This window comes from Crocodylus siamensis, chromosome 4, assembly GCF_052110815.1.
Source record: "Crocodylus siamensis isolate JL-2025a chromosome 4, ASM5211081v1, whole genome shotgun sequence".
NCBI classification, from domain to species: Eukaryota; Metazoa; Chordata; order Crocodylia; family Crocodylidae; genus Crocodylus; species Crocodylus siamensis.
In genome coordinates, this window is record NC_143398.1 from 237,055,648 (window position 1) to 238,104,560 (window position 1,048,913).

The following is a 1,048,913-nucleotide window of genomic DNA, read 5'->3' on the forward strand; positions in this document are numbered from 1 at the left end:
GCTGGCTGTCCCTTAGTATGTTAGCCTGGGCCAGTCCCTCAAGGATGGCCTCCTTAATAAACTTTTCTAAGATCTTCCCCAGGATAGAAGTCAGGCTAATGGGCCTGTAGTTAGCCGGATCCACTCTCCTCCCTTTCTTGAAGATCGGCACCACATTGGCCTTCTTCCAGTCTTCGGGCACTACACCAGAGCGCCAGGAGTTTTCAAATATCCGTGCCAGGGGCTGGGCTATGACGCTGGCCAGCTCCTTGAGTACCCTGGGGTGCAGATTATCAGGGCCGGCTGACTTGAAGGTATCCAGCTTCTCAAGGTGTTCCTTCACGAGGTCAGCATTGATGGAGGGTAGGGGATCCCCCTCACCCAGATTTCCCTGTCCCATAGCAGGCATGGGCATCCCGTGTAACTGATGAAAGACTGACGCAAAGTACCTATTTAATAGGTTGGCTTTTTCCTGGGCGTCAGTTGTCAGTTGCCCCATCTGGTTTAGCAGGGGTCCAACATTGCCCTTGCTTTTCCTCTGGCTCCCCACATATCTGAAAAAGGACTTTTTGTTGTCCTTGATGCCTGAAGTTAGTTGGAGTTCAGTTGCAGCCTTGGCTTTCCTGGTTTGGTCCCTGCAGGACCGGACCAGCGCGGAGTAATCCTCCTTGGAGGTGAATCCCGTCCTCCATCCTTTGTAGGCTTTCCTTTTTAGCCACAGTAGGTCCGCTAGGTCTCTGGAGAGCCAGGGGGGCTGCTGTGCCCTCTTGCTGCCTTTCCTCCGTGTTGGAATAGATTTAGCTTGTGCACTGAGGATCGCTTCCTTGAGAAGCAACCACTCTTCTTGAACTCCCATCTCCCTGGGGTCATGGTCCCTGAGGGCCTGACTGACTAGCCTCTTGAGCTTATCAAAGTCGACTTTTCTGAAGTCAAGGACTTCTGTGTTGCTGACTGACTTGCCAGCTTTACGGCGGATGGTGAAGGTGATCAGCTCGTGGTCGCTGTCACCCAACTTCCCATCAATCACTAGGTCGCCGATTAGGTCGTCCCCCGTAGCCAGTACCAGGTCGAGCAGTGCTTTGCCTCTCGTTGGCCCATAGACTTCTTGAGTCAGGTAGAGGTCATCCACGCACGAGAGAAAGCTTTGCGCCCGCTCAGATTTAGCTGAGTGATCTTCCCACGTGATGTCCGGGTAATTGAAGTCACCCATGACAACCAAGGTCCTGGAGCAAGCGGCCTGAGTCAGTTCCCGGGCGAACTCCTGGTCAAGCTCGGGACTTTGAGTGGGAGGTCTGTAGTAGACTCCCACCGTTGTGTCCCCTGTGCCGAATTCCCCATGAATTTTTACCCAGAGGGTCTCTAGCTGTCCATGCCGGTCGCCAACATCAGCTTGCAGGGACATGTAGCTTTCCTTCACATAGAGAGCTACACCCCCGCCCCTTTTGTCAACACAATCCCTCCTGTATAGGCTATAGCCCTCTCTACCCATGGTCCAGTCATGGGTGGAGTCCCACCAGGTCTCCATTATTCCAATGACATCATATTTCTTTGCACTGAGCAGGAGGACGAGCTCATCCTGCTTGTTGCCCAGGCTCCTGGCATTAGTGTACAGGCAGGCAAGTGTGCCCTTAGGGGCTCTTGCCTTGCCCACAGATTGTGACAGGGCTGGGGCAGGGGTGGGCTCCCTTAAGTGCCCCCTTAAGTGCCTTGGTCCGCTGGCTTTGCAAGGGTTGCTCAGCGGGCCAGCAGTGGCAGTCATCCCCCCATCCCCCAGCGGGCTTAGTTTAAAGCCCAGTGGAGCAGGTCAGCCAGCCTGGCTGAGGAGAGCCTCCTCCCCGGGGGCGGAGGTGGAGGCCATCTCTTCCCAGCAGCTCGCTGCCTCTCTTGCTGAGGAGAGGGCTGTGGTCATGGAAGCCAAAGCCTTCCCGATGACACCAGCTCTGCAGTCTTTGGTTCACTGCATGGATCCTCCTCTCCCTCCTCAGCCCACAGCCCGAGACTGGGAGGATCGACGAAAACACCACCTGAGCTCCCAGACCCCTAAGCCCCGCTCCCAACTCCCTGTAGCGCCTCATGACCTGGCTGGGGGTGCTCCGAGCCGTGTCATTGGTGCCCACATGAATCAGGAGCATGGGGTAGTGGTCTGTGGGCCGGAGGAGCTGCGGGATCCTCTCCGCAATGTCTCGGATGCGGGCCCCTGGGAAGCAGCAGACTTCCTGGGCTAAGGGGTCGGGGCGGCAGATTGCCCCCTCGGTCCCCCACAGGATGGAGTCTCCCACAACAAACACCTTTCGCTTTGTCTTGGGGAGAGCGGGGCCAGTAGCTGCGGTCGAGCCTGGGTTGCCTGCGGGAGCTGGCAACTGCGTGGGCTCTGCTGGGGCTGCAAGAGGTGCGAACCTGTTGCTAAGCTCCGGCGGGGCAGGGGCCTTGGTGCGGCGGGCCTTGGGGCCCTTGACCACCTTGGTCCATGCCCCTGACTGGGCAGAGCGGGAGGTCCCAGAGTCCTCCTTAGTCCTGGAGGGAGACGGAGCTCTCCCCTGTGGCTCCCGGGGGAGAAGGGCCTGGCAGTAGGAGTCTATCTCCTGCTCGCGGTCCCTGATGGCACACAGTCTCTGGACTGTGGCCTGGAGCTCCTCCAGCTGGTGCGCCAGAGACCCCAGTAGGAAGCTGACCCCGCAAGGGGAGGTGGCCATGCTCCCGGGCCCCAGAGCCTGAAAAAGGGACAGGCAGCCCCCGCAGCCAAGAGCCAGGGGCTCCGTCTGCGTGGAGCCCAGAACCATGGGCTCCGTCTGGGTGGCCGTCTCTGAGGTGCCCAATGGGGGGGCCGCAGAGCCCGAGGGGACCCTCGGGGTGCGGCGCGTGCCCATCTGTGTCATGCCTCTGGTAGGCTGGCTATGGCTGGGGCTGGCTATGGGTGGGGGGGGGTCTCAGGCAGGGTCTCGTGCCCTCCCACGCCCTCCCCTGCGCGAACTCTGCGCTAACTCGAGCGCCTGTTTACGCAGCCTGTTCGCGCGGCTCCAGTCGCGGGGCTCCCTGGGGGCTGGGCCAAGTAGGGGCCTGGGCGGGGGCTTCGGCCTGGCACCAGGCAGCGGCCTCCTCCCAGCAAGCGAGGAGTTAACCCCTTACCACCACGAGCCGGCTCACCTCCGGCTGTGCTGTAAACATTTTTAAAGTGCTGTAAAGCTGTGCACTTCTGTTAAGTCATGGCAATAAAGCACTTCACATGGCATGGAAAGCAACTTCTGTACACACTGTTTAAGAGAAAATGAATAGCTATTGAGATATGCTGATGATCAGGGGAACAAGCTTCCCAGCTGCTTTTTCGGGTGCACTAAAGGTCTATTGAAGCAGCCATGTCATACATGTAGAGTCATAATAGTTGCTGGGAGAACCAGTTGTTCTTGCCAGTTTTGTATCTTTCTGCATATTTTTGCTTTGGTTTCATGTGCTGCTTTGTTTCAGTGCAGCCTCCAAGGCTGCCAGTCCTTACTGACAAGAGGTTTGCCCAGAGGAAGATCAGTGTCAATGGAATAGCTGATGGTGAGAAACCTAATTTTAAACTTTTGTGAAAAATGGGATTGTGAACCTCTTTGCTATCTTCTTCTTGTCCATCTTACTGGTTACCTTGCAACCATGAGGGTGTAGCTATAGGGCTGAGCAAAGGCGCCATCATCAGTGTTCGTTGCAATGTTCAGAGTAGCATAAGCTTCATAAAACATCCCCATGTGTACCTCCAGAACTCAAGATAAGTGGCAACTCCAGATGGATGGCACCTGGCACCTGGCACCTGGTGGTGTGCTAAGGCAAACATTTGAACGTCAATGATGTGACTGATTCAGAGGCTGTACTTTAACTCCCATGCTCAAGAGCTACTGCTGCACCTTTCCTCCAAGAATTTGTCTGATCCCTTTTTGAATCTGGTTAAACCGTCAGTTTCCACATCTGGTGGCAACGCGTTCCACACTGCACGAAAAAACTTCCTTTTGTTAGTTTTAAACTTATTAGTTGCTTGTTTCATTTTATGACCCCTAGTTCTTGTAAAAAAAATAAAACGATAAAATCCTATCAACTTTCTCTTTAGTATTTTGTAAACCCTCTCTCATTCTCTTTCTCATTTAGTATTTTGTAAACCCTTATCATGCCCCCCCCTTAAGTGTCTCTTTTCTAAACTGACTAGGCACAGCCCTATGCCCTAGTGGCATAGCACACTGCTTTCTTGCTTTTGGGGCAGGCAATGGGGATCCCCAGCGAGCAGGGGAATGGGTGCTCCTACTGTGTCTGGGGACGGACTCTCCTTCAGGAAACAGAAACTGGTTTTCTCCTTTATCACAGTTTCCAGGTACAGGAGGAGCAGACACCAACACCAGAGAGAAAAGCCCAGTGAGATCCAGCTGCTGATTCCCACAGTTTTATTGTGGGGGTCAGTCACTTTGGGCCTTACTTAAAGCTGCAGCTCCTGCAGATAAGAAATGCTGCAAGGATCTCAGCTTTCATTCAGCGCCAAAGCTGTGGCAAATGGAAGCAGAGAGCTGTGTGCGTCCTCAAGGTTCAAAAGCCAAAGAGATAGAATCCAAACTGATCCCTTTGAAAAACACCCATGATGTTTCAGCCGATCTCGTGACTTTCAGGGCCTGACTTCTTTTGAGCATGCGGGGCTGACATTGCTGAAGACTCACCTTCCTTCCTTTGCACTCAGCTGGCACACAGCTAACGAGGGCAAGCCTTTCCTCCCCTTAATCCAAAGGCTGTCCCTGCCCAGGAAAAGTGTCCAGGCCCGACCCCTCTGCTGTCATGGTGTAGACAGGGAGCTGCTAACCTGTGGCACAGAGAGAAAGCAAGCAGAGCAGCAGAGCAGGCAGGGGGCACAGGGCTGGGAGCAGAAAGCAGAACAGCAGATAGGACAGGGGATGGGGATCAGAGTAGCACTCGGGGAGAGTGTCGGGCCAATTTGTGGTGTGCCTGCCAAAAAAAGTTGCCCCCACTGGTGTAGATGTAAAACTAACCACGGCCCTGATCTAAAGCTAAGTGAGGGCAGTGAAAAGTCACTAACCTCAGTGGGCTTGGGATCAGATTCTCCACAAGAGAAACACCCATCAGTGCCTCCTGGAGATTGAGACATTTATTCCAATCGTCCCAATTTTCTTATCATTTTGCCACCTCTGAGCAACCCTGCATTAAGGAAGGAGGCTTCCAGTCAATTTTTCACTGTGACAGCCGCCCTTTCCTGGAATAATTTTTGTTACATTTGAGCAGAAGAGAACACCCTCAATTAACCTGTGTTTAAAGGTCTAGCCTAGCACCTGCTTCCCACAGGATGAGTGTTTTACTGCTCACTTTATGGGCTGTCATTTCATTCTCCTGCAACGTGAGCCTCACTAAAAGATGATTTCTGCAGTTACTGCACAAATAAACCTGAGTGGGAGCCAGGAAGAGGAAGTGAGTTGCACAGATGAGACCTTGGAACAAATGTGACCCTCCCTTGGGAGTTATTTTAGTTGAGTGGCTAATCTTACAAGGTAAGCAGTTCAAAACACTGAGCCCCCACAACAAAGCACCAAGAAGGAAATTCTTGCCTTCTGGACACCGAGTAGTTTTCTTTTGTTAACCCTTCCATATTGGTAAGATGTCAGAGCTACAAAGTGCTGGGAGGGGGCGATATCAAAAGTCCCAGGCCTCCGTCTCCTCCTGAGATCATGGGATGTTGAAATCAACGGATTAGGTGCCTAAATGCTGGTGTGTGTTATTTATAAATCAAGCAGCGCTTGTGCTCCACATCCCACCAGAGCAGGTCAAATTGTTTTCCTTAGGACAAGATCTTTCTTTTTTAGGATATCCATTCACTCCAGTCGGAAGAGGTTTTTCCCTTTCGCATGCTGTATAAGCCGCCCCATATGTACAATCTCAGAAGGGAGATTAGGATAGTGCATGGAGCGTAAAAGAGTTCTGTGCTTTTGGGGTTGTGATAGGTGAGGAAGGAGGCACAGCGATTTTCTTGGAATAGTGCTCCCAAGTCCTGGAAGTCTCAGCCAAGGTTTTAGAAAGGCCTGGCACACATTAGGCATAGTGAGAATTTGTTTCGACAGCTTTGGAGTCTCAGCTTTCATGCAGTTATAACTATTCTCTCAGTTGCAGTCTTGGCCCTCCTTGAAGCCAGTAGGAATTTTGCCACCAGCGTTAATGGAGCCAGTCTTCCACCGACTCTTCCTTTTGACCTCTGGAAGCACAATTAACTATGACCCAACAGTGCTTTCCAAGAAGGAAACCTCTGCATGATTTCTATTCCAGTTGTATTTTTTGATGAATTCTCCATTAAATCCCGGTAAGAAATGGTCATGATTGTTTTACCTGTCACTTGCACTTGTATGGCTCCAAAGCTTTTTTTTCTACAGGGTAAAATCTCTGTTTGGCCGCAAGGTGGTGCTGCCACTTCTCGGTAGCAGGGTTGTCCTGTAGACACTGGAGAAATTTTAATGAGGTTGCTTCATTCTGGGTCAAGCAGACCATAAACAATGTCACTTTGGTTTTGTGGTTCATCTTTAACCCCGTCCTGTGTCGTAATCTCCTGTGCCCCGGGTCTGTCCCTCCGACTGCATTTTTATTGATTTCATAGGACGTGGCACATTTCCCCAGATCATGGGATTACCCTTTGCTAGAGGCATGTCTTTAAGCCCTGGAAAAGATTGCTGCTGAAAATGAGCAAAGTAATTAAAGCACTGAAATTCAGCGCAGCCAACCAAGTGCAGCTTTCCAGACTATTTTAATATGGCTTCCGTTCTTAAAACTAAGTCTAGAGTCCCTCAACAACCAAACACGATTGCTCGGGGGTTTATATGAAGTCATAGATTCACAGATTGTCACGGGCTGGAAGGGACCTTGCAGATCATTGGTCCAGCCCCCCCCCCCCCCCCCGCTCTAGGCAGGAAGACAACTGGGGTTAGGTGGCCTCAGTGAGGGGACTGTCTAGTCTCTTCTTGAAAACCTCCAGAGTATGTTGTGTTCCCACCTGCCACATGCATTCGGGGTCTGGGGTAAGGAGTCCCTGTGCTGTCTGCTCTTAGGGGCAGTCACGGTATCTTCCATTGTGGCCTGTAAAGCACCCACCCGCTGTACATCATTGTCGCAGGGCACTAAGGTGCTTGTTCCTTTAGGGGCAGAAACTGCCTAGGGAGAGGGCCCTAGCAGTCACTTAGGAACCCCACAGCTGCAAGTTACTGTGGCAGCAGAAATGAAGGAATTAGCCTGCACCTGCAGGTGGTCAGTGACTGGAAAAGGCAGGGTCTGGGGCACATATAAATCCCAGGGCTGAGACTAGAGGGCACTTCTCTGTCAGCAGCCAAGGGGGAAGGAGCTCTCTTAGAGGAAGTTAAGTGGAGATGTATGACTGCCTGTTCTACTCTGGTAGGATTAAGAGGCTCCGGAAGCTCACCAGGGACCCTGGCCTGCAAGGCATTTATTGCTAGGGGGGAGATTTAATCCTTTTAAAGGGACAGAGAACACCCTGGACTGCTTGCATTATGTTATAGCCAGGGGGCTCATATGTTGGTTTCTGTTTGTAAACCAGAGGATCGGGCTGAGGCTATTGGGGAAGGAGGAGGCCTCATTGGGGCCCACTATAGTGTGGGGACCCTAGCGCCAGTGGTGGCGCAGTATTCGGGGATGAGCAGACCCCAGCGCCGGTGGTGGTGCAGTATTCGGGGGTAAGTGGACCCCAGTGCCAGTGGCAGTGCAGTATGGAGGGGTGAGCGGACCCCAGCACCAGTGGTGGTGCAGTATTCAGGGGTGAGCGGACCCCAGCGCCAAGGGGTGCTGAGAGAGAGACAGGGCTGCAGAGAGCCCAGTGGTGACCAATTAAGACCTCGGAGAGACAATGTATGAATGCCATCTGTGAGGCTTGGGGCATGGTAAAGGGGAAGTTTGGAGCCACGCATCTAGCCCATAAGACTGAGCATGTGCCGTGAGGCATCTATTTTGAGCAGGACCCAAAAAAGTGTCCAAGAACCCATAGGGTCAGCAGGGTCCAGCAAAACCATGTCTAAATATAAACTTGAGTGCAGCCTCTCTATATTATAATTACCAGCAAGACGTGGCAGGAGAGGAAAAGGGTGCCCTTTGAGCAAGTTTGGGACAGTCATGGAACCCTAGGGGTGTCACGGCCATCACGTGACAATCATACTGACCACGGAGGAATGGGTACTATCACAGTGGCCTGTTGGCAGGATTTGGAGAGTGCCTGCAAGAGATCTCCTATCCCAGTCTGCTAAGGACACCTCAGGGTTTCCCTCCATCTTAGCTAACAGGAGGTTATTTGAAGAAGGGAAGATGGGAGCAGTAGAGATGAAGCTCCAGAGATCTGCACAGCTGCAATGGAGGCTACTGCAGCAGTGAAGCTTTAGTAGCAACGAGACTGGCCCCCTAGCCATTTAGTAGGCTGGAAGGGATTAATTACCTGGGGGGGTTCTTGGACTATATGCTGAGATAACTATTGAACCCTTGGATTGAGCCCAAAGAGAAGAAAAGGGGGTTGTCACTGTTATCCCAGTTCAGTTCCGGCCCAACAAAGGCTATAATCTGTCTGCAGTCAGGAATTGCTTCCTAATAGCGCAAAACAAAACACTGTGCAATAGTGTCCACTGTGCAATACCTATCCAGTACAGGTAAAAGGGGCAGAGAAGGGGTGAATCTTTTCCTATGATTGGTTGATGCCCTGAGGCATAAGGCTGAAATAATGATCCTGCTTTGATGTAAACATGGGAGGATGAAAATCTTGGTGCAGGTTTTTAAAGGCCATTCCTTGCTTCCTACCTTTCTTCACTGCTCTCTCCTAGTTATTCCAATGCTTCCAGCTGCTTCCTCTCCTGCTTAATAGCACGGCTCAGAAAGAAGCTGGATGTGCAGTGGAAGCACTAGGCACTGAAGGTGACTTGTAGAAGAACTGGTAAGAACTGCCTGTCATGCTGGGACCAGAAGCTGGGTTGCATTTGGCCTGGATGAAACATTAGTCCTGCCACAAGTCTGCTAAATGTTCTGCAATAGGCAAAAGGTGAGTATTACTTAGGATACTGCATAGCATCCCGGGTAAGAAAACTCCTGTGCATGATGCAGTGGTCTTCATTCTTCATTAAGAGGCTGAAGCAGTTACAGATGTGAGCCATGACTTTCATATCTGAATCCTAATCTGAGTTTCCTTAGAGTTTGAGTAGCAAGATGGGCCCAGACACCAAACTTAAAGGCCAAACTGCTCTAGGCTTAAGGGAGGTATGATCTGATGCTCTGGTTTCGGTGGCTCTGTAGGGGCTCCTCACAGTAGAGAGGAGACTGGTGATGGGCTTGGGCTTGTGTGGCTGGGAGCAGAGGTCTGAGATGGTACGAGTGATACCTGGGCAAGAATAAGCAGCAGGAGATGTGCCTTTATATTGGCAACCTGCCCATATAGTCAACAGTGCTAAGGAAATCAGTCAGTAGTATTTGTTGAAGCCCAGTTACCACATTTAACTGCCAGTTCACTTGGCTTTTCTCTGCCTGGTCATCTTTTACAACTTCCATGGGAAAAAATTAGCAGTGAAACTTTTTCCATCTCTGAATTCCTTGCGAGAAATCAGCTGTGTTGTGGTCACTCTCTGGCAAGGCAAAGCCACCTGTTGCTGGAGTCTGGTTTCTTATTTCCTTGTTTCCTGTCACAGTGAAATTGGGTGAGGCTGGGCAGTAGCTCAGCTGGAAAGCCTGGGAGCCTGTTTGCATACTATTCAAATACAAGAGCTGCATGTAGCAGGGTTGGGGCCATTTATGCTCTAATGAGCTTGGTTTTTCTCTAGTTTCATTTAATTGGGCTCCACTCCAAGTTGGACTTTTTTAGGTTCAAACAGTACCTAGAATAACTCCAAACAAAACTCAAAACTCACTTCTCTAGGGAGTTGTATGTGTGTTTTAACTAAACCTTAACTCGGTCCAAGTGGGTCCAGGTTTGGACCCAAGTTTGTTTTGTCTTTCACTGTAGTGCAAAGACGCCCAAATCCTCACTTGATTCAAAATTGTGACTCATACAATTGAGATACAGGTGACAGCTCTGAGCTTTTAAAGATCATATCTGCATCGCATCGGTATAACTTTAATGCAGGCTAAATTCTCCATTTCTGTTTGAGCAGCCCTTAACTTCAGAGTGAAATCTGGGAATAGATTATCCTGGTTACTCCAAAGAGCTTTCTACAGCATGTCTCCAGGATGCTGTTAAGTCACTAGTTCAAAATTGTTATTGCTTCTCCAGCCATTGTAGATATAGGGGATTGATTAAACATTTAAACCCTCATTAGCTGGCTGCTTCTCCTACTGGATCTCGCAGTACATTATCCTGTGTTAACTTTACAGTCTGGAGTGGACTGCAAGGACTAAAATGTCACAACTTTGCCGCTAGGATTTCACTGCAACATCCATCAGGGACAAGGCAGTCGATTCTGGAAGATATTTTTGGATTCAATTAGAGCTGAACTCTGCAACAGAGTCCTCCCCCAGGGGTGACTATTATCACATCACCCTTGGAGCCCCGTCAGCCCTTGCCCCATCTACTTTCTTAAGGCAATCCCCACTTCAGCTCTTCTGCCATGCCATAATGTCATGATGTCTTTGTAAGCAGGGAGGCTGTCCCAGGGTTCCCCAAGCAAGGTCTGACACTGATGAACCCTGAGCACTGATGGTCACTGCTTATTGCCTCAAGGGCTGATTATGTGGCCTCCTCATCTCCCCTTTTATCCATGCCCTGCAGATGTTACTAATCACTCCCTAGTTCAGGCCAGCATCTTCTGCCCTCAGGCCTCCATCTCTTTCCATCCACACCATGGCACTTTGCCTATCTTGGCTATTCCTAGGCACGGCCCTGGGTCCCTGACCTGTTTCCATCTCTTGCAGGTGCTGGGCCCCTGGCTCTGACTCATCCCTTCTCTGGGCTGCAGGTATCTGACCTTGGCAGTCTCTAGCTATGGCCCTCTTCAGCCTTTGACCCCAATCTCTAGGCCCTGCTCTTACCCCTAGACCAGTTGAGTTCTCTAGGCTTCCTGGCCCCAGCAGTCTCCAGATGTGGCCCCTCCTCAACCTTTGGCCCTTATTCCTGGGCCCTGGGCCCACTTCTTGGCCAGTTGAGACCTCTGGGCTCCCTGGCCCTGTTTGTTCTCCTGGAGTTAGCCCAGCTCTCTGTCTGTGCCCCACTGAGCTATGGGCTCCCTGGCCCTAGCTCTTACCCCTCCTAAGCTACAGATCCCTGACCCTGGTTCTCACCTTTATCCGTCAGGTCCTGACCCCACTCCTGGGCCAGCTGAGACCTCCACCACCCCTACAGTCTCCATCCCTAAACCTCCCGTCTTGCATACGCCAGCTTGGGTGTTAACCAGGAGCCTTGCTGCAGCCCTTCTGCTTAGGGACTCCCCTCTCCATGGCTTCCAGGTCAGACTGCCCATCCAGCTCAGGCCCTGGGCTTATCCTGCCTCTTATCTAGCCCCTTTTGGGTTATGTGTCTGCCTTGATTGTCTCCTGCCTCAACTAGAGCCTTCTTCTCCTGCAGCCTGCCTTCCCTTAAAGCAAGCTCCCTGCTATAGAATTAAGATCTGGGCAAGGTTTGAGAGTTTTCTCAGAACATTTTAAGGTTAGGAACCAAAATACTAAATAGCGAATGTATTATTTACTATCTCTCACAATGCAAGAATGAGGGGTCATAAAATGAAATGAGTAGGTAGCAAGTTGACAGAAGGAAGTTCTTTTCACACAGCGTGCAACTAAAGTGTGAAACTCATTGCCACCATACACTGTGGAAGCTGACCCTTTAGCTGATTCAAGAAGGAATTGGACAAATTCTTGGAGGAAAGGTGCATCAGTAGCTCTTGAACATGGGAGTTAGGGGGACAGCCTCTGAATCAGAACTTCCTAGACCTTAAATGCTGGAGGCTACAAGTGGGAGAGGAACAGTGAACAAACCCTGGTCAGACCCTGTTTGCATCCTCTCTCTGCCACTGTGTGACACGGGACCATGGGCAAGATGGCCCTATGGACTGACCCAGTAAATGGCATTTCTCATGTTCTAACCATATCAAACATTGGCTCTCAGACCTGGTAAGGTCATCCAGAGATGAGCCAAAAGTGTTTATCTCTGGTCCTTGCTTACGAACAACTTAGTTTAGATAAACCTACATCAAAATCCCCCAAAACCAATGCACATTTAAAAAAAAATGAAATCTTCATATTTGCCCAAGCAGAAAGCAACTGTGACCACCTGAAACCTGAGATCCTGCCTTTGTTTCAAGGTAATTTCCATCATCACAGATCCTCACAGGAGGTGGGAGGCTTCATACCAGCTATGAACTGACTGCCCGGAGGAGTTTTCCATCTACTGACCCCTCTGTGAAAACCTATGAAACATGAACTTCCATTTCTACCCAGAAGAACTTTTACAGTCTTTTCTCCAATGTCTGATGAAGGGTGTTTGTGCCCAAAAGCTTGCAATTAAAGGATTTTTTTTGCAAAAATCTTGTTGGTCTAATAAAAGATATCATCTCTACTACGAGTCCTGATTGCCTTTTGCACATGATAAGGCATTGCAAAACTCTACTCAGCCCTGGAAGATTTTGCTTATCTCTACTGATTTGTAGAAAACAAGAGAACTGAGGTAAAGACCACATCCCATGTAAACAGATCGTTAGGGCAGAGACACTAGGTGTAAGTCTTGCTTTAACTATAGCTCTTAAATGCACATGATTAGGGAACAAATTAAATTAAATCCAGGCACTTTTGCCATCTGCTTCCTGAAGGAAATGCAAAGAATACTTGATATCTGGGATTGTGTGTGTGTGTGTGTGTGTGTGTGTGTGTGTGTGTGACACGTGTGCACTTTGATAAGTCCAAGGGTCTGATCCTGGAAGATCCTTAATTCCTTCAATGGAAAATTAGTACTTTCAGTTGAGCACCTCACAGGATTGGGCCTGAGACATTAGGATTTCATAAATGTAAGATCCTTATCACGTCAGATCTGAGGATCCCAATGTATTTTGCTAAGATTAATTAGCTGAGCCTCAGACCACTCCTGGGAAATGAGCATTATATTTTCATTTTTTAGGTGAGGAAATCAAGGAGCCGCCCCTGTACCCCAGACACTGATGGCAAAACTCTCATTGACTGCAAGGAGCCCAGGGATAGAGCCAGGGAGGGAGCATGGCCCTGCAGCCTGTCCTGCGAAGAGCTCTGCAGGAGAGGACTATGAATGAATGGGCTGTCTGGGATCTACCTGCCCTGGAGGCTGAAAGCAAGGAACTGGAGGCTGGTGAAGGGTTTGGCCATGGTATGCAGCCAGAGTGCTTAGTAGTTTCCATTATAGCTGGGAGGGGGCTTACTTTACATTATGGTTCGTATCAGAAGACTGGGAAGGGACTAGCAGGGGAAGCTGGAAGTCCAAGGGGGTCTGAAGGGCACACGATTGCCTGGAAGCCCTCGAGGGGCAAATTGTGAGCCCGTGACGGGGTGAGACCTGAGCCCCAGAGAAGCAAAGCCTGAGCTTGTGAAAGGCAAGGTCAGAGCCTTTGAGGAGCAAATCCTGAGCCCACAAGGGATGAGAGCAGGACCCTTGATGGGTGAATCCCAAGCCCATGAGCAGACAAGACCTGAGCCCTTCCAAAGCCCAAGCCTGTGAAGGCTGGTAAATCCTGAGCCCATGCAAGGGGGAGAAACCAAAGACTGTGGGGGCAAGTCTGGAGTTGTTAAGGGCTGAGAACTGAGACCTGGCAAGTCGGCACCAGGTTTGGGGCCCGTGGTGGATGGGAGCGACGAGGGCCAGAACCCAATGTTCATCTACAACCTTGGGCCCCAGAAAATCAGGCACCCTGGTAAAGGCCTTGAGGCCCGAAGAGGCACAATATCTGATGGGCCCAACCTCTGCGGAAATGAGTAAGACCTACGAGGCATGGCTGTAGGGGAGGTCGGAGTCACGAAATGAGCCCATAAGGCAATTGGTGCCCTAGCGCAGGAGTTATGCAGTCATCAGCGGGCATTGTGGCTGCTTCTGGGGCCCCAGGCTTGCCACACTTCCCCTCTGCTTCTGCGTGTGGAGGGGAAGATATAATTGCCAGAGGCTGGAGCAGTGACTCTGAGGCCAGGAGCCCACAGAGCTTCCTCTAGTAAAGCTCTGCTCTGCTGTTCCTCTATAGCAGTGGTCTCCAAACTTTTTTGATCGCGCACCCCTATCAGTAAAAAATTTTTGAGCACGCACCCCCAATATATGTATATTTATATAAATAGAAATAGAAGTTCTAATATTTTCTTCCCGCACCCCAATGGATCATCTTGCACCCCACTTTGGAGCCCACTGCTCTATAGCACGGGTGTCGAACCCATCTGGCTTCATCTGTGGCCTTTGGGCTCTGCTACACTGAGCTACATATAATCCGTGACCTGCTGATGAAATGCTCCAGTTCCTGTAGCCAAGTTCCTGCCCCAATACCTAAGTGAATAACTTCTTTTTAAAAAATAGTCCCTTTGTGTGATTCATTTCCCCCCCTGGATTCCAGGTCTCTTTACTCAGAAGAGATTTCTTCTCCTGGTGACTTACTTACCAGATGACTGCGCTGTCCTTTGTGCATCTGTTCCTCATCCTCTGATTGTTCCTGTCTTGCTGGAGGAGGGAGTTTGCACACGACAGGTAAGAAGCCTGGAAGTCGGGCCAGCATGGGAGCACTACGTATTTTCTTAGGCTGACAACCGCTCACCCACAGACATATTCATAGATAGTCAAGGGACTGGATGGAGGCTACAAGCCTAGGAACCGTCAGATAAATCAGCATCCTTTGCTTGTTCTCATGTTCTTACACATCACAGGCAGCCTGCTGGCATACTCCGGACAATTCTGTTTTCCTGTACCCTGCCATTCATAGGTACGACAAAGGGAGAGGAGGATGCAGTTTCTGGATGAATTTGGGCTTTTGCAGTCTCTGCATTTAATTTCCTTTCTTTAAAAAAAATGCTATTCATGTGCAGCTCCTTTTGAGGCTCCTGCACACAAGCCCACTGCTACGAAGCCAGGACTGGGTTAAATAAGCTACTGTAATGTGTGGGCCTCAATTAAAAGCTGCAGGTTGTCCTGTCCCACACAAAGCCAGCTGTGTGAGGGAGACTACCAAACAATATCCCCCAACCCAGGTTATGGGGCTCCAGTATCATCTCTCTGCAGCCACCTCTTCTAACCCACATAGCAGCAATTCAGCGCTTCTGAGTCCCTGCCAAAGGGCTCCTAGTTGTGAGATTTGCCTAAGGGTGAATCCAGCATTCCTGACGCTCCACTCTAGATTTCACCTCTGTCCTGCACAATAGATGGAAAGGCCCCCTGTACTGTCACACCCTCCCAGCATATCAGCCCTCCCAGCAGGGCTGCTGCAGGGAACCTTGTTACCGGCTCTCCACTATGGAATGATTTTTATTCTGCACGCCTGTCATTAACACACTGGGCAGCAAACATTCATGGTGCATTGGCTTAGTTTGTAAAGAGGATGGACAGACGCACAGAACAGCCACAATTTTCCTCTCGGCTACCAACCCTTAGGGCAAACTTTGACACATGAATTCACTGTTGGAATCGGCATGTTTCAGATACTCTTTGCATGTTGCTTGTAAGTATTCAAAGTGCGTTCTCCCTTGTCAGGGGTATGGGTTGTAGCTAAGGACATAGGCAGACAAGATTATTTGGGTAAATCCAGTATCTTTTATTAGACCAACTCAAATAGTTGGAAAAATTCTTCTTTGCAAGCTTTCGGGTATCAATACCCTTCGTCGGGCTGAGGAAGCATTTGCAGTTGGTGTGTGCTAAGGGTATTGATACCCAAAAGCTTGTACAGAATAATTTTTCCAACTTCTTGAACTGGTCTAATAAAAGATATCAGATTTAACCAAAGAACCTTCTCCCTTTTCAGATTTAAATGCAGGTTTTGTACCAGAGTAATGAGCTTGCTTAGGAGCACAAATTCTTCTTTTATCGCTTTAATTGTGCGGGCAGTGGGCATGACTACACTTAAAATGGGACGAAGCCATATGTTCCTACCAGCACAACAGCATCTCCACCAGGGGTTTGTACTGCTTTAATTAGACTAGAGCTTAGTTAATACCACTTCTGTATGTTAGCAATTCCTAAGAGACAGTGGGAGCACAAATAACAACAGTTAGCTAATTTAAAATAAAGCTAACCTTAGTGCCTTTCACAGCTAGGACATACTGGACTGGAAGGGGGTTTCTGAGCTATCAGTTTTAATCCCTTGAACTGTCAGGCAATAGTTATGCAACAAATCCCCCGGATCAACACTTGCAGCGCTGTCAATGTACCGTAGGAGAAAAATTGCTTCCTGACCTCAAATCTGGCATTTGGTATGACCTAGAGAAGAAAAGCAATTTTGCTGGAATTTATTTTGAGCCTGTAATTAAAAAGTGTTCAGGGAGGAAAATGGTGGTAGAAGAGTGATATTGTAGCCATGACGGGTGAGAAATTATATGAGATGAAGGGATTTTTTAGGATGATTATTATCTTTGTTTTGGACCAACTATATAGTTGGGAAAGAGCTAGAGACAAGCTTTCAAGTGCAAGGCATTCATCCTCAGGGAGGAAAATGGAATTATCCACTTAGTTTAGCTACCCTTATATTTAGGATTCAAACCCTTATACCATATTTGGATGCAAAGGGGCACGGGCAGTTCAAGTCACTGAAATGGTCTTTTATACTTGGGTAATACCCAAATCCTACATTTCTGAGCAAGACAATTGAGGGCAGCAACCTGCTGGGCTACAAAATTTGCTGCCCTAATGCACTCTAGGAACAGACAGCTGCATTTGTCCCTGGACAAGTTGTGCCTGTGGTTGTCCCAGAACAGAAATGTCCTGGGATTGTACACACATCACCCTTCTAATCATGGGTTAGCAAGTGGCTGAATGCACTGCTGCTTTTCTGCCATTGATTCAATGATGCAATCCTGGACCAAGTGTTCAGAGGCACTGGGTGATGTTCTTAGCACTTCTTACCCCATAGACCTTTTTTTAGGATTTATCCTGGGACGATGGACACGGATGTCTGAACAATTGCACTTTGTCCCAAGATAAAATAGTTTATCCCTGCAGTGGGACCATGGGGAAGGACTATTGCAAGTCTGTTTATTGCAGCTGGCTGTGTTTCCACTTGCGGCCCTGCCATAGATTCAAATTAAAGCTGGATAGAAACCAGCCATAGTGTTATTACACATTGCAGATTGCTACATTTGTTGTGTGATTCACAGTGGATTATGTAATATAGGTAATGTGTAGCAGGGGCCCACTGTAGCCTGCAGGCTGCTCTGGGGTGGGGCACGGAGCGTGTAGGAGGGCAGATGCATGTGTGTGCACGTGAGGGAGCGAGTTCAATGCTTTGCAGCTGTGCTCCTGGTACACATTATTACTCAGTTCACTGGAGAATCACGCAGTAAATTTCCACCGGCCACATGTACAAAGTAAGGATCATACAACTCACTGGTGAATCACACAATACATTTTGACTGGCCACATGTGGAAAGTAATGATCACAGGATAAAAAGGACTCTCCAGCTGGAAAAAGTCCCAACTAGCTATCAAGTTAGTGCTTGGCAATGTGTAACAACTCTATGGCTAGTTTCTATCCAGCTTTCACCTGAACATGTAGCATGGCCCTTGTGTCAGCCTGTGTGCATGTCAATGTGTGTGTGTGCCCATGAATGTGTGTATGTCTGTGTGTCTATATATGTTGTGCATGTTTGTGTTTGTGCGTGTGCCTGTGTGTGCATGCCTGTGTCCATGTGTCTCTATATGCATCTATGCGAGTGTGTGTGTCTGCATGCGTGTGTCCCCTGCCCGTGTGTCTGAGCTGCTGTGTGTGCATCTGTGTGCTTGTGCCTATGTGCATGTCTGTGTGTAGATGTGTGTGTGCCTGTGTCTCTGTGTGTATCTATGTGAGTGTCTCTGTGTGTGTGCTTGTGTATGTGTGCATTGGTGGCCTTAGGGTTGTGCGGGCCCTGGGCAAGAAAGTCGTTTGGGGCTGCTTAGAGGCTTAATTTTGATGACCTAGAAGCAGCAGGACATTTTCTATTTCCCTGTGCCCTATCCATGAAACTGCACTGCAAGTATCTTAATACAATAATGATCAAGAATACAAATATTCAGTGTAATTCATTTGTATTTTTATACAGTGCGGGGCCCTGGGCAGTTGCCTGGTTTGCCCTCCCCTAGGGGCGCTACTGCTGTGTGTCTGCATGCATGTGTGCGTGTGTCTCCGTGGCTGTGCATGTGTGTGCGCGTGCATGCCTGTGTGTGTCTGTATGTGTGCATACATCTGTGTGCGCCTGTCTGCATGCGTGTTGGTCCGTGCGTGCATGTGTCTGCATGTCTGTGCGTGTGCAGGTGTCTGCATGCGTGTGCATGCATGTGCCTGTCCATGTGTGCGCGCGCATGTGTCTGCATGAGTGTGCCAGTGTGTGCGCGTGCACGCGCGTGCCCGTGTCTGCACGCGCGTGCCGGCCCGCGTGTGTGCGTGTGCAAGCCCGTGTGCCCGCCCTCCAGCCCCGTCCCCTCCCCGCCCCGGCCCGGGCCGGGCCGGCCCCTCCCCTCCCCCGCGCGGGGTGAAGGCGGGGCCGGGCCGGGCTGCCCCTGCACCCGCCGGGGAAGTTTCGGCGCGGCTCGGCGCGGGTCGGGCCGCGGGGGATGCGCGGGGCGCGGGGCAGCGCGGAGCAGCGGCCGGTCCCGCCCGGCTCCATGTCCCCCCCGCGGCGGCCGCTGCGTGCCCCCGGCGCCGCCTGCCTCCTCCTGCTCTCCTCGCTGCTGCGCGGCGCGCCCGGTGAGTGCCCGCTCCCCTCCGCGCCGCCCCGGGGCGCCATGGGCCAGGGGCAGGTCCCGCCACGGGCGCCCGTAGGGATGCCGCCGCCGCCGCCGCCGAGTAGCCCAACAGGTCTCGGAGGCGGGCTGTGGGGCTCACGCCCCCTTCCTTCATCAGGCACGGGAGAAAAGACTGTAAAAGTTGGTGTTTCCTAGGGACGCGGCGGCGGCCTCCAGGCCCGGGCACCCAGAAGTCGCGCCAGCGGTGGGCTGGTCAGCCCTGAGCTGCGCGAGCGGCGGGGTGGAGAGCGCCCGCCTCGTCAGCGTGGCCGTTGGCACCAACGGTCGGCTGGCGATGAGGCAGAACATGCCCCGACGTCGAGGCGAGAAAGGAGATCCTATTCGTCCCAATTACATAGGATGCTTAGTGGTCCCAAAGCAATCTCCACTCTTCCCCCGTGTTTTCTGTGTTAAAAACCCCCAGTCTGCTTATGGGCAGTTTGGCCACATGGCAAAACTGTGTGATCAAGAGCAGCCACCTGTGCTTTGATACCCCAGGCCTCCAAAATGGGGTATGGCTTGAACGGGGCTGTTCCAGCTAAGCCCGGAGTCCCCTGCGTCTGCCTACCCTCTTTGCTCTTTCTTAAACGGACAGGGTCTCTTGCCAGATGCAACAAGAAATGGGAACCGTAGGACAAGGAGTAGTTTGTTATCTGAACAGACTCGTCTGGTTTTCCGCTAGCGCCCTGGGACGCCAGCGGAGCAGACCAGGACTCGCCGTGCCTTGTTCCAGTGGCTCAGCTTAGTCCGCCGAGCTGACTGATCTGAGGTGGCCCTTTCCAGTCCCGAGGAAGGATCTTGCTCATATTTTCGATGGAGATTTCTCATTCCAGCACGTTGTTGCCAGTTCTGAGTTGGTAGGGACCAGAGTGTTACAGCAGCCATCGAGTACGGGCCCGAACCGCATCCTGGGAATACTTCCAAGCTCTCTGGATCTGGATATTCCTTGGCATGTACCCTGGGTATTTCCTGGCACATCCTTCCCTGGCATGAAAAGAATTGAGGTGGAAGGTTTTCTCTTTCCCGATGTAGCATAAGCTCCCTGCACGTTTGCGCTGCAGGTATCCAGCGCTGCAGATGAAGAACAGCAACATGAATAGCCGTAAAACCTCCGGCACTTGTCTGAGCATTGCCTGATTCCCAGGGCTCCCTTGTCTCCTGTTGCTCCTGGGTTCAGGTTTTCAGTCTTAATGTGCATTTAATCTGGAGGACTGTCATTGTTTTTCTCAGCGGGGAGGCTCTCGCCGCTGGGACACGTTTTAAAACAGCAGCGCTTGGTGAGTGTGTCCGATTGACGCTGGAAGAGAGAATCCTCTTTTGTGAGCTGATCTTTTTTTATATAAAGGCAGCCTAATCAAATGTGTGGAGTCCTGTGTTAGTTTATTTACCCTTTGTGTTGACATTTAATGAGCTGCATTAACAAGCTGCGGAGAGCGCTGCGGCACACGCCTGTAAAACTCTAGCGCAGCATGCACATACCATCGGGGGTACGCAGGCAACCCGTCAGTGGTACACCTTAACAGATTAATTATAATGACTTGATATGACAAAAACGTGCTGGTGGTACTTAAGGTTGTATCGTTTTAATTGGTGGTGTGCAGTGTCTCAGCGTTTGGGAACCACTGCTCGCGTGGGTTTCTCTTCTGTTCTTGTGTTGCTGGTCCTAAGAGTCGAGCACTCCTGACTCCACATGTTGTCTGTTCCCATCAAGCAAATGTCGGTGGAGTGATCTGCTGCACCTTCATACAGTGCGAATAATATGTGTTTCGGGCAAGTTGGTGTACTTCTGTTTTAAGAGGACGGTTATTTTAAGATTTCGGTGTTCGAAGTGGTTTGAAATAGGGCCCTGTTTGGCTCTTTGAGTAGCATCCCCTTGCGCCCTTCAGGATGCATCCCTTTCTTGCCTAGCTCACTTCTCACCCACAGGAGGATGTGATCGAGCTGCACTTATCCGCAGGGGTATGGTGCCTTCCTTTATTCCCTTGCGCGTGGAGGTCCCTTTTGCAGTGCCACCAGAGCAGTTCTGCGTGCCAGAGAAAGAGCTTGATTCGGGGAGGCCACTTGATGCCTGTGGGATGGTGCTGTGCAAAGTAAAGTGAAGGGTAGGTCACAGCACAGCACTTGGGGAGGGGGCGAGGACTTTCCAGTCACCCCTGGGAGGTGGAAGGAAGCTGGAGAGTGGAGCAGTTCTGGGAGTGGGGAGGAGGGGGGACTCCTTTCCTTCGCAGAGATAGAACATCTTCAGCTGAACGTTTGGTTGAAGCAGGCTGTTTCACTGAGGTACCTTGGCACTAATGAATGTCTCTACATGGAGACTTTCCTGCCCTTTGGCTTAGCAGTCAGGGTTGTGGTCCGGGATGTAGGAGACCTAGGTCCACCTCCCCTTTCTCTCTGATTCGGTGTGCCATGAGATTAGACTCTGCTCCAAATCATGCAAAGCAGAGACTTTTTGGCCTGGGAGGTCCTGGTTTGTCCCACCCAACTTCTCTAACTGAGAAGCTTGGTTTTCTATCTGGATGAAATGGGTAGCTTGATACAGAGTTGCCATCCTTTGGCCTGCTGTAGTCGGTGCACTTGGCTGATCTGATAATCTGTACCTAATCTGTTCGGTACAGATTAGGAATGGCCTGTTGAGGCAGAGGTCCGAGTTTTCTAATATGTTAGAAATGTCTAATTTCTAATATTTCTAATTTTAGTACTATTAGCAAGTGAATCCTCAGGAGCCCGCCCAGCAGGAGAGGCAGGTCAGTAGCATTTCCATTTTCCCGATGGATGGTCAGGTCCGAAACACTCTGGGTCAGGTCCAGCACACAGGAGAGGCCTTGAGACAGGTGCTTAGGTCTCTTGATAGCGGCTGCTTAGTAGGTTGTATGAGATTTCACTGGTCGTGGTTTTGGCTTTGTAAACCATGTGTATTGGAGCCCAAGTTCTGGCGATGTTTGGATCAGTGGTTCTGGATAGACCAGTAGCAGGTTGATTTGTATAGCTTCTGTTTTAGTCCCCAGCTGCTTCCCTCCTGAGCCTCCAGGATTTCTTTGGACAGAAAATAAAATGCAAGCATTGCTTTATTACAAGGCCTGTAGTTACAAGCTACAGAGAAAAGGGTTTCCACTGTGCTAGAAGCCATATCCATTGCTTGGTTTGGGAAATGAGTCCCACATCTTAAGCTCAGGCCCGTGCAACTGGTTGTTCTATTGAATAGCTTCTATTTTGTTTCATTTCTGAATTCTTGAAAAGTTCAGAGGTTGGATTGTAGATGTTCAGATTGTTATCAAGCAGCAAAGTGTACACTATTATAATGACCAGTGGAAGACCATAATAAACCTGCTGTTTAAATGAGCATGCCAACTAGCAGCTTCCTCTCATGGAAACCATGCAAAATACAGAGCTTTTGATTTAGGGAAAGCAAGTTGCAGTGAATCACCTTGTGGGTTACAGAAAATTGTCAGTGCGCGACCTGGACATACGCTGTCTTGCCACAATTGAGACTTAGGAATGGTGACGGAATAACTCGTCCTTCCCTAGTTTTTAGCCTGGAGTGTGACATGCTGTCACGCAACAGACTGGGTTGATTCACTGCCACCTTCCTGTTCTGCATATCCCAGCCCCAAACACTTGGCCAGCCAAATGCAACACTTGATGCTTTTCAATATAAAAGTATTTTTTTGGAGGAACGCAGCCATTAGGACTTGACAAAAGGCAACGGAAAGCTCATGCTACAGAGCAACACTTTAATTGGTCACTGAGTCCATGCACTTTGCAGACCCTGTCTGGTTGGATGCACAGCGCAGCCTTCCCTGTCTGTAGATATGATTGTCTGCAAAGAGATGAACTGCAGCATGAGACCTGACAATGCTTTTATTGACATCCAGGGTGGAAAAAAATAGAAGGCTCAGGATTCAAGCCTAAGGCATTTCCTTCCAGACTGTGCAGCCTCAAAGCTGAACCCTCAGCTGGAAAGTTGTTTAATTACCTATAGACAGTGGATGTTAAATAGCCTCCTGCTGGAGAATAGAGACATCAGTGTACTGACCGTCATATTCATCGCAGCAGCCACAATCGAACTTACACTGTTGCGTTTAAACCAAAATACTTTTGATGTTTCCTGCTATTTAAGCACAGCGATGGCAGGGTTTTTTTTATGGCATCTGTACTTCTGTACGAGACTCTGCAAAGCAAGCCCTTTCACAGCTTTCTGCTCTCAAGGATGCTAAAAGTTTAAGGGTGGACAACATCCAAAGTTGAGTGTCTATGCCCAGGTGCAGGTTGCATTGGCACCACAAGGCAAAATCCCTGCAACACAGCAGCATGTTCCAGGCTGACCTGCCTTGGGCATCACCCAATATAAACAGGTTGTCCAGCTTAACCTGGATGTCCGGTGGAAACGACTCTCTTAATAAATTAAGGAAATTTACCACAATGCAAGTCAATTATGGGAATCGCATAGGTTGAAAGAGGGAAGTGGACAGCATTAAAAGCCCATTTTTAAGATGACAGTGATTTATTAGTGTTCTGCCCAACTTAATGCATTTGGTTGGAAAGGAATAATTTGGAAGATAAGCTAGCATTGATTTAAAGTCAGCTGGGTTTGCTGATAATATTTCAAAGTAATGTAATGACTGTTATGTGCTAGGAAGAGCCTTGGGATTACTTTATTAGAATAATCAGCTACTTGCTCTACCAAAATTCACTGATCTTTTTTGAGCAGTCCCATCTAATTTTTCCTTTGATATTCAGAGGTTCGCAGCACTTTCTGAAATCAGCAAGGGCCATGTGAGCTAATTGTTTCCATAATTAAAGCGCCAGCTTATTATTGGCTTTTAGAAGGTATATTTTCTTTCATGGCCTTCCCCAGTTTGAACTTTGGGAAGATTCTTTCCACTTGAAAACATTTGGGTTTATGCTAAGTCAAGCATGCCGTGTGTTGCAAGAAGCTCCCTGTGATGCATTTCAATCCGTTTGATGACCCTGTTTTTTCCTTCTTTGTTGTTAAAGGTCTCAATATTTGCACGAATGGAAGTGCTACCTCTTGTGAAGATTGTCTGCTCATTCATCCCAAATGTGCGTGGTGCTCCAAAGAGGTAGGTACTCTGCCTTGTTCTGCTTTTCTTGTGACTCAGTATAAATTACTTAATGCAAGAAAAAGGCAGGTTCTTAGTTCCTCTCCTCTCTCTTGTCCTTTCCCAACACCATCCCTCCGCAGTGAAAGGCTGATATAGGGAGGGGGAGCTCTTCCATCCCTGGCAGACTTTATAGTGACACACGTGTGATCTATAAATTTCTTGGCGAACTAAGAAGTAGGTCTGCTTATTCCTTTCTCTGCATCCTAAATACACTTGCCGACTGGAGCTGGCTCAGTGTAATGGCCAACCTGAATCAGCAGGTTTCTTTTTCTTTTTTTAAAATGAATCCCATACGTGGGGCTTCATATTTGCAAATGTCTGCTTGCTGCTGAAAGTTTCATGATGGTGGAAAAGTAAATGCTTGTTGCTGTGAACTTCTACCATGCTCATATCGTTAATGGGGCTTTCTGGACTTCTAATGACGCCACGCCCTGGCCTTTGTAACGTTTGGTGGGCTGGCTACCGTCCCAATACTGGCTGGAAAAAAGGTGTCATCTTTTTGTCATTAGACATTTTGGACATTTTTGGTCTTTTTTTTTTTCCTTTTATAATGTTTGCAGAATGACACTGCCTAAAAGGTCAGGTGTAGGAGGAGGCATCCTGCAGACCTCTTGTGTGGATGAAAAGGATTGGATTATTTCTTTAGTGTCTGGATGCAGGAGAATTGCAGACTGCTTAAGGATGAGGGTCTTTGTTTGGGCAATCTAGTGTCAGACTCAAATCTTTGTCTGACAAACCCCCGTTACTTTGAACTGTGTGCTCTGCGGCTGGATGGCTGGGGGCGTAGGGAGAAGAGAAGGCTTGTCCGGGTTGCTACCTACCTTCCCAACTCTGGGTGGAAGGTGTAGGAAAGGACAGCTGAGCCAGTATGGAGGAGGAGGTAATCTGTGGCAGGTGTTGGCTGGGAGTAGCCTGTTTTCTCCCCTGAAATATAGGTAGGGTTGGGGAGAGAACCATGACTCTGAGTCACGATTCCCTCCCTTACGTGTCCCTTGTACAGGCACATTTTCCTGGGAGGGTGGCGCTGCACGGTGGGGGCGTTTACAGCATGTCTTCTATCTAATCAGTTGATATCCTTTAATTATTAGGTACCCAGTATTCTCCATTGTGCATGGTGCTTACAGGGAAACAAAACAGCCCAAGACAGCCCAAGAGCTTGCGGTGTATGCACAGAGCGCTTGCTTCGTGGCAAGCCTGGGCCCTGTGTTTAGATGTAGTTGGTGAGTTATGAGTCTGAGCCCTGGGCTGCAGAGGAAATATGCTGTGATAGGAAAAAAAAATCCTATGGTAACTTTGCCTAGAAAGATGTATGTCATGCAGGGTCTGAGGCACTGCTGCTGTTTAGTTTTTTGCTGCGTAAGGATTTATGGGCAAGTTCCCTTTCCCCAGCACAGCCGTGTTGCTTAGCCCAGTAATGTTAAGTGTGTTTTACTCTCTCATAAATTAGGCATTGGTCTGTATGATCCCACCTCTAGATGCTGACCTGGCAATCTATTTGGAATCAGTATAGGTCCAGCGGGCTTTCTGGGCGCACTGGCCAGCGAGGGAGTCCTTAGCCATGCTTGGGACAGGGGAGGTCACAGGTCTCTGACGCAGTGTGGACGAGACTGAAGAAACCAGGTGTCCTGGAGTTTGTTCTCTTCTCCTCATTCTGGTAGGAGTCAGGGAAGCAAATCTGTCACTTCAAGGAACGAGAGACATGCAACTTTGAGAGAGACCATGGGAGCCTACTTACCCTTTCCCTGCCCCTTGTGTGGTCACTCAGATTGGTGCAGAGCTGGTTAAAATGCTAGCATCAGCAAGGCAGCTGTTATATCTGCTTCCAGCTCGCTTTGAATCGGCATACAGGGTGTCCTTGTTGCCATGTACCGTGTGTGCTGGCCGGGCTCTGAGCATTGTTGTTTTTTGTGTGTCCCTCCCTTTCTTTTAACAAGCGAGCTGATCCTGTAATGAAAAAAATGCTGAAGGAGTTCTATTAATAACCCTTTTATGAGCCTGCCTAAGGACCTGAGCATGAGCCATTGTGCAAAGAACAAAAAGCTGCGGGGATTTAACATGGCCATCGTATTGCCAGCCCCTCGATCTGCACCCGAAGAGGCTCCCCTGCTTGTGTGGCCACTGACTTGGCTGGCCGGGAATGAAACTCTCCGGTTGTCTCAGCCTCCCGTTAACAGCCCACTTCTCCACAGCCACTTTTCTTTCTAGGCTAGGACATTTTATGCAGTTCTTTCTTCCGCGTGGGCTCTGCTTTTCAGCCTGCCAGAGCTGCTTTAGTGCTGAGGCACTTTGTTAGCTTTCATGTATTCATCGACGCAGCTGCAGCTTTTCCAAGGAAACCTGTTAACACTGTTAATGCTGTGTTACCTAGAGTTGTACTAGTTTGCATGGCTTTTCAAGGGGTTGAATAATGTGTGGAAGGAGCAGGAGAGCAGCAATAGCCTCTGCTTTTGAGACATCTTGTATACAGCTGTAAGAAACTCTTCTTTAAGCCAAGTCATCTGTGGTGGTGATATGAGAATACAGGAATGCTGTCTATTAAGTGGGGGTAACCAAGTGGGGGGGGGTGTTCGCCCCCACCCCCCTTTGTTGGCAGCAAAAGGCAATTTTGATACAACTCTGCCAATGCAAATGTTTGTCTGGTGGTTGCTGTAGGCTGTTAATTGTAGATTGGCTTTTAGTATGAGCTGCGTGACTGTTACATAGCAAGCAAACCTTTTTTAAAAGCTCTTAAATAGAATTGGAGGAGGGGGCACACAGAAAAGTACTTGTCTGCTACCAGGCTGGAGTACCTATTTAACTAGTTGTTTCAAACTCTGTCTGCAGAAATGATATGTTAAAAACTGTTACAATAGCAATCAATGTCTTTTGGTTCAGCTTTAGTATCCAGCGCACCATACATGTTTAGCATGGGATTAAAAAAAAGAAACCTGTCTGTAAAGTTATCTTATTCTGTTGGGATATAGCAAACTGATGGCATTGTAAATTGGCAAGCTGGATGTCCGTGTAATTTTTTTTCAAAGACAAATTTCCTTCTCTGCATTATAAATATCACCCTAGATTTTCAGAATCAATACCCCAAACACTTCTATGTACATTGGCCTTCTACTTCATTTCTTACTGTTTTGTCTTTTTTTCCCCCCCTCCATTCCTATTAAACTCAAACAGTGACAATCCAGTAGCCTTGTCAGCTACACCTACCAAATCTGGATTTTATAGTCAGTTTTACTTTTGTCTTCTCACTAATTGGAGTCTGCAACCCGAGCGTTCAGAATTTGGTTAGAACATGCATTTTCTGGCAGCATAAAATATGGAGGCCCTGGGTTGTAAACAGTTCAGGGAGTCGTTCCTAGCCCTAGAATATTGTAGATAGGAATGGCTTTTGCAAAACTCAAGTTGCTTGGGAGTAAAACCCAGTTAGTATGCTAGCCTGTGTTTTATGTTTACCTTGCACTGTCCTGAAGGATTCTGGGATAGATTTCACCAGTCATCTTTGCAGGTCATTGGCGACTTAAACCTTTGACAGGCCCTGCAATATTTGTTCATGTACTACTATCCTGATGGATCCCCCAGTACTGAAAAATATAGGTTTGCTTGTAAATGGAGCACAGTCAAAATGAGGAATTATCGTGGAATCCATGGATACTGTTTGATAGTCTCTCTTTAAAGTAGAAATGCCTTAAAGGATGCCACCTAAGATCTGTTGTGCAGCCGGCAGCTGCCGAACTTTCCCTGCAGGTACAGAGCTGTCAGCTTGGATTTTCATGATTGAATGTGCCATAACCACTTCTGCAACAAGCTGGAACAAGCGACCCTTTTTAAGTTTCATTAGTTGTTTTTGGATCGCTCCTCCTTTTGATCATGAGGGAGGGAAAAGATGTTTAAAGAACTTGTTGGCCTCTGAACAGCAGTTTCCCATAGATATAGGACTCTCAGTGGAGAACAATTTTAAGGTTTTATACTGCTGCCTCTCACTGTAGTATCTAAGCACCTGGCTCCAGAGGAGCTGGGCAACCTGGGTTCTGGTTTCTGTTCAAGTCTGTTTTATGGATTTTACATTATGCAGTCACTGCATTATAGATCAGAAATAATTCTGGGGGCAGGGTTGCTGTTCCCTGTCATCTGTCCCTAAGTTGTCCCTGCCCAGGATCGCTCTTTTAAGGGGCCGACTTTCCCTGTGCACTGTATAGGGAGCCTGGGATACGCAGTGCTGGGTTCTGGAGTCCACCCTGGAGGTCTGAGGTGTCTGGAAGTTGAGCATTGCAGCATCTTCTGTACAGACACTAAAGTGATCCAGGGGCAAGATGACAGATGCCTGGATTGGCATGGCCAGGCCCTTATGTGGGAAGAAGGGGCTGAAGCTTCCTTGAAAGCAGGAGGTGAAAGGTGTTGGCTTAATGCACTAATGCTACCTGGATGGAGAGTCAAGAGGACCCCGAGGTTTTGTACTGCAGTGATCAATGGGAACCATGCACTTGCAGTGGGACGAGGGACCTGGGTCATTCTTTAAAGGCATTTTCCCTTTCCATCCAGGGTCCATTAGGGTCTGATGATGTCTCTGACAGCTGCTGTATCTTTTGGGCACTTTGGTAGGTGTACATCTCTGAAGGCAGGCAAGGTTCATTGGGTAAATCTGATATCTTTTATTAGACCAACTCAAATAGTTGGAAACAATTCTTCTTTGCAGGCTTTCAGGCATGAACACTCTTCATCAGGCTGAGGAAGCATCTCAGCACTGATCATTTCCCTTACAAGTGAATGTTGCTGCTTTTCCCTGACCTTCCCCAGAGAGGAAGGGACTGGATCCATTTAGCAGGTGTTGTCACCTTCAGGGCTGCTTGACCTTTGGCAGCAAGCTGGGGCTGAAGTCTACTGGGTGTAGCTGGTAATTCACAGCTGTCTGTGCTTGGATTTAAAGCCTGGGTTATTATGCAACACGAGCTGATCGACCCATTTGAGCAGAACAGCTCTGCTGGCTGCAGTTCTGTTGCCTTGATTACAGAGAAGCAAGCGTCTCCTTTTAATTCCTTTGGAGTAGTTGCCGAGTCCTGTCAATGCCAGTCAGGCTCTTGGTGGGGCATCCAGACCATTTGTCACTAACTTTCTGTATCCGGGCTTCACTAGTTTTTCCCACTGGTGGAGGGGGAGTGGGGAGCAAGGAGCTAGGGGGTAAGATGTCAGTGATCACGGACTTCGAATATTGCACTAAATCATTGCCACCGTGGCCTTTTATTTGAGTGGCAGATTTAAGACTTCGAAGGTCTGGGAGTTTAGAGGTAAAAACAGCTTTCGTTTAGTGCTTGTCTGACAGTCCTCTAGCAATAAATTGTGTTCAATGAATGTTTCTATTTGGGACATATATATTTTTTTCTCATATCGAAAATTGCTAATGTTGTTAGAGGAGGCATGCTCCAAAGGAGGTGTTTTCAGTGGAGACACCTGGAACACATCTGAGTAGGGTACGCTACCACCTTTTCTATCTGCTGTCTATAATCTTTGTGCCTAAAAAAATTGTGTATTGGTTTTCCCTATTCATTTTCTGAGATCACCACCAAACTCTACCATCTTTCTTCCCATCAGACTGTAATGACGGGAGAGGGCTTGTTTATAGTAACTGTTTGGTACCAATTGGTCCCCTGGGTTCCTGCAAACTGGGTGGCTGTCCTGGTTAAAAGCAGAGAAGCAAATGCTGATTCTCCTGGCTCGTCGAAGTACATGTTGGAAGACGGGGGCTATGATGAAACAGTGAATTCAGTTATTCATAAGGAGAAGATGCAAGGTGTCCAAACGGACGTGAATGGTGTTAAGGGCTTCTTAGCGAGTGTGTTTTGTTCAGTAGCATGGAACGAAGGAAAATGTTTCGTGGATGTATCCTTTGCCTTCAGTCCCTTGAAACTGCTCTTGCCCTTCCACCCTTGTTGGAATTTGAGGAAAAATGAGAACCCTTTCTACCCATTACCTAAAACCTTTTGTATTCTGTTCAAACTTGTTTGCATTTAGCATGGACTCTGAGAGAAGATTGCAGTGCTTTGAATCTGTCCGAACTTTGCATCAGTGCCACTTTTTCTGTGGGGCTGATGAGCACTGTTTTCCACTGTGGCTGGGCTCGGTGAGCTGCCTGGTGAGGTCGATCACTCTAAAAGTAGCTTTTATTCTGTCCTTGGAGCTGCCATTGCAATTTCAGTCTCTGTTGGACTTAGTGTGGATGGGATGAGTGCAAAAAATGCAATCTAATATGTATTCCAACGGGTTTTGATGAGACCATACATCTTTTGATTTCTGAAGGCTAACTTGGGAGGAGTAAGATGTTACTAGAGAAATGTTAAACAATGAAACTTTGGAAGGGAACATTTTAGGGTGAATTGGTCTGAAATTGGACCTAATAAAGACGTGTTGGCGAATGCACAAGTCAGCGAGGCATGCTCTCTTCGATGGTTTTCTTCTCAGGCTTCTTGGGGCGCTTATACGTGAGGAGCTAGGCTGCTCCAATGCATTGTAATTACAGCGTGTCGGAGGAGATTTGATAAATCAAGTCTGCTGGAGCATGATAATTACAGTGCTCCAGCAGACTCCAGCATCACATGTAGCAGTGTCTGTGTGCTGAGAAATGGTGGCGGGGGGGTTTTAGCTAAAGCGTCAGTGAAAGTGGCCCCGCTGCCGGTTTTCAGTGCAGGGACACTGATACACACAGTGCTCCAGGCGCTGTAATTAAAGTAGCTCTGGGAGCCACTCTGATTAAAGTGCCACCCCCCACTCCCAGAGCACATGTAGAAACACCACTTGTGATCTGGTTATTGTATAAACTAAACAGTTTGTGCTGCTTACAATGAATCGAGCTGGCTCCTGTCTAATTTTCCTACTGTTGATCCTTTCTTTCTTCCCTCTCCTCCCCCCTCCCTTAACTAATCTCTGTTTACTGTCTGTCCTTGGTATAGGGGATTATTTGAAAGGCATAAAGCATACTGTAGACACTGCCCTGGATAAGAATTAATATACCATGTGCACACCTTCTGGACTGATCGGTTTTTCTCTAGAACACAATAGCACACTGTTTTTTTGTTGATCTCAGGGCTATTTCTTTGGCTTTTTTATACGTTAGGCAGGCAGGTGACCTAGTTAGGAGGTTACATGCATGTTCTTGCATGCCTGCTGCTGCTTTGAATGTTTTGATGTTTCTGGTAGAAATCCAGGCTCAGACCTTGATGCTTGGTCCCGTCTCAGTTTTCAGGGCTTGGCATGAGTCAGTTCTTTTAGATTGGTGTGAGTGTGTGTATGTTTTCTGCTGCTCTTAAATGATCATACCTGTGTAATAGGCTTTTTTTTCCCCACTTTCTTTCCACTTCATGTGTGTTTGGGAGCCTGTCTCTGCCCTTGAAGATCCTTAGGGTATTGTCTACATGACCTCCCCTTGGGCCCCTACTCTACACTTGCAAACTAAATCTCACACACTGTCTTCTTCTGGGTGCCCCAGAGACCGGCATGTGCGCCATGGCCAGCTGTGATGAGTCCTAGAAAAGCCTAGCAATGGCACTGGGGGAGGTACTTGGATTATTTGAATCCAAGCCACCCGCTCTGCTTACCTGCTGGTGCCTTCCAAAGACAGCAAGTGGATGGGGCATGTGGTGTAGGGGTAGACCCTGGGTCCAGGGAAAGCAACCTAGGCCTACCCTTCGTGTGTGTGTGTGGTGCCCAGGGTGTGCTACCAATGTCGGATGGAGAGAATTGAATGACTTCACTCTCTATTTATTTATTTATTTATTTATTTATTTTATTTCACATAAATGGTGTGATAGGCTGCTTGAAGCATTACACAGAGCTATTGAGATGCTGCGAAACAGGGGTGCACAACTCGGGAGCTATTGGGGACCACTCACAAGTCATGTTTGTCAGCGGAGGACTGGGTAGGCACCTTTTCCCAAGCACTAGGACACTGCTATTACCCTGGCAATGTGCATGTGGCCTGCAGGCTACATGTTGTGCGCCCATGCTGGAGGCTTCATGGTGTAATAAATAAATGAAACAGCTGCATGCCAGCTTGGGTTTTTAAGTCTCTGTCAAGCATCGGACTTCCCCATTTGTTGTGGTTTCTTTGGCGAAGGAGACATACCGAAAGGACAGGAAGGTGCGAGAAAAATACCATTCAGTGTTGTGCAGGGTCCAGAGACCAGAGTGCAGCAAACACCCTTGGGTGGGGATGCCAAAATCTGTTGATTTTTGTATTCCAGCTGCTAAGCAGCAGTCTGCTTCGTTGAACATGTCTACTAGTAATGTTGGGGCAGGGATCTTGGAGCCTCTGGATGCCTCCCTCAGTTATTCAGAGCCTGATCTTGGAGAACTAAAGCCCGTGCACACCTTTCCTTTCATCTGTGGCTCCTGCATGGTCCGGGGAACTCTCTGACAGGTTTAACTTGTGTCAGATGTGACTGTGAATGGATGTTTGCCGATGGTTACTCATTGCTGCTATAACATGAACTTGCATTGTGTCAACTGGGGTGTGTTTAGCAGACTTGTTTGATCTGCTGCTTTGGCTTTCCTGAGCCCTCCCACAATTCTGCACCCTGCTCTGCATCAGTGGGGGGCCAAATGCCAAAGTGGGGTGCAAATTCTGTATCAACAGCTGGCTCTAATTGGTGTAACTTATGACTCGAGGGGCCCGGAGATAGAGTATGAAAGTATAGAGGATTCCCTTAATAGCCATCTTCCGGCACCCTCCTTTGAGTTGTTTCTCTTTGCTACACTCCTCCAGTCCTGCAGTGTGTCAGTTATGTCATGTCACATACCACCTCTGCATTTCAGCTTCTGGGTGGTGTCTTCCTCTTCCACCCAATATCAGACCCTGAAGAGCTTGAGCTAGAGTTAGACCAGGATCTGGTCCAGTCAGGAAATTTGGATGGTCCTGTCTTAGGAAAAAATAAAACAATTAGATAATGCATATATTTAACAAAAGGGTGGATGAATGTCAATGAGCCACAGGTGGTAAATGAAGTGACAGCTCTTAATGCTAGGTGTGCATGTATGGGGGGTGGGGAGCATACAGGGACTAAGCTAAGTCTTGCCAGTTGATTTGGAAGTAGCCTGTTGCTTATGAAAGCTCACACATTTCTGGATGAGTAGCTCTATATAAGGTGTCACCAGCCCTGCTTTCTTCCTGACTTCAGACCAACTACCCCTCTCTAATAAGTAGCATTGCCTTTTGTGTTTGCAGGATTCATTATGGCCTGTCTTAATTTTAGGACTGTGCATGGGGATGCAGCAGCTCCTGGGAGAGTTCATTTCTCAGAATAAGGAAAGACAAACAGGCTTTCAGGGATGGCCTCTCTGTGGTCACTTCTAGGCAGAAGAGCATCAAGAAATGCATCCCAGTCGAAGCTGATGAATTGGCATTGCCTTGCTGTACTGCTTGCCCAGATCGGCCCACCTTTTGGTTTATGCTGGTCCCTATGCTTTTTCTCATTCAATCACATCAGGGGGTGGTCACTGTAGTGGCAACATTCAGGTCTCCCTGTTGGTGACCCTGTTCTTGGTCTCCATTCCTGGGCCCGTCGGGGTGCATGGCCTGTGCTGCTAGGAGAGGTGAAATCAGGCCATCCAAGCACACGATCAGTGAGTGGTCTTCCGCTGTTCACAAGTACAAATGCATTCACTCTTGTAACACTGCGTCTTCCTTCCTGTGTCCAGTGTCTCATTTAAATAATCCCTGGTGAGAAGTTCACCAGTAGGTTAAGCAATGTCATGTGTAGCAACATTTTTCACATTGTAACCGTATGCTGCCTATAAAAAGATTGTTTTCTCCTCTTCCCTGTACCTCCTGCCTGTGTAGGACTAAAGTTACTTCCCTTTTCCAAAATAATCAATTCTGAAACCAGCGCTCACTGCAGTTGATGGCAGCCTTTCTATTAACACCGGCAGGCTTTGGAGCCAGCCTGGACGTTCTTGGAGATGCTGGGTAGAAGTTCCAGTTTAGTGATTGACCCAAAGTATCTACCCAGTTTGGGGATTTTCTACAGAACATTTACTGAGTATTAGACCATGGCATATAAGGGTACACAAGCCCATGCAAGTGGCTGGGCTTGCAGGATTCACTATGGCCCTGTCTTAATCATAGGACTATGCGTGGGGATGCAGCAACTACTTCTTCATAGCTCTTGTGTGATTAGTTTAGTCTGCTGTTCTTGCTCTTTTCTAATGTGGTAGTATGCAACTAATGGAAGGAAAGCTACTGAGTTAATTCAGCTGAACCTGTGTGAGGACGTAAGAATGCTTTACCCTTCGGGAGTGCCTTCTTGTGAGGGGGTTTCAGATTATTGTTGTGGTAGGGCCTAGCAGTGCGACACACAGACCCCATTATGCTACATCTTGTATAAGCGCAGGACAGTAAGACCGTCCCTGTCTGAAAGAGCAAACAGGCCAACATGAATTTTTAACTTTATAGATTATGCTAGGGAGCCCTTATTCCCTCACATGAATTGGCCACCTCCATGGCCACCTCCACACAGCCCTGCTGGTTTCTATAAGGTTACTTACCTGGGTAAGAGATCTCCAGGCAGATTAAGGTCTGTGCTACATGACTGCTGATGTTGTAGGCTCTTAGAGGCAGGGCTTCTGCTACTCCGTGTTAGTGCAGTTCCTAATGCAGTGTGCCTCCAGTTTTGGTTAGTCTCGGCTCTGCTGTAATAAGAATATTTCCATTATTCCAGAAGGCACAGGGAGGTTGTGATCACAAACTGGCAAACCAGGGAGAGGAAAAGAGCACTTATACCTGGCTGATCTCTGCTCAGCAAGTGTACGACAGGAGCCGCACTACTGCAGCTCCTGGTGTTACACACTAGTGAAAAGCCAGTGTTAGTGGGGTCCAAAATTGGGCCCCTGGTCTCCTGACTTCCAGGTGGGGGCTCCAGTCGACAGAGCTTTTCTCTCTTTGCATGCCTACTGCCTTTCCTTGTGGGTTCTGTATGATATGTTTCTCGTCCTGTTTGGAGGGACGAGGTGCGCTCTAACTGCTACTGAAACCGGTGGGAATCTTTCCACTGACTTCTGTGGAGTCAGACCTGACCCTTACAACAAATAAACAGATCCCAGCTGAACTTTTTTGAAGCTGTTCCTTTACCCGCTGTTTGTAGGCAAACAGTATTTTTTTTTTTTTGTTTTACAGTAGAAGGAACTGACTTAGTTTTAGGCCTTCTGTTTGGATCTGTTTACTGATCCATTCCAGGAAGGCCATGGTCATTGGTGTGACACGCCATCTCTTGGCAAGACGTTGTTTTTGGGGTAGGGAATGTAAATGGAGCATTTTTCAAATAACATTAGCCCTGCATTAGGAAAGGAGAGTGGAGTGTCTCCGTGCGCATCTTGGGGGTCCAGTCTTGCCCTCATGTTTTACCAGGTTGTGAGTAGGTCCTGATTTCAGTACTAATGAAGAAGCAGTTTGGTGGCTGAGGGGAAGAGTTGGGTGTCAAGAGACTTTATGTTTGGCTTTGCCACTGCCATTATCATGGGCAAGCCCCTGACCCCTCTGTGCCTCTGGTTTTCTGTCCGTAAAACAGAGCGATGCCAGGCTATGGTGGGGATGACTTCCTTGTCAAATGGCTCGAGATCTGGTGAAAGATGCTGTGTAGAAAGAAGCTCATTGGCTTGACCTGGGTAATGGTTTCTCTCTTCCCACTCCCATCTGTTGAGTGAATGAGTGGAGGGTCAGCCTGGTTGTATATAGGGACAGTTTCTCTTTGTATTGTTGTGGGGTTGTTGCACGGGATTATCATTAGATGGGCATCTTTGTGCTATATGCTGAAGACGGAGGAATTAAATACATGAAAATTCAGTAAGATTTGGGTGACTTCAGATCCTTTGAAAATCCCACACTTTTCCCAGCTCTCTGGAAAAATGCTTTCCTTCTTTCTGTGGCTGGCTGGAACAAAGCCATTGCTTTCTACAGTGCTGTGTTGTGTATCTTGGATTAAGCTTATCTGGCATTGGGGGTGAGGGTTATCTCCATGCCGTAGAAAGGAGACTCCCTGTGGTTGTAGATCTTCCTCTGGCACAACACATGACAATCCTGAGCTGTAGCCAACACCCCTGAATGCATTCTCATACCTACAATGGGAAATGATATTAATCATTAGCCCGGCAGGAGGGTGTGATGAATATTGAATTGATTTATCTAGATTAACAACTGTATCTTCTTCATTCCCTTTTCTTTTAAAACATGCCATTCCCAGAACACATACATCTCCTTTCCGTCGTTCCCACGTATGCAAAACATGCATCCGCTTTCCATCGTTCCCTCTCCCTCCTAGCCCTAAGAACTTGAGAATTGCCATTAACTGGGTCAGACCATAGGTCCACCTTGCCCAGCATGCTGTAGTTTCACTGGGTAGTGTCCACTGCCTCCTTGAACTCGTTTGAGGGCTAGCGGGCACTGTCCGGTGTGCTCTGCTTGTCGCCCCCCTCGGTGCACCGGTTCTGAACCTTTGACCCGGTCCCCACAATTTCTGTCCCAGTTTTGTTATCATTTGTCTCCAGAAACCAGCTGCCGCTTTCCCAGGGGCCTCCCTTATTGAGGGAGGCTTTTATTTTTACTTGGTGGGTACTGGGCCACGATCCCTTGATGTGGCAAATAGGCCTTTATCACAGTGGCAGAGAGTGGATACTGGAAGGGAGAGTAAACTGGATATGACCAGGGCTGTTTTGTTCCCTTCTGACTATTCATGTTATACTTCATCCTTTGGTCCTTTTTTTTTTTTTTTTTTAAAACCTAATGACCCCTTTGTTTTCTTCTTTTACAAAATGTTATTGAATTGCCACCCTTGAAGCTTTCCATCCAGCCTTCCATGGTCAGCTGGTCTATACTGGGGGTGTCAAAGACATGGCCTGTAGGTAAGCCTGTGGGGCTTTGGGAGGGGCCAGGAATTCAGGAGTTGTTGGCAGTCCCTGGAAGTCGAGGATGACATCCATCGGGGTTGATGGGTACTCAGGTGACTGAGGAGTCCAATTCTGCATGCACACACTCTTTGGCAATGGGGGCATGTTGTTGTGCATGGGGTGGGATTCGCAGCCCCGGGTTGGTCTCCTTCTCCTTCCTCCGCCACCGCCGTTTCACCTCAGTAGCAAGTCATTGGGCCTCGCAGTGGTGCACGCCTTGGTGGACCAGATGGCACCACACCGAACGGTCAGCAGCTTGCTCCTCCCAGCCATTGGTATCGACACCTCTGTGCTTGAGGGTGACCTTGAGTGTGTCTTTGTACTGTTTCCTTTGGCCACTCTTTGAGCGTTGGCCAACGGAGAGTTGGGAAAGGAGAATATGGCAAGGGAGGTGGTTCTCGGACATCCGGACACAGTGGCCTGTCCATCGGAGTTGGTTTCTCAAGAGCAAGGCTTTGAGGCTGGTGGATGCAGCTTCATGGAGGACGCTTGCACTGATCTGGCAGCCCTCCCATTTGATCCCCAGGATTCAGCGCAAGCACCGCTGGTGAAAGCTCTCGAGGGTCTTAATGTGGTGTTGGTAGACAGTCCAGGTTTCACTGCAGTAGAGGAGGGTGTCAGCACGACAGCCTTGTAAAGCAGGCCCAGGTTTACCAGTAGGGGAAAAGGGGTTTGGACCCACCATCAAAATCCAGGGTATAGAGCCCTGCTGGGGACATGTTTCAGCTGCAGGGGGTGAGTCATGGCTGCATGAAACTCTTTGCCACTGCCACTTGCTCCACCACCAAAAGTGGGTCCATATTCAACCTCTGAGGAGCCATGTGGCCAAGATCCAGCCTGGGAGACCAGGTAGGAATGACACCCTTGATCTATGCTACATTTGTCTGTGCTATGATGTTGCACCTACGTGCATTGTATGATTGAGGGAGTTGGGAATGTTGTATTTGTTCTGGGACAGTCAGCTTTCTGTACGGACCTGTGGATGCTCGTTCTCTGAGCAGCCTTTCCTTTTCTGCTATTCTGTCTCATTCCTCTATTCACGTAAGGGTTGTTCTTTCCTCCCATCCTTCCCATCAGTGACTGTACCAGACTCGGTCTACAATCTATATCACTCTCTTCATTCCTCCAAACCCACATTTCATATAAGAAAGATCACACGTTCTCCAGGACTGTCTGGCCGTGGTCCTCCCCATGCCTTTCTGCCTTGGTGCATGCACCGTTACAATATTTTTGATATTGTCTTCTTCCATGATCTGAAAGGTTTGATCCAGCTCAGCCCTGGGCACCTTTGAGGTGAAGCTGTCCCCTTTCCCTGTCCACCTTCCTTTTTCCACTTACGTTGTGGACACCTGCATGTCAAAAAAATAGTTTGTGACACCAGTTCAAATATGTTGTGACACCTGTTCGTTCTCTAACTTCTAGGACTTTGGCAGCACAAAATCCATCACCTCAAGGTGCGACTACATAGAAAACCTGATTGCGAATGGCTGCGCGGGAGCGATTGAGAGTCCCCAGAGCAGTATTAACATAGTGAAGAACAATTCGCTCAGCAGTAAGGGCTCCAGTTTGACCCACTCGGACGTTACTCAGATGACGCCTCAGAAGGTCTCCTTGAACCTACGCCCTGGTGAGTGTAGCGACTTGGGCTTTTCTTCTGGCAACTTATGCGTGGGAAAAGCTGACAGAGTTGAGATATCTCATGATCCTGTTATTAAAGACGTGCAAGGCAGCTGCAGAGCCATACTGTACCCTACTGATTTCAGTCTGTCTGTGTTGTGAATCTCAGAATGGGAGCGTTAGTACTTCTTTTCATTTGAGAGGGTGCTGTAGTTACGTTCAACTTATCTCAGTCCTTTTATAATTTTGTAAATGCTAATCTTAGCCCTTTGTAAATATTGAAAGGGAGCCCCTCAGCTCTAAAAAAAATCAGTCATTTAACAAATGACTTTGGATTCTACACCAGGTTTGACAATAGTTTTATGAGGAGTTTAGATTATGCATTTGTATGTGGTTTGGATAGGGATAATCCTACCTCAGGCATGGGGTTGGACTATGTGACCTCTGAAGGTCCCTTTCAGCCCTACTTCTATGACCAACCTTCACAATTTTTGGTGGCATTATAATCACAATATCTTAAACCCAACTTAAACTACCCCCGCCAACACAACACATCTTATTCCTCTATTGCCAGGTAAATATTTAGAACAACGGATACTTCAGGACCAGACATCAAATACTGACATGGGGGAATGGGCTCTGTCACTTAGAGCCAGGAGCATGTTCATAACCCATTATCATTCCTCTAAGTCATCAATTCCTCTGAACTATCTAATTAAAAAGGGAGACTTTCATAAGTAAAGGAGACAGGATTGATCTATGGAAGCATGGTTGTTATAAAAAGCTTTCTGGAGAAGTGGGGCAAAAATAAGATTTAGTGTGGGTTCAGAATTCTTGCAAAAATATTTGGCAGGATTCTTGCAAAAATATTAAGAAGAAAAAGGCTCTTTATGGCAAAGAGAAGCAAAGAGAAAAGCCTGATTCATAGAAGGAAAGCGTGTGTGTGTGTGTCTGGGTTTTGTGTGTTTTCCCTTTTTTTCTTTTTTCACTACAGGTCTTGCATGCACACTGAATAATGAAAAATGTCCCTTTATATCCCTAACAGGGGGCAGGCTGTGCTGCTCTTGGTGGTGTGCTATACCGATGCTTATTGAAGGGGTCCATCAATTTTTGCAGAATGCAGTCCTTAATTTTATGAAGGAGAAGGTAGGGCAGCGTGGCACCTTTTATAGACCAGTCTGTAAATTGCCACACTTCTGCCTAACTTTAGATGAATATAGTGTACCCCTCTCTATTTACGAAATAGTTAGGAATCTAAATAACGTCTATGAAGCAGTATTTCCAAACTCAATATTGAAAATTGTGCATCAGACCTCAAAATATCATTAGTCTGGCTTCTAAATCATAAGCGTGCTGTGTGTGTGCGTTCTGTCTTTTGTTTTTCTTTAACTCCCCTTTCCTCTGTTCCTGCATATGTGTGTGCATGAAGCCGCAGCCTATAATACACATGCAGCATGCTCCTCCCTGGCTTTTCAGAGGAAGGCTGCCTTTGCCCTCCCCTTGTTGTATGTTGGATAGTTTTTCTTCAGCAAAAGAGCAGCTCTGATTTCGACATATGTCAGTGGTTCTCAACCAGGGTGTTGCAGGATTCTTTCAAGGGTGCCAGGGGTGCCACCCAATATTTGCACTGTTAGGTATGCAATCGTGATTTGCAAAATAATGCCCAGAGATTTTAAATAGTAATCCATGGTGTCCAAAGCAGTCTGGGTTTTTTGGTGGGGGGATGATTCTGAGTACTTTGCAAGAGAAGAAATGCTCTATTTCTTTTCTAAGGTAAAAGAATGAGTGAAAGCTAAGAGCTGGCATTTTCTAAGAGGTGCCTTGAGTCTAAAAAGGTTGAGAGCCACTAAGAAGTTTGTTAAAGCAGTTCAGAAAATACTGAATCAGCATGCTGAGTGTTGTTCTTAAACCCTGACTCCTTAGGACTCTCCCTATCATGAAACTTGTAACCAGCAAATTCCATAGCTGCTTTGTAAATCAGTTTTACATGGATTGAAACATATTCAAGTTTAACTATTTTATCTCTTCAAGGTAAAGAGATGTTAGAGGATTCCCACAGGAAGACCTGTTTTAAGCTGCTGGCCAGTCACCTTTGTGGGGAAAAAAGAACAGCTCTCTGGCTTACCAGATGTTTTCTATACTCACAATGGAGGACAATCGTCAGCAACTAAACGGCAGCACTGCGATAAACCCTGGCTATGTTCAGGTCAAAATGCAAGATCCACAGTCTAGAGAGGACATTTGATTCTGGGAGAGAGGAGAAGAGGGAAACTGGGTTGGGTTGTGGGGAAATGAGCAGTTAAAAACACACCCCTTGGAAAGAAGAGGCAGTGGCAATGCTATTGCCCTTTAGAGCAGGGGTGGGCAAAATGCAGCCTGCGGGCCAGATGTGGCCCTCCAGGCCATTCTATCTGGCTCGTGGGGCCCCTAAGAAATTTAGAAAATTAATATTTATCTGCCCCCGGCTGCCTGTCATACGGCCCTTGATGGCTTGCCAAAACTCAGTAAGTGGCCCTCTGCCTGAAATAATTGCCCACCCCTGCTTTAGAATCTGGTCAGTACTTCCTTGAAATGACTTGGCTCTTAAGGGTAGCAGGTAGATGTGCTACACACATAGTGCACTGTGCTTTGCTTTGTCCAGGTTGTTTGGGCTTGTGATTTACTCATGAGAACAATAGAAACCACTCTTCTAGGTAGAGAGTAAGAGTGAGATTGTGTGCTTGGAGGCCAAGCGAGTGGGAGGGGTGACAACAAATTACTTTAAGCCACCTTTTGCACCTTTTCAGTTCTGTGTCGGTCAGCGCTGGGACAAGAGGTTACACTAGCTCTGCCTGGGCTGCTTGTGCCACCTCTGTAGTGCAGAACTGCTTAGATTCCCAGTATTTCTCAGCACTGCAGGAACCCCCTTCTGCCTGTGATCTACCTGCTATTTAGGCTGGCGTAGTGCTGTCTACACAGTGTCTGGGCCAGGAGAATTTTCCTCCATCCTGCCTGTACGCTGACCTACTGGTATTCTGAATCCATTGCTGGGAGGAAACCTGGCTATTTGTCCTGGGATCTTTCCATGTTGTTGTTTCTTACATGTTGGACAGGAGCTCACCACTGTATCTAGGTCTAACAATTTCCTAAATGCTTGGAAACACTCCCGTGCGCCCCCGCCCTCCGCCCATTTACATTGTGTGTTCATCCTTAAGCTCAGAATTGGCTTTGTGGAGGCTTTTGTTTTATGGTGGCACAATAAATATGGAACAGGTAGGAGACTGGGTTGTTTTTAATGGAATTTTGCACATAACCTCAATTTTTATATTCCATCAGGGAATATTACACAAGGGTTTCAATAGTTTGAAGATGGATCAGTATTTTGGCTGGTGATGCCTTTCCTGTATTTCAGACCAGCAACTTGGAGTGGAACAATCATTATCCATTGGCCTTGCCCAACACTGTTTCACCTAGATCTTTCTGATTGTCTAGCTATAATGGTCTAGTTTCTAATGGTCTAGCTATAACCCAGACCTTCAAACCTCTATACTTAAAGGTAGGCTTCTGTGTCCTTAGAAAGATTCCTAACTCACTTGGTATAGCTCCATTGACTTCAATGGAGAGACAGGATTTATGGCCCTGTAATAGATCAAAATCAGACCTGCTGTTTTAAATACACCATGGTTAAAATTGTCTCTACCTACAAAGAACCTTGGCTGGATAAGAGGAGTATAAGCTGTGGAGATGGAATTAATGACAAAAAAAATCATGTTATATTGGCCACTTAACCCTAAGCATCAAGAAAAAAAAGAAATAAGCACTTGTGTAGGAAGCCTGAAAGGCTCCTCTCCCAAAAAAGTCACCTTGTGCTAAGCAAGCACGGCACATACTGATTGCCTTCTCCAGCTTCATGTGTAAATCTTTCTTCCCACTCTTACAGCCGTGACTCAGAATTAATTCCTGAGTTTGCATCATAATATCGGGTAACAGGTTCTCTGCACTGTGGCCCACCCCTACCCCACCCCGGCTGCAGCGAAATGGAGCAGTGCGGGACACAGCCCTCCCTTCCGAGGCTCCTGGCGGAGGCCAGCGAACCAGATAGGATCAATTAGCAGGCCGGGTATGGCCCACAGGCCATATTTCACCCACTCCTGGGTTAGTCCCATCTAGGCAGATGAAATAAGTAGCATGTGTAGATGTTGCTGCAAAAAAAGAGGCTTTCTCAGCATTGCTGCAGTACACACGTTCTTACAACACAGATCCTGCAAACACTTGCGTACTAAATTTGCACCTTGTAGCTTGGTTTTGGTGAAACTGCTCACAGGGTGTGAATTTTAGGCACTTGTATAAGTTTGCAGGAGCCTGGCATTGGAAGGAGCCTTTTCCTTGTGCTAAAAACTTATAATGCTTTTTGGGTATAATTCTGACTTTACAGAAATCCCTGTTAAGAACAACCCTGATTTCAACAGAATGAACATTTCATCATTTAGCCAGAGTTCATTTGCTTTGCTAGGAAGAGAGAAGAGTTGTATGTGAGAACAGCTCTTTGTGCTCCTTTTAGTAACTTGAAAAAAGAAACCTGCTTGTTAGGAATTTGAAGGCAAGGTTGGGGGAGGGAGGGAGGATGAGTTGCATGCCACATCAATCGCATACACTGAGTGCATATTTAGTGCTGCAGGTGAAATTAGTACTCGGAAGAATCTCATGCGGTCTGGAGACCAATGAAAGGATTGTAGCTTAAAAACCCTCATTGGCGTTAGTGATTAAGCATCTGTTGCTCTCTAGGGAAGAGATGGGAGTCATTAGTGCTTTGAAAGATTTAACAGGCTTGGAACAATGCTGCGCTTCCTGTTTAATGTGCAGCAGCAGTGACAGATCTTATTATTATGAATGGCGATGTAAAATTTAAATGCAGCTAAATAAAATGCTTGTGCCTTCTCCATTTGAGAAGATAGGAGTCCCCTGGCGGCCGGTTGATGAGCTGTGGGGGGGAGGCAGCGAGCGGAGGGGTCCCCAGCAGCCGATTGGCGAGTGTGCTGGTGGCAGAAGTGCCGGTGGAGGAAATGGTGGCAGTGCCCACTGCCAAATACCCCCCAAGGCCTTCCCAAGTACCGCCAGGGGTACGCATACCCCCAGTGGAAAACCCCTGATTTAAGGCATCTGGTTGAAATACAATATATCAGTTGATGACATATTGCCCCTCATTTGCTTTCTATGCATGGGGTGTCTCTCTTCCTTGCAGAGGTTGGATGTGTCAGAACAGAGCAATAATCTGTGTTTTAAGTTTCCTTTAAAACTGTCTAGGTCCCAAACTTTTGTTTCTGAATAAAGTGCAGACTCTAATGGAAAATAGCAATTTGATTTACTTACTTGTCCCCCTCCCACTCCCCCCCCACCATGTACTATGCATTCCTGTAACACTAGATTCAACAGATTGCAATTAATCCGCCTGTTCTCCCACCCACTCAATCAATGTGAATAGATGTACATAATCATTTATGAACTTCCCAGATATGCCTCTTGGGCAACATGTTGTGATTGTCTGATAACTTTGTTCTCTTGTAGACCCTCTTTTAATTCATGTCCTGTTGCATAATGGCTTTCCTGGATTGCAGTGAGAAAGTGGGCAAGATAAGGAAGCTGGGAGAGGGCGGGGAGGGGTATTTATTACTCTGGCATGCTGCTTCTAAGATACTGGGTTTTAGAAGCCATTGTACGGTGACTGCCTGCCCATGGCGTGGCTGTTAATATAGAAACTGCCCCTCTTTGATAGCTTCATTTTTATCATCAATTTTACTGTGCAAGCCGTAGGGGAAACAATGAAATGTCATAAAAGGGGCCCTGGTTTGGAGACATCCCTTGATCTAAACCTGCAGGGAAGTTATTTTAAGTAGCTGTGTCTCCTGAACTAAGATACTATGTCTGCCTCTCTTCCTTGTACCCCTTTGTAACTCTGTCAAACCATATGGAGAGTGAAGATGTACGTTTGTGAGAGAGAAGAGAACTGGGGAAACTTATCTAGGACAAGGTTCTTTGGGTAAATGTGATATCTTTTATTAGACCAACAAAATAGTTGGAAAAACATGTTCTTTGCAAGCTTTGTTTCTTTGAAAGTTAGCAAAGAACAGTTTTTTTCAACTATTTATTTAGTTTAATAAAAGATACCACATTTTCCCAAAGGACCTTGTTTGCCTGTATCCTTAGACTAACATGGATGCAACCAACATCCCCAAGAAGTTACCTGGGGTATTGGATGGCAGGCAGATTATAATGTGCCATAAATCCAATGTCTATATTTAGTCCCTGATTTTTTTTATATCCAGTGGAGTTATGAAGTGAAGTTTGTAGGCTCTTCTGCGAAAGGTGTTTTGTAAATTCCCGTGCGGATTAGAACTGAGAGACTGGGGAGAGGGTGGTTGTCTTGTGAGAGATGTGCACCCGCAGGTAATTGGGCACTTTTGTCGTTAATACATTTTTTTTGGTGTGCGTTCGCTCTGGTACGCAGTTCTTGTTTGGTTTCTCCTATGTAGCTTCCATCAGGGCGTTCAGTGCACTGGATGAGATATAACATTTCTGGAGGTGCAGATGTAAGATCCAGGAATGGAGATGGGTTTCTTGTGGGGCATAGTTATTGTGGTGTTGGGTCGTTTCATTTTTGTTTAGAAGCTTTCCCTTTCTGCCTTCAGAATGAAGTTTAGCTCTGAATTACAAAAAACAGTTTTTGGGGAGTGGAGGGATGGGAGTTGTCCCCAAATCGGTGCCTAATTGAGGCTCAGGGTATGTCTAAGCCACTGGTTCTCAACATTTTTATACTCAAGGCACCCCTCGGAAAATGTCTGCCCTTAGTTTTTGCTTGGTTTTTTGACTTCAGAAAACTAACAGAGCAATTCTTCTGCTGCAAAGAGCTCAGAAAGACCACAGCAGACCAGAACACTTTAACACTATGGATTCCCATTTGAAATCTCTGGTGGTGTTTTAGGAATCAAGTATGTTTACCTAGCAGCGCTAATGTTGCATGGCACCCACAGCACTCTTGACAGGATCTCAAGACACCTGCTTGAGCTGGAGAAAGCTCCACACATGCCCAGACCAGGAAAATAGGCAGTGGAAAGAGCCTGGAAGCAACTCTAAGGTATTGCCCCTGCTAATTTGTGGGGCTGGGCATGTGTGGAGCGAGCCTGTTGGGCACCCGTCCCAGGCTCACAGAGGACCTATTTGGACCTTAGTCCAAGATGTCAAAAAACTTTTATCCCTCCTCCTCTTTCCCCTTCCTGCATGCTTGCAGCGCTGTTGTGTTGGATTTGGTGAAGGAATAGCATATGTGTATGTGCTACTGAAAGGAAGGCATGCTGGGTCTGGGTTTTGCATTGCAGCAGGAAACTGTTCTGCAGAACCATTCATACTTTCAACATGAATCCCTGTGCTTGCTGCTGGTAATGGTTAGACTGATTATATAAGAAACAGAAGGTACAAATGAAGCCAGTCAAGTGGGGGCTGGGGTGAAAGGGGGAAGTAGTTCTTAGGAAACACATTCTTGACATTGCCTCCAACTTTTCTGTTCCTGCAGGGGACCAGACCTCTTTCCGAGTGCAGGTTCGACAGGTGGAGGACTATCCTGTGGATTTATACTACCTGATGGATCTCTCCCTGTCCATGAAGGATGACTTGGATAATATTCGGAATCTGGGAACTAAGCTGGCGGAAGAGATGAGACAGCTCACCAGCAATTTCCGGCTGGGTTTTGGCTCTTTTGTGGACAAAAACATTTCTCCTTTCTCCTACACTGCTCCAAAATATCAAAACAATCCCTGCACTGGGTAAGTGGGGTATGCCCTCTGGGGCAGAGCACCAAATGGACCAAGGCTGATGCAGGGAGCAGTGACTTTGCAGAGGAGATGGTCTGGTAGATACACAACTGGACTGGTACTCACGAGATTGGGGATCCATTCTTGGCCTTGCCACTTTGGACCCCTATGCCTTATTTTTCCCCCCCATCTGTAAAATGGGGATAACAAAATGTACCTTCTTCATAAAAAGAGTGAGATCTATGGATAAGGGAAAAAACTAGGTGGGATTGGGATAGCATATGTTGGGAGATGCCAGCTGTTGTTAAATTGTCAGCATCGATGTTTCTAATAGTAACTGTGGCTGTATGCTACCAGTCATTCAATAGCACTCTGTTCAGTTGTGTGCATTGTGCTAATGGTTGAGTGTTACGCAGCCATGTGTGGTATGTCGCAGCATAGGTCATTGGAGGTAGCTGATCGGCCTGGCTGCATTCACACAGAGCTGACCCTAGGGGTGTGTAGGGGTCAGGGGGTGGCAAGCAGTTGGAGTGTGGAGCCGGCAGTGCGTGGCGGGGCCTGTATGGCACTGTCCCCAAAGCGCGGGGCCCGGGGCGGTTGACTTTCCTGGGCTTTGGTTTAAACCCTCAGTAGTTCCACAGAATCTATCCACATGGGTAGACAGACAGTGGTCTGGAGGCTCTGGTGCTTTTTGGATCAAACACATTACAGATTCCTATGCCTAGGCTTTCAGAGGCGCTGAATATCTGCAGCTATACTATTATACTCCAATACTGTTCGAAACAGGACTGAGTTCTGGAGTAGTCAAACTTCAAAGCCAACATCAAGATCTTCTAAACCACCAAAACAGGATCTAGGGATTTTTTGGTGATGGTAGGTGCAGTTTGATATGCTGATGAATGTGCAGACATAGGTGTGGTTAGTTCAAAGGACCCGGGACTCTAGAATCCTAGTCTGATTCATGCTGTGACCTTGGACACACAATTTAAGCTTTTTTCCTCCCTTTTCTTATCTGTAAATTGGAAAGGGTATTGTTGTCTGTCTTGCAGGGTAGTTAAAAGGATGAACTACCTGAAAGTTAGGATGATTAATGAAGGATTGTGAAGTGCTTTGATGGCATGTGCTAGAAAGTGTTGCAATTTTTTTGTTCTTTTAATGAGAGAATATACTGGGTGAAGAGATCTTGCACAGATTACAAAAGCTTCCCAGAAAGCACTGACATTTTTTGCTCTTTTAATGAGTGTGCTGGGTGGGGAGAGCTTACAAAAGCTATTGCTCATCTTTGCAACCCAGTTTGCTTTACAGTTCTAGAGTTTTCCTGGCTGTGGTTTATTTGCTTAGGCAGAACATTTTTGGGTAGTTGCTCTTGCCTGTACCAGTATAGATCCATTGAAATCAGTATTATACTAGACCACATGTGGCTTAAGTGGAGGAAATCAGGCCTGCTGGTGTCAGGTCTCCAAAGCTTCTGCTGGGGACATGTGGGGTGAGAGTTGGACTCGTGTTAAAGCTCAACGTTTTTCAGTGAGAAAAGGATTTAATGCTGAGCACGGGTGGAAAATCTTACTCATGGTAACATTTGACCTTCCCAGCGATAAACTGCCCAAGAAAGCTGTGTTCCACGAACTACAGCTGTCCGGGAAAACTCGTGGTTTAGCAGTATTTTTCATTAACAGGCATTTTTTCCATGTGTCACTTCCAAATAGAGCCTAGCAGCCTGTGGATGTTCTGTTCATGTCCAGACGATCTTGGTCCTTGTACTGAAAGCATGGGAACTAGTTTCATGAGGTTCTGGCATCTTGGGCCAAAGACTTGACTTGTCCTTTGAGGTTTCAGCAGCATCCTGCTCTTTACTGGAAAACAGACTTCTTCTGTTTTGGATATGACTTGGAACCAAGATTTTAAGGCTGGCTTTAGATCTGCGCTTTCAAACAGCATCCCTGAATTCAAAAGGGTTCAGACTAGGTGTTTGGTCTGGTCTCTAATATCTGGACTTGATTTCAGACTGCTTTTGGGAAACTTGACTAGACGTTCATTGACAACCAGCTGAATGGGCCTGATTCTTGTGCACCGTGTTAAATAACTCCACTGATTTCAGTGCCCTTGCACCCTGTTTTTAATGGCACAAGGGAGAGAAGGATTGGGCTCATTCTGCTGAGGTGGATTTAACTTCTGAGCATGCAAGTCAGAGCTTCATCATATGCAGAGTTTCTAGGAGAGGACCCAGCTGGCTGTGACCCACCAAGAAATACCTGAAACAGGCCCTTCCACCTGCTCTACTATCTCTCAAAACCAATACGACGTTACTTGGAGTTGTCTGTGTTACAACCACTGTGTTCCTAGCCCTGGGATAGTGCTGATGTGAAAAATCCAGCCTAGCTGAGCAAAGCTGGCAGGGAATGAAGAACTGGCTCTGAGGATAAATGTTTGCACCTCGAAGGCTGTCCTATGTCAGATCCCATTCTTTTGAACATTGGGCTCGCCTGGTACTGTTGACAAGGCACCATTATACATGGATGGCTATCTGCCATAGTAATACTGGATACCCAGCCCTTTATCCCCCCGCTATATGAACAGTGCCTCAAGTATCTACGCTCAGTCATCTTCACTGCTGGTGTCTTCCGATTTCAGGTGGGCTGGGGAAAGGCTTCCAATCAAGTTTGCAAAAATCTTTCAGAAATGTGGCTAAGATGATAATTAGCTTTGAATAACTGGGTTTGTAGCTTGTTAAACGGGAGTGAAGGAGGCTTTGTTGGGGGCGGTAGGAGGTGGAGGAAGGGACCACTTACACACTGTTTTAAGCAAGCCTGGATTTGGTGAGAAGTATTGCAAAAGCCCAGTGGTTTGGCTGGCACACCCCGTTTATTGATAAGGGGTTTTTTTTATTCTCTCTTACCCACTTATTATCTTCTGGATCCCCACTGTATTGTCATGGACGGGGGATTGTGTTGCTTTTGAAGACAGCAGATCTCTCATGTATTAGGCAGATTTTCCCCACCAAAATTTGCTTGTTTTAGGCCAGGGGTTCTTAACCTTTTTTGTGTCATGGACCCCTTTGGCAGTCTGGTGAAGCCTATGAACCCCTTCTCAGAATAATGAGCGTCTGTAGACAGGAAGACTGCGATCACATGCGATCTAGTGGCGGGTCTAATAACTACCGTAATTTCGTAGTAGTGATGAGCGTAAATGATACTTCGAGATATCTGCAACAACTGTAATGTGATATGAAAATATCTGTGATTTCTATTGGTGACAAAGTCACAGGTACTGCTAATACTACTGTGGTTTGTTGCCTACATTCATAATTAAAGGAAAAGCTAAATTTCAGTTAGAGGTTAATGAAAATAAAGATGTAATTTTTTTTCCCATCCAAGTTCACGGACCCGCTGAAATCTATCCATAGACCCCTTGGGGGTCCATAGACCCCAGGTTAAGAATCCGTGTTTTAGGCCAATATAAAAACATCTTGTTCAGCCTGCACCCAAAAAAGCCGCAGCCAGGGCCAAAACCACTCTCAGGAGCCTTTTGCTGAGCCCCAGATAAGTCAGGGATCACCAACTCAAGGAAAAGTTGAATCTTGGAGAATCTGACCCTTCTGCTTACAAGTGTCCCTTGGGGTTGCTCATGTCCTTTCTCTTTCCAGACTCCATCTCCTGTTTTTGGTCCAGTCCAGCTAGAACAGGGGTGGGCAAACTGCAGCCCACAGACTGGGTCTGGCCCCCCAAGGGTTTTTATCCCTCCTGTGGCAGGTCCCTTGGCCCCACCTGGCCCAGGCACAGGGGACAGCACAGGTCGTGGCGTGTGCAGCCAGTCCCACTGCCCTTGGGCATACAGCAGGGCTGGGGTGGCATGGTGGCTGGACTTGCTTCCTGGCAGTGCCAGTGGCAGTAGCTTCTTCCAGCTGCCACTGCCAGACCTGGCCCCGCTGCCTGGGGGTACCCTAGCCTGTCCACCCCCCACCCACTGCTGGGGGTGCCAGACTGGGTGGGAAAGGACTTCAGGGAGACTGGCTCAGGCCCCATACAGGCAGGGTGCACTCAGCCAGCTGGCTGGGATTGGACCATGGGTGGGCAGGGAGCGGCATCTGGGAGTGGGACAGATGGGCAGGGTTAGGGCTGAGGCTGGGATTGGGATATTGGGATCATCACGACAGGGTGGGGTTGAGGTCTGCAACAGAGCCACAATCTGCTGCCTGTACACCGCTGTGATGGGCACTGGTTCCATGGGCAAGGGCGTGTGGGGGGGCGGGTCATGGCTGTGCCTCTGTTCCCTGCCCTGCCCTGTCACCACCCCACGATCCTGGTCCCAGTGCCACCCGCTCTTCGCACTCCCAAACCGCTCTCCGCCTGCCAGCAGCCCCATTACGCTTGTCCAGCTGAGCACACCCTACCCGCATTGGTCCCAGACCTGTCTTCATGAAGACCCTAGGATTGCCAGGCAGTGACAGCATGAGGCCAGGCCCTGGGCCAGAGCTATATAGGGAGTTTCAGTGGGCTGTTGTGGGGCGGGGGAGTGGGAATGCTGACCTGGCCTGTGACTGCTCACCAAAACTCCCTAAGTGGCCTTCCAGCCCAAATAACTTAACCGCCCACCCCAAGCTAGAAGCTGGCTGACCTGCAGTGTACAGGTTGCTACTGTACCCGGTTACAAACACTGCTGTGTCCCATAATTAAATGCATGTACAGTAACGTAGAACAAATGCCCAGAGATTGGCCATTGTACAACATACACTGGCACCTGGGCACATGGCTGGAAATATTTTTGGCTTGTAAGGAATCTGAATTCTCAATGGCTGTATTAAACCAAATACTCCCTTGTTAAAAGCCTCTTACAAGCTATCGTGTTAGACCAAATAGTTCCCTGAGCATAAAACTGTCACTGGGGGCCTTTTAATTGTTCGCCATGTTTATCTTGCATGTTAAATGAATCAGTAAAAGTCTAATGCTCTGTTTTCAATTCCTTTTCCTCTACACTCCCCCCCCGCCCGCATATATACATGCTCTTACTGTGTTTCCACTGAATTAATTCAGCACTAAAGTAAGGCCTCTGGGTAGCTTCAATAGCAGAATGTCAGCAAATTGGGCTTGAAGTTCTTAGGCTGCAAACATGCTCCTGCTCCAGCAAAACACGCCTGGAAGCTGAAGCTGCCTTCATATGGGTAGTATGTTTGTAGGAAAAAGAAATGCTGACGTTTGTGCTCTCTCTACCGAGATCTTAGTGCAGGGTAGGCCGAAATGGGTACAGGGACGTGCTGACTTCGCCCCGGACTGACTGTCTAGGCTGAGACAAGTCACTTAGCTTTATGTCACTCAGTTTTGCTGGATTGAAAGCCGGAGATGTTTGTTCACTTCACTTGAGTACTGTGCAAATGCATGAGCCAATGTTTGTGTACAGTGTTTAGTGTGTAAAGTGGGTATAAGTGCTAAAGATGGTCAGTGATTGGGATGGTGATGGAGTGCCTCATCTGTAAAAGCGCTGGACACCAGATGGGAGTGCTTATCCAGGAGTCCACAGTGGTCTGGAGAAACCATGGTAGTTTGTGACACTGGGTGTATCCATCAGCCTAGGTCTTCTGGCTTATTGAGTTCAGAGATTTAGTTCAGTGCTCACAGTGCAGCCACTTAGGAAATAATTAAATTTTGAGATGACAAAGTTTTCTTTTATCTTTCTGGTCTGTAGACTCAAAGAGCAACTGCTAGCCCTATTTTGCAAGTGCCAAAGCTTAACTGAAGGTCTGCATTTTCCAAACAAGCCTTTTTTTTTTCCCTCCTTTCCGTCTTCTTTGTTTTCTGTGCACACTTTTTTTTTGGCATTGAGAAATTGTGAATCCTGCTGTAACTTTCTGGAAATCACAGGGGACCAGAATATCTGGGATATATTTCTAGTTTAAGCTTCTCACATTTTTGAGGCACCTAAAATGAGTAGCTGTATTGAACACTTTTGTGTTGAGCAGTTTGCCCGGAGGGACTGAGCTTGGTCAGACTGACACTTCTGTATTATGCAGGCAGTTAACCCAATTGTCTTCATCTTATTTCTCATTTCTTCTTCCAGCTACAAGATATTTCCAAACTGCGTCCCGTCCTTTGGCTTCCGCCATATCTTGTCTCTGACAGATAAAGTGGACAGTTTCAATGAAGAGGTTCAGAAACAGAAGGTTTCCCGAAACAGAGATGCTCCAGAAGGTGGTTTTGATGCAATCCTGCAGGCGATTGTGTGCAAGGTGAGTCACCTTGGCTTCATATACTTCCTGGATTTAAAGCAAAAAAACAAAAGAGCTTTCAACAAATGCCTTCTTGCAATGCCAAAGAGAGAGACATCCTGGTACGTGGAGCCATTAACTTTTGCAGGGGGCACATAAAAAAGGTAGTCCAATAAAAGATATCGCTCCCAACTCCCACTGGTTCTGGAAGTAGGAGGCTGTTTTGATGCACCTCTTTATGCCTAGAAGAGCCAGAGTAGTAGCTCACCTAGCTCAGAGGAAGAAAGAAGAGTCCTTTCAAATGTGAATTTAGGCCAAGAGACTGGTTTCCATTGGTAGATCCGTGGGTGCCCTTACTGAGTGCCTTGGCTACCATTTGCATGTGCTTGAGCAGAGAGGTGTAATATTTTTTTTTTAAAGTGCTCATGGTATCTACTTAACATGCTGAGTGTGATTTATTCTATTTTTTGTCAAGGCTGGCTCACATGGAGGGTAAAAGTCCTTAGCTAGTAGTACTAATTGGCATTCCCCTTTCAGCTCAGTTGGTAAAGCCCTGGACTCTTAGCACTGACAACTTCAATTCTGTCCCCTACCATTTGAGCTGTTCGAGTGAGTTACTACAGCATGGGTACAAATGTGGCATGGCAGCTGGAGTTAGAGTAGTCAGACTGCCAGGCCTCCTTGTCACTGCAGCATACGTACATTGTACAGCGGTATGCTGCAAGCAAAGGAATTGCCTTCTGGCTCTCTCTTCTGCCAAAGAAATCCTTGCCATCCTACTTATATATGATGGAAAAGCATCACAACCCCAGTCATATACTCCCTTGTGTGATTTCGCTGCATCCTTTGGGCTGGGCTGGAAAATTTCTCCAGGCAAGGAGCAGCTGAACTGGCTTTCTCTGTCTGCCAGCTCAAATGCTGCGGTGGAGGGGGAGAGGAAAGGCTGTGTATCTCTAACTATGAAACTGGGAGATCTTTAAAGGAAGCTGTCAGTGCTGTTGCTGTCTCTCTCAGCTGTTCGACCCCTGACATCTGGTTCAGCTAGTGACCATGTGTCTAGGGCTTGTCTTTTATCTCTGGCATGCAGTAAGGTTTTTGTTTGCTGCAGTCTGTTGCACGGTCCTGGCAGAGCGTTTTCTTCTGCGCCTGCACTGGCAAGTCAGGGATTGTACATGTCTGGAAACAGCCCTCATCTTTAGAAAGGGCCCTTCCGATAAGGGTTTAAAGCAGCTTGGCTTGATCCTGATGTACTCAGTGTATGGGTGGGAAAAACTCAGAGTTGCAGTTTCTAGCATCTGGTTCACTGTACAATTTAAACTCTTTTTATGATTAAATGTTCCCTTCTGGAATTTGAATAAACTGTGTTGCCTTTCCTTTGCCATCCTGGCACAAGTACTATTAATGGCAAGATTACAAACTGTTTTAGTATTAATCTAAGCAAAAAGTGTTTATAATTGAGGTATTTAAATTGCATCTAGCGCTTATTTTGTTAGACTTTCCTTTCTTCTTTTAAAGAAAAAAAAAAAGGACATAAGAAAGATTCCATTTAATTTCCAGGCTTCTGTTGGTTTGTAGGATTGAGTGAAGTTATAAAGTCTTCCTCTCTGCCAAAAGTTGCACCTTTTAAGCAGCTGTGACTCCAAGGTTCAATATTGAACATCCTACCAACATGTAACATGAATAAAATTTGCCACCAGCAATATGCATCTATACAAATCTTCTTGGAGTTTCTCACTGAATTGGTGGAGTTCAAAAGGTGGGGAGGAAGTATTTTGGCTGGGGGTTAGGTTGAGCTTTCCTGATATTGTGCTATCTTGCAGATATTTATAGTGCTGCCAACATGTTGTATAACTATAGTAGGAAACTTGGACTTAGCCTTTACAACCGTAGGTAGTTCAACTTCAGCCCAGAAGATCAGCCTCCTAATTCCTAGCAGCTGAACTAAAAGCTTTGTGACTAGCTCTCACCCCTAGGCAGAACAGTGCCCCCAAACTAGGTCTCACACTTGCGCATGAAGGGGTGAAGCATGGCTCGGTGGTACAGGTGACCCTGGTTCAGTCATCTGCCTGCCACTGGCGTCCTGGATGGCCTTGACCAAGTCACTTCATTTCCTGCAGGAACCATAGAAGAAGTATCATAGTATCATAGTACTTAGGGTCAGAAGGGACCTAAACAGATCGTGAGGTCTGACGCCGTGCCCTGGGCAGGAACGTGTGCCAGGATCATAACACCTCAGCCAAATATCTATCTAGCCTCCTCTTTAATCTCTCCTCTTGAAAGTTTGCAAGTTGTGGATTTGTCCAGGTTACTTGTAATCTGCAGTCCCTCAAGCACTATTGATACCAGCATTAGTTTGTATGAGGGACACAAAACGAATGAATTTGTGACTAGGACCAAAAAAGCAAGCGGGTTACAACACACGCTCCGTGCCCAGAGGCAGTTGGGAGGTAGAGGGCTTCGGGGGTGAGTACTCGCAAAATAATTGAGCTACTGTCCTGAATTTGCTTTTGTTTGAAGTGGCTGGGGCAGTACATTGGGCATTTGTGCACTTGCATGGCAGCACTGGGTGACCAGGAAGCTGTTTTCCTGTACTCCTGTATGTGCTTGACAGAAATGAACCCATTACAGATCTCTAGATGAACTCTAAGCAGCCTGTACTCCTCCTGACTGTTGTGTCTCTGTTTTACAGCCCCAAGTTGCATCCTGCCTGCATACTCCAGTCCTTCCAGTTTCCACTTGCTTCCATATGAATCCTGTATTCACATTACATAATTAAATGAATTCCTTGTTAACATGTCCAGGCGGCTGGGTGCTGTGTCTCAACAGTATTTTTAACACTGAGCGAAGGAGAAGGTGCCATCAGTGTCCCAAGGACCTTGCATGTCTTAGACAGCGCAGGCCATGGTCTTTGTTTCGGGCAACAAGTCTGAAACCCGGTGTTGACACAAGGCCATTTCCTCCAAGTGTTTTAATATTGCCACCACATTCCCCTCTTTAATCAGCACCTATGGGTGCCTGTACGCAAGTCCGTAGGCTGCTCCGATGCACTGTAATTGCAGTGCGTTGGAGCAGGCTCTATTAATCGAGTCTGCTGGGGCGTGGTCATTACTACACCATAACCAGCATCTGCCTTGTGTATCAGCATCCCCACGCTTCAAAATGATGGTGGGGGCACTTCTTCTAAAGCTCATTCGACAAGCTTTAGATCGGGGCAGGCAAAATGTGGCCCATGGGCTGAATGCGGCCTGCCAAGCCATTCTATCGCGGAGCCCCTAAAAAATTTAGAAAATTAATATTTAGCTGCCCCTGGCTGCCTGTTATGCGGCCCTTGATGGCTTGACAAAACTCAGTAAGCGACCCTCCACCCAAAATAATTGCCCACCCTGCTTTTCCCCCACTGCCACTTTGAAGCACGGGGATGCTAATACACAAGACGGTCCAGGTGTTTTAATTAGAGTAGCTTTTGGAGCCATTCTTATTAAAGTGCCTCCCCTCCCCCCACACACACCCCGACATGCTCCCGAAGCATGTGTAAAAATGCCTTGTGCAACAGCTCTGTGTGGTAGACTTCAAAGGCTTGGAAAAGCTTTTGATGGAGAGAAGCAGAAAGTATGCTAGCTAATTGCATTATATCCTTCAAAGTAGCATTGCATCTTGAATGATAAGGTGAATACTACTGCTAGTCACTGAGGGCTATTTTTCCCTTCTGTCTCAAGACTGAAGACCGAGACTTGTGCTTTTGGTAGTCGGGATCCCAGGTCCGCTCCCTGCTTGCGACCTCTAACCCAAGTGCAGTTTATTGGACCTGCGTGCAGTTAATGTGGTAGACTCGCTAGAAAGGAAATGGTTTTCACGTTGCTTTCTGCACATGGGCTGAAGGGAAGGAAGCCACTGGTGGGGGAAGATCTGGCTGTTCTCTTGATCCTCTTTTCCAGCCCACCAGCAGGTTGGTTATGGAGCTCAGGGCACATGCACCATAATTGCAAAGGAAGTTGCTGGCTAAGCTCTCCATAGATGTCGGAGACCTCGAGGACCCTTCCCTGGTGCAGCACTGTCACTGCCTGTAGTCCAAGGGGACCAGAACCGAAAATCAGCACAGGCTTTCCAAACAGGTACAGGGCAAGCCTTTCTTGTAAGCATTTTTCTTTGATATTTAGTTCTTCGACTCCCAGCACTTCCTTTTCCCTGGGTATTTACTCTGCCCAAAACTTTCAAGAGTGATCAGAGATGTCAAGTGCCTCAACTTTTGGGTACCCATTTTGAGGCCCCGTTACAGGGTCTGACTTTTCCAGAGGGCTTTTGAGAATTTGACTGCTTTTTCAGGCATTCATGCTGGGGTTGTGGGCGGTGGTGGGGGAGTCTATGACTATCTGTTCTTGTCTACGACTATTAGTCTGTGACTGTCCGTTCTCTAAATATTTATATACCATGTTCAGTCCTTCTGAGATGAATGAAAAGTGCTGTATGCTTGAGTCATTCTTTTGGCCTGTGTTTTAAATCCTTGAGTAGGAAAAGCTTGTATGACTAAAAGCCATTTCCAGCGTTTGGCACCTTTTTTGAAAGATGATGATACGGTAAATGTTAGCCTGTAGGCACAATAAGCCTTTTATACCAAGGCTAGAGATGACTAGCCAGGAATATTACCCGGTCTTCTGTCATTACATTTTCCACTTCCAGCTTCTTTGGCTCTCAGTTGTGTTTTGAATTTTTAAGCACAAAAATTACTAACGCCTATAAACTTGGAAGTCTTGTGTAGTAGCTGCAGGGGGGGAAAAATGCAATTAGGCCACATCTCCTTGGTTAAAAAAGTCTCCTTCTGAAATGGACCTAGATAGTTCAAAATGCAAAGGACTTAAAAATCCAGCTCATCCTTTCCACCTCCTCTGGTTGAGGCCTATGAATTTAGGTGGCCCTTCTGTCTGAAAATGTTGGTCCTAAATGAGGCATGGGATCTTTCACAAGTGTGAGATGATGGATCTGATGTGATATGGGATCTGGCCCTAAATGACTTGAGCTTCCACAGGAGCTCAGGGTTGGCCTTGCAAAGCCGAACTCAGGAACATTCATGCGCGTGGAGCTGATTTTGGCTAGGCCGACGGAGGAATGCCTCATTTGGGAATCCTGCCAGCATTTCCCGCCTAGCCCTCTCGCTTCTCTTATGCTGGGGGCGACTGCATGCATGCCCAGCAGGAGCAGGACTTTTAGCAGAGCATCTTCCTTTCCATCTTCCTCTCTGTCTTTGAGTAAAATTCGGGGATGCTGGGCTCTCCTGGAATAGCAAGGCAGGCTTTCTTTTGCCAGCTGCTATTGAAAATTGTGGCTTTAGCACAGAAGGTTTGCAGCTGTTGCTGCTTCCTAGCTAAGACAAGCCATGTTGTTTTCTCAGCACTGTGGGCCTGATTCAAAGCCTTCTGAAACCTGGGCTTGGTTTTGGATTGGGCCCTAGATCCTTTCCTTTTGTAAGTGCATCTGTAATCCATGGATTATTTGGAAAAAAAAAAAATCTATTTATGTCCTCACACCCTGGGTTTTCTTTAGAGGCTCAGCCCAGAAGAAATAAACTGAAGACTCCTTGGCTGTTTTTATTCTAAGTGGTGCAGAGCACTCTGTGTTTCAGGATGGAAACTAACTGCTGAAGAGGTATTTTCCAGCACTTTTTTGATCTAGTCACTTAAAGATGTGTGAAATGCTGGTCCTTTCCGAATTGGTTACACTCGGTTTGCACTCTCACGTCCACCCTGGCTCCTGCTAAGCACACCCCATGTATTGGCAGCTTGACTGCAACTTGTTTTTGCTGCTCTGGCTTCCTGCTCCTCATTCCCTCCCCTGCTCCACTCCACTATTTCTACCTTTAATTTAGTCAAAAGGCCAGTGCCAAAACCTAGCCTATTAAATCTATAGGCACTGTTTACTTTTCCCCTTTTTCATTTCCCCAATTTGGGGAACATTTGATGGCTTCCTTCCTCAAAACCATATGTCAGACCGTGCCTGCACATACAGTCGGCCAGAGGTTAGAGAGGGGGAGCAAGCTTCATTCCTAGAATAACTGGAATTACAGGCGACCGTAACCAGAGCTGTTCTGAGCTGCACCTTTGCCAGTCTCCTTCTCTGTCACAGGAACAAAGAGCAAAATGGTTAGCACCGCTGTGGAGAAGTGCAATAGGGAGTCACCCTAGGACTTGTCCCATTCCCGCCCTCCAGCCACCCCAACCTCACTTGTCTTCTAAAACTACCTGTGAGCTTATTCCTAAACCAGAGTGCTTAAAAGATCATGCCTCTTGTTGGGGTCAGTTAATAAAGCTTTGCAAAATGCAAAACCTATTGTCCTCCTTGGCTTTCCTCAGCTAACGTATCTTGGTCCTGCAGCCTTTCTCATCCTGCCCCAGAAGGTCTGATGGCATCCTTGTGGCCTTTCTCTCGGTTGACTCAGATCATTTTTTCCATGGGGAGATGAGTGAAGGGGTTGTCGTGGGTGGGACTTGACCCACTAGCCCTAAAAGGGCCAGTCACTTGATGCCAGTGTTTTCATAAAGCTTTATAACCCATAGGGCTCTCATTTCGCTTTTCAGTCCCCATCTGCTTTCTCTTGCACTTCATCCACCTGCCTTTCCAGGTTGCTGCAGGTAGCATGCCGTCCATATCCCTTTCCTTGAAGAGCCCTCTCTGAACAATAGTGACAAAAAAGAGACATTCGGGTCTGAATTCTCAAAAGGGCTCATTAACTTTTTGACTCTTGGATCCTAATCCTGAGAAGCGCTGAGTACCACCAATGTGCATTGGAGCTGTGGGTGTTTATAGCCTCTGAGTCTCAGGGTTACCTAGGATCAGAGTGGGCCATTTAAAGCTAGTGATAGTCTTGAAAGGCTACATCCAGGTTTGGGATGGTGCCGAGCACTCTCCGCTTCTGCTGACACTGATAGAAGCCAAAAGGTGCTTTAACATCCTTCAGGATTTGGCCCTAGAGTGCCGAGCAGAAAATGGTGGTGTCCTTTCGAGGGAAGAAATGGCAGGAGAGGTTTGGCTGAGTTAAGGGAAGTGATAAAAGCAAAAGGAGGAAATGCAATGTCCAATTTTGCCTTTTGTGAGAGCACCAGTTCAGACCAAGGCCTGTTTGTTGCGGAGGCAGAAATAAGAAATTCTGGAAAATTAAGGTGGCGACATTTTTTCCCCTCTCCCTTAGCTAAGCATGAAAGCAGCAAGCACAGAGTTAATGATCAGTGCTTGGCATTTTCTTTCACAAAGTCTTGGGCCAGTCATCTTTTCCCTGGGAACCTGCTTTACTATAAATCTCCAAATGTATGTCTGGCTGAGCACAAACTTGGTTTTGCTTTATAAAGAAAGGTCTGAAAGGTTTGCATGTTTTTGTCAGTTTTTTGTGTATTTGGCTTGCTCCCAAGAATATGGTGGGGTGGGAGGAAGACATTTAAGAAGATAGCCTACTTTTGGTTTTAAAGAAAATAATTCCCCCATCTGATTAAACGGCGATACTTAAGCCACCAGGAAGGTCATTGCACTTGGCATGGAGTTTTCAAAATTGCTGAAATCCTTTAAGAAACTCCACAGATCCCCAAAGGTTAGTGCAATTTGTGATTGTAAGCAATTTGGATGCTTTAGAAAATGCCCCTTTGCATTGCTTTGGGCCACATGGAGCAGCTAATTGCACAGAATCTGCTTGGAAAGCCCATCTGCAAGGTTTATACCTAGGGTCTGCTCGCTCAGGGTCCCCAGCTTCAAAGGCACCTGGACTTAGAGCCACACCCTCAGCCAGAAGGATGACAGGAAGGGGCAGAAGGACTTATTGCATTGACTTTATCAATACTGCACTGTTTTCATATGGAACGGTCGGAGCAGGGCCTGGAGTTAGCATTTTCTTCCAGCTTATGGCTGGATTTATCTTGGGAGATCAGTGTCCAGCTTAACCTAGTTTGGATGTGAGCAGTCGTAGTGCAAACCCCAACCTGATGCAGTGGCATCTTCACTGTGCCAGTAGGATTTCTGAGGACATATCCCACAGCTTTTCGTATGACGCTAAGCAGAGCATCTCTGTGCTTCCTTCCTAACGAGCTGTGAGAGAAGTTGTGTGTCCTTCTGGGAGTGTGGGAGGGTAGGAGTGGGAGCGTGGAAAAGTATTGAAGGACTGTTGGACATTGGCCAAACTCAACAGTGACATATAGTTTCTAACCTATGTCCTTAGACCAACATAGCTACAACCTACACCCTTGAAGGACTGTTGGCATTCATTGATTTAGCTTGTGTCCTCACTGCAAAATGGATAGCAGGATAGTAGCTTGCATGAAAGCTTCGCTGAGATTTAGCTCTGCCTGGGTAGCCTGAGTGGAAAGGGCCATTAAGCTCAGGTGAGAGGGTTTCCTGTGTAGAGGAGGGATGAGGTTAGAGAGAATACCTAGGAAGGCCCTGGATACCTCTTCAACAAAAGTGTGTGTGTGTGTGTGTGTGTGTGTGTGTTCATGCATGCATGAACACCTGTATCTTAAACCAAACCTAACTATCTTTGGTCACCTGGCTGGGGTTACTTGACTCCAGTTGTCTTTCCCGCTTGGTGCAGGGGGCTGGACCCGATGGTCTTCCCTGGTCCCTTCCAGCCCCTTACAATCTATGGATCTTAGGCTCAGACTTCCCCCTGCAACTCAGAACAGGTTTTTTGTACCCAGGTATAATGAAAATGCTGACTACAGTGATTATAGGATGCAGCGGCAGGGAGAGCTATGTGCAGCAGTGTGGCATTTCTATGAAACTGAGTGTGTATGGAGGAATTTGGCAGGTCTCTGGGCTATAAAATTCTTGTTCCTGGAGTGGAGGATGGAGAGTCTGGGGGCAGTGCATGCACCTCCTCGTGCCTTTTAAAAGACCTTTGTCAGGAGGTGTTGGGAAATGCACTGTTGCCCACAGGGGCTCCAGAGCTTTACTTTTGGCAGGAACAAATGAGCAAGCACATGAGATTGCTTTACTTACTAATAAGAGACTCTCGTGCGCTGGGGGAGTGGGACAGGAACTGTACATAGCCCAATGAGAGGAGCACTTGGGTAATCAAAGGAGACCAATGACTGTATCATGGTTTGCTTTCCCCTTAGGAAAAGATTGGCTGGAGGAAAGAGGCTTCTCACTTGCTTGTCCTCACGACAGATGATGTGCCGCACATTGCGCTGGATGGGAAGCTGGGGGGGCTGGTCCAGCCCCATGATGGCCATTGCCACCTGAACGAGGAGAACGAATACAGCGCATCCAATCGGCTGGTGAGAAGAAACCGCCACATGTTCCATGCTCTGTGTCCTGCTGCTTTTGGTGCTCTGACATCCTGGCATGCATCCCTTCCATTCCTTCTGCTGTTTCTCCTTTTCGTCTATTAAAAGAGCAGCTGTCCCAGACGTCAGGGGTGCCTGTACACAAGCTCAGAGACTGCTCTGATCCACTGTAGTTACAGCACATCGAAGCAAACTTGCTTAATCAAGTCTGCTGGAGCATGGTGATTACCACACTCCAGCCAGCCTCTGCGTCTCATGCATCTGCATCCCTGCACTTCAAAATGTCAGCAGGGCACTATATCTAAAGCTTGTTTGATGAGCTTTCGATAAAGTGCCCCCACTGACATTTTGAAGTGTGGGGAGTCTGATACACGAGACGCTCCAGGCACTTTAATCTGCTCCAAAAGTGGCCCCCCCTAGCCCCTGGAGAATGTGTATAGACACCCCAGAAGCGCACAGGAGATGCCAAAGGTTTCAATCCTAGGTTTCATTTGATTCAGAAATCTATAGATGTAGGACTCGTCCTGCCAATCCCCCTGTCAGTCATGTGCAAATACCTTGTACAGGTTCCCTAGCTCTATGCGTGTTCTGTATATGCGCATTCGCTCTTATGCAATGACCCTTTTTACACCCAAAGTTTGTTATATGTAAGGTCAATTCATTATATGTGAGGTAAGTCTGTAAGGGAAGAGGTGGGGACGAGTGCGGTGCAGCCCAGCGGCTGCAGGCCGGTGGCATCGGCTGCTCCTGGGGTAGCTGCAATAGGGACCAAAGCAGAGGGAACTGTTAGTGGGCGCGGGGTGCGGGACGGGTGTACGCTCTTGCTGCTACGCTCACCCTGGGAGAGCAGTAGGCTGTGCTGGGTTCTTCACGGGGGGCTTGCGCCCCCACATCTGCACAAGGGACGAGAGCAGGCTGCCGCTGCGGGAGCACCAGTGGTGGCACTGGGCTCTTCCCTGCAGGAGGCTGGGCACTGCACCGGGGCCTGGTGAAGGTGGCAATGGGAGGAGGGTTGCAGCCACCCTAAAATTTGCTGTAGCGCCCCCCCCCACAACCTTCCCTCCCAGCACTGCCACCCAGCCTGAACGCAGTGCCGAGCCCCTTGCCGGCATGCTGCTGCTGCCCGCTGTCCCCCGCCCCCCGCCCCCCAACACTGGCAGCCTACCCTCATCCCGTGCACAGATCCGGGGGCTTGCACCCCCTGGAAAGAGTCCAGTGCAACCCCCCAGCCTGCAGCCCTCCCAGGGTGCGCATAGCAACAAGAGCCATACCCCACCCTATCCCGCACCCCCACCCACTTACCGTTCCCACCACTTTGCTCCCTGCTGCAGCTGCCCTGGGAGTGGTCGACACCACCTGTCTGCAGCCACTGGGCTGCACCGTGCCCTTCCCTAGCCCCAACCCCAACCCCACTCCCTCCCTCACCACCGTGGGCACATATCCCTATATGTTACCTTTATAAACTGGGTTCCCTTTGTGCAAATTCGAGTTATGCGCAGTTTTCCAGGAATGCATCTACTGCATAAAGTGAGGGAAACCTGTAATGTTCAAGAACTGATAGACAGACTTTCAAGTCTGCAGTCCCCCTAAGTCATTTAAAAGTGGAGTTTTATTCCCCCCCTCCCCAGATTGCAGCAGGATTCACCTACACAGTTTAAAGAAAACCATACAACCTACCACTCATGTTCCAGTACACGTGCAGCAGATCGCTGATGAAGAATGCCCACCCTGGTAAATGCTCTATATCTAGAATAACGGGACTGGGATCTTTGAGTCTGACTGTAATGTCCATCTCTTAAATGGAGATTAACTTCTCTTTCTTTGAAACCATGCAACTGATTCTGCAGGGGACACTGAAAATGACTTCCTAAGTTCTTGGGTGAATGCAGACTTGCCTAATTAGAGAATCGTTCTGCAGATCTAGGCTTTATGCGGGAAGTTACAAGCTCTAATTGTTACGGATTTGTTCCTGAACGTTCATAAAAGTTTCTAATTCCCTCTGGTATGAGGCTTTCTTGGATGGCTGATTTGTGACAATGGGCTGGGGTCCTCAAGGGAGGCTCACTTCTAGTTTGATTTTGAACAAGCAAAATGACATTCTTGCTGGAATATTTTCTGGGTGTCAGTGTGGCAGTATTCTGAGAACCTAGTAAAGGCAGCACGTGTCCTAGTCTCACTGGTGCCTAATCAAACTTTCCTTTTGTAAATAGATAGTGTTTGGAGTTTTTTAAGGCAAAGTCAAGCTGGTCTCTTGCTATCTTGTTCATTTATCACATCCATAAAAATGTTGCAAACAATACAAATTAACAATTCTGATAATAGTGCGTGTGTCAGAATACAATCCATCTCTCTCCCCTGTCCCTGAGAGGGTTTTTACATGGCCGAAGCAGTAAGGCTTATGTTGATTTTCTTCTTTTGTTGTCCTGATTTGTAGTATGCACCAATGAGCAAACAATGGATCTTGCTGTTTCCAGAGAGAAAACATCACCAGATTCCCACTTTTTAAATAGATTTTCCAGGACAGCCACCCTAAACAATAACCTCCTCTCATTCCCCTGTAGATAATTAATATGCATCCATGCACTTGCTGATGGCAAAGTTGAGTGAGTTGGGAATTCACTGGTGGTAGCTTATAGTTAAATTTTTTTGGCACTTGAATACCCAGTGATGAGCATATACTTAGAAATACCCAAATGGAGAGGTGTCATTTTTACCTAGTCACTCTTCTGGCTATAACTGCACATTTAAGGACTTTGTGTGACAACATATACTGTACTTCTGTAAGGAATTTCACTGCTGTGGTTAAAATAGAAATTAAATCACTCTTAGCTTTTGTGTTACAAATCTGTTTTGTTTTCACCCTAGGATTATCCTTCCCTTGCGCTTCTTGGGGAAAAGCTAGCGGAAAACAATATCCACCTCATTTTTGCTGTGACAAAAAATCATTATGTGCTTTACAAGGTAAGCACTGCTGAAATGCTTGGCAGGGAGATGGTTTTGATGTGACTATGAATCTGCAGGGAGAAAGAGATTTAAAACCCTTTATCAGGCATCGGAGAAAAGAGTGTAAAAGTTCTCTTGGGTAGAAATAATGAAATATTCTTTCCCTAACATTAGCAGAAGGGAAGCAGGCTGGCAGGGAAGGAAAGGCCTACAAATATGTGCAAGGAAAAACGTATATACGTATGGTAAATCTACAGAAGCTGAGTTATGAAGCCAAGAATTTTTTACCCATGCTAAACTGAGCCAGATCCCCCTCCTTGCAGGTCTCCAGTTAATTTACAGGGTGCTGTCAACTCGGTGAAAAGTGCTAATGCTACTTAAAGGAAATAGGTAAAGGTTACTGGCTATGCTAGCACCTAAAATAGACACTGGTCTAATCTTGATTTTAGGAAAGTTGCCAACAGTCCAGCATAGGAGAGAACAGAAACCTCTTCAGCTCAGCTATTACTTAATCCCATTACCTAATAGTAGGCAACATATCTGCCTGGCTGTGTTTTTCCTATCGTCGAGTCCACAGCCCTGGAGCACTAAATAGTATTTCTATCACCCCTTCCCTTTTCCTTTTATAGGAGCATAAGAGGCCAAGATTACTGAGGCTAGCACTTTACCTGGGATAAAAATGTTATCTGAGAGGTATGCAAACCCAGGCTGAGGTGTCTGGTTCCACAGCTTTTTTAAGAATGAGACAATGATGCTGTTCCATGTAAAAACAGAGGGAAAAAGGGAAAGGGTGGGCTAAAGGTCTGAGTCCAGGGTTTTTAAAAAAAAGAAGTGAAACTGGAATCCATCCCCTGCACTAAAACAAAATGAGCAGACATGTTGCAAGTCTAAAACATGATCCTAATCCACTGAGAGCTAGATGACTGACTTCATCCTCCACACCCATTCTACGGAAAACCAGTATATCAGTCAGCGTGCTAATTGATGGGAGCCAAGGCTTCGTTTCCATAAGGGCTTTCCCTGTGCCAAGTTCTGCTCTCACAGACATCAGTGCATAGCATTGGGTCTTACCCTGTCTGATTAAGGGGTGAAGTAGTGGTGAACGTGGTACTACTGATCATTGACCAGTTCCCTTGACCATGGATTTTAATGAGCGGTCTTACAGACCCATAGGTGGTTAGCTGTGGTAGCCTGAAGTCAGACAGAACTAGGGCAGGCTAGCACCGCAGAGACTAACTCATTCAGAGAGGCATGAGCTTTTCCAGGCAACAGCCACTTTGTCAGCTATGATGATACATCTGATCAATTAAATCCAAGGTGCCACCCTGCCCTACCCCCTACAGGCCCATAATGATCCTTTTCTTGAAGGATTCAAATTGCAATTGATGACACTGCATCATGTACACTAATATATTGTCTACCGCGTCTTGGGCAAGCAACTGATGGCTGCCTGGGAAGAGCAGGCAATACAGTTAATTTTTGTCCCGTGTTCGATATATATTTTCTTAATTTTTCTCTGTTTTTAAAGAATTTTACAGCCCTAATTCCTGGAACAACAGTAGAGATTCTACGTCAGGACTCCAAAAACATAATCCAGCTGATTGTCAAGGCATACAACGTAAGTTAATGTTTTTTTTTTTCCTTTTCTCCTTTACTGTTTCACTTGGCTGGTTATAAAATGACTGCAGTGTTACAAAATGAGTGCAGTTCAGTATGCTCATTTCTCCCTTGGGTGCTCCACCCGTACTTGGCTTCCTTCTGGTTCTGGTCCTCTGAACATCAGCAGGTCATCGCTCAAACTGCTGTGTCCCACCCTGTGAGGGTTGTGGTGCCTCTGTCATGCTCAGGATGACGTTGCTGTTTGTGCAGATTTCAAACCATCTGTCTAAAGTAGGTACTTGTATGGGCTCCCATTACTGTAGTGTCTGAGCATCACAGCTGGTAATACTCCAGTTCTGACCTTACAGTCCTTTTCCTCAATGGAAACCTAGACAATATCTTCAGAAGATGGGCCTGGGAAGAGAATTTCATAACTAAAACTGTTGGATTTAACACTGACCGTCATTTTAAAGCTCCCACAGCTCATCTTTCTGTATCCCACAGATAACTGCCCTCTTCTTTTTTTGATTGGTCTTATTCTTTTACAGAAGGAGGTCTATCTGGTTCAGCTGCTCTTGTTCTATTGCTACTTCGGACTAATTCTTCTCTACCCCCTAGATTTACAGCCTGCTCCTCTAACTGAACACTTTCATTTACAAAATGGGTTTGAACAGTGGTCATTGTTTCATCTGCTATTTAGCTTAGGCTGTATATGTTGTTTTCTCGTACCTGTGGACTGGTCCAGGGGGCTTTTGTGTATCTGCAAGCCTGCCTTGACATCTCTGCCAACTAGAGAGTTGGTCTAAATTAAAAAGATTATTACTAGACAAATTGTGCTTCTCACTTTCTGGGCCCTCACAGTTGTAACAAGACTCCTATCCTTGCAGTAATCCTTTGAGGTAGGCAATAATTCTTATCCTCTTCTGCAGATGGGGAATGGAAGCACAGAGAGGCTAAGAAGCAGGTCCCATTTGTTCTCAGGGGTACCTACATAGGACATAGGCAGAATATAGGTGTCCGACTTGCAAAAATGTCATATCAGTGATTTTTTTAATATGGCTTTCATACCCATATTCTTGGGAAACTATTGACCTTTGATTGCAGGATATGTGAGAACTGCATCTTGCAGCATTCCTGCAATGAAAGTTTATGTATACATATAAAATTATCATACTGTCACTGACCTCTAAAAATCTCTTTAAAGAATTTCCCAGAAGACAGGGATGTTTATAAATGCAACTTCGATCCATGCATCTTTTTAAGCAGCTACAAATTCTGGCAGAGTGGGTATCAGTGGAGGGAGGGGGAGAACAGTGACTTTGGTCAGTCTATGCTATAAAGAAATCTAAATATTCCAAAATCTAAAAAACTCATCACCCGTCCTCTCTCCACAATTAAAATGACAAAGAGACAGCGTGCATAATGCCCCGCTGCCTCAAAGGAGAGGTCAGCGGCACTAAAGAGGCCTTAGAGAATACCTGGCACTCCAGTCCATTTGTCCCAGCCTGGCCTCTGAGGAGAGGAGGGATAGCCTGAAGGCTAGGAGGACCATGACCTGGGATACAAGAGAGAAATTCAGTTCCTGGCTTTGGCACAGACCTCCTGTGTGACATTGTGCAAGTTGCAGGAAGTCGTTATTCAGCTCCTATCTACAGCTCTCAAGTGAAGAAAGCACGATTGTCTTTCTTCCATCCTTTGGGCCAGATCTGAAAAGGACTTCACTGATGCTTCTAGCTTCAAACAACTGGAAATCTGTCTCATCGCCTTGTTGGCTCCCCTCCTTGTGGGCTCTGTGAGCACCAGATCACTGAGACCCAATGGAAGCATCTCTGCTGTGATGTGCTCTTGCCAGCTCTGCCCTACCCTGATGCACTCTTGCCAGCTCACCTGATGAACTGCTAAGAAACCCAGGTTTCTAGCACCCCACAACACAAGGGCAGGCCCGACCGACAACCAGGCTCAAGGCTGGGGACCTGTGGGTTTCGAGGCTTCCAGCTCCTGGAAGTCTTGGGAGCGCTGGCCATAGTTGGGGCTGTGTGGCTCCCTGAGCTTAAGCTGGGGTTGCCAGGGTTGCTCCCGTCCCTGCTGCCCAATCACTGGGGCTCTCAGGATCTCTGTGCTCCTGCTCTACTGTGAAAAAAATCCCCCAGAAACTGGGCCCTATGCTGGGCTTTCCCAGAAGTTAGGGAACTAGCTTTAATTTCAGAAAAATCACACGTGGAGATTGTTTCAGTTTGGTGGCTTGTTTTTTTTTTCCCCCTCAAATGAAAACCTCAAGGTATTTCCCTTCTATGGAAAACTGAAATCCTAGTTGGCCAAATGTAAACCGTTTCTTTTCTAAGCTCAGAGTTTCTTGCTGGAAATCTGCATTCAGCTGCCTCCTGCCGAGAGAGGTAGGGAACCCAGCACACTTTGGCCCCAATCCATGCTGGGTTTCCTTTCTCAATTTGACCGTTTTCTCCTTGTTCCATATCAACCTTGTTCCGAGGATCAATTTGATTTGGATTTTCCTCTTTTCTTCAGCCAGGAGTTCAGCAGTCCAGCTGCGTCCTTTCTGCCTCCCATGTTATCATTAGCCATCACGTCGGTCCATTATCTTGATGAGGCTTGAGGCAGAGCTGGCTCTTCGACAGCAAGACCAGTGCTGTTGATCTGATTGTTTTATGTCTGGGAAAACTCCACAGTGCCGCCTTTCAGTCTCATCCTGCCTCCTCTGTCCCCTGCATGCGATGCTGAGGGCCATCGGCAGGAGTCTTGCATGTGGCGGCGACCCTGAGAGCACCAGGGATTTCTATTTTCGGAGTCACTTCCCTAAACATGATGCAACTGTGTTTTGAGCATGCTTCTGTTGTTTGCTCTGATGGCTTCCACTTGGCAGTCTCCTGGTGACCTTTGAATGCAGTAGCTGTCTCTGAATCCTGTTTGTTCAGGATTTCCTCATTTTGAGGTAAAAACATTTTGTTCTTTGACTATTTTTTTAATTCCCCCACCTCTCCAAGGATAAGCTCTTCATTTTGATATAACCAATCACTCCATCAGCGTTTTAAATGCAACCATAGATTTCATAGACATTAGGGCTGGAAGGGACCTTGGAAGATCATTGAGTCCAGCCCTGTGCCTGAGGGGCAGGAAGTCAGCTGGGGTCAGAGGATCCCAGCAAGATAAGCATCCAATTTACTCTTGAAGGTGTTCAATGTAGGTGCTTGAACCACCTCCGATGGCAGGCTGTTCCAGACCTTGGGGGCTCGGACAGTAAAGAAATTCTTCCTTATGTCCAGCCTGAAACGGTCTCGCAGTAGTTTATGACCGTTCGACCTCGTCATCCCTTGGGGTGCTCTGGTGAACAATCGTTCCCCCAGATCCTGGTGGTCACCCCTGATAAACTTAGAGGTGGCCATCAGATCACCCCTGAGCCTGCGCTTTTCCAGGTTGAAGAGCCCCATGGCTCTCAGCCTGTCGTTGTAAGTTCTGTTTTCCTGACCTCTGATCATGCACGTGGCTCTCCTCTGGACTCTCTCAAGCTTCTCCACATCCTTTTTGAATTGTGGAGCCCAAAACTGGACGCAGTACTCCAGCTGCGGCCTCACCAAGGCCAAGTATAAGGGGATAATGACGTCCCGGGATTCGCTTGAGAAGCAGCTATGGATGCAAGCCAGCGTTTTGGTCACTTTACTAGCCGCAGCATCGCATTGCAGGCTCATGTTCATCTTGTGGTCAATGATGACCCCCAAGTCTCTTTCTTCTGTAGTGCTAGCCAGTGTAGCACTGCTGAGCCTATAAGGATGCTGTAGGTTTTTCTTCCCAAGGTGGAGAACCTTGCATTTTTTGGTGTTAAACACCATCATCCGCCCATTTGCTGAGCCTGTCCAGGTCGGCCTGGATCACTCACCTGTCTTCTGGCGTGGATGCTTTGCCCCAAAGTTTGGTGTCATCGGCGAACTTGGCCAGTCCACTTCTGACTCCAGTGTCCACATCATAAATGAAGATGTTGAACAATACGGGTCCAAGGACAGAGCCTTGAGGGACCCCACTGGTCACCAAGCACCGTGAGTATTGACTTCCATCAACCACAACCCTCTGGGTCCGACCACGGAGCCAATTCCCCAGCCAGTGGTTTGTGGTGGACCCAAGGCCAGAGTTGTCCAGGTTCACCAAGAGGTGATCATGGGATACCAGATCGAAGGCTTTTTTGAAGTCAAGATATACGACATCAGTCTCTTTTCCTGTGTCCAGGTGATTGGTCACCTGGTCATAGAAGGAAATGAGATTGGTCAAGCAAGACGTCCCCGCAACAGACCTGTGCTGGCTATCCCTCAGGATGTTGGCGTCAGCCAGTCCATTAAGGATGGCCTCTTTAATAAACTTTTCTAAGACCTTCCCTGGGATAGAGGTCAGGCTGATGGCCCTGTAGTTTGCTGGATCCACTTTCCTTCCTTTCTTGAAGATAGGCATCACATTGGCCTTTTTCCAGTCTTCGGGCACTACACCAGAGCGCCAAGAGTCCTCAGAGATCCGTGCCGGGGCTGGGCTATGATGCTCGCCAGCTCCTTGAGTACCCTGGGGTGTAGACTGTCAGGGCTGGCTGATTTAAAAGTATCCAGCCTCTTACGGTGTTCCTTCGCAAGGTCAGCTTTGATGGAGGGCAGGGGATCTCCCTCACCTGGACCTTCAAGTGATTTCGGCTTTCTCTCTTTTTTTTTTCCCTGCCAGAATGGACTCAACTTTAGCTTTGCCCATATAACAGCATGCCAGGTATGGTGTGCCCCTGACTGGAGACCCTGCTGCATTGGCACAACTCACCCCAAGAAGATGCCCTTTTGAGAGAGGAGAACAGCAGATAGTTTAAACCTTGGAGCTGCCTAGAGAGCCCACTTAGGAATAGCTGCTAACAAATGCAGCAAGAATGGGTCTTCCAGTGACTGCTGGCAGGGCAGGGAGAAGCCAACTGGGGCTGGCTGACAAGATAAAACAGTTCCAGGTAACTGTTGTGGGTGATGGTAGGACAGGAAAGGAAGATCTTCACCCTGAAACTCAAGAGGCTAAATGGTTCCAGAGAACCACAAACTTTTGCAAGCGACTGTTTACTTGGCCAGGTACTACACTTCTGAAGTGCTTAGTCTCTAAGGTGCCACCCTGCCCTGCTGTTGCCAGTGTCCAAATGGGATGAGCATCATTAGAAATGTTTATTGATAGCTAATGATCTCCCCTCTTCCAATAGGAGGGGAGACTGAGGCATTGAGAAGTAAAGTCAACCGTCCAGGAGCTCTTAGTGACTTTGAGGCAGAGTTGGTACTAGAGCCAAGTCTTGTGCCTTAATCCTCTGGACCACATCACCATCCATGCTCCTGATTGCACCTTCTTTTGTGTGACAATGAACTTTCTTTGGAAAGATTCTCAAAGTTGCACGCAGTGAGACTTCCAGTACCTTGTTGTCCAGTCTTCAATTAAAATGTCAGAGGACCCTATACATGAGAGAACACCTACACAGCCTTATTAGTCTTGCAGACAGTGCAGGATTGTTCTCTATGGTTTCTTTTTTGATGTTCTGCTCCTTCTGGTTTGAAACAAGGATGGCATTAAAGCAGGGGCGGGCAATTATTTTGGGCAGAGAGCCGCTTACTGAGTTTTGGCACGCCATCAGGGGTTGCATGACAGGCAGCCCAGGGCAGATGAATATTAATTTTCTACATTTTTTTTAGGGGCCCCACAGGCCAGATACAATGGCCTGGCAGGCTGCATCCAGCCTGCGGGCCACATTTTGTCCACCCCTGCATTACAGTCCTCACTGCTTCTCTGAGGCTACATCAGAGTCTCTTAGGAGTCCTGCTTATTGGCTATGTAAAGCAATACCAAATAGTGTAATTAAAGTTAGTAAGGGATGCTGGCCAGAATCTTCTACTACTAGAAAAAAATCCTAGACAAAATGTTATGAGAGCATTTATTCAGCTCTTTAAATAGACTTGGGTTTGATTAAAGTGATAGGTCAGTATATTTATATTTCTGATAGTTAATCTCCCTTCTAGGACACGAATGGCTGATGATATTTGTCCATATCAGGAAGAAGAGATGATGCATCCATGTGGCAGTCCCATGCTAAGTTTGAGGAGGAGCGGCTTGGCAGATGTGTGAAATATATTGAACCTTATAGGCATGTGCCTTATTCAGTAATAAAACCTGTAATGTGAACCCTTGAACCTGCCGCCAGAGCCCAGACTCCAGACAGGAAATGGTTTTCTGTATTACAGCATAGATATGGAAAGTTAAAATGTTTTTTTTTCTCTGGGGTTATTTAGATTTATGTAGCCTGTACCCACTTGTTTCCTCCTTGCTGCTGTTGACTTTCACTGTGAATAGCAGCTTCATTAGCAGACTGACTAATCATTGTCCCATTTCTCACTTGACTTTGGTGCAGAGGTGTTGAGGGGAGTGGAGAAAGGGGCAAAAGACCCACCACATTATTCAATTTTGACCAGTTCTACTGATTATTTACAGAAGAAAAAAGTCCCCCACTGGAAAAATGTTGAGATTTTTTGGCAACATTTTCTTTGTTTTTCCAGTTGTAGAAATCTGAACAAGAAATTTCATTTTGAATTAGTATTTCAAAACAAAGGTTTGCTTCTTTCTTTCTTCCTTTCTTTCTCACTTTTTCTCTCTGTCTCTTTCTTTCATGGTTGTGATATAAAACATCTCCGTTGCAAGAAGGGAGGAGCTGGAAGGCAGGGAAGAGGGTTGAGATCTCCCAAGAATTCCAGATCTGGAATTGGAAAGCAAAGGATGCTTTTTTCCTCCAGTTTGAAATTAAACCAAATGAACAGGTTCCACTCATTTCTCAGTGAGATTTTCATGGAAAACTGGGATATCTCAGTAGAAGAAAGATTGAGCAGTATCATTTTTATTTTTGCTCCCCAGGCAAAATTATCAGCAAAAAAGAAAATCTGACCAGCACAGTTGATTAGCAAGAGAAGACAGTAGAATTGGTGGCATACTCGTTCTGCTAGATGATAAAGTTTTAAATCTCTTTTCATGTTATTAAAATTTGGGGCCAGATTTGCATCCTGTGATGATATGAATATGATCACAGGATGCAAATCTGGCCCCAGATTTTAATAATAGCACTTTTATGCAGGAATTCCAGATGTTTTGGTGGGACACTGACCTTCACCTCCAAGCGAGACAAAAGGCTCCATTCATACTGTAGCACAGTTGCTCTTCTTGGCGCAGGAGCATCCACGGCCAGATCCGGTTGTACTGCCTGGCATTCCCGTCACACCATGCACAAATACTCTGCAGCTCCGTAGTTTAATACGTAGCATTATGTACACCTGCACAGTACTTTCCTTGATCCATCATAAAAGCTCGAATCAAGCTTCAGTCCAGTCATGATTTGAGCAGTCCTTTTTCTAGGCCTTTATTTTCCAGTGTAAGAAACATTGTATGATGATCTGAAGATGATTAGCATTTTGGAGATAAAAGTGCACATACAGGTACTGCAATTTTAGCTGTACTGGCTGAAAAGTACACTGAGCTGGTATAGTGGGGCGGGAGGTGGCATGTGTGTGTGTAAATAAATGTAATAATACAGTGCGTGGGCCAAGAAATTCAGTAGCTATAAGAATAACACAACAACATCCAAAGGAAAGGTGCCTCTTACTTTTTTCTTCTTCTTCAGTAATCCAATGGGTCACTTTTTTCTGTTTGTTTTCTAGAGTATTCGGTCTAAAGTAGAACTAACTGTTTGGGACAATCCTGAAGATATTGGCCTGGCCTTCACAGCCACGTGCCAAGATGGTTTGTCATATCCTGGACTCAGAAAGTGTGCGGATCTGCAAATAGGAGATACAGTAAGTTTGGACAACCTTAGCACTAGTCGATGGGTTCTTTTAATATTGTATCTATGATTTTGGGGTCGCAGCTTCACCCATTTGCCATACATTCCCCACCTGTATGATGGGTGCTAATACTTCATTCCTTTTTTGGCCTCAGAGCAGTTAAGATAGCACCCAAGAAAACACCGGCATTCACAGCAGTAAGTGATGGTCATGTAGCTTAATTCACACACCTTTGAAGGTGGGAATGCTAGTGCCATGTTTTCCAGCTCTGTGTCACATTTTCTTGAACAAGTTTAATAGATTTCATAGACATTAGGGGCTGGAAGGGACCTCATTGTAGAACGTTTGGGGCAAGAATTGGCCCAACCATATGCATCATCATTTTACCTGTCTCCTTCTATTTCCGCTAACTTCTCCTTTCCTAGGAAAATTATGCATTTTCCTTCAGTTGGTATTTGAGTTCCTTTATCCACCTTGCCCAGACTAGACTCGCCTACCAGTATTCCATTGCATTAGTCTGCATCAAAAAGTCAGAAACACGCAGAAAACAATTTTCAGGTGGACTAGGTATTGTTACATTATGCAATGATGCAGAATCAATAGGGACTACAGTGCAAAACCCTCCTCCTCCGCTACCCAGCTTTCCCCTAAATGTTAACATTATCCCACATCAGTTTTCCTGTTTATGAATTAGCACAAAATGGATTCTGATCTTTGCTCGGCTGGAATTTTTATGTTTATTACAGATGACTGAGTTGACCAGCTACAGAACGGCTGCCTCTTTTGGAGGTATTTAGGGAAATGCTGTAGCAACAAGATATGTTACTAGCAAAGACAAACAATGGGCCAAAAATGTGATAAGATCAGGAGATATTTTTGGTTTTAGATGTCATTCTCCGCAGAGGATTCAGTGTTTGGGTCTTTGATCTCTTTCTTTCCTATTGTAAATCCTCAGGTAGGTGTTAAGTCCTGCAGCATGGCATCTCCTGAGTAAATGACTATCCTGTTGTAATAAGAGAGATTCTTCTTGCAATCTTTCCAGCATGCCTTAGTCACGATACATTAGTGCTGCATAAATCTGAAGGGATAAGTGTCTATACAAATATGTTGTCTTGGATTAGGTACTATCCTCTTTCTAACGTGCCTGCAAAGCAGGAGGACGTATTTCAAGAGGGAGAGATTGTCATCTGGTATAAATCAGCATTGTTCCATTGAAGTCAGTGAAGCCAGGCCAGTTTTATATAGGCTGAGCATCTGACCTTGTAAAACGTTAGTTTTTTGTTGTACTCAGGCATTCAGTTGCTGAAGCCATTTCTACATTTCCTTATTGTAGAAAAACTCAGGAATTTTCCTAGGGTTATAGTGTGCACTAAGTTTTAAAGCTGTGCTTAGGAAGTAAAACATTAAAAAGCTTTGGTGGTGGTAATACAGTATTAATAGTAATAATGGTATGGTGGTAGTAATACAGTATTAAAAAAATAAGAATCCTACCTATTTAACAAATAGGACTGTTTCAGCATTTGCAGCGGACTGTCTGACTTTGAATCGGTTGGCCAAATTGATCTCTAGAACAAGTCCATTGAGGTTACAGAGGTATGGATTTTGCCCTTGTGACTGCAGCCAACTATGAATAGTCCGACTATGAATGGCATTTTTCTTGTAAGAACTGTGATCAGTAGGGATGGGATGGTTAGGAATAGGGGGACTGGGGGGAGAATCCCTATTTAAATTGCAGTGTTGGGTCTGTGTATGGGACCCAGCATTGTAAGAATATGGCAAAGAGCAAAAATGACCCTCTTATACTGCCAGTTGTTGTTTTGTCTCTAATTACATGGGATCTTTGCTCCAATCAAAGCCCCTCACTGTTATCCACTAACAAAGTTGGCACACTCAACCGCAATAGGTAGAGAAGGTAATAACAATCAATTCTGAGGCTGAGGCCAAGGGGAGAATTGCTGCCCTTTGTCATGCATGGGGTTTGCCTCGTCTCAGTTTGCCAGATCTAGGAGGCAGGGAAGCTTTTGTAGCATACCTGCGTGTTTGTTTGCTTTGTGCCAGTTTCTACTGATGGTGCCACCACTAAGATGGCTTTGCCATGACACAGGCACTGGCAGTCCTAATGCAATGCTGTATATTAAGTGGTATATAAATACTTAATGTCTGTCCCTTTCCAGCTGAATGTGCCAGACTCCTAGGGCACAGGGTAGGTGTTGCTCCATGCGTTGGCTTTGGGTTGTGGATAATGGTCTGTCTTCTCCTAGAGAAGCAGCCTCCACATGGATCAGTGAATGAGACATTCATTGTCCAACAAGGACACACGTGGAAGTCTAGACCATATTCTTAATTTCCTGCATTAACTCAGGGGCTAGCTACTACTGCAAAGATCAAATCTCAGCTGCAAACCAGAAAGGGAAAAGATCTTTGCAACAGGCGGATTCATTCATTCATATCTAGGGCTTCATCCTCCCATTGTTGAAATCAACGGGTGATTATTCTCGCCAATCCATGGAGAGCAGAATCTGGCTCTGAAATCTTTTAAAACTGTTTCCTTAAAGAAGATACCACTGATAGCGGGGTCTGATCTGCTACAGTGTCGTTCTAAAGGCGCTGGCTTTACTGATCCCCTCAAGCTCAGACTTTCCAGTCTGGTTTCCTCTGTCATTTACCATGTTTTGCCTCATTTTTTTTAGCCTGTATAGGTCTTATAAGACCAATCACCGTATTCAGGAAGGAATTTTGCCTCGTGGCCAGGTCGTTATGGACTGGGTGGCGGGGTGGGGGGGCTGTCTTGCTTTGGAGGGGGGCAGTGCTCTGCCCTCCTCCTCTGATCTCTTGAGTATATTTTTAACAAACTTTGCAGCATTAGGATGTTGGCCATCTTGGTCCCCTTCTTTACCTATGGCAGATTAGGGTATTAGGTCTTGTCTTGTGTCAGGGTTAAATGTGTAGTTTTGCTAAGAAATTAGACAATGGATTTGTATGGGATGGTTTTGAATATGGATGATCCTGCCTCAGATAGGGGATTGGACTAGATGACATCTAAAGGTCACTTCCAACCCTACTTCTCTGTAATTCTAAGTCAGATTAGTTTTTTCCCTTCTGTGAAGCAGGCATATCACTGCTGTTGGTGGAAGTGGCTGCTGAATTACCATCTGCCTATAACCATTTGGCAGAGAGGTGCAGAGCAGATTGCTTTCTGATAACAGAGAGAACTGAAGGTGACTCTTCCAAGGAGCGGAAGGATCCATTTCCCTTTTATTTTTGTTTGATGTCTTTAAAACAGACTCAGATGACTTGTGGTGTAGTAGGTAAGAGAAAGCCTCTGAATAAGCTGTGGCATGAAGATAAAATACTCTTCACCAGAGTAACATCTTCCATTCAGAACATCTCTTGCATGTGGCTGGGTCACAAGATGTGGAGCTAGAGCCTGTATATGGTAGTGATGACACTGCGTTCTGCAAAGCAGCTCCATTCAGCCTATACATTTGCGTACGGTGGCAAGACGCCTTCATAGTCTAGGTGCCGGGCTGTGATGTTTCCTTGGTTTTCAAGGAGAAGCCCAGTCCTGGAGTGCAGCGTTCCAGAATGGATTGGGATTGTGTTTGTGATTAGTAGTTCTGTTAGTAAAGTATTAATAATTACTGGTGGAACTTCTGACAAAAAATACAGGACCAGTTTCTCATTATCAAGTAATAGGGGTGGGAAGAATGCACCTGCAGTTTGCATGTACAATTACTACGATTTAGGAGTGTGCATTCACAAAAGACCTGCTATGCATCCAGTCTCCACAGCTTGAGGACATTGCATCTACAAATTAGACATGTGGATGTGCTCCATTTTGACCTTGACCCTTGGACTGTTGATGTCGGGAAAATCTGGCCGATTATTAGTTAAGTTAGTTCTCTATTTGACTAGAATTACTGCTGCACCAACAAGCATTCCTTCCCGCTTCACGGAAACCAGAATCACCAATAATGAAGAACATTACCACCAGTGGCTGGTGACTCCAATATGCCATGAAGCCTCTTCCTTATACTTGTGGTTTCTCTTAGCAAGACCTGGCCACAGAAAACTAAACATTTGGGTTAGTGGCTGAAATATGTCTCAGGACAAACAGCTGAAGTGAGTCACCTCCAGGTCAGTTTTTAAATGACTTTGCTATAAGCAGTAATGCAAATGAGTGCAAGAAGTGCTAACATTTTGCTAGTGAATGAAAGAAAATGGGGCAGAGGGAGGCTGTCAAGAGCCTTGAATGCGAAGACAAGCAGTCTGTCTGTTATGATGGGGGAGGCCAACAGTGCAATGGGGGCTTCAAAGTGATTAGGTGAAAGCTCTTTACACCAGAATCCTGCCTGGGTATCACTGGCAAGATTGCATTTGGAAAACAATGATGGGAGCCTGTATAAGAGCTTTGTGCATAGATACAGAAAGGAGCTGAGGATAGATCTTTGTGGGATCCTTGTAGGGACCTGGAAGGGAGAACGGTGAAGAACCACTGAAGGCTGTTGTCAGAGAAAGAGATTTAGAGAAGGGAAGAGATATGGAAGCAAAGGGAATATAACATTTCAAGAAGAATATCACAGTTGGCTGGAATTATGCTGGCAAGTCAAGGAATGTGAAGATTGAGCTCTGGCTCTGAGATCTGGCCAAGAAGTGGCCATTAGAGACTTTGACAAGAACAGCTTCAGTGTAAAGAAGAGAAACCAGGCTGTAGAAGGTGGATGAACTGGAGGAGAGGACCATCTAGCCCAGGGGTAGGCAAAATGAGGCCCACGGGCCAGATGCAGCCCTCCAGGCCATTCTGTCTGGCCCACAGGGCCCCTATAAATTTTAGAAAATCAATATTTGTCTGCCCTTGGCTGCCTGTCATGCGGCCCTTGATGGCTTGCCAAAACTCAGTAAGCGGCCCTCTGCCCAAAATAGTTGTCCGCCCCTGATCTAGCCAGTGATGGGAAGCAGCATGTCCAAAGAGCTTGGAAGTGAAAGGGAGATGGGATGGTGGTTGGAGAGGCAGAAGTAGGGTTTTCTAAGGCAGTAGAGACTGAAATGCTTGTATCATGATGGGAAAAGAACCAGAAAAGGATGAAACATTAAGGGAAGTAAGGGAGGGTGCAAGAACAAGCACAAGAGAAATCAGGAGATGGGATGGGATACATTATACCACTGGGGTCAAGTGAAGAGACTGGAGGAAGAGAGCAAGTGAGGGAACATCTTTGTCTTTGGCAGGAAAGAAGGAAGAGAGGGTGGTAGGAGGGAAACGGAAGGCAAGCCACAGGGAGGAGAAAGGTCAGCTCAGCTTTATTTGGAAGACACTAGGAAGATCCTGTGCAGAGAGAGCAGGAGGAGGGAGGGCCTGAGTAGCAAGTCAGAGGTGATGAACAGGTTCTGGGATTCAAAGGAATCACTGCAGTTTGAGCTAGGATAGCAGGAAAACTTGAGGGCCTTGGTAGGAAACTGCTGCCTATATCAGAATGGGGGATTTTGTAATTGCATAATTTTGTAACTGGTGTTTCACCCTCAGCCTCTCACATAACGATCCTGCTGGAATAGGTGGAGAGGCATCTACATCCCAAGCCACTCTTACCTGGGGTAACAGGAACATTTTGGCAGCTACAAAAGCATCATGCCGTTATTGTTGCTTATTATTAGCAAGAGCCTGGGAACTTTAGTTGTATGCCAGGAGCTCAGTGTGTGGTGCTGCGCAAACAGAATAAAAGGACTGTCCTTGCCCCAGTGGACTTGGATCCTCTGTCTCCCCCTTACACTGCTCCAGCTCCAGCTTCTTCCTACATCCTTTTTGTGGTTTGCAAAGATGAAACTTATTTCTGGACTGCTTCTGCTTATACTGTATCCCGTGAGATCTCCAAGTCCCTCACCAAGCTAGAATGGCATTGATCTTTAAGGAGTCAAGAACCCAGCATAGTTTCGCACATTCACGATACGGTCTGGGTTCCAGATGTCCCTACTAAACTGTTTGGAATTGAAACTTGAAATGGCTTTAGACACCTATGAACAAATTAGTTTTCCACCCCCAGTGAACAAAACCCGGCATGCTGGCAAAGCAGCTATATACAAAATAGCAGTTGTGTCCTAATCAGCTTGGAACCGCTTATATCAGAGAAAATAGGTTAGGGCAGGGTGGCACCTTGGAGACAAATTGGTTTAGAGGCATGCTTTCATAGGCAACAACTTGCGTTGTCGATGATAAAATATAGATGTGTTCAATAGTTTGCTGTGGCGCATGATGATGCGGTGAAAGAAACGCATTCAGCTCTTGCTTTAACTTGTGTGCTGCCGTCAAAATTGTGAATGAGGTTTCAACTGCAGAGCCAGATTGTGCCTTCTGTTATACATGCATAACTCCAGTGAAGGCAGCGAGGCTTATCACCTGAGGAAATGTCGGACCCTTTCTTCCCGGGGGTGACAAACAAGGCAGAATGACCCAATTTGGCTTTAATTTATGTTTACAGAGCTGGTAATTAGTAAAACAAAGCCTATCTACTTGTGGCTGAGCAGTTGGCTACAGGACCGCTGTCATGCAGTAAACCTAGGGTTGTGCAAAGCCAATTTTTACCCTTCTCTGTCCTTGAAACAGACTCTTGTGTGCTCGGAAACCATCCTGAATCGTAAAGACTCTTACTGATTGTTTGTGACAGCTTCTCTCGGTGCTAAACATAGCTAGGGGGCCTTCAAAAGCATATAGTCAAATAGACCAGATGAGCAGAGGTAGGAAGAGAGGAGAGTGACCCTGTCTAGGGTTGCACAGCAGGTCTATGGCAGAGGTAGGAGTACAACTTAAGCTCTTTCCACCTCTGGCAGATCTCTGTCCTCTAAACCATGGCATAAAATTGACTGGTTATGCTCCCTTCATTCATTCTTATGTCGTAACCTCCCTCTTTAGGTTTCCTTTGATGTGTCTGTCAAAGCTCAAAGCTGCCCAGCGGAGAACATCTCGCATACATTCACCATCAAACCAGCTGGGTTTCGGGACACGCTGGAGGTGCTGATCACCTACAACTGCCTTTGTGGATGTACCAAACAGAACGAACAGAACAGCAGCGAGTGCAGTGGGAACGGGACCTACACCTGTGGATTGTGCGAATGTGACCCAGGCTATCTAGGAGCCAAGTGTGAATGCGAAGAGCGAGAGAGTGGGACTATGTATAACATGTGCCGGGAGGCTGAAGGCAAAACCTTGTGCAACGGCAGAGGGGAATGCAGCTGCAACCAGTGTGTCTGCTATGAAAGCGAGTTTGGCAAGATCTACGGGCCGTTCTGTGAATGTGACAACTTCTCCTGTGCCAGATACAAGGGTGTTCTGTGTTCAGGTGAGTCTGGTCTTCTCCCCCTTTCTGCTCTCCCTTGCCCTTGCTCAAAGGTCAAGTTTTTCTCTCTTCTGAAATCCTCCCAGATTTCTTGGCTGTGATACAATTTTAGACTGTTACGGCATGCTTCAGAGACCAGCAGTTACAAATTGCCATATGTTCTTGCTGAGATTTGTCCTCTTCGTTTCTAGATTTGAGGAAAATGAGATCTAGGAAGAAAACTGTCTGACTGATAATGAGCAAGGTGTGTGTTGTCCATTAGAACTGGGCTTCCAGTGACTCTGGAAAAGAAATATTACAAAAACCAGTGCTTACCAAAATACTTCTTCACCCAAGCTCAGTGCAGATCAGAAATTTTGAAAGGTCTAATCTGTGAGAGTTATGCACTCTTAGGGGTACTAATGCAAACTTCTTCTTCATTTGAAACCCCATCCATGAGAGAGATTTTCTCTAGCACAGACTTCATAACCTTTGAGAAGCTTTACGGTGACTTCTTGATTTTAATTTGTGTTTGGTGTATTGTACAGGTAGGTATATCATACAGCATTGAAACACTTTTAATTGCACATGAATTATTTGAAGTAGCCCATTAATAAGATACAGATAAGTGACCTTCATGGTAGTTTTATCTGTCATGGAGAGAATGTGTGCTGAAGATGTAGTTATGCAGTGATTCAATATATATTATCATTTCTATCCAATTCACTGGCAGAAAGGTTGCTAATAGGCCCTTATTTTAAGGCAGGGTAGCTAATTTTTGAAAAAAAGACTAGATTTGCTAAAATATTTTTAATTCCTCATTTTGAGGTCACGTAGGTAATGTGTTTGCAGTCAGTTGCTCTCTAATCTTGACACAGCGTGTTGAAAAGAAGTTGTTTTTTTTCTGTTTTGATGATGGCTGTTGACTTGGATGCAGCTTTACAATGATCCTCCTGTTTGCAGATAGAGCAGAATAAAATGTTTTTATGTGATCTCTTCCAATGTTGGGATGACTTGTAAAAATTTTCGTACATTTTCCTGTTGCTATGTCATACTTTGAACAGACAGGGTTGACTTGAATTGACTGCCTGTTGATCCAGTATCTTTAGTTGAGTTTCACCCTGTTAGTGGAAGCCATTTTCTTTGTTTCATTTTCACAGTCTCGCTTCCCAGGAATTGTTTTAACAGCATTTTCATAATATTTGCAAAGTGGCCAGGAAAAACGACAGGCTTTGTTATAGGAAGATGGAACAGGGCAGTGTTGCTTCCTGCTTCAGGATATTGCTCGGGTCATGAATCAGCTCCCACCTAGACCATCCAGGATCAGAAGGGAAATGGAAATAAAATGCATTCGGCCAAGATGCTGCAGGTTGGGAAAGGTTGCTATGAAAGAAAAAATATAGTTGGAGATATCAGCTGTTGGGAATCTCCATAGTTTTAGACAATTTCCTCTGACCCATCAGAGCATCCCTGTGAAGTGACACAGAAGAAGGTGTTGAAATCTGCTGCTGGTCGGGTAATTGGTGCCATGACACAGAGGCTCAGCTCTGATGAATGCCTCGGTATAACACTTCAGCTGAATTTCCACACCAGCTGAACAGTGTGAGGCCTCTTAATCCAAAGAAGAATGCATTGCTTACCTTCTGTTTGTGCTGCCCAAGCACTTTCCTGTGCTGAGCTTCCTGGGGCAGGCATCACTGAATAGCTGGATTTGGCTTTGCAGTAGTCTTAAGGTCATTCAATATATGCAGAGTCTTTTTCTCAAAACTTTAAATGTGAACAAAAGCTGCCTTGCTTTTCTGGGTGACGTGGCCTGGAATGTGATGTTTTCTGACCTTTGAGGGCAAGGAATGTGAGTGTGTGTGAGTACACGATATTGCAGATGCTACAAATTTGAATTATGTTGTCCTCTTTTGAGGATCTTGCTGGCTCATCCGATCCATTAGCAAATGTCCTTTTTTGAGGATCTTGCTGGGGTCATCTGATCCATTAGAAAATGGATCAGCTGCCCCCCCTCCAAGTGCAGGGGGGCTGTACTCGATGATCTGTAAAGTCCCTACCAGCCCCTAACAACTATGAAACTATCTGAGGATTCAAGTGGAGTCAACCCCACCTTTGCCAATGACTTGAAGACAAGTTCCAGTGAGAAAATGGGGGTTTGCTTCTGAGCAAAAATTGGTGTTTTCCTCCCTTACCTGGGTATACGAGAGAAGAACCTCTACTCGGGTCACTATACACTATAGTCATCTATTCTGAAGTAAAGCAATCCATTGTTTTAGTGAACGTGGTAGGTCTAAATTGCCCCTGGGTTATTTTCTTTGTGGGGTTTTACTTGTTTTCTCCTCATGTAAAGATTGAGACTTAAGAAGTAAGTGCTTCCTTGTTTGTTCTGCCTCTATATCTTGTGCATTCACCTGTAAAGCTCAATGAAGCTTATGCCAAGCCTTCCCTTATCCACGTCAGGCTTTGAATTGAATCTCACACTGTGAAATGCCTGCATGAATTACTCTGGCTGTATAAGGCCTGATCCTGTACAGTGCAGCATCTGGTCCGCCCGATAGGTCTCACCAGCAGAAGCAGGAATCCCTGAGAAAAGGGATGGAGTCGGAGAACCAAGGGCTATCTAGTCTACCGCCCTGCACAGATGCCAGATGCACTGTTTCCAAACCATCCCAGACTGTGCTTAGCCTTTTCTTGAAACCCTTCAGTGAATCCCACAACTACCATAGGCAACTTGTTCCGTGGTCCTGCTGCTTTTATTGTTAGGATTTTTTTGTTCCTGAGATTTGATTTCAATTTGTTTTGCTGCGGTTTAAACCCATGGCCTCATGTCCTGCCCTTTGTGGTAAGGAACAGCAATTTTCCTCCGTCTTTATGGCAGCCTCTCAAATATTTGACAACTGCTATTGTGCCTCCCTCCCCTTCATTTCCTTTTCTGTAGACTAAACATACCTAGTTCCTCCAGTCTTTTCTTTGTATCCAACTCATCTGCCATGCTCTCAGTCTTTCAAATAGGAGGAGGTCAGGGTCTGACTCACCCCCCTACCAGTACACCTCAACATCTCTTGGGGTGATTTTGGGACCCTCTCACCAGCCAGTGTCCTGTTGTACATTTTGTGCACACATGAGAAAAGATGCTTCCTTCTCCTGCCTCTCTTGCCCAACCTTCTGTGTCTGAGATGCTCTGTTCCCATTAAATCGCATGCACGCAAGCTCAGCTCTTGCAAACTGAATCACGCCTGTTGAGGTTCAGCTGGTGTCCGTGAAATGCAGAAGTGAAAATGTCTGTGTGGATGCACTTTGCAGCCTTCTGACCTCTCCTTTGGGAATTTTTGGGTAGGGCCCTTCACAGAGAGAGGCTCATTAGTCCTCTCTGGGAATTATTCTTATCTTTAGAAAGATGTTAAAAAGAAAAAAAAAAAACCCTACAAGATGCTCTGTACCACTGAGGACTAGTGATTATGACATTTGGAATAGCTTCTTTCACCTAAAAGGATCCAGCAGCTGTGGAGTAAGAGACTGTATTAGATATAGAAATGTATCTCCTTCTCTACAGCAGCTGTTGAAAAGGACCAAACAGAACAATTTGTGACTGTAGTCGGGCCCATTGATCTTTCCAGGTGGGCCAACGACGACGGTCTCAGAAGTTTCCAAGCTTAAGAGATTTTTTGGGCAGCGACTTGTGTCCTGCGGGGTGTGTAAACAGGGTTGCACGGTGCTACAAAAACTGATGGAGTGTTTGCAAGCAGAGCAAAAGTATCTATGTACGCCGGGAGGAAAACCACATTTCTCAGTAATTGGCAGAACAATTTCAGTAAAAAAAAGTCAGTTTGATTCTGTGTAGATGGTGAAAGCGTAGGTAGGGAGGACACGATCATCCAAACTGAGAAGCTGGTTAGGACACTTGTGCTAATGTTCTTTCACCCTTCGGAAAGTCACAAAGGACTTTTGATCATGAGCTCATGTATACCGTTGCCCATTAACACTGTCCTGCCAGGAATTGTTCTGGGACTTGTTGCAGTACAAATCCAGAAAGCGCGTCTCCTTCTGACTTCCTAGCATAGGGCTGTAAGGACATGACTTCCATGCATTGTTTGCTTCCAGGCTTTGCCAGTGCTAATCCAGTTCCTTTCCAGTGGATACGGCTTCCTTGGCCTTTCACAACTGCAGATCCAAGACTCCTTTGCAAAACCGAGCAAATCATGAGTTTGCTGTACCGTTTTTCTAAAGTTTCTCTTTAAAAGTGTCAGTTCCTTGAGCAATTTTCTTGAATTGGATTGTGCAAGTTGCTTTTGAGTTACTTCATCTGGTGTCCTACTTATTTCCGTGGCAGGAGACAGTACTGTTGGCAGACCAAGAAAATGCAAGGCAAGCTGCCTTACGTTACGACTTCCAACTATGTCTGGTGCCTCCATGTAGACTCTGTCCTGCATGTTTCTCACAGTCACTTCTTGGGACCGTTGTTTTGTTTTCTTCCCATGTTGGTGCCTTCCTCGGTTAATGATCAAATTGTTGCAATGGCTTCACACTTGACTTGGTTCAGGTTGCCACCATTAGTTTTTTGATCTGTTGGCAGTTTTTATTAGATTCAAGGGCACCTTCTTGTAGAAAAAATCTACTGTAAAGTAAGAGGAAAAAAAAATAAAGTGAAGGGAAAGAAGATGTCCTTTCAGTCACTGGGGTTTTAAGCCTTCCTCATCTTGGGACCCCTATGATTTAGTCCTCATGGGAAACCAGTCATGGTCCTTGGCACCCAGGTGTATTCTAGGATGTACGATGGGAATCCAGGTGATGGGATATGGTCTCTGGCATTGCAGGAGGAACAGTAGCCAGATGGCTTAGGATTGTGGATTTTTGATGGTTTTAAAAAACAGGCTTTAAACAACCTTTTTATTATATTTGTAATATGGGTAATGCTTAAGGTCCTAAAGATGCAGACATGGCATAGAGGGATAGCACATGGTGCTTAAAGAAGAGACTCAGGAAAGGCTGAACGGGGAAATGGGCAGAACAGGGTGAAGTGACCTGACCAAGGTCATACAGCAGTTTAGTGAGTCCCTGCCCAGCGTCCTATCCTGGATAACCTGTCCCCAAATTCAGTATCCTGCCAGGCAGATGTAGAAGGTGAAATGTCTGTGATCATCTTCTCTACAGATGGATCTGGCCCCAGACGTGGACGGGCACCTCTTGAACTGTGGGGAAGTTGCATCACTGGAATCATTGGAAGTCCAACATTTAATATAGATTTTGTGGTTGGGGCCATCTCTGCTGCTTATTATTACTTTGTTAGGGAGACAATCAACAGTGAATAAAACAGCAAAGACTGTAATGGGCTCTATTGGTAGGATATGACCTTTTAGCCTCTCATCGTGAAATTCTTGGCAGCTGCGCTGCTGGTCCTGCAGTATTTTGGGTAGTGAGAGAGCTCTTTCTTTCCCGTGTTCATCTGTAAACAGAGGAACGCATTCTCTTCTCTGTTCCCAGAAAATACACTGCTCTGGTTTGTATGCATGGATACCCTCTTTCCAGACACCCAAATGTCATAATGGATTAAACAGAGGTTAGTCCTAATCTAAAAGGAATCGAACACAGCAGAGCGCTTAGCGCATCTTGCTGCGATGCAAAATGAAGACAAGCCTTGTTCTGGATATGCATCAGAAGCCACCCTGCACTGATCCCAGTCATTTTGCCTGAAGTAACTGAATACGATTATTGGCAATCTCCTTCCTTTGTATGCTGTTGGCTACAGAAACTGGTATGTCTTCATTTTCCTGGCCCGCCGGACTCGGGTAGGTCTGTTGGCTATACCTTCTGTTGTATGGAGTTGGATTGGGAGTTGTTAAATTCATCGTGGTCATGAATATGTGCTGTGCAGCCACTAACCTGACACACACATATCTACCCAAACGAGATGGTGCATACTCTGGATCCCTGCACAGCGGCTGGGAAGATAGTTCACATACGCTTCAGTGTCAGCGGTGATGGGATTTGCAGTTTGCTATTTATGAACCTATGGCATTTGTTCCACTGTTTCTTAGTAGCCTCCAGAACTGTTCCTTCAAACCACTGGCAAATGCTTCTTGGAAAGGAAGCAGGGATTATTGTGTATGGCTGCCCCTGCCCAAAAAACCCCAAGAGATAAATATTTTCACTGAATGTCTGCCTGGGGTGCTATTTTTAAATGCATCAGTCATTTATGGGAATAATGAATGAGCAATGCCTTGGCTAAACAGGAAGCTGCCATTCCCCAAATTCATTGATGTTTTTCTTGTCCTCTTCTCTGGAAAGACTACCATGTCGCCCTGCCTCATTCAAACTGTTGTCTGCCACTGGTAGGGGAAGCAGAAGTTTTCTAAGTAGAGTATGTGCTGGAGTCCATAGTTGGGTCTTTCTGATTTGAAACATGTTGATGGCTCCAAGAAAGGAAAAAGGAATACTTTTATTTATCTATATATTGTTTAAAGACTTGCATGGAGTGATGGCAATCTGTTCTTTGCAGCATCTAGTCTAGTTTGCTATCCACATACAATTAATGTACAACTCGGGCATGTTTTCCTTATGTCACAATTTTCCTGTGTACCTTGTGTGCACATGTATTAACTACCCAGTGTCTATATCCTGATGTAGACTGGAATCTCTTTAGATGCAGGACTTGGTTATGTTTGTAGAGGATTGAGATACCTTAGCACTAAGGCAGTACCAATAAAGCATGGTAATGTTGGAGCAAATTCTGAACTCCATATGTGGGCAGCCAGAAGGCCTGCTGGAGCCTGTGGAATTGCACCTTTATTGCCTTTTTATCCATTTTTTAAAGACTTAGCAAGCATGCTTTTTTTTTTTTCTAAAGCTGTCTGCTTAGTGAAGCCATGCAATTCCCTTGTGAATGTCTTTGGGTGGAATACATACAAAAAAACTAGAACTCTTGGTTCCAAAATGATACCGTTTATTAGACCAACTGGAAAATGGCAAGAGAATTGTCCTTTTCTGAAAGCTTTCAGGATCAAAGTCCCTTCATCAGGCTCTGGGAAAAGTGTAGATGGTACAAGATGGTAAAAAGTCCCCATAGGTAGGAAATAAACTAAGGGATCAAGGGGACTTTGATGCATCTCTTTTTGTCTCAGACCAACACGGCTACCAGGTACACCCCTGAAACTGGGGTGGAATATGCATTTTGTAGTTAAGGCGATTAACAACTATGCAGGGACAGAGAGTGGAAGTTGAGTATCTGAGGAGAAACCCTTGTTGCCTTGAAGTCAGCAGCCCCTGGGGAAAATTGGGATGGGAAGTAAAGCAATCTGGACAGTGTTTGCAAATGCTTCAGTGTGCAAAATCCCACCTGAAAATGAGTTGCCCAGCCATTAATCTTCACCCATGTCTCATTGATCATCCATTAGTAACTTCACATGTTGCAAGCTAGCTCTTGGGTGCAGTGCAGCATGGTCACCTGTGCAAAACCTTGAACCCGAGAGAAGTTGTGTGCAAGCAAAGCCTTTGCAGTCTTAGCGGTCACCTTGGGGCTTTTTCCCTTTAATTTTAGTTTTTTGTTTTTGTTTCTTCCTTTTTTAATAAGGGAAAATGAGAAGACATGTTATGCATGCACACGCAGGAATAGAAACCAGGCAGCCTGAACATTTTACGATAAACCCCAAATTAGAAATCGGAATCCCACTTCTGCAAACCAGTTTCTGCTGCCTTATTCCCTAGTGCCGTGGCAATATTTAGTAACCCTGTCCTGTGCGTGGATTCAGCCAGGAGAGGCACATTTATGCTGGCACTGCACTTTCTGGGGTTTTGTAGCAGGGCAGAAACCTCAAGGTAACAAACATGCAGGAACTATCCTTGGGTGGTAAGTGGTAGATGAAACTAGCCCACGTGCTGGTCTTGCCCATCTTCTTCAGGAGTGGAGACTGGATCTGAAAGATGCCCAGCTCTGCTGTTCCTGATCGCTGCCTCCACTAACTGAGACAGGCCTGCCATTCATCTGCATGCCTTTTCCCTGGGCAGAACCAACCTTCAGATGCTGAAGGTAGACACCAGGCTGTAATGTTAAGCACTTATATTGAAAAGGAGTCATTTAAATAAGAGGTGCCTTGTTCATGACACCTCCTGATTTTTTAGTCTTTCTGAAAACAAAGCTGCTTGTATTGATGAGCCAACTATTAGGCACCAAACTCCAGCATTTCAGACTCTTTCATATAGATTTCTGGGTTTTTTTTAATCCTAATCACTGTAAGAACTCAGTCTACAAATTCGCTGCAGAGGATTTCTTTGCGCCGGCTGACTTGAGCGGTTGGAAGCTGTCCAGAGAGTGAGTCAGTATAAAGCAAATATAGCACAGATCTGAATGGCACGTTGTGGTTTGCGGGAGACAGACCCATTCATGCAGGGAACGGAGCCTAAACCACATCTGCAGTGTTTTTGTCACATCAACTTTTTTTGAGCTCACATAAAAGAACAGAAGATAAATACAGTGCATTGAATGAAGCACTTGGAAATAATTGGGAAAGACATAGGCCATGAAAGACAGTGGGTGCAGAAGTCAAAAATAGCCTGTTTGATTTGGATAAAATGCTGTGGAAAGTATCGCTAAATGTTTGTCCACAATGAATCACGCGGCGCTGCATGGGAGGAGAAGTGCCTGTCTTTGCTGCTGCAGAGTTACTTCCATGCAGTGTACTTTCACAGGGCATCATTTGGCAGCAATTACAAGGGTAGGAGGGAGCATCAACGTTATAAAATCTTAGGAGGGGGTTTTTGGTGTGTAGAGCTGAGAGTCGCAACCCAGAATGACAGAAGACTATTGTATAATCCCTTGGCACCAGCTGTTTGTTCAGAAATCGGAATCCAGATCATGAGCAGCAGGTCTGAAGCTTCTGATGTGGCTTGCACTGTTTTCTTGTGGCCGTCAGAGCCTCTTGGGGGACAAAAAGGGCAGCTGGGACAAGCTGAACTGGGACAGTCCCTTTGTGTCAGGCTACTGTTGAATTTTTAGCAAGGACTGTAGCGCTGCATGCATCTCCTGCCTGCCCCAAGTTGTAGAGCCTCATGGGGTAGTGGGAAATGAGGGTTGCAAATTGGAGGGTCCAGACTCTGTTCACCTCTGCCTTGGTGCAATAATCCGCTGGAAGATGTGTTCCTTACTGATTCTTCTGCCTCCTCCATTGCCTGTACCAGGTGGCTAATTATTAAAACATTGCTCAAAGGCTGTAAAATGGGAACTGCCTTGAGGGTTCAAACTAATAATCCATAGAGCTCAGTATCCTAATTCTAGTAGTGGCCGGTCCCCTGTGCTACAAGAAAACCTGCTGTAGCAATTCTGGAATGGTTTCAGGGACAGTTGCTTCCTAAACCCTCAGAGTGAGTTTGGCTTATGGGGTGGGCAAAATGCGGCCCGGGGGCCAGATATGGCCTGCCGGGCCAGATATGGCCTGCCAGGCCATTCTGTCTGGCCCGTGGAGCTCCTAAAAAATGTAGAAAATTAATATTTATCTGCTCCTGGCTGTCTGTCATGCGGCCCTCAATGGCTTGCCAAAACTCAGTAAGCAGCCCTCTGCCCAAAATAATTGCCCGCCCCTGGCTTATACCCTTCAGGACATAGGAGTTTATATTCCTTTCAAAACCCTCAGGCTTTTTCAGGATTGTCTGATTTGTACTCTAGCTCTAAATATTCTTGCTTTTCTTTTATAAATTGAAGCCTCAGTAATGCAGCATAGTAATGATAGTGCTGCTCTCGAGCACGCTGCGCTACTCCAGACTGCCTCCTATGCTGGAAGCAGGGGAGCCACGTCCAGGTTGAATAACTGGCATTTCCATTCGGCTGCGCTAATTAGCCTGCCCCAACCAGCACTGGGAAGTGGCTATGCTGCTTCCAATGTAAGTGGCGGCTGGTCTGGAGCAATGAGAGTATCATGGGCAGTGGTGATGGGTTTGAATAGATACAGTAGTCGGGCATGAAGATGACAGCTTCTTTCTGCATAGGGAATCATGGAGTCAGTGTTTGGAAACAGACAGCTCTACCTCATCCTCACGTACTTTTATGAGAAAGTAAAAATCCCTGTAAGCTTTGGAGAGGGAGTATTTCTTAGGACAGAGGTTAATTCACTCCATGTGGGACACTAAACACAAGCACTGTAATTACTTCTCGTCCCCTTTCTCAATATTGCATTTATTTTTGTTGGATGCATAGTTAAGCATGAAGGCAAACCCTTCACCAAAACACTTCTGGTTTCTCCTGGATATACGTGAAGGTTGTGTGGTCTGGTGGTTAAGTGGCTTGTTAATGGGTAAAGGGTGCAGAGTTCAAATTCTGTTAAAGCAAGGATGCTCATCCTGTGGTCCATGGCAGTAGCAAGGGAGCTGGTTTTCTCTTTGGTGAACCAGGAGAAATTAAATACTTTCCTGTTGTTTTTCTATGTGAGCAATGGCTGTGTTGGCCAGAGGAGCATTGCATGACGGGGACATGGCAATGAGATGATGTCTCTGTGAAGATGCGACTCCGCTCTAGGGAAGAAAAACAAGAATCCTTCTATTCAACCAACTATTTTCCTAAAGTTTAATGGAAACCTTTTTACATCTCTACCTTGCCAGTCTATGTGAAACTTTTGCTGCTGAAAACTCCCCCCAAAATAACAAAATCCACAAAAATCACAACAGGAAACCCCCCAGCAAAACCAATTAAAGCATTTTCCCCGTTGCTGACTTGTGCTCTGCTCCGGCAGGCTTCAGCTTCACTCCAGCCGGGGGCATGGGTATGGCCCCAGCTGTGCTCAGTAGAAGTGGCACTGGCACACGTGGCGAAGGAAGGAGGTGAGGGGGCAGGTGGCAGGGGGCAAGGTGTGCAGGGGCACGTGGCTTGACCTTCCCCCACTCAGTGCCTGCCTCTCTGCTCCTACTTACCTCTATGTAGCAGTGGGGAAGGGACAAATGTAAGACAACCCTCCAATAATTTGATTCTTTATGTGTAAAAGAATAATATCTATAATTTTTCCATGTATAGAATCTCATTATCCGGAGCTTACATTAAATTTAGGGTTGTCTTGGATTTGGGTAAAGACAGTAGATTAGGGGAGGAGAGAAATAACTCCAATATGCCTTTGGTCCTCTCCTGAACTTGCATGGATAATTTCCAACATAGGAATGCCGAATTAAGAAACAAGGGACACGGTGCTGTGTCCGTGTGTCAAGTTAAGTGATTGACACAGCATCTCTGTACACCTTTGTGTGTGTGATCAGCATTTTATCCCTCAGCCTTGTTTTGGCTCCAAAGAGGATACGTGTCCACCCTGCAAACATTTCAGAAGAGTAGGCCAGTTAGGGGCCTACTACTGTCATCTTGCACCCCCTCTTCTATTATGCTAGGCATGTCCCATTTACTGGTGTGAAATGGATTAATGCTTGCTAGTGTAACGAGAATTTGTTTGAATCTCGGGTGTTAACTTCACTTACAGCAAGGTTGTACTTGCTATCTAACGCAGGTTTCATGATAAATTCTGTGAGTCGAGGCTGATCTGGCTGCAGAATAACAAATCAGGAAATGTCATCATTTGTATTGTAGTCATTTTTAGTCCATGGTGGATATTGATCTTCAGATAGTATTGCCACTCTGTCTTCTTCAAGAGGGCCGCATGGTTTGTAATTAGAGCAGGGGCGGGCAATTATTTTGACTGGAGGACCACTTAACGAGTTTTCGTGAGTTGTCATGGGCTGCACAGGAGCCTTGCCCCTTGACCAGTTCCCCACCCCCAATCACCGTCTTGCCGTCTTGTGGCTGAAAGTCCTGCCCCTAAGCCCTGACCTTTGCCACTGGAAGTCCCTTCCTTTGCCCCTGGATGTACCCCTTGCGGGGGGGGATGGTTACCATCTTGGAATTGGAAGAAAAACAAATCGTATACAAAAAGGCAAACATCTACTATAAAGCATTTTAATTTTATTTCAAAAACTACTTTTGTCCTGATTTTATGTGTCTTTGCATAATGTATATAGAGATGATTGCATAATAGCTCCAAAATAGTCTTTCTCTCATATATTGCGTGTGGGGGAGTGCGTGAGGTGTGGCTGGGGTGGGTGTGTGTGTGTAGGGTGGGGGGTTGTGACGGGTGTGGCTGTGCAGGGTGTATTTCAGGGTGTGTGTATGTGTGGGGGGGTTGTGGAAGGAGGGTGTGGGGTGTGAGGGAGAGTTGCAGGGGGGGGTGATAACACTTCTCCACACATTTCCGCCCCCAGCACAGAGCCCCCACCACCAGCAGCAGGGAGCAGCAAGCCTTCGGGATGCTTGTGGTCCATACAGGCGCGGCTGTCTGGCATTGCACGGCTCCAGGAGTTGCACATCGCGGCAAGGAGTGGAGCCTGGGCAACCCTGCTCCCTGCTTTCAGGAGGAGTCCAGGGTGTGGGGAAGGCCACAGGCTCCGTTGTGCAGGGTGTCTCCCAGTGGCAGGCAAATGTGGGGAGCTGCACGTGCACTGTGGAGAGCCCCATGCAATAGAGGCAGGCCGGCCTGGCTGCACTCCTTGCTGCCATGTGCAGCTCCTAGGGCTAGCTGGAGCTGTGTGCCACCGGATGGCAGCACCTACGCGGGCCATGAGCATGCCAAGGGTTCACTGCTGCTGCCAGCAGCAGGGGCTGTGCACCATGGGGGGAGTGGTGTGTGAGGGGGTCTGCACACCCCTCCACCCCGCCTTACATCCCACACGTGCTCACACCCACACCCTGCACACCCAAGCTCCACACTCCTGCTGCCCCTAAGCTCCCCCAAGCCCCAGCCCCATGCTCCTGCCCAGCTGTAGTTTTCCCCCCCCCCCCACCTGCCACCACCGCTTCCTTACCTGCTGCCTACAGCAAGTGCTGCAGCAGGGACAGAAGGAAGAGCCGCTGGAGGCTGGGGAAGCTGAGCAGGTCCTGCTGCGGCTGCAGCAGCAGCCCTGCCCAGCGCTGTGTGTGCTGCCTGGGTGGGGGCCCTCCTGTGTGCGAGGGTAGGAGCAAGGCACATGGGCTGGGTGGGGTATGATTAATTGGTGGGCACAGTAATTAACCCAGGGGCCATATTTTGCTTACCTCTGAACTAGCGGGGTACAGTCTTTCCATCACTGTTATGCAGCTATCCCAGGGTCGGGGTGGGAACAGGGGACTGGCAGTTGTCTGTCGGCACAGAGAAGCAGTGTACCAGTTAGTGAAGCCAACGTCCGGTTGAAGCTGCAAAGGAAATGTTCAGGATGGAAGATGGGGGAGAGTGAGATTTGGAAAATATTTCTTAGCTCATGGAAAGTAACACAGAATTTGTAATAACTCTTCATGTCCTGGGACTCGATCTGTGCGTCTCGCTCCAGCGGCACAGCGGCCGGGAGCAGTTATGTAGTTATGCACACGAGTTCTGTATGGGGTTGGAAGAGCATCTCTTACTGGCTCATGCTTAACTCATAAGGGCGTGAATAGCATTAAGCTTAAGATGACTTAAATAAGAGAGCATTGAGCTTTCAAGTGGAAATATCATTGAAAAACCCTGGGTTTTGCTCTATGTACAGTCTTAAGGATGCAAGGAAATGGCACGGATACAGCTGGATTCTAGATAAGTGTTCCCCCTGTATGTAGGGACACAAAGGGCCTTGCTACCTACACTTGTTGCTGCTTTGTTAGGTCCGGCCAGGTTTTACAATAGAAAATAGGGAGGCTACTGAGCTACCAAACTGTTTTCGAGGATACTGTATCCTGCAGAACCCATCTCTTCTCTCTCCGTGAACACGTCGTCTTCATTGTTTGTTCTGGTTTGAGGCCACTGACCGAGTCTGATTTCCTGTCTTCTGGTCAGAATTTCACCCCAATTTCTGGTGTTTCTGAGCAGAAGAACAGAAGTGGAGCAGAGTTTAGCATGATAGCATTATAGTACTGCATTATAGCAGTCAATCTGCTGGAGAACCAATCCAGCCCAAAGACAGCAAGAGCATCTCCCCAAGAGCTGTGCTGAAAGTGAACTGGGAATGGCCCCCCTTGCAGTTTTCCCCAGCAGAAAAATGACCCCATAGCTTCAAGCAAAGGTTTTTAGGTGGGTTAGTTCCCTAGTTTGGTAACATTACCGTGTAAACCTGTTTCCTCTTGCCATGCAGTGATCACTGCCTTTTAATTGAATGGCGTAATGAAAAGCATTCTGTCCAACGGCAAGAACAACAGAGGGATATTTCTACTGAGACAAAATAGCTCCTCCAATTCTTCTTCACATGGCTGCTTTTTCTCACGTGCAGGATCAAGTATTATATCCTGGTCGTATGCATCCATGTATATTTACCATAAGTAATTTATGTTTGCTGTGTCATGGCCTGTTGCTTATTTTTACTTAAATATGAAGAAGTGGTGGTCAATCTTTGACTGCTCAGAGGTTTGTGACGTATGCAAAATGTGGAGACCTACGCTTATGGGACAGTTTTTTATTATGGAAACTTTAAGAATAAAAACTGACTTTTAAATAATAAAGTGAAGCCTTGGCAGCCTATCTGCAACACATTTACGCTGCAGTCTAATTTATTACTTGAATAGTTCTCCCTTTCAAGAACTCATTTTTACCATTTGGGAAATCCCTCCAAGACTTTTTTCTTATTCCAGCATATTCTAGAGTGTTTCATACATGGATTATTCTCTAATACCTTTCAGGCCCATAGGGCTGTGCACTTGCGAGGTGAGCATTGGGAAATATCTATGATTGCTTTTCCTCCTTTACTTCCAGTATTTTCCTTGCATGTAGATGCTCAGTCATTCTTACGCAGCTCTCTGTGTCCATAAGATGCTTTAGCCATTCTGTATAAGATTTCCAAGGACACTGCAATAGCTCTCCTGTTATGTAGAGATGTCTAAAGCAGGTATTAGAGGCAGTCTGCAAATCTATTTTGCTTCCATTTCTTTCTCAAATCCATGAAGTTGAGTTTTGTGTACTTACATCAACGGTCTATTTTCTTCCCTTAGTTTCCTCCCCTCTTCCCCAATTTGTACTCTGTTTTGGTTTTTCCTTAAAAAAAAAAAAAACACTTTTAGTTTGTTTCCATTCCTGGTGTATTTGCTGTTCTCTTCCCTGAAAAGATGTGAACACCAGGCTCCTCATAACTGTTTAACAGAGAAAAATGACGCATGTGTGTAGAAGACCCTGAATGCCTAGTCTTCCACAGTTGCACGCAAAACATATACCCGTAAAATGGCACAAAGTGATCTTCACAGGATGTATCGAGATGAAGGCCAAAATAAATTGTGGGCTTCCGACCTGTGTGTCTTGGGGATGAAGTCTATAAATATAGCCCTGATTCCAAACTTAGCAATCATCTGAGCAGGAGTGGGTGGAATGAAGCATCCGATCCAGTTTTTACCCACAGATGCCATTGGTTTTGAAGTAACTGGCCACTTTGTTCTTGTAACTTCAGCTTAGATTCTGCCAACTGTCCTGGGTGGGATGGCGAATACCAAATATTAAGTGTTTCACTTCCCCACATTTAGCTCTTGTAATATTGGATTTAGAATCCCTCCTTGCTCTTGACGCTAAGTCGTGTTTCACCTCATTGTGGCAGTGGTTTTGGAATAGGCATAAAAGACAGGGCTGAAGGGTACACAGTGGGGTGTATATTTGAAACCACCCTGAGACGCTGTGCAGCTAGAACAGCTGGGCCCTGTGGGCTGGTGTCTGAGTGCTGCCATGGGCTCCCATTATACTCCATCACTTCGGTTTCCCTTTTACAAGCAGCTCCAGCTTGCGAGGTTGGTGTTTTCGATTGTACTGCAGTTGTACAGTCACATGCCGGCTGGTTGAGAGCTTCCCAGGGTACACCAGCCCCCACTGACTTCCCTTGAGAGAGGTCCTGATGTGCAGAGGGGTCTGTTCCCGGCAGTCCCTGTGCTTGAGGAGGGCCACGGGCAATTTGCTTCTGCTCTCTCTGCAAGAGAGGGGGGCTTGGGAGGTGGCCAGCATGGCCCATGCACCCGCTTGTCATTTAAACCCCCTCCACGCAGCCCCGCCATCTGAACTCGTACCCACCACCTTGCAATTACAGACAGCAATGCCTGGTGCTGAAATGTGCTGTGCCAGAAACTGAAGAGCTGCAGTACAGCATGAAGAAAAAGAATATTTCCAGCAGGTAGTGGAAACCCTGGGAAACTAATGAGCCCATTCTCCGGAGATAAATTAGGGGAATGAGGAGGCACGAAATATTAATTTATTAGCACTGCTTTTAGCTGATAATGGTCATCTCCTGACTCTGCAGAACTTGGCTTTCGATAAATAGCCAAACTGACGGGTGACAGGCCCTGCTGCTGTCCGCATACCTCGGGTCCCTTGGGCAGAACCGCTCTACCCCTATCCCCGTAGGTTGAAACAAAAGCGTCTCCTCTCTGATGCCCTTGCCAGCCTTTTGGTCGGATGTCCCCATCTAGAAAATTTCCATCGCTTCAGCCCAACACCTTTTTTACCTGTCTGTAAAAGCAGCAAGTAGCCCACACACCATCCCCCAGAGAGCGGTAGTAGCTTGGCAGCCCATCCAGCAGCAGAGTGGGTCAAGGTCAGTGTTATCAGGCTCCTGGCAATTGCTGCCGACAGCCCAGCCAGCAGCTTGGCTGAAAGCTCGCTCTGAAAAGAGTCACTGTGTTTACTCAAAGGCTTCTTCATGCACAAATTGTTTTATTTTTCTTTGCTTTCTGCTGGGAGTTTGAAAGGAGTAGCTAACCCCCGCACCCCCAGCTCCCCTCTGATGTTATTCACTTGGGATGGATTACTTTGAAAGCAGCCCTACGCATATAAACTTTGAAGTTGTGGATCACAATAGTGGATGCTTTGCTAAATCTTTTGATGCACTGGATTGATTTAATATTGGTTGCACTGTCATTGAATTAAGGACTGAAATCCCTGTGGCTATATTACAAATGCTTTTCAGTCCCTGGCTGTGTTAGGGGTGCCTTCACTTTGAGACATCAACCTTTGAAGTTCTGGCCGTGATGGATCCCAGGTTACTTTTGAAGGACGCCCATCTTGCTGGGGTCCTCTGATCCCAGCAGTTTTTCCTGCCCAAGTGCAGGGGGGCTGGACCCGATGATCTGGAAGGTCCCTTCCAGCCCGTAACAATGATGCAACTGTGAATTGAAGTTTTAGCCTCACCTTTAACATCACCCATTTAACACAAAGCTCTTGTCCAGATTCCAGCTTTTGAGAGTTACATTTTTGCCAAGTAAATGACTCCTGCAAGTTCACATGGATCCAGAAGCTTTCACTTCCCGACCAAAGATAACATGCTGAGCCGTGGAGGACTTTTATTAAATGCACGTTCCAACACATCCCAGAACTGGCTGCATTTTGGTGATGAGTGAAGCGGTTTGGAGAGCTTTCACTTGTAAGCCCCTTCAGGTTCCTTTCAGGTTAAGAAACAGTATACAATAATGATGGTAATGACCACTGAACTGTGCATGGTTGGGTGGGCAGAAGGGGGAGGCAGCTATTAGTATTTTTGGCTTTGCGTGAGCTCATGATCTTGATTTGTCTTCAGCTGTTCCTGTGTGCCATGAGAAAAGTAACATATTTCCCCCATCAGCGTTGGTCTTTGAAGTCAAGATCTGGCAGCCCAAACCAAACACTAATCAATTGCTCTTTCTTTAAAAAAGGACCAAATCCTTTTTTTCCCCCGCCTTTCTTTTTGCCAGAGTTTCTGCTCCTTGCCTGAAAGAGAAATATGCCCCTTTTCCTCCTTCCTTTCACCTCATGCAGACCCTTATCTCTATAGGTGCCACTTGTAACCCTGTTGAAATCTGGCACTCTTCCCCTGAAACCCAACGGCCGAGAATGCCACCGTCGCTGCCTCTTTTCATGCGTTTCCTCCAGCAGACCTTTTGCTACCATCAATGCATGCTAATGAGGCATTAAGCACCATGTCAGACTTAAGAGTAATGGAGTGATGTCCTTGGCTCCAGTAAAGATGGAGGAGCTCTTTGACAGAGGAAAATGCTCGGGTTTATGCCATTTCCTATGAGATCAGCTTCAGGCGTCATCCTTTCTTGTGTGGGTAACTTAGAGGAAGAAGAATCAGGAAACGGATGAGTCTGTGTTTCGGGGCTGATGAAACCAAATGAAAGTCTGGAATGAGTAAGGAGGTGAAAGTCCGAGCCTCTGTGTGCTTGGTTCAGGCAAATGTGCCTCCCCTGAATTTTGCAGTGCTTGATTTTAAATCATCTTGAAAAGTGCAGCGTGGCCGAGACTGCGTTTTGTTCTGACTTTGAACGCAATCCTAAATCCTTCCAAGCCCCTTTGCAAAGGCAAAGGTTTTTGTCAAAGCCTGGTGAACACTTTGTGAACCTGCACCAGAGTCTGCGTTTGTGTTAAAACACGGAAGCGAGAAAGTTCGCGGATTTTGCAGAGAAACAAAAAATTTTCTTCTTGGAAGGATCCCACCTAACGGGGGCCAGCTGAGGGGTGGTAAGGGCACGGGCAATGAGAGACTGAGGTTTTGCTTTTTTTGTTTTTGTTTTTTGGACAAAATATGGAGAAGTGGAGACATCCAGAGTTCAGGGAAACTGGGATCCTGGATCTTTGGTTTGGAGCCATGTCACTATTTTGAAGAATGGAGCAAAGAACTCCGCCCTTTCTATCCAGGTACAAGCTCATCCGTTTAGCAGCATCACCTCTGGCTCTGCCATCCTGTAGCGCTGCTGCACCTGTATCCTGAGCCTGGGTCATGACAGTCAGCTGTTGCACATCCACACAACCACTGGATGACAGTGGATTTCATACCCCAAGATTGAACGCAGTAGGTGTCAGTCGAAGGGTTAAAACTCTGTAGCCTTCTCCAAAGCCTCATGGTCTGTCTTTTATCTAAATGAGTGTTTGCCACATGTCCCAGGCTCCTTGCCTCCATCAATTTAGAATATTCTTGATCATGGCATAATTTACTGCCAGCCTAATAGGTTCTGGGTAGGAGTAGGGAAGAGAGGAACTACTCAGTCGAGTCCCACTGAAGTTTTACTGTAGTTTGACAGGCTGGTCCGAGCTAAGCGCAAGCCGCTCTTTGCCAGGTGGCTGCCTTTGTCATGTCGACTAGAGAGACAGGAGGAGGAGCGTGCTGCAACGACTGGATTTTATTGACCGTACAAGCAAGTTCCTTTTGGAGCATGTTCATTAGGTGTTTGCAGATGTTTCTTTAATGCTCCTGCCAGGTTGGAGGCTTGGCTTTTGCCAGCAATTGAAAATGAAGCATCCGAGTGGCTGGATTGCTGCAGGCTGACAGGCTGACTCGCCTCCTTTGCAGACAGGCTCTTTTACAACACACGCACACAAGCAGTGCAAGGCACGTGCAAGCCACTGTTCACATGCAAGGCAAGCGAACAGTGCCGTGCAAGGCACTTGAATAGCCGGAATGCTGTCACTTTACCCTTGGGGGCACCAAATCTCTTTGGGCTCAGGGGGCTAAATTCTTTGCTCTTTGAAACACTGCTGTTAAGATACGTCTGCGTACAACTAACAATGAAAAACAAAATAGTTGGAATGTGTTGCTCATTTAGCAAGCAACCATATCTAATGTAGCTACAGGCAGGTACCAGTGTAGATTGAGAATCAAGAGATGTGTCTTCTCTGTGATTTTTAAAGAATTTTTTTTTCCACCATAACTTACAAGGCTCTTCCTCAGTATCGACACACATTCAGAGCTAATGAAGAAGGAAGGATTATGGGGAGGGGATGGGAAATTGCCTGGTGAATGTGTGAGAAACTTTCCAGTAGTCATGGCAGAGCCCAAAGCTGTTGGAGTAACTTGTTCTGCTGTCTAGCAACCCATTTTGAGTGAAGCCTTTCAAGGAGGAGTAACTAAATTTAAAAAGGTCAAAGGTGCTCCTGAGCCTAGTTGTCCTATTGGGCTAGCATGGTTAGGACCTACCCATTTATTTAGCTAGTGATACTCAAGTAAATGATGCAGCCACTATCACCTCCAGCTGCCTTTGACTCTGTAACCTGAATGACCAAATCTGTTTACACCTGGGTCAGCTGGAAGGAGCCTACAGTATGCGTCTTGCGCTTGCATCTCTGGAGCCATAGCAAGAGTCTAACCATTCCTATGAGGAGGAAGGAAAATGAAGAGCCCCTCCATAGGCCTTGGGAAAGGACGGTGTTAATTAGCACTTCTAAGGCACCTTCTATTTAAGGGTCTCAAAGTGCTTTCAGTGATTAACAGCTAAGCCTCAAGCACATCTGGGTGCAGAGGCTGATTAAGATTTATTGGGGCCCTGGACAAACACAAAATTGGGGGGCACCCCCTCTAGAGGTGCACCGATATATTGGTCACATATGAGATCGGCACTGGTTAAAGGAAAGTTAACATTATTGGCTACTGGCTTCTTCTGGCTGGTGTAGCCGATTAAAGTCTCTGATAAATGCTACATGCACGCAGCCAGGAGTGCAGCTGAGTGGTCTGGAGAGCAGCATCCTGCCAGTAAATTTGTTCGAGGGAAGTGGGGCAGTGGCAGGGCCAGGGGCAGGTGCTACCCAGCCAGGGTGGCGAATGCAACCCCGGGGCTGGGCGCTGCATCTTGAGGTGCTTGGTTTTACCTTTGTCTCGTATAACTGTTTCTGGTGGCCCATCCTCGTGCTTCTGTTAGAATGAACATGCTACCGAGACCAGCGATTCAACTTGAGCTGCTTGTGATGTTATAGAGAAACAGCATGCTAGTGAGGCGTAGTCCTCACTATTAGAGGAAATTCTTGCTTTGCTGAGATTAAGTCCCAGCTGACTTTATGGAACAACCATTTCTAAAGCCTTCGTTTCAGGCAAAAACTTCACTTCCCCTGAAAATACCCACAGTAGTGAATGGGTGAGAGCCTCTGTCGAACTTTGGAGGCCTCTGAAGACTGAAAACCACGTGTGATGGATGGCTCAAATGCGGTCTAAAGAGACAGAAGGACACAAATTAGCCATGAAGGAAACTTAAAAGGTTGCAAGCTTCATCCCTTCATTTCCAGTTGCATGGTGCCACTTCTGCATTATGAATAGTTTCCATTGACTGAGGTGTGGCACATGGATTGCTTCCCAGTTGAGACGAAGCACTGCTCAGTTGCTCTGCAACAAATGATGTGCATCCCACTGCTAACCTATTGAGATGGGGCACGTGTGGAACACCTCTCGTGGATGTTATATACCTAGGGGGGGGTCCATAAATTTAATCCAGGGGGGTCAAACTCACCCAGGCCCCTGGGCTGGAGCCAGACTGCAGAAGTCCTCAGGGCAGCAGTGCAGGGATTAATGCGGCCATTAACTCCCACTGCCAATACTTGTACCCAGAAGGGTTGCACAGGACAGATCTGGCCCACCAGCCGTATCTTTGACAACCCTGATTGAGTCCAAGGGCAATTTACCTTTCATTGTCTTTTTTGTTTTCAAAGCGTTCTGGCAGGTAAGGAAAGATGGGTCTAATTCTCTGGTGGAAGTGGGGGAAAGTCCACTGGAGTCGCTCTACACCCACTTATACCAGCAGAGAATTTGGTCCTCATACCCCTTCCGATGCTCTAACATTGTAGCCTTCATTTCACATGTCCAACCTTATTCCCTTTAGTCTCAGCAGCTAGTCAAACTGTCCCTACCAGCCTTTGTGTGTGCTCATGAGCTCTCTCTGCCTCTCTTCTCACTGTTGAAACATCTGGCAGAGCGAGCGCCTTGTGAGCCCGAAACGCGCAGCATGCTAATGGACTTGCGTGGCATGATGCTCTTGTATTTGCACCACTGGAACGCAGACAGAGGCTGAAGCCTGTGGCTTGCTTGACTCATGGAAAGAGTTCAGTGGAAAATGGTTTGATATATTTGCTTAAGCAAACCCTGTTTCTAACCATAACCTTTTTCCAAATGTAGAAGTCTTAAGTTTTCCAAGTGTTCAGAGCCTTTACACATCTTTTAGTACCCGCCTTCCTTCTACTCCAAATTTTCAATTCCTGGAACCCCCACAAAGTATTTACTTACATCTTGTAGGCCTAAGGATATAGTTTCCAGCCCAGACATCAGTTGCATGTCACTGAAATCAGCTGGTGGAAAATTAGAGCAGTGAATTACAAAGACACCACTCAAATAACATCTTTAATGGTAGCTTTTGAGTGTTTGTTTCTCATTGAGTGGAGATTTTTGATGTATTCTACCCTGGGGGGGGAGAGAGACAACATAATGGGATTGTAAAGCTCTGTTGGGATTTTTTTTTTTTTTTTTGCTTCTCTTTTTGAAGTATCTGGATTTGTAATTTCTTCTGTCTGGATTAGACATTTCAAACTAGGAGTCACTGTTGTTTGGGTTAATGACCTGACATGGGGATTTTCAAAATGCCAGCTAACAATATAGCAATGAGAGGGCTAAGAGGACTATAATTTTGCTTTGCAATTATCTTCTTTTTCTTGCACTGTATGCCACTATTTTTTTCTTATGCTGTGCTCTAGCTGTTTTTAAACCAGCCAATCATTCAAATAACCTGAAACAACAAAAACAAACAGATTTTTTTTGTAGGTCCTAACATAAAGTCTGTCTCTGCTAGTGGATTGGGAATACACAACTTGATTTGTTAGGAATCACAGTTAGCATATACCTCTTTTCCGCTCTATTTCCTTTCCCCTCTATTTCTGTGTTGTTAACACCATATATTTAAAAAAAATCATGAGATTGGTTTAAAATTAAAAGATCTTAAAATATTGGGTCAATTTTATTTGTGTGCTGGTGTTGGAGCCTCTAGGGGCCACTTTTCTTCAAAACCAAGAGGGATAGAATTTTTTTTATGTCTTTTAAATAAAAGCTGAGATGTTCATGATCCAGGGCCTTTAGGAAGAACTCTTAATGTGGCAGGAATTAGGACACATTAATTTGTCCCGGCTGCCTGAAGGGTAATTCTTAGAAGGAAAACAAGGGTGTAAAATGAGTTGATTTCACAAAAGGACAAAATTCCTGTTAATAGTAGACTCAGAGTGGCTTTTCTGGCCACTCTTTAGTGAGGCAGTTGCAGCACTGGGCTTCTTGCTTCCTGCCATAACTGTGGAAGTGCTGGTGGAGCTTCTCAAGACGAGCTGTGTAGTTCAAGTGAATCCTTAAGGCAACCCCTCAAGGGAACATTAGGGAGGAGATTCCTTCTAACAGTTTAGTTGAAGTTGTTGGGCGTTCTGAGGAACAGCGAGTGAGTCAGCTTCTGGATAATTATCTGAGCTCTGATCCTTGCAAGCCCTGAGAATCAATACACCATTCATGAGAACTGGATGTTCCCCCAGAAAGCCTGTACCAGATTATGTACAGCAAAACTCCCAGCCTTTTGGAGAATTGCAAATGGTAGCAACATTCCCACTTATGCTCTTGTCTAGGAATCATGGGATCAGGGCTGCCAACCCAATAATTTTTTTTTTTTTACTGACAACCTGCAAACTTTTTACTAACAACTGAACTGACACATACTGTTACTCATGCATGTTTTACATAACGAAAATGTAACTATTCTGCCAGGCCCTGCCCTGCTACCAGGCCCCAGTTAGAAGGGTGGGGTTCAAATTTAGGGGGTTTAACATAGATCGTAATAAAAAAGTTTAAAAGTTTGGTTGTTAATAAAGAGGTTGCAGTAAAAACAATTTTCTTGGGTTGGCAACCCTGCATGAATACAGCAATGGTTTAATATTTTGCTGCCCCCTCCCCCTCCCCCCCCCCCACTAATCCTCACACCCTGATACCCTTGACTGCACCATGCTGCCCGCCCCCAAGTCTTACCTGTCACCAGTCCTGTTCCCTTCCATCCTGACACAGACCCCTTAAAGAAGCCTACCTGCAACCAGCAGTATTACAGGTAGATTGGGACACAACAGCAGCACATGGCTGATACATACTCCCTTCAGAATGCTGCACTCCCACTCAGACACTAGGGCTAAGTACAGACAGTCAAAAAGCCCGAGGCTGAATTGATACAGTCTTTGCATGTTAGTTTAAGCTGCAAAGAATGAACCAATAAGGAAATGAACAGACATTCACTTAGAAAATGCAGCCATGTGATTTAGAAAATGCAGCCATGTGCATGTAGTGGCTCAAGCCAGAAGCTGGGGGACGCTAGAGCACAGCTCTCTGGCACGTAGGCAGCATGGGCTGTGTGCTTGCTTCCTCTTCCAGGTGCCCCTGAGGTCTCTGAAATTTGCAGTCCAGAATTACAACAGCAGGGCTCTGCAGGGTTGCTCATCACTTCCTGCTTCCAGGTACCTCTGAGATTTGTAGTCCACAGTCACAGCCAGCACTAAGTAAGCCATCAGGGTAGGGCAACTCTGTACTCAGGGAAAGGTTTGCCGGGGTTTGCCTGGGAGGGGAGGGGGGCAGTGAGGCCAGTAAGTCAGCCCTCACTGCTCCATCTAGGGAGCAGAGGGGTGGGGCTAGCCCTGCTCTCTGGAGCAGGCAGCACAACCCAACTGAAAAGCATGCTGGATTGCTGGGGGACTCTGACTTAACTTGAACCAGGAGAGGTCTGGGACAGAAATTTCATAAACCCATTTGACCTAAGTCTGATATCACATTCAACCAGGTTTATCTTAAACCAGTTTCAACCATTTTGAAACTGGTTTATGTGCACTGAACCTCTGTTCTGTTACACGTTTAAACCAGTTTCTAATCACTTAAACTGGTTTATGTGTAGCTTCTGTCCCTAGCCCAGGTGGTGCTGTGCTCTGTCAAAGCTTCAGTCAAGCTGTGGCTGCTTAGTGTTTTTACTATCAGCTAATTTTTTTTTTTTTACAGACTTACAACCATTTTTAGCTTGATTTATTTATTTTTTTTACTGACAGTAAATTTACTGACAGTTGGCAACCCAGCATGGGATGAAATTAATTAAAAGAAATGGTAGGAAGGAATTCAAGGCAAAAGTTCCCGCTGAGAGTTACTCGACCAGTGTAAGGTTTAGAAGGGATGCATCCTCAAACAGTAGACTGGCTGGAGACTGGGAAATCCAGTGTAAGGAACTAGTTAGCATTGCCCAGAGAGAGAGAGAGAAAGCATGCGCATCTACTAGATGACCCAGAAATCCTTTTGATCTGTGCTTTCTGTTAATCTGTTTTAACACCACCCAGGGATCTCTTGTAAAATCCAGGTGTGTTTGGAGAGAGACCAGCATGTGTTCCTGCAAAAAAGTTTCTTTGCAGGCCGAAGGGGCAGCGGAGGGAGCTGAACCTCACAGCTGCCAGTCATGCTGCACTGATGCTGACCGTGTGAAGAGAAAGAGACAGGAAGGAGGCTTGATCCCTGGCTGCCTCTCGATTGCTTATCAGGCAACCCAGCCTAGAAGGGAAGGGGTTGAAAAGAGGACAAGTTGAGATGTCCTGCCAAAAGTCTGAGTGACAGCAGGACATGACGATGCAGGCCAGATCTGGGCATGGCTGATAGATTAGTGCAAGCTATTTGCCTTTTTTGTTTGCAGTGCAATGGGGTTTATCTAGCACAAAGATCATTTAGGGAGAAGCTTTTTTCCCAGGGGCATCTCATGGAGATTTTTCCAGTTAATTGTGATCTTTAAGGGCTTTTGAGAATAAAGCATGTTATCAAACCACCTCATTTCCCAGTTTGAGCTGAAGTTTTTTAAAGGTCTAAAATAATTTAATTTCAGGGGTGGAACAGAAGAAAATGTATGTTGGTATGGCTAGAAAAAGCAATTAATCTTTTTGGTTCTACGTAGCCCAGTACATGCAAAACTAAAGCAATCACGGTTCACAATTCTTCACTGTGATACTTTAGCGGCCTGGGGTTGTATTAAAAATGACTTTCTCTCTTGATCTGAGATTTACCCTTTCAGTTTGGAAGTGAGACCTTTTTCTGATGAGAAGAACCATTCTTTGGTTTATTTTTAGAGTGGAATTCCTGGCTTGCTTCCCTTTAGACATGATTTTACATGCTGTAATGCCTACACTTGGCTGTAATGTATGTCAGTGGTATGGATGGAACTGAAGATTGAGCAAACTTTTCTGCTGAAAATGCAAATACCATGCAGTCCTCTCCAGGGTTTGGAGGGTTTTGCTGCAGACTTGAAATCTGGATCGGGTCAAAAAGCTGGCAACCAGACTGCTTCTGTGCCTCCTTTCAAGTGAATCATTTCCCCTGTGCCTTTTTTCAGGAAAGATGGACTGGTTGTTTCACGGGAAATGCAGCCTGTCCGCCAAGGGCTATGTTACCAGTTGAATTTAGGGGAGGATGGGAGCTTGCACTTGTGCAAATGAAAACAATGACAAAAATGCTATCAAAATCCCAGGGGGCTGCAACTGCTAAATCACATGGATCTGTTCCAGAAACACAAGCCTTGAGTCTCAGATACATTGGGCTTGCTTATATCATCAAAGAGCCATGATATGGAGCACCTCAGCAAAGCCCAGTACACTCTATATATTATAAATGGATGGAAGATACCTACAGTAAGTGGCTGTTTGGCTTGGCGGTATAGGTCCAGTGCTGCACTAGGGTCAGCTATGTTATATTCTTTCAGGGTGTAGCCCATGCCCAGTGGGTGTGCATTGTTTCCCTGTGGTCCTCTCTGGTATAGTCCTTTGCTAGGTTAGGCATGCCCATTAAGGCTTACATCGTCTTGGCAGATTATCTGCCAGAGGGCAACATGCAAAACCACGCTCAGGCTGATCTCATGTCCTGTCCTTTCACCGGATGTTCAAGTGTGTTTATCTTGTTTGATCAGGACAGGCTATCCACTTAAAAACGTTTTAAAATAGAAACTTGCATCTAGTTGCATAGCCTCATTTGAAATGTGAGGTTTTTCTGCATTTTATAGACTGGGACATCCTGGATTTATTCATGTTCTGGATGTTCTGGGCTTTTTTAGGCATTTCTGATTGAGGCTGGAGAGGCTATGTCATTTCTTATCTTTTCTCCCTGGCTCAGTCTTCCTACTCACGGTTCCAAGCACTATCTATAGATATTCCCCTAGTCCCAGTATCAGTAACGAGGAAGGTGATTAGTTAATATTAATCACAAGAAAGTAGTAGTTGCTATACTGGAAAAGACCTGCTGCCCACCCTGTTCTGTCTGCTTGGATGGTCAGCAGTAAGTGCTTCAGAAGAAACCCTCTAGTAGGCTAACCTGCTCCAGAGGAGGGTCCCAGTCTGATCCCTAAATAGTTTAAACCTGGAGAATGAGATTTGTACTCTTACAGCACGTTTGTAAATAGTAAAAATGTTCGAACTCTGGATTTTCCTGTTACCCTTCTAAAATGCCTGGCTCTTCCTTGGATCTTCCTAAAAGTTTTTTGGGAAAAAACCCTTTTATTTTCCTATTTCTTGTCTGTTTAATCCAGGTGTTGTGTCTTATCTTTATCCAAAATTGTAAACTCTCTGGGGCTAGTTATATATTTTAAGACTGTAATGAACAGCACCCAGTATGACAGAGCCTTGAGTCCTCCCTGGAGCCTCAGGCATCCCTGAAATACAAAAAAAGTACAGCTCCATTGCACTCACTTCAGTTTACAGTGTACAAGAAAATGATCGTCTGTGTATTTGAGTTATGACAATATAGATAATCGCCATTATGTGCACAGCCAGTTATGTACTGAGTTGGACAAGCTGATTTGCTTATGTACATCCTGTGTAAATTAGGTTTGAAGTGATATAACCATGATAATCCAGGATATATGCAAGAGGCGAAGATTTTTGTGGGTGGTGTCTTTTATTGGACCAACTGCATAGTTCAGGTAGACTGAGACAAGCTTTTGAATGCAATGCATTCTTCCTCAGGTTTCTTTGTAACACCTAAGTCTTTATGTGAGGGTATCTTGCAAGGCTTTGACACAAAGGAGATAGCTGATTTGCCAGAAGGAATGGGAACATCAAGTCTGAGATGATCTGTGGCATCTCTGCTAATCTTGGACTCACAGCAACCAAAGAAATTGGGGGTTTTGCGGTGGATGGAAGGAACAAGCATGTAGATTTTCTTCATGTAAGTCTGAAAAATAAGAGACTATGGGAAAACTGGAGCAGTAATTAGTTTGCCTGAGGAGTTTACATGCAAACTGCTTGGCTTCACAGCGTGCCTGCTGGAAACCCTGGTCCTCCAAGGACTAACCAGTGCAAAATCCTTGCATTCCTTCCAGGGCACTGAAACCAGATACTCGGCTGCTTGCCACTCTACTTTCAGTCACTGAATGGTTTGAAACTAGACTTTTTAGACAGACTCTGTGCCACATGGCTGCCCTGGGAGGCTTTGTTAGAGGCACGCTCCCCAGATCAGATTCTCCATTCATCCCTCCCTAGGAAAGCATTCATCCGCGGACCTGAGATACGGCAGCCAGACCTGCTGCATTGTTTGAATGAGGCAGTTGCTGTCTGGGCCATGCTGAATTATTCTCAGGGGCAGGTACAGCAGCTTTCCCTTCCAGCTCACAAAAGGCCAGGAATGGCACTGCCTGAAGAGCAGAAATCTCATTTCTTGCCAGGTGGACACTTTTTTTGGCAAAGAAATCTGAGGTACCAGCTTTTTCACTAGGCTTTATTTTGGTGTATTTTCTCCTCCCACATATTAGGAAAAACCTCTCCCAAGTGTGCCCTAAGAGCTGTAGAGTTACACTGCGAGATCTCTATTTGTCTTGGCCTCCTTGTCCTTGGATTAAGGTCCTGTTCCACCAAGAGCCGTGTGGAAGCTGATGTGCAGCAGCTTCTCCACAATAAAAAAATCATGCACAGGCATCTTCCATGAAAGTGGCTTTCCTAGCATATTTTCCCAGCGTTTTGGTGACCAGCTAGTGACAAAGGGAGCAGAATCTGATGTCTGGAAGCTCCTAGCCATGAACTGGCATGAAAACAGCAGTTATAAAAAGGTTGTCTAGCACTTGGACAAGGCAAGAGTGAGATTTGACAATTGTAACTGCAACTGAGCAGCCCTCTTTGGGATCCGCCGCGCTCACCCACTTGGGGAGGGGGCTGGGAAAGATGCCCTAAACCTAGCCTGCCTACCTTCTTCCTGACTGGATAACCACATTGGGTGGGATCACCTATACTGTCGTCCAAATCAACAAAGACACACAATCAGTTTCAGGACCTGGAACATCAGGACCCTCGTGGACAATCCTAATAGTGAATGCCCAGAGCGCCACGCTGCAGTTGTGGCTCAAGAACTCATGTGACACAACATTGATGTTGCTGCATGGCACGAGACCCGGCAAGTTGGGGATGGGCAACTCAAAGAACATGGAGGCAGCTATCCCTTCTTCTGGAAGAGTAAACAGGAAGGAGCATGCCGGCTTCACGGAGCTGGTTTTGCCATCAACAATGAACTCATAAACCAAGTAAATGGGTTCCCTACGGGAAGTAATGAGCACCTCATGCCTCTCCACCTTAAACTGGCAAGAAGCTGGTGTGCCATTGTCATCAGCACACATGCCCTGACTCCTGATACTTTCGACGAAACCAAGGAGGAATTCTACGCCAAATTTTCCCTAGTCTTTTCTGATGTTCCAGAGGGAGATAGAGTTATTCTTCTTGGTTATATCAAAGCCAGAGTTCAAAGAGACTTGAACCTCTGGATTGGAAATATCGGCAAGGAAGGAGTAGGAAAGGCCAACTCCAATAGCATCCTCCTGACCAAACATGTGGAACATGAACTCACCGTCACCAACACCATGGTCCACCAGAAAAACAGGCACAAGACATCATGGAAACATCTGTGGTCTAAGCATTGACCCCTGATTGACTACATCATGGTTCGTGCCTGAGATTGCAAAGATGTCCACATCACCCAAGCTATGCTAGGAACTGACAATTGGAATGATGAAAATGATGGAAATCCCAGATTCCCCATGATTGTGACTGTCTTCAAGAAAGGAGACAAGTTCAACTGTGGAAGTTACAGGGGGATCGCCTTGCTGTCCACCACAAGAAAGATCATTGTGATTTTGAACTGTCTCCTTCCACTTCCCGAAGAGCTCCTCCTGGAATCTCAGTGTGGGTTTTGGGCATCAAGAGGCACAGCTGACATGATCTTTACAGCTCATCAGCAGCAAGAAAATTGCCGGGAACGTAAACCTCTCTACATAGCCTTCTTTGACCTCACAAAACCCGTTGACTCTGTCAACCAAGAAGCTTTGTGGAGGATCTTCCTGAAGTATGGTTGCCTGCTGAAAGTCCTCACCAGTCTTTGCTTGCTCTGTGCCAGCGTGCGAGTAGTGTTTCTCAGTAATGGATCTATTACAGATCACTTTGAGGATAAGATGGGAGTTAAGCAAGGCTGCATCATCACTCCAACACTCTTATCAGTATTCCTTACCATGATGCTACATCTGACCACCAACAAGTTTCCAGGGAAAGCTGAGCTAAAGTGTCAAATAGATAGTAAGCTGTTTAATCTCAGCCAGCTCCAGGCCAAAACTGAGACCATCCCAACCTCAGTTATCAAGCTCCCCTACACTGATGCTGCTGTAGTGTGTGCTCCCTCAGAAGCAGGTCTTCACGTACAAGACTTTGTCAAAGTCTTTACTAAGGCACACAAGAAAAAGGGACTGACACTTAACATTCAGAAGGCTACGGTCCTCCATCCATAGGCTCGTAATGAGCAGTCCCCAGCTCTGGTAATTCAGATACATGGTGAGACTCTGGAGAATGTTTTGTATTTCCTGTACCTCAAAAGCCATCTCTTGCATGTCGACGAAGAAATCCAACATCGCGTCAATATGTAAGTGCAGCCACTGGCAATGCGTAGGGCAGGGGTAGGCAAAATGCAGCCTGCCAAGCCATTCTATCCGGCCTGCAGGGCCCCTAAAAAATTTAGAAAATTAATATTTATCTGCCCCTGGCTGCCTGTCATGCGGCCTTCGATGGCTTGCCAAAACTCAGTAAGTGGCCCTCCACCCAAAATAATTGTCCATCCCTGGCATAGGGGGTGCATGTAAGTGCATGTGCACCCCCTGAGCATGGCGGTGCACCCCCTATGAAAAGCCACCTGCAGGCGGTCGCTGCTTGCCACCCCCGCTGCCAGCATCTACAGATGCTCAGCGAACCCCACTGGCTGCTGCCGGCTGCGTCTGTGGGTAGTCGCCGACCCCTGGTCCGTGTTCGCCACCCTCCCCGGGTGCTGACATCTGGGGCATCTGTGGGAGCCCCATGCTTACTGCCGCCATGCTCCCCCCAGCTACCAGGGGCACGTGTCGTTCATGAGTGCAGCCTTTGGATGCCTGAGGAAACAGGTGTTCAAAGATCATGACGCCAGATCCAAAACCAAACTCATCGTTTATCAAGCACCTTACTCTACAGAGCTGAGACATGGACAATGAACAGGAGACACCTCAAGTCATTGGAGATGTACCATCAATGCTGTCTGTGGAAGATCCTTCAAACCCAATGAAAAGATACACGCACCCACGTTAACATCCTCTCGCAAGCAAACATCAAAGGTATCGAGGTGATGACCATCCAACCTCTGGGTCCCAACTTTGGTGGGCTGACCATGTCATCTGGATATCCAACTCCAGACCCCTGAAGCAAGTTTTATTCTTCCAGCTCAATCCAGTTTACACATCAGAGGAGGGCAGAGAAAGTGCTTCAAGGATGTCCTCAAGGCCAACTTGGAAAAAAATGCAATATCAACATCAACTCGTGGGAGACTATTATGCAGGAACATCCCAATTGGAGGAAGTGTGTGCTGCAAGGATCTCAGCACTTTGAAACTTTACAATGACAACAAGAAATGGAAAAACAGGAGCAGCAGAAACAGGATGCCGCGGACCAAATCAGGAATCTGGACCCACCCACCATGCGTGGAAACAAGTGCCCAAGTTGCAACAGAGGAGACCCACAGATAAGACCATCCTGGAAGATAGTCATCCTCAACTGCAAGGGATTGCTGAGGAAGAAGATATTTACTCCTGCAATAGAAAAATAAGAGCAAGAGGAACTAGCTAGAGAAATGGTTATGCATCTTTCGCTGCTAAGATGTAGTTTCAAAAGCCACATGAAAACCTAATGAACAGCGAAGGCATCTCCCTGCAGATCCAGAGGTATGAATTTGAGCCTTGCCTTTGACCTGTGCCAAACGCCGCCCCGAACTGACCCATATGTCAATGGGTACGTGGTCATTTGGGCTGGGGAGGCAGGGTAGCTTAGAATATGCAGCATTTCCTTGGATCCTGGGATTATCATGGCCTGGACCTTGTAGAAGAAATGGGAGAGCACTGTCTTTAACAGCCTTTGATCTCCTGACAACAGTGCCAGGGTCCTTTAACTGAGGGTGCAGAAAAGTGTTGGGAAAGGAGCATTCTTGGTGCGAAAGTGCATCTAGGGCTGTTCCAGTCATTGCCACAGTGGATATGCTAGGAAAATCTGACACTGTAATAAGACCTGCCAGAAAACTGACCACAGTCTGGATTTGCTGTCTCCCCTCTCGCTCAAACCCGCCACCTTCCAGTGCCCTGGCACTATTTGCCCATCAAGGATCAGCTGTTGAGCAGCTGGGATATGGAGACATCTGTTTTAACAAAGCCAGTTTTCAAGTGCTGTTGTTTGGGACACTTTGCCAGCATTGGACGAGCAGCGCGGGTGTGGAGAATCAAAGCTCTGCTGCTGGTTTGTCCCTTTCTGGCCCTTCTGTTTCAAATCATCATCAGAGAGGGTTTTCTTTACTCCCCTTTGCAGGAAACAGGGGGATCTGGATTTGCCTTGAAAGTCTGAGGCCGTTTAGAAAGCCTCTGCAGATATATAAATAAATTCAGCCTTTATTAGCATGTTGTTTGGCCAGCCTGGAACAAAGGATGACTTTCTACATGCTAAAAAAACAATATGACTTCATGCCTCACTGTCTGTAGCTTGAAATTATCAGCATATTTTTTCCTCAGTAAAAAATCACGATGCAAAAGCAGGATATCACTTCCTCCTCATTTAGCTTAGCTGGAGCTTCATGTTGACACAGCAGTAAAATTTTGGCTACTGCACAAATTTTGCATACTCCAGCTTTTGGTATAGAAAAGTATTGAGCAACAGAGAGGAAACATTTGCTCATCGCAGGATGTCTATTTATGTGCATTCTGCAGGGTGTCTAAAACCTTGATTCCTGAATGAGTGAAACGGGCACCACAAAGCATTTCTTAACCCTATCGCACCAAAGTTTGGAGTTATTCTTACACTGAAATTGGCTGAAATGGGTCTAAGGCCTTGAATCCTGAATGAGTGAAACGGGCACCACAAAGCATTTCTTAACCCTATCGCACCAAAGTTTGGAGTTATTCTTACACTGAAATTGGCTGAAATGGGTCTAAGGCCTTGAATCCTGAATGAGTGAAACGGGCACTGCGAAGCATTTCTTAACCCCTTCGCACCGAAGTTTGGAGTTGTTCTTATTCTAGTGAAATTGGTTGAAATGGGCTTTCAGGTTTCCAAGGTAAACGTTTGCTTTTTAATGTCGATAATCTAATTGGGTCACAGAACAAAGGAGAGGAAATAGCGCTTCAAAAAGACCAGACACCAAGAAGCCAAAAATATTCAGACCGTAGGACAGAGGAAATTCAGAGGGCAGCGGGGTTTAGCCAGACTGCTGTGGCTGCAGCATGTGATCTGCCATTGCCCGTAATGGAACTAGAGCGTTGTAAGGGAACGGACAGACGTGACCATTTTATTGATATAATAATAATGGACAGATGATACCAGCATAAGCTGTTACCGTGTAATTGCAGGCTCTGCACGATTCTGCAGTAAAACCATACCACTGGTTCACTCGAGGTCAAAGTTAGAGTGATCGAGCCTGCTTATAGGCCACTTTGTATGCTGAAGGAGGTGACAGCAAGACTATCTCACGCCTAAAAACTTCTATATGTCAGACCCCCTACTGATTTGCTACTTAGCTGGGTTTTTGGTCTGTCTTCCAAACAACCTTCTTCCCTCAACTTTTGACTCAGCGAGAAGGATGCGAGAGATTTTGCTGCTGCTGCCTTTTCACTTCCTGCCTAGTATCAGTCCCATCACAGCCCCAGGCCTTCCCCTGGTGTCGTGTCCATTCACTTCCTTGGAGTCAAACGTCTGATCTTCACAAGAATGATTAAGGGCCTGGAGGACAAACCTTATGAGGAAAGACTAAGGGGTCTGGGACTGGTCCCCATGGGGAAGAGAAGACTGAGGGGGGACTTGGTCTACAAGTATGTAAGGGGTAAACACTGGGGCTGGGAGGAAAACTGGTCACTAGGGCGCCCCAGGGGAGGACAAGGAGCAATGGCCGTAAACTGGTAGAGGATGGTTTCAGGTTGGATGTAAGGAAGAATGTCATTAAGGTAAGGGTGTCCAGAATCAGGAATAGACTTCCCATGGAGGTGGTGCAGTCCCCAACCTTGGAAGTCTTCAAAAGGAGGCTGGATGGACACTTTGCTGGGATCGTTTGATCTCAGCAGTATTCCTGCCCAGAGCTAAGACTCGATGATCTTTCGAGGTCCCTTTCTAACCCTTAATTTCTATGATTTTTATGATTTCTATGTTTGTTCTTTTTGTCAACTATAGGTCATGGAAAGTGTGACTGCGGGGAGTGTAAGTGCCATGCTGGTTACATCGGGGACAACTGTAACTGCACGACAGAGACTGACAGGTGTGTCTCAACCGACAGTCAGCTATGCAGCGGCCGAGGCAACTGCGTCTGTGGGAAGTGTCAATGCACCGAACCTGGAGCGTTTGGAGAGATGTGTGAGAAGTGTCCCACCTGCCCAGGTGTCTGCAGCACTAAAAGGTACCATACCCACAGCTCACTAAAGACTGGTTCAGTGAACTGTTTGCTTTTTGAACCCTCTACATAAGGCATGGGTCCACCACTCTGCGCTACAGTTCTCCGCCTAAGTCCAGCTGCCCAAGTGCTTTGTCTTCATTACAGAATTAGCTCAGGAAATTAGGTTAGCTCAGGTTAGACTGGCCGAAGTGCAAGCCGCGACACAGCAGATACCTGCCAGAGTTAATGCCGTCACTAGTGCTGCGCGCCTCTGTAGTTATTTCTGGAACTTCTGAGGCATCTCCTGTGGTTTTGTGTCCAGCAGTGAACTGAACTACTCTTTATGAGCATTTATATATGTGCTCGGGGGGGCTTTAATTAGAGCAACTCTAATTAAATGAACATGCTTTAGTTAAAGTGCCTCTGCCACTATTTTTCAGTGTGGGGTTACTGATACCCGTGACACTGGAGTCTGCTGGAGCACACTAATTGCCACGTTCCAGCAGACCCAATTAATTGAGTTTGCTTCGACGCACTGTAATTACATTGTGTCGGAGCAGCATCTCTGCATGTGTATAGGTACCCTATAATGTCTTTTCTAGCGAATTGTGGTACTGTGGATGTGGTGCCGGGGGCAGGATGGGGTGCATGCTTCATGTGGCCCCCTGCCAGACCGGCCCTGCATGATAGCTCTGCTGCAGCCTGTGCCAGTGCCCAGGGCCACTTGTAGCACACATGGCTGGTCCAGCCCCGTGGACCATGGGCAGCATGAACAGGCCCCAGGACTTGCTGTGCATGTGGTACAGGGAGTTTGGGGCGTAGACCCTGGACCAGCCCCCTCAGCTTCCAGCAACACTGGGTCCAGTTTGTGTCTGCATGTAACCCATGAGGCTGAGGCCAGCACTTTGGGTCACTTTAGTGACCCATGGGCCAGATCATAGGGCCCGATGGGCCATTATGTTCGACGCTGATTTAAGTGAATGTAGCCCAGCCCTACAGTGACTATTTCTGGACTCTACCTTGTATGGCATCTGCGGGCCCAATGCTGCTTTTAGCCCTCTAAGACATGGTCATTAGAAACCGAAGTCCAGATGCCACCAAAATGAAACGCTGCTCAAGCCTCAGACCAGTTCAGCAGCCAGTTTCCTCAGTCAAGCTAATACCCAAAATGGAAACACCCCAGGTCTGCAGGGTTGATATACAGATCTACCTCCTTGGGTTAATTGTGCAGTGATTTGGAGGTGCCTGGCTATAAGGTGTCCATATCTTTTGTGGAGGAGATGGGTCATTTCTTGGATAATGTGTTTTGGGATGGGGAGGGGCACATGCAAGTGTTCATGCAGTTTTGAAAGATGTTTAACTCTTCCTCTCTGAAGGGACTGCATCGAGTGCATGCTGTTCAACTCAGGAAAACTGGCTGATAACCAGACCTGCCAAAAACACTGCAAGGATGAAATCATTACCCGTGTGGACGTCCTCAGTGAGTATGGCGCTGCAGAGTGCTATGGGACCTTTTGTAACCAACTGGGAGACTAAATCAGTCTTTGCAGAGAACCAAGTTTGCTCTAAACAGCATCAAAACTTCTCCCTTAAGAAAGCCTCAGAAACATGCTTGGATTTAGAAAAGATAATTCATTATCCTGCCTTCAGCTTGTCATCTCTTAGCTTTTGAAATATACCCGCTAGATGCAACTGTTTACCGTGCTTTGTTCTGTTACCTGTATCAGCTGTGCTGAAAAATTTTGTGACAAAGGAAACGGAATTGGATTCTCAATTAGATTTGGAGTTCAGAATCCACACCCTTTAGGTTTACCTGCTTCATTACATTACACCCAGATCACTGAGTTGCTTTTAAAAGTCAAACACAGCAGCTTTCTACTCCATCTCTCTCAGCAAATAACCATTTGTCTTAATTGACTAGGTATTTCTGCTTGGTTTGAATAAGGTTCTATTCCAAACCTTTGCCCAAGTCGTATCGCACAATTGCTCACAGTATTCAGTTTTAGAGTAGCCGTGTTGCTAACTGCATCTTCATTTATACTTAGATTTCATATCACCAAGGTATGCTACCAACGTGGTGTAGACAAACCCTTTGCGTCAGTACTGCAGGGCAGAGATCCAGTACCCAGCCATGGGGAAGTAACCCCACTTTATGGACCTCCTCCAGCAGAAGTGGTATGCTTTGCCCTTCCTTGTTGCCCAGATACAGACTCTGGTCAGGGCTGGCGATTTCCAGATGCCACGTCAACCTGTCGCCACACTGGCTAGGCAGATCTGGTATATGATGACCTAGGACTGAAGGTTACAGAGAGCACCTCTGATGAGCTATGTGCTTCTTGGCAACAGTTAGCTTTGCTAGATATTTTTAAACAGCTTTTTTCTCTTCTAGTCGGTTCTTCTCTCTAACTTTGAGATGACTTTTCTAGATCTCTTGGAAGAATAAAGCGTTAAGGAAGGGGCAGGGAGTGGAAGGGTGGGAGTACTGTACTAGGGTAGATAGGGGTGTCCTTTTTCCACCCAGGATCTTGGTAAATTTTGCTTCCTTTAGTTTTCTTTTCTTTCTTTTCTTTTCACTGATCTATTATCAGTCACTTCACTGTTCTTCTCCCAGTCTGCCAATGGGCAGCTTTTTCCTGCCAGGTCTTCTCACATGCTTCATCTGGTTTTAAGCAACTTGAGTATTTAGGTGTTTATACCTGTCCCTTTGGCAGACTCTTCCAACAATATTTCCATCCTCATTAGTAATTACACATACCCAGAGAGTTGAACGCTGGGTTAGTGACACAGTAACAGCTCATTTGCAAGGTGAGAGGGTCATTTCAAATCCCTCCATCCTGTAACTGCTAAAAGTTCCCTTTCCAACAACTGGCCTGGCATGTGTTTTCTCAAAGCCAGAAAATATATGGGTTTCAGTTGAAACAGTACTCTCAGACCATGTTCTCCTGCCTAGGTGTTACAACATGGACCAGCAGATTTTGTGCTTGCTTTCACTCTGTAAGGTTACCTTGTATAGAATTGCAGTCGAGCTTATGGTTTGCAAGCTACCCTCGTGTTTTGAGGGCCCAAGAATTAGCAGTCAGATTTCAGTTTAAAATTATATTGCTGTGCTTGGGAGTTGCATCCACCCTTTCTTTGAGGTCATTGTTTTAAAAAGAAATTAGTAGAACATCTGATTCTGGTTCTGAGGTATTGGGAATTAAAGACACTCAGGTTCAACGTAAGATTGGTTAAAGAAGTAAAAAAAAAGATTTCTAGACATATGCTCTGGAATTTTTGGCTTCTTCAGTTCTTATGTCTTGAGGAGCCTGTTTTGATCTTAAATTGTATCTTCCAGGTTAAAAGTGCTTGTTGAAGCTTAAAACCTTCATATTTTCTTCTGCCAGACACATTCATACATTGGACATGCGTCCGTCATGTCCAAACACCAAATTCTGGCACCTCCATAAATATTATGGCTCCTCTACAAAGAATATACCATGAAAATTCATAGCCCGCTTTTTTTTTTTGCTTTAGTTGTGCCAAAGTCTTAAACCTGTCATTACAGGTATGAACAACCCAGCAAAGCACTCCTGTATTCAAACCCCAAATGCCATTGATCTGGATAAATTGCTTTCTTTCTGGGTAGAGAAACCCTTTCAAATATGAAAGTAGTGCAACAGGGGTAATGCTGGCTTCCTGAGCATGCAAAAAGCCTGAAATAATGAAGCTGAGAAGCAGGAATTTTCCTCCAGCCATTCATATCATTTGGCTATAAACTCTAAAACCTACTGACAACACCTGAAGTAGCGAATGTTTCCATTTTAGCAGATGGGCAATGAAGTTGGAGCCCGGAGGAGTTAGAAGTTGCTCCAGGGAAGTAAGTGCATAGGGAAGGAAGGAAGGAGATCCCCGAGTTGTGGTTTCACTAGACAGATCAGTACCTCCAGTACAGCAACAGGTAGAAATAGTGCAGCCATTACACCTCAAAGTCACCCATGTAGACAGAATAGGTTTTCAAGGCATGAAGAGAAAGCAGCTGAGCTCTGTCTACACACTCTGCTTCATGGTTACAGCAGTGCCATTGATAGTATTGTAGAAATGGTTGGCATTCATTATACTGATCACAGGAGGTCAAAGACAAGAAAAGAGAGACCGAAAGCAGGATGCAGAAAGGAAAGGGCGAACACAATGAAAACCCACACAGCAGTAGGACAAATGCACTTGTGTTTTAGAGTGATACTGAATGTTGGGAGAAGAGACACTGAAGATGATGATGATGATGATGATGACAGCCATGGTTGGGATTGCCCAAGTAAGCTTGTTGCCCCACTTTCATTACAAATCAATGTCATTTGGGTGTCTGACTTCTTTAGAGAACTGTGACACAAATCTCCAATTGATTTTAGTTGGGATGGCAGAGGAAACGGTGTGAAATACATTATAGTTTCATAGTTTGTACAGTCAGAAGAGACCTGAGCTGATCATCAAGTCCGACCCTCCGCCATGGGCAGGAAAGGATGCTGGGGTCAAATGACTCCCGCTAGGTGGCTGTCTAGCCTCCTTTTGAAGACCACCAGGGTAGGGGTGAGCACCACTTCTCTTGGAAGGTGGTTCCAGATCTTAGCTGCCCTGACAGTGAAGTAGCGCCTCCTGATCCACCACCTTTAATTAAAAATGGAATTTGACCTTCCTAATTTGACACCTCTCCTTTGAATACTGCAAGGAAATTTGGGAGTGAAGTCAGTCCAGCTCAGCATATTTGAAATTGGGCCAGTTGTTTTTAGACCCAGGTTGTAACTTCCCTGAAACAATGTGGTTTCTAAAGAAAATATATATGGACCCTTGAAATATCAAAGACGCTGCTTGCTCTTCACTAGCACATTCAAAAAAAATAACCCTACATAGACACAGCCCTTCTAAAAACAAGCCTTCTCATTTCCTACTGTTCCCTCACTTTCACCTTTTCCCCTCCCACTAACTCTCATTGTCCCCCCTCCTCCCTTCTTCCTCTTGAAAAATAAACCTCCCAACTATTTCCGGAGATAAAGCAATTCAGCCCGGTTGGAACGCAAGCAGAGATGGATTGCGGCTTTGATAACATCTCCCTTTTAATGTCAACAGTTCCCCACTATCCTTGTAAAATGGGGCTATATCTGTCACTTTATCTACAGCTTTCAAAGCTGGGGAAGCAAAGAAAACGGGAAGAGAATTGATGGCTTTTCCCAGCTAGCTTTGCAAACTGTAGGATGGCAGCAGTGAAGGGAAAGAGGACATTAGTTTTATATTAGCCTTACATCTCTTAGTGTTTCAGCAGTGATTCTCAACCAGTTGGCCACGGCATCCTGGGGTGCCTTGAGATCTTTTTAGGGTGCCACTGGGTGCCATACGATGTTAAATTTACAAAAACGATTCACAAGATAAACCCAGAAATTTCAAATTGAAGTCCATAGTTGTGGACTTTGAGTTCTTTGCACTGGAAAAACTACCCCATTATTTTTCTGTAGGCAAAAAAAGAGGTACCAAGGAATGCCTCAAAAAAAAAAAGGTTGAGAACCACTGTGTTACAGGCACCACTGAGTGTGAGTTCCCAGTCTTAAAAAAGATTTCATGCAGGATCATTAATTACAGTTAATATTATGCCTGGGCCTAGAAATCCCAGCACTGCAGAAACACAGCATGACACAACCTTTGCTCAAAGATCCTAGGCTGTATAGACACTTGGACAAGAAAGTTGGGAGAGAAGATAGAAGTGCAGGCAGGTGGAGCAACTTGATAGGCATTTCTGCAGTTCTCAGTCATCGCTGAAGGATAACCACGCTAAATAGTCACATCCTTCCATCACTTTATTTTTCTGTCTGTTTTCGCTGTTCCAATAAACCATCCCTCTTTCCCACGAATACCTACCAAATTGCATTCCTTTCCAAGCTTCCTTTTTGTTTCGGGTTTGGTTTTATTTTTCCCTCCAGCATCTGCAGGGAAGCACTGCCGTACTGCAAAGCGCTTTTTCAGAGGTTCTGAGTTACACAACCTTCTTCTGGAAACCTGTGCTCATTCCTGGTTTCATATGAATAAGCTAAACCCAGACAGGCGTCTTCTTTATATCGATGGATTTGTATCTATAAGAGACAGGAAAGTAGACACAAAGCTAAGGCACCATAGTTTGTGTTGTGGGTTTTTCCCCTCTTCCCTAACTTTCCCCAGTGTTAATGGTTTCTTCTGAAATTGTTCTGTAATGTGGACCATGCGTACCAACAGGAAGCCCTTAGTACTTACGAGAATTCAAAGTCCCCAGAGTGATATACTTCCAGAAAACACATCCAGCTCTGGATGATTGAGGCTTTTCTTTCCGCAGAACGAAACCAGCTGAACTGAAATGTCCAAGAGTTGTGTCACTCTGCAAGAGATGTCTTCTCGCAAAAGACTCCGTCTAACGTGTTTTCGATGCATTGGGCTCCTCTGCCAGGAACCGCCAACCTGTGCACTTCTGAAGGACCCTCAAGTATGTTCTTTGTTCCGTTTCAGAAACAGATGACCAGAGCTCGGTCTTGTGTGCTTACCCGGTGAATGACTGTGTGATGAAGTTCACCTACTTGGAACTTCCCAGTGGAAAGTCGAACCTCACAGTCCTCAAAGAGCCAGGTTGTACTACGTTCTTATTTCTTATTTTAATATATAATGCCTTACTTCCAAGAGAAGGTAGGCTACCTATGAACTTCACTGACTGGTAGGAAGCTAAGGATTTTCCACTAGCAGGTGTAGGGCAAGGCAAAGACCTTGAGTTTGCTTCCAAAACAGACTTTCGAGGCAATGATGGGAGTTTGTATTTTGGGAGGGTTGGTGGGGGGAGTTTTGCGGGGGGGGGGCAGGCAGGTCAATCAAAGCTGACCTTACAGATGAAACTCATCTCTCATAAATTAATCAGGATGTTAATGTAGCCACTTTAGACTTATTGCCCGCACACCTCTGCTGCCACACGAGGCCATTTCACAGGTCTTCCTGCCCTGATAAGGAGACTGCCAAAATGGGGTAGAAAGGCTCTGTCAGGTGCCTTCTGCCTTGTTTCTGCCTTTTCTTAGACATATTATCTGCTTCCCTGTAAAATGGCAGCACTTGTTTCTGTACTGGAGTAGCAGGAGCACTCTGGAGATGGGCACCAAAAAGGAGAGCAAGGGTGGGTCAGGAAATAAAGAGGTCAGAGGAAACAGAGGCACGGGGACTCCAGGAGCTTGTCACGTCATTGCAGCGGCAGGTCCTGGGGAGGATGGCTCCTGCTTTAGATACAGAGGCTGCTCCAGGCTCATCTCCTGTGCCTTGGCCTGCCAAGGACTGAAGGCTCAGTACCAGACACAAAGGGACAAGCCAAGAAGCAGCCTCAGTGGCAGACTTCCAAGTCTGGAGCATGACTGTGCACTCAGGTGGGGAGGACATGGGCTAGACATATCCAGTCCCATGTATGTGCACTAGGACCACTACCACAAGGGTGTACACAAGCCCTGACTGTAATTGTGACACATTCGTCCAGACACCCCCAAAGTGTGGGACACAGCTCTTGAGGTAGCTCAAGGGAAAGGGAAAGACATGGAAGTGGATAGAGAGTGTGACAAACCTATGGAGGGAGCCTCAAGAGGGCATCTAGTCCAATCCCCCTACTCGAGCCAGGATCATCCTTATTAAGACCATCCATACAAGGCCATGTATAACCATCTAACCTGTTCTTAAAACCATACAGACAGCCCTGTCATACAGCTACAAGGCACATTGCCCCCAGACACCAAGAACACCCTAACCTGCCACAGGCACAGCTAGGGGATGAGGGCACTGTCAGTGTCTTGCCGCAGCAAGCATTAAAATACATTTGAGAGATCCCGGGAGATGGCTGTGCCTTCTGCTACAGAAGAAGTTAAATCCCTCCAGGGTCCATGCTGGTCTGATCGTGGGGCAAAATTCCTTCCTGATCTCAAATATAGTGATTGGTTTGACCCTGAACACAGGGGTGAGACCCTCTAACCAGGCACCTCCAGGTTTTAGTCCCAGCAGGAATATCAGCATACCCATGCACTGGTGAAAATCCCCAACCTAAATACTCAGTGCTTCTGAGGAAGGCTAAAAGCCCCCTGGCACCTGAAACAGGAAGGAAAAAAATGTCTTCCCATCCCCCTGTGATAACCAGCAAAATCCAGACACATGGGAGAAACCAGACACCCTCACAATGGTCCCTAGGATGGCACCATTACCAGAGAAGAAAGGTGAAGTGATGTGTTGTATCAGTCTCTCACTCCACTGTAGAATTGGTCCAACCTGTCAGCAGAGTTAACACAGAGTCCCTAAATGCCTGGATCTCCAGACAGTTACTTGCACTGGTTGGACTTAAAGCCAGGCCTGAACAGAGCAAAAGCATCTGGGTGATTTTTAAAATGCATTGGCTTGAGAGCTAAAGCCCTTCTGTAAGTACCCCAAATTGGGGAGAAATGTTTTAATCAAGTTGTGAATGTCATCTCTGAAGTATTAAGTGACTGACACGCTGCAGCGCACACCAGGAATGAACAAATCAGAAACGTCTTTTTATGTCTGCGGGGTTTTGCTTTTGCAAATATAGCCCTATGCCTTCACCAAGCCAGCCAGATTCAGAGGAGGGGCACCAGCTGAGAACATTAAGAAAGCCCCAGAGCACCTGTTGGTTTCTTCCTGTTACAACATGCACTGATGCTGGCCCGGTGTAATAAGTCTGCTCACCCATTGAGTGTCCCTACTGTTCTCTCCAGAGAGGGATAAAGGCATCTGTGGTTCTAGATGCATACAGTGTGTATCACTGTGTTTATTAAAGAGAAAGGGCGCAGTGTATTTTACCAAAGAAACCCCCTTACTGTAGCTGCTAGTGGGATGCATGTATCTTGACATGCAAGCCATTATGGGACTGGCCTCAAGAGACTTCAGACATTGGTCTGGCAGCAGCTTATGCCTTATGAAATAGCAGCGCTGATTGTGACATGTCAGATCGATGAGGTCTTAGTTAACATACTTGTTTCAAGTTCCTCCTCGCCTCCTGTATGCATGCTCAGTGCTGTTTGGGAGCTGAAATGTCCATTGCCCCAGGCAGCTTGTGTTAGCTGTGCTAAATTTTTAACCCCCTGGGCTTGCCCAGGATCCTCCAGCATTATAAAATCACACCCGTTATTGTAAGTGGATTTGCAATAAGTGGGCAAAAACCAGCACAATGGGAGTCTTGCCCTGGCTTTCAATGGGACCAGAATGTCATGTATCTTTGATTTTGAAAAGCTTTTTAACTTCTCAGTTTACATGAAGGACTCCGAGATCAAGTTCTTGTTCTGTCAGTGCAGATTGGGAGTAATTCCTTTAGTCAGTGGAGCAAACAGAGGTGTCAAACGAGGCTGTGATCTGTGTGTCTGCTTCCCCATTGGAATGCTTCAGTCACCCTAGCTGGGGCTGTGCTTTGTGTATGTCCCACATTACAACTCATTTTCTCTTTCTCCCTGTCCTTACCAGAATGCAGCTCTGCCCCAGATGCCCTGACAATCTTGCTGGGAGTAGTAGGCAGCATCCTGCTGATCGGCATTGTCCTCCTGGCTATTTGGAAGCTGCTCGTCACCATCCACGACAGACGGGAGTTTGCCAAATTCCAGAGCGAACGCTCCCGGGCGAGATACGAAATGGTGTGTGGGAATTCATGGGGGATGGGGAAGACACCTGGCAAAAGGCCTGTGGAGATTCACGGACAAGGGTGGAGGGGGTCAAACTTACAGGAGCATTTGTGATACAAGGGTTTGGGTAAAATCCTGCCCTGGCAGAAAGGGTGCATAGCCCCAGTCTGGGTCCTAGTCTGGCTGCCCCGTTAGGCGTAGGTGTGCCTTGTGCTGCCTGGCCATTTGCTCCAGCACCACCCCTTTTCTCCCCTGTCCTGTCCCCTTAGCTCCTTTCCTTCCATGTCCCTTCACCTGTCACTTTTCATCTCTTTAATGAATCCCCTTCCAGTTAAACATAATGCCTCCTGCCCACGTGCTGGCCATGGGTGATGACCTGGTGAGGGGGCTGCAGGTGCTCGACCACCTGGGCGACAGCGATCACCGCCTGCTGGAATTCACCATCCAGCACAAAGTGGCAAAGGCATGCAGTAAGGCAGCGGCCCTAGATTTCAGGAGGGTGGACTTCAACGAGCTAAGGAGGATAGTTGGAGAAGCGCTGAGGTCCCGGAGGGGAGGGGAGCCAGGTGTCCCAGGACAGTGGTCGCTCCTTAAGGAGAGGATCCTCCAAGCCCAAAGGAAGGTAATCCCAACAAGGATCAAAGGGAGCAGGAGAGCACACAAGCCTCCGTGGCTCACCAAAAGCATCCGGGAATGTCTCCTTGCTAAAAAGGAGGCTTACACCCAATGGAAAGAAGGGGTCATCACCCGGGGGGACTATTCAGTAGTTGCTTGGGGATGTAGGGGGGTGGTTAGGAAGGCCAAGGCGGAGATGGAACTGGGACTAGCTTCCCAGATTAAGGACAATAAGAAGTCCTTTTTTAAATACGTAGGGGGTAAAAAGAAGGTCCCGGGTACTGTGGGGGCCCTTGCAGGACGCGATGGGAAACTTGGTTGTCACACCAGACGACAAAGCTAACATGTTTAACGATTTCTTTGCCTCCGTCTTCCTAAGTACGGACCAGAACAGCCACCTCCCTGCTGGGCCCCCCTCGGGCTCCCGGGGAGGCACACCTGGGCCACGGGTTAGCGAGGATTTAGTTAGGGAGCTTCTGGAGGGGTTGGATGTATTCAAGTCAGCCGGTCCGGATGATCTCCACCCTAGAGTCCTAAAGGAACTGGCCGAGGTCATTGCAAGTCCCCTGGCACAACTTTATGAGCACTCGTGGTGCTCGGGAGAGGTACCAGAGGACTGGAAGAGGGCCACCGTGGTTCCCATCTTCAAAAAAGGCAGGAAGGAGGACCCGGGAAACTATAGCCCGGTTAGTCTCACCTCGATCCTAGGCAAGCTGTTTGAGAAAATTATGCTGGCACACATCCAGGAGGGGCCAGCAGGAGACCGCATGCTTAGGGGCAACCAACATGGGTTCATCAGTGGCAGGCCCTGTCAGACCAACCTGGTGGTCTTTTACGATCAGATCACCAGATCATTAGATGCAGGGGTAGCAGTGGATATAGTCTTCCTGGACTTCTGGAAGGCTTTTGACACTGTCTCTCACCCCGTTTTCATTAAGAAACTGGGGGGCTGTGGCGTAGACACCCTCACAGTCAAATGGGTCGCCAACTGGCTGGAGGGCTGCACCCAGAGGGTGGTAGTGGATGCGTCCTTCTCAACCTGGAAGGACGTGGGCAGTGGGGTCCCCCAGGGCTCGGTCCTCGGGCCTGCACTGTTCAACATCTTCATCAGTGATTTGGATGAGGGGGTAAAAAGCACCCTGTTCAAATTTGCTGGTGACACTAAGATATGGGGGGAGGTGGGCACACTGGAAGGATGCAACAGGCTACAGTCAGATCTAGACAGGTTACAGGGGTGGGCGGATGAGAACAGGATGGGTTTCAACACAGACAAGTGCAAGGTGATGCACCTCGGGAGGAACAACTGGCACCATACCTACAGGTTGGGGTACTCCCCTCTTGTCAGCATGGAGGCGGAAAGGGATCTGGGGGTCATCATTGACTCCAAGATGAACATGGGCCGGCAGTGTGGGGACGCGGTCAGGAAGGCCAACCGCACCTTGTCATGCATCCACAGATGCATCTCGAGCAGGGCCAAGGAGGTGATCCTCCCGCTCTATGCGGCACTGGTCAGGCCGCAGCTGGAGTACTGCGTCCAGTTCTGGGCGCCACACTTCAAGAGAGATGTCGAGGGCATGGAGAGGGTCCAGAGGAGGCCACTCGTATGATCAGGGGGCAGCAGGGCAGGCCCTATGAGGACAGGCTGCGGGACCTGAACCTGTTCAGCCTCCAAAAGAGAAGGCTGAGGGGGATCTGGTGGCCTGTTATAAACTAGTCAGAGGGGACCAGCAGGCATTGGGGGAGTTCCTGTTGCCCCGAGCACTGCCAGGAGTGACCAGGAATAACGGTCACAAGCTGGCAGAGGGTAGGTTTACATTAGACATCAGGAGGCGCTACTTCATGGTCAGGGCAGCTAGGATCTGGAACCAGCTTCCAAGAGAAGCGGTGCAGGCTCCTACCCTGGGGGTGTCTAAGAGGAGGTTAGATGAACACCTTGCTGGGGTCGTTTGACCCCAGTATTGTTTCCTGCCATGGCAGGGGGTCGGACTAGATGATCTGCTCAGGTCCCTTCCGACCCTAGAAACTATGAAACTATGAAACAAATTTGTGAACTAGCAGACCCTTTATTGCATCAGCTTGTTCTCTCTGCTTGTGTTTCACCTCTTCCCCTGCCCAGTGACTGGTTTGTACCGTCGGATGGAACAGCTCCAGGTCAGGGACTGTAGTCTACTCTGGGTTTCTGTGGTGCCCAACATAATACAAGCTCAGGCATTATTGTAATAAATGTGTTTGAGGATAATGTTCTGATAAATTATGTATCTTCCAGTATAATTCATTTCAGCTCTATACCAGAATGAGGCCTGTATGCCTCTGGTACAGCTTGCATAAGGGCAGAACCACAGCACTCCTCAGTCATCTGTCCAATCTTGAGGTCTAGTATAGTGCTGTAATGCTTGGAGGTGGAAGCTCAAATTGAGTTCTTGATGCCAGGTGGCACACACACGCACCCCCAGCCGTCCACGCACACATACCTCCCCCCCTCCAAATGTCCCTCTGCCCAAAGGCCTACACTGGCTTTTGTATCACAGAATCTGTTATTCCGATTTTTTTCTATTTGTGTTGTTTTCTGATTTTTTAAAATTTATTTGCTCGTAGGCATCCAATCCCCTTTATCGAGAGCCTATTTCTACGCATAGCTTAGATTTCACGTTCAACAAGCTCAACAAGTCGTGCAACGGTACAATTGATTGATCGCATCGTACGAAACGGGACTGCTCTCAACAATTGCTTGACTTTATTGCGGCTTCCTGAATGGAAGATGGAATCCTCTTCAGTGGGGAGAAGCCCTTAAAACAAGAGTGGTCATTGACAAAAGGCTGGGATTTGCACAGGAAGGACAAATGGCTCTGCCATGCTTGCGCTGTCTGACCCCTGGACTTACCTGTGTGCTGATGGCCTTGTTGCCTGTGCTTATGGACTCTGTTGTGGAGCTCTTTGCACCCAAGCTTTTCAGATACATTAAACATGCCAACTAAGTGCCATATTGCAGCTTCACACACATCCTGGTGGAAGGAGTGACTAAGCCAAATTCAGGGTTGAGACTCTGCCATTGCAAGTGTTTAGGGGGATGTTAGCTTCTGGGATGATATAGATGGGGATGGTCCTGCTTTGAGCAGGAGGTTGGACTAGATGTGACCTCTTGAGGTCCCTTCCAAGCCTCATTTTGTATGATTCTGTGAAAATGGGTGTTGGAAGCATATGTGTAAGAAAACTAGGATACAGGTGTTCTGCCATCTTTAGGATCTTTTTATATAAAGAAAATTAAAACTATTGTGCATATATAATACTTCGAGTATTGTCCACTGTTCTTTGACATTCCCTGTACCAATTGTGTTGTGAAGGCCTGCTGCTTACAACTTTCCTAAAACCATGTAGATCATATTAGACCCATATAAGGTAGGACTATGAAGGCACAATTAGTAACTGCACCCATAGTGACAGCCTCAAATGTATCATGTTAATTTAGTGCGGGGATTGTCAAGCAAGCAGGAGGGGGAAAGGGGAATGCAAGCCATTGACAAGTAGTCTGCCATTCCCATGTTGGACAGCTGTTTGGATGCCAGTCAGGTTGAAGGACTAGGGAGCTGGAGGGATGAGCTGAAGACAGCTGAGATGAAGCCAGGTAGGTGAGCTGCCATTGAATTTGGGACTGACGGGCCATAAGGTCATTAGGGCTGAAACTAAGAGCCTGAGACTTGGGTGGGAGGTAGAGCCTTCTCCCCATCCAGTTTGCAGAATTAGGTGCTGTGCATGACTTGAGGGAAGAGCAGAGGTGGGGGTGGGAAGATTCAGGGCTGTGGTCCTAGTATGAACGATGGTAAGAGTATGTGATAATCACACCCTCCTTTAGTGACTGATACATGACTTCTGTAATTGTGGAAGGTCAGGCAAGTCCCTTCCGACTGGACGAATCTAGGAGTGCAGCGGCTGTAACAGCCTAGTACATACAAGGGAAGACTTTTCCCAAAAGCAGTCTGGTGACATGGGGCTCACGTTTAACCCAGTGCTGTGTGTATTGGTTCTGATCCATAACTGAAGGTTTTTAAGGTACATCTGTACTGTCTCACTGCTGTCCGCTGAGAAGGAGGATCTTGAGGACAGCCCGGCTACCTGTTCCCAGTCACACGTGCCAACCCCAGAAACATGGCTGTGGCGCTACACCTCCAGCCACTGTGAAGTAGGTTTGGCAGGTGTGAGTGGGAGCAAGCATCCCTCTCTGAGTGCCCAAGAAGTGGTAGAGGCCACTGCTTAGAGCCTGAATCCATGTCTGTACCTCCCTGCGGCTGGGTTTGAAGCAGTGCTAGATGACTCGGATGGCCCTTGCGCTAGGCCGCTGGCAGAAGGCAAGGCATTACAGTTGTGACTGCTCCCTAACGCCTTGCTGGTTTTGTCCCTTTGCCCTGAGCAGATTGTGCTATATAGCCAATTGCAGAAAGCTTGCCAGGAAAAAGCAACGTCTAATCATGTTCGTTGTTTTGACTCGCTTTTCCCTCTGGAAATGGGTCGTGACCTCATCCATCCTGATTTTTATTTACCCCTGGCAAGAGATCATTACTATTGTGTTCACACTTAAAGGTTGCTGGAAAAGATCTGCAAGAATGATTCGCAGTCTGGAAAACCTTTTCATGCAAGAGATGAAAGAAGCACAATCTCTCTCATGTAAGCAAGAGACATATCAAGGGTGACTTGCTCAGGATGAGGAAGTGCCCACAAGGGGTGAAGACCCCCTCTAGATGAGGGCTCTTGAATTCAGCAGATAAAGGCAATGAATCATAAAAAATAAGGGACCTTGAGTGGTCCTCTGGTGCTTTCCCTTCACCCTGTGGTAGGATCGACTATATCTGAAGTTATTCCTAATGTCTGTTAGGAATAACTTGTTCTTGTTAGGAATAACTTGTTCTTAAAAATCTTCAAAGATGAAAAGTCCACAACCCTTGTCCCCCACCCTATGTCTTCCAGAGCTGAACTATCATTACTGTTAGGAAGGTTTTCCTTATGTCTAACATAAATCTCCCGTATTGCAATATAAGCTCATTCCTGCTTGTCTTATCTCCAGCAGAACTAGACAACAGTTCATGATCTTCCTCCCTGTGGCAACCTTTTACATGCTTGAAGACCATTATTGTGTCTCCTCTTGGTCTTCTCTAGACTAAGCAAATGCGGTTGAGCTCTTAAGTCACAGGTTTTAGATCTGATTGTTTTTGATGTCCTCTGATCTTTCTTTCCACTTACTGTCCATCTTGCTTGAAGTGCAGGACTGGACTAAGGTTCACCAGTGCTGAGCAGAGTGGGAGGCTTAACTTTGCCTGCATACAACACTTCTCTTTGTAAGGCCCAGTATGGTATTTCTTTCCTTTTTTTTTTTGTAACAGTAGGAGGGTGTTAACTCTGGGGTTTTTTTATGTCATGGTCCACTGCACCTCCCACACCCTGTGTGCTGCAGAAAAGCTAACGGGCCCATCATTCCCCACGTTGTAGTTGTGTATCTGATTACCCCTACTGAAGCATGGACCTTGTCACTGAGTTGCATCCTATTTATTTCAGATAATTTCTCCAATGTCTCAAGATGTTTTGAATTCTAATCCTGCCCTTCAAAGTGCTTGTAGTTCCTCACAGTTTGCTCCTGACTGCAGTTTTAATAAGAGTACCTTCTACTCCAGCACACAAGTCATTAGAGAAAACATTGACTAGTACTGGACCCAAAACAGACCCCCACAGAGCCCCACTGGCTGTATCCTTCCAGTGGGAGAATGAGTCTTGGTTAAGGACTTTGAGTATGCACCCACGTGACAGCAGTTTCACCTGGACCATACTTCCTGAACTTCGTTATGAGACATAAGCACGAGAAGACCCAGTGTCTAGAAGCTGAGGATCTAAACCACCAGCAGTTTGTATTCACATTTTTTTAACTGAACCTCAGATCTTTGCTGGCAGTGAATTGCTAAAGCGTTGAATGGCCAGAGCGCTACAAACAGAGTTTTCCCTTTGAAATGCTTGCAGCGATATTGGATAAATTTCTGGAGATTAGCCCCAATTACAGACACCAGTGCAACCCTAATGAAGATGAGATGAATTACATCTCTCTCTGCAGACTGCGGCGTACCTTGGAACCGCAGCTTCCTTGGGTCCACACCAGAGCTTCACACCAATGGTGCTATATACGGCCAGGGATGATTTGAATGAAGGCTTCCAAAGGTAAATTAAGACAGAAGAAGGCAAAATAGACCGGGTTAAAACCCCTTTCCACCCGTCAGATTTTTACTTGTCTTGACATTTTCTTAGCTACTGCCTTGCTGGCAAGCCCTGTCACCCAGGAAAACACAAGCAGGTAAAAATAGAGTTTCAAATGCACAGGGAGCCTGGGTGCACAACCCTCCTTGGCTGCTTCATTCATCTCAGAAAGAAAGCAAGAAAAGGGTCAAGCCCAACTGTCTGTTGCCCGTTACCTTTAAGTTGGGTTGTCTCCCAGCTCCTCCATTTCACGTGATAAAGGTTTCAGGTGCAACCCAAAGCTTTCAATACAACATTATCAGGAAGCTGGGTTTTCATAGACCTGCTGCTGCACCACGGGAAGTATCCCAGGGTTCATTAAATGGGCCATGTCTTGGACAGCACCTTTTTCTTTTTTAAACGCTCTTACAAAGATGAGCCCAGGCCTAGGGCAGTGTGACAAGCAGCACCCTCTCTGTTCATGGGTGCGGGGTGATGGTGAGGACGCTCTTCCAGGGGGGAGAGGAGTGTGGCTGGGACAGGTGTTGGTCCTGCGAACAGGACCAGAAATATGGTAAAGCAAGCGTAAATCAGGATGACCGCTGTGCAAACATGCACCCACACTCACAAATATATACCGTGTGTGTGTGTGTGTGTGTGTGTGTGTGTGTGTGTGTGTATACACATATATACAGGCATACATATACACACATGCATACACACACACACACGCGCACGCATATATACACGTACATACGTGTGTGTGTAAACCAAGTACTTCTCTGCCATGCCTAGTGCCTTTACTCCCCAGCTGCCCAGAGCCGGGCGTGGGGGAGCTCAGGGCAAGCTGACCTCCTTCGGGGCCCCCCCCGGCGGTTGGCAGGCCAGGCACACGGAGCCCGGTGGCGTCCGGGAGAGGGACGAAGCTCCGCAGTTGAGCGGCGGGGGAGGGCGCAGAGGAACGGGCTCGGCAGGCTGTGGAGGGTGGCCCCCCCCCCAGTAACACCCCCGCGTGGCGCGCCGCCTGTGCGCAGCATGCATTCGGCAGCGCCCTCTCACCACCCGCCAAACAAGACTCTCACCTCCTGCAGCAGAGCCCGTTCGCGTCCCTGGAAACTGGGCAGCCTGAGCCCCATGCGCAGCCTGTGCAGGCCTCGGTGAGGAACGGGAGCCAGGGCCGCAGAGCGCAGCGTTGCTGCCCCGCTGCGTCTGCTCCTAGCCGACAGCCAGCACGCCCTGCCGCTGGCTTTTGTCTGGCGCGTCTCAGGTCAGGCAGCATCTTCCTTCGGAGCCCCCCAGCCCCACACCCTCCGCCGGTGCTCGCCTCCGAATTAAAGTGAAGACGCACTGAACATGGGGCCTGACCTGCTAGGGAAAAAAAACCCAAACAAACCCATCTCTGCCCTCCCTTGTGATTCCCTGGGACGCACACGGGCTGCTGCGTCCCCGCGGCCTTGTGAGCCTGATGCAGCCTGACAGCCGCTCGCCTTCCCGCATGAGCGAGCAAGTGGAAAACAGCTCAGGGTCATGTGTGGCCGCCTTGGGCTGGCCAAATTGGCGGCCAAATGCTGTTGCGACATCCCTGCTTCGTGTTTCCAGCAGTAGAAGCACAACCACAGCTGGAAGCTACTGTGAGCCTTTTTTGGTTGCAAAGCGGGGCTGAGACCCGGGCCACGTTTGCAAGCTGCCGAGGGGCTGGATGCGGTGCCACGGAGCCGAGGCCACCTGTCACCTAATATTTTTAAATGCGGTGGGGGGGGGGGTGTCATGCTGGTATCAGCACGTCTCCTGCATGGGTGCGACAAAGGCTTTGTCACGCCTGAGCCACAGATCGTCTAGGCTAAGATGAGCATTAGTTTGGTGACCACAGTAACCTTAGCAAGGTGATTTAAAAAAAGACGCCCTCCACAAAGCGGGCACACAGGCCACCAACAGTAACACCTGCAGAAAGGTTTTGGGTTTTTTTGGTTTTTTTTTTTGTTCTGGCCTGTTATGATGGGCTCTGAATACAGCACAAGGGCCACGGCTGGCATATGTACCACATGCTTCGCCACCCACATGAGCTAAGCCAGCCCCGCAGTGCGCGGCCTGGGGATACCTGTGAAAAAACAGGATCCACAACAGGTAATGCTGCCTTCCACCAGAACAAGTGGCGTAATCTTTTTTGGCGGGGGGGGGGGGCCTGAGCATGTATTACCCCAGCAGGGATTCTGCTTTTGCACCCCTGGGGTGTTTGTTCCCCCCTGGGGAGCTTTGTGAGCGGGGGCAGCGTGGACCGTTGTGTCTGTAATGGTAGCAAGCGGGGGGGGGGCAGCTGCTGGTGTGTGTCTGTGTGTTGTTGCAGCGGGCAATAGAAATCATAGAAAAATGAGGGTTGAAGGGACCTTGGGTGGTCACATCTAGTGCAGCCCCCTGCCCGAAGCAGCCCCAGCCCCAACTCAAGCTTTGTCCAGCCAGGTCTTGAAAGAGCCCCCGCTAACGAGCTTCCCATGTGCTGCACGGCCATGCTTAGGTCCCACCCTTGGGTCCTTTCCTGGGGTTAGCGTTGGGGCAAGCTCAAGCAGCAGCACAAACCCAGCAAGCAGGGACTGAGACATCGGACTGGAGCACAGCCAGCCCTGGTTTTAATTAGTAGTACATCACTAGGTAACATCATGTCTTTATTAAGCGGTTTGGCTCACGGTCAAGCCGACCATGCCGTTGTCGGAGAGCCCTCAACTCGACACGCCGGTGCCAGCATCAGCTAGGAGCGCTCAGCTCCTCACAGGATGAGGGCTTAAGTCAAGAGACCGCTTAAAAGGCTACAGCCAAAAGGGATATGAGATGTCAAGGCACTGGCTTGACAGGTCCCACAAGGACCAGCCAGCCTGTTGTTCAGGTTGCCACAAGGTTTTGCTCATAGTTATCTAGTTAAAAAAAAAAAAAAAAAAAAAAAAAAAAATCCCTAATTTATTTCATATACTTTCACATCCCCCCTTTGATACTACTATTCAATCTAATTCAGGCTAATGCTCTTCCTAACTGGCAGAAGTCATTATCCGTGATTTTATCACGCCAAACAGATTGCGGAAGAGCGCTACCAATTAACCAAATGCCATTTAAGTGGCAGACAACATGAACTGATTTCTCAAGCTTACTTTTTAGAGCAGTGGTGCTCAACCGATGGCCCCCAAGTGACTACATCTGGCTCGTGGCAAGCGGCAGAGCCCAGCCCTCCCTCTGTCCTGCCTTCCCCTCGTGCTGCCAACCCCCTTCCCAGCGCCCTCCTGCTCCTCTCCCCTGCGCCAGATGCTGCTCACGGAGGACAGCTCTTTTCTCTCCCCCCAGTTTCGACAGCTGGTCCCTGCTCTTAAAAGTTGAACACCAGTTTTAGAGCAGCTTGTAAGGTGACAAGCACTTTAAAACTAACAGCAGTGACTAGAAACGATTAAGTTCTCTGCTTTTCCCCAGGACGAGGACGAGGATTACTTCTTGTCTCGCCCCGAATCAGTTCATCTTCTATTGTTCCTGCTGCAACAGGGAAATATGGCACGTAAGACCTCGCACTCAATTCCTGACCGCCCCAAATGCCGCGCAGCTGGAGTTGCCGCACCAGTGCTATAACACCAGCGGGAAGGGACTTCCCATGCTGCCCTCGGCTTTGTCTATTAAACTGTGCAGCTTTCCCCCCACCACCGTACAGCTAGTTCTTCAGCTTTCCCAGAGTTGCTGTGAATGAACCCATTTTCATAGATTTCATAGACATCAGGGCTGGAAGGGACCTTGGGCGATCAGAGTCCAGCCGCCTGCCCAAAGGAAGGAAGTCAGCTGGGGTCATAGGATCCCAGCAAGATAAGCATCCAATTTACTCTTGAAGGTGTTCAATGTAGGTGCTTGAACCACCTCCACTGGCAGGCTGTTCCAGACCTCGGGGGCTCGGACAGTAAAGAAATTCTTCCTTATGTCCAGCCTGAAACGGTCTTGCAGGAGTTTGTGACCGTTCGACCTCGTCATCCCTTGGGGCGCTCTGGTGAACAAACGTTCCCCCAGATCCTGGTGGTCACCCCTGCTAAACTTAGAGGTGGCCATCAGATCACCCCTGAGCCTGCGCTTTTCCAGGCTAAAAAGTCCCATGTCTCTCAGCCTGTCATCGTAAGGTCTGTTTTCCTGACCTCTGATCATGCGCGTGGCTCTCCTCTGGACTCTCTCAAGCTTCTCCACATCCTTCATTACTTTAGTGTACGACTGCTGCATTACTTGCTCTGGCACACAGCTATCAAAGATGCACATTGCTGCTCGGTTGACCCTTTAATCTTTTACCGCACTTGGATGTGCTTGGGGAGCAACTGCGATCGCTCACGGCATGTCGAATGCAGCTCAACTCTGCCAGAGGTAAACCACACTCTGCACGTGTCCCTTCCCACCCTCTCACGAAATGCGCTTCGGCTCATGAAAGCTTATGCATCCCCAATTTAGTTAATCTATAAGGTGCCTCTTTACCCCACCTTAGCTGTCAGAGCAACTAGAAAAAAAATGAGCTTCTGCTCAGACACCAGTTGGTGGAGATCCTGCCAAGCGCCACCGATCTAAGTAATAAAAGCCATGCTACTTTTGGTTGCGTCTGCCTGCGCACGTGCCCTGCCTCGACAGATAGCCACGCAGGCCAGGCGAGGCAGGGGTGGTGGTGCACAGCCGGCGTGGGGGGCGGCTCAGGGAGGGGGGTCACGGCCGTCCACTGCCAGAAGGGCCGGGGGGGGGGATGGTATCAGGGCTGCGCTCAAGCTGGGCTGGGCTGCAGCGTTATGGGGGCCTGGTGGCTTCTGCAGGGGCCCGGGTGGGCAGCTCCTGCCCCTGCGCACGCCGCGGGGGAGCCAGCCCATGCCGCCCTCTGCACGAGCCGCCGGGCGGGTGCTGATGGGCTGGCGAACGCGGGCCCGGCCCGGCTGTGGGTCACTTGGAGCCTAGCGGCTCCTCCAGAGACAGTGCTGGGGAGCCCAGGGGGGCACGTCTGTGCCTGGGTAGCTGCAGCCTCCGCTCCGCCTAGGCTCACTGCTTTGCTGCCCCGGCTCTGGGTGGGTATACGGCTGGGTAGGTGTGCATATGGTAGGGGGCTGGGTGGGCGCACAGGGCCAGACACAGAGCAAGGGCAGGGGCTGCGCCTGGCTTGATGCGGAGTGAGGGCAGTGGGGGGGGGGCGGGGGGGGGGCACTCTGTCCCTGCTGTCTGCTTGTCGCTCTTGCTGGGTACTTTGCTGGTCCCTCGTACGTGTTGGAGTGCCGTACCTTTCTGTGAGAAGCAAGGGTTGGTTGGTAGGATCTTTTATCGGGCTAGCTCTATAGTTGGGGGAGCTGTTAGACAAGGTTTCAGGCACAAAGGGCATTTTTCCACATGCTCCAGGACTGGGTGGAAGAGGGGAGACAGGGCAATTTAATTAGAGTGGCTCTGAGAGCGTCCTGCTTCAAAATGGTGGTGGTGGCACTTTACTGAAAGCTTGTTCGACAAGCATTAGATAAAGCACCCCCCACCCCCATTTTGAAGTATGGGGATGCTGGTACACAAGACTCAGCAGATTCAATTAATCACGTCTGCTCCAACGCGCTGTAATTACAGCACGCCGGAGCAGACTCCAGCCTCGTGTACAGGCACCCAAAGTGCCCTTCCTCAGGCTTGGGAGAGAAGTCGATACTAGGTTAAATACTAGGTTAAAAAAAATACTCATATTTAACTCCACTTGCCAGACAAAAGGAAAGTCACTTTGTCTGAAAGTTTGTCTAACATTTCTAGAAACTACATAGTTGGTTAAAAAATATATATTACCAAACAAACCTCACTGCCTGGACCATCCAAGCTATAGCAACACTCTGTAACATCTTGTAGCATAAATCAAGCTTAAAATTTAGAGAAAACCGGCTCAGAGGCAATATAAAGAACCTGGAGTAGGTAACTTCAAAGTGCTCATCCTATGTCTGATAGAGGCACTGGGAATTATTTGTATCAATCCACTTATTTGCATCAATTTTCAGTTGTAAACTACCACTTATTCATCTCTCAGAAATCTTAGGCTACTGGGTATTTTCATTAATGTTCCTTCCTACAAGCAGCGTAATGTGATGAAGGACCAAGAGTGATCGATTAGAGTCACCATCATGCTTCATTTATTTCTCTATAAATGGAGTTTAAGTGTAAACTGAGGATGTGGGTTTTCATGCAGATTGATTTTAAGAGTCCAGGATGGAAGTAAAAGTCCTTATAATTCATTCTCTGTCCTGATCAAATTCATATATTATGATGCAAATGAGTTTTGTAAATTGTGACCTAGTTCCCATGTTAGAAACCCAGAGCTGACCAAAAGCAGCAAGTGCGCTCCAGGGAACATAAACAGCAGGATCAAGCCCAGGAAATTAACTCTGGGCCTAATTTGAAATGGATTTAACCATTTTCAGGTGACTGAAAGTTTTTGTTCTCTTAGCCTGGAACAGCACAGCTTGTTATCACTTATCAGTGGGACTAATGCAGTTCTCTTTCCTAAATGAAACGCTTTCGATGGCATCAGTGTGGAACGAAGCGGCCAGAGTAAAATTCTTACCTGACAATTCAATGCTGTTCACTAATGAAGTTAACTCACTTGTGTCAACGAGAAATAGTGCCCTGGTCTGGACTGCATGAAGCTGCTAAAAAAAATAACCCTGGGTGACAGGTCCTATTCACCTCTCCTAGGAAAGTCACCACTATTCCTCTTCCAGAGATGCTTCACTTCCTGATAAAGACCTGATTAGCTGACGGGTCTGTTCGCTGCTAGTTCGAGGTTTCTAGCGCCCACCCAGTGAAACACAACGTGGGAAGGCACTCGTCACCATTTTGCCTGCACTGACAAGGGAGAGAATATGCTAGCACGTTACCAGTTGAGACAAGTACTGTGCTCGGCATGATGCGTGTAAAATCCTGTAGCTCTTGTGGGACCAGCGTCTGTGCAGAGCATATAAAACTTGGGTTGAAAACAAGGTTGCTTCCGAGGAGAACGCCAACAGAATATACTTACAACGAAGTCTACTGGCTCCGATAGAGCTCTGGCTCCCAAACGCGGAGGAAGGAGAGGGTCTCAGCACCCTCTGGTGGAAGAAGGGAGCTACGGAAGTACTTTCCTGCAGCGCAGATGAATTGCTAGAGCAGAAATCTTAATAGGCCATTTTTTTTCTGCTCCACCTACCAAGCATAACAGTGGAATAGACAACGCAGAATTAATCCCAAATCCCCTGGCTTTTTTTTAGAGAGAAAAAAAAACATGAACCGTTGAGATCTCTAACAAAAAACTGGAGATCACTTTGAGAGTTTGGCCCGGCAATATATGTGAAATGCTGCACAGCTAATCACCATTACCTTCTGTAGCACCAGAGATTAATCGCATCCAAGTAGGGAGACAGGTCAGGGGATCTCTTTAAGTTCTGCCATAAAAACCCGTTTCAAGTCAACTGAGGTTTAAACACAGGAATTTTACTTAGCAACCTTTACTTGAACCTGCCAGAAAGCAATCAACTGATGCTCAACCACTTCAGTACGTCCAGAAAGCCCGATATTCTTACCCACGCCAGCCACGAGCATCTCAGTCCTACAGTTCACCTTCACTAAAGGCAGATGAAGTAGAATAATAAGACACCTTCCAGAGGGACGCAAGAAATGAAAGAGGCTGCACCACGTGGTCTGCCACAGCGGGGGATCAGACTCAACAGGTTCCTTCTAGTCCCAACGGTCCCGCAATGCAGGGAACACCTGAAAAGCACATTGACACGAACACTAGAAGCACTGCAGGATGCACAAGAAGAGTAAGGCCAGGAAGTTCTCTGGCTTGCAAGCTTCTTTGAGCAGATCTAATCCCTTTCATTACACCAAGTAGTAGGAAAAAAGTTCTTTGCTAGCTTTCGGACACGAGCACCCTTCTTCAGGCATAGGGAGTCTCTGCTGTTCAGAGACCTCCAAGGAACGAAAGAAGCTAAAAGGTGACAGGATGTCAGTGAGCGACACTTTTAGCTTCTTTCATTCCTTGGAGATCTCAGAACAGCAGAGACTGCCTCTATCTGACGAAAAGCGCTTGTGCCCAAAACCTTGCAAAGACCTTTTCCCCAGCTATTCAGTTGGTCTAATAAAAGAGGTCACATCTACCCAAAGAAACCTGCATGCCTATGCCCTTCAACCAACACAGCTCAAACCAAAACCCCTGCAGCATGAAGTTCTCTGCAGGTTCTAATCCAGCAAAGCCCTACACAATCCACTACAATTCAACATGCTCCTCTCAAAAAAGGGTAGTTTCTGGTATAAAAAAGAGGGGGGCAGGGGGAATTATTTCTCACTTATATCTTGGAATTAGATTTGTTCCAACTCCACAATGAACCAGTACGTTTAAAGGGATTACATTTCAGGCTTCGTATTCCATACATGTACTCCCTGCCCTAGTTCAACAGAAACAACTCTGACTAGACAACAGAAGGAGGTGGTGGGTGCAGTGCCCAACCTTGGAAGTCTTTAAGTGGAGATATGACAGACACCTTGCTGGGATCACTTGATCTCAGCACTATCCCTGCCCAGAGCAGGGGTTGGATTCAATGATCTTTTGAGGCCCCTTCCAGACCTTAATTTCTACGATGCTACAAAATCCATGGTCATTTATGTATCTGCTTTCTCTAAGTTTTCCATATCATATCATATTACCTGAACATGAAATGCTGTGACAAATACAAGATGACTTTATACTTTTAACTCAAAAAGAACAAAACAAGTGGTGATATGTTTATATCTTTTCATTACAAATCCTAAATGGAGAAAAACAGTCACAGAGAAGTATTTCAATTCTAATTTATTTCTACGGAAAAAAGCATAAACAGTGAAGTAGTGCCAGGATCTTAAGCTTGTGCTTCTCATTGGTGAACCCACCCCCCCATTCCTACTTAATACCACTTTGTGATAATGGGTGCGTCTACACGAGATGCTAAAACACACCCAGTAGACTAATTCTACTGTGCCTAAGCACAGCAGGCAAAAACCGTGCTAATGCAAAGCAGAATTAGTCTACAGCACATTAGCGTCACAGAAAAAGCATGCTAGTGCTACTGCACAGTAGTGCCAATTACAGCGCACTAAGTTAGTACCTGTTATTACAGGTACTAACTTAATGTGCCTTAATTATGGCACATTAATGAACATGTAGACGTGCCCAGTGAGTAGCTATAGCTTAATTCTGTCAGAGCGATTTTGAGATGAGCCATCATACCACACAATTTTGACTAGTCATAACCTTAGGTTCATGGCTCCTAATACCCTTCATCTTTAAAAAGAAACCCAAAAAGCAACAGTTGAGGCACAAGACAAGGAACGTTAAAGTACAGTAATAAATTCAGTAGTAACGTAACAAATTCACTTTAGGAAGAATCGCTGACTATTATTATTAAACTGCACATTGCTGCACTTTGCATGGTGAGAATTAGAACATGGTACGCTGTGTCTGAGCACTGAAAGGTCCACGTAGTGGCTCAGTACTGAAGAAACTGCCCCTGCACTGTTCCCATAAGAAAAACAACAGGACTACGATAACTATGGAAGTTCATCTTGGAGTGTTCTCATTTACTCTTTTCTAAACTAAGCAGCAAGTAGTCTAGTTTCAGACTGGCTGGAAATCCAAGCCAAGCAGTGACTTTTGATTTTACATTTTTAAATAAATCCTTCAGTGTGAGCCGGACTGTATATATGGATCATTAAATATTTAGTCAATAGCAGATTCTTTCCTTAAAAGAAAATATTCCATTGATTTAATAGCAACTGCCCATCTAAAAAACCATGGAGAACCTTCTTCAAATAATACAAGCGTCTTCTTGAATGCACTTCTTGAATGAAATTTGTTCACTGGAATGACTCAGGCTCAGATCAGTCTTGTGTGTGAACCCCAAGTCTGCTCAAGTAGCTCTCCCATCCTGCCTTCCTGTACTTCTCTGCTTCTTCAGGACGATTCGATGCAGATAAGATACCACGTCCCACAATAATGATGTCAGACCCTCTGTTGCTAATAACTTCCTGAGGGCTTAAGTACTGCTGTCCAAGGGCATCACCTGAAAAATTATACATAACCAAATTGGTCTTTCTTATTTGTAATAAATGGCACCAACAAGATGTTCTAAACCAGACGGTGGAACCTGAGAAAAGACCATATGCATTCACTGCATCTACCTAAACTCTGAGTTCATACTACCTCAAGGAAGGCACTTCTTGTAACATGGCTAAACAAAGATATGCCAATACTGATTCACACTGAATTCAATACACGGTGTCTTCCTTTTCATGCCTTACACATTATAAGACAGGGAGCAGCATGCCGAAGAAGTCTCTAACAGAATCACTAAAACTTAGAACGAGCACAGGACTTGATTACTGCTGCCAAGCTACATTTGTGTTTAATGTTATAGGGCAGGGGTGTCAAACAGAGTCTGTGGGCAGGATCCAGCTTGCAGGGCTCATTGCTGCGACTGCCAAAAGCTGCTGTTTCAATGCAGTTCCAAGTGAAGGCTGCCCACCTCCCCTTTCCCCACTGCTGAAAACAGAGTTTTTAATCCCCCCTGGCAACTTAGATCAGCAGGAGAAGGGGGGAGGGGAGAGGGCAAATGGCAGTAAGCAGAGACCTTTCTTTGGAGAGAACAGCATTTATTCAGCTCACTGCTGCTAACAGGTTGCCAACACCTGACCTACACAATAGAACGTGCCATCTAATGATAATACAGCCCACACATCCTGTGGGCGCTAAGGAGCTGTACACTTGAATGCACATAAAGCTCAAAGAGCCTGCTGGTCCCCTTCCTGGAAACTGGCCATTTTCCAGAGGAGAAGGTACTGAGTCTTCAAGGGCTGCACACCTCTCATATGCTCTCATACTTGCATTCAAGTATACACGTTCATTAGAGAATATTGTCCATGTGCAATCAATCGTTTTCTAACCAGAAAGCTACTGACCAATTTCCAGAGAAATCAAATCACGTTTCAGCAACAATAAAGACTGAAGAATCAGTGACACTACATATCTGAAGAAAGTACATTTATAGAACTATAAACATAATATTTAAATAAATCACTTCTGAGGTGATCAACATGCGAAACATCATTGCTAATTCACCCCTCCATTTCCCCAGGTTACCTCCAGCTTGCAGTTGAACGCCTGGGGTCAAATGAAGAAACTCTGGTTTGTTACTAACTTGAGAGCCAGCAATGAATCCAAAAACAAAGTCTGAGCTTTCCTCCGCCATTTGTACCTAAGAAAACCCAAAAACAACAGATAAGAGACCTAGAACGAAGGCTGATCAATGTGGTTGTAGGTCAAACCATTTATGGACTTGTGAAATAGGATCATGCATCAGGGCAGAAGCATGCAGAAGAAATGTTTCAGTCCTTGTTTCTGAGCACAAAAAAGAATCAGGAGACAACTGACAACTCCTAACTAAAACCTGGAAGTAATAAGTAGCTGTAGGACAAAAGAGCAAAACATAAAAGCATGAGCTAATAGAAAACAATTACACTAATTGAGAGTGAGGTTGTTAAAAAGAAGAAAGCAATTAACTTCTACAGTGGTCAACACGATAATGCACAACAAATTAGCAATAATGCAGCCTGCTGATATGAACAGGTGCAGGCTACCCCCTAAGACATGGAAGTCTGGTTTAAATCTTTGAAAAAAAATCCTGGTGTAGCGGTAGGTGCACCCAAGCAGCTCTGTGTAAACAGGAACTCTGATAAGAAAAGCCCCCAGTCTTCTTTATCAGAGCACTGGCAGGTCTTCCAGGTGAAACAATCGCTTACTTACTGCAGCTTTGGTGTAGTCACCAGTAGCAAGTGATCCTTGGGAGCTCATCTCAGCAATCAAGAGGCAGCCTCGTTGCAAAGGAAGCCCAATTTCTTTCAGTCCTTTCACAACTCCAGCGCCTGGGACCACATGAGCATTGACAAAATCTGCCCAGGAAGCTATCTTGAATATGCCACCTGTGAACAGAGAGAGGCAGTCAGTATCAGCAAAGCACCACTTGGAATCCATCAAGGAGGAAACATGACCTTTAATGAAACGGTTATTAAGCAGTATTACTTGCAGCAGGTACTAGCTGTTAAAAGTGTCCTCTGTGATCAGACAGCCTATTAAATGCCTGAACTTAGCAGGCTTTATGTTTATCTTCACAAAATTGTGAAGTCTATCATGATCTAGAGCAAAGCTGTCCAGTGGGGGCCCCACAGGTCACATGCAGCCTGCAAGGGGTTAACCTACAGCCACCAGGCTTCCTCTGCTGTTGTTCTCTTCATCACTGCAGCTGCTGCTGCAGCTTAGATCTCCAGGCTCCCCCTCCCTTCTCTGGCTTCCACTTCTTGCTCCTGCCCACATGGCGCAGTGGTTAGGAGGATGAGGGGGAGCAGAGACTAACTGCCTGGTGTTTGCAGCCAGGGAGGTGACATGGCCCTTGGTGGTGCAGCCCCTGGCTGCTACGATGGCCAGCCCTGGCCTACAGCTTACTGCTATCAGGGGTCTCTTTCAAGAGAAACTACAACCAAGTGACAAAAGAGATTTGGCTAACAATTGCAACTCTCCCATCTAGAATAAGCTGTTACAAACAGTACACCATGTGCTACATAGCCTTTGTCGCCATAAGAAACTGCACCATATTTAACAGTAGCATAACAGTGATGTTGTTGCGATGGTCCAGATATTAAGTCAGGCAAGGAGTTCTTAGGGTGGTATCTTTTATTGGACCAACTGAGTAGTTGGGATAGATTTCGACAAGCTTTCAAATGACGAATGCCTTCCGTTTGAAAGCTTGTCAAAATCTATCCCTATTACGCAGTTGGTACAATAAAAGAGACCACCTTAAGAAATTCATGCCTCTGCCATATTTAATAGGAACACATACTAAGTCCCAGAGAACCAAAGCTGAGAATTCTCACCTTCATACTGATGTTTCACAGTGTTTCCAATGTCTGCAAACTTTCGGTCTTCAAAAATCAAGAACTGGTATTTGTCTGCAAGAGCTCTCAATTCCTTTGCTACCTCTGGAGTGAAATCTTTCAGGATATCTACATGGGTCTTTAGGATGCAAATGCTGGGACCTAGGGTAGCAGCCAATTCTAGAAGCTCCTTGGAGTCTGTGACATCAGCAGAAAGGCACAGGTTGGTTTGTTTTTTCTCCATAAGATTGAGGAGTCTTGTGGCAATAGGATGACTCCCAGGAAGTTGAGCACGAGTGCTGAAGCTCATTTCTTTGCACAGTCTTTTCCCAGGAGCAATCCCATTTTGCTGTGCTGGTTTGAAGACTGCACCCTCAATGAATTTCTGCACCTCCTTAACCATTTCAGAATCAACTTTCTTTTGCTTCTGGAGAATCTCCAGCACAGTGGACAAGGTACAGACAGAGTGTAGGTGAATTCCTTTGTCTGCTAACATGGCTTTTCCCCCCTGTTCCCTGTCCAACAGCACTATGGCATCAGTGACTTTTAACCCTTCTTTCTGAAGAACATCTACAGTCTCCAAGATGCTAGATCCGCTTGTGACAATGTCCTCAATGATCAAACAGGTTTGTTCTGGCACAATGGTACCTTCCACCAGACGCTTTGTTCCTTTAAAACAGAGTGAAAGCCCATTAAGTCATTAATATATGAAAAAAAATAAAGAATATGAAACTGCTGCTTTAATATTATCGTTGTAAAGATATGGTGCTTTCTGGGAAATAGTTTTGCTAAATAATGGAGCTAGGTATGAAAGAAACAGGTAGGTTTGCTTTCCTTGTTAGGAGGTAAACTTGGTACTCCTGAGTTTGGATTATCAAAGTTTTAGCCATGGCTCTATCACAGAATTATCTCTAGGCAAGTCACTTAAACTCCAGGGAATGACTAAGCTCATGGAGTCCTTTGTTTGAGGAAGAGGTGAGATGAATTAATATTTGCAAAACTTGAGATCTGTGTTTTCTCACAGCATTGCCAAGGTCCATATTCGACTACTCCTTGGATAAGCAACTATAGAAACAGGCAATTTTTCACCATTATAAAAACACTAATACTGGAACCACAGAATTCATCTCTTTTGTAGCTACTCTTGAGAGTTTGAAAGTTGAGTAAGTCACCTGCATTACTGAACCTTTAATATATTTATCACTATCCTCTACCTAAGAGGATAACTTCCCTGTTAAGATGGTTATGGAAGCTACGGAACTTCTACCTTCATCAACGGGACACGAGCAACAAAAGAAACTTAATCTCCCCAAAAAGTCAAGAGCAGCAGCGGGGCAGAACACAATGAATATAGTGGCTAACAATACTGTACTAGGACGATCTGGGGACTCCATCTAACCATGGCTTATGTTTCCATTTGGTATTGGGAACTCTACCAGGCTAACTGCATTTTAACTGAGGGGCTTATCCATTTCCTCTTCTGTTTTTCTCTTTGCACAAAAAGCGAGAGAGTTTTCTATGCCTGGCAAAGGCTAACCACGGATGGTCACTTAATTTTGATGGATAAAATCTTGGATAAAATGACAGTCACCCTTTAAAGGAAACCAGTTTTCCAAGTCTGATTTCTGGGACTGAGACAGTAACTAAGTAGAGGTCCATTTGTTCATTGACAAGAAAGCTTGAGGCTATAAAAAGGGGGGACGGGGGGGTGTTCATGGGCCATTTCAAAGAGAGGGAGAAGAGACTGGACACTACAAGTTCTAGAGAAGCTGTATGCAGGAGGGTAAAAGAGAAACAAAGAGGCCTACTTCAAACACAAGCCACCTGAGAAAGAAGGACTCTTTCTGCATGGAAAAGGGAAGGTGAGGCTCCTTCATGATTTGGAGAAGGTACATAAAGGAATCCTGGACTCCCTAGCATTCCTGTGCAGCATTCAAAGGCAGTGAGGAAATGCATACAGGGGTTGCTTAGCCCCTGATGCTACCTAAGATACAGCAATTTTGGCTTTGGTATGTTTTCCAAAGCTTGGGTGTACATTTCCTTTTATTGTTACATGATCCTGTAAGAGGTACCCTTAAAGCAGGGGTGGGCAAAATGCAGCTCCGCCAGACCATTGTACCTGACCTGCAGGGCCCTGAAAAAATGTAGAAAATGAATATGTATCTGCCCCTGGCTGCCTGTCATGCAGCCCTCGATGACTTGCCAAAACTCAGTGACCCTCCGCCCACAATAATTGCCTGCTCCTGCCTTAAAAGTCAGTGGGATTCTAGCAAAGACTGGGGTCAGCGCCAAGGGGAACTTGGAGTAGAATTTACTAGTGAAAAAATGTTTCTTTACTACAACACAGCTTGACAGCTGTAAATGGCATATCAGTCATTTAAAATACTTTAAAAAACAAATATTACAAATAAAAAAAGTGTTTCAGAACCCGAATTAAGTTAAATAATTTTACCATAGTCCTTAGCTTCTTTCCTCCGTATAAGCATTGGGATCTGCTTGGTGGAGCAGATAATCGTAGCCAAAGGCAACGCCGTATATGGGACTCCACATACCGAGTCATACTTGATCCCAGTATCTTTGGCAGTTTGGAACAGAAGATCTGCAACCTGAAAAATACACCATGTTTTTAAGCAGTAGCAATCTTATCCTAAACTACATACAATTCCCAGGGGACAATTTCAAATTTTCATTGCCAGGTTCTGACAAAGTAATTCTTCTGTTACAAAAAACTATAGAAAACCGCAACAGGGTAAAACATTTTGGACACTATAATCTCTGGGTTTATCTTGTACATCATGTTTGCATACCTAACAATGTTGACATCCTGTGACACCACACAACAGCCCTGAAAGAAGCTCAAGCCACCCTAGGGTGTTGCATCCATTGGCTGAGAGTCACTGGCCTACAGACAGAACTTGCAGAGCAGCCAAAAGTAGCAAAGCAAACATATCACAGATCCCTACTTGCACAATCAGTTATACTGTTTAGAGGCTGGCCTGCTTCCCCCAATCTTAGCCCTCCAGGCAATCATTTTCTGTAATACAGTAGCACTTGTTATCTCAACTTGGTATCTGGCTTCAATTCCTAGTGACAGTAAGGCAGTGTGGGAGCGATAGCCAGGGATTTGGGTTTTCTGTTTCAACAGGAAAAATGGAGAAAACTAGATTTCCTCTTTGCCGGAGGAAACTGTGGATTTCTAATTTTGCCAGAGGAAACCTGAAGATTTTGCTGTTTTGCAAAGATCTCTCTGCAGGCGGGCAGAGTTCCAGCCTGCAATGGGCTGGGAGGGAACAGGAGGAGGGCAGTCAGGCAGCGGTGCCATGTGCATGTGCATGCTCACAAGCAGCTCCTGCAGGCAAGTGCGGTGGGGGAGGGGGATAGCAGCAGGGAGGTGTGCGGGGTCTCAATGTGTGGCTGCAGGGCCATGTCTGGAGTAGTGTTCAGACCTCCCCCCCCATGCTACAGAAAGGATGTGGACAAATTGGAGAGTCTAGTGGAGGGTAACATAAATGGTTTGGGGGCTGGGGGATACAACATGTGAGAGGCTGAGATACCGGGGCTCATTTAGTCTGAAGAAGAGAAGACGGAGAGGGGATTTAATAGCAGCCTTCAAGTCCCTGACGATGGGTTCAAAAGAGGATGGAGCTGGACTGTTCTCAGCGGTGGCAGATGACAGAACAAGGAGCAGCGGGCTCAAGCTGCAGCAGGGGCAGTTTAGGCTAGATATTAGGAAGAAACGTCTCACTAGGAGGGTAGTAACGCACTGGAACAGGTTACCCAGGGAGGGTGAGGACTCTCCACCCCCGGAGGTTTTCAAGACCCAGCTGGACAAAGCTTTAGCTGGGATGATCTAGTTGGGGCTGGGGCTGCTTTGAGCAGGGGGCTGCACAAGATGTGACCTCCTGAGGTCCCTTCATCCCTCATTTTCTATGATTCAATGAAAGTCAACAGAAATGTATCGACTCTCGCCTCACAAGACGAGAACAAGAGGCCACAGAATGGAAGCAGTAGGTGGTCAGGTGAAAATTAACAAAAGGCAGGTTTCACACGGGGCTCCCGCAGAAGCTGCCCGAAGAAACTCCCCAATAAACTAAAGCAAGGGGGGGAGGGGCACCTGTTTGCCAGGCATGCCACAAGCTACCCCACCCTGCCTGCTGCTCTGCTTTCTGCTCCCTGGAGGTGCCACCCGTGACCTCCCCGGGTTGAAGCCGCGCGGCCCGGCCTGGTCCACCCCCCCCGCGGCCGTGCCTGGTTGAGCAGCGGCGGGTGCGAGACGATGACACGCAGGTCGATGTAGACCGGGGAGTGGAGCCCACTCTTGAGCACGAAGTCGCCGAAGCGGACGGCCTGCGCCTGGTACAGCCCCGACACCAGCTCCTCCATGCTGCCACTTGCCCCGCTTCCGGCCCGCGGTGATGACGCCATCATAGTAACCAGGAAAAGGAGGGGACGCGGAAGTACCCTCCCCCCCCCCCGGGGCCTTCTCTTTGCGCATGCGCCCTGCAAGGCAACTCGGAGGGCGGTCCCGAATGTGCGCATGCGCAGAGCGAGAGGGAGGTGGTTGGGGGATGGCAGGCGGGGTTCTGAGTGTGCGCATGCGTGGAGCGACGGGGAAGCCGTTGAGAGGAACGGCGGGCCAGGTTCTGAGAGTGCGCATGCGCCACTACGTCACGTGCCACCGGTTGGTGTCGGGGAACTGCCTTCACCGGCAGCAGAGGGCGCCACTGCTCCACTCGCACCCAGGCGGGATTCCCGCGACTCCAGGAGCTCGGATGGCAGCGGCCCCACAAGCAAGCCCATGGGTCTCTGTGGGGACACCCCAGTCCCCTCCACACAGCACCTTGTGATGCCCCAGCCTGCCCCAAGATGTTGATATGTACTGGAGATCCCAGCGGGAGGGAGGCAGACACCCCCCAACCCATACCAGTGTGACTGGGGGGTCCCATTCTGTCCGGACCCCAAATCTGGCCATTGCTTTGACCCCGCAAGACCCTCCCGCCAGGAACCTCCGGGATTGGTTGCAGCAGGAGCATGGGTGCAGCCCAGCCAAAGTCCCGGCTTTGGCAGCAGCCACCACCCAGTGCCTCTGAGGGAGACTTAAACGCACCCTGAGGTTTGCAGCAGGAAGCAGGGAAGGAGGCAAGCCGGTGAGATCCCCCTAGCAGAGCACGGGCAGATCTGCAACCTCCTCTTGGACACCCGCCCACGATGGATAATAGTCCACCCGGGCTCACTATCCTAACAGGGAAGAAGGGTCCATGTGGGGGCCACGCCATGACCACACCGACATAATGACAACTGAGGCAGAGGCTGTCACGAGGCACGTACCGAAGCCCTGGTGCAACATGCTTCTTCCTTTAATACCCCCGGCACCTCCGGGGTGCAGAGGATACAGCGAGTGATGCGGTTTCAAACTCCTCCCGGCTTCTGCCGACGCTTGTGAAATAAAACAGATGCATCCTTTGTCTGAACAATTGTTTTTAATAAAAAGAAATCCAGAAACCATATCATGAGTGTACTCTATAGGAATGCAGTGACAGACAAGATGTATGGCTCGAAGCGTCATCTCTCGACGATCGCACGTATACGCAGGAGAGGAGTAATAAGATGTGACAGCAAGTTATCACTTTACAACGTTACACGGGGAGGGATCGGACTTGACAAATAAAATATTTACAAACTTACCTTTACAAAACAACCGTGTGTGCGTACAAAATGAAATTGGCCGTAAAACAGAAGATACACTTAAGGCAGACCAGCAATACACTGAAACAATTAAGGCTGTGGAATTAGTTTGCACCTTGAAAATGCTGAGCTATTAGCAATACTGTTTCTTTTTTCCTCCTTCAAGTGACTGTTGCTGAGATTGAATAGCATCAGTGTGTGCCAACTGTTTACTCTTTGGCCACTGCTGTTCATCTGGGGTTAGGTCTCACTGAGATTGCATTTGTGATTGTCCCCTGCATTTGCCTTCCTTTTGGTATTCGCAGAAAGCATGTGTGGTTTTACTGACCTCAGTGGCAGAGTTATTTTGAACAGTTTGGTTAGAAAGAGAAGTAAAAGCACCAGCATCAAAAGTTGGACATGGAGGTGAAATATGGCTTAAGTGAGTAGAGAAGATGTTCATTTTCACTAGCTTCATATTCAAAGACTACGATTACAGCAAATATTCAGAATCCTGACATTATGGTAACACTCACCGCTACACAGAGTCCAGAATAGGAATTCATCACTTGATGGCAGTGTGCAATTGGCCTTGTGAAATGGGATTTTAGTTTGTTCCCTCAGGAAAGCACCATTTTCTGATGGAACGCAAAAGTGCGAACGGGACAATAAATCTGCATCTTTGAGAGGACTCTGCCTCAAGGGGGAACGGACAGGGAATAAAACCAAAAGGCTAGTCTGCGTGCGTGTGTATAATGGTTAGTCAGATCGTTCTGGTCGAGACGTTACTAACCAAAGCGGTCTCTGAAAATTGTGTTATCTGAGATCATTTGATTATCATCCTCTAAATGAGAAAGCATTAAGGTACTGTTATATATAACTAAAGACCCTCCTTTCAAATAACACTGTACAGCTCCATCTTTATCCTCTGCTGATGGTTTGCATAGCAAAGGTAACTCATGCCGTCAGCTATACTAATGAAATCCACCAAAGCCCCAGAAGTCATACAGGTGACATCCAGGGCAGAACTTGCCCAGATCTTAACTTAGTTTTAAAGGGAAATATTTTTTTTTTCTAGCAGCCAAGTATCTAGGTTGTAGCTGTATTGGTTTAGCGGCAAAAGGAATCAGAACTTGTGGCAGAGGGGATATCTTTTATTAGAACAAATAGATGTTTGCAAAAAAAAAATCTTTATTTGCAAGCTTTCGTGCACAGGCACCGAAGATTTCTAGCAGCCAGCACCTCAAGTTAGTATTGCTGCAGAAAATATCAGTTATTTAGAGGAGGAAGGAAGAAGGGTGAGAAAGATGCTGGAAGATAAGAAGATAGGGCATGCAAAACTTGGATTGTTTTAAGTTCAGGGTTTAAAATCCTTGAGCCGCCTTCTTTTCTGCTTATTGGCCCTTTTCAGGAACCGAGAGGCAGCTAGCCTGTGAGCTCTGTCTTAAGGCAGCACTTTGGGTCTGTAACTATGTAGCTTGGCTGAGACATCAGGATTTATTTCTGTGGCAATCCTTGGTTTAGAGAGCGGATAAAAACTTTCAATGCTGCACGGACAAGTATAAAAGAGTATGTGTAACGTACACACATTTGGCCTGGCCACTCTGAGGGTGCAGAGAGATTATCCTTTACCCCAGTGTCATTGACATCAGGCTTGTATACTAATGTAAATGATGTTGGCACTGGGAACAGACAGATGTGAAGCTGTTCCAGTATGATAGGTGCTATCACAACACCTTGGCAGGGTGGCAGATTATTGCTTGTTTGTCTCTAGCACACAGCTACCATAGAGTGGAAGCAGATATACATCTAAACCAGTTTTATTTCCACTCGTAGAGTTTTACCTCTGATTTTTTTTTGGGGGGGGTGGTAATTCTCCATCAGATTGGGTGAAGTTCCTTTGGTTTAGGGATTTTTTTGTTGTCTGGTTGCTTGCTCCATTTTTAACCTGATATAATGCTAATTACACTGGTATAAATGTTTAATATGTCCACACCCTCAGCAGAGCTAGAAGATTTATGGGCAATGAGAAACTCAGTTTTCTCCACTCAGTTTATTTTTGCCATGTGCATTTCCTTAAAAGTTGTCCATCATAGTTCAGTCCATCAGCACAGGACTATAAAACAGATTTCTTTTATAGGTGGATACTTTAGTAACTGCATTGCCACCTTCCAGGATGTCTTCCAGCAGGGGTGTCTAAACAACCAAGCGGCCCAAACTTTAGCATGGTAGCACATGCCCATCAGAGATTTGGGTTGTGTACTCCAGTTGTTAACCCATGCTCAAGCTTGTATCAGATTTTTGGTACTATTGTTATCTGCTAGCTCAGTTATAACTCCTGAACAATGTCTTTCCATGCTACAGTCACACCATCATTTGGCTATAAGTGTGCCTTGAATGTTAAAGATTCCTGGCATAGCTTCATCCCTACTTAGCAACTGTCTTAGGGCTTTGACTTTCTTAGTTAGTAGCCTAACTGAACATCATGAGCTTTTTCTTGTTTATTGTGGGAAGGACTTAACACGATGGAAATGCAGAGAGACAAGGCTGTTGTAGTTCTGCATCCAATAGTGCACTTTGCAGCTTCTTTTGCCCAAGTGGTCGGGCTTCATGGACATCATGGGGGCAGAGTTATACCCTCAAAGAAGTGCAAGTCCAGACCTAATTAGCTGAGTGGGAGCAAGATCAGATCCACTCCCCTAGTGTTTAATGGACTATGACACCTAGGAGCCAAATCGGCACTTATTCAGACAAAACAATTCCCAATCAATGGGAATTTTACCTAGGTGACCAGCGCAAGACCTGGCATGAAACAATTCTAGATACACTATTATTAAAGAAGCCAGAATTTTCGGAGTGTACAGAAAAAAAGACATGCTCAGGAAATGGTTCTTTCCAAAGCAAAGTTACTAAACCAATAAAGAAAAAGAAATGCAAAAGATCTATGGGTTCTATGTTCCATATCTCCCAATTTCTCCTCTAAAAGTCACCTCACTGTCTTAAAGCAGTTTTAAAGCCACAGGACTGAACTCAGCATCCTCTTTCAGCTGCCTTAATTTTATGCCAGTAAGACACTTAAAAAATCTCTTTAATCAACCCAATATTTTTCCTACATGTCCCAAAGTGGTATGCACTTGGTGTGGCAGTTGGAGACCGGAATATAGTTGTAAGGAAATAAAATCATAAACAACTCACGATTTCACAAGATCCATGATTTTTTTAAATCATGCAAAAAGTTTGTGGTTTAACAGCTACATAGGTCTTAGAAAAGCTGTGGGTTCTGTTAAGCACTCTCCCATAAACTTTTTTAAGGGCAGCGCCGTCACAGCAGATAGACAAGATATCCCCACAGGCCAACTTCTACAAATAGGAAGAAGGGGAAAATAAACAGTCCCATAGTGAGAAAGTACCTGAGAGCTGAGCTAATGAAACAAGCTCGTTGGTGGCTGTCATCTGGAGGAACATTTGCAGCCTTGCTCAGACTGCTATTCCATTCTCTATCTTGTGGGAAGGAGCCACTGCACTGCATTGCTTGGAAAATTAGCTGCCACATTAAAGGGAGGAAATGAAATAGGTTTCAGTTCAGGCATTCTTTTCAGCCCCTGGCCAAGCCTCTCCCTTCCTAGCCCTTCGAGCAGACTCTTGCTGCCTGTTACTGAGTACCTGACCTTCTCCCATCACGGATGCAGTATTAGGATGCCCCTGACACTAGCCAGTTACTTAGTCTCCCCCTCTAATGGTGGGTCCCCTTTCCCAGGGCTCCATGTTTACGTCTACACTTGTATAGTGGTGAAAGTCTTGGTCTGTTTCTTTCTGTTTCTTTGTCCACTAGCAAAACCCACCCGACAGCCCAATATCCCACCAAACAGCCACAGAGGGCCCTAACTTCATTGCGACGGTGCAGTTTCACGTAGTAGGACAAATGCACTGCTCTAAAATCCAAGAAGGAGCTGAGTTTTTGAAGAGGATCAAGGGCTGGTAGAGCCCCAAGGCATTAGCAGTGCTGGCACAGAGGGATTTTGTCACTTTGGGGCTGGAGAGACTTTTCTGCCTACCTACCGACTCCTGTGGACATTACCAGCAGAGAGACCACTTACCACTACTGGATTTCACTATTGCTCCTAGGCAGTTCCTCAAGACAGGCTATGATGTGCACAGATTAGCAGATCAAACCTTTTGCCTTGGGAAATCCAACCCTGCAAATCAAGAGTTTACTATCAACTGCTGTGGTAAGAGCTTGAATATTACCTACCCCAGGCACACTGGCAGAGCTTACCACTGATAGAGCTACCCATGTGCCTGGAAAGATATACCCCTTTCCTGATTATCTGATCAGTCAGATCCCCCACCATGCGCTGGGTTGGGACCTATTAACTGTCCCAAGATGCTGGAACAGGATGAGGGAGTATTGCCTACTCCTCCAGTCGTACTGCTTAAAAGGGAAAATTTGGCCAGCCTGTGAACTGTGAGATTTCCCATGTTGCCTGTATTTAAAGTCAGCCCTGCTACCATAACATCAATATGAAAATGTTGCAACTTGGCTTGGAATGGTGATTCTGTTATTTCTAACTAGGCTTTGGACATAAAAGATAGCCTCACAAATGCTTTGGTGATGGAGCCTTAAAGCAGCTGAAGAAATATTTATGGATCTGGAAACATCAGCAACCAATTTTATACATAGAAAACCATTTTGAAGCTGTAAGCACAAGGATAAACTCCCTACTCTTACTGCACTTTGACTGGCTTTGGACCAAGCAGTTTTTGAAGCTAGAAATGAAACAGGGTCCTTTTTATATATTTATATATGTACACACAATATAAGTATATTGAACAACCTGTGATACAAAAAATTATCGTTAACATCATCATCTAGTTTACAGATACTGCAAAAATTTGACACCCTTTTCTCAACGCACAGTTTCTGTAAAAGATTTCTGTACAAGGCTTAGAAAACATTTTTTAAAAAACCATCGTCGTCTCATTGTGCTTAGTCAAAACAGCTTTATTCTCCAGTGAATTCACTGCCTTAATCGTCATTTTGAAAGTTACTGCATGTTGACTCGATATAGCAAAAGATTCTATAATCCCGTGTGGGATTTCTGCCTGCTTGAGCAAGACTGTGTAAAGAAAGTATTGAAATCACACCATCAGAAAAGCTCTAAATAGAGCGTGACCTTGTGTGCCCTCTTCAGTGAAGTCAGTGGGAGTCCTGGGTAGAGAGGGCTCGCAAAATTCAGCCTTTATTAAGGACTTAGTTATCAGTGATTTCTGCAAACTCCAAATTCAATTTGGATTTGTTGTAAATATTGACTGCCTGGATTCAGCCCAGTGTTACCCACTACTCTGCTCCAACTCCATCATTTATTTTGAAATCAGTTCAGCAAGACCAATGGGGGTCTCTTATAAGGCTGCCTTTAACAAAAATAAGGCAACAGTATTTTGGTTCCCTTTTCCAGCTGGTGTTCATCTTAAACACCCCTCTTTGTTGTGTGGACTTTACTATAACAGGCAGATTTCTTGCTTCCCAAGAATAGCCTTGTCAAGAGGCTGGATGTGCCCACCTGAAACCGTCTATATTCACTTTGGTTCTGAGTAATTGGACAGATACTGCAACTACTGGTACAATTTATAACCCTCAGTCTGGGGAACCACATGAAATAAATACTTAATACAGAATTATATACAGACAGATTCTGCAGCATGTCTGCTCATACTGTATTCTGGGTCTTAGGACTAGTCATGTAATAGCTCAGGAATATATTGCATTACGTTCCAGGATTCATCCTGTTCATTATGAAGCTCTTAACATTGGGAACTGGATGCACGTCATATTGGTGCTTGCGGCGCTCTATGAAGGAAGCCAAGCGGGAGGTATCCAGTGGGATTTTGGAATAGCTGCCAGTATGCGGCTGCAGCCAAGGATGCTGTAAACAGGTGGCTGCTGTTGGTCTTCTCCTGAAGTCTTCCTGAAGAATAACATTGATGAAGTCTCTGGCAGCCAGGCTTACGTCCGAGAAATACTCTGATGGGAAACTGAAATCCACTCTGCACACATTGATGCACGTCTCTTCTTTGCTTTCATCCAGGAATGGAGAGACACCACTTAACATGACATAGGTGAGGACCCCAATGCTCCAGATATCTGTGCTCAGTGAGACAGGGACACCTTGGATAACTTCAGGAGCTGCAAACTCAGGGTTTCCAAGCAGTTGGTGAATGTGGTAATGTCCTGTGATTTGAACTGCATCTTCTAAGTCTATCAGCTTGACCCGAGGCACAGGGATCCTTAAGTCAATGAGTAGATTTTCTGGCTGTTGAAATAATAAGAAAAAAAGTATATAAGGTATTTTTTGCACATGGAATTTATTTCCTTCATTTAAGGATACACCTGCTCCAATAGTTAGCTTTGCTTTTCACAGCCCATCAAGACTTACGTATCATCATACAGAAAATACTAATCAGGACACCTATTGCCTGGGACTGAATTCTAGCTCTCCTTTACATGGCTGTAAATTCAGATCAAACTGGTTTAATTCCCAAATTCATCTTCCTAGACTGAGAACACAGATCTTAATTTTAAATTAAGACTGTATCATTAATTTATTTAAATAGCTTTTGCTCATGTGGCAAGCTAGTTTCTCAAGGGTGTTTACCTTAAGAAGTGACATTTTGAACTCACAGCAATGGAAATTTGAAAAGACTTCACCGCAATCAGTAGAACTGCTGTGGATTTATACAGCTGAAAAAACATTCCCTTCCTTCCTGTGATTCCATTCATAAATGCTCTGCTAATTATTTATATCAGACTGCAGGCATACTTGGTCTCAACATCTTTTAGGTCTCCTCCTATTCTACTGACTTCTCCGTCAGCATTTCCCACAGTCCTCTCCTACTTCACTGGAGACCTTCAGGGCCCAGTCCTTGCCCTTCACTTTGGACTTTCCCCCAGATCATTTATGAACAGTGGATTCAGCTCTTTATATTGTAATCCCTGTTTTCTTCACTGCCATCCATTCAAAATCCTCTGCTTGCCTCTGTTTTAATTTCTCATTTTCATGCCTTTTTATTGTGACTTCAGAGTCAACATGCCTAAAATGTATTGCTTTCCAAAGTCTTCTCTCTCTCTTCTCTAAATTGCTGTTGATATGCTCTTCATCTCCCAGTCTCCTGACTGGCCTATGACTTGCTCTGTTGTCTACTGTAACCTCTGCCTCTCTTTCTGGCACATGATCGGTCCCTAGAGTTTCATTTATTTAGAGCATCTTTCAGTGCTCAATTGAAGTGGGCTCCTGCCTTTGCTTTGGAAAAAAATCCCAAGTTCTAAGGGGGTCCCTGATGCAGGATTCACTGTAATTTCTAAGTACCTTACAGAGACACCTATCTACTTACTGTCCAGTCTAACCTCTTGACAGGTCCAGCAGAGAATACAGAGTCACAGTGTAAAGGAATCCTGCTATCACAAACAGTTGGGGCTAAAGTGTTATACAGAATATGTTAGAAAAAAGATTCTGTCACAGGAAATGGAAGAACCAAAGTAGCTTTTCAACTTGCTCATTTTCGAGCTGAAGATTCGAAATGACTTCTCTGTGGAGTACTGAATGCATTATTGGCTACTAATTGGAAAGGAAATTCATGCAAGAGGGCAGGCTGGTCCCTTAGATTAATTAATTCTGCCATAAGATCTTACAGTGGAGTAATTAACTCTACAGAAATACTTGTGTAGATGGTGACCTGGGCCTACATTGTACGTGGGAGCAGCTGATTTTGGCCCAAACCATGCTGGGGTTGATTTTTGCAGCCTCATTGCTCATTTAGGTGCACCCAATGTAACCTCTTGAAGGTTAGGTCACACATTGCTGAACCCCCACGGGCCTCACTCTGAACACTAATCCCTGTATGCAGTGCTGGCTATTATCTGTCAGACTGAAGAGCTGGGATGCTAATAGGTGGAACATTGCAGCAACCAAGTTAGGACGATGTCTGTATCATTCAGCGTAACTCTGACCTCGGAGCCGCCTCCTGCTATGGGCAGTAACAAAGCAAGCTTGACTCTGGGTAATCTAGCTGAGGCTTGACACCAACTACTTCCTGGGTCTCCTATGTTCCCAAAAATGCACTTGGGAGATTTCTCTTTTCCATTCTAACCAAATTGGTTTACTTTTCCAGTCTCTTGCACTGGGTTCCTCTCCCATCTCATTCAATGTTTAAGCAACTTGTCTCACTTCCAAGGTTCTGTATGTTGTCTGCTCTCTTTTTTTCCCCTCTTGTACTCTGCTCTACTCCTGTCTCCCACGTTACTTCTCCCTTTCTATCTTTTCTTTTTTTGAGGGGCCTCTTTCCTTCCCCTCTTTTCCACGAGCTCTTTCCCTCTTCACACAGGCTAAGGCATCTGCTCTATTTTTTCATCAAATTCCTCCTTAAAACATGCCTCTTCCTCTGACCATAAATCCATAAAATAGAGAAACTGTGTTTTCTATTAGAAGAAAGAAAGAAACCCTTAACTCCAGCAATAAACCTTCTTCTGTCTACCTCCTACCTTATATGTCTTGAACCTCCTATCTTATATGTCCTGAACTGGAATGCTTGTCAAATAGCCTATAATTTCTTGAGGACACAGGCTGTTTCCACTCTGAGCTTTCTCCTCCTGGAGCTGTCTGTGCTTAACTAGCAAATAACAGTTTCATTCTGTTTTCTTCCTACCTTTATGTCTAAATGAGCCACTCTGCAATTGTGAAGATATTGTAGTGCCTCCATTGTATCTCTGATGTAGAAAGCTACTTTCTCCTCCATCAGCTCATCGTGATTCATGAGATAATCCAAGAGACGGCCATCGTCCATCCTACAAAACAAATCAAAGCTCTGACATGAAAGATCTATATGAAGCACCCGGGGATGGTTAATATTTGAAAGCACAGTGGCAAAGGAAACTCAGTGACCTAAAAATGGAGGCAGGTAAAATGAAAAGGTTGGTGTGTATATCTAAAGATATGGCAGCGACACAAAAACCACACAGTGCTTAATCTTCAGTTATCACCTGTCCTTGAAAAGTCCAAAATACCGAATACAGCTGCAAGATACTGAAATTTGCTCAAGAACTGGTTCAGCACACAGAGGCACTTCCTCTGAAAACAAATGTATTCACCTGCTAAGACTTGCTAGCTGATTGTGTAACAGGAAAAAAATGCTGACATTTTCAATTGGAAGTATGCTCCGTAGGAAATTTGCTTATTGATGGATCTTGACCCAGCTCCATTTATTTGTATAAACAAACACACGAAGAGCGCAGGTGAATTTAATGAGATGTTCCCCAACTCCAAAGCATTTTTCATTGCAGCAGCTATAGTGTTGTTGCAGGCCAATGGCACTCACTGCACTATATTTACCCCTTGTGGCCCCAACCACGCAATCCTGCATTGGCATTTATTTGGATGAAAACTGGTTTATGCATATACATGTATTTTTTTTTTAAATCTCGTTTCAAGGGCTAAATCGGTTCTGAATCCCATTGGGCAAAGCCCAGTATTCAAATTCCAGATGTCAGCTGAGCAGAGCTTGATCATTTGAGTCTGTGTGGTGCTATCCACCCTCCCAGACCTATCAGTCTGGGGCTTCAGGTACACCCCAAATCCATGGCAGGAATTCATCATGCAAGCCCCAAGCCCAGGGCCTTGGAGTTCAGATGCCAAAAGCCTGAGGAGCAAGACACAGGCAAAGCAAGAACGCAATCCTCCATTACCACAACACTGTGCAGCTGAGTTTCCTGCATTGGGGAAGCTCACAGGGGTCAGCCTGTCTAGAGTGCAAGGGGCAGGCCTCACCCTATAATTACACTTGCTTGGCTCAGAGGATCATGGGATCTCCCCTGCCAGGTAAGTTACCCTTTCCCAACTGATGCATATTTAAACTGAAGTATCAAAGAGGTTAAACTACTCTCTGATGTAGTTCAGCAAGCCACATTGCTTGCTGATTTAATTCCATTGGCTTCCACTGAGTTACACCAGAGTGGGTTTGTCCCAAAGACTCTCATTTCCCTTTAATCCACAAATGAGAGCCAGGGTGAAGTGGCTGTTCTACGCAACACCCTAATCAGTGAAAATCCTGACCCTTTTGAAAACCATGGGTGTCTTGCCAATGACTTCAGCAGAGATAGGATTTTAACTAGAGCCTCTATTGAGGCCCAATACTTACAGTTCCAAAACTAAGATATAGGAAGTGGGTGACTCATAGGTATCATGGATGGTGATGTACTGCGGGTGCTGTAAGTGCTGTAGCAAAGCCGCTTCATGTGCCGCCTGCTCTTTCTTTTTCATTTTTTTGCTAATGAATTTCACGGCAACATCTTTCCGGGTGGCTTTGTGAACACATTTCTTTACTACGGCGAATCGACCCCTGGGAAAACAGGATAATGAAGAGGACCCATGAATAAATCATATTTATTTTTCAGGGCAATAACAGTGGTTTTCAAAGTGTTGTTTGAGTGAGTGTATTAATATTTTACAAGGAATCAGATGGGTCTAGTTGCTCAGAACCTTTTGCTACAAAGAACTTGTGCTCTTTATCCCGGGAGTAGAGATTCTTTGGGGATCAGCAAACAGACATAACAAATGGTGTCATTTTGTGCTGTGCAGCCTGTGTGCTATTGGCTAATGATCTCCCATGAGTTCATATTGGTGCAGCTTTAATTTTTTTGAGAGCAAGTTCCCCCCAGAAATGACTTTGATAAGGACAATGTCATTTTTCAGAGCACTAAAAGCACCCTCCTCTTAATTAACAAATCATTCATAATTTTATCTTACTGTTTCATGAATTAGAACAAGTGATCAAGAGCAAGAAGCAGAAGGGAATCACTTGTGCAATGCAAGTGAGCTCACTGTCCAAAGCTGTCCCTAACAGTATCACAGCAGAGAAAGAAGGGTGAAGTTCTCTTATCTGTAGCTAGAAAACCTACCGATGAACCCATGCACTGCATACAGACATAGCTTTGACAGACAATACACTTACATTTACTGTTTTGGTACAGGGCAGCAAATTATACCAGGATCCAGAGTGGAAGACAAGCAGCTGAGCTGGGGTAGCCACCTGCAGTGGGCTTTACTATAATGCCTTGCAACTGGATGCTGAGGGAGGAGGTAATTTGTCTTCAGCACATGGGTATGTGGGGATGGATGGTATAATTTTTAAACACTGGTATAATTTTAAGGGGTCAGATGACAAACACTGGTATATTTTTTTACTGCTGTAGCTTTACCTTTGATTTTTCCTGGCATAATTCTACACTGGATTTTAATAAATTATACTGGTGTAAAGAATTACATCATCTGCACACTCCTTGTTCACATTAGCAGAAAGGCTGATTACACAGGTGCAAATGTGTCATCTTTCCAAGCTCTATATTACTTACCCCCTGTAGAGCCAGGGTAGAGCCCCAGCCCTGTAACTCCAGAATCACTGCTCTCTACCACATGAGACAGAGAAGATAGTCATACTATTAGGTTCCTGTTCATATGTATGAAACCACCATGGGGCGCTAACAGCCAGAGCTGGCCTTAGGGAAAATGGCTCCCTGGGTGAACTTGCATTTTGGTGCCCCCTGTGTAGTTTGGCTTCTGGCTCTGCACCTCTGAAAGGGGTGGGTCCAGCTCAGCTCTGTACCCCCACACCTAGAAGCACACCACATCCTGAAAGCCAAGCTCCTCAGCTGATCTCAGGACTCCCAGACCTGGAGCTTGAAGAGCGACACCATATTGCACCAGATTCCTAACATGGCAGGGAGAGTTGGCAGCCACTGCTGGGCCCACCGGGCAGCCTGCTGCCTGGGGACAGCCAAGCCGGTGCTGCAGGGAGCTCCTCTGCCCCTGGATGAGGAGCAGCAGGCTCCCCTTCTCCTCCTCCATCACTCTTGCTGGCCCACCTCTTCTGTGACAGCATGGGTTGCAAGGCCTGGGCACCATCCTGCCTGCACTCCACTTCCTGGGGCAGCCACATCCACCCACAGGAGGGTATCTGCAGGAAGGGAGGGATTGAGGCCACTGCCTGCTGGCCAGGACGGAGGGAGATCTATGTGGAAGCTGGGGGAGATGTGCACTTGGAGGCTGTGGGAGCTTAGGCACGGGGCTGAGCTACCAGACCCACATGGCTTGGCCCTTCTCTCGTTCCCTACAGTTCTCCAGTTCAATCAGTTTTTTTTTTCATCCAGCTTAATTTCAATCATATGTTTAAGTGCTTTGTTGAACTGGGCTCTGAGGATCAAGTATTCCAAGGACTGCCAGATTTCCCTGACATCAGAAGCACAGGTCAGCCTGCAGATAAGCGAGGAGTTTGAAAAGAAGATAGCTAACACTCCCAGTGACAGTCACAGTCCAGAAACCCACATTCAGATCTTCCTTTCCAAGTCACAGTCCTCACACCATATTCTAAAACCGATCATGAAAATAAGGTGTTTAGCGCTGATGTGTGCACTCTGCAATTATGAAAGGAACAGCATTCCAAAAAAAAAACCAAGCTGCAACACTGCAATTTGTTAAGCAGTTATAAAAAAGGAACCTAAAGATTCTCTGGATGAAAAGCTTTCAGCAGTATTATCCTTCATTACTAACACGAGCAGTGTCACTGTTACCTCCCAATCTCATGCAGTTCTGTGTACGCAAAGTCAAAGTTTTCTTTCCACGAAATAGTGGCACCATCAGCAGCAGAGTCTATGGGAGGAGTGGAGAAAAAGAAAAGACTCAGGAAAGATCAATCGTGAAGAAGACATCCTATGGAATACAAAGTACATTCTGATAGTCGTATAACATTTAAGAACTGAATCTCCTGATGGCAAAATAACAGCTCGGAGTTTCATTTCATACTGCTTCCTCAGACAAAACACCCATAATGAGTCTGAGGGTAAGTCTGCAAGGCTCGATGCTGTGCTGTGCTGTGCGGAGGCTCCTGAGCGAGCCTGGGTACTGGAAGCAGAGTAGCCCAGTTAGCCTGGTGCTCTGCACTGACCACTTTGTTCTGTTGGGAAGCCTGGCATAGAGCCCAGGTCTCCCAAATTCTCTTTAGTGCCTTCATCACAAGGGCATCTTATCTCCTTATTAAAAAGCATTTTCATTGGTTTTTTTTTAAGGAAAATTGTGTGTCCCCAAAATCAAATCAGCCAAATCAATTCCCAATCCGTGAGTCATTCAAGAACTATATGTGGCCCTGCTGCCAGCAAGCATCCTCACCCCCGCCTGGGGCTTCAGATATTTCCAAATCCTTTGGCGGGCATCCCACGTGCAGACCCAAGCCCAAAGGGTTGGGGTTCAGATGGCCCCAAGTTTCACTTGTCCTCTGCCATATGGCTGCAGGAGGCAGCTGAGGAGGAGCCTCTCATTTCCAGAAAGGTGGCGTGGCAGCCGACCAGCGAGAAGGCCCTCGTTGGGAGTCCTGTCCATAAGCAGGCAAGGATGAAACCTTCCACTGCACCGTGCCATTTTAATTGTATTATCTCTGTCAGACTATTTCCCCTGCCACCATTGTGGGCATGGTATTTCCGCTGCCAAAACCATCTTAATGCCTTAGTTAAGTGCACTAAGATGTATAAGTCTGATGGTATCTCATTTTCCTTATCTGTCAAACAGCCTCCCTGGCCCTGGTCTCAGGGGTGTGGTGAGCAGTTCTCCCTGTAAATTGGTTTAATTGCTCAGCTGAAACGCCCTACAGAAGTGCAGAATGTAACAGGCCCCACCTCCAGCCTGGTGGCTTTCCCTGTCCTTAATGTAACTGCTGAACCGGAGCAATTCCAAAATCCCTGGGAATGTCCTGGCAGCATGTACATGGCACCGTCCATTTGTTTAGCACAACCACAGCTCCAGCCATCTCAGTGGTTATCTGTCTACTCCTTCCCAATGGAACTGAACAAGTGGTATTCAGAATGACTTTTGTCTGAGAAAGGAAGGCTGCAACAGAGCTGCTGGCAGAGGAATGGTAAAGAGAGTCCTAAAATGGGTAGGAAAGGGATTACACAGAGCCCCTTGCATGGGAAAAGTGAAGATGGAAAGCTGAGAGCTCTCATAATGGGGAGGGAATGTGGACCCGGTATGGAGTAGAAAGTGGAAAAGGAACTTCACAGACCCTGTGGTACTGAAGAGAACAGAGGACCCGTTTATGAGAAGGAAAACATGAGGGGAACAAAGCTCCTGATATGAAAGGAGAGGGAAACGGAGTTTTCTAGGACATCCGAGATTCTCGCTTTTCCAAATGCTTTACTTTTAGATGGGAATAGGGGGTCACCAAAGGATATCTTGCACTTTCTTACACGAATCTCAGCTCCAGAATCAAAATGTTGTTTTGATCAATCAACGAACAGCGATGGTTGCTCATATAAGTTACGCGCATCACGTTATCCTTCTCACCCAGGCACTAGCCGCCACCACCCAGTCACTAGCCACCTCCTATCATGAACTTACCATATTCTGGGAGCCTCACAAACTCCGATGGCTCACTAGGCAAACTAATTCCCCAGGGGTTGCTGGCACTGACTCTGAACTGATACTGGCATCCTGGGGTTAGATCTTCAATGACAAGATAGGTATCCAACGTTGAGGCTACCGACTGCTGCCAGACATGGGATCCTAGAATTTATGGAGAGATAGAGAAAGACGTGCAGTGTCAATGAGTTAACACAGAGCTAAAACCCCAGGTCTTAAAACTGTCTAGTGCTATTAGCTGCTGCCATTTTGAGGTAGTGCAACAGGATCATAAGCCCCATTCATGAAAAGTTATCACTGGGTGAGTGAAGCATGCTCAAAGAATTATCCATGAACATGTCACAGGAAGAAGTGTCATTTAGCAGGTAAAAATCCATGTGTTTTTTTTTAAAAGGAAAAGACGAAGAAACTGTATTCTTATTGTTATTCCAGGAGTTGGGAAGCTGAAGCTACAGGGTGCCATAGACATCTTCTTTGAAGATAAATGAGAGGACAATTAAATGCTCTTTTGTTTAGTGATAACTGACACAATAGAAAAAATGCATGCAAACCTGGGCCACTAGTGGATTACTATGGCCATGGATTACAAAGTGTTTTCTTGGGGGACAGACCTGATTACAGTTGGGTATTTGTGAGTTGGGAGAGAGCAGCAAAAACCCCATAAAGAGGCACACTGAGAAGGAAGGGAGGAAGCAAACTCCAGATGTAGTTAAGCTAAGAGCTCCTGGGCAAAGTACTTGCTAGAAAGAGGTTTGTAACAAACTGTAAGTAAAGAGACTATCCCCTGCTCTTTGAGGCCTATTGTGTTGAAGGACCCAGGACTTCAGGTCCATTGTTTGTAAGGAATATTCACTCCATCACTCAATTCCTCCTCCTAATGAAAATAAAGTGAAATAGCTCCATTTTGGCTCATTTTCTCATTACAATTCTATTATTCTCTGTCAGTGACTCCTTGAGCCATCCTGAAACCATTGTTCCCCCCTAACATATCATCTTTGCCAATCTCCACCTATATAATACTTTTACTTTTGTCCTTGTCAATCCGTTCCTATCGCCCCTACTACTTGTACGGTTGTCCACTGACCTCCACTCTGTTTGACAGCATCTTTCTGGGAATGAGCGTGGCCCAGATATGCAAGCAGCACTTGAAGCTGTTTCTCCCCATGAGCTGGCATGCAGACAAAGTTTCACGCCAGCTGTGAAATCTTGTAAAGCAATGTGGTTTTGACATGGTGATTTTCTCTCTTTGTAGGCAAAGCATTATAGAAAAGTTGGTGGGAGAATGCCTTGTGCACTGTGTCATGGGAAAGCTGGGCCTTGGATAAGATGCTTTGAAGGTTCTGGTCGAGCATCCCAAGAACAAATTCTCCAGTCGTGGCCGTTGCGTAAGTAATGAGAGCTATAAATTATCTGGTAACACGTGGGATGTTTCGGAATCAAATCTATGCAGACTGATACCAAAATAAATAGATCCTGCAAACTATCCTCACCCATTTAAGTGACCATGGAATAGTGGGGTGAAGTACCAAAGGACACAGCAGAGCAGGAGGTGATGCAGTTCAGAGTTTTCTCTTTTTTTTTAAAGAGTGGTCCATGGGTTGTCACAGCAGTTTGGCATGCCTGTCCTGAGACAGACTGGCTCCGCTGCTTGCAGCTGGGCCTATGTTGGCTCCTGCAAATGCCCAGAAACCCAGATTAATGTTATCAGTAGCCTACAAGGTACTATGGATATTAGAGTCTTGTTTGACAGATCACAAGAAGCAACACACAGGATTCTGGGCTGCACCTCAGGAGGACCACCGAGCAAACGGCTGTATGTGGAGAAAGGAAATGAAAAGAACCAGTAGAATCAAGAATTATTATGATTCTAATAGTATCTGGGAGGAAGGCATCCCAGCTTCACAGAGGATGATATGACACTATAATAAATCTCGAACCTCTGGGGTGAGTGAGCAGCACGTGGTACATGCTAAGCTGGACACACATTAGCTGCTTGATCCCTATTAACACTAAGTAGCAGTGACCTGTGGAAAACTGCATTTGTGAAGTTATAACCTCTCTAGACTGTAGCTATTATGGGGCAACAGCTTTCAGGATGCACTTGAGGATGACACATTCCAGATCCAAGGGAGCTCCCACTGCGAAAGACACCAAGGCACACAAAAGAAGGGATTTTCATATGAATGAGTGTCAGGAGGCTGAAACTCTATGTAAGCCGATCTAGCTTTAAGTTCTTACTGTAAAGTTATTGCTTTATCCACTGTGCAAGTAAACGACTATTCCAAAAGTTCACTTACAAGGCAGAAAAAGGTTGGGATATGCAGGGGGGAAAAAAGACTTTCTGGAGCTGACTTGTAGTGGAGGACTATTCAGAGAAGCAAGGCTTTTTATTACTGCTGTTAATAGAAGAGCTATTTTTTTCCAGTGTGCCAGTCACATGGGTATCATGAGGGTTAAGGCAGACCATTTGCTATGTGAAGGGATTAATACAATTGCATGATTACATTCAAATTTCTACTTACATGTTTGGTTTAGAATGATGAAGGGAAAAAAGAAGAGGCCACATGCCTAAGGCAAGGTTTGCCACTCAGGGAGCAATGTACCTTTGTGGGAAGAAGGCAAACAGGAGCATGAATGGTTTCAAATGACCTTAGCAGAGAGCATGCCTAGGCTGCTAGGGATGGGAGTCCCATTTATTTAATTGTGTCCTTTGGCAGGAGGGAGGGAGTGTTTGAGGGAAGGGAATTCAGTGCTGAGTGGAAGGAATCTGTCAAATGTGCAGGAAATGGTGACATTGCTTGGATCCAAAAGAGAGAGCTTAATGTTGCATTCATGGAAAGTCATATCAAACAGGCCTGTCTGATACAGCAGTGAGAGGACAACCAGACTTCAGATCAAGACTTGGTGCCTTTTTGGAAATTCTGTTTTAGCTAAACTCTCGTTACTGGGCTCAACACAAGGGTTTCAGAGTGTGATTTAATGGCCTGTGATAGACAAAAGGACAGTCTAGAGCAGTGGTTCTCAACCTTGTTAGATCTGAGGCACCTCTGGATAGACTCAAGGTCCCCCTTGGAAAATGCCAGCTCTTAGTTTTCACTCTTTTTGACTGCAAAAAATAATAGAGCTGGTTTTCTGTTGCAAAGAACTCAGAAAGACCACAGCTATCAGATGTCTCTGGGTTTATCTTGTGAATCATGCTTGCAAACCTAACAGTGCTAACATGCTGTGGCACGCTGCAACACCCTTGAAAGGATCTCAAAGCACCCCATGGTGTGGTGGCATCTTGGTTGAGAATTACTGGTCTAGAGAATCTAATGGTTCAGTCTGGCCTTAAACTCCAGGAACAACAAACTACATGTAGCAGGTTGATGGTGTGAAAACTTTTTGAACGTGGTCATGTAGCTGAAGGTGTAGATGAGGAAACCCATGCTCTCACCTAATAAACACAGCTGACGTTTCCTTACCTTCTTCTCTGTATTCTACGGTGTAGCCAGAAATGGTACAATTTCCTGTACTGGATGGGGGCATCCAGCGCAGAATCACTGATGTGCAGCTTCTTTCCTGAGCAATGGGGCGGTTCGGGGCTGCTGGAACACCTGGAGAAACAAACCAGTGTCCACCTCAGGCACTGCTTGCTCTTCATTAACTCTTATAAAGGAAAGTCTTGCTAAGAGGCAAATACACATTGTAGACCTGAGAGTAGTTTGGGTAATAGCTGGCCTAATAGTAGTAACTGTTGCATCAAAATGCTGTTGCTTCAACTCCTGGTTCATCCTATCGGTTTCCAATGCTACTCTACTGCAGCGGTTGGAGAGGAAGACCAGTTTCCAGCTCTGTTCAACTGTAAACTATCACAATATGGGGTAGTAATGTCTTCTTATTCTCAGCTGGAGATCAGGTTTGCCCTGAAGCTGGAATACCCGATGTCGGTAAGATGGCACAGTGATGTACCATGAAATGCTGACCTCTTATCTTAGAGCCAAGGGACGCTTGGGGATTTTTAATTTTTAACCTGTAATTTTTAATTGTAAATGCCCTTAGTCTTACCCTTAGTTTCTGCTACAACCTCAGGGCTTGTTCCAAAGCCCATTCAAATCAGTGGAACAATTTCCATGGATCTCAATGAGCCTTTGAATGGCATTTTGGGATAACGAGTAAGTGCTGACAGTCCAAAAAAGTGACATTGCAGAAGCATGGGGAAGAACCAGAAGGGATCACTGCATTGATTATGCCTGACAATATTTATGCAGTTAATCAGGAGTTGTCAGCTCTCTAGCTGAACACTCCTAAATACAACAGCCATTAATCTGCCCATTGCACTTTTCCAGTGATTCTGGCAAATTCAAACCATCAGAGCCCATCTCAAGCACAAACAATTGACTTCTAAATGTTCACAATGCTCACAGTTCTACAAGTCAGCCATTATAAATTCGTTACACCAATTATAAATTCATTACAGTGGCATCATCTCTGCTGCTCCAAGTATATCGTATTTTTAATGTTAAAATCCCCTTTGCTGGAGCTGGAGGTCATTGGCAATCAGCTCACCATTAGTACTCATTACAATTACATGGATCCTTAATTACAGCTCTGAGAGAGTTCAGGTTTTGGAGGCATTCCTAAAGTTGAGCTCCTGCAAAGACATTTCATAAGAGTCAGATCCTTCTCTTTTCTTCCAGCGGGTAAAAGCTCTAAGCTCGCTGTCACCAATTATCATACTCCCTTGCTTCAATGTAGGCTCCGAGAGGCAAAGCTTTCTGCATGGAGGGTAGAGAGCAAAATCTATAGACCCTCTTTACTGATAATTTATAACCTGAAGCAGATAAAACTACCCAGGATCCCTCCCCATGGCAGCCCCCATGCTCAAGCTTTGCCTAAGGGACACAGTTTGAGCCTTCATGGTACTGACATTAAGGGAAATTTAAGGGTGGTGGATGTGCGTGAGGCCAACATTTTCATACAAACATTGGCATCGAGTGCTATGAACCTGCTGCTCCCTGCACCTTTAATGGGAATTCTAGCTGAACAAGGGCTGACTTCATTTAGATTTTCATTCACCTGGAAAAGCTTGTCCCATTGCTGGATGCACGGATTAAAATTGTGCAAAATTATGGTAAGACATACTACCTTGGACTTTGATTGTGGCAGAGGTGGAAGCCGTTCCATGCTCATTGGCTGCCACACAGGTATAAATGCCGCTGTCCTGAGGCATCAGGTTGCAGATCTTCAGGGTGAGCTCCCCAGACTCACTAGAGGTGTGAGGAAGGTCACAGTTTACAAGATGCTTGATTAGTTAATGTTTTGTTACACTGGTTTCTCTTCCAGTGGATTAGCAGAGTAAGGATGTCTCAGAGCAGGGTGGCCAACCCACAGCATATGTGCCACAAGTCCTGGACAGCCCCTACGTGGGGTGCACGGCTGATTGAGGAGGAAGCAGGGAACACGTAAGCAGATTGGGCAGGGAGAAGAAAGCAGAGCAACAGACTGGGTAGCACAAGGGAATTACAGTGGCACTCAGGGAGGGCATGGGGCTTAGCTCGTGGCATGCCTGCCAAAAAGGTTGGCCACCACTGTCTTAGAGGGTACAGTGGGCATGAACAAAGCAGTACCTGAGGGCTATGTATTTAGGATTTTTTTAGAAGTACTGGGTTAAACTAGGGCCTGTGATAAGTGTGGTCAGGTCTAGTAGCTTTGCATCCCTTTATACTAGGTATATAAATCTGACCCGCTGCCTGTAAGCCGAGGCCTTGTACACACTTAAAAGGCCTTACAGCTGTATCAGCAAGCCCTTCTGCTGGATATGCAGTTTATTCCGGAAAAAAAATGCTGGTACAGTTGAAATCAACCCTCCGAATGGATGAGGCTGTACTGGCAAAGGATGTTTTTTTGCTGGTAGAACTGTTTCGCTTTTGCCGTCATAGCCAAAATGGGTAGGGTGGTGACAAAAAAATCACAACCCTGATCATCAGACCTGTGCTGAGAAATCTTTTCGAGTGTAGGCCTGGCTTAAGGCATCTGTCAGACTTGTTTGGCACCAGGGACACTCATGGAAAAAGAACCAATGAAGGCAATGAAGATACATCATGAGGTGAAAGCTAATATATAGGGGAAAATGTCACATGAGGAGTGATCACCCGCCTAACTACCAACAGGAAATCTGCTGATCTACTTGCAGTGATTTACTTGGTAAGTGCAAACAGGGCAACATAAAGCATCATAGGGACAGCTTTTCAGATGGATGTCTTCCTGGGTTCTTGTGATTAGGCAGAGCTTTCTGAGGAATGGGTTCAGTACCATCTCTCTTATTTCTTATTTTTGATTTGCAACTCTTTCTCCAGGTTTCATCTGGACTTTGCCCAAAAGGGTTGATAAATCTCTTGGGAAAAGCTATTTCCCTAGAAATTTCCTGTTTCGTTTTGAAGACCCAAGTGGGCCAGATAAACTGTAGATGAGCATTTAGATTCAGGCCACTCATCTCAGCTGAGCTCAAATTCCAGATCCTGAGAGTTGCGTAGTGCTGATTGTAAAGCTCTCTGCAAAAATCAAAATGTTTGGTTCCTCATCCCTGGTAAACATCTGGCATCATGATGACCTATCTTTCTGTCCAAGAATGGCCAGATGTAGTTTTAATTGGAGACATTCAGTGGTTTGCTCGGAACTGCTGGGTGTAATTCTTAGAGCAGCACAAATTGCTGCCAGCTCTCAGAAACTGGACAGACTCCCAGTACATCTCAGTCTGGGGAACCACAGACTCACCTCAAGTTGCAAACTTTGGTTCCCCTACCTCAAGCACAAGTATCACACGGCTACAACCACAGAGTAGGCAGGCCTGGAAAGTCATGCCTTTAATGTTTCTTGTAATCTGGTTGGAACCGTCACCAAGTTTGATGGGAATGCAACTGTCGACAGTCCCAAATACTTTGGGGTCTAACACGTGCACTTACCAGGACGACACTGTGTAAGTGGCTGTGCTGTTGTCATTGTCAAGGATATTTTGATCTGGTCCTTTCCAGGTGATGGTCGGCTTTGGGCGTCCACAGACTTTGCACTGCAACATCACTGTGTCGCCCAGCAAACAGGTAACATCCACTAGTGGCACAAGGAATTCAGGAGCCACTAGAGAAAAGCACACACACACAAGTCCTTTTAACTCAATAGAACAAGTGTTCTTCCATCCAGGCTGGGTACTAGAGTAATATACCTTATAAAGAGACCTGTCCCTTAATTATCCTTTAAAAATCTTTGAACCAGATAAAGGACCTGCCAAGCTTACTGCCCCCATTCCCCTCACCCCACATTATGCTACTGAGAGCAGGGGATGGGATGTTCCCTTGAGTACATTACTATAATTCAACCGTATGAAGAAGTCCACTTCCATGACTAGAGCACAGTTGCTAACGAACTCACCTTCTTGGATGAAATTTGGGTTAATGATCTGAAAAATACAAAGAAATAGCCACATTTATTTTTCTCAATGACAAAAGACAGGCATCTTCTTTCATAAGTTCAAGTGGAGAAGCTGACATGAAATTCAGAGGCACTGTCTAGACAGCGCTCAGGATGTTTCTAACGACCAACTCACGGAGGAAGCTTCTGTAGGCGAGTTCTACAGAGATCGGGCATATTCAAAAGACTAATGAAAGTAGTGGCTCTTCATCAGTGTTAATTGCATCACAGGCAACAACCGAACTCCCTGAAAACTCCGGCCTATGTTTTCTGTTATCATCATGTACGTGGCCGTGATCTTCCTAGTCTTAATTCCTTTATTTCCACAATCCTGTGATAAATTGTGTCCCCATGTAGTCTACTACACTTATCCTGCCTCCTTGGCCGTCTCCCCCGCGCTCTCTCTCTCCACTAACCCTTCTTGGATATGTCTTTTAACTGCCAAGCATATTCAGTCAAAAGAAAAAAATGCCACAAAGCTGCTCACTTCCTTTCTCCAGCTATGCCACATTCCTTCCCTTTGCCCTATATGAAAGAGTGCAAACCCCAGTGCAGGCAAATTCCAGTCTAATATCATGATCCATCATAACTAAAAAACATTTATTTCCCTGGATTGCTAGAGTTACACCCAGTCTTCATCTCTTGAGGGTTATCCTTTGCAGTTATGCAATGTAGCATAGAAATAATTTGAAAAACAACTGCCATTTAGTGATAACTAAAGCAACTTGACCTTTTACCTTAAAGCTGTAAAACTCCCAAAATAGTCTATTTCAGATAAGTTTCTCTGAAGATTACCTCTGAAGTTCCAGCTCTATTTTTCTTGATGGTAAAGAGTGGGATGATTATTTTACTGGCCCTGGGTTGTGGCTTCATCACGCAAATTCACGTCCTTGCATTGTGACCAAACACCACACAGCCCGCCATGCTTTCCCCTGTTTCTCTCTCTCTGTGGCTGGGGCTGGCAATGTTTTTGGCCCCAGTGCCAAAAACAACCCAACCCAGACCCATGCCTCAATTGGGCGTGCCTGAGGCAGAGGGTGGGGGAGCCCCGATGGGCCTGATTCTTGCAGCTGGCAGTGGGTGCACGCACACCCCTGGGCGGGTGGTGGTGGAGGGGTCGGGCTTGTGCTGGCCCAGCCCCTTCCCAGCCATGGGCCCCGAGGAACACATGCACCCACCGCTGCTAAGGAGCTGGTGCCAGGACCTTGGACCCCAGTGCAGCTGTCTACAACCTGCCCACCATCTGCTGCAGCTGCTCAGCACCTGGGCCAGCTGTGGCAGGCTGGTGGGAGGCTGCAAACAGCTGCACTGGGCTCCAGAGCGCTGACCGGGCTCCATGGCGGTGGTAGCTTCATGTGTGCCCCAGGGTGCACAGCGGGAAAGGGGCCTAGGGCAGCACAACTCTGGTCCCTCCCTTGCCGTCTGTCTAGAGGTGCTCAAGCAGCTGCCACCGCCACAGAGCCTGGCGCAGTTGTTTGCAGCCTCCCAGCTGCCTGCCACAACTGGCCTGGCTCCTGGGTAGAGCCCCAGCTGCTTGTGGCAGGGCATGCAGCCCCTCGGCTGCCTGCAGTGAACAGCTCGGGCTCCGTGACTGGTGGTAGCTGCCCAGAGTTAGAGCTGGCTGTGATGTACTGAGCAAAATAGGCTTGCGTGCCATGCTCTGCCCTGCTCAATGGGCATTTACTTCAGTGGATTGTGGATCAGGCCCCCAAGAGCACGTGTAGTGGTACTTAGGAATAAACTTTTGAAATGAAATGAAAATAACTTTCCATAGCACAGATGAGCCATGCACTGGAAGACATGTCCAGTGCAAGAAAAGGATGACCTCTGAGCTATATTCTGCCCGATAACACTCATACCCACAACCCCAGAAGCAGCGGAGATATGAGAATGTGCTGGCTGCTGGACCTGGCCCATGCTAGAAGGTGATGAAGAGGATGCTTTGATGGTTCCCTTCAATATACAGTGTGGCAAGGTGCAACTGCAGGTGGTAAAGGGAAAAGAAACGGACATGACCTCTAGGTAGAGATATGCTGTTACGTCACCCAGGGCACTCATAAATAAATGGGAAAGAGCACTGCCACACTGCACAGCATATATTGTAAATGATGTACAACTATACATTCACTGGCACGAGCAGACTGAACAGACAGTAACTTTGGATTCACACATGCTTATTCACCACATTCACGTACCTCACACGTATGCCTGCTCCTGCAGCTCTCCAGGTGATAAGTCCAGATCTCGGAGGCTGTGGAGCATTAGCTGCCTGCCTTCGCAACCACAGAAAGTGGGAGGGGAGCCTACCCAGGCGGGTCTTAGGCAGACAAATTTGAGATCTGAGATATTTTACTGCCTGATAAGAGCCAGAACATAGCCCATTAGGATAGGTCTCAAAAGAAATCAGGATTTACCACCCTGGATGAGATGATCGATCTTTCCAAGCCAGCACTCTCAAAGCAGTCAACATGTGTACATCTACACCCTTGTGCATCTGCACTCACTGCATGCCACACCCAGGAGCACCACTATATCTGCTCATTCCTGCCAAACCCAGGGCAGGAAGCAGCCCTAACCAGGTGCCAATAAACACGCCCAAGGCAAAAAGCCTTGGAGCAGGGCTCTCAGTGTGGCCCCATGGAAATACATTGCCTCTTTGGAGGGAGTTGGCTTGCACAGATTGAGAGTGAGTGGGTGGGCAAGGCAGCCCATGGCTGGGTTCTTGGCACAACAGAGAGTTAGAGGCAAGTCCCAAGTGATGCTCTGGGGCAAAGTCCACAATACATTCCCTCATGGTGCAGCTGACTGGCTGTGCCCTTATGTCCGGGGGTGGATGCACACTTCCATGACATGTTCCAAGTACAAAGGAGATCACTAACCTTTCATTCCTGGGATCTGTATAAAAAACAAAAACACCTTCCTCATCCAAGGAGTCTTTAAGGATTTTTTTTTCCAAGCCCAGTTTAGATGTTACTGTGAAAAAGAGTCTCAAATCAAATACTCGTTAAATAAAGATCACTCATCTCCCCAAAATGCATGGCCATCCCTTCTGCTGGTAATCACCATCAGCTGGAGTATGAGTGCGCCAACGTGATTTGTTGCCATCCATGCCATTGCAATCAGATATGGACAGCTGCTGGTTTGAACGCAAGTGCTTTGTCTTCATGCACTTAAAAAGGCAGAAAAGCAGATGGAGCATCCTGGACATTTCTGTAGGAAACATCTGAAGAGCAGGTCAATCAGAAAAAATAATCATAGCACCTTTCACCCTTGACGGATCTGCCTGTCAGAGAAGCAGAGCTGCTGACTGCAGTGGTGAAACCGCTATGATTTTTTCCCCCTTCCCTTTAGGCTTGGGTGCAGGAACTGGGTTGTGTTCCTTCTTGGGTATCATTAACTAACTTTTTAACTACAACAGCCGGAGCCTTGCACAGATGTCACTGAGGGTATCACTTGGCAGGAAAATCATCAGTAGCAGCAGCAATACATGAGAAAGTGAAGGCACCTTCTTGGTGTTCAGATGCTAGGTGAGGTCTGCAGCTCTTACAGTTAGAGAGAGGTAGGGGGACCTGGAAGATCTTTTTACTTGTGCAGTGAGAAGATCTGATCTGGACCCACAGAGACAAGGGTGCCCTTCAAGTAACTTTCAAAGCCGAATCACAGCTTATAACAGTTATTCACAGACGTTCCTGGAAAGAAAAGACGACCCTCTGTACATACTTGGCAATCTCAGACCAGGCTGCGGGGAGGAAGCACGGAGGAGCAGCTGGTTTAACCATGTCAGGACCAGCCAGTCCTCTGTGTGAAGAGCCTAATTCAAAGCCCGCTGACGTCAGGGGAATCGAGAGAAGTCGCAGTGCAAGTCCGAACCGGAGAACGATATGCTCCCTTGCTGATCCCGGTGTGGGTTAATATTGGACTTGGGCTGTATGCTTGACTGTCCTTCTGGAACGGGGTCATGGGCACAGCTGTGAGCGATTAGTAGTAGGCAGGAGGGTCCAGCAGAGAGAGCCATGCTACCTCTGAAGAACTGATGGGGGTGGACTTGGACTGACTTAGCAGTACTTGAGAGCAAGCCCGAGGAGCCAATGTCTGAGTCATTCCTTCCAGGCGCCGCACGTTCCCAGCAGCTTGTGATGTCTCGCCCCACCTCTAGGAAAGGGGATTGCAGCAGGCCTCCAGGGTAGAAAAATCCTTGATCTTCCTGGAGTGCTGTCTTGTTCAACTGATTTTTAGGTAGGACAAGGAGCACTCAAGCCTTCCAACTCCCAGGTCTTGATTTTTGCTGCCCTTGTAGGGGTTCCCAGCTGGATGTCTCCGTCTTGCACTCTCACTAGCCTCTCCACGGAGCGGTGGGCATGGGGGGAAGACTGCTTCGGGCTGCACCTCCATAGAGGCAGTACCACCCTCACCCCATGGCCTCCTTCACCCTACTAAAGCTGCAATGGGGTCACTTGGCCCCTATCTCTATGCTGGGTGGGTGTGAGGGCTGTGGGCAGGACTTTTTTAACGATGAGGAGAAAAGGAAGAGAAGATGGATGGGATGGATCTTGGAACATCAACATCTAGACCAAGCCCCTGTGGCTGGTGTGAGGGCCCAAGCAATGCGAGGTCTCAGGAGAGAGGCAGAACTGCCCAGAGAAAAGCATAGGAGATGAGGGGAGGGCAGGTCAGTAGTGTAATTTGACGGGGGGAAGGGGATCGCACCAGTTCAGGGCACCTATTCAGAAGAGGAGCTGGAATGGCCATCCTCAGGGACCCTGCGCCACTGCTGTCACAGCAGCCTGGGACTGGGGAGTTATGCTAAGGCAGCACCAGCTTACACTTACACACCTCTACCGGCCCCACATGATGTCTTTACTTCGTCCAATCTGGGGTGCAAACATTTTAAATTACTCCTCTGGGGTGGCCAAGGGAAAGGACCCTCTTCCCTTCTCAAGTACATCCCAGGCGATGGAAGGTGGGATGAGGACACATGCCCTTGTGATCAACTCCTTGTCTCTTTAATAAAAAACAGTAAAAGGAATCAGTACATTTCCTGTTGCAACATTTGGAGCTGGGCAATCAGGGCACTTGGTGCTATTTATGCAAATCAAATTGCATATTCATTAACCTTGCAAATCAGGACATTAACTCACTTGCAGTAAGACGCCAGATTTCTGTATATTTTGACTCAACTGGGATGCACGCGGGAAGAGACCTGATGCTAGAATCCTTGAGTACATGAACTCCATGAAGCCCCACATCCCACGTGCCTCCTCCAAGCACACGATAAAATCCTTTTATATTAAACTGATTTATTTTCTTATTGGGTACAAGAGAATGAAATGCTGCTAACAATTTACATTGATTTCCCATCCATAAATGCCTCAATCAATCTGCACAGTTAGGATGGTGTAGATACTACAGTGGTGAATGCAACTGCTTTCTCTATAAATACCTGACTCTACCTTCCTTAATAACTCTTCAGGCATGACACATTTGCAATAATCACCTGACACACAATTTTATAGTGGAGTAGTCAAAGGCAATCACTACCACTGGATATTATTAAAAGCCTATGGGTAAAATTTCCATTGACTTTCAGCAAGACTTTCTTCACCACTTTTGACACTTTTACATGACACCCATATATTTTTGCAGGTCTTAAATTTAAAATTTCTCAACAGAAAACAACCAGCTTTGCAACCAGATTGTTAAAGCCAAGTGTTGCGGAAATGAAATATTGCCCAAGTGATTGTCATGGATTTGTAACAAAATCAGTAAATGGTAATTAGAAGATGCAGTAGCATAACTGTGGAAGATGAGGGGCACTAGCCTTGGGGCTGACTAAGCAGGGGCACTAAATTGCCCCTCTCCCACCCAGTCACGAACCAGTTGTAGCAGCCTTGTGCCACTCAGCCATGTGAGCTGGGTGCGAAGACGCAGCAGCTGCCGTGGAGGCGTTTGGTCCCTGGAGCAGGTAAAACTCACAACCCTCCTTCTTCCTGCTTAATGTGCAACAGAGATTGGCCCATGCTGCATAGCTTGTTACTTATGCCTCTGATTTAGGCAATAAAGTCTTGCAGATGGGAAGTGAGTATCACTCACGGTTAACCAAAGCAGGGAACGAACGGGAGGTACAGAAAGTTCAAATTACACAGAAGCCGAGAATGATCCAGCACCAAGACCTGACAGAGAGCTTGTAGTTACTGCCCCCCGGGCCAGGACCCTCTCCTCGTGTCCCCAGATTGCTAGTGGGCAGCAGGAGGTGGTGAAAATCTTACCAGCTCCTCTTTGTGATGGCCAGCTTGAACTAACTTCTCTTCTACCAAGTCAGGTTTTTCTACAATTGCTGACCTGGCTTGTAACTGTTCAAGTGGAGAGAAGAGGGCATTGAGACATCCAGCTGATGAGGACTAATCAGACTTAACTGACCCGAATCAAGTTTAATTGATGTCCGATGGACATCTGCTGAGGGTCTGGCTTGTTAACTTTGGCCAAACTCATGGAAAACTTTTCAAGCTACTTTTTACCTACACCCTTGGACAAACCTAACGAGGCTTGTCAGGAATGGGGTTTCTCTCAGAGCCTCTTTAAGATGGTGACTTTTGCAAAGTCCAAGAGGGCTGTAAAAATACACTCACAAGAAATGTTTAAATTCCCTTCTAGCTCCTTCTTGGAAGATATCTAAAGAAGCTTAAACACAGCCTGTGCTATTTTGAAGATCTAAAATCTACCACCTGTCTTGGGACTACACACACTTCCTCCATCCACACCCACATACACTACTTTAACATTAGCTAGCTATATACTGCTCAAGGGTCTCTCTTTTTTCAACTTAACATAGGGCCAGAGTTTGCTTTGGTTTAAGAAGATGCTTCAACTTTGAAGTCACATCATACTTAGAGGAGCCATTATGGTTCAGGATCCAGTCCATCCCTCCTGGCTTCTTTCAGTCATAGTATCAGAGGCCTATTTATTTTTCAACGTGTGTTCAAGGAGTTGAGAAACTAGGGCATCCGCCATGCTGAAGTGGGCCCCATCAATAGCCAACACGCACAGGATACCAAACCTTTAAAAGGTTTGTTGGTCCAAATTACTTTGGTTATGAATCCCTCATTCAGAGAAGACTCAGATGCCCATTAGTGTGCTTGAGGCACGGCTAATTAAAATGTCACCCTCCCCCTGCCTGTCTCAGCAGGGAATTTCATCAACTAAGCAAGTCATAATGCGAAGTTTTGGGGCAACCACATGAGACAAATCAATCAGTGTTAACAGGAAGCTGTCTGAATACCATGTTCTTCACACCCAGGTCTGGCTGCTGCACCGTGAACTGCAACAGAAGATCATTTCCACCATGGGATAATCCACAGAAGGGAGTTAGGAGAAGGCAACCTCTCTAAGGATTCCCTAATACAGGCAGTAGCTACCTATCAGCAGAGCTGCATTTTTATAACACCTACCCTCACAACTTTGATATTCAAAATTGGGGAAAGGCACAAGACCATTCACACTAAAGCCTGTGCCTCTGTACCTACAGTAAGAGTCCAGCTTTTGGCATCAAGAAGGCACAGCAGCCCCCCTGGCTCTCCAGGGATCTAGCAGACCTCCTGAGGCTAAAAAGAAAGGCCTACAAAGGATGGAGGATGGGATTCACCTCCAAGGAGGATTATTCTGCACTGGGCTGGTCCTGCAGGGAGCAAACGAGGAAAGCCAAGGCTGCAACTGAACTCCAATAGCTTTGATCATCAAGGACAATAAAAGTCCTTTTTCAGATATGTGGGGAGCCGGAGGAAAAGCAAGGACAACATTGGAGCCCTGCTGAACCAGATGTGACAACTGACGCCCAGGAAAAAGTCAACCTATTAAATGGGTACTTTGCTTCGGTCTTTCATCAGTCCCATGCGATGCCCATGCCCGCTACGGGACAGGCAGGTCTGGGTGAGGGAGATCCCCTACCTTCCATTAATGCTGACCTCGTGAAGGAACACCTTGAGAAGCTGGATACCTTCAAGTCAGCCGGCCCTGACAATCTACACCCCAGGGTACTCGAGGAGCTGGCGAGCATCATAGCCCAGCCTCTGGCACGGATCTTGGAGGACTCTTGGTGCTCTGGTGTAGTGCCCGAAGACTGGAAGAAGGCCAATGTGGTGCCGATCTTCGAGAAAGGGAGGAAAGTGGATCCGGCTAACTATAGGCCCATCAGCCTGACTTCTATCCCAGGGAAGATCTTAGAAAAGTTTATTAAAGAGGCCATCCTTAATGGACTGGCGGACGCCAACATCCTGAGGGATAGCCAGCACGGGTTTGTTGCAGGTAGGTCTTGCTTAACCAATCTCATTTCCTTTTATGACCAGGTGACCTATCACCCGGACAAGGGAAAAGAGATTGATGTTATATATCTTGACTTCAAAAAAGCCTTTGATCTGGTATCCCACGATCACCTCTTGGCGAAACTGGTCAGTTGTGGCCTTGGGTCCACCATGGTCCGCTGGCTGGGAAATTGGCTCCGTGGCCGGACCCAGAGGGTGGTGGTTGACGGCAGGGACTCATCACGGTGCCCTGTGACCAGTGGGGTCTCCCAAGGCTCTGTCCTTGGACCCATATTGTTCAACATCTTCATTAATGATGTGGATATTGGAGTCAGAAGCGGACTGGCCAAGTTTGCCGATGACACCGAACTTTGGGGCGAAGCATCCATATCAGAAGACAGGCGGGTGATCCAGGCTGACCTGGACAGGCTCAGCAAATGGGTGGATGAGAACCTCATGGTGTTTAACACCAAAAAATGCAAAGTTCTCCATCTTGGGAAGAAAAACCTGCAGCATCCTTATAGGCTTGGCAGTGCTACGCTGGCTAGCACTACAGAAGAAAAGAGACTTGGGGGTCATTATTGACCACGAGATGAACATGAGCCTGCGATGCAATGCTGCGGCTAGTAAAGCGACCAAAATGCTGGCGTGCATCCATAGATGCTTCTCGAGCGAATCCCGGGACGTCATTCTCCCCTTGTACTCGGCCTTGGTGAGGCCGCAGCTGGAGTACTGCATCCAGTTTTGGGCTCCACAATTCAAAAAGGATGTGGAGAAGCTTGAGAGAGTCCAGAGGAGAGCCACGCGCATGATCAGAGGTCAGGAAAACAGATCTTACGATGACAGGCTGAGAGCCATGGGACTCTTTAGCCTGGAAAAGCGCAGGCTCAGGGGTGATCTGATGGCCACCTATAAGTTTATCAGGGGTGACCACCAGGATCTGGGGGAACGATTGCTCACCAGAGCACCCCAAGGGACGATGAGGTCGAATGTTTATAAACTATTTCAAGGCTGTTTCAGGCTGGACATAAGGAAGAATTTCTTTACTGTCCGAGCCCCCAAGGTCTGGAACAGTCTGCCAGCGGAGGTGGTTCAAGCACCTACATTGAACACCTTCAAGAGCAAATTGGATGCTTATCTTGCTGGGATCCTATGACCCCAGTTGACTTCCTGCCCTTTGGGCAGGGGGCTGGACTTGATTTTCCAAGGTCCCTTCCAGGCCTAATGTCTATGAAATCATGTCTTCAGGACTTTCTTTGGTCATGATGGCCCGTAGAGTCCAGAGGTGCTTTATGGGATTGCCTCTGTGAAAGCAAACAGAGCAGTCTCCAACTAGCCTACCTTTATCGATGATGTCTGGTGAAGCGTCTGAACGCTCAGCAGCACAGGCACTGACCAGCCCAGAAGCTGCAGTGGATGTGTTGGTATTGGCAGTGACTGCTATTCTTGTACTCCTTCAAAACTGGTACCTAGGCCTGGTGCCCCTGTTGCTCACCCCAAGTTACACCCCTGCTCTAACCACGTGCTGCCCCAGCCTGCTTCTGACCTACTTGTTTTGGGCCTTGTTTCCAAAACACATTGCCCAAGAACTGTAAGTCTCTTTCCCAAGAGGAGGAACACACCATCGTAGAGACAACTGACCTTGTGGACAACACCAACAAGACCAGCGCAGACAGTGACGTCAGCGTGTGGCTCGAGGGATAGGAGCCGTCCAGGACAATAAGGGCAGCTCCAATAAATGCATCACTTTAGCCTTGCCTTGAGAGTCCAGGCTGTAAATACCAGACATAAGCCATTTACAGTCGCAGGACACCTGGTCTACCAGCCACGCAGCCTCAAAACTGGAGACACTTCCTGAACCCGGGATAACTCCACCTTACAAACCCACAAACTCTAGCAGAAGAAGGGAAGCTAATGTACACACCTTGGTCCCCGAACTCACAGAAGCTGCTGTTGGGTGGATGAAAGTGCCATGGCTTTGAAGCTCTGAAAGATTATTGAGGGGCTTCTGGCCACATCTCCCTTTAAATGGCACCGTCTCAGCAAACCTTTGGGAACATGTCTGCAGGGATTACATTTACTGCGACGATTGCTGTCTACTCTGCACTTCAAACTTGGAATCATCTTAGCTATGGGGCCAGTAGCGTGGGCCCCAAATCAAGTTGCACTGTCAGCAAGGATGGAGTCCGCACGTGGTTTAAGAAAAAAGCTAAACAAAGACTTGACAAACAGGAAAGACACACTCAGACAGGTCAGTGCCCGACCACGACAGCTCCTTCCACTGTAAATCATGAGCTGAGTCCTAGAGGCAACTGTAACAGAAACTCCTGAAAGTAATGACCACGGGACCTTCATTCATAGTTCTCAGTCCATTTTGCTGAGTGCCACGTTGAGCCTGCTCCAGTTTGATGTGGCACGTATTCAAAATGGACCTACAATATCGAGCCAGGCTGAGGACAGTTTGACACTTCAACTAATTAGGCAGCAAATACTCCAGAAGAAGAGTTTCAGAGGGTGGGGGCAGAGGAACGTTGCGCAATGACGGCTTGTAGCTGATAAGGTGCAATCCAGTTGCATTTCAATTCAGCTCCATAAAGTGGTCAGACATCTACTCCCAGATGGCCCATAAAACAAATCGGCAGACTAGGAACTGCAGCACATACCAATGCAAGAGAAAAATGTAAAAAAAAAAAAAAAAAAAGGAGTACAGATAACATGTCCTTATCATCAAAGCAGGCACAAATCTGTAAATAATAAAGGGAAGAGAATAATAAAGAGAAGGGAGCCCGAGGGGCACAACAAGCAAAGGAAATGGGGCCTCACAAGTATGCATTAGCCTCCTGAGTTGGTCAGAGAATAGTGAGCTAATTGCTGTTAAAAAAAAATGAAAAAATAATCAACCTTCCTTAATGGGAATGAGTTAGATGAATACCGTGAAGGATATGGCCAAGAGGTCTAATGATACTATCAAGGGACAGGAGCTGCAGCCCTTAATGAATGGTTAGATCTCCTCACTCATGGAGGCTACAAGCCATGCATGCTTCAAGCTCTTCTACCAAGAACCAAATAAATAAGACTGCTAATGGACACCAGCTGCATACTTTGCTCCTAAAGCTGTGTCATCAACCTGGGGCAGCCCTTACACAAGTGAGGACACTTGCATTTAAGTAGGGAATGGGTTGTAGTCATGGGTCCAGCCGTGAGGCACACCAGGTTGGGACTCAGGAGACCTAAGTCCTACCCCTGATGTTAATAGCCAGAAGCCTTAGGTGGAAACCCTCTATGCAAAAAGCCATGGGCACTGTGCAGAACCAATAAAGGGAAATCCCTGCCCTCAAAACATGAGGCATAGATGACAAGGGGAATGAAGGGTGACAAAGGACAATAAGGGGAAGTGATTGACCCAAAGGCAGCAGCGGAGCTAGGAAAATAGGCCCAATCTCCTGACACCTACTTCTATTCTGTTCCTGGCCTGGAGACAGTTAAGAATCTAAGCAACTTGGGGGTTTTGATACCTGATATTTTCTTAAAGGGCTGGATCCTCGCCTTTCTGGCAGCTTGGTATCTCTTTTATATAAATATTATCTATTGTGCTGTTGTTGCTTGTGCTCTCTCTCGGTCTTCCCCCCTGCCCTCTGGTTTGCAAAATCTACCTGGCCTTCTACTTGACTTCAGACTAACACAGCTAACTACTGCTCTGAAGCCATATATTTAAATGTTCTTAATTAGAAAAGCAGCCTGGGAGCATGATGCATCTTCTCTTAAGATATTAGACAACAGTCCTTCACCCTTTTTGCTGCTAAAAATCAGGGTTTTGAAAGTTCAAGCGGGTGGCAATGGGAGGACCTAGCACAGCAGAGAAGAAAGCATTTGCTACTGATCTTCAAGCATTTGCCGATCTTCAGTTTGCATGTGCTCTGTATTGCGCAGATTGCTGCTGTGTCCTACAAACGGTTGAAATGCCCATTCCTATCCTGGCAAGTGCCAGAGCACTTGGAGGGGCTCATCCATCTAGGAAAAATCCGATTCCCTGTTATAAAGAGACCCCCCGCCTCACCATCACGTGTATTAAGCCCCTGCACATTTCAAAATGTCTGTGGTGGTGCTTTAGCTAAACCTTGTCGGATAAGCTTTGGAAAAAAGCATCCCATGGCCATTTTGAAATGTGTGGGGAACCACTCTAATTAAAATACCCCTCTCCACGCCCCAGTACCTGTATATAGGCAGCCCAAACGCCTTCATAATAGGAATTATACTTCATGTGAACACCAGGGGAAAGGTTTACTCCAAGACAGCTGGACCTACCGTTTTGCAGACAGTTCACTGTTCTGTTTGTCCACCATGTTACCATAGACTATTATATTTGCAAATAAAGGCTGCAGAACCAGGCAACCTGTTTCTTTTCCTTTGTTAACTTAGAAAAATGTCTTAATGATCCCTGGTAAAACAAAATGATTACAAAAAAGCAATGACAATGGTTTTTTGGAAAAAAAAATTAAATTCAACTGTATGAATAGCAAAGCTTCACTTATCAAACAAGCGGTCCTATTTTCTTTTGAGAGTTTACAGTGATCTTGTGTTACCCACAAAAAAGGGAAAAGTTTGTTAAGGAAAAAAGAGCACTGGAAATTTGGGAAATGCCAGAAGATCTGAATGGACAGTGTCAAGGTGAAACATTTTCAGACAAAACAGTGCTGACCTCTGGCACATCTGAGCAAGCTAGGAGAGCTCTCAAGGTGTTTCCCTTTGGTATGAAGCCAGTGATTGTGACTCTACAGAAGAGGCTGGAGGCTTTGGCAACTACTTAAGAAATCATGACACATCTTTATCTTTTTGCAGGCATCAATGGGATGTGAAGGCTGCCACTGCGCACTACCTCTACACACCTTCCAGTTGGGATGATCTTGTTGCTGTGGCTGAAGCACTTTGTACTTGACTGAGGTTTCTCCTGAGCAGCAGGCACTGGCAAATCCAGGATGTGCGAGCGTGAGAGCATCAGTAAGTAAAATCTACCATTTACACATAGAAACGTGTTAGCGAGCAGTTCTCTTTGCTCTTCTCCACCAGGTTACAACCAATGCTTTCCAAAGCCCTCAGAGTCACGCTTAGTACGTGATAAAATGCCATTTAAGGAAGGATAATATACTTTTAGCCATCTGTTCTATTTCTATATTAGGCATCATTCTCCATGCAAGGCCTGGGGAAGAATAAGGCCCATAGGTGTCAGAGGGAAAGACTGGAGGTCATCAGGATCTTAATTATTTGCATCATAGTCATGCCAGAGAGACCAGAACTTCCAATTATGCCCAGTGTCTAATAATGAAAGACAATCTTTGAAAAGCTAATCGTGTAAATAAATCAGACAGTACAGAAAATACTGTATCCATTTTACAACTGACGAAGTGAGGCAGAGGAATTAGGGGATGTGCCTAGGGTCTTACAGGAAGTCTGACAGAGCTGAGAATTGAACCCTGCTGTTGAGCCTAGCTCACACATCTTAAACCCAAGCTTATTCTTCCTCAGCCCTCTTGCTGATCCTGGGTAGGTTAATGCAGTACTTACTGCTCCTCTGCTGAGTGCCTTTTCTAATGCTCCTCAAGCTGTTGTAGATGTCCTCTGATGTAGATGTCTAAGGGATCACATTAGTTATAGGTGGTGGTGTCTAAACCACACATATACACAACCTCCTTCCCTCCCCATAAAACACCATCTTTTTTTTTCTTATTAAGCGTAAGAAATACCAGCCTAAAATGGTCTGGGGTAAAATCTTGACTCTGTCCATCTTCAGTGCAGCCAGGATTTCACTTTCAATACACAAAGCTTAGAAATATGAATAGAAACTAAGCAATCAGGCATCTTTATTGTAATGCTTGTGGTTACTTTTAATTGGCAAGCCTGAGATTGCTGATCGGAAGCAAACCCCACCTGCTCACGTGAGCCAATGCTGGGAAAATCAGGCAGCAGGGTCCATTTAATGCAGTCTAGCATGGGCTTGGGCACATGCTTATTAAGCTGTTTCTGGGCACTGGACCATCCTGAGTAATAGCAGAACATGTTTCTACATTAACCCGGTAGATGTGCCCCAAGAAATGCAAACGCTGGGGGCCTGACAGATCCATGCCAGTCTGCCCACTGAGTACAAAGAGCTTTAGTGAAGAGCAGACCCTCCAAGTTGGAGAAGGATGTTTGCTTGACAATGGGGATAGACCAAGAGGGGCTTTCTTTGTGAACTGACTCTTCCGGGAGCTCCGTCCCTTAGAAATACGAAAACAATGAGCCAGTCTTGCCATTAATTGTTTGAGACCCACACATGGATGGTACTCTCAGGTTTATGCCATAGAAGACATCAGCTTGTCAGGGGAGTGCGTTTGTCTGTTGGTATGTCATTAACGTGACACACACCTTTCATAAAGGAAGGCTGCATCTTTCCCCTCACATGGGTAGGTGGTGAATGTACAGCTCTTATTTGATGAAACAACACTACCAACTGCCTGCTGGCTTTCCACAGCCAAAAGAAAAAGGCACCACATCCAATTTATCCCTGAGCTCTTTCAATCCACTTTGAATAAAGAGAAGCCAAGAGCCTACAGCTGATCATCACCAACAGAGGCAAGTACAAGTCACAAGTGCCAACACCACCGTATTAGTGGAAGAGGCATAACAAGCTGGTTTTGCGCCCGGGGCAGTAATGGTGGCTGGGCTGCTGTGGCCGGACTGGCAGAAGCAGTAATCTTGCCCCCTCCCATCCCCAAGTCAGTGCCTGGGATGGTGCTCATAGCGAGTTATGCTAGGGATTAACATATAGGAATGAAGTGCTCTGCAGTATTACCACACCATTGTCATGCCTGATTTAATGGGTCACTCTTGGACTTCCTGCACCCTATCTTTGTTCTCATCATTATGGCACCTTTGGAGTGCCAGCTGGGCCAGATCGCTGGGCAGTGAGAGCCACACAGCTTGTCTAGGGGTGCAGCCCGTGGCCCCCTGGTCTGTGCACGGGGCAAGGGCAGGCTGGAGCTACGCTCAGCCTCTGTTCCCATTCTTGCTGCTGCTGCATCGACAGCAGCGCGGTGCCACGTGCTTTGCTGCCTGGCCCACCCAGTGGTGGGACTCACGTGGAGCTGCACTGTGCTGCTGTCAAAGCAGCAGCAGCGAGACATGGAGCAGAGGCTGAGCACAGCCCACAGCTGCAGCCTGCCCTTGCCAACCCCAGACTGAGGGGCCATAGCCCCCCGCTTGCCTCCCCCTCGTTGTACCCTTGGAGGAGCTGCCAGGCTCTGAATGCCCCATGACCCAGCCCGGCCAGGGCCCCAGTCACCGTGAACGGGGCCCCAGTTGGGCCAGGCCGGGGTGCAATCAGAGCCCAGCAGCTCATTCAGGGGCTCAGCATAGGGGAGCCAAATGAGGAGGGGTCCTATGCCCCCCCCCGGCTCATCCAACGTCTGGCCCCCTGGGCACACGTGGGGTGAGGTACGCCGGGGGGAGGGTTGTGTGGCCGCAGTGCGTGGTGTGGGGAGAGGCCACAGCGGGGGGAGCATCTGGTGGCTGCGGCCATGTGGTGTGGGGTTTGGCCCTGGGATGTAGCAAAGGACGTGCAGGGGGGCATGGTGCATGGTTCTGCGAGGGCTGGTGCATGGAGTGGCCATGGCATGGGGAGCGCCTGCTGGCTGCGGCCACTTGGCATGGGGTACAGCCCTGGTATGTGAAGGAGGGCACGCGGGGAGCATGGTGTGCTGCTACAGAGAGCTGCGTGTGGAATGGGCATGGGGAGTGGGCGTGGGGGCCTTGCCCCACTCCGCAGCCACGTTACAGCTAGTGGGCACTGCCTGTACCCCCTATGCCCTCTCCCCTCCTGGCACCCTGTGGCAGTGTGCCACACCCCCGCTGCACCCTGCGTGCCCCTTGACTGTACTGCACAGGAGCTCCCCGTGTGGGGTGCCATGTCTTGCAGCTGCTTCCAGCGTGGTGGGAGGGCAACGTGCAGCGGGGGGGCATGGTGCATGGCTGCAGAGTGCTGCATGGGGAGAAGGCAGAGGGGCGCACACAGCCCCATGGCCGTGTGTTGCAGTCAGCAAGCGCTGCCCATGCTCCCCGTGCCTGCTGTCCTTGCGACACTGTGCAGCTGCGCACCACGCTGCCGCCTCTGCACGGTGCATGCCCCTCGTGCTGGCTTTCCGCGTGGGATGTTCCCCTCCCCAGCCCTCCAGTCTGCAGCCAGCAGGCACTCCCTGCACAGGGGGCATGGCACGTGGCCTCAGGGTGCCGTGTGGGGAGAGGGCGTGAGAGTGCACCCCATGGCTGTGTGCTGCAGCCGGCAGGCGTTGCCCATGGCCCTTTGCCCACTCTCCGTGCAGCACCCCGCGGCCACGCGTCATGGCCACACACCATGCCCCCCCGCCACAGTCACAAGCCATGCTCCCCACATAGCCTGTCCCCCCCACGGGGAGCACAGCCTAGCCCTGACCACCTCTACCTGCCTGTCTCTCCATCTGTAAGGCTCCAGGCCACACATGAGCAGATGGCCTGGAGTGTTATAGGCAGACAGACACACAGATGGAAGTGGTAAGTCTTTTATTATATTAGAATAGAGAGAAGCAGAGTGACACTTCAAAAATTAAAAACCAGATGCAAGTCTGGCTATATGGGTGCTGTGACTGACTTCTCGTAGGCTGGCAACAGAGCTAGAAAGTGAAAGGCACTAATGGGCACCTATACACGTGATGAACCTCTGCTTTACTGCATGCTAATTAGCACACATTAAAACAGACTCGATTGAGTCTGCTGGAGTATGCCAATTCGTGCGCCCCAGCAGCCTCCGTGTCATAGAATCGTAGAAAATGAGGTTTAAAAGGGACCTCAAGAAGTCACATCTAGTCCAACCCCCTGCTCAAAGCAGGATCATCTCCGACTACATCAACCCAGCCAGGGCTTTGTCAAGCCAGGTTTTGAAAACCTGGATGGAGAGTCCACCACCTCTCTGGGTAACCTGTTCCAGTGCTTTACCACCCTCTTAGTGAGAAAATTCTTCCTAATGTCTAACCTAAACTTCCCTTGCTCCAACTTGAGACCATTGCTCCTTGTTTCATCTGCCACCACTGAGAACAGCCCAGCTCCATCCTCCATTGAACCCCACTTCAGGTAGTTGAAAGCTGTCACATGTATTCAGCATCCGCGCATTTCAAAATCGTGGTGCACATGTATAGACACCCAATATTTCCAAACACCAAACAGTACTACTTTGCTTTTACATCTAGCTTTGCTTGTTTAAAACTCTGACGTGTACTCCACACAGAAAGCAGGGGATGAGGGCAGGGGAGAGCAGTATCAGTATTTTGCAGACAGGAGTCCTACAGCTGATGGGTGAAGTGACTTACACAAAAGTTGTAATAATAGCCACTGACACAGGTCTGATCTTGTGTGACCATAACCACTGTTGAGTGAATAGGGCCAGGCTACAAAGATTAGTCTTGTACTAGCACTCCCACATGCTAGATGTCTGTTAAAAAGGCCACACAGAGTCACTAGCTGAGCCAAATGCAGGATTCACAACTTAACCCCGTGTTCAGACCTCAGGACACTGTGGCCAGCTAGCCTGGAGGGTTTTTTGACAGATTCCTTAAGACATACCATCCTAAAAGGCAAGGCAAAATATTGATAATAGATTGTAAAAGAACTGAAGGAAGGGCGACGGGTGCCTCCCGAATCTGGGTGGGCACCCGCAGAAGCCAGCATCGGTGATAGGACTGGCAAGCACCTGCAGAAGCCACTGCTGGCATTGGAAGCAGGGATGGCCCTGTCAGGGGGGGCACACGCCCCACCCCATGCCTCCCCTGCCAGTTGCCTATGAACTGAAGGACTTAGTCCATTTCTAAGGCCTAAGATCTTCCTCAATCACTAGAAAGAGCATGCATGCATGCACTTACTGCCTGTCTTGCATGCATACCAGCCCAGCCTCTGGCTTCTTTACTATTCATTCCATCCAGGAGGGGCACACACCAACTGCAGAGACTTCCTCAGCCTGACAAAGGGTTTTGAAACCCGAAAGCTTGCTGAAAATGTTTTTCCAAATGTTTAAGTTGGTCTAATAAAAGATATCAGATTCACCCGAAGAACCTCGTCTGCATGCACGTGCACGCACACACAGTTTCTACAACCTAACCTGAACCAAATCAGCTACTGCTCATTCCTACTGCCAAGCGTCTTGCACAGATTTTGAGGTTGTATGAGCTAATTATGTCCTACTCAGATACTTTGCAAGCACAGTTCTTCCAAGCAATAGAAGAGTTAGAGTTTGTGCGCATTTTCAGAATGATTTTAATAGAATTGTCAATAGGGCTTTTGCAATAATAGAAATATGCATATCAGGCAGCCAGGCAGTTAATTCTTCTAAATCAGGGATGGGCATCTGGTTGGCTGTCGGCTCCATTTCCCAGCCGCCCCTGCCCATATGACTTGGGCTGGTCTCCATGGCAACCCCAGCTGCACCTACAGGGGAAAGCTCAGGCTGGGGTCACCATGGAGACCAGTCTGAGCCGCGCGGCACTGCAGGGGGCTGTTCTGGAGCCACCGGGAACTTGGGATGGGGGCAGGTTGCTCTGGAGACAGGGCAGAGCTGCGATCTGTAGCCTGCATGCTCCGCAGAGGTGCACAGGCAGGGGATCGTGGTTCTGCCCTGGCTCCAGACCAGGCTGTCACCGCTGCACCAGGGCTGCTGGGAAATGGAATCTGGCTGCTGGCTGGATCGGCTGTTTTGCCCACCCCTGTTCTTTCGTAGTTGGTTGGGTCGGAAGGGACCTGAGCAGATGATCAAATCCAACCCCCTGCAATGGGCAGGAAAGAGTACCGGGGTCAAAGGATCCCAGCAAGGTGATTGTCTAGCCTCCTCTTAAAGACCCCCAGGGTAGGAGCCAGCCATTTCTAAATGTTTCCTCTTCCCGGACCTGACTTAGGAGAAGATGAAATAGCCGGGGGGGGGGAGCCAAGAGCAACACAACACCGCTCCCACACAGACGGCACGACTAGAGTGGGCCCGAAATGCAAACTGCCCTGGCAGCGGGGCCATCCCCTTTTCAGATATGTGAGTTTTATTTCCTGCCTTGAAGAAAAGCCACAATTTCACATCACTGAAATCTTTTCCAAATGAATTACTTTCCTCATGCAGCTCCATGCACATCACGTGCACTTCTATTCGTCTTCTCCTCTGCACAACCAGCTTCATTATCTACAGCTTTTACAAAATTTACATGCACTGTAGAGCAGACATGTGAACTATCTACCAACCGTTGAAAGAGATTTCCCCCTAACTCTCCTTCCCAACATCTCTCCAAAATGTCTTCACAGCCCTTTGAAATGCAAGTCACACATCATTGGAATGTAATTTCCTTAAAGATAGTATTATTCAGTCTTAGGATACCTGCAGAGTCAAGGTTTTCTTCTTTGGGCCATGTCTTTCCATCAAACGCACTAATAGAAACAAGCACGATACAAATACAAGAGCGTTCATGGTGAGGTAACAGGCATCTGTGCGGCTCTCAACACCCGAATAAACTTAGTCCAGTCAGAATCTGAGAGGTTTCAGCTTTCCTTCATAGCCTGAACAAAACCGTCTGGCAGACGGCATGCTGGATTGAGACACTACAAATGTAAATCCTAGTGCTCTTCCCATGATCTTGGACTATTCCAACCTCCCCACCATTCATTTCTATCATACATTTATACATACATATAGTGCCAGCTATATTGCAGCCTACCAGGTGTTGCCGTCATGCCAGGTGCCTATGCACACGCACGGAGGCTGCTCCGACATGCTGGAATTCCAGTGATTGGTGTAGACTTGATTAATCGAGTCTGTTGGCGCGCGGCAATTACCATGCTCCAGCAGCTGCCTGCAACTCGTGTATCAACACCCCCACACTTAAAAACGGTGATGGGGGATCTTGTTGAGCAAGCTTTAGTTCAAGTGCCCCCACCACCATTTTTAAGCACAGGGATGCTGATACAGGAGACACGGTGCGGTGGCATGTCAATTAGAGCAGCTCTTGGAGCCGCTCTAATTAAAGCGCCACCCCTGGAGCATATGTAAAAGTGCCCAGTGACAGTGAAAATCATTTGCTCTTACCATATTTATTTGAATACAAGACAAAGCTTCCACTGCCCCCAGTAACCATTGGGAAAAAGAGCTTTGTCCCTTTGAAGTCATCTTGGATTCGGGTAAATATGGTAAATTTGAAGCTCCAGCGGTAGAGATCTGAAGTCGCTTGTAGAACTTTGGATCGACTCCAGCACGGGTGTGAATCAGGGTAACTCCACTGATGTGAATTTGGGGGGGGGTTTCACATGTGAATGAAATGTAACACACCCATTTATCCACAAAAGCCTTCCATGGGGCCAAGGCCAGTTTAGTGCAGCTAGTTTTACTTGTCTAATCATCTTCTAGTGCATAATTCAAACTTCCACATTGTTGCAGCTTCTTGCTGCTTAAAATATATGAATTTTGGGGAGAAATGAAGTGTCAAATTAAAAAGTAGCAGAGATCTCGCACTAAAGTCTAGTTCCTAACTTGAAACAACCAACCTCCCCCCTAGCAAAAAAAAATAAAAAAAATATCAGTCTCCATGGGACAACATTGGCCTGAATGGTTTATAAGACCAGCCTGACTACAGTAATTCCAAACAAGAATTATTATGCTGGTAATACAACACAGAAATATCTCTATACTAACCAAGCACTAATATCTCTGTGAGATTTTATTGGGTGAGGTTTTTTGTGATGAAACCTAACAATTGCATGCACCCTGGAGGTGAATTAAGCTGCCAGCTCAGCACTGGTTTCTCTCCCATTATCCACTGGTTCGTCCATCCCTCCCACTAACCTGACCTCAGCCCAGACCCCAAGTAGCTTCTCAACCAACAGCGTTGGCAGCACGTTCTATACTGAATCTAAAGGATACATCCATCGTACTATGAGGACACACACAAGGGCCTCTGTTTTTAAAAAAAGCTGTATTGAAATGGGTACATATTTCTCTGGGGAAAAAAAATGACATTAATATGGTTGTCTCTACCTCCATGCTAGTATTGGGGTCAAGGTCATCACACTCTGATTCCTCTGAGCTGTTCGTCTCCTTGTTTGGCAGCATAGAGAGGAAGAAAGAAAATAAGAGATTAGAAGAGAGATTAGAGATGCTGGGCAGAGCAGCGCAGGACTTGTGAGCAGCATGGATGTATGTACTGATAAAGGAAATGCTTAAAAATAAAGTCGCTGAAGGCAGCCACATGCTTTTTTGCCAAGGGAGAAAAGGCAGCAACAGTTGTTCAGCTAAAACAAAATGGCAAAGGAAGCAACAGAATGACAAGTCATGTCTGCCAGGCCGGATCAGCTCCCAGATTCTTCACTGCTATGCATCTAGTGCGGTGGTTTTCCACTCTTCAAAATAGGTGCAAAATGCAATCAGCTTGCAAAGTAGAAGGGTTCCCCCCTTCACACCCGTACTACCCCTTTTGTACCTCACTTGCGTGGTGTAATGTTCCAAATTGGAAAACCAACTCCATTTGCATGCTTTCATGAGCAGGAATGCAACTGAGAAAATTATGTGATACTGTCCCAAATCAAGGCACGGGGGGTTGGTTTATAATCAAAATTGCTTGACGGCTTGCTTGTTCCCCAATGGGGCTACAAATACATGCTGAGCAGGCTTCATTATCTGCTCCCATTTGCTCCAAGTTTGAGAATATTAGTCATGCAAGCACAGCAGAAAATGGGCCTGGAGCCCCTGATTCCCTTTCCGTACTGGGATGTCAACACTAACCAAGCAGCCCTCCCCATTAACCAATATAAAAAGACAAGGTTCTCAATCACCCCTCAAGTTTTCCAGCCCAGCAGCTACTCACTGTCTTAAGATGCGAATAAAATCTTGACCCATATGAAGCCAGTGACAAAACTTCTTGGAGTACTGCATGGCCAAGATTTCACCCAATGGCTTTCACCCAGGCCCTTAGCCCCCCTGGGGCTGGGGTGATGGAGCTTCAAGTTTACTCATCACCAAGGATCAAGAACTATTGGATTTCTGCCCATGTTTTGCATTTCTTCCACTGAATGCAGACTTTTAATTGTATAAATAGCTATAAGTAAATGAATATTACTTACTTGATTTTGGATGCCAGGAAAAAGAATTGCATTTTATCTTGCATGCAAAAGTCCTGCTAAAATGGGTTCTACCAAAAAAAAAAAAAAAATCAAACAAAACCAAAAAATCATTGCCCCTCCCCCTCTCTGCAGAGAGGGTGCTACAGCAGGTGACAAGGATGGGAAGCAGGAGAGCAGCACGCAGCTTTGGATGACCTTACTCACTTTAACAGAGACTTTGGTGCCCAGAATATCCTTGGATTTACGTGGCCCATTGGCTTCATTTTTGCCACTGCTCTCCATTTCCGCCCTCTTTCTCATGCGCAGGGTATGCCATGAACATGACTTCCTGTTGTACCAAAAAATGCACCAATCAAACGGCAGATCATAGCAGGAAGGAAGGATGTGGAAAGGGGACCAGCGTCCACATTTGGGATTACTGAAGTTCCCTAAACGTCGAAGCAATTGGCAATGCATCTATTACAGTTTGAGCATAGATTAAAAAACACGTTTTCAGAACGGTTCTACAAGCAGATGTTGTTCCCAGCTTGCTATTTTAATGCACTTAGCAAGAAAAATAAATTCCCAGGATGCAAGCAGACAACTGGGCTGTCTAAAGTTCAGAACTTGTCATCGAGTTTCAGAGAATTCAGCAAGATATATTTGTGACAAATGCCAAAAGGTCAACCCAATCTTATATCTTGTTGATTCAAGCAGTGAAACCGATGAAAGTATGATGGGAAGGGTCTACATGGATTATTTGGCAAAGCAAATATGAGATTTCAAAACGTTCAAGGTAAAGCCCTAAATGTTGCTAAGAGCATAAAAAAAGTAGAATCTAGGTTATTTGATTTCCAAGAGATAAGTCATTTTCTGGAAATCACAAGCTTTGCTATACTTATTTGGCCTAAGAATTTCCTGTTAGTTTAACACCGTTGCATTGTCAATCTAGTTGTCTAGGGTGTTAATCATGGGGGTCTTTTTTTTGACTAAACAAGACTGGAACAGGCAGTTGTCATTATGTAGCCACTGCCATTACTGAGGACTTTATCCTTGGAAAAGTCATGTCACCTTTTATTAGAGCAATGCTGTGGAGGCAGTAGAAATCACATCTTGGAGCAGACATCAAATTAAGAAAAACAAAACTGCATTACATATGGTTTTAATTTAGCTTAAACAGTGCTCCCCCCCAAAAAATTTTTTGTCTAAAGCAGAAAGCTCTCAGAGAGCAGCAGGATGATGAGCTGGGATCCAGGTGAAAAGCATTACGCTACATCTGCACCACGTTTAAAACATGCAAATTTGATTTGCATGGTGAAAGCCCAATGTTTGGCATATGTTGCATCTACAGTACCTTGACACATTTTACAAAGAAAGGTGCATGTAATCCCAACGATAACCTGCAGTGCCAATAAAATGTGATATGTTAGCAAGGTAGGACTTTTCAACTCCAGAAAGAGCAGACATCCCTCCGTGAACACTCAGTTCCCATTCTAAAAGGTTCTCGCTATGTTATATTTTGACATCCAATTACACCCGATACACGAGGCTACCGGCAACTCCAGCCTAAGACTAAACTGGTTTTATGGACGAAGTGCAACTGTTCTCATACTCAGCAATAGAGTTTCCCATGCTAGAGCAACACTAATGAAGTCGCATGCACTAATGTTTGCAAAGAGGCATTGAGGCTCTGTTCAGATGAGCACCAGAAAGCTAGAATATTATGCCAACCTCTTACGCCTGCCAGGTACAATAAGCTCTGGTATAACATTCGGGCACTTTGGGGGAAGATCCAGATTGCATATGCAGGGCAGGAGCAAGTTATTCAACATATCAGAACCGTCACGAGAGTTCAGCTTAGGTTTCCTTTCCAGATATAGATAAGGCAGTCAAGGGGCAGGGTTGATGAGTTCTAGACTCTCTCCAATTTTGGCTGAGAACCAGCAAGATCGCATACATAGAAGGGTGTGAACATCACACTGCAACCACTGCAGGACAGTACACATACAGATGAGTCCTCTCTTTTAAGACACATAGTATGGCAGCATGAAAGGGGCCACAGCCAACACCCACAGTAGTCATTTTTTTCTCTTTTTAAACCAGATGCATATTAAAAGAGCAAGTCCATTCAAGCAGCTGTATTTTTTGTAGTCTGAAGAGAATGTCTGAACATTTAAATCTCATACAGGGGAGAAGAAGAAAAAAAAAAGTGAAACGTATTATCCAGTTTTATCCAATTTTCCTTGCAGAGATCACTGCGGAATAGGGCTGTACAGGGAATTCAGTCTGACAGTAGTTACTGGAGATCTGGTACTGGGATAAAGATACTGGCACACCACACCAGTGCTGGAGAAGAGTGCCCGCAAGACCCTAGGTGCGAGACATGCTAAATTAACACTGTACATCAAATACATCTAGACTGAACTCTCAGTTTTGAACCAATTATAATCTCCAAGTAAACCCAATGTTATCTGGCACAATTGAAACTTTAGAAGAGATCATATGATTTCTTTAATTGGCAATTAAGGCTTTTCCATGTAAATCTACACCTTGAGGCACTCATGTGAGATAACAATTCATAGCATCCATCATGCATTACGATCTAGTCATTTTAGATGTTAAAGAAATGAACAGGTATTACTAAAAAGGGGGTTGTACCTTCTGTATTTAATACCAAAAAACCACTTTCTTGCATTAGTCATTTCAGACTGACAAATTTCTAAAAATCAGAAAAGAAAAAAAAAATAATCCACACATTTGTTAAATAAGCAACAAAATGTTATAACAAAAAAAACCAAAAGAGGGTCAAACTAGTCCTTTTTACCTCATTAAAACATGCTCATGGTGAAAATTTATTTTACATATTTAAAATAGTACATTTAAAATTATTAGTTACATTACAGGTACAATGATGAACATTGCGACTATCCATTATATTGCACAACCTGACTTCATCAATATGAGCTTCTTTAAATAGTGCAAAATACTTTATACAGGAATGTATTTGGAAGGGGGGGAAGGGTCTTGCAAACAAAAGAAAAATATTTTACAAAAGTTACCGTGAACAGAAAAAAAAAAATCAAAATAAAAGAAAAGAAAAAAATACAAGCTGTACAAAGAAATTGCCATAGACAACAAAATTTCTCCTTGAGAAGCAGACCTCAGTCCAACAAGGCCTATATTTTTTTGCTAGATGCTGTTATAACCAATATATAGATTAGTAACTTAATACAACATAAATAAGTCCAGTCCAAAACAGGTCCATGTTGGTTTAAGATGGATCAACGGAAAACATGCCTTTAAACTGTCTATGGTTTTAATTCTGTACAAAGTATAAACAAAAACCAATGAACAAAAATAACCAAAACCCAGACTATCCAACATGGATGCCCCATGCTGTGGATTGAGCATTTCAGCTTGTTCCAATGGCACTGTAGATAAAAACCAGCAGGAACTCCCTACCATTGGGGGTGTTTTGTTTTGGGGTTTTTTTGTGTGTGTTTTTTTTTTTTGTTTTGTGTTTTTTTTCCTCAAAAAATCCACATACTGCTCCCAGGGAAGCCAACTGGCACTTACTTGATGCTTCCGTCGGTATTATCTGTAGTGGATTTAGTGAGGGGAGCCAAGATATTTCCTGGAATCCATCCCTCAGCGGCTGGGGAGTGATCATTTGCAGGCTGGTACACCAGGAACATATTCTGCTGGTTGATGGCGAGGATCTGAACCACCTCACCCTGATTCACGCAGATCTCGTCCTCCTTCAGTGCATAGTAATCTTTGATTACCACCATGGAAGAGGTCCCATTGCACCCTCCCAGGTCATTCTGTGAAGTGGACACAATGGAAATATTTGAAGGCAGGTTTAGCAGGAGTAGGCTGGAATTCTTCTCTTTCAGTCGCAGCCATTTCCATTTTTTTAATACTTAATCTGTATGTTTATAATAGCAAAAATAAAGTATTTAAGAATTTGAAGGCATATAGAAATCCAAATACAAAGACAATTCAAGACAGAGTCCTGCTTCGTGTTATAAACCATACTGGTTTCTCTGCATTAAGATGCAAACAAGAACACCCCTGGGATAAAACCACTGTTGCAATGGATTGGAGCAGGCGAAAAGAGCAGTGAAGGCTGATGTTTGCCAGTGAAGTGAACACTCAGCCTCTTCACAATAGCCGGTACAGATTGTACAGCGGTCTGACTTGTTCAAATGCTGCTTTGGCAAGGCCCACAAGCTTTCACCATCTGATAATGTATTTTCATGATCAGTGGTGGCCTGTGCGAACAGTCTCGGGTCAGTTTGCACTTACGAGTTCCTTGGGGTGTTGATGTCTTTCTCCACAACCGACACAACTTGATACCAGCCTCAGAAAGGGCAAACACTAAACTACTTCAAACCCTTCTTAGGGATGACCTCTTCAGGACAGTATGCCAAGACCCTGCCTAAGGAGGGACGTGGAAGTTCGCACACCAGCTGTACTGAAGGGGGATTTGATAATAGTCTTCAACTATCTGAAGGGCTGTGATACACAGGATGGTGACAGACTACTTTCTGTCTGCCGGGAGCCAGACAAAGAGTTAACCACCTTGTATGGCAGCAAGGCAAATTTAGGTTGGGTACAAGATGCACCTCTCTCACTCCGAGGGTGGTCAGGCATTGGAACAGGCTTGTGGCATCTCCATCCATGGAAGCTTTTAAGAGCAGGCTAGACACTTGTCTAGGATGATCCTGCCTTCGAGCAGACACTTGGACTAGATGACCTCCCGAGATGCCATCTAGGCCTGCTTTTCTATGATGCCATATAGAGCAAACTTATATAAATCAGTGAATGTGGCTTCTTTCATGAGTGCTAAAGTTCATTTACAACTTTGTTTTCTAAACATTTAAGTTGTATTGTCAAGCTCCGTCTGGGTGCTACTATTGACACTAGGTACTGCTAAGCAGAAGGCCAGACTCAAGGAACTAATAAGTAGGCTTATCTTTGAACTGGACCAATTTACTGTGTGTCACCTGCACTTGTTCAGTAGGCTGATTTAGATGGAGCTGGTTAGCTGCTAATTATTGTTAAGCTTCTTGGATTGTCACGGGTACAAACAGTTGGGCTGTAACAATTGTCATCGGGTAAGTTCAGTACCTTGCTTTGTTCATATTTGTCCCCGGGCTGCTGGTGTTCATACCCTGCACTGCCATTGGAGGTAGATATCTTCAAGGGTGGGAGAGATGGGTTACGGCTTGCAGCCTTCAAAGGCTTCTCAGAGCTGACTGCAACAGAAGAATAGGGTCTGCTGTTGGGCTGAGGCACCCTACTAGTTTGGGGCCTCATTACTGCTGAGCTATTTTCTTTGCGTTGATACTCAATAGGAGACTGCAGTGCTGCAAGAGAGGAAGAGAATTAGATGTACCACTTCTTAGAATGCCGTGTACCCTAACATACAGTGCAAAGGATATTAACCACTTCAAACATGCTCCTCCACTTGCTCCGATAAGGCATCTTGAGATCACTTTACAGAGCACTGCACATGGATTTAGTGCAAGACTCCCACTACTCTTGCACTGAATAAGGAAGAATTTCTTTACTGTCCGAGCCCCCAAGGTCTGGAGCAGCCTGCCAGCGGAGGTGGTTCAAGCACCTACATTGAACACCTTCAAGAGCAAATTGGATGCTTATCTTGCTGGGATCCTCTGACCCCAGCTGACTTCCTGCCCTTTGGGCGGGGGGCTGGACTCGATCTCCCGAGGTCCCTTCCAGCCCCGATGTCTATGAAATCTATGAAACTGATCATCTGATCCAAGAACATGGTAAAAAATTCTGCCTTCACAAAAGAAACAAGTAAATTCTTATTTGAAATTGCATATATAAAGCAATCCTCAGGTGATGGATGTTGTGTGCGTGACATGTAACTTTAACGGCTCCAGATAGGTCCTTTCCAGAGAATTCATATTCTGTCATGTAGGCCAGCTAAAATGGAAAGCTGAGAGACTTGCCATGTACTTTCCCATTGCTGGGCAAAGTGTCATGGTATCAGATTAATCTGGTCAAAAAACCACAACAGAAGCAGCATTTCTCCCAAAAATGAGAAAAGAGACCCACAGTTCACAGAGACGCATCAGCAAGTGGACCAAAGCACAAAACTAAGAAGAATATTTTGGTCCAGGTCAAAACAAAAGCCTGGAAAAATTTTGACCTGAAACAAAATGAAATATTTTGTTCAAAACAACGCCCGCTTTGATGTTTTGATGTGCTCTGTCATGCTTTTAAAAAGGAGTTAAGAAACATCTGCTTTCTTGATTTAGGCCAACTTTAAACAAAATGTTCTTCTGAAGTCACTCCCTTGACTTCCAGGCAGTTTTTTGCAGAACGTAATATTAGCACAGTGGCATGTTAATGTTATTACTGAAGCTTGGTAAGCTGCCCTCACTTTCAATTCCTTACTTACTTTACCGGGAAGTTCTTCAGTGCAGGGACTGTCTGTACCAAAATAAACGGGGGTGTGATTTCTTACATGGCCCTCAAGTTTCTATATTTAAAATTTCTCAGTCTAAGTGGAAGGCAAGCATTGGAAAACACGACATTGAAGAGCTGAGGAAATTTGTGAGAACTGCCACAGATACCACCGAGACGGGTCAGAGTGAGGGCTCTGGATCTCCGACAACACCCAAGACCAATCCATAGCCCTGGCTGATCTACTGGACCACCTAGGTCCAGCTATCCACTTTAATAGGGGATCTGAGGGCTGCCAGGACCCAAACCTGAGACTCCACTAGTCACAATTACTCTGGAGCCAGGCAAAAATTTCATGGAAACTTCAATAAAACACAGAGTCATCTCAACATTTGGGGGTAGTCTCCATGGTCCTATAAAAGGTGGTAGAGGTGGGATGATGTGCAAACTCCCACTCCTGTGCATCCACTTCAGCCCAAAAGACAACCCAAGTTTCCTCTGCCTGCTGCACTATGCAACTCTGAATCAGGAGGAGAGATCTCTGCTTGACATGATGTTGTAGGTAAGCTTCCATGTATGTGAAGACTAGGAAGTCTACACATCAGGACCTTGACAGGTGATACTAAGGGATACAGCCTGGAGCCATGTCAAGACCTACTTATTGATGGACAGGCTAAACTCTAGCATTCTCCTGAAGATCAGTTCTGATCAGAGGAAGCTGATGAATAGTTTTCAATAGAGGACAGCAACATTTGAACATCCTAGATCCATGTTAACTCAGATAAAGAAGAGTTCACGTACCATTTAGAAAGTCTCTTTGCGTTTCCAGGACCTGATTGATGTCCTGTACCCAAGCTTGCTGGATTTCAGGATTGGCAGCCTGTAGAATCACTCGCTCGGATGTTTCCCGGTTCATGAGAGCAAACTTGCAGGGATCATTTTCCACGTTTTCTTCAAGGACTAGGTAGTTCATCTGCAACAAAGCAAGTGAATTCTGTTACAATGCGTAAGACTCACCAGTACATACAAATAAGGAATAATTTCTGTACAAATTTCCTCCAAACCTGTAAGCTTAATATAAGTTCATTACAAATCACAATTAGGACAACACAATGTCATCTGCTTTCAATACCATTCAATGACTTAGTGAAATTTAGCATCCTATAGGCAAAAGGCATATTGGATTTAAGTCTAATGCTCCAACAGCTGTGCCACATCTCTCAGCATTTACCTAAACTACCTGGGTTTCCAGCTTCCTATAAAGCATAATGTAGCCACGAAGTATAAAAAAAAACTGTGGGACACTGCTCCTAAAGCTGAAGAAATTTATTGCTTGCCCAGATTGAGTAATTACAGCAGCAGTTCGATCAGCATCCCTTAACCTGTCACCAAGGTGGGCAAGACAGCTTGATCAGAGTCACTTAAAAGTGACTGGGCAACACACAAGGATATAGAGAGGGAAAAAATCACCAGGGAGGATCAATCAAATCTTTTCTATCTCTGAGGGCTCTACTACTCAAGTCTTTATTAGGTTATGATCCCACAAATAATTGTGCTCGGCTTTGACTTTGTGGGACTTGTGTAGGTTTGCAAAACATATCCTTTGCCTGAGCTGCTTCCAGAGAGGTTCACAATTCCCTGGATGCATGAAATTTGGAGGGACTTTACATGCATGTTCATTATCTGTCAGCTTGAAAGAATGGTGTTTTACCTTGCAAACTCTCAAAAATGAAATCAGATGGAAAGGACAGATGGGTCAGCATGTAGCCAAGATATTCCAAATATGTCTGTCCATGAATACTAAACACGCAACACCATGAATAAATTCAAAGCAAGATCATGGCATTTTCAGTCCCTGACTATAAGAATCAACTGAGGGGAAACAGAGATAAAAAAACAGAGATAACCCAGCTTTTTTTTTTTCCTTCAAAAAGCAAAACAAAAAGATAGAGGGGAAGGACACCACCATCTACGTCACTCTAAAATGTTGTTAAACTGGAAAAGCATCTCATGTCCCTGGGCCAAAAAGTAGTTGTATTGACCCTGGAAAAGATTTATTCCCCTGAACCTCTCTACAGTACACAAAGCAGGAGTTGTTTCCTGCAACTAAAACCTCTGTTGCCACACCTATACTAGCTTGGGTGGATCGATTTAAATCACGATTAACATTGGTTATTTAAAAATCACTGGTTCAAATCAATCCATTTGATCTCCTGAAACCCTGATTTACATCATTTATTTTGATTTTATTCACAACATGTGCGATTTAGTTTTATTTCAGTTAATCTAGTTAGGGTGGAGATAAGCATGGAGACAACTCCTGGTCCAGAAGCAATCAGATTGCAGGGATTTCTCTCGCTCCTTACCTTTATGCTTTTCTTGAACATGTAGCCTGGTGTCAGAGAGCCCTTCCTGAGAAGCTCGCTGAAGATGACTATTTGCTCAAAGAGGAAGACCCTCCGCTCTTTTGGGCGACACTGCATTCCAGAGTCCTGCTCGGTGACGTAGAAGGTATCCTGCTGCAGCAGCTTTCCTTGAGCCGTCAGCTTGCCCTGAGAAACAAAGAAAGTGTTAACCTCAGCAGGCAAGGACAACAACGCCTCGTGAGCCCAGGGACGGATCTAATGGGATTTATGTATTTTGGGCTTCCAAGCAACACTGACTTCTGGGACGCCTCCCCAACTTAAGGAGACGTCAGGAACTCAGGACTGCTTAAAGCATTCTGCATTCCCACGGCCTCCAACTCTTCCTACACCTCTACTGGACTGACTACAAGTCTACCTAACCTCCACCAAGAAAAACCCATAAATAATGCACTAGCTTTCTACATGCAGCTGAACTCTAATGAGACCCTTCCCATCCAGACTTTTGGTCTTGCAGTATTTTATACATATAATAAAAATTCTACGCTAGAAATTTCAGTGCATTTTTATCTCCTGTGGGATTTGGGGAAGGCAAAAGCACTTCAAAAGATCAAAATGAAAGCACTTGCATTCAGGGAAAAAAAGCTCTTCTTCCTAAAATTGAGCCTCAGTAAGTGGGGTCAATTTATAAAATCAGAACAATACAGTAGTTGCAGATTTGTATTACCATGGCACTTAGGAGTCCTAACCACCCATCTGCATCAGATGCAAAACCCTGGAAAAACAAGCCCCCACCTCCTGATCCAAGAGGTCCTCAGCCTAAAGATTGACCAATGCAGGGAGTACCACAAAACAGCGACAGGATGATTATAGTTTCATAGCTGGTCGGGTCGGAAGGGAAGTGAGCAGATCACCAAGTCCGACCCCCTGCCATGGGCAGGAAAGAAGGGGCATGATATCATCATGTTAACCAGCGGGTACAGCTCATCAGCCATCTCATCGGATTTTTGTTGGAATTATGGTTTGTGTTCCATTGTTTAAGACCTGCAGGTTCTCGTTTTGTAGATTAGGCATCTTACTAGGGCAGCCAATTCATGCCCATTCGACCACTGTAGTGCAAATCACCCGGGAGTTCCCTTTGTACTTGCAGAACTCTGAATACAGGTGTTCACAGGCTCTCTTCCCAGGGTACCTTACTCAGGTGTCATACGTTACCACACTACCCACCACAGGAATCTGGCAGTAGAAACAAACCTGCCATTTAAGCATGGGGAGCACTAACAGGCCACAGGTGGTGAAGCAACACACCACCTGTCATGCTGTTTTGGGACTAGAGGGATACAACCCCTTTTCAACCTTGGGATCCCACAAAGGAACAACATATGCCATGTGGGGTGGGGTACTGGCTAACAAAACTAGAGAAAGTTTGGGGATTTTCCCTTGTTGTTTTTGATGACTCCTTGATCACTAAAACACCGAACAAGCATAACGGAGATACATACCTCGAAGCCCTGAAGACGGCCCAGGTTCATCATATCATTGCAACGTTTTGGTACAAGGCACATTAATTCAACTGCTTTCTGTTAAAGAAGAACTTTGAACAGTCAGGAGAAAGCCAGAGGGAACCTTAACGGCAAACATTCGAGTCAATGCTGCTCTGAAACAAGGGCTCAATGAAGCATACGTTTGGACCTAGGACTTTCACCCATGCCAGTTAAATTCTGGGGTGCCCCATTGCTGAAAATCCTCTAAAGCCCAGCAGCCCATAAGGCATACTTTGCCCACACTAGCCAGTGTTGTAGCCAATGGTACACAAGGACCATAATAACATCCAGTCATCTTTGACACCCCAGCCTGAGTGACCAGGGACCCAGGTACAATTGGAGGCAGCCTATTGCACAAGCCTGATGTGAAGGTGAAAACTTACATCTCTGAAGCCATAGCATGATTTTAACCACTCTACCATGACATCCCATGCTACATCCAGCGGAGTTAGTTTTGCTTCTGGTTTAACTTAGATGTCCCATTTCTTTTTCCCCCCGCCCACTTCTTTGATCACTGCCAAACATCAGTGGGCATTTCCTCTAATCAAAATCATACTGCATTATGCTGCAATATACAGATGAATTAATATATCAATATTGCCTATGTACCTCTGTCTCAGAACATTCCAGTCCAGCTTTTTCACTGTATCTCAGGAAGTCCTAAAGACAATGAAGGCAGTTCGCATTAGAAAGTTTTAGGAAAGCAATTACTCCACAAAAAGTGAACATCAGAATGTAACTCCATAGAAAGTGAAAAAAAATACTTTGATAGCACTTCATTTCTGAGGATACCAGAGAAACTTATTTATCCCATCACACAAGCAAACTTTGATTAACTCATTTAACATTACTGTTATACCCTTTCTACAGATGGGGAAAATAGTACCTAAGGTCAACTGACCGGTTGAAATTTGCATACTGAAACGGACCGAATTGGTACTAGTACATGGGAATCTGCCTTAGTCTCTTATTTTAAGCCACAAGATGACACATGTGTAGATACCATTTGGAGACTGTGTAGACCAGGGGTGGGCAATTATTTCGGGTGGAGGGCCGCTTACTGAGTTTTGGTAAGCCATCGAGGGCCGCATGCCAGGCAGCCAGGGGCAGATAAATATTAATTTTCTAAATTTTTTATAGGCTCCGTATGCCGGATAGAATGGCCTAGCAGGCCACATTCGGCCCGCAGGCCACATTTTGCCCACCTCTGGTGTCGACTAACACAATCATCTTTGGAACTACTAATTTTTCACGGCAATCATGTAAAAATGCAGGCAGATGACAGTCTGGGACTTTAGTTCAAATGAGGAAAAAAACCAAGAATCCCAGTAGTGTTAGTGATTACAGCCCAAATTCTAAAAGTGTCTAATTTGGGGCATTCAACGTGACACCTTGCCAAGACTACATTTTCAGGAGTGCTTTGAAGTTGAAGTTGTGGCCAAGTCACCTATGGGGGCCCTAATCTTGGAGCGGGCAGGGGGAAGGAAAAATAAGACAGGTTTCCAAGATGACATCCGAAACTACATACGCTGGAAAATTTAGACTTTAGTTTCTCGTTGTGGGACACATCAATATTTCAAAGTTCAGTACACAACACCTGGAGACTACTTCCACCTCCTACCCCACCATTGCTACTTTGTTTTAGCAACAGCTGTAGGTCTGTTTCAGTTAGAGCCGACTCGAGCACTGGGAAGTTTCCCTCTGGGTTGTTCATGGAAAAAGCACTCTCATTTGAAACTTATTCAATAGGAAGTTTGAAAAAATTAAACTAGGGAGGGGAAAAATCCTATTCTCTACCATACAACTGTTTTCCTCAGTTTTTGCTAGGGTTTTCTCCTCCAAGAAAAATCAGTAATGAGCTGGGCACCTTCCCAAAATGCTTAATTAAAAAAAGTTACAGAAATAGTAGATGATTTCAGTTTTCCTTTTGAGAAAGATGAACTCAAAATGAGATTTTTCTGTAGAAGTTGTCTAATTCCCCCAATATTTTTCAATTCAAAAAAGAAAAAAAGACTTATTGAAATTGTGATTATTCCCATTCCAATGCAATCATACAGACCAGGAATACACTTGCTTACAAGACTTATTTTTCCTGTCACGATATATCAAAGCATCTGAAACCTCTAGAGACCAGTCTCCGATTACTCCAAATTTATCTCGAGTATTGATTTCTATTACCTTGAGTAGAAGCTGGTATTTTGTTATTCTCTGGATGGGTTTGATCAAAAAGTCACTGAGGGTTAACCGCTGGTTTATTTCTTGCTGAAGCTCCTGAAAAAACATTGATAATTGCGGCCATTAAAAAACTGTAATTGCAACAAAACACAGAATAAGACATGCGAAGAACTATTCCATGAAGAAAGGCAGGATGCAATCGAGTGTGTCAGGTGACATTTGTTTCAGTATAGGATCGCTCTCTTTAGTCTTCTCTTCATCTTTCAAGAAAATATTTTAGAAGTCTATGATTTAAGACTCTGACAGTGTCACATTTTGGCAAGCATCTTCTCCTGGTTGGAAGCTGGCATAAAGCCTGAGACTCTTGCCTCCAGCTGGAGTTACAGCTAAGCAGTCCGCCCTTCAGCCTTCAGTGGGGTCAAGGTCTAACAGAAAGCCTTAAATGTCTGATACGATATAATGACCTGTACCCTTTATTAAAATGAAGCACTTGCCCTTTGTTGAAACCAGCTTCCTGCATCTGTGCACACACACTATTTATATACACACACGTGTACACGCACCCCAGATATACAGATACATAGCATAAATAGGCGAGTCAGCTCCCAAAGACTTCCACAAAAGTAGTTTCTCAGTACCAATATTTAAGACTCAACAATTGCCAGTAGTTGCCGGCTGGAATAATACTTTCCGAACAACAGTCAATCATGCCCTGTCAAAACCCTCAACTTTCCTCCCCACAGACGAAAGCCTGGAAAGACTACTTCAGACCAAAGAGGTTTGGCAAAAGGAAATATCATTGTTGAAAGTCAGTAGCTGAACTAATAGCTAGAAATTAATGGAATAAGAATTTGAGACAGATTTAAGAACCATTCCTGGACACAACAGAGAAGATATAAAGTCAAAATAAATGAATGCTTGGTTTAGCCTAAATCATAGTTTGTCAGCTAACCCTCCAATTAAATTAGACACCACCCATTTAAAAAGCACAGCATCTAGCACACGTGGTCAGGCTTACCTCAAAATATGCATCATATTCAGCTACTACGTATTCTGATCGTGGTTTGTTTTGGCAATACACCACGTACATGTGCAATCGTCTTTCCTGTGAAGGCAAAAAGCATGCCAGTCTGATCATGTATTTAATGATAAAAAGCCTGCAGTAGCCAGTGAGTAGGCTAGGAGGAAGCGCTAAAACTGCTCTGCTTGGTTTTGTCAATGCACTGATTTTCTAAAAGCATTTTGGACTTGATTCTCTAATCCCTTGAACTTCACATGCACATTTACACCTAAGAACAAGAGTATCTTATAAAAAGCATACATCTATCTTTAAGCCCTGCTTTTACAGGCATAAGCTACCAGAACAATGCCAGATGCACAGCAATGGGGAATTGGGATTGGTCCATCTGACCCAATCTGTCAATTTCCTTCGCTAAAAGGAAACGAGACAAAATTTGTTGCCCCTCCCCTATGAAAACATCGACACAAATAGACTTATGCTTCAAGCATCCATCCCCTCAAACAGCTTTCCTTTGAACAGCCCCACTGAGTTCAGTAGCACTATTGCCAGACGGAAGATTGAAAACAATGGACTGAACCTTCAAGCAGGAGAAATTCAACACAGCTGGTATATATTTTCAGTGCAACCAAGGCTCTGGCATAGTCTCTTGATATATCTTCATGAGACACCTGGAGTAAAAGTGTCTAGGCAACAGTACCAAACCAGCACTACATCCGTGTTACACAGATGATCTTGTCAGAATCCTGAACTGAACACCTGGACTCACTGACATCTATCACAGGTCTAACATTATCACCCTTCGAATCCAGCTCTCTATGGAATACTCCTAAACTGACGTCAAATTTCTAGATACCACAATGTAGATCCAAGATGGCACACAACAAATCACCATGTACAAAACCCTCCCCTCCAAAAAACAACTCACAGACCACCAAGCGTAAGCCCAAAAGATCAGCAGTCATGCCAAGCACATCAAAAAAGGGCTGTAATCTACAGTCAGGCCCTTAGATGCCACTGCATCTGCTCAGAGGATAACACTTGTAAGCCTAAAATCTTCCCTTATATAACAAGGACATTCTAGTACAATCTATTTCTTTACATGTGAAAGAGCTATCCAAATACCCCACATTAACCTGCTATAATATAAAAAGAAATCCTCCTGTGACCACACACCGCTGGTGGTCACCTACCACCCCATACTGGAACTAATCAGAAGAATCAAACAACTACAGTCAACACTCAGAGATCAGACCTGGAGAAAAATACATCCAGATCCTTTGCTCCTGGCTTTCAACCTATCCTCTAACCTTGCCAAGCTCAGAAGCAAACTCCCCAGTAGACACCAAGTGAGACACAGCCTTGCCTTAGCAAGAAACAGTTAACCTCAAAACATCTCCACTGCTACTACAACCCACACCTCCTCATAATGAAAACATCAGAATCGGTGGTTCCTACCCATGACTTTCCCAAAGCGTGATATACCCGATCCAACGCACCAGATGCTGCAAGGGCAACTCTGTGGATGAAATTAAACAAATTATATCTATGTGAAATTAAACACACACATACAGATATATATCTATATCTAAGACAAAGCCATCTATATCTATCTATATATAGTGTGTGTGTGTATTTAATTTCACCCACATAGTTGCCCGTGCAGCATTTGATGCATTGGATCAATGTATCGCACCAGAATGAACTCTTGCAGGAAAAATGAAAGACAGGCACAAAAACACCATTAGGAGCACATTTGTCACAGAACAACCACTCCCTGTGACCTCGCTATCCTCGTGCTCAAGGGAAGTCTACCTACCAACTTTCAAAGACAACCCTGGGAAAATTCATAAGCTGGCTGGACACTACAAACCATGGACCTAACACTAATATTGGTTTAATGGCACATTATAAAACCTACCCGATTCCTGACTTCTTCTCACATATAAAAGCCCTCCTCCTTTTTGATAGGTCTTTATCTCCCAGTAATCAGCTTCTTTTCTTCCACTAATCGTGTGCCTGCTACTTCTGGGAATTTCTCTCCTCCCTCTTCCGAACGTCTTTTACTACTACGCTGCTCTGGCTTTAATGCCTCAGACCCAAAGAAGAGTGTCTTGCATTTGAGAGACTGCCTAACTAGCCTAACTACACAGTTGGTCCAATAAAAAATATATTGCCCTATGAAATCCTTGCCAGATACTATTCTAAAAAGTAGTTCTAAATTAAGACATGATAACTTTCTGGAAAGGCTAGATGGATATGAGATTTTGGCCGTTGCTGAAGAAGTCCTTGCCATTAGTCCATCTGCCCTGACCAGCCCTGGTCCCTGCATAAGTTCTCCAATACTCCCAGCCTCTCTGCTGCCAGGAGGGAACCTAGAGTAGAAAAACTCTTCGCCCTTTCTTTCAGGCTCAGGTAGCAACTTCTGAGGTTTTAACCAAAGCAGCAGAAGAGATTTTTCACCCTTCCCTCCCTCCAACAACAAGGACAAGAGAAGCCTCCTCCTATTTCCAACCTTTGGACCCAGTGATCGGGCGAGGTCCCTTCCAGTCCTAATGTCTATGAACCCATCCCCCCCGTGTGAGAATGGGACGTGGTTACTGAAAGGAGGAGGAGAGGCTCTACCTGCTCTGTTTTGCTGTTCTCCCTCAGAAAGTGGACAAATGAGGCAAAAAAATAAATCAGAAGAGGGTTCCCCTGCTCCGCCAGGGCTGAAATTTGCTAGGAGGCTGGAGTTTCCCATTGGGAGTCTAGCTCCAACCCCAACTCACAGCCTCTTGACAATGACTCTGATAGTGTAAAGATGATTTAGTATCTATCCACAGGCAACGGAGTGTCATCTTTTGTTCAATGCCCCCCCTGTCCCCAGCAACCCCCCCCAAAAAAACAACAACCCCAAAACCCAGAATTTTAAAACAGCTTTTTACATTGTAGGGCATTTCAATAGCTATAGCAAAATAACTCTAGGACTTTTGAATATCTAGATTAACATTTAACACACATGAGAATAGCAAGTCAGCACAAATCAGACAACATGGGCTTTGCCTAGGACGATGACTGTGGGACACAGGAGACAACTCACATGTTTTATAAAGAGCTGCGCTAAGCGGTCAGGTTCCTGAAGACACTTTTCCAGTTCAGCCAGGAAAAAGCTAAAATTAAAGAAGAGGAATAACTCAGAAAGTCTCCCCATGCCACACTTGTGTTTCCTACCCTGAATTATCCAGCCTACCTAAAAGAAGTCGATAATAAAATTAATTGAGGGGGGAGCTGGGGAAAGGACCTGCTTTTTCCTTTAATGACAGCATGCTTTATGCATTTAAGATGGTGTAGTGCAAGAGGTCTGTTCTTGGATATGAAGTGTTTAATTGTGCGTGTGCTGGTTTTCATTTCAGCTGGTTAACCTCCCCTGCAAAAAACCCAAATGGAAAACAATGCAAAGCAGGGTGTTTTCAGCTGAAGACTCCTCATCCAATAGCCAAAGAGGAATGTGAAAACATCAGGTTTCACCAACTTTTCCGTTGGTCAACAGAGACAGAGAAAAAGTCTTGGCCAAATTAAAATTACTTTGCTGCCACACTTGTCAGTTTAGTTTCAAGAAAACAAGCTTTTAATTGAAAGTCTTTCAGAAAGTGATAATGAGGGCAGGTTGATCAATGAGGCTGTTCACGAATTTACAAAACACCGTCTAGCCTAGACCAGACGCTTTGAAGATCTATGGTTTAAAAACTTCTAAGAATTGGTTTACATGTGGAAAAGTGAGGCAGAAACACTTCAACAAAGCTTTCAGAAACCTTTTGACCATCACCCTAAAGAGACACAGGACCCTTTTTTTCATCGTCTTCCTCTCTGAAATTGAGGGATTTCTAGGTGGACTGCCTCCATCGACAGCCTGGGCTTTTGCTAGCAGAGCTGCAGAGGTTGAAGATGTGATTTCTTTTCCACCAAGGGCCCAGAAAGGTTCTCAGAGCTGGGAAGAAATTTAAGGTGCCCTCTTATGGGGGTGCTCCCTGTGCACTACTGTTACAGCCCCTGGGAAATGGTTCTTCCTTGCCCCTTATGCCGACACATCTGGTTTTCATTCCCTCAGACGTAACTCTGCTGGGAAAACTTAAGCCTAGGCTAGTGATTCTCACCCAGGATGCTAGGGCATTGTGGGGTGCTATCAGATCCTTTGAAGGGTGCTACAAGGTATGAGGAGATAAGCAAGTTGCACTGGTGATGAGTAGGGGGTGCACGTGGGTGCAAGTGCACCCCCTGATATCAGCTGTGCACCTCTTGGAAGCGCCAGACGCAGAACTGGAAGTGCAGTTCCGGTTTCGCTGCTGGGTCGGCAACCGGCCGCTGGGGGACCCCCTGTCGGTGATCTGGTGTCCCCCCAGACTCGGGAGGCACCAGTCGCCCATGGCAAGTTGCGAAGGAGATGAGCTGATAAGCTAAGTAGATAAACACAGGCTCAGGCTTATCCCTGCCAATGATCCTCCCCACCCGTTGCCCAGCCCTGTCACGAGGAGGTAAGCACTGTAATACATAACGTAGTTTCTCAAGTTGGGGGTACAGACAGAAGTGACAATTCTTGCCTGATCTGGGCACAGGAAGCAGGCAGAGAAAGTGGTCTACAGCCATGTCTGAACAAGTGCATGGCCACTGACCACTTAAAAAAAAGATGACCGCTCGGGTATAAATCTGACCCCTCACTGCAGGAGGATTTAGATGAAGACGTTTCAAAACATAGCATCTTCTATAACTTGTGTCTGCCAGCCTGTCACTGTTTTAGAATGGGAGAGGGGGAGGGAGTGGAGGAAGGTGAATCTGGGGGCGGGTTTCAGCCCGCTGGAGGGTGGGGCAGGTGCATTGGAGCCGCTGTGGGGTGGGGACCCACCGCACCCTCCAGCCCCAGCTGAGAAACCCCTTGAACAAGTTCCCTCTGCTCCCTTTCCCCCCCTCCCATTCTGAAAACAGCGGGGGCTGGTGGGGAGGAGCCGCCATTGGTAGGAGAAACCAGGTGCGGGGCAGCCAGCAGCTAAATTCCCCCTGGAACCAACAGTGAACTTCTGTTTGCTCCACGGGATCGCTGTCACACAGACCGCTTCCTGCAAAGCGTTCTCACTTACAGCGGGGAGCTGCACTTCTGTCTGCACCCAGACCGCCACAATTCACAAAAGTTATTTTCAGTCCAATGAGGGGGGGGTTTGAGTCCAGAAAGGTTGAGAACCACTGGCCTATGCACTAAGCACCATTAGGACCACATGGTAACAAGGATGCCGCAAGTACGCAGCAGAGAAGCAGACAGAAGCCTTATCTTGGCATGAATTACTCAAGTTTACACTTTTTCTCTAATTTAACACATGACTATGGAAGTTTACAAATGCAAATGGACTACTGCCAAGACAGAAAGCCACCCTCCAGATTTGAGCTCAGTGACCAGATATGGACATTTGGAGAATACTATTATAACAAAACATTCATAGGATTACAAATAAAATCAGGAAAGTATCAGCAGCCATCCTAATCTAGTTGCTTATGTGCATATTTCTCACCAGGGCCTCTATCATGTTGTTAAAAAGCACTCTGTGCAGAATCAGACAAAAGTCTGTCTGAAGACACTATTCTATTCTAATTAAATCTTCTGTTCAAGGTATCTGATACCGCAAATTGATCATTTAGATCAAGAGAAAGGGGAGGGTCGGCCTGCCAGCCCAGGGCTGGTCCCCCCGGTTCAACATGCTGTAGAAGGGTTGCGTGGGGCGAAAAGGTACTTTAGCACAGGGCTAGCTGGCAGACAGCCCCCTGCACTGAAGCACCCTTGTGACCCAGCCAGCCGGGGTAGTGTCTACATGTGCACTGCTGCTGAGTAAAAAATCTCGGCAGCAGGGTAGTACTTGTATTTACAAACACTACCCTGCTGTGGAGTTAATTATTTTACTCCAGCCTAATACGGGTGCACTTGTAGATGCACAAGGTTTACTGTGGAGCTAATTAGTCAACTCTGCAATAAACGGCTTGTGTAGATGTGCCCACTGAGACCAATGGAAGCAGAGGTTAAACAACAGCACCTCTGAATAATCGGACTATTGTTATTTAGTTACCACACCTACGAAATTTTGGCCTGAAAGTTTTCCAAGATAAATTTGAAGTAACCCAAGTGTAGAAGCATGGATAGAAGCCAAGCACCACAATTCTCATTTTATTTCTTTCCTTTAATAAAGTACAATTATCAAAGATGCTTTAAAAAGACTTACTCTTTGTGCCAGTCATAAATCTGGTGGATATTGCCAAACACAATTTTGTCTTTCCCTTTCATATCTTCAGGAACCCCTTTTTCTTCTATTCTCTTCATGAAACCCTTTAGTGCAAGAGAGATCAGCAATTAGCAAATGGACCAATTGAAGAGGAAGAACTATTAGGCTCATTTGTTTCTGAGCAAGTACAAGTTACGTGTCACAATACATAGGATTTCTTGCCTTAGAAGAAAAGCAGGAGTTTATAAATGCCTTTTAACACAAATTCAAAGCAAGATACTAGTCCTCGCTATTTTAAAAATTATACGACTTGCTTAAAAGCAAGCTATATGAGGATTTATTCTGCAGATGTACAATGGTTAACTAAGCCTTTGTTAAATGTCACTAAAGAGACAAGTGCAATTAGAAGAAAGTTAAATAAAAAGGTAATTTTTGTTGAGTTTTTGGATTCCCAGAGAAGTACAAGAGATCAAACTCTGAACAGATAATTTTTTCTTCCATTTATGAAAGAATGTATTTTGGGAGCACAAATCCACATAAGTAGGATTTCTCATGCCTCCTAAGCATTACGTTAGGAGTCTTTGGAGCTTTGCAGCTCCATCAGTTTACATTTGTATCATATTTCACTAGTATGACAATACACAAGTTGAAAGCTTTTGAAAGCAACTACTGTGTGGAAGGGAGAACAGGCACTGAGTTGATAAACTGACAAACAGTAAAAAACCCTGTTCACATAGGCAGCTAGTTTTGGTACCCCCTCATTTTTGGATCCCCCATTTTGCAACAACTGGAATTTAGTATGCCGACTGCCTCCAAGTCAAGAGCTAAGGGTCCAGTTGGGGACCCAAACTTTAAGCCTCCAAGAATTAGTGGATAATTCTGCAAATATCAGACAACTTGTACCCTATTTCTTTTATCCCAAATCATTAAAAAAAAACTAAGGCAAAAAAAACTCTTCATAGGCCATGAAGCTTGGGTGTAGGTACCAGATTTTGGAGGTATTAAAAATGCCAGATTCTGGTTTGTGCCATGCTGAATTATGTTGATGTTATTAGTAGTCAGTTCTTTTTTCAAGGAGGATGGGAACAAACTCACTAAGCAGCAGGTCTACAGAAAAGGACCTGGGGGTTGCAGTGGACAATAAACTGAATATGAGCCAACAGTGTGTCCTTGTTGCCAGGAAGGTCAATGGCATACTGGGCTGTGTTAGTAGGAGTGTTGGTAGAAGATCGAGGGAAGCGATTCTTCCCCTCTATTCAGCACTAGTGAGGCCACATCTGGAGTAGTGTCCAGTTTTGGGCCCCCCACTACAGAAAGGACGTAGACAAGTTGGAGAGAGGACAATGGAGGGCAACAATAATGGTTCATGGGACTGGGGCACATAACTTATCAGAAGAGGCTAAGGGAACTGGGCTTATTGTCTCTGGAGAAGACAGAGAGGATTTAACAGCAGCTTTCACCTACCTAAAGGGTTGTTACAAAGAAGATGGAGCTAGACTGTTCTCAGTGATGACAGAACAAGCAGCAATGGGCTCAAGTTGCAGCAAAGGAAGTTTAGGTTAGATATTAGGGGGAAAAAATCTCTTACTAGGAGGGCAGTGAAGCACTGGAACAGGTTACCCAGAGAATCTCCATCCTTGGAGGTTTTGAAGACCTGGCTAGACAAAGCCTTGGCTGAGGATGATCTAGCTGGAGATGGTCCTGCTTTGAGCAGGGGGTTGAACTAGACATGACCTCCTGAGGTCCCTTCCAGCCCTAATTTCATACAAGTTCCATGATCTCTGTATAGTAGTAAAAAGGTGACCTATTCTCCATCACAGTCTTGAAGCCTGGAAAGGTCTTGATCACAGTTGGAAAGGTCTCGATCACAACCCAGTTGAAGGAACACATTTGAGTTAAAACCTAACATTTGCTTTTATTAGACCAACTTACAAAATAGAAGATATCCGATTCACCCAAAAAACCTCATCTGCTTATGTCCTTAGACCCACACAGCTACAACCTACACCGCTGTAACCTAACATTTAGTAATATTTGCACGTGGCATCAGCAGTTTCCAAAGTTATTAGCAGCAACCCCACAGCTTGGACTTAGGAAGCTGCATACCAGGCAAGACAGAAAAATGGTTTTAAACACACATTTTTAAATGGGTGCTCTCCAGCCCACTGTTGATTCTGATGGAAAATCACCATTTCATTCTAATGAGCTTGTAAGACCATTTCAACTCACCTCTACCACAGTTCCCAAATCTTTGACATAGTCTTTCTCAGTCTGTACCAGCTCATTTAAGACAAACCTAAATAAAATAAATAAGGTTTATAGTCAGGATTCTCAAAATATGTTTCCTCTTCTCCACCATACACCATATTTTTACTAGAAATTAACAAAAAAAAAATCCTCCATCCAGTTCGCATGAAATGTTTCTCCCAGCTTTATGGTTCAATTGTTGCTGTTAGATGAAACAATCCAGTTCAGCATATTTCTTAGCTATGGCAGAGATGACATCTTGAATCTTCTTTACCGATTTTTTTTCTACACTGGATTACATGGAATTATATTCCCACCACAAAAAAACCCATATCCCTTGTACATCTACTCTTCATTTGCTACGTCCTGTATTTGCCATAGCAATCACCATAGAACATGTGCACAATCTGTGGCCTTGCCTCAAGTATGAAAAATTTTGCTGCCCAGAGTTTACAAACCCCTTCCTCTACTCGAATTTGCTCCAGACGACAGCAATTCAGTTTTATTTCTTGAGGTTCAACGTCAGGGCAGTGAATCCTATTTCTTTACTAAAGCAGTCAATTTGTTATGGTAAATAATGCAGATAAGAGTCCAAGGTATCCTTATTTCAAAGCTAGCTCTGGGTAGAACAGTTATCTAATGAACCTCCAATGTACACAAACAAGGCCAGGCTAAAAAACAATGTTAACTAAACTGATAAATCATATGATATTCTTTAGATGGACAATTTCAAGATTTACGCTTTGTCACAAACTCCCCCTGCTCAGTTACAGCAATACCAGTATTTGGCACTTTGTGAACTAAATTCCACCTGGGCCTCAACTCAATAATGCACTGATGGGGCTAACAAAACAGGGGGACGGCTTTCTTGCATGGGTTCACTTTCCATACATCCATCGAGTGTCCCACTTCAAGAGAAAGGGACAAAAGTTGACTATTACCAGAGCTCGAGTAAAGGTCCCTACAGGGAGGACCTACTGTACAAAGACGAAGCTTGAGCAATGTGGACTAAGGGGAAGTCTGATGTTAGGCCACGGTGGTCAACTTGCAAACACATACACATGGCCCACTGAAACTGGGCCATGAACCAAAGGGGTGGGAGACAAATCTCAAGCAGACCAACAGGCAGCATCCTGTGCAGCGGCAAGATACAGAGATACCTTGCTTAGTCGAGACAAAAATACAAGCAGCCATATGCTCTTTTACACAGAAAAGCACCCTTTCCTCCCAGGGAACTTCACAGACTACCAATGCAACATTAGCGCATCTTGCTAAATTACAGGGGTGTAAGTCGTAGCGCACTGGTCATAGGCAGACAAGGTTCCTTGGGTGAATCTGATATTTTTTATTAGACCAACTTAAATAGTTGGAAATGTTTTTCTTGGCAAGCTTTTGGGCTTAAAAATCCTTCGTCATGCTAAATTAGGCATTCTGATCCCGTAGCAATAGCTGAGGGTCTGCACGCTCAGTCCAGACAGGTCGGATAACTTCACAATTCTCCTTAGTCCACATTGTTCAAGTTTTCTCTTCATACCGGGGGTCCCTCTTTGTAGGTATCTTTATTTAAGCTCTCATAACAGTCAACTTTTGTCCCTTTCTCTTGAAGTGGCACACTCGATGGATGTATGGAAAGTGAAGCCATACAAGAAAGCCGTCCCCCTGTTTTGTTAGCCCCATCGCGGCATTATTGAGTGGAGGCCTAGGTGGGATTTAGGACGAGTGTGCCATACACACTGTTTTCACACTACTGCCACAGTGTGACAATAGTGTATATAAACACTCTCGTCCTTTGTTTGGCAGAACACACAGTACCCAAAGGTCCCCGGCGCGGAGATGTCATACTTCCTGTTCATCTAAGAGCTAAACTTGCCCCCTTGGGCAGGAGCTATTGAGTGCCAGTGGAAATGCCAGCTGCTCTAAGGAAACATCCTGCCAAGTTGCACGCGTGGGTGGTAGGCATGTGAGGCAAATCGCTGATCATGAGCCTCTGGGCAAGCATATGCTGCAGACTGTCTCCTGGCCCTACCCACCATGCTTTGCCAAAAGATGCGCTGACTCTTTCATGTACCAATGTGCCAGCAACAGAACCAGGCAGGACTCCTGAAAACTGGCTCTCGAAGAGAAAGGACCTTTCTGCTCTGTCCCCTCACCATGCAAGGCAGGGATTTTGTCTCCTGCATCCACAAGATCAAACAAGTCTGCGAATCACAAGAGCACTGAAAAGATGCTCTCTCCAGAAGTGCGGCGGCTACTCCGTAACAAGGGCCAGGGCTCATTTCAGCAAGGCTTCACAACAAAAGTAAAAAGCATGACCTTTTACTTCTGCTTCAGGAAGTTAGTTTGGCACCTACACTGACTACTTTACTTTCAGGCACCTCATTTCGAGACCATCAAGGCTTTGCGCTCCATATATAGGAACAGAAAGTATGAGCATCTCTTGATATTTTTACATTCATTTCTTAACCATGTATGAAGACAAGTCCTTCTGCAATTCCTTTTAAAAAAACCACTATTTGAAAGGGGATGCTGCCAGAGAACAAGTTCCCTTGCCCATTTTTCTGATACTGTAGATTAGGAAAAAAGGAAGAAGTCATTTACAAAAAAAGTACCCGTATTCCCAACAACGGCCTGTTACTGTATGTGCATTATTTTAACATAGACGTGCTTTCTTCTACTTGGGTGCAGGAGTGAATAAGGAAGAGGGAAGAAGGACAGCCTTCTCACTTCTAAACAGACCTGACTACTCAATATTGGTGCATCATAATAACTCCTTACGTTTACTCATCGAACGGTATTCCCAAGGACTACTGCTTTATTCTGGCAGAAATACTGTAGCCAAGCCTGTTCCTAGAGCTGTTTCTCCCCTCAAAGACATTTGCACAAATTGAAAGGCACACAGGCAATTATCACCTATGAATGCGTCTTTGCAAGGATTCACTTGCAATTTACTGGGAAATGAGGGTCATAGCTTGAGTTTGGATCTCAGTTCCCTAATATGGACATGGAATTAAACAAAGCTAGGAGCACCAGGCATGAAACACAGAAATAAAATAACTAAAGATGACAGGCTGCCTTGCTCTGAAAGCTACTAGCAGGTGTTACCAAACAGCCTAGAATTGAAGACATTATTTATACAAACAGTCATGAAATACATGTAGCTCACTGCTGCCAGAGCTCTTGAACTGCTGAAAGTTATGGTGTATTTATTAGCACTATGGCAAGCTTCGCGGTAGCAAAAGGCTAGAATTACAACCGGTAGCGGTCGACTGGTAACGTGTCAGTCAAACAGACACCGAAAGAGGTGTTTGCAGTTGCAGTGCAGAGATCCGAAGTGACAGAGATCCCAGTAAAGGACTTTTTCAGATGCGCAGGGCACTGCTCTTGTCTAACAGAACAATCTGCAAAAAAAATCACCCGTCTTGTTTAAGCACAACATCCTGTCCTTTACCCAGTTGCTTCTCTGGCTTCCCAAGACAAAAACTCAAAGAGGCCTGTACCGACTTTCAGAGCCCCAGGCCATTTTACTCCTGCTTGCTTTCCTGTTCTCAGCTACTTCCTCTCCTTGGTTTCCTTCCCTTGCTTTCAGTCGTTCCCTAACTGGCTGATATTCCTCCAGCTCTCTACTTGGAGGTCTGTTTCCCATTCGGGTAATGCTGTTTTAAAAGATTCAGTAGAGTTGCAGTGCTCACATGCCCGGGGTGTTCATAAATCAGAGCAGCCACATGAGCTTTTGTTATAACCCTTGACATGCCTTCCAACCCTGGACGGTTATTGTGAGACAGAGGGGAAGCACACAAGCTGCAAGACATGCCTTAAAAATCAAGAGCACTTCGAGACAGGGGTAGCCTCCTTGTCATACTCTTTATATTGTAATATAAAACAGGCTTGTGTAAACCAACCCTCCTGCTACTCCTCTTTCATTAGCAAGTATAAGCGGCATTCCTAACTAAAGCTGAGTCTTTGCGGCCAAAATGTGACTTGTCACTCTTGCCCCAAAACCCAAGTGAAGACAAACTCCCCCATAGCTTTCATCTAAGGCAGACTGACCTTCCCTATCTTATATCCCCAGTCCATTGTTCATCTCATGCAAAACCAACAGTCTCTACTAGATTTTTATAGCAAGGAAGCCCTCATGACTTTGTACTAAGGTAACAATCATGCTTTGAAAATAGTGAAGGCAAAATTAAGATCAAGAATCTCAAAGTGTTTTAAAACATCCTCATGTAAGAGTTTAAAAAAACCCAAAGTTGATACCAGCCCCTCTGCTATTGGTCCCATCTGTCATGCACTGGGCTGTATCTTCTTTCTGGTAGTAATGTGAATCTGAGAAATAACAAAGACAACTTACATCCTGCCTCTCATTGCTTTGGCTTTTTGCTCCTCTTCAAGGTTTCTTGGGGGAGTGGAAAGCGTCATCCCTTCATTTAAGCAGCCAGTGGCATCTTTTAAGCTTCCGCGATAAGATCCTCCTTCTAGGGTCTAAAGGAAACCAAACAACCAGAAGCATTATGGAACAAGCATCGTCCTTGAACCCCAGTGCCAGAGTTATCCTCCGTTTCAAGTCAACTTGGCAATAGTGAAGAACAAAAAAACCTCAAATGAACTGGAATATTCAGTTATGCTTTCCTTTAGGTTTAACAAAAAAACCCCAAACCCTGAATGTTGTTATATTTTAAGATGAGCGGGGGGAGCAATAAAACCCTCAGCATGATCATTGTAAGTGGACAAATTATTCACCCTTATGCAGAGACTGAAAAAGTTATTTTAACTATATTGAAAGAATTCAGAACAAAGCGAAAACTTTTGTTGCCCTTGAAAGTGTGAAAAAACTAAACTATACGTGCTTTATTGCAGATTATAATTGAGACTCCCTTCCGTAAAGCATCCAAGATTTCCCAAAAGTGGGTACATGGTTAGTTATATTTCCAGAGTAGGTATTTAAAAGTTGCTCTGAACCCCATGAAAAATAACTGAGGTTGCACTATGCAAGCATGTGTGGAATGGTTTGGGAATAAGGATTTTCTCAGAGCGGCTTTTAGTAGTGCTAGAAGGCAGAGTAGATTTGCACCTGATACACTAGCTCAGATATGTATAGCATGAGCTTTCATGAACCTGAGCTCCCTTCATCAGATGCTGTAGCAGTCTTTAAGGTGAAAATCTACCCTGCCTTCTGTTTGGCTTCAGACTAACACAGCTAATTACCTCTTTCTAGTAGTGCCAGTCACTTTTAAATTTGTCACCTCACTAAAATTGAGTCACAACAGGTCCACTTTGTTATCCACATGGTACAACCCTGTAGATATTTCCCTCAACTAGACAGCATCCTAGATCAGACTGAGCTTTAAGCCCAGTGGGATCACCTTACCAGGGAAAGATGCTTTCACTAATTCACAAGCATCCCAGCAGTCCTTTATTCTCCATATCCTTAAAACAAAGGCAAGGAAATGAACCTTCTCATGCTTGCCATGGAACTGCTTCGATTCCCCAACTTTTTCAATGAGCTTAAACCAAACAGTTGCCTGAATTTAGACATCCTGGAATGTCTATGTAAGGTTTATCAAGTAGACTAGCATTTTTAATCGTTTCAGGGAACAATTAAAAGGAAGCTAATTAAGAATTACAACCTTCTAGACCATAGGCAGCAGCCCCCCGCAAAAAGAAGATCAGGAATGACACCACAATCTAACACGTACGGTGAATCCTGCACCTGTTCACGGGGTTGATGTAGATGACCCTTGAGGTCCCTTCTGATCTTATATTTTCTATATCTAGGAGGTTAAGCTGTTTTCCTATTTAGGAGTGCTGTTTAAAGACCTGAGTCACAAGTGACAGATGCCTTGTGTTAGCTAAGTTAAACTGTCGGCATGGGGGATTCTGATAAATATAGGTGGTTTTTTCTTAATACAATGCAAATGTGGAAGCTCATTCTGAAGAACGACTCCAATTCCAAAGTATATTTGAAACTCCATCATGCCAGGTAGCTCAAAAAAACACAATGCTTTGAAAATTTAAAAAAACTTGGAGACTTCTGGAGGTGGAGTCTGCATGACACCATCAACTGTATTTCACTCTTTGCTGACAGCTACTCAGTTGAGCTACAGTGGTTAAGAGTTAATAAGTATGTAGAAGGTAGAGGATGGAGAGCAAGGAAACAGAAGTCAAGGCAGACAGTGCTGTGTTCATGCTACAGAAGCAAGTTATGCCTATTCCACACACCGTTTCCAAGGCACTACACTTACCAGCTTACTTTTGACCAACTTTTCTATTGCACTGACAAGATCCGCAGCAGTTGGCACATCGGAGGAGCTCTGACGAGCAGCTAGCAAAGAGGAGGACTGCAAGACACCAGTTTGCAAAGGAAAAAGCAGGTTAGCAGGATGTGAAGGGACTAGGAAAAAGTGACCAAACCGGCCATCAGTGAGGTTACGTTTGGGAAAGAAGCAGGGAGAACGTGGCACACAGGTGAAAGCGTTAAATGATCACATGCAAGTCAGTCATCGCCAGACCAGAACTGGAACTGGCACGGCGGCTGGGGTCGAGCGCAGGGGTTCGAGTTAGTGGTTAGCGTGACACTGTTAAGTACAAGAGTGAGAGTTTGACAAAACAAGCATCTCTGCCCATCCTACATACAAGCCACATACTCCTCGTTCTTGTTTCCCCCCCTCTCCCAGGGACCTTTCTAGCCGAGAGGCAGGCAAGCACCCAAAAGCACCCAAGACTGAAAACCAACCCTTTCAAAAGTGAAGGGCAGTCACGAACCCTTCTCCCAGGCAAAGGGAATAGGCTTCTTGTCCGAAATGCTCCCACCCCTTGTTGAGATGGGGCATTTTCATTTGCAAGGTTTGCTCAGCTCCATGCTGAACAGTCGGTTTGCAACACTGTGACACGTTTTTATTTTAAGGTGAGGGGCACAGGGGACATCAGAGTCATGGCAGCATTTCCCTTCATGGTAGGGTTTGCAAATTTAGGTGCCAGGATTTCAGTAGCCCAGTCTACATTTAGTTAGCAAAAATATAAGGGACATGCTCCAATTGTCGGGGTGAACATCAACAATTGAGCAAAAACAGTAGCTGTTCTAAGCTTTCGGCATCTTTGAACGCAGGGTCACATGATTGCCCAAACACGGCTCATAGGATTGCAAAGAGGCAACGACCATCGGAAAAAATGCAGCCTCACTTTGTAAAAGTCCACATGCCAGCTTTGTTACTCTTTCTTTAAAGCTGCATTGGTCTTTGGTCTCAGAAAGTCTCCTTTGAAAACAAATAAGAGGGACTAGGGTTTATATTTCTGGAAAATAGATACATATTAGCTCATCTGAAAAAAATATTATATATAATATAATATATTATATACATATACACATATAAATATACACATACATACACACACATATATAAATAATATATAATAATATTATATTATATATACGGTTCTTGTCAGCTGAAGATGAGACGTGCAAACTGAATCTTTGAGCCTCTTGGCAATTGGCTCCCTGCATGCTTTAATAGCAACGAGACTGCAAACAATTGCTTTAAAAAAAAATAGCTATTCCACTAGAATTATGAAAGGCTTTTTCATCTCTCAATCACTTAATAAAGGCTTACAGCTTTTGGACAAAGAAGGGCGTCTTCCTCAGGGAAGTCTCTACACAAGCACCAATGAATGAACACCGGAGATTAAGAAGTGTGGGTGAAGGAGTCCTGGAAGAAGTGACAGTGGAAATTGGGCAATTGGCCATCTCATTAAACAACCTACCATGCCAGTAAGAGCTGGCAGGTGAGGGCTGGCTGAGGCTGAATGCCACAGCATCAGGACGAAGGTCAGGAGACTAATCCTCTCCAGTTTAGGGCAGTTCAGACTACGCGAACACATTGCCACTGCTTTTGCCCAAATGATGCATCTAATCAACAGCTTTAATTAAAAGCAGTTACACTTCATCAGACGGGCAATTTACCATTCAACACAGAAACCGATTTCAGAATGCAGCAATTTTTGATAAGAATTTAAAGGCCGGGATTGTGAAGCCGCCAGATGAGCGAGGGGCATCATCTGTAGCAAAAGTTAACCAACAAGTGTGGTCTTGAAGAGTGAAACTAGATGAATGCTTAGCCTGCAAATTTCAAAGTCAAGCACGTAAATAAAATGTAGGCCGGTTGTCAGGCGGTGCTAACCCCTTCTAACTCCGACTCCCTTTAACCAGAGTCAGTCAACCCCAGTGAAGAGACAGCAGGACAGCAGTTCAAAGAACTAAACAGATTTTAGGCAGCTAAGTTGGAAAGCATTTCTTGCATTTCTATTGCTTGGCATCTTCCAAGCCCTGTATAGACATTTATAGAGTGCAGATGAAGTGAGAGCTGGAAGGGGGGAAAGCATTTGTGCCAGTACTGGAACTTTTCAAGTGGTTTTGCAAGCATCTCTCCCCCTTGAAGTCTTGATATAAAATCCAAGTTATTGTGCAAGCCTTCAAACTCCAAGTTAAAAAGTCCAATTAATCCTAGTGTATGTTTATAGGGACATAATAAATGCTGACAGAGTTCTCTGCCCCCCCATGTTGGGTAGATTATACAGCCCCATTACTTTAGTAAAAGTTTACCAGAGTCAGGCTGTTTCTTTCTACGACACCCCTGTGAGGCTGAGAAGTATTATTCCAACTTTACAGATGGAGACTGTAGGCAAAGAAACATTAAGGGACAGATCCTGTTCCATCTCTTAAAAGTCCACGTCGAACTTCAACATCTAAGTCTGATCTACTCCACCCTGCTCCAGTTTCTGGGTTTGTCTTAAAAGGTCAAGAGTAAGGTGCGTTACAGAAGTAATGGTTTTCAGGGACTCAAGCAAGGTGGAACAACACCATTCCTAGACACCCGGATACCCTAGGACCCAGCCCTAGGTTCCTGGAAGTGTACGGAAGAGCAGGAGACTGGAACCAAGTTCTCCCAGTTTTCACATTTGTGTTTTAACCATTGGACATTAACCACTTCTTCACAAGAGGCTGGCTCTCAAGGTAGAGGAAATCTTTCCTGGCCGGCAAACTGCATAATGCTCGATGGAGTCAGAAATCCAAGGTCTCTAGGCCCCTTAAATCAAGCTAATTTTTTTGCAATTTCTCAGTGGGTCTAATAAAACGGTATAATTTCTGAACCAAGAGTTCTAGATTTTTGCATTTCTTTAAATCAAGATAAGCAGTGGAGAGAGGGAATGCTTGTTGCCAATGCAAATGGGGAATGAGCAAGGGGACTCATGCTCCAACCAGCCTGTTTCGAGCATTTGTTTCTGAGTTCAATGGCTGCAAGTTTGAATTCAAGCCCAGTGGAATATTTGCGAGGAGCCCAGGTAGGTCTCCCCCTGTCCAACCCTCCTCTCTGGGCTCAGAGAAGGGAATGGGATGTCAGAAGGCTTTGTAAAACTTAGCTACCTTCAGAAGGAAAAAAACCTGAACACCCAAAAACCCAAATGCAAAATATTTATCTTGGCAAAATACCCAAATTGCCTGCATGTCAGGCATCACAAGTGGAGACCAGGGACAGATTAAAGAAAAAACAATTTCTGAATGCTGCAGTGAACCAGACAGGGGCAAGGTACTATTACGCTTGGCAAGGAACTGCCGGTTCTTGGTTTCTCCAACCCCTCCTCTCTTCATCCAGCCAGATGATCTTAGAGATCAAGTGTGCAAGACTCCAGCAGCTGCCTTCAGCCCTTCCTGCCACCACGCTGCAACGATCCCCCCTGACAGGCTAGAAGAGCTTTCCCTGAAGCTACCTTTCGCATCCTGGATCTCTGCACTGGCTGGCAGGCAGGAAGATCCTTGCTGCTGCCCTGTAACCCGAGGCTCCCACCTTAACTCAACCCTTGGAGCAAGCAGCATTTTTGTGAGCGGGTTTCTTGCTGTCCCCTGTTCTTGCCTCTCTCCATACAGCAATTACAGTGAGAGCCCACGGGGACAGAAGTGCAAAGCAATATCAGAGCTGGCAAGGGAGATAAAGGAAACAGCTAATGCAATGGTGGATTTGCACAAGTGTGTTAAACTCAGGAAAAAGAAAGACAGATCTGTAGATCAGATAGGCAATTAACAGCCAACACAACAAGCACCCGCAGGCTGCCTTCAGAAGCTGAAGTCTGTCCTTTCACTTCAACTCAAAAGCAATAAACTCTGAGCATCAGCCCTAAACACCATTACATGCAGGGAAAGAAAGGCCTGCAGATAAGTAACCATAAATTTAGAGCCCAGTTTCCAGATACAGGCACCTTAGGATTCTGGATTTGGGCGATTCATAGTTTCTAGGGTCAGAAGGGACCTGAGCAGATCATCTAGTCCGACCCCTTGCCGTGGCAGGAGAGAGTACTGGGGTCAAACGACCCCAGCAAGGTGTTCATCTAACCTCCTCTTACAGACCCCCAGGGTAGGAGCCAGCACCACTTCTCTTGGAAGTTGGTTCCAGACCCTAGCCGCCCTGACCGTGAAGTAGCACCTCCTGATATCTAACCTAAACCTACCCTCTGCCAGCTTGTGACCATGATTCCTGGTCACTCCTGGTGGTGCTTGGGGGAGCAGGGACTCCCCCAGTGCCTGCTGGTCCCCCCTGACTAGTTTGTAACAGGCCACTAGATCCCCCTCGGCCTTCTGTTTTGGAGGCTGAACAGGTTCAGGTCCCGTAGCCTCTCCTCATAGGGCCTGCCCTGCTGTCCCCTGATCATGTGAGTGGCCTCCTCTGGACCCTCTCCATGCTGTCCACATCCCTCCTGAAGTGCGGCACCCAGAACTGGACGCAGTCCTCCAGCTGCGGCCTGACCAGTGCCGCATGGAGGGGGAGGATCACCTCCTTGGACCTGCTCGAGATGCATCTGTGGATGCAGGACAAGGTGCGGTTGGCCTTCCTGACTGCCTCTCCACACTGCCGGCCCATGTTCATCTTGGAGTCAATGATGACTCCAAGATCCTTTTCTGCCTCTGCACTGACAAGGAGGGAGTTCCCCAGCCTGTAGGTATGGTGCTGGCTCTTCCTCCCCAGGTGCATCACCTTGCACTTGTCAGTGTTGAATCCCATCCTGTTCTCATCCGCCCACCCCTGTAACCTGTCTAGGTCCGATTGCAGCCTATTCCTCCCTTCCAGCGTGCCCACATCCCCCCACATCTTAGTGTCATCAGCAAATTTGAACAGGGAGCTTTTTACCCCCTCGTCCAAGTCGCTGATGAAGATGTTGAACAGCACGGGCCCGAGGACCGAGACCTGGGGGACCCCCCTGCCCACATCCCTCCAGGTTGAAAAATGACCCATCCACCACCACTCTCTGGGTGTGGCCCTCCAGCCAGTCGGCGACCCAACTGACTGTGTGGGTGTCGACACCACAGTCCTCTAGTTTCTTAATGAGAACAGGGTGAGAGACAGTGTTGAAGGCCTTCCAAAAGTCCAGAAAGACGATGTCCACTGCTACCCCTGCGTCTAAGGATTTGGTGATCCAGTCGTAGAAGGCACCAGGTTGGTCTGACAGGACCTGCCTCGAATGAACCCGTGTTGGTTGCCCCTAAGCATGAAATCCCCTGCTGGCCCCTCATGGATATGTGCCAGCATAATTTTCTCAAACAGCTTGCCTAGGATCGAAGTAAGACTAACTGGCCTATAGTTTCCCGGGTCCTCCTTCCTCCCCTTTTTGAAGATGGGAACCACACTGGCCCTCTTCCAGTCCTCTGGCACCACACCAGAGCACCACGAGTGCTCGAAAACCATGCCAGGGGTCCCGCAATGACCTCAGCCAATTCCTTTAGTACTCTAGGTGGAGATTGTCCAGACCAGCTGACTTGAATATGTCCAATCCCTCCAGAAGCTCCCTAACTAGTTCCTCACTAACCCTCGGCCTAGGTGCGCCTCCCCCGGGGCCTGAGGGGGGCACAGCAGGGAGGTGGCTGTTCTGGTCTCTGCTTAGGAAGACTGAGGCAAAGAAATTGTTAAATATGTTGGCTTTATCGTCTGGTGCGATGACTAAATTTCCTAGCGTGTCCTGCAGGGGCTCCATGTTACCCAGAACCTTCTTTTTACCCCCTATGTATTTAAAGATGGACTTCTTGTCCTTAATCCGGGAAGCTAGTCCCAGTCCCATCTCTGTCTTGGCCTTCCTGACTGCCCCCCTGCATCCACGAGCAACTGCAGTATAGTCATCCCTGGTGATGTCCCCTCTTTTCCACTGGGTATACGCCTCCCTTTTAGCTAGGAGACATTCCTGGATGCTTTTGGTGAGCCATGGGGGCTTGTGTGCCCTCCTGCTCAATTAAAAGTTGATATTTAGTCACCCGCAAGCTCTGTTGGATACTCAGTGGTCCATGTGGCTACTTTAAGATAGCTGAGCCTGAAAGCTGGATGTGGAAGTTCTGGGGTGCAAAGATAGGAAGGGACTTGCTAAGGGAACCCTGGAAGGCAACTGAGACTCACGAATAGTGCCCAGGCCTCCTGACGCTCATCTTTTTTAATTTCATACATTTGTATTACATGATGTTTTTCTGAGTCACTCAACTCAAGAAGTCCCCAAGGAGCATGTGTATTCCTACTGCCAGATATCAAGGGCACTTGTGAAACATAGCAACGTGGATGTAATAGGAAGGTCAACTAGAATTGCCTCATTTTAGTCGAGTTTATTATAAAGGAGTGAAACCTAGATATGTAAAAACACGAGAAGTGCCCATATGCTCCACAGCATTGAATCTAAAGTGGAAGACCATTACTTAATGCCATTCAGCGAGGAGGTCTGGACACCAAGCTTATAAACATCTATTATAATCACGTGTTCAGCCCAAGGTTATGGGAAAACTCATTCACTGTAAATGCCTTATTCAAACAAATGTAGCCCAGTCATTTGGGAAGTAAAAATCAGTCAGCAAACTGGTATAGTAGATGATGTCTTACCATCTCATCCTGTGCAGGGTCATTATCAAAAATCTTCATCGGAGGGGGGAGCGGCGTGTGCGATTCTTCATCCGGTTCATCTTCTCCCCAACCTTTCTTGCTCTTCTGAAGGCAAGGCCAACATCATTAGACAAAAGGGAGGGAACAACTTTTTTTCCATACAAGCAGAGCCTAGTTATTTAGATTTCTGTTTAATTATAATACCATGGATGTTTTAACTTAGGGCTGGAGGGTGGTGGGGGGAGCGGTATGAATAAGACTGCTTGTCCTGGTGGAGAAGATATGGGAAGTTGCACTGAACAATTTTTTGCTATTAGAAGATATTAGTTGTGGTGTATAAGAGCAAAAAAATTTACAAATGTCAAGATAATTTGTTAAATTATATAATAACATTTAATCCACCAAAAGGGATTTAAGATCTCCATGTCTGTCTTAGTCCCTAACAACAAGCTCTTTTTCCAACTCTGAAAGCTATCGGTTACATTGAATTATTTTAAGTCTCCTGTTTTCCCACACACTCAAGTTATGCAACCTCTATTTTCCATTCAGCTTATCTGACAAGGACCATCATTAAAAAAAGAAAGAAAGGGGGTAGGTCTTGTAAGGAATGTGCCCAGAGGGTAATTATGGTCATTACTAGTATATATGGTTAGCATATTTAATAGCTATATAAATCTTTACAGCTTAAAAATAAGCATTTTCCTTTTATTTTAAAATGCATAAGTCATAAGTTTCAGCATGAATTGATAACTGCTGCTCGGGAACGACTACTGTACATTCGAATTTGGACTCTGTCATTGAATATGTAAAACTGCAGCGGTTACCACCCAACATCTGCTGGCACAACATTTCCTAGGGCTGTGTTCTTTTTAGCCCAGCTGGTATCAGACCCAAAGTCCTAGGATGCTATCTGCGTGATCCATATGATTAGGTTTTGGTTTGGCACTTGATTGGGTATCTCCAAAGGAAGTGGTATCTGAATCTCTCCCGTTATATTGTAGTTTCCCTTGAAGATAAAATGGCTATCCACCACCGGCCCCAGGCTACTTGGTCTCAAGCTGGAATTACGCAAAGAACGTGCCAGAGATCAGTCCCACCCAGGATAAAAAGTTACGACCTACCTCATCTGCACTGTCCCCTTGAGGCGTGGTCTCATCTCCCGTCTTCGGGGAGCCCAGGTCAAAGCTCTTCCTGCCATCTCGGACCTTCTTCTGTTTTTTGATGTTACTCTCCGCCTTCCCGCTGTTCAGCCGACGCACGGGGCTTGTCAGCCATTTCTTGAGTGTATTGGTTGACCGCTTTGGGCCTGGAGAGCTTTGGATTGAGTTGAGGGATGGCTGAGGCTGCAAATTGGCCACCGAGTCAGACTTGCCTCCATTTTCATTAGACGAGACCGAATATCCATCTGAAGGAAACGGAAGAAAGCAGATGACCCTATCGCCTGCTGGCTTTCTAGGACCCGCCCCAGTGATTAGGGCATGCTGTGTTACTGCGTGTACAGAAAGGCATTAACAAAACAAAGGATGATAAATTGTTGATGAGAACAACTGCTGAAAGAACAGGACTGACACGTTCAACAATGCACGGCATACCAGAAGTCACTGGACTGCATACCAGAGGAAGACGGCCGTATTTAAAATGGCTTGTTTTTTTAAGAGATGCTAAATACTTCTCATTCCCTTCCCTATTACTTACCAACTCAAGTTGGGTTTCAGCTCAAAGTTTCTCAGGCTTTGCGGTGGGGCACAGAAATCAGGACAGCAACTGAATTACCGCATAGCTCTGACACCCATCAGCACCCCATCAGATGCTAATGCCTACGTATTTCTCACCAGCATCCAGACTCCTAAGTTACTGTTTGTCAGAACACTTATTCCACTTCTGTAGGGTACTTCATATAACCTCGCTCGCAATCATCTCCCAAGCCCCTGAAAGCAACTTGTCAAGCAATTTCACACCTTGTCTAGTGCTGATGCACCATAAAAAGGAATAAATAATTTAAAAACATGTTTTAAAATATTCAAACCAAAAAGCACCGCCCCAGAAAACAGAAAGACTTCTTAACTTCAGAAGCTGAAGTTTTGCTTGGCATTCACAAAGCCCATGAAGTTTAGGAAGGGGGGCTACACAGTTATAGTGGTGTGTGCATATTAAAAAGAGCTCCAGCTCTACCGCTTTGTCCAAGCAGTGGACAAAACAAAAACGCCGGGCTCAAGGAGCGTAGTGATAACTAACAAAAAAAAGGATTGGTCAAGTCCTCTTGAGGAACAGCTGGCCTGGACTGACCTTTGTGAGTCTCTACCAGAGATATGTCCCTTCCCTCGCCAACAAGAACAACTAGTGACTACAGGCGTTTTATTTCACGGACACCCAAACACCGGACCTGAAGTCACTAGGAACCTCCATGAATCTTGACCAGCATTTCAGAACCTCTTCCCTCGATGCAAAGTAAAAAGTCTGGTGCAGGTGTGTACTAACCATAAACTGGATACCATTAGAAATAACAAGTAACACATGTTGCAGAAGGGCTTTTCACCAAGAGAATGGGCAGCTATACTTTAAAGGATGCTTAGTTTTAGAAGTCAAATGAGGTTAATTGCCTTATTTGAAGGTTGAAGGATTGTGTCAAAAGTCCCTACTGACTATAGTGGGATATTTGTTCAAGTAAAGGGCTTAAGAAACTGGCCATTTTGATTTTTAAAATAACAGATTCAGACTAAATCTCTTTTGGCAGTAGTTTTTTTCCAACGGATCACCTCTGTCCCAAGTCACACCAAATAATTTATTGCATACACAGGGCAAGCATTAAGTTTAATTCCACATATTTGTCAACATTTAAGTAGTATTAAGTGGACAAAGTTAAACTGAAGCTCCTGAACACTAGGAGTCATCATGTACTTCCACTGGACACAGCAGGAACCGCAGGCAGTCCCTGACTTGCAACGTTTTGAGTTACAACATTTCGCACTTACAACGTTTCTAAATTGACACTCTGGCTCAACTTTCTGAGGTCTGTTTTGCCTTTACAACACTTGATCCAATACGATGCCATGCCAGCAAACAAGTTAGCTGCATCGCTCATCTCCCTGGAGAACGTCTGTCCAAACTTCCTTGGACACTTTCTTTAAAAAAGCAGACGAGACTCCAGAAGAACCTGCAGCCAAAACTCCTGAGAAGACTCCAGCCAAGAGCCCCTCAAAAATTTTCAGCAAAGTCACCTAAAAGAAATCCTTCCAAATCAATATGATTGCTATTTACAGTATAAATACATCAATGTAGCTATATTACTCATCTATAATTGATTGAGTACAACATTCTGGGGTATTTTTGGTGAAAACAGGGTATTGGGCCTGGGTTCAGGAACCAATCCTCCATTTATAACATTGTTTCTCATGAGAAAATTGGTTCCGAGTTACAAAGTTTCGACTTAAGACGTGGTTTTCAGGAACCGATTGTGTCGTAAGTCCGAGGACTGCCTGTACTTGAAAGCGGCCAACTGACTGATTGACCTTTGAAAATGTACTATTCCCTGGGTATTTTGACCACTACATTTTAACCAGCTCTCTAAGACCAAAGCATCTGCCATATTTGTGAAAATGGCTGGTTTCAGTCAGTTACTACGGATATCATTCACAGAAACAGTATTAAAGACAAACTGGTATGAGATAGCCTAGTCACTGAAAATGGCTCCATTTCTGTGCTGCCTGACAGCATTCAGACACTTGCATTCACAGCCCTCACCGGTTTCTTTGCAAGCCAAGTTTCATCAGCATACTCTGGGTCAGCAACGTTCAAGGTTTTGAGAACGGTAACCTTGCACTTTTGAGCGATATGTGGTGCAAGCTCCCTTCCACCCTAGCTTAGTTCGCACTTGCTGCACTTTACCAGTGAAATGCAAGCTTTCCACAGCTCTTGGCTCAAAGTATTCTTGCTGTTGAAGTGCTGCCCTTCGAAACAGAAGAGCTGTCTTTCCAGGCAAACTTTTCCCTTGTTCTTCTCACTTGCAACTCCCTTATCCCCATCTTTTGGTGGCAATTTACATCATTTTCCATGCACATGTAATCATTAGCCATACTGCTGCCACTGCCAAGGCAGGGTACCTATTAGTGCCCAATTTGGCACCTGTTTTTGTGATGTGCCAAACCAATTCCTGGGTAGAACCAGGCTACTAAGCAGCCAGTGCATGGTAACTTTGCTCTTACTGACTGGTGATATGGTGGGCAAAGATTTTTGAGTGATATCTTTTATTGGACCAACTGCATGGTTGGGATGAAGCTAGACAAGCATCAGATTTGTGATGCAGTTGACACAGAGCACCTAAAGCAGGGCTGGACAAAGTCTGGCCCGTGGGCTGGCACCGATGTTCCCTCTAAGATGTAGCGATCTGTGATTAAGTGTCCCGCGCCGGCCCCGCTGTCTCTGCCCCGCGCCACGCTCTGGAGGTGGCGCTCAAAGTTTCTGGGAAGCCGCAGCCCAGCTCCTCTCCAGGAAGGTCCTTGGTGCCGAGGGTTGCTGTCCCCCAGCCACAGCCAGCAGTGGAGCTCCCCCTCCCCAACCCGCATCCCCCCCAAGCCTAGTGATAAAGAAAGAAACTTATCTGCCTGTGGCTATGATCCTGGCTGGGAGTGCGCGGGTATGTGTGCCCGCCCCTCCTGCAGCAGCCTGTGGCCAGGTTGGGGTGGGTGCACGGCATTAAAATGTTACTGCTTGGCAAGATTTTTTATTGTGCATGGCTGCACATGTGCGCAGCTTAGAGGGAACCTTGGCCAGCAGTGGACTCCGTTTCCCAGCAGCCCCTGCCAATATGGCTGGGGCCAGTCTCCATGGAGACCCCAGCCGCACCTGTGCTGGGATAGCGCAAGGCTGGGGTTTGCCATGGAGACCAGCCCCAGCCACGCTGGCAGGGTGCGCAGGAGGGTGCTGCTCTGAAGTCGCTGGGATCTTGTGGTGGGGCCGCTTGGTCTGGGGCCAAGGCAAACCCATGATTTGCCCCGGCTCAGGATCAGGCTGTCACCTCTGCAAGGAGCTGGGGCAGAGCCGTGATCTGCTGCCTGTGTGCCCCTTCCTGGAGCATGCAGGCTGCAGATCACAGCTCTGCCCTGATCCTGGACCAAGCTGCGCCCACCACAAGATCCCAGTGGCTCCAGAATAGCTCCTTGCCCTGGTGCGCACCCTGCCAGTGTGGCTGGGGCCAGTCTCCATGGCAATTTCATCAGCCAAGGGTAAGGCATCCCTTCCAAACACTGAAGGACAGATAGGGTTTAGGGATAGTTCTGTTCGGTCTTCCTCACTTTAGGACAGCTTCCTAGGAACTTCCATGGCTTCCTTCTTGTGATAGGTTTAACAGCTACAGTGTTCAGCACCTTGGTATTGTCCTGCATCCATACAAGCAGGAAAACGTTCCTAACCCCATTTAGGAAAAAACACAGCTAAATTCAAAGCTCGTCAACATTTGCCTTCTGCCAAACCAGATGTCACTAGCACACAATTTATGTCAGTAGTGCTGAGCACACAATTTATATCTAGAGCAGACCACTACTGACCTGGATAGTAAGATGCAAGGGCTTGTCCTACGCCAGAAGCCTGGCTTACTAAATAGCAGGCAGAAACATGCTTTTCAATAGGCATGTGTTGGCTATCTTTGGCAACGCACTGAAATTCAGACCCTGAAAAGTATCAAACGAAAGAGAACGGATTTGCCTCTAATTTCTTCTATTCCCAGAAGTACCAGCATGATGAGTTATGGAAGCCTGATCCTACTGAAGCAGACTGGAAACAATTTGCTAAAGAAAAAGCAGGGAGCAGCGTGAGAAGGGCAGAGTCATGTTTCCTGTTAATTCAGGAATTTCCCATTATCCATAAAGACGGACAGACCAGGACTTCTGGCCATGCCCTGAGAGCAGACTGCAGGTTTGTCAAGATCTTTGGGAACAGCTGCAGCATAAGCTGGTCTCGTATTCCCCCGAGTATAATGTAACTACTGTGCCGGGATGCAAGCATTTAGAAATGTATCCGTGAACCAAATTGTGTGCATTGGGTTCTGCAGACTATTATAGCTGAACTTCATTCCCTGGCCAAGCCGTCACTCAGAGGAGAGGAGCGTCACTAAAACACCTCTACATAAACCTCCAAGAAACATTTGGCTTGGCAGCACAGCTGCAAGAGACATTCACAATCCAGTTTAAAAGCCTTAACATTTGTGCTACCAGTTTCACAAACTCTGGTCACTTTAAACAAAAAGCTAAATAAACACCTGCAAAATTTAAAGGCAAGTTTACTTGGAAACAGTCCACTTGAACGCAAGTTGGAGGGGAAAAATAATCATACAGTAGTTTATTAATGCCAAATACTATACATCCAGTCCCAGTAACTTCCAGAACAGAGCAAATGGTTACTGGAGCTCAGTACAAGTCATTTTAAAACTCTCCATCACCTCCGCCATGCACTGGAAGAATGCAAGATGATACTGTTACACAGTGGACGCATCTACATGTGCAATTAAAGTGGATCAATAAACTCTGGCACTTAGTGCTGAGTTTATTGCTCATGGGCACACTGTTAAAACGTGCACCCAGGACTGCAGCACATAGAGCCAGGTTGGAGCAACCCCAGCTGGCAGAGGGTCCAAGGGGTCAGCCTGCCAGCCTGGGGCTGCTCCTGCCAAGCTCAATGTGCTGTGGAGGGGCTGGCTGGGGCACAGGGGTGCTCCTGTGTGGGGCTAGCCAGAAGGCAGCCCCCACACTGAAGCATCCTCCTGCTCCAGCCACATGTGCTACACAGAGTTATTTACTCTGCAGCAGAATAGTATTTACAAATACTACCCTCCTGTGGAGTAAGTTAGTTTCCTGTGGCCTAAGAGGAGTGCATGCGTAGACACGAGGCATTTACTGTAGAGCCAATTAGTCGACTCCACAGTAAACATCTAGGATAGATGTGCCCAGTTAGTATCGTCTCATTCCTGCAGACAGAAGAAATCCCAATGAATCAGACTTTTAAGGACAACTCAAGAGAGAGTCCTGCAGTATTTTCTTTCTTTCTTTCTAATTTAGTGGCTTATGGATGGATGAAATGCTGTTTTAGACCAGGGGAACAGTATCTTAATGGGAAGTTTCATCAATGAACCCTGTCCGACAGTCTGAACCCAAGCAATTCTGGATTCATCTACACATGCCATTAGGGGGCAGCAATAAATGGCAAAGATTATTGCTCTGCAATTTGTTGTTCCTGGGAAGCTCCTGGGCACACATCTGCCCGTGCACCTGGACCGCAGCACATTGAGCTGGGTCGCTGCAGCCTGTTTTTACAAATTCTACCGTGCTGCGGAGTTTATTAGTTTCCCATGGCCCAATAGGGCCGCACGTGTAGACACTAAGGCATTTACTGTGGAGCTAATTGGGCAACTCCACAGTAAGAGTCTTGTGCAGACGTGCTCACCATTGAGTAATATTTTACAGTCCAAGCCATCCAGTGAAGTCAGTGGAATTATTCATGAGGATAATCTTCTTACTCAAATAGGTTGTCATTAAAATGCAATCTCATGGGATCTTTTGGGTGTGCTGGAAGCTGCATTCAGAAGCTTTTGTGGGTGCCTATATGTTTGGTGCCCAAATCAGATTCTTAAGCTTTGGGATTTAGGGAGAGTGAAATCCATATCCCGATTTTATGGCTGGACCTAAATAGGCTTTGCCGAAGCGTTCAGGAGAGAAGAACATGGCAACAGTCCAGCCCGATGCTGGGAAGGAAACTAACAATCAATTATTTACACTGCTGCTAATTAATGCAGCCACATGACAGAGAGCACATTTCCAATCACTGCTATCACAAAAGGCTCCAGGAACACAAGAGAGCTCAACAACATTTCAACCTCTCATGTAGGACAGGGATAAGGAACAATTAGAGCACAAATCCTTTATGCCTGCAGTAACACTAAACTTTCACAATACAACGTTAAACCATGAACCCTGGAACGTAGCATGTACGTTTCCTTGTATTGCTTCTGTTAGCATCAAAACGTTTCAGCACAATGAAGTACATTTCCCAAACAAACCCTGGCCACACTATTGCTCAAAAGGAAGTCAGGAGAAATTCCCCGGTACCTGACTTCAGAAGAATCAACAAAGACGAGCTCAAGCTACATAATTCATTTTCAAGTGCAGATTTTGCACATACTCTGTGAAGTCTGGGGACATGGATAGATCCAAAGGGGTTGGCTTGATTCCATCTCTGCTGAAAATGAGGTGATAGCTGACAAATGAATTTACATTTTGGAGTCTCACCGAAACCCCAACTTCTCCCCTCCAGCAATACTCAAGAGGTATGAACTAAAACTGCCAGGAAACGGTTGTTTTTACATGGGGGGAGATTAGGCACAAAGAAACATTAGTTTGCAGAGTTGGTCTGAAACCAGGCAGGAGGCCGGGTAGATTCGCATCTTAATGAACTAGTTTATAGAGTGATATATATAGCACAATTTTTCAAGAGCTGGAGCTGTGAAAGGGCAGGAGATTATTTATCCCAAGATTCAAAATGACAAAGTTATATAGAATCCATTCATCGAATACACGTTCGTGTATTTGATTCTAGCACAGTGCCCGAATGGATATCCAGTAACACACACTGCTTAAAAGCTCAGAGGCAGAAGTGTCTGGCAAAGAGGAATTTTTCAGGCTTCTGAATTACAGAGGATTCAAATTTGACTTTCCGGTTTAGTGATGAATGTGCAAACGAGTTGAGTTCCAAAATTAACAGAAAATAGGAAGAGACTAAAAATCGCACTAGATATTTAAAAATTTAATAGTTTCAAAATTGCACAAGATACTTAATAGCCTCTTTAGTGAATCACTTGGAATGAGCAAGAAACCAATAAAAGGGTTTTGGGGGTTAGTTTGGGGTTTTTTTAAAACAAAGTCGTATTTTGTAGAGATTTCTCGAAAGCAGAGGGCGCTCCTAAGAGCTTATTTAGAAGACTGCACATAAAAGGAAAGGGTCATTTGTCTCCCTGAGGTTCAGGAACACGCATCTTTCTGGTCATGCTTTTCAAACATAAAAATAGGCCCCAGGCAAAATGAAAAGTTCAGACGCTTCATACTGGCCCCACCTCCGAGACGGAAGTAATGTATTAAAGCTGAGTGCCTGGAAACTTATTCTAATGATCCATAACTCATGGCAACCTGAGGTTAGTTTCAGTTAAGCAAATTTATTTTTAGGTGATGATCGCTCAGAGAAGGATTTCCCCACAAGGATCTGGGAACGGTGACATCTCACACTGGGTCTCCGCTCTCCCCGTCAGAGTGCAAGCTCCTGTTTGCTGTCTGGAGGCCAGGTATAAGTTTGATGCAACTTCAGGAAAGTTTCGAAGGCATACAGACATTCAAAACAACCCGAGGCAGAATCGATCTAAGTTATGTGGGTTTCTGGGAGTGGCAGAGTTTAGATCGGGCAGGAGCGAACACAACACAGCCTCCCTTGGGGGGACTGCAAATCTTACACCGGGTTCTGCCCTTTTTAAACCAAGCTTTTGTTCTGCTATGGGTATAGACCAGTTTCTGATCGAGCACTTCTACCGGTAGAAGTGCGATATCTGTACCTGGCCAGAGTTGGAGATTTAAAAACCAAAATAAAATTGAAAACCTGGGGAGCCAGCTTTAAAGAAGCCTGCAGCTTTCTGGGAGCACAAATGAGGTATTGCAACCTGAGGGAATACGGCAAACGAGTGACGTGGTTGCAGAAGGAGAGGCAGCAGCATAAGGGAGCATAAGGGGGGTTGTGGAAGGAGAGGCGGCCGCTGAGCAACAGACCCCCCCATGAATTCACACAGTGCATTGCTGCTGTTCTGCAAGAAACAGTCAATTTACTTTGGCAAGTGAAGTGTTCGGGGCAGTTAGTTTCTCTTATGCTCGGCATACCACGCGGGCAAGCCACTTTTGTAGGCAACCTTTCTTTTTCCGAGGGGGACGGGGGGAAACCTTAATGCCCAAGCATCTGGAGGATGGGAAATAGCCTGCAGCATCTAAACCTACACTAAGTATTTCCATGCTCTTGCAGGAGAAAGCTAGAGCGGTTTGAGACCCGACCTAATGGAACAAAGGATCGGCGCAGCTGCCCGCGGTCAGGCAAGCTCGTCGCACTCCCGATCACCGCAGCCAGCAGCCCTCGCGCGCCCAACAGAACGGGCCGGCGAGAATGGCGGCTTTAGCGATGAGTAGTTGCTGCATTTGTCTCGCCTGCCTTCTTGACAAGCTAGCGCTGCTTTGACAGGCCGATCAGCCGCTCGGCTTCTGTTATAGAGGGGCTCGGCCCTTGACAAGCATCTCAGTAGCACAGCACAGGGAAAAAGGGTTTCATTGAGTGATTCACTGTGCGAGGTACGCCGCAGACTCAGGTCTAATGGATGAAGTGCAATGGGGTGGGTGCCCCACCAAGCAGGCTCTCCCCGAGACCACGAGGAAATCGCCCCTTCTTTCCCCAACACGTCCAACAGCACTTTCCTTAAGCAAAGGACAACAGGTGGCTTTTCTGCGCTATGAGACATGTTCCTTTCCCTTTAGAAGAAGTTCCCACTAAATAAGCACACGTGAAAGAGGTCATGTACTTGTTAGCAACTGGCCCACACGATGCACAAGCTGTGGCCTTCCTCGTGTTCATCGGCTCCCCCAGAAACCTGCCCTGCACCCCCCCCAAAAAGCAGACAAAACCGAAAACCCGTCGAAAACGCATACTGAGATGACAGTCTGAAGCAGCACAGATCAAAGCTGGCACAAGCACAACACAGCTGGCAAGAACTCGGATAGAAGTATTTCCCCCCAGAAAGCAACGCAGCTGGCTAGCAGTTTTCTGGAGAAAGAGAAACTTTAAATACTACTTTGTAAAGTCTATTTATTTTTTTTTCCTAAGTACGAACCAATATTTATGTCAAGGCAGCTGAGCAATTCTTTGAAATGATTTTAAGCACCAGCACTCTTTCAGGTTCACAAAGCGCTCCTTTTCCATGAAAAGGATGGAGCAATCCTGGTGGCTGCACAGGAAGGGGAATACTGCTATTCCCCGTGAAACTCCCCAGACCCCAATTTTAAATTTTTTTTTTCTTTAGCTCCATATTTGGCAAGAGATTTTTGAAGGCTTAATACAAAACCAGCTCTCATGAAGCCTCCGCAGAAACTTGATGTTGGAAAGTAACCCAGGGAATAAAAGAGAAATGTTAATTGTGTGTGTGAAGCAACGTCTACAAAGGGGAAGCACTAATAAAACCAGGGACTGGCAATTACAAGTAGGCTTTTGTGGCTTTAAGCATTTTATGGCACCTTATGTTAAGGCACCCAGTGCAGAACCAAACCCAGTGTGTTTTTTGCTTTGATCTAGCTATTTTGTCACTCTCTGCTATGCATGTCAGCGTATGAGAGCCCAAGGAATCCCCTCTTTCATCCCGGTGGTAGACACAAAACCAAAAATTTATTACACATGTTTTCCGACCAGCTGTTAACACAACACAAGCCTTATTCTTTTAGAGAACATCAAGGGTCAGCTTCATTCAGCAGCTCCCAAATTGAACTACTGTATGAACTTTTCCACATGTCATGAAATGATTCCTCCGCAGGCTGACATCACTGCTGAAGCCAACACCGCCTTACGCCTCCATTTCTGGTTCCCAGAACAACCTCAGAGAAGTCGTATAAATGTCCTGACTTATTTACAGCTTCTTACCTCAAAAGGAAACTGGGGACATGACTGCAACCAATTCCTAGTAGAAATAACTGAAGCTCTAATCAGATCTGTACTGGGGACCAAAAATAGAAGATTTGCAAATAAATTTTCTGCAAAAAAGGCTTTTGGGTGTGGGAAGAAAAATCATTTTGAGAGCACTTATGAAGCTTTCCAGGCAGATGCATGGCTTACAAGCACGCATTGAAACCAAATGAAGCAAGTGTCCAATATTTAGCAGCTGCCGTTCAGGCACGCGGAGCTCTCCTCTGATGTTCGGAAGCTATGCAGAACTCAGGGCAAAGACTAATTTTTTTAAATCTTTGGTCTGAGCAACGCTAAATACACTGCTCTTCACGTGATTGTATTAAGCAGTGGCAGGGGAACGTGGGCGTCTAGTGAAGCCCATTCCCGAGAAAAGGTCAGGAGAAGCCTCCTATTAGCAAAAACACCAGTTGCAGCCACGGTGGAAATGCATGCAACATTTGTTAGTTTTCCTCCTCCATTCGCTCTTAAATTATTCAAGGCCCAACAGCCCCCGAAGAAAGAAGGATAGAATAAAAATAAGTCACAAACAGTCCTGGGGCTACAGTGAGCACCACATAACCGACCATACGAATGAGTTTAGAAATGTCTGATGCCATTGTCGAAGTTGCACTGAATGCTCCCGCACCTATGCTTCCAGTGGCGGCTTCCTCCACCCCTGGCCTTCTAGAGCAACTTCAAAGGAAGATACAAGTTTATAGCAGAGGTGCCAATTAGATGGGCTAAGAGAAGGAATGAATGAAGTGTATACAGCAAGGACGGGCAATTATTTCGGGTGGAGGGCCGCTTACTGAGTTTTGGCAAGCCATCAAGGGCAGAAAAATATTAATTTTCTAAATTTTTTAGGGGCCCTGCGGGCTGGCATGCTGCATCCAGCCCGTGGGCCATATTTTGCCCTCACCGGTATACAGTGATCACAAAGATATGAAGTACCAGTGTTTACTATATTTGACTTCTGGAAAGTTAGAGGGAGAATGGTTAGTGAGCTTGCAGGGCTTTAAATATATCCCCAAAAGCTGCTAGTTACATTTGCTAAAGCTTTCACTCAATTCAGCAAGCCTTTTTAGGGAATTTGTATCATCACCCAATAGCCCCAAACAGTGACAAGAAGAACTCAGTACCCCCGACCCATCATTCTGTGTTCATTAGCGCTCCATAAAGGGAGTCTGGGGAACCAGCATCCGAAAAAACAAAACAAGAAGGACCTGCAAGATGCTCCAAAACTGCAATGCCAGATTTGCGAAAAGGCAGCAAGAAGAAAGATTTCTCATCTCTGCCCCTGTCTCAGAAGTTGGCTGGGTAGGAGAAAGTCTCTGGTGCATGCTGCCAAGCTCCTGCCCTTTGAGAGTCAATGTTAATGAACTGATTTAACAAGTGACCTTTCTAAAGTCAGACTTCAGGCCAATCCTGTTGATTCTGATTTCTACTGGGCTACTACAGTCCACTGGCAGCTTTCAAAACCCAAAGCACCTATGCACACGCTCCTTTTCAGCTGTGTCAGAAATGCTACCATTTCCTTTCCTTTAGTACTTCACGTTACTTGGCATCTTTGGTGCCTCGCGGATTAAATCAAATGACATGTTATACCCCAGGACATTGGCAAGAAGGAGCCACCAACCTTAAAATAACTTTAAAAAGTGAAGAAAAGGTGCTTTACCAAATAGTTACTCAACTTGAAAACCAAATTTAAAAATAAAATCTGGGCAGTCATTGTTGCTACTTCCAAGGTGGCCTGGTCTGACCACAGGCACTCTCAGATTTCTGACTGGGTTTCATTACAAACTCTTACTATTTTGCTGACATCATAGCTCAGTGCTGAAGTCTAGATAATTAACTTAGCTGATCTGCAGGAGTATATCTGGCAGTAATGCTACACCGAAGTTGCAGAACACAGCTAGTGGCTTGAACAGCAGATAGGAAGCCAGAGCTTAACTGCTAAAGTCCACTTTGCCATCGACTGTCGTCTTGGCCATCAGTCAACGAGTAGTGCACCCCCAGAGAAGCTGACCTCACTTGAAATAAGGTGACTTGAATTAACATCTGAGAATCCTTTCAGATGACTGAACCTCAAGGATGAAAACACAGAAGACAGGAAACGCGCCCAAGTTGATGCATTTCAATTATAAGCCTTTCTATCAGCTTTTATGCAAAAAGCATCTAGCCAATTGAATACATCAAGTTAAAATACATCTGGATTTCTCATTAACATACATTACAATCAGTAATGAAGGGACATCTTAAATCAGAGTCCTTAGGCCATAAAATGCTAATTGCATGATGCTAAAACTGGCTCACAGAAATACACATATTATACCCCCTACAGGAATAATTAGCATCATCTTTTCAAAATATTCCCAAAAGAGTATTTGTTCAGTGTGTGCGGTTAAGTTATGCCAAGTGGCCCCACATTTTCAGAGGGCCTTACAGCACTGTTTGGTGGCACTGCACTGCTGTGGCCACGTTGTCAAAGGTGGCCACGGCATAGATCTGCATTTAAGTTATGGGAACTGCCAATGCTTCGTGCCTCGAGAAAGGAGAAGGAATTCACAGTGCCATTTGAATGCACTGTTTCACCACCCTTACTCATGATGCTCTGTACTGCACAAGCCTGTAAACCTGAAAAAAGTGTCTAGCAAATAGACCAAAAGGCTGGGGTGCCAGAAAGCTTGGCTTCTCATGCGCACTTCACCACTGACTGGCTGCATGAACTCAGGGAAATCACTTTGTGCACATTTGGCTCAGTCTTTAATATGGACATTGGACATATTACTCCAGGTTGGGTGTACCTACAAGGCTTTAACCCTAAAAAACCCTTTTTTGTGACGTCTAGTGCTGAAAGCAGGGGAGCAGGACGCATAGTCACCATCACAGCAAAATATTGTAGCCAGCCTGGATAAAACGCAGTCCCACCAAAATACTGCCAAAGTCCTGGAGGCGTATCTCCAGATGTGCTACCGCTGCGCACTGCAGGCCCCAGTTCTGCTACATGCTAAACCAGCATGGAGAAGAGATGCTTAAGAAAACAGGCCTGGAAGGGAGCTGCCAATTCCCCAAGTCCAGTGCCCAGCTATCACAGGCAACCACATCCTAATCCATTTAACAAATAATTCAATGGACTCTTCTGTTGGCCAACCAGAAATATTTGCTCAAAACATGCAGTAAAAGGGTCTTAGGTTCTCACATCCTCTGAAACTGTTCATGAAAATTAAGCACCAGAAATCTACTGTTTTGAGAGCAGTGGGTTGAGTCCAAAACCGTTAGTGTTGGGTTTTGGAGATCTGAATATGCTTAGTGTTCATGGTAGGTTTCTTACAAATCTGCCTCAGTGTTGCAGTCAAACATTCAGCATGAAACGATTTGGTACACATCACCCCGAGATGCATGACAAGAGAAATGAAGGCAGGACTTACTGGCTTTCCCTTGGGCCCGGGGAGAGGGGAGCACACTGCAAATTTAAACACCGTTATTATTACCAGTTTCAGTTCCAGTGCTTGTTTCGTCAGGATTCAATAAGGACATTTTGATGCACCAAAACTAAATGCACATGGCGGTCCAGAACGTGCACAAACAAGCTTAGTGGCCCATCGCTCTGTAGGGCGAGGATGATGGCCAGGTTTTTCAACGGGAGAGCCGTAGACTTGATAGCGAGGCCAAAGCATTGATTAGACTCACAAGGGAGAGGCACGTACTTCACATCACTGAAACTTGTCACCCACAGCTGGGGTGAACCAACACGTTCCCAGAATAAGGCCGACATGACTAATTCCAGCCAAACAGAAACAAGTGAAAATCCAAAGAATAAATATGGTTGCTTGCTGTACAGAAAAAAATTAGTGTTCTTCAAATACAGGAGGAAGAGTTTTATCGGCATATCTTAGTAAAAGCTCTCTTTACCCCAGCCCCTTTACTTCTCTACCTCTTTTCACCCCTGATTAAAGACTCAAGATTTGCAAGCTGTCCTTAAAAAGAAATTGTAGTTTTTCCTCCCTATTTTATTTTACATCACACCAAACTATTTAGTTAAGAGGGAAGCGTAGCAATGCAAGTGTTAGGTGGCAACTGGTATTGTTTAGCTGCATGCAGTGAAGTGCTTTCCTAATAGCCTAACTTCCAGCATTTCTTGATGTGAAATCTACTTCCACAGATTCTTGCAGCATGCGAAGTCTTTAATTGACTAATGAGTCAAAGCTTTTTCCAATTCTTCACCTTTTGATGAAAAAAGTGCCTTTTTGGTCCAAAAAAACCTCATACCAAACTGTATTGAAGCTACAATTAAAATTAGAAGTGCAATGAAAAATTAAAGTATTTCAACCTGATCAAAATGCCAAAATGAATATTTGTTTTCACTGGAAGTAGATAGAGAATGTGTTCATTTAGATTTCACTTTAGTCCGAAATGGGGCACTTTTCAAAGTGGCCATTTTTCCCGTGACAGAAAACGCCGTTCTTGCCCAGCTCTAAAGCACAACCACAGTGGTTCAGAGAGTGGCTGGTTTTCCCTGTGTGCCACCTCTTCTGAATGAATACCATTTCCTAAAATCCCAGATCGTGCCCGGGCACGGCAGTCCCTTCCTGGTCCACCACTCTTCCAACCTGAGCAGGCTGTAAAACATCCCGGAGAGAGATGGCAGGGTTTGGGGGGCTGCCTCCTTTTCCATTACTTCTGTGGATTTAAGCCGTCTTCTATCTCATTAATATATTCTGCTGTATCGAAAAGCAAAAGTAGCTCTATCCTTCTGCCCTGCTCCTCCTAGATGCGCTCTGTATAATCTATACTACTTTTAATGTGCTCTGTATAATCTATACTATTTTTAGAGTTCTGTATAGTTTCAAGTGTCGCAGTGGAGACCGCTTACTAGGGAAAGAAGTCCACCAGCTAGTAGAGCATGGAGCCCAATGCAATGTCAGGAAATTTTCCCTAGGTCTTTCAAAGCTTTTCTTCTTATTTAAGCATTCTTCATACAATACCCAGAGCTATTCCACTCCAATCTTTGAATGATGGTAGAAAAGCAACACAATCCACTTACCGCACACGCTTTACAGCTGTCCAGCGGAGGTATACTTATTGCAATTGTTTTGTGTCTCCCCCTTAAATCAAATTTTTCATCTCACTACAAGTCTCAAGATAAATACAATTTTATAGTTTGCATAGCCTCCTGCAGCAAGTGGAAAGGTTTTAGAGTTGCCAGCATGAAAGCAAAATTCATGTTGTTTCTTATATTGTCATATGAACTCATGGAAGTTAAAAACAGTGCTGTTATCTGAATAAATAATATCAACATCACTCATTCAGCTACAGACAGAAAGGTGTAAAGCTAATCTTTATGAAAGCTCTTGTTCTCTTGCTTATGTGTACAATCTGAAAACTGGAAAAAAAATCTTTTCTGTATGCCCCCTTTCCCATGTCCTGAATGGTAAATCAATCCCTGGAGGGACGTGGGCAGTGGGGTCCCCCAAGGCTCTGTCCTTGGACCAGTGCTGTTTAATTTCTTCATCAGGGATTTGGATGAAGGTGTTGAAAGCACCCTGTCCAAATTCGCAGGTGACACTAAACTATGGGGCATAGTAAACATACTGGAGGGCAGGGAGCGAATCCAGGCAGATCTGGACAGGCTGGGGAAGTGGGCAGATCAGAGTAGGATGCAATTCAACAAGGATAAATGCAAGGTGCTGCACCTGGGGAGAGAGACTCTCCAACACCCCTATAGCCTGGGGGGACCGTTCTGAGCACCACAACAGCGGGACGAGATCTCGGAGACCTGGCTGACGCAAAAACGACCATGAGCCGCCAGTGCGACGAGGCAATAAGCAAGGCTAACCGCACTCTCTCTTGCATCAGCAGGAGCATCACGAGCAGGTCCAGGGACGTGAGAATTCCCCTCTACAGGGCACAGGTGAGGCTGCAGCTGGAGTACTGCGTCCGGTTTTGGGTGCCGCACTTCAAGAGGGATGCGGATAACCTTGAGAGGGTTCAGACAAGGGCTACTCGTATGGTTGAGGGCCTGCGGGTAAGACCCTATGAAGACAGACTGAGGGATCTGAATCTCTTCAGCCTCCACAAGAGAAGGCTGGGAGGCGATCTTGCATGCCCCCTTTCCCAGCAGCCTACTAACTCATCATGGGGGGGTCAGCCGGGAATAGGGGACACTCTGTTTACCAGGGCGCTCCTTGGGGTTGCCAGAAATAATGGCCACAGACTGAAAGAGAACAGATTTAGATTGCACAGAAGGAAGAAATTCTTTATGGTGAGGGTTGCCAAAATATGGAACGGGCTTCCAAGGGAGGTGGTGCTGTCCCCATGCCTGGAGGTGTTCAAGAGGACCTTAGACAGGCATCTGGCTGGGGCTCCCTAACCCCAGCGCTCTTTCCTGCTTGGAGCAGGGGGTCAGAGCCGATGATCTACCACGTCCCTTCTGCCTCTAGAAATCTATAAATGCTACTGGGTTCAAAGGAGGAAGCCACAAGTTTAAGGAGGAGAGATAAGACGAGCTGAAGGACCAAAAAGATAGCTGGTGCGTAGAGTTATAATTAGATTTATCTTTTGGCATATGTAATGGTTCCAGGTAATGAAGAGATTAGGAAGCATGGGTCTACTATTCCCAGTACAAGCACACCCAGTAGGCCTCAAGAGATGCAAGAAAAGACATAAACTAAGCAGTAGGGCGTCCTTCCAAAGTACTTGGTCTGGGAGTGGCAACGGGTTTCTTTTGCAATCCTAGATACCAATGGAAGAAGAGGACACATCCTTGGCAAGGCAGTAAAAAGCAGCCTTGCATAGCGATCAAGATTAAGAAACATTTCACAGTGACACTGGTCCGCAATTGTAACTACAACATGACAACACATGCTCCCTGCTCCCAAAGTCTTGGCCTAACTTTTAATGTTCCAGTTAAAAAGAAATCTCTTGCACAAGTACAATTTAACAATGCTTAAACCCAAATAATCATGTAAAGAGCTTACTGCTAGCTGCTTAGAGGAACTTATGCTGGCAAAACTAAGTCTCAGAAGCTGTACCTGATTTAATTATTCATATTCTGAGACTGTCCAACTGAAAGAGACAGCGACACCTACAAAGTTTTCAAGTGAAAAAAAAAGGCACCCACACAGGTTTTAAAGCTCCAGGTTTTTGTAAAGCATAATGAAAGCTGAGTGGGGGGAAAAAAAAGGGTAAGGCATGGCATTGTTCATCTCGCTGGAAATGCTGTGTATGTGGCTTGGAGAACACACCATGCCCAGACGGCTTTATTTCACTTGCAATATATATTGTATTAAAGCATGTGCTGGAGAAAAAAAAAAAACCAGACCAGCCAGAAAAATTCTTGTTGCTGGGAATCCAGTGAAAACCGCACAGCAGAAAGGACTGGGCAGTACTCCAGCGTGTGCAAGAGCCTGTCCAGGTAGCAGGATGGTAGTGCCCAGACTACAAACTTTCTAAAAAGCCACAAGCAGTAACACAGAGACAGACTTTCCCCAGGAAGCCTACTTGGAGAATTCAGCAGCTTCCTCATATTTGTCTTTCATGAAGCACCAAGGAACTCAACAAACTTGTTCGACACCCTTCGTCTTCGCTATTGTTTTTCCCTGCCACATTGATTTCAACAGATCCTATTTGGACAGGCATTCCATTATGTTTGACAGCGTGTGGCCATGGCTCCGTTTTAAATAGAAAATAATATATTCCAGCCCATAACATTTCCTAATATGAACATACTTCATTGCAGATCATGTAGCAGAAAGGTACTAATTTCCTTAACAATACTCTGCCATTCTCGTTAATGCCTGCAACTTTCATCCAAGCCAGCACCTTCTAAAAAAGATCCTTTTCACAAGGACTTGCTTTTTACCTAATAAAGAGATAGCTGGTATTAATGCTCTGTTGACAGCACTTGCAGCCGAGCCAAATATCCCCAACTTCCAGCAAGGCTCAGCATTTCTGACCATTTAGTCAAGACCTTGGAGGAGACTGACCGCACAGACTTTACCATACAGAGTCACTACTTGCGAAGCCAAGAAAAGTTGACTTGATTAATCTTACGCTACATGTCTTCCACTAGTCTGAAAAATAATCAGAAATCCATAAAGGAGGAAAAAAAAAAAAGAGAGAAAAAGGAGGAAGGAGGTAGTACAGCCAGACAGAGATATAGAAGGGGAGAAGAAAAATTAGGCTAGTGCAAAGGAGAGACAAAGGAGAGAGATTTTCAATTACAGTTTGCTAAAGGCAGATGGGAAACACTGGGCCTCCTGTTTTCCTCATGTAATATACTGAAGTGGGAAGGCTTGACATTCAGTTAAGCTTCTTATCTTCTGCAATTAAAAAAAAAAAGTTCAGAGCTGGCATACATGAGCACACAGCTATTCATATTCAGGCGCTGACTGCTGAAGAAAAGGAAGGGGAGCATGCTCTTTATTTCAACCTTGCATAATACCAATTCAAATCAATCTGTCTTGTGCCCGGTCACCTTCCAATAAAGGGTAACTATACAAAAAACATTTTATTTCCATTAAGGGTGGTGTACTACCATTACTTCATTAAGCGCGGCTCTACTTAAATTTAAATATTGTACTACAACAGGTTGCTCATTTGTATTCTAGATTATTCAGTAGACTGTCTGGCACAGTTGTAGATGGATGTCTTAACCGTCCCTTCAGCAACAGATATTTTGCTATGTTTCCAGAGGCGCAAGTTCAAACTCATCCCTGGACTCGTGTCAGAAGCTGCCCCCAGTTGGCTTAACGAATGGGTACCTGGGTAAAGACATGATGCTGGCCATCCCTCTCCCTTGTGTGCTGTTGGCTTCAGAAACTGGCCTACTGGCACTAGGCATTTAGGCTTAGAAGTACCTTTGACTTGACGTATATAAATTCTCATCCACCACTGAAAATGGCTCTCTTTCCTACCACACCTCCCTGTCTGTATACAGCTTGCGGAGGACATCTTCTTTCAGATGCACATTGCACCAAAACATCCATATCTTTGTTGCCACTGAGCTTGGGGCAGCCTATCAGGGGCTGAAGTTGCACATTTTTAACAAATGCTGGGAGGCCGAGCGAGGCAGTGCTGTGAAGGTAGGTTGCATGCATGCTCTGCATTACCAATACATTTATCAACTACCTGTTTAATTCAGGTGCCTTGCATCTCTCTATAAACATCAAGTGGCTTAGGGCCTGGAACTGGGCCCCTCTCCTGCCCACCATAGCGCAAAACACCTTTCGTAGACGAGTCTACGAACTTCACTTCATTAATCTTCTTGGAGTCTCAGAACAGCAGAGACTCCCTATGCCTGAAGATGGGCGATTGCACCCAAAAGCTTGCAAAGAACTTTTTTTCTTTTCTTACTCGGTCGAATAAAAGCGATCACATCTACCCAAAGAACCTTGCCCACCACAAGCACACACCTCCATCGACCATTTGTTGAGCTCTGCTTCAGACTGGAGCTTGAGAGAACCTCAGACAGGACATGCTCAGTAGTGGGACTCTGGTTGTAAAATCTGGTCCTGACTGAAAGGCAAATAAAGCCCGGGCCTGGCCCTATTTAGAATATATTGCAAGAATCTTCTCTTTAGCGCAGATGTCTCACTGAGTAACAACACTTGCCCTTGGGTTGCTCACTCCTTCAAGAGTTCAGGTGCTGCAGGGTGATGTTGTGCATTTACTCTTTAGAATTAGGAAATAATTGCTTCTTATCCACAGATAAACCAGGTGCCAGCCTGTGTACACTGGCGCTGTTTCAGAGAACACCGAATTATTCCAAGTGAGACGCAATCACTTTCTTTCTGCTTTTCAGAACAGATTTAGGATGTGAGCTTATTTTTTTTTTTTTTAATATCAGATTGCTTCCAGTCAGTTTTGTACCGTCAGGGTGCCTCTTTACATTAGCACACAAGATGACCTAAAGAGACACTGCAAAGGTTCTTGTGTTTCTTGGGCTTTGGCTGATTACGTTAATCAGCCAGAGGAACAGCAGGAGGCCATTGCCCTTCCTGCTCTTTTTATGGATGAAAGCAAATGAGATGCTCGAAATGTGTTCCTATATTAGGATTCGCGGCTCTCTGCACTCGAGGGCAGAGCAGGAGTCCTTATCTAGTTCCTACAGAGGGCTGCATGGGGCAGGGAGAAACCACACACAATACCCGGCGTGTGTTGGATAACTTTTCCTGGCTGTTCATTTCTGTTCCTCTCTGCGGCCAGTTAGACCACGCACTTGTCATAGAGAAACTAAGCATAGAAAACATGGTGTGCAGGTGCACACACACATTCAGGTGAAGGACAGGAGGTGGCAGAAATCCAAGAGCAAGATATCGGAGATATCTGTGAAGACAACAAATTCCACTGCACAAATGCCCCGTCACATGACGCCCGTGTTATTCAAACCAAAGTCAAGGCCACACGGATTTCACACCGTTTAGCTATCTCCTTTGGGAGTAAGCCTTGGACTCTGCATCTCCCACACTGTCATTGCCTACCATCCCACACACTGACGATCAACCAATTCCTTGCAATCCTGCCATGTTAGGCAGCATACAAATCATTGGTGCCACTCGGGGTGGCAGGAGACTTCTACTTGAGAACGCACCAAAAAACTTGCGTCGATTTTTCCAAATCAGAAGTCACTTTGTGGCACGATAAACTTAACCCAGTGCTGCCAAAGCACAAGACATGCCAGGCAGCTGTCACCAGCAGGAGGAAGATCCACATCTTCCCAGTCAGAGGGAGAGGGCCTTTTACAGGTTAGCAGCAACAAGACCAAATCGAAATCAGGCTGCCCCGAAACCCGCTGGCTCTGTGAACAAGTTATTCCTTTTCACTGCACATTTTCCACAGCAAGTCCACTGAAAAGCAGGGCTAGGGCACAAGTGAAAAAAGGAAGATCTCTAAAAATACAAAGGCTGCCACTGGCAATGAAGAGCCCATGCTTGGGCCTCTAGCGATCAAGCAGCATCATTAAGGTACTCTCTCTCTCCGAGCTTAAAAAGACATGCAGTACCAATGATGCCATAGCCTGAATGGCCCCAAACCGTCAACGTATGTGTTTTCAGCGTTTCACCATCTCAGCAGCTTTCCTTTTTAAAGATGACAGCTTGACAGTGACATGCCTCTCCCCCAGCTGACACTGCACCCGTTGCAACCAGGAACAAGACAAGATGAAAACAGACAGGTATCACCAGTAACACAAGCATACCTTGTGTTGGCGTATGGGCAGCCAAGAGCCGAAAACCCAGAAGGTTAAAATGGAAGGGAAGTAGCGACTCTCTCTTCCCCCCACCATACCCCCTACCCTCTAGAAAGACGTCCTTCCTAGAGATGTTCCCAAGAACAGGCACTAGGGAGACACTAAATCTGTGAGACTCAACAAAGAGTCCAGAAGTGTGTTGGAGGGCATCAACCAGACTCTGCTGGGTACGAGCCACCTGTCCTTGACAGCTGACATTTGTTTTGTACAGTGGCTTGTTCATTAAATTCTTTCCAGTCACATTCCTGCCGCTGTCTCTGTTCAGCAGATAGCGGGTTTTTAGAAGAGCGCAACAGATAAGGACTCTGTGTACCAAGCTCAGAGGTCATTCCCTTGTTTGGCACCCAAAAGGTATTCCCCCCTGCCTGGCACACGCTGTGCAGATTGGACACCCTGTAAAAGTCACACCAGAAATCAGGACAGGCCGAACACACAGCTGGGCTTGTGTCGTTGTCTTTGCAGGATCGTTTTGGGCCTAATGCAGTATCAGCTGAGCAGATCGCCTGCATTGCAAAGCCATGCATCGTGGGGTTAGAAAGGCAGTCTGTCCTAGAGCCCTTTTCAGCTACATTTTCCATTGATCAAATTAAAGCTCATAAAATGGACTGACGGGTCTGAATGACTCTGACCAGACCAGAATTAATCTTTACAAAGGTGCTGCGGGTCAGCCACGTTTTTCTTTGTTTTGTTAAGGTTCGGGTATGCATTTTCCTACCTGCTGATGGCATGGGAAGCACTGGAATATACTGCAGGTTCATTTCTGCGGCAGCCTGCTCTGCCAAACAAGGCCAAGAGCGACTTCTTGGAAGACCAGAGACAGCAGGCCAGCACACTCCACAGGCAGGAAAAGCTTTAGCTCGTGCAACTCAGTCCCAAAAGCCAAACCAAGTTTTTTTGGCGCCCTCAATCTTTGCGGCTTTGCCTACCTGGCTACCAGGGCTGAATCAAGGGCCTTGGCTCAGGAAGACCTGGCATCTAGACAGCCCATCCAGCCCTAGCCTTTACCAGCCAAAGGCTTGGTTGTACTTCGCTGTGAGGAGCAGCTGTTCTCAATGCATGTCAATCCTGTCCAAACCCAGAAAAAAGACTTTAAAAAAAGCTCCCAAATACTTCTCCTGTCCTATTGACTTTGTGATCCCATAGGATAAAATGTATCCTTTCAACTTTAGCCCAGTCCTCCTCTGGTTTGCATTGGCCCTTACTTCCCTTCTTGGCACAAATACTAACACTTATTTCTCCGAGGGAAGAGGGTCCAGGCACCATCCTCTTCTAAACCTTTGGGACAGAGAGGGCAGAAGTGAAGGGATAGATGCACCAATAAGCTAGCAAAGGGGACACTTAGTTTCCCATCTAATAAAGCCATCAGGCATTATTGCTTTTATTGAAGGGCTGGCTGCCACACTGACCTCTGGCTCCAGCTCCTTCGGGTGCATCCATCAAGACCGCTGACATCTCTGCTTTTTTCCCCGCCTGTCTCTCTCAACAATGAGTGCTCGCAGCGGGCTCCAGATTACCAAAGCAAGGGGCTTCCTAGGGCATTGCCTCTCTTTGTGTTCCTGGACAAGCATGCCAGAGAGGGAGCAAAGCAAACAGGGAGCAAAGCAAAATGCTATTAAAAAAAAAAAAAAAAAAAAAGAGGGAGCATTTTTGGAAATGCAACATTGCCCTTCAACACAAGCAAGGTAAGCAAAGCTTTCCATCAGGGCGTGGAAATGGGTATTTGAGTAAAAGGCCACATATTAGGCTGCTGACTCCTTAAATACAAGAATGCCAAGTCCCTGAAACATTTCTAGGAAAACTGCAGCATTGGCCTGTGCCCGTAATAGCTCTGAGCACACAACACACGGGGCTTACAAACCTGCTCAGCTGGCAGCGTAAGCGGAGCAGTCTCTCCTGCAGAAAAAGAGCCCAAACTAACTGCTTTCCTAAGAACAATGTTCAAGTCTGCTTGCAGACTCAGATGTGAAGGAGATGCTTCTTACGGCTTGAGGATGGTGGATTGCTGCCAAAAGCCGCTCTGATGCAGAGTCGAGAGTATCAGACAGCAGGGGGGTGTAGTGGTTATGGTGGGTGGTAGGGATGGGGAGGAGGGGAGTGCAAGGACACAAGTGAATTAGGTGTTGTTTCTGTCAAAACAGCCTGGGGTGAGGAACTGCTCCTCACGCTGGCTCCTACAGAGTCCTAAGTGTCCTGTGTTAAAGTAAGTGTCATTCTGTGAAAACGCAGATTGACAGCGAGTGAAATTGGGAACCACTCTTCTATAAGCCCTAAACTTGCATACCCCCTTCCCGATTTACCAGCTGCCCTCATCCCCCTACCCGCATAGCTTAACTCCTTAAATCCCACTTATAATGAAAATTAAATCCACCATTACACAATTTCTCCCACGAACCCCCCAGAGCTGAATTGCGTACCCCCAGGGCTATGTGTACCACAGTTTGGGGACCTCTGCTAGAGAGCATGGGACTGTTTCTACACTCCAAGATTTTGGGGTGTGGTTTTTTTTTTACCCAGAAAAAAAACCCAACACCCTTCTACCCTCCCCACAAGAAAAAAGCCCCTCCACACCTCTCCTTTTACAAAAACCTCACAGGAGAGACTAGTCAATGCACTGCTATGGAATTTCAGTAGGTTGCTGCCAACCTTACTTTCCAAGCCTGTGTAACTAGGGCTAACATGCTGAGAAGGCGAACAACGGGGTTTCTGTTGGTGCTGTTACCCCACCACAGCTGGAAAGAACATCTGTTCTGTAAGCAGCTATGTCAGCCTAGGGAAATAAATACAGCTCTCCTTTAAATGGTTAAAAAAAAGTTGTTATTTCCCATGAGATGGCAGAGCCTCCATGTACAAGTTCAGAACAGAAAATAAGATACTAAACAAACCCAGAAAGAATGATAATAAGGACAAATTTAGACACTGTCCTGCTAAACAAACATTTCTGAGGCAGGTTTACCTGCCATTATTCAATGCACCGACTTCTGGATTTGTGACTACCCCACAGAAGGGTAATTAATCCCCGTTCTGTGCTCACCCTACTGATTCCCCCCCTCCAGTGGGTAGTGAAAACCCACGTCCTACAAACATTACCAGGCACGAAGGTGTTTTTATTTTGTGGCACCAAGTTTCACGTTCACTTACTCGGCGCTGATTAAGAGCAGCTGCGCTCTTGACAGCGCAAAGCATGAACATGACTTTAAAGGCATTTGTCACACTGTACGCTTGCTTGTTGCGCGGGATGATTTGTACGATCTCGTGACAGCCGAGAAGTTTAGATCCACAGCCAAGCTGAGCCCCAAGCCACTGCCTTTGATCGGGGTTTCAAGGTCTACCACACAAGGCCCCTTGCCCCTCTGCTCCCCCAAACCCCTGGGTCCTGCAACACGGGAGTCATGCTCCCAGTGCCACCCCGCTTAAACCCAAGTGTCTAACTTGGCCAGTTTCAAACGCCTAGTTCTGTATAGGGTTACAGACATCAAATCCTTCCCAAAAAGCTCTCCACCTCCACCCCCTCTTCCTAACTCAGCTTTTCCCCACACAGCTACTTTGGGAGAGAGCAGAGTGAAACAGCTACTGACCTTTGCATGCGCCGCAGCAGCAGCACTTTGCAAGGAACCATCCCAAACAGGAGCTGCTGGAAGAGCTGCACCTCCCACCTTTCATCCTGCTCTGGTGCTGCTCATGGCAAACAGCCCCCTCAAACCCCACCCAGCTCCGGGCACCAGCTCGACTCCTCGCCAAGCACTGTCTCTGCTCTTAGCTTGGAAGCAAACCACCTTTGGAAGCAGGAGGAGCCACGGGAGTGGGGAGGAGGAGCCAGCTGCTGGCTGCATTCCCGTCCCGAGGGAGGACAAGCTCACATGTTATGCAATAAAAAAAAAAACTCGCTGTGGAGGTGAACAGCTTTCTGGGACGCACCTCCTATTAGGCACACTACTCCTGTAGCCAAAATATTGTACAAGGAGCGTTTACCAAGAAAGCAAGTTACGCCCACAACGAAATAAAAGGAGGACAGCGCAGTGCACTTCTGCAGGAGGCCTGCCTGGGCGCCGTAAGAAAACCAAGCGCACCTCCTGCTGCTGCCCCAGAGTTTTCACTAGGTTGGCTTTGGCCGAGGTGGACAAAGCAGTGGTCAAGGATTAGGGTCTGTCTCAACCCTGCTGGCTGTACCAGGGGGATGGGCAGGGGGAGGCTCCGGGTTAATGACACAATCAGCGTGCGAGACACTACTATCTGTTGTAGTTTGAAATTTTGTAATACAAGGGTCTCTGTCAGTACTCACATATACGTTGAAGCCTGCCTGTCTTGAATTCATTAGCGGTGACAAATCTTGGATCTCAAATTCCTTTCTTTCCCTTTCTATTTTTAACAGCTGCCAAAAGACTTGTTTTGTTCTTTTTTTTAATGTCATAACCAAGTTAGGACATGGAAATTGGGATCAGAAAGCATAGTGGGAGTGCCGCATAAAAGGCAGCATCTGATAGCATTTTGATGGGACTTTTTCATTCCACTTTTGCAAGAAGGAAGGGATTTGTTTGCATCTGGATGGGGCAGGGTTAAAAACCTGTTGGGGACGGCTGGGCTTGCTGTGGAATGAGAGCACCTGGCAGTCTGGCTGCCTGTGATCAGTTAACAAAGGTTGGTGGATTAGGAGGTCTTCGGGGAAGAATGTGAAGTCCTATGTCTCAAAAACAAATCGCCTGTCAGAAAAACTTTAGCTTCAGCAGGACAGGCTACTCTGAGTGAAGCAGGACTACAGTAAAAAAGAAACTGGTGGGCAGACAGCAAATGAGGATCAGTAAGGGTTTGGCAGACTTATGCTTTTAAGGAGCGTTGTTTCTTCCAGTTTTCCTGGACAAAATTTCTTTCCTGATTAATTTGCAGGTGAGGACGTCTCTTGAAATGCACCAATACTTTGCATTGCTAGAGAACTTAGTGTTTTCAAGCTTCTGTGCAATGGTTAGCTTGCTGATGCCACGCCATCACCTTTGGCCACGGTTTCCTAAAGTGGGTGTCCAGTTTCAGCAAAAGCGGCCAAGTCCTTGAACCCCAGGTCCCTTCAAGCTGCGCTAGTGACTGTGGTATGCGGCACGTGTTAGCTTTTGAAAAATTAGGCCTATGGTGCTACAATTCCCATTTTATGCATAGTACCACTGAGGGCACTAGGAAGAGCCACGACCGTATTCAAGGCCACAGGTGAAGCAAGTGGCTGAGAAGAGGAGGGGACTCTGCCTACCAGTCCCACGGTCCATGCAATCGCTAAGTTTTTTGTGGTTCTTGCTGCTGCTATCTCATGGTGCTCTTGTCCTAAGAAACGTCGGCCTGCCCAGCCTTTTCCGAGAAGGAGTATCTTGCAGAAAGCAAACACATGACTGATGCTTCCCACTTCCTTCGTGCTATCAGGCTGGTCTGTGGCTGAGGAAGGCTAGTATACTGGTGACTGGAATAAAAGAACAGATGTTTTTGTTTCACCATAGACCACTTATGAATAAATCATGTCTCTCACGGTTAACTCTGGATGCTGGTGAAGGCCACCACTTCAGCAAAGAGCCCATATAGCCTGCTGCAGTGGAGGCCTTGGCACTGTGCAGGACAACACCCGGCCGGGGCTGAGGATGGATGGCAAGGGAGGGTGCATGCATGGGCTGATTTAGGACATTTGATGATTGAGTTTTTTTGTGGGTTTAGAGCTTCCATCTCCTCTGGGAGCCTCCAGGTAGCAATTATGCCCATGCTGGTGCACAATAGATTGCACTGACTCTGTGCCACGTGCAGTGAATTTAGCAAGCAGAGCTCCTCAGGGCCCTCGGTGAGAATCTGATTGTGCTCCCGTTGCAAATAATACCAACCCTTCCCCATCGCACCTTGAACAGGAGCAAGGGCAGGACCAGGCCCCCAGCATCGTCACAGCCAAGTTGTAATGCTGGCAATGCAGTAACCAGTTCAAAGTATGAAAGAGATCCTTGCAAGCGGGGATCCCTGGCATCAGTTTCTCGTCAACATGCAAAACTGAAGTGAACCATCTTTCTTTGCTTTCACTTCCCTGGGTATTGTGTTTGTATCTGAAAAAATGCTGTGTCTACTTAGCTAAAAATGTGGGGGAATAGCTCTCAAAATAAATGTTGGGCTCCTGCACACATGAAAAAGGAGAATCAGGGTTAGACAGACTCTGGACACTAGCAGCAGAAGCTGCCAAAACGAGAGATGCGGTATTTGTATGCAACTGAGTGCAATGGGGCTCCATTCCTGCACGGCCCCTTGCTATTAGCACAACAGACATAATTAATAAGTGTTAAGTACTCTGGGTTTAGGAAGAAGCTATATACTTGCTGGAACCAACTCTTTAAATTGTGGAAAATCATTCGGATGATTGGAGGTTTTTAAGACCCAGCTAGACAAAGCCTTAGCTGGGATTAGGGCAGGCAAGGTTCTTCAGGTAGATGTGATCTCTTTTATCAGACCAACTGAGTAGTTGGAAAAAAGCTCTTAACAAGCTTTTGGGTGTAGTCACCCTTTTTCAGGCACAGGGCATCTCTGCTCTTCTGAGACTCCAAGGAATGGGGGAAGCTAAAAGTGTAGCAGGATGTCAGTGAAAATGTAAATAGGTAGAAATTAGAAAGGCAAAAGGTAAAACAGGTAAGGGAGGGGGAAGCAAAATTGAAAAATTAGGCCTATGTTGCTACAATTCCCATTTTATGCATCGTACCACTGAGGGCACTAGGAGGGAAAAAGAGACAGCAGTGATAAAATACAAGGTGGAAAGTTGTCAGTGAAAAAGGAGATCAACAAAACAGGAATAAGGGATGCAGAAAGTGTGGCAGGATGCCAGTGAAAATGTAAATAGGTGGAAATTAGAAAAACCGAAAGATAAAACAGGGAAAGTGGGGGGAGGAAGAAAACAGGGATAAACAGGCCAAAGGGATTATACAGTTGGCTGGGATGATGTAGTTGGGCATGGTCCTGCTTTGAGCAGGGGGTTGGACTACATCAGTGGTTCTCAACCTTATTTTGTACCAGGACTCATTCGTAAACGTTGATGGCCAGTCCCCAGCCAGTGCCCCTCACTCTGCCATGCTTAACTCCCCTCACTCTGCCATGCTTAACTCCGTGACGAGAGCAACGCTAAAGTGTCACTAAAGCCTTGTGCATTTGTATTTTTTTCTATCAAAGGATCTGGCAAAACAGAGCAGCCTCTTTTCTGCAGCATTCGCAGAGACACCTAGCGGGCAGTTCTGAGACCAGAGAGAAATAAGCTCATTTGCTGTCAGCAGCGATTCAGCCATTTCATCTGGGTCAGGCTTGATCCATTCACCTGCAACCAGCACCTTAGAAATGGGTTGTATGTTATACTGGAGACAGACTGGGATGCGTTACTAAAATAGTGCTGCCAGCTCACGTGTCTTTGTTGAGAGTCTGGCGCTGTTTCACGTTTTCCTTTTGTGGCTCTGGAGTTGCGATTTTGGATACTAGAGAATCTCAGCTCTTTATTTTTGAGAACATTCTCCTAGTTTTTCAGAGGAAAGACTGAAAATAGGATTAAAGTGCAAGATAAATGGTCAAAAACCAGAGGGAAATAAAAAGCCCCCAAATTTTATATGCATATTTATGTACAAGTAAATAGTATGATTTGGGTGGGAGTAGCGGATGATTTTTGAACGTGTGGCGTCGGCAATATTGCGAAGACAATGCATACACTGGAAATTAGCCCTGTAGGGAAAATCACCAGTGCTAAATTACACTATAATATCTTAGTAAAACATTTACAAAATAAGAAATAGCTGATCAAACTCAAAATCCTTGGCATTCATAATATCAATTTTCACTTCAAGGTGAAAGACAAGAAAGATATTATCAGCACAAGTCGGCTCCTGTCCATCCCTAATGCTGCCATCAGCTTCAGTGGCAAATTACCTTTGTGGCTGAATTTGGTCCTAGGGCTCCAAAGAGAAATTTCTTTATCTCAATGGCAGCATTTCCCAAACTGGCACACAGGGTGATCTGCTAGAGGGTGTGCGATAGAAGGGAATAGGAAGGCAGAAATATGAATGGAGAAATGGAAGAAAAAAATGAAAATCAACTCTAAAAGCTTGTGAGCCACTGCTGTCGTGTATGAAAATACTTGTTAGGATGTAGAAACAGTCCGTATTGGCCACGGATTATGATAGGTTTGTTTTAAGCTGAGCCTCAGCTTCACGGTTTCTGTGAAGCAAAATATGTGACAATCAGAACAAAATTCTGCAAATATGGCACTTGGCTACAATTTTAGGGCCTGACCTTGCTCCATCTGAATCTCATGGGATGGCCTTATCCCACAGGGTTGACGCACGGGGTGGCGCATCCCAGGCAGTAATTGTTGATGCTCCCGTAAAAAGCAGCCATTACAGGGGTGTTAAATTCGTCTGGCCCATGGGGCTAGAGGAGTGTTGCAGGACCACGCCACAGGCATGGAGCTGGCCCCACAAGCCAGACTGGGCCAACGAAGCTGCCCCCTGTGCTGGATCCAGCACCTGCTCTGGCTGCTCCGGGACCCATGCTGCATGTGGCATCCGCCCTGGAGTAGTGGGGAAGGGAGGGGAGAACTGCATGCAGTGCGGGTCCCGGGGCGGCGGGCAGGAGCCAGAATGTGTCCCAGGCCTTGCACATAGGGATGGGGCTGGTCCTGCATGCCCTGCCTGCTGGTCCACCTTGGACCCAGGGCAGCAGTGGAGGCTGGATAATAGGACTCTCCAGGCCGTACCTGGCCCACGAGCCAGGTCGTTGTCATTCTTAAGCTAGTAAGGAGAGTAAAAAGCCTTCACATGTTTAGCCTTGCAATGCGCAGCTACTAGGATGGAGGGCTGAGATGTTTTAATGTTGACGGGGAACTCCTTTGCCTTTTAAGGGCAGGATTGTGCTGCGGGGGAATGGGGTGATGTTCTGCACTTCAAAGCGATGGACATAGAACAGCGCCTTTCATGCTCTTGGAAAGAAGAGATGGAGGACACGTTCGGAGAGGAGGTGCGCTGCTCAGTGAAACACAGGGATGCTTAAAAAAATCAAGTCAGTCTGTTCATGCAACCGGGCTGAGGGCCACCAAGTACTCGTGAAGCCCTGAGCTCTACTATGGCAGCAGATTTAGCAAAGTATCTTGCTAACCACAGAGATGTTTTTCTCTAGCAACAGAGTGATTTGCTTGTCGATTTTTGCCAGTTCTCTCGCTGAAATCTTCGAGTAAAGGGAGCCGCATACTGGTGCAACAAAGACATATTTCCTCCATGCCACTGACGCATCCTCATGTCTGAAGCTGCTGTTTAGTCATCTGGAAGGCATGAGTTAGGCTGAAAACTGAGGCACGTCTCACGGAGACAAAGGGCCAAATGCTCAGCTGGGGCAGCTCAGCCTAAGTCCACTCAGGTCAACGGAACAAGCCCAACTTGGCTGAGAGGTGCATAAGCCAAAGCTGCAAGAGCAGGTAAAATTCATCACACCGTAACAGATATTACCGCCCTTCATCTACGTAGCAATAATAGTCATTAGCGTCCTCTATTCTCTACTTATACATGTCGGTCGCGACGTGAATTGATCACCATTGGTTATCCATCCTCTTCAGTGCCATGACCAAAGAACTAGGTGCCTTGTGGGAGATCCGTTTAAAACAAGCAATGCATGTTGGATGTGCCTGACCCTGACACCTGATGTTTGGACCTGGTATGGAAAATCCTTTTTAATAGAAACAGCACGTAGCTGAAGACACTAAGTGCTGTGCACTTTGCACGCTGTGCACATGGAGATTACTGAGAAATCCAGAAAGAGATGTGTCCACCAACTGGCAGGCCTGAGGATGCTGGAGTCTGCACTGCCCATGGGAAGGACCCTGGGGGACGAGTGATTCGCGTCTGGTTCTCCCACTGACTTACCGGTGGCCTCGCAGATAATTCCTTCACTTCCTGGAGTCTAAGTCGTCCCATGTGTAAATTAGGGATAAAGCTCCTTTCTGTAAGCTGCAAACAGATGATACGCCAGTATGACTCACACTGGTGGAGTTGGACCCCTGATTCTTTCAGGGGTAATTCCATACCAGATTGGCTAAAGTGACCCTGATGTAGGAGTTGGTTGTCTGCTTGCTTTTTTTTTTTTTAACACCGGTGGAGGGGCTAACTATATCACTGTAAACATATAATCTCTCTGGACTCCTTGAAATCCCCACACACAAACTGAGGATTGTTACTGTTTGCAGACCATCACAGAAAAGCAGGGCGGGATGGGATCTCAGGAGGTCTTGTAGTCCAACCTCCTGCTCTACACAGGACCATCCCTATTTAAATCATCCCATACAAGCGCTTGGCTAACCCAGTCCTAAAACTACACAACCAGCCCCGGTGCACGGCTACAAGGCATATTATTTTGTTGTGTCTCAGGACAGGTAACAAACTATGAATCTCGTTTGTCCCGCCTGTTTTCTGATAAAACTTTGGAATAAACATTGTGTCAGGTATCCAGGTTGTAGCCGTATTGGTCTAGAGGCAAAAGGAATCAAAACTCATGGTAGAGATGACATCTTTTATTAGACCAACTAGACTTTTGCAAAAAAAAACCCCTCCCACGCCTGAAGCAGGATGCTTGTGCCGAAAAGCTTGCAATTAAAGAATTTTTTTTTGCAAAAATCTAGTTGATCTAATAAAAGATATCACCTCTGCCACGAGTTCTGCTTCCTTCAGAATAAATATTCTCACTCCATGTATCCCCACTGACAAACACAGCTCAAAACAGTCCCAGGAAGGTGAATTAGCAGAGCTGCATGTTGCATGCTGACACAGCACATTGTGGAACATTATTCTTGGCTCTGGCTGCAGCTATTTTGAACAGCACTGAACGCTCATTAAATGAAGTCAAATGAACCACACTCTTAAAAATAGCTGGTGTCCTGTCATACCAGCTGTGTGTGTGTGGGGGGGGGGGGGGAGGGGGGAAGGAAACCGCCACGCTTTATGGAGTAGTAAAACAGATCAAATATGCTTAAAAAAAAAAATAGATTGGGTCAGATTCTCAGGAGTGGGTACAACTCCCAGGAGAGATTTTGGCCCAACAGTAGGGAGGGAAAAAAAAGCATGCTCAATTAGTGGTAAAAAACAAAAGTGAAAGGAATACAATGCAATGCACACTCCTTCCTGAACAGCCATGTGTTCATATGGTCAACACATGCTGGGCGGATCAGAGAGGACTCAAGCTTAGGGCTGGGTAGCCACGCCACGCCACAGCTCCATCCTATCACGAAGTGGAGCAGAGGGAAAAGTCCTCTTCATCTCCCAGAGGAGTGGTGGGAAAGTCACGGGACTCCAGGACTCTTTTCCCCAACTCTCCCCTCCCCACTGCCCGATTGCACAGGAGGAACAGCAGTGGCCCTGTCCCCTTTGGAAACAGTGAGGACAGTAGCACAGTCTTGTCTTCTACCTGGAGGCGTGGTGGTGCCGGGGCCACAAGGGGGTCTCCTAGGTTTTGCACGTGTGAGTGGGGTGGACCTGTTGCATCTCTGTTCTGGAGTGCACACTGGCTTCTGCGGAGCTGGTGATGGCAGGACCCAGAGCATCCCTGGGGTCCTGGCATCCCACTGGGCACATAGTGTACACCTCAGGGTTATTGTTGCAGGCTCTGTGCAAACTCAGGCAGAAAACACTCCATCAATTACTCTGGACTCAGATTGGCTGTTTTTCCTTTGTAAACTTTTTTTTTTAATTTAAAATGAAAATGTGGAAGTTGATATAATGACAGGATTCCAGAACACCAGCCCTAGGCCTTGGCCTGTGGTGCAAATGCCTTAAATCGCCGTGTCTACCCCTGTCTTGAACTGTGCATTCCTTGGGTGCCCTGGAGTACAAGCCCTCTGAGCTTCAACTAAATCCTATGCAGGCAGGCCCCGGAGTCATACCAGTTTTTCCACTGAGCCCAGCAGGCTTTCCATGCTATATACTTACCTTGTTCTTTTATAATACATGTTGCCTCTGTAATGAAATTTTTAAAATATAAAAACTGCTATCCTGTACCGTTTCTGCTCATTTCCTAGTCTCACTGCTCGTATTGCATGTCATACTATGACATAATCAAAGTGGCCAGTTTCTTTCAGGAGCTTGCTTAGGCTGAGCAGAAAAAAGCCACAGACAGTCCAGGGTGGTGGGTGTTGCATGGATGGTCCGCAATACATAACTGCCAGACCGGGGTATAGCCAGAAAGCGAAGCTCACTTCTTTTGCAACTGTTTCAGTGCAAACCCTCCTGCTAACATTTCATCCAGACAGTTCGTGTTTCCATATGACAGCAGGATCAACCAACAGATGTTTAAACTGCGCCAAACCATCTTCACGGTACCTGAAAGGATTTTTCTGATGAATCAGAGAGAACGTCTGATAAATTATGATGGACTGTAGCTGCAACAATGATCCCTCTCTGGTATCCTCATATAACTATTCCAACTCATAATGACCAGCGTGATGGGGCTGAAGATGAGGTTGTCTCATGGACTGCATGAATTGCCATCAAGACAGCTATATCAGTGATGGATATAAGCTGAAAAATGGTATTTGTCAGTGCAAAAGATTACTGCATCTCTAGTCTAGCAATAAAAAAACAGGTCTTGCTTTGGTTTTCCAAAATGCTTATCTCCATTAGATCAAAATCAGATGTGTGGGAATGACAGCCTACTCACAGTATCAAAGGAAAGAGGTCACAAAAAGCATATGCTAGTGCTGCCCTTTGAACTAGTTTTGCCTCCAATAGTTCAGTGTCTATCACATGGAGAAATGATGAGCTTATCCCTCACATGTCTCTTCCATGCTCGTTTTCAAAGAAAACCTGGGCGCCTCCCTCCCCTGTGTGACAAACATGAAATTATTGTCTTTAGCTGTTGCAATCACAACCTCACGGTGTAATTTGTGGGAGCTGGCTCTTGCAATGATGAGAAATCAGTACATACAAAATAGGAGGACATGAAAAGTGCCAGAAGTTCTTAACGGTTCTTCCTTGTTCTCAACCTCACCTGACTTATCAGTCCGAGTTTGCTCTTTGACAGCAAAACTGAAGCTGATTTTCTCTTCTGATGCCACCGCTCTCTCCTAAGGTAATCTGCTCCCGGCTGCCTTCTTAGAAAATGATCACTCTGGCTCCCTAAGGTGGTTTAGAGACAGCAGCACATGCTGTTCCAGGGCCTTTTGCTTTTCCTACAAAAGTATCCAACAGGGCTGTACTTTAAGACAAAAACAAAATCTGGCACAAACTGCTTGCCAGATAAAGATGAAAACTGCTTGTTGTGGCCAGTTCGCCTTCTGCTAGAGAGGATCTAGGCTGAAATTAAAATGCATGCTTGCCAAGTCATTGTTGTCAAACATTTCACTTGGTTGGCCTTGCTGCTGTATTAACATCACTGGATGTGACCCTTTGCCCACTTAGCCTTGTGCTAGGGTAACTGTAGATGGCAGAGGAATTCTTACCAGGAGGCAGTGACTAGGGTAAATGCGCCATGGTTGCAAAAGTTTCTCATGTGCTGCATCTGATTTAAGACCAGCATAAAAGAAAATGTAAAGCTGTGATTGCAACTTATGGTGGAAACAAATAACAAAGCCAGAAGCAACAGGAAAACTTATGTGGGGGGAAAATAAAGCAAGATGACTTTTAATCGTTTGTAGAATGACTTCTGGCAGGAATAAAAGCCCTCTGTATTGGATTACCATCATGCGTTATCTCTGCCCAATTTAATTTTGTAGTTTCCAAAGCATGGGGACAGTGGCTTTTCTAAGGGGTTTCATGCATCTCAGGTGGGATTTCCATAGGTGTTCAGCACTAAAATTTTACTTCTGTTGAAGCTGTTGTCAATCTAGTAGGCTATAACCATGTACCTTTGAAAATGCCACGTACAGCGTCTTACCACCACGAGGCAGTAACTGGAGCTGAAAATCTACGTACCTAGACTATCTGGGTAGATATTGCCTTCTTGTACGACAGTATGGCACAGGATGACTAGGAACATTTTTATTTTTTTATGATATTCAACCAGTTTCTTGGTTAACAATGAAAACCAAGTATTTTCATATCTGTTTCATATGATAGTATTGCATAATCATGGTATGTGACTTACTATTTGTATTGCTGCTGCACTTACGAGACCTCAATAAATGATCAAGGCTTCATGGCAGTAGGCATTGTGCACGTACATCTGTCCCAAAGTATATGATAAGGGATCACCCATCTATTCCTAAAACTGGAAAATACCTCTCTACCAGAGGAGATGTAGCTTTTCCAAACTGTGTTTGAGAAGAAGGTGTGATGAGATGAGTTGATGCTGTGACTGTAAGAGGAAAGGATATTGCCATGGGCATATCTAAGATTTTGAAAAGTGGGGTGCAGATGGTTTGGCATATCATCACCTATAACACAACACATATTTTTTCTCCAGTTAAAGAAAACTAGAAGCTTTACTCATATGCTAGGGGGCTGTATTATTCAGTTTAAGATCACAGCAAAACCAGACATAACTATTGGGTTGTGCGCTGATTTGCTAAATAATGTATTCATTTTAAACCCCCCCCCCATCAAACTAGGCCAAAATAGTCAAAAAGATATGGTGTCATTATTCCCATAGTCACTATAGTTAAGCCTATGGATCCATCCCTTTATATTTCTGTATCTTAAATTCAGAAGCCCACATCTTCTACCCCACGTAGAGCCTGTAGAAGGGTTTGAATGCGGTCGAATACATACAGCTCCGTGCAGTTTCGGCGGCCCACGCTTGTCCACATAAGTGAATATGGTGTTCGCAGTGGTAACCCAGAGGCTCTGCTGGTAACAGCAATAGAGCAACCTCATAGAGAGGATTTACCATCAAGCCAGATTACTGATGGACCCACTTCTGGCACAATTCCCAGACCCAAGATCTCAACAGAAATTTCATGTACACATTCAAAGGCAGGATTTGGCCATTATTTTAAAACCTGAAAGAATGCACATATGGTGCCCAATAGACAGGACCAGGCAGTGTCTGAAATAAAACTGACATTTACAGACATGTGAGGTCTCCAAGACTGAAAAAGACACTGACCTCAAGGAAGAATGATTGTGTGGAATAAGCGTTCGCTGTTTCTTCCTAATCTACAAAAGAGAAAGATGCTCTTGACCCATACATGCTACAATCCTCTGTTTAACTTTTAGTCCCTCTTGCTTAGAAAAGTGTTTTAATAAAAATATTAAGATGGGCAATCAGTTTAATGTTACCAGGAGTGTTATACATCAGGTCTACATTCCCCCCCTTCACCCACCATCATTCACCCATTCATTGCCTCAATTTGCATTTTCACTGACTGGCTGTCTCGCATGCACACTGGCCTCTGGCTTCTGTCCTATCCCATCCAGGAAGAGCGCAGACCGACCGACCGCACGTGTTTCCTCAGCCCGATGAAGGATGTTTGTACCCGAAAGTTTGCAAAGAAGAATTTTTTCCAACTATTTTAGTTGGTCTAATGAAAGATAGTGGATTTACCCAAAAATCTTGTCTGCCTATGGTCTTAGGCCAACACAGCTACAACCTATACCCCAGGAGTGTTATATACCTTTGTGAAAACCCAGAGATCCTGCAGATGTGACTTCCATCTCTCATTATTAAATGAAAAGTTATAGTGCTGCCTTATTACATGCTTTTAGGGCAATGAACTCCTGTTATGCCTATGAAATGACATATTTCCTGGGAGACTGGAAACCACATCAACTTTCACTGTGGTCTATAAGCACCATTTCCTTGATTTCTGCAAACTTTATAATATTTAAGTGCTACTTTAAAAACTTATAAGTATTGCAGAAGTAAAGGGCATAATTTTACTAGGTAAAAGGTCTGTAGAATCAACACATTCTTTTATGCTCAGCATTTACAAAGAATACCACAATTATACTCCTTAGTTGATAAGGAAATATATGCAGATAGATCCTTTGAATATCCTCTGGAGAAGAATAGCCAAGAGTGCTTTACCCTCTCATAACATGGAAAGGAACTGTTCTTCAACTGAGACAATTGGGAGGACCCTTTTATTTAAGCAGAGCCACTGAGAAGCTATAATGAATAGGCTATATGTTGTTGAAGACGACATATATTATACATAGACAAATGTGTGTTGGGTATTTAGGATTAATCTGCACTTAATGAAAAGTGAGGTAGGATCAGACTCTCCTTTCACTTGGAAAGGTATAAAAGTGGAACAACTACGCTGAAATCCATACACTGATGTAAACAAGGGGAGAAGCAGGCTCATTGCGTGTACAGCAAATCTGTGAAACATCTGTATGTGCAGCTTTGCAGAAACATCATTTCAATTATTTGCCATAAATTATTTAGTACCTGTGTGCTATGCCTTTCTGTCAGCCGGTCCCTGCTCTGCCTGATCAGGGAAATTAAGAGTTTCAGTCTAGCGAGTGCACTTGAAAACAGGTTCATAAAATATTTGTTTAGGATGAATGCAGGAGGAGCCAGCCCAGCAGTCTACTGGCAGCTGGGGATGTAAATACTGGTCCTGGAACCATTCCCTTTGCTTTCTTGGAGCTGGTAGGACTCAGAAGGGAACATATTTTGGGGATTTTTTAAAATTAGGATATGTTGCTTAAATTATTATTTATACGACCATAACTCCTAGGGGCATTAGTCATGTACTGACACCCCATTGTGCTGGGTGCTGTATAAATACATCCATGCACACACATTACATCAGTAACAACATTGGATATAAACCCAGAATCTAGTATCTCTGCCTCTCAGTGCTCCTTCACTCTTAAGACTCATGCATTTCAGAGAGAAAGCCAGGGAAACAAACTACAGCATGTTCAACGGACCAGGAAACCACTGAGGTCAGAATAATGAATGGTGCCCCGCTGAAACTGGTTACATAGCAGAAAACCTAGGCAAAAGGCCCAGAGCCTGCTCTTCCTATCACAGTCCCAGCCGGATTATGGCGAGACGTATATCAGTGAATTTGCTATATTTAGTTCAGCCACAGCCACAAAGGACAAGTGAGACCTAAGCCATTCACATGTTCCAGTCACCGTCTTTTGGCAACACTTGTTGGTGACCTTCCTGTTAGTTTAGTGGGGCAAACGCTACTATGCAATCCTCCGCCCTGATGTGTATATGTCAAGACACCGGAGTAAATACCGGTACAAACGACACAGTGTATATATTATAACTACACCCATACAAAGTATTTTTAAACCCTTCCTTGGGGATGAATGTTTTCATTTTGGGAGGAGGAGGGAGGGATGTTACGGGTGTTGACTTCAGGTCCACACTAATAAGAAGCCCTCTTCTATTCACTGAAACCTGTAATCAGACTACATGGAAACACCCTTTGGACACATGCACCTATACAATTGAGGCGACGTCCTATTTGGTTGTCCTTTTGTTTCCATATGCATATCCCAAATTTACTAAAGGCAGGTGAAGCATACCACCCCTGAGACCATGATGACATGGGAGTTAAGCATGGCTGACCTGGGCCTGGGGGATCCCCAGAACCACTCTTGACCTGCTCAAGTTGCAAGAAGCAGCTGCATGGGGGGCTGGCCTCAGCTGGGGACAGCAGCAGAACTGCGCAGGTTCCTCCTTCCAGCCCTGATGGCCAGGAGCAGGCGTTGGAAGGAGAAACCTGTATTTGGTGAACTCAGCAGCCCATGCAGCTACTCCCTGCAACCTACGGCTGGAGTGGGGCAAGAGAAGCTGTGGCATCCAGGTCAACTGACAACACTGGTGCTGGTGGTTGGATCCTCCTTCCTGAGTCCCCTGCCAGCCTGGGGGCTCCAGTTTCAGAGAGCAGCCAGGGACAGTGGTGGTAGCTGTAGGAGTGGGGGCAAATACACCGCTGCACCTCCCTAGGATCTGTCCCTGTCTGTTTCCAGCTGGCCATCTAAGTTGCCATTAACCAAATATCTTTGTTCAATATCTTCAGCTTCCTGGAAGATATGATGGAGTGCACCCTTGGTCAGTTTGCAGAGGACACTAAGCTGGGTGGAATAGTAGATATGCTGGAGGGTAGAGCTAGGATTTAGAGAGACCTAGATGAATTGGAGGATTGCACCAAAAGAAATCTCATGAGGTTCAATACGGACAAGTGCAAAGTCCTGCACTTAGGGTGGAATAATCCCATGCACCAGTACAGGCTGGGGATTGACTCTCTAATCAGGAGCTCTGAAGAAAAGGACCTGGGTGTTACAGTGAACAATAAGCTTAATATGAGCCACCAGTGTGTCCTTCTTGCCAAGAAAACTAATGGCATATTTGGCTCCATTAGTAGAAGTGTTGGCAGAAGATCGAGGGAAGCAATTCTTCCCTTCTTTTAAGCACTGGTGAGGCCACATCTGGAGTATTGTGTCCAGTTTTGGGTCCCCCACTACAGAAAGGATGTGGACAAATAGGAGAGAGTCCAGAGGAGGGCAACAAAAATGGTGAGGGGGCTGGAGCACATGACTTACGAGAAGAGGCTGAGGGAACAGGGCTTATTTAGTCTGAAGAAGACAAGACTGAGAGGGGATTTAACAGCAGGCTTCAGCTACTTGAAGAGTGTTTCCAAAGAGGACGGAGCTGGACTGCTCTCAGTGGTGGCAGATGCAGAACAAGAAATAATTGTTTTAAGTTGCAGCAAGGGAAGTCTAGGTTAGATATTAGGAATTACACTAAAACAGTTTTCCCAGAGAGGTGGTAGACTCTCCATCCTTGGAGGTTTTTAAGACCCAGCTAGACAAAGCCTTGGCTGCATTGATCTACTTGGGGCTGGTCTTGGTTTGAGCAGGGGGTTGGACTAGATGTGACCCCCTGACGTCCCTTCAGCCCTCATTTTCTATTATTCAATGAATGGCAACCAAAGTGACCAGTTGGAAGTAGAATATCAAACTGGACAACCAAATGTGAACAGAATGACACCCTTGGGGGTGAAACTTGGCTACTGTTAAGAGACTTTGATCAGTTTGTGATAGTGATTATTTGACGTGACTGCCTATGATAGCAGGGGACTGGACGTGGCACTGGTTTAAGTGTGCAGTGTTTATCTAATGGAGCATTCTTTGGCATGTGGCTTGTGGGTAGGTGTGAGGATCACTCCAGCTGGGGGATAAGTCATCTCTCCAGCAGCCAGTCATTGACAGGAAGCTGATTTTGCTCCCAACATGGTATATCTTGTGCAGACTACAGTTTACCAGTAAGTCTCCTGGTAGCTTGTTGACTGCCCTGATCCCAGCACCTTTTGTATCCTCTGGTCCTTGCTATCCTGGTATCTGTCCATCTTCTTTTGCTTGGTCTTGATGGCTGGACTAATCCTGTCTAATAGCTCCTGACTCTGGCACCTGGCCCTAGCTAGTGTCTCAGCTCCTGCCTCTTCTCCCTGGTCATGGCTCTAATCACTAGGGTGGATAACCCACCTTCTGGTCACTGATATGACTTTCAAACCCCTAATACTTGCACATGAAAATCTCAATTTTCACTCAGAAAGAAAAGTTAATTTGTCACACTCAGCTATAAGGTAAAGCTTGAAAACGTGTCCCAAATGTGGCAGTCTCTGCTTAAATGAATGGCTAAAATAATGTCTTTGGGGAGGAAGAACAGCCCCCCCAACTCAGTAAAGCCAGAACTCCAAGACCCATTGCCCTGGGGGGTCCAACCAGGAGTCCCTCTCATGAGAGGACTCCCTGGGGATGTCCATACTGCACAATGAAGTTCTGTGGAGATATTTAGCTCTAAAATAGCATATCTCAGATAGATACTCATACTAACATGACTATGCCTTTTTAGTACTGAGTTAGCTCAGCTAGACATTGCATTGTGCAGTATAGACATACACTGCGTGCGGTAAGAGAAGACAGTAGCAGTGGCACCAGCTTATTAACAAAACCAAGCAAATACCCAAACAGAAGCTGGGGCAGGTGCTGGTCTATTTTTGCCCCACTTTGTGTTTCAGTGATACAGGTAACTCCTGTTACCGTCTTTGTGCCACCACTCAAGGATGCAGAAGCACCGTGGCACAGACTATGAGGGGATAAGAGCCATTGCCAGCACCAATGGTTATATTTCTCTGGGTACTTACTGTTCACTCCTGTCTTAATTAAACCCTGACGAATGAGGTAGTCTTGGAAGAAAGAGGGATGAAGAAGGTCAAGAGAGGCATGCATGGGGGTCTGCAATTACATGAATTCACGGGTCACCGTCCTTCACAGAAGGGGGATGTACTAGCATGAAGGGCACTGCAGCTCTGACGTGATGGGTAGCTCTGATCACAGGCTCTCTTATATATTTTTTTCCTTTGTAGGGTCCCAAAATGTCCCTGACTCCAAGAATGTACAGCAAAGTCAAGAGACAGCAGAAGAGCAATGACAGTAACTCTGGAAGGCATCTCTTGATGGTTTTGTTCCCTATTTGCTTCTCTCCCTCCGATCCCTTTCCTAAGACCTGATAAAAAAATTCTCTGCCTCCGTGTATACCATAAAAGAAAACCTTACTTAAAGAGATACGTGAAGTGTCTTAGGGAGCAGGTTTGGGGAGATTATGAGAGAGACTCTCAGAAGATCTTTTTTGCTCCCCCATAACTGGGTTGTACGCTGGGTTTCACGGTTTGATCCTATGTTGCGGAAAGGACCATCTTTTTAGAAAATGAAAGAGTTGCAATGTGAGCATCTAAACTCAGTTCCCAAAAAAGAAAAAAAAGCCTCATCAGCAAAGCCACAAGTATATCAGAAGAAAAGAAAAACCACTTGTCCCGAAAGGGAATATTTTACAATTGAAATGGCTATTTCAGCAGTACCACTAAGAGTAATGTTGACAGCCTCCAAACCCTCTCTTTGCTCTAGTTTCCACAAGGACTAGTCTTTAACCCTTTTGAAGTGTTATATCCCTGTTCTCAGAGACACCAGTAGAAGCAGGTTTGATATCATCATTTGACAACCTTTCCCCTGACACTTGCCTGATGTCTTACTCCTTCCCATTTTGTCACTATGGGGTCACTGCAATTTATGCTCTATTTTCTATACCATCAAAGTTAATCAGGCTAGCCTAAGGGATGACTTGCTGATCTCCATAGGTAGCAGTATTATTCCATGTTCAGGCACAAAGTGAGAAAACAGTGCCAATATTTTAACAAAGACCTTCAGGTGACCAAACTCACACTTGCCAGGAGATGCAAAACTTCAGGCCAAAGTAAGCGGTGATTGAACCAATGCTGTAAGCATACATTAAAAAATGAGTGCAAGTGGTAGGACGGTACAATTTTTAAGTTGGGAAGGGACATTAGATGATCTAATGCAACTTCCTGTATAACATGGAGCATATATTTTCATCCAGTTTCAGTTCTATCCACTTTAACTATGTGCTCCCCACATCTGTTACCTCCACTCTTTTGGGCTACTCATGGATGACAAGCTTCTTGGGTAGGGACCATTTTTTTGTTACATAGGTACGTGGCTGGCAGAGAGGTATTCTACTCCTCAGCCCATAGGCATTAACACAGTGTAGGTAATAGCGTGGACCTCAGACGTAAGTTAGAGTCCTTTCGCATGACATGCTGAAGGGGTAGAAGGGTATGGAGTGATAAAAGCCAACCATGACAGGATTCGTCTCATCTTACTGCTGTTAATTGCTTTTTCAGTTACATGTTCCCTTCTGGTGTCTTCATGTGCAAGTTATATTCCCAGGGGCCGTATCTTCTCATTTCCACTGGAATAACTGCATTGACTACACTGGAGTTATTCCTTTTTCACTCTGATGTAAATGAGGAGAATGTCAGAGTGAAGTTACAGCACCTCTTCTACTCCTCTTTATCAACACAGATGTATTACAACATCACCACCAGGTTTGATTCCCTTCTCTACAAGGGCAAGATCCAAAATGCCCTTAACTTTCTTGATGATGTGGCTCCTCCACAGTATGCCCATGTGATGCTCTTGTTTATCATATTGAAACCACTAAATGACCTACGCTATTGCTGAGTTCTAGGTTATTCTGACAGGGGATGTTTGGGTGAAATTTCACTCCACATTACGGCTAAGTACAGGCAGTCAAAATGCCCAAGGCTGAATTCACTCAATCTTCACAGGGTAGTCTAAGCTGCATTGACTGAACTGATCAGCAAGTGAACAGACATTTACTTTTGATTCTGGAAATGCAGCCACTTGCCTGCAGTGGGCCAGGCCAGAAGCCAAGGGGTGCTAGAGTATGCCACCCTGCTTGGCTGGAGCAGACAGCTTGGGCCAAGGCTAGCCCGCTCACCCTATGAGGCAGGGCTGTGTGTGTGTGTGTGTAGGTGCAAAGCATCCTGGGATGCTGGAGGACTGCAAGCTAACTTGAATCTAGAGGGGATCTGGGACAGAAGTTTAATAAACCAATTAAACCTAAATCAGTTAAGTCTGATACTATATCCACCCAAGTTTATCTTAAACTGGTCTTGACTACTTTGGAAGTGGCTTATGTGCATTGAACTTCTGCTGTGTTACAGATCTGAACTGGTTTCCAATCACTTATACCAGTTTATGTGCAACTTCTGTCCCTAGCCTAAAAGAAGTGAAGGCAAAGGGACTGAAGAAATTAATTGGCCTCCTCTCTTAGAACAAAGGTAACTTTTTTTAAATGAAGAAAATCAGCAGATCAATAGCAATTTGCTTTTCCTTCTTTACCACATCGTGCATCAAGTTTACTTCTCATTAAAAACATGGAATCATGTAGAGGACTAGAGCTGGGAGTGGGGGAAGGCTCCTGCTTTGGATTTGCAGTAATGACATCTGTTGCTTCCCAAATTTTTATATGTGGCTTAGCACTACCTCACATACTGGGTGACACGGTACTGACATACAGACCAGGTGGCATAAAAGGCATTCATAGCTTCAAGTGGACAGCACTGTCAAAATAGTAGGTTATAGTGCAATAAAGTCCCAAGTAGCTATATAAAATTTCTCTCCATATTAATATGCTTTTAATATGTAAGAACAAAGTGAAGCCATAAGCACAGAATTTGCCAGACTTGTCTGGCTTATCTGTTTAGACATTAAGGGCACCTATAACATGCCAGATGTCTATTCAATGTCCCCATGCTTCAAAATGGCGGCAGGGGCACTTGAACTAAAGCTCGTCAAATGAGCTTTTGTTCAAGTGCTCCCACAACCATTTTTTGAAGTGTGGGATGCTGAATGCACATTACACTGCAGGTGCTTTGATTAGAGCAGTTCTCAGAGCCCCCCCCCACCCTGGAGCATGTGTATAGATGGCCAAAGTTTTCAGGACTGAGATTGTTTTTAGGGTAGATCAGGGCACAGTGGGCGTGGGGAGGGGTGTGGTGTGTGGTTGCACGGTGCCACACGGGGAGATGGCATGGAAGCACCTGCCAGCTTCAGCACCAGGCGTGTGAGGTGGAGGTGGCACAGGGAGCTGGTGTGGCAGGCGTGGGGAGTGTCCACTGGCAGCAGCTCGTGGCTACAGGGTGCAGCGTGTCTCCTGAGCAGCACCCTGTGGCTGCAAGCCACGTCCCCTGTGCATGGAGTGCCCGCTGGCTGTGGCCGTGGGGTGTGCAGAGTGTGTCGGGGGGGAGGCGCATGGGCTTGTGAGGAGCCGGCCTGGGGGGTGCATGGGCAGTGCTTGCCAGCTACAGCACATGGGCACGGGGCATATTGGGGGGTGTGGGGTGTGGCTGCAGGGCGCACCATGGGAAACTGGCACAGAAGCACGATTGTGGGGTGGCACACCCCGCCCCCCCCCGCCTGCTCCCTGTGCGGCACCCTGCGGCTGCACACCATGCCCCCAGTGCACACCCTATGCCACACTCCAGGGCCGTGTCCCATGCCACGCAGCCAGCAAGTGCTCCCCCCACTATGGTTGCTCCTCATGCCATGCCCCTTGGCTGTGTGCCACCCACCCTGGGGCTGCTCCCTGTGCCACATGGCCGCAGGTGGCACGTGCTCTGTGATTACCCTGTGCACTCCTATGGCACCAGTGTCTCCTTGTCTTGGGATGATTGTGTGACATTACATTATGTAGGAGATCAGACTAAATGAAACAGAGTTCCTTCTTGCCTTAAAACCCAGGCATCTCAAACTTTTAAAAGCTGAACTTGGTGGTGGTGGTAGCAGCAGTAGTGATAATAATAAAGGCATGTGTGAAGTAAGACATGGTTGGTTTCATCTTCCTCAACCATCACCATGCCTTTTGGCCTACCATCTGATTGCACCTGACAAGTTGTAGTATTTATGAAACTACCCCTCAAGGCATACTCTGTATTATGAACTTTAAAGTTTGAGACTCCTGGCTGGAGAGCCATTAGTAGCATAAGTTGTTTTGTTTTATTAAATGTTATTTAAATCCTGAATATTTATATTGACAACATGAGCCTGCTTATTGCTTGTTCAATAGAAACTCCGTGACCCCTGTTTATATGCCAGTTATATTGATTGTGTTACCTAATAAAAGGCTTCTCAAGACCACAGCCTTATAAACTGTTTAAATGACTGCCCTTAATTAAAACTTCTAGAAACCATAACAATTTCTCAGCCTTTGTATGAGGCCAGCTGAAGGTTTCCTGTAATACACTGCAACTTCTGAATTGTCCTCTAAGGGCTCCCTTGGGAATCAGGGATCATTACCATTAGATAGGTTTTGCAGTAAAGATTATTTAAGCCAAAGCAGTGAAACCACACAAGCTGACGTCAACTGTAATTTAATACCCAGTCCAGTCGGAGTTGAAGATGGGCCGAAGGAAGCAGCGTACACTCAGAATCGTCAGAAAATGCAAAATGAAACTAATGAACCATCAAGTGGGAAGAAATCATCATGACTGTCAGGATAGGGGCATTTATTTAAATTGCTTTTCTGGGGGTGTGGGAGGAAGAGCACAGAAGCCGAGGTGCCCGATTAGGAGCCACTCTTGCCCTTGCAGCTTTGCGCAATAAGAAGCTAAAAGAACTTTCACCTCCACGAGGGAGTGACCACGGCATTCAGAAACTCTTATCTCCTATCAGCGCCTTTGTTCATTGATAACACTCTTCTTGCCTCAGCCTTAATTCCTTCCTTCTCCTTCAAATCTCCTTACTCAGAGAAAGCGGCCAGTGTGCTGGCATGTGACCGCCTATCAGCTGTGCATTCCTTGTGGTTGCATGTTCTGCCCCGGGTTTCTTGCTCCTAGACTCTGCAGGCTTGAAGAGGCAGAAATCCATGCCAGACAGACAGTCACAGGGCCATGGCCTTTAAGGGCTCATCGTGGTCTGTTACTGGGATTCCTGACAGCACCAGTGTAAAAGACACTTTTGGTAAGCATCAGAGTCAGCTTTAGAGTCAGAAAATGCAAAAGATTTCAGCATCAAATTAATTTAGCCATGTGAAACACATGGAGCACTTGGATTACTGGCGTGCACAGACAGATCTGGGATTTACTAAAGGGGGTGCAGCACACCACCCCTCAGAGGGCATGGGGGAAAGGCATGGCTGGAAACCCTGGGGCAGTGGAAGATGCCAGGAAGCTTGGCTGGGAGCAGATGCATTTGCCTGCCATAGCCACTGTCCCCAGCTGACCCAGAAGGCAGGGGGAGCTTCAGAGCCTCTTCTGCCTCGCTCTAGCTGGGGACTGCGGGGAGCAGCTGTGCAGGGTGCCAGGTTCAGCTGGGGACAATGACGGCAGTGCTCAGGTTACTCCCACTTGCTCCCTACCCACCCTTCCCCCCTGGCTGGAAGGAGGAACATGTACACTGCTGCCACTGTCCCCGGTGGAGCCTGGCTCCTTGCACAATTGCCCATGGATGCAGATGGGCAGGAGTGGGTCTGGGGGCCCTGTGCTTGTGGTAGTAGCAGGTGTGTTCCTTCTTCCAGCGCCTGTCCTTGGCTAGCAGGAGACACCTGAGGCAGAGGAGGCAGGAAGCAGGTGCAGGAAAAGGAAAACCACCCTCTGCTACTGCAGTCCCCTACTGAGCTTGGCACCCTGAAAAGTCGCAGCCCATGGCTGGAACAGGCCAGGAGTGGCTCTGGCATTCCCCCTGCACCTGGGTCAGCCAGGGACAGTGGGAGTGGTGGCAGAAGGGGAGTTGCAACCACACTGCTGTGTCCCCTGGACCCACCATAGCTGGTATGCAACTAAATATAAAATTTGGAAGACACCGAGTTAAACCTTTTGCACTTGAAAGTACAACTTCCACTGAGTTTAACAGAAGTTGCATGGATATCTAATCGGTCAGTGCAGAACGCTACGTCATAGATCCAAAACAATTCTTTAGGTTTTGTGGTGGACTCCTTTCTTCCCAGAGTGAGTTGCTTAAAGTTACTGAGAAAATCCTAAATTGTTATTCCAGAATTGTAAATTATTTGCAATTTTTGGTGTTACATTAAAAACACAAAGCAACTTGACAAGACCCCAGTTCACTCCATAGTGAATTGTATTTCATCTAAATGCAGCCTTAGCTAAACTAATCCTTGGAGTCACTCCGTCGCAAGTGAGCAAGTGCCACCATGGATAAGTGTCGCAGGGCTCTTAGGTGTCCTGCGACTGAGAGGAGAAAAGGCTCAGGAGAGGCCCCTAGCGGTGGAAAAGGGGAAGCACAACTGCCAGTCTCTAAGACTGTGCCAGTGTGGGTTGCTAGGGTGACCGGGGAAGCCTGGAGCCAGGAAGGGGCGGAGCTTAGCCCTTCTTAAGCCCAGGCAGAAGGCCAGGAGTTCAGTTCCCCTCCGGCAGCCACACGAGCAGGAGCTCTGTGGGCGAACTGAGCAGCCCGGGGCAATGGCTGGAGCCTGACTACTCAGATGGGCTGCAATGATGCAGGGGCAAGGGAACTCTGACGGAGGTAAGGTAGAGCTCACGTGGAGCGGAGCGGGGTTTATGAGCTTGGGTTATAAGCCAGTAGGCTTTTGGGTTATGTTGTAGCCGGCGGGCTGATTCCTTTGTTTGCTTATGGTTAGACCGGAGGACTGGGTGAGGCTGTAGGGGTGTGAGGAGGCCTCATGGGAGCTCCCCAGTAATCTGGGGGGGTCCTGGTGCCCAGAGGGCACAGCCAATGGTGCCAGAGAGGGCCCAGCCCCTGAGTTAGGGGGCAGCGAAGAGCCCCGGCGCTGAGGGCAGTGAGGAGCAGAGTGAGGGGGCAGTGAGGGACCCTGGGAGTGAGAAGGGGTGTCAAAGAGCCCTGAGGGCAAGCAAAGGGCCAGGACCTAGTACCATGGCCCTAGTGAGAGCATTCCAGTACCGTCTGCGAGGCTTGGGCTACGGTGCAGGGGAGGAAAAGGAGCCGCAGACAGCGCCCCCTGCCATCGGGGCGCGTACAAATGGGCAGCCTCCCGCTAAGTTTCATCATTCTTCACTTATAAACAAGATCAAGACGTGGCAGGCGAGAATAGGCGGGCGGTGGGCCCATTGCAGGAGTCCGGAGTTGCACGTGCGGAGAGACTCCAAAAACGGGACTCCTGTCACAATGAGTTTGCCCTATTGTGTTCAGTGTGTTTTTGCTGGGGTACTAAGTTACTTTTCCAGCCACACAGCTTTTTCCTCCAATTCAACAATTACAGTTTAATACCTTAGAGCTCCAATGTAGAGCAAAACAGACAGCAATAAAAACAACTGGTTTCCTGTGACGTGTCATGTGGGAGAGTACAAATAGAATTTCAGTCTTAGTGGGTAATATTTGTCTTTCTTCCTGGGGATGCTATTTGGAGTGGGAAAGCCCAGGAATTTTTAAGTATAGTACCAAAAGCTGTGGGGACAGTTCCTTTAACACAAGGTCACCACACATTTCTGGTAGAGAGTTAACCTTGGAAACTATGCACCTCTTTACAAAGGGATCATTTCAAAATTTCAAGCACCGCTGGAATGTTAGAAATAAAGAACATCCAGCCTGCATGGGGAGTCTATGCTGTCTAGTCAGAGTGCATGGTGCACCTGCAAAAAGTAAGCAAGCGGGAGTGAGAGGGCAAGTAAAGGCTGACGGTGTATTAGTGGGGCTGGGAATTTGGGGGTAGGGCATGCAGGAGAGGGGCTCATGTGCTGCTGGGTCCTGATCCTAGCCATGGTGAGCCACATGATCTGGATGTGGTCCACAAGGATGGGCTAACTTGACAGCCCTGATCTAGATCTACTGACCAACAGCAACAGAAGTCTGTAGAGAAACTGGGCAAAACTCTTGGGGATTTTTTAGTTATCTGCTCCATGCTATGTGGCCTCTCCCATTTCCTTTCTGCTAGCTTTTTGGTATTACCTTTATTATCATCTTCAAAGAAATAACGCAACCATAATACAGATTCCAGACACAGCACAACCGGAATCCAAGTCACTCCTTGGCAGCCGGTATGGGTCAGAGGCTGCCTGAGTGCATCCTCATTTATCAGCTTGTTTTTACATTTGCAACGGCCTTCAGTGAAGCTGGAGGGTTATTAAAAATAATGCTTATTATTATGTGATCACTTGTACTGACACTAGACAAAACATCCTAGGAAATTCACCAAATCCAGAAACTACTTTCTTTCTCCCAGTTGATGGATGATGAAAATAATATTTTGAAGCTTTCCATTTTTAAAGGACATTAGCCAGCAACTTGACTCCACACACAATGTGATTTATATAAAAACGGTACAAAATATGAGGAGCATAATAAAATTATCTGCCATTTCCCACCAAGAGGATGCAATTACTTTTTAATACTTGACAGAAGACTGCTAATTTATGTCACAGATGGTCAATTTACTGCTAAAAGACACTAGGTTTTAAGTGCAGGGACTTTCTGTCCTTGAAATTATATGGTCTGTAAAGGCAATGAATCATACATCCTGTTAACTCCAAGACTTCAACAGCTATCCTACTGCTCCAGTGGACTATGTAGGCTATGTATTCAGAACAGGTGGCTAAGGTGTGGGTGATGTTGGTGTCTGATAGGCCAACATATATGTCTGTGTTGCAATTGTTAGATAGGCCAGAAATTGAATAATTTGTCCAAACTCTGCCCCAAACTTTGGAGACTTGGAAAAAATGGATCCTGAACCCAAGCACCCAAGCTAACTGGGAAGCATAAGTGGTCTCAATCTGAAAGCCTCCACCTGTCCATCTACGGGGCACCATCATGGCAGGTTTTGTACACATAGTAAGAGACCAAAGGGTAAGGGGAACCAGAAAAATTAAAAGTTTAAGCCAAGTAGCAAGCCTGGGTTGATTCCCCAGGTTTCTCAAGCCCCAGTCTAAGTCCCTTTTCATTTGCTTATAATATTTTAGAATTTTTCTGCTCCTCTTTAATGTAAATCCAAGAACGCAGTGATTCCCAATCTGTAGTCCACACGGCTAACTGGTCTGTGGCTGGCCCATAGACTGCACCAGGCCCCTGTTCAAAATGGCACGACTATGTGGCACACCTCCTGCCTTTATGCTGCTTTCAGATAAAAGTCTGAGGACTGGAGTGCCAGTGCCAGTGCCAGGAGAAATTGTGAGAGCTGTCAGTAGTCTGTTGGCTTAAAAAGCCCAGAAATTACTTCAGTAATAATATGCAGTTGCATTTTCATACCAATGATGCTTGACTGGATTTTCCTTTAGGTACAGTAAAATTGTCTATCTGTTCTCTAATCAGTTTGTCCAGTTGTGGTGCATTGTCCATTGAAGGCCCATAAAGAGTTGGCTCCATTTCTGGTACTGAATTTCCTCTTTGTTTCCAGATGCTTAAACCTATTACAGATAGCAACAAATAGACTGGCTATCATTTTTTTTCCTGTACAACTGGTTGCTATAGTAGCTGTGAAGGAAGTAAAAGGGGCTGGAGGTTGCTCACCCTCTCCTGCAGGGATGGTAGCGGCAGCAGCATTGAGGGGAAGATGAGAGCCCCATTTTGCGAGTTCCTGCTCCTTCCAGATTGGAGCTTGCCAAAGGGCCAGTGAGATATGCAGTGGTCCAGGGCGACCAGAAGGGGGAGAAGAGGTGCAAAGAAACAGTGCAGAGCTGTGTCATGTAGCAAAACTGCGGAGAATAATGCTGGGACTGGGGAAGTGAGAAAGCTCAAGTCTGGGAGCTCAGAGGAGCACCTGGCATCCCACACCGTTGTCTGGGAGAAGCGGTGGCAACAGGTGGCCCTGGGGGACATTCTCCAGACCAGGTAGACAGAGGGGAAGGAGCAGAGTGAAAGGACCTGACCGTGATCGAGCAGGGATGTTTTGTTTGACTTGATGGACGTCTATTCAACAGACTGTTAGGAAGGAGGTTAATCCAAAGTGATGCCAGAGAAGCCGACTGTCTTAGTTGATTCTTGTAAGGAACTGCCCAGGAGCTAACTTTGAGGCTCAGATTTCACCAGAGGAATGGGATGGGAGCTAAAGGACTATATCAGTTTTTGGGGGGTTTAATTGCTTGATTTGAAGAGTTGCTGGCCAAGCTGTCCAACTCAATTGATTCATACAAGAAAACCACCAGGGATGCATTGTAGCACTGATCCATTTTTCTTAGGAAATACCTAAAAATGAATTTGGACTGCACTGTTAAATCATGGGGGGCTGTCTGAGTATAACTTCGTGGTTTTGATTTTGTCTAAATTAGTGGGTCTCACCATTTTTTGTACTAGGACACATTTGTAAACATCGATGGCCAGTCCCAACTCAGTGCCCCTCACTCCCAAACTGCTCCCCACCACCCGGCTCCAACCCCCCAGTGTATGGGGCAGGGTGGGGTGTGTATGGGGCAAAAAGGTCTCCAAGTTTGTTCACAACCCTTTCATATATTCTTGCCACAGGTTGAGAAATGCTGGTCTAAAGGACCATAGAAGAATTAATTGGACCCAGTGATTTTGATTAGGGGCTGTTGGAGGGGCAAAATAACTGGACTCTTTTTTGTATTTATTCAGTGAAGTGCAGGAAGGTTGGCCAAGTTGACTGACGTTTCCTGCTGAAAGACCACAGGAGCCACTGAACTGACCCAGAACCAGCTGACCTGGTTTGAGTAAGACCAACATATGTTGAAGGCTGATTCTGGAAACTATATGCCCTACTGACCCAGGTGTGATGGAAGTAACACAGGGTGACTGCCATTGCATCTGCTCTGCTGAGAACAGGTTGAGGTGAGGGTGGGGTGCGAAGGGAGGAAGGACCTCCACAGAAAGAATTGGCCCAGGTGGGTCCGGAGGACGATCGCTCAACCTTCAATCCACCTTGCAACTAAACTGTATTAACATCAGGCGTGGCAGGTGAGAAGCAGGTAATCTAGGCTGGGTGATTTTTAAAATATCATCAGCCTCCTCATGGTTCACCCCAACAAGGCGTCAGGCTGCTGAGAACTGTGGCTGTATAGTATCCCCGCTCGACAGTAGCCACATGGATATTTTGTAATTGTGAACTAGGGACCATAACTTTAAAATGCTGGAGATCCACTGAGGTATTGAAACAACACTGACAATTCAGAATTAAGCTAACAAGTACCCATCTAGTTTGGTATAAAATTTAGGCATTTTGGATAGACTCTTATAGACTGCAAGTACCACACAGAAACCTAGGCTGCTCAACAGAAATTAAACCAGAAAAAAGGGAACATTTTTTCTCATTAATAATTGGTCCACTTTTTCAAGTATACACTTCAAAATACAAGTATTATTACAGAGGCCAGACTGATTTCTCTCCTCTCCGTTCCCCAGTATAAATTGCCTCAGCTCTACATAGGAGTAAGCAAATTTATTACAGTGATAATCAGCAGCACCCTCTAACGAATGTACGGAAAAGGATGTTCTATAGCAAAGCTGATGCAGAACAGCTGATGAACTATATTAGAGAAGCAGCGGTCAGAGTGAAGAAAATACAAGTGAAACTTAGTCCGGGCTTCTTGGGCAACTTAGAGAGTCCCTGAAGGACTCCTGGGGGCCTTGAACGCTAAAAAATCTTTACAACCAGTAGAACTGACAACAAAATAGATTTCTGACCCTCTTGGCCCCAATTAAAAAATGGAGTATGAGGAAAGGTCTAAAATTGAGAAAGACCAGTGGAAAGGATGGGATCCAAAAGGACCTCCTTGCCATTCCCTTGCTTTCAATTTTGAGGGTGATCTGACATGGGTCTTTTTTAGTTCAAACTCATCTTTAATAAAAAACATTGCTCAAAATCTTTAGTCCAGAACAGGAGTTTACTCTGATTGCTTTTTTATTTCCTTCTGCCTTTATTCAAAGTTCCCGTTGATGGCAGCGGGATGTCATGGAAGAAGGGCAAAAAAGATCCCCAGATCCCCAAGGGTAACAAAGAGCCCCAGGTCCCCGAGTTTTCTATGAGAAAAACTCAGGGACCTGGTGGGCAAGATCCCTTGGGAGGCAAGTCTGAGGGGTAAAGGAGTCCAGGAGAGCTGTCTCAACTTCAAAGAGTCTTTCTTAAGTGTGCAGGAGCAAGTTATTCTCATGAGACAGAAAAATGGTAAGTGCAATATGAGACCAGTCTGACTGGGCTGCAATCTCTTCAAGGAGCTGAAACTCAATAAGGAACCCTATAAAAAGTGGAAACTTGGTCATAGTACAGGGAAGAGTATAGGAGTATTGCATGGGCATGAAGGGAGAAAATTAGGAAGTCCAAGGCACAATTTGAGATGCAGCTGGTAAGGGACAAAGAAGGCAATAGAAAGGGATTCTACAGTTATGTAAAAAGTAAGAAGAGCAGAGAATCCACAGGTCCATTATGGAAGGCCAAAGCCAATCTGGTCACGCATGATGCAGAGAAGACTGAAATATTTAACACCTTTTTTCTTCCATTTTCACACATGGCACGGGAGCAGCGGGGATCACCCCCTGCTGGCAGCAACCGGTTAGTCCAGGGAGTTTTCTTGTTTGTTTGTTTTTTTTCTCTTAAAATCAGATTTGGATGAATTGATTTGGAACAGTGATTCAAATCATTGAATCAAATTGCTGTTCCCCAAATTGGCTGAATGCCACAAAGTGAATACTAGCCACTTTGCTCTGCCCCCCCCCCGCCCCCCTCCCCCAAATTGGGCCTGTGCAATGGACATGACATGCCTTGACTTTAGCCAGACAAGGCTCTTTGGGTAAATGTGATATCTTTCATTAGACCAACTAAATAGTAAAAATTGTTCTCTGCAAAGTTTTGGGCACAAACACTTTTCTTTAAGCATAGGGAGACTCCTTATCTATGCCTGAAGAAAGGTATTTTGCCCCAAAGCTTGCAAAGAACAAATTTTCCAACTATTTAGTTGGTCTAATAAAAGATAATCACATTTACCCAAAGAGCCTTGTCTGCCTATGTCCTTAGACCAACACGGCTACAACCAACACCCCCAAAATACAAGATACTGACTTTAGCAAGGCTTTTGACATTGTGTCCCATGACATCTTCATTAACAAGCTAAAGAGATAGACTAGATGAACATACTGTAAGGTGGATACATAACTAGTTGGATCATCCTTCTCGGCAACTGCTCCTCAATGGCTCAATGTCTAGTTGGGAGGTGGCATCAAGTAAGGTTCTCCAAGTGTCTGCCGGTGGTCTGGTAATCATCTTCATTAATGATTTGGATGAAGGGATCAAGTGCACACTTAGCAAGTTTGCAGATGACACCAAGTTGGGTGGAATTATGGACACTTTGGAGGTCAGGGCTAGGATCCAGAATGACATGAACAGACTGGATAAATGGCTCGTAGCCCATCAGATTAGATTCAACAAGGATGTGGGCAAAGTCCTGCACATGGGAAGGAATAACTGCATGCACAACTACAGACTGGGGAATCTGGCATAGTTGCAGCACTGCAGAGAAGGACCTGGGGGTTATGATAGACTGGCAGCTGAATAGGAGCCAAGAGTGTACTTTTGTTCCAGAAAAAGCCAACAGCATCTTGCATTGTAGTACAAAGAGTGTCTCTTGCAAATCAAGGGATGCGATTCTTCTGCTTCATTCAGCACTGGTGAGGCCTCACCTGGAGTATCATGTTCAGTTTTGGGCCACACACTTCCAAAAAAGGTATGGACAGATTGGAAAGAGTCCAGTGTGGGGCAACAAAAGTGATTAGGGGCCTCAGAGGCTGAAACAGCTAGGGTTATTTAGCCTGGAGAAGAGAAGTCTGAGGCGAGATTTGATAAGTTGTCAAGGACCTAGTTGTCAAAGGCTGATTACAGGGAAGGTGGAGATGGGCTTTCCTCTGTGGCTGTAGGGGACAGGGCTAGGAGCAACAGCCTTCAGCTGCAGCAGGGCAGGAACTTTCTGATTATGAGGTTGGTCAGGCATTGGAACAAGATACCTAGAGAAGCTGCGGCACACCCATACAGGTAGCCCCCAACTTAAGACGTTTTGAGTTACAATGAACAGTGCTTATGACGTTTATAAATTGACACCCTGTTTCGACTGTCTGGCATCGGTTTCGACTCGACAACGCTTGATCCGACGCCACGCCATGCCAGCAAACAAGTTCACTGCATCATCCATCTCCCTGGAGAACGTCTGTCCAAACTTCCTTGGACACTTTCTTTAAGAAAGCAGACAAGACTCCAGAAAAACCTGCAGCCAGGACCCCTGAAAAGACTCCAGCCAAGAGCCCTTCAAAAAGTCCAAAGTCACCTCAAAGAAATCCTTCCAAATCAATATGATTGCTATTTACAATATGAATGCATTAGTGTAGTTATATTACTCATCTATAATTGATCGAGTACAAAATTCTGGGTTATTTTTGGTGAAAATACAGTATCGGGCCTGGGTTCAGGAACGAATCCCACATTTATAACATTGTTTCCTATGGGAAAAATCAGTTCTGAGTTATGATGTTTTGACCTGAGACAAGGTTTTCAGGAACCAACTGTGTCATAAATCTGAGGCCTGCCTGTACTTGAAAACTTTCAAGAGTAGGTTAGACACTTGGCTGGAAAGATTTAGTCAGGGATGATCCTGCTTTGAGCAGGGGGCTGCACTAGACGAACTTGTAATGTCCCTTCCAACCCTATTGTCCTATGACCCTACAACAAACAGAATAACTCCAAGGTTGTGCTGCTAAAACATGAAAAAAAATCGAATTTTGTTTCTTAAGGAAAATATTTAAATCAGAACAGCCAGGGCAGGCTGGTGTGTTAGGAGCCAGGCATAGCATGAAAGAAGCCTCTTCTTCCTCAGTTCCTTAGGTGACCTTGTATGATGGAAGTCTCTCCTCCCACTCAGTGGTCTGCTGAAAAGGGGCCCGACTACTATATTGACCAGGGAACCACAGGCCCAAATAATCTGCCACTTTGCAGGCATGCTTGATTTTTTCCAGCATATAAGCTATGTTGTGCAGTGCCTGCTAGTGAGAGTACCATGCTAAACTAGACAGAGTTTGGACATGATCTAAAATAACACTATCACCTTTAAATAGTGGGCATTTATATCAAAAGGAATATCACTCTGTATTAAAATTAACTGTGCAAAAGTTATGAGGACAGCCTCTGTCCCTTGGTTTCACAGGGTAAATGGTTACGAAGGAACCTCTCCCACCTAAGTGCACCCCTGAATGAACTGTCATTTCAACTTCCTCTTAAGGCATAGGTATAAGCCATTTCTAGAGGCAAGATCAAGTTGAACTTCAAATGTCTACTTTCACATGACAATTCCTGTACTCTGATCATCCTTTTCCAAGAAACTGTATGCGACTCACCATTTTTCCCTGGGGGACTGTTAAATTGTCACCTTGCGGGAAATCTGCGGGGCTGACGGAGCTTCAGCTTGAGACAAGTAATAATCCGATATTTCTAGAGCCAAACTTGGCATCGCCACGACTCGCCTAGAAATTTCTGAGCAGCGCACCCATGAAACATGGGTTCATGCGCAGCTATCCACAGAGAGATCAACAGGCAGGAATATAAAAGAAAGAAAATTTGCTTGCTGGATGCTGCAGTGCACTGTAATGCAATACCTAATAGTGTACCATAATGCAATACCTAATGTAATACTCCTAATCTTGACTTTCACTCCCCGTAGACTATTAGGTATTATAAAGTAGTCCCATGAGTTATTCAGAAGACAGATTTTCCTAGCTGTATAGAAAGGGCTAATATATTCTTTTTTCTACCAGTTTCTCACACTAAAAGCCATCTCTGCACAGGCAAGAGATAAATGCACAGAAAAACAGCGACTTAAGGAAGTTTGGTGAAGCTACAGTGATTTACAAGGAACTTGTGTCAGAACGCCTTAAGGACCGAAATGTGATATATATACACCCGTTCCTTAGCACAGGTATATTACAATTGATATTGGCTGCCAAGATGAAGACTGAGTGACCTCTGCTTAATGTCATCCGGGGGCGCAATCCTCCCAATTTCAGCCTACCTTTTCCTGAAGGGAAGAAGCAGTCCATCTCCACGCTGCTCCGGGAGTGGGAGATGCAGAGAGTGCTGCTGGGGACGAGACCTTCCTGCGGCGGGCTCCGCTCCGTCGTCCGTACCAAACACCAGCCCGGCCTTTCACTCGGTCTCTCTAGTAACTCCACGGTCTGTCCCACTTGGATGCTCAGCTCGCTGCTATGGCTGGCAGTGAAGTCTTGTAGCACCACGGTGAGTTCACAGCCTCCAGATAGCTGCCAGGTGAAGCAGGGGAGGAAAAGAAATATTGAAAAAGTTAAAGGCGGCAGAAGGCAACAGCACTGTCTTCTACGGTGCAAATGCACTGGCAATCCTATATCTCTGCTAGACAGGAATTCACTCCCAGTTAATAGTTTTCTACGTCAAAGTTTAACTAGCCGTGCCTCCACTTTCCTTTCTTTCCTATGGACTTTACCAACTTGCAGCATGAAATTCAAAGCCGCCCACTGGTTAACTCTTAGATTGCTGACACCTTCCCAGGCATAGGTTCTGGCTGGCATCCATTACAACACTTAATTTTCTTGCTTCCCCCCCTTTAGTGACTTGAAGCAAAGAAAGTATTGGAGTTCAAAATTCCCCTGTTTTCTGAGCCATCTTAGAGTAAGCTCCAACTCTCCCCACCTGCAGTCAGGATTGCAGTTGGGTTCCCGTGCACCATCAGCAGGGATTTCAATAAGGGAACATATGCAGAATATTGCACACGTGAAGCTGGGGCTGATTTTTGACAAGAGGACGTGCTCCAGGGACCTCTGCAATGACGGGGGTGTCCTGACTCGGGAGATAAAACTTTCTCCCATGGAAGTTCTGTTTTGAAGAACAGGGACACCCTTTGGCAAATAACGAACACCAGAGTAATTGCAAGTGCTCTGCCAGGACCCTGGCCTAAGAATAAATGCATCATCCTGTTTCTACTAGTCTTGTTGGAAAAATTGAGTGTGTTTCTTCATTTACCCACATTTCTGTTGCTCACAACAAATTACAAAGGTCTTGACAAACAAGTGCCAATATGGGCTTTTTACCACACCTGCCTGGTTGCTTATGGATAGGCCAGAAACACAAGGGGGGTGAGGGGATGGGGGAAGGAAGTTAAAAAAAAAAAAAAAAAATCACTGTAAACCCAAGTGATTTGGGCCTCATTCTATAAGGTACTCCAATGAAGCTAATGATGTTGACAGTAATGATCCACTCAAGGAGTTGCTAGTACCTTGCAGGACCGGGTTCGCTCTCACTATGCATCCAAAATTAGAGCACTCTGGACATGTCTACAGTGCACTGGAGACTGCAAGAGAGCCATGAAAACATGCCTCATCCATTCACTGCTGCTCTGGGTGCCCCCTGCTGAATAAAGTTATGTGGCTGCTCTCTTGAGATGCCCCCCAAAAAAGAACTGGTGGTTTAGCTACCTTCTTGAGACCGAGATCTAACGATGGCACCCTTTTAAAGACTATTATCCAAGGCTCCTCTACTCTACAGGCTTCATTCCATGAAACTGAACCCAATGGAATAATTTCTCTTGAACCAATAATCCTTGTGTCTCTTAACTTTGCCAAGTTGTAGGGTACCTGACCCACAACTGTGACATTTTCATCTATAGCTGACACCTTCATCTCAGCTGTCCTGGGCCTCGAGGTCAGAGGAAACATTTTATCTGGAAGCTGGGTGTGTTTTTTGAAATAAACTGATACTCATTTGAAGTCACTCAGGTGTTTAAATCCTGGTAGAGAGGACTCAGAGTGCAGCTGGAGCAGTTGCAAGGAAGTAATATTTTAATTTTAGCATATATGAGCTCATACCTGTGTTGTTTATCATGTGAGTTCACCATTTATCATAGTGAGCATACACAAATACATGTGGTATAGTAATGATAACTATTCTACAGCAACTCAATCCTGCTGCTATATATCCGATTGTGAAGGGGTCGAGGCCCCAGGGGGCCAAGTCCGGACGGGGAATGCCGGAGTTCCGCCCGGCTTCCGGGTGCCGACCCGGAAGTGTGGCCGAGGGCGGGTGTTTACCCGGAACTCGGACCGGGCCGGACCGGGACCGGGCCGGGAGAATAAAAGGAGCCCACCTACCCCAAGCAGAGGAGGACGGAGGCTCCAGCCGGAGCCTGCACCGGGAGCGGCGGAGCCGGGAGCCATGTGGCCGGAGCCGGTGGCAGTGAAGCCGGGAGCCGCGGAGCTGGGAGCCACGCGGCAGGAGCCGGCGGCGTCGGAGCCGGCAGCGAAGCCGGGAGCCGCGGAGCCGGGAGCCACACGGCAGGAGCCGGCGGCGGTGCAGCGGGGAGCGCGGAGCCCAGAACCGCACCGCAGGAACCAGTGGAGCTGGGAGCAGTGGAGCCAGAGGCGGCGACTCAAGATAACGAACCGGTAACAAGGGGGCCGGCAGCAGCCACGCCGGAGGAGACCGGAACGGGAGGTTCTGCTGGAGGGACCCTTCTCCGGCGGCTGCGGGCAGTTTGGCCGCGGAAGAAGACCCGCGGGCAGGGAGGTAAGCCTCGCACCCCCCCCCCGGGTCTCGAAAGACTATCAATAGGGGTACGGATACCCCAGACCCGTCGGAGCTAGCAGCACCTGGCCGGGCCAGGTACCGTAAGGACTCTTAAAGAGGTCCTACAGTGTGAGGGCGGTACCCCACTGCAGGACTGGTACACGAACAAGGGAGCCCTCCTGACGGAGGCTAAAACCCGGAGGCCCGGGCGAGGGTGTAGGGGAGGAGGAGCCCTCAGGACCCCTGGACCTTGGAGGTGCGAGTCCATATCTGGACCTTCAGCTTCCCCGCACGGGTGAACCCCCCTTTTTTCACATCAAAGTCATGGCAGGCGAGACCGGGGAAGCGGGGACAGACGACGGAGTAACCCTCCTCTCCAGGGGCTGTCTAGGGGAGTCGGGGATCCACCTCCGGTGTCGCGCCCCATCCCCTGACACCGATTTAAAAAAACAACAAGACTTCCTGGTCCAGAGTCCTGAGAGGTTTAATACACAAGAAATCAAGCATGTAAATACTTTTAGTACCCTTTTCAAGAGGGGGTATTTGACTTCTTCTTTGTGGTGATAATCTCCACCTACAACCAGATCCATGGGTGTAAAACTGAGTCGCTGAACCCATCACTTACTGCTTTGTGCCCCAATCTGCACATGAAAAAAAAGAAGGTTCCTCATTTCTCATGGGTGTTGGTTATAGCTGTGTTGGTCTAAGGACACAGGCAGACAAAATTCTTTGGGTAAATGTGATGTCTTTTATTAGATCAACTAAATAGTTGGAAAAAAATTGTTCTTTACAAGCTTTTGCGCACAAATACCCTTCTTCAGGCAGAGGGAGAGTCTCATAGAGAGAGGGCAAACACCACCAGTACTATACAACTTTGTAACCTCATACTTGATGAAACCGAGAAAACTAGTCAACCCTCCAATATTATCATTCTCTCAACACTTGTACTTACCAAAGCTGAAACACTGGTCTTCTCTAAAGCCCTTAATTTCTGTCCAGACAGATACCCTAATAATATGCTACAATGCGGAGAACCAGAAGAATTTTTCCGACACAAACACCAGTAGACTCTCCCCATACCTGAAGGGTGCTTGTGCCAGAAAGGCTGCAGAGAACTTTTTTCTAATTATTTAGTTCGTCTAATAAAAGATTCACCCAAAGAGCCTCAACTGTCTCAGTTCTCATGTTATTTCTCCCTGCCAAAGAAGGCCCCTTTCCCCTGACCCCCATTCTTCTCTCTCTACCACTTCCCTTGGAGAGACAAATCAAACCTTTTCTTCTTTTAGTGCAAATCACTGGCAGAAGCAGCCTGGATGTCTCCGTTTCTCTTTTGGAAAAATAATCACATAATCTATGTGCTCTGCACTGACACGCCACTAGGTGTCCATGTTTGCCATCATACAGCAAGCCAGCTGGCTGTAAGGAATTCACTTGCCCTTAGCTTCAGTAGTTTTTTCTCAACTGGGAGGTATGCACGACTCACTGAGTATCACGCTAATGACTGTCATCTCAGACAAATGGGGGACACATCAAAGAAGTGAGTGGATGCATGCTCCCCCGATGACAGCCAAGCACCAGCCATGTCCAGTAATAAAAGGTGGCAGGTACTACAAGCCAGGGACAGGCTTTGTTCAGGCAGGTGATTTGATTGTTTGAGAAACATGTCCTTTTTTATTGTTAAACCACAAGAAGAGAAACCATGCTGGCAGCTCTTCGGGGAAAGTGCTGTGGGAGATGCTGTTTCAGAAAGTCCAAAAAGAGGCCTGGGAACTTTAATCTACAAAGTGCTGCTCTGAATATCTGAGATGTTCCCAACAATTACTTCTGAGGTGGGACCTCATACAACAGGCGGATGAACAGCTGGCATAAAAATCAATGGATAAGATGGCTTTGTCAATACCTTGTTCAACTGCTCGGGTTCTGTGATAACCAAGGGTGCTTCAGCCACGGAGGCTCTTCTAAACACTGCCACACAAGAGGGATCTGCAGGGACCCTGTCATAACCTAGGGACTTATTGTGTCTCTTAGTTGTTAAAAATAGTCATTCAAAGCAATAGGCTAAATTGAGAGCAAAGGATTTCCTTGCAAATCCAGTGAATGCATTGGTAGACAGAGCCTGAGAACTACCCTCTGAAAGGCATCTGGGCCTGGGGAAGAGGGGAGATGATCTCTGGTTCTCTCACGCTAGTTGTGGTGGCAGCTCATTTCAATCACTGCTCAGCAAGAGGGGTCAGCAGGAGTAAAAACAGATGTTGCCAGATGAGGTGGATCAGGTGTGCTGGGACGCATCCTGGCACAGCTGATCTGCTCCACTGAATTAAATGCATGTTGCCCATTGATCCTGTGGGACAACAGGCGACATGGTCCCCCTTTCACAAATGTGACCTCTGCAATATTTTAGGCATGTCTCTATACAGGACTGGTGTGGTCTCGCTCTGGGGTGATCCTGAGGGTGGGAGGAAGTTTGACACCGGTGCGGTCCCAGGGCTGGGACTAACAAATTGGCCGACTGGCGTTCTCAGCCCTGGGGCTGCACTGGAGTATTGACAGGTGCCCGGGGAATCCCGAATGGGAGGACCAGTTTAGCCTTGGCCGAGATGGCTCTAGATGGGGACGGTCTTGCTTTGGACTAGATGACCTCCTGAGGTCCCTTCCAACCCTAATTATTCTTTGATTTGATGACCCAGGAGAGTGCTCCTGCGCGGTCGGGGGCCATATCCTGCCTGCCTTGGGAATGGGTGCTCAGGCTGACCATGCTCTCCTGCATAAACCCAACAGACGACTGCTGTAATAAGGCATCACAAATTGATGCCACCTATGTATTGCCCATCAATTTTGGGCATTTGTGGTGTGACGAGGGGTATGGATGTCTGTTTGCTTGGCCTGGTTGACACCAATAACTTAGAACTGGTTTATCTTTTTAAAGATGCCCAGGTTGTTCCTCAGGTTTTCCATTTTTCCCTTAAAAGGAGGAGAGCTTCTCCCAAAAGAAAGGTGCAGGCCTCATCACTTTCAAAAAGAGAATATTCTGTAAGAGAAAGAACTTATCCTTGGCAAGGAAGGTAGACTCCCTTTTGCAGATGCAGACTGCGCATGTAATTAGGTAGAAAGAAGTGCAAACTCTCAGATCGGCATCTGCAAAAACAGTCTGTAGGTGCCAATTATAGCCACAAGAGCAAAAGCAACAGTTAATCCCTTTGTACAGGTGACTTGAAGCATTTCCCCATCTTTGATTTTCTTCTGTCTTAGAAATCCTGCATTTCAGGCAGAACTTCTACTTATCACATTGGTCCACAGCAAAGAAACCACACCAGAAAGATTGATGGTATGTTAATACTATAATATACCCACCCCTGCAGGCAGAAATGAAAGTTGATTGGATTCATTATGATAAATGTCCTCTCACTTCTGTACTGTTCCTGTAAGCTATTATGTAATACTTTCTTAAGAAGTGCCTTTTTCAGCCATAACCACGTGACATTACTCTTCTCTCTCGGTGTGACTTCAGAAAAATCACATACATAACATACTACATTACAGTTCATATGAGGAAAGAAAGAAAACATATCATCCTAGAGTCACAGAATAACAGAACTGGAAAGGACCCAAGGAGGACGTCTAGTCTAACCTCCTGTCCAAGGCAGGAACATCCCCGTCTAAACCATTCCCAACAAGTAGATAATGTCTCAAGTCTCACGGGACATATTTCAGGGTAAATGGTTTAATATTTTTCCTCTATGCCATGCTCATTATTTTTGTCATAAAACCCATCGTTGCATTTTGTTAATTTCACGTATTAACGACCCGCCTGTCATGTCTGCATGTAGACGCTTTTCCATAGGATCAGCCAGAAATATACATGTAAAACCCAGCGGGCCAAAGTAGATCCCAAAGTGGAAGAGAAAGAACCGACACAGGGGCAAACCCAACTGTCCACCAGGCAATGAAAGGAATTTCTAATTAATGCCAAAATCAGGAAGAAGTAGGGGAGCAGGAGAGAGAGAGAATAAAATTACCAGGACAAAACAAAGGGACTCCAACAGACAACAGGATAGGACTGTATCAAGCCCTGCTTGTTGCCTCCGGGAAACTGGCCCCACGTGGAGACTCCAAAACCAGGAGTGAAAAAGCCCTGCCACTGCCCTGGTTGGGCCTTCATTGCTTGTATAGCCAAAGCAGGAGACACAGCAGTGGCTGTTCATGGTGGCCAGGAAACCATCTTTACCATTTTGTTTTATTTTTTTGCACTGGGGCCAGTGACCATAATTGATGAGTTTAGTGCCTTAATGCTACAGGCTGAGATGCATCTACAAGGTGGCACTTAGTCCTCCACGAGCTACAAGGTGGCTCTCAGAAATAGCTCCCTAGGCCATCAACCCCATTTGAGGAGACAGTAAGCAGGAACAAGTGATAAGCACTGGCATTTCCTAGCCAAGGATCAGGTGCAGGAAAGAAGGAAGAGGCTGCACAGAGCCAGGCCCAGTCCACTAAGGCAGTATAGACAGCCACCACCAGCTCGTGGATCACGTGGACTAGTTCTAGCAGCAGAATGACAAGCAGGCATCGAGCAACAGACCCACCCTATCTGTGTGAAAAGCTGCAGCAATTCTGACCAAGTCCCTCCATGCTACATCATGGGCTCCAATTTAAACACCACAACCTGCCCTAGGGAGTCAGAGCCATTTGGTGATGTAACTATTAAAACAGAGACGGCAAGAGCTGCAAGTTTCAAGTCCAGAGCTCACCGTCTGGAAAGGGTTGGTCCCATAGTCCTCTCTACTACTAAGTGCATTTATTCATTACTGATTATTCAGCTCAGCTGTCTCTGTTACTAACTAGCTATTTTAAAATCTTCATCTGTGCCTGGTATACCAGTAGCATTGGAGAAAAGGCACATCTTTTCCATTCACACCAGTTATGGGAGGTTACCAGACCTCACATAAACGTTGGAGCTAAGACTTCTTAGCTTTGTGTCACTCCTGATCTTGAGGAGCAGAGCCGGACCGGGGAACCCACAGTGCAGCAGCTTAAAAAAAAAATATATATATATATATTTATTTATTTTAAGCTGCTGCACTGTGGGTTCCCCGGTCCGGCTCTGTTCATGGTGGCCAGGAAACCATCTTCACCATTTTGTTTTATTTTTTTGCACTGGGACCAGCGACCATATATTATATATATCACAGCTATATATCACAGCTAAAACCCTCCCCCAACATAGATACAACTTGATCTGAGCAGGGGAAACTGCTTGCAAAACACTGATGAAAATGATTTACATGAGGTCTTGACCCAACCAAAGAGCTTTGCAACGCTTCATGGCCTGCCCAGGAGCTTTCACTTGGAAACACCCTGCTAACCGTCTGTCAGCTTTAGAAATGATCCCAAACATGGAAACAGCCTGCTGTGTGGAAACCCAGGCTGCTCCAAACAAAGGAGCCAAAGCTGCTTCCCAAACATAAGGTAATGGTTAGGGTTGCATGAACACGTGATGATTTCTTCTGAATCATACTTCAGTATGCGCACATGGGAATCAGTAATTTGGGTAGAAGAAGATTAGAAGTGCACAGGAAGAGTGACACAGATGAAGTCTCCGAAGTTCATTTATCATGAAAACTGCAGTTAGAAAAGCCCACTGCCTTGCCAGAGTACAACTGCTCACTGCAGAACATTTTCTGCTGTTTTAGCCACTTAGATTTTAAGACAAGTGGGAATAATTCTCCAGATGGAGAGGAAGAAGCCTAAGTACTTTTAAATTGAGGACAAGTTTGGCTCAGGTAAAATAAGCCTGGGGTGGTCAGGCAATAGGAGGAGACTTAGCTGGGGTTTGTATTATCTCTAAGTGCCTTTTATTACTAAACTACTTGGCAGGCGTGATGTTAAAAACAGTCTCCGACAGCTATCCTGGTCACGAGGCAGGCACGCCACCCTCCTACAAGTATAGGGATAAAGCCAGCCCTCACTGCCGAAACTGTTCAACCCACATGGCATGGCAAGAGCTCCAGTAACATGACTGCTGGCAGACCACCCCAAGCCCCGTCAGAAAAGCAGAAAGTCGATGAAAATACTTCCTCGGTTGTTGCTTGCATCAGTGTTAAGGAAATGAATAAACACTCTCTTGGCACATCAGAGCTGTCATAAAGATGGTATGAACTGGACAACTCCTACTGTGTTGGCAGGATCTAAGTGCTGTGGACTAATTACAGCTCAAACACTCTAGCTCCTCATTGCAGAGTAAGGTACATAATCCAGCGCCGCACTGGACTGACTCCAGACCATCTCTCTGAATTCCCCTGGACTTCAGGATCGGTCAGATTTGCACCCAGGCTCTGCAGCTCAGGTCTGCCTCCAAACTGAAGAGGGCTGGGGGCAGCGGGTGAGAAAGTACTCTCTGCTCTACCACCGCTTTAGATAACTTCTTGGGGGTGTCACGCTGGACTACAACCTCTGTAACCCCAGATTTCTTGCCAGAGGTATTTCTGCTAAAACAGAACTGCTGTGCCCGTGGCCCATTAAAACTGTCCTTCATCAAGGCATGTGAATGACTGGCCAAAAACTCAGCCGCTGCTCCTGAAGACAGCATGTGCCATGTAATGTTGATCTCTTTCAGAATAAACATGGGTAAAATGTTCCAGTCCTGCCCCACCTGTAATTAGGCTAGATGAATACGTGTACAGATGACAAACTCCCGGGCCCATCTCATATGCTTTTTATATTGAATCCATTCCTCGCCCACCGAATCAGTTCACCGCATGGGCGATTGCAGTTTGAATACATTTGTTAGCTCCAAAAGCAAAGCTGTCTGGAAGCAGAATCAGTACTATGCAGCACATATGGATCTAGGTGGTGCGCAGAATGCATTTCAAAGGGGGGCAATAACTCTTCACCTCAACCTCAAACAAACATCTAATTTACTCCCAAGCAACAGGCAAAGGAAGATGAATTTGCTAGCCGTGGGAAGAACTGCTCGGTCTGTTTAAGCAGTCTCGAATACGCAAGCATTGTTATAAAAACCCACAGCAGATCCCTGTTACATATTATATATATATATATATATATATATATTCAGTAGGACAAAGCTCCGTGCTGGGTTAAACAAAGTGTTTCTGTGTGCTGCTGTACTGCGTATTAATATACATAGCTAGTTTTCTGTCGCCACTAGGATTCCTGCCCATCTGTTTTTGGATGACAGCCAGTTTTGGGCAGAAGCATTTAGTCGCCATAATCAAACTACTGGGAAAGGGCGAAAGGAGAAGAGACAGTGAAGATGGGATTTGCATCCATATTGTAACAGGGGGCCTACAAGGGCTGATCTCTGTATGGCCCGCCCACCTCTTCTTGGGCTAACCGCCCACCTTCTCGCCCACCACGCCTTAGTCTTAATTGATTAATTAATAGATGTAATTAGGTGGGAGGCAGCCCATTTTCTGCCCCGCTACTAGGGGGCGCTATCTGCAGCTCCACTCCTCCCCTACACCGCAGCCCAAGGCTTGCTGATGACATCATGTTCTCATACGTGCCAGTCCCTCACGATGGGGCCCAGAATCCTGCTGTAGGATCCTACCTGGGTTCCTCCCTTCAGGCGGGCTCTGCCGCCATCATACTGGGCCATCATACTCTGCCACCGGTTCCCCTTTGGGTGTGGTCCCCTCACTGGGACCTTCGGCTCACACTAGCCCCGGCCCACCTCCAGGCCAGTCAGGACCCCAGGCCTCTGGCTTCTGGGCGTCCCTCTCATCGGGCCTCCTTGCCCTTCTGACCCTCCTGGTCCTGGCCCCTGCCTAGGCTGGTCAGGGGAAGCTCTGGCAGGCCTCGAGGTATGACCTGTACTCTTTTCCTAGGGTCCCCCTCTCTGGGTCCTCCTTTACAGACATGGGGAGCTGGGGTTACCTCACACCATAACTGGTGCCTCAGGGTCTCACAGGGGACTCTCACCCGCCCTGGGCAGCAGGTCGTGGTACTATTACCAGTGTTATATTCAATCCAAACTCTGCCTCCCCACATTGGAGGACTTACTGGGGTCAAGACTCAGCTCTCTCTCTGGCTGAGCCCCCTCTCCTTTCACAGGGCTCCACATGCTGCCCCCCTCACACTGGGGGCTCCACATACTCATAACGCCCCTTTACTTGGGGTCTCAGGGCTTCCCTCTACAGATGGGCTCAGGTGGCCATAGCCATGCCTGGCCCCAACTCTCTTCTTCAGGGTCTTGAACCTCTGCAAGGCTTAGGCAGCCTTGGCCACACCTGGCCTCCAACTCTCCTCCTTGGGGCTTGCACCCCCACAGCTACCTCCAGTGTACACACCCCAGCCAAAGGTGAGGGGTAGGGGGTTAAGACACCCCAACCCACCTTTCACCACAGTGATCACTGGCCTGGCATTTCCTGGGGGCTCCCGTGTAGTTTCCGGTCATACCTAGAGCCTCCTACCATCCCCTACAGCTCCTCCCTTACCTCCAGATAAAACTCAGCAGCCCTCAAGCCAGGCAATATTATTGCCTGCTCTTCCAACAGCCAAACTGCCTTTTTTTATATAGGCAGCCCTGAGCCTAAAATGGCTGCCCTCATTAGGCACCTGGAGGCTGCCAGCTCCAGGGCCTTAAAGTGGCAGGCACACCTAGTGCCCTCCCACACATATCAAGAGATAAGGAAGAAAACAAATTAGATACTTAGATGCTGACTCTGTCTAACTGAAAAATGATCTGAAAGCTGTCCATACAGCCTGGCTGAGTCCTGCACCATTCAAATGAGTGGGAGAGGAATGCTTTGTGTGCAACTATTTGAAATTTCATAGGAAACTGTTTTTAAAGAGGGCCGGTCAAGAAGGATTACACCCACAGGAAATCTTTGAGGATGTTGGGGGCCAGAGAATTCCTTTTGTGTGACCCGTGCTGCCGAAGAGAGCACGTGGGGTGGCACTCAGCTGCCTTCAGCTGGAGCTTGTACAGCTTTGAAGTGGGAGCTCTGGGAATCTAGATACGAGGGCGCCTATACACGGGCAGCACATCGGAGCAGACTCAATTAATCATGGCTGCTGCCGCGTGGTAATTACCGCGCTCCAGCTGATTCCAGCACCTCATGTATCAGTGTCCCCATGCTGAAAAATGGTGGTGGGGGAGCCTTGTTTAATGAGCTTTAGTTAAAGCGCCCCCACTGCCAACACCCCTAGTTAACTCTTCGTTGCACCTGGGAACAGGGGAAGAGGGTTCAGCACAGGCTGGGGTGGGATCCCATCCATAACGGACTAACTTGAGGGAGACTTCACTGAGGCAAATGGCTTGACTTCCAGATTTACATCAGAAGTGGACCAACCCTCTGTCTAGAAAACCTTTGACTAATTGGTCAAAGCAAGATAAAATGCTAATGGGCTGCGGTATTCAGATGTCTTGCTCTGAATCCAACTGTTTTTTTAGGTGGGGATGTAATTTCTTATTTTTGTGTGTCCAGTGTCAGCTACATAAGTGACCTTTTGGGCCACTTCCACAGGTATTAGAGCCACTTCCCTCCTTGTGCATTTTGCCATGCTCTGGACACCTACACTTCATTCAATTCTATCCAACCCAGGAAGAAATAGGGGACAGAGCCCAGGTCTTCTCCCTTTTAAGCTACCATGCCTCTCACTGAGCCACAGACTCATCCTCTTTCTGCCCTACATATCTTTCCCTCTACATCAGGCCAACTCTATCAGGAGGGTACTTTTGGTCCTAACTAGCGCCTGGCCTGGTGATTAGGGCAATTTTCTGGAAAGTGGGAGATGTGGATTCAAACCCTTACCAGCTGAAGGGACAGGGCTAGAACTTGGTTGGTGTCAATAGTCAGTATATGAACGCCAGTTCTATGGGAAGATCCCTTTATATGTGATCTGTGAGTGCCATGTCTGGTTCAGATTTTGGCAATTGCTCTGCAATGCAAATCTACTACTTTTGCTGCCAGGAGTAAGGAGGCTCATGCCAGAGGCATATAGACACAGTGTCCTATAAATCAAGATGTGCTTCATTTCATGGCAGGTAGAAAAGACCACAATAGAAAGTGTGATATATAAACTGAAAACAATTTTTATGGGCTCAGACATCATATACCTTCCATGTTAAACATCTTGTTGCCAGACTGGGGCCATGCTAGAGTCCCTTTAGGACAAACACATCCTAGGTGTGCTGGGCACATGCTAACACATCTGCAGTACAGCTTGAGCTGAGTTGTCTGAAGCATTTGAGAGGCATTTTCTCAGGAAAATAAGTCTATACTTTACCCAAATAAGCAGTGAGTCCAAATTGGGCTGGAATGTGTTCAAAGGTAGGGATGACCAGACATCCAGATTATTCTATTTTCTCAACAAACTGCTGTAGGTAGCATCAGTATGGGTTTGATCCTGCAGAATTCGGAATAGCCTCAAGGGCACCTCACATCTCCCAGAAGTGGCTCTGACAGCTAGACCTTGGCTCCTGAATTGTTTACTACAGCAGCACAAAAGGGAGCCAACAACAACCAGCCGCATCTCCCTAGCAGACACAGAGTTATCCTAGCTGGTCCCATGCCACCTACCATTCTTATAGCCAGTTTCTGAGAGGGTGAAGTTTCTGAGAGGGTGAAGAAGAGGCATGATAAGATGCACACTGCGATCACCCCCTGTTATACTTGGCAATGGCCTGGTGATTCTCCATTCCTTTGGAGTTGCAATTGGTATACGGTTTGAGGATCAGTGAGCAATATCCAGTCTCCTTGGCTAAGGACAAGACATTAAAAAAGCCTGAGCCTGAACTGATTCAACCTTTGCAGGTTAGTCTAACCTACCTAGGTTGAACCAGTTTGTAACTGCACAGATATTCCTGCTAGACTGAAGAAATCCAGGCATATGCCCGCAGTGGCTCAGGTTAAAAGCTGGGGGGGGGGGGGAGAGGGGGAGTGCTAGAGCAGCCCTCCCTTCCCTTCTACAGTGCTGAGCTGAGGAGGGATGTGGCTAGGCCCTAGCAGGACCTCTGACTAGGGCGGTATGTTAACCTCAACCCTGGCTGCACTGTCCAAGGCTTTTCCCCGCTTGCTGCTCAAGGGATGGGAGTGTTGCCAGACCCTAGGCCCCAGCTAGCACTCTGAGGTAAAGGGGTGGGGTATGCAGTACATGCATCTGTTAATTATACTGTGCTTTTCAGTCTTCCTTTCCTTGCTTCTTCATACTGTCTGCAAACCTGACAGGCGAGGGAGCCAGCAGGGACCTGATCATGGTATCATAGTGCTTAGGGTCAGAAGGGACCTAAACAGATCACCAGGTCCGACCCCCTGCCCCAGGCAGGAATGGGTGCCAGGTTCACATCATCCCAGCCAAATATCTGTCCAGCCTCCTCTTGAAGACCCCCAAGGTAGGAGAGAGCACCATTTCACTTGGGAGCCCATTCCAGAGCCTGGCAGCCCTAACTGTAAAGTAATGTCTCTTGATGTCCAGCCTGAACCTTCTCTCTAACAATTTGTGGCCATTATTCCTAGTAACCTCAGGTGGTGCCCGGGGAACAGAGACTCCCCCAATTCCCACTGGACCCCCCTCACGAGTTTGTAGATGGCCACCAGATCCCCTCTCAGCCTTCTCTTGTGGAGGCTGAATAGGTTCAGGCCCTTTAGCCTCTCTTTATAGGCCCTGCCCTGCAGCCCCTTGACCATGGGAGTGGCCCTCCTCTGGACCCTCTCCATGCTGGCCACATCCCTCTTGAAGTGTGGCACCCAGAACTGGACACATACTCCAACTGTGGCCTGACCAATGCTGCATAGAGGGGAAGGATTACCTCCCTGGGCCTGCTCATGAGTCACCTGTAGATGTGAGACAAGGTGCGGTTAGCCCTACTGATCACTTCCTTGGAGTAAACAGTGACTCAAGATCCCTTTCTACCACTGTGTTGACAAGAAGGGTGTTCCCCAGCTTACAGGTGTGTTGCTAGTTCCTTCTCTAGTGTTGCTTAAATTAGCCTCACTGGGGGAGGGGGCCACAGGAAGACGAGGAGACACCACCTGAGCAAGACAGGTGATAAATGCAAGGAGTGCCCAGGTAAGAAACAGGGGTCCAGACAGTCTCCCAAATTGGGGGGGTGGCACACACAGCTAGGCAAAGCCTTAAATGCCTATATACTAATGCTTGTAGTATGGGGGACAAACGGAGGAACACGCCCTCAAAATAGCCAGTTCAGACCCAGACATAACAAGGCTTACAGAAATGTGGTGGGAGCTGGACTGGGAATTTTCAGGCCAGCTTGCAGAGGCACTTAAGGCAAGGGATGTAGTTGTCATGGGTGATTTAAATTACCCGGACATCTGCTGGGAGGAACAGTCAGCCAGGTCGCACTCTTCCAGGAGGTTCCTGGCCGAGATACAGGACCTCCACTTAATTCAGGAGGTGCACGGTCCCACCAGAGGAAACGCCCTGTTGAACCTGGTCCTGGCCACAGGCGATGACCTGGTAAGGGGCCTCTAGGTTCTTGACCACCTGGGCGATAGCGATCATCACTTGCTGGAATTCACCATCCACCACAGGGTATCAAGGGCCTGCAGCAAGGCAGTAGCCCTAGACTTCAAGAGGCCAACTTCAATGAGTTGAGGAGATTAGTGGGAGAGGCACTGGGGTTCTCGAGAGCAGGGGAGCTCAGTGCCCAAGATGAGTGGTCGTTCCTTAAGGAGACGATACTCAGGGCCCAAAGGGTGACCATCCCAACAAGAAGCAAGCGGGACAGGAGTGCCTGAAAGCCCCCCTGGCTCACCAAGGGTGTCTGGGAATGCCTGATTGCCAAAAAGGTGGCATACAGTCTGTGGAAGGGGGTGCTATCTCCAAAGAGGAGTATACCTCCTCTGCTCAGGCCTGTAGGGGGGCTGTCAGGAAAGCTAAGGCGGACATAGAGCTAGGACTAGCATCCAAGATCAAAGATAATAAAAAGTCCTTTTTCAAATATATAGGGAGGATGAAGAAAGCACCGGGTAATGTGGGGCCCCTGCAAGATTCTCTGGGCAATCTGGTGGTTGCGCCAGAGGAGAAAGCAGACCACTTTAACTAATTCCTCACCTCCGTTTTCTTGTGCAGGGACCGGGACTTCCCAACCGTGATGCAAGATGGACTCAAGAGGAATGCCTTCAGACCTCAGGTTGGGAAGGACCAGGTTAGAGAGCTTCTGGAGGGGCTGGATGTGTTCAGATCAGCAGGTTCAGATGCTCTCTACCCCAGGGTGTTGAGGGAGCTAGCAGGGGTTATTGCAGGGCCCTTGGCATGGCTTTACAAGCACTCGTGGTGCTTGGGCCAGGTGCCAGATGATTGGAAGAGAGCCAATGTGGTCCCCATCTTTAAAAAAGGGAGGAGGGAGGACCCGGGCAAATATAGGCCTGTCAGTCTTACCTCAATACTAGGGAAACTCTTTGAGAGATCATCATGGAGCACATCTGCAATGGGCTGGCTTCAGGGATGATGCTCAAGGGCAACCAGCATGGTTTCATTAGGGGCAGGTCATGTCAGACCAACCTGATTGCCTTTTATGATCAGGTCACAAAAGCATTGGATGAAGGTGTTGCCGTGGATGTAGTCTTTCTGGACTTCAGCAAGGCCTTTGACACCGTCTCCCACCCCATCCTCATTAAAAAACTAGGCGACTGTGGCATTGATGCCTACACAGTCAGATGGATTGCAGATTGGCTGAAGGTTTGTATGCAGGTGGTGGTGGATGGGTCATATTCGACCTGGGCAGAAGCAGACAGTGGAGTCCCCCAGGGCTCTGTCCTTGGGCCCGTGCTGTTCATTTTCTTTATCAGCAATTTGGACGATGGGGTGAAAAGCAACCTGTTTAAATTGGCTGATAATACCAACATTTGGGGTGAGGTGAGCATGCTAGTAGGGAGGGAAAGACTGCAGCAAGACCTGGATAGGTTAAAGGGGTGGGCTAACAAAAACAGGATGCGTTTCACTACTGACAAGTGCAGGGTGCTGCATGTGGACAGTAGTAACCAGCAGCACACTTATAAGATGGGAAACTCCCTTCTTGAGAGCACGGAAGCAGAAAGGGGTCCTGGAGTCATTACTGACTCCAAGATGAACATGGGCTGACGATGCGAGGTCACGGTTGGAAGGGCTAACTGCACTTGTTCTGTCTGCCTGCTCCAGTGAAATTGGAGACACAGACCCACATACACAGCCACCTCTCAGCATAAGATAGCATACCACATGCCTAGGGTCCATGCTGTTGGAGATGGGAGGAAGGGGTGGGGGGAATCCCTACTTGAGTAGTGAGTGGTGAGGGGCAGCTGGGACAGGGGGAAGCCAGGCAGACCCTGCTGTGCTTGCAGTCTCCACTGGAGCTCTGGCTAGAAAGCAGAATGGTGGGGCCAGTCCTGATGTCTGGAGCAAACTGAGCCCAGGGCTGCAAAGCCTGCCGGGATACCGGGGGACTCTTGTGTAACTTAAATCAGGAAGGGGTCTGGGACCTCTTTGCATATGTATAGGCGCCCAGTGTGTTGCAGGTTAAAATGCTAATGAAACTAACCATGGGACACTGATGCGTGTAATATATACTCCGGATATAGTTTCCACACACAGTGGCAATACAATTTGGCTGGGAGAGCATTGTATTTTGACAAAAAATTGATTGTCTTTATTTAGATAACTGTTAATGAATGCCATACCCATTAGGGCTGTGAAAAACGGCTATGTTTCCATTTGGTTTCAGATTTGGCAGTTTTGGAAGACAGCGATTTGTTTCAGTGTTTCAGATGACTGCCTTGTTTTGCTTCAGCTGAATCTGTTTTGGAGATCTGGCTCTGCCAAATCTTCTCTGAATCTGTTTTGAACAGGTGGCAAGGGAAACTTAGCACAGTCCTATCCAGCTGGGCATGACTTGGGGCCGGGGCCTGTAGGGTCCTAGAAGGGAGCAGGATCTGGCTGTGGGTGGCTTGGTTGGAGGAAGGGGTATGGGAAGGGGAAGGGGGACAGCCGCTGCCCTCCATAAAGGCAAGGAGACCCCTGCACAGATCTCTGATCCCCATCGCACCAGGTCACGGGGCAGGGAAGCAGTGAGCAAGCCTGCTGGTCACTGCCATGCGACTCGGCTCCGCAGGGAGCAGAGATCCACATTGGAGGTCTCCTTGCTGCCACTACCTGCCCTGCGCTGCCCCAGCAACATGGGGCTGTATGGGGTGGGCCGTGGCAGTGAGGAGACCCTGACACAGATCTTTGCTCCTTGCGGAGCCAGGTCGCACAGCAGGGACCAGCACTGCCCTGCTGTCCAACCTGGTTCTGGAGGGAGCAGAGATCTGAGGCAACAGCAGCAAAGAGACCCCAGTACAGATCTCTGCTCCCTATGGAGCCAGGTCATGGGGCAGGGATTACCCAGCCCCTGGTTTGAGTCCCCAGCTCTTCCCCAATCTGCGTGCCATGTTTTAGCAGGCTGCCACTGCAGGCTGGGGCCAGCAGCAGCACCAGAGTCTTCCCGGTGCTCAGCAAGGGCTGCGCTGAGCGGCTGCCTCTGGCTCCAGCCTTTAATGGCAACCTGCTGAAACCCTGCGTGCAGATTGGGAGCCAGCGCTCCCCAGGAAGAGCTGGGGAAATGATCAGAGAGCTGGGGAATTGAACCGGGAGCTAAATGTCAAGATCAGAGCAGTCATTGCCCTGCTCTTTCCCCTTCCTCTTCTTAGTTTTTGTTTCCCTGCAAGCCCAGCTCTGAAACTCTGAAATTCTCCAAAACATTTCTGAAATTTTTCAGAGCCTTCCAATTTGTTTTGGATTTGGTGTTTCAGGTCCTGAAACGGCCCAAAACACCTCTGAAATGAAACGGCTGCTGAAATTCCGCACAGCCCTAATACCCATGGTTTCAGTGGTTTATTAGGGTCTTTCTAATGCTTATGTAAACAGCTTTTTTCTGAGGCTCTCCACTATCAAAGCATTTGTCAAATATTGATAAACCAAACTTCACAAAATCTTTGTAAAATCAAAAAGTATTAATGAACCTACATTGTGGAGGGGTTATCTGAAATCCTCTAATGTTTCCTTGCAATTCAGCAGCAGTTAGTAAAATACCCATGGCCCCCACCTGCCAGTCTCCAATGCAATCTCAAAATGTACTTAACTGTTAAACAGGTATTGGATGGACCCTACTTTCTGTGACAATCATGTGCAAAGTCTCTTCCTCGAGGTATCCGGCGTACTGGGGTCCTTCACAACTTGTAAGACAGACTTGTGGCTTGCACAACCATGTCACGTGGTCCACAGAAGAGGTTTCCTCAGCACAATATCTGCATCCTTCTGGCCTCTGCTCCAAGAGCAGGTAGAATAGGACGTGCATCATGAGTTCCCTTTACAAGAACAGAGTTGCACATCCTATTCTTTACTTGACCTTGCTGGAGTGGTAAGGTGGCAGTACCATAACTAAGTGGGGGGGGGAGGACAAGCGTGGCAACAGCCCTGGGGGCTGATTTTGAAGGGCTGCAGGAATGGCCGCAGCCACCATTGCTTGCCTGGTTGCTGTCACTGCTACCCAGGGCACCGAACCAGCTCATTACGCCTCCGAAAGGAGGAATCAAACCTTTTTCTTGTTCCCTGCTAAAAGTCCAGACCTCAGCAGGATATGCCCCAAAGTATTAATTGCCAGTTGACAGCTACAGTTGTATCCACAGTATATTAACAGTCTCTGCTTTTAAAGTATACTGAACTAAAAGTATTCGCCTGAAGCCTGGGAGAGGTGAGACTGCAGATGAAACTTCTCCCTAGGAGGCAGCAAATTATGTGCAAGGATTTTGTGGTCCACAGAATATCTTTTTAGGACTGAACAAATCCTGGCTTGTGGAAGGAGCTGAAGTTTGGTAGCACAGCTCTTAAGTATGGGTTTACCTGACACTATCAAACATAGATGATGCCCAAAGGGATTAATATCCCCAGGATCAAGTTTTCTTTACTATAATCCAATGCCTACTCTAAACAACAATGTTGCTGAATAGTAGGAAGAGTGATGATAACTGCTACAAGCACCTGCCATAAATCTGTACTCAGTCAAACCCAGAAGAGCCTCCCAAGACAAAAAGCCACAGCTCAAGGCTGTGTTCTTCCTGTAACGTGCTGTGGTTAGACACAAAACATGTGGTCTTTCAGAAGCAATTTGAGAGGCAGCATGCACAAAAGTGATGCTGTTACGCTCTTATCTCTGCTTGTGCTGCCACCCTGGGGTTGGGATTAATGCCCAGATACCACAGGGCCTTATAAATATATAAAGCAGATTAGTTGAGAGAGCTCTTCTCCCACTGATACATGTACATACTTCCCTCAGTGTTAATCAGAACAGCGTGTGACCACCGATGGACAGATTAGCCTTCCTTGGGCCTCATCGGTAGAGACGCTACATTACTGCTTCACTGCAAGACTCTCCCTCCTTATTCACCTGAATTAGGTCAAATATTCCTAACACTCAAAAGATTCATCAAATAAATCCATCCAGCTGAAATGAAGGTTGGCTGCCACATGTGCTTGATGCAAAAAAGAACGTCTTGTCAACAAAAACATAAGAGTCTGCAATGCCACTTGACAGCATCACTTCTGGCAAGCAAAAAAGCCTTTGGTACAAACCTTGGATTCTCAAAATAGGCAAATGAAAATGAAAATGTGGTGATGGATTTATGCTTATCCCCTGCCATTTTTCTTGCCCCAAATGCTGAAATCAGAGAACAGATGTTTTATATAAAATTGGTTTTATTTTTAATTGGAAGAAATTATTCAAACGATGTCTAAGCCATATGGTCCAGTAAGTCAAACTCCCTTTTGCGTTTTCTGGCAAAGCTAGCTTGGCATGCTTTGTCCTCTTCCACGTTGTTTCCCTTTTCTACATTTTAATAGCTGCAATCTTTCATTTTTATTGAGGGTCCCTAAGCGTGATTCCAGTAAATAAGGGCCTTAGGCCCAGCATTAACTCAAGGGTGGATTTAGATAAATTGCTCTTAATGATTTTCAGTAGGCTTGTCTAATAGGACAAAGTCATACTCATCCTTGAGATTAGAGAGAAATGTATCCTGAGGAATTAGCAAAATAAGTAGCATTCTTCACATAACTAGGGATAGTGCAATACTCTGGCATTAGAAACAGAAGGCTATTAGGAGCTGGCATAGTTTCATCCCTTTTGACCATCACAGGTGCTGGGTTACAAAAGGGGAATTTCCAGTGGGACTTTATTACACGGTTGAAAATTGCACAGAGCATGTTATATGCAGTGATACTTCAGATTCAGGCCTCAACCTCTTCCCCCCTACACAAACTCGCATACGGGACAGGGGAAGGAAGAGGACTTTTGAAACCTCACCAAGCACCTGTGGACTTCATACTTCACCGAGCCCCCATAGTCAGAGGAGGTGTTTTGGGTTGCAGCTGGATTGGGCATGGGCTGGATTATTACATCCCTACTCCTGCTAGCATATCTTGTGTGTATTGCTCCAGGAGTCATCTTTGTGGCTAGTTTTGTGTGCACAGGATTCCTAATCCCAGGCGAGCCGTAACGGAAGGCCACGCTTTGTGTCATACTGCTGAGTGCTCCTGCTCCTTGTCTGCAATTGGCATTTATAGTGAGCAGAAGACTTCAAAGGTGAGATCTCCCCTATGCCCTGATCTTACCACTTCTGCGGTTTGCCCCATGCGCTTGTGTTAGTCTCCTTCAGACTTTTCAGCTCTTTTCGTTGCTGCTTCCCTGCTTCTCAATGTACGTTCCATCAACAGGGAGACGCAGCCAAATCCCTGGGGTTTAACCCTCCTCCTACTGAACTGAACTACTTCAAACCAGATGTTTTCCCACTAGACTAAAGCACATGGAATCAGCTGCTTCTCACGAGTCTCAGATACAGGAGCAGACCAGGATCATGCCTCTGTGGAAGGATCTGCAGCCTCAGCTCAAGGAGAAGGTATGGATGGGGAAGGTGCTGGCCCGGGGGAGGAGGCTGCCATTCTAGATTCGCAGAAAAATCAGGTTAGAAGCGACATAAGACTATAAGAGCTGCAACTTCCTGGACAAGACCATAGGTTCATCTTGCCCAGCATCTCGTGTCACTCAGTGGCAGAGCGGATGCTGAAAGGAAGCGTGAACTGGGTATGATCAGGGTGTGATTCCAGGTGCCAATTTGTGTAACAGGATGAACAACGAGGCCTGGAGTGTCTAAGGCCACATGTGGCATTTAAGGGACAGAAGCAACACATTATGGAAATAAAGGGCTGCTTAAAACCCTCACCAAGGGTGAGACTGTAATAGCCTTTATGCAGATCAGCTTACCTAAAAACATGATGAAAGGACTTTGGCTGCGGTAATACGCTTCCCGCTTCAGAATGAAAGATTGCTGTTCCTGCTACTGTAATATGACTCTCAAAGGAGCCAACAGCTGCAGGTTTTGAATTTTATAATTCTTCACTTTTTCTTTTGACAGAAATGATCTGAGAATGCCCAGAGGACCCAGCTGCCATAACATTTATTCTTCCTTTACAACAATTGCAGAAAAATAATTGCAGGGGGTTTTTTTGTTCTTAGATAGGCAGTAAATCCTATTGAAATGAAGAATCCCAGTCCAAAGGCTCATATAATACATCTGGTCTCCTTTAAGAGACAGACTTATCTGAAAGCAAATGCTCATTGACTTTTCCAGTTACCTTTGCCATCATGTCCCATTATAAGAGAGCTAAAAATGGATCAATGGCATCTAGCACAAACAAGAAAAGAGTGAAAGGATCCAAAAAGAACTTGCTGTGCTCATTTGATCAGAGAATGAATGGGAAAATAATGGCTAGTGATAAGCAAATTCAAAAGCTTCTGCTTCAATTCTCTCCCTGAAGAAGTTTCAAATCACACCCCCTACCCTGTGCAATCACTGTCACATGCAAATAGCTCCCTGACAAAGCTCCTTCCTTCTCTGACTCAATTTGGGTTGTATGGAGGGCCTCATTTACAAAGACAGGCAGCCATTTTGCACTAACAAAACTTGTGCATGGATTAGCCTTGCTCGCCATTTCTGTCTTTTTTACTTTCTGTCTGATGCACAGGAGTCCAATCCACTCTGAGTTTAAAATGCCACTTGGATTCCTGGCAACATTAACTGCGACAATGCGCAGGCTGAAGACAAAAATGTTCTGGCAGCTAAGGATAAAGTTTTCAGGGTGACATTCATGCCCATGCAATGCTTTGGATTACCATATCCAATATACCTTTCAAGCTACATGGAGGACACATACAAGGCAGTTCACATTAGGAGATAAAGATGGGATTTTGAGGCACTGAAGAAACTTTCATCTCTTGGAATTCCTTGAAAATCCTGCACTAAATCTATGTGGTGCAGTTGTTAATCCAGAATAAAACCCAGCTGAGTAAAAAGTGTCTGCTTCATGGAACTGCTTTGAGCGTGATGAATGCACAGTAACTATGAAAGAAAATAGCTCCTCAGAAGCAACTGGAGGCACTGTGAGGGATGTTGTAGGTATGACTGAACTGGGATTTGCACTGCAAGCAAAACTAAAATCTTTCTCCACTGGGCTAAGTACAGACAGTCAAAAAACCTGAGGCTGCATCGATTCAGTCTTTGCAGGTTAGTCTAAGCTGCACAGATTGAACTGATCAGCAAGTGAACAGACATTCACTTTTGATTCAAGAAATGCAGCTACCTGCCTGCAGTCGCCAAGGTCAGAAGCTGGGGGGTGCTAGAGCACACCTCCCTGTTGGGTTGGAGTAGACAGCTCGGGCCAAGCCTGGCCCACCCACCCTGCAAGGGGTGGGGTTTGCAGTGGAGGTACAAAGCATCCTGGGATGCTGGAGGACTGTGAGTTGATTTGAATCTGGAGGGGATCTGGGACAGAAGTTCAATAAATCAATTTAACCTAAATCAGTGAGGTCTGATACTACATCCATCCAGGTTTATCTTAAACTGGTTTCAGCCATTTTAAAAGTGGTTTATGAGCACTGAACTTCTGTTGTATTACAGATTTGAACCGGTTTCCAATCACCTATACCTGTTTGTGTGCAATTTCCGTCCATAGTCTTATAGTTGAATGAATGATCTGAGGCTGCATTTGACTTATTAATTTTGCACAGGATATTTGAGTTTTCCATTCTGAGTAAAAGCAGATGCATTCAGAATCAAAATTTAAGGAAACTCCCTTTACAGCATCTCTCCTTGTTTCCTCACATTTCCTTCAGCTTTCCTAGTTAAACGATGATGATTCTGACAAACTACCTCCAAGCACATAAAAAGAGAGAAAGTGACTGAGAATATTACAGTCTCAGGTCGCAATGGAAATTTAAAACTAAACACCTGAAGGGATACTGCTGAAGCAGCCCCAGCTCCATCAACTGCTTCTCTGTTATTTTCATTGGTCATCTATGCAGCTTCTCCTCCCTGACGCACACCGAGTACACCATAGGATGAGGTCTCCCCTTGCAGAACTCCAGCCCCAACTCAAGTCTTACTTCTCCCAGTCCATGTTTCCTCGTATTCTCACTACTGACTTACTGTCCCATGATGTTCTCCTTAAGCCCTATACTCCCGCATGCTCTCAGAACTCTGCTTTCTGTAGGTGCCTCCTACGAGGCCCTCTCATTGCTACACATTTCACGTCCCCGCCAGTCCACTATTTCAAAAGGTTCCTGCCAACCATTATTCTCCCCATTATTTTCCGTACCCTCCCACTACCAAGTTCCACAGTTGAGTTGTGTGGGTATATATACATATGTATGTATAAACACACACTATTTTCTCAAAACTGCTCCCTCTCATACAGCTAAGATATACATCTGGCTTTTGGCAGACAGAATGCAGGAATTTTTTTTTCTAGAGTCATGCCTGACTATGTGCCATAGAGAAAGTCCTCCTGGAAACAGAGTGTGTAAGCTGTATAGTATCCCATGAGACCATCTGGGTGAGACAGCTGGATCTTCCTGGTGTGGCAGGAAGGCTAGGCTTCAGACCCTTGCTAGGGCAGTAGCAAGACTGCTAATTCTTTACAGTGTGTGTGTGTGTGTGTACCTCCCCACACACACATATATATTTATACTTATATGTGTGTGCATACACACATATATACAGGCATACCTCGGAGATATTGCGGGTTCGGTTCCAGACCACCGCAATGAAGCGAATATCGCAATAAAGCGAGTCACATGAATTTTCTGGTTTCCCAGTGCATATAAAAGTTATGTTTACACTATACTGTAGTCTATTAAGTGTGCAATAGCATTATGTCTAAAAAACCAATGTATACACCTTAATTAAAAAATACTTTATTGCTAAAAAATGCTAACTGATGGAAAAATGGCGCCAATAGACTTGCTTGATGCAGGGTTGCCACAAACCTTCAATTTGTAAAAAACGCAATATCTGCAAAGCGCAATAAAGCGAAGCGCAATAAAACGAGGTATGCCTGTATATGTATATATATGGGTGTGTGTGTGTAACTAGTCACAGTAAACTGTACATATATACATTCATAGTTTATACACACATACACAGAACAGCGAGGGTCTACTTTATATATATCAAATTATAAAGTGTTGTTTCCAAATCACGAGCCTTATCAAGACACTACAGACTGCATGCAACGGCTCGCTTGCCTCGATCCAGCTCAGCCGCTCTGTCAGGAACGAGTGTCCACGCTCAATGATGGGTGTAAAAGGGTTAATACGAGGCTCTGCCCCTTCTGCTTACTGAGGCCAGGGACAAGTGGCCGTCATCTTGGCAGCAATCAGACCCTGTGCTCTAGCAGTGTTCCCTGCTTCTATTCCAGTGATGAAAATCAGCCTCCCTGTTTAAGACATGCCCCCCAGTTTTGGAGGGCTGATTTGGGGGGAAAGGTGCGTGTGGTATGTGGGTGAATATGGTATACAGTGATATTCAAAACCCGCTGCCTTTGCTTGTTGACCTGACAATACAACACTGACACACCGGCGTTCACAGCCCTGAGAGGGTAGAGAAGCAGGAAGCTGACGGAGGAGGACATGAAAGGCTGTTTATCGCAAAGTTCCTGGGAAAAAATGAGGCTGCCAGGGAGGACAAAACAGGACAACCTGGCTTGTGGACAAAGGAACTGCAACAGGAAAAGAACGGGTTTCTGCAGCAGAGCACGTGGTAAGAGTGCATGGAAAGGAAATGGAGTCGTCAAAAGGAAGGTATTGGCTCTGCAGAAGGACCCAAAAGGACAATATAGATCATTGCTAAGAGCCATCCATTTGGCTATTAATGGGGACAAGTATTATTAAATGCCCTGATAAATTCCTATATCAAAAAAACCCTTTCTTTGCTGTGAGTGAAGCTTCACGGATTGCATCTCCCAGTAACACAAAACCCTTAAAACCAGGGAAACAAACAATGAAGTCATTTTGTACCCTACCTCAATTCTCCTGAATAGGGGCTCTTGCCCATCTTCTACAGATTAAAGCTATGTCATTGTATTTCTGGCAGGCGATCTCCTGGATAAACTGGCTGAAGCCCTTATTTTCTGTTGATATCACAATGTATCTGTGCCTGGTCCCTTAACATGTTAGCTTTGGGGGAATGTGGCATGTTAGTCTGTGCTTGCATTAAAAAAAATAACTTACTCTTCGTAGCCTAAAAAACCATTTTATTGTGGCATCACCACTCCTGATCCTGCAACTGCAGGCCTATAGCACTTCCCATGATAAATTCCTATCTTACGGAAATGATCAAAACTTGTTGAAAACACCTTTCCTCCAGCCTAAAGGTGGGCATACATGGTTGTGGCTAAAGAACGATCCTATTAAGTATGTATACATAATTTATAGCAGCATGTGCCACTTGCTTTTCTTCTTTCTATTTTCCCTTCTCCACCTGTCTGATATGATCTTGTCACAGTCCTCTGTACTGTACCATATAATATATCTCTGTACTGTACTATACTACACACATGGACTGATTCCAAAGGGCCAGGGAAAGGCACTTACCTATTTCCCAAAAGAAATAATCCTTTTCACCCTAAAAAGTCTCCTAGGAGAAGACTAAACAAGGGAGAAAGAGTGGTGCCCTCCACATCTGAAAACCTCCAAGATCTCTGTGCACCTATTCTACTGCACAACAGTAGTATACCTGCCAATCCCCTTCTAAGAAAAATGGTCCTGAACTTGAATTAGTGAGGACATGGCTGGGAGAAAACCCAAACCAAATAATTTTTGTCCCAAAATTTCTTAGAACGTTTTCTGTTGAAAGACTCACACAGGCAGAATTGGCAGAGCTTGCTTTTTTCATGGAAAACCTTAACAAACTATCAGTAAAAGGAAACATTTCCTAGCAGAAATTTCCATTTAGACAAAACTTCTTTTGAGAGAAAGCTTTCGCCCAGATCTAATTTAGACTCCTGCAATGGCAGGTATCTAAATGATAACCTTAATTCAGGACAGAACTCAAAGATGAGCTTAAGTACTGTTAAGGGAAAAAGGATTGAAGCATGGGTGTAAATTCTTCTCTGAATCAGGCCTGGCCTATGTGATGCCTTAAAACCAAGACAACAATACAAGTAAAGTAATACAGGGATCAGGTTTTCTCTTTCAAGGCTAGATAGCTCCTTGTGCATTCTTCTGTCGTAATTTGAACTGTATATTGCTCACCAGTGCTTAAAAATGACTCTTTTTTGTACGCCCTTAACTGCGTTATTGGATGCAACACACATTGCTCCTTGTCCCACCCCTGATGGTATGGGACAAGGGGCAACATGATCTCCCCGGGTTCCCCGTTTCATCAGACCTGCCCCCTGTGATTGCGCCTTTCTCACTCATAGCAGTTTTCCCTTTTACGCATGAGAGGAAGCTTTGCACTCGCATTTTGCTGAGTGATCCTCCCACGAGACGTCCGGGTAGCTGAAGTCCCCCACGACAACCAAGGTCCTGGAGCAAGCGGCCTCAGCCAGTTCCCGGGCAAACTCCTGGTCAAGCTCAGGACTTTGGGTGGGAGGTCTGTAGTAAGAGAGCTTAAATCTACTTCCAGCTCTGTCCTGATTCTTTTCCTGTTACTTTGCATATATTATTACCTTATTACAGGAGGTCCCGAGTATTCTCAACTTTCACTGATGCAGAAAACAAAGCCAGTAGAAATCCCGTTGAAAATCAGACTCTAAATCTGTTTTTCCCCCAAGTGTGTCCATGAAGCCCTTTTAGCATGTTCAGGTGGAAACAGATGTCGCCTGATGTCTCATCTGTGCCACCATAAAAATGGTGAGCTAATGGATGTCGCTACCCTTTGTCACGCCACATCAGTGGAAAAAATCAGTGGTGCGACAAAAGGCAGGAACAGACTCTCCTGCTTTATTGTGGCAGGTGTCTAGTAGCTTTGTAGTGGAAGAGTAGAGCAGTCTGAGCTGCTCATATTCTCTAGCCACCCTGGACAGGTGCTCTGTGGGCTTGACAGCTCCTCAAGCCCCTGCCCACTTTTACAGAGAGGCAAACCAGAGCATGTGGGGTGCCTTTCCATAAGCTGGGATTGCTCCAGGACCACGGTTGTCATGGGTGGCTTTCCATAAGTTAGGGTTCCCTGCTCAGCCAGACCCATCCCCTGCAATCACAGGGGGCAGGTCTGATGAAACGGGGAACCCAGAGAGATCATGATGCCCCTTGTCCCATACCATCAGGGGTGGGACAAGGAGCAATGCGTGTTGCATCCAATAACGCAGTTAAGGGCGTACAAAAAAGAGTCATTTATAAGTACTGGTGAGCAACATACAGTTCAAATAACGATAGAAGAATGCACAAAGAGCTATCTAGCACTGAAAGAGAAAACCTGATCCCTGCATTACTTTACTTGGTATGTCCATAATAACAACTACCGACCGCAAGGGCAGTAATGTCATCGAGCAGAATTCATATCTATTACTTTCTCACTCGTAGCAGTTGTCCCTTTTACGTAGACAACAAAGCTCCTATGTATCACTGTGCCTTTCTCTTAACTTCTTGAACCTCGCCAATCCCATGACATTATCCATCTGCACTGCGGTCCTGCTGTCTCACCAGCGGTTGCTTGTTAAAAGACACGTTACTTCATCAGGTTTGGGGGAAATCATAATTTGATGTCCTTTGTTTTCAGATTCTGATTAAGTTCTGCCGTCATCTTCAGTCACTTCTTTCTGTCGGTCAATGCCACTGGAGAGCGGACCGTCATCCATTTTCTTTGGGTCCATTTGCTCAGTGTAATTTAATCTCTCTCAACCTTATACCTACTTGGCAACCCCACACAATCTTTATTGTCATCATTCATATGACTAGACTATATGTCTTTCTCCCTCACTTATAAACCACAATTAGGACCTTGGCCATTTCATGCATATCATTTAGCAATAATGACTAGGCAGTTCAATCTATTAAGTTCACGGTGTGCTGCCACGGCTAGGACGCAAATGATTGTTTTAGCTCTGGTAAGAGCCATGGCATCCAGAACCTGCACGGTGCAGCTCCTTTACTGATTGAAGTGATAATAAAAACACATCATATCAGCTCAGACATGCACACAGTTTTGCTGACTCACAGGAACAGAAACAGTCCATTTTCTTCACCAATGCATTTTTCGTATAGAAAGCTCAATTTTAATGCACTCTAAAAGCTGGTCTTTCAGGACTTTTTAATATATAGAAGCCGCAGAGCAGTCATATATATCTGGTGCACCACTATGACAAAATAAAATGAAGACCTGGTCCCATGTCCCTAAAGAAAATGTAACCGATCAGCAACACTAAACATGAACATCAGCTTCCCAGCAAAAAACACGCAGGGAAAAGTCATTTTGAATGAATCGCAGCTTTTGTAGGGGAGCACAATAAATGCAGGTAGACGACTCACGTTACAAATGGCTTTGTACCTTGCTTGTTTGATCAGCGCCATCAAAACATTATTACTCCCATGCAACGAGCGTCTACACAGCGGCAGGAGTTAATGATTAACTCACAAAGGCGCAAACTGATATCACCTCTTCCCAAAATTTTACCCAGACCACGAAGATTTATTAACTAATTAATAACCAACTAAATGAAGAGCTAATACATAAACAAACATGCCAGGTCAAACTCCTATTAACTAGATTTAGACTTGCTTGATGACAGTTCAGTGTTTTCCCAAGCCTCAGGAAAGGTGCCCTGCCCCTGGGACAACGCGTTCGACATGCACACGAGTTGTCTAGTACCCAGGCTGGGAAACGTAAAAGCCGACGTACCTTGCACTCCTGCAGCTGAACAGGTGTGTGCCAAAGAAACTAACACCGTCTCTGTGCCACTGTCCCCTTGACGTCATTGTTACTGGGTTGACAAGAGGTTTCCATGACAAATTTGAAAGCTGAGCCACTACCCTCCATTTGGAGGGAAGTGAACTGCCTCTCTCCCGGAGACACCCATCTTTTTTTTGGCAGGAGGCACAGAGGGTGCATTAGTGCAATTTGATTTCAGACTATATCCACGGTGGACAAGTGAAACCAAGTGCTTTGTTGTTTCCCCCCCAGTTTGCAATACAGCGCATTAGCCTCATCCTGCTGCGACCGCACCTGTGTGACCCGTGACACCGTGCTCCCTCGAGATCTGTTGACTACTTTCCATGCTAATGAAAACAACAGATAATACAGGAAGTGAGCAAACGTTTGAAAACAATGAACAAAAATACGACTAAGTCATTTGACTCTCCCCTTGCCTCTAATTTATTACCTCTAGCAGGGAGAGCCCATAATAGCTAGCAGATGTCTGAGGCATCTCATTTTGAACTCTGCCGAAGATTAAAAAGAGGTTTCATACTGTTTACATAGCAGCTGTAGAGTGAAATAAGGTTGCCTTCCTGATGCGATAGAAACATCCAGCCTAACATTTTTTAAGGCAGATTGTTTTTTATGTTCTGCAAACATGGATGAAACTGAACTGCTATATGAGCGCGTGTGTACAGGGATGTATATCATTCTTGTTTCCCTTTTATTCCAGGAATTGTCTGTTAGACGATTAGAGAGAGGGGAACAAGGTGGTGGGGGGAAGACTGGATCACGGGCTGCATGTTTCGTGAGTTCTCTTTTGTTCCTCTTAAGGACTGCAAATTATGGCATATGAAATGTTAATCATCTGTTGACGGACAGCACATTAACAAAAGTGTAGTTTTTGTATGCAGGCCCAAGTGGTGATGTTCTTAGTTCCCAACAGGGCTGGGTAGGAGACAGAGGGTGTGTCTACGCATGCAATTAATAATGCGAAGCTATTTGAACATGCACCCAGGACCGCAGCACGCTGAGCTGAGTTGGAGCAGCCCCAGCTGGCAGGGGGCTCCAGGGCCTGCCGGCCTGGGGTTGCTCTCCCCCAGCTCAATGTGCTGTGGAGGGGCTGGCTGGGGCACAAGGGTGCTTCAGTGTGGGGCTAGCCGGCAGGCAGCCCCCACATTGAAGCACCCTCATACCTCAGCCAGCTGGGGTTGCGTCTACACATGTGCTGCGGCAGAGTAAAAAACAAGTACAATACTGCTGTGGAGTATATTGGTTTAGTCCAGCCTAATAGGGGCACACGTGTAGACATGCAACATTTACTGCGGACCTAATTAGTCCACTCTGCAGTAAAGGTGCCCGGAAACAAGATTCCTACCTTGAAGATTTTATATTTTCAGTTGTTTATTTCTACCAGTGCAAACACATTGGCTCTACTGTTAATACTCAGAGCAGAATTTGATGCACCGAAATAATGTTACTACAGAGTCATACAGATACTCCCTTGTATTTAAATCCTGAGACCTGGTGCTAAGTTAGTCTGAACTGGCAAAGTTCCTGGGAACCTGGTAAAGAATTCAGCTGAAAAGTTTATTACTTAACGGAAACAGAAATAGGTGGGGTTTTGGTGGGAAAGTTATCACCGGGCTAACACAACTAAACTAAAGCAGTTTATATTTCAAAGCAAATTATCCTCTCCTTTCAAAGTGCACTTACGTCCACATTAGTAGATGGCGTGACAACATTTTGAGCTTTTTAATGGATTCCTTGTAGTTGTGCATCACACACCGAATTTGTTCCTTATGTGGCCAGTCAGACCAATTAAAAACATGTTCCCAATGTTATTTTTGTGCCTGAAGTGTCCTGACCTTTATGCATCTGGTTTAGATTTATATTTTTATCCCCTTTAGAATATACAGCACTTTTTCTTGTAAGCCAGGTCTTTCCTAATACGCATTTTCTCCTCTTTGAGGATGAGGCTGTAGTACACTGTTTTGGAACAAATGTGAGTTTGGTCCCCCTCATGAAGTACTGAGCACCTTCAGAGGAAGGCAAAGTCTTATCCATTCATGCAGTATTGTTTTTGGGGAGGGTAAAAGCCCTTCTTGGCCCTATTAAGATCAGCTGAAATCCTAAAACAGGAGTGCTGATTACATCAATTTAGCATGCATAATGAGAAGTTTTATCCCTGAAAATTTACATAGTCCTTGCTTTGAAAATACAGGTACAGTAGTTTATTCACCATCTTAAAGAGGACCGCCCTTTGAGGCAGCAATTCAGCACAGACCTTACACATGCTTTATTTGAAGCAAGTGCAAAACCCATTCCTAGTGAACACAGCACACTACATGCTTGGTGTTATACATGTCTGGCCCATGTTGGGCAGGTCGCTGGAGTAGGCACATGTGTGCAGCAGCACACGTGAGCCCTTGGCTTCCCACCAACCCCACCGAGCGGAGCGGCAAGACCAGCGAGAGAGTAGCCATGGTGGAAAGGTAAGTGGGCAAGGGGGAAAGGGCAAGGAGCAGCCAGGCCAGCTGTAGGGAATTGGAAAGGGTTTTTTCCCCCCTCCCGTCCCTACTTAGTGGTGTCGCCTGGGAGTCGCGCTGTTGAGCTGGGCTAACAGGCGTGCTCTTCAGGAGCATGCTGGAATTTGCAAGGGACTTTGTGCAGGGGGGAGATCAAGGGGGCCTGAAACTCTACACGTCAGGAGCCCCTGCCGCAGTTCGTCCTGCTGGGAGGCGCAGTCGGCCAGGTCTGCCCGTTCACGTAGGTTCTTAAACTGCATCTAACACAGGAGGTATGCAGTCCCACTAGGGGAGATGCCTTACTTGACTTGGTGCTGGCCTCAGGGAAGGACTTGGTGAGGGAGCTACAGGTACAAGGTAACCTAGGGGACAGTGACCACCAGGATTCACTATCCAGGGTAAGGTGGGAAAGACAAATAGTAGGGCATTAGTGCTAGACTTCCAGAAGGCCAACTTCAACAAGCTCAGGAGATTGGTTAGGGTGGGTCTGAGGGGTAACTACATCTGTGAGATGGGGGTCCAAGAAGGTGGGAGTTCCTCAAGAGACTGATCCTACAGGCACAGAGGGACACCATCCCGGTACACACAAAGGGTGGCAAAAGAGCCAAACAACCTTCTTAGCAGAGCAGGGAAATCCAGGGGAGGAACAAAGAGGGCAGGAGGCAGCCACCAAGGAGGAGTATACCTACTTGGCTCGTGCTTGCAGGGAAGCAGTGAGAAAGGCCAGAGCAGACACAGAACTCAAGTTGGCAACAAAGATTAAGGATACCAAGAAGTCCTTCTTTAAGTCCATGGGGAGCAGGAAGAAGGCACAGAGTAATATAGGGCTGCTACAGAATGGATCAGGGCAACTCATAACTGATAGGACGGAAAAAGCGGAGCTCTTAAACAACGTCTTTGCTTCTGTTTTCCTGGACACAGACACACATGCACCTCCCAATGAGTCTTTAGAATGGAGTGAATGTAGTACCAATCCACCAATGGTTAGCATGGACCTAATGAAGGGCACTTGGAAGGGTTGGACGTATTTAAGTCGGCGGGCCCCGACGATCTTCACCCAAGGGTACTAAAGTGTTACCTGTCAGCTCCATGTTTTTGGGGAACCCTGACACAGGACACAGCCTGTCTGACTCACAAAGAATCGCCATCCCCCCCCACCTAAACAGAAACTGATTAAGATGCAGTGAGAGACGCACCTAAAACCCTCCAGATAAGGGTGACAAAAGTGCAACAACTGCCCTATGTCTCATTTGCATCTGAGATGGGAACCGATGACCATTCATTTACATGAGAGATGGAGAACAGAAAACCTGAAGCAGAGACTGCAGTGAATTCTGGGATCAGCAAAGCAGGGGAGCAGTGCATGATGGGGAAGCTGTGCTCCAAATGCTAATCAACCCCCACACCCAGCTCAGCATTTATCAGACCAGTTCTAATCTGGATTTACAAAGGACTTTTCTTCCCCCCCTCCACCCCCCTCTAAGCAAAAGTAAGTTTATTGGGCATCTCGGGCCGTACATTCCCCGGTCCCACTATGGGAGGCCGACGTAAACTTAATTGGCTACAACTCGGTTGCCGGGTTAGGGAATGCTGAGGCAATAGACCGAGTCAGAGGGGGTATGGGCAACATTTGAACAATGGTACAGGGTTCATCACAGCGTCCAGCCCACTGGAGCCCTGGCCACAAGTGTTGTCATACTTTTCCCGAGATGACTGGTGGAAGTCCTCTCCACAACAGGTTATGCACACTCCAATAATTGCCTTAAGTCTGTTAAAAGACTATAATAAGATCTGGAAAAGTCATGCTAAGCTGAGGCTTGTTCACAGCAAGTAAAAATCCAAAAACCCTGATGCTGCAATCTATTGTTTCTGAAGACACCAGGAGATATCCCATCAAGTATATCTGCTATCCATAGGAATGTCAAGCTGGCTCCAAGTAGGTGTTAGGAGTATCAATCAAGTTCCTGAGATGTTCCACCCAGATAACCCCTTGTCAAGAGAAAAGACAATTCGATTTACACTATTGAGAATGCTTGAAAGAAACTGAACCGGGGGTATAAAAATCTGTAAAAGAAGCAGCAGTGGGGGCGCTGACACCACTCGCTTTCTTCTGGAGAGGCTGCAGGAGGAAGATCATCTCCCTTCAAGGATCATGCTGAGAACTTTGACCTGTCGGCTTTGCAACCTGAGTGCCTTGGACTGGTGAGATCCCAGCTCTCTCTCTCTTTTCTCTTCTCTCTCTCTAAGCAGAGATTTCTGAACTTGAACTGTATTAGTTAAGCTTGAGCTAAGTTTCCCCAAATACTTAATGAAACCAGGGTATACTGTGACTGTTTGTGTTTGTTTTTCCTTTGCACGTCTATCACTACTAGTGTCAAAATATATTTCATCTACTTACCAATAAATAACTTTTATAGTCAAACTGGTGGTAACTGGGTATATTTTGCCTTCTTTACTTCTCTTTCCCCACTTGCTCTGTAGCAACGGCCCTCTTACCTAAGCTAAAGATCCCTGTGAAGCCTAGAAATACTGTGGGGTCTGCTCATCAAGAGACTAAAAGATTGGGACATGCTGAGTTCGAAACACATAAGGGGATCAGCTTGTACAGGCTGATTGACCCAGTTTGGCTCAGACGTGCCCTAATGAACTGAGTGCTGGCCCATGAGGGTGTCATCTGGACACCCAGCCGGATTCAGAGGTATTCTGTTTAATTGTGTGCTTGTGCCTGACTGTAGTTTATTGTTGCTCTGATGAACTGATGCTTGGCATATGAGGGTGTCAGCCTGTCCACAGTGGTCAACCCGGCCAGGTCAGGCGTGTCACATTAATCTGTGTGTGTTTGTGTGTATGACTGATTTGGGGACTGGAGGAACCCAGCCCCACTGAACTGAGTCCTGCAAGATAGCTCCATTGGGGGTGAGGGCTTGCAGAAGGGAGAGGTACAGCTCCACAATAGAAACACAAGTAACACAAGCAGCACATTGATAGAATTACCAAGACCCTAGCCCTAATAAATGAGCACATCCCAAAGTAGCGGGCAAATCTGGTAACAAAAGGAATTGGCTGATGACATAGCAGAACCACTGGCACAACTGTTTGAGCACTCGTGGCACTTGGGACAGGTCCCAGAGGACTGAAAAAGGGCCAATGTGGTCCCTGTCTTCAAGAAGGGGAGGAAGGAGGACCCAGGTAATTATAGGCCAGTTAGCCTCACCTCTATTCTCAGCAAGACCTTAGAAAAAATAATTAAGGATCACATTTGCAGGGGCCCAGTGAGTAGCACAATGGTGAGGGGCAACCAGCATGGGTTTACAGCAGGCAGATCCTGCCTGACTAACCTGGTCTCTTTTTATGACCAGGTCATAAAGTGCTTAGATGCAGGGGAGGACGTAGATATCATTTACCTGGATTTTAAAAAGGCTTCTGACATAGTGTCACATCCAATTCTTAAGAGTAAACTGTGTAGCCATGATGTGGATATTTTCACAGTAAGGTGGGTGAAAAACTGACTTATGGGATGCACCCAGAGAGTGGGGGTGGATGGGGCAGTTTCTCCCTGGAGGGACGTGGGCAGTGGGGTCCCCCAAGGCTCTGTCCTTGGACCAGTGCTGTTTAATTTCTTCATCAGGGATTTGGATGAAGGTGTTGAAAGCACCCTGTCCAAATTCGCAGGTGACACTAAACTATGGGGCATAGTAAACATACTGGAGGGCAGGGAGCGAATCCAGGCAGATCTGGACAGGCTGGGGAAGTGGGCAGATCAGAGTAGGATGCAATTCAACAAGGATAAATGCAAGGTGCTGCACCTGGGGAGAGAGACTCTCCAACACCCCTATAGCCTGGGGGGACCGTTCTGAGCACCACAACAGCGGGACGAGATCTCGGAGACCTGGCTGACGCAAAAACGACCATGAGCCGCCAGTGCGACGAGGCAATAAGCAAGGCTAATCGCACTCTCTCTTGCATCAGCAGGAGCATCACGAGCAGGTCCAGGGACGTGATAATTCCCCTCTACAGGGCACAGGTGAGGCCGCAGCTGGAGTACTGCGTCCGGTTTTGGGTGCCACACTTCAAGAGGGATGCGGATAACCTTGAGAGGGTTCAGAGAAGGGCTACTCGTATGGTTGAGGGCCTGCGGGTAAGACCCTATGAAGACAGACTGAGAGATCTGAATCTCTTCAGCCTCTACAAGAGAAGGCTGGGAGGCGATCTTGCATGCCCCCTTTTCCAGCAGCCTACTAACTCATCATGGGGGGGTCAGCCGGGAATAGGGGACACTCTGTTTAACATTAGGATTTAGGCTACACCCACCAGATCTAAATTAATTATGTTTGGTCAGTGCACAGAAGAAAAGCAACACCCCCCAAGACCCCCCCAAAGACGAGACTAAAGCAAAACAGCCCCTTCTCCACCCATCCCAGAAGGTCCCAGACAACATGTCCACAAGAACAATTTCTCTCCAACTGCATGTGTCTCTTTAAAACAGAATAGGTGAGCAAAAAAAATTAGCATGGCTAATTAAGCACGGTATCCATATAGCATAAATGCAGCATATATGAAATTAACTTCCACAGATGCTTGTACGATGTACCTGCACAGCAATTTTCCGAATCCCAGCAGGTGTCAACAATCCCCACACTGCAAACAGCAACTGTATGTGCTTTTATTTAATTGCCATAATTTTCAGAAATTTGCTTCACAGTGCTCTCGCCGTGGTGTTATTAATCTTCAGTAATCTCCTTGAACAACAATGCATAATTCAGTGCTTCAATAATTTCAACTCTTACAAGCCAGAAACCTTTTTTTAAAGAGTGCCCGTATTGTCTGAAAGCTGTATTTTAAGCAAGGCAGTCGTCATGGGAACACGAAGGGGGAATTAGAAACACGCCCCCCCCCAAACAATAAATATGCAAAACAAAATAATAACATGCAAACTTCAGGAAGAGATTTCATACCAGAATGACTGGCCCTCCGAACTGCAGGGTTTAAAGCTTAGAAGGGCTGAATATTATTACGTGCCCCCTCAATATGGCTATATTCTAGTAACATATTGTTGGTGATGTGTTGTCATTTTAATCTGTCCGCTCCAGTGAAAGGACAGTGCTAATCAGAGAGTGCAAAGCAACCTGGAGAGGACCAGTTGTGCAGCTAAGCTCTTACAAGAAAAAGAAAAAGAAAGAAAAAAAGAGAAAGGCGCAGGAAAAGGATATAATCAAAACTAGACTTCGATAGTGTGCTTGTCCGTTGTAAAAATAACAACGGTCTTGGCTAGGTGTTTGTTGTGAAATAATGAACTTTTCTGGACCTTTATAATATTATTACAGGCTTGGTATGGAACACCCTAATCAGAAGAGATGGCGAAGTAAATGAGAAAAACCTGCTGTGTTGTTTTCTAAGGCAATAATCCAGTTTTAGAGAGGCTAAACCGGAAGCCAAAGACTTTATTCTGGATGGTTGCTTCAAAGACCACAGTGCATCTTACTATTATCAATACCTTACTTTTGCCTTTACAGATGTGATTTCAAAATAATTAAACCCCTAGCAATTCTAGGCAGATTACAGCAGGAGGTGTTCGGTTTGACCCTGAGAAGTACCGAGCACCCCTAAGTATTATCAATTCTGATACAAGGATATATACATACAAGGATTATAGTTTCATAGTTTCTAGGGTCAGAAGGGACCTGAGCAGATCATCTAGTCCGACCCCCTGCCATGGGCAGGAAAGAGTACTGGGGTCAAACGACCCCAGCAAGGTGACTGTCTAGCCTTGATCGATCTCTGCCTGTCTGCATAAGTTTGCTTTAGGAGGTGGAGAATATTACCAATAAGGCAAGATGGGCCAGTGAGCTTGGCACTGAACTGGCATTTGGGAAGACCCAGTCTTTAGTCCTAAAACCTGGTATTAGTCCTTTGTGTGATTTTGATATCCTCAGCATCCATGCTTCTGCTTCCCCAAGTTAAAAACTGAAGTACTGAGAAATATCTTCTCCTTAAGGAACTGGGCAAGTGATACGTAGAGAAGTCTCTTACATGAGTGAAGTACCACTACACATAGACTGAATACTCAGAATAGACGCCTGGGATTATCTAATCCACTTCTCTCATAACACAGGTTATTGGACTTCCCTGAACTGATTCCTGTTTGAACTAGAGCAGATTTGTTAAGAAAAAAACCCATTCAATCTTGTTTTGAAAATTCGGGGGTGGGGGGTGGGGATGTGCCACAGCCTCTGGAAAATTCAGTGATTAATTAGCATCAGTGTTAACATTTTGCACGTTCAGTCTCAAGCTGCTGGCATTTGTTACACCTTTGCTTCATAGACTGAACAGCCCCTGCCCCGCCAGATTTTGATGTCTATGTAGGCCCTTCTACATGTGACCAGGACATCTCTTAGCTTCCCTTTGCTAAGTCAAACTGATTGAGCTCCTTCAGTCTTGCACTATAAGTCATATTTTTCAATCTTTTCATCGTACTTGTGGCTCTTCTTTGAACCTTTTCCAATTCACCACCATATTCTTTGCATGATGGACCCAGTCTACAGCATCCAGTAACATTCACAAGAGTGCCTACTTTAGTGGCAATATAACCTTTCTATTTAATATTCCTGTTTACACACCCAAGGATTGGTGCTCCCTGCACTGGGGGGTATTGTTCAGATGACCGTCCACCATGATCCTCCAGTCCTTTTTTGAATCATGGGTTCTCAGGATAAAGTCCCCCTCCCCGCCAGATGTTTGACTTCATATTTAGAGGTACTAAAACACATGTTGTTTATTTGAGCCCAACTTACCAAATGATTTGGGTTGCTCTGTATGAGTGATGTCCTCTTTATTATTTATGATAAAAGTGTTAAAGAGTCTAGGGCCAAGAACCAAGTCCCGAGGGAACCTGCTAGAGACAAGTCTGCCTGAAGCGGATTCCCTATTTATGACTGCATTTTTCAGACCTGCCAGTTAGCATGTTTTTAATCCATTTCATGTGTGCCATGTTCATTTTCTATTGTTCCATTTTCTTAATCACAACACTATGATGTACTAAGTCAGATGCCTTACAGGAATCTAAATATATTGACACTACTTCTTTTATCACCTAACCTGTAATCTCCTCAAAAAAAAAGATTTCAAGTTAATTTGACAAGATCTGTCTCTCTCCTTCAATTCCTTATTATATTGAATTCTGTATCAGTTATTCCATTATTTCGCCTGGGATCAATATCCCGGCTGACAGAGCTATATCATCTTGAGAACTAAAAATGAAAAGTAACAAGATGTTGAGATCAGCAAGCCCTGGAAGTAGCAAAAATCTCAGGAGCTTACAGCACTTATTGCCTTTTTATTTTAGCAAATTCAATCAATGCCTACAACTTTTTCAGGATCTTTTATAGTTGTTATGTCTCCTGGGCTCATACAGATACTATTACTCTGTTCTGAGTTACTGTATACTGCATACAAGAAGTCAGATTCAAGTATTTTGACTAGTGGAAGTCAGTCAATTTTCCTAATGCATTAGAGGTTAAGACTTAGCTTTAAAAGCTTGCATTAAGATCTGGGATATGACAATAAGCTTCCCTAAAGAACAAGGGCAGGTAAATGTCCTTAGAGACCATCATGATGACTACAACCAAAACCCCTAAAGGACAAGATAATGTATGTATTTGTGAAAGGAGAAGACAGGCCATTTCCTACTGGGCAGATGTCTACATTATACATAGATATATACACACACACAGACACACACACACACACACACACATATAGATATATATATACACACACACATACATGCACGCATACACACACACATATATACACACATATAATGGCTTTTCCTTGCTTTCCAGTAGTGTTATTCCATCATCTCTCACTAATACTAGCTCCATAAATATGATATCTTAAGGACATCAGTTGCACTGCTTGATGGGTTGGGTAGTACTAGCAGTGCAGTCGGCTTCAATCATCCTTCAGTAAAGAAAACTGAAAGTTAAAAAAAAAGTCTGTTTTACTGAAGTTTTTTGTTGTTGTTGCATATTTTGATAGGAAATAATTGTCCAAGAATATTCTCAGCTTTATATCCATTCATCCTAGTGTTTCACTAGGCTCTGCATGGCAGTTCACTGTCCCAAGGCACAGTTATAGTGTACTGACAGTTTCCCTGCATCACAGCCTATCACTTCAATAGTCTATTTTATTAGACTACTGCATGGAGTCTTATTGCCCAGGATATTAGTGTTAAATAATTTCTTTTGCAGCACATTTAATAGTCTTGCTTTGATTTCATCTTGCTCCAGTGTTCACTTGAGCGCCTATATAAAGTATCAACATGCTCACTCATGATGCACTTTCTGAAACGTCCAGTTGATCTGGGGACATATTAGCCTATGGTGTAGTAGAACCAACTGTCGACAGGATGCCTGGGTCACGGCGCTCAGGTTGTTAAAAGTGAGATGTCAGAGGCAGGCAATGTTACAAATGGTGCTTCAGCTCCAGACTATTTCCAGAACAATTCATATTAGAACAGAGGTCTGGTTTCACCCAGACCACGTGAGATTACTTGGGAATGCTGAAAAAACGCTCTATGTTTCATTGTCTTCATCATGTATGTATTTTAATACAACAAGTTGCCAAATTCTTGGACTCAAAGATTGACTGTCATCTAAGAAGTGCCCTGTGTAAGATGCAGCACTGTGCAGAAGGGGTTGCAGAAGTGGGGAGAGGTTTTTTAAGGGTTCCTCTGTGCTGTAAGTCCAACAAGCTCCAAATGGAAACTGGCTTCTGTACGTCTCCAGTACTTTGCGAGCAGGAACCCCTATGTATTGACACACGCCTCTTGTTTCCCCATTAAATCCCCAAAGGATTTAAACAACTGGCATATGTTTACAAGGAGAATCAGTGCAAAAGCAGTTATCACTTGAGTCTATTGGTTCTAGTACCCGGGGTTCAAGCTATCATGCTCTCTCCGGTTACGTGAGAGTCCAAGACTACAGTTGCACCTCCCTTGGTTACTTACCTCTCACTGCCATTCTTGCTCCCACTTTGAGAGGTAGTATTTATTTATACACTCCATGACCTGAGAGGCTCATTGAACATCAAAGCTCAAATTAACAAGATTTCTGCACAATATGAAACCCACAAAATAAAGCACAACAAAACAAAGCAAAGCAAAGCACCAGCGCACTGGGACGATACCATGCAATACAATCTAACTGGAGTACACATGAGAAGCCCCCTACACAACAGCTCACCCATCCCAAGGTAATGGATGGCGGCAACCATTTAAGGAAGTTTGTACATGCAAATGGAGCCGTGTCTGGGTCTGAAACATAAAGCACACTAGGAAATAAAGGGAAACCATATAGAGAAGTTATTTACGATCAAGATGGAGTAATGCATGCTGGGGTACCCCTCATTCTCTCCACCAGCTGGACAGCCCTGGTACAACTGGAGGGATAGGGCAATTCTAGGTTTCAGTGGCTTATACCTGCTGGTACCAGAACTGTGTCTGGCCCCCAGGACCAGATTCTGCTCTCTGCCACACTGCTGCACATCAAGAGCAACTCCAGCGATGCCAGTGGAATTGGAGCATTAAAAAACTGGCTGAAGGTAAAGCAGACTCAGGTCTTCTACAGGTATGAGACTATCATTGGGCAAAACTACCTACAAATCAGGAGGCGAAAAGCCAAAGCGGCAGCTTCTTTCTGAACAACCCCATTTTCCAGCGCTCATGCTGGTGGTCATTCTTCACCTAGGCCCAGATGAGCCAGCCTGTCTACAGAGCCTTCGAAAGACTGCTGCACATTCAGATCGTGGAGAAACATCAAGTTAAATGACCAAATGCCCAGCTCACAGCAGATCAGAGATGTGAAGACATCCAAGAAAGTGAGACAAATGCTCTGTCAAGGACAAAGAACGCATTTCTACTGGAAGCCAGGTACCAATCATTTCTCAAGGTAGAAATAACCGACAGTGGCAATTCTTCCTGTAATATGCCCCTCCTGGATGGGCTGTCAGCCTGCATGGCCACTGCTTGAGCTCCGTGACTCAGCTGTGCTAGCTGACAGCCAGCAGCAAAGCCATCAACATTTCCATGGTCCAGCCACAGTGGAAGAAACTCAAGGGTACCATACCGTGTGCATGGTAGTGTTGAAGGGATGCCGTCGTCATGATGGTCTAGGAAATACGTGAAAGGCAAGGATTTTTGTGGATGATACTGTGTGAGTTATGGTGACCAGAGGCCAAATCCTGGTCCACTGAGGCAGTTGTACAACTCCCGGCAGCTTGAGCAAGGCCAGGATTTGACCCACTCACGTGACTGAACTTGCAGTCAGATGTGGGAGCGACAAGGACTAGAACTGCAGTGCTGGCTGGCAGGTACCTTGGGCAGCACTGCTTGCCTCCCTCTGAAACACTGCTGGCATCAGGCAACACCTCGCAGGGAATCAAGTTTCCTCCAATTATGCCAATGGACACTAATTGCACCTGCTTCTTTCCAGCTTCTACGTCTATTCACCAAATAAAGACATTAAACAAACGGTCAAGTCAATGATTCCTTTGTGATCGTTTGCCCGTTGGAAGTGATTATGAGAGAAAGCATCCACTACCCATTCCAAGAAACAGCCACAACCAATTTCATAATGAGAACGTACTGCTTTGCAACAGTTTCTGGAGAAGCCACTTTGCGCTGTGCGTCCACTCATCCTGCCCTCCTCTTGTCCCAGAAAGAGCTCTGTATACAGGCCAGGATTTAGCAAAGCCATCCTGAATTCAGCACAGCACAGAAGCATGTATTTAGGTCCCACTGGCTTGAAAGGCACTTGAGCCCATGCATAACTGATGAATGGGGGCCACGATTACCCTTCCTACCTGCCACTGCTGAACTGCGTATGGTGCTCCACTACCCAAGCTCTGTGCAGGACACGGGGCAGGGCAGTTTCCGACTGTACCTAGGAAAAAGACGTCCTAATGCACATTCATTGTTGTCCCGTCCTTCCTGCTCATTCAGAATAGTTCCTGCCGCCATGAAGAAAGCTGTGCCATGGGAATGGTTGCAGCTGGACAGTCTAACCGCCCTAAACTGCTCAAGTCCAATGACTGGAAATCTCATGTGCAATCTCTTATATGTGCTCACCAAACTCATCCTCCCGTAGGAGTAAATACTCAGAACAAATGACACTTTTTAAGTCAAACAGATTGCAGCAAATGCTCGGTTCCCATGATAAAAGACTTTTTCTTTTAAAAAGAAATGTCCACTGCCATATACCCAGCCATATGAAATGCTCATAGGAAAGCCGTAGGTTTTTTTCGACCCAGGCATTTTTGAAAAGCAAAACAGAGGGCATTCTGCAGGCTCTTGACTGAATTACTCCACCCCCCCGCCTTAATTTTCTGAATTTGAAAGTACATTTGATTTGCAACCTCTCAGTCATCCCTTGGAGGGTGGGTTTTTTTTAAACACAGATGGCATCTTTCCCACCAAAGCAAAAGCATTGCTGCACAAAACAGCCATCTCTTATCGACCTGTGCTACTCAAACAGCTCGTAAAAAGTATACGAAGCCAAGGGACGCTCTCATGACATACTAGGGTTTCATAGATTTCATAGACATCAGGGCTGGAAGGGACCTCGGGAGATCATCGAGTCCAGCCCCCTGCTCCAGGGACAGGAAGTCAGCTGGGGTCACAGGATCCCAGCAAGATAAGCATCCAATTTACTCTTGAAGGTGTTCAATGTAGGTGCTTGAACCACCTCCGATGGCAGACTGTTCCAGACCTTGGGGGCTCGGACAGTAAAGAAATTCTTCCTTATGTCCAGCCTGAAACGGTCTTGCAGGAGTTTGTGACCGTTCGACCTCGTCATCCCTTGGGGCGCTCTGGTGAACAGACGTTCCCCCAGATCCTGGTGGTCACCCCTGATAAACTTATAGGTGCCCATCAGATCACCCCGATGCGATAGCCAAGATTCCTCCACAATCCAAATGAAAGCCAAGAGATTTTCTATATATTCTGGGCAGGGCAAAGCAGGCAAAAAACTTCTGAGTGAAAGTAGTTATAAGCAACAATGCATAGTCCTTTAATTAAAATTAAAATTTCTTATGAACAACCTGCCACTGTTTTTTAAGAGTCTAGAGGCAGAGAGATACTTTTTGTATCTATTATTATGCCTGACACTATCCTCTAATAAATAGGGACCACTCCTACCATATCAGAAATCTGTTTCTAAGTGTTTCTCTATATGTCACATACCAAGCTACTGTTTTTGAAGCAGAGTTTTCCAGTAGCTTCTCTAGAGAGGTGTGGATCAATATGCAGAGCCGTGAACCATCACTGGCATGCACACAGCTTGTGCAATAGAAACGGGGAGCCATCAAGGAGCCCCCAAGACAATCCAACCATTGAGACGCAGAAGAAAACACTTTATCCATATCAGTTGATTTGAGATTGTCCTCACACTGGTTTTACGTGGTGACTTCATTTCTCGATTGCAAATACCTAGATGAGAGGAGCTTCAGACCCATTACTATTCAGAGATTCAGATGAAAACGACTTAAATTCCTTTTCTTAAACACCAACATTCATCTTACCCATATGAATGGGAGGGAGGCAAAGGTGTCTTCTGTGCCCCTTACAGACTAGATGCCTAATCCTGGGTCCTACTGGAAGTGTTTCATGGCTGATTTTCCCTCATCCAGCTTTGCAGTGAGCTGTCAATATACTACTTGCCTTGGACTCTCAAGCAGCCAAGAGCAAAACCCTGCAGCATAAAAACCTTTGTGGGTCAGACTGCCCATGCACCAGACAAGTCGGTGCCTGCGTCTGGCCTGACGTGCCAGCTCCTGATCCATTCCACATTTAGGTTAAACTCTTATAATTATATGTGTGCAGAAGTTTCATTTGTCTCCTCCCTTCTGTTTTATTCTCTAGGCTCAGCCAGCAAACCTTGAATCACTCTAATAAATTCAGGGTTTAAATTAAATGTACAGCATGTTTGGGAATTTAGATGCCTGATACAGCTCCCCAGCCAAAAAAAATCCCACCGTAGGGATCTGGGCATTTGAAGAAATTTGTAGGTGGATACCCAGATTTGATTTCATAGCTAACCATCAGCTTCATAACAGGCTGATGCAAAACACTGGAACCAAACAACCCTTTCTCCAGATGTGATCTTTGCATCTGACCCCTTCTGGGATGAACCAAATACACCCTTAGAGGAAATCTGGATCCAAAGCAGCTTGGATTGAACTTTAGTATCATGTAAGGTTAGAGTTGGATGCTTAGATCATGACAACTAGAACCTGGAGAAGAAAAATACATAAAGATGGTACATTGGACAGCATTTTTGGTACCAGCCTGAATAAACAGTGTGACACGATTTCCTAGACAGGCGGTTTGCTTGAGGCCTAGAGCCAGAAGCGGATCCAGAATTTTACAATGGGCATGCAAAACAGTGACTGGCCCTACAGAGGTGGTTGCACCCCTTGCTCCGAGCTTCCCCTCCACTTCCCCTCTCACACTGGGTAGGCAGACTGCACCATGGGAGCAGCAGCCGTGAACTTTAAGTCCCCCAAACAGGCACGAACTTTCCCCTGCAAAGGAAGCTCTAGAGCCACTCAAGCTGGGCTGCATGGTAGCTGAGCTCATCCCTGGACATCAGCTGCTCCTGGGCTGGTGGGGAATGCTGGGGAGAGCCAGCAGGGAGGGGGAACCCACCTGCCTGCTACCACTGCTGCTGCCTCTGTCCCAGGCTGAGCCCAACCCCTCGTGCAGCCCAGCAAAAGCAGCTTAGTAGGAATAGCGGCAGTGGCACAAGAGGGACAGGAGCCAGCAGGGGAGATCATGCTTAGAGGCAACTAACACGGGTTCATTAGAGGCAGGTCCTGTCAGACCAACCTGGTGGCCTTCAACGACCAGGTCACAAAATCCTTGGACGCAGGTGTAGAGGTGGTCATAGTCTTTCTGGATTTTAGGAAGGCCTTTGACACTGTCTCTCACCCCATTCTCATTAAAAAATTAAGTGACTGTGGCGTCGATGCCTACACAGTCACTTGGATTGCAAGTTTGCTGGAAGCCGCACCCAGAGAGTGTGATGGGTGGGTCTTTTTCAACCTGGAGGGATGTGGGCAATGGGGTCTCCCAGGGCTTGGTCCTCGGGCCCGCACTGTTCAACACCTTCATCAGGGACTTGGACGAGGGGGTAAAAAGCACCCTGTTCAAATTCACAGATAACACTAAGGTGTGGGGAGAAGTGGGCACGCTGGATGAGAGGGACAGGCTACAACTAGATCTAGTCAGGTTACAGGGGTGGGCGGATGAGAACAGGATGGGATTCAACACTGACAAGTGCAAAGTTATGCACCTGGGGAGGAAGAACCAGCAGCAGACCTACAGGCTGGGGAACTCCCTTCTTGTCAGTGAAGAGGCAGAAAAGGATCTTGGAGTCATCACTGATGCCAAGATGAACATGGGCCGGCAGTGTGGGGACGCGGTCAGGAAGGCCAACTGCACCTTGTCATGCATCCACAGATGCTTCTCGAGCAGGTCCAAGGATGTGATCCTCTCCCTCCATGTGACGCTGGACAGGCCGCAGCTGGAGTACTGCATCCTGTTCTGGGTGCCACACTTCAGGAGGGATGTGGACAACATGGAGCAGGTCCAGAGGAGGCCACTCGCATGATCAGGAGTCAGCAGGGCAGGCCCTACGAGGAGAGGCTATGGGACCTGAACCTGTTCAGCCTCCACAAGAGAAGGCTGAGAGGGGATCTGGTGGCCATCTATAAACTGGCCAAGGGGGACCAGCAGGCAATGGGGGAGTCCCTGTTCCCCTGAGCACTACCAGGAGTGACCAGGAATAACGGTCACAAGCTGGCACAGGGTAGATTCAGACTAGACATCAGGAGGCGCGACTTCACGGTCAGGGTGGCTAGGAGCTGGAACCAACTTCCAAGAGAAGTGGTGCTGGCTCCTACCCTGGGGGCCTTCAATAGGAAGCTAGATAGACACCTAGCCGGGGTCACTTGACCCCAGCATTCATTCCTGCCCATGGCAGGGGGTTGGACTTGATGATCTGCTCAGGTCCCTTCAACCCTACCAACTATGAAACTATGAAGGGAATGGGAGGAGAGGTGATGAGAAGGGGAGGGGAGTTGATGTACATCTGAGCATGGAAGAGAAGGAAGGGGGGGAATTCTTACTTTCTTAAAAAAGTCCCCAGTTATTGCCCCTGCTACACTGTCAGAAAGGGGGAGCTATAGCAGGGATTGGGGCTAAGAAGACCTGACTGCTAATCAAATGTGTAGTGTGACCTTAAGCAAAGCATTTCATTATTCTATGCCCCGATTTCCCCATCTGTAAAATGGGGATAATATACCAACCTCCACTGAAAAGCGCTTTGGGAATCCACTTAGAAAAGAACCTTAGAGGACAGCTCAGAATTATTATTAAAATCATTAACATTAGGCCCTATGCTTAGTGGATGCAACGGAACATAGCTTCAATGACTTGATAAAAACAATACAACAAAGCTGATTTAAATCAACCTGGCTCTGGCTTTCCCTCATTCATCTATCCTAATGGGCTGGCTTTTATTTATTAGCATTGATTTGTGGAGCCTGTAAGAGTTATGAGTTACTGTAACTCTGGAAGAATGAAAAAAGGAGGGTTTCATTCTAGGAGACTTCTGCAACAACCAAAACAGGAAATTCCTAAAGGCGGAGGCACCGCTGCCAAACCAGGAGGCCAGGGGTGTCAAAGACACGGCCCTGGTGCTGCACCTGGGTCTGGAGTTGACCCACGTGCTGTATATGGTACACACTGGACTGGCCTTGCAGGCAAAGCTCAAGATGTAGACCTCAAGAGTCACCCACATCAGCTCACGTGGGACCTGCACTACACACGGTGCCTACTCCAGCCAATTTGGGACATGGACCACCTGGTGCCTGCCCCTGCCAGTATGGGACACGTGCTGCATGTGGCTTCTTCCCCCAGCTGGTCCAGGACCTGACTCCATGTGGCACTTCACTAGCCGCTCCGGATGGGTGCTATATGTAGCCTGTGTCCCGGACTGGCCAGAAGAAGCACCACACGTAGCACGCATCTCGGATCACCCTGCGTGGGCACCACATACAGTGCAGTCCTACACTGGCTGGCGTGAGTACCACAGGTGCCAGGTCCCAGCATGCAGAGGGGCCAGATGAGTTTGACACCCCTGCAATGGACAATAGAAAACATACAGTCTTGTGTCTCTCACGCTAACCCCATTCGATGCCTCTCAGCTGACACTTTTCCTAACTCTTCCATGGCGCACAACGTTTCAGCCAAAACATTACTAACCTTTGTAAGTATTCTGAGATGGAGCTAAGCATCTCACACACACGCAGCTGTTGCCCTGAAGGGTGATGCCCAAACATAACACCAAAGGGCGTCATAAACCAAAAAGGCGCTGAAGGAAGAGGATAACAACAGTATCGCACGATAACTGTGCCGAGTGCACACACATCTCAATGCTCATATTAAGCAACCAGGTTTTTAAACTCCCTTCTCGTGGCCAAAGTTCCTTTTTCAGAAGGATCTGGGGCGTCTTGATGCACAGGCTTTGTGAGGGTGGTCAGCACCCTAAGGCAGTATGCCAGAGTGGGAGGTATGAAAGAAAGAAATGAAAGTGGTATCCAGGTCCGTGCATCTGGGAGAATGCTGGAAGGCAGAGGGAAGGTTAAAAAAAAGAAAAGCTCAAAGACGGTCCCATGATGAATGCTGGCAGGTCTTGAAAGCAGGGAGCAGGAGCCTGAAAACTTTTTATCTGATCAAACGCTCCGTAGTAATTTCTTACTAGACACAGGTCTGCAGAGGAGTCGTTAAATGGCAGCACAAACGATAACTCTGGTTGAAGTCCCCGGACGGTGGAATATCCGTTATCTGGAGGATACACGTTGCAAGGGAAAAAAACAACCGCTCGCACGTGCGTATTTATTTCATTTCACTTTTCTTCTCCCTATAACACTCTTACTGTTCCAACTGCTGGCATTTGGGACTGTTGGTTAACAAGTAAAATTCCAACAGCAAGGGTTTTACAAATAAACATCATTCATTTCGGATGGAGAAAGTGTTGCTCCCTTCGGGATCCCCGGCAGCCATGTGCTCTTGAATTCCAGAGGAATGACGGTAAGAAGCAACTAGAAGCAATGAGGCAAACTGAAGTCCTAGCCTGATATGGTGCCAAGATCTCCCAGCCAGAAGCCACTGGATGCTGGGAATGCTAAGAAAGCCTCTGCCCTGAAGACACAACAACAAACCCAGTGGCCTCTTGTAAAAATAAATAGCAACCACCAGCCCCAGAGCTTTTCCACATGAGGATGGAAAATACATGTGTGTGGTCCAGACACATTCTTTCAATAATTGCTTTATTTGCAAGTATGGCCAAGAAATGATGCTTTGCAGCCAGTGAGACTGAGCTGCTTGTGCAAAGCAGCACACCCAAGGGGCTGTGGAGGTGTGTTACCACTCATCCAGCCCCTCCCTTTCTAGCCCACACACAAATAGGGCAAGTTTGGGTTTTTTTCAAAAACAAAAAATTGTATGTGGAATCTGAACAGAAAAATGAGATTGGTCCAGTGGGTGAGTGAGATCCTGGACATCCAAGCTTGGGATGAGCTCTGGGTCTCCATCCAAGCTGCCAGCGGTCAGCTGTGTTTGGGATACTAGATGGTGAGGGTGATGATGGGCTGGCGAGGGAGTGCCTCCTACTGGCTAATTTGCAAACTTGGAGGGCTGCAGTAAAAAATCTGACTGGTTTCAGGATGAACACTGCCTCAGATCATTGAAAAGCAAGAATGTATGGATAGGACCAGGGAAAATAAGGTCCCCAGAGCCCCTGGCCCTTGGCCTGTTGCATACCTTCTAAGTCATGTAGAGAATGAGAAGAACCTGAGCTGGAATGCTTAAAGGATGGAAGCGAGGTCAGGACATCTCTAAACCTCTTGTCCGGTTCTCTCATATCTAATATCTCTACATGTCAGCCCCTCATGTAATCCTTTTATTGTGCCCTTTTCCTGCACCAAAATTAACCTAAATGGCAGCACTTTTGAAGGCTCCACACCTGTCTGCAATACCCCTCTGTTTGCAATACCCTTCTATGCACTGCCTCTGGCTCTATCCTGCATCCAATTCCATATTATCACCATCCAGAATTTCTATTATATAGTGACACAGGCATGTCTACACCATGTCCCTGGGGCTTCTGCAGGCAATTGCTCCCACTTGTATGTGACAAAGCATGAAATGTCCTGGTGAAACCACTCTCAAGGGTTAGGGACAGAAATTCAAAAAGCCTGAGCCTGAATTGATTCAATCGTTGCAGGTTAGTTTAACCAGTTTGTAGCTACACAGACATCTGCTCTGGATTGAAAAAATGCAGGCACATGCCTGCAGTGGCTCAAGCTAGAAGCTGGGGGTGCTAGAGCAGCCCCCGCTTTGCTTCTACAATGCTGAGATGCATTCGGAGGGGTGTCCCCCTCACCTACTCCTGACAAATCCAACAGGGAATTGATAACACAGTGTTTATCACCCCTAACTCCATGTTTATTAGCCCATCAGGAAAACAAAATCCTCTCTCCACTAGTTCAAGCTCTTCTTAACCAGCTTTTTCTAAGGAAGGAACTGAGAGACACTACCAGCTACCTGTTGATTAGCTCCAAAAGGCTGGAGGACTCTGATATAACTTAAATCAGGAAGGGGCCTGGGATGGACATTGCATAAACTGGTTGGACACAAATCAGTTAAATCTGATACTACATTCAACCAGGTTTAACTCAAACTGGTTTCAGTCATTTCAAACTGGTTTATGTGCCCCAAACATCTGTTTGGTTATAGGTTTAAACCAATTTCTGATCACTTAAACTGGTTTATATGTAAAGTCTGTCCCTAGTCAAGGTGTCCCTCTACAGCTGCCCTTAGGGCCTCTGTCTCTGGCCTGCTTGAGCCATAAAGGATGCCTCAGGAGACGCCTCAACCAACACCACATTTCTGAGTATGGAGGACATGAGTGGAAGCAGGCACTTCCTACACGTCATAGTCATATGATCTGAGACCCGAGAATAATGAGTTCCCCAAGCACTGGATAGAGAGAGAATATGAGACAGACGTTGTCCCCACCCACCCTCTGGGATATGCCTCTCAGCAAGAAAGCCCGCAGCGTGGCCCTTTCCTTCTCCTTTACACCCACTTGTGGGCCACTTTTGAAAATTGATCTTCTCATTGATCTTTGAGCTCGTAGGTCTCTTCTCCTCCTACATACTGTTGCTCCAAGATCTGCTGACCACCAATGTTTGATGTTTTCTAATCATGCCTGATCTGGATATTTCTTCCTTCGTAACAGAATTTGATTGTGTTACATTATAAGCTCCTCGTGGCTGGGACCGTGTCTTTTGAGTTTGTAGAGCAGCTCATACAATTCTGACATTTTATAAATGATAAGTTGTGACCATACAAAAAAGATGAATACCGATAGGGAACCCCTCCCTTCCCACTCCTGACCCACAAATGCCATATTGTTTCAGGCACCGTTCAAGACAAGAATAATTTGAGAAGCCAAAGCAAACAAATATTCCCTAATCCACAGAAAAAAACTTGAAAGAAACAACTTGCACTGACTACTACTGGGATAAATAAATCTAAACTCCTTGGTTCTTGGAAGAACAGCAACAGTGCTATCATCAGATCAGGAAGTAAAATGGCTTCTTGCTCGGTAATGACACATAATATGAAACAGAAGGGGACGGAAACCAACAAATATCACTCTATTTTAACTCTGATTAAGCCTGCTTAATTCTTTAAATAGTTTGGCATTATATACAAGCTGTAGGGGGTAGCTCTCAATTATTCCTTGCCAACACAATCCTAAAACTGGAAATGGAAAAAAATACGAAATGCCTCTTCCATACAAGTCCTCATCTCTAGAGATGCACACGATCTATCCTGTCCTGTCCCTTTCTCAGAATGTATCTTTGGGGAGAGTTGTCCCCTGTGAACAATATACTGAGGGTGCTTATCTGTACTGTTTGCTAGTTGGAGTCCTGTAGTATCCAGAGCCCCTGCCTATGGACCAAGACACCACTCTGCCAGGTACAAACTCAGAACAACATGGCCCTCCCTGCATCAAAGAACTTGCAATGTAAGGAGCAGGCAAGAGACAGCTGCTTTCACATGTGAGCTAGTTAGGTTTGCATCAGCATTAACACAATACTGTCATTACACTCAACATCTCCCTGGCCTTGTGCATACATCAAGGAATCACATGAGCCTCACAGGGCTTTGCGAATCAGCCTCATGTTCTTCCATTTTTAGGTGCCTCTTTTTGTCCCTTCTATGAACTGGTGACACCAAAGACTACCGCGAAAAAAGTGAGGCTACAGACGTGAGATCATCTGTTTCATTCCAAGGTGCACCTCTCCCAAAGGAGAACCTGGTCACTAAAATGACGAATGTGCTGCAAAATGCCTTACCTCCTTTTATATGTAGTGAGACAGTTAAGCTGTGGGCAGCCTGAGAGATCATCTTACTGATCCTCTTCAAACTCCTGATGCTCTCGCTGCCCCGAGTGGAGGGATCACAATGACACGCAATCAAGGGAAAGGAAAAGGTTAGCGTGATGGTTTCACAGGTCCATCCCACGATCCTAATGCTGGCTCTAATGGGCAAACAGTCTTCAACACACTGCAATTAAACTTGCATTCCTGCTAGCAGATATTGAAAGGAAAAAAACATCTAACCCAAAGAAAATGTGACTTCTTCAATCTCTGAACAGCACAGCACACCCGACAGCTGAACAGCAGCTGATGTACCCTTATCTAAAAAACAGAATGTACTTTTGTGCCTTCCTGTGGATCAATGACTGATTTTAATCAGGGTCTTCTATAACAGATTACTATCCTCTTGTATCCACCATGCCTCTAAGAGATATGAATTTAATTGTACTCACTCTCTGCTTCCTCTCTTTTGAGTGCTTCAAACTGATCCACTGTAACACCCCAACAGTTCACTTGCTGAAGCCTCTCTTTCCAGCAGTAATTAAACCAAAAACGGTTTTCCTTGTTGGATTTTGTAAGGAAGCTATACCCTTTTGCAGCATGATTTATTTCTTGCCATTGACCACTGTAACGTAATCCAGGTCTGCATCTTTGAATTATCTTTGCAACTCATTGTCAACATAGGTTAAATTCAATCCTAGGAACTAAATGTGCTGGATTGCTTTACAAGCTACAGCCATTCTGCCTGGAGCAAGATCACATGTACGTCAGAAGCATCTTGTGATTTACAGATACGGTGTTTGCCATTCAGCTGGGAAATGTATTATTTAAGCCAACATGACCTTAAACTGTGTGGCCACGTACTTTCCTGACGGATATGTTTATCGACATATTTGTTTTTCTAATTTGATTTTCACACTGCCTGCACTAATGGACAGGATGTATCAAATGAGCTGGTATGGAAACAGCAGCATATGTAGTGCTGATCCCACCGGTCTAGTCTTAATGTGTGTGGATCCTTTCCATTTCTAACTCTTCCCCGGTTGAAGGATTCACCAGCCATATTGTCCTCCGTGTTTCTGCTGCCCACAGGAGACTTGCATTTGTGTTTCTTCTCACCAAGACTTTACCTTGCTTGTTACCATTTTTCTTGTTTGACATCAGAAGTCACGTGAGGCTGAAATTATTTAGATATAAGGCCAAAGATTTACGTGCAAAAGTCTCATTTTTCTAAGCTAGAAAAATCAGACTTACATATACCAATTGTAGAATCAAGAGAAAAATTCCTTCATTATGGATAGAAGATATGGCACATAGCTCAAGTATATGTAAGAATTGCTGCAGGGAGGGTTGAAAAATACCTTTGAAGGATGCGAGTCAGTAGGAACATATTTTTAAAGGGGTCTCCTAGAGACCTCAAGCTGGCATCTAGTTACCCGATTGGGCCAGCATTTGTGTCTGCATTTACTGATGAATAAATAGCAGTGGGAATGGTAACTTAGTCCAGAAAGGCTCGGCTGATTCTAGCATTATGCACATCAGGGCGAATAAGCCTGTCCGAGTGGATGATCCCCCTTTTTCAGGCAACCTAGAAATACCTTGTTATAAGGTGTGGGGTTTTCAGAACTGTCTGTTTTAGGAGCGCACGTCCCACAGAAACTTCATGGCACTTTTGAAGCCACCACCAAAGCTTTTTTCAGAAAGAAAAATGGTCATTCTACCTAAAATATTCTCTCATGGGAATATTACCCAGTGCTGAGTACAGTTTCTATTAGCATCAACACAGAAAACCTGCCAAATCTTCAAATGTTTTTGTTCCTTTTTTTTTTTCTTTGGGGGGTGGGATGGGGTGGGGTGGGAAGGGAATGAAATTGCAGCTTGCTCCATATTAAAATAAGACTAGATCAAGTAAAAGAGCAAAACCTATACAGCTAGAAATCTGAGCGAAAAAGATTCTGGACTGACTATATTAGGCCACCATTAGAAATAATTGTACCAGGCAACAGAGCACGGAAGATTTCTTTATATGCTCCATATTTAAAAGCTATTCATCTCTCATCCTGGTAGACAAAGTAAAGAAGGAACAAGTAGCAACACTTGCTTTTGCACTTCCCCATGTATTAGCTTTGATTTTTTTTTTACAACATCGTTACTACTGTACAGATCACTGATGAAGCCAGGGATGTGGGGGTGAAACAAGGAACAGCCACTGGCTACAATTCAACCACTAGATAAGAAAGCAGAGTAAAAAGCTTTCTCTGCCTTTGATGAGACTCGCCCAAGCTCATCGTTCCTGAAAGGCAGGAATTATCTTACAACTCGGAAAAAAAATCAAGTGGATCAGACTCCACAAGGAGGCTGGGATTTTTTAAAAACTCCCCCAGCAACCTACAGGTTACACTCACCCACAGTGACCACCGTGTTTTATTATCAATGTGCTCTTTTGAGAGGTGAATAAATTAGAGGTGGGGGAAGGAGAAATATAAGTATTTCCAGCAAAAGCCATCTGATCCGTGAGTGCGATTAGCAAAGCTTCCATCCATGGTGTGACGAAGCACCTATCTGTGTATGAGAGTACAAAGAAGTACATTTCCTGCTCCATCTCCCTAGCACAAGGGTCAGCAACCTATAGCCCATGAGCTGGATCCAGCTTGCAAAGAGATTGAATTTAGCCTACGGAGGTCTGATCCACTCCAAGTTTTACTACCAGCATGCTGACCCCTGCTGCCACTCTTCCTACTGACCCAGCCCGCATTCTGCACTCTGCATTTTGCTCGTGGTGGGCTAATTCCCTGCTGCCGATCCAGCCATCGCCGCTCTGCTTTCTTGACCCCCACCCTCCCCATGCAGCCTCTGCTTTTGGCCATTGCCAAAGGAACCGATCCAAATTCTTGATTGCCCATGCTTTTTGGCACATTTATTGATGGAGGCAAGAGAGCAGCCCAGGACAGCTGGGGTGGCAGCAGAGGACTGGGTGGCCCGTGGCAGTGGCTGGGGCATTAGTAAAAAGTTGCCGACCCCCTCTCTAGCACATGCACTGCTGGAACGGGACCCGTCCCATGACAGCCCTCTTTGCAATCGTCTCCGTGCTGTAGGCACAGAAAGGGGAAGGACACAGTTGGTGGCCCAGAATCCAAAGGGGCAAGAGGAGGATTAGAGCAGAAAAGTAAAGTTCTCCAGTTCACCGGATTATTAGTTTTTTTTGGTTTTGTTCCGAGTCAAATATTTCTCAAAATTGGCAGGGAACCAGAAACTCCTCAGATCCTAAAGCTGCTCCGTGGACTTGGCGTTTTTGACAAGTTTCACTGCTAAGGCCAGCTGTCAACATCAGCATCATTCGGCTCATCAAGGAGGCTCCAAGGTCACCTGCTAGCTGCTCCCGGGGCTAGAAACCAGGTGCATCTGCCCTTCAGGATGGGGACTCTCTACCTTCCTGGCCTACCATTTCCCTGCCAGATTTACCAGGGATCCAGGTAAGGTTTCCACAGGAGCCTTGCATCTCCTGAATGAAACAGTTCCTGCTTCAAGCAGGGGATGAGCCCTGGAGATCCCTTCCAGCCCTACTTTTCTACAATTTTAGGTTCAATAAGCTGGCATTAAACTTTCTGGCCAGTTCTACTGAGGATAATCAAGCTGATGAGAAACTCATTCGTATCTCCACTCTGTATCAAATACGGATTAATAGCCAAGGTTTTTTAGACTGTCCCTTTTGTTTCCAACCCAACATGAACACTTCCCAACAGACCAAAAAAGAAAAAGACAAAGTCGTCATTGAACTAGGGAAATCCACAATGTCCTGGACTGTCCACATCCCCTTCCTATTCTTGCTCCTCACATATGCCCACAGATATTTTCCACCACAAGTGCGTAAAGCTCTTTTACAATTATGAATCCAGAGTGTTTCCAGGCTTTGCTTACAGCAACCACAGATGTCTGAAGACAGAAACAGGCTCAGTCCTCTGACATCTCGCAGTAGCCAGCTGTTCGAAAATGTTGGCAAGATATCAGAAGAGTCAAAATGACTATAAAGCCATCAGCCAGAAGAACATTGTGCGCAGAGGGAAAATATAAAACTAAATCTCCTTTCAATTTTGGACTTGTTTGCATTTTCTCTGGCAATGCAACAGCCTCAGTGGAATCAGCATAAATAGCTGCAACGGGGAAGACCAGCTGACTGCTTCAAACAATGTGTCTGGGCCCTGTGGGAATGTGCAGCTTTTTACAGTGGTACCCCAGGGACCAAGGGGAATAGTTTGCAACTCATTAGAAAATTTGTAAGGAAGAACATGGCTTGCCTGAGAGAGAAGGGAGAGAACGGGGCACCGGTAGGATCCTTCACTTCACTGTACAAGACAGAGGCCTTCACGATACAACAGGGAATAGTTCAACTGATTGCACGTGTAGGTGGCAGGTTAAAAGACAGAACCCCTGTAAGTATTTGCACAAATAAAGGAAAGTCATAATGAAGTGACAATTAGATGCAAGAAATGTCTTTGTTCCGTAGGTCAAGAAAATATCCTTTAGTCTCTCTCTAACATGGCCATGTTCAGCCTTGGAGAGAAGGTTGGGAGAAAGCTTACGTATCATTGAAGCCCCCCAAAATAGTCAGGTTGGACCTGATCAAAGTACAGGCTCTGTGCGGAGGAGTCTTGTACCTGCTCTGACCAGCTATAGGGTGAGGATACCATGATGGCACCATTCACCTCTGTGAATAAAGTCTACAAGACACACATCCCAGAAACTCCTGTATTAGGCTTAGACAAAATCTAAAAGATGCCCTGATTTTGTCTATCTGAACAGATTACATTTCCCTCTGAGACCTTAAAGCCTGTCTCCAGAAGCACTGAGAACCTTTAACGATGGAGGCTGAGGCTGCCCACAAACATACAGTCCACCAGACAGATCCAGAAGCGCTGGCAGGGCCGGGTGCCTAACAGGGTAAAGTGGGAAGTCTTAACTTCTGTCCTGGAAAAGGCAGAAGGAACTAACTGCAGGGTTATTACCTGACATCAGGAACGAGACAAAAATTGTAAAGACAAGCTGGCTCAAGTGTGAGCAAATGCACAAGGTATTACTAACAACGGTAAAAATAATTCTCCCCAAACACCAGCTATATGGGTCCCCCCCACGGTCTTTTTTGCTCAAAGAAGAGAAGAATTTGCAGGATTCGTAGCTAGGATTCAAATTACTTACAGCAGAAGAGCAAGCATTCAGTGGTGGCCTCCTAAGAGCAGGAGAGATGTGAAGAGAACGACACCACGCCGGGCCGAGATGTGGATGCCTGGCTGAACAATTTATTATCTGATAAGCGTTTTGCTACAGTGTTAGAACAGCCTAAACAAAGCGTGCTGGGTGCATTAATGCATGTGTAGACATGCCCCAGAAGCATTATATAGAAGCAAATAGGTAAATGCTAAAATGCTTCATGGAAGGGTATCCCTTTGGTGGCTATTGTGGCTGTTGGAGTCTCCTCTCTCCACAGAAGGGATGGATAGAAGGCAGCGCGGTAGCTGAAATCAGACTCAGCAAGGCCAAAGACAGGAGGACATAGCCCCAGAGGTCAGACTTCACTCTCCTCTTCTCTATCCTATTTTAAGGTGCTCAGCTCACTTCAACAGGAAGCAATCACTTTACCTGATGTACTATACCCCCGACTACAGCTTATTATTAGTCACCTGCGAGATTGTGCCACTGCCACGATGTCCCCTGCCCACCGATGTTCAGCAGCGGCTTCATCAGGAGGAAACAGAACCACTAGTTGTTTATATAAGATCACGTCCCTTCTCTGTCGCATCAAGAAATAAAGCACAAAGGCTACAGAAAGACGTTTTCTTGAGTCTCTACAGCAGGACAGGCAGTTATTTTGGGTGGAGGGCCGCATACCGAGTTTTGGCAAGCCATCAAGGGCCACATAACAGGCAGCCCAGGGAAGATAAATATTAATTTTCTAAATTTTTTAGGGGCCCCGCAGGCCGGATAGAGTGGCCTGGCGGGCCACATGTGGCCCCCAGCCGCATTTTGCCCAGCCCTGCTCTACAGCTTCACCAGGTATATATACTCCTCCTCACAGGACTCCTGAATACTAGAAATGGCTTCAATGAACACCTAATATTCTGTATTAAAGTGAATATTTGTTTTGAGTTTAAATCTACAGAGCAAAACTTCCAACAATATCACTGGCCTCACGTAAAGCCCAGAGTGGATTCCTGCACAGCAATCTACTCGTCGGGTGATTCGCATTCCTGAAATGGTATATCCATAATATCCTCCTTGGTTAGGCTGCCTGGAAGTTACATAGCTTTTCCCAACTCCCCACACATCTGTTAGCTCCCATAATGGCCATTATCCACTACTTTCCATGGTAAAGGATATGTGTGCTTTCCAGCAGTACAGACTCATGGTTCAAATACCGTAAGAGTCCTTCTGGGAGACTCAGATGAAATGCTATATACATTACAAATGCACAAACACTGTAGAGCATCTACATGTCTCACCTTCCCAACCTGCAGGAGAGGGGTGTCTCCTGTGCAGGACCTCACACTGATTCAGTGAAAATCATCTTGCAGGCATGGAGAAATTTAAAAGACCTAACGGTAGCACAGGGAACCTCAGAGATGGTGCCAGGATTATACCAGCAGGACAGGAGATTAGGTTAATACCTAAATTACTCTTCTCTGAGTAGGTACTGCACATCTGGGGGCAATGACAGACAGGACAAGATGACCCAGTGGAACTAGTTCCTTCCTTCAATAAAGCCTGCCCATCGCTTGATGGACACATTTTATTGACAGCCCAGCCATAGGAGATTGGCAGGAGAATCTGGACTCCTACTTTGTAGAGCTGGAGACCGTACTAGAAATTAAACTGTCAGCTAAGCAGTAGTGAGAGCAGTATGAGCAGATATCTGGGAGATAGGCATTTCTGCGCTCTAATCTGAGCCATGTCAATGCTTCGCCACGTCAGTGAAGTTGCTTCTGTTCCCTTAGTTTCCTTCGCTGTAATGGAGGCTCATACCTCCTGTTTTTGCTGTTTCTGGATTTCTTGCATGTAGCCATGTACTGCTGAGTGCTGATATTAGACAACGTTTTTCTAGTTGACTTTTTCCTGGTTGTTGTTCCTCATCTTATTTGCACTGGGAATTTTAACTGACCAAGGTCTAGTTCATGATTTTTGCCTGTTTTTGCCGCCTTGTTTTTTGGTCTAAAGTCTTTCTACATATGCTGAGATTCACTCTTGACACCAGGCCCCGTTTCACTGTTCTGTTGGCACAAAAGGAAATGGAATATTCCCAGGCAGAGAATCGCCCGGTGGGACCGAGCCCCCTTGCCGATGCATTGCTGTCAGAGCTTCCTCCCCCCTGGGGCCACTGACTGAGAGGGATCAGTGATGGCAGGGGACATGGCCCAAGTCCTGCATGCTTTGTGGGCGTTATGCTGTCAAGTGGCCAGACACAGCTGGCCTTGAGGCTATGCTACACCACACTTAGGCTGGCTGGGTTCACCAGAGATGCAGACAAAGAATTGTGAAGCCACTACTGACTTCTCTCCAGTGCCCCTTCCTAGAGACACCCCCTGCATCCTCAGCACGGCTCAGAATTTACCTGAAAGCAATCTGGATGGAGAAAAACACCTCCCTGGGTGTCTGTGTGATAATGCTTACCCGCGTAAATGTTGGACAGCAGTTGGAAGATCCAAAGGCAATGGAAAGTACTAATTATTATCCGATGGTAGAGCTTGACAAGTGCTAAGAACAGTCACGAGCTATTACAAAAACAGCATACAATGACCCAGAGGAAAAGCATTCAAAATGCTGTGTGTAGGGAATGTGCACAGGTCCTGGCACTCTCTGCTCTTTCGCATAGCTACATTTCCACTCAGGCTCTGCTTTGAAGCTTTATCTCTCTAGACAGGCAAATCCTCTTGAACATACCAGAGGAAGGAGAACATCACTCTTCACTTCCCAGCATAGGAAGAGCAGGCCAAAGTTGGCTCTGACGCAGGAGGAGATGCACCAGATGGACGCTACTTCAAGAGACCAGACTTTGGCTCAGTGACTTTTAGGAAACAGTCATCAACCATCAGCAATATAGAGCTCCCTGCTTCTCACAACCAGGTTTCTAAAAAGCAGCAGCGAAAGTGGGTCATTGACTTCCAGCTGGCGAAGCCAATAGTTCAAGATGCTACGTTGCTTTATAAACCTTCTGCTCTACTGGCAGGTGTTGTGTTGCTCCTTCCAGTCATGCGCCCAGGCTGCACATTCTTGTCACACTGCCGGGCTTTAGTATCCTCTGGCTTCATCCTGAGCTGCCTATTGAGAAATGCTTTTGGCATTTTAACTTTGATCTCAGGCATTTTAATTGAGTTGAACACAATTTATAACCTAACAACAATTTATGGATTAACTTTCATGCTAGACAGCAGCTCTCACTCATGCAATTCTGTATATCTTAGCTTAGTGATGCCAGAATCTAGTAAATGCAATGATTTCCCTTTATGCAGCCCTGTGAAGTAGGCAATAGAGCAGAGGTGGGTAAATATTTGGGCTGGAGGGCTATTTAAGGCATTCTGGTGAACTGTTGAGGGCCAGGAGGGTGCTGACCCATCACGGTTGTTTATACTACCTAGCACAGCAGTAAGGCGAGGCTGGGGAGATGCCAGTTGATTTTATCCAGCCCTGGGCCCATCTGCCCTGCACCCACTGCCAAGGCATGAGATGGAGCGGGTGGGCTCTGCATGGAGCCTGGCCAGGGACCCCTGCGGGCAGGGCACACTCAGCTGGGCAGATACCACTTCCCGTCTACCCACGGCCCCATCTCACAGCTGAGCGCCCTGCCCATAGGGCGTTCCCACCTGCCTGCCCACTCCATCCAACACCCAAGCTGGTGGGTGACGGGTGGATGGGCTGGGATGCCTGGGCAGCGGGGCTGGCGGTGGTAGCGGAGACACTAGCAGTGGCAGCCGGCAGTGTGAGGACAGAGTGAGCTGCCACCACGAGGGATGCTGTGAAGTCGAATCCGGCTGTCACACCATCCCTTCCCTGATGCCACACTGTCCAGTCCTGTGGACCATCGCTCCTGGCGAGCCTGAGAACTGTGTGCAGGGATGGGGCGGGCTGTGCTCCAAGCTAGGCAGCACCTCTGTGTCTGGGGGCAGTGGGACCAGCTGCACAGGCCATGGCCTGGGCTGCACCCCCATGCCTGGGCTGGGCAAGGCCAAGGGACCTGCCACGAGCTGCAAGGAATCACTTAGCAGGCCAGATCCAGCATGCAGGCTGCATTCTGCCCACCCCTGAGATACAGCAAGAATGCTGCTGGCTACTGAAATGCAGCAGCTATGTGTGTTTGAAAATTAGTTAGCTGTTTTTTGAGCGCACTGGGCACTTACACACATACATCTGTCTGCTCCCTCCAGCACATCAGAGCAAACTCGATTAATCAAGTTTGCTCCGCACACAAGCTGACACGCCTGGCACTGGGTCACATGCATTTGTATAAATGGTGAAACACGCATCAGCACTGAGAAAATGGTGGTGGTGTGCTTTTGAACTAACATACCTTTGATGTGTTTTAGTTCAAAAGCACGCCACTGCCATTTTCTCAGCACTAATGCACATTTTGCTGTTTATATAAATGCACATGTTGTACACCCTGTGTACAAATGCATGGTGGAACCATGTTTCCACTATGATATTGGACAAAAGTTAAGACCCCCTTTGAGGGACACATGCATATGTAAGAAAGCACTTAAGCACGCACTCAACTTCAATGCCAACTCTGCACAAGACAATGGGATTTAAGCATCTGATTAGGGTTGAGGTCTAAGGCAGAAAGTGAGAGGCAATTATATATCCCTTTGTACCTTGTGCAAGAAGCTAGGCAAGTAGAACATTTTTGCCTGAAGGGTTTTTCAGGGAAACCAAGGTTAACACCTCCAGGCCTATAAGAAGCATCACAATCACTGAAATTATAGGTTTTGCAGCCCAAAGGCATCATTATTATAATTCAGTCTGACCTACATAACATGCATCGTATGACTTCATCCAGTAATGCCTGCCTTGAAGCCATAATCTGTTTGAGCAACAGTGTCTTGATTGAAAGACTTCAACTACAACGAGCCCCTAGGTAAGCTGTGCCAAAGACCAAACTACCTTCCCTATGTAATATATACTATTATATATAATAGTATATATATTATTATATGTTACTATATAATAATAAATGGCAAATAAAAATTATTCTTCTTTTTACTGTTATTTATACAGTACCTCAGGTGGGGATGACAGAAGAGGCTGGAAGAGAAGTGGCTAACCTGTGGTATGGATGCCACAATTGGCACAGGCAGCCTGTGTGTGTGGCATGCGGCAGATTGCAGGGGGATAAGCAGCAAGGCAGCAGGTAGAGCAGGGAGCAGAAAGCGGAGACGCACATCAGGCAGGGAGCACAGCGCAGAGAACGAAAAGCAGAGCAGCAGAGGAGCACAGGGCACAGAGCAGAAAGCGGAGCCATGGACTGAGCAGGGGAAGGGGGATCGACTGGCACTTGGAGAGGTTGTGGGGCTGAATCTGTGAAACATGCCAAAAAGGTTGGCCCCGCTGTGCAAATGCTTCAGTCTTAATGGGTCCTCCAAAAGATGGGCAGCTGGATTGAGGCCATTTTCTATATGAAGATCTAAAGCATCCATTGTATATTTATCTGTAGAGAGTCTCAACTTTCTAGTTCACGGTGAAGGAGTTTTATCCACATCCAAAAACAACATGAGGGGGTGAGGACATTCCTCTCCCACCTACCCCCAAGGGGGGAAAGGAGATTAGTTCATTAGGAACCGGACCAGAAAAAGCCAATTCTTCAAGCCAGTAAATCAGTCCCTTAAGCAAAAAAGAACATGTTAGCATTTTTCTTGGTGACTGTCATGCTACGAAGCTAATTCTGGAAGGTAAAATATATATACTTCAGATTATAGGCTTACCTGAAAAAAAGGTGGTTTATCTATTTAAATTCCAGGGTTTTTTCTCTTCTAAATAGCATATAATAAAAAGACAAAGCATTTGTAGCTTAGGGATACTTATTTTAAACATTTATATGCTATTTCTTCTAAGATCAAATCCAATTTAAAAAAAAAGCTTGTTAAAAAATATTAAGGACAAGGCCTTGTATTCAGGAAGTTATGTAAACCAGGGGAAGCTATTTAAACCATTTGTGCATGTGCAGCCATGGGACCTGGCAGATACAGAAGGAGCCAGGCAACGCGGTGGCAGATAGGTCAGGGTGCAGAAAGCAGAGCAGCAGGCTGGGCAGTGGAAGGAAATTACAACAGCACTTGGGGATGGTGTGGGGCTAATTAGTGGCCATTTGGCTCCCACTGATTTAAACACATGCCTAGTTTATCTAGCCATGATCAATAACAGCACCCAAAAATCAGGAAACTGGCTTGAAAATAATCTCAAGAATGTATAAATAAGAAAGATGGTGTCCTTTTATTCAGCCATTTTGTTTTTGAACCTCTGTGGTTCGTGTTTTCCAGTTTTCCTCCACATAACGGGTGCGTGACAGGACCCGGAACAGAATCCAGTTCTTCTGATCCATAGACCAATGCCAAATTCAGGCACTACAATAGCCCTGCTGCTTCTTGTTAGTTTTTAATATATAGAGAAATCAAAAATGATTTCTCAGGCAGTTGGAGTTGCCATTGTATCAGCATTCCCAACCAGAAAGCAACAAAACACCAGTATACAGGAGCTCTAAAAACTTGGCTTCCAAGCTGGAACTAAGACGACGACGGAAATGATCTTTTTCAACAAAAAGGAAAAAAATGAATGTAACTGTAAGCTTAAGGAAAGCAATGAAACCAATGCTTTAGATAAGTGGCATTTAACCTGCAGCCCACGGGCCAGATTCAGGCCACAAAGCAGTGTCATGCGGCCCATTTGCCTCCCTACAGGTCCAGAGAGAAAGAAATCAGCTGAAAATGGCTGTTCATAAAATCTGTAAAAATAATTGAGCCATTCTTAAAAACTCTAAGCAGCTGGAGCCGATTGAAGTTTCATGGTGGGAAAGCAGCCGGAGGCATCACTGAAGCACAGACTGAGCACAGCAGTACCATTTGGTGTCTGAATGGGAGGGAGGCTTCTTTCTCCCAGTGATCTGTAGACCCTTCCCACCAGCCCAATGCTGCTTCTGCTGCTGGATCCTGCTGGCTACCTACACTACTGCTGGGTTGCATGTAGATTTCTTCAGGGGTCTGTGCTGGGATAAGGAGAGCAGGGCCAGTGAGAGTAAAACTGCAGGGGGGAGGGTGAGCTGTGGGGGGAGGGGGGGGGCGTATGCTGTAGGGTGCACATCAAGGTATGGGGGCTAGTAGGGGACCTCTGGGAGTAGCACGGACTAAAACGGCAGTTAAACAGGGTTGCCAACCCAAAACTTTTTTATGGCAAACTTGTTACTGACAACCAATTTTTTTAAAAACTTTTTTACTAGAGTTGCTTTTAAACCCTTACATTAGAAACCAGCCCGTCTAATTGGGGCCTGGCAGAGCATGGCAAAACAGTTCTGCTTACATTATGTAATGCAGATTAGTAGAACCGTGTCAGTAAAAGGTTCTTGGGTAGATGCGATATCTTTTATTAGGCCAACTAAATAGTTGGAAAAAATGTTCTTTGCAAGCTTTCGGGCACAAACACCCTACTTCAGGCATAGGGAGAGTCAGTCAGAAATTTGCAGATTGTCAGCAAAAACATTTTCTTGGATTGGCAACCATGGCTGGCATGCAAGGTTACTCTGCATTCAGATCTAGTACGTGGGGCTGAGCTTGTGTGCGGGACCTGATCTGGTACACAGGGCTGGACACAGCACACAGGGTCACACCACCAGAAGAGATGCCACGCAAAGCCAGGCTGGCATGCAGGGTCACACTCAAAAACCAACCTTGCACGCCAGCTAGATCCAGCTAGACTGACTCTGCCCATGCACCACTCATCTGGCCCGCAGAGTAGTAAGGCTGAACACCATTTTAAAAAATGGTATTACGTACTGGGGCCTGAGTAGGGCTGTTATCTGCAGCTTGTGAATTCATTATAGTGCATGTGTTACAAAGTGTGCTCAAGTGCCACAAGCTATACCAGTGTGCTGGGATCACACTTGAAGGCAGTTCCAGCTTCTTTAAGATCTTGTTAGACAGCTCAAAGTGATGCCACTCCAAGGCGGGATTATCTTTGATCCGTCCTATCCAGCTTGCGTTACACAACGATGGGTAAACTAGCCTCAGTCTCTCCAACCACTACCCCTTTCATTAGAGATTCACACAAGAATAGAAACCAAGACTTTCCAGGTCTATGGCAAGAGAAGGCTGAGAGGTGATCTTGTGGCTGCCTACATATTCATTGGGTGAGGTGGGGTGGGGGGAAGCAAGGAACAGGAGAATAAGAGATGCTCTGTTTACCAGGGCACCCCTTGGAGTAACTAGGAACAATGGCCACGAACTGATGGACAGCAGATTTAGGGTGGACATCAGGAAGAGCTTCTTTATGGTAAGGGTTGCCAGAATCTGCAATGGGCTTCCAGGGGAGGCTAGACATGCACCTGCCCGGGGTCATCTGACCCCAGCGCTCTTTCCTGCCCTGGGCAGGGGGTCGCACTCGATGACCTACTGAGGTCCCTTCCGACCCAAACATCTATGAGTTATGGCCTCACAGCAGATCTCCTATGAGACAAACACCCACATGTGAGGTGCGGAGGGCTATTTAGAGCCCCAGGCTAAATCCCACAAGCACTGGGAAAGTTTCCTACCTCAGACTGGTCGGTACTGGAGGGGCTAAGCCCTGGTATTGCCTCTCCTTACCCAGAAGCTCCTGACAGCAGGTCCAGATTCAGGCTCAAAGGGTTGGTTTTTAATGTATCAGGATGTGGAAAAAATGAAAACAGGGCGAAATGGAGAGTTCTATCCAATTTCCTTAGAACACAGTGACTTAATGGAGCAAGACGGAGGCTAAATCCTCTTCCTCTTGCTTCCACAATTTATCATCCTGAACATCAAGGATCGAAACCCTTTAGTGGGGCTTGGCTTTGTGTCTACAGCTCTGATTCAATACAGCACTGAGGCAAGGTGTACACTGTAAACTGACTTTTTGCTTGGCAGCAACCTTAAGCATGCTGCACGTTGAAGCTATGAACACAGCAGCCAAGTGTGCATAGGACTGCGGGTGGGTTAATTTAGGGGTGAGCCAATTCATCCCATCCCTCAGTAGTACTAGAGCAGTGGTTTTCAACCTTTTTTTCATTTGTGGACCCCTAAAAATTTTGGAATGGGGGTGTGGACCTCTTTGGAAATTTCAGACGGAGGTGTGGACCCTTTGAAGTGTAAGTGTGGGTATTCAGCTGTTTCAGATTGATCACAGTCCTCTTTCATGGAGCCCTGAGACATAGTCTGCAGAGCCTCACGGGTCTGCAGACCACAGGTTGAAAACTGCTGTGCTGACCACTGCACTGTTTATCCTGCTTCTAGTTTGAGAGGCAGTCTTCATGCCGAAACACAGCATGTCTGGAGGTACCAGCAGGCACAATAGGTTGTGCAGGCATGGCCTTAAACGCATATTTAAATTTAGACCTCTTCCTACTGAGCAGTGCTTTTGAACATGTACTTAACTGTATGCACATCCCTAAGTCACATTAGGACTTAGACATGCGCTCCAGCGCTTTGCTAAATCAGACCCTTTCTCAAGAATAACACAGATGAATTGCATTTGGAAGCAACGGCCTTCTTGTGCAGAATTGCAAAATTAAATGTGTATAAAGCAAAGAAGTAAAACCATATTCTCCACCACCCAACAAAGTACTTGTGCGGGTTTACAAGGGCCTTTGGAACACGGGCAGGCTACATTATCATCTGATTTGCATTACTGGTGGAAAAAGCACATAACTACATTGGATTGTGCCTTTAAGGTAAACATAACTTATTACCTTGGGACTTATGTATAAAGGTTATTGATTTACAATTCGTTCATGTTTCCAGGCCCAGCTCAGGTGTACCGGAGCTCAGTTGTGAGCTTGACAGTCACAAATATAAGGTCTACAGCTGCAAAAGCACTCTCTGCTCAACATCACTGGCAGCTTATCTGAACCACTGACAAAAGGATCCAACTCCGGGTGATCCTAGAGAAAGCATTGTTTTGCCCATTTGCATTCGTAAGAACAGGGATAAATCTCTTGATGGATACAAGAACTGCAATGAAGGTGAGCTTGAATACCTGATTATTAATGTTACATTTCTGTTGAATTAGTGCTTCTACACTGAGACTTCTGAGTGACTGGAAGTGTAGCTGGAGATCACAGAGGGAAGAACTGGGGTGACATACCAGTCCTCATAGTGGGATGTAAATGCTCAGATCATTCAATAAACAGGACAACAGATCATACGCACAAGCCAACAATATACAGGATTATAATGGAATATAATGAGCCACAAAAGTGCTATCAATGTGCTGTACCATATGTTCAAGAGGAATGGATTCCAGCATCGTTCTCTTTGGATATGAGTCTCAAAACCGGAGTGTTAGTTGCCCCAGCGTGTCATCTCATTACATTTACTGCTGCCTGTGCACCCGTGGTCCTTCCAACAGAATTTTACTGGAGCTCAGGTGGGCTTTACGGAAGATAGCACACTTCCTGGTGACTGACAATCTGCCTCACTTTGGCACAGTGCTAATAAGAAAAAAATAAAAAGCTGTAGGCTGTATTTTTTTTAGAGCCAATTCAAACTCAAAGTTTTGGCAGAAGCTGTGCTTCAAAGACACCAACACTTGGAAGCAAACAATGTACTGCAACAGAGATGAGGAATGCCTTCGTAGGCTAGCCTATACAATTTCAGCAAGTGGATTCACAGCTGTAATTGCAACTAAAAGCCCCACATGAATGGTGATTGATTTTTGTCTTCTATTTGACTCATATCCTAAATTGCCCTGGGGGAACTGACTTCTGTGTATGTTCAGAGGTAAAGCCTACCTTATCACTGTCCACTGTGTTTTGTGAGGTCCTGGATGCAATGGAAATGGTGTCCGGCTGACTGCTACCATCCCCTTGGCTGTCCGCATCTTCTATTCCATCTCTGCAGGGAGGCAATGGGAAAACAACCTGGTTTAAACTAGCCCCGAGGAGCACAAACGTTGTAGCTGGACCTGAGAAGTGCCGACTCAGCACATTAGAGCAAGATTGGTGCAAAGATTACCCCACTGATAGAGTTTGTGTTACTACCCGCCGTGTAATTTAAAATGACGTCGCTTCTGCCATAGGGTTAGGATTAGCACATAATGACTAGGTTGCTGGAAGCACAGTGGCCATTGCTTGAATATTTACAGCAGCCAAGGCCCATGTTCCTAGGAATAGCTCCATAATGAAGGTGCAAGGCAGATATTTCACTCAACTTAGATTTCTCACTTAACCAAAACAAGTCATCCAAATTATAGCATTGCTGTTTGTTACCCTGCATGGAAATGGCCTTTCTGCAGCCTCACGGTAACCCACATTTTCAGGGATTTAAAAACAAGCCATGAAGATGATAGGATTGTCTTTCAGATGATAAATAAAGAAACTATAGATCAGTCTCGCTGGCAGGGAGCATCTCTTTCTTGCCTGAAATTCCTTTTCTTTTGCATTTCTGGTTTCTCTGCCGCTCTCAGTTTTGAAGAAAGTCTTTGTTGAAACAAGTAGTCAAGAAACAATCCTTCTTCTGATAGTTCTGCTACATTTGGCTCGACTTTGGGGCCGCAAAAGAGAACTCCTAAGTCCTTGCATAATCTCACAGAAGTCTGTGATGAGAAAAATGACTTAGGCCCCTAGGAGCTGATCTGGGGTTCACTTTCCAGCTCTGCCACTGAGTTCCTGGAGGACCTTGAGCAAATCACTTTGCCTTTGGGTGCACAGTTCTACATCTCTAACAGGGGGATAATATCACTAGCCAAGGTCATGGGAAGTTATGATGGTAAGTACACTAAATATTTATGAGATGCTCGAATCCCACTGTGATAGGGGCCATGAAAAGTACAAAAACATACTGCTTCTGTATGTACTCATAGAGTCTAGGTTTGAGGATCTTAACTGTGGGAGGGAGCCTCCATTAGCACAACACTGGAAATGGTTTAATTCATGTAATATATCTAATCAAGTATTCAAAATAGTCTGCAAAGTCTTATTATTTCTCAGGGTCTAAACCAGCTCATCCTTGATAGTGAAATGAATATTCTCAAGTTCATCCACATACTTATGCTTTTCACTGGCTAGCAGCACAAGAAACTGTATTCCTTTCCTTTGTTCAAATACTTGATTGTGACAATCTGCTTGGGCAACATCAGCATGAGAAATATCCTTTGATTTAATTGAGAATTCATATTCTGTTCTAGCAGTTAATTCATTACTTGATTGCGAATAGTTCAGGACCGGGAAGATGGTACATATTTTTGCATAAATGTTGCCTGACTAGCTCCCACACAAAAAGGTTTCATGAAGTTTGCCCAGAATTTCACGGACAGAAAAATAGCCAAATTTGTGGAAAGAGGGTTTAACTGCAGTATAAATTCTAAGTGAATCCAGTGCAGGGATGGGCAAAATGCAGCCCACGGGTCGGATGCCGTCCTCCAGGCCATTCTGTTCGCCCCACGGGGCCCCCCCAAAAATGTAGAAAATTAATATTTATCTGCCTCTGGCTGCCTGTCATGCGGCCCTCAATGGCTTGCCAAAACTCAGCAAGTGGCCCTCCGCCCAAAATAACTGCCCGCTCCATATCCAGTGAAAAACGAAGGGTGATTACACACATATGGGGAGGCTGCTCCAGTGCACTGTAATTACAGCACTTCAGAGCAAACTTGATTCATTAGCTAATTAGCATGCTAATTAGCGTGCTCCAGCCAGCCTTCGTGTCTCATGTATCAGTGCCCCCACGCTTCAAAATGGAGGCGGGGACGCTTGAATTAAAGCTCGTTCAATAAGCTCTAGTTTAAGCGCCCCCAGTGTGTTTTGGAAAGAGCTCTACTAATACTCTTTATTTTTTTCGTTTGTACAGATCAAGCTGTTTACAGATCCTCTAGTCGAAGGACTAATGGGAGCAAACCTGCTCTGGTGAAGTAAGTAATCCCACCAGAAATTGGACACACAACGCATCAGAGAAGGCTGGCTGGCAAGATGGAGGTTACCTTTTACTGTTGTTTCTCTGCTTTGCTGGTGTCTTCGGGAGCTGGATTGGTTCCTTCAAAGCTCCTTTCAAATGGATAATCCTTTCCTGAATGACTTCCCGGATATTTTTGATCCATTCCTGTTTTGTTTCAATACTGGATGCCTAAAGTCCCAAAAGCAAAAGAAGACACACTTTATTATATATTTGGCATGTTTTCCCCCATATGGAGAAAAGCCTTGATTTGGTACTGCAAATGTAAGATTAATTGTTCTATCGTCTTGAGATACTTAGTAAACTCCACAGAACTGGAGGTGTATTTTTATCAGACCTACTGCTTGGCAAGTAAGAGCAGAAGCAGTTAAGCTTTGGATATGTATATTTAATACTAAAAATACAACATGTTGCATGGAGGGAAAATGAGTTATCAGTGTAGAGTTAGGGTTTCTCAAAGGTAAGTGTTTGTTTAAACATCGGTTAACATACGTGACTATCCTGTGTGTAGGCTTGGTGAAAAGCACAACTGCTAACAAATCCAGTGGTAATGAACTGAGCACAATCACAGTCCTCATGGCGATACAACGTGAAGTCAGAAGACTTGCAGCCTCTCAATGCAATGATTGCAATGGGCAGAGGACTGCAGTGACACTGGGTAGCCACAGAAGTTGACCCCCTTGATCCATGTTATAGTACAAGTTTCCCTCGATTTACACAGTACATGTGTTCCCGGAGAACAGCGCAAAAATCAAATTCACATACAGCAAACCCACTTTACAGTGTAATAAATAGGGATAGGTTCCCATGCCAGTGAGAGAGGGAGGGAGGGAGGGAGTGAGGCTGGGACTAGGGAAGGGGTGCCGCTCCTGGGCTGCACAAGGCAGCAAGACAGAGGGAACAGAGGCACTCACCCCAGCCCCAGCTGCAGCGGCCCTGGTGTCAGCTGCTCCCGGGGCCGCTCCAGCATGGGCTGGGGTGAGTGCGGACCGGCAGAGCCCCTGGTTCCCTCTAAGGTGCACACGTAGGTGGCTGCACACAAGTAAAATTGTGGCTGCGCACCAGGAGAGGCTGGGGCAGGGGGCTGGCATGGGCTTTGCCTGCCCTGGGGAAGTGCTTCGCTCCCCCGCATCAGGGCTGGGGAGTGCAGCACTTCCCCAGAGCCAGCGGAGCCCATGCCAGCCCCCCCCCAGCCTCCATCCTTGCCTTGCCTCACCTCGGGGAGGAGCTGCTGCCTGCCCCGAGCGAGGCTCTGCTGGCTCCAGGACACTGTTCCCTCCCCCGCATCGCCTCGGGAAGCAAGGAGGCACGTGGCGTCAGGGCTGGGGAGGAAGCAGTGTCCTGGAGCCGGTGAAGCCTCACCGGGGCAGGCAGTGGCTCCTTCCTGAGGTGAGGCAAGGCAGGGATGGAGGCTGGGGCAGGGACTGGCATGGACTCCGCCAGCTCCGGGGAAGTGCTGCATTCACCGTCCCTGATGCAGGGGAGCGGAGCACTTCCCTGTGCCAGGCCCTGGCCCCAGCCTCCAGCCCCCGGCTCCAGCCCCCGGCTCCCAGCATCCAGCCCCAGCCCCCTTCAGTAAGTGTCCCACACCAGACTGAGGCGGTGTGCTCACATACCAAGGCAGCGCGCTCACGGACCGCTGCTCCTTAGAGGGAACACTGGAAGAGCCCCAGGGGTTTGGGGGCATGGTGCAGGCAGCTGGTGTTGGCTACTCCTGGGACCAGGACGAGTGCCGTGTCCCGTGCCCGCCAGGGCTCTGCTTGTCTGCACTCACCCCGGCCTGTGCTGGAGCGGCCCCAGGAGCAGCCGACACCAGCTGCCTGCACCAGGGCAGGGTGCAGCCTAGGAGCAGAGGGGAGTGTGGACAAGCCAAGCTCTGGGCAGTGCAGGACACCGCACCCACCCCAGAGGCCAGGTGTGGGGGGGTCAGGGGGAGCACAGTGCAGCCAGCCGCCCCTGGGACGAGCAGGGCCATGGCCCTTTCCCCTCCCCCACAGGCTTACCTGCTTGGGCAGGGGGGGACTTCAATGCTGATTGCATAGGAGTGAATTTACCTCACATACAACAAATTATGAGTCTAAATATGTTCATTGCATAAGAGCAAATTTGCATATGAAGAACCTGCAGGTTGAGGGAAACCTGTATTAGAGAGAAATCTGCCCCAGCTTGTAGACAAAAGTCTTTTGATAGCACTGAGAACCATCAGGATGTGTCAAAGGGAAGAACCTGACCTCCCATCAGCATTCGAAAGTCCCTGAAGTTAATGCTTTGCAGGCAAATAAACCAAGCCCAAAAGACTTACCTTCAACACTGTTTTATTGTCTGAAGATGGTGTCCGCCCAGACCACAAGGCAAACTTACAGGGATCTCCTTCAACATGCTCTGTCACTCCCAGTTCTGAGGTCTAGGAGAGAAGAAGTGATTGGAGAAACGACTTTGTGACTGAAGCATTTTGGTTTCAAAAACTTTTACACCGAGAACTTGTCTCTTTTGGTATGCTGCGCCCTGATGAAATCAGTGCAAGCCCAGCAATGGCTGCCAGGCAGAGGTGTCCGATTGGCTCAGATGACCCCCACCCACACACTCGTTTTTAACCTTTCCAGAAACACTCCAAGTCCAATCGGGCTTTGCGAGTCCCGATGAGATTCAAGCTGCTGATCCAGGTGCGTATGCGATCCAAACCTGATGCAGAAAGCAGCAAGCCACCCACTACCACCCCTACAGACAAACAGTGTGAGTCCAGAATATTTTCATGCCGGGCAGACCTACCAGTAATTTGTTCTTGTAAACATATTTCGTGTGTCCTGAAGAATCTTTGATCTCCTTGCTAAAAACCAAAGAGATTTCGAACAGGAACAAGTGCCTCTCCCGGCCTTTCCGAATGAGAGACTTGGGGTCCCACACCTGGAAGGAATCCTGCAGAATCAGCTCTCCCTGAACGTCCAGGTTCTCATCAAATCCTAAAGGAAACACACAAAATGTTTTAGCCAGGATTTGTTCCTGGATCCATGTTTTCACTGCTCAACAAAGCAAACCTAGAGTGTTAGGGAAATCTTGAACTACTGGGTCACTCCTTGCAATACAACTCATTCTTGAAGGGACATCATGAAGAGGAAGTATCATGGGCAATACGTCCCCTGCTTTATTCTTTACCACCAGGGATTTAATTATTTCAGTGGTGCTTTGTATATCACATGTACCAGGCAAAAATGTACCACTGTGACTGTGGATGGGGTAATATAAATGAGACGAAGATAAACGTGTGCAAAATGTCAATGGTTCTCCAACTGCGTGTTGGGGAGCAATGCAGGGCAGGGATAGCCAACCTGTGGCAAGCATGCCACACGCGGCACTGGCAACCTCTGCGTGGGGCAAATGGCAAACCGGGGAGGAGACATGCAGCGCAGTGGCAGACAGGGCAGGGAGCAAGAAGCAGAGCAGCAGATCAAGCAGGGAGCACAGGGCAGGAAGCACAAAACAGAGCGGACGGGGGAAGAGAATAAGAGTGGCACTTCAGGAGGGTGCCGGGCTAACCTGGTGAAAAGTCTGGCCCCCACTGACACAGGGAATCCTGTGTGTGCCATCCCTGTCTTGCAATTCACACTGGAAAGACTTCGGTGGTGAACGCTGCCCTATGTGGCAGTACAGGGCATTATATTTACTTTCAAGAGCAAATTGGATGCTTATCTTGCTGGGATCCTATGACCCCAGCTGACTTCCTGCCCTTCGGGCGGGGGGCTGGACTCGATGATCTCCCGAGGTCCCTTCCAGCCCTGATGTCTATGAAATCTATGAAATCTATATCTTGCCATTGCCTCTTAAACCAACAATGGACAAATATGGTCTTTTCTGATATGACAGCAGTGTAAATCAGGTGCAACTGCACTGAATAAATGGGGCTAAATTATTATAAATTGGGTGGGATATCAGAATCAAGCAGAGGTTTAGTTTAGAAAAAAAAAATCACCTTTTCATATACTTGTCACAACCTTAGACCAACTATCCATAGTTCTCAACTCACTCCCAGTTGACTAGAGCTCTCCTAGGAACCAATTCTCTTACTGTATTTTCTTGCATGCCACGTGTCCCCAGATAAGACGTGCACCTTGTTCTTTGGAAAGTCAAACGTAGAAAAAAAAGATTTTTCTAGAGTCAGGGTATAGGGCTGGCTTTTTCATAGAGAGGCTGTGCTGCAAACCAGCTGCCAGCTTGTCTCGCAGCCAGCAAGATGAGCCAAGCTATGCAAGGCTTGACACTGGCCTGCACTCTCCTTGCTGGCTTGTTGAGAGAGGAGCTGGAAGCCATCTTGCAACACAGCATCTTCATGCTTCCGTTCCAGTGACAGAAATCACCTTCTCTGCTTAAGATATGCACCCCAATTTTGGCCAGCTGACTTTTGGGGAAAAGGTACCTATGGTTTTGCAAGGAAACACAATATTTGGGCAATTTTGTTTTTGCTAGGCACCAGAATGAGAGTATGGACGGAAGCAATATTAACACGGGTGTAGTGGGAATTGCGCTAGTATAAAAGAGTAGTTTAACAATTTGCCTGGTCTGTCTGCTAAGATAACTTTACCATACCTGGTAAGGTATTATCCTTGAAAGAACCAGGACAAAACACTATTGGTATAAGCTATACTGGTTTAGTTTCTGTCTGGCTAGGTATGCAAACAGGCTCCAATTTGCCCCCCTCTGCTTGGTGGCAAGGTACCGTCACAGCCACGTACTACGTAATAGCTACTGGGATAATTTCATGTCTGTTTGTTCCTACTCCTGGTGTAATCTACTTCAGTCCACAAATGGATAGAAATTACACCAGAGCATGGGTTCATTAGTCCAGGCCCTGATAAACATTCAAGCCTTAAAGCTCCTCAGAGAAGTTTGGCTTAGATTTTACTGTCAAAACAGGGAGCTTTCAAGGTGTTCTCACTCCTTCAGACCAGTGTGCCAACTGGTTATTTTCAACCACCCAGGCACGGCACACTTTATAGCTCGAAGTGGCACAGTCCTTGTATCTTTTGTTTCAGTACTCTTCTTCTTTGTCAGTTCTGCCCAGATCCAGAAGGGAAATGATTTTGCCATTCTGGGACAATTCTGAAACTATCAAAAAATAGTCCTGTCCAGAATCAGAGAGAAAATTCAAAATCTTGCAAATTTTCATGAACCAAAAAAAAAAAAAAAAATCATTTGGGGCCATTTAAAATGTTTCATTTTTGTAATTTTGAAACACTGTTTTCATGTTGACTTTTCTTTTGCAATGTATTCTTTAATATAAATACCCTTTTTGTAAAAAAGAAAAGAAAATTGTTTCGACTCAAACCCCCTTCCCCAAACTTTTAATTTGGAAAGTGTTAAAACATTGTAAAACTCATCCACAATATCTTTTAGGAGAACACTTTTGCTTTCAGTGAGTGGGAATTTGTGGCAAGGAAAAAGCTTCACTGAAATATCTGGATCAGCTCTTGCCCTGACAAGCCTTTCAGAGAAATCTCCCAAGGAGCTGGGATGCAGCAGAGACCCGGAGGACCAGTCAGCCGTCAAAAGCCTGGCACTGCAAACTCTGAACCAGGACCTCTGCCCGAGACATTCAGGACTCATTCATGCGCAGCTTCCCCCCCTCAGAACTGCCGGAGTCAGCTACCTTCCAGCATGCTGACATGCATGGCATCATTGGCTTTCTTAGGGACGCTAAGCATTACTTCTAGGCCATCTTTGAGTTCCCCTTTGCCTTCTTCACAGCATGTTAACAGCTCCTGAGGAAAAAAAAAACCAGAATATATACAAATAAGCTCCATGCAGGAGGTTGCACATTCTCACTTCTTAGATTCAGGTTGCATTTCCACATCTAAAGCCTGGTCTCCTTGCAGGGGTTTAACAGCTTCCACTAAAGAAGGGATTTCAAATTAATGTCCTTAGAGCTACTACAAATGGTTATGTGGGCATTCAGAAATTGATATTAACCTGGTGGAAACTCACCAGAAACTCTAGAAGTACAAGACAATTAACCTCTCTGAAATCAAATAAGAGTGTGCACACAGGTTTAGCTAAGCTGATTTAACTAAACTGGTTTAATTAATGCTGTGTCCACACTACAAGCTTTAGCCAGCAGAACAGGCCAAGCAGGAGAACGAAGAGGTGTGTTCAGTGTGCCTACATCAACACAAGAGCTCAATGGACAGTCATACCAGCAACACTGCTATAATTGGTATAGTTTCTCTGTTACTCATATAATTTCTTTTGCTTGTGGGCTGTGGTTTTATCATACAGGTGCAAAGCCCAGGCTTCCCAGCACACCTGTGTCCACTATGCCACAGCTTTGCAGGGATAACCTACCAGTATTTCCACACCTGCACATACTCCACGGTTGTGTATGCTACCTGAGGATCAGCTGAGGGAGCATGGGAGTGAAGCTCACCATGGCTGCTCCATGCATACTACACCCAGGAAAGGCCGTCTCAGTGCAGCACGGGTTGCAAACAAAGAACCCTGCTCTGTTAGAAGTGGCTCAGGGTTGGATACAGAGGGAGTGGGGGGCATATACACCCACTTTTGATCTGGACTATGCTGCAGGAGCCTCTGGGGACTTTTATAAAATCCCCAAACCACACAAAAATCCCCTCTCTTCCCCTTTCCCTTCTCCCCTGCCTGCTGCTGATGCTTTCTTCACTGTCCTGGGGGCAGGGGAAGCTTCAAAGCTGCTCCTGCCAGCTCCATCCAGGCTGCACGGGGGCTAGGCTCAGCGCCAGCAGTGTGCCTTTGAGCGGAGGGGATCCTTACTTGCTTTGGGGACTCTGAAAATGTCCGCAGGGGGTCCTCTGGCATGCTCTGCTGCAACTAGTGGGGAAGGAACTGGGAGCAGATATGCAGCCACAGGTGGCTACTCCCACAGACTCTTTGCCAAATCCTGGATCTGTCCCTGGAGTGGCTACATTGCATCATCAATTTGAAGGATAACGCAAGTGGAGTGTGCATGGCAAATTATGCTGCAACACTTCCAAATGTAGTTCTCAGGCAGTGCCAGAACGGCTTAAATTCATTCATGGCCATAAGGCTGCAGTTGTTTGCTTACTACCAGAGAGGTTCTTCCAGCTGTTTTTTGCCTGAAGGTAGGGTGTCCCAATTAGAGTTATACATAGCACAATCTCTTGTGAGTTGGAGCTCACTTCAGATAACAGCTAGACAAGTTAGGCACACAAGTCAGTGTTTTTGCAAAAGATTTGCCCAACCTAAGTTCATTTCACAAGTAATGGAAACTTTCCATTGTGTTTCCACATTCAAATCCCAAAAGCTTTTTATTGGTATGTGAGCATATTCTCCTGAGACAGCTGCCAGCTTTTTCCAAAAAAATTGAGGCTGGTGCACAGCTTCCAAAAGGAGGCAGATGCTAGAAGGGGTCTCTGCCCAGAGCCAGGATAAGAGACAGATGTTTGGTATTCCTTAAAACATCTGAACTTTCCATTTTCCACCAAAACGTTGCAAAAAGCAAAGCAAGTATGAAAGAAAACAATTTTCTCTCCCTTGGCTCTCCCCTCTTCATTCCCTCTCCTCTTCAAAGCGCTCACTTCCCAGGTGCTCGACATTCATTCATAGTAGAGACTCAATCTCTCTCTCTTTTCCAGCTCAACACATCTTTTCTCCAGTGCTTTGCAGATTACAATTTGACTTCTTCACAGGGTTTTCCCACCCTTGCATTTTATTTTCCACTTTGTATCTTTACTCTTTCTGCAAGATATCTGTCTCTTCCGAAGTCAGCTTTTCTCCCTCAATTTATTTTTATATTAATGTTTTCTCTGTCATTTCTCCATCCCGGTTACTCTCTACCATCAAATCCCTCCTGATTTCTGCACCCAGCCTCAGCTTGATCCAATGGCTAAAGTCAACTGGAGTTTTCTCATCACCTTCACTGAGGGTTCAAAATCAGGCGAATAGTCCCCTTCTCCTGCCACTTCTCCCTTGTGTCCCTTGGCCATCTGAACATGGAGACGGCCTTCAGCTGCAAGGGCCGTGGCTGCTCGGACCTGCTTCCTACACAAATTGCTGCATTTCTCTGTGACCCCATTTGGACTATTTGGCTTCTCAGAATAGGTCATTGCCTCACCTTCAGTAAAAGCTGGTATTTGGTGATCCTCTGGACAGGCTTGATTAAATAGGAGGAGATGGAGTTGGCTAGACCATGTCTTTGCTGAATTTCCTACAGGAGACAACGAGATACGATTAAACACGTACACACAGAAAAAAAGTAACCTGATCCCTGATTTCACCCAATCCTTGACAGAACTAACTAGAACCAATTTTAACGCAGGGTCCTTAATTTAGCTTCTTTCTTAGGTTCATGCACAAATAACATGGTTTGGCAAAGGGCAGTAATCTCCTCTCATCGTTTAGGTAGGCAGAACTGGGCGACCCCTCCAGCAAGGACCCTGTCGTGTAAATGATACAGTTTTGCCTCCAATGTACATTAACTGTCACATGAACTGTTTTTCCTTAGCTGGGAGGACTGAAATCAGATCCATAACTTTAAAGCTTGGGTTAATTTAATGTCCAGGGGTGGATTATAGCTGCACTTCTTTGCATTACTGTAGGCTTTTAGTTACTTCAGTTTTTTCTAGAAGTTTTTGGATTTCAAAAGAGGCAGACGGGTGCCCCGTGGGATTTTCACTGATTTTCCCCGTGGGTTGCCAGGGTGCCTACCACAGTGAGAGCTAGAGACTGCTGTTTTTTTAAAATATCGCTCGTGCCCATCTGCATTTTGGGAACCTAGAAACCTTTAAATATTTGGCAGGATGCAGGGAGGAGCTATTTTAACTTGTCCCAGCCAGTCAGTCCCAAGGAACATTTAACCAAAGGAGGAAAGTGATAGCAAGTGAATCCTGACCTCTCCTCTCCCCATCCCCCGACCCAGCCTTCCCAGAGCACATGTCCTCTGCTGGGGCACTATACGGAGATAGGTGTAGGGACTGGCTATACTGGCTCTCTGCCTCTGGGGGCTCCCCACTTCCAGGAGACTCTCTGGCCAGCTTCCAGTTATAGAAAATTGGGAGGGATTGGTAAGGACCGCGAGAGGTCATCTAGTCTGCTATTGCCCCAAGGTAGGATCAACCAGATTTAAACCCTTCCTCACAGGTGTGTTAGTGACTTCCAGTGATGGAGATTACACAAGCTCACTAAGTGATCTGTTCCACTGCTTGATTATCCTTGCTGCTAGCTTTTTCCTCATATTCAGTCTAAATAGCTCATTTCTGCAATTTAAGTCCATTACTGTAAGGTGGATACATAACTGTCTGGAGCATCACGCTCAGCAAGTTGTCATCGATGGCTTAATTCTAGTTACAGGGGCAGTATCAAGTGGCCTTCCCCAAGGACTGTCCTGGGTTTGGTATTGTTTAAGATCTTCATTAATGATCTGGATGATGCGACTGAATGCACACTTAGCACATTTGTGGACGACAGCAAGTCGGGTAGAGCTGAAGATACTCTAAAGAATAAGGCCAGGGTCTAAAATAACTGGATAGACTAGAGGAATGGTTTGCAATCAACCAGATGCAATTCAGCAAAGGCAAGGGCAAGGTCCCTCACTTTGGATGGAATAAATGCAGGCACAGATACAGACTGAGGAATGACTGGCCAGGCTTCAGTACTGCAGAGAACCTGGGGGGTTACCGTTAACCATGAGTTGAATGGGTGAGATCCTGCACCCTTGTCTAGGCCCCTGATGCAAATTAAATAGATTAGAGAGTCCCTAAAAAACCTCAGTCCCCACTAAGAGAAGACAGACACAGTGGTAGACAGTAAGAAAGGTGTCTCCAGAGCCCCCTTCACAAGACGTGCATAAAATGCGTGCTGGAGATGGAGCTGGGAGCCGCAGGGGTGCATCAGGAAGGCAGGCACAAAAGAGCGCCGTTGAGATTCTGGCCGTGCTGTATCCCACATGGCAAGCTCAGGGGGTTGCACCAACTTGGAGAGACCTTCAGCTCTCTAACAGTACATCTAAGCTGTAGGCTACAGTACAGCGTAGACGTACCTGATCTAGACTTAAGTGACCGAGCCACGGAAGTCTAGAGCTGGCTAATTAACCCTGCTTCCGGGTTTAAAGCTAGCTCAGCTCTCTCTCCACTGTGCTGTAGTGCATTCCTGGGGCATTCCTGCAGTGCCCGGCAGGGTCCTGATGTAACACAGACCTTCCTAAGGTCAGGATAAAAGTCTTGTCTTAGGGATTCTTCGAGGGATGTCAGGACACTGCCCTGAAATTTGGGATTCTCCTGGAAAATTTGGGATGGTTGGTTGCTTTAGTTGGACTCATGAACGGCGCACGCCCCTGGAGGCTGGGAGGGCATGGTGACCGCAGCGGCGGTGGCATGGCAGTGGCGAGCGGGGAGCTCCTGCAGATGGCCCTGGTGGTGTCAGCGGTGGACGGCAGGGATCGGCGACCGCCTGCAAATGCTGCTGATGGTGTCAGCGGTGAGAAGGGGCTGGCAAGCAGTGACTTCCCACGGGCACCACCAGCGGTATCGGCAGCGTCCAATTGCAGGGGGTGCACTGCCTATCTCAGGGAGCGCACGTGCACTTGCATGCATCCCCTATGCATCGCCAATGGTTGGACTCACCTTATGTTAAAGCAGGGGCCAGAGAGCAGCCCAGGGACAGGAGGAAGCATGGTGACAGAAAACCATTTTTATCTCCACTTCCCCTGGGCTGGACAGTCTACTATACCTCTAAAAGGTCCAAAACACAATGTCACCCAATGTCACGGATGCACTGAAACAAATGCAGATAGATGGCACGGCAGATGTGGACAGGCAAACATTTTTGTGATGTCAGAAAAGGTGCACAAATGGTGAAGTGAGGAATCCAAGCCTTTAGCCAGTGTGCAACGGCCGTCAGGAGTGAGGACAGGGCCTTAGCAGCTACTAAGCCACCATCGACAGCAGGACAGGAGCATAGACTTGCATCTTGAACTGGACTCCTGCTGCGCAGTGCTGTGTGTGGGGCACCATGGAGTCCACTTCCAGCTGCAGAGGGAGATTTTCCAATCGCCAAATATTTGTGAGGCATCTGTATTCTTCAAAGCATTCTCTAAAATGCCCAGCACTGCTGTTTCATGAAGAATTAAGAAGGGGGAGACACGGACCCTGCTTGCTCACCTCCCTCCTGAGGAACAACATCTCACATCGACTTCACCGGAGGCTGATCTTTTTCTATGATTTTGAGAAGAAAAATTGCAAGAGGGAAGAATGTAGGCAGCTACGCGAGTTAGATCCTCCCTGATTCATATGCTTTCTGTCTCCTGTGGATCACTCAGCCTGACCATGTGCCAGCCAATGTTATACCTGCCATACTTCAATACTCCCAGATGGGAAACGTGCTGACAGTAGCTTAAACATGAAAGCATCACTCCGATTTACCACTTAAATTACTTCAGAGTCAAGGATACAAGCTATGAAGTGGATGCAAGAGCAAATCAGGGCTGTTGGCAATGAACCAGTCTCAGCTGGTGGAAACTGGTGTAATGCCACTGACTTCTATGCTGTGCAGATCTCTACCAGTTGAATATACGAGACAATTCGTATTAATAGCCAGAAACAGCTATGCTATGAATTGCATTAGATTTGGAGTTGCATCATACAAATCTGTCAAGTCAAATCCGTGCTTTTTAAAGCCACTGGATGAAGACACCACAGGCAGCTTTAGTACTGTGGAATGGATTACTGTAATAAATATAAGAGAAAGGAGTTTAAGACACAAAGTATAAGGGAGGGAATCAAATAAGCTGTGAGTGCTGTGGATTCCCTTCTAATTTTAAAAGAATAGGGTGCTGGTTTCAGTGTCCACGTCATATTCCAGGTGGGGTAACTATATTCTCTCCCTCTAGTCTTTGTGCCATTTCAGAATCAAGATGCCATTCTCTCCTGCTTTGTGATCTAAATAGCCAAGTCAATATGGGGCATTTATATACGTGCTCTGGGAGGCTAGCAGGTTGGGTGGATCAGGATCTGACGAAGTTCAATGTCAAGAAATGTGAAGTGCTGCACCTCGGGACGAGCAACCCCCAACACACCTACAGGCTTGGCAGCGCCAAACTGACCAGCGCCACGAAAGAAAGGGACTGGGGGTAATAATAAACCACGGTATGAATATCAGCCAGCAGTGTGATGCTGTAGCCAGTAGGGCAAATAATACTCTGGCATGCATCAATCGATGCATCTCCAGCAAAGGCAAGGAGGTGATTCTTCCCCTCTACTCAGCGCTGGTGAGACCGCAGCTGGAGGACTGCGTCTGGTTCTGGGCACTGCACTTAAACAAGGACGTGGACAAGCTTGAGCGAGTCCAGAGAAGGGCCACACATATAATCAGAGTCTTAAAAGGCAAGCCGTACGAGGAAAGGCTGAGGGGCCTGCGACTCTTCAGCCTGAGGAAAGGGGTCTGAGAGGGGACCTGGTAGCAACTCACTGCTACACTAGAGGAGTACATCAAGGGTTCGGTGAGCAACTGTTCACCAGGGCACCCGTGGGGAAAACCAGGAGTAACAGCCAAAAACTCCTGGAAGATCGATTCAGGCCCAACATTAGGAAAAACTTCTCCACAGTCAGGGTGTCCAGACTGTGGAATAAGCTCCCTCCAGAGTGGTGCAATCCCTCACCCTGGAAATCTTCAAGAGGAGACTAGAAAGTCAGCTTGCTGGGGTCCCGTGACCCCCAGTTATCTTTCCTGCTTGGTGCAGGGGGCTGGACCTGATGATCTGCTGAGGTCCCTTCCAGCCTGTTGCAATCTATGAATCTATGGGGGGGAAGGAGCACTTTAAATAGAGTGGCTCCAAGAGCTGGTCTAATTAAACTGCCTAGAGTGTCACATGCATCAATGTCCCCACACTGAAAAATCGTGGCAGGGGTGCTTTAACTAAAGCTCATTCAGTGAGCTTTAGTTGAAGTGCCCCCACCACCATTTTTCTGCGTGGCGGTGCTGATACACATGACACTGGAGTCTGCTGGAGTGCAGTAATTACCACACTCCAGCAGACTTCATTAATCGAGTGTGCTCCAACGCACTGTGACTGCAGCACATCGAAGCAGCCTCACTGCACGTGTCAAGGTGATCTGTTTGCTCAGACCCATACAAGGATCCAATTCTGGGAAGGATCCCTAGAATGATAAGGCTTCCAGTGACTTCAATGGTTATTCAGTTATACTCTTTTAACAAGTGCAGTTTTTGTACAAGGGGTGATCTGAAGTAGAAGGAGAAATTCCTACGGCAGTCAACTTTATGCAGCAGTTTAAGGGGCCTCTCAAGTGCGATGCAAGCGGAAGGCTGTTATGACAATGTTATTTTTTCAGCAAGATATTCTGAACTTGACCAAACTTTGTTAGGTGGACCAAGAGTGCCAAAATAGCTTCATGTTACCGTATACCAATAGCTTTGTTCTCTACCCTCCCACATGCACAAGGCAATACTACTGAAATAAAAATGCTTTAAACTGCTTTTCACTGGTATAAATGTCTGCACAAAGTGCAGGGGGAGGGAGACCTTTCTCCTCCAACTTCTCTTTTGGAAAGTCACGTTCCCCCTTTTGCACTCTGCGTTGTTTTTCAGAGCAGCAAAATCTTTATCTCATTAGAATAAATAACATCTCCCCTTGCAAAACATGAATATGCTGAAACTTTAACATTCGCTATTAAGAAATAGCTAAAGTTTTCCAGCCAACATACACAGCTGGGATGGAAAAGCTTAGCAGAGCAAATACTTTTTAATCTGTGTGAACTCAGTGATAAACACATAAATCTTTTGAAATAGCCCATGTCCCAAAGAAGCCACTTCTAAACGATTAAATAGACTCAAGTGCCACCTGCTGGCAAAACTATTTAACAGGCAAAAGGTTTTTGGTTGTAGCCGTGTTGGTCTAAGGCAAGGTCCTTTGGGTAGATGTGATATCTTTTCCCAGATCAACTAAATAGCTGGAAGAAATTCTTTGCAAGCTTTCAGGTACTTGCGCCCAAAAGATTGCAAAGATCTTTCTTCCTACCACTTAGTTGGTCTAATAAAAGATATCACATCTACCCAAAGAACCTTGCCTGCCTTTAATCAGCAAACGTAATTTTAGAAAGAGGATTTGTCTAGTCCACAAAGAGGACTAGACAACGTGGTCCAGAACAAACTATAGTAAAAATACAAACATGTTTTGATTTTTTTCTGGTTAAAGGCTTTAAATATTGAGTTTAACTGAAACAATTTAATCAGTGGCCTATAGCAAGTACACATAGACACATTCATGTAAAAATAATCGTGCTATCAGCTGTATCTCCTGGGTGAGTTTATCTGTAACTGGAGGTGTTCAGTGTTTGGGAAAGGAGAAGTACTTACAGTGTTAAGAAGGAAAACCACCTTGCTTTCTAAAGGACTAAAGTCATAGTGTTGATGTGGATATGAAAATGACCAGGCTCAAAAGGTTCAATGCGTCTTGGATACAGCATACAACAATCCTGGAAGTTCTGAGTTTCCTTCATCTGCAATACTGGGTCCTACAAGCATTTATCACTAGGTTTAGGAGTTGCTACTGTGAGTAGATGCCAGTGGCATCAGGAGAAGAGGACAGTGTTGCAGGATGGGATAGCTGCCTTCAGTAGTCAATAAGAACAGGCCCTGTTACTGGAGTTTGGCACATCAACAGGAGGCATCAATATGAGACCAGCCTCTTGTGTTCTATTTTGTTGCTGGAAACAGAAGCAAAGAAGATACAAGAAGCACAAAGACCTTAATTGTTGGTTTGACAGCACAGGACCTTTGGTTTGAAGGTTCTCATAAGGATCATTAGTCCCAGCAATCACTCAGTGATTTTCCCTGGGTGACGAAGACCATAACACACTATGTACATACCCGTTTTCCTTCCTTCAGTAGGACACATCAGCAGTGGAATGAAATACATTGAAAGGACTACGATTTACAAACTCTCTTTTCCAGAAGCAGCAGTGTGGATGCTGAAAACGCAAGGGCTACTTACATCAAAGAAAGTCCCGGCATGTTCCAGGATGAGCTGGCTAGAATCAGGTTTGTTTTTGCAGTAGGTGACATACATCTGAAATTTATCTGCCTGTGGAAACAAACATCAGGGAAAAGCAAGATAAGCTACTGCTCTGCTTCTACAGTCTCCCATTAAAGCTTATAAGAATAAATATAAGCAATAAACCTGTCCCTCTAACAGCAACAAGAGAATTGAGATTATAAAGAACAATTAAAGTCAATATACGGCTCCTACCGTAACAGCTTGAGTGTGTCAAATCTTGCAAGGGGATAGTTTTCTTTTACTACCTACAAGTGGCATGAGGTGGGAGGCCAACACTTAAACTAGCTGTAAATTCATTTCTATGAGATGCATTAAAGTTTCACAGTGAACATCCAAAAATTCAGAATTGTAAAGCAAATCCGGGAGTCGATAGCGAAGAACAGTTTACTGGAGTCAGGATGCCTCGAAATGTTCTTCTAGTGAAATTACCTAGGCAGAGCCTGAGTTCAAGTCGCTGTGAAAATACTCAGCTGGTTCAAATCGCTGCAGCTTCGCTGCCTTCAAGCTGGCTGACATTTCGGAGGCGTGCTCAAACATTTGCCTTCCCTCATTTGCTCCAAAAATCGAATGGTGGTTGCACTGAGTCTTTTGCATTTTGTTTCCCAATTGGTTTTTTTAAAGGGTTAAATTAAAGGCATTTTTGCAATGCTATTCCATCTTACTGAACTTCATCTATGGGGCTTCAGAACTGGAAGAGCCAGGGGGCTCCCTTGTAGAGAGTGGAAGGCTAAGTCTTGCAATCCAGTTCTTCATCTGGGTGCTCAGCTTGTGCGTAAGTATATAAAGGTCTATTCTTGGCTCCTAAGTGCTAAATATAGTTACTTTTGCAAGTGTTGAAACAACGGCAAAGACTTAGAACAAAGCTTATGTATGTTTTTCACTTTATCCAGGCCGCTTCTATAAACACACTCTCTCTCTCACATACGCTAAGAAAAAGAATGATCAGCAATGGATAAAAATGGGTAAAACTTCCAGAAATAAGTTCACGTTTATATCACTCATTTTTAAATACATGTTTTACAATTTTTTCCATGGGATTTTTTTTTCTTAATTACAATCCTGCTTAAAATCATTAGTAAATCATTTGGGTTTTTGGTAAATGGCAATGCTCCCCGGCCTCAATTAAAATTTCTACTAATACTTTTAAGAAAAATCAAATCTCACAGAAATATTAACAAAATGTCAGATATGCTGACTTACTGGAAATTTTTTTGGGGGGGGGGAGGGGGGGGAGATCATTTTCAAAATTCAGAATTTATCAAAAGTCAACCGAGTGTAATTATAACCACAGGATCTCTTGTGTTTGCATACACCCCTGCAAACCACATGGACGCTGGATATATAGCATCCAGACTGGACCACTCCTACACGTCAAAGTACAAGCCTTAGAAGAGCTGGTACTTGACAAAGGAATTAGAAAGAGAATTCAGCCAATTAGCAACGTGACAGTTAGTGTTGAAGGAAAAGGTTTATATCAAGTGAAATTAAGCCCCTTTCAGACAGCTTGCATCAAATGCACACCAGTTAAATTCTTTGAATGTGACTGAAGTGGAGCCAAAGAGAGAGATGGACAGGTCATTTCCACCCCTCCGTTCCAGAGGCCGAGCCGAGGTGGCAGCATTGAGGTGTAAGGGGCCACCTACTCACTTACTTGTCCAGGCCACACTAGAGCCCCATGTGTCCTATAGCCAGCCCTCAAAAAGCTCATTTCCTGTTCAGGTCAGGCAAGATCATTTTAATAAATGATGAAATGGGAGGCCTCATTACCCAGGTGACGAAGCAGTGGCCCACGTCTTCAGGCAGTTGTTCATATTTCTCTAGTTCTTTCAGGAAAATGCTGAAAAAGTGAGAGAGAGACAGCTCTAGTTAGTAACTCTGCATGGCTGAACACCCCTGGCAAGTGGAGTGACCCAGGTGAAGATTACTGTTAACAGCAGCTTAATTATAAAGCTAATTAAACATGCCTCATGTCTTGGAATTGAAAATGTGTGTTACTGTAAGGGACGCATCGCTATTTGAGTCCAACAGCTCCTTCTGAAATGCCTGCTGTGTGGCTCAGCAAGAGGTAAGAAGATTCAGAGATTGGAACGGGCTGGAAGGGACCTCGCAAGATCGTCGGGTCCAGCCGCCTGCACCAGGCAGGGAAGACAGCTGGGGTCAGGAGACCCCAGCGAGGTGCCCGTCCAGTCTCCTCTTGAAGATTTCCAGGGTAGGCGATTGCACCACCTCCGGAGGGAGCTCATTCCACGGTCTGGACACCCTGACTGTGGAGAAGTTTTTCCTAATTTTGGGGCAGAAACAGTCATCCAGGAATTTGTGGCCATTACTCCTGGTTTTCCCCAAGGTTGCCCTGCTGAACGCTTGCTCACCCTGGATATACTCCCCGGATGTAGCGGTCAGCTGCTACCAAGCCCCCTCTCACCCTTCTCTTTTTGATGATATTGCTTAGCATAAGAACAGTGCTCATAAAGCCCCCAAATGTTGTGCAAGAATTAACTAAATTTCTATAACAACCTTGTGTGTTGGGGGGGAAGTATTATCCCCATTTTACAAAGGGGAAAAACAGAAGCAGAGAAATGATGCCATTCAAGGCTCCACTCTGTGTTCGAGCAAGGATAGAGAGAGCAAGCATACACATGCAGAAATTCAGAGCGTCTTGCCATAAGCTACGTCCACCATACCACAGTGCCTAAGTAAATCTAGACCAGTACTGCCCAGAGTTCAGGCTGTAGGCTGCATCTGGCCTATGGAGCCGAGTTATCCAGTCCGTGGGGCTCCCTACCGGTCCCGAAATGTGATGGTGGAGGAGTGTAACAGGGAACTGGAAGCCTCCTGTTACTTAGAGAAACAGCCCAGGCAGAGGAGCACGGGCTGGCTGCAAGAGCGAAGGCAGCAAGCAAACGCTGCTGTCTCGGCAGTGAGCTGCCCATTTAGGTAAAAGGGCCTGGGGCCGGGGCCGGGGCCGGGGCCTCAGCCAAGCAGGCAGCCTGGCCATGAAGTCTGCAGACTTCCAAACTTCCAGGCATTGCTAGGTTTAAAAGCAACACTTATTTATATGGTTCGCTTTACTGACTTAATCTCAACACAAAAGACTGACTGAATCTACAAATGAATTTACAACTTAAATCTCTTTCCTATCTACTATGTTGGGATTAATTGACATCAACAGCAAACCTCCCAGTGACTGCAGTGGCACAGGAAAGGCCTCTGCTAACCTACTTTAACTACGAAACAAGGATATATAACATGTCTTTCCCAACCTATATAAATTTAGATCAAATCCAGAAGCCTTTCACTACATTACAGGTGGCCTAAGAGTACATTGGCATTACATAATAAATTATTCTCAATCAAACGTTAATCATGATTATTTTGCTTCCAGAGATAACCTTAATTTTTATTGTTTCATAGTTTCATAGTTTCTAGGGTTGGAAGGGACCTGAGCAGATCATCTAGTCCGACCCCCTGCCCTGGGCAGGAACGAGTACTGGGGTCAAATGTGTTTTTTCCAGTCAGAGATGTTCTCTTGATTTGCATCCATTTTGCATGGCTAGGATAGAATCAAAAGTCTGGTCTAACAGTGCGTAAACAGGGTGAAGCTTATTATTTTACATATAGGTATTGCAATATACAGTTGATGAGAAGGCAATCTATAAAATGGGAGGAATTTCATTTAATCATTTTGTGTCAAACTTTCCCAAATGGTTAGATTGATATGGGCATAACAGATATGTGAAGCTCAGTTCATTAATGTTTCTACACTGCTCTGAGATCCTTGAATGAAAAGAGCTTACTGCACTTCAAAGCAACACGATCATGTTTTTTTATTATTAGTCCGGCTTTAGGTTTCTAATCAGCAATAGGCAAAGTTCAAATAAAGATGTGATTAGAAAAAAAGCAGCAAACAAGGAAGCGGTCAATATGTCCCAAGTTTATATCGTGCACTTCTGTAAATACTTATGTACCTGTTCTTAGCAGACCCTGTATAGACATCCAGTGCACCTATACACATGCCCGACACTGCTCCGACGCGTGCTACTTAGTATGTGTTGGAATAAACTTAATTAATCCAGCCTGCTGGAGCGTGTTTATTAGCATGCTCCAGCAGCCTTGGCATCACGGACATTCAGCATTCCTGTGCTTCAAAATGGTAGTAGGTGCACTTTAACCAAAGCTCGTTGAACGAGCATTAAAGTGCCCCCCGCCACGATTTTGAAGCACAGGACATTGAATGTATGAGACACTGCGCATGCTTCAATTAGAGCGGCTCCCAAGATCCACTCTAATTAAAGTGCTGCCCGCCTCCCCCCCCTCGCCCTGGAGCCCCCAGAATAGTCTTTTTTTTTTTTTTTAAACCAGGAAATATTTGTGAAAATGTTAGGAAAACTTACTTGTTATGAAAGTCATAGATCTCCTGAATGTTGCCAAAGATGATATGTTCTTTATTAAGTATCCCAGGGGGGATCTCCTCTACTCCACTGGTCATCTCCCAAAGGTAGGTCTAGAAGGCAACAAATTACATCACGAAGAAGCAGAAACCAACAAACTGAAAGGCAATAGATTGGAAACACTCCATGACAAATCTCTTGAGGACTTCAAGGGGCTGACACTCGGAAGATGTCGGGAAGAGGAGCAAAATCGTGCCAACAGAACCAGATCTTCCCGTCTCACCAAGAGCTCCCTGATGAAGCCCACACAACACTACCGGCAGAAATAATCGAAAGGCAAGACGAGCATGACGCTTCAGTAGCGATGGCTTTCTCCACACATGCATCCAATCCCTTTTCTAGGTACAGGGCCTTGAAAGCTAGCATCTCTCTTCTCTCCTTGAGGTTTCATATCCTCAGTATCAAAGACAGACTCAGATAAAACCCTGAAAAGCTGGACGTACGAGTTACAGCAACGAATCGACAAGAGCAATCCAGCCTTTCTTCTGCTCACAAATTACCCAGGAACAGATTCTAATTTTTTTATCAGAATCCAGCATACAGATGATTCAAGCCAAGTTTAAACAAACACATTTTAGCATATGGATTAACTCATTCATTCTTTTCTAGTTAACGTTACCAAGTAATTAATGACGTATTTAGCATTCACAGGATGTGGCTACACATCGCCATGCTGGAGTACTTCCTTTTGGAAGTAGTAAAGCATGGCACAGCACGAGCAGTTACTACGCCGTGCACGCGGCGCACGGTGAAATTGTGCCGCTACGTTGTTGTTGCCGCATGGTCCACCTGGGGAGTGCACTGCTACGGCGATGTAGCTGGCGATCACGTGGAGATGCACGTGAGCGCTACTTCACTATAGCACACCGTATGGCGACGCAGCATGTTGCTACGTCGCCATCAGGCAATGTGTAGAAATTATTTAGTGACAGTTATGGAAGTGGGCACCTAATTTACGTGGAATTGTTTCTGCTCTTTGAAAGGATGAAGGAAGCATTTTTTAAACAGAAAAGATTTCATAAGACCTTGTGGACATTTACACAAAGATCGTTTCATAGAAGTATTTGCTTTTTTATCTTTTTCCCCAATGAAAAAATAGCCTATTCTGTTGCTTCCCCAACTCCCACCAGAGAAATCTGATCGGCCTGGTTCCTCTAGCTCTGCCTCCTTATCTGCCTGTGCAGACACATGAAAGGAGGAAGAAAAACTAAATTTAAGTTAACTCCTACTAACTGTAGCATCCTTCCAGGGATCTGCCAGTGCTCCGATACCAGGGTTTTGTAGTGCAACCTTGACAGTACAAATATAAGACAGGATGCCACATCTTTACTGAACCTACTATTGTCTTACCGAGCAAACAACTTACCTCTAAGCATTCATGTAAGTCCCTGACATAAGCTTTTTCTGTCTGAAGCAGTTCAGCCATAATGAATCTGGTAGATGGAAAGTATTTCAGTCAGTTTGTACATTATGCACCTCTGTGGTTTTTATAATAAGAAAAGTATTCTTCTGTTGTTGTCATAAATCAAGGCACTTCCAGTCTAACCTTTCAACCAACCCAGATTACACCTTCTATTCTATGAATAAAATATCACTTCTTTTTCTAGCCGTCTGTGGGCAATGTTACCGGTATTTCAGTTCTCCACATTTGAATAAAATCCCACTATCATATATTTCCCTAATACCAGGGTGTTTTAATTCCTATGCATTTGTTCTTTGCCAGGTGACTCTCAGCAATTTCATGAGCATATTCCATAGGTAAAGGCTTCAAGACTGGCCCGCAACACCTATATTTTCAAAAGTGTCCATAACGTTGGACATCCTTGAATGACTCATACTAAATCTGAGTAGCACTTTGATTTCAGTGTGACTGCTGATGGACCGAGGGATTGCTCAATATAAGAGAGAGACAATTCTGCAAGAGCCCAAGGGCAGACAGGGACACATCTAGAACAGCCGCCCTCTTGATGCTACCAGTTTGGAGCATCCCTGCTCAAACCCCTTTTGGTGCAGACATATAGACAAATCTATAGGTGTCTTAACCATTAGGTATCCAAGCCATTCAGTATCCAGGAAGCACAGCTCCAGATAAAGACAAGAAGGGTTTTCAACACCTGGTTCCTCTAAAAGAAGCAGACCGCCTTGGTGTCTCAGGGAAAAGGTTAAACACCCCAAATTTTCAAACTTTGGGCCGACATTTAATAAAGCACCAACACACATAATGTGCCAGTGTTCCCTAACTTATAAACAGTTTCTCATAAAGACCATCCAGTGTAGTTACCATTTCACAGGCATGACGAGTATTCCCCTGTGCAAATGATTCAACCCACAATATATTAACATTTACAAGTTACAATAAATGTGCACTGTCAAATGAAAGCTTTCCCATATTTTAGGTATAACAGAGTGTCTCCCAACTTGTAATATCTCTTAGTTCTGATAGTCTTAAATCTATCTAAACCTGCACCTAAATGAAGCGTGAAAAACTGGCCTCTTGAAATCAATGGTCAAACTCTTTACCTCTGTAGGATCAAGTTTTCTTCCCACCTGATTATAAAGAATTACACTGGAATCACTGTATAACTGCACATATTCATATTATTTTGAAGTTTTCTTACCCCTCCTCGCCCATGCGTGCACCTTCTGAATATAGACAGATGATAACCGATCTCTCAGCTATTATAACCACTCTGGTCTAGTTCAGCTGTCTGACCCATTCCTTCACTGTCCCAGAACTGATTCAGTATAAAGAAATTCAAATGAAATCTTTTAAAAACTCTCAGGTGACACCAGGCCACAATTTCTAAACACATGCACCCATATCCTAATGGCCACACAACTGGATGGACACAGACTTGATAGCACCGTTCATGCCCACATGTAATCGTTGCAGTGTGTGTCTGTTTTTGGCACATACTCTTTCTTTCGGGCTGACTTCCTTTTTTCTTCATTAACCTCATGATTAGCATCTCGCAGCTTCACCTCCCGGTCTGAAAGACTAGCTGGAATGATGTCCAGTTCCAGGTCCTTGTTATCCTATAAACAGCAACAACCCATATTTTGAATTCAGTCTAATCCTAGTGCTGTGTAAAAGACAGCACACTCACTAGAGTAAATTGATAAGAAGGAATAAAAAGAAGACAAAACAAAAAGATATCAATTAATTCAGACAGAATTAGAAAAATTAAAGTAAGAAAGAGAGAATTCAACAGCATTCTTTATTTATGTTTCTCCTGGTGGAAATGTATAAGTATTTCATGTCTATGAATTAAAAAAGGCCTCTACTATTACTTCTACCTAGGAACAAATGGGTAGACAAAGATCTAAACCTTTCTTACCATTGCTCCGCTTAGTTGTATAGTTTCTTACTGCACAATTAGTCCCAATCATTGCGAGTGAGGGACTGTAAAGAAGGAAGATGGGAACCCCAGTCTTGGCCCAAGATTAAAGCAGTTGGTTTCAAAGCATTTAAACCTTTGAGTTAAAGGACCAGAATTTGGTCCCAAATCAGTCAGTGGGTATCTATCCCAAAGGACATGTAGGTAAAAGGTATGTCCTTACTCTGCCAGATTCAACAATCTCCTGCTACTGGTACTCTGTTCTAGAAAGTAATTAGCAGTGTTGCATAAAGCCAGGTTCCTGCTAAGGGCCATTAAAGCGTCTCGAGCATCTGACTGTGGAGGATCTGTGTGCATCCTTCTCTGCTGCTTCGTGATGCAGAACGAATATCCAAAAGTGTTTTGAAAGGTTCCCCTCTCCACACACACACCTTTCCACTTGTGTTTTGGTTAAGAAATACCAGGAGGAGCAAACGCCTGTCTGGCCAGACATCATGGCTTTTGGAGACCAGAGATGTGGATGGAGAGCAATTCGTCTTGTGGGACTTTACAGTTAAATGTTGGTCTCAGTTCAAGACAGAAGCAGCAGTTGTGATTTATGCTCTGGTTAACATGAAACTGCTTCACTTGATGGAGCTCCTTCCCAGCATCCACATGATCTCTTTATAACTCCTGCAAACATTTATTTGAAAACTCTGTCCTGTTAATCCACTGACCTCTCGCGAGATATTTTTCACTACAGACGGGGCTATTTCTGGATTACTTAAATTCTAATCTCTTCTGATAAATGTATGACATCTGTCAGCACTAACTGTACATCATTCTTTAGCCCTCAGGGCTTGAGCTTTGGGTACAGTATCATAACAGGGCATTGACTTACAGTACCTCTGTATTAATTCCAAGGGCTTTCTCCAATGAGTAGCGGTATTTTCCCATCCTCAGAGAGAAGTCTCGATAGTGTTTATCAACCGTGGTGACCCATTTCCTGATTTCAGTGGCGTGTATATGTCCTTTTTCTACAAAACTGTCAGCCAGCTGGATGAGAAGCTTCACTTTCTCCTTGGTTTGCTGCCCAAAACAGGGTCCTTGGTTACGACGGGTTTATTGTTATTATTTTTTTGCTCTGAATCCACATAACAGCTCAAAGCAGGTTACAATCCTACACACGCCAGTAAAATAAAGACTTTATTCCACCCTACGTATAGCCAAAAGCTTTAAATTCCCACCCATCCTGCAGGAAGGGAATGCCCTTTTTACAAGTGCTCAATGACAGTCAGTGGAATTCAGCTGGCAGGGTGGAAAATCGCCTGGCGATGCAAGCTCATAAACACATAAGAAAAGTATGCTACAGGTTGGATAGACCTCTCCCCTGCCTGCCTCTTAAATGATAAGGTTTTTTGAACCTATAAAGTATAAACCCTGTTATTTGTCATGCGTAGGATCTCAGCCAGTGAATGAGATTTAAAATTACCCACTGCAAAGTAAGCAGATTTGTTCTGAATCCATTTTTAGGCAAGAGTTTGGAACATTTTGTCATGGACACACTGATGTATCAGCAAGAGAGATTGGCTTGAAATGCCGCATTCTGCTCTAGAAGGAAAATGGGATCCAAATCCAAATTTCTAGTCCTTTGCAGAGCTGCCAGTCAAAGGCTTTGATCCCAGCCCTGGAGATGCAAATCAATGATCTAGTTCTAATAATACCATTTAAAAGTGCAAGGGAACTGAACTGTCAAATTCACAGCTAGATTTCAAACCTCCCAGAGTTTGATTCTACTCATTTATCCTGCCCGAGTCAGCAGTATCTGTTGTCCAGGAACATTTTATAGTTGGGGCTTTGATTCAATCCATTATATACATGGGGACAAGTCATTACATTTAGAGCTTGATTTAAATCTAGAATCTAACTCAGAAACTCTTGCCAGGAGTTGGAGATATCTAGATACAGGGCTTGAGTCAAGGCCCGTCTCTGATGGACACTGCTTATAAAAATAACTCTCATATTTACTTGTATATAAGATGGCCCTGAATACAGATAACGCCCCCAGCAGAAAAAGATTTTTTTGTGTGTGCAGTTTCTCAGTTGACCTAATATAAGGTCTCATTTTGGAACCAAGAGTTTGAGATTTTTGCCCCACAGAAATTAAGAGATTCTTGCTAACAGAGTCCTGTATACAGTGGCGCTCACCCCAGCATTTACAAAGTCATTCAGCAGAAGTACTTCAGTGGGATTAATGGGCCACTCCTACCAAGCAGGATGGTCATCAGGGGTCAGTGTGATTGCAATCAAAGAAACAATTGTACTTGTTATCATAGAAGGAACAGCTATGGAGTCCAAGATGACCTCAGAGATGATCCAGCGTTCGTACTTCATTTGTTATCCAACATTATTTTCTTTTACTCAATTGTTTGGGGATTGAGTTGGGGCAAGCTTCCTGCAAATTTTTCCCGATACAGATTTTTTGTCCTCCTTTTAATCAGAGCAACAACCCCTGGCAAACAAAATTGACTGACAAGATAAAGATCCCTTTTTTGTGCTCAGGTCTGGTTAAAAAAAGTGGCATGCCACGGTGCTCAAAAGAAAATTCCCTCCTGTCAGAAGCAGATTCTGTCAACAGCAGATTCTCAAATCAAAAGAATATATCTATTGCACAGATCTGAGCCCTGAAAAGGGGAAGGCTTAAAAGGAACCAGAAACACCGGCTCACTAAAGCAGACCCCATCATTAGATGCTGTCACTGTTTACCTTGGCGGGTACTCTGAATTCCCCATATTCTTTTAGGAGTTCCTGAGTTTCCTCTGCTGAGTCCCCTGTGGAGCTGTGGGTGGAGAGGTAATACTCGCCTGTTTCTTGGATCCAGTCTAAGGCCTGCACATGTAAAAAACCAACCAAAAGGGAAATAAATAAATAAAGTTGTATTTCACGATCTAATCTTTTTATGAAAACCCTTCCAAACAACGTAGATCAGTTCCAACAGGACCCTGCATGCTGTGTATGCAAGCACATTTTGAGGGTGCAAGAAGAGAAGCAATCAGCAAAAGTAGATGGCCCAATTCAGAGGGGATGTGTGTTGGGTGGGGTAAGTGACTGGTAAGATTACTACAGAGGAAGAGATCTTGTGGTTCAACATGACCCGGGAGCTCCCTACATTGGAAAACCCTTGCAGGGGTGGGGGTATGATAGGGCAGGCCCTAAAGGCTGCTGAGATGCCCTCCGTGGGCACCCTAGTCCTGCCCCTACTCCAAGTCTCAGAATAACGCCCCCCTTTATCTCACCTGCTACTTCTTGATGTTCATTTTATGCTGACTGGGAGGCTGCCCCTGAGTCCTGGAGTGATCTCCTTGGTGCCTAGTGGACTCATGCCATCTCTGACCTCTGTGCCCTCTGTTTGCTAGCAGGACCTTCCCTGTTTTCTGCAGGCAGCTGGTGCCCCAGCTGGAATTATTCATGCCCAGTGGGCATCATTCGAACTCGGCAGCCACAACTTGTGACTCTAGTATCTCTAATCAAGGCCTCTGTCCTCCCCTATAGCCACACCCATACCTTGCAGGTGTCACTCAATTGCCCTGCGCTTCCCTGTACAGACTTCAGCCCTCTTGACCTCAGCCTGCAGGTTATTCTGGCTATATGCCCCTAGCCTGGGCTCATTTGCTCCAATTCAGCTTCTTGGCTCCCTCCTTTTTCTTTCTCGGGCTCAGGTTCTAACCCCCGCAGTTGCGGCCAGTCCCATCTCCCTCTTTTCCACTCTCTCTCTGTCTGTAGCGCCCTGCCCCTGGAAGGGCAAACCTGGAGTGCCTCTCCAGTGCCCCTGTGTAGCCTCCTAACCAGCCCTACAGCCATCATCTGGTCCTTTGGTAGATCCTATCTTTACCGTTGCGAAACAAAGGGCACTGCCCATCCAGATACTCATGTGATAAAGAATAAGCCGAACTCAAAGTCATCCCCATCCTGGGCAAACATAAAACAACAAGGAGGCTTCTCTGCCTCCATGCCAAGGCTTCCCTTATTGCCACTCCAGGCTCCACAACTGGTAGGTCCAGGTTCTTCCCCAGCCAAAGCTAGAGAGAGCCTGCTGGCCTAAGGGGAGGGACTTATACTGGTAAGTCCCTCCCCTTCTGGCCAGTCTGACCTATCATGCATAAGCTCAGTGACCTCTCATTGGTCTGTTCCATCCCTCCGGGTTTCAGGGCACTTGTACCAGGGCTGCTGGGGACTACTAAAACCCCGTTTCCCCTTCCCGTGCCGTTCTTGTCTGTATTCCCTTCCCCTTGAGTCACACAGACTCTACTCCTAAAGGGCCCTCGCAGGCTCTGCTTGTCCCCCAGCCTTTTCCCAGTAACAGGGTAAGGGTTCCTTGGGTTTCCAGCTGGGGGTTTCACTAGGTTTCCAGCTGATCTGCACTGGTAGGATGGATCAGTGCAAACAGATTAGAGCCAGCATGAGGGTTTGCATTAATAAAACTAAGTGACAGAAGAGTGGGTGTTATACCAACACTCTCACTCTTTAGGATCTGTTCCTTTTCCTGACATGCAGGCTTTACCAAGCTAAGGTTTGATTTCCCCTTGCCTTGGTCCTTCTCTAGTCATCTCCTCCTGTGCAGAGGTGGTGGGGAGGAGGAGAGAGACCCATGGTCGGCACTCTAGCCATGGACTTGCAGGCCCGGATTCACTTCTCTGTTACTCAAAAAAATTCCTGCCTCACCTTAGCTAATTCACATAGTTTGTCTGTGCCTCAGTTCCCCACCTGTGAAATGGGAATAAATGCACTTCCCAACCTCATGTAGGGGGGAGATGAGGAGAAAGACATTAAAAAAAAAACCCCCCACAATGTACACGTTGTGGAGCTTAGTGTCACAGACAGACAGTAGAGGGGTGTGTAGATGAAATGGGGGCCTTAAATTGAAGCGGTGGGTTTTAAAAAATATAGCTTCAATTTAGGGCTGATTAAACCCCTGTGTTGTGCACACATCCCGCTGGCTTACCTGCCTCTCTGGTGGGAAGGGGAGGGCGAGCTGCTGGCAGGCGGAGCGGTCCCTGGGCTGCGGGAGGTGGGGAGGGGGGCTGGTGCTTCCCTCCGTGGCAGCAGCAGCGCCCCCCAGGCGTCACCTGCCTGCAGGCACCCAGAGCCATGGGGGGAAGCACCGGGTCCCTGCACAGCTCAGGCAGACAGGTTCCAGGGGGGAAAAAAATAAGATCAGGCTCGCCGCTTTTCTTGGGTGAAGCCTGCCTTCCCGGGCTGCTGCCAGGCTGCCTGCAGAGCCGCGGAGCTGCACAGAGCCCGGCACTTCGCTCCGCGCCTGTAGGGGCAGCAAGCTAAAACTCCTGGAAGGAGTTTGTATGAATAAAACTCCTGGAAGGAGTTTTAGCTTGCTGTGCTCCAACTTATATAAGGTGCATAACGCCCCTGAATTTCCTACAGCAGCTGGAATTAATGAGCAATACGATGCCGAGCCATGAAAACACCGACACCATTAAAGTGGTGCAAAAGCATTTAGCCTGCTTTAAAGTGTCATGCACACACACCTCTCGTTTCATCTACACACAGCCTACCTATAACACTTCTGAACTGGAACGGTCCCGTTCCCAACCCAGGCATCAGCACTTTTCACTGCCAAGATTGATCATACCAGGGCCAGACTGTGGATAACCTTGACTTTTCTGTACCCTTACTACACTCTCTAATACCTATTTGTATCCGTTTACCAACACATGACTCACATCACTTTATAAATCACTGCTAAATTTGGCCCAAACCTGAAAGAAGGTGCAGAAGTTGCAGTAGGGACATATGTCTTTCTGTTAGTTACTTTTCCCATAATACTGTACTCTTCCACACCCAGGCAGCCACGTTCTGCTGTCTTTAATTAAGCAAAACTTCCAGCTTTGAGCTTCCAACTTTGAACTAATCAAACTTTGAGCTACATTCACATAAGACTCCCCTGGACTCTGCCAGTTTCTCTGAAGACCACTTGATGATGTGCAACACCTATCACTTCATAGATCACTTCCGTGTGTACCAAGAGCCCTTCCTCCAAACGCTGCGTTGTGTTGTACGAGGCAGAGCTATAGCTGAGATTTTAATCTGTCATTCGGCTTGTTTTTGAGCACCCGAGCAAAACAGACAGAAGATCTGCATTCATAAAAACTACGTCCAAAATGTGTTTTTTCCCTCCCCATTTCCATTTGCCAATTGCCAGTAACAGACTGCACACAGGGCTCGAGGGATGCGAAAGGTACTCAGCATAAATGAGTGATGTGGAAACAATCGTGATATTTTTTTAAAAACCAAGGAGACAGATGGGATGGGATTATTACACTACCTGCTTGGCACTGCGCTCAAAGACCACATATTGTTGGCACTGATCTAATCTCCGTTTCTTCAAGGTCCAGAAATGAAGAACCCGGTTCTCTCTCTGCAACAGCTCGCTGAGAATAGCTATAGGGCAAAACAAAAAGGCTGTGATGATGATGGACTCTGTAAGCAGAGGTGGCCATCGGCCACTAGAAACTGAGCTCACTTCTCTGCGGCTGAAGTCCGAGGCGCAGCATCCCTCAGCCAATGCTTCTTAACAAGGAAACCTGGGGTTAAAAAAGGGTGGTTGAAAAAATGAAATAGAGACAAAATGCTGGTGATTTTTTTCTCAAGTGAAAAGTCTTTGAAAATTAGGCCGTTTCAGTGTTACCTGAAAGTGTGCATGTGTTAGGGGAAGAGAGGGCGGCCAGAACAGATTTTGAACAGAACGGATGCTTAGACTAGTGCCAGAATAAATCAGTGCACATTCCTAGTTGTATCTTCAATCCATCGCCTACCCGGCTGCTTAATTCAGGAGTCTGAACATGAAGGAGGGGAAATGTTTTCCTCTAAGTCTACACCATCTGATGGAATGGCCGGAGATGACCACGCATTTAGGGCCAAGCAGAGGACACTGCATCTTTGTAGACATGCTGGTGTTTATGCAGCATTTAAGTCTGATCCAAAGAGGAATTGCTGCTGCTTCCTCTGCAGACACAACAGACTGGTGAGGTTCAGCTGTGCAGTGTGGGGAGTCTTTGAGAGGGATGTGAATCCCCGAGCACCGTGTGAAGCCCTGTGCAGTGAGTTTTTGTTCATGAGATAGGGATGGGACCTGCGATCAGCCTGTCTCCCCGATCCACTTAACTCTGCCCCACATCGAGAGAAGAAAGCCACTGATAGAAGCTTGTGCAACCTCAAGGCCACGAAGCAGCTGCATTAGTTCAGCTGCTGGCCGGTGCCCTAAGGAGACACCTCCCAGAAAATTCAGCCTGAGCCAAACCGTGCTCTGCAGTCTTTGTAGAAGAGGCTGATTAAACCCAGACGATCGACGTGGTGTTTCACTTGAAAATTATACACACAGAAGATTTATACGTTCTCAGTGACAAATATTTGCCCAACCTTCCCACTTTAACCTTACTAAGCCATGTGTAACCACCAGCATTAAGGGTTGTTAGTGGGTATGAAACCCAAGCGCTTCGTGCCACAGCTCAGGAGTTAACTGTGGCCATGGAGAGACGTTACTTTTGTAATGCCTACAAACTTGGGGAGAGACAGTGGGTGGAAGCCCCAGGGGACTGGCACTGGGAGGTAACAGGATGCCAGTGAGCAGTAAGTGGGCCCACCAGTGGGCTCCTCTCCTGTGGCGGGTGGATGGGAGCAGAGCTGCAGGGACAACCAACCCCATCACACGCTCCCTGGCTGGAAAACACACCTCTACATGCCTTCGCGGTGATCCAGCTGGGGACTTCTGCATGCCTGTAGGACTACATTTTTGTAGCACTGAAAAATACATTTGTAGCACTACAAGTGCCACAGCAAGGCATGTTTACACGTGTTCCCAGCACGGTGCCGGGAACTTTAATTAGCGAGCCACGCTAATTCAAAGTGCCCACGCGTCATCTATATCCACGTCACCATGCATCCCCACACTGAAAATATGGTGGTGGAGCACTTTGAATGAAAGCTCATTGGACACGTTTTATTTCAAAGCGTGCCACCACCATTTCCTCAGTGCGGAGACGTGTACCGATGCTGATACACGTGACGTGCGAGGCTGCCAAAGCACTTTGATTTCCGTGCTCTGGCAGACACGATTAATCAAGTCTGCTCCAACGCGCTGGATTTCCAGTGCAGCAGAGCAGGCTCCCGCACGTGTGTAGGAGCCTGTAATGTCTGTCCATAGCCGGAATTAGTTCACAACAGTTCTAATCTTTTAACTTCTGTGTGGACCATCTGCTAGAAGGGATATTATATGTAGCAAATATACCATCCACGCTAATTGAAAAGAAGAGATTTGGGGCCAGATTCCAAACTGGCTGCAGTGGAGCTATACTGGTTTTCAGCAGCTGAGGAACTGAAGCTTTACTTTTTTATGCACTGGGAGTTATCGTATAGGTTGCGATTTTATCAGATACCATGATTTCCAGCCCTATTCAGGAGTCTGTCGTTTTCTACTATAGAATAATTCTATTATTCTTAACATTTTATTAGCAAAAATCTCCTCTCCTTGCATAGGTAAAATTCCTACTGCAGGCAATGGAAATTTTGTCTGAGGGCTCATCTATAGGCAAAATTGAGCAGATTTCCACAAGGGACATCTAGGTTAGCTCCCTGTGTAGATGCTCTATTCCAGAATAAAACTGATTCACTGCAAAATCATTTCTCTGCTTTGGAAGTGCAATAATTATTCCAAAAGAAAGTGGCTTTTCTTCACAAATATAGAGTATTCAAACAGATAGATACGCTAGAATAGATTATTCTTCAACCAATTTCGCTGCACAGATAAGACTGGATTGAGAACTAAAGCCACGATTCAGTAAGGGAAAGTCTGAGCTGAACCTTAAATGTGCCTCTCTGAAGTCAGTAAGCACCACTTGCAAGTTAATATAGTAACGCATGTGTTTAAATACCAAGCTGAAGCCAGCTTAAAAGGCTTTGCCCATCCTTTTTAACACAGGCAGAAAAGAAAAGTGACAATGAAACTGATCTGACACGTTAGCGAACAATATTAAATAATACTGACTAAGATAAGATTGAAACTGAGAAAACTGATAGGAGCAGAAAGGGGAACAAAAGACCCTTTTGTTCGTTCTGAAGCATTTTCATCCTTTTACTGAATGCAACTAACCCATGCTCCTGTGTCCGTGGTACCAACACTATATAATGATGGCATCGCCATTAATCTGTCCTCTCTACAGCTTTACAAGTAAGCCAATAACAATAATAAAGACTTAGTTCTGCAGACTCACGTTGGCATGTTTTTATCAGAACCTTGCAGGATTGCTGGGCACAGATTAGCCACCATTCGATTAAGCAGCAGGGAGGAGTGGAAACGGAGCCAAAACCCTCAAATGTATCATCTTGCTGCAAACAAAATGCTTTCAACCAAATGAAAAAGCCTAGTGAAGGACGGTTGTGTTGGATGCTGCCTGACATAGCAGTATGACTTAGAGAACAAAGCACAAATTGATCTGAGTTGCATTCCAGTGACAAGCACATCCTGGTTTTGATTTCCTGCTCTTCTTGGCTGGACAGGTGCTGGATGGGATCTTGCATTTGATTTGTACCTGTTTGTACATATTCATGTGGATGTTTTAAAGGCAGGAAGACATCCCTTACCATCACCCTGTCTGACTTCTTGCAGAACGGAGACCATGGGACTGTTCTGTAATATTTTAACAGACAAGAGACACTACAGCGTGCCGGTGTTTGAAGGCCCCTTCCCTTCCTTCCTTTTGCACAAGCAACAAGGCCTCCTTTTCAAATGTCCTACAGCGTTCCAATTAAAGATATTGATAACGGCTGCTGTTTCAGCTCTGGAGGGGGGTCAGTATACCTGGAAGTTTTACAAAGATGGTTGTTTCTTTCCCTGACATTCAGGAAGCCAAGAGGAAAACAAAAATCCTTGCTGTTATCCTTGCATCAGTGCACTGACCTTTCACTTGCTGCTCAGGCCCCCTGGTATGGCTTGCTACTCCAGGCATGCTGACATTGTTCCTGTGAATGTACTTGAGGAATACTTCAGCATTTCTTCGTGCTAATGTGCAGGCCTAAGAAAAGCAATACCCTGTTACCAGTGAACATACAAAGCAAACCAAATGGAGCCTGTGACGGGCAAGCTCTTCACTTGTTCTGCACAAGGAAGTCCTTATGGATACAAGTACTCAGGAGAGCTTCAGCTGATGTCACGTCTCAAATCCAGCAGCTAATGAATTATTAGCCTTGGGGATGGGACTTCCTAAACCAGGGGTTTTTAACCTTTTTTAACAGGTGTACCCCTGGCGGCTGGGGGGAAAGGGGGTGGCACGCAGCTGGACATGGAGCGGCGGCAGTGGGGTGGTGGGTGGCAGCATTGGCCGCCGTGAGCTGCATCCGACCAGCTGGGTGGCACTTGCGTGGCCCGCAGAGGGGTGCCATTGCTGTCACCCCTGCCAGGCCCTGCTGCTTGGAGGCGGCAGCACAGGGCGGTGCATGGCGATGCTCCATCCCTGCCCACCCGCACATACCCCCTGGGACCTTCCCAAGTACCCCCAGTTGACAACCCCTGTCCTAATGTACTAAAGCACTTAGCTACTATGCTGATTTTATATCTTGAAGCAATTTAATGATGAGGATGTGCAAGGGCTGGTTCAAAAAAAATACACTGTAAGCTAAAACCAATTAACTTCCCATGAAATTTGCTTGTTGTTGTTGGCAATGTGAGATCCATACATTTCTCTTTTTAAGACTGTCCTGTGTGAGTAGTTTTGCATCCACGTAATGGGTGGCAGGATGCTAGCTCACTGACATCCAGACCTGTTTGCCCAGCAGCTCAAAAAAGCAACACCTGGATGGCAGGTGGAAAGCTCAGGAGCTATTCACACGCTACCTAGAGGAGGTAGAATTACTTCATCTATCTCTAGCTCATTAGCTACTAGGTCCAAGAGCGGAATTTAAATGGTACAGGTTTGAAACAAGGAAATGTAAAAATGCTTTGTGCTCTGTTTTTCCTTAATTTTCATAATTCTGTTTGAGGATAAACAGTTGGCACTCGTGAAGCAATCAACATGCTCCAAGTGTAACACAAACATTGCCTAATTAATCCTCACAACACATATCTAAAATAAGCACTACCATCTCTAGTACAGAGGTAGGAAACTTGTCCAAAGTTTACACTGTGAGTCAGGAGCAGAGCTCAGATTAAAAGCTCACAGAACTTACTCTAAATCTCTCTGCCTTCCAGGCCATAAATTGTCCAGAACATAAATAAACTGTTTTCCTCACCCAGAAGCTTCTGAACAATTAAAGAAGGAAGATCAGACCTTGAGAAAAGCTTCCTTCTGTTCCAGATGTTTGCTGATCAGCGGGATGACGTGGTCAATCTCAGCCGCCGGCCCCAGCTTGTCCCGGCCACCGCACCAGTCTTCGTCCCGTCTGTACTCCTGCTCCAGGCTCTCCAGGACGCTGCAGACCTGAACCACAACCCACAACGCAGCATCTCAGTTACTCCGATCCTGATCCATTTGTCAGGATGAAGAAGATCCATTAGACCCGAAGCAACCTACTGTAGGGCCGGCAGCCTCTGGCTGGAACAACCCCACTCCAGTCTGGTGTGGGCTGGGTAGCTTCAGTGCAATGATGCATGCACTGACTGGGCACCTGGGAACTGCACCCGGGCAGCTGCCACTGCTTTTCCCCTGCCTCTCATGCCCTGGCTGCAGTGTGGGCACCACTTCTAAGCCCCTGCGAAGCTGTGCCAGGGCCAAACAGCTGGAAACAGCATGCTGCTACCACTGCTTGTCCCTCCCCCGATCTCTGGCTGCAGCTTCCAGCTAGCGGGGAGCTGCGCTGGGGAGCTGGAAGCTGTGTCTGCATTGCGGCCTCTTCTCCTCCCCTGCTCCCCACACCCCAGCTGCAGCGTGAGCACAGCTGGAAGCTACCCAGCTCCGGCCCAGTTCCCCATGGGCTGGAAACCGTGCCCCCAGGGGGGCAGCTGAGTGATACAAGCACAGCTTCCAGCGGCCCTGCTCAAGTGCAGCTCCTTGCTGCCTGGCCCCACCAAGGGCATGGCCAAAAATGTTTCACACGCAGGCATTTGAGAACTTTGTCCACAGCAGCCAAGGCACTCAGCTGCAAAGCACTTTTGGGCAGAGGGCATTATCACCAGTTCTTTGGCTAAGGGCTCTCTATAGTTTGTGGCCAGGCCTTCTGATTCATCTTGTTGTAGGGCACAAACACTACTTCCCTCCCTAGCAATAATCCAGGCGAAGCCCTGCAGGTTATCCTGGAAGAGGAGTCTGCCTGGACTCAGAAGATAACCCTGGAAATGATCCCTATTTTGCTTAAGGTGCTTAAATCCTATTCAGGTCCAGGGGCTCAGCACATGCTTCTAGTTAAACACATGGATACATGCTGTCCTGAAACAGGGTCTTTTACACCAAAACTAACTGGCTTCAGATGCGCATTGAACTCTGTGAAGCAGTTTTTGCAATAGCTGGTTGAACCTGACACAGTTTAAGTTGGTGGAGGCATCTAGCATAGCTGCAGTTGTGCCAGGGCAAAGGTGCTAATGCAGGTGTGGTTTATTTCAGTACCTTTTCAGGGAAATGAGCTCACTAAACCAATACAGGATGTAAACCATGTGCAAAACAGCCTTTCATGAAGACAGTGTTTTTAAGTCTGTGAAAGGGCTTTTCCTGGTAGGTGTTGACAGTGAGTGACTGGAAGTCTAAGGGCATGTCACACCACTTCCCTGGGGTTGCTGAGAAGCACAGCTCTGCTCCATGCGTGCCAAACCCAAAAATGAGGCCGTGCAACCAGGCTGAGGGTTATTTCTGGGTTCTTGAGTGCTTTGAGATGTTTTGGAGGATTGATACTGAAACAACTAATCAAAAGCGTGGGGCAGCATTGCATTCATGCCTTTTACAATAGGACTGCTCCTTTATATGTAAATGACTTTCTTCTTTGTTAACATGAAGAGGCCCATTCATGTAAAGTCTGCTGTAAATACAGTCAAGAGGAGACTGCATTTACTGGAAATCCTGGGTGGCCCCACAATATAATGTTTCTGTGGAAGGAAGACAGACAAAAAGTTTGAACATTTCTTATAACCCTACAACGCCCCACCGCCTTGTCTGTCTTCCAAATCCAGCTCCCTGCAGGACTCGCCACTCGACTTCGGGGAGAATCAAAGCCCCAGGGCGTTATTCAAGCCATCCTCATCCAGCCAGGAAACAGAGAAAACATCATGCGACTTAACCGACCAGTCATACAACCCACATGTCGAAGAAAGATTTTTGTCAGCAAACAGTTCATGAGCATCATCCAAAATATCTTTACTCCAAACATTCACCACATCCATGGGACTACTGAATGAACTGGTGACCACTGCAGTATGCTCTCTGATCACTTAAATATACCAGAGGATACAAGATTTGATGAACTATGGGCTAAAATACTTTGGTAGCATGTCTTACTGCCTGCGGCATTAATGAGTCTCTCACTAGTTTCTTTTTCTCAACTTCCTTCAGGAGAATGGATTCTTTTCAACCCTGTGGACACAAGGGATGACCCTGGTTAAACTTCTTCCTAGTCGCTCAAGGCAAGGTTTGCATTTGCCTTGAACAGAGTTCAAAATGAGTTAAGCAAGTCCGACTGGAGGCCAGGCCCACAGCTGTCTGTGTCATCAATCAGCATGCAGAAAAAAAGTCTTCTGCGGCGTTTGGTAAACACTTCCACAATGTCAGGATGGTCCACAATGGTTGTGTGCATGTATACACACACACACACACACACACACACACACACACACATATATATACACACACACACATACACATGCACATATACAAACATATACATGTATACACACACACACACACACACACACACACACACATATGACTGTGTATGAATATCTCTGAAGCCTGTAATGTGAATCACTGTTTCCTTTTCTAACCTCAACCACAAAGATATTCGATATCCATGCTAGTGTATAACTGCGGTAAATTAAACCACATAATACCATTGAGCATCTACATGCTGGCCACGTCCAGTGCCAGGGTAAGCAGGTGCAATTCCTAATAGGACTTGCACCTGTTTGTGCATGAGGGAAAGTAATTTGGCCATTGGGGAAGGTGACACAATTGCGGACGCTGGCATACTGTGCTTTGTAATGGGTGGACTCCTGGAGCAAGGCAAGACAGCGGGGATGTACGATGCTTAAAGCTGCCTGCACTGACTTGCACTACTGGTTTGGGAGCAGTAACTTTAGAAGTCACTACATTTTTAGCCTCATGCTATCTGGTTAAAGCTAATTAAAATAAGGCAAGTATTAACTAGGAGCAAAAAACCTCCAAAAACAAAACGGGGGAAAAAACAGTTCATAACATTTTTTTTAGATTAAAAAAAATGAGATTTCAAGAATTTCCCTCTTTGAAGAAGGAAGAAAAGAAACTGATTGTGTTCCTATCATTTCAATTTGAAGTTGAACACACAATAGAGCATAGGTTATAACAATGCAGATTCCTGCAGAGAAGGCATCATTCACCTCACCTGCTCGGAGGTTTTATAAAAAGCAACTGATGCGTTGACTAGCTTGAGCCTGTCCTCCATCTTCAGCATCAGCTGTTGCCAATGTAGTGCCACTTTTTCAGCACACTCCCGGATAGCATCTGCATCGTAGTGTCCAGCCTGTAGCAGCACTTCAGCTTTCTGCTGGACCTGCAGGGCGCTCTGGTGCGTCTTCTGTAAGGAAGTGGCATGAAAGAGGGACTGTGTATGCGGGGAGGAAAGAGAGGTTTGTACAGATGTGCCATGCATATGGTAAAGAGGTGAGGTGAGGTGTGAGCATGGAGATGTGAGAAAGTGAAACATTTTCAGAGAGATTTTCTACGATGAACAATTATTTTTGTCAAGTACTTTGGTGCATCTTATTGACACAATTTGCAACTCAGTAGAAGTTGGAGAGCAGCAGGCACTGGCAGGTACCAGGCACTGCTACTTGGGCTGCAACCCTAAAAATCCTGAATCAATTAAGCCCTCTTTTATGCCCCAAATTTAACTTACAGCTGTCAGGAGCTCACATCCTGCTTCCATGCAGGGTCTGCTGCACCCAGCTTCAGTTGAAAAAACAGTATCTCAGCAAATATATTACAGTTAGCAAACAAAGGGCCTGACCCTGAAACATTTAAACTCCTAGTGTTACTCATGCGAGTATTCCCATTGGCAGCAGTAGGAGTATTTATGAGAGTAAAGGTACTCTGCTGCACAGCGTCTGCATAGTATTTCAACCCAGTGACCCCAGAAAACATAACGGTGACTTAAAGGAAACATTTTGCCAATGAAGGGTTATGTTCAGTTATTGTGTTGAATAAATGTAGAAGAACAGTTTCAACCATTGTTCATTATAATATAACGGAGTTATAACAGAGTTTGAGTTGCTTGTATGAAAAAAGGCCCATGAGGCTTTTGAAGATCTGAGTGATCTCAACTCCCCAAGCCCTGTACCAAACTGAAATGTGTCATATAACATACTCTGTGGCAGATGTGTAAATTTACTCTCATGGTAGCTGAACCGTGCTGTGTCAGGGGTGTTCCAGAACCGCGCCACGCGCGGCTGCAATGTGCATCATCAGCACAGTAAGAGGCTGTGATACTTCTGGGTATCCCCTGACTTTGCTCAGTGAATTTTAGCACAAGACAGTGAACAATCAAACAAGAAAGCCATTATAAAGGGGGCAGAGCTGACAAGACATATTGCTTGTGAGTGCACATCAGCTGATAGGTTGCAACTATTTTATTCATCAGCTCCAATCTCACAGGCCATGAAAATTAAATCATAGTAACTTAGCTTGTTTCATTAAGCTTGCTTTACTTACCACAGGATAGCAGAGTAGACACATGATATCATTACAAGAAAAAATTATAATCAGCTGAACTGGGGGAAACCCTACCTGTCTGCCCTTAAAATGGCATCATTCTTCCTCAGCCCATACTCTAATATAAAACTTTGGGAGTTACAGTGTATTTTCTCCGCCCACACAGCTGCTCAGCTATGAGTTTCGGGGGGACGGAGCCATGAATCCACTGACTTATCCACCTTCATTAAGCTATTCTGAGATGGAGCAACCAAGTAGCGGACTTTGCATTGTAACAAATGCAAGGGCAACCCTTAGGCTGCCCAAGGGGCATCTCTACACATGCATTAATGCGCTGTTCTTACTGCACATTACGCTCAGTACCTGCAAAGACAGGTACGGTCTTTTAGTGATGTTAATGAGCAGTAGACTAATTCTACTACGCATTACCATGGCTTTTGCCACGGCGTGCTCCTGGGCAGTAGAATTAGTCTACTGTGCATTACTGCACCCAAGGAGAAGGACAAGCAGTAGCTCTTCCTCATTCTTTCAGGTGGCTGCAGGACAGGGCACAGTTGAGCCAATATTTGATTTTAACGATCTGTATGGAAACCTGAAGACACTCGTGGTCTTTGTTTCATCTGTAGCTGTTAAAAGTATTGTGTGTGGCATTATGATCTAATCTCTAGACCTGGAAAGCAGCTAGAACGTGTCCAGTAAAATACTGTTGAATAATGCAAGACAGAGAAAGCTATTAGCAAAAAAGGATTAATACTCAACAGAAACATTTAGGAAGCCACTCAGGAACAACTGCTTGAATTTAATATCCAATGGCTTCACTGCTATTAGGGTGGTGGTGCTTATTTTAAATAGACTTTAAAGGATTTTAAATGAAAATTGAATTCAACATCTAGGATGCCTTTAGAGACCTGTTTCTCTTCTATGTGCTTTGCAGCTCTCTCCCCCATGTTGAGCTTTAAACACGATTAATATTTCATCTATTATTTTTTTCCTTTTACAACTTTTCTTCCTCACAGTGTTGTAACCCTCTTCCCCCTGTATGGCTTGCATTTCACAGTGGCAGCAAGCCATGATAACACGGGCAGCGCGTCTCCTGCCCCACAGTGCTGCATGTGGCTATGATCTGCTCAGTGTGATTCAGTGCCAGCTAGCTGATGCAAAAGGGGCAACTAAACTTTGGTTATTTTTCCTTAGGGAGCAATTGGATCCTAGTGGAACTGGATCAGAGCTGATTACTTGTCGAGATGCTCTTTCCACAACAATTAATAGCACTGATAAGAGGCACCAGGTTCCCTGAGGTTTACAGGACTGCATGAAGCAAGTATTATTAAACAATGAGTTCTTTCAAATGTCCCTCTAGAGAGAGAGTTTTTTTTGCAGGGGAACTGTGATTTTAAAGGTGGTGGCAAAGGGCTGCATGGTGTTTTGTGTTGTCTTTAAGATGTGCAGATTACAGGTAGAGGCCTGGAGAAAGCTGGAGTAATCCTTCACTCTCTCATGATAACATTAACTAATAGGATAAAGCCTAAGGAACCAGGCAGGTGCTCCATGGTCAGCACGAATGGGAGAATGCAATGCATCCCTTAGTATGGAACAAATATAATTCAAAACACAATATGCAGCTAGCAAGGGATGTGAAGGGTAACAGGAAGGGTTGCACAAGTATGTTGGTAGCAAGAGGAGGGTCAGGGAAAGTGCGAGTCCCTTACTGAATGGGGAGGCACCCTTGTGACGGAGGATGCAGAAAAGGCTGAAGTGCTCAATGCCTTTTTCATCTCAGTCTTCACAGGCAAGGGCAGATCCCAGACTATTTCACTGGGCAGCACAGATTGGGGAGGAGGTGAGCAGCCCTCAGTGGAGAAAAAACAGGTTAGGGACTCCCTAGAAAAGCTGGACATGTACAAAGCTGGATTGGATATACTCAGGGGTGCTGAGGGAGTTGGCTGATGTGCTTGCAGAACCATTGGCCATCATCTTTGAAAACTCATGACGATCAAGAGAGGTCCCGGATGACTGGAAAAGCGCAAACACAGTGCCCATATTTAAGAGAGGGAAAAAGGAGGATCCAGAGAACTCCAGACCAGTCAGCCTCACCTCAGCCCCTGGAAAAAATCATGGAGCAGATCCTCAAGGGATCCATTTGTAAGCACTTGGAGAAGAAGAAGGTGGTTAGGAACAGTCAGCATGGATTCACCAGGGGCAAGTCATGCCTGACCACCCTGGCTGCCTTGTAGGCTGGGATGATTGGCTCTGTGGATGCGGGGACACCGGTAGATGTGGTCTACCTTGATTTTAGCAAGGTTTTTTGATATGGCCTCCCACAACATTCTCGCAGTAAAGCTAAGGCTAGATGAATGGACCGTAAGATGGATAGAAAACTGGCTGGACCATCAGTCTTAGAGAGTAATAATCAATGGCTTGATATGTAGTTGGCAGTGGTATCAAGCGGAGTGCCCCAGGGGTTGGTCTTGGGGCTGGTTTTGTTCAATGTCTTCATCAGCAACCTGGAAGATGGGATGGCATGCACCCACAGCAAGTTTGCAGATGACACCAAGCTGGGGGAGTAGTAGATACGCTGGAGGGTAGGGCTAGGATTCAGAGTAACCTAGACAAATTGGACAATTGGGCCAAAAGGCATCTCATGAGGTTCAACAAGGACAAATGCAAAGTCCTGCACTTAGGGCAGAACAATCCCCTGCACCGGGACAGGCTGGGGGTGACTGGCTGGGCAGCAGCTCTGCAGAAAAGGACCTGGGGGTTGCAGTGAACAGTTGCTGAATAGGAACCAGCAGTGCGCCCTTGTTGCCAAGCAGGCTAATGGCATCCTGCATTGGTAGGTGTGTTGCCAGTAGGTCAAGGGAAGTGATATTCCCCTCTGTTAAGCACTGGTGAGGTTACATCTGGAGTCCTGTGTTCAGTTTTGGGCGCCTCACTACAAAAAGGAGGTGGACAAATTGGAGAGAGTCCAGCAGGGGGGAATAAAATGGTTCAGGGGCTGGGAGACATGACCTGTGAGGAGAGGCTGAGGGACGTGGGCTTATTTAGTCTAGAGAAGAGGAGACTAACGGGGGATTTAATAGCAGCCTTCACCTCCCCACAGGGGGGCTGCAAAGAGGATGGAGCTGGACTGTTTTCTCAGTGGCGGCAGATGACAGGACAAGGAGCAATGGGCTCAAGTTGCAGCAAGGGAAGTTGAGGTTAGATATTAGGAAGAAATTTCTCACTCGGAGGGTAGTGAAACACTGGAACAGGTTACCCAGAGAGGTGCCGGGCTCTCCATCCTTGCAGGTTTTCAAAATCTGGCTAGACAAAGTTTGGCTGGGATGATCGAGTTGGGGATGGTTCTGATTTGAGCAGTGGACTGGACTAGCTGACCTCCTGAGGTCCCTTCCAGCCCTAACTTTCTATTATTCTATACTGTACATATATTCCTGTTTCTATTTGTAAATACGTGGATGTCTGCATGCACACAAAGACGAGGGCAGAAAATGGCCCCTCTTGTACAGCCGTTCCGGAGAGTGAATGCCCTCACTCCAGCCCCTCATGCAGCTTCTGTTGCCTCCTACCCTCCCTATGCTCCTCTACCCATTGTGTACCTGGAAGGGAAGTGTTTGCAATCACAATTTGCTTTTGTGAGGCATAGTTATCTTATGCACAGAGGTTGTAGCTACACCCCAATTTAACCTATAGATAACACAGACTGTACCTCTCGTCTCTTGCCCCATTCTAACAAACCAATATTATGACAAAGCAGTTGTTTGCTGAACTTTCCCTGTTTGCTCAAAGGCAGCAGAATTAAGTCAAACAAAGATTTCCTCTGAGAGGGCTGTATAATCCTCCATGATGAATATATTCATAAGTGAGTGCCCTAGAAATGAGCTACAAATTTTGTTCTGAGAAAGAGCCAGGCTTTGTGGACGTTTCCCAGTTTGAGTTCACATCTATGAATTTTAATGTTGTTTCTTAGCAAAGGACTGATGAGGGTGCGTGCATGTGAGCGGCTCTCACCAGTGCCTGTGTTTACACCTGACAGCAAAAGGATTCGCTATCAATGATATGCTATTTATTTCACTGTTAACACCCTGCCATATTATGAAGACGGAGATAAATCTTCTTGTTCAAAGTTGTGATAGTGTTCAAGTGATGTTGTAGCCATGATGGCCCAGGAAATATTGGAGAGGCAAGGATTTTTGCGGGCGATATCTTTTACTGGACCAACTGCACGGTTGGAAGAAACAGAGAAGACTCGGGGGGGAATGCCTTCGTTCTAGAGGTTGTCTTGGTTTCTCTCACCATACAAGTGGTCCAACTGGAGCTATCACCCAGAAAAATCCTTGCTTCTTTTCAAAGGTTGTTTTTATTTCCCCCTTTCCCTTCTTTAAGCTCACAGTGCTTTGACTTATGGCTGAGAGACAGTCCCCATCTACATGGTTTTTCTAGGAAAGAGAAAAAAATGTTGCTCCATGGGTGTTACCTCTATGGCCAGCTGGAATTGCTCATGTTCTCGCTGGAGCTGCTCAGCTTCTGAGAGGGAGCTTGCATTGACGAGGCTGGCATTGAGCATCGACTCCCCGTTCCGAATCCAGCCCAGCACCTGCAAAGAGAAGGGATGTACTTCAATACAACTGGTTCTTGCAATTACACCCTCTGCTAATGCTTCTGGCCTCGAAAAAAATTGTGCAGATGAGCAGAAAGTAATTCCTTGGTTGAGGATTTCTTTACATACACATTGATCTTCAAAGGGACAAAAGATTTCACTGAAGAAGCTATTGCTCAAAAGATTATGTTGCAACAGGACTCGGAGGGCAAAGCACTGCCCACGTCTTCCAAGTTCTACTCCCAAATGTGAATGCTCCTCTGTGCAAATACCGTGGGACGGGGATGAAAAGGAGAACAACAGGACAGACGGTTCAAAGTAAACACAAGGATCTTCCACTTCCTGTTGAAAGCACTGGCCATATTTATGTCTGAAGGTTGCATGTTCACTTTTAAAAGCTGCTTTGTTTTAACTTGCATCTACTTAGCCAAGGGAGAGTTCTTAGGTAAAGCGGCATATAGACATTTCACCCAGGGCAGGCCTTATGAGGAGAGGCTACGGGACCTGAACCTGTTTAGCCTCCACAAGAGAAGGTTAAGGGGGGATCTAGTGGCCTGTTACAAACTAGTCAGGGGGGACCAGCAGGCATTGGGGGAGTCCCTGTTCCCCCGGGTGCTGCCAGGAGTGACCAGGAATAACAGTCACAAGCTGGCGGAGCGTAGGTTTAGATTAGATATTAGGAGGCGCTACTTCACAGTCAGGGCGGCTAGGGCCTGGAACCGGCTTCCAGGGGAAGTGGTGCAGGCTCCTAGCCTGGGGATTTTTAAAAGGAAGTTAGATGAGCACCTTGCCGGGGTCATCTGACCCCGGTGCTCTTTCCTGCCAAGGCAGGGGGTCGGACTTGATGATCTACCTAGGTCCCTTCCGACTCTAGCTACTATGAAACTACTATGAAACTAAGATCAGTCAGGCTCATTAGCTTTAGGGGCCCACAGTGGATAGCAATGCACATTTGTATCGCATCTTACTGTATTTTTGCAACCACCAGACCTGTGGCCACACTGTTACGTGTTTTGCTGGATCCAATGTACTCGTGGTTTCAGTGACCTTTGGGATGAAGTTACATTTTAGACTTAGATCACACTAAAGGCATTTAAAACATGAGCATCTGCATGCTTATGCTCAGCTGCAGCACTCGTTAACTCTGAGCATCTCAAAGTTGTACCACTTCAGGCACGGGTTAACTGTGGGCTGGGCTACCTAGCTTGTGTTTGGATAACTTCAGGCTGCTCCACTGAGATGAAATGAGCAATATGCAGTTCTCCAGCACACAGGATGCACTGTTCCCAGAAACCATCTGGACACACCCTATTAGTTTACTGCAGCCTAACAGGGCCACACATGTAGACCCAGAGACTTTACTGCAGAGCTCTGCTTATGTAGACGCACCCAGGAAGTATTAGCCTAGTCTGCAAATGGTACCACTAGTTTAAACAAAGGCTTGATCCAAAGCCAGATGAAGGTTAAAACCAACTTTCCATTAGACCTGTTTTCTCTTTATGTGGGTTTTGGTGCAGGCTCCAGCATTCAGTTTGCAAATGCGCTGGAAATCTTCACTGTACAACCCTTTGTGCAAGCGTAGCTCGTGATCTATAGAGCTCTGAAATTCAATAACACTGCTTCAACATTCTAGATAGCAATTTACCTTTTCTCCCCCAAGTTACTCATTAAAGGGCCTTAAAGAAACAATTTTTTCCCTTTACATCATATATCACTTTTCTCACTGCCCTGTGCCTCCCTCTGGGATAAGGAAATTAGCTGTCCGTAGAAGGAAAAAAAAGGAACTAGTCTACACATGTAGCTGACCCTAATTTGTAGAAAATAGCATTCGGCACAGATCAGCACTGCAGTAGTTTTCTTTTTTCAGCTCGCTCCATTTCATCAGCAGGCATTACTCTTGCTGTACAAAACGCAACACAGAGGCAGAGAAAACAAAATGGGATTATCATATAGTGATCTTTTTGTCCAGGAGTTTGTATAATACGCCAGATGAGTAACCTACAGACTACAGACTACGTTGTACCATGGTACAAAACTACTCTGTTCCTTGAAGGAAGTTAACCAAAGGATCCCTCTGCCTTGGCACAATTTGAACTGGCAATTTCGTAACCCATACAGTTTTACATCTTTGCTGTGATGCGACTTGGGCCTTTGAGAATTCAGAAGGCACGGAGCATTTCTTTTAGAAAAGGAACAGCTGAGCATAATCACTAGTTTTCAGGAAGCAATCAGACTATCACAGGACATTTTTAGGGAGCAGTTTTCATGTATCAGACATTAAGGCTGATGGTTTTTAGCTTTTTTTCTTCATTTTCTGGAGCCCATTGACTGCATTCAGAGCTCCATCATACAATGCTTTTACTTAACTTTTGGGAGTACATTTCATTCTCATGAATTGGAGGTACTTTTAGCATTGAATAAAGTCAGATATAGTACACCCAACTGAAGATGCAATTCTGAAATTAGTATTCTCCAATGATTTGCACCAGTGCAACTCAATCACTTGTGAAAGCCCAGTACAAAAGGGCTGTGAGTGTGAGTGAAGTGGATCTGTTGGACAATTAAAGCAAAATTCACCTTCATCATTGCAAACACGTTAAATGTAGTCTGTACTCAGCTCAGCAGTCACCTGCTGCTTCCTGAATCTTTGTGGCACAGGAGGCAAAGAATAAAGGTTAGATGTATACTGCTCATCCCGATCATCCTCAGATCTCTGAATCCTGAAGCTCCTTTTCATGTTACCAGGAGCCACCACCTCATGAAGCTGGAAAAAAGCTCTTTCCAGGCGCAGGGATACAAAGCTAGGCCCTGATTCTGCAAGCATTTACCAGTCACTCTCTCCAACTTAAGCACACGAGTAAATGTTTGCAGGAGCAAAGCTGAGTGCATTAAAGCAATGCCTCGCAGGTCCTCACATAGGCAAAATGCTTTTTAATATACTTTCTTTTTTGTCCATTTGTTTAAATACAGCAACAAGCATCACTGTCTTGGTCTTGGGTGTCCACATGTAGCACAACTGATCAATACCAAGTAAATTAACTGTCTAAACGCCAACTACTTTGAGAGCAATATATTTCTCATCTTTGTCAGCTTCTGTCAAAAACAACCATCTTCTGCATTACTGAATGAAGCAGGCAAGTGGAGTACATACATCAGTGATAATGATTACAAAAAATTATTCTAATAGCATATGTTGGGTTATAAATCAGAGCTCACTTGGTGAGTCAAGAAGCATAAACCCCGAAGTGTCCGCTAGAAAGAATAGCACGCAGTCCTGGAAGCCTACCAGCAATGTAAACCCATCTATCCTCCATCCTAACTCCTTCGTTTCTTAGTTCATATTTATTTATCTTCATCTGCCTAGTCAGGAAGCTTCATCAACAGTTTCTGTGCTTATAAATAATATAAGGAATAGCTTAATCGGCACTGCTTGTAGTGGTGAGACTGGATAACTTCCGGCACACTTTATCAGGTGTAGGAGTTATTAGAGCAAGTAAGGCAAACCACACCTGAGAATTCAGGGTGCAAGGTGCTTAGAGACACCAGGAAGAAACTGGTTTCTCCCAGTGTACCATGTTGCATGACCCACTGCCCTGCACTAGTTGGGGGAAAGGGCAGGGTTTAATCCAGAGGCTTAACAAAGTGGCTGGGACCAGGGGCAGCTGTCACACATGGGACTGCATCTACACTAGATGTTTACTAAGCAGTTGCCTAATTAACTGTGGAGTAAATGTCTCAGTGTCTACATGTACTCCCCTATTAGGGCACATGAAGTTAATAAAACCCACAACAGCATAGGACTTGTAAATGCTCTGGAGGCTTTTGCATGTAGCAGCGCATGTGTAGATGCTGACCCGGCTGGCTGGGGCACAAGGGTGCTTCAGTGCCTGGGCTGCCTGCTGGCTAGCCCTGTGCTGAAGCACCCTCGTGACCCAGCCAGCCCCTCTGCAGCACTGTCAGAGCAGCCCCAGGCTGGCAGGAGGACCCCCGGGAGCCCTGCCAGCTGGGGCTGCTGTGACATGGCTCAGTGAGCTGCGCTCCTAGGTGAACACGTAAATCAAGTGAACACGTAAATCAAGTGCCCGGGGAAGCAATACACTGGAAAGCAATAAGCTCCACAGTGTATTGCTGCCCTCTAATGGCACGTGTAGACGTGCCCAGGAGGACTTCCGATTGCCACCATGCTGCCAGTGTGATCGTGCAGCTGCAGCAGTAGCTGGTGTTTTTTTTCCTTCCCCCACCCAAGTCAGCAGCCCAGGGCCCTGTCCTAGTGACACCACTGGTTTAACCTTTCTCTGCAGCTCCAGGTGGAAGTAGCTGCAGGCAGGATCACAGAACGAACGGTTTGCAAACCCCTTTCTTCTGCAATAAGCCTCTGCAGTAAGGAGGTATGTTATTGGAGTTAATCTCCTTCACTCGCAGGAGAGCCTCATGCTTCTGCCTTGCTAAAGCTTGGACAGGTTCTCTTTTGTGAAGCTGCTTGTAAGCCAAGTACGCACAGAAGATCAAAGGATAGCAACTGGGCTAATCAGTATAAAAGGAAGGATATTTAAGCTACAATTAGACAGTGTTACAGTAATCTTCTAAAGGGTAATTGAAATTGTGAAGAAGTGGACAGTGACTTTGCTACTAGTCTGCTACCAAAGCCCTATTCATCACAGTCTTTTTGCATTGCTTTTGGGCATCTCTACGAATTCCTGTATAGCGTGCTTCGGCAGGGGAGTCGTAGAAGTGTAGGTACGGTGTCTCAGAGAGCCAGGACTATCAGCCCTGTTCTGGACTCATGCCAAAGGCTGCCCCAGGCTGACTCAGCAGTAGACGGGCACCTGGTCATTCAGGCTGCAGATCCGAAAGGTGGCTGGACTTGGTGCTGGCCACATTACTTCCTCGTGTGCTGCTGTCTCAGAGACTGGTGTCGTTTAACCACACTAGCCCAGTGGACTGTTAAGCTTGGAAAGACCTTTCAGGATCGAAGTATGGTGAGATCTATTGTGTGCACATCCCAACTACAGCTCCAGAAAGGGATGGTGAGACCCAGTCTAATACCCTAGATCAAGGGTCAGCAACCTTCTACTAACCCAGGCCATGCCTTGCAAGCCGGCTGGCGCTGTGGGCCACCACTCTCCTCCAGCCAGCCCAGCAGTGGTGAGCAGAGGCTGCAGTGAGGGAGAGCAGCCTGGAGTAGCTGGCTGGAGAGGCTGGAGGCAACCAGTGCACCGGATCAGATGGCTGGAGACTTGTGCATCCTTAGCAAAATGCAGATTGGATCGGACCTCATTTGGGACTGTCTCAGCAATTTACAGAACTTGTCTTCCCCCGTCAGGTTTTTATTTTACCTCTATTGAGCAGAGATTTCATTTGCATACCCAAAGCTTGCTTGCGCATGCCGTATCTATAGTGCAAGAATGAGTGCCGAGCCTTTTCACTTTGCCTCAGAGTCAGAATTAGGACTAGAAAATGATTGCAGGTGAGAATTTACATATTTTCACCTGGTATACAAGCCCTGCTCACAAATTGACTCACTCTTGGCGGGTGCTTAATACCCTTTTCATTTTAAAAAAAAAACTGTATAGAAGCTTCTGAAACAGCCCCGAGACACTTCTCTGATCATTTCCATATATTAATAGGCTCACTATTATCTGGGAATGTGCAGAGAGGCTAACACTAAAAGATGCCCTTTAAGCAGACATTTCTTACAAATGACAGATTTTATCAATTTTGTTGAAGCAGAGATTAAATACTTCTGGAGTTAAATAAACCCCCAAGACTCCCTGAAGAGGCCTAATCATTTCATTTATGACTAAAAAGCAATAATACAATGGACCTCTCTTAGTGCTAAGCCATCTTGCCCTGCAGAACAATTTCCATGTAAACAGTTTGCACTAGAACCGTAATTACAATGCACTGAAACAATTAGCAACTTTCCCTCTAATTTCCTCCAAACAGGGTTTTGCTTTCTCTGGGTTTCTCCGTAATTAAACACCAGGGTCAAATTCTGCTCAGCCTTACACCCTGAAGCTCCACTAACATCAAAAAGGCAAAGGATCAGGCTTTACATACAAAATGAAAATTGAGGAATAGCTGGCATCTCCTAGGGTAAAAAACAAAAGGGTTTCTCTGCTGTAGTGATGATTAGTTTGCTTTACTTCGAGCTGTTTTCTTGCTGTTTCCAAGGCAGAGTCAAGGCCATGTTAACGCTACAACTCTAAATACCTTGGCAGAGATTTTCAAAGAAAACGATGTGAAAATAATCTATATCTCCAGGTCCCGGTCAGGTGGTCCGAGGAGCTTTTCTTACCATAACAAGGGAGGAGCTGCCCGTCTTCAAGCAAGGCCAGTTCAAGACTTACTAGCTTCAGGTTTCCAAAGCGTTCTTTTTTCATATCAACTTGGCAAAAAAAAGTCAAGCACATCCTGCTGTCTCCTGAAGAGCTGGCTCACATGCTTTCAGTACATTGAGCTGTGATCAAATCTGAAGCAGTCCCCAGGGCTGGAGGGGCACCAAGCCCAGAAGAGGAATGAATTCAGTAGCAAACAAGCTGAGATGGGTACAGCAGGGTACTGCCAGGAGATACGGTATCAAGAACGGTCTTATATAGGAAACAAAAATATACTGCACCAAGATGAAGCCAGGCCAAATACCTACAAGTACTGCATTACAGAGTCTGTTTGAATCTGGTTTCCGTAATATGTTTCTGCTCTCGTTTTTGCATAAGCCTTTCAAGCTTCATACTGCAGAGAATGAGCAGCACCCAAGCGGGAGGGGTTGCGTCCTTGAGAGGGTCTCCTGCTTAATCTGAAAGAGCTTGAGAACCAGTGATCTATACTATTTCTACTCTGATCAGGGTCACAGAACATCGCGCTTTGAGTTGTTCCACTTCAGCGGTCCCGAACTTCGATTCATTGTGTTGACGTCCAAGCCCTTGAAGCATATGATTTACAGTAGAATTCTTTCCTAAATGAGACTTGAATAGATATAGACGGGAAAAAGGCTTTGGATTTCCATGAGCCATTATATTAAAATGCAAACACATGTACGCATTCCAGAACTCAGCTGATTTTCCAGCGTCAGCGGTATTTCACCAGAGTTACAGTAAGTTGTCTGTGGCAACCATATCTCAGGCAACCCTGCAGGCCAAATGCAATTTGGTAATGCGACTGCGAACATCCATCGTCTTAGATGCTCTAAAATTAAAGTGAAGGAAACCTGGACCAGATTGCAGATGAACAAGAAGCCAAAAAAAAATCAATATATTTTTTCAATTGTACTAAGTGGTTGTGAATATGACTCATCCCACAGGAAACCAAGTACAGCCACCTCATGATAGGTCGCAGATCTATTTTAATTTGGCTCTTTTCAAGGGAAGCTGTAGCTATAGTAATTTATAGGTTAATAAGCAATGGACTTTTCAGTATTTGGCTGAACAAATAAAATGAGTCTTAGCTCTTGGCTTGCTGAAAGGTCACGGAGTAATAAAAAAATGTGATGATCCCAAATACTGTTAAGGAAACATTCATTCAAAAGACCGGATTGGGCTTGACTCGCTGTCAACTTTAGATGGTTTGGTCCTGAATCCGTAAATGTTGTTAGATTCAAGCATCTGGTTTGCAGACCAGGTGCAACCCTGCCAACGGCATGAAGAGTGCAAAGCCACCGCTGGATTGTTCTGAAAGCAATGGCAATGAAAATGAGTCCGACCCAAAATGAAGGGCTTGGATCCCATAATAGCCATCTTCATAGGGTTCCTGCCAGAGATGGTACTCCTCTGTATCTCCTAGCCTAAGCTGGTGTGGCTGTGAACTATGACAGAGCTGCGTGGAAATGCTCCAGAGCTAGGTCTGCTGTAGGACAGAGTGCCATGCTTCTTACAGAAAGAGAAAATGGGGGACCTGCGGAAAGACAGACACTACGCCCACAGAGGATGATGCTGACAATGGCGGTATTAATAACAATGACTTCTATTCTGAAGAGTTTCAAGACACTTTGCCAATTCTATAGAGATAACACTTCACCAGAAACTGAAATGCAAGATGCCATTTAAAAAAAAAATGGAAACACCCCCCTCCCCCAAAGATGAAACTATGAGATGTCTATGCTGGTATCTTTTAGGGTTGCAAAACAAACAGGAGTATGCTTCTTTTTAAACATGCTCTGATATTGCCACTGCCAACTTTTGACTCTAGATCTCCCTGGAGTCATGTGCCATTAAAAATGTACTTTGAGCAAAGCCCCTCAGTGTTGACGATTTCTATCCTCTTTGTCATCAGGCGCTCACCACTCAGTACACCAGACTTGCCGCCGAGGAAACACAAACCAAGTTCTGCTTACTAAAGCAGCCGTTCGAACAAGCTTGCTGTGCTGCTTAGAAAAGCCATCATTGGAATGGAGGAAATTTAAACCTGGGACACTTCAGGTGTATAAAAAGGACCCATTAAAACCTGAGCAACAGAATCAGATTCTATTTCCCCTATTAGGTTGCACTTAGGCACCTAAGTGCGAGTCTCTAATAGTTTGTGCAAAAAATGGGTGGTGCCTCCTCACTGCTTTTTTTTGCGACTCATTCTTAAAGGTGAGATGAAAGTGCATCACAAAGGAGGATGCATTAATGGATTTGCAGGAATGGACCACGGACAGAACTACACTTAGATGCCTAAGTCCAATTAGATGCCTAATAGGCGGACTAGAATTTGGTCCAGTCACCTCGCTGAAATGCAGCCATCTCTGGAGTGCGAAGTGGCACTTCTCAGCAGTATGCTGCAAAGCATGCAACAGCATAAGGCAGAAAGTGAAGCTGTGTGGCGGATCCAAGGAAAACAGCAGGGGAAATGTAGACTAGCAGAACCCAGCCAACTAAGCTGGAATGGCGTCAGAAAAAAAGCAAAGAAGTGCTTGTAAGGTTGCTAGATAACTCAGTTAAAGTCAAAGGTGGTCAGGGGTTTTTATCTCAACCACAACATTGTCAATACAACTGAGGTCCTAACAGATTGGTAAAAGTGCAAAAACCAAATAAAGAGGCTTAACCTAGAGTAGTGTCAACTTTCGGCCAGCGTCCTCAGCTGTCCCTTACTCAGAACAATGCTTTCGGCAGATGCTCCGCAAAGCATGCAAGTCGGATCCATCATTACTCTACCCCCAGCGCGCGTGTTGCTCGGCTGCACGCTCCCATTTAAGAACTCAGGGGTTGGTTTTACACGGAACATGAGCATAAATCCTATGAATAGTCATGGACCTTACACACGTATGAAGGAGAGAAGAAACCCTACTATTTATTATTTGTCCATGCTTGCTTGGAGACCTGGGAACTGACCAATACTGCGAAGGAAAGGGATGAACGCTGCGTACCTTGAAAGGTAGACAAGTTGGCAGCAACAGGCTTATGGGCCTGCCTGCCTTGTCACTGCTTTCAAGACCCGTTTGAGCCATCACAGTTTAATGGCTGTGATAGAGTCTGACCTGCTTGACCTCCGCCTGGAGGTGTCGGAGCTGCAGGCACTGTTCCAGCCGCTTGTGAGTCTGATCGGCGTTAAGCTCTAGCTCATGCTGTTTCTCGTGGAGGAACTCCAGCAGCTCTTGCACTTGCGTTGCAAGATCAATGTCCTTTTCACAGATCAGCTCAATGCCTAAGACAAAGCAACACAGAGAGCAAAAGACAATTTCATTTATTTGCAATGCCTTCTGCAAGCATGTTTGCAGCCTGGAAGAATTTTGCCGCATTGTGGTGAGCCTCTCCTAGCGATTTATTCTTGCTAAACTCTCAGATAGCACATGGTTTTTTGTAGTGCGTGGGCTTGCCTATTAGTGCAGTTGAATTTCCTATAAAGGGATGTTTCTGTGCTGAAAGCTATTTGTCTTGGTCACCTGCAAATGGCCACTAGGACATGGTTTGACTCCAACATTTGTGGAGCTAGGCATTTAAAAAAAAAAGCCTGATGAAGTCGAAATAATCAAAGACTGCAGTTTACTTCATTTCATTACAGTACCTCACAATTCACGTTGCATAATCAAAGGAGGAGAGAAAGAAAGAAAATGTGTTAACTCCTGCCCCTACTTGGAGCTGGTAGGTGGGCGGCAGTGTGCCCATAACAGAGGGGTTATGGGTAGTGCCTTGCACTCTGGCAACCCCCAGCTGGCAGGATGGTCTGTAGGACATCGCTTATTTAACTTAAGCCATCCCTTAAATTGCTCAAAATTGCACCATGGGACAAAAGAGTCTCCAACCAGCTCTGAACTCAGGGAATGGACATACACCTTAAGCTTCCTGAGTTTTTGGTCCTACATCAGACGTACACAATTAGACCTAAGGATCTGTCCTAGCGTATTATAGTCTTGTGAACACAATGCAGAGCATCATGTTGTCCTCTTTGTTACAGGGGTCTAACAGAGGCAATGGCATATTACCAGTATAATGGAGAGCGTTTGGCTTAGCCTCTCTATGCAACATCATTGTAGTCCATGTAATAATACACTAGTACGGGCCTGACTCTTTTTCTACCAAAGTCATCTGGAATTTTACCGGTTGCAACTGGAATTGGAAAACACTATACTCTGCTTCTAAGTGATGTTATTATATACAATAAAAAAAAGATATTGTAAGATAAAGAGAAGATAAAGTGATCATATCTTGTAAGATAAGATTTGGGAAAAAAAAATGAAGAAAGTGCAAATTGGAAGCTTCTGTCCAGGAAACAAGGAAATTACATTTAGATGCATTCAACGTGCAACTAAATTCTCCTTCTGTGTCCCAGCCCCCTGCGCTTTCCACCTCTGTCACGGTGATATCTGCAAAGGACTGAACTAAAAGCGAAACAACGCAGTGCCAACCCTTCCTTGCTTCCTCTGGTTTCTGGTTTTATCATAAAAGGCACGTGGGAGGGAGAGTGATTAGCTAGGTCTCTTGTCCAGCCAACACGAGAAAAAGCTGCTTAATCACCCACGAAGGTGGACTGCCCCCGGCTTCATATTCGGGATCTGCACATTTAATTTACGCTTCTGTTCTCGTGAGCACCACTCTTTTCAATTGCCAGGCATCCTGCATTGTTGTTTCAATTAGCTTGCATATGGTCCCATGTCCTTAGGACATGGCTGGAGTTTTGCATGCTTGACTTCCCCGTACCTATTTGATATCAAGCTCACAGTTTTCCATCATGCACACACGGCTGGTGTGCACTTGATTGTACTAACTCATCAGCAGCAACCAGTAAACTGCCTAGGATGGTATCCTCCGACTGCTCCCCTAGTGATGAATGATTTGCCCTTTTTTGCTTGTCATATGTCACGCAGATTTATACTACAATGCCGGTGCAGGCAAAGAGAGCTCATTCTCCTCAAAGGTTGATTTGTAAAACATAAAGCATTTTGATGTTGCATTTCTGAAATAATTTCACACCACAGAACATTTTTTACATGGGGTTTTGATCACAGGAAAGCACAACTGACTGTTCAATCAAGTGAAGGCAGTTGCCATCTTTCTCAGCTCAAGGGACTACTGAATAGATTGGTTCAGCAAACCCCGAAGGGACTACGGACAGACTGGCAATTAGTGTTTTTAAGCTGATTTAAAAAAAAAAAAATGAGTGGCCATAAGCACAACAACATGAATACAATGCAGGTCTCCATGATACTAGCATAGATCCAGAGGGAAAAAAATACAGTAGAGTAACTGGATTTACTTTGATGGAATTACAAGCATAATGTTTTGCCCCCCGTACTCCTTTTCCTGGATCCTTTGCTCAACTGAAGAGTTTTAAAGTTAATATACTCATGTAAAGCCTGATCCAAAACCTTAGGAAATCAATGAAAAGACTACCATGGATTTCAAAAGGTCTTGAATCAGCTGTACATTATTTTTCGCATGATGCTTTAAGTTAGAGGAATGCTATAAAACGGCCCATTTGTTAAAATAAAATGAAATCTAAGAAGGAGTTGACACATCATTAAAAAGAAAAAAATAGGCTTGCGTGAATGCCAGAAATCAAATTTCTGACGTGAGTTCAACTTTTAAACAAACAATTTTGCTAGCTCAATTTGTGATACCGGTAGCAGAATAATTATGTCTTTGCTAATAAATAACCGTCTTGCACATAATAACATTTTGCTAAAATCTGTATATTAAACATCACAGATGGAGTGCATTTATTGTTATTTATTCAGCCTTATCTGCACAACCTAAGTTGTAAGCGGCTTCCATTAAACCCTGAAACGAAGTTACAAACAAATGTGTTTGCTGAATTATAATAGAAAAAAAAAATCCACATGCAGAGCTGAACTGATCAGAAGGAGAAATTCCCAAGATTCAAATTCCAGGCATTTTAAGATTAGATTTGGTCATTAAAAATCCTCAGTTCCAAGCAGGTTGGACACAAATTGCATTGGATAAGAATTACTCACGAACACTTAAAGACACGTAGCTTGTGCTGGTTTAGGCCCCAATTCAGGAAAAGGACTTCCGCGCATATTTAGCTACAATCACAAACCTAAATCATGTCGAAACAAATAGGACATGCATAAAGCACCTATCTAATCATTTTCTTCACTAATGGACTTAAGCACTGCAACTGCATCTTAACTGCCTTATAATCTGGGCAATCCCACTGGGAGACCTCTTAGCTGGTGCAGACTGTCATAGCTCTGTTATAATTAATGGGGTTACAACAACTGACACCAGCTGAAGATTGGCCCCACTGCCTTTAGTGGATTGGTTTGGGTGTACATTAGCATTGTTTATGGGCTGAATTCATCCTTGTTTTTAATTACACTGATTTCACTTGGAGTCAACTCAAGGATGGCATACGTAGCTTAAAAAACAAAGGGCCACTCAAGTCAAATTGTTGCCTCGTCACTCACAGTGACAAGTATCTTGCACCGTGAATATTCCCATTGACTTCAGCTGGGCTTTTTGCAATATAAGAAACTATTCAGCATAAGTGAAGATATCACAGTTTGACCCTTACAGATCTGTGGTCAAAATGGACACGGATTTGTTCCTGAACTGAACAGTTAGAAGATGGGCCACGACTGTACAAATTTTCCTCAATGTTGCCTTCACCCCTAACACAGACACATCATTTCTCCGGAAAAAAGAAGGCCGTTCAGTCTCCAGAGTGGCCCATTTGCGTCTTGACTCATCAGCATCAGTGTTGTTAATTAGTGTCAGTTGTGACAGTCGTTATGCAGTTTTAACATTCGTCTCCTAGGAGCTAGACTAGGACCATCAAACGAATTACGACACACCTGTAATCAGTTGTCAGATGGTAACACCTGCTGATCAGCAGAAGTGAAACAACTAATGTGTGCACCAAGGAAATACATGAATGCGTGATTACTGGTGGCAGTGGAGTTATATCAGGGAGGGATGCGAGACCTAGGCCAAGATCTTCAAAAACTAATGGCGATTTTGGGGGCTGACTTTTATGACAACTTTAACATTTTTCCTTTTCATCAATCTGAGGCCATACTTTCTGCAAAAAGGTCTCTTGAAGGTTGCTGAAGTTGGGTGCTCCCTCAAAAAAAAATCACCATTTATGTTTGAAAATCCTGACCCTCTCATTTTACATCCATTTCTTTTGGAGGCCTTATTTGACCTGAGTAGAAAGTTACATGAATGAAGACAGAATCATTCAGTTAATAACAGCTACTTGCTCACCAGCCTTGGCCTTTAGCAAGTCTCCTCAATGTATAAAATTGCTTCCTGAAGGACATGCATTTTCAGCAAAACCTCAAGACTTGCAATTTGGCTGAATTAAGGATCTCAGAGATCACAGTGTGGCTTTTAGAGAGTTTGTAGGAAATAATGAAATACAAAGCTTGTTGAGAACAAATATTTTTACAGTGAAATTTAAGGTTAATTCTGATCTCATTTATCCATGTGTGTCAGATTAAAGCATCTGAAGGATATTAGCCCTACTGAGAGTGCATTTGTCTGGCAGACTTATTAGAATAAACCTTTCCAAGTCCACCCCATGAAAGAAATCACAGTCAAAACGGACTGAATCCCATGGTTGTCAAGTTTTAAAGGGAGAAGGGGGGAGGGCGGTATGATTAGGAGTGGGAAAAGCTATTGAATGCTCCTGCAGAACCATGAATTTATAGCACCACCATCTGCATTTTCAACTAATTGTTGAGTGCAGCACTGGCGAGAATGCACAGGAGAAAACAATGACAACGGCTGATTTTCAGATCCCTTCAGGGATCTGCAGCTCTCTCCAGAAAAACAACCATCTCCTGACTTGCCCATGAGCATGTCTATGGAGAATCCAGTGACAGAACAACATTAAGCACAATCTGCATGGCGTATAGCTGTCTTTTATCAACATAAAGAACAGCGGTCTTTAAAGAGCAACAGGTCTCCCTTATTAAGCCATCCTCCCAATATTCAGTTTTCCATGCAAAACGGGCATGGACATAACCTTTGATGAAACCACAGCTACACTCATTTGGATTTTTACTTCTTTTTTTTTTTTTTTTTGCTTTGGGGGCAAATGATTTTTCTCAAATACACATGGACATTACCCTGGGAGGCCACGATTATCTTCTAAAAATATTTAAGATCTCACCCTGTTTCATGTCTGATCTTTTGTTTGGACTCCAAAGATGTTGTTTCTAATTTCCTGCAGCGTTAGAGGTCTGAACAAACACGGAGCGAGAGTTTTTCTAAAATCAATCAACCAGACTCCTGCCTGAGCTCTGCTCTGGATCACATCCTGTACCTCCCACGGCTCTACCCACACAGATACTTTCAGGATAAAAAAACGTAGCTTCTTAACAGATTGACTGAGGCAACTTTACCAAAGAACAAAAAGCAGGGACTATCGGGCAAAGCACAGAACCAGGTGCAGGGTTGGCAAATGCTGTGCAAGCTCGCACACTTGGTTCAGGCCAACACACTATTGTGCAAGGTTGCCTCTTAGCTTCTCCAAAGCCTCTGTTCAACATAGCCTGCCAAATCATGCTGAGTATTTCCAACAATTTTTCCAACGGGGGTGCCCAGAGTTGAAAACATCACAGGGCAACAGGAGGAGACCAACTAAATTACTTTTATTTGTATCCCGAACTCTGGCCTCTTATCTTAATTAAAAGCGGGGGGATTGCTCTGTGCTTCTTTCAAGGCACATGAGAAGGTTACAGCATGTGACAAATAACAACAGACTGGATGCGGAGATTAATGGGAGTGATCTTATCCCCCAGGTGAGAATGCAAAAATCTGGATTCACAGCGCATGCTGGAAATCAAATCCCCCTGCTGAGAGGCAAGATAAAAGGTACCCGGCAGGTTCTCTGTGTACATGATTCAAGACAGCCATTTACACCTATGTGCCTGGAAAGCCTTGATACGCAAGCAGCTCTCTTTCCTTGCAAGTGCACCTTGGAAGGTCAAATTATAAAATGATTTACTTTATTTCCTTTTTTACACTGAAAATAAAGCAATTAGGACGAGCTGGAAAACAAGGATAGAGAAACAGAAGGCAAGGTTCACAAAAAATTCCAGGTTTTGAATATGATTTCATTCCCAAGGGGCTTTTGGTTATTCTCCGATATGGGCCAGAAATGACACGTCGGACCTGTGAAACCTTCCCAATAATCATCCACGCTGATCCATTGCCATGACATATTTCAGTTTCAATTAACTCCAATTTTTTGACCAAAAACATTGATCCACACTTTCCCAACCAACCCCAGTGCCAAGGTGTCTCTGGACGGAAGAACCAACGCGGTTGCTGGACAGCAGCTGATGAAGCGACGATGCAAACCGCCCTGCTTACCTGAAGCCTGGACTTCCATGATGTACTGGTGCAAATCTTGCCCTTGCTGGATAACCTCGAAGGTCATGTTGTTCATGGCCAGCTTCCGCTCCGTGTGGCGCTGCAAGCGCTGCTCCGCCAGAGTGAGATCCTCAGTATTGAAATCGTTCATTTGCCTCAGCAAATCTTCATTCCAGGCATCTAACTCTGCCGTTACCTTCAAAGGAAAAAGGCAGACACGGTTTGTACTGAGGCCAACAAGAAGTCTACTTCAAAACAGAATCTGGATCCTGATAATACTTTAAACTCTGGACCTGATAAAAAGCACCCTGAAATCAATTAAAAGGCGATTACAGACTTCACTGGGTTTTAGATGAGAGCCACATTATGCATCATTTTTTCCTTTTTTTTTTTTTTTTTTTTTTTTTTAACTGAACACAAAGGGTAATTTGTCAAAAATAACATAAAAGCTGAAAGGAGGGTCGGGGGGGGAATACATCTTCCAGAGATAATTTTAAGAAAAGCCCCATTCTGGCATCCTTGCAAACAGACATCAAATTTCTGACTTGAGTTCAATTTTTAAATAATCGGTTATGCTATCACAATTACAATATAATTTGTGATACTGGTAGGAACATAATTAGGCCTGTACTGAATCACTGAAGCACCTTAAACATATTAAACACATTCTGGGACAAACTGTGTGTTAAATATCACAGATGGAACACATTGTTATTTATTCAGTCCTATCTACACATTTTAAATGATAAACAGCTTCCCTTAAACCCTGAAACCAAGTTAACAATAAACATACAATATACAATAAATATACAATAAATATATTTGCTGAATTATAATAGACAAAAATATAGCCTACCTAGTACTGAACTGTTGTTTGGAGAGAGCGGTATCAAGGGACTTGCATGTCAAGACATTTGAAGCTTGGATTAACCAATTTAAGTATTTCAACTGGATACATATCATGGTTTTACATCAAGAATCACACCCACATTTAGCATCTGATAATGCAGGCTGTTGCTTACAAAAGCTGATGCTCCTCTGAACCAGTTCATGGCTCTGGTGCTTCCCCATCCTACCTTCTACACTCATTTAAAATCAGCGAGGAGCCTGTTAACTTCAATGGGCTTTGGAGCAGGCCCTTATGCAGCACTCTTTTCAGTGGATCTCGAAGTGCTCACACAGGTGGGATTTTCTTAAGCCATGTCTACAGACACATCACAGTGAGTCGGTGCCGAAATGAAGAAGAGAACCTCCGCTCTCAGTTTTAACCTTTGCCTCACATCGTCTCCAGCTATCTATTTGCTGAGGTTGCCAAGCTCAGCTTCCTCCGTTCCACCTTGCCTTGTTCCCCATTACGGTACTCAGGCTGATGAGTCTAGGACGAGTCTATTATTACTTCTTTTGAGTTATTGCCCCAAAGTACACAATCAATGTCGGAGTCCTATTGCATTGACCTCTGGACAGTCACAAAGGAAGGCATGGTCCCTGCCCAAGTAGTGACCAATCTACTTTGAAGCTGCATGCAGTAAGCAAGAACACCAAAGCACTGGGCAGAGTGGGGACTGGGGGGCCAGGGGAACAGTAATCAAATCATGCAGTTGGGCAAGCAGGCCTGTGCAAAATCAGATGGGTTCAAACCATTCTGAAATAATAACGGATGTGTAATGTCAGTTTGTCCGGCCTCGGAGGCCAATGAGAGATGCCTACACTGGGGGGGAATGGCGGTTTTGTTCAATATCTTCATTAATGATCTGGAAGATGGGATGGATTGCACCTTCAGCAACTTTGCAGATAACACCAAGCTGTGGGGTGTAGCTGGAGGTCAGAGCTAGGATTCAGAGTGACCTAGACAATTTGGAGGATTGGGCCAAAAGGCATCTCATGAGGTTCAACAAGGACAAGTGCAAAGTCCTGCACTTAGGCTGGAACAATCCCCTGCACCGGGACAGGCTGGGGGCTGACTGGCTGGGCAGCAGCTCTGCAGAAAAGGACCTGGGGGTTACAGTGGACAATAAGACAGATATAGTCATCAGTGTGCCCTTGTTGTCAGAAGGCTAATGGCATCCTGGGCTGCATTGGTAGGAGTGTCTCCAGTAGGTCAAGGAAAGTGATTATTCCCCTCTATTCTGCACTGGTGAGGCCACATCTGGAGTAGTGTCCAGTTTTGGGCCCCCACTACAGAAAGGATGTGGACAAGTTGGAGGGAGTCCAGCGGAGGGCAACGAAAATGGTTCGGGGGCTGGGGGACATAACTCATGAGAACGGGCTAAGGGGGAGAAGGAAGATTTAATAGCAGCCTTCAACTCCCTGCAGGGTACTTCCAAAGAGGATGGAGCTGGACTGTTCTCAGTGGGGGCAGATGACAGAACAAGGAGCAATGGGCTCCAGTTGCAGCAAGGGAGGTGTAAGTTGGATATTAGGAAATCTCTTGCACTATAAGGGTAGTAAAGAACTGGAACAGGTGGCCTAGAGGGATGATAAAACCCTCCAAAGATGGAGATTGTAAGACCCAGGTAGACAAAGCCCTGGCTAGAATGATTTAGCTGGGACTGGTCCTGCTTTGAGTAGGGGATTGGACTAGATGTGACTTCCTGAGGTCCCTTTAACCCTCATTTTCTATGATTTTCTATTTTCTAAATAGAATCCATCTAAATCTGTAGATACGGACCTCTGTCAAAGCTGAGTGATTTTCTGAAGTGTTAAGCAGCTACAGTTTTCCAATAAATCAGTGGGATTTATGGCTGCCTAAATATGTACTTCACGTGACTAACTTCAGGCACTCATATTTAACCATTTTAGCTTCAACAATACTCCCAAGGATACTGAAATAAACCCTGGGCAGAGCCCAGAATAGAAATGAGGCCTGCCGGCTTCAAGTTCTTTGCATGTGGCTGTGGACAGGAAGTGAAAAGACAGCTATTTATTTTTTAAATAAAAATGCAAGCACTTTTTAGAGTTGTCTTTGGGGAAAAAAAGGCACACCATTTTTGGGGTGTTTTTTTCCCCCACCTCATTCAAATCAGTAACAGGTTCACAAACTCATGACCAATGTTGTGGGGCGAAAGGCAAAGCACAGACAATCCTGAGGGAATTCCATTTTTATTCCACTGTCTCCTTTGCCCATTGCACTCAATTCACTTCAAATAATAATGATCTCTGTTTACAGTCTCTCTGGCCCCCTTCCCAATTCCCATGGCCCCCGATTCACTCGCACTCCTGAGTTAATTGGAGTCTCTGCAACGTGGTGGCTTATTGGCAGATTTTTCCATTCCAGGAATTGCTTCTCTAGGGTTCAGTAGTCATGGTGAAAATTGGAAAGGAGTCTTGGTGGAAAACCAGAAAGGGTTTTACAGAAGAAAAAGTCTCTACTAATATTAAGGGAGACAGGGGCCTATTTTTGCATTTTAAACTGCAGACAACATAGCAAACATGTGCATCTTCAAGTGGGCAAAGAATACCACTAATAATGGCAGCAGTACTCAAGATGCCCTGTGAAGCCCATTTTGCTTGTGCAAGCCGATAGAAAAGGGTATCATTTTACTGGAGATGAAGGAGGTTTTATTTTTATTAGCTACCAAGAGCACTGCCTGCCATAGCTCATTGCATGGATTGCCAAGCTGCTGAAACACAGACATCTGAACATTGAGAGCCAAGGGAATCAACTGACTTCCCAGGTTCCTGTAGACATGCTCATTTGCACTGGGAAAGCTAGCTAAGTATTTATAAATAACAGTAATAGGAAGGAATCAGAAATCCTACATGTGTCACTTAATTTCTCTTACTGATTTCATACTCAAAGTAAAATCTCCATCCTACATCTGCCCATTTGCTCTGAACAGGAACTATCTTTGTGAGTCTCTCACCCAGATGATCTGCCAAGGTGGTTGTAGGTGGAGCAGAGAAAATGGGCAGCGACCCAAAGAGGTTCCTCATCTCAATAGATTTTTGCATCCCACAGAAGGCAGAGAGACTGGTACAAATGTGGCCCATGGAGCCATAGATATCCAACTTGTGGGGCTGCCAACAGATTGGCGGCAAGGGGAATGGTGGCAATAATATGGCTGCCCTCCCCCCTGCCAAATTCCTAAACCTTGACCATGTACCACGTTGGGGCCACATCACATCTGTTCCCCCGACCCTTGCAGCTGGATAAGGCTGGGCCATGTCCCTTCCCCCAGGCTGTATGGGGCTGGGCCATGCCCCCTTCCCCCTGTGGGGCCAGCTTAAGTCCCCTTCCCCTCCACTGGAGTCAACCTCCTTCTCCCTATGGAGCTGGATTGCAGCTGGGCCATGCCCCTTTCCCCCCATGGGGCTGGGCCCTGCCCTCTCCCTTCCTCTACAGAGGGGCCAGGTTGGAGTTGGGATGCCCCCTGCCCTCTTCCACATGGCTGGATGGGGCCCTGCTGCAACTGCCCTGTGCCAGATGTGGACCACCCGCCAGACTGAGCCCACAGACAGCCTGGGCACTGCCCATCTGACCCACCGGCCAAAAGGGTTGAGCACCACTGCACTAGTTAGCTAAACGAATTACAGCGTTTGTGGGCCGCTGTTCACATTATACAGCCTGCTTTTCAGAAGTTGATTACACAGCTGATTGCACTGAATCTTGGTACTCAAGATTTCAGTGTCAAGGGCTTCTAAAATATAAAGAAAAGCAAATATATGGCTCATGGAAGAAGCCAAAGGCACCACCATGGTGCTCATCCCCTCCACCATCTTCCCTGCTGTTCTCTCACACCTGTGCTTACCTCTCCTGCAAAATTTGCCCCTTTCCATTGCTGCGATGAGGGTTGGAGGGCAGAGCAAGCACAGGTGGCTTGGGAGCTCTGGGTCTGAGATGTGCAGCCCATGGTGGGGCTGGGTCACATGCACCAGCCTGAGGGGGCAAAGGATTGCTGGCCCCCAGTCTAAATAAATGAGATAGACTGATGGTGGGAAGGGAAACTGAGGAATATAAGTAAACTAATTAACTTTGCAGTAGGTTAGTACTTGTAAATACAAATACTATCCTACTGCAGAGTTTTTTTTACTTTGCAGCAGCACACCTATACATGCTGACCAGGCTGGCTGGGGCATGACGCCAGATGCCCCAGCCAGCCCCTCCCCATCAGAGCAGTCCTGGGCTGGCAGACTGACTCCCCTGGCTCCCTGCCAGCCCAGGGCTGCTCCGACTTGGCTCAATGTGCTGCAGTCCTGGGCACATGTTCAAATGTTGTGCCCCTGAGCAATAAACTTTGGCATAACACACACTGGAGTTTATTGCTCTGTGCTAATAGCATGTGTATATGCGCCCACTGGCTGTGATCCCAATCCCCCCAAATCCCAAGAGCCTTCATATTTCAGACAGAATGATTTGGGACTGGTCCCAGGGTTTGCATGGTGCAGCCTGCTTCCCTGCTTCCCGTACTTGTGTTAATGGGGAAGGACTTTTGCCTCAAGAAGCACTTATAATTGGGCAGGATGCAAGCTATATTGGGTACCAAGGATTACCATGATGCCTTGATAGCATTTCCTGTTTTATACTGGTCTGTCACACTAGAGTGTGCCTCTCCCCAGTGCAGGCAAGTTTCTGTTCACTAACACAGGCCTAAGGTACCTCCGTTTTAGGCTTCACCTGCTTAAGAGTTAGACTTTGACCAGTTTAAAAATTAGGCATCTGGCCCTAGCAGGCTGCCAAGGAAGTGAGCTTCAAACCATAAAAGCTTGTGTTATCCATCTATTTAGCTATCTAGCTACCTACCTACCTTCTTTGGTTAGCCTGTAAGTAGGCTTGGCAGGATTCGATTTTTATTGATAAACATGGATACATGTTGATTTAACTGGACACTCAGACTCGCAGAAAAATATTTCTGTCTGCATTCATTGAAATTTATAGAAAGGGGATGTAAAAAAAAAAAAAAATCTGGGATGTAGTTAAGGAAATCCAGAGCAGGAGACACCATGCTTGCACACGCACACACATACGCACTTGCCTGGCCCCTGCATGGTCTACCAAAGGAACAGAATGATTCAAAGCAAGTATGCCAGATTGATTTATGGACGTTTCCTTTTTCTATTTTAACATGTGATTTTATAAAGCTTTGAACAGTATACTAGGTTGTTACTAAATTGTCTGCCCCCCACACCCTGAATTTTGTGCAACCCTAAAATTAAAAAAAAAGGACAATGAAGAAAATAAGAAAGAAAAAACGAAATAAATGCTTAAAAACAACCATTGAACTGAGCTGTCGAAATGATTTAAAAAATAAAAATTGAATTCTGCCAAGCCTCTCTGGAAGGTGCAAATCTAGCCTGCCTTCCCAGGAGGGCGATGCTGAGAAATGGAGCGATGCTGAGCAACTCCCGCCCAGGCAAGGGGGAGAGTTGGGTGCCGCAGAGACGGGCGATTCACAAAAATACACGTGTCAAGCAGACAGCTGCCTAAAGCTGCCAGTAGAAAATGCTGAGTGCAGGGGGTGTCTGGCCTCCTATGCAGTGTCGGTGCCTAACTGAGCAGGGCCCATGAGGCTGTAGTGGTGGTGCTGCAGACACCTGTGATGGACATAATAGGCCAATGGGTAGAGCACTCATCCAGAATGAGAGAGATCTGGGGTCTGCGGCCATCCTCAGCCTGACGGGATTCAACTGATCTCTCCCCAAAACCTCCCCCTTTCTCCCAGGAGAGAGCTTGCACCCCCCAGACGATGCAAGAGTTTGGATGAGAGCCCAGTCTCCTTCCTTTGCTGGGGCCGAGCCACCATGCAGAAGGGAACAGAACATTAAACAAGCCGTCTCGGGTACTGCCAGTACCATCGATGCAACAGCGTGGGGGCTCAGCAGGGGTTAGCTACTTAAACATTCGCCCGGCTTCTCAGGTCGGTATTGCAGCACCATGCTGCTGTGGCTACAATGGTACTTGCACCTGACTTACCTACTTGGGTATGGTCACGCACATATTCCCACACGGTGGACTGAAAAGAACCCACCTCATCCTAATATATTTGGCCTGGTCGCCATCTGAACGAGCGCATCTTGCTCCAAAAACAGAGCTACAGCATCGCAACGCACACAAACGCCTGCTGCTTGAGCTGCTATGGTGGCATCTGTTGTATTCTGGGTTTCTTTTATCCCATCAGCATCGCTGCTGCTCGAACAGCAGTTGGAAGCACCCCGAGGAAAGGAAGCTTTCTTCCTGGGGCTGTGCAGATGCAGTGCACAGCTCGGAAGCAGTAATGCCACCAGGAACAGCAGCAATAACAACAACGCTGTAATCCTTCACTCCCTTACACAGTGCCTTGCTCACAAACTGGGCCAAGAAGGTTAACCTGGCTGCAGCAGCTGTTGTGGGCAGGCAATTATACGTTTGCAAGCATTTCACATCTAAATCCTGCTTGCCCTTTTGATCCCGGTCTGGCTGGATTTTGCTGCAAAACGATGCTCTTGATCCCAGGCTCCTGCCTGCCTGGCCTAAATTCAATGGTAAACACCCACAGCCTTCTAGTTGAATGCCAGCTCGGCACTCAGTTTGCTGCGAAAAGAAGGTGGGAAGGGAGGAAGAGAGGCAGAAGGCAAGAACAAATAATGTAGGACATGTTTTATGGGGACTGATCCCATATGAGCTGATATTTGACATGCTGAGGTAGGGCAAGAGAGAAGGAGGTGGGGAAACTACTAGGAGAGAAGAGGTTATTGATAGAAAGCAGGTGGAGGATGGACCTGGAAAGGCAGAGCCAGGATGGGAAACATGTTGCTGTACCAAGCACATGAGACATCGTGCTGAAAGTGGGAAGAGAAGCAAAACGTCTACGAGTGGAGTTCAGACGACGAGGTGCAACAGGAGGGCATTATATAGATGCAGGGACGAAGCTGTCCAGAGCCTGGAGCCTGAGGGCAGGAAAGGTGGGAGCAAGGGAAGGAAAAATGGGAAATGTAACACAGTCAGTGTGGGAACCAAGATGGATTCTTGCTATATAACCCCGACTGCTGTATAACCCCGATTCTTCACTGCGTCCTGCAATTATTGCTGGATGCAGTCAAAAATCGGGGTTATCAAGGGAGATCAAAGCCTGGCATGAACCAGGGATCTGGCAGTGGGGGTGGGAAGGAAGTGGATCTCAGCTCTAGTACTCCAGTCCCCCATGGAGAGCAGGGCACGCGCTGGCATAGGGGAATATTGGGGCTGTCATCTTCTTAGCAGGTCTAGGAGCAGAACGAAGCCTGTGGACTGACAAGTAGTGGGAGGGGAGTGAGGAAGAGTGAATTAAGCTGTCACTTTTATACTTCCCAGGAGCAGAGAGCTCTCCGTCCCTTTCTCTCTCCAAGGCTTTAGGTTTTGGGTGACTCTGCATGATGTGACAATACCCTCGCCCACTTCTGGATGATACAAAGAGGCACTGCAGTGGCTGAGTGGGAAGCTGGGCTACTGAAGTATAAAAAGGATGTCATTGCAATGATTTCGCTCCAGTGCTTTCGGATACAGTGTCCCCAAAACCCTCGATATAAACAACTGACTCTGGCTTGGGGAGACCCTCTAGACACTACTCTGAGCTTCACTTTCTGGTGCAAACCCAATGAGCTGCAATTTGAAAGAGGAAATCACTACACATAAAAACAATAAAAAACAACAACTGACAAACAGGAGAGCCTAGGATCTTTCTCATGATGCCTGTTATTTAAAGCCTGTTTTATGAGCCAAGATCTGCGGACCTTACTTCTAACAAAGAAACTCCGCATTGGCGTGTAGGCAATAAGTCATTATAGAGCCATAAAAAACCCTGCACACCTCTGAACAGACAGCTAATTCACTTGAAAGATTTTGCTAATGTTATAAACTCGGGAAGTGAAACTCAAGTGAGTTGTAAATAACAGTGAAGTGAGTGACTACCCAACAGCTGCCTCCTGGCCCCTTCTAAATTCATGTTCAGGGACGGATGGGAACAGCCAGAGGAGCCAAGGAGTGAAATCAAAGGTACAAGATGTGATAAGATGAAAAACAGGGCCAACAAGATGGGAGTGGTGGAAAATGGGATTTGACAGGTGACAGATGTTAGTGACCCTGGGGTTTTCATGAGAAAAGGTAAAGTATAAAGGACCCCCGTGCATCTCCAGGGCTGAAATGGACTTTAAATGGACCTTGACTGCATGCTGCTGCAAATCCCTACCTAAAAGTTCCTTCCTGGCATTACTGGTTGTCCATGGGAGGGAGACCTTTGGGTCCCTCATCCTCACCAGCTGAAAGCAATTTCCCTGGAGTGCCGGAGTCTCTGCTTTCACATCATGTGATCCCTGGTTTGAAATACGGAAAAATGACAGCTCTGGCATCCTTGTGTTCAATGAGAAGAGTTCATGGCAGGACTCTGGCACCTAGTTTAAAAACTTTCCTCGAAAGCCTTGGGGAAGCTTCCCTCCAGGGCAAGCCCAGGGAGAGGGGCCAGAGCCAACGAGAGTCTCCATGCTCGGAGAAGTCTTGCTCTTCGTGGGAGAAGGTTGTTGGAAGGCCACAGGCCGGGGTTGTTGCCTATGTTTGAAAGCAGTAAAGAACAAGTCCATGGAATAATTCAGGACTGAACTTGCTTTATTTGTTGTATGCTACCAGCCATCTGAACCACCCATGATGAGTCCTTAGATGACTATGGTTGAAATATAGGACAAAACACATTTATAGGTTTTATCTGAGGATTTGAGGGTATGTTCAAATACAGGAGAATTGCAGATTGATAGCTAGTATCTCCATTAAGGTCTGCCAATGCAGGTCAAATGGTCCTTTGGGTCTCTTACTTTTACCTGCTGAGACCAATCTCTCTGGAGTTACTATGTTCATGTTATAGGAAAGAGACCTGGCTTGAAATTTGGAATAAAACGTGGCATATATATGATCCAGTTCCATCAACCTGGATGTAGGAAACAATGTGTGAAGTTCTCTGGTTCATCATATGCAGAAGATTAGCTTAGATGAGCATAACATCCCCTTTCCTTTACACATTTACATTGATTTGATAAGGTATGTGGGATATCTGGCCCTAAATAAAGGTACAGCCCTTAAATAAAGCACGGGTTGCTGCTACAGGGTTTAGAAAAGAATGTCTCAAGCTAGACTCTGCTGTTGCTTTGGGACCTGGAGACTTTCAGGCTCTGCAATGCCTATTTCCAGGGGTCAGCCACAATCTGGAATCCACATATTTAGTCAAAGCAAATCATTTGTGCTCACTGTATAAAGAATATCCAATATGTTAGGGCTGAAGGAAGAAAGAAGACATGACTTTGAGCTGAATGCCAAATAGTTGCCCAGACTCTGGTAAGAAGCAGAAAGCCCTACAGAAGCCAAGAGGGTCTAGCCTAGTATAGCTGGTTTGCCACCACCAAAAGAGAAAGCAGCACATTCCTCTGTAGAGAGAATACCTTTTCCGCAGACAAAATGCAACAATCCAGCTTGGAGAGAACATGCTCGCAGATGGCAACTTTCATTGCAAAATGGATACGGTCCAATGACGCCTAAATAAATGGATGTAGGTGGTGTTTGTGCAGTACAGTTACCTCTGCCAATATTCTGTCTACTCTCCAAACCCCAGAGCAAGTGGGGAAGTTTATATAAAAGCTCCGATCCCCACAGAAACCTAGAAGTGGACCTTAAAGGTACTTCTCAGACCATGTTTGTGAGAAGAACTGAAAAAGAAACAGATGAAGTGGCCTGCAGTTTAGATTTCATCAGCAAAGGAAGAACAAAGAAAAGGGTGGTGGTGAGGGGGGGAAGATTTTCAGATGCACAAATGGCAATTAAATGTCTACCTTCCATGGAAAGTCCAAGATAGCTTACAAAGTAAGGTTGAAGAGAAAAGGGACACATTGTGGGCACATCTACAATTGCATATTAATGTGATGCAATAAACGCTGGTGCTCATTGCACCAGCATTTATTGCTCCTGGGTGCCCAGGACCACAGCAGATTGAGCCAGGTCGGAGCAGCCCTGGCTAGCAGAGGGCCCATGGGACCACCCTGCCACCCAGTGCTGCTCCGACCTGGCTTGCCATGTTGCGGAGTGGATGGCACAAGGGTGATCCTGTGCGGGTTTAGCCGGTAGGCACCCCCTGCACTGAAGCACTGTCCTGCCCAATCAGTGTCTATGCATGCACTGCTGTGGAGTAAAAAAACTCTGAAGCAAGATAGTACTTGCATTTACAAGTTCTAATCTGCTGCAGAGTTTATTAGTTTCCTGCGGCCTAATAGGGCCATATGTGTAAACACTGAAACGCTTACTGCAGAGCTAATTAGGCAACTCCACAGTAAACATCTCATGCAGATGCACTTAGTAAGATAGAAAAAGAGTATCAGAAAAGGTGTGCATGGTACTAAATAGAAATGAGGTTTGAGCAAATACGACACAGGGTGGAATTATTTCCTCAGGCTAAAGGAAGGGGCTTAAATTTGCACCTTCTCTATAAAGACACCGGGGGCAGCCAAGGAAACAGAGGCATATGTCCCTTGAACAGACAAACAGACCTTCAACAGCTGCTCTTCCCAGGGGACAGCAGCTTTATCCACTGGCTTGGATATTCATAGGAGCCTTGCAGTGAAGACTTCCAGTAAACGTGAGAGCTGCGCCAGTGATAGGGAAAGGGATTTTCAGACAGCCCATTTTCTACCCTTTGTTTTTTATCTATTTCTATTAACCTCCATTTATCTCCGAGGGCTACCGAGTACTTTGGAGGAAGACATTTCCATTAAAGATTCAACTCCTGTTTCTTCTTATATCAAAATGCAGGGGTTACCACTATGTATTTTTGCAGACCTCCTGAGCCCTTGGGAAAGATGGGCTTTCCTGACAGCTGAACAGTAAACCAGGAAGAAAAACAAGCAGGTAGAACAAGGAACATTTAGGAATAACCTTCCAGAAGTGGGAAAGGCACAAGCCCTGTGAAACAGAAGATTCTTTAAAGGCCCAAATGCCATCCTTAACCCATTTTGCACATCTGAAGCTAGCATTACTTAGAGGGTGGTTTCTGTAAACTATCTATGAAGTGAGCCAGAAACACACATTTTATTTTTTCATTCTGATCATTTCCGCTTAGCTGCATTTGATCTTATTTTCTTTCCAGCCGGGGTGTCAAAATCATTTGGCTCCCAGGCCAGATGAATTATATGGGATTTGTCCGTGGGCTGAGTGAACAGTGCAGGGCTCCCCTGCTCACCCCACATGCTGGATCCTTTTCCTGCGGCACTCGCTCTGGCCAGTCTGGGACTGTGCCGTTGTCCACTCTGGCCACACGGGAACACAAGCAGCACACAGCGCCTGCTCGAGCCAGTCCAGGGTGGGCACAGTGTGCAGTGCAGATCCCACACAGGCTGAAGTGAGCACTGGATATGGTGGGGGGGAGCCCTGGAGCTTCCCCCTTGCACGCTGGATCCAGCACCCGCTTTAGCTAGTCCAGAGCTGTGCCACATACAGTGCCCAAACTAGGACAGATGCTGCATGTGGTGCTCATCCCAGACTGGCTGGAGAGGGCATCATGTGCAACTTGTAGCCTGGACTGGCCAGAGTGGATGCCACCTGCAGTGCAGTCTTGGGCCAGCCAGAGTAGGTGCTGCAGGCGCTGGATCCAGCATGCCGGAGGGAAGGATGGTGCTGGACTGGTCCCAGGTAGGGCCAGCACTAGGAGCTGGGTATGGTTCTGCAGTCAGAGCTGGTCCCTGGGCCATGTCTTTGACACAGACTTAATATAACCCTTCGTGGATACTGTACAAATAATCTGCCAACTACTCATCTCATCAGAGCTATTATATTAGCTTATTAGGGCTACAATAATAGAATGAATTGGTTGGATTATTTAAACATTGCATAATACTGAAGGGCAGTATACACCCAAATAGACATGGCTATGAAGCCCTTAGTGCTGTTTCTGTATATTCATACCAATTCCCTAAGTGCTAGATGCTTTCCAAATACTTAAGCAGAAAAGGTACCTTCTCCAAATGCAAGTTGTGTGTTGGTCAAATAAGTGCACAAAGGGAAAAGGAAAGTTAGGACTAACAATAGCAGGCAATCTGTGTACAGGTCATTTTTTCCCTCTGTAAGCTGCCTAACAGAAGTTGGCCTGTAAGGAGGAGATAGGGGCCTTGTGAATATGTGGTACTATTCAGAGAGGACTATGTGGAAAAGGGCATGGAGATGTGAGAAGCTAAGAAGTGTGGGGGTAAGGATACAGAACAAGGGGGGCCAAGGACAATTCCTTAAAAGATGGGTTAAGTAGATGGGAGAGGCCGAGAGCTACGAAGGTCAGGACAAGAAGATGACATCTGATGTGACAACAAATGGGGACCCAGATACAGCTATCAAAATGACAACGGTAAGGCAGTTTTTAGGCAATACACTGGAATTGCATGCATGAACAGCAAAAGCCTTGATCTTGAAAGTGTAACACAGCCCTCAGAACGTGCTCCCATCAATGTCTCTGTGCAAACTGTGGCAAAGAGTTAGTCATTTCAGCTTGCTTGCTGTCGCCAGTGGGGAAAAGCTTTGCTTACTAACTCACTCTGCAGCAAAATCATTAAACTTTTTCTCTTGCGCTCTACTTTGGGTCCACAGTTTGCAGATGGCAGGTCTGAGAGCAGCGAGGCAGGACAGGGCTGGCACAACATGAGACGGTCGAGGAGGTTTGGTCGGGCTGAAGGCTGGTATCACTGTCATCTTTGGAAAGAGAGAAAGGACCTTACAACAGCACAAGAGAGGAGGAATCAGAGAATCGCAGGGGTGGACTTCACATTCATATGCCTGATTTACACCGCATGGTCTCTGCTCCTAACCATGGTATATTTGTGCATCTGAGAATGTGGGCCATTAAAAACATACGTACCCCTAGCTATAGTTCAAGCAACACATACTCAAGAAAAAAACATTTTACTTAAGGCATAATTTTCTGTTCTTCATTTCTCTGCTCACTTAGCTGCCAAGTTTATAATAGTGGAACATTACAAGTATTTTAATTATGATGATGGAAAAATATTTTTGTTTCCTAAACTAACAGTGGGATAATATAGTGGTATTAATGTTGATAATGGTTCCATTATGGACCCATAAGAGCCTTTATAAAATCTGAAACAAATGCCTGCAATCTAGTATCTAAGGATTATCCCTGTGTCAATTTGAGCCAATTCAGCTGCTTTTTGAGATATATAATCTAAATATGACATTTAATATACATTTCAAATTGCAAATTTCTTTTTAGCATCACTCAAGTTATTTTCCTTGCTTGAAGGCTAACAGATGTACACATTGCTTAGGCTGATCTGGATATAAAGTTTTCCCATTCTCTGCGATCAGTTCTTAATTAAATATTGTAATTGTTCTAAAATGAAAACTACATTACAAAAAATATCTCTAACAACTAAAATTATGTGCCCAGCAGGCTCCCTTTGCCAAATCTGAAATGCAGTCACCGATCCCTTTGTAATAATAAGCTTGCATTGGGAGTTCAGATGTTCAGTTTTCAATGATCCCGACATCTGGTGGGAGGGCAAGACAGCAATGCGCAGGCAATCCAGGATGTTTTTGGAGAGTGCTGGGGACAACTTCCTGGTGCAAGTGCTGGAGAGGCCAACTAAGGACTGTGCTCTTTTTGACCTGTTACTCACAAATTGGGAAGAACTGGTGGGGAATGTAGAAGTGGATGGCGACTTGGGCAGTAGCAACCATGAGATGATTGAGTTCAGCATCCTGAGGAAAGGAAGGACCTTGGACTTCAGAAAGGCTGACTTGGACTCAGGGAACGTATGGGCAGGATCCCCTGGGAGGCCAATCTTAGGGGGAAAGGAGTCAAGGAGAGTTGGCTGTGTTTTAAAGAAACTTTACTGAAGTTGCAGGAATGAACTATCCCCCTGCATAGGAAGACTGCAAGTATGGCAGAAGACCAGCTTGGCTCAGCAGGGAAATCTTCTGTAGCTAAGACACAAGGACGAAGTTTACAAGAAGTGGAAACTTGGACAAACAACTAGGGAGGAGTATAAGAGCATTGCTTGGGCATGCAGGGATGAAGTCAGGAAGGCCAAAGCACACCTGGAATTGCAGCTAGCATGGGACGTGAAGGGTAACAAGAAGAGTTTCTACAAGTATGTCAGCAACAAGAGGAGGATCAGGGAAAGTGTGGGTCCCTTACTGAATGGGGGAGGCAATGTAGTGACAGAGGATGCAGAAATGCCTTTTTTTACTTCAAACTTCACAGGCAAGGTCAGCTCCCAGACCACTGCACCTAACAGCACAGCTTGGGGAGAAAGTGAACAGCCAACAGTGGTGAAAGGACAGCTTAGAGACTATTTAGAAAAGCTGCACATGTACAAGTCCACAAGATAAGGAAGTTTGGGTTGGCTGAAAGGACCGTAAAGTGGACAGAAAACTGGCTGGATCATCAGGCTCAAAGGGTAGTAGTCAATGGCTCAACATCTAGTTGGCACTCAGTATCAAGTGGAGTCCCCCAAGGGTCAGTTTTGTTCAATATCTTCATCAACGGCCTGGAAGATGGTATAGAGGGCACCCACAGCAAGTTTGCAGATGACATCAAGCTGGGGGAGTAGTAGATACACTGGAGGGTAGGGCTAGGATTCAGAGTGACCTAGACAGGTCAGAGTATTGGGCCAGAAGAAATCTCATGAGGTTCAACAAGGACAAGTGCAAAGTCCTGCACTTAGGATGGAAGAAGCCCGTGGGCAGGTACAGGCAGGAGACCTATTGGCTAAGCAGCAGCTCTGCAGAAAAGGACCTGGGGGTGGCAGTGGACAATAAGCTGAATAGGAGCCAGCAGTGTGCCCTTGTTGTCAAGAAGGCTGACAGCATCCTGGGCTGCATTAGCAGGGATGGTGCCAGCAGATGGAGGGAAGTGATTATTTCCCTCTATTCAGCATTAATGAGACCACATCTGAAGTGCTGTGACCAGTTTTGGGCCCCCCACTGCAGAAAGGATGTAGCCAAATTGGAGAGAGTCTGGCCCATGGCAACGAAAATGGTTCAGGGACTGAGGCACATCATTTCTGAGGACAGGCTGTGGGAACTGGGCTTCTTCAGTCTGGAGAAGAGAAGAGTGAGGGGGAGTTAATAGCAGCCTTTATCTCCCTGCAGGGGGTTGCAAAGAGGATGGAGCTGGGCTGTTCTCAGTGATGGCAGATAACACAACAAGGAGCAATGGGCTCAAGCTGCAGCAAGGGAAGTTTAGGTTAAATATTAGAAAAATCTCTCTCATGAAGCGAGTAGTAAAGCACTGGAACGGGTTACCCAGAAAGGTGGTGGCATCTCCATCCATGGAGGTTTTTAAGACCCAGCTAGACAAAGCCTTGGCTGGGATGGTGTATAGATGGGGCTGGTCCTGCACTGAGCAGGGGGTTGGACTAGATGTGACCTCCTGAGGTCCCTTTTCACCCCTCATTTTCTACGATGCTATGTTCTCATAATAATAATCAGCAAATCATCACTGATGGCTCATTCACCTTCAAGTTCCTACTTAGGCAAAATGCCAAACTTTAAAAACCCGATAAATAATAATAATAAGCTTGCACTGGGAATTGAGATGTTCACTTTTTATACCCTGACATTTGCTTGTCAGACATCTGTGTATCCATACTGGGATAAACCAGAGAAAAACCTGGACTCCATACTCAGTTGTAATACTGACTGACTGATGGTTCTTGAGCCAGAGCCATCACTGTTCTGAGTCTCAGCTTCTGAAGAATAAAAATGAGATAAAGATACCTACCCACCTTGGGGAAGTGCCTGGAGCACTGCATAAAGGCCAAGCCTGCTGCTTTTATACGGCTGAAGGCACTATGAAGCCATCTTGCCCTGCAGAGCATTATTTGAATCCCTACTGTGATCTTGGTCCCAATAGGTTTTGTAATGAAGTCTAGAATAATCCCCACGGTTTGGAGGTCTTAAAAGCGTCTGACCCCACTGTAACCATACAGTATATGTTGAGGGTGAACATATATGCCTGTTCCATGCCCACAGGTGCATTTTATTTCAATCTAATAAAGTGCATTGTTTGTGCATGCAAATAAATGCCCATGAAGAATGAGTTATTAAATATTCAGCATTTGTCATTTTGTGATACAAGATTCGAAAGTTATGGCAGGTATTTGAATGGTGAATGTTGATAAGGCAACCACATACACAAACATATCATATGCGCAATTTATTTGTGTATGCACATACACATGTGTATATGCATATATGTGTATGTACACATATACAGGTGTATATTTTATGTTTATATATGTACATACATATATAAAAAGCACATATATTTATACACATACACAATATAAATATGCATGCATAAACGTAAATATAAATACTGTATTTATACTCGTCTGCATACATGTATGCTGATACTCATACATACACACACAGTATATTGCAAGTCCCTGAGTGCTTGTGGGTAAACGGTATGCAAAGAACTATTTTAATCAGACTGTTCACATTTATTGTAATAGTAAACATCACAGAGTAGCTTTCACTAGGACGCCCAGCTGTGCAGAAATAACTGGAGAGCTTGGGTACCGTTTTGTATCTTTTGCATCAATGCATCCAGGAATTCACATTCACAGCTTTTCATTATAATTTTGCACGTAGGACTTTGCTTGTCATCACTTAAAATAAACTGTCACCTCTGAAGTGTGCTGTAGTACTCTAGAGCTCCCATTAGCTGTCAGTACAGACCTCCAGAACATTTTCTGAATTGTGACACCTTCAGGAATATATTATCATAAAACACCTCAAACAAAGTGCCACATTAACAGGTTGATTTACTCCCAGCAGTGGCTTGGGACACTCACAAGTAAAAAACAGAAGCAACTCCATACCTCATATGGGCCATGTATGTTAACACACTGTACATTCGATGAATTAACATCCATGTCCTTAGTATCACATGCAATCTGTGTTACTGTATATAGTTTAACAGATCGGTTCCAAATCTCTTTCTACGTTACTCAGTCCAAGAATGCCTTAGTCATTTAATACACTGAACAGTTTTTTCTACCCAGTTTTCCCTTTCAAAAAGCAGTCCAAGGGTAACACTGTAAGACTTTTATATCACTGTGAACAGAGAAACAAAATAAAAACCTCGATGAAAAACATCGTGTTTCCTTTTTTCACCCTTTATTGCAAAAAATCACTGTTACACGTGTATCCTGTTTTCTAAGAGATCTCTTGCTTTGGTACTTAATATTTTGTTTTACTCAGAGGCTCGGTGCTGGGAAGTATGTCCGAAGAGGCAATTCTCACCGGCAAGTCAGAAGGAAACGTTCAGAGGACATACCAGCAGCCTGCTACAAAACTGGGCACCAAAGCACAAGATATGCTGATGCAGTCAGCTGAGCAGACGTGATCCTATCTTATCGTATTCTCTTAACATGTCACCAAAGTACATTACTGCTGGTTTCTAGATTTCTACTGTGACACCTGACTTTTACTCGCCCTGTCGTTCCAGTCCACAAGCATCATCAAACTCTTCGGAGATTTCGAGGACCGCCGTGTATCCTGGCAGAGTCATGGTCCCCCCCCCGCTCCATCACACCAGGTCTACCTTCCTCCGGCCCCCGGGCCAGTTCTTACCTCGATGGTGTACTGCTCAAAGATCCGGAGCTGAAGGAAAATGTCTAGCTTAATTTTCCTCTCATGGAAAAGCTCTTCCATCTGTACCTGGGCCTCGTCGAGCTGCTGAAGGACAGATTCAATGTGGCTGATGGAGCTATTGTGTGGAGTCTTATTGTTGGAAACCGCTGAGTCCCTGGGGTAAAACAGGGAGAGGGGTTAAAGCAGAGCAGCAAAGCAAGCAAAGAGCAAGAACGAAACGCTCCCGATTCCGCGCGCGGCCGAGGAGCGAGCCCAAGCACAAAGGGCTGGAGGAAGGTGTGCGGCACGCTCATTTCTTCTGCTAGCTGAAACCCTGCATTTCCTGAGCTCGGCTCAGAGTCCGAACAATGAGCGCTTCCTTTCACACGTTGTGACACTTTGACCCTTACACACTGACGGAGACCGAAGGGCTGCGGGTGGAGGGGGATGACACAGAAAGCTGAGCTGATCTCTGGAGGGGCCTGGCTGGCAATCCCATTTAATTCTGTTGCGAGTGACCCACTTCTTTCTACTCTCGGGCTGACTCAGAAGCATCAGCAGCTGAGCGGCTATGAACAGACGAGTGGATCTTAGCAGGACACATTCAGGAAAACAGTTGCTCTTTGCTTGTGGATTAAGGGAATCCAAATGACCAGCATCTTAGACGGAGGAATCAATATCCCCTTGATAAGCGAGCATCGAAACTTAGCAGAATGTGACAAAACAGGGTAAACTTCCAACTTTATAACCGTCTGAAAACACTGCAGGGCAGAGCAGGACTTGCCTTTACGCAAGCGTCCACAGTGATGGGTCCGGGCACAGGGACTCTTCCCCTCTTTCTGAACCCACCACGGTGGGCAGCTCAGAAGCTGCTCCTTCCATCGACCTTCTGGACACACGTCGTGGTAAAGGAGGAGGCAGGAAGAGGGGCTGCGGCACTTCAAATGCCAGACTGGGTACGGGAAGAGCGGGTGCAGGCTGCACCAGCCTAAAGCAGCGCTCTGTTTAACGGACCAGAGGGAGGTTTTGCAGGGAGATGGGGCAGAAACTGCTTCCATAACAGTCAAGTTTCCCCTGCTTTGTTGTCCCGTATTTGATGCAACAGATATGAAGCCCGAGAGCCAGTTTACAGCCCTGGGTGGCATCATCCCAAGAAGAAACCAAAGCTTATTTGAAGTCATGGTTACTCTGGGGCAACTTGTTGGCTCAGCTGGGTGGGGGGCAACTTATAACTCAACGTAGCATGCCCTCTCCACCCTCCTGGCCAGCTCACTTGTACAAAAGATCCACAAACTCCCTGTGCTTCCCTCCGCCCAGAGCGAGGAATGTGAGGTAGGGAGTCCCTGTCCTTCCCTGCGTGCCAGGGTGAGCCCTGAGCAGTGGCAGGGTGAAGCAGAAGCATTTACCATCCCTTCAACTCCTGGGTAGCGGCAGAGCCTGGAGCCGCAGTCCAGCCCTGTACTGTGGAAGCTCTTGTGGCAGCATATTCCTAATTGCACACGGAGGAGGTTAGCCTGTTACCTGTACAGTTGCATGGAGAAGTAGAGCGGAGCATGACTCTGAATGCTAATGAACTCATTTACATACTTAATCAGCACTGATTAAATGCAAGGAAAAGCTATAATGTCTCCTCTATTTTTAGTGAGGATCACTTGGTTCCTTTTTGCACAGATGGTGAACAGTTCTCTATATACTTCAACCATCTCCACAACACAGAGCTTATTAAGCTAGGTTTAGCCCTCAGTAAAAACCAGTAAAACTCCCCTGAAGTTAAGCCGGTATAAAACCAGGATCAATGGCAGCAGAAAGAGACCTTCAGACTTCAATTTGTTTGGGAAATTTGTTCCTATATGGCATGAATATTAGTTAAATCATTTGTATTTACCAAGACAGCAGAAACATTTCAGACAATCAGTCAACTAATGCATTCTGTATCAGTTAAAATGAGTAGTTTTAATTCACAATGCAAACTGAAGCGATAATAGTAGGCACTGCTTGACAGGATGAATAAGCCCCCCCCAGACACAGCTAAATGGAAAGATACTGTACAGCATGAAAGAGTGTAGCCTGTTGTACAAATACGCATGTTTTATTTAGAAGCATGCAGCTTCCACATGGCAAGTGTAATCATATAAAATCACCAGGCCGCAGCTCACAACCATTTAACAATCTTCCATAAATACCCACTTAAAATATTCACCCGAAACACATTTAATCTGAGTCACGTTAGGCTGCCTATCGAGCTACCCATCCATCATCTGTAGTGGCCCATGCCGATTCGTAGACTTTCCTTGTCAGACTACACAAATCACTTCTCACAGTTTCAATAAAACATTGTGAGAGCCCGCATCATCATAAGTATAATAGGAAATGAATAAATCCTCCTGTTAAATTCTAACTTAAATTCCCCCATTAAATAGTGCCTAAGGCACAACATTTCATCAGGCTTCCTGCCATCGCTCCTCAAGGTGGAACATTTACCTGAGCTGCTGGATCAGATCTTCCCCTTCCTTAATAACGTTGAGAGTAGCATCCAGGGTAGCTGTCTGCTGCTGCTGGAACTGCTTGATAAGCTCCTGAACAGCATCCACTGAATCAGCACAGACATCCTCTAAGAGCTCCTTCTGCAGATCTTCCATCCATGTCCACAGCTGTGAAGGAGGGGAAGGAAATACAAATCAGAGAGAGAGAGAGAGAGAGAGAGAGAGAGAGAGAGAGGGGGGTTGAGACTTAACCCTTTGATTCTCTAATCCCAGCTCAGAAAGCATTAATCAGGACTCCACATGAACATTATTTCTGATCCTAAATGACAAGTAAGCTTGGGTTTTCAAACCCAAATGGGTGTGTTGGGTACTGAAGTCGGGTTGGTGGAATTGAATTTTAAGCAACAGAGTGAAACAATCACAGCAGAATATCAAACAGTCATTTTTCAATCAATTTGCATTTCAGTCTCCCATATATCACCATCGCCTAAAGTGAATGGTATGGTTTGAATTAACTCTTCATCCAACTAACGAATTATAACCCCTTCTTGACAGAAGATGAGCCCCTTAACTCCCATTGATTTTGCCTCTAATTGCATGTATTCAGCACTCTGCAGCATTAACCCTAAGAAGATGCATCAAGCCCGGGTCAGCTCTGTCGGGCCAAGCAGCATCCCATAGAGCATCTCTGAGGCATAATCATGTCTCTAAGAATTTGGCTTTTGGACCTAACAACACCCAACTGAAATAGGCTGCATGTTTTTACTAGAGGTGAGGACTTCGTGGGTGATATCTTTTAATGGACCAACTGCACTGGGATGAATTCAGACAAGCCTGTGTTTTTACTAGGCAGCGGCGAACCCCTTATCAAGTTTGTACCGATTCATTAATCCCAAACCATTTTGATCATGGGATTATTAAGTTTTAGACTAAAATTTGCAGCCAGCTATCCTGTGGATAACCGAACAATGACAGACATCCTAGTTCCTAGACGGGAACAAACCCCCTCTAAAATGTACGGCGGTTTCCCATCAAGCATGACTTGAGGAGTCGGTGTAAAAGTGTACCAGTCGAGCTGGCGATTTGCCAAAAAATCTTATTGGCTCTTATGTGCGAATGTTTTCCACTTAATGTGCATCCTATTAACCCATTTTCTGCTGGTCTTCCCGCAGCTCCAAGGCCTGTACCGGGAAACGCCTGGCTGAATTGTTGGGATTTCAGCGAGAACAGAGCCGATGCACAGGGCAACGATGAGACTGTATTTTGTCTGCTGCTTCTGGCAATTACAAACCAATTCATCTTGAAGGGAGGCAGAGAAACACATTAAGGACTAGAGAGATGCTTGCGTGGGAGAGTCTGTGGAGCTGGTAAAATCACGTTACTGATCAGGAGGCCAGCTGGACCATAAACCGGTATGATTTGTTGATAAGAGTATATGAAGCCTGCACATCTAAGCAGAATAGATGAGGAGCAGCCGTTCAGAGAAAGCTACATGTTTCACAACATAGAGCCCAGAGCCTCATATTAGGTTTGCAGTGGTATAACTCTACTTATTTCTCAGGAGTTCATCTTGATCTACACTGAGATGCACATATTCAGAAAATCTGACCCTGTGCTCTCAATGGAAAACTGAGTCACTGAGCTTCCTGTGCTGCTCCTCGAGGGGATGTTTCCTGACATTTTTATGGCTACTCACAACCCCCTTAGAAAAAACATTTTTAAAGATGTCCACTGGTTTGGGGCTAAATTTCCAGGTGTCCCTCTCCCAAAATGGAAGCATGCAGACTTATTCTTGAAATCTTGGTCGAACCTCCTCTCCTTGAGTTTGTCCAGGAATAGCATATTCTGTCTACTGCACAGCTACTGTGATGCACTCCTCAGTTCATGCATTTGTGCAAAATTCTTCGACAGTTTCTGCTAAAATGCATGTTACAAGCGTGGGTATTACATTAGTGTAAAAACAAACAGAATTGAAAGGCCTGAATTCATATATTAAGGAAGAGGGGGTAAGCACATTTCAATAACCAAGTCAGTGGCTTAGTGAAGGTTTTAGTTCCAGCTCTTACATTTTGGGAAACCAGCAGAAAGAGGAAAAATGCTTTAAAGTAGATGAGTTACCTAAGAGTTTCCTATACAAGTCAAAATTATACCACTGCCATTAAAACTCTTCCAGTTGTGCTAGCCATCTACAGTTGTCAAGGGATGCTATTTATTTGCAGATATTTTCAAACTATTCACCCATTTTTTTGTGTGCAAGAATCCATGCAAAAGTGTTGTATTTTGAATACTTATTAAAGATTCAATCCACATTTAGGGCTAAATCCTACTCTGATCTGAGCTGATACGGTGTTTTACAATTAACTTGTATAGGACTAGCCTCAGATACATTTCCTTCTCTGCCTAGTACCTGGATTTTCCTTATGTATGGCTAACTAAGTAAAAGATTTGATAACTACAGAGAGCAAGAAGGTATGTGGGGAAACCATCTTGAAACAAGGTGCTTGTTTTCATGAATGCTTTCTGCTTTCTTCATGCTTGGTTGTTTTTTCTATGTACAAAAGAAAAGAAAGCCCAAAAGCACAAAGAGTATTCTTAAAAATATATATATATGTGTACACACATGCATGTGTGCGCACGCACAAACACACACACACACACACACACACACACAGAGTTATATCTTTAAGGAGAGAAACTGTTCCCCAACCAGGAGTTTCTCACTTTCTGAACATACAGTCCTTACGAAAGAAGAGGTATATTTTCAAATGTACCCAACTGACTTCAACCTTGTTTTCAGAAGTGATTCAGAAATTTAGGAGTCAAAGTTTCATGGACAGCCTATGGGATTTAGACTCCTACCTGCCCACATCTCCTCTGATAATGAGTCTCATTCTCTTAAATCAATTAGGTATTTTAAAAATCTTCTACAGTACTTGCATTTAGCACTGAGCCATGCATATGATTCAGATAGCACCTGAATACGTGAACTCATATTAACCTCAGATCTTTCCAGAAGTTGACCTTTGATTTCAAGGATTTACATAATAAAAGCTATCAGAATTTAGGTCATCCTTGGCTCAGAGGGTTTTAATCTTTTCGAGTCTGCTACTCCCTGGGAAATTATAATACAAAGAACTAGTCAGTATTAATAAGATTAAGAAGATAGTTCAGAAACAATTTGCAAAGGGAATTGGAGTCCAGATGATTGTTATTTCACACCTCCTAGGTGTCGTGCTACTACCAATCTTGAGTGGAATAAATTACCACTCAGTCTTTTCTTTTTATGAGTCACGTCGTGAATGCTACAATACTGTGGGTGCATCTACACATGCACTTTACTGCAGACTTGACTAATTAGCTCAGCAGTAAAGCATCACCATCTACATACGCACAAGAATTAGGGTGCAGTAAACTAATTAACTCTGCCACAGGATAGTACTGTCAGGGACAGTACTGTCTTATGGTGGAGTACTTTACTGCACTGAAACACACATCTAGACATTGACCGGGGGTGCAAATTGCACCTGGTCAGCTCAGCCAGCCAGGGGAGCTGTCCACCCCAGCTCGAATTGTTGCTGTCCTGGGTGCACGTGTAGACATTGCACCCAGGAGCAGTTCACTCAGGCTCAAAGTGCTCTGGAGTTTATCACGTTGCATGCATTGCACGTGTAGCTGCACCCTGTTGTGTAAGCTCAAGCTGGTGGTTAAATGAAATCCAGAAACCACACCGAGTTTGTTCTGTGCTTTCAGGCTTGACATTTAATACTTATGCTGCTACTGTGTTGATTAAAAACCCAACCCCCCTTACTATTAAGATCCTAAGTCATCAGATGCTGATGAAATCCAAAGGCTTCCCCAGTCAGAATAAAGCATGCTGTAGCTTACTCCTAAGCAGCCGGTGTACTTAGGACAAGTACAGAGGCTCTGTTTTTCAGTGAAACCCTGCACATTTCACAACAAAGGTTCCGGTATACATTTGTGGAAGCCAAGGTTTCCAGCTGTGTTTTTAGCATCAGCAAGATTTGCACATGTAGCTGTTTGTAATTTTTGTAGTAAGTGCTGAAAATCTGCAGGACCTCAAAATCAAAATGGTCTCCTTTTCATCTCACTTAGCATCTAATACAACCAGAAAAGATCAATAATGCCCAACAACTGAAAGGAATGAACAGAGACAATTGTCTTTGCTTGCTGATTTGAAATCACTGATTTAGGGTTTGGCATAGAAAACTGTGGGTGCAAATACTTGTGCTTTAGCAGTTAACAACCTGACTTGCAGCTATAAAGTTATATCAATGTGAAAAAGTTGTCCTATACTGCAAAAGCAGCTGGGAGGAATCTTTGGCATTAAATGCCCATGAGAAAGCTGCATGTAGATTTTTTTAAAGGCAACCATGGTTTCTAAAAAGAAAATAAAAGGTCTCAACTCCCTGATTATGAGATGTTTGCTCTGTCAAAAAGAGATCTTTTTTTTTTGGACCATCTGCCCCTTTTCTTCTGTATTGTAGCAACTTCCTCTTTGTTCTTCTCTACTACAATATGTAGGCAGCTTCCCTCAACTGAAGAAACAATACAGCTCTTTATTTTCAGCTTTTTCATCTGATGTAGAACCCTTCAGTTTGCTCAAGTACTTAATGAGACCACTTACTGGAGATTTGAAGGACGTTTGTGCCTGTTACCTAGAAATTAATGCCTCTGACTTAGAGCAAGGGACCACTTTAAGCAAAAAACTAAGTCTATAAGAGATTGTTAAGAAAACCTTGACTGCGTGATTAGAATAACTATTCGATTCTGCACTATGCCAGCGTTGAACGTGGTTATTTTTAAACACCATTGTTGACTCGGAGTCCCCCAAAAAGCATTTTAACAGTATTTAGTGACAATGCTTGTAAAAAGCAGGATGAGAAGCTGGTAAATTGAATACCGCAATCCATGATAACTATTGTGACTCTTTACATTTGGATTAATCATTCAAAACAGGCGCATTAAAGGAAATAGGCAGCTGACTTAAGTACAGACAGTCAAAAAGCCTGAGGCAGAATTAATCTAATCTTTGCAGGTTTCTATAAGCTCAATTTTGACTTGGGAAAGGCAGGTGGAGGCCTGCACTGGTCCAGGCCGGAAGGTGGGGGGCGTTCAAGCGTGCTTCCCAGCCAAGCTGCTCATCCACGTGGGGCAGGAGGAGGAGGGAGAATCCCCTCCTTAGCCAGGGAGCTCTGAGTGCACAAACCAAAACTTAAAGGCTAAGTACAGAGAGTCAAAAAGCCCGAGGCTGAATCAATTCAATCAAGATGCGCTGGCCGGCCCAGGGAACTTGCACTGGGGCCTGATCCTGCCATCTATGGAGTGCTCCCATCCCTGCTGCCCAGTGCAAGTCTGCTTTGGGCTGTCTGGTGTGTCCTGCTGGAGCCTGGCACGAGCAACTCTGGGGACTTGTACCAGGCAGCAGGGCCCAGTCCTTCTTTCTACGGAGCTGGCTGGGCCAGGTGGGGAAATCCCTCACCCCAGCTGGGAAGACTCTTTTCCCCACTCCCGCTGCGTGTTAGTGACTCGTGCCAGTCTGTCTTGGGAGGAGCAGGGGCAACTTTTGCAAATGAGGTTTGGGGCCAAGGCTGGGCAGCTCTGTTGCCCTGCCCACCCAGCCCCCCGCTCCATACGACTGACAAGTAAAGGCTGGGGTACAGAGGCATTGCTGCCTTGGGTTTGTGACAGCCATGGGGCAGGGCTGGCCCTGGCTCAGCCAGAGCAGACAGTATAGCTGAGTCTAGCCTGCCTGCCCTGCAAGGGGGTAAGTGGGGTCCCCGATGCATCCTGGGATGCTGCGAGACTGGTACATAATTTGAGTCAGGAGGGAATCTGGGACAGCAATTCCATAGACCGGTTAATCTATATTAGTTAAATCTACTACATCCAACCAGGTTTATCTTAAACTGGGTTTGGCCATTTTGAAACCGCTTTATATGCACTGAACTTCTGTTGTGTTACAGCTTTGAGCTGGTTCCTGATTGCTTATACAGTTTTATGTGTTACTTCTGTCCCTAGCCAAGAAGGTCAGATAGGAGATAGATGAGCACCCCCAAAATGGATGTCTTTGGTAGCCCAGTTGGTTAACGGCTATTGGATCAAGGAGCTAAAACAGTATTCAGAAAGAAATAAAGCAAATATGTGGCTTCTGCGCTCAGATATGATTTGTACTGATGGAATTGCATTGACTTCAGTGATGTGTGTGGAAAAGGAAATAAGTCACGGTGAGAAAATATAACAGATCTCTCCAGAGAAAGACAGGTCAAGTTATCAATGTTTTTCTCTTCCTAACATGGGCAACTGGTGCCACCTTAGTCGAGGGGGGCATGTGCCCCCCTCCCCCCCAGCCACCAGGCAGCCACCAGGGGAGGATCTCCCTATGGCCAGTCTCACCAACAGGGGAGACTGCAAAGTGACCATGGTGCTCCTAATCCCCGGCCAGCGCTTGCAGGGGAGTAGCACTGGCACTCCCGCCTGCCCCCCTGCCCATCGCCTAAGTGTGAATGTGGTCGGTCAGGGGGTGCACCGGCACGCTCAGGGGGTGGACGTGCACCTCCATGTACCCCTTATGCATCGCCACTGCTTCCTATAAGCCAAGTCCACAGGAACCCACTTTGAATAGTAGCACCTCATTGTATCACAGTATGCAGGAGGGGGTCCCATGGTCTGAAATACTGAACATAGGGCTGAGCTGTATCCATTTCTTATTCCTGATATTGTCTCTCCTGATTTAGGTCCATTCAGGAGAGCACTTCAGCATGTGCTTCACTTTAGGCACCTGCTTAAGATCTGTGGTAAACTATGGTTTCACTGTGTGGATTTGGGGCATTGCTTTTTCTTTCGACTTCAGTTTCCACAATGTTAAAGTGGTGATTATACGTCACTGTAATTGTGAGTATTCATTAGCTTATGTTCACACAGTCCTCTGAATATGCTCTGTATTTTTAAATTCAAGGAACTGTTGCTATGTGTCTGCATGGTATTCACAAAGAGCCTGGATGTGCAATACAGCAGACAGAAATCATTAGCAATACACTATGGCAAAAATATAGCAATAGCAATAGCAAAAATATATCAAGTGCTAAAATGTTAGTGATTGGATGCCACTGGTCATGTCGCACGATGAAGGCCTCCACGATGAAGTGATATCCGTGGTACATTGTCTGACAGGAAGAGCTGTGACTAGACACCACTTCCAAAATGCCACGACGAGCAACTTCCACGAGGAGACGCGGCTGAGGAGTGACGTCCCTCAGCGAGGCGGACACCACCAGCACGCTCGTGAAGGAAGGACACGAGGAGGGAAGAGAACAGTTTGTGAAGAGAGGATCTTATCCCTTCTTAACCTACTTGCTTTCTCTTTCCTTCGCCAACTTCTTGACATTCATGCTTGGCTAGGCTGCATCTGGTGATTCTGTATGCTGAAGAGCTTTAATTAGTATCCTTGCCGATGGCAAAAGAATTTGCAATGCTTAGACATCTGATGGGTTTTTCTTCCCAAGTTCTGCATGGCCCAGACTGATACAACACAGAATAATCTCTTCTCGAGGCGGATGTGCTTCTGGCAACTACACTTGCATCAAGGGAGCATATTGATCCATTACCCCAAGGATGTGTATAGGTATTTCAGGGGCTGGCCACCCTGCAAAATGAAGGCAGCTTTACAGAGGAGTCAGATTTTCGTGCTCTGTGGTTCTCTTGCTATCATCATGAATTGCAAAATGTCTTTCCCTGTAAGGACTGTTTTATTTTTAATTTAAGTTGTCTGTAATTATGAATCTGGAGGCAATTAACTGCAGAAATTGCAGAGCAGGCCAAATCTGGCACTCAGCCATGGTGGTGTAAATCTGGAGAAATGTCACTGAAGTTAGCACAAAAGGAGGATCTGGTACTGGGGGAGTGTCTAACAGCAGAGCCATGCGCTGAGGCATCAGTGGTTTATCCAGATAGGGGAAGTGCCGTGAGGTTTCTACTCTAAACTACAGTAATTGTTCTCTGGCTCTACATCTGTTATAACTTCTCAGTCCAGGAATATCAGTATCCCTTTCTCGCTACACTTTCCCTACCCTTTGCTGAATGTAACACAATTTGCAGCTCCTTTGTGACTCCTTCCCACTCTGAATTTTACAAATAAATCATTTGCAACAATTTTGAATCCCTCTGTAAAAATTTTCTGAGGATTAAATAAACTGCTTTGAATGTCTTTAAACAAAGCGTCCTGTTCAATCTATCAGTTTAAACTATCTTTGACTGTTTGAACTGATCTTATAGGGCTCTTATGCAGTTTACGCTTAAGACGTGATTAACTAGTTAATCACATCTTAAATAGTGATCTGGCCACATGTTTGTTCAATTAATGGTGCGATAAAACCGGGAATAAGCAGCAAAATTATTACACAAAATATGTATGATAACTTTGTGTCTAGTTCCTATCGTGACTTTAATTGAATGTGTGGTTAGTGCTCCCAGCCTCTGGAGCACACTCGAGCCTTTCAAGACTCCCGTGTGCTCCAGAGGCTGGGAGCGCCCGACTGCTACTTTCTAGCGGTGATGTGACATGTGTGGCATGGCAGGAGGTGAAATTATTGGGATCCTGCATCCGATCCCATCATGCCTTTAAATTAACATCTGTCAGGGGCCATAGAGTGCATGGGACACTAGCACTTAATGGGGAATGGAAGATGAATTTGAGTGCTGGGAAATTCAGTAATTCATAGTATGGTTTTAATGAAGACTGATAAATAAGGAAACTGCTGTAGATACTGGCAGCCTGTACTCTTGGCTGTGAATACTTCAGATAGTGCTGTAAGCTCAGACACTGGATCTGGGAAAACTCTCCTCTCCAAAATGTGGGGGTATCAATTTAATGTAGCCTTTAATGTCCAAAAAAAGGACATGTTCAAAAAGTGTGCTGACCCATAGAAGGCCATATAAAACACGCTGCGGCTGCAGAATGAAGTTCTGGAGTTGTGAAGGCCAGGGGACCTGCAGGATTAAACCAGGTAGCACCTGGTCAGATGAGGGTGAGGAAGGGAGGGAGGTACAATTGTAATGATGATCCAAGAAAAATCACAGATGAGTGAAAGGAGAAGGAGGACTATGTAGTGCATAGTGAAAATGTGTCATGTTTGATAGGAAGCCAAGAAAATCTTGTGGCAGGAGAGTGGGAAAGTTACTTTGACACAGCTGGCTCTGCCCCACTGCTTGCCGTGCTTACTGAAATGTTGCCTATATAGTTTTATTTACAAGCTTTTGGCTCTAGCTGGCTTTTTTTTTTAAGAGATCACAGATGGCAGAATTTTTTTTCAGTAGGGGCCTGGCCACATTTCAGACTTTTCTGATCAGGAGCACATCGGGCTGCCAGGATACCACAGCTCTGATTCTCAGCTCCTTAATCCTTTGGAAAAGAACTTTATTTCTAGATAAAAATGAACTGGACCTACAGCCAGCCTTTGCCAATCAGGCTGTCCTGTATGCAGAGTTTTGCTACCCATGCTCATCACGTGAGAGCTTTAACCAGACTGGGACCTTCTGGCATCTCCTGGCATTTCCACCAGTCCGAGATCTGAAGTCAAAGGAAGCAATGCACGTGTATCTGAAGCTTGGATTCATTCCTGCTTTGGATACTCCTGAATAATCAGCTGATGGTGCCTCGAGCTGAGCTTATGTGAACTTATATGCATATATCATTTGAATTATTTAAGCAGAGCTCCAACGATCTCCAACTATTCAATCGAGAACAGTATTTTGTTACTGCCGTCTCTAGAGAAGAGTCTTGGAAGCTTCTGCTCCAGTCCTGTTTAGCTCACAGCTCGTTTCATCTACACACGGCCTAGGAAAACCATTGCGTGTTACTGTGTGTTGTATCAATTGGCTGTGTGCTGGGACCACTTCATCTATTCTTTGCTCCCTCATCCGTCTTCCTTGGGAATGTGTGAAGATCAGGGCATCTTCAAGCAACCACCATTGATTTGAAACTCATCTCATCACAAAAGCGTTGATTTTATCCCCTCAAGAGCAGAGTCTTCTGCCCACAAAGACGCTAAGCCACAGTATGCTGGTCGAAGGCCCTGAGGAGTCAAGAGTCATAACTCGGCTGGAGTAAACTGAAGGTCTGGTCCTTCATGGTTTTCAAAGAGGGACGATATTTCCAAAGACAAACTAGGTGGCCTTGAGACTCCCAGCAGGGACTTTTATGCCATCTGAGAAGCAAGACTTGCAGTTGTTCAGCAAGACACACAACATTTGATGCAAGCTCTGAAATGCCCAAGAGCATCAAATACCAAACCAGTGAATATTATGTGTGAAAAGCTAGCTGTGGTCATTCTTGGAGTGACCGACACTTTTTAATGTGCTATGAAGGAGGGGGCTACAGCGTTGAGAAAACCAGTGGACTAAAAATCAGGCGTGCAAGACAGAACCACGGGTATGTGCATAAGGTGGGCTGAGGAGCTGTGTGTGCGTGTGCACGTGCACACACATGCCTGCAGATATAGTTAAGGTTGCCTGACACTTTACATTATAAGACTTTGCTTTCAGTTGCTCATAACCTTGTCTGACTTAAACTGCTCATGCTGAAAGCAGGACTTTTCCAGAGCGCCCAGGAGCTGACGGCTCAGTGGCCGCTGCATCAGTTATCCCCTGTCTTGCAGCCCCCTGCCACTTGATGGGAATGGTCTCCAAAAACTGTCGATAGTAACAGTTACATTCAAGCAATAAATTACTGTGTGGGGCAAAATAAATTGTGAACTCTGGGTCAAACGAAGAGGAATAGCAGAATGATACACTCTCCTAGAAATGCTGTCATGTTTGTTCTGTGATTAATGTTGATTCATTCCGCCGGCGTCTGTTCTGTTCTTTCGAGTCGACAGCAGCAGATCTTGAACGAACTCGCGTTCAGCTTTTCAGATTCCCAGTAACTCTATCATCGGATGCAAGCGAAGCTCTGTTAAAATTAAACAACTCTGTGGAATAGCCCTCCTAATTACAGAGCCTGACAAGCTAAGTGAATTTAATTTCATAGCCCATAGCTATCAAACAAAAGCAGGTAAGTTAGTAAAGTCTTCGGTGATGAGCTATTATTTGTTCTACATCATGGCACAAATCTGCTCCCATTACTCACTTGAGCAGTTCCACTAATATCAACAGGATTACATGTGTGCGTAAGGTGGGCTGAGGAGCTGTGTGTGCATGTGCACGTGCATACACATGCCTGCAGATAGTATAATATATACTATATATATATATAGTTAAGGTTGCCTGACACTTTACGTTATAAGACTTTGCTTTCAGTTGCTCATAACTTTGTCTGACTTAAACTGCTCATGCTGAAATTTCCCTTACCAGGTATCAACCCAAGGCTGAAATTTCTGAAGACACTTTAGCTAAAATGGTTCAGTTACTGTTTTCTGAGAAAGAGCTCGGAGGAGAGGGGGAGGAATACAAGCTGGGTTGCCTCTGTTAACAAAATATTCCTGCAACCATTTGTTGAGAAGCTCCAGAGCTTCCATGCTTACTAGCAGGGACTCCCAGTTTGGCAGGAGCTAGCCCTGGGGTCAGAAATGTGCCTGTAGTCATTCTTGTGAAAATTTACCCAAATTTGGTCAACTTATAAGTGTCTGCTGAATTGTAAGTCACACACGTATGGCAGACGCAGTCTTCGAGACTCAGCATGTATTGACAGTGCTTCATCCCATCACAACTTCTACGGGCTGTGCCCACACTAGCCCCAGGGAGTTGTTGAACATGCTCCAACCTGGGGGTGCCAGGGCTGAACGAACCTGCCCTGGCATCACTTTTTCTTTCTGTCGGGCGTCACTCTGGTGCTAGGGTAAGACCTGCAACTTGACAGCATTGCTCTCCCATTCTTTCCATCTCCAGCAGCACGGAGAAGGAGAAACCTGCTTCACTGGAACACAACAGGAGTGAGAAACTTTGGAGGAAGACGGTCTTGGAGATGCAGCAGGGGGAGCTTGTCTGCCCCAATGCTAGACAGGACAGCTGTTTAAAACTGCAGCTTTACAATAAAATATCCTGAAATTGCAACATTCACCAGCTGGGACACAAAAAACAAAGGGTTGAAACAAGTGAAAGGCAAGGTTGGAATCACAATCAACACCACCAGTTTGGAGTGAACTGGACACACATTGCATGGGGCTAATCCCTGGGGATCTGAGAAGCCACTGTCTCGCATGCCGTTTGATGACATTTGTACACACAAGTGAGGATTGCTTCTGAAATCTAGGGGTCAATAGAAAGAACACAATAAAAAGACAGCCCAGCTCCCTCCCTCCCACCTTCCCGACCCCACATCTGGAGAATGCTATGACCTGAGTGGAGAAACAAGGCACTCCCTCCAGGAGCCTCTGAGTTTTCTATGTACTGGCAGGAGCATCAATACTTCCCCATCACAAATCCTCTACTTGAACTGTGGCCAGCCTCCCAGCGCTACAGAAGAAGACAACCTCCCCTTCCCCTTTTCTCCGCCTACAAGCTGGTAGCATCCATGAAGCCCAGTACAGCAAGAGGAGCATGTACGTCTATCCCAGTGGTCCTCAACCTTTTTAGGCTCAAGGCACCTCCCATTAGACTCAGGGCACCCCTTAGAAAATGCCAGCTCTTAGCCTTTGCTCATTTTTTGACTATGGAACAATAATAAAACAATTCTTCTACTACAAAGAACGCAGAAAGCTCAGACCAGGTCAGGATGATTTGGCACTGTGGATTCCTATTTGAAATCTCTCATGAAATCTATGAATGATGTGTAGGTGTTGGCACATCCAACAGTGCTGCTATTGGATGGCACCCTTACAAAGATCTCACGGCACACCATAGTACCTCAGCATCCGGGCTGAGAATCACTGTGTATACATGCTCGTTCACAAAAAGACACACACATAAGCACTTATATGTGCCTTTGTGCATGCTACTCTCAGTAATTAATGAGCAAAAACTCTTCCGAGGCATGTTTTATTCATGCTTGAAAACATCAGCGCTGCTGGCATGCAGACAGAAATGTGAACCACAGGTGGGGACGAGAGTTCCTGCTGCTCTAAGGAAGGGGAGAAAACACCATGTTCAGGAAACAGAGAACAAAATCAGCAGGGAAAGAAATGGCATTTACAAGGTGCTAAGTGAGTACTTGATTATACAAGAGCATTCAGACATTATTAATTATACAAAGTTGTTTGCAGCATCTCTTTATCTTTGCACGTTGTACGCAGAGTGCTGTCAACTGCAAGCATCAAAAAAACATGAGCCTAGCCTCAGATCACAAGATTCAAACAAAAACATCATAAATGGCTTCTTAGAATTTGCTTCCGTTTTTTGACCCTGGAGTCACAGATTCAAGCTTTTCTCCAAAACCAGGACGTCTAGAAACTCACTAAAAACATGAAAACAAAAATGTTGAGACTCGCCTGCTTCTCCATTTCTAGTAGCTAAAACTTTATAAAAAACACCAAATAACAGAAAACTGGCGTAATTTGCTGCAAGAGTCCCTGAAACCTGCAGATCTCAGCCAAAAACCTAAGCTCAAGCACCATCAAAAGGCCTTAGGGCAACGACTCATGTATAAGGTAACAAAAAGCCCCTATCTTGAGAACCCACTCGTAATAATTTGTCATTCTATTCTGGCATATGGGTAATTGGATTTGAGTCCCAAAGCCACACCTTTCTGCTCTTGGGATCAGAAATATCCAGACCCTTTGGTCTAAAAGGGTATGAAAATTGTTTATCATGATCTTTTTAGATGCCCTGTAATGTATGAGGATAGTGGGGCACATTGTAGAAAAGTTTTATGTGCCTGGGAACGTGTGAGCTTGCATTCCTCATGAATGGTGAGTGGGAGTGATGTATGCAGATCATCTTAAATTCAGGCCACTGAAACATTTATGTTGCACAAGAAATATCACATTTTCAGTATATGCCACATATTCTTCCAGGGACACTATTTTAGTGCTCTCTTAGACTTTTAAATGTTTTATTGCTACTATTTTTCATTACCTTCACCTGGTCAGATTCCAATATAAGGATCTCAGGGGGGCCCTTTACATGCAGGAAGCAGTTTTTGGAGTCTCCCCCATCCAACAGAGTGAGAACATCATATACAGCCCTCCTTAAAAACAGCTACTGATCCAGGACTAAATACTGCCCTGTGTTTTCAGACAATGTAATTTCTGGCAGGAGAGAAGAAACACGGGAAGGGATTTTTTTTTTTTTGGCAAACTGTTCTTTTTATTAGTTGGGAACTGTTGAAAGCCGTTCAGGTGTTGGGAAATATGGAAGCCACGGGAAGCAGAGACAGACTGACGGGCAGAGTGCAGGTGATGCTGTCAGAGGTACATGATGAATGCAATTAGTCACGTGGCTTTGGCATTTATCACATCAGATAGGTAATTCTTCTCTGTTAGAGAGACTGCCCAAGGATATATGTTAATCAGGATGACATTCAGAGTATTTCCATAAAGGTGGTCTCAGAAGGACTGATTTCTTTCTACTTAAGTCTCTCCAACCAATTCTATGTCTCAGTAGATTCATATATCAAAAACTAATGAGAATTTGAGAAACTCAGATGACGAATAGGTCTGGACCACAGTCTCTTGCATTATTGCCAAGAAAACACTATGCCAATTGCTCATTTCTACGGATGGAAAAGTAACACTTGTTTTTAACTATCTAAAGAATAATGTTAAGAAACTGGGGGCTGAAATTAATAATGGTTATCGTTAGCTATTTGTAAATGATTTATGCCATGATGTAAAGTGTGAAGGGTATGGAAGACCTGTTTAACATGCTAAAAAAACAGCATAGTCCCTGCTCTGAGGAGCTCACAGGCTAAAGAAGTGAATGGCCCCGGTAAAATGCACGGCAATGCAAACGAGCGGTATCGTTTAGCACAGAAGGCTGTGATGGCGTTATAACTGGAATGTTCCTGCAAAATATAGCAGCTATGGAGCTCAGATGACCAAATACATTACTGATGCCACTAGGATTTTTTTTCCTAGACATCTGCTGGAATTTAAGAGCTGGGTCTGAACATCTTCCACCATTCAGTTAAAAACATCCATGATCTCCAGTGGAATTTTACCAGATAAGCCCTAAGTGCCGACTCTAAAATTGGACCCTAATGTTTATTTTCTGTTGGATTGAAAGCCAAGTAAGTACACAACAGTATGCTAAATATGAGTTTATACTTATGGTCATAAATGAACATTGCATTATGTATCTAAGGTGGAATGGAGACTGCACAGTTGTTAGAGCGGCAGATTCCTGGCTTTCACCCCAGTCGGGCACCGTGAGGCCTCGGGTGTTCTCACTGTGCGTGGGGGCCGCATTTCAGAGGCTACAGAGCCTGCACATTTCTTGAACGCATGTCCACTAAAGTAAGGTAGGTTGAGGCAATTATGGGCAAAGGATTTAAACACTGCTGGAGAGAAAGATGGCAAAGGAATCCAATTCCTTTCATTTTTGAAACGGTCTGCTATTTGTTTTACAACCCTGTTGAAAAACAGCAGTTGTATTAATTAAATCTCTACTTGACAATAAAGCTCAAGGTCCAAGTGATGCCAAGTCATAAGTCATTTGCATTAAGGTCAACCTGTTTTTAAACATAAACAGGCAAACCCAGATCCAAGCAGGTGCTTCGACTCTATTGTTTTAACATTTTGCCCTTTGCATCAATTCACTCTTAAGCCTTCTTAAGAACTGCCTGTATGGGGTGCCCTGTGCCTGGCAAACGAACACTGAAGCCACACCAATTTCCTTAGTATACTTTTCTGGCACACAATATGCTGTTGGGTCCACGTACCTCACACCAGTGCTTTTAAGCTATACAAACCTGCTAGAATTATGATGTAGGCAAAGACAGGGCATGAAGTTCAGTCAATCCCCACAAAATCAGAATATTTGGGCTCTATGGGTATACCTACACTTGCGCTTTACAGCAGCGTTGACTACTTAGCTCCATAGTAAAATGTCACTGCCTATATGTGTGCCCATATTAGGATGCAGTAAATTAATTAACTCTGCCGTAGGATAGTATTGTCCAGAACAAGTATTATCCTAAGGTGGAATAATTTATGCCACTGCAACGCACGTGCAGATGGTGACTGGGGCATAAGGCTGCTACAGTGCGGGGGCTGCCTGCTGACTGTAGCCCCTCATGCTTCAGCCAGCCCCTCCACTGCCTAATGCCACCACCTGGAGCCTGGACCTAACCCCCTCCAACCCTGTTGCCAGCCTGGCTTGAATTGCTGCAACCCCAGGCACACGTGTAAATGTTGCGCCTGGGAGCAGCTGACTCTGGCATAAACCGCACTGGAGTTTATTGCATTGGGATAACTGCATGTGTAGATGCACCCTATATGAAGGAAGTGCCAAGAAGTGAAGGCTTCCCCTACGTTTCATTACTAAGCATTCCCCCAGGCTCCTGGGGTCTCTGTGGACTGAAATAATATCTACAGCCCCTTTGTCCAAAGGCTATTTAGAGTCTCTGGATATCCATAAATGTGAATTTATGCCCCAACCTTTCATCTGCTGTCACTGGACTTCTCTGTGTCCCTGCCACAGGGGCTTGTACAGACTATTTCTGCTGGTGTAGGACTGGCATGGGCACCCCAGAGCAGCTGCTCCATTTCTCTGCATAGATCCTATATCGGGCTTTAGTGATACAGACATCCCAGGCTGAATGTTACCGTGAGCAAGATTCATCACATTGCAGTGAAATTCCAGTTTGGTAGCTGGTCCTAGAATACAGGTAGCTTCCCAGAGTCTTGTCCTTATTAGCATTGCCGCCTCCTATCTGAGAAGCTGAACTGGGGTTAGCCACAATGGGAAACGGTTATGAAATAACGCCTTGTGCCAAGAGAACCACGTTTCCCATTTTGGCTAACCCCAGTCCTGCTTCTCAGATAGGAGGTGGCAATACTAGTAAGGACAAGGTAGATATGGCTCTTGTGTCCAGTGCAGGACCAACTCCTCTTAGTTACACTGCGGGCACGTGGTCCTGCATTGGACACAAGAGGCATATCTAAAAATTATGGCCCTGATTCAGTAGTGTTTAAGCACATGCTTAACTTGGCACAAAGGAGTGCTTGAAGTCAACGAGAGACGAGGTGGGCTTAAAGTTAGAGATGCATGTTAATACATCACAGAATCAGGACCTTTATGGGCATCCTTGTCTGTCCTTTTCTGCCAACCAATGAAAGCCCTGGCTGATATTTAATATATATAAACGAGGGATGAAGTGCAAATCTGACTACCTCCAACATCAGCCTTCTGATTATTCAGGCTCTCAGACTCTGCTGAAGCTTTTCCTAAACAACTTGTTTGTAGCCTGTAATTCAGCTAACATGGGGAAAGCCTTCGACTTCTCAGAGCATATTTATGGATCAAGCGTGCTGTTGCAAACAGATGCTACAGTGCATGAAAACAATGATTCTCACTAATTCCACCTCCCTCGGAAGAAAACCTATCTTTAAAAGTCACTCGTCACAGAATGGCCTTTGGTCTACAGAAAAATGCGAAGCATGCTTTAATTACCTCCCCAGTGGCCTCTCATTTGATGTCTTGTCCACAGTATCTCTGTTGAGACGGCCTTATCTCTGAATGTTTTTCACTTACGCTAAACAGCATTTATTCAGGTCTCCACCGAGTCACTGAAAACCACGCATATATGTGGTTTGTGACCATTACGGTTCATTTGGAAAATGAAAATCAGCTTTGTTAAACATCCTTTTTCCCCCCCGGTAACACTCAGTAACCATGGCATTAATTAATGCTACATTAAAAGGGGATTCCTCAGGGACCACATATTACATTGCAGGCATGTGTATACCTAACCAATTCATCCAAACCAATGGTCTTACTAAAAGCTTTCAAACCTAGTATGCCTGGCTCCTTATTGCACTAGCGACCTATTTTAACTACAAATTTACTGTTGTTACATCTGTTATAGATTGTATCCCACTTTGTTATTGTTCCATAACATGCACCAAAGGGTTTTAAACACATCTTGTTTCCTCTCGACTGCGGCTATGACATACGCCTCCAAAGCAACTAAATCAGGAACCTGCACTTGTCCTGTGCAATGGAACCGTTCTCTTGTGACCTCTGAGTTTTCTGTTTGTACAGAGTGGATCTGTCTGCATTGCACCATAATGCAATAGAGAAAGTGTGTCCTGAGCATCTTACCTCTTTGGTGTGGGTATGGAAGGAGACAGACATGTCCAGGAGAAGTTTCCTTTGTTCCACTCTCCGGACAAAGTCTTGAATCCGCACTTCCAGATGCCGGGCTGCTTTGTAGATCTCTTCAGGATCACATTCCCCAGTCTGAGCCAACTGCTCTGCAGCCTCTAAGAGCTTGTCGGCATTGGTGTACGTGTTCTACCAGAAAGAGAAAGCAAGGAACAAAATATCAGTAATATTTTACTGTGGCAACCAACCTGCTGCAACAAGCTGTTTATACATTTGAAGGCATGAAAGCAATTGCTTACCAGAGTTATAAAGCAATGGTAATAATTCCTAGTGGTGCTGCCATCTGGGAGAGAAGCTAGTATAAACCCACGTGGACTAATCCTTGAATAGGCATGAAATAGTTTCTCATTTGAAACACAAACCACGCCAGTGCAAGCCTGCCTGGCAGATTAATAAGACTGTGCACTTGGGTTTTTTCCCCCCCTAAAATGTCTGGAATTTCTCAAAGATACTGTAATGAAGCAACTGGAGATAACTGCTCAGAGGCAAAAGTTGTCTTATATGACAACTGGCAGCAATCTAGTTTCAAAAGGTTTTTAGTGGCTATTGTATTGCAGCATGTCGTTGGGATAATCAGAAATGTCTCAACTACAAGATGTGTTTGTCTTCCAGTAGCTTTCTTGTGGGACAGCTCCAAGAGTGAAAGTTTGCTTTGAGTTGTTCCTGTGCTTTCTTCTTACCTGTTGCTCTGCACAAAAGGAAGAGTCAGTCCTACTATGGGCTGGTGAAAGGAACTCATCCAACCTTGTAAAATACTTGGATTGCAACTGAATATCACCATCCCCAGTCCATCTGAAGACAGCCCCCATTTACGGTATCACCTGAGCACCTCACAGTCTTGTCTCTACTTATCCCCACAATCACTTCCTTTAAGCTAGGTTGGTAACATTATCCCCATTTTAGAGCTGGAGAATTAAGCACGGAGGAGTTAAGCAACTTGTCCAGAGTCACACAGGCAATCAGTGGTGCCGAGGGGACTGGGAAAAAAAATCCTTCCATTTGTTATGAACATCTCAGAATTGAAAAAAACAAAGAAAGAGAAAAATCCAATTCATCGTTTATTCTATTTTGGCCAGTTGACTACAAACACACTTTTTGCATTCCTCCTTTTGCACAACAAAAATAGTTTAGTCCATGTTGTTATTCACAATAAATTCATAGGCCATAACATTTTCAGATTCTTATGCAGTAAATACGGTTGTGATGCTTACACACGGGCAAACACTAGCATATGTACCATTTCCATATATTTCTTTATTTCCTGGAAATTGCTCTACCTGCCTAAGAATTTGTAAACACTTGATTTAATAACTTTTAAATCAGGGGCCAAATTTAACTTAGCAACATCCCCTCAACCTGAAAGGCAATCTGACAAATGATTATAGGCTGAACGGCTGCTCCATTTGCAGACATTATTGTCAGTCATTTACTTTCACTGTAGTGGAGTAAATGAGAGTGCATGTTTTTGTGTTTTCATTTCTTTATTCTTCATTCTAATTTCTAGTACATTCAAAGAAATCCTCTTAGGTCACAGCACTTACTATACACATCAGTGCAATGTTTGGGACAAAGTTTAATATTGCTGTTTTGGCCATCAATGTACTGATATTTAAGTTCCACTAACTAACAAGGGGTTTAGTATGAGTTTTGGTTAATTATGTTCAGACTGAATTTAGTTCACTGAGATGACAATTAGGTACCCTACTGAACTCTACTGTAGGGAGAATTTAAATGTTTTAAGATTTAGATAACGGGGACAAACTGCAAGGACTGAATTCACTTTTACTCCCAGGAACTAGTGGTGCGTGAAGCTCTGGTCGCCGGTTCAATTTAGAGAAAATGTGCCAATTCAGAGGCCGAATCACCGAATCTGAATCAAATAGGGAGACAAAAAAACACCCTCTGAATCGATTCAGAAGAGATTCAGAAAAAGATTTGGATATTTTGCAATTGAGAAGGCAGTCCTGAAGAGAAACAGAAACTAAGAGGGAGGAGGAGCGGGGGGGGGGGGGGGGAAGACTGACATCTGTAGCTGGCCAGTGACTGTGATCTTTCCCTGAGTCCCTTCCAATCACAGTGCTCTGGGGGAAGGATGTAGAAACAGCATATAAGCCTTTGTCTTAAGCCTTTCTGTACCTTTTGTGAGCTGTTTCTGCCTGAGCACCAGGGAGGCCCCCTGTTACAGGCTACCACCCCTGCTGTTTTCATCCAGAGCTGCCAAAAAATGACAAAGTTATAGGTATTTCAGTGAGTCCCCATTATAGTCTATGGCCGAATCGCTGAATCTCTCTGAATCAACGCTGAATCTTCTGAAGCTGATTTGGCTGAATTGATTTGGAACAGTGATCCAAATCTCCAAATCGAATCACTGGCCTCCGAATTGTCTGGATCCAAATCAAATACTTCCCTATTCGCACAGGCCTACCAGGAACCCTATTTCACCCTGACTGGGAGGGATGGTGAAGTGATTGAGCCAACTTTCTGCATTCCTTCTGTAACACGGGTTACAGATGCATGGACGGTTCTGTATGGGATGAAGCGGTCCATGATGCTACAGAGGCAGCTCATACCATATCTGCTAGCAAGCTGCCCGGATATGGATGGAAGTTCATGCTCATCTTCCTCCAGGGTGAACCAGTGAGCTCATTTCCCTCATGTGTTGTGCCAGGGGACTTCAGGAGGACAGAAAATTTTGGTGTTCCCATGGAGGAAGTCTAGTTATGAACCACCTCCCATATTTTGGGATGTTTACCTAAAGGACACCTAATAAGATGCTGACCTGGAGTCTGCAACAGTACTCTAGAGCGCATGATTTGTTTTGTCACATGCCCCCCCATATGCCCCTCAGCTCCTTCTCTTCTGATCCTTGAAGTTCCTTAGAGTAGAGCCCTTAAATAACTTGAAGCTCCTTCTACTGGTTTGGTGTTGAGAGTCAGATTAACTGTCTCATGGGAAAAAATAAAGCAAAATATATGATGCACCCACTTAGGGAGATTTCCTTGAATACTGTTACTGCCCCAGGTTAGAAGTAAAGTTCAGGCCCCAAGCCCTCCTGGTATTCAAGAACCAGGAAGGTCCAATAGCGTCTACTTAGAAGCACAGAACCTGGCTTCCCACACATCTTCCAAGATTTCAAACCTTCCCTTAAGTTAGACTCAAGAGCAGAAAGGAAACCATGCAAGAGTTAATGTAGCCTGGAGATAAAATTACTGCAATTGGAAAGGAGACAACAGACATCTCATTCTCATTTCTGCTGGCCTACTATAGGTCCTTGGCCCTATGAAAAGTTCTCTGTAGTGTCCTGAGAAGCAGTGGGAGGATGATGAAATAGAGACAACTAATCCCTTTCCTGCAGGGGAGATTCAAGCACAGATGGTCTCTTCCATATGTGAATATTGGGGGGATACTACACTGTTAAACAGCAGTAATAGTTTTACTGATTATTAATCTTCTGTTTGATCATTATTTGGCCCTCTAAGGTTATTCTTATTGGTGAAAGATAGTTTTTCTACCATTTCATTAACCCCAAAGAGAACAAATGGTAATGTGAAAACCCTTGAAATTCTATCCCACTGATCTGCTAACCAGCGATATATAGTGCTTAGGCACCATTTCAAGCACAAAACCAATTTTCATCTCAAATCTCTTAATAACCTTTCTGTACTAATCTTTGCATAATCACCTGCTGAAACCCATGAAATCTGCAATCACAGAAAATGAAAACACACTTCAGGCTTCAGGATGGAAATTTCTCTAATTTATGCTTCTGGAATTCATTTAACAGAGCGGGGGGGGGTGTTATTTGTGTATTTTTTTCCTACTTACAAGAAAAGGCAAATGTGATTATAAAAAAAGATCACAGTTAAGAAAAGTCTACCCCACAATTCACAATCAGACGTGCTTGTTATCTGATCCTATTGCCATATCAGGTAACAGGATTCACTTAACTTTCACAAATTATTAAGGATTTGATTCCTATAGAAGGTGATTAAGAGGCTGCCTATGGAAAAAATGACTCAATGTTTCAAACGGCCAATGTGGTGCCTATCTTCAAGAAAGGGAGGAAAGTGAATCTGGCAAACTACAGGCTCATCAGCCTGACCTCTTTCCCAGGGAAGGTCTTAGAAAAAGGCCATCCTTAATGGACTAGCCGACGCCAACAACCTGAGGGATAGCCAGGATGGGTTTGTTGTGGGTAGGTCTTGCTTGCCAATCTCATTTCCTTTTATGACCAGGTGACCTATTACCTGAACAAAGAAGAAGAGATTGATGCCATATATCTTGACTTCAAAAAAGCCTTCGATCCAGTATCCCATGGTCACTTCTTGGCAAAACTGGCCAATTGTGGCCTTGGATCCACCACGATCCACTGGCTGGTAAATTGGCTCCATGGTTGGACCCAGAGGGTGGTGGTTGACAGAGGTCAATTGTCATGGTGCCCTGTGACCAGTGGGGTCCCCAAAGGGTCTGTCCTTGGACCCATATTGTTCAACATCTTCATTAATGATGTGGATATTGGAGTCAGAAGTGGACCAGCCATGTTTGCCGATGACACCAAACTCTGGGGCAAAGCATCCACGCCTGAAGACAGGAGAGTGATCTGGGATGACCCAGAAAGGCTCAGCAAATGGGCGGACGAGAACCTGATGGTGTTTAACACCAAAAAATGCAAGGTTCTCCACCTTGGGAGGAAAAACCTGCAGCATCCTTATAGGCTCGGCAGCGCTACGCTGGCTAGCACTATGGATGAAAGGGACTTGGGGGTCATCATTGACCACAAGATGAACATGAGCCTCCAATGCGATGCTGAGGCTACTAAAGCAACCAAAATACTGGCTTGCATCCATAGATGCTTCTCGAGCAAATCCTGGGACGTCGTTCTCCCCTTGTACTCAGCCTTGGTGAGGCTGCAGCTGGAGTACTGCGTCCAGTTTTCGGCCCCACAATTCAAAAAGGATGTGGAAAAGCTTGAGAGAGTCCAGAGAAGAGCCACGCACATGAGCAGTGGTCAGGAAAACAGACCTTACGACGACAGGCTGAGAGCCATGGGGCTCTTTAGCCTGGAAAAGCGCAGGCTCAGGGGTGATCTGATGGCCACCTATAAGTTTATTGGGGTGACCACCAGGATCTGGGGGAACGTTTGTTCACCAGAGCGCCCCAGGGGATGACGAGGTTGAACGGTTATAAACTACTGCGAGACCGTTTCAGGCTGGATATAAGGAAGAATTTCTTTACTGTCTGAGCCCCCAAGGTCTGGAACAGTCTGCCATCGGAGGCGATTCAAGCACCTACATTGAACACCTTCAAGAGAAAAGTGGATGCTTATCTTGCTGGGATCCTATGACCACAGGTGACTTCCTGCCCTTTGGGTTGGGGGCTGAACTCAATGATCTTCCGAGGTCCCTTCCAGCCCTAATGTCTATGAAACCTATGAAATTCATCCATTACATTCAGTATGTTGTATACCTTGAAACAGGGGTGTCAAAGATACAGCCCACAGAGCCCCCTTATCCACTCCCCAGGACTTATAGTTGACCCACGGGGCATGTCCTGGACCAGCCCCGCATGGAGGGCCCAGGATGCAAGCTGCACATGGTACTTGTTCCCACCAGTTGTGAACTACGCTTTATTGGTGCCCATTCTTCAATCTGGGACCCAAGCTGCAGGTGGTACCTGCTCAGACCAGCCCAGGATGTGAGCTGTACAGGGCCTGCTCTGGGATGTGAAGTGCACACGGTGGTGCATCCCAGCAGGTCTGGGATGCAAATAAAGGCTAGTCAGTTCTGGATGCGAGGTGTATGCAGCATAGGTCCTGGACCTGTTGGAGCAGGTGCTGCCTGCAGCTCAGGCCCCAGACCACAGAGTGGAGATTGATACACCACAGTCCCCAGCTGGCTGGGACAGGTGCCATGCATGATGTGCATCTTGGGCCCTGGGTGTGGGGCTGATTCAGCATATGCTGCATGGGCCAACTGGTCCTACATCACTCATTCAGCTCGTGGGGCCAAATGGGTTGGATTCTCCCACCTTAAAATCTTAGTGTGCAATTTCCTTCACTGATCTGCAGGGCACACCTCAGATCTGAGATTCTATTGCACTTCCCTTTGCAGGCCCAGAGACACACTTTACTAAAATCAAATATCCAGATATTCCAGCAGGATGAGGGTAGGGACAAACACACATCTGCCTTGGCTTCAGAAGTGGAGAGGGGGTTGCTGCACTGGAACATACACAGCAGCTGTTACTCTGTAAATGTTACATATGCATAAACCTGCATACAAGAAACCTAAATCACCGCAACCTTGACCCCGGATGAAGCAGGGTTAACATTGGAGTGGTTTTGCTACAGCTGAATTGCTATAGCAATGATTCTCAACCTTGGTACCCTGTTGCAAGATCCCATTAAGGGCACCATACTGCCGGCCCCTGCGTGAAAAGATAAATTCCCTCCTGCCCCAGTCCAGTTCCCTGAACCTGCCTGAGCTACTCAGTGGTGCCTGTGTCTGCTGCCATCCCTTGCCACCTTGGCAGCCTTTGTGCTGGCTGCCCCCATCCCCCTAGCAGAATGGTCTATTGCGGTGGGAAGGTGGACATGGGGCTGGAGCCATGTTTTGCAGCCTGGCTCACTCCCTCTGCTCCTCCCTGGTCCTGGGACTGGTGACAGGGACCACCTGGGCAGTCACTGGCATGTGGGAGCAGGGGCTGCCCTTGCCCACTCAAGTACAGACCAGGGGCAGAGAGTGGAAAGAGCAGAGGACCACAGGGTGAGACCCTGGCCCCACTGTCTTCACTCAGCACCATCTAAATCAGTGGTAGTTAACCTTTTTAGCCTCAAAGCTCTCTCCATATCTTTTCTAAATGCAGACTGCAGCTCAGCGAGTCTCAACTTGGGTACTGCAAAATCAAAAATCATGGATGGGTGCCTTAAGGCTAAAAAGATTAAGAACCACTGAGCTACAGGCCCGCTCACACGTAGCAGTTACAGAAGAAGAGAGGCTGCAAAGCTGAAACACTAGCTCCCCCTCTCTTTTGAAGGCATTAGAAAGCACGGGCGTCTATACACATGCTTTGGGGGGTGCTTTAATTAAAGTGGCTCTCAGAGCTCTCAGATCCACTTTAATTAAAGTGTCTGCAGTGTCACATGTATTCAGCATCCCTTGCTCAAAATGGCGACAGGGGCACTTTAAATAAAACTTGTTCAACTAAACCTCCTCCTGGCTAAAAAGGTTATGTACCACTGGTTTAACAAGCTTTAATTAAAGTGCCCATGCTGCCATTCTGAAATGCAAGGTTGCTGAATACATGTGACGTGGAGGCTGCTGGAGTGCGCTAATTAGCATGCTCGAGCAGACTCACAGCAGACTCAATTAGTCGAGTCTGCTCCAATGCATATGGATTAGCAAGCATTAGAGCAGAGGTCTGTCATGTGTATAGGTGCCCTATATGGTTGTCCATCCTCAACCATAAAGAGACATCCTCCCTTAAACAGAAACAAACCTTAAACAGCCCTTAGCACTGGTGTCAGAAAAACAAGCATCTGTTGAAGAGCCAAAAGTCCTTCCCAGGTCTGCTTGATCAAAGGTAGAAATCAGTCTGATCCTCAATACTGACATTTTTTTGGTGCTGGTTACATTCTGTTCAGGCTTCACTGATACAAGTTGTAGAAGGGTTGTAACACATCAAAGTTGGCCAGAGGACAATTCCTCTGGCCAAATGTTTCCAAGATGTTTTGCAAAGGATTCCAAGATTTTTAATCTGTCTTTGCTTGCAATGGAAACGAAACCTTAAAAAAAGTATAATTTTTCACACAGGAAAATTCTGAGCAAGTTTTAAAAATCATTCTGGATTGATCAAAAAGTTTGATTCAACACAATGGAAACATTTAGGGGACCACTAACCCAGGAAGCTATAGGCCAGTTAGTCTTACCTCGATCCTAGGCAAGCTGTTTGAGAAAATTATGCTGGCACACTTCCAGGAGGGGCCAGCAGGGGACTGCATGCTTAGGGGCAACCAACACGGGTTCATCAGTGGCAGGTCCTGTCAGACCAACCTGGTGCCTTCTACAATCAGATCACCAGATCATTAGATGCAGGGGTAGCAGTGGACGTAGTCTTCCTGGACTTCCAGAAGGCTTTTGACACTGTCTCTCACCCCGTTCTCATTAAGAAACTGGGGGACTGTGGTGTAGACACCCACACAGTCAGATGTGTCGCCAACTGGCCGGAGGGCCGCACCCAGAGAGCGGTGGTGGATGGGTCATTCTCAACCTGGAAGGACGTGGGCAGTGGGGTCTCCCAGGGCTCGGTCCTTGGGCCTGCACTGTTCAACATCTTCATCAGCGATTTGGACGAGGGGGTAAGAAGCACCCTGTTCAAATTTGTTGATGACACTAAGATGTGGGGGGATGTGGGCACGCTAGAAGGAAGCAACAGGCTACAATCAGACCTAGACAGGTTACAAGGGTGGGCGGACGAGAATAGGATGGGTTTCAACACAGACAAGTGCAAGGTGATGCACCTGGGGAGGAACAACCAGCACCATACCTACAGGCTGGGGAACTCCCCTCTTGTCAGCATGGAGGCGGAAAAGGATCTTGGAGTCATCATTGACTCCAAGACGAACATGGGCCGGCAGTGTGGGGACGCGGTCAGGAAGGCCAACCGCACCTTGTCATGCATCCACAGATGCATCTCGAGCAGGGCCAAGGAGGTGATCCTCCCCCTCTATGCGGCACTGGTCAGGCCACAGTTGGAGTACTGTGTCCAGTTCTGGACGCCACACCTCAAGAGGGATGTGGACAGCATGGAGAGGGTCCAGAGGAGGCCACTCGCATGATCAGGGGACAGCAGGGCAGGCCCTATGAGGACAGGCTGCGGGACCTGAACCTGTTCAGCCTCCACAGGAGAAGGCTGAGGGGGGACCTCATGGCCTGTTACAAACTAGTCAGGGGGGACCAGCAGGCATTGGGGGAGTCACTGTTCCCCCGAGCACCGCCAGGAGTGACCAGGAATAACGGTGACAAGCTGGCAGAGGGTAGGTTTAGGTTAGATATCAGGAGGCGCGACTTCACGGTCAGGGCGGCTAGGGTCTGGAACCAGCTTCCAAGGGATGTGGTGCTGGCTCCTACCCTGGGGGTGTTTAAGAGGAGGTTGGATGAACACCTGGCTGGGGTCGTTTGACCCCAGTATTATTTCCTGCCATGGCAGGGGGCTGGACTAGATGATCTACTCAGGTCCCTTCCAACCCCAGAAACTATGAAACTATGAAACTATTTCTATTTAACAGTCTAATATATAATATACAACAAGCAGCTTTTAAATGAAAATTCATATCAAGATGAAGTCTCAAGGTATAAACGTCCAAAAGACATAATAAGGTTGGAGAGCTGTAGTAGCCATGATGGTCCAGGAAATGTTCAGAGGCAAAACTTTTTTGTGATATCTTTTATTGGGCATCAAGTGCCTTGCTCATGTCTCTCAACTATAAGCTTGTCCAACAGTTCTCTCAAGTATACAATTAGTTCAATAAAAGATATCACAAAAATCCTTCCCTTTCAAAAGGGGTGTTCATCATGTAGAGCTCTGTTTTCTTTTATTTTCTTTTTTCCTCCAAAATAACATTTTTGAGAAACCAGATTTATTTGCAGAAATCACAGAATCACAGAAAAGTAGGGCCAGAAGGGTGTTTTCCAGAGGTCATCTAGTCCAACCCCACACCTAAGGCAGGATTATCTCTATCCAAACCATCCTATACAAATCCATTATTTAACTTCTTAGCAAACCTACACAGTCAACCCTGACATAACACAAGATATAACATCCTAACCTGCCACACAAAGCAGGGAGACCATGGTAGCTAACATCCTGCTGCTACATAGCCTGTTTTAAATATGCTCCAGAGATGCAAGGGAAAGGGCCATAAATAGAGTAACAGAAAGCCCCCCACGGTCCTTACCAATCTGACCACAAGGTAAAATTTCTTCCTGACCCCGAGCTGGGGGCCAAGACCCTCTAACCAGGAACCTCCAGGTTTAATTCCCAGCGGAAGCACTGGCACTCCCTAGTTAATGCTGAAACTGGTCCAGCAGCCATTGGCACTCTCCATGAAGGAGGGCGAGACTGCATAATAGCCTTTCAATCAGGAAATGGCAGGCAAAGGGGACTGAAACCCACACCTCCCGTTACCCAGGAGAGGGCTTTAAACAGCCACCAGTCAATGGAGCAGTCAAGGTAGGGCCATCCTTTTGTTGAAGCAGCCAAAAATGCAAGAGTCAGGAGGAGTGCAAACAAGGAGTAGCCTGGCTTTGCAAGCTGGTGATGAGGGCACTCAGCTGGAGGGTGGGGGTGGCAGGTGCCCATCTTTGCTCTCAGGATTGTTTTAGCTTTTTATCCAATTTTCTGTAAACAATCCAAGAAGATAGGACCAGAATCCAGGTCTTGCTCCCCTGAGCTAAGTGTCCCAATCACTGGGCTACAGGAATATCCATCTTTAACTAAAGACATTTTTGGGCAGTGAAATGATGTTACTGGCAAAGACTCCTCTTGCTTGCAATGAGTTTTGAATTAAGCTGCGAGTCTGCGAGACAAAGCCAGGATCACTTCCGATCCAACAGTTAAATTATCCGTTGTACATTTGTTACAAATCTATCCGGACCCTACTCTACCACAGGGGAGAGTCCATCGTCATCTTTCCTGCTGTGAAGCTAGAGAAACTGAGGCAAAAAGCCTTGAGCCTGATCTTTCTCCCACTGAAGGGTCTTGATATCATTGGATCAGGTCTCTAGGCACGTACATGAGATCACGAAGGAGTCAGGATTTGGGTAAAAGCTAAGACAAGAACAAAGAAGATCTTGGCTTCCAGTCCTTTCAGTAGATTAATAGGCAATATTTCTCCCGCAAGGGTCTATAGTATTAAAAGAACTGACACAACAATAATTAGGAAGTTGATTTTGCATTTCTTCACTATCCTTATAAACTCCTTTTAGCCCTGCTCCTTTTAGCCTGCTCTCAGCGACTTTTCTGTTAGCTCTCTTGTTAAAAATAGGCCCAGTATTTTTCTTGGGTTAAATGATCTCACATACAGTCTTTAGTATCATCAGGTGCATCAGTAATTCAATATTTTCCACCAAAAAGTGAGTAACCACAATGAACTGTTTCTGTGATAAATAAAGCAGGGCTTTAGAGCTGCCTCTATCCTTGTCACAATCCATCCTCCCCTAAGAAGGTCAGAGGCTAAGTGCATATCATGATCCAATCTGAAATGTGAATTTATTCAGTTTAAGTTTCGTTCACATAATCAAATCAAGATCTGTATTCTTACCCATATTTCATCGCTCTAATTCAAAACAGACCTAGAAGGAATAACAGTCACAGAAGTTAAAGGCAGATGATTTCTGTGCCAGTGTGGGATCGTTCCTTCTTTTACATTGGATTGGAGACTTCTCCAGACTCATTTTAAATCTCCAAAGCAAGGGGGCTTCCATCATTCCTCTCAGGAGAGTATTCCATAGCCAAGTATTTGGATTCAGCTTAAATCCTCCTTTCCACAATTTTGTCTCATAATTCCTACTAATGCTGTCCTGTAGTGGCCTCATTAGGGACTGTATCTTTCAAATATCTGCAATCTACTGTCACTGTTTCTCCTAACTTCTTAGGCCCTGATTTAGCAAAGGCTTCAAGAACACGCCTACCAATGTGCTTTCCTTTACATGCTATTATGCGCTTAAGGAACTTGTTGCACTGGGGCTTTAATCGGGGCATCCAAAACTTTTCTTCTAAATCAATCCCTCAACTCTCCCAACGAATGTGTTGCAGTTCTCCGAGTACGTGCCAGTGTGTTTCAGGAAAGGAAGTGCTGCGAACTCAATGAGACGCTCCAAATGTTGGCATACCTAACCAGCAAGGAGATGCCCACGCACCTCCTAACTCCACGAATCGACCTCTCGTATATGCAGCATGAGCTATCTCCGGCTTTTCCTTTTGTCTTCCACTGGAAGCTCGTGTCTAATTTGCTGCCTCTGACGGCCAGAAGTTGCTGTCAGAATGACCACTTCCCAGACCTCTCTTTCCCACTGAGTACAGTGCTTTGGATTATTTTTTGCCAGCTGCAGCAGCTGTGCTGTTCAAATTGAAATGCATTCTATTATTTTCTGCCTGTGTTTCTCATGTTTCTTGGTCTGCTATATGTTATTTTTGGTCCTCCCCTGTGCCTGCAACTTAACTCAATACAGTAATACAAATTTGGGAACGTGATGTTTGTGGTGCTTCCTAAAGGATTATGGGCCCAATGCGGACATGATTGCTGGCCTTCCTTAGCATCTTGCTTCTTGAACAGGTCCATGATGTTAGCGGGGCTGCTTGAGGAGTAAGGTAAGCATGGGTGGCAGTCAGTTATGAAGACACAAAAAGCCAAGATGGACCAGACACTGATTCCTGCAATGTCTTCCTAACCGACCCCTGGAGTTGGTCAATTATCTGATATCCCTATCCTCTGTTTATGATCTTCCCACCAGCATTTCACACTCAAAGCAATTCAAATCTGGTTTATGAATTTTAAAAGAAAGATATTGTGAGATACTAGATCAAATGCTGTATGAAAAGCAAGATGTATGGTATTTACCTAACTTCCCCCCACCCTGCAAAGTCACAATCAGTGAACAGCTGGAAATAGGTTAGGTAACAGGAATTCTCTCTGTGGCATTCATTTTCAGTTAATTTGATTTTTCTCTTTCTGCTTTGTCCTGGGCATTGAAATAGTGCTTGTCCTTGCTCCTTTAAACCAAGTGCTTGCTTTAAGATAAGAAATGTCACTTGCAATATCTTTGATTACATCAGCCATCAATCTCAATGAAGAACGTAGGAACACTACATCAAGCAGAGAAGACTCTGTTATCAGGTTAACGCTGATTGCCTTCAGCATGGTCCTCAGATGCCCTTAGTCTATGAATCTCCAGTGAAACACTTCAAGGAAACAATATTAAAAAAACAAACAAACAACTCATTAAGTATCCCCTATGCTTGATCAATGTTTGCCTGCATGAAAACACCCAAGTGCATATGCATGCTGTGCACCAACCTCTCAGATGATGTAAATTAGTACAGCTCCATTAAATCAATGGAACTATATGAAGGAGCTGGCCCAGTGTATCTAATTAGAAAAGCTCACTTCTAGTAGCGTAACTAGGGGTGGGTGACTGTGACACCAGACCCGGGGCCAACTCAGGAGGGTCAAAAATGGCAGATACTGACCTGGCCAGCAGCCTGGTGTAACCACTGCCCAGGCCACTGCTGCTGTTGAGGGTACACAACCAACCTGGTACTCCTCTGCTCATTCCTCTTCAACCTATTTTACCAGCATTTCTCATCTTAAGAGCTCTAATCCCACTTGAAAACTGACATAATCCAAAACCTCTAAAACCTAGTCCTAAATGGGGAATAAACTCTGTAGGTGCAGCCACTGTAAATGCACGATACACAGAGACGTCTGAAAAGTACCAACTACACAAGACCTCTTTTGAAACCTAAACATAGCAAAAATCAGTTGACTTTTATGATAATGATTTTAATTTTTTTCTTTGATCAGAAACCCGGTTTTCAATTAAAAAACCCCCAGTTCAATAGCATTTTCAATCAAAAAGACACAAAATGTTAGAAAAAAAACAGAACTGGGTTTGCTCTGAATTCTGTAAAGTGAGAGTAAATTCAACATTGTGAAGTTTTTACAATTTTATTTAAAAAAAGGCTAGCTTATTCATTTTTGTCAGAAAAAAGCATACAAACAATGCCTAGGCATAAAAATTCAGGATGCCAAAATTCTTCACGCCCGTTGTGATGCAGCATTGGATGCTTTATCTCAACTGTGTGGAAAGGGTGAATGATGAGTCTTTTATGTTGCTTACGTGTTGCGGCAATGCGCGGAAGAAGCGGAGAAGAATAACGATTACTGCAGGTACTGTATCAGAAGGATGACCTCGAAGTGAGGCGTAACTGCTGCACAGGGTGAATTCACAGAGTATACACCTTAACTCAGGAGTAGCTGTAGCACGGGTGCCACAAGTGGCATTGGCAGCTTCTGTATGTGGCATGAAGCAGATAGGGGAGGGAGCAGGGAGCACAGTGGCAGATAAGGCAGGGAGCAGAAAGCAGAGCAGCAGATTGGACAGGGAGCACAGGGAAGGAAGCAGCAAGCAGGGTAGTAGATCAGGCAAGGAGCACAGAGCTGGGAGCAGGAAGCAGAGCAGCAGATCAGGCAGAGGAAGTGGGGGCAGAGGGGTATCAGGGAGGGTCTGGGGCGAATTTGTGGCACAACTGCCAAAACATTTGGCCCCCACTACTGCAAATGATAGACCTGTTCACTGCAGGACTACGCTAGCTTAGCATACATCTAGTATTCAGCCTGCCAAACTCACCTTAAAATGTTTTCCGCTAACAACGCCCTGTGCTGCTCTCAGACATCCAATTAAGCTAAATTGAAGCTAATTTTTAGCAGAATACATATAAGCACTTACCTTCAGCAAGGACCGTTCCATTGCTAATTATAAAGTTTGCAATGCTCAACTGATTCAACTACAGAGGTCTGTAAAAACAGGTATATGGGTTTTTTTTTAAATAAACAAGGGAAGCATATTTTTCTCCTTTCTTTGTACTCAACAAAGAGAAAGCTGTATCTCAGAAGATTCACCTCCCATCTGGCAAACTTTCTTCCCCTTCTTATCACATTTTATTTCCATGAATTTAATACCACATAGACCTAGCTCCGCTGTCCAAAGGCCTAGCCTTTGCGCTTAACATTTAGCACAGGATTAGCCCTACTGAACTCAATGAAACTACATATGCGTTTAAAGTGAACTGTGTACCGTAGTCTTCAGCAGAGCTGGAGCTTTGAAGTCTGGTTTTTAGCTACAGAGAATATGGAAGTTAAACAATAGCAATACAAGCTTTCCCACACTTCCCCTTGTGTGCCTGGAGAGAGAGGTAGTTTAGCTGGCAGTGTTAATCTGAAGGAAGGCAGGCAGGGGCAGGGCAGTGTGGCACTTTCTAGACTGACTTGTTCAGAGGCATGAGCTTTGGTAGGCTACACCCTACTAGCATAGGAAAACCTGTGCCTCTTTGAATGAATTAGTTTAGAAAGTGCCACCCCACCCTGCCTTGTGCTTGGAGAACTTGTGATAAGTAGGACTGCTGACTGAGTTAGCCCTTTTGCTTTGAAAAAGCTCATCCACTCACTCATTTCACAACCACCACCAAAAAGCCAAAGATACGGCCGCTTTTACCAGAAAAAGATCTTGCAGCCCTTAGAATCGTCATTTCATCCTGCTTTGTAACCTCGCGGCTACAGGCCAGGATCAAAACTGTCATCCTCTTAGACCAATGCTCTAGAAAAGGAGCAACATCTTAATGGAGAAAGAAAGGACAGCGTAATGCACATAATATATGCAACGGTGGAACAAATATATTCCAGTATGCAGCTTGCTATCTTGATACTTCGCAGAACTGGGTCCATGCAGGAGGAAGAAAGGATCTCTGAAATCAATGCTCAACACCCAAGCTTACCCTATCTAGTCATCATTAACCAGACACACTATCACTTATTTTCCTCTTCCCTTGAAAATAGCCTTGTGCAACAAAAGCCAAATAGAAGTGGACAACCACAATGGCAGCAGAACAACAAAGACTACAGAGCAATGCTCTGCAATGCTACTATACACTCACACTGGACTTGAATTTGGAACTGAATTGTTGTTATTATTGAAGGCAAGAAAGAGCCGATAATAGTCGATACTATTTGGTGTGTCAGGGTGGAGTCAACCTCTCAGACACCTGAAAATACTGTGATTAGAACAGACTGATAGCTGGGAAACCACCAGCCTGAATAGATGGGACTTGCTCAAGTGGCTACTACACACCTGCATACGTAGAAAAGGCTTGTCAGAGCTGAAGAAAGCCTTTTCTTTTGTGTGGATGAGGAGAACACAGCCAGTCAAATAGTCAGGAGGAAAATGCAGCAGTATGAGAGCGCTCCACATGGTAAATCCCATGATCAAGCAAGGCCCTACCGCTTCTTGCTGGTGACAGGAGAAAAGGGGAGAACGGACTGGCAGAAAAAAGCCTGGCGGCTCGAGAGATGAGCAGCAATCCAGAAGGGCAAGGAATTGTTTTCCATCCCAAAGGCTCAGCTCACATCTCTTCTGAGACAGGAGCAGCATCATTATGGCTTTATCAAATATCTCCAGCCTCCTGAATTGGAATGACTTCACGCACTCTGTGCTCAATATTGCATTTGGAGGATTCAAAGATATAGGGACAACAGTAAAGAGAGGTGTTGGACTGTCAGGACAGCTGGGAAATATCCCCACAAAATTGAAGAGGCAGCTGTCCTGACTTCAAAGAAAAAAATATCCAAAGGGACATGGATTTTATAACACAGCTGGTTTTATTACTATTCCTCCAAATTCACTCTGTACATGAAGGGAAAGCACTAAAACATTTCTGTACAACCTCTTTTTTTCTCACTCTTCACTCAGACACGCACACGCAAACATATGGGCATACATCCACATATGCACATATCTCTCCCCCCACCACAGCTATTTCTATATCCTTATTCCCATAAGGGCCAGCTTCTGCCCCTCTACTGAAAGCCCCTTTACTTCAGAGCAGCTACCCTGGAAATGTGGTACTGCTCAACTCAGAGGTGGCAAAACTTTGCTCTTCATACCCCTCAGGCTGTAGCTACAAATCCCCTATAGCGCTGAGACAATGAGTAGGCGTGTTGGAATAGAAGATGGTGATACATATGCACAGAAACAGTCATGATAGCTAAACAAGAGAAGCAGAACAACAATGACATCTGCGCCTCTCACAGACAGATCCCTCTTTGAAGTGATCATTTGGATGAGAACCACAAGATCCCCAGGGCATTTTACCTTAAATTAAGGGTGACCTCTATCAAACAGCTACTGTTTAAGAACAGCCTGGGACACATATATCATAGTCCCCCACAGGGGTCACTTGAAGGAGAACCACTAGAGATTATGCCTCCAGCAAGTGCAATCTCTCTCATGATGACTATTTACTCCTCTTTCAAATCACATCAGCTCTAGCCTGGAATGGACTTTGGCTCTGCCCTCCCTCGTGCACCAGCATATTCACTAAGGACTAAGGAGTACAGGTTCTGCTACTGTGAGAGGCCTTGTGCAGCTCTGCAAGGTGAAGGGACACTTCTTGCATGTCTCTCCCTGACCATGCAAGCTAGGAAAAGACATTCAAAAAGACTGAGCCTGAATTAATTCAATCTTTGCAGGTTAGCTTAACCTGCCTAGGTTGAACCATTTTACAAGTGTACAGACATTCCCTCTGGATGGAAGAAATGCAGGCACATGCCTGCAGTGGCTCAGGCTAGAAGCTGGGGGGCACTAGAGCAGTCCTTCCTTCCCTTTCACAGTGTTGAGATGAGGGAGCAGGGTGTGGCCAGGCCCTGGCAGGACCCTCAGATTATGGAGAGGTGTAAACACCCTCCCTGCCTGCACCATCCCAGGCTTTTCCCTGTTCACTGCTTATGGGTCGGGAGTATTGCCAGCCCCCAGCCCCAGCTTGTATTCTGAGGCAAAGGGGGGGGGGGGTGCCATGCATGCTTCTGTTGATGATACTGAGCTTTTCAGTCTCCCTCTCCCTGCTTCTCACACTATCTGCAGCAAACCTGACAGGCAAGGGATCCAGCAGGGAACTGATAACACAGCATTTATCAGCCCATCAAGAAAACAAAGGCCTCTCTCATTAGTTCAAGATCTTCTTAAACAGCTTTTTGCAAGGAAGGAATGGAAGGACATTACCAGCTGATCTGCTGATTAGCTCCAAAAAGCCCTAAGTGGACACTGTCCTGTCTGCCTGTCCCAGTGAAACTGGAGACACACATGCACACACACACCCCCTGGCATTAGCTAGCATACCACATGTGTAGTGTCCGTGGGGCTGGGGTCCGTGCTGTGGCAGATGGGAGGGAGGGAGGGGGGAATCCCTGGTTGAGCAGTGGGGGGCGAGGGGGATGGACCAGAGGAAGCCAGGCAAATCCTGCTGTGCCTGCAGTCTCTGCCAGAGCTCTGGCAGGGAGCAGAGGGGCAGGGCCAGCCCTGCACTCTGGAGCAGAGAGTCCAGACCAGCCCAACTCAGGGCTGCAAAGTATCTGGGATGCTGGGGACTCTGGTTTAACTTAAACTAGGAAGGCATCTGGGACAGACATTACATAAACCTGTTTACCCCAAATCACTTAAGTCTCATACTACATTCAACCAGGTTTATCTTAAACAAGTTTCAGCCATTTTGAAACTGGTTTATGTGCACTGAACTTATGTTCCATTGAATGTTTAAACCAGTTTCTGATCACTTAAATCAGTTTATGTGTAATGTCTTTCCCCAGCCACAAAGACCTTCTGGGATCTGGCCCTGACAGTAGTGAAACCATGCTTACAGAGATCTACCTTCCTCTGAGTGACTCCAGCAGGGCTGGATCAAGGCCACAGTCAACTGGAATTAAAGCAGAAGGTAGCATGCCTGGCCCCTGCTCTTGTACATACTCCACAGTGGGAAACAAAGAAGAAGCAGGAAGACAGTCTTGCTACAGCTATTTCCAAGGCCTGCTCTTGTATGCTGAAATCAATGAGAGTTTTGCCATTAGTGTCCATGAATAGAAGATCACGCCATCCTTCTTTCTGTCTTGTGAGAGGTAGGTCTTGCTACAAATCTTCTCACTAGGAGTTGAGAGATGGGCTCCTGAAAGACAAGACCTTCTGAGCTCCCTACCACAAGTAAGTGAACATTGGCTCTGACACCATTGACAAGATTAAGAGGATGGGACCTTTGGATATGTGAACCTTTCCTTTGAGTCAACAGCGTGTCTACGCATATGCTCATCTTTCAGTAAGGACCAAAATCAACTGATAAAGCAAGAAGCTCAGGACTTTACAGAAGCCCTTTTCCAAAGGACCCCATTGCAGAGCTGATCAGGAACTTGGCACCTACTATGTTTTCGGAATTAAAAAAAATTCAATCTCCATAAGGTCCAAATTCTACCCAAAAATCGTAGAATCATAGGATTAATGGGAACTTCAAGAGTCATTTGTTTCAACCCATTGTATTAATGTAGGAATGGTGTAGTTAAAACCTTCCACTGAAAATTTTCAATTATCAGCTTACAAGGAGAAATGAAGTCCTTCATTTCAGGTTTCATTTCTGGGGTAGATTCAAGAATAAACATTTATGGTGACATGTTACTTTACAGCAGTTAGCACTTGGGGGATTGTCTACATGTGCATTAACATGCTTTAGTTAATGCACATTAAATCTCGTACCTCCATTGTGAGGTACTAGGAAAATGTGCATTAGCCTGTCTTAATATGCATTAAATAAACAGCACAGGACTCTTATACACATGGAAGGAGCCTGCTCCAACACACTGGAAATTCAGCATGTCAGAACAGACTTGATTAATTGAGTCTACTGGAGCACAGAAATTAACCTTGTGGGTGGTAGCCTGGCCAGCACAGTTTCTGGGTGGGGCTGCTGCTGTAACCATCCCATGGGAACCTACTTGGCTTCCCAGACATCCAGCTCACTCAGGGCAGCAGGTAGGGAAGTGGCGGAGCTGATGCCAGGGCAGGGGGCTGGAGTTGTAGCTGGGCAGAAGCTTGTGCCCAGTGGGGCGGGGCTCTGGCCAGCACTGAATGCAGGGGTGAGGAGCACAGCCTGCTCCGTTGCTCTGTGCCATGCTGTGTGCCTGCAGCACTGGCACCAGAGGAAGCCCCACGCTGAATCCTCCTACCTTCCTCACCCCGTTGCACAGATCCGCAGACTCCGCCAGGAGTGGAGGGAGCCCCATCCCCTGCTTCCCCATGGAGTCCAGCTTGGGGCTTCCCCAGTGCGAGTGCAGGAGCTACAGTCATGCCATGCTGAACCCCTGCAATAGAGGTTGCCGGGCAGGCTGCACCCTCGCCACCCTCCTCCCCTTCCCACCCCAGCACAGCGCTGCCTGGAGCCATGCCCCACCAGGTGCCCCACCAGGTGCTTGCACTGGGCATGAGTCCCCTGAGCCCCCCTGCCTGCTGCTGCTGCTAGCAGCAGGGGCTAAGCCATGTGGGGGTTCCCACACCCCCAACCCTCCCCCATACCCCACAAACCTCACATACCCACACCTTGCCCACACAACCCCCACCGACATATACAACCCCCCAACATACCCTATGCTCTCCACACACAATCACATGCCCTCACAAACCCCCCACCCCACCATACACACATCCACACCCTACCATACACACACCCCACCATACACACACAATATAAGAGTAAGACTTTATTTTTGAGCTATTATGCAATCCCTTTTATGTACAGTACACAAACACAAATCATAACAAATATTTTTTGTAATAAAATTAAAATGTGTTATAGTAGGTGTTCGACTTCTAGTGTATGATTTGGTTTTTTTTCTGGTTTGAAGATGGCAACCCCACTTCTGCCCCACAAAAGGAGTATCGGGTAGGGGTAAGGCAAGGGGAGGGACTTCCATTTTCAAAGGTCAGGTGCAGGACTTTTGGTCCCAAGATGGCAGTCAGGGGACAGGGCAACTGTCCAGGGGCAGGGCTACCCATGTGGCCCTCAACAGCTCACCAAAGCTTGTTAAGTGGCCCTCCACCTGAAATAACTGCCTGCCCCTGCTCTAGTGTCAAGTGTAGCAGTGACCCTGCCCTGAAAAATGGTGTTGGGGTGCTCTGAACTAAAGCTCGTTTGATAAGCTTTAGCTCAAAGTGCCCTGTTGCCATTTTTCAGGGCCAGGATGCTGATACACGTGATGCTTGGATGCTCTTAATTAGCATGGCTTGCTAACTGAAGGCCCCTACCCCACCCCACCTCCCGAAGCATGTGTAAAAATGTCCACGGTTTTTAAGTCGCACTTAATGTGCATTAGCCTATTTTAATACAGATTATCTAAACAGCATGTTTTTTCAATGACAATTTAATGTGCATTAAAGTGCATGTGGCCATACGTGCCTCATGCCTCCATTGTGACCCTAGCCAAACTTGCTATTTACATGTCTTGCAATGCAACAGACCCACTCCACACATACATCATGGGAGGCAGGAGGTGATGGGGGCTTCTATAAATATTGGAGTTTTAGACTTTTCCATGTAATGGAAATTCCAATTTCCACTGAACTCTACTCCATGAAGAGTATGTGAACCCTATCCACATAAGGGGATGGGGGCTAATAGATCACAGCTTTTCTGTCCTCAGTGCCTTGCGTTGGTCCAGACGAGGAAACCAGATTGTGCCAGGGAAACAGGGACTTTCCTGTATCTCTATGTGTGAACTACACCCTTCCCAGCTGGAATACATGATGCACTTATAGACAAAATGCACTTGGAAGTTTGCTTTTCTCCCCACGAAAACATCGTACTTCAGGAGACAAAACAAACCACGAGCAGAAAGATGTAGTACCTCTTCTTCCAATAAACTGCACATGCAATTTATTAGAATGAACAGCATGAGCAACACTACAAAATGCCTCTGCTTTTTCTAATAAAGTCATCCCCCTGCAAGCTCCCCTTGCTACAATTATGGATGCACAATCAGTGACTGGAGGTAGAAGTATTCACAATCTAATCTACAAATAAAAGGCAGTACTTGGGTTCAATTTCTGTTGAGAAGATCTCTCCTCGTTCCAGCTCAATGTCCCTAGAAGCAGGTCAGTGAGAACATGCCTTCGGACTCTGAGTCTCCGAGCTATCACAGAAATTCAGTTTTCTGTTGTGGGTTATACATTGGAATTCGTTTCAAATGAGTAGAAACCATTTTCTGAATTTTATTACATTTCTAAACCAATATTTTTGCTGCTGTTGATTCTGCGACCTGTAAGTTGTCCTTATGGCTCACTCATCAAATCAGCTCCTTCATTGATCCCCTTTTAAAGGATATGGGAGTTTTGTTGTTGTTTTTACTGTTGTTTTTCATTTTTATTACCTGAAGCAAGAAAAAGAATCTACAAAATTAATACAGAGTATAGCATATTCATAATGAAGAAAACTAGAGGTCTATAGTTGTATTTGTATCTGCCCGCAACAATAAAATATAGTTCACATTTGGATCTCATTTTCACTCAGCTATTTTGGAAATATTTCAATAATTGATTACCATAATTTATGCTGGCCATAATGGATTTAGTTGGAATGTATTTTTTTAAGTGATCCACAGTGTGAAATTCAATTGAGATGATATATAATTGCAACCAACGTTTTGGGAATATAGAATTTATTGATTCCTGTCTCTTATTATAAGGCCAAAGATAGTACGAGAACGAAAGTTTGAACAAGGATGTATGATGGGAAATGTGGTATGGAATGGTATTCTATACAATTTCAAGCATGTAGCAGCTCTTTGTGAATGTGGCAGCAATATGAGGCACTGCTTCTATGGAGAAGATATATCGAAATTTATGCTATAGAGCACAACGGCCAAATCCTGATTCTCTTATTTGATTCTGGAGAATTTCATATTCAGGTAATATTATGAAGCCAAAGTATGAATCTGATCTAAAGTACTGTGAGATTGGCTTTGAAATTCAATTTTTTTTTTTTTAAAGAACAATGACCTTTTTTTTCATTGTCTTCTGAACCCCCTTCTCTCTCCCCATCACAACGCACATGCAAATTAATATTGCCAATTAACAACAAAACATAGGATTTTGGTAAAAAAGGCTGGGCAGGTACCCACTGGCAATGGTTTAGGAATCACGCATCTGTGTGGGACTAGATGATCTTTGAGGTCCTTTCCAATTTTATGATTAAACACTATTATGCCCTAGTCCTCTTCACCTTCAGTCCCAAATCCATGTTGTGCCCCTGTCTCTCATCTCTGCTCCAGCCCCCCATGAACTCTGCCTAGTGAACCACAGAACATCTGTCTGGCCCCACATCTTCCACTTGCTCTCAGCCTCCCTCTACTCAACCTACAAGAGGAGAGGATCTTTACTGCTTCGCAGATTTGAAAGGATGGCAGTGCAAGGGGGTCTTCACAGCCTCCCCAGTCGCTGCCCCTGCAATGCCCCTGACTAGATGCTATTTCTCAAGAAGTGGAGAGGGTGGGGAAGCAGCTTATCATCAAGACATTTCCCCAGGACTATCCCGAACTTGTATGAAGGTTGGATCTCATGAGGTCGCAGCAAGACTAGTTCCACCAGGAGCCAAAGTCACCACGACTGGCTACACTGTTCAAACAAAAAGGCCTGAAGTCAATGGGCCAGATAATTCACTAAGTAGAGACAGATGCCTCACTGACTTTGGCATTAATGTTGATGAACTGAGAGGAAAAGCTGAGATCACTACCTCCCACAGCTAAATTAAATCCTAGCTACTACAGCGCGCTCCCTTCTGCCCCAGCTCCCAGTGTCACACAAGAACAGAATAGCAGTTTCCGTATAAAAACAAGAAAAGAATAGGCTGCTTTGTCACCCGCAGGAATGAAGAAATGCTTTATAAGGTACTGTGAATATAGCCCATGCAGTGACGCCTGCCTAAGTCTTCAGAGACCCTGAACTGGGGGAGCTTTGGAGATTTTCTTTCAAGATGGTATTTTGGACAGAAAGTGATGTTTTAAAATTTCCAGATGCAGAAAACCAAGTTTCAGGACACTCCGACCTGAACGAAGTCAGTCAGGCATTACAACACTCCTGCCGAAAGTGTTACAGTGCCCCAGGAGAATGGTAACTAGGTGCTTAGGGTCCTGTCCCTCCATGGCTGGCTCCTTGAATTACATATCCACCTATTACCTCTTGACTCATCACCTATGACTTTAGGAGGAAAGGTTTCATTTTACACTGCTTCCACTAGCAGAAATTATGAAGCAAAGTGCCAGGCATTTTTTTAAACCCATATCCCTCTGATTTCCAAGTCTAAAATCAATATGGTAGGGGGAATCCATACTTTTTAACTCTTGGTTACTCAGGTATAAGCCCATAATGAGAGCATCGTTCCCAAGGTAATGTATTACCTATATAGATTAGAATAGAAAGTGTGAAAAACAAAGTCTAAAAAACAAAGCACTGAGATCTTGCTGGGGTCATCTGATCCCAGCAGTCTTTTCTGCCCAAGTGCAGGGGGGCTAGACCCCATGATCTGCATGGTCCCTTCCAGCCCCTAACAATGATGAAACCATGAAAATGCCTGGCTAAAACAAAGGACTCTTAGCTTTCTCTCCCCAAGGGACAGGGTGTGGGTCTGACAAGGTGGGGCTATAACCTACAGGTTTGCAATTACAGATCAGGTAGCTAATGAAGAGATACAGAGGGCTCCAACCTGGGAGTGAGGGAGGGATCGTACCTGTCCCACGGGTTGGAGAGCAGATGCTGTCCCCTTCCAGCTGCTGCCCGGCTTTTCTGCACAGGCCGTTTACACAGGGTTGCATGAAGGTACCGATTTCCTCCTCAAGACGGTAAACTCTTTGCAGAGTGTACGCGTTCCAGTGCATGGCTCAGACACTGTCCGTGTACAAAATGTATGCACAAAACTCTCACGAGCTTCAACTGCTTATTTTTTGCCCCATCCATTTCACAGCAAGGAAATTCAATTTTCTGTTGTTCAAATGACCTAGTGACCCAATTACTAATCTCTGCAGAGCGCATACTCTAATGACTAGACACTGCAGTTTCAGCACTTGGACTGTAGCTTCTCAGCATCTCCCCAAGGCTGTGGCAACTCATTCTGTTCTGGATAATTGTGAAGGTAGAACAACAATGCGGGACATGAATACAGCCAAAAGCTTGATGGGCATTTAGACTTTTACTTCTGCACTGAAAGAGTGCGACTGGCCACTTACAGCATAGCCTTGTATGGGCCTGTTCACTGGGGAGTTGGTGTGAAAGGGGTCTGACCTAAGCTTGCTTTATGGGGCTGCAACGTACCTGTGTCTGTCTGAAAAAAACAAACCAAACCAACTTCCCCCTTCCTCAAGCTCTTCCTCCGTTGTACAAGATCTTCCCCTTCATAGTTAGACTGTCAGCATTTTGGACCAAAGTGTTTAGAGCAGTGGGGGGTAACCTTTCTAGCAGGCATGCCACAAAATAGCCCTGCACTCTCCTTCGGTGCTACTACAATCCCCTTCCTCTGCCTGATCTGCCGCTCTGCATTCTGCTCTATGCCCTGTGCTCCCTGCCTGATCTGGTGCTCTGCTTTCTGCACCCTGTCCTGTGCTCCCTGCCTGATCTGCTGCTCTCCTTTCCATACTCGTGCTCCCTGCCTGATCTGCTGCTCTCCTTTCCACATCCGTGCTCCCTGCCTGATCTGCTGCTCTGCATTCTGCTCTATGCCCGGTGCTCCCTGCCTGATCTGCTGCTCTCCTTTCTGCATCCGTGCTCCCTGCCTGATCTGCTGCCATGCGTTCTGCTTTCTGCCCTACCTACTGTGGTGCTGCCTGGCCCCTCACCAATCTGCTGCATGCCACACACAGGGGCTGCCTGTGTCACTTGTGGCACATGTACTGCAGGTTGGCCACCCCTGGTCTAGATGATTTTAAGCAGTACATAAATAGCATTTGTCTGTCTACGTGATTTCGACAGGTTTGCCTATCAAGTCTATTTCAGTGGTGTAACTGTTGGGTGAGTGAAAGGGAGAACTAAACTAGGCCAGGTGCTGACTTGGGGGGTGGGGGCAGACGGACATGAGAAGTACCACTGAGAGCAGCTGCACATTTGTGTTCAGGATGGCAGCAGTAACTAGAATGCACCACTTCTGCTTCGCTCCAAGGCACCCTGCCATGTCCCTGAACTGCTGGTCTACCTAATTATGTATTTAAGCTACTGATAATCAGTAATGGGCAAAAAAGCAGCTGGTCACTAAAAACATAGTTCTGAAATCCAAATGAGAACTGCTTTCCATTTCCCTGATCCTCTGCACGCGGCGCATGCCAGCTCTCAGGCTGCCGGCTACAGCGAGGGCTGCGGCTCTCATTTGCCGTCAGAACTCTCTGAAATCAATTAATCACAAAGATTGCGCTGGTGTTTTCACTGAGGTCTAAGTATGAACAGAGAGGTAGGCTCTCTTCTCTCACTGGTGCACATGGGAGTTATGCACACAGAGAGGGAAAAAATAACCTCTGTGCTATGAATGAACTAGACTAATTATGAGGACTTGGTGGTAAGAAAGCTTTGTGCATTTGGTTTTTTGAGTGGGTGGAGGTTTCTCTTGTATCTGCTGCAAACTAATATAGGCACCCATGTTAGAAAAATACAGGGGCAAATATTCACAGGCAATCTAGTGTCACTTCATTTGATTTTGGGTAATTATGCATTCCCCTCTGCCCCCAGCAAACAAACAGAATTGTTCTCACTGCCCTAAACATGAGGTTTACACGGCAGGAAGTACAAGAAAGTACTTCTGGGTTAGCCGCTGAGCACGCGGGGCTCCCCCCGCGCTCCCGTGGGACACTCCTTCCGCCTCACCATCGCGGCATTCTCAAGCTGCACCTGGTCCCTGGAGGTATGTAGAAAGAGCTTTTAAGGCTGTGTTTATGTCCGAATTGCTGGTTCTCCCAATCAGCATCAAATCTTCAGATTCAGATTTGGCCGAATCAAATCAGGGACAGTGATCCGAATCAATGACTCGAATCACTGTCCCTGATTCGGGCCCTGATAGGACCTGCTACTCACACACCTACTGTATAGCTATTTTTTTAACTGCATAGCTACCTAAATTAACATGCTAAAAGTTGGTCAGGCCATGGCCCGGGTGGCCCACCCTGTTCCGCAGCCTGTGCTCATGCCCAGCTTTCTATTTCCTCCCTGGATTCAGAGGAAGAACGTAAAGGGAGCTGAATTCCAGCTGCTGCATGCGGCACTGTTCTGCTACAGACACCAGTCAAGGGTGCCTAAACATTACAAACAATATAACATTGACACAGCCATATAAACCAGAACTTTCTTGATTGTGCAAGACCTGACCTCACTAAGTAAAGGACACTAATATTAACAACAGATTTATTTGCACTTTCATCAATGAGCAAATTAATACTTATGTACATTACGATTATAGTCTCCAGTTATACAAGCGCAAATCAATACAAGTGAAGTCAGTGGACTTTTCCAGATCTAGAGGTAGATCCATTTGTTGTTAAAATGCGTGCATGCATGTACCTCTGCCTTACCTGGCTGTAGGGGATAAGACTCGCTCTGTGTGTGTGGCTCCCTTCCACTCTCTGTCAGAGTGGGCAAGTTCATACATATGCACATGTGTGCATGTGACCCTAACATGCCCTGCTCTGGAGGGGAAAATCTACTGGGTGTGCATGAGTGTACGCGTGTGTGCATGTGCATATGTTTCTAATGGCCCTACTGGAGGAAGCAAGCTTTGCTTCGTGTGTTTATATGCGCACACACGTAGGATCAGAATGTGACCCCAGGACAATATACTTTGAGTATACATTTACGCACAGAACAGACATTAGGACACGTACTAATATAAAGCAAGGGAAAGCATCGGGTAAAGAACACATAGACAGTAGATAATGCAAGTATGATTCACGTAATGCACAGAGACAACTGAACCAGAACATTGATAACTGTACTTCTGAAGGACTAACTGTAGCAGATACTCGACTTATAACAGGCTTGTTCAGTGTAACACCTTTGAAATCAGAAGTGTAAAATCACTGTAAATCTGGTGAAACAGAGTGGAGAACCAGCCCAGCAAGCTCTCTCCTGGGCTGTGCACGCACCCGTAACGAATAATAAAAACTGCCTTTTTGAAACATTTTCCAGATATCAGACAATGTTATTGGACATAAAGCCTTTGTTACTGATGCAATTCGTAGAAAGTTTCCACTATCATTCAGAAAATGCCCGGAGGAGAATACATTTAAAAGTTAACATATTTACAGTTTTACAAACCGCCCCCGGCTATCAGTTTCGTGATTCTTACTGAGCGCCTTTTAGTTCTCGGAAACAAAGGAATAAAACCACGGCACGCTCGCTTTATTTGGCGTTGGCATGACAAAAACAAAAGAGGAAAGCCCAAATCTAGCCCACTCTGTGACTGATTTTTTTTCGCCCCTGAACATCTTTACTACCAACAGCCACAAGAACCGTAATCAACCAAAATCCTTCACAATAACTAATTAAACTGGGAAGTCACTGGAATAATCTTCCTGAATCAATAGATACAGTTTGATAGCTGGCTGACCTGCCAGCAAGGAAAGCAGCAAGAACAATGATTAGAGAGGTGGAAAAAATATAGCTGGGGCAGTTTTTCATTGGACAAAAGCCCTTTTTAAAGATGTTGCACAGGAACATGTTGATTTTGACAACACTTTTTACAGCAAAAGGCAAAATAAGCTGCTTTGGCTTAATTACTTCATATGGGTAATGTTAACCATATGGTAAAAAAGGTTTTTTTCAACTGTAGCAATTTGATTAACTTCCACCTTTCTACTTCAGTAGCAAAATACCCATCTTGAACAGGGGGGGTAGGAGCGGGGACAGAGACCCGCGCACAGCCCTGTGCTCCCCTTCTGCCACTCTGGATCCAGCCCCACCCCGCCCTCCCACCACCGCTCTGGGTCCTGCCCCGCTTTCCCCCTCCCACTGCCACTCCAGGACCTGCCCTGCTTCTCCCCGTCCCACCACTGTTCTGGCTCGTGTCCTGCTCCCCCTCCCACTCTGGGTCCAGCCCCGCTCCCCTCTGTGCAGGGAGGCATGGCACATGACCATGGGGCGTGACGTGGGGACTGGCCACGGCATGGGGAGCACTTGTTGGTTGCATGATGCAGGGAATGGCCCTGGAGTGTGGCGCAGGACACGCGGGGGGATGGCATATGCCATGGTGTGGGGAGTGGCCACGGCAGGGGGGGCACCTGCCAGCTGCAGCCACGTGGTATGGGGAGCAGTCCTGGAGTGTGGCGCAGGGCGTGTGGGGGGCATGGCGTGCGGCCACAGGGCGTGGCGCAGGGAGCAGCCATGGTGTGGGGAGCAGCCACAGGCTGTGCCCACGTGGCATGGGGAGCAGCTGTGGGGTGAGGCGCAGTGTACATGATGGGGAGTGGTGCATGGCTGAAGCAAGGGGTGTGGTGTGAAGCCGTGGGGCATGGCACAGGAAGTGGCCATGGCACAGTGGGACTCAGGGCATGCCTGCTGGCTGCGGCCACATGGCACGGGGCACACTGCGGGCCTTGGTGCGCAGCCATGGAGCATGGTGCGGGGAGTAGCCTGCAGTGCAGGGAGCGCCTGCAGGCTGCACCCATCTGATACAGGGAATGGCCCTAGGATGTGGCGTGGGGCATGATGGGCATGGCATGTGGGGGTGCATGCCACATGGGCGTGCGGAGAGGGTGGCGGGCGGCCACAGGGCATACCATGGGGAGCAGCCCCAGGGTGTGGTGTGGGGCACACAAGGGGCATGGCACATTGGGAGTGGCATGGCACATGGGGGGGGTGTGAAGGGGTGGTGCATGGGCACAGGGCATGGCACAGAGAGTAGCTCCAGGGTGTGGCATGGGACACATAGATGTCATGGCAAATGGGGGGTGGCATGGTACGTGGGGGGGTGCCATGTGGGCGTGCAGAGGATGTGGCAGGCGGCCGCAGGGCGTGGTGCAGGGAGTGGCCACAGCACAGGGAGTGCATGCTGGGTACAGCCATGTAGACAGGGAGTGGCCCTAGGGTGTGGCGCAGGGTGCATGAGGGGGCATGGCATGTGGCTGCATGATGCCGCAGGCATGGGGGGCATGCTCCACCCTGCGGCGGCAGCTGGCAGGTACTGCTGTGACCCTTGTGGCCGCTTCCCATGCCACATCTTGCAGCTGCCTGCCACTTCTCCTGTACCCTCTGCACCCCGTGGTCACAGCCAGTGGGCACTCCCTGTGCAGGGGGGGTATGGCTTGTAGTCATTGAGGGGGTGGGGAGTGACATGAAGGCACAGGGTGCCATGCAGGGAGTATGCATGGGGGGTGCGCTGCAGCCACGTGCTGCAGCCAGCAGTTATGCACCATGCCCCCTGTGCCACACCCCCATACAGCCCCGCATCATGGCCCCCTGCAGGGCCGTATACCACGCCCCAACTCCCTTCCCCACTGTGTGGCAGAGCACACCTTGGCCCCCACCACCTCCGCCTCCACTTCCCTGTCGGTCTGTCTGTCAGTAAGGCTCCAGGCCGCGCATGTGCAGTTGGCCTGGAGTGTTACAGACAGACAGACACAGCCAGAAGTGCCATGGCTTTCATTATATTAGAATTAAGTAATTACAGGCATACCTAATTGTGTATATATATATCAAATGTCATATACTGAATAACTCAGAATGTTTAGAATTATCCATATGTTTTTGATAGCTCTGCATCAGCATTTTTCAGAGTTTCTGTTCTGCAGGAAATGTCAGTCTTTCATTCTGCATCGGGACAAAATTTTTTTTTTTAAAATGGGAATTTCTGCAGAATAGTCATTCCCATTTTCAACCTCTGAAAAAGCTGTCTCTTTCTTTCCAGCTTACCACGAGACTTCTCTTTTACATTTACAGGCATATTAAAAATATATATATTTTAAAGACCAACTCAAATAAGGCAGCTATGTAGAGTACTGAGCTGGCCTGTGCAAATGCAGAAAATGAATCTTGTTGCCAAGCCTTGTGATTTTATAGTGAGTAGCCGGATTCTGACCCTCTACTACAGGCAAGATCGTGAAAAGATCCAGTTGTCATGTGATTTTGGGGGTGTCGCTATACAGAAAAAAAATACCTGCAGAGATGGATCTGGAGGGGTTGCGGTGGCACAGCTGCACCCCTTTCTGATTGGAGCGCACCATGGGAGCATCTGCGGCCCCAAAGCAGCAAGAATCCCTCTCCTCCCCTCTCTCCCCCATGCAGCAGGTCCCTCTCCTCCTCTTTTTCCTCCGTCCTGGGGGCTGGGGAAGCTTCAAAGCCGCTCCTGCCTGCTCCAGCCGGGGTATGAAGGTGCTGGGCTCAGCAGGGAACAGTGACAACAGCAGAGGTGGTGGGCAGGGAGGTTCCTCCTTCCCACGTTCACTCCCAGGGGGTCTGGGCAGGGTGGGGAGGATGTGGCTCTGAAGCTTCTCCCTTCCTGGGACAGTGGAAGAAGCAGTAGCAGTGGGCAGGGAAAGGGCGAAAGCAGCAGCAGAGGCTCCAGTGTCACAGTCTGCCCACGCTGGGGGATGGAGAGTGGGGGGGAGGTAGTGCCAAATCCTTGATCTGCCCCTGAACCCCTGTATCCTAAAGAAAGGTACATTGACCTGTAACTCCATAGTGCATGGGTCTAAACTCAGCTTTTCTACTGGTTGCTGTTAACATTTTAGCGCACTTCATAATTCTCATGACAAACAAAGGTTTTGGTGGTGAGGGAAAGCAGTGATTCACCTGTTTCATGGGCATGACACTTCAGAGCTATCCAAGATCAAGCTCCAGGTTTTCACGTAACAGAGTCATGCCTTGGCACAACAGTCTTTCCAAAGAAGCTTGCAAAATGAGAAGTTCCCATAATGCAGATGAACGCAGTGTGGTTCTGGGTCAACATTAGCACCTCGAGCTCATCTAGGGGTTTAGGACTGCTAATGCTTCCAAGGTTAAGAGAACTGGTTCTTTAGCTGAAGTCAGAGGGACTTGTGCTTTATTTATTCCCGAGCCCCAGGTTTCGTCCATACTGACAACACAGGTATGGGCACTGATTCATTGGTCTCTGGTGCCTGTGACTGACAGACCACAGCCTGCTGTCATCCAAGAAGAGAAACCATGAATCCCGATGCTCACAGTCCCACTGTTGTCCCAAAAACGCTTGTGTAACCCACTGGCCACACCTGCTTTCTCTTCTTGCATGGACCAGTCCATTCCTTCCCACTGTAGTATGCTGCCAGTCTAAGTTTTTAGGTTTAAACCTTGTTCATGGCCTGTGTGGGAGAAGGAAAAAACATATATACACCCCAGGTGTAAAAAGTGGGAATACTTTTTTGAGGTCTGGCTCACGATTTTTGAAATGCTGGGATTGCTTGAAACCACGTTGAAGTTCCTGCTAAGTTTAAATGTACCTGCTGCTACTTTTAAAATGCTTGATCTTGCCAAATCTGCCCAGGGCCACGTTGTATCATAACCATCCAAATCCAGCCTGCCCGGCGAGTTCCTCGTATCACTGGGAGGCACGCAGGTAGGCCAATAACCAAACCATAATCTACCTTGGGACAACACTTACCAAGCATTCATTAACAACACAGTTTCCCAATTTATTTCCTAATTTATTTCTGACTGTTTTAAATTAGTACCGGACTTCATGCCAAGCTTTACAATGACATCCAGCAGAGCTGGAATCTGCATGGGAAAGCATTAGCGTTTTTTCTTTCCAAGGCCAAACAAGTAGCTGTTTGCAATTCAAGCTTGGCCTGACTACTCCATTGCCTCATGTAGTTTTGAGTGAACTAGTTAAAAAATAGTTGGATGATGAGAGACTGTAAGAGGAAAACTTTTACCTGCTGCATCCTATTATTCGCCACATGGAGTTGTTCAGAGGAAAAGCAGGACCTAATCATATTTCAAACTTATTTACGCTTACAGGCCTTATTCTCTCAAACTGTTTTGGAAGCTACACACACACATATTCATGTGCATACACAACGTTTCAGGAATGCTCGAATAAGGAAAGGGGAAATTGTTGTCAGATAGAGCAAATGTATATTCATATGAAGCATACCATGTTCTCTTTGATTCAAAACAGAACAGGGAGCCGCTCGGGTTTCAAGGTCTCATGTGAAAGCCCTACATGCAGTAACTCCTGCGGAATTCAATTTATCTCCTTGGGAAGAATGAAAAGGAGAACGGGGAATCTGCAGGGACCGGGACTTGTAGAAAAAAGGAAATCTCGGCATTTCAGAGCTGACGTTCATATCTCAAACCATCCATTCCCAAAGGCTCTCTTGGATATCAGTTGCTCCACTTGCTTCCATCAACAGGAAAAACTGAGTAACTCAGCATTTTTTATGTTTGGCCTGGGATGTCCTCTCCATCTTAGGCCCAGCCTTCGACTGCTGCTGGGTTTGCTAGAGATGAAATAATGATTCAGAAACAATGTCCGGGGGGGGGTTGTATGAAAGTTATGGCATGGCACTATGTATTTTTAAGGCATCTAAACCTAATGCACTACGTGATGTGGGCCCGACAGACACAGAAGCTGCTCAACAAAACAGAGAACAATTTGCCAACACAAATATAAAAGGGCAGCCCTGTGTTATATTTAGGGATCAAGCACCCAAACATGCATTCCCACAAAATATGTGGCTTGCTTGTCAGGGGATCCTGGGTCTGAAGGCATTTTGGGAGGGATGGTGAACCTAGGGAGTATACCGCAGGTACCCATGTCCTAGCTGTGCTTCATTTCAGTTCCAAGACAACGCTTTGTTCCTCCGGATCCAAAATCGTCGGCTCTACCCGTTATAAAGCTGCAGGTCTTTTAAAATGTACAGCGAGTGCCATCTACAGGCTAAGCCACGTACTCATATAAATTCTACTGCCAGCAAATCCATAGCTAAAACTAAACCATGTGCGGTCACATCACCTCCTCCTGCAGGAGAGAGTAGATGCTCAAAAAAGGTCTTTTTGAAAAGTTTGCCTTAGATCACATTGGATGCGAGATCACAAACCCTAGAGATCCCCCTGCAAAGATCTGAGATATCACTGGGAATCTTAAACAGAATTCTCCCCCCACTCCCAATCTGCATGAATCCATGGGAGAGGTTTTACCAGGGTTTCCCAAGCAAGTAGCTGTCCATGGGACCCTGCATGGAGAGGATGCAGAGGGCTCTGCATAGAACAAGCCTGGGACTTGGAGCAGATTTTCTGGAGTGCTGATAGCGGGGACAGTGCATAGCATAGCATCGCCCCTCCTCATTTGTGGAGTTTGCAGGGCTTTCTGTAGCGAGCACTTCAAACCTGACAGTGCTGTAGCGGTGATTGATTTCATCCTTCCACAGGGACACAGGCAGATCTAGGAGGCACAATCCAGCCCACAGGATTTTCCAGATCAGTGCCAGAAATAAACCACCCGGAGATGCTTGTTGAAGAAACGTTCATTGTTGATCCTATAATGGATATCTATTTGTATTTGTGTGTATCACCTCCTGGGAAACTGGCTGACCAGCATGTACCAGATACCTCCATAAAAGGCACTTTAGCCAAGCAAAGCAGCTGCTGTGCTTATTTGAGAAGCACGTTTCAGAAACTGCCATACTCACAGAGCGGTATTTCTTTGGTATCACAACAATCGTCGGCGTTCAGTGGTTTAAGTCTAATGGCGATGGGCTGTATCATGAAGCAACGATCCTGGAAGTGGCAAACTACAGGATGGTGTGGTTAGGCTGAGAAGCGGTCAAAATAACCCAAATTTGCATGAGATGGTGGGGGAGAAAAATATGAAATGCACAGGAGAAGTGGGGGTTCTGAATGGTCCAGAAGTAACTCCTCAAGCTTCTTTAGCCCAACGTTTTCGAGCATATCCATACACTTCATGCAGAATACAGTAAGGAAAGTATGACAGGAAAGAAGGCCTGTGAGAAACGTTGTCCGAACAAGAAGTTCAGGAGAAGAGAAGCCCACATGGGCTAGCCATGAGCTACTCATAATACATGACTCTTTACATCACTGACTTCCTCCAGACATGCCTGCGTAGAGTACGGGTCTGGTATAAGCACTCTTCTGGGCTCAGTATAAAGGGATCGCTACATGCAGATTTGTAAATCTCCAAAAAAGAAAGCTCTCCATTTTGCCAAGATGAAGTACGGTGCACCTCTCATTGAGGTGACATGGGAAGCCAGTAAACCAGGAAGCCTCCCTATCTGGCTGCTCAGAAACACCAGCATTACTAACAGCAGCACTCCAAAGCATTACCTACCATGGAAAGCAGCAAGAAAACTTGTCAGGATCAGACTGGAAATTATTTCAAGAAGTACTCAACTAATCGATAAGAGCCAGAGGCAAATACATAGACACAAAAGAAAGAGGACTGCAGAGAGTAGATGAGCCATACAGCCGAATGAATGCCGCATCAGGGGAGCCCCCGGGTACGTCTCCATGACATTCCTGTACCTTGAGTTACTTGACGGTCAGTTAACACAAGGTATGCAAACATTTCTGGTTTAACTGAAGAGCAGCCTATAAGAGCTTACATTGTGGCCTGGGGGAGCATCTGTTCACCAAGGCACCCCAGGAGAAGACCAGAAACAATGAACACAAACGGCTCGAAGATCACTTCAAATTGGACATAAGGAGAAACTTCTTTACGATTCGAGTGCCTAGGGTCTAGAAGAGACCCCCCCCCGAGGTGGTCCAGTCACCTGCCCCGGAGATCTTTAAAAAACGACTTGACGCACACCTTGCTGGGGTCATCTGATCCCAGCCGTCTTTCCTGCCCAAGTGCAGGGGACTGGATCCGATCACCTCATGAGGTCCCTTCCAGCCCCGACTTCTATGAATTTATGGGGAAAAAAAGCTCAGCTGGAAACAAATTACAATGCCAACCATACCAGCCTTTGTCAAATATTAAGTAAATTGCGTTAAATGCCAATTAATTAACTGGCTGGGTTTTTGGTTGTAGCCGTGTTGGTCTAAAGGACATCGGCAGACAAGGTTCTTTGAGCAGATGTGATATCTTTTATCACAGTTGGTCTAATAAAAGATAAAACATCTACTCAAAGACCCTTGCTATTTAAGTCACTTGGAACAAAACACAGGCCTTTTATTGAGGGCAAGCTCGATAGGGTTAATCCCCCCAAATCAAGGAGGGAATGGCTGTAAGAAACAGGAGAGGAAATTGGGAGTAAAGTGGGAAGAGGGAAGATTTATTCCCAACCCACAAAATCCATCTCAGGAGACACTTCTTCAGAAGACTCCCAGGTGCGATAAATTTATGGCCTCTCTTCTCTACTCCTGCTATTACTCTTTCCAAAGCAGTGAGTATTATGTTCAACCACATTTTGACCTCAAAGAAAGCCGGGGGTCCCTTTCACTTCCCCCTCAACGTATGCCCCCATGCCCCATTTGCCAACACTGCATTCCTATGTCACTGTTCAGACAGACCTCATAAATTAGTAATGGGTTTCTAGTGTAAACCTACTGGAGGAAGGGCCCAGATCCTACACTCATCCAAGTCAGTAGGAGTTTAGCTAGGCCCTACCTGCATCAGCCATTTCTAATCAGAAGGCAACAGAGCCTAAAGTCCTGAGTGCAAGTCTGAGGCTCCTGGTGTTTAGAGTTCTCCATGCTCAGCAACAACGTCCAACACAGATAAGCCACCAAATACATCAAATCAAGTTAAAACCAAAATGAAGCAAAGATGCAGGTGTATGTCAGTGTCAGTTATTACTTTCTCCCCCTCTGTTTCCAGTGCCACCTTAAATCCTTGACCTTGCATCCACTTACCATCCACTTTCCAATGTGTCAATGGCACACACCTACGAATCCAGCCTCCTTAAACTAAAATGACTGTAAAGGAGACTAAGGTGGAGTCATTCATAGGTTGAGTGGCTAGATGGAGAAGTGTAAAAAGAAAAATAAGCAGGAGACGTAAAAGAAGTGCATGTTAAAATAGTCCCCACGCTATTTGAACTGACATCACTTCCAGCTTCTCAGGATGGGAGTTATATCTGTGCAGCCTCCTGACACCTTGGAGCGTGTGGGTAAATAGGTCTCAGCTGCGTCACCCAGTGAATCACCTCTGAAACTGGTCCTGTTTTGCTACATAAAAATAGCTGCACAGCTTACTCGACTATTTGCAAGAAAACGCTACCCTCCTGCCTCCCCTGTCATTTCACAGTTATCTGCATCTCCAGGGAGGCACAACTCAAGAAGAAAAAGGATGTAGAAGCTGAAATATGAAGCTAATAAATTATAGACTGGGGATATTCATAATGGTTTAAACCAGAAGGTACAATTAGATCATTTAAACTGATCTCGTGCATATATAGGCCCTTTGTTTGCCATTGTACACTCTGCACTATACTCGACTAAAGCGAATCTCCCAGCAAGGCATTTGGTATTGATTTGAAGCTTGTTCAAAACACACTGAAGTCAGTATAAGACTCTCACCGACTTTAAGAGGTTTCTGATGACCTTTCTCTAAGACAATGCTATTGTGGGCTGCACACAAAGATCCTGTACTATAGCAGGAAGCAAGGATGTAGTCCTTTACTAACTATCCAGCTCTGGAATAGCTACTTCATTTCTAGGCATCTAATTAAAAGAAAAATATCGACAAACTAGAAGGGGTTCAGAGGACAGTAAAAAAAAAAAAAAGATTAAGGGGTGAAAAGAGTAACTAATAAGTAAAAGCTAGAAGAGTTAAAGATGTATAACATGGCTAAGGGACAATTAGGAGGAGACATGATAACAGCCTACAAATATTTGAAGGCTGTAGCCAAGGAAGGAAATGAATTAATTATAACAGTAAAAGGGGCATAAACAAGAGTAATGGGAATGAATTAAGGCAGAGATTATACACTGAATATCAGGAAAATCTTCTAGATGCTGATCCCCCATCAGGCTGTAAAATAGTGCCCCTTGGGATGTAGTATAAATGCTGTTTAGGCCATTTAAAACTAAATAAGGCAAGCACTTGTGAAGGATACTGCAGGGAGCAAAAATGCTCTGATCAGGGGTTGAACAGAGTCTCTGGTAAGGCTTTCCCACCTCAGACTTCAACAATACAGCAGGGACTGTCTGAGGGGAAAAATGCTTTGTGCCCAGCAAGCAGACAAAGCACTCTTGTCTGTTGTAAAGCTGAATCTGTTTTCATCTAAACTGCTCTGAGGCTGGTGCACCTTCATGGAGAGAGATTTATGATAGCTCTTTAATCTAATAGGAAAAGACATAATGAGGTCCAGTGGTTGGAAGTTAAAGGGAGATAAATTCAAACTAGGAGTAAGGTCTGAATTTTTAACTGTGATGGCAATTAAACGCTGGAAGAACTTGCATATGGACGTGATGGATTGTCCATCACCTGAGTGGATGCCTTTCGAAAAGATAATAGCATAGCCCCACACACATTAGGGGCTCAATGCAGAAGTTACTGGGTGAGGTTCTTTGGTCTGTGGTATGCAGGAGGTCAACCTAGCCAACTGCAAATTGTCTCTTAAAGCCTTAAAATCTATAAGAAGACTATTTCTATTCATGGCAACCACATCAGCCTCTTCTGAAGTCCTTCCCTGGCTTATTCAACAATTCTACAATGAGGGTTGGAAGGGACCTCAGGAGGTCACATCTAGTCCAACCTCCTGCTTAAAGCAGAACCAGCCCCAGCTAGATCATCCCAGCCGAAGTTTGTTGAGTCAGGTCTTAAAAACCTTCAAGGATGGAGACTTCACAACCTCTCTGGGTACTGCTTTACTACCCTTGTAGTGAGAAAATTCTTCCTAATATCCAACCTAAACTTTCCTTGGTGCAACTTGAGACCATTGCTCCTTTTACTGAACGACTCGTTCACTTATTTCTCTTGACTCTCCCCTGCTCATGCCTAACCTTCCCCATGATCTACTCTTCATTTTCCCTCCCACACTTAGTGCTCTACTTAGTACTGTCACATTCTGCGTGCTGCCCTTCATGCTCTCTCCCATTTCATATGGGACAGGAGTAGGGTGGCCATCATAGACAACAGTCTGGCTGTCCTCTGTCCTCTATTAATATGAAACCTGACGTCTTTATGTCCTCTTTTTTTCTCTTGAAGATATATGGATGATTAATAGTGAATAGATGATTTCTCTCTCAAAGAGAAAAATAGAGGACATAAAGGCATCGGGTTTCATATCAATAAAGGACAGAGCAGCAGAAAACCGGAAAGTCCTCTCAGGCTAGACATCAGGAGGCGCTACTTCACGGTCAGGGCGGCTAGGATCTGGAACCAACTTCCAAGAGAAGTGGTGCAGGCTCCTACCCTGGGGGGCTTTAAGAGGAGGCTAGATGTACACCATGCTGGGATCGTTTAACCCCAGTATTCTTTCCTGCCCATGGCAGGGGGTTGGATTTGATGATCTGCTCAGGTCCCTTCCGGCCCTACTAACTATGAAACTATGGCCACCATAGACGGGAGTCATCCTCCATCATACTCACTGCTTGGGAGAAGCCTCTCAGTCTCACTCTTGCGAAAACCTTGCTTTCCAACAGCCATCTACATACACTATAGTCTAATGACTAGACTCTGGAAACAGCAGGGTAGGATCTTTGTCCCTTTCACGTGTTGGAGAGGAGCTTCATGAATTTGCAGTTTTCTAAATAATTTCATAGTTTCATAGTTTCTAGGGTTGGAAGGGACCTGAGCAGATCATCTAATCCGACCCCCTGCCATGGCAGGAAAGAGTACTGGGGTCAAACGACCCCAGCAAGGTGTTCATCCTTCTCTTAAAGACCCCCAGGGTAGGAGCCAGCACCACTTCACTTGGAAGCTGGTTCCAGATCCTAGCCGCCCTGACCGTGAAGTCGCGCCTCCTTGTGTCTAGTCTGAATCTCCCCTCTCCCAGCTTGTGACTGTTATTCCTGGTCACTCCTGGTTGTACTCGGGGGAGCAGGGACTCCCCCAATGCCTGCTGGTCCCCCCTGGACTAGTTTGTAACAGGCCACTAGATCCCTCCTCAGCCTTCTCTTGTGGAGGCTGAACAGGTTCAGGTCCCGTAGCCTCTCCTCGTAGGGCCTGCCCTGCTGCCCCCGAACATGCGAGTGGCCTCCTCTGGACCCTCTCCATGTTGTCCACATCCCTCCTGAAGTGCGGCGCCCAGAACTGGATGCAGTCCTCCAGCTGTGGCCTGACCAGTGCCGCATAGAGGGGGAGGATCACCTCCCTGGACCTGCTCGAGATGCATCTGTGGATGCATGACAAGGTGCGGTTGGCCTTCTTAACTGCCTCCCCACACTGCTGGCCCATGTTCATCTTGGCATCAGTGATGACTCCAAGATCCTTTTCTGCCTCTTCACTGATGAGAAGGGAGTTCCCCAGCCTGTAGGTATGGTGCTGGCTCTTCCTCCCCAGGTGCATCACCTTGCACTTGTCTGTGTTGAATCCCATCCTGTTCTCATCCGCCCACCCCTGTAACTTGTCTAGGTCTGATTGCAGCCTATTCCTCCCTTCTAGTGTGCCCACATCCCCCTACATCTTAGTGTCATCAGCAAATTTGAACAGGGTGCTTTTTACCTTCTCGTCCAAGTCACTGATGAAGATGTTGAACAGTGCAGGCCTGAGGACCGAGCCCTGCGGGACCCCACTGCCCACATACCTCCAGGTGAAAAATGACCCATCCACCACCACCCTCTGGGTGCGGCCCTCCAGCCAGTTGGCAACCCAATTGACTGTGTGGGTGTCGACACCACAGCCCCCCAGTTTCTTAATGAGAATGGGGTGAGAGACAGTGGTCGAAGGCCTTCCGAAAGTCCAGAAAGACTACGTCCACTGCGACACCTGTGTCCAAGGATTTGGTGACCTGGCCGTAGAAGGCCACCAGGTTGGTCTGACAGGACCTGCCTCTAATGAAGCCGTGTTGGTTGCCCCTAAGCATAATCTCCCCTGCTGGCCCCTCGTCGATATGCATCAGGATAACGCTCTCAAAAAGCTTGCCCAGGATTGAGGTAAGACTAACTGGCCTATAGTTTCCTGGGTCCTCCTTCCTCCCTTTTTTGAAGATGGGAACCACGTTGACTCTTTTCCTGAAAATAATCTGTCCTGAGGGGGATTGGAAAGGAAAACAGAACCAGTGTGGAACAACAAATGACCAATATAACTTTGCTTTTCGGCCTCTTACCTGCGCAACTTCTTCAAAATCATCATGTCTCTTCTGAAGGGCTCGCGCCCTGTGTAGCGATTTTCCCACTCCAGTGTGTTTACTAAGAAAGGCTTCCCCATGGTTTTCAATCCAGTCCAATACCTAGGCAGAAAGGAAGAGCACCTAATTAGCTGCCATGTCTCATTGCAAAGGCATACACAAGAAATGGATAAAATAGCTGAAAAATCTCATTTAGCTGTAGCAAAACACACAGGCATAGAGGACAGGGGACAACCTGTTCTTCTCTGGTACTGATGAATCCAAATGACGGGATTCCCACAGCCTCTTTACATACAACATAACTGTTTGAGTTTGAGGCAGCGTTAAGTGTTGGCGGATCCAGGAATGGGGCAAAGGGGGTAAGCCCCTCAACTATGGCTGTGCCGTGCATGCACAGTGAGCTTTCTGGAGCTCTGTGTGAGCTGAGCTTACCAGCTGGTCTGGAAGAGGCATTCAACAGCAGAGGAAAGGAGGGGATGAGTGATGGTGACACAACACCCAGTGCCAAGAACTCACGTATGGCATAGTCAACGTGGGGTGTGACTGCACTGCCACACCTCCTCTGGATCTGAAAAGTGGTCTCTGCCTTTTATACACTGGTATCATCTGCCTCTTATATATCTCCTGTGGAAACCAAAACAGAGTGACGGCAATGGTTGACTTCACACTGAGAAGGGATCTCAGTATGGACCATCTAAAGCATGCCTGGATACATGGGGGAGGCATCAACTGGAATTGATTAGGATGTATGGAGAAAGGGTGATCAGGACTTCTAGACAAGAGAGGTTAAGAATCACTGGGTAAAGCCATAAAACACTGGCAGGTATCAACGTTTCTCGTAACACTTGATCCCAGGCTACAGCTGTAGCTGAAGCCACCTGAAAGCAAAGTGGTGAACCTGTTATACCGAGATGCTAGTGGAATTTCTCTCTACAATGGATCAGGTGTATAAGCATTGTCAGTCTGAATGTTTCCCGTGACAACTCTCTCTCTCTCAACTGCTGGCCATTAAAGCCTGCAAAACTGACTTTGCTCATTCGGCCATATACTGGCAAAAGCTAAGATTCACAGTGTGATCTTCTTCTAGCTGCCCAAAGCTTCTGGGTGGAGGTGGTCAATATGCACTGGGTCTGGCACTGTTGTGCGTGTGCATGTGCAAGCAGACAGGACTTCATCCTTCAAGGCGACAAGCAGAAGCTGAGGGGGAGAGGTGCCCCTAAGCTATCACTGAAGTCAATGAAGTAGCGAACAGTAGTTGGAGGTTGCTTCTAAATGAGAAATGTTGGAGTTCGCATTATGATATAGCCAGAGATCACTCTGATTCCTCCAGGAATCAAATTCTCATTCCCACAGAGCATTGCCATCACCAACCCAGCCTAGCACCACAGCTTGAGCACTGAATATTGCATTAAAGTGGTCAGGGCCCCAACAGGAAGCAGGCTGGCTTGTAAGCGTAGGTTTGGCATCACTGTCTGGAGTGGCTCTGGCCATCAGAGACGACTCGGTGCACTAGCTGGGATGCTGAGAGAGGAGAGAGCTCCGAGCCGCGAGCCATTTCTCATGTGCAGCACTGACGAATGCAGCTGTTACTGATTAAACCCAGAAAACTGAAACAATGGAAGAAGGTGCGACTTCTATTCAGACAAATGGCGCCATTTGATGGCTAAGCTGTGTAGAACCTAAAACACCTGGACTTTGAGTTGCTCCATTGACTGTATATCCTAAGCACAGCCACGTTGTCATTTCCCCCACTTCTCTATTTGATGGCCACGACACTGAAATAAGAATAATGCCTTAGCACTTCCACAGTATTTTTGTCCACAGATCTCAAAGCTCTTCACAAAAGCAAGAGCTGAGGCACCCTACCTCCTGCTGGGACAATTTGTCACAAATACCATTCTGTGGACACAGAGCACTGGCAAAAAAAACAATGACCCATCCCTGCTTTCCCTTTATGATATCCTCATCTCCAGTTTCTACATACAGAATCCCAAATGCATTCCTTTAACCATTTGACAGCAATACACCATCTGACCTGCTAAAAGCCTTTTTGGGATATGTATTTGATCAAGAACTTGTATATAATTTGCAATAACAATAATTACTAGAGGGTTGCCTGCTAACATTGCTGTCATTAACAATCTATAAATACTTCCATTAACATCCTCTTCGTTCTTGTCAGGGATTTTCAACTTGTCTATTAAAACTGGATTCAGAGTAAATCTTGACATTGGAGATATCATCCCATGAGGCCACACTCTCTTTTTCATGAATTTATAACTTGCTAAAAGGTTTTCCAGTAAACTCACAAATGGCTTTATTCTAAATGATGTTTTACAGGATGTTAGGTCACAACGTCTATCTTCTTTCCATTTCTTAATACCTGACAATCACTAACTACTCATATCCAGCAAAACTGTTCAAGTAACTTTCTTGTATTTTTGGCATTAAAAGTAATTTTAACAACCATGCACCTATCAATGTTTTTCATCCTGGGTATCTATAAACAATACATAGAGGGAGGCTTTAGCTACTTTTGAAAAGCTATCATCTCTAGAAGGCAACAGCACTTTTTTAACAACTTGCACCAATAGCTTGCAGGACTTTTAGTACAGAAAATGATGAATATCATACTTACTCGGCACTTTAGGCTAATACTTGAAGACAATATGTCTTTAGCTAACTGGGCCACACTACGGTAACTGACTTTGATTCCCCTGCAAAAAGGGGCATCGCCACTCTAACCCATTAGTTGTTAAGGGCTATAATTTTACGTTTCATCCAAAAGTTGGCTGTTCCATAGCAAAGAGCCCCCAAAAGTCATACTGAGGCCCTGCCCATTTGCTGGCTCGCCCCATTGGTACCATCAGCAGTGAAAGGTTTCCTGTGAGGTCCCCTACCCAAGTGCTAATCAGATCCAATGTCACTTAGCTTATGAGCTCAGATAAAACCACACCCCGGAGTGATGTGATTGCACATCCACTTAATAAATCAAAACAAGGTGAATAGCTCAGCTCCAAACTATTAATCATCCACTAATGATGCTGGCTTGGTGTCTTCTTTGTCTGCTTCTCTTGCCTCTGTCTCTGCATTTCTTTTTCTAAGCCACTTCCATGCCTGGAGCACCCACCCTAAACAGATTTCCCAGACCGCTATCCTCTCATCAGAAAGCACCTTTCATTAAGGCCTATTTCTACTATGATGTTCATAAGAAATGAGTGAACAACGATTTCACTTCAGTTTTAAAATTCACTTGCTTATCCATTCTATGCACATCTTTCTTGGACTGATTCTGTAACAATTTCTATAAGAGATGTCTCTAATCCCGTTGTCCTAGCACTTAAGTACCCCAGTCTCGTGTTTCTATCTTCACACGCAGCCAGTAAGGTGGGAAAATGCTATCAACCCTACTTTAGATATAGAGAAATGAGGTACTGAGAAACTATGGGTACAGACAAATAGACATTTTAGCTGTTTTAAGAAGGGAAGGGGAGGGAAGGGGAGGGGAGGGGGAGCTGCTGTTGCTGCCTGGGAAAATACAGCAGGTATTACAATGTGTTACACCCACAAGTGAGTTCATCATCCTAAATTTGACCCTAAATGAATAGGGTTAAAGGTGTATTCGTTTTGCTACAGGGTCACTCGTTGCAGAAGCTGCATTCTGGAAGCTTATGTCTGTAGCCTCTGGGATCGATAAATCTGTCTCGTCCATCTGTGATCCAAGTGACTTGCTCAAGATAACATAAAAAGCCTGCAGCAGAGGAAACCTGAGTTCCAGGCTAGCCCATAGCCATAGCATCCTTCTTGAATAGTATTATTAATAATTATTAACGTTTTGTGTTTATATATAATACTTTCCATCTGATGAGCTCACTTCAGTTTTCAAACTGGAAGAAAAATGAGGCCTTCAATCAAACCTGGGAGTTATTGGAAATACTATCTGACTGACTGAGCAAAACAGAACAGAAATCAAATGAGCGGGGTCACAGCAAGGACCTGATTCCCAGAAGTACTAAGCACACATCTTTCAGCCAGAAGTATTTGGGAGATGCGGATTCTCACCACTTCCGAGTACTGAGCCTCTCCTCCAGTGTCTTAAGTTCCTTTCAAGGGTGCTCTGGGGTACCATGCAATATTAGCATGGCATGCAAGATAAACCCAGAGATTTCAAATCACAGAATCCACAGTGTTAAAACCACTCTGATCTGTTGCGGTCTTTTTGAGTTCTTTGCAACAGAAAAATTGCTCTTATTATTTTTCCAGAGTCAAAAAATGAGGGAAAATGAAGAGCTGGCATTTTCCAAGGGTTGTCTTGAGCCTAATAAGGTTAAGAACAACTCCTCTAGTTTGAAGGAGACCTACAAGAAGAACCACGGAAGGTCACTGCTAAAATAAAAATGCCAACATGCGCAAATGCTGGCTTGTCTAAGGACTTAGAGATATATCATTATCAGTTACCCCTAGGCTGAGTAAAGGAAATGGAAATAATGTCACCAATGTGACTGCATGTTAATGAAAGCTAATGCTGACTTTTACTGTAATCACACTATCTAGTTTATTCCACTGTTGAAAATTAAAATCCAGAGTTATAGCCAATCACACAAATTCTAGCAACTGAGTACAAATAATTTAAATATTCCTTAAAAATATATACATTTCTTCTATATTCATCAAAAATCATCAGGGCAATGTTATACAAAAAATGTAATTCAACACTTTTTTCAGTGTTGCCTTTGACTTTGTGATGTCCTTCATTTTCTATTTTGTTAAGATGGAAAGAAAGAGTACAAGCCATGAACAGGATAATAGACAAGAGAAGAAGGGATCTTGAGAAGTCATTTAGTTCAGCCTCACGCCCTATGCTCTCAAGCATTCTTGACGCATGTTTGTCTAACCTGTACTTAAAAGCCTACAGCCTCCTTAGGTGGTCTTAAGCACCTCTAACATTCAAAGTTATTCCTAATTCTTGCCATCTTAGCCCATTACTTCTTGGCCTACCACATACAGTCATGAAGAAGAGTGATCTTGACATGAAGAGCAGTTTATAACCTTCCTCTTTGCAATAACCTTTTCCATTATTTAAAGGCTATTATCACACCTCCCTTCAGTCTTCTCTACACTAAACAAGCCCAATTCTTTCCATCTCTCCTCAGAGGTTAGGAAAACATGACCTCTGATAATTTTTTGTTGTTCCCCTCTAGAAACTTTAATAGGTCCGCATCGGAGTTGAAACGTGGTGCCCCAAACTGGACACAATACTTCTGCTGAGGAGAGCAGAAGGATTACCTGACATGTCTTACATATAATCCTCCTCTTTATGCATCCCAATATGGTGCTGGCTTTTTTCTTCCTCAGTGGTATGATATTGTTGATTTGTGTCTGGTCTTCAAGCAATAAGCCCCAAATCCTAGTCTGCAGAACTGCTTCCTACACAGTCGTTCCTTCCTTTGTATTTGCATAACTGATTATTCTTACCTTAGGGGAGTATTTTACCCTTGTTATTGAACTGCATCCTATTTCAGACCTTTTCTCTATTTGTTTAGCTTGTTATGAATTCTAATTCTGTCCTCCAAAGTATTTCAAACCCCACCTACTTGGCATCATCTGCAATTTAATAAACATCTTCTCTTCTGTTCTCCAAGGAATTTCTTAAAATAATGTCCCGGACTAGGAACAGCCCCCCATGGGACCTCACCACAAACACCTTCCAAGTTTGAAAAAAGGCTATTGATAACAACTCTCTGAGTATATTTTTCAGTTGTGCACCTCTTTTCCAGTAATTTAATGCATGCCGTGTTCCTCTAGCTTGACATGTGAGACAATGTCAAAACCTTACTAACATCAAGATATATCACATCACATTTTGCTAAATCTGAGAATAATGTGCTACAGCTATATACACCATCTGAGACTGTCATGGCTTATTTGACACAGGAGAAAATTATTTAACCCTAATACACTCAATGGTGTCTTTCCAGTGAGGATTACTACTATATTCAAACTCAACAGCAATCTTTTTAGGACAGGGATTGCTTCCTACTCCATGTTTGTAAAGCATCTGGTGCAATGTGATCTGATGCTGATGTGTGTGCTACTGAGCACAGAGGGGAAAACAGGAAAATGGGACTGGAAAGGGGGGCTTCTGTGCCATGAAGTCCAATTCTTGGCATTTGCAGCCACTCACTGACCAAAGGATCCCCCCCACATCACCACTTCAAAACCTTGCACAAATGTACAATGCAAAGTATCCAAAACACTAACACCCTTGAACATGCCATGGGTAAAAGAGTGCATAGGGGAGACATAGGGACAGGGAAATAGTTGGTTAACATAGGCCAAAGGCTCCTAGGGAAAGGAGTTGGCCTTATGCCTCAGAGGAAGGTGGAAGTGGAGAACCACATTAGGAGTTATCTAGGGAGCACTGGGTGCGTCTACACAAGATGGTAAATGTACAGTCAACTAATTCTACTGCACCACAGCAAAAGTGCTAATGTGCAGTAGAATTAATCTAAATCTAGAATTAAATTGCAGAATTAATCTACTGCACATTAGTGTCACTAAAAAGGCATGTGCCAGCACTACTGCACAATAGCACCAGTTACTGGGCATTCAGTTAGTACCTGTTATTAGAAGTAATAAACTTAACATGCAGTACTTATGGTGCATTAATGGATGGGTAGACATGCTCACGGTGACTCTCAGACACCCTTGGCACCCCCTGCTTCCTTCTGGCTCCTGGGAGCAGGGTGGTTTATACCAGTAGCAAACTGCACTCCCAAAAAGACTCAGTGACTCTGGCTAGAGAGTAGTAGGGTAGCAGCAAATGTACCCTCTTCATATGCACTGCCTCTATATGTGCACCAGGGAAGGAACAGGTGAGCAGCCCTGCTTCTCCTTATATACCAGACTGAAAGCCCTGGGAGCCTGTATAAGGGCTAAGAGAGAGGAAGAGGATGCTCATGCTCTTGCCTGGGTGCAGTGGCCCTGTCTAATCCATATGCATTGAATATTCATATGGAAATGGGTCCAGATCACTACTGTCTGTTACAGACCAGAATTTAGGCTATCAACAGCAGAGCGGAGCTGACAGTACCTGTTGGCAGGAGTGCTTTAGAACAACACACGTGAAAAACAGAAGAGACTCTTCTCTATATTGTTTTACATTTGCCTGATTTTGAAGGATACAAATTATCATTTGTATTGTCTCATGATCACACTCTTCTATTTTTCCCCCCTTCTAGCTGGCACTGATTACGCTCCCAACAAAAAAAGGATGGTTTAGATCAGCTAGCAAGCCCAGGTCACCAATGAAATTAAATAAAACTACAGTGTGATTACAGCATGCTCGCTGCACTAGCTATTACAGTCATTATACGGATGGATAACTGCAAGATGCAAAATGCTACCTGGGGGAAGAAAAGTAGTAACTGTATCCTTCGAATCATTTGTGTAACTGCCAAAAGAACAATAGTGAAAAGTCGAGTGGGTTTCATCTTTCTTGCTCAACATCTGGAAGCATGTGTTCTTAGAAGAAATGTTCCCAGAGGCATCTCAGGGCTTCTTTTTGTTAGTGCCCTTTTGGTAAAAGCCAAGATAGAGTCTTTTTTTGAGCAGCTCATGGAGGCCAAAAGCAAATTTGGGGTAAGAAGGAACCTATTAAGGTTGACAGATCCAGATATGAAATCGCCCTATAAACTTTTCTTATAAATGTGCCCCAAACCCCGCTATCCTGAAAATAGGCAATTTTTCCAAGATAAAAGTCTAATTCTTATTAAAATGAAATTCTCTTGAAAACGTCCACATCCCCCCGCCATGGCCACAACAATGCACAGGTCAGGAGGCTGGTAATAATAATGGGACAGAACTGTTAATTAGGAAACAGTGAACTGGTGCTAATTCTCTCCAGAAAAGGAGAGTGACATGCAATAGGCAATTCGTTACAGTTCCTGTGAAGAGTGTTACATGCTAATGGATAGGACAGGGGGAAATGTTTCTTATAGCTATACTATACAATGTCTGTTCAGAAGAGGCGGGCAGTCCCCCTCCATAACCTGTCCATGCTTCTGTCAGGCAAACAGATATTTCATCTGCAGTGTTATGGCCATTTCTTATAATAGTTTAAGCAGCACAATTTGCTTCTTCAGACAGACAAGTTAGGTGTCTTTCCCCGTGGGGCAGGTAGGTACATGAAGCTGTTTGGAATTGGGCAAGGCTGGCTTTGTCTTACCTGATATGTAAATAGGAGGCCTCTATTAGCTTCATTTTGAATTAAAACACTCGTTAAGCCAAATTCTCTCTGACAGACACCTGCGGACAGCATCCGAGTGACACCAGGGTGCATAAAATGGAAGGAGAATTAAGTGCATTGCATTTATTCTTGATGTTTGGGGCCCCACTCTGATGAACCAACTCAATCAGACTCTGACCTTTTAGCAGAAACAAATGAATGAAGCTAAAATGGGGAAAATCGAGGGGGCAGAGAGGCTGCTCGCATGCAGCCACAATCATGGAGCTCTGCTACAGCCTTGCCCAAAGGACGGGGGACGGGTAACCTGCTGATTCTTGAATTAGACGCAGAGTGTTTTGTCTGTAATGATGGGGCAATCTGGCTTCTGCATTTGACACCGACCTGTGTCCAACAATGTTTGCTTGCTACTAAACAGAACGACCCACCGAGGAAGGGACTTGGCAGTTGCAATCATCTGGTTTGGGGCTTAGTCATTAATCTTTCAAGTACAAGAACCACTGCTGTTGCCATAGCGATGCTAAAACTAGGTTACCTTCAGATTGAAAAGAAATGATACCGTTTTACACACACAAAAAGGTAAAGGGCTGGTAAAGTGGTGTAAATCTGGAGGAACTCCCATGGGGTTGAGTTAACCCTGTAGTCTTTCCAGAGAGACTGGAGAGTAACGTAAGTGGTACATGCTGGATTTGATCTTGCTGTAAACAAGGACCTTCATCAGCAGACACAGTAGCTTTAAGCACGATTAAGCTTACTTAAATACACCATGAAATGGAGAGAGCGAGCAGAGTTCGGCTCACTGCGTAGCTCCTATATTGGAGCAGAGATCGACAACCTACAGCTTGTGGACTGGGTTTGGCCCCTGGAGCTAGTGGAGCTGGCCAGAGGATGAGGGGTTTCTTTGGCAGTGCTCTCAGCAGCAGCTGCGCCCATACCACGCGAGGGAGAAGTGGTGGTGGCAGCAGCTGGATCCTAACACAAGCCAACCGGCCTCCCTCCCGGTCACTCTGGCCCGCACCCTGAAACCACTGCCGACTGCTGTTCTACATGTTAGGCCAACTACAGTACTGACATCAAAATGTTGCTGCCCTGGACTTAATCTACTATTAAAGTTGGCTTTTATGATTTTCTGTTTCTGCAGTTCCTCCCTCAGCCCCACTCACAGCAACCAAACTGTGTTTAGTAAATTAAATCCTTTTCTAGAAACTGCTTTTCCTACTGTTCAGGTAATGCTAGGGCTTCACATGTTTCACATCCGCCCTTCAGAAAGTCTGCCCTTGCTCACCAAACCTTTGATAGGTTTTGCTATAGAATAAATGGTTCTTGCTCCAAAATATCCCATCACTGGTATTTAACATACAATATTTATTTTAAATGTTTTATTTTACTTAACGGGAGCAAAACTTAATCTGTTCTGTCAAAACCTTTCAACATTTGTGCAAGCTTAGTTAACAATCCTCATGGGCTGAGCTGAGATTTAGAGATGCAATAAACAGCCCAAGAAATCTTTTGCTGGATGATAAATAATTCATCACCTTAAAATATAAGGGATAGGAAACTACAAAGCATGTGAGTTTGTGCTGACACAGAATAAAGCTCTGAGCATGTATGTTTGTGGGGATACAGTCACAAGGCCACTGTCCCTTTGGGAAGTAGAAAAAGCTGACGTTTAAGTGACAGGCTGGCCTGTACCCACTGCTGCAGACAGACAGAGGAGGTGGTATTGCTACAGGTACCAATGGAAACAGAACAAACAGTAGGAATCAGAATTGGAAAAAAATATATTAAGGAGGCGTCATAAATCCTAATCCAAACTAATGACTAAAATCCACACCAAGCCCCATTTAAATTCAAATAACATTCCTTTTGTTATATTAAAAACCGTTGCTAGAAATAGATTTTTCTTCCCACCAACCCCAGCTTTGTCACAGCAGGGTAATGTCAAGTAAAGGTCTAGTTGAGAAAATACATTGAAATACAAAGGCATTTATCTTCTAGCTTTTCCTGCCATTATTAATGATATAATAGAGTCCCAACCAAAACTAAACAATTCTCATTTGTAATTAGGACTTCCTGATAAAGACCCAGAGCCGTTTCTTGTTTGGTATCCCTCCTATTCTATATTTATTTACTAAAAAGGCAGTGAACCAAATCCTAATCGCATTACTGTGGAAGCAAGAAGTATCTTCCTGGGAAGGACAGCAAGCTCTTTTGGTGCCCTGGTCAAAGCAGGGGGGAGTGGGTTTACCCGCTGCAGCCTGGGCTCTCCATACCCAGTGGCACTTGCCAATGCCCCTACTGGGGCACTGCCCCCCTTTGCACTGACTGCGGCAGCTCACGACGTGGGCTCCCTGGTGGAAGTCAGCCTGGTGCCACCTCTGAATTGCCACTTGGGGCTGATAGCCAACCCAACCCCCCCCCAAATGTGATCAATCTTCCTTGACTTCAATGGCACTATCCTGGATTTATATCAGGGCAAATGAACTCAGAATCTGACCCACTAAATCTAGGTCCTGCACATTTTGAAACCAATAGCAAACCACATTCTGAGTTCAGAGAAACAAGATTGTGTCCCCATGCTGATGAGAGCTAGGGAGAGCTATGTTTTCTGTCTACCAGAACAGGCCCAGCCCTGCCCGGCACTGGGCACATTTTCCCTCTTCTGAGGCATCATTTTTTTCCAGTTACCAATCTGCAAACAGATTTACTGCTCATCAAAGTGAGCTGCAGAGAACACAGGGCAATGCACAGATGTAGGTCTGTTAACACGGGGCAGTCGTGACTTCCAACGCATCAACCACTGTCCTTTCTCTTTAGGTAATTGTGTCATATTCATGTGCGAGTTTTATAAAATGGACACAAGGAGATATGAAAAAAAAAAATCACCAGACAGAAACTCAGGGGACCCGGCTTCAGTGCCCTGCTTCTGTGACTGGACAAGGGACTCTCTTCCCACTCCATCTCAGTTCCTTACTTGCAAAATGGGGTAAATAACACTTTTCTGTCAGGCGTGTTTTTTGGAAGCAGGGATACTCTTTTACTAAGTGTCTGAACTGCACCTTGCAGCACTGAGCTCAAGCCTTGGTCATGGCTTCTAGTCCATTTGGTAATAGCCATAAAGAGGAGCCAGATGCAGCTATAATTGGATTGCTAGGATCAGCGATCCCATTTCAGGTGGATAGTAAAAAAACATCGTGTGCTTTTTGAAAGGAAGGGCTCTGTATAAAAGTTGAACATGCTGGTACTCATTAGATCAAGAGTTTTTCTCACCTTTTCCTGTGCATAACTCCACCAATTTCAGTGTGGACCAAGTCAGTGCATAATTTAATGCATTTTTTCCAGCAGCTTTATCCAAAATGCCACAAGAAGCTCAAGGGCTCATGGTTTAGGGCAGGCTTGTCCAACATACGGCCTGCGGGCCACTATGCAGCCCTCCAAGCTGTTTTCTGAGGCCCACGGTGCTGTGACGGGAAAGGAAAGTAAACACTGTACTTTCATTTTGGGGGAGTGATGTGATACCACTTCCTGTGAGGTCTTTGAATATGGCTCGCCAGCCCACTGGGTGAAAAAAAGTTCATGATCCAGCCCCATGTCCAGCACCTGATTTAATACATCAACTCCTCCCCTATTTATTTGTAGATGCCATCACATGGGTTCTCTTCACCTCCAAACCTTCTCTAGTTTATTCCTTGATGCCCTGTACAAAAGTTAGATTAGTCACCTGGTTTTACATTAGCCACCTGTAGAACCCGTCAGTTCTCAGCTCTGCAAATATGTCCATCCATTTGTGACACTGGCAAAACGAACCTGATACCAATCCAAGAAAACAATTATTCACGATGCCAATCTAACATTGGCCTGTTCCCCTTCAAAACGCCCAAATCAGCTTAAAAATAAACATGGAAATCTGGAACAAATAAACGCCTCATCATACCACTAAAACACAGAAAATACAGTCAGAAACAAGTCTATTACACAGCAGTCCACAGGACTCCTGGCTATATAATTAGAAAAATAACAGGCCTGCCAATAGTGGGTCCACTGCTGCCAAAGAACAGCTCGTAGTTCCATCTTCAAAATCATCTGCCAACCAGCTTTTTCCATAGTTAAATGTATTTAGCCAGATCACTTGAGTCAATGGAGCTACTGGGTTTACACCCTCCCCAGAGATCCGGGCTGGTTGACTTCGGTATAACAAAGATGACAGGTTGACAGCTTTATGGAGCTGGAAGGAAGCCTATGGAACAGCATCACTGAACACGAGCTGAGGATGGGTCTAGAAATCTGATTTGCCGTTCCTCCAGCCTTCTCTTAGTGAAGCCCTTTCCTAAAATTTAGTGGTGGATAGCCCTTTCCATTTAACCATTCCAGCCGAACTGTATGAAGATTAATTCTCTCTTTAAATGTCCCTGAAGAGCACTGAAGGAGTCCCAGAGTTTTATTTTACCCCAAAGCACAGAAATGGGTTCTTGCCATGTAATTCACTTACCTGTTCTCCAGGTTATTATGATCCTTGCCATTACAAGGTATTTGGGGAGGGAAGAAATGCAAATATCAGGCAACACTGAGTGGCTAGTGAGTTTGCAATGGGGGAGAGTAGAGTTTATGTGGCTTCATCCCTTGAGACGGTGGTAGCTCCTCCAAATGAACAGAAGACTGAATAGTGGGAAGAGCGGTGGCTGCCCAGAGTAGGAGAAGCCAAAGGCAGCTGCTTAACTTTGAAAACTCCTGGCGCTCTGGTGTAGTGCCAGAAGACTGGAAGAAGGCCAATGTGGTGCCTATCTTCAAGAAAGGGAGGAAAGTGGATCCGGCTAACTATAGGCCCATTAGCCTGACTTCTATCCCGGGGAAGGTCTTAGAAGAGTTTATTAAGGAGGCCATCCTTAAAGGACTGGCCGATGCCAACATCCTGAGGGATAGCCAGCACAGGTTTGTTGCGGGTACGTCTTGCTTGACCAATCTCATTTCCTTCTATGACCAGGTGACCTATCACCTGGACAAGGAAGAAGAGATTGATGTCATATATCTTGACTTCAAAAATGCCTTCGATTTGTTTTCCCATGATCACCTCTTGGCAAAACTGGCCAATTGTAGCCTTGGGTCCATTACCATCCGCTGGCTGGGAAACTGGCTCCATGGTCAGACCCAGAGGGTGGTGGTTGACAGAAGTCACTCATCGTGGTGTCCTGTGACCAGTGGGGTTGCCCAAGGCTCTGTCCTTCAACCCATATTGTTCAACATCTTCATTAATGATGTGGACATTGGAGTCAGGAGTGGACTGGCCATGTTCGCCGATGACACCAAACTTTAGGGGAAAGCAACCACGCCAGAAGACAGGCAAGCGATCCATGCTGACCTGGACAGGCTCAGCAAATGGGCAGACGAGAACCTGGTGGTGTTTAACACTGAAAAATGCAAGTTTCTCCACCTTGGGAGGAAAAACCTGCAGCATCCTTACAGGCTTGGCAGCACTATGCTGGCTAGCACTACAGAAGAAAGAGACTTGGGGGTCATCATTGACCACAAGATTAACATGAGCCTGCAGTGAGATGCTGCGGCTACTAAAGAGACCAAAACCCTGACTGGCATCCATAGATGCTTCTCAAGCAAATCCCAGGACATCATTCTCCCCTTATACTCGGCCTTGGTGAGGCCGCAGCTGGAGTACTGCGTCCAGTTTCGGGCTCCACAATTCAAAAAGGATGTGGAGAAGCTTGAGAGAGTGCAGAGAAGAGCCACACGCATGATCAGAGGTCAGGAAAACAGATCTTACGACGACAGGCTGAGAGCCATGGGGCTCTTCAGCCTGGAAAAGCGCAGGCTCGGAGTGATCTGATGGCCACCTATAAGTTTATCAGGGTGACCACCAGGATGTGGGGGAACGTTTGTTCACCAGAGCTCCCCAAGGGATGACAAGGTCAAACGGTTATAAACTACTGCGAGACCGTTTCAGGCTGGACATAAGGAAGAATTTCTTTACTGTCCGAGACCCCAAGGTCTGGAATAGCCTGCCACTGGAGGTGGTTCAAGCACCTACTCTGTACGCCTTCAAGAGAAATTTGGATGCTTATCTTGCTGGGATCCTCTGGCGGGGACAAGGGGACAATGCCACTCCCCACACAACAGGGAATGGGCAGAGACAGAACACCAGGAGGAAGAAACGCCGGGTCCTCGTCATCAGAGACTCAATCCTATGAGGACTGGAAGGTCCTGTCTGCTGGCCCGACCCCTGGACATGACAGGTCTGCTTCATGCCTGGGGCTCGGGTCAGGGACATCACAGAAATGATCCCGGCCTACATCCGACCTGCAGACCAGTACCCCATGGTTGTCATCCATGTGGGTACGAACGACGTGGCCAGGGGCAACCCTGACCACATTATGAAGGATTTCAAGGCTCTGGGAGACAAGCTGAAGAACACAGGGGCACAGGTGGTATTTTCCTCTCTTCTTCCGGTGAGCAGGCGGGGACGGCAACACGAGGCCTGCATTGGTGTGGTCAACTGGTGCTTATACAGCTGGTGCTGCCAGGCAGGCTTTGGGTTCCTTGATAATGACCCATGCTTTCGGATGGGGGACTTGCTGGGGTGGGATGGGCTTCATCTCTCTCCTAAAGGCAAGCGTGTCTTCTCTTCCAGGTTGGCTGATCTCGTATGGCGAGCTTTAAACTAGCCTCGCCAGGGAAGGGGGCCGCAGGAAGACAAGGAGCTGCCAGCTGAGCAAGACAGGTGACAAAGGCAAGGAGTGCTAAGGTAAGGAACAGGGGTCCAGACAGTCCCCCTAAACGGGGGGGTGACACACATAGTCTTGCAATGCCTTAAATGCCTATATACCAATGCTCGCAGTATGGGGAATAAACAGGAGGAACTCGTCCTCAGAATAGATAGTTCAAACCCAGATGTCATAGGGCTAACAGAAACATGGTGGGATTCGTCCCATGAATGGGAAGTTAGCATTAGGGGCTATAGGCTTTACAGGCGGGATAGAGAAGGAAAAAAAGGTGGGGGTGTGGCACTCTATGTCAAGGAGCAATACACATCCTCTGCCAGCAGAATGGGGTCAGGGGCAGGGCAGGCCGAAGTGCTCTGGGCTAAGAGTCAAGGGGACTGTGGGGAGAGCGATTTGATGATAGGGGTCTACTACAGACCCCCCAACCAAGGGGAGGAGCTAGACTAGGAATTTTGGGGCCAGCTTGCAGTGGCACTTAAGGCAAGGGATGTAGTTGTCATGGGTGATTTTAATTACCTGGACATCTGCTGGGAGGAACAGTCAGCTAGGACAGACCGTTCCAGGAGGTTCCTAGCTGAGATACAGGACCTCCACTTAATCCAGGAGGTGCACGGTCCCACCAGAGGAAACGTCCTGTTGGACCTGGTCCTGGCCACAGGCGATGACCTTGTAAGGGGCCTCCAGGTTCTTGACCACCTGGGCGATAGCGATCATTGCCTGCTGGAATTTACCATCCAGCGCAGGGTGTCAAGGGCCTACAGCAAGATGGTAGCCTTAGACTTTAGGAGGGCCAACTTCAACAAGTTGAGGAGACTAGTGGGTGAGGCGCTGGGGTCCTTGAAGGCTGGGGAACTCAGTGTCCAGGACAAGTGGTCGTTCCTTAAGGAAATGATACTCAGGGCCCAAGGGGAGTCCATCCCAACAAGAAGCAAGGGGGGCAAGAGTGCCCAAAAGCCCCCCTGGCTTACAAAGGGCGTCCGGGAATGCCTGCTTACCAAAAAGGCAGTGTATGCCCAGTGGAAGGGGCGTGCTATCTCCAAAGAGGAGTATAACTCCTCTGCTCGGGCCTGTAGCTGGGCAATCTGGTGGTTGAGCCAGAGGAGAAAGCGGAACTCTTTAACCGATTCTTCACCTCCGTTTTCTTGTCCAGGGACCAGGACTTCCCCACCGTGATGCCAGACGGACTTGAGGGGAACACCTCCAGACCTCAGGTTGGGGAGAACCGGGTTAGAGAGCTTCTGGAGGGGCTGGACATGTTCAAGTCAGCGGGTCCAGATGCTCTCCACCCCAGGGTGCTTAGGGAGCTAGTTGGGGTTATTGCAGGGCCCTTGGCATGGCTTTATGAGCGCTCGTGGTGCTCAGGCCAGGTGCCAGATGACTGGAAGATAGCCAACGTGGTCCCCATCTTCAAAAAAGGGAAGAGGGAGGACCCAGGCAACTAGAGACCCATCAGTCTTACCTCTATCCTTAGGAAACTCTTTGAGAAGATCCTCAAGGAGCACATCTGTGATGGGCAGGCTTCAGGGATGATGCTCAAAGGCAACCAGCACGGTTTCATTAGGGGCAGGTCATGTCAGACCAACCTGATTGCCTTTTATGATCAGGTCACAAAGGCAATGGATGCAGGTGTCGCCGTGGACGTAGTCTTTCTGGACTTCAGCGAGGCCTTTGACACCGTCTCCCACCCCATCCTCATTAAAAAACTAGGCGACTGTGGCATTGATGCCTACAGTCAGATGGATTGCAGATTGGCTCAAGGGTCGTACTCAGAGGGTGGTGGTGGACGGGTCATGTTCAACCTGGGGGGAAGTGGGCAGCGGAGTCCTCCAGGGTTCGGTCCTTGGGCCCGCACTGTTCAATCTCTTTATCAACAATTTGGATGATGGGGTGAAATGCAACCTGTTTAAATTTGCTGATGATACCAAAATTTGGGGTGAGGTGAGCATACCAGTAGGGAGGGGAAAATTGCAGCAAGATCTGGATAGGTTACAGGAGTGGGCTAATATAAACAGGATGTGTTTCAATACTGACAAGTTTAGGCAGTAGAAACCAGCAGCACACTTATAGAATGGGAAACTCCCTTCTTGAGAGCACAGAAGCAGAAAGGGATCTTGGAGTCATTACTGACTCCAAGATGAACATGGGCCGACAATGTGAGGTCACGGTTGGCAGGGCTAACCGGACCTTGTCGTGCATCCACAGGTGCATCTCAAGTAGAGCCAAGGAGGTGATCCTCCCCCTCTATGCAACAGCTGGAGTACTGCGTCCAGTTCTGTGTGCCTCACTTCAGGAGGGATGTGGACAACATTGAAAGGGTCCAGAGGAGGCCACCCGCATGATCCGGGGACAACAGGGCAGACCCTACAATGAGAGACTGCAGGACCTGAACCTGTTCGGCCTTCACAAGAGAAGGGACCTGGTGACTGTCTATAAAGTCACTAGGGGGGACCAGAAGGGTTTAGGGGAGATGCTGTTTCCCCTAGCGCCCCCTGGCATGACAAGGAATAATGGACACAAATTATTAGAGAGTAGGTTTAGATTAGAAATCCGCAAGAACTACTTCACGGTCAGGGCAGCTAGGAGCTGGAACCCACTTCCTAGGGAAGTGGTGCTGGCTCCTACCCTGGGGATCTTTAAGAAGAGGCTTGATGACTACCTGGCTGGACTCATTTGAGTCCAGTCTTTTCTCCCGCCCAGGCGGCGGTTCGGACTTGAAGATCTACAAGGTCCCTTCCGACCCGACTTCTACGATTCTATGATTCTATGACCCCAGCTGACTTCCTGCCCCTGGGGCAGGGGGCTGGACTTGATGACCTTCCGAGGTCCCTTCTAGCCCTAATGTCTATGAAATCTATGAAATCTATGAACTTGGCGTTGCTATCTTGGTATCTGGCCTATTTTTCCATCTAGAAAGCTAGCTAGAGTGAGCAATGCCCACAACTTCTTGTAGACAAGGACACCGACCGTGCTATCGACAGAAACAATTCTCCTGAGTGGGCCAGAGGAAAGGGCAGGAGTCCCACAGAGGGAGGGCCATCTCCATTGCAAACCCAGCTCCCTGAAGTACGAGCAATAGCTCATCAGGGGCCTGCCACCCTGCCAGGCCTACAGAAACCCTTCCATGCAGCAGGCAGGCACAGAGCCATGGGAGTGCCTCTCAAAAGGCTGGGAGCTAATCCAGGTGCTATTAAGTATGGTTTTCTAATCATCCACTGCTTTTGCCCTCAAAACTGTATTTAATCCAGCTCCCACCACATAGAATCAAAGAGGCCTTTTAGAAAGAACAGCGATGCGGTCTATTCTGCCCTCAAAAGGAAAAGCAGCCGTGTAGCTCTATCAGTATTATTCTGCTCAATGCAACTCAATTAATGAGAGCGCATGCAACCAAAAAAAGCCTCCTTAAAATCAGATGGTAGGTGTTTTCTTTTTCTTCAGTAAGCTTCTTGGACAGCATGCAAGGGCTTTACCTTTGTATAAATGCTCTTTTTACAATAAAGTGGAGCCCCCGTGGTTAGCAAAAACACCAGTTTACTCAGCATAGAATGGCATGTTCTGTTCTTTAAAAGGCTGACAAGCTGATGAAGCGTGCTGATTGTTCAGCGTGTTTGCGTAGGTGACACAAGTGCTGAGAGGTGGGACCCACTGCCATGAGACAGGAAAGGAAATTTCCCAACCGTAAAGCCGCACCATACACTGTTCATATGCTTCATGGCTTCCAGCGGCCACATGTGCCCCCTCATTATACACCCATGGACTTTGGAGAGCCAAAGCTAGGCCCCATGGCAACTACCCTCGCTGGAAATTCACTTGGTGCTTACAACAATTTGTGCCAGTTGTAACTCCCTGTCCGCAGTTGTTGTGTGTGGATACGGGGTTAGCTATCTGCAACACAGCTGTATTGGGAAGATGTGGGCACAGAAGAGCCAATCAGATGGGTTGTCCTTTCACGACGATGGCCTGAGACATGCAGGGCTGTTCCCAATGGCCCCATTGAGCCTTGGGAAGGTTTGCAACTTCAGGTTTTAGCTCAAAATAGTGACACTGCTGTCACACGTCCCTTACGCAGAGTTTTCAGACCACTGTGTACGCATACTCTAGTCACAAACATGGGCGACTGGTGCCTCCCCAGTTTGGGGGGCACCAGATTGCCAATGTGGGGGGTCCCCAGTGACCGATCGCCGACTGGAGGGAGGGTCCCCCAGCAGCGGCTTGCTGAGCCAGCAGCGAAACTAGAAGTGCACTTCCAGTTTCACGGCTGGTGCTTCCAGACGGTGCATGGCCGATCTCAGGGGGTGCATGTGCACCCATGTGCACCCCCTAAGCATTGCCAACGGTCACAAATACCCTTGCCTGTTCCTGCATGTTTCTGTGCTACATGAGGTGAAGTGGACACTGAGGAAGCAATGAGCAGCCGTTTCACCCGTAAATCCCAAGTCTTTTTGCCAAGGTTTAGATGGCAAAAGTTGCCATGCAACAGCTCCCGTGAATGACTGCCATTATTTGAATACTTGGGCCCTCATATTTTCAAGAACGCATTTGTAGCCCCAACCAAACAAGTCCTTGTAGAGATGAGAACTGGGTTGTGCGTAGGTGGGTGGTGGGCAAGAGGGAGCAGGGGACTGGAGAAGAGAAGGGTTATGACCAGGTTACGACCAGCACCAACCTCAGACCCACAAATGCAGGATTCTGTATACTATGAGCGCTTCTCATGGGTCACACAGTCACCACCTTGAATGGAGCTGGAAGGGTTCACCAGGGAGCAGCCTGGACCATCCCAAATAGGGCTATGGCTTTCACACTCTTTCTGTGCTAAGGCTATCAGAGCTCATACATATCTAAACTGCCCTCCTGCTCAGTCAATACAAGCTCCAGCCTAGGCCAAGGATGGAGCTGGAATACATACCTCTCTTTTTCCCTAAAAACGGGGGAAAGAGAAACCGCTACACTAGAGGAGTACATCAAGGACTCGGTGAGCAAGTGTTCACCAGGGCACCCCTGGGGAAAACCAGGAGTAATGGGTGCAAACTCCTGGAAGATCAATTCAGGCTCAACATTAGAAGAAACTTCTTCACAGTCATGGTGTCCAGACTGGGGAATAAACTCCCTCCAGAAGTGGTGCAATCGCCTACCCTGGAAATCTCCAAAAGAAGACTGGACGGTCACCTCGCTGGGGTCTCCTGACCCCCAGTTATCTTTCCTGCTTGGTTCTGGGGGCTCGACCTGATGATCTTCCAAGGTCCCCTCTGGCCTTGCAATCTATGAATCTACGAATTTATGAATGACCCTGGTATGGGCTAGTACTTTTCTCCTTGGTTAACTGCCTGTTCACAAAATACATCCCATTTAGTTTTCAAGTTTTTGATTAAATGCCTAACCTGAGAAAAGCTGGCAACTCTCCACCCTTTTAAAAGTGTTTCAGGTAAGAAAACAATAGGCAGACAGACAAACTGGGAGAAAATGTTTCTTCCTCAGTGTCTCCAATTGCTACCATTGTTCCCAGGAATCTTTTAAGGGAAAAAAAAAAGAAGATAAGCTCCCGATTCAAAAAGTCTGCTAGCTTTTTATGTTGAACTTACTTCTCATAGGGCAAATTTTGAAAGCTGTGTGTGGGTGGAGAAGCTATAAATAACCAAATTTGTGCACGTTCCTTCCGATCAAGACATAGAAAATGTGTTCTGCATCAGCACGTAATGATACAGTTGTGCCCTGCATGGGGCTTCAAATTATCTGCTGTTAGATGCTTGTCATGGAGCTGCACTGTAGTGCTGGCTTTACAGAGGCTCTAGCCCAGCATTTAGGACTGCAGGCTCAGGAAACCTCAGGCACCTCCTTACGCTGCTGCAGGCCAACCAGGATTTCAGCCTTCAGATATGTCTCATAAGGAGAAACAGGAGGCTGATTTTTGAACTGGGGAAAGGCAGGAGGTGTATAAGCTGGGTTGTTCTCACCAGAAGCCCTGGGCCTTTGTACTCACCACAAAATTGGCCTTTAAAGAGGCTTAAATGCCCTTTTACACCACTTTAAAGGCGCTGCTGTTTACACGGTCGGCAGTGTGTTGTGGACCTCGGAGGTGTTTTAATTTGCTACCTAACAAAGTGCAATAGCCATGGAGGGAAGCACCGGGTCCCGTGCAGCTCAGTGGGTGTGCAGGAAGCCCGTGCAGGCAGCCACTGGGGACAAAAAAAAAAAAGCGGCAAAACTCATCTTTTTTTTTCCCTCCCTGGAGCCTGCCTGAGCTGCGCGGGGGTCTGGTGCTTCCCTCCGTGGCTGCTGTGACCCCTGGTACTGCCCAGGCTGGGTGCCTGCAGGCAGGAGCCATCTGGGGGGTGCCGCCATGGAGGGACGCATCGGGTCCCCTGTAGCTCGGGGACCGCTGGGCCCGCTGGCAGCTCATCCTGCACCCCCCACCCCCCGCCACCGGAGAGGCAGGTAAGGATCGGGCCCGACCCTTGTATACATGCCACAGGGGTTTACTTAGGTTATATTCTCCTGAAACTCAAGCGGTGTTTATAAAAACCTTCCGCTTCAATTCAGAGAGAATTAAGCTGAAGTAAACCCCCGTGGCACATGCAAGCAGCCCCTGTGACCAATCCATGTTGCATTTCCTCTTTTCTTTCTCAGGGAATAAACAGGGATCTCACTCTGCTACTGTGGCCAGCCTTCCCTTTCATATCCCACCTTCATCTTCTCAGGCCTGCCTCACTAAAGCAACTAGAGAAACAGTGCGGTGGAGATGCCGACCACTAGCTCTGGCCGGAAGAGAGAGGGAAACCTCCAGAGAATTCAGTCCGCGAACACCCTGCTTGTCATTCATAAATTTTAAGGCCAGAAGAGGCCATTAGATCCTCCAATCTGACCTGCTAAAGGTCTCTGCAGTTCCCATGCAGCCAGGTGCTGTTCTGTGTGCCTGGTACCAACGCAATCCCTCCATCAATAGCTAATCAGCACTAGAAACCTACTGCTCATTACAGCTAATATCACACAGGGCACGCTGTGATCTCCTTGTAACGATGCCTTTTTGACTCCTTCGTTAGCGAGCTGATGCCACGCCTTCCATTTCAGTGCTACTAACTTCAGGCTTGTCTGGCATGGGGCCAAGAGAAATACAGCATTTGCAACTTCCATAATAAATAGAGACACGTGAAGTACTAGGCTGATTTGGGATTGATTGGAAGCCCTGATTTTAAACCAGAAGGTGCTCAAAAAGCTTAGCAACCTCATTCATCATCGCTAATAATTGCTCAGCACAGTGTCTCGCTTTGGAGAGGGATGGCATCTGCGGATTTGAAAGCTTGGCTCTTTGTGGATGGCAAAGCAGGTTTATCACATCATATTATTGCACTTTTTCAGTATGTAAATTCTGTCCCATGCAGAGCTGGAAAAGTGAAAAGGGGGAGAGGGTGGGGCTGAAAAAGGAGGTAAGGAAGCAAAGCAGATTTTTAAACATCTCCTGTTAAAATTTTCAAAAATATTAAATGTCGAATTTAAAATATACAGTAAAGAAGTTGGCTTCAGAGACTCTCGGGATAAACATGCCTGGTGCATTCAGAAGGAGCGTTGTGGACTAGTTGATATAGCGCTGAACTGGGATCCAGCCCTCATTTTTATTCTCAGCTACTGGGTCGCATTAGGCAACTCACGTCCCTATGCCCCAGTTTATAAATTCTTAAAATGAGAAAAATGCTCTGTCCGTAGAGTGCTTTGGGATTTACTGATGAAAGTGTGATACAAGAGTGAGGTATTTGCTATTATGACAGGAGAACCCAGATTCTTCTCAAGGTTAGACTCTAACCCCCCTGTGAAGATGAGGGTTTGCAAACCAGCTGGGAGAGGGTGATATACATACAGCTATAGAAAATAGATCCATAAAACAGCTAGGCTACTCCAGTGGTCTGCTGTGGCTTTTATTTCACAGCACTAGTTCTTCACTCAGCTACACAGGACTGATGATTTGTCCAGATGACTGGAAAAATCTGTGTCTTTTGGCATAAAAGCCGCAGCCAGCAGCTGAGTACCTCACGCTCAGTCTGGTCACCTGCTATGAATTCATCAGTCTGATAAGAAAAATCTGGGTTCCACTATATATATTCACTTCTCCACCTCCCCTCCAAAATCTGTTGGCTATGTGGTTTTATAGCACCTAGTACAATGGAGACAATGACTGCTGGTCTCTAGATATTACCACAATATTTTTCCAACTATTTCAGTTGGCCTAATAAAAGACACCGGATTTACCCAAAGACCCTTGTCTACCACAATATAAACGTTTAATGTTAATTAATGAATGTCCAGGTCAAGTTGGGCTAGATGCTGCACTGTAAAAAAAATCTTAACTAAGCTTGAAACCACGGCATTGAAAGCAGTGCACTTCTCCAGCACTGCCAAGCACGGAAGGATTCCCTCTGCTTACGGTCATGAATGGTCTAGTTTTGTCTAGAGAGAGACCGATGCACTGTTCACACAGGCAAGACTTCTGTACATTAGAGCAGTGCTAGAAGCAGAGGGTTTTATAATCTCAGCCCAACAAATCTCAACACGAAGACACAGCTGCTCAAAGGGGTTAGCAAACCCTGAGTCAGAGAAGTGAGACCCAGGAACCATTCAGTTATAGAAAAGGCCTTCATGATGGATACTAGCTGTGTTTCTATATTATCCCAGCGAGGGTCAGGGTTCCAGTGTGCCAGGTGTTGCACAAGCCCGGAGGGACACGCTTCCCTCCTCCAAGAACTGACACGCTAGTAAAACAAATGCTGCTACAAGTGAAAGGGAAAACAAGCGGCGGAAGCGAAACAGGGAGGAAAAGAAGAATAGTTCCAAGGTCAGGCGCTCCAAAAATAGCTACTGCACTGCTGGATGGCTCCAAATCAACTGAGAAAAGGCTTTTAAAAAATATTTGAAAAATCTGCCTCTTCCAGACATCTGTGCAACTTGGTTGTTGGTTTCTTGTGGGTGTCTGTCACAGCCAAACTGGGTCTGGAGGAGCAGTTTGAAGGACAAGAGGCTGGTTGACCTTATAACTTGATTTAAGAAGGCGTGCACAGGCCTAAGAGACAATGTGAAGAAAGCACAGAGATGAGCAGCAGATAAAAGGACGTTCTGCGGGCATCGCTAGCAGAACAGAACGTGAGAAAGCAGCGCGGTGACAGACGTGATAATATGAGGACAGGCAGAGTCAATGTTGCAAAGACGCTTATTTGTCAGGACAAGAGTCTTGATGCTGGTGAACCAGGAAAAGAATTGGTACTGGACGGATACCAGCAGGAAGGGACGGTCATGGTAGGAGTGCAGCATGCTGGAAACTTCTATAAGGATGACTTTGCCGTGGAAAGAGAGAGGTAGCCAAGTTAATCTGAAGTCATCTGACTCCTTGGGCTGCCTGAATTCTCCTGCAGCACCGCCAGTCTTTCCAGGTAGTGGGTTCCCCTGGGCCAGGGAGCCAGCTGCTTGGAAAGCTGGACAGCTTGGGATCAGCAAACCCACGGATCATAGAAAAACAAAAAAAAACATTAGTTCTCCTGAAACTGACTTCTGGGGACTTCTCTTTCCATGAAAAATATCAGATGTTTAAATTCTTCCTCCTGTTTGAAGAGCACACACCAACTGCAGATACTTCCTCAGCCTGACGAAAGGTATTTTTCATATATTCATAGATGCTAGGGTTGCAAGGGACCTCGATGGATCATCGAGTCTGACCCCCTGCCTGAAAGCTTGCAAAGAAGAATTTTTCCAACAATTTAAGTTGGTCTACTAAAAGAGATCAGATTCACCCAAAGAACCGTGTCTGCCTATGTCCTTAGACCAACATGGCTACACGACCTATCCTCCTGACTGAGGAAGAACTTTTCATCCTAGGATGGAAATGTTGGTTTCCAGCCACCACTTATGACAAGCAAGGACAATGATAGCACCGATATTGTCAGGCAATCAGAAGAGAAATGCAGGTGTCAGGGGTGAACGAGGAGAAGAAGAATAAGAAGAATGCTGCAGTTAAGGCTGGAGATGTTCAGGTCCCATAGAAGAGTTTTAGCTGCATGAACAACAAAAAAAAGGATGGATGTGAAAAAATCCCCACACAAGATGGGTTTTTGAGACCAGGCAGAAGGGAGAGTCCTAGACGAACTCCATTAAGTCTTGGTGACATATAAGCTCATGAAGATATCGTCGGAGATAAAAAAGACCGAGAGGAGATTTAGGGAAAAAAGGTCAAGAGAAGAGAAGGTGGTAAAAATCAATGACCTATCCAGAAATCCGTAGCCAACACATAAATTAAATTCTCTGTGTTGTAGCGTATCGACCCCTGCTTCATTTCTGCAAAACGCTGCCAAGATCTGCTAGTCCTTTCCACAAGAGATGATACCGGAGAAGAAGTGGTCAGAGCAGGGAACTGAGGTCAGAGTCCTGCATTCTGCTCAAGAGGCTTTTACTGACCTTGGCAAATCATTTAACCTCCCGATACCAACCTTTAAAAAAGACTTTGAGATCCTTGGACAGAAGGGACCCAAACAAGGCTGAAGTTTTATTAATACATAGTTCTTAAAGGTACCGTGAAAAAAAAAAAGTCTCTTGTATTGCATTTGACATTTATACAGAGGGTTATTTTCTCCTTGACTCCAGTGACAATATGTCTTCTTTAAAAGCGCCTGCTGAAGGAAACTCCCTTTTGATTCGTTATTGAAGTCCTACTGTTTTTATAGGCCTAATCAGTAATGGTTTGGCTACTTTTTTCTCCCTTTACCATGACAAGAACTGGTGGTGCCTTATAAGAAAAAAAACCCTTTTTTTTCTGAGGATGTGCAATATCCCTTGTGTGATACTTTCACACAAATGCCACAAGTACAGTAATACTCCCCCACCCCTTAAGGGAACAGCACTACCAGCCTGCATAAGATGGGCTAAACGGAGCAACAGTGATATTTAGCATTTGCTTGGGACGTCCAGTCATGAGAAGGAGTATTCAGCGCCCTGTGGGACCTGGCCTTTACACTACAGCCTCGGACTAGGAGAAGGGCTGTAGTTGACTCACCTAAGCAAAGGGCTTCCACTGTCATCTTTATGGTCCTGAGCTGCAGCACACTAAAGTCAAAAGAGTACCAAAGGGCCCTCTAAGAAAAGCCTCAACTCTCAGCTGGGATCCACATGTTGCTGGTTCAGCGCACAGCACAAGAGCTTCCCCGAGTGAAAACACTGAAGGGCAGCGAATGCCCAAAATGAGAAGGGAACTTTATTGGGCTCACAGGAATTATTTTCTTAGTTTCTCTTCTTGCTTCATGAGGTTCATAGATCAAGCCAACTGGCTCAGATTTCTTTGCTCAAAGACAGCTGTGGAGACCATCAAAGGGCTCTAGTCTTACATCAAGGCTAAGTAAGCTTCAGTTTGAAACTAAAGCCTACCCCTGAAATCTGATATCTCTGGCCCTCTGTCTTGCCCCATGTGGAAATTAGAAAGTGATCGTTATTATGTTTTAATCAGTGTCCCTTTAAAGCACAAAGAACGATCGGGTTGGATTAATAGCTATGCAGAGGAAGAAAGAGCAGTTGTTTCTAGCTAATTTCAAATTAGACTTTAAATCAAATTATGCCCAGGATAGAGTATTGTTAACCAATGAGGCACAAAGAATTTCCTGAGCAAATATCATTAAATGAAAATGTAATAATTTAAAACCATAGGTTTTTTTGTGAATACTTCTGGCACAGAATATGCACAGTAACATGGAGCTGGATTTAAAGAACACTGTTAGACATTCAGAACAATCCTTTTCCCCCCTGTACCTTGTAAAGCACTTAAAGCAATTAATCGCTGAAGCTGACAGCCCCAGACACCTCTAAAGTATTCTTACACCAAATGTTCAGGAGCTTGCCGGAGTGAGTCTAACACTTAGAATGGAAAGACAGAGCCAAGAACTTGAGAATAGCCATGCAGGAGAGCGTTCAAAAACCAACATGTCAAGGATTTAAATTTTTCAACTGGACAGGTGCAGTTTGCTCGATGAGGGAGCAAACTGGTTTTTAGCTTGCAACCATCAGCACTAAGTGAAAAACGCATCACTTCCTTAAACTGTGCCAAAGACATTGCCCCTTTGTGGTTTGCACAGCCCTGAACATCTTGCCCATGCCTACTAGAAACTCGTTCACTGAAGTTTCATCTTTAGGTTTGCACAATTAAAGGCAATGCCTGGGAATGATGGAAAACTCATGTATGAAATGACAGCTTTGTGTTACGGGGGTGTAATGTCACATGGTCCTATAACCCAGTACCAGGGGATTGTCCTAAAGCATGGGAGCAAGCTCAGCATGGGTGCTCTGATACTATTCCCTTCTCTGCTGCCCAAATAACAGGGAAAAGGAGGTGCAAGCAGAAGAAAAGGAGCGTGGTCAGAACCACTGCTTTTGGAATGGGTTTGGTTCCTTGTGGCCATTAGTGGCCAGTGGAAGTTATAACTGAAGTTGTTCTAGTTTGGCACAGTAGCTTGTACATGGCTATAGCCGGATAGGAAAGAGCAAAGGTGAGCTTTGCATATAATCTTTTCCTGACCTGAATTCTGGTAAGTTTGGCTAACTCTAAGTCAGGTCACCTGAACTGGTTTTGTCTGGAGTTTCTCAAGACCTGGTGGCGATTATAATGCATGGAGTTCAGAAACAGGACCAGAAAGATCCAGAAAACTTCTCTAGGAGCTCAAACAATATGCACGATTGGGAAATCTTAAGAGTTGGACTTTACTAGATCTTTTAGATTTGCCATGCGTGCAAAAGTCCAGTTTAAAATGACTGGCCAAATTCTTGTCTCGCAATAAGGATGGTAATTTGTGACTGTTAGTGGCAGCCATTGTACTCCCTGGGGTCTGAGCATTTGATGTGCTAAGTATCATTCCAAGTGACCTGTACTGAGGTCATGGTTCACAGCTTTTGATTGCATGACTAGACTGAATCCGCACACTTCGTGACTGAGGGAAAATTCTCTCAGTTGTAGATCTTTAGAGCTATGTGATACGCTACTGACTCATGGAAGGTTGTTCACAGGAGATGTGTGTAGCACCTAGCGACCAGTACATTTCTGCTTCATACAAAGACCTGCAAGGTTTGGGATATATAGTGGGGAAGTGGGAACATGCATAAAATACTTCCAACAAGAACAGGATGCTAGTTTAAAAAACCTGTGGGATGGTAGTAGGAGGGTTTGACTCTAAAGCTAGGGACAGACATTCAAAAAGCCTGAGCCTGAATCAATTCAATCTTTGCAGGTTAGTTTAACCTGCCTACGTTGAACTGGTTTGCAAGTGCACAGACAACCACTCTGGACCGAGGAAATGCAGGCACATGCCTGCAGTGGCTGAGGCTGAAAGCCAGGGGGCGCTACAGCAGCCCTCCGTTCCCTTCCATAGTGCTGAGCTGGGGGGGGGGGGCATGGCCAGGCCCTGGCAACATGCTCTGATTAGGGAGGGCTTTCAGCCCCCACCCTACCTGCACCATCCCAGGCTTTTGCCTACTCTCTACTCAACAGGTGGGAGTGTTGCCAGCCCCAAGCCCCAGGCTAGCACTCTGAGGCAAAGGCGGGGTGTGCAGTACATGCATCTGTTGATGATACTGAGCTTTTCAGTCTCCCTCTCCCTGCTTCTTCATACTGTCTGTAAACCTGACAGGTGAGGGAGCTAGCAGGAAGCTGATAACACAGTATTTATCAGCCCATCAAGAAAACAAAGGCCTCTCTCATTAGTTCAAGATCTTCTTAAACAGCTTTTTGCAAGGAAGGAATAGAGGTACATTACCAGCTGACCTGTTGATTAGCTCCAAAAAGCCCTAAGCAGACACTGTCCTGTCTGCCTTTGTCCTGTCCCAGTGAAGCTGGAGACATACACACACAGACACCTCTCAGCATTAGCTACCATACCATGTGCCAGCTACAGTCCGTGTGGCTGGGGTCGGGGCTGTGGGAGATGGGAGGGAGGAAGCAGGGGATCCCTGCTTGAGCAGCAAGCAGTGAGGCAGGGGTGGGGCTTGGGGAGCCAGGCAGACCCTGCTGTGCCTGTAGTCTCCACCAGAGCCATGGCCAGGGAGCAGAGGGGCAGGGCCGGCCCTGCTCTCTGGAGCAGACAGCCCAGCCCAGCCCAGGGCTGCAAAGATTCTGGGATACTGGGGGCCTCCGGTTCAACTTAGACCAGGAAGGGGTCTGGGGCAGACACTGCATAAACCAGTTTGATCCAAATCAGTGCAGTCTGATACTACATTCAACCAGGTTTATCGTAAACAATTTCAGCCATTTTGAAACTGGTTTATGTGCACTGAACTTCTGATCTGTTACAGGTTTAAACCAGTTTCTGATGACTTAAACTGGTTTATGTGTCATATCTGTCCCTAGACATACTGATTTCATCTGGCTTCTGCATCCACATGCTCACTTAGGGACCAGTACTGCAAAGTGCTGAAGACCTCCTCCGATGTCAACAGGACCCGAACGCCCTACGGTCCCCCGGGATTCAGGCCCTATAAGATGTTCACACTCCTTAGGATGCTCTCAAATACCAGCTCTGCCTTTGCATGTACCATGAACAAGTGGAATGGAATGCAAAATTGCTATCACAAAGCAGCTGCGACGATGCTGCATTTCATGGACTATGGCCGAGCAGGATGGAAACAAAAACAAGGATGCTCTCAAATACCAGCTCTGCCTTTGCATGTACCATGAAAGAGTCAAAGTGAAGAATGATAGATCATAAACTAGCAAAATGAGCTCCAGTTTGCATGTAAAATGAGTAAATGAGTAGATAACACACTTTATTTAAATGACCCAATTAATTCACTCGGCATCCCTTGTAGCAGCGCTGATCATAATAAATATACCCTGCACTCAAGTGGATGAGTCCTATTTATTTCTAAAGGAGCACCTGCATTAGTTACTGGACTCATCTTGTCAGTCCTTCACCTCCAAACACAGAGTGAAAGCTACACATTCCCTTTCTTTCTCGTCTAGACTAGCACTCGCACTGCCTGCCTGAAAAGGTGCCAGGAACAAGTGGAATGGAATGCAAAATTGCTATCACGAAGCAGCTGCGACGATGCTGCATTTCATGGACTATGGCCGAGCAGGATGGAAACAAAAACAATGTTGATCCTTTTACAACAGATTTATGGTCCTCAACTTCAGAAAGCCTAGGGGCTACTTGATTCATGACAGACAAACAAACGTGATGCACTAAGGAAGAAGCTATTAGGGACGATTGGAGACTTCAAGTGGGTTTATAAATGCAGACGCACTGTGTTAAGTCAACTCCCTAAAGTTCTGTAGGGAAAAGTTGTGCTCCATGCTCTCTCTGAACTGTGATGAGACATGCATGCCATGCTGTTAACTGTGTGCAGAAGACTGAGAACTAATTACCTGCGGGAAGGCTCAGATTACTGAAAGCAAGGCATCTATCACTGAATCCTGAAGAATGGGAGAATGTTTTCCATCATCTTAATCTCCCAAAGAGGCAACTTGTCTAACAGTTTAACCAGCATTGGTTCCTGTTTCTTCTGTGTTTTTTTGGACCATGACTCCAGAATTAGAGCATTTATTTATGACCAGATAAGAGAAACTCCAGATAGCACCAGTCACCTATGGTTATTAATACGAAACAGAGAAGACTCAGCAATTATTGTATTAAGATTTAGGCTGGGGAGTGATAAACATTCGGCATAACTCATTCCCCGATAAACTGACTGGAGGAGCTGTGAAAAACTTCTGTGATGCTTTGAATTTAAATGTTTCAATTGCTGATCCATCAATGGTAGGGCTAGATCTGCTTGTGCAGCACATATTTCACATGATGTATCTTTAACACTGTGTCACGGCTGAAGTCACATGGCAGTAAATATGAACTTGACTTGATTACACTGTTCCTCTCCCTTCGTTACTGTTTGCAGATAAATCTTGCTTGGTTTACGAGGTCTGGTGCGAGTGCTTTTGTATAGGAAGACATAAAAAGGGGATGGCTGGCTTAATTTGTTCTGTCTTCGAAACACAGTGCAAGAAATATAGAAAGCTACAGGAGTGGTGCCAGAAAGCTCCCTGAAGGGATCAGCGTAACACAGTAGTGGATGGATCCTGCTGACAGGATCAAGTGGACATCAGCTTATTATATTTGAAAGCTTAGAATAATGGATCATAAATTCAAACACTCCAGCACACATTTGGAAACACCATACATCATACAGCGTCTCCAGTGCCTTCAGGTGTTGATCAGAAGCAGGCAGGGAAGGTACCGGTTGCACCTCATGCTTCTTGAAAGAGATGCAAATTTGGACAAGACCTCCTTCTGCAGTCAGTCAAACGTGAAGGACGAGCACTTGATAATACTTCCTCCTTTCCCAACACTTTGCCACATCAATGGTTACTACTGAATGCAACGAAATTAAGACATGGCCAGCACCAGAGACAGATACTCACTCGAAGAAACGGAAACAATCTTAATTATAATACATCTGGGCAGGAAATCAGCATGAGACAGATCCGCGAAGTGAAAGACCAGGTGCTGCCCTAGCTTGTCCTTCCCGATAGCCTTCTTCAGACAGCACGAGTTTAAGACAAAGCCATGACTACCCAAGCGACTAACATCAAGTCATGGCTTCCTAAGCAACTGCTTAATCAGAGCCATTCTGCTCAGTCCTCCTCGGCCATGAGAGGCATGACTCCATCTTTTAGCCCAGAGCGATCATAGTTGACTCAGGCCGGCCTAGGGCTTCATAAAAAACAATCAAAGGAAATTCTGTCCGCAGATCCAGTATATTTGTCTCCTATTGAATTGCTGGTCTCTTAGAAGCAGACTTACGTACTGCTTGGAAGCGCATCAGCTGATGTTTCATCTGCCTGCTCCTCACACCTGGTAAATGAAGCCAAACTGCAATACTTCCTCCTTGAATGAGATGGAAAAAAAATTCTGGTTTAAAAGGTCCTTACCCTTTTAAAACCATCTAACTGTTTCATCTGTCCACACACTCAGCCATCTGTGAGGGCAGCCTGCCACTAATGTGTCTGAAAACACTGAGCTGCAAGTTGGAAGCACCGTGCGCAGATCACTGAGATAACAGATATGATGGGCTCCTGACTCCTTTCTACATTCATCGTGTTGTTTCAGTCTCCAGATATTCACTTCAGTTAGCTTTATGAAGTGCTAGCAACAGACCTAAGCAATTCCTGCCGACAAGAAAAGGAGCACGGGGTGAAAATGGTGTTATATTTTGTTCCTCTTCCGCTGCTTTACGCTCGAGGGGTAGGAGGGGTAGTGCTCGGTAACATCCGAATTATCTGCACCCTGGTCCTGCCCTCTTTTGCTATTATAAGCAGCTTCATGTTATTAATAGGGACATAAAGGTGGCAGAGGGGGCAAACAGTAGGGGAGAGTTGTGTGCAAGGAGCCAAAATTTGTCCTCACGAGGAGCAAATAAATTGAAGCGATAGAAAGGGAGGGACAGAAGAGCTGGGGTTATGAAAAGGGTAGATATGTTACCAGAAAGTTAGAGAGGGGGAAACCTCAAGGCAGGACCAGGGGGGAAGTGGGGTGAGCCACATGCAGTGGGGCACATGTAGTGTGTGCGGTGCATGTGGTGATGGCTGCGTAAAAGGGATTTGATCAGGCAGCTCGTCCTGCTCCAAAATTATCCTGTGATCTGCTAAAAGGGGACTTGATTCACCGAATCATTTCCCATGCTTACCATGCTAAGATTTTTCATAATGGTCATACATATTTGGGGGGGTTAAGAGTCTTCCTTGATAGTTTAGGTACATGTAACTTATCTGCAGACAGCCTAAGAGCAGCCACAAGTGGTGTCATCTCCCCCCTACTCCATTTCCTGTGCTCGACTGCAAATTGAGTTCCACCCCATTAATTTTATTTATTTATTTTAAAAGTAGCATTTTTTATGACTCACCATCCTTGGCACACCATCGCTTGCTTTGCTTCACATGTCGCTGGGTGTCATTGTGCTACTTAATGTATGATTTTAACGGGTACATAATCATGCAAAATAACCGATGCCAGTAGCTAAGCAATTCCAAATCGCAGCATTTCCTTGCATAGCCGCCGTTCCTGGTTTCTTATGGAGATTTTGAAATCTAGCGTATTTCTTTCAAAATGACAGTTCTTTTTATTTTCATTATAATAAGTTTACCTTCTCTAACCATGACTGCGAGGCTGATATCCCAGGCTACCGTTTTTAACCCTTGTTTTGTCTCTTTTACTAGTCTAGCACCTTAGGATTTTTCTGACTAATTACAGCTATAATTATACTGTAAATACCCCTTGTGGGCACTCTCGTTCCAGCAAAAGAATGATTTTTTTTCCACTTCACCTTATACTGGGGGTGTCCAATTGCTGCCCTATGGGGTACATACAGTTTGTGAGTGGTTAACATGTGGCCTCCAGACTCCCACCCAGCTACCAATGGCCCTATTGCTCCATCTGCAGCAGCAGCTGGGGTCTTGGGGCCATCCCTGCTCCCAGCTTCCCTGCATGCCCCCACCATAGGGAACGGGACAGTCCAGCATGGCACAGCCCATGGTACTGGCAGCCCAGAGAGCCCATGTGGCACGGCGTCACAGGGAAGCCCGCAGGGAGCTGAAGGAGAGGTGGGAGCCATGCAGAGACACACCTGCCTATACACATGTGAAATGCTTCCCTGCATATGTGCTGTGCAGCGCAAAGGGGAGCACCCTTCTGTGTGCACACGTCAGGCACGCAGCCCAAGGAACCACAACCTCTGCTAGGGCTGCCCCACCAAGTACGTGACCCATGGGATATGCGGCCGCTTTGAAGTTGGACAGCCCCGCCTTTCTGATTCCCAAGCACCACAGGCTCAACCAGAAAAGGTAATCGGATGCTGAAAGAAAAACACCTGAAGCTTTACAGGTATAACGACCAGCCTATCAGTTTAAACTACCAGCCCCTCAGTTTAGGATGTGGACATGTGGCAGTGTTACACCGGTGTAATTTCCTTTGGTTTGAAAGGTGGATGTAAATGATATGGGGATGTAGAGGGGCCAGACAAGCAGAGATTTTGTGGCGTCTGTTCACAGTAGACCTTATACAGCCTTGTGAGTAGAGGGGGAGTTGGGAACAGCCTGTTTGCATTGAACAAACACCCATCTCAAGATAAATAGCACTTACGCTGGTATAACACAGATTCATAGATGTTAGGGTCGGAAGGGACCTCAATAGATCATCGAGTCTGACCCCCTGCACAGGCAGGAAAGTGTGCTGCCCCACACTTGAAGACCCCCAGGGTAGGGGAGGGCACCACCTCCCTTGGGAGCCCATTTTAGACCTTGGCCACTCTAACTGTGAAGAAGTTCCTCCTAACGTCCAGTCTAAATCTGCTCTCTGCTAGCTTATGGCCATTATTTCTTGTAACCCCCAGGAGTGCCTTGGTGAGTAGAGCCCCACCTATTCCTTTCTGCACCCCCATGATGAATTTATAGGCAGCCATGAGGTCACCTTCTCTTGTGGAGGCTGAAGAGGTCCAGAGGTCCTAGTCTCTCCTCATAGGGCTTGGCCTGCAAGCCTTTAACCATATGAGTGGCCCTTCTCTGGGCCCTCTCTTGAAGTGAGGTGCCCAAAACTGGACGCAGTACTCCAGCAGCGGTCTGACCAGCACCCGATAGAGGGGAAATATCACCTCCTTGAATCTATTTGTCATGCATCTGCTGATGCATGATAAAGTGCCGTTAGCTTTGCTGATGACTTCATCACACTGACGACCCATGTGCATCTTGGAGTCCACTAGGACTCCAAGATCCCTTTCCGCTTCTGTGCTACCGATCAGGTCATTTCCTAGGCAGTAGGAGGACATTTTTCCTCCCCAGGTGCAGCACTTTGCATTTCTCCTTGTTAAATCACATTCTATTGTTTTCTGCCCATTTGTCCAACCTGTCCAGCTCTGCCTGCAGTCGTTCCCTGTCCTCCGGTGTATCCACTTCCCCCCACAGTTTTGTATCATCCGCAAACTTGGACAGAGTACACTTCACTCCCTCGTCCAAGTCACTGATGAAGACATTGAAGAGTATCAGTCCAAGGACCGAGCCCTGTGGGACCCCACTGCCCAACGTCCTTCCAGGTCGATACCCACCCAATCACCACCACTCTCTGGGTACTGCCCTCTAGCCAATTTGCCACCCACTGGACTGTGTAATCATCCAAGTCACAGCCTCTTAATTTGTTCAACAGTATGAGGTGGGATACTGTATCGAAGGCCTTCCTGAAGTCTAAGTAAACGATATCAACCCCTGCTCCTGTGTCCAGGTGTTTTGTAACCTGGTCATAAAAAGAGACTAGATTAGTCAGGCATGATCTGCCTGCTATGAACCCGATACTGGTTTCCCCTCAGCATAATTTTTCCTGCTGGGCTCTCACATATATGAGCCTTAATAATCTTTTCAAAGACTTTACCAAGGATGGAGGTGAGGCCGACTGGCCTGTAGTTGTCTGGATCCTCCTTCCTCCCCTTCTTGAAAATAGGGACCATACTGGCCGTTTTCCAGTCCTCCAGGACCTGGCCTGTGCGCCATGAGTGCTCAAATATTCTTGCCAGTGGCTGTGCAATGACATCTGCCAGTGCCTTCAGTACCCTTGGATGGAGCTTGTCTGGGCCTGCCGACTTAAACGCATCCAGTCCTTCCAAGTGCCTCTGCAACATCTCAGGGTCAACACTCGGTAGTCTGGCACCCAGCTGTTGTCTCTCTCCAACCAACATGCAACTGTAGTTTGACCCCTGTTTTTCCTAGGGTAATTCAACCCCAACTTTATACTGGTGAAAAGACCGATTACACCAGTGTTAATGTGTCATGTGGCCAAGCCCCTAGACCAGTGTAGCTTTCCCTTGTATGCAACCACTTTTTCACAGGCCCTTTTATGTGCAGAGCTAACTACCCCCATAGCCACTTGGGGGGCTGTACTATCTTATTAAAATTTCCTTCCTAAGGCAAATGTCTACTGTATTTTTTGCTAAATCTCTTACGTATATTAGCAAGAGTTAGAGATATATTAATCCATTTCACAGGGCAGCAGGGGCCTGGGAGCTTCCCATTTGTGGGAAATTAAAACAAATGAAAAAAGCACATTTGGTTCAATTCAAGCAATCACCAAACTTAAAAAAAAATTAAGACCAGGAACCTAGGGGCCCTGTTCGTGCCAGTAGTTCCTGTCTTCACAGGGGCTATAGAGCACATGAGCACTGTATAACATAGTCTAACGCTTTCTTTTGGCAACAGGTCAGGTATGGCAAATGGATGTCCTGGCCCACGCTCCAAAACTGAGAATACTTCATGTAAACCACACAGCTAGCAAAATGCCTTGCCTTGCCCCCTGGAGACACCTTTTCTGCATCCTCTCAGACTCCTGACAATTCCTATGACATGAGGACACCCTTGCACACCTGTGTTGCCCGCCTATACATCTTCTCAGCCCACAACTGATCCCTTAAGGTTTGCAGGCACCTCTTCTTGTATGTTGTATCACAAACCTGACCCTGCTAGTCAGCTCTGTGCCTAGACCTAGTGAGCGCTCTCGCACACCGCTACTGCAGCTGTCCCCCGAGGACCGAGAGCCATCGACTGCCATTGCCTGCAGCAACAGACAATGGTGAATTCAGCTGCAAGAAAAGCAGCAGCTCTGCTAGGGCGGCGCAGAGTCCCCAGGAGACAACAGAATTGAGGGTGCCGTCTCTTCATGCCCGTTTTTTCTGGCCGCAAGCTGCTCCCGGAGAGCTACTGTCAGGCCCTTGGGGCAGAGTTAATATGAATTCAATTCCAAAGTGACATCGCCAGCAAAAAGGAGGTGGGGAAAGGCAGCAGCTTTTGACAGGGTGACCACCCTCCCTCAGCCTTTCTAATCTCTGGACCAAGGGATAGGAAGTTGAACAGCAGTAAATCCTGACAGAGGAATCAGCATCTGTCAGAATGTGTTAAACCTTGACCAGTGCTGGGGGGAAGGGGATGGGAAGGAAAGTGAAACAAGGAGACCACCTGCTGCCAGAACGTGCTCGGTTTTGAGTAGAGACTGGAGCAGACTCCCTGTGTCAGGACTGCCAGCCCTCCCTCCTGCCCATCGAGAGGCAGCGAATCCTGATTAATGCTGATGAATTCTCCGTCACCGTATCCCATTCGTCCCTGGAGCAGGGGCTGGGAAAGGTGGCAAATTCTGATCCAAGAGACCGCCATCCATCTGAACTTGCTACCTGGGGGGGGAGGGTAAGTGGAGGTGGTGAAAGATGAGGGATACCAAACTGTGACAGGGCATCAAATAAGAACAGTGGCTATTAGTGGCAGCAAAGAATGGGACAGCTTTCCATGCCCACTGATGCGAGTTTGAAAAATAACCATAAGAGGATGTGCTCGAGCCAAGCAACCTAAGTAGAGATGGGAGATGGTCAGCAATTCTGTCTTCACAGCAGACCCAGCCATCAGATTTTTTTTTTTTGCACGTGACATTTGGAAGTCTGTCTCGATGGCAATTTCATTTGCTGAGTTATGATGCATTTATTTAAAAAAACCACAGCTGTTTAGCACACAAAATTATTCATCTCTTCCTCCCTGGTTTATGGAAAAAAAATGCCTCCAGGAGCAAGCGTGTGCCAAGGCAGAAACTCATCTGTCATTAAGTTGCTGCTTGCCAGATAATAGCTACCCATTATAGCGAAAATTTGTAAAGATCGCTGCCAATGGAACACGACAGCACTCTGCAGTGGCACTTCTAAGAAGAAATCCTTCTCACATTAAATTCATTTTTCACTAATGGATGAGTTATAATATACGCTAAAGGCCCTGGACCGGCTGTCAATGAAACAACAGCAAAGTTCCCCATTGCCTTGAACAGGAGGGGCCTACAGGCTGACACTCATTTAAGTAGCAAGCCAATGCCTCAAGGTCCCTGGACATCCTGCTTATCTGAGCAGGACTGTTCACCAAGGTAAGGGAGGGAGAATTTGGCCCAAAATCAGTATCAGAAAAAGGTATTAGTTGCATTCATTTAGGTTCGGCTTACTTAGGTTATCAGGCTCATAAAACCCCCTTGGTATGTGGCACAATCATTGAAATATGAGCAATTTAAGGTTACTATAGTAACTTGAATATTTATCTAACTGGTTAGTTGACTGTTTAACTCTGATGTTACCTCAGCATAATGCTCTGAAGTCTGTGCATTTTCCTGCGTGCAATAAAACGGACTTCTCAGTGCATATCCAATGATGTAAGGACAGTAAGGATTTTACAGCTTACAAGGGTCATGATCGTGCAGTATACACTTACTGGAATATCATGCAAGTGAAGTTGCTTTAAGGAACTCGAGCAATTGTTACACATAATCATAGAAAATCAGGCTTGCAAGGAACCACAGGAGTTCACCTAGCCCAACTGCATAGAATAGCTCTGATATAGACCTGCCAACTTTCAAAAGACATTAACCTCCAAAAATTACAACAAAGGGTTTCTGTTATAAGACATCCTCCAGGAAGAACTCTATGAGAGTTAGTTGCAAAAAACTGAATGATGCTGTTGGGTTGTCCTACATATCAAGCATATATAACAAATGATGATTGTATGATATCCCACAGAGCAAACAACCTTAACGGCTACAATGGGTAGGGATACAAATTACATGTGAACCAGTATAAGTGATCAGAAATGAATTGAAATCTATAACACAAAAGAAGTTCAGCACATATAAACTGCTTTCAAAATGGCCCAAACCGGTTTAAGATAAACCTGGATGGATGTAGTATCAGATTTCACTGATTTAAGTTAAAGCTGTTTCGTGAACTTCTGTCCCACATCCCCTCCAGATTCAAGTTAACTCACAGTCTCCTAGCATCCCAGGATACCTTGCACCTCCCCTGCAAACCCTCCCTTGCAGGGTGGGCAGGCTAGTCTTGGCCCAAGCTGTCTGGTCCAGCCCAGCAGGGAGTCATGCTCTAGTGCCCCCCAGCTTCTGGCCTGGGCCACTGCAGGCATTTCCAGAATCAAAAGTGAATGTCTGTTCGTTTGCATATCAGTTCGATCTACGCAGTTTAGACTAATCTGTGACAGCTGAATCAATTCAGCTTTTTTAGTGTCTTTACTTAAGCAAAGAAACCTAGTGTAACTGCATTAGCCCTTCCAAATTTAACTTCTCAACTCTCATGGATGATGTTACCTGTTGAACATCCTGCTGGAAAACACAGAGCTGCAGCCTTTGATGCAACCGGACCTTTCTGTGCTGCCAGATGCTTTCTAGGCGCCGCTGGTGATGCAAGACTTCATGTACTACATCCAAAACCTGGTGGACTGCTTTGGAATAGTTTGCCGTGGCAGTGAGGGATTCAGAGTTCCCAGGGCTCAAGGGCCGCTGCAGGACATCCAGCAAAGCCTTCCCATCTTGGCTTACCTAAAAGATAAAGAAAGAGTCTCAAGGGGGCCACTTCACTGGTGCTCATAAGATTGACTTTAACACCTGAAAGCTGTAGCATGAATAACCTCATCTAACGGATTCTTCTTTCCCCCGCCCAGCTATTCCCAATGCAGGGACTGCATTGCTATTAGAGTGAAAAGGAAAAGAGAGACTTTAAACAATTTCCATTTGATTTTTACTTAAGCATGCATCACTTGGCCTGCTTTCAGGAGTGGGCCTACAGTACTTCTCAGCAGGAGCTCAAGCACTGGAGCACAGGGGTTATATAAGGATGGAGATGCCTAGATCAGCACAACACCCTGCACTGATGTTTAGCCTCTGAAAAATTCACTGCCATGTGCTGGTGTATGATGTGTAGCATTTAGAGGCAGGAGACATATTCCGGTGAGGAGGTGGCACTTTCTAAATTGCAGGGATGACTAAGACATTTATATTCTATACGGTAAAGAAAAGCCCTTTCTGGTGACCTTTTAAATCATGAATGCAAATTCCAAAAGGTGAAATTCGTGTTCTCTCTCATTCAGTAGGATGGACAAAAAATAAAATAGAATAATGGCAGTGTGTCTTTTTCCTTCCAGGAACAATACAGAGAGAGCTATAGATCTACCTTTTCAATTGCCCTGGGAAACACACGTGCAAATGTTGTGAGCAAAAACACTGGTGTGTTTGTACATGCTAGAAGATATTTTATACATGTCAAAGGGCTTTGTGCATGCAAAAAAGTGTACCCAAAGTATTTATTCTGTTCAGAAATCCACTAAAAAACTACAGCCATAAAATGCAAACTGTAATCGAACATTCCCCTTGAATTTAACAAGTGTGAGTGTTGGTATCTTTTGAGCGGCCTGGCGAATTAGGGGACATGAGACTGGGGCCATAACCATAATTGGAACCTGCCCACTAACCCGAAGCTCACTCCTACCACTCGCTGAGCTCCCTCTACGCTGCTGTTTGGCGCCTTAGGTTTCACAATTGGTCTGATTCTGCTTTATACCTGGAGAGGATCCAGGCCTCATTAACACCAGCAGAATCAGGGCTAGCTGAAAGGCCTCGAGAACCTGTTCTGCACCTTCTGTTAGAGCACTCTGTCAAATATGACACTTGTTCGGTTCACTTTTACATGTCATGGAAGCACGGGTGTGTTTTACTCTGGAGAATTTCCCTGGACACCTGTTAGGACTCCTGGCTAGCTGCAGTGTTAGCCCCACTCAGATTCTCCAACTCTGTCCCCGACAGGGGCTTTACCTCTTGTTTTCCCCTGTCCTAGGGCAAAACGCTGCAATCCCACGTGGAGAAGGAGTCTTGGGGAACAGACACCCTGCCTACTAACTCTGATTGCTCAGCGTGCCCAATGTAACTCATCTGCTCTTCAAGATACACCTTGAAGAACTGTATTTGGGGTAGGAACAGCCTTTTCACTACACAACATGACTTTATCGTGTTAAGACCAAAGCATAGCAAGATAAAGGTTTCGAACACTACAGCCTATGTGCACCTGTCTTCCCTAAAAGCTTAGCTAGGATTCAGGCTCTCCCAATATTGGGTTGCACTGCAGTCACTGACTCACATTCATCTGAGATTCATAAACTCAGTACTGTATCTGCTCCAACTGTCTTTGTTTGAGGTGCTTGACAGAAGATCGCCTGTGATTACTCGCTGAGGTCTTTCTGCAATGGGACTAGCCAGACAGTTCCCCACTCCTGTAGGGGCACAGGTAAACCCGCAGGTATACCCTCATACCCTTCAAGCTTCGATGTTCCTGTAACAGTGTTTCTTCAAGTGGGAACAGTCGGTCCTGTTGGGAGCCGGCTGTGGGGCGTTCGGAAGCTTTAAAAAAGCTCCCATAAGAGTAAGCAGGAAAGGAGGAAGCGAGTTATGCACATATATGCTTGCTACAAGAAGGGGGCCAGGCTGCTGTTCTGGGAGCCGGAGCCAAAGGGCTCCTCCTTGAGTGCCTGGGACAAAGCAGAAGGGTTTTAGCTTTATTAATTTGTTGGCCTGTTTGTTGTATGAAGACTGTGTTATTTGAGAGGACTTTAGGAGCTCCTTAGGGAGCGGAGCCAGAAGCTAGCAAGTGAGGTAACCCACTTATAGCCCCCCATGGGAATCCCTCTCGCATACAGCAGAGACTGAGGTTTCAAGAGCAGCCACCGACAAAAGTCTGGTTTCCTGCTGCATTTCTGGGCTTGGCGTGTGAGTGGGAGTGACTGGGCGAGGCAAGCTCAAGAGACTCCTCGTTGTGACATGCCAGGGACGTGGTACGGACACACTTAAGTGTCTGTCCCCTCCTGCTGGAATAAACCCTGGGCAAACACATAACCAATAGCCAGAGGTGTAGCAAGATATCTCAGTGCCCAGGACTGAGATTGGGGAACAAGGGGGGTAATAATACTGATCAATGGAGAGCAGAAGAGAGGGAAAGGAGGGGGAAGGCTACCTGCCTCTGCTCTGTGTGCTCGGGCAGCAGCTGCTACAGCTCTTCTGTAGCAGCCTGAGTTTGGCTGCGGCCGCTGAGGACCAGGCTTGCTGCAGGTTGGTGCAGCCGCCCAGCTGACACAGCTCCATGGGGTCATTCCTGGTGCCCTCTTTGCTCCCCCTCTTCCTGCCAGACATGCTTCTGGGCTGCACATCCTGCAGCAAAGGGGGGCACGTCCCACTTGCCTCACTTGGATCTCCACCGGGCACAGGGCTGCGCCTGCCCAGCTCCCTATGGCTGGTCTGCGCAGGGCTGTCCCTGCTGTGGAAACCCTGCAGGGGGAGGCCTCTCTAAGTTGGTGCCCCCGCTCCCCACCCTAGTTACATTACTGTCATAGCAAACTAATAAAAAAGAAAAGAAAAGCTGTGCTTGTGATAAGTAAAAAAATTCCCAGGTGCCTTCCCAGTCCTTCAAATCTTCTGACTTGGCAAACTGCCTTCGGTTGAAGCAGCTCTTGCCTGGAAGAGCTTTCTCTTTCAAACGCCGCAGCATCTCCCATCGCTGGACGCAAGCTACCTGCGTTCTAAACATTTGCTAATGAGTGGATCTTTAAAAGATCAATAGGCTCACGAGTCTGATTAGCTGGATGCTATGCTTCCCCCCCACTTAAGACTGAAAAAGAAGTCACTGAATTTCCTTTCAAGTGGGAGTTTTGCATTTTTCAAGGATTGTTCAAGGACAGAGGCATTAATATCGCAGCTGAGCAGGTTCTGTCACAACTTTTCATAGATTCATAGGCATTATAGATTTCATAGACATTAGGGCTGGAAGAGACCCTGGAAGATCATCGAGTCCAGCTCCCCACCCCAGGGGCAGTAAATCAGCTGGGGTCAAGGGATCCCAGCAAGATAAGCGTCCAAACGTTTTTAATGTCGCCAGGCCCCAAAAAATACAATGGAGCTGACAGGTAAATCTCATGAATGTAGCAAGCCAGAAAAAAGCATGTGTGCCCCTCTAACCTTTACATCACATTTTTAAGAGCTGCATAGAATTTGTACGTGGCACAGCGTAACTCTCATCCCGTCGGCCCTAAATGAGTACCGGATACATGTAAAAATGAACTGATTCGGGCTCCTTGTTTGCTTGCTTCGGGCACGACAGTCCTGTTCTCAGACGCTGCAGGTAGGTGTTGCTGTAACAGGATCGTTTCCCTGTGTGCTGTTTATACAACTGGAAAGTAATTGAAAACCTGCACGTCCGCTACAGGTTGGGTCAGCACTATGTCAAAGGCCTAGCGAGCGACTAGATTAAAGGTCCCATCTGTGGCAGAACAGCAGATTGGCGGATACAGCTGAGTTAAGTAAGGGAATGGTCTCCACGGCAGACGTACTGTGCCTCGGGGGACAAACAGCAAAGCAGGCCTAGTGCAATCACATTCAGCAAGATGCTGTAGTCAGCCAGGCAGCTCAGGGCTGACTCCAGAGCCCTGTATTCTCATTCATTTCTCATTCCCCACAATCACGACGACCATCAAAAGTAACAGAGCAACCTGCTGAACAGGAAGGGGTATCTCCACTATACCCGGAGACACAATGGCCACTGAAATATGAATTCACACTAGCCAGAGAAATCCCTGCCAAAGGAGGGAATCTCCAGCTGGCATAAAGACAACCAAGACACTGTATATACTTCTGTATCACCTCCATCACCCACTTCCACTAACTCCTCCACCAGAATAAAAGTGGTAGCAGACCTGTCAGAGGCCAGGCTGCACCTGATTTCCTGATGGTAGGAGAGGTCTTGTATAAGCAGCACAAGGTAAAACGTCCAGAATAGACCATTAGGAACCAGTGAGCTGCAATGGGCTCCCTCTCCATAAACTGACAACCCCCCTTCCAATATACTTGAATATTCCTTGGGCACAATGGGCGCCTTATTTGCACCTGGATCCAAGGAAAGCTCAAGACAGTGTTCGCGTAAAGGAAAAAGAAAGGCGCTGGGCTACAGTCCTCATACGGTATAGTCATCCAGCACTCAACCCTTCCAGGAGGGAGGAGACAATATTGCAGTGTATGAACAGGAAGCTTTGTCTAGAGCAGGACCGCTCAACATCTGAATGTACAGGGGCCGCATGCCCCTGCCATGCTGGCTGTCTGGACTCCCCCATGGGTGGCATTGCTCCACCCCACCCAGGGTGGAGGCACGAAGCTGAAGCTGGAGAAGAGAGGGAGAGTCTGGAGACCCCAATAGTAGCAGCTGGTGGGAGACAGGCAGCTGGGCAGAGCCTGCAGGTGTTAAATTAGCCCATGATGGCCACAACCTGAACAGCCCTCATCTAGAGGATATGGATGGGAGATGGGTCTCCTGAACTCCAATCCGACCTCTGCACCCAGACGAGTGCGGCCATGCAGTACGTGGTGCGTCACATACCACACATTTAGATGTTGTCCATGCTGCAAGGGCAACATGCTGCAAGGGTGTTTTTTTTTATATCTGGGGTCAAAAAACCCGCAGGGAATTAAAAAAGCGGAGCAGTGCATGCACAGGCAGAGCATGAGACTCAAAAGTGGAGCTGGGCCACCCGAAGCCACGCTCTGGCTGCTGGCCAGGCTCTGCGTGGCAGAATCTCCACCGCTGCAGCCCCAGGAGGACCCCGGGTAAGGTTGCTGGGGCCAGCCCAGTACTGGTCCCAGCCTCCCCTACCCCACCCAGGTAGCCTGACATGCATCAAAGTACGTGTAACACGGGTGTTCCCCAGGGACAAGTAGTGGCAGCCCAAGATGTACCACCACTATTTGTCTCTGGGGAAGCAAACGTCCTTGCTCATCTGGACACGTGCCATCAACACGTGCTGAACATATTCAGGGGCAATACACCATGCTATATCTTTCTGTGCCTCAATTCTCAAGACCTATTAGGAAAATAATAATTATCTAGACCACACTGTGTTTGATCAGTTATAGGGAGCTCTGAGGAAACTTTTCTATAAATAATACACCATTTTTAAAGGTTGCATTTAACTGTGTGTTTAAGATGCATTTGCGTTTCAGAAAGGTTATGGCCAAGTGAGTAATGGACAAAAGCCTGGCTTTAATCATTCTCTCAGGTCTTTTTTTTTCTTCTCATTTTGATCTAATGTTAAGAAATAACATTTTTTGAAAAAAAAAAAAAAGAAAGTCATATAAGACCTGATTTAGAAACAAGGGAAAGCCTCAGCTGGGTAGGCAGAGCTCATAATACCTTCTGGTTACCTCAGAAAGTCATCAGGGTTTTCTCTGCTTCTTTATTCAGTCTGTCCCTCCTGCAGCTCTGTGCAAGATTCAGTGTCTGAGCAGGGGCTCTCAATAGGGTCCCGTAATCAGTGCAACGCACCCTCTCTAATGCAAATGCCTGATCAACAAAGCGCCTTGGGGTGCTTTGAAAAAAGAAATAAGATAGCTCTACAGAAGGCATGGACAAATTAGACCTAATTAAAAGGGACAGGAACTTAATGTGTGTCAGCTGTTCTGCAGTAACAGTGTTGTGTGTGTATCTGTTCCTATGCCACCATCAGTGAAAGCTTAACTGGGGCAGTCTACCCCTAGCTGGAACAGGTCTAGCCTTTGCTTACCCCAAAATAGGATGGATGCACTAGGCAGCTACTGCAGAACAACTGGTGTGTGGTAAGCCTCCGCCTCAACTTTTAATCGTAGTATAATTTGCCCTTCCATCCATAGACTAAGTATCTACATCGTGCCATGTTATCTGCACAACTTGACTATGGCGTGTGAGGGCCCAGCACATCCACCGTAAACAATCCTGCTCTCTTATGCCTCACCGTACAAGGCCATAAAAATACACTAAGCACAGTGGGATGAGTTTGGGGTAGAGCTGTTAACCTTTGCTTTGGCGTCTTTGTTTGAATGTAATTGTTATTTATCTTAAGACGGATGAGTGGGCCTAGATAGTGCAGAATGAAATATCACAGACATATAACGTAAGAGGTAGAAATGGGAATTACTTCAGAACTTGCTAGAGCCTGAACTATGAAGAGAGACTTACAAGGCCCATTTCCATATCTTCCTGCTGTTTAACTGAAAAATGTGAAAGGAAGGGAGTCATCGGTACAGGTGTGAAAGGGCTGAGTCCCAGATATAGTCTCAAAAGTGGACCGTGTGCTAACCTAATCCCTGCTGGAATACCGCAGGGTTAATTCTTCTTGGCTGCTCCCACGAAGGCTACTGTATGAACATTTCTATGATCATCCTTTCCTGATAGCTATGTTTGAAGCTGCTAGGGCCCTTGCAACTGGCAGAGCCAAGGGATGAGCTGTATCAACACAGCCTCTAGCTGCCCTGGCCATTAGCCCCTTCCTGGCCTCCGCAGGGTGCATTTTATCCTAGACTGGCTAAGGGAGGTGAGGCAGTTGCCCTGTAGGCAGGTTTGCTCTTGGCCAAGGGGTATGACTTCAGGTCCCATACAAATTTCTCTTTACCAGGTTTAGCAGACTCTGGAAGAAGCCAAGTCCAGCCTTACTTACCCTGAAAGACAATACAGCATAGGCGTATGTAAAACACAACCTGGGGACCTCTGATGAGGAACTGTAAGGAATAATCGAACTGTGCTTGAATCCTGAAGACAAGAATAGCAGGCGGCTTCCCCAGTTGGGACACATAGGAAGATACCAGCCCTCATACCCTTATTTGCAAGCCAGCCCATGCCTGGAGAGAAGGTGAAGACTAGGAAGACCCCTGGGAGGACTTCATTCCTAGGTAAGACCCCAGGGAGGACCTGGGTCAAAATTCAGGCATCGGTTTGTTCGCAGTGAATTGCAGAGAATGTCCGCTGTTTGCAAAGGGCATTTATTTCTCATTGTGGCCTGGATCGATTCATGGAAAAAGCCATACTGGAAATCTTTACAGGATTTTTGCCAAAGTGCCGAAGGGCAGAGTTTATTCTTGTCAACCTTGAAATTGTCCTTTGTTACAAAAGCTCTTTAGGTCTCCAACTGCCTTCTGTTTTCCTGTTCATAGCCAGCATATACAAATGGAGACAAGGGTGCAATCTCTTATAGCCTCTTACTTGCCATCATATCCAGCACCTGTGATGAGGAGCTGCCATCTCTGTAACTTCTTGTCTTAAACCCTTGTTGATGATGACAAGAGAGTACGGGGTGCAAACCCTGTAGAAAGGATGCGGACAAGTTGAAGAGAATCCAGCGGAGGGCAATGAAAATGGTTCGGGGGCTGGGGCACATGACTTGTGAGAAGGGGCTGAAGGATCTGGGTTTATTTAGTCTGGAGAAGAGAAGACGGAGAATTTGATAGCAGCTTTGAGCTCCCTGCAGGGGGGTTCAAAAGAGGATGGAGCTGGACTGTTCTCAGTGGTGGCAGATGACAGAAGAAGGAGCAATGGGCTCAAGTTGTAGCAAGAGAGGTTTAGGTTGGATATTAGCAAAAACTTTCTCACTAGAAGGGTGGTGAAGCACTGAAATGGGTTGCCTAGACAGGTGGTGACATCTCCATCCTTGGAGGTTTTTGACGCCTGGGCTGGTCCTGCTTTGAGCAGGGACTAGATGGTCCCCATGAGGTCCCTTCCAACCCAAATTTTCTATGATTCTATGAAAACTAGCATGTGCCCTCTGCCCCTATTATTGTGAGGCTTCGTTTCATCAGGTAAAGAGAAGAGCACCCAAAATGATCAAGGGCCTGGAGCAGATGCCATACCAGGGGAGACTAAAGAGGCTTGGACTCTTCAGTTTGGAAGGGAAGAGGCTGAAGCAGGACATGGTAGAGGTCTATAAAATTATGAGCATATAGACCAAGTGAAAAGGGAACTGGTTGTTCACCAAGTCCCAGAATACTAGAACTATTCTGCATCTGCTGAAAGTAGGTGACAGATTTAAAACTAACAAGAGAAAGTACTTTTTTACAGAACATGTAGTTAAACTTGTGAAATTCATGGCCACGGGAGCTGACAGAGGCAAACAGCATTGCCAAGTTCAAAAAGAGACTGGATAAATTCAAAGATGATAGATATCTTAATGGCTATTGAATATAATGATTGGAGTTGTTTCCCCTGGCATCTCTAACCCAGTATATGCTAGATACCAGGGAGGGTATTGAATAGGGGATTGGTCATGCTAGAGAAACCCAGTTTGATGCTCTCCCTGTATAGCATCTGCTCCTGTCACTGCTGGAAACAGCCCTATTTGATGCATATGAGGAACACAGGCCTCACGCTCAAAGAGGAATGATTAGTCTCCCCTGTTATTAGAAGGGGTTCTTTGGTACGTATCAACTGAATTCATTGGCCAAAGAAAAGACAAAAGAGGGACAGGAGTGAAGTCACAGGTTCAAAATGAGTGCACCCAGCAGAGTACACCAGACAGTGCCCTCTGGCCCTCAAACAAGTCCAAGTAGCCAGTAGACGCTGCCCGGTTAAATTGTGCCTGGAGACATGAATGCACAAGGGACAGGAAAATGGTGCTGCAGTCTTTGGGGTCCTCCAGAACAGATCTTCCTTCCGGGTCAAAGAGATCACTAGTTTGGCTAAGACCAAGAGGAGCTTGGCCAGGAGGTCCCAGGACCTGGTGGGGCCATGGATGGGGAGTGTATAAACAAAAAGATGCAGGAGTCATGCGGCCAAAACCTTAGAAGGGGGTGCTGGAGGAGGCAGTGAAGGGGCTGCAGCCTGGGACACTCCAGACAGACCTCTGCTCACAGAAGAGGCAAGTGTCAGGGGAGTCTGTGCAGCGTGCCAGGTATACACCCATGGCAAAAGCTCCATGGAGCAGCCACCAGCTGAGGTCCTGGCTGTTGGAAACAGGCTTTTTTATGTGCTGTTCCAGAACATGGGCTGAAGCCCACCAAGCAGAGCTATAAGCCCCGCTTGATGAGGGTGGCCACTAACGTTACTTCACTAATCACTTGGGACAACTTAAAAAAAAAAACCAAAGTAGGGACAGGAACATAGTTCAGGGGTTCAAAACAAGAGCTCCAAGGGGGGAAACAGAGAAGAGCACACCAGACAGCGCCCGCTGGCCCTCATACAAGGCCAAGGAGCCCAGTGAAACTCTGCCTGGAGATGTGAACAGACCAGGGACAGAGAAGTGGCCGTGCAGTCCTTGGTGGTCCTCCCAGCCAAAACCTCCTTCCTGGTCAGGTAGATTGCCAACTTGGCTAGGGCCAGGAGGAGGTTGACCAGGAGTTCCCAGGAGCTCAGGGGACTGCCGATAAATAGTACTGCAGGAGTAGTGCAGCCACAACCTCAGCAGAAGGTGCTGGACAAGGCAGAGACAGAGCTGAAGCCTGGTACACTCCAGGTAGGCATGCACCAGGGTCTCTCTCTGCTTGCAGAAGAGGCAGGTGCCAGGGAAGTCCGTGAAGTGCGCCAGGTACATGCCCATTATAACGGTTCTGTGGAGAAGCCACCAGCTGAGGTAATGATGAGGAATGGAAAAGTACTGAAAGAAGTGTATACGTGTCGGGTCAGGATGGAGGAGGGAGATGTGGGTGAAGGCTGAGCGAGAGTAACACAGCGGCCTTCAGGATAAGCTTATCAGAAAGCAGCTTGAAAAAACTCGCTTGGCTCAGTCAGACACCAAGATGAGTTGCTGTCAGACTGCCAAGACTATGTGACAGGGTGGGTTGATCTGCGTGCGATTTATCAGTATATAAGTTAGCCTGTGCTTTGTTCTCGTTGAGAACGAGCTGCCCCTTGCTGCTCTCCCGTGGCCATGCAAAAAAAAGCGCTTCTGTTAGCCAAACAGTGATCCTGTCTGAATTTCTACATCAGCCCCCAGGATACTGCGCTAGATGAACCACTGGTCTGACCCAGTATGGCATATATGTTCTCATCAGGGATTCACTCCCATCAGAAGGCAACTGAATCAGACTATCTGTAGCAGAGACCCCAAATGCCTGCTACTTAGAAAGTGGGAAGCCAGCATCAAAGAACTGCATGTGCAGAGGCAACTGGGCAAGAGCTAGCTGCAGAGTAACATGCAGCTAGGGAAAAGCACAAAGGTTAAAGAGCAGCAGGGGAAGGGCAGCTTGGAGTTTAAGCTACAACATCTGAGGGCAAGCTAAGTACCAGGGTAATTAGAAATTCTGGCCAAAGAGAAGGGCCATGCGATCAAAAGAGGTGGCATCCAGCCTGCTAAAAGCCTGGCCCTCAATCAGAGAGCTCAGTCTGGCCCTGACTCCCAGGGGAAGAAGTATTCTTGCTGGCCTGAGCTGCAACAGGTGGGGAACCCAGGCAATACGGGTACCTGGGGAAGATGCAAGAGCCAGCAGCTTTGGGCACAAGGTTGCTGAGACTCTGGGGAGATCAAGGAGGGGGTTTATGAGTGAACTGTATTTGTCAGAAGACTGAAGGGCCGGATGTGGCCAACAGGGGTGGTAAGGAGGCCACGGCATGTCCAAGGGACACCCAGCATAGAACCCTCTATGGGACCCAGGGACAGCTGGAAAGTGGCCTGACCTGGGAGCCTAGATGTGACTGCGAGCAGCCCTGTCTAGGTCAGGGACCCCAGGGCTGGGACAGCATGTGAGACAGGATCAGAGGCCTAGAGAGCAATACATAGGCAGGCTGAGGCCAAGACAGCAGAGAGCCTGGACTCTAGTGCGATCAGAGATGAGGGGCTGAGGCTGAGAAATCCATGGCCAGAACAAGTGGGCCAGAGCTACAGCCAAGAAGGCTGAAGACATTACCACAAGGCAAAAACAGTGACAGAGTAACACCTGCAAGGTCTGGGTATGGATACAGGGGAGGATGCAGGCTACAATTTTAGCCGTTAAGTCAGTCAGGGCCACAGAGAGAGCTGGTGTCAAGGGGAATTGGAGCCCCAAGCCATGACACAGGTTGGCAAGGGTCAAGTGGGCCAAGTTAAGCCTGAGGAGGAATAGAGTACAGGAGGAGCACCCAGAGCTCCCCAGCCTCTGTGGAAAGCCTCCCCTCTTTATTTTTAAACATGAAGATGTGGCAGGCGAGGCAGTGGGGTGATACCCTGGAGCAGGGCAGGATTTAGGCAGCTATTAGGGAGTATCATGGCCACCCTCAGGGCCTGTATTACTATAATATCTATCAGTATCAATGCTATAGGATGCTAAAGACAGGGGATGAAGCTGCCTTTTCCTTGGCCAGTCCATAAGCTGCCCCACTGGCTTATGGTTCACATGTGCTGTGGAGGTTTCTAGCAGCTTGTGCTCCCGCTACAAGCTGACTTAGTGCTGCCAGAAGCCCACAGCCTCAGGACAAATATGATCCATGCGTGGAATCATGAGTAAGGGTTCATATCCCTCTGGAAAAGGTTTATTAAAAGGTATATTAGCTTGCATTCCTACTAGGGAGTTGTATCAATGAGACCATGAGAAAAAATAAGACTAATGGGATCTGAGATTTATTCAGTTAGGAATAATGTCAAAAGTGCAGAGTCATATATCTATATCTCTATAGATATATATCTAGTGCTGCATTGATGGCTGCATAGATGTAGATATAGGGTGGCCATCACAGAGGACATTCCGGTTTTCTGCTACTCTGCCCTGTGCCCTCTATTGACATGAAGCCCAATCAATGCCTTTATGTCCATTTTTCTCTTCAAGAGAAAATGGCTATTGAACATAATGGTTGGAGTTGTCTTCCCTTCAAGAGAAAAATAGAGGACATAAAGGCATCAGGTTTTGTATCCACAGAGGACAGAGGACATACGGAGTGTTCTCTATGATGGCGATCCTATATATATATATATATATATATATATATATATGAATTATTACTAAGTAGTCAGTCAGCAGTTGGTGGCATGATTCTCCTGGAAACACTTACCTCTGTGTAGGCCTGGGTCACCTGTTCGTAGAGGGACTGATGATGATGGATGGCCAATTCCAGGTCTTGCATTTCTGATGGGAGGCCTCCTTCACTGCACATTTTACACCAGGCATCCACACCTGAAAGGAACTGAAACAATTCCAGAAACAATCACCAGGGTGCTTCAATCTCAACCAGCATGGAGGTGACTCATTATTTTTATGGCCATTAAAGTGAGTTATTTGAGAAGTGCCTTGGATAACTATGCTGTGGACTACGCCAAACAAATAATAGAGTGTCTACCCCAGGAGCTTACTAGAGGGCAGAAGATGGATCAGTTTATGACATGAAGCATGATTCTTACATTTTTTTTCTTTTTTTTAAGGAAGAGGGTTCTGTTTCTCTTAGTTTAATAGCAAAGAGCACCTTCCAAACAGCTGCAGAAACATCAGTACCAAAAGCCTTTAAGAACTGGACCGTATGAATTTAACCGATATGGGAGGTACAACCCATTTTCACGATCGCCATGAAAAACACAGCAAGGAGGAAGTAGTCAGTGCTCAGTGCATTTCAGTGTCAGAGCACCTCGGTCATCTCTGCTGTAGGTTTTTCCCTCAAGAGCTCAGCACAGCCATGCACTTGGCTGTAACAGAAAACTCCTATTACAATCAAGGCTAACGTTCATCTTGGTGCTTAGTAGACATGCTAAAGCAGTTTCTAATCCCAGGCGGGCTCAGGGGAAATTGGTAATGGGATACTGAGGCTTTAACCTCTGGGTCACCCATCTGAATCTGGCCCAGGTTAGCAGTGATCAGACATTATTCCTATCTGGCAGCTGCTGAGCAGCCTGTGTGAAATGAGCTGCTGGTCTCAGTCCAGTTCCTAGTGGGCAGATGTCTTTATTTAAATAAAAAAAAAAAATCCACCCCTGCAAGTGGTATGAATTAGCACCTTTGCTGGCAATCTCAGCAGAGAGGCAGGCACAGAATAGGCCCAGAGGGCGAAACATCCATTCAATCCTACAGATCTCTAAATCAGGGTATCAGCAGAACATGTGGGGAAGCCCACATGACTGCTGCGTGCTCCATGAAAGATTTGCCTCTTCAGGGCTCCTGTTGCTTTTACTAAATGGAGACTGATCCACTGATCTACCTCCCAACATGCACACATTGTGTACTCAGGCCCCTAGCTACCAAATATCACCTCGTTACTCCTTGTTAATATTTCTTCTCTCTTCCTCTCCGGTTGAACTCGCCCTCCCTATGTAAGGATCTTTAAAGCCATTTAGAAAAAGAACAGCTAATTATACAACAGATGCAGTGCGCTGCAGGATGAATGGGTAATGGCTGCCAAGCCACCCCCGTGATCACAGCATTATCCCGTCCTGAAGTGCTCACCTGTGGCTTGTTAGCACAGTACTGCTTAAAGAATAAAACACTCTGGGGTAAAAAAATGAATCCTGTCCCAGTCTTGCCCAGCCATCAATGCAGCACTTTTGTTATCAGGGTAAAGACTGTGATATAGTGAAGGTCTGAAAGCTTTTAGATTATAAAGCCCTCTTTTTAGCGCACAAGGAGTTCATCAGTATGAGTTTTTGGTGCCCGTGCCTGCAAGGTGCCAGTCTGAGCGGAAAGAGGGGTTTGGATGCCAGGACTCCTGACCACCGCAGCATCACTGTGCTACCAATCTGCAGCACCAACCTTGACACAACTATGACACAACCTTGACACAATTATTCCCCTTTTAGGCTTTCTGGTTCAAACCCTGCTGGCCAGAGCCCACATCTATCTAAGCACTGCCACACAGTTTCCCCCCATAGTGAGGGAGGCCTTTTACTGATCTTGGGTTCCTCAGCGAGTGTCCACTTCCGTCTTGGATGATCCTGCTCTAGCAATCCTTGCCTCTCATGAGAGCACTGTAAGGGTACTTTAACGCCTGCAGAGATCAGAGGCATTGCAAGATATTTCAGCGCATGGGGCAGAGATGAAAGGGGGTGGGGAATTATGTCAACCACTGGCGAGGTGAAGGGGAAGTGGGGGCAGGAGGGAGTGGTATTGTACTTGCCCCTGCTCTCTGCACCCAGGCAGCAACTGCTACGTGTCCTGCTGCAACGGCGTGACCTTGGCTGTTGCAGCTGAGGAAGACGCTTGCTGCATGTTGGTGCAGCAGCCTGGCTGGCATGGACTCCATAGGACTGCTTCTGGTGTCTGATGCACCCCCACCTCCTCCTCCCCAAATATGCTTCTGGGCAGTAGGCACAGGGTTGTGAATCCCATGGCAGAGCCTGTGGAGGTGAGCAGGCTACTTGGCCTACTGACCCCCCTCCCCTACAGATACACTACGGGGCACGGAGCTGTGCTTGCTCAGCTCCCTGCAGCCAGGCTGCACAGGGCTGCCCTGCCTTGCAAAAGACTCCCGGGGGGGGGAGGGCCATAACAAAGCCCTCTCAAAGTCGGTGCCAAGGGCTTATGCCTCCATCACCCAGTCCTAGTTATGCTACTGGTAGAGGCTGCGGAGAGTGCTGTGTAATAGCATGCACAGAGCCAATGTATCGCCTCTCTTGAGCTGGCCCCAGCAATGTTAACAATCTTCTTTTTTAGATTACATGATAAAGGACTTTGTTGAATGGTGCCAAAAGTCATGGGTTTGAGCCCCTGACAGATTGGCATTAGCTGTAGGTCCCTGGCTTCTAATCCAGGGATATGAAATGCTAGATACCAAGTTATTATAGAAAGCATTGCCAAAACACTCTCAGGTTTGAATCTGAATGTCTGGTCATGCAATGAGATTCCTGCACAGGTCAGCAGCAGGGCTTGCACCCTACGGCTTCACAGCAGTGATCTCTTTCACTTGAACTCTGCAAGTAACTTCATTACTCCTGGTAGCAGTAGAAGGCTGTTATCCTTTAGTGGCCCAGGCACCGCACCGGCATGTGAAATACACTTTGATGGTGTTACTTTAGCACTTCAGAATGGGGCGAGGCCAGCAGCAAGGAGGAAAGGTTTTCACTCAATTAACTTTGGCAATGTATGTGTTCACGTTAGGGAGCAATTCATTTTGGTATTCTGAAAAATGTCAGCTGCATTAAGGTTTACTACTGCATGCTGTGTGGCCAGAAATATTTTTTTATGAAATGCACAAGTATTTTCATACTAAATACATAAATCATAGAAAACCAGAGAAAACAGGACTTAGAAAGGACAACAGGAGGTCAACTACTCCATTCCTCTGCCCTAAAGTAAGATCAAGAATACCACAACCATTGCTGACAGAAATATTTACACAGTAAAAATATGGCCTGCTGGGTTAAAAACATGCATTTAAAATGTAAATAACTAATTAACTTATAGGCTGGAATGGCATCTCTCTATTCTGTGACTGTCTACTGGGGGCACAATACCATTTAAATTAATTGCTTAAATACCTACTTATCCCATAGACTGGAACAGCTCCTGTTGGGAACATAAAAAGCTCTTTAAATATGATTTGAAATGACAGATTTGGAATGCTTCTCTCTGATAATCATATGCATTTTATAAGTTTCCAGGAAGGACTGCAAAAAAAAGGAAAAATCTCTCTCCAAAGAGTCAAACTTGTATCTCAAAAACCTACACTTTTCTGACTTGACCCATATGGCAGCTACGAAAAGAATTAGGACTGGTCCTACGATCTGTATACATTCAGGGAGCAAATCTTGCAGGAGGCAGCTAAGAAAAGACATCAACAAGAAAACATTATTTGGGCTCTGGCAGACTGAGTTTAGTCATGAGACTGGGATCTGACAAACTACCTCTGATCTCAAAAACTGAGTTATTGTCAGACATGCATGGCAGGATGTGTGATTTTTAAGATAAGGGATAAACTTGGTCAGATCCCAATCTCCCCAATGCCAGGATCCTAGTGTTCCTAGACGTTTAAAAGTCACATGTGCAACCCAGCTGAAGGCATGCCTTTTCAAGGTTCAGGAGCATGGGGAGCCTGGACAATTAAAAAGCACCCCTGCACCAGGGTGCATGAATACTAGGGGGTAGAGAGCTGGAATAGGGGACTCCCAGATCCTCCGCTGCCCACACCACAGGCAACTAGAGATCAGGGACCTCCATGTCACACATTCAAATGGAAACACAATACAAACCGGCCACAAAGACATGTTAAATGCCATTTCTATTGTGTCATAAATTTAGTTGACTGTTTGGTATGTTGCGATTTATTATGTGATATAAATGTAGCATCTAGTAGGGGCCTTGCTCAGGTCCACCTCAGATATTTTCCCTAGTACACTCCATCCCTTGTTGGGGCGGGGCTCTTGGCTACTATTTGGATGCTGCTCTTTGTGTGCTTCCTACTCCCTGTAACTGTCTCTGGATCCCTCTTTTCCCTGCTTACTCCAAGCACTACCTGCCTTGCCCATGCACCCCATTTCACAGTTCAGTGCAGAAGTATGGATTGGGGAAGATGGACCAGTTTTATGGGAGAGGCCGCTCCCTTCCTCCAGCAATCAAATGAGGGGACGTTGGGCGTGTTTAAAATGGCACAGACTAGTAAAAGTCCTAGCAGAGACCTTCTGGCAGTAGAAACTGTGCATGGTTGTGTGTATGGTGGTGCAAAACAAACGTGCCACTGGATTTGCAGAATATCAGCAAAGACATCTACTGAATGCATGTACTGTAAAAGGACACTTCTGCACATGTGACTTTTTGAGTGCATTTCCAAGGGTAGACTTGACCCAAAGTGAATTGAGCAGGTCTCTTAGCTGACTACGGGAGTTCAGTTGCTTTATCAGACAAGTTTTTCTAAGTGCACACCTTATAAAACATGTCTAGAGACTGCTGTCAAGACAAAGGAGTCACCCAGTCCCTCCTTAACAGTCATGGGGTGAGAACCTTTTCTGAGTTGAACCAGCACAGCTCCACTGAAGTGAAAGAGGTGTACGATACCGTTCTTGCATGCTCCTGCAACAGGCGGTATATCTGCACTGCTTCACCTGGTGTTCCCCAGAAGCACTGCTGTAGAGTATGCTCCACATGCTCTGGTCCCAGAAATGAGGTGGGGTAGCCAGCCAGTGGGTGCCCGTGCCACTGTTCCCAATCCTGTTCTCAAGGGCAACGAGGGTCAGGCACCTTCATAGGACCCTGAGTAGGATGCGTTTGAGAGCATTTTTCCCTAGTAGCACTGTAAAAACAGTGTGGATATAGCCAAAAAGACTCTTTTTTTTGCCCTCCTGCTACAACATTTAGTGGCTTCAACCATTCTCAAAAAAGTTCTTCTCTCGCTGGTTTTACCCCCCTGGCATAAGGGGAATTACCTTTGATGTATACTGCCATGAGAGATCAGGCTTGTACGCATGACAATTAGGACAGATTAAGAAAACACGGTTGTACAGCCCCTAAAATTCAAACCCTGACCTGAGCAAGATGTGTGGGCCCACTGCTAAACACATCAGCTTTTGATCAAAAACACAAACTCTAGGGAGTTTGGCCAGGCTTCAAGTCTACAAGACTTTTTCAGCCCCCTTCTTTGTTTAGAGGTTGTTTTATGTGGTCTTTCTGGTATTTATGAACCTTTGTATTAAAAAATTTAGCCCAAAACATGCTTTGATCCTAGAGTTCCTTCGGCCAAATTCAAGTCAATATGCCACAGGTGTCCACTGTAAGAGCCGGAAAAACAAATGCGATTGGGAGGCACGTGAAGACAGATGTGAAGTTTAGTGTAGTTCCCAGAAGGACTGACTCAGCCTTTCATCCTCCCGACTTGTACAAATTGAGCTCTTGGGCAGTTGGCTGTGTGTGGGTCTTCAAGACGAGACCTTGAAAAATCCAAGGTGCTTCTTGCTGTGCTTGGATAGTACAGATAACATGTTCAATAAAACTAGGGTTTGTTCCAGCATCCCAAACCACTGTCCCTTCTCATGATCAATATGAGAGATACTATTAAACATGCTATTTTACGGCATCTCAGAAGCAAGTTGGTAGACAGGATTGAACAAAAAGTAGTGACTTGTTGCACTAGAGCTTGGAGAACAATCCATGCACCGGCCTGACTTCAAACTCCTAGTAACTCACTCTTTGTAGGACACCACAGAGGTCAAATGACTAAATTATCAGTGTGCTCTTGGTTTATCCTACCAGAGCTACTGAAGCAAGCCAAATATTTCAGTCCCAGGTGATGGAGTTGCGAGTAGGACATGCTGACTCCCACATCATATTTTCCAGCGTTTTGAGTTTACTGGCTTCACATCAATGCTCCCCTCCCACTGAACTGCCTCTTCTTCCAAGTCAGGAACAACAACTTTTCAGTATTAACAAAAATCTCTCATTTGCTCAGTGCAGAGAAACTCTGGTCACTGTCAGGCAGCACAAACTTTTTTTCCCTTTAAAGAGTTGCCAAGAGTGGGCTGTATTTTTAGTCCCTTTCTTGCAATCAAAAAAACAGGGGGGAAAAAAAGAGAAGAGTAGTTGAAAGTGATGTTAATGGACCTGTTTTCTAAGTGAAGATTGGGGCAAAATAACCATTCTGATGATGTTCAAAGGGTAGAGTGACAAAAAATAAACCTCTAACTGACAGACAGTTCAATACAGCTTTCTTGTTTTATTGCCTTTCATGTTATAAAATATCTTAGCAACACCTCTCAAGCTGCAAACAGGTCCCAGCACCTTTGAAAAATAAGAGGTTACTTGTAAAAAAGAAACCTAGAAAACTATTTTTAATAATAAAACTTTAAATCCTTCTTATTTGGATTCAGCGCTCTAAATAGGTCTTTTTTCCATCTTTCCACAGGGATGTATTGCTGATGGAAGATTAACAGCTCTGAAGCCTGGTGCCTGCATTTTACAGCGCAGAGGGTATTTGAAACACAGTGAGATAAAAGTGGGATAATGTGTATAACATTCCTCATGTAGCTATGCATTTTGCTCAGAATGGTGCTGGAACTACTGGGCATGCTCACATATGTAAATGGCCGCTAGGATACACTCGGGGCCAATCTAAGTAGGACACCCAAAATAAGGAGAAATCTGCCATAATTCTAGGGGCAGTAAGCAATAGAAAAGATCCTGCTTACTGCTTGGCCCAGACTTTTCCCCTAACCTTAGCTGTAGCAAAGGCTCTGACTAACAAGTTCTTATTTTCTTCTCTGAGACGGACTTGTTGATTAGCAACCCAAATCTTAAAAGAAGCAAAATCATGTACCTACACCAGCAACTGTTAGGGCACTCAACAACCTTTTCATGAGCAAAACCAACTCATTGATCTCAAAAGCCCAAATCACAGTGCTGAGTACATCCATAGTACAGATACTGTTCAGGAGGCAGTGATGCAGCACAGAAAACAAGGCAGTGTTTTACTCCACCAGTGTGATTCATCTATGACAGGGAAGAAGCACCTCTGGGGAAAGGGGAATTCATTCTCCAAGGTTACTCAGTCCTAGGTTTTCCCTTTTAGATTACCAAGGGCATCAATTGTGTGTCATCTGTGGTGGTATTTATGATTTGTCCACTAGGAGCTGAACTGAGTCTCTTAATCTCATTGCCAAGCCTCCCCAGATACTAATTTCATTTTCATGGCTACCTAGCTGGTTTGTAGATAATTTTCCAGCTCATTAAAGTAACTCACCTGCTCGGCCTTCTGGTGAAATACAGCGGACATGGCGAGGATGGTGCTGCGCTCATCCAGGGCTGCAGCGAAGCTCTTCCATTCTTGATCCAGCTGGGTGGAGATTTGTTTAATTTGCTGGGAAGCATAATGGCCTGCCTCTGAGAGCCTGGATGCCACTGACATGATGCGATTGATGTTGACATAGGCGTTCTGAAGAATAAAAAGAATACATGAATAAATAGAAGGGAGAGATGGGGCCATTTTGCATCTGCATTACAAATTCCCACCACCCTCAGCTGCAATAACATCGAGGAGTTGGGTGAGAACAATCGACCACCCCTTTAAATATGCATGAGTTGCAGATACACTACATTTCAATCTAAAAATAAGTTGCAAAGGATCTTTTAGCACCTGTTCTCCATGATCTATACTGCCACCTCTATTTTATTTAGGTATTTTGGAAAAAATCAGCCACCGTATTCTAACTCTCTACTGCCTAATTATGTTCTTTTCATTGCCCTTTCCTTTATTTTCTTCTTGGTATTGCATTTATATCCATTCATATGTCCTAGTGCTATTTATAAATGCATAAATATTTGCATTTAATATGAAGAAGACTGTGAAATTCTGTTGGAGACCAACCTCATCAGGAGATGGGCTAAGGTACTTCCTTATGGAAATGCTGAATAAAATTTCAGAGGATTTATAAAAAAAAACCCCAGAAATATATGAGATTTCATAGAATTTGTTATATAAATTGTATTTTTGAATGAAACACTGACTTTTCCATAATTTTTCTAAAATCATCCTATAGCAGAGACACCATTTAATATTGCAATCTGAACTGAGATGGGACTTCAAAACACCTGTAAACAACATTTCAATTCATTACATAGGAATTTTCCATGAGATTTTCAATTGTTTTGCTATCAAATGGAATTGCAAACTGTCAAAACCCGCATTATAACCCAATATTTCATGGCAAGACAAATCTCATGATACACAACCATCATGGCAATAGCATGCACAGATGCGCTATTGAAGTGCTTGTGTCTGACAACAACTGTATTGTGACTCTCAAACTTTATTAGATGCAATCATTTATCCTGCTGCCTCTGTTCCTCTGTGGATGGTGTGGTAGTCACAGCAATTATAGCTTATTTATCAGTGCTCAATATACTCCTGCTATCTTGTGGAGAGGTGGGCTCCCATGACTAACTCTGCCTGCAAGCACATTAGGAAATCCAGCCAGACCTGTACAGTCTCTGCGAATCACAGGATGGATATCCGGTGTCTAGCAATTCTGCACCTGATAGGAACACAATTTGCAGTCCTGAGTTGGAAATTCATAACTGGCTGTTTCAAGGGCTTAGTACGTGAGCCAAAAAAATAGTATGAGCTCATGTGTTCGTAGACATGACTGTTATTTTTCAATAGTACTACACAGATAAAGTATTTGCTGGCTTCATCTTAGCGTGGTAAATATGATTTGCTATATTTGAATGACGACAGCTGTGTAGCTGAGTTGCTAGGGAGACTGGCCAGATGAGGAAGGCCTGGGCTTGCTCCCAGGTGAGAGCAGCAGGTTTCCATCCATCATTTTCACTTCCAGCACAGCTCTGAGCCCATCCCGCAGCCTATCTGATGGGCACCAGGTGTCTGCAGCGTGCACTGACCACATCATCTCCGTCTTGTGTTGAGGTTAAAGAAAACAGTGGAGCTCTGCCTCCACTGCCCCAAAGGCCCTGTAAATGGGACAGCTTTACCTTTACAGCCTAAATGCAGGGCGTGGACAAAACAATTACAAGCTAATCTGCACCCACTTTTGTTGTGTAGAAACACAGAGTCCTAACTGCACTCTTTTTCTTCATCCAGTAATTTTGGCTTGATGTTTCATTTGGCACGAAAATTGTCTGATTTGTTCTAATGACAAGGGGAAAGTCTTCTTCAAAACTGGAAAGATGGATGAACAGAGGATCAAGAGTCAGAATTGTAACTCTTTTCCGAGGTGTCTCAAGGTCTAACCCATAATCTGCAAACACTAGAAGCAGTAACGCTTAATGGTAAGAAGATTTGCAAATATTCAAGGATTTCCCCCAGAAAGTCCACGTGCCTGTAAGGACCAAGCCCAGAGTCAGCCAAGATGAGTTTGAAATGTTTTTTAGGTTGGCTACCTGCTGGTATAAAGCAACATACCACTGCTACGGTTCGCAGAGCCGTGCCAAATGCACCAGCTGACTTGTTTCTTTTGAAAGACTAGAAGTGGCCATATAGGAGTTTGGGTTTCATGTGAAGACTGGTTCATTTTTATAATGGTTTTATATTTGTTCCCTGAACAATGATCTCAGCCCTTGCAATGTAATGAGCACGATCCAACAGAAGGAAACCAAACTGTGATTATTGTTTTTTTTTGATTCCTGGTGCTTACGGTATATAAACATTTCAAATAGTAGAGGGGGGAAAGGGAAGATTAATTGAGAGCGAGCAGATGTTCTTAGGTTCTGGCTTTCAAGTTAGGCGTGATTTATATGTATTTTGTATCTGTTGACATAGAGGAAGATTTTCATGAGCTCACCTGGAAGAGTACCAACGAGCTCTAAAGCTAGGTAGGTATCCTTTACGGCTCTTCCAAGCAAAAGGATGCACGGGTGGACTTCTGAATTCACTGCCCAGATGCCTGCTCCGCAGTGGAGCAAAGCATTTTCAGGAGAGGAGATTCACCCACAGGATTCAGACACTCCCCACCAGCTTGGATAGGGAATCGGACCAATACAACCTGAGGGTATGCTGCAAATCTTCCCTTTTTGATAATGCCTTCTTGCTCTAACTGGAATTATACTAATTAAAAGGGAATAAACATATAGGAAAGGGAGATTAGCAAAAGACAACAGGAAACCTCTGGGGCCTTCTCCATGCCAATCTGTGTCCCTGGGAGACAGGTGAGATGGCATGCGCATACGTCCTGCAGGGGAGCAGAAATAACGGCGTGGTAGGTTCGCTAAGGCTGAAATGTGGCTGTTGAAGGAATTCTCAAGGAAAAAAACCAAGACAAAACAAAATGCCCCTCAAAGTCTTCCTCGGAGATTTGCAAAGCATTTGTGAAATGCACCCTACCGTTTGATACGCCCCAGAGGAGAGCACTTCAACAGCAAAGTAGTCTCATAAGGGCCCCGACACCCATCAGACCACATGCAAAGCAAATTGCATGCCTTTTGATGCAGGATCCTACGGGATGGCTTTTTAGCTCAGCCTTGCACAGAATTCAGCCCATTTAATGATAAATGGTAGGAATTTCCAAAAGATGCCATTTGTCTTTACCAGATAATTGCAATGTATTTCAAATGTATTGCGACTCCCTCAGGACAACATGCATCTCCGTCTAATTTCAGACAATTAACTCCTTGGCAACAGGAAGGCTGATTATTCCACCACCGAACACAGCCCTGCTCGCACGCGTTTCTCAGCAATGACTCACTCTTGGATGGGGTTAACAAACACAGGCATGAAACAGCCACGGTGGAGCAGATATGAATAACTTCAATCAGCGCAAACAGCATGTGTGCCAAGCTATCCGCATGTAAAACTAAAGTCAATATGATTGGGGCGCATTTAGCTAGGATCTTGTGGTTTACACCAACAGATTAACTAGATTAACGGGCTCATGATCGCTAGGGTGGAGCGAAATCTTTCTGTTTTAGTGAACCATATTATTATATTGATATAAATATAATACGATTGCAATAACGGCTAGTATAATTCTATAGATCGAACAGAAACAAACACTGAGCCTGATTCCCTGGGAAAAAATATCTACACAGTTGCTTTTTGAAAGAAACATACTGAGCTACAATTTACTATCTGAAAAATGTCTGGCTTCTCCTCTCTAAGCCCCTTCCCACCCCGTCCCCCTTAGAAGGAAGTAGAAGTGTAATAAAAATAAGCAGCATTACAAATATTTTTTTTATTCAGAGGGATGCTTGCCAGTGCCAGGCATGCAATGTCTGGGGAAGTGTATTAGAAAGGATGTGGCCTGAGAAAGACTCAGAGTGCATTGTTCAGATGAAGATAGAAAATTATTTTAACTATTGTTATTCATTTGTTAGGTCCCTCACAAAAGTACATGTTTAAAGACTAAAGCCCTGTTCCTACTATCACAGGAATCCAGGATTTCTTTTTAAAAGACTTTGCCTGCATTCTCCTCCTCTAGTTCCTCCCTTTAAACCCATATTTAAATGTCCTGCCTAGAGGGCATTGACCAATTTCAGTCCACGCTCAGGATTTCATTACTCGTGCGCTTGCTAAAGAACTGGTCATTGGGATCAATATGTTGCATGATATAATTCTGCTGAATTATTTCCAGCCCTCACAGTTGCAAACCAAAGCTGAAAGACTTGGTCTGAATGCGCTGTAGAGGTTCGGAAAACAGAAGGTAAATCAAGAGGAGTCAAAATCTATTATGATGGGTGTGGGTTTTTTTTTAAGTGGCATGATTGTCTAGCTAACCTCATTCTCAGCACCTGACTCATGTTTTATGAATGCCTGGCATTGCCAATACAGCGACTGGTGAGAGGAAGCAAGGAGGACTGTCAAATATGGAAGTAAACGTTTATGAAAAGAAAATGAAAGTCTGTGATCTCCAGCTAACAGGGTCACGATGTCATCCCCGGGGGCAGCTAACCGCTTTTAAGGCAGGGCAACAATCTGCCTTATTTTTGCCAGAACAGGTTTCACTAAACACTGAGCGGGGTGAAAAAAAAAACAACAATGGGTTAGGAAACAGTGAGACAATACAAAAAAAGGAAATGAAGATTTATATGTGCTCATTGTGATTGCTTCCCACACCCTTCCCGTCTTCACGGGTGTGTTACACCAGATCCTGCAAACACTTTCCGTAAATGAACTCAGTGAGATTACTCACATGCATACAAGTACTTCACGTGCCTAAACGTTGGCGGCATCAGGCCCTTTTTAGATTATAACCTCTCCGAGGCAGAAACCCTGTCTTCCTCTGTGCTTGCACCTCACCTTCCACAGGGAGGCACCAATCGTAGCCACAGCCTCTTAGCAGTACCACGATATCAATGTTACCTAATAATAGCTACATCAAATCCCTGCATAAATTCGGGAGGCATTATCAGGCAATCTCCAGCAGAAATCAGTGACACCTGCAAATGAAGTCTGACATCACCATCAAAATGAGGAGGTCAGGAGGGAGGGCATTTTTACAAGAGCACTGTGGTGGGTTCTGTTTCCTAACTTTACTGAGTGATACTTTTCTTTAAAAGATGCCTATGCATGGGTGGTACCTGAATTGAATCAGGCTGTGCATCTGGGTGGGACTCCCTAGGAAAAGTATATACACAGAAAAAGGACTCTTGCTATCATAATTAATTAGTTACGATATAGGAATGTTTTAACCAATTTTGTCCTTGTCATCCGCAAGAATATCTTTTTTCCTTGTTTTCTTTGGCAAAATAACATTTGATTTAAAATGAGAACTGGACCGCAATGATCAGGTAATATAGATCAGAGCCAAATCCAGACCTGCACCTACATTTTCCAGGGACCAAAATGTTTAGAACTTGCATTTGTGTGTGGTCCACAAATGGTGGCAATGATGTCCCATCACTACATTCAGAGTCACGTCCTAATTTCCATATGTTCCAGGTAGTTCAAATAAAGTGATTTCTTTTGCACCTGTAACTGTCTAAAATGTTTATGAAAGTTATTTGTTGTTATGGGGCCTTTTCTCTCCAAAGAGACACAGAGGATACGTCTACATTTTCATTAATGCACTGTAATTACGGCTCATTAAGTTTAGTACCTGCAATGACAGATATTAACTTAATGCGCAATAATTGGCGCTACTACACATTAGCGCAGATGAATGGTTTTTAGGTGATGTTAATGTGCATTATTAATTTGCATTAAACTAAATCTACTGCACATTAGCACTGGTTTTGCCTGGTGTGCTAAGGCGCGGCAGAATTAGTCTTCTGCTCATCGTCTCGTGTAGTCATCTTGCTATCAAGTATATGAAAGTATCCATAGGGGGCTCGAGCGTGCTTGGGGATATCTTACTGCAGACCAGACCCACAGTACTGAGGATTCTGCATAGAAAAAAAGCCATCATCATTTCTATAATTTTTCTTTCTGCCTTTCCATAGACTGACTCAGGTTCAACCAACACCAGAACGCTGCTCACTGAACACTACAAAGCTGCATGTCAGCACAGGGACCGTTTTAATACAGAGGTGCAGTTCCCATAAACCACCGGTCTCAATGCGTCATGTTCTGTTTCCTTTTTATAAAATCTCCTTATATCAAGATGGAGCATCGTATGCTGGGGCTCTCTCTGTTGACTGCACTTCCATAATAAGGACAAGGGCAGCAGCTCTGCTTCTGAATGCTGGATAAATGTAATTTCCAAACCATTTCCAAACCTGGTACCAATCTCACACAGCCTCTCCCCTGACCCCTCCCACAAATGATAGACTCAAATATTAGCCACAGCCCTTCTTCTGTCTTTTGCATTGTGGCTGCTCTATTTGCGCCATATGACTGTGTGTCCCATGGCTCTTTCCAAGCCAGCCCTCAAAGATATCCTCCTTGAAAGGCTTGCAACCCTGGGACAGAAGCATACTTGACAAAGGCCCTTGATACAGCCACATTGCCATCAGCCTCCTCCGTGAAAGTGTGATGGTAAGACGGTCTGGCATGAGCTGGTCCGTGTCAATGAAGACGTTATTTAGTTACCATACGGACTCCCTTGAATCCGGAGTCGTCTCCTGGAATCTTTCTACAGCTTCTTTCTGATTTAGCCAAGATTTCTCGTTGATTTTCCATCATGGCTTTATACCTACCCATCATTTTAAGGACTGTTGCGTGTAGGACCTTGGGTGTCAGACCTTATGACAAGCTAGGTAAACTTTCTCTATGAATGTTCATAACGTCATACATTAAAAAGCAGCTGGGAGATGTCTTCAAAAGGATCTTTTTAAAAAAAATTACCTACATTACAGGTAAGCCTATCATTTTGTCAGAGTCACTGAAATCCTGGAAACCATGCAACACTAATCGGGGTGGGCAAAATGCGGCCTGCGGGCCAGATGTGGCCTGCCAGGCCATGCTATCCAGCCCGCGGGACCCCTAAAAAAATTTAGAAAATTAATATTTATCTGCCCCTGGCTGCCTGTCATGCAGCCCTTGATGGCTTGCCAAAACTCAGTAAGTGGCTCTCCGCCCGAAATATCTGCCCGCCCTGACTAAGATTTTCATGATGCCCCTATGAGGCAAAGGGAAGTAAACACAGCATCAAAGTAGATATAGCTCAGCGAGAGAAAATGGTCTCTAGAAAAGACAGAGACACAAGCCCTCCAAACTATAATCCCTGCAAGGCTGTATGCGCTAGTACAGAACCGCACAGGGTAAGGGTAGTGGACAGCTGCTGGAAGCATGCTGCAAGCACAGGTCATAACTTTTCCAGGAATATTGCTCCCCTCCCACACACACACTTCTGCAGGGACATGTATTAATGATTACCATTACAAAATGCTAGCCTTAATTATGGGTATTTACTGCATACAATGGAAGAACTGTTTGCATAAAAACAAAATTATGCCATGTTCTCTCCCATCAGCTGGGGTCCTGGGTCTACAATCCAACGATAAGACCGGTGCGTAAGGAAAACACAGAACACAGTATAAAGAATTTTTGGCACATCAGATATTTTCCTCCTTTAATTCTGGTTTAGTTGTGTTACAGTAAAAGGAAGGTAATTTGAGAGTTGCTATTATCCTGCAGGGACAGGACTATCTGGCTCACTTGCATATGCAGGGTATAACAGCGTACTTGTGCTGTGTGCATTTTGGCATGCTAATCAATGTATAACTAAGTGCAATCTCTTGCAATGCTTTTACATTTAAAGTCATAAGATGCTTGAGTTTTATGCTTCAGGGAGTTTACAGTGCCCTGGAGATCCATTTGCAAAGGGGGCCTTGATGTAGAAAAGGAAGCAGCCTCCTGGACCACATCACCCATACTGACCCAGGAGTTTCTCTGGGGAGTCTGGGATTCATATGTAGGAAAGGATGTGCTGGGGGTAGAGCGGGGTAGGAGGCTCCTCATCCCCCATCACCATCATTCTTGACCAAGACCCTCCAGGAAAGCTGATAGAGAATGAAATTTCAGCCTCTTCCAAGCAGGGGAAACTCCTTTTGAAGCCAGCAGGACAGGACAGAAGAAAACTTAGCAGCATGACTTCAGCTGAGCATAGCAAGGCCAAGAACTACTCAAAGGCTGAGGGTCACTGCTAGGAGGGTCCGACCTCCTGGGGATGTGTCCCCTCCCTGAAAGGGCTATGAGGAGAGAGGACTGCACTTTTCCTCCCAACCCTTGGGTCCCCTTCCACAAAGCTTCCACGGTGAGAAATGAGATGAAGCCAAGTTAAGCTCCATGCTACTTCAGTCAACTGGCAACTCTGCTTGTAGCATGGCATATAAAGCGTTTTCCAACTTCCTTTCAATCTCGGTCCAAATTATCTTGACTGCCTTGATCTTCACAGCATCATTTAAGAGCTCCTTTATTGGATAGGGCTGTGGGAAGAGCTACAGGCCTGGGATGAGTGGTACATTAAGGGGCAGTAACTGGAAGGTTGGTACATTTTTCTACTGTATTCTCCAAGGTGATATTTTGTTATTGCAGATCCAGCGACAGCCAGGATGCCAAGAGCGTGTGTTTGAACATTTGCTTAAAATAAATACATAAATAAGATTTATAGAGCACCTCCCATCAGCCACGGCTCTGCAGCACTCATGCACACGCAGCATGACAGCTTAGTAAAGAAAACCTAGCCAACTGAAACAGTAGAGGGAACTTAGGTCAGCAGAGTATAATTACCTGAGCTGGAATATGACTAGGACACTACGGTTAACACTTGTAAATCCTACGAGAAGTGCCATGTGGTCTTTAATGACCTCCTGTGGTTTTGTATTTCATCAGCAAGACAGCACCTCTGGCAGCAAAGAGCCTGGTAGCAGCGCACCAGGCCACTGCTCCTGCCACATGCTGGCAGCCCGACAAGTCCTGTGGAGGTCTCGCACCGGTGCTGGTGTGGCTTCACCTGCTTAGTTTTAGAGACAGCTGCGAGTATTACAGCAAGATGTGCTATGGCTGGAGGGCTTGCTAGACTTGGGGCTTGACACAGAATCAACAAAGTTAGGGTTAGAAGGGACTCAGAAGGTCACATCTTAGTCAACCCCCTGCCCAAAGCAGGACCAGTCCCAGCTAGATCAACCCAGCCAAGGCTTTGTGTAGCCGGGATTTTAAAACCTCCAAGGATGGAGCTCCCACCACCTCTCTGGGTAACCTGTTCCAGTGTTTTTACTACCCTCCTCCTGAGAAAAGTCTTCCTAATATCTAACCTAAACTTCCCTTGCTGCAACTCCTTGTTCTATGATCTGTCACCACTGAGAGCGGCCCAGCTCCATCCTCTTTCAAACTCCCGTTCAAGTAGTTGAAGGCTCCTGTTTGATCCCCTCTCAGGCTCCTCATCTCTAGACTAATTAAGCCCAGTTCCCTCAGTCTTTCCTCCAAAGTCATGTCCCCCAGGCCTTGCACTGTTTTTGTTGCCCTCCACTAGACTCTCTCCAATTTGTCCACATCCTTTCTGTAGTGGGGGCCCTAACTGAACACAGGACTCCAGATGTGGCCTCACCAGTGCTGAATCGAGGGGAATAATTGCTGCCCTAGACCTACTGGCAACACTCCTACCAATGGAGCCCAGTATGCTGTTAGCCTTCTTGGCAACAAGGGCACACTGCTGGCTTGTATGCAACTTATTGTCCACTGTAACCCCCAGGGCCTTTATTGCAGAGCTGCTGCCCAGCCAGTCAGCCCCCGTCTGTACTGGTGCATGGGATTGTTCTGTCTTAAGTGCAGGATTTTGCACTTGTCCTCGTTGCACCTCATAAGATGCCTTTTGGCTCAGTCCTCCAATTTGTTGAGGTCACTCTGAATCCTACCCCTACCCTCCAGAGTCTCTACGACTCCCCGCTAGCTTGGTGTCATCTGCAGATACTGTTCAAACAGGAGGACGTGATCCTTAATATCTTATGCAATGTTGATGGGTGTGTGCGTGCACTATTCCAAATGAGCATAATGATCCAAATGTCCATAGTCTGTCCCAGCTTCTGGGCCGAAAAAGATGCAGTCTCCAGATATGAGGGTGTGAGGGGGTGGGGCCTAGGAGCGGCCGTGTACTCCCTAGCGCCCCTCTACCGTCACTTCAGGTGGTCCAAGCACCCTCGAATCTCGCCCGCCACGACTTTGCTGTTTAATATATGTTTATGGGAGGCTGCCTTTATCCGCCTGGTGACTGGTAAGTGTGTCCTGCCCCTACTCCGTATGGTGTGCCGCTATATGTTCCCGCCTTAGGGCTACGCGTGCCCTCTCTATCAGCCCGGGCTCCTTACCTGCCTGAGGGCCTGACTCGCCACCGCCGCCCGGTCACCGGTGCCCCTCGGGCCTGGCTCTCGCTGCTGCCCCGCTCCGGGGCCTGTGCCGCGCCTCTCGCGCCCGCTGCCCCGCTCTTGGGGCCTTGCCCTCTCTAGGGCCCACGGCGCGCTCTCCGCGGCAGTTGCCCTCCTCCCGGGCCTATACCGCGCTCTACGCTCTTGGGGCTCAGGTGGCCGCCGCCGTGCCTGGCCCCCTTGACCCTTCTCTGGGTCTTTTGCCGTCTGGGCAAACACCGCGCCTCTCTCTGGCACAACCCGTGCCTCTCCGGCGCAACGGTAGTGCCCTGCTGGCACTGTGCCCTTACTGGGCACTGGGGACCCCCAAGCTGCTGGGAGCTCCCCTGAGGCCTCCTCGCTCCCCTACAGCCTCACCCGGTCCTCCGGTATAAACTACAACTGAGACTCAAGCCACCTGGCTGTAACATAAACACAGAGTCTCCGTACTCCAAACCGTAAGCGCCAAGCCCCCACCTGGGCTCTCAATCCTACCTCCTTCTAGGGTGTTCTTGTTCCCAGCATCATCGCAGCCGGCCAGCGCAGCAACGGCAGCACCCGCCAGCTCAGGCTGCTCAGCTCTGCCACAGAGCCCCCACTCCTGCGGCAGGCAGAAGGGAACTGCTACGGGGCCCAGGCCTCCCTTGTTATAAAGGGCCCGGCCCGGCCCCCTTCCGGTCACCTGACCGGCTGGTTGCCCTGGCAACCCACAGCTGCCCTGCCCTGATGATTGGCAGCTCACCTCTTCCTCATCTCAGGCACCGAGCACCCCAGTGCCTCCATGACAGAGGGCTGAACACCAAGAGTGAAGAAAGCAAAGAGAGCAACACACTTACAGAACAGAAGAGAGAGCGAAGCAGTTACAAATGGATGATGATGACTTGTCTTTTTGCACCCCAGATAAGTCTGAATTGCACCCAAAGGGTTTGATGAGGGCGGGGGGAAGAAAGAAAACACACAATCCAATCCTGGCCACGCAACTGAGAGTTTGATTAGATTCCCCTGCTTGGGATTTTGAGGTGTACCATGTGGAAGAAGAGAAACATTCATTATGGAAGTGCTGAGCTACAAGTTCTACTGAGCCTCATTAATTGCATGTCAGTGAAATGCCAAAACCTTAAAAATATTGTATTTGTCTTCCAAAATGTAAACAGTGCCATAGAACTGGCCTGGTTTTAAATCACGGAAATAGTCGTATATCAGCAGGTGGGTGGACAAAGCAACATGCTGTCCTTCCTGGAATAAAATCCTGCTGCCACACGCCCGCCCTGACCTTCTTTAGCATTTCACGTCTCATGGGTCCTTCATTCCCTTTTAACTGGAAGAAGACTTGCAAGCCTCCCCCACCCACACATGCTCCCACAGGATCCATATTTACGGCACGTCTCTGAACTCACCATGGAATTCATAGCAAAGTGATTATGCTGCGTCTGTAAGTCGAGGGCGTGTTGGTAGCTCACGCCGATCTCTGTGTGACTCTGCAGGAACAACTCCTTGTTGTGGCTGATCCAGTCGAACATCTGTAGGACAAAGACAGACAGACAGAGTCAGGGAGGAAAAGAGTAGGGACAAGCGCAAAGCACAAGCAGACACAGTCCTGACCCAGATTTACACAAATGAGCAAAAGCAGATTCAGCTGCACCATAAAAAAGTCCCTCATCTACATGAAGTGTAGTCAAACAATGGCAATATTGAATTTTTTTTACCCTATTCTACTATAACAGAATAATAGGTCTGAGAACACACGTTGTAAGCCTAGGTCTCTGTAAATGGATCCCATGAGGCTGTCTGTGCTGTATTTGGATTTCTGCATGTAGGGAGTCTGCAGCTGGAGGGCCTCAATGAGAGACCGCTCCATTGACTGACGAAGGAGTGGTTCAAAACCCTACCAGAAGCAGGAATGGACCAAAACCATTACTGATTTGGTTTATGCCTTATTCTCTTTAATGGTTTATGAGGAAGGTTTCCAGATCTTTTATCCAAAAAACAAACCAATGGTTTACACTGATTTCTCCTAGTACTTTCCTTCTCCAAATCTCCCCCCACAATATACAGCACCTCCCATGAGTCTTGCTTCCAAATATTAATATGTAGTGAAGCACACATACATAGTGCATTTACTTCTGTGATCAACATCCCTGTCAGCTACTTCCTGCTCCAAGCCCATCTCCAAGCAAGGCAGCTCAGCTCACATGTTGGAAATAGCTCTAATAAAACCGATGTTCAGAATTTCGCTATTCTGCGCAACATTGGAGCCAAGGAGTTCATTTATTAACAAAATCTCACAAGTTAGCTAGGAGGTAGGAAAAGATTTATAATCTTCATTATGCAATGAGTAGGATGAGGAAGAAAGAAGTTAGTTCAGCTGACCAGCATTACAGAGATTTTCTTTGGAAGGCAAAGAGAACAAAATGTAACGCTCCAATGGCATTGTATCCTGAGCCTTCATAAATACATATTCATGGCACGGCATATGGTACCTCTGTTTATAGGTAAGGAAAATAAAGTATATAAAAATGAAATTATTGGCCTAAGGCTTAAAACATACGAAGTAAACTAATATTGCACAGAGCAGAGCTACCCACCCAAGCTCCAAAGAGGTACGGACATAGACTCCCAGAAAAGTAGGGCCGAAAGGGACTTCAGGAGGCCATCCAGCTCAACCCCCTGCCCAAGGCAGTGTCATCCCTATCCAAACCATCCCATACAAGTGCTTCTCTAACCTATTCCTAAACCAACAATGAACTCAGTTAAAAACACCAAGAACACCCTAGCCAGCCACAGGCAAAGCAAGGGAACAAAGGCTCTCAGTATCCTGCAACTACAGGTATAGTTAAAATATGCTCAAAAGACACAAGGAAGAGGGTCATACTCTCACTACAGAGGAAGGCAAACCCCCCACAGTCCATATACATGTCCATATACATGTACTAAGCATGTATGCCCACTAGTAGAGCCACATTACCACAGTGCTATACACTGCTGTGAATGCAGGCTGCTGCTTCTCAAGAAGAGCACAGTGCTTATGATGGGCAGGACTCTTTTGTTCCTCAAGGTAGCTTGACCATCTCTGTACAGCACTGCTTTGTGCTGCATATATAGACATGCAGCCCTAAATCCTATTTCACCTACACATGCTGACGTGGCACTCACATAATTGGATTCCTGCCATGTTTCCCATTTATGCCCCGGTGGAAATCTGTTTGCACCTATGGTGGGATGGGTCGCCCCAGTAGTTTACGTCTGCCAGAGCACCGAGACGAGCCCTCCCACCTTTCAGCCCAATAGCCAGCTTGTTAAGACACTTTCCTAGGGAGTGAGAGACCTGAGTCTATACTCCCATCTCCTCCAGAAGGAGTTCAAGCCTCGGTGTCCTACTTCCCAGGAAAGGGCTCTACCCACCAGGCCGTGGGCTAGGCATCGCTGAGAGACCCTCCAGCCCTCCCCTTGATCTGGCCCACTGAGCAGCCAGGAGGGGAGCAACCATGAGAAGTGTGGCTCAGTGGAAGGGAGGTGGCTGTGGGGTCAGGCCCTACCCCAGCCTCCAATGAGGGAAAAACCATCCTACTGCTTCACGTCCACGTTATGGTACAGCTAAATCAGTAGGGGAGAGGGCAGAACCCAGACCCCTGTCGTCCTTCTCCCTGAGCCTCCCTCCCACTTCCCGTGGCCTGTAGTTAGTGCACTTTACTGGAAAATGAGAGCTGCAAACACAAACCCTCTCTGGCTAAGAGGGGCCTAAAACCCTGATCTCTCACACCCCAGCAAGTGCCCTGTGCAGTTGGCTATTGGTCTAAAGGTTGCACCCTACCCTACCCTACCCGCCCCTGGCATCAAGCACCTACTAGTCGTGCTTTCTTACCTGATGCTACACATGTGCTAGGGTATTATATTCCACCTAGGAGCCTACACACGCTCAGAAAAGAAGCACAGAGTGAGTGCAGCTGTGAAAGTGTGAACACAATCCAAGTGGTGCATAAGCTCCACAAATGGCTGGGACATGGCTCTGAAAGCGTCATATTGCCATGTGAAGGTGAAAGAGGATTTAGCCCTTGGTCACAGATCCCTGCAGTTATGGCCAGGATCCATAATTCAATAAGTATCGGCATCCACATGTCATTCTGTGCTAGATTACAGCAGCAAACTGTGTGCTGTAACATTAGCCAACACTTCCTCCCATGTCAAACACTGCTTACCAAACCAGATGGTTTTGGCATTATTTTTACTAACAAAAAGAGGCCTCCGTTGTTTTTATTTCTTTAACTGAATAAATACTTATTAAAAAAAAAAGGATGCCTTTATTCTTCGTTTCAGCCCAGCCGTGCTTAGCTGAATTATAAATTGTGGGTGTGGACAGATGAACAAATTCTGTGGAAGTGAAAGGGACAGATTTACCACACTTCAGATCTGCTGTGACTCTTTCATGCGCCTGTTTCTATCTTGTAGTAAGTAGAAGCTAAGCCATAGTATTTGAGCAGTTGCTTCACTCAATGTTAAATTGCCTGGGTTTAGTTTTGTTTAGCTATTACATTACACTCCCCTTCAAGCCCTCCGTTACCCTCTTTCTTCTTGTTCAACACATGATGAATGATACGTAGATGGTGAGGTCTTTGAGCTTGTCTGTACTGGTTCAGTGGTGGGTCTTTTGGAGAAGGCTGAACATACCACAGCCACCGGGCTCTGGAGTCCTGCCCCTTAATTAGCACTCCTGATCTCTATCATACTAAATAAAGATGGCCCACTCCACTGGCAAGGGAGAATCAAGTCTGTCATTTGATGGTGCTGAAAAGAAAATGTTCAAAGTGGGAGCAACTTGGATACAGTAATCCTGCTCAAGAGATCAATGCAAAGTTTGGTTATGCCAACCATGTGCCTTCAAATCAATATTGCATTGTTCTTCAGTACCAGATTGATGGAATGACAAAGCGTTTAACTGGTGACACCTTAAGGAGCAAAAGAGCCCGGTGTTCCCGTATTACACATTACTATTGTTTCCCATGGTCAGTTTTCCTCTCTCTGTGCATGTTGGTCTCAGTGGTGCTGACTGTAACACGAGCATTTAGGTAGAGAACATGCCCTGCCTGTCGCCTCTGATCCCCCTCCAGCAAAGTCAGGATTTCACTCTGAGGGCTTGTTTTGACATTAGGGTGCACTTTATTTTCACGACATATTTGTGCAAGAAAGAAATGATTATCCGTCACATCAAGCCTTGTAAAAACAAGAGCGAGCCTTATAGAAACTCCAGCGCTCCCAGACTCCAGGACACGATGCTGCACAGCTGCACGACAGCTGGGAATCACCCGTAACAGTCAGCTTGAACCAGCCTGACCCTTTTGTCTGCAATGTCCATCAGGGCTGTGCAACTTCTGGGCAGCTGGGGACTGACTGCAGGTAGTGCAGGGTGCAGACCTGAGGGCCGCACACCCCAGGGACCGCTCCCCCTTAACCACCCCACCTGCCACTGGGCGCAGCCCAACTCCCTTTTGCTGCACATAGCCCAGCTCTCTGTCCTGGCCACACATGGCTAGCCCAGCTGCCCCCAGCCATGTGCACAGCAAGCCCACCCCCTCCCAGCTGTGCACATCATGTGGACAGCCCACCCGCAGCATGCAGCCTGGGCAACTCGGCACCCTCTTTTTTTGAATACACAGCACACACAGCCTAACATTATCCCTCCTGCATGCACTACTGCACCTGGCTCCCTCCTACAGCTCTACTGCACCCCAGAAGTGGGCGCAGAAACCAGAAGCCAGAGGAGAGAGGGGAGGCCAGAGACCACAGCAACTGCTGCAAGGTGGCAGCTCGGCAGAATCAAGACATCCAGGGTTCATTCACCTCACCTGCTACCAATGTCATCTATGCCATCACCTGCTTAATATGCTGTTTAATATTCACCAGCTCAATATTCACCTCATCCGCTACCCATGTCATACATGCCATCATCAGCTTCTCTGCTGTCTACATTGGATAGATGGCATGATCCTATGCGAAAGAACGGATGGACACTGATCTGACACGCGAGGCCGTGGCAGAACACTTGGACTTCCCTCGCTGACATCAGAATAGCTGTTCTTAAACAGCAAAGCTTTAAAAACCAGGTCTGAATGGGAAACTGCAGAATGAGTCATCATTGAAAGACTGGATTGTGTTAAGTATGGTCCCAATAGAGATTCTGGGTTCTTGTTCTAGACTGGCTTTTATAATCCCTATGCCCCTCTTGCTTCGGTGATCTGCTTTGCTTCTCCCTTTTGATCTCTTCAACCACCTTGCCTCTCTCAGCAGTGCCCCCTTCTTTCCCCTCTTTCCACATCTTTGGCATTTAAATGACTTTATTCCTATCTGTTCAATACCCCTGTGCTCTGCAAGTCTATTCATAGCATCCAATGAACTAGAAAAGCCCATGCCTCTCTGAATGAGTAAGTGTATAAGGTGCCTGTCTTCCATCATTGAGATTAGTCACTCCAGATTTGTATTCACTGAACATACTGGAACTGGCCCCACATGCATTATTTCTGACTGGGACTGAGCAGGGATGTTCCCTGTGTTTTTAAACATCTTTGCAATTAAACAGAAGAAAAGAACAAGCTGTGATTCAATATATGACTCTCTCAGGAAAGTTTCCTTTCTCAGCTCATTAGAAGTTAACATACAATTTAAGCCAAAAAAAAAAAAAAAGATGTCATTGTTGACTCAAGAAAGAACAGTGCTGTAAAACCAAAAAATATATATCCTTTGAGGGTAAACGCACATCCAAAACCTAGAGTCGTAGCTCTCTGTTTAGAAACTAGTGTCAATTTATCTTAAGTAGCTTCATATTAAATGTGGATTTTTTTTTAACCAAGCTAGACACATTTAAGAGGGGAAAAAAGATCTGGCTGAAAGCCAATGAAAATAAACAGCAAATCTAATATTTTATGCATAGCAAACTTAAATGGGATCAACTGGAATTTAAATGATTAAAAAAACACAAGTAAGATATTATTTCTGAGGTAAAAGAGCTTTCTTCATCTTAGCTACAATTGTAACAAGGATCTGAGTGTTGTTAAGCCATATTTACAAACTTCAAGGTATAACGGTAGACTAGAAATGAAAAATTAAAATTTCAAGTGAATAAAAAATGCATCCTTCTGGGCCCCTCTGCACGTTACAGGTATTATGCAATTACCTGGAGACCAGCTACGTGTGCAAAGTAGGTAACACAAAATAAAAAGCTTCATCCAGCTATGAAGTTAGCTCTCAAAAATGTGTACTAACTTTATAGCTGGTTCTATCAAGTTTAATTTGCACATGTAGCAGGGTCTCCCCTGCAGCTGGGGCCCCATTAGCTGACCAGGCTCCCAGCCATGAGGTGCACCATGTCCAGCGTGAAACCCCCGAGCCCCAGGGATTGTGGAAGCCCCAGTTCCCCAGGGCCTGGGGGTTTCCTGCACCCCTGAGCCCTAGGGTTGGAGCTAACAGGATGAAGTTCAATGCTGAGAAATGCCAGACGCTAACCCTGGGGAAGAATAAACAAGAATATAAATACAAAACGGGTGACACCTAGCTGGACGGCAGCACTACAGAGAAGGATCCTGGGAGTCTTGGTAGATCATAGACTCAATATGATGCAGCTGCACAAAAAACAAATGTGGTTTTAGGATGCATCAATAGAAGCATTAGGTGCAAGACATCGGAGGTGGTAGTGCCTCTACTCAGCACTGGTTAGGCCTCGTCTAGAGTACTGTGCAGTTTTGGGGTTCACGTTTTAAAAACGACGTGGAGAACTTAAAAGGCTCCAGAGGTGAGTGACCAGAACAATAAAGGGTTTGGAAAGCAAGTCATATCAGCTTGCAGAAAGATGCTTAAAAGAGGACAACATAGCAATCTTCAAATAGTGGAAGGGCTACCAGAAAGAGGAAAAGCACTTATTCTCTTTGGCTGAAAAAAGTCAGACTCAGTTCAATGACTTGAAGTTGCAGCAAAGTAGGTTTAGACTGGTTATTAGGAAAAATTGTTACAACAGTGAGGCAGTGGAATAGATGGGCTGGGGAAGTTATGGACCCTTGGGTTGGACAACCACTGCTTGGTGATGATTTCGGCATAGCTATGCCTATGTTCTACTATCAGTGGTATTTTCCATGTTTCTGGGCTTCGCCACGTGGGGATGGGATAGAATTTCCCCTGCTTCTCCTCCTGCTACATGTATTAGGGACTTTTAAAGCCTGGTTGAGAGGCACTGGGTGCTGGCTGAACCCAAGGCTGGGGATTTTGACTGGGGTATGCCAGTGCTCTTGCCCCTCCGCTTGGGGTCAAACAAATTGCCATATTTGTGGTCAGGAAGGAATTTGACCTGATGATCAGATTGCTATGGACTGTGGGGGATTTTGACTTCCTCTGATGTAGCGGGGCAGGAGGTGCATGGGATCTCCCTTGGATCCCTTGAGCATATATTAATGACTTTTACAGCAGCAGGACATAGCTGTCATGGTCCTCCTGCCTTCCCTGTGGCAGGCTAGGGTGGTATGTCTGGTGCTGTGTCAGGGTTGACTCTGTAGTTTTGCTAGGAGGTTAGACAATGGATTTGTATGGAATAGCTTGGATAGGGATAATCCTGTCCCTGGCAGGGGGTTGGACTAGATGATCTATAGAGGTCCCTTCCAGCCCTACCCCTCTACGATTGTATGACAACTCAAATTCGGGCTCCAGGAAGAGGCGGCAGGTTTTCCTGGGAGGGGCTCATATTATCATTGCCAGCATGTCACGGTTAGATGCCATTAGATGAGCAGCTAACGTGATGGTGGCATTTGTGGAACCCCTACCGTATGGTGGTGGGAAGGCAGCATTGCTAGTCCAAGTGCTCCAAGTTCATGACTCATGCCCATGAATGCTCAAGATTTTTAAGCCAATGTCATATATGTTGGAGCCTATCTACAATGCAGCAGCACTGCGTTTCGGCCAGGACAGGCCCCAGGACACCCCACCTACCCACACACTCCAATCTTGGAAACAACAGCTGAGGGAGATGCTCTGGGGTCATCCTCTGGAGCTACTCACCAGCTGATCAGAGATCAAAAGTCTTGAGTGTGGCCAAAACAGGATGCCCTGGGAAATCTTCACCAGCATATTTCCAAATTGGCCTGTGGAAGTGGGTTGTTGGGGTAGGCTTAGCGCCATATTGCCCACGACACAATGTTGTCACAATACAGATGTGCCCTTAAAGCCTTGTGGTTTTCAGTCCATATCATGTTTTGGAGCCATGTAATAATTGCAGAAAAAATACTCAGCATTGCAAGACTTAGGATAAACTCTTGGGAGTTGATACTAGTGGGGAGGGGAGTTGAACCCACAAATGTATCATAATTCTGTGTCATAGCTTAATTGTATTGTTTCCTGAAAAGCTTTCAAGTAAAATTCCCTTCCCCTTCAGAAGCCCAGGTAAAACAAGAAGGCGTTTGGTTTGCTTCATGAATACGCACCATCAGCACAGCAAACGATGCAGTGATTGCTATTTTATTGAACCTGCCATGGGAGATCACACACAAGAGGGCTTTCTTGCGAGTCCTGTAAAAATGGTAAATAGTCCTTGGCTTGGTAATTGGTCTATCACAGAGCTGTGAGTACTTTTATGTGACAAATATCAAGGATCCAGAGGACACCCTCTGCCAGATCATTTTGAACCAGACCAGATGTTGGGACTCAGTAACTAATAGTTCCCTATCATTAAAATGGTGTTGCACAGCACCAAGTCAGAGGATCACAACCCATTCGTGAAAAATATCACTCTGATAAAATTAGCCCAGGGATCACTGTAAAATTAATGGTTCCTTAATTACTGCTGCTGCTAGCATTTCTGCTAATTTTTCCATTGTAACGATGTTGGCTGCCAATTATTTTTAGTCTTCTCTTAAGCCCAGTAATCAGACCTACTGGCATGGAACATGCACTAAATTTAATGGGAGTTAAAAACAACTGTAGGATTGGATATGAGGGGCAGCATCCTATTTGACTTTATGTGCCGAAATGGCAAGTGCCCAGCTGCGTAACTGCCATTTTTTGGCACACAAGCACAGCTTGTGCCCCTACACTGCACGCAGTGTGGACATGTAAGCATCCACATGACTGCTGAATCTGTGCAGTAGGCTGCAGCCTGGCTGCGCAGGCACGTAGCTCTGTATGCCTGCATCTGAGTGTAAATCCAGAAATGTGGACCTGGCAAGAACCAGGAAGGGGCTTTTCCCACATTTTAGCTTGAGAGCTTGGTGGTTCAGGCACTTGTCCAGGCTCTGGGTCTGCCTCCTCATATGGGGTTTGAACCTGCATCTCTCTAACCTCCCAGCACAGCAATCTAAGCACTGTAACACAGGTCAGGAATTGGTCGATCCTCTCCCCCAGCACTCTTCTTAAAGCTGAACCATTTCACCTTGAGTTCAATAGTCACTGGGGGCAACTACATGTGCTATTTATGTGACTGAATAAACTCCAGCGCAGTTTGCTCCCAGGGGCCTTTTTACACATGCACCTGGGACTGCAGCACATTGCGCTGGGTTGGAGCTCAACCCAGCTCCGAATGGCAGGTGGCCGGTGGGGTGGAGAGGAGTGAGCCTGTGTTTGTTCTCTTTCTCCTGACCCAATACTGCACCTTATCGTGGTTCCCCAGGTGTCTCTGCTTCCTAAATGAGTGTCCCAACCACTAGGCTACTGGGTTAAAAGATGGGATGGTCTCCTTCAGTTCCTCCTCCTCTTACATCTATCACCTGCTAGTCATGGGGTTTTGGTAAGTACCAATTTGTTAACGATTGCAGGCAGACCTAGACAGGTTGGAAAAGTGGGCAGTCCACAATAGGATGCAATGAAACAAGGACAAGTGCAGAGTGCTGCACCTAAGGCACAAAACTATCCAGCACACCTGGCTGGGAAGTGACCCTCTCAGCAGCACGGCAGTGGAAAGGGATCTCGGAGTCATAGCAGACTCCAAGATGAACAGGAGTCATCAGTGTGACAAAATCATCAGCAAAGCTAACCGCACTTCATCATGCATCAGCAGATCATGACAAATAGATCCAAGGAGGTGATACTTCCCCTCTATGCGGCATTGGTCAGACCGCAGTTGGAGTACTGCGTCCAGTTTTGAGCGCCGCACTTCAAGAAGGATGTGGATAGATTTGAGAGGGTCCAGAGGAGGCCACTCTTATGGTTAGGGGCTTGTACATCAAGCCCTATGAGGAGACACTGAAGGACCTGGACTTCTTCAGCCTTCACAAGAGAAGACTGAGAGGTGATCTTGTGGCTGCGTGCAAATTCATTAGGGGGATGCAGCAAGGGATCGGAGATCCTCTGTTCACCAGGGCACCTCTTGGGGTAACAAGGAACAATGGTCACAAACTGACAGAGAACAGATTTAGGATAGATATCAGGAAAAAATTCTTCACGGTAAGGGTGGCCAAAATTTAGCATGGGCTTCCAAGGGAGGTGGTGCTCTCCCCTACCTTGGGGTCTTTAAGAGAAGGCTGGACATGCATCTGGCTGGGGTCATCTGACCCCGGCGCTCTTTCCTGCCTAGGCAGGAGGTCAGACTTGACGATCTGTTGAGGTCCCTTCCGACCCTAACATCTATGAATCTATGAACTTCGTGACTTATTGTCGTTGCATGACTTACCCAGGCTGGGTACATACTTGCTTGGCCGAAGAGCAGCCAGCTGCATGTGAACAGGACCTGTATGGACATGTGCAACTGCACTGCATATACAGTAGGATCACAAACTATGACATAAGTGTCAAAAACGGCAACAAGACAGCTGGGCAACTGCTATTTGAGTGCATACGATGGAACAGGATCCTGCACTGGATGAGTACCAGCCACTCTCAGTCTCTTTCCCTCTGGCACTTCTCCACAGCTCTATATAATCTAAAGACCAATTAAGCATTAAACTATCCCAGTGACTGATTATTTTTGTTGTTTTTAAACAAAAGATAACTTCCAAGGTGATTATCTCTGAGGTCCCCATCTCTTCTATTCCATGAATAAAAAGTGAAAGCACACACTGAATGCTGTTAAGTGCTACCAAAATTACATTTAATTGAGGGAATTAGTCAAAGAAAGAGTCAATGAAAGAGTCAAAGGAGCCAAAAATAGTGCAAAGTGCCTCCCCCACAAGACTTTGTTAAAGAGGTCTCTACTCTGTTCCCTAGCAAACAAACATGCACTGCTAGGAACTGTGGCCAGTGTATTTATTTTCACAGGTCAGTTGGATTTAAAACCAGATCTCCACTGCCCCGTAAAACTCTGGTAAAGAGCTCTGCTTAGGGTGGACCACATGCTCTCAGACAGCTGCCAAACACATCATATTCTGTCAGCCAAGTGTATAATTGACTGGGAGATCCAGCTTAAGCAGCCGATCAAACAGGAAGTTCATAGCTGGCCACAAACGAGTGACAATTCCTGTATTACCGAGGAGGTACCTCCTTCCTTCAGACAGCCCTGCAATACCCGCCAGGCCAAACAACACAGGGCTGCCTCTGAAAACAGGGGAGATTTACACAATGCTGTTAGGCATCTTTGTGCAAGCCATGCACAATGTACAAGCCATTTTGTATTGCAAAATGTGTTGCTGCAAATAGTTTTAGTTAAATATGAATGTGTGTGTGTGTATTTTATATATCTATATCTATAGTTAGATATAGATATGTCAAATAGATATCTATATAGAGAGATATATAAAATACACACACACACATATATATATCACACACACACACACACACACACACACACACACACACACACACAAATATAATTCCCCCTGCCCCGCTGTGCTGTATGTACCCATGTTTTCTATATTTGAGTATGTTGTTTTCTCTTCCTGGCGTGGGTAAGCTGGACAGAGACAGGAAATACAGCACGCAGGCAGACGCTTTTGTCCAGACCGTTTGTTTTAGAAACCCCCCTGCATTTACTATACACAATACATCCGGCTTTAGACCACTAGCCTAATTGGCTAACTGGGCAGTGGTCTTTTTTAATTAATTGGTTAAAAAAGAAAAATTGAGGGCCTGGAAAGCCCTAATTAGAAAAGCTTGGGTGATGGCACACCCGGCATATAGAAACGTCTCAACTAGGACTCAGGTCTCTTTTTCCTGGGGCTCCTGAGGCATGAACAGCCGAGCTAGGAGCCAGAGAAACCGTTCTGGGTTTTGAGTGGGATAATACCGGGGCGGGGTGAGTATCAATCCCTAGAGCACGCTGATCAGGTCTGGAGCATGGCAGTTTTGCTGGCACACTTTGGGCCAGGGTGAGACCTGGCACACTCGGGCACGCTTTGGACCAGGGCTGAGAGCCTGGCATGTTTTAGTTGCCATTACAGCTTCTTTTGGTTTGAGCCTAGCTCTGTGGCTGAACCCCAGCTGTACGTTTTGCTGGCAGAGCTGGGCCAGGATTAAAAGCCTGAGATGCTTTGGACCAGGGCTGAGAGCCTGGCATGTTTTAGTTGCTGTTGCAACATAGCTGCGCGGCTGAATCCCAGCTGTATGTCTTGCTGGCATTTTCAGCCAGAATTAAAGCCCTGGCAGATTTGAGCCAGGCTTAAAGCCTTGAGTGGGATAATACCATGGAAGGTATTAATCCCTGGAGCAAACTGACCAGGAATGGAGTCCTGGCCATATCGGCCAGGACAGGCCTGGTCCCCCTTTCTTGTTTTACAGCTGTTTTGTCTTGGCCTAGTTTGTGCGGCTGAACCCCCTCCCACCTCCCCCACTTTCCCCTGCCATATTCCAGGCCCTCAGTGCAAACTTGGTTCGGCTCCCTTTAGTTGCTTGGCCCAGGCTTCAGTGTAGATGTGGCTTGGCCCCTCTTTGAGTTTGTGCAGTTTTCTATCTCAACAGGGCTGGGGATTGGGACTGGGGATTTTGGGGGGTGCAGTGCTGACCAAAGCTGCAAGTCACCTCCTCAAAACCACCGCAAAGAAGTGGAGATTGGTGCCCTACAGCTTCCCAAGGAGCAACACAGAGGCCCTTGCAATGCAGAAGGACCTACGCTCTCTAGCTGCTCCCCAATACTCAGCAAATCCCCAGGAGCAGCTCGCAGGACTTTCCTGCTGAGTAGCACGTAGCAGGGTGCAGGCCCCCGGCACTAATCCTTTGGGTGAGCCCCCATGTCTCAGACTGCCTGGGCATGGGTAGCGCCTCCTCAAAAGGGGTGCAAACTAGAGTTTATGCTTTGTAGTTAAGAGCATATGAATTACATTTAGTGTTTCCTTTGCATACTGCAATCAACCTCTCCTTCTGTGTTTACACTGCTTGCAAGGATGGGGTCTTGCCCATGTGGGGCAGCCAAACTCAGTGATCCCAGGTTTCTGGGTGGGAGCTCGAGCCACCGTGAAAACTATTGGGTACTTCGAAATTTGAACCTGGCCCTTGTTGCGGGCGACTAATGCCTAGCAGAGGGGTTACGCTTGTATGTAGATTAACCAGCTTTTCCACAGTTTGATCCTAATTGCACAGCGGGAGGTTTACGGCACCATTCCAAACAATAATCTTTGTGATTTAACCCACGGTTTTCTAGAACCCGTTGCCATAGTATTTAAGTGCAGCTTTTCCAATTAGCCCATCTTTTTATTGTTCTTTTGGTCCTCGCTACCTGCAGAGATGAACTTGACCCATAACTCTGATTCACAATTTGCCCAAACCTGGTGCAAGATCGACTACAACTTATCTATACACCAACCCCAACAAAACAAATCTGGCTCTAACACTCTGGCTAACTGCATGGGCTGTATCCCTTATTAGGGCTGATACAGAGGGTATGAGCACCTCCTAATAGTATAATTATGAGTAACTACTATTTCTGTATTTCTAGGAGCAGTAGCCCTATACCTCTGGCTATGGATGTCTTGCCAGGTCACCTTCACAGAGGCTTAAGCAGTATCCTCCCATTCTGGTGATGTTTGGGTTCTTGCCCATATCTAAACTTTACAGCTCCAGTAGCATAGGCATGGGTGGACAAGCGGGACATAAGCCCCAGCTAGTACCTAATGGAGACACCTCACCCTGCCATTCCCCACTCCACCCTCTCTTCCCTTTCTGGCTCCAGCTCCAGCAGCACAGGAGCATGGTAGTGAGTGAAAGGCCTTCTAGGAAATGTTGTTCTGTTAAAGGCAGCAGAAAGTACAGGGAGGGGGAGAGGAGGAAACTGCCCTGGTGAAGTCCTGGCCAGGTAGGTCTCGGCACAGCTCAATCCAATCTTTCTAATATTTCAGCCTGAATATCAAGCAAGCCAACCTTCCCTAGGCCTGCAAACACGAGTGACAGCACTCACCCAGCTGCAAGGAAACAGACCGTGATAAATCATCATCGTCAAAGACTAACATATATCATAGGACTGAAAGGGACGGACCCCTTGGGTCACTGAGTCCAGCCCCCTGCCATTGCAGGCAACTCCATCATATTGTACCTGGTATACACTGATCAACCTCCAACTAAAAGTAGCTTTGACCTCCCTACACCTATCGGGAGGCTACTAGAGAGAGAACCAGAATGAAACCCACTGTATCAGGTAAGGTGTGACCAGGGGTGACACAACCTAACCCCAGATTCGGTCAGATGTGCCTTTGAGATGTACACTGGGAGTCTTCTCACACCTTCAGGGATGCCCAATAGCCCCAAGCCCATCTCTATCACCTGCTGCTTGAGCACTGAGCACAGACTGAGATGCCCCAAAGGTCACCTCCTTGACCCACAGTGCCCCGGTTTTACCTGTCTCACCTAGGTCTTGCCTGAACTTAGCAGAGGGGATTTTGCCAGCTAGATCAATCACCCCCTGCCTGGTACTGTGCTCAGAAATTTTCAACCTCCCCTGTCATAGAAGAGGCCCGACTGTTTGGCTGAATGCCCCAAAATCACATTTATCCCTGACAATACTTAAGTTATAAGAGATAACAAAGAGATTCATTAAAAGAACAAGAGCAGGCATAAGGAATCAGTAACCAGATGCTGAAATACAGACAGAGATATCAGAATAAAGAAGCAAAAGAAAACTGAGTGATCATTTTACCTTGTCCCTGCAGTTTATCCCTGAGCTCTAAGAGCAGAGGTCTTCCTCAGCTCGACAGGTTAGAAAGCAGCTGCTGCCTCTGACTTTTTGGTCAGGGATTGCTACGAATTTGCCTGTCACCTGCTTCACATACCCACAGTGGAGGGACCAAAGGACCTTACGGCCAGGAAACTGCAGGCAAACACTTGCTTCCATGGCAAAGCTTAAGTATGGTTCAACTGCCCATTTATATACATTAACCACTGGACTCTTGGGGAGTATATTATGTATAAAACTTCTTACCCCTGAAGTGTGTATCTGTTTACCAAACCAGAAATCTTTTCTGCTCCAATTATGACCTGGGGAATATTTCTATCCTTTTGGACTTATCCTAAGGATACAATTCTCACTTACTTCTCCAATTGAAAGTAATGCCCTTCTCTGATTAGTTAGGTGTTATTTTTACTACAGGTCTCTCCTTTTAACATGTGCATTCATCATTGTCTGGAAAGACCTGGCTCACGTGCCTCAGCCACGTCCACAAAGGTCTGTTTGACTGGCCATTAAACACACCCATGTTGGATGCTAATTTGCAGCAATGTACTTATACCAAATGTGAACGGGGAATAACTTTAAGTTAACCATTACCCTACTAAACAGTCTTGGCCACAATAAGAAACACAAAAATTACATTGATATCAAATACTACAATTCATACAGACATAATAATGATAAGTCTAAATATAGCTCAATGCTACCTGTACGTGGAGACCGCACAACATACAAGTGAAAGGCAGTCAAGGCAACATGCCTGGCATTCCACGAACACCTCAAAATACTGAGGGTTTGTAACACCAGGGCTTTATATAATGCCATGAATACTGGAAATAGCTCAACAAATATATTCTAGGATCCCATGTGTCTTTTCCACAGTTGAATGTAGATATATATTAGACTTCTGAGCTTAGATAGAAAAGAGACACCTACTGAATCAACAACTCTGCTTTCTGCATCACCCTGGTTCTCCTCTTCCTTGGCAGTCTCCCATATAAGTATTGGACCATGCCCAATATTGCTTAACTGATTTGATCTGACAAGAGCATAACCTTATATGTGTCCTAAGCACTAAATGCAATCTAAAATGAGCAGATACCTGTGCGATGAGGCTTTGAAATGAACCCTGGTCAATCTGTGCATGATGGACCAGACAAATATTTATTATCCCACTGTCTCCCTGTAAGCTCCTCACCTTTAAGAGATGACAAGTTATTAATCTAACAGAGAAATTCTTGCCTGCAGGCAAGTGAAGGACAGGTCACTAATTTTGTGTGTAATGAAACACAACCCACCCCAAGACAATGCGCTGCACTTGTTGGCAGGGATAGAGATGCTATGCAGAGCTCACTGAAAGCTAAGCGAATGAATTTTAAAATTATTTTCACAATATGAAATTCTAAAATATGTAGAACAGTAATAGCCAGCATCAGACCATTGATGGTTCATAAACTTCCAAATGTGAAGTCTGATCCATTGCTTATTAAAGTCAATGGAAAATTCTCAGCAAATTCAATGATATGAAGCCCTTTGTCCTTATAGCCCATTTAATTTGAATGCAACCAGTGTTTCCTTAAAAAGTGAATAGATATAACACTAATGGCACATATATGTGTTCAAAATGACCATGAAGCAAGGGAATTTTATGTTGGATATAAGGAAAAAAAGTCTGTTTCAGTTGGAAGTTTAGGTTGGATAGTCCAGAGAAAAAATGACTGATGGGGGATTTAACCCTTCAACTCCCTGCAGCATGTTTCCAAAGAGGATGGAGCTGGACGGTTCTCAGTGGTGACAGATAGCAGAACAAGGAGCAATGGGCTCATGTTGCAGCAAGGGAAGTTTAGGTTAGATATTAGGAAAAACCCTCTCACTAGGAGGGTAGTAAAGCACTGTAACAGGTTACCCAGAGAGGTGGTGCAATCTCTATCTTTGGAGGTTTTCAAAACCTGGGTAAGCAAAGCTTTAGCTGGGATGATGTAGTTGGGGCTGGTCCTGCCTTGAGCAGGGGGTTGGATTAGATGTGACCTCCTGAGGTCCTTTCCAACTCTAATTTTCTGTGATTCCATGATTAACTTCACTTGCACGGACTTCCAAAGTCATGTGTCAAGGGACAAAGGCAAGTGTTTTGAAGGCTGGGTATTACGGACAGAACCCTGAGCCTGATGCAAGTTTCGGCACGGGGTGGGAACCAGGTTTTCCTGTTCTGCAGGACTTCAAGATCTAAATAATTCTTCCATTCCACATTGAGACAACCTATAACATTTACTGGAGCAGGGAATTCAAGCAAGTTCCCCAAGCTAGGTGACTATCAACTTAATCATTAGGTTAAAGAGTCAGTCTTAGTCTTTCTTTTTCTCTAGCATTGGTCCTATGTATGTATGTGTGTGTGTGTGTGTGTGTGTGTGTGTGTGTACACACACACACACACACACACACACACACACACATACATACATATATACATGCACATATACATGTATATGGAGGCAGATGCAAGAGAAAAAAGATGTCGGACCTTTAATCTAGTGATGAAGTTGATAGGCAGTCACCTAGCTTGGAGAACCTGCTTGAACTCCCCGCTCCAGTAAATGTTATAGGTTGTGTCTCAGAGTATGTATAGAAAGTAGAACAGCACCGGCAGGAGAAATTAAGAGAATCCCACCTCAGAAAAGCCAGTAATGTAGTGATAAAGGCACTTGGGAAACTCAAGTTCGAGTCCCTAGTCTGAATTAAGCAGAGTGGGAACATCACCCTGCATCTCCCAGTCCCTTGGTGAATGCCTTTCCAGCAGGGTTGCTTGCTCTGAAGTGGGGTCTCTCTGATCAGACAGATGTGCCACCCTGAGGGAAGCTTCAGTCTTCACGGGGAAGATTTCTGGGTCGATGAACTGGAATTTCCTAATGATCACTGGTTTCCTCCAAAAAAATCCCTGACCAGTTCTAATCCCCCGCAACGTTTTAAACACTGATTAAGTAAAAAACCTAAGTGCTAGCGTGACGGAAAATGGCAACTTGCCTTTGGGTGCTTTGCTAAATCGGGGCCTAAATGTTTTTTTACATTTTAAAAATGCCTTTCATAAAACATGAGTTGCATGTGCACGACCTAAGCAAGTTAATCTTGCTGTTGAACCTTTCACTTTTACCTCTCCTGGGCCAAGATCTTGCCTGGTGTTTGTTGGCTCCACTTAAGCCAATTTATACCAGCTGAAAATATGCTCCCTCAGCTCTGTGTGGGAGCATCGCTGCCATGGAGGGAAGCACCAGCCCCCCACAGCCCAGGGACCGCTCTGCCCGCTGGCAGCTTGTCCTCACCTCCCCACCGACACAGAGGCAGGTAAGTCAGCTGGGTGTGTGCACGAGACAGGGGTTTAATGAGCCCTAAATTGAAGCAATGTTTTTTAAAACCACCACTTCAACTTAGGGCCCCCATTTCTCTACACATGCCCTTAGGTTCCAGTAATGTAGAGTAGAGAAGTGCTAATGTTATGGTTGCTTATGAAAATAAGAATCTTTTTACAGGACTCAAAGTAGACCTATAAATAGACCTGTAACTATATTTGATGACTTTCAAATACATTTGTGCATCCATGTTTCCATTTACCTTCCCACAACATTAACATTAATGTTAACAGTAACATTAATACAGCCCCCAGCACACTTCCAGGCCGGGGCGGGGGGGGTGACCTTCTCAGCAACACAGCGGCGGAAAGGGATGTCGGAGTCACCGTTGACTCCGAGATGAACACGAGTCGTCAGCGTGACGAAGAGATCAACGAGGCTGACCTCACTCTGTCGTGCACTAGCAGGTGCATGACGAACAGGTCCAGGGAGGTGATGCTCCCCCTCTACGCAGCACTGGTCAGGCCGCAGTTGGACTACTGCGTCCAGTTTTGGGCGCCGCGCTTCAAGAGGGATGCGGAGAATCGTGAGAGGGTTCAGAGGAGGTCACGCGTATGGTCAGAGGCCTGCAGGCAAGGCCCCGCGAGGAGAGACTGAGGGACCTGGATCTCTTCAGCCTCCGCAAGAGAAGGCCGAGAGGGGATCTTGTGGCTGCCTATAAATTCATCAGGGGCGGGCGGCAGGGAATAGGAGATGCTCCATTTACTAGGGCACCGCCGGGAGTAACCAGGAGCAATGGCCACACATTGACGGAGAGCAGATTTAGGTTGGACATTAGAAACAACTTCTTCACAGCAAGGGTTGCCAGAATCTGGAACGGGCCTCCAGGGGAGGTGGTGCTCCCCCCTACCCTGGGGGTCTTCAAGGGGAGGCTGGACAAGCACCTGGCTGGGGTCGTCTGGCCCCGGCGCTCTTTCCTGCCCAGGGCAGGGGGTCGGACTCAGTGACCTACTGAGGTCCCTTCTGACCCTAACATCTATGAATCTATGAACATCGTTCCTGAGATTAAGTGCTCCTGCATACTAGAAGGGCTTTTTGTTGCTGTTGTTGCTATTCCTTAAAAAGGAAGTTGGCTTTCCTAGGCATACATCATCTCCAGGAGAGCGAGCGCTTGCTATGCACAGGACACTCCTGTTCCTGTCGACTGCTGAAAACCGGGAGGAAGTGACAGGGGCCGAATCATTTGACCCTTCCCATGATCACTAAAACAACAGGGGTCAAGCTCTTTGGCAGAAGTGCCACACATGAAGCCCTGCATCTTTCCCAAGATCCCCTTCTCTTGCCTGATCCACTGCTTTACTTTCTGCTCCCAGCCCTGAACTCCGAGACTGATCCTCTGCTCTGCTTTCTGTTCCCTGTGCTATCTGCCATTGGGCTGCCTGCCCCCTCCCCCATCTTCCATGTGCCACTGACTGGTCCCTGGGGAGGACCCCCCCTTCCACATCCAGATAGGGGGACCCACCAGGAGGGGTACACTCCTCAAAAAAGATTGAAAACTCCTGGTCTAAACTAGCCACTATGACAGACTGGATCCTGGACTAGATGAATCATTGGTTTGACCCACTGTGGCAATTCCTATATGCTACACAGTTGTGTAACTGGGGGTGGGGAGGGCAACCAGGGCAGCAACCCCAGGTGCTCACTTTGGGGGACAGGTACCAACATGAAAAGCAGCCCCCCACATATTATTTTAATGTTCACACAAAAGTAGATCCTATATTTGTCAGCTGGCCATGCCACCATCAACAGTACGGCAGCTCCTGCTGCCCAAGGTCCTGAGCTGCCCTGCTGTGCCAATGACATTATAATATAAAGGCTGATGAAACATCTAGACGAGTGGGTCTCAAACTTTTTTTTTTGTGGACCACTTGAAAATTGCTGAGGGTCTCGGCAGACCACTTAATAAACTTTATTTTTGTTCTACAAATCAAAGCACACAATCCATATTTTAATATCAGCAGTCTTACTTTGCTGATGCGATGGATGTGCCTGGCTTCTTGAGCAGAGTTCTGGGCAGTCGGATGTAATGTTTATCAGCTTTAGCCTTAAGCTACTTTTCTGTGGACCACCTGAATGGAGCTCACGGACCACAGTTTGAGAACCTCTGATCTAGACCACACGCACCATCCTGCTCCCTGCAAACAGGGAAGACAGCTCATTTTAAATGCACTCCCGGCACCAAGTCCTGCAATGGATGGGCCTCCAAAAGGGTTTCATCCACATGGGGCAGGTGTTCATTACTCTGAGCTACATCGTCTCGTCTGAAAATTGCTCCACAATGACTGTGTGCACAGCTTCATTCACAGTCAAGCTCTTATCACCCAGGCTCCTTGAGGACTGAAGCAGGGGGAAAAAAAGATGCAAAACCCTCCTTATCTTTTCCTCTCTGTGACAGATTCCTTGCACCTCAAGATCATTTAGCCCTTCATGTCTACAGTAATTAAAATGGAACATGTTGGTTATAACTTGCCATGCTTTTCCTCAAGAAATGGCTGAAGTCTATTCCAGCAGCTAAAACACTTGCTCCTGCAATACTGATGAGAAGAGCATTTTCAGGCCTTCCAACGATGCCAAGACAGCGAGGCTGAAGCAGCTTTGAATTGCTCTCAACCAAAATTGGCAATAAAAATAAAGAGAAAACTTATGCAAATGTAAAAATATTTCAGCAGAACATACTGCCTTTCATTATTTTTGGACTGGTTCTACCGTTCGTGGAGGAAGCGTGAGGAATAGTAACTAAGTACCCCAGGCTGGCAGTGGGGAAGCTGGAAATAGTACGGTACATGGTGTTCCAGTTTCAGGAGAGGCAGGCGGCGGAGCTGCTTCCTCACAGCTCTGGCTGGACAGACTGCAAAGCCACTGCTGCTGGAGTCTGGGAAGAACAGGCGCAGAGCAGAAAATATGCAATAATTTGGTTAACAGCCTGCCCTGGTCACACATGCTGTATGCTCCTTCCCAAATCTGCCAGCAGAGAGCCAAACTCGCTAAGCCAGGAAAGAAGGAAAGCACAAGCATTTCTCAGTCCTAGCTGCACCATCCCTAGCCACATAAGTACTTTGGTATTCTCTTGTACAAGACCAGGCTCGGTTCCAGACTCAGTGGGAAAAGCAGACTCACCCGGCCCCTACACAAAATCCCATCAGCTGATTAAGGATGCCAGAAAGCGCTGGAGGAAGAAAGGGTCAGGTTCAGGAGACATGAATTCAGTACCTAGCTCAGCTCAGACTTGCTGTGTGACATGAAGCCCCATTACTTCCCTCTGCCACAACTCCCAGCCATCTGCTCTGGAACCGCACGCCCTCATATGGTCTGCTTTTATATTGCTGATCCAAATCCAGCCCAAGGTCAAGCCATCACAGCTGCCTGGCCTTCCTAATAACAAAGTCCACATCAAAATCAGTACCAAGTTCACTTTCATCAGCAGTCGTAAGACAGTAAAAGTTGCTGCCTGGCTCATGGAATCAGAACTCCGTCCACAGCCACAGAGATGTGATGGTGAAGCAGTGCGGAGGGACAGCTACACTGCCCACAATCCTGGTAATCTGATCTAGAAGCCAACATCTTCAACTGGACTGCATCTCCCATGGCCTACTACCCCCTTGCTGAGCAGTAGGGAGCCTTTTAAAAGGCATGGAGTTGCTTCAGAGTTATGGTACGATGACTTCTCAGACCACTGCAGAAAAATCATGGCCTTATTGTCCCTCTTGTACTTGCTCTCAGCCTAAAAGCACCTTAGCCCCACATCCCGATGCACCTATTTCAATTCTATTGCAGCCTTCCCAAAAACGCAGTAATGGGCCAACTTTTGCAACATGCCTGTACCTTCACCTTAAAGCTAAGTAATAAAAAATAGCATGAAGAAAGACTTGCCCACCTTTCACATTAACCCATCCACTTTTTGTCTTAATAGGTTTCCAGGGACTCCACCAGGATGAATTAGGCTTGCATTTAGGCACAAAGAAATGCTACTGAATATAGTAGTGTTCCCATCTCTCATGATGTTTGCTGTTGTTCATAAAGTCTACACTTCAGGAATGTAAGAAACTTAGCTCTTTCTTTCAACATCTTCATTAACGATGTGGACATTGGAGTCAGGAGTGGACTGGCCAAGTTCGCTGATGACACCAAACTTTGGGGCATAAAGCATCCACACCAGAAGATAGGCGGGTGATCCAGCCTGACCTGGACAAGCTCAGCAAATGGGCAGACGAGAACCTCATGGTGTTTAACACCGATAAATACAAGGTTCTCCACCTTGGGAGGAAAAACCTGCAGCACCCTTATAGGCTCGGCAGTGCTACGTTGGATAGCACTACAGAAGAAAGAGACTTGGGGGTCATCATTGACCACAAGATGAACATGAGCCTGCAATGCGATGCTGCGGCTAGTAAAGCAACCAAAATGCTGGCGTGCATCCATAGATGCTTCTCAAGCAAATCCCGGGACGTCATTCTCCCCTTGTACTCGGCCTTGGTGAGGCCGCAGCTGGAGTACTTTAGGCTCCACAATTCAAAAAGGATGATGTGGAGAAGCTTGAGAGAGTCCAGAGGACAGCCACGCGCATGATCAGAGGTCAGGAAAACAGATCTTACGATGACAGGCTGAGAGCCATGGGACTCTTTAGCCTGGAAAAGCGCAGGCTCAGGGGTGATCTGATGGCCACCTATAAGTTTATCAGGGGTGACCACCAGGATCTGGGGGAACGTCTGTTCACCAGAGCGCCCCAAGGGATGACGAGGTCGAACGGTCACAAACTCCTGCAAGACCATTTCAGGCTGGACATAAGGAAGAATTTCTTTACTGTCCGAGCCCCCAAGGTCTGGAACAGTCTGCCAGCGGAGGTGGTTCAAGCACCTACATTGAACACCTTCAAGAGCAAATTGGATGCTTATCTTGCTGGGATCCTATGACCCCAGCTGACTTCCTGCCCTTTGGGCGGGGGGCTGGACTCGATGATCTCCCGAGGTCCCTTCCAGCCCTAACGTCTATGAAATCTATGAAATTTTGTGTGTGTGTGTGTGTGTGTGCGCGCGCGTGCACGCGCATGCGCGTGTATGTGCTTCTGCTAAGTGAATTTATTGATAGTTTAACAGTCCTAGATCAGTACTGCCAACTCTCATGATTTTTGGTGCTGTTCTTAAAGTCTACGTTTTGGGAATGTGAAAAACTTAGCTTTTTCTTTTACATATACATACACACACACATATTATACATATACATATACATATACACACACACACACACACATATACGAAAGAGCTCACTTTCCTAAATGTCCTTTCCTATACATATAAAAGAAAGAACTACATTTTTCACATTCCCGAAGCATAGACTTTAAGAACAACGCCAAAAATCTTGAGAGTTGGCAATACTGGTATAGGACTGTTAGATCATCACTAAATTCACTTAGCAGAAGCACTAGGAAGAGCAAGGATGAGTACAAAACAGGTCCTGTCCCATCCACCTCAGCTAAAAAGTGATGTTTGCTTGGAGGGGCAGGTACTCACTGGAGTAAAATAAACCAGGAAGGTTGTGGTGCAGATTCATCAGATTCACTCTCCTGCTTTACAGTGCTCACAAGGCAACCATAAACCTAGTTTAACTAGAAAGCTAAACTAGGTTTGCAGCTGCTGTAGTGTAGAAAGTAGCAGGATCCAGGGTTGCCACTACCTGAGAAAAGCTGAAGGCCTTTTGGCACATTGCTAATAAAGAGGACCATCACCTTTTACAATCATTTAGCAGCTATGAGCTCTGTTTGTGCTTTGAAAGAAAGGGACTGCTGTAATGATCTCCTGATCTAGCAAAACCTACACTTGTCTAGAGATATGGTAGCATTTAAAGAACAGGATCTTATTAAGTGTGAACAGTGATGAGAGCAATAAATATCTTTAACACCCCCCACATACTTGCTTCCTGCTCCTGCAACTCTTCACTTGAGCTTGGAGGCACCAAATGTAGCTTGCAAAGACTTCAACCCCTGCGTGCCATGTCCTAAATACAGCATGTGTCTACAGGATGCACAAGATTCAAGTTTGTATTAAAATTGAGTGTACCTACGGACCAATCCACCCATGCCAGGTGCTGAATGTCTTCAAAGATTTAACCCCTCTCTTTCCATCTCTAATAACTCCCAATTGTCTGTGAGCATGGGATATCTTAGATTTCACTCATTTTAACTGCCCCCTGAAGCCTGCTGAACTGGCACCTTCTGTCCCCATGCTGCAATTTTCTTTGAGGTCACGGGAGCCTCGTTCTGCCACTCCTGACATGCTGAACATGTTCTTCTCATATTTCATAGATTTCATAGACATCAGGGCTGGAAGGGACCTCGGGAGATCATCGAGTCCAGCCCCCCACCAAAGGGCAGGAAGTCAGCTGGGGTCAGAGGATCCCAGCAAGATAAGCATCCAATTTACTCTTGAAGGTGTTCAGTGTAGGTGCTTGAACCACCTCCGCTGGCAGACTGTTCCAGACCTCGGGGGCTCAGACAGTAAAGAAATTCTTCCTTATGTCCAGCCTGAAACGGTCTTGCAGGAGTTTGTGACCGTTCGACCTCGTCATCCCTTGGGGCGCTCTGGTGAACAAACGTTCCCCCAGATCCTGGTGGTCACCCCTGATAAACTTATAGGTGGCCATCAGATCACCCCTGAGCCTGCGCTTTTCCAGGCTAAAGAGGCCCGTGGCTCTCAGCCTGTCATCGTAAGATCTGTTTTCCTGACCTCTGATGATGCACGTGGCTCTCCTCTGGACTCTCTCAAGCTTCTCCACATCCTTTTTGAATTGTGGAGCCCAAAACTGGACGCAGTACTCCAGCTGTGGCCTCACCAAGGCCGAGTACAAGGGGAGAATGACGTCCCGGGATTTGCTCGAGAAGCATCTATGGATGCACGCCAGCATTTTGGTTGCTTTACTAGCCGCAGCATCGCATTGCAGGCTCATGGTCATCTTGTGGTCAATGATGACCCCCAAGTCTCTTTCTTCTGTAGTGCTAACCAACGTAGCACTGCCGAGCCTATAAGGGTGCTGCAGGTTTTTCTTCCCAAGGTGGAGAACCTTGCATTTTTTGGTGTTAAACACCATGAGGTTCTCGTCTGCCCATTTGCTGAGCTTGTCCAGGTCAGCCTGGATCACCCGCCTGTCTTCTGGCATGGATGCTTTGCCCCAAAGTTTGGTGTCATCAGCGAACTTGGCCAGTCCACTCCTAACTCCAATGTCCACATCATTAATGAAGATGTTGAACAGGATGGGTCCAAGGACAGAGCCTTGAGGGACCCCACTGGTTACAGGGCACCATGATGAGTGACTGCCATCAATCACAACCCTCTGGGTCCGACCACGAAGCCAATTTCCCAGCCAGCGGATCGTGGTGGACCAAGGCCACAACCGGCTAGTTTGGCCAAGAGGTGATCATGGGATACCAGATCAAAAGCTTTTTTGAAGTCAAGATGTATGACATCAATCTCTTCTCCCTTGTCCAGGTGATAGGTCACCTGGTCATAGAAGGAAATGAGATTGGTCAAACAAGACCTACCCGCAACAAACACATGCTGGCTATCCCTTAGGATGTTAGCCTGGGCCAGTCCCTCAAGGATGGCCTCCTTAATAAACTTTTCTAAGATCTTCCCCAGGATAGAAGTCAGGCTAATGGGCCTGTAGTTAGCCGGATCCACTCTCCTCCCTTTCTTGAAGATCGGCACCACATTGGCCTTCTTCCAGTCTTCGGGCACTATACCAGAGCGCCAGGAGTTTTCAAAGACCCGTGCCAGGGGCTGGGCTATGACGCTCGCCAGCTCCTTGAGTACCCTGGGGTGCAGGTTGTCAGGGCCAGCTGACTTGAAGGTATCCAGCTTCATATGACACTTCCAACACTCTTGGCCTCATTCTGACACTCTTGACACTTTTAGCCTGTCCTCAGGAATGCATCAAGTAGGAAATAAGCCTCAAAAGCAATCAAAGGTGCTATTATTCGTCTTGATTTGGGCACAACTAGTATCTGTGTAGCACTTACGGAAGGAAAATAAGTAAAGATGCTAGAAAACTCTGGAGGTTTTATGCAGACAAGGTTTTTTGGGTGAATCTGATAACACCTTTGGGTGAATCAGATATCAGATTCACTCAAAGAACCTTGCCTGCCTATGTCCTTAGACTAACACAGCTACAACCAACACCCCTAGAGGTTTTATAACATTTAGAGTGATGGTGATTGGGACAGCAGCAAAGGAATAGGCTCTGACTAACCCATACAGCACGTTGTATACTACCAAACTTCTCACAGAACCACTTTAAGACCCAGGAGCAGATCTGGGGGGAGGGGAGTAGCAGTATTGCAGTTGTATCCCACTTTGATTCCTGCTCCACCCAAACTTTACAAACAAGGGCCTGAGCAGGGCAGCAGCAGTTCTGTGCAGGCAGTGCTGAGAGAGTCAATCAACTTCATGGTTCCTTAGCATCTCCCTGATTCCTGCTAATCTCTTTCCACTCCACAGGTGTTAAAGACCCTCTTTTCTTTCTAATGGTCTTCATAGTCCACTATTTACACTATCCTTTCCTCTGCAATTTTGCTGTCTGATAGCTGTTCCTGGTCATGTCCACCACGATCCGCTGGCTGGGAAATTGGCTCCATGGTCGGACCCAGAGGGTTGTGATTGATGGCAGTCACTCATCGTAGTGTCCTGTGACCAGTGGGGTCCCCCAAGGCTCTGTCCTTGGACCCACATTGTTCAACATCTTCATTAATGATGTGGACATTGGAGTCAGAAGCGGACTGGCCATGTTCGCCGATGACACCCAACTTTGGGGCAAAGCATCCACGCCAGAAGATAGGCGGGTGATCCAGCCTGACCTGGACAGGCTCAGCAAATGGACGGACAAGAACATGATGGTGTTTAACACCAAAAAATGCAAGGTTCTCCACCTCGGGAAGAAAAACCTGCAGCATCCTTATAGGCTCGGCCGTGCTACGCTGGCTAGCACTACGGAAGAAAGAGACTTGGGGGTCATCATTGACCACAAGATGAACATGAGCCTGCAATGCGATGCTGCAGCTAGTGAAGTGACCAAAACTGGCTTGCATCCATAGATGCTTCTCGAGCAAATCCCGGGACGTCATTCTCCCCTTGTACTCGGCCTTGGTGAGGCCGCAGCTGGAGTACTGCGTCCAGTTTTGGGCTCCACAATTCAAAAAGGATGTGGAGAAGCTTGAGAGAGTCCAGAGGAGAGCCACGCGCATGATCAGAGGTCAGGAAAACAGATCTTACGACAACAGGCTGAGAGCCATGGGACTCTTTAGCCTGGAAAAGCGCAGGCTCAGGGGTGATCTGATGGCCACCTATAAGTTTATCAGGGTGACCACCAGGATCTGGGGGAACGTTTGTTCACCAGAGCACCCCAAGGGATGACGAGGTCAAACAGTTATAAACTCTTGCAAGACCATTTCAGGCTGGACATAAGGAAGAATTTCTTTACTGTCTGAGCCCCCAAGGTCTGGAACAGCCTGCCGTCGGAGGTGGTTCAAGCACCTACATTGAACACCTTCAAGAGCAAATTGGATGCTTATCTTGCTGGGATCCTATGACCCCAGCTGACTTCCTGCCCTTTGGGCGGGGGGCTGGACTCGATGATCTTCCGAGGTCCCTTCCAGCCCTAACGTCTATGAAATCTATGAAATGTCTCTCTTCTATTTCACAGCCCTGCAGCATGTTTTTAGCTCCAGTTAAAAACCTTAACTTGGGTGTGGTAATATTAACTCAGTGTGGACATGATGACAGGGAAGTGTTGGAGGCACTGCCAAGATGCTTAAGAATGCTAGATTTGTTGTATGAATCTGAATGAGAGAGGCACATTTATTGAGGTCAGTCTTACCTCAATCCTAGGGAAACTCTTTAAGAAGATCATCATGGAGCACATCTGCAATGGGCCAGCCTCAGAGATAATGTTCAAGGGCAACCAGCACGGTTTCATTAGGGGCAGGTCAGGTCAGACCAACCTGATTGCCTTTTATGTTCAGGTCACAAAAGCCTTGGGTGCAGGTGTTGCCGTGGATGTAGTGACACCATCTCCCACCCCATCCTCATTAAAAAATTGGGTGACTGTGGCATTGATGCCTACACAGTCAGATGGATTGCAGATTGGCTGCAGGGTCGCACTCAGAGGGGGGTGGTGGATGGGTCATATTCGACCTGGGGGGAAGTGGGCAGCGGAGTCCCCCAGGGTTCGGTCCTTGGGCCCACGCTGTTCAATCTCTTTATCAGAGATTTGGACGATGGGGTGACAAGCAACCTGTTTAAATTCGCTGATGATACCAAAATTTGGGGTGAGGTGAGCATGCTAGTAGGGAGGGAAAGACTGCAGCAAGACCTGGATAGGTTACAGGGGTGGGCTAGCAAAAACAGGATGCGTTTCAATACTGACAAGTGCAGGGTGCTGCACGTGGGCAGTAGTAACCAGCAGCACACTTATAAGATGGGAAACTCCCTTCTTGAGAGCATGGAGGCAGAAAGGGATCTTGGGGTCATTATTGACTCCAAGATAAACATGGGCTGACAATGCGAGGTCACGGTTGGCAGGGCTAACCGCACCTTGTCGTGCATCCACAGATGCATCTCGAGCAGGGCCAAGGAGGTGATGCTCCCCCTCTATGCGGCACTGGCCAGGCCGCAGCTGGAGTACTGCGTCCAGTTCTGGGTGCCGCACTTCAGGAGGGATGTGGACAGCATGGAGAGGGTCCAGAGGAGGCCACTTGTATGATCAGGGGACAACAGGGCAGGCCCTACGAGGAGAGGCGACGGGACCTGAACCTGTTCAGCCTTCACAAGAGAAGGCTGAGGGGGGACCTGGTGACTGTCTATAAACTCAGTAGGGGGGACCAGAAGGGTTTGGGAGGAACCCTGTTTCCCCGAGTGCCCCCTGGCATAACAAGGAATAACAGCCACAAGCTGTTGGAGAGGAGGTTTAGATTAGACATCCGCAAGAACTACTTCACAGCCAGGGCGGCTAGGAGTTGGAACCAACTTCCAAGGGAAGTGGTGCTGGCTCCTGCCCTGGGGGCTTTAAGAGGAGGCTTAATGACTACCTGGCTGGAGTCATCTGAGCCCAGTTTTTTCTCCTGCTCAGGCGGGGGGTCAGACTTAAAGATCTATAAGGTCCCTTCGACCCGACTTCTGTAATTCTATGATTTAGCTATAATGGCTACAGGACTGAGGAGACAATATCTTTTGACTACTTGGACTCTTTTTGCCTAGTATGTTACAATTTTTAAACTTTACATATAATCTAGCAAACCAGTGCACATTTCAATGGTTATATTTGTTTTTTGGCTTTGATCTTAAATGGAATAATATAGTGCTAGCCCCCTAGCATATCAGTAAAGCATCTAGTTTCCCTTTAACTGGAAATAAAACAATGTGTTGTGTTATATGTGATCATGTGCCGCGCCATCTGCACTCCCTTTTCAAAATCTAGATCTGCCTCTGTTCTGACCATGCTGAAGCATGGGAAGACATTAAAACAGACCTCATCTCAATCAGTTAAAAAGTTCAACAGTTTGTCAGACATGCTTTTTGCTGCGAGCAAAGTTTCTTTAAACCGGACAACGGCCTTCTTGAGATCAGCTCAGCCCTACGGTTCTGGGAATCTGTGCACTCATAGCTCTGTTCACTGCTGCAGCAACACTTGAGAAACAAATCCCAGATGTGCTCAGAACAGCAAGGTATTTTATTTAATTGCTTCCAACTCGCCTCCAAGAAAGAAAACAGTTGGAAAAGAAGGTGGATTTGATAGGGTAGATTCAATTATTTTTCAATCAGAAAATACATAGAGAGCATAAATTTGAATAAACATTCTGAAAACTAATGGAAAACTGCGCTGTCACAAAAGAGTTATTGTTACAGGCATTCAATTCTCACCTGTCTTATTAAAACCCCCCTTATTCTAGTATGTGTGATATAATTAAGTAAAAGTGATTAAACCTGGGCAGAGGTTTGGAGTCTGGTTTTGTGGCAAATCTGCAGATTTGTGAGCGTTCTGAATATAGAGTTCCCTGTTTTAATGCAAATTCCCCATGTCAGGCTTTGTCTCGTACCGCCTGATGATTTTACATGGGCGGCCAGCCTCTAAACTGCAGCTGGATATTTACAGGCATTACAAAGAAGCTTTCCAAGCTCCCGTTTGGGGACTTATCTATAATTGATATATATGTCTCCGTCTCCCTGAAAATGCAGGGAAATTGCTAAATGAAGTGCATTACTGCAAGACTCCTGGCAGAGTGAGTCACATGCAGTCTTTCTGTCACAGAACATCAATGCTGGCCAAAACCCTCTCAAAGCTGTCACAGTCCTGCTTTGCTTATCAAGGAAGCATGCGGAGGCACCACACAGCATCAGCACCCAGTTGTGTTTAGAGCTGGGCAAACACAAGAGAGCATCTGGTCTCTGCCCCACATGGAGCTCTTAGAGTAAATCTGACTCCACGTCACGTCACGTCACATGTATGTATGTGTATACATACACACCTTCCTCAAATTATATATATATTTGAGGGATATATAAACATCTCTCAAATATTGTGCCCTGATCTGGTCAGGTGGTGTTTGCCAATGCAGTGATTTGGAGAATTTGCCTATGTACAGCAAATGCCCCATGTGTATACTGGTGACTCTTCACACATCTTCAGACTGCAAAATTTATTGTGAATATAAGGCTTGTTTGGCTTCTCTGTTATCATTTTAACATCCATGTTGAACATAAATTCCAGTGGCTGGATAATGATGGAGACTTGTGATCCTCCATTCACATGGAAGCTCCTCTGGACAAAAAGTTGGGTACTGCCTACCTGGAAGGACACGCTGACACCTGATGGGGTCCTATGACAATGGGAGAGGGTCGGGGTGGATAAAATAAAGGATCTTTCAAGAGCCCCTTGAGGGAGAAGACAGTAAAAGAAGAACAGTAGTTGCAGAAATGCAAGGACTCTCCATGTTCTAAAAGCACATCTGTTTGCAAGAGGGAAGAGGGAAAGAAGGAGACCTGGGCTCTTTAAAGAAATCTGAAATATGCACCCAAAATACTCAGGAATGGTATGGAAATATGTTATTGTTAGGTCTGTATATTTTATGGTGCTTCTGGTAAATAATGGATGCATTAGGAAACCTTTGCAAAACTAATTTGCCGTATGTGAACAACTGCAATGTCTTCAAGAGAGGAAGTCAGCATGAGTCTGAGATACCTAAATAGAGAGCTCCCACTGTACAAAGGAGCAAAAACAGGATCCACACCAAGGAAGTGAGGCTGAAAGGCTGAGGCCGACTTGAAACCCAGGTCAGACAGCTAACAGCACACTGGGCTGCATTAGTAGAAATGCTGCCAGCAGATCAAAGATTCCTCTCTATTTGGCACTGGTGAGGCCACATCTGGAGTAGTGTCTAGTTTTGGGCCCCCCACTACTGAAAGGATGTGAGGAAGGCAATGAGAATGGGAACATGACTTAATGAGGAGAGGCTGAGGGGACTGAATTTATTTAGTCCGGAGGAAAAAAATGACTGAGGGGGGATTTAACACTTCAACTACCTGTAAGGTGCTTCCAAAGAGGATGGAGCAGGACTGTTCTCAATGGTGACAGATGGCAGAACAAGGAGCAATGGGCTCCAGTTGCAGCAAGGAAGGAAAAACTCTCTCACTAGGAGGGTAGTAAAGGACTAGAACAGGTTCCCCAGGGAGGTGGTGGAAGCTCCACCCTTGGAGGTTTTTAAGACCCGGCTAGACAAAGCGTTGGCTGGGATGATGTAGTTGGGGTTGGTCCTGCTCTGAGCAAGGGGTTGGGCTACATGTGACCTCCTGAGGCCACTTCCAACCCTATTTTTCTATGAAATGTGAAGCACATGAGTCCAGTGGAGAAAATGCAAACACATAAACCTGATGAGCAAGTGGGGTTGAAGGTTCAGCACTTCCCAGAACCAGACCCTTCATCACTTGTTACAGTCAGGGCTGGGTCAAGCACCTGCAGCAGTAAAGCACATCCGGGTCAGAGAGACCCTGCCAAAACTAGTATGAAGCTTACTGATCCTATTCCAGCATGTGGGGAAGCAGATGCTTTGTGCCAACAGAGTGCGGTGCTGATATTCATTTGAGCCCTAGGGACAGCTCTGGCTCCTTTGTGAATCCGGGTGAGGTACACCACCCTTGTTTAGCAGGAAATCTTGAGCTATACATCCTCTCTGCAAGCGCATGTGTGTAGAGACACAAAGATGCCAGACCTGCACTTCTTCAGTTTTGGATTCAGTATCTCTTTTATCATCCTTTCCCCAGCTGGCTTTGCAGTGGGATTTGAAGGGGAAGTGAGAATGAAATGCTGCACTGAATCTCGGACCTTATAATGCAGGGCTCTCTGCAATCAAATGCCTTTGCACAAAGCCTAGACCTACTGAACTGGTTATGGTACCATTTTGAGTGTTCAGAGTTCATCAGAAAGACACTTCTGGTACTTAGGTGGTATAAGTGATTAGACTGAACATGTGCTGCACACTGAGCACTGGCTTCCAATGAAATATAAACCCTATTAAAAACCTATCTATAATGCAATCTCCTTACAGCTGCACGATGATTCTTTTTATCAATTTAAAATAAATGCTCATTAAAATAGCTGCATTCATGCAATCTAATATTAGCAAGATAACTTATTAACCCTTATAGCACTGTGGACTCCTCATTACACAGATGCAAGGAATTAAATATCAAATACTCCTCAGGTTTCTCTCTAACTCCTAATTACTTGCCTAACCCTTCCCAAGACTCATTCATTCCCTTTCCTACTGATCTCATTTGTAATGAGATTGTTGACTCACCTCCCCATCAGCTTTCAAATGGTTTCCTCATGGGCTTTTCAGATATGTTCCCCAGTGATCCTCCAACTCAACATATTAACACTTCCATGAAGAACAGGTCATAGTGAAGGTTTCTAGCAGCAGAGAGGTGAGCAAACGTGGTTTTCCTGTGGGCGACTGTCCCATCGTGCTCCAACTCCCAACGTCAAGAAACATCACATCTACCCTGGGACCTTCCAGAAAACTGCCTATTCTAGATATTCTGCCTTAGGAACAAGCCAACTCCTTAACAGTTAATGTCTTGATCACTTGTAACTAACCCTGCTGTTATATACACTTTTGTTGTTGGGTTTGGGGTTTTTTTTAAGTTTTCATGTAAAAATTCTTGCACCTCCCATTTCAGGAGCTCCTGGCACTCTGCTGGGAGAGGTTAACATAAAGACAACTCTGGAAAGAGGAGATGCCGGAAAGGATCTTAGTGTTGCTGCTCTTTTTAATGTCTCTCATGTTACTATTCCAGAAAGCCAGCTCAGATCCATTTCTAGGAAATGCCTCTCCACACAGAAGCACTCAACTAAGGGACATTTACTAATGCTCTACTTAATGGACTGTAATAAAATAAACTGCCGCCTATTAGCAAGAAGATCATGTCATCAACTTTGTAATGTCATTTTATTACAGTACATACACCAGCAGAAATTTTAAGTGCAGTATAAGGGGAAGTAATATTTGAAACAGTTAATGCAGAACTGTATCATGCTCTTGGTCACGAATGCACGAATAGGGATGCTCTCTCTTGCGAGGAACGGAAAGTGCTATTTCTTTCTGCATTGCAATGGAGTTGTTTCCTTCTCCGAGCAAACGGTACGCTCCATACTTTGCTTGCTGCTATTATCCCAGTTTCGTTCCAAATGTTTTGAGGATCTAAGGCTGAATTTATAAGCATTGCTCTTGCTTGAAGGACATGACCCTTTGATGTGTTATGACACTCAGCTAACACAGTGATGAGCTGGGTATAAATACTCCTGATTAGATACCTACTGAACAACTTCCGATCCCATCATTTCACTTGGAATTAAAAGTTGTCAGCATCTCTCACCACCTCATTAGTTCCTCTCTATCACTCACTAGCCGTGTTACTTACTCACAGACTCTGTATCAAGATGCATGAAACTTCAGTATAACCCTGAATGGTTTTCTATACCTAATGAAGTCAGTATGAGCTTTTACACTGGCTTTAGTGGGAAAGGGGCTGAACAACATTTACACAGCCAGTCATTAAGCTTTAACCCTGAGTTTCCTACTCTATGGGGGAGTCTACACAAGCTGCGTTAACGCACATTAACCTAATTTAATGCACATTACAGGCGCATGTCTACATGTGCATACCCTTAATGTGCACTTAAAATGGCAAAGTTAGGCTAATCATGCCTAAATTTGATACCTGCAAATGCCTACTGAACTGGTTATGGTACCATTTTGAGTGTTCGGATGCAGGTGCAAATGCGGGTATCAAATTTAGGCATGATTATTTAAAGTGCATTAACAAATGTTTAGATGTGACCTGGCACTAACTTCAGCGCCAGGTCTACCCAGACACGAATGGCGCATGGCAGGGCTACAGGGACTTGGCAATAACTTTAGTACCAAGTCCTTGCACGTAAAGACAGATGGCAAAAATTGCTTAGTGCACGTTAGCTTAATGCTCATTAAATTTAGTTGCACTAAAATGCACATCTAGACGCACCTTATGAGGACAATTTAGTCCCCTTTACTGAGGTGACCAAATGTAAGCTGAGTTCTCTTGAAAATCTAATCCCTGTCTAGATGCCTGCCTGGCCCCAGTGGCTGTTATTACAGTCAACTGATCAATAATGACTAGAGCTCTTTTACTCAAGTGACACAGTCTTGTGCTGGAGATTCTGGGTTCACCCCCAGGTGATGACTACACTGTTTGCATATATCCAGGCAATGTTTATTTGAATATTTTTTCCCATTCAGATATGAAGGGACAAAAAAACTGATATGGGACCAGCCCAGAATCGGGAAACTCCTACAAAGTGTTTCCAGAAAGGTTGGAGAATATATAGCCTGATAAAAACCACATGGGTTTGGGTTTTTTTGGTCTGTTTTTGATATTTCTTCAAGTACAATATGTGTGCAGACTGCTTGAATTCTTTTGGTCCAAAAAATCAACCAACCAATTAAAATTTCTCAGATATTTCTAATAGTTGGATCTATGCTGATTGTGGTTTTTGCCTTAAACAATGTTCAATTTAGACTAAAACTGCATTTTTCATGTTGATGGGTAACAATATTTCTCCTTGTTAACCAATAAAACCACAGTTAGGGTTTAGTTTTGGTTTCAAAGATATATATATGACAAATTCATTCCTTACAAGTAATACATAAGCTGAGTACTAATACTTGTATTAGTTATAAAGAATGAACTTGTTGAACAAAGATACTACTGGAGGCTGCAATGTGTTATTTATCAGCAGACTGTTATAGTCAGGATTGCACAGCATGTGAACTTCCTCACATTGCTTTGCCAGAGCTCCCCACACAGCTGACCCGACTGAATCACTGTCTGGTGACTCGAGCGGCAAGAAGATTTCAGTCTCCATCTGTAGATTCAATCTCGGGGCGTTTGCTGCTTTTGCCCAATGTCGCAAACTAACCATTCTCCCTCGGCACCGGTATGGAAAAAGAAATAGTTGACTTGTGAACCTAAGTTTCTCCATAGACAGCTGTGCTCCCTTTAACCTCCCTGAGCAATTCCAGCGACAGAAGCCCTGAGTGGGACTGCCGCCCCCTCCCTTTATTGCACCAAATGTGTGAGCTGCTCAGCAGATGATGACTTTACAGACCGTCTGGTTCCAGCCTAGAGCCTCTAATCCTTCAGTAGAAAAAAACAGTCTTGGTGCTATTTAGCAAACTTTTGCAAACGCTTTTGCTCAGTCTTCATAGGGTTAGTAACCTCAGCCTGACAAAACTGCAGTTGACTTATCTGAAATGGAGATTGCTAATGCTACAAAAGGGAGTGTTTTGAGAGGCAAATATACACAATAACCTTCTGCTTTCAATAATGCAAGTGGCTACCCAGTGGTTTCCAGTTAAAAACATTCTTACAAGAGGAGGTCTATGAAAAACAAAGTAATCATACCATAATGCCAAGAGGCTCAAGTATCTCATTTACCCTAGAAATTAACTGGTTTTATTGTCCAATAGCCCCGTGTTCCCCATCCCATCTTGAGAAAAAACATCTGAGGCAAATGCAAGCTCCTTTTTTGACTCAGTTAAAGGCAGAGCTGTGTTTGAAGAACGGACAACTGTCCTCAACCCAATCGCCATTAGAGCTGGATTCCTTAAATATCAACTCAGAAACCAACAGAGATATATATAAAAATATCTTATTTATATTCAGACTCTTCCACAGTAGTTTGAGACTGTATTGGGTATTAGAGTCACTATTTAGTCATCACTAAATGACATATCCATGTAACGAGGAAACAGAAATGTGTCTCCCAAGAAGATAGAGTGAATCTATTCCTTGCTGTGAGACCATCTTGCCCATTTTTATGAGTCAAGGAAAAAGTTCAATAGGCTCCGGGAGGCACCAAACCCCTTTAAAAATAATTACATAGTCACAAGCTGTTCAGACAGTGGCTGGTTATCAGTAACATAACTTGGGAGACGTGGCCAGGGCCCCAGTCTCTGGAGCTGATTCTTAGGGGTTGCCAGGATGGATCCCTGTGCCGCCACCACAACCCATGTTGGGGAGCTTGTGCTCACTGTTCACCGTTAGAAAAGTAAAACAGTGGAACAGGCTACCGAAGGAAGCTGTTGACTCTCCATCATTGGAGGTGTCCAAGAAGAGGTTGGACAGGCATTGACTAGGCATGATCTAGCAGTAGCTATTTATATGCTCTACTACAGGTATTTCCCATTTTTCTGGGCTTTGCTGGTTGCCATATGGAGCTGGGAGGGAATATTTTCCCGTGCTGCTGCTACATATATCAGAGATTTTTTTTAAGCCAGAAATATTGGGTGTTAGCTGCAGTCAAGGTTGGGGATTTTGACAGGGGCGTGCCAGTGCTCCTGCTGGGACTTAAACCCAGCAGTTCCTAGCTAAAGGGTCTTGGCCCTCTACTTAGGGTCAGCCCAATCAATATATTTGGGGGTCAGGAAGGAATTTTATCTCATGGTCTGATTGGTAAAGATTGTGGGGGGTTCTGCCTTCCTCTATGGCAGAGGCCTGGCCCTCTTCCTTGGATTCCTCTACAGTATTTCAACAACCTTTGCAGCAGTAGGATGTCAACCTTCGTAGTCCTCGTGCTTTACTGTGGCAGATTAGGGTGTTATGTCTTGTGGTCATGTCCGGGTTGACTGTGTAGTTTTGCTGAGACCTTAAACGATGGATTGATATGAGATGGTTTGGATAGGGATGATCCTGTTTTAGACAAAGGGTTGTACCTCTGGAGGTCCCATTCAGCCCGAATTAGACTAACTCTGTGATTTCTATGGGCCTTGTTACACCTTACACTGTCGCACAAATGTTGATGGGTGTCAGTGCTAGCTCAAGTTTGGACCAGTCGCACTTCAGGACAACAAGACCAGGAGGACTGAAAGGTAAGAATTCCCCCCTCTCCCATTCTGGGTTTTCCCCCTGCCCGCGGGGACTCCCCTAGTCCCGCCCCCCCGGCTCTCCCTTTGCCCCCGCCCCCGGGGGCTCCCCCAGTTCCCCCCCCACCCCTTGGGTTTCCCTCTTGCCCCCACCTTACTTGTGGCTGCCCGTGCTGTCTGTCCCAGGGGAGCAGCCAGGGAAGTGTTAACTTGCTTGCCTGCCCTCTTCACTGCTGCTGCCAGGCTGCTGCTTTTTATTGTGCTGAGCTCAGCTGGGCCTAGAGAGCAGCAGCAGTGGCAGCAGCAGAAAGCAAGCAGGATATCCCTTCCTTCCCTGCCCCCCCCAGGACAGCGTGGGCAGCCACAAGTAAGTGCAGATGGGGGACAGGGAGCAGTGGGGGAGATCTGGCGTGCTGGTTATGCTTAGGGGCAACCAACATGGCTTCATTAGTGGCAGGTCCTGCCAGACCAACCTGGTGCTTTCTACGACCAGGTCACCAAATCCTTAGACGCAGGGGTAGCAGTGGACATCGTCTTCCTGGACTTTCGGAAGGCCTTCGACACGGTCTCTCACCCCGTTCTCATTAAGAAACTGGGGACTGTGGTGTAGACACCCACACAGTCAATTGGGTCACCAGCTGGCTGCAGGGCCGCACCCAGAGAGTGGTGGTGGATGGGTCATTTTCAACCTCGAGGGATGTGGGCAGTGGGGTCCCCCAGGGCTCGGTCCTCAGGCCCGCACTGTTCAACATCTTCACCAGTGACTTGGATGAGGGGGTAAGAAGCACCCTGTTCAAATTTGCTGATGACACTAAGATGTGGGCGGATGTGGGCACGCTAGAAGGGAGGAATAGGCTGCAATCGGACCTAGACAGGTCACAGGGGTGGGTGGATGAGAATAGGATGGGATTCAACACCAACAAGTGCAAGGTGATGCACCTGGGGAGGAACAACCGGCACCATACCTACAGGCTGGGGACCTCCCTTCTCGTCAGGGCAGAGGCAGAAAAGGATCTTGGAGTCATCATTGATGCCAGAATGAACATGGGCCGGCAGTGTGGGGATGAAGTCAGGAAGGCCAACCGCACCTTGTCATGCATCCACAGATGCATCTCGAGCAGGTCCAAGGAGGTGATCCTCCCACTCCACGCAACACGGGTCAGGCCACAGCTGGAGTACTGCGTCCAGTTCTGGGCGCCGCACTTCAGGAGGGATGTGGACAGCATAGAGAGGGTCCAGAGGAGGCCACTCGCATGATCGGGGGGCAGCAGGGCAGGCCCTACGAGGAGAGGCTACAGGACCTGAACCTGTTCATTCTCCACAAGAGAAGGCTGAGGGGGGATCTAGTGGCCTGTTACAAACTAGTCAGGGGGGACCAGCAGGCACTGGGGGAGTCTCTGCTCCCCCGAGCACCGCCAGGAGTGACCAGGAATAACGGTCACAAGCTGGCAGATGGTAGGTTTAGGCTAGACATCAGGAGGCACGACTTCACGGTCAGGGCAGCTAGGATCTGGAACCAACTTCCAAGAGAAGTGGTGCAGGCTCCTACCCTGGGGGTCTTTAAGAAGAGGTTAGATGAACATCTTGCTGGGGTTGTTTGACCCCAGTACTCTTTCCTGTCATGGCAGGGGGTCGGACTTGATGATCTGCTCAGGTCCCTTCCGACCCTACCTGATATGAAACTATGAAATTAAGTCTGCTGGAGCACAGAAATTGATACACTCTGGCAGCTCCGCATGTCATGTGTATCAGCACCGCTGCACACCTCCATGCTCACAAAGTGCACTTTGAAATAAAATGCTTTGATGAACTTTAGTACAAAGAGCCCCACTGCCATTTTTTCAGCATGGGGACACGCAGTGGTCCTGATACACCTGATCCTAATTAAAGCATCCAGAGAGGCAAATCGAGGCCCCCATGGAGGAGGGAATGGGGCAGGGGCAGGCACTGTCCAGCCAGGGTGGTGAATGTGACCACAGGGCCAGGACAGAGCCGCAGGTTGCTTATCTGGGGATGTGGCGGGGAGAGGGGGGATGATCCCCAGTGCTGTGTGCAGCCCTGGGGGAGGCATGGGGGTTATGTGCCCCACCCTGGATTTGTGTTTAGGGTGAGGGCAGGCTGCCCACTATGGGTTTGGGGCCAGGGGCTGTCCCAGCCTCTTCTCGGCAGGGGGGCTGGGCCGGGGCTGTGCTCCAAGCAGGTGGGAGTGGGCGGCAGTGGCGGCACAGGGAGGGGTGGCTACAGGGAATTTTGGGGTGGCTATAGCCTCCCTATAGCCACCTCTCCTAGCACTGCCATCACTGCTGTCCACCCCACTCCCACCTGCTCAGAGCACAACACTGGCCCAGCCCCCCCACTGGGAAAAGGCTGGCTCAGCACTTGGCCCCGAGCCTATAGCAGGCAGCCTGCCCTCACCCTGTGCACAAATCTAGGGGGGGGCATATGCCCACATGCCCACAGCAAGCAGCCTCATGTGCCATGTACACATCCGGGGAGGCATATGCCCCCCCATGCCTCCCCCAGGGGTGTGTGCAATGGTGGGGAGACACCCTCTCCCCCTGCTACCCTCCACACCTCCCAGATGAGCTACCCACGACTCCGTCCCAGGCCTGGGGTCACATTCATTGCTCTGGCTAGGAAGCACCTGCCCCGGCCCCTGCCCCACTCCCTCCCTCACCACGGAGGCCTCGATCTTCCCCCCACGCCCCTTCCATCACCCACACCTTTTCCCACCCACAGACTTACTGGCCAGACACTACCAGCTACCAGCCAAGCTGCATTCTGTAAATCAGCTATCGGATTGGTACCAGCCGATATGAGTGGTTTATAATCAGCCAAGAAAATCTTTATCAGTGCACCCCTAATTCTTAGAAACCCCAGTTAGGTTTTTCAAAAAGTCTCCTAGCTATTTAAAAAAAGCAAATTAGAGAAAAAAGTGGTGAATTTGGCAGGGTACAATTTATCAACTGACCAGAAATCCATTTCCGCCTTTGAACAAACTGACTGCTGGGGAAGGGTTCAATTCTGTTTCGTGTTACAACTCCAGAGGATGCCTTCTGTTACAACATTCAGTGATCACTTTTTTTTTTTTTTTTTACTGATGAGCTTGGGCATAGTCTAAACAATGTGTATATACAGTGTGCGTATGTATGTAAGTGTATATATACACATACATATGTACACATATACATACTAGACTCACTCATCTCTCTCTCTCTCTCTCTGTAAAAAGACCTCCCTGCATTGATGCTTAGACTGTAAAACCCTATATATATATTTTCCAAAACATTTCACAGTACATAGTACCATTGAAATGCAGCTATCACTGGCTTGGACAACAGTAAGCAATGTAAATACACTCAAGCATAGGGATGGGGAGGAGGAAATTTTAGCCAATTACACTGATGTTTAGGTTTGCTCTGAAAAGTAGGCTCTCAAATGGCTATACAGAGCAAAAACACTTTGTCTTTAAGGGAATCAAAGCCCTTACACACAGCAAATGGATAGCTTAGTAACTTAAGGTCTTCGCAGTCTAAGCATCAACATATGGGAGGTCTTCTTAGGGAAATCTTCTTAGGGATATTTGGTATTGGGAGGAAGGCAGGTGTTTGTCTTACTGGCTCTGTACAGCTTGAGATATGCTAATAAATTTGTTTTTATAAAGTGTTCTCCAAGACGTTCTGATGAAAAACATCATATGAACTGGGTTCCCTCTCCAGGCTAACCCTGGAGTCTTCTCCACTATCGCCCTCGGCTCCTAGTAAATACACGAGTGAAACATGTACCACCCACTAAGCAGGGAAGGTCCAAAATTGGGATAACACCATCTACGCACAGAACCGAGCTGCAGAGCTCAGGGTCCTCCACCGACAACAACTTGCTTCTGTTGCTCAGATTTTGATATCTACAGCAAGAAGCGTTCATGGAAAAGCCTGTTGCCATGATTTATGAAGAGAAGCAGCTCTAAATGTGAAGACTCAAGCTCAAGGCAGTTTTAAACATCAGAACAAATGGTTTTTATTGTGCGCAGAAACTAACAGAAGTCAGTATTTTGGAGAATCAAAGGCAGGCCTGCTGACATGTAGTATGTATTTTATGCCTGTACCATAGTGATGGGATGTTGAGATACATTTACCTAATGTCTTTTCAACCAACATGGACAAGCCAGTTTGCTTCACTATAGAGCGCTCCTCCATCCCTTTCTACGCATTTTGAATTCCTATTTCATTATGGAAAATGAAGATGCAACGATAGTTATATTGCACCATTTTTGACACATCAGGCAGGCATTTATTTAATATGCCCCTTCCCCTAGATTTATTTCTCTACTGTGCTTTGTTCCACTGCATAGTGTAGGCTCTTTGGAGGCTATGAAGCATTAACAATGTCTAGTAAAAGATTAAGTTACCAAAAACATCATATTATATAATGTAATGTTTATACAAATCATCAAACATGATCTCATCCTGGAGAATCTGATGAGTCTTGGACAATGATTCATCAGGAGTCAGGTACGAATTCAAATGCCGGCCTTATGTGCTCTTTAATGCAAACCAGATACAGTGAACTGTGCATACTGCGCTCACCTCTGAACACTTTTTTTTTGGGGTCCCTGCATACATTTACAGTCTAAACCAAGTCCAGTCCCAAGTCTTATGCTGTTAAAACTAGCTGTCTGTGTCCTTGGTACCTAGCTCTGTTATTAAAAAGCCTACCAGTTGTAAATCCTGCAGTAATTCTCTAGGACAAGGAAAGTGAAAATTAGGAATAACTTGGCTGCACATTTTTCGTAGACTGACCAGAAATCTAAATAATAATCAGAGTGACTCAAACACTAAAATTCCCCTCCAGGCACAGTGATGTATGGATGTATATATTCATAAACCCAGTCAAAAGTAACTTGAATAAAGCCTGATTTTTGGTGCTAATGTCTACCAAATGTACCCACAGTGACTAGAAAAAGCAGATTAACTTTCGTCAGAACTGACACGGGCAGGTTATTCTTGGATGTCATTACGCTTGCTACTTCCAACAATTAGTTCAGTGATTTTGTTTTACAAGTCACATAATGCATATCTGCTGGCAACTTGAGATTTATATCTGTGATTAATTCCTCATGCTGCTAATTGTAGAAAAAAATGGGAACATTGCCCTTGTATTAATGTCTTGGTAAAAGTATAGGAAGGACAGACTATTTCCTACCTTCTCTGCATCTTGCTCAAAGAGTCGGAGTTGAAAGCACTGGTCTAGTTTCAGCTTGCGGACATGCCACATCTGGTGCAAATGTTGCCGTGTAGAATGCAACTTGTCCAAGAGGCTGGTGATCTTTGGCACAAGACTTTGGAAGTCGGCACTTCCAGGAATGCAGTTCCTACCAGAAAAACCATCACTGCACCTTATACATTGTAATAACCTTTGGCCCTCTCGGTCCAGTTCCTCCACAGGTGCTTTGATCACTTTTTTCTTGAGCTGCGTATGCTCGTCGATCAGCCTCCTTGACCCTTCAACGTCAACTGGAAATTCTTTCCTAGCCAACATTTCCTGAAGGTCCTCTAGCCTCGATAACAAATGGATGGCACTGTTGAAAAACTCTTCCAAGGAGACTCTCAGCTCTATCCACTCATCATGATTGTAGTCCAAGGATCCTTCAAACTCATCAGTCAGTTGGGAAGGATCAACAAGCTTTGCCAGGCCTTCAACAGAAACCATACTTGTCTAACGGGAGAAAAAAAAAAATACCCGAATTAGTTTTCATTGGCAAACCAGCAATACTGGTGGACTCTGCCCGTGACACAGATTACTTTCCTCACAATACATCTCTGAAATAATGTTGTCAAGAAGGCTGGGGCCTGTATTTAATTCTGACAAATTAAACCATATTTAACACTGTTATTTTCATTTAACAGCACTGCTTATTCTTTGAAAAGTTCACTGGAATCATATCCATTTTTCTCGTTAAAATGACCATCCAAAACACATTGAGAGAGGTTTCTGCTGCAGATTCCTTTAACCTAAAGTGCATATTCTTACTGAGCGTGAAAGTATTGTTACGACAGCCTTTGGCTATCCTGACAGGAATGTTCACTAAGTGGATAACATGAGATTACAATGAATTCTCTTATTTGTATTATGTTCAGGTCAATAGCGCTATTGCGACAATAGTTTTAGGCATGTGAATAGAAGCAGGTACCCTTCCCTGCCAAAATATACAGCATACTGCTTCTTATTTTCTTTCAGATTATTCCAGTTGGTTTTGGCATGGACAGATCTTTTCTACACTATTACTGTCTAATGCGATTGAGCCTAAATCAGTGTCATTGGAATATTAATAACAAAAAATTGCTGTGAAAAGAAAGAATCAGCTGTGAATCACACAAAAATCAATAAGGCACAATACTCTCATTTATTGAAACTTGGCTAACTGAAATTAAATAAAGGCCTTCTCATAGATTTCATATCCATTCTTCTAGTTAAAATCGAGTCCAACCCCCTGCCTTGGGCAGGAAAGAGTGCTGGGGTCAGATGACCCCAGCCAGGTGTTTGTCCAATCTTCTCTTAAATACCTCCAAGGAAGAGGACAGCACCACCTCCCTTGGAAGTGTATTCCATATTTTGGCAACCCTCACTGTAAATAATTTTTTCCTGATGTCCAATCTAAATTTGCTCTCCTTCAGGTTGTGGCCATTGCTTCTAGTTACCCCAATGGGCGCCCTGGTAAACGTCATATTCCCTATTTCCTGCTGTCCGCCCCCACCCGGTGAGTTTGAAGACAGCCACAAGATCACCTCTCCGCCTTCTCTTGTGGAGGCTGAAGAGATTCAGGGCCATTGCTCAATCGGTCCTCGCAGGGTTTTTACTGCAGGCCTTTAACCAGACGGGTGGCCCTCCTCTGAACCCTTTCCAGGTTATCTACATCCCTTTTGAAAGAGACTCAGAACTTTGTAGGCGTGAACGCCTCCATGCTGGATGGCAATTCACACTCATCTTGCACAAATATATATAGATATATATATTTTATTTAACTACCAGCCTAGGTTTTCATTAATAACTGGAGATTTGGGGTGCCACCATTTTTGGTTACTCAGTTTAAGACATGTGGCCGGATGTTCAAACAGTACTGCTCACCTAGACTCCTTGAAAAAATAAATAAATCAGGCCACTGAGTGGTATCTCAGTTTTGGGACCCAAGTCACTGGAGGCACCCAAAGTCATAAAACAAGTGAAAATGTGAGTGATTTTCCTTTAAACCTTCAGCTGAAGCCAGACCCCACCTGAAGTTAGGGGAAGGCCATTATGCTGAATTCAAAGAAAGTAGCTACCCAATGGTAATTCCAGGATCTAAGTTAATAACAACTTGTTATTCCAGCTTCTTATGACCTCCTAAAATGACTTCTCATAATTCTGCAACATATAAAAATGGCCTTCTATTAAAAGACATGCTCAAATAATTATGAAAGCAAAGAAAGCAAAGTGCTGACTAGAGTAGTTGATTTAAAATCCTTTTGCAGTTCCTTCTTGGAAAAGGTTACTTGGTGGAAGAGAGGGGGAACAGGAAGATAATTTAAATATGCATTTAAAATTTTAGAACCTGTCAACCTGGACATTGACCCTTTCAGTGCTTAATATGATCATTCAATTGAGATTACAACTGCTTGTCAACAAATGCGCTTTATCGCTAATATGTAATATGCCAACCCCTGTTTGTTGAGCCCCTGCCACATATTCTTTCCCTTATCAGAACTGCAGTTTTGACAAGATAATATGGCAGGCCTTTTTTATTTAAGGAGTTCTGCACACCTATTTGTTATTTAGATTTGTTCCCTTTGAGAATTATTTTGAAATGAATATGAATACATTACCTAACTTCAGGAGGGATGGATGTGCTAAGACAAAGTAACCATCTATCTGCTCTTCTCTTTCTTTGAAAATGCAACCAATAAAAATAAAAAAAACACTGTCTGCTTATTCAACCACGTCTGGAGGAAAGGAAAAATAATCTTCAAAACACCTCTGAATTAACGATAAGCGGGCTTCTTGGGTCATCCTTCACAATAACACAAAGTTGCTGGAGTCTGCATTAGTCAATCAAGTGTCTGCCTTGCTCACTAGCAGCTTAAGGGGAAATGAAGTCTTTAATGCAGAACTAGCTACAGCTGAGTTTCCTGACCCAAATCAAGATAATCAGCTCTCACCGAGGAATGGATTCCACCAAGCAGTTCTTTTATTGAACTCAAGGACATAACCTGCCCTTAAAACTGGTGCTAGTAGTTATTAGGCCAGATAGTCTGTGGAAAACCTGCATAACTCCATGGATTTCTTGCATACCTTGCCCCAGATGAGAATGCTGGGTTTTACCATGGCAGTAAAAGCAGCAACGTTTTCTGCCCTCTGGATGGGCACAAACCCATACACACTGCTCCGTGCACATACAACCACCTGGTTGAATAAATGCATATTACTCCTAGTTCTATACAAAGTGCACAGCTGTTAATATGAATAGCTTTTCTTTGCATGAATGGTGGATTTACATGAGGGTGGCAGCTGCACGGCTACCCAAGCCTACCTACCATTTTGCAATAGCAGCTCCCAAAGGAGTTCACCAAGGGCACCCACATGTCCCTAAAGTGTCTGCAGGCAGAGAACAGGATGCAGGGCCACTTAGGAAACAAAAATCATCTTCATTTATGGCAGCCTGTACCATAAGCAAGCACCTTTTGGAACTGGGAATATTACTCCCTACATTGTCTCAGTATGGTCAACCCAGCACCCTCAGAAATCATGAGCCAGACCTCTAAAATTCACAAGAGTGGCTTAAAATCATTAAATAACCTCAGAAAGAAAGAAAAGACATTTCTGGCTTTTTTGTCGTCCTTCTGGTCTTTGAAACTTCAGGGCAATGTTGTCTGCTCCAGAGTTTTTAGGAGTGAGAAAGTGTCTAAGGCCCAATATCAGCTTGAAATGTATATGCAAAAAAGGATCTCTCTGTTGGTGGCTTGCAGGGAGACTCCTTATGCTCCACTTCCCTGCTGTGGTGGAGCTACAATGCAATGTCCTTCATCAGCTAAATCTGAGCGGGCGCAAAGCTTTCTCTCGTGCGTGGATGACCTCTACCTGACTCAAGAAGTCTATGGGCCAACGAGAGGCAAAGCGCTGCTCGACCTGGTACTGGCTACGGGGGACGACCTAATCGGCGACCTAGTGATTGATGGGAAGTTGGGCGATAGCGACCATGAGCTGATCACCTTCACTATCCCCCATAAAGCTGGCAAGTCAGTCAGCAACACAGAAGTCCTTGACTTCAGAAAAGCCGACTTTGACAAGCTCAAGAGGCTAGTCAGTCAGGCCCTCAGGGACCATGACCCCAGGGAGTTGGGAGTTCAAGAAGGGTGGTTGCTTCTCAAGGAAGCGATCCTCAGTGCACAAGCTAAATCTATTCCAACACGGAGGAAAGGCAGCAAGAAGGCACAGCAGCCCTCCTGGCTCTCCAGGGACCTAGCAGACCTACTGTGGCTAAAAAGGAAAGCCTACAAAGGATGGAGGACGGGATTCACCTCCAAGGAGGATTACTCCGCGCTGGTCCGGTCCTGCAGGGAGCAAACCAGGAAAGCCAAGGCTGCAACTGAACTCCAACTAGCTTCAGGCATCAAGGACAACAAAAAGTCCTTTTTCAGATATGTGGGGAGCCAGAGGAAAAGCAAGGGCAACGTTGGACCCCTGCTAAACCAGATGGGACAACTGACAACTGACGCCCAGGAAAAAGCCAACCTATTAAATAGGTACTTTGCATCAGTCTTTCATCAGTCACACGGGATGCCCATGCCTGCTATGGGACAGGGAAATCTGGGTGAGGGGGATCCCCTACCCTCCATCAATGCTGACCTCGTGAAGGAACACCTTCAGAAGCTGGATACCTTCAAGTCAGCCGGCCCTGACAACCTGCACCCCAGGGTACTCAAGGAGCTGGCGAGCGTCATAGCCCAGCCCCTGGTACGGGTCTTTGAAAACTCCTGGCGCTCTGGTGTAGTGCCCGAAGACTGGAAGAAGGCCAATGTGGTGCCGATCTTCAGGAAAGGGAGGAGAGTGGATCCGGCTAACTATAGGCCCATTAGCCTGACTTCTATCCTGGGGAAGATCTTAGAAAAGTTTATTAAGGAGGCCATCCTTGAGGGACTGGCCCAGGCTAACATCCTAAGGGACAGCCAGCACGGGTTTGTTGCGGGTAGGTCTTGTTTGACCAATCTCATTTCCTTCTACGACCAGGTGACCTATCGCCTGGACAAGGGAGAAGAGATTGATGTCCAATATCTTGACTTCAAAAAAGCTTTTGATCTGGTATCCCATGATCACCTCTTGGCCAAACTGCCCAGTTGTGGCTTTGGCTCCACCACGATCCGCTGGCTGGGAAATTGGCTTCGTGGTCGGACCCAGAGGGTTGTGATTGATGGCAGTCACTCATCATGGTGCCCTGTGACCAGTGGGGTCCCTCAATTCTCTGTCCTGGGACCCATACTGTTCAACATCTTCATTAACGATGTGGACATTGGAGTCAGGAGTGGACTGGCCAAGTTCGCTGATGACACCAAACTTTGGGGCAAAGCATCCACGCCAGAAGACAGGCGGGTGATCCAGGCTGACCTGGACAAGCTCAGCAAATGGGCAGACGAGAACCTCATGGTGTTTAACACCGATAAATGCAAGGTTCTCCACTTTGGGAGGAAAAACCTGCAGCACCCTTATAGGCTTGGCAGTGCTACGTTGGTTAGCACTACAGAAGAAAAAGACTTGGGGGTCATCATTGACCACAAGATGAACATGAGCCTGCAATGCGATGCTGCAGCTAGTAAAGCGACCAAAATGCTGGCGTGCATCCATAGATGCTTCTCGAGCAAATCCCGGGACGTCATTCTCCCCTTGTACTTGGCCTTGGTGAGGCCGCAGCTGGAATACTGTGTCCAGTTTTGGGCTCCACAATTCAAAAAGGATGTGGAGAAGCTTGAGAGAGTCCAGAGGAGAGCCACGCGCATGATCAGAGGTCAGGAAAACAGATCTTACGATGACAGGCTGAGAGCCATGGGACTCTTTAGCCTGGAAAAGCGCAGGCTCAGGGGTGATCTGATGGCCACCTCTAAGTTTATCAGGGGTGACCACCAGGATCTGGGGGAACATCTGTTCACCAGAGCGCCCCAAGGGATGACGAGGTCGAACAGTCACAAACTCCTGCAAGACCGTTTCAGGCTGGACATAAGGAAGAATTTCTTTACTGTCTGAGCCCCCAAGGTCTGGAACAGCCTGCCAGCGGAGGTGGTTCAAGCGCCTACATTGAACACCTTCAAGAGTAAATTGGATGCTTATCTTGCTGGGATCCTATGACCCCAGCTGACTTCCTGCCCTTTGGGCAGGGGGCTGGACTCGATGATCTTCCGAGGTCCCTTCCAGCCCTGATGTCTATGAAATCTATGAATCTCCCACCCATCACTAACCTCTGCACCCGTCCTGTCTCCTTTCTGCTCTCCAACATCCCCTTCAGCCACTTTCCTGCAATCCCTAAACCTATCTCTGGTCCCCTCTATTCATCCCCTATAACGTTCCCAGGGACTCTGCTACTCTTCACCGGGTCTGTGCCAGAATGGCATCTTGTTTAGGTCTCTGAACCATTCGGTGGTTGTAACTTTAGATTTACTGAGCACGTCTACATGTTCATTAGTGCACCTTAGTTACTGTGCATTCAGTTTAATCTCCACGCTACTGCGCAGTAGTATTAGGCTAATGCGCAGTAAGCGTCTCATTTAGATGTGCCCACTAAGACTAGTAGCACATGTCATCCTCCTTTTTTTCAGGGCTGCCTCGCTTCCAGGACAGAGTGCACAAGCTTGCATAGTGTATCTTGATGGCTTCAGCCCCATTGACAGAAATGGGAATGGCCACCTTTATAAATGAAGGAGAAATTCCAAATCAGCAGCCTTTCATCCTGTTTTCAAGAGAAATGAGATGAAAGGAATTTCTTAAGAATGTGAGAGTTGTGATCAAAGTCATTACAAGTGGTAGCAGTAGGCTGCAGGTCAGGTGCCCACCGCTGTTCTTAAATACATGCTGAACTGTAAGAACCTGTTTAAGTTGCATTAACTTCAACAGACCTTTAAATGTGCTTACCTGCGCTGTTGAATACCCGCGCTAAACCTACCCCCTCTGAATGACTATGGGCTAAATTCTATTCTGAGCTATGCTGATGTAAATTCAGAGCATCTCATGGAAGTCAGGGGGTCTACAGTAGAGTAAATACATGAGCCAAGTATGGGCCTTATCTTAGCAATGGGATAGAAAACAAATGCAAACAAACTGCATAATGCATATAGGCTGATATACATATATTTTGCATACCAGAATTTTGATTCTGTTTGAGTAAGAAACTGGCATTCTTAGAGAAATCAAGAAGCCCTGGCTGAAGCTAAATGCTTTACCTCCACCAATGGGAAAGTTAATAAAATCCTCTCTAATTACAAAAGGGTTGCCTGTATTTTGTACCACTCAAAAAATCTGCTTAAAGCATTTTGTCATTAACATAGCTGGTGAAAAACTCAATGGTAAATCTTAATTAAAGTAATGAAAATAGGAAGATAAACCTTTATTTTAAACACCTTAAATTAATGGAGCCATTAACTGAAATCTGTTAAAAGAGTCCTGAAAGATGAGCCTATGGAATTTTGCGCTTTAAGTTTTATCTCTCTCTTAGACTATCCCACCAATACACAAAAAAATAGTTAAAGGGAAGAATGAAAGTAACAAGGCCACAAAAAGACCTAAACATAAATGTCCTGGATGTTACAACGCCCCGGACAGAGGACTGCCTATGAGCCAAAGCTTTGCTGAGTTCCTGAAGATGCTGAAGTGGGTCTCAGAGTAGAGGTGGTTTTCACCCTAAACCTGACTGGAGAAAATCCATTGCAAAAGATTTCCAATGTGGAATCTCACCTCAAAGATGAATTTGGAACTGCCAAAATTAGTTTTCTGCTTCTGCCAGAAGTTGTCAGGTTTGATAATCAGGGCAACATGAATCTCAGCAGGAAAGGCTTCCTGAAGGGTCTTCAGCAGAGGCTTGATCAAGTCCCATTTGGATCCCCGCATATCAATGATAACGGTGAATCCTCGTTTACAGACATCTTCACTGTAAGAATAAAAGCATAGCAGGATAATTAATATCGTCTACAGACACATTAAGATCCCACTTCTGTTGTTAGCATTCAACATTTCAATGCAAAGCATGGAATAACGTAATACAAGGAATGGGATAATATAGGATAATGGTTATAAAGCATCTTAAGAGTTTTACTGTAATCTAATTTATATGAATAGTTACATTTGTATATTAGCTCCTGAAAATATGCAATTCAAATTGGCATTAGAAATTTACATGCTTTCCTGGGTTTGTATATAATTATATGTATACCAGGCAACTGCCTGTCAAGAATGACAGGGGGAGGAGCACCGCCACCCACCACCCCACACCGCTACTGCCTCCCAGGAACAGAGGGCAGGCGGGGAAAGCTTGCACATTGTGGCAGCCGCTGCTGCTACCCACTGTCTGGCACTGCTGCCACTCTGCATTTGGCTGCACGCAACCTGACCCCCACTCTGTGTCTGGTCCCGTGTTCCTCCCCCCACACCCTGCTGCTCGGTGTCCGGCCCTGTGCCAGCCCCCCCCCGGGCGTCCAGGCCTGCGACCCCCTGCACTGCTCTGTGTCCAACCCCGCGTCCAAAGGTGGGTAAATGTGTGCTGCGGCCCTGGGCAAACACAAAATTGGAAGCTCCCTCCCCCCACGGGAGCTGGGCTGGGAGGGTGGTGGGGGAGACAGGGCACTTTCCTCTCCTGGTGCTGGTGGGGGAGGCTGAGGGGACCCTGCCAGGCTGGGGGTATGGGGGCACATGCCCATCTCTTCTCCCTGCGCCCTGCCCCCTTTTCCCACTATGGCCAAACATACACATGCACACACACACAGATACGTACACAGTACTCTCACTCACTCTCTGCACATGGACACACAGACACAAACACACTCCTTGCCGTAAACACAGACACATGCACGCATGCACACACAGACACAGACATGCAGGCAGGCGCGCACTCTACTCACTCACCCTCTGCACACGGACGCACAGATACAAACACACTCTCCCTGCCATGAACATGACACACGCATGAACACTCATGCATGCACACGCAGTGACACACAAGCACATAGACACATGCAAGCACACATGTAGCTGGGTGCATTCTCTAGTCACTCACTCTCTGCACATGGACACACAGACACAAACACACTTTCCCTGCCATGAATATAGATGCATGCATGCACACACACGCAAACACAGACGTACGCACGCTCACATGCAGACAGGTATGCACTCTATTCACTCACTCTGCACATGGACACACAGAGACAAACAGTCTGCCTGCCATGAACAGTCCCCCACCCCACTCCGATGCCCATCACTCCCGACCTGCACCCCCCACCTTCCAATCCTTGCTGGCACCTCCACTCCTGACCCACAGCCCCCTGGCACTGTCAATGCCCCCCCCCCGCACTCCCAACCCACTGTCCCCCACGCTGCTGCCCCTCACTCCTGACCCACAGCCCTCTGCCCCCCTAGCCCTGCCCATCCTGAACCATGGTGGCTCTGATTCATGCAGGCAGCAGTGGAGCATGTCCAGCAGGCTGAGGGGAGAGGAGGGGAGGCTTTTGGCCCTCCCTGCCCTGGGATACGGCTGCAGTGTCCTGCGAGCAGCCTGGCCACGCCCCCTCTCCTCCTACCCCCCTCCCCGGGCAGTGGCTCCTGGCTGCTCAGCCCCCGGAGCACACAGGATGGGCCCCGGCACCTGCACTGATGCCTGGTAACAAAGCCCCGCATTGGCCTCAAAGCCCCCCTGCCCCTTTCCCTGCTTGAGGGGCAGGCAACCCTCCCCTCCTCTTTTTCTCTGTGCTTCTGGATGAAAGATGGGAACAAGCAAGGACACTACCTTCTCCATGCTGAACACTGGGTTAACCTCAGCTCGTCTTGTCCCTGCACTTTATAGAGGTCCCTCAGGGAAAGGAACACAAAGTTTTCCCATGGCCCCCACACAGCATTCAGTTTCTAAAAAAACCTCAACATTTAATTAAGAAAGGAAGTTTCTTCCTCTCTTAGCTGAAATGATAACTTTCCAACTATGAATCATGTTAAACTTATGGAACTTCCAAATCTGCATAGGGCCCAAAACTCCCCCACTTCTCAGCAGCTTCACCGGCACATGAATTCTTAAAGTTCATTCACAACGCTTTAAAAATGTCAGTGTTTCCATATTGCATTATTGATCATTTTCCCTGGGAGTAAAGCACATGGGTGCGTGGTATGTGGGAGATGTTGTAGGGAAGGAAATGCAGCAAGAAGAAACTGTACAGAAAAGGAAGAAAGAAAGATACAAAAATAGAAAAAGTGGGGAAGGTGAGATCCAAAGGGCAGAAAAAAATTAGATGGTCTTAAAGTTGAGCATCTTTTTTCATGGAGTGATGGTGAATGCAACACTGGGGGCAGGACAAGTTAGCAATGATCACTAAAAGCTCAGTAACTACGTACTGATTTCACCTTTGATTTCTGTGCCTAAAGCAGAAGAAATGCTGCAAACTCAAGAAATGCAAATTCTCGCCTATGGACCACCATTTCAATGAAATATAATATCCAGTCCTCTTCAATACCTTTATCAATGTTTTGGATGAGGGGGTGAGGAGTTCATTGGCCAAATTCGTGGATGACACCAAGCTATGGGGAAGCGTGGTCACACTTGAAGATAGGCTGCAGATACAGGCGGACCTACACAAGCTGGCAAGTTGGGCGGACCGGAATCAGATGAAGTTCAATGTCAAGAAATGTGAAGTGCTCCACCTTGGGACGAGCAACCCCCAACACACCTACAGGCTTGGCAGTGCCAAACTGACCAGCATTACAAATGAAAGGGACTGGGGTGTAATAACAGACCACAGTATGAATATGAGCCGGCAGTGCAACGTTGTGGCCATCAGGGCAAATAATACCCTGGCATGCATCAATCAATGCATCTCCAGCTAAACTAGGGAGGTGATTCTTCCACTGAGACCACAGCTGGAGGACTGCATCCAGTTCTGGGCACCGCACTTCAAACAAGGACGTGGTAAAGCTCAACAGAGTCCAGAGAAGGGCCACCCGTATGATCAGAGATGGGCACAGCAAGCCATATGGAAAAAGGCTCAGGACCTGGGACTCTTCTGCCTGAAGAAGAGAAGGTTGGGAGGGGCCTTGATAGCGACTTACTGCTATATCCGGGGTATACATCAAGGGCTTGGTGAACAACTGTTCACCAGGGCACCCTTGGGGAAAACCAGGAGTAATGGTCACAAACTCCTGGAAGACCATTTCAGGCTCAACATTAGAAAAATCTAGACAGCTAGGGTGTCCAGACTGTGCAATAGGCTCCTTCCAGGGGTGGTGCAATCGCCTGCCCTGGAAAACTTCAAGAAGAGACTGGACAGTCACCTTGCTGGGATCACTTGACTCCCAGTTATCTTTCCTCCCTGGTGCAGGGTGCTGGACCCGATGATCTTCTGAGGTTCCTTCCAGCCTCTTACCATCTATGAATTTATGAATTCCAGGCTAGACTAACGACAGCTGTTTTAAAATGGTTGTACACGTTGGTGTTAAAATGCATATTTAGAAAGGGTCTCAACATTAGCACATCTTACACTTAGACCCCATCACACACTCCCACTGTACACAAACTGCCTAATTTTCATTTATACCAGGGTCCCTCTTCACTACTTTGGTGATACAAAAGGCCTGATGATATAAAAGGTAGAAGAGTGCAAAGGAAACTTCCTGTGACTAACAATCAGGTTCCATCTACATCACTGATGCGCTTATACAAAGATCATCTCCCAATTTTGTGGTTGGAAGAGGACCAATCTACAAAACAGACACTGAACTTGAACTAAAATGGGCTTATGAACTAAAATGAACACAACATGCAAAGTTCCTACTTGCTTTTGGTTACATTCATGGTTTCCAGGCATAACGATACCATTCAGGATGACATGTGAGAACAACAGACAGGATGCTACCGGAGATAAAGTGTTTTGCTTACTTTAAAACCCCACCTATATTACTAAGAATAAATGGCATTGGTGACCATGGATGGATCCAGGATTTTGTAAAGCGGGGTGTGGGAGCAGGGATTGGCACTGCAAGGGAGGATGCACCCCCCTGCCCCCACTGCTGCAAGCAGACCTCCCTGTCCTAGGATTTTTTTTTAAGTCTGAACATCAGGTAAGAATCATGCCCCCTGGCTCTTGGTACATCTTCCCCTCCCCTGCTCACCAGCTCCAGTGTCCCCACCGTTTCCAGCTGACCTGGGGACAGGGGAAGCTCTAGAGCCAATCTTGCCCTGCTCTAACCAGACCGTACAGGGGCCAAGTTCAGCTGGAGCAGCCCCCAGGGTGGAAGCAGAGCGGGGACTCCTTCTCCCTGCCTGACTCCCTGGTTTGTTCTCCACCAGCCTGGGAGCAGGCTCAGGGAGGGGGAACCTGCCCAACACTACTGCTGCTGTCCCCAGCTGAGCCAGCCCCCATGCAGCCTGGCTAGAGCAGCTGTGGAGCTCCCTCTGCCCCTAGGTCAGCTGAAGACAGCCAGAGCAGAAGCTGTGGAGAGTGAAATAGGGGGCTGGATGCCAGGAGCATTGAGCAGGAGGAATACTGCTCTAGGGACTTAAAAGAAAGTCCCCAGCTGCTGCTCCCACAACGCAGTCTGGAAGGGGACTGCCACCAGGTCACTGCACTCCCACTGGATCTGCCCCTATTCCTGACCTCAGGAGAAGCATACTAACAGAGTTCACCATAATGCTCTTTGAGCAGCTTTTAAGGTTACAGTTAGCATGGAAAATAAGGAAGAAAAACAAAAATACGCAATACACAGAACTGCCCAGTTATAATTGTATGCTAGCAAGAAGCTAGTGCTGTCAAAGCAGACAAGCAGAATCAGCTGCCTTAATACTGCTGATGCATCCAGAACAAGCTGCATTAAAATGGTGAGCCCAAAAGCAAAACTAGAGGGACCAGATATTTCCAGACCGCCAGGAGTGTAAATCGTGTTATTCTTCCCTTGCCTTTTACTGGGAGGTTAGAGATCTGACTCCTACCATGACTGAATCTAAAATGGTTGTAAACAGAGCTTTGTCATTGGTATTACTGTCTCCTACCCTTTGGTACCCGCGCCGATACAAATCATTGAATCAAACAGAAATGAATTTAAGTTGTTTTTTTCTTCTGTTGCAAAAGTTGTACAGTGCTTTTTTTTGCAGTTTCTGCCAGGTCAACTCACATGCTATACTGAACTAGCGTTTCTAGGGGTGGCTTTTGCTTCAAGCAATTGGCAAGGAAATTAAGGAAATGGCTGCCCATAGTGGCATAGTGAATAGCCCAATAACAGATGTAGCAACAACTGGCATTTCATCCAGCTTTCCTTGAAAAATGGATGAGGAAAACACCACTGAGGAAAAAGCCAATATTAACTATATCTCAGCTATATTTCTATAGCTCCTCCCAGCCCACCAAATCTGATTTCTAACTGTGGATGTGCTACAGATTAATGTAATACTGAAAGATGAATATCAAAAATCCCTGCTTATCTAACCAGAACAGTAATGTCCTGAAAAACTGAAACTATGTTCGTGACTGTGAATGGTGATTTCAGTTCCAACAGCTCTTGAAACCTTGGAAAAAGCCTGACCTTTAGCCCAATTTTTCAGCTCAAGTTATTAAAAATCAAAGTGACACGTGCTTAAATAACCACAATGAAGTTGAGCAGTAAGACTGATAATCAGGAATCCTGGTTTTCTCTGTTTAAAAATCACAGATTCTCTGATAAAACACATGTGCAAATTCTCTAATTAAACCCCCCCACATCCATGGTTTTCCGTGATTAAAATGAAATGTCACTATACACACGTGCAAATTCCCTCCCCTGCTGATCGCCCTCCTCCCGCACTCCCCAGACCCTTGCAGGCTACATCTCTGCCAGCCTGCAAGGGGTAACCCACCGTTTTCCACATTTTTCTCCTTTAAAGGAGAAAATTCGGATTTTACAGCAGTTTTCTGGGGTGAATGGAAAACCCAGATCCCTGCTGATACTCTAGACAGGGAAAACTACAGGCGGGCTTCACAGTGTGAAGCCAATGGAGGTCTCTGTACTGACTACAAGGGTCTTTGAGTCACTGGGCAGAAAGGACATAGGCGAGTGATGGAGGGGACCGACAGCAGTGCCACCAGCCCTCTAACTTTCCATGGAAGTGGAATTTGTGCCTTTGAAAAATTTCCCACCACACAGCAGCCCACCTGCCAGAGCGCTACTTGCATTTTCTGAGGCTCGAGAGAAGAGCTGACATTTTTGGTTGAAACAAACACAATATTTTTAAAATACCAATTCCTCTTCCACCTCTGTGCAAATGATAGCCTTTTTCTACTCCCTCCAGTGTCAAGCTGTTAGCCAACCTTAGCATGCTTCTGCTTTGAAGCATAAAATATGTGGGAGGGCGGTTAGCAGATTTTCGGGGCCACAATATTTCTTTTAAAGAAGCAAGGTCTTCATTTCAGTATGAAATTTTAATTTCCTAGTTACCTGGCAAGTGACTGACACCACTTGACCAAGAGGAATATGCAGGCATCTTTATATTGTAAGAAGTAAATCAGAGCGAGAAGACAAACAGGGCCGGAGTGGAAGGGGGCGTTGCTCATTTTCAACAAAGAAAAAGTTTGTTTCTTGAGCCTTGCTCACAGTTTCTGAGAAGTAGCCAGGCCTTACAATTATTACTTTAATTAGATTAATGGCATTCACCTTATGATGCCACTGGGCCCTTTGTCTCATCTATTGAGTTTGAACTCCCTGAAATACTCATCAATTCCTTGCCCCCTTCTGTGACTTTATGCACAAAATTAGCAGCCAATTTCTCAACTATTGGTCAGAAGCTGTTAGTTGACAGTGTTTAAGCTGCTACCAGCCAGACAGCCTTCTTCTAATGCTTCTATTTTTAGTTGAAAGAGTGTGTTGCTGAGCATGACACGTTCGCCGGTGCTCATAGCAGGAGCAGAAGTTCAGGTACAAAGCAGGGAGATGATGCATCTGAGCAGGAAGAAGGAAAAGAGACAATTATGTATTTAGCCCATACACCCTTCAGGCCAGGGCTTGTTTCTCACTCCATATTTGTACAGCACCTCGCACAATGGACCCCTGGCCTCAGGTCTGGTCTCCAGGCACTACCAGCAATATTAATGTCTTGAGCTGTCTGAAAGTCAATATTGAAAAGGATTCTGCAGTCAACTCTATGCATTCTCAGAAACAAAACTAGACAGCAAATTTGAGAAAAACTGATAGGCCTAGCCAGGGGAGGGCAAGTGAGGGAGGTTTTATTTTTTTTTAAAGGTCTGGGCCAAATTTGTGGTTTTGAGTGTCTCCAGTTAAATACCTAAATGCAAGTTCAGGCACATAAAGAAAAATAATCTCAAAGCACTATAGGCTGGCAATGACCTAAGTAATCAGCTCTCTGCAACTGCTGTTAAACTAAGACTGAGACTAAAACGTACCTAAAGAAAAACATTAAAAACCTTCTCAAAGAGAACGTTTCAGATCTAATAAAAAAATACTTAAACTGAAACCCAAGAACAAACGTCATTTTATTAAAATAAATCATTATGTTGCTTTCTGAGGCACGTTCACAGGGCCATTTTCTAAATTTTTCACTTTAACGTGGACACCTTCCGAGATGTATTTTCTTTGGCAGGAACCAACCTGCTTGCTATCAAACAATTTTAAGCATCTTGTACTCTTTTATTAATTTTTCAAATGCCTAACAAATGATCATACATTTTTCTCCATTATGGTTTGGCCAAAGCTGCTGACAAGGTTCAGCACCAATTACTTGACACGTAACGTTTCCATCCCCAGTGCAAAACCCCACATGAATGACGAAGCAGCAGGGTTTCACGTGTCTCTGGTGCCTCAGAAAGTAAAAGACAAATCTGACATTTATTAAATCTCTTTCAAAATAGGATCTTTATATAGTCAAAGCTGGATCTCCCACAGACAGATATTTTTAGTTTAAAAGTCATATCTTGTTTCCAAACCTGTGCCACTCATAGTCAAGTCAAGGCTCTCCTGGGCCTACCAGCCCATGAGATGCGTGTAGTTAAGATGCACTGTTTTCTGTAGCCAACAGCATTCAGGTGAAGACGTGATGCCCGCTGACCTTTGACTCTTCAGGCTTAGTGATCTATTTACCACTAGGACAACAGCAGCTGTTAGCAGAAGTCCAGGGCAGGCTTGAACTCACATCGCTAGAGCTCGAGAGAGACACTTTAAACTACTTTGTCACTACCGCCAATAACTCTTGCCACTCCAGATTTTTGGAAGTAAAAGAAATCATTTTCTATCCATCATATGTCTGGGGGGATTTTTTTTCATAGGATTTTTAGAACCAGCTTCAGTTCCTGATGCTCATCCATTGGTGTCACGCTGCTATGATTGGCTTGGGAACACTATAGCACTGGCCCTAAACCATTGTACAAAAACTGCGTCCAATTCATCTGCCTTACCATTTTCCTCTCTAATTAGCAGCAGGGTGTTAAACGGCAGTGGTGTTCCTCTGAAGTGCCTTCTACTTCTCTGGGTTTGAATCATGGTTACAGCCGATTTGTAGCTTTTACGAGGAACAGCAGGGCCAGCGTGCACAATTATGGAGCCCACCAGCTTCCCCAAATCCCCAGCTCTCCCTTTCAGACTGGTGTATTTGGAGGCCAACGTAGAACTGCGGAGAAAGCTGTCCGAAAGGCTTTGAATGGATGAATTTCACCCTAAATCTCCCCTCATACATTATCTAATGGTTCCATGACACATTTTTATGACGAGGGAGGAAATTTAAGAAAATAGCCGCTAGATTTCCTTCGTTTCTAATTCATCTCTTATACCTCATTATGCCCTAACTTGGTTCCTAGCTCTCCCGACACTGAAAAGCAACTGTTCTTGCTTTTAAAAAAAATATCAAAGCCAGTTCCACTTTGGCCAGGATTAGACATAAAATAGGAATCAGGAGAGTTTTTGGTGACATGCTGTAAAACAAAAAAACCCAGAAGTCGGAAGTGGCAGGGTCCAGGTGGAGACAAATGCAGTCTCTGGTTACCGAGGCCGGACGGGGGGACCCGAGGCGAGCCCGCGACGGCGCAAGAATGCAGATGCACCACTGCACAATGTCCACATTCAACCAGAGATGCTGGCCAAGTGTCAACAGATGGGAACAAAAAGGGAGAAAGAAACATTTTGGCAGCAGGAGCTAACCGATGGAGAGGGTATCCCTGCTGTTTCCAAGCAAAGTATGAAGCAACTCATTTAGTTGTTCCTCTTAAAAGCCTGGGTCTAGAGTCAATGGAGTTAGAGTGTAAACTGCTGTAAAACAGAGCCGAATCAGGACCCATGCTGCGATCAGTCACAGGTATAACCGTATCATCTCCCAACATACAGCCTGTTCCCGAACACTGCTGAAAGCTTCCTGAAAGGGGTGGGCTGCTCTGAAATCCTACTGAAGCCAACAGAGCTGGGGAGGACCCAGCATAGGCCACATTCTGCTCTCACTTACCCAGGTCTAAACCCAAATCTACCCCGTCGTAAATAAGAGCAGAGGTGGGACCCATGTCTCAGAAGGCACTGAGCTCTTTATTAGATAGGTCCCATAAATCCTCCATGATGCCCTTGAAATCTTTATTCTTAAAGATGCGAAACACAGCTGGATTCAAGAATACACATCTGTCTGTGGTTGTTGTAGCCTCTATTACTATCATCTATTTACTATATTCCTATCAATATCTGGCAGGTTCTCTCTTGAAACAGCTGCTGGGATAAATATAAAATTTGTCAGAGGTTTGTTTGCATTTATCCAAGACTAAATCTGGAAGATCGGTTACTACAACAGAAGGATAGTTGAGTATTAAGTACCATCCGCTGATCTCCTTACCATCTAGCGTGCTATATTTTGGGCCAATTCATTCAAACAAACAAGGAAGGGTCTTTATTGAATAAAAATATGTGTTACTGCCACTTGCAGGAAAAATACATGCGCACTATGTATGGAAAAAGTCTGGAGGGCCCAGGGGACTTGGGAATATTTTTGGAGATGTAACTTACTTAGAAGACTAAGTTCGGAATAAATATTGCTGCATCTGTTGCTGCAAAGTTAGTAATTACAATCAGAGCAATCTCCAGTCTTCTGATGCTCACGCAAAGAGAACAAGATCACAAGGAACAGCTTCAATAGGATTTCATTTAAACCAACAGGACTGCTAGCTGGATGAATGGTGCTGGGTAGATCCGAGGACCGGATCGTGCCCTGTGCTGCCTCCACGTGGCCCCTCACGCCCAGACTGGGCCCTGTGCTACCTCAGCCAGCCCGTATATCAGATCGAGCCCCATCACACCCCAACCTTGTACACTCAGATCGGGCCACGTGGTGCCCCAGCCCATGCACCAGGTTTGGGCTCAGCCCCGCACTCCTAATCAAGAGGACAGGGTCATGTTGTTTGACCTGTGGGGCTCCCTATGGATCTTAAAATTTGGCCTGCGGGCCATGGATTAAGCTCATTATTATCAGGCTCTTAGTAAAGGACAAGGATGCCTAGCAGAATACTGATTGTTTGCTTTCCTAGACAACGGTCCTGGTGTCTTACAGCAAGAGAATATTGGCCACAAGCTGCATGGGTGAATGTGAGATGGTAAGCAGCTGGATTCCCTTGGGACGCTGTACAAGTACAAATTAACCCCCAGAAAATCTATCTACTAGGTTCCCAATACATATAAGTGTCTGATGTACATTGTGGGAGCAAACACTACCAGCAGCGAGTAGAACTTGGGCTGCATAAACAAGGCTAGGAGCATCTTCTCTTTGCATGAGTCTTCATTTTCAAATAGGGATTGATAGAGGTTTGAACTGCATGCAGAGACGCATGATGAAACCTGATGCATGTCCACGGACAGTGCACCAAACTCAGCCCCACTGCAAACAGGTGTAGCCCCTCTGAGGTTTATGAGAGGGAGGGATTATTGGCAATTTCTTTTATTGGACCATCTGTACAGTTGGAAGAGATGTTGGACAAGCTTTTGGGCATCAAGTGCTCAGAGCTAAGAAAGAGGCAGACATGAGCTGAACTAAAGAGCAGAGAATAAACTACATGCAAGTGCAAATAGTGTGCTTGGAAGGATGGAGGAGGACAGTGAAGCGTGTTAGCAGGAGTGACCCGAGTGATATGGCACTGTGTGCGCTACACCAGAGCTACATATGGCACATGGCACGGAAGAGGCACAACTCCTACTTAAAAGGGGGTTATGCTCCTCTTCCTAGGTATCATATTCACTTCTTCCTATTATAATTATACATAGCTTCCATTAGCTTTATTAAGAGTCCCAATGTGGAGGACAAAATAACCCGACCACACGTTCTAAGTACAGATGGTGAGAACTTCTCCGATGGAATATTTTTCCATGGTAAAAACACAGATTAATTGAAAGCAAATTTTTTCATTAAAAAGTATTATTTTGAGGAATGCGTTTTCGAAAAGAAACATTTTACAAAGCATTTCTTGGATTGAAACATTTTTACTTCCCATTTCAAAATGACTTTTCGTCTCATTTATTTTATAATATGCATAATATAAAAATGGAAGAAAAAGTCAAAAATGGAAAACAAACATGTTTAAGAGAGAAAAACATTTTTGTGGGAAATTTCTCTTTTGTTTTTGCTATGTGTTTTGGAACAGTAACAATTAAAAAATACATATATAGTCTTCCAAAAAGCAAAAAAAAAAAATCTGGTTCTTAGCTTTGGTCCCAAGCACTCCAGCATCCAGGCTGGTTTTTGTGCTATCTCCTGAGCAGGCATAATACAACCATTGTATGAGTCTGCTCATAGACTTTGGCAAGAGTTCACACATTCATTTTATTTCAGGGTACACATTGGATTCAAGTGCATGTCACAGGAGGAAAGGTGAGTGTTATATCCAAGAAACATCCTGCTTTCCCTGCACGGAGTCTGCTTCATTCACACGGCATGCGTGAATTTGAGCTCTCGCTGTAAACACATGGTTTTCAAGCCAACTCTGCCATTTTCTCCCCCTCAGTTAGCAGGGCCGACCAAGACCGATAGATCTGAGTCTATTTATTCTTGCAAGCCCCACCCCAAAGCAAACAAAGCCAGTCTTTGTAGCCACACTGATTTACCCAAAATAACTTGTTTATCAGATATATATTTCCTGCCCACAACAGACTGGAGAGGAGGTTGCTAAGCAAGCTGCATGTGGTATTACATCCAAGGGGACTCCCTCTGAGGTTGCAGAATCAGTCTATCTGTTAAATAATAATATTATTAATAATAATCCTGATTTCATAGATTTCATAGACATTGATTTTATAGACATTAGGGCTGGAAGGGACCTCAGAAGATCACCGAGTCCAGCCCTCTACCCAGGGGCAGGATGATGACGATGTTTAGATTGAACCAAACATGTTTCTTTAAGCAGAAAAGACTCGACTATTAGGAAAACACCAGCAGGACAAAGAGTCTGAGACTTATTGTGTCCTCTTAAAACCAAGAGGCATTCGGTGGGGAAGTGCAATTTCACAATTCAGCCCAAAATCTTCCGCTCCCAAGATCAGGATCCTTCTCTCTGGAATAAAGATATTTTGCCTGTCCCCGTGTCCTACAGGAAGAGTTAAATTCTATGAACAAGACAAGTATAGATTCACAGATTTTCAGGGTCAGAAGGGACCTCAGCAGATCATCCAGTCCAACCCCCGGCCCTGGGCAGGGAAGAGCGCTGCCCATAGCAGACATAGTATATTTGGTGCGAGGTGTCTCTCATTTGAAGACAGCGATACGAGAGGGCGTAACATCTCCGAATCCACTAGGCTTCTTGCAGACACCAGTACTGGCATTCACAAGTACACCATCCGGTACTGTGAAAACAGCAGAAGCGGTAGAGAACCATCTGAAACCATGGGCCAACCTAGTAGGGGATGCTGGATCTGAAAGTCTGCTAAAGAGCCAAGTGTTTGCAGCCAACGAAGGGATTAACAACCTCAACAACTGTCCAAATGCAAGTATGCCGATCCAGAGTCTCCCTCAACTGAAGTGATCCCTGACTGCTGCCCTGCCGATCTTCCCAAGGAGGTTAATGATATTCTACCTCCTCCTCCCCAGCCCCATCTGTTCCTATTTGCAGTGGTCATTAAGTACCACACATCGCAGCTTCTGCTGTCAGCCTCCCACTGTCTCTGCTCTGGATGAAGGTGCTGTGACCCTGCCCCGCTGAAGTCAGTAGGGGTCTTCACGGCGAGAGCATTACGTGCTAAAAGGCAGAGGACAGGACAGGATCTGAGTGAGGAATTCCCTTTGTTCCAGCTCTGACTTGCTGAGCCCAGCCCCACTTACTTCACAAGGGTGGTGTGACAAATGATTTGAGAGCTAGATGGTCCTACACATTATTTATTTTCATTGAAAATACTGCTTTCCTCTCTACTGAAGTCTCCTTTCAGCCTTTGAAACTTATCTCTAAACTGCAAGTTACAACCCGAGTCCAGCAAGATCCAGATTCAGACAGTTGTGTTTGGTGCCTGGGTGGACCCTACTTGGTTTCTTTCCTCCCATCATTGCTTTATTTGCCTTTATCTCAGATGGTTTGGATGTCCAAAACTGAATGTCTTTCTACATAAGACAGGAAAGCTTATGAGTTTTTAATCACTGGATGGCTGCAACCAATAATTGTACCACTTTTTTTAAAAACGGAGGTACAGTTAAATATGATGAAATATTTTCTCCAGCAGAAATTGAAAGCCCATAGATGGCTGGACATCGGGTCATTAGAGTAATAATAAAAAACAACTTCACACTTAATTTTTAAGGCTTGAAATAACCCTGCTAGCCTCCTACATGGGTTAGTAATTTTATTGCCTTTTAGCTCCCAGGAGTACTCTGCACCTTGCCACACCAATTCTTTAATGCCCAGAGAAGAATTATGTAGTGGCTGAACAAGACTGGGAGTCAAGAGACCCTGGAAATCAGATGTCTGGTCTCTGTTCTGCCAGCTGTTCCCTGTGCAATCTGGGGTGCCGAACTAATTTTGCATCAATTCCTACATCTGTACAATGAAGATAATGACAACTTCATCACAGGGATGTGGTAATGCTCAATTAATGTTTGAAACGCGCTAAGGACATTGGATGACAAGTATTATATAAAAATAGAGGAGTACTAGCGTTTTACAAGGAGGGGGGAGCAATAGCACAGAGACCATCTCCCTGTCTTCAGAAGCAACCTGTTTTTGGATGCCTGACTTGAAGTTCTTTGGATCTGATTTTTAGATAAGCTGAACACCCGCAGGTTACAGCAGGGGTGGGCAAAATGCGGCCCGGGGGCTGGATGCAGCCTCCAGGCCACTCTACCTGGCCTGCAGGGCCCCTAAAAAATTTAGAAAATTAACATTTATCTGCCCCTGGCTGCCTGTCACGCGGCCCTCGATGGCTTGCCAAAACTCAGTAAGCAGCTCTCCGCCCAAAATAATTGCCTGCCCTGGGTTTACAGCGTAGCCATCAGAAGCTCTGGCTGCTTGGTACCGTTACATATCAAGCTCAGCAGCTCTCATACTGGGCACTCAAAATAAAAGGCTCAGAGGCTATTTTTGTAAATTGTTCTCTAAGCAGCTCACCAGGGCAAAGGAGAAGCCAGGAGCAGAGCCAGAACTGTTATTTAGTTATTCTGGGTATAACTGTTATTCTGAGTCCCGTTTAAATTTGATTCTTCTCCCAGCTTAATGACAAGGAGTGCCTGGTATGAAATTATTCCTGCTAAATTATGGAATTCAAGGCAAAACGGGGCTGTGAAGGTGGAGGTTTAGTGATGGTTTCCTAGAATAGGCTTAAGTGATCCATAGGGAGGATGGGCCGTGACTCAGGGGCAAACAATGGTGATGGGGCACCTTTTGGGATGAGTCGCGCACTGTGCCCCCAGCCTCTGCAGATTAGAGAAGACATGTCATACTACTTCCACCGTGTCTAGTCAATGCAATCAGAAAACCCGTCCACTACATTCAATAGCCCAGGACTTGAGCAACCTTTTGGAGCATATCATCTACAAGGCTTTCTGAACACTCCTTTGTCTGCCCATGCCTCGGTTTCACCGGTCTTAAGTTTGCCTCTCGTTCTTGTTTAATTGTCCCTGTTGTTATTCCAGCAACGTGTCTCCTATGTCCATACATTCATTTTGAGGGCAGCCTGGCTGAAGAGTTTAACTGCAGTGCAATTCAGCCCGCAAACATTCCCCGGCTTCACAGTATCAGTTCCTAATAAAAATCAATCAGAAACATATTCCCTTGATTACAGAGAATTCATTACTCACAAATATCCCTGAATCTTAAAGCAGGAGCACAGTGCATTGGTGACTGTGTTCACTTAGATACTTGTGACATTTTTGATCACCCTCTGGATGTCTATAAAGTTCAGAAGGTCTCTCCGGGTCCTAATCCCTTATCCATTCTCCAGGATCCCTTCCTTACTCTCACAGTTGTGCAAAATGCACTTGTTCCCAAAAATGGCATATAATGAGAAATATTTAATCTTTTCATAAGTCCCTGCCACCACTGAAACACTCTGCTCACGTTCTGCCACTACCTGGAGTGAAATTAAATTGCTTCCCTTTCTCATACAAGCCTCCAGTGAGATGCTTCATAAACCAGGAAAAGAGATGGAAACTTTGGCTCCCAAGAACAATCAAGGACTTACGACTCTATTAATACCCACAGAAATGTAAAAACCAAACATTCCTTTACTCGTTCCAGCAAATGAGCACCATCCTCATTGCAACCCTCCAAGAGAACAGCCCTAACCGTTGCTTTCCCAACACTAAAAATGTTAACTACTAGCCAGTAGATATGGAGCGGTGACCGTCCAGTTTGTGATGCCGATGCACTTTTCCACACTGAGGAGACCTCTCATATTGTGCCACTGTAGGTCCAAGGAGAGCTCTGTGCAGACTCCCAGGAAAGTGGCCTTCATCATGGTGAACCTCCTTCGGCGGGCTTTAAACTAGGCTCGTCGGGGGAGGGGGAAGATGAGGGCGGAGGAGACGATGAGATACCAGGCCCAGCAACAGCCAGCGAGCCCAGACCAATGGTCAAAACGGAGAAACAGGTAAGCGATAGGGGACGGGGCATTGCTGTGACTAGGGGGTCAGTGGGCACAACCGCTGAAGGCCTCAAATGCCTCTACACGAATGCTCGAAGTATGGGGAAGAAGCAGGAGGAACTCGCCCTCCTCCTAGCTGTCACCAGCCCTGACATAGTAGGGATCACAGAAACGTGGTGGGACTCATCGCATGACTGGGCGGTGAGTGTCAAGGGCTATAGGCTATACAGGAAGGACAGGATAGGAAGGAAAGGTGGAGGAGTAGCACTCTACATCAAGGAGGAATATACTTCCTCGTTAATTAGCATGGGGGTAGAGGGGGGGCACTCTGAGGTGCTCTGGGTTAGAGTAAAAGGCAGTCCAGGGGAGAGAGACTTAACGGTGGGAGTCTATTATAGACCTCCCAACCAGGGAGAAGAGCTCGACCTGGAATTCTTAGGTCAGCTTACAGAGGCAGTGAGGGCTAAGGATGTGGTCATCATGGGGGACCTAAACTTCCCAGACATCTGCTGGGAGGAGCAGTCAGCCAAGTCTGATCGCTCACGTCGGTTCTTAGCCAGACTGCAGGACCTCCATCTAACCCAGGAGGTGCACAGTCCCACCAGGGGAGACGCCTTGTTGGACCTAGTGCTGGCCACGGGTGATGACCTGGTGAGGGGGCTGCGGGTGATGGGCCACCTGGGAGACAGTGATCATCGCTTGCTGGAATTCACCATCCAGCGTAAGGTGGCAAAGGGCTGCAGCAAGGCAACAGCCCTAGACTTTAGGAGGGCTGACTTCAACAAGCTAAGGAGGATAGTTGGGGAAGCGCTGAGGACCCAGAGGGGAAGGGAATCAGATGTCGAAGGTGAGTGGTTGCTCCTTAAGGAGACGATCCTCCATGCCCAAAGGGAGGTAATCCCAACAAGGGTCAAAGGGAGCAGGAGGGCACATAAACCCCCATGGCTCACTAAGAGCATCCGGGAATGTCTCCTTGCTAAAAGGGAGGCATATACCCAATGGAGAGATGGGGTCATCGCCAAGAAGGACTATGTTATAGTCGCCCGAGGATGTAGGGGGGCAGTCAGGAGGGCCAAGGCAGAGTTGGAGATAGGACTAGCTTCCCGGATTAAGGACAATAAGAAGTCCTTCTTCAAATACATAGGGGGTAAAAAGAGGGTCCCGGGTAATGTGGGGCCCCTGCAGGACACGATGGGCAACTTAGTCATCACACCAGATGACAAAGCTAACATATTTAACGATTTCTTTGCCTCTGTCTTCCTAAGTAGGGACCAGTTCAGCCACCTCCCTGCTGGGCCCCCCTCGGGCCCCGAGAGAGACACGCCTGGGCCAAGGGTTAGCGAGGAGTTAGTTAGGGTACTTCTGGAGAAGCTGGACGTGTTCAAGTCCGCTGGTCCGGACGATCTTCACCCTAGGGTTCTACAGGAACTGGCTGAGGTCATTGCGGGACCCCTGGCACGGCTCTATGAGCACTCGTGGTGCTCTGGCGAGGTGCCGGAGGACTGGAAGAGGGCCAATGTGGTCCCTATCTTCAAAAAGGGAAAAAAAGAGGACCCGGGAAATTACAGGCCAGTTAGTCTGACCTCAATCCCGGGTAAGCTCTTTGAAAAAATTATCCTGGCACACATCCAGGAGGGCCTTGCGGGGGAATGCATGCTCAGGGGCAACCAACATGGGTTCATCAGTGGCAGGTCTTGTCAGACCAACCTGGTGGCCTTTTACGATCAGGTCACCAAATCATTAGACGCAGGGGTTGCTGTGGATGTAGTCTTTTTGGACTTCCGGAAGGCTTTCGACACTGTCTCTCACCCTGTCCTCATCAAAAAGCTGAGAGACTGTGGTGTCGATGCCCACACGGTCAAATGGGTCGCCAACTGGTTGGAGGGCCGCACCCAGAGGGTGGTAGCGGATGGGTTCTTCTCGACCTGGAAGGATGTGGGCAGTGGGGTTCCGCAGGGCTCGGTCCTCGGGCCTGCACTGTTCAACATCTTCATCAGTGACTTGGATGAGGGGGTAGAAAGCACCCTGTTCAAGTTTGCTGATGACACTAAGATGTGGGGGGATGTGGGTGCACTAGAAGGATGCAATAGGCTACAAGCTGACCTTGACAGGTTGCAACGGTGGGCGGATGAGAATAGGATGGGGTTTAACACTGATAAGTGCAAGGTGTTGCACATGGGGAGGAAGAACCGGCACCACACTTACAGGTTGGGGAACTCTCCTCTTGCCAGCACGGAGGCGGAAAAGGATCTTGGAGTCGTCATTGACTCCACGATGAACATGGGCCGGCAGTGTGGGGAGGCAGTCAAGAAGGCCAATCGTACCCTATCATGCATCCACAGATGCATCTCGAGCAGGTCCAGGGAGGTGATCCTCCCCCTCTATGCGGCACTGGTCAGGCCGCAGCTGGAGTACTGCGTCCAGTTCTGGGCGCCACACTTCAAGAGGGACGTGGACAATATGGAAAGAGTTCAGAGGAGGGCCACTCGTATGATCAGGGGTCAGCAGGGCAGGCCTTATGAGGATAGGCTACGGGACCTGAACCTGTTTAGCCTCCACAAGAGAAGGCTAAGGGGGGACCTTGTGGCCTGCTACAAACTGGTCAGGGGGGATCAGCAGGTATTGGGGGAGTCCCTGTTCCCCCGTGCACTGCCAGGAGTGACCAGGAATAACGGTCACAAACTGGCGGAGGGTAAGTTTAGATTAGATATTAGGAGGCGCTACTTCACAGTCAGGGTGGCTAGGGCCTGGAACCAGCTTCCAGGGGAAGTGGTGCAGGCTCCTAGCCTGGGGATTTTTAAAAGGAAGTTAGATGAGCACCTTGCCGGGGTCATCTGACCCCGGTGCTCTTTCCTGCTAAGGCAGGGGGTCGGACTAGATGATCTACCTAGGTCCCTTCCGACTCTAGCTACTATGAAACTATGAAACTATGAAACTATGAAGTTCTGCCACTGGCTTTCACCATCCCACTTCTTTAGTATTACCCTTCCCACTGGGCACTTGCGGACTGGATGAACTCAGAAGCAGTACTGCACTAAGGAAATCAACTCCAGACAAATGCTTTGCTAGGTTTCATCCTCCTGCTCCCCCATTATCTCTTATTGCTACCACACTACGATCCCTAAGAAATCACACAGCCAGATCCAACCACGTGCGACTCCAAATGCACGTGCATTATTCTGCTCATATGAATAGACCATCATGATCATGGTGCCTGGTGCTACATCCTTCAGGCTAACCAAAATGGTTTTGCCAGGACCATTTTCAAACCACACGGCTGACAAGACAGGAACGCTGTGGGTGTGTTAGCTGATGGCTAGTCCCATAAACCATATTGTTTTGGTGCCCCAAAGTGTCCCATGAGAAGAACATCATGGATCACAGAGCTGAGCAGTGGAGCAGTGCACCCTAACCCTTCTACCTAAAATAATGAGTACAGGCAGTCCTCGGACTTACGATACAATTGGTTCCTGAAAACCACTTCTTAAGCCAAAACATTGCAACTCGGAACCAATTTTCTCATACGAAACAAGTTATAAATGGGCCAAGGCCCGATACCCTATTTTCACCAAAAATACCCCAGAATTTTGTACTCAATTAATTTTAGTCGAGTAATATAGCTACATTAATGTATTTATATTATAAATAGCAATCATACTGATTTGGAAGGATTTTTTTGAGGTGACTTTGCTGGACTTTTTGAAGGGCTCTTAGTTGGACTTTTTGAAGGGCTCTTGGCTGGAGTCTTCTCAGGAGTCCTGGCTGCAGGTTCTTCTGGAGTCTTGTCCGCTTTCTTAAAGAAAATTGTCCAAGGAAGTTTGGACAGACGTTCTCCAGGGAGATAGGCAATGCAGCAAACTTGTTTGCTGGCGTGGCATGGCGTCAGATCAAGTGTTGTAAATAGTCGAAACTGACATCAGAAAGTCGAAACGGAGTCAAGTTAGAAATGTTGTAAGTGCGAAACACTGCAAGTCGAGGACCGCCTGTAGTTTGACTAAGTGCAGCGCTGAGTGAATGCAATGATTAACAAGGAAAGCAGCAGTGCAAAACATTGCAGCCACACTTCATTTCAGTAGTTAAAATAATGCAACAGATCGTTCTGTGTAAACACAACCTAAGAGCAGCAGGTATCTTTGCAGACACATTTGGCCACGATGGTTAAACAGGAAGCATTCACACACTCCCAGGCAACGAGAGACTAAGTTTAAATCAGGCGTAATAAAGAGGTCCATAGCTACTCATAATACATATAGCCTAGACCCACAGAAACAACATGCTGAAACCATCAGCAGGCACCTGAGGCCCTGGCAGTCAAAGAAATGAGGAAATAAGCTGAGATAAAAAGAAATGCCTTTTCTTCCTCATGCAACTTCCTTTTCACAGCTGTCACTTCAATGGAACAGCAGTTCCTCCCAAGAAAGATCAATGTGGGACAACTGTTTCAGTGCCCCAGACTGGATACTGCAAGTCTGCCCAGCTTAGCAGGAGGCCCCAAACAAAAGAAACTGCCCAGACAGCACCTTGGGTTGTCTCATGCTGTACAGCTACAATATTTCAAGTAGCGTTAAAGAACAAAGTACCCTAACCATGTTAAAATTCAGTGGGAGTCAGACACCTAATGCCATTGAGGTCCATTATGCAAGAGTGATGGTAGTTAAGAAAACAAAGACTTCCTTTTCGTATGTCCATTCTCATATGTGAGGGTTAACTGGCATCTAGGCAATACAGTGATGTTGACTAGAGCAAAGTGCAGATTTTGTAGAGAACCGAGCAAAAGACAGATCCTACTTCATCGCTGGGCTTCCAAAGCACTTGGTTACACAAATAATAAACTTATTCTATTTCCTTTCACTATTTCTCTTTCATACATTTTAGGGATTATTTTAAATCCACAGTTCGCCATTCAGGAAAGTGACGTGGTCCCATGTGTTAGGCCCTGGCCTGAGAAAAAGAACATTTGCTTGCTGTTTTTGGATCACTGTTTCCTTATTGTGCATCCTTGGGATAACCGATTTGTTTCCTCTGCTTCAGTCTCCCCATCTGTAAAATGGGGTTTACGGCTCTTACCTTCCTTTGCAAAGCACTTTGAAATTGACTGACGGCAACATAATCTATGAGCTCTGCTGCAGTTCTGAGACAGGTAAGATATACACCAGGGCTACAATTACAAATTACAAATAGGAAGGGGTGGTTAACTCAAAACAAAAAACAGCTCACCACAGATCACTTAAAAATCTAAACATGTGCCAATTTATGCACGCAATGTTGCACGTATGTAGATTTAATATAGAGGACGTTTATGGCTCTATACATATGCTTATCTAATTGGGTTGAATACACATGCTTTATTAAACTCATAAATGAGCATCTTTATGGGCCTATATGAAAGTGAAGCCCTTCATATTTTATTTATAGACAGGGACAATGGAATCACCGTGACACAGAACATCCATTTAATTCAGAGGATTTAAGGCCATCCCACAGATTTTGCTGTTTTTGCCAGAATCAAAGCTTTTGGGTTTTTTAATTAGATTCTCAGCCCATCTGCTTGCAAAGATAGCCTTGACAATATAAACTAATGCACATTTGCCTTGCTGACTCTGCAGCCAGTGCAGAGAAACAATGGGACGACGAGAACGGTGAACTTACACCCTTCGTTTTAGTGAGGTGTCAACTTTAAAGCCAAATTAGGACTGCCTAAATTTTTAACTGTTTCACTGCTGCTCATTTCCCCATCAAATCTAAAGAAAATCTGTTTAGTCAAAGAGGGATGCTACATCACAACTATTTTGATACTCCCTCTCTACAACTCAGGTTTAAATAGACATTTCTTTTGTTGTTGTTGTTGTTGTTGTTTCAGGCATTCTTTAAAATATAGGTAGAACTGATGGTCACAGCGCAATCAGGTCAAAATGATAAAGTAGATCATTAAAAAGCAGGAATTTAGAGTTACTTCAGATTTGCTATCAACATAGCTACATTACAGAGGCAAAAACTTCTGAATATAGTAACCTCGTGAATAATTTTGGACTAGCTATCCAAGCACTGATATCTAGTGTTCAAATATAAGACTAAGAAAAACAGGCCAGACTCTGTTGCTCCAAATGATAACACATTTACAAGCAGCACAGAAGAAAAACAAAGCAAAAATCTCTAACCAAGACAAATAAGTATTGGCACTTCATTAAAATATGCCTCACAATGTAATATAAAAACAAAGGACATTGGATAGTAAATATGACCGATACCATGCCAAGTGACAGTCTTTTAATAAATGTTTTAAAAATCTGATGTCTGCAAAGCAAACTGCGCTCATGATTTCCATAATTAGTATAGTCTAAAAAAATAGCTCTTTCATTTTTATTTGACAAACCCCATTAAAAATGCTGGCTACGTGCATCTCAGTTCATCACAGAGCTCAACGGAGGTGGGCAACATCAGGCAGCAGACTGCTCAAACAGACATGTGGACCCACTTTACAGCAGCGGGACAATATAAGGGCCTACCTAAGTCTGCTCACCTTGAGGATCCTCCGCTAAGAAGGACACACTTTGGCAGCATGTTCTGGCAGTCTAGCACACCGAGACTTGGTGCGTCGCACCTGCTGATGTTACTTGTTTAGTTTACAAGTTTGTTGTGTTAAAAAACGTATCAGGATCACAGGCAGATAAGAGTGGCCATTACTGAAGCTCAGTGTCTACCAAGAGAATTGTACTTCTCCTGGTGGAAACCAGAAGTGTGTAGAGGTCCAAGCTTTTCCTCCCACGGCAAAAATGGCCACTCCAGGAGAAAAATAATTTGAGAACAGCCAGGGTTAAATCATTTTTTCTGGGAGCCTGAATGTCTGCACACTTTCCCCTGGCTTAAGTCCTCCTGGTACCCAGGGGAAAAGCTCTAATGCCTTCCTTGAGGCTGGCATCACTGTGGTCTGGAGGGGGTATAGGGGGCAGCTGCTATCCTATAGCACAAGGAGAAGGGATGGGAAGGGAGGACTTCCCAGTGTATGAAGCAGGAAGGGAATTATGCCCTGCTGCTCCCCCTGCTCACTTCCCAGGAGCGAAGTACAGAGAGCACTGCCCCGCTGTCGACTCAGCTGCCGGTTTCCTTTTGTGTCCCCCACCCCTGCTCAGTGGAGTGATGGAGGTGGCGACTGAAAAGCCCAAGGGGCCAGAGGCCTGGCATGTGTGGAGGCTTTCTCCAGCAGACCCAGAGCAGCTACCCCTTCTTGAAGTCCAGACCAGAGGAGTGCAAAGCAAGAGGAAAGAAGTGGGAGGGCTCCCACCACAGGACCAGTTTGTCAATTAATATGGGTGGGGGTGGCCTAGGAAGCAGCTCTCTAGTGCCTTATGTAGAGAGCTTGCCTATGAAGCTCTCCAGCCATGGGGCTGGAGGAACAGCTATACAGTCAGCTCCCAGTTTATTTTTCTACTGAAAGAAATTTCTTCCAGTAGAAAAGTACATCTGTATGCCACCAATGACAACTGTAGGACCAACATTATTTAGATGATGCACTCTAGCCTATGTTAAATTGAGAAGTACACAGTTAGGGACCAGTTCCAAACCCGATTCAGTGAAGGTTTCTACACTGACTATCCATTCCTCGATCCAGCTACCATTCATACATCCATTATGCTCATCAGGCCCCTATAACAGTAGTACTAGGGCACCTCACCATCTCTAATGTATTTATCTTCACAACACCACTGTGAGGAAGGACAGTGCTATGTTATGCTTTTATAGTTGGAGAATTGAAGCCCAGACAAACTAAGGGCTAGATTTTTAAAGGCATTTAGGTACCTAAAGATGCAAATAAGTGTCAGGTGGGATCTCTGAGACACAGTTCTCTAAGTCCCATTGAAACTACATGGAGATAAGCACCAAGACATTTCTGAAACTCAGTGAAACACCCGCCTACCTCTTTAAGTGCTTAAACATCTTTAAAGAACTGACCTTGTCTGACTACTTGAGTTCCCACAAGCAGCTGGTGGCAGGGCAGGGAATCAGTGAATGACAGGTCTTGCCCCTAGCAAGGCCACATTTACTGTGTCCGCAAGGTCTGCAGTGAGGCTGACAAGCTGTTCAAATTAAGCATGGCATCGGCTGTACTTGAGAGTTGTTCAGGGAGTGTGAACAAAAGCTTATAGTATAGGCCCTTCCATTTTAATGGCTGTGAATGGCTTATAGAATTGGAATTACTGATTTTTTTTCCACTTTGTGGGCTTGCATAGGACTCTAGTGATGAAGGCACTAGTGAGAGACATACATACAAATAAATAAAGGCAAAGGATGGCAGCATTCAATGGTGCTGCTTCTTTCATTTAACTGACTTCCATCCAGGTTCTGGTTACAAATTCTGCCTTATTCTATATACACCCCAACTCTGCAGGTAAGTGGTACATGAAAGACATGTACATGTGTGCTGCTGAACAGGAATGGACTTAACCAGGTACTCTAACTGATTTGCTGTAAACTGTGTTAACATCCACATTTCTTAAGCAAAATTAGGAAAGATGATGGGGAGCAAAATACTCCTACAACCATGATAAAAATAACCACTGTATAGACATTTATGTCCTTTGCTGTTCCCCAGTGACCTCTCACTTAATTTTTCAAGTTTATTTCAATGAATTAATAGGTTAGGCTAAATATTTTCCCTCTCCTCCTTTGGTGTATAACAGCATATACGGTTTCCATCCTGACAATTTCCTTCTCTGAATACCTAAGCTTTGTATAATACTTAACAAGTATTTGTTCTATAATAAGACATTACTTGAAATTTAACGTCATGGAAAAGTGCCAGAGATGGTCAATGGTTGACTAAACAGGCCCCAAATCCTATTGTTTTTCTCAGCTGGAACTAGCCTACTTATTAAGTTGTGACAATCTAGTAAATTAACGTGGCATCCAATTCTCCAGCACAATACAGCACAATAGTATGTGTTCCTAGTTCACTCTGAATGTTTTTAGCAGAAGAAACAAAATTAAGCTGCTGACTTCAGTCACTGTACAAGCCATGCTGCAAAATACTTGGCGAACTCAGTAAACTTGTCTGAAGACTGGAGTGCCAAAGGAGGTTCTCTCCAAGGCTCTATGACTGCCCACTGTTGCAATGAGAGCTCATTCACATCTGGATCTAGCTATCTCCCATTTTATCCTTAGGTGTAAGCGGTTTGAGGTGGGGACCATCTGTCTGTTTTGTTTTTGGGTCCATCATAAGGGCTCTGAAGTGTATAGGGATACAAATAATAGCAAGCACTGCAGTTAAAATTCAAATAGTGACCCAAATTCTGTCTAGGTAACGTTGGCTGCCAATTCCAGAAGTTTGAGAAAATAATACCCTATTTGTCTGGTACTTTCCTTTCCTGCATCCTTGTGACAAGCAGAATTCACACATTAGGGTTGGAAGGGACCTCAGTAGGCCATTGAGTCTGACCTGCTCTGAGCAGGAAAGAGCGCTGGGGTCAGATGACACCAGCCAGATGCATGTCCAGCCTTCTCTTAAAGACCCCCAGGGTAGGGGAGAGCACCACCTCCCCTGCAAGCCCATTCTAGATTCTGGCAACCCTTGCCATGAAAAAGTTTTCTAATGACCAACCCAATTCATTGAAGTCCAACAGGCCACACCATGAACACTCTGCCACAGCCTCAAACTTGCAATTTCTGGGCTGTCACCCATGCACCTTAGCACCCGTGCCACCCCAGCCCCACGCCTCGTACTGACTTGCCATCTAATAATGAAATACATAGGTTTTTTTAGCTAGATCAGCCCTAGTTTCTCAAGTGACTGGGCTCCGCTCAATTATAATTTTAAATCCAGCCAGACAAAGCAGCTCACCTGCTGACCCTGATCCCCAAGGAATACTCCCCATTTTTCTTCTGATGTAGGGGCCTACTTTTGTGCCTGTTGGGAAATGTAAGCTTCAAAATAGTCAGAATCCTCAAAATTTGCCCAATATATGGCACCAAAGGGAATAAAAGGATGAGTCAAAGACTGCGGCGCTGGTGTTATCGGGAAGGCTTTGGCTTCCATGACCACAGCCCGCTCTTTGGAGAGAGAGGCAGTGAGCTGCTGGGAAGAGATGGCCTCCACCTCTCCCCCCTGGGGAGGAGGCTCTTCTCAGCCAGGCTGGCTGACCTGCTCCACCGGGCTTTAAACTAAGCCCGCTGGGGGATGGGGGGACGACTGCCACTGCTGGCCCCCTGAGCAACCCTTGCAAAGCCAGTGGACCAAGGCACTTAAGGGAGCCTACCCCTGCCCCAGCCCTGGCACAATCTGGGGGCAAGGCAAGAGCCCCCAAGGGCACACTTGCCTGCCTGTACACTAATGCCAGGAGCCTGGGCAACAAGCAGGACGAGCTCGTCCTCCTGCTCAGTGCAAAGAAATATGATGTCATTGGGATAACGGAGACCTGGTGGGACTCCACCCATGACTGGACCACAGGTATAGAGGGCTATACCCTGTACAGGAGGGATCGTGTTGACAAAAGGGGCGGGGGTGTAGCTCTCTATGTGAAGGAAAGCTACATGTCCCTGCAAGCTGATGTTGGCGACCGGCATGGACAGCTAGAGACCCTCTGGGTAAAAATTCGTGGGGAATTCGGCACAGGGGACACAATGGTGGGAGTCTACTACAGACCTCCCACTCAAAGTCCCGAGCTTGACCAGGAGTTCGCCCGGGAACTGACTCAGGCCGCTTGCTCCAGGACCTTGGTTGTCATGGGTGACTTCAATTACCCGGACATCTCGTGGGAAGATCACTCAGCTAAATCTGAGCGGGCGCAAAGCTTTCTCTCGTGCGTGGATGACCTCTACCTGACTCAAGAAGTCTATGGGCCAACGAGAGGCAAAGCGCTGCTCGACCTGGTACTGGCTACGGGGGACGACCTAATCGGCGACCTAGTGATTGATGGGAAGTTGGGTGACAGCGACCACGAGCTGATCACCTTCACCATCCGCCGTAAAGCTGGCAAGTCAGTCAGCAACACAGAAGTCCTTGACTTCAGAAAAGCGACTTTGATAAGCTCAAGAGGCTAGTTGGTCAGGCCCTCAGGGACCATGACCCCAGGGAGATGGGAGTTCAAGAAGAGTGGTTGCTTCTCAAGGAAGTGATCCTCAGTGCACAAGCTAAATCTATTCCAACACGGAGGAAAGGCAGCAAGAAGGCACAGCAGCCCCCCTGGCTCTCCAGGGACCTAGCAGACCTACTGTGGCTAAAAAGGAAAGCCTACGAAGGATGGAGGATGGGATTCACCTCCAAGGAGGATTACTCCGCGCTGGTACGGTCCTGCAGGGACCAAACCAGGAAAGCCAAGGCTGCAACTGAACTCCAACTAGCTTCAGGCATCAAGGACAACAAAAAGTCCTTTTTCAGATATGTGGGGAGCAGGAGGAAAAGCAAGGGCAATGTTGGACCCCTGCTAAACCAGATGGGGCAACTGACAACTGACGCCCAGGAAAAAGCCAACCTATTAAATAGGTACTTTGCGTCAGTCTTTCATCAGTCACACGGGATGCCCATGCCTGCTATGGGACAGGGAAATCTGGGTGAGGGGGATCCCCTACCCTCCATCAATGCTGACCTCGTGGAGGAACACCTTCAGAAGCTGGATACCTTCAAGTCAGCCGGCCCTGACAACCCGCACCCCAGGGTACTCAAGGAGCTGGCGAGCGTCATAGCTCAGCCCCTGGCACGGATCTTTGAAAACTCCTGGTGCTCTGGTGTAGTGCCCGAAGACTGGAAGAAGGCCAATGTGGTGCCGATCTTCAGGAAAGGGAGGAGAGTGGATCCGGCTAACTACAGGCCCATTAGCCTGACTTCTATCCTGGGGAAGATCTTAGAAAAGTTTATTAAGGAGGCCATCCTTGAGGGACTGGCCCAGGCTAACATCCTGAGGGACAGCCAGCACGGGTTTGTTGCGGGTAGGTCTTGTTTGACCAATCTTATTTCCTTCTATGACCAGGTGACCTATCACCTGGACAAGGGAGAAGAGATTGATGTCATATATCTTGACTTCAAAAAAGCTTTTGATCTGGTATCCCATGATCACCTCTTGGCCAAACTGGCCAGTTGTGGCCTTGGCTCCACCACGATCCGCTGGCTGGGAAATTGGCTTCGTGGTCGGACCCAGAGGGTTGTAATTGATGGCAGTCACTCATCGTGGTGCCCTGTGACCAGTGGGGTCCCTCAAGGCTCTGTCCTGGGACCCATACTGTTCAACATCTTCATTAACGATGTGGACATTGGAGTGGACTGGCCAAGTTTGCCGATGACACCAAACTTTGGGGCAAAGCATCCACGCCAGAAGACAGGCGGGTGATCCAGGCTGACCTGGACAAGCTCAGCAAATGGGCAGACGAGAACCTCATGGTGTTTAACACCAAAAAATGCAAGGTTCTCCACCTTGGGAAGAAAAACCTGCAGCACCCTTATAGGCTCGGCAGTGCTACATTGGTTAGCACTACAGAAGAAAGAGACTTGGGGGTCATCATTGACCACAAGATGAACATGAGCCTGCAATGCGATGCTGCGGCTAGTAAAGCGACCAAAATGCTGGCGTGCATCCATAGATGCTTCTCGAGCAAATCCCGGGACGTCATTCTCCCCTTGTACTCGGCCTTGGTGAGGCCGCAGCTGGAGTACTGCATCCAGTTTTGGGCTCCACAATTCAAAAAGGATGTGGAGAAGCTTGAGAGAGTCCAGAGGAGAGCCACGCGTATGATCAGAGGTCAGGAAAACAGATCTTACGATGACAGGCTGAGAGCCACGGGACTCTTTCGCCTGGAAAAGCGCAGGCTCAGGGGTGGTCTGATGGCTGCCTATAAGTTTATTAGGGGTGACCACCAGGATCTGGGGGAACGTTTGTTCACCAGAGCTCCCCAAGGGATGACGAGGTCGAACGGTCACAAACTCCTGCAAGACCGTTTCAGGCTGGACATAAGGAAGAATTTCTTTACTGTCTGAGCCCCCGAGGTCTGGAACAGCCTGCCAGCGGAGGTGGTTCAAGCACCTACATTGAACACCTTCAAGAGTAAATTGGATGCTTATCTTGCTGGGATCCTATGACCCCAGCTGACTTCCTGCCTTTTGGGCGGGGGGCTGGACTCGATGATCTCCTGAGGTCCCTTCCAGCCCTAATGTCTATGAAATCTATGAAGTCTATGAAATCTATGAGTCTGGCTCACCCATATCCCTGGGGCAGCTAAATACCCCAAAGCAATGTTTCTGTGCTACTGACTTTTTGCAGGAATACAATTTTGAAGTGACAATGTACAATAGGAGAATGCCGATTTTAAATATGCCTTTCTAAATGTATCCATTTCATTTGGCATGGAAAGGGAAGGGACTCTGCTGCTTTACTTGGGCAGACGGGAAAAAAATAAGAGTGGAGAAATTCAGATAATCTGCTTTGAAAAGAAGTCAAAATCTAGGCCAAGAAAATAAGGAAAATTTAAAACAAGTAGGAAGAATTAAAAGGTTTAGGGCCAAAACAAATTTGCAGGTGCAGGACTTAGACATTTAAGAGTTTCCCTAATTATGTAGCTGATTTTTGGCATCTTTTCAAACTGCCACAAACAGTGAAAGTATTTTTATGCATTTACATCTTCCCACAAAAGGAGGAAAAGCGTAGCTTTACTTGTAAAAACAGTGAGTTTGGTGGCAATAAGCTCATAATGGGCAAACTGAGCAAGAGGCTGGCATACTGGATTCAACAACTGGAAGCCCTGGCTTGTCATCTCCATGAAATATGGAGGGCAAATACCATGGAGTGAAACTAGATAAATGTATTTATTTGATTTGATTTATTTATGATTATCTATTATTTTGCCACAGATCTGTTAGAACTATGCCAGAGTCTAACAGGAAACCACTATGGTTTTCCTAATGTTACTGTCCTCTCTAACAGTTTAAAAGAGTTGTATTTAAGCCTGGTTGAAAACTAAGCATGTTATACCCAGTCTGGTCTACATACACAGCACCAAATGAGTTTATACACATGGTAAGAAAAACAACTACAATTTTGCAAAGGCAAGATGGGTCTTTAAGAACTACTATTCCTTGTACTAAAGCTAACTATAGTCAAATCGCCTGGGCAAGTGGTACCGGTAGGGATCTTCTCTCACAGGTTTGCCAGTCGTTCTGGTGGTCCTTTTCCTGCCACGCCACAAAGCTCCTTTCCAGAAGGGATTCCTGCAGAGTTTGTATCTACACATGTACATGCAGGCAGACACATGTACATGCTCCAGAAATCCTGCCTCCCTCTGTGTTTTAACCACAGTGGTTATGGTGCGTTCACAGCTCTCTGTAGCTGTGTTCCTATGAGCTCAATAAATACCACAATGGGTACCAAATACAGAGCCCGTCTAGATAGACAGACAGATGTGGAGGTCGGTGGCAATGCACAACTTAAAGCTATCCAATATTTCCAAACCTTGGTTGATTAAAGTTAGACATCAAAACCCATGTTCATACACCTCAGTTAGTGGCCTGATTTGAAAGGTATTAAGTTCCCATGAATGTGTATGAAAAAATTTAGCTTTATGCATTCATCTAACGGAAGCCAGAAGACCAGCACAAGTTACTGTTCTACAGCTGTATTTTAGCACTCGTTAAAACTAGAGAGCTAAGTGTCCAATAGAGCCCACTTCTAAATGAAAATCAGAGGAAGCCCTTTTAGCTGATCCTGTTTTCATGCCACCTAATATCTACCATCTGACGCTACCAAACTATCTAGGGGCAGTTATGATATATACAGATCTCTCTGTATAGAGATATACATATATATTTATATAGATTAGATACCTATATCTATAGATTTATAGCTATATCTATCTATATATCTATCTATAGCTATAGATACCTAATCTCTATATAGATACATATCTGTATCGCTATACATCTATATATCTATAGCTATAGATGCATCTATATAGATATATAGAGATACATATATATCTATATCTATCTGTCAATCTATATATATATATATACATATATATATATATATATATATATGAGGTTTTCCAATAGGTCTTTTATGAGTGCAATAAGAAAGTCCTGAGCCAAGGTCTCCACTAGGAAGCAAATTCTATGTTAACATTGGTCGCCATGATATTCTCTCTGCCAGCTGCAGTTTCTGAACAGAAACACAAATGCTGTTAACAAGCCAGGGAGTGGAAGGCAGAGGGAAAATAACCATTCACTTGTACAGGGTGAAGCATACAGATCCAAGGGTTGAGGATGGAGTCATAAGAAATCCCATAGAAAAAAATCAGATCATTTGTATTTTATTCCTGGAATAGCTGTTCCCCATACAGCAATATATCTCAAGAGTCTGCTGTCACATGAGTAGGAATAACCATTAGTTTCCCTCACAGATGATTTTAACAGGATTGCGGATTAGCATCGTGACACTTCCCTGCCCTCCTTCATCCCAAGTCCAATCCGTAGGTCTGTAACGAGGAGTTTCCGACATAGCCTTTCCCGAGTGCATTTTCTAGAGTCAGGAGGTGATGTAGAAGGAGGTGGTGCCAGTGTCCTAACAGCCCCCTCATGACTGGAGACAGGAGATGGCATGTCAAGGGTGCTTGCTTCCCAGCAAAGGGAAACCTAATCAGGGAATCCAATCCCACAACATGTCCACAAAGAACATGCCGATTATGATCCATCTTTGAAATGTTTTATAAGCATTAGCTACTGGTAATTTAGCTTCTCAATGCCCCTGTGACATAAGTGGTACTATTCTGGACAGGGAAAATGATAAGACTCAATGAAGCAGAAAAGGAGGTTGGGGTGAGGTTCAGGATTCAAATTCAGGAGGTTCTTCGCCCTGCTCCAGTGCCCTTATGTCCCCATTATGAAGATACACTGCACACACCTCTGAGCATACGCAAGCTACAAGCACGGTCCCAATTAAATTTGAAGGTCTCAGTCCTGTTGCTACTGCGGAGGTATCCACCTCACACAGGACATCGTTCTGACGCCAGACTCCCAAAGCAAGCTTTATTCTCCCAGCTCAGTCAAGGCATACATTCAAGAAGAGGACAGGGAGTGCTTCAAGGATGTCCTCAAGGCCAACTTGAATAAATGCAACATTGATATCAACTCACGGAAAACTATTGCCTGGGACCGCCCCAAATGAGGAAGAGTCTGCTGCAAGGACCTCAATACTTTGAAACCTTACAATTACAACAGGAGATGGAAACATGGGAGCGGCAAAAACAGTGCGTCAGACCGAACCAAGAACCCGAAGCCACCCACCCCACACATAAACACGTGCCCAAGCTGCAGCAAAGTCTGTTGATCCCAGATAGGCCTCATCAGACATCTTCAGACCAACAGATAAAGAAGAAAATCATCCCTGACTGCAAGGGATTGCCAATGATCATTGCACTATGTGCAGTTATTGCTGATGGTCAGAGCAGAGATCCCAAAGGCTCAGCAGGCCCCTGAAAATGAACATATAGCCCCACATCAGTACTGAAGCCTGGTATCAAAGAAACAAGGGCGGGAAATATGCATTGCTGCTCTGTTTTGTGCACTACAGAAGACTTCGGTCTCTAAGACTGTCAGCTGCTGAATAATAAAAAAGCTGAACCAGGAAAGACTTACTAAATCACCCCAGCTTAGTAGATTGCTGGTGCTTCGCCAATAAAGAATACTAATCAACATCATCATCCTATCCATCATCCAGACAATCCTTCCACAAACATTTAATTTACACACAAATAAAAAAACTGAATCTATTTAACTAGCTAGTAACAAAATTAATTTTAATCTATATTTTATATTTGTATAGTTGCAAGAGTACTTTGACATACATAATGCAGAGCTTTCTATCAGGGGCTACAGATGATCTGAAATTGGATGCAGTCTGTTTCTGGCACGCAATCTTTACATGTACAGTGCACAAGACCATCCCGTATGCCCATCTGGAGCACTGCATGGGAAATACTTTTTGTTCCTTGTGGAATACTAAGGCTGCATGTGGCATGGCATATTTTCATTCAGTACAACTGTCATGACCAGAATTGATCCTCAAGCTCATCAGACTACATAGCTGAAGATGTATGCAGACAACAAAAGCCACTGCCTTCTTTGTTGAGCTTTTACCCCTCACTGGATCTTAGAAATCCCCACAGGAAGTCCCAAAATACTGAAAAACGAAGCATCATATTCTCTCACAACATCAGAGCCTTTAAGTATGGCCGCTGTCACTGTGCCTTCTGCACATCTGGCCAGAGGGAAGTTATACTGTTCTGCTGCATAATATGGGGGAAATGGCCCCAATTCAGTCTTGGCTAAAATCCACCCACTCCAGTGAAACTGCTTCAAGGGCTAATTTGCTCCAATGCATTTTAAAATGCTGGGAAACTCTTACTAAAGTCTACACCCAACTACTTGTGCTACGTTAATGGTCATGTTGACCTCTCAGTCAGAATCAGCACAAATGGGTGATGAGTATACACGTAAAGGTTAAAGGGCTGCAGGATGTGCACTGATTTGAATCACTTCAATTGAGCCATTCTGTTATAGCAGGGAGGCTTCAAAGTGGTTTGGAAGTGGAGGAAGAAAAAAAGGTTGAAGATCACCAAATGTGGGATTTTTGTAAATTTGCTCACATTAGATTGCAAAAAGTAATATTTATTTGATCTTCAACGACAGCATCAATTGTAGAAGCATCTGGTTTGCCAGATGTTCTCATAAATAAATTTAAAAAGAAAAAAGAAAAAAAAAAAAATCAGACCTAGCTCTTCCTTCTATTAATAGACAAGTGCCATCATCCTTACATAAATATATGAGACTGTCAGCTTCCTCTTCACATATTCCCATGGGGAGTGGAGGAAAACCTGCACTTCACAGGGACATCAAACACATGTTGCCTCATTTGCAAGTAGGGGACAGAAAACAGAAGCGTCCCTGAGTTTGGCAAAACCGCTATGAATGGCTTGTTTCTGATTCCCGTGCTGTTTTCCCTCCAGATGAACAATGCGCCGACAGAATCCATGCGATAGGGAGGTGCGCTCACAGCATTTTTAACCAGAAAGAATGAGGAATCTGAGATATCCTTTGTAAAAAGTGTACCCATCTTGCACAACAGATTCCTAATATCTCTCATTTTCCTTTTTCATCCTGGTAACTAGGTAGGCAGGTAAGGTAGGAAAGAAAGGGAGAGAAAGAAGGGGGGAGAGAGAAAAATTGTTGAAACCCTCTGTATGAGTGCAGCTGCAGGACACGGGAACATTGTTTTGTCTGGGATCCCAGTGCTTTGGCTTTCTGGTTAAATACCACAGAAGAATCTTCTAAACTATTACACAACTGGAAAATCCCCCAGAGACTAAAACCAATCTACTTGCTTTCACAGTTTAAATCATACTGGGTTAAATATTTTACACCTGGACAGTATTAGCTAAGCCAAGAACAGATTCAAGTCCCATTTTTCCACATTTTTGCCCACAGAAGAATTTTGGAGTTATTTTTGGTGAAGGTATTTTCCTCCCACCTCTGTTTCCACTTTTCCTTACATTCAGGTTGCCATATTGGCACACACCATGCAGCTATATGAATGCAGAGTTTCAAAAAACACGCTCCACTGTAGTGCCAGAGTGAAAAAGTAAAACACTAAACATTATAGACCATGTAGAAAATGGAAAGAAACCACAGGCAGGATCTGGAAAATTGCCGAGCCTATCTGGACCTCAGTTTCCATCAGAAAGTTATGGGAACTGAGTACTCTGAATTACCTAGCCACCTTGGTCCATCTCACCCCATATTTTGCCCAATGAAAGAATAAGAAGGCTAACTGCCATATGTTTCATAGATTTTTTTTGTTAACATGACAGTGATTACTATTCTTTTTTAATATGATCCAGTCAGAATATACTTAAAATGCTGTCCCTGCCATACCTGACTGCTAACCAAACAGTGGGGAGAAATACTGTTTTACCTTGTCACTCCTAAGTAGTAGGGCAGACCTAGGATTTTGAAAAGGGGGGTACAGATGGTGTGGTGCATCATCATATAAAACATAACACACATTTTTCTCCAGTTAAAAAGCAATTAGGAGCTTCACTAATAAGTAGGGGCCTAGAGCTATACCATTCAACTAAAGATTGAAGCAAAAAAAAACCCCCAACTTCTACTGGAATGTGCATAAATTTATTATATTATATATAAAAACACAACAAACTAGACAAAAACTATATAAAGATGCTGTCTCATTAGTCCTAGTGCCATTGTAGTTAAATGCATTTTCTTTTTCAGATTCATGAAACAAAATTAAGCCTTCTTGAGCATCTGGACATCACCTACAACTCTTCATTGAATGTGATTTCCACACCTGAACTAACGTTCATCTACATTAATATTTCCACACCTGAGTTAATGATTTTAGCTAGAGTTAAAAACCAGTCTGCAGGGCTATGAAATGGGAGCTACGTTACTAGGGGTGGCTAACGGACAGCAGCATTGTAGAAGGAAGGAGATTGGGGTAGTGGAAACACTAAAGAGCATTTAAAAGGACGGTGGGCTCTTAACACCTCTGGAGTGAAGAATTTAGAAGGAATCAAGCAAGACCTAATGAGCTGTTAAGTCAACTGACTCTCTCACTGCTGCCTGAATAGAAGTGCTGGTGCCACTACTAAGCAGTTGCCTTTAAACTTTGTGTGGACCAGGAATCAAAAGTATACCCACAAGTGCACCAGTGCACCCTTCCTGGACCTGCCCCTGCCCCTGCCTATGCAGCTGCATAAAAGAACAATTTTTGGCCCTTGTGCAGCATTTTAATCCTATTGCACTCTGGCTGCATAGGCCCTGGGGGGAAACAGAATCACTTGGATACATGCTTATGGTTGTGTAAGTCCTGAAACCTTGGTCACAGAAAAACCGTGAGCAACAAGTATTTACTACCAGGGCAAGAGGAGGAAGAGGGCCCTTTTAGCCAATGGTCAAAGCAGTGGTGCCCAGGCATTTGGTTCCACAGGCCAGATGAGTGGCATGGGGCCAGTCTGCAGGCCAAACTGGCCCTGTGTGCCATAGTCAGGGCCCTCCCATCCTCAGCTGGCCCCTGCATGCAGATGCCGGGCCCCAGAGCTCTGTGCTGCCTCCTGTCCCTCCACTGCACCCTGCCTGCCAGGATCGGGCCCTGCACGACCCCCACATGCTGATATTGGGCCCCAAGCTGCCCTACAACCTGGATGTAGTGTGCAGGTCCACACTGTCTGGGCCTTGAAATTTGGCTGCATGAGAGCAGGGCCAATGCTCCCAGCCACCAAAGTTTGGATGACATGGTACCAGGGACCAGATCCGGTACATCGGCTGGGAGTTGCTTAGGGCATTAGTCCAGGGAGTAGGAGATAGAGATTCGAGGCTCTTTTCACCCAGAAGAGGCTTACAGAGCATCTCCCATTGCTCAGCAGATTGCTCTAACCACCAAGCCATGGGCTAGACATCACACAGAGGAGTCTCTCCTGAAGCTTGCTCAGTCTTACCTGGGGGATCCTATACCACCGCAGGTGGAAACAGAACCTGAGCTGTGCATAAAAAAGTTGCACTTAGGCAACTCTGTGTCCATTAGGCACATCAAAGTGAAATAGATTTATGTTAACATTTGAATTAGCATCAAGGACCAAGCATCTCTTCCTGGGAGGATGAGGACCAGAAGATCTCAGCTGAACTGGATCCACTTCTCTATCTTCAAACATCCACATGTCAAATATATTGGTATACAACAAAGACCTGACCCAGCATCCTTTGGAGTTAACAGAAGTCTTCCTACTGATTTTCGTAGGTTTTGGATAACCTGTGTGGGGCAGATCCACTATAAAACAGACCATAGAGCAAAATGTGACTTCTGTCTCTCCCAGAAAACAACCCCATTTGTGCAGAGAAGTTGCAAGAATCAGTGTTACCTGGAATAATGGAGGACCACCTGACGTCCATTGGATTTCCTGATGAATTACTTGATCAGCCTTCTCAGAATTTGCAAGACCATTGTATCACAACCTCTATAAAGTTGTAGGATTGAGATTAGTTACATAATTTAGTTAAAATAAAGCTTGCTTTGCTGATCTGACTGCACATTCTGCAGGAAGCTACTGACAGCAGCAAAAGGAAACTGCACCTTTAAATGGTTTATTGCCAGGTAGTGGCCCTCCAAAAGGTTTCCACATCCTAATTTTTGCTCTTTTGAAATGTTATACCCCTTCAAACCTGCCTTCTGCACTGCAGTTGCTATATCACTGGCATGTTCATCTTTACAAACATTACAGAGCAACACATGTGAATAGTAAAACATTCCCAACGAGGATAAGCAGCAATTTTTAATCAAATTTATTAGGAAAGAGGGTTCGGCTGTAAACTGGGCTGTGGAGACTTGCAAATCATTTGTTAATGATGCACCAAGGAAGGGGAAACTGATGTTCTGCAAACTTCTTAAAACGTGTACTGGTACCTGCTGGTTAGCTAACTTGCATTGCCTTCTGTTACCAAACGAGGAAATCTAGTGTTTGCTTTCTAAGATATTCATACTGAATTTATGGTTTGATCTCCTTTACCCCTCACCTCACTTCCTTCTTCCAAGTGAGAAGCACCAGTATAGTCAACACACACAAATAATGCAGCAAATGCCAGTCCTGTAAGTATGCCAGTGCCAATTCTTGCCAACCAAGTACCTGAACGGAGATAAAAACAGAAGAGCAGAGTTATGAAGTCCTATGTCATGTAGCTTGCAGGGCAGGATCAAATTTGATTCCTTCTCTTGGCCTCCTAAACACTACTGCCTATTATCTGAGACTCTCCTCTACCACTACTTGGCCATGACTTCGGCCCCCTCTCCACAATCAGGCAAAGGCAAGATGGGATCTAATGCACAATGCGCACAACTGTACCTCCTGCCATGCCACAAGTGCATGGCAGGTGTGGTTGTGGGATTGCACATTAGATCCCACTGTGCCTTATGGCTGCAATCCCCCAGGCCTGGGGGTTTCACACACCCCTGCGGCAGCTGCACCCCCCAGCTACCAGAACCCAAATTAATGCTTGATAGCAACTAGCTATACAGGTAGCACACAGTTTTGAGGTCTAGCTTTATAGTTGGTTGAAGCTTTTTATGGTCTGTTAGGTGCTTTGCACATGTAGCTGGTCTTAAGGCAACTGCGCAGTTAACCAGTTAATTGTGCAATGCCTTGAACATGTAGAGAGGGCCTTACAGTCAGTGCCTGTCTCATTCCTTCTTACCTGGCTGCATCTAACAGTCTCACTAGTGTGTCTGAAAGCTGTGATATATCTTATAAGTAAAGCCAGAGCAATGCCAGCTACAGGGGAGGTGTGTAAAAACAAACATTGTACATTCAGAAAATTAAAGCAAAAACCAAGCTCCTACACATGTGCTACTTTAAGCAACTTTCCAATTCACTCAAATCTAGGTCTGAAAACAAAGCTTACATTACTCTAAGATATCTGAAGGAGACAGCATAAAAGTCCACAGTGGGCTAGGTTGCCAACTGTAGGCCACCAACTCGAAATGAATCCCAAAGCTATTATGAGTTGCAAGTCACTACCCTATAAAAGATACTAAGTAGGATTCAAGTCAATTAATTTGCAGTTTCCTTCCAAGTGTTGATGCAAGTACCACCATTATTTTGTATCAACAATTATTTGTATTCTGGTTTTGCCTAAATGTCTCATCTTGCTGGACACTGTACAACCACAAGGAAAGAGATGATCCCCACTGTCAACTCTCTTGAAGAGTTTATGGTTTAAACAGAGAAGACGAAGGAGACAAGTAGCTTACGTCTGTTTTTAGAGATGGGGAACTGCAGCGCTAAGAGGTCAAGCAATACCTTACAATTGTAGGCTTGGAAATTACATTGGGGGTAGGGGGGAGTGGAAATCAGTGGCAGAGCCAGAGCTGAACACAGACCGCCTGAGTGCTTGGGCAGGGTCTTAATCATAAGCCCGTCCTTTCTGTGTTTCATTGGCATTGATTGGCCGTCTTAGCCTCAGGACAGAAGCCAGAGATAATGGACTCTGAACAATGTTCTTATTCCTACTGGTATAGTTATTGTGCATATTGATATTCCACAAATGGAAGTAAAATCTAGGGGCTGAAGAAACAATGCAAGCATATGACTTTAAGTGGACTCTATTCCCACCTTTTAGGAGTCTACTAGCTTGTTTTTCCTTTCTCTACAGCATGTGGCAATAAAACTGCCCGTGCTGACACTGTCTATGCTATACATGCCCTGTCCATGAACAGATACTATCAGATTCCAGGGTCCTGGTCTATCATTAATCATCAGCACTATATTCACATAAGTGGCCAGAGTTACACGTAGAGAGAATAGCTCTATGGTTTAGTAGAACAATGCTGACAGAGAATCTAGCTTAAAACATATAAGAAGAAATTGAGGATGACACAGAAAATGCTTCGAGAAACCTAGCTAGCTAGTCTAAAACCAAGAAAGCCACTGACTAAACGTATCAGAGAACAGTATTTAAAAAGCAATGGAGTATTCATTGCCAAGAGACTCAATGCACTCTGAAGGACTGAGAAAGTAACTGTAAAGCAAAGTCCTGTTCACAGGGAGAACGGGATGTGGCATCCAGTCATGATGTACGCCTCTTCAATTACTAACTTGAAGTAATTTATCTGGGGCCCTATATTAACAATACAACCTACTTGTAAATCCTCACTAGCATAGGTGTGACTCACATTTGCTCCTCCAAAGGGAAAAGCAGAACTAAATTTACAAATATATTGTTCCTTCACCACATAGAGCCATTTCACAGTAATGTTTGTTCTCTGGGGTATTGCAAGGGCCTTGGTAATCTATTCTGGTGGTAACTAGTCTTCTTTTTGCATCTGCTTATTTTACCATTTTTTAGCACGGTGAAAAAGGAAAACAGCCCTACTGTGAAAACAGCTGGTAACAGCCTCAGGTCCCTACTCTGAAGGGGAGAAGAGTTTCAAACGTCTTCTATGAGAGTCTCCTTCAGAAGGTATTGCGACTTTCCTCTGAAGGGAAAGGCCCATTCTGGGAGAGACAGAGCCATCATGGTCTCATGGGGAAAGGGCATATTTGTAGATCTAACGGGAAAGGCATTAACACAGACCGGCCAAGTACCATATGGAGGCATGCTTAATGTTCACTTCCTTTGGTTGGTTAGGGAATACCTAGAAGTCAAACTGTGTCCAGTTGTCATCTTCCTCTCCAGCCAACTCCAGAAGTATACTTTGCGGGCACCTACTAAAGAGTAATGACCCAAGCACTACAGGCAGTCCTCGACTTACAATATTTCAAGTTATAACTCACGGCACTTACAGCCTTTATAAACTGACACCTGGTTTCAACTTTCTGACATCAGTTTTGACTTCACGACGCTTGATCCAACGCAACACCACGCCAATGAGCAAATTCGCTGTATTGCCCATCTCCCTGGACAGCATCTGTCCAAACTTCCTTGGACACTTATGTAAAAAAAGCAGCCGAGATCCAGAAAAACCTACAGCCAAAGCTCCTGACAAGACTCCAGCCAAGGGCCCTTCAAAAAGTCCAACTAAGTCACCTCAAAGAAGTCCTTCCAAATCAATCTGATTTCTATTTACAATATAAATACATTATGTATTATTGTCAAACACAATCAATGTAGGCATCCATGACAACATTTCTGACCAAATTACTTTACTGAAGAGACTCACACTTAAGATGGGAGTCTGCAATAAGGAAAGCTCCACACAGGTACTGGGCTGCGCTATGATAGATCTGATTGCAGGCTTAAGGTCTAAGTTTGACCAGATGTTAGGATTTGTAGAGAGCGCTGAAAAGCATCAAAGAAACGTTGAGTCGTATGTCAATGCACTGGAGGAATAAGGTGATAAACTGACCCAGTGATCTCAGTTCTCTAATAGCATAAACAAGAGCAAACTAATATTTAATAAAACAGCAATGTTGGCAAATCAGCTATGTGCAACTAACAGTGGATTTCCAGGCTGTCCACAATGTGGTAAACAATATTACTTTTTTGGACATAAATGGAAACCTCCCCTACTGGTTGGCTGAGCAAAATATTTTCTCAGCAATTACTGCAGGCAGATTTTAATAAAGGATCAATTCTTAAAATAGCCTTAATCTTTTTTTTGTGGCTTCTTCGGCTCAGACTGCTGTTATTAACCAAAATTTGTTCCGAGGATCAACTAATACAAAATACAACAAGTTGGATTCCTTATTCTCTCCAATGTTAATGTTATTTCAACTTTATTTGGTCTTTTTATCCATACGGCACATCCCCTAAGCGGATCCCGAAATATAATGCATTTTCTAACCTCTTACACAAGAGAGTGCTGCACACAGCCGCCAGTTAACCTGCTAGTTATCGGTCTTTGGAAGGAAAAGGGCAGTTGAGGAGTGCAATTCGCAATATGTTAGCTATGAAGGATTGCATTATGCTCTTCGTGTTCTTCATCACAGAAAACAATCTGAACGCAGCCATACTTTTATCCAACGGAAAGTCAAAACCAGTGACTCCTCAGTAATAAATAAGCTAGGACCAATGATACACCGGCTTTTATACCCTTGCATCCCATTAAAGTCAAGAGGAATAGATGACAATTAGGATTTTGCTGGAGGAATCAACACCCTGAAGATCGGGCCCTGTAGCAGGACCAGCCCCGAGAGCGGCCAAGGCACCCCCAACAATCTTGCCCCCTCTCTCCAGATCCTCAGAGCAACCTCTTCACCTCCCCACTTGTCATGTCTTGATGAAACTGTGTTTTACATTGGGAGGCTGGTCCCCAGATCTGAGTATCGAGTTATGGCAACAGATCCCCCAAATCTGCTCCCCACTCTGTGCCCCACTAGCACCTGCTTCTCTCCGAGTGATCCTATGCATACCTCACACCTCAGGGCTTTAATTGTGGCTTCTAGCCACTCCCATAGCTACACCCATGTCTTGCTGATAGTATTCGATATGTATTCATGGTGCTGGGTCTCCTGGTGCCACCTTCTCTATCATTTACTCTGTCCTCCATGCCCCTGGCAGGAGTACTGCAGCTCCCCAGGGCCCTCATCTGCAACGCTGCTCCCACCAAACTACTGGGTTTCCACCCACTAAGCCTCCCAAGCACTGGCCCTGCAGAGCTCTAAGCTTTAAGGGCCCCTCGAGCACTCACCCTTTAGTCTCTGCACTCACCCCACGGCCTCCGCACCATCCCCATCGTCACGATCCAAACCTCCATTTAAACACAAAACTCGAGCATAACCTCAATGGTCTGTAACCTAACCTTATACCCTAAGCATTAACCCGCCAAGCTCTATGGGCTGCAAGCCCCTCTGTAGATTTTAGCTTCTCTGCAGCTTATATCCCCCTTGGCTCTGCCCATTTCTAGTCACATGCCCCCCACTTTTGCTCAGTGAGCTGCCGGCTCTTCCCTGCTTCAATTTGCACAGCTGAGCTTCTTACTCTAACGTAGCCAGCATGAGCTCAGCTGTCTCCATCCGAATGCAGCTTTAGCCTCCTGTCCTCCCTTCTTGAAGTAACAGGAGCATTGGCCACAGTATGGGGGGGGAAAAAAAGCAGCCAAGACAAAAGTGGTTTCAAAACAGATGTGAATCATCACCACTAGGTGCAGGTCCACTTTCCTAGGCTTTCCTGCCAATAAAACCCTGATGAGGCTTTCGAAGTTTACTTTAAAATGCTAGGATTTTTAATGCTACCAGAGATATGAATGGTTCATCTTTTGGTGAGCAGGAAGCTCTGTCTTTAGGGCCCATTGGGCCACTGGCCTGTATCTGAGATTGCCAACAAAAATATCACCGGGCACAACGGATGGATGAATATGCTGCACTTACAACGCATTACGTTTAGTCCCTGTAATACCAGATACTAACCTGTGCCGTAATCGGCGCTACTGAGTGGTAGCACCAGCACATCTTATTTACATGATGCTTGTCCGCAGTAGACTAATTCTACTGTGCATTAGCACGGCTTTAGCCGTGATGCTGTAATGCGCAGTGGAATTAGTCTACTGCACTACTGCACTTCTAGCGCCTCATGTAGACGCACCCACCTGAATACAGAATCATGAAAGCTGGCCAGTGCCCTAGTGTGGGAATAATTAACTTCACTCTGCCACCTAGGGTTAGGGTACTCAGCTAGGATGGGAGGTCTGGTTCTGGTCTGCATGTCCTGGACAGTTTAACATCTCGGGAATCTTGTTAACTATAAGAGCAGTAGGGAGATAGAACAAGCTGCCCGGGGACCTTATGGGAGGTTTTCAAGAAGAGGCTGGATTGGCATCTGTCCGGGAAAGTTTAGGAATAGTGAATCTTGCATATGTGCAGGGCAGTGGATAAATGGCCCTTGCAGTCCCTACCAATCCTGTGTTTGGGAGCTATAATTAAACCAATAACTAATTTTCCAGAGCCTGCCAAGTGCCATCAGATGATAATAAATCCCAATAACTGTACTAGTCTGGATGGGCTGCCAAGATATGCAAGTCCACTCAATTATCCACCCTCAACGAGCCTCCTTTATACGAAATACATTTAGAAATTTACAAAAATCAAATTATGGTTTTAAGAAAACACCAAAGCTCCATTAGCTTCATTAGTTTCACTTCATTTATTAATGTGTCCTTTTCATGCAAGTGTATTGCAGAATAATTATCTGACACATGGCACCAGACATTTAGTTACTAAAATTAGTATGAAATCCCTAGTGTTATTTTAAAAACACGTGGGTATTTTTGCAGATCTATGATAGCCTTGGGAGGAAAAAAAAGAGCCTCAAAAGCTTCTTTTGTGTTAGTATCAGGTAACAGAAAATAGAGCCCTAGCATTTAATCCCTATCAATCAAGAAAATGAGTTTCACACTAGTCCTGTCCAGAAAAGCCAATATACACAGCACCATAAGTAATCAAGAAACAGCCTGAAATTCAACCAGGGTAGTCAGGCATATTGCTACATTTTGCCAGGCCATGTATCTTTTTTAATGGCTAAAACTCTCCACTCCTTGAAATAATTTTTAAAGGGCATTTAAATTATGTTACTGTTTGTAGTGCTTTTAAATTGACTCGGAAAGGCAGGTCTGACAAGCTGTTCAAACATATAGACCTGTCCCTTGGAAGTATTCTGTTGCTGTTACAAGTCCTGAATGTCCCCCAGAATGGGGAAATACTTGTGCAGGTTTTTAACGGAGGACAAATAAAAGCAGACTTCTTTAAAATACAGGCCTCCAAGGTATCTCAAGTTTCCCCCATAGCAAAGCCTGCAGAAGGCTGCAGACAGGCTGATGTGTTCAGCAGAAAGATCAGCAAGGGCTGAGAGCAGACGTTTCTTTCATCCTATTGACAGAGACTGGAGAGCAGCAAGATAGCCCAGACTAATAATCTGCTTTCTCCTTTTTGATCCTTCTGCAGCTTACACAAGACTTCTTTCTCGATTCCAGAGGTCTTGTAACACCAAAGATTGGCCGGATGCTGATTTCGTTTACGTATGCGTGAACCGAGACTAACCGCACTGAAATGGGTGGTGCAATGCCAACGTAAAAAACAAAAAAACAAAACAAAAAAGCCCCCCAAAAAGCTTTATGAGATCAGAATCAGACCATACATAAAGAGGTCAGCAAAACCCAATTTGCTGCATACCTGAGCTCCTATTGGAAAACCCATTTAAGACCAGGTTCCCTGAATTTTAGACAGCACAGGCAGTCTTCAGCTGGTGTAAATTAGCATGGCTCCATTGACTTCACAGGAGTGGCTCGGATTTAGAGCAAATGGGGGGCCTGAACCCACACACCAGAAGAACTCCAGTGAAACACATGAAGCAGGGGGGCAGAAGGAACAGATTCATGGCAGGCTCTCAGTGAGCAGTGCTTTTGCTTTGTGGGTAGCCCTACTCTTTACAATGGGACTGCTTGTGGAAAAGTAGCAATCAGTCTGGGTAAGATCATCAGAAATGGGCACCAAATGACAAATTTCTATACGTCCCTCCTGCCCCATCTTGAACCGAATGCGGCCCTTGGGACAAGTATCTTCCAGGATTGGGCCCTGTATCCCTGACTACCTTTAGTCCCCAAGACCCTAAAAACTTGTATAATTTTGGGGCATAAACTAGGGTTCCAATTTTCCAGCCTTTGCCCCACGAAGTAGTCCTTCCTTATGTAAGTAGCTGCATTCACTTTAAGCACATATATGAATTAGGGCTCAGTTCTGAGCTTGACTTTCATGATAGTCCTTTCTGCTACATCTCAGACAGATATTGCCATCAGCTATACACCACACATAACCAGTTATTATCCCATTAAAACCAAAAGAATAACAGAAACCTGAATCAGGAATGTGGAATGATGTCAGCAGAGACTGGCACTCTCTCACCCTAATTTATCATCATATTTCATCACCAATCTTCTACCTGTACAAAGCTCCCAGTAACACATGACCACAGACCTCTCCATTAAGATTTAGAACCAGGGTTAAGTGACAGATAGCATCAATGTAGATAGCAATCAATCTCACTCAGGAGCCAAAGTCAGTGGGAATAAAGAGAGGATTGTTATGCAGATGTCAGTATGATAAATTATAGTCCCCTTTGCTGAAGAAGATTTTCTAGCTTTTCTACCAGCACTGGCTGGCTTTCAGCCTCTCAACAAAAGGAATAGTAGAGCAAATACCTTCTACTGATGTCCTTTCCAGAGTCCATACTAATGTAACTCTGTTTGTTTTGGTAGGCCATTGACATGCTCGTTAATTATGGCAAGATTAAGTTTAATATTCTACAGATGACTGTGCGCTGGAAGCCAATAGTACAGAGTCAAATTGTTACTGTAATACAGTCATTGTCAAAGAAGAAATAACTCTGAAAGCTCTCCAGCTCTCTTCTGTGAAAATGAACATTTCTAAAAGATTTGGGGAAAAGGAGATTGTAATGCAGCTTCAAATGAGAACCAACTGGAGTCTTGTCCACTGTCGTCACCTATACATTCCCCTTTACTGAGGTAGCTAATCACCCATCCAAGGGTTTAATAACAAGCGCTAGTACTAACTCACTTACTTTTGAACCATTCCCTATCTGCAGGAGCAGTATCTTAGGAAGGTGGGGGAAGGATTTTGAAAGCATCCATATGTATAGTTGTACTCATTATGGGAAAGGCCAAAGAAAAGAGATGTATTCTGTATTTGGTTCTGAATAGGATGAGTTGGTGGGTCACTCCAAATGTTTGGGAGTCCTATACTCAAGGCCCAGCCCCCTTGAGCTTGTGCCTCCTCCTCTCAGAAACCAAGTCCTCTTGGCGGTTCCCTGGTGAGAGGTCCTGTTGGCCCAAAATAAATTATCTCTGTATAACCACAGGCAGCTCCATGTGAATGGATTTGAATAAGCAAGACTGGATCCTTTTCAGTGCCAGCTGGCAAAGAGCTGGGTACTAAAACAAATGCTCACAATGACTTGTGTCCTCATGTAGCCAGGCTGCTGTGTCTTGTGCTAACTGATGCTTTATCAGCATGTGTCTCCGTTCCAACGTAACAAGGTATGTATTACAAAACCTCAAACTGTTCACTGTGCCTGGAGGAAGGCTAGCAAAGCAAATGCCTAGGGGCACCTTTACACACCACAGGGTTTAGTCTTCATAAAGGTAAATAGGTTTATAAAATTTAAACTTGTTTATTTTGGAACGTTGCATCAGTATTTGCACTCACTCGGTTTTTGAACGAATTAAGCCCAGTCCCTGGCTGGCGCCACAGGAGAGCGGGACAGTCCAGTTCTGCACCCCCAGCCCGGGGCCCCCCACCCCATGTTCTGCCGTGCAGCTGTGGGAGCGGAGAGCTGGCAGACGGCATATACACACACAAAAAAGTGGAAGCAATTTGAAAGCAGAAGCAATTTGAATGACTGAAAAACAAAAACATCACAGCACCATGTGATAGACAAAGAGGCTCATTACATGTCTTTGAGTAACTTTGTGTTCACATGCAATGAATCCATGAACACGATGCTTTAATTTCATGGTGAGCCAAACTAACCTATGTCTGAGGAGTTTTACCTCAATGCGCCAGAAAGACCTTTAAAGCATCTGGAAAACCCACTCATGCAAACAGTCACACCCTTGCAGCACAAGGGAGGCCAAAAATGTGGCCTACGCAAAGGCCCCATGTGCTGTTCTTGATTGATGTACTTGTGTAAGGAGGGGGAATCTAGAACGTACATCTTGGGTTGTTTTCTTGCCTTTACAGGGGAAGAACTACAAATAAAGGATATACCTGAAAAAGAGATATCAAAGCTATGCAGATGCTCCAGTGTTGGAAGACCTGGTGCTGGCCACGGGTGATAACCTGGTGAGGAGGCTGCGGGTGCTTGACTACCTGGGCAACAGTGATCGTCGCCTGCTGGAATTCACCATCCAGCACAAGGTGGCAAAGGCATGCAGCAAGGCAGCAGCCCTAGATTTCAGGAGGGCGGACTTCAATGAGCTAAGGAGAATAGTCAGGGAAGCACTGAGGTCCTGGAGAGGAGGAGAGCCAGGTGTGCAAGAAGAGTGGTTGCTCCTTAAGGAGATAATCCTCCAAGCCCAAAGGGAGGTAATCCCAACACAGATCAAAGGGAGCAGAAGAGTGCAAAAGCCCCCATGGCTCACCAAAAGCATCCAGGAATGTCTCCTAGCTAAAAGGGAGGCATACACCCAATGGAAGGGAGGGACCATCACCAAGGAGGACTCAGGGCTCAGTCCTCGGGCCCGCACTGTTCAACATCTTCATCAGTGACTTGGATGAGGGGGTAAAAAGCACCCTGTTCAAATTTGCTGATGACACTAAGATGTGGGGGGATGTGGGCATGCTAGAAGGAAGGAATAGGCTACAATCGGACCTAGACAGGTTACAGGGGTGGGCGGATGAGAACAGGATGAGATTCAACACTGACAAGTGCAAGGTGCTGCACCTGGGGAGGAAGAACCAGCACCATACCTATAGGCTGGGGAACTCCCTTCTCATCAGTACAGAGGCAGAAAAGGATCTTGGAGTCGTCATTGATGCCAAGATGAACGTGGGCCGGCAGTGTGGAGAGGCAGTTAGGAAGGCCAACCGCACCTTGTCATGCATCCACAGATGCATCTCGAGCAGGTCCAAGGAGGTGATCCTCCCCCTCTATGTGGCACTGGTCAGGCCGCAGCTGGAGTACTGCGTCCAGTTCTGGGCACCACACTTCAGGAGGGATGTGGACAACATGGAGAGGGTCCAAAGGAGGGCCACTCGCATGGTCAGGGGCAGCAGGGCAGGCCCTACGAGGAGAGGCTACGGGACCTGAACCTGTTCACCCTCCAGAAGAGAAGCCTGAGGGGGGATCTAGTGGTCATTTACAAACTAGTCAGAGGGGACCAGCAGGCATTGTGGGAGTCCCTGTTCCCCTGAGCACTACCACGAGTGACTAGAAATAACAGTCACAAGCTGACAGAGGGTAAATTCAGATTAGATATCAGGAGGCGCTACTTCACTGTCAGGGTGGCTAGGATCCAGAACCAACTTCCAAGAGAAATGGTGCTGGCTCCTACCCTGGGGGTCTTTAAGAGGAGGCTAGACAAACACCTTGCTGGCATCGTTTGACCCCAGTACTCTTCCCTGCCATGGCAGGGGGTCAGACTTGATGATCTGCTCAGGTCCCTTCCGACCCAACCAACTATGAAACTACGAAGAAAGAAAAGCAGTGCCATTTTGTCAGAGCTATGACCTATGAGAGAGGGGCAGTATTATAACTATAGTGTGTGGAGGACGATTGCTAGGAACTTGCACTGGATGACCTATTTTCTTCCTCACACCTCACCATCGTAACTTGGAGGTGGAAAGAAGGCTGGTTCTTCACATGTATTTTCTTCCTGTTTGCAGATGAACAAGAGATTCACATGGTTCTCCTAGAAAGAGGGCCCAGTAATTTACTGTTTGTTCAGTTTGTCCATATTATGTAAGCAGGACCCTTGAACATGAAAAATGGGCAATAAAGCAGAGCCTTTCTGCTGGAAGAAGCCCTGGTTTCTACAGCAAGCAATCTCTTGTAGGACCATGTATGTTAATTTTGGAATGATTAGGAAGGGAGAAGTCCTAGGGGTTTCTGCTGCTAAATTTCTCCAGAATACCACTACACTCTTTAAATCATTTCTAGAATTATCATGAGAGGGTGCCTCCATCTTCAGAGGCACCTGCTTCTTCAGGGTCACAATTGGTGTATTATTTATTGCCTCTTATTTTAACCAGTATCCTAAAGACTTAAACTGAACTGTCTTCCAGGTGTAGACATCTGGACTTCTGTGTTTCTAACATATCACACGGTATCAAAAAAGAGCTGTTTTGTAATTTAGAGACACTTAAAAAAAAAGAGACTAGGGCTGGAAAAGGCCTCAGGAGTTATCTAGCCCAACTCCCAGCTCCAGACTGGATCACCTCTGTCTGAACCACCCCAGCCAAATATTTGTTTAACTTCCACTTAAACTTTCAACAAGGGAAATTCCACAATCTTACAAACTCTTAAGGTCATCTGTTAGAATGTTTTTCCACACTTATAGCTAGAAAGTTTTATCTAATATCTAACCCACATCTTTCGTTTCTGGCAGTGTTGGAGTGATGTTGCAACTGTGATGCAAGAAATAAGCAAGAGGGAAGGATTCCTGTGGATGCATTCAGTTCACTGCATTCAGCAACTTGTCTACATCTATCACTTCTCCTTTTTTAACTATTTAAGACCATTATTTCTTTGTGGACACAGAGAATAACTGACTACAATCCTCTTTATAATGATCTTTTTTGAATGTCAAGGCTTTTATCACATCCCTCTACTCAGTCCTCGCTAGATAAAAACTCAACACTTTCAACTTTTGCTTCATATATCATATTTCATAGACCTTAAACCACTATTTTTTGCTCTCCTCTAGACTCTTGTCCAGTTGGTCAACATCTTTCTTGAAATATGGTGCCAAACTAGACATAATACTCCAGACATGGCTTTCACAATGCTGGTTATGCTGAAGACTTCACTGAAAGACAGTCTCCAGAGACTCTCAGCAGCTGTAAACTCCTCCAAACTGAGCAAAGGGGACATAAGGGCTAGGGAAAAATCTTCAAAAAGCCTTAGCACAAAATGATTCAATCTTTACAGGTTAGACTAGCCTGGCTACGCTGAATCAGTTTGTAACTGCAAAAACATCCCAGACATGCAGGCACATGCCTACAGTGGCTCAGGCTAGAAGCTGGGGGGTGCTAGAGCAGCCCTCCCTTCCCTTGCATAGTACTGAGCTGAGGGATAGCATGGCCGAGTACTCTGATTAGCCCAGCAGGGAAATGATAATAGTGTTTACCACCCCATTAAGAAAACAACAGAGGGACATTACCAGCTACCTGCTGATTCAGCATGGACCATAGATGTCAGCATGTGGTCTGCTAGCTAATACACAGACACCTGCTCCACAAGGCAGAGGGGAGGGGGGAATTTCTACTTAGCAGGGAGTGGTGAGGGGGAGGGGGAAAGCAGCCCGCAGTCTCTGCTGGAGCTCCAGCCAGGTAGCAGAGGGGAGGGGACAGCCCTGCTATGGAGCAGAGAGCCATGCCCAGCCCAGATAGCATGCTGGGACGCTGGCGGACTCTGATTTAATTTAAACCAGCAAGCAGTCTGGGACGGGCATTGCATAAATCGGTTCAACTCAAATCAGTTAAGTCTGATACTACATTCAACCAGGTTTATCTCAAACCAGTTTCAGCCATTTTCAAACTGGTTTATGTGTACTGAACATCTGTTCTGTTACAGGTTTAAACTAGTTTCTGATCACTTACACCAGTTTATGTGTAACGTCTGTCTCTAGCCAAGGAGTCAGCATATACTATAAGGATGGAAGGAGCCGACCAGAGATGGGGCCATAATCTGTGTATGAAAACTGTCAGCAGACATAATATCTCTCCTCAGCAGTTCTCTGCTGGTGGTATCAAGACAGAGCTGGTGCATGGATATTATCTTTCAAACACTGATCCCCACAATGCTCACAGTGCAAATGTGGCAGAAATAGTGCCTTGATGTATTGAAAGGTAATGGACTGACAATGGCTCCCTCCAACGTGCTAAATTTAACTCTACACACAAATCTGAATCAAAGCAAGAACTTCTCACCCATCAGCTGCTCTATGCCACTGTCATCAGCTCAGTGCAAGCAAGACTCCAAATGCCCAGTTTTATGAAACAGGTCTCTAAATTCTTGTATTTCTGCATGATGTTTCTTTGGACAAAAGCCATTACAGCACACCCAAAAGAAGGAAGGGAACGCTTGTGCTTCCCCCTTCCAAGGGCTGAAGGTTAATACTTGGAAATAAGCAACTGCCAAGAACAAATTCCCCCACCCACCACCCAACCCCAGCTTTGAAGTGTTTTCTTTTTAGCTTTACCTTGGCACACTGGCCAAATAAGTCACAAGTTTCCGAAGGTCTTCCTGCCTTATTCTGTCGTGATTGCTGCGTGCTGGGAAGGTCAGGATGGGACCACCTCGTTTATCACGGCCACCTGCAGAAAATAAGGGATTGTTAGAAAATCAGACAGGAAGCACATATCCAAAAAACCCGTATGTGCACTGAATTGATAAACTTAAATTACTGCAGGTTCAAGAGCTCTTGTTCACTGCCAGATTTCAGACTTGCTTAATTGAAGAAGACGTTCTCACATTCACAAGAGCTCCAAGGAAAGAACAAAAATGCAAAGAAACTTGTTACTGACATTTCTTTTTCCCTTAACTTAATCCCATCAAATCTCCAATATAACGATCAATGCAACTGGCCAATGGTAATGAAATCCTACTGTCATGGGAGAGTTTTTTAATGTGACAAAACTAGAGGAGCTGAAATCTTTTTCCCTGTTACCTGATCTGCATTGCTTTTCTAATCCCTAAGTAGCATTTATGCAGCAGGACATTTTAATCTATTTAGCAATTACTTAGAAACTGAAAGTTTAATTAAAAGCTGATATATGGCTCCTATGGATTCTTGCTCACAAGGTACCGTTGACAATCAGCAGGAGTTGTGGCTTTGGTTTACTTTGTCCTTTCCTTCAAATGCACTGCCTTTGGAAAAAAATCCCTTGCAACTGCCAGTGTCTGGTATGGAACCTCTTATGCAGTTTGTAACTGCATAAACATCCCAGACATGCAGGCACACGCCTACAGTGGCTCAGGCTAGAAGCTGGGAGGTGCTAGAGCAGCCCTCCCTTCCCTTGCACAGTACTGAGCTGAGGGGTGGCATGACCAAGAATCTTACAGAGATTCTTGAAATACATGGTATAAAATTTTAAAGTGCTATTGAATGATGCTAGCCCAAATTACAGAATCATAATCATTACAGATAAATAGAAACTGTTGGAGCATCTTCTTTTATTCGCCATTGTTAATACAATCTGAACATCTTGACACCAAAACTGATTTCCTCAACCACCATTTTGATCTTCCTTCTTGTGCTAGTGTAGTATTTCTCAGGAGCCATGAAAGGTTAGATTTTGAGTGCATGTCATTTTTTTATGATGTTCAGGAGGGAAAAACACAAAAACATTGGGAAGCGTAAGTCAAAAAAAATCATCGAGAGCTGCAGTGACTGGAGATATGTAATGTGGAGGTAGGTTGAATTCTGAGCTCCCCCACAGGGAATATTATCCCTTTAATAGAAAAATCACTTCTGAGAAGGGAAATCACATGGTTCTGTGAACTAGATCATTTGGCTGAGCCCGAGGAAGAGATTTGCAAGGGCAGGAACATAAACACCTCCAACATATACACCAGCTCATCCTCAAAGGGCCTAATCCTGCCAGGTGCTCAGCACTAACTCATTTCTGCAAGGATTTCAAGGGTCATGTACACAATTTTTGGATAGGAGGAGAGTGGCCCTGAGGTGCCCTGAATAGAGTTCAGAGATTCTTAGGTGGTCCTGTCATGGGATGGAGGTTAGAAGGAGAGTAAAAGTGGAGCATGGGAAGATAATTTAGTGTTTATAGGGAGTGTTTACATTACCATGACGTTCACGCCATTCACTGTAGTCAGCCCAGATCGTTAGGATCCTCTGTCATCTGCTGGTCCATCTTACCAAAACCATTCAGAACTCAGGGCATCTCAGAGCGAACATAAAGAAACCCAGGAATATAACGACGATGCTAGGAGCTCCTGGAGCTGATAAACCAGAAACAAATGCCCAAAGGCACTGGTCCCACTTGCTGCAGGATGTGCCTTCTATGGTAATTAGGGTTGATATTAAAGTCACCCACAAGCACATACCCATTGACCCCATGGCTATCAATCCCCTAAATCTACACCTCAACAGCAGCCCACAACAAGCTTGGACTTCTGGGTATGAGGTTGACCTTGATGCTAACTGCTTCCCAGCCTATCTCTTCCCACCATATGTTTGGCACTCACACCACATGCTTTATTCCCTGTTTCCATCTTCTAGCCCTTCTGTCCCCCACTTCATCACTACTACCCAGAGGGACAGACAAGTAATCCACAGATCTACTGCTGGAAGGGGTATACCTTACTGTCATGATCAAGAAACAAGAAGCTTGATGTGGGTGGTTCTGATGCAGTCTACAAGGTATCATAGATAGATAGATAGATGAGGAGCCGCTGGCATGAATTAGCCAGGTGAAAGCCCTAACCACATCACCTGTTGGCAACTAACCTCAATTTTGTTTCAACTGGCAAGACTGTCATGGACCTGAAAAACCTTTCCTGACAGAAGTTTTGTCAAAATAGGCACATTTCTGCGAAAAGTATCAATTTTGACAAATTAGAATTTTCTGATGAAACATGCATGCCAGCAAATTTCCACCCGTTTTAACAGCACTTCAAGGATTTTTAGCAAAAGCTGGGGATACAGGCCAAGTACTTTCTGGCCTGTCTTTGTGTCAGTCTGAAAGCCCTCCCTCCACAGTTCATTTAATTGTCCCCAAGGGAGCGGAACAGATAATACCACATCACGTGGCCTGATGTTACAAGGACGGGTTGGAGAAAATGGGCTAATTCTCTCCAGAGAAGTGAAGGTTACGTGATGACCCAGTTGAAGTTTTGTTGTTGTTTTTTTTAATCCAGATGATGGAAGGATTAAAAAAAGTTGCAATTCTTTCCACTCCTGCGGCAGGCAGATGGAAAACGATGGGAAAGCTGAGCTAAACAAAAGTTTAAGATACAAATGATTTTCAGGCACGGTGAGACTGATAGGAGCCAGCCTGTGTAACTGGACAAAATGTTCATTGTTAATACTATCTGGCAAATTTTTTTGGTTTGTTTGCCAATTATCCCCACACACTCCATTTTCTATGGATCTGTGCATTCTTCACAATTATTTGCCAAATAATTTGTAGGAAAACATTTTATATTAGTGATTCTTCCCAAACAAATGTCTATACTAGAGGTACGCAACCTTTTTAGATTCAAGGCACCACTCCTGAGTTGCCACTGTAGTTTTCACTTGTTTTTTGACTATCAAAAAAAAAAAAAAAAGAACAATTCTTTTGTTCCAAAGAACTCAAAGATCATGCAGGTCCAAATGTTTTTAACACAAGGGATTCCTATTTGAAAGCAGAGTGTTTATTTTGTGAATCAGGTTTACACATGTAATAGCGCTAACTTTGTGTGGCATCCCAGGGCCCCTTAAAAGCACCTCAAGGAACCCCAGGGTGCTGTGACACCCGGGTTGAGAATTGATGTTCTATACATTCCTGTGTCACCTTAGTACTTGAGGAGTCACCGGTTACTATTAGGAAAACTAATAAAACTTAACTTTTGTTTAGCACTTTATATCCACAGGTCTTAGAGTGCTTTGCAAAGGAAGCCAAGTATCATTGTCTCTACATTACTGACAGAGAAAGTGAAGCACAGACAGATCAAGTGATTTTCCTATGCCTAGTAGATCAGTGGTAGAAATCAGAACCAGTCCAATGCTGTATTGTGGAACTCATGATTGTTTTCATGGGTGGCTAAAAGGCCATAACTAAATGTGGCACAGAAGTCCTGTCTGCATAAAAAGTACTCACCTACAGAAAAAATCTGGCAGCAAGCCACTTTCTACTTGGATGCTGTTTCCTATGCACAGTGGATCCCCCTTGATCCACGCAAGAGATCATTTTGAAGTAACAAAACGCGAGGGTGAGCACAGAGTCTTGATTGCTCTTGTCAATACGCCTCATCACCTGCATCGCACTAAACTCAGAGGTATGAGAGGCAGTAATCAAGCATGTCATTATGCTTGCTAATTACATTTATTAAATGCTAAAACCAAAGCTTGATATTTCCAAATTATTTTTCAAGATGGGGTTTACAGGGTTTGTACTGATTTAGAGAGATAAACAGATGGCCTGTGGTTATTAGCACTCTGGGAAAAAAGAATAGGAGAGGAAGATGTGTGGGTGCAGAGGGGCTTGAAAACAAACATTTCACAACATACGTGCCCTTTCCTTTGCATACCTACTGCAAAATCCAGTGATTTATCCCTTACCATACCCTAGTAGCGGCAACATCCTCTTCCCTGGCCCTCTTGCCTCCCCCTTTCCCAGGCTATGCAGAAGCTGATGCTAAAAGTCAACTTCTGTCCTTGAGGACATAAAACCACTGCTGTCTGCTAATCCTGGTTTCCTCCTTCTGCATCAAATCCAAGCTAATCGTGTCATGACAAATTTGCTCACAGCACCTTATTCCGATACTAGATACCTTTCTGTGCTACACAGAGTACCAGGCAGTGCATGGGTCAAATAAAAAAATTAATGAGCAACCTACTCCTTCAAGCTCCACCTCCTGCCACGAGGTTCGATCACTACAGTAACAGGCAGATGCCCTTACAACAGGTATTTCAACAAGGAGCCTCCACTATCAGAAAGCCAAACAAAATAGACCTGCCTGGTGGCATTTGACAATGGATGATGATGGTGCAAGACAACCCATTTCTACCGAGGAGTGAATGCCACTGGTGGGGGTCTCTGGCCCCCATGCTAGGAATCACATTTACAAGTACTGAAAATCCAGGCTGCAAGCACTGGGTGCTATGAAGTTTTCTGGTCCCTTGCAAGATGTCCAAGTTGTCTAGACCCCTGTGCACTATCATCTGTGCACAAGTTGGGCAGGGCGTGTTAATCTGGGGCTGAATCGTTCCTTCCCTCAGAGCCTTGTGACACCTGGCACTGCAAGCTGCACAAATGCCGATCGTTGTTAGTGCTAGCTTGGAGTTTGGAGCAGTCACACCCTTAATCTAGACACCTTCTCTGTCCTCCATGTGCACACCTGTGACTTGTCACCAGAGGCCGAGGCAGGACTAGGAGCTGTAGCTGTGAGTTGCCACTACAAGGCTGGTGAGCCAGGGCAGACTTCTACCCCTGCTGTACAGGTGGGGGTGTGAGAGATCCTGGGATACTGAAGGATTTCAAGTTGGACGGCACATCGGTGGGAAGCGGCCACATCTTAATGGAAAAGGAGCTTTGTAGTGTGGATCAGAGATGATCCTGCCCTGGAGTGGCAAAATGTTGAGCCACATAATAAGTGTTTAACATGGGGTTAAAAGCTCCAGGAACCACATAAAATGACCATGTAACAAGACCCTTGGTTGTTTCTCTTCCTGGACAACTATTTCTTGTCCCTGGCAGCAGGGGATACTAGATAGGTAACTCTTCTGCTGCAACAGTACCTCCTTAGATTATCCTCCATACATAGTGCCGCTCTCCACCTACCTGCAAAGAAGGGCTCTGGCTGTAGCTTCTGCTGCTCTGCCGGCTTGTGGTGGCCAGCAGAGCAACCACGTGAGCAAGGGTTTCCACACCCCAGTCTCAGACAGCAGCGCTTTTGAAGTGTGCTGCCACTGGCTCTGATTGGCCAATAAGGGTAGGAAGGAAGTGAGATAAGATGACAGGCAACTCAAAGTAGTGCAAGAATGAAATGGGCATCTGCTACCCCAATTCAAGCCATCGCGTGGGGTGTGCTCCCTGGTAAACAACAGACACCAGGCTAGAACTCAAGTTTTGCGGGATCCAATTTATTCGTGACTGCATTTGATGTCTGTTTTATTCAACAAGCACTCCCAGGAGAAAAGGTAGAGTCATTTCCATCTATCATGCTGAAGATAGAGCAGGGTAGCACCTTCAAAAAGAATTGGTTCACAGAGGTCCAGCCTTCCTCTTTAGCATCTGATGAAGTAGGTTGGTGCCTACGGAAGCCAAGATCTCTCTAACTGCGTCAGTTGGTCTCTAAGGGCACTTTTACACATGCTCTGATATGTTCTGATTACAACACACTGGAGCAGACTCGGTGAATCGAGTTTGCTGGAGCATTCAAATCAGAGCCAGTGTGCTGCAGTGTTTGGTGTATTCAGTGTCCTGCATTTCAAAATGGTGACGGGGCACTTTAACTAAACCGCCCCAGTGCACATGTATAGTCACCCCAGGATGCCACGCTGCCCTACCTCCTTCCTGACTTCAGACTAGCGTGGCTAACCACCTTTCTATCTATCATGCACAGTTCAGCTCCACACCTGTCTGTCTATCTGAGCGCTGATTAACCCTCTCACCAACTGTGTTCTGCTCCAAGGCTCCTGTATTGCTGCCCCACCTTCCTGATACCTGGGATTTTGTGGGTTTACTTTCATAAGTACATGCTTTTCAGTGTACGTAAGGGCTGTGCAGTGGGTATATCTAAGGCCACAAAACAGTTCAATAGCAAAGGCAGAGTAGGCACACAGGAGTTCCTGGCCTCTGTTCAGATGTGTATAGCTCAGTTCACAAGCTCATGCTGGCTCCCCAGGATATCTTGGGTCCTGAGAAGATAAATCTCAATGCTGCAGAGATAGCGCCATAAGCAACTTTCCAGAAAAGATGAACTGTTCTTCAGGAGGGATTTTACTTCCAGTTCATCATAAAAGATGAATGGTAATGAAGACCTGTGCAGAACTGGACGATAGAACAAGCACAAATGAGCTCCCACACTTCTACATAATGAGAAGCAATATGTCCAGGCTTCCAAAATGCAATCAACAGACTGCAGAATAGCAATGGATTTATATCCAGAATCTCAAAGAAAGTAATATTCCTTTCGTTTTCCCTGGCCTAATTTCTGCCAGACCTAATGCTTCATCTAGTCCTACACAAAGCCTTGTCTATCCTCCCAGATCATTAATTCACTCTTAAAAGTCTTATATAAGATTATTTCTAGGTGCAGAGTCATTCTACTGAGTGATTTCCAATGGGAATGCACTAGTGCAATTGTAAGGAGGATTGAGCCCATGCCAACAACCTAACAAAGCTAAAATGTGATAAGTAAGGGCCTGGGTCTCCATTGCTTCTCTCTCTTTCACCACTATGAAGTCCCTATATCCAATTAAAATTGTGGAATTTTTGCCCCATTTCACAGAGGTGAAGAGCACTGAGGTACAAGGTCTATGTTCACGCTTGGAGCTCCCTTGATGTAGCACACAGCAGCTGTTGGCAAGATGTTCTCAATGCTGTGTCCCAGTCCCCAACTAAGATGTCATTCAGCCATCACTCAGAGCCAAGGAGTCTCTTGGAGCCTGTTTCAGCGTCTGAATGTTATCAGTGTTGCTTAACAGGAGCATCTGCATAATATGACAACCAATTTCAACTGGCTTATGCTAGTTTTTCCACACCTGACCTTCCAGGTATGCTTCAGATCCCATCGGGGAAGCAGGCATTTGGGACAGATGGGGAGATTTTGATTTGGCTGGCAATAGGTATTTGTTGATTGATGGTTATGCCTACGGGGAAGGAATATGCAACTGTTATAATTTTACTGTGATAGGCAGCAAATAAGCTACCCTCTGTCCAGGATCAGCAGCCTTTTGTGTGTGCATATTTAAATCTCAATGAACAAATACACCCCTGTTATGTGCCCTGCTGCAGAAAAACTCTCCTGCCATGGTCCCAGATGAAATGACGCTAGTGGTGCTGCGGGACTCTACAATAAGAGGAAAGCCTGTTTATGGAAGACTGAATTTTTGAGGGGAGATACCCTGAAGCGTGGGAATAAATGCCCTCAAGAGCTGCCTTTCTGCTCTACTATATCAAGGGAGCCCCAGGTGTGAACACAGGGCCTCACTCTTCACCGCCTTTTGCCTTGGTGTCATTTATACCTGTGCAAACCTCACCTCTTTCTGTACCTAGGGGAAGGTGCATTGCTTTGACCTGGCCCCTCCCGCCATGGTTATATATATTTTTATTCTCCTAGAAAAAAAACAACAATAAAGAAAAAAAAAAATCAAGACACCCCACTGGTGTCTGCCATGGGGAAGGATGAGAGAGCAAGTGCCACGTGACAGATGTTAGCCATGCTGCTAAATGCACTTTTGGAAGAAACTAGGGAACGGTGTAGAGGACTGCCCTGTCAGAAACCTATGCAGGCAGAATGGGTAGGCACAGGTTTAGGACAACTAATGCCAAGCTGACCACCTCTCTTTATTCGATCTGCCACTCTGATTTAAGCCCAACACAAATAAGCACATGGGGACCCTGATGTTCATCAGAAAACATGAAAAACATAATTAATTGTTCCCATTTGACTGGCTGCACAGAAATTTCCACACCCACAGCATGCAAACTATGCCCAATCGATGCCATATTGGAGACCCCACAGATAAGTGAAAGCCCAGAGAGTTAGGCCTGCCGGTGTTAAATATCTGCTACTATGGGGGTCCGTCTTCCTAGCCTTAAAGAGAAATGCAACCCTTGACGTAATGGAAATTTCCTGATGGGAATTTCTTCAAAATTGGTACATCACTGCAAAAACAATGACACTTTAACAAATCAACATTTCTGACAAAGAAAATGGCCAGCAGCCCTGGCATGAACAGTACATTCAATTTTAGCCCTCAGTGCTTCTGGTTAATTAAAACTCATCAGTTCTGAGCATACAGCCACTTTCCCACTTGTATGAATTTCCTGGCGGTAAGGAACCCTTCAGAGACTTCAAATCCCACAAACAAGACACACGTGAAGGAGCAAAAAAGGGAAATATTAGAACAACCCGCACCATCACCAAACCTGCCGGTTGCAATCTTAGGGCTGTCAAATGGAAAACTGAATTTGCCTCCCTGGTCTTCAAATTTTGGGATCCACCTAACCCCGCTCCATCTCAGTAAGTATAGCTTGGTTTTAAGGAGGTTGTTTCAGTGATACAGTCGGGTGCCCTCCCAATACTATGTCTGCAGGAGTGCCGCTCTCTAATAGGGTCACTTCTAGGATATGGTAACACTGCCGCAACTAAACCTTATATCAAGCAATAAGAAAGCCTGGCAAAAGGCTGAGCGGTGGACCTCGCAGAGCTTTATGGTGGGAGTTCTCCTTGGGCAGAAGTCCCCAAAGCCTCAGTTTCTAATTAGGGTTACCATATTTGTAATTTCAAAAAAGAGGACATGGGGGCATGTGACTGGGGGAGGGGGGTAGTGATATAGCCCCTGCTGCCCCCCCATTCCCAACCCGCAGCCCCTTTCCCACCCCCCAGATCTGCTGGCTGGTGCCACTCACTCCCGACCACAACCACTGCCCCCAGCCTTGCCGGTGCCCCGCACTTCTGACCCGCGGCCCCCGCTCCCTCCCAGCCTGGCTGCCCGAGCAGCTTGCTCGCGCACACGCACGCGGTTCAGCAGCTGCCGGGGCCCGCACGAGAGCACGCCATCTCCCAACAGCCAGTTGGTTTCCCCACTGCCCCCAGCCTCGAGCAAAGCGAAAATCCGGACAGTTGCTTGCACTGTAAAAAACCCACCAGGACGGAGGACATGGGGCCAAAAAAGAGGACATGTCCAGGAAAACCCAGACCCTGGTTTCTATATCAAGAGACATTCCCAATGTAGCATAACTAAAGCAGGGAGGGATGTTTGCTGAAGTATACTTCAGTGTTCAGCACCCTGGGGACCGTGCAGCTGGTTTCTGTGCCTTTAACCTGCAGAAAATGTTGTCACTTATGCTCGTTCAAAAGCCTGGCAGCCACTTTACGACCAGAGTAGTTTTCGAGGCCCTGTCTATAGCTCGCGTACAAGGGTCCCTTTGCTGTACAAGCTCAATTCTCGGTTTCACCCTTACTTTGTTTTCCTTGCTGTTGTTACTCTGATCTAATTAAAATTGCAGCAGTTAATGAAACAGGTATATTTGGCTGATTGATTTTGGGTGGCGCAGCACTTATCAGAACACAAAGGTCGTCCTAGACGCCAGTCACTGAATCAAAGGGGATTGTCCTCAGTCCTGGGTCAGATCCTAGCACAGCTTTATAAGCCCCGAAGAGCAGAATTTAGGAGAGAGCAATGCTTGCCCTCTTCGTCAGCACAGGTGGCCTCATTAACCTGAAACAAGCCAATTAAGGCAGCACATAAAAGAAGGTCTCGCACTGCTCAGAAGGGAGACAGGTGGATCTTTCTTGGCAGGCTGCTAGCGTGTCAGAGCCAGGACAGTGAGCGCTGGCAGATAGTAGCAAGTCTCGCTAAAATTGTTTGATTTAAACCATAGCTATTGTTAAAACATATGGAAAGAAATATGGCCACTGACTCCGCACCCTGCTAACGTTCCATTTGCGAGGAACCACAACCTGCAAAGGAAGCCAGATATCCCTGGAGAGAGCTTTAATTTCTCTTTCAGCCTTCGATTCCAAGTGCAAGCAGCTCTACAGACCCAGAGAGCTTCCACAGCAAGTTAATTTACAGGCTCAGATGCAATCAAAAGCCCTGGTGATTTCACAGTCTGAAACCTTCCCTTTTTCCTTCAAAGAAAACCCTGGAAAAGCATAGCAGAAAATTCTAAATGAGCAACAAAAGCAATTAGAGGTCTAGAAAACGGGACGTAAGAGGAAAGGTTAGAAGACTGGAATGATTTAGTCTATCGAAGAGACGATGGAGGGGGGAATTTGATGGCAGTCTTCATATAGAAAAGTGGCATTATAAAAAGGACGGCAATCAATTCTTCATTGCATCCATAGGAAACAGAACAAGGAATTGCAACAATTCTTAATGCATGAATCGCGCAGGATGCTGACACACCGTACATTTACGCCATTGTACTCGTTTACGTGGTATAAATGTGCAGGGGATACATGGCAGACAGCCTGTTGGAAAGTCAGGAGCAAGTACAACACCTGTGTGCTTTAGATCACAAGTGTGTTGCAGATCTTTTAGACCATATGTGCCAATATCCCTTTTAAACCAATATCCCTGAAACATGGAAGATATTGTAATTAGCCATTTTGAAATGAAAACTTCACAGCTGAACAAAACAGAAGCAAAATTCAACACCCTGCCTGCCGTCGGACACCATCAGGTAACAAGACTGCTTTAACCTACTGTCCGTGCCTGCTTGGCATGCTCACAGAGCACCCTTTTTTAAAATGGACTGTTATACTCAGGGGAACCCCACCATCTTTTACCTCCCCTGTGCAACATGAAGTTTTATGTCTACCTGGGAGAACTTTTACAGTCTTTGAATTCTCTTCTGCCGGAGGAAGGGCATTTGGGCATGAAAGCTTGCAAAGGAAGACTTTTTTTTGGCTATTTAGTTAGTCTAATAAAAGATATCACTTCTACCCCAAGAGTGTTGTCTGCCTGCAGATCAAGATCATTTCTTCCCGGGGAAGTCACCTGCTTAACGGAAACAAGCTACTGTTGTGTCCTCTGTCCCCCAGCAGTGAATTGCTTTAATAGAGCTTACTGCAGGCAGCTATCCCCTGGTCATTTGTCTGCCATAGACACCAGCGTAACTTAAAGCAATATAGAAACCGATGTAAGTAAGCTAAGTGTGAACATGCTGCATATACACCGAGTACGCTGAAAGAGAAACTTTGTCATCAGCACGTGCTCCCATGAGCTGCAGAATGGGATTGCACCTTGTGCCGTCATCAAAGTTTTCAGGGAAGCCCACACTTCCACGATAATCCTGTTTACCTTGGAGCACGCTTTTCCTAGACTCAACAATGGCCTCAGACACTAAACAACAGTTAAGGGTTTCCACTTTGACTCATCCTGCCAGTCCTAAATTTAGTACAGCTTAAATTGCCAGGCTGCCCTTTCACCTGGTCTATTTACATCAAATGTCTTCATTTCCTGTAAAGCTCTCTCTGTGTCCAAGCCCTCAGACTTACAAGTCAATTTAGACCCTTCAGTCTGGGTTAAGACTATGATGCTGGAGGTGACTGGTTTTATGTATAATTATAGATAACTAGCCTAGACCTGGCTGGTTGTTTCTTGACCCACATCCTTTGCTTCTACATTCTTAGTAAAAAAGAAAATGAAATAAAGACACCCCTTTATTTTTACTTCCCATTGGCTCAATCTAGGCTGATTACAATAAACATTACAACTACACAAAACAATTCAACTATTCTTCCTGTGCCCATGGGTTGCCTTACACTCAGCCATCCTCCCAGAAATCTGGCCAGCCAGCTCCTTTGATCCTTGCCTTGCCACAGAAACAGATCTTACCTATATGAAAATGTCAAAACCCGGATGTTGCAGTTTTCTTAGACTGGATTTGCCTCCAGAGACTGGAAGTCTCTGTGAAACCTTCTGGATCAAAATGTCTTAGGTATGACACTAAGTAAGAATAAATATTTCAATTTTTTCCTTGTTGAGTAATTCTTGGGCTATGCCAAGAGTTACTCATGAAACAAAGTGTTCACAGCCTAAGGGTGGTCAGAGTTTGGAGGTGCATTGGAAGAAGAAGAAATGTTTTCTGACCCTAGGAGAGAGGTTTGAAGTCAGATACTACATTCAACCAAGTTTATCTTAAACCAGTTTCAGCCATTTTGAAATGGTTTATGTGCACTGAACTTATGTTCTGTTACAGGTTTAAACCAGTTTCTGATCACTTAAATTGGTTTATGTGTAGTGTCTGTCCCTAGCCTTAGGGAACCTCTGCCTGGGTAAGGGAGATAGCTGGAGCCAAAGAGGGGAGGAAAAAGGCATAGAAGCTGTGTGAACTGGGCTCTCTACCTCCCAGGAGTCTCCTGAATGAGCACACACATCCTAACATTTGTGCAGGTTAAATCTTCTATTTATTACAATCAAGTAGGTGAACAGAACACCTTAAATTCAGTCATCAAATGGGCCATCTGGATTTCTCATGAACAGCTGTAACCACATCCTCCAAAATGCTGTGTTCACCACCCCTCACTGAAAAAATAATAATCCTGCATCCCTCTTTTATATCTTTTTTTTCTGTGTTCATCTCCTTGCAAAATAAAAACCAATCCCTGGCTTAAAATCTGCTCTAAACCTGTCAGACCTTTCCCAAAGCTCTTACTGGTAACAGCACAATGTTGACTGGGCAAAGCCAAGGTTTTATTAGGGTATGTGCCACAAGCTTGGGGCCAAAGTCACTAACCTGTCTGCCTTACTGTGAACATTTAAGAAAACAACTGCACTGCAATGATACAGATGGCAATACTTTGCAAATGTTAGCTCTACTGGTTATTGGTACTGAAATGGGACCTTTGACAGCTGCGTACAAAGGCTTGGCCAAGATAGAGCAAGCTCATATTCTGGGCTGCTGGAAGGAAGCCAGAACCATGCTAGAGAAACTAACACAGGTGAGGCACCAAGGGTCTTTGCCATTCCTTGCCTTAGAGACAGGGGGCTTTCTGAACGTGTGAGCTCTCCTTTGAGCTCGACTGTTAGGCCTTCCTGGGACTGTTTCACAATCTTCTGTTGACATGCGTCACCTGAGCTAGGGACAGGTAAATTACACATAAATTGATATAAGTGATCAGAAACCAGTTCAAATCTGTAACACAAGTTCAGTACACATAAATTGCTTTCAAAATGGTTGAAACTAGTTTAACATAAACCTGGATGGATGCAGTATCAGACTTAACTGATTTAGGCTAATTTGGTTTATTGAACTTCTGTCCCAGATCCCTTCCAGATTCAAGTTAACTCACAGTCCTCCAGCATCCCAGGATGCTTTGCACCTACCCTACAACAGCCCCCCACACCTCACAGGGTGGGCAGGCTATCCTTGGCCCAAGCTGACTGCTCCAGCAGGGAGGCATCTGGGCCACTGCAGGCATGCGGCTGCATTTCTGGAATCAAAAGCAAATGTTCGTTCACTTGCTTATCTGTTCTATCTACACGGCTTAGACTAACTTGCGAAGAATGAACTGACCCATCCTCAGGCTTTTTGACTGTCTGTACTTAGCCCTGATGACATCCTCCTAATAACGCTCTGCCTTGCTAGTTTACATAAGCAGACCAAAGCACAAAACAGCTGCATTCTATTTACTCAGATACAGACGATAGTATACGGGTAGTGCCTGTCCTGAGGAGCCCATTTAATAGCAGTGGCATGAAACAATTCTGGTGAAATTCAGTAATTTTCTTGTTTTTTTCTTTTGCAAAAAAAATTTTGCCTTTGTGCTCCTGTCATATTTTAGCAAATTATTCCATTTCAATTAAAAGATGCCAGCCATCGGTTCATGCATTCAGGTCTTTTTCTAAATCTGCTTCATTACAATGATACAGGGAGAGACCAAACTCTGCTTGAACTCAGGCTTAAGGAATAAAGGTGGGGCTATTGTAATAAGAGGCCGCAGCCTCATATATTCTATTTTCCAAAGCCACTAGCAATTATTATCTCTATTCATTGTGCCAGGAGACTGTGGATAGGAGGTTTAAATCCTAAGGTTGCTATCTAGCTTTCTGGGTTGGGAAAGCTCACATTTCATGCAGAGACAACCTCTGGAAAGCAGTGAGGCTGTCAGGGAAGAGCTCTCCCATGTGTCCTTGTCCATAGTGAATCACCTAGAGAAACTCAAGAGGAGTGTGCAGACATTTGGCAGTGCTCCTCTCATAATGCACAGGTAAAGCAGGGTTAAGCCAAGCAAATGTCAAAGCAGCAAGAAATACAGGTAGTGAAGAGGATCTCAGAGTTAGCACTGAACCAAAGCCCCAGAACCAGGATTCTTGAGCTTAGAATCATAGAAAATTAAGGTTGGATGGGACCTCAGGAGGTCATCTAGCCCAGTTCCCTGCATAAAGCAGGGCAATTTCCAATCACACTGTCCTAGCCAAGGCTTTGTCTACCCAGGTCTTAAAAAGCTCCAAGGATGGAAATTCCATAACCTCTCTGTGTAGTGTGCTCCACTCCTTTACTACCCTCCTTGTGAAAAAGTTTTTCCTAATACCTGACCCACGGACAACTGTTGCTGCCTTAGTCGGGGGGGCACATGCCCCTCTCACGGCCTATCCCACCGACTGGGGGGGGAGTCCCCACAACCGATCTCGCTGCCCATGGCCAATCCTGCGATGGCTGATTGCTGCAGCCAGGGCCATCCCTGGGGAGAGAGAGGTGAATCGGGGTGATCGCCCTGGGTGGCTCCGCAGAGCTGGGCGAAGCAGCAGCGGCGCAGAGCTAGGCGGAGCTAGGCAGAGCGGTGGCTCCAGGCTGCTCGGTACCACCCCCAGTGGCAGTGGCGGCTTTTTCAGGTCTGAGGCTCATGGGATCGGAGAGGAGGCAGCGCCCTGCATGGGCTTATTTACCCCAGGCCCCACACCCTGCTCGGGTCGGCTCTGGCTGTGGCCAATCACTGCGGCCACTTCCAGGACTGGGTGCAGCTGCTTCCAGGAGGGGCTGCAGCAATCGGCCAGAGCTTGCAGGGGGGGCACTGGTGCTCCTGCCTGCCCCCCCACCCATCACCTAAGCAGCAAGCGCAGCCAGTCAGGGGTGCCCCGGTGTTCTCAGGGGGTACCCATGCATCCCCTACATGTTGCCACTGACCTAACCTAAACTTCCCTTGCTGCAACTTGAGCCCATTGCTCCTTGCTCTGTCATCTGCCACCACAGAGCAGTCCGGCTCCACCCTCTTTGGAAACACTCTGCAGGGAGCTGAAGACTGAGGGGATTTAATAGCAGCCTTCGTTTCTCCAGACTAAATAAGCCCAGATCCCTCAGCCTCTCCTCAGAAGTCATGTGTCCCAGCCCCCTAACCATTTTCATTGTCTTCTGCAGAACTGTTTCCAATTTGTCCACATCCTTTCTGTAGTGGGGGGCCCAAAACTGGACACAGGACTCCAGATGTGGTCTCATCAGTGCCAAATAGAGTGGAAGAATCACTTCCCTCAATCTGTTGGCAATGCTCCTACTAATGCAGCCCAGTACATTGTTAGCCTTTTTGGCAACAAGGGCACACTGTTGACTCATCTTCAGCTTATTGTTCACTGTAACCCCCAGGTCCTTTTTTGCAGAGCTGCTACTTAGCCAGTCAGCCCCCAGCCTGTACTGGTGCATGGGATTGTTCTATCCTAAGTGCACGACTTTGTATTTATGCTTCACATAAGTCAAACCAAAACCCAGAGATCTTGTCATTATTCAGCACTCTGAAAGTTTGCCAATATCCTTCTGGTCGTCTCCAAGAGAACAGAATCACTTAGCACCATGGCGTCAAACATTTTTTCTGCAGCCAGCTCCAACCCGGAGCCACACAATCCAGCCTGTGGATTGCTGGAGCAGCCCTGTGTGCTGGCCCCTGCCCTGCATGCTGTGTGGTGCACAGACTGGACCCAGGGCCCCATGCGCTGCATGCACTACAGGTGGGTCACATGGGACACCACACGTAGCCTGGACCCCAGACCCCGCGTGCCACATGCAGTGCCTGGTCCGCCTGTCCACTGTAGGCAGCACTTGGGGCCCTGAGTCCAGCCCATGTGCCATACCCATTGCCACATACTACAAGCAGTGCGCACCAGCCTGGGAGTTTGCTGTGTACATGGCGCCTGGGCCTGACACAGGGCCCACACTGCCCATGGTGCAGGCAGTCTGGGGCACAGGCCTCATGCAGTAACCTGGACCAAACCTTGTGCTGCCTGCAGTGCTGGGTCCAGCCTGTGCACTGTGTGCAGTGCATGTCTCATGCCAGCCCCGAGGGCCCGTGTGTGGCACATGGACTGGACCCAGCACTGCAAATGCTGCATAGGCAGTTAGTCGGGTTCAGCCTGCACACCTGCAGGGCTGGATGAGTTTGATACCCCTGATTTAACAGAAGGGACCTAGATAACTTCCAGCAGTCTCTGCTTAAATGCCTTCCTGTGTAACACTCTCTAGGACTACACCCCGTCCCAATGAGCTTTGCAGTTGCTGTGCACTGGTGACTGCTTTGTTCCACCTCCTTAGAGAAGCCGACAACAAGATTCAAGTCGATAGTTCAAGTGCACAAGGCATCCTAAGATATTCAGAATGAGACAGAGCAAGATAAAGTAACCACATGTCCCAGTCTTGCAAGGTTGTTCTTGTTCTTTCACTCGATGTCATGGTGCTTGCCGAAATTCTCTGCAACCCTCTGAAATGTCCCAGGTTGTCATTCAAGTCAAAATATTTGGGGCTTTCACAGTGACAAAATATTTGTTCAGGTCATTGCTACACTGCCAAAGTGGCATCTAGACCAAATGCACTCTCATCACACAGCGAGTGCATTTCACAGCCACCATTAATTCGAGGTCAAAACTTTTCACGAATTGTCTGGCAGCACCATTGCACAAGTCCATGATCCAATCCTCTCAATAGAAACCCCTGCCCTGGTACGTCAGGGTGGAGGGCAGAGGAGGGGAAAGATTGGGTACAGAATGACCCTTCTGTCTGTTGTCTCCCTCATCTCTACAGCACGTGGCACCACGGGGACCCAAGGAGCAGAGGATGTCTCAAGGAACCAGTGGAGTTGTTTGGCTGCTCCTGACAAGAGCTTTTCGGACTGAGACCATAACAGATTGAAGCAAGCAGCCACGGCATGGAGGACTGGGATAATTTCAGGACCCCGGGGATTCTGCGACTGAAGCGTCTCTTTTTCTTTTAGAAATATGGCCTACCTGGCACAAGAGTGTCATCATTTTTGCCTGTTGCGTCACTTCCAGCCAGCAAATCATAATCCACTCTAACAGTGCCCGAATCCAACCATTCCCCATGTGCCTTCTCAACTGCCCCAAATGTCCACAAACAGAGTGTACTGATATTTGTTCCTCAGAATAAAAACCCACAGATCAGCGCACCCTGTTCTCCAGGGTCTTCGAGGAAGAGTTGTTCTATACAGGGAGCATCAACATTACCATGAACCAGGTTCCCTACAAGCTGCCGGCTGCCTGGGACTGCAAACCAAATACTCCACAGTTTATAGGATACAGAGCTTGATGCAACGTAGGAATAAAGTTATTCACAAGGCAATGGGATGCTGGATCTGAAATCCCAGAAAGCTGAGATACCGGGAAGTGGACCGGAGCTTTGCCCCTCCAGCCTATCTTGACAGCAAGCCACAAGTAAAAAGGGCAGATTTCAATACACTTGTACTGGGCAGGGTCTGGCTCTACATGCAGTTATATGGAAATCAACGGGGCTGCTCATGACGTAGAGTATTAATCAGCGTAAGGAAGAGAAATCAGAAGCTGATCCTTCGCGTGTGTCTACCACTGTGAAGGACTAGACTAGACATCCGCACTACTACTGTGCTTCCCACCTTTTCACTGGCATGATGCAGTGCGTCCCTAAAGGGAAGACAAATGAAAGATGTGCTCACCTGACACAAAGGCCACTTTCTCCTTCAGGATGGGAAGGACATCAGCCGCTTTTAAGCCATCGTTTCGAAAAGACCCTGCAAAACAGAGGGAAACAACAACGGCACATTAGAAGAGACGGCATCCTGGACTCGGCTTCCTAGACATTTCTCTCTGTGCAAATCAAATGACAGAAAGTGCTTTTCTGTAATTTCAAGACTATAATACAGACTCTAATTGCTGAGATGCAAACCGCGTTCGTTTCACTGGTTTGTGAGAAGAAAGCTAGGGAGAATCTGCCCTTCTTATTGCTGTCCTGCCAAGTCAATCATTTCCAGCCAGGAAATCCAAATGCCTCCCTTTGCCCTTCTACAGACCAGACATGTAGCCCTGCCGGGCTGCACGGGAGTGGAAGAGAGCACCAGGCCCCTTCCAGCCTCTGAGCCCTGCCCATGCAAAACTGCATTCAGCAGACTTCACCCCTAGAAATACATCACCGAGGGGGTTGGGTTAACACAGATCCTGCCCCCTTTTCCATCAGCTGCAGCTAACACAGGTTTGTTGGATGAAGGCAAGAGTAAACTGGACTATGTCAAAGACTGGAAGGCCTCTTCCTATCGTGAGCACCCACCTGAGTTACCCAGAAATCCTCCAGAGCCTCCAATTGCTGCAGGTCCCTTTCTGCCCCTAACAGCAAGGGCAGTAAGCCCAGGGTCAAAATGTGGCCTTGTATCAATGCTGCTAAATTTGCAAGGTAGTTCAAAATGGGCTGTTTACCTTGCCTTGAAGCTTCATGTGGTCTCACCCCCTCAAGGGTTTTCACCAATAAATCACTGATTTTTCACTCACTTAGAAACATAATGAGCTCTGAAATGCCTTCTCTTTCAAAGCCAAGAACACTTCCCTTATCTACCATGGGCCAATATTAATGGGCCACCCCACTGCAGACCAGAAACTGCTATTCCATCAGCTGCTGTTGGAAGAATAAATAGATGAGCGTTTGAAGGACATCTCTACAGTTGCTATAGTATACAGAGCGTCTGTCACTGCCGGGTGAACACCCATCACAACAAGATAGCTGCAATACGGCTTTCCATCCACCACACGTCCACGGTCACAAAAGATTACTGTGTTCACTGAAACATTTTATTTCTAACTTCAACCTCTCTGACAGACAGGATCCCCTAATCATGTGAGAAAGAGGCAAGGGCATAGGATAACCCTGTCACTTAGAAGTGCTTCTGATGATTGCCCAGAAACAAGACGCTTTCACTCCAACCACCGTATGTGGCCGCTTTGGTGTGATTCTCCACTCTGTTGCCTCTTTTCTTGCTAAATCTAGTATTGCTCCTAGCAGATTCAGTTGTCTGAGATTAAATGAGGAATAAGAAAACCATATCGTCGTGGCTCTGGCATTAGGTACCTACCAAAGATCTAGTATTTTGATGCCTGCAGGTCTGAGAAAACAGCAGTTGGGAAAATTAGTTTCAGTGCATACAACAACATGGCAGGCTACCCAGATTTTGCCAGGATGAGGACCTTACTAGGGATATGTCCTAAGAAATACCATTGTACCTAGTGTCGGTGTGAGCTTGTTTGCATACGTACATGCATAAATGCAAACAATTTTGTGCTACGGGTGACGGTCCATTATGAAAGATGACTTGTGTAACACTGTACCTTCACACTGTATTTGCCATGTAACGTTCCTTTCTTTTATAGACACATTTGTTTTCTTCTAGTGACTGCCTGCTTCATGCACAACCACTTGCTACTTTCTTGTCCTTAACCAAGTTCTCCTCTAGATCAGGTGGTGGAAGCCTGCCTGCCCATTTTTGCTAAACGGCTTAGGCCTAAACTCTGCTGACACAAGTGATATCAGTATACAGGCAACCCCTGTTTAACGCTGTTTCGCTTAGCACTATTTTGCTATAACGCTCACTATAATTGATACCTGATTCCACTTAGTGCTCAGCAAGTTTCACTATAACGCTTGTGGTTGCCATCCTGGGTCACTAAAAACACTTGCGATCACCCTCTTGGGTTGTCAAAAACTTTTGGTTTTGCTTAACGCTCGTTTTTTCAGGAACCAATTAGGAGCCCTAAGCGGGGGTTGTCTATACCTGTGGCCACAGTGCATTATACTTGTTGTTATGTCTTCCTTGATAAATGAATGGGCGCTGCTGGTTGGTTAAGCTCATCAGCAGTAAAAGGCTGCATGATGAAGTTTCCTTTCTTCCTACAGTCGTAAGGAGGAAGAAGCCAGAAGCTTCATCTTAGCATTGGGTCAGACTGTATCTGAACAGTGGGATGCACTTTAGAAACCCCAGCATGTGAAATTCCCCTAGGTGTTCAGCTCACTGGGACAAAGTCCCGGTAGTGGCCAAAGCAGGTCACGTGGGACTTCATGCATAGAAAGGCAAGGGGAAGATTACTGCAAGGCTACCATAATAGCACTGGAGATTGGGTCAAGCCTTGCTGAAGCTACCACCCTTCAGCTACATAGTCAGTTCGACACATGCTTCTGCCCAAAGCCAAGGTGAAGGCAATGCTGCTCAGGAACTGGACCGCTCTGAGCGGAGGGGCCTGGGGACAAGGCGGGGGCTGGAGCGGGGACAGAGGGAAGAAGTCAGCTTCAGCACAGCCTGAAACAAGCAGTGGTGCGTGACTCTGAAGGAAACCTATAGAGCAGGCTTTGGGCTTGGGAGTGTTGTCTGAAAGTGTCTTGGGGCTGTGAGCAGGGGAACTGTCTCCGGTTGGCTGGTTCCTCTTGTGTGTGCTCAAGAAAGCAGGGTTTTGTAAGTCAGCAGGATTCTTGTAACTGAAGAGAAGTGCATCAAAAATACCCCAGCTCCACTACCAATTTCTCCTCCTTACCAGAACACCCAACAACCCCAAAATTTAGCTCACCAGTCAGGTCAAAAACAGCAGCAGTTTCATAATGCTTAGGGTCGGACGAGACCCAAACAGATCATCAGGTTCGACGCCCTGCCCCGGGCAGGAACGAGTGCAGTAGATTAGCCTTTGGCAAATGCTGGGCTTTGCACATCTATTTCTCCACATTTTTTATTTAATTATGCACAAACCAATGTACTAGGCAAGTGGATAAATGCAACAGTATGAATGTGCATGGCCTGAATGGCAAAGAGCTGCAGGGGTGTACTTATAATCTTACAAAACACAGCAGAAGAGTGTTCAATAGCGGTCAGAACAATGAAGAAACAAGGTGGCAGTGAGCCAGTTGTCCAACATTAAACGATGTTCCTGGCAGCACAAACCTTCTGTCCCTTTCTTTAGGGTAGGATTTCTTAAACATGAAAACAGCTTGCTGTAAATCATACAGATAAACCACATCCTTTCCCTTGACTCACCACCCTACAAATGAGCCTACCTGCTTCTGAAAGCTACCTCTTGGAATCATAGAAAATGAGGGTTGAAGGGAGCTCAGGAGGTCACACCTAGTGCAACCCCCTGCTCAGAGCAGGACCAGCCCCAACTAGATCAACCCAGCCAAGGCTTTGTCTACCCGGGCCTTCAAGACCTCCAAGGATGGAGGTTGCACCACCTCTCTGGGTAACCTGTTTCAGCGCTTTACTACCCTCCTAGTGAGGAAATTCTTCTTAATATCTAACCTAAACTTCCCGTGCTGCAACTTGAGCCCGCTGCTCCTTGTCCTGTTAACTGCCACCACTGAGAACAGTCCTGCTCCACCCTCTTTCGAACCCACCTGCTGCTATTAAGTCCCCTCTCAGTCTCCTCTTCTCTAGACTAAATAATCCCAATTCCTTCAGTCTTTCCTCATAAGTCATGTGCTCTAGCCCCTGAACAATTTTCATTGCCCTCCACTAGACTCTCTCCAGTCTGTCCACTTCCTTTCTGTAGTGGGGTGCCCAAAACTGAACACAGCACTCCAGATGTGGCCTCATCAGTGCTGAATAGAGGGGAATAATCATTTCCCTTGTCCTGCTGGAAACTCTCCTACCAATGCAGCCCAGGATGCCATTAGCCTTCTTGGCAATAAGGAAACACTGTTGACTCATCTTCAGCTTATTGTCCACCCCAGGTCCTTTTCTGCAGAGCTGCTGCCCAGCCAGTCAGCCCCCAGCACATGGGATTGCTCCATCCTAAGTGCAGGACTTTGTACTTGTCCTTGCTGAACCTCATGAGATTTCTTTTGGCCCAATGCTCCAATGTGTCTAGGTCACTTTGAATCCTAGTCTTACCCTCCAGCATATCTACAACTCCCTCCAGCTTGGTGTCATCTGCAAACTTGCGGAGGGTGCACTCTGTGCCATCTTCCAGGTCGCTGATGAAGATATTGAACGAAACTGGACCAAGGACCAACCCCTGGGGCATCCACTTGATACTGGCTGCCAACTAGGCAGAAAGTACAAGGGCCAGATTCTGCAGGCAATCAGGTGCCTAAAAAATGTATAAATACCTTTAAAAATCATGCTCCCGCTGTCACCTGATCCCTGGCCTCAAGTCTATCACCTGGGGTACAACTATGGATCTAAGCCAATCTCCTACAAAAGACCAGCCTAACCCTTTACACCGCTGTGCAAGGGGTGGCACTGACAACATCTTCTGGTCCTCTCGGCCGTGGCCATCTGTGCATTTATACAATGTGGAGTTGGTTGATTCATTTGCTTGTTTGTTTCTAATGTTGGGGTCTCTTTCTCAGTATCTATTAGGAGGAACTTCTTGCGCTTAGCCAGTGTCTCATGATATACTGTGCCAATGTATACCATGTGTATCAATCAGAAACATCACACATCACCTGAGATGCAGCTAATTAAATCACAGACAGGGCTAAACCCAATTCCCCTTAATGGTCAGCCCACCCAGCAACAAACGCTTGTGAATGCCACTGCAGAGGAGGCCAATGCTGCATCGTACGGGCCTGGTACTCCAGTACAGCTTGGGGGATAGTGTGTAGCGGGGGAAAGCAGAAGCTGTAATAAGGAAAAGGGCTGCCCCAAGAGCAACACCAACACCGTTTCCAAGAGAGGTCAGTTCAGCCACAATGCGTTCTCTAATTCATCATTTTTTATAAACATCCCCATTTTTACTATTTTTAGATGAGAACATTTTTGTCCTCCCTCCCAGCTGTTTCCAATCTCTTTGTTTCCATTGCAAATACTACCTTGTGTGTGTATGGTCTTTCCCTGCATAGAAAAGTCTTGGTCTGGTTTGTATATAAACCATGGCATCGATGCTACCGTTCACCCAGCAACACACCGCAGGCCCACTCTCAACTCTGCTGTCTACAGAGGAGCTGATCCTAGGGAAGTGATTGGGAGGGAGGAGGAGAAAAGTGCAGTTATATGCTGCCAAGTGACCGTGAATGCGTTACTACTTAGCCCAGCAGGTCTGATGACTTTAAGGTTGGATACAAGAGCTCTCTGCTCTTTACAGCTGTTGGTCCAGTAGGGCCAACAGAGATAACAGTGAGCTGGATAATACTCTCTCTCATGTAGTGTCAACAGAGTCATTTGCCGATTTGCAGTCAGTGGCTCACAGGTGAGCAGAGGCAAGGCGGTACCTATTGTGCTCCTTCCACCTGATCTCCGAGCACTTTACAAAAGAGGTTAAACACAGCTATTCCCCATTTGCAGAAAGGGAAACCTAGACACGGTGACTGGTCTGACATCCCCCAGGAACAGAGCCAGGTTTGCCAAGTCCCCATGCAGCGCTCTACCCACAAGTGTTGGTGAAGGGTGCAATTAGTCTTGTAAAAACTTTTACTGCCAGAGGTGGTGAGGGAGGGAACAGGTCAAGTCTGAGCTTCACACTATTCATGTGGACATGAGTGTGGGCTAAAACTGATGGGAGAAGACAGTTCATGAGGCTTCAAGTGATTGAGGGCAGCCCTCAAAGTTGACCCTAAACATCACTGGAGACATACCCTGAGAGGTAAAAACATGGCGCTCTGAGATGCTGTTCTTATACAATCAATTCCCAGAGCAGAAAACCATTTCGAAACACAGCCACCTTAAGTTCCTTGACCACTGCCCTGCCTCAGAATTGTAAGGAGGGCCCTTTATCCTAGACACCGCATGGTTGATTTGGGGGAAAGCTCTTAAAAGAGAACATTCAACAACCATGTGCAAAATTCAACCCCAATAAAAGGAGATATCTTTTCACACAGTGGCAAATTAACCTCTGGATTCATTGCTACAGGATGAGGCCAACAGCTCAGCCAAATTCATAAAAGGATTGGAGATTTATATGCACAACAACAACAACAACAAATCTCAAGAGGAAGAGTATTAAGGATAATAAAATAAGCAAGAGCTTTGGAAAGAATATAAACCCACAAGCTTTGGGGTTTAAGCCAACCACTAGCTCTTGGAGTTAGAAATAAATTACCTCTGGAGATAGGTTATTCTGTAACTACCTACTCTGAGATTTCTTCCTCTGGAGCAAACTGCACTTGCCACTGTTGGGAACAGTGTACAGGACCAGAGGGCTGAGCAAAGCAGAGCTGTTCCTAGAAATGGTTTCATTCTGATCAGAAAAAAAAATAACGCAGCAATTACAGGGCTTGAAATAAAGCTCAGCTGTTGGAAATATGGAATGTGTTTACACGGGGAACAAGCATGTGTGCGCAGAACGAGGGCATCCTGTCAAAGCGCTGCATGGGGCTTCGAGTCACATGGCTCCTAATGACTTCAATAGAGTCACTCAGCTAAAAACCCCATGCAAAGCTTTAGGAAAATAACCCTGCATTTTTTAATATTCCTCAGAACAGATTTTACCAGTTAAGCAGCTTTGGCACTGAATTTTCTTTTGCTCATTGGGCCAAACCTGTCCCTTGGGTACTGCCGCTGGAGCCCAGGAGGCAATGCTGCGACGCATTCGGAGCACATCGTCTCCCCTCCTCTTGCCAAGGCCCCTTCTGGAATCTCTCCCCGTTTTTCAAAGTATTTTTTTCTTCTGGATTCTTCAGCGCGTGTTTTCTTTCCTACGACTTTCCCCCCCGCACCCCAAGTCTCAGGTGATTTTAAGATTGCTTCTAGAACAGTAGCATCTAGATGGTCCGACTAAGATCAGCGCTGGGCACCGGCCAGACGTATAGCAACAGATGCAAGCCAAGACGGGAGAAGGGATGTTTTACGATTCTGATCTTACAGAAGGGCATTGGTGGGATGCAGAGATGAAATGCCCTAGGCACAGTCGGACGAGAAGCCTCTCCCGAAAGTGGACTGGACCCCAGCCCTACACCAGCATCATGATGACAGGACCTTCTTTCCTGTGTTCCAGCTGAACTCTATACTTCCTTCTTCTCTCTCTTGCTGGCCTCGTCTCTCCGTTATTTTTTTCATTCACTGTCTTTGCCTGAGTTTCATTGATTTTTTATTATACCCCGATCCAGTCCCTTCTTTTCTTTATGATGTTCCATTCTCTTTCTCTTTTTTGGCCTTTTCTCAATCCCTACCCCCTAAGTGCCTTTCATTTCTTCCCTGGGGTCACATAACCACATCCCACCCTTGCTGACGGTGAATATACAGTAACAGCTCAGTCAGGCCGAGACACAAAATCTTTACAATCATATTGGAATAACAGCGAATCATGCACCAAAATGCAAGGTAGCAGCTGGGATCATACAAAATAGAGCAACCCCAGTTGGTTTTATTCTCTGTGCTAGGTTATGTCAAATCGAGAAAATGGTTAACGGAGACCTGACACACTCATCACGTGTGTATCTAAGAAAGCCAGTGAAGGCAAGGAAGCGACATATGCATTTCAATTGAACTAGCAGCTAAAGAAAACAAAAGACTAAATATTCATCTCAAGAGAAACCTGTAAAAGGTACAGGGAGGATGCCCTATACGTGACAAATGCGCCCTGCTCACATTTCTTAAAACTGGCATCCAATGCCTAAGGTGTTACACATGTCTCAACCATCCAATGTATGTCTGGAGTTTTGGCCATCACCGGTACAAGCTATTGCAAATGTGTCCCACTGATACCCAAAGACAGGTCTGGTGATGCCTCTATGCATCCTGTTGGACCACTCAAGGCCCACCACCTATAATTAAGCTATAATTGCAGGGGCTGCAGAGAAACAGAAGTCTTCACACCTAGACAGATCCAAAACAGGAGCCAAGCAATTTAACTGTTGTAATACGATGGTCACTCTTTTCCTCCCTATTTGTTCAGACTCTAATATGCCAACTATCAAGGAAAAATCCTTTGAAGGTATACAGTTAACCAATATAAGAACTAAGCAAATTTGCCAGCAAAGTGCACGCTCCAAACAGAGCAAGATCACGGCAACATGGCACCCGGCTTAACCAGCAATATATCCTGCTCCGTGAAAGCTGCAAGACTGGACCAGCTTCCTCCACCTGCATTGGTAAGAAAACACAGTTGTCGCTAAATACCCGCTAGGACTTTGTGGAGTAGCTCATTTTATTTTGGGAAGGAGTCTTTTTCTGTCGTTTAGTTTTATAGCTTGCTTGCGGTGTTGTTATTAATGCCTTCTTTCTATAGATCAGCCAGGTGTTGTGTCAATTCTTGGGGCATGAGGTTTAAAAACCCGCTGTCCAAGTGCAACACCCCTCGTCTCTTTCTGCGTTAAGACACCAAGGTTTGAAAAGTGCTCTGAGATCCTTGCACTGAAGACAAGCTAGCCCTGCCACATCTTATTGGTAGAAATTATTTTTGTTTTTCAAAGCCAGCACCCAAATCCTACCCCAGGAGCCCTGGCAGGGAGCTGAGACGATTCTTAGTGAGGCAGTGCTCCCCGGATCGGGCTGGCACAGGCACATTTGTTCAGAGGTAGTCAGGGCACTGTGTGGTAGCATGCAAATTACCCAGTGAAAGCTATGCATGCTCCTAATTAATGTTTGCAGGCACCATCTGGCTGGGACCAGAAGGACCGGACACACTGATGTGCCTTTTTCTGAGCACGATGTAATGGAAGAGGCCACGGTACCTCCCAGCTTTTACAGAAGCAGGGTGGGCCCCTCACCTTCTTTCCTTCCAGGAGTACCAGTACATTGGCTCTTACCCTGACAAAGGCCTTTTACAGCTTAGGCAGACTCTGGTTTTTCATCCTCAGTCTTTTGAGGAAGAGGGAATAAAACAAAACAAACACCAAAAAAAAAAGAAATGCCAAGAATCTAAAGGCAACACCAGCTAGAAAGAATGACAAGATTAATCTGTAAAAATCATTACTGACCGGTATTGAAGCTTAACCCTGGGAACTATGTACTTCTGCAACAGCAGAGGTGATTATGCTTCTTAATAGCCAGAGAAGAAAGAAAAATAACTGCTCACAATAACCACTAAGAGCTACAGATTTTCTGGTTAGAGGGTAACAGGGTCAGGGCAAAAGATGGATTGAATTAAAGCCAAAGCAACAAGCAAGGCAAGTAGCCATCTTCTTCCGTCCATTGTTTGCCTTCTCAATCAATAGGGTCTAATTTAGCATCCCTGCCATATGCTAGGCCTTTCCTAAATGAGTTTGCGTTCGGTGAATGGGCTGTTTGAATTCATCGCACCGAGCAGGAGACGAGACCAAAGCTCACAGCATTCATTTGGGGACAAACAAAAAAAAGAAGAAGAAATATCACTGATGTCACAGGACTATTCCAGGGAAAAGTGGTTAGTGCAAAGGACGGTGCGCACACCTCCAAGAACAGGGACTCCAATCTTCTCTCAGTTGCATCACTGCAAATGCAACCAACCCTTTGACCTCAATGGATGTGGACTGGCTTTATAGCAGTGTAAGTGGGGGCATTTAAAGCAAAGCATTTAAGCACCTGCCTAAATCCTGTGGATTTAATCCTATGGATCCTCTGCTCAAAAGGATGTACTTACGCATGTGTTTATAGTTAAATACCAAAGCAAGTGCTGTGCTGAATTGGGACCGAAGAGCAAACTCGATCAAATCTGCAATGAATATGAAGTGTAACACTTCCCTGCTACTGTACCGAGGGAATTTTTTTATACCAGTAGGTACTGTGTACACACACACACACACACACACACACACACACCGAAACTGTGCACTGGTGAACTTTTACAGAGTTCAGACACAAGAACCATGGAAACCAAACAGACACTCTGCATAGCAAACTAATACCGCTGCTCCACGTGCCAAACAATTTATCCCGGCTGAGACAAAGGTTATATTCATTTTAAAGCTGAAATTATCCTAAAATGAAAAGATGAATGTCTTTGTATATGTATTCCTTAGACCTGATCCAAGAATAATATTATTTTCCCCACATTTCCCTATTCTTATCCTTCTTTGGATTAATTACACCCCACGCTTGCTTGCTGCAGCATCACGCTGGTCGGAGAGACTGGGCAAGGATACCGCAGCCTGCCTCAGCTCCACGGCTCTGCCAGGGCTCGTCACAAATCCAGCAGCTTCTGCCTGCTCTGTCCTGGACGGCCTGTCTCAGATTTCCTGCTGCTCACATCTTTGCATAGGAGCAGCCATTGTGAGCCGCAAGCTCCTTCCCGCTGCCTTGTCTGTGCTGGGAAGATCTGGCAGGGTCTGCTTTTCTTTTGCTAATTGCTAAGATTGTTATTCCTTCCACGTGGGGCTTGGCAACCTCACGGCAGAGCCTTTGAACATCCACGCATTTAAACTGCAGCCCTTCAGCTTGAGAGCAAGCCGAGTAATTGGCCGGGCTTTGATAAAGATACAGCCATTTGCCTCAACCATGCAAATGCATCAACTTCAGTGCACATATGGCCTCTTAGAAGCCGCATTCACAATCCCAAGTCACAAATGTCACACCCCGAGTAACCCCCCTCCCTGCCAGCCCTCAAGCCAGCGGCCAGACTTTGTCTTTTCAGAAAACTCCTCCGAGCATCAGAGGACCGCTGAATTAATGTGCAATCTGTGGCGAATGCTGTCCTCTGTCTCCATCACTAAGGGGGTTTATTAATTTTAACAAACACTAACGCTGATCTAATGACTCGACAAATGTGAGATGTCCTCCTGTGAATTTCCTTTTCATTTTAATGCGGGTCTTGGAATCAGCGTGCGAGGGTCCAGCGCCTCCCTCGGACCATCAAGGAGACAAGTACTCCTTCAGCATCCCTGTTTCTGGGGTGCAGGTTGTAGCCGTGTTGGTCTAAGGACCGAGGCAGACAAGTTTAATTGGGTAAAGCTGATATCTCTTATTAGACCAACTCAAATAGTTGGAAATATTCTTCTTAGCGATTCTTTAGCATCCCTGTGCACTGCAGCCCTGAGGACAGGGCACTCAACTAGGAGCCAAAGAAACTCTGTCCTGTTTTTGGTTCTGCTGAGACGGTCCTGGATGACCTTGAACACACGGTTTTAACCTCTTTGTGTCTCGGTTCTCATCTGTAAAATAGGAACCGCGATTCCTCACCTCCGTGAAAGGCTTTCAGGCCTGTAAATGAAAAGGCTTGGATTGTGATACTTATCTAAGATCTCCCTGGGCTTTACAAACACGCACTAATTTTTAGCCTCGGAGCAGCTCCCTGAAGTAGGGGGAACTTATGGCCGTCTTTGATGGACAGGGAAACCAAAGAAGCGCAGAGCACTCCTGGTCCAGGAAGTTAGTGGGAGAGCAGAGACCAAAAAGTAGATCTTATTTCTAACGGTGTGGTGCATTTGGGGGCTCAAAACTGCAGGGTACCGAACGCCAGCCTCTAAAGGGAGCCGAGAAGACAAAAGCACCTTGTCTTTAGCCATAAGACCCTCTTGCTTTTCTCATAATAATGGCACTTCACAGAAACTTAAAGAGATGACAGCCCACCGGGTGTATCTACAGAGCTAGGGGCCACTTCTGCTCCGGAAGACTATTCTTTTAAAGCAAGGGCAGCATTTCTGACCAAATTTAACGGAGCTAAAATTTTCCTTTTCATTTCAGTTTCCTTCTCATTGCAGCTGGATCCCTTATGGAAACATCCTACAGAACTGAATAATCCTATAAAAAACTGAAATCTGCCTGTGCATGTCTACAGGAAGAAAGTAATTCTCTATTAAAGTCTATAGGCTGGTAGAGAAGGATCTCGTTCTCGGTTCAATTCTATAGGCTGGAATAATTCCCATAAAACTGCACCGGTTTAATTCCTGATATATTCTACAGGGGCTGGAAGGGGTTTTCCATATGGGCTGTGGCAAGACATCAGTCAGCACCTGTAACGCATCAGGTGACATCATTAAGGTACCCACCTGTCTAACAGAAACCCAGGTTCTCAAATCCTAGTGGTCCCCAGCCACTGGTAACTTCTCTGAGATGAAAAAATAAAATGTCTAATTATATACAACATTCGGGAGGTGCTTTGCTGAGACGCCAGCCTTACAAAAGAACCATATGCCAGTGCCGAAAGTGGGCTTTCCAAACATCTGCTTCCCAAGGGGATTTCATGCCAGACAGTAAGCAAGCAACTTTAATTAGAGGCCAATTCAGATCCTTGTCTCGAGGTCTGTGACTTCCTGAAGAACGAGAGCCCTCCCCCCCTCTGAGACTCCCGAACAAAGAGAGCAACTGCATTTCCCTCCCAATCAAAAACAATCTGCTCATTTCTCCTTTTAACATAGGAACCTTTCTATTCTTTCCCTAATAGGGTGCGTGTGCCCAGCCCTGCCGCGCTTTCTGCCGGGGCCCCGACTGAGTTCAAAGGCAGCCCTGCCCAGGAAAGCAGGCTTGCGTCTCCTGCGGACGTCAGTGTGGCTTCTAAATTAAAAATTCTGCCATGTCGTTGGTTTTGGTTCCTATAACGCTCATGGGCATGGGTCTAGTTATTAATCAGACCTGTTTTATCCTTTTATCCCCCGTCTTTCTGCTTCACCAACCCTTCGCTTTGTAAATCTCATCAGAAATTATGCTTTTCTTCCCTTGCTTATCCACCCCTTGGTCTATGTGGCATCCTGCCATCGTACATGATTTAAACGGGTACTTCTTATTTAATTCTGTAGCATGTTTTGGGATCCAGTTGGTTTAAAAGACTCTAATAAAATGAGAGCCTGACCACGCGGCTCGTACATGCAGTCCAGCTGAAGTGGCCAGGTCCTGTTTGGTGCGACGCTTGATGCGACTGCTTGCATATGTAAGGATTTCCCCGTTACGGTCAAACTCTGACCCATGGAGAAGGCTAAGGGGGTATAAGACCTCTCCTTAGAAAAATCAGCAGTGACAGCACCACTGGAAGGTCGGCCTCCGTGGAGTGCTTCAGCCCCTTCTGGGTGTGAAGAGGCAAAATAGCATGGGAGAACTCACATAATCGTCACCTATGTCCAGCTCAACATGCTGGCCACCACAACCCATCAACATGGGAAGCAAAGTTATGCCAGCTGAAGTCGCAACCGGCCAGGTGAAAGTCTGGCCCTATTCGCTCCTATTCAGAAGCAAAAGAGAATTACGGACTGAACTGAGCCTACAACGTGGGATGCAACAACTTGCCGCTTAAGTAGGATTAGATGGCACAATCAGCCCCTGAAGCCGTGTTGTGTCCTTTTAGTGTTTCATTTATGCAGGAGCCCACAGCTCTCAAAACCAACCCTCCCAGCCCTAATGTCTATGAAAGCAGTGAAACCCCAAATAATTGCACCCCACTAAAGGGGAGTCAGTATAAATCTGCTGCTGTTAACTTCAGGATTACCTTCAGCTCACCCAGATTTCTCTCAGGAAACAACAGGCCACAAGCAGGCTCTCGTGCTTGTAAGGACCACGCAATGGGATAGTCTAAGGGTAAAAGTGATCAGTTTAACTCTCCAGATAGCAGCATCAGCTTAAGTAAAACCGGAACCAAGAGATGCACATCGCAGGGGAGCAGAGGGCAAGAAATGCACGTGCCTAAATTATTTATTTGCATCTCTTACGTATTCTGACATTTTTGACACGCATTAAACATTAATGAAAATCATTTTATGGTTGGCTGAGTCATGCCAGTCAACGCATAATCCTCCACATCTCCACCTGCCTCTTTCGCCTTCCTCCAGCTCTTATTACAGAGCGTCGCCACTTGTAACTCTGACTCCTCCGCAGCTCTGATCCTGAAAGGTGCAGGGCATCCAGAGATGTCAAGGAGCACAGCAAAAATCCCAGGGAGCTTGAGTATGGCATAATAAACACACCAATGAGAACGGTACCCACTCAGCCCTAACCCCGCTGCTGTTAAATTCACAAACCTGCTGTTTTGTTAATTAGTTAAGCTGAGATGCTGTGAATCATTTTGGAAAGCAAATTACCTCCTTGGTTCTAAGGCACATATTTTTTTTTTTTTAAGCTTAGCATTTTTCTCCCCTACAATATCTGTACGGCAATTAAATTACTGCCTGCCTCTGTTTAATCTAACGTTAGCCTACTCATTTTTTCAGGCATTGTCTAATGCCAACGAGGCCCCCCTACGACCCCAAACTCTTAAACGCGCCAACGTAAACGTTTATAGCCCCAGGATGCATTGGTGCAGAAAGCCTGATACTGTTGCCGCAAGGATCTGAAATGTTATTGTGATGCTCAAAAGATGAGGATCCCCACCGGATTGAAAATGCAGATTCCCTTTCCATTTTATTTTTCTCGTACAAAAAGCATGGGGAGAGGCCTGCAATAGACACAAATGTCACCAATGGCGTAGCTCACTTCCTGGACAAGACACCGTTTCATTTTACTGAAACGGTACAACGTCAGGTATGGTTACACAGACCCAGGAGGTAGCCTTCTGGCTGTTTTTAAAGCAGAAGGATATTAATTGAATCGCATCTCACATATCCTATTACGCTGTGAGACTGAACACCGGAGTTACCAGAAACACGTTCTCCATTCCAAAAAGGCTCGACTGTAGGGAAGAAGGGGAAATATATCTATGGAGATTGCTGCCTAAACTCAGCAAACCGGCTTCACAAAGAGCTGCCTCCAGGTTAATGAAATCTGACTGATCTCCGGAGGGTGCAAGCTGTTGCCACATAGATCCCTGACAGCTGGAGGTAAATGACCGTCTAACTTGTCTGTAAGACACGGGGCAATAATTTGGAGCCCCTCCTTCCGGCCCATGACTCTAATCAGTATTGCCAGCTTGCAAATGCGGAGGGCGTAGAGCCGGTATTGTTCTGCAGCAAGGCTGACAGGAGTGCTTCGGGTGATGTGTTTGTGGTGATTTTTTGTCTAATTCCCTTTACTCCGTTCCGGACTGTTCTATAAAAGCCTCTTCCCCTTTATAAAGCGATTGATTTGAGATCTAATTTAGTGCCATGCTCTGCAAAAACGAGAAAGGCAAAGCAGGGGAAAGCACTAAAAATAATAATAAGAAAAAACTTTGCCTTCTTAATAATCCACAAGCTAGTGTTAAAAAAGCTCCTGTAAAAGTAAAATTAGGTTGTGGTCATAATTCTGGTCCATTATAAGCTGTGGTTTCTTGTGCGAGATCTAGCTACTGCTGAACCATCCTCTGCAGCAGGAGCCTAATCCAAATCCAACTGAACTGGAGACAAAGACTCTTGTGGACGCCTTCAGCTGGCTTCAGGTTGGGCTCTGGGTAAGAGACAACCCGGGGAGTTATCTTCTGCCAGACTCCCTACTATAGGCAAGATCTCACTTACCTGGCTGCAATTTTCTCAATGCCATTTTCATTTAATTTCCCCCCCACTAGAAGGGTACATTTACCAGAGTTCATAGCAGTACTGCCCTGTATTATCTTGTGTACTGACCTTCCTTCTCCCACCTCCATGCCTTTTTATATCGTCCTTCTGGCTCTTTTGCAAGCACAACCTTTGGTTGTGTCCATAACCTTTGGTTAGGTCCATGGATATTTCCGCCCTACAGCTCAACATGAAGTTTTCCACAACTTTTTTTGTTGAAATGGTTGATGCCTGTATCAAGTTGTTCACTAACTCTTAGGAGTCGCCATGCTTTAAGGTAAGAACTGTCACAGCGATAAATCAATTAAAGGTTAGGAGTCATTACAATATTTCCGATCTGCTTCTACAGTAAAGGCTGTGGTCATAATTCTGTTCTATTAAATTCTGATAAACTACCAAGAATTGACTGAATGTTTTTTGACTTTATGGTTAGGTTCATTTCCGTCACAAATGGTAGCTTGAGTCCACAACTAAAATATGGGTTCCTTCATGCCAGATGCTGTACAAACACTTAGCAGGAGACAACACCTGCCCTAAAGCAGTTGGAGTAGATGAGGCAGACAGGAGTCGGAAGGAAAACAGAGAAGATGAAGGGGGCAGACCACAGCTGGACTGAGCCCAGTGCTTATCCAATCAGCCTCACCTCTCTCTTTCTGGCTTTGCTAATGAAGGGCCTACCTGAGTCGACAAAAGGGGTGAAGGTATCAAGGGCTTTGCTGTGCCCTGTCCTTGTTCACCATACTCTGCATGTAGGTCAGCCACGACTGCCACCCTAGCAATTCCCACGGGATACAAGGAAGGCCCCTTCTCCCATGAGTCCCGGGAACGGGAAATGGGTGAGGAACCAGCCCCACTTCCCCTACACCAGGACATGCTCTGTTACAGAGGGAACCAACTGCACCCAAGGAAACCATGCTGGGTCAGCATTCCCTTTACACCTTGGGAAGGATTTCCTCTGTAGGCCCAGACCCTCCCAAAGGTCCCCGTGCGCCCAGTGCACCGCTGCCCCACTTTGCTGCCCTTCACAGGGCTACAAGAACATGCATTTCGACACTCCCTCTCCAGCCTGAGCTGGCCGGGGTGGACTCCAATTAGGGTGGCCATCATAGGGGACAGTCCGATTGTCCTCTGTCCTCTATTGATACGAAACCAGACACCTTTACGTCCTCTTGAAGAGAAAAAGAGGATATAAAGGCATTGGGTTTTGTATCAGTAGAAGACAGAGTAGCAGAAAACCAGAATGTCCTCTATGATGGCCACCCTAACTCCAATCCCTGCTGGTCTTGGATGTCCAGGAGGAGTTAATATCACAAAACCTGCTCCCAAAGTAGACAGGAGCAGCTATAGGGCTGAATGCAGCAACAGCACACAACGATTATTATTAGTAGCAGTAGCTCAAGACAGGAAGCTAAGAATAACTTATTTAATTGAAATTGCAGAAGGGAAATTTAGGCTGAAAAATTGCAATTACCTATGTTGGCACCAGAGCCAGGATTTCAAGCCAAAGCTTTGATCCCTAGGGGAAGTGCTGTGGAATCTTTAATGATCAGAAATATCCAGAACCGCCGTTTCACACCTCATCCAAAAGCGCTCACGTCCCGGGGCCGCGTGCCCACTGACACCGGGCTGCTGCGCTGGTTCGAAATGGAATCACCTGCAGAGTCACCAGTGCCACCTCCCATTTATCTTGGCCACCTTCCTGACACAGCCCACTTGGCATCTGTTATCTGATGAGACTGCAGGCCAGGAAGACATATTTGTACCTCTCCACCTTTCTCGTAAGGGCGGTAATATTGGTTTATATTAAGGCATAGATTGTGTGCGCAGAGTAAGGGAGACATGAGATTGACTGGTAACAATAGCTACAGGACACAGGAATCATGATGTGAATAAATAATGCATATTAAAATATTATGGAAGGAAATTTATGTGCTAGGGAACATCTAATATACTGACTTTCTATGCGTTGGCTTTAGTGATGCAGACAGGCAGCCATTTCACGTCCATAAAATGCTTCTTTGAAAAAATGTTTCGTCCTAAATTGATATGCAAGGACAGAGAAAGAGATAAGTAGTCTCTTCTTCACCCGCACTAGAGCACTACAGCACTGAAGCGCACCGGCTGCTGCAAGACTGCTGACAATTACACGCGTCACCCTGAGCACTTTCTCTGCCTGTGCATTTCTAATCCACCCATTACCATCGTCGTCAGGCACCACAACAGAACCGTCCACAAGGATCCTAGATTAATGGGAATAAATATTGATTAAAGACAAATTGGCAAGTCAGCTCAGCGCATAAATTGCCCAGATATTATCACAGGAAGGAAATCATTATCTTCCCAAATTCATTTCAAACTCTGTCCGTAAAAATAACTTTCCAAAAGGATAATAAGGAATTGACACTCCTGCTGATATCGAATACATTTAAATGAAGCCTTGTTATTAGTCAAATATTCAAACGGTGGTTTTTATGCAACAGGAGAAGAATCCAATTTTCTTTATTTAGTGTGACAAAATGTGGGTGCTTTTTTAATTAAATAATGATATCAGTCCTGTGACATAGAGCTCGGGTGCTCAGCTCGCAGACCAAATGCAGCCTACGGAGCAACTGCATCTCGCCTGTACAGCTCCCCGGCGGGGTCCGGAAAGTTGGTGGCAAGGGAGCAGTGGCAATTAATCCTGGCATCCTCCCCCACTGCCAAATTCTCATGCTCCTTCCCCCACACAGCCAGGAAAGAGCCAAGCCATGTCCCCTTGCCTCTGTGCCACCGGTTTGGGGTTGGCCAACACCGCCTTCTGCCTGAGCAGCCAGGTTAGTGCCAGGCCATGCCCCTTCCCCCTGCATGGTTGGATCAGGGCCAAGTCAGCCCCCCTTCCCTTTGCAGGATGAATCAAGGCTGGGCCATGACCTCTTCTCCATCTGCTGCTGGACTGGGGCTGGGCCATGTGCCCTTCCCCCCTACAGAGCTGAAAAGGCCCCCAACGTGCCCACCCCAGGCACCAGATTAGGGTCACTGGCCAAATCCAGTCCATGGATAGACTGGGCGGTGTCCACTGGAGAAAAAGGTTGGGCACCACTGACAGGCACTTCGAAAACGTAGCCTGTGATCTCTAAGACAGCGGGACCAATAAAAAGTATCACCCTAAGTAATTCTTACCTCTCCCATTATTTCTGCATCATCGTGGTTATAAAATCCCTCTTACACTAAGTTATTGGGGAGGTATTGTCTGTGTTCAACAGAAAGGCTACCCTACAGCTTAGACCGCTGTAAGCTCCAGAGCATCTTTGGCATTGCTGGAAAACAGGCATCGACTGCACTGATGTACAGAAGACTAATGGAAGTCAATTCCTTGGAAGTGAATTGGGAACAGTGTGTTATAAGCTTATGCTACCAGTGTCACTGATGTTCCCTGGAAAAACAGAAGGCTTCTGTCGTCACTGTTTTCAATCCAGCACTCTTCAGAAGCACTGCTATTCAATTATAATGATGGTTTTGTTAAGTGTGGTTCTACCCTGAAAAGTGACTCCATAAAACAGGATCGTGGAGTTCATGTTTATCGCATCTCAATGATTTCCAGATTAGATGTGCTCAGTTTTTGAGTAGAAAGACATTTGGTTTGTTTTTCTATCTACTAGGCCCACTAAACCACACTGGGATCTGGAACTGGAGTCTTTCTGACTTGCAGAAGCCCAGCCTGGCCCTGAGAAGTTCAGCTCTCTCCCCAAGAGCTCCATGGGCTGTCCAGGTTTGGAGGCAGTAGGGTAAGGATGAGTGGCTGAGCAGGGCACAAGACATGGATGCTGCCTAAAAGGGGAGCAGGAACAGAAACTGGGAGACCTCAGCCTCTCATACCTCACAAGCCCTGCGCCTTCTCTGCACTGGATCCGGCTCTGGCAGCAGGGAAAGCAGAGCAGCATAGTCAGTGCACAGCACAGGAGGAATGGCCAGAGGTCTGCTTTTGTTGGGAGGATCTGCCACCTCCTTTTTTTGCCACCAAAAATCAGCATTTCAAGGGTGCTTGATACACGTCAGGGTGGGAGCTGGGGAACGGAAAGGTGACATGCCCCCTCGGCTCCCTTGCAGTGCTACTGCTGCCCAGGGCACAGGACTGGGCAGTTACGCCTCTGTCTGGTAGGAATTAAAAAAAATAAAATTTAAGACTAACATTTTCAAGCATCGTTACCGCATTTAGAACTCTTAAAAAGTAGCCTAATTTCTAGAAATGGCTCACTTTGATTTCACCGCAGTGACACCTCCTATGTACGGCTGAAAATCTGACTGCCTACATGTGGAATTAAGGACCTAACTTTAGGCATTAGGCATTTGAAAAATCTTCCCCTTAATTTAGTCAGTAATTTAATCAGAGCTGACTCTACACACGGATAGGAGATCATCTGAGTAGGAAAGGTGCTATTTTTATAGACACTTCTGGAAGCAGAAGTTTGTGTTAAACTGCAAAATTTATGAGCCCGCTCGCTCGTTCTGTATTAACTGTTTGACAACCACAGGTGATTCTGTTGGGACACATCGTCAAATTGGCTAGATAGGCAAACACACACAACGTTTCTGAGTAGCAATGTTTTTTCCACCTGCTTGTTAGCTCAGCTGTTTCTGCTTTCATCTCAGAGGCCTGGGGAAGGGTACTGCATTACCATACCACTGGTCCAAGAAAAGATCTCGCCCACAAGAATTCTTGCTTCACAACATTTCTTAAGCATTCATCTGGCTGCCTATTTAGAAAATGTCCACTGCTCAAAGGATGTTTCAAGCCAGGTCCATCCAAATTCTGAGCGGCCAGGGGCTGTGTGCCCCATCTGCTGCACCAGCATCAGCCATGAGCTTTGTATGCTGCATGGGTATCCTGTCCTCATCCTCAGCTCCCCAGCCACCAGCTTCGCCACCACACTGTGCTGCACAGGAGCCCCAAATTGGGGCACACTGCACCATCCTAGCCCCTGGGGCAAGGGCAGGAAGTTGAAACCAGTGAATAGAGGAAGATCCTGCAGACCCCAACTGCTGTAGCCAGAGCAATGAGTGGGACTGGTGGCTAGGTGGGAGACAAGGGGCCACAAATTAACCCCTCCTGGACTGCATGGAGCCCCAAGGCTGCCAGTGAGACAGCCCTGTTTTAAGCTATACATTTTATATTACAGTAATGCCTGTGGGCCTTATCAGTGATCCAAGCCTTAGTATAAGCACTCTAGACCTAGACAGAAAAAAAAAACTAGTTCCTTGCATTAAAAAAGTCATACTCGTTAGAGGCCATATACTCAACCACAGTAAACTGGGATAGTTCCCTTGGTTTCTGTAAAGCTTTGGTAAATCACAGCAACTGAAAATCTGGCCCTGGAGTCAGATACAAGTTGCATTAAAGGGAAGAAATAAGTGGCGTGGGATGGGAAAGGAGGACGGTGAGGTAACAATAGTAAGAGCAAATTATATTAAAGACTGTATGTGTAAAGTGTCAGTCTCTACCTGCCTATCTCATATGGTACCATTCTGTAGGTAATGGCATCACGAATTTGCAGAAATGTCTGTAATTGGCTTCTGGGGGGTGCTGGTTGTAGTCGCAGTAGCCTAAGGACATAGGCAAACGCGGTTCTTTGGGTAAATGTGATATTTTTTATTAGGCCAACTAAGTAGTTGCAAAAATTGCTCCTTGCAAGCTTTCAGGTACAAACACCCTTCTTCAGGCTCTCCCTCTGCCTGAAGAAGGGTGTTTGCACCCAAAAGCTTGCAAAGAACAATTTTTCCAACTATTTAGTTGATTTGGCAGGTCCAGTGCTTCCTCTTCCATGCTGCATTTACAACAAAGAGATCCCTGCCTACCTCCTAACGGTACATCCTTGCCCACCGAGCCAGTAGTGGTGAGCTACAAACTGTCATCCCCCCATACCCCATGAGGGTGTTTAATTAAATCAGAACGTTATAATTTTTACCTAAGTGTAAAATGGCTGATTTGAAAAGCACGCTTCTGGCTTCTGTCATTAAGGAACGTTGTTAACAATTTAACATCAGGCAAATTGCAGCAGTTATGGCAGTGAGGAATGTACTTCTGTTCTCCAGCGCTGCTCACGTATTCAGGTGTTAAGCAAAGAGAAGTGCACCGACAATTGTTAATTATACTGCTTCAAAACCATTCACTGACTAGAAACTCCTTCCTGAGCATCCACGATCTGAGAGCTGCTTAATGCTAGACAACTGCCTGCAGCCCTCAGAGCCCCACCCCCAGTCAAGATCTCACCAATGAAGGTGAAATTTTAGTAATGATTTTCCAAATTTGAAGTCAAGCAAAACAGTATTGCTACTCAGTCAAAGCAGGCAGTGCTGATTTGTTTTCAGGTACCTTAATGGAAACATCAAGCGTAATATTGCAACGAGGATGAAATGAGCTGCAGATCGCTCTGTTGCAGGAGATAAATTATGGTCATAGCCTTATTGCATGCTATCTTCATAGTCCTGTGCATAAGTCATGGAAAGAGCTTCTAAGCAGTAAGAGGAAGAAAAGGAACTTACAGAGAAGTTGTTGCTATACCAGAAACAAGCTTTACAAATCTAAGAAATTAACAGTTAACCTTAGACTTAAAAGCAAACCAAATGAAAGAGCATCCTTGAATTAACATTTAAATATTCTGCAGCACTAAAGGACCTATTCCCATGCAGTCGGCATAGGTTTCTATTAGGGCTGTGCGAAGCTTCAGTTGCCAATTTGATTTGGAGGAGATTTGGCCTGATTTGGTGGTCAAATCTCCAAACCTGAATTGAATCAGGAGACCCTTTAATCTCTCCGAATTGAATCAGAACCCTCTGAATCGATTCAGAGAGATTCGATGAATCAGACGTAGACACAGCTTTAAATGTTTTTTCTGCATACCTCAAGGTACCAGGCAGCTCGTGAATGCTGTGATGCTGAGGCAGATGGAGCGTCCCACGGCAGAGTGGGGGGATTCCCAACGTGCTCAGCGGCAGACCCAAAAGCAGACCAGAAGCACTTCTGGTCCACTTCTGGGTCCACCACAGAGCATGTGGGGGACACCTGCCACCCGGCTCAGTGACTGGTGCCTCCTGGATCTGGGTGGGCACTCATGGTCCCCCCAGGGCCGATTGCTAAGTCGACAGAACATGGCGGGGTCCGCCGCTATGCACACGGGGGGGGGCGGGGCATCCGCCCCAGCATTGCAGTGTTCACAAGCCACACTGGTACCTTGAGGTATGTAGAAAAAACATTTAAAGCTGTGTCTAAGTCCGAATCACTGATTCTCCTTCAGATTCAGATTTGGCCAAATCAAATCGGGACAGTAATCCAAATCAAAGAATCGAATCACTGTCCCCCGAATCAGGCCAAATCCGAATTGAATACAGCCCACTTCTCCCGCCCCTAGTTTCTATCCCATTTTGTAGGTCATATTTGGTAGTTGCACAGGTACTATCCAGACCATCCATTTTATATGTCATTCCCCATCAAAGTAGTAACCTATGTCTTGAACCAAGCCTATAAGTTGCTTGTGTAATGTACCAGATGATCTCACGTCACAATGAAGTTCACAAAATCACAGGTAACCCACAGTTTAAGGTTTTCCCTCAGTATAGTCTGCCTTTATTGAATGATTTGATGCAGCTATTTCTGATGGTTTAAAAGCAAAAGCTTCAACATCTTCCTGTGTTTGTACCACAAACCAGAAGGCCAGTGGCGATAGGGTGCCAATTTGAGACTCAAGAGAGTCAGTTCCCAATCAGTGCTCTGCAACTGACCATCTGGGCAGTCAAAAGTAAATCAATTAACCACTCTGGCTTTCTACTCCTCACCTGTAAGACAGTATTTCCCTAACTTCAAGATGCCTTGTGACCTAGCGACCAGAAAATCTAGGATATGAAATTTAAATAGTTTTTTAGACCTTTACACACTAAAATTAATTAGGTCACTTTCTCTTTCCAAAACACAGAACTTCTGGTGGAGTTGGCATGCGGTCAATTGTTCTATATTTGCAGTAAGTCTTGTAGGGAACAAATCCAATATAGCAGATATGAGCGTGGCAGCAGCACCCTGTTTTATGTCTAGCTAAGAAGAGTGGTTACAATCAGTCATAACTGTTATCTTTTTCCTTAAGATTTGCTTATTCAAAAGCAAGAAGAAAAAGGATAAAGAACAGGGATGTTAAGTTGCTCTTAAAGGAGACACGTCCACTTCTAGCAAACCAGAGAAGTTATTTTACAGCAGGGTTTCTCAACCGGTGGGACGCATCCCACTGGTGGGACGCAAAGGTCTTCTAGGTGGCCCTCGGGTCATGGCGGTGAAACCGGAATTGCCACGGCGGGACTCTCGGTTTCGCTTCTGTGTGCTTCAATCAGCTGCCGGGGGACCCACCCCGCAGCTTGTCGACTGGTGGGACCAGGATTTTTTAAGCTTGCATAGGTGGGACATAAGGTGCAAAATATTGAGAACCGCTGTTTTAGAGTCACTCCGCAAACAGCACTTCCAGTCAAGTCTTAAGCAATCAGCTTCCTGTCTGCCTGAATTTTGCTGGGTGTAGTCTGAATCCAAATTCACAGATTGTCTCACGTATCTTGTGTTTACACAATGTTATTTTTGACGTGAGTGAACATCTTCACTCCCACACCGCCTCATGCACCAGCCAATTGTCCCATTTGACTTGAGCAGTCAGAGCTGAGGAAAACCAGTGACAGGAAGACAACTTGCTTATTTTAGTCCTTTGTGCGCTTTTGGCATGAACATCCTTCAAGGCAAACACTCTTCCCATGCCAAGTTACTCCACGGGGAACACTGCTTTGCTTTCTTTTGGCCCGAGGCAAAGTGTGTTTGCAACATTTACACTCAAAAGAGAGGTGAATCCAGACTGCAAAGCCACTTGAGGAGTTGGAAAAGATCACCCCATAAATAAAACGATGAGCACTAACATACCAGAAGATGACTACTCAGACCTTCTGATGAATACTCTAGCCCCCTCACCTGACCACAGGCGCAGAAGTAACCTTTGTCATTTGCTCACCTTTTCCCATTTCTGGTATTTGCATGCATTTTAACTGAACCCTTTTAAAAGGCCCATTTTTCAAGGGTGTGTTTAAACCCTGTCCAATAGTTCTGAGCAGATATGCAAATATAACAGTAGGCCACAAATCCATATCATGTTAATCATTAATTGTCTGAAAGTGAGAAATAACTTCTCCATTTGTATAAAGCCATTGAAGTAATACTTAAAAGCAGAAGAGGCTTCGGTATGGTTCTTTTTCTCCCCAAGGACCTGCTTACAACTTACTGCAATTGCAACAAATTTCTAAGCAACAACAACTTGAAAAGTTGGCAGATTTGAAAATAAATATAATAGCACATCCTAAATGATCAGGGCTCTGGAGCATGTAATTTTTCCATCTATAAGCCTGAAAGCTGCTAAAGCTATTGCAAAAAGATAGCTGAGATGTGGAGAAAGAAACACAAGTCTTTTGTCATATGTGTTTTCTTTAGGGGTAGCCAGATAGTTTGGTTGATAAAACCTTCCCCATTCACTTCAAGGAAACAAGTCCAAACCTCCTTGGGATCCTAAATGAGATGAGGTTGATTACCTTGACACTGCTCTTGGCAGGAAAACTGCATACTGACAGCCTGCATCATTGCACAGTTGTCAGTCCTTGCTCAGGTGAGACCCAAAGCTGAATTAGGATTGAAACTAAATGAACTCTCACTTGAGAAGTGCCCGTCCCACAATCCCATGCCTAAGGCGTTAAGTAAAGCAACGAGAGGAAGCTAGCAGCACACCATAGTTTCATAGTTAGTAGGGTCAGAAGGGACCTAAGCAGATCATTGAGTCTGACCCCCTGCCATGGCAGGAAAGAGTACTGGGGTCAAACGACCCCAGCTGGGTGATTGTCAAGCCTTGTTTTAAAGCCCCCCAGGGTAGGAGCCTGCACCACTTCGCTTGGAAGTTGGTTCCAGATCCTAGCCGCCCTGACAGTAAAGTCGCACCTCCTGACGTCTAGTCTGAATCTACCCTCTGCCAGCTTGTGACCGTTATTCCTGGTCACTCCTGGCAGTGCTCGGGGGAGCAGGGACTTCCCCAGTGCCTGCTGGTCCCCTCGGACTAGTTAGTAACAGGCCACTAGATCCCCCCTCGGCCTTCTCTTTTGGAGGGTGAACAGGTTCAGGTCCCATCGCCTCTCCTCGTAGGGCCTGCCCTGCTGCCCCCGATCATGCGAGTGGCCTCCTCTGGACCCTCTCCATGCTGTCCATGTCTCTCCTGAAGTGCGGCGCCCAGAATTGGATGCAATACTCCAGCTGCGGCCTGACCAGTGCCGCATAGAGGGGGAGGATCACCTCCTTGGCCCTGCTCAAGATGCATCTGTGGATGCATGACAAGGTGCGGTTGGCCTTCCTGACTGCATCCCCACACTGCCGGCCCATGTTCATCTTGGCATCAATGACGACTCCAAGATCCTTTTCTGCCTCTGCCCTGACGAGAAGGGAGGTCCCCAGCCTGTAGGTATGGTGCCGGTTGTTCCTCCCCAGGTGCATCACCTTGCACTTGTTGGTGTTGAATCCCATCCTGTTCTCATCCGCCCACCCCTGTAACCTGTCTAGGTCCAATTGCAGCCTGTTGCTTCCTTCTAGCGTACCCACATCCACCCACATCTTAGTGTCATCAGCAAATTTGAACAGGGTGCTTTTTACCCCCTCGTCCAAGTCGCTGATGAAGATGTTGAATAGCGTGGGCCCGAGCACCGAGCCCTGGGGGACCCCACTGCCCACATCCCTCCAGGTCGAAAATGACCCATCCACCACCACTGTCTGCCCTCCAGCCAGTTGGCGACCCATTTGACTGTTTGGGTGTCAACACCACAGCCCCCCAGTTTTTTAATGAGAACAGGGTGACAGTGTCGAAGGCCTTCCGAAAGTCCAGAAAGACTACATCCACTGCTACCCCTGCGTCTAAGGATTTGGTGACCTGATCATAGAAGGCACCAGGTCAGTCTGACAGGACCTGCCTCTAATGAACCCGTGTTGGTTGCCCCTAAGCATAATCTCCCCTGCTGGCCCCTCGTGGACATGTGCCAGGATAACTCTCTCAAAAAGCTTCCCCAGGAACGAGGTAAGACTAACTGGCCTATAGTTTCCTGGGTCCTCCTTCCTCCCCTTTTTGAAGATGGGAACCACATTGGTCCTTTTCCAGTCCTCTGGCACCACACCAGAGCACCATGAGTGCTAGTACAGCCATGCCAGGGGTCCTGCAATGACCTCAGCTAATTCCCTCAGCACTCGGGGGAGGAGATCGTCCAGACCAGCTGATTTGAATACATCCAGTCCCTCCAGAAATTCCCTGACTAGATCCTCACTGACCCTTGGCCTAGGTGTGCCTTCCCTGGGGTCTAACTATGGCTAGAAAAGAGTTTGAACTATGGCTAGAAAAGAGAGGCGCTGTGTCCCTTTGCTGCCAATCCTCAAGAATCAAGAGTCACAACCGAAAAGAAAAATATATTCCTACAGAGAAGACTTATTACTTGCAGTATGATTTCCCGGTGTGGAAATACTGACTCTGATGGGCTTCTCTTTCCGTTAAGTCATACAACTAGCCAACACTAAGACCTCAGGAACCCAACAGTTCTTTCAGCTTAAGATGACGACAGTGGTAACGCCCAGAGAAACGTCTGCAGAAGCCTACATCTCCACCCTCCATCCTACTTTCTTGTGACAGAAACCAGGCCTCATACAAGGCTTCCTCTAGCAGCTAGCCAAATTTGCTCCTCCAGACATGACAATCAGCCAAGAGTTCAAAAGTACCTCTACCACAAGCCTTGGCCATATCCACTTCTGGCACAGATCATTAAATTCCAAGCCTTATTTTAAGCCAAGACCTGGATTTTATGGAGAGGTCTCACATTGAAAGCTGGTCATTAAGTCCTAAAGATACAGTATTCTCTTTGAAGCGTCCAATCTGGAGAACTGTCTGCTTGCAGGAGTCTCCTGTTAAAGAGCTCCAAGCCATCTGTAAGATAATGCTTATCATTTATTCAGAGCGCATCCTTTTTTCCTTCCCAAGCTACAGACACACACGCTCATTTGAAAGTGGTCTAATACAATCTCTCAAAGTTCCTCCATTAATCAAACACCTATTTTTGCTGGAGCACACGCAAGTTTCCCAACAGAACAAATCTGCACATTTGCTTCGAACTACCAGACATTTCTGGCCACAATTTAAGTTGCAGTAGGATGAAGACAATGAATTAACCAATGTAAATGAATGAAGACGAGTGACTGAGCAAAGAAATACATGCCTGCTTTTAATGAAAGTGTTATAATGGTAAATCGCGAAATTTAAAAGTCACGAGAAGCAATTTGGTGGTTGTTCAAAATCATTAGAATTTGATGTCATACTTATTTAAAAAGTCTATAATGCTTTGCACATACAACTGCAGGACTAATTGAAAACAGGGTCAGGTCCCAGGAAAGGAAATAACCTCTTATCAAAGGCTTCTGTAGATCGCAGCCAAATATCAGGGCAGCTGGTAGTCCTGAAAATTAATATATGAGATCACAATCTCGGAGTAGGATATGGGGAATATGTTTATCTCTATTGCCTCTGTACTGAATAGTTCTTGCAATAATGATAACCCTCAACTAAGAAATGTCGCCATTTCCTGGTTTGGGATGTTGCTAGGCTCCCTAGTAACACCGGTTGGGGAGAAAAAGCTACTTCGGATGGAGCTAGCTTCCAAGCAAATAAAAACACGAATCTTTGTTTTCTCTCATCCTCAGAGCTGCCGGCAATGACAAAACAAGATAAAAATGGACCAAGGCCCATTTTCACCAAAATCTGACAGCACACTTAAAGAGTTACTCCAATGATCATTCAACATTAAGTGAGAAAACGATATTAGAGTTGATGATCCTTCCCCTAAATAAATTGCCCAAACAAGGAAATCATGAATTTAACAGTGAAAATGGTAGGAAAATGCAGCAGAAGCACTTGTGAACTCCCAGTGACCTTTCATCCTTCCTCTCCTCTCTGTTTGTGATCAGAATGCCAGATATCAATTATTTACTCCGTTTGGTTATTCTTTTACATCCAGGCCACGATCTTAAAATGATAGGGAATAGGAACTTCACCGCATATTCCTTTAGCTGACGTAGTCCCAGGCTTAGAGCATTAGGACTACCCTTTTCTCTAGTTTAGCTACCTACAGAAGTCCTAGATTATGTCCATCTTAGAGATGTGTAACAAGCTAGTGCATCTTAATGTGATGATAATGGCTTGCTTAATAGAAAGCAGTTGCAGCAAATAAAAAGAATAGCACAGCTTAAAGATTCGGAGTCTATGCGAGAAATCCATCGGTACAACTGTTTGCCTTCCTAAAACTTGGGGGGAATGTGAATGGTGTTATTCTGGTTTTCTGCACAGGGATGAATTTTACCTATAATGTAAAATGCCTCTGGATTGCTGGAAATTCGGAGACCTGTTCAAACAGAAGCAATAATTGCTTCTCATTATATATGCGAAGAGGATAAAATTTAACTTCGTCTCAAAAGCAATTTAAACCACAACTCCCCCCCCCCGCAGAAAACCTCTAGCAATATCTCTTCATAACCAATTATCCCTTGCATATTGTTATTCTTTTTCAATTAAATGCCCCATGTTATTTTAAAGACTATAAATCAATGCCAGCTCAAATGGACATTGTTAATTCATGCAGATCAAGAAAACATACCCCCAAACCATCATTCGCAATTCCCAAACTCATCTGCACTAGATGAGCTGCTTTTTTGACGCAAAACTCCTCTGACTGAGCAATGCTTGCCTGGCTATTAGGAGACATAGCATTGGCTAATGAGGACTCAGAAATATTTGGCACTGAAGTCCACAGCCTCATTAAGCCCTCCAGGCCATGATTAGATTTGATGCTTGGTCTGAAATAAAATAAATATTTGTAAGCGAAGCCAAAATCTTCAGGCCCATGTTGCGCCCAATACAAGGTCTGGCATGACATAGGGAATCAATGCCTTTCCTAAACAGGAGACATTAAAGAAAAGAGTTATAACTGCAGGCATGAACAAAGACTGGAGTTTCAGCTTTGTCTCCCTGGCTTACCAAGGGACACACCTTCTTTGCAGCTCTATCCAGTATATAAAAACAGTCGATGTCTGCTTAATATTACTGCAGGCACAGAGCAGTGCAGTATAGACAGAATCAAGGTAGTGCAAAGCAAGGATGAAGCTAGCTCACAACAACTAAGCTATCCCAAAATGTAGCAGGGTGAAATAATCCAGTCTTGCAGAAGGGCTTCTGAATCCATGACTATGCTGATCAACCCCTAGTGCAAGGGGTGGAAAAGCAAAACTGAGTGGTAACAGCTGCAGAATGGTCCAGCTATTCCTGTATGGTAGAAGGATGAAGATATCCCCTCCTCGTTTTATTCTCTGTAGTTCCCCCTTTACCTATAGCTTCATCTGAGGCTTGGCACTGGATCCTAGGAGATGGGAACCTGCGTGTAAGCAGATGAGGCTTCTTTAGTTAGCACAGAGCTACACTGGCTTTCATTAGCCTTTCATTATGGCTTTCAGTGCTCAAAGATAATGAACAACACCCTTCGATTTTTCTCGTATCACACCTCTTCAGGCCAAAGTCAGGTCATGTGCCTGAGAAAGACTGCTGGGGTTAGCCCTATTTACAGAACTGGACCAACAAGAATGAGAAGCATTACTAGCTCCAGTGGGTCAAAATTATTCCAAGATGCCCAGGGGCACATCTGAACAGAAACCAAGATTTTCCAGTCATGGTGATATGGGTGCCTCTATTTGCTGGTGCTCAACATCAAATGCCTTTATTTTTCAGAAGGCAAGTACTGAAAAAACATGGCCTTTTACTCACAGCATTTGAGTCCTTCCAAATGAAGCAACCCAACCATTAATCATTTCGGGATATCTAGACCTCTAGTGTCCTATCAGGCACAACCTCGTGCATCTTACTATACTTGCGTTTCAGTCCTGCTGAGACTGGAAGCCGTGACAAACCTCTCATTGGCTTCATCAAGAAGGAATAGTCAGAAGTGTCATTCATTTGATAGTTTTCCTTATAATTTAGACTTTTGGCTGTAAATCTGAATGTTACAAACAATCAATGAGGCTAGGTGTTTATATGGGTGAATATAAAGCTATGCAGTTCTTCTAAACAGAAGTTTTACTGGCCTCATTGTGAGAATGCCAAAAGTGATACTTAGAAATAATGTTTGTCATTATAAAAATGGAAAGTCAGTTCCCAAAATAAAGTATATCACGTGCCATCATATCTCTGCCAACCATTCCCATGTACTTAAAGACTCCACTGAGAAAACAGATTGAATCAAATTGGATAGATTGGATTATTGGATGATAAACTCTTTCAATCTGTAATCCTGAAAGTACAATGCCGTTGCCACTCCGTTTGACATCACAGCAACCAGAATAGCAAACAGATCCAAAGCTCATTGAATCTACTGCTGCAGAATTTATGGAGTGATCTGAGTTTCCTCTGGCTGCTGAGCAACTGGAGAAAGAGGTTTTTATTACTATCTGAAACAATATTATGGATGAAACAATCTATCTACATCCCTTTCAGCCCTGTTTAATGAACTTTCTGCAGGTCAGTAGTCCTAGATAGGATGAATAATGAAGCAGTGGTTTGGGCTTGCCACACTCGTCATTGACCTGATGCATGATCTTCGTCATTTTACTGGGGTTGCCATAGAAGAGATGGTCACAGGTAGCATGGCCACTTCCAGCAATGTGAATGGCACAGAGTGGGAAAAGATAGATCCAGCCCAACATTTCTGCTCCAAATTGCCTTCTGCTTTTCCCACATGGCTTCATGCACTCCTGCCAGGAGAGGAGGGCGAGAGGAAGGGATGTGCCTCTGAGCACAGAGAGGAAGGACGGGGGATTCTCACTTGCTTTGGGGACATTAAAAGAGTCTTCAGAGGCTCTTGGGGGGTTTGCTCCGCTCAGAGGGCGGGGGGTGCCGCTACAGCCTGTCTGGATCCACCCTATGGGCAACTTAATTTTAGTTCCTGAGGCTACTGGCTCTCTAGGGAAAAAAGAGGCCATTACAAAACAGAGGCCAAGAGAAGGATTGTACTAGAGTCCGAACCAGAATTTCTCTAAGATGAACATTCAGGATGGTGGAGGTCTTCTGAAGTCAATTAATCTGGAAAGGCTCCAGCTATATTGGAGGAAACTGCATGAGGAGAGTGATATGAAATCCACATTCAAATAACCTGACATCCAATTTATCCTTGAACACAACCTGTGAATCCCTGCCTAAATCAGACTGAGATCTAAATAGCACATTCCCAACATACTTCAAATGTAAAGCTGTTCCCTGTTCTTACACTGTTGAGAGCTTTCAGTTGCCCTAGAGAGATGTCCCCCCGCTCCTTTAGCCTAACCTTCTTTTGCAGGTAAAGTACAACACGATCTTTGCACTGACATGCTTTTATTCAGTACTGGTTCCATCTTCCTGGGTCGCTTCCATGAGTTCCCCATGGAGAGGCCCTTTCTGTTACCCACAGGTGAATGCCCACTCTCACCTTATACTCCTCCCCATCCATATTCAGAATCCACCTGAACCCTAAAAGAATATGTTATGAGATGCAGCAAGAACACAGAAAGGCAGATTTCATTACCAACAGCCAGCAGGAGCTGTTTGATAACAGTAAGCAACCCGCACAAAGTATCAGCACCTTACTCACAAGCCTGCAAGCTGACAAATGACCTGGATGTGGTTATTTATGCCAAACACGTCTGGAGGACTAATGGTGATAATCTGAGTCTTGCAGATAGCCTAAATGAAAACAAAACATTTACAGTGGCTCATAAACAGAACAGCATGTTAATTAAGTCACCAAAACCAAAGAGACGGGCTTTAAGTGTGGCTGAGCACAGTAATTGCTGAGAGGTGGGCTACATAAAGAGGTAATTGTGGGATCAAAGGATTATGAGGACTGGGCTGTACTGAACTCCTTCCCTATTTCAGATGCAGGTGGCCAGTCTATCCAGTCTTTCCCTCTGCTGTTACTGCTAAGAAGGAACATCACACGGAGGAGAAGATTAGGGGGATGATTCTCCAGCAAAGTCCACCAAAATCCCGCTGTAACAGGAAGCCAGGGGCTCCTGTTACTAACAGAGACAGCTGAACAGGGATTAGCTGTGGGAAGGAAGGCAGCAAGAAAGCAAATGCAGCCCAGGTGCAGTGAGCTGCCCATCAGGACGAGAGGGCACACCGGCGGGCAGTCAGGAGGGCAGCCAACCAGAGGAAGAGGAGCTCAGGCACAATCAGCCGGGAGCAGAGCACAGCCCTGAATTCAGCATGGAGAGCTCCTGCTAGTACAGTTAGGCAAAGGGGTGGAAGCTGCAGGCCAGAGCAAGTACCCCAGGGGCTCAGTGGGGAAGAGACATCTGCACCAGCCTGATAATCCAGAGGGGGCTGTGAATGTTTTATTTAAAGCAGCGGGTGTGCACTGTTTGTTTTAGTTTTTACCAGAGGAAAGGATATGAGGCTACACAGGGGTGCCTGGGAGACGTTCCAGGTTGGGAACCCCATCCAGGATGGGCCAAAGCTGACAGCGTCAGGGCCTGCGTCCCAACAGCAAGATGGGATAGGCTCAAACGAAGAGCCAAGGGCCAAAACAGAGTGAGACAGGCCAAGGCCCAGACCAGGCTGAAACTTAGAAGTTGAACCAGAGGAGGTGGGCTTAGGCTAGCAGTCTACAACAAGAGTAATAAGCAGGCTGAAGCCCATATAAGCTGGTGTGTAGATGTAGGGTAATACCTGCGAGGCATGGGCATAGCTATAGGGGAAGACGGAGGCCACAGATAGCTCATAAGGCACCTAATAGGGCCAGGAAGGCCACTACTGAGTGTTTTAGGGGAAAGGTGGAGCTGGACTGAGCTCATTCTGGGACCCTATGGGCAGCCCCCCATTCACACAAAGAAAATTTACATCCAGGCGTGGCAAACGAGGAAGAAGGGAGGGAACCCGGAGAAGCCAGAGTAAGGGCAGGAGTCAAAGGGCCACCAGGGAGCTGGTGATGGCCCTCAGAGACCAGGAGCTGCCATACCCGCTTAGTAGTGGAAAGAAGAGAAACTTCCCCTCCAAACAACCAATATTAAAGGGCTCTGTTTTGCTCATCCCCAAATGTATACACAGACCCACTGAATTTGAGTTAAGGATTCAGGCACCAGCACAGCCACAGATGTCCCTTTCAGGGGAAATCTCACTAGACATGCAGGTTGTTATGGCTGCAGCCAGGAAGGGCATATGGCTAAGTAGACTGGAGGACTATGTTGTTTCTCCACATTCCTGCAGTGACCTCCAAAGGTGAGGCACATGGCCAAGTTAAACTCAGCTGCTCCCCACAGCTGGGTACCGTTGTCTCATACTAAGTATTTTGGCAAGGCTCAGCTTGGCCCCTACTATATGCTGCAGTTGTCAGCTATGACAAAGGGCTATGAGTACCCAAAAGGCTTGAGCCACATGACTCTGAAGTTGGTTGTTCCTCTGGCTTACTTTACAGATGTTAGAGTTAATTACTACAGAATTTCCTTTCATTAAGAAAAGAATTTTTATAGCTAGATTTCACCAGCTGCAAATAACTGAGAAAGCATTTAAAGCACCAAAATGGCTTTTACTGGCTTTCACCACTTCAGAGCATTAGTTTTTGTAACTGTTTCTACAAATCTGCAGAATTTATGACTCCAGTGTGTATGCACAACGTGATCCCAAAGTCCCAGAAACAGGATCTTAAATAATTCTAGGCTACAGAAGGGCTCATGCAACTGCTCAACTAGAAGCTTCCATAACTTCTTGTTTTCTGAGCATAAATATAGTCCACAATCTTAACCAATTTACCAGCTAGCTATCTCTTTATGAGAACTCACCAGCCCCAGCTGTAGCAGTCTGTAGTATTTGTAGTACAGAATATTAGCATATCCATATGCTTTATTCTGGATGCTATTAACAAAAGGTTACACATAAGCGTGCAAACGCACATACAGAGGAGCATGAAAAGAACATGGGCTCCATTAACAAATGGTTTTAGCAAATCATTGAAAATTGTGCAATTAGTTGTTAAGAGCTGGTGAACTCTGTTAAGAATTCATGACAAATCACTGAAAACAATTATCGCCTTTAATATACAAGGCACTAAATTGATTTTACAGTTTCAGGCCAGATGGTATTTTCTGCCTGATGTGAAGGGCTAATATTTAAAAAGTATCAGAGCACGGGAATTTTATAAACTGCACATCCCAAAACCACCACATTATCCTTGGTATCCCAATAAAACTGCTTGTTAACCATTTGGGAAAGGTGTGATTTACTGTCTGCTGGCAATCATACTACATTTTATTTTTTGCAATAAATAAAAATAGAGACCATTGATTGTTTTGCGGGGGTTTTGGGAGAGAGGCAGAGAGAGAGAAAACACTGGTTCCTCTGAGATTTTTGTCATCTGGACAGGTCTTCCATAAAGGTGCTATTAGTATCTAGTTAATTGGTACTCTATGAGGGCTCACGCTGTTTTTAAAGTTCAGTGCTAGCCCCACCTGCCAGATTTCTAATGAAAGCTGATTCTACAGAAACCACCACAGCAGTGCAAGAGAAAGGGTCTTCAGGGGGATTGCAGCTAAATGTGCCCACATACCAATAAAAATATGGGCACCGATCAAAGAGATGGATGTAAATAAATTCTTGTCTCCCATGTTATCCCCAACTCTTCTCCATGCAGATCAAAACCTTGCATGTCGAAGGTAAGGGTAGCTTAACTACTGATGTCAGTAGACCTAGATACTAACCTGCATTCCTGGCCAGGTTTCAACCAGGGTGGATGAAATGGGCTTTTTCCACATTCCTGGAAATTTGATTCAAGGAAAATTAAAAAAAAAAAAAAAAAGGTTTTGTTCTGTTACTGAATAAAAACAAGCTCTCAGACGTTTAAATAGATAAAATAGGCATTCAGAGTTCTGAGCAGTTTTCCTGCTGCTTCAACAAGTACTGAAAACAGAGCAAATCTGAAGCAGGCAGTAATTGGGAGAAAATTAAATACCAACTGTTAATTGAGGAGGGATTAAACTGATGCATTAACTTTCACTGGATAAGGAATTAAAAACAAAGTGGCAAACAAATTGAAATAAGCCACTTTAGTCTGTACCCCTGGGGTTATTCAGCTCAGCTGAAAAGGGCAAATCTTTAATAGCCAGAGGTGTTACGTAATAGGAAATTTGGTGTGTTTCTTTAAGAACTTCTGCTCCCGGCACAGTCACAACAATACACAGCAATGATCTATAAAGCCAAAGAGATGTTTCAGCCTTTGCAAACTAGAAATCAAAGTCAAAGTCATTCCTCCAACTTCATGACATGAACCTTGTGATTCTTCCTTATTTATAGACTGCAGGAATTGCACGTTACAGTCCATGGCTCTAATCAGAAAAAGCATCCCTGCTCAATGAGAATGCTTAAGCATGCGATTTATTTTAAGGATGCACTTAAAACACATTGAAGTCAATAGAACTTAAGCATATAATTTAAGTGCTTTCATTAATCAGACTGATAAAGAGCTACAATCCCTGTCTCAGAAGCTTAGAAAAGACGTACCATGAAGAGGATGATACAGAGGACCACAGTTCAAAGAAGGAACACAAAGGAATTTGTTGTCAAGGCTTGAAAAATACACTCTCCCACTTGCTAGGAGTGAATTGGTGCTTTGTCTGCTGAGTGCTGGCAGCAGCAAAGGTAAATGGACAAATACTGTATCTGTTCAGTCTCGCTGATGCCCCTGGAGCGGCACTCATATGTTTCTTTTGCAACTGCCCTCCCAGTAGTTCAAAGCGCTGATTCCAGCTCTGTTATACGTGGGAGGGAAAGGCATTGTTGGAAGCTGGATAGAGGCCACGGTCCTTATCTCCCTCTGCCTCTTCAGTTCAACCCACTACCTCATGCCTCTGAAGACTGGATTCTGGTCTCTTTTCCTACTTTCCGAACAAGTCAGTGAAATCCATAAAGATAAGCATCATTGTCACTAGTCTTAACGGCGGGGAAACAAACTCAGGACTGCATCCTGCAGCAGGGACAAGGGCAAAACTGGCTTAGAAAGCAGGCCTTGCAGGCCTGTGCTCAACTCTGAGAACCATAATAATGTAGGGCAGGGAATCATTACACGAGTCTGGACCCTACCTTTAAGAAGATGAATTACCAGACGCCTGAGGCAGAACTTCTAAGCTATCACAAAGCAAGAAAACGTTCCCCCACGAAGACATATATATATGAATGAATCTGCCTTTTCCTAATCATCTTCAACAGGCACTGAAAACCCTGCAAAACCTCTCCACTGCTTTATGTCCTATGCTGTCACAATCCCTATCCTGTCCTTACTTCAGAACTTCAGCAGACATCTTGTAAAAATGTACAAGCAAGCCTTTAATTTTATTTTATGTTCTCTTCTAGGTGCACGAGCCCTGGAATACTTGCTTTGATAACTGTAGCAAGAAAGAAATCTCTCTCTCTCCAGGGAGGGACATCCCACCAGATTAATAACACAACTGGAAATTCACGCGTCTAGGATAGCATGCGGCAAATTCCCATTTGACAGCTATTTGAAATGGGCAGGATAGTCCCAGTTAGTTGCACTTCTGGCATGAATTCTAGGGCTAAATACAGGCAGTCAAAAAGCGCGAGGCTGAATCTATTCAGTCTTTGCAGTTTAGTCTAAGATGCACAGATTCAATTGAAACAGAAATGAACGGCTATCTACCTCCAACTCAGGAAATGCAGCCACATGCCTGCACTGGCTCCAGCCATAAGCCAGGGGATGCTAGAGCAGGGCTCTCTAGCTATGTGTTCACTTCCTCTTCCTGCTCCCCTCTCCTCCCCCCACCCCCCCGAGGTCTCTGGGATTTGCAGTCCAGATTTACAGCAGCAGGATGCTGCTGGGTTACTTATCACTTCCTCTTCCTGCTTCCAGATGCCTCTGGGATTTGCATTCCACAGTTGCAGCCAGCAGCAAGTTTGAGCAGGGAAAGGGGTGTTTAGCCCCCGCTCCCTCACCCCAGACCCCAGCTAGGTTTGCCTGGAGGGGGGGCAGTTCCTACACCTCTAGACTGCCCCCCCCCACCTCCCTTGCCAGCCAACCCTCACTGCTCCAGCTAGGGAGCAGGGGAGTGCGGCCAGCCCTGCTCTCTGGGGCTGACAGCCCAGCCCAGGGCTGCACAATGCTGGGATACCGGAGGACTCTGATTTAACTTAAACCAGGAAGGGGTCTGGGACAGAAGTTCCATATCTGAAACAGCGAATCCAAAATGCAACAGAAGGCTCTGAAATGAAACGAAACCATTCAAAATGTTCTGGATGTTTCAGAATGTTTTGGAGGCGGGCTTGCAAGGAAACAGAAACTCAGAAAAGTGGGGGGAAGGACTACTCTGACATTGACATCTGTAGCTGACCAGTGTCTGCGATCTGTCCCTGAGGTCCCTTCCAGTCCCAGTGCTCTGGAGGGGGGACGGAGAAAGCATAGAAGGCTCTGCATCAAGCCTTTCTGTCCCTTTTGTGTCTGGAAGCAACAGCATGTGAAAGGTACCGTGGCTGTCTGCAGTGACTGGCTTCCTAGTCAGCCTCTTGCTAGCCTCTCTTTTTGGAGAAAGGATTTGATATACACCTTTCCAATATATTACAGATAGAAAATATAGTAAGCAGAGAGAAGAAGATACAGTAAAGACATAGAAGATATAGTAAAATAAGCAAAAAGAAGATATCATGTAGTAAAATAAGCAGATAGAAGATAGACAGACGATATAGTAAAATAAGCAGATAGAAGAAGATACAGTAAGAGAGAGAAGATATAAAAAGCACATAGAAGATATATTACACACACACGCGCGCACACACACACACACACACACACACGCACACACACACAGAGTTTCCAGCACAGCAAACATTATGAAGCGTGCTGGAAAGGCAGGTGCCAGGACTTCTGGCAGGGGAGGGAGAGCTGCAAGTCCCGACCTGCCCAAACTTAGATGCCCCCTCTTCCCTAGCAGGCATGAGGCTTCTGCTGCTAGCAGCAGCAAGGAGGGGGGAGCGGTGTCTGCACCTGCCCCACCTCCACTAACACCAGCAATAATAATAATAATAAAAAACTTATCTTGCTGGGATCCTATGACCCCAGCTGACTTCCTGCCCTTCGGGCGGGGGGCTGGACTCGATCTTCCGAGGTCCCTTCCAGCCCTGATGTCTCTGAAATCTATGAAATCAGTTAAGTCTGATATTACATTCAGCCAGGTTTATCTTAAATCAGTTTCAACCATTTTGAAACTCGTTCATGTGTACTGAGTTTCTGTTCTGTTATACATTTAAACCAGTTTCTGGTCACTTAGACCGATTTATGTGTAACTTCTGTCCCTAGCCTAGATGGCTTGAAGGGCTTTTGTTTTTTTGTCCAAGTCTACCAGCCAATGACAGAAATTGCTCAGCTGCCAAACAACTGCAAGTTCATTTAAACTTTTAAAGATTTTCGCTAGAGATTCAAGTAACAGGATGTATACTGTACAGAGAACATTTTTCTTTGTGAACATAATCTCTGAAGCCACTTTTATATAACCTTTTGTGCAGGATCATCTGACCCTGTGAGATCTGTTCCACTCAGGGCTTGTGAAAAAAAACATTCAAGGTCATGGAACTGAAATCCAAATCAGCCTTGTTTGGATCTTGAATATGAAATCCAAACCCTAACTTTGATTCTAATCTGGGTCCAGATCTTTACAGTGCACCTTGGCTTACCCTCCACGATTACTTAAACCAATGCACGCAGAAATTGAAGTACTGGAAAATTAAGCTTGCAACATGCTGTTGGACAATATCATTCCAGAAAATACAGGTCCTCTACTATGCTGCAGACAGCATAGGAGTTCATCATACAATATTAATTCAGGACCAGGTTCTGCTGTAATTTGCAAAGTGTAAATCCCAAGAAACTCCACTGAGATGCCAGAGTTCACACCTGCCTAACAGACAGCGGAGTTTGGTTTTCCATGTTCTTGTTTCACTCACCCCTGCATTCCTTTGGGAATTTCATACATTAACAAACAGTACTCCCCGGTCTAGCAGCTGTATCCCTGAGGAGCCGAAAAGGAAGAACTAAAAGGCCCTGCAGCTTTCACCACTGATATACACCAATTTTACACCAATATAATCCACTGATGTTCAGAGCATTTACTCCAGATTTGTAGAGTACATCTACGTGTGCAGGATCCCAGGCTCTTAGTCTTAATTTATGCTTGTGCAATATGAGTACAAAGTGCTGCCAAATTGAAATGCTGCAGATTTACAGCCACTTTGCAGAGTCTAACTGGCAACGAAAGGCCGTGCAGAAACAAAGACGTCATCTTTAGGATTTCCTCCCTTTCCAGTTAGCAGCGCTATTTATTGTTATAATTTATTATTGATGTTAAGTCAATACCCAGAAAGTTTGAAAACTCTGCACACACTTGAGAAGACAAAGGCCCTGTCCACACCCACCCTTGTGTATTCTCGTAAAACTTCTAACAATATGAACTCCATTCTGTTAGCACTGAAATGCCCGGTCACCTATAGATGGTTTTCCAAAATGCTTCCCACCTAACCCAGGAGCATTAGTGAGAAGCTCTGAGGGGAAGCAGATCTAATTAACAAAGCAAGGAAGATGGCTATTCCTCAAATGAACTCATTTAAGTCATGGGATGGTGGTTAGAATAGAAATGGCAACATGAGAGAGAAATACATGATCACAATCTCAGTGCGGGGACACAAAGAGCTGGTGGGGGTAGCTGTGCACATTTTTTAACCTATTGTTCATTGTTCTAGTAATTTTATCTCTTGATGACAGATGAGGCAGATATTGCTAGGAAGATTTTTTTTGGACCCAGACTTCGGAGGGGAGAGCGAGGGAAACATGCCAGTTTCCCAGGGGCAGACTATGAAAAATTAATAAAACTCTAGGCAACACCAGAATGTGTCAAGAAAAAGGGAAAAAAAGAAAGGAATGAGAACAACTTAAACCAGACAGGGCTCAAAGATGGGCCAGCCTATTGGCATCTCAGGGATGACGGACTGAATAAGAATTTCCATGCATCTGGTTGTTCGTGCCTAACAAGAGTGAGGCTCAGGAGTTGGCTGGAAATGGCCCTATTTAAGAAAGGGATCAGGAAAATTCAGACTCACTAAACTGGACCTTCATACCAAAAGAGTTTTCTGAGTTAAACAGGACAAAACAAGGTTTAAGAATAGAGAGACAAGGAGGAGAAAATGAAGGGAGGTCAAGACAGGCAAACTTAATTATTTCCCTTAAGGGGCAGATCACAAAGGCAGCAAAAGCTGAAACAACAGACACAGCCTATGGATAGATGAACAAATACAATATTTAAGAACGGAGAGGGACCTAGTGCAGTTCAGCTTAACGCACTGTTTTAACTGTTTTGACTGTCAAATGCACCCCTGAATAAAACAGGAGTATGTTTAACTTAAATTTAGCATCTGCTGAAGTGAACTGTGGCTTACAAAAGTTTCTGCATCTCTGATTCAGTTAGGGTATAATATGCACCTCTACTTTGCTTCCTGCCTGACTTCAGACGAACGTGGCTAACTACCTCTCTCTGGGCGCATCTACATGTGCCACTTTTAAGCAAGCTTAGCCTAAAATTGCCATTTTTAAGATGCATTAAGGGCACATGTCTACATATGCACACCCTTAATGTGCCTTAAAAATGGTGATTTAAGGCTATGTGAGCCTAAATTTGATACCTGCATAAAGCAAATAGCTAAGCGAATAATTCATGTGTAGAAACGCTAATGTACATTGACGCAATGTGTGTCAATGGATACACACTACACTAATGCGCATTAGCATGTCTGCACATGCACTAATGCGACTTAGTTATACGCACCTAAATTTAATGTGCCTTAATGTGCATGAGCGCGTCCACGTGTAGATGCATCCCTAAATCACCTTAAGGCACATTAACTTTAAGCACCCATAAATACACATGTAGACATGCCCTCTGGTCATTTAAGAGGGCATTTTTAGATGTATGTGCGATGCAGCATCAGGTGCTTTTCAAAGTGCCCAGCACTGCATCACATACATTTGTATAAATGGCGAAATGCATATCAACACTGAGAAAATGGCAGCAGTGCACTTTTGAACTAAAACACATCAAAGGTTTGTTTTAATAAATACAACATGTACTGATACTCATTTAGCCATTTGTACAAATGCAAGTGATACAGCACTGGGTGCGTCAGCTCACATTGAGTCTGCTCCAATGCACTAGATCTCTGGTGTGTTGCAGCAAGAAAAGGTATATGTAAAAACGCCTTTATTGTCGAAGATGATCAGACAGAACAGTTACAACCCCGCAGCTGATGCCTGCTCATGTGGAGATCCTCCCAGCTTTAAAACAGTAAACCTTGTTCATCTGTCTATATCCATAGAAGACTAATGGATCAAGTCAGCAAGTATACTAGAGAAGGTGAAATACCAGATCAGACAGAAAAGGGAACGGAGATAATGCAGTTAATTTTCGGGTAAGGACGAAGTGTCACATAAGGTTCAAGTGACTAGTACATTTGACATCCTTCTCTTAAGCCGGAGATTCTGCGCTACTTCCAGCCACTCAGCTGTCCCCCATGCCGTTCATCAGTATAGTCTGGATGGCTTCAAATCCCAGTCTCTCCAACCTAATTGCAATATTTGGGCTTGAGGCTGCTACAGCAGCATTTCAGAGCTGTGAATTTAACAGCTCTCAGAAGAGTCAGGCTGATATTAGTTTTGGCAATTCCAGCAGTTAAAGACAAACTAAAACCAACTATATGTTTGTGCTGTTACATAATTATATCAATTTAAGTAGTTTTAATGTTAGCAGTTGTTGGTCCAAATATTATTGGCTCTAGCTGTTTTTCTAATGTAATGTGCCATTTACGTAAATCACGCAAAATCTTAATGGCCAGGTCATGATAAAATCCCTCCTGTGTAAAGAATAGTGGCTGGGGCAAAACTGGCTTGAGGTGACAAGACTGCCACAAAAAGATCAGTCTTGGCTAATGGCTGCGTTAGGCATAAAGAAAGTGGAGTTTGCGCCCAATACCAGATCTATGTGATAAGATGGCAACAGTCATAACAGAGGCCTGAACAAAAGTGGATGAAGATAGTAAGAGTGCTATCAAGAAGAGCTAACAGTTGCTCCACTGGTGGTTGCAACCCATCAGGCACTGAGTTGGATAGCCTTCAACCCACTACCACTCTGGAGCCTAAAAATAATAGTGATGGCTCCTGTAGGCCATCAAGAAGGGGGATGATTGGCAAACGCATGGCATAGTTCGGGTCCTAAATGGAAAACAGTTCTTTGCACCCCAGTCTCCTGGAAGGGGAATACGCAGCAAAGCTGATAAATTTAGCCCCCAATTTGAGAAAGCAGCTATATATATAAGCCCCTTCCTGAACACAGCTGTTTGCCTAAATCAAGAAGTAACAGAAGACTTGCTAATAACAAAGAGGAACAGGACTGGATCCAGAAACCTGAAAAAACTTGGAATTTGGTCAACTTGTCACTTATAATATGTGGCATAGAGAAGTAGAAAGGTGATAACATTAACAAATGAATGGCCAAAGGATTATCCTCGTTCATAATGAACCACAGAGCACTGACCCAAGAAAGACACCTGTGCGATGACAGAAAGCAACAAGCTTATGGTAAATAGAAACAGACTAATTAATGGCATCATCCATTGAGGTCTGCAAGGTGTGGCAGTCCTACAACCACTCACATGTCCTCTTAAAAGACATTTCCAGCTTTAATGTTCAGGTTGTGGGTTTACTAGACAAGTTCATAGTTCTTCAGCCTTGAGTAGTTAGTACAGTGTGTCCATAATATCAAGTAAGTAGTGTTCTTGTATCGAGAGAACTGGCCTTTTCACTTTAAGAGGCCGGGGGCAAGGGGAATTGTCAAGACTTCCTTGATGAAAGGTGACAGACAAGCCTCACACTTGTAAATCATCAGGTCTCCAATTGTTTCAAAGCCTTATTCTCAATCACTTTTAATCACTTATCTTGGATCCAAAATAAATTCAGACAGATGACATGATACCAAGACAGAACCTGAGTCTCCCAACGGGGAGAGGAGAGTTCCTAAGGTTAGCATGATCTCAACTTTTACAGCCAAAGAAAGTAAACTTTTCCTATATGCAGCCATTATATTTCCTTTCTATGGATCCCCTCCTTCCTGTAAAAGAAAAACACTGACAACTTAGCAAGAGCCTTTTATCCCTTAAAAAAAAAATAGTACGGTGCTGAAAGAACCTTGTTGCCAGAAATCCTGAATGCCTTGGGAGTGTGGCCAGGCAGAAATTAACTGAAGCAATTGTTCCCTGATTCAATGGGCATTTTCTTAAGCACAGAAATATACTGTACCATTGAATATCTCCCAGAAGGTCCAAGCACAGAAAGGACTCGGCTAATAAACCAGTGAAAATATCACAGCTTAGGAAACAGTCACATGTCTTCTGAAACAAACCAGCGGATTTTCCCCTCGCCTGGACATCTGATCAGACGCATCGAAATGTGTCATAACTGGTCGTACATCTTCAGTAGAGAGTTAGGCCCTTTGCACAAACAGCATATAGTTTGTAGGAAAGTGTAGTCCCTCCCTCAAGGGACCCCTGGGGGAGCTCCTTCCTCTCTGGCCTTTCATCAAGTGATGTGTCCCCCCGGGAGCAGGGAATCAACAGGTTTTGTGCTCCTTAAAGTGGAAAGACTAGAAGTAGCCCTGGCTCTTATTTAGAGTGTCCAAGGCTCTTATACAAGCTGTCACTGCCTCCCACCTTTTTGGCAACCACATAGAGGCAGAGTAGAAATAATGTTAGTGATCAGAAGTGTGTAACCCACCAGAGCACTGTCCTACAGTCACTTGACAGTGGGGGCAGTCACGGAAACAATTAGGTCCTTCTCAGTCTTCTTCTGTTGGCTTATATATCCCATATCCCAACTTAAGTGAAAGGTGATAAAAGTGATAAGTAATAAAAATATACTTTGAAGACACTCCCTTATTTAGAAGAATTAGGTATTGGTCCCTTGGTTAGGTCACAATTAGTGATAGAGGGTCTGCAGAGGCTTGCCTACTGCTCCACAATAAACATCGTTTAGTTCTTCTCATTCGTGTTTGTCTTTATTGAATCCAGAGATCACTACATACATTAAACACTCAACAGGCAGCAAAGAGCCTTGGTGAAATGGTCTAGGCCAAATTGTCCTCTTAGCTACACCCACAGAAATTCACAACAGATTTGGGGGCTGAGGGCATGATTAGGACCTTTGCATTCAGATTACAAAATTATCTTTTAAAAGGAGTGGCAGTAAATAGGCAGCAGTAAAATATCAGGCATGCTCTGCTCTTGGATGTGCAGGTGTTTACCTGAAGTTTTGGTCGTCATTAATAGGAGCCCCAGCTGAACTTGACTTCCTTGTCTGGTGCAGGCCAGATCCCTAGTAGATGTAATTCACAGCATCTCCACAGAAATCACTGGAGCTATGGTGATCTGTACCGGGGAGGATACAGCCCCTTCTTTGAGAGTGATCCCAGCATAATGGAAATCTCTCCAGCAGAGAATTAGAGACTGCGGAGCCCTCAAGTCTACCATCTGGTTATGCAGCAGCCAGAGCTTGACATCTTAGAAGATGAAGAAGGGGGGCGGGGGGCAGAAATATTGCTGTGCTGAGAGCCAGTTGTGTAATGCTGCATATTATCTAGGATGAGATATTCCTTCTCGAGTACTGCAGGTGATCAGCTTACCCCCTGAAGCATGATATCTGATTGCCTTTCTCTTGGTTAGGATGACTCTGTGCATTTCTGTACATTAGGTTAGCCAACCCATTTAGAGCAGCTCTGTAAAAATGGCATCATTAACACTCTCTCATGAACTGCTGGCATTAGTAAGAGCTTCAGAGCACTCTACGCCTTGCAAATTTGGGGCTTCCCCCTTTTTTGTTGCTCCCGTATGTATAAAAGCCAACTGCTAGGACTATAATAAGCAGAGCAGACTGTGAGCTATGAAGAAAACAGCCTAGGTAAAGACAAACTTTGGGGTGATTAGAGCAAGCCTAGCTTTGGACACAAAGGTCATTAGACCTTTCCAAGCACAGGAATTCAGTCAGCACCTCCAGGCTATACTCTCTATCTTATTCATTTGCTTGGCTAATATGCCCCCAAAGGGGCACCATTAAAACATTTTCCATTAGCTGTTTGTGGACAGCATTTTGTCTCTATCACAGGCAGCTTAAGTCATACCAAGAACATGTGCCTATTGTCGTGTGCAAGGATTTGGGACGCACTGCAGTGTTCTTGCTCCCTTGACTGCAGCACACTTTCTTGCATTCAAAAGGGAAAAAGACCACTCCTGATGCTGATGCCCTTCTACACTGGGGCATGGCAACACTAAAAGGCTTGTGCCAGGTAGGCAGGTGCCGAGAGCCCCAGGAGGGAAGGTGTCTCTGGAGGCATTTTTTGCATGGATTGCACTGGGCTGGTGCTAGCAGCGAGCAATCGCAGATGTCTCCCTAGCATAGGGACTGTGAATGGGCACAGTCCTTGTACAAGGCAGCAGGAGTAGGGGTGAAAAGTTCCTCATGCCCTTTCAACTAAAGGCTCAGGATGATCTAATGCAGAAACCAAATGGGCAGGCCAAAAAGCCATGCTCTCAAAGGCACAACACTAGTGTGAAGAACTCACAAATTCACAGACCATTAAAGCTTCTCTTTCTGTGCCTTTAGATTTGAGTTTGGCAAGGGGATATGATTGCCACATAACACAGTAGATTTGGACCTTGAAATATTAGGGTTCCTACTCACGCCTCTCCAAAAGCATTTTTACAGTTACAAGGAAAGTCGCAAAAAATATATATTTTTTTGATAAGCAGTGACCGCAGGATAAGGATGAGGGGGAAGAGGATGGTCACCGAAGCAACTTGCTAGCTTGTCGGACCCTTTACATACAAGAGCTCTCTACTGGTGTTTGCTATTTCGGGGTCAGGAGCAATCCAAACCAGAAGATATTAAGTGAGCCGCAACATAAATGCTGAGATATCTGCCAAAGTCATCAGCAGTTTTGTTGGTGGAATTTAGCAGTGACACTCCGGGTCAGGGTTTGTCAACTCTGCCCTCCACAGCAGATATTGTGTTCAACAATGAGATGCTTTCACATGATACAAGGGAAGACTTGACTTGATAAGTGGACTGAAAGGGAAAGCCCCTTTCCAGTTGGGATTTTTTTTTTTTTTTTAGTTAGTGATGAACATTAAATGAAGATGAAAAATATTCAGATACACCAGGGATTGATATCTGTAGACGTTGACTTCTGTAGTCATTGCACAAGGCTGGACTTAAATGCTTTCATGTCAGAAGATTGCAACTTGAAACTTCCCGGGATGCAGGGCTTACAGTATTCTGTACAGGGGCCAAAATGTTTTAAAGCTCAACAACTGGCGTGGAAAGCACCATAAATAGTAATTTCCTCATAATATTGCCTATTTTTAAATTGGCATTAAGGATCGGAAGGTATTTGATGTCATGGTAGAAAAATCTCAAAAGCAGAATCAACAGTCAAGAATGCTCAGTGTTCAAGATAATGACCTGAGATAACTCCCAAATTTTGTGTTGGCCAAGCCAAAGCTGTCATATGACACAATAGCTATAAGGGAAGCATTGTAGTAATGCACCATTGTGAGATGTGTCATAATATTACACATCAGAATATGCAAACTAATGAAGAAGTAGTATAAGTCTGACACGGACCTCATCCCACTAGCTGATTGGATCTGGCCTGCAGGCAGGCACCCACCAATTAATTGTATCTGGCCCCACTAGCGGCTGCTCCTGCTGCGCTCTGCCTGGGGCTGAGTCCCACTGGAGGCAGAGCATGCTGTGCTCTCAGCCTCCCCCACCAGCAGGCACAGTTTCTGAGCAGTGCTCCTTCTGCTGGCACCACCCAGGGAACTGCTAGGCTCTCCCAGGCTCCAGTAACTTTTCCTGTCCCTGCTACAGTGTTTTGGGCAGCAGGTAAGGGGGGAAGCTGCAGCACTGAGGGGAGCAGGGTGGGCTCTGCTTGCAGCTCACTCTGGTCCTACCCATGCTGGGTGGGGGAGCATGTGTGGATAGAGTGGGGAGATGGTGGGGTATGAAGGAGCTCAGCTGCTCATAAAGCCCTGATGGGCGGGCAGGGACAGACAGGAGGGGGGGGAGCAGCAACAGGAGCCAATGTCCATTTGTTGCAGCCTTACCGGGCAGGTATGGTACAGACACTAAGAGAGCTGGTGATAACAGGCTCAGTTCCCTGTTTCCCCTCCCCTATCACAGGGGCTTCTGTTGCTGCCCACCAGTGGTAGCTACTTTTCCTGCCTTTGCAGCGTGCTGCGAATCAGGCAGGTAGCGCCAATCCCCTTCCCTTGGCCTGTGGAGGGCCTAGGCTCAGCCACATCGCAAAGAGCAGGCGGGGGGGAAGCCCCCATACACACACACCCACACACCCACACACACCCCATATGCACATCCACATCCCTCCATACCCACACACACACACAACACTATCCCACACACTCCAATTACACACCCCACTATACACATCCTATACAAATATACCCACATACTGACCCCCACCATACCCACACCCTACATACACACAGACACACCCCACACCTCAAGCACACACACCCTTACATCTACGCAAACATGCACCCGCACCTCCTCACACACCCCACCCCTTCATATCCACACACACACATCCAACTGTCCCACACACCCTGCACCCCAATCACACATCCCACACCTATCCACATATACATCCCAAACACACCCCACCTGCATCATACCCACACATCTCATACCTCAACCACACCCATACACATCCCATACAAACACATATATCCACACCCTACACACACCCAACCACATACTCCCCCAACCACACTCACCCCCCTACCCCTCCACACACAATATACAAGAAAACTCCCCCCCTCACCCCAAAAGGAGTACTTCCTGGGCAAGGGGAAAGACTCCCAGTGGCAAAAATCAGGGGTTAGGGGGCAGGACTTCAATTACAAGATGGTGACCAGGGGGCAGGGCACTTGTCACAGGGTGGGGCTACCCTTGCAGCCCTTGACACCTTACTAAAACTTGTTAAGTGGCCCTCCAGCCAAAATAATTGCCAGTGAATTGCAGAAAACTTACTTTATATGGGAAATATAACACTTGACCTTGCACTCTAAGCAAACTAGCACAAGAGATGAGCCGTACACAACTGAATCAATTGGGCTGTGGGAAAGGGGGAGCTTTGTTTTCTGAAACAGAGCCATAACTTTGGAGTTCTGCACCAATAATTGCTAAGTGATGAACAGAAGGAATACCAAGGGCACTCAAAACACAACAGACCTCAGAATTTATTCTTATTTCTTTCTTTTCCAGGTCTAGAAAGCAAGACTTGCTGGTACCCGCCTTGTGATATGGTTGCCTGAGCAAGCCTAAGAGGAAGGAGAGCCAAAGAAGGCCAGGCCATGGGCAGATCTTGGATTTTTAAAAGGGGTTGGGATGCAGATTGTGTGATGCACCATCACATATAAAACAACACCTATTTTTCTCTAGATAAAAGGAAATTAAATGCTTGACTAATATTGCAGGGCCTAGGGCAATATTATTTAGTCTAATAGCAAATAAAAAACACATATACATTTATGAGACTGTGCCTTATGTATAAAAACAAACTAAGCAAAAACTGATCAAAAGGTGTTGTTTCATTAATCCTATAGTCATTAGATTTAAATACTCACCTCTTCTTTCAGACTCATAAAATAAAGTCTAGCCTTTGAGAACTTCTTGACAGTGCACCCAATGCTTCACTGGAAGTTATTTCTAGACCTGAGTTAATGTTTTTAGCTACAGCTAAAAACAGCCTTCAGGGCTGTGCAATAGGAGCTATGTTACCAGGATCAGGCAACAGACTGCAGAATGGCAAAAGACCAAGTTTGATTAGTGGAACATCAAGACAATTAAAAAGGAGAGAGGGTTGTTAATACCTTTGCAATGAAGAGTTTAGAAGGAATCAGGGAGATTACAATGAGTAACATGAGTCAATTGACTTCCTCACTGCTGCCTGAATAGAAATGCTGCTGCCACTGTCAGGCAGTTGGTTTTAGACTTTGGGTGGACCAGGAATTAAAGGTGGGAGGAGTGCCACTGAACAAGCCCCATGGATCCAATGATTCATTCAGTCACCATCAATTGGCCAGATGCTGGTAACTGCTTGGCGCGGTGTTGTGCTAGGAGGTGCCGTGGAAAGTATCGCATTCCTGTTTTACACACTACCAATATAATACTGATCATAAAACTCCACTGCAGACTGAAACTAAGGCAGAGGGGTAAGGGAAGTATTAGCTGTGTGTTATTTTGAAATAGAGGTTTATTTCATTTCCATGTGAAATCAATGGTAAAACCACCACAGATCTACCGGGAGCAGGATTGAACCCCTGCTCTCATGGTATCATCTATTTGATGATACATCTCCAGGCTGAGGGCAACTCATACAAAAGCACACAGTTTTTCCCCCAGCTATTAGGGCTGGGAGCAAATGAAAATAGATTTTGAAGTCACTTCTATTCTGAATTCCAGCTGGTCCCTTTGGTATTCAGGGCATGCAGCACAGCGTCTTCTGCAGTGCTTGCAGGTCACCTTTTAGGTGAACTAGTTTATATTCAAACTTAGGATGAAGAATGACAGAACTGCCCATTCCCAGCACAGAGAAACCACCCAGGGGCTGTGCCTCTTTGCTGTGCTGCTGAAGGTGAACTTGCTGGGATGGGTGGCCTAGATCTCATCATCACAGCTGCAAGCGCTTTGCGGCTCAGCGCAGCTGAAATTTCAGACTTTCTACATCCCAGCTGCAGTTGCAAAGGAATTGGAGACGGAGATTTAGGCCTCCAGATCTAGCAAGTGTGAGGCTGGTCCCGGGATATTATTATTTACACAGTACCCCAAGGGACAGTGGCACTTCCCAGACTAAACCTAAAGGAGACCAGACTCTCTTTGATTGGCTGAGTGCTATCAATTCCCATTGACTGCAACCTAGTTATGCCATAACATGTCAGCTAAGAATAAATATAGTACCCTGTGGCACTGTTCTGCCCAGGGCAGAGGGAGGACTGGACTAGTTTGGTTTTCATCCTACTTTCTGTTGTGCCACGATTACCTACACAAAGTCTGAAATTTCAGGCTGAACACAGAAGTACTTGCTAGCGTGAGTTTAGGAAGACTGAAGGGCTACCCATCACAACCCAAGCTTGGTCTTAGTTGGCTCAAAGAAAATAGCTCCACAGTGGAGGTAGAAATGGAAGCTATCAAAATACCCCCAATCTAAACTGTTTTTGCATGGCTTTTTTTTTAAATCATTTTCATGTACATGTGATTTCAGATCAGCAACATGCAACACCAAACTGTCTACAGCTTGCAAACTCTCTCCAAACAGACAAGTGGTTCAAGCTAAGTAAAGCAGGGAGTTTCCAGACCTTTCTAGTGTAAAACTAAATTCAGCTGCTGCCTCTGAACTCAATCTTTTAATTACATTTTCTCGTTTTAAGAACACTTTTTCCCCCTTACATTCTCTTGCTGTGATTTTTTTAAGCCAGTCTTTAAGGCCAGACATTACACTTTTACCAGTATAAGTGATCAGAAACCAGTCTCTCCCTGTAACAGTCCAGAATTTCAGTATGCACAGACTGGCTTAAAGAAAACCCAATCTAAGCTTTGCACTCCTCCTCACACAAAGAACAAATGTGTGACCCATTTGTAAATCTCCAGGTAATTTAAACCATTTTTCTCGTGTAATCCTTCCTTGGAAGATTGCTATAGTTTCTTAAAAACTTCCATTGATAGAGGCAGGTTGTTCTTTCTAATTAAGCCGATCCTAGTTCTAAATGCAATTTACACTTAAAGGGACATTATCATCATAAAATCTCTAGGGTATATTGACAAAAAATCCTTTTGCCTGTTACTAAAAGCCCTGTAGATGATGAGTACTGAACAAACCTTTATACCAGGGGTTCCCACACTGTGTTACGCATATCCCTGGGGGTATGCAAGACATCTCTGGGGGGTATGCGGGAGAAATTGTGTAATGGCGGATTTAAATTTCATTATAATAATTGGCATTTAAAGGGTTAAAACACAAATCGTATGGTGGTAGGCATACATGGGCAGCTGTTAAATCTGGAAGGAGGTGCTCAATAAGAAAAAGTTGAGGAACCTCGGCTTTAGACCACCTTACAACATTTTCATCCCGGTCGCTTTGTCTATCAGGAGGCCCGGTGGTTGATTACACTTCCTTTTCCGCATCAGTTTCACGTCCTGGTTCTCTCCCTTTTGATCACACCTTTCCCAAGCTGGGCTGTCAACAGGTTCAGGGGGAGCTGCGGCTCTCCCAGCTTTCTTTATGAGGAGATGAGAGAAAGGATCCTAACACTTTTCACTATTGCACTGGCTGTCCAGGCCCTGGGCTGCTGGTTCGCTATGCCTGTGTCCGGCCGTGGTACAGGAGAGTTAGAAAAAGTTAAGAAACCCCGTGGTAGATCTGTGCTTTGTGGTGAGTTTAAAACACTGCAATGATTGTTATGGGGTTTTTCCCCCCCGAAGCTCTTTCCATTTCTATTCATATTCTGATAGCATCAACTTGCTTCACAGGGACTAGCATCTTGCTTCACAGAAGCAGCCATGTTGACTCACTGAAACGAGCCAACAGAAAAGCCCTTACAAGTTAAACGGAGTAATGAGGCTATCACTTTCTGGCCCACAGGTTTCTGTAAAACCTTTTAAATTCCACTCCAGACCTCGTATTTGGAGTCCAAGCTTAAGGTCAGTGTCCCTTTAACGCACAAAAGAATACACTGGTTGAAGAAGGCTGCCTGTTTGGTTCGCTTTCAGGTCACTGAGACAGGAAAAAAACAACAACCTACCGGACCTCTTTTAAATGGAAAAATAATGCTAGTACTTTGCATTTCTGTAGCGCTTTTCTTCTGACATCTCAAAGCACTTTGCAATTAGCAAGTCAGGGTCCAATTCAAGGGAGCAATCCCATCGGTTTCAATGGATTTTACACCAGACCCCGATTCATAGTTTTATAGTTTGTAGGGTCGGAAGGGACCTGAGCAGATCATCGAGTCCGACCCCCTGCCACGGCAGGAAAGAGTACTGGGGTCAAACGACCCCAGCAAGGTGTTCGTCTAGCCTCCTCTTAAACACCCCCAGGGTAGGAGCCAGCAACACTTCTCTTGGTACAACACTTCAGTGAAAATTGTATTTTAGTCTTCACCAGCGAGGAGAACTGAGGCATATACCCTGATTATCATTTTTCAGAGAGGCGGGTGTGCAATAGCCCCCGGCTGGCAGCCAAAATAGCAGTTTCTCTGAAACCCTAAGTGCAGATCAGGCTGTTAGATGCGCAGTGCCTAGGACTGGCCCCTAAAAATCAGTCTGGGCTTGCAAATTTTCTGCACCTACAGAGAAACGCTGGCCTCCAGCTGATTTAAAATACCTTGCCGTTATTTCCGTCCGAAGCTGTACAGAAAACCTGTGATAAGAGTCGGCAGTAGAACCCAGACCTCGTGTCTCCTTAACCACAAGGCCCTTTTTTCTCCCTCGATCACAGGACTACAGTCACTGTCTATATTCAGTCGGCACAGTCAGATGCGAATACTGTAACTTTCACGCCTACGTAACGCTAAAAATTGACAGGGCAGCTCTCATTTACATCCATCAGTTCCAGAGACAGACTTGGTAAGTAAAATAGCTATTTCAGTTCCTGAGACAACAATATATATAGAGAAAGAGTGAGGTGTCCTAGGAGTAAACCTCTTCACAGATGGGTAGGTATATGAACAGCCCGCAGAGAGATCCCAACTTATTTACAGACCAGCTAGAAGCACCAGAAGGCGTTCCAGTCACGTCACCCTCGTTCTCCCAGGGGACTCCTTAAATACGTTACTGCTTTCATTGGGATTTCATTCCTAAGGGGGAAAATAATCCATCAAAGATGCGCACTTACTCCGCTCTGAAAGGTTAGCCAGCTTTATGAGCTAATAATAAACACATTCGTATTAGATTTTAGCACTGGGGAAGTAAAACAGGAGCAGGACATGGTAAAAAAGTAGCTTTGACTGAAGACATATTCTTTATCTACCCTGCTAGTCATAAGGCTCTTTCAAAGACCAGGTTGCTGTACTATCCTGCATTATGAATAGCAGTGTGTTTTCAAAGGGAGCCCTTTCTTTTGCAGGTGCATTGTGTCCTAGGTACAATCAACCCCTGCTTTCCTGCACCAGCAGCAGCACTGTACCTAGACTCCTGGCAGCCCTGGGCAAACTTTTAGTATCAGGCCCCACTTTGCCAGAGATAATGATAACAATAATCAAAAAATTACCATTTTCAGGCCCCCTTTCTATCCAGGCTCCAGACGGCCGCCCAGATCACCCATGCCTGTGTCCGGATAGCCCATGCCTGACCAGCAGTTGCATCTTGACTGCACATTGTATCTTTGCACCCCAGCCTGCCTCACTAGAGAGCAAATCAAGGAACCAGAGCTTCCAGTTACCCCGAATTTGGTGCAGAAATAAAGCTCTACCCCAGAAAAGTCTGCATTGTTCTCCATTGAGATCCCTGGTTGGAAATCAAGAGTCGTGTACAAAGGTCAGGCTTCTGTCCACTTCCCAATATAACCAAGCCCACAACGGGCAATACAATCCACCTCAATATGGGCAGGGGTAAACAGCAAAACGTATAAACCTCAGGACCTTCCTGTTCTGAAGCAACAAGAAAAATCAGTCTCAAAATAAACGCATGCGTTCTGAGCCTGTTTTATATGTAAATGTTAAGGAAGAATAAGCCAGAGACAATTGTGCATGTGTTGGGCTCCTTGCCCATACAAAGTAAGAGCCCAGGTACTAGAGAGAAGAAGGAGCCCCACAGTCTTGGAGCTGAAGGGCCCCCACCCCGCTTGAAACCATACGACCTTCACCACTGCAGTGCCGGAGGACCCTGCAATCTTGAACTTACCTTCACAACCCTGCAAAGGAGAGAAGCATTTATCATCACTCTCGTTTACAGGAACAAGGTGGGTTTTGCAGCTGGGCAAAGAGCTGAATCATCTCCCCTGAATCCCAGGGGAGTGTGCCCCACACACTTGGAAGTCTTTCTTTACTATGCTGACAGCCACTGTGCTAGCAAAAGAGCCAATGCAGCAGCTCTTTGCCATCCAGGCTTTCCTTCAGTCAGAAATTTTAAGCAGCTAGATTCATAGGTTTTGGGGCTGCTTTGCATGGCTGGAATAGAACCAAAATGGCGAGAGCTCTCTGGGGGATCAGGGTTCATGGGCAGCAGTGTGTGTGCATTTTCCTATTAGACACAGTAATAATGTTCCATAATGCAGGGAGGTGGCTGCACGCTGTGCCCCTTTAAATAATCCAGCTTAAACACCCATGAACAGGCATAATAAATCCCACTGCCCACCTCCGCCGAATTGTTCATATGTCCTTAATATAGTTTCTTGCAATTTTTATTTGGAAATAAAAATGCCTGTCAGTCATCGTCTCGCTTAATTAAGCCCTGAGGAAGGCAGATATGGCCAAAACACTGGCTGATAGTCATCTGTCTTCCAAATAAAAACTGCTTGGAAATATATTAAGGCTATTTGAGCAGCTCTGGAGAGACACGCGAGGCAATGTTTATGCCTCTTTCTACATAATTTTGTCCTAAACGATATTTATGGTCGTTTTAAAGTCAACATGTGCATTCTACTATGGGTTTGGCATCTCAAGGGACTTTTCTGCTTTTTTAGTGAGTCCTGTGGCAACACGATTCTATATACTGAAAAGCATGTCTATTTTGGGGGGGGGGGGAAATCAAAGCAATTTGAGTGGTTCTTAATTAACGCGGGAGGTTTGGGGCCAACTTTCATTCACTGGTTTTTCTCCCCTGATTTCCTCTCATCTTTCATGCTTCCTTTCTGCCCTAACGTGACCGGAAAAGAGTCATACATAATGTATATTTATTATGTTCCACACTTCTTTTTCAAAAGCCTCCTGTTTCATGGGGCTGACAAGTCCCTATTCCATTCTGTGTTTGCTCAGCCTCATGTTGGACTCTGTCGTTTCCACGTGTACATACAGGGTGAACTTCTCCCCCGTCCAAAAGACCACAGAAGCATTCAGAATAGGACTGGGAATGTCAGTGGTGCCTAGGCTGTGTGCTGGGGTTTTGCATGGTGCTGAACTTCATGGATCCTAAAACAATTTAGCGTGGGTTTTCATATGGACGTGAGAAGTCTCTGCTTATGTCAAAGGGGCAACTCCTGCAGTTAACGTTAAGCAGATATGCACCCTTGCACCTCTAGGCCCAATGACTGTATATTCTTTGAAGTAGAGACCTATTCTTCATTTACCACAACGTACCCATTTTACAGCACAGGCTGGCTCAGACAACTTTAATACATAAGACGCTGAAGTGTTCTCTGTAGTAGGGATGCTGCACAGTACTCTTCCTCCCCCGCAAAGAAAGAGGACGTCCCAGTTACCCCCTAAGTGCTCCCAAAGGAATTTATTTATAGGGAACGAACTATAGAGATGTGCTTTTAATGTGCAACCGTACACTTGAAAGACTGCACGAGCACAAACTCTGAAACACACCTGGTTAAGGGTCAGCCATTATGGGTATTTATAGACATGCTCTGGGAGGTTGCGGGGGAGGAGGGACTTTAATTAGCACCGCTCCATGACCACGCTAATTTAAAGCGCCTGGAGTATCACATGCATCAGCATCCCTGAAAAATGACGGTGGGGCGCTTTGAGCTAAAGCTCATCAAACGAGTTTTAAAGCGCCTACCACCATTTTTCAGCACGGGGGCGCTGATATGTGTGACACAGCAGATTAATCGAGTCTGCTCTGATGAACTGTAATTACAGCATGTCGTAGCAGCCTCCTTGCACGTGTATAAGCGCCCTATGACACGGTGTAATCAGGATAGGAAGGCAAGAATTATGGTTCCCAGAATGCAGTGCTCCATTTTAATCTGAATGACCAGCCATGGAAAGCCACATGGAGCCCCATCCTGCTCGTCTTAAACTAATCCAGGAGTTGAAGGCTTTAGAACTAAAATAATTCTCTTTTGAGTGCTCAAAGCCAAAGTACTAGGAAGTAAGCACTCTAAAGAGAAGCCCTTCAAAACTCTGGTGATTCTAGAAACTGTAACAAAACACAAGACTGACGATCCTCACGCTTTCACAAGTCTCTGCCAATATTTAGCTCAGCTATACCCAGCAAAGTCTTGACCCTTCTCACAATATTATAAACCCTTTTAACAATAATGATAACTAGCATAATATAACAGAACTTTCAAGCCGATATAATCATTGCACTTACCTTTCTATATTTTGCCTTTATTTCAAATACCTTCTACCACCAAATGAAGTACCCATACTATAATCTTGCCAGAAACTACAAGTCTTCCCGCTGACAACAGAGAGACACCCCCAAAGACAAATGAAAAGGCACTATCCCCATCAGAAAAGTATAACTTCAGGAAGGAAGGATAATTCAGCATCCAGGGCAGCAGGTTGGGACTCAGGACAACTGGTTCTAAGTTCTTCCTCATGCTTCTTGCATGACTATGGGCAAGTCGTACAATCTCTCTGTACCTTGGTTCTCCCTTTTATATATAACCCCGGCTTCCATCTGTTATGACTCATCTTTTAAGTTGCAAACTCACCAAGTCAGGTGCTATACTTCACTCTGTGTCTGCACCACATCAAATAAAATAGGGCCTTTTGATGCCACTGTGATGCAGATAATAGCCACAAAAGACATATGTAGGGATTTGATTCAGTACTAAGGATGGTGGGGATAAACCTCCAGATTGACTGCAGACGTCTGTCTGTGACAAGGGAACTCAGTGCTCAGGAATTGGCTGGTCCATGTTTTCCTATGCCTGCAATGTATAACTCATTGTCCACATATAGCAGTAAAAAGGACTGTATATAAATACCATTTCCCCAAATACAGATCAGATATTCCTCTACAATTAATTCTGCTAGCCAAGATTTAAATTTAAAAAAGTCAGAGATGATAAAAAAAATCAAGGTTACACCAGACTCTGCTGGATCTCCCATCAAATGACACTTGCTGTCACCAAAAGGTTATGTTCCTCTTAAAGTATTTTGTACCAGGATGCATGTGCATCAGAGATGCCCACTCAACTCACCGGATATACTAGGACTTCTGAACAACTGCTTAAGGTATCTTGCACCAGGCCATTACAAAGGCTGGGATACTAACACAAGGAGCGCATCCACACATGCAAGCACATGCGCTTGCAGCAACTCATAGTGTCATAGTTTCTAGGGTTGGAAGGGACCTGAGCAGATCATCGAGTCTGACCCCCTGCCATGGCAGGAAAGAGTACTGGGGTCAAACGACCCCAGCAAGGTGTACATCTAACCTCCTCTTAAACACCCCCAGGGTAGGAGCCAACACCACTTCTCTTGGAAGTTGGTTCCAGATCCTAGCCACCCTGACAGTGAAGTCGTGCCTCCTGATGTCTAGTCTGAACTTACCCTCTGCCAGCTTGTGACCGTTATTCCTGGTCACTCCTGGTAGTGGACCAAATAGAAGCAGTGCAAATTTGAGCTGCGGCTTTTTGCCTCAGCACATGTACCTAGACATGTATTTTGGTGTGGGGCAAATTGTGCCACTTAGGGCAAAATAACCCTGCCTAGTTTCTCCTGGATATGCAGGCAGGGGGAGTTTCATGGCCCCCGCAAGGCCTACCACACCCCTCGCAGGGCCCACATGCCCCACTCCTGCTTGCTCTCCCAGCCTACCAGATTGCTGCCCCAATTGCCTCCATCCCCTGCCAGCTCCTGCAGCCCCCCGATGGCTGTCCCACCCAGCCACACCCCCTGTTTGCACCCCCAGGCCCTCGAAGGCTGCCCCACCCCCTGCCTGCTCCCCCAGACCTCCCAACGGCTACCTCGCTCAGCCTCATCCCCTGCTTGCACCCCCAGCGCCCCTGTTGGCTGACCCCCTGGCTCCATGCCCTGCTTGCACCCCCAGTCCTCCAGATGGCTGCCTCCCCGGCCTCAGCCTTCTGGCACTTTAAAAAAAAAAAAAGTCTCGCACTCACCTTGCAGTAGCAGGGAGTGTGGGGGCTCTGGGGCCTTGTGGCAGAACCCCCCCATGCAGCATGGGGCATTGGGGGGTCCCAGCTGCCTGGTACCTGCACAGCGTGGCTCCACAAGCTCTCGGGCAGCTGACCTGCTGCAGCTGTCACCTGGGCACTGTGCTGTGGAGAAGGCTCTACCATGTGGCCCTAGTGACCTCAATGGCAGCTGCTTCTGCTTTTTTTGATTGCCAGGATGCTGGGGCCTGGCAGGGCAGCAATCCTGGGGGGGAGGGCGGCGCTCGGGGCAGGAGGGGGATGGGGCCGAGCAGGGTAGCCACTGGGGGGGAAGGCAGGAGATGGGGCCACATGGGGCAGCAATTGGGAGGGCCTGGGGGGGCCAGCAGTGGATGGGCCTGGACAGGGCAGCGATGGGGAGGCTTTGAGACGCTGCAAGACACACGTGTGTGTTCATGTGGATGTGCCCAAGGAAACCAAATGAGTGCAGCTCATTAAGATACCACTAATGGCACAATAAACACTATATGCCACTTGTTCACCACCCACCATCCACAGGACAATCCGTCTGTACAACAGGTTGTTTATACCATGGCCCCCACAGTCCCATATTGTTTTGTAATTTTGGCAGCTCAACCACATAATGAGAAAAAGCCTAAACCCTGTGAAAATGTGATTAATCAGGTCACTTTTAACGTGTTAATTAAGGGTTGCCATATTTAAAAAACAATCCACTATAGAAGTACGTTTAAGGGGGACTCTCAAAAACACTTAGCATTCTCCTGCTTCCTTCTAAAACCTCCCTTTGACTTTGGTGGGATCATAAGTAAGCTCATGCTGAGTGATTTTGAAGATCCCAGCATGAGCCTTTTGTAATCTCATTGCATTGGCCAAATATTAAGTAGTAACTTAGCTGAAGTATCCTCAAAAAGCAATGTACAAAAAAACTTTAAAAGGTTCATTGTGACTGTTCATTAAAAAAGACGTTTCAAGCAATCGACTGAGATTTACCTCCCCACAATATGCCTTCCGCAGGACCTCTTGATCTCTTAAAAAGATTTGTTTGGGATTGGTCTGTTCTCCACAGGTAAACCAGTTTTGGTTGCCATCAAGGAATTGTAAAGGTAATTTTAAATGGCTGTATCCCTACCATCTAGTCCAGAAGAGAGCTCAAAGCTTCTTGGGCTGCTCTGAGTGCCCTCAGATCCCGTGTGTGACTGAAAATGGAGGGTACTCGGCCACCTGCAGAAGATGTACTGTCCTTCACAGAATTGGGCCTTGACTCCAGAAATCTTGGGTTATGTCTATACCAACTCCCTACCAACCCTGGGACCACCACTAGGATTGAGCCCTGCCCACCCACTCCTGTTCCAACGATGCCCATACCCAGGTATTAGAGTAGACAGCAAGGAGGGGTCCTGAGCACAGGCCCCGGTACTGGTCTCAGGGATCGGGCTGGGGGTCTGGTCCACCCTAATTCATCTCTTCTGCCTAATGGTTAGGGTTTGGGTGTGCATGGAGCTGAGAGTCGGTAGGGCTTGTTTCTCCAAGTCAGCAAGAAGGTGGGATAGTTATGAACTTAAAGTCCAATGGAAAAATCACAGAAGCAGGTTGTAGCTCATCCTTCAGGGTCACCCAGTACCACAGACGGCGTGAGAATACACAATGCTGTGCGGCCTCCTTGGACGCCGGTCCTATTTGTGTACAGGTAGGAAAGAGTCTCATGCCTACTAATCTCCCTCAACCTGGTGGGCGGAGAGAAAGAAAAGAAACACACTACTGGTACAGCAGGGGTGGGAAGCAGGGGAGTAAATTATTACTATGCCCCTGGAAATCATGATTCATTCTCTAGGCTACGCCTACATACTTGCTCCTACACGGGGCCGACACAGAGCACAAGATACCGCAGAGTACACAGGACTTCAGGAATCCCCAGTATGAGGACCCAAGGCATCAGAGCAAAATTCTTGTTTAGAAAATATGGGTAGAAATGCAGGAAGAGAAAGCCTTTTCTGCCATTTAATTAATTATTTGATTTATTACATTGCCCACCCAAAAAATGTCCAGGGCAGCTTGCAATAAAAAAAAAAAAGTTACAAAAATAGAATAAAATATTAAGATCATAAAGTGTAACAAAAAAGCCTGCCCAAAACACTTTAAATTCAAAGAATATCCACCACTCCCCACCCACTCCCCTGCCTGTTGCCTTGAGGTCTTCCCACCCCAGCCCACCCTCATTTCTTATCCCAACCCAATCCTACACCCCTGCCTCTCTTGGGAAAGAACAGGGGGGCATGGCTGTCCCCTGAACACAGGCATCCTCTCCTCTCCCCCCCACAGAGAAACATATTAGTCAATTTAAACAATTACAACACGAAATACAATCCCCCACCTGCCATCCCTAGCTTTGTCCCTGTCAAAACGTAATAACAAGAAGTGTCCTTAAAAGCCCCTTTGAAGGCCGGCTAGTCCCTTCCCTTTAATGGCTCAGGAGTGCTAAGTGTGTTCACACCCAAGCATCAACTGCAAAACAGACACTTCTGCACAAAAATAATCAGGTGGAAAATATTACAGGAGTTTTAGTGGTTCTCCTGGAGAGAGTACCCCAGCTACCCTTAATAAGACTCATTTATTCGTTTAAAGAAATATAATCTTTAAAAACTTGTTCTAGCCTTTGATCGCCAAACACGGTACAACAGGCATTCAGACTTAATTAGCTTGCTCCTATTTTATGCATGACCTCAGTCACACTAATTAATCCATTTATAGTTAAGAAATCTATCAGTCAAATCCCACACTTCTCTCTCAAGACAACTTTAGAAATGAAACTGGCTCCGCCTAGTTGGTTCCAGCACTAGCAGGCATTTCCCCCCACCCCAGAATAAGAGAAGTAATACGCGCACCTCCTGCTGACGTGAGGGTGCTCAGATCAGCTGAAAACTGGACTTCGTACTACATAATGCATAAAAGAGAATTCAGGCCTCACTCGTCACGAGAACTGTGCAAAGCCTCAGGACCGCATGGAGCTGCTGCTGTAAAGCAGGGAGCTGCTGGAGAAATTCAACTGAGGGAGAAATTCAGCAATTTAAGAACTCTCTCCTCTCATCACACTCGTTGGGATTTGCTTAGAATTGGAAGATGGTTTCAACATTAAAGGGTTTTTCTTCTCCTCTTAATGAGATCTACTGCATCCTAGAAAGTGACTTTATTTACCTGAGAATCACGTGAAGAAATGAATAATACAATCATTTCTCTTAGCCAAATCCAAAGCAATGTGTTTGTGGGGCTTTCCCCCCTTATTTTCCATTTGATTTCCACTGTATAAATACTTACGTTTTTGACACCCCTTAAGGTAAATCAGCAGAACTGTGCTTAGAAGTGGTTGTTATTATTATTAACTATAAAAGACCTTTCAGCTTAAATTTGTATTTATCACTGAAGCCCTACTAAGTTCGTAAGTTAGATTTACTGGTGAATATTTATGGAGACCAAAGAAGTCTTTCTTCCTGCTTTCCTCTTCCCTTCTCTTTCTGCCCCTCCCTCTACCCCCTCCCCCCCAACTTCTGCATCTTAAAATAATATTATAATTCTTAGGACTTTAAAACTGATTGTTGTCGATTTCATACCAGGAAATTGTCATTTTCATACTAGAAAAGGCTGTCACAAATGCTTTAGGTCAATCGTTACAAGTTAACGTTTTGGTAACTAAGCCTGACCCCCTCGCCTGCATTTTTTGGCAAATAAACACCACGTATCAGACAGGGCTGACAGAAACATATTGATGGCTGCTTGCTTGCTGCTGCCATAAGCAAATATTTAGGGCCAGAGTCTAGCCATACTCACTAATGGTCCATACTCACTAATGGTCCATTGGTCTCAAATGAACTACTCACAAAATAAAGATCCACTTAAAAACCAGATGTTGGCATTCTTATTCAAGGTTTAGCTTGTAAAGTCCATCTTAATGCTGCTAAAAGACAAAGCGCTGTCAACAGTTGGGAGATGGGGTGTGTTGAATACTTTGCACTTCGAACCATTTCTAATGACCAATGAAACCAGTTTAAAAAAATATCCTTTACTTCAGTCAGATTCACAACAAGCCCTGATCCAGGACGGATGAAAATCAGTTGACTTTTTAAAATAAAAAGTTTTAAAAAAAAGTCAAACCCTTTGAACGGCAGTGCCCAAGTAGCTGGAATCAGAGGGGGTTGTACTGATAAACCATCTTTAACAGCCGAAGCCTCTCCTGTGGCGTCAAAGACTGTATTTTCTTTTCAGGTTATTTGGTTTAGTTCAGCTCAGAAAACGATTCATTCAGAATTGAGGAGCAGATTGAGAGCTGAAGAAGCAGGAAACTTTGTTTCCTTTTCCAATCCAGGAATAAAAATTAGATACGAGACCCTGAGATCTACTAATCTTGAAGGACATGGCAACCAAAATCAATTCATTCAGTTTCCTAACTGTGGATAATGCTTCCTTTGTTTAATAAATCAGTTAGATTTAAATTAGAAACATGCTTGGTCAACTTTTTTTACTTTACATATCCAGCACATTTTATGTAGTCTCCTTTACCCAAGAAATACTCCTTTACCCAAAATAATTTTACAATGCTGTTTTGGGGCAATTTTTTAACTGTATTCCAATCTGCATCCAACAGTAGCTCGTTTTAAAAAACGAATCAGCTGGAAAATCAGAAACGATCATTTTCTAAGTTAATAAAATGAAAAAAAAAAATTAAGAACCCAAATCTGAGTCTGAGTTTAAATATGTTAAACTATGTCATTACTTGCAAAACAACTATGTCTTAAAACTTAGCATCCTGTGAGAATAAATATTTGTTTAGGGAAATAACAAAAAAGTACAAATGCTATACAAAATTAAAACTGATTTTTTCATAGATTTCATAGACATTAGGGCTGGAAGGGACCTCGGGAGATCATCGAGTCCAGCCCCCCACCAAAGGGCAGGAAGTCAGCTGGGGTCAGAGGATCCCAGCAAGATAAGCATCCAATTTACTCTTGAAGGTGTTCAATGTAGGTGCTTGAACCACCTCCGCTGGCAGGCTGTTCCAGACCTCGGGGGCTCGGACAGTAAAGAAATTCTTCCTTATGTCCAGCCTGAAACGGTCTTGCAGGAGTTTGTGACCGTTCGACCTCGTCATCCCTTGGGGCGCTCTGGTGAATAAATGTTCCTCCAGATCCTGGTGGTCACCCCCAATAAACTTATAGGTGGCCATCAGATCACCCCTGAGCCTGCACTTTTCCAGGCTAAAATGCCCCTTGGCTCTCAGTCTGTCATCATAAGGTCTGTTTTCCTGACCTCTGATCATGCGTGTGGCCTTCTCTGGACTCTCACGCTTCTCCACATCCTTTTTGAATTGCGGGCCCCAAAACTGGATGCAGTACTCCAGCTGCGGCCTCACCAAGGCCAAGTAACAAGGGGAGAATGATGTCCCGGGATTTGCTTGAGAATCATCTATGGATGCAAGCCAGCGTTTTGATCACTTTACTAGCTGCAGCATCGCATTGCAGGCTCACGTTCATCTTGTGGTCAATGATGACCCCCAAGTCCCTTTCTTCCATAGTGCTAGCCAGTGTAGCACTGCCGAGCCTAGAAGGATGCTGCAGGTTTTTCCTCCCAAGGTGGAGAACCTTGCATTTTTCGGTGTTAAACATCATCAGGTTCTCGTCCGCCCATTTGCTGAGCCTGTCCAGGTCAGCCTGGATCACCCGCCTGTATTCTGGCGTGGATGCTTTGCCCCAGAGTTTGGTGTCATCGGCGAACTTAGCCAGTCCGCTTCTGACTCCAATGTCCACATCATTAATGAAGATGTTGAACAATACGGGTCCAAGGACAGAGCCTTGGGGAACCCCACTGGTCACAAGGCATCATGACAATTGACTTCCATCAACTATTACCCTCTGGGTCCAACCACGGAGCCAGTTCCCCAGCCAGTGGATCATGGTAGACTCAAGGCCACAACTGGCCAGTTTCACCAAGAGGTGATCATGGGATACCAGATCAAAGGCTTTTTTGAAGTCAAGATATATGACATCAATCTCTTCTCCCTTGTCCAGGTGATAGGTCACCTGGTCATAGAAGGAAATGAAATTGGTCAAGCAAGACCTACCCGCAACAAACTCATGCTGGCTATCCCTCAGGATGTTGGCGTCGGCCAGTCCATCAAGGATGGCCTCTTAATAAACTTTTCTAAGATCTTCCCCAGGATAGAAGTCAGGCTGATGGGCCTATAGTTACCTGGATCCACTTTCCTCCTTTTCTTGAAGATAGGCACCACATTGGCCTTCTTCCAGTCTTCAGGCACTACACCAGACTGCCAGGACTTATCAAAGACCCGTGTCAGGGGCTGAGCTATGATGCTCGCCAGCTCCTTGAATACCTTGGGGTGTAGATTGTCAGGGCCGGCTGACTTGAAGATCTCCAGCCTCTCAAGGTGTTCCTTCACGAGGTCAGCATTGATGGAGGGCAGGGGATCTCCCTCACCCGGACCTCCCTGTCCCATAGCGGGCATGGGCGTCCCATGGGACTGATGAAAGACTGACACAAAGTACCCATTTAATAGGTTGGCTTTCTCCTGGGCATCAGTTGTCAGTTGTCCCATCTGGTTCAGCAGGGGTCTAGTGTTGCCCTTGCTTCTCTTCCGGTTCCCCACATATCTGAAAAGTCAAAGTTTCTTGATTGGACCTATCTTATCCATTTAGCTTGGACAACAAAATAAGAGCTTTGGAAGATTAGGTCACTTTTGTTTGGAAGCCAACTACAGAGTTAGATACCCAGTTTCAGACGCACACATTTGAAAAGCAACCTGCCCTATTCCACATAGGTAATATAGCAGGGGCTAAGCCAGGTGTAGAACTACTTCTTTACCCTTTATCCAACCACGTTGTTCTATTACAAGCCACAGAAACATTGCTCCCTGCTGGAGGCCTTCCTCAACTGAAGTCTGAATAAGAGGACGGACACTAAAAGGCCATGATAGCAGGCCAACTATTGATGGCATCATTGGTATTGTGGCTAGCCAGAGCAGGTGTAGCACATATTAAAGTACAGCACTCACTGAGAGCATGCAATATGTCTGTATATTAATCAGTATTATAGTCTACAGCACACAAAAAGTGTGACATAAACCTTACCGTTTGCTAGGTTTGGTGAGAATGGTCAAGTTCTCTCTGTTTAGACACTTCAAATGTCTCCTGTTAGTTAACCAACACTCGCTCCATTATGTAACCACTCAAATACATGCACATCTTGTGCCACACTCATCACGATGTTCAGCCTAGCAGCCTTCTTTTAAGCAACATTTTAACAAGATAGGACAATTACCTGCACGTAGTTGAGGGAGTGACAAAAGGTGTCTTCCCAAGTTTTCCATTTATAATATTTTCAATAGTGCCTCATTTTGGTCCTGCAGGAGGATCTACCAGGTGCAACCTGCTCATTCACTTTTGACTATCCTTAACACCTTTTCCCCTAAATTCTGTTCTGTTGACAAATTTTAATCTCTAACATCAGCACATTGTACTGTATGGGCTAACTGCTTTACATAACCAGCAACGATTATTAATATAGTTATTAACACAAGTTGAACAGAAGCTAGCACTACAACAGGATATCTTATCAAATTGAGTATTTCCATAGGCATTGCTGACCATTCTAAAAACATGACTTTGCTGAGTACCCAGCAAGGTGATTTGCTAAACCAGGTGATTTTTTTCTTATCATGCTCTATCCTCATTTGGGCGACAACGCTCTGGGTCTTCGGATGTTAGACAAAACAATCCATTTGTTGGTGGGACATTAATTTCTGTAGTACTTCTGAGCAAATCCCTAAATTAAAGGGTCTTACTGTTACAATACCATAGTTTTATCTATTAAACACCATTGATAAAATGTACAGCTTTATCTTGTACAGAACAAGTTTCTTCATTAAAGGTAACTTTAAAATAGTTAATCTAAAAGCAGAATCATCTGTGGCCAGCCTATGCTAAGAGAGATGGACTAAAGTTAATATTAAGTTTGGATAAAGGGTTTGGTAGGCACACATTGCAGGATGACTCAACCATCCATTGAGAGTCTCTTGGCAGTCCTCAGATAGATAGGACTGAAAACTTCCATCAGTATAATTAAAACCATTTTCCCAGCTTTCACGATCACAGGGCAAGAGGGGTCAGGTCTTCAGTTTCCATAGCAGCATCAAATATGGGATGAACTACCATTATTTCTCCACTTGTTGGTATTCATATGATGATTTTACAGACACACTCTTTGCATCCAGCATCTGTAATCTGCCACTATTGTTGGGTTTGTAAAACAAACTCTGGAAATGTCTTCTTAACAGTACCTATTCCTCGCCAAGAATCTGTCTTTGCAAGATACAAACCATTATTGGGTACCAGAGGGTCACAGCCCATCCAAGAACAGTTGCATGTTCAAGATGGAATTGATTTTCCAGCTGGGCTTAAAGTAGGTCAGCTCGGGCAGAATGGACTGGTCTTGGTGATGGCCCTTAAATCACTGGTTCCTTTCACAGCCCCACACTGGTCAGACCCCTAGCTCCTCGGCCACATAATTTGTTCCTCATAATCTATAATGGTTTGTGGGTTTTCTCCTTTATAACCGTCATTCCCTAAAATTACGACTTCATTGTCCAATTTTATCTCCCAGCTTTTCCTTTTAATTGTGACCCTAAAGTAACTTTGGGACTCTTTCCTGTGAAGAGCTTGACTACCCAGTATATTCCAATAACTCACACCTTTCCTGCATTTTCTGCATTCTACCTGCATTCGATTTCAAGTGAAAAATAGTAATGGATGCCCTAGGTTTTAGATACTGCTAGACATTTACCACAATATTACGCTCTCTCCCTTCCCACCCAAATGCTGACCCTGGGCCATTCCAGGGATCCCCAGTTAATGTCATTTTAATGGCATTTCCCTTCATTTGTGGGGCCAGCTGGCCCAGAGATGCCCATTCCTGCCACGAGGGCCAACCTTCCGGGGGCGAATCAGGGTGACCACCCCAGGCCCCGCACTTTGGGGGGCCCCGTGCAACCGGACAGAGGCTGTGGCAACTCAGTGCCACCGTCACTGGTGGCTTCGCATCCAGCCGCTCGGCACCCCACACCACCGAATCCACTGCCAGCTTCTTCATGTCCAGGGTATGCAGGGGCAGGGCTCCACACAGGCTGATTTGCCCTGGGCTCTGTAGCCTGCTCAGGTCTTCTCTGCCTGCCATCACTGGCTTTTGCCAGACCTCTTCCCAAAATAATATGTTCCCTTTTTCTTAGTCTTATAACTAATATCTTATAGGCTGTCCCTTTAGGGCCATTTTTGTATTTCCTGAGTTGCAATTTTCTGTGCGAGATGCTTTTCTTACCTTTTGATTCCTCCTTTGTAGCTGCATCTTTTCCTGTTTAATCCTGGACACTACTTTTTTTTTTTTTTTGCTTTCCTTTTTTCCCACATGGTAGCTACACATCCTGATTTTTCTTTTTGCCTCTGCTCTCACTCATCCATATTGTATTGCCAAAAACCTCACAGGCGCGCTTGGCAGCAGTGAAGGGAGTTTCCCTTTTAGAGGTGGCATCTACAAAGAGTCCAACCCTCTTAATAAAGCCAGGTCAGAATCTGGCTAAAAACATCTATTTAGAGCAGTGGGGCCCACCTCTTTTGGCAGGCATGCCACAGATTGGGCCCATACCCTTCCCCGGTCCCGTTCCAATCCCCTTCTCCTGCCTAATCTGCTGCTCTGCTTTCTGCTTCTTGCCCTGTGCTCCCATCCCAAAATGCTGCTTTTCTTTCTGCTTCCTGACCTACCTGCTAGTGTGCTGCTTGTCCCCTTCCTGATCCTCTGCATGCCATGCACAAAGGCTGCCCGTGCCGCTGGAGGCTTGCCCATGCCATAGGTTGCCCATCCCTGTTTTATACAGCAGTCCATTTCATTCAGCATTCAAAAACGACCCTCTCATGTACATAATCTATGCTCAAATTCCTGTGATCCACATTTTAGTTTTGTTTCATCTTCCTTATGCTGACATCCAGGTTGCTCTCACTCAAAAGCAAAAAGCCAAGATTCAGCTATAGTAGCCTTCATTAAGCAACATCTCTATCAACAAGAGAAGGGACATGACAGACATTTGGCGGGAGCAGTAATTGTCTCTGGGGATTATCATCTCCTCACCTCAGTGCCGCTGTCAGGCAGCAACTGGCACCATTGGTTTGGGGTGACTGGTGCCCTTCCCCGAGTTGCTGTGCCAAGTGCTGTCCTTATAACTGTTATGTGGCAGGTACAAATTCCTGTCACCTGTATCTGACCCAGAAGACAAATTGTCATCCTTGTGTCTCCTTGTGGCTACAACTTCCTCTTCAAATCTGCAGCTCAGCTTGTAATAGTCTGCTGGTAATAGTCTGCCCTCTTCCAGCCCTGCCTTCCCCATGTAATTGCCCAACAGGCAACTCAGGTGTCCCCTATCTCCTCTACTCCGACCTGCTGGCATTTCTCCAACAACTTCTTTTCATTAGTGGAAGTCCCCAGTGCCACAGAGGATGACTGTGGGGCTGTTTGTATGCCACTTTCTAAAGTCTATCCAAATTCGTTGCTTTGTTTGCAGCTGCACCTATAGTACTCTTGATGCTGTGTGGACTGGCTCCAACATTTCATATCCTGTCTTCCAATAACTCTGAAGCAATGCCTTTTTCCTACTGGTTTTGCCAAGTTTAGTGGCCATCAATTTTTTCCACTGGTCCCTGAATGCTTCCCAATGGGAGCAATTAGGGTCAGTCGTGAAGATGGTACAGGCCCAGTAAGGGTGTCTGCGGGAGGAGATGCACTTCCTTACCTCTTCCTACACCATCCTTTTTACTAGAAGCTTTGATGTTAACCTTCTCCCTCCCCTCTTCTTGACGTCTGTCCACCTGAAACGTATAGTCACAATCCCCCGGTCACGGGTCTTCCAAACTCAATCAAATGTGTTGAACTGAAACTGCTCTGAATGGGACACAAAGTTATAACAAACCCCAGCTTTCCAGAGAGCATGAGGGTTTGTTAAGCATGAATTCTCAGAGAAGATATGGTACAACACCTTTATTGAGAGCATGTATGACAGTGTGTTGCTGGGCATCACAGTCTATAGTACACAATGAGTTTGGCAAGAGCCTTACCACCCGCTGGGTACGACAAGGCGTTCAATTCAAGTGAGCTGTCTTCAGCCACCTCGGCTATCTCACGACACTGGTTCTGTTATATAACCAACTTTAGCTCTGTTTTGTAACCACCCGTGCGTTATACATCCTCTGTCACATTCATTGTGGTTTTCTGTCTAGCAACATTAACTTTATCAACATTTCAGCAACATAGATCAACTACCTGCAACTAGCAGAAGCAGTGACTAAATGTACCTTCCCAGTGTGCTGGTGATTTTCCATGTGTTATACCTTTCTGAAGGCACCTGAGCTTGTTTCTAAAGGAATATCTATCAAGTACCTCCTACTTAGGGCTCTTTAGCTTGATGGCAGTGAGACACCATACATTATTAACAAAACTGACACCCGAACAGTTTTTGTCATTTAAGGCAATTCCAAAGTGGACAGTAATAAAATCATAGAAATTTGGTTGAAAGGGACCTCAGGAGGTCATGTAGTCCAAGCCCCTGCTCAAAAGAAAGACCCTCACCAACTAGATCATCCCAGTCACGGCTTTGTCAAGCCAGTCCTTAAAACCGTTCAAGGATGGAGCTTCCACCACCTCTCTGGGTAACCTGTTCCAGCACTTCACCACCCTCCTAGTGACAGATATCCTGACATCTAGCCTAAACTTCCCTTGCTGCAACCTGAGATCATTGCTCCTGGTTCGGTCATCTGCCACCGCTGAGAACAATCTAGCTCCAGTCCACACACTTTCAGAAGCCTGGAATAAAATAAATGAGCTGATTCACAAGGTGGGGGGGCCACAATAAAAAGAAATAAAATGGAGAAGACAGACTCTCAGAGCAACCCATCAGGAAATTTCTCCAATCAGTCACATGGGCCACTGTGCATTCCTGGTGCATCTCCATGAGCTTTTGGTAAAAATATTACTGGAAGTGGTTGAAGCTCATTTCATCAGGAGGATCCTCTGTTTGCATACACTTTAGTGGACACACACATGATCACAGAAAAGAACGGTTTAATTCGTGCACAGCTGTCAGTGCATACTCTAATCTTCATTTACTGTTGCCTAGCAGAAAAGCACATGCTCATATTAATATTTATTAAGGCACTCTAATGGCATTGGCCTATTCGTGAGCTGCCACTTCAATCCCTAGTTGCTTCACAAGAGCCAGCCATGAAATAAATCAGCTGCCTGTTTGCGATATCTGCTTCATTGATTGCAATATGCGGCTGTGTATTGTGTTGAGATACATAGGATGAGATCACTGGCTTCCACCACAGATAGTCTCTATTTTTCAACTGCAAAGAGAATCAGTGCTAAAAATGCCCAGGACACAAGCACAGATAATTATTTGCTCCAAGTATTTCCTTCCAGATGTGGGTCCAATCATATCAAAAATGTCTCCAGATTAAATAAAAGAGAGGGGGAAAAAAAAGAGAGAAACCAGGGAAGAAAAACTAACATGTTTAAAAGGCATATTGTTCAGAAAGCATCCAAGCCCTAGGACTCTTTATGTGACCTCTGGAATCAGTTTATTTTATTGCTATGTTTTCCCTAATTTACCAGTAATACTTTGAACTTTCTTAACCTCTCAACTGCCACACACCCTCAGGTTTGCACACAACTATGGCTACACTAAATGCTCCTAATGTACATGAGAGGTGGTCAGGACATGTCTTGAAAGCAGACATCAAAGTCTTTGTCCTCTGTTGGATGCAAAAGGTATAATCATACAATACAAGAACTACAGCCCCAAGCACAAAGTAAAGCCAGTGAATGACCATAGGCTAAATCCAAACTCCCTTTGATGTATCTAAGGGTATATGAACACATTCAAAGTAGGCAACCTACAATCATGTAGGTTATTTTAAGCCAGGAACCTGATCTCGGTAACTCAGAGTGGGGGAAGGGATGGGCAGGATTTGCAGGGGGGCAGGGCTAGTGGGTCCCCAAGGAAGGTTGGCAGGTCTAGAGAGGAAAAACAAGAGGGGTGAAGTTTGTCCATCCTGGGGTGAGGGAGTTGGGGGGCTAAAAAAGCCCAGTCAAGGTGTCAGGATAGGAAAAGTACAGCCCCGGAGCTGGGGCAAGCAGCTGGGCTTTCTCAGCCCCAAGGACGTGCTCCAAACACGTACATGTATTCAATAGATCAGGTTAGCCCATTCCCAGTTTAACTTAGTTCACCTCTTTAGGTGAACTAAGTTAGTTAGCACAGGTCATTTTTTGCGCAAGCTAATCTCCCCAAATGTTCATGCAGTGGCACTTAGATCAACCTAGCCCTAGTTTGGTCAATCCAAGTATAACGCCTGCATGTAGACTAAATGGCCCTTGTGAAGCCACATAACTAATCGGTGGCACTTGCGCACTGGTTCCACTCTATATCCACCGATATAAATAACAGTGTCTCCCACTTCCCAGCATATGGCCCGGAGAAGCCAAGCAAACCAGAGGGAAAGTGGTTCAGTGAGGAAGACCTTGCCCTGGAGAGGAAGAGGCAGTGGATTTGGGTCCTGGCCCCAGCGGAGCTGAAACTCTTCTACTGCTGTTTATTCATTTTACCCCTGAAGTAATAAGCACAAAGTACAGAAAAGCCAGTCAAAATCTCCTTTGACACTGTGGACACTAAAGCTTTAATATTTAATAAGTACAGTAACCATTTCATATGCCTTTGCTCTGCCGGTAGTACTGCGTATATTGTGCTTATACTTATATCAATATAAAACTCTACATTTATACCGCCAGGACAGGCAGTCCAATTGGTTACAGCAGAACCTAAAGCCGGCATCCCCTCACTGTGGGGTGTCAAAAGAAAGCATGCGTGTAAACGTGACGTCAGGGAGCTGCTGTCTTTCTCTGGATGAGAGACCTGTGGGTTTGGTTTGGTGTTACTTGTATTGCAATAGTGTCTAAAAAGCTCCCGGATCACAGCTTTGTTGAATTAGGCACTACACCATCAGATAATCAGAGATGACCCATGCCTAATGAGCTTATACAATCTGAAGAGAGAAGGCAGTACCCGTATCCCTGTAATACAGAAAAGGACCTGATGTCCAGAGAGGTAGGTGACTTCCATAAAGCCATGCAGAAAGTCTATGAACAAGAATATGAACCCAAGTCTTCCAAGTCCCACAACTACAAGACCTGCCTCCTTCTTCAGAAGAAAAAGAGAGTTGATCCTGTTTAACATTTTTCTGTTTTTAAAAAAACAAGTGTTTATTCCCAGTGTGCTTTACACATGTGCTTTAATGTGCATTAGCGCATTTTAATGTGCATGAAAGTGTCACAAAAAAACATGCACATGTGCATTAAAATAGGTTAATGCGCTTTGTTCTAGTACCTCACAATGGACACACTAAATTTAATGTGCATTAGCAAAACTGCATTAATGGACATGCAGACACACCTGGCATATATACAATAAATGAGTCGCCGGTTATTATGGTAATCAGTATAGTAGTGGCAAACACATCAGTGAAGTAGGATGTTCTCAGAACCCAGGCAACAGCTGACAGTTTCTCCATGTTATTGGTAATGCAGCGTAATCCTGCCCTAGGTAATCTGCAAATGAAACCACGTTATCATCCCCTCTCCAGTGAAAACTGTGATCTGAGGGCTCTGCCAAGGGCCTCGAAAAGGAAAAAAAGCTTCAAGTTCTGAATCTCTCCAATTTTTCCCAGAGAGGCACTAAGCACAGTCCTCATTTCTGTAAATACCTATGCCCATCACAAAGTATTTATTTACTTATTGGAGGGGTTGCTTTGTTTTTTTACAAATGAGCTCAGTGACAACTCATGCGCATTTAAGTTCCTGGCATATGCATTCACAGGATGGGGCTATGATTATGTGCAATCCTGCAGCCCCAGGAACTGGCCCAAGACGCAAGAAGGAGTTCCCACTTTTAGACAGAAAATCATAGGGGTTACGGTGCCAAGTCAACGGGCCAAAGAGAGGGAACAGGTATAGAAACATCAACTCTGTCATAACATGCACCTTAATTTTACACCCACACCTCTGGAGGTGTCCCCAAACAAGCCTTTTGTCCCTACAGGGTGCAAGCAGCAGCCTGCACCTGCCCCAAGTCTGAGCCCAGCTCCTTCAGCCCACATCCCTGGCTGACCGAGGCAGCGAGACTCCAGCTCCACTGTGCACTCCTCTGTGTAGGGCTGACCAGGTTGCACGTGCACACTGCTCTCTCTTCCCCTTGTTCCAGTCTTAAGCTTTCTCTTCCTTTTTCCCCTGCTCCCTGGGGGTTTCTGGGAGTTGCAGGCCAAAATGAACCAACATCGCAGTTGCACAGACCTCCCCCCGGTTCCACCTGCCGTTACATTACATTCGCATCGCAATTATTCCAGAGCTCTAGGTCTTAAAATTGGCTCAGGTGATCACTCCAGTAATAGGCAACAAAAGAAGTTCAGCAGACTGCCCGCTGAGTCACGCATTTCTGAATCAAAGTAAATGAGATGCTAAAAGATTAATTAACGAGAATAATTTATTCATACTTTTCCCCACAAGATGGATCGTATTGATGTATGATGCTGCCAAGTAGGACAGATTAATGTGGACCTATCCTACAAGCCATTTGTGCACTGATCTTTCATCAGCCTCAACGGGCTGCTTGCAGGATCAGACCAACCATCTCATTTCCTGTGGTTCCTCGGGACACCAGTTCGTTGGCTGCTCTCGACATCTGTCTTTTTTCTAAGTTGTGATGTCTCATCTCCCCGTCATTCTTGAGACGAAGTTAGGCACGGTCCAGTCTTTGCTGCGATGCCTTTCATTGCTCATATTTATTTTTTAGCTACAACCTGATTGAAGGGTTTTCTCCTGTAAGCCATAGCATGGCAATGCATTTCCTTGCTCCTGCTGTCAATAAATCTTTGTTTTTCTTTAAAGTGAAGAAGGATCTCCCAGGGCATGAGCAATAGGATTTTTATCAAGCCTAGCGTCAAAAATATTTTGTCTGCTTCCACCGCGCCAGGTCCAGATGGCTGACTCTTCAGCACCCCTAGACAGTGCCAGACCACACTGCCTCAGCTGGCCACAGTTTCTTCCACTGAGTTTGCAAGAGATGAGCACGCTGCACGTACATAGGAGCACCTCAGTCAGTCAGCCACTCCCCTGGACTTGTGCTCAAGTGGTTTTATAAAAGTTCACCCACAGCAGACAACTTAAAAAAAGCCATAAACTGCACCTTCATGCGAAATAAACCCGCAGTCAGTGCCAGGGGACTGATGGCAGCAGTGTTCCCTGAAACGCTGCATAAACTAAAACTAAGTGCTGGCTTCATGTGGATGCGTTTAAAGGAAAAGTAGATTTCCTCATGGCTAGAGCAATCATTTCTAGACAACAGGAATCCTCATGGCTTTTCCCAGCCTCTGACAAGCTCCCGAATGCCCTCAGTTCACTTGTACTTCCGTAGTGGCGGAGGGTACCTGACATTTCAGCAAGTCCCGGGCGTGTAACCCCTCTGTGCTACATCTGTACAACAGGAATAATAAAACCTACTCTGCTTCCCAGCGCAGCCGGAGAATCTCCCACAGAAGATTTCCCAGACAGGAAAAGAACCATTTATTCATAACTGGGGCCTCTCAGATATGCCTCGAGTAGCTCGAGCTGGAAAAAGATCAGTTAGTTCTTTAGTTCATCCCCTTAGTAATGCAAAATTATCAGGAGTTAATAAAATATAGAACAGTTGCTATATTATGCAGGGTAACAGTCCTCCTGGTAGATCTGGGACCAGTTCTGCTGGCAGCTAGGCAGGCATAATTCCCAGTAAAGGAAATGGACTCTGTGCCAGGGCACTGAGATCAGGACTTCAGGACAAGTGCTGGCCCGATGCCTGACTCAATTAACCCCAGTTAAGTAATGAGGATTTACATGTTAAAAATTAGACCAGAATTTGTCCTCTTACATATCATTTGTTTTTACAGATTAAATGGAGCCAAGTTCCACATTTATATCCACATGCTGAGTTCCCATTTACTGTAGAGCAAAGGCTTTAATAAATAATAACAACGATACTATTTTGCATTCATATGGAATATTTTTAAGCACCGTACATGCAAGCCAACTCCTAAATGGACTGAATTTAATGAACTTTTTCATTGCCCTCAATAAGAGCAGGATACTGCTCAACAAATAATTAATTTGGCCCGTAAGGTACACCAAGCAGGGTGTAAATAGGATTTCCTGCTACATGTGTTATCTTTTTTTTACAAGCACTTGACTAGGCTAATCAACCCACAGGATTCAGGGCTTACACTTTCCGTGACCCCTCTCCCTATAGACTTTTAAGTACTTCACCAATATAAGTGACTTTTGCTGTTCAGATCCCCCCGAGAGGGAACCATTGCTATTCATTTTGTCCCCGATGGGAAACCAAGGCATGGGGAGACCATGTGATTTGCCCCATTACAGAGTACACCTGCGCCAGAGCTGACAACTGCATTGAACCCAGATTCAACAAGTCTCAGTCCAGCTGCCTTTCCAAGAGTTGCTAATTAACCTTAAGCTGCATGGGGGAATTCAAGCTCCCACCAACTTTGCACCCACACGTACCATGTCGCAACATGCAGCAGCAGGATTATAGGGTGCCCCACACAGGGAGGGTGATAAAAGACCAGGCTGGGATCCAGACACCCATGCACTTTAGAAACCAAAGCCTTGCAGCTGTGGGCCATTGCTGGGGTATGAATGAGAGCCCGTTCTCCGCCCACACCCATCACAATAGCCTGTACTGCAACACAAAGTACAGCCTTGAACAAAAGTTGTGGTTTGGAGTGGGCTGGAGCGAGAGGAGGGTGAAAGGAGGAGAGGTTAAGGGCATACACTAATCAGCACTTAAATGTCCTGTGGCTTCTGCTCGCAGGGAACGGTGGCAACTCCGTCTAGCTGCATCTTCCAGCAGTAGATCACAAAGTGCTACAGCAAAGAGCAAGCGACTCGGACCGAGGTCCTGTGTATTGTTGAACAGAGACAATCAATCTGTTAGGACCGAGCACTTCTAAGCCTGCTCTTGTCACTCGGGGATTCACAGCAGTTGTGCTTTGGGAAACAAAACAAGCTGCCCATGCCTCTGTGCTCACCAATTTAAGCAGCACACAAGTATCAAACCATGTGAGAAAGGACGACTTGACCTTGAAAATTTAATTAGAACCCCGAACTGTCGGCAGGGTTTTTAACTCACAAGTGTACTCCTTGCGTTCGACAGGAGCGTTCACAGGCGCAAATAGCAAGAAGGGACGTTCAGTTTCCTCCTGGCATGTCGCGCCTTCTAGAGCATGAACAGAAGTGCTCCTGAAAGAACCAGCATCCGGAGCTGAAACTACGTAGGGATTCAAGGATTACTATACCGGCTAGCCCCAGCTTGATTTCAGCCACAGGAGATAGTTAGCTTTGCATCTGGTTAGAGGAAGAGAGTTCAGACTAATTCAAACCTGGTGTAAGAGTGGTCTGACAAGGCTGCATTCGACTCATGAACTCCATAAAGTGCACGACAACTAACATAACTGTTATTCTGGTTTAATTCACTATTTCACTCCAGATGACTTTCTAGCCCCCAAATTTCCCTCTTTTTATGAAACGGTGGTTTTGCATCGATTCATGCACAATTTTATAATGAGACGTGTTTCACTAAGAGAAGTGCTCTCCATCAGAATGAATTTCAAAAAGTTGGTGATGCCATGTGAAATTTCCTACTGACTTTTAACGTAGCACAAAGGCACTGTTGAAAATGTTACCTGCCAACTTTAAAGGGAATTATTTTCATTTAAAATGGTCTGGTGTTTTAGCACAAATTTATGGGATTTCTTTCTTTGGCTTTGCACCTGAAAAAAAAAAAAGAAGTAAAAACTGCATGTGTCAATTCAATTGTTAATAGTTCGGACAGTCCCAACAATGACCAACAGGTGGGGAATTAGGCTAAACTAATTTAAAATATCTACTTGGTAGAGCCACAACCTGGAGCGTGAATGATAGAGCATTTCATCTCTGGGTATCTGGTTCAAATCCAAAGCACAATAACAGCAGATAATGCAAGTTACCAACATCTAAATGGTGGCCTCCAAACAATTAATTACGTCAGTCTAGTTCATAGTGGACAGGTGTCCATGTCACTTAAGCCAATAATCAAAACTGGTGCATTTGGAAGCAATTTCAGCAAAGAGCCAAACCAATGAATGAGAAGAGCAAAAGAGTTTCTTTTCCCCATGCTTTCCACAAAGATGGTCCCTTAAAGTCAACATTAAGCCACAGAAGCAATGATGTAGGGGAGGGCTGGGCAAAATGCGGCCCGTGGGCAGGATGCGGCCCACCAAGCCATCCTATCCAGTCCACGAGGCCCCTAAAAAATTTAGAAAATTAATTTATATATTTCCTTGGCTGCCTGTCATGCGGCCCTCAATGGCTTGTCAAAACTCAGTAAGCAGCCCTCTGCCCAAAACAATTGCCCACCCCTGATGTAGGGACACTTGTCCACGCTCTACCCGTCCTGTGGCTATTAAGGGCTTTCTCTAGGCCTGTCACTCCCATGCCTTTCACCAACCTACCCTAAATTCATTCTGAAATTTCAGGGGCAAGGAAAAAAATCTTTGCGTCTCTTTCCAACACTGTAAGAATGAATCATTTGCCCCCATGTTGTTTCCCCTGTTCATACACGTCCGCTTCTGCTCATATAGATGCTGTTTGTTCCACCATGTCTAAAGCTATTGATGCAAAATAAAAACACTTTTTCCTCTTATAATAAAGCCCAATTGCTGCTGCTTGATAATGAAAGGAGAGTGGAATTGAATTCCTACAAGGAATCAATGGCATTGATCAGTTTTCTTTTTCACTCGTTGAAAGAGACCAACGAGTCATACGAATGGAAAAGACAGGCTGTCCTTCGCTGGAACGGAGCCCTCCAAATCCTCTCCTACTATTGTAGCCAACATGGACATTTCATCCCACAGGCTATGCATAAAGCTTCAAATACCCCAAAATGCTTCCACCAAGCAGTAAATAATGCCAAGCATCCTCACTGATGAGGCTTGCTCATTATAAGGAAAGGTGGAATATGTAGCTTGCATCATATGATCTAATTCAAAATCAATTTGCTCTTGTGATGCATATGCAAAGTTCAGTCTGGTTTTGCACAGTGCCTTTGCCACATTCAAAGCCTAGATCACTCTCTGGTTTCCTATTTGCTTTCCCTTTCATCTGTTCCTGCCTGCCTGTGGCTTGAGGGCAGCCAGGACAGTATTTTCATCGTCCTCACACATCAGACGCCGAGTAAATGAAAAATGTTGCTTATACAGGCAACCACATTTCACATTTTAAAGCTCATCCTCCAACCAAAAAAAAGTACATCACTCACTTTTGGTTTGAAAGAAGGATTGCTAATGGCCAAATGAGCGACTCTGCTGGGTCTCACCCTGAGCAGTGCTCTGTGCTCTCAACTTCCATGAATTCAATAAAAGCAAAGGGGTCTCTGCACCTCACAAGAGAATCTGGACCACACAGGAGTGGAGACTGAGAGGGATTCATCTTGTGTTCGACCTAGGTCTCCTCTTTAAACACTTCATAGAAATCCAGCCACAAAGCCCCCACATTTTCAGTCAAGCTTTTAATTGTGCTTATTTACATTGCCATATTTTCCACTACTCCAAAACTGTAATCCTTTTGTCTGGCTGCCGAGAGCGAGGTGTCGAATCCTTTTGTCCAGGTGCCAAGAGAGAGGTACCAACACCCACAAGCCATCCCACCGCTGGCACTAATTGCCACCTTCGCCTGCAGACTCAGTAGAGATGCCAAGGACCGAACAAAATTAGGAAACTCGTCTTCCTGCTCCTGACCTCCTCATACCAGCACTGATCTCCGGGAAAGCAGAGGGACAAGGCAGAGTAGAAAGCTGAAGTGACTCTGTTGATACCGTGCCTGGTTCAGTAAACATAGAACTTAATTTTGTAAAGACATCAAGCTGGCGCTAAATTCCCATGCAGACATATTCACACCCACACGACGATCTGGCTATTGCCAATGCTGGAAGCAAGGAAGCAAAGCCACAGTCCTCACTGTGATAAAATGCTCTGAACATTATTATCGTTACATAATAAGAGTGGGCGGGAGCAGGGTGAGATTCTGTGCCCCGTTTCACAGGTTTCTGCCAGACCTAAGAAGCAGAGCATAAAACTAAGGTGGAGGGGGATGCAGTTAGCTTTAAGCCACCCGGGTGTGCCCTTGATACCGAGCTGCTCCAGAGGCCAGAAAGGGCTTTTGTATGATAGGCTTCCTTGTGGGCTCCCGTATGGTCAGATCTCTCTCATGCATGCATGCGCAAGCACTGCCCCTAACACTTATCAACCCGATTCCCATACCCTAGCACATCCCCTCCACCGGCGCATGTCAGAGGGTCCTTAGGAGGCCGCCTGCCAAGTGCCTTATTCACTTCAACACAGGGAGAATCTCCCCCTGCTGGAACAGACACTGTCTGAGTCGCTTGGCACTTCTACATGGCAAAAGGGGCCTCAAGTCCGGGTGAGAATTTCACCCGAAGAATTTACTGTACCTATTATTTATGTGATATGCCAAAGCTTTGTGATTCCTAGCTGTCAAGCCTACCAAAATCATTAGATGAATTAAAATGCTGATGTGTTAAGGCAATAACAGTTTATAACCTACGATTCCTTTGGCCTTTCCAACAAAAGGGCTCAAAGTGGTTTATAAATATAGGTTATCGTATCTTCTTAGGAGTTCAATAGGTAGGAAACATGATCTAACCCCCATTTTATAGATGGGCAAACCAAGGCGCACAAAGGCTTATAACTTCAAGGTTGCATATGACAGAGTTTAGAATAGAGCCTTAGTTTACTAGATACAAGGCATATGCCTTCTCCAGTGCACCAACCTTGCTCCCATTACTGTTTTCAATATACCCACTACAGGAGTGACAGGAGACCTGTCCCATCAATTCATAAGCAGGTATCATGGAAACTGAGTTTATGAAGAGGACTCGCTGCAGACCTGGACTGAGCTGGGCAGTGCCAACAGCAGCCCTGGATCCATCTGGCAAATGTCAGGAGAGACTGGTGTTAATTTAAAAAGGGCCCCAATTTATTTCTGTGCTTCTCTAGTTTTCTTTTAATTATGGACCTACCAATGGTTAAGACCGTTTTATTATACTATTCCACAGGTTTATTCCAAAAAAAATTGAGCACACCACCTTTATTAAGTTACACAGGAAATAATGTTTTCCCATCAGTATAAAGGACAAATTAGGTTGTGTCTGTAGTTTCAATTTGTTCAATAATGATGTTTAAATATATTTGAAATTAAACAGTGCGCACTCTAATCAGATGGGAAAGTGGCCTATGATACTTCTGCTTGAAAAATGCCATATGAAATCATTATAAAACGTATATTTGTTTAATGCTTTTCATCTAAAAAGAAAATTTCTAAAGCTCATTAACAAGTATAGCCAAAAAGAAATATTTTATAATACATTGTCTATCTATAGCACCTTCCATCCACAGGTTTCAAATCATTCATTAAGCATGGCAATCTCCCGATGAGATACTGTATGCAAAATAACTCCCATTTTACAGGGATGAGACTCGAGGCACAGAGAGCTAACCTGTCTTTGCCAAAGTTCATGAACTGTCTACTCATTTTGTACAGGTGGTCCCAATTCAACAGACCATCCCCATTCAATAAAGCAGTCAAGCATGTGGTTAAATTGATCTAACTGGGACTTCAGCGTGTTTTCAAGTAATTTGCTGATTAGAAGTGGACTTAAGTAAAGAAGCACTGTGGAGATCACGGAAGTGAGCTGCACAAGGTGCACAGTGACAAAGAACTAGGGTCCAACATATGCACAGCAGACCCAGAAATAGGGCTACAACTTAACTTAAAGAGGATCTTTTCTATACATAGCCATACATCATTTCAAGTGCTAGCCAAATACAGAGGGCAATGCAAAAGCCATATTATATGGTTCAACCTGTATATTTCTTCAAGGAGCAGACAGAAAGTTCACAGCATTGCAGTAATTTCATGTAATTCTCTGCTGTAATGGATTTGTCATACAATATCTATGAGCTCAGAAGAATCCACATGTAATAAAATATGACTCCTGGAAAAAAAATGAGATTCTCCTCAAATGTGACCTGCAAGCAGATGTTAGCCGGTCTCACTACGTCTGAACTGAAGAAAGGTGAGTACAGATTGCTCACTGATTTAACTGACTGTATGGCAGGTTCTGCCATTTAAGAGGTGGGCATGTGGTTATGCTATTTCCTAATGAAGACAAATACTTTTAATCACCTCTTTAACTGAGCTTCTTCATTTTCAATGCAAGGTAGCCTAATACACAATGCGATATATCCTGGTGACAGTGAAGAATAACAAGAGGCTCTGCTATTTCACCAGTCCCTCAATTTTACTTGTCTTACATTTGAGCTTTTTTCCTATACATGCCTCTAATTCCAAAGGTTTCAACTGCCATTTTCCACTAAAACATATAAAAAAGGTACCTCTTTTGAAATTAAAAAAAAGCATTCAGTGTTTTGCACTGATCAGTGTACGATGTAGTGCCATATACAGGCAGGATGCGAGTTTTCTGATCTCTAATGGCCGTAACAAGGTGCACCACAGTTGAAGTCGAACTGCGGTGGGTTAAGCCTTTTAAATCTCCCAATTATGTAAAGCACTTTAGCTGTTCTCAGGTAGGCTGTCATGGCGAATTTAGGAAATGCACTTCCCTTCCACCTGCAGGAACCTGCTTGGCTCACAGGAAGAAATTAAGTTCTTAACAAATATGATTTTATGATTGCTCAAATACACATGCACCTACACAAAAAGCCCCTCCATGCCAACTCCTCGTGACTATGTCTGTCTCACCAAGCTCTGTTAACATTTCCAAAAACCTGATGAGAAACCCAAAAGCAAGAATGATCTTTATTTCTTGACATATGGCCTGGAACTCAGTCCAGCCACTGAATTTCTCCTTATGAGGCACTAATGTAATTAATGATGGTTTGTCTTTTTTCCCCCCCCATAAAGCAGGGGGGAAAGGGCAGAGAGGGTTTTACATAAATCTTTCACTGAAATATACTTTCTTCTCTATTCTTGGTACCAGGATATCATCTCAAAAAGGTCTAGGAGATTGTAGTGGACTGAAAAACTAAGCAAGTATCCTTGTCTTTTAAAAAAGTGTGAGCAAGGACACAGGAAGAAATCCCTGATAAAGTCCATAAATGTCCATCAAGGCTGTGAGCCAAGTACCATAACGTTTTCCTCCTTCTCACTTGGCGATAGCAAGCCACATTAGCATGGATAATTCTTTCATCTTAAAGTTTTTCTAAGCTTTTAAAAAAATGCTTGGTGGGAGTGGAGGGCTAGTTTTTACCAACATACCAGACCTCACTGCTTTCAGAGGATGGGGTGTACAAGGGATGATGATGTTCTGCGTTTATCCTAGTGTTACTTTCAAGTTTTGTTTAAATGCCAATTATCAGGATTCAATTTACCCCCTCCAAAGACGGTGTCTGGTATCATTCTGAGAATAATAACTGCAATATATTATGTTAATTAAGCTCTAATAAGCCACACAATGCTTTGTTTCAGACAGAGGAATGGAAACGTCTTCTTTATTTTGTTATTAAAGTTTAGTCATCTCCTGTCTCTATCTGAAAATCTAATTTCGTGACCCGCTCCTGGTTTAAGGGAGGAATATTGATTTGCCGGGGAAACAGAGCTTTGAGAAAACCCAGCACATTTAACTTTGGTGACTGCGCTCCACTACAAAGCCAGAAACCCCCCATTTGGGGAACTTGGAAATCCCACATTAAGACTTCATTTCATTGATGATGGTCTCCGCTGACACACAGGCTACTCGCAGTAACGATTTAAGGCATAATGAACTTCAAGCCTGTTGTGCCACACAAACATCAATCTTAAAGACGAGGAGCTTCCAGCGGCGAGGTTCTTTCGTGCGCAATTCTCCACAGATTTTTTTTTCGCACAATTAACGTCAGATCCTGCTTGCGCATTTTGATCATTTCATTAATTTTCAACTCAAGGAACAATTATTACGATAAAGATGCAGGACAAGACAAGAAGACATCTGCACACAACTGAAGCGGACAAGAAGCCTGGAGTATACGTAGCTTACCGTGGGCCTTGAAGTGATCAACCCATGTGGCAGGAGAACAAACTGTCTACCCTAATGATTCCTTTGTTATTACCATGTGGCAAGAGTTGTCAATGTGTCCCAAAGCTAACTGGCCAAGAAGAATTCCCTTTCTGTAAATCCTAGCAAAGATAAGTAAATGGGGATGCAAAGAAATAGCAACTGCATTATACTTTTATTGCAGTAAAGCCCTGGCCTCAGCTCACGGCCCTACGGTGTTTCTCATTTCAACAAGGAAAAGCTACAAAAAATTAAATTAGTTCAATCCAAACCAAAATATTGTTGCAGTATTTTGGTTCAAACTGAAAAAATCCTTTATGGGCATAGCCCAAAGAGAGATCATACAGCTCCCCCAACCCTCTCCTGCAAACTCTTTTTTTTTTGGCTGCTTCTGCTATTAAATGGAAATCTCTGTTCTTCATGAAACAGGTGGAGGCAAGACATTTGAACTTCTGCCTGCAGTGCTTTACCCATGTACAACTGAAGAGAGGACCTCCAGCTTCAAGGCTATCATTAGATAAAGTGGCATAAACAGGTATTCTGCTTCCCTACAGATCCGTCCAGACAAGAACAAATTACCATTCACCTCCACATCCTCAGAAAAAGACGGGGTTATTTGTTGTGCCATGACAGATCCTAGGCCACCAGAAGCTACCACCCCACCCCTACCCCAGGGGCTAGAAGGAAGTCACCAACTCCAAAACAACTGATTTCTTGGGACAAGAGATGACAAAACAATTATTGGAGTGAAGGCTACACTTACCTGGGGTGCCAAGAGAGGACACTGAGCAGAGAGTTGTGGGCAGCACACATTGCTCTCTGAAGGTATCTAAGGAGTCACTGGACATGCCCCAGTCAAACTGCTCTGACACATGCATGTACAAGAGAAAGGAAGACAGCCCCCTAATTTCATGAGCCATCTCTGGGTAGGGTCTCTTCCCCAGTCTGGTAGATGGGGAGGGCTAAGAGGACACCAACCAGAACATCCTGGGATTTTGTGGGGACAGCAGGCTGCCCCTAACAATGTCTAAAGGATGAAATCGCTTCTCCTCCAAAAAATGAGCCTCAGATAAGTGGTAAGTAAGCCCTGAGTTCCTGAAGGGGAGAACAGGAGACGAGGCAATGGGAGAAGGTGGCAAAGGTCTCCTGGTTTCTTGCAAGTTTCCCAGGGCTTGTTCCTGATTCATTTAGGACGCTCTGGATTTATGCGAGGCGAAAACCTCCAGCAAACCTACAGAGGTTCAAACCATGCTGTTTTCCGTTTGGTAAAGCTATTCAGGCTAGTTCACAGGGTTTCGCACGGCCCCACTGATAACCCTTCCCAACTCCAGCAGTTTCCATCTGGCTGTCTTTCGTCTCCTGGTATCGAGTCAGATTCCACCCTACACATGCTTATCTCCTCTCCCGCTACCGTCTTCTGAATCCTTATCCAAAGCTCTCCTCCAGCTCCTTAAATCTATGAGATTAGTTAAGCATGGACAATTCAGCCTGACTCCAGACTGGCTGTCCTCAGTAAAACGTTCCTTTTCCAGGTTTTTGCCCAGCACATCACTCAAAACAGCTTCTAAGAGCTTCCCATCCTAACGACAGATGTTATATGTACTGCCTGATAGTTTCTTGGTTTGTCTCCTGACCCTTTAAAAAATAATAGGTGTTTCATCTGTCAGCTTCACAGTGATCAGCAATCTCTTCCTAAACAGAGTACTGTTTCAGAAAGTCCTTTTAAAGTTTCTCCAAGTCCATTGCTCAATCTCTGTAAAACATTCCCGCATGCATGTTACCATTACCAGAGTTGATCGATGAGATGTAAAAACAGGTAAAAGCAAACATTTCATTATAAGAAATGTGCCTTTTAGCGACTGTCTAAACTCTCCACACAGAAGCACAGGGTCAAATTCTCAGCTGATGTACACTATTAACTTTAAACAACTACCACAATTTAATCCAAACAGAGTTTGATTCACTTATTTATTCCTTTATTCTTTTTTAAAGATAAATTCTGGTTTTTTGCGACCACTCCTGATGGTAGGATAATGCTAAAACTCTGGCTTAAGCCCACAGACCTCAAGGAATTTGGGTACAAGTAAAATCTGAAAGTCTACCCAAGAGGAACTTCACAACAGAGCCCCGTAAGTGTGCTTGCTCCTCCAGGCGCAACAAAGAGGAGCAAAACCCTAAGCACCATGTACACAAGGCAGGCCATGCACAGGTGCCCAGGACAGCCTGGGCTGGACATCTGCAGGGGCTCCTTCATTAGCAGCAGAGCAGGAGGGCAGTGACAGGAAGATATCTGGCTTTTCCTTCTCTCTTCCTGCACATGCAGTTTAGACATGGGCCATGCATATTTAGTTGTCCACGGGATGTTTCTTTGGGGCCTTGGTGGTGTGTGGATCCCAACGCATGTTACTTGTCACCCCCTACACTTTGCTGCCGGTGTTACCTGTATGGTTATGCTGGCGTTGATACTAGAGTTAAAGGAAATCCTTAGCAAACAACATAGGCCTGCTCCAGGTTTCACACAAGTATAATTTCACTGACTGGGCATAAACTTGCTTCTGGTTTACACTCCAGCATGCGAGTGGAGAAGTTGGCCCTACGTTTGCATGTCTCTGTGTGATGCTGACCTCCTTTGAAAAGCACTTTGAGATCCACGAGTTAAAAGTGCTCTAGAAAAACTAGTTATTCATATCCAGTTGGATTTTTAATATTTGTCAGATAATATAAGGGAAGGTGGTGTCAGCTCCCTTTCAACTGCATGCTGGTTACAATGACAGTTTGGGATTCCAATTAATGTCGGCCCAAGGACAGATATAAATTTCTTTAGCGTGCCCGCTCCAAATGATAGACATAATGCACAGTCGTGTGAAAATTAGACCTAGCTCTCCTTTCCATTCCACTAATACAGAAATGAGATTGGTCCCAGAAGTGAATTCTGGGTATTCTCTCTATCAGGATTTGCTATCTTCCACTTTAAATATTGGAGAAGGTCCCCACTCCAGTACTTACTCTCAGACAAAATCACAGCTTTCACATAGTATTTAAGTATTCCCACTGACTTTGAATTTAAAGTTAAACCTATGCTGAATGGGGTTCATAACAAATGCATAAATTTGATGACCCAGCCACATCTCCCTTTTTTGGACAAGCACTCACATATTCCACTGGTCCTGCAAACTGGGAGCAAATACAGTGCAATGCATTATGCCCTTAACTCCCCGTATAATAACTTATTCTGCTGGACTCAGGAGGCAGCACCTTGTCTGGTATACACACACGTTCTTGCTGAACAGAATAGATATAACTGGCATTTTTATCATCATTATGCTGGTTACCATATGGGATGATAGGACCCTTGAAGTCTAGTAACTGTGGGCACAGACAGAAGTGCAACTCGCTACTGTAACTCATGGCACTTTGCAAAAAGTGATCCCCCAGACTAAACCAACATTTGCTGTTGGGGGAACCAGCTCCAATTTGGAGTGGCTGTGAGTCTGCAGCTACCTCTCCCTAACCCCCACCTCCCAGCCCCAGCACTGTCTTCACAACGGGTAGAGGGGAAGGGACCAGATGGAGCTTGGTCTGGGGTTTTTTCAGCTGGTGCTAGAGGGTAGGGCAAATGTATTGGAGCCCCCGCCACCTTGTGAGGGCTCCAACCCACCTACACAAGCCTCCAGCACCAGCTGAAAAGAGACCTGGACGAAACCCCCTTCCACTCCTCCCATTCTGAAGACAGCGCCCGGAGCAGGGCTGGGCTCCACCAGCCCAACCCTGCTCCCAGTGTGCTCTGACACAAGTTAATGAAAGCACACCCCTTTGGAGCACCTTCATCTGAACCCTCATGTAAGGATTTGGACTGTTGCATAACTGGGCCCTTTTCAAGCACCCTGCAGCCATGCACTTCTGTAAGGACATAGCTGTAGAGTGTTTTCAAGGGGCCAGTCACACCAAAAAACCAAAACTTCTGCCTTTTTTTCAGAACATAAAAAACACAGATTGCCTTTTCTATATTCATTAAATCAGCACTTGTTTGGTGGCCATGTATTAACAATGCTAGCTGCAACAGAAAGTCGCTTATAAAACCAGCCTCATTTTGTAGTCACCGTTGACTTAAAAACCACAGAGGGAACTAATTAGCATTAATAGGTAGCATGGCTTCTGAAGGATGATAGAGTGGTCTTTTCAACTTTGTCCATATACAAAGTTAGAGTAAAATCAAAACAAGAAATTATTCTCTCCCACAAGGCACAATATTTCACCAAACATATGAAGTGTTATACGGCTTGTTTATAAGTTATTCTCTGCTGTTCTGGAAAGCTTTTCAGTGTCGTCTTAATGTTAATGGGCATTTTTACACTTGTTCTGGGACACAGCACTTTTAATTAGCGAGTCGCACTAAGTAAAAGTGCCCGCATGTCACACGTATCAGCATCCCCACGCTGAAAAAATGGCAGCAGGGTGCTTTGAACTAACGGTCACTGAACGTGTTTTATGTCAAAGCACCCCAATGACATTTTTTCAGTGCAGGGACGTGGGATGCTGATACACATGATGCGCAAGGCTGCCGGAGTGCATCAATATCTGTGCGCCAGCAGATTCGATTAATTGACACGCTGGATTTCCAGGGCATTGGAGCAGGCTCCCTGCATGTCTGTAGGAGCCCAATGAGTCCTAAGAAACTTCAGAACTGTTTCAAGTTAAGCACGTGCCTAAGTGCCTTGCTGAACAGAGATGAAATGCTGTATGAGGATTTTAGCATCTGAAACTGCATTGCACTGGGTGACTCCTATGAGAGTGCTGAGCATAATCAACTCCCACTGAAGACAGAAAGAGTTGAATATACTTCAGACCTCCAGAGCTGCTCAGCCCATTTCAGGACTGATCCATTAACATTGGTTTTATCATGAGTACACACATGCACGCAGTCACACTTATGTCATTCTTGCTAAACGAAGTCTGGCATTGCCATGCAGAGGTTTCTCTCCCAACTAGAAAGAAGAATGGCTGATATCTGCCTGTCTCACAATAATTATTACTCCTTTAAATCAGTTTGACTAATATACATAAATCCCCTGTTCTCATTTGTGCTTGCGGACAGGTTAACAGATGTTTTCGACAGTTTGAAACTATAAACGACTAGATGGATTAAACGAGGAGCTCTGGAGAAACATATGAGGCACGACATATGAAAAGAGTTGCCTTATTTTCTTCCTGAACTACATTCCCAATGTAATTAAATTGCTTGATAGTGGGCCAGCCGGTACCAAGAAACAGCAAGAATGAAGGAGAAGAGCTGACAGAATTTCATGAATTTGGACAGCCTCAAAGAATTTTGTTTTTAAAGGATATTTTTTTCTCCCTTTTTTTTTTTTTTTTTAAACTTCCTGGACTGTCTCTGGAAAATTATGATTAAATAGAAACAGCTATTAACCATGATGACATCATTTTCTAATTGAAGCTGTGTTGTGTGGTTTGCGGGGGGGTTAATGTTAAGTATCTTCCTCTCAGAGATATCCATGTCAAAATGAAATGAAGAACCCTGCCATTATCCCTGATTTGTAAAAAGGATGATCAACATAAGCAAAAACAGTGGACTCCATCTGAGCCATAATTTCCTGGGGAAGGCTGAGTTTGTCTGGGTCAACTTCTGCTGAGTCATCAGTCCTCAGGTTAACATCAGGACATGAAGGGGAGGGGGTAAGTTCTAGCAAAGCACCAGACTTCCCGTGTCTTTGTTTCATGTCCAGCTGTCTCTGTAGGAGAATTATACCGAACCTGGAAGAAGCCTTTGAGAGGAATATAGGTCAAACAGTGTTTGAATTGCAACAGCAGCTAGAAGCCCTGCCTGAAATCAGGCCCCGTGGTGGAAGGTACTATACAAATACATAAAAAGAGACAGTCCCCACTCCAAAAAAGCATACAGTCTAAATAGACAAGGCAAATAAAGAAGAAGGTGAAACAGGTACAGAGAAGTGAGGCTACATGACCAATGTAACACAGAAGGCCAAGGCCGATGCAAAGTTAGCATCCCAGCCTCCTCAATCACCAACCAGGATGGCAACAACTAGATGAAACTCAGCAGTTTTTCCCAGGCTGTTAACTCCATCATCCGTCACCTTCTGCGTGTTACCATTTGTAAGGGAATTTCATACCGTTCGAAGATGTGGGATGGACAGCCCTGGGAATGGTGCCCAAGACTGGACACAGCATAGAGAATAGCAATGCCATTCCATTCTGCTTCCCCATCAATTTTCCTCTGCCATAGCACACACAGGCCATGTCTGCTGGTATTAAAACTAGCTGTGATTTTGATGATAATTTTCTATTTTGGGCACCTGTGGATTAGGAAATGGCAAGAGATCGCCAAATTTGCTTCTACAAGGTGCTGGACAGACAGTGCATGATAGAACATGCAGTCCCCACCGATCTGCGCTGGAGGTCAAATGCCTATTCTTGTGGTTTAATTTAGTTACCAGTTTTGATTAAGTAAATTAATTTCCAGTACAACAAAATATGGCAGGGAGGAGGATGGCACACTAAACAAGAATAAAAATTTCAAAACTCGCCTTGTTCCCCAGCTCCCAACCCAGTTCATAAGAGCCTTTACTTCCAAATTAAAATAGTAAAGGTAAAAAAAATGCTTTACTTTAAAGAAAATCACTAAACATTTTCCTCTGTGGCTGGTTAATTTGAGAAGTCTGACCCACTTTTGTCACCAGGAAGAGAGCTGATTAGCTCAGAAGAAGTTAAATTTCCGGCAGGAGAAATCCCTGTCACCTTTCTGCAATTTCAATCAATTACTAACATTTAAAAATACACTGAAAGTTATATTTAAGCACTGTGAAAGTTTAAAGGAATAGTTATGTTTCATACATTGTACATCAGAGGATATGGGTGGTTAATTTTTGTTTGGACAAAAAATGTTCTTCTGGGGAATTGTGGCAGGTTATACCTGTAAGTGGAGGATAGAATTTCATATCCAGAGATTTCTGGTCTGTCTCTTGTCATGTTCTTTATAATCAAATATGATACAACTTTAAATAGTCAATTTATTACCATTTATGTACATGTGTTTTGCCTACAATATAAGCTCTTGGAAGAGGGATATTGTAGTGGGTTTTTAAAACTGCAAACTTCATGGATTAGAATTAGAAGAGGAAATAAAAGTATAAAATAGCACTCTGGTATTCGTAAAGCCAAAAAAGAAATCTTGTAAATTTAAGATTGGAATTCCTTCCTACTTTATAACTATTTTATTGCTGCTTTATCCCTCTCTTTTGATGTTACCAGGATCCTAGTAACAAACAGCTTATCCTTTGCAATGCAGCATGTCATGAGCAAATTTCAAAAGTATACCAGAGATCTGGCCATTGAATGAGTTTAAAGGGCTTCCATGAACATTAGTGATGAGTTAAATGAAGTATATTCTTAAAATTAAAGCATGCTTTCAGTTAGTAAAGCCATTATTATTCTGCTCTGATATAGAGTTCAAAGAGAATCACTCAACAGCCATCAATAAATATGACGGATTGGCTAAACTCAGAGTATACATTAAGCGTCTGGCATAACAATATGAAAAGAGAGCTTTTTGTTCATTTATTTTAGCTCTTTTGACTACCTAACTAGTGAGCTCTTCTGCCATCCACATTGTGGCTTCTATAGGCAGTTCATTCAAATATAAAACATCAATGTTTCAGCCAAATTATAAGGCATATTATTTGTACTCCAGGAGCACCCAGTCTTGGATCAGGACCGCAATATGCTAGGCACTGTACAAATAGGATGAAAGACAGCCCGTTCCCCAAAGAGCTTCCTGTTCCCCAAGCACCTCACAAGCATTCATGCAATGGTTAAGTATTATCATCTTTGTCTTCTAGATTTGGAAAACAGAGGTAGAAAACAGCCAGATCTCTGAAGTGACTTCTAGTTCTGGGTGCCCACTTTCATAGTTTCATAGTTTCTAGGGTCGGAAGGGACCTGAGCAGATCATCTAGTCCGACCCCCTGCCATAACAGGAAAGAGTACTGGGGTCAAAACCCCAGCAAGGTGTTCATCTAACCTCCTCTTAAAGACCCCCAGGGTAGGAGCCTGCACCACTTCACTTGGAAGTTGGTTCCAGATCCTAGCTGCCCTGACCATGAAGTCGCGCCTCCTGATACCTAGCCTAAATCTACCCTCTGCCAGCTTATGCCCGTTATTCCTGGTCACTCCTGGCAGTGCTCGGAGGAACAGGGACTCCCCCAATGCCTGCTGATCCCCCCTGACTAGTTTGTAACAGGCCACTAGATCCCCCCTCGGCCTTCTCTTGTGGAGGCTGAACAGGTTCAGGTCCCGTCACCTCTTCTCGTTGGGCCTGCCCTGCTGCCCTCTGATCATGCCAGTGGCCTCCTCTGGACACTCTCCATGCTGTCCACATCCCTCCTGAAGTGCAGCACCCAGAACTGGACGCAATACTCCAGTTGCAGCCTGACCAGTGCCGCATAGAGGGGGAGGATCACCTCCTTGGCCCTGCTCGAGATGCATCTGTGGATGCATGATCCCCATCTCATTACAAAGAGGCTACTCCAGGGTTAAATATTCTAGCCATAGCCAGAGTGAGGTATGAACCAGCGTTGACTTGGTGGTAAAAGTCTCCATAGCCCATTTTCCCTTTCCTAAATCTGTCAGAGGCAGACAAAAGAAACGCAGTGCAAGACCTTATCAATACACAGAAAGGCCACCAACCTGGTGAAGACCACGGGGTGGGCAGGACCATTCAATGTAGGTTTGCAGGGTGTAACAGAGTACACAGACTGAGACCACAAATATCCTGGTGACTTTGCAAGCTGCTGCCAGAGATACCTATGCAGAGGCCTTCTTCCTTCACACTCCCCCACTCTCACCCAGTGGTCACCACTGCTCTCATCACAAAGTAGGATCCCACAGCACAGGAGGGGATTTGAACAGAGGCTAGCCAGGGTGTATTACATTTGAGCAGATTCACAGGTGGTTTCCAGGGAACCAAAGAAGGAAAGGATGCCTTCAATGTAGCCAACTCCCCATCCACACATGCACACACCCTGCTAGGGCCTTGTTCAGATTCCCATTACCTTAAAAACTGTCACCAATCCAGGGCTTAGGTCCTACTTCTCCATTACTTCATGAGCACGGCAATATCTATACATAGAAGCCCCCGCATTGTACATCAATCCCTAGATGTGAGCTCTGACAGAAAGTATGTCGTACTACAGAACTAAAAGAATGCACCGATAGGAGTCCCCCCACATGGAGCATGAGTCAAGTAACCCACGGAAAGAATGACACTCTGAAAGGACAGGGAAAACACAGCAAATGAATATGGACCTTAGAGAGAAAAACAGCAAAAGCTTGGGGGTGGAGGGACGGGGACTGAAAGCGTCCAATGTAGAAGCACTCTACTATCCCAGAACAAGTAGGAAACGAGAATCACTGAGAATGACTGTTTGCCTTGCTGTTCGATACCTTGCTGACAGGTGATGTGCCAATTCATAATGCATCTGCAGAGATGAAAGTACTTTATGCTGCTACTTTATGCTGACTAACTCCAGCTTGGGGCCCAAGAACTTCCCTGAGTCTAGTGTTTATTTGGGAAAGCAATCAATACAAATTAAATCATATGCTGCCCGACTTCTTTCTTAAGTGAGAACTAAATCTTTCACTTGCTCATCTCTGACCTGCTCCAGAATAAAGAACAGACAACACAGATATTCACAACCCACCCCAATCTTTCTAACATGCCCATAAATTAAAGATAACTGCTTAAACCATGTTAACTTCCGCATCTAACTGGTAGTGACTGGTTTGATGTATTAGTGTTACAGAAAATGATCTTGTCACTGCTTGTGGCATTTCTTTTCCAACTCATTTCTCATTCAGTACTGTCCCAGTCACTGGTCAAGCTCATTCGTAATAGTGAACATTGTAACAAGAGTTAAATCTTAATTAAGAAGGAGATATAGCTGAACAATATGCATGCATGTGGGCACATTTATACATACAAGTAGTCCAGCTGAATAAACTCGTGTAGTTCATGCCAGAGTTTATTGTCCTGGGCACCTGGCAAGGGAGCCCCGGGGGCCAGCCTGCCAGCTCGGAGCTGCTGCCTCCCAGCACAGCATGCTGCGCAAGGGCTGGCGGGGACGCACAGGTGCTCCAGTGCGGGGCTAGCTGGAAGGCACACTGTTCTACCCTCGTACCCCAGCCAGCCCCAGTCATCATCTATACATGCATGTGGCACACTAAATTAGTCCACCATAGGATAGTACTTGTGTCAGGCTACTACTATCCTATGGCAACATTAATTAGTTTACTGTGGCCTAATAGTGCTGCATGGGCAGATGGTGACATGTTACCCAAGAGCTAATTAGTCAACACTGCAGTAAAGAGTATGTGTAGATGCCCCCTGTGTGCCCACATAATCATATATTCTCCACAGAAGATCTAACAGGTTTGTCACCAATAAATACAAAGAAAGGGATCCATCCAGCTTTTTAATTTACCAGTTGCAATGAGAAATTGGTATGTTGCCCATTAATCATAGTTTCATAGTTAGTAGGGTTGGAAGGGACCTGAGCAGATCATCTAGTCCGACCCCCTGCCATGGCAGGAAAAAGTATTGGGGTCAAATGACCCCAGCAAGGTGTTCATCTAGCCTTCTCTTAAAGACCCCCAGGGTAGGAGCCAGCACCACTTCTTTTGGAAGTTGGTTCCAGATCCTAGCTGCCCTGACCGTGACATAGCACCTCCTGATGTCCAGCCTAAATCCACCCTCTGCCAGCTTGTGGCCATTATTCCTGGTCACTCCTGGCAGTGCTCGGGGGAACGGGGACTCCCCCAGTGCCTGCTGATCCCCCCTGACTAGTTTATAACAGGCCACAAGATCCCCCCTCAGCCTTCTCTTGTGGAGGCTGAACAGGTTCAGGTCCTGCAGCCTCTCCTCGTAGGGCCTGCCCTGCTGCCCCCCGATCATGCGAGTGACCTCCTCTGGACCCTCTCCATGCTGTCCACATCCCTCCTGAAGCGCGGCGCCCAGAACTGGACTCAGTACTCCAGCTGCAGCCTGACCAGTGCCGCATGGAGGGGGAGGATCACCTCCCTGGACCTGCTTGAGATGCATCAAGTTTTACTGTATTGCTTCCCATGCTCTAATTCACTCAGTCAAGTTCAGACAAAAGGAAAAGGTTTCTAAAGATGGGATGAGGCTGCAGCTACATGAAAACCATGGATGCCTGTATTCTCAAATACCCACCAGACTGTCACAAAGTGCTGTGTTGCGGCAGATCTTTGTATCACTTCTGCAAGCATCTGGTATTTCTAGGAAGGACACCGCCCAACTTCAACAAATCATAAAATCAGTGAGATAAGGTAATAAATCATTCGTATTAACTTGTTCAGAAGGAAGTTTACTACCAAATTTTCAATCTTCCCCATTCCTTAGCACATATATCAGTGTAACAGCCACCGGGAGGCACTGCGTGGTTCAAATTACTACATCATTTTACTTGAAACCATGGTCAGCTATTGAGTTCTGCAGAGTGTAAAATCAGGAGGCGGCAATGCCGGTAGGTAGAGAGGACGCTCAGCTGGATCCTATTTTCAGCTCTGCCCTGACTTACTCTGTAACTTTAAGCAAGTCATTTCTGCGCCTCTTGCTTTCTGCTCATCTGCTTTTCTGTTTCTCCATAAGTTTATGCACAGTGCTTAAGCACCAGAGAATTCAAAGGCCAATGGGTCCTGTGACCCCCACTACAGTCCAAATGAAAAAAACCACTAATACTTACTACCTATTAAACATACTCTCATGGTTTTTTTAAAGCTCTTAGTAGCTACGACTTTAGCATGGGCTACATGTTGTATTCCAAGCAGATCTGCAATACGGGGAGAAAAACTGATATTGCAACAGGAGACTAGCCCCTCATTAACATACCCCCACATACCCCCTCCCCAAACAGACACACGAGCGCAGCACGCAGACCATCAGACAGGAGCTGTGTTCGGTAATGGGAATGAGAGTGATATTCTTACTGATTTATCAGGCACTAACTGCCTTGCAAGCCAGTAATGACTTCCAATGGAGGTCGTCACAGACACTGTTTATCAATCTGCTTTTGAACGAAGCCTGTTAATAAAAAGACAACGGCAACATTTATTGCGAGAACCATGAAACCCATTACAGAAACATCACGGTCCAGCCCCAGCTCCAATGGACGGGATAGAGAAGAGGAACAAAACGAAGCAGGCGTTCCCAACAGGAATTATTTTCTTCATCAAATATAGATACGTAGGTAGATCTGAGTCATGCATGCACTCTGTAGTACCTTGAAATATTACACGCTCATATTTTAGGTTTACTTATCTTTCCATACATTGATCAAGCCTGCCCTTTTATCTTCTTATCTCTCTCTTTGTCCATCTATCATATAGGAAAGATTTATCACACATTACAAACGCAGAACCTGTGAAACAGGAGTTGCCATAGCAACCCAGTATTTCTATTTTGTATAAACACGAAGTGGTGATGCAGAGTAACGAGCAGGGTGGGCATGTTAAGCTGACTTCAAAGTTGCCCTCCATTCTTATTAAGTTGTTTTAAAATAATTCAGCCAAATTCTTCACTACCCCTGGGCAAACATATGACATGCGATATTTAAAATGAAAAAAGGGAAAAAATATGGCGGATCATTATGAAGTGCCCTAGGCCTCTTGAAGAAGCAGGGACTGATATGTTTGATGTCTGGGGTTCCAGAATAACTCACCGTCCTGAGAGGACACGCTTCCACCGTGCACAGTCAGGAAGGAAGAAATAAAAAACAGCGCACGCGGATGGAAAGATCTGATGATAACAGATGAAGATCCAGTCCATTTAGACCAAATGATGACCCCCTACTGAAGAACTAGGACAGTGTTTTCTCACACTTGTAAAAGCCATTCCAGGAAAATCAAGCCAACCTTTTTGCTCTGCTGGATTTTGCTAAAGAAGTCTCCATTTTCCGTACCACCCCCTTTGTGTTCATCCCTTGTCCTAGAACTGAGAACTGCTGCCCGGGGGCTGTTTCCATCTACTGACCCCTCTGTGAAATCCTATGAAATATGAACTTTCATTTCTACCCAGAAGAACTTTTCCAACCTTTTCTCTGATGCCTGATGAAGGGTGTTTGTGCCTGAAAGTTTGCAATTAAAGGATTTTTTTTGCAAAAATCTTGCTGATCAAATAAGAGATATCACCTCTGTGCACAAGCCCTGATTGCTTTGTCCTTGCCCTATACATCTCCATTTTAGGCCCAATCCTGCTCCCACCGAAGGAAGGCATATTATTATTAACCTCAGATAGGGTAACTGGAACGATATCCTGCCAACATGACACACCGATCACACCTCTTCACATGATTCGTTTCCTTAGTACTCATAAGGCAACTACTCACGAGTCAAGCTTCTACTCAAAATCGCAGAATCAAGACGATAGGAAGATTTTAGCTGTTACTGGTCTGCAAAGCAATGTATCCAATCCATCATGAAATATCTCCTGCTAAGCTCACATGAGAAGCACTGTGGAAGGCAGGGAGCTCTACTGGACAGATCACTGGATTGGGAGTTAGTGGACACGGATTATAACCCTGATCTTCTCTGTAACCTTATGTCATTTGCTCCCAGTGCCCCCTTTGCCTATATTAATACACACACATCTCAAATGCTATATCAATTCAAGAGTTTCTCTTTATCGGATGAAACTTGAGCTCCACTAGTCCAGTGGAACCAAAAGCCATCCTTCCTGCCTCACATCCCTGCCATCATTTTCACTTTTCAACAGGCACGAAATATTTTACATACACTTGAAACTCTTCTTGATGGCCATCACTGCCTAGCTCACACGCCCTTGGAATGTGAGAGCGGCCCCTCCGACATCCTGGACCACTCCCGAACTCCCTGTCAAGTGAAATCTCTAAGTCATTTTTTATTATTAGTGAGTGCTGAACTTCCTGTGGTGCTTGCAGTGCAGAAACACAATCTCTGCTTCTCAATATTAAAAACAGATTTTCCAAATAGAATAGAGTGGTCAGGTGGGGAAGACGTTGGGATGTGTGTGCAAACTGGTGAAGACAGCCGAGGTTCAAACTTTACAGAGCGGGAAATAAGACAATCCAGACAAATACCAGGGATCTGTCAGCGTAGAAATACAGACGGCTGCTATATAAACTGAAGCAGCAGTCACCTCTATTTTTTTACTTGTTTCTGCTGTGATCAACTCTAAAATTTGGCCAATAGTTTGAAACTGCAATTCAGATATTGCCTGCTCCAGTTATTCAGAACGCTGCTCTAAGTTCATCCTGCCTTGTGAAGGGATGGATGGCTCTGCTCTCAGATGCATGTAAATGGGGAATAACTCCGTTTTATTGAGGAACTTCACTTCTTATTTTTCTTAAGACCACAGTATGGTTTTGTAGACAGGCATCAGGTGAATCAAGTTCTGTAGCTAGCTTTGCCAATGTTTCACATAATCATAGAACATTTACCCCCTCTAAATACAGGTGCCATGGAAGTGACTTCAAAATGGCACGTCAGGAATAACTCCACTGAAGTCAAGGGAGCTACACTGATACAATGCCAGGGCTAGAGTTAATCTAGATTTGCATCAGGGGTCACTGAGGGCACCATCTGACCCAGTTCAGCATAATTAAAATAACTAGTGAAAACAGAATTACCTAGGAGGACAAGTTAACAAGTGAATGAGGTAGTATATTAGACTGAGATGATACAGTGCTATAAGAGTACCCAAAACACCCTCAACCTCGACTTGTAAGATGTTGGCATACCAGGGGCAGAGAGTGGGAGAGCCACAAAGGGCCTGATCCTTGTTGTGGCAGCACACCCTGGCCCGTTCCCAGCCATCTGTCATGAGATGCACATACACCCAGGGCCAGCGAGCCAGGCCAGGACTCAGTGGATCCTGATGTAGCTGCTTGCAGCCTCCTGGTTGCCTGCCACGGCTGGCTCAGGCTCTGGGCAAGCCCCTGCCACCCACCACAAAGCCCAGGCTGCTCACCGGAGGCAACAGGGAGGCTGCAAGCAGCTGCACTGGGGTCCATGGAGACCCAGCCTGGCTCAGTGCCGACAGCAGGTGCCCATGCGCCTTGAGGCGGATGATAGGGAAGAGGCCAGGACTGCACAGCCACAACAAGGATTAGGCCTCTTGCGGCTCTGCCGCTGTCTTCCCCGAGGTGCATGTGCCAAGCAAAATGCCTTTGCATTCCCGTGCTAGGGGTTGCCTACCTCCATGCTATAAGATTAAGAAGGGGGTTAATGGTTATAGATTTTTCTTCCCTTTTTTACCTTCTGCAGCATTGTGCTCCTGATGTATTCCACCTTGTGCTGTTCAACCTCAACTCAAAAAAGCTTATAATCACTCCCTTGCCTTCACTTCCTAAATTCATGCTGTGTGCAGAATTGTAGGTCTACTAAATCTCACTCACTCATCGTAAGATTTACTCCTTTTGGCTTGGTGCTTCATGCGGTGGTAGACAGTCTGTCCTAAAGCAGGGAGATTTAGAATGTGTTTCATAAAATATTTCAGCTCTTACTTCATGGTTTAGTCCTTTCCTTGTGTGTCTGTGTTTACTTAAATGGATTTTTTTTTTTTTTATACACTGTGGAATTGGCACCTGTGTGCTGAAGCCAGCTGACTCAACACGCTATCCCATCATGCTCAGCTCTGTACATGCAAACAATAAATCCCCTTCAGCTTTGCTCCTTGTTAGCTTGAATACTACGAGAAAGCAAGACCCTGTTTTAATGGGCACTGCTGACTCCTTTATCATCTGTTCAGATCCCCACAGTGGCATCATAGCATCCACCTATTTCTTAGGATGACAGGGACTTCCAAGCAGCTCCTCACTGTAGCACGTTGATATTCTGAGCAGCTGGTAGCTGAAAATAGTGAGAAAACTTCTTTTTTTTCATATCAGCCTTAACAGATCCAGTCCATTTGGGCAAAGCCTGTTAAAATAAATGCTTAATGCAAGGAATGAGCAGGTTATAGCTTCTATAAGAAACTAATTCTATAAGAAATTAACACAAGCTAGTGCTTAAAAGAAAATTAGTTCAACTATGCATGAAACAAAGTAATAGGAGGTGGAGCACAGAGCATCTGTTTTCTCAGCAGGATCCAAATGCTACCTCACAATGCTACAGTCTTAAACAGGGTGGTGTGCTATCGTACAGTGGTAGCTTAATTGTTTATCATGAAGAGGTCTATGTACAGGATTAAGCTGAGAATTACTATTAGTACCATCATGGCAATGAAAGGCAGCTCCAGCAGCCTCTGAACTACTCTGAACGAGTGTATCACCCATTGCAAATGGCCAGGTATTGCAAGGCACTGTGTGGGCAAATAAAGACACAAAGAAGACATGACCCCAAAGGGACCGTTTGGTTCATTTTTGAAAACTCGCCTCTTCTTTGTATTCAGACTCCAACACACAGTGGTAAGATGCTTCAGTACATGCTATACAACTAAAGCCATAACAACATGAAGCCTGCCTATTGCTTAGAAGTGGATAATTATTTAGCAAGGGGGCGCTGACTGCAGTGTCTCTGGATCCGTTCATTTCTACTGCATATTGCTGCGTAACGCTGCGAGTTTTCAGTGATGAAACTGAGCTCTCTCCCTAATTTTCCTAGGGACGTCACAAAACCTAGCAGCATTCTCCATCTGCAATAACCACACTATGCTCCATGATCTATGCAACAACAGTTTCCAGTTAAGTTGTAAGGTTGAACATAGTTATGATTGGCCAGGTGAGTGGGAAATGCACTCATGCATGCTGTCTGTGGTCAGTGGGTCCCTCACATCAGTCTCTGAGGTGTGTCTCACATTTACAAGTCCCACTGAAACTAGAAATAAGGAATTTAAGAAGCCACTTTTATCAAGCAGTATTGACAGCTCCTCTATCTAGGCAGCAAATGCTTTCTTCTGTATGGAAAAAAATGAGCTCTTGTTGTGGCTACATATATCTATTACCTATGTAAAGAGACTAGATATATAGATGGATAGATCACTAGATCTATATAGATCTCTATATCTCTATATCTACATCTCTATATAGATATATAGACACACACACCCACACACACATATATAGAGCCAGGTAAGATGAGAGCTGAGTGAAACACCAACTTCAAAACAATAGTACCACTGGATAAGCTCAAAATCAGAACCCATCAAACGCTCACTGAGACATTTGGTGCTTTGATAACCCAGAGCTGTTTACTGATTTCATCTCAACTCTCACCAGAGCTCAGAGTTCAAATGCCAGGTTTAACTTAGAGATCCCAAGCTACCCAAATGGAAATTCAAGAAAGTATGTGTATAAAGCAAAATTGCCAAGAACTTGCACAATGCCACAGGAAAAACACAAAACAAGTCACCTGAATCCAGATGCAGGCATTGTCTCTTTACCTGGGTTTCAGCAATGAATTTTCCCTTGATATCAACTGTGTTTTGGCTTCTTCCGCTCTCCCCCCCACCCCCAAAAAAGTTCTGCACACCAGCCTTCCTCTTTTTTAAAATCCTTTAGACAATACATGTTCAGTACATGTCTCCAATTTCTGAGATGCTAAACATTAATTCTAGAGCAGGGTTTCCTTTGTTATAAAACTCAAAGGGATCTGAACACAGAGAAAAGACCCATCCTGGCTCCCTGCATGAAAACATCCCTTTGTTTAGCCTGTTGTGCATTTGTTCGAAAAAGGAACAGAAAAAGGACACGGTCAAGTCAAACCTGGCCTATCACTCAAAAAAAATGAGCTCTTAAACCCCCCCGAATACCATTAAAAATAAAAGTTTGAATCATAGCCTTATTGTGCTAGCAAGAAGCAGTGATATCCTTTCAGGTCAAGTGACAGGGTCTTGTGAGATTCGAGTGAGAGCTGTGTCCCCACTGTGGCTATGAAGTTCCAGCCCCTTTTATAGCATGTCGCACAGTGACATCCATGACGCTGCTAGAACGATGGCTATGCATCAGATCTTCTGCACTGGATTCACACACATCTAGCTGCATACTTGAAAACAAAACTGTATTCGCCTATATGTTTTGAAAAGCAAGTGGGTTGCACAGCGGGGTTCCTTTGTGTTCCTTTTGATGGAATTACGCCCTCAACGGGAATGCATGTTGTGAATTTAATATTGTGCAACACTTGTACATTTTTGCCACCGCGGCATCAGTAAAATCATCAGCAACAGGGAGAGGAATGAAACCCTCAAAAACATCTGATAATTATTGTCACAATCAGAAAGGGTGAACATATTACAGGAAATAAACCTAATAATGTAGGAAGGTGACAAGGGTCCTAATGTATTTGTTAATGAACAACCAGCTGTGTGACACTGGATATTGTGGTTTTCCTCCTACCTGAAAAGGAAGCCTCATTTATCTACATTCATCTCCTGAGACACAGAGAAAGGCTTTCTACAACCTCCAAAACATACAGATGGGAGGAAAAGTAGGAAAAGGAATAGGGGGATCTGCATTTTCCCCATGCAGAAGGGCCGCTTTTCAACAGAGCCTGCTTGCAGCTGTATTATTGCAGAGATGTGGGATGTGGGGAGGGTGGCAGGGAGTGTTCCCCAAGTCAGAGACAAACCCCTTTATGACAATAGCTTTGATGCACGTTGCAACATCCCTGAGGTTTGGAAAAGTGATCCCTCTGCTTCTGCTTGAAGAGACAACCCCTGCTCCCTGATGGAAGAATTTGGAGAAAAATGCTGTCAAGGAGAATTTCACAGATCTTTTCTCCTGACCCCACCCAAGGGCAATCGGAGCCTGTGATTGCATGCAAAGCTGACAAACTGACTTATTTATAAATCCCTTTCACTCGTGCTGTACCCAGGTTCCACCATGTAGTTATCTCTGCCTCCCGCTCTCTCTGTAACCATAGTAGCAAACCTCCCATTTCTCTCCCATCTCCTTACGATTTGGAAAGCCAGAGCCGTGTTCACAGTGATTTTTCCATCACTGTAAATTTGCAGATTATCCAACTGTATTTGGTAGAGACAGATGAGAGGGAAAAATAATAACATATCTGAGCACTTAGATCTAATTGCAAATTATCCTTAAATAATGCATCAGCCCCCTCTTAATTATAGCAGCTTTCACTCTCCTCCGAGATGTGCAGCATCTGCTAATGTATGTGTCAAATGATTAGTACCAAGTCCAAGGGAAAGGGCAAAGGAGCACCTTCCTTTGCATCATGTCCTGCTCTTACCACCATCCCCCAGCCCCTCTGAGGGTCCTTTCTACTCAATCTTAAATCCTCCTTCAAACTCATTCTTTTGCATCACGACTTCCTGCATTAATCATTTGGTCCTAGTGTCTCCTTCAGATGGGAGAAATGCCCAGTGTACCCTACTGTCTTGAATAAAGGCCCAAACCCTTCATATCTGACGGCCCAAACTGATGCTCCCTGGTTACTAAAGGCTTTGGGAGTCTGCAAGCAGCACAGCATTATGCTTGTCCACACTTTGGGTCTGGACTTTTGCATTTCTGCCTGGCACTAAACACCATTTGTGCCTACCACAGTCTCCTGATAATTCACCATCTGTTTGTGAATATTTAGTACTTAAATAACCAGCTCCCAGACGCTGAGCATCATTAGGTGGTAGACTTTAAACCTGATTCTGTCGGTCCCAATAACTTAAAGTCAAAAATGATAAATGAATTGAGAGGCCGCAAATATCAGGTGTCCAACTTGGGAAACACCCAGCCAAATTCCCAGCAGTGCAGAGCACCGGCAGCTTCCATTGGCTTCAGGTGGGCTTTGTAGTGCAAAAATCAGACTCATCTCATGGTGGCCACCCAAAATAAATGGGCTGTATGTTAAACAGAGAGCCAGAGCCAGAACCCAAACTCAAACTTTTCTGGCCAGTGTTGCCTGGCTGTTTGCCGTGAGCTTCAACTTCTGATAGGCGTAAATCAACTTCGTAAATAACTCACAAATGGGCAACGAGATCTGCTTCCTGCCCCAATGCCAGTGCCTAGGTTTTTCATCAGGCCCCAAACAAATAGCAGTTAGTGCATAGACTGACATACAAATAAAAAGCAAAGGCATCTCTCAGATCTATTGTTCCTATCAGCCTGGCAGGCCTGCTCTAATCCCCAGTATCTTTGGGCAATTGTAATTAGCAGGTCACCTACCTCACCTGTACCCAGCTTGACAACAAAGCAGCACTAACAATGTGAGCGGGAGTGCCATTCAAGCACGGGCTGATAAATCTCATATCTCTATCTGACAGGCACAGGCCTGAGATTATTGCTTTGAGGGCTCAGCTTTCCACACCTCGATGGAAAACAGCAATAGATCATCAAAAAGAAAAAATGAAAAAACCCAACAGCCTTAACAGGAATCAGCAAGGGCCTTTAAGGAGATTGTTGGGGCTCTGTGAAATGGCATGCGCACCTTCAGACTGAAGAAAACAAAAGGTGGATATTCATTCATAAAACGTTCTGGGGCCCACGCATCTCCTGGCTATGGGCATGATTTAGAGCTAGGAGGAAGACAACATTTCCCTTCCAGGGCAGCTTCTGAGATTTTCTTTTTCTTCACTGGATTGAAAACCTAATCTTTTCACCATTCACACAAAAAGAAATGGTGTCCAAATGTCTGCTTTCACACTGAAAAGGTCAGGGTTTTCAATTTGAGTCTCCCTGTCAGAAGTGAGTAGAAAGTCCAGCCTGTCCTTCTGAACTGTTCCTTTTGAGAGCTTTGTTTAAATGGATGCGTCTCTAAAAAAACACGTCAGCTCTTCTGAAACAGCACGTCTCAGTGCAAACACATTTTGTCCAAAACATTCAAACCAACTCGAATATGTTTTCACCCCCATCGTGCTCCCTTGTCCCACCTGTTCTGCAATGCACGTGTCATTCGTGAAGGCATATTTATGCACATTTCCTCAGAGACTAAGAAAGAAAGAAAGAAAGGAAGAAAGAAAGAAAGAAAGAAAGAAAACAACCCAATGGTGCCACTGTGAAAAATTAAACAGAGAGAATGCTTTCGGACTGTTTCCAAAAGTGCTGTCACCTACATCCAATGCAAACCACTTCCTCAGGATACTCTAACAAGTTGGCCAGAGCAATGGAATGTGACTATGGCAGGTGATTAGTCACCTGGGAGATGGATTTCGGCTTCAAACAAGTGTGAATGCTAAACCATTAAAAGTCCTGCTCATTTAGGAACTCAAAATCCCACCACCCACCACCAGGAAAAAAAAAAAAAAAACCCTCCAGACCACCTCCATGCACCTTTGCTGCATCATTCTGGCACAAATTTCAGCTCCAATCTTGCTCCCATTGAGGTAAACTGGAATGGGAGTGCATTCTTCGATCACAGTCCAGGAAAGTAAGTAATGGACTGCACCCTTCAGGGATTTTGGCATGGCATGCGCTGCTAAATCAGGGACATTCATTCTTCCTCTTCTGTGGAACACTGCAGCCAACAGTGTCTGCTGGATTTCATTGAGATACATGTGATGTTCACAGGGGCAGAGAATGAAGCCAAGTGTTTTTAAACACGGCCTATCCAGACAGATCTGTCCCTGCTTCCCTTCTTCCCTCATATCTTCCAGTATTTAGAGACCAAGGGATTCGGAAATTGGAGGCTGCACCCTGATAATCATTTTTAATACCCATAGATGGGCCTATTCAGCATGAATCTGTCCATTCAGCAGTCATTTGCACCTGTAAAAAAGGGCTGGACCGTTCAGGTTCAGCTCTCCAGCCACACTGGACAGGTGTAGAACCACCAGAGTGAAGCAGGGGAGACTCGGGGCTACAGATTAGACCCTATGGGGGCACTCAGGCTAAGTACAGATGGTCAAAAAGCCCAAGGCTGAAGCAATTCAATCTTCACAGGTTAGTCTAAACTGCACAGATTGAACTGATTAGCAAGTGAACAGACATTCATTTTGATTCTGGAAATGCAGCCACCTGCCTGCAGTGGCTGAGGCAAGAAGCTAGGGGGTACTAAAGCACACCTCCCTGGTTGGCTGAAGCAGACAGCTTGGGACAAACGTAGCCCAACCACCCTGCGGGGAGGAGATGCAAAGCATCCTAGGATGCTGGGGGACTGTGAGTCAACTTGAATCTGGAGGGGATCTGGGAGAAGTTCAATAAACTGATTTAACCTCAATCAAGTAAGTCTGATACTACATCCACCCAGGTTTCTCTTGAAAATGGTTCATGTGCACTGAATTTCAGTTGTGTTACAGATCTGAACCAGTTTCCTATCGCTTATACCAGTTTATGTGCAACTTCTGTCACTAGTCCCAGTACTGCCAACTTGTGCAGTTTTATTTCCAGTCTCACAGTTGCGTGGGACTTTTCTCCCCAAACCGTAACTGCTGGCATCAAAAAAACTTTATGAAAAACTCAGCTCTCCCTTCAAAGAGAGATTTCTGGCCTGAAAGGGCTGTAGAAGAAAGGTAAGAAACATAAAGCTGTTGCACCTAAAAGCCTCCAAAACCATAATAAAAAAGAACAATCTTTGTACAAAGAAAAAACCTCTTGTGATTTTTAAATTAATCCGAATAATTTGGAGATCTGATTTACCATGCCAAACAGTTGGTTCGGTTCTAGGCAGACCCCATTAAGTTAGCAGGCACTCCAGGACGATGATAATGCCTGAAAATGGGCATGTCAGACTGGTAGCTGAAGTGGAACAGATCAATTTTGTTTCACTGTCTAAATACAAGTGTGAAGTGTAACTCTGGACCCACAAGTGTGCACAGCAAATGCCATCTTAACAATTCAGTTCCAGATGGTGCAAAGGGGGGAAATTACTGCTGCTAATTGGGCATGACCTTCTTTTGCAAATGAGGGAGCCATCCATCTCTAAACTGGAGTAATACTACTGAAATGAATAGGAGGACACTAATTTAAACCAAACCTCAGGGCCAGGAATTCATGTACCATATTTCTGAAGCCCTAAGAATGAGCAAACAAATATACTAATAAATAGTAATAGCACTAGGGTATCTAGGGCTATTCAGATACAGAAAGCAGAAGGTAAACTAAGCGGCATCTTCTATGCAGGCACGAAACTACCGCACCTTGGTGCGGAGTCTTGTATGAGACTTCTTCTTCACCCCATTAAACAAAGTGCTTACAACGTACCACAGCAACGAGCACAGCCTAGGAACGCCTCAAGAGGTCGATTAGATTAGAGCCAGCCAACTGCTGGCAGCTAAAGGGAACAGATGAGAAGCCTACTCCTACACGAGAAGGGTGAGGCTAGGTATTGCACTCATTGTCAGATTTGTTCTGAAAATAAAATGAATGCGCCAGACTCAAACTTACAGATATGATGGGCGTTTGTACATGCAACATTTTTTGCCCTTTCCTTCCCTGTTAAATTACTACCCTCTTTCCTGGGGCCAGCTATCAGCTATTGAAGTCACCCATGACAACCATGGTCCTGGACGAGAACCTGATGGTGGTTAACACTGAAAAATGCAAGGTTCTCCACCTTGGGAAGAAAAACCTGCAGCATCCTCATAGGCTCGGCAGTGCTATGCTGACTAGCACTACGGAAGAAAGAGACTCGGGGGTCATCATTGACCACAAGATGAACATGAGCCTGCAATGCGATGCTGCGGCTAGTAAAGTGACCAAAAAGCTGGCTTGCATCCATAGATGCTTCTCGAGCAAATCCCGGGACGTCATTCTCCCCTTGTACTCAGCCTTGGTGAGGCCGCAGCTGGAGTACTGCGTTCAGCTTTGGGCTCCACAATACAAAAAGGATGTGGAGAAGCTTGAGAGAGTCCAGAGGAGAGCCACGCGCATGATCAGAGGTCAGGAAAACAGACCTTACGACAACAGGCTGAGAGCCATGGGACTCTTTAGCCTGGAAAAGCGCAGGCTCAGGGGTGGTCTGATGGCCACCTCTAAGTTTATCGGGGTAACCACCAGGATCTGGGGGAACGTTTGTTCACCAGAGCGCCCCAAGGGATGATGAGGTCGAACGGCCATAAACTCCTGCAAGACCACTTCAGGCTGGACATAAGGAAGAATTTCTTTACTGTCCGAGCCCCTGAGGTCTGGAACAGCCTGCCAACAGAGGTGGTTCAAGCACCTACACTGAACACCTTCAAGAGCAAATTGGATGCTTATCTTGCTGGGATCCTATGACCCCAGCTGACTTCCTGCTCTTTGGGGGTGGGGGTTGGACTCAGTGATCTGCCGAGGTCCTTTCCAGCCCTGATGTCTATGAAATCTATCCCCCTCGTGCCCAGTCCAGTGAAGAAACTCACTCCTTTGAGGGAAGGTATTGCTGTTAACAAGTCCCTCCTTGGACATTTTGCAGCAAGGGACAGGTGTAAGCTATGGCCAGGAGCCCACAGGAGCCCAGCCTAAGCAGGCTGCAGAGACCAAGGACTGAGGAGCACAACCCCAGCTTCATTGCTAATAGCCTCTTCTAGTCACCACTCCCCACTGGAGCGGATGCAAGGGCCATTTTCTGCCACCAGTCTCCTCCCCTAGTGGAGTTTTTCTACCAGTTTCCTTCAGTAGCAAACAGCATGATCTCCAGGATAGATTTACCCCAAGGACAGTAATAGTGTAAACTCACCCAGGTCCTCATCACAAGTGCCATAGCGTTATTAGGAAAAGCCCCACCCTAGATTCCTGTTTTAGCTGCAGCCTGAGGATAAAAACACTGTGTTATTTCCCTTTGACTAAATGTAGCAGATACCTTTTCTTTTCCTATCCATGTAAAAGGACAAGAAAAATCAATGTTACAGCTAATACAACCTTCCACGGGACCGGAGTAATCAGTAGTAAACGTCTGCACTGCAAAATAAGACTTGGCAAACCCACAGTGCTTCAGGGTCAGCAGAGAGATTTCATTCCTTCCTACACAAAATCATTAACACTGACGCCACAGATCTGCTACTAGTAATGTTAGGTAAACATCCCGGAAAGCATAATAATATTTTCATTGAACTCTCTGTTTAAAGGAGGAGTAAAGCAGGATTTCATCCCTAAGCTGATAATATGGTCCACGTGTGAAAACAATAAAATAATAAAAGCGACATGAATAAGCTTTCAATGGAAAAAGATTTACCCGAGGAAACGTTCCTACATCAAAGCAGGCAGATAATCTGACAATATTTTCTTCTACGATACTGGCTAAGGTTACTTAATGATTTAAACAAGATACAACATTATCATGTTTATTAGTCCCTATGGAGCTATAACTAAATTGCAGGGGAAAATTGCCTGCCTTATCTGGGTAGCAAATCTAAGACAATTTTTATTTATTCTGTCTGCTTTGTAAAATCATTTAAAAGAATTTAAATAAATACTCAAGTTCCAAACATTGCAGCTGCAGATGCTAGTGGATTTGGTGTGAAATTACCCAGGGAGCTAAAATGCAAACACAAGACAGCTTGTGATAGGGACCAGGACTGTATGGGACACAAGGTCCAGTCCAATCCTACGTTTCTTGCCGACTGTAGTGCCTTATCTGGAATACTTTTCCCGATGCAAATGTGGCTACTTGTGGAATAAGACAAGGGTGGCAGAATGTGGCCCAGTGAAGTCAGCAGTCAAAGCGATGGCATCAACCATATCCACAACAAGAGCTGCAAGCCACTGCTATGCTCCTGGTGCAGGCCCATTGAATTCTTCTTTTCTAGAAAGAGAAGCCAAATGTATTGAGCCATATGTATTCAGATCTCATTCAAGTGAGCTGCTACTTCTTACACCACTGATGATTTTGGCCCTTGATGGACTGTATCTAGGAGGAAAGTGCTCAACAAATTAGCAAAACACACTTCATGGCAATCTGGGATGCAACAAGCAGTGTCTTCACCATCTCTGTTCTATGCCAATGGCACACATCTTCTGAAAATGGCAACATTTATCATACTAAAATATGCAGAGCTTTGACTTAGTCACAGACAAAGACCCCCGTTCCAAAACCAATGTCAATAATCTTATAGCTTCAATACCTTTCTTCCCACCCCAAATAATTTCCCCTGCTTTACGTATCTTAATTCTTCCTAGCAAAGATTAGATCATCATCAATACCTTTGACCCATAAAGCATGGCATCAAGGTCCTTGGCCTTTCCCCTTTTTCTTCATCTCCTGAGTCTTTCAGATTCTCAGAAAATGTAAACCTGAATGTACAAATATGCACCTCTTTCAATAAGAAAGATATGGGAACAATCCTACTGACCAGGAACAAACCTATTAGGACCACAAATACACATGCTGAGAAGAGCAGGTCATAATCTAATCCCTACAAACCTGAAAAGAGCTTTTTAAAAGTGTACATATTATACCTTTCCCTGGAGCAGAACATAGATGTGTAATACTGGTTACAATATGTTGAATACAATGTATTGTTTAATAGAAGGAGATGGATTTTATTTTTATTTTGTCACTGCTGTGTGGCCCGGGTAAAGATAAGCTTTGCCAATCAAAATCTAATTTTCAAAATCCTGGTAGTGAAAAATGCTTCAATTAAAAAAAAAAAAAAAAAAAAAATCCTTCAGCAGTGCTTTTTTTTTTTTTTTTTTTTTTTTTTTTTTTATATAGTCTTCACAACTTTCTCTTCTGCCTAGCCTCGTGATCCTAATGCCTGCACCAGTGGTTCCCAAACTGTGGGCTGCAACCCCAAGTGGGGCTCCAACATCAGCGGATGGGGTCGCGGGGGTGGGGGGCTGTGGGTTGGGAGTGAGGGGCCATGCTGAGGAAATGGGGCTATAAATGGGATCATGCTGAGGAAAACTTGGGGAAGCGCAAGCCTACACTATGTTTGCCACCAAAGTGCCTGAGCAAGAAGCCCAACTACCCCACTGCAGGATTAAGGTGCACACAGAGAAGATCACAACTCTACACAAGTTCATTTCCTTGCATACAATAGTCTGGTCCATCTTTCCTCTACAACAGTGCAAGGGAAGGACTGTTGCCAAAGGGGAAGACAGTGAAGTAGCAGGAGTCAGATTAGGAGTGGAAGCTGCTGTTTCTTCATCAGGAATACATCAAAAAAGGAAAGCAGAAGTGTCCATGTAATAGGAGCTTATTTATTTCTTTAAAACAAATGCACCTTGTTCATGGATTGGAACCTCTGCTGTAAAGAAAATGAATTGGAAGCAGGCATTTCAGCCCCAAGCCCTACATCATGGCTGGCCTACATGCAAAGCCTGGCCAGCAAGCCTTGACACTGTACTCTGTGGCCAACACTAAAATCAAAGTTTTATGTTGTATGTCCCACTGCCTGTGCAAACCAGAGGAGTAGAGCAAGAGATAGGCAGACAAGACTGCTTCCTAAAAAGTCTTTCCTTGAGGAACAGGAACATAAAGATTCCTCAGGTGAAGTCTTCCTAGGAAGTAGGTTGCCCACGACTTGTCTCTCTTTGTATTTTTTGGCCTGATTATAGAAGCAGGGTACCCAAGGGCTGGCAGACTTCCCGGAGGATGACACCACGGCCCTCCACGTATCACTTCACTGTCAGTTTGTCCCTCTAGCTCTAAAATGTTGTATAACTCTGCCTTGCACATTTTTATCGGTAAGATGTAGGATGCATTAAACTCTGCCATGAAGACAGCACCCAATTGCAAAGGTCACATGCCTGAAGACAAAATTAAGACACCAGGCAGTGAACTCACCTGGAAATGTCAAGGATCTGGGAGGAATAAGAGATACAGGCCCATAAATCTATGAAGTCAAAGCAGCAGCTTGAATCCACAGACATGAAGTGTAACAACCAAATACTTCCTTTTTATCTTATTGTAGTATTTGCCATGTAAGTGCACACTACATAATGATGTCAGGTGGTTAAAGTGTTCTAATTTCCAAAAAATGACTTGTAATGATCGTCTCAGGCTCCCGAAGGTCTCATTTTTTAAAGTCTTTCTGATCAAATGGAGCACTTCTATATCTAATGGTCTGTATAGTTAAGGCGGTTGACAGTAAAACTAGCTAGTTAGGCCAGAACCATTCTGTTAAAATGATACTGAGAGAGCCTGTCAGCTTCCTCAGCATATTTAGAATGTAATTTTTGTTAGGCAGCTTAAAAAGATATTCATGGATCTGCTTCTTTCCCTACTCTTTTTTGCTGCTGAACAAATTACTGTCAGGAGCTGAACTGTCTTTCCAGTTAGTTTTAACACCTGCCTTTTTATCTTCCAAGAATCAAAAGATACATTCAAAGCCTTATTGTTTTGCCTCGCAAAAAAAGCTTCTAACTTGAGATCCATTTATCTTCAGACTGCAGTGTAAATGGAAGCAGAATGCCCATTGCTTTGGAAATCATCTTAGAATTTTATCCAGGAAAACCAAAATGATCTTACTTCATTTTACTCAATAAATATTGTATTTAAATTCAGAATAAAGACAAGGAAAGTTTATACAGGAGATTTATGTTCAATTCTGATTGGCACCATAATTGGCCTGTTTAAATATTTATTTTAATATTTACTTGGTTTAAAAATTATACCAATCCATCAGCAAGTGTCTATGCATTGCTTCATAGGAAAACTTATTAATAACAGAAATGAAGTATCATGCTTCTAGTTTTATTTTATACTCATAGCTTCAATTTTCTTGGGAAGATCTGCCAATAACATTTACTTGACATCATCACTGAGCTATTGATCTTGACAGGTGCTGCTCATGCTCAAGAGAGATTTCCACCAGAAAAAGATTTTGATGTTCTCAAATTTTTTAAATACATTCAAACACTGAAGTTCACTAAAGTGAATGATAAAGGAAACTCCTGAAGAATGTACGTAAGCTCTTCTCAATCAAAATGCTTTTTAGTACAAAAAAAAAAAAAAAAAAAAAGGCTTTTGAAGCTTTAGAATACTTTCTCGAAAAAATTAGAAGTCATCCCTCCATATAGTTCAACCAATTATGTCATATTCTTCGTCCTCCTTAGGGGGTGATTCTAAAGATTCAATTCTTATGTTGAAGTTAATGGCCAAACACATTCAACTTGCTGGGAGCAGGATGAACCCAAACATAATGAAAAGAAAGCAGGCCTACATTTCCAAAAGTGATTGATGTTTTGGGGTGTCCAACACATGATGCCTTAAAATAGCCTGGTCTTCCAAAAGTGCTGAGGGCCCACATCCTGAGAATCAGCATCTCTGGGCAGCTAACCAGACAGCCCACTTTCACTGGCTGCACTTACAAAACGTGGGCATCAAGCTGCGATGGCATGACAGCCTTGCTGGGATCCCAGTGTCTGCGGGCTAGTGCGCTGAGATGGGCTTTTGGACATCTGCTCCTGGCTCCACAGGTGACAGATTCACAAAGTTATCCTTGCTTCATTTTTTCTCCATCTACAAAATGGAATAAAAATGCTTCTCCAGCCTCTAAAGCACAGATTCCCAAATACTTCCTTATTATGTACCCCGTTCCAGATTTACCAGCTGCCCGCATACCCATTTCTGTTTAAAAAGAGGTGAGATGCGAAACCCTTTTGACAGAGATTTTAGCCCCAGCTGTATTGTTTTGAAGGTGAAGATAAAAGCTCATGCTGCTAAACATGAAAATGATAAATGAGGCAAGAATATCTTGGTCCAGGCTGCTGAGAAGCTGTTGATTTTCAGTGCACCTGTGCCAATGGTAAGATGCTAACATAAAGAATGCCCTGGGGAAAGAGGGATTCAACAGTCATTCACTGCCTTCCCCTCTTAGTGCTTGCAGGTTTTTCATTATCAGTGTCTGCTAACAGTGATTTGAATTCACAAGCTGGATTCTTGATTCAACCCAAGGCAAGATCTGGATTTTCAAGACTAAAAAGCAGAAAAAAAGAAACTGCCAAGGACTAAAGAGACAAATCATTCCCAAAGACCTGCCAGTGCCCACAACTAGGGGTTAAAAAACAGAAGTCCTATAGGCCCACTGCAGATTTTCTTTGTGACGTTGAGCAAGTCTTCTTACCTCCATGTGTTTCAAGTGATCCAGCTGCATTAACAGAATTCTCTCTTGGGCTAGGGACAGAAATTACACACGACCTGGTATAAGTGATCGAAAACAAGTTCAACTCTGTACCACAACAGAAGTTCAGCGTGCATAAACCACTTTCAAAACAGCCAAAACTGGTTAAACCTGGAAGGATGTAGTATCAGACTTAACTGATTTAGGTTAAATCGGTTTATTGAACTTCTATGGCAGATCCCCCAACATCTCAGGGTGCTTTACACCTCCCCCATAAACCCCCACCTTGAAGGGTGGGCAGGCCAGCCATGGCCCAAGCTCTCTGCTCCAGCAGAGCAGGCTGGGGTGCTTTTCAAAAGGGGAAGGAGAGACACATGCCTGCCCCACCCCCTGCTGCCGTCACTGGCGGCACAATGGCCAGAGCAGAACTGAGTGGGACAGGGCAGATGTGGGCTGACCTCTATGGTCTTGAGGCTCCCCGCCCTGATGCTTTTCCCCCAGGAGCCCCCTGCCCACTCAGCAGCAACGGAGGCCATAACTCCACATCACCCTCATTGCTGCCGGGTGGGCAGGGAGCACCTTGCCATGGTGCTATGGCCAGCACGGGGTCTCCAGGGGCAGGAAACCAGATCAGGGAGCCCTGAGCCCGCACCGGGCAGCCTGTATCTGCCCCTACCCTGCACTTAAATTTGGGGGGCCACATGCCCCCCATGTTCCCCTAGACGAGCAGCCCATGTCTTTGTCCTGCCCTGCCCTAGCTAGGCAATGCCCCCAGCCCCTGCCCTACTGCCTCCCTCACTGTGTGGGCCTCAATCTGCCCTGCCTATATCCCCTTCCTCCATAGACCTACCTGCAGGGACCTGCTCGCCAGGCTGTCTGGTTGTGTTCTCAGCCACAGGAATATGTGGGTGTGCACATGCATGTGACTCCCTCTGTATCCTGCTCCCAGCAGTCCCTTACAGGCTGGAACGCTGCCAGCCTGCAAGGGGAAACCTGGCATGTCCCACAGATCTCTGTAAAACACTGCAAACCTGGGACATATGCAGCCCCGGAGTCATGAAGCATGGAACCAGGACTTGAGGTTCCCCTTATGAGACTGTCCTGACAATTAGGGATGGGTGGTGACCCTAGAGCAGGGAGGCATGCTCTAGCACCTCCCGGCTTCTGGCCAGGGCCACTGCAAGCATGTAGCTGCATTTCTGGAATCAGAAATGAATGTCTGTTCACTTGCTTCTCAGTTCTATCTATGCAGCTTAGACTAACCTGCAAAGATTGAATCAATTCAGCCTTGGGCTTTTTGGCCGTCTGTACTTAGCCTTGCTAATCAGGGGAAGTGATTCTTCCACTCTCTTTGGCATAAATGAGGCCTCACCTTGAGTATTGTGCCCAGTTTTGGGCCCCACACTTCAAGACAGATATGGACAGATTGGAAAGAGTTCAACAGAAACTGAAAAAAGAATTATTAGAAGTCTGGAAAATGTGACTTATGAGGAAAGGCTGAAAAAGTGAAGGTTATTTAGCCTGGAAAAAAGGGTGGGGGGGTTTGATTACAATTTTCAGATACCTGAAGGGAGATTATAAAATGGATGGAAATAGACTCTTCTGTGGCTGTTGGGACTAGAAGCAGCAACCTCAAACTGCAGTAAAGGAAATTTAGGCTGGAAATTAGGAAGCACTTCCTGCCTATGAGGATGGTCAAATGGACCAAGTTACCTAGAGAAGTTGTGAAGTCTCCATCCCTCGAAATTTTCTGGAATGATTATATTCAAATATGTTAATCCTTGACAAAAAAGTAGTTTTTCATTCTGTCCCCTATACCAATAAAGACCTCTCAGTCGCAGAATGCCTCTCTACCACCCTATCCTTTTAAATGATTTTCTCAAGACTCACTTCCTCTGCAAGGTCTGTTCATTAGTGTCAATCAATTGCTATATCAACCCCATTAATAATTTAACTAGGGAGTGGGAGAGAGAAGTGGGTAAATTGAAATAATCAGAGAAACATAGTAATTTTAAAGGCAAGAATGGCCCATTATGATGCTGCTGCTGACCGACTGCTTAATCCGGGGCACAGAATGCCAGCCAGTATTTCTTGCCAAGAGCCCAGTAACTTGTGGCTGACCTAGAAACCCACTCAGTCTCATCTGAAAGATTCAAAGCTATTAAGAACTGCTCACACCTCTTGGTAAGCAGTTCTAATAGCTAGCTACCCTCCCTGTAAAAGTGAGCCTTATTTCTACTTTCATTTTTTCTGGCTTCATCTTCCAGCCACTGGATCTTGTTACAACTGTGCGCATCCCAGGACAGAGCCCTTTGGTATCAGACACTTTCTCCCTGAGCAGCTCCTTAGAGAACACAGTCAAGCTCTCTCTGTCTGATTTTTGGTAGACTGAACTCCTAAAGTCTCACTGAAAAGCAGGTTTCTCAGATTTCTGATTACTGTATAGCTCTTTTCTAAACAACCTCCAATTTTTCAACCTGCTCTGAAAAGAACAGCGGAATAGTGCTCCCGTCAGTGGCATATACAGAAGTACTTCCACCTCCCTGTTTGCTGGTCTCTGCCTACAAAGGGTCCCTTAGCCATTTTGCCTTTTTTTCTACATCATCATGTACAGATTCACTTGGTATAGCACTTGGAATAACAATGACTTCTGGCACCTAACATGTAAAGTTTTTTTTTTCTGCAGGATCGTTATTACCTATAAAACTAGGAGGGTTGCCTTCAGTCTGGTAAAGTTTACAGAGAGACACAAGCTATTCCATGATGAATACTTTTGCCTGGCAGACTGAGATGATAGTAGGTGATATGCCTTTATGCTGGTGATGTGATACAAAATAGTTGTACTCTTTCTCCCTACTAATATCTTGGCCATGGGAAATTCTCTGCTAACGTATCTGTACCCCAGCTGGGCCCTGTGTCTCTCACCAGTGTGCCTCCTTTGGGAATGAAGAGGCAGAAAGATTGAAGTGGACCTCTGCTCTGCTCCACACTGCCAATCCTTCACTGTTACAGGGTTCATTAAGTCCCCCGTATTCATGATTTAATGGGTAGCTGCCCAGCAGCTGCTCTAGGTGCTGCTGGGGCTCAGACAGCTCTGAGGATGAGGGATTCTCAACTTGGCACCTTGGACCAAATTTTGCACAGAAGAGTCAACCTCTAAAATCAAGAATCCCTTTCTCCTCTCCAGTGCAAGGAAGCCCGTGACTCACAGCTGTATGCAGCAAGCAAAATGGTTAATAAATTCTGGCAGATTAATACAGCAGTTAATAGACCAAGATGCCTTGGTCACACAACTATCTCAGATCCTCCCCAAAACCTGGCTCCTCCTGTGAGCTGGAGAATACAAAATGTGCTTAATACCTCAGTGCCTCAATACTCGCCAGAGTCTAGCTCCTTACTTCTGCACGGGCAGAGAAAAAGACTGACTGGAGACAGGGAACACCGGGTACGATCAGGGACATTTCTCAGACAAAGGTGCATTGGCTGGACACAGGCCCCCAGGCTTTGAGCATCACTTTAGCTTGCCCATCAGTGACAGCTACCATGATAAACAGAATATTAAAAACACTGTCAGGTCAGCACTGCAAGCAAAATATTTATGATCCTGTCGTCCTTCTCTCTCGTCTGTTTGATTAACTAGTGAAGTGCCATCTAGAATAAAGCAAGTGGTCCATAGGAAAAAAAGATGCATGTCTGCAACTGTTCTATGTAGTCAGTCTGCCCTCTTCCCTAAAGAGCACGGAGATAGTGGCATTCACCAAAGAATTCATAATGTGCAGGATTTTACCAGTGCTTCCCCCTTGACCACTTTTCCTTCTCAGATTTCTTTGGATTATTCAAATGTCTACATTGTGGGGAGGTTTCCTTATTGTTATGGGAACACGGGGCTCTGCAGATATTTAAATACCGATCCCACTCCTTCACAGCACCAATATGCAGAAATCCTAAGTTGTACCCGAGTGGGAAAGGGTATTTTATTATGGGAAACGGGTTCTTAATTCTCTTATAAACCTCTCAAGAATATTCCAACCTTAAGAATTACTGCTGCCGCAGCACACAAAGGTCATTACAGAAGCTCAAGAAAACACACACTCTTCCCAGAGTAAAATGAATACTTCCAGCCATTCAGACGAACAGTCAGTTTTCCAGCATCTGAAGTCCAGTTTGTTGTCTGCTTCTGCTGGAGATCTCCCTTTCCAGTGCTCAGTGTCATCTTATTCTTCAGACAGCCAGGACAGGCCATAGTCACCCACTTCCAGCTTACACTTGTGGGCTTTTGGTTGGGTTCAGAGAGCATTCAGCTTCAAGGAGCCAGGTATTTCCTTCCCAGCTTTACCCACAACCCCAATATCACAGGAAGTAAAGCAATGGTCTGGGCCCATCACTAGGTGGCACAACTTTTACCAAATATCAAACAACAAACCAAAGACACTTGCATGGGATTTGGCTTTTATTAGACAGGGATATTACCAAGATTCAATGGGATTTCTTCTGGTTTCTTGGGTTTTACCGGTTTAATAATCCAGTTCTTACACAAACATACTTGTCTTTACAAGTGGTAACGTGAAGAGTAAGTAGCAACAGATGCAAATTCAGTGGGAAAGGAATTAATGATCTCTCTTTGGAAGAAGAGCAAACAGAATCCTCCAAGAAAATGATAGATCTGATGGGCATGGAAACGTTACTATTTTGTATTAAAACATTCCTAATAAAAAGACAAAGAATAATTAAAAACTTCTTGTCCCAGTACTGTCCTTCCACTGAAAACGGTCTCTTTCCTCGCTTTGTTTCCCCACAACATACTTATAAGAGCAACTATATCCCCTTTCAGCCTTCATTTTGCTAGAATAAACAAACTAAGCTCTCTTAGCTCCCATCCAAAGATAGACTCCCCATTCCCTTGATCATCCTAGTAGCTTTTGCATCTGTTCCAGTCTGAATTCATCTTTCATGAATGCAGAATTGTATTTTTTTTTTAAAGTTACCAAACAAGACTAGAGCAGAGGTAGCCAACCCATGACACATGTTGTGGCAGCCTCTGCGTGTGGCATGCGGCACACCGGGGAGTTCTCCACTCCCTGATCCCTGCACAAGATGGAAATAGAAACAGGTGACAGATGTTAGATATATTGTTTAATGTGCTACTAGAAGGCACTCAAATACAGTAGTGATACACAGAGGGCATGTCTACATGTGTATGAATGCGCTTTAGTTAATGCACATTAAATCTAAAACCTCTGGGCACTTTCCAGCTCTGACATGCTGGAAATCCAGCACATCAGATTAACTGATTAATTGAGTCTGCTGGAGTATATAAATTGATGTGCTCTGGCAGCCTCACACATCAAGCGCATCAGTGGTGCAGTGTGCCTGTGTACTAACAAAATGGTGATGGTGCACTTTGAACTAAAACACATTCAATGTGCTTTAGTTCAAAGTGCACCGCTGCCATTTTCCCAGCGCAGGGACATGGTGATACTTATGACACATGGGCACTTCTAATGAGCATGGCTCACTAATGAAAAGCACCTGGCGCCGACCATGCGAAAGAATGCCCTCCATTGCAATGTACTAGGAAAATGCACATTAGCCTGGCTTAATGCTCATTAACTAAAGTACACACTTGCTGAGTGATGCCTTGACTCAGCACAGACAGTTAAAAAGCCTGAGGCTGAATCAATTCAATCTAGGTAGCTTCCTCTAAGCTGTGTGTGTTGAACCGATAACCAACTGAACTGACAATCAGTTCTCAATTGGGAAAGACGGGGGCCAGAGGTCTGCACTGACCCAGGCCAGTAAGCAGGGTGGGGACTGGAGTGCATCTCTCAGCCTGCTGCCCATTGCCAGCCCAGCCAAGTGTCCCCAAATCTCTACTGTCCCCCTGCAGGGGGCTGGACTCCCCCCCTCCAGGTGGGGTACTGGACCACCTTTGGGGGAGCTTCCCCCTCAGGAGGTTTCCCCCAGCCTGGGTTCCCCAGCCCGGGCAGCCCTCAGGAGCCGAGGGGAATTCTCCACTCCCTTCAGGGGCTGCCACAGGAGACAGGAAGAAGCAGACCTCTTGGCCGGGTACCTACCCATGAAGCCCACCCCGGGGGGGCTCCCCCCCACCCCAGCCCGGGGCAGCCCCAGCTTGCTGATGGGAATTCCTCCCCTCCCCAACCCCATGCCCATCCCCTTGCCTTAGCTGCTGTGAGTCTCAGGGATAGCCCAGGGAGCTCAGGGAACTTCCTCTGCCCTCCTGCATTAGTTTTGCCTCCGACTCACAGCAGATAAGGCAAAACTCACTGTGGAAGAACAAGAGAATTTCGCTCCACTCCAACGCTGCCCACGACTCGCAACAGTTGAGACAAGCAGCAATGCAGTTTGGGAGAGGAAGAATTCCCTTCAGCTCCCTGGGGCTGCAGGACCCTGGGCTGGGGTAGGGGGAAGCCCCACCAAGGCCGGGGCTCCCTCATGCCTCCATGCTGGGCTGCATGGTCAGGCACCTGACCAGGAGGAGGACTCCTTCTCCCTCCCTCCTCTGGCAGCTGCTGGAGCAATCAGCAGCTGGGAAGTGGGAGGGGGAGGGAGAGGGCTGCCAAGGTCTGCAAAACCCCCACCACAGGGAATTTCCCTGCAACCACATGCTATGTAGGTCCTGGCCCCCTGGGCTGACGGACACAGGCAGGAAACAGGCTAAGGAACAGAGGGGCAAGGCAGTACCTGCTCCACTGGAGCAGGCAGCATAGCCCAGGGCTGCAAAGCATCCTGGGATGCTGGGGGACTCTGAGTTACTTGAACCAGGAAGGGATCTGGGACAGAAGTTCAATAAACTGGTTCGACTTAAATCAGTTAAATCTGATACTACATCCAAACAGGTTTATCTTAAACCAGTTTGGGCCATTTTGAAAGGGGTTTATGTGCACTGAACTTCTGTTCTGCTGCAGGTTTAAACCAGTTTCTGATCACTTAAACTGGTTTATGTGCGACTTCTGTCCCTAGCCCTGATGCACTTTAGCCTATGTTAATGAGCATCAAAAAATCACATAAAAAGCATGTTTTACTTAAGATGCATTAAAATAGGCTAATGTGCATTAAAGTGCTTGTGTAGACATGCCCACAGTAAAAGAACCAACATAGATTAGACCAGACTAGAAAGTAAGGAAATAGGATTACAAGTCCATTGTCTAAATGGACACCTGGTAGTGGCCATTTTGATATAGAGCACAAGAACCCTAAAAACAAAAGCACGAAGTTTCAATGAAGAACTAAAATAGAGGTATAAGAGGAGGAGTGATAATGACACAGATTATTATGTTGGTCCCTACCAGTACTATAATCCATTAAACAATATAGATTGATGCTTTTTAAACAAGGGAAATATCAACTGAGATTGGAGGGGGTGTTTTTAAATACAAAGCCTAGTTTTAGCTCGGAAAAAAGAATGACCCTTGTTGCATCAATGTCCCTTCTTCCATCTGAGAGCTTCTGGCTTGTCCTATGACCCCAAAGAGATGCTTTTCTGCCTAGATCTAGGGTGCAATTGCTGATGTTAGCTAGGTACAGGTACAGACATTACACTATTACAAGTATAAGTGATCTTAAACCAGTCCATACCCCTAACAGAACAGACATTTGGCACACAAAACTGATCTATACTTGTCACAAAACAGAAGTTCGGCACACAGGGACTGGTTTAAAAATGGCGTAGCCCAGCCTAAGATTTGCCTTCCCCTACCAAAGGGCGAATGTGCGTTGTGTTCAACCTAAACTACGCCGCCTGCAGAAAGCTGCATAACTTAGACTGTTTCTGCCTCAGTCTTTCTGAATGTCTGCACCTAGCCTATGTGATCTTCTTGGGGGAGCAAAATGCTTCATGTGAAGGCTTCCCTTTTTAAAGCTTTAAAGGGACAATCGTCCAGCAACCTCCTCTGGAAAGCTCAATCCTCTCTTTAAACATTAGCACTTCTTGAAGAGCAGGCTTTGATTAATCCTGAGTGAAAAGGAATTTCCGTTCCTTTATTGTGCCTCTGAACCCAAAATATTCTGCTAGTCACTTCCAAAAGTGTTCAATAACCATTCTGTTCTGTATTTGGAAAGAAGCAGGGTGATGAGGAAAACAATGGGCTACATCTGCCAGGGATCGGCATTATTACATCAATAGAGCCAGGTAATTTGCAAAAACTTGGCGGAGAAAATTTCTTGCCTGCAAATGTTAATTTTTAATAAATCTTCAAATTTGGATGAAAAAATCTCCTGGAAGAATACTAACATTGGGCCATTACTCATTAAACAGGAAACAGGTGTAACCTGAGTAAGTAAAGCCTGCATGGGCTATTTCGGTCCTTCAACAAAAATAATGCAAAAACTTACATAAGATTCAATTAATAAAGAATTAAAAGGAGAGTTGTGTAATTAGTTCTAATCAACATGGCTTTTAGTGATGGTAACAAGCCTTGTCAAGCAAACTTGATTTGATTCTTTGATGAGATTATAAGTTTGGCTGATAAAAGCAACTGCGCAGATGTTAGGGTTTTTTTTGGTAAGGTATTTAATTTAATGTGGCACAACTTTCTGATTAAAAATTAGCATAATGTGGCATCAATGAAGCACCAGTTAAATGGAATCAGAACTCAATGAATAGCAGATCTTAAAGCAGTTTGTTGTTACCAGGAAATTTTCAGTGACATAAGGCATCCCAGACGGTCTTGCCAGTTTTATGAATTGGTCTCAATGCCTATCGGCATTTTCACCAATGCCTGGAAAATAAATATGAAAATCATTGCTGATACCATTTGCGGTCAATACCGAGACAAGCAGAGTGAAAATAAGGCCAAGGAAAGGGAAGTTATTTAAAGTGATCTAGGTTGCTTGGTAACAGCACCTATTCCTGCAAACAAACTGTATTGTAAGACAGCCAAATGCAGGAGTACGAGGAATGCTCTGCCAACAGAATAGGAGACAGTCTGCCGGAAAACAGTGACTCTCAAGCGTGCAGGGCTGGAGCTGAGACGCAACCAAACATGGGCTCCCAGCAACTAGAAGGACCTAACGTCTTCCTCGGAGGTATAAACAGAAGGGTAGTGAATAGGAAAAGGCAGGTGATTCTACCACAGCACGTGGCATTAACAAGACTCATATTAGAATACCTCATCAAATTCTGCCATCTGTGTTCAAAAGGGACAGTATAAAATTGGAAAGGATGCAGAAGTGAGAAACAAGAATGATTTTAGGACTGGGGATAAAAGAAGAAGATAGAGATATGGCTTGATTACGGCATATAAGGATCTTACCAGAGAGAAAACAACAGCTACTAAAGGCCTCATTCATATGGAGGGAAAAGGGGTAGAAAGCATTGGTGACTGACAGCTGAAGCCAGATATGTTCAAATTAGAAACCATATACAATTGGGGGGGGGTTGGGGGGGGGGGTGGAGCAGGTTATGACAGAATTTGTTCCTTTGGAACAAACCAGGAGGGGGATTCTACACCTCCTGATGTCTTCATACCAAGACTGGATTCCCTTGTACACTAATACAAGCTACTTGGCTCAATACAGGGGTAATGGGACAAAATGTTTAGGCCTGTGTTATCCAGGGGATCAGTGTACATGAGTTAATGGCCCCTCCGGTAGAAAACTGTATGAATCTATTAACACACTTTGCAACCTTCATTGGATTGTAACACTTTTGTTAACAGAGGTGCTGAACCATTGCAATGCCTGTTTCTAGCACTGAAGGTCAGCTTTTTAATGGTATATACTGGTACATAAAACCCTTTATAAAACTGGCCCTAAACTGATTGAAGCGTGCTATTTTCCACAGTTATACTGCGGGGGGGAGTTAATAAAAAACCCCAGGTCTCCAGTCTCATGTTCAGTCCACCAAACAGGATTCTTACAGGGGAAAAAGAGGCACCAGTCCTGCATTGTGTTTGCAGAGCACCAGACACCTAGTGCAGGGGTTCCCAACCTTTTTAGACTGCAGTTACTCAGTATAAAACCTTTACACTCAGTATGAAGAAGGGTTGGCTGCCGTTCTGCAGTATGCCAGTCACTTCCAGACTTCTGGTCGGGCAGCCAACCCTCCTGTGGACCCACAGCCAACCCTTCGCTGCCCAGTACCAGGCTTCGGCCCAGGGGTTGGAAATCTCTGACCTAGTGGACTTCCATGGGGAATCATGAATAGAGGAAGCATGCAAAATTAAATGCTTTACCTGCACAATAAGCTGTTGCCTTTTGGTTTTGATTGTTTATAGTTAAAGAATGAGTATTGTCCTCTACAAAAGCAACAAAATGAGGGAAATTGAAAAGAAAAATTATGCAGAAAGGATATTTATTATGAAAGAGAAAAGAATACCGGGAATTGTGATATGCCTGTCGATTAACCCTGATATTTTGCAGTTACCTACGGATCTTCATAAAGATGCGTAGGTTTTCATACCTGCATTTTGGAGGAATGAAAGATGAGTCACAGAGTGATTAACTTTCCCAAAGTCAAACAGCAAATCTATAAGGGGCCATTTACAAAACCCAGGTGTCCTGACTCCCACAGCCAACTAGGCCAAGTCCACCCTTTAAATGTACTTTTAGTTGCTAAAGTGCCCGTGTACATTTTAGGGATGTTGGTTGTAGCCGTGCTGGTCTAAAGACATAGGCAGACAAGGTTCTTTGGGTAAATCCGATATCTTTTATTAAATCAACTAAAATAGTTGGAAAAAACCTTCTTTGGAAACTTCCAGGTACAGACACCCTTCTTCACACTCCCTCAGAATTTTTCCAACTATTTTAGTTGATCTAATAAAAGATATCAGACTTACCCAAAGAACCTCATTTGCCTGTGTACATTTTAAGCTGTTAAATGCCACACATTATTATACTAAATAATCAGTGACCTCTCGCAGAACTCATTCTAATTGAAGTAATTATTCACTTGATTCCAGATGTTGAAACTCCATCCTGTTATGTTTGAAAGCAAATCACTTCTCAAATTTGTAACTCGAAAGGAGAGAATGGAACCCAAAGATCAACAGACTCGGAAGAGTCTTCCCCATATTGTTGACATTAGAAGTGCACCGATGCATCGATCTGACATCGGATCAGCACCGATATAAAGAAAATTGATCGTATCGGAAATTGACCTGATGTGGTCAATAATTTGGCCAATAAATGCCTGTGCATGCATGCAGCTACAGCACAGCATGTAGGCAGCAAGGAGCACAGCCCGGCAGGGTTGGGGCAAGCACTGCGCAGCTGGGGCAGGGCGAGCACAGGATGGAGCCATTGCTTGTCCAGGTGGGCGCAGGGAGGAGTGGGGTGCAGCTCCTGCTGCTGCACGCTGCCAACCTGGGATGGAATGGGGGGGACATGTGCCCCCAGATCTGCGCAGGGTGGGGTGGGGTGGGGTAGGATGGGAAGAGCCCCATGGAGCCCCAGCCCACCCTGCCCCACACAGATCCAGGGGCACATGCCCCTCCCTCCATGCCCTCCCAGACGAGTGGTGGGAGCAGCAGCGGGAGCCGCCGGGCGAGCGGGTGAGCACTGGACCAGCGGCTCCTGTACAAATGGCGCACAGCAGCGGGAGCCACCGTCCCCCCCTTGTAAACCCGAAGCTTCACAACGTCATTTATAGTAAATACTAGATCTCCATTTTACAGACAAGCTGAAACATGCAGAGGGTTACTCATTTCCCAGAGGACACCACGCAAATCAAGTTAAGAGTCAGGACTGGAACGCAGGTCTGTTGCCTCCCACCCTTGTGCCATAGAGATTCCCTGTAATTGCTAATCAAAACATACTGTGCATGTTCTCCCTAACATTTCCCTGTTCCACAGGTTACAGATCTGTCCCAGAGACCTTTGTTAAACCTATTAGTGGTTTATCTGAATTGATAATTCTGTTTGGAGCCAGTTAAGTCTAAAAAGACTATAGAAAACATAGCCTGCAAGTATCGATCTGCCTAGCTACTTATCATCACACCTATCACCATGGACCACGGCATTCACATTCTTGACAGTGTTTAGTGGCCTAAGAATGAGAGAATTAAAAGATCATTTTAGGAGGTGCTCAGTTGGGACTGCCAATATTGTTTACGTAAAGGGATTTATTTATATGTTAATTAAAATCAATTTAAAAAATTTAAAACTGGTGGTCGTGTAAGAAAGATTTATGATGCAAATGACCACAGCAAAAAGGTCCGCTGCAGAGAAGGCAAAAAATTAATTACAAGGGCTTACCCAGTTAATAATGGCTTTGCATATAATAGGATCGTGGTTATTTTTATAAGTTAAAACTGGAAACCGATCGTAATTACTGTGGAGGTCTCAGCACTGCGGATTTCGATAGACCTCTGGCAACTGCACTTTTACAGGTTAATGAAAGGAGCAAATTACTTGGTCTCACATTATAAATAAAAGTCTGACACTTTTTCATGCACAGTGACCTCCTCCGATAGGCCCTGTGTTACCAGGCAATCTCCTCTTTTAACAGACCACCCCGAATATCCCCACACATGCAGAGTAAATTTTGGCTCCACCTTTCTTATGAGATCACCTAGGCCAAGCAACTGATTTTTATTAGTCTCTTGAGTCATCAGTTAAGACAGGCTTCACTGTCACTATCTTTATTGGTACTAGCAATAATTCCAATTACTATTTCCTCCTTGGAGCCACAGGCTAGCAATGATTCCTGCAAAAAAAAAGTGAAGACTTGAAGTAAGCCTGAAGAGCCTAACTAGTATCACTTGGATTTCCCAGACAGCAGGGGATAGGGAAAGTGGAGGGGTTTACAGATCAGCATCAAGAATAGCTTGAACATTGCAGGCAAGCAAAACTGTTTTCTTCTTTCAAAGCCTTCCAAATCCAGCTCTTCCCCTCTCAGGGGGTGAAAAATCCTCTCAGGCCAGGTCTATATTGCTCCTGTGACATGCCTAAGACTGCTGGTAAGGAACTAGCCCCACTGCCTCATCCCCACTGTGCCCACGCCAAAGCCTGGCACGTAGGCAGCCTGAGCACCTCAGCGGTGCTCTCGGGACCTCTGAGCCATTGAAGGTATAGCTGTGCCACCTGTGTGGCTACCCTAAAACCCCCTGCCCTGGGCAGGAACAAGTGCTGGAGTCATAACACCCCAGCCAAACATCTATCCCAAACACTCATTTCTTCCACAGTAAAATAATCAGATAAAGGATCTACGTTTTATTTCTAAAGGGATGATGAGTTCTCCTGGATCAACCAATCCCACAGTGTTCATTCCACTAGACCGGACCTGTCTTGATACCCGTGGCGTGTAGGATGTTGTGAATATCACCAATGCGTAACAAAAGAACACACAGTAATAATACGTTTCGGACGACCCAAACAGAAAAAACTAAGATGAAAATGTTTGTTACAAACAAATATGAAAGAGTCGAACCAAGCATTATACTTATCCTGGTATATCCCTCCGTCTCTCCACGATTCCTTTGGTGGAGGGATGCTCTCAGGGGGTTTATGCTGGCACCACGTAGTTTTAAATGCATACACAATGAGCTGAAACATATTCCATGCTGACATAGTATGTGGCACTGTGTTGAGATGTCAAATACTTAACAGTAGTCTTCTTGTCAAAGACAGAAGAGATAAATCTAAAGTTACTTCATCACAGAGACAATATGGCAATTCCACCAGGCAAGAATTAAAACATGCATAATCCTATTTTAAACATTCAGTTCACCCCTTTGGTTTCAAGAGTCCAGATTTCCCAGAACAAAGGAGTTCTGTGAGATCTGTTTTCTGTACTCCGCTGGAAGCGACGCATCTGTTCAGGCCAAGGGGTTTAGTTGAGCATATTCACAATAGATTTGCTGCACAAATTTAGTGGTGCTGAACCTGAAAGCAATACTTAAATAAAAAATACAAGCCTTGGGCTAACCCCCCATCCAGCCAATTTAATAACAGCAGCCCTAACTTTAACAATATGATATGTAGCCGCAGTCCAACATGGCTGGATCTGTGAGCACTGTAACCTCATAATTCAGGGTGAAACGCCTATGGCAGTAAGCCCTCTAAGTGGGGAGAAAAATTCAAGACCACTTAAAGTCATTGGGCTGATATCAGACACACAATCTTTGTCTTCATTTCCTTAACTGGGGAGTGCAACAGATAAACCTGAAGATTGGATCCAAATATAATTCTAGTCAGCCGCAGTCAAAGTCCTAATTCAGGCGGTATTCTGCTGTATCCGATTGCAGGAAATGCTACCTTCAAGTGAAATCCTAAGGTTGGATTTTCAATGGGGCTAAGAGAATTAGGTGTTGAGTTTCTGAAGCCGAGTATCTAACCTCCTTGGATTCCTTTACAATCCCAGTCTGAAAGCTGCACAGTCTTTAAGAGCTATATTCCCTTCCCAATCTCACTCGTTTAAAAAACACCCCTTTTTTGTTGGGTGCTGTTAAAATCTGAGGTTTTGGTCAAAGATAAGCAAGAAAAAGCATGGCAAGTAAATGAGTCTGAAATTTTCAATCTCCAGGTTTTCCTGTGGTTATGAAGAAAAACAAACATGTTAATTGTAACCACTAAGAACAAGACAAAACGTGCACAAAAAAACTGTTCGCTGAACAACACTAGTCAAATAAACATGATGTTAGGTGGTGTTAACAAAGAGACCAAGAACTATACTGCCAGATGATGCCTGTACGTTATGTTGACAGTAATCCTAACAATAAGGACAGAAGCAATAAAAAAGATCCGGAGAAATGTAAAAGAAAATTAGAAGCAGCCAAAAAATTCCTCAAGAGGAGAGATTTAAAGACCTGGTAAATTTAGGTTAGAGAGGAGAGATGTTCATGTCTATATGATGGTAATCATATATAAACTAATGAGTGATACACAGAAATTTCTCCGAGTTTACATTTTTCACATAATATAGGAACATCAATGAAGTTTAAACTGATAGAAGGAAATATTGTTCTACACAATGCCCTTCACAATAAAGGGTTGTGAAATTCACAACCACAGGATGTTAATTTAGCATGAATCTAGTGGGATATTTAAATAAAAAAAGAGGGCAGGGGGAATTAAGCAGGTATTAATTGTATCATCCAATACAATGGGCGTGTCTATGCATGCAATTATGACACATGTATAAATTGTGCAGCTTATCGCTCCAGAGTTAATTGCTCCTCGGTGCACAGTTTGAACATGTGCCTGGAAGCAATTTGTTCTGGAGCAATAAGTGATGCAGTTTATTTATGGGCGACTGGCGACTCCTGAGTCTGGGGGGCAGCAGATCGCTGACTGGGTGGTGGGGGGAGCTTCCAAGGGGGTGCACAGCTGATCTCAGGGGGTGCACGTGCACCTGTGTGCACCCCCTATGTGTCACCAATGAGTTTATTCATGTGCAGCACATGGAACCGGGGTGGAACAGCCCCAGCTGTCGGGGGCCCCAGGGGCCAGCTTGCCAACCCAGGGCTGCTCCCCCCAGCTCAATGTGCTGCAGAGAGATTAGCTGAGGCATGAGGGACCCTCAGAAAAGAGCTAGCCAGCAGGCAGCCCCCCTGCACTGAAGCATCTTCATGCCCCAGCCAGCCCCTTCAGCTGTGGAGTTTTTTACTCTGCATCAGGACAGTGCTTGTATTTACAAGTACTATCCTGCTGCGGAGCAAAGTTTACTCCAGTCTAATAGGGGCGCACATGTAGATGCCAAGACATTTATTGTGCAGCTAATTAGGCCCCTGTGCAGGAAACGTCTCATGTAGATGTGCCCAGTACCTATTACTCGCAGACAAGAATGCGTAACTAGTATCAGTCCGCCTGCTTGAGGACATAACCTGGCTAACCTGCAGGAGCTAGGAAGAGGCTGCTCTAAGCACGTTAGTACAAAAATGTCCATAATAGGAATCTGCCCCTTCTCTTGAAACCCGTAGTACTGGTTACTGCCAAAGATGGACTAGATATTGGTAAAGGATCTGGTAAAAGAGCGTGTTTCTTTTGTTTCTATATAAGTCTATATTCTTTTTACCATAACGTTGTTGAAAAACAAAGAGAAAGTACATTTGCGATTCCCCTCTCACATTCTTTCCTCCTCAAGTTTATTGTACTTTGAGAAGTGACATTCTCAAGATGCCACAGAAAGCAAAACTGTAAGGATTTATGGCAAACCCACTGATAGCTCCTTGGCAAAGAGCCAGAAACACCAGCACCGGTTAGCGATGGCCTCTTCTGTCAATGTTAGCTCCATTTCTCCTCCAGACCCTAGCAAAATGACAAGATTTTACTGGTAAGAGACAGCTTTATCAGCTTGTTATCAGTCCTCCTGTACAGCCCACGGAAAACTGGACAGGTTTAAAGTATTCCAATAAATTAAACAGGGCAAGCAGACATAAGTGCTTATCAAGGATTTGATGGACTTTAAGGGGCTGGGGGAGAAAGTGTTACCCAAGCAATGGCTGCTGCAGGAGCTGTCTTGTTCCTTTATCATTTGGGGGAAAAAACAAATATGCTTTCCTGATAGTTGGTAGACTTACAGCCTTCAGGAACACTTTGTTGTGACTTTAAGCATTCACATCTATTAGCATGATGCCACTGATTCTGTGCTATCTAATCTCTGATTACACAAATTAAAAGCCCCTACTTCTTGTTCAAATAGCAGGCAAAGTTGTTATTATAACATTCAGTCTAAGCAAACAGATTTAAGGATGTGCATCAGCAATGAACAAAGAAGCTACAGATTGGTTGGATGATTTCATTAACCATTATGTCTTTTTCCGCCTCTAATCAACCATCCTTATTGGCCTCTGTCACTTAAATTTGAAGCTCTAAGCTATTCACACTACAATGAATCGGTTTCCTACTCTGAACTTAAAACGTCCATTTACTTCCATATGCTGATTCACTTACAGGCACGTACCAGTTTTGAAATGTCCTGTAAATGATTTTAAACTATGGCTCAACAAGTTGATTAAAAAGAGACTCTTGTGCACTCTACATCTTTTATTACACATTAAAGCTCAAATGTACAAAGTGATCTCCCTACTCTGAAAAAAAAGCTACTTCCTTTCTTCAGTCCTTTTTACCTCAGGGACTTTCAGGAGACCAATAAAAAGTGAGGTCTAATGTGGGTTTACCATATTTCTTAGCATAATCAGACAAAAACCTTTTCAGCTGTTGTACATAAACATATTACCGTTGAATGCACCCATGTGATTTACACAGGCCTCTTGTTTCTTTATACAAATCGCTTGCAAGGCTAAGTGCTGTGAGTAAAGGAAAAGGAAGACAAGATGACTGATAACCAATCACTAATTTTCATTACCAGTAAGATAGGTTTTGCTTGGTTTTCTTCCCTTCTTCACACCCCTCTGGACTTGTTAATGTTTCCTGTGCAAAAAACAATACATTTCCACCCTGAAGAACAAGCAACTAATTTCCAACCTATTATCAAAATTAAGGTAGATGCCACCACCTATGGATCCCTGTAGCTTCCAAAAGAAAGGACTTGGGTAGAAAAAAGCATCAGGTATGCCTCACACCCTCTATAACAGACAAAGGTACAGCTGATACAGTGTCAAATAGGTCAAAATGAAAAGAAATGGTTGTCTACCCATGCAATCATTAAGCTCTTTCAAGGGGCCGTTTTCTATCACTATGTTACACTGTTAATGGACGTGTGTTTTATGCACTTGAGCCAAAGGGAAGATCTTACAGTGCAGCCTAGCCAGGGCAGTCCAGACACATCCACCATATGAGAAACAGGATCAAGTAGCACGTGGTGATCCAGGCTGCCATAGCTAAGCTGTTTCCGGCACCCAAGTTCGTTTAAAGCTATGCTATACATACACTGTAGAAACCTACCCAAAGGCTTTTAACTTGTCAGCACCCGTTGGGGTAGCACGTGTATCCTGAATATTTAAAGCTTGGCTCCAATTTAGGACAAAGGGCACAACTGCTGCAACTGGCTCTCAGTTCTTTTTGCCGTCAGATTTCTATTTAAGACCCCGTGGCGGGGGGGATGGACAACAGGTCAGGGAATGATGTGTGTGTTCATGTGTGTGCACATGCGTGTGCTCACACACCTACACAGCTTCTTGAAGAGCCCTGGTTACTGCTCATGTAAGTAGCCATTTTTTCTTCAATAGACACATAGATGTTCCTCTATTGCTGACACTCAAGCATTACTCCTGTGGTGACTGTAAATCCCTTCATTTCAACAGTGCATCAGACCCAGAAGGCTCAATGATGGCATAGCACTGAGTGAATGAAAAAGTACTGATGACCCAGTTGCTGATCCAGAAGTGTCTATGAGATGGGAGGTCCTCAGAAAAGCCACTGAGGTAGCCCAAGTCTTGGTAAGACATGATCATCCTTGAAGGAAACGTTACATTTGTGAAGTAATAACAGGAATCATAGAAACATAGAAAATGAGGGTTGAAAGGGACCTTGGAGGTCACATCTAGTCCAACCCCCTGCTCAAAGCAGGACCAGTCCCAACTAGATCATCCCAGTCAACACTGTGTAGCCAGATTTTAAAAACCTCCAAGGATGGAAATTTCACCACCTCTTTGGGTAACCCATTCCCAGGACCCTAAGAGCCGATCGGTAATTCTGTGTGCTGATATAGGCTAGCCTTTCATGCTTTCATATATAGCTAGAAAGAGTCTTAGAGAGGACCTGCATTGTTTTGTCCCATCTATATGAAAGGAGGGCTCCTGAACAGGGACCAGTGAAAGCAGTTTCTCCTCAACCCTGTGAGTACATGTTTTTGGAAAGAGCGTTGGTTGATGTATAACCTAGTTTCACTGAAACGCTGAGACCACTTTGGGCTCTGGAATGAGGCCTTACCCTTAAAAAAGAAAACATGTAGTTCTCCTGCATCATTTGCTGAATGTTATTAAAAGCAGAAAAACTGCCTTTGCTGAAAGAGAAACAGAGATGGTGAGATCTGCTGCTGAAAGACAGTCCAATGCAACATATCAATATGAAACTGTGATCCCAGGAAGAGAAAAAAAAAAAAAAACCTACAACAACCCTTACTGGTGGGTAAACCTTTGTTAGGCCTTTAAGAAATCTTTATTTTGCCAGAAGTAGAAAACAGAACATCCCTTGAAAAGTAAATGGCAGACATTTCTGCAAGGTGAACTTTTCATGAGTTTATTGAGAGGCCTAACTTTTTTTAGTTCCATAGATATTCTGAAATATCTTGGCTCTCTGCTTTGGATGTAGACAGCAGATGGCAGTGAGCCCAAACCAAAACCCTTTTGCACTTAGCCAGGTAGGTCTTTCTAGTCGAGTCTTTCCTGTCATTAATGAGAATATTTTGCTTGCTATATGAACAGATTCACTCCTAGGCAGCTAGCCACTCACCATCCAATGGGGGAGGTAGAGGCTGCAAAAAACTGGCTGCAGAACCTAGCCGTGACTCCAAGAGATTATATCCAGGATTAGCAGCACGGTTATGAGAGGCTCTACTGGCAAGTACAACCAAATTGTCTCTCATTCTGGGTCTACTAAAACCATTTCAGTCTGATCCCATTTTAACTGTTGTGGGACTAATTGGGATTGGAAGGTATGCACATAGAGAATCTCAGCTCCACAGAAATACCTGTTTCTGATCCCAGCTCTGGCCACCCTGGAATGGGAGCAGTGACACTTTTTTTTTTAAATCTCACAAGCAAACAGGTCCAGAGTGAGAATACTTCACTTCATGATCATCATCACTCATACTACATCTCTCAGAGTCTATCCATAATTATCAACGAAGTTCCTGATCAGATCATGTGCCAGAGGACTCTGTTCTCCGGAAGATGAGATGGCTTAAGGGCACTGTCGTTCCAGAAACAAAACTTCCAGACACATCTCACCTCTCAGCACAATGGCTGGGCTTGTTTCACCTTGTTTTTTGAAGCAGAGGACTGTGGACATACTGGGCCAGGATCTATTGCACTATCAGGCACATAAGTACACTTAGGTGCCCAAGTGTGATCCTATTCCACCTTGCTCACTTCCCTGCAAAACTGCTAATACAAAAGGCGGACGGGTTCTCCTCCCCACTGCTTTTTTGTGATTTAGGCTTAAGAGTAAAGATCACAGTGTGTTACAAAACTAGATGCATTTTCAGGGACTTGAACAGAGCGGGATTAAATCCTACTTAGGTGCCTAATTGTTGAAGTAGGATCTGGCCCATTGCCTGTCAATCACTTTCACTGTAAGGCCTTTGACGGACAGTAAAAAGACTTCACAAGCATGGGGAATGGCCATGAGCTTGGTTTTGTGATAAACCCAGACATGGCTGGGCTTTGAGTTTCAGTAATGGAAAGTGAGCTTCTGATGGAAAGTGAGCTTTCGATCCTAGAGTGGATGTGTCTGTCAACCGTTCTTTTTACTAGAAGTGAAGGGGACTCACTCATCTACCAAGTTAACAAGGACAGGGCTTGAGAAGATAAATGAATTAGCAAATCCAGAGGACATCAGTGGGCTTTGGTGCCTCTGTTCTCCTATTTCCTAGAACCTGGATTAATTCAGCATTTCACAGAGTTTCTTCCTGGGGTAGAAGCAGCTAGGATCTGCAGAACTGGCTCCCCTTCACTTATAGAGCAGAGGGGCATGCAGGGCCATAAGCCAGTAACACATCACCACGCTGTCCCCTTACCTACTGCATGCTGCTCAGCAGATCTCTACTGCATGGCTACAAAAGAGTTCTGTCATGTCAACATGTGTTTGTAGGGACCTTTAATCCACAGATTATTGACACGAGACTACAAAGGTTTGCTCAGAGCATTTCCAGTGTCGTTGTGTCAACATGAGCCTCATTCATATTCTCACAAGGCAAGACATTTTTCTCATATTATTTTCCACTCACATGTAGCAGCAGCACACTGAAGCTCGACCAGCTGAGTTTTCCTCCATCCGTGCACTGATTTGCAACCGGTTTGCTCGTTGGCTCTGGTCTGAGCATATCCATGCAATATTGTGGGTTGTCCTCAAGGCCGAGTTCCTTGCACTTCATTTTTCTTAAGCCTTTTCTCCCAAACAAAATAACTGCTGAATGTGTGGTTTCAAATGTTAAACTCTCAGAGCAGAGACTGTAAAACCCACAGATTGATCTAGGATTAAATAAGAATCGTATTGTGCCTACAACCCTCATGTTGACACAAAAGAAGTTAGAAGTAGTTGGGTATCAAAAAGCAACCTAATGCATTAAAGTCAAAGAGAAGTGCCAAGGTATTTCTTTTAGAGGAACAGAGGCAGGCAGGCACTTTCCCAATTGATTTAAGGGGGGGGAAAAAAACGTAGGTGGGAGATACTGGACATCTGCAATCCTGAATGACTTCAGTGGGAATCGTAAATATTCAGACCTTCCTCCAAATTTGGACCTCACTAAAACTTAGCGTGGTGTGCCCAAAAAAAATCTTACACTTCCCCAGTGCTTGCTTATGGCGTCTGGCTTAAGCCAACTCTATGATGCACTTATGCAAGCCTGAAAGGCAATCAAGACATTTCTTTCAAGAATGCAAAAAGCCATCATAGGATGAAGTTTTTGCCAATTACAGAAGACCTGTGCCCCACTTTGGGTAATGGAAAGCACAATATGGTCCTTAATCTTAAAATGTAAACTCACTGAAATGCTTTGAAGCTTGAAAATATTGGTGATTTTGTTTTATTATTCCGAAATGCAATCAGCTATAAGCCAAACCCTTACTAAGGTTTGGAAAAGTCTTAATTTTTCCTTTTGGCGTAGTTCATTTTCAGGCTACCCTTGCACCTCCTGGTCCTGGAATGGAAGTAGAAGAGCCAGAGTGCTGAAGAAGACGGCGGGGGAAAAAAAATGGTTGAGCTCAGTTGATGGAAAGCGCTGTACAAGGTAAAATGTCTTTAATCAACATCATCATCACTATTACTGATAATGATTAGATACAGTGGAAATTCTCTGGCAATCAGGAAAACAATCAGAAAAGCTTTTCTCCAGAAAGGTAAGTGCTTGGATTGCACACAAGGCCAGGGACTCCATTGCAACAACAGGCGGTATCATAGACAACACAGAGCAGAGAGAATTTTTCAACGCTGCTTTTTGCTTTCCCATATATGTGATATTAGCCACTGCACCAGGAATACTGATTTCTCCTTGGGACATGATGGGGAAAAGGAAACAAATTGTCTGTGCTGCCTCAAAAGCACAGGGCATTACTATCTGAGCCAAAAAACACCCTTTGTAGCCAGGGCGTATCATAGGGCTAATAGGAGTGACAGAATCAAGGAGTTCACTCTGAATCTGTTCGGGTAAATAGACGGGTAGATACGCATTATAAAAGTTCATTGCTCTATAAATGCAGACACTATGTTAACGAACCAGACTGGTTAGCTCAACTGGTTAGATTGTTTCATAGTTTCATAGTAGCTAGAGTCGGAAGGGACCTAGGTAGATCATCTAGTCCGACCCCCTGCCTTGGCAGGAAAGAGCACCGGGGTCAGATGACCCCGGCAAGGTGCTCATCTAACTTCCTTTTAAAAATCCCCAGGCTAGGAGCCTGCACCACTTCCCCTGGAAGCCGGTTCCAGGCCCTAGCCGCCCTGACTGTGAAGTAGCGCCTCCTAATATCTAATCTAAACTTACCCTCCGCCAGCTTGTGACCGTTATTCCTGGTCACTCCTGGCAGTGCACGGGGGAACAGGGACTCCCCCAATACCTGCTGATCCCCCCTGACCAGTTTGTAGCAGGCCACAAGGTCCCCCCTTAACCTTCTCTTGTGGAGGCTAAACAGGTTCAGGTCCCGTAGCCTCTCCTCATAAGGCCTGCCCTGCTGACCCTTGATCATACGAGTGGCCCTCCTCTGAACTCTTTCCATATCGTCCACGTCCCTCTTGAAGTGTGGCGCCCAGAACTGGACGCAGTACTCCAGCTGCGGCCTGACCAGTGCCGCATAGAGGGGGAGGATCACCTCCCTGGACCAGTAGAGACCAGGGAGTTCCAGCCTTGTACCAAAAGGGCACCCCCCAAAAACCTATTTGTACCTGGGTAAATGGTCATTCAGGTTAGGGAGTCAAAGGTGACTGGACATAATGCCACCCACATCATACCCTGTCCTTCTTCAGACAGATCTTTGCTCTCTCCTTTTTGCCTGGAAATATGGGAGATTGAACTACACGTAGGCTGGGATCTTTTCATCCATCCCCCAACTCCCAAATGCTCGAAGTTCCCTGCAAGTTCATCCCAGAAGGATGGATCAGACTGATGCCATTGTGTACATCAGCTGCAAAGTAAACCTCATGCAACCCAATACATGGGGGGCAAACTGCACAGCTCACTCCTGCCTCAAAGCCCCTCTCAGCTGGACAGCAAGAACAGCATCTATGCCCTGGGAATACTCCCACGTAAGAAATGTATCCTGCCAAGGTGGCAGAGTGGCTCCATACTGGGTTCCCTCCCACCTCCCAGCCTCAGGGGTTGAAGTGCTGTTGTGTCCTGATTGCTGCGTGCTTCCCACGCTTGTAGAAAACTCTGAGGCGCAGAGGGCTAAGGCTCTAACTTACATCAGCAATCAGATATGAACCTGGCAGCACCCAGACACAGGCAGTACAAGAGCGTGTTGGTGACAGCTTTGCTAACCCTCTTCCTCCGTTCCTGCACTGAGCATGGAGACAGGGTAATGATCCTGTGCAAGCAGAGGCACAGTAGCAATCCACTCCGGCCCTGGAACCCGAATCCATATTGCAGCCCCTGACATCGGGCAAGGACAAATAACCAGCAGATATTCCTCAGGGGCTTTAGATCCATCACTGCTTAAAGACTAAATTCTTCACAATTCACACATTACCAGCAACCGCCGCTTAACACTGTTTCGCTTAGTGCTATTTTGCTATAACGCTCGTTTTGGATTGATACTCAATTCCACTTAGCGCTCAGTGAGTTTCGTTATAGCGCTCACGGGCATCATACAGCTGGCAGCAGGGAGCGTACACTAGCGCCACGGTGCTCATTGTGCAATTTAGCCCACCCATGCTATATAGCTGCCCGCACAGCACCCGAGCCGGGCACGGTGGGGCTATGACACTTGCTGGGGGAGTCCCGGACGCCGTGCCCATCTCCCACTGCCCAGAGTGACTGCGACTGTGGCCATGACTGCCCCCCCGGCACAACCCGGCATAGAGGGGACCAACAGCACCGACTCTGTGGCCCGGGCAGGTGGCACCGGCACAGTGCCAGCTGAACTGGTCCTGAGCGACCAGATGCTCACATCACTGCTGCTGGGCATCCTGGTAACGAATTATATTTATTTACATTTACTCTTATGGGAAAATTGATTTTGCTTACCACTATTCCGCTTAACGCTCAGTTTTTTGGGAACCAACAGAGAGCGCTAAGCGGGGGGCGCCTGCATTGACATTAAGCAGCCAATCTTCAAATACCTTGAGTCCAATTGTGCCAGATCCTGGGTGCAGAGCTCCCTCCGAGCTAATCGTACACAGCACCAGACCTGCACAGCACAAGCACTTCGAACAACAAGGAAAAGCAGCTATTTTGGACTCTCCCAGCCAACACCAGCAAATCTGTTTGGAGCTTGAGAAACAGCTCCATTTAAGCCATCATGGCAACTTGTGTCCCAGATCAAATGTTTAAGCGCAGGGTGAGCAGGCCAAGGGAATGTTTATATTGCGAGGGTACACATGAAATCTTACCCAGCAGTTTGTGCTGTCAAAGCAAAACGTGCGCGTTGTGGCCTATGCACTGAGATTAGTGAAATATCAATTAAGGCCAAAAATGCACTTTTAAACTGAGCTGCTTGGATTAGATTGTGAATAACTAAAGGATAAGAACGCGCGTTTGTTTATCCTAATCACAGTTCAAAATCCAGGCCTTTCTATTATCCTCCCACGCAGCAGCCATTTCAAGTGAACTCCCCCATGGCCTCAAATAGCTCTTTCTGCCAAGAAGTTTTCTCTCCAGTTTTGAATTTTTATTCCCCCTGTTTTTACAACGAGGTGACTATCACACAGCCATCATTCCAGAAAAAAACCATAAAGCACAACGAGAGGGGATACAGGCCAAATTACACAACGGCAATGCAATTTACAAAGCGAAGTAAACAGCCGTTTGCTTCACTGGGGTTCTGTGGGCCAAACTGGTGGGAACTATTTGTAATTATGGGTTAGAAAGATACAATTGTGGCAACTGTGTGATCTTTTAATGATGAACTTTGCCCCAAGGTATTTTAAGAGTTCTCCAAAGATGCAGAAAGCACTTAAGGTCATGCAGATTTTTGTGTTGTCCACTTAAACATGCTAGTACATTTAGGCAAAATGTTACTTTTTTCCCCCCCTTAGATTATTTTCTTTCTAATTTCCAGAATTTTAGCTTTCTGCAATGGCGTTGAAACATATTCTTACAATTGGTTCATACAGCTGGAATATGACATTGCAAATTGACAAATTAAAACACAAATGAAATATCAAGGGAAAGTTCAGTCCAGCAATATTAGTGTTGCAAATTCGCCTGATTTTATCACAAGTCTCACAGTATTTCATGCTCTTTTTTAAAGCCAGACCTCTGGAAATCATGCTATTACAAGAGATCTCAAAATGTTTCTAGTCTTCATGGCCACACACAAAACAGTGAAAACACCACTCCAAAAAACCCCTAAAAACAAATTTAGGCTCAAAAACTAGGGGTGCACTGATAAAGATTTTCTTGACTGATACCAATAGCCGATTATTAACCAGCCGTATCAACCAATAGCGATCTGAAAACCGATATTTAGTAATAAAGCTCATTGAACGAGCTTTCGTTCATGCACTTCCATCGCCATTTCTAAGCGAGGGGATGCTGATACAGGAGACATGGAGTCACTCTAATTAAAGTGCCACTTTCCCACTCCTGGAGACTTCTTTCCCGCTGGGGGAAGGACACTGCTGCATGCAGTGGGGTGGATTTGGCTTCCCTGACCCCTGCCAGGCTCTACCCCAGTCCCTGGGGTGCAGACCCCGGGCACCGCAGGTTAAGTCATGCTGGGCCAGGCAGCTCAGCTCCACCCTCCCCTCCCCGCCTCCATCATGTCCCTGGCATTCGGCACCTTTCACAGTGTCTGCCCCAGTCCGTGCTGCGCCGTGCCACGCCAGTGATCGGGACATCGTGGCAGCTGCTCTGCTCCAGCCCAGCCTGGCCCACCAGTGAGGGGGTAGGGGTGTATCTGGGGTCACCCTGACCCATGGAAAGGAACCCAGGCATCCACACCAGGAGCTGAGGAGGGTGATCTAGGCTGACCTGGACAGGCTCAGGAAAACGGGCAGATGAGAACCTGATGGTGTTTAACACCGAAAAATGCAAGGTTCTCCACCTTGGGAAGAAAAACCTGCAGCATCCTTATAGGCTCGGCAGTGCTATGCTGGCTAGCACTACAGACAGAAAGGACTTGGGGGTCATGATTGACCACAAGATGAACACGAGCCTGTAATGCAATGCTGCAGCTAGTAAAGCAAGCAAAACGCTGGCTTGCATCCATAGATGCTTCTCAAGCAAATCCCGGGATGTCATTCTCCCCTTGTACTCGGCCTTGGTGAGGCCGCAGCTGGAGTACTGCATCCAGTTTTGGGCTCCACAATTCAAAAAGGATGTGGAGAAGCTTGAGAGAGTCCAGGAGAGCCACACGCATGATCAGAGGTCAGAAAACAGACCTTACGACGACAGGCTGAGACCCATGGGGCTCTTTAGCCTGGAAAAGCGCAGGCTCAGGGGTGATCTGATGGCCACCTATAAGTTTATCAGGGGTGACCACCAGGATCTGGGGGAACGTCTGTTCACCAGAGCGCCCCAAAGGATGACGAGGTCGAACGGTCACAAACTCCTGCAAGACCGTTTCAGGCTAGACATAAGGAAGAATTTCTTTACTGTCCGAGCCCCCAAGGTCTGGAACAGTCTGCCAGCGGAGGTGGTTCAAGCACCTACATTAAACACCTTCAAGAGAAATTTGGATGCTTATCTTGCTGGGATCCTACGACCCCAGCTGAATTCCTCCCCCTGGGGCAGGGGGCTGGACTCGATGATCTCCCGAGGTCCCTTCCAGCCCTAACGTCTATGAAATCCAGGGGCCCCAGCATAATTAAATTATCAGAGAATGTTATTGGCCAAAAAAACAAAACAAAGCAAAACAAAACAAAAACCCAAAAAACAAAATCAATAGCTGATGTTAACTCTCCTTTTATCGGCGCCAATCTGATACGCAACTGATATATAGGTGCACCTCTATCAAAAACCAGAAAGGAAACTCAAAGGACCTTTAAATGTATAATATTTGAAAAATATCTCATGATTTTTTTTATTCTATTTCCTAAGGTTAGGGAGCCTGACTAATAATTTTTGAAGTCTGAGGCTGCCAATAGTTTGTGCTGTTGGTACCTAACTCTATCCAGTAAATCATTCCTGCTTAGTGCTGAAGAGGAAAGGGAAAGCTTGGACAACCAAATCAGCTCCTTAGATGATCATTTCTGATCATGACTTTGGAGATGAGATACTACAATGATAAGCACATGCACAGAGAGGAAGTAATGTAGGCACAATGGCCATTATTAGGACTCTTATCCCACTTACTCAGAGAGACAAGAATTAGGTCCTTCCTTTTCCTCCAAATTTTAAGGTGAAGCATCCACTAAAAATCTTCTTCACGGACCGTTTGAGATCCTTTATCAGGAAAAGAAACTTCAGCAGAGAAGCCAAAATTGCAAAATTAAAAACTGGATTTTGAAACTCAAGTTCAAAGTGTTCCTTATGCCTCCTACAGAGCTGACAGCCAGGCACACGATTTGTATTCAGTGAGAGGGTGCAGATTTGTCCCATCCCAAATTTGAGATCTGGATTTAGTTCAGGTCAACCTCTATTACAGAAGCCACCACGAGTAATTTTGCTACTTCTTGTTGTAGGACAATGCAGGACAACATATGAGACGTCAGGCAAAATTTCGATGGGACTGCGTAGCAAAACCCAAAGAGCAGAGGGGGACTAAGAAATGCACTTAAGAACATCTGGCTGCCTGCAACTGAAGGAAACCAGAACATTCCCACATCATTGGTCATGTATTTTATGACAAAAATGCTGCTAATACAGAAAGTGCTGAATGCCTATCACATGTCCCATATAACTATGCACCAGCTATAACATCCCTGCACAAACAGGAAGATGGGAAGCATTGTTTCCTCTATACTTCTGACTTCCTCCAAAACACCCAACCCCTCCCTGTTACCAGTCCTGCAGAGGAGAACACAGGAGACACAAGAAGCAGAGAGGCCCAGTTTGCACGCATTTGCAAGTACAGCCCCTGGTATGGCAACAGTCTCTAAGCACGCATGTTCCCTATAGATTCAAAGTCTTAGCAAAGCAATCCCTGAATGGCTGTGTCTGTGGTTGCTGCTGGCTAAAACATGGCTTTGTAGCTGTAACTACACCGGGGTTTTGCAGCGTTGTTAACTGCACAGTCTGATAATATTACGGTTGCACACACTACTGTGGTTTCCTTCTCACATGCAAAAAAACCCCCATCCTACCTCCCTCCAAATCAGTCATTGAGTCTGCAGGGTCTCCTATGACATGGGGTCCATGCCATTAATACAGAGGACCTGTTTGGAAGTCACAAGACCCTGCCCTCCCCAGGTGGGACTTTCAGGATCCATGACAAGGCTTAGTTCCTTCAACGTTTTGCCCCATATTGCTCCCACTTTGGCAGCCTAGTGGATTTGGCAGCTCCTTTCGGACAGAAAGTTATAAATCCTGGGGGAGTTTGCTTCCAAGCATGTGATCGGGCCTTGTAGGGACAAAATGCCCCCCCCCCCACACACACACACACACGCACCCATATTAGATTTCAATCTGTACATCTGCACTCACTTAAACCCGACCCACATCGGTATGTTCCCTCCTCGAACCAATGTTTCCTTTGAGCAAGAATCTTGCACATGTCATACGTCAAAAACTTCTTGGAATAAAAAATATGTACGAGTCAACTATCATTTGATTCCTCAACAGATAGCGCGGCAAGTGCTGAACCCCCGTAACGGAGAGAAAAGGAGAGTTTCTGCATGGCGATTAGCTGCCACACATTGTTTCTAGCATAGTTATTGTGGTAGCATCGTGGTGTAGCTGAGAGATTTATACTTGTAAGCTTAATTCTGTCTTGTAGCAACTGGCATTGTTTGTGCTAAACATCCAGCACAAAATATGGTTTACATTACACTGTTGTAAAGGGTCTTTAAAAGGGGTTGTGATCATTTAAGTCAAAAGCTAATGACTTAATACTTTTCTGTCTAAAGTATGTATATTTCCTTTCCCCCTTTTCCTTCTTTTGAGATCAATATACTTAAAATAGCTTAAAATGTGGAGATTATTAGCCAATCCAAGAGGTTTAATTTAGCATTTATACGGTTTTTAAATGTATGCCAACACTTTCCTTCATTTCAGTATTTGGCAAGTATTCACCATTCATGATTCCAAAGGCTGCAGACACACGTCTTATCATTTTAGGATATTTACAGTTGTAGCCAATAAAAAGAGTACTGATTTTAATTAAACTTTTAATTGCTTTCCTAGACAACAACAACAAGCTGTGATTGCATGAAATTGTGGCTGGCTCCTTTAAATAAGGGGGCATAGATTGCCAGCAGCATCATTGTCCATCATTTGTTAGCTGGGTAGCTATAAATAAATGCTAAATCATCAGGACTGTTAACGTCAGCCGGAGTTTAGCAATCCAGCTCAAACAAAAACAACTTTGTTTAAATGGGCCCCTGGTCTTCCACCATCCAAAAGCGAACCAGGGTATGGAACAGAGAAGAAAAATAAAAATATAGTCCCCCATGCCCCAACTTTTCACTTGTACTCATTTACCCAATTCTTGCCACAGGCCGCTATTTTGCAGAGCTCCAACTATGGCAAATATCAGACCACTTGAAAGCAGATCCATAAGAGGTGCAGAGAGAATTCAGGGGTTGGGACCACTATACAGAGTCACTGAATTCTAGGTCACCGGTTTAAGCCTAAGGTCTCCGATGGCCCAAAGGCCTTCCCCACTCAAAGGTTATTCTGTCTTCTCTGTCGGCCAGGTTACACTGCCTTGGGAACTGCTTCCACGTTTGCTCCCATATGGCAGAACCACATCCCATCCCATTCACACTTGCATCCCTGTGGCGGCCAAAGCAATTACATGAAAAAGTAAAGCACTTACGCATCTTCAGTTATACACCAGTGTAATTTAGCCGCTAGAAACAAAGCAGTCAGCCAGCCCTATCTGACTCACTGGTTCTCTGGGGACCGCTAGCACGTCTTCCAGAGACCACGGTTTGGGAATCAGTGATCAAATGTGAAATGCGTTAGTGGCCTCAGTCCAGTTTCTACTCGGCAGTCGTCCACATCATAAACCTACCAATATGCTTAGCGCCCCTGTGCAGGCTCCGTCAGTAGAAATAACAGCGTGGATGACAGTGGAGATGCTACAACTTGCCCTCCCACAGCCCAGAGGAGTTCCTCCAGGGCCATACGTCACAATGATAAACGCAGTATCGCAATACTTGTTCTGGGCATAAACAAAAACACACCCAGCTTCAGGAGCACTAAATTCCCACTGAACAAAATAGTGAACTTTTTAGTTGGTGTTTAAATCTTGACCATTCAGGCACAAGCATCTGACTCCTTTTGAACATCATCTTTTTGCCTCAGTTTGCCCTTCTGTAAAATAGGGATAGTAATACTTGTTTCCCTACCCCACAAATGTGTCATGTTCATATCACTAAGTATTCTGGCCATATATAAAAGGAGAAAAAGACACCTAAAACTTAGTTTTGCAACAGACCTCCTCCCACATAAATGCCTATTTAAGCCAGATTTTGTACTCTCCTAATAGTGAGGCTTTATCTCAGATTCCCTGGAGAGTTGTTTTCTTCTTTACTATCATTACTGTATGTCTGCTAACAATAGCAAGTCAACTGCACCGCTAGTGTTATTATGCGACAGTTAAACAAAGCATTACAAAGTGTCTGTATGCAGAATACTTTCAGGTTCACCAAACATAACTGTGTGGGCCATGTTGTGAAATGGCTTTTTAATGCAGTTCTTTATAGCATGGGAACATCTATCCCTAAGCATAAATACTGCACTCAAGTATCCCTATATAATCCACCCTGGTTCTGAAATGTAAATACATTACATTGAGTCCATGGACGTGCAGCACATGGGATATAAGCTGCCATCCATCAATAACAACGTTTAGTTATTACCAACACAACAAGCTCAAGGTTTTCAACATTCAGCCATCAATGACAAAAGTGGCCAATATGCTTATAACCAAAAGCCTCCTTGTAAAAGTATTTGCTAAACTTAAGTTATTCTAATTGCTGGGCCTTCAGAGGTTGCATATGCAACCTGTGCTTTAGCTACTGAAGTATTCTCTGAATTAGGTCTTTAAATCCAATTTTGTCTGGTCGACTTGACCAGTGATGACAGTTTCACCATATACCCGATTAAAACCTCTGATGCCCCCAGTTGCTAAAATCTTCCACTTTGTGCTCCCAAAGCATCTCTGATCTGTCCAGTGACCTTTCCCAGGGTCAGATATGTTATCCAATGTGCAGAAGTCAGCCTGAGTCCTCACATATCTACAAGTTCAGGCAGAAACTTCACATTGGTCCTGTTGAATTTACTATGCTACACTGAGGAGCATTCATGCATGTTACAGAGAAGCAAGAGACATTGCTTGTCATTCACACCACGTCCTCCTGTAGGCATATGGGAAAATATTTCATTGTATGAAGAGCAAAAATACCAGCCACAACACAATACTTGAGGAGGAACTCAGGTAAGCACCCCCATGATGTAATACTGAATGCTTATTACAAATTATTTTGTTCTATAACAGGCTGAATGATGAACCGTAATCGGGGGGAAAGAGACCAACTTCTGGCTATCTGGTCACTCTACTCACTGTACTCAAAGTACATTAGATGGCAGGCTGACTCTTACTCCACTGTGGATTGGCACTAAACAGCTCCATGCATGATAATCCTGCACCAAGTGGGACTGCCTTTCACATCTTATCACTGTGAAATCCTTATGGGGTTACGCAAGGCTGGATGCAAAGAATGTGGTGTTAAATACTCTGAATATCAACTAATTTGATATATGAACCAAAGAAGTCCCATGCCAACAGACCAAATCCTGCCCCCGCTTACACCCATGCACTCTCTGAAACCAGCAGAAATGCCTGGGAAGAACTGGGAACGCAATTTGGCTCAACACAATGTCATAAAATACAGTATTAGAAAATTATTCAAAACCCAATAAGCTTCTGAGATGTGCATTTATTCAGGTAGTCAAGTAACTGCAGGGTTTTGATTTTTTGTTTTGTTTTTTAAAGATCGGTGCTAGATTTCTGCACCTAAAAAGATATAATTGCCATTATAGGCATGTGTAGGAAAAAACAGTCCTTGTACAGAACATTTTGGTGATAACTCTGACACCTCAATGCAATGCATTTTTAAAACATTTTTCATATTTTTTGCAAAGCTTAAAAACGTAACAGATGAGGACAGAAGTGTTCCCATAAAGCAAGACAAAAAATTAGTTATTGTAAGCAATCTGTGCTAGAAATAAAGGCATGCTGAGTGAAAAATTCCCATCTAAGGCTCACAAGTTGTCAGTCATTCCTAACCACAAAACTTATTACATTCCATATAACCAGCCAACACTTGCCAAATTCTGCCTTCCCTTAAATCCCTTAAGCCCCAAAGAAGACAATGGTTTTGCCCAGCATTTACCAGACAGCGCTGATAATGACTTCTTGCAATCAGCACGAGTCAGTCTGTTCCACCTAAAGCCAGTATGAACAGTATGGGATCAGCACCACATTTTGTGCACTTGCCCTGTCCATGAAACTTTTGTTGCTCGCAGTGGATGTTATGTGGGTGAAGCATGCTGTTGTGTCGGCCACAGGAATCTAAGCAACAGACCACAGAAGAGAACGTTGTTCTCCATCTTCCAAACACATAGTATATACATTAAATCAATAGTGCTGTGTTAAATGCCCAAGATTTTAAATAACTATACTTCAAAACCTATTCAGCAGAGGAGGGTAAATAATAAATTCCTGGCCAAATGACTGATAACATGATTCATAACAGGCTGACTTCAAACTTCAGGACATCCTGTTCAAAGCTTTGTAAACAGCCCGTCTCCCGTATGAACTCTTAAGCACTGCAACAACACACAATGCGAGGACAGAAACGTATTCCTTCTACCAAATCATGTGTTCAGAGGCATTCAAGGCTTTGGGGTTAGGTTCCTTGTTATCCTGACCAATTATTCACCCTTTTGGTCTGCAAAAAAATTGACGCATGCCCACGTCCTATAGACGTCAATGAAAGTTTCTCTATTGAATGTACTGGATTCTGTGTCAAGCCCTCGAAGACCTGCATTTTCAGTGTACCATTAACTTGACACCTGATTTTACACCGGCACTGTTGTGTGGACAAACACCTGCAACTCTATCTACCCTTATGTAGGTCATTTACATGTCTTAGCTGTTGCACTTAAAAACAGGTTTTTAAAACCTAGTGCTCTATGAATTGCCACAACACCCAGTGGATGAATAGCAAAAAGGCTTGCTCTAATAAATACCAACAAGCTACAAAACTAAATGACAGAAAAAGACTCTTCCCCAACATAAAATGAGCTATTAGTCTTTGTATTATTTTAGCTGAAACTGTTTTTTCTCACCAATGTAGGCAGGGAAGCTGGTCCAGCCTTGCAGCTTTCACCAAGCAGGATCCTTTGCTAGCTAAGCTGGGCGCAGCATGCCTTCTTGATCCTTCCTGGACTGCACACCTGGCTGGCAAATCTGCTTCCTTCTTATACTGTTTAATTGTATAGATTCAAAGCATTTTTCCTTGATGGTTGGCCAATTAAAATTTGAACAAAACAGGGAGGAAAAAGGTGACCATCATACTACAATTGTTAAATCACCTGGCTTGTGTTTGGATTTGTATAGGTGTGAACACTTGTGTTTCTCGCAGCTCCTGCAATTAAAGGTCCATTGCATGTGATGGGCCTGGAATGGTCAAGCAGGATGTTTAGAGGCCTTGGTTCCTTGACCCGTCTTTGGATATTAGTTTATCGATGGGGCAAATCTGCAATAGCTGGTACCGATGACGGTCGATTTACAAAACTCCAGACATACGCTAAACGCTTGAGTCATTTGTAACACCTGTGACATTGGATGCCTGTTTGGAGAAATGTTAGCATGTCGCATACAGGACCTCTTTCCTGTAGTCAATGCACTTTTGACAGGTTTTGCTTGAAATGTATATTTAGTTTTTTATCTTCTCTAGTTGCTAGTTCATTTGAAATCCATATGTAGTTTCCCTGCCTTTAGTTACACTAGCTGAGCCTTTCTCTCTGGCATTCTTAGCTTGGAGATGCATGTGATGAGTGTGTCAGGTCTCTGCCAATGATTTTACCCATCACTTTTTTATTTTGTGGCATGGGTCTGGTATTGGGTACCTCAAGCTTCACTGTCTTGACGTCTAATGGGTTGCAAGCCATTAGTGGAGTTTGATTTTCTTGTGGCAGTCTTGCAACCGCAACCCAGTCTTGCCCTAGCCATTGTCTTGCATTTTTGTGCAAGAGACACTGTCCAAGCTTTCACAGTTTTCATATCCAGCATTAGTAGCTGATTATACTTACAAAGCAGGTATTTAAGTATCTAAGAAGAATAAAGGGTAGGTACAAATGGAAGCTAATGTTTCAAGTTGTGGCTAGAGATAGCTCTGGACTTTCTGTACTACCAACAAGATGTACAGTAAAGACACTGACAAAGCCTTTAGCCATGGCCTTAACTTGGCCATGAAGAGGATACATGTACCTAAATGTCTACTGAAGTGCACTGCAGAACTAGAACCTCTGTGTACTTCTCTACTATGAATGCAGAGCCAGCAACCCTACATTTTCATCTGTGGCAGCAGGGCACTGATGGCTCATTAGCACTGATTTAGGGTTGGATTATTCAGAGTGGAATGGAGATATTTACGCCCAGCCCCATAAAAAGATTTAGGTGCCTATTATTTAGGTGCCTACACTTGCATTGAAATCAATGATTCTAGGTGGCTAAATAGGTGCATCTAAGCACCTTGTTGGGTCTGGCCCATAGTGCTCAACCTTGGTCCACTGAGATCAATGGAAAAATCTTCAGTATCTTAATCAGGAGTAGATTTAGGGCTGCAATCAGTGCCTTTGAAAATTCTTCCTGGAAAGCTGAGCAAGACTTTACACCGTTCACTGAAAAGCTTCCAAGGCACATGGTAGATACCTGCCCCTCATACTATAGAGGGGTATCACACACCAGTTGGACCAACCCTGACATGCAAAAACTCTCCAAAACCAAGCAAATCCCTTTAAAAGAATACTCCGCAGTCTTCAACCTACAATGGCAGTTGCTTTACAGTAAATGCAGCTTTTGTCTTCAGGCCTTAAAACGAATCCTCACACTGAATTCCCTGAGAGCCTCCTCACTAAGCCTTACTGATGCAATACTACTCTGTCAAAATGCAAACAACTTTGGCAGGTCCTAAAGTGTCATCTAACTTCCCTAAAGAAGTGGAGGTGACATAAAGATTGCAATGACTTAAACAGTCCTCGATCGCATTTTAAATTAATAGATGAATTATACACTATGAGTAAAATTTTCCATCACTCCTAATTGACTTAGAAGCCTAAATCTCACTGAAATTGAAACCTCATGTGATAAAGGCAGATTTTTAAATACATCCTTATGTTTTCAGGGTTAATGTAAAACAGCATTATGTCAGCATCAGTGTGAAGCAAAGCAACCTAATTATACAAATATACTAGATATCTTTATGACCAATGACAAGACGGCATTCATTTTTTACCATTACATTTGAGATTACATTTTAGAAGCTGAATGAAATAATCTGAATTCTCCAGTTGCATGGGCTCCCTCTGCTCCAAGTAGATGATGGAAGTAATGAACTGGGTCATTTCCAATCGCAGTAGATTGCATTTTGCTTCTCACCCAAAAAGCAGGACTAAATTACTGGTATATCAGAGTTGTGGCAGTTCTGCCATACAGGGGCTCTTGGAGGGAGAGAGTAGGAAGTGCGAACGTTCACGGACTTCCTGTGGAAGCTGCACAGGTTTTACTGAGAGCAGAATTTCACCCATTGTAACTACTGCTCCCAAACAGCCAGCCATCTGCTTTCCTTCTACTTTCTTATTTTGAAAAAAGTAAGATAAGAAGATGAAAACATGAAGTCTCCATAAAGAAAGCCCATGACATGGGTGCCCTTAATACAGTCAAATGTACAGTGACTCCAAGCAAAATGGCTTCCACGTTCTGCATGCAGGGAGAGTCATTAGAAATTACAATGGAGTACACGCAGGTGTGTACACATATGCAATAGGGCTGTGCCAAACAGCACTGCTCGGTTCCAACTTCAGTTTTGAGGTCTGGAGCATTTTTTATCAAATTTCATTTCGAGTCGAAACAGCCTCACTCTTTTGCTTTGTCGAAACAGTGAGGCTGTTTTGACGCTGTTTCAATGTTTCCCCCGACTATTCGGCTGGGGAAAGGAAGTCAGCCCAGCTGAACAGACTTCCCATCCCCAGTGCTATGGTAGAACATTTCAACTCTCAAAATGTTTCGACTAGCCTCATTTTGTTTCGAGGCCCTTTGTTTCAGTTCGATTTTGCTGTCTCGACCTTGAAATGAGTCAAAACCGTGTTGAAACTAAACGGCCAAAGAAATTTTGCACAACCCTAATATGCAAGCATCTCTTTTTCACCACTCCATACACCACAATAACTAAGCCTCAAAGCTTCTTTTGCATTGTTTTGTATCCCCTTGAAATGCTCAATTTAAAATAGCAGCACTTGCTGTTCTGGAAAGCCTCCATCCAATATATGAAACCAAAAATAATAGATGTGTTTCATACCCCAAACAGTGGGAAACAACAGCATTTCTGAATTGGATTAAAAAATAGTAGTTAGCTGAAAAATTGCATGGAAGCAGAGGCATGCAGCGATGAAGTGACTAGGCCAACATCAACCAGGAAGCATGTGGCACAGACAAAAAAAATAGCCAGCAGTTCTCCTGATTCTGTCCCAATATCAAGACCATCCTTCTTCTAGAAATGTCCGCTGTAACGGTAGACATTACCAGAGGTTATCAATACTTTAACCAGGAGTTTCTGCTTTCAGTTTCTATGTAGCCATAACAAGAACTGCTTTACTTTAACTGACAGAAGCATAAATTGTACTAAAAAGTATGTCAACTTGTGACACTTGGGGGTGGTGGGAAATGATAAATGTAGATCCCGTCAGTCCTCAGCTACTTAAAAGTTTGTGTGTCACCAGCCTGACAGGAATCAGTGGTTTATTTTGCAATAAGTCGATATCGCTCTTGTTTATTCTCTCGTCTTTCTGACTCTCGTCATCTTTTAAATTATACTCAAGGGCTGGATTTCAGCTCATTCACGTTATTTGTGTTCAGCAGTGCTTACCCAAACAGTATTTTCACTTAACATGCAATTTGGATTAGCCTAGCATTCCAGATCTAACATTTATCTTAGTTATTTTAAGCCAGCTGTATCCACTGCCTCTTAAAATGGTAGTTTAAAATCTGCACTGGACACACAACCATATACATTGGCTGATTCACTTAAGAACAGATTCAGGTGCTTCAAGCCCTGCACTGGCAAATGAGCACCCTTAAGCACAAACAGTCCAGCTGAAATGATGTGAAGGAACACCACTTCAAGTTCGGCATTTGCTTAATTTCAGCCCATACAGAAATGGGGATTTATTAAGATTCGGTTCACTCTTCGTCAGGGCCTCTGGCCAGTTAGGCTGACCTCCTGAGCTTCCATACCAGACCTTGATCCCTGGCTAATGCAGCTGCCCCAGGTCTCTGTAACTGGACTCGACTGCCTGCTGAGGGGGCCATTCAGTCCTTTTAAGCACACTTGCAGCCTCAGGTTGCAAGCACACCTTGATAACAGCCTCAGTCCACTCTTGACAAGCCTTGCGCTCACTCCCGTCTTTGGTTCTCCTGGCTCAGCTTCGGCTTTCTCTGACTCCGACCCTGCACTTGGATCTTCTGTGAAATTGGAAGCCCAGCTCTCCGATTCTCCTGGCTTCTGCCCTTGGACCACAGACTGTCCCTCAGGTCTCCGCTCCACTGACCTAGGCTTCAACCTGATGCCAGTAACCTGCACCCCCACCCAGCTCACCTCCTGGTTGCCCTTCAGGGACCTCTCCGCAGGCCCAGCTGCCTCCATCCCGGCCGAACCCTTGCACTCTTCCCTCTTATGAGTTTACCTAATATATTACATTTTCCTCTTTTTCAATCTGGCTACAATGGTGTGAAGAGAGGACAGGGACCCAGGAAATTCTTATCTCACGTTGAAACTTTCTCCATTATAGCTTTGGGCAGGTCAGCTAACAATTCTGCATCCCCGTCCATCACTTTAAAATGAGATAATGATTTTCTCAGCTCTCTCTCAGAGTATTGTAATTAGATTATCTTATAGGACAATCACCTGGAAGATTTAAATTGTGATTCATTAGTAAATTCCCTTTCAGGTATAACAGATTACTTTTTCTCCGGTTTCCTTAATTTCTGTGCATCTTTAGTTCTCTCCTACACTGACATTATCAGGACATTTTATATATCTTTATCAAAGTAATCTAAACAGTGCACACTATTGCTTTCTGCTTCATTGCATCTATATCTGCTCTATCTTTGGGGGGCAAAAAACGGTTTAATTGTGGTCTTTTTGAGGATCTGTGGTTATTAACAACCAATTTAAAAAACCCCAACATATAGACGGTTCTGTTAGATAGCCAATGTCTTACGGACAGGTTTAGGAGACTGTAAGCGTGCTAAGCTGCATTTTCAAGACACTGCTTTCCGCACCTGCCCTTCCATCCAAGAGAGTTTCAGTTCAAATCTTGGACCGGGTCCATTCACCAGAACTCCACGTTCTGTTGTCAGACAACAAATCTTCAATTTTGGCCTTACTTGGGAAAACTATCCTCTCTTCCCTTTTATTTCCACAATGTCATTGGGGTTTATGATGCTATACAAACAAATTAATTAAAAACAGGTCTCTGGCTGTAAAAGCTTCCCATTTAAAGGCATGAGCCTGCAAAGCCGTATTCGTGCCAATAGTTCTTATTCAGCGAAGTCATCCAGCCGACCTCACAGGGAGTGCGCAGGTGAAAAACGGTTGCCGTAACTGGCACCTAAGTTAGAAGTTGCCCAGTAAAGAATGAAAACTCAGCAGCTGGGGGAACTAATAAAAGATCCTGAGATATATTTTGTGATCGATCCATCTTCCTTATTCTCCTCTTGCTGTAGTTAAAGATTTGCTATCTGTAATTATACCACAGTAAATCAAGAGGAGCATTTCTGAGACTGACCAGAAGGAAAGGTTTCTGAGGAGGGATCTGAAGCCATAGACAGGGTCAGGAAGCACAGAAGGAAGCCTTCATCCTTCCTCTGAACAAATAAGAGGAATATGGAGCTGACTGCACGTTTACTCGAGGCACTGCATCAAGTTGTATGCCAGCAGAAAGAAAGGAAAATGGCACATCTGGCCCGGTGTCCTCTCACAGTAAGTATCAACATGAAAAACCTGTCCAGGTCCAACTGAAGCTCAGCATCCTTTTCCAAGGAATATCCCTTTCTTTCTCAGACATTCCCTTTGCATCACATGTACTTCAAAAACATCTGGCAAATGTGTATTACCTGTGCTAATGGGTAAGCCTCATATGAGCTGGTATGGAGAGTCCAACAGATGATTCAGGCAACTGGAAGAATAAACTCTGAATGCTAACAGACCCCAGATTATTTCCTTCTAAGAGTGGCTGGCTATAAAAAGGTATAGTTAATATTTCTCATGCATATAGGATTTGGGTCATTTTAAAATGTGTTCTGCCCTGGGATATAATCAAATGCATGTTTTCCAAACACTTGGTAGGGTGAAACGCATCAATATTTTTGTAATTAGGAAGCATCTTCTCCTACCCTTACAGGTAGGAAAAAGATTTTTCAGTTAAGTACCTGGGAGAGCACTCCTGAAAAGGATCCGTACAACAATGACAGAGATCCCATCCCAGATGCAAGATTTATATATACACATACATACATACACACAAATAACACAAGTACACCCACATTGCATGATATATTTATTAATATTATATATTTATTATAGTTTAGCTTGAGGTTTCATTTGAGTTTCACCTCCAAGCACACACACAAAGACTGAGGGAATAGCTTCTCTGGTGTGACTGCCTTTGAAGTTGCCTTGCACTTCGTTTGAATTCTAATATCTATCTGCTCGCTGCCTCGCACAAAGCCGCTGAGAACACAAGCTTGTGAGAGTCTCTCCCCGAGTAGTCAGCCGAGCAAATACATTCTGCCTGATCGCCGCATTTAGGGGTCTGTCACATTCCCTAAACAAGCTACAATTTCATTCATGACTGAAGAGAGCAGGTAGAGCCAGACAAATGCAAGCAGCTGCATAATGACTGCATCTGTTTTTATTTTTTAGCAGCTTGTCAAATATTGAACGTTATGAAAATGGGGTATATTTTGCCATGCAAGTTTGGAACAAAAACTAACTGGCGGCACAATTATGGAGCTCTGGCTGAATGCTCGCTGATGCATAAGCGCAGTCATCTGGGCTCTGGATCTTCAAAGGCATCAATTAAGGCAGTCAGGATGGCTGCTGATGTGCCCAGCTCCTGCTGAGATGGGCCGAGACAATCCTAGGGCCGTGATGAAGACTTAGCTTAACACCAACAACAAAATAATCTGTCAGAGACCCCCAGTGTATGTCGATCTTCACAGCAAGCTTCAAGCGCCTTGGAAAGCAATCTTGCTTGGTTCTAGGTTTAGGCTTGAAGCTTTTCATTTGCAACCAAACCAGCTTTCAGATCACATTGTGAGCAGGCCTGATGCATGAAGAAGCCTGCCTTCCAGTCCAACACCATTTTCAGCACCTGAAAGCAATTATACTCAGGGCCCAGCACCTGAAGAGCAAGGAGGAAAAAAGGCACTCTAACCCCTACCACTGAGCCAGCTACAGCATGGGTAGCCTGGCAGGTAAAATAGCCAATACGCCACCACTATTCCCCCTTCCACACAGGGGAAGGAAAAAGTAATCAGCCCAAGGCATGGGGTTAGCATAGCTTGCTTTCCTCCAAAGCCAGGGTAGGGACAGAGTCTGAACTGCGATCACTACATTGCAGTTCAGTCCTGGATCTGCTTCGAGTGCATTTAGCTATGCACTGTCCTGTACTTAGGGCTAGTGACAGCACTACAACCAAGCCCTCAGTTTCTACCCAGGTAAAACTCCTTTGATTCATAGGATAGTAGGAAAGTAGGGCTGGAAGAGACCTCGCAAGGTCATCTAGTGCAGCTCCTTGCCCAGGACAGGATGTTCCCTAAGCCACCCCAGCCAAGTGTCTGTCTAACCTGCTTTGAAAGTTTCCAGGGATGGAGATCCACAACTTCTCAGGCAGCCTGTTGCAACGCCTGACTACCCACAGACAGAAAGTGCCCTGGTTGATACAACTCCTGCACACATAAAAACACTGCTGCACTGGGGCTACCCACACATTGATATACCCCATTAGCTGCCACCCAACTAACTGCCACTGCTAGCAGTTGCATAAAGATTCATTCCCCCCTTCCTTTGCTTCCCACATAACCCAAGGGCTGTGCCTCAGTTTCCCCTACACCTTTTTCACTTTCTACTGCGGGGGAAAATATAGAGCAGGGGAACATGTGGGGCAGGTGAGAGGGTTGCTTGGGTAAGACTACCAAGAGCTGGCCTTGGATGAAAGGTTTGTCCTGCTGAATTTCTGAGGTGCCTCAACAACCATGGGACAAGATGTGGCCTGTTTTTCTTTGACAAGCTTTCCTTCTTCTGTGGGTTCCCAGCACCGTGCTGGATCAGGCCTTCCTACAGCATCCTTCAGAGACGCATGTTGACAAGGTAAAATTTCCACTCTTGCATTCACCGGTCCTGCTGTATAAGCAATTTTAATTGATTTTTAGATTTGGGGATTTTATTTCCATAAGACACAGAAGATTCTCTACTTTATTTAGAGACTCTGTCACTGGAAACATTTCATTAGACGGTAAAATTCCCATAAGTCTTCCTGCCTGGAGGGTAGAAACGACTAGACTGACATCTCTGTATCTTTAGTTAGCGAATTAAATGCGTATAGGCGGCAGCTCAGGTCCCTGGTGGCGTGCTCCCCCATCAGAGCAGATGACACAGCAGGCATCAATGACAAAGGAGAGGAAAGTTGGAGTGTGGGGGAGGGAAGGACATAGTCTAACTAGGGACCAAGTTGCTCTGAGTGTTAGAGAGATGTGGAAAAAGACCGAAGCAGACCCATGCCGGGGTCTAAACTGAAAAGGAAGAAAAACCATCTGGTGTGTCTGATGGCATTTTTATGCAGGAGTCAAAAATGTATCAGAACATATATAGCATTGGAGAATATAACATAATATAAGAGCAGAAAGAAGAGCCCATATACCCAGACACTGAATGCATCAAAAAATCATTACAGCCCATTGGGAGAGTCAGCTCCTGGAAGTGCCCATGTCTTATCACCAAGGCATCTGTTATCCTGTCATTTTTTAGATCTTTTGGACCTTGTTTCTCCATTGGCTTTGGCCTCACTGTATTTTCTCACTTGGCTACAGATAGGGGAGCAACCCCAAACCCCGCTTGACTCTCGCATGGGTATCGCATAGTTACTGGGATTATTTAGCACTGGAAGGAGAACCTCAGCAAGAGCATCTCCATTTTGGTAATTACCTTATGAATGTATAACATGGCAGCATGGGGAGTTGTATTCCCAGGAACGGCTGTTATCAGGCATCAATCGCTATTCTGTCGAGGACGTGGCACCAGTTGATAGCAAGGGAGCATATATTATATCCATCTGATAATAAGTGAACAAAGGACTCCGACTGCCCACTCCATCCATGTCTGGACAGAAAAAGGACTTCTTCAGGAGCGGGTTCTTTGTTCAACAGATTCTGGCTCATTTGTGACTTTTAGCAGCTGGTTCATGTTGTGGGCAATGCAAACCTTCCCTGTTTCAGGGGCAGAGGCAACCCCTTGCAGAGCTGCCCGGCGCACACAAAGCACAGGCCTGCATCATGCCTTGAGGCAGCGCAGCATGTGGCTCTCTGTGATGGCTCACAGTACCAGCTAATACTTGGGGAGGCACTGAGATAGACAATATCCTACCCACACTTTTGGGAGCGAGCAGCACCCACTGGAGTGTAAGCGGGGGCAGGCCCGTGTTGTTGGAGCGAGCACAGGGATTGCAGCTCTGGCTGGTCCCCGTCAGGGGTGGAAGCAGAAGAGACCTGACTGGGAAGAGGCTCTGTATGACACATCCTTTAATTTCTACCAAGAGCCAGCCTAATACCCCAGATGTCCCTTCAGTGGCACACCGGAGCCACTTCACACAAGAAGAATGACACAGCTGTCAAGTGCAGTGTTGTACATATAGAAATATAGGATTGCTTCTAGCTAAGGAGGTGACAGCGAGCTCTGTGCCCAGCTAGGGCATCACTGTTGCCACTACCCTGCCTGCCATGGCTATTGAGAGCTTTGTACTGGAGAGGGAATTATCTCAGCGAGGAAGTGTAACATGAATCAACAGCCTGGTCATCAGCTATCCCTCTCAGATGAGCCCAAAGCAGGCAGGGAGGCGCACATCCAGATTTAAGTCATCATACTTGATTAACAAATGCAAAATTTGGCCAAATACATACCACCAGTATTTTTCACATGCATGTGTCTGAAGGAGTTCACACTCTTAGATGTTGCAGGATTTTTCTCATGCTATTTCTGGGCAGGCCGTGCAACACTTAATGGATTTGTCGTAGTCAGCAGTTAGTATAACTGCAAACATACCTTTCCTTGTGCATTTGGTTGCTCTGCATTTAGCAACCTGCCTGTCACAGAGGGTGGGTACATGCCAGTTAGCTACTCTGTCTATGGGCTTTTTAGGTCAGCTTGGGCAACCCCCATCTTCCCCACCCCCATCACCCTCACTGCATTTAGGGTTCAACAGCCCAGTACTCCTCCCATTGATGTCAGTTAGACAAGATCAGCCCCAGCGACTGTACACTGAGGAGATTTCAATGGAGCTGCATCCATGCAAATGCCTAATTCACATGCATGGGCCTCATTTACAGCCTTTCTGCAGCTCTGCTTTGGAATTTGGCCCATTTGTGTCCTAGAAAGGGCCAAGATTATTACCATAAATAACCACTGCTCGCAGTCGCAAATCAGCACAGAAAATGATAAGGCAGTGGAAGCAGCAACAACAGCGATGGACCCAAAACACTGCCAGACTGCTCAGGCCAAAAACCTTTTAGCATATGCCTTGCATGATTTTTTGTTTTTATCGTCATTCAAAAAAACATTGAACAGATCAGCAACCAAAGATAGCGCTAACATTCCCAAGTGTATTTTTCTTTAACAAGTAGGACCAGAGTCTGTTCTCAGTTTACCTGTGTAAATCATGGCTGCCTGAAGACACCCGTCCCAGATCTACCTCTGGGCCTTTGAAGTCTCTTTCATTCCTGCCACTGGAAGTACTGCTCTTGGCCAGAACTGCAATGCATACATACATAGGAGTCTCTGGATATTAAGGTGGCAAAGGGTAATTGCTTTGTGCCCCAGACCACTGCACTGCTAGTATGGTAGGCAGAATTAGAAATAAATAGGAAGGCCGGCTTATGGAAGAAAATAGTGATAAGCCATCCTATCCATTCAATAGGAGACAGCACCTGGTACTTCATTTCCAGCCTGTGACTCTTGCACAGACTTTCCATTCTTAGCTACAAAACAATCTCACTTGAAAACCTAGCAACACGTGAGATGAGAGCAGAGGAGAATAAATACAAAATGACAATGCTGGAAACATACTGGTAAGACCTGATCTGAAACACAAGATACTTGGTTCACTGCAAGAGTGGGAAAAAAGCCATCCCAAAAGCTTCCCTCACAGCCATAGGAACATCATTGTATTAGCACTGGCCCACATGCTCACGTGCTACAAAGGAGGAGGGCGTTAGCGAACGTACAAATCATTCCTTCAAGAAACACTGCCCTCTTTTCTGTTCGGCAGCTGTTTGCAAACAGACCGCAATTTTCCCCATTCTCATTCATTATCCGAACAATCTCGCAAATACTATCAATGAATAATGTTTGGTAAATAGCTGGTTCACAACTGATTTGTCACAAGCATCTGGATTGATTGGGCACATTTCATAGGGTATGCGCAACATCACTGCTCCCTGACTGGAGGAGTATAACTAAGTCTACGTCTGTCCCATACATTTTCTGTGCCGGACAGTGGCACTGCTCCATTTCCTTCTAGGCTGGAAGCACTGTAGCTTCATTGCCATAGGATTTCTAGTGGTCTAATTAGGCACTGAGTAACACTTCCCATTAGCCTGTCACACAGCTATAACTACACCAGTTTAGGAGGTGAAACGCCCAGAGCAATGCACCATGCTTAAAGGTCGTTTTCTGGCCAGGGTAAGTTTACTCTGTAGCTATAGTTAGAAGAAAAAAAAAAAAAAAGCTTCTTCTACAAATGTTCATTATACACATTTGAAATCCCTCTTTCCTTTGCCACTGAATGACATAATACAGAACGCGCTCTTTCTGCTACTTTCTGCAACTCTCGTGAAACTTCAGAAAGTTGGCAGACTTTCCAGGGCACCACCAGTGCTCTGAAGGCATCTGAACCACATTTTAAGGATCCCAAAGGCCTTTTAAACAATGCCTACATTTATTGAAGACCATGTAGCTCTTTTTGCAGCAGAGGCAGAGGGTCATTTTAGGTAACTCTGTTACCTGTGAGATAAAGAAATACCCATTACAGATACTCTCTGAACTTGGCCAGGAGCCATATTTAATGGTTTCTTTTGTATAAGTAAATTTAAAACAGACTTGCCAAGTCAAAGAACAGATTGGCCTGCAAGAATTTCAGCATGTGGCTGAGTGTCGACATCACAAGTATGGAGGTGCAGTCATGTTCCTCCGTTTTGGTCCAGGTTGCTTGGCAAGGAAGTGGCTGTTCTCTGTTCTTGCTATCACGCGATGCTTTTATGTTCTTAACGTCAAGGGGCTTCCTGTTTCTGCCCATCTCTTTATTACTTGCGGGGCCTCTGCAGAAACTTTTGATGTGTAAATGTGACTAGTGATTTTCCGTGCCTTCATTTCTGATGTCTGGCTTGAGGAACACTTTCAGAGGACCCGGTTTTAAGAGGAGGGTGCTGACCGGTTTCTGAAAATCAGAACTGTGCTAACTATTCACATGATCCAGTATTTAATCTACCCTCACTCTCCCAGATTTGCAAAATGCAAATATTATGAGCTAGTTATTGTGTGTGTACCCCACTGCCTGGAAGCAGACTGCACAACTGCATGTCATAAAATCTATACTGTTAAGAGCTACTGGAGAGTCTCCAGTAGGTGTGAGCAGTATTCAGCTTGTCCTTTATTCCAACACAGCTACGACTGTAGCATTTATTACCAAAACATACATCCCAATCAACTACAAGAATGAAGTCTTAACAATGATGAATATGTTACAAGAGCTGCAGTAGCCAGTTAGCATTTAAAATGTTCACAACAAAAGAGACATATTCAGCTTTCCAACCACATCTAAAAACATTCACCACCAAAAAATGCAGATCATTTAATTTTGCATGGGACAGAATATTACTGCTGGTAGATGAGTGAGACAAAAAAATAGCAGCTAGCATTGATATAAAAGGAGCTTGGATTGTCTGCCTGAAAAATCTTTCAAATAGCAACCAACTGAAATTCAGGTTAAAAGCCATTAATAATAGGTAGAGAAACCCACGCTCATTTCCCATTAGACGCAAAAATAATTTTTTGAGCAAGCACTCTGACAGTAAATGTGAGGTAAAGCTGTCTCAATAAAAAGAGAAAGTTATTTTCACAGTCCTTTATGCAAGGAAGCATTTTCCTGAGAATATGACTCCCCTTCCCCCTGCTGCACTAAAGATAAAGCAAAGGAAATCACATGGCCATGATACAATACATGGCAGCACTATTAACACTAGGTCATAACCCTGATGTCCCATATCTTTTGTGCACTCTGAGCCTGGGAGCCTGAGAGCTGCCAACAGCTGTTCCAAGGCAGCGCATGGAGAAAGGGGGTATGTGGTGGCCAGGAAATGGTTAAAAATGGTGCTTTAGTTTAGTACCATCAAAGCAGTGCTCCTTACAAGTATTAGCCTCCTGAGATCATTTGGGAACCAGTTAAAAAAAACAAACAAACAAACCCAAACAGGTGATCCAGGCTAGTAGTAGAAGTGTGTGCATGCATTTTATTTTAGTGCAGAATAAGGGCCATTGGTTCTTCTAAATGGTCACTGCATGGTCTCAGGGGAATATGCATCCAGACTTGTTCATAGATCTAGCATCAGCCTAGCAGACACGCGGCTTGCACCTGCGGACTCCTCTGCCCAATCAGTATTCGCCTTATCCATCAAAAATGCATCTTGAAAACAAAGAGCTTTGAACTTCCTCTTTGGAAAACACCGGGAGGCTCTCTGCATTACTTCATGCTTCGATAACAAATTTATCTGAAGGATCAGATAGTGTTATAAATATTAGCCTCACAGTCTTCTTCTCCAATAAAACCATCCTTCTTTGGTCTTATGGCTTTTCTCAAGACACCAACAATTTATTATTTCCAAATATAAACCATTTCCAAAGTCCAAACATTCCATATAAGAGACGATATAGCTTTTTTGGACTATCATTTGACTTATCATAAAAAAAAAAAACCACACGTAAAAAAACCCCCTATTACAGCCTCCCATCAAGAGTTCATAATTATTCCTAAAGAGCAACATGTGCTTCATGGAACTGATAAATAACTCAGAAAGGAAATACCTTTTTTATTAGAAATTGGAAAGTACCCAGTGGCTCAATAAGACTACGAATGCACAGACCAAATGAAAGGAGAAAAAAAATAATCTGTATTGGGTTGAAATGCGATTCTTCAATATCCCATATGGACTTCATATGGGATAAAATGGTTTACTCCATCTTATTTTTCATTTCATTTCATAGTGGGCACCTGTGGATCTATGGTGTGTGCACAGGCCTGATTCAGTAAGGCTCTTAAACACAGGTTGAACTTTAAACTTTATTCAGAGAAGATTCAAGCACACATTAAACTTGGTACCATGGAGTCCCATTGACTGTCACGAAGTTTCATGTTACTCATCTTACCTTGAGTACCTTTTAGGAGATCATGTCAATTATGGTCACACTCTTAGTCCAACATGGTTATACCATTATAAGCCCTATTGCAGATACAGTAATACCTGCATAAAGATGCCTTCTACCAATACAGTTTCTTCCTTTCCCCTGCAGAAATAACTTTACCAGTATAAATCACATACCAGTATAACTGCATCCATGGTGCTGAGAAGGAGACAATGCTTTAATGATCCTAGTGTGGTATACCCTTCCTGTGTAGACCTGGCCTTAGTGAAGTGCGGTACGTATCTGGCAAGCTCAGGAAACCATAGCCCCAGCAGCTTGAAGCTATGTTTCTGATAGTATCTCACTGCAGAAATTCTGTAGACTTGGATCCTTGTTGCACTATGAAGCATAACATCAACAGCAAACAGAGCCAGCAAAGAGATTCCTGATAGCTTGAGACAAAACAGGGACCAACAAAAAACTCCTACTACTCTCACGCTCAATAGACAGAAAAGCTGGTTTACTATTAAGATTTTGTCTTAACATCGTATAATAAGAACCCACTGCTTCACGGGACAATGCTAAACAACATCCCCACAAACCCATGCACGGAGAATCGGACAAGGTTCAAGACCCACAAGCTTTTCAGTCGTTCACAGCTTCCCAAATAAGTGGGCCATTAATTCTCCCATTCTCTCCCTGGAGTCAGCCGTCAAAGCTGCATGCCCATTAGTAACTATTAACTGAGCCTAATCGAATACTCTAGCTGAGTTTGAATGTTGCTATTCAGTTTGGGATGTTTAAATGTAATTACAGGCAGCAAGACTTTTTGACATGACAAATATTTTTTAATAACATTACCAGAATTGTTAGTTCTGTTTTCACTGTGAAAGCAAACAGAGCAATTCCAGCTGGGAAGTTAACATTTATCCTTGCAGTCGGCTCAAAAAGACAGTCTGGCAGACACGCAGCCAAGGAAACTGCTTCCACTAACCAAGGAGTGGCATTGCTTCCAGAGAGACCTAGCCAGAGACAACTTTTCCACAGTTTAAAAAAGCAAACAGCTATAAGCCTTCATGTACTAATAACTCATCCTCTTCTTTCGTTGTTTCACTGGTGCCCCTACAATGGGCTTCTTCCTACATACCCTTTGCCTCAGCTGCTGCAAGACTTTGCATCGTGTTGTGCCTTAAATTCAATTATTTTTCTTAAAGACTTCACAATTTTTTTGAGAAGAGAATTATTTCCGAAATAAAAATATCGTCTATGCAATGTGTGTGTATGTGTGCGCGGGGGGGGAGGTATATGCTAAAAACCTTTGCGATCAAAGCTTGCAACAATAGATGTTTTGTTCACTTACGCTCATTGTTTAAATTCTGCTCTACTGCAAGGAGTCTGGGCGCCTTTCAAATGTAAATATTTTACAAGAGAATACCATATGGGAGACGCAGCTGTTTGTTTTTATTGGGGGGGGGGGAATGAATCCCTTCATTTTACAAAGAATTTTTTTAAAGGCCTGATCTGTAGCTATACGTCCATATTTGTGTTACCTTAACTCAAATTAGCCTCTAAATACTTCCAGAAAACATTTCAAATTGGACTTTTCCTCTTGGAAAGGGCCTAAAGAAGTTGTAAAGGAAACTGAGGTTGCAAGGTATTTATGTATCAACAAATTCCCCATGTTTGATAAAAACAACAAAACAATAATGACTCTCTACTAATTAACTCATAAAATATTTAGATGCTTAATAAGGGATGATTACATTTAAATATTTGCATAAGAAAAGCTACAAATTACTTAACAATACCTGGGCTAAAACCTGCAATGAGCGAATGATTTACAGCAACTAATTTACTGTATGAATTTGGCTTCTCTTTGCGCATTTCTCAAATTTTGTTACTCAAAATTATTTTCAGAAAAACCATCTTGGAATTAATTTGGGGAACTGTTCCTTGTGAATATCAACAAGGGGAGGGGGGAATTCAAACCCAATGATTATAATATGCGTATAAAAAGCCCTGCAAGAAGGGAATGAAAAAATCCATATCCTGTACAGAGCATAAAACAAGTGGGAATTCAGCTTCCAGGCTAGGGACAGAAGTTACACATAAAATGGTTGAAGTTTTCAGAAACTGGTTTAAACCTATAACAGAACAGAAGCTCAGTCCACTTGAACTAGTTTCCAAATGGCTGAAAGGGTTCATGTTTGTACCCATGTTGGTCTAAGGCAGTGTTTCCCAATCCTTTTCTCCCCACGGCACACTTACCTACTGGTGAGCCAGTTTCTCCATCCCTCCCCTCTCCCCTCTCTTGGCCAGCCTCCCCTGCCCAATGCCTCCTACTTCCTTTACTTGCTCTGTTCCCCCTTGTTCTTCCCCCATCCAAACTATCACTTGTTTTTCTTTCTGGGCCCTTAATAGCCAAAAATGAAAACAAGAAAGAAGGTGTTGAGTAAGCAAGGTCAGGCTCCCTTTAGAAAAGGGGAGAGGGAAGGAAGTGAGTAGAGTGGCTGCTGCATCCAGAAGTCTAAGCAGAGGGCTCAGACCAGCCCCCCTGTCTCTCCCTTGCCTTTGTTCTGGAAGCTGCAACTCAGAATTGAAATAAAATAAATACCTTAATTAATTCAGTTACATTTTCATTTGGGTCGCTCCAAAGGCGAACAAAAGCCCAGACCAAGGGTTTCATAGTTCACCTGAATACCCCTGGGTACTGGATCTGTTCAGCTGCACAGACTTGACCTTTCTTCCACTAGTAGAGTAGAAAGGAAAAAACATTTAAATGGTGTTTGGATCCTCAGAAGTGTAAGCAGGATACAAGGAGTTTGCATTATTTAGGACTTATCAGCAAGTGCAGAAGAATCCCTTTCTCTCCTGCAATTAATATATATTGCCTTTTCTGACATAGCTTGAGCTCCCCTACCTATCCTAGTGTTTGCTACCTATAAAAATTAATTCGTATTCAAGCTGCAGGTTGTTGGGAGTGAGGGGAAGGCAGTGGAGAGGGACCGTTAACGACCTCTCTGTGGCTTCTCCAGCTATAGCAGAGAAACCTCTGCAAAGTCATATTAGGTTGTAGAAATCATAATTATTTTTAAGGTCATGGTTATTTTTTCTTTTTTGTTTATATTAATGTAACAGCTCACACCTCCAATCTATAGGTTGAGCCAGACACTGTACACACACACACACACACACACACACACACACACACAGAAAGTCCTTGCCCCAAAGAAACTAGACTCAGAATAGGCAAAGCACACAAAAAGAGTAAAGGAAAGGAATCATCACCATCATTCCCATTGTACATGTAGAGAGCTGAAGCACAAATAGATCAAGTATCTTGTCCAAGATCACATAGGAAAACAATGGCACGATGGGAGATTTTATCCTGGTCTCCTGATTCCTTAGGTCAGTACTTTAAATGCAAGATAATGATTTCTGCCTTTAAAGCAGACTGCACTTAATGTAATGCACTTCATAGAAAATGTTAAAAGTCCAACAAATAAGGAAACAATCTGTCCTCCAAGTAACATAAGCTGGCCCAAGCTGACAGGCCCCTAAGGCCTGTTAATATAGCATTTAACATAACACCCATATTGCTCTGTTGACAGGCCCCGATTCACATCCTTATGCATGTGCCTAAAAATAAGTTCTGGGACTCTAGCGAGACTATTCATCTGCGTAGTTAGGCTAGTTACGTACCGCGCATGATTAGAACCCAGATCAAATCCCAACAAAGCCAGTGAAAGTCCTTCCATTGAGTTAAGTGGGCTTTGGACAGACCCTGAAGGGCCATGGAAGGTGAAGGTCAGCATTGGGCTGGCCCCAAAAATTGTGCCTTAAGTTACCCTTGCTGATGCTATTTGTCACCACGTGAACGTTTCTACTATTTTCAGGACTTAATATAGCTTGACTTATACTTCCACATGGTCCGGGGGAATGGGTTCTCTTCTCCATGCCGTGAACTACTCCCATGGAAAGAAGAGTAGACCACACACTTCTCTGAAGTCAAAAGCTGTGCTATACTAGAGGTTAAAGCTTTGAGCCAAGTGGTTTTGTTCTGTAGTAGTCCTCTACCCTTCCAGTATCACACATCCCCACTGCTTCGCATAGGGTGCGAAGCAAAAGAAGCACGGCTCTTGCCAACATAAGTACCATTTTTTCCAGAGCTTTGGTATTGTTTTTCCAGGCAAAATCCCATGTATAAGAAGAGAATTTATACCAGCACTCACATGATTTTCAGTCAAGCCTTTTGTAAGAGCTGGCACTGCTAAAAGTGCCAGTACCTGCTATTCATTTAAACTAATACAACGCAATCCACATAGGCCGTGATCTTCTCAGTAATGTCACCAGAATGTTAAACAAAAGCCCACATGGGGTTATTTCCACTTTAAGTGGGTTTGCATTGGAAACCAAGGAGTACAGTTCAGTGAAGAGAAGGAGGAAGTTAGAAAGGAAGAGGAAAGAGGAATCCCCTGGGCTATTGGTAACAGAGAGGCTGCTGACGTTCAGATGCATGCTCTAGGCAGCAGCTGACTTTCTGACACCATGCCCCTAAACCATGTTGTACTTGTAATAAAATCATTCAGGCACCAGTTGTGGGGTGAAACAAGACACTGAAGTAATACTCCCAACACAATGTCTTTTTCTTTTGCATCATTTGTTGTGGGCATCAGAAAATAAAAAATGACTTAATTAATGGCTGCTCTCTGTAACTAAGAATGTTGTTGTTTCTCTTTTAACCTATCGTCCTTCATCTATAAAACCAAAACTAATATTTTTTTTTTCTTGAAGAAAGGCTAAATAAACTCAGAAAGCTCATCTTTCTGGCCAAATAGCTTCTGAGTTTTACAAAGAGCAGTTAGTGTGTGGTCCAAAGTCTTTACTTCATCTAATTCTTCTTTACTTATGTAAGAAGCGCCAACTCACTCAAGTAGTCTCACTGATTTCAATGCAAGGCCAGCATCAGGGAGATAGAGTCAGTTAGGCAAAATGACCTTTTGTGTTGAGTAACAATGGGCCTGTCTTTAAGAACATGGGCACATCCCAAATTCGGTGGGTCCTGGGAATGCTCTGTTTTGCAGTTGTCCAGCAGCTTGTAACCTAAAGGGGCTATTCATGGACCAAAGAGTTAGGTGCATTGACAAAGAAGTCAGATACCATTGTGATGGCATCAGAACTCAAGACGGATGTACATAGCAGATAGTTACACCCGACTATTACCTTTGGTAGACAACCATAGAAATGCTCTGTGTTTCGGTATGATTTAGTCATCATTTCTCTTTAGGAGAGTGACATTGTACCCTATGGTGTTGAGCTAAAGCACGGCATTTCCCACTGTGGAACTGCAGCGTTACAAAAGATGACATCAGAACCAAATACTGTTTATTAGGACCAGAAATGTTATAGAATACCTATGGAAGATGGGGGATTTACTAGGGTTTCTTCCCTCAGTTTGAACCGAGGCTGTTCCTGTTCCAGTTTCACTCTGAAACTTCGTCTCCGTGAACAAGGCTGTTCCAGGAACAAATCTTCCATACTCATTTTGTTGGGGTGCCTCAGGGAAAGCCACCATTTTTGCATGCCAGTAAGGACGGCCATGCCAGGTAAGCGTTTTCTAGTTTCCTTCCCTTGTTCATCTCCCTCGTTCCTAAGCCTTAATATGCTTCCAATACTTGTTGCATCATATTACTGTATTTTCACACATATAACATGCACCTTTCCCCCTCAAAAAGCTGCTGGAAATTGAAGTGTGCATTACATGCAAGGAAATACAGTCAAAGCAGTTTCTGCTGCTTATAAGGAAAAAGCAAAAGTAAAGTCTGCACCTGACCCACAGGAAGCAGAACAACAAGGAGACTCAGCTCCCCGGCTGCTACTGCTCAGTTACTTGAGAGAAAGATCTTTTTTTCTTCTTTCTGCCTATCAAAAACAAGGTGCATATCTTATGAAGAGGCACACTGCATGAGAAAGGATGGTATATTGTATTTAAATATGTTATATTTCAACAATTTATCCAGGTCTTCCAGGCATAGTAAATGCCCGGGAGAAATGATGCCCCCTTGAAAGCACAGCTTGGTTTCCAGGAGGTCTTTTTTAGCTTATTTTGAAACACAGGGGATTCACCACAGTGAGAGACAGGAGATAGGCTAGGATACGTTCTTCTACAGAAACCTCTCGGTGGATACAATGCTTACCTGCTTAGCATCTTGTTCATCTGCTTAGATGAAAACACCAAATCTGGGGTCAGGAAAGAATTTTCCCACACGTCAAATTGACAAGGACTGTTGGGGGTTTTTGCCTTGCTCTGTAGCATGGGACCATCTGTCACATCTGGATACACTTTACCTAACAAATTCCCGGCCACTGCAGAAGCCTGGAGCACTGGTCCCCAGCACATAGTAGTTTTGGGGGCTTCTGGATGGTAGAAGACTGTGACAGGATGCTAGGGGTGTTTGGTGACTTCTGTTCAACAGGAGAGGCCAGAGCGGGTGTTTCTGCAAACCCCGTCACATTTAACATCTAGTACATAGCTGCTGTGACCCCGGGGGACTGGAGTTGATGACCCATTTGCCTGTTCCTCTGGAAGCTGGGATGATAGTAACAGCACTCAAATCTTATTGAAAAGCATTGGGAGTTTGGCTGCTAACTGCGTTAGGCTCCTTCAGAAATCCAAGCCCTGATCGGTGTGCTGTAGCATACACTCTGGTGCCTTTCTGAGGCCGGATGGAGGGAAGCTATTTTCTGGGGCCTGCTGGTACCAGTCAGCTGGCTGGCGCGGCAGTTCCTGATCACTGCGCAGCATGACACATTGTGCTCCCTACAATCTTTTGTCAAAGACAATCAGGTCCAGCAGCTCCAAGATGGCAGCAAAACTAATTTAAAAGAATGGATTCAAGCAGGGCTGGAGGGATACCATATGCTATGCACTTAAATAAAAGCCTGCTGAGAAGCAGCATGCAGATGTACCGTACAATGAGGACTTTATTCTCCAAGTTGTGCTCCGTCAAAGGTTAACCTGCAATCAGAATGCCCTGATCGCCCTCCAGACCCATCACCAATGCCCTAACTTCAGAGGTGGCACGAATATGCTTCCAGGGGCCCTGCCATGCAGTGCTGCTGTTAGGGTGTGTGTTGTGTCTGAATTAGAAATAGCGGACTTGTGGGGAAAGAAAGAGTAAGTATTGCCACATCTCTCTATTGGAGCTAGCTGTATTGCCATGCCCAAGCCTCCTGCAAGGTATTCTTCCCAAGAAACGTGCACAGAAATCACTGCAGAAGGTGAGGAAGTCGCATGCAACCCTCAGCTCTGCCTTGGCAGGCTCCTCTAGGTCTCCCCATGCATGCAGCACTTCAGAGCATCCACTCTGTGGGTCACAGGTTAGCTCCACGATGGATACAAGCCGCAGCGTGATACAGCAGCTCTAGAACTGGGCGGACTCAAAGACACCATGAACCTCCTCCCTGCTCTGCCTCTGGCCTGCCATGCTTCAGCATCCCTCTCCCATTCTTTGTCCATCTGGCCTATTTGGAAGTAAAACTCGTCTGGGAAGGTGGGGACTGTCCGTTACCTTCTGCATGTGCTGCGCCAGGCATAATAGGGCCTTGCTCTTCCTAGGTGTTTCTGCAATACAAGTATTTAACCACCACCTCTACCTCGTTGCTGACTATCAGCTTTGCGGTGCCCCTTGGCAGTCAAAATTGAGCCATTTATTAGAGTACTTACAAGAGAAATTGGGTGAGTAATAAAGAAGCTACAGTTGAGGTTGAGATTAATAACAATGGGAATCAGAATGGACCAGATGTCTCCCTAGTGTAATTCTATCAAAATCAATGGACTTGAAATGGCCTCAGTGAATCCAGAGCTTTTTCTTCTGCCTATGTATCAACCAGTTTGCAGAGAGCAATCAAAGAAGCCATTCAGAAAGACAGAAATGTGTATTTCACGTTAGTGACACATCCACTATGCAAAATTTTCAATAAGAGTCATTAACAATAATTTATTCCCCACATAGGGCTCGAATGCCATCATATAAAAAATATGTGGTTGTTGCCAATAATAAAACCAGCTCCATATGTTTCTGTGCAAGTTATTAGCTGAGCTACAGTCCAGGTGTAATAGCTGTAAGTCTGGCATGGCAAAACCTGTTACAGTTTACATATGCCTGCAATCCATATCAATACAATTTTGGCTCCTTGTCCCCCTCTATTGGCTAGGCATTAAATAAAGGTTTATGAGTCTCTACTGCTTCAGCTGAAGCGCCAAAAGTCAGATGTTCAAAGGCATTCAGGCATCTAACTCCTAAAACAATGGGAGTTAAACATCTCAATAAGAATTCGGTGCCTCGACACCTTTACTGAATCTCAGGTCAGGCCTTTGGCTGGAAGACAGAAATAGATCTCCTCTTGACAGTGTAATCTTCAGTCTTGATCCAACGCCCACTTAAATCAATGGGAGTGTTTGTATTTATTCAAGGAGCTTTGGTCTGGGCTTCTAGACAGTCAGCGTGTGTGCGAGCGCTGGGTCAGGCAGCGCTGACCACAGCGGGGTCAGGAGCTCTGGGATGGTGGGATTGGAGCCTCCACCCGCCAAATAAATAAAGCCACAGTTGCCATAACTTCGCTCAGACTTCGATCTGAAACTTCAGCAATGTAGCAGATCCTGAAACCAACTAGAAGGGTGGAAAAAAAGGACTGATTAAGCCCTTCTGCATACAGCAAGAGCATGGGAAGTATATTATGTTAACACATGGCACGGACTTGTCGGAGATGTCGCATTCATCATGCTTGAGCGGAAGAAGCTTAGACTGGAATGAACAGATCCCCAACAGGCAATACATTTTGGGCCACTCCAGCTACAACTTCAGAGAGTTAACAGTGTCATTGTAAAAAAACAGTGAGCGCAGGAGGCTTTCCTTGACAAGTGAAGAGACCATAAAAACTTTCTTCCAAATCTCCAAAGGCTGCTGCGATGGCTGCTTTAAAATCAACAGTTTACAGATCCCCTCTATCTACTTAATCACTGTAAATGTCACCCAAATATCAGACAGGATATCTATACAAGAAGGTGGAATCAAATTAGCCTCTCACTTCCAGCTCTTTTATAAGTTTTTATTTTCCTTTACCACCAATTTTTGCTGGCTTTTAACCTTTTCCAATCTAGGTGACACTACCATTTTCAATGAATCATCTGGGCTGATATATATTGGAGTAATGGGGACACACTGTCCCTGTTCCCCACTCACCAGCAATTAGGGACATAGGACAGACTTTATACGTCACCGCTCAGCGAGTCATCATCTTGCCACTAGCCAGTAGTGCATGGCTTAGTAGTGTAACTAGGAGCAGTCTCCAGAGGCACCAACCTCAGGTGCCAGCTAAGGAGACAGCCAAAAAAGCAGCCTAGAAAGCAGTGGTGGTGACTGCTATGCTACTGCCACTGCCCTTTGTGCTACCACGCAGGGCGCAGAGCTGCCTAGCTACATCTCTGGCATGACCATTAGGGTTCAGGGCTGCTAGAACCCATCCAGGCATGAGCCGTCATTATTTTTCCCAAATCCCCTACACATTGCTGGAAAAGCCTGCAGGGATGCGATACACGAGCCATCCCCTCAGTTGCATTTGCGGACCAAACTTCATCACCACTGCCCCAGGTCTCACCCACAACCCCCGACTGAAACCTGCAATGACTTCATTAATGTCAAGGAGGTTCGTGGTAAGTTACGCTGCTAGAATCCGAGCACCACTTGGTCCCAGCTTTCACATTTATCCAGAACATGCTTTGCTAACAGTTCCTTGTCTGGCACCATTGCTGTCAAGAAGTAGTGCCACCAGTGCCAATGGGAGCAGAAATAGGCTCTTAGCGCTACAGCTGTAACACTGACTTCATAGAGCACTTCCTCGCCACCCACTGTTGAGGCTGAAACTTCCAAGTAAAGATTTTCTTTATAGCTTTCCAAGATCCACATGGAGAGATTATTTTGCCTCTAGTACAGTACCTCTGGCTGGTTAACTAGCTGAAGCCATGGGTAGATTTGCACTTTACTAGTTACAATAATATAGTACTTTACTAGTTATATCTTCCAGTTCTACACTTCACAGCCTAATGGATAGTTTGTCTTTGTCCTTTATCCCTAAGGAGGTAAAGCTAGGCATATAAGGGTAATTTTCATCTGGCAGCCACAGAAAGCCATTTAGCAAAGTGTGTGCTGCAATCCAAGAATAAACAGAGGACACTCTATCAATGCGTCTGGCCCATTAGACTAAAGAAGCAAATACCTGCAAAGCCCAATAGCTTTTCCCATAAATTTGCAGCAGTGAACATGAAGGCTTGGCCGTGGAATGCCTAGTGATAGGAGCATCTGTCATAGGTATAGCTGCAACTCTAGAAAACCATCCCAGCTACGAGCAAGGCACCATCAAAGTGATGCAGAGCCTCGATCAAGAATGTAAATGCGGAAGGCGCTGCAAAAGCTGTCTGTCATAACCCCAGAACGGCTGCTGATGAAATGGACAGGCGCTGCACCTGCTCATCTAGCAGAGATGAAAGCTTCATGTTAATCCCTCGTATTTATCCATGGTTTGGGGGGGGGAAAAAATGAAGCACAGTGTTATGGCACCAGGCAAAAATCAGCCCATGAGAAGCACTGTGTTAAAACAATGGCTCAAATATCACTAAACCCCTTATGGGAATTCAGTCAAATCCAGGCTTATTTGGATTACATGGCAGTTTGGAAATCCAGTAGTAAGGGATCATTTTCTTTCCAATCAAGCTGAGAGTCAGGTTTTTCCTTCCCCTTCCAGCACAATGGGAAAAAAAATCATTATGTTGGCCCTGTATAAAACTGTTCAACTGAGCCTACTTGGAGCCAGCCTGGAAGCTTAGTGAATGAGTTCTGTGCTGCCAAGCTCAGTTTGAATAATGGTTGCTGTCACCTGCTCCTGGGGCTGGGAAGTACTAAAGAGGCAGCAGTTTCCTACAAAGAAGGGAGGGTCTCACATTTCTCAACAGCAAAATTATGAAGGGCTCATCCCAGTGGGCCTAGGATCAGGGGCCAGGTGATTAGGGAGAGATGCAGATGGGCCCTGGAGGAAGACTTATTTTGGCCCCTTAGCATTCAAGGATAGCTATTTTGCTTACAGTCCAGAAGATAAGGAAGGCAAGTCTCTCAAAAGGGAAATAATTGAGGGGAGCGCATTGCCAGGGGTGTTCAGACCTGTCTATGGAACAAGCTAGCAGCAACCTAATAACAAACATGAGAAGTCACTGAGAGCCTACTGGAGGGGACAGCTGGCACAGTTCAGGAGCCTCCAGTACAACCCTTCTGTATATACAGCGCTTGGGGCTGAGGGACCCTGCACTGTCCCCGGGTCTGGCCACTGCTTGTGAAACACTATTCAGCTTCTCGAGCAGGGGATGGAGACACCGCATTTCAAGCAGGTCACTCACCCAGCTTCCTTATCAAGGCCAGTCAGCTCCAAATTCAGGTTTCCAGTCAATTTATTCTATCCGGGGCAAACTTTTCTCCCCAGCAAGCCAAAAAGTAATGAGAAAATAACAAATAAAACCAAAACCCGTGGTCTTTCTTCAGACCCAAAGAAGGGCCATTCAGGCTCTCTGCTGCATAAGAAATCTGTGAAAGCTCGGACAGTGTCTCTTGCACAAAAATGCAAGACGATGGCTGGGGCAAGACTGGGTTGTGGTAACAAGACTACCGCAAGAAAAATCAAACTCCGCTAATGGCTTGCAACCCATTAGGTGTCAAGACAGTGGAGTGCTTGCAGTACCCAATACCAGACCCATGCCACAAAATAACAAAAGCAATGGTTAAAATTGTTAACAGAGACCTGACATGCTCATCACATGTGTATTTCCAAGCTAGGAAAGCCAAAAGGAAAAGCTGAGCCAGTGAAGATGAGGTAACAAAATCTGCATTTCAATTCAACTAGCAACTAAAGATAACAAAAGACTAAATACGCATTTCAAGCAAACCCTGTAAAAGGTGCATTTTACAGGAAAAAATGTCCTGTACATGACATGCTAACATTTCTCCAAGCGGGCATCCAATGTCACAGGTGTTACAAATGTCTCAACCATTCAATCTATGTCAGACTATCACCAGTACAAGCTATTGCAAATTTGCCCTATTGATAAACAAATACCCACAATACAGGCCTGGTAAAAGCTCTAAGCATCCTGTTTGACCACTCCAGGCAACATCACCTGCAATTAAGCTATAATTGCAGGGGTTACGGAGAAACACAAGTCTTCACAGCTAGACAAATCCAAAACAGGAGCCCAGCAATTTGACAATTGCAATATGATGGTCAACCTTTCCCTCGCCGTTTTGCTCCGATTTTAAAATCGGCCAACTATCAAGGAAAAATGCTGATTTTATAATCAGGAAAGAGTCTTTTTCTGTCATTTAATGTTATAGCTAACTTGTGGTATTGTTACTAAAGCCTTTCTGCTATTGATCAACTGGGTGGTGTGTCAATTCTTGGGGCACTAGGTTTAAAAACCTAGTTTCTAAGTGCAACACTCTCTACCGCAGCATGCCACCCTCCTCTCTTCTCTCTCTTTCTCTGCCCCTGAAGCTCTTAACTCTCTCTGTAGTCCTGCCCTTATTTATTGGTCACCACTTAGAGCTGGCCTTCAGTCTCCCAGCCACCTGCAGCTGAGTCTGAGCTCTCTGCAGGCTCAGCACCCCCTTACAATACACCACAAACTGTCTTGTGTCAAGGCTAGAACTGATATAACTCGACACTTGATAAGCCAGTTAGGTGAGATGAATCAGCCCAGAACCACTGACTTCAGTGGGCCTATGTCTATATTACCACAGACTGAGCTGGCTCAAAGGCTAGGGACAGACGTTACACATAAACCAGTTTAAGTGATCAGAAACTGGCTTGAGCCTGTAACAGAACAGATGTTACTTTGATGTTGTTTGCTTTGTACTATTGACTAGGGACAGAATTTACACATAAGCCAGTTTGAGAATAGCTGAAACTGGTTTGAGATAAACCTGGTTGAATGTAGCATCAGACTTAACTGCTTTGCCTCCAACCAGTTTATGCAATGTCTGTCCTAGACCCCTTGCTGGTTTAAGGTAAACCAGACACCCCCAGCATGCTCTCTGGGCTGGGCGGGACTCTCTGCTCCACAACAAGGCTGGCCCCTTCCCTCCGTTCCCTGGCTGCAGCTCCCCCCCATCCCCCTCACCACTCCCGGCTAAGCAGGAATTCCCACCCCCCGCACTGCCTTGCTGAGGAGATGTCTGTGTATTAGCTAGCAGACCACATGCTGGCTATGGTGGGTGCTGAATCAACAGGCAGAATCAACAAGTAGCTCATAACGTCCCTCGGTTATTTTCTTAATTAGGGGATAAACACTGGTATCAATTCCCTGCTGGGCTAAATCACAGCATCCTGCTGGAGCCTGGCCACACACCCCTCAGCTCCATGCTGTGGAAGGAAGGGAGGGCTGCTCTAGTGCCCCCCAGCTTCTAGCCTGAGCCACTGCAGGCATTGCCTGCATTTCTGGGATGTCTGTCCACTTACAAAACTGAATTAGCCCAGCTAGGTTAGACTAACCTGGAAAGATTGAATCAATTCAGGCTCAGGCTTTTTGAATGTCTGTCCCTAGCCAAAAGGTCTGATTCTTCCTTGAATTGCTGGATGTGTAATCATATGTACCTGTGTAAATTAGATGTAAAGCCTATGTCAGTGTAAGGGTCTTGTTACTGCAATCTAAATATAACACATATTAATGTAAGTGCTAAAACAACCTAGGAAGTCTTCTGAGCAGTCACATGTTAATGCTTACTATGACTTAAGTAAGGTCTGTAGAACCACACTGGAGTCTTGAACTGACTCTGGTACAGTCCCAGGGATGGGACAGCAAATCAGCTGCATTTCAGTCTCAGCCCTGGACTGGCACCAGAACTAGTTCAAGGCTCCTGGTTGGCATGGAGGCTGGAACTAGCTCCAAGACTGTGCCAGCATCATACTGGAATACATTAACATCATTAATTAAACGGAAATAGGATGAAGCAAAACAAATGTTAAGAACTGGAAATACAAGCCTTAGCATTGCATTTAGTAACTATAGCTAAGTACAGTCAAAAAGCCCAAGGCAGAATCAATTCAGTCTTTGCCGGTTAGTCTAAGCCACAGAGATTGAACCAGCAAAAAAGTGAACAGGCATTCACTCTTGACTCAGAAAATGCAGGCACATGTCTTCAGTGGCTCAAGCCAGAAGCCAGGGGGGAGCTAGAGCACACCTCCCTCCTAGCCTGCCAGCTCCAAGGCTTTTCCCCCCGTCCCTGCTCCAGCAGAGGAGGTGTGGCCAAGCCCCAGCCTGGAGCTAATTCAAGGGTCTGCCTGGGCAGAGGGGCAGCATCTGCCAGGCTGAGGAGGGGGTGGGTGGCAAAAAAGGTAGTGTCACTGGGGGAAAAGGTAGTGGCACTGAATTCGTAAAAGCTTGAACAAGAATAGTCCTTTCTGTGAAGCGAGCATGTATTGAACAGAAGGCAACAACCCTGTGGAATCCTGCTAGCTGTGATTATGGACTATAAACCCCAGAGGCACCTGGGAGCAGGAAGAGGAAGCAATGAGCAACCCTGCAGAGTGCTGCTGCTGTGGGTCTGGACTGCAAATCCCAGAGACCTCGGGGGCAGCAGGAAGAGAAAGTAAACACACAGCCTATGCTGGGGGACTCTGATTTAATTTGAAACAGGAAGGGGTCTTAGACAGAAGTTTCATAAACTGGTTGGACCCAAATCAGTTAAATTTGATACTACATTCAATCAGTTTTATCTTAAACCAGTTTCAGCCATTTTGTTCTGTTACAGGTTTAAACCAGTTTCTGAAGACTTAAACAGGTTTGTGTGTAAATTCTGTTCCTAGTCTATAGGACAAAGCAAACAAACTGAGGATTTGACTATAAGAGTAACCAAAAAAGCACTTGCTGCTGCATCTCTCGGCTATACAGGGAAACTTGTGAAAGTTGTGATGAAACTCAGCTTGAATTCATTAATTTTTTCAAATCCTGTCATATCCCCAACATTAATCTCAAAGTTGTAAAATAGGACTACCTTTCAGATTTATACCCGCTCTTCGTGATGCAGCATAGTTTTCAATGTATTGTTCATGGTTTCCTTACTTGGGCAACTGTTATGTCATCTGGAGAATTATTTATTTACCCCAAAACAATAAATCTTAGATGCTTCTCCATTTAAAGTATCCCTCTAAAGTTCAGAATCTTAAATAGGATTCATCAAGAAAAACATTATGTGGTTGGAAAGCCTAATGTGTACTGCTGGTTTCACAAACAAATTGTTCAGGTTATAAATATAAAGCCTCTCTCCTGAAATCTTCAAGTCAAACTGGACTTTGGCTACTTTGTGCATCATCATTAGAAATAAGCAGTCTGCAAGTTATGAGCTGTACAATCCTACCACAGTATGCCCTCAGTGGTAGCCCTTCAAATAAAATCTAGCAAAGAGCACTTTAGTACTTAAATTAGAAAAGATTCCAGTTCATTCTCAGAGCTGGGTTAGTTGCAAAGAGCTGATGGTAAAACAGTCTTATTTTTTACACCAAAATAAAATGCAAAGGGAGCTAAACTGCTGAGCAAGAAAAGGATACTTTCTCAAGCTTTCTTTTCAGAGTCAAAATGTCTTGAAGCCCAGTGACTCTACATACATGTGAGTCTACATTCACCTACATGTGAATCTACATGCATGCGAGTCTACATACAAAAAATTCTTCCACTGTCAGTAACCAGTAAGCAAGCAACAGGGGCACCAACAGAACAGGATTCAGAGAAGTGAAAGTTAAAAGTACCATGAAGCACTTGCCAAAGTCCAGGCACTTGCAACTAACTTCTCCCAGCATAGCCATATCCACAGGGGTGTGATGAAATGAGGTCCCTGACCAACAGAGCTATGTCACCAAATTCCCTAGTGCAGAGGTTCCCAACAACAGGGCCATGAAGGGTTGGCTGCCAGATCATGGCATGAGCCCCCTGCTCAGACCCACATGTGTCCGCCTGGGCGAGTGGCCTCCACCGCTGGCAGTCATGTGCGAGGTTAAAGCTGAGCCTAGGGCAGCCCTGGGAGGGAGGCAGCTGGCTCCATGCACTCTGTCCTGCTCCCGCGCTGGTCTGCAGGTTGGGAACCACTGCTCTACTGTACATATCGCATGCCAGTACAGGCAGTCCTCGGACTTACAACAATTGGTTCCTGAAAACCATGTCTTAAGTCGAAATGTTGTAACTCTGAACAGATTTTCCCCATAGGAAACAATGTTATAAATGCGGGATTGGTTCCTGAACCAAGGCCCGGTACCCTATTTTCACCAAAAATAGCCCAGAATTTTGTATTCAATCAATTATAGATGAGTAATGTAGCTACATTAATGCATTTATATTGTAAATAGCAATCATATTGATTTGGAAGGACTTCTTTGAGGTGATTTTGCTGGACATTTTGAAGGGCTCTTGGTTGGACTTTTTAAAGGGTTCTTGGCTTAAAGAAAGTGTCCAAGGAAGTTTGGACAGATTCTCTCCAGGGGAATGGGTGACGCAGCTAACTTGTTCACTGGCATGGCATGGCATGGCATTGGATTAAGTGTGTCAAGTCAAAACTGACTTCAGAAAGTTGAAACAGGGTGTCAATTTATAAAAGTTTTAACTACGAAACACTGCAAATCAAAACATTGTAAGTCGAGGACTACCTGTACAACTGTTCTGCCTAGGATGAATGCAGCCTATTCCAGCAACACTGCTTTTGCTATTAAAGCTTATGCCAGTCTTCCTAGAGAAAAATAAGCTCTCCTAAATAAAATGGGGTTTTGTTGATATATCTGCTAGGGGGTTTTACCAGCACAGCTGTGTTGGTTAGAGATCACACCTCATCATCACCCCCATGACTGACATAGCAATGCTGGTAAAATCTGGAGTAGAGACGTGGCTTAAGACAAAGTGCATCACGGGATGTATTACTTTGTGGCCAAACACATCTTCATGGTAATTTTATCAAGTTAAACTAAACATTCAGTTTATTGTAACTCAGTGCTGACAAACATATGGCCCACAAGCTATGCTTGGCCTGGAGAATGTTTTAAAACAGCTCACCAAGGAATACACATATCTTCCCACTTTCTTCCTGTGCAATAAACTGGCACTTCTGGGACCCACTTCTCATGTCAGATTCCGCTAACAGGAAATAATGGCTCCAGTAGCACAGATGAGAGGTCCAAATTTGCTCCCGCTGAAGTCAATGATAAAGTTGAGACTGAGCTTAATGAAAGCAGTGTCAGGCACAAAGTAAGGCAAGGGAAGGTTTTGCCTGACCTCATGATGGAGGCACCATTTGCAGATCAATAGGAAAGATGGAGTTTCATTTTGCAGTTAAAGGAAGGTTTCAATAACTTTGATTTGCAGGCAATATTAGCCTGCCTTGTAAAAATGCTACAAGGAGGAGAAAAGTGAAAAAAAAATTCTAATGCGACTTTAGATTAATCTAATCCGGGATCACAAAGACTGAAAATAGAATCCAATTTCATGTTATGTGCCCAAATGGCAGCCAGGTAACTGATATTTTTGGTACTTATGCACAGTTTGTGATCCTACACCATATCTGTAAGGCTAGGTACAGACATTCAAAAAGCCCAAGGAGGAATCGATCTAAGTGGTGCATTTTTTGGGCAAGCAGTGTAGTTTAGATCAGTAGCAAAACAGAACACACATTTCCCCTTTTGGGCAGGGCTTAAGGGGGGGACACAAATCTTAGACCAGGTTCCACCATTTTTAAACCAATCTGTGTGCACCGAACTTCTGTTCTGTTACAGATATAGACTGTTATCCAATCATATATACCTGTAGAAGTATAACAACTGTACCTGGCCTAAGTGTCTACACTGCAACTACGTGACTGAGCATGCACTATAAGCCAGGTCGCTATGCAATCCATACACAGACACATGAGTATAAATCCTAAAATCACGGCCTGTGGAGGAGGCTGGCCCTCCCATGCCTTAGCCCCAGTAGCTAAGTTGTAAAGGCACTGACACAGGAAGTAAGAGACCCAGCTTTCAGACCCCTCTTTCCCAGATGGGGTTTGAACCTGCATCTCTCAGACTTCCTCTTGGTCCCATGTCTCTCTTTCCCTTCTAGCCCACAGATATAACCGGGCCGTTAAACACAGTCTGCTGACTGTGTATGCATGGGGCAGCGCCTGGCCATGCTACGGCCGCACAGTAGGGTCCAAGGTAGCAACATAACAGCTAATGGTCCTCTGGATGTCCCCCCTCTTTCATCACACTGCTGTTCCTATGAGGTCAGCTTCAAAAGAAGGGCCAGAGAAAGGCCTGGGTAATATTTAACCTGTTTGGTGCTTAGAGCATTGTACTAGAACAGACTTGTCCAACATGCAGCCCACCAAGCCGTTTTCTGAGGCCCGTGGTGCTGCGACAGGAAACAAAAGTAAACACTGTTTAAAAGTACATCCGGAGCAGCACACAGCTGAAGCTGGCTTCCCATGTGCTGCTGGGGACAGGAAAAGCCTGGCGGGGTCGGCACCGGCCAGCAGAAGCAGTGGCAGAGCCACGTGCCGCTCGGGACTGGCCAGCGCAGGTACGGGGAAAGTGCAGCTGAGCCCCTGCTGCTCCGGCTGGGCTCATCCCGAGGTTCATTTCATGTTTGTAAAATGCTTGGAGAGCCCCATATAAATGCACTGCACAGAAATGCAAAAACATATTTTGACTTATTTGGTTGGCACCTTGGGCTGAGATTTTCAAAGCTGAGTCAAAAGGCCAACTTCCATTAAAATGGATGGGATTTAGAGGGCTCCAAATCTTTTACGACAACTTTGTAACATGCTTATCTACCCCTTTTTGCAAATCTCAGCCATAGTTTGGAAGCTCAGCCAAAGAGCATAAGAGCTTGTGAACATAAGAGCATAAAAAGTGCCATGCTTGGTCAGCCCCACGGTCCATCTACCTCAGTATCCTGTCCCGAACAGTGGCAGAGGTGAATGCTATAGAGGGAGAGTTTTGAACTGGTTAGACCCATTTCATTGTCACTTCCTACAACTTAATTGGTGTCAAAGGTCACATGACATCACTTCCTGATGTGATACCACTTCCTGTGAGGTCTTTGAATATGGCTCGCCAGCCCACTGGGTGATAAAAAGATCATGATCCGGCCCCACATTCAAAAAGGTTGGACACCCCTGTACTAGAAAGTGGGAGAGAGATGTGGCCCAAACCCCTTCTGGGTGAGGATCTTCTACTTCCTGGTTGAACATCCTAACCACTAGGTTATTGCTGTAAACCTTGGTAAGTCTTTACTCCTCCACCATCTAATGCCCACTAATCATGGGGGTTTAGTTGGGGACAGTTCTGTGACAGTAGCATGCCCAAGGCATATGCTTATGGAGCTGCATACGTCTTGAACTGCTCATACGTAATAGATCATGTAGTATCCCTTCCTTCCTGGGGTTTGATTTCCTAATGCAACCAACTGGATTCTTTTTCAGATGATGCACTGGACTTTGCAGCTCGGACTGACTTGAAAATTGATGAGGTTAAAAAACTTCTTCTATAAAAAGTACAGCCAAAAGGAGAGAGAGCATTTTACTTTGGAAGCGATCCATTTGGATGCACTTACACTTCAGCTAGAAGGCCTAAACAGCTTGATCCAAGAAACTGGCTAAAAAGAAATGTAATTTCTACTTATAGAAAGCTGAAGCAACTTTTCCCTTGGAGATTACATCACTTTGATTTGATGTTATGTTTTCCACCCTGATCTCTCTAGTAAAGTGAAACTGTAGGAGAAACATACCGCTCATTGAGAAACTCTACCACTGCTGCAAAAGATGGAGAAAAATGCTAGAGGAAATAAAAAGCGATTGAGCCAAATTCTACTGGGATTTACTCCTGCACAATCAAGCTGGACTGCTTCATTTGGCATGGGGTATGTCAAAACTGACAACACTTGTGTGTCACAAACTTTGTGTGTTCACTGTACAGGAAACAAACAAATAAATGTATAATAAGATCCCCTGCATGAACGGGTAATTATACATCAGAATCCAACACTAAATGTTAAAAATTCTGTATTTTAATGTTGGTCTTTGCGCATAATATACAATGTAGTGCTAAAAACTATATGAAAGCAAAAGAAATGTTGCACAATTCAGCAATCAGAATCAGGAAATGGCAGAATTAAAGCTGACCGTACAACTTAACTTCCCTTTCTTGTGCATCTGCCTTTTATCATGTTCTTATACAAGATCTATAGGATTTCTCAAATAGTATCATCCAGCAAAGGAAACTTTCAACAAGAATACTAGCCCTTTATATTGTACATATTCTAGGCTTTTTTCAGCAATAGAAAAAGTATACTGGTTTTCCGTCTTTCCCATCTCTTAAAAAACGGCTTAAGGGATTTTACTGAGGATATATTCTGATATAATAAAAGGCTTAATCTGTCTGTCTGTGTGTCTGTCTGTATGGCTGTAACACTTTTGGGCAACTGCACACGCACTGCCGAGAGGGCAGGCAGCGATTAGCTGTGCAGCCTGGGCTGCGCAGGCCCAGGTTTGCGCTGCTGCCAGTGAAGTTTCTGGTGGCAGCGAGCTTACCCCAGCTGCCCAAACAGCGGGACTTCCCCCTACACCTCCCTGCCTGAGGACAAAGGGCGGGGATTGTGGTGGAGGTGCCCCCAGCTGCCCAGTCCTGACACCCCCCAGAACAGCCAGGAGGGGGAGGCAGAGGCAGGGATGAAGGGCAGGGCATGGGAGGCAGGTGAACACAAGCCAGGCGGATGCAGATGTGGACAGAGACACAGAGTGGGGTGGGGGAGAGGGGGTGCATAGAGCGGGGTTGGACCCGGAGTGCCAGGGGGGTGGAGTGGGGCAGGACATGGGGGCCAGGGCAGGGTAGAGCAGGGCTGGACCTGTTGCAGAGGCGGGGGGCGGGGTAGAGTGGGGCCAGACTTGGGGCAGCGAGGTGGGGGGGGGTCAGAGCTGGCCAATATCTGGAGCAGCAGAGGGGAGGGGCGAATGGGGCCTGCTCTGGGGGGTGGGAAACGGGGCCGGATCCAGAGTGGCAGGATGGGAGGGTAGGCACAGGGCCGGATGCGGGGCTCTGTCCCCCCTCACCTCGACCCAGTCATTCTTGAATGGCAATTTGTTTATTTAGAATAAAATCACTTTCAACTCAAGAGATGAAATTTGGGGAAAGTGATAAGCATTCAAAAACAGGAGGTTGTAACAGAAATTATTTTTCACCTTTAATTATAATGTGTGATCCCGACATCTGCTATGAATAAAATATACGTATGCACAGAAACATTCTTCCCTTTCTGTCCTAACATGTTGCATAGTGTTGTTTTGTTCTGCTAAACAGATGCCATGTTTCACTCCAAGCTGGGAAAAAATGTGGAGGAATTACCCCAAAATAGATTAAATCAGATACAGCAGACAGAGAACCATGAAGGTTTACTAATTTGTTTCTCCTGCAGGTGATTTCCTGCTCCAAAGACTCGGCAGGTTCTTGCAAAAAAGCATTAAAAGACACCTAGGACTGTAGATAGACAGATGGATAAAATAAGTACAGTAATAATAAATACAATAAAAAATATAACAAATATTAAAAAATAAAATAAATAAATAAAAATAGTAATAGGCCTTGCATTCAGAAAAGGTTGGACACTCCTGTACTTGATCCAACTAAGGCTTAATCCAAGTAAGGAACTTTCATTAACAGTAAACCCCTTGAAAATATATCTGTTCTCACTAGCACAAGCTAATAGGTAAAGGATTCTCACTGATACTGTCAGAAACTCACATCACAATGATGCACATTTTGCTTTCAAAAACCCTGCTTAACGGATGGTCAGGCCCTTTCTGCAGAGGCAGTGGGAAGAATTCCAGTTATCTGCTTTACAGGCAGCATACCATGCTGTACCGGCCCAGTGTGCATCAAAAAGTCCTCATGAGAAAGCACATGACCCAAAAGGGAGAACAGATAAACTAAAGACTAATGGCCTAACACACATTTGTTCCCTATGGTAAACTGACATCATCATCATTCAGGAATACAGCAAGGGGTACAAAAGGCAAAACCCGCTCCAGTTGATATCAGTTGAAGGCACAAGATGAGTAGACATGGGGGAAAGGGCACCATGGCACTTGGAGTCAAGACACCTGACTCCTATTTCCACCTCTGACCACAGACAAGCAACTTCTCTCTGAACCCCATCCTCTTTCCATCCTTGTCTTAGCTATTTATACTATGGACTTCCTTGTCCTGTACATCTGTATGGTACCTAGCACAGTGGATTTTGATTTAGGGCTCTGGGGTTAGGGACAGACATTATACATAAACTGATATAAATGATCTGTTACTGGTTTAAACCTGTAACAGAACATAAGTTCAGCGCACATAAATCAGCTTCAAAATTATGAAACTGGTTTAAGATAAAACCTGGCTGAATACAGTATCAGACTTAACTGATCTGGGTCACACTGGTTTATGCAATGTCTGTCCCAGACCCCTTCCTGGTTCAAATTAAACCTGAGTCCCCCAGCCCAGATGCTTTGCAGCCCTGGCCTGGGCTGTCCAGAGAGCAGGGCTGGCCCCACACCTCGGCTCCCTAGCCAGAGCTCAAGGAGACTGCAGGCACAGCAAGGTCTGCCTGACTTCCCCCTGCCCCCCAACCCCCCCTCGCCACTCACTGCTCAAGCAGGGCCCTCTTCTTATGCCCTCCCATCTCCCACAGCATGGACCCCAGCCAGGTGAACTCCAGTCATGTGGTATGCTATCTTATGCTGAAAGGTGCTTGTGTATATGTGTGTGTGTGTGTGTGTGTGTGTGTCTCCAGTTTCGCTGGAACAGGCAGACAGAACAGTGTCCACTTAGGGCTTTTTGGACTTTAATCAACAGGTCAGCTGGTAATGTCTCTCCTGTTCCTTCCCTGGAAAAAGCTGTTTAAGAAGAGCTTGAACTAATGAAAGAGGCTTTTGTTTTCTTGATGGGCTGATAAATACTGTGTTATCAGCTCCCTGCTGGCTCCCTTGCCTGTCAGGTTTGCTGCAGACAGTATGACAAAGCAGGGACAGGGAGATTCAAAACCCCAGTATCATTAACAGATGCATGCACTGCACATACCCTCTTTCCTCAGAGTGCTAGCTGGGGGCTGGCAACACTTCTGCCCCTTAAATAGCAAGCGGGAAAAAGCCTGGGACTGTGCAGGCAGAGTGGGGATTTAAACCCCTCCCTAGTCAGAGCATCCTGCTGGGGCCTAGCCATGACCCCCTCAGCTCAGCACTATAGAAGGAAAGGGAGGGCTGCTCTAGAGTCCTCCAGCTCCTGGCCTAAGCAGCTGCAGGCATCTGCCTGCATTTCCTCAGTCCAGAGGGAATGTCTGTACACTTGCAACCTGGTTCAACCTAGGCAGGTTAGACTAACCTGCAAACATTGAATCAATTCAGGTTTAGGCTTTTTGAACGTCTGCCCCAGCTTAGGTGCTCCTAAAATACAAATAAGAAGAAAAATAGCACCTTATGGAAGGATCATGACTTCTACAACATAACTTATGGCTTAGACATGCATTACTTTTGACAGATTCTTTCCTGCTCCCGTTAAAGTCAATGGCAAAACTCTTATTAGTCTCAATGGGAGGAAGGTTGAACCCAGCCGGTATATTCTGAACATTTTAAAAGGCCAAAAATGTCTAGTCTGAATGACATACAGCATCTTATTTCCCATGGAAATTTCAAACTCCCCTCAAATGTGTAATGTAATAAATCTTGTACCACAATTTACATCCTTTTCCTAGAAGAACAGCTCTTTGGGGACTTACGTACCCCAAAATGTTGCATGCTGCATTAGAAACAAAAGTGATCTGGCCAATAAAAGTTACATGGAAAAATAACATTTTCCATTCACACATTTTGCTAAGTTGTAAACTACTCCTTAGACACACGGACATGGATTCTTATGAAAAACACATGTAAAAGCCCAGCACACACTTTGTTTATACCGTGATACAAAACAACTACTGAAAGGACCAATTTCCAGAAGATGCCTACTGGGACATGTCAAGCCTATGTTATGCCAAAGACAACCTCAAGCACTGTACTTCAGGTGCTATTTTGTTTTCTTTATAATGTATTTAGTCTACCGAATCTCTTTTCCTTCTTCTCCCAGGGCAGACATCACACTGGTTGCTTCACCTCGATCCTCATCAATAACTTGGTAACAGCGCACATAGGCAACAGAGGAAAAAGGAAAGCTTTTCCTGTCCTACAGACTCCCTCATAACAACACTGTTAAATCATTCGCCTATTAGCGTCTTAGTTTTGTGAGCTGCAGATGATATGATGGTGACCCCCTCGTGCGGTTCTGAAGTGAAGAAAGAAGATGCAACAAAATAATAAATAGGTCTGAGCTTCTTCGTATCAGTCAAAGAATTATGCCACAATATTGTCCTTTATGGCTTTTAATATGTACCTTAAGGACTGTCACAATAAGAAGGTCCTCAATCTCCGTATCCTAAGTAAGTAGATCTACCTTCAACCAGGTGCCTGCTATAATGTCATGCTTTATGGAAGAAAACCCTATTCACAGGCATGCTGGCTCCCCAGCTAATGACACTGCATAGGTCTGTGCGAAGCAGCTAGTATTCACTTCAGATTTGGCCAATTTGGGGAACAGTGATTCAATTCAGTGATTTGAATCGATTTGGCTGAATCTGATTTGGAGATTTGACTGCTGCTGCTGAATGAGCCAAGCCTCCTAATCACACAGGCCCCACCCGCCGCCTGCTCTCCCTGCCCTGCCTGGCCCCAGCTCCCAGCAGCGTGAGGGGTTTGTTTTTTGTTTAAAGAGCCAGGAGCTGAGCCAGGCAGGGCAGCCATGGAGGGGGCTGGAGGAGCAGGCAGGGGTCAGAAGGCTCATGGCAGAGCCCCCCATGTGGCGTGGCTCAGTGGGGATTGCCCTCCCTGCCTGGCAACACCTGGTAAGTAGGGGCTTTTTTTTTTTTAAGAGGCCGGAAGCTGGGGCAGGCAGGACAGCCATGGGGGGCTGGGAGAGCGGGCGGGGGTCGGGGGGTGCTTGCAGGGGCTGGAGGAGAAGGCAGGAGATAGAACCTGGCATGGGTCTTCCTATGGTCTCCTCTCCCCCCCGCCCCCGACACACACACACACACACACACTTACCAGCTCAGAGTTTGGGTCCAGCTCCCTGCTGGAGCCAGCAGGGACTGCCCGAATCACTGAATTTCTCTGAATCTTTTCCAAATCCCGGGTAAGCTCTTTGAAAAAATTATCCTGGCACACATCCAGGAGGGCCTTGCGGGGGAATGCATGCTCAGGGGCAACCAACATGGGTTCATCAGTGGCAGGTCTTGTCAGACCAACCTGGTGGCCTTTTACGATCAGGTCACCAAATCATTAGACGCAGGGGTTGCTGTGGATGTAGTCTTTCTGGACTTCCGGAAGGCTTTCGACACTGTCTCTCACCCTGTCCTCATCAAAAAGCTGGGAGACTGTGGTGTCGATGCCCACACGGTCAAATGGGTCGCCAACTGGCTGGAGGGCCGCACCCAGAGGGTGGTAGTGGATGGGTTCTTCTCGACCTGGAAGGACGTGGGCAGTGGGGTTCCGCAGGGCTCGGTCCTCGGGCCCGCGCTGTTCAACATCTTCATCAGTGACTTGGATAAGGGGGTAGAAAGCACCCTGTTCAAGTTTGCTGATGACACTAAGATGTGGGGGGATGTGGGTGCACTAGAAGGGTGCAATAGGCTACAAGCTGACCTTGACAGGTTGCAACGGTGGGCGGATGAGAACAGGATGGGGTTTAACACTGATAAGTGCAAGGTGTTGCACATGGGGAGGAAGAACCGGCACCACACTTACAGGTTGGGGAACTCCCCTCTTGCCAGCACGGAGACTGAAAAGGATCTTGGAGTCATTGACTCCACGATGAACATGGGCCGGCAGTGTGGGGAGGCAGTCAAGAAGGCCAACCGTACCCTGTCATGCATCCACAGATGCATCTCGAGCAGGTCCAGGGAGGTGATCCTCCCCCTCTATGCGGCACTGGTCAGGCCGCAGCTGGAGTACTGCGTCCAGTTCTGGGCGCCACACTTCAAGAGGGACGTGGACAATATGGAAAGAGTTCAGAGGAGGGCCGCTCGTATGATCAAGGGTCAGCAGGGCAGGCCTTATGAGGAGAGGCTACGGGACCTGAACCTGTTCAGCCTCCACAAGAGAAGGTTAAGGGGGGACCTTGTGGCCTGCTACAAACTGGTCAGGGGGGATCAGCAGGTATTGGGGGAGTCCCTGTTCCCCCGTGCGCTCCCAGGAGTGACCAGGAATAACGGTCACAAGCTGGCGGAGGGTAAGTTTAGATTAGATATTAGGAGGTGCTACTTCACAGTCAGGGCGGCTAGGGCCTGGAACCGGCTTCCAGGGGAAGTGGTGCAGGCTCCTAGCCTGGGGATTTTTAAAAGGAAGTTAGATGAGCACCTTGCCGGGGTCATCTGACCCCGGTGCTCTTTCCTGCCAAGGCAGGGGGTCGGACTAGATGATCTACCTAGGTCCCTTCCGACTCTAGCTACTATGAAACTATGAAACTATGGAGCTTTTAATTGGCCCCCCCGATTCGATTTGGATTTGGCCACCAAATTGAGCCGAATCTCCTCCAAATTGAATCAGCACCCGAAGCTTCGCACAGCCCTAGCATTGCTCCTGCCACCTTGTTCCACCTCACAGATACTCTCTGGAGCAGGAATACGGGTGGCCACCTTCAGCTTCTTTTCACTTCCTTCCTTGCCTCAGTGCTCCCTTGCAGCTGCCTTGGATCTCTCAGCAGTACAAAAGATAACAAAACATACTGCAAACTACTTTCCTGCTCCTCTTTACAATACCACACTATCATCTTGATGATATCATTTGGGATAGCGAGACATCACAACCATCTACAGTGTCCTCTCTGTGTGCACGCACACTAAATAATATACCCCAAAATGCACGCTCTACATATGTAAACATACATAGGGTTTTGAGTCTGTCACCTTTATCCAGTTTTAATTTCCACTGGACTAAAAGGGAACCCATAGCAGCAGAAACCACCAAGGGCCAAATTCTGCTCAGTAGTGCCAGAGTAAATACTAAGCAACTCCCGTGATGAAAACTGAATCAGAACAGACTGTTGTGTGCCATAGTCACAGATTATACAGCGGCTAGACTCCAACCTTTCAAGTTCAACAAAATTAGAACAGAATCTGGACCATAAGAGTCACCTTTAGTTCTCTGCTTCTTTCTTACTTTTAACTAGAGCTCATCCTAAAACATACATCCAAACAAAAAGCACTCCTTAAAGAAATTCTACAAAAAGCACACTTCGGGCAGCTCAGTAACTGGAAGGCTGGGAAATTATAAGAAAAGTAGCAGCTTTGTTTCTGTGCCATTTTAGAAATCTGGTACCACCACCGTTAAATCGCATTACCAGATGGTATTTTCATCTATGCAAGAGCTGGCATGGGGTTCCACTTATTTTTAGAATGAAACTACATTCCTAGTCCATTTTGCATGTTATTTTTGGGAACGAGCAGATAGGAAATATCCCTGTGGAAACAATTGCATTCTTCAAGAAGTGATGCACGTGTCAGACGTGCAACAAAAGGTATTCAAGGAAACAGCAGCTTATTTTTCCTGTGAAACCAACAGCCTCATAGTCCTGCTGAATTTAGGATACAATCTAGGGATGCCTGTTGTCACAGTTAGTGAATATATTGTAGAGCTGTGGTTTTCAACCTGTGGTCCGTGGACCCATGAGGGCTGCAGAATATGTGCAAGGGGTCCGTGAAAGATAACTATGATCAATTAAAAAGTACGTGACTACCCACACTTACAATTCAAAGGGGTCCGCGCTTCTATTCAAAATGTTTTAAGGGTCTGCAAATGAAAACATAATTGAAAACCCTTCCCCTGGTGTGGAAGATTCAGAGGCCGCTCTGCTGTGAGACACTCAAGTTACAATCAGCAGGCACGCCGGCAAACAGATGAAGGACTTGCTGAACCCCTGGATTCTGATCAAAGACAGATTTCAAAGCAGAAGGCCACGGGACTGAGTCTCTTTAAATTGGAGACTAATGCCAACAGAATTCAAAAATATAGAGAGGGCAGTCCCTTTATAACTGGTCCCTTGAAACTGTGCAAATGTTTGGGCACCACTTGAAGTTAGGTCTTGTGGAATCTCAGTTTTATTAAAACCTCTTGAAAATCCCTCGTTCCAGCTGCTTTTGAGATGCCAGATGCTCATCAACTGTTGAAACTCCTTGTATAAACGAGTGATTCTCAACCAGAGTACCATGGCATCTTGGATGCCTAGAGCTCCTTTGAAGTGTCACGTAAGTACACCTGTAGGGTGCCACGCAATATGAGCACTGTCAGTTGTGCAAACACCTACATGTTTTACCCAGAGACTCCAACAGAAATCCATAGGGTTAAAACATTCTGACCTGTCGTCGGCTTGCTTTGCAGCAGAAGAATTGCTCTATTATTTGTGCATAGTCAAAAAAAACATGGGAAAACTAAAAACTGGCATTTTCTGAGGGTACCTTGAGTCTAACAAGGGATTGAGATCAACTGCTCTTCTACAAAGATTCCAGGGTTGGAAAACCTCCCAGAATATTATCATTCACCTCCCAGGATGCAGACAGCAATAGAAGAAGGGGAGAATCCCAAAGCTTTTACTCAGTAACACCAACAATTTAAACACCTGAGAAAAAGATGGATAATCTTTTCCCATCATACAGGGCTGACACAGACAAAGGCATTAAATGAAAGTTTAAAACCCCTTCAGCCTGATGGCTGTGCACTGAATGCCCCATCAGCCAAGCTCAGAGGGACAGGCAACATGTTATTAGCTACACGCTTAGCTATTATCTTCTCAAGCTTGGTATTTAGCTGCCTTTAGATCACCACCTCCCACTACAGTATGATGGCTGGCTCCTATGGCATGCTGGGAAAGCCAGCAGAAAGTCACCGCCCAAATTGTTTACACTTCCTTCATTAAATAAAGCACATAATCCCTGAGGTCTTACGAGACTGAGCACATTTTAGCTGTTTCAATAAATACATACAAAACTACACGCATAAAAGTACCAAATAACTTTGTCACCTACAAACAACAGCTATCACGGATCATCAATGAATCATGTTCCTGGATTTATGAAAAACCTCTTAAATCGATACATAATTTTCACTCAGTCATAATGGGTGTCATTCTGTATCAAAGACTCTCTGCCTTTCATTGTGGTTTATGCCTTGTATTAGACTGGTGCTAAAAAATGTACTGGTAAGTGCTGTTGGCAGCCCAAATGCTTCCCCTTTCAATTATATTACACATGCCTGCATGTTTATGACCCCGTGTTTATAGTACCCATTTCAATCAGCTTTCTAACCTGGAGACTGGAAAATATTTGTAACCGCAGACACCCTCATATATAAAAACAGGTAAGGTAGGTTTTGCGGTGACTTTTAATGGACTGACAAATAAGTTCCATACAAAATCTTTTCACTGCAATGAACCTGCCCTCCACAGTCTTCATTAATGATTTGGATGATGGGATCAAGTGCACACTTAGCAAATGTGTGGATGACACCAAGTTGGGTGGAGTTGCAGACACTCCATAGGGCAGGGCTAGGATCCAGAGTGATCTAGACAGACTGGGAAAATGTAGGAATGCACCGATAAAGATTTTCTTGGCCAATACTGATGGCCAATTTTTAACCAGCCATATCAGCAAGATGTGGGGCAAGGTGGACACACTTGAAGGGAGAGAGAGACTGCAAATAGATTTAGACAGACTACAAAAGTGGGCAGATGAGAATAGGATGGGGTTCAATGTAGATAAATGCAGGGTGCTGCACCTTCGGAGAAGGAATCCACAGCATACATACAGGCTGGGGAGCGCCCCTCTTGAAAACAGAGGCAGAAAGGGATCTTGACTCCAAGATGAACATGAGCTGCCAATGCCAGACCGCAGCCAGCAAGGCCAGCCATACCTTGTCATGCATCCACGGATGCATCTCAAGCCAGTCCAGAGAAGTGATGCTCCCCGTCTATGCAGCACTGGTCAGGCCGCAGCTGGAGTACTGCATCCAGCTCTGGGCACCACACTTCAAGAGGGCTGTGGCCAGCCTGGAGAGGGTCCAGAGGAGGCCACCCGCTTGGTGACAGGGCAGCAGGACAGGCCTTATGAGGAGAGACTGAGGGACCTGAACCTGTTCAGCCTCCACAAGAGAAGGCTGAGGAGGGACCTGGTGGCTGCCTACAAACTCATCAGGGGAAATCAACAGCAAATAGGTAGAGCCCTTTTCTCCCCAGCACCACCTGGGGTGACCAGGAACAACGGTAATAAGCTGATGGAGAATAGGTTTAGGTTAGAGATCAGAAGGCAATATTTTACAGTCAGGGTGGCCAGAATCTGGAACCAACTTCCCAGGGAAGTGGTCCTCGCCCCTACCTTGGGCAAATTCAAGAGGAGATTGATCACCTGTCTGGGGTCTTGTGAACCCAGCATTCATTCCTGTCTGTGGCAGGGGGTCAGGCTAGATGATCTGTTCAGGTCCCTCCTGACCCTAGCTACTATGAAACGATGAGATTCTTCCTCACCATTCTGTCCTGGTGTGGCCTCACCTGGGGTACTGTTGTCCAGTTTTGGGCCCTGCACTTCAAAAAGGACTTGGACAGTTTGGAAAGAGTCCATCACAGGGCAACAAAAATGATAAGGGGCATGAAGACAAGGCCACCAGTGCAGGAGCTGACAAGCTCAGCTGAGGCTCATAGCACCTGGTGGCAAGTGCAGAGCACATGGGGCAAGAAGGGAATTCAGTTTAGCCCAGGCCAGCCCAAACTTCTGGGATAAAAACACGACAGCCCCAGAGGAGGGGGTAATGCCAGCACGGGCACTGGCCTATGCCACATTTTCCCACCAGGATGGCAGATCCAGAACTAGGACCAGCAACTTGCCATCTCTACAAGAGGAACCCTGACTATCACACAGCAGACGAATATCAGGTACACACAGGGACCATCCAAAGGTTCATCACACCAGTGACCCCCGGATATTCAAAGGGATCAGTCCCAGGCAGGTCAGCTCAACTGGCCTGGACTCACATAAAGGGAAAGGATAGGCCCAGATGAGCTCACTTCCCTCAGGAACAGCACCTGAAGTGTACTGGTGGCCAACAAAAAGCTTGGAGTAGGCACACCCACAATCACCTAACTTATAGTCATGTATCTGTTTTTCTCCATTGTGGACATGTACACTGGAAGAGTGAAGCTGGACGCGCAATGAAACAGACACCCAGACCAGATACCAGTGACACCTGAGAGGAAAGGGATGGGGTCTAAGGGAGGTGGAGCCCCACAGAAGACTCACACCCATCAGTTCCCACACCATTGCAGCAAACCCCAGGGCAGCAGGTACCACCTCCTAAGAATTTATTTTAGTAACACCAAGTCATGGCAGGTGAGATATAGAAGCAAAGGGGGAAGCAGATATCTACAGAGCAAGCAGTATCTAGGCCACACGCGGGGAGGACCACTCTGCCAGGGTCATCCTACATTAGACAGACACTTGGCTGGGACGGTTAGTCAGGAGTGATCCTGCCTTGAGCACGGGACTGGACTTGATGGCCTCATGAGATCCGTTCCAGTTTTACTCTCCTGTCATCCTATGATCCTATAATCTTCAGCCATATTGCTCTGCATTGTGGTTAAAATAACACATCCAAGATAAATATGCAAGGTGGGAGAGTTGTAACCTTCCCTCTGAATCAATACTCACGAGAGTCATACAGAGAAAAAGGCAATTTTTCACCCCAAGGTTTCAATAGTTTGGTTTTGTGTCCAAAGAGACCGGAACCCTGGCTCCAAGGCAGACAATGAATTACTCCAATGGCACAAACTGTGAAAGACCTTAGGTCTCAAGTCTTTGGACAATATGTCTGGCAAAGTTACGGACCCTGGAAAATTTTGAATTGTCAGACCTTGAGTAGAACACATGGCTGACTTGGAACAGAGTCCCCAAGACAGCCTGAGCCTTAGAAGTCCCAGCATTTCGAGTGCCACTGGAAACTTAGCGAAAATCAAACTCTCTCTGCAAAATATTCCAATTATGCCAAAGCAGTAATTTCAAAGTAAATGTTGTCTTAGAAGTGCTAGTATTACTACAATCGCTTGCCATCGTGTTATTAGCACTATGCTCTCAGAGGTGCCACATTTTAAATGAGATTTCAAACCAAGGTCATTCAGTAATGAAAGCAATCGTACAACTTTCACAATCCAGTTTGGGTCATTTCTTTCTTCCTACATATACTGAAGGGGGAGGAGAATGAACTATTAAGAAACAGGTTGGCTAGGAAAGAAAAAACATTCACCACCATCAACAAAAAAACCCACAAAAAAAACAGAAACAGGAAAATGCAATCATAAACCTATCATCTATTGAAAGGAATAGTAGTGAAAGTCTAAATTGAATGTAACACTGAGACTGAGGAATCCCAACCCAGCAGTGTAGCAGCAGAAACTGATTGCTAAATGGGTAGTGATAGTGTCCAACATTACTCTCATGCAGCTGATAGAAGACTAGGAAACATTAACAACAAGAGAGAAGCAGAAAGAGGATCCACTGCTGGGCAGCAACAGATTTCTTTAGCTCTTGTCCCCAGCACTTTAATACTCTGATGATGGAGGTATTGGAAATGTGCTGATACTCAGAGCTATTCCGTGCTCTTGAAATTCAGTCCTATTTCTTGTTCTTTCAAAAATGAGATGCCAGTTAACCTAAATGGTCAAATTTAGGTCAAAGCTGGCAGGAGCAGAACCTCAGGTCATGGCAAGTGCACAGTTCAGAGTTGGATCCAGAGCGGTGCAATGGTGCAGCTGCACTCCCCTTTGGGCGCATCACACGTGAGCGCTCAATGATGGGGTGGCCCAGAGTCGCTATTTTCACACCGCTCCAGAGGGTGAGCACTGCCAGCGCCAGCAGTGTAACTAGGGTAGTGTGACTAAGGCAGCAGCTCCAGGCATGCACTTGGAGGAGGTAGAAAAAATAACAGCTGCTGTCACAGCTGCACAAGTGACACCGTGACAATCAGAAGTCACTGCTGCCCCGGTATGTCCTGCTGCCCCAGGAGCCTGGCTGCCTTCTTACAGATCTGGCCAACACCGCTCAGCCCTCCTTTCCCCTGCTGCTGAATTCAGCAGAGAGGGGGCGAGAAGAGAAGGGCAAACAGGAGCAATATTCATCCCCTGGGCTCCAGACCTGCATGAAGGCAGGGGCTCCAGCCACACCTCTCGCTCCACCAGCTGGTGAGCTCAGAGCTCACTGCTCATGCGTAGCTCTGGCTGGAGCCTCGGCTGACCAGGCAGCGAGCTCAGAGCTCACTAGAGTTAAGTACCAAAGCAAAATGTTCAGCCCTTTCAACATAGTCTTAAGAGTCAACCATTCACATCACAAGCTCAAGTTAGGGAAGAGTCCAGCTTTCTTGCGGCCTTCGATTGTCAGATGGCTCTAGGTACTGCTGATGCTGATACCGTTGCAGTTCTAGCCAGGGATGAATCATGCTTGCCCCACTTGAGTCATTAATTTCCTGGCTTATGGGATGGTGTTTAAGGTCTGTGACTCAGCCCTCCCTCACTCATTTTACATGCATGTTAGCTGAACTCATACATGCTAGTACGCTGTAGTGGTAAGAGCTCGGGACGCAAAGTCTGGAGACTTGAGATTCCTCCCAAACTCTACCTCTGACTCATGGTGTGACCTTGAATAAGGCACTTCGCTTCTGCAGCCTCGTGCATGCAAAGAGCAGAGCTCTCTGGGTGACAGGCCCACAAAATAGAAACTCGTTCCAAGATATCAAGATGATCACAAACCCCAGCGCCTCCACTGCCAAAAAAGCAAAGCCCACTTCTTCCACCAGGCTGCTCACAACCGCACCACATAAAAAGCTCCACAACAAACAACGGTAAACAAAGTCCAGACTACGCTGGATACTGAAAGACAGAAACTTTGTACACTTTATAATTGCGGTGGGCATTCAGACACTCAGAGAAAGAGCTTAGAGGCCGACACGCAGATGTGCATCGAGCTCCAGTACCTCTGCTGCACTGTGCTATAGCAACATCCAAGAAAAATGAGGCAAGCACAGGAAAGGAAACTCAGTAGGCAGCCCGGCCAGCTTTCCATCCTCTAATCAGCGCTCCTGTTTTCAGAGGTTCCTTTCTGCTAAATGATGATCTAATGCTGGCACCCCTGAAGTCAATGGGAAAACTCCCACCAACTTCAATAGGAACAGGTTCAGGTTCTTCCTGAAAAATCATACCACTCCCTGCATACCAGAGATGTCAAAACCTCTCTAGATCCTAATTAACATTTTGAGACTCTACATAGGGGTTACATCGTTAAAACCACACGTCACCGGCTGCACAAATCTGCTCTAACTTTTGAAGTCTAGCCAGTTATGAATTCACCCCCTGAAGAAGAAACAGGAACTAAAAAGAACAAAACTGTCATTTAATACTCGCCAAGCTGGTCTTTGCCTCTCTGTGCTCTCACTGACTTGATTTTAAAAATTGCATTTCTTTCCAGACTCTATCTTTTTAAAAAAGATATGATCTGTGCAGAAGGTTCCAGGCTGTATATCTGAGCCATTAACCAAGCTGCTGTACACAGTACCTGAACACCAAATTAAGGAATAAAGGGAAGCACAGATTTCAAAAGCCACTGAAAATTGATCTGTTGTGGCCACCATAACCTTATTTGGTGTGGAAGCTCGAACATGCCATTTGTACTGAATCAGACCATAAGCATTTCTGCCTCTCAGCTTGGTCAGAATAAAGCAAAACTACTGCACCTCTTATCCTGCTCGAGTGCCCAGCAATACACAACACGCTGCTTCTTCCAGCCTGCTGTGCCCAACTCACATCACGGTGACGTACGGTTTAGGTCTGCGTCCACCTATTTGCTCGTATGAGTTATTATGTGCCCAGAGCACTCTAATGGCTAAAGCCAGCATGTTCATTGGTAGAGACTTACACTTAGTCACCTGTGGCCAGAGCCAGATTAGCCTTGCGGATGCCTCCATTTTACTCTTCAGCCCACCTGAGAAATGGGCCTCTTGTCCCCAGAGGATGATCCAAATAGATGCGGATCATTTGGATAAAATGGTAGATGGATGGATCCAAACAGATCCAAACAAAACACACGCAAATGGCCCTTTCAGGTGCCTAGGTATCAGGATGAGAGGTGCCCAGAGCTAGCTAATAGGTATCGTGGAGTGAAGAGGACAATGTGCCTCTACTCCTACCACTCTCTGAAGTTTAGACACCATCCACTCAAGAGTCAGAGCACCTACCCTCCTCTGAGCAAAAGCACCTAGCAATGCCAGGCATGTGAAAGTCATGAGGCCAAAAGAAAAGCAAGCTAGAGGGAGGCCAGCTCAGTTAACTCCTGAGAAGAGAGTTTCCTGGGAAAGGTGGAGTCCTGGGTTTGGTTCAGCATCTGTATTGAACTCACTGCAGAGCATGCCTACAGCTCAGGGCTTTCTGGGGACTGAGGCAGAGCTTAGGTGCCATCCCAACTCTGCTCTGGGGTCTTCTTAGGGCATAACAAGGCTGTCCAACTTCTGAGCAGCTCCAGGCTGCACTGCCCACAGCAGCAGCTGCAGGAGACAAGAGATGCCCAAAAGCACCAACAGCCCGGGGGGAGGTGGAAACAACAGCAGCAGCAGCAGGTGATGGAGGGAGACAACGCTAACTGGAGGAGTGGCACCCAGACCCATGGGGGGAAGTGCAGGGAGCTGAGGACGTAAAGGCAGCAGGAGCCTGTGGGCCATGAATTAACTACTTGTGCCCTGGGCCAACATGCAGGTGCAACTTAGACATTTAAATTCTTTCTAAGTCTAGGTTTAAGCACCTAGTTTACAGCTGTAGATCTGCTCCCCAAGTACATATTTTACATCTGCGAAGAAAAGTGGCTTCACTTTCAGAGCCCAATGAGCTGTTCAGCACGTCTGAAAATCTCTCCTTTTTTACAAGGGGGTCTAAACATGGTTTTATACATCTAACACAAGGAACCTAAATCTGAATATTTTAGCCCAAGGTGTCTATACAGCTAATGGTATTCAAACTTGCTTTCATCTCTGTGCTGCAGAACTGACTTTTCCTTGTGGTGCTCAGAAATGACAAAAAAAGGATCGGTGTTTACAGCAATCACGTTACTTTGGATACTAATAGTTGGTTTTGAAATGGTGGTAACTTGTACATTAGCTGCCAAAGAACTTATGTCAATAGGAAACAAATCCAAGCACACATTTCCTACATGTGTCCATTATAACAGCAGACCCACTGAGTGAAACAAGCAAAACAGTTAGACGTTTTATTAAAACACATTTATCTGTCAACAATTCATGTTGGTCTAAAGAAAAAAAGGATAAATACCAGTGAATTGTTGGGATAGCTGTGGGAATACGCCAGCTAAGGAGGAAATTAATCTTCAAAAAAGTCAGAACAGAATGTTTTTCTTTAGAGAGCATGAGAGACTGATTTTATGAGAGGTTTTGAAATCAACGGGAAGAGAACAACACCTTGCAAGAATAGGTCTTAAATAGTCTATGTAGCTGCAAAGCTTCAGAGACAGAGAAACTTCCCACCTACAAATCTGAGCATTTTCCCCAAACCAGAAAAATTCATGACTGATTATCCTGAAATAAAATGCTGCAAACATGCGGTTCCCATCTCTACTATAGACCGTGCTGAGGCAGAGCAAATATGGCATCTTACCCTGGCTCCAGAAACATGAGTCTGAGCTTGCTTTGGGCTCTCCAGAGGTAGCTTCTCGTTAATCCTTGAAGGATGGTTTTCTGATGTATTCAAACCACATCCCACTCAAAGTTCTCTCTAAAGCTGGGGTCAAGCCAACACAAGAAATTGAAATAAATGCATCCAGATAAAAATTGTACAACTAAAATTGCTAGAATTAATGGGCTTCCATATATGTGCAGGGAGGCTGCTCCAACACTCTGTACATCCGGAAACCAACGCGCTCCAACATGCTGTAAGTGCAGAAATTAACATGCTCTGGCAGCCTCCAGCATCATGTGCATCAGCATCCCTACGCTGAAAAATGGCGGTGGGGCACTTTGAACTAAAGCTCAAACAAGCTTTAGTTCAGAGCACCCTGACACCACTTTTTCACTGCGAAGATGCTGATACACATGACACTGGGACACTTTTAATTAGCATGGCTCACTAATTAAAGTGCCACCCCCCAGCTCCTACAGCACGTCTATAAAAGCCCAACAAGAATATGCAACGTCCAATATGAGTTACATGTTTGTACGGTACAGTTCTCATTATTCCCCTGCTGGCTGCATTCCTAAATATGTAACACTACCAACAGTTTGCCTTAATTAACCCTGTTGTGTTTTATATACCCTGAAAATGCTTTGAGACAAGGACTGTGTCTTTTTGGATTTCTTTGAAAGCCCAAAGAGTTCTTTGACGCCATGTAAATACTCATCAGGAAGTGTAAGAAGAGCATTTCTAGAAATAAAATAAATGGGAGGTAAAAACAAGTGAAAAATCTGGAGCTAGCTCTCTCAGGGATCCAACTGAACAATAGTAAACCAGGAAGATCAACTGATGAAGTCAGCCTCGCTGGATTCATTTATTTTTTAAAGAATCTGGACAATAAATTGGACGAAGGAATGCACAAGACATATAGAAAAGGGAATTCACAGCAAGCCCCCAGAAATTCTTTTTCTGATAGGAAAGTAATAAATACTGAGTATCATCTGTCTGGCGAGATATTTAAGGTGAATATAGTAGGTCATCTGAGCACCATGTGCACAACAGTTTTCAGAAGAACTATAACAAGTGGGAGGGGAATTCACTTGACTGGAATGAATGGCCATTTTATCCTATTCTTCAAGTTTTTCTCTAAGGAAAAAATTTTCCTCAAATTTGCACTGTGAGATTTCAGCTCAAATATCCTTTTTTTCCTGTATATCCCATGTTGCATGCAAAGGATCTGATTATGAGAGAAAAGATCTACTGTGAAAGCAGGAGAAGAAGAAAAAAGAATTTCAGTCTAGGTATTTAATTTGGAAATTCTGCATTTTCAGAGATGTATTCTCCTCTTGGCAATGGTGGGTAAGACCTTTTAACAGCAATGGGTATTATATATATATATACATGCGTTAAAGTCCAAACCAGCTCCCATTGAAGTCAATATAAAACCTCCTACTGACTTTTAGTCAGTGATCATTGTTATATCTAGTTAATCATTCCCCATGATAATTGTTCCACCGGGTCAATTTCTAAGGCAAGGTGCTTCTGAATGTAGGTGCCACCCAAAAGGCAAATCTCAGCAGGTTCTAACTTCAGAAGACAAATGTTTTACACTTCTGAAAATCAGGACCTCTTAAGAGGGTTCCTGGCTAGCATCCAAAAAATCAAATAATGCACAATCTACAGTCACTTTCAAAAACCCTGGCCTACTTTGCAAGCTCTTTCTCCTTCCAACCTTCCTCCAGTTATTTAGTTTTCCTTGAGTTTAATGCATCATAACTTTGGCCCCAGCTGATGCAACAAAATCATATATGGCCAGACTTCTAACAAGCCCAGTGGAGGGATCAGGTTGTTTTGACATTTCAACCAAGACAAAATGTTGACAGCTGCTGCTAGAAATACAATGAATACACATACGGAAACTGAATTTAACTAAAGCTGAGAGAATCCCATTGGAGAGGTTGGTCTGTCAGGAGTCTTCAAGGTTGGTACCCCTGTTGTGACGGCATGCCAGAAGCATTTCTGCCTTATACATACTGCTAAGTCTCTGAGAGTCTCCTTATGTCCTCCCCAAGCTCCTTCAGCAACATGGTCCTCCTAGTGCCTCAGTCACTCTGCCTCTGTGTTCTCCTAAGTGTTGCTGAGCTTCTCCTACCGGTGACCTCAACCATGTGGTCCTCAGCTGCTCATCACATCATAAAAGCACGCTCTAATGTAACAGATCAGAGTCAGTCCATGTGCTCTGGTATCGCGGAGACCATGAAGGAAAGCAGCACACTCTTATACAGCATGGGTTCTGCTTCCCACTGCTTTGTAGAAGTCTGACTTTCTCTGGTTGCATCTGTGTGAACTTTAATTATATATATATATTTTTTTTTTATTAAAACATGACCCGAGTCCATATTCATACCAAAAGAATCAGGCCCTCCCTGCATGCTAGATGTCCTTCAGTACTACATATGCTTCAACTTTACCCTTTGCACTCGATGATAAAATAAAAAATAAAAACCCACTTTATCTTACGCAAACCTCTATGAGATGTGACAGCAAATCTGTCAGCCTTATAACCCAACTCCGCATGTATCTGTCTGTCTTCACCACAAATTTCTGCTTGAGCAGCAGGAATATGACAGCTGTACCACACACTGGCATATTCACAACACTGAAAACTCTCCAGAGTGGTTTGATTAGGAGATGAGAGCTAAGCAAAGCCGCATGTTTGTGTGTGCGTGTGCACACATGTGTACACGTGCATGTGCACATATGCACAAAACGAATCAGAGGATGCCTTTTGTCAAGTCACCTTCAAAACTCTGCAAGCAACATAGTTTGCAAATTTGATCATCTATTGTTCCTCTGGTATTATGTTACTTAATTACTTACAGCTAGCAAAGAGATTGACCACAGGTATGACTGTGTGGTAATTGCTTCTCATTTTCCATTATTTACTTGCTGCACCCAGTGATATTTTTGGAATAGTCACTCACACTGAACAATGTCCAGACATGGGTTTTGGTATATCAGGGAAAAAAATAAATCAGGATTTTTAATGAATTATGGAATGAGTCATGCTGGCTTCTGCATCAATATTAATATATGTATCACAGAAATGCTCAAAGGCTATTCTAGGCTAAACACTGTACAAACCTACATAAGCACATGGCAACTGCCCCTAAGGGTTTAGGATGGAGGAATATGTGGCACTGCACTATTCAGTGCTCCTGCATTGCCAGCAGGCCCCTTACTGCATGCACCTGGGAACAGCCTGACATGACATCCCACCAAGACCCCCCACCCCAAGAAGTTAACTGGGAAGGAAACGACCCTGCGTGAGTGTGCAAGATATTCCTTTTGTTTCTAGCATTTCTGAAACAACATTCTTCTGACCCCCTGCTCCCTAATAATCACAAACCCCTCAATGCCCACTCCAATTGCTAAAAGCTATCCTCCTCCTGACAAGGGGGCCTGTCACTAGCTGTTAAGCCTTCCCTCCTTGCATGTTCTCCACAAGACATGAGCTTTTCCCATGTCTTCATTTCCCACAGAGCAACACAGCCAGCTCTATACGACCACGTTGCATTTGCTTCTACAGCTACTTATAATTAAAGGCAGATCACGTATTTGAGGATGTTTGCAAATGTCAATGCATTGAGCTGGTCTCATCGCACAAGACCAAAACATAGGACAGTAATACTGGGCAGAGTGGGATGGAAGGATAGGATTCAGATGGATGTGAAACAACCAGACTAGAGACAGAAATTACACTTAAACCAGTATAAATAATCAGCAACCAGTTCAAATCTGTAAAACAATAGAAGTTCAGTGCACATAAGCTGCTTTCAAAATGGCCAAAGCCAGTCTAAGAGAAACCTGGTTGGATGTAGCATCAGACTCCACTGATTTAGGTTAAATCAGTTTATTGAACTTGAGTCTGGAAGGGATCTGGGACAGAAGTCCCCCAGCATCCCAGGGGGCTTTGCACCTCCCCAACAACACCCCATGCCCCACTCACAGGGTGAATGGGTTAGCTTTGGCCAAAGCTGTCTGCTCTAGCCCAACAGGGAGGTGTGCTCTAGGGCCCCCTGCATCTGGTGAGGGCCACTGCAGGAATGTGGCTGCATTTTTTAAATCAAAACATGTCTGGTCACTTGCTTATCTGTTCAATCTACACAGCTTAGACTAGCCTGTGAAAATTGAATAGATTCAGCCTCGGGCTTTTTAACTGTAAGTATTTGGCCCCTGTCTTCAGGATAATGCCCTGACCCACAAGAAGCAGTTTTCTGATCATTCAAAGAGAATGTCATAATTATTATTTATTTGAATGATCATAACTGATCATTCAAAGAGAATTTAGCCTCGTTTCCTAAGGCTTCAAGACATCTGGCTTGCTTGTACCAGTAGAACAAGTGCACGTACACCTAAGTAGATTTCAAGAATTCAAGCTGATGTAAGTCTCACCATAACCCCAAAGATTTCAGTAAAGTGGTGTCTTCTTCTGTCCATGTAGTATCTCCTCCATTCTCATTATTATTCTGAGCAACTGAAAGCATTTCAAATGCTTCACAAAACAAAGACAGGTATAGCCCCTGCCTGTAAGACCATGCAATCTGAAGGCAGATGAACGTAGTTTAACAAGTACATTATGCAACAAGATAGGATATTAGCATGCAGGAACTCTCACAAAAAGAAGTAGGGAAGCCCCTCACAAAAGTCTTGAAAACATCTGGTACTTCCATCCGTTATGATTTGCAAGGATGGGAATTTGTTTGATTTATATATATCAAATCAGATACAGATCACGGTAATGCACTGGTAGTGCAGCGAAAATGAGTTCTCAGGAGACATGAAAAGTTTTAACAAACAGGTTTAAGGAAGTAAAGCTGATTAAACATTTTCCAGGACAATCTTTCTCTAATTGGGAAGTTTTGTTTTGACTAAACACAATTTTCCACTGAAAGTGTCTGCTTCCTCAAGTATTTTAGATGCTTCTGTTGGAAGACCAAAAACCTATTAACTGAAAATTTGTAGCCAAGATTTCAGGTCTGGGAATTTCCAGCCTTCCCACTCTTCCCTCCCTCTCCCCCCTCCCCAGTTTTAAATGTTTCTGATTGAAAACATCTGATTTATGTTGGTATTTTTTTTTTTACAAAAAGCTGAACATTCCCTCTGAAACTATCAGTGAAAATGAACTCTTTTTTTTGGTTTTGTCAAAAGTTTATATGAAAAAATGTTTCCTGACTAGTTCCACTGAGGCATGCTACATATAAGGGACAGCTTGGAAGAGACCATGGGAATGGTGAAAGAAATATCAAGGCCTCCGTTACTGGCAAAAATGTGGGGGGTTAGGGGAGACAGAGATCAGGGGAGGAATAGAGGGAGAAGGGCCAGGACCACTGAAATCCTGTGAAAAGAATCATTCTTACAGAGTTGTAATCTTAAAAGATTCAAGGCCCGGGTTGATACGCAGGAGAGAGACAAAAAGTGAGCCAACATCACCAGGATCTACCACTTCCTCCCAGAACTATTTGCCACATCTACAGTCAAACATACAGATCTCCGATTGGCCCCTTCAGTCATCTACAGACTCCCCAATGACTTCTCTATTTACTGGAAGGCTGTCATCCTTTATCACGGGATGGCCAACGATGATGATGTAGTCAACAACACCTCCATCTCACCCCACCCTACCTCATCCACATATCTCATGCGCCAGGATCCAAGCTTATAATGCCTGTAAAATCTGCTTGCATTTCATTGTCAATTTGGATCCCCAGTGGTCACTTGAGGCCCAGCTCCTCACTGCCCCACAACTTGTGGCATCGTTTACACCTGGGGCCTTGTTGCACAGTAATTCTGGGCAGTTCCTGGACCTCTTAACCCCTGGATTGTCTGTACATTAACACCTTAAAGTGGTTTTAAGCATTCATTATGCAGCTCAAAGCCCCAGGGCAGCATTATCTCTGATCTAAACTACCCAGCTCCTGTTCCATTAGGATGTGGCCATTCCCCCAGGTGTGCTGCCCAAGTTGAAGTCCTCCAGTATCCCAGCATCTTTCACACCCCCACCCATAGAGCAGGGATGGAAGCCTGCACTGGCTCATCAGCCCTCTAGTGGCAATTCACACCTATAGCTCCTAGTCCTGCCCCTGCTCTCTAGGGGCACTTACAGACATGCAGGGAGGTGCTCTGACACGCTATAAATCCAGTCTGCTGGATTAATCGAGTCTGCTGGAGCACAGAAATTAACACGCTCCAGCAGCCTCTAGCATCATGTGTATCAGCATCCCCACACTACAAAATGGCAGCAGGCCACTTTGAACTAAAGCTCGTCAAACAAGCTTTAGTTCAAAGCGCCCTACCACCATTTTTTCAGCATGGGGGCACTGATACACATGACGCTCGGTGCTCTTAATTAGCGCAACTCACTAATTAAAGCACAACCCCCGCCTCTTGGACCCCCATCTATAAATGCCCTAGGCTTCTAGTGACAAGCCACAGCTGTCTAGGTTGGGGACAGGCAGTGAAGATTTCTAGACTAAGGGTGTGACTGCTCCAAACTAGCACTAACACCGATCGACATTTGTGCAGCTCACAGCGTAAGGTGTAACAAGGGCCTTGATCAGAACAGCAGCAGAGTTCATCCCCTGTACAGGTGTGAAGGGCCACACAAGATGCATAACGGTAGAGAAATTTTCCCACTGTTTTGAGCAAGCTGTTGCTTAATGACTTCGGAAGTGTGTATGTGTGCGTGTGCATGCGGAAGCGCGTGCTCTTAGCACGCACTGACATCTATTGATTTTTCCCCTTGTGAATAATGCTTATTGACAAAATCATTCAGTTTAAATCATTTAAACAACAGATGGGGGGGGGGAAAGACAGGCTTGAAGATGAAAGGTATTTCATTGTCTGTGTGAAGGACGAGCATATAATGCATTTGGTGACCCAGAAAAATATTCTGTGGTTTCTAAGTCTGTTCAGCACAAGTATATGTCAAGAGAGCTGAAACAAATAGGGGAAGGTTGAGCTTTTGCTTTAGTCAGCTGGAGCTAGGGAAGCATAAGGTCCCATTCTGAATGCATTTGGAAATAAACATTGACAAGAGAAGTTATTTCTAGTTGGATACCATCAACCTAGGGCCAGGACAGCATAAAGCTGTCACCCACCGTTACAGATACGGTTGCATCATGAGTGCAATCAGACTGGAGTGGAGGGAACAACTCTAGCTCAGTTGATGCACCTTACTCGATGCTCTATGGCCTCTTCCCACCAACATATGCACTCGATTTTCTATCCTTCTCCTATCCAGATGTTCAGTTCTCCACTATCTTGCTATCCTTTCCAGTAGTGATTTGAAGTGCCCTTGTAGACAGAGCCAAGAATTCTGGTACAGAGCTGAGTCCCAAAGGCGTGCAGAGAGCAGAAACAAGGGTGCCCTGTCGCCTTTGGATATTCTGTATATACTGTAGCCTTGGGAAGGGAGTCAGGGAGAAGACTGACTGCAGCTGACTGCACCTTTTTGGTAAGTTAAAAGAGGTCTACAGTCTATCACTCGGGTATTTCAAAGCCACCACATCCGCTGTAACGTACAGAGAAAGGCAACCACATAGTCAGGGGTCTGGAGCAGGCTAGAGCTCTGCAGCATAGAAAGAAGGATAAGGGAGATATGATAGAGGTCTATAAAATCCTGCAAGGTATAGACAAAGCAAATAGGGATCAGTTATTCACCAAGTCCCAGAATACTAGAATTAAGGGGCACCCACTGAAATTCATAGGAGACAGGTTTCAAATTATCAAGAGAACGTACTTTTTTGTGCAGCTCGTTAACTAACTTATGCAACTCACTACCACAGGAGAAGGCAGAGGCAGACAGCAGAGCCAGGTTCTCAACGAGACTAGACAAATTCATGGACGATCGAAGTATTAATAGGTGTTAAACAGAACAGTCAGAGATGTTTCCTCTGGCCTCTGTCAACCAACGATGGGGGATGCTAGGGAGAGCAATCAACTGGGGGCAGATCACTCTAGAGCAGGGGAGTCAAACATACAGCTCATGGGCTGGATCCAGCCCACAGATCCATATGATCCAGCCCATTGGTTCTGAGCCAACCCCACACACCACAGGTGGTATGCACAGCCAGTCGGGTGCACGGGTAGGACTTGGTGCCACAGGCATTGCATGCAGTACAGGGGGCTGGCATGAGACACACACTGTATGTGGCACCCTGCCGGACTGGCCCTGCATACTGGCTTCAGTGAGCATAGCTGGCCTGGGACCTGATCCAGGCTGGCCCCAAGCCAGGGCATAGTGCCAGTCAAGCAGTGCACCACATGCAGTGCACGTCCCATGCTAGGCCCCTGGGCTGTGGGCACTGTTCACAGGATCAGGTCCAGCCCATGTGCCACCTACAGCACAAACCCCAAAGCAGGTCCAGCACAGGCTGCCCACAGCACACGGGGCAGCACAGTAGGGCACACTGCACACAATGCCCCACCAGATTAGCCCTGTGCACTGTCACCAGTGCAGCCTGATCTGGACTATGGACTGGCCCAGAGACCTTTATCCAGCCTGCAAAGCTTGATAAGTTTGATACCCCTGCTTTAGATAGACCGTATACATATGCTCTCCCTCTAAAACATCTGCTTTTGCCACTGTTAGAGACCAGATACTGGGCTGGATGGACGATTAGTCTGACCCAGTATAGCACTTTCTATGCTCTTATCTTTTGGCCATTAGCACATCCTCTTTATGAGCATGCAAAGTAGAATAGGAAAGGATCACGACATAAAATATGCCAGTACCTGGGACATAAGCCCATGCAGGGTAAGGATCACTGCAGAACTGCACCAACCCTGGAGTGCTAGACGTGTTGGCTAAAGAGCCAATGACAGAAAAGCCGGGAAGATCCCTGCCTCAGACAGCGTGCCATGTGCTTTCCATGTGGAAGCATGACCAAGACCTTTCCCCATCGTCTTCAGGGAAGCTCATGCTGATGCCGCCTGGACTTAGAAGGTGGGAAGGACATACCTCAGCACTCCTCCTCTTTTGTTCACCGAAACAAGTCTATCACAATTTTGCTCCAGGTTACATACGAGTCTATGGCACAGCTAGTAAAAGGATCCAGGCGTCCTGACTTCCAGTCCCTTCCTTGAATAGACCTTCACAACTCCTGCATTAATTTCCACACACTGCAAAAAAAAAAAAAAAGTGGCGCCTGCTCTGGGACATGTGTTTCTGTTGGTTAACCTATCTATAAAACATTAGTTATTTCCCCCATCTCACAGGGGCCTGGCTAAGCTAAATTCATTCGAGTTTGTAAAGCACGTTGAGATCCACAAATTAAGGATGCTCTTTAAATGCAAAGTATCGACTGATTATTTCCCTTTTTTTTTTTTTTTTTTTTTTTTAAATGTGTAGGATGCAGTTGTCCAGAAACTGTATTGGGCCGATTTGCAGCCTCAGATTATTCAGCCTCATTCAAAAGACTGAATACACCAAGCTAACTGCCCAGATGCCTCAGCATAAAAGTATTTCTCTGACTCCCAGCCAAAACTATTTTATCTCTATAAGCAATCCTTAAACGCTGCAGAATGCATTTGCTGCTTTCATTACTAAATTACTTTAAAGGTTCAGCAGGTAATTGAAGTTCCAAATGTTTTTAACTGGTTTGGCAACAGTGAGCTTTCTTAATGGACTTGCTGTCCAAGAACCTCAGAAGAAAAGAAAAATCAACTGGATACTAAATATATACCCTATAATAAAATGGATTCAAATGACATGAAGAATCTGGCTTAATCCCACAAAAAAAGTAAAACTCAGAATCAAGAATAGAGCTGTTTAAGACATACTCGTGAACCATCAACTGAAACTCAAATAAGCAAAAACTAAGAGGTAGGATTTTCAAAGATGCTCAGTGTTAGCTTATGGGCTTAATGGTGTCTTATCATTAGCTTCAATGGAAACATTACCAGCTGAATGATGAATGCTTCTAAAAAATCCCATATGTTTTATGGTACTTATAACACCTTACATTATTAAAAATGGAGAAACCTACGCAAGTTTAGTTACTAGTTCTAAGTAATTCGTTTACTTTTTCCAATTCCTTCATCACGAACAATGACAACAGAGGATCTGATTCTGCTCCCACAGGCAACATAATTCCAGTAACGTTGATAGACTCACCCTTGATTTAAACCACTCTTAGCAACCTCAGCCATGACTCAGCTTCATTTAGAAGAGAAATTGTTTTCCAATTGTTTTCAGGGTCTCTTGAACCAAATAGATGCTGTAACTGTGTTTGACTTACAAACAAAGTATCTGGCCATTTTCTTTGTTACAAAAAATTTTTGCTTTGGGTTTTCAAGAATCTGGCTTTTTAAACAAACAAGTAAGCAAAATTAGCTGAATCATGTCCTGTATCATGCTTAAGATTTTTAAAAGTTTGGCTTGCTCTGTGTTTTCTAAACACCAAAGTTCATCTGCATTTCTGCGTATTTTGGTTACTCAAAAAAAGAGTAAAGACTGTGATCAGCCAGCAGTGTGTACAAACCAGCAACTCCAGCCTTTTTATGACAGCTCTTACTCTGACTTCTGCCTTACTTCTTGGAAAATCACTTATCTGCCTCATTTTCCTTTCATTTGTAAAATGGAGCTGAAAATAGCCCTCCATGGTAATAATCATGAAATACGCTGTTCTTACTAAGCATCACAGTTATATAGTGCTTTTCATCCAGAGATCTCAAATGGTTTTCAAATCATTACTTTCCTTTTATAGATGGGGAAACTGAGGCAGAGGATGATGTGAATTCCTAAAAGACACCTGGCAGACCAGAAGCCAAGGAAGAAATAAAACCCGGAGATATTCCCTCGTGCTGTCCACAGAGCCACGCTGTATTAATTGCACTAATTTGATGTTTGCAAAGGACTTTGATGCATCAGAGCACTTGTTGTGATCATTATTATTCCTGGGCCATCTTCTATTTGCCCCTGCAGAGAAGGCATAATGTCAGACTTGTAAAATCACAATTAATTTTATGGGAAGAGGCTGTAATGGCAAGTGCAGGATTATAGTTTCCCCAGCAGGAATCAGCTACAGAAGCTGGGCAACAAGGGGGGGGCGGGGTGCTCCAAGTGTTACACAGATATCTTTAATAAAAGCAAAAGGAACATAGAAGCCAGAGGCTTGGCTTTGCCGATAAGTGATTTCTTTTCTTAGGTTTCCTTCAGCGCAAAAATCCTCTTTCAGCTCAAGGGAAGAACGTAAGTGTTGGCTAAGCAGGAAGAATTCAGGATGCTACATGTAAGGGACAGACCAAGGAAAGTTACAGGCATAACAGCCACCAGCAGGATACTGGTGTCCTAAGCAGGTTATCCCCATCCAAAAAGGCATGCTTGTTTCTACTCACCTGTATTTCATAGACATCAGGGCTGGAAGGGACCTCGGGAGATCATCGAGTCCAGCCCCCTGCCCAAAGGGCAGGAACTCAGCTGGGGTCATAGGATCCCAGCAAGATAAGCATCCGATTTACTCTTGAAGGTGTTCAATGTAGGTGCTTGAACCACCTCCGATGGCAGGCTGTTCCAGACCTTGGGGGCTCAGACAGTAAAGAAATTCTTCCTTATGTCCAGCCTGAAACGGTCTTGCAGGAGTTTGTGAAAGAAAGAGCAAAACATGGGCTCTTGTTCTTGCTGCTGGAGCTATGTCTTGTCCTGGAACTATGACAGCTCATTTGGCTACACAAGAAATGCCACTGGATTCCAGTGGCAGCCACTGAAAATGCCAAAGGTAAAGAACAGAAAATATGTCTAACAAGTGAGAGAGAAGAATCAGGACTACAGCTTGTACCAGGCATTGGGCTACTTTAGGCAGACAAAAGGGGATATCTACACCATCTACACTATGGTGCAGATGCCAGGACAGCTCCAAACATGCCCTGACCACCTGCTCTCACATGCACACATCAAACCCAGATAGATGCTGAGAAAGATGCTCCAGGGGATCCTTTTGCAGCTACTTTTGAGAAGAGCCCCTAGAGATGACTGGGCATATATGGGTTTGGATCACACATGCAGGAGTGGGTGACTCAGCCAGCTGGACACACTTCCGCTGCGATGTATACATGGCCAGAATGCTCAGGGCATATTTATTTCTCCATGAGCATGATGTGTTGCATAAGGTGCTTTGGATAAAAATTGCTCTCTCTCTCTACGTGGAAGATCCACAGACAGAAAGCTGAGAAGAAGACTGATCAGACCAATTTAGTAGGGGTACCTTTCCATTTGACTTAATTTGTCTTTAAGATAATTAAGAACAATAATTAAAAAGAACAAAAACTGAACTAATAAGAGCAACCATATCTATGCTCCAGGTTACACAGTTGATGCATTTTGGTAGAGTGTCAAAAGCAGACCAAAGTAAATGCCTAATATTATTGTGCTTGCAAATAAGTAAAAGTTCTTTTGCTGTTTCAGGGTACAATGGATGGATTGAAGCTTTTCTAAGAGCACTGTTTAAAAGAGGTTAAGTTTACCAGTGACCATAAATTTCTAGGAACATAAACTTCTAATTATTCACAATTAGTGGTTTCATTTTAATTAGCTCCACACTTCCACAATTCTTCTAAGACATCATTTAATTTTTGGAATTAGTAACTAATTATTAGCAATCTTCCAAAAACAAATAAAGAAGTCCATGCTGCATAGTCTTGGATCAGCTGTGAAAAAATAGCATCTCCATGATGTTTTTAGAAAAATACATTTTAGAGAACAAATCTTGCCTAGGGTTAGATGATAAATGCAATATGGATCCTTTCTCCTCCAAAAAAACATACCAGGAGACTTTCTTTAATTACAGTAACTTTAGCTGTGTATCAAAGGCTCACACTTCCAGCAGCGCTGTGTCTCCCGAGCTCTGGTCTGATTCACTAGAGCTAGGGAGAGACGTTCAAAAAAAGTCTTAGCCTGAACCAATTTAATCTTTACAGGTTAGTCCAACCTGCCTAGGATGAACCAATTTGCAACTGTACAGACATTTCCACTGGACTGAAAAATGCAGACACAAGTCCGCAGTGGCTCAGGCTAAAAATCAGAGCAGCCTTCTCTCCCCTTCCACACTGCTGAGCTGAGGAAAGGTATGGTCAGGCCTGGGCAGGATGCTCTGATCAGGGAGAGGTGTAAACCCCTACTCTGGCTGCACCATCCCAGGCTTTTCCCCGCTGCCTGCTCAAGGGGCGGGAGTGTTGCCAGCCCCAAGCCCCAGGCTAGCACTCCGAGGCAAGGCGGGGTATGCAGTGCATGCATCTGTTGATGATACTGAGCTTTTCAGTCTCCCTCCCCTGCTTCTTTATACTGTCTACAGACCTGACAGGCAAGGGAGCCAGCAGAGGGCTGACAACACGGTGTTTATCAGCCCATCAGCAAAATAAAAGCCTTTCTCATTAGTTCAAGTTCTTTTTAAACAGCTTTTTCCAAGGAAGGAACAGGAGAGACATTACCAGCTGACCTGTTTATTAGCTCCAAAAAGCTCTAAATGGACACTGTTCTGTCTGCCTGTCCCAGTGAAACTGGACGGACACACATACACACACACCTCTCAGCATTAGCTAGCATACCACATGCCTAGCGTCTGTGGGGCTGGGGTCTGTGCTGTGGGAGATGGGAGGGAGGGAGGGAGCGGGAAATCCCTGCTTGAGCAGTGAAGGCTCTGGGGGGGCAGGGGGAAGCCAGCCAGGCCCTGCTGTGCCTGCAGGCTGTGCCAGAGCTCCGGCCAAGGAGCAGAAAGGCAGGGCCAGCCCTGCACTCTGGAGCAGAGAGCACAGCCCAGCTCAGAGCTGGAAAGCATCTGGGATGCTGGAGGATTCTGGTTTAACTTAAACCAGGAAGAGGTCTGGGACAGACATTGCATAAACCGGTTTGACCAAAATCAGTTGAGTCTGATACTACATTCAACCAGGTTTATCTCAAACCAGTTTCAGCCATTTTGAAACCGGTTTATGTGCATTAAAATGATGTGCTGTTACAGGTTTAACCAGTTTCTCATCACTTAAACCAGCTTATGTGTAATGTCTGTCCCTAGCCTAGGGTTTCAAAGGGAAAAATACTACTACGGAATTACTAGCACTCTTTGAAAAGAGCCCAGATGTCCTTGCAGATGCCTAGTTCAAATAAGGCCCCAAACCTTGCCTACTATGATCAGTGTTCCAACAGTCACACCTTCATTCCTGATAATTGCTCTACTTCAGCACTTAAACTTTAACGCAACCTTATTCTTGTATTTATCTAAGTGCCAACAATGCTCTTTAGTTTTACTGGAACAGCCTACAAGTGTCATCTCATTACAGTTTTCCCATCATCTTCTGGTTGAGAACAAGTCTGAATAATTTAATTCCAACTGGAACATTTTGGCTGTATTTGGGGAAAACCACTTAGAACCACTATAAGGTTCTAAGGACCAAGCCCCTAATATGTTGAACCTCTCATGGGAGTTGCTAAGGGACTGGTCCAAAACCTATTAAAATTAATTGAAAGATCTCCATTGAAGTTAGTGGGAGCTAGATCAGGAGCTTGACTACTTTCAGATGAAGTAGACCTAGAATACTTGCACTGAAATTGCCAGCGTTTTCTATTATCAGGGCCTTGGAAGAGCACGGCTCTTTCTACATTTGTTTATAGTAGTTCTGACAGTTGGGAGCAAAGTATAGGTATAGGTATTGTGCAGTTCTGATTTTTGAGTAGTGCTTATTGTCTCAAATCCTCTAGAAATATGGACTTGATCCCATTTTTAAATAAATGCAGCCCCCTCTGCTCGTGGCGTATTTTTAGATTATTTTTATGGAAGGTCAAAATAAAAAAAATAATAAAAATAATTTCTAAAAACAGTACTGAGTCCAGATTTCTGTCTCCTGAATGGAAATGCAGCAGCCAAGAACCCTTCTGGAATTTTACACATGTAGTTTTACTTTTTCAGCAGAATCTCTCTTGCGCACAACTATTAAGGCAGATGATGAGCAAGATTTGCAATGGCAGCAGGGTGAAAATCGTTTGACATTGTCTGATATATGGCTGGAATGTTATTCATGCAGTGCCAGGTGAAGGCTGAGCCTTGCTGCTACACATTTCCAGAGAGCATCTGGAATTGTAATGGTAAGAAGTGACATTCCTGTGGACACAGGCTGCAGTGCTCTTGTGAGCGTGTGCCCAAGCCCGGTTCAAATCAGGTCGTAAAATCCAATTCATGAAAATAACTTTTTAAAAATAGATCGCTACAATTGGCTTCCTCTGAAACCTAACTGCTTCAGGCTGCTGACTGATCTCCCATGCGCAGGATGTCTATGCACGGAAAGGAAAAGTAATGACTTGGGAGGCTTTAATTCAGTTCCTCGAACTGCTCTCAACTCGGAAGAAAAACACACACATATACTGGGTGAGCAAAAAAAGGCACAGAAGTCATTAGCCACAGCTGTTAACAGAGCTGCTTGTTAGATAAAGGAAACGAAAGCTCCTTCGTTAACATATGCGCTCATCATGCCAGCTAGTTAAGCACAGCTAGACTCGCCCTCTGTACCATCTCAGAAAACTCATCAGTCTGGGGGGAGGGAGTTAATTCAGTTTGGGTAAAGCTTCCTTCCAGGTTCTGATATTTTTAGGGTCCTAATATTGTAAAAATGACACTCCACTTCTATCCTGCTCTTGGTACAGCTGGGGTAGGAAGAAAGGGGCCTGTAAGGGTGAACCTACAGACACCCCCAGCCTGCATTACACAGAGCTGAGCTTCACCTGGATTCAGAGGAAGCAGAGAATGGAGGCAGGTAGCAGCCAGTTCCCAGGGTGCGCTCCCCTCCGTGCCTACGTACAGACGAGACTGGGAAGATTAAATTCCACAGGGTTTCCTCCAATTAGTCTGCTGCTGAGAAGAAAGCAACCAAGGAAAGCCTTAAGGTTGGAGGAGTGGCAGCAAGGCCACAGAGCATCACAGAGCCAGCAAGTCACGGAGGGAAGGGCAGTGAGTAGTCCCACATCCGCTGCAGCCCCACAAAACCAGCAACATTAGAAAACGTGTGAAAGAAACTTTGCTGGTGACTGCAGGGGAGTTTCCTGGCAACCCTGTTCCTTTACATATCAGAAACCTCCATTGGAAGAGATATAATCCTGTATTTACTCTATGTAGGCAGCCTGAGATTTTGATATAGTGTTTAATAATGAGTGTAGATGCATTTTTTTGCATGTTACCTATAAATAAAAAAAATTAAAATTAACCACTTTTAAGACTTGCAACATTACAACACAGGCACAAAAGGGGCATCTACTCCACCCCGGAAAATGGAGTGGGACCTGAGAGATGCACAGTTTTTTTTACAACTAATTGGGCACATCTGCACATGCAAAAATTGTGAAGCAATTAACTCCAGAGCTTACTGCTCTGGAGTTTATTGCTCATGAGTGTCATTTTTACATGTGCACCTGGGAGCACAGCACACTAAGTCAGGTCAGAATGGCCCCAGCTGGCAAGGGGCCCAGGGCTGCTCCTGCCTGGCTCAACATGCTGCGGAGGGACTGGCTCCTGCATTGAAGCACCCTCGTGCCCCAACCATCCCCTCCAGCATCTACATGTGCTCTGCTGGGGAGTAAAAAACTCTGCAGCAGAATACTACTTGTATTTACAAGTACTAATCTGCTCTGGAGTTTATTAGGGTACTCCAGCCTAATTACCCTGCACATGAAGCTGAGATGCTACTGCAGAGCTAATTAGTCTAGTAACCATCACGTGTAGACATGCCCACTGTTTGTTAGAACTGTCTCAAGAAAGTAAGGTCTGAAGAAAGTTAGACTAAGAGAAGGAAGCTCTGTCAACGTCTACTGCCAGGAAGCACCCTCCTATGCCCTGGTATTACTGACAAAACCAGCTTTTGTGCGAGACATCCATGGCAAAGTCATAGTATAGAATGGCTGGATTCCAAGCAAGAAAGGACTCTGGCAAAAGCAAAAGCAAGAAGCAGAAGCAGAGCTGTAAATGGTTTCTGACAATTTTCCCTTCAGGAAGAGATCTATGTAAAATATGGAATAAATTACCAAACCTGAGCTAGAAAGCACTTCCAGGAAGGTGATGCTCTTTAATAGCATGTCATTAAATCTCTGTCATATCTGACATTTAAGGCAAGATCTAACCTTCGCAGCAGACTTGGTGCAATAGAGTATGTATAGTGTCTGTGAGCAAGTACGGCAGGCTGGGACCCGAGTGCCTAGGTTCTGAGCAGTCCAGGTGGCCATAAGCAAAGGATGAATACCAAGGTACATGCATTAGAAATGTCTGCTATTGATTCACTTTGCCTGCAGACACAACACCTAAAGCATGAACCCTAGGCACAGGCTGCATCCTCGACCTATATAAACTGCCATTATTCTACCCACAGCACTGGCATTAGACAGGCCAATTTTAACGCCAGATCTGACACATATATATTTAAAAATAAGATCCTATTATGCTGATCCTAAGACACTCTGACTAGTTAAGGTGGACAAGGCAAAGGTGTGTTAATCTTATTTCCAGGACTAAGGCCAAGCTCTGCGAACCCATGCATGCTTACATCCTTATTTAGGTACTCACAGCAAAGTGACTTGAGGTAAGGCCTAAGTGCTCTCTGCTTCATTCAATCTGAGGTGCCTATTTAAAAGCTCAGTGCAAGATGGAAGAATGGTAAGGCCTAGCACTATGGCTCCAAAGGCACGCACTCAGGCCCTGAGTGCGACTCGTACCAAGAGGGGTCTCCAATGGACACAGCTGTAAATGGCAACCTGATCATTTAAGCTGAAGAGTCAAAGGCAGCAATATTTGATACTAGCCACATCATTTGCTTCTATGCCACTGGTTCAAAAATTAGTGTGCCCTAGCCATGCCAGATCAATGGCCTACTTATCTCAGGTGGACCTTCAAACTAAACGTGGATTAGGTACTTCACTGTATCTCTAGTGTTTGAAAATCATATCGTCAAAAAGACTGCAACGCTCTCCTTTGGTCCATGCCCCACCCGAGGGTGATACAGCTGTGCTGGGCTTTGTGAACATGGGTTCCATAACAGGAGTTATATATATATTATATATATACATATATATACATACACACACACTTATATTAAATATAATATATATAATTTTATACATATATATAAATAAACTCCTGTTATGGAACCCATGTTCACAAAGCCCAGCACAGCTGTATCACCCTCGGGTGGGGCATGGACCAAAGGAGAGCGTTGCAGTCTTTTTGACGATATGATTTTCAAATATATATACACATAGATATATATGCATATGTATGTATGTATGTATGTATGTATGTGCAGATGGAGTTCATAAACAAAGCAATGCATGTAGCTTCAACTCCGCTTGTCACCATCTGACTAATGTGTTTACTAATAACTCACTATTTTATGGAAAGATTGTGCCACTAACTATTTTTAAAGTGCTTTGAGACCCTCAGATATTCTATAAATGCAAACTATTACTACTAATTGTTATCATCTTTATCATTGCTCAGTACCAAGCACTGCTCAGCCAGTGTGAGGAGGAGCGCAACCCCTCAAGGGTTTGGAGCCCAGCTGCATATGGTTAGCAGCTAATAGCTGCTCTGGCTGGGAGGCTTGTGGCCAGCTGGAAGTGGTAACCAGTTAATAAGGGTGGAGCCACAAAGAACTCCAGGGGAGGAGTGCTGGAGAGAAAGGAGGGAGCAGGCTGCTGAGTTGGGGAGAAGCCCAGAGTGAAAAATTGTGTCCCTCTCCTAACATCCAGAAAGGACGGAGGGGTTTGGTTTGGTCTGTTACGGATTCAAGGTAGTTTTGTGAAGAATAAAACTGGCCTGAGAATGCAGCTGACTTGCCTGTTTAAGACAGCAGGACAAGCGACCTGCCTACAGCCAGGCAAAAGTGCTGTGCTCCATGCTGTCCGTGATCTCTATGACCACAGCTTGAGGTGCACGCTATCGAGACTTACAACTTGATTGCTGTTCACAAACAGGCTCAACTGTCCGGTATCTTTGAAGCACTGCACGTGACCAATCCCGGTACACGTCTCCCAGGTAAAAGCCCGGTGGTGGAACTGCAGCTATACCAAGACCTGAAATCAATTCCAATCATGGCAAATTGTTCGAAGCGGCTGGTGATGCCCCACTGCAAGTCAGGTGGTGCAAATAAATGGCTTAGTGTTTAGATGTTAAAAGTGTCATTTTTACAATATGTTAAGCATCACTTTTAATTCTTCTAAAATCATTCAGCTAACAGGTTTGCCCCCTAGTTTCAGAGGCTTTTTAACCAGTTTATTTATCAGCTTCTCTTCACACCCAAAAGAATGTATTTCCTTAGCAAAGTCTCCCATTAAGAAACTGATCTTAAAAACCTGGAGAACTGGATCTGTTATAAATCAACAGGGTCCTCTAATTGGTGGCAGAGCTGTTTAATGCTCCAGCTAGCTTTTGAGTAGAACTGAGTTGAACTGGGGCGAGCTGTTAGCCAGAGACTCGAGCACTGTGGATCTGTGCCACTGAAGCTCACAAGATCATTCCTTTTCACCCATCAGACTTGCTTACTCCCTTGGACTGAATTTATCTGAATGCTTCAGACTGACTCTATTAGCATCATTCCCTGAACTCTCTGATCTGTTCTTCTGCGATGAAGCTGGCAGTTTAAATTGCCATGAAGACAGTGGCAGACAGTTTCAAAGCGTCTGGCTCTTTATGATGCATCTCTGCGAACAGGAGGCAATGGACATGAATCAGAATGCACAAGGATATGGCTTTATGCCTTACTTCTTCATGAAGTGCCTGATCTCAGCAGCACCAGGGTACAGTGATGGCTGAAGTACTTGCCATGAAAAGGCCAACTCCTACCTCACTGTAGCATCTGAGATACCACATTATTCCACTACATCTAGAAGGAGACAGCTTGCCAGGTCTCCAGTACCAGTTTACAGTAAGTCTTAATGCTGACTATGTAATACTGAGCACTGTGGGTATCTGGAGTGTCTCCTCTCTCCCCTTGACCTTGCAAATCCAACAATATCAAAATCCTTCAACATTTTCCTCTATTGCATTACTAAAATCGAATCTTTTCTTTCACTCCCAGCAATTACAATTCAAGACCTATCAAGACCCTCAGCCTTTTGTTTCTTTAGTTATGTGACCTCCTCTTCTCTGGCCTTCCTGGCCAGGTACAGACATTACTTGTAAAAGTGTATAAGTGATTGGAAACCAAGCTATACCTGCAACAGAACAGAAGTTTGGCACACAAAACTAGTCTATACCCATACCAAAACAGAAGTTCAGGACACACAGACTGGTTTAAAAATAGTGGAATCCAATCTAAGGTTTGCCCCCCAATCCCACCAAAGGGGAAAAATGCATTCTGTTCACTACAAATCTAAACTACACCGCTTACACAAAACCGTGTAACTTAGATAGATTCTGCTTTGGGCTTTTTGAAGGTCTGTACCTGGCCCCTGACACTTACTTTTTCCACTCCATGATCATACAATGTGCATGCAATTCCTTGTCCGTGGCTCTGACAATGGCACTTCCCACTTTGAAACCCTCCGCAGGATCTCTTTTTTTCCACGGCACTGCATTCAAGCTGTTCCTTCTGTTGCTCAAGATCCTTGACAATTCTGACCTTTCCTACTTATTCATTTGTGTCTTTTTTTTTCCTGGGTGGCCTTTAACTATTCCCTCTGTTCTGTTGCTGTTGCTAGACTTTACCATCCTTCATCCATTTCTCCCACAGTTGCCCTTCTGCTTCCTTCTAGCTGGGGAGCTCAACAAAAACTAACCCACAAGGTCATCATCTTCTCCTTCAAGCAGACCAAAAGAAAAACTCTGTGATTTTATAATCCAGGTTACATCTGTTGCATCTCGTCTCAGATGGTAAGCTACCTGTGGCAGTGCCTATCTTTTTATTCTGTGCTTGTAAAGCACCTAGCATAGCAGGTTGCTGGTCCATGATGGAAACTCTTAAGTGTTATGAGACTACAAATAATAAATAGTAGTAGATCGGAGAGACAGCAACACAGTTGGTCAGAAACATGGGACTTGCTTTAAGGTACAATTTCACAAGACTGCATCAGAATCCCTCAGCTACTCTCTAGAGGTTTGTTCTTCCTCTGTAGCCTTAGTACAACATACGACTACTAAACCCAGCTGGAACCAATAGAAACTAGCTAAAAATTTTCGGTTGGAATTTCCACTAAGAGACTAGCAAGGAGAAAGACAACACTGAACGGTGGAAAGTAAATACTGCTCTATAGAGAAACTAGATATTTCCAAAGAGAGCAGATATTTCTAAATTCTGCCCATCGTTTCATTGACTAGTATATACATCTTGCTAGTTATTCCTTTTAACTTCCTGCGGATTTATTTTTACTGCAACTTAAATTGTACTTGCTACATGCAATAAAATTTGTTGTTTTAGTGCTGTTCGCAGTAAAGTACCCTAAACCCTCCATATTATTTTACAGAACAGTGTATTCAGACAGTGGCAGTGTACCCACTGTCTAGATACATCTAGAATCAGTCACTGTACTGTCAGTAAGGTCTCAATTGAGATAGTAGAAAATCTTTAAGGAGGGAGAAAAGGTGAGCCAGGACACTGGAATTACCCCTTTAACCAAATGCCATCAATTCTCCATCCCATACCTGCACAGCAGTTGCTAGGGATAAGCAGTGAGGAAAATGTAATATTTCATCCAAAGGATAACACTTCTGTCTACTTAGTACCAATGTGTGGCACCGATACGTGGTATTGCTGCATCTGCTGGGATGGGACTTAAACCCAACACCTTCTAGTCCAGAGTCAAGAATGCTACCCCGAGCTTTAAATACATGGCTTTGAAGGCATGCTTGCTATAAAAAATAGCTGAAATTGATTCACACCTTGAGGTTGTACTTCCATTTTCACTGAATTCTTTTAAACAAGTGGAAGTTTCACCAGAAAAAAAAATGAGAGCTTTGGGACTGGACTCCATACTAGAAGATTTGTAAACTCTGAAAACCCAGTAATGAACCAAATTCCATGCTCGCTCATGACTCAAACTGCTCAGAGACTGTATCACTGATGTCCTTATACAGATAAACAGCCAAACTTGGCACAGTTGAAGCTTCCACTCCCATTCAAGTCACACTATAACAATGTTCTTTGTTTTCAGCTTGAAGCCTGTTTGGTGCAACAACAGTTTGATGTTCCCTTGCCAGACTAATGAAAAATACACTCTGCTAATTTTACTAAGTGCCGGCCGGTATCTCTGGGGACTACGCCTTCCCCCACTTTTCCACATAGTAATAAGATTTGCCCTCTGTTAATGAAATACATTATACATTAGCTGAAGTGCGGCTGGTAGTCTGGGTCTCTCATCCCCTTTCCCAAATGACATATGGTCAGGCGGCAAAAAAAAGTTCAAGTCAACTGCTTTGATAGAGAACTTCTTCCTCCTCGTTTCATTTAGCATGGTGGCTCATGAGTTGATAATCCCTGCAGAGCTCCTTATTCTTCCCCCGGTGCCCAGTGGTTTATCATGTCCAATTAGCCATCTGCCATGCCTGTACTCCCATACAAAAGGAGCACGCTCCCCTCCACCACAACCCATCAGCAGGGCTATTGTCCCAGCTGACAAACACGAATCAGACACTATTGTTTCCAACCGATGATGCTGCTCTCAATATAGGCTGCCAGTTATGATTAAAACGGCAGGGGTGCCAAATACTCTCCAGGAATAAGAAACTATGCAAGGAACTCAAATATTACTTGAGCAAGTCCTTTTGCTGCGCACAAACTCACTTCAGGTAATTATTATATTGGACCAAACCCTGTTGCTACACAAAGGCCTTGACAAGAAGCCCTCTCACCTGGAGAGAGAAACTTCCTTGAGTCAAAGCAATTTCCTGAAAGATTTATTTTAGAAAATAGGCATAAGGCACAGCTTATGGCACTTGTGAGCAGCTCACCAAAAACAGAGTTAACAAAACCCTAAAAACACAGCTGAGTAAATATAAACTGCTACTATTACAAAGTGCATGAGGAGATTCATTTAATTTCTGCCATAAACAGTATACCCTCAACCTTTTTTTCCCAAGGCCACTTTAGTAACATAAATGACCGGAGCAGCTGGTACACCAGTCACTGAGATGTTAAATTGAAAATCATTTCCTCTTATTATTCTCAGCAAAGCACGATGTGACCTTATACTAAAAAGTACAGTTTGCCTAATTGCAGTAGTTTTGTTCCATCAGTGAAACTGAAATGGTGTCTCGTATAATTAAGGCTGCAAAAAAGGAATTTCATTTTCAGCTTAAAAAGGCAATTTGTTGCCTTTAAGTGGGAGACAGAAAATTAGGCAATCTATGTCCCTACATAGCCTCATTCACTGGGGGACTGTCAGAGCCACAGCCAAGAACTCAAAGGTTTTCCTGTCCTATATGTAAGAACATGAAGATAAGAGAGATTCCCCCCTCTTCAACACACTTTAAGTATTATATTAAAGAACTAACAGTCATAAACAAAGAGTAACATTATTTTGTAGCCACACGCAGAAGTGTGAACTTTCTAGTCCTTGCCAACCTGTTTGGTGGAAACTGTTTCCTGGGTTCAAATACTGACTTTAGTCCCAACTGCAGCCTGAGCAAGTCATAAAAATAGCAAATCTTCTGATCAAATGCATCTCCTTTCTTGCAAAAAAACCCGTCCAAGCCTGTATCCAGAGACTGCTCTGACCGAGGCCTAGATTATAATTGATATCATCCTGCAGTTTGGGCCAAGTTCTTATTTAAGTGACATGAGTAAAAAAAATATTGAAGAATTCCTTTCAAACCAATTGAATTATCCCAGATTAAACCAAGGATAACAGAGATCAGTGTCTGACCTAGAATCTCTTACTGAAAAAGATATTTTTAAATGAAGAACTGTGATGTCTTTCTCTGAGAACCACCTGTGCTCCAGAGTCCTCTAGCTGCACGCTCACATATTACTTCTCTGCTTGCTTTCCTTTTCTTCCTCATTTCTGATTTTCTTTTGCAATGCATGCATTATAAACTTCTCTGCTCTGCTTACAAGGCTGACTGAGCAAAGCTGTCTAAGTGGTATTGTCCCTCCTGGTTTAACAGAGGGCATGGATGCCATGCAAGGCTGCAAAATAAAAGCAGTTTATTCACTGAAATATTAAAAGCCGGACCCCCATCCAAATCAAATAAGAGCATAACTACCTTGCAGGTCATTCAGGACTTCGAATCATAAAATGCACAGCGATCTGGGCTTATTGAGGTCTAATACGCCATACGTATTTTTCCTTGATACAATTGTGATGTACATATAAATACCACTAGGTACTGTACTGTACTGTACTGTATGTGTCACCGTGGAGCAACAGAGCTGCCACTCTACATCCATAATCAAACTTCCTCGGGACTATAAGGGCAGAGCAGCTGAAACAACAACCCCGTTCATACCACGTCCTCCTGCTGCAAGAAGGCCCCCCACACCTGTCCAGCGGGAGAATGCCTCGCAGGTTTCTAGCTAAGAAGGTGCATGCCCTTGCTTTCAGGTCTCCAAAATCGGACTCCACATTCAAAATCTCATAGTCCCCAAAAGTTCCTCAGGAATTTAAGACACTGGGAAAAGTAGCATGATACCCTCCTGGCCAACCTGACCCTCACATGCACCAGTACCACTTGTTCATCATTTCCACCGATCTAACAGACACATTTCTATGTTCTACTATAAGATTTCTTCTACTCATGAGCAGCCAAACTGCTAGTGCATTCTGGGGAACTGGGTGTTATTTTTTACAGTACAGTTCTTCCCTTGGGGCTACATCCAAACCCCGTGAAGGCAACAGGATTTTTCCACTCACTGAGTGGTCCTGGATCAAACTTGTAGAGCACCACGTGCCAACAGCACCAATGTCCGTGCTGTATTGATGCATCTTTTATACTCCCCTTGGTTTTGAACATCAGAGATTGTTAACTTGTCAGTAAGGATTAACACTGGGCAGAAACAGGGCGTATAAGGTCTCACTCAGGCACTAGCCATTCGTATTTGCACCGAAGTATTATGTTATTGTCCCAAACAATAGCTTATTCTCACGGGGAAGAAAATGAATGATAACTAACCACCAAATGTCATTCCCATTGTATTTTGCAATTTTTAAAACTCTTTTCCAGAAGGACCAAATGTCTCATGGGCTAGACAATAGGCCATGGAGATGGCTAGCTGCCAGTTTAAAGACAAGGGCCATAATGTTCCCTTTCATGGATAGATAAGATAGGTAGTGGCCTCCATCCAGAAATCCACAGAGCTCTTACCTTAGCAGAGAATTTTCTATAGGGACATGGCAAAATTGTGCATGTCCTTATTAGCAGCTCTGACTCAGCTATACCTCACCTACTATATGCTTAGACTGGGGTTCCTCTCTCTGCAGATCCCCGATATTCCTCTGACAGGGTCAGGAGGAGAAAGGACAGTGCCACAGAAGCGATGGAGGAAACAGAGGACATTTGCTCATGGAGGCTCCGTCGTACGCATATATGGGGAAGGATGCAATGATCGGCTGGAAGAGCAAACTTCAACGTCTTGCTATGACTCCAAAAGCATGCGTGCCAGCCTTGCTCTGGGATCATGCCGAAGGCTGTTCCCCGTCTACCCAGCTGTGAACGGATATCTAGTCATTCAGGCAGCACAGCAAGGTATTCGTCTCATTGCGCACCTGCATGCTTCAGACTACAGGAGCTGCCACATCTTAACCACACTAACTCAGAGGGTCACTAGGCTCAGGCAGACCTGTAACCTTATTCAGTGATCTAGGCCCAGGTGTATAGAGACCCAAATTTAACCCAGGTAAACTACAGAAACAACTATAAGGAAAAGTAAAGTAATCTCATTAAAGGAAGAATAAAACGAAATGAAACGCATGTTCACCATGTCATTGATCAAAATCTCCTGAAAAGTCTACTCTGTAAGTTGACAGTGTCCCTTTAAACAACGGAGGCTTTTTCCAAGTGATACACAAAACATGACAGTCTTTTCTATCTCATGGTCTCCTTTTTAGGTATCCGTTATCAAAATGGACCTTATAAATTATGAAGTCTCAAGGTGAGGAAGTCGGGCATCATGAGTACACCTCACAACCAGTGACAAGTAAATTGAATCAATTTATCTGCTCCACTAGCAGACACTTTATTCCATCAGCCTCAAGAAGCACTTCTCTGCAGACATAATTTCAAGCACATCTATTGATCAAACAGCCTGTCCACTGCCAATCATTTTAAAGTTATTTAGTAGCAGAGCTGCCAGTCACTTGTGCTCAAATGAACAACAGTGAAACTCTCAATGCTGAAAGAAAGCAGAAAAAAAAAGCAAAGGGAATAATTCATTGCACTCAAAAAAGAACAATATCAATTTTAAATTCACCCACAGGAAACATCACGGACACATTCCACACCCTCATATCAGATACAATCCATGTTCAATTTAGACGCCAAAAACATAATTTAGAAACGAAAACCTACCCACCGGCACGCATTGCATGTTAACGACGACTCTTTCCGCAAACATCACTGGATTGCTGAATTGCTTTATCAGTTAACCTATATAAATATTTAAGTTTTGACAAAAGATTTCCTCGTTGTCTTCACGCCAGCTTCCAAAGCGTAATATAGAAATTCCTTAAACATTGGCACAAAGCTTTTTCTATACATCCCTATATACCCAAGTTCTCTCATTCACAGCCATATGCTTTACAATATGACTTCCTGAACTACATTCATTCTTCAAGCAATAAAGTCATTTGGATTCAGACCCACACAACACTGCATATTTCACAAGAGATGCTTAATAACCTATTGACATTTTTCCTGAAGAATTTATGCACGATTTTATTTTCCCAATCTGTGGCACCAAAATGGAAATGAAAATACTCCAGGCTTAATAACGCATATAAAGACAGAGAGCATTTAAAGGGTACACTTAAAACAGAAGTCATGGGCTTGAGGCAGAACTAACTGCAAGGATCTCTACAGTCTGCTTTATCCCTTGAGGTCAGACCAGATGAACTCAATGGTCCCTACTGGCCTTACAGTCTATGAATCTGTGAATTTTGATCTCAGTTATACAAGTGTAATCCCGGTGAAATAAATGGAATTACTCTTCTTACACCCTACAGTAACTAAAATTAGAATAATCCCTAGCATGCATTTTTTATGGATATTTAACTGAATTCTGATCTGAATTATTCTGGTATAAATCCACTGATTTCTTGGCTATCCTTGGCTCACACCTGTGAGGGTTCAAAATCACATCAACCTTTGGTTACCTTGGGTTAATCCCTTTGATTTTGTTTTCCATGTGCAGCTCGCAGATCTATGGTAGAATGACTCTCCACGAAGAGTCTTCCTCTCCGCCATCTGCTCTTCTGATAGTCCAAGAAAGGAGTCCACCAGCCCGCAAGGTGGAAGGTGCACCCTCTCTGTTTAGAAAAGCTTTTGACTGGGATCTCTTGATGGAGAAGGATGTTGGAGCTGGATATCCTCACTGGGGAACACTGCCTTCTGCATTTATGTTGTATTCCTGTGGTCACTGTGACCTTGGGGACAGTCCTTTTTAAAGCCACCTGTTAACAACTCCTTTCCGAAACAGGTTTCCCCATATGAATGATTCACAGTCACTATTGGGACAATAAATGCTTAAAAAGCATCATGAAAAAATCTAGAGCTCTTGGTTCAAAAGGTGATACCTTTTATTAGATCAACTAAGAAATTGTAAAAAATTATCTTTTTCTGCAACCTTCCAGGCCCACACGCCCTTCATCAGACTCGGGGAAAATTAAAGATGGTAAAAAATCCCCATGGGTAGGAAGTAGTATTATAATACTATTATATAACAATATTATACTATTATAATATATACTAGTATTACACTAGTATAATAATAAAAAGTATTATTGCATTTTCACACACTGTGAATGCCCCTTTTTTAAAATCAAAATTTGTACACAAATAGCACAGACTGCTAAACAAAAGTTGAGACCAAAAGAAAGGAAATGTCGAGGGAAAAATGAAGGTGCTAAAAAGCCGACTGAGGTCTACCCAACTAACGCAGCCGAGGATCTGATCTCTCGGTCCTCTCTCAGACAGGGCTCTCATGGATTCCTGCCCGAGACGACGAGAACGGTTAGGTTCTCCATGTGGTTACAAATTTTCTATCAAGACTTTCTCCCTTAAATACCACATCAGCTGTTTTCTCTGGCGTCCATTAAGACTGATATCAACAACCACTCCAGGCAGTCACAACATCCACACACAAAGCGAAGAGAAAAGAGGACGAGCAGGCATCCATAGGAAGAGACTGTTCCAATAAGAATTCAGCAATTTCACTGAGTTTAGGCTGGCTGCCAGCTGTCTTGATCTCTGTTTATCACTGGTATTTGTTTTAATTATAAAGCCTGCCTGATATCACTACTGACAAGCAAACGGTGCTTCTTCACGTGAAGTAGTCAATGATTTTTTTTCCATCAGTGCCAGCGTTTTGTGTTGCGGAAGACACGCAGCAAAATCAAAGCTTTCACTTATTCATCCAATCATTCATTGATTCATTCAATCTAGCTGGATCATTCATCTAGCTCCTCCCTTGAGTTAATGGGAAAGCTAAGAAACTTTCCAAGACTATTTTCAGTTAAACACCTAGGACACCAAACCAAATGATACGCACGGTTCCATGGGGGCAGAATTTCTGATAGAGGAGGAAGACTGGAAAAATGTCTAATCGCAGACTTCTGTGATGCTCTTTACATGGTTAGATACATTTATTTTACAACCCGGACTCAGCTAGTCAAGTCATTGAAGCCCCTCTGACCTTAACTCCGATACCTCATTTGCACGGGGAATTAAGAGCTATTAGACAACGGTATACGTCTTTGAGAAAGAGATTCCTGAATGAAAATAACTGGTTTTAAAAGAAAAGGATGCCTTTTTTTTTTTTTTTTTTTTTTTTTACACAAGTGCTATCTACACATGTTCAGTAACCAGGTAGGGTATCAACTGGCAACCAGCTATTGGCTTAGTAGATCACAAGATACACACAGTCAGACCTCATTATTATTATTCCCTAGATCAAAGCCATCTCCCATAAATGTGGAGGGGGGCGGTCTACCAGAGTTGGGAGCCATGCTGCTGGTGCAGATCTGCAGCCAGCACCTTCCCTAAAGTTGTGGCGGTGGCCGGATCGTTTTGCTGTCACTGGAGACTGAAGCACCCTGCACTGCTCGTGATCAGGTGAAGGGGGAAAAGGAAAAAAGAGCCAGCTGAAAAGCAAAGCCCTGACAAACAACTGTGGCAGCTCCAGCCCGGGGAGCTTTCGGTCCCTTCTGAATCCTGCGCCAGGTTGAATGAAACCCCTATCCTGCTCACGGGCACGGCTGCCTTAAAAATGCCACCTCTGAAATAAGAGGGAATCCCCCCCTCACGCTGCCTGCTTCAGCTCCAGCCGTTCATCCTGCACACAAGTGGGTCTCAGAGCCAAGGGCCCCGTGAGGATAAGCCCGCTGGGTCTGGGAGAGCTGCGTCGCAGGGCCAGGCTTCCCTGGAAATTCAGCCCAGGCGATCTCCTAACAAGTGCTGTCCGGTTCCTGGACGTTACCGCCACCCCCTCCACCCACAGAGCGCAGCAGAGCCGACACGCCTGGCTCCTGACCGCCCCAAGGAGCCGCACTGCCACCGTCCCCAGGCCGGCCTGCTCCCCCGGGGCCCCCTGGCCTCGCTGCCGGCCCCAGCCTGGCAACGGCTTGCGGGGGGCTCGCAAGGGAGGGGCGGGCAGGCCGGGCGCGGCGGGAAGGGACCCCTGTGCCAGCCGCTTCACCCTAAAGCCCAGGCGGCCGCAGCTGCGCTCCGCCGAGCCTCTGGCTCCATCACCAGACCCGAGCGGGGAAGCGGCCCGAGCGGGGGAGACCCCCGCAGACAGCCCGGCCTGGCCCCCAGGACCCGGGGGGAGAGGTGTATGTGGGGGGCGCATGCGTACACGGGGGTGTATGAGGCAGGGCATGGGGGCGTCTGTGAGGGGCTGTGTGGGAGTGCGCGCCGTGTCGGTGCCCGCGGACAAAGCCGCGCGGGTCCGTACCTGTGCGGAAGAAAGCGTCCACGTCCGAGTCGGGGCCGGCGCCCTCGTCCGCCGGCCCGTCCGCGGGGTTCATGGCTGCAGCTGCGGGCGCCGCCGGGGCCGCGGGCGGGAGCGGCTCAGCAGCGCGCCGGGCTCATCCCTCGGCCGCGTCGGGGCTGGGCGGAGGCGCCCTGCAGCCGCGGATCCCGCTCGCCCGCCCCGCTATTGTTCAGCCGCCGCCGCCAGTGCCCCGCGCACATGTGACTCCCGCCGCGCTGACAGCTCCGCGCCCCGCCCCGCCCCGCCCCGCCGCTCCGGGCCCGCCCCGCCGCGCCCCCTCCCCCCCCAACGGCACCCAGTGCCCAGGTGCTCCGCGAAAATCTCCTGGAAGAAATACTTCCCGGAAGAAAGCAGAGCCTTGTCTCCGGCAGGGCAGGGGTCTTCTTCCCCTCGTGCTCCCGGCAAGCCGGGAGGGGGAAGCTGCGGGGTCGCAGGTGGGTCTGGCAACGGAGTCACCCCTCGAAAGCAGCCCCCCGATTTCTGGGAGGCAGGGAGCGGACCGGCAGCCTGGGGCGCTGGGTCTTGGTGCGCTCGTGTCACCTCGGGCCCACCCATGAGCCGGGGCCGGGCCTCCGCCCGGCGGGGCCTGGCGCTGCCACCCGTTTCGCAGAGGTTCGGGTGACGGCCTTCCCAGTCACTTCATTTTTTCTGTCTTTGTTTCGCTACCCGGTATGTGGGGGAATACGATTCGCCCCTGGCAAAGGGGTACATACAGGGAGGAGCAATCAGGCAGCGTTTATCAGCACTTGGCAGGCTGCGCTCGGTGTTACTCCACGACACCGAGACGGGGGTGACAGGAACCAGCCACAGGCTGGGCAGGCGGGAGACCGTTTTGGTCCTTTCCTCACCGTCTGCCACACGCAACCTTACAAGCTCCTGATCCCGCTATGACCACACAAAATACCCCAAACCGATCTACCAACTGAAGGCCAGCTTTTACCTTCCCTTCTCCATAAGACACTGTCCATAAGACCCTCGCCCGCCTGCTGGTATTAATCCAGTCGTTGTGATAAGAAAGTTATTTGTTTTACAGTAACGGGAGGTCCTCAAGATGCATCAGCCACATCTGTTCCCTCCCCGGTCTGCTTGGCCCCCCCATGCGCTTGTAGCCAGCAGCGTCCCTCGGGGCTGCACCTGGGCTGTAAATGCCTCCTGTTCCCCCCGGAGGGCACCGACCTTGGAGCAGGCTCAACCTCCGCTCAGCTCCTGCGCCACTGCAGGAAGCTGACGATGATGAAGGAGAGTGCAGGCGCAGGGAGCACGGTGGTGCAGTCCATCCGGACCACACATCTAGGGGTGCTCCAGTCACGGTCAGGTAAGTAGTAACCTTTCTCTCTCCGAGCGCGGATGCTCTGTTGTTGATGAGTCACAAGCAGCAGCCTGCCGTGAAGACGGCCAGTGCTTGAAGTCTGTTTAAATAAAGACTGCGGTGCAGCTCTGCCAAACGGAGCAGCAGACCTCGGCGCTTCCACCACAGAGCAGTACTGATTGCACCCCAGGCGCCTGCTTTGCAGGTAACTGAGATCGGAGGAGGCCTGAAACGGGGCTCTAAACTAGCGACGTCGGGAGAGGTGTGAGCACACAGACTGACGTGGCCTGTCAGCAAATACTACCAGTACTTTAGGCAGAAAGAGCTAAAGCACATAGTCCTCTGGGAACTAAAGGACACATATGCCACCTGGCTCCCTTCCCCCCAGCTTCCCTTCACCACTAGCATATGTTCGGGGGAAGCAGATTGGCAGTGTGCTCTTTCCATTTAAATGGAAATTTATAGTTACTTTTGTAAGAATTTGGGATGCCACCTGAGTGACGCTTTATCGTTACAGGATAGAAGACAAGGAGGTCCTACTGGCGATGCTGTATTTCCACAATCTTCTCAGTGTTTGAGATCAAAAAAGGAAGTGTTCAGAGACGAGTGCAATAAAGACCGGGCTGCTGGGGTAGAATGTCAAATCGATGCCCAGAAAGCTCAACAAAACCCCAGTGAGATCCTATGTATATGGGTTTCCTTACTGGTAGAAAAACATATGCCAGATCCTGATGAAATGCAGCCGTTGTGAGAAAGAAAAAACCCCCCAACTCTGTAGCTTTCAAAAGGAAGGTGATTGGCAGAAATGGCTTCCAGGTGCACTCCACTGGAACTAATCAACAATCTGGAGGTTTCCAGAGAGAGCAAACGGTCCAAAATTGCACAAATCTGAGACTCAACTAGGTGTAGCTGCCTCCATGCACAGCACATCCTGAATCTCTTCTCTTCGGCAGCATCGGTTTGTCTGACAGGATCTTTCTTATTCTGCACCAGAATGGTTTGGACACTGGGGAATATGATCCGCCCGTGCCTGACGTCCGTCCATTAACCAGACTGCAAGAGGGAAGGCAGCTGGACTCAGAGTGAGATGTGCCCACTGTCTGGGGGTATGAGGTTTGGTAGAGAAGATAAGGGTTTCAGCAGAGAAAGGCATAAGAGCATCAACTCCTAGTGTTGAAACTCCCTTGAGGATCACAATGATCCTGGCAGCATCTTAGTTAATCTTTCTGTAGACCTGGGAATCAGAAATATTGAGAGTTAGGAAGTCCTAAGGACTGCAAAAGGAGGGAAAGCATCCAACACAGATACTGAGCTTCAAACCCGTCTGGAGCAGAAGTTGAGACGTTGGCTGCTCTTGTCCGTGGCACACAGGTCTAACGCCGGCTGACCCCATTCCATAATCTGAACATATCTGCTTGTATCTGACAGAAAACTAGCTCCCAGAGCCTGCTGCTGACGCAAGAGATGCATTGCTGCAACAGCTACCTGGTGCTGAATACACCAGTGCTTAGTAACACTGCTTTCTGGCAGCCCAGCAAATACAAGCAGGAGTCTCCCAACTTATTTTGTAAAATCTGGTCGTGCTGTTGATAGTTGGGAAATTAATCAATAGCAGAAATACAGCTCAGGCCTTTGCTGTCTCCTTCTCCCTAAAACACAGGGCTCAGGTGGGCACAGCGAGTCTGGGTGTTCGTCTGGGGCAGGCACTTAGTCCGCCCCAAGCGCCTTGGAGCTACTCCATATCCATCTATCCCCTGTACCTCATCGTTGGTGTCTGGAGTGGGAACAGGTGGCCAGGATTTATTTTTTGTCGCCGGTGGTCCATGCAGAAGGCGAGGCTGTATAGACGTGCCCATGGAATCCAGTACTGCCCCGGTGATTTCTCTGTGCTGGGGGCATCAGGGATTTATCCTTGTTGGTTTTCAGACCAGGAGCAATAAAAAGCTGTTGAATGTAATAAGCGGCTCTTGCCAACCGCTTGGGCAGTTTCATTCAGGTGACCCATTCGTGCAGTTAAAGGGAAACTGCTATAATTTGTCTTCTCAGGTGGACTTGGGGAACATCCTTACTGCTATGGGAAGGCTGAATGGCAGGCTTGATATGGGAGCACAAGGACATGTAGAGGGTCTGTGGAGCCCCAGGTGAAACTTCCTGGGGTGAAGACTCCAATGTTAAGGGCATGGGAACCCAAGACGTAACAAGTACATTTTGGACAAGCACTTGGAGAATGACTATTCCCTCTTCACAGTCTCTTGCTGCCTCTGTTCCTAATTCAAATGATGATCTCTCTATCTCACCTCTATAGCAGGTCCCTTCACACTCATCTCCAACACAGATTTTTCCACCTAATAGTTCAAACCCTCCTTTGAGTTGCCTGCATCAATACTCAGGGCCCAGTTCTTATGGAGGCATCAGGAGGTACTGTGATATAAATATCACATTATGATATGCCCATTAGTCAAATACCAATGTTCTCTCTGTATGATGGATACCTGAACTTCTTCTTAGACCCTCTCTCAAATCAACATGGCATAGAGTGGAAGAACTTTCTGTCCTTTCTAGACTCAAGAGATTTCTCCAATCTTTTTTCCAATCCCATCTGAAGATCAAGGGTTGAATTCCATCAAATCCCTATTCCCTCCTCATTAAGAACATGAGAAAAGTGACCCGTTGCCTCTGCAGAACATGCTAGCCTTTATAGTCTGCAGTCACGAGTACAGTATTCAGATGCTAAGGCTGAGAGTCACAGGGGTAGAATTTATCTAGCCTGACCTCCTATCATGACAGCTCTCAAGACTTCTCTTTTAAATGAATTAAATGTTTTCATGTATTTCCACACACACAGTTTTTCCAAGTGAATCATGGATCAGCTTCATTAAAAAGAGATGCCCCCTGCCCATCTCAGTGTTGAAACACTAGGAACTTTCATTCTTTTCTGGAACAGAGTTTTCAGTGTGTCTGCAGTCACTACCAAGTACACCAGATTATAGCCATGTCGTGGTATGTGTCTGCCACTTGAACCCTGTTGTGAGTTAATTCATAGTGTATTGGTACTTTTATGCTAATAGTGTTACCCATCGGGAGAGTCTTATGTGATACTCACTCCCTTTCCATGCAGTTACCAGCCCAAAAGCACCGATACAGTTCTGTTGCGTGCTAGCCTGCTGCAATACGATCACAACAGGATAGTGCAGGCCGCTCATTGCCCTGTTATGATCCTAGTAACTTCAGTGCAGTCCGGTGACATCAGCAAAGTTATTCTTGTTTTTCACTGGCACTACGGAGATCAGCATCTGCCATCATTCTAAAAGATGATATAACACTGAACAGTCACAATTTTAGCTCACTTTACAGAGACAAGTTTGTAGCAAGTTTGTTCACATTGTATGAAAAGGGAGCAAACTAGAGCTGGACTGAAATCTCCATTACAACATAGCCTGTGTTTTATAAGCACCTGCACTTTCCCTACAAGAGAAAACACCCAAAAAATTTACAAGAGTGTCTATGCCAAAACATACCAGTTTCATTGACACTGTTTTAATCATTTAAGGGCACTGCTGAGGAAAAGGTTCCACATCCTATTCACATGCAAAAAACGACCCATCTAACCAGAGACCAGCTTAGGTCAGACCTGAACTTCCTCAAAGCTTGGGGTGCTCAGAAAAAGGGTTTTGAATTCAGGCATTTACTACTTTCAAGTATTTCCACAGAATGGGGCCTTCAATGCTAAGCCATTTGTGAAATAGGTCTGTCGGGACCACTAGGACAGCTTCAGTTTTGAGCCTCTAAAAATCAAAGGTCTGCCCACACCTAGGTGGTTCATCAGGCTAGCATGTATAAGGCACAGATGTCCATGGCCAACAGGAATGCAAAACTCTAGAATTTACAAAACACCTTTCATAGGCAAGCCTATGAACTTCACTTCATCAAACTACTGGATACAAAAAATCATGGACTCAATATAGGCATTGGATGTATGGCACATTACAACCTCCCTGACATCTGGTTCACCAAGTACCTGCCAGACCTGACCTCTTACACTTTCCTTCCCCACCCCCGCCTTTTTCCCTTCCCCTCCCCTACTTTTCTGCCCTTTGCTTTCCTAATTTCCAGCTATTTCCTTTTTCACAGACAGCCTCTTTCCTACCTTGAATTACTAGGACTATGGAGTTGTCCTGATTTACCTTTGGTTCCCCTGCTCCCGCTTTTCCCCCCCTCCCTTCCCAGCTATACATTTTCCTAATTTCTATCTATTTACATTCTCACTGACATCCTGCTACACTTTTAGCTTCTGTCATTCCTTGGAGTCAGAAGAGCAGAAACACCCTATGCCTGAAGAAGGGTGACTGCACCAGAAATCTTGCTAAGGACTTTTTTCCAGCTACTCAGCTGGTCTGATAAAAGGTATCACATCTGCTCAAAGACTCTTGCCTGTCAAGCTCTAGAACCCTTGGTTTGGAGATGATACCTTTTATTAGACCAACTAAGAAATTAAGAAACGAAGTACGGCCAACAGCACATGAGAGTGATCACTACCCAGTTGCCTTTGATTCCCTAGCCCAAAAGAACCGCTATACATTTAGAGCTGAGTAAAGCAGAGACAACCTTTTGTGAGTGAGTGGTACTGGGTTGATCTGTGGGCCAGATCCAGTCTCAGGGCCCTATCTGGTACACACCAGATTGGCTGCTGGTCCCCATGCACCGAATTCAGCTGACTGCCTCAGCCCCAGCCCTGTGAATGCCAGCCAGATCCAGCACAGGGGGTTATATCATCTGGCCCGAAGAGCCTGGGAATTTGGTGGTAGGGGAACAGTGGGGTTGAGTACCTTTGAGTGATACAATTGCCTCCTTGACCCTTGAATCGAAGCACGTATTTTAAACTACTTGCCAGTACCAGAAGCATGGGCTAGAAGTTTCCCAAGTATCTTGCAGAGTCTCTAGAATATGGCAGAAGAGATTTTACAGTCCCCAGTAACCAGGGGCTCCAGAGAGACATTCTGGGGGAATCTAGGAGATGCATATCATGTTTCATGTTTATACATATAAGCTCCTTGATCGGGGATAGCATTCATGCAAAGCTCCCCTCCACACACGCACTCACATAAACACTTGAGATTATTCTTTCTCCTTAGGAAACAGACTGCGCAACAGGTTTGCACATTTGACTGGTCTCACTCAGGATATAGTAACATATTAAAGATGTCTTTGACATGCATTTATCAGCACGTATCAACACGGGAATCAGAAGTGACTGCAACATGTGCTGGCATACCTGAACTAGCTTCAGTTTAGCTAGCACAAGGAACAGCTGAGTGAAGAGGCAGCAGTCAGGATAGCAACATAGATAACCATCCAAGAAAGCACCCAGGGTCCCGGGTAGACTTGTTCAGCCTGCCCTTGCCACCCCTTTCACCTCTACTTTATCACATGAGCTCACCAGATTAATGCTAACTCAGGCACATCTACACATCCTGAAATTGCACTTCCTACTGCAGTGTAAATATAGCCCTAGATAAGTTAACCTTGTTTCCAGAACTTGGCCACTTAACTGTAGGCAGTGCTAGAGTCTGGCCAGGTCCTCATGTTCACAAATGCTATTCAGTCCAAAATAAAGCCATACTAACAATTAGCAGAATATTTCTACATCTCTGTTATAGTTTATATTTATTTGAGTGTCAAGCAAGCAGTGTGCATATAGAAAAGGCTAAATAATGTACTGCTTCTATAAAATTCTCTTATGTACAAACCCGGCCACACAAAATTATCTTGAGATACTAGGGGAAAGAATGACTCACAAGTCTGAGAATAGGATACCAACCTTTCTTCTGATTACTGATCTGAATATGGAAGAATTTCAGAGATTGGAAATCCTTATCCCCCAACAGGTGCTTGGTGTCATAAGTGAGTAAGTTGCGTGTCCATGGTTAGTTTTTAGTGAGCAAGTGTCAAAAATTATAAAAGCAACCCCTCCCCCCCCCCTTCCTATCTGAAACCCTTGCTGGCAGTCTCAGAAGAGGTCAGAAGCATATGGGCTGGTTTAATGACCCTCTGTTGAACTGATACTCCCTAAGACAGGGTCTATACAAATTGCCCAAATTGGCAAGGAAATTTTCACTGGCTACCTCTCAGCATCACCTTTGTGTGTGTTACGGACTTCATCATAGATGAACTAGGCAAATTTTCACCACCACTAAATTCACTGCAAACATTTCAGCCTGGTTCTGAAAAGCCCAACCACATTAACCAGGACTTTCTTACATAAAGTCCCATTAAACTCAGTGGGGCTGCTCTCATGGACAAGCACTACTCAATAATGGTACAGAATTATGCCAAAATATGGCTGAGTAAATTCCAAAACATTATTTCAGAAAACACCTAGAGCATTTATTAACATGCATAGCAACTTCTCAGAACCCCCTTTTTAAGATGATGTATGCATTAAAATTAAACACTGACTACCATTTTATTACCAGATGCATTCATTTCTGTTCACTTGTAGGATACTAATTTCACACATGATTGAGTTTAAATACTAACCTGTTTTCCATTTCACTATTACAAAATGTGTCAAAAATAAGAAATCTCTGTCCTTTATAAAAATATATTCTTTTTAGGAAAAATAAATAATGTTTATTTTACCGGTTATGTGCATATTCACTACTTACAGAAAAGTTTTAAAAAAGATAAAACTTGGAAGAAAAGTACTGGAAGCTCTCTGGAATGATGCTGTATGATGTCCTAAGAAAACTAAAAAATAACTTCCTGAAAACATTAAAGGTATCTTGGCAAACACGTAAAAGGATTCATTCATTCTGACTGGATCCGTTTCTGTGTTATCTTTCATGCCCATTCAAACCCCAACATGACCTACTTGCTCCGAAGTGCACTCTACCCTCCTCATAAATCAAGCCTGCAACCTTTACTGTTTTGATATCAGAATATTTAGTCTGCTCAGTGCTTTACAGTATCTTTACCATTTGAAAGCCATGTTGTACTGTTTATGTCACCAGACTGGGTCTAGTAACTGGAATGTGTTTGCCTGAATTTCCCAAATGAAGGAGTCTGACCAAATGGGTTTCCGGCTCTATTAATATCGCAAGAACACAAGTGTAACAGATTTGAATGAGCCTTATATGCAGAGCCCCATGCTAGGAATTATTACAAGATGTCTCTCCAGTTTCAGTTTTGAAAACAGAGCTAGTTGGTGCTACTGAAGATCACTATCAATAAGTTAGTTACTGAGGTCCAAATACACTGGAAGTGTTGTTTAACTGCTCCCTATTTCTTTCCCACCCTCTCCACCTTGCATAGCCACTTCTTTCACTAGAACTAGAGAGCTCCTATACACGTGCAGGGAGCTGGCTCCAATGCACTGGAAATCCAGCGTGTCAAAGCAAACTCAATGAATCACATCCGCTGGAGCATGGAAATTAATGTGCTCCAGCAGACTCTAGCTGCTAGCATCATGTGTATCAGCATCCCTGTGCTGAAAAATGGTGGTGGGGTGCTTTGAACTAAAGCTCATTTGATGACCTTTAGTTGAAAGTGCCTCCCCACCATTTTTCAGTGTGGGGGACACTGATACATGCTTGGGCACTTCTAATTAGCATGGCTCACTAATTAAAGCATCCCCCATGCCTCCCAGAGCACATGTAAACATGCCCAAAGAGGTAAGGCTTGTTCATTGAGTTTCTGCTCTCCCCACCATAGTTACTCCTCTTACTGGAGTCTACCGTGGGACATGCAGCGGTGTTGAATGGCTTTCTGCTTTCCTCCTACACCCACCCCCACAGCTACTTCTCTCCCTCTGTAGCTGGAGGGACAAGGAGCAACTTCTTGCTCCTCCCTCTCTTCTCTCCAGCCTATATTAAAATGCAGTTGTTCTTTCATTCTCATCTCCCCCAGCCCCTTTTGGCTTTTCTTGATCCCAGCAATGTACCCATAAGTGGACTCCTTTCTGCATGCATAAAGTCTAGGAAGACACCTGCCAGGTTCTAGCATCTCACTCACACCGAGACCCCTTGTGTCACTTGCTACAATGAGAAGGCCAAGGCAGAAAGGAGCCTGGGGAAGAGAGTGAGGGAGAAAGTGGCTGGAGATTGCAACCAAAAGATGATGGTCATTAGTCTGCAGAAACGCTGGAGGCGAGACATCATGGACTCTTGATTTCATTGCTGGAAGAAGGTTCCCAGGCACTCACGGCCCTTCTGGAGCAGATAATGAGGCAATTTGTGTTGTTTCTGGTGATAAACCAACCACTGGAATCTCCCCATGGAAAATGCATGGAAGGAGTGCTTCTTCAGTGTCCATTCATGGCTGATGACAGATGCTCAGGAAATCCACTGTGTTCCCAGCATGTGCAGGGCTGTAACACTGATACTGGGCAATCAGCTCCAGTTCTACAGGTCTCTAAGAAAGAGTACATGCTGCCTTGCTTTTTCAAACAGTATATAGCTGAGCTGTCACCAAGTACCAAAAGAATGGGAGAAACACCACCATGGCACTCTGTTGGCCCAAAGCTACCAAATATCCCAGTGTAATCTTGGTTTCTTGTTGTCATGCCAGGTCATAAGCAGCCAGGTCTGGGGCCACTCAGGGATTGAGGTGCCAACCAGGGTGAGGATGGGCAACTGCAATCTAGGGACAGGCCAGGTCAGGAAGCCAGGAGGAGGTCAATCTGAGAGCAGCATTTGGAATAAGCCAAGTCAGAAGCTGGGAAATCAGGCAGACAGCAGAGTCAAAGAGTGAGCCAGGTCAAGAAGCTGGGAGATCAAGAAGAGAGTGGAGTCAGCTAGCAAGCAGGCCTGAAAGAACAGCAAAGCAATCTAAGGTCAGTTCAAGCCCTGGGCCCAGACACTTCTTGCTCTGGGTCAGGGGTTTATTTCGGGGGTGGGAATTGAAGGGTCACCTGATCCTGGCCAGGGACTCCAGTGCTAGGGAGTGGGCAGGGGGCCCGGCCAGCCTTGACTAGCATGGATAACAAGTTGTTGGGTGGTAAGTGGAGACGAGCAATTGCACTGGCAAGGTTGAGGGCCTAGGTTTGAGGTCCTGATGATTGTGTTTGTGTAGAATCCAAATCCGTATCTTATCCTACGTTGGTGACTAGTGCGGTGGATAGCAAAATATTTCTTGTCGGATGTCGTTCATCGATATGCACAGCTGACAGGTTTTGGACAAGTAGACCAAGATGAGCCAGAGACATAAGGGTCTTAGGCAAGTTGAGTCACCTACATAGACATGGACATGTGGCCTAAAAGTGGGAGAAAATTAAAAAAAGAAAAACAGTGAATCTGAAAATGAAACAGAAGCAAAGGCTTGAATGTCCTCAACAGACACAGGAACTCAAAACTCTGAACTTGCACGTGACACACATGCACAGCTAAAGTGGGACCCAGACTTAAACAACACTTCTATTTCTGGCCAAAAGAAATGGGGTCTCCAGAGCAAACCAATATGTTTGTAAAACAAAGGACCATGAACCAGGATTCTTGGGCCAATTCCCAGATCATGCGTGGATTTGAATTGCAACTTTTCCAAGAACACACACAACCCTTCTGAGCAATAATTTACCCATCTGCAAATGTGGAAAATTGTACATCACAGACAAATGGGAAAGCTAAATTAATTTCTGTTGAATATGTGGTGAAATATTTTGTGAGCTTGAAGTAGATGAAAGAATACTCTAGCAGTAAAATTCACCCAGTGCAAATGGATGAGCACAATGGATGAGCAAATGGAGATAGCATTTGGTGTATTGCCCTTAGGCTGGTTCTTTACACAGGGATGAATTTCACATTCATGTCTGTAAAGTGCAGTGGAAGTGCAAAGTACTATTATGTCATTAGTTTCAGCAAGTAAAAGCTTTTATCTCAACAAAAGATAAATGTTTCCATCATTAAAAGTAAAAAAAATGGAACAGCACATTAGAACAAGAGAAATAAAAATTCATAGGCTGGTCTTGTAAACATACATGACTTTTCAAGGCAATGAAGTCAACGTTGCACTCATTAACTAAGATCATCCAAACATGTATTTCAAAATCCTGAATTCATGTTTCTTTATACATAACAGCATTTTATTTAATCTCATTCGCTTGTCAGCATCATTCAAATCCTTTTTGAAATGGGGTGAACCAAAATTAAACCCAATTTTAGAGATGGGGGCACACAAAATGTTCTCCTCTGAGCTTGCTTCTGATTTTCTCATTGTGTCTTGTTTTGTCCAGCTTATTGGACCAAATCTGTTTCACTTTTACATGCCTTAGTGGCACTTACATAGCCACGAAGTGCAATTTTTGGTGCTCACTCTGTTTTCAGACTCCAGTTCCCTTTGTGGTGAAACAGGATTATGTAGGTAACCATTCTGCCTTCCAAAAACAACGTGTGTGTTTTATTTGAGAGTGTGTGGCATACAAGAGAATATAGGTAGTATGCATTAGATAAAAAGCAATAGGATATTTCTATCCCTTTCACTCAGCCATATCCCCTGTGGCCCCACAAGTTTTCCTCTCCTGGCTGCCCCGTGGTCCAGCTTCTGGAGGAGAGCTAAAGGATGCTCTGGGCAATGCAGAGCCCATCACCTGGTGACCACTTCATTGGGAAGTAGATGATGTAGGTGATCTAGAACCAAGTCTCCCACTCCCTAGGTAAGGGCTCTAGCCATTAGGCGACTGTGATAGAAGACAGGAGAGCTACCCTCCTCTCCTCCAACATCAAGTAGTTGCTTGTCATGATTTCTCTCTGGTTAAACTTTTGGAGACTTACAGGGAGTTACATGTGTATGTGAGCAATTCTATTTTGCCTCACAACCTACAGAGAGTAGCCTTGTACTAATGCGCAGAAGGGAAGTGCTCGGCAAACCTAGGAATATGGAAATAGAAATAGAAATTCAAATGAAAATAGAATCTGAACTCTGTGAAAATGCCAACAATTGGACCTACATGGCTTTGGCCACACAGAGGCATCCAGTTTCTCCTGAGAGACTTGCTGCTCTCCCAGCAAAAACCATGTGTGTATAGATGTTCAGGATTTTTCTCCCAGGGCAAAAGGCCACTCCAGGAGAAAAATAACTTGGGAATAACCTGGGTTAAATCACTCCTGAAAGAGTTTCTTCTGGGACAGCAAGTATTGCAGCAAGTACAGCTATACATATTATCTTCTGAGAGAAGCCATAGCACAATCTTCCAGCATCCAACAGTGCTTTGCTCCTACCCGCCTTCCCCGGGGAGACAGTGTGTCACTTGCTGGACTCAACTACTCCATCCGAGCAGGGAGCAGAACACATCTACTTCACAATCCTCATATTGTGCTGCAGGGGACACAGGATGACCCTGAGTAGTCTGGGTCAACCAGTCAGGGCTGCCCTGTTCACTGCTGCCATCTGTCTCCAGGCAGATTTCGGGGGAGGAGGGGTGGTACAGAGCTCACTAAGATATGTGCACGGAGCCCCCTAGCCCAGTGTCAGCACTGCATGCTCTCAGCTCTTCAGGGGCTCAGCATTCGAACGTCTTTTCAGGCATCTCCAGGCAAGTTTTTCTTCAAAGAAAACAAATCTGGGAAAATTCTCCCAGATCATTTGAACACATGTACACAGCCTGTCAGTGCCATTTAAGCATCTTAGGTGAAATAGGATTTGGGCTTAACCTCTTTTGGGCAGTTGTGTCTTCTTCTTTTGTGCTGTGTACACAAGGTAGGTCGGCAGCATTTAGAGGCAGAACAAGGAGGAAGTGAAACAAACAATAGCAACTTTTCTCCCGTCTTGTCACTTTGTCCCTGGCTGGTCTTTGTGCATCTGCTACTTCCAGGTATAGAACATTGGTGAAGTCTTTTCAGTAAAATTAATGGAAACATTTTCATAGATGTTAATGGGGCCAGAATTTCACTTTTAGCCTTTTACCTCGGGTGGTGGAGATATATCATTCCAGTGCAGAAGATCCCAGGTTCAAATGTCACGCCAACCTCAAGGGAAGTCAGTTACATACACATCAGCTGCTTGGACAGTATCACGAGGTCCAGTCCTGAAACTTGCCACTAGGCAAAAGTCCCACTGATTTCATTGAAACATTTCCTTTTCAGTTGAGGGAGTCAGGATTTGTTCCATTCTAATTTTCACATCCCTTTAAGGTAGCCCAGCATCCTTTTCACTATTTCCTTTGCTTCCCACTGAAGAGACATTTACATCAGATTGCCCATGTTGACCATGAGACCTTGAAAAAGTTCAGTGAATTCCAAATCCATCAATGCATATGAGTAGGTAAAATGACTCTGCCAATATACATGAATTATTTTGCATTTGTCTGCACTGAAAATCATGAGCCATCGTATTGTCCAATCATCCAGTTTTACTAGGTCTCTCTGCATTTCCCCTCAGTCCTCTGTAGTTTCTTCCATTTCCCCACCTAATTATTCACCTTATTTCCCAATCATTAAGAAATATATTGAAATATATATTCTCATCATTACAGAGTCACCCAGCTTAAGGCTGCACTGGATTTTCCCATTATGCACTTCACTGTACTAGGAATGCAGCTCTGAAGGGGTCAGTAAAAATTAATTACTCCAACATACATTTAGTACATCAAGAAAAAAAGAGACAAGGAAAGTTTGTGAGAGAATTAAGCTTTCTCATCCTAGCCGTTGACACAATGAGCTGCTGTAATGTGGGGCCTATAATATGCGCTGAGCTTTATGGTCTGTTAAACAAATTGCAAACTTATTTAACAAACAGTCCAACACTAAAAACTCTCCCTGCATAGGACTCCCACCTCACTCCAGGTGAGGATGAGTTGAGTATGCCTGCAGCATTAGCTTTCTTTGTTTGCTTCAGTCTTCATTTTACCTAGGAAGAGCCCTGCAAATCTGATTCTGTGATTTTGCTTCTAAAAAACTTTGTGACATTTTCTGTTAATTAGATTTAAACTACTGAAGTGACACTAAACTGGGATTGGGATTCTGACAGCTCCCTGATAGAAACAGGAGGTCAAATCCTATTGAAATGCATACCTCCCTGTTTGAAAATCCCGGCCTAAGTGAATATTCCTGGTGCATTTTGTGTAATCACAAAACGTTCTCTCTTTCACCATAGTTTTGGCAAGTCGATACTGCTGCGGACAGAGAAAGTACCAAGGACTGAGGTTACATTGGAGGAGGTGCTGAGGCAGAAATTGAGTGTGCTTTCAGTGAACACAGTTAAATCCCAGAATCTCTGTGGAAGCATTTTCTAATAGATTAATCCATTTAGAGGTTTCTGCAACCTCCAGACAAGCTAATCAGGGAGACGTTGTTTGTGCAATGATTTTTGAGGCCCCCTCTTTTCTATATAGGGACCCAGACCAGCTGCCTTTGAAGTCAATGGAAACACCCCTATTGAGTTCAATCAATCCTTAAGGCAGTAAGCTCTTTATGTATTTGGGGAGAAATTAGCCTTTAAAGGAGGCAATATTTGTGTAGAAGTCACTGGAAATGTCAACTAGGTTACGTCTCCAGGGTTTTGCACTGCTATTTGTGGCTTCTGGTTCTTTAGGGCAATCCTTATCATTTCCCTGGGATGGGTTGAGAAACGTGCTGTAGATGCTTCATCTTCTCATCTAAGAAAATTAGCATTTTGTTTAATCTGATTCCCTTGTGGTATACAGCATTTCTGTAGCATCTGACAACAGTGGGGAAGGTTTAGCCAGAGCGAAATCACTGAAAATAATGGTAAACGGATACATTGCCATCGGGGCAGCTTTTTGTCCTGATATGCTTGAACAGGTATCTTAACATTGGTAAGATCTTAACTATGTCACTGACTACACAGTATTTGTGATATTGTTGGACAGCGGGAAAGCATTTACAGAGTTCCTTCCAGCACCGCTCGCTTACTGGAAATCAGTTCAGTGGTCTCTGCCCTTTCCAAAGAAAGTTAATGGTTTCTATGGCCTTTCCTCAAGTAGGATTTATGGTCCTGCATGAATGCTGGGTATAGCATTTGAGACGTCTGGAGTCACCCACAACACTGTCACACGCATTAAGCTGCTTGAGTTGTTATCCTTAGCTCATGCTGAATGTTGTGTACCTAGTCTACATGAGACTTTTCAGATCTGATAGCTAACTCGAACTACTGCATTCCCAAATCCAATTCCAGACACCGTCGTTTTGTCAAAGCAAGAAAGTGTCAGAAAACCCAGGTTCTTTTAATGGTTCTGGCATGGATTTTCAATGCAAATCTTCAGCAAGTAATTTTTGTATGCCTCACTTAAGATTTCCATAAAATGATAATACCACTTATCCACATTGCAGAAGTGCTGAGAGACTGTTAAGAAGTTTGTAAAGTACTTTGGCACGCTTGGATGAAATGGATAGACTTAGTTAGTATCGAGTATTTTATTGATACAAAAGTTGTCAAGCCACAGGTACTGGTTTTTAAAATTAAAAATGGTTTTAGTATGGCAAAAAATGTTCATTTATATAGTGACAGACAATCACTTCCAATATGGTACAAAACACATTTTCCCTGATATGTACCTCAAAAGGGAATTCATGTGGAAATGCTTATCATGGCCTAGAGCCTTTTCTAAAGCTGCAAACAAACTTATAAACCAGTCACAACATTTAAGCTACAGAGCTGACAACTAAGTATACGCTGTACATTTGTATCGTAACACTTTATCATCTTAGCATAATGCTAACTGTTTCAAGATTTTATAATGTAATTATAATGCCATTATGGAAGCAAAACAGTGTCTACACAGCTTTGTCGAGATCGCACTATGACACCAGGATGAAGCAGTGTCAATGAGCACTTAGGGAGGCAATGCTAGGTTGTCAAAACGAAGCAAATGTTGCTGCAAAGCTTTGTACCGCTGCAGCCTTTAAGAAGCGAGTGAAAAAGATACACGAGTCTACGAAGATGACAGGATGCCCAAATTAGATAAAACAGTGTCAGTGACACTTCGTTTGAATCCCGTCATGAATGGGAACTGTTTCTGTATTTGCGATTTGTTGTTTTTTTCAAACAAGTCAGTCACAATAAATGACAATGTTTTGACAGTTTCCTACTGAACTGCACGATGATCACTTGACTCATATTTTCAAGAAAAAAAAATCGCCCTCCAAAGAGATCTTACCGTCAAAATAAGAAAAGTGCCTCCATAAACACAGCGTTCTTGGGGCCAATACTATTCACTGTCAGTGAATCACTGTCAATGATTTCCAGAGCAAGGCTCTAACTTTTATTTTTATTTTTTTTTGCACACCATCTCCTTTTCATCACCTTGATTTTTTATATATGTATTACAGTACCATTTTGCAGCTCCAAGCAAGAGTAAGGGTCTCATCCTGCCAGGCACTACACAAACAGTTAGATGCATTCCCAGCCCCAAAGAATTCACAGTGGGAATTCAAGGGCCAGATGGGATTTTTCCATCAAAATATTTTTTTCAAGGAAAAATGGAGCTGCAACAGCAGCCAAGTCTTTTGTCTGAAACTTTCAAATTTTTGCCTAATTCTTTCAATTTTCCATCAAGAAAATCTAGATGATGTTTTGTTTCGGGTCAGGCCTACATTATTCTATGTCTACAACGATTGCCACGGTGCTTTGTGGGAACTGCAATTCAGACATCTCGGGCCACATCCTTCATAAGGCAAAGGCTCCCTGTCTGAACTGCGTGTCCCATGATGCATCACATATCTCCTCTGATTAAATTCCCATGGCACGTCGCAGGAAAGCTAGTCCATCCCGGAAGCCGCCTTATAGAGAGCCACTGGAGTTCATGGGATTGCACCAGAGTGTAAAACAGGCCGGTGTCCGGACATAACTTCCATCATGTCCCACCCGTTGGCTCTGTGTTCATACCAGGTGTCTTGAGTCCAGTTCTTTGCAAATGTACAGCCATAGCAGCCTCTCTATGATAATTTTAATCAGAATACCCAGGCCAAGTGTCCGCACCAATCCATGCTATTTCCTTTCAAGGGGCTCTTTAATTCTTTCACTACAGGTCAAATAAAATCAATCTGGAAAAGAGGGTGCTTCTTGCAAACGCAGGTTTCACTGAACGTGACACTTAGAGATATGCACTCTTATCTAGCCACATTATATTCATGCTTCTGACTCTGCCTCCTAGCACAGACACTTGTAGGTACAAAGGGTTTCTGAATCACAAACCCACCTTTTCTACCCCTGTTTGATCTGGCACAGACAGGATCTCCCACAAAATGCAGCAGCTCCCATAGCAATCCAATGTTGTAAAAACGTATTTGCAAATGTTTTTAAACCATTTTGAAATCCTTGACTGAAAGGCGCAGAATATCATTTTTAAAAATGAAAAATCCTGCCCAGATTTTTAGCAAAGGGAAAAAGACCAAAGAGTCCAGTACAGCTTACTCAGCAGTGTCCCTACGTAGCAGTTTCAGCTTCTTGTAAAATCAAGTGCTGTTTTGTTAATTAATTTAAATCATTAAAGAAACTGCTATCTGAAACGCTAAATCCTTTAATCTAGATGATGGCTCTTTTTGAATATACTTGCGGTATGATGCTGCGGTGTAGCTGGTTAGGGGCCAGGTGGAAATCAGAAAGTCATGGTGCTATTGCTCCCTCTAGTGTAAGTCTTCATGGTTCTTTAAGACAGCTAACACTCAAGAGTCAGGCAGAAGCTCTACCCCAGACAGTGGGGGGTGGGGGGGAAAAGGCCATCATGCTGTCAAATATGACATAACTATGATCTGTTTGTCATATTTGCCATCATTATGACGTGCTGATCTGTTTAGGTCTCTTCTGACCCTAAGCACTATGACACTGTAACATCAAAGGTTGCGTCCCAGAGTCATGCAGTGGAAGAGGATTTCAAAGAGAAGGTCAAACTGGCTGCAAGCTTAAATACAAACTGTGACCAGAGGTAAGTATGGGAGGCCTCCTTCCCCCTTCAAATAGCAACTGGGCCTGCCTGCCATGGATCTCAGTCCCATTACCTCACCAGCACAAAGTAGGGGATATCTAGGTGCATGTAGTGCTGGATCCAGATTGCCCTTGTAGGTGTCTTCATTTAGGCCGCCTGTACCCAGGGAGTGACCCAAACACCTCAGCCTGCATAGAGAGAGGGAGATGCCTTCCGAGAGAAATCCAAAGCACCTGGGTGCTGAGCTGGGAGTTGCCTGGGGTTGGCCAATAGGCATGTCTGAATTCACGCCTTTCTGGAACAAAGAAACCTGACTCAGGGCAGCATATGAGGCACCTCCATCTACTCAGGGTTGGGAGTGCCCAAAGGGCAGGTAATTAATTGGTGGGGGGGAGGTTGCCAATCTTTTGAGTAACAGTCTAATCCAGGGGTGGGCAAAATACGGCTTGCCAATAGGTTCGAGCCGGCCCGCAGGCAGACAACCGCTAACTCATTGGACCTGGCTTGTGCCGCAGCGGAAGTCCCCGTCTGGGCCCATAGCTGAGCCTGGGAGGACGTGGGCATATTGCAGGTGTTAGCGGGAGTCAGCAGGAGTGTGTAGTGTGAGTTGAGTGAGCTAGTGTGCTGGTGTGTACCCCCTCTGTGTCGTTGAAGGGCTCCTGCTCATAATAGGTGGACCCACTGTGGCTCCAATCCTGTTGTTGTTGGACTCCCGCTTGTAGTGGGGTCCGATATTGAAACTGCTGCTTGTTGTGTGTTGGGACTGCAGGACAGGACATTGCGGTTGTACTGAAGGGGTGTTGGTGTGTGCATTTGTAATTGTTTGTGTAGTTGTTGTTTGGTGTGTGTTGAGAAATCATGTTCAATTTGTTGGAGAGCAGGACCCCTAAGACCGGGGTGGGAAACCAGCAGGTTACATGGGGAAAGAGCAAGGATGTCCCCTCCCTCCATAAGGAAATCCTGAAGGTGGGCTTAGCCCATGGAAGGAGAAAGTCTGTGTCCCAGGCTTCTCTGCTGGTGACCTGGAGGAGCAATTTGAAAATGACTGCCTCTGTGAAAACCCCTCGGCCCAGAAGCGACACAGCGCCTTAATGTGGCTACCGTGGCATACAGCACAAACTGCAACTCGAGAACATTTTGAAAAAGCCTCCAAAACTGAAGACCTGAGAGCCCACCTGCGTGATCTGCAAAACAGATACGCTCAATTAGATACAAGCAACGAAGCTCTAAAAGGGCTATACTGAAATTTAGAGGCACAAAATTAACAAAACCCGGCCCCAGAATCAGAGGCCTTGGGTCAGGGGAAGGCCCGCCGAGAGGCCTTGCAGAGTCTGGTCAAAACTATGGCAGAGGATTCAGCTGAGAAGAGTGCAAAAGTGAACCAGGGCCCCTGTATCGCCACTATTGATAGATTGGAAAAAGCACTCCAGGAGCACAGCTTCCAAATTGCGGCTGTGATCCATGAAGACCCCCGTTGGGACCCAGACACTCCTCTCAACCCAGGGGACTTTTTGGGGGAGGATAACTGGGAAAGCCCTGAAAATGCCACAAACCTTTTCCAACCCCAAGAAACCCCCAAAACCGAGAAGGGAGACAATCTAGTGGCAGATGTAAATGTAATTGCACAGGCGTCTACCACCAGGGATGCTCGGGGAACCCCAGCCAGACCACCCCGACCACAGCCCCCCTCAGTGGATCGGATCTGGCTGCATTGGGAAAAACACCGGGTCAGGCAAACTTAAGGACTTTGGCCCAGTGGCTACAGAAATCATTAAATGTGGTACAGAATGAGACTCTGAGCCTGATGGAGTGGCATCGCCTACTGAGGTCGTGTGCCGCTCCTGAGCTTCAGACAGCCGTTCGTCAGGAGAGCGGCTTTGGGAAGGAAGCAATTCCCCGGAGCATTGCGGACATTGGGAGTACTTCGGGGAGAAAAATCTTTTAGGGACAATTTGAGGCCAGCCACCAAAATCTGGGGGAAACTATAAGGGATTACTTGATACGTTGCATGATGCTGGGTTTGCTGTCAGGATCTGTACTGCCCCTGAACAGAGCAAGTAACAGAACATAATAGCAATGAACTACCCCTGCGGCTTTTGGCAGGAGGCGCAGGAGGGAATGTACCCTCCATAACTGGTTTAATGGGACTGCTCAGCGAGACCCTGGTTTAATGGGATTGCTCACCCCATTGAGATTTTGCTCCATGGCCAGGACGCAGAGCGCTTGTCTGGAAAACAAGCAGGGGCGATAGCCACCACACAGCCCACGTGAACCCCAGAGTATGCACCAGATCACATAATCACCTATTCAGATGAAAGTACATATCCAAAACGGGATAGGCATATGGGGGCAGGTATCTACAATCACGAGAGTCAAATTCGTACACAGGAATGAATGGGAACCGCTACCCATATCCGGCGCGGCTGAGGCCAGCACCAGATGGGGATGGCATGTGTATGGTAGTCTGGAAGCTGCTCGTGGATCGTGGGGAGCCCAAGGAGAAATGGGACAAATGGCTGCTGCACGAGTTAATTAAGTGGATGGCAGAGCTTGGTAAAAAGGGGTTTGCATGTTCCCATTCCAACAGGGTCACAGCCGCGGCTCCACCTCTAGGGGAGTACTGAGGGTGCCCCCGTGATAGGACCCATGAGCAGACCATGACCAGGCTCATGGGAAAAAATTAGGGACCCGCATGTGGGATCCAGGAGGGAGACTCCAAATTTCTGTCACGGTGGGAAATCAAGGGCACACCAGCACTATTCTAGACACTGGAGCTGCATTGAACATACTTGGAAAAAGATGGGACCTGAGCCAGGCTGGTACTGAGCAAATAACGCTCCGGTCCTTCATGGGGCAGGAAACTGCTGGGGTTGTATACAGAGGGGTGAACAGTCTTCTCTATCCTGCCGGCCACCCTTCTTGGCTAGTAGGAAGGAACGGCTTTGAGTTGTTGGAAAATATGCATCGGCTGGGATGGTCAGTGCCCACACTGATGTTGAGGCAGAAAAAGGCCAGAAAAGTCCTCGATTCACGATGGCCACCCTCCTGTAGGTAACTGCTCCACTTCTTCAGTACAGAAGAAAAGCACCCCAAGAATGGCAATGATGTGTGCACTGCCACTGCACGTCAGCATTGTACATCTGTAAATATGAATAATCAGCCACTGCAAGGAGTTTTCCTTGGCAGCTTGGTGTGGGCTTGTTTTCTTTTGCAGAAACCACAGTGTGATCCAAGGTGACCGATAGACCATGCGGCCTCGTTACCATCAACAGCATCCCTCTCGGTCTGTGGACCCCAGACCACAACACTTCCGGCCGGCTGGACTGGAAAGTTGTTCTAATATTTGAAACAAGGGCAGCAATTCATATAAAGTTTTAAATTGCATTTGATTAGCAAAATGATATTTGTTAACAGTTATGTGTATTTTGTTTATTTTTTTTTCCTCCCCTCTTCTCTGAGCCATCTGATAAAACGTTAAAATGTTTTGGTTTGGTTTTGATTTGTTTTTTTTCCCCTTCTCTCAAGGATTTAAATGCTATTTAGAATATCAGTATAACAAGATGTGTGTAAAAAGAAACTGCATTCCAAGTCATATTTAATTCAACTTTATTTTAATAAGTGAAGAGACAACTATACCATTGTAACTGTTTAAAGCAACCTTATTATATTATCATCTTTCTCTTCCCCCTAAGGTTTTTCTCTTTTAATTTCTTTTAACTGCCTAAGTTTTGTTTTAACTTCAAACCAGCTGAAGATCACACACCTCCTTTCTATATAGCTGGACCATGGCGTTCAGTAACCCAAACAGTGTAGTGACATCACGCTTGTGTAAGGTTGATGTCAAGGGGAGGAATATGTAGCAAAACCCCCAGTTTTTCTTTTTTTATTATTTAAAAATACACTCTCTTCCCTTCCTCTAACCATTTCTGACTTTTTCTCTGCCCTCTCTATCCCTTATAAGTGATTACAAGTAGTACTAGGTAAGCTAAGTTCTTGTATGCTATTATTGTAATAAGCCCCTTTTTATATTGTAAACAGTGTCCTGTTATATTTGTATTGCTTTTTACTGTTTCATATTGTATTATATTGTATTCCTATCATTTGTGCATTGATTTTTTTATTGTTTCATATTCACATTGTATGATTTAGGCCTGCAGGGTGGGTTGGCATGAGTGATGTCAAGTATCCATTTTGTGCGTCAGGTTCCCATCTTGTCCCCATGCCCTGTTGTGTAAGCATGTTGCAATTATGGTTCACGTTTAAGTCTCTAACCTCTCCCATGTCAGTGGGTTTTCCTTGAATGCCTGAAGCAAAAGAGTGAAGGGGTGAGTGAATGCAATGATAGCAGGACCCCCTATTAAATCACGTCATCATCAAAACCAATACCTGGGCCCAGTCATTGGAACCACCCTCTGCATTCAAGACACAGAAGACGAGGCAACCCAGCATGGTGCCACAGCTGCACATGCGCAGTGTGAACATCTGGAGCCCTCTGGAACAGGGCTGGCCTCACCTGGACAGGCCCTGGCCATAGAAGATCATTGGTAGTCTGCCCCATAAAAAGGGGTAGTGAAGACAGACCCAGTGGGGATGCCATCTCACCTGGACCAGACCTGCTCCACGTCACGCTGCCTATCAACCCAGAGGCCCTGCTGGCAACCCCCTCTGGACAACACCTGCTGGAGAAAGACCCCGACTAGCCATCGCGGACCCCCTCCCAGCCTGGATAGGTAGCTATCACCCTCTACCCCCTCTTCAACCAAGGACTTGGACTCTGTTTCTCTTCTCTACCTGGACTCGAACCCTTCTGCTGAGTCTTTCTCCTGCTGCCATTGTGTGAGTGTGTGTGGGAACCAAGTTGTACAGTACAGTGTTCATTTAATAAAACGGTTGTTTGGACCCCTGAGCTGGGTTTTGCTTTACTGTGGTGTGGCCCTGCTCCAATCTCTGGTCCTTGCCCCTCTGACTTCTGTCTCATTTCTCCCTCTCCTGCTTCTGGCTCAATGCCATCTCCAACACCTGGCCCACGCTCCTGTGGCTCCAACCGTCCTGAGCTCCTCTCTGCCTGCAAACCCGTTTCTTTGCTATTGCCTCGTCCCCACTGCCTTTTCTCCTGATTTCTGCCACTGCTATTGCCTCATCTCCACTGCCTTTTTCCCGATCTCCTCCACTGCTATTGCCTTATCCCCATTGCCTTTTCTCCTGATCTCTGCCACTGCTATTGCCTTATCCCCACTGCCATGTCCCCTGATCTGCCACTGCTATTGCCTTTTCTCCACTGCCTTTTCCCCTGGTCTCTGCCACTTGCTCTTTAGTCACCAAGCACCCCAAGCATAGGTACCACAGGCACCAACACACACACACTGTCACCTGAGCCAGTGTTTAACCTGTGTGTATATGTATATGTATGTATGCATTGTGTATGATTTCATGTCATTATCATTAGAGCATGTATGTACTTGAATTGGTGATAGGTATGCATGTGCCTAAGCTGGTAATCTTGGATGTGTATGTGCCTGAGTTGGTAGTGTGTGTGCATCCACCTAACTGATTTGTGTGTTTGCATATGTGCAGTTGTGTCACACCCTCCCATCTAACAGCGCAATTTTGAAATCCTGAGAGTCGGTCTGACCCCACAGGGCAACAAGATGAGAGAGAAGAAGAGAGAGACAGAGAGACAGAAAGGGAGGAGAGAAAGGAGCGAGAGATGGATGTGGACCTTGACAGGTCACCAAAACTCATGAAGTAGCCCACCCCTGGTCTTGTGATTCCTGCCACTTGCCACCCACACTTCTTCGCACAAGAGTGCCCTCTTCACTGGGCTACACAGCCAGACTCCTGCTTGCTGCTTCTCCTTCTGGCCCCAGGAATCTTGCACTCTTGGCTGCTCAGCAGCCCACCTTCAACAGGAAGGGTAGAAGTTGGGTCACCCCCCACCCAGGTCAGCCTGATCTCTATACCTGGAAGTATCATGGAGCAGGTCCTCAGCAGGTCCTCATTGTGAAGTACCTAGAAAAGAACAAGGTGATCGGGAACAGGCAGCATGGATTCACCAAGAGCAAGTCATTTCTGTCCACCCTGGTTGCCTTCTGTGATAAGGTGACAGGTTCTGTGGATGAGGGGAGACCATTGGATGTGGTATGCCTTGACTTTAACAAAGCTTTTGACATTACCTGCCAAAACTTTTATTAACAAAGTGAAGAAATACAGAGTAGATGAAAGTACCATAAGGCAGAGATTAGGCCTGTGCAGAGCGGATAGCATTCGCTTCGGATTCTGCTGATTTGGCAGACAGTGATTCAATTCGGTGATTTGAATCACTGTCCCGAATCAATTCGGACAAATCTGATTTGGAGATCCGGCTGCCGCCAAATCTGCCAAATCTCTGAATCAAACAGGCCTCATCCCCGCCTGCTCTCCCAGCCCCATCAATGGCCACCCCTCACAGCCCCAGCATCCTGGCTCTTAAAAAAAAAAAAAAAGCCCTGCACTCACCGGCTGCTGCTGGGGGGGGGAAATCCCTGTTGCCCCCCCACTGCCCTGCGCTGCGTGGGGGGCTCTGCCACCAGCCCCCAGAAACCCCAATGGCTGCTTCAGCAGCTGGTGAGTTTTGTTTTGTTTTATTTTTTCTTAAAATACCAGGAGCTGGGGCCAGGTGGGGCAGCCATTGACAGGGCTGGGAAAGCAGGCGGGGGATGAGGCCTGGCAGGGGTCCCCATATAGTTCCCTCCCCCTTTCTCCAGCCTCCCCCCTCCCCGCCCCCTACTTACCAGCACAGAGTCCGAGTCCAGCTCTCTGCGGCAGCGAGCAGGGACTGCCCAAATCTCCGAAGCTCTACGAATCTTTTCCAAATCAATTCAGAGAGCTTCAAATCAATTCGGACCTTTTTATTGGTCTCTCGATTCGATTTGGATTTGGAGATTCGCACCCAAATCAGGCCAAATCTTGTCTGAATCGAATCGGCACCCAAAGCTTTGCACAGTCCTAGTTGATATTTAACTGATTGGATCGTTGTGCTCAAGGAGGAGTCATCCATGGGTCAATAACTAGTTGGGTGGAGGTATCAAATGGGGTTCCCAGTGGTCTGTCCTGGGTCACCACCCTCGGTGTTGCTGGGCCAACCATGCACCTCCCTGTTGGCCCTGAAGGGCTCCCCCTCCTGCCCCCTTCCCCCACTGGAGAGGCAGGCCCTCCCCGACCCTGCCGCAGCCCTGGACCCCCCTTCTGTCCCCTCTCCCCCCACACACACACCCTGCCCCCCATGGACTTACCTATATCCAGCCATGTGTGCGTGCACCCTGCCTCCAATTGCTCTATCCCCAGCCCCAAGCAGCTCCTTGCCAGGGCAAGCTGGGAAGCGGCAGGAAAACTTTGAGGCTGAGCTGACGAAAATCCCGGACATTTGAGCATATTTAAAAAAAACGCCTGGACCGAGATTAGAGGGGCTAAAAAGGGGAGATGCCTGGGAAAACCCGAACGTATGGTAACCCTAGACTCAGTCAAACCCAGAGGATGGATTCTGAGGGACCTGTAACCTCACCGTCTGGCAGTGAGTGTGTTTGTGTATTCTCTGCTGTAGGTAGCTGCTCTCATTGTTGCTTGATTATTATTGCTTATTATTGCTTGATAAATAACATCCCAGTAAACCTGTGTAACATTTGAAAGAACTTCCTTTTCTCTTTATACTATTATATAATTTATCTCTTATACTTAGGATAAAATAAAAAACCCCAAGACATCCTGGGTCTAACAAGTGTCGGGTATGCTACTGGCAGGGGATGTAGATAGATTGAAATTCTTCTGGCTCTGACCTGGATCACAGTGGAAGTCAGGCACTTGACAGCTTGAACCAGATCGCTGCTGGGCATCTAGGCTAGGGACCATTTAATCCCAAAATGGAAGCATGTAATGAAAATATAAGAACTGCCATGTACTGGGTCAGTCCAGGGGTCCATCCAGCCCTGCAGCATCTCTCACACAAGGGCAGAGCAGATGCCGAGGTAGTGAGTGAATAGGAGACGTCCAGAATTTTCTACCCCCTGCTCTTGCCCCATTGCTACTCCTAATGTATTTAAACCCCTCAGGGTTTATGGCCAATAAAAAACACTCAATTTGCATCATTTTGTGAATTAGGCACCTACGTTTTGCCTAAGATCCATTTAAGTGTCTAGTTGGCTGCTTCCGTTCTAATCCTTGGTGTCCAATTGAAACGTCGTCCGATCTGCTGAACCCCCTTCAGGTACCATGTCTAAAGTTGGGGGAATTCAGGGAACAATGCAGAGTTAAGGCGATAAGGCAGTGATTCATTGGATAGAAGAGCAAAGGTAAAATAAAATAAGCCATCTTTGTGGTAGCTGGCATGCATGTCCAGAAGACTGTATTCCCTCCTGCCATGCAAAGGACATTTCTAGAAATCAGAGCCACTAGAAGCTCAGCCTGTGGTGCCATCTCAGCCCTGCTACCTTCCCTGATCCCATTTCCTGCAACTACTCTTATTTTGCTGGAGGATCTGACCAGCTGGTCTGACTTCATTAACTTCCCCTGAGCATCTGTGCCAGTCCGAGGGGTAACGGACCAGCGGGCAATCCTCTCCAGGTGGGCATGTAGCCTGCGCCCTTTGAACATTTTTACAGAACAATAAGCTGAGTGCAGAGACCACTCTGAAGATGAAACCATGCATCTACCACAGATATTTGCATCGTCTCTGGCTATCCTACCATGGCTGAGCACCTCCTGGGAACTGTGGCGCTCTCAAGTCCTGCTGAATGTCTCAATCATAATTGGGAGGACTCAGCACCTTTTACAGGATTCAGCCCTGAGTGCATGGGGGAAACAGCTCGCTGAACAACACGCTGTGTTTATTTAGCCTAATATTCCTGAACTAATTGTGTTTATTAAACGAGCAGAACATTCAATCTTTGCTGAGGACAATCCACCTCCCAGATTTGACATTTAAATCCCCTTTTTTTTTCAGGTTATACAAGTACTAAAAGGAATTTAAAAAAAGACAGAAGAATAAAGTATCTTGAAAATACCTTTGATACCTTGACAGATCCCGAAAAGGCCAAACTTAATTTTATCCAAACAGTCTAAAAATAATTTGCCTTTAGGCAGAAGACAGGGATGAGAAATATCAGCACCCAGGGCATTTTTTTCTCAATACTTTAATCATGTAGGCAGGAACTCACATGAAAAGGCGTCTTGCCAACCACCTCTGCAACACTGAGGTAGTGCTGAATAAGATTTTATCTGCCTGGATTTTATCACAAAAATTATCTGGGAAGGTAATCCAGAGCTGTGTTAGCTCCTTCTGGACACCCTTCCACATCAGCAACTGAAACAGGAAGGAGAACCTAGTCAGTAAATAGCAGAAGGCATGCTGTCTGAGGAACAGATGTGTCTGGAGTCAGGAGATATTTCTGCAGGCAGCATCAGCATCCATGGACTTAGGAATAACCCTTCCCATGGACCCCAGCCATCCACCTGCAAACTTAGCCTACGTCTCTCCTACTCAGAGACAAAACCCACGGAGTTCATTGCCTGGGGCGCTAGTACACATTATCGGGTTTCTCTAGCTAAAGATATTTCCTAGGTTTATTGCACTCTTGCAATGTGCCACAGCAAAAGGCATTACGTTTCTGTTACACAGCGCATTTAAGAGTCAGAATTCGTTGATATCCTATTACTGCTAAAAGCTGCTGGGGGCATCCCATAATAATTTTATCCTCTTGATCTCCTAGTACTAAATTACAGCAGGGGGCAGTTTAGGAATGTATTTAGTGGTTAGTTTATTTTTTTCAGGTGGCTTTTGGTAGGGCTGTGCAAAGCTTCGGTCCCTGATTCAATTTAGCAAAGATTTGGCCTGACTTGGTGGCCGAATCTCCAAATTTGAATCGAATCAGGAGACCCTTTAATGTCTCCAAATCGATTCAGAAAGATTTGGAAAGATGCAGAGATTTGGACATAGACACAGCTTTAAATGTTTTTTCTATATACCTCTAGGTATCAGGTGGCTCGTGAATGCTGCGATGCTGGGGCGTCCACGGGATCGTGGGGGGCTCCCCAGCGTGCTCAGCAGCAGACCCAGAAGTGGAGCGGAAGCACTTCCGGTCCCCTTCTGAGTCTGCCAGAGAGAGCACAGGGGGGCCTCCCCACGCTCCCCTGGCTCGGCAACCGGTGCCTCCTGGGTCTCGGTGATCGCCGAGCCGGCTGATGCGGGCGGAGGCTCCTGCACGCTCCCTGGCGGGCGGGGAAGTACTTCCAGTCCACGTCCGGGTTCACCACTGAGCATGCGGTGGCCCCCACCCGCGCTTCTGTGGGATGCTCCATCCGCCCCAGCATTGCAGTGTTCATGAGCCAGGCCTGGTTTGAGATATGTAGAAAAAACATTTAAAGCTGCACCTATGGCCAAATCACTGATTCTCCAAATCAGCATCGAATCTTCAGACTCAGGTTCAGATTCAGCTGAATCAAATTGGGGACAGTGATCCGAATCAACAAATCAAATCACTGTTCCCAATTTGGGGAAAATCTGAATCAAATATGGCCCATTTCACACACCTCTAGCTTTCGGTTACACTCCTCCCCACCCCCGCAACTTTTCTTCCATTCACCCAGCTATTCATATTCGGGTGCTCTCTCCTGGTGCTGTCCCCAACAAATCTACATGGTATCCACTTTTTCTCCCTCCCATCACTTTGGGAACTGTTGGAGGGGCCAGTGGAGCCCCTAATTTAAAGACCGGAAGAAATTGTTGGCTGCTGGGCAAAGCATCTTTGGATGCTTGCTGCAAACACCCTGGCCAGAGAAAGCCGGGGTGCATGCTAGGGGGACCTTGGGAACCAGCGGGACAAAGAGGTGCTCTTTTTGGGAAGCACTCCCCCTGCACAGGCCAGCAAAGCATTTTTGGGTGCTCTTCCCAAGAAATGTACTTGCGTGGTTCATTTCAGAGCACACCAGTAAGGGGGTTTTCCTTTTTGTAAACCCGTTTATCCATGCAGAGTCATTCATTCATCATTTAAAAACACAACTCAGGCAACACAACCGGATACCATGGAAACACTTAAGACACCTTTAGCGGGCACTGATCCCCAGCTGCCCATCCCCTGGCATAACCGTTTATTCCCCCTCCCATCACTTTGGGGACTGCCGAAGTGACCAGTGGAGCCCCTAATTCGAAGACCAAAAGTAATCGTTGCCTGCTGGGTGAACCATCTTTGGATACTTGCAGGAATCACCCTGGCCAGAGAAAGCCGGCGTGCCTGCTAGGGGACGTAGGGAACCAGGGGGACAAAGGTGGGGTGCTCTTTTTGAGAAATGTGAAAGGCTGGCTTGGCCAGCCCTCACCTCCAGCCTGGAGGGGAGCCCAGGCAGCCAGCATAAGCAACCATGAACAGTTGGAGACGGGGGCATTTGGGCTGAGACGTGGGGGTTTGAACACTCCCTGCGCAGGCCACTAATCACAACCCCGCAAAAGGAAACTTTTCTGCTGGTCAGCGAGGCACTTTTGGGCGCCCTCCCCTGGTGCTCTCCCAGGTAAATCTACATGGTATCCACTTTTTCTCCCTCCCATCCCTTCGGGGCTGGTGGGGTGGCCAGTGTAGCCCTTAATGCAAAGACCAAAAGAAACTGTTGGCTGCTGGGCGAAGCATCTTTGTAGGCTTGCAGCAATCACCCTGGCCAGAGAAAGCCGGGATGCTTGGTATGGGGACCTCGGGGACCACAGGCACAAAGGTGAGGTGCTGCTTTGGGGAAACGTGAAAGGCTGGCTGGGCCAGCCCTCACCTCCAGCCTCGAGTGGAGCTCAGGCAGCCAGCATAAGTCATATGGGGAGGTGTGTGTGGGGGGTGGGGAATTGGGGTGAGACGTGGGGGGGTTTTTTTAGTATGGACTCCCATCATACCCTCTTTTTCCCTCTCCCATAATTTTTGGGCCTGTCGGGGTGGCCAGCGAAGCCCCTAATTCAACGACTGAAAAAAATTGCTGGCTGCTGGGAAAAGTGACTTGGGACGCTTGCAGAGACAGGCAACATTATAGGGAGCCCAAGGGACGCGCTACACCGGTGAGGGAGAAAGATTTTCTAGCACTGAAAGAAGTTGGGTTTTTTTGCCTTCCACTTGGCCAAAGGTTGATGGTCCCCCTGGGTGGACACCCCTGAATGTCCCACCAGTGCCCCAGTGGCGTGTGCTTGCCCCATCACTGCCCTAAATCGGGGGGGGGCTACCTTTGCCTTCCATCACTTCGGGAACTGTTTGGGGTGGCCAGGGGAGTCCCTAATTTGAAGACTGAAGAAAATTGCTGGCTGCTGGGTGAAGCGACTTCGGATGTTTGTAGAGAAGGGCAACGTTGTAGGGAGCCCATGGGACATCCCACATCCATGAGGGAGAAAGATTGTCTAGTGCTGAGAGAAGCTTTTTTTTGTGCTTTCAAAGAGGCATTTGGGCAAAGGTTGGTGGTCTCCTGGGTGACTACCCCTCAAAGTCCCGACACTGCCCCAGTGGTGTGTGCTTGCACCAACAGTGCCCTGAAGCAGTGAGCTGTCAGCAAAGAGCAGGATTGGAGAGAGGGTCATAGTTTCATAGTTTCTAGGGACAGAAGGGACCTGAGCAGATCATCTAGTCCGACCCCCTGCCATGGCAGGAAAGAGTACTGGGGTCAAACGACCCCAGCAAGGTGTTCATCCAACCTCCTCTTAAAGACCCCCAGGGTAGGAGCCTGCACCATTTCTCTTGGAAGCTGGTTCCAGATCCTAGCCGCCCTGACCGTGAAGTAGCGCCTCCCTGATATCTAACCTAAATCTACCCTCTGCCAGCTTGTGACCGTTATTCCTGGTCGGGGAAACAGTGACTCCCCCAATGCCTGCTGATCCCCCCCGACTAGTTTATAACAGGCCACTAGATCCCCCCTCAGCCTTCTCTTGCGGAGGTTGAACAGGTTCAGGTCCTGCAGCCTCTCCCCATAGGGCCTGCCCTGTTGTCCCCTGATCATGCGAGTGGCCTCCTCTGGACCCTCTCCATGTTGTCCGCATCCCTCCTGAAGTGTGGTGCCCAGAATTGGATGCAGTACTCCAGCTGTGGCCTGACCAGCGCCGCATAGAGGGGGAGGATCACCTCCTTGGCCCTGCTCGAGATGCGTCTGTGGATGCATGCCAAGGTGCAGTTGGCCTTCCTGACTGCGTCCCCACACTGCCGGCCCATGTTCATCTTGGAGTCAATGATGACCCCCAGATCCCTTTCCGCCTCCGTGCTGACAAGAGGGAGTTCCCCAACCTGTAGGTATGGTGCCGGTTGTTCCTCCCGAGGTCCTGTCTCTTGCTGGGACCTTGGTGGTCCCATGGGTGCGCACACCCCCCACTGGTGCCTCAGTGTTGTGTGCTATGTACTAACTGGAAAAGGTTTCAGTCCAACAAAAAGTATTTTTAATTAACCTGAATCTTGAACTGCCTGACCCATACAAATTTGCATCCATTCCACCTGGGGTGTAGTGGCCGTGCACCAACAATTGCGTGGATTTCTGAGTGAGCCCAAGCAGCACCTGGCAGAGAAATCGTGGCAGAACAGGCGTAATGGCGGTTTTGCCTGCGTGTGAGAATACACGTTGCAAAACTACCACGATAAAAATAATCCAGCTGGAGCAACTGGCCACACTAAAAATAAAGCATGTTGGAGGCAGTTTAATTAACTGTGATAAATTGAAATCTACCTCAATAAAAAGACATCAACGTGTATTTTCACACGTGACTAAGCTAGTGAAATGGTGATTTTTGCTGCCATTTCATGACGTGTATCTAAGCAACACATAACATGTAGAAGGGCCCCTAGAGATTTGTTCACAAGAGAGGGCAATGCGGCCCTATTGCTGTTTTTGTCAGTGGTCATGGATATCACATAACACAGAGCCCTTCAATTGATTCTTGTTATTACGCTACTGTCCATTCCCCTTGTTAGACTCTTGGATGAATTGACTGCAGCTCTCGGCTTTGAGCCAATGCCTGCTGCAGTTAGAAAAAATGTCTTCTGATTTCACTGGGTTTTGGATCTGAACCCTGCACGCTGATGTCTGCAAGAGTTTCAAATTGCTATGGTAGTTTAACATATAGGCATTTTTCCCTTCTGCAGTCAAACATGCGTCAGACACTTTGTACTATAGGTTCGAATCATCCTCTTGAGCTCTGCTTCCCAAGAAAGCATATGGCCCACCGTGTTAAGACTTCATAAATCTACACTAGTTTAAAATATCTGAATATGAATCATTCTCTGAAGATTTTGGCTATAACAAAGAAGTCCAAGCTCCTTTCTGTGTCCTTTTGAATTTTGACATTATCATAACTGTAAACATAAAAAGCCATCAATGAATATTTAAGATGCATTATTCACTGCTTTTAGGGCAGTTCTTTCTGGGAATAAAGAGTCTCTCTAAAGTTTCTGCAGATTTGTATCTTTTTTACTTTTGAACCTTCACGGACAAATAGCTTGTGAAGATTAGGTTCCCCAAAATAGCAGCACCATCACTTGAATCTAATTAAAACCATTTGTCAGAAACATATTTTAAAATTCAATGAGACCTGTAAAACCAGACTTGAGTTCAAACCACAATTATCTTGCCCTGGGTATAATTAGAATCAGAGGGATTAATGAGCACATACAATTACACTTCTTTTTCCCCACTCAGGTTTTTTATTTTAGAAAAGGAACGAAAGATGTCAAGCAGGGAGGAGGCCGGAAAACAAGAGGAAGAACTACATGTCAGATTACAACAAAATGAGACTGTGATTTTAAAGCTGTGAAGTTTACAAGATAAACAGCACAACACTGTTGGTGTGAGTGAAAGATCTGGCAACATTTTTGTTTGTGAAATATTCCTAATCCTAGAAAACCTAAATGATCTTCCTGATGGTTATGCTTGTAAAGCAAAGATTTGTTTCATAAATTATTCATGCACATTGTAAATGCTTACTCGTGTGAAAGGAGCCATTCAATAGAGTGCAGCAAGATGATGCAGTCATACTGAAGGCTGGAAAATATACATGGAAAAGACACATCCCACCCCCATTCACAATTAGTTGGTCCCTGTGGCAAATGCAGGCAAAGAGCATAAGAGATGTGGGGACAAAGACCACCTTTACACTCCTTTACACTCCTTATACCACCTTTACACTCCTTGTATTGCACCACCCTTCGGCCAAAGGGAGCGTCTGATAACAGCAAGTCTCATGGCTGCTCCCGCTTTATAATGTCCTTTGCCTTCCTCTGTTTCCAATGTGCTCTAGCCATAGCCTGTCCCTCCCATTGCAAGTTAGCATCCCACTTGATAGTCTTCTTCCAGGAGGGACTGAAAGTGAACTGGAAATAATCTGCCTCAACAGCTTTATGTTGGAGAGGAAGGCTTCCTACACAGGGGATACCTCCAGTCAGCTGTTTTCTCTCACTTTACAGCCTCCAGAAAGGTATAAAGCAGTGATTCTCAACCAGGCCTGGGCCTGACAGACAAGTTACATTTACATTATGTAAAACATATATCAGAAAAAACATCTGAAAACAAAAAAGTTTAGCTGTCAGTAAAAAGTTTGCAGATTGACAGTAAAAAAAACCTGTTCTTGGGCTGACAACCCTGCATGAGGGGTGCATTGAGTCTAAAAAGGCTGAGAACCACATACATAAAGGGTCCTAGTAGAGCAGAGACTCAGCCCAGTACATTCCCCTTGACCCCAGGATGAATGGTTCTCTGTCAGTTCCTCGCATTTTGTTTTAAATGTCTCAAGCAACAAGGCTTCCAGTGAAAAACAACCGCTCGTGTTCTGTTGTTTTGGGGCATGTTCAAAACTGCGGCAACACGCTCCCATAAAAGAATCCCCTGGGGATGCTAGAGGATCCTGTAGAAACTGAAACAATAGCCTTGGCATTTTGAGTAGGTATGGGGTCCTTCTGTGGACTGAGCTCCAGTTAATTTATTCCATCACAAGAACAATATTTGGGAAGAAAATCTAATTCCAGTAATTCTTTTTCCCCCAGTGGAGAAAAATCTTTGACAAAACATAGAGGTCTGTTGTCATTCATGTTAATGGCAGGAAAGCCACATCTTTTTAAACTGTTATTCAGTTCATTGAAAACAGGCTGGCTCTCACCAGTAATTATGACTGAGTGAACCAAGCCTGTCCTCTAAAACAATAAGCTTTCTCACTTGGCGCTCTCCTTTTTTCTCCAGAGAACCCTCTGTGTCCCTGCCAGAGCATTGTGGGTTTGTTCTTTAATCATAAAAATTAGAGGCATGAGCGATCTATTAGGTTCCTTAATGCACTGGGTTCAGACAATAGTTAGACAAAATAAACCTTGACTGCTCTTACTACCCCCTGGGGCCTGACTGTCCTCTCAGAGCGATACAACTCAGGAATGACTCCACTGAAGTCAGCTAGAGCTGAACCAGTAGAAAACCAGGGTAAGTGGAGGAAAGCAGCAGCCTTCAATGACAGCAAGAGTTGTGTTCATAGAATCATAAAAAGTAAAGCTAGAAGGAGGCTATATGGTCCTTCACATCCTGAGAGCGTGGGTACTTCACTTTCAGATACGACTGAACCAACTCAACATCTGGGAAAATGACACTAGGTAATCTATGGGTCCTACTGTAAGATCCAAAGGGCGGGTACCAACATCCGTCAATGAACTTGAAAACCAGGATCTACCAGAAAGCGGTTCAGAAGATTTATAGGAAACCTACAGATAAAATAAGAGTCAGCAGAGAAAATAACTTACTCTGATTCCTTTCCTGCCCCATTTCTGATCCTGTGGGACCTTGAAGTTATAAAGGTTACCTCTTTCCATTAGCCTTTCCTTCAGGCCCTTGCCACATTACCCACAATTACTCACATGTTTCTTGTTTTACAAACTGTGCTTTGCAGGAAACGCTGGGCAGGCCAGTATTCAGCGAACACTGTCACAATTAGCTGTGCTAATTGCTTGCAGCCTGTTTACTCAGCATCCTTCATTGTGCAGGTTGGTGAGGAACAGCTCACTCTTCTGTGTGCCTGTCCAAAAGGACTTCAAACATTTACTAAAAACAGCCAAAGCCAACACAATTACTATTTTTATACATTTACTGCCCCAAGTCCCCTGATCTAAATGATGACGGCACTTCCATTTAGCTTTATCGCTGCTGTCTCCTCCACTACTTCTGTTTTACTCATTTTTGATTTAGTTCCTTTCAGTCTCTCCGTCCAATGGTGCGCCATTATTACCTCTGTATTCCACTCTTCTCCCCAGCTGCTGAAAATTATCATCCTTTCTTCCAGTACTTGCCTTCTTACCCTTTGATCCTTTTGCCTTCCTAGTAAGTCATCTGACCTTTTCATATCTCACCCACCCACTTTTCCCTCTTTGACTTCCTCCTCTTCATTCTCTGCTGCTTTCATCTCTTCTCATCTCTGTGCACTGGCTCCCCAGTTTCTCTTCTCTTCAGCTAAAAATGTACAATTTTTCCCAATGCCTGGGAAAGCGCAGAAGCCAAAACTGTCACCTTTAATCTTTTTTCCAGTGTATATTCTGTTAAAATAGGTTTTTTTTCTCTAGAACATACTGACACAACATTATATAGGCTCCAATTACAGAGTTAGGATTTAAGGAATTAAAAAGCAAAAGTTAGTTCCTGTAGATTATTCTGCAGCATGGATATTTCAAGTTAGTCCCTGTAGGATAAATTTAGCTAAAATGGATGTGCATGTGTGGGTGAGTGGGTTGGTGGGTGGCTGCAAATCTTGGACTTGTCTGCGCCTGTACATTTTCTTTCCGTACTGCTCTTTACCCTCTGGTCTCTTTTCTTTACTGACACAGGGAGTGATTAAAGTGGATCAAAACAGGAGGTGAAGCTTACCATTTTCAGTGGTTGTCTGTACACATTAGGCAGCAAATTGACATGTTGGGTGACTGGGACATGGCATAAAGAAGAGAATGGGGCAAAGGAGAAAACCAGATCTGTATACAAGTCTTCTGTCCTGAGGCACATTCAGAGCCAGCCTAACAGAAGTGCGGAGATATGCTACTCGCATTGAAGGGTGGTTTGGTGCCTTCTGCGGACCGCTGACTCCAAACCCCACAATAGGGTGCAAGGAGAGAAGACACCATAGCAAAGTTCCTTTTTCCACTGGAGGGAGAGAGACCGGGAGGAGGAGGACAGATCCTTCTCTTGTAGAAAGGAGGCAACCAGGTCACACCTAGCAAGATCATTTTAATTCTCCCATTAAATGTTGATTCTCCCAAATGTTGATGTTTCTCCAACTACTGGAGTGACACAAACTTCCCAGCCAGAGACTAGTTGCACTTCCTGCTGGTCTCACTCCAGAATTTCCCAGTCAGTGAGTCCTGATTTCACCATTTAAGAAGCATGGAAGAGGAGCTAAGTTTGCTAACCCAGGAAATGAAGGGGAGGGAACTCTTCCTGTGCTCTCACACACTCCTCTTCAGCTTTATTCCTAGATTCATACATTGTCAGGGGCTGGAAGGGACCTTGGAAGATCATCGGGTCCAGCCCCCTGCACCAGGCAGGAAAGACATCTGGGGTCAAGTGACCCCAGCGAGGTGACCATCCAGTCTCCTCTTGAAGATTTCCAGGGTAGGCGATTGCATCACCTCTGGGGGGAGCTTATTCCGCAGTCTGGACACCCCAACTGTGAAGTTTTTCCTAGTCCTGCAGGGCCTCTCTCACTTGCTGGAATAACATCAAGGCTTAAACTCTCTTGCTAGGGACAGACATTACACATAAAGCAGTTTAAGTGATCAGAAACTGGTTTAAACCTGTAACAGAACATAAGTTCAGTGAACATAAATTAATTTCAAAATGGCTGAAACTGGTTTAAGATAAACCTGGTTGAATGTAATATCAAACTTAACTGATTTGGGTCAAACTGATTTATGAGATGAAGGCTTTGGTCTCAGGCTAGTTATTGACTGAACAACAGTTAAAGTGGTCACAAAATAATTGGTAGCTTGCAGTTCTGTTGTACATGCTCATCATTCTTAATTAGTCATTATGATTACTGTAGGGCCTAAGGACCCCCGCCAGGTTTGACACCAAGGTGTGGTGTGAGATTGCATAATAACAGATTGCAAACTGTATTTATATGGCAAGATCCTTAGCCAGTATATGTAGGGCAATGCATATGGATAGGGTTTGGGGCTGTGCAAGGCAGTGAGAGCCTGTCTCTTGGAAATGATGTCTGTTGTGGAGTCTCTAGCATATTGTGGTGCCAACTTTTATTCAACACAGCACAAGTGTGCTATAGCTCAGGCAAGCACTGCTGGGTCTTTGCTCTAGGGCCCTGTAACCTGGGGGGTTCCTGTGTTTGTCAGGGACTCGACTCAGGCAGGCCAGCTTGGGCCAAGCACCCCAGCAGCCATACCTGCAGTAAGCCTCAATTCATGAACTCAGCTCCGGTTTAGGAGTGGTGAGCGTCTTGAAGGCTACCGGGAACACCACTAATCCATTTAGCACCAGCTGGGGTCCTAGGTTTGCAGGCTAGTCAATGGTTTGGACCCAGCTCTGCTGTAGGTCACCCTCCCCTGCCACCCCCACCCCGGGGAGCCCATTACTTGACAGCTCATCCTTTCCCCTACCTGAGAATGAGACAGACTGTCAATAGTCAGCCCCTAACTTCTAAATCACATTATGTGCATCCCAGATAGGCTGCATGTGGGCTTACTTAAAGCCTGAAGTGCAGGGAAGTGTGCAGCTGGGTGGTGCTTCCCCCACACTGTGTGGGCCGCACAGGCAGTATTTAAAGCCTGGGGGGCCAGGACCTGTGTGGGGATGCTTCCTCAGCCCCAGTTCCAGGCTGCTGGGGTTTATAATCACTACCCCTGCCAACCAGCTGGGTAGAGGGTGGCATTTGAAACCCAGAGGCTGGGCACTGGGCTTAGGGACAGCTTCCCTGAGCCCAGTTCCTAATCCCCAGGAATCTTGCTCGGCTGCAAAACTGCCCAAACCTGGGGAGCCTTGCAGCTGTGGCACAGCTGACTCCTGCCCCCTGCATACTTCCCAATGCACTGGATGGGGGCTCTTCTCCCATGGCGGGAACCCTCCCAGGGCTTTGGGAGGACAGTGCCCCCCTTCCTGCCAATCAGCTGACTGGTGGGATACAGGGCAGGGTTGCCCTTGCTGAGCCTTGAGGTCTCCTTCAACCCTTGGATTGTGTTTCCCAGGACTTCTAGTCATGCTCACTATTTTTACCTTTTTCATGTGCGACATACTCCCATGCGCTGCAACACCAAGCCTTCACACGTCTCAATAAGCTAATTAAATAAGCAACTACTGAGTAACGTTATAGACTGCATTGCATGGTGAGCAATTACCACAGCGAATTAAATATAAATAAACAGAATTAAGCTTGCTGAATAAGGCCACGTAAACTATTTGCTCCAACAGAAATAGAGCCAGGATCACAGCAGGCTGTTAAGGAAGGAGTATCTCTTGCTTTCCCAACAGTCATTTTGGATTCACTTTTTTTAGTCTCCATAAGTGTCCAGGTTTTGTTTCTGCCTTTAGGAAACAGCAGGAGAAAGTTATCCTGTGTCCATGTTCAATTGTACTTGTATCATCTCAGCAGTGATATAGATGTCATTAGCCTCCCAAGCCTGTTTGCCCATTACTTATGGGCTATTTTTATTTTTTCTTATGCAAAAAAAAAAAGAAAAAGAAAAAAGGAGGGGGAAATCACCAGAATGAAACATGCACAATTTTCTCAGGACATTTTGCTTTGCCAGGGAACACAAAATGTGCTTTTGAACCACCTGCTAAAACCAGTTCAGATAACAATAATCCCCTCTGTGCAGGTAATAAGGATGCTCCCATTCCTGCCCTTGCAAACAGCTCATGTAAATGGCTCTTTGGAGTTGTAAGGGAAAGGGCAGGAAGAGGATGGCAACAAGAACATAAATCATTGCTCATGTCCTGTGGGGAGGCTGCACAAAGGACAAAAAGTCCTGCCTGTATTTTCATTTATGCAGAGCCCCTCATGCCTTTTAACTTGAACCGTGTTGCCAAGAATCCAAGAACGCAGCGGTCCATCTCCTGGACGGGTTCGTGTCTCTGGAACATCCTCCTGCATGATTCAGAGGCTGGGCCCTCCGTTTCCTCTGCAGAGTGTGGGTGGGGAACAGCAGAACCAGCCTCCCCTTATTGGAGAAGCTACATGAAATTCAGTGGGGCCAACCTTGCAGAATTTGTCTTTCTCTAGGGCCAATCCTACAGTTTTCCCCACAAGACGATACAAGTTGACCCCTCCTAATCAAGAGGCCCATCCTCCTGTCTTCAGATACAGCAACCAAATTCTACACTGATGGCAGTGGGGGAAAGGGAAAACCATGCTGTTCCAAACAGCTGATGTTAACCCATTAGCGAAATCTTGCATGAATCCTAATTGCTATTTGAGCTAGTTAGTAATTTGCAGTAACCTATATTCCGGTGTGAAAGCCTCACCAAGAAATCTCTGTGCAGTTGTTCTGCTAGTTTAATACAAAGCTCTGGCATACTTTGGTGACTGGAGTGATATTGCCATCAATTCAACTCCTTTGTGAAAAGCAGAATCTGTTTAGGCAAGAAGGGCTGCATTTTCATTCTTTTGCTCCTACATGCAGTTTGGTATTTCATCTACTGTTCTCTGCCATTCAGACATATGGTTGCACTTTAAAGTGGGGGTGCAGGGAAAGGTGCATATGTGAGTGAGCTGGGAGGAGTAAGAAATGTCTCTAATTTGTGGTGTAAATGCCACAGTAAAAAACACAGTCAACTTTGTATGGCAGTGATTCAGGGCACTCAGACAAAGTTTAGTGCAGTATATGAAAAGACCAGTTCCTATCAAAGATCACTGATGGATAGATACAAAGGGTGATTACTGAAATTATAGCATTCTGAAGTCACTGCTAAATAAGAAATGATTATTTCAACCAGTTAGCATAATGCACTCTATATATATATACATGCACACAATATGTATATATTCTTTGCCAGACTTTTTCCCTGCCAACATTGATAAATGTCATTATTTTCAGGGGCATTTTTGCTCACATTTTTTCTGGAGAATGGATAATTTTAGACCTATTTTTCTTCTGATGGTACAGGTCATGCTATTTGGCACCCACGCTTCATCCTTTAAAATGGAGCTTATTACTTGAGACATCCAAGCCAGTTTGCAAAGGCGATATGCAATTCAACAGGGTAAATACTTACAGCAGACTTGCGTGTTAACTTTTGGGTTAAAACCAAGTTTAGCATCAAGGACAAATGAAGAGGACCCAAGCTGTGGACCCACTCCTATTGCAACCTAGCACTTCCTGGGCTATCACTTAGACAGGCTCAGATAGGAATCACTTACACCTGAATCATGTTTTCAACTTCTTTGCATCCATGAAGATTAAAGCACATAAAAAAGTTAAAGCTGAGGTTGTGGTCTCATCCATTGACTCCAGGAGCTGGAGCCCTAATCATCCCTGCAGAGCACATTGCATGCTGGATGGTCTTGCCTCCAAAGAGTCCCCCGCACACTGGAGGATATCGTGCTTTCAGGCTATTCTTTGATCTGCTTTCCCCTCCCACGGCTTGTACAAGAGCCAGCATCTCCCTGAGCCACAGTCCTGGATAAGGGCAGCTGTAATCTGCCCCATTTACCTCAATCCAACCGGAAACCTCGCAGCAAATCTCTCACGTGGCACGCTTTCTGTTTTGCTTAGTTTGTGTATCCATTGCTGTAGGCCACACATGGCCCGTTCCAAGTCCCTTTATTCACCGACTGCCTCTTTCCTCGGGAAGTTGGAGTCCTCCTCTGATATCTGTCTGCTCCCTGGCTGTCTCATGCAACTTTCAAGTCACCCCCGGTCACAACGGAGCGGAAGTCCGCTCTCCTTTGAATGCTTCCCGCTCCCCTGAAAACAGAGTTCCTTCCTCCTGTGTTGCAAGCATCCCCCTCTCCTCTCCTGCTGGTCTCAAGAGCTCTTCGGAGTCACTCCCCGCTCCAAACGGCACCCGGTTTTGACTCCTCCGCCATTTCTTGGCAGCCAGCGCATCTGACAGAACCAAGCCCTTTGTGAGGTGGCGTTGGTTGCTAGGACGCACTGGGCTGCAAGGAAACAAAAGGCCTGGCCCTGAATTCCTGCAGCTCCTACGTTGGGTGCCACCTGCGCTACGTCTCACAGTAGACCTGGGTCTGACTATCCTCAACCAAGCGCTGGCCGCGTTCCACGGAGAGGCTGAGATTCCTTAGCCTCGGGTAGCGGGGGGAAATGGGGACGAAGAGGGGATGGTGGGAGGAGGGCAGCCCTGTTAAGGTCATGAGTCTGAGTTCAATGACTTGGGATGGGGGCCTACTGTCAATGCGGGGGGACGGTGATGGCAGCAATTGGGGTGGAGCAATTATCAATAGATGTCAAGAACTGGGAGGACGTTGTAGCGAAGGAAGTGAGAAAACAATTGTCAAGCATTGGCCGCCACTTGGGGGAGGATTGTTTTCCAGTAGCGATGCAGTTGCGTGAAGGGGTATCTAAAGAATGGAGGGGCTTCTTGTCAGATTGGCATTGGCCAGAGAATGTGGAGTGCTACGTGAAGTCTTTTGGAGGGACATGAATTGTCAACGGCAAGGAGCTAATGTTTAAGGGTTAGGGGCAAATCATCCAAAGGTCTGTTGGGAGACATTGAAATGGGCATTTACTAACGGCAGAGTGAAGATGTGTGATAATGGTGGGTAGTTTCCAAAGGCTAAGGCTGGAGATGTTGATGACATGGAAGTATTGGGGGTGAGTGTTATTGGTATGAAAGCCAAGGACAGTTTTTAACAGATATTTTTGGCTTTTGATTTTCCTAGCTTAATTCCTAGGTATTTGCTGTCTAAATCAGTGGTGCTCAACACATTTGGCTCTGGAGGTGAGATAAGTGGCATGGGGCCAGCCATGGGCTGGATCTGATGTTCAAGATCAGTCCGTGTGTGTCATCCAGCACATAGGACCGCAAATGTGCCTATGCATGTGCAATAGACTTTTCACCCAGAGAAATCTTAGTGTATTCTTGTTTTGTTTTTAAGTCATGTGCACTTAGATTTTGCTCTGAAATTATAGACAGAGCCAGCAAACTGAACCACTTCACAAATTGAACCAGATCTTTCCAAAAGCACTGATAGCTTTTCTAAGAAAATCTTGTCCTTTAATACTTTTACCCATTTCCAGCATAGACAGAGTATGTTATAAAATGGTTATTTTTTTCCCCATAGGTACAGTAATTATGCCGTATACAGATACGCACATAAGCATCCCGCCACAACTTCCAGAAATACTGAAACAATATACAAAAGGTGCTATCCGAACCCAGCCTCCAGATCTTCTACAATGGTCTGCTGAGTATGTTAAGTTATTTTTTTCCTAACACATACTTAAAAAAACCCTGAGTAATTTTCAGTTACAAGGGACATACCAGGTACCATGGAAAAGTTGATTGCTTCAGTGGATCTGTTCCCTGAAGTCAATTGAATGCTGCCAGCTAAGGATTGGCCTCTTAGTACAAAAGAAACTGGTAACCTTACTGAGCACCTGCAACTCTGTGAAGTCAATGGGAACGATGAATATTCATTTCCTGTCAAGGTTTGCCTTGTGCTGCTAATATTTGCTATAAGTACACTTTCACCTTCTCATCTTCCCCACTGTGCCTGGACATGTGGTAATTGTAAGTACCTCTACAGCTGGTACATCATTAGGATAATCAAGCCAAAGACTAAGATATGGGTGATCACTCTGCTCCCTACTCTAACTCATGGCGCTTCACAGAAACAGACATTCGCTGTTGAGTCAGGGGTAGGGGGGATTGAGCTCCACTTTGGAGGTGATCCAGCGTAGGAGCTACAGCCTGCCTACAGCCTCTGTCCCCTAGCCAACCCCTCCCCCCCATTCCAGTGCTGTCTGCAGGATGGGAGAGGGGAAAAGGGAGGGGAGGGAGCTCCAGACTGGGGTTTGCCCAGCCTGAGCTGGAGGCCATGAGGCAGGGGTCTCCAATCCACCTTTCCCCACTCCAGCTCAGGCTGGGCAAACCCCAGCCTGCAGCTCATTCCTCCTATTTTCTCTCCCTGCCTTCCTACAGACAGCACCGGGGGTGAAGCTGGGCTGCTGCAGCACAGCCTCAATTGCACACAGAGACTGACAGAAGTTAATGAAGGCGCTCCACTTTTGAATGCCTTCATCTGAACACTCATTAGATAAGGGTTAATTTCTCAGATGATTGGGCACTTTTAAAGTGCTCTGCAGCCATGCACTTCTGTCAGGGCATGGCTGTAGAGCACTTTCAAGGGGACGATCACATGACAAATGTAACTTCTATGAGCACCCTCTGTGTCCTCAGATGTATAATTGCTGGCTTGAAATCAGAATGGTTTTAATTAAATTGTTCTGAAAAGCAAGTTTCTACCTATATTCAGCCCTTTAGTGAATTATATACATTTTAGAAGCACTACTTTTTTCACTCCAAATTCTTCACCATCCAGGAGCAAAGAGAAGTAATGTTTGTTTCTTAAGTGCATTCATCTTGGAGGGATGGGGTCATCACCAAGAAGGACTATGTTACAGTCGCCCGAGGATGTAGGGGGGCAGTCAGGAAGGCCAAGGCAGAGATGGAGATAGGACTAGCTTCCCGGATTAAGGACAATAAGAAGTCCTTCTTCAAATACATAGGGGGTAAAAAGAGGGTCCCGGGTAATGTGGGGCCCCTGCAGGACACGATGGGCAACTTAGTCGTCATGCCAGATGACAAAGCTAACATATTTAACGATTTCTTTGCCTCTGTCTTCCCAAGTAGGGACCAGTTCAGTCACCTCCCTGCTGGGCCCCCCTCAGGACCCGGGAGAGACACGCCTGGGCCAGGGGTTAGCGAGGAGTTAGTTAGGATACTTCTGGAGAGGCTGGACGTGTTCAAATCCGCTGGTCCGGACGATCTTCACCCTAGGGTTCTACAGGAACTGGCCGAGGTCATTGCAGGACCCCTGGCGCGGCTCTATGAGCACTCGTGGTGCTCTGGTGAGGTGCCGGAGGACTGGAAGAGGGCCAATGTAGTCCCTATCTTCAAAAAGGGAAAAAAAGAGGACCCGGGAAATTACAGGCCAGTTAGTCTTACCTCAATCCCGGGTAAGCTCTTTGAAAAAATCATCCTGGCACACATCCAGGAGGGCCCTGCGGGGGAATGCATGCTCAGGGGCAACCAACATGGGTTCATCAGTGGCAGGTCTTGTCAGACCAACCTGGTGGCCTTTTACGATCAGGTCACCAAATCATTAGACGCAGGGGTTGCTGTGGATGTAGTCTTTCTGGACTTCCGGAAGGCTTTCGACACTGTCTCTCACCCTGTCCTCATCAAAAAGCTGGGAGACTGTGGTGTCGATGCCCACACGGTCAAATGGGTCGCCAACTGGTTGGAGGGCCGCACCCAGAGGGTGGTAGTGGATGGGTTCTTCTCGACCTGGAAGGACGTGGGCAGTGGGGTTCCGCAGGGCTCGGTCCTCGGGCCCGCACTGTTCAACATCTTCATCAGTGACTTGGATGAGGGGGTAGAAAGCACCCTGTTCAAGTTTGCTGATGACACTAAGATGTGGGGGGATGTGGGTGCACTAGAAGGGTGCAATAGGCTACAAGCTGACCTTGACAGGTTGCAACGGTGGGCGGATGAGATTAGGATGGGGTTTAACACTGATAAGTGCAAGGTGTTGCACATGGGGAGGAAGAACCGGCACCACACTTACAGGTTGGGGAACTCCCCTCTTGCCAGCACGGAGACGGAAAAGGATCTTGGAGTCGTCATTGACTCCACGATGAACATGGGCCGGCAGTGTGGGGAGGCAGTCAAGAAGGCCGACCGTACCCTGTCATGCATCCACAGATGCATCTCGAGCAGGTCCAGGGAGGTGATCCTCCCCCTCTATGCGGCACTGGTCAGGCCGCAGCTGGAGTACTGCGTCCAGTTCTGGGTGCCACACTTCAAGAGGGACGTGGACGATATGGAAAGAGTCCAGAGGAGGCCACTCGTATGATCAGGGGTCAGCAGGGCAGGCCTTATGAGGAGAGGCTACGGGACCTGAACCTGTTTAGCCTCCACAAGAGAAGGTTAAGGGGGGACCTTGTGGCCTGCTACAAACTGGTCAGGGGGGATCAGCAGGTATTGGGGGAGTCCCTGTTCCCCCGTGCGCTGCCAGGAGTGACCAGGAATAATGGTCACAAGCTGGCGGAGGGTAGGTTTAGATTAGATATTAGGAGGCGCTACTTCACAGTCAGGGCGGCTAGGGCCTGGAACCGGCTTCCAGGGGAAGTGGTGCAGACTCCTAGCCTGGGGATTTTTAAAAGGAAGTTAGATGAGCACCTTGCCGGGGTCATCTGACCCCGGTGCTCTTTCCTGCCAAGGCAGGGGGTCGGACTTGATGATCTACCTAGGTCCCTTCCGACTCTAGCTACTATGAAACTATTAAACTATCTAGGGTAGCCAGTTAAGTTTTTGAAAACTGGTCAGGGATCATCAGATTGGGATCATCAGGTCAGTATCGGTACAGTGACTTCAGTGAAGGAAGCATATACAAACAGACCTATATGTGTATATATGCATGTATCTACATATATGCACTAAAGTCACTGTACCTGTGCAGATTTACGCCGACTCAGGATATGGCCCTGTACCTCTACAACCCCACTATTCCCTTTGTTTACCTCTGAGTAACTCTCCAGTGGTCTCCTCTTCAGTGGGCTAGTGGGTGACTTGATCTGAACCATGATGAGGATGACATTTACATTATACTTACATACTCTATCACAGGGGTTGGCAATGTTTTTGGGCAGAGGGGCCTGATCCTTGTTGTAGCAGCGCAGCCCTGGCCCCTTTCCCAAGGCCCAGTGCCAAGCAAAATGCCTTCCTATGCCGTGCTCTGGCACACATGCCAAGGGTTGCCACCCCTGCTCTGTTACATTACAAGGCTTTGTTTTGCTTTGTGGTTGGGGTTTTTTTTACAAGCAGTGTTTAACACAACAGCAATATCCAAAGCATGTTAGATTTTACTTGCTTTTTTTCAAATTTGCCAGCTGTGGAGCCTAAATTACTATACAAAGAGTTTTCCCCAGGGCACATCAGTGCCTGGAGTAGCACTAACATTTAAACCAAGGGATCAAATTTATTTATAAGGCAACATGTCCTTTGTCTAATGAATATCCCTTGTCTGAAATGTCAGCCCATCAGCTGATAGTGACATATGTGGATGATAGATAGGGATAAAACTTTTCTTAACTGAAGAAAGAAACAAATTGCTTTTGGAAATGCACGGAACAATGGGCTTAAAAAATAACAGCCCTGTTCTCTTTCAGTGCTTTCAGTATGTTTGATGTATTATGTCTAAAGCGGGGCTATGTTCTCTCCAGTTTACTCATTTCCAGTAGCACAAAGGTATTGCATCTTGAATGCAGTCTGGTTTGAGATTTAACAAAAAAGCCCGGTGATACCACTACCACTGTAGTGCTACTATCAGAAGCAGAGTTCTCCCTCACCAGTTTGCTTTCTTGATATCACAGAGCTCAGGTCAGAGAAAACTGGGCTGGAAGGAGCAGCCTCTGGATCTGATCTAATCCATCCTTTTATCCCAGGAGGACTAGAGGCGTCCATACTACAGTTTGTAAGAAACTCCATGGTTTCCTTAAAACTTGATTTTTTTATTTAAAGGCACTGTTTATTCATGAAGGGTACTATTAAGTGTTTGTTAAAGTACTTTCCTAAATACGAATCAAATTTAGCATGCACTCAAGTGCTTTACTGAACTGGGCACAAAATATAACTCGTAAAGAAAAGGGCACTATGGGCCTGATTTAATGTCCACTGAATTTAGTGGAACAACTTCCCCTAACTACAGTGAGGTTTGGATTAAGTCCTTCAATCCTATCTGTAGCAATCTTTGTGCAGAAGAAAAGGAAAAGATGTTTGGTAGTGCAGTACTTTACACACAAAATCCAGTGCAACTTTAAACAAAAACTGCTGCCGGCAGACAGCAGAAAAGCAGTTGTCTTCTGTTTAGTAGCTATAAATTATACTAAAACTTCCTGTTTGATATCTGCTACTGTGAAATACATTTCAAAAGCAGCACTTCTCTGTCTTTTTATCTAGTTACTTTACAGCTGTTGCCCGTGGTGATATTCCTCCAGTAAGGGAGCGAACGGAGAGGGCCCCTCTGTCAAACTGGGCAGACCTCACTCCAGAGATCTTAAAGGTCTTACATCAAAGAGTAAGAAACACCTCGTTTACATTTTGGGGCAAGTACATAGCAGGTAGATGATTTGCATACATATGCTGTTTTGCTTTGGTAATTATGATACAGTGACTACATTTTCTTTCTGAGGAAATGTAATTGCTTTCAATGTTATGTCTGGAAATACTTGATTCAGTTAATTCAAGTAAATGTGTATGGAAAGTATTAATATATTACCTGGCAGCTTTGAAAAGCATGAAAGAACTAAGCACATGACCTTTAATACGACTTTTTGGCTGCCTGCAATAATACAAAATACACTATTCCTTAACCGGACTTCCTTTGGCCCTGATTGTGAATCTTTCTCATACTGGTGGGTGCCTCATTGTAGCCAAAGGGAGAATTCACATCAATAAATACGTACTGGCAATTGGGACATTTGTAAAATTAAAGTTCCACCAGATGCAGCAGGAATAATTCTTGACCGGCAGGGGATTGGGACACACTTTGCGGATAGGTTTCATGCTTCCCTTGTCACTCAAGTTCACAGCCTTGGGGGCTCCTGGATCCTTTGTTGCGCCTGGATCTTCAGGTGGCGGTCGTGGCTGGGAGAGCCCTTCACCAGCTCCACTTGGTAAGAGGGCTGTGACTTCCTTTCAGCTTCAGACCTGATCGCCATCCGTGCTTTTGTAACCTTGAGACTAGACTGCTGTATTCTACTATTACATGGGGCTGCCCTTGATAACTGTCTGGAAGCTGCAAGTGGCACACAGCGTAGCAGCTCGCCTTGTGATAAGAGTGGGTCTCCAGGAGTGCATAAGCCGGATGCTGCCTTAGCTCCCATTAGCTTTTGGACACAATTCAAGATGCTGGTTTTGATCTACAAGGCCCATAATGGTTTGGGCCCTACATATTTAGGGGGCTGGCTTCTGCCTATCTTGATTCCTAAGGTCAGCTGAGAGAAGCCTCCTGCAAGTGCCATGAGTGCACCCAGTTTGCTGTGTCAAAACGTGAGAGGTCATTCATGGCAGTGACTCAGCTGTGGCACTCTCTCCCCCCTGGGACTTGCCAGAGCCCAACCTCATCTTTTGGATATGCTATATCTTCTTGTTTGGAGAAGTGTTGAGCAAGGAAAGGAGGTTTTTTTCATATCTTACTCTAATAGTCTATCCACTTTTATTAGTTTTCATTCCCTTATTATTCCCTTATTGTAAGCCCCCTGGTCCTTTGTTGAGAAGAGTAGAATATTAGTAAGCAAATAATAAATAAGTTCCTTTATTTATACTGTTAATTTTACTTATATTTACATAATTTGTGATTGACCCCCTCCAGTCTTTAGTTATATTTTCTATGCAAATCAGACTTACAATGAGCTTTTACCACTGTGTCTGCAAAATGGGTGTCAGGAATTAAATTACTCCTAGAGGCCCTTGGCATCATTAACATAATTTCAATCCAAAGTCACCCCAAATGACGTCAGAGCCAAATGTCTATACAGAGTCCTGATCAAGTTTCCCAAAGGGCCATTATGGAGTACATTGTTGCATGATTAGGAAGATTCAGTATAGTGGGAGGGTCCAGCTACACCAAATATTCTGACACCATTTTTTTTTTGGCGTAACACTTTGGTGCTAATTACTGTTCCTTGAAAAGTCCTTACCATTTAGTAAATGTAGCTCAAGCACAGTGTTAAGAGCCCTTGAGCATTGAAGGGCCTCTGGCATTTTCTCTTCTGCACTGTGCAGCAAACGATCAAATCTATCTATGATGCTTACTAACAGGACGTTGGAGTTAATGAAATTCTGTTTTAAAGATCTGAAAAAGAAACCCAGCTATGGAGACAAAAGGTATTCCTTTTCTCATGACAATCCCATGATATTGTTATATATGTTTCCAGGTGGGTGGGAGACTGATAGTCCATGCGGATGAACTGGCTCACTTATGGAAGGTGCTGAATCTCCCAACAGACTTATTCGAGAGCGTGATGAATGTAGGGCATTTTACTGAAGAAGTTGAATGGCTAAAGTTTTTAGCCCTGTCAAGTAGTTCTCTTGGAGTTGTAAGTATTTCCACACTTTTTATTCATGTGTATTTATATTCTTTAAATAGCTGATTTTGATTTTATATTTGGGTTGTGCCTGGAGTTTGCGCAAAAGGATATTTTAACCATGTTATGGACTGACCCACACCTCCTGGCTTTGAGCTATTATTTTTAACTATGCCACCTCAGGTATGACTGGAACCTGAATGTCCCTGTAAACTCCAACACAGCATGCTTTGCTTTCAGCTGATTCATCTATCAGTGCATTGTTAAGATTTGACAACAGGTTTTAGTTATCTATCCTTGTTTCACAGATAATCTGCAATTGCGTAAATGTAAAATAAAACAGATAAGAGTGACAGTGGCAGCAATGTTACCATAGTATCCCAAAATTACAGTTAGCAGATTTTGTCTGAGTAATGAATAACTGGGTAAATTCTGGCTTTCTTCACTCTGACTCGTTCACTTTTTCCCAATTTAAGGAAATGTTATTTTAAGAGAAAATCACTCAGACCTGGACAAAATATCATGTGTCTTTGGAGACAAGACAACATGGGATCATAAGAAAGTAGGGTTGGAAGGGACCTCACAAGGTCATCTAGTCCAACCCCATACTCAAGGCACAATCAACCTGACTAAACTAACCTAGTCAAATGTCTGTCCAACCTGCTCTTGAACGTTTGCAAGGATGGAGAGTCCACGTCTTCTCTAGCCAGCCTCTTCCAGCGCTTGCCCACTCCTCCCCTTGTCTTCAACCTAAATTTCCCCAGCTGCAGCTTGAAGCCATTACTCCTAGTCTTGTCCCTTACAGCTACAGAGAAAAGTCCATCTCCATCCACTCTATAATCTCCCTTCTATTATGTGAATACTGCTATGAAATCCCCACCTCCCCTCAGTTTTCTCTTCTCCAGACTAAATAACCTTAGTTCTTCCTCATAAGTCTATCTCCCAGGCCCCTGATCATTTTTGTCACTCTGCTGGACTTTTCCCAAATTGTTCACATCCTTCTGGAAGTGTGAGACCCAAAACTGGACACAGTGCTCCAGATGAGGCCTCACCAATGCTGAATAGAGCAGAAGAATCACTGCTCTTGATTTTCCTGTCAATACAACCCAGCATGCTCTTGGCCTTTTTGTCAAAAAGAGTAAACTGGCATTGATGACCTCTACCTAACCCAGGAGGTCTATGGGCCGACTAGGGGAGAGGCATTGCTTGATGTGGTCCTGGCCAAAGGGGAGAACCTGGTAAGCGATCTGCAGATCAAAGGGAAGCTTGGTGAGAGCAACCATGAATTCATAGATTTCATAGACATTAAGGCTGGAAGGGACCTCGGAAGATCATCGAATCCAGCCCCCCGCCCAAAGGGCAGGAAGTCAGCTGGGGTCATAGGATCCCAGCAAGATAAGCATCCAATTTACTCCTGAAGGTGTTCAATGTAGGTGCTTGAACCACCTCCGCTGGCAGACTGTTCCAGACCTTGGGGGATCGGACAGGAAAGAAATTCTTTCTTATGTCCAGCCTGAAACGGTCTTGAAGTATTTTATGACCATTCAACCTCGTCATCCCTTGGGGTGCTTTGGTGAACAAACGTTCCCCCAGATACTGGTGGTTACCCCAATAAACTTATAGGTGGCCACCAGATCACCCCTGAGCCTGCGCTTTTCCAGGCTAAAGAGCCCCATGGCTCTCAGCCTGTTGTCGTAAGGTCTGTTTTCCTGACCTCTGATCATGCGCGTGGCTCTTCTCTGCACTCTCTCAGCTTCTCCACATCCTTTTTGAATTGTGGAGCCCAAAACTGGATGCAGTACTCCAGCTGCAGCCTCACCAAGGCCGAGTACAAGGGGAGAACGACGTCCCGGGATTTGCTTGAGAAGCATCTATGGATGCAAGCCAGTGTTCCATTAATGAAGATGTTGAACAATACGGGTCCCAGGACAGAGCCTTGGGGGACCCCACTGGTCACAGGGCACCATGACGATTGACTTCCATCAATTACTACCCTCTGGATCTGACCACGGAGCCAATTTCCCAGACAGTGGATCGTGGTGGACCCAAGGCCACAATTGGCCAGTTTCACCAAGAGGTGATCATAGTTTCATAGTTTCTAGGGTCGGAAGGGACCTGAGTAGATCATCTAGTCCAACCCCCTGCCATGGCAGGAAAGTACTGGGATCAGAGTATCATGGGATACCAGATCAAAGGCTTTTTTGAAGTCAAGATATATGACATCAATCTCTTCTCCCTTGTCCAGGTGATAGGTCACCTGGTCATAAAAGGAAATGAGATTGGTCAAGCAAGACCTACCCACAACAAACCCATGCTGGCTATCCCTCAGGAAGTTGGCGTCGGCCAGTCCATTAAGGATGGCTTCTTTAATAAACTTTTCTAAGATCTTCCCCAGGATAGAAGTCAGGCTGATGGGCCTATAGTTAGCTGGATCCACTTTCCTCCCTTTCTTGAAGATCGGCACCACATTGGCCTTCTTCCAGTCTTTGGGCACTACACCAGAGCGCCAGAAGTTTTCAAAGATCCGTGCCAGGGGCTGGGCTATGAGGCTTGCCAGCTCCTTGAGTACCCTGGGGGGTCGATTGTCAGGGCCAGCTGATTTGAAGGTATCCAGCATCTCAAGGTGTTCCTTCACAAGGTCAGCATTAATGGAGGGCCAGGGATCTCCCTCACCCGGACCTCCCTGTCCTGTAGCGGGCATGGGCGTCCCATGGGACTGATGAAAGACTGATGCAAAGTACCCATTTAATAGGTTGGCTTTTTCCTGGGCATCAGTTCTCAGTTGCCCCATCTGGTTCAGCAGGGGTCCATTGTTGCCTTTGCTTTTCCTCCAGCTCCCCACATATCTGAAAAAGGACTTTTTATTGTCCTTGATACTCAAAGCTAGTTGGAGTTCAGTTGGCTTTCCTGGTTTGCTCCCTGCAGGACCGGACCAGTGCAGAATAATTCTCCTTAGAGGTGAATCCCATCCTCCATTCTTTGTAGGCCTTTCTTTTTAGCCTCAGGAGGTCTGCTAGATTCCTGGAGAGCCAGGGGGGCTGCTGTGCCCTCTTGCTGCCTTTCCTCCAAGATGAAATCGAATTAGCTTGTGCATTGAGGATCGCTCCCTTGAGGAGCAACCACTCTTCTTGAACTCCCCTCTCCCTGGCTCATGGTCCCTTAAGGCCTCACTGACAAGCATCCTGAGCTTGTCCAAGTTGGCTTTCCTGAAGTCTAGGACTTCCGTGTTGCTGACTGACTTGCCAGCTTTACAGCAGATGGTGAAGGTGATCAGCTCATGGTCGCTGTCACCCAGCTTCCCATCGATCACTAGGTCACCAATTAGGTCATCCCCACTAGCCAGTACCAGGTCAAGCAGCACTTCGTCACCTTCTTAATTCACCGAAGAGCAGGCAAACCCCTCAGCAAAACAGAAGTCCTCAACTTTGGGAAGGCTGACTTTTGCAAACTGATAGAATTGGTCAGTCAGGCAATTAGAGGCCATGCCCCTCCCAGAAAAGGAAGTACACGAGGAATGGTCATCTCTCAAAAACATAATCCTTGAAGCACAGGGCAAAGCCATACCATCTCACAAGAAATGCAGTCAATGGGCAAGGAAGACCCCATGGCTGAATAAGGAACTGTTGAACCTCATTAAGTTCAAAGGAGTAGCCTACACCAGCTGGAAAAGAGGAAGCATTACCAAAGACAATTACTCTGTACTCGCCCGTGGTCGAGAAAAGCCAAGCTACAAACCGAACTTAGGCTTGCTACAGGGATCAAGGACAACAAAAAGTCCTTCTTCAGGTATGTGGGAAATAGGAAAAAGAACAAGGACAGTATTGGGCCCTGCAAGATCCAACAGGACAACTGACATCTGATGCCCTAGAAAGGGCCAATCTCCAATGACTTTTTTGCATCGTTTTTCCACCCTCCCAGGAGGATCCCACTGTCAGGAACAACACAAACCAATCTGGGAGCAGGCGACGAGCCCAAAATCGATGTGGATCAGGTGAAGGAACACCTTGAGAAACTGGACATTCACAAGTCAGCAGGGCCCAGACTGAACGTACCCAAGAGTCTTGCAGGAACTGGCAGACATCATTGCATCCCCCTTGGCAGGGAGATTTGAAAAATCACGGCACTCAGTCGAGGTCCCGGATGACTGGAAAAGAGCCATTGTGGTCCCTATCTACAAGAAAGGGAGGAGGGATGACCTGGGGAACTATAGATCAATCAATCTGACGTCCGTCCCTGGAAAAATCCTGGAAAAAATTGTCAAGGGATCCATCAACACCAGACTAACAGAAGGCAAGCTTCTGAATGCCACCCAACCCATGTCTTTGTGACTGGCAGGTCTTGTCTGACCAACCTCATCTCCTTCTATGACCGGGTAACATGTGCCCTCAATGAGGGAGATGATGTGGACATCATATATCTGAACTTCAAGAAGGCCTTTGACCTAGTTCCCCATGATGTCCTCATGATTAAGCTGGGGAACTAATGGCCTTGATCATCATACGGTCTGATGGCTAGGCAACTGGCTACAGGGTCAGACCCAAAGAGCACTAGTTGAAGGGAGCAAATCAGCGTGGTGCAGGGTTACCAGTAGAGTGCCTCAGGGCTCGGTACTTGGGCCGGTACTCTTTAACATCCTCATCAATGATCTGGATTCAGGAGTCAGATGTGAACTGGCCAAATTCAGACGATACCAAGTTATGGGGAAGGGTGGTCACGCCACAGGACAGGCAAGGGATACAGGTTGACTTGGACATGCTCTTAAGGTGGGCCAACCAAAACCTGATGGCCTTCAATGCAGAGAAGTGCAAGGTGCTGCACCTCAACAGGAAGAACTCCCAGCATGCTTACCGGCTCAGCAGTGCTACGCTCACTAGCACCATGACCGAAAGGGACTTGGGGGTCTTGACTGACCACAATATGAATATGAGCCACCAGCATGATGCGGTGGCTGGCAAAGCTAACCAAACTCTGGCGTGCATCCACCATTGTATCTCAAGCTTAAAACCAGGAAAGTCATCCTCCCACTTTACTCAGCCCTGGTGAGACCACAGCTGCATCCAGTATTGGGCCCCCCACTTCAGGAAGGATGTTGAGAAGCTTGAGACAATCCAGAGGAGAGCCACACATATGATCCAAGGCCACGAGGGAAGGCCATACAAGGAGAGGCTGAGGGACTTGGGACTCTTCAGTCTGGGGAAGAGAAGGCTCAGGATAGACTTGGCAGCCTATGATTACATAAAAGGGATTGATACATCAGGACCTGGGAGAACACCTACTCACCAGAGCTCCCCAAAGGATAACAAGCTCTAACAGCCATAAACTCCAGGAAGACCAATTTAGACTTGACATAAGAAAAAAGTTCTTTACAATGCGTGTGTTCAGGGTCTGGAACAAACTCTCCCCAGAGGTGGTACAAGCACCTACTCTGGACTCCTTCAAAAAACAACTGGATTTATTTCTTGCTGGGTTTACTAGATCCCAGCTGACATCCCACCTATGGCGGCAGGGCTGGACCCAATGATTTCATGAGGTCTCTTCCAGCCCCTAATGTCTATGAAATCTATGAAACTGATGGCTCATAATCAGCTTATGGCCTATTATCATCCTCAGATCCTTCTCTGCAGTTTGGCAACCTAGCCACTCTTTCCCAAGGCTGTATGTGTGCATGAAATTAGCCCATCCCAAGTGCAAGATTGCAGTTGTCCTTCTTGAATTACATATGTTTGCAGGTAATTCTGGCTCCTACCCCTGTCCTGCACTGTTTTCACCTCCATCAAATTTGGTGTCAACTGCAATTTGCCAAGCATGCACTTGATCCCATTATCCAAATCATTAAGGAAGATGTTGAACAATAGCAGACTCAGGATAGACCCCTGCAGAACCTCACTTGACACCTTTACCCAACCAGACATTGAGCCACTGATGATTCCCCGCTGAGCACAATGCTCCAACCAGTTATGTATCCAAGTTACAGTACTTTCATCTAGTCTGTATTTCCTTAGCTTGTTAATGAGAATGTCATGGCAGACAGTGTCAAAACCTTCCTAAAGTCAAAGTATACTACATCCAGTGCTCTTCCCGCATCAACAGAGCCTGTTACTTCCTCATGAAAGGAAATCTGGTTGGTCAGGCATGACTTGCTCTTGGTGAATCCATGCTAGCTGTTCCTGATCACCTTGTTCTCCTCTAAGTACTTCACAATGGTTTCCTTGAGGACCTGCTCCATGATCTTTCCAGGTATTTGCAGTCAAGCTGATTAGTCTGTAATTCCCTGGATCCTCCTTCTTCCCTTTGCTAAAGACGGATGCTATATTCTCCCTTTTCCAGTCAGCCGGACCCTCACCCAACTTCCTTGAGTTCTCAAGGGGGATAGCTAATGGCTCTGGAATTACTTCAGCTGATTCCTTCAGTTCCCTAGGGTGCATCTCATCCAGCCCTGCTGACTTGAATGCATCTATCTTTTCTAGGTAACTCTTAAACCATTCATCTACTACACTAGTTTGTTTGCCTCCTTCCCTATCTCTGCTGCCAACTGCGCTTGTCATCTGGTACCCGCCCCAATTTGTGAAGAGTGAAGTAAAAAAGCATTAAATACTTCCTCCTTCTCTGCATCACTGTGACCGATTGCCTTCTGCATTCCAGGAGGGACCTATGGGGTCTTTGGTCTTTCTCTTACTTTTGACAGATTTGTAGAGTCCTTTTTATTGCATCTTGTCATTTTGGGCATTTTTACACATGCCAGCACCACAACGCCGGGCACTTTGAAAAGCACCCAGCACTGTGATGCTTGCAGTTGTATAAGCGGGGAAATGCATGTCAGCTCTGAGAAAATGGTGGTGACGCATTCAAATGTTGAACTAAAACATATAGAAGGTGCTTTAGTTTAAAAGCACACTGCTGCCATTTTCTGCACGCTGACACTCATTTCACCTCTCATACAAGTGCACACGGTGCAGCACAGTACGCGTCAGCTCCTGTGCAGAGCAGACTCGATTAATCAAGTCTACTCCAAAGTGGCAGATCTCTGGCTTGTCAAGGGGCCAAAAAGTACGTGTAGAAATGCCTTTTGTTTCTAAGTTTCGGCCTTTGGTGCTCACTGAAATTCTGCTGCTATTGAGGGAAACGTGCATGTTCTAAGTTCATTTTTTATCCCCCTGGTGAAGGCGAGAAGCCAGTGCTGACTGAGAGAAACAATTCCTCCCTTACAGAGGAGTCTTTCTCATAACTTAAAGGAGCTATAGTTTATGCTAACAGTTTAACTAACTGCCATCTGGAATCTAATCTTTCCCCTGTAGTTAAGACATTTAGAACAGCATCTAAATCTTTCAAATTTGTTTGACTGTTCTTTGCCTGGGTTATGATGCTTTATAGAGCAAAGAAACTGTGCTGGCTATATTACCTTGTATTTGCTCAGTGGCAGATGAAAACCAAGTGACCGTGCCAATACGATTAGATGTATCTGCTGACTTTGATACTACGGCTCTCTTGGCCCGTAGGGCAATAACTCTTCAACCCTGAACAAGCTTTTATTTGGCATACCACCAGGTACTGTCTTGCTCCCACATCTATTAAACTTTAGGCAGTTAGGAAGGTTATCAGAAAACCAAGGGTTGTGGGATTTCCATTAGGTTTATGAACCCAGCATAGAAGCCTTAATTTGTCTGAAAAACATGCACGTGAGGGAATAAAACAGAGGCTCAGTGAAGGCAAAACTGAGGTGCTGTTGGTAAGTTTGGGAAAGAAATTACAAGATAAATTATTGCTGAACCAGAAGTTATCAGTTTAAAGCAAAAATTATTGGTGAAATTTCCTACCCTGTGCTGGCAGATGGTCAGAGCAGATTATGATAATGATCTCTTTTCTCTTTAAAATCTATCACTCCACTTGTGAAACAAGAGTGATACAGATCTTACAGAGAGTTAATTAAAATCTTGATAGGGCATTATGTCATTTGTTCTGGTGGTCAATACAATCATTTCCAGTATTGATGACAACACTTGCCTTATCTTGAACACCTGCAAGTCTTGAAAACCAGTCCAATTTAGAGACAATTCTCTTCAGAGATCATATTTCCTGTATTTTCCTTCTCCTTCATTCATCATTTTGGTCATTTCCATTAAAATGGGATATTTCTGCTCAGAAATGCATGTTTTGCTGCAATTTATCTTGCAATGTCATAATATTTTAGTTGTGACCTTAGAATTAGGTGTCATGGGGATAAATATGATATCTCAGATAAATTTTGACTTTCAGTGAGCAATAAAGAACCGATCAAACATTAGAAAACAAAATTACTGTGTCCATGTAACCCTCCCCATTAATGAAAAAGGCTTATATCAGCAGAACTGTTTCAAAACAGAGTTTTGATACAATCATCCATGGAATTCCAGTGGCTTTTCTAAATAAATAAAATATTTGTATATGAACTTATTTTAGAGAAACAGCGAAGGATCCTTTGTTAATTTAAGAACTGTAGGGCTGGTCATTGCACAATCATCCGGCACCATCTTGTGGAATGCAGAAGATGTGCATGAAACTTTGCACTGCTATTAAAAGTGTCATCGCTGGTTTATAAAGCTCAAAATATTGTGGGCCTTAATGATACTGTCCCCTAATGATGAGACAATCCACTATATTTTGATAAATTGAATAATCCTTAGTCTGATCATATAATCCTGTTGCTCCTCAGTGGGATTTTATTGTCTTTAATATGAGCAGTATCCAGCCAAAACTGAACATGTTTGAAAATCCCAACCCATTTGCACATTAGGATGTCAGTATTCTAGCTATCCCTCTAGAATAAAGGATTATCAGACAAGAATGTATCTGGGACCTGCATACTCATTTCAGCTTCACCAGAACTCTTGTGATTTCAAGACTCAGTTTTATGACCCCCAGAATTCATATAGCTGTCCTTTTCAGAACTGTTGTTTTAAGAAGTCAAGATTCTTAGCCAGGAGGATTTTAAATATCATTTCAGAAGTCCATCCTTTGAATCTAAAGTTAATTTTACAAATGATGAACTTTAGGAGGTTTAAGTTTAGCATCAGGCACACCAATGGAAAATCAGGATGCACCAAAATAAGGCATAAAGGCTCCTGCAGGCCTTTTAATGGTTAAACTGTACCTCATCTGAAGAATGCAGGGTAGATCCCAAAATACACACAGCAGTCGCTATAAGAACAATTAAAAATAACAAGACATGCTTTACAATGTGGAGACAACATGCTTGCATCACATTAATGCTTGCTACATTTATGAAGTGCTGCTACAACAGAACCAAGCACACCAGCAATTAGAAGTATTAGTGCGTGGCAGTGGTACTGCCTGTATTTTTAAATATACAACTCGCTTTCAAAGACAATTACTTGCTTAGTGGAAATGTTGGGTGGTGAGGGATGTACACAGCTCACATTGGTGATGGTTGCTCACATTTAGATTCATAGATTTTTAAATGCCACAACAGGCTCCTGTGATCCTTAAACTGATTCCCGGCATCACACAGGCCATAGCTTTTCTGTGAATTAATTCCTGCTTCAATTCCAATATATCTGACTGAATGCAAGTGCGACTTTTTGGTTTCCACTAATGGAAAACCCACCACAACACTGTGTAAGTCTGTTCAGTGATTAATTGGCATCTCTTATTTCTTATCTAAATTTGTCTTGCTTCAGCTTTTTCTTATGCCATTCTCTCTCAAATCGAAGATCCCCTTTTTAACAAAAGTCGGTCCCCACATAGGTATTTTTACCTGAGATCAAGTCACCTCTTACCCTTTTTTCAATAAAGTTAATAGATTGGACTCCTGGCACATAAGTTCATAGGCATATTTTCTAGTTCTTTAATAATGCTTTTGGAACTTTCCCGAGGAATACCTGGGCACTTCTCCCACGGTGGTGGCCAGGATGGCAACAGAAAGGCTGTTATTTGCACACCGCTGGTGCCCCAATCGCTCCTCCCTTCCCCCCTTTGCTACACTGCTTGACTTTTCCTGTACCTCATACAATGTTTAACAACATTTTTGAAAGGTGAACACTAGAACTGGACACCATAATCTAGTTGCAATTGCACTACTGCCAAATAGAGAGGTGACATAACCTCCCTCCTAGCACTCAGCACTCTCCTAATTATGTATCTGAAGTCTGCATTGACTCTTTTGGCTACAACATGTCACTGGGAGTTCCTGTTTAGCTGCTAATCCACCCTGACCTCCAAATCTTTTTCAGAGCCTCTGTCTGCTGGGATAGCACCCCCCGCCCCCCTCAGCCTCTAAATACAATCTGCACTTCTTTGCTCCTAGAATTACTACCTGTCCTCTTTCATCATTTCACTGTCCCTAATCTTTACATCATAAGTAAACATTATACATAATGATGTTATGTTTTCTTCTTTGACATTACTACAAATGTTTAAAAATGTCCATTAAACTATTTGATCTATTGACGATGATTCCCTTTTTACAATTTTATGTGGAGGTCTATCAGTATGTCACTTTTTAATCCATTAAATGGGTATTGTGTTGATTCTGTATCATGTAGTTTTAAAGGTCATATCCTTGTAAGACAAATCCCATAAATCCTGATATATTATGGCAATACTATTACCCGCTTCAGCTAAACTTGCAATCTCATGAAAAAGATAACATTAGTAAGACAAAATGTTTTCCATTAATGCTATCACTTTTCTTTAATTTATTATTTGACTCTCATGTCAGCTATTCCAGTATTTTGTCTAGGATCAATGTTGTACTGACAGGTTTTACTACCTGATTAACATCTGCCCAAGTTACAGCTGGAAAGGAAAAGTATTTCATAATCACTGTAGGATCTAAAGACATCATTTGTTTTTCCCAACTATGGAAAAGAAATTTTTACCAAACCCTTCTGCCTTCCTTGCATTATTGACAATTCTACCATTTCCATTGATTAACAGACCAATATGTTGTTAGGAATCTTTTTATTCCTAACTTACTTTTAAAAACTCTGTCTGTCCTTAATTCTGCTGGCCATGCTATTCTCCTTGCGTACTTTTGTTTCATTAATCCATGTTCCACAACTCCTGTTTTTTAACTAATACTAGTTACTATCACCTCCTTTTTTCCATTTGTTATATACCAGTGTTAGAGCTGTTGGAACTTCCCCTCTTCCTCGGGCAGGTTTTGTCTTATTTTATTTTTAATCAGTTGTGGCTTTTTGGCTGTATAGCACAGTGGTTCTCAACCAAGGTACCACAAAACCCTTTCCAGGGTGCCACAGCCCTGGTGCCACCACAGCCACATGAAGCTCTCTGCGGTGCTGTCATATTTCTCCGCCGCTACAGCAGGGAGCAGGGCCTGAAACAGTAGCTCCACCAGGGGCTTCCTCCGTGCTGCCGTGGAAGGACGTAGCTCCAGCTGGTCACAGACCATCCCAGGCAGGCAGAGTGGCTAGGGAGGGATCCAGGAAGGGCTCACTTTGAACCAGGTCCCCTTCAGCAGCATAGGGAAGGATTCACAGGGAATTCACAGGGAAGGGAAACATGCACATCACTCATAGTCCAGAGGACTCTTCCTCCAGGCAGCAGCCCAGCCCAGCCCAGCCCTTCACTACTGGGGCTCACAGAGCTACCCAGGCCTGTGAGAGTGAGGAGGCTGTGGGACTGGGGCCCGCAGGGAGCCCTCTCCCGGCAGGATTCCCTATCCTGCCAGGTCATGAGCAGCCAAATCTGGGGGTCACCCAGGGTCAGAAGAAGCAACCAAGATCCAAGGGGAGCGTGCAAAGTCCAAGTATAGGGGACCCAGGAAGTCAGATGTCTGGGGAACCAAGTCATAGATCCAGAGGGCTGGGCACAGCACAGGGTCAGGAGGCCAGCAGAATCAGTTTTCTAGGAGATCAAACTGGAGTCAGGTTAGGAAGCCAAAGGAGACTTTTACACATGCTCTACGTGTGGGGAGGGGTGCTTTAATTAGCAAACTGCACCAATTAAAAGCACACGAGCATCACTGCAAAATGCTGGCGGGGTGCTATGAACCGAAGCTTATCGAACGAGCTTGAATTCAAAGTGCCCTGATGCCATTTTTCAACACTTGGACGCTGATACATGCGATGCTAGAGTCTACTGGACAGCGTTTATTTCCGAGCTCCAGGAGACTCACTTAATCAAATCTACTCTGACACACTGGATTTCCAGCGTGCCAGAGCTGGTTTCCTGCACATCTATAGGAGTCCAAAGAGCCAGGCCAAACTCAGGATCAATGGGCAAGTCAAGCCAGGTAGCCAAAGACTCCACCAGGGACCCGGTAAAGACAGAAGCCAAGCATGAAGCAATATGAGTACAAGATTGAGCCTTGCTGACCAGATACTTCCTCCTTCAGGTCAGGGTTTTTTTTATAGGAAGGGGTGAACAGGTACCTGAGAGGGGGAGGGTGGCTAGGCCCCTATATCAGGTTCTGACCACGGATGTCTACCCCACTGCTCAACTGAGGAGGTCAGACTGGGATGAGTGGCTACACCTGGCAGCCTGACGTTTCCCTAGAGATCGGATCTGACTTTTCTCATCGTGCTGCACAGCCCTGCTTCCTGGCGTTAGACATCAGAACAGTAGCACCCGACCGAATTCAGAGACGTGATGTAGGGGTGCCTTGGGTTAAAAAGGGTTAAGAACAACTAGTTTAGTAAAGTGTTCTTAATTCCCAGAAGTCATTTACATTTTCCTGTTTAAATTATTTTCCCTAGAGCACTGAACTCATAATAGTTTTCAGCTGTGTGAAATTTGCCTTTTTAAAAGCCCAGGAACACGTATTACTGGTAGACTTAAATTTGCCATGTGTAAACAGAATAATATAGAAAGGATTGGTCGCGTTTAAGTAACAACTACTTGACTTCTACAGTCAGTTCCCTTCTCCTCTTAAAATCATGTTTCATTTAAAATAACCTTCATCGTGTTGGCTGTAAGACTTTCTGAGTTAGGAAACTCATCTAAAATCTTTAGGAATTTTAAAGATGTGTTAAATATTGTTAGCATGAGACCCCAGGGGAGGCGCACCCAGGCCAAGGGTCAGGGAGGATCTAGTCAGGGAACTTCTGGAGGAATGGGAGGTATTTAAATCAGCTGGTCCAGATGATCTCCACCCCCAAGTGCTGAGGGAATTGGCTGAGGTTATTGCGGGACCCCTGGCACGCCTTTACGAGCACTCGTGGTGCTCTGGTGTGGTGCCAGAGGACTGGAAAAGGACCAGTGTGGTTTCCATCTTCAAAAAGGGGAGGAAGAAGGACCCGGGAAACTATAGGCCAGTTAGTCTTACCTCGATCCTGGGGAAGCTTTTTGAGAGAATTATCCTGGCACATGTCCACGAGGGGCCAGCGGGGGAGATTATGCTTAGGGGCAACCAACACGGGTTCATTAGAGGCAGGTCCTGTCAGACCAACCTGGTGCCCTTCTACAACCAGGTCACCAAATCCTTAGACGCAGCGGTAGCAGTGGACATCGTCTTCCTGGACTTTCAGAGGCCTTCGACACTGTCTCTCACCCCGTTCTCATTAAGAAACTGGGGGCTGTGGTGTCGACACCCACACAGTCAATTGGGTCTCCACCTGGCTGCAGGGCCGCACCCAGAGAGTGGTGGTGGACGGGTCATTGTCGACCTGGAGGGATGTGGGCAGGGGGGTCCCGCAGGGCTCGGCCCTCGGGCCTGCACTGTTCAACATCTTCATCAGCGACTTGGACAAGGGGGTAAAAAGCACCCTGTTCAAATTTGCTGATGACACTAAGATGTGGGGGGATGTGAGCATGCTAGAAGGGAGGAATAGGCTGCAATTGGACCTAGACAGGTTACAGGGGTGGGCGGATGAGAACAGGATGAGATTCAACACAGACAAGTGCAAGGTGATGCACCTGGGGAGGAAGAACCAGCACCATACCTACAGGCTGGGGAACTCCCCTCTTGTCAGTGTAGAGGCAGAAAAGGGTCTTGGAGTCCTCATTGATGCCAAGATGAACATGGGCCGGCAGTGTGGAGAGGCAGTCAGGAAGGCCAACCGCACCTTGTTGTGCATCCACAGATGCATCTCGAGCAGGTCCAGGGAGGTGATCCTCCCCCTCTATGTGGCACTGGTCAGGCCGCAGCTGGAGTACTGCGTCCAGTTCTGGGCGCCACACTTCAGGAGGGATGCGGACAACATGGAGAGGGTCCAGAGGAGGCCTATCGCATGATCAGGGGCAGCAGGGCAGGCCCTACAAGGAGAGGCTGTGGGACCTGAACCTGTTCAGCCTCCAGAAGAGAAGGCTGAGGGGGGATCTAGTGGCCTGTTACAAACTAGTCAGGGGGGACCAGCAGGCACTGGGGGAGTCCCTGCTCCCCCGAGCACCGCCAGGAGTGACCAGGAATAACGTCACAAGCTGGCAGAGGGTAAATTCAGATTAGACACCAGGAGACGCGACTTCACAGTCAGGGCGGCTAGGATCTGGAACCAACTTCCAAGAGAAGTAGTGCTGGCTCCTACCCTGGGGGGCTTTAAGACAAGGCTTGACAATCACCTTGCCGGGGTCGTTTGACCCCAGTGCTCTTTCCTGCCATGGCAGGGGGTCGGACTAGATGATCTGCTCAGGTCCCTTCCGACCCTAGAAACTATGAAACTATGAGACACCCAGTCAAGTTGAAATCCCCATGATAACTCAGCTTATTTTTTCCAACCTACCTCCAATAGACCATCCTCTTCTGGTGTGATTTTTTGCTATCTGAAACTCTGCTTCTATCATCTCTGTTTCCTTCTATTTGCTTCCTGTACTTTTCTAAGGGAGACAGCTCAGTTTCACCTGAGTTGATGATAGCTGTCATACACTTTTAAGTTCCTAGCTCACAAGAATACATCACGCTGAACAGCAGTTATTCCTGCTTGATGTTTATACATTTTAAAACCTTGTAATCAGTTTTGTGGATCCATCTCTGATCTTTTCATATGCTTGGACTGTAAAATGTTTTGGCTGTCTTTTGGGTCAGTTTGTACAGTACTTAGCACAGATGATTTAGTATTATCGGAGTAAATAATACTAACATAGTATTTTTATTATTCATAATGCCCCTAAACTTATACTTTTTTACACACAGGCCAGGTACAGACATTGCACTTTTACCAGCGTAAGTGACTGGAAACTGGTTTCTGCCCATAACAGAACAGAAATTTGGCACACGCAAACTGATTTTAAAATGGCATTACCCGGTCTAAAATTTGCTCTCCCCACCACCACCAAAGAGTGAATGTGTTTTTTGTTCACTACCAATCTCAGCTACGCTGCTTACAGAAAACCATGTAACTTAGATCAATTCCAGCTTGGACTTCTTGAATGTCTGTACCTAGCCTTAAGCTTTTTCACTTGTGTTCTTTGAACCTTGTCTTATCAATTCATTCCTCTAGCTCTTAAATAATTTTTGTAACTATTATTTGAATTCATTCCAGTTTGTCAGCCTCTTCCTGTCACTAAGAACTTTAGACAGTGCTGACTCGTTCATTATAGTAGGATTCTTATACCTCTGATCTGTGATATATCTAAGTATAAAGTCTGCATTCATCATGGGGTGTTTTCTGCTAATATATTCCATCATAAACTTTTACTAGGCTTGTTTTCCAGTTTGACAATACTGCAATTCAGATTTCTTCTTCCTGTTTATTAGTTGAGCCATTTTCCCAAGAAACTTAGTTTAGGATGCATGTCCAGGATGAATCTTATTTTGGTGTTTTCCTTCTCAAGACTGTTAACTCTTCAGGTCCTTTATGTTGCTCGTTTGACTTTAATGTCAATTTGCTTGAATTAGGACCTTGTGCTTACAAGGTTTTTGATTCACTCCCATACAAGGAACCTGAAACCCTCATTCACTCCTGCACAGATTACACAGGCTTCAGTTCCAAGTGCACAGAAGTAGGTGGATGATATGACTCCTTCCTAGACCAAATGAGTATGGAGGGACCAGGAAGTGACACGCTAACTTGACTCCCTGGATGCACTAGGCCAGTATAAAAGGGTCACAATTTGCTGCTGATACAGTCAAGAAACAAATTATTTCTCAGACTGAGTAAGGAGGAAGCAAGGAGGAAAGTGAGGCTCAAAGACTGTGACTGATAGGGAATGGAGCAGCTCAAAACTATAACTAGACTGTAGCCCTCAGTGATGGCTGTAAAATCAATGTACCATTTATCAGATGAAGAATAATGACACACATTTATTTGCAATGAAAGATGCTATTCTAATCCCAAAATCCTTGTTCTAGATCCTAAAGGTGCTAAACAAAACCCAAGCCTCAATTCAGACCCTAGAGATCCCCAGAAGTTCTCTCCCCTACCCCTTTCATTCAGACATTACCATAATGCTTTTTTTAGTTATGTCTTTTTCACTAGGTTTCTGACAATATTCCTCTCTGTATCTAGGCATATAGGATATTAACCCATCTATTAATAGTGGCAAATTGAGGCAGTTTCATTGTTTTAATCTGTTTACTAGAATATCACAAGAACTCTGAAGATCATATGTGAGGTTTTATCCAACGATGACAGTGGACCTGCACGTATTCCTTTTAGCACGTTTCAGTTTCTCTACACGTACATTGCAGAAGTGGATGGGGAGATATCATTATCCCACGTCAACAGAATGCTCAATTACATTGAACAGGAGATGTAAGTAAGCCTGTATCAATTGGCATGCACAGTTAAAGGTGCATTCATCAAAGATGTGTGTTTATACTGTAGATCTTAAATTACAGGGAGGCTGGGATAACAGGCAAGGAGAAGGGGTAGAAGAAAAGGGAGAGGAAGGGTAGAGCGAGAAAATAGACTAATGAAAATTAAATTGGCAGAGAGGTGAAGGAGAAAGTCTGCAAAAGAAAGGGCATCCAAGGTAATTTGGAAAAAGCAACAAAGGATATTCATAACGAGGGAATAAGAATAGGATGGGATTCAACACTGACAAGTGCAAGGTGATGCACCTGGGGAGGAAGAGCCAGCACCATTCCCAGAGGCTGGGGAACTCCCTTCTCGTCAGTGCAGAGGCAGAAAAGGATCTTGGAGTCATCATTGATGCCAAGATGAACATGGGCCGGCAGTGTGGGGACGCAGTCAGGAAGGCCAACCGCACCTTGTCATGCATCCACAGATGCATCTCGAGCAGGGCCAAGGAGGTGATTCTCCCCCTCTGTGCGGCACTGGTCAGGCCGCAGCTGGAGTACTGCGTCCAGTTCTGGGCGCCACACTTCAGGAGGGATGTGGACAACATGGAGAGGGTCCAGAGGAGGCCACTCGCATGGTCAGGGGCAGCAGGGCAGGCCCTATGAGGAGAGGCTACAGGACCTGAACCTGTTCAGCCTCCAGAAGAGAAGGCCGAGGGGGGATCTAGTGGCCTGTTACAAACTAGTCAGAGGGGACCAGCAGGCACTGGGGGAGTCCCTGTTCTCCTGAGCACTACCAGATGTGACCAGGAATAACGTCACAAGCTGCCAGAGGGTAGATTTAGGCTAGCTTTCAGGAGGCGCTGCTTCACGGTCAGGGCGGCTAGGATCTGGAACTAACTTCCAAGCGAAGTGGTGCTGGCTTCTACCCTGGGGGTCCTTAAGAGGAGGCTTGACAATCACCTAGTCGGGGTCATTTGACCCCAGTACTCTTTCCTGCCATGGCAGGGGGTCAGACTCGATGATCTGCTCAGGTCCCTTCCGACCCTAGAAACTATGAAACTATGAAAAGACAGGAGAAAGAAGAAGTGTGTAATTTGTTTTGTTCAATAGCACCAAAGGTGTACTAGATTCTTTGCAGCTGACAAAGACAGACAGTGTCCCAACGCCAAAATTTTACATTCCTGATGAAAATACAGGCCTGTCTCACTTCAACTTTAAAGAATTATTATTACTATTTAGTATGTATATAGCACAACTGTATACCCTACTGTGTTAAACAAGAAACAAGCCCTTACCCTATAGAACTTACATTTTAAGAGACATACCCTTAGCTGACATTAATTGCCATTACTGTCATTGATTCCCAAAAGGGATAACCATTTATAGAGGCTAGGGATTTGCCACTAAAGGAACAAATGTACAATACAAAGCAGTAGAAGAGCAAATAAATGTGCCCAAAGCATTGAATTATGCTTACAATAATGCTATAGAAGGGTAATGTCTGTATTTTTCTGTAAAGAAGGAAAGCATCTTGGTGTAACTTAATAAAATACTTGTTTTAAGTACAGGGAATGTCATGAAGAGGCATAATTTGGAGAGGAGGAAGAGACAAAGTGCTCAATACGTCTATGACCATGAAAGCAAGCATTTCACTGGTTTCAGTGGGAATTGTGCAGGTCCAATTAATACAGTTTAGAGCAGTGGTGCTCAATCTTTTGGCCCCAGGACTCCACACAAGTCAGGAAATTTAGCAGCAGGGAACACCAATTAAAATGCTGCCCTCACTCGCTTGCCACCAAATTTCCAGATCTGTAGGGAGATGCACATGACATCAAAGGCAGAGCACCACTCTTTTAGAGAAAAATGTGTCAAAGGTTTAGAGAGCAGAAAGTCAGTGACACTGGGGAAGTTTGTGCTGTATGCTCATGATCAGAATACAGGACTCAATGACTTCAGCTAACAAATCCGTATTTCATTCTTCACACAGCATTGGACCAGATGGTCTAATTAAAGTGAATGATTTTACCCGGAATCCTCAGGTCAAGCTGGAATAAAAGCAAAGCTTTCCAGCAGTATGACAGCAGGATAAATGAAGGAAGCTGCTGCTGAATAACTCTTACCAACTGGTCCTTTACTGACTTTTTTTCTGTCTGTTAATAAACAATTTGGCAAAGAATTCAATAAAACTGTGAGAGTGTAGTTTAAGAAAGAATGTTAGTGAAATGGAATCTTCTTACACACTAATTATTAAAGCATGTCATAAATTTTGTACAGGAAATTTTCCCCTGAAAATTCAATGTTTCTGAAACTGAAAATTTTGCCAGAAAATGTCACTTCCAAAAGACTTTTGTTTCTTCACAAAAAATTCAAAATGAAGAAAATAATTTTGAATCAATGTTTTGCAATAAAATGAAAAATGTTTATTTAAAATGTCACGCTATTTCTACACTGATTTCCCAGTGAATCTCAGATCTAGTTCAAGGTCTCAGATCATCTTAGATTGTGTGTCATGGTTTGCCTTCAGTGGGTGTGCATGTGTAGTCTGCAATGCCTCAAAACTGTTTGAAGCACTGTAAACTGTGCACAGCGCATGCACACCCATTTGCTGCACTGCTAATTAACAGCACAGCACCAAAATTTGACACCAGGAGATTCCTGAAATCAAAAAACCCCCAAAAAACACTAGACTAAAAAAAGTGGTGCAGTGCATGCAGCAGATGCGTGCAGTGCCAGAAAGGGAGCCTGGCTAGCCAGAGCCACACTCGGATACTGGCTGGGCTCTGACTGAGTGGCCAGATTGGTGCTGCTGCTGCCTCAAGAGGCCCCCAGGGCCCAAGGTAAGGCTGTTAGGGCAGCACCCCAGCCTCTCCCACCCCATCCAGGTCAATTTGCTACATGCCACAGTGTGCGTGCAGGGGCATGCCCTGGGACAATAAGCAGGGGCACAAACACGTGCCGCCGCTATTTGTGCAATGGGAAATGCACACCTTGCATGTGTGCATTTATCTGGATTCTCCCAGTATGTCTAAAAGACAGTCTATTGCTCCAGGATGAAACCTGTGATCATGGGTATATTCTGAGAAGTGGGGTCCAGATGGTGTGGCATATCATCACATATAATGCAACGCATCTTTTTCTCCAGTTAAAGAAAAACACAAGCTTTACTAACACACCAGGTGGCCAGTACTATAGTATTCAATTTAAGATCAAAGCAAAAACATAACTACTGGACTGTGCACTGATTTCCTAGATTATATATACAGCTTTAAAGAGCACAGCAAGCTGGCAAAAATAGTCAAAAGATATTGTTCCATTAGTCCTGTAGTCATTATAGTTAAATATACTTCTATTACTCAGTTTCACAGGACTACATCTAGCCTTCTTGAACATCTTGACAGTCCCTCCAGCTTCACTGTCAGTCAGTCAAAAGTTTTTCCTAATACATAACTTAAACTTCCCCTGCTGCAACTTGAGCCCATTGCTCCTTGTTTTGTTATCTGCACCCACTGAGAACAGTCCAGCTCTGTCCTCTTTGCAATCCCTCTGCAGGGAGTTGAAGGCTGCTATTAAATCCCCACTCCGCCTTCTCTTCTCCAGACTAAACAAATCCAGTTCCCTCAGCCTCTCCTCAGAAGTCATGTGCCCCAGCCCCCAAACCATTTTCATTGCCCTCCGCTGAAATAGAAATGCCACTGCCTTTCCCAGGGTGTTGGTTTAAAATTTTGGGTGGAACAGGAATAAATGAGGGTACAACTGCACCACTGCACACCCACTGGATCTGCCCCTGCCCCTGCCCATGGTTGACATTTCAATCTTCTGGCACAATGGGAGTCTCCTACACCAAGGTTAAGACTCATATGCACAGGATACAGACCCTTTTCACGGACTCATCCAGGACTGTGGAATGAACTCACTCAAGAATAAGGGGCCATCACAAATCTTCCATTTCAAGGACAAGGCACATTTCTTTGATCATACCTCCTCTATCATAAGTATATAACAACCTATATAGTTAATAATCAAAGCAATCCAAAATCAGCTAACAACCAAAAACACAGATCAAAACTAAGAAAATGAAACATTCCACTGCGTGGTCTTCAGCCATGGGGATAAAGGGAGAGAAAAAGCAATACAGAAGGCTCAATACACTCCTAAAGGCATTCAGAGATACCACAGTGAAGGGTATGGTAAAAGGAAAGGGAAAGGACGGAGGGGTCTGATGGAGAAAATAGTGGATGGCTGGGTAATTAAAAACATAAAGCATTTGCACAATGAGGCTGAAAATGATTGCTCCGGTAACTGTACTCCTGCCTTTTCCTAACCTGTGCATCAGTAGCATTGTGTCAGCACTGCTTCTACAGCCCAACTTTCCCTGCACCGGCGGTACTCACGCCTATCCCCCCTCTATGTATCTCGCCCATTGATCTGACCGTGTCTGTAGAAATATTCAATTGTGATTTCACTCCAAATCCAATCCCATGGGGTAGCACTGGTAGCTTATCTAAAGAGCCTAGGCCCTTGGGCTGAGATGACAGCAAAATGTTCAGAGGCAACAAATTCTGGTATCCATTATTAGTGGTTTGTGTACAAGGCCCATGGCCTCTGGCGCACAGCCACACAGGTTGTGCCCAAGGGGAGCGAGGGGAGCCTCCACAGCAGTCGGGGGGTTCGACGGGACGGAGCTGGGCTGCTCTCGGAGAAGACAGGACAAGGAGCAATGGTGTGAAGTTACAGCAAGGGAGGTTTAGGTTGGGTATTAGGAAGAGACATCTCACAAGGAGGGTGGCGAACCATTTTGGTTGTTCTCTGCTGAACTCTCTCCCGCCAGAGGTGCCGGGCCCTGCCTCGAGGAACCACGAGCGCCTGTCCCAGGCGGAGCTGCACTAGGGGAGGCCCCTCCCGGCCCTGCCTGTCCTCATGCCCGCCCCGGGTGGCAACGAGCCCGGCCTCCGGACCGTGTCCCCTCGCGCTCAGGCCGAGCAGGAGGCCGCGAGGACCCTGCATCAACCCCGGTGCACGGAGACGCCGCTCCCGAGCGCTGAAGGGCCCCCAACTGCGCGTGCGCAGTACGAACCCCGCCAGCCGGAGCCGAGGGGGGAGGGACAGGCAGCGCCGGGCCGGGCCGTGTGACCACGCCCTCTTCCCGCTATTGGCTCCCGCCGATCTGCTTCCACCAATCCCGACCCTCAGCTTTCTAACTCCACCCCCTCCTCCCTCCCGCGGCCGTTGCCGCCTCTCGGAAAGCGGCCGTTGGGGCCGGCAGCAAAATGGCGGCGTAGCCCCGCCTCCTCCGGCCGCGGGCTCGGCCATGGCGCGGCTGGGCGCCCCCCGCCACAAGGTACCGCGAGTTGGGGGCTCCTGGGCAGCCCCGGGGTTGTCGGGGACTGGTCTGACGCGGGCTCGGGGTGCGCTTATCTCGGCTATGACGTCAGCTGCGCGCTCATCTAGGTTGTGGTGTCAGCTGTGAGCTCGGTTGTGATGTCAGATGTGAGTACACGTCAACCGTGCGCTCACCTGGGCTGTGACGTCACATGTGACTAATGCTGCGAGGGGAGGGCCTGTGCCTGGGGCCCCTTTTGCCTATGTTGACATGTCGTAGAGGCAAGACTTTGCTGCGGGGCCAGGCTCAGGCATGAGGGCTTGTGTCCAGGGTGATGGTCGTTCTGCAAAGAATTTGGGCACTGGGTTTGTATAGGGATGATCCTGCCTTGGTGGGTCTTGGGCAAGATGTGATGGGTCTGGATGTAAACTTCCAATAGTTTAGATTGTACAGGATGGTTCAGGACACAGACAATCCTGCCCCTGGCAGGGAGTTGGACTAGATCAGTGGTTCCTGACCTTTTTAGACCGCAGACCGGACGTGACCACAAACTGCAAACCATTAGTGACCGACATACCACAGACTGGTGGCCAACCCCTTTCTATACTGAGTATAACCGGTAGCCAACCCTCTTTTATCCTGATTTGGTTGCCGGTCCGTGGTATGCCAGTCACTTCCAGACATCCAGTCTAGCAGCCAACCCTCCTGTGGACCACTAGCCCGCCCCTCTCAGCCTGGTGCCAGGACGTTGCCCAAGGGGTTGGAACCTCTGGACAAGATGACTTCTGGAGGTCCCTTCAAGCCCTACTTCTCGGTGATTTCTGTGACTCAAATGGCTTAAAATCAGGTCATAAAATGCGCTGAAGTGTGGCCACACGTGAGCCTTACCAAGCTCTCTGCATGTGCTGCAGCTGCAAACAGTGCTGCTGAAGATCCTGCACATCCATAAATGGGAGAATTGAGCCCATAGTGTTGCTTGCTGCATCGCTTTCTCTAATTTCAGCATGTTGTCTCAGGCTTAATCCATTGATATGCCTTTATGATACTGTTCCTTTAAAATTAATCAAAGAATTTGTTATAAATATACTTTTTATGTAATCTACAGGTTCTTTCTTCAGGAAGGCTAACAGGAACAGCCAAACTGACAAATGGAAGAAAACAGTAAGAACTTCTCATTTTCCTATAGTGCACCTGTATGCATTTAAAACGCCCACATACATCACAACGTAGTATTTTGTTAACCATTCTTTATGTGTCTCTAATAAGTTTCTGCTGAAAGGTAGTATAAATTCCTTACCTCGTGAGCTGTCAGATAGATGAGACTTCAGTTGAGTCTAGTAGAATTTATGCTTGTAGAAGGAATACAGAATTATCCCCTTTAATAACCAACATCATCAATTCCATGGTACACTTACATATTAAATTCACCAAGTTAGTCAACATAATTACTAATCTCATGTAAACTTGCTTGATCAAGGTCAGATCCTGCTCTGACTTGCTGTTGATATGTGCAAGAGTTGAATTATCTTATCTCAATGCAGAATTTGTCCCTTATCTTAAAGTATAGCTCATTGCAAATGTGGTTGTGTGGGGTTTCAGATAAGATACTGAATACTGAGCATTGGAGGGATTCATACTTTCTCTCTATATGTTAAGAGGATATAAAAAGTGAATTTCTCTTTCAGGATTGGGTTAAGAAAAGGATGCCATTCTGATGTAGACTCTGGATATTCTCTCTACTCGACTGACTCCGAGGATCAGGTATTTGAGGACTTTTTAATGCGAGTAAGAAAATAACAGACATTATTTGAAACATGTAATCCACTAAATGGAGGTTCATGCAGCAACACAATTATAGCAAAGCAATAACAAATGTAATATATTTTCACTGATGACATGTAAATTAATCTTAACTGTGACTCACCCTGGGAACAATGCCCTCAAAATAGAACTTTGTTTCATTGTACTGTACCTGCATGTTGGAAAAAATGGGTACCTGTATTTTGACTGTAACTCTTGTTTTGTAGGTTGCAACTATAAATAATGGGCTTGATCGCTGTGCGGCTTTACTGCAGGGCATCTTGCAAAATGAGGCGACAGGTACCTTTATAAATTAAGTTAAATCTTAATTTCTGTAACATTGTTTTGATTGCTTTTGTTGAATGGCCTTTGTTTCAACTATATTTTAGGAAAAGAAACTGTATGTCAGAAACCAGGAAAAGCAACTTTTGTTAAGGCTACTTCTAGACCATTAGTTACCAGAGGAAATACCTCAAAAAGGAAAGGACTAAAGAAAAATCTTCTTGCAGCCCCTGTGCATAAAGAAGTTGGTAAGCCATTTTTCTTCCTTTGCCCTTCACCTAAAAGTTTGATTTCCTTCTTTAAATGCTTGTTGATCGCTAACTTATCCACAGAGTTAATTAACTTTGTTATAATAATCTGCAACTTCCTACCTTGTTTTTAAATGCTGGTTTAATAAAATAAACAACTAAGTTCCACTAATTTTTGTAGATTGTATTTAAATCAATGAACTGAAATAGTATCCTTCACTGTATGCAACAGACAATAACTTTATGAATGATTGTTCTTTTGAATGAGAATCGAGAGCTAGATTCACAAAAGGATTCTGGTGCTACAGTGTTCAGCAACTCTTGGAGCCTGTAAGTGCCTTGCTCCTGGTGGCATCCCCCCTTGTCTCTGAACACAATGCACGGGAAGAGTTTGGTGCGTAAAGGGGACATGCAGTAGCATAAGCAAAGATCCACCTAAGGTAGCCATTAAGAAAGGAGAGGAATTAAGCCTATGCCCCTTTCCTTTAGGCAGTGCCATACGTTACAGGATTCATTGTCTCTGCCGTCAGGCACATGAGTGATTAAGTGGGGGTTTTATGATTTGTTCTTCAGTTCCTGAATTCCAACACATAAGTGCTTTTTTTGGAATGGTCCTAAGATACTAGGGGGTATCATAGTGAGCCCCTTTGGACTATGAATAATTTTTAAACTTTATACAATAAAAGCCCTGTTATCTGGCATGAGTGAAAAATGGGGATGCCAGGTATCTAAAGTCCCGGTTACCTGAGGCTGGCTGTTTTTTGACTGGATGTGGTGGGGGGGCCGGATATGGAGTGGCAGCAGTGCAAGGTGGTGGTGGTGGCTGCTGCGTGTGAGTTTTCCCCTCACCTTATGTCCAGCTGGATGGAATTCCAGTTAATAGGTATTCCAGTTAGGAAAATGTCAAATGACAGGGCTTTTATTCTAGTTCGATTTTTCTAGTTTTTCTTGTTTTGTTTTTTTGTGTTGTAAATAATCCTCAGTGTGTAATAGGGATAAAAAAATACTGACTGGCTGCTCAGTCTGTGCACTGATTGAGACAGTAGCCTGTAAAAACAAAAAAACAAACAAACCACCCAGCATGTAATCAGGTAAACATATTTACAAGGTATCACAGGTTTGTTTGTTTCCAGTGTCACTTCTGGGGACGTGTTGTTTGTTTTTTAACTTAAATTTTATTAATGGGAGTCTAAAAATAAAGAATGGAATGTGGAACTGTAGCTTGTGAAGCCATGTAAGTGTCTGTGGGGTAAGGAGACAGTTGAGCACAGTTTTGATGATCATAGCTATCACACACCCGATCAGAGCTGACCCTAGGGGGGTGCAGGGGCTGGGACAGATCAGCCCGTGCAGGGCCCCCTTAACACTGGATAGGGCCATGGGACTCGCACAAAGGTGGGGGGTCTCCGTGCTTCTTCTGCAGCACGGGGCTGAGCCACCGGCTCCAGATGGGCCCTGTGGGAGGGGCTGCAACCACTCTGCCCGGCTGCACGGGCCCGCCCCAAAGAGTGGATCCTGGGCCATTCACCCCAATTTGCTGTACTCTAGAGATGGCTCTGCCTATGATAGTTGATTAAAAACGTAGACCCAAAGCCTTGGTTTTACAGTAAGACTACTTCAAGTGCTGTGGTCTGTTGCTTCATTAGGAGCCTAGAAGTCCAGTAGGATTCAGTTTTTTCCCTTTTTTTTGTAATTGGTTAGATGTTTACATCTCTGAAACTTGAGATCATAAACTGTATTTCTTTTACTTGGGGAGCTGTACTGGGTACACAGTTGGGTTTTGTAGAGAAGTAAAAGAAAAATAACTTTCAGCTTTTATTTCATAGTGCCAGGATTGAATAGGAAAATCACCTCAAGTGCCAGACCTGCTGAAAAAGAGGGAGAACTTTCCAGTAGAGTACAAAATCAGTCTGTTCAACCAATTCATGTGCCTTTCAGTCAGCCCTCTCCTGTGATGCATCAAAAACTGTGTGAGCATGTGCAAACTCAAATGGCTCTAATAACGGGTCAGGCTTCACAGAGCTGTAATGGAATTTCTGCAAGACCTCCTTGTCCCATGTCAGATCCTGGTTAGTATGAATTTCTCCTTATAACTAGACGCTTCTTTGTTTTTTACTTGCATTTGTTTTCACCAAAAATTAGCCTAACATTTAACAATACTTTTTCTTCCAGGATATCAAAATGTTACAGCTTTTAATTATCGCTTACCTACCTCAACACCCGCTCTGTCCCCACAGCATTCAGCCAATCCTTTGACTATGCAGTCTGTAAGTACGTTTGTTTTAAACTATAAACAAAGATTTTAAGTTCATGTTGTCACCTGTTTCATTCTATGATTTTTTTTCTATTTGTACTAAATGTTTATGCTTTTTAGATGTTAACTGGAATTTTTCATAAGGAAAAAATAGCTGTGATGTGTGGGTCACTAAATCAACTGTAATGAAAGTATAGCTCTAGTGATGTTACTAATAAAAAAATTAGATGATCAGGTTCACTGGCAAGCTAAAAATCGCCTAAAGTCCTGCATAGACTCAAAAATTGTTTTGCAGCTAACTGTCTTATTTCAATTAAGAAAATTGATAAAGTCTGTAGGGGGTGATTTCCTTTGAAGGTTATGCTAAAAGGATTGAGAGGAAAATAGGAGATGAACCTCTTGCAGGAGAGAGAGAAAGGAAGGGGAAAACAATGATATAAAGGTGTTGTGCTAAGAACATGGTTGCAAGCATTGCTACTTAATGTAGTACGTCTCCTTTAGATACCAAGAAAAAATGTAAAGGGCATAGCTCACTTCTGCTGGCTGAGACTTGTATGTTTGTATAGTGAATTCTGTAATGAATGGTTAGATCAAAAAATTAAGTTCTTAAGTCCAAAATTGCAATCCAAAAAATCCTTGGGCAGTAGTTGTCTAACTTTGCAGGTGTCTAAATTCACTATACAGGCAGTCCTCAGACTTACGACACAATTGGTTCCTGAAACCTGCATCTTAAGTGGAAACATTGCAACGTGGAACCAGTTTTTCCCATAGGAAACAATGTTATAAACGGGGGATTTGTTTCTGAACCCAGGCCCAGTACCCTATTTTCACCAAAAATAACCCAGAATTTTGTACTCGATTAATTATAAATGAGTAATATAGCTATGTTAATGTATTTATATTGTAAATAGCAATCATATGGATTGGAACGACTTCTTTCAGGTGACTTTGCCGGACTTTTTGAAAGGCTCTTGGCTGGAGTCTTCTCAGGCTGCAAGTTTTCTGGAGTCTTGTCTGCTTTCTTAAAGAAAGTGTCCAAGGAAGTTTGGACAGGTGTTCTCCAGGGAGATGGGTGATGCAGTGAACTTGTTCGCTGGCATGGTGTGGCATCAAATCAAGTGTTGTAAAGTTCAGAAAGTTGAAACAGGGTGTCAGTTTATCAGCGTTGTAAGTGTGAAATGTGGCAAGTCAAGGACTGCCTTGTACACCATCCTTTTTGACCTGAAAGTTCCTCAGGTACCTGCAGAAGTGGGTATATGTGTTTGCACGCACACATGCATCCACTGAGAATTTAATGTACAATCCACAACCACTTCAAGGAGAAGGAACTGGAGAAAAAGTTTTCCCCCTTCTCAGCTGAGTGTCCTGACCACAGGCTTATGAAGTCAGGTTCCCTCTTGACCTCATGAATCTTATGTTTTGGCCACAGTGGCTGAAGCTCAGCAAAAGGTTTTGGGCATGCACTCACACTGTCTAGCCTGTAATGTTATGGTTAGGATACTCTCCTGAGAGATGGGAGATTAAGGGAATTCAAGCCCTGGTTTGAGAGAGCCTATAACTCATTCAGGCCCCCCTCTGCCTGGGTGAAGAGGCTTTAACTTCCATGTTATTGTGTAATAACATAGGTAACTCTCATACCAGCTCCTCTTTTGTTGTGATTTTTAAAAGTGAGCCCCACTTGCTTTCAAAGAGTATTTGCTGCCTTAACACACTTCTGAGCTGTGGGGAGAGGTGGGTACATTCTTGAGAACTTGCACTGCAAAGTCATCAAGTCTTTAGTTAACTTAACTCAGTTTGCCTTTTAATTACTCCTTAGCACAGTGGAAGGTTAGACTGTGCAGGCTGAATAGATTTGCTACTTATTACTTGCAATATAAAAATAGCCCAAAAGTGAACAAGATCACATTAGCTTTTAAGCATTAAAAGAAAGCAGGCTGCTACCTTTTTTTTGTTTAATTAGCATATATTTTTGCTTAGGGTCTTCCTCCTGATGGTTGCAACCAGTGTGCATCACAGATAGGAGGAACTGTGTTTTTCCCAGGAGTTTCTGCAGCTGCTCCTACGGCCCAGGTGCAGTCTGTCACCACTGGTCCTGGGATGATGCCTTGTGTACCTCCAGCCATGTCAAATAATCCCCCAGCACCTCTGTTCCTTCCCTCATCTGGTAACGAGATGTTGCCAACCCAAGGAAACCAGGAGCAACGAGCAAAGGAGGCAGACTTGATAAGATGCATACAAGCTCACCTGACTCTGTTACAGCCACGTGAGGCGGAAAATAACAAGGGTGATGAGAACCACCAGAATCTTGGTCCAGCACCATCCCAAAACTTGGATTCCAGAGAAGAGGAAACTGCTGCAGAATACAGCGAGGGCACCACCAGTGAAGAAGAGGACTTGAACATACTGGATATAGCACCAGTAAGAGATACCAGCTGTCAGACAAGTTTTAAGAAGAAAGTTTTAAAACCTAAAAAAGCAAGCCCAGAAAAAACAGCCCAGAAAGTTAAAACAGTAAAATATCTTTTGGGAGAGCTCAAGGCACTGGTGGCAGATCAAGGTAAAGATGGTTTCATCAGTACATATTTATAACCCTGTGTGCTATGGTATGTGGGTGGGAGTGAACTGTTAGAAATCCATAATATACCAATACTAATGCAGGATTGACTACTGAATTTCAGGTGTTACAAAATTACAATTCAGAATGATTTTTTTTATAAGCACTGTCTGTAACTGAGCTGTAGGCTTTGGTGTGAAGAAGCTAAACGTGAGTTTAACATCTTGGACAACAATAGATTAAAAATACTCCAGTTTTTCCATAGACATTCAAGCATTTTCCTTGAGAAGGGAGCACAGAATAATGTGATCAGAATGTGGAGGGAGTCCCATGGAGGGCTCAAAAAGAAGGTTAATGCTGTAATTTTAGGGCTCTGGAGCATATATAGTTCATGAAGTGCAAATGGTGCTGGGCAATTTAATGATATGCTAATGTTGGAGGGCAGTAGAGTTTACATTTAGACATTGCAGAAATAAATGTGTGTAAATGTGTAGTGCATATTGCTATTCATGTTACTCTTTTCTTAAAGATGATTCAGAAATGTTGAGGCTGATAAGTGAAATTGATGGCTGCGTGTCATTGCTGCCAGCAGTAGTTGGAAGTACAAATGTACAAGCTGAAATAGCACTTGCTATACAGCCTCTCAGAAGTGAAAATGCCCAGTTGCGGAGGTCAGTAGCCAAGTTCAAAACCATGTGTGATGTTGCTAATTAACTTCACAGTTTTTAACTGTACATTGTAGAATAGTTCTGTGGAATTCCAGGCTCATCTCGTTTTTGTCCACTTGGCATTCATATGAAGGGCTTTTGTTTATACATGTATAGGTTGCTGTATTATATATTCTTTTAAATCGCTTATTTACATTTAACTGAGCACAAATTCTGTTACTCTTTATGTGATGTCTCATATATCACTATTTCATTTCATGCGATTTGACTAAGAATCCTACTACACATGAATAGTGATGCTTTTATTCCTCTCTTTTTTTTCCAAGTGAAATTGTAGTCTGCTAAAATATGTCTACACGGCATATCTGTGTAATGCTAAGCAAAGATGCCCAAGCCATCTCTGAATGAGTTAATTTAGGAAACAGTTTAGCAGCATTAGTGCAGCTTAGCTGGGCTGAGTAGCCCTGCTGCACAGAACTGCCATACTAATAGAACTAGATTATTTCTGATACCTGAGCTACCTCTGGTATTTCTGCATAGTGCTTCATGGTGCCACATGCATGTGTGTATCTTTTAGTTGAAAGCACAGAACAGGACAAGAACCATGACTCGGATCTCAGCCTTGGACTGAAGTAAAGCTGGAGAGCAATTACTGTGTTTTCTCACATACAGCACGCCCCCAAAAAGATAAGCACTTTGTATTTGAAAGGCAGAATTATGTAAAAAGATCTTTCCTTGAAAGTAATACTAAGTAGTTGTAACTGAGTAACAGCAGGTAGGGAGCCCCGTGCACTTATAGGACAGAAACTACTATTACCATATTTCCTCACTTACAGTATGCCCTCTGTCCCACAAAAATTCCTGGCAGCTGATTTTTTGGGGAAAAGCATGTTCTATACAAGAAAATATGGTGCTTAACCCACTTGGGTCTCAGATTCCGTATTTTCATTTTACAGCTAGGTATGTACTGCCTGTATAAAACATCATAAAGTTTAACTTCACATCATTCAGACATGAGCAGAGGCTCTCATCACAAGTTAATTTTAATAGAGATAGGCTAGATGTTCTGGAGGATGCTTGATGTAAGCTGTGAAATTTTTTTTTTTGTTTGAACTTGAGTGTAAGGGGTGGAATTTCAGAAATGGGGAACCCAGTTGTAGTTGTAAATCATTTTGAAAGAAGCAGGCATGCAAACAGCTAGTTTCTGCATCTAGTTAGTAGTAGCCTGCAAGTTTTAACGCTCATTTCTTTTACCTATATTTGAGAACTTGGAATCCTGTTATGTTATCTTTTTGGGGGAAAACAAAAAGAGGAGCATAATTTTTAAGGATTCTCTTTGTCGAATAAGCTTTATTCCAAGAAGCAATCCACCTTCAAAATATAGTACTAAATAGTTATCATACTAGTATGTAAAGGTGTAATAAGGGTCTGAGACAACTTACTCTTGAATGCTGAAAATAACTTATTTCGGAACAAATACAAATGAACCTCTTCTCCCCTGTCAAACTGGAGTGAGGTTGCCAGGTTTGAAAATGGCTCACTTGGTGTAAAGAAAGGTACACGTGCCTTGTTTGAGAACGTAATTCATTAAAAAGTTTTTGCTGTCTGAGTCTAATAATGTATTGTTGGTTTCCTTTTTTAATTAAGTTAGCAAATTTGTTGCATACAAACCCATTCTGAAATACAGTTTCTTTTGAACTTGTTCTGTACTTGGACTTTCTCCACAATTTGCTTTTAGGAGAGTAAGAATACTGAACCAGCAGCTCAGGGAACGAGAGCGAGCTGAGAAGGAATCCAGCCAGGATTGCCACTTTGAATGCAAGTACTAGTGGGCCTTGGATAATGTTCGGGGAATACATATAAAGATTTTGTTTAAAATATGTTGAAAATGGTATCTGTAAAGAGCTAATCTTTTTTTTTTTTTTTTGTTCACCTTTGGCTGATACCGGCACTCAGGAAAGAGGCTATGATCTGAATCTTGCACTCAGACCCACATAAATGGGTTGTTATGCCTATTTACAGCTCTGCTGAAGTTACTGGGGGGGGTCCGTCACAGACATTAGGGTCCTGTTAGGGTTGATAGATAGGTGATTTACCAGACCACTGGAGTGCATAGAATGCAAGTGCCTATTATATCTCTGTAAGCAAAGGTATCTTACTAGGAGTTTTGAACTACTTTATGCACCAGGCATCTGAGCTTACAGCTGACCTTAAAAGAGAAATGCAGTTTTCCTCTGATTTTTTGGGGGAACTGGGCAATAAAACCAGACAAACCGTAGATTGACAGTATGTCACTTTAAAACAGTTAATCTCTTCCCAATTAGTATAATGGTGGGTAATGTTACTTGAACAGCAGTCAGAATATTCCAGTATCTTGAGAAGAGAAATAATGTTACTTGTAAAATTTGAAGTTCAGTACTGTACTTAAAAGCAAGGCACCAGTACAGAAGTAAATAATTGATTCAGCTGTACTTTGAGACTATGAAACATCACTATACATTCTTTTTTTGTGACAAGGGGAAGCATGTTGGTACAGACTTACAGGTTTAGGCTGTATCAAGCCATGTACAGGGATATTGCTGTCCCTAGTCTTTTGCAGGGCTTCTCCTGTTTTCATTGCATCCTGTAGCACAGGGGTGTCCAACCTTTTTGAATGTGGGGCCAGATCATGAACTTTTTGTCACCCAGTGGGCCAGCGAACCACTTCCTGTGAGGTCTTTGAATATGGTATCACATCAGGAAGTGATGTCACATAACCTTTGACATCAATGAAGTTGCAGGAAGTGACAATGAAATGGGTCTGGAAATGTGGTTTAAAATCCAAAATAAAAACAATATAAAGCAACAATGAAATAATACCAAACATTTGACTAAAAGAAACACTTTTGCTTCTACTCACTTCTCAATGAATGAAAGAAGCATAATGCAAGTCGACAGATCAAATGTGGGAAAGAGATCAGCCAGAGTGGAAACTAATCGAAGCAACAAAATATGGGCATTTTTGAGAATCTTCAAGAAGATCTACTTTTATTGAATTAATAACTTGTTAGTAACACATCTTTAACAAGTTGAACCCCCAGTCTGGCACAAAGAGAAACAGAAGCAAACACAAGCCAAACACTGGACAGTATTTTTACAAAGATTTTTACCTGCTCCAAATTTATGTTGGAGCCCAGATCATTCATGCTCTATTCTTGAGCATATTGTTCAGTCTTAAAAGAGTATACAGCACAGCTGCGGGGGCTCAGCCACAGTTTTCCCTCCCTGGTGCAGCCCTGCCAGCCCATCCTATCCCCTATCAAGCAGTGGCTTCCCCATGTGCTGCTGCATTTTTTCCCCCTACCTGTGCCAGCTGGTCCCAGAAGGCAGGAGGCTCCACCTCTGCTTCTGCTGGCCAGTCGGTCCAACCCAGCCGGTCGTCCCCAGCAGCATGTGGGAAGCCAGCTTCAGCTTCATGTTGCCCTGGATGGGATGGGCCCAGCTGGGTCAGTACCGGCCAGGAAAAGCAGCATGCAGCTGAAGCTGGCTTCCCACGTGCTGCTGGGAATGGGAGGAGGCCAGCCAGGTTGGCACTGGCCAGCAGAAGCAATGGCGGAGTCGTGTGCTGCTCGGGACTGACCGGTACTAGAAGGGGGAAAATGCAGCTGAGCCCCTGACGCTCCAGCCAGGCTCATCCTGTCCCGAGTGGCACACGGCTTTACTGCCGCTTCTGCTGGCTGGTGCAGACCCGACCGGGCTCCTCCTGTCCCCAGCAGCTTGTGGGAAGCTGCTTCAGCCACATGCTGCTCCGGATGGGACGAACCCAGCCGGGTCAGCACCAGCCAGGAAAAGGGCCCTGCCTGCCTCACCTCACCGCTGCCCCGCCACCACCGCCATGGAGCGTGGAGCAGGCGCCAGGACTCCTCACCTGTCCCGAGCAAGGGACCTCAGGCCAGAGAAAATTGCTTGGCAGGCCACATGTTGGACAAGCCTGTTGTAGCAGTATGCTTTAAAAGAGTAGAGTAAATTTTTCCTTTAAATACATTTATTGTAAATACATAGGGACGTGCATCATAAGAAAAGATTTTTAGTGGAAATCAACAACGGTGTCTTTAATAGCTGCTATCTAAACAGGATTATTTTCTTTAAAGATTTGGGGCTAATGGAAAAATAAAAAATTGTCAAGCATCAGATGGTAGAGAACAAGAGTTGCATCGCTAAAATTTGATTTATGCTTACATTTTACATGAGATTTGTTGCTTTGTAATTGAATTGCTGTAATCATTTATTCTTTATAATTTCTTAAAAATCTGGATCCTCTCTTAAATTTTAATAGTTACAAATGATGTTAGTTTGGGGCATTGAAATGAAACTTTTAAAAAAATGGCTGCGTCTTTTTATTTCCTGTAGTAGTTTCCCTACAGTCCCTGAATACAACACTCCAGAGTCAACTGAAGGAATCTCTGAAGGGCCTCGAATCGCTTCAGAATAAAAATGAAGAACTCCTTAAACTAATAGAAAGCCAGAAAGAAGAAAACAAGCAGTTTGCAAAAATTATTCAAGAGAAAGATAAAGAATTGCTTGAAAATAAGCAGCAGTTTGATATTCAAGCTACAAAGCTCAAAATTGGTATGTTTGGAACTCAGTTGTAACACAGTGCTTTTAAATGGAACCCCCCCCCCCAATGATTATATAAAATTCTACTTGCAATTTTAGAAGTGGATGAGGCATTGGGAAATGTGAAGAACTTCCAGTTTAAATCGGAAGCCTCAGAGAGAGAAAATCAGATCCTGGGTATAACCTTACGTCAGCGGGATGCAGAAGTGAACAGACTGCGTGAACTGACCAGGTAATTTTGGCCACAGTTTGTCCCTTTGCCATTTCTTCCTTACTTAAGATTATTTTCAGTAACCTTACAGGCTTCCCTACTTTGTAGTTGCATCCTATTAATAGTTTTTTAAGTTATTTTGTAAATGTATTTTTATGTGTTGGGATAGTAGTTGGAAAAACTTGTCAAGGACAGGGCCCCACTGATACTGTCTGCCCAATAAAAAAGGTAGCTCTCTGAGTCAGGAATGTATAGGGCTCAAAGTACGCAACCAGTGAATGGGATGAGTTCACCTGCATGAAGATACCAATAAAACTGGCAAGGTTTATGGTGTGCTCCTTTTGTACACTGATGTGGGGTGTGTGTATAATTCATTTAACTGCAGAATAAAATGGTAGTCCCAGATTGTTGCCTACTGCTTATGTTGCAACACACTCAAGTTATTTGAGTAGCTGTTAAATGCACAAACTACTTAAGTGCATAGCAGTTTTGAGCTCCCCGTCTACTTTGTAACTTAATTGTACTCTGCCTAACTGCATCATGACAGACCTATTAACTTAGTATCTTCTTGTACTGCATCTTATTGTCTCAGAAACCATAGAGAGGGAAGTGCCTTTTAAAGGGCCCCTGTTAGAAGCCTGGAAAATGAAAGCTGACATAAAATCATAGGAAACATCAGAAAAAACTTCTTCACAGTTAGGGTGGCCAGAATCTGGAATGGGCTCCAAGGGAGGTGGTGCTCTTCCCTACCCTGGAGGTCTTTAAGAGGAGACTGGACAAGCACCTGGCTGGGGTCACATGACCCCAGCAATTTGTCCTGCCACTGGTAGGGGGGCAGACTTGATGATCCTTCCAACCCTACCATCTATGAAAGTAGGGCTAGAAGGGACCTCACGAGTCCAGCTCAAGGCAGGATCATCCCTGACAAAACGAAACTAAGTGACATGAAACCGACTAACTCCTGTCTCCTAATTTTCAAGGTTTCTTGCAGTGATTACTATTGAAGCTGCTGAAAGCCTTGAAAACTAGTCATTTGGGGATTTGCTACATTGTGTGCTGTCAATGCCATGGCAATAGCAACTCTCTTCGTTTTCAAGGTTACTAAAAGCCGTTACTGTAAGACACCATCAAAATGAAGGGAGCTACTCGGGTTTGGGGTTGCTCATACCACACAACTGACAGTGCTGCGCTCAGTGCTGTGTCCTTACTGAGCACAGATTGCTTTACAGTAAGAGCACACTCCAGTGTACTAAGCGTGTAACCTTTTTTTCAATCCAAAGATACGCAGCTAAATGAGTAACAGTAGTAGAAAAGCAGAAAAGTTTACCAGATTTTGGCCACCCTAACTGTGAAGAAGTTCTTTCTGATGTTTCCTGTGATTTTGTCAGCTTTCATTTTCCAGGCTTCTAACAGGAGCCCTTTAAAAGGGCTGTTGGCATGGTTTCTGAGACAGTAAGATGAAGTACAACAGGGTACTAACAACAGCAAGAAAAGCTGTCTAACCACTTGTCTAACCAGCACAAGGCAGGATTGGCTTCTAGCTACCATGGCAGATCTAGGTTAATAGGGCACCTGCAATATGCATGGCGGGCCCCAAAGACACAGAACTAGGGGAGGCCATGGTCCTGACCAGCTGGAGTTAATTCCTTGAAATCTGCAAGGTTTAGGAACTAGTTCTGCAGCCTGTTCAACAAAAAAAAAAAAGCCTCCTTTCTCTTGTGAAAAGGGAGAAAGTAGGAAAAAATGTCCTTAAAAAGAACTTGGCAGAGACTTCCTCCCTTCAGGAAGTGAAGTACAATGAGTGCTTACCCTATCCCATCAGTTGGGGGAATGACTAAAATATAATCAATTACTTTTTGGACAGTGCTGTTTACTTACGTGCACTGGCATGTTGATTCTGGTTGTCCAAAATTCAGAGTATTTGCCCAATATAGCATATGTCAACCTTTACTAACAATTGTGTCAGACTTGTAAGAAATAAGATTTGTGAGGTGAAATAATATCTTTTTATTGGACCAACTTGCATAGTCAGGAGAGATAAGGGACAGTTTTTTTGGCTTCATACAGCCTTCCCCAGACCTGAAAAAGAAGCAGTCACTGTGTCTAAATCAGGGGTTCCCAACGTTTGTGCCCAAGGGCACATAGGAATTTAAAAGTGGGCACCAATATGAATTCAGCCAGTCCATCTCTCATGGCCGACTCAAGGTAAATTCATAGTTTTGTTTGGAGAGGGAGTAGTAAGCACCATTCCATCGCTGCGTCAGTCAGACTGACAGTCCCAGTTTGGCAGCTGTTGTGCACAGCCTGTGGAAAAAAGTTGAAGTGTTGCTCTTCGGAGTTCAGTCGGCAATGACAGCATTTTTTGGAATAATAATTTTTACTGATTGTGAAAATGCGTGTGGGCACCTAAATCTGGGGGGTCGCGCCCGTGAGCACTGCGTTGGGAACCACTGGTCTAAATCATAGACTTTTATTATTGAACTTCTAGAGAACGTGCTTTTCTGTGACTCTTTACTGTTGGCCGCCAGGTGGTGATATTGTAATATCTTATTACATGTGAGCATAGTGCAAATCTTCCTATCTGTTGGAACAGAAGGCAGAAAATGAGGAGTAACAGTGACTAACTTGTGTATGTCTGTATTTAAATATTTTATTTTTTATAGAAAGCTTAAGAAGGACTTCTTTCCACTTTTTCCAAGCTCAAAAGCAGATCCCACACCTTAACAAAAACATAGAACATTAATGAGATGCTGGATCTTATGCTGTACAGAAAGGTGACATTCTCTTGCCAGAAAGCTATTTATTCCTGATCCATTCACCCCAGCAAGCAGGAAATTAATCTCAAGACCTGCACTCTTTGTTCTTCTCATTACTCATTTGGTAGACAGGTTTCGCTGAACCAAAGACTGGAGTTTAGTAGCGTTTGAATAAGTTAATGCTGTATCAGTCTTGCGCTGTTGTAGAGAAAATGCAAATTAGTATTAAATGGTCAGTGCGATCTGTTAAAATTTTAAACATTTTTGTATAAAATGTCTGTGAAAAGATCCATTAAGTACAAATGACTGATTTAATAAATTGCTCTCCACAGAACTTTGCAGAGCAGCATGGCCAAGCTTCTCTCTGACCTAACTGTAGACAATGTGAGACACCGACCGGGTAAAGGTCTTACAAAGTCTCTTCTGGAAGACTATGAGAAACAGATGCAAACCAACCCCTTCCCTGTGAGTACTTCAATAATGAGTTACCTTAAAAAGTTAGAAACTGATTGTGTTTGGACAAATGAGGAACCTCAGTTTTCACATAAAATTGGAGAATTGGAAATGCTACGGCTAGCCCATGAAAAGCTTTCTCCTGATGGATCCCCTAAAAAAACTACAGTCTTTGGAGAGGAAATACCAGCCCCAAGGATTCTACCTCCCCTATCGAAAGAAGATGGTGAAACTATTAGTGATTCTGGGACTTTAATAGAGGAAGAGCACAAAGTGGATGAAACTATTTATATTCCTTTGACCAGCAGTGCCTCTAAAAAACAGCCATTAGTAAGTGAAAAAAGAATTTGTACCCAGCACCAAGTTAATGCAGCTTCCAAGAAGTTGGACTACAGCTGTGGGCTCTCTGACTTTAAGAAGCAGAACGACTTTGGGATTTTGGATGATGCAAAAATTTTTGGTAAGTTCACCGGTGGTTACGATTTGAAAAAGACTACAGAAAATACATCTGAGGCCACGAGGAATTCCACCAGGCTGGAACGAGATCGGATCCAAATATGGCCAAAAGAAATAATGATTGGATCTGCCAAAGGGTTTACAGATGAGCCAGACAGACCTCAGTCTGACAAACGCCCGTACGCTCCTATGCCACACAACAAAGAAAATTTTCAGAAAACAGGCAGTGAACTATCTCCCGACTCTAGTTTTTCTCTTTTTGATTGTATGGCGGGGAAGTCTGAATGGAGTGTGTCTTCCTTCTCAACATTTACTTCACGAGATGAAGAGGACTTTAAAAATGGGTTAGCAGCCCTGGATGCCAACATAGCTAGATTACAAAGGACTTTGCACAACAGTGTGCTGAAACAATGACTGTGAGGAAACTGAACGGGCTGTACTGGTCCTGATAATTTTGCTACTTTTTTAATACTTTAATTAGTACAGTTTTTGGAATGTCTGTTTTTATTGCGATTTATATGCAAATGGTTGGTACCTAACAGAGTTTAAATTATGTATGGAACTTAGTTAAATAAATTAAGGTGCTATGTTTCTTGTAATCAGTGCAAATAATTTTATTTAATTGGAGGAACTTTACACTTTACTATTAGTACTGTCTTGTCTCATCACTGTATGTGGTCATTTTAAAGAAACTTACACTGTGTGGTGTTCCGATGTGAACTTTTTAATTAAATGATGGATGAAACATTCTCATTTGGCTTCAATGTGCTTTTCAAACTAGGATTAGGAAGAATTGTTTAGTCAGTAAATATCAGCAGAGATGGGCTCTTATACTTCTGAGAATAGAAGTTGAGAATAGAATTTGGTCCCAAACCTTTATTATGAGGACAGCATTATGTATGTGACTTGGGAATGCTCCTTTGATTTTTGCAGAAGTCATAGCATGCCTCAATTGCAAGTCATTCATGTCCAGGATCAGTAGGAATAGGTTTTTATGTTGGCTGTTATCATTCAGTTTTGATAGTATCTAGAAGTGTGTGCGCTTTTTTAGTCTGCCTGGTCACATTTGTGGTTTAGAGATGTAGGAATAAAGCATTTGAGGTATGTATGAAAGCAAAGGAATTAAAAAGAATGTAGAGACTTGTGTTATAGTTAAACATGCTTTTCTTATACCAGTATAAACAAAGACTTTATCGCTTCACTAGTAATATGATTTGCAATTTACTTATTTATGGTGGCTGACATGCATGAACTTGCTTATTACCCAGAACAGTTGGTCAGTCTGTCTCTCAACATAATTCAGTGCAGACTCAATAATTATAATAGACAAAGCCTATCAGAGGCTGAGGGTTTTTGATTTTTTTATTATAAGTAATTCTTATTGTTGGAGTATTGAATTTCATGGAAAATAGACCAACTCCAATAGAAAGAAAAACTTAATGAGCAATGTGGGGAATTCAGTGAAGATGATGGAAGCCATTGTTCATTAAGTAATAAGACACTAATACTAACAAATAGATTGTTTAAAAAATTAAGTTAAAACTAAATCTGTGCCTTCTAGTTCACTCTCACTGCATGGCTTCTAGTGCAAATGAAGTGTCTGCTGCTTAATAAAATAAAAAATACTGAGTTTGAAGGCTTCATGGAGCAGAATTGAAGTGAAAGCTGTAAAGCCTAGGGTTGCCTCTGACTCAAGCTATTCTGGGAGATTTTTTTTTTTCCAACATGATATAATGTCATTAATTGTACTGTTCAACCCATTCACAATATCCGTCTCCCAGATCACTTTCAATCGTCACCAGGAGATCATTGCTGATTCTGGTAGACTCCCTGCCAATCCGGGAGGGCTGGCAAGGCTAGTAAAGCCCTGTGAGCATAAAGAAATCTGCACCCAAATGATGGTCCTGGTTAACTTCAACATCATGCTAGGGCCAGCTCTTTAGTGCTGGAGCAGGACTTCATCCCCTCCATGTGTACCATGCAGCTATCCCAGGTAGTAACTGAGCCAACACACGTGATGAGGCCCACATTGGACCTAATGTTTTGTACCTACCAGGAAACAGACCCCATTTATCAGGGGGTAGACCCCACTTATCTGTCATTGTTGGACTGCTACCTTCTAGCAGCACAGATATCTGTTGCAAAACTCTCTGGGGACCATGCCTGTCGACCTTGACAGCTACTCTGTTGTTGACCTGATCAATTTGTGGAATAGCGCACTGGCCTTGGCCACAGACAGTGGCAGGCAGGTGTCCATTTCCCCTGTAGTAGCAGCAGCAGTACTACAGTTTTCCCCTGAGCCAGTTAAAACAGAAATGAGTAGGTGAATGCCTCTCTACCTCTGGCAAAACCAATGAACTTCAGCACAGATTCTTTTTAAAGGACTTACAGTATGACAATAGCAGCAGTGAAAGACCGTTTTTTTTCCTCCAATACCATCATATATGCCAAGTGTCATCCAGTACAACCAGGTAGTTAATTTTGGTTAATCTGGTTTATTTTGGCTGTCTCTATTCAGAATTTCAGTCTTCTGCAGTCTACAAAGACATGTTTGCAGCTTATTTTGCAGACAAAATTCCCTGTATTTGGCCTAGCTGGGGACCACAATATGTGCTGCAGAGTCAAAGTTTGGGGTTGGGAAGGTTCTGTCTTGTCCAATTCATATGGATGAGTTTCAGTTACTGTTGCCCAGTGACACAGAGAATCTGCTTAGCAAGATGTGGACAGCCAGCTGTGGACTTGGTCGGTGTCCTTGTAAAAGCCAGTCAGGGATGAACAGGGCTGTTGCTGGCAGGGGTTATCAGTGCTTCCCTTTGGGAGAGAAAGATGCCAAATCATCTTTTGCTTGCAACTGTACAACTTCCTACTTGAGAAACCAACACTTGATGCTGACTCCTCAGCAAGCTATCACCCTTCCCATTTTGGGGAAGGCCAGGTGGTTATCTGACAACTCTTAAGTACTTCTGGATGCAGTTGGATTCCTGTTATTAGCCTAGCATTTGCCTTGGATAGCACTGAGATTGCATTTGTGTCCTTGGTCACTGATCTTCACCTGAAGATGCAGTTAACCATCCTGTGGTGATAAAGCATTTATATGTCCAAGTGGATATTTCTGGGACTACCCTTAATAGTGTTGCCCTGAGGGGTCAGGCCAACTCTCAGGATCTCAATATTATGCTGTTAGACAGGAGGGTGACACAAGTGCACATATACAAACACACAGATCAATTAGATGCATACACATAGACACTACCCGCTCAGGCACATACACATTCAAACCAGCCTAGGCACATGCATACCTATCACCAGTTCAAGCACATACACACTACACACACCAAATTTAGACTGAATCAGTTACCAGGTACTAACACCTGCACATCCAATACACATACATGGATTACTAATTCATATACCACACACACAATGATGTCTATATATGTGTGTGTGTGTATTCACTAATTCACACACATACTACCCACCTACACATACACACAGGTGAGTTCCTAAGTGTAGGGAGTGAAAGTTACCAGGACCAGGATTAGAACTGGTAGAGTACAGGGACCTGAACTGAAGAACTGAGGCTCGGGGGTAACTTTAGGTTAATTGATCTTAATTAATTAAAAGACAACACCCAAAGCCTGCAGAACAGGGAAGCAATCCTAGCACAGAGGCTGAGGCTGGGACTGGAGCCAGAGCTACAGGGGAGCCGAAAAGGTAGGTGGGGAGAGGGAAAATGGGACTAAGGGAAAGTGTGGGTGTTAAAGAGGGGCTCTGGATGTGGGGAGCCAGGGGATGGCTCCTGGGCAGCTAGAGAAGTTCCAGGGAGCGACAGTAGGTGCTGGGAGCTGGAGAAAGGCTCCAGCTGCTGGAGAAAACTGCAGGACAGCCACAAGGAGCTGGGAAGCTGAGGGGGATGACTACAGAAAGTGTGGGGGAAGCCTGAAAACAGAGATGGACAGCAGAAATATCACAGGAAAAGCAGCAGGAGACTGAAAGGCAGCAGGGGCAACTGGAAAGCAGAGAAAGGCAGCAGAAAGTCACAGGGAAAAGGTAGTAGGAATTACGAGGAGATAGGGAAACTAGTGGAGAGGGATGGGGGCTAGAGCTGAGAGAGAGAAAGAAAATAAGGCTGGAATTTAAGATAAGGAAGGGGCTGGGATTTTGTAAAACATGACCCAACTCAGGGTTGCAAATGACAGTGGTTTTATTGAACAGGGGAGATGGTGACACAATGTCTTATTGGTTCTCTTGCACTCACACTGGCAGAAGGGGTTAGAGAGGCTTAGTGCAGGGGCTGAAGTTGAGAGAGTGAGCGGACCCAAATTGTAGGAGGTGGTGTGTAGGTAATATCTACCTATCCAGGCTGGAAAGGAGTCCTTGTCCAGTGGATGTGCCGCCGGCAGGGCCTGGGTGGATAGGTGGTATGGCATGGTGATGGTCCAGATGGAGAGCGTGTCCCACTGGGTCTGTCTTTACTGCCCCTTTTTATAGGGGCAGAACTTGTATGGCCCTAGTGAGAGGAGGCATGCCCAGACAAGAGTCAGCCCCTGGCGTACTAAGCATGTGTGCTCCATGCAGGGATGTGCAGGTTCAGGTGTCTAATGGTGAGAGTTGCTGGTTCTGCAGGGTCTTTTGTCTTTCAAATACTAAGTTGTCTCTGTTCCTGGATGAATCAATGCAAGGTGATGGCCCAGTCATTACAGGCCATTCAGTAGAGGCCTGCTACCATTGTATTTCAATCATTCCCAATCATCGGGGAACCAATTTACGTGGGAGGGGTACAATGAATCATATTGTTGCAACATGGGATGCCCAGGCAGAGGACACAAGATGGAGGCTTGACTTGACTTTCGTTCACTTACAAACACAGGCCTAAACCATACAATATCCATATGAAGCAATAAAAAAGCAGTACAAGAATGATAATAATACAATATACAAACAGTAAAAATTAATACAAACCTAATAGTTATACAATGTAAAATAGTGGATATCCAAAAACAAGAACTTGCTACCAAAATAAAAGTGTTTAAAGCTTATCTGAGGTCACTTATACTTATCTATAGGGAATAGAGAGGGAGAGAAAAAGTCAGAAATAGTTGGGGAAGAGGAGGGAATGCTTTTTAAAATAAATTAAAAAACAAAAAGAAATGGAAAACTGGGGGTTTTGTTACAATAGATCCTACTTGTTCCTAGTAGGGAGCTGTCAGGAAGGTAGCGCTTAAGAGTTCATCATCTGTCAGAGCTTCCTGGTAGGAGCCCCCAGGTCTCCATCTTTTTACCTCTCCTGTTCAAAATGTTCACAAAGCTGCTAGGCAAGATCATGCAGACACTTGGAGTGAGGTGCCTTCAATATGACACCCAGTTCTTTCTTTCCTTAGATAATCAGGGCTCCATATTCTCTCTTTTCTCACCACCTGGCTTGAGTGGAGGATTGGAATTCATGTTGAATCCAGATAGGATAGGAGTGATGGTGATGGGGAGTCCACGAGTGGGGGAGGGGAGGGTGGGCTTGGGCTACCCATCAGCAATGGAGAGCAGTCTCCCCTGGCCACTCACATTTGTAGAAGAGTTCCTGGCTCCTCTGCTGCACTTGAATCTCAAAAGGTGACAGTGGTGGCTGTAGGAGATGCCAACTGGCGCTCCTGATCGTCGCGCACGCGTGCACACACACTCTAAATAGTGATGTCAGTTATTCAGAATGCTTTTAAGGCTTGGCCGAGTTTCCTGGCATGCCATGACACTGTTTGTACTCCAATTTCAAGTGTAAGGTGGATAGTAGAAGTACAAAATGAGAAATTTGTTTACAAGCAATTTGACTGTTCTCTGCACAAGAAGTTAGTTTGGGGCAACCAGACGAGCGCTAGCTGACCACCCCCTGAACTTAGTTCCAAATAAATTTGCTAGCAGAGGATAGATCAGAGATGGGCAAAATATGGCCCTGGAGCCAAACGCAGCCTGCGGTTGTTCCCTCAGGCCCCTGGCCCATGCACAGTCCAGCTGTGGTGCATCCGGCAGGGCTGGGGTGGCTCTGCAACTGGATTGCCTTTCTAGGCAGCTCCTTCTAGCTGCTGCTGCTGCCGCCACCAGCCCCACAGTACGAACAGGGCCCAGTACTGCACAGCCCCAACCCTCATGTGCCCCACACCTGCTCTGGACTCACCTGCCCAGGCTCAGCAGCAGCATCTATCTGGTGCTCTGTGCAGGGTAAGAGCAGCTCCTCCACATCAGCAATTCACCCCTACAGCCACCCAGAGCTGTCCTGCAACTGCTCTGCAGTGCCACTGCTGCCCCATGCAGCAGGCCGGAGGTGGCTGTGACAGCAGTGGCCAGGCAGGGTAGTCCTGCTCAGGCTCTGGGTGGGTACAGCAGGGAACTACTGGCAAGGGGAGGCAGAGGGGGCTCTCCCCCCCACCCCATGCTGCACATCCCTGACCCTGCATGCTCCACAACTGCTCCAAGGTCACCCAGCCAGGATGAGCAGCGGTGGTGCAGGACAAGAGCTCTTGGTCAGCACCAAGTAAAAGTAGCAGTAGGAAGCTGCTGCCTGTAGGAGGGGGAGGGGCTGCTTTTACTCTACACCAAGCAACAGCTTTCCTCCCCCCACACCACTGCTGAACCTGGGTGGGCAAGTCCAGAACAGGTGCATGGGGCTGTGCTGCGTAGGTGCCTGCCAGTACAATAGAGCTGGGGCCAGTGGCAGCAGCTGCCAGAAGGAGCACCCCCCCCATCCTGCCTAGAAAGGCAGTCCTGCTGCAGAGCCACTGCGCTGTGGGCCCAGGGGGTGGCAGGACATGATGTGGGCGAGTGGTACTGGGTCAGGGCTGCGCCCAGGTTCCAGCTGATCGGCTCTGGTGAGGGCAACTGTGGAGCAGGCACGGGGCACACTGGGGCTATGCATTGTTGTCAACGGCAGGGAGGTGGTGCAGGGCACATGGGCTCTGGCCTGTTGCCAAGACAGACCTGACCGGGCATCTCCCATACACACCCTACTCTACCCCCCACCACTACCACCCCGAACCACCCCCACACGCCGTGGGGGGGGGTTATCCCCACTCACTCATCAGCACACCCTCTCTACATTTACCCACCCACCAGCTACCCTTCCCCTCCACACACCCCACACCTACAAGCACTCCCTCACCGCCCAAAAGCCTCCTGCACCCACCCACCCATATCCTGTTACAAGACTAAGACCTAATTTTGAACCATTATACAATCACCTCTAGGTGTACCACACACACACAAAAAAAAACCCCACCAACCAACACACACAAATCAGGGCAAAAATATGTTATTGTCAGCATTTGACTTTTAGTACACAAATTTGGGTTAACTCCCCCCCTGGTTCCAAGATAGCATCCCCCCTTTCTTTCCCCCCCCCCAAAAGAGTACTTCTGGAGGTAAAGGGAGGGACTTCTGGTCCCAAGACTGCAACCAGGGGTGGGGCACAAGCCAAGGAGGAGCTACTCTTGCAGCCCTCGACAGCTCACCCAAACTCATCAAGTGATCCTCCAGCTGAAATAGTTGCCCACCTTTTCATAGATACATAATACAAGAGAAGCCAAGTTGGTTGTACAAATACTGGAACATCTTATCAATCAAATTGTGGTCATTTTAAAACTCACACCATTTTCCCTTGGACAAATAGACAGCAGTTTAAGAGGGGGTAAATATGCTTGCCGGTTGTAATAGCTTCTCTTCACAGCCGAGTAGTCATAAATTTGAGGGCACTGGTATTCACTGTTGCACAGCAAGCAGGGGAGTTTTAGTTATGTTAAAAAGATTGTACAAACATTAGATAAGGCCCGTGTAGATAAAGTTATCCTTTCCTGTAAATATGTTACTATGGAAGTGAAGCCATTACTGTAGCAATCTTGTCAGAAGGAATTTCTTCTTGCAAGCAAGCACAGCAAGTTTTCTCCCCCCGCTTAGACAAAGAGAATAGTCTAGTTTGATCTACTGCTTTGTTTTATAAATTAGATATCTTGGACACAAGCGTCAGAAGAACTTAAACGAGTAGCAAAAATTAGAATATTCCTCAACTTGGAATCATGTCTGTTACAAGGGCTGGCATTACAGCATGGGTCCCCGCCAGCTCCATCCACCTTCCATCCTAAAAGGCAGCAATAAAAGGCTTTATAAGAAGCCCACACTTTTGCTCACTCGTAAAGAAGCTGGCACTGTAGCTGAGAAGTATCTACAGCATCGTATGAGAAGTCAGTCATTTTATTGTTTAAACACCTTCAAGCAACATCAGCCTTCTTAAGAGTAGTATCAAAACAGACCAGGAAAACCCACATGTTGTTTCATGTGCCCTTTGATGGCTCACAAGTTTGCGTAGTCTTCTTTAAGCACTCTCAGCAGCACATAGCAAAGGAAGACCCCAAATATCTGAGGAGGTGAAAAAGAGGGAGTAAATAGCTTGATTGTGTATCAAAAGGTTTTAATAAAGTTCCTGAGTTTTAATGGACATCTCTAGTGACAAAAGGAGAACCTAGCTTTAAGTAAAAAAAAAAAGTTACTTTGACTACACCAGTAGTGCTTGGAGCACTTGAGCTGATAGTATGCTTAAGTGCCTGTAGTTGGAGGTTCAACTGTAGTGGTTTACAACAAGGGTAAAATAGGATGCCTTCCACCCACCCCCCTTGGATAATTACCAGTCAATAAGTTTTTGAGTACTAATTTGCCTTTTTTCCTTCCATCTTATTCTCTCTCTTTTATACTGAATGAGATCTGTTACTGTCCTCCCACCACCTGCTATTGAAAAGGCTGTAATCTTTACTTTGCAAGCTAGACTTTACCTGTGCAAATCCAATACTTATGCCAACAGCTCCAATAAATACAATATGGTCTTCAGTCCATTTCTTCAGCTTTTCAACACATCCCTAGAAAGGAGAGATTACTGCTAACCACTGAATCTGGTACAAGTGTTAGCATCTGTACACATTCTGGGAAAATGATGACTTGCAATAGGCTGGGGGGCAGGGAAAGGAGAAGAAATCATTCAAGTTTTGTTTCAGTTCCAAATTCTGTTAACAAAACAAAAAACCCCACACACAGACCTTTAGATATGGCTTTCAAGAGACAAAATGACCAAGAATGTATATATTTGAAATATATATATTTGTGGTTTATCTAGAATTTCACTACTGTTCTTACAGAAGAGAGAAAGATTTTCTATATAGCAAGAAGAAACATAGACCTGACCCAGAGCTGAGGAATCTGACAGAACGTGACCTGCCGTGATGCTTAATATACATCTTTTAGCCAAGAGCAATGGGTGGAGTAGCATGACTAGTAGTAGCTTAAACAGACATGCAAGATTGTTGGACTTGGTCTAAGGTGAGATCCAAGACTGAAATAATGAAGTACCAAAAGGAGCTGAAAAGGATATGAAGAAGTTGCAAGAAAAAAAAAGTTTGGAAGATTATTCTAAAAAGAGAGAGAGTGAGTAAGAGGATCAACATATTTCCTGTTCTCATTCAGCTTTCATAGCCAGGTAGTTAACAAGTGGCAGAGACAGGATGATGCCCAATTAGGGCAGGCAACCAACTTGTAAGCATAGCTTTACAAGGAGTAGACGTGTTATTGTATCCAGGCAAGTGTTCCAGGAGCTAGAACAGGAGAGGTTTTCAGCTCATTCTCCATACAATCCAAGGATGTCATGCCTGAAAGCTGTAATATGCATGGAGGAAACCAATGTGAATTAATACCCCCCCACCCCAGCAAGGGATAGCCATGTTTGAGTGTGGCATTTTTGCTATTGGAGTGGCAAATAGAAACTCTCAAGGTCAGGGGTGCCAGACAGCTTGTGGCCCAGAGCATCAGGCCCACAGTTTTGCAGACGCTGGCCACGACGGGACCTTCCTGTGGCCACAGCCAAGTGCCAGGGCACTAGAGCAGGCTGGTTCCCACAACAGCAACTAAGTGCCCATCATGCCAGGCTTCTTCCTACAGTGTTGCTAGGGCTCTGGCACCTCTGCTCTCACCCACCTGTGGTACTTTTTCCTGCAGCCAAATACCTCTCGCTACTTGGCTGCCAAGTACCTGGGAGGAAACAGCAGTCCTGGCACTCCAGCAGCACCACAGCGAGCAGCTCGACACTGAAGCTTGTTCCCACAATGGCAACCAAGAATCGGGGATGCCTGGCCTCTTACTGCCAGGTCTCAAAACTAGCCACTAAATGTGCTGGATTCGATATGGGGGGAGGAATATATATGGACCCAGTCCAGCCCTTGGGGCTGGCCCCAGGCCATTTCATCCAGCCCATGGGACTGGTCGTATACTACATATCCAGCTTGCAGGACCACACGAGTTAGATACCAGCAGTCATTAGTTGTTCTGCGACATAGCACATACATACCCAAGCAAGGGCATTTTAAAAGGAAAGGAGCCTGCTGAGGTCCTGAGAGCAGTCTAGCTGCAGCAGCAGCACAGGATTTGCTGTTGGCTTATTTACATTTCTTAGATAGGTTTTGTAGCACATGCCGCTTGGCTATCAACAGCAAGTCTAGCTAAAACTAGCTGGTCTGCCAAGCAGACAACTTTAGAGAGGACTGTTCTGGAAGACGGCTCATCTATAAAATCAATTAGCCAGAAAGCGAATACCACACAGATTCAAGTCACTTAGGCAGCAAGCACTAACTGCAGCGTCAGCTACTCGGTAGGGGAGATTAACAACAGAGGGGTAAGACTTGAGTAGTGTGGAAAAAACCAAACCAAACCTGTTGATTAATGTTAGAAGCGTCTTTGCTTAGATTCCTTCCGCAGCTTCTCGTTACAGTCTTGCAGCAGCTACTTGGAACAGCATTATTGAGATATCCATACGTAGTGTTGAGCCAGTCAGTGTAGTTCTGGGCACCACAGCACTGGAACTAAAAATGGCAGAGATTCAGGTGAATTAGTGGCATTTTAAGTAGAAGGCAAGAATTCTTGTGGGTAATCTTTTATTGGATTAAGTGTATGGTTGGTATAGACATAGGCAACCTTATCATAGTACCTTTCCTCAACCCTCCCCGCTAGACAGAAGGAGACACAGCAGAGCCAAATAGCAGGAGGAGCAAAGGATTGTTAAATAGAGTCATTATCAGCTGTGAAGTGCAGGGGTTAGGGAGTATCAAAAAGATAATAATGAACCATGAAGTCATAGTCTAACCTCAGCTCCCTGGTGCTTAGTGTTCAATAGGCAGCAGTCCATCCTACTATAGAGCAATCTTTTCAGAAAGAAGTCAGGCCAAGCAGAGACTTGGCTCTTGGAAAGCCTTTCTTGATTAATTCAGATTTGTCCTGGAAGTCTAGATCACTTTAGATAGATGGTCTAAAAATTCATGGTCTGTCATACCATGGTCAGGTTGACCAAGCAAGACTAATCCAGAGATTTTGGTAGACATTAGTACTTGCATCCCCTTGTAAATTAGTTTCCCAGAACGCCCCTGGCTTTGCAAATAATTCAACAGAAATGCAATCCAAATCAGTTTTAGTTTCTTTAAAGATGTCCATTCAACCAGCTCCATAAGCTGTTCAATATTTACCAGTTAAAACTACCTTGGAAGCAGGATTCTTGCCAACAGATGGCATCTCATTTGCCATTGATTTCAAACATATTTGAACTCCCAAGTCTTAGATTCCACCTCACCCCCAATCAGCAAAGTTAGAGGGGTCAGCACCCTGCAAAGCTACTCCTATTTATTTAAAGCCCAAGTTAGAGATGTACTAAATTAGGGTAGGATCTCTTTTGAGTGTGTTTTTAGTCAGTCGAGTCATCCTGCTCCGTCAGTCTCCAGAGAGAAAGGTTCTCCAGCTCATCAGAATTTATTTCTAGTTTACCAGCAACCCTCCACCCTACCCAGCACAGAAGAACCAGCTGCTTTGCAGTCTCCAGCTAAACATGCCTTTAATACAAGTCAGAGAAACCACACAAGGATTTGTCTCAAGACATGTGGAGGCTCCCAGAAGTCATAGTCCGCTTTCATTATCCATTGAAAGAGTCTGCTGTAACTGCTCTCTCATTACCAGACGCAAGAGCAGAGACTACTTACATTCCTCTGTAGGTCGTCCACACCTCGGGTTATTTGCGATTCTCTGTTATATTCGTCAAGAGTCTTCAGGACACTTCTCAGTAGGTTATGGTGCAACTACAAGTAAAGTTTGTTAGGTTTGTGGGTTTTTTTGGCACAAAGATATCTGTTCTTCTACAGAGCAGATGCTGCCCACAGGCTGCATGTCTGGCCTCCCTGCTTTAGGCAGAGTGGCCCTGCACCAAGGAAGGGTTGGACCCAATGACCTCCTGAGGTCCCTGCCAGCCTCATTTTTCATTGATTCAAAAAAAAAAAAAAAAAAAAATCAAAACCATGTAGTCTTTAGCACATGCATGTGAAGCTTCCCCCATGCAATTCTAGAGTCCAGTAATCAAGCTGAGCCATTAAGAAGACAGACACCCACGTTCTAGAGTTAGCCTTTGTTCAAACACAAGGTTTCTTGCCCAAGGCTTCCATTAGACCGGGGGCGGGCAATCATGGTGGGCGGAGGGCTGCTTACTGAGTTTTGGCAAGCTATCGAGGGCCGCGTGGACAGGCAGCCGGGGGCAGATAAATATTCTTTTTCTAAAATTTTTTAGGGGCCCCACAGGCTGGATACAATGGCATGGCGGGCTGCATTTTGCCCATAGCTGCATTAGACCTTTCTGCTATAGAAAAAAAGCTTTGCTTAAGTAGATAGGCACGTCGAGTCATTAGTAACACTAACAGCATAACTGGTTTGGTTTCTGCTAGGGGCTGCTGGGAACAGCTACCTTTGCCTCATTTCTTCAATCCAGTTGAAACTCCAAGTTCTGCTCTAGAGAACAATGTTAAAAACGGCTCCATTTCTGTCTAGGAAGACAGTGACTTCTCCTTGAACTAGCAGTGATGTAGTAGCCATTAGTATTGCAGTTAATGGTAGGCTTATACTCTTGGAAAGCATTTCTAAACAAATATAACCTGGAGACCACAGCTCCTTTTAAGACTTCTGGTTTTGCTCAAGCACCTAATGAATTTTGGCTACTTAACTGCTGCAATAATACAGCCAAAGCATATATTTTCTTACTGCTTCCTCCAGACTTTATTCTGTATTTAGAAGTTAGCAGTGGCGGTTTTGGACTTATAGTTCTGATGTTGAACTAAGTGCAAAAATATTTTCTTTGGCAGACGACATAATTTCATGTTAGACAAGTTCGGATTCAGGCTTTCCTTGCACCCCCTGTGAATGCCAGTTCTGTTTACTAGCTCCAAGACTAAACATCACCCCCAACACCACACTTTCCCCAAGCTCCTCTTTCCCAAATGACACAAGAGAAACCTGCTTAAGCATTCTTAGGGGATAAGCAGAGGTCAGCCAACACAGAATTATTGCTTTGTGCAGCCTTATTTCTGCATCCTGTAACCCACAGCTGAGGAGAGCAAGCAGCAAGCCATGCCAAGTGCTCCCCAACTTAGTAAGAGTTCTGCATTTCTGCTCAATAAATTTTTCCACCATAACATATGGCTTCTATTGGATCAAGGCTCAACATTTAGGCCTACTCATTTCTACCTCCCTTTTGTAAGAAGGAGCTCTGGCACAGTGGCATGCTACTACACAGCCCAGCTAGCTTGCCAGCCAGTTTAAGAACATTGAACTTTTCTCAGAGAGACTAGTGAAGCCGTCTTGTAGGTTATAATACTAGGGACTAGAAAAAAGAGACAACAAGACACAGTGCAGGAATAGCAATGGTGACTACTGCTTAAGGACCAGCTCAACCTTAAGTGGAAGATTTTCTAAGCATCTTGTTTAAAACAGGATTGTAATTTTCCAAAATACTTGCATCTGTTACGATGTTCTCATTCACTACTTAGCTTAGTTCATCTACCTGGCTACTTATCCAATCAAATTCAACCTGGGGTAAAGTCTAGCTTCAAGTTCATGTTTGACTAGCAAAAGTTTTTGCATTCAAAACAAGCTTCAATACTGCCTAATGTATACCAGCACTAAAAAAAACCCAAAAAACAGTAAGTTTGTCTGAGAAGAGGAGTAGTTTCACCCCAGTAGCGAATGTGGTTTCTTAGCCATAAGAATGCAGGGCTGAAAGGGACCTCAAAGTCATCTGGTCCAGCTCACAAGGCATTAAACCCCTTAAGCAGAGAAGCCAGGTGATACCAGACAAAGATCCCTGGAAGGACTTTGCAACTTGCAATGTCTTAGTAGTAGAAGCATAGCATGTGATTTAAGGCATCACACACACCTACCTTTTCTCTGTAAGCATAGGCAGAGATGCCAACTACAATTTCAATCAAGATGATAATTAGCAGCATGCCTGTAAACTAGAAAATAGTTTTAGATTACATGCATATAGCCATTATGCTCTCTTACTACATGCATATGTTTTAGATTAATCCAGCCAATATCAAGTGTCATGGGAGCCTTTATCTTCATCTGCCTCCCCCATCTCAGAACACTTCTCGTCTTTCCAAAACGGGCATAATCAGAGAGTCAGACTCGGTACTCTTCTATGGTCATCAGTTCTGCTAGTATACAACTACAATGGCTGATAAGAGATTAAGTCATGGTCACAAGGAGCCAGGTCAAAAAGGTGCAGACCTTTTTCTACACATTGCGTCAATGCACAAATGGTAAAAACTGCTGCTGTTAGCACAACTCACCAAGTGTTCCTGTGAACATGCAATTGTTTAGCTAGACTTTTTTAGCAACTGCAGTCAATTAAGTGTTGCAACATGGGCAAAATGTTATTACAAGTGGCTCAAACAGTTTTAGAAAGTTACGCCATGTTTTTCCTCCCCTCCTTTGTTACTTTCATCCCCCAAAGGACCCAGAACAACAGATCAGATCCCTGCTCTGAAGCAGAAAAGTTTGAGTAAGGACCTCAACATTAATGTTAGCTGTGTCCCTTTATTGGATGGAGGTGCCCCACCCCCCCGCAGTTAAACATGGATGGGCCAGGGGTGTAGTGGCCAAATGCTCCAGGTGGAGTCTTCAGGAGCCTCCTGTGCCAACCCAATTCTGCTCCCACCGAAGTCAGTTTTGGGCGCTTTCAAAAGTACCATTTTACATAGCTTTAATAGAAGCCCATTGCTTTCCTCCAACACTAACAGTTGCAAAGGGAGGCAGAACAGTTGCTGGCATTTGGTTAAATCTTGCAAGAGATGGTATATTTAAGGAAAAAAAAGTCACTGGACATTTGGATGCCAGTATTCCAGGCAGCAGCAGCAGCAGACGACATCTTAAGCCAGCTCCAGGAAACATTCTGCTCTACAAGTATGAATTTTTGGTGGACTGCTCTATAAATCCAATGATCCTTCATTAGCCATCTCCTACATCGGGTTCTTATTTTGATCCCAAATCAAGAAAGCAACAGTTAATCCATATATTGGAAAGGGGGGGGAGGAATGCCTAAACCCAGCTCAGAAAGGTTTTTCCAAGTTTCCAAGAAATCTCTAGACAAGAGACATTTTATAGTCCTTAGGTCTGTTCCAAATCAGCAACTGCTCTGGAGTCCAGTAGAGCAAATCCATCTTTGGGAGAAGTGGCATTAACAAAGGTTCACATCCCAAGTCAGAAGGCTACGGGCTGATCATGTTCCCATTAAAATACTGCAGAATTGTAATGTACACATTACAGACTTGATGTGTGTAGCTTCACAGATTTTTACTCTAGATAAATTATTCTGACCGTTGCTTGAAATGGTCATTAAAGATTAACTGTTCCCACTCACTTCTTCCAGATACTGCCAATTAAACTCAGTTATAAGCATTCTTTTTATTGTTGTACTGTTCCTCCTGGTTGATCGAGTCTGGCGACATTGTCCCTACAGTATAATCTGCTTGACCATCTGAAGTGTCAAAGCAGATTTTGGAAGTGTTCCATAGCCCTTAGTTGGACTCTTGTGGCTTTACACCCACAAGTCTTATTAGCTTCTCCCTTTCCTTCCTTCCCTCTTCTGCCTCAAATATCCTCTTGGGAGGGGTACCATTTCCTGCTTACTTCTAGCATCCTTTGCAGTAAGGCAATGCAATTGTCATTAAAACAAAATTCTCTTGTTACTCACTACAGTCAAATATCTGCACTCCAATGGCATTTGGAAACCCAGCAATAGTTTGGTTACCCCATTGTTACTTGCTAGAGCCTCCATTTCCCAGTCATATTGTCCGAAGTTGGCCAGACTCTCTGCTCTGTTTGAGATCAGACGTGGGCCACAAATGCCTGTGAAAGTGCTCCCAATCTCAGACACCAAAACAAATTAACAAAAGATATAGGTCCAAGATTTTAAACTGCTGACCCCAGCAGTACCAAGCAGTTTGCACTCTGTACTGCCAAGTTGTTCCTCATTAGCTACATACAGCAGAGTTTCAAATTTAGTAGCTGAAATTAGTTTAGTTTGTCCCATCTCCGTCCCCAAGCCAGAAAAAGTAGGCTTTTAACTTTTCTGCTATTTACTCAAGAAGTTTGTTCAGATGCTTTTAGAATCGCTATCAGTTTCCAAATCCTAGAAAAGCATGGCAAACGTTGCTTAGGCACCCTGTAGTACTTCGGAGAGAACAGATCTTTTCATATCCAGGAAGCAAAGTAAACCCAGAAGGTCAAGAGTGAGGACTCGTGGAGAACAAGCAATGTCTTTGCTACAAGTACTCAGCGTTTGAGAGCAAGGGCCACACCAGTCTGTGAAAGCTGTTGCGAGTGCTGATCCCAGGCAGGACTGCACATGAAATCCCATGGAAAGCTTCAAGCCATCCCCAGGTGTCTGAGCCAACACTTGGTGCATAAAAAGCTTCCCCGCAAAACAGGATTCATCCAAGCAAGCTGGAAGGCTTTGGGAAGTCAGTGATCCAGTTTACCAGGTAGGTAAAAAAAATTGGCAGGTAGCCATCAACCCCAATGGAGGGTGCAAATCCTCAGCACAAGTCAAAGCGCACACAATTCCCTACCCTCTCCTCCCACCAAGGACATGTTTGCCACAGAGATGCCTTAGTAGCTCAGTTCAAGGATCCAGGTTAGGGGGAAAAAGATGAACACAAATAAAAGTAGAAAAATAAAACAACTACCATTTTGCATGCATTCCTCCCAAATGCAGGTGTTAGAAGAGAGAGCATCTACTTAAGCATTTCATATTTAAACAGTTAACTATCTGGGCTGCCCCTGCAATGGGCAATAGGGGTGTTCACATGTACTCCCCAGTAATTGGCCCAGTGAGTTATAAGCAGAAACTACTACATTCCCAAACATGTTATTTGAGGTAAAGCGCTTTACTTTTTGTTTCTCACATGTAATACATATCCCTTAGGGACAGAAGGCAAACTGCATGGGGTCAATAAGACTCTTCATACACAGGCACCACCCCCACACTTTCAGTTTAAGAAGACTACTTCTCCCACCACAATTTGCACTCTTAAGACTCTATAAGAGATTAAATGCTGCAAGATACAGACAGTTTACCACTTTGATCATTGTATGATTGGACTTCATAATAGCAATTGCGCCAAAACTAGAGATGGACACAACGATGACTCCAACGAAGGTGATGATCACAGGAACACCAGAGGAAGCTTCGTTGATCACCACAAAAGTGTCACGGAGTTTTGTTTGGGCAGAAATCCCTATGCCCATCAGCACAACTCCAGTGATCTGGAAGAGGTACAAAAGGAATTTAAATCAATCAATCTCATCTGAATATCAAGTTCAACAAATTGAACACCCTGCTTTAAAAAGGAAAGAAAAAAGCAGTAGTGAGCCACAGGAAGGTTGCAGCACTAGAGAACGCACGTAGAACGAGTCCTCAGACAACAAATGGGTTCCTACCAAGTTGCACATGGGAAAGAATTAAATCGATACCCAAATATTGGTGCATCTTCACTACAGATGTAGCTGGAGATAGAGGTAGTTAGCCATGTTAAGCTGAAGTTAAATAGGAGGGGAAAAAAGGTAGAGATGCACCTCATAACATTAACTAAACTGGAGATGCACAAGCTTTGAGTGCAAGTCCTCACTTCAGGAGATGCTAGTAATGAGCTCTTACAAAAAAAGCTTGCGCATCTTCAGTTCAATTAGTCTATAACAGGGGTCCCCAATGTTTGTGCGCCCAAGGGCACATTCAAGTTTAAAAGAAAAAAACACGCCGCAGGCACCACTATGAACATTCGAGTGTAGTCTCCTGGATCTGCGCGTGGGTTAGGGGAGGGAGTAGCAAGCGCCCCTGCAGCAGTCAGACCGACTCAGTCTCAGCGCCATGGTGCCCACAGGCACCGCTGGTCTATAAAAGGTGCATCTCTACCCTGCCTTCTGGAGACAATTGCTCTTAAAATAGCTGATCGCATTAGCCACTGAGAAAAATTGTCCTTCTGGGACTTGCTACCGCAAGCCAAAGGCACCACCACATTTGAGTTAAAGACTTTCCATATATGTGGGTAGATCCGAGCTGGGACAATACCCAAGTTAGCTTTGTAGCCAAGACAAACCCCAAAAGCAAGCTGAAAGTACAGCCATGCTGCTGCCTCAAGCATACAAAAGGCTATGCCTGGTCTTGCTGAGAATTAAAGCCTGGTAGACCCAAACCAAGAGGAAGCCAGTTTGAGAGTAGTGAGCATGCTTTCACTTAGAAGCTGGGGCGCAGGCAGAGACGAGCAGGTACACAGCAACAAGAGCTAGCCGGGGATTACCCCACTCTGAAGGAACTCCTTACAATCTCAAGATTGGGGGGCAGATTCTGGCAGTCCTAGCCCCTCTTTCAACTTGCGTATTACCACAGAGTTCTCCTAGCTAGTTACTGTTTTAAAAGTTTAGACATTACATGCTTCTTCAGCCATTATACAAAACTAAACCCCACACCCTTTTCACATAAGCAAGTAGCTATTCGCCAACACCAAGTTGTAGCAACACAATTTAGGTAGTGTTTGCCAGCTAAAAGCTTGTGTAGATACTCTGGCTACCACACACAGTTTGAGGGACTTAATCTTTCTTTCCGCCCTTCTTTCACAGCACTAAAAGAAAGCAGCAAGTTCAGAGCAGTCCTCCCTAGTCTCCTTGCAGTTAGGTCAAGGGGTGGTTGATACAGGCCATGTAATTCTTTTAGCAACAAGTCACAAGAGGGAGAGAACTAGCAGGGTTCGCTTGCAAAGCTAGCCACAAACCCAAACCAGATGCACCTTAGAGTAGATACTAGTTAGAGCTCTTTTAGATCCATTATTTCTATTCAGATTCCTGTTGTAGGATGCTAGGACTCAAACTAACAGAGCCTTACAACAAAAACATAGAAACAATCATCCAGCCCCAGGGTCCACACTCTTCCCAGGGTAACAGTTAACCAACACAAGCAGGAAGAGGGAGCCAAGTCCAACGGACCTTCAGGATAAGAATACCTTATTACATTGAACTAGGGGAAAGGATGAAAAGAAATTAAGACTCATTTAGTATCCACCTTTATAGGTTTAAAAATGAAACATTAAGAGGATCTTATGTGCTAGCTGTCATTTAAGAATTTTAACATTGTTAAAGCCATGTAACAGAGAATTATACCAGGGTAGTTAATAGTTTTGCCTAAGTGACATTAAAAAAAACAAAAAAGAAGCTAATCAAGGCTCAAAATACAATTCAACAAAACAAATAGCTTAAAAAGATAATAAAAAAACTTACCCAATAAAACAAATCAATCAAGTATAAGCAAGTTTTAATTACTGCTAACTTATTTCTAGTTGTTATTCTCCTCATCTTGCTTGATGGCCACTGACCTATTCCTCCTAAGCACACAGCAGTAAAGACAAAAATATTGGCTCCCACATGGGTTTCTAATTACTATGCTCATCAGCTATTTATGCCAAACACTGCTCCTATTGGCACATTTTAACTAATTTAAGGAGCCACAGGTTAATTATTAAAGGGTGGTTTCTGGTAGTTTGTCATACCTTTCTTCTGGAATAATCCCATTGATTCCAATGAGAGAAAAGCCATCAGAAGCTTCCTTCATTTACTAGTTACATATTGAAAAGAAAAGTGAGCTCCAATCAACAAGAGGTCCTTATATCTTAAAGGAAATGTGTTTTTCTCCCCTTAAGTGGGTTACTATCTATACATTTGAATATAGCATATACTTTCTTAACAAACTGCTCATTTTTTTTATTTTTTATTTTTGGAAAACACTGATGTGCACCTGCAGTTGTGCTAAGTGGAGACTGCCATGGTCCCCTTTAACTTCTCTCTCCTGGTGGGCGCCGCGATACCAGCAGTGTTAAATGCAGAGTCCTGAAGCGGCTGCAAAGTGGCATGAAGCAGTGTGAACCTGCTCCTGGGGTTCTCCAGCTGGTCTGGGTCATACAGCCCGTAATCAGTTCAATATGCTGCTGTGCACCCTGTTAGTATGTGTTATGATATGACCAACCTAACAGTAACACTTTGTCACTGCAACAATGCAAATTGATTAAGGAGAGAGATTTTTCACAGGCTAAAGTAACCTAAACTGTAGATATTCAATAGGATTAAGAAACTTGAAAAGTGATAAAGATGAAGCAGGTCCATGGCCATGGGTCAGACTTGATGATCTGCTCAGGTCCCTTCCGATCCTACAGACTATGAAGCAGATGACCTCAAGCAGTCCTAGCTGGCAGTGTAGGGCAGAGGTGTCAGACTCACCCTGTGCGGCAGGCTGGATCCAGACCATAGGGCTCTTTCTTCTCAGCACCATTGGCAGTGCCAGCAGGCCAAGCAGTCTGTCTGTACAACCCTTGCTCTCCCTACTGTTGCCAACTACTCTTTTCAGGAGGGCTTGGTTCCCAAATTCCCTGGTCCACCAGGAGCCCCATAGGCCAGATGGAGTGACTCTGCAAGACAGATCTAGCCTATAGCTTGAACATTTGACACCCCTCAGAGAAGGGATGTGACTTCCGATGTGATATGGAAAAAAACACCAGTGTAGTTTGGGGCTTTTTTCATAAAGTTATTACATCACAGCACAAGGAAGTAGTTGTCCTCGCTATGGCTCTGGGGTGGCTACATCTGGAATACTGTTTTTAGTTGTAGGCGTCTCATTAACCGCAAATATACTGACATTTTGGAAGTAGATCAAAGAAAAAATTATCAACAGAAATGCATAGGGGAATAACAACAGAAGTGAATTATAAGGAAAAGATTAAAGGAGCTGGTTATGCAATAGTAGCTGGTTACTCAAGCTAATGGCGTAATCCAATGGCCATTAGCAACCATTACTGAACACTTAAATAACACTTATTGGGTGGTATTTTCCAAAACACTCAGCGCTGACAACTCTGCTCCCACAGAGCTCAATATTTAGGAGACTCAAACCAGTTCAGAATGCTATGATGCATTTCCTTACCAGCACAGGCTACCATGGGCCTATTAAATGTGTCCTCTGCTTTCCACATTGGCTTCCCATAGTCTTTTGAATCAAGTTCAAGGGCTCAATCCTTATCTTCAAGGCATTTTGTGGTCTGGGCCCAGGATATCTAACAGGCTACCTGCAGCTCCAGGATGAAGACTTGTTGACCATCTTCTCGTTATCACAAGAGTTCTCGTCATGAAGGGTAGAGGGGGTCTGGGCAGGAGAACAAACTTCATAGGGGCTGGCCCAAAAACAATTTCCCAACAGACATAATTGTCATCACCACCTTCTGCTCCAATATGAGGTGCATTTCTTTCATCCTGGAAGGACATTTAGATCATGAAAGAAGCTAAGTTATTTAATCCAGGTTCCTTCTTATGAATAAGATTTTCATTAGGAGACTAACCACAGGGTAGCACAGGATGATTTTTCTGAAACTCGGCTTCACTGTTTTCTTCTCCCTCAATTTAGCCCAGAATACTGGCAATATAAACTATACATTTATGTTTTCAGAGGCATTTAGAAACCTGAACGTGCAAATCTGCCTCATTTTTTTGAAGGATTCAGATATCTACCCACTTTTGTAAATCCCACTGGACATCACTTATTCAGTTTGCATCCACCGTACGACATAATTTGGTCTTGATGGTATTGGAGGAATTACTCAAGTAATTTGGTGAAGCCCACTGGTGAGCATACTACCCATGGGCCCCAGAGAAGTATTGCTTGCATGTACACTTTCATCCAAGGAATACAAAGGACTCTTATGGCAAGCTCCAAATAGTCCCTGTGAGAGATCAGCTCCATTATTTCTCAGTCGTCAGTGTTTTTTGCAGCCATTCCCACTAGAACTAAATCACTGAATGCAAATAATTACCTCTATACACCCCCAGTAAATAATGAAAATGTTAAACAACACGTACCGAACCAAACCAAATCCATGCACTACCTTACCACATGTGTCTAGTTTACCACTGTTTACTGGTACTTCTGGTTCATTGTCTGTTAGATGATTTTCAGTTCTCATGCAATGTTTGTATCCAGCTAACAGTAGGCCCTGAACCAAGGGATGGCAACCTTTTTGGAGCGGCAAGCTGAAATAATGCATTGTGGTCTGAGGTGGCCTGGCAACTCTGACTCAGCTGCTCCAGAAACTCCCCAGTGCTGAATTGCTGCCTTTGTGGACAAGATGAACCACTTGGACTAGGGACAGACCTTCAAAAAGTCAGAGCCTCAACTGGTTCAATCTTTGCAGGTTAGTCTAGCCTGCCTAGGCTGAACTGGCTTTGTAACAGCGCTCTGGACAGAGGAAATGCAGGCACATGCCTGCAGTTGCTCAGGCCAGGCAGCAGGGGGCACTAGAGCATGCCCTTGGCTGCAGGAAAAGTGTGCTGGGACAGGGGCATGGCCAGCCTGGGCTGAACTGGCCAGAGAGGGGTTTAATTCCCCCCCCCCCATCCCACCAGCAGGGACCTGAACCAGGTCTGCTGGGCGCTCCTCCACTCACAGCTGCAGCGGCAGGCCAGCATGCTGCCTGGGGCAGAGGGGACAAGGAGGGGGGTTATTTCCCCTCTGCCCCCACTGCCTCCAGGGGACCGCAGCAGGGTCTGCCCAGCCCAATCACCATTGCTGCTCACTCCCTGCTTGGCAACCACTGGACTAACTCCCCTGCTACCCACTCTGCCAGATGCCGGAGGGAGCGGGGTAAGATAGGGCTTATTCTGCTGCTTGCCCTGGGCAGAGAGTGAGCAGCAGCAGCAGGGATAGGTAGACCCCACTGTGGTGCCCTGGGGGCACAGGGGGGAATTACCCCACTCCCTGCCCCCCCCCACCAAGAAGCCCTGCCAGCTGGCATCTGCCCTTGTCCCTGCCTGGCCACTGAAGCAGCAAGGGGGGAGTGACTGTGACAGAGGCAGCACCCCCTGTCATGGTTTCCCCAAGTGTGAGCCTCTTCTGGCAGCGGGCCATGCTGCAGGGTGAGGAAATCTACTGTGCAGCATGGCAGTGGTGCTGTGGGCAGCTCTGGCCCCCTCCAAATCCCGGCTGCTGTGTGCAGTCTGCTGCAGCTCTGCCAGCCCTGCAGCAGGGCCCCTGCTGGGAAGGGGCTCATCCTCCCTGAGACTATGACAGGGGCTGCTGCCCCATCAAAGGCTCTGCCCCCTCGCTGCTGCAGCGGCCAGGAGGGGGCACAACCAGACACCAGCCGGCAGGGGCAGGGATTATTCCCCCTCTCTCTAGCATCTGGTAGATGGGGCTTATTCCACAGCTTGCCCCAAGCAGGGAGCAAGTGGCCGTGGTCAGGGTGGGCAGACCCAGCTGCAGCCCTCCAGGGGTAGAGCAGGGAATAACGCCCCCTCCCTACCCCTCTGCCTGAGGGGCCATGCTGGCCCACCGCTGCAACAGTGAGGGGGGAGAGCCTGGCAGACCCAGCTCAGGTCCCTGCTGATGGGACAAGGAGTTAAACCCCTCCCTCACCAGACCCCTGCTCCTGCCTGTCCCTGCTCGGGCTTGGGAGCAGAGGGGCAGGGCCAGCCCTGCTCTGCTGGAGCAGAGAGCTGGTCCCAGACAGCATGCTGGGATGCTGGAGTACTCTGGTTTAACCTAAAGCAGGAAGGGTTTTGGGACAGACATTGCATAAACCAGTGTGAGTTCAATCAGTTAAGTCTCATACTACATTCAATCAGGCTTATCTCAAACTGGTTTTGGCCATTTTGAAACTGGTTTATGTGCACTGCTGTTACAGGTTTAAACCAGTTTCTGATCACTTAAACTGGTTTATGTGTAATGTCTGTACCTAGCCCTGGATGGTCCAGATTTGGGCCTTGGGTCATCAATTTCTAACATTTGCTGTGAACCATGTAGGAAACTTTACATTATATAATGCAGCTGAAATGGTTAATTCTTCTTTTGAATCCAGCTGTGTTCTTGACCTCTGTAGTATTCTGTAACAGTGAGTTATGCAGGTTAATGATATGCAATGTTTCCCGAAGTCAGTTCTAAGCATGCTATCTTGCAGTTCCTGATTAGAAGTCAGCAAAAAAGGACAGCTTGATTCATGTGTTTTGTGCCATACAATATTGTATAGTCCTTATGTGACTTTTTGTATTTCCTCTAAACTAAACCCCCTGCGCATGCACGTGCACACACACACAGAGAAATATTAAAAGCAGATGATTTTAATTGTATAGAAAATGCTAATGTTTGTCATTCAGTTTTATTGAAGCCAAATGAGCTTCTAGAGAGAACCACTGCCTGGAATGAAAGATGAAGTGTGAGAAGGAGAAGGGCTTCCTAGTAACTATGGAAAAACTTAAAACCTCAAGCTATGTTATCAACAGTCAAGCCATTAATACGGCCGGGTTTCAAAATGCAATGAAAACAAGAAAACTTTATGCCTAGCATGTGCTTTTAGATCTGAATGATCAGTCACTGCTTTTAGTCTGTTGTTAAATTTGCCATACCAATATTCGCTTATTAAATGTCATATTTCTATGGACAAAATAACTCACTCAGACACTTAGTCCTCTAGCCACAAGAAAGCCAGTACATTGGAGTAACTTTGGGGAGCTGGTTTTAAAAGTTTGTTGCAATTTCTTTGGGGCCTTAATGACACCTGTTTCCTTGAATGGGAGTTTGGTCTGGCTCTCAGTTGGCGAGTCATTGTATTCTATTACTTCATCACTTCTTAATTCGTGTTATGGTAGAACTTCCCAATCCCAGCCAAACTCACAACCCTGCTATGCTCAGGTATACTGACACTCACCAGAAAGTAAATATAAAACTTTGGGGCAAAGCATCCACGCCAGAAGACAGGCGGGTGATCCAGGCTGACCTGGACAAGCTCAGCAAATGGGTGGATGAGAACCTCATGGTGTTTAACACCGAAAAATGCAAGGTTCTCCACCTTGGGAGGAAAAACCTGCAGCACCCTTATAGGCTCGGCAGTGCTACGTTGGTTAGCACTACAGAAGAAAAAGACTTGGGGGTCATCATTGACCACAAGATGAACATGAGCCTCCAGTGCGATGCTGCGGCTAGTAAAGCAACCAAAATGCTGGCGTGCATCCATAGATGCTTCTCGAGCAAATCCCGGGACGTCATTCTCCCCTTGTACTCGGCCTTGGTGAGGCCGCAGCTGGAGTACTGCGTCCAGTTTTGGGCTCCACAATTCAAAACGGATGTGGAGAAGCTTGAGAGAGTCCAGAGGAGAGCCACGCGCATGATCAGAGGTCAGGAAAACAGATCTTACGATGACAGGCTGAGAGACATGGGACTCTTTAGCCTGGAACAGCGCAGGCTCAGGGGTGATCTGATGGCCACCTATAAATTCATCGGGGTGACCACCAGGATCTGGGGGAACGTTTGTTCACCAGAGCGCCCCAAGGGATGACGAGGTCAAACGGTCACAAACTCCTGCAAGACCGTTTCAGGCTGGACATAAGGAAGAATTTCTTTACTGTCCGAGCCCCCAAGGTCTGGAACAGTCTGCCAGCAGAGGTGGTTCGAGCACCTACATTGAACACCTTCAAGAGTAAATTGGATGCTTATCTTGCTGGGATCCTATGACCCCAGCTGACTTCCTGCCCTTTGGGCAGGGGGCTGGACTCGATGATCTCCTGAGGTCCCTTCCAGCTCTAATGTCTATGAAATCTATGAAATCTATGAGACCCAGTGACCATGCCAGCTTGGATACTCCAAGCTTATTCAGAAAACTGCCCTTGGAAATAACTTTCAGATGTTGACAGCAATGTTGCAGTAGCCAATTGCACCCTTTTAGAGGTCACAGGCATCCTGAATGCCTTTACCAGACTGAATCATAAGGATCCATTGTGCTCATTAAGTGCAAGATAGACCCTTGTACCAGATTTGCCTAAATACTAATGACAAAATATATAGGTCCAAAAGAAGCTAAACCCTTAAATGTGACATTTTGGCATATTATATTAATCTTCATTGTGAATGATGAAGTATTTATAGCTGCTTTCTGCTCCAGCCTGCACACCTTTCCCAACACTGGATTCCAGCCTCTCCAGAGGGGTTTATACTCAAAGTCCTGATGAATGCCAGGTCCAAAATATCTACCTACAGCTGCCTTCCTTCCCCAGCTATAACAGCTTGTGTTGGAGCTGCATCAAAGCAGGTTGTGAGCATAGCAAACTGTGCACCTGCATAGAGTAATTACTGTGGCTAGTGCCAGTGTCTATTAGCTTCAGTGCTCTTGTGAGAAAGTATGGATTAGTCACAGCTTCAGTTTTATTACAGCTGCCTCAGTGCATATCCAGGCTTTTATGGGCATTAATAGAGTAATAACCATCTCTTCAAGCTGCTCATTTAATTTCTGGTGAAGGAGCTCTCTTTCCTTTGTTCCCTCCATCATGGACTGCTTCAGAGCAACAACCTTGGATTATTTATGTGATTTATATGCTGTCCTTCCCAGAAAGGCCCAGGGCACCTTACAGTAAGAGAAACAGACCAACTTAAAACAGCAACTAGAATAAATAAAACAAAATACCAAAAAAACCCAAAATAGAGACCAACTAAAAAGTATTTCAGCCTAGCTTTGGTTCCTAAATGCCTGCCCAAGCAGAAAAGTTTTGCAGCACTTCTGAAAGATGTCCAGATGGACCTCAAGAGGGAGGGAGCTTCAGAGCTGAGGAGCAAATGGCAGAGACCATCCTCCCCCATGTTTCTGCCAAGTCTGCTTGGCAGAAACTGATGATATTTGCAGGAGATTGCTCTCAGCTGACCTTAGGGATCATGATGGGGCATAGAGGAGAAGGTGGTCCCTTAGGTTTGGAGGTCCCAGACCATTTTGGGCTTTATAGGCCAAAACTAGTATCTTTAATTGTGCCAGGAAGGCCACTGGGAGCCAGTGTAGATGCTGGAGCACTGGAGTTGTATGCTCCTGATGACCTACCCCTGTCAGAAGGTGGATTGCCATGTTCTGCACCAGCTGCAGCCTCTGGATAGCTTTCAAGGGCAGCCCCATCTAGAAGGCTCTTTGACGTTACAAAGGCATGGAGGATGGTGGCCACATTCAAGTTCGTAGATACCTAGATGAAGATCACTGACCAAGGTCACAAGTGCAGCCTCTGTGCTATATCCATTCTTTTACTGCTTGCTAAGCACTGGTCCACGCTTCTCTTCTGATGAACTGCTGCTCTTCATTTCCCTCTACAGCCAGCCTGTCCGGGGATATGAAATAGCTTTCTCGTACTGATTATTCCAGTGCAGGTTTCTTCTCCATCTGGAGGGATCATTGAGAAGGTAACTAAGTCCCCATGGGTGATTCCGTATTTAGAATATGCTTGTCAACCAGCACTGATTGTGGAGGATGCTTGTGCACTGGGAACTGAACTCGATTATTAATTCATGTCTCAGAAATCAATAAACATGACTTTTGCTCACTGCTGTCCTAGGTCAGATTAAATCCAGTGATGTGCCCTCACCAAGCCTCTAGTCTGTCCAGACTCCCACTATACTCCAGAGCACCACAAAGCATAGCATTTTTATAACAGAATCTGTCTTGCCTAGATCTTAAGATTTCTGAGATAGAGACCACATTTTTTTCCTGTTGTACAATGCTGAACATGTCAGGACTTGGAAAACAAGGCATGATAATAGTTAATACTATGCAGCGAATACTGTTGTAAACGTTAAATCCTGATCCCTATCCCTTGGCCAAAACAACCTGAGCTCTGTGCAGGGCAAGGGGGAGAGCAAAGGCTTTGCTGCTGCTTGTGTTCATCCAGTCCAGAGGTTAGAGGGCTGCAATTTCAGTGGACTTCAAGGCAGCATTAAGCTGCATAAAGTGTCTGGAAGTACAGCGCTTTTTATCACAGGGATAAGTTGTGTTTAGGTGGCAGTGGCTGAGGAGCCATTCTGGCAATCGGGATTTCCAGGGCAATAAAACAGCTCTGACAATGCTCCATTCGGTGTTGCCCTGGACACCTGCTCCCTGGAGCGGCGGTAGCTTCGAGTTGACAAGCCAGCTCCATGGCATCTGGGGATTCCCCTTACACAATAAGGCTAGGTATGCTCTATAAAGCCCCACATTTTTTGCAAGTGCAATGCAAAAAGAACAAATCTGGAGCAGTGCTGAAATCTACAGCTGCAATTTCAGCTCAAGGTGACGTTAAAGCAGTTGACACTGGGCGTGTGGGGATGCAGGTACCCACAGGGTGGGCTGGGCTGGGCTGGGCTCTGAGGGGAGGAGAGGTAGGCCCAGAACACCATAAGGTAGGTTTGATATTTTCATTACATCTCTCTGTCTTTGGCTCGTGCTTCTCTGGCCTGTGACTTGTCTTTATGCTTGATCTCCTGACCCCTCTTTAGCTGGGAAGTCCAGGGTCATTCTGAAGTCACTTTGTACTTTGCTGAGGGCTGAACATGTGGTGAAATCAGCTGCTTTTTATCCTCTCTTCCCTTTGTTCCTTGTAGAATTGAGGCACTGGTAGGAGGAGGCGAGAGCCCTACCTGTGGGAATGGGAAAACAGATCTCCGGTGATCTCAAACTCAGCTCTGCATTTCTTGATGGCTGCTGTGCCAGCCTGGCAGGCAGAGATGCTCATCCCAGAGAAAGATGTTTCCCAGGCAAAAATGGTAGCTGTTTCCTTTTAGACCACTAAAGAGACATAATAATGGCAGTGCAAAGAGCGGTGATCATTTTTCTTCATTGTGAATCTCCGTGCGACGATGAAAATTGGTACAACTTCTTGTCAACCAACTGAGGTGGATGCTTCATAGGAAGCAATCTAGGCACTCATCTTACTTAGTCACAGGATAAGCAATTCATTTCTATTTTTAATAGCAAGTGAATGCTTACCTGTCTAGCACTCTTCATCATCCTCAGAGCACTCTGCCAATGTAATTTAATGAATCTTAATAGGCTGCCTGGGAGATAACAATATATCACCATCACTGTGGCAGTCACTAGACAGTACTTTTATGCATAATCATCTATGTTTTCTTTCTTAGCATGGAAAGCAGTCTTTGAAAAAATGCTGTTACTGTCAGGTCTGTGATGTTGTTTCTCTTTGTGGGGCCAGCAAAAAAATCTGCTTTTAATCTTAACCATCAGTGAATTTTCAGGGCCAAGTTGCTTCATGAGAACTGGATGCTCATGGTTAGGGTGAAATGTCTTTAAAAAGAAGACCCTCTGTTCACCATTTGGGATTCCTCTATGTAAGGCGCTACTATCTGCCACCACCTATTAGAAAGGGGACTATATTATTCTCACTTTTACAAATGAAGTGATTTCCTCCCCCCCGCCCCTTGGCCCCCATACTGAAGACTGGTGAGTTTAGAACTTAGGTTTTCATGCCTCTCAGTCCTGCTTGTGCCCATAGAGAGGCTGCCTATACTTAAATTTTCCTGGGAGGCAGAGGAATTTGTGTGGTCAAAAACTGAATATGTCAGATAAATGGTTAGTGGTGCTAGTCTGAAGTCAGGCAGAAGGTAGGGCAGGGTGGGGACCAGTTAGCCTCTAATCATCTCATCACACAGGACACTTAGCACAAATGTTATTTAGATTGTAGTAAGCATTATTATGACTTAGAAAGTTTTCTGATGAGTAGTCACACAGTAATGCTTACTACAATCTAAATAAAACAGCTGTGTGTGTGTCCTGGCCTCTGCAGCGCACAGAATCTCCTATTTGCATTATTTCCAGGGAGCAGTCAAACATGAGCTCAATACATTTTGGGTAAGACAATCTGGAGATAGTTGCCTTGGCAGAGAAGTCCTAACTTTGCTACTTTACGATAGTACTTAGCACATGTTTACTGCTTGAAGGATCAGAGGCTAGCATTTTAACTGCAGTTAACACTTGAACACTAAGTGTAACATGTGACAAGGCCCTAAGGCATGGCTCTCAACTCTTCTAGATTTAAGGCACACCTCAGAAAATCCCAGCTCTTAGGTCATGTGTAGACAAAATGAAGGGCATGTGTGCATGGCACTTTAAAGCAGGCTAAATGCTTTTGCACTGCTTTAATGGTGGTGTTTGCACACATTGGCGCCGTATTGCACAGTAATTCCAGCCACTCTAGCAAATTCAGCTCCTTAAATTACTTGGGGTGCAGTAAACTCAAACTCCTCAGAGGAGTTTGAGTTTGCTGCCCTACAGCAGCGAAGCGAAGCACCAGGCTCTGTGCAGGTATGTGGCTCTGCAGGAAGCCCTGTAGGCAGCCTGGCAGCAGCCCGGGAAGGCAGGCTCTGCCCTAGGGAGAAAAAAGTGGTGAGCCTGATCTTTTTTTTTATTTTTATTTCTATTTCCCCCCCTCCCCCGGAGCCTGCCTGAGCTGTGCGGGGGGCCTGGTGCGTCCCTCCATGGCAGCGGTGCCTCCCAGGACTACCCGAGCTGGGTGCCTGTGGGTGGGCACTTCCTGCAGGGGGGGTCACCACTGCTGCAGAGGGAAGCACCGTCCCCCTCTGCACCCCAGGGACTGCTCCACCCGCCGGCAGCTCACCCTCCCCTCCCTGCCAACGGAGAGGCAGGTAAGTTTGCGAGTGTGCACGACATGGGGGTTTAAAGGGCCCTAAATTAAAGCAGTGTTTTTAAAAACCCCACTTTGATTTAGGGCCCCCATTTCACCTACACATGCCGTTAGTTTTCACTCTTTTTTTTTTCCTACAGTCAAAAAAAAAAAGAAGCAATTCTACTATGGCAAAGAAATCAGAAAGACCACAGCAGGTCAGACTGTTTTAACACTGTGGATTCCCATGTAAAAATCTGGACTTATCCCGTGAATCGTGTCTGCACACTTAACAGTGCTAACATTGTAGTGCAACCTTGGAAGGATCTTAAGTCACCCCACCTTGTCCTGGCTGAGAATCACTGCTCTATGACGACACCCTGCCATACCTTCTGCCTGAATTACACCAGTTTGCAGGCCACGATTTTTACATGACCTCTTTTTAATTTCATTAAATGAGAAGTGGCAAAATGGTATCCTGCATGCTGTTATAATACTTTTCTACACCACTTGAAGTTAAGCTGTAGAACTCATCACTCCAGAAACCTGAGACCCAGAATTTAGCAAGACTCAAAAAAGATGTTTACATGGATGTGAAGATTATCCAGAGTTATCATAAGTAATTGCAATACACTTTTGAAGAGCTATTAATGCCTAAGACTCGGGGCTTAAGGTCATTCCCATCTCTAACAGATCAAAACAGGGGGCAGGTTGTCACTTATTTCCCTACCAGCAGGTTCTTTCACCACCATCTGAAACATCTGGTTCTGGCCATTCCAGTAGGGAGGATACTGGATTGGATGGGCGGCTGTTCTCATCCAGGATGGGGTTCCTGGGTTCTTATTTTAACTACCAACTTTGTAAGAAGCGTACCTAAAGCCCGGGGGTGAAACAACCCTCTCTCCTGCCCCCATCTCTCCCGCCAACATGCAGTAATGCCAGAAAGGCCATACCTGTGTTAAATGGGAACACGGGGATTTCTGTTCAAAATAACAGCAATCCCTGCCATTTGTCAGCTCCTAAAGTGTTGCTGATATGATTCCTGAGTGGAGGCCACTTTGTAGGGCTGTGCAAAGCTTCAGTCCCTAATTTGATTCAGTGGCTGAATCTCCAAATCTGAATTGAATCGGAGGACCCTTTAATCTCTCTGAATCAAACTGGAACCCTCCAAATCTATTTGGAGAGATTCAGCAATTCAGACATAAACACAGCTTTAAATGTTTTTTCTACATATATCTAGGTAGCTGGTGGCTCGTTAGTGCTGCAATACTGGGGCACATGAAGTGTCCCACAGAAGCGTGGGGGGCTCCCCAGCACACTTGGCAGCAGACCCCGAAGTGGACCAGAAGCACTTCTGATCCACTTCTGGGTCTGCTGGAGAGCGTGCAGCCCCCACAGCTTGGTGACTGGTGCCTCCTGGGCCTGGGGGGGGGACACCCGGGGTCCCCCCCATGGCTGATCGCCAAGCCAGGGGGCGCAAGGGCCCCCTCCCCCGCACACTCCCTGGAGGACCCGGAAGTGGACCGGAAGTAGTTCCAGTCCACTTCCATGTTTGCTACCGAGCATGTGAAGGCCCCCCCCCGATGGATGCTCCATGCGCCCCAGCATCGCAGCATTCAGAAGCCATGTTGGTACCTAGAGGTACGTAGAAAAAACATTTAAAGCTGTGTCTATGTCCGAATCGCTGATTATCTGAATCGGCCTCAAATCTTCAGATTTGGATTTGACCGAATCGAATCGGGGACAGTGATCCGAATCAATGAATCAAATCACTATCCCTGATTTCTGACCGAATACGAATCCAAATTGAATAGGGCTCGCTTCGCACATCCCTACCATTTTGGACCTCCTACACTAAACAAAATGCATGCTACACACAGAAGACTTGAGTGCCATGCACCTTGCTCCCCTTGTGCTGCAAAACAAGGAATGTAAGTTGGTCAGATGAATGTACTTGTTTAACAGTTTCATGTGGGCTTCCTGTTTTTAATTCCTCATCGTGAGGAGTCATAACATATGGCAGGATCCAAACGCCTGAATTCTTAAACATTATTTGAAACCTTGCCAAGTGCAAGCTGGCTCTCCAAAGCTGTCTTGTAAAAGCTACTTAGCACTTCTTCAAAACAAATTGGTTGTGACATGAGCTAATCCATTTTTGCTAGACTGCAATATAAAAAAAAGTTTTGAAAGGAAGTGCTTTGCACAGTAACGTAGCCAAACCTTGGGCAAGCATGTACTATTTGAATGTCTGTTGCTTGATGAAGCCTCCTTGTCTTGGCACTGCGTAAAAGACTGATTAAAGATGGTGCCTTAAGAAGTGGGGAATGTGTGATGTTGTTCCCTGAAGCTACAGTTTGGAAGTGACAGTTTGACATGGTCATCTTTAACTAATGAATTCTACAGGTCTGAGTTCACTGCTTCTACCACAGACTCACCATGGAGGAATCGTTTATTCTGCATTCAACACTGATGACGATGCTTCTCGTCTGTCTTGGCTATTGTGCTGACCTCTTAATGGATGAGGGCCATCTCTTACAACAGCTAGTATGATGGGGCTCTGATCTCGGTGCTTCTGGAACCACAGTTAACTACCTCTTGTTAGTTTTTCTTAAGTAAACTTGGAAATATTATTTTATTCTTGAAAAATAATATGGTACTTTTGGAAACCAAACTTGCATATCATCTTTATGTTTGTTTAAAACCATTGCATGCAAATTCAACAATGTCAACAGTTCATAGTCCAAATTCCCACATCAGATTACTTAGATAAATTACTTTTTTTTTTTTTTTTAGATTAAACCATTCCATAATAAACAAATTAATTTGGTACCATAGCAGAATTGTTACATTGACCATTAACCCTTTATCTATAAACACAGGGCTGCTTGTTAAGTTTCAAAAGTGTGAAATGACTTCAGATTCTGAATTTGAGATGTCTAAATCTTATTATCCCAGATATACTTTAATACAACCTTGTTTTAGTAGGATGCATCCTAAAGATCTTTCGTGGTCAGAAATCCTGTGGGTTGACTTAAAAATGTCAAACCAGTTAACAGGGGGAACATAACAGTCACTGAAAGCATTTCCAATACTGCACTTGGCATATTTTAATTAGACCTTATGACTGAACATTATGATCATCTACAGATCAGCATTCCAGTGAACTCCCAGCCATGTTCTGTTTATTAAATATTCCCTTTTTTGGTCTTAAGTGTGAAGGCTTGGAACAATGTTAAAGCTAATACCACCCACCAGACCTCAATGGCATGTGTTTAAAACGAAAAAATGTGGAAGTCACTGAAAACTCTAATTCTGGTTTTGGAGAAAAACAGAGTTCAAGTCAATGCTATAGCTAGGCTGGAACCTATCTACAGTTTTAAAAGAGAAAGACTCCACTGAATCCTTTATCCAGAAGAAGCAAAGAAATTCCAGGTAAAGAGGAACTGAGCATGGTTTTAACTGGTGCCTAAAACGCATTTCTTTCACAAAAGCCTAGCTCTACCCTGAATGAAGTCCTGTCTAGCTAATCTGTTTGATTTCATTTTCACTTTAAATACAGATAGATATAACATATCATATAGGCTTATGGTTCTTAACTGTAGTAAAATTTGCTGACAATGTTCTCAGCTAGGATATCAGTAAAACAGGATTGGTTTCCTCTCTGCACTGGGATTTTCACTGTGCTGTTTTTTATTAACAACAATGTATGGTTTTATAAAGTCTAAATCTTTCTCATACAGTGATTTAATATATTTATCTTTACTCCTTCCCTCCAGTAACTTGGCACCGGTTGCATGGCAGTTGCTAATAGCAAGGTTCAATGTGTAACACATAAACAGACTGACTACTTTTAATTCCACACTTTAATTTCCAATGGCTGGTTGCTGCTTTAAAATTTTAGTCTTTTAAAAGTGAGTGCCCAAAGATCTCACACATTTCTGTGATCATGCTGCAGCCGTTGCCAGTTTTCTTTCCTTTGGGTTGATAATTGAAATTAGAAGTTGATGATTTTTTTTTCATTAATTTCCTGTACAGGGAAGAGTTCAGGTAACAATATAGGCAAAGATGAAGTTTAGCATGTAAGAGAAATATCAGATACCAAAAGCTTCTTAACTTCAACAGCTGTCTTTATTGATACAGAAACTTATAGATCACATTTTAGGGTTAAACCAGTCTCAGTCAATAGCTGCTCTTGCATTGCTTCCTTTTGCAAAACAGACACTAATTGTTTCCTTCATGTAACATGGCATGCTCTGCTAATTCCCTTAATTCAACAAGATCTTCAGAAATTTTCTTTTTTAAATTTTGCTTATAAAAGTGGCAATGTTCTGCAATTACTAATAGCTTTGGATAGATCATTTTGTAGAATTGCAATCAACTGCTCAACTGTTTTGTCTGCTGGTTTAATAGTAGCTCTTAAGCTGTGCAACTGCTCGTTACAAATCTTAGCCCTCATTACACTGCAAAGCCGTCACCTTTTTCTCATCACTTATGCTATTAAACAATACATCATATTCCAGTCTCTCAATATGGTTGGATCAGTCCTCTACTATCAAAACTATTTTTCCCAGTCAGATGTATTTAACTGTTTGCTTCATGAATGATCAGCTCAACCACAGTCCCAGTTTTTCTGGAGTAGCTTTACACACTTATTTAGCACTTGCTGGAAAAACACTGGAAAAGTATTTTCCTCTAGGAAATATGACTCTATTGATAGTTCAATGTGTCTTAAAATTCTGTGGATTTTCCAGAAAATGTAACTTTAGGGAGGAAAAGAAGGGGGGAAGTTCTGACAGAATCAAAATGCCCATTAACATTTCCAGAATGATATTTTCACATACGCTCTCTTTAAAAACAAGAAAAGTAATTTTATCAAAACGATTGATCCAAAATAATATTCAGTTTTCTTTCATGAAGAAATGCAATATTGTATAGTTTTGTTCTAAATAGGAATGCAAACAAATTTCACTTTCAAAATCCTCTGCAAAACAGAACTGCTGTTCTCTTCAGAGCTCAGATTTTACTGTAATCTTGATTGGGTTCAGTCTCATGAATTACATTTGGTAGATGTACAAAAAACACAAGGCATAGCCATGGTTCTCTGGTTGTTTCCCAAAATGTAGAACGCAGTGCTATAGAGAGCTTAAACCATTTTAAGAAATGTTTTACAATACTTGTACATTAGGGCTAGGTACAGACATTCAAAAAGCCTGAGGCAGAATTGATCGCCATTGCATGGTTTTCCGTAGGCGGCGTATTTTAGATCAGTAGCAAATGGAACACGTGTTCACTCTTCTGTGTGGGGGAGCAAATCTTAGACCGGGTTCCACCTTTTCTAAACCAATCTGTGTCAAATTTCTATTCTGTTACAGAAATAGACTGGTTTCTGATCACCAATACCAGTAAAAGTGTAATGTCTGTACCTGGCCCAAAGGACCCCCTACTTCATCAACCTTTATCAAAACAGTAACCTCATAGATATTCTGCCCCAATACTGAGTTCACCTAAATGGTTTCTGAATTAAAAGTGCAAGTCTGAAGTTTTGTGGAGATCACTATTAAGGTGTTGTGTACAGTGCAAGTCTGATGGCACTTCCTGCCTCTTCACACTACTCTGAAACCTCCTAACTGCTGCAGGCAGCAGCAATGATATCTTCTCCCAGAGTCCTTCTAGTCACAAAGGGGAGAAAGAGGCCTCTACACTCCACCCATTCCTCCATCCTTCTCCTAGTATCATCTCCAACACTTAAAAACAGCAATATGAAACTAAGACTTCTTGGCAAAGTTATTAACAGGCTATCTGCAGATTGAGGAAGACAGTACTGCATCACTTCTCTTTTGGAAGATTAGCTTTATAGTTCCAAAAGCTCAAAATTGCTTTTTTTAAATACAGTTTTAAAGTCTGCAGGAAAAGATGGCTTAGGTACTTGCACTCACTGGAGAAATCCCACCCTGTTGGCTCTAGTGCCTGAACAAATTAATTTTTTTTAACCCTGAGCACAAAGCTTTATAGATGGCTTGTTGCCTGATAGATTTTACCACACTTTCCCAGCTCTAATCATTGGCTATACCAAGAAATAATCGTATTCCTCAATATCTTCCAGAGCAGATGTTCATGTAGAAGGGAGAGAATATTGCAGTCCCGCTGTCCCTGAATGCATGTATTTAGGTATTGCTGCAATCGTACCAACAGAGTCTAGAAGGTTCTGTAGAAGTGTCCCACACGTATAAGAACACCTCACCCTCCCCTTCACCAGTGCTACACTTGCTGCAGCACTGCTTAGGCTTCTCCCAATCACCTGATAATCATCTGACCTGCAGCCTTTACCATTTAACTTTAATCACTACTTTTTCCAAAGACTTCCCTTGGGTAAGTTCAGTCTTTTTGTTTCCCAAGCCTTGCCCCACAGAAGCTGTGTGAGCTCTCCAAGGGATGTGTTGGTTATGATCCATAGCTCATATGTTGCAGAAATGTAAGTATTAGGTCAACATGCTTTGACAACTTTTAAATCCATCCAACCACTGTTTCCTAAATATCTCCCTAGAGCAGCTGCATGTAAGATGTTTACAATTAAAAAAGCTCAAGAAAAGAGTTAAGAGCAGTAGAGAATTACTCTACCAGGCACTATTAATTACATATATTTGAAAATTCATTTTCACAAGCACAAGCTGAGTTATTAAAGCCAGAAAGAGAAGCAATATTTATTTCCAGTACCTCTTGGGGTACTTTTCACCACCCAAGCTAAAAGATGCATGAATCCAGCAGGGTCTCTGAGAGACCATAAGATGGGAACGTACAGAAATATGGGGCCAGTACCAATGTTGGGAAAGGTTCATCCTACTTTCTCTTCTGATAAGAACCAGTTCCAATGGCCAACAAAAAGATAGGAAAGGGAGATGCCACTAGTTTTCCCCTCACAATCTAACCTGAGAAATCAGAAGGGCCACAGGGATACCAGCAAGTACTGCTGGTTATGGGGCTAAGTGGCTTTCATCCTCTCTAGTAACTAACTAGTGCTCCTCTCCTTGCTGGAGGTAGATGCTGCTTCATCCATTTCATTTGGGTCTTTTTTTGTTGTTTTTGCAAAGGTGAGGGCTAGACACATTTTTTTTAATGATTGCATTGATTATGCTACTGTTGCCTCTCAATTATGAGAGCTTTATGCCAGGGCATGTCTACTGTATATTTGCCTGGATCCATCTCTGACCCCTGTATACCTAAAACCCACTGAAGCAGAGCCAAGCTTGAGAGGCTTAGCAGAGCATGTATGATCATGTTCTGAACAGCTGCATAATCTGCTGGGAGAAGAGGCTCCTTTTGGCACCCCCAGAAGGAAGAACTTTGCTGAATCACATCCCTTTTTATCCCTAGGCTTGAGCCATGGCAGGGAGATTCCTTCATGGTTTCCTGGTGCCTTTGGAGAGGGGAGCACCAAAAGTTGTGTTGTGCTATGCTTAGTGAACTTGTCCTTCCTGAGGAAAAACAGCTGCAACTCAGGAATCAGAGAAGCATGAGAGGGGACAGAGCAGTGTCTGCACCTGGTGAAATGGGTTGGGCAGAGGGAGGCTCCCTCCCCAGAGTCCTGCCATGAAAGTGATTGATCAGCTGATGCAAGATGAACACTAAGGGAGTAAGGGGCAAGCTTATGCCCAGCTCTGTAAGGGTGGATGAGAAGGTTGAGAATCTCCCTCTCTTGTGCTAAACAAGTGGCTGTGTGGACAAGGGAGAGGTGCTGTTTCCTCTTCCTATAGATGTGTGGATACCCTTTCTGCCTGAGCAGCTGTTGTGTGCCAACACCCTGGAGATTGTGGAGTCTGGGATCTGCATTGCTATGCTCTTGCTTCTAGATGAGGATTCAAAATAGCCAAAGAATGGGTCTACTCTTAGCAGAAACCTGCACTCCATCATCAGAAACCTCAGAACAACAGGGGAGTCTCCCTGTGCCTGAAGAAGGGTGCTTGTGCCTGAAAGCTTGCAAAGAACTTTTTTTCCAACTGCTCAGTTGGTCTAACAAAAGATATCACATCTGCCCAAAGAACCTTGCCTGCCTGTGTCCTTAGACCCACACAGCTACAACCAAAAGCTCTATCCACAGCACTCTGAGGGGGCAGACATCTGGATTTGCTGGGCCCCAGGTAGAAACAGATATGGATACCTATGTAACAGGCTAGACTGCTTGATGAGCAGGCTTTGTTCAAAGAAATAAGGATATGAATAACACACAGGCTGTGTTCACTTACCAGAGCAAGTACGGAACAGTTTGTTTAATTCACCAAAGGTAATTCACATCTAAATCACCATTGTTCCAGTTCCCTGCCAGCACTCTCCTTTGCTCAGCATTATAAACCAATTCATCATTAACTGCATGACCCTTGGAGAGCCAAATTAACCAGTTTACTGTATGTTTAGCACTGGTTCTCTCTGGCATGTGACTGTCTGTGATGCAAGCTAACTAATAGCTGCCTTCCCTTCTTATTTTCCTCAGGCCATAAATCTTCTTTTCTTCATGGCTTTTTTTTTTTTAAATGCTCCTAAACACAAACATTTTTATATAAAAATTAACTCTTAGGAAAGAATTTTGCTGCAGTCAGCAGGGGCTGCAAGTGCTCTGACCTTCTGAGAAGAGCCAAGGAGCCTTGCTCTGAAAATGCTGCCTTCCTAGGTTTTTCTAATCTGATAGATATTTCCTATGTATCATACATATGAAGAAGCATGTTATGTTCTTGATGCTAAGACCACTTAGTGTGTGGGAGAATAATATAGGTATTACTGCCACATCCTTTACAGGTTACAGACCACTTCCTCAGTGACAAGTACATACAGTCAAATCTTTTTTGAAACTAAATCCAGTAGAAAGAGCCAAAAGTTTGGCTAGCACTGTTTACAGGGTAGTTCTGTTACTTGCCAGCAAACTTACACTTGAGAGGGAGAACTGAAGTACCAGTAAAAATCCATATCCAACACTGCCCTCTTGTAAAAGATGCTCAGTGTTGCAGTTCTTAGGCCAAATTAATTCCTGGATTACAACAAGGAGGGCTTAAATCCCTGTTGTTAACATCACTCAGAAATCACACACAGATTTGGGAGCTTGTTGCTTTCCAAGACAATTTTTGTGCAATTGTGTGCGAGTCTGGCAACATTTTAAAGAAAGCCAGGGAGAAAAGCAAATTTATAGCCTAGACTGATTTGTATCGGAGCACACAAGTACACTTCTGGGAAGGCAAGTCTTCCTCAGCATTTCCTCTTTTTTTTTCCTCTCAAAATTAAGAGCCAATATTGGCATAACACAGGCATGGATTCATAGATTGTAAGAGGCTGGAACGGACCTTGGAAGATCATCGGGTCCAGCCCCTTGCACCAGGCAGGAAAGATAACTGGGGTCAAGTGACCCCAGCGAGGTGACAGTCCAGTCTCCTCTTGAAGATTTCCAGGATAAGCGATTGCACCACCTCTGGAGGGAGCTTATTCCACAGTCTGGACACCCTAGTTGCGAAGTTTTTCCTGATGTTGAGCCAGAAACAGTCTTCCAGGAGTTTGTGACCATTCTTCCTGGTTTTCCCTGTGGATGCCCTGGTGAACAGTTGCTCGCGGAGCCCTTGATGTACTCTCCTGATGTAGCGGTGAGCTGCTACTGGCAGCTGACCAGCGGTTAATTGAAAGTCCCCTCTCAACTTCCTCGTTTTTAGACTGAAGAGACCCAAGTCCCTCAACCTTTCCTTGTATGGCTCTGATCACATGGGTGGACTTTCTCGAGCTTTTCCAGGTCCCTGGTAAAGTGCGTGCCCAGGACTGGATGCAGCCCTCCAGCTGCATCTCACCAGTGCCGAGTCAAGCTGAAGAATCGCCTCCTGGGTTCTGAGATGCACTGACTGACGCACACCAGGG

At 45.6% G+C, this 1,048,913-nt stretch overlaps 6 protein-coding genes and 1 pseudogene across 9 annotated transcripts; 4 read left to right on the plus strand and 3 right to left on the minus strand.

Annotated features, from left to right (window-relative positions):
• The first annotated feature begins 18,598 nt into the window (after positions 1-18,598).
• ITGB5 (integrin subunit beta 5) lies at positions 18,599-129,616 on the plus strand. Of its 2 annotated transcripts, none has more exons than XM_090045973.1 (15): positions 18,599-18,824; positions 23,858-23,943; positions 38,323-38,527; positions 46,064-46,313; positions 52,353-52,521; positions 61,593-61,754; positions 64,629-64,724; positions 66,235-66,324; positions 74,012-74,146; positions 81,036-81,462; positions 115,881-116,103; positions 117,456-117,559; positions 122,581-122,697; positions 125,563-125,729; positions 128,928-129,616. In XM_090045973.1, the coding sequence occupies exons 1-15, from the start codon at positions 18,692-18,694 to the stop codon at positions 129,021-129,023; spliced, it is 2,460 nt and encodes an 819-aa protein (XP_089902099.1). In that variant the 5' UTR covers positions 18,599-18,691; the 3' UTR covers positions 129,024-129,616. The 2 variants fall into 2 exon arrangements, with proteins under 2 accessions (XP_089902099.1, XP_089902100.1); XM_090045974.1 differs by lacking the exon at positions 18,599-18,824 and adding an exon at positions 20,081-20,139.
• Positions 129,617-141,298: 11,682 nt separating this feature from the next.
• UMPS (uridine monophosphate synthetase) lies at positions 141,299-149,935 on the minus strand. The gene is made up of 6 exons (XM_090045975.1): positions 149,727-149,935; positions 147,931-148,084; positions 145,479-146,147; positions 144,355-144,530; positions 143,692-143,806; positions 141,299-142,615 (listed from the first exon to the last, which is right to left on the minus strand). The coding sequence occupies exons 1-6, from the start codon at positions 149,904-149,906 to the stop codon at positions 142,434-142,436; spliced, it is 1,476 nt and encodes a 491-aa protein (XP_089902101.1). The 5' UTR covers positions 149,907-149,935; the 3' UTR covers positions 141,299-142,433.
• A 5,991-nt stretch (positions 149,936-155,926) lies between these two features.
• On the minus strand, positions 155,927-920,735 carry KALRN (kalirin RhoGEF kinase). The gene is made up of 59 exons (XM_090045976.1): positions 920,472-920,735; positions 691,064-691,138; positions 672,951-673,065; positions 621,244-621,436; positions 613,477-613,989; positions 570,776-570,898; positions 558,889-559,080; positions 551,296-551,427; positions 538,815-539,045; positions 499,669-499,791; positions 458,808-458,999; positions 440,593-440,762; positions 438,112-438,286; positions 419,541-419,736; positions 413,237-413,403; positions 403,660-403,779; positions 397,861-398,052; positions 394,629-394,778; positions 393,263-393,377; positions 389,633-389,748; positions 386,059-386,181; positions 384,199-384,381; positions 382,893-383,011; positions 381,342-381,408; positions 379,919-380,028; positions 377,295-377,364; positions 375,465-375,554; positions 368,574-368,666; positions 366,117-366,228; positions 363,245-363,435; positions 362,778-362,879; positions 360,504-360,646; positions 358,321-358,423; positions 289,593-289,839; positions 231,510-231,793; positions 230,389-230,493; positions 221,841-221,971; positions 217,475-217,541; positions 215,246-215,349; positions 212,086-212,155; positions 209,004-209,090; positions 207,989-208,081; positions 206,420-206,470; positions 205,769-205,846; positions 204,270-204,455; positions 202,705-202,876; positions 200,596-200,834; positions 199,039-199,286; positions 195,688-195,811; positions 194,402-194,461; positions 173,006-173,033; positions 172,543-172,714; positions 170,726-170,847; positions 169,063-169,194; positions 165,578-165,742; positions 163,759-163,837; positions 161,331-161,531; positions 159,843-159,981; positions 155,927-157,453 (listed from the first exon to the last, which is right to left on the minus strand). Exons 1-59 carry the CDS (start codon positions 920,542-920,544, stop codon positions 156,908-156,910), a joined length of 8,799 nt encoding a protein of 2,932 aa, XP_089902102.1. The 5' UTR covers positions 920,545-920,735; the 3' UTR covers positions 155,927-156,907.
• Positions 920,736-940,035: 19,300 nt separating this feature from the next.
• Positions 940,036-940,825, plus strand: LOC149867703 (uncharacterized; annotated as a pseudogene).
• A 22,119-nt stretch (positions 940,826-962,944) lies between these two features.
• LOC149867704 (ropporin-1-like) lies at positions 962,945-988,653 on the plus strand. The gene is made up of 5 exons (XM_090045977.1): positions 962,945-963,060; positions 967,835-967,952; positions 969,814-969,975; positions 986,437-986,609; positions 988,587-988,653. Exons 1-5 carry the CDS (start codon positions 962,945-962,947, stop codon positions 988,651-988,653), a joined length of 636 nt encoding a protein of 211 aa, XP_089902103.1.
• A 3,170-nt stretch (positions 988,654-991,823) lies between these two features.
• Positions 991,824-1,009,252, plus strand: CCDC14 (coiled-coil domain containing 14). Of its 2 annotated transcripts, none has more exons than XM_090045979.1 (13): positions 991,824-991,937; positions 993,025-993,080; positions 993,605-993,680; positions 993,947-994,019; positions 994,109-994,249; positions 996,076-996,318; positions 996,422-996,516; positions 998,481-999,060; positions 999,587-999,728; positions 1,001,464-1,001,543; positions 1,004,115-1,004,333; positions 1,004,421-1,004,553; positions 1,007,621-1,009,252. In XM_090045979.1, the coding sequence occupies exons 1-13, from the start codon at positions 991,908-991,910 to the stop codon at positions 1,008,609-1,008,611; spliced, it is 2,859 nt and encodes a 952-aa protein (XP_089902105.1). In that variant the 5' UTR covers positions 991,824-991,907; the 3' UTR covers positions 1,008,612-1,009,252. The 2 variants fall into 2 exon arrangements, with proteins under 2 accessions (XP_089902105.1, XP_089902106.1); XM_090045980.1 differs by lacking the exon at positions 991,824-991,937 and adding an exon at positions 991,958-992,086.
• A 6,353-nt stretch (positions 1,009,253-1,015,605) lies between these two features.
• Positions 1,015,606-1,027,986, minus strand: LOC149867706 (tetraspanin-7-like). Of its 2 annotated transcripts, XM_090045987.1 has the most exons (7): positions 1,027,854-1,027,986; positions 1,025,661-1,025,849; positions 1,022,459-1,022,533; positions 1,020,239-1,020,334; positions 1,018,925-1,019,074; positions 1,017,002-1,017,085; positions 1,015,606-1,016,591 (listed from the first exon to the last, which is right to left on the minus strand). In XM_090045987.1, exons 1-7 carry the CDS (start codon positions 1,027,926-1,027,928, stop codon positions 1,016,526-1,016,528), a joined length of 735 nt encoding a protein of 244 aa, XP_089902113.1. In that variant the 5' UTR covers positions 1,027,929-1,027,986; the 3' UTR covers positions 1,015,606-1,016,525. The 2 variants fall into 2 exon arrangements, with proteins under 2 accessions (XP_089902113.1, XP_089902115.1); XM_090045989.1 differs by lacking the exon at positions 1,022,459-1,022,533.
• Positions 1,027,987-1,048,913: the final 20,927 nt, after the last annotated feature.

Bases quoted from the DNA above. Each gene is read 5' to 3' on its own strand.
- ITGB5 (XM_090045973.1), top strand. From the start codon at position 18,692: ATGCGCGGGGCGCGGGGCAGCGCGGAGCAGCGGCCGGTCCCGCCCGGC. The intron at 46,314-52,352 runs GTAAGTGGGGTA...TTCTTCTTCCAG, and splicing joins CAAAACAATCCCTGCACTGG to CTACAAGATATTTCCAAACT. The intron at 117,560-122,580 runs GTGAGTATGGCG...GTTCCGTTTCAG, and splicing joins TACCCGTGTGGACGTCCTCA to AAACAGATGACCAGAGCTCG.
- UMPS (XM_090045975.1), bottom strand. From the start codon at position 149,906: ATGATGGCGTCATCACCGCGGGCCGGAAGCGGGGCAAGTGGCAGCATG. The intron at 148,085-149,726 runs GCACGGCCGCGG...TGTATTTTTCAG, and splicing joins ACCCGCCGCTGCTCAACCAG to GTTGCAGATCTTCTGTTCCA. The intron at 146,148-147,930 runs GTAAAATTATTT...TCTGTTTTAAAG, and splicing joins GAAAGAAGCTAAGGACTATG to GAACAAAGCGTCTGGTGGAA.
- KALRN (XM_090045976.1), bottom strand. From the start codon at position 920,544: ATGAACCCCGCGGACGGGCCGGCGGACGAGGGCGCCGGCCCCGACTCG. The intron at 230,494-231,509 runs GTAGGTCGTAAC...CCTTGCCTTCAG, and splicing joins AAGGGGACAGTGCAGATGAG to AAGAGCAAGAAAGGTTGGGG. The intron at 173,034-194,401 runs GTAGAGACAACC...TGTATTTTTCAG, and splicing joins ACCCCAATACTAGCATGGAG to ATCATTAACCCAAATTTCAT.
- LOC149867704 (XM_090045977.1), top strand. From the start codon at position 962,945: ATGCCGTATACAGATACGCACATAAGCATCCCGCCACAACTTCCAGAA. The intron at 967,953-969,813 runs GTAAGAAACACC...ATATGTTTCCAG, and splicing joins TAAAGGTCTTACATCAAAGA to GTGGGTGGGAGACTGATAGT. The intron at 969,976-986,436 runs GTAAGTATTTCC...TCTGTTTACTAG, and splicing joins CAAGTAGTTCTCTTGGAGTT to AATATCACAAGAACTCTGAA.
- CCDC14 (XM_090045979.1), top strand. From the start codon at position 991,908: ATGGCGCGGCTGGGCGCCCCCCGCCACAAG. The intron at 993,681-993,946 runs GTATTTGAGGAC...CTTGTTTTGTAG, and splicing joins CGACTGACTCCGAGGATCAG to GTTGCAACTATAAATAATGG. The intron at 994,250-996,075 runs GTAAGCCATTTT...TTTATTTCATAG, and splicing joins CCCTGTGCATAAAGAAGTTG to TGCCAGGATTGAATAGGAAA.
- LOC149867706 (XM_090045987.1), bottom strand. From the start codon at position 1,027,928: ATGAGGAGAATAACAACTAGAAATAAGTTAGCAGTAATTAAAACTTGC. The intron at 1,025,850-1,027,853 runs GTAAGTTTTTTT...TACCTCTTCCAG, and splicing joins TGATTGATTTGTTTTATTGG to ATCACTGGAGTTGTGCTGAT. The intron at 1,019,075-1,020,238 runs GTAAGTAGTCTC...TGCCATTTTTAG, and splicing joins TGGACGACCTACAGAGGAAT to TTCCAGTGCTGTGGTGCCCA.